Source organism: Gorilla gorilla, chromosome 5, assembly GCF_029281585.2.
Source record: "Gorilla gorilla gorilla isolate KB3781 chromosome 5, NHGRI_mGorGor1-v2.1_pri, whole genome shotgun sequence".
NCBI lineage: Eukaryota > Metazoa > Chordata > Mammalia > Primates > Hominidae > Gorilla > Gorilla gorilla.
In genome coordinates, this window is record NC_073229.2 from 174,450,132 (window position 1) to 175,572,617 (window position 1,122,486).

Sequence of the window (1,122,486 nt, forward strand, 5' to 3'; positions counted from 1 at the left end):
TTGGGATGGTGAGGGAGGAGGACTGATTGAGCCCAAGAGCTCAAGACCAGCTTGGGCAATATGACAAGACCCTGTCTCTACAAAAATAAAAATAATTAAGCAGGTATGGTGGCATGTGCCTGTAGTCCCAGCTACCCTGGAGGCTGAGGCAGTTGGGCTGGGAGATTGAGGCTGCAGTGAGCAGTGGTTATGCCACTGCACTCAACCCCGGTTGACAGAGTGAGAATCTGTCTAAAAAGAAAAAATATTATTCTATCTCTACTGATTCTATACTGATTCCCTTCATAACTTTCTGCTTTTTCTCATTTTCTGCTTCTGCAATTAGCTGAGTCTATGGAACCAATGTGAGAAAGGACACAGTATTGGCCAAGAGAACACAACAGATGGACTGAGGTTCTGTTCTTTTTTTCATAAATAAGACTCCATTTTTATAATCTTGCCCTAAGGAATGCTGACTCTAAACTATTTATGTACATTTTTTCTGTCTTCACTGATATGACTGACTACTTTCTTGATTTTAAGATGAACATTTCCCCAAATTTTAGCATCCTCTAAAATTGGAATGTGTCTTACAATTTTATTCAACATGGATTGAAATCAAGTTTCTCTAGAGGGGATTTGCAGATAATTCTATTTAAAGTTGTCTCAAGTTGGTGGTCTTACCTACTTGGGTTCAAATTCTGCAGGGAATATATTTTTCCCACCTTCACCCAGTGCCAGTGAGACTTAGAAGTCTTCTGCTGTTCTTTTTTGTGGAGTGGATTTATTTCCCATTTACTCCTACAATGAAGTTATAGCCTTTGATAGCCCAGTTTATTTGTAGAGTCTTTCAATACTAGCCATTTTTTCTTTCTTATATGGTTGTTCATGCCTATAATTCCAGCTACTCAGGAGGCTGGGGCAGGAGGATTGCTGGAGCCCAGGAGTTCAAGGTACAGTAAACTATGACTGCACCCCTGCCCTCCAGCCTGGGTGACAGAGCAAGACTCTGTCTAAAAGAGAGACACAGAGAGAGAGAGAGAGAGAGGGAGAGAGAGGGAGAGAGAGAAAGTTATCTTACAGCTCATGGTATTTTAGGTCCTATGTTAAAATATGATAATTTATTGAGGTCTGATGTTAGTTTCAAGCAGTGTGGTAGCCAGTCTCCAAGGTGGCCCCCAGTGATTTCTGCCTTCTGATATTCACACCCTTGTGTGTTTCCTTCCACACTGAATAAGACTGACCTGTGCGATGAACAGGATATTGTGGAAATGACCAGGTGACTTCCAATGCTGCATCATAAAAGACCTTGCTGCTTCTGTCTTGTTCTCTTTTGGATTACTCACTTTGGAAGAAGCCAGCTGCCATGTTGTGAGGACACTCAAGCAATCCCATGGAGAGGTCCATGTAGCCAGGGTGATGACCTTCTGCCAACAGCCAGCACTGACTAGCCAGGCATGTGAGTGAATCAACCTGAAAGCAGATCCTTCAGCCCTAGTCAAGCCTTCAGATGACTGCAGCCCTTAACCTCAGGAGAGACTTTGAGCCAAACCACCCAGCTAAACTGCTCCCAGATTTGTGATTCACAGAAACTGCAAGATTACAAATGTTTATTATTTTAAGTCACCAATTTTTGGCATAACTTATTATATAGCAATGACAACTAATACAAAAGCTAGAAAAATACTTTTTGAAACAAAAAATTTTACTTGTCTTTTCAAAATCAGTTTTTATCTCCTTGTTTTCAAATGATCTCTTCCACATTAATGAGGGAATTTCTGCTGTTTTCAGGACAACTGAGATCTAAAGCAACAGTGAATATTTGCTCAGTCTAATATAAAGACTTGCAGGAGACTTTATGCTGTATGTGTCTTGCTTTGTGCTTGCTTCAAATTTTATAGTTTCATTGAAGAGATTTTTCTGATAATGATATAAGTAGGTAATACAAGTAGGAATAACTTATATATCACTATTTTTAAAAGAGTAGGAAAATGTTGATTCGGTTAGTTTAAATCCAGAAAGAATACTTGCAAAGATGTCCTTAATTACCCCAAAATGCCTTAGTTTGGGAGTACCAGCTAAAGAGCTATGTTAGGGTACTCATCAATATTGAAGAGACCATGCTAACCCCTGGTTGCTATTCTAAGCTATGTATTTAGAGGTGCTGCAGGTCTTTCCTTTGGGCTTGCTGACACAATTACATTTTAATAAAGGTTTAATGTACACACCCTTTGGAAAGCTTACTGGTTTTTTTTTTTTTTTTTTTTTTTTTTGAGACGGAGTCCTGCTCTGTCGCCCAGGCTAGAGTGCAGTGGCGCGATCTCGGCTCATTGCAACCTCCGTCTCCTGGGTTCACGCCATTCTCCTGCCTCAGCCTCCCGAGTAGCTGGGACTACAGGTGCCCGCCACCACGCCCGGCTAATTTTTTGTATTTTTAGTAGAGATGGGGTTTCACCGTGTTAGCCAGGATGGTCTCGATCTCCTGACCTCGTGATCTGCCCGCCTCAGCCTCCCAAAGTGCAGCTTATTGGTTTTTTATGTCATCTTTGGAAAAAGCCATCTTGTGCTGTCCTGTGCCCAAGACATCAGCTAAATCTATTAAGATTGATTGATGAAGATTAATATAATGTTTTCCTCTTTGGATTCAAATGGATTATTTTAACCTGCATTTTGATTATTATTGTTGATTGTCGTAAAAATTCAGTGGTTTCTAACCTTTCTTGCTCATCGAGATCTCCTGTGGAGGTGTTTATTTAATTTTTTAAAAATATAGGTAATGGACTTTTGCCTGATTTCCTAAATTAGCATCTTCAGGGGTGGGACTTGGGAACCTGTATTTTTAAAATTAACAAACTCTCCAGTTGATTCTTTGAGTCATTCCAGTGCATTGGCACTAACAGGGACATCAGAAGACACTGGATTCACTCCCTGCCATCCACCGCCACCTTCCATTCCAGCCTCCAAGTCTGCAGCAAGGGAAGATGCAGATGGATTTAAAGAACCATGGAGGATCTGCTAGAAGATACTTAGAGATGATTTGGTCCACGTGCCTTCGTTCATCAGATGAGGGGACCCCTACTCCATGAGCGAAGTGAAGTGACTTACTTTCTTGAGGGATTTTTTATTCCATTAGTGTTATGACAATGTAGTTGAAAGTTACAAGTTAGCAAAAACAAATACAAAAACAATGGTTGCCACAGTCTCCATTCTAGGGGAGGGATGTCATTTATCATCTGGACTGCAGAACGGTTTAATTGAGAAAAGGGAGGCCTCCTCACTTTGCAAGTGATTGTACAGTAGTTTTCTTGAGGAGGCTTTTCTAAGTAATTAATATAATAAGTAGGAATGAGAATGCATCTCATTTTTAGACTGGGTAAATAATTGGTTAGATTATTTTTAATTCAAAAGGAAATATTTCACTTGCCTGGGTGCAAGAGGCTTAGAAAAAGAACTAATTCTGCAGTACAAGTAGCAGGATTTCTGGGTTAGGGGCTCATCATAGCCTGAGAGAGGAGGTCATTGGTAGGAGCTTGCAGGCAAGTGAAAGGTCACAGGATCCCTGTGAATATCAGTGGGCAGGAGATTTGAAAAGAAGGAATGCCCTTAAGCAAAATCTCTCAGGGCAGGGCGGGGGGTGGTGGTGGCTGGGGAAATCCAGGACTGTGGTATCCGTGCTGCGACATTGTGATTTATAATAAGAAATGTATATGCGGTCCCTGTTTCCCGGAATAAGGCTCCTAATACCCTTGGAATCTCCAAAGTAGTGTTTTTCTTTGTTTTTGTTTGTTTGTTTGTTTGTTTGTTTTGTATAATGATGACATAATTGGTGGGGTGAGGGCTCCGGATAGCCTCAGCATGGGGCTGGTTGCTGGAGGAGCCAACCTTGTAATTAGAGGGTTGGGACTTTAGTCCCATCCTCCCCCTACCCTACCTCTGGATAAGGGAGAGGGGCGGAAGGTTGAGTTGATCACCAAAAGCCAATGATTCAATCAATGAAGCCTATATAATGAAACATCAGAAAAACTCACAGGACAGGATTCAGAGAACTTCAGGCTGCTGAACACATGGAGGGTGGCACGTCCTGAGAGGGCATGAAAGCTCCACAGCCCTTCCCCCATACCCTGTCCTATGCATTTCTTCCATATGGCTGCTCTTGAATGACATCCTTTTATAATAAATAAGTAGTAGTGAGTAAAGCACTTTCCTGATTTCTGTGAGCTGCTCTAGCAAATAATCCAACCCAAGGCAGGGCTCGTGAGAACTCACAATTTATAGCCAGTTGGTTAGAAGTACTGGTGGCCTGGATTTTTATTTGGTATCCAAAGTGGGGTGGGGGTGGTCTTGTGGAACTGAGCCCTTAACCTGTGGGATCTCACGCCGACTCCAGGTCAACAGTGTCAGAACTGAATTGAATTATAGGACACCCAGTTACTGTTGAAGAATTGTTCAGTGTGGGGAAAAACATACACATCCGTGTTGAGTGTTGAGAATGTAGTAGGAGAAAACAGACAGTTTGGTTTTTCCTATCATACACCTGCTCTCTTTGATATCTGAATTATGCTATAATTCTCCCGCCATTCTCCCAAGTTTTACTAAAATGCCTTTCGGATACACTAATCTTGTGTTGGTGCTGCTTTGGGAGAGAAAGAAGAGGAATAGCATAGGGTGAAGTGATAAGGCATGAGGATGTAGAGTTCAGAGGAAAAGGAAGATGAGAAAGAGAGAAGAGAGAGGGGAGAGATAGCATGCACCAGGAGGAACCTAATCCCTTGGAAACTCCCAGCAGAAATGGGACAATGGGCTTCATAAAGAATATGGAATGGGCTCAAGTTATTTTTCTCAAATAATATCCAAGGGAAGGGTAATCCCCAGAAGAAAGACTTGGGAATTGACATCCCAATAGCAGACAATTGGATTACATCACAAGTTTTCTGCAAAATGAATGAAAACATTCATGTCATACCACACACCCTTCTGCCACATGAAAACCCCAGGTCCTGATGGACATTCCCCCTAGAGGCTGAGACTGCCTTCCCTCATGCACATCCAGCTGGTCTTTGGACACTGTTTCAGTGCTCCCCAAAGAATAAAGCCACAAGTACTCCATCAAAAGGAAGACAGCTTTACAATAGCTAGGGTCAAATGCTTAATTTAAACCCCAGGAAAGAGCAAGGGTTGTCAAGACTGAAGCGAGGGATCCCCCAGCTCTTCCCAGCTTTTGTATTCTGTGATTCTTAGGAAGAGAGGGGTCAAACCCTGGTTTTGTACAGTAATGAATAAAATGGCCTGGCTGGGTGTCAGCTGGCCTGCTAAAGTTGGCAGCTGACAGGGGAGAAACAGAGAACTTCAGAGGAACTGGTTCAATCTGCATGTATGATGTGTTCACGTAGACTGCCTGCGTATAGATTATATAACATCCATGACATACAGAGAAAGGCTTTGGGTTCCTGAGAAAGAAAGAAGCTCAGAAATAGACCATTTCTAGGGTAACACAAATCAGGATACAGATTCTAGTCTCACATATGGGGTGATCTCAGCTGCCAGAGGACACTTGGCAGCTAGGGAAGCACAAACAAAGGAAGTCATTCCCATAGTCAGGGCCCCTACTGGAAGCTCAGAGAGTCAGGGGTTGCCTGGCAACAGCAGAGTCTTCCTGTCTTTTCATTCACCCCTGTCAAGAGCATAAGATATCTCTTTCTTTTTTCCTCTGGACCTTCATTTTTCACCTAATTTCACCCGGAATTTGTTAGGAACCAGTGAGATATGTTTGAGGTCTCATAGGGATGCTGGTTGGAGACAGATCATTCTTCACAGGAACCTGAGCCCTGCAGAGATAAATGCCATGCCTCTGAGGCGTCCAGTTGCACCTACAGTTTTGCCGAATCCTACTGTGGGCAAAATATAATGAAGGCTCACAGCTAGGGGGAGGGAGTTGACATGGTCCTGAATGCCTGAAGAAATGGCAGATAACCGATTTATGAATTTGTATGATTATTCCTACTGCAGGCCATCCTGATGTTTTGGAGAAGCAAGCTTTGTCTTGCAGTCCAAGATTCACCCCTGACTATCTGTAGTCACTTTGCCTCTTGAGGCCTTGCACTCTCAACCTCTATAAGAAATCAACTTCTCCCTGCCCCCAGCATGGTGCTCTTAGGAGATTTGGTGAGAAGGTGAAAGAAAACTACTAGATTATAAAGGCTCTTGAGGATGGGATCATTGCTTTTTCATTCCTATGTACCTTACAGGCATCTAGCAATGAGTTTTAAAAAATATATTAGGTATTCATTATTTTTGCCTATAAGGTACATATATTGTCCATTTTGTTGACAAATAAGAAGCACTTGTATTTCTTCTGGCTGCAAGGTACCTGGCCTTTCCATTCCATTGCACCATTGTGTTTGGTTATTAAGGGAAAGGGTGACCCCAGAAGAAAGGCTTGAAAAGTGACATTTTGCTAGCAAAACCTGGATTACATTATAAAAGATTTTCTATGAAATGGAAGTATTGAGATCGTAGCATACATGCAGCTGTGTATACCAATGTGTCCTAATATGTGCTCACCCAGTGCATTCTTGCCATGCAGAACACAGAAGGTGCCAAATGGGATTCAATATTCCTGGCAGCTCTGAGTATTATGGAAAAGGGAGTTCACTGTGTATCAGGTCAGATCAGGTCTGGACTATTTTATGGAGAGGAGATGCTCTTCTTTTCCTTGAAGCTTTGAGCTTTTGGGTTGGGGAGAAGGGCAGAATTTTACTGGGCGGAGGAAGCTTTGATGCTACCCACTGGATACTTCCTGCTAAGAAGAAAACCAATAAAGGGAACAAGGCCCCATAAGAAGCACCCAACTTGGAGCTGAGTAAGTCTGTAAAATTGCATGGAAGACTCGATGCTGTTGGTGGGGAACTCTTGCATCAAGCCTTCTACTTTGTGTTCCTAGTAGTGTGAACCAGCAACTTTTAAAATTTTGTCTTCTTTTCCCTGGTTTTAAGTTATTATTGCTTTCTCTTGCCAGATCTGAGACATTTTTTAAAAGGGAGCATTTATCCTTTAACAGCACATGCTGTCATATTTTGTCCCTGTTACAGTCCTTTGAGGGAGGGAGCAGCCTCTGCTTTGTCACACAGTTGGTAGGGCTGGGAGAGAGCCAGAGCCCAGGATGTCTGTGATTCCCAAAGCCACAGAGCTAGGAAATGGTGGAGCTGGGACTTGACTCTGTTGGTGGCCACACTCGCAAACCCGTGCTCTGTGCCTTTCAATTTATTCTTGCTAGGCTGAATTGACAGTAGCAGGTTGAGAAAAGATGGTGCCCTCCTACAAATGAGGTGAATTTTCAAATAAGGTCAGATGGGTCAGGCTCTAAGATCAGACCTATTTTTTGCTTTAGACAGGGTCTCGCTCTGTCACCCAGGCTGGAGCACAGTGGAACCATCACGGCTCACTGCAGCCTTGCACTCCTGCGATCAAGTGATCCTTCCAGCTTAGCATCCTGAGTAGCTGAGACTATAGGCATGCACCGCCACAACCAGCTAATTTTTTTACTTTTTTTTTTTTTTGTAGAGACAAGGTCTCACTATGTAGCCCAGGCTGGTCTGGAACTCCTGAGCTCAAGGGATTGTTCCACCTTGGTCTCCCAAAGTGCTGGGATTACAGGCATGAGCCACCACACCCAGCCAGATTGGATCTATTAATCCACAAATGATTGGTGAGTCCAATCATCATCGTCCTCTACTCCAACGTGGATATAGCTTTGTGATGAAGCTAGAATATCTGCCTCTATCACATCAAGAAGAGGCATCTCAAAATACAGACAGTGAGAGTTCAAAGTCTTGGAACTGGAAAGATCAAGGCAGAAGCCTCTGGGTGCCAGCAGAAACCACCAAGAAGCAGGACTGGAGAGCTGAGGGTGAGGGAAGACTGGAGGGTGGGGTACAGAGATTCTAGGACCTGGAGAAGTGTTCTCCGTGGTGTGGTAGAGTGGGGTTCACTGTGTTGTGATCAGGATGTTGATCAAAGTTCCCTCAAAAATTATCAAGTAGTGATTGCCAGGTTAACTTCACCACTACACGACTAGTTAGAGTTGTTAATGAGCAAGATTGCAGAGCTGATTTCTTTTCCTGTGTCACGTAAGGTGGTGCCTCCACCCCTAAGTAGAGCAGCTAGCACAGCGGTGTGGTTCTTCATGAAGGTGAAGGCTGGGAGTGAATGTTGGGTAGTTCCTGAGGCCATGGGGAGGAGTCGCTCCCAGGGAGGGCAAGAGACAGGGCGGACCAAAGGAATGTGGCTAGAAAGACATCCATCATATCAAATGGAGACCTCAGAGATGTCCAGAGACCATGATCAGCCGGTTTTGTTGGTTCCGTTTAACACGCAGAGGAAAAGGTGGAAAGCACCCTTATTTGGACACGCTGCCATACGCATCTTTAGAAAGCTTTCTTTGCAGCCATCAATCTGATAAGGTAGCCCTGGGCTGGCTCCTGTCATGATGGTGCCTTTTCCCTCTGTCCTGTGACACCATGCTTAAGAGGGTGGTGTTGGAGTTATTTGGAAAAGTATTGTTGTTTTTGTGTAATCGTTTGATATTTTTATTAGATGAGGCCCTGGACCTGTGATTTTAAAAGGCTACTTGGTTGGATTGTTTTGTTTTGCTTCGCTTTGCTTTGCTTTTATAAAGAAAGGCCAGGTAACTGCCTCTCCTATTTTATTTCCTTTGGAAACTGGTTCTTGTGGAGGTGGCTCCTGGCACCAGAATGAAACTGAATTTCCTCCACAGGTGATGCAAAATCAGGTTCTGTTTGGGGTCATCATCTCGGTTGTCATAAAACCACACATTTTAAAGTTTCTGGGTGTAAGATTGCTGAGAGCCCTGTGCCTGCACTGGGGGATGTGACCTTTGTTGTGGCTCTGGGGGTGAAGTCGGGGTACGCACACCCAGGTTTACTCAGCAACCACTGTTGGCTGTGTCAGCCACGTTCCTGTTCCCAGAGCTCAGTTGTTCATGTCTACACCCACTGATCCCCTGGCAAAGGCATGTTCTCTTTCAGGGAGCCATCCAGTCGTGCAGCTGAGGAGGTGCCTCTGTGAGCTCCCCCGATCTGTCTGACTCATGAGCAGGATTTCCAGCGTTCTGGGCTGTTCAGCTGAGTGATAATTTTGTCTCAGGCATTTGCAGAAATGGCTGCTTATATGTGCAGGCACGCGTGCTGCTGCCCCTGAATTCTCCATAAAGTAAGATGGTCCACTCAGCTGCCTCCGGAGACCCTTTTACACAGTCACGGAGTGGAAAATCAAGTAAAACATTCATCCCGTTTTAAATACTCCAGTCCATTGAAACTAGTGGTATTGTGATTGCAGGTGTTTTTGTGTGTTTGTCCGGGGGGACTCTGTAATCCTGGTGCCGGGTTGAACGAAAACCTCAGCCTCTGTTACTATTGCCTGAAACACACTGCTGGAGGAGTGTGTGTTAAGGACACTCTAAAAAAGAGACTTGCGGGAGGTCTCAGGCATCTGGAAGTTTTAGATACGACTTCAAGGAAGATTCACTTTCGGGTGAAGTAAGGAGCTTCTTGATTTTCCTTCTGTTGGTTTTTAATCCAGAGGTGGACAGAGATAGCATTTGCAACATAGAGCCAAGAACCCAGCCACAGCCCCTTGCTTGGCACTGCTCAACATTCCAGCAAGAATCCACGCTGCTTAGACCAATGGCTTTAGAAGTTGAATTATTTAGGATGGGCGCAATGGCTCACACCTGCAATCCCAGCACTTTGGGAGGCCGAGGCAGGTGGATCACCTGAGGTCAGGAGTTCGAGACCAGCCTGGCCAACATGGTGAAACCCCGTCTCTACTAAAAGTATAAAAATTATCCAGGCATGGTGGTGCACACCTGTAGTTCCAGCTACCTGGGAGGCTGAGGCAGGAGAATTGCTTGAACCCAGGAGGTGGAGGTTGCAGTGAGTCAACATCATGCCACTGCACTGCAGCCTGGGTGACAGAGTGAGACTCTGTCTCAAATTAAAAAAAAAAAAAAGAAATTGAATTATTTAAACAAATTTTCATTTAATTCAGTGCAGCTACTTCTGTAGTGTCCTGAGAGAAAAGACACAGCTGAGGTCGATGGACCTGGCTTCTGATTTGTCTTACTGTTTCCTACCTGTGAGCCCACGAGCAATTTACTTTAATTCAGAGTCTGCAAACTAGAGGCCTGCTGCTGAATTTGCTTTGCATAATTTTTTTTGGCTTGGGCAACACAGGGTTTATAAAAATTTAATCAGTAACTAACATCTAAATATCAGAGTTTTCAGCATGAATCCAGATTTCTGGCTTCTTTAGAAAAATGGAAAGATCTGGCAATACTGGGCCTGAATTCCTGACTAGAAACAATTGCGTTGATCATTCTTTATAGGGGGCAGTACCCTTTATTTTAATCATGATGTGGTCTCGGCTGGCATTTAAGTTTGCAACCTTGTACTTTGTTGAGCCTCAGTTTCTTAATCCACAAGATAAGCATACCGTATTTGTTTGTTCTTAATGCTGCTAATAAAGACATACTTAAGACTGGGTAATTTATAAAGGAAAGTAGTTTAATGAACTCACAGTTCCACGTGGCTGGGGAGGCCTCACAATCATGGTGGAAGGCAAAGGAGGAGCAAAGTCACGTCTTACATGGCAGCAGGCAAGAGAGCTTGTGCAGGTAAACTTCCATTTATAAAACCATCAGTTATCGTGAGACTTTTTCACTAACACAAGAACAGTATGGGGGAAACCACACCCATGATTCAATTATCTCCACCTGGTCCCACACTTGACATATGGGGATTATTACAATTCAAGGTGAGATTTGGGTGGGGACACAGCCAAACCATATCACATATTATCCTCAATTCATAGGTTCTTCTATTTTTTTATTTTTAGTTTTTAGAGATGAGGTATCACTCTGTTGCCCAAGCTAGAGTACAGCAGCATTATCACAGCTCACTGTAGCCTCAGGCTCCTGGGCTCAAGTGATCCTCCTGTGTCAGCTCCTGAGTTGCTGGGATTACAGGTGCATGACTCAGCTTCTTGTGTGAAGACAGAGTAACATCCATAAAGCAACTAATAGGATTTCACACACAGTAGGCCCTTGAGAAACGCTGGATCTTATGGTTTGTGTGCAATCTACAAGGTGTCCCCCTGGGGAAAAACCCCAGGTGTTTCCCCATCAGGAAACACAGGGGTTATAATTTGGTTGTTGGTCCCCTGTAAATCTCATGTTGAAATGTGATCCCCAGTGTTGAAGGTGGGGCCTAGTGGGAGATGTTTGGGTCATGGGGGCATATCCCTCATGAATGTCTGGGGGCTGTCCTCACGATAACGAGTGAGTTCTCTATCACTCCATGTGAGATCTGGTTGTTTAAAAGAGCCTGCACCTCCTCCTTCTCTCTTGCTCCCTCTCCTGCCATGTGACACACTGGCTCCTCTTCACCTTCTGCCATGATTTTAAGCTTTCTGAGGCTCTCAACAGAAGCAGGTGCCAGCAATAAAGTTTCCTTAGGGGAGAGATAATGGTGGGAACAGTGGAGGAATGTGTGCAAGCTGCACTCAGGCTTTGCTGTGACTTTGTCTTGGATGGAGCCTGTCAGGTTATGAAATGTCGTCCATTCCACATCCCTCTGTGGAGTCCTCTGGAAAGAAGAATGGGCAACTCTTCCACAGGCTTCCTGTACAGCCTGCAGAACTATGAGCCAGATAAACCTCTTTTCTTTATAAGTTACCCAGTCTTGGGTATTCCTTTATAGCAATGCAAAGTGGCCTAACACAATGGGGTCAGCTGATTCCTAAGCAGTATGTTGGTTGACACTGTTAATATGCTCTTTCCCCCATTTCCAGACTTTTTGGATACTTCATAGTGTATTTATTGTGCTATTTCAGATGAATAGTTAGATACAGTGGAGTACTTCAGATGAATATATATCCAGTACTTCCCATGAATATGTATCCAGTGTATTATTTGAAAATGTAATTAACATTAAGTGTATCCCAAGTCCTCCTGACTTTGTGGATGCTGTTTACATAGAGTTTATTCATATCTGTGGGGGTGGTAAGGGGAGTGTATTCTTTGGGGAAGGAAACAATTTTTACAACTACTTCCTAATTCCAGCTCGGAAGTCAGCAGGGCAGGCTGATGTGATGTTGAGTCATGCTGGGTTGATATTACGATGACAGAAACCTTAGGCCTCATTTCCATGCCTGGTGCCATTTGACTGTCTTTCTGGAAGGGCTTATGTCAGCTGTCCTCAGTGGTAACAGTGGGTTGAGCTTGATAATACTGGTTACAGGATTCTGAAAAATCACAGAAAGCCCTGAATCCCAAGCATCACACTTTAGTTCTATAGAAAAAAATCTAAAGCCAACAGTATTTTTTTTTTAACAGAGCAAAAGGAAGCTCATGTAAAACAAGGAGAGACAAGAGCTACTGAAACCCCGAGTGGCCACTTCTGTTTCTCCTTATCCTGTCTAAGCATCTCCCTGGATGCTTAGCATCGTGGGTGGAAGGGACCTGGCCAGCCCACACAATGGAAGTTATCCTCCAATACTGAAAATAGATTTTCCAGTCTCATTACTCACCAATGCTCACTCAGGCAGGAAATGTTGCTTATACAGGTGCCAGGCAACCCCATACCTCTTGCACTCATCTCCCTTAATTATTGCAAAAGGCTTTGGGATCCACTATTTGGTTAAGGAGAGTGTGGTGTCATCAGAGGTGTGAGAAAGCCTCACCTCCATTACCTGGGAGGCAGAGTGTCAGGGACAGAGAAGGCCTTGCTTTGGCCACAGACCCCATGCTAAGGGACCTTAGCTCTCTGGCAGCCCATGGAGTGGGCCCTGCCCAGTCCATACCACTGTCTATTTCCCTCATGAGTGGGACAGAGGCCCTGTGCCTGAATCCTTGGGGACGCATTTGCTCTACCCCGTTCTTCTTTCCAAAGGGCTCCCCAGAGAGATGCAGAATGGAGGACATGCTCCATCCAAGACAGGGTCATAGCTCAGCCTGAGTGTGACTTGCACAGTTTCCTCTGCCTTTTCCCCCGTTATCTACCCCATAAGGAGACTTTAGTGTTTTTTTATTTTTCCCATAATACACTGCCTACTCCATAAGATTTTCCATGAAGATCAAACATGCATAAAAGTCCACTGTAGACGGTAGATCACTCTACTGATGTTATTATTATGACTAATAATAGTAGCTTCAAAGGGGCCCAGTGTTTCCACTTGATTTTCTTTATGCTGTGACTGTTTTATCTTGAAGAATTTTTCTTTTTGCTCACAGGTATTTATATCAGCCAGAGTCCCAGCAGGAAGATGGCATCTTCCACAAGATAAGTGGGCCAAGTTTAAAGATGAGATGATCTACACAGGTCTGGGCAGGGCTATGGGGGTCCCCAGGGGTGGAGGTGCCCCAGGGAGGGGAGTAGCACTAGCACTAAGCCTGAGAGTGCAGCCTGTGCAGTCACCTGTCAGTGCTCACAGAGTCCCCGTGCTTGGTTTAACCCTCTGCTGTCACATTCTTGAAATCTCGAATACTTTTTGAACAAGGGTCTTTGCATTTCATTTTGGCCTTGGGCCCTGCAAATAATGTAGCCCATCTGCTTCAACCTCCTCCAAGTCTGAAGAGACAAAGGGAGGAAGGAATGACATTGGTGGGAGCCCAGCTATGGGAAGGGCTGTTTAATAGGGTCTGTTGTCTGAGGCCAGGCGCAGTGGCTCATGCCTGTAATCCCAGCACTTTGGGAGGCTGAGGTGGGAGGATCACCGAGGTCAGGAGTTCGAGACCAGCCTGGCCAAGATGGTGAAACCCCATCTCTACTGAAAATACAAAAATTAGCCAGGTATTGTCATGCATGCCTGTAATCTCAGCTATTTGGGAGGCTGAGGCAGGAGAATCGCTCGAACCTGGGAGATAGAGATTGCAGTGAGCCGAGATGGCACTGCTGCACACCAGCCTGGGCAACAGAGCAATACTCTGTCTAAAACAAAAACAAAAAACAGGGTCTGTGGCCCAATACAGCAGCTACCATCATAACTGAGGCTTCCTATGGAGGAAGAGGGTATAAATTCCCTGGCTCTTTCTCCTCCACCCTCATGAATCCTGCCAGTGCCTCCCACTGGCTGAAACGCACGAGAGTCTGTAAATTCCCCAGGCACAGAACGAGGATGTGAACTGCAGGTAGAAGACCGGGAGGGGGAAGGGAGACTAACGGCACACATGTATGCAAAGAATCAAACGATCTGCCCTTCCGCAGCCTGCAGGCCCCTACCTGTATGGCACCTTCCTGCTCAGCCTCTAGAAACCACACCATCCTCCAGGACCATCCCAACATCTGTGCTGCCCATCCAGCTTGTTCACCTCCTCTGAGCCACTTGTATAGCATATCTGATCTGACTCCATATATTTATGCATTTAAAACTGTATAAATAATTTTAAAAATTTAAAGGACATACTTGAGGACCATCTGAGATATGGAAATGAGAAGCACAGTCCCTGCTGGGGTAAACAGCTGCCCACAGTTGGTTCACAGTCTTGGCTGGTCCCCTTCTAAGTGAGTCTAGCCTTAGCCATGTGACTTGTTTGGCCAATGGGACAATAGCAAATGTAACACAAGTAGAGGGTTGAAACGTGCATGCACATCGAGTCCTGCCCTGTCTTGCTGCTGAAAACTGCTGCCACCACGTGAACAAGACTGTGTTGATCACATGAAGGATAAGAGGTCCTAATTATCCCAGCCATCCACACCATGCCCGCTGAGGCCCCAGAAGCCCAAGGGAGGCCACAGAGACCATCCAGCACTACACAGCTGGCCCAGACCAGAAAATCTTCCCTCAAGGAACTTAAAGAACAGTCCTGAACCTGCAGGAGACAGATGTGTGAGCCAACAGTGACAGAGAGCACAGCAGTTACTTTGTCAGAGGCTTGTGTGGGGCAAGTGTGCAGAGCAGGGGAGCGTGGAGGGGGCCTGTGGGGACAGGAAGGACTGACAGAGGCCACCACATAGGAGCTGAGACCTGCAGAAGGAGCAGACACTGGCAAGTGTACCAGCAGCAGGAGGATGCTCCCAATGGTGGAGGACCGCAGATGCAGGTAGACATGAGGCAGACCTTGGCATCTGAGGGCTCTGCAGGAATCATGTGCTGCTAAGGGGAACCTATGAGATGGGCTCACCCTGAAACAGAGATGCTTCCTGCAGCCTGGCACGGAAACTCAAGGGAAAGATTGGCCAACTGACTGTTCTCTTAATTATTCGGTTTGACTTTCCAGGTTTTTATTACTTTTTATTACCCACATTTGGTGCGAGGGCAAATCTGTTTATAGACACCATCGGCAGGGCCTTTGTGAGCAAGTCTGGGACTCTGTGAAAAAATTCTCTGGGAGCCAGCAAGGGCATATGTGTATGATATAGACCACCCAGGCATCCACCAGACCCCCAAGTTATTTGTACTTTCATCCTTCCACCCTGCTGGGCAATTTAAAACGATTCGAGATGAGACTTAAGGTTGTTAGTTATTCAGCTGGTCTTGAAACCACCTTTGCAAAGATTATGACAGTAAGAAAAGTCTAGGTGGCTGACTCCATCTTGCTTCTAGCCTCACAGGCTAGCTGTCCTTGCTCGTTCCTGGGCATAGGCCAAGCTAACCACGGGATGAATTTAGTTTATAATTTAGCTTTGAAGCAAGAATGATAATAGTTCCTTCCTAAAATGGATCCCCTCCTGGCTCAGAGACTGACACTGCCTTTGTAAAACTAATGAAAGGCCATGAAATTAGGATTATGGGAGGGGCCGAATTCTGCTAAAATGTTAGCTATAATTCCTAGCTGCTCAGGAGTCATGTGGCCACAGATCACAAGACTAGTGACTTCCCCCAACAGCTCCCTAGTAATATCACTATTGTGGAGCCTAAGATTGGTCTTTTGAAATGTTTTTCAGACTTTTGCATTCTGGTGATCAACAGACTCCACCCAGACCCATGATTCATGACTCAGTCAGTTCTGTGGCCCCACCCAGACGTGGACTCATTGCACAAGGGCCCTTTTCCACACCCTTATGATTTCATCTCCGACCAATCAGCAGCACCCATTCCCTAGTCCCCTGCCCGTGAGACTGTCCATAAAAGCCTAGCCTCTGAGTTCTTGGGAGACTGATGTGAGTAATAAACTCTCACATACTGCTTGGCTAGCCTTGAGATAATTAAATTCTCTACTGCAATACTGCTGTCTCGCAAAAAGGATCCATGGGTATCTATATTCTCTCTCTCTCTTTACATTCTCTCTCTCTCTGTCTCTCTCTCTCTATTTTTGCAGTTCCCAGGGAACACTGGAAAATGCAATTTGTAGGGAAACATCTTTCTTTCCAGCTCTTTTGATGCCAATAGCAACAAAGAGGCCACATGACATGCTCTGTGCTTCTTGGAGCAGAGCCCAGGGTCTAGTGGTTAACAGGGACAACTAAACTGTACTCTTCGGCCATCATATCCAGGATGCCACATACCATGCGTGGAAAAAAGTCCTCACTCATGCTTATTCTTGCTGTCACTCTCATCTCTCTTGACCCCCTCTATGACAGTTCAACACAATTCACACTTTGTTATTGTGTGAAAGAAAAAAAATTTTTTTTTCCCTCATGAAGATCTTGAAGAGAGCTGTTTCTGAGCGATCCACCTGACTGTTGCAAGAAGGCATGTGTTGACATGTTGATATGACTGTGCTTTTCTTTCTTTTCATTTTGATTTGCTTAGTGGGGCAGCAGACAGAGAGGTGGGGTAGAGATCCCTGCGATCCTCAGAGGGACTGTGAAGGGCTGGGACTTCTGCCTTAGACCAAGTTTTCTTGTCAATTGCAATGTCTGCATCAGAATTTTTCTATAGATGATGGTGGAGATCCAGCACCTCAGCAGCGAGAATTTGCCACGTGAAACATAAACCAAATTATGCAAAACCCACAAGACATGTGAGCCATCTAGGGCATAAGGATGTCTTCCCAACCAAGACTGGAAATTCAGAAGCTAAAATGAAAAAAAGTAGACTTATTTCTAACATTTAAAATAAATACGAAATTTTTATGGCAAAATGCAACATAAAGTCATCAAGCAGGACATTTGGGGGAAAATGATAATGCAGAGGACAAAGATATTACATTTACACAAAGAGATTTTATAAATCAACAAGGAGAAAAGTATGAATAATAGCATTTGTGAACTTATTAGCAACCTAGTAAATATTTTTAAAAAGATTATACCCTATGACTTAACATTCCAGGATATGTGTATAAGGATATTTGCTAAGCTTTATTCAATATGGCAAAGCAAAACAAAACAAAACAAAAAACCTTGAAGCATTTACTGAGCACATTCTGCATGGCAGAAACTGTGTTAAGTCCTCATTCAACTGTTTGAACAGCACAATGAGTCGGCCATTAGACACAGCCCCTTATTAGGATGAGAAACTCAAGACTCAGAGAAGGCAAGCAATTCACTCAAGATTATACAAAGAAGCTACATGGCAGTAAATGCCAGATATGAAAAAAGATGAAGCTAAAAATGAAAAAAAAAGAATAACATCAAGAAATGTAAAAGACAGAACTAAAACTTAAAGCTAAGGCCAGGAACGGTGGCCCACACCTGTCTTCCCAGCACATTGGGAGGTTGAGGTAGGCAGATCGTTTGAGCCCAGGAGTTTGAGACCAGCCTGGGCAACATGGTGAAACCCTGTCTCCACAAAAAATACAAAATTAGGGCTGGGCGCCATGGCTCATGCCTGTAATCCCAGCACTTTGGGAGGCCGAAAGGTCAGGAGATCGAGACCATCCTGGCTAACATGGTGAAACCCCGACTCTACTAAAAATACAAAAAAATTAGCCAGGCGTGGTGGCGGGCGCCTGTAGTCCCAGCTACTTTGGAGGCTGAGGCAGGAGAATGGCGTGAACCCAGGAGGCAGAGCTTGCAGTGAGCCGAGATTGCACCACTGCACTCCAGCCTGGGTGACAGAGTGAGACTCCATAAAAAAAAAAAAAAAAAAAAAAAAAAAAAAAAAAAAAAATTAGCCAAGTGTGGTAGTGCACACCTATGGTCCCAACTACTTGGGAAGCTGAGGTGGGAGTTTTGCTTGAGCCCGGGAGGCAGAGGTTACAATGAACTGAGATCACGTCACTGTACTCCAACCTGCGTAACAGAGCAAGACTGTCTCAAAAAAAAAAAAAAAAAAAAAGTAGAAGGTAAATACAAAGATAAAAAGCAAAGAACCAAGAAAGTAAAAAGGAAGAGAGAAAAATGAGATTTAGAAATTTCCATTTTCCCTTTGACTTTGTGTCTTAAAAGATAAAAATAAAGAGATTTAGAATTTTTTTTAAAAAAAGAATTAAGAAACAAAAGAGTAAAACATAAATTAAGAGTGACAATATTTTTTAAAAGAGAAAACAGAGATAAATGAAGAGCTTAAAAAGCATGGGAATAAGAAATAATAAAAGGCTTAGTAAAAAGTTGGCGTGAAAGGTGACCCACCCACGGGCCGAGCCCTACCCGTTCACTGAGCCTGGGAAATGACATTCAGCAGCAGGTGGAGGAGCAGCTGTTTTCTGTCACCCAGGTCTCAAGGGCCTGGGCTGGTTGTAGCTCCCTGACACTGAAGCAAGCCCTGTGCTGGAGCCTAACCCCGGTGTCTCTCCAACTAACCCGCATGCTGCCCTGGCCCCTGGTATTCTCACCTCCTCCCATGGGAACCTGGGACAGCCACGCCTAATGTGCTGCATCTTGACCACTTTGCCCAGTTCCTAGGAAGGTCTTCTTTTTGGAAGCAGAGCCTGCCCTTGGCTGGGCCCTGCATTGAACTCTATGGAGCTCCTTGAACTGCAACGCTGCCCCCATGGCCTGATAAGGACCACTGCTACTGAGAAGCTCCAAGGACTGCTCCCCCTCATCACCCCCTTAGTGTGCACCCCTGGACCATTGGCCCACATTGGACACCAGACCCTTAGGATTTGGATTTGAATTATCTGCTCTTTCCTGAAATTAAGAGGTAATATTGGGGCAGAGGAGAAGGAAGGATGTCAGACAATATTTCATTTATCATTATTATTATTTTTAGAAGGAGTCTTGCTCTGTCACCCAGGCTGGAGTGCAGAGGCACGATCTCGGCTCACTGCAAACTCTGCCTCCTGGGTTCGAGGGATTCTCCTGCTTCAGCCTCCCGAGTAGCTGAGATTACAGGCACCTGCCACCACGCCTGGCTAATTTTTTTTTTTTTTTTCCTTAGTAGAGACAGGTTTTCACCATGTTGGCCAGGCTGGTCTCAAACTCCTGACCTCAAATGATCCACCCGCCTCGGCCTCCGAAAGTGTTGGGATTATAGGCGTGAGCCACTGTGCCTGGCTCAGACAATATTTCAAATCAGATAATAGGACAAGGAGTAAAGAACCTAGACAGTTCTCCAGAGGAGCTTCTGGCAATGTTTCTGAAATCAGGGAACCAGCCGCCACAGTGGGGTTTGATACTGAAAGAAAGCCTTCTAAGCAGAAACATTAGTTCTTGTCAAGGGTCAGAGTAGGTCTCAGCATGGTGGGCTTGGCGAAGAGGAAAGTAGGCTGGGAAGCCGGCCTGCAGAGTGAGTAGGGGAAAATCTAGGCAGCCCCCGAGAGGGAAGAGGAGACAAATTTAGGTTAGACAGTCCCAAAGAGCATCAAGTTACTGAGCCACCGTCTTTCTGGGGACAAAAAGGTCTCATGTAAAAGAATGAGCTCACACCCGGGTGGGACATTTTGCAATTTGATGGAGAGGATGTCGAGTGCGATGAAAGGCCTTCAGACCAGCGACCAGAACTTGAGAATGACCTACTTCTTCCACTTACAGCTCAGTGTTGGCTGAAACACATGTAAGTCACTGTCAGAAATACCATTCAGTTAAAACTCTTCATGAGCAGAGGAGCTGTGTTAAAGGATTCCTTTTCATTTCCTATGAATTCCAGTGTATTCTAGATTTTACGTACCAGACATACCCCTGTGTATTCTGCAGTGGCATTAGCATGCACCAGATATAACATATAAGCAGAGTTTTTGCTAGTAAGGAATTTAAGGCTCATTTTCATTTAATAACACCATCTTATAAGTAAGAAACCAGGGTTCTAGCAAGTTAACTGGTGTCCCCAAGGTCACTGAGTTAAGAGTGAGCAGATCAGCTCCTGGAACGGCTGTCTTCTGACCCTTAGGCCAGAGCTCTTTCCATTATACTCTTCAGACAAGGTTTTCTATGTCCTTTATAAGCTGTCTCATCAAAATATACCCAGCAAAAGTGCAGGACGTCCCCACTTAAACCTGCAACACAAGTCGGAGCATCCTTTCATTAGCAGACCTGAGGGCAAGGAGGTGGAGAAGAATTGCTTAGGCCGCTAATGGATTCTCTGAACATATGCCTTGAGACACTGCAAGCCCTTCTTTGCATTGTGACATAGGACGCAGTAGAAGCCTGCTAATAGTGACAACCCCTTCTGAAGGAATAATAGATCTGTGCAAAAAGCCTTTGGCTCAGGACATCGGGTGGCTTGGTGCAGCTGTCCTGGATTTCTGGAAGCTCAACTTGCTGTGACTCCAGGAAGTGAGAGCTCATGTCCATTCTTCCATCCTTGCAGACACAGGGGGCCTGTGGGCAACCTCAGACCACCCAGGCTGATCCTGTTGCTGCCTGGATAATGCATATTTTTACTTTTCCATGTCTTTGAAGCCTTGACATGGGCTGAAACAGGGACCCCAGGTTATCCCCGGATGAGGGCGAGTTGACAGACATCATGAACATATTAATGTCAGCTTTTCAGAATCACATTAAGATGTGTTCATGTCAAATCAGTCTTGACAGTGAATAATACGAATTAGTGACTTGCTTTGTGAAGGCTGAGTTGGGAGAACAGTGGCTCCAGAGAACCTTGGTTTATGAGTCATTTACACTTTAAATATGAGTCATTCACAAACAGTACTTGCTTTTCTGTATTGTTCATGCATCAGGGCCCTCAAAGTCAGCATATGCTGCTCCAGGCTGACGGGCCCTTTAGGTGTATGTACAGGGTGTTTGATGATGGCTTAAATGTTGGTGTTTGCCCCTAAATCCTGGCCACAAATTATTTCTCAGTTTCAAGCTGATATCTCTTACAAGACAATAACTGAGATTCCCTTTAAAGGTGTGGCCCTGACTTAGTCTTCTACCCAGCTCTCTACAGGGATAGCTATGAGTATTGATTGCCCCTTTGGCCCAGCAATTCAAGCTGCTCTTCCTGTCTAGAGCTGTGGCAGTTGAAACATTGGGGTCTGCTCCTAGGCAATGGGGGATTGGCTGGCATAAACCAGTGGCTTCAACAGCTCTGGGGACAAAGATCAAAAGCCGGCTGCCACAGGTTTATTGCAAGTGAGAGTTTGAGTTTCACCCTGACACAGGAAAAATCAGCAGGAATCAAGCAGTTAGGAAGTGCTGCAGACTGCAATTACTGGGTGTCAATTCTGTCTGATCCCACAGGCAGGGGTGTGCTAAATTTAGCATGTGTTGACCAGCAGTATCCCACGGAAGCAGGATGCTAAGAACAGTTCCCGGCAACATGGCCTTTGTGTGGAGGCTGGAAAACAACAGGAGTTGTGAAGCTTATTTGGCTCAGGGAACAAGAAGAGCTGGGGGCTGTTAATAAGTAGGTCTCCGAGCTGTCAGTGCTGGGACTGACAGTGGCCGATCAGCTGGAGCCCTGTGGGAGCCAGCTCTCCCTTTCATGGCACCACCTGTGCGATGTAGCTCAACAACATGGCACATATGGAGCCAGGCTATTTCTGAAAGATATTACAATGAATTTCAGCTTAAACAATTAAAAACAGATTTCTCTTTCTAAAATTAGATAAAGCAGACTGATTAGATAAATGTCAAAGATTTCCGGAATAAGACAAACTGGAGAAGGGGTTGGCAAACAGTGGTTCCAGGCTGGCAGCCTGTTTTTACAAATAAAGTTTTATTGAAACACACTCTTTATTTTATCAATCATATATGGCTGCTTTCAGGATACAACAGAGGGACTGAGTAGTTGCGACAGAGACCAAATGATCTCCAAGAGCCTAAAACATTTCCTATGTGGCCCTTGAAGAAAGTTTCCTGACCTCTGCTCTAGTGCAATGGTCCCTGGGTCAGGTCTTTTCAGTAATTCCAAAATCTAACTGGATTTGTGTGTGAAATGGCCACAGAGAATAACTACAACAAGGGATATCAAACTGGCGGACCAGTCAAATCCAGGCTGTACATGTGCATTCTTTGGGCAGCAGTGTTGTGTTTTATAAAAATTAGCAACATTTTAAAATAAGGAGTTTTCACATAAAATGTCTGATTTGGGGCTACTCTTGGCCCACATCCCTGCAAGCAACTGTGGCCAGAGCCCAGCAATAGCAGCCTTCTTTAGAGGGGACATCTCCTGTTCCACTTTACCGCAATTCCCACCACATCTTACTGTTTCCCCATCACTAAGACAGTATCAGACACCATTGGTCATGATTCTTGCCCCACTGGGTCCACACCTGTGGGGGCTTTATTATGTATTACCTGCCAGTTGGCATATGAGTTTGCAACCCAGCACTGACATCAAGATTCTTTGCTTTAGGCTTGAATTCTCTCAGGTCACTCTCAAGCACAGGTTGTGTCCTACTGATGAGAAGCACTGTTACTACTGACATTCAGTTATTCTGTTAACTATTACTCATATTAATACATTGTCTGGAAGAAAATAATAAAAGTGATGTTTCATAATGAAAAGATGGGGGAACCATTACTCTAAAACAGTGAAGGAAACAAAATATATTGTCTTAGGTAATCAGAATGATCTTTCTTTACCAATCATTAGTAACTAGTAGACTGTCAACTCCAGGAGGACAAGGGGTCCAGCCACTCCCGATGTTTTCTCCGCAGCCAAGCAGGCCCATCTGACTTGCTAACATTTTCTCCCAGGGCTTTTGGCTCTGAATGAGTGTTCCCCAAAGTGTGGTCCCTGAGCTACCTGTGTACAACCACCTGGAGTGCTTGTTAAGGATGCAGTTTCCTGGATCCACCCTAGGCCAACAAAAACAGAATCTGTTTGTTAGGACCTCGGAATTGCCATCATCAATTTTTTTAAACAAACAACTTTTGATGAGCAAAAGCCAACAGCATTGAGCAATGGTCAGTTGCTAGCAATTCTGCTGGGTAAACCATGTGAACCTTCAATTCTAGACTCTCAAGATGACTCTGATATGCTAATGTGGAGACTGTGTGCTCAGGAGAATGGTAAAACAATATTTTAGAGAATAAGCACCAAACAAATATGAAACATGCCAAAGGGCAACGGTGATGCCCACTACAGGGAGGGAGCCCACCTTTGGAGAAAGCCCACCAGTAGACTCTCCTCAGTTACCAGGGAAGCCATAGAGAGAGTTCTGGAATGCCCTGGAATGCCCTTAGAAGTCATCTATGCTATAATTTTTGACAATTTTATTTGCCTTCTGATCTCCAAGGATGAAGGTCCAGTTAACCTTTTTTAGAAAATTTGAGCCCTTATCTGCCATCACAAGGATTTACTTGCTTTGTATTTGGAGGGAAGAAAAGAATGTTGATTTTTAAAAGGGTTTTAAAAATAATAATTGCATCTCCCTCCCATCTGCTTGTTTACACAGTTTAGCACAGAAGGGGTTTAATTCCTTATTTAGAACCTGCTGGAAGTTTGAGTTATGAAACTCCCCAATTCTGTGCCTAATGGAAATGATGTTTAAAGTTCTGTAGCCAGGTGCCATCAAAAGACACTTGGTTGGGAGGCCGAGGCGGGCGGATCACAAGGTCAGGAGATGGAGACCATCTTGGCTAACACGGTGAAACCCCATCTCTACTAAAAATACAAAAAGTTAGCCGGGCATGGTGGCGGGCACCTGTAGTTCCAGCCACTTGGGAGGCTGAGGCAGGAGAATGGCGTGAACCCTGGAGGCGGAGCTTGCAGTGAGCCGAGATTGCGCCACTGCACTCCAGCCTGGGCGACAGAGTGAGACTCCGTCTCAAAAAAGAAAAAAAAAAAAAAGACACCTGGACAGCTTTAATTTGCTTCATCACAGAAGCCAATGCCTGAGAAAATGGAACCAGAAACAAAGGCTCTTGAAGTGGTAGTATAAAGCTAGAGGAGGGGGAAACTGAGGTACCATACAGCCTTCATTATTTGCATATATGTAACACCATTAGCATCTTCTTTAAATACAAAGTGACATAGAACATTAGAAAATATAACTTTCCTCCCAAAGGCTTGGCTATTTCTGCGTGGAATGCATGAATAAAGTTACAGTTTTGTTTTATTTTTAGGCAACTCTATAGATCACTGGGGACTCATCCTGCAGATACCATTCAAGGTATCCGGTTCAGAATCTATCACCAGCTCAGATTGTAGCCTCTGAAGAGATCTCAGATGTTTTGTGCCTTATACATTTAATTCTGAGATCATAGAGCCCAAGGAGGTTTTGAGGACCCTCTACCCACACCTTCAGATGTTTTCAGAGGATTTGCTGGCAGGGCTGGGCCACTGGGCCTTGCTGGGCTCTAATTTTCCTACCCACGTGTGTCCTATAGACCGTGAATTTTCTTCTAAACACTCTTGACTTTTCACTTGTTAAATTAAAGCATTTTCTTAAAGAAAAGATTAAAACCAAGAGGTGTGAACATTTTTTTATTGGGAGAAGGGCTATGTGTGTGTTTCTCCCAGCCCTAATTCACTTCCTCAATGTGCATGTCCATACACCACATTCTTATGTTCTTTAATCCTAACTTGGATTTTCCCCCCATCTTTAAAAAACTACTTTTCTCAATTTCTTTTCTTTATCATTTTTTTCCTGTCTCCTGTGATGTACAAAATACTATTTCCAGGGCTTTTCTCCTCCTCCTCCTCCTCCTCTTCTTATTCTTCCTCACTTTCCTTTTTGCAAAGTTATACTCTCTGGGAACATAATTAATGTTTACTGGGCACTGGTGATTGATCCATTCTTCTGGTAATCCTCTCCCACTCAGTCCTCTCCTTCCCCATGACTCCTCCTCCACCCACCTTATCCAGGAATACAGAATTTTCCACTGCCTCAGATTCACTCCTTTATAACAGTTCCCACCCTTTTCCCTCTAATATGTGCTGCCTTTTCCAAGTTGCATTACAAGACTGGAACCAGTTTCTGTTTATAGTCTCATGACTCTGCAAGACCCTCCATCTTTACTACCCTGGGATATGGAGACTTGAAATCACCTGACTTTGTCCCTTGCTTTTTAAAATACAAGGGAGCACCTAAAAGCAGCATCATTTTGTATAAGATTGGATTCAGTGCAATTTGGAGCTCTGCTCTCATGACAGTGTTTTTACATTATACAAAATGCCTGTAAGTCCCCTCATCTGTGAATTCCCAAGAAAGATCAGTCCAAGTAAAGAGAAAGCTTGATTTATGACTCATCAAAAAAGGGAATAATAATAATTTTTAAATAATACATTATTCTTTGGGGATTTACAAATAAAAATGTTAAAAGCCTTATTGGATTAAAATTAAGAAAACCATTTAAAAATTGAGATCTCCCTTCCAGCTCCAAGCTTATCATATAAGTGTGACTTTGGCCAAGTCACCCCTCTGCAGCCCCATGCTGTCTCATCTGCAAAACTGCAGCTCTAGGGGCTCTAAGAAGCCTATGAATGCATCTGAGATGGGATATTTTGCCTTGGTAACTCCTCATTCTGTCCTCCAGCATAGAATAACCCCTCCCCTCTGAGCCAGAGTGAATCTTTTCCTCCTCTTGGTTTTTACCTCTGTGGGTCATGGCACCTATCACATCATATTAGAGCAAGATGCTTGCCTGCCAGTTTTCCCAACCAAACAACAATCAGATTATATTATTATGTTGTAAGTAAGAGGAAATACAAATCAAGCATGCTTAAAAAATAAAGGTAATTTTTTGGTTCATGCAACTGAAAGGTCCAGCCACAGCCTGGCCTAGGGTCTGGCTAGATCTGGGCTCGTGTAATGTCACAGGCTTCAATTTCTCTCCTTCCTGTGCCTCTGCTTCCCTGTTGCAGGCCCATTCCCAGGTGGACATGAGATGGCAGCCAAAAGCTCCTGCAATTACATCCATTCTCAGTCACGTCCAAAGGGAATGAGAGGGCTTCTTCCGGTGGTTCTAATAGAAGGAAGACATTTTTCCTTCCCAGAAGCCTCTGCAAATTTCCTCCAGAGGTAGTGACTGTTGGGTTCGGGTCACGTGTCTATCCCTGAACCAATGGCTGAGGCCAAGAAGATGAGATATGCTAATTAGCATGAACTACTCAGGCTGCCCTGCTCCCTGGGAGCTGGGGGGTAGAGTCAGCCCCACCCACCTGCATGGCTGGGAATGGGGTGGGGGATGGAGGTGGAGGAGTGAATCCCCAGCCAGATGTTAGGGCATCAGAAGTGGGACAAGGGCAAATGGTAGGGAGGTCTTTGGAGCTGTCACTCCCCTGGCCATGCTGAGAGCCTGGGGACCCCATCCTTTTACCCCACAGCAATGTTAGTGTGTTCCAGCATCAAAGGAGCTAATGAAGAAAATGACCCATGAGTCAGGCTTTGGATATGACATTTACGACAAACGGACACAGGTGGGTATAAAAATTAAAAAAAAAAATAAAACAAAAACAAGCAGCTTAACTTCCTTTGCTCAGCAATAAAATTGCCTGGGTTGAGCCTCTATCAGAAAGAGACAGGTGAAAGGCAGGAGTGGAAATGAGCTTTCGCCCTCATTCTCCAACAGCAATCTGGTATTTAGCTGGAGGCAGCTACTGTAAAAAGATTTGTGGCAGTGACTGTGAAAGAGATATGAAATGTCAGGGTCTCCTGCCCGGTGGGGCTGTGTTGGGTCAGGGCATATGGCATCCTCCATCCGCCTTCATCCAGGATGCTGAAAATATAATTTAAAGGATATTTCCTTGACTTAGCAAACTATGGTCACCAAACATAACGGAATATGAGATAGCTAATGAGATGCTATGTGAAAATGTTGATTAATATGGATGCTCTATTTGAAATAATCTAAGTTAAAAAACAAATCCAGAACTTAAAATAGCATAAACACACTGATTACAGCTCCACAAAACATGTGTTCACTTTTAAATATTGAAAGAGTGTTTGCGGTAAAGTAAATAGTTTATTAGGTTGGATTCTTCTGTAAAGTGCCTTAGCTCATAAATTTTAGAGAACTTTTGCAGAATGGCCTTCACTGGGAGAATGAGTTGTTCATTTTCAGGAACTGAATTCTGCTCATTCCAGGCCAGCTGGGTGTGGGTAGTGGTCTCAGCCTAAAAACAACGGTGTGGAACATGAGGAGAGGAAGGAAAGAAGGAAGGAAGGAAGGAAGGAAAGAAGGGGGAGGGAGAGAGGAAGGGAGGGAGGGAGGGAAGGGAGGAAGTGAGGGAGGGAGGAAAAAGGAAGGGAGGAAAGAAGGAAGGAAAGAAAGAAAAAAGGAAGGTAGGAAGGAAGGGAAGGAATAAGGAGGGAGGGAGGAAGAGGAAGGAAGGAAAGAAAGAAAGAGGAAGGAAAGAAAGAAAGGGGGAGAGAAAGAGGGAAGGGAGGCAGGAAAGAAGGGAAGGAGGAGGGAGGGAAGAAAGGAAGGAAGGAAGAAACGAAGGAAGGAAAGAAGGGAAGGAGGAAGGAAGGAAAGAAAGGAGAGAAAGAGGGAAGGAAGGCAGGAAAGAAAGGAAGGAGGAGGGAGGGAAGGAAGGGAGGGAGGGAGGTAGGGAGGGAGGAAGGAAGAAAAAAAGGAAGGAGGGAAGGAAGGATGGAAAGGAATGAAGGAAGGAGGGAAGGATGGAAGGAAGGAAGGAAGGAAGGAAGGAAAAGAGTGAAGGAAAGACAGAAGGAAGGAGGGAAGGCAGGCAGGATTGGGACAGTGTGCGAGTTTCCCACCTAAGCATGTCAAAGCCCATAGTGATCATCCTGCAGTTGTGCAAACCTGGAAACTTTTTCTAAATTTGTGACAGCAACTCAGACTGACTTGAGACAGATTTATATATCCAGTCCCTGAAGCCCTGATCTCAAACAATAACTGTATGTTCCTTGGGAACCTGATGCGGATCCTTCGGTTAACATAGTGTCCAGGCCTGTGCTAGGAGCTGTGGAGGGGCCATGAGAGGAGGAGCATGGTCTCTGTCATTAGCAAACACTTTCCATCTCATAAAACAGACAACAAAAACATATATTAAGCAGCTTGAAAACAAAACCACATATACTGAAATGCAAGATTGAAAAGTACTGAGAAAAGAAAAAGTGTTCTATAACTGAAAAGAGAGAAATTAATGACTTTGGGGGTAATCAAGGAAGGTTCCTGGGAAAAGGTGGCAATTTGACTGGGTCTGAGAGCATGGCTGTGATTTAGATCAGGGGTCCGCAACCCCCAGGTGACAGACCAGTACCAGTCCATGGGCTGTTAAGAACTGGACCACACAGCAGGAGGTGGGGGCGGGGGCCAGTGAGCAGGATCACCTGAGCTCCGCCTTCTGTCAGATCAGCTGTGGCAGTAGATTCTCATAGGAGCACGAACCGTATTGTGAACTGCGAGTGCGAGGGTCTAGGTTCTGAGCTCCTTATGAGAATCTAATCAGTTTCATCCCAACCCCACCTCCACCCGCCACCTCCACCTTCCCCCACTGCCCCCCCAACTCCCAGTCCGTGGAAAAATTGTCTTCCGTGAAACCCGTCCCAGGTGCCGAAAAGGTTGGGGCCTGCTGATGTAGATGATACATTTACAAAAAGGCCCAGAGACTGTGAGTAAGGGGAGCCAGAGGCAATGAGTCCCACGCACCCGTGGGACCCGTGGGCACGGTGGGTAGAGCAGAGGGACACAAAGCTGGTGGGGGCTGTGAGTGGGGGTGTGGGGGTGGGTGGGGGTAGATCCTGGAGGGTCTCAGCAGCCAGGTGCTCAGGAACTCAGCTTCAGGAGAAAGGAGGCCACTGTAGGCTTTTGAGAAAAGGTGGCATTTGGGGAACACTGATTTGGCAGCATGGGTTTGGTGGATGGGGTGTCCACTGGGGTCAAGAGAAGCAACCAGGGGGGAAGTTCACAGAAGTCCAGGTGAGGCAAGCATGGGCTGTGGAGAAAGGCAGGGCCTCCAGAGCTGTCCAGAGTGGAAGGGAGAGGACAGAGAGGAGAACCACAAGGAAAAATTAACCAGCCTCCTCTCCCCATATCTTACCCCAATGTGGAGGGTGTAAGACAGAGGGATTGAGCTCCCAGCAGCTCTGCTAACTTCCTCCTTGGCCTTGGGTGAGTCACTCCATCTCTCTCTCTGTCTTCTTTTGTGAAGAATCAGAATATACTTGCCTTATTTCTTTCAAAAGATGCCTAAGGGAAGCAGACAAAATAAATTTTTAAACATTTTGCAAAATATAAAGCATTAGGCAAATACTTGCTATTATTCTATATAATTCCTATGCTGTAATCTAAGATCAGGCTGCCATCAGATTGCATCCAGAATTGGTTCCTTCCGGTGGGTTCTTGGTCTCACTGACTTCAAGAATGAAGCCACGGACACTGGCGGTGAGTGTTACAGTTCTTAAAGATGGTGTGTCTGGAGTTTGTTCCTTCAGATGTTCAGATATGTCCGGAGTTTCTTCCTTCTGGTGGGTTCGTGGTCTTGCTGACTTTAGGAGTGAAGCTGCAGATCTTCGCAGTGAGTGTTATAGCTCTTAAAAGTGGCGCTTCTGGAGTTGTTTGTTCCTCCCGGTGAGTTCGTGGTCTCGCTGACTTCAGGAGTGAAGCCACAGACCTTCACAGAGTGTTACAGCTCATAAAGGTAGTGCGGACCCAAAGAGTGAGCAGTAGCAAGATTTATTATGAAGAGCAAAAGAACAAACCTTCCACAGTGTGGAAGGGGACCCCAGTGGGTTGCCGCTTCTGGCTCGGTGGCCAGCTTTTATTCCTCTTTTTGGCCCCGCCCATGTTCTGCCAATTGGTCCATTTTACAGAGCGCTGATTGGTCCATTTTACAGAGTGCTGATTGGTGTGTTTACAAACCTTTAGCTAGACACAAAGCGCTGATTGGTGTGTTTTTAGAGTGCTGATTGGTGTGTTTACAATCCTTTAGCTAGACAGAAAAGTTCTCCAAGTCCCCACCCCACCCAGAAGCCCAGCTGGCTTCACCTCTCAAGATAAGCTACAGCTTTCTGCCTTCATCAGAGATGGTCTTGGAACACCATTCTTTTAAGCGTCTCTCACAGCTTTCAAATTGTCTCCTCCCTCCCAGAGTGTGGTCTTGCTTCTGCTGCTAACCTTTGTGGTTCCTTTCTCTGTGGTCTTGCTTCTGCTGCTAACCTCTGTGGTTCCTGTCTCTCTTATACTTTTGTGCTTCTACCATAGAGTTGTAAGCCAAATAGCCAGTTTCATTAGGACTGAACGTAAAGTAAGAATAAATAGGTGCTGAGCGAGACCTTAAGAAGGCTCTCCTGATGCAAAGTTATAAATGTTGGGTATTAACTTTTTGGGATCACTTTGGCTACTCATTTTACTTAATAAGAGTAAAGATGTCCTGAATGCTTGGCGCTGATTTCTGGACTCTCAGTGCATTCCAGGCCATGGAGACTGTCGGGTGAGTGATGGCTGAGCAGGAGAGATGTCGCACAGTGACACTATTGGAACTCTTACCGCGCTTGGTGGAGATTGACCACTGGGAGTCAGATGCAGTATACAGGAATTCAATTAAATAAACATTTCATTTATAATTTGTATTTCTGTCAAAGGAGTGTATAATGGAAATGATTTGTGAAATATTTGACAAAGACAAGGACGTTAATTATAGAAGCTGGTTTGCAGTAAATATAGATTATTCTATTTCATACATATTACATTTGAGGTGATGACAATACATGGCCATGGAATTGTCTCATGGAAAATGGGAGATTCGGGAGTAGAACCTGAGTGACAGAGAAGGACTGAGATCAGGGTGAAGGCATAGGAGTTATCTGCAAATCAGTGGTAGATTCATTTAAAAAAAAAAAAAAAAGCACACGAAGGGGCTGAGGCAGGAGAATAGGGCCTGGAGGCGGGGAACCTAAGGACTTCCTGGAACTAAATCAAATGGAAACACTTCAGCAATGACAGGAGTGTGACTGGCTTTGTAACGTCACTTCATCCTACCCATTTACACAGGCAGTAACATCTTCTCTGTTTACATAGGATGCATACCAAGTAAATGACTTTGTAACTTGACTTCATCCTCTTTATTTACATATGGCATACACCAAGTAACCAATGGGCAACCTCTAGAGGGTACTGAGACCCCAGAAAATTCTGTAACCAGGGCCCTTGAACCCCTTGCTCGGGCCCACTCCCACCCTGTGGAGTGTGCTTTCGTTTTCAATACATCTCTGCTTTTGTTGCTTCATTATTTCCTTGCTTTATTTGTGCATTTTGTTGAATTATTTGCTCAAAACACCAAGAACCTGGACACCTTCAACCAGTAACTGGACTACTCCATGTGGAGAGGATCAGAGGACCAAAGGTTGAGCCCCGTGCAAAGCCAGAGGTGGGAGCAGAGGGTGGAAAGCGTGAAGCACCACTCCCAACCCCTAGGAGATGCCGTCTTGTTGGAGACACTGAACACACGCATCATGAAAGATGGGAGAGTGATGCATGGCTATAAAAAGGACACACGGTAATTTGGGCTCCCCACGCTGTAAATGCTGTAGGCAGTCAGAGGGAGAGCGATGCCCTGAGTTAAAGCAGCTGCAGGAGGCTTCCTGGGAAGAGGGAGAAGCTCAGCCTGGGAAAGGTGGCCCAGGGGGTTCTGAGTTGACTTCAGTGTATTTGGGGAGCCCTTTAGCACAGAGGCAAGGGAGTAGAAATGTGGGGGGTGCTCATCCACCCAGTGAAAGGGCTCCCTCCCTGCCCCCAGCCACCAGAGACATCTCCCCGACACTGCCTCCCTTCACTCCCCTAAATTCTTCCTCCAGGTCCTGTGCACAGATCTTGCCTCTGAATCCTGGCCTGGGCTGCCCTTCCCTGCCTGGATGGTCTTTCCCTTCCTCTCCTGCAGTGATACTTTCTGGAAACCTGGCGGGGCCTCCCTAGTTGACCTCTCCTTCTGTGCAACTCTAGTAACATTGTTTTCTTTGCCATGTGTTTGGAACTTTAGATATAATTCTTTATATTGTTCATTATTTATGTGTTTGGCCTGTTCCTCAATTAAATTGTGTATCATCTGCTTTCAAAGATTGTTCTCAGGCTCAGGGGCAATGTCTATAAGGCACCAGCACAGGTAGGCGCTTGGTAAGAGCTGGCTGTTATCCATGATATTGTGATGCCCCTTGAGACCAGCAGCCATGTGTGATGCCCTCTGCACCCCTAGCTAGTGGCAGGCACATGGTAAGTGCCAGTGAATGGCAGGAGAATCTCCCCCCAGTCAACTGGCCGCTTCTGCATCTCTCTCTGCCGGGGATAGCAATTTTGTTTAACAGCAGGGACTTAAGAGCTCATTTCTGGGAAGTCTTGAGAAGATATTTACCCATTTAATTTTTTTTAAGAAATGGCTGGAGAAAAGCCAGCTCCCTTCTTCTTTCGTGATGAAGGACAAGTTGCTTTTGTTAAATATAACATCTTAAAATGTTTCAAATGGACATGAATGCTAATGACAAGACTCAACCTCAGCAAACTGCTGACAAATGGGGACTTACTGGCTCAGGAAGAGAACACACACAGAGAGTTTTAAATCCCTGGCTGTCCCTGGGTGCTTGATCCATTAATGGAGTGGGTAATGCCCTTAGTGCCCTGTGCTAGTTGGGGATTTTGCCTCATATTTTAGAGCACCTGCAGAAGGGGAGAGGGGAGGGGGAGGAGGGGGAGGAGGAAGAGGAGGAGGGGGAGGAGGAGGGGGAGGAGGAGGAAGAGGAAAAGGAGGAGGGGGAGGTGGAGGAGGAGGGGGAGGTGGAGGAGGAGGAGGAGGAACAGGAGAAGGAGGAACAGGGAAAAGGAGGGAGAACAGGAGGAGGAGAGGGAGGAGGAGGAGGAGAAAGGGAGGAGGAAGAGGGAAGGAGGAGGAAAGGAGAATGACCTGGTTTTCTTTTTGCAAGTGACAGGTATGAAGCCCAGCCTGGATGATTTCCATGATATTATATTTTGAAACAGCCATTTTTAGAGTTTGAAGTGGCTTCAAGTCAGATCAGCCCCGTTGTCTCTGATGCTGGCAGGAAGAGGAGGTGGAAGTGTTTGTGTCCCTGGAGAGGGTTCAGGTTTCCTCTTAGCTGCAGCAGTCATGGTCTGGACTGCTGTAGCATTTGCTGGGAGAGGGATGGAGATGCAGCTATTGGAATTCCTGGGCCACATCTCTTTTGCACACTGACCTTCAGACTTTTGCTATTTTTTTTAAGTTGGTATCTTCAGAATCAGAACAAAAAGCCTGCTTATTGATACTTATGAGTATTTCACATTTCACATTCCTATAGAGAATGTCTAAGGAGTGGTAAAGGGAAGACATGCTTCTTAGTTTCTTGTCTACCTCCTCCAAGAAACCTGGGTGCATTTCCATGTCATGGAGATCAAGCCCAAAAGGAACTCAGATAGGTGGCCTGTCTTTAGGACATGCTGCTGGTCCCTCTGGTCAGCAGTGCCTTTCCAGGTGACCACCTGGACACTTCCTCTGCACCAGACAGGCCTGGCCTCATCATGTGGTCACCTTCAGCTTCCTTCCAAGGAAACAGCTGCAGGGCCCTCCAAGAAACCCCACTGCACCCTCAATCCCCCCTCATCCCTGAGATGACGACGTGGGGAGGATGCCTGCCTCTGGGGCATCCAGTCTGTGCCGCCGACTTGAGATATGGCTGGGAATTGAAGCCTCACCGAAGTGGGGCAAAGTGATTAAAACCAGAACCTCTCCCTCTGGAATCTGCGTTGGAGAAATGGGGTCATCACTAATGCTGGATTGCCTGAAAAGACCTACAGATTGCACAGGAGGTCCAGGAGGGGGCTGAAGCAAGTGGTGAGGCTGAGAGAGACACACTAGGTGGGCAAGGGAGGGACTCTTTGCTGGCGCCAGGGGCACAAGGGGAGGACATGAAGGGCTGGCTCCATAAGAGGGATTCCTACGCTCCGGCCGTCTGGTCACTAGAGTGGCCTCGAATCAGAAACTCCTGCCACCTCCTGCACCCTGTGGGTTCTGCACTACGTGAGGCCAACGCCCAGTGGCTGCTGCTCATCCCTGGGTCCAGGAGCCTGATGGTCCAGCTTTTCCCAATTTCCATGAGGTCCAGACGAGGGTCCTGTTTTCCTCACTCCCACACATATCCTTAAGGTAAAGTTCTGAGGCTGGGCACAGTGGCTTATGCCTGTAATCCTAGCACTTTAGAAGGCCAAGGTGGGAGGATCACTTGAGCTCAAGAGTTTGAGACCAGCCTGGGCAACATAGCAAGACCCCATCTCTACTGAAACACAAACAAACAAATAATCTGGGCATGGTGGTGTGCGCCTATAGGTCCCAGCTACTTGGGAGACTGAGGTGGGAGGATTGTTTGAGCCCGGGAGATGGAGGCTGTAGTGTGCTGTGATCACATTACTGGAAAAAAAAAAAGAGGAAGTCCTTGTTCCTTGAATGCAGAGTGAGTCTGAATCCTGACTCCTGGTGGGGCAGTCTGTCATCTCACCTCTACACCAAAATATTCCCATTTACTGTGATTTTTTTGTTTGTTTTAGGAGAAGATATCAAGACTCTGTGGGACAGGGCTGGGCATGGTAGCTCATGCCTTTAATCCCAGCGTTTTGGGAGGCTGAGGTGGGCAGATCACTTGAGGTCAGGAGCCGAGATCGCGCCACTGCACTCCAAGCCTGGGTGACAGAGCGAGACTCCGTCTTAAAAAAAAAAAAAAAGACTCTGTGGGATGAATAATGCATTAAAGTTACACTGAGACTTGAAAGATATTTCACTTTAAAGAGCTCAGGCTTCCACCTGCAGAGCTCAGGCCAGACAGCCACCTTAGCTTCTCAGGTTGAAACCAAGTAACTAAGAGCTGTGCAGGAACCCCGGGGGGCCAGGGGCTAAAACCAGCAAGGCTGAGGGGTCCTGGAGGAGAAAAATGAGGAGGGAGCCAAGGAGAAAAGGGACTCCTCAATGCCCAGCCCAAGGTGCGTTCTGAATGGATTTGCAGGTGACCTGATCTTTGTTGATCTATTAATTCATTTATTCATCATTCAACAAGGATTACGGAGCCCCTGTGATGTGCTGGCAACATTTCTAATTCTTATTGTTTATTGCATAAATAATAAGGTATTTAGGTGATGCTAATGCCCAGAAGAAGAGTCAAATGTTGATGACGGTGAGGGAGAATATGTGTATATGTTTGCAATTTTAGGTAGCTGGCATTTGAACAATGGCCTGGTTATAAATAGAAACTCAGATGATTTCATAAGAGAATTGCGGGAAGTTGCTCCTGAGACTTGTCTCTTTTTCTCCTTTTTTGCTTTAAAAATCAGGGCGCTGACTGGGGGAGTGTTAGCCTTTAGAGTATCCAATCAGGGAACAAAATGCAGAAGAAAGGGGGTGCCCAGAGAGCTCTCACTATTTTGAAGTAACCACCCATCCATGCCCAGTGTCTCAGCACCTTGGCAATTCAGACGGACCACGCCTGCCTTTCAGGTCTGGATTCAGAAGCAAATCCCAGAAGATCTCCCTGACTCCATTGGGATCTGCCCTCTCCACCCTCACAGGTGATCTGGACAAATTTGTGACATGTTGCTGAGGCCTAGTGTTGGCCATTTTCCCCACAAGGTGTCCTGGGATTTACCCGGGACATGTGGCAGGCATGAGGCAGCTGGTGGGGGCTCCCGCTGAGCGGGCACTTGGGGCCCTTCAGAGTCCCTGGGCTCAGGCTCACGAACACCAGTGAAACTGACTCAGGCTGCCCACACTAGTTCTGGGAAACCAAACCATTGGCTGTTCAAGTTGCTTTTGGAATAAAACCACTAAGAAAGAAATGACCCCATAGCTTAGGTCAATTAAAGATTTGAATGTCACAGATGTTTGATTTTTAAAAACTCTTCTGACTTGACCCATGATTACTTTTATATTTCCTGATGTGGGCCACCTCCCTTGATAGGGGTGTGGAGCAGAGTTGGCTTATGTCAGGGGACATTCAGGCATCATTCATTGTTGAATGGTCCATCACTGCCTGGCAGAGGGAGGGGAGAACAGTTGCCCCAGGGGGTGGGGGGTCTTCACCATGACAGGCCCCTCCTCAGTGACCTCATGTTCCGTAGACTGTTGCTGCAGTTGGGAAACTTGATCCCTAGAAACTTCACTTTTTTGGGCTGGAAAAAAGTGGCTTGTGTGTCAGCTGCCGCTGCTTCCATGTGGTACTACCACCTGGTGCTCCAGAGTACTACCACCTGGTGCTCGATGGTGTCTCCCTTTTGGGGACCCTCCCGAAGTCTCTGGCTACTGAATTCAAATCTTCTCGCTACAGAATGCAGGAGTTTACAAATATTCCCAGCAAACATCTTCCCTGTCACCTCTGGTGGGAGATGATGCAATGAGCAGAAAACAGCAGGGTCTGGCAGTGACCATCTGAGTGTTGATACTTTTTTTTTTTTTGAGATGGTGTCTCACTCTGTTGCCAGGCTGGAGTGCAGTGGTGCAATCTCGGCTCACTGCAGCCTCTGTCTTCCGGGTTCAAGTGATTCTCCTGCCTCAGCTTCCAGAGTAGCTGGGATTACAGGCGCTTGCCACCACGCCCAGCTAATTTTTATATTTTTAGTAGAGACAGGGTTTCACCAGGTTGGCCAGGAAGATCTCGATCTCTTGACCGCGTGATCCACCTGCCTCGGCCTTCCAAAGTGCTGGGATACAGGTGTGAGCCACCACGCCCAGCCGTGTGTTGATACTTCTGAGCTCTCAGGGCAGGGGCCGCTCTGGTGTCAGCTGGCACCTCGGTGTGGCAGTCTGGACTCTGCCTTAGGGCTAGACATGAGGGACTGGAGGCAAGTGTGGTTGGTGCTCTTGGTAGTTTGCTGACTACAGATACCTGACAAAACTGAGCATGTAGCGAAGAATGTGACACACCTGGTGGCCTCCCCAGTGGAATACTATTTCTGCATCTCAGCTCCAGAGCGCAACTGAGCTCTGGTCCTCTACTTTTCTTTCCATCTACCTCTAGGCTTAGGAAAGCACACGAGCTAGAATCAGCGGTTGGGGAGCCAATTGTTGGGCTCACCTCCACAGCTCACAGGGCTCTGTGGCCTAGTGGCAGGACTTTCTAATGCTTACGCACATAGACACTGCAGGAGGTGCCCATTCGATGATCTCCTAGCTGTGGGTAAGTTACTTCAGTTCTCTGTGCCTCGGTTTTCTCCTGGGGACGATAATATTGCCTATTTCATAGGATTGTCATGCAGGCTGAATTGCTCAAACATGAGAATTTTCAGACAGTGCCTGACACAAAGCAAGCATTTAATATGGAAAATAGCTTAAAAACACTGGAGGCACTTGAGGTCAGGAGTTCGAGACCAGCCTGGCCAACATGGCAATACGCCATCTCTACTAAAAATACAAAAATTAGCTGGGCATGGTGGTGCATGCCTGTAGTCCCAGCTACTCCAGAGGCTGAGGCATGAGAATCGCTTGAACCCAGGAAGCAGAGGTTGCAGTGAGCCGAGATCGTGCTACTGCACTCCAGACTGGGCAACAGAGTGAGACTCCATCGCAAACAAACAAACAAACAAACAAAACACTGGAGGCAAATGAGTAGGAACTTTTCTGTAGGACTGTTTGGACTATAAAAATTCAGGTCTAGTTCTTTTCAAATATTCTGATTTTCTACTACGAACCAAACGGTATCTGAGACAGGTCTCAATCAATTTAGAAAGTTTACCTTGCCAAGGTTAAGAGCATGCGCCTGGGAGGCAGGTCTGTGCCTTCTTCAAAGATGATTCTGAAGGCTTCAATATTTAAAGGGGAAAGGGTGGACACTGGGGAAAGGGGAAGGCATTTTTTAAAGGTATGGGTAGATAAGAGAAAAATGATTGCATTCTTTTGAGTCCTTGATCATCTTTTCACCAAATACACAGTTTACAGGTGAGAGGGGGTTAGAGGAAAAGTCACTTATGCCTTAATCTAGTTCCTTGAATCTGTATGTTTGCATCAGAGAAAGCAATCAGATATGCATTTGTCTCAGGTGAGCAGAGGGAGGGCTTTGAGTTCTGTCCTTTGTCCCGCACCTGTGAAGATAAGCTATCAATTTACATTGTTAGGGTGAAATTCAACAGAATTGTTTTAGGATAAAGATCTTGGGGCCCATAAGGAATTTCCTGGTGGGCAAGTGGTGAGGGACATAGGTAGCTTTAAAAAAAAAAATCTTTGTAGCTATCTTATTTAGGAATAAAATGGGAGGGAGGTTTGCCTGATGCAGTTTCCAGCTTGACTTTTCCCTTGGGCTTAGTGATTTTGGGGTCCTGAGATTTATTTTCCTTTCACACTACTCACTAGAAGCAAGAGCAACATCTCTTCGACAGATTGGTTGTGCTTTGACTGTTATTGTCATCCAGAGACCACCGCCTGCAAAAGCTGATTACATATGACCTGAAAAGTGATTTGCTGTGCTCATTGAGGAAAGGGTTCCCAGGACTGAGTTTCTGGGTGTCTCTCTCTAGGACAAGTGGCATTAGCAAGACCCCTGCAAGTGGCCACTGCTCCCTGTCCACCTGGCACATGCTCGTCACACAGTAGGTCCAGCAAGGACATCACCAAATGTCTGTTGAGTAAAGGGGGAGAAGGGGCGGGCCTATTTTGAACTTGGATGGAGTTTCGATTTCTTCAAGACCTTTCTATGCATGTGAGGTCCTTGCTAGTGTCTTTCTGGAGGCCATGCCTTCTTAAAACAGAGCCTTCCTTGCACTTCATAAGAGATAGTGACATGGATAGACAAAATCTACTGTTTAATAAATTTAGTGCATCAATCAAATCAGACTCAAAATACAGCCTTCAATCTAAATGACCCTGCCTATAGTTGAGGAAGTGAGGTACATGGTTTAGTTACAGCAGCAGACGAGGCTGAATGTAGCTGTGTGTCCAGGCAGTGGGCCAGGCCACACACTAAAAGGAACTCACTGTATCCATCAACTGAGCCCAAGTCCAGATATAGTTTCAGCCTGGTCAGCAGTGGCTTCCCCGTGTCCTCTCAGCTAATCCTGGCACGGAGCATGTGGAGCTTGGAAGGCTTACGCAAGATAAAATGCACTCTGGAGCCGTGGTGTATTTTATCACTGCCCGTGCACTCGTTGGGATACCTTGCAAAGGTGCTGATTTTCTAGGACTGGGAACCACATGGGGGGCCTCTTCCTGGAGTGCAAAGATGGCATAGATACAAAATTAAAAACAACTTATGTTCTGAGAATTAGTGTCTGGAGAAAATGCAAGCTATTGTGCTACTTACTGTGACTAAAGTCAGTAAGGATGTAAAAAGGAGCCAACCAACTTCAGAATTAACAGCACATGTTTTACAAAATTTCAGAGCTCTTCAATTTAGTTCATTTTTTGCAGATGAGGAAACTGAGGCGCTATGGGAATTAAGTGAGTCTAACAGGGTCACACAATTTGTAGTAAAGCCTTGATTAGAACCCAGATCTTCTCATCTCACATTTTGATGCTAAAAAACAAAAACAAAAAACAAAAAGAACGCAGATTTTTCTAACTTCAGTTCAATTCCTGGACTGAAACTACTTTTTCTTTTCTTTTTTTTTTTTTTTTTTGGTTTCAAGTGTTACTAATGATACATTGTTTCCAAGATATTTATTCAGGTTTGTTATTTTGAAGTGACAGCCAATTGGAACTTTTTTCCCAAGGATTTTTTTTTCAGGGAAAAAAAAGATATATCACCACCATTGATAAACTATCACCTTCTGAGTTAGCCTTGATTCCTCCTCCTCCCCCTCCTCATCAACATCTAATCTGTCAGGAGGTTCTGTTCTATTGTTGAAATGCATTTTAAATCCATCTCCCACTGTAAAACTTCTGTTACAAGCCATTTCTTGCCTCGACTATTGCAAAAGCCCTCCCATCCATTCTCCATACATGGAGACTCCATCCATGGCTCACAGGGAGTTGCCAAAAGAAAAATCACTTTTTGGGTAAATGTTAAGATAGTTGTCTTTCTTTTTCTGTGTTCTGTTTTGTATCCTTAAGAAGGATTCAAACCCATCTCTCTATATATACTACATGTCCCAAATAATACAATGTTGCCCTGATGATAAAAGTGTATGCTCACCCAATAGCTTGTGCTGCCTATATTTGCCTCAGCTTTCTCAGCCCCTCCCATGCAGGGGGACTTCATGACTGACAATGTTTAAGATTTTTCCTGAATGCATGGCTTCAGAGTGCCCCTTGGTTAAGCAAGGACACTGAAGATTTCATGCCACCTGGCCATCAACATGAGATATCCTGGATTTATTAGGTCCTTTCAAAACTTTTTCTCTCCATCGCAAGCCCTTAGGATTCATTCCTATCATTTTTAAGTATGGAGGTTAATTTTTCTTTAAATGTAGCTGCCCTAGAAACTCTCTTTTTCCTGTGAAGCCCAAATAAGCTCCTGAAGCTAGCTCTGGACCCCCGATGGCAATGTTGTCAGAACGGGGGAGCTTTCTTTTTATACTTTGAACCAAGGGAGTCTGCTGAGGTGACACAGGCCATTGGAAACACAGGCTATTCTGTGAAGGCTCCTTGATCACGTCATGCCCTGTGGGTGGACACCCTCCTTTGTATGACCTGCCCTGGACAAGACTGAGAGGTAGAAGACACTTGCCTTTCCATTTCTCCCCAAGGTTCCCTCCGTTCAGGGCCATCCACAGCTCTTTCTCTAGCTCCATCTCTCTCTGAAGCTGGCAGGCAGGGACAGCCTCTCTTCATGTGTTCCAAGTTTCCTTGTGTTACAATCTGGACTTCAGTGTTAATCCATTACTTCATTAAACACCCACTCATTGGGACACCTCTGGGCTGGGCTTAGACCCTGGAGATAAGAAGATGAAGGGCATGGAGGTTCAGGCCATTTCGGAACTTCCAGGTCCCTCAGGGAGGGCAGAGAAGCGGACAGGCAAGCCCAGGAACCCGTGAAGGCTGCCGTCCTGCTGTCAGTTATGTGTGTTATGCAACCAAGACTCATAGACTTTCATCCCAGCAAAGCCAGCTGGGAAAGGAAAAGGGACAGTTGTGAGCTCCGAGAGTCAGCTTCCTTGAATTGTTCTTTGAGTTAAAATCAAAGCTGGCAATTAAGACTCTCCTACTACCAAGCTGTGGAACAAACTGTCCCAGGAGGCCCGACTTTCCCCTCTCCTCACCCTGCAAGCAGCAGCAGCTGGTGTCACCAGGGGGCAATGAGCGATTCCTCTCCCGAATTTCCTTAGTCACCCTGTGCTGGGTTTTTCTCTTGCACCTGCTGTGTCCTTGACTAAAATCCAGATGTAGTCACAAGGACAGAAATTCGGGCAGGCCCTTGGCATGGCCCGGGCACAGCCAACTTCAGTCAGAGGAGACCCTGGCAGAGGCCCCCATTTGCGGTCTCCATGTTCACCATCCTCTCCCCATGACTGAGTGACGCCTGATGAGGGAGGTGGCCAGAGTTATCCTTAGGTTTATTAAAATATACTTCATACTTTGCTGATTTTTCTCTTGTTTTCTTCATTGGAATTTAAAAATTCGAAAAATAGAAGCCATTTGTTCTCTCTTTATTCTGAAAGAAAACTATTGATAAAGAGCTTACGTTCCTTCCAGACATTTCTATTGCTCTCGCCTCACCCGGTGATTCTACTGAAGATAAAAATCTCATTGCTGGAAGCAGATGCACTCTGGGGCTGGAAATGCCTCGCTTTCTCTATTTCAGGTCATTGTGTAATGCAGATAGACCCAGGGGCTGCTTAGGGCTGGAGTGTATGTTTATCTTCCTTGGAGTGTTTCAGGAGGATTAGAAGACACCCGGTGCCCAGGAAGAAACCAGAGTGCGGAGGCGGCAGGGCAGGGACTTCAGGGGCTGCATGTGCCCCACGTGCCCCCCGCCCTGTTTCTTGACTGTTCTGACAATCAGTTTCTTCACCTGCTAAATGGGGGGGCAATTCAAGTGCCTGCCTCACAAGTGATTTGGATTACACGTGTGCAGCACAAAGCCCAGGATCTGGCACTGTAAATCTCTTTGGAAATGTCAGCTACACTAGTTATTATACAACTTATTGACTGACCTCAAATGTGAACAAAACATAAAGTAGAGACAAAGAAATGCCAAGACCATGGTGGGGCGTGGTGGATCACACTTGTAATTCTAGCATTTTGGGACGCCAAGGCGGGTGGATCACTGGAGGTCAGGAGTTCGAGATCAGCCTGGCCAACATGGCGAAACCCCGTCTCTATTAAAAATACAAAAATTAGCTGGGTGTGGTGGCGCACGCCTGTAGTCCCAGCTATTTGGGAGGCTGAGGCAGGAGAATTGTTTGAACCTGGGAGGCAGAGGTTGCAGTGAGCCCAGATAGCACCACTGCACTTCAGCCTGGGCAACAGAGTAAGACTCCATCTCAAAAAAAAAAATAAAAGTCAAAGAAATGCTAAGACCATATGTAATGCTTCTTTGATCGCCTCGAAGCCTAAAAAGAGCAACAATCACAGCGCAGTGGGGCAGACGACCTCCCCAGGCTTCTGTGACCAAAGCCTCTCCACAGCCAAATGAGCCTTTCCCTCCCAGGAGTTCTGTGTCTGCCTGGTTATTGGCATCTCCCATCTTGGGTAAGATCACTCAGCTGGATCATCTCCAAAGCCCAGCTGCTCCCCTGTGGTCTCCTGGCAGCAGCTTCTGCAGACGCAGAACTGCACTGTGTGACCCAAGAGGAATGCACTCACCACCACAGTCAACCTTGAGTGAATGAGTGAGTGAGAGCCAGAGTGGATGGATCCCCAAAGTCCACTATACTTGGGAGGAAGGGTGGAAGGGAAGTGAAAGAGAAAAGACTACATATTGGGCACAGTGTATACTACTCAGGGGACGGGTGCACTGAAACCGAAGTCACCACTAAAGAACTTGTCCACGCAACCAAAAACCACCTGTACCCCCAAAATTATTGAAATAAAAAAGAGTAGATGGATCTTCTCTGCATCTTGGGGCCCTCTGAATGTAAAGCCTGAACAAAGCTACTCCTGGTGTTCTTAGCAGTATGTGAGTCAGGTTCCTATAGTAAAGCGATGTATACCATATAACTGAGAAAACAAAAAACACGCCAGAAGCAGACTGAGGACAGGCCCAGCAGCTGGTGGGGGAGTGGAGCAGAATGAGAAGGGAGCTTGGGGAGAAAAAAGAGGTGTGGGCAGGCCAGGAGGCCTCCCCAGAGCCGTCAGACCCCCTAACCCCCGACTGTGGGCCCAGCTTCCCTTGGGGCCACATGGCTGCTGAGGGCCTGTTTCCTGTGCTGGGAGGACAGCTGGGTGATGGCCAACCTCAGGTATTCCCAGGAGAATTCACTCCATTTCATTCATCAGCTTCTCTCTGAGGTTGCAAAAATGGAAACACCCTGACCTGCTCAGCCTCTCTTCCCTGGCATCCTCTTTGCTAAGTTATTTCTTTGCACATTTGAAGAGTCCAGAGGAACACAAAGCCACAGCCCCCATTTCTCTTTCCTCCCTGCTGCCTGCTGCAGGCTGGAGGCATCTGGGTGGGAGGGCACACTGGCAGCTCAGCAGGAAGGCAGGGCAAAGAGCCATGTGGGTGCTGGTGTTCTGTGACTCCTTCTAATCTCAAACATGTAGTTACCTTTCCCCATTTGCTCCCTGTGACCTCCAGGTCACATTGCTTCCAAGTGACCTGGAGCCCTTCCAGGTGCCAGGAACAAAAAAGGCCAACAAAGTGGAAAAGCATTTCCTGCTCTCAGAGAGTTTCTATCCTGGAGAGAGAGACCGACAATAAATATTTACTGTCAAATGGCAATGAGTGTTACAAGCAAAATGGAAGCTGGGAAAGAGGTAAAACATCTGGAAGGGTTTCAGGTTGCAGTTTTAAATAGTAATCAGGTGCTATTGGGCAGGGACTTGAAGAAGGGAAGGGAGTGAGCCTGCAGATATAGGGGCAGAGAGATGTCAACCTACAGTCACAGGAGACAGCAAGTGCAAAGGCCCTGAGGTAGGAGGGGGCCCAGCCTTTTCAGGAAAAAGCCAAGAAGGCCCAGGTGTCTGGAGCAGAAGAAGTGAGGACACATGAGGAGAGGATGAGGTTCCAAAGGTGAACTGGAGATGAAATAATGCAGGAACTTGTAGGATTTTGGCTTTTACGATGGGTAAGACGGAAAGCCAGCCAACTGTTTTGAGAGTGTCATCATCTAAATGATGTTTAAAAGAATCGCACTGGCTGGTGTCCTGAGAATAGAACAGGAGGGGCAATAACAGAAGAACAGAGAAGAGTTCGGAGGCTAGTGCCCGAGGATGCTGGCTTGGACCAAGGATGGTGCAGGGGAGGTGGTGAGAAGTGGGTTAGCAGATGTGATTTTAAGAAAGCTGAAAGAGAGAGGGAGAAACTATTTTTCTGGGATGGTGAAAACCACAGAAAGAGCAGGTTTGGGAAAAAACAACAACAACAGGACTTCAGTGTTGAGCAGACCCTGCCTAAATAAGTCTGGAATTTGGGGCAGGAACAAAGAATGGCCATTGTTTAATGGCAGTTAAAGCCATTGGCCATATAATTACTTGCTCCCAATTTAAAATGTGACTAGAGGCCTGGTGTGGTGACTCACCCCTGTAATCCCAGCACTTTGGGAAGCCGAGGCGGGAGGATCGCTTGAGGCCAGGAGCTTGAGATCAGACTGGACAACTTAATGAGACCATGTTCTACCAAAAAAAAAAAAAAATTAAAAATTAGGTGGGCGTGGTGGTGCATGCCTGTAGTCCCAGCTATTCAGGAGGTTGAGTCAGGAGGATCACTTGAGCTCAAGAGTTCAAAGCTGCAGTGAGCTATGAGTGCACCACTGTACTCCAGCCTGGGCAACAGAGTGAGACCGTCTCTAAAAAATAAAAAATAAAATGGCAGAAAGAAAGTACTGGAGAAAAAATTCACAGAACCTGAGATCTGGGGGAGACCCCTCTCTTAGGCCTGTCTTTTTCCCCTTTCTGTTTTAAAAACCTTTTATCCATTTTTCTTTTTTATTCCAACAAACTTCAGTCTCCATAGAGACTGTCAAAAATTGCCAATGCTGACTATATTTCAAGTCATCACGGCTGGGTATTGGGAAAAGTTTTAATTAGCAATAATCGCCCCTCGGATAAACCTCATTGGCTCCGATACTGTCACTGTGCAAAGCTTACCCATTTTTCTATGCCTGTTTTCCTCACTATAGCTTTTTGGAAATTTCTCTTTTGCTCCACTAGGAATTGGAGAGAAGAGGATTCGATGACAATCAGAGTCAGCATGAGTGTGGGTGCTGCCTGCTGCGTTTCTTTGGGACCCGGTGGGAGGTAATTGAATCCTGGGGGTGGGTCTTTCCTGTGCTATTCTCGTGATAGTGAATAAGTCTCATGAGATCTGATGGTTTTATAAAGAGGAGTTTCCCTGCATAAGCTCTCTCTCTGTCTTGCTTACTGCCATGCAAGATGTGACTTTGCTCTTCATTCACTTTCTGCCATGATTGTGAGGGCTCCCCAGCCATGTAGAACTGTGAGTCCATTCAACTTCTTTTCTTTGTAAATTATCCAGTCTCATGTATGTCTTTATTAGCAGCTTGAGAGTAGACTAATAGAGAGGGTTTGAAACGGACAGCAGGAAAGCAAGGAGGAAGCTTTCTGCTGTGTTCCTCTTGACTTCCCCTCTGTGGGTTTTGGCCATGGAGAAGATATTTTGGATAAGTTAAGGGCTACTTAAAAGTAGTTGATCTTGCCCTCTGACTAATTTAGGGGCCTGGAGAGGCTGATATCCAAGCCACTGCCACACCAGGCAAAGGGATGTCACAGATAAGTCAGTCAGAACCCCAGTAGTCAGATGCAGGCTCTCAGGAATCATTTTACCAGGATGCCTGAGGTCCTGACGTGGCTTGTGCAGGGCCCAAAAGTAGCTGGGACTCAGGCTGAGGGCCCTGCCAGAGGAATGCTCTATTTCTGGGCAGCATAAAGCCTGTGCCAAGGGACCACAAACTAGGCTAAGTGGGAGTTTTGCCAGGCCTCTGGTAGGTCTACCGCACTGAGTAAGTGAAAATCTTCAGCCCTGAAGCCCCACCGGCCAGAGAGGCCCAGGATCAAAGGGAGAGGCAGAGGAGGAGGACACTGCCTGAGAGACCTAGCATTTTTATCAGAGACTGAACCCTGCCCTGGAGGGCCTGGCTCAGTGCTTCTCAAAGTTCCAGGTGCATGAAGGCCACCCGGAGATCTTACAAAATGCAGATTTGGATTCAGTAGGTCTACAGTGGGGCCTGAGACTGGCCAGCCCCCAGCTGAGGCTGGTGCCACTGGGCTCAGGCCGCACTTTGAATAGCAAGATTCTTTGTTATTGGATCAAATCGCCGTTGAACTGGACTGGAATGTTAACAATTTCTTCTATGAGGTAGTGGTGGAGACTCGGGGGAGAACAAGAGTTGTAGACTCATAACAGAAATATATATATATTTGTCAGGGTTTTCTAGAGAAACAAAAACAATAAGATGAGGTTTATTATGAGAATTGGCTCATGCAATCGTAGAGGCTAAGAATTGCCATGACATATAATCTGCAAATTAGAGACCCAGGAAGGTCAATGGAGTAATTCAGACTGAGTCCAAAGGCTTCAGTTAGGAAGAAGGCGGGAGAACACTGATGTCCCAGCTCAAGGGGAGAGAGTGAAAATGTGCCTTTCTCTGGCTTTTTTGTTCTATTCAGGCCCTCAATGAATTCGACATTGGTGAGGGTGGATCTTCTTCACTCAGTCCACTGATTCAAACGCTCATATGCTTTGAAAACATCCTCACAGACGCACCCAGAAATAACGCTTTACCAGTTTTCTGGACATTCCTTGACACAATCAAGTTGACAAATAAAATTAACCATTACAAATCCACCTCTTATCAACCTGACACCCATATGTTCCTTAAAATATAATTAATCTCCAAATAAAGACAATAACAAGGTCATAATTTATCCCACAATGATACAACAATCCTGCCTGCAACTGAAACTCACTAATCCCTTCCCTGGAAGAGGAGGTAAAGTTCTTGCATAAACTTTACTCTTTGGATATCCTGTAACTTCAATAATATGATGTAAAATTAACAATACTTCAATACTGATATAAAGTCAATACATCTTATGTTACATGATAAGGGAATAAGAGGAAAGAAAATAAAGATATTTACTTCATATAGGTGTGTATATATGTACACACAAACATATTGGGAACAAAATAAGGAGGAATACTCATGAAAATGACAGTCCTTTCTGTAACTGGTCACGTGGTCATAGCTGGTGTTTATAACTACTTTCTTTCACTGCCCATTTTGTGTTCCCTAAGCCTTCAGCAAACACTTCACCTGGTAATGATTCTTCACCTGGTGGAGTGACCCAAATATTCATTCGTGAAGGATCTGGGCCATTTATAGCCCTGCCTGAATTGGGTTGCTGTAGTTTCCGTTGACCTTAATACTAAGAGACACACTAAGGGACCTTTTGCATTCTAGACATACTCTTTCTTATGTCCATGTTGAAGTAGCAGTCTGATTTCCTCTTGGCAGTCCAGATCAATCACCCCAGCCAGCATCATTACTCCTCTCTTAGCCTGCTGACCCAGAGGCACGAGGAGTCCAAAGTGGCTGAATGGCAGTCTTAATTTCCAGTTCAATGAACTTGTGTCTGCGGTGGAAGCATTTCTCCTTCTGAAACTAAGACCTCTAGGCAAGCAGCGAGCATAAAGCCTTGGGAATGAGAAGCAAAAATCTTTGCTAGTGGGTCACTAGGGTTAATAGTCAGTGGTGCCACTATCATTTCCACCCCTTCATTCCTGGACCTGTGAATCCTGGCTGTGGGAGAAATAGAACCATATATTAGATGCTGGTTCCATGCATATACAGCCATCTGGAGAACTTTGCCCAGGCTGTGCAAGGTATTACCTCCTACCTGGTGCTATAACTGAGTCTTTTTTTAAAAAAAATTATTATTGTTGTTATTTTTTATCCAGTCATACTCCTGAACCAGAATAGGTTCAAAACGCCTACCAGTAACTGAGTCTATAAAAGGCCATTCCACTGTTCTATTAAGCCAGCTGCTTCAGGATGGTGGGGAACATGGTCAGACAGTGAATTCTTGGAGCATGGGCCCTTTGTTCTATCTCTTTCGATGTGTGGTGAGTTCCTTGAATAGAAGAAATGTTGTGTGGAATACCATGACAGTGGATAAAGCATTCTGAAAGTTCATGGATGGTAGCTGTGGCAGAAGCATTATGTGCAGGGAAGGAAAATCCATATCTAGAGTAACTGTCAATTTCGGTAAGAACAAAATGCTGCCCTTCCATGATGAAAATGGTCCAATGTAACAAACGTGCCACCAGGCAGCTGGCTGATCAGCCCCAGGGAATGATGCCATACTGGGAGCTTGATGCTGATCTCCATTGCTGGCAGATTGGGCACTCAGAGGTGACCATAGCCAGGTTAGCCCTGGTGAGTGGAAGTCCATGTTGCTGAGCCCACGCATAACCTCCATCCCTGCCACCATGGTCCCTTTGTTCATGAGCCCATTGGGTGATGATGGAGTGGCTGGGGAAAGAGGCTGACTTGTATTCATAGAATGTGTTATCTTATCCACCTAATTATTAAGTCTTTGGTCACCCTTTGGTGCTTTGGTGAACATCTACATGAGGCATAAGTGTCTTCACATTTTTTTTTTTTTTTGCCCATTAAGAGAGGTCTATCTACACACCTCTTTCCCAGATGTCTTGGTTACCAATTTTCCAGTCATGTACCTTCCAATTCCCTGACCATCCAGCCAAACCTTTGGCTATAGCCCATGAATCAGTATATAATCACATGTCTGGCTATTTCTCCTTCCAACCAAAGTGCACAACCATATGCGCTGTCCAGACTTCTGCCCATGGGGAAGATTTCCCTCACTATTGTCCTTCAGCAATGTTCCAGAAAGGGGCTGCTGTCATGCTGCCATTACTGCCCACTTTCAGGTGGTGCCTGTGTATTGTGCAAAACCACCTGTAAACCAGGTCCAAGTCTCTTCCCTGTGATGGACTTACTTGTGTCTGTAGGGGCTGCTCAGGCCCTGGCATGTATATACCCCTTCCATTTGATGATGGAGTGCTGCTGTGCATGCCTAACTTTATGGCTTGTTGGGTCCAATATCAGCCAGTTCATGATGGAGAGCCCAGATTGCATGGGAACTTGGTGGCTCATGGTCAAGTGTTCAGTTTTTACTAAGGCCCAGTAGCAGGCCAAGAGCTGTTTCTCAAAAGGAGGGTAGTTATCCATGGATGGCAGGGCCTTGCTCCAAAATCCTAAAGGCTTCCATAAGATTGATTTACAGGGCCCTGCCAAAGACTCCAAACAGCATCCCTGTGTGCCATCGACACCTCAAGCATCATTTTATCTGCTGGATCATATGGCACAAGTGGCAGAGCAGGTTGCATGGCAGCCTGGACCTGTTGCAGGGCCTTCTCTTGTTCTGGACCCCACTCAAAACCAGCAGCTTTTAGGGTCACTTGTTAATGGGTTGGAGTAACACACCCAAATGTGGAATATGTTGGATCTAAAATCCAAATTTGCCTACCAGGCATTGTGCCTTTTTCTTGGTTGTAGAAGGGGCCAGATACAACAACTTATCCTTCACCTTAGAGGGGATATGTCCCACACCACTGCACCCCTAGCAATTTCATTAAGAAAGAAGGCCCCCGGATTTTAGTCAGATTTATTTCCTACCCTCTGACATGCAAATGTCTTACCAGTAAGTCTAGAGTAGTTGCTACTTCTCACTCACTAGGTTCAATCAGCATAATGTCATCATGTAATGGACCAGTGTGATATCCTGTTGAAGGGAAAGGTAATCAGGATTCCTGTGAACTAAATGATAAAATAGGGCTGGAGAGTTGATATGTCCTGAAGTAGGAGAGTAAAGGTGCATTGCTGGCCTTGCCAGCTGAAAGCAAACTGATACTGGTGGGCCTTATGGACAGGGATGGAAGAAAGGGCATTTGCCAAATCAGTAGCTGCATACCATGTACCAGGGATATGTTAATTTGCTCAAGGCATAAAACCACATCTGGTACAGCAGCTGCAATTGAAGCCACCATTGGTTCTTATGTTAATTTACTGTTATTCTAGAAGATCCATCTGTCTTCTACATAGGCCAATTAAAGCAGTTAAATGGGGACATGGTGGGAATCACTACCTTTGCATCTTTCAAGTCATTGATGGTGGCAATAATCTATGCTTTTCCTCCAGGACTGTAGTATTGCTTTTGGTTTACCATTTTCCTAGGTAAGGACAGTTCTAATGGCTTCCATTTGCCTTTATTACCATAAAAGCCCTCATTCTGGCCAGGCTCAGTGGCTCATGCCTGTAATCCCAACATTTTGGGAGGCTGAGGAAGGTGGATCACCTGAGGTAGGTGGATCACCTGAGGTCAGGAGTTCAAGGTTCAAGATCAGCCTGGCCAACATGGTGAAACCCCATTTCTACTAAAAATAAAAAACTTAGCTGGACATGGTGGGGGGTGCCTGTAATCCCAGCTATTTGGGAGGCTGAGGCAGGAGAATCACTTGAACTCTTGAGGCGGAGGTTGCAGTGAGCCGAAATCACGCTACTGCACTCCAGCCTGGGCATCTCAAAAAAAAAAAAAAAAAAAAAAAAGCCCTCATTCCACAGGTCAGGGAACCAATGTGGTGATTCTGCTAGCTGCTGCCTGGTCCAGTGATGTATCTAGAAATGGGGAAATAAACACAGGGTAAGTTCAAAGAACCACTGGCCCCACTATGAGATGGACCTAAGCTAAGACTCCACTGATGCCCTGACTTCCGTAAGCCCATACTCTGAGTGGGGAAACCACAGTGACATTTTGGGTGTATACCAGGGTCCTTCCTTGAGGGGACCCTGCCTTCCTTTCATTCAAGAGGTTCTGGGTCTGTAAACTGGCTGAAATCTGGGAATTGACTGAGAGGTTATGATTCTTTTTATAATTCAAGTTAGACTTTTGTTCACTTGACCTGAAACTTTTCTATCTATACAAATCAAGTCAGAATTTAGTAGGCATCCTATCTATTTTAATTCTAGGAGCACCACAATTAGCCAGTGCCAATAGTGTGCTAGTGTGCACGAGTTGATAGTGTGCACAAGTCAATAGTGTGCCAGTTGACAGTGTGCAAGTTGATAGTGTGCACGAGTTGATAGCGTGCACCAGTCGATAGTGTGCGTGAGTTGATAGTGTGTGCCAGTTGATAGTGTGCATGAGTCGATAGTGTGCATGAGTTGAATGTGTAACAGTTGATAATGTGTGTGAGTCGATAGTGTGCCAGTTGATAGCATGCACTAGTCAATTGTGTGCACGAGTTGATAGTGTGTGTGAGTCAATAGTGTGTAAGAGTTGATCGTGTGTACGAGTTGATAGTGTGTGTGAGTTGATAGTGGGCACGAGTTGATAGTGTACGCATTGATAGTGTGTGCAAGTTGATAGTGTGCGAGTTGATAGTGTGTGAGTTGATAGTGTGCGCAAGTTGATAGTGCATGAGTTGATAGTGTGTATGAGTTGATAGTGTGTGCCAGGTGATAGTGGGTGAGTTGATAGTGTGCACGAGTTGATAGTGTGCACGTGATAGTGTGTGCACGAGTTGACAGTGTGCGAGTTGATACTGTGTCAGTTGATAGCGTGTGAGTTGATAGTGTGTGCATGAGTTGCTAATGCACGAGTTGATTGTGTGAGTTGATAGTATGCAAGTTGATAGTGTGCACGAGTTGGTATTGTGTGCAAGTTGATAGTGTGCACGAGTTGATAGTTGCACGTTGATAGTGTGTGCACGAGTTAACAGTGTGCAAGTTGATAGTGTGTGCATGAGTTGCTAGTGCGCGAGTTGAGTTGATAGTGTGCAAGTTGATAGTGTGCACGATTTGATATTGTGCGCGAGTTGATAGTGTGCACGAGTTGATAGTGTGTGCAAGGTGATAGTGTGTGCGAGTTGATAGTGTGTGCGAATTGATAGGGTGCATGAGTCAGGCTACTCTGATTACTGGCTTTGCCTGCACTGCCTGTTGCGGTGGCCACGCCCACCTTGCCTTTGGTGATTGAATGTTGCCATTTGTCTTCTGCCATCCTGAGATCCATTTACTCTCATTGCCTTGAGGTCTTCAAATTGTGTGACGGGGGTCCCACTGTAAGTTCTGATCTACAGAGAAGAGCAGTCCCAGCATTCTTCAGGGACACTCCAAGGACTGTCATCACCGGTTTATTTTTTAAAGCGTTTGCCACAGGTATGTCTTCTGGCTTCTCCCAGTGGAGGTGAGCAGGTCTTTAATGGCAAATCCACTCTGACATTCCAATTTTCCTAAACCCTTGAATCCCATCGCCTACCTTAAATCAAGGGAGATGGGGCATTTTCAGTTTGCTCATGGCGGGCCATTTTTTGACCCACATTTCAGTCAATCAACCAAGCAAACTGTTAGAGCCCTTTCTCTCTCCCTGTGTGCAACACTGCACGCAGAATCTATGTTTGGTGGGCCCACACCAATACAGTTGGCCGGATCCAACTTGGTGTTCCTTCTACCATTATCCCATACCCTTGATATCCCTCCCTGCACACTCTCCCTGGGTTTCTGTCTGTATAAATTGGAAACATAAAGTAGTTTTTTGCAGTGTAGTGCGCTCCTCACAGGCCACACTTCGACCCTCACCTTTAGGAACCTGCTGGAACTTGAGTCTGGTCATAGGTCTAGAGGCAAACAGGGGTGATGGGGGCGGGTTCTGAGGAGAATCAGCATTGCCTTGCATGGCAACTGCCTCAGGGAAGGCCATTCACATTTCCTCTGGCCATGCAAGGTGAAACCCCTCACAGGGATGTAGAAAGGCTGGTATCACTGCTGGGTAGGGAGGCCCCATCTCCCGGGTTGGGGACAATGCTTCTGCTGGGGCTTGCAGAGGCCACTTTTGCTGATGGTTGCGAGGTCTCTTTCACCGGCAGAAAAGACTCATCAGAATTTAGGGGCTCAGTGTCCCCAGCTTCATCAGGGTCTTCCCACACATCCCTGTTCCAACGGACAGGATTCTATTCTGTCTTAATCAATGCCCTCACTTTACCAGTCATAGTAATGCAGCCAGTCTCAGTCTATGGCCTTCTTGTATTTATTATGGTGATTTTTTTTCTGTGTGTCTGGTTGTAGGGGGATTTTCACATTGAAAGCCAAAGGGGCACAGCACAGTCTCTGTCCTTGAGCTGCACCCACTTAATCAAAGTCCTGCCAGGCAGGCCTCTACTCCAGGTCTTCTGACTGCCACGTTCATATTGTTTTGACTCTTCATGGTAGCCAGGGATCCCACAGCCAAGGCCTGGGGGAGCACCTGACTAGTCGGTCGGGAAAGACACGGCCCCAAAGAGAAAAACCCAGGAGAGAAATCAGAGGGGAAAGGTGTGATCACGTCAGGATTTGATGGCTACACTGTGGTTCCTCTTGGTGACCAAGACCGCAATTCCACGAGCATTTGCCAAACACCTTTTAGGGCAGGTAGGTTCCATTCCTATAGTGCTATCAATCCATAGGAACACAAGGATGAGAAGAGATAGTCCTGCCTCAGGGGTTTCCTATCTGTCAGGGAAGGTAGGTGCACAAATAGCCATACTTCTACGGTTCATGTTAATCTTCCTTTATGCAAATCTTCAGAATACAGTGTGGTTGTTTAGATAGAATCTAATAGGACCATGTAGGATCTATTGTCTAATAGGTAATTGTGTCATGGAAAAATAAAATCTATTACTTCGACATTTCATGGAAACTTTGCAGCAGCTTCAATTGGTCCTGTTTGTACCTCTCACCCCACCTTGTGGCCATTTATCTGAGTTGCAAGGTCAATTCTTGGGTGAATCCTCTTGGAAAGTGAATTTGCAGATCTAAACGTATCTTGAAATGTTACTAAACGTCTCAGAGAATGACAGCCTAACTGTTGAATGGGACATCTTTTGTACTTTGGAGCCCTGGAAACTTCTCAGTACATTTTGTCTGGCTGTTTTTTGAAACTGAAAAATATTACCTTTTCGCTTAGGTGGTTTTCATGAGTTGATTTCTAAAGAGGAAAGGATCTTTTAAGTGTTTTTTCCAGCCATGTTTTGTTAGACCAAGACAACCAGAGAGAGAGAGAGAGAAAGAAAGAGAGGGAGAGAAGAAAGGTGAGGAGAGGGGAAGAAAGAGAAAAATTAATAAAATACAAACAGTAAAACAACAACAACAACAAAAGCAAAACCAACTATTTTTGAAAGCACTAAATCTTTTTTTTTTTTTTTTTTGAGTCAGAGTCTCGCTCTGTCGCCCAGGCTGGAGTGCAGTGGCGCGATCTCGGCTCACTGCAAACTCCGCCTCCCGGGTTCACGCCATTCTCCTGCCTCAGCCTCCCGAGTAGCTGGGACTACAGGCGCCCGCCACCACGCCCGGCTAATTTTTAGTATTTTTAGTAGAGACGGGGTTTCACCGTGTTAGCCAGGATGGTCTCGATCTCCTGACCTCGTGATCCACCCGCCTCGGCCTCCCAAAGTGCTGGGATTACAGGCGTGAGCCACCGCGCCCGGCCGAAAGCACTAAATCTTAAATAGCACAAAAGTAAGATATTTTGTTCCAAATATATGAAGGCGTTATATATGGCTATCCCATCTATCAAGTGCTGTATAGTTTTATGATCAAGATGTATTTATTAAGTAGTCTTTTTTTCCTACTAGGCATGGTGCAAAGTGAGTTAAGCAGATTAATTCCAAAGGCGTAAAGTAGCAACACCATTATTAAAAGTTACTATTATTCCAGGAGGAAAAATAAAATAGGAAAAATTAGCAGTTTGTTATTAGGTGTAAATAGTGATAACAAGAACTCAAATACTTGTTGGTGTCAAGAGGTCGGGAATGGGAACCTTCAGTCTTCAGCCATGATCTTCATCAATTGGTTTTCCCATTATATGAGATTACATTTTGACATTTTCCACTCCAAAGCAACTTTAAGTCCTGTCTTCCAACCAATTGCTGCTCCTAACTCTCTCCTATAGAAATTGTGGAGCCACCATCTCTAAACATCCTGCCTAACAGGACTTCTAGAAGTTCGCCAAAGGTCTCCTCAACCCCAGTTCAGTGATATAATTTTGGTTTCTGAAGAGTGTTGACATTTATGGATCATCTGGTTGGAGAACTAAAGAAATTTCTGGCAAGTGGATACCACATTGACAAGGTGCTCATCAACTGGGTGAGTGAGCCAGTTAATTACTCTAGTGTGACTCACAAGCCTGCCAGTCATTAAACAAAGCAGGCTGTTCATTGTGTTTAACTGCGAGATCTGCCAGACTCAACTCAAAAGGTGGTTTCCTTTAGCTGCAAACTGCGTGCAATTCAGATCTCTCATTCCCATGGCCATAAGACTGCAGGCTAATGTGAGGTCAAAAAGTATTCAAAATATCTGGTGGAAATGCCTGGTTCATATTTAAAACAAAGGTTTAGTAAAAAGAAAAGATGAAAATGATTTGAAAGGGACTAATTACAATATCCACAAATGAACCATATAACAAGTCAAAAATTTAGCAAGAAGTCCCTGAATAGCTACTTCCCTGAGTGGCTAAGATGGCAGGTTTAAAGAGATGTAATGTGGAAGATTATTTTAATGCCCAGGAGAAAACATATATTTCATTCATAGATAATAGATATAAAATCTAAATCAGATGGGCTCACAGAGAGAAGAACAGAGAGCTAAGGAGAAAGGAGGCAGTGGAGCACGTTCGTTCACTCATTCATTCATTCATTCAGCATTTATTTATTGAGTGCCTAAATCTATTCATTCATTCAGCTCAGCATTCATTTGAGTGCAGGTACTCAGCTAGACAAGAATGATACCAAAGCCAGAGAGTCTGTGTTTATGGAGCTTCAGCCTAGATGGAGGCAAGAACATGAATAGTGTCAGCTGGGACCATGGCTACTAGGAGAGGTAGCTGTACCGTATAATATTTTTAAAAGGAACAAATAGGCACAGAAAGGCTCCTGAGAAAGTGACACTTGGGTTGAAAGGGGTTAATTCCTAGACAAGAGGAGAAGAGTCCTGCAGGTAGTGGGAACAGCATGAGCAAAGGCCCTGTGGCACGAGGAGCCCGGTGAGTACAAGGGCCTGTGAAAGAGCAGTGTGGCTGCAGCGCAGGCTGTGAGCTGGTAGGACCTGGAAGATGCAGGGCTCTGAGGGCCGTGTCGGGAGTGAATGGGTAACATGCTCTGTTCCCCTGCTCCTCTCAGAAAGTAAGTAGATCTCCTGCTTAGAGGAATGTGACAAGGCAGAAAAGAACTGCAAGTCTCCTCTGGCTTTGGTTTTCATAAAAAAAAGTGTTAGTGGGTGCCTAGTGTAGTGGCTCACGCCTGTAATCCCAGCACTTTGGGAGGCCGAGGTGGGCAGATGGCTTTGAGTCCAGGAGTTTGAGACCAGCCTGGCCAAAATGGTGAAACCCTGTCTACCAAAAAATACAAAAATAAGCCAGGCATTGTGGCTCATGCTTGTAGTTCCGGCTACTCCGGAGGCTCAGGTGGGAGGATCACTTGAGCCCAGGAGCTGGAGGTTGCAGTGAGCCGAGATCACACCACTGCACTCCAGCCTGGGTGAGAGAGCGAGACCCTGTCTCAAAAATAAAAATAAAAATATAAAATAAAATAAAATAAAATAAAATAAAATAAAATAAAATAAAATAAAATAAAATGTGTTAGGGGAATGCAAGGGACTCCCAATTCAGGAAAAATGTTTAGAAGGTCTTCTTCCATCAAACTTGAAAGAGTTCCCTGGGGGCTGAGGAAGGTGAGGAAAGGGGTGGATGTGGGTGCTGAGGATCCCACTGAGAGGGTTCCTGCTCTCCACTCTTCCTAGAGAACCCAGGGTGGGCAGGGGGCTTAGGTGGGAGTGGGGAAGGCCCACGGGAAGGTCAGGCAGCTGGGGCCTTGGGCAGCCTCACAACATGGCTAAGGGGCAGCAGAAAGAGCCACTGAGCCTGGCAGACCATGTGGTCCCATTGGGGCAAGATGAGGGATGTTTCAGCAGTGACCCAGGAGGACCCATGACAATCTGGGCCTGTCTGGACCCCTCCCCATACACATCATGGGAGACCCCTAGACTGTAGATCCAGTCCCAGGGAAGGCAGAATGGGGTGCGTGAAATTTACAGATTAACTGGGATGTGGTTCTTGCAAATGCAACCATACCGAGATAATAGAGAGGAAAGGAGGTGGGGGAAGAGAGACCTTTTATTTACGCACTTCTATAAGCATAGACTACCTCTGGAAAGACAGGCAAAAATCACTGGCTGTGGTTGTCTTTGGTGAGGGAATACGTGACAAGGGAGATAAACTTTGGCTCTTTGTCTTTTTGAGTTTTGTGACACACGTACCACTTACTTATTTTTAAAAATGTGAGCAATGTTGAAAACCCTAACACTAGATAGAGATGAATTTATTTATTTTTGTGGGGTTTTCAATTTGCTTTAGCAGACGAGAAAACTTAGAATCTAGTGCTTTTACCAAGGGGCTCCAACTCGCCTTAGTCGGGGGACTGCAAGTACATATGACTTTAGGAAAAATCTGTGCCACCTGCCTTGTGTAATATATTATTGTGTCTTTGTACTTACGTAGATCAGTAAGCTATTTCCGATTCTTTCAGTAGAGCATGTGGGATGAAACTTAAATAAGAATAGGCCGCATTTGGTGGCTCATGCCTGTAATCTCAGCATGGGAGGCCGAGGTGGGCAGATCACTTGAGGTCAAGAGTTCAAGACCAGTCTGGCCAACATAGTGAAACCCCATCTTTACTAAAAATACAAAAAAAATAGCCTGGCGTGGTGGCACAGGCCTGTAATCTCAGTCCCTCAGGAGCCTGAGACATGAGAATTGCTTGAACCCGGGAGGTGGAAGTTGTGGTGAGCCAAGATCGTGTCACTGCACTCAAGCCTGGGTGACAGAGTGAGACTCTGTTTCAAAAAAAAAAAAAGAATAGTACTTAAACTTCTTTTTTAAAAGTTCAATAAGAAAAAGTTTCTGAGTCATTCTAGGTAAGTCAGTGCAGTTATATTCCTAGTAATAGTAAAGGATGTTGGGAGATTTTATTGGCTTGCATGTTACTCCTACTCCAGTTACGATGGTATTTTCTCATTCTGTTTCCGACTCTGCTTTAAATTTTTAGAAAGAGGTAGAGGATTCTCATTTATATGTATTCTTTCTCATTTCTAAATTGACACCTCTATATGTATGGTACAGGTTGTATGTTTCATTTGCGACAATTATTTAATTATACAGTTTTCAAATTTTTCAGTTAAAAGAGAATACAAGAAAGCAGACGTGAATGGAAAATGCCGACAAACATCTGTGGCATCAGGAGTAGAATTCTGTGATGCCAACCTTTAAAGAAGGTGCCAGAACTGTGCATCCCTAATCTGGGAAGGACACATTTCTTGCTCTGGAGTTAGCAACAGCGATGTTGCAGTGACTCAACATATAGTTGCTGACTGATCAGTGGCATCTTCTGAAGAGATTAGTTGAATTTATTTCTTAAGAATGGAGTCTCAAATGATTTTTCTTTTCTTTTCTTTTCTTTTTTTAGTACAATGGACCTTTATCTCAGAGTTTAAATTTATTTGCAAGTGATCTGAAAAGTCCAAGGTATGTAGCAACATAGACTGGCTTGTGGCTAGGCATTGGGTGTGCTTTAACGCTGGTGTGCAGGAACAATCCTGTGGCCAGTGAATGAGCCTAGCTGGCTGCTGGCGTGTCCATTGCTACTGGAGTGATCTGTTCTCTATTTATTTCCTAATTTACGATAATTATCCATAATGGTCCAAAGAGATCGCTTTGCCTTTTTCCATTAGGCTTACCATATTTTATGAAGAAAATCATAGTCTATAAGTGGAACTTGCTATTTGGAATTCCTCAAAGGGTCAAGGATCCACTGGTATGTCTTTGAATGAGACACAGAGGAGGGGACCTTAAGTTCCTTTCACTTATAAATTAAGTATACCTATCGCTGAATGCCTCTCCATTCATATGTTGAATAAATGTAGCTGTATTTGGGCTGGGCATGGTGTCTCACACCCGTAATTCCAGCACTTGAGAGGCCAAGAAGGAAGGATTGCTAGAGATCAGGAGTTCAAGACCAGCCTGGACAACTTACTGAGACTTCGTTGGTTGGTTAACTAAGGTTAGTAAGACCTTAAATTTTAAGACAATTAAAAAATATTAACCCAGCATGGTGGCATGTGCCTGTAGTCCCAGCTACTTGGGAGGCTGAAGCAGGAGGATTGCTTCAGCCCAGGAATTTGAGGTGGCAGTGAGCGATGATCGTGCCTTTGTTTTTAACCCCATCAATTTCAATTTAATTCATTTAATATCTTTCTTTCCCTCTGTCTTGTCTTTTTTTTTTTTTTTTTTTTTTTTTTTTTTTTTTTTGAGGCAGGGTCTCACTCTGTCACCCAGGCTGGAGTACGGTGGCATGATTATAGCTCACTGCAACCTCAAACTCCTGGATTCAAGTGGTCTTCCTGCCTCAGACTCCTGAGCAGCTAGGACTACAGGTAAGTGCCTCCATGCCTAGCTAAGTTTTTAAATTTTTTGTAGAAATGGGATCTTGCTATATTTCCCTGGCCTCAAGTGATCCTCCCACCTTAGCTCCCAAAGCACTGGCATTGTAGGCATGAGCCACCATGCCCTGTCCATTTTTTTTAACTATCTAAAGATTTCCACCCTGCTGAGTACCATGGCCCTCTCTTCTTTTTCTTCTTAGGTTCACCCCATCAATGTTTTCTTCATTCATCTTCTTTCTTTAATTTGATAAGTCTTCTTGAACTATTGCTCAATTCTGCAGGATTATTCCTGCAGAACATCACATGGAGTGACCATGTAGAAGGGGCCCTCTTAACCACAGCGTCTACCATGACCTGGATAATGGGCGTAGTCAGTGGATTAATAGGAACCCAAATATGTTCTTCCACTCTGCAGCATTTGAAACCATGGATACTGCTCCTAAATTAGTTACTCTCATAATCCATTTTAAAGTTTCCTTAGGAAGCTGATGATACTAATCTTCAAAGTGGAACAATCTCTTCACATTATGCCCTCTGGTTTTCATAGTTACTTGGTTTTGCCCATCTTTCACATTGACCACCTTCTTGGTAACTACGGGTCTCAAAAGTACCTTCTATTACCCTGGCATGACTTTTCTGTTTGTGGATGGCTTTGAGGTACTTTGTGTTGCCCTGGCATAATCTTACCCTTGTGTATGAGTGGCTTTGAGGCCAGTGGCCTGAGCTCAGACAGACTGAAATCTGAGCTTGGTCCAGCCTTGAGGTTGAGGCCTGGCCCAGTACCCTCTTTTGCCTTCACTTTAGCTATTATAGATAGCAATAACCAAAAGATCATGTATTTAGTGCACTTCTTATTAGCTTGCATTTCCTCATGCGTCCAGTGAACCAACTCCCTGGGAGCTCCCTTTTATCCTTTCTCTTTTTATCCATTTAGCTTTATCTGTATCTTTTCTTAAACTTCATTTTGAAAAAAAAACAAACCCTTTAAATGACCTCTAAACTAGACAAAATTACACCTCCTTTAGCAAAAAACACATCTTCATGGTTTTTTTTATAACTTCACCCAAACCCATCCTACTTTCTTTATACACTCTGTATACAGAATTGTTTTTCTTATATCTAGTAGGTTTTTTTTTTTTTTTTTTTTTGAGATGGAGTTTCACTCTTGTTGCCCAGGCTGGAGTGCAAAGGTGCGATCTCGGCTCACCACAACCTCCACCTCCCGGGTTCAAGTGATTCTCCTGCCTCAGCCTCCCGAGTAGCTGGGATTACAGGCATGCACCACCATACCCGGCTAATTTCGTATTTTTAGTAGAGATGGGGTTTCTCCATGTTGAGGCTGGTCTCGAACTCCTGACCTCAGGTTATATCTAGTAGTTTTAATTACATACATTAATTATAATATTAACTCTTAGTAACTCTTATTTTTATTGAAAAACTGGGAAGTAAGCAATCATAATTGTATACCAGATGCAGAGGCCATGAACAGAGATGTGGAGATAACACCTGACCTTTTCCAGCATAGCCAGAAGGCACAGTTGGGTTAGGGAGAACTCTGCATATGTTCCCAGGCCTTACCATGGCTATTTGTTTAGAGCCTGGTTCTAAGACATAAGTTCACAGACAAGTCAAACAATTACCAAAAATATCACCGAGTCAAGTTTATGAACATAAAACATCTAGGAGAGCTAGCTTAAACCTGTTTGACCAGCAGACCCAGACAAAAATGTCTGAACTCTATTTAGTTCTGAAAATTCTGAAGACATTCATATTTATTTTACCAACTATTTTAAAACTTACTTTTTTTTTTACCAAAAAAAAAATTTATTTATTCTGGTAAATAAAAAGTTTTATTTACCAAAGACTTACTAAAGTCATGTGAGCTAAAAAGCATTGGAGTTAGTTTCCCTTTTCCTAAAAATGACATTGATTTAAGTGCTTACTTTCTCATTAAGTCAGTTAACTGGAGCTCTTTCATATATTTTGGTAGTGCAATATCACATACGCATGACACATATCAACATATAGACATAGAGACACACAGAGAGAAGCAGGTCTTAAAGATTTATAAGACTCTTTGTTTGCCAGTTTTCAAGTAGCTTCCCTCTCTCCTTTAGACTAGCGATCATTTTCAAAGACATAGTTCTTAGATAAAATAAGGTGGAACATTTACATCTCAAAAGCACAGAAATTAATCTAAATACCATTATTTGCTGAGACAAAGGGCATAGGTAAAAGCCCAGTTAAGACAATATTGCCAGAAAAAGTGTCTTAAACAAGGTAAGGTTTTTAATGTAAATGTTAAGACTTTGTCTTCTTACTATAAACGTTTCTAGTAGTTTAGGTACAGAGAATGAGACACTCTTATAAATAGAGATTTCCTTTACAGATATAAATTTCTTTTACAAAGACTATCAAAATAGCCAGCTAAATGTAGACTGATTAATTTGATAGGCGGGCTTTTCAAGTTGGTTTGCTTCTTGATTAGATTACTGGCATGAAAGTTGAGCTGTTTGATGAATAGGGCAAAGGAAATCAGGCGTAGCTGGAAGGCAGAACACTTAGATCTCCCAAAATCAGGGATCCCATCTTTACACTGAATTATGGGTCCCCAAAAGAGGAAAGTGCCACTGGGCTGGACCCTGAAATACTTCCATAGTGCACCTCACTGCAATGACATTCCCCCAAGGCTGGTGGGCAATTCAACACCAATCAGCTCACTCTGTGATCCTCCATCCCCCATGGGAGTCTCATCCCTCACTGAGGGGTGTTTCCATAGCTTCTAGGTGCCCATATTATGCTTTTCATGTCAAAATGCACAAAGAAACAAGTATTCCTCTGTAGTAATAACCATCTACTGTAAACAACTGCTGTTAGCCATCTCTAACACTGTAGCTCTTGCCTGTGACTCACCAGCCATCACACACTAATGTCAAGTTCTCTAACAGTATAAAGTAACCTCTGGTAGACCCCAAAAGCCAAAGAGACTGGGTTATGCAATACAAAAGAGCAGAATTTTATATCTGAGAGGAATCTGTCTCTTTACAACTCTTGAGGTTTCATTAAAAAGTGAAAAGGAAAAATCAGAAGTCCCCCTGAGCCCCCTAAAAGAGGAGCCTTCAGCATCTCTTCTGTTTTCCTTAAGGGATCTCAGGCTGTTAGAAAATCTCTTTTTTGTTTTGTTTTGTTTTTTGGTCCCCTCTTGTGGCACTGAGGGTGGCAAGAGGAAGGAAAAACAGACAGAAGTAAATGGAAAAACAGAATTCAGTTGACTCATTTTTGCCTTTGGCTAAATAAAGTAGTCTATGGCTCCTACTGATTGGATGGTTTAGTGAGGCCCTTGGTTGGGCCCCAGGTTGGCCACAGCCCTGGTAGAGCACTGAGAAGACGTTGGAATTTGACTATAAAGGAAGTAAAAGTCATAAGAAGGCCTGTAATCCCAGCACTTTGGGAGGCTGAGGTGGGTGGATCATAAGGTCAGGAGATCGAGACCATCCTGGCTAACACAGTGAAACCCCATCTCTACTAAAAATACAAAAAATTAGCCAGGGGTGGTGGCATGCACCTGTAATCCCAGCTACTCGGGAGGCTGAGGCAGGAGAATCGTTTGAACCTGGGAGGCGCAGGTTGCAGTGAGCCGAGATCACACCACTGCACTCCAACCTGGATGACAGAGCGAGACTCCGTCTCAAAAAAAATTGTAACAAGGTAAAAGCCACCACAAAGGACATGCAGACCTCTGCTGGTCGCTTGGTGCCAAAAAAAGGCCACTATTGACTAAAGAGTTCTTATAAAGAATATTTTCCATTCTACTGCAGCAGCTGCTAGCTGCCTTTCCTTACCCCAGTGAGATAGATGGCTCTCAGTTAACAATCACTTGAAACCTGCCAGCATTTTTGGAGCGTCCCTGTACTCATGTGTTGGTCCACAAGCATCTACATGGGGAACCACACCACTCCACATAGAAGTGGCTGCCACCCATGGATTTTCCCCCATGGATACCTCATTCCCTTCACTCATTTCTTGGTCTCTCAGCTCCTGGTTAACTCACCAAATATTCTGCAGTGGCAGATCTCTGCAAAACTAGCACTTAAGGCTAAGGAAGGCTGAGCGTGGTGGCTCATGCCTGTAATCCCAGCACTTTGGGAGGCCAAGGTGGGCGGATCACCTGAGGCCAGGAGTTCAAGACCAGCCTGGCCAACATGGCAAAACTCTGTCTCTACTAAAAATACAAAAATTGGTCGGGCATGGTGGTGCATGCCTGTAGTCTCAGGTACTCCTGAGAGGCTGAGGCGGGAAAATCGCTTGAACCTGGGAGGTGGAGGCAGCAGTGAGCTGAGATTGCACTGTTGCATGCCAGCCTGGACAACAAGAGCGAAACTGTCTCAAAAAATAATAATAAAAAAAGTCTGAGGAAGCTGAGAGGCTGAAGGAAGAGGCTGACAAATCCAGTTTCACAGGAAAAAACAAAACAAAACACTTAACAGGGACTTATGATCAGAAGCCATGTCTTAGGCAGCCAGAAGATGAGATGTCCCTGGACCATCAACCCCCAGGTGCAGGGCTCATATACCATAGGGAATTGGCCTAATGGAAGGACTTCTGATAAATGTGGGTTTCTGGTAACCATCAAGGTTGTTTTGACTTAAGGACAGGATTTACAGTAATCACATGGAAATAGAAATCTTAGAGGCATTCCCGAAACTTGGGTTAATCAGAAATCAATATAGTGGCTTAGCATTCACCATGCTAAGTTTCTTTAGCCTTCACATAGAGTAACTCTTCTTTCTCTTACATTTTAGGTTAAGATGCAAGACTGGCTAGAAGGATAAGCAGTGGGAACAACGGCACAGGAGATGTCCTTATGGGTCCCCAACACTTTCTCTTTTGCCCTTTGGCAGGTGCTAGTGACAGGTGAGACCTGACCAGAAGTGGGAAAAGGGAAGTGAGATTTGATTTTCAGGAGATTTGATTGCAAACCTGATTATTATGTAAACTGGAACCAATTCTGACATATCTACTGTCCCAGTCTGACATTTCTAACCCATGCCAAACCCTGCACACAAGGGTATTTTTTAAAAAAGACCCAGAGTTTGTGTATTTTTGTTATTTTCCTGTCAGGCACTCAGGAGCCCTGGGATCTGCCATCTTATCATTCATCATTAGTGAAGGGAAGTCCCAACCACAGGGGAGAATTCCGAATAATATCTTCCCTTTGTAAACATTTCTGCCAATTTCTAAGGACTTTACTCATCTATCCTGAGCTTTGTAACCACTCTGTGAGGCAGGAAGAAAGAAAAGGTTTTGTCATCTTCACTTTATGAGTAAGAAAAATAAGATTGGAGAGGTTAATTGACTTGCCCAAGGTCAAACAGCCTGTAGGTGGTTGAGCAGAAATTTAATCCTGGGTCATCTGACTCCAGGGCTCAGTGCGGAGAACATTGACCTGGGAATCTGGGGATCTGGTTAATGTTTTAGATCTGCAGGTAACTCTCCTGCATCCCATGGTAACCACTTGTCACTGGAAAGTAGGAAGTTGGGGTCACCTGGGGGATCCCTAGGCTCTGTGATTCTCTCTGCTGATGGGAAGTGTGGCTATTCATTTTTCCCTCCCAATGCTCCCCAGTATTACTCAAGCTATGGAAATTAGGAATAGAGGTTAATACATTCCAGAGAGAATTTATTTCTTTCCTATAAGTACAGATATGGTGAAAAATCACTGAGGAATTAGCAAAATCCCTCTACAGCCCCAAACCTCCTGAAGTAACTTGTGCTGCCTGAATCTGAAGTTAAGCTCTGGCTTTGTCCTAAGCTGCTGGCGAGCTGCCCGTCTAATTACAACATGGCAGGAATCTCCGTTATGGCTTGCAGAGCAACAATGTGCTTTACCTGAAATTCACCTATGAAAACTGTCATTTTAGAGTGTGAGCAATGAGAGGCTGTTACAGAGTCTGAATTTGGGGTGTTGTGATTACTTTTTTTTTTTTTGAGACAGAGTTTCACTCTTGTTGCCCAGGCTGGAGTGCAGTGGTGCGATCTTGGCTCACTGCAGCCTCCGCCTCCTGTGTTCAAGTGATTCTCCTGCCTCAGCCTCCCGAGTGGCTGGGATTACAGGCACGCGCCACCACGCCCGGCTCATTTTGTATTTTTAGTAGAGATGGGGTTTCTCCATGTTGGTCAGGCTGGTCTTGAACTCCCGACCTCGGGTGATCCGCCTGCCTCGGCCTCCCGAAGTCCTGGGATTATAGGCATGAGCCACTGTGCCTGGCCCTGTTGTGGTTACTTTGAACTTGATGTCACCCACTGAAGCCACCTCTGCATTTCCTTCAGTAGCCTTCCGCCAGTGTTCCTAACTCTACAAACTAACTTTTTTTCGTTGGTAATGACATTTCAGCCTTCCGAATGCTGAATATTGCCTTGATTTCTATGGTAACATCCCAGAAGGGAGATCAAATGAATAGGTTCACATCATATCACATAAGCTCCGTGTCATATCCATGAGAGGAAATGGGTTTGGGCAAGACCAGCACCATCATCAACTTCCTGGCATCCCTGGCACTCCACCTCTCCTCAGCAACGCCCTCCTCCTCTCCTGGGACAACTTTGCTTTTCACATCACTCAGCTCTTCCTTGTTTTACAGCAGAGTGGTGGTAATTGATGTGAACGTTCTACTAAACAGACAGAAGTGTGAGCCAGAGTCCTCCTAGTTAATAGACAGTTCAGTTCTATCAAGCTTGTTGAAATACTTTGCATTCTGATATACTTTTTAATTTTTTAATTTATTTTATTTATTTTTGAGACAAGATCTCAGCTCCGTCACCCAGGCTGGAGTGCAGTGGTGTGATTTCCACTCACTGCAGTCTCTACCTCCCAGGCTCAAGCAATCCTCCCACCTTAGCCTCCTGTGCGGCTGGGACCACAGGCATGTGTCACCATGCCTGACTAATTTTTTTTTTTTTGTAGACATGGGGCTTCACCATGTTGCCCAGGGCTGTTCTTAACCTCCTGGATTCAAGCAATCCTTCCACCTCGGCCTCCCAAAGTGCTGGGATTACAGGCATGAGCCACCTCACCACTGGCTGGACTCCTCCGATTGACTTCTATTCACCAGAATGTTGATGGCTCTGGTTCTCACCCTGTTGTTGTTTGCATGGGAATATTCCCTAGAAAAGAGATAAGGCCTCTCTCTTGCCTTTCTTCCACCCAGATTAAGTCTGTGAGTTGAAGACAGAAACAGCATCCGCTGAGGCACCTTCTCTTGTGAGTTCTCTGCTGCCAACAGACCTGGGGTGGGCACAGCGCGGGAGGCAGGTGATAAGGGGAAGTGAAAGCATCATTACAGCCGAGAGGCCTTAAAATGGTACAGAAGCCTGGCCTGACGCTGTGAGTCCAAACCTCTGGCTTTACAGGGTTTCTCTGAAATCTGGTCTGAGAGTTTAACTTCTTCCTTTCTGGTTGGACCCTTGAAGGTAGCATGATATAAGTAGCACACCAAAGTGTCAAGATTGGGATGAAAGCACATCTTCCTTAGAATAACTTTCTTAAGCCCTATTTTAGGTCTCTGTGTCTTAAACCATGGGCTTCTTAGACTTTTGGACGCTATATGTAAGTTGTGACTCTTGAGGGTGTATTTGTTTCCTGGGGCTGCCATGACAAAGCACCACAAAGCCAGTGGCTTAGAGAACAGGGATCCTCTCCAAGCTCCAGAGGCCAGAAACCAGACATCAGCTACACTCCTTCTGAACCTCGTAGAGAGAATCTTCCCTTGCCTCTTCTTAGCTGATGGTGTCAGCCGACAATCCTTGGGTGTTCCTTGGCTTGTAGACACATCACTCCAATCTCTGCCCACATCATCACAGAGCTGTTTCCCTGTGTCTGATATGAACACCAGACCCATTTCCCTGGGTCTCTTATACAGATACCCAGTTATGTTGGATTTGAGGCCCACCCTACTCCAGTATGACTTTATCCCAATTTACCTAATTATTTTGTGTTTCGTTTTGTTTGTTTGTTTTGAGACAAGGTCTTGCTCTGTTGCCCAGGATGGAGTGCAGTGGCGTGATCACAGCTCACTGCAGCCTCAACTTCACAGGCTCAAGTGATCCTCCTGACTCAGCCTCCAAAGTAGCTGAGATTACAGGCGCATGCCATGATGCCCAGCTAATTTTTGTACTACTTTTTGATAGAGATGAGGTCGCCCTATGTTGCCCAGGCCGATCTCGAGCTCCTGGGCTCAAGTGACCCACCCGCCTTGGCCTCCCAAAGTGCCAGGCTTAAAGGCGTGAGCTACCCTGCCCAGCCTACTTTACCTAGTTACATCTGTAATGACATTGTTTCAAAATAAGTTCACATTCTGAGGTGCTGGGGATTAAGACTTCAGCATATTTTTTGGGGGAAAAATTTAACACGTAACAAGAAAGAATACAGAATCCAAGATTTCCTAGACATATGTGTCCAGAGGACTTTTTTTTTTTAAGTTGAGGGTCTCCCTCTGTTGCCCCAGCTGGAGTGCAGTGGCCCCATCATGGCTCACTGCAGCCTCAACTTCCTGGGCTCAAGTAATCCTCCCACCTCAGCCTCCAAAGTAGCTGCAACTACAGGCACACACCTCTACGCCTGGCTAATTTTTTATTTTTTTTTATTTTTTGGAGAAACGGAGTCTGGCTATGTTGCCCAGGCTAGTTTCAAACTCCTGGGCTCCTCCTGCCTCAGCCTCCTAAAGCGCTGGGATTACAGGCATGAGCCATGGTACCAGGCCCAGAGATCGAAGATCAAAGAGAATGGTGTGGAACTACGGACCTGTGGAAGCTATTGGTAGAAGGATGCCCTTGGCTCTCCGAAATGCTTGCTCATAGACTTCTCCAGCTCACCTTAAATATTACTGTCAACATCACTGTCTTGTCGTTCAGGCTGTGACACCTTTATTCTTCCATTTCAATTTCCTAGAGGGCCATGGAGCTTGCCACCCACGAGAGGAACTCCTGCCTTTTGAGTGAGGTTGCACAATTGGCCTGTTCCTTCCAAGCTCATGAACTTGCTCTCTCAAACGGAAACTGGGACCCTCTCTAAGTGTGTGCCTGCCAGCTTGTGGTGGAGTCTATTTTTTTTTTTTTTTTTTAAACAAGAGGGAATATTTTGCTTCTGCCAAGATTGACATGGCTTCAAAATGCAAACCATCTCACTGCAGCTGCTCTGCACCCTCCTGGACCCCCTAGTTATGCTCTGGTCTTTCTCTGGTCTTTTTGAGACTGGCCGATGCACTGTTTCACCTGTTCTGTCCCTACTACTTCTTGAGGTGTCTTTGACTCCACTGACTACTGTAGGGCACCACACTCCCTTTGTCCTTGCAGCCTACTCTTTTGTTGTTGTTGTTGTTGTTGAGATGGAGTCTCGCTCTGTCGCCAGACTGGAGTGCAGTGGTGCGATCTCTGCTCACTGCAACCTCTGCTTCCTGGGTTCAAGCAATTCCCCTTCCTTAGCCTCCCGAGTAGCTAGGACTATAGGCGCGTGCCACTACGCCCAGCTAATTTTTGGATTTTCAGTAGAGACGGGGTTTCACCATGTTGGCCAGGATGGTCTTGATCTCTTGACCTCGTGATCCGCCTGCCTCGGCCTCCCAAAGTGCTGGGATTACAGGTGTGAGCCACTGCACCCGGCCACAGCCTACTCTTAGTTCCTTCTTAAGTCATCTTTTCCTGGCCTTGGTTACATAATGCAACTTGTACACGCCAGTGTGCCTTCCCAATCAAGACCAGTGTCTTTCAAACTTTTGTTACTAAGATCTACAATAAGAAGTTTGCTTTTATTTTATTATTTTTTTTTTTGAGATGGAGTCTCCCTCTGATGCCCAGGCTGGAGTGCAGTGGTTGATCTTGGCTCACTGCAACCTCCACCTCCCAGGTTCAAGAGATTCTTCTGCCTCAGCCTCCCGAGTAGCTGGGACTATAGGCACACCACCAAGCCTGGCTAATTTTTGTACTTTTAGTAGAGATGAGCTTTCTCCATGTTGGCCAGGCTGGTCTCGAACTCCTGACCTCAGATGATCCACCCGCCTCAGCCTCCCAGAGTGCTGGGATTACAGGCATGAGCCACTGTGCCCCACCAAGAAGTTTGCTTTTAATCCTGAAGAAATGCACATAGCCAAGAATATTTTTCACTACAGTAAGAGTCATGAAATAGCTTTTACTGTTACAGAATGCCATGCACTCAATTTTCTTTTATAGTCTAGTCCAGCCTATGTTATTTCATTAATAAATGTTTAAGGTCATAAACCATTGTATTTTATTTCACTACCCATGACTGGGCTGCAACTTGCCTTCTGAGAAACAGTGTAGATGTAGGCAGGAATTTCTTGAATAATCTTCCTGCCTCTACTCTTCTCTCTAATTTATTTGTCCCGGTAGCAAGAGTGATCTTTTGCAAACCTAAATTACATCAGGTCTCTCCAGTACTTAAACCCTTCAGGGTCTTTCGTTCACTTAGCATAAAATCCAAACTGTTTATCATAGCCCACAAGCTCCTATCTAGAAAGGCCCTTTTCCAACTTCGTTTTCTACTGCACTCAACCTGAACCACCCCACTCCAGCCTCAACAGCCTTCTCTGTTCTGCCACTGCCTGCTAATCTTGACCATTGACTCTGATGCTTTCTGCCATTCAGTTCTCAGTCCCAAAGTTGTCTCCTCAGAAAGGCCTTCCCTGATCACCCTAGCCATGTCATATCACTGTTTATCAATTTACCCCTTTTCTGTTCCTCTTAGTACTTACTAGCTCCTGAAAGTATTTATTGGTTTGCTTGCTTGTTTGCTTTCCAGCTGTCCCACTAGGATATAACCTCCACAGGAGGGGACTGTCCTAGACTCTGAGGGAAAGATTATCAACTGCACAGGACTTTATCAGGGAGAATTCTTGGGGTCAACACTGCAGGAGGCAGACGAAGAAGCAGGACTGGGCAGAGGGAGACATTGGGCTGTGATGTCATCACCACAGATGCCACAGCTCAGCCTACAGGGAGTTCTGAAGATAGGATCACCCTTCAGAACTGTCTAGATTTGGCTAGAGAGCCAGACCTTTGGATCCCTTGGTGACCAATAATTGGATGTAGAAAGAGGGAGTGATGCTGAGCAAGACCCAGTGTGTCTTCAACTAGGTAAGACCTAGCAGGGATGACAGCTGGACTAGTGAGTGGTGGCTGCACTCCCTGGCTGGAGATGGAGACCCCATCACACCATCAGCCATGAGTTCCAAACCAGCCTTTTCACAGCCATCACCCCAGCAAGGCGGACAGTACCAGTGCTCAGTAGTTGCCTCTGTTTTGGTGGCTGTGGTTCTCCTGAAACTGCCTTTGCAAAGATTATGACAGTGAGATAATCTAGCCTGGCTTTGTCCACCTTACTTCTAGCCTCACAGGCTGGCTGTCTTCATTCATTCCTGGGTGTGGGCCAAGCTAACCTTGGGAAGCATTTAATTTATAGTTTAACTTTGAAGCAAGGATGATAATAGTCCCTCCCTAAAACTGACACCTTCCTTCTTCAGGGGCTCAAACCCTGACTAATGAAAGGCCACAAGATTAGGATTATGAGAGGGGCCTGCATTCTGCTAAAATGTAGGCATAGTTTCTATAATCTCTTACTGCTCAGGAGTCATATGGCCAGAGGTCACAGAATTTGTGACTTCCTCAATTGCTCTTAGAGATAATATCACTATTGTAGAATCTAAGATTGGTATTTTGAGATGTTTTTAAAATTTTTGCATTCTGGCAACTCACCAACCCCATCCAGACCCATGACTCATGTCTCAGCCAGTCCTGTGGCCCCACCAAGAGGCAGACTCAGCATGCGAGGACCATTTCCCACACCCGTATGATTTTACCCCCAACTAATCAGCAGCACCCATTTCCTAACCCCCTGCCTGCTTGCCAAATTATTCATAAAAACCCTAGCTTCCGAGTTCTTGGGAAGGATGTTGTGGGTATTAAACTCTATCTTCTGCGTGGCTAACCTCATGTTAATTTAACTCTTTCTTTACTGCAATACTGCCATCTCAGTGAATTGGTTTTCTCGGTGCAGTGGGCAGGAAGAACCTGTTGGGCAATTACACTCTGACCTCCCCTCTCCTTTCAGCTTCCTACTTAGTTTCCCATTACCAACCTCAAAGTCACTCTGCTTGGATAACTTGATTCTCTCCTGATGTCTACATCTTCCCTTGAATGGGATCCCATTCCCCTACTACTCACCAACTTCTAAAATCAAGATCAGACTCTCCCACCACCTTCTTTGGGCCACATTCTAGGATTCCTTGCCCCTTACCCAAAGGCCAATAGCTCTTCATTCTCAACAGCCACAGGAGGTCCTCAACCACCCAGTTCCTTGTGCTGCCAGAAGGTGTTGTTGTTGCTCTAAGGGCAAAAGTTGTATAGAGCATTTTGATAAAAATCCAAGTGGCTACTTGAGATTTGCTTTCCTTAACATCTCATTGCCTATAATGTTCAATAATGATACTGTGCTTTGGTAATATGATGATGACATTTTTGATGATAGAGCCATATTTTCACAGTCCATCCATGCTGGGCAGGTCCCTTCTGACATTTGTAATACTGAAGTAAAATGAATAACAGGAATGGGCAAGAAGGGGCTGGCCTCTTATTTTATAGGCAAGGAACATCACTACTGGCCCAGCACTACTTTTGAGTTTTTTTGGGGGAAGGTGGTAATAAAGATATAAAAGATATAAAAGAGCTAAGAAAAATGGGCCTTGTTTTTAAGAAATGTGCAATCTGGTTGATAACTCTTTCTTTTTATATATAATATTAACATTGCTTTCATAAAACTTGTTCTATGCACTTTACACATATTAATTCAGTTACATCTTATGGGCTGGGTACTGTGATTGTTCCATTTTACAGAGGAGAAAACTGAGGCACAAAGGAGTTAAGTAACCTGCTTAAGTTCACACCACTGGCACGTGGCAAATTCAGGACTGAAACACAGGCAGCTTGACCCAGACCATGCACTACATTACATGATACTATGTTTCTTCACTAATGATTCTAGATGCTTGAACACCAGTAAGGGAGTTTTAATATATTAAACAATATATATTTTTAACTTTTAACATTTATAGAAATATTATGTATTGATTTTTGAAAATATGAAAAGTGTTGAACAATATAAATAGGAAAATTGAAAATCAAGTATGACTCAGAGATCACCAGTATTAATATTTTGATCCATGCCCTAAGTTGGTCTATTCACATTTCTAATACTCATATAGTCCTTTAAAATTTAATATTGTGTTATAGGTTTTATATAAAATTTTGAAATGTAAAGTTTTATAGCTAATGTTATTTTCAATTTACTTTTATAATTTCCCATTTATTTCTTTATATTATTAAATATTTCACAAAACAGTATTTTGCTTTTTAATAGTCCATCACAATTTATTTAATCAGCTTTTTGGTATTGCTGTTTATTGTTGTTTTCAATTTTGTGCTATTATAAGTAGTGCTGAAATGAGCACTTTTATGCAAAAAGCTTCTTTTGCATTTCAGACTCTTTGAGGTTTATTTCTAAATTTTTTTTGTTTAAAATTACCTTTCAAATGATATTTAATGAATATTGGCAATTTTCTTTTCGCAAAAGCTGTATCAATTAACATGCCCCAGATGTGCATGAAATGAGAAAGACTACTTTATCTCACTCTTGCCAAACTTGACTATTATATTTTAATATAATTCCATGAGTCTAGCTGAGTTGGTATACTGATTAGAGTAATTTAACATGGTATTCTGTTGTTAATTTACATTTCTTTGCTGTTGGGTTTGAACATTTTTTTTTCACTAAAAAATGTTGTTTAAGTTTTTTAAGAATAGTAGAGACATGGTCTCACTATGTTACCCAGGCTGGTCTCAAACTCCTGGGCTTAAGCAATCCTCCCACCTCAGCCTCTCTCAGAGCTGAGATGTGCTACAGCTATACCTCTTTTAACAAAGACTCATTGACAAAGACTCTCTTCTTGACCACACTCAAGTCAGCAGCTCAGGGCCCCCTTTTCAACTAAGTCCTGACCTTGGACTCTGCCCTTGGCCTACTTAGTCCAGGTTTAGCAAGAATACTGCTGGGTCAGTTTATCTAAGATTCCCCCTACCCTCAATATCTGACCAAATTCCTCAAACTTCACTCTTGGTTTCTGACCATCTTTGATATCTGATCGAATTCCTCTTCCCCACCCTTGATGTCTTATCACCCTGGCCTGCTTTCAGCAATAATCCCCCTAGCCTTGAGGTATCCTCTTAGTAATTTTTCATCTACTGACCCCTTGCTCTACTCCTTGGCTATAAATCTCCACTTGTCCTTGTTGTATTTGGAGTTGAGCCCAATCTCTCTCCCCTATAGCAAAACCCCCATTGCAGTAGTTCCTTGTGTGAGACAAAGTAGCAAACATAAGAAACCTTGTTTGTTCATTTCTGCTTGCTCACATAATTTCACAAAACCCCTGCCTCTGTGATGATGTGCAGCTTTGAAGACAAAACAAGAGAACACGCCTCCCACATCTCTTCCCTGACTCACTGTATTCCTTAAAAGATAAATAACCCTAATCCTTGCCTCTTCCTACATAGGAGATAAAGTCTGTCAGAGTTAGCGATTGTACCTCTGTAATCTATAACCAGATATGCTCTTACACCCAGACTTTGATGTAGTTCTGTGATAATGTGACTTCTGAGCAAGTCTGATGTGCTTTTGCACACTCTGACACCCTGCCATCTCTATATAAGCAGTGGGTTGAAACACTGTTCTGGGCAGTCTAACAGGAATGCTCCTGGGCTATTGGCCTCAGTCTCTGTCCTCAAGACTTCTAAATAAAACTACTTTAATTCTTTAAAACCTTGATTTTTTTGTTTGTTTAGGTGACACTTGAATAGTCTTTCTTACCATCCAACAAATTTCAGGATGAATTTTTCTGTAGTGTTGTAGACTACTGCAGGAGGACTACAGATTGATGAACAATTTGGAAGCCTGCTTGGTATTACTTTGTAAAGATAAGTGTTTGCCTACTCTATGACCACACTCTCCCACCTAGGACACTCTTCCCAAGGGGTACCAGGACCAGTGCAGCCACCACGTGGGGCAGGAAGTTGTGCACTGTGCAACTTCAGGAAGGTGCCTTTTACATCACAGGTGTCTAGCTGGTATGAGCATGGTGGTGATGCAGGGTTTTTCTTGGCCCCTTTGCTGGACTCACAGAAGGGGTGCCCATCTACTCAGCCCACTGCGCTCAGCCCCTTGTGGGCAGGTGCATGTGAGCTAGTGAGTGCAGGATCCAGCCCATGGATCTGGGCACTGACACAGGAGCAAACTCTGTGCAAGGCTCGTGGCCAGATCAGCTGTGTCGCCTTGAGGGGAATGCAGCAGCACCCAGGTGAGGGTGCCTGCAACCCTGAGGCCCAAGAAGGGGCGTTACAGTGCTCCTTTAATTCTGCCATCCACAGACAGCAGCATGTTAGTAGATCAATTGGCCCCTTGTATCATTGCATGGGGCAGCTGCCCTCCACCAGTGAGGGCAAAGGGCCAGTGTGACAGCCTTTCTGGGGACTCGCATTTGGTGTGTCCCGAGTTCTTGTCCAGCGTCCAAGAAGAATGTGGTCACACAGATAATTGAAGGATGGTGAAGGCAGAGAATTTTACTGAGCAACGAAAACAACTCTCAATGGAGAGGGGAGCTAGAGAGGGGACAGGAAGAGTAGATCGTCTTCCCCAAAGTCAGGTTGTCTTTTCCCTGAAGTCAGGTCATCTCCTCCTCTACTGACTGAGTCTGGGGTCTTTATAGCCACAGGATGGGAAGTGTGTGCTGATTGGTTTGTGAGTATGCAAAAAAGGTTAAAGCAAAGACACCACTCAAAGGTGTACACAATAGCATAGGAAACCAATTAGGAAAGGGTAGGTACATGCAACATAGGTGAAGTGTGGGGATCAATCAGAGGAAAGCATGCCAAACAGGAAGACAAGTTCTCAATCTGGTCCGAGGATTTAACTTGTAGCTTGGCTTTCAGGCTTTGGATTGTCTTTGTTTGGAGCTGGAGTTTCACCAGGGCCCCGCCCCCATCTACCTAGGCATTTGGTTGCCGCTTGTCTTTCTCAGTGGCCTGTCTTGGAGACATATCAAGACTGTTCATGTATGTTGCTTAACCCCTCTGATATGGTTTGGATGTGTGTCCCCTCCATATCTCATGTTGAAATGTGATCCCCAGTGTTAGAGGTGGGGCTTAGCGGGAGGTATTGGATCATGGGGACGGATCCCTCATGAATGGCTTAGCACCATCGCCTTGGTGATGAGTGAGTTCTTGCTCAGTTAGTTCATATGAGATCTGGCTGTTTACGAGTCTGGGACCTCGTCCTTCTTTCTCTTGCTCCTGCTCTCATCATGTGACACAGTGGCTCCCCGTCGCCTTCTGCCATGATTGTAAGCTTCCTGAGGCCCTCACCAGAAGCTAAGCAGATGTTGGTGCCATGCTTCTTATACAGCCTGCAGAACCGTGAGACAATTAAACCTCTTTTATAAATTACCTAGTCTCAGATCTTTCTTTATAGCAACACAGGAACAGCCTAATACACTCTTCAGGCCTCGATTTCTTTAATAAAATAAGGACAGTAAGAGTGCCCGCTGCGGGGCTTGAATGGGATTGTTACCACCTTTCCCTCTGCTCCTCAGAGTTCAGATGTAGACTCAGAAGTTAGACGGATCAACCCAAATCACTAGTTTCATTACTGAGAAAACTCAGTTGAAGAATGCAGGTGGATTTGGGGGTAGAATCGGGCTTTCCACTTCTTCCTCCTCACAACTACCACTGTCTTGTTCCATCTCTCTCACCCCCAATCCCACAACCAATTCTGCTCCAGTAGGCTTACTCCTGGGAGGAACAAATGATTCTTGCATCTGGATGGGCCTCAAGGAAATAGAGATGGCAGAGGGACGAGAGTCCTGCAGGAGTCCTCTGCGAAGCAGAGAGCAAGGGAAGGTTGAGAGAGAGGCCTGGGAGCCAGCGGACATCTCTTTCTTTCTAGGTGGGAATGTAAGGAGTGAGGGAGGAAAATGCTTCTTGACATCTACCTTGTAGATCTGAAGTGAGTATTAAATGCTGTCAAGTGAGTATCACAGTGCCTGACAGAGGAAATGCTTACGAAAACATCAGTTATGATTTTATAATTATCATTACAGTTGGCTAAGCAAAGCCAGCCAGTGTCTCCCTCAGTTGACTTTGCAAATCTCTGTTCTAATCCACTCCAAAATGATTTAAAATTAAGATACAGGCCATCTGATTTTTAAAAATGTTCAGTTCTTATAGTGCATTTCATTATAATAGTGGGTCTATTATATACTTCATTCTTAATTTTTTGGCCAGAATTTCAAGAACAAAAATGCTAGAGTGAGCTTTTTCCCCTTTCTTTCTTTCCTTCTTTTGTATGTTGATTTCTGATTTTAATAAAATTGCTTCTTGTGTTTTATCAGTAGCAATGTTGATTGAGTTTAAGATAGATTTTTAAAATTACTGGCTTCTAAAGAAGTTTCTAAAAATCAGAGTGGATGTTAAATATCAGATAACTTCTGGAAATCTTTGGATATTATTATATAATTTAAAAATTTGACCAACAGTTGTGATTTATTACAGGTTGAACATCTCTACTGAAATGCCTCTTACCAGAAATGTTCTGGAATTTTTATTTTTGGGGGTTTTGAAAGATTTGTGTTATAGATGAGCACCCTAATTTGAAAGTCTAAACTCTGATATTCTCCAGTGAGCATTCCCTTTGAGTGCCGTGCTGGGTCAAAAAGTTTCAGATTTTGGAGCATTTTGAATTTTGGATTTTCAAATTGGGGATTCTCAACCTGTAACAGGTCTCTTCTTGTTTAATTATCCTGTATCCTTTGGGTAAATCTCATTTGACTATGGAAGATATATTTTAAACATGCTAATAAATTTAAATGGCCAATTCTTTTTGTAAAATTTGTGAGTAGGATTCATAAATGAGGCTAATTTTATTTTCTGGTCTGCTATCTTTGTTAACATTTTAAAATAAGATTATACTAATTTTGCTCAATAAATTGGGAAGCTTTTCATGGTTATATATACTCTGAAACTTTTTATTTAGCCTGAGTAATATCTGTTCTTTGAATCTTTAAAAAGTTCACCATCTGAGCTGGGATACTTCTTTTCACATAAAATGATTTGATAGTGTTTGTAATTTTTTTAACCATAGTCACTGATTTTTGGTTGGTTTTGGAACTTTGTTTGTTTTAGGGAAATTACTCCAGATTATCTGGGTGGCCCCAGTGTAATCAGGAGAGAGCCCTGCCTCTTAGTTGACACCTCGATTTTGGACTTCCAGCCTCCAGAACTGTGAGAGAATAATACATTTCTGTAATTTTAAACTATTTGGACTCTGACACTTTGTTACAGCAACCCTGGGAAACTAATATAATCAGCCATCTCCTTAAATGCCAAGCAACAAGTGCCTTTATTGAGAGACACCTTGTAGTCTCAGCTACTAGGGAGGCTGAAGTGGGAGGACTGCTTGAGCCCAAGAGTTTGAGGCTGCAGTGAGCTATGCTTGCACCACTGTACTCCAGCCTGGGTGACAGAACAAGACCCTATCTCTGTTTTTAAAAAAAAAAAACAAACTATCTTGTTTTGTAAAAATTAAGTCTCCATAAGAAGCGAATATACTATTGATAACTCTTACATAATATTGCTCTGGAACATGACATTTTCCTATTAAAACCATTTGTGACTAATATCACTACAGAGTTTCTATCCTCTTTTCTTGAACGCATGTCATGTTGTTTGTGGTTAAGCTTTTTTATATAAAGGCATTGATTTCAAAAAATCATATAATATGGTGGTTGGAGAATTACTATAATTTTTATTTTGTAGGCCCCTACCCAAGACCCAAGCAGCATGTTCAGATATTGTTTGGGTAAGAAAAAGAAACACTTAGAAAACCCCTCAACCTCAAAATTACTGCTTTGATTGGAACAGAGACAGACTCACTTGATGAGTTACATTCCAGAACCAACTTCAACTTTCTGAGGCCCATATTTTCTTTTGAGCTTTTCTTTTTTTCCTGAGAGCTCTTTCTATGAAAAGCCTCTCCCCAAACCCATCATGCCTCCACTTAAATGCTCATCAGGTTGAATAGTACATGAAGCTGGGGAAATCCGAAACCCTTTCCCCAGGGAAAGTAAGGAGTAAGGCAAAGGACGGGAATACGTGATTTGCTTGGAGAAGGTGGGATATAACCTTTAATTCCCACCCCATAGTCCTCCACATTGGGACCATGTCACTTCCACCAACACCAATTTCTTTTTTAAATTTTACTTTAAGTTCTGGGATACATGTGCAGAACGTGCAGGTTTGTTACATAGGTATACATGTGCCCTGGTAGTTTGCTCCACCTATCAACCCACCATCTAGGTTTTAAGCCCCACATGCATTAGGTATTTGTCCTAATGCTCTCCCTCCCCTTGTCCCCCACCCACCGACAGGCCCCAGTGTGTGATATTCCCGTCCCTGGGTCCATGTGTTCTCATTGGTCAACTCCCACTTATGAGTGAGAACATGCAGCGTTTGGTTTTCTGTTCCTGTGTTATTTTTCTGATAATGATGGTTTCCAGCTTCCATCCATGTCCCTGCAAAGGACATGAACTCATTCTTTTTCGTGGCGGCATAGTATTCCATGGCATCACTGCCAAATTTTATGCAAACAGTTCCTCTTCCCAGTGCCATGGTTTTCTTTCCAGATAAGACCCCTGCTAGCTTTCATTTGAACTGCTGCAATGGTTCTTTGACTCACCTTCCTGCCACAGATTTTACTGGCACCTGATTGTGTGACCAGATTATTTTGCCTTAAAATAGCTTTAAAAACATCACTTCCATTCTTTACTGAAGCTTTGAATATCTATTTATTGGGAGTTTATTACGTGCAAGACACTGTACACTTTTCTGTTGTTTTAAACCATAGAGGTTACAATACTCTGCCCCAGCAGCTCCAGCAAACTGATGCCATCAGGCATCTTCTTAAATGCCAAGCAGCCATGCCTTTGTCAAGAGCCATCTAGTTTTCCAAAAATAGTGTCCCAATAATTTATTCTTAGAGGAAAAATAAGAGTGAGAAATAATTACTAGCTCTGATGATTATTTTTTTATTTGCAGAAAAGCAAAACGGTGCTTTATTAAGACACCTTGTAAGAACAATTTTCAATAATTGTTTTATCTTTAGGATAATTTGCTTTTCTGGATAATGCAGGGGCTTGGGTTTGGAGAATCTGAATTTGGAATAAAGCAGGGCATGTGAGAAAGAGCCTTTCCTGTAGCCCAGTGGCTCTCAAACTTTAGCCAGCATCAGAATCACTGGAGGGCGGTTAGAACACAGATTGCAGAGTCATGGTCCTAGAGTTTCTGATTCAGTAAGCCTGGAGTGAGGCCTGGGAACCTGCATTTTATCAAATTCTCAGGTGCTGCCAATGCTCCAATCCAGGACCATACTCTGAGGACTCCGGTTCTGACTCGCTCACTGCGCCTGGGCCGTGGTAGGTAGTTCTTCATTTACTTTTCTTTTCAGAGCAGTGGAGTTTCTCATAGGATGCCTCATCCTGAGAATTCATTGGGGTAATGTAGATAAAGGATTAATACAGTGCTGGCACATAGTAGGTAATACATGATAAATGTCAGCATTATAAACCCTCTGAGCAATTAGCTATATGATAAATACGCTTGGTGGGTTGATATTAGTGAGGGTAAGGCCAATTAAGTTTTAAAGCATTTGTGAATTCCTTAAGTTTTTCCAGTTTCGCGTTGGAACGGAGATAAGATCATGGAGTACAACACAGGCATATCCTATTTCACGTCTTCAACTTGAACTTGCTAAATGAGCAGTTGATTTAAATGCTTGACACCAGTTTGCTTGTGTGAATGTATAGAACAGTTAACTCACTCAGTGCCCCAAGAATTCTCTTTTGTGGGAAGTTTTTCAAACACATTTGGCTTCTTTGGTGAATACACATGTAGGATATTCGAAAAGCAAAAAGGAAAATGAACACGGGGATCATTAGATTTAACGTCAGCGTTGAGAGTTAAAAATAACCTGTGTGTCTTGGGGAAATGTGTCTTCTAGAATAGTACTATTCAAAATGTGGTCTGCAGATGGGCTTCTGAATGTGACTCTTGGTTACCAGTCCCCAAATGAGATAAGAAACATGTACTAGAATGTAAATTCAGGGACACCAACCACATCTCTACACACACTGTTTAGTTCCACCGGCCTTTTTGTGGGGGAGAGGGGACAAGACTTTCCTGAGGAAGGAAGCTGCGTTGATTACATTCTGGCACAAGCTCCTTTCTGGACTGGCACCTTGAGCAGCACTGTCCCAGAAGACAATGAGTTCAAGACTACATAAAAGCTTCAGCTCCTCCGTGGGTCCTGTCCCCTCTTAGCCTAAATCAGGGACTCTGTGTGTGTGCGATTCTATTGTCAGCCCACAGTTTAACAAACAAAGAGAGGCTCTCTAAAAAAAATAATTTTTATTTAAGGATTAGGAAATTGCAAGGTAATACGCATGCCATAATAAGCTATGTTCATATTCAGGGAGGTAAGGGAAAATCATTTCTTTCTTTTATTATTAGTATTTTTAATTTCTAATTTTAATTTTATTATTATTTTCCCTTACCTCCCCAAATGTGAACATAGCTTATTAATGGCACACATATTTTATTTTGATATAAAATAACTATCTCAAAATTTTGAGATAATTATCCTTGGCTACAAGGACCAATAATAAGAATAATGCCAATTCGAGATTGGACAGGCGGTTGCTGGGCAGATGTCCTCCCAGAAGTATTTTTTTTTGTGTAAGGTTGTGATGACCTTTGTGTGAGATTTTGGTTTTTGCAATCTTTTGGGAGAGTTCTGACACCTGCTACAACATGGATGAACCTCGAGGCCATTGTGGTAAGTGAAATAAGCTGGTGACAAAAGGACCAATGTTGTGTAGTTTCACTTGATACGAGGTGCCAGAGTCATCAAATTCACAGAGAGAGAAAGCAGTCTGGAGGCTACCTGGGGCTGGGGGAGGGTGAAAGGGGCTATTTATTTAATGGGTCTCGAGTTTCTGGTGGCCTGGTGAAGAAGCTTTGGAAATACTGGTGATGGTTGCACAACATTGTGAATGTAACTGTAATGCCACCAACTGTACCCTTACAAGTGGTTAAGATGATCAACTTAATGCTATATATAGTTCACCACAATAAAAAATACAAAAAGTGCATGTTAATATATACATCTACTAGGTACCCCCAAAAATTTTCAAAATATTTTTAAAAAAAATTTAAGTGCATGCTAGTTGAAAAAAATCAAATTATATATATGTATGTGTGTGTATATATATGTGTATATATGTGTATATATATGTATATATGTATATGTGTGTGTGTGTGTATATATATATGTGTATGTATATATAAATAGCAAAGGTGAGAGAGGCCTGAGATAGGCAACAACCCTCCTCCCCTTCCCCTAGTCTCCAAAAATGCAAGGTAACAAATATCCCAAGAGACTTGGAAACTACTCCCAAGGGGCATGGAGATTGGTTGATGATGGACCAGCCAGAAGGGCCCTGTGATCTGGGTTTGGAGGTGGTGGGAGGCAGACTATGTCTGGGTGTAGGTGCAGCCTGCACACTGCCTGTTGCCTAAGACCACCAGGACTAGACCCTTCCATGGGACCCACCAAGAAGGGGCCACACCAAGACCCGCTTCTCTCTCTCTCAGTACCAGGACACTCTGTGGGCACCCAGGGAAATGGAAGGGCAAGAGAGAGAATGGCATTTGTCTCTGTATTAAAATAGAAGGGGTAAAATGGTCATTTATTTATTTGTTTATTTGTTACTTATTTGAGACAATGTCTTAGTTCATTCTCACACTGCTATAAAGATGCTACCTGAGACTGGGTAATTTACGGGGGGAAGTACAACACTTTTAAACCATCAGATCTCATGAGAGCTCACTCACTATGATGAGAACAGCCTGGGGAAACCGCCCCCATGATCCAATCACCTCCCATCACGTCCCTCCCTGACACAAGGGGATTACAATTTGAGATAAGATTTGGGTGAGGGCACAGAGCCAAACCATATCAGACAGGATCTTGCTCTGTCACTCAGGCTGGAGTGCAGTGGTGCCATCATAGCTCACTGAAGCCTCAAACACTTGAGCTCAAGTGATCCTCACTTAACCTCCCAAGTAGCTATGGGCCACCATGCCTGGATAATTTTTTTATTTTTTATTTTGGTAGAGATGAGGTCTTGCTATGTTGACAGGCTGGTCTCAAACTCCTGGCCTCAAGTAATCCTCTTGCCTCAGCCTCCCAAATCACTGGGATTACAGTCATGAGCCACCGTGCCTAGCCAAAATTGTCTTGATAGCAAAATTAAATTTTCTGTCATCAGTGGAAATGAAATGATTAAACCAGACAACCAATCTGAAGTAAATAATGAAACACAACCAGTGTGAAAGTGTTTCATACCGTCTTCCAAAGCATCCATCCGTAGCACACCCTTCCTTTTCCTCAGCTGATGAGAAAAACTTATTGGGAAGACAAGTTGACCAGGATGCTTTAGAGCTACTCAGAGTAGAGAGATAGTTGGGCCTTCCACAAGTCAGCAGTGTGGCAACTTACTATGCCCCCAACCACAGCTCTGCTTCTAAGGTAAAACCAAATGGAAACCCTGATATTAGCAGAGGCCTTTACCAATCAAGCTTGGTGGGGACCACAAGGCATTTGCTATCTTGACTTGACCATGAAAGAGAGGCCTGGCCATGGAGATGGGTTGGATATGGAGAACTAGGGGTCTAGCTCAGCTTAGCATTATGGGAACCCACATCAAGAAGGAGGCAGGGATGGCATTGTGGAAATCCAAGAGCGAGAGTCCTGGGAAGGAAGCACTTCACTGGCCCTGCAGGTGCTTTGGAATATAAAGCAGTGTGGACACCAGCGCTCCAGGGCTGTGTGCCTCCCCTCCTGGCATCAGCATGACCTGCCCTGCCCCTCTATACTACCTGTTCCTGCTACTCTTTGCCCCTTGGTAGCAGCTGCCAATTCTTTTCCTCTATGCTATATGCATTTTAAACCTCTTTTCTGTATTTCTCCTAAGCTAAGCTGGAGCCACACGATGCCAAGTACCTGTACCTCTTGCATCTGTGCAAGAAACCTGCACCTCCCACTTTCCATTCCCCAACCAGGCCGGTGTGGCACTGACGGGCTCTGGCCAAGGACTCTGGCTTGCTATGAAGAAGTGAACAACGGGGGAGCCATTCCAGGGGGATACACACAGGGGCTATTTCTGCACATTTATCTGACACTGACCCTAGGCCTATTTGTACTTCATTTTCTTCATTTGAAAAAATGAGGATACTAATGGGATCTATTGCACAGGGTTGTTGTGAGGCACACATGAGATAATATGTATAAGTGCTAAGAAGAGAACCTGGTACCACATGGTGTGCGCTAGATGTGTCCCCAGTTCTCAACCTGTCACTCTTCCCTCCTCACATTCCATTTAGGGTGAAGAAAGAATTTACCAGCATGACCTAGAGAGACCTGCCTCATCGGGCATTTTGCTACCTCTCTGGCTTCCTGCATCCCCTGTTTATGCCCTCCTGAAATGCTCAGCTCCTGTCAATCCTCTCCATAGGTACCTGTTCCTTCCAAGGCATAGGCCTTTGCCCACACCTGGAATGGAATTAAAAGAAATTAAAAAATGTGTAAGCAAAACTCAGTTGTATGTAAGAAAAACCAATTCCCCCCGAGGAAGAGAAAGAGCTGAAATCCTTTAAAAATTGACTGCCTGTTTTTCTGAGGCTAGTGAGCCTTATCTCCCCCTTTCCCAGGCATTGTGAAGACCCTGTTTCTCTAGCTGTGCAGCTGCAAGGTCACTAGACAGATAATCTCAAGTCATAAAACATGCTGTTCCTTGAAAAGTAAGAAATAATGTAATGCATGTCTTAATTGAATAACTGTCTTTGTTTCTCGTTTCTGTAATACGATTCCCCCTGCACAAATCTCCCCCCACCCCACAAAATGCTTAAAAGGTAGCTTGACTCTTTGTTCGGGGCTCAGTCCTTTGGATGTTAATCCGACTGGGTCAGTGCACCTAAATAATTAAATAATTCCTCCTCAACCCATCTCTGATGCCTTAATTATCCTGCTGCACACCATGACCTCTGCCTGGAAGGCTCTCTCCTCCCCCATGACTGATTCCCACTCACAGCTCCGACCTCAACTCAGCCATTCCTTCCTCTGGGAAGCCTCTGATTTCACCAACTCGGCCCAGTCACACTCCAGTCAGCTCCCTAGCAGCTCTTAGGGAAGTTGGAATGTGGCATTAGTATATGAGATTCGATCCGCTTGTCTCTCTGTGGCTCTTGGCTCCAGGAGCATGTGCAGCCCCTACTGCCCTCCGTTCTATTTCTGGCCCCAAATGCAATGCCTTTTGCATGGATCCCAAAAAATATATTTTGAATGAATGAGTGAATGAATGAAGGAAGGAATGCATGGTCATTTTGCTTTTCTTCTCTATCTTGAACCAAGCAATTCAGAGCAAGAATCTTTTCTTTCCCATTGCAAGTCACCAAACATGATGGAAAGCTGCCTTCTGGCATGGTTGTCCTTATGTTTCTGCTCCTCCGGGGCTCTCAGTGGCTTCAGAATCCCCTACAGACTCATTCTGCTGGGCACATGGTCTGAAACCCAAGAGACTCAGGCAATACTCAATTAGCCAGCCAGCTGCTGCACGCCACAGCTGTTAGCATTCCCTTCTGAGATGGGGGTGACTCCCAGACTTCACCCACTAGTGCACTATAACCAATTCCCACCACCCCATTTTTCCTGGGCTTAATCCTCTTCCTGACACTGATATGAATTGTGCTTTTGTAGTTACAGGCACCGAGGAGCTTTCTGATTCTTCGAAGGTAAGGAGACACATGGGCTGAAACCGAGGCAGGCCTGGGACCTCCTAGGAGCAGAGGCAGTTGCCACCCATGGCCCTCACCTTGTCCTTCCCCTGGGCTGTGAGGCATTGCTGCCTTGCAGGTCTTGCTTCTCTCTGCACATTTGTCTTGCTCTTCTCTTGCTATGGAGTGGTTTCTTTATTCTGTGTTTTTAGTGGGATGTAAAGAGAAGCTGGGCCCCAACACAGGCTCTGCCATTTTCAGCTGCCTGCGTGGGGTTGGATCACATGGACTGGACATGTCCCCTCTGACACCCTTTCAGCAGGCACAGGGAGGGCACTTTCCTGTATAAAAGCTGTCGGCATGGCAGGCAGCACCACCAAATTCAATGGTCTGTGGAGGCCAGTGCTTCCATAATAAACTTTGTTTATTATCTTTTACAGAGTTGTCTGGAGTTAGAGAACCAATAAGACATACATCTTAAAAAACAACTGTCTATCACAAAAAGGAGTATTACAATATATGATACAATAAAACCATCAAAATGAGTATTGAAATAAATAACACATATTCAATTTTTTAAATAGATAATATATTTACAACAGCTCAAAATACTTAAATTATGGAATAGTATTCAGTAGAAATTCTCTCACCCTTGTCCCCCATCTATCCAGTTTCCACACTCCCTCCAAAACAAGTAACCACTGTTTTTTTCACTGTTTATTTTGAAATAATATAGACTCACAAGAAATTGCAAAATTAATAAAGAGAATTCCTGATATAACCGCTCTTTAGAGTATGCTCTTCCAGGAAATACATATATAAGTTTGTATAAATGTATCATATTTTCCACTCTGTTTTATTCAAATGGCATCATGTTATACATACGTTTGCACCTTGATGCTAAAGACTGAATATGTCTTGGCAAAATTCATATGTTGGAGCCCTAAGCCCCAGTACAATGGTATTTGGAGGTTGGGCCTTTGGGAGGTGAACAGGTGATGAGAGTGGAGCCCTCATTAATGAGATTAGTGGCCTTATAAGAAAAAAGATGATAGAGATGATCTGTTTCCACCATCCACTGTGTGAGGTTACAGCAAGAAGGTACCTGTTGGCAAACCAGGAGGGGAGCCCTCACCAGGAGCTGATTTGCCAGCACCGTAATTATGGACTTCTCAACCTCCAGAACTATGATAAATAAAAGATAAATAAATTTCTTTCTTTCTTTCTTTCTTTCTTTCTTTTCTTTTTCTTCCTCTTCTTTCTTTCTTTCTTTTTTTTTTTTAGAGGAACTTTCACTCTTGTCGCCCAGGCTGGAGTGCAATGGCACAATTTCGGCTCACTGCAACCTCCACCTCCTGGGTGGAGCTATTTTCCTGCCTCAGCCTCCTGAGTAGCTGTGTTTGCAGGCATGTGCCACCAGGCCCAACTAATTTTTGTATTTTTAGTAGAGATGGGGTTTCATCATGTTGGCCAGGCTGGTCTCGAACTCCTGACCTCAAGTGATCTGCCCCCCTCAGCCTCCCAAAGTGCCGGGATTATAGGCCTGAGCCACCATACCTGGCCGAGAAATAAATTTATATTGTTTAAGCCACCCGGTCCATAGTATTTTTGTTATTTCAGCCATAACTGACTAAGGCACTTTCTAAAACAGACAGACAAACTAACACATAAAAAGCCCTACTGAAGTAATTACATAATCAAGTTGTCACTTTAATTTTTTGTGTCACTTTTCCTGGATCAAAGTTTTTCTCTGATGCAAAACATGATATTCTCTTTACTCCATATATTGGCTCAGGTATCATAAAAAAAAAATCAAAACTCTAGGGCTGTTTTCACAAACATGCCATTTAAAATGCATGGTGCCAAACCTCTTTCCTGAACATTTTCTTCCAGCAGATCTGAGTTGGTGTGTGGAAATCTATTTAAAACAAAAACAAAAACAAAAACAAGTTCTTCAGGCGATCTAGCTAGATCTAGCACATGCAAGTTCTTACTCAGATTCTGGCAATTGTTGTCTAAGAATATATCGACAGAGTACATACTTTTAAAAAGTTAATGGACTGGTGTATAACCAAAGCCACAACACCCCACACATGTGACTGTGATCTTTGCTCCTTTGCAAAGTCCTCATAGAGTTGAAGAGTTCAGCACTTTGTTCCTTCCCTGGCACAACTGTGTCTGCATTCCTTCTATCTCCCGGCATTCCCCACTCCTGTCTCTGTGTGTTTAAAAACCGGTGTGGGAAGTGTGCACACCTGTGACATCAGACTCCAGACCATGTATTTCCTGACTCCCATCTTGGTAGCCATTCTCTGCATTTTGGTTGTGTGGATCTTTAAAAATGCTGACAGAAGCATGGAGAAAAAGAAGGGGGAGCCTAGAACCAGGGCCGAAGCTCGCCCCTGGGTGGATGAAGACTTAAAAGACAGCAGTGACCTGCACCAAGCAGAAGAAGGTAAAGACACCAGCTATGCTGCTTAGCTTCGCTGTCGTGTTGTGTTGATGATGAGTGTGAGTCAATGGCAGGGCTTATGGAGAGGAAGAAACACACACAGGCCAGCTTCAACATCAACCTCTATTGTGCTAATGAATCAGTGCTTGGCACAGACAGGTCATCTCTCTCCAGTGATGAGCTTGTCACCTGCTGGGACCAACCCTTTTTTATTTTTGATGCCCAGTGAAAAAGCTGTTGAGAGGCTGAAGTTTTCCCTGGCTCCAATTCTGTTCTGGTTGTTAAAATCTTTCTGCAGGAATTCATCCCAGGCTGGCAGTGGGCAGGGACTAAGAGGCCAGGTTTTGATCAGGAACTTTGAAATCTACCAAGTGGCATCACCTAGGAGGCTGCTACCTTTCCCTGTGCCAGGCCCTGGAAGTGAAAGCCTGGGATGGCCTCTGTCCTCAACAAACTGAATGTCCAGTTCAGCTGCCAAGATGATACACGAGAATCAGAGAGAGTAACAAAGAGACAGACCCGGTGGAACTGATTCTAAGGTGTTTAGAGCAGGCCTGGGAGTTTGACGGTGCAGTCAGGGAAAGGACAAACCAGGCTGGGAGGATGAATAGGGTACAAATAGCAAGTGCTGGGAGGCCTGTCAGGCAACAAGGAGCCAAAGGAGCAGAAGCACCTGGAGGCCTGGGGCAGGGGTAAGAGAGGAAGTGGAGAATTGAGGGCGGAGGGAGGGGGTAAGAATGGAAGTAGAGAATTGAGGGCGGGAAGGTTATGGCCACCTTGAGAAGAAGAGGTGATGAAGGAGGCAGGTAGGAAGGGAGAGAGCATGGAGGAAGCTTGAGCCATCTGTGTTTGAGAAGCTTTGTCTGGGATGGGTTCGATTTGGAAGAGGCTCTGTAATCTTCAACTGGGCTAATGATGCCCCCATCCCCAAACAGAGGCCACCTGGACATGTGAGTGTGTGTGAGTGTATGTGTGTGAGAGTGTGTGAGTGTTTATGAATGTGCATGTGTGTGTGCATGCATATGTGTGTGCATGAGAGTGTATGTGTGTGAGTGTCCATGTGAGTGTTCATTAATGTGCATGTGTGTGTGCGTGCATGCGTGTGTGCATGCGTGCATGTATGTGTGCATGAGAGTGTATGTGTGTGCATGTGTGTGCATGTGAGTGTTCATTAATGTGCATGTGTGTGCATGAGTGTGTGTGCACGAGCGTGTGTGTGCGTGTGCGTGTGCACGTGTGTGCATGAGTGTGTGTGAGCGTGCATGGGTTTGTGTGTGCATGCATATGTGTGTGTGCGTGTGCATGAGTGTGTTTGTGAGAGTGTGTGTGCATGAGTGTGTGTCCTAGTCTCAGGACCGGGGTGCAGGGTGTCCAGCTGGCTCTCAGTGCTAACAGCCTGTAGTGCTGACTGTACCACACAGGAGTCTAGCCTCTCAGCAGGGCTGCCTCTTGCTCTCCTACATTGAAAGCTCTTCCACTCAGAACGTCAATTCTACCCAGCGGAGAAGCACTTTCCTTAATCCGGGGAACATCTGCTGTGAAGCTGGGTAATGGTTTGTGCTGGTAAGGATGGCCTGGATGGTGGGGGCAGGTGGGAATGCAGTGGAAGGCGTGGATCAGAGTAAAGTTAATGGAAGAGCAACAGGGTTTGCTAGTAAATTGGATATTGGGAAAAGGAGGAGAGAGGGAGAGTTGGAGACTGGAAGCCATCGTAAGTGGGTGAGGGAATGAGGATCCAGCTTAAAGGGGAAGATGTTGAGTTCCATCGAGGACATGTTTGATTTCAGACGACAGTGACACACCTGAGCAGAAAAGGGAGACAGCAGTCTATGTTAGGGGCCCAGGCCACAGATACTGACTGGAGAGTCACCAGTATGGGGAAGATAGTTGGAACCTGGAGAAATAATGAATCCACAAAGTGGGCATTGCTAGAGAGAAGGCTGAGGATAGAACTTGAGGGACACATGTGGTTAAGAGGAACTGTGGAAGAAAAATGTACTAGAGGAGGGGAGGAGCTGTGGGAAAGGGGGCTCTGGGATCATAACAGTAACAAGCCCTTATATATTAATAGCTCTTACTGTATGCAATCACAGCCACATATTATGTGTAGTAAATCATTTCATCTTCATGACAGTACAATGAGGTAGGCACTATTAGAATCCCCATATTACAGATAAGGAAATTGAGGCCCCAATAGGGTAAGCTCAGGAAGGTGATTGCAGAGACAGGACCCAAGCCAGCTGTTTGCTGGGCTGCCTCTCCCCTGGGAGAATGACCTAGAATGGAGGAGGCAGGAGATAGCCAGCAGGGACCAACATTCTCTGAGAGACCAGAAAGTGTGCATCAAGGAAAGGCCACTGGATTTGAAGACCCAAGAGGTTTGAGGACAAAGGAGAGCTCGGGCAGGCTGTTGAGGGTCAGGTCCTGGGGCTGGGCCTGGAGGCTGGGAACATAGAGAGAACTGGAGGGCCTTTCTCTGGCTCTCTGCCTGATCACTTACTTTTGCAAAATGCTTTGCCTCTTCATTCTCTGTTCCCTGCCATCCTCATCCTTCTCTTATCTTTATACAGAGGAATGAACAGGACAGCCTTAGTGTCGTCCTTAGCAGCTGGGACAAAGTCTGCCCTGAGTGTGGTGTCCACAGATCTCTTGTATGGGGATTCTAGTAGGGCCTACCTCGTTGTATTGTCATGAAGATGAAATGATTTACTCCACATCTCCTATGTTGTTTACATAAGTGGTGCATGCCAAGGTCACACAGGTGACCAGTGAGAACCAATGCTTAAACTCAGGCTTCTCAGCCCCCCCAAGTCCCTGCTCTCAGTCACAGGGTGGGTGGACATGATCTACGTGGGGATATTACTCTAGGTCCAGAAGGGATTGAGCAGGAGCTAACTGGAGAAGAGAACGGACTCCTTTACTGAAGACACATGGAGATGGTGTTGTTGACTGCAAATAGATACCAGATTGAAACCATTTTTAATATTAACAAGGTATTAAATGGTAAAATAAGTATTGTAGGCCATTCTAGCATGAGTTAAGGAAAATATGGGTACCCATCCAACCTCCTGCAGCTCTGATTCATAAAGAATTCCTACTGCATGTTCACAGGTCAGAGAATCGGCATGTGTGTGTGTGGGTGGGTTGTGGGGTGGTGAGGGGTCATTGTGTGACCATGCTTATTAGACATGTGTGTGTGTGGGTGGGGTGGGGGTGGTGAGGGAACATTGTGTGTCCACGCTTATTAGACATGTGTGTGTGGGGGTGGGGTGGGGAGTGGTGAGGGATCATCTTGTGTCCATGCTTATTAGACATGTGTGTGTGTGGGTGGGTTGTGGGGTGGTGAGGGAACATTGTGTGACCATGCTTGTTAGACATATGTGTGTGTGGGTGAGGTGGGGGTGGTGAGGGAACATTGTGTGTCCACGCTTATTAGACATGTGTGTGTGGGGGTGGGGTGGGGAGTGGTGAGAGGTCATCTTGTGTCCATGCTTATTAGACATGTGTGTGTGTGGGTGGGGTGTGGGGTGGTGAGGGAACATTGTGTGTCCATGCTTGTTAGACATATGTGTGTGTGGGTGAGGTGGGGGTGGTGAGGGAACATTGTGTGACCATGCTTATTAGATGTAGGGTACAGTCTCCCTCTGCAAACCAGCCAAGGTTGGTGTCCTGTTAATACCTTGTTTGTCTACAGTTTGGGTCCAAGAAAGAAGAGTTGCTGAAGTTTATCTCAAAGAAATAAGTCTTAGATTGTCCCAGTAAAGTGAACTGAAAATCCTACCCACAAATCCTCTAGTTAGGCTCAGATTCATAGAAGTCCGTAGAAATGGGAAAAGAAGAAAAAGATAGGAAACACATCTCATCAAGATGAATCTGTTTTAGTGTTAGTGGGGGATTCTTCTGCACTTAGCTTCATTGGCCATCCAAAAGCTATTATTCTAACTGAAGTCACGAGCTGAATAATAAGTGACCCAACTTGTCCAGTCTTTTCTAAGGAAGGCCTGAGTTAAAATTTTTTATCCAGTGTAACATCTGAGAACAAAAATATTCCTACAAACTTGAGAAACAGATTGTTATGTGCCCATAATAACAAGTAGCTTTCAGAACTGGTTCCAAGCCTGAGCAGTGAATCAATGACAACTCATTTCAGAATAAACTTGGCAAGCTAACCAATCAGTGTCAGCCTCATGCTTCTGAAAGCCAGCCAACCAGGGGTGGACTCACTCCAGGGCCAGCTCCTCTGAGTGTCAGAGTCTCAACCAAATGACACTGATCCTACAAATGATGTGTGCCACTTGCAGCTCTGAAAGTCCACCAGTGCCTGAACTTCATGCTCCCCAACCAAGTAGCATACTAGGGCGAGTCTCTGGGGATTAGCAAGAGCCAATTGTTAAATATTTAGGAGTTTTTTGTTAAATCATTAGTGGCTTGAAGTCAGGCCATGGTGTGATTATTTACATCATGGATACTGGCAAGTGCTATGAATCAGTGCTTTCTCCCTTCCACCCCACAAAGAGTTGGCTTACCAGCACACCACTGCCAAAAATTCTATATTAAGTCAGCATTCTACTCTGTTCAGAGAGTCGAGCTTGATCAACATAGTTGTCTTTTACTATGGGAAGCAATGCAATCAGCTTTGTCTTAGACACACCTAGACATTAATACTTTCACATGGCTAATTTAAGAGGTTGGTTTGCTAGACTCCTGTAAGACCTTAAGCTTTTAGAACAAGAGACAGGCAAGTTTAGATGAGAGAAGAGTAGGAAAGGAAAAGGGCTTGAATGAAGACATTGTTCTTGAGATCAAGTCTGGGTGGGTTCCTGCTAGGGGAAAGTTAGGGTCAGCAGGGGACACTGGGGTACCCAAAGAGATAAAGGGTCTCAGAAGACAAATCCTGTCTTCACTCCACTGCTTTGGAGAGGAAGATAAAAATACCTTTTCCTCTACCCAATCTAGGTTCATGGCTGAGGCCCCTATAACAAAAGACAGAATAACAGAAAAGTATACATGTTTATTTAGCATAAGTTTCATGTGACACAGGAGCCTTCGTAGGGAAATGAAGACCCAAAGGAACAGTTAAACCTGTGTGTTTTCATGCTAGGTTTGGCAAAAAGTGAACAGTCGTGGAGACATACAAGAGGACAGAGGGGCTATGGTCTAACGTGGTCTAATGGCAATAAACTGGGGAAACTTAGTGTATTAGTCTGTTTTCACACTGCTGATAAAGACATACCTGAGACTCGGTAATTTATAAACAAAAAGATTTAATGGACTCACAGTTCCATGTGGCTAGAGATGCCTCACAATCATGGTAGAAGGTGAAAGGCATAGCCTACGTGGTGGCAGGCAAAGAGGGAATGAGAATCAAGCGAAAGGGACTTCCCCTTATAAAACCATCAGCTCTCCTGAGACTTATTCACTACCACAAGAACAGTATGGGGGAAACTGCCCCCATGATTCAATTATCTCCCACTAGGTCCCTCCCACAACACATGGGAATTATGGGAGCTACAATTCAAGATGAGATTTGGGTGGGGACACAGCCAAACCATATCGCTTTGCAATATCTATTTGTTCATATTCTTCTCTGTGTCCCTAACGTCCTCAGAGATGAGAATGCTCCTTTCCTCTGGGTGAGCACCTCTTACATGGGTGCCATATGACCTGCCTCAGGGGAGGGTCAGAAAATTCTTCCTAGGTTTTATGACCTGCTTCAGGAAAGAAGGGCAGTGGAAGGTCAGAAAGCCCTTTTTGCTCTGAAGTTGGCATGCTTTGGGGTAATATGTTCTGAACCCCATTGGCTTTAGGATAGCACTGCCCTATTCAAGGTGTCTCTTTCTGGGCACCCTTCAGCCTTCCCAATCCCTACCCACCTCAGTGCTACTAATGAAATAATCCATCTATACAGCAGCCAGATGTCACCTTAATAGTTCTGTTGCTCAATGCACACAGCAAGTCAATACATTGAGACACCAGGTTGCAACAGAGAAAGAGGTTTAATCATAAGGCTGCTGAATGAAGAGACAGGAGGAAACCTTAAATCCATTTCCCTGAGGAGTTTGTTTGGAGCTAGGATTTTTTAGAGTTTTGGAGTGGGCCAAAGTGTGGAGGTCACTGATTGGTCAGAGCGCAGGGTGAAGTCATGGGACAGGGAGATGAAGAAACTGTATTCTCATGCTGATTCCACTGCGTTATGGGAGTCTTCAAACTGGTTGGCATCAGCTATTTCACTGGAATTCAGATCTGAAAAACATTTTAAGTAATTTTTAAATAAAAGCCTTATGATCATGATGGATAGATCCTATCTATCTCAAACAAAAGCCTTGTGACTCTCATGTCAGAAATTCTATGCATAGGAACAGCGGGGATGCAAATGGTCAGTATCTACTAGTGCTATGAGACTTTCAGAACAAGAAAGTGGGTCAAAGCAGCCTGATGAATGCTTGATTATAACTGTACTTCTGTCCATAATTCTTGTTAGCCCTATGAGGATGGCCTCACAGGAAGTGGGATGACTGAGAGGCCCAGGTAGGGAGCACAGCAATGGTGAAGCAGCTGGGAAAGAGGCATTGTTGGGGCAGGTGCTGAGCCCTGAAGTGGCTCCCATCCTCACCTTCAAAATCTGCATCACCCTCCTCCTTAGTAACATTACTCCTCAAGTCTTCCAAAATTGCAAGAAGGGAACACAAATTGTCCTTGGTTTCTTGATTAGAAAATAGTGGTCCATTTGCAAAGACTGTGTAGTAGAACTGTAAAAACACTAAAGCAATGTATTTGGAGATGCAACCAGAAAAACACTTCCATGCTAAATGTGAAAAGATAGAAGTGACCTAGAATTACTTGGCTGGCTAAACCTAATTATGGCACAATTAACGGATTCCTTGGCATTAAAGCAATTGTAGGGACCAAGGGACTGATTGCTAGAAAGCTGATAGGGTGTATTACCACTCCCCCTTCACATCTACTTCCTTCTAACTAAAAGTATACAGTTTGGGCCAAAACTGCTCCTGCTAGTGAAATATGAAAAGAGATTTCTCCTCTGCCCTCTGAAGGTTCACTGAAAATGAACTGACAAGAGACAGATTAATAGAAGGAAAGGCATACAAATTTATTTAACATGTATAAGCACTGGGGAATCGCCAATAACCCAGTGGGGTCCAGATGCTTATATATCCTTCTTCATAGGGGATGAGGGGATGGTGGGAGTGTGTAGGAGTAAATGACTTTCAGGGAAAATGAATGGGTCCAAAGAACAATGCCTTGGGATGAAGTTCCTTGAGCTTATGAGAGGTAGTGGGAAGGCGAGGGGTGGAACTTCACTGTGAACAAACGTCTTCTCATTATGCAGGTAAAGTTCCCCAGGTTGTCTCTGTCTGCCTAGATTCCTAGGCAAGGGATCTTAAGACAATTACATTTCTTCATCTTCTTCTTTTCTTTTCTTAATAGATAGGGTATTGCTTTGTTGCTCAGGCTGGAGTGCAGTGGCATGATCATAGCTCGCTGAAACCTCAAACTCCTGGACTCAAGCTATCCTCCCACCTCAGCCTCTTGAGTAGCTAGGACTACAGGCACACACCACCATGCCTAATTTTTAGACTTTTTGTAAAGACAGGGTCTCTCTATGTTGCCCAGGCTGGTCTCAAACTCCTGGGCTCAAGCAATCCTCCTACCTCAGCCTCCCAAAGTGCTGGGATTACAGGCATGAGCCACTGGGCCCATCCTAATTACATTTCTTTTGGAAAGAAATATCCCTAGTCAGATAGCGAAATTCCAGAAAGAGTCTCTCTCAGTGCTTCAGGAAAAAGGATCAGAGAGACCAGAGACAAGGCAGGTCAGAGGGAGACCTGGAGGTGCTTCTTCAGTTCACCAGGTCAAGTGCCAAGTGTCAGTATTTTAGGGTATTGTTTGCAGACCCCCAGTGCAAAGATACAAGGCAAGTTACTGTTGGTATCAATAGCAAGTTCCAAGTGTGGCAGCACAAGATTTCACTTAAAAAGCAGGCCATAATAGTATACATTTGCTTTGCACTGTGTGGACCTTCAAGCTTGAATAATCCCTAGTGGCTTGACTGCTCTAGAGTGAAGGCAGGAAAACAAAGGGGTTTACACAGCCTGCTCTCTTGCCTCTGGGTGAGGGCCACATTCCTCGGGAGCAGTCAGGAGTTCCAGAGAAGGGGACAAGTGGAAGCTCACTGTGCTCCTAGCCCAGCCCTGCTAATCTCATTCCCCAGCCATAGTATAGACCTTCTGCCCTGTGAAAGGCTCCAGGAATGGCAGCCCGGCTGTGCACTGCTCCAAGAGTGCACTCAGGACAATCCCATCAGGAGGTGATGAGGATCATTTGTTTGACCATTCCCTAGTCAGGGATAATGGCTAGCACTGATAATGAGGTAACAGTTTGCTTCCTTCTGCTAATTAGGAGAGTCTGCCTTGGACTCTAGAAGCTGTGGAAACTGCCAAGTCATGCATTTAGACTGCTTTTAGTTTTTACAAGTGCTGAATGGGTCTTAAGACTTAGTAACTTACCTTTCAAAGAGTTAAGGAAGCATTTAATGCATTTGCTTGTATACCACTTATTAACTACAGAGGCTGCCAGACTTCATCTTAAATGGTGTCAAAAGTATCACTGGTGTTGAAAGTCTTTATTGACACCGTGATAAAGTTCAGAGTTGTCACTGTGACGTTCATGACATTGGCATTTCGCTGGGCCAGGACTGATTGTTAGAAAGTTGATAGATGTTTATTACCACTCACCCATCACACGTACTTTCTTCTAAATAGGCCCAAACTGTCCCTGCTAGAGAAATATAAAAGGAAGTTTCCTCACTAAGAGCTATAAGCCAACAGTAGCGCCTGCTAACGTTGTTATTGGTGTTCCTCAGAAGGTGAATTCTCTACCTGAATTCCACCTGGAGAATGGCCAAGTCCCTCAGGGCGGGTCTTTGACCTTCTTCCACTCTTCCTTTCTTTTTATTTTATTATTATTATACTTTAAGTTTTAGGGTGCATGTGCACAATGTGCAGGTTAGTTACATATGTATACATGGGCCATGCTGGTGTGCTGCACCCATTAACTCGTCGTTTAGCATTAGGTATATCTCCTAATGCTATCCCTCCCCCCTCCCCCCACCCCACAACAGTCCCCAGAGTGTGATGTTCCCCTTCCTGTATCCATGTGTTCTCATTGTTCAATTCCCACCTATAAGTGAGAACATGCGGTGTTTGGTTTTTTGTCCTTGCAATAATTTACTGAGAATAATGATTTCCAATTTCATCCATGTCCCTACAAAGGACATGAACTCATCATTTTTTATGGCTGCATAGTATTCCATGGTGTATATGTGCTCACCATCACTGGCCATCAGAGAAATGCAAATCAAAACCACAATGAGATACCATCTCACACCAGTTTAGGATGGCAATCATCAAAAAGTCAGGAAACAACAGGTGCTGGAGAGGATGTGGAGAAATAGGAACACTTTTACACTGCTGGTGGGACTGTAAACTGGTTCAACCATTGTGGAAGTCAGTGTGGCGATTCCTCAGGGATCTAGGACTAGAAATACCATTTGACCCAGCCATCCCATTACTGGGTATATACCCAAAGGACTATAAATCATGCTGCTATAAAGACACATGCACACGTATGTTTATTGCGGCACTATTCACAATAGCAAAGACTTGGAACCAACCCAAATGTCCAACAATGATAGACTGGATTAAGAAAATGTGCCACTCTTCCTTTCATTCCTCCTGGTCATGCTCATCGCTTCCAGAGGGCTCCAAATGGGATCTCACCTTCAAAGCTCACACATTTCCTTTTGTACTTGACACCTGCACTTGAATGGCTTGCAGCATCTGGAATCAGGCAGACTGTTGACTCCTGTTCCTCCTTCCTGCCCACCCCCAATAGTTCATCTCTTAGTCCTCCTGGCTCAGTGGATGGTTCCATCATCTAACCAGGCACTAAAGCCAGAAACCTGGCATTGATTCCTGGTTCCTCCCTCTCTCTCCCAGCCACTCTCAACCACCCATGTTAGCCAGTCTTTCGATTTCTATTTCTAAGGTGTTTCGAGAATCTGCACACCCCTGTCATTCTTTCTGCTTCTCCAAGGGTCCAAGCCAGCACCGTCCCCCAGTCAAGCTATGTCTACAGCGTCTGTATGGATCTGTGTTTTTCACATTGTCTCCTAAATATACTTGAATCCCCAGCCTCTTTCTTATTGCTCAAGTTTCACGTTACATGCCATCCCCTTGGGAATCACTTTGTGTCCTCCCTCTTTGTACCATCCCTTCTTATTCTCTGTCACTTCATAGAGAATTAATTGTCCTCATAGGAGTGATTACAGTTTGTAATTCTATGCATATGTACATTTGCTGCTTTGTTTAAATATATAAGGAATAAGGTTATTGTTCCAAAGAGGAAAACAGTTACCTTCAATCCTTTCCCTAAAATGTTATTAATCGGAGAAGATTAAAATTCATATCATAGAGGAAGAGAGTGAAAATTAAACACCACACCTAGAGCCCAGGCAAACTTTGTCATAAACCATTGTTTGTTCTCAGGTCCCATTCAATTCCCAAAGGGAATTATTGGCTATCCGTCATCTGATCATTGGATCCATTCATTCCCCCTGAAATTCATTACTCCTACACCTCCCATCTCTTCTTCCTCTGTAAAGAAGGGTGTATAAGCATTTGGACCCCATTGGGTTATTGAGTGATCATTCGCTTGCTATTGCCCCATGCTATGCATGTTAGAATAATTTTGTATGGCTTTTTCTGCTATTAATCTGTCTTTTGTGAATTCATTTTCAGTGAATCTTCAGAGAGTGAAGGAGGAAGCTTTCCCTCTTCACCCGTATAGTATAAAAGTCACCTCTGTCTTGTTCACTAATATATATATCAAAGGCTCAATAAAAGCCTTGTTGAATGAATTGTATATTTCCATCTTTCAGGAAGATTTTGAGAGTTTTACCAAATGTAATTTGCATTATACATAGTATTTGGTGTTTTGCAAATTACAATTATAACCTGAAAACTTGTTTTTCCCCAACTAATCATACCCACCAGAGATTTTTATTCCACTGTACCACCCTTCTCTCCCTAAAACACCACAACTACCACTACCACTACCACAACAACAACCATTGCAAAATCATTGCTATTGGCATTTCCTGAGCAGATGTCTAAAAAAAGAAAGTTGTTTAGTTCCATTAATATAAAACAGATCAACTTTAGGACTTGCACTGCTTCTTCATGCTTTGTTCTTTTAGCTAATGTGTAATATTTACATAACCCAGGGGTCAGCTGAGCTCATCCTATTTAGAAAAAAATTAATAAACTAAAAATAAGATTTAAAAAAGGCTGAATCCTCAATCCTACATGCTTTGAGGAGGCCAATTCCCTCTCAAAGATTTGACAATCCCCACAGAACCTGTGTCCATGGAGCCACCTCTGGCTCTGAGGTTCGTGCCCCAGGGACCCCCGATTTCCTCTATGTGTTTTCTTCTTCCACCTCACGTCAATTTATCTGTGGAAATCAACCTTTGTTTCTGTTTGTTTCTTTGGTCTCTCACTTCCCAACTCCTCACACAGCATGTTAGCATTTGGGGCAGCCCTTCTTCCTTCTAAAGGTCTTTTGAGCCACTGTCATAGGCCTCCCTTTGGGCTCCCCTCCCCAAACTCTGTTCCCCTCACTTGATCATGCTCAGCTCCTCTCCCCCAAAGACTCATGCCTATGCTCTGAAAAAGAGTGGTCCATGGAATCCAGGGACATGGCAGCACAGGAAAATCGTCAGAGGTTTACAGTTTTACACTGTCTTCTTCCCTCATCAGCCTGGTGAGGGGATGTGAGCAACAGGAAGTTTATTTTCCACAAATGATGCTACTTTGCTCAAAAGGCAAAAGTACCTATGGCCAGTTTTGTTTACACTTTTAAGTTCTTACTCATTGTATTAAACTCTAAATCTTTCTTGAAAGTATTGATATTTTAAACACTAAACAGGAATTTAAAAATATTGGTTTTGCTATTGTACTTACAGAAATGGTAACATGGCAAGAAATTCATCTCTAAGGATCCAAGTTTCCACTGTATCTAGACTTTACCTACTTTTGCTGAACGTGAACTTTCACTGCATTGAGAAAATGTCAAGTGTCTTTTCTCCTTTTTTAGAAGTTTTGTTTAAAAGTTCTGAACAGTTGACTTATTCCTGATTCCTCTGGTAATTAATCTCTATGGCCTTCTTCTCATTGAAAAAACTCTTAATTGTGAAATGTACTCACTGAAGAAGTGTATAAAACACAGATGAACAGCTTAACAAATAAGTATTAAGCAAAACCTTATACAATTATCACTTAGGTTAAGAAATATACACATCCAACATTTCATAAACACCCATATGTCCTTCCCCAGTCACAACCTCTTCTATTTCCAACAGAAGTAACTTCTATTTTGAATTTTATGAAAATTATTTCTTTGCTTTTCTTCTTAGTTGCATCACTCTTACATTCCTAAACATTAAAATTATACTGTTTATATTCTTTTGACTTGCTGTTTTATATTTGTAAGGGTCAAATATAATGCTAAGCAGATTAGGCGTGTAACTGAGGCTTATTCATTTTCACTATTGTATAGTATTCTGTTTATGACTATATCACAATTTATTCTACTATTGATGAACATTTAGTCTATTTCTAGTTTAGGACTATTATCAACTATTTCTGTAAACATTTTAATACTAGTCTTGTACATATGTGCATGGATTTTTCTGGTGTGTGCAAGGAATTGCAGAGTCATGGTGTGAAGGGCCTGATGATGTACCACGCAGATCCCGCCTTGAGGAAGGGCTTGCTGTCTCTATTGCTGCGAGTACTGTCGGCCTCTTGCAGGAATGGCCTCTGCTGTAGAAAGCTATCTCTCCCGAGATCCCACCTCTCCCAGGATGGCCCACATCTAATGACTGATTGCAGAGGTCGTATAAAGGTCCAGCCATTATGGCCTAATCTGAGACAACTCTGATGCACAGTTTTAGTTTCAAAATAGCCCTTGCTGTGGTTGAGGCCGTCTCTCAGCTTGCATTGCAGCTTGGCTTCTTCTGCCCAATCTTGTTTCTTTCCTCTCCCTTCCATAGGTTTTGATCCCAAAGCTACTTCCTATAAACATTCCACACACGACTCCATCTCAGAGTCAGCTTCTTGGAGAACCTAAGTAGAGACATGTAGGGTATACCTCTATCCAATTTTACTAGACAATACTGAGTTTTAAAATCTCGGATTGGTATTTTTCAACAATTTTGGAAAAATTTCAGCCATTGCCTTTTCAGATATTGCGTCTGGCCCTTTTCCTCTCTCTCTTCTCCTTTCAGGACTCCAATTAAATGGTTAGACCTTCTCACTGTATCCTCTGATGTCTTTTACATTCTCACCTATGTTTTCTGTCTTTCTCTTTCCATGCTACATTTTGGATAGGTAAGAAGAAACTATCTTCCTATTGATTCATTTCCTCTTTAGCTGTGCCTACATTGATGTTAAACCTATTAATTGAATGTTTAATTTAGTTTGTTTTCATTTTTGTTTCTAGAGGATCTTTTTAGTTCTTTTTTTCAAATTTGCTGTCACTTTTTTCTGCCAAAGTCGTGTGTCTTGTATTTCTTTGGACATAGTGAGCACAGTTATTTCATCATCTGTGGCTGATAACTCCAATATCATAAGTCATTGTTGGTCTGTTTCTGATGCCCATAGTTTTTTAATGGTTCTTATCCATAACTTTGTGTTTCCCTAAATACATTGTTATTTTTCATTGTTTGCTATTCATTCTTTTGGAAAAGTACTTATAAAAACTTTGTGAGGTCTAGGATATTGGTACTTATTTCCAGGGAAAATTCACTTTTGTGCTTACATGGTGTGACACTAATACTCTGGGATGACTTTAACCTAAGGTCAAACCCTGTGGTTCCCTGGATCACTCAGATGATATTATCTTAGGCTGCAAGCACATATCAGGGCTGGTTTATTTAAAATCCCCCCTTACTATGAGACTGTAGACCTTCAGGGTCCCAGCTTAAAGTGTAGGGGGCTGTCAAGTCTCCGTGGGTAGACCTGGGATTTTGGCTTTTGTCATCATCCTTTATCTCAGATCAACCTTACAGCTGTTTCTTGGTAATTGGAAAATATATAATACTCTGGGCATTTGAATGCTGGTCTACCTCTGTGGTACTAACCTTCAGCTAGATTTTGACCGTCATTTCCTACAATAACAGATGAGCATTCCAATGCATACAAGAAAATGTTTTAAAATATAGTTTACAAAGGATTTCAGTTGTTTTGTTTTTCTAGCTTGCGGCGTTCATAAAAATTCTCTAATTAACCACTACTAAAAGTGGAAATCCTTTAACAGATGCCACAACCACAAATTGCAGCAACTATAACCACAGCTGCATCAGCTAATCAATGAGATCAAAATGGATTTATGGTCGGGTGCAGTGGCTCATGCCTGTAATCCCAGCACTTTGGGAGGCTGAGGTGGGAGGATTGCTTGAGCCCAGGAGTTTGAGGCCAGTGCAACATAATGAGACCAAGTCTCTAAAAAAAAACAAAAACAAAAACAAAAAAAATTAATATTAAAAAAACCCTCCTCCCAAAAAAAACCCTTGAAGTGGATTTGTATCTACTAAAAGAAAAAAGTAACAAGTTATTTTCTTCCATCACACAGCTCAAGGCATGGGATACACATCATATCAAGCACATATAATTGGGTTTTGGGGAGGTTGTCAATGAGGAAGATATGTAACAACATTATATTCAGTTTCCTAAAGACACAGTTTAGGTAGTACAATAATGATTCAGGTAGGACACAAACACATGCACACACATACATTTTAATGGTTTAAAACTTCTTAAATTTGTTATTTTAGGAAAGTGAGTGCTGAGCATTTTCAGCAATATCACAGCAGACTGATGATCTGTTCTTATCTAAGTAGGAGTTGCTTTCTGTGTGATATGGCTTCTCCGCACCCATTCCCATCAGGCTGAAAAATATTAGGGCAGATTTGTTAAAGACTGAATTATTGTGTAAAAGAACCATCTACTCATTAGATCCCAACAATATTTTCAGTGTTTACTCCATGGGCAGCCTTCTCAGTGAAGCTTTCTTTATGCGATTCAAATTTCACTGAAAAAATTCCAACTCATAACAATTCATTCTGATTTGATATACTGAGGTTTACTTTCTGTACTGGCCTCATTTTGGTATATTTTGCCTCCTAGGTTCTAGGAATTGATAAAACTCAGCAACAACCGGAAGCCCAAGACCAGCCTAAGACAAGCAAGGAATATCTATTATTATTATTATATTTTTGTCATCCAAACATTTTCCCCTCAATAATTTTAACTGTTTGAAGACAGCATCTTAGAATTTTTTTCTGTTGAAATCTTCATAGTTCAGAAGTATGTCTTTTCATGAGCTTAAGTGAAATGAAGAAACAGTATTCAGAAAAGCTGTGAAGTTTTGGATATATAATGAACAATTTTGAGAATATTGAAATGTAGTATCTGGGAATTTGACAATACAGTCTTCAGAACTCTTGTTTGTAGAGACTATCTTGAACTTCACAAAGTTATTTACTGGAAAATCTTCTTCTAAAATAACATAACTGGGTGTGCCCTTGGTGAAGCTTTTAGTGCACTAGACACATCATCCTTCTTATCTTCTGCCATATCTGTGGGCTCATTTTCTTTCTCCTCAGTTTTAGCATTTTTAGCTCCAGTGATTGACCCTTCTGTTGCATCTTCATCTTCTCTAAGATCTTCAACTACTGATAATTAGCTTGCAGAACTTTCTGAACAGGAGGGTAATGGGGAAAACAGAAGAAGTGGCAGAAGCAGGCAGACATAATGAGAAATTTTATGTAATTAAATGTAACAGTTCTTTTCTTATGTTTAATCTTTTTGTGTCTTGTTTAAGAAATCCTTCTCCACTCCAAGGTCGTGAAGACATTCTCTTATATTCTCTTCTAAAAGCTTTAAAAATTAATCTTTCATATTTAGAATTGTGGTGAGAATATCCTATTTGTTCTCAATCACTGATGGAAGGGTTTCAAAGATACATCATTACCATAGCTGGATGTGGTGGGGTTTTTCCCCCCATAGTTAGACTATCAGATTAAGAAAGTTCCTTTCTCCAAATTTACTAAGAGATAAATGTCAAGTTTTACTAAACACCTTTTCTGCATTGTAATGATTTTTGTGGTTTATGTTCTTCAGCTTTTTAATGTGATTAAAAAAAGATTGTTTTTCTAATGTTAAATTAACCTCGTATTCCTGGGATAATTCCAACTTGGCCAAGATGTATTTTTTGTAATAAATTGCTGAATTCTGTTATTAATATTTTATTTAGGATTTTTGTACCATGTTTGTGAGGAAGTTGAGCCTGTAGTTTTTTGTTCTCTTAATGCCCTACTTATGTTTGGTATCAAGGTTGTGGTCATTCCATAAAATGAGTTGGAGGGTGTTTACTCTTTTTCTATTGTATCTGGACCTAGAGTTGCTTTCTCTTTTAGGAAAATCTTTGCTTACTAATTCAGCTTATTTAATAGTCAGCAGACTTTTCCGTTTTTCTATTCTGAAGTTAGTTTTAGCAGGTTATATTTTAAAGAAATTTGTCTATTTTATATAAATTTTCTAATATATTGGTATAATAAATATTCTCATACTATTTGTTAAATGACAGTAATATCTGTACTGATGTCTCCTTTTTCATTCCTGATATTTGTTACTTGTGCTTTCTCTTTTCCTTGATCAATCTTGACAGAGGATTGCCAATTTAATCAGTTTCTACAGAGAACTAGCTTTGGTTTTGATGTTTCTCTCTATTGGATGTTTGTTGTTGTTTTCCTTAATATGTCATATTTAATATTTACTTTTTCTACTATCTTTGGTTTTATTTGGGTATTTTTTCTAACTTCTTGAAATTGATTTTTAATTCATTAATTTTTAGAGTTTGTTCCTATCTAATTTATGTATGTAAGGCTTGGAATCTCCCTCTAAATATAATATGTTAATGTTATTGCATAGATTTTTCAATATGTAATAATTTCATATTTTAATTTTGAAATATTTTCTAATTTTCTTTAAGGTATTTTGTTTGTTTTTTTCAGTTATCTTTTTGTTACTAGTTTAATTGCATTACAGTCAGAGATCATTATCCATTGGGCCATTAAAATATGTTGAGAGTTATTTTCTGGTCCAATAAGTCTGCTTAAAAAAAAATGTGTTCTGTAGTTGTTTGGTGCAGTGTCCTATGTAAGCCTATTTGGTTATCTTTGTCAATTACCTTGTTAAAATCTTCTGTATCCTTACTGATTTTTTTCTTCTGCTTATTCTATCATTACCGAGAGAGATGCATTAAGATCTTTCACTGTGTTGTGGATTTTTACATTTCTTCTTAAAAGTCTGTCTTGAGGTCATGTAATGTAATTGCATACATATTTAAAATTATGTTTTCCCAGTAAATTAAATTTTATTATTATAAACTGACCCTTTTTATTATCAATAATGCTTTTGGCCTTAATTTTTTTTTAACTAGTATAGTTATGTGATGCATGGTATGACTTTCAACCTTTCTATATGCTTATGTTTTAGGTGTATCACTTATAAACAACATACTTGGACTTAAAATAATCATTGGCGTTTATCGGGAACATTTAGTTCATTTCTATTCAATGCAACTATTCTTGCCATGGTTAAAAATTCAGTTATTTCTGTGTTCTTCCCGAGGTAAATTTTTTCTCTAGTTGCTTTCAATATTTTTGTATTTTATTGTAAAAACTATAGTTTTTAAAAATAACTCTTTGAATTTACTAGGCCTCAGAGTAAAAATGTGCCATTTATGTAGCTTACCTGTAGGCAAGAAGCCTGAAATAACTTGTAGTTTTGCAACTAACGCAGCCCCTGATTTACTTTTATTGTTGTCAGGATCAATTATGAAACTGAAGTTTGGCACCTTCTTTATAATCACATTTTTCCCCTTGTAGCAGCTGTGTTTAATGTCATTAAAAATAGTCAGGTGCAATGGTGCACACCTGTACTCCCAGCTACTCAGGAGGCTGAAGCTGGAGGATCCCTTGAGGCCAGGAGTTTGAGTCCAGCCTGGGCAACATAGCAAGACCCCATTTCTAACTTTAAAAGAAGAGAAAGAAAAAAGTTCTTGTAAAAAAAAAAAAAGAAAGAATTTACCAGCTCTCTTGAATCTGTAGATCTGGTATTTTTCATGAGTTCTGCAAAATTCTCAGATGCTATCTTTTCAAATATTGCCTCCACCATATACTCTTTGAATCAAATGATCAAATGTATATTAGACATTCTCACTCTTCACTCTGCTCTATTTTTTCTTGCCCTTTCCTCTATATTTTCTATCTTTTTGTCTCTCCTTGCCCCATTCTAAGTGTTTTCTTCTGACTTACCTCCCAGTTCATTAATTTTTCTGTAGCTAGTCTAACCTGCTAGTCAACCATCCTTTTAAGTTCTTAATTCTATTATTTTTCAATTCCAGAAGTTCTCTATTTTTTTCAGATTGTTTATATTAGCTTTTATTCTTTATTTTGCTGTTGTTTTTATTTTTTCTTCTTTTTAATTTTTTTCCTTTTATTCTTTCCTGTACCCTACAGATTTATATAAGCTTGTCTTTTTTCTCTAAATACAGTAATCATAGTTGTTTTATCTTCTGGGTCTGATAATTCCAGTATTTGGAGTCTTTGGGCATCTGACTTTATTTTTTTTTAAATTGATTCTGCTGTTTCTTGTCCAATATGTTTTCTTCTTTATGTGCCTGATTGCATTTGGTGGGTTGCTGATGATCGTACTTAAAATTATTTGTATATTGGCATTTTCTTCTGCTAGACAACTGGGGTACTTTCAGGCAGGACAAGTTTATTCCAAGTTCAAGTTTGAGGCAAGACTCATCAAACTGATATAAACCTTTGAGGAATAATTTATTTATGATTGACACTTCCCCTAAGGATGTAGTTTTGGGGTCCTAGCTTATTAGACTTCACATTCTGTGTGGGCCTGGGCTTTGATATCTGTCACCCTTAATCCCTGAAGATATAAAAATGGAATTCAAATGTGTAGGGATTGGCAAATACAGTAGGGAAAAAAACATACCTTCTGCACTTATCTACCTGTGTGAGTTCATATTTTCTCTTCACTTTGGCCTGCAAATTTCTTGCTATGTTGTAGGCTCAATGATTTTTAAAAAGATTTTGAAAAATACTTTATTTAGAGATCTGAGTGGTTTTCAACTGACAGGAGATTGTTTCAAATAACCTAGTCCATCATTAACAGAAATTTGAATTCCTCATCTTTTTTTGGTAAAATTTTTCTTTTTCTTGATTTATAATTAGTCTGGAGTTGTTGCTTTCTTTCTTTCTTTCTTTCTTTCTTTTTCTTTCTTTCTTTCTTTCTTCTTTCCTTCCTTCCTTCCTTTCTTTCTTCTTCTTCTTTTTTTTTTTTTTTGATGGAGTCTCACTCTGTCACCCAGGCTGGAGTGCAGTGGTGCAATCTCGGCTCACTGCAACTTCTGCCTCCCAGGTTCAAGGGATACTCATGCCTCAGCCCCCCAAGTAGTTGGGATTACAGGTGTGCACCACAACACCTGGCTAATTTTTGTATTTTTAGTAGAGACGGGGTTTCACCATGTTGACCAGGCTGGTCTCGAACTCCCAACCTCAAGTGATCCGCCTGCCTTGGCCTCCCAAAATGCTGGGATTACAGGCGTAAGCCACCACGCCTGGACTTTTCTTCCTTTTTTAAAAAAGAGACTGGGTCTGTCTCCGTTGCCCAGGCTAGAGTGCAGTGGTGTGATGATAGCTCACTGCAGCCTTGAACTCCTGGGCTCAAGCAATCCTCTCACCTCTATCTCCAGAGCAGCTGGGAATACACGTGTGAGCCATTGCACCCAGCTGGAGTTTTAAGGATAGTCAAGATCAGTGGTAAGGATTCTGTAAATCTATTCTTTTTTCGTTTTATAGTATTTTTTTGAGTTCATAACCTTACACATTTGAGCACTTTATCTTCTTCTCCCCAGCGGTGCCCTTATGTCCAAGGGATCATTTAGTTTGTTACCTTTCTTGTTCTTATTTGCAGATGCTGATGAATGGCAAGAATCAGAAGAAAATGTTGAACACATCCCCTTCTCTCATACCCACTATCCTGAGAAGGAAATGGTTAAGAGGTCTCAGGAATTTTATGAACTTCTCAATAAGAGACGGTCAGTCAGGTTCATAAGTAATGAGCAAGTCCCAAAGGAAGTCATTGATAATGTCATCAGAACGGCAGGTTTGTAATTGCAGATGGGGTCTTTGGAAATGTTAGTCACCTTACTGGTGTGATTCCAACAATGGAAAAATGTCAAAGTTTAAACATAGCGAATAAAGCCTAGAGTGATATGTTTATCTATAAAGTCTTACCCAAATGCTGAGTGAGTGCCAGAAACACAATGACTTCTACTTTCCACATTTTGACTATTACAAGCTTCTTAGAAGAAGATGTGACAATAGTTCAAAACTTCTGAAATTATTCAGTTCATGATCTTTTAATTAAAAACCAAGATTTCTGATCACATCATTATATTAATATATTGGAGGAGATACACCTTCTTTCTTTCCCCCCCCTTAAAACACACCAGACATACACACACTTGCATACTCACAGTTATATTTGTTTTTTTTTGGAAGCAAATTTCTTATATTACACACCATGATGCTGTAGTACAGTATTCTCATTAACTAGCAAAATTTATTTATGTAAATTTGCACAGTAAACCAAAGCAAGAAAAAACCCATTTTTAATGTAAATTAATATTTCCACTGAGGAAAAAAAATCAGAGCTACAGAAAATGGGGAGGAGAAATAAGAGAAAGCTCCCTACTTGAGAATCTCCTGTGATTGGAGTCTTATTCTTACATAAACCATATTTAAGTTTATTTGCAAAAATTATCACATGCCCGTTATTAATCTATTGTCCAATGTGAAAGGAAGCAAGAATAAAATACTTTACTTCAGTTAGGAATACAAATACATTAGATTGTTGAGTCCTTAGCCTAACTAACCGCAGTTACTAAATTTGGCCTTTATCTGTATCTGTATTTGTATATGTATATGTACACATATGCTGTTAAGGTAAATTTGACACAACTAAAAACATTAGGGAAAAATTTATTATGTTTAGAGATACAAATATTTAGTAAACAAATAAAATGGGTACAAAGTTAACTGGAATCACTCTGTGCAGAAATTTGGGCCTCGTGTTTAGCTTTTGACTTGCATTTCCCAAGCCAGCTGTGACTTCTAGTGTTGGGAGTGGTGTGTGGCAAGCAAGAACCCCACCAAGAGTCTGCAGCCCTTCCTCCCTCCATAGGTGGAGCTTATTCCATTAAACTATCCAATGGGAAGGAAGGAACAGTTTCTTCTGAAATATCCCACCCATGAGTCACTGTGGTCTCCCCTTGGGAACAGTGGGCCATCTCTAGGGTTGAGGGACGACACCCAGATCAGAAGCTGGCCCCTACTCTCACCAGAATCCCACAGGAATTGAGGCTCCTTGGACAAAGGTGATGCACTGTGAAGCTTTGCCCTGGGACACTGGAACTGATCAAGGTGTGGGCTGAGAGTTCCTGAAGTCCCCCTGGGAGTAGAATGACACATGGCCATGCGTATTGAGTACCCATGTCTAAGAGTTCTCCAACTGGGTCCAGCGTGGTGGTTCACACCTGTAATCCCAGCACTTTGGGAGGCCGAGGTGAGCACATCGCGAGGTCAAGAGATTGAAACCATCCTGGCCAAAATGGTGAAACCCCGTCTCTACTAAATATAGAAAAATTAGCTGGATGTGGTGGCAGGTGCCTGTAGTCCCAGCTACTCGGGAGGCTGAGGCAGGAGAATCGCTTGAACCCGGGAGGTGGAAGTTGCACTGAGCTGAGATTGTGACACTGCACTCCAGCCTGGTGACAGAGTGAGACGCCATCAAAAAAAAAAAAAAAAAAAAAAGAAAAAAGAATTCCCCAACTGTTGTGTGTCCCCAAGGACAAACCTCACAGTGCCACACTCATAGCTTTGATACAGGGACCAAACACTGTATAGCTAAGTTGCCTTTTGAAGAGTGTTTTTAAAACCATCTTACCATGTACATTTTGCCTTCTTCAATAACCTTCACAACTTTATTCTTTTTCAAGAATACTAAAACAAATGACAGTCTGGAGAATTCTGGCTGTCAAAATTTCCCCTGAGTTTCTTTCCTTAGTAGGCATGGTGCAGTTACTTGGGGACATTTTCTCCCATGTAATTAGAGAAGCAGAGGTGAGTTCCCACAACCCTGGAACTACAGAGCTTGATCATTGATCAGTTGGCCTGACGCTGAACAAAACAAACTTGGCAGCAGCATGACAGGGTTCACTGCCAGGCATTTGTTTTCCAGATTATCTAACTTCATTTTGAGCAAGTATGAATTATTTTTGTTTTTTTTTTTTGAGACAGAGTTTCATTCTTGTCACCCAGGCTGGAGTGCAGTGGCACCATCTTAGCTCACTGCAATCTCTGCCTCCAGGGTTCAAATGATTCTCCTGTCTCAGCCTCCCAAGTAGCTGGGATTACAGGCGCCCACCACCGCACCCGGGTAATTTTTCTATTTTTAGTAGAGACAGGGTTTCACCATGTTGGCCAGGCTGGTTTTGAACTCCTGACCTCAGGTGATCCACCCACCTCGGCCTCTCGAAGTGCTGGGATTACAGGCATGGGTCACTGCCCCTGGCCAAGTATGAATTACTATGTTTATCCTTAAAAAAAAAAAAAAAGTTTTTTTAAGAGACAGGATGTCACTCTATTGCCAGGCTAGAATGCAGTGGTGCAATCATGGCTCACTGCCTCCCGAGCTCAAGCAATCCTCCCACCTCTACCTCCCAAGCAGCTGGGACTATAGGCACGCACCAGCACACCCTGCTAGTTAAAAAAAAAAAAAATCTGCAAAATTTCGTTTGATCCTCCAGCTCCAGCCTCCCAAAGTGCTTGGACTACAGGGATGAGCCTCTCCTTAATTAGCAGTCTCACACTTTCCTGCAGTTTTAATTTCTGATTTTAATGGAATGGGTGACAGGAACAGCCCCGAGTGGGGCTCACACAGAGCCCTGGACCTTCGTGGTTGTGAAGGACCCAGACGTGAAGCACAAGATTCGAAAGATCATTGAGGAGGAAGAGGAGATCAACTACATGAAAAGGATGGGACATCGCTGGGTCACAGACCTCAAGAAACTGAGGTACAAACAGTGGTGGAACTGGGGATGTTTGCCTTGGCCTCTCAAAATAAAATCATCACCACCACCATGTCCTGGCTTTGTTGTAAGCATGAACAAGCTTGATTCTATTCTGCCTCTTGGAGGAATTACGGAAGTTAAGTCAGGGCTCACTCCTGTATTGTCATGTGAGCGGTTGGTAAATAGGCTCTAACTCAATCATTTGCTTAGTAAATAATTGAGGAATTACTTCACTTTTCACTTGTCTGGAACATAAAATGGTAAAATTCTTCCCAAGATCTTGCATGAAGCAAATTACATTTTGCTAAAGTGATCAGGTTTTCAAATGATTTTACTAAGCAGGTTTTAGTTTTAGGACAAGTTTAACACAAGTGTAGTTATCTGTGAGGCCTTAGTAACTTTTTGGCTTCCTCAACTCCAGGAAAGAAGTGGAGGGGAATTCAGTGTAAGTAGTTTCTCTGTGGTCCCTCAACAAATGCAGCCCTCGGGGTCTGCTCCGGGCACCGAAGCACAGTCCGCGTGCTCTGTGGAGGGAATGGAGAGTGTTTGTTCATCGAGTGAGTCAGGAAAGTGGATTACAAGTGGCTCCTCTGTGTTGATATTTCCATGATTTAAAATTCTGATGCTTGGCTTTAAGCCACTTTATGTATTTTAACTATTTTCACCCTTGCAATAACCACAGGGGGTGGGTACACAAGAGTACATTTTATAGAGGAGGTAACAGCTCCAGGGGAGGCCAAGTAGCTTGCCCAGTGGCCAAGACAGTCCAGCTCCAGTGTGGATCTTCTAAAGCATTACCATTTTCCCTCTTTATAGGGAGAAAAGAAATGATAATGGTCAAATGTGACTAAGCTGGTTGAAGTATGGTTAAGTAGCTTTGAAAGTGTAACATACAGATGTTCATAGCGTAAGAGGAACCATGGAGAAATACACAAGTGAGTTTCATGTGCTTTGGAACAAGGAAGCATAACCAAGCTAGAAATGAAATGAATGGTGATTGTCTCTTGCTAATGAATGATATAAGATATCCTAAGGTAAAATCCCAATATATGGGATTATATGACTCTCTGTCCTTTGACTATCTGTGCTAGAATAAAACTTCTGCTAAAATGTGTGGGCCAGGGTAATGAAATCAAGAAAGATATTCTGAGCTGGAAAACAAAAATTCAGTTCTGCATTTATACCTCACATGAATGATCTCCCTCTCCCACAGAAGTTCCCTTCCTTTTTTCTATAACTGGGTGAACAGCATTGCCATCTGCCCACTTGTGATTTTGGCTAAACCTCACTGCCATCCTTGCCTTCTCCCTTGCTGAATTTTGACCCAGTGCATGCTGGGTAATAGGACCTGCCCTTGTATCTTTCAGCATTTCATATGTCTTGCCATACTAGGCACTTATTAAGACATGTTTATGAAATTGAATGATCCTGGTCAGAAAAAGTGGAACAAGACAAAAACAAAAATTCTGCAGCTTTTCAATTTAAATATAAAAGATGAGTAAATATGTTTTTATTTTTATCATAAAGAAGCTAAGGTAGTAAAAGAGAACAAAAAATATGGGCAAATATTATCCTGAATCTCTTTTCTCTTCACAGAACCAATTGGATTAAAGAGTACTTGGATACTGCCCCTATTTTGATTCTCATTTTCAAACAAGTACATGGTTTTGCCGCAAATGGCAAGAAAAAAGTCCACTACTACAATGAGATCAGTGTTTCCATCGCTTGTGGCATCCTGCTAGCTGCCCTACAGGTATGTTGAGACATCAAGGGTTACAGGGTGGCCTTATTAGAACATTTCAGCTGAGTTTTCAATTCAGGGACATTTGGAAATTTTTTTTTAATCTAAAGTAGAATTCCTAAGTGAGGTAACTCTGATGTGAAAACTGACTCTGGAAACCTGGATTGGTGACTATGATGGTTCAGCAAGCTGGGAATTCACTTATAACATCATTTCAAGTTAGAAAAATTGGTGTTGCGTTTGCAGTCATCTGTAACAACATGAAGTTTCAAGGGTTTTGGCAGACACACATGAAGCACTTTGGAGCCTAAAAGTCACAGAGGCTAACTCCCTGGATACATTTACTGTTGCTCTCAGAGATGATGGAATGACTAAAAAGCCATGAGAAGGGCTCTTCATAGAGCCCCTTTTCTGAGAAGTTTGCATTGCATGGCATTAGGAAGAAGGTCATGTGCTTTTCAAAAATTCCATCTGCATAGGAACGAGAGCAATGCTAACATGAAATGGAGCAGGATTGCTGTATAGTTTTCAAACTATTCATGCATTCACTCAACAATGCATTCACTCCACAGATATTTTCTGAGCTCCTTTTTGTTTTGTTTTGAGACAGGGTCTCATTCTGTCACTCAGGCTAGAGTGCAGTGGCATCATCACAGCTCACTGCAGCCTTGACCCCTGGGCTTAAGTGATCCTCCCACCTCAGCCTCCTGAATAGCTGGGACTATAGGCATGCACCACCATGCTAATTTTTGCATTTTTTGTATAGATGGAGTTTTGCCATATTGCCTAGGCTAGTCTCAACTCCTGAGCTCAAGTGATTCACTCTTCTCAGCTTCCCAAAGTACTGGGATTACAGGCGTAAGCCACCATGCCTGGCCTCTGAGCTCCTTCTACGTGGCAGTTCCTGGGAGCCACTGGGGATAGTTGTCTGATGAACTGTATATTCTAGCAGAGACTGGGGGCTGGGTAGTGGATAGAGAGAGATGGTAAACCCATAAAATAAATGTAGAAAACAAGATTATAAGAGCAAGTAACCATACTTTTGAGAGACAATGGATTAAAAAAAAAAAACAGCTTCTTCACTATCTCAAAAAAACATGTATGTTGAATAACACCTCCCAAAATGTAGTCATTGAAATGTGTTTTAGGTTATTGGAAAAATTATCCTGAAGGAGCTGGCATTGATTTCCTTCCTGAATCTGTAAGCAGGTAAATAATGGAATCACCATGCGGCATCAGACTGCGGGGCACCGCCACCTGATTGAGGGTCCTGGAAGAAGCAGCGAAGCCTGCAGCAAGCTCAGCTCACAAGGCCGCCCAGGTGCCTCTGCAACAGGCAGTCTTTTTCACTTTGCCATTGAGTTTGCTGCCCCCTAGCTTTCATAAGGCATAATCCCGAGAGTAGGTTATGATTAGTGATGGAGGAAAGAAAAATCTCCATGAAGCCCGCATCTCCAATATGGTGACTGGGTCTGATAAGCGCGCCATGCGTGTCTTGTAGAGGCAGCTTCCAGAACTTCCTGGTCAGGTTTAGAGGTGGTGATCTGATTGGAAAAGCTGGAGAGGGGCAGGCGGGGAAGTGTCTGGAAGCTACTCATTGCTTTTACTTAGATGTTTGTTATTTGGAGGCTTGGAAAGAGGTCGATGGGGTACCCCTTGGCCACTGAGTCCCCTATCAACGGGCATCAGCATCTCACTGGGTGGGGATGCTCTGCTTCCATGGTTGGCTCTGTAGTCATAGGAGATTGCCGTGGTGGTTGTTGTTTAGAATATAATATACAAGCCTTTATTAATATATTAAATACCAAGAGCTAGTAGTAGCTCTATAATTTTAAAGTAGTGATGAATGTAATGATTTTTTAAAATATCTATAACAACTGTAAAATGATATGAAAATAACTGTGGATTTCATTGGTGATAAAGTCATAGATATTGCTAACACTACTGTGGTTTGCTGCCTACATTTATAAAGGAAGAAACTGCTAAATTTCAGTTAGATGTTAGTGAATATGAAAACTTTTTTTTCAAATTCAAGCTCATGGACCTGCCAAATTCAATCCTTGGCCCTTTGGGGGTCTGAGGATTCCAGTTAAAAAAATCCTGACCTATAATAAGACCAAAGTACTCACATTGAGAGAGTGAAAGATAAAATAATAATAGAAGTCAACTTAACATTAATAATATTAATAAGAGGAATTGTTTAATATGGTCTGTGTATTTGCAGGTTTCTACAGCTAGAGACATACAAAATTCAGTATGGAGTAAAAGCTATGTCTTGAAAAGGACCAAGATATAAAATGACACTAAATTAAGGTGTAAATATTTTCTCAAAAAAGTTTAAGACTTGGCCAGGTGCGGTGGCTCACGCCTCTAATCCCAGCACTTTGGGAGGCCAAGGCGGGCGGATCACGAGGTCAGGAGATTGAGAGCATCCTTGCTAACATGGTGAAACCTCGCCTCTACTAAAAATACAAAAAATGAGCCAGGCGTGGTGGCGGGCGCCTGTAGTCCCAGCTACTAGGGAGGCTTAGGCAGGAGAATGGCGTGAACCTGGGAGGCGGAGCTTGCAGTGAGCGGAGATCCCACCACTGCACTCCAGCTTGGGCTACAGAGTGAGACTCCATCTCAAAAAAAAAAAAAAAATTAAGATTTATCCATTTCAAGTTCAAATACTATGTGAAGATATGATCAAGGAGAAGAAACGCCGTGATAAAGTAGAGCTAATGACAGAAAGAAGAAATCAGGTTTTTTGATGCATGTATTCTTGAGAACAGTCTCTCAGGTATTGTGAAATCTTTGTTAATCAAGGTATATAATGATGTTGTATAACAGACCTTCAGCAAGAAACTAGATTGAGTCACTCTAGATTCATATATGTGCATGTGTGCATGTATCTATATATGGGTTCATATATATATATGGGTTCATAAATATATATGGGTTCAAATGCCAATATTAGAGTTATTGATAACAAATCATAGATTCCAGGCAGATCACTGGAGTTCAGGAAAGAATATTTAGCAGGAAAATTGGCCAGGTATGGTGGCTCAGATTTGTAATCCCAGCACTTTGGGAGGCTGAGACGGGCAGATCACTTAAGCTCAGGAGTTTGAGACAAACCTGGGCAATATGGCAAAGCCCCATCTCTACAAATAAATACAAAATATAGCCAGGCATGGTGGTGCATGCCTATAGTCTCAGCTACTTAGCAGGCTGAGGTGGGAGGAGGGCTTGAGCCCAGGAGGCAGAGGTTACAGTGAGCCGAGATCATGCCACTGCACTCCAGCCTGGGTGATAGAGCCACACTTTGTCTCAAAAAAAAAAAAAAAACAAATATTTATATTTAGTAGGAAAATTATGTCGCATTTGGGCTAGGACACTGCTTTGGTGGACTCTCTTATCATTTGGTTCTTGTACCAGGACACAGACCAACCCCTTAGCTAAAAGGAACTCCCTGTTGTTTTTGCCTTTCCTCTACTGTAGTTGGATTCCTACAGTATTTTTCTGTAAAATAACCATTCCTATTTCTTAAGCATCAATGAAAAATAGTAATATTTTTCTTCTTCCAGAAGCTTGCCACTGCTTGGTTAAAAGAAGGGAGGGGGTGGGGGGATTGATGGGGGCAGGGAGGTTCACGATGCCATTACTTGAGCTGGCAGCCTCTTTGCTGTCCAACTTCAGGGAAATGATAGGAAGAGCAGGTATAATCAGGACAAGAAGGTCTCCAGGTTAGAGGGAGAGCAGTCATTCTGCCTGCTAACTTTAAAATGCTTTCTTGTCCTCTTATTTTAGAATGCAGGTCTGGTGACTGTCACTACCACTCCTCTCAACTGTGGCCCTCGACTGAGGGTGCTTCTGGGCCGCCCCGCACATGAAAAGCTGCTGATGCTGCTCCCCGTGGGGTACCCCAGCAAGGAGGCCATGGTGCCTGACCTCAAGCGCAAACCTCTGGACCAGATCATGGTGACAGTGTAGGCAGGGCCCCCCAAGGGAGTGGCAGGGAGACGGCGCCCCTGCTTTTCCCTGAGCCTCTCGCCTGCTCCTCTTGGGTCTCTTGGCTGCTCTTTCTCCAGGTGTCAGGTCCCCTCATTGCTCTTCTCAGGTGGCCACACTGTGTCAAGAAGCCTCTCCACACTCTGTGGCACTTACAGTCCCATAAGTCCTGTTTCTTATCCACTTTGGAAATGCATGAACACCTTACAAAGAACATGCCCTGGTTTTTACATTTTAAAAGTTATTCTAGACAATCACTATTGGCTTTTTTCTTTTATTTTTAAAAAACTCACATAGAGGAGACAATCAGAAATTTACCATAGTCCCAAGAATTCAGCTACATGATGACTCGAATTTAAATTTAGATTAATCAAATAGTCTCCTGTTCTCTGATTTCTGGTGGCTTTTAGACACTAATTTTTGAGAACTACTTTTTTTTTTAACCAAACTTCAGGGACACTCTGCTACTTTTGAATAAGTAACCATCAAAGTTACTAAAACATGGCCAGGCGCAGTGGCTCATGCCTGTAATCCCAGCACTTTGGGAGGCCGAGGTGGGCAGATTGCCTGAGCTCAAGAGTTCGAGACCAGCCTGGCCAACATGGTGAAACCCCATCTCTACTAAAAATACAAAAAATTAGCTGGGCATGCACTTGTAATTCCAGCTACTCAGGAGGCTGAGGCAAGAGAACTGTTTGAATCTGGGAGGTAGAGATTGCAGTGAGTCAAGATGCTGAGATGCCATCACTGCACTCCAGCCTGGGCAACAGAGCGAGAACCTGTCTCAAAAAAAACAAAAACAAAGTTACTAAAATGTCACCTTCACAGAACAGGACAGGGTACCCTTGGGTCGCACGGGCCTGGCTGGCATGTAAACGGTCAGTTGCACTGCCTAGTGGTGTGGTAGATCTGACTTGTAAGCGGTTCATAGAAGCTGCTCAATACTCAAGAATCTTGCAAGACAGTTATTAAACATTCATAGCTTGGAATTGCCCATGGTGGGAGAATTTACATCACAACCACTACAAATCAGTACTTGCTTTCTTTTTCTTAAAGCGAGCTGCTTACCATACATAGCACCCACAGTGTCTCCCTTCTCTTCTACCCCACCCCCTGAAACACACTGACCCCTATTCTCCAGATGATAGCACAGCTGTTTGGGACTGATAGGGTCACAGGTGCCAGGTTGGGAATGCTAGATGTAGTCTTCACCCATCACCTTCTGTCGTCCTCCCAGGGGTGTCATATTTACAGAGGCAAACTCTTACAGCTTGGATGATTTCTCATCAAGCAACTCTACTCACCTCTTGTCCCCTTTCCCTGTGCGTTTCTTCTTCTTGTCCTCATTTTCCTTGAGAAAACTCTCTCTATAAAAAATTTCCACAGAGTATGTGGCTGATAAACAACAGAAATTTGTTTCTCACAGTTCTGGAGGCTGGAAGTCCAAGGTCGGGGTGCCCTCATGGTCAGGTGCTGGTGAGGACCCTGATCTGGGTTGCAGACTGCTGACTTCTCATTGTATCCTCATGTGGTAGAAAGAGGGTTAGAGCCTCTGGCATGCCTTTTATAAGGGCACTAATCCCATCATGAGGCCCCACCCTTATGACCTCATCACCTCCCAAAGGACCCCCTCCTAATACCAACACATTGGGGGTTAGGGTTTCAACATATGAATTGTGGGGGACACAAACATTCCGCCCATGGCACCTACTTCATAGGGTTTGGCATGCTGCTCGGTACATGGTTAACATTCATAAATGGTGGGGGCCCTTACTGTGGTAGACACCATTGTCATTGCAAGGCAGCCCTGCTTGGGATTCAGGTGAACAAATGTAACATGGGTGGGTGAGGGACTCCCTCCTCTTCAGAGAAGCCCTCTTGTGGCTCAGGGGCAGCTGCAGGGCCAGATGGAGTTGGCCTGTAGGGAGTCAGCCTTACCCCATCAGAGACCAACTTGAAAGATTTTTTTCTCTGTGTAGTTGATGTTATCAATCTGATCTGCAGCCAGGTTATTTACTTCTGAAGCATTGGAGTTATCGATTGCCATTGCCCCATGGTTCTCACTCTTTGCAGGCACTCTTTAAATTTTTATCTTAAAAATTATAATGCAAACATCTGGCCATCATCTTAACCAAGTGACAAAGTCCTAGCACACCATTAATGGTAGGATAACTGACATTAAGTGTTCCTGCTGGGATGCATTATGAAGTATTCCTTCCAGAGATGTCAATGGAAACTAATCGAGTCTTACACCTAACTTTCAGTTTACAGTAAATACAGAGGATAAAGAAGTTAATGGCATGGTGGAATAACCAAAATGTGTATCATTCTACAAAAAATAGGCCTGGACTATTTAAGGAGCGAGTGTCACTGTGGGAAGAATAAGAGGGGGACTGTCTTGTCCTTGCTACTCAAAGAGTGGTCCTGGGCCTGTATCATCATTGGGACCACCTGGGTGCTTGTTAGAATCAAAGACTCTCAGGCCTCACTTAGACATCCAGAATCAAAATCTGCGTTTCAACAAGATGCCCAGGTGATCTGCATGCCTGTTAAAGTCTGAGCTCTGTTCCAGATAACCAGAGACCCAACAACCAAAGGCAAAGCGTAAGCCTTGATTGGATTTTGGTTTAGGAAAAATCTCATAGGTATAAAAGACAACTGGGAATGTTGAATGTGGATCTGGTGGTAGGTGATATTGTTAGTGATGTGAGTGATGCCTGCTGAAGTACTGAGAGATGAAGCATCATATTGACAACTTACTCCAGGAAAAAAGAAGGTGTGTGTATATGTGTGTGTTCGGAGAGTGTGAGCGAGAACTAACATGGTAAAATGTTAGGTGGAGCATATACAGTTCTCATTATACTCTTATTTTAAATTTACATTTGAACACAGTCAAATCTGAATGGAAATACATTTAAATAAGCATTTCTTTCAGTCATATAAATAATTTGCCTAAAAATGCCCTCTAAGTCCATCATTAGGTTAAGCGATTTACTGAAGGTGCAGATATCATGCTTATTTCATTGGGTTGTTTTGGAATGTCCCCCAGTTGGATAGTTTGAGGAATGGAAATGAGAATTGGAGGAGAAATAAGGCCAGAGGCTCACATTGCTTGCAGGGAACCGACTGAGTAATCAAGAAGAGGAAGGAAGCCCTTGGAAGGAACGTAAAGTCCATTTCAGCCTGCCGCCCCTTGGAATGGAGGGTCTCCTAGGGACCAGAAACACCAGACACTTCTTCTGCCCCAAGCACACCCCACACTAATTTCTGCTGCAGCATCACGATCAGGGCAAATCAGCACAGTCCCCCAGCCATCAGTGGTGTCTAGAAAAGTAAAGATAATTTTCCTCCTTCTCTCTGCAGCCCCAAGCTCTTATTAACCTTCTTTTATGTGTTCATTAAATGCAGTCATGTGACAACTGTGTTCAAAGTTAGAAATAGTGGTCTGGGAGGCTTATAGATCCTCTTGCTGTTTTGAGGCCTTAAAACCAAAAAAAAAAATGGAATGATTGCATCACTTCGAGGAAGTATACTTAATTAAGAAAGTTGAAAATGCTTTGTGTCTTACTAATAGGACTCACCTGAAGACTCTACTTTGCCAAGAGGGAATTTTTAACTCAAAGCTGTGTTAGCCAGCACGGGGTAGAGCCACGGTCCTCATACTTGCTGGCATCACTCATCTGGTGGTCTGTTAAAGCACAGATTGCTGGGCCACACCCTCAGGGTGTGTGATTGTGTGATTCAGTAGGGCTGGGTGGTGCCCAAATGCTCCAGTTCTAATGTATTCCCAGGTGTTGCTGATGCTGGTGATTGGGTACCACATTTTGAGAACCATGGGGCATTGGCAATCAACAAATGCAATGCCTGTGACTTGACGTGATAAAAGTTCATTTATTGGGCAGGCAAAGTCCTCTGCAGGCCTGGAAATCGTCTGAGACAATTACTTGCATGGGGTAACCCAGTAATACTGTGGGATGCACCTTCTAGGGCATGGCTGCCTCCTTCCTAGAGGCAGCAGGGGGAGAAAACACTGAAAGAGGTCACCCCAACAATTCCATCCTACCTTGGCCTAGGAGTGACCTCCTCAGTCTCACAACCCTTTGGATAGAACTAGTCATGTGACCTCACAGGAGGTGGAGCAGTGTCATCAATGTTATCATCCCCCTGCACCTGCAAGGAAGGAGGCCCAGATGTGTGTAGGTGCTGGATGTCTCTTCCCCAAAACACATAACTCTGAATTTGGAAAATAAAACTGGATATAACAAAAAAGAAAAGGAGGGGAGAAGGAAAGTTGAAGAAATCGGTGAAATCAGAATAGGACAGTGAAAGGCATAAAGATTTTCTTCTGAAACACTAAGATCGGTTGATATTTGTCTAATACAGCTTTAAATAGAGTATCACTTTGGGCCAAAGAAAATTGATACAAACATACATAAAGTGGAACTAAGATTGACTTCTTCCTAGACATCCCTGCCTCTGTCCACAAAATGGAAACTTCCATCAAGAAGTACTGGAGGACAGTTCAGTATTTCTTCTTATTTGCTCCTCCCTATGAAAGGAAGAGTGACTTCTCTGCTGCATGAAATTGGGGGTAAATAGTTATTGCACATTTGCTCAAACCCCAGCAAAGTGCACCCCATTTTAAGCCAAATTTACAAACTGGGGGTGGTTCACCTTACAAAGATGATCCACCAATAGGTTTCTCTATTTACTTTATTCTTGCTCTGTCACCCAGGCTAGAATGCAGTGGTGTGATTATAGCTCACTGCAGCCTCCAACTTCTGGACTCAAGTGATCCTCCCACCTTAGCTTCCCAGGTAGCTGGGATACAGGTGCACGCCACCACACCCAGGCTAGTTTTTCTAAATGTTGGAGTTCCCAAAGAGTATTCAAACTGATGTGATATTTTAAAAGACATTTTGTAAGCATCTTGTAGGAATATCAGTAAGTGGAAGAAAAACACATAGTTATCAGTGGATATTATGCCAGAGAGGCATGAGAAATATAATTTTATTTTGCTAGGTATCAGCAGAGTGCCCTCTTATAATTTGTGTGAAATGGAAACAAAGGTAACATCGTGTTTTCAATTCACACGTATATACAAGTAATGAGAGGTCCAGAAGAAATGTGGCTTCAGCTCTGCTGCTACTGTGCCTCCCTTCTCCTGCCCCACTCAGCCCACAAAATAGGCTGGACACTCAAAAAACGCTGCATTTATCTACCTTTTAGAGAGGGTGAATAGCAGAGAACTGGAGGTGGGAATGGTAAGGAACTCCCAGCAGGGTAGTGGAGGGAATGGGCTGACGCACCTAAGGCTGATGCCAGGTCTGCTCCCTATCTGGGTGGCCTCAGCAAATGACGTCCAGGACATCCAGGGGCAGGCTCAAGGGAGAACAGCCCCCAAAGCTAAGATCCTGCCAAGCTAAATACAGTAGTTCTAATGAAATGTGAGAGGCTGTAATCCCATTTGGGAAATTCCTAAAAAGTCACGAGGCAGGGGATTGGTTTATGTTATTATCATGACCTGAGAGTCATGGCTCAGAGCCAAATGTTCAGGATTGAATTCAACAGCATTTAAATGTCTTTAGAGCGGGATGGAAATATGTTAGCAATGCCTGCAGAGTGCCAAGTAAACGCAAAAGCCAATGAGATCATAAAGGAAGTTGTTAGCTAACCTAGGTGGAGTCGCCAACTTCCTTCTACTCTAATAATTAAAAATAAAAATAATACTTGGGAGGTAACTGGAATAAAGGTTCTAAAATCAAACCCCTCTGAAGGGTGAAAACTGGGAGCCTCCTGTTCCCATAGTAACCACGGCACTCAGGGCACTGTCTCCCAGCGCTGGAGTACTGTCTTATGACCCGAGATCCTAAGCAACCTCTGCTCATCTGAGTTGTCCACCATATTGTGGGCATGAGTCCTTGACAAAAGTAAATAGCACCTCTGTTCCCTTATTGGGTAAATGATTTTCCAACTCTGGGAATGTGTAGAATTCATTATGGAAATAATGCAATAATTCAAATCCATAATATTGAGATACTTTCATGTTAAGTTTAGGACTAATCTTGTGTATGCTCCTTAAGTGATTTGAATCTTTAAAAAGCTTATGATTCCAATTTGAAATGTGAAATTGATTTTAAGTTTGTGATTTGAAGTTGAAAGGTATAAGAATATTTAACTTAGCTCATGAAAAGTATTAGACTAGATTTACTATAAGTTTAATGTATTAGATTTACAAGAGATGCTTAAATATATGAGAATGTTTTGTCTGAATTGGTTATAATCTTGTCATATCAATGCTTTGAAGTGCTAAAATAGAAAATTAAATATGATAAATTACACAAGAAGTTTAGAATGTTTAAAAGATTTTAATATACAAAGCCTATAACTAAGACTGATGGTTTAAAGGAGTTTGGCTTATTCAACTTGAATTAATCAAACATTAATTAAAGCCCCCCTTCCCCAAAGAGATTTGTTTTATTTATTTGTTTACTAGTTTTATAAATAGGATAATAAAATGTGTGTATGAGGTCAGAATGCTTTTGACAGAAGTAATACAAACAAAAAAACCTCACTATAACCCAAACAAATAAGGGATTATTTTTCCCTCCTAGTGAGAAATCTGGAGGTAGATATTAGATGCTGGTCTATTGCTTCAATGAAGTTAGTGCCAAAGTCTCAGTGGTTCTCTTGGTCTTTCTTCATAACCACCGGATGCTGTTATAGCTTCACCAATCACAACAAGCACAGTGCTTGAAACATAATAGGTGCTCAATAAATATTCAGTACATATTGAATGTGTGCAGAAATATATCTCAATCTAGTCATAAAATTTTAGAATGCAAGATCTGAAAGGGACATGGGAATCTGTGTTTTTAACGTGTTCCAGGTGATTCTGCTGACCAGGTGAGTATGGTAAACGTGGCAAGTGTTCTCAAGTGAGCTCATCAGTCCCAGGGCTGTTAGCACCTTCCATCTGCCAGGCCCTCCCTGGTCTAGACCTCCAGCCTTGACCTTGCCCTGAAACGCCAAACTCTTACTCCCAGCTGCTTTCTCTGTCCCTCCACTTAGATGTTAGTAGGCACCACAACCTTTTAATGCTCAAAATACTACTTTTGAGTCCTTTCCACCCCTTACTTGGCCCCTCAATTCATACTTTTTGGGATGGAGCCTCAAATCTAGAAATCTTCTGTATTAGTCCATTCTCACACTGCTAATAAAGAATACCTGAGACTGAGTAATTTATAAAGGAAAGAGGTTTAATTGATTCACAGTTCAGCATGGCTGGGGAGGCCTCAGGAAACTTACAATCATGGCAGAAAGAAAAGCAAACATGCCCTTCTTCACATGGTGACATGAAGCAGAAGAATGACAGCTGAGTGAATGGGGAAACCCCTTATAAAGCCATCAGATCTCATGAGAACTCACTCATTCTCATGAGAATAACATGGGGGAAACTGCCCCCATTATTCAATTTTCCCCCATCAGTTCTCTCCCATGACATGTGGGGATTATGGGAACTACAATTCAAGATGAGATTTGGGTGAGGGCATAGCCAAACCATATCATCATCTTAAATTTCTGTGATTCTTTTATTCTGCACATCCAAATCCATGAGCAAGTTATACTGACTTTATCTCTGAATATTGACCATGGGAGGGGAACAAGGAGAAGCAGTGTGAACAGGAAGAGCATGCTGCCTGCTGCTGTGAATAATAACATATCTTGCTCTGACCCAGTAGTCTCGTGTCTTCTGTCAGCATCCACACTACTAAGTCAGGCTACCTTGCTATCTTGCGAGGAGGGTAAAATCTTAGGTCCTTTACAATTCACGACCCTTGGCATTAGATGTTCTCTCCACCTGCAATGCTCCTCCCCTAGATACTGTTATGGCTGCTCCCTTCATGTCGGTCATGATTCAGCTCAACCCAGTACCTCTGCTGAGAAACTTTCCTTGACCATCCAATCTCCAGTACCCCCGACCAAACCCCAGTCACTCTCAATCACTTCAGATGTTTATTTTCTTCAGAGCACTTATCATTATTTAATAAATTTTAAAATTTTTATAGGGCAACATTTAAAATATAGACACAAAATCCTAAGAATATTATAATGAAAACTATGTAACCACAACGTAGGTTAAGATACAAAACATTATCAATACAGTTAATACCGCCTATGTATTACTTCCCAGTTCCATCCTCTTTCCTCCCTCCACAGAAGAAAGCACTAATCTAATTTGGTCTTATTAATGCCCATGCATGTAAAAAATACTCTTGCCACTAAATAGTATCTAATATTTGTCCATTTTAACTCTACACAGATGGCATTAAACTTTACATATTTTTCTGCAACATTCTTCAGTTATGCTTGTGAGATAGTCCATGTTGAAATGTGCAGCTCTAGGTCATTCATTTTCACTGCTCTATACCATTGTACGAACATATCGCACATTTTTCATTTTCTTATGAGTTGTCATTTAAATTCTTTTACATTCATTCTTTGTCCTGTGGGAATGTTTAAGAATTTCTCTAGGGTATATACCTAAGAGTAGACTTACTGGGTCAAAGAGAAGTCAAATTTCAGCTTTTCTAGATCTTGCCAAATTGTTCTTCAAAGGTTTTCCCCCTCCCCCTGATTTTTAAAAACTCATTTACTGAGTAACTCCCATAATGCAATCATAAATTCTAAGATGATTTATCAATCATGCTCCCCTCTCTATTCCTGGTGCCGGTAGCTGCTATGTGAATATTTGTTGAATGGATGAAGAAATGTAGGCTAAGAGGGGTGCTGTGACTTGTCTAGAGTCACAAAACTATCTAAGTGACCAAGCAGGATTTGAGCCCAGGCTGCTGACTCCCTAAGAGGAAGTGGTTATTGTAAAGACAATTCCCCAAGCTGTGATTGCAAAGGTCCTGTCTCCAGGAGAATGTCTTACACAATTTCACACTGAATAACTGGGACCCTTCACACAGTGCTTGAGCTGGTGTGGGCCAGACATGCTCCCAGTGCAGATGGGAGTTGCAGTTCTGGAAGATTCTTCAGCAGATGCAGATTTGAACCTCAGAGTGCAGGAATTGAGTCTCTGTGGTGATGGAGTTGAAGTAGCAGGAGGACCCCAGCAGGGTGGGGAATGGCAGGGTAAGTGTGTCACTCAACTGACCCTCAGAGGTTTTCTGTACAAAGCCCTGAGATCATGTCCACCTTAAATTTAAAAAGCAAAGAAGGAAGCACAAAGAGATCTTCTCTCTAACTCACCCATTGTCCTTGGAGAACAGCCCTGGAGACTGCTTTGAGCAGAGTTGGAAGGCCCCATGGGGACAGCGCAGATACATGCACAAGCTTGGACACTGTTGGTTTGGGGTCTTCAGTTTGTGTTTATTCTGGCCCTTCCTTCTAGCCAATTTGCATTTGGTTTTCATTCCACACTGTCTTGGATCCAGCCTGGAATGTATAAATCACTTAACTAGCAAGCAAACAGCAGGGCCACCAGAGGATGGAAAAGAAAACCCCCAAAGTGGGTTTGAGGAAGGACAACTGAATAAAGGTGAAGAGGGAGAGAATGGGCGGGCAGGAGGCAGAGAGAAGCTGAGGACGTGAGCTGTGATTGTGCCTCCTCGTCTCCTAAGGATCAGCTCAGCCAACTGGGGTACCTGGAGAGAGAGGCAGAGAGGAGAAGCTATAAGGAGCATGTGTGCAGAAGGAGTATAAAATAGAACAAGCCCATGAACCTAGCTTCAGGGAAGCTGACCATCACTCAGAGTGTCTGCTTCCCACCAGGGGGTTCCATTGAATCAACTTGAACCTTCTGTATGCCCGTTGGGCCCCCGGCTTGCCCTTCTTGCTCAGATCAAGAATCCCCTTCCATGTCTTTCTCCCAGATGTATGTCCCCATCCTTGAAGGCCAAGCCTTATGTCACTTTGTCAAAGCTTCCCTGGATTCTCCCATCAGACTTCAGCAGGGAAAGAGGAAGGCTGAGCTCATCTCTTTCCTCTGAGCATCTTGGGCTCCCTGCCTATGACGCTGGCTGCCCTTCTCCTTGGACCAAGCCTTCTGCTAGACTCTCAGCTCTCAGAGAGCAGAGACCAGTCTACCTCAACTCTGTGTCCTGGGGCTCCTGGGGGCCATGGTAGGTATCAGCTGGTAAGGTTGTCATTGCAGAGAATCCTTGCAATTTGAATGACACCACTGGATGGTTACAAGACTTCAAAAGCTTTTCTGCATTTTTGCTGGAGAACTCTTGGGAAAAAAGAGTGCCTGAATCTCTCTGATTTAGTAGCTGGATGAACCAGTTACAACACAACCCACGTAATTACAGGGAGTGTTGTGGGGTGGGGGGGATGTGAGGAGTTTGGGGCAGCAGGAAGAGGTTACGCTTAGTGTGACCTCTTTACTCTTTGGCGCCCTGTGTTCGTAACATAGTTTTGGTCACGGACTGGTAGCATTGAGCTGACTAAACGTTATGCTTTTGTGAAATTCTGGACTGGAAAACGAATTGAAAGGCTATTTCTAAGCCCATCTTCTGCTCTTGGAAGGAATAAATGCACCCCACGCTGCTGCACTCTAAGAGATTACAGGGCCGCTCAGACAAGATCTGGCCAGGTAGAGAGATACCATGCTAATTATTTTCAGAAGGGGAATTTAAAACAAGGAATTGATTGCACTGTGGGGAGAGTGAGGCAAGAGTGATTAGCTCTGACCCCTCCTACCCAGCACTAGAGGGACGGGGCTGGAGGGGCCTCACTAGAGCCCAAGGTCTGGGAGCACCTGGAGGAAGCTGGAACCATAGACAGCTTGCCAAGAAGGGCTGGTGCCAGGGCAATGCAGCCACAGCCAACAACGCCGCCCGAGGCAGAGGCGGAGGAGGCATACCTTAAGTTTTCTCTTCCTCCCACCAATGCTTCCCATTGACTGAATTAACCCCGCTCCCTCCTTTCCTTTTTTCCCTTCTTTCTGCCTTCGTCCTTCTTTCTTTCTCTATCTTTGTTTTAAGAGAAACTTTTTTTTTAAGAGAACGGAACATTTTTCTAGAGCTCACCAGTATCTCTAGAAAAGAGAGTAGCACATTTACAATAAAGAAGCAAAAAAGATAGTGCCCTTGTAGCCCTGACTGCAACGAGGAATGATGCCTTTTCCTCCCGGATTTCAAAGCACCCATGTGAACTGCAGACGAATGAACCCATCTCACTGGAGGTGCGGTGGGACACTGGGACACAGTGACTACTGGGTAGGAGCATGGGCCCTGGAGCCAGACAACTTGGCCCTACTCCTAGATGGTGATCTTGGGCAAGTGTTTCAGCACCTCCATTGAAGATCTACAACTACAAGTAGAAAGGGGAAAGTGATCACAATAGTCCCTACTTCATGGAATCAGTGTAAGGATTATGAAGTGAATACATTTAGGGATCTTAGAACAGCACTTGGCAAACAATATGAGGACTGTGACTTTGAAAAGATTCCTAAATGGTCCTGTGTACTCAGCCATCTTCCAGCAAGGCTCCTCAGAATAGAAAACCTGCTTTGGCATGCCTCCATGGGGCAGTATTTGGACTTAGGGATCAAATATCATCAATTTTTAGCTTTTGATCAAACACACACTATTTCTAGCAGTAAGAGTCAAGTGCTGGCTTGGCATCCTGCCAAGTGTCATCTGGCAAGGACTCAATTAAACTAGAAGGAGGAAGTAGGAAAGACAAAATAAGCCCCCCCCCACCTTTGTCTCAAAATGTCATTTCAAAGACTGCCAGGCTCAGCTGCTGCCCCAGCACAAATCAGGGTTAATGTCCTGCACCTGCAGAATCAGGGCCCTGCCACCAGCTTGTGACATGGCCACCCAGCACCAGGCCAGGGGAGCTTTGAAGAGGTTTGAGTGCATTGGCCCAATCATTTGGTTGGCAGGTCGGGCCAGCTTCTCCAAAGCCCATGACACTACAAATTGGTTTCTCAGGCAGCTTTTTCCCTGGTTCCTGTGTGGTCTCTTCTTTACCTTTCAAAGTTATAGTATTAATTTCCGAAAGAATGAAAATTGGGCTAGTGATCCCATAACAACATATATTCACCATCAAAACAAAAAATGACTCTATGAAATATACGAGACCCCCAACGTATCAAGCAAGGATTCAGTTCATAAAATTGAAATGGGGCCTTATGAAACTTGTATCACAGACTCTTTGTGAACTCAGAAGTTAGGGGACTTCTGATTTTCAGTTAGGTGTTTAAATGTAATTAAATGAACACTTCTGCAATTCCCTTAATTAAGGACTAAGGGAATTAGGTGATTTAACTTATGCCAGTTTTCATCCTTGCGTGACTTTTTTTCCACGTTGAAAGCAAAACCCAGAGTTTCCTAGCTTAGAGGCAGAAACTCAACCTGAGCCAGCGTGAACTCTGGCAGTGACCTTAGAAGCGGGAAATTGTGGGGGAGGAGCTGGAGAGAAAATATAGCTTAAAAGAGACAGGATGTCCACTAATTAAAACTAATACAGGACATTAAAATGAAAGCTAATGGTGGTAGCTTTAATTCTTTAAGACTTCATTCATATCTAAACATGCGTTTTAATGGCTAAGTCCATACTTGAGGCACTGTATTTGTTAATTGCATGAATATTTCTTATTTTAAAAAATATGTCTACTTTCAATAAAGACTTAAGGGAGGTGGCACTATTAAAACTTGTTTAAAAAACAAAAAACAGGCGAATTAAAGACAATAAGGAAGGCAAGTTCTAATAAGCTATTTCCCTTTTTCTGGCACTCTTGTGTGTAAATATATAAACCTTAATTCAAGAGGATCACATTTCATTAAGTTGTCTAAACATAAGCTCACTTGAAAATAGCCTGAGTGTGGAAAGGCTTTTCTAAAGAATATTCCAGTGTTTGTTCTTCATCACTTAAAGCTGCAGTCTTAATTTTAATATGACACGTGGCATTCCAGACATAGAAGAAGCCATAGATCATAGCCATGGAGATAAATGACTCACTTCAAAATGATAAATTATATTGAGGTATTAAAACTTCTCCAAGTCTTACATACAACTAGATATGATTTAAAAATGCCATTTTCCTTTTTATGAACCATATTTCAATGATTGATCACAAAAAGAAAGCTGGAATATTTAGCCAATTTTCAGATCTATCTTTTTCAAAGTCAAGTTTAGAATGGAGAGATTCTGACAGCTCACTGGCTTTCTTCTATATAATAAATTGTGTGTGCTCTTCACTGTTTCTCATTTGGAATCATTAATTCATAAAATGAAGCCTTGAAGTGAGACTTCTTTATCAGACCTAAAAATTAGGAAGCAAATACAGATTAAAAACTGCTAAGTCAACATTGGCCAAGATTCTTTAATGAGGGAAAAAACAGCCATCTCAAAGACTAATGCTGTCAGCCACTCAGAGTGGTGAGAAGCCTCCTCTGCAGGAGTCAGAAGAAAACTTTTGTGTTCCTCCTCTTTGGGTAACATCAGTCATGCCTGCTTTCTTAATTTAAGAACCAGATGAGATCAGGTATATTTTGAAGCCATAAAGCACCATTTACATATTAGATGTGATAGTCACAGTGGGAACAGAAATATTGGAGATTCAATTCAAACTATTCTTATTCCTAAAAAATAACCCAAAGTATGTTTCTATAAAATGGAGTCAGTGTCATCTCTCTCTAATTCAATGGACAGCAAGGGAAATAAACAGCCACTCTAAAAATGGAATTGAAACAATTCAATAATCTCTGAAAATAAAAAAAAGCTTTTCCCAATGATCTTCAGTCTCAAAACAACATAGGTCTGATTACAGGCTTCTTGGGAGACAATATTAATATAAGCAATCATATAACGTGTGTCTTAAGAACCCAACAACTACAATTATAATATATTAGTTGTAGTTTGTAAAACAGAGCACTCTTCAAAAATCAGTCTATAAGGTTGAATCCAAATGACTTAACCATGGGACACAAATTGTTCTGTGAACGTGCTCTAAAGATAAATTGTTGGACTGAAGAGATTGGAAGATTGACTTTCATCATCTAATAAAGTACAGAAATGGAAAAAAATCTATTTTTTTCACAATGGCTCACGTGTCTTAGTTTTGATTTTCAAGGCACTAGTTTCAGCAGCAAGACATAGTTTATTCATAGGCTCTCTAAGGGTAAAACAAATAGTGTGCAGAGTTTAGATCAATATAAGAATGACTCACTTGACAGATATTTGGATCTGTAGAAACCTCAGCCCTCTGGTTCAGATGCTCCAAACTCCCACATAATTTTTCCCTCTAAGATCCGTAAAATAACTGTCACAAAACCCATCCTAAAGATGCAGAACAATCCTCCACAACAAAACATTCTTCAAACATTTACTCAGAGTTAGTTTATTCTGTTTTACCATCAATTCTAAAAAGCACACTTATTTAATTTCCCAGCATATAGAAACATAGAAACAGGAATTTAGAAGGTGAGAGAAGAAGAAAAAAACACGAAGAAATGACATTGCAAAAGATGTGAGCCCAAGTGGATGATGGCTCACACCTGTAGCCCCAGCTACTCCAGAGACTGAGATGGGAAGATCGCCTGAGTCCATTTCAAGTCCAGCCTCGGCAACATTAGTAAGGCTCCCTCTCTAAAAAGTAAATAAAATAAAGAAAGATGTAAAAGCTGACTGTGAACTAGGTAGGCAACAGACAGAAAGATAGAAGCCAAGATGCGCTCACTGCAATCAGGGCACAGTAAACTTTCAAGGGTACCTGCCAATTGAATAGTGTTTAAGGCTGTCAATGCATTCAGTGATAAACTTCAAAGTGAATTAAAACATTGAAAGACAAAGGAGGATATATTAAAATAATTTCTTTTCCTGTGGAAAATTTGGAACATGTATGAAAAGTATATGAAGAAAAGCCGTCATGATCTTGTATCTTAGAAATAATCAGTCAACAATGGTTTAATTTCCTCCTGCTGCCACCATGTGCAGTAAATTTGCATACATTAAGACCTCATCATTAGGCCATTCCCTAATGCCCTGGCCTTGTTGCTTTTTAAATAGAAGCTAATCGTTGGAGCTACTGAGAGGAATCAGCGGACCTGAAGGGGTTCTGGGTGTTTTCTCCCTAGAGTTGCAAGGTAAATTGATCTTCTAGAAGAAACTATGAAGATTATAACCATTCTAAAGGGATTTCAATTGCATTGTGCTGACATATGTTAAATTTGTTGTGATAAAATGTGAAAATCTGCAGACCTACCTCCTTTAGCTATGTCAAAAAGGCAGCCACACAGCAATTTCACATGCATCAGAATGTCCACACATCTTCAGATTTGCTTTTAAAAATATTATTTCAGTAACTGGAAAAATGAAGGCAAGTATCCAGAACATAACAACACATAGGAATCCAGCACTTGGAATAAATGCATATTTACATTTTGCAATTTTGCATTCTTTTAAAAATAAAAGCGACAAGACATTACATGTGAATGGGTAATACCTCATTAGTTTCTTCTTGGTTTTGATGCAGAGCAGGTGAACCCCCAAACTGGGGCTTAGCCTGGGAAGGTTCTTGGCTTTGCCCAGGAAAAACTTCAAAGATGAGCCAGTGGTGTTAGCAACTCCTATTGAAGCGGCCATGCACAGCAGCAGCAGAGGGACTGCTCCTTCCAGAGCAGGGCCACCCCATTGGCAGGGTGCCCAGAGTAGCAGGGGCAGTTCTGCAGTCATATTTATACCCACTTTTCATTACATGCAGATTAAGGGGCAGGTTATTCAGACATTTCTAGAAAAAGGGTGGTAAATTCCTGGTCATTGCCATGGAAAGGAGTGGTAACTTCCGGGTGTTGCCATAGCAACGATAAATTGACATGGCACTGGTGGACACGTGTGATGGTTAATACTGAGCATCAACTTGATTGGATTGAAGGATACAAAGTATTGATCCTGGGTGTCTCTGTGAGGGTGTTCCTAAAGGAGATTAACATTTGAGTCAGTGAGCTGGGAAAGGCAGACCCACCCTCAATCTGGGTAGGCACAGTCTAATCAGCTGCTAGCGTGGCTAGAACATAAGCAGACAGAAATATGTGAAAAGAGAGACTGGCCTAGCCTCCTAGCCTACATCTTTCTCTCATGCTGGATGCTTCCTGACCTTAAACATTGGACTCCAAGTTCTTCAGTTTTGGAACTTGGATTGGCTGTCCTTGCTCCTCAGCCTGCAGACAGCCTATGGTGGGACCTTGTGATCATGTAAGTTAATACTTAATAAACTCCTCATATATATATATATATTCCATTAGTTCTATCTTCCTAGACAGATCATGTGAGTTAATATTTAATAAGCTCCTATATATATATATATTCCATTAGTTCTGTCCCTCTAGAGAACTCTGAGTAATACATGTCTTACGGAGAGGTGTTTTCACCTCCTCCCTATTTCAGCCAGTCTTCAACCCAGTTTGGAGTAAAGTCTTGTCTCCTACCTCAGTTTCAATTCATTCTCTCCTCTTTCTGAGGCAACCACTCCCCTGTGGGTCACTTTTGAATGAAAGATGTCAATTACTGGCAGAAATCTTTGGGATGTGGCTAAAAAAGTGAATGCTGTCAGTAGGATATCACCAATAGGAGTTTCTCTCCTTTTTTAGGTGATGGTCACAACTTCATAAAAGGCTTTCTAGCTCTAGCTTGGAACGGACTTGGGTTCAGATTCTGACTCTGCTAAGCAATTGACCATGTGACCCTGGATGATTTACTTAAATTCCCTGTGCCTCAGTTTTCTCATACCTAGAATGAAAATAAAAATGGAACTTACAGGTTTGATGTAAGGATGAAATGAGTTAATTTACATAAAATGCTTGGCATAACTCACGGCACATAAAAAAGCTTGAAAAAATGTAAGTGATTTTTATGAGAACTTGAAAGATGAAGGAGGATATATTAGGAAGTGAATTGTTAGCTGTACAGAAAGTGTCACTGATTTTTTTTTTTAACCATGTCTTAAGATAGCTAAAGAGTGGGATTTTTATCAAGGGACATCAACAAAGCTCTAGGCTGACATTTGAAAGGGAAATTATTCAATTCAATTAAACAAATATTTATTAAGTGACTAGTATTTAACATGGACAGCAAGATTTCAATGTAATAGTAGGCAGACAAGTGAACAGCTATTCTGTCATTGCTGCTGGGTGGTGCTGCCTCCTAGAATAGATGCTTATCTGGAGAGGAGGCTTTCCACATGGTTCATAATAAGGAATTGATCAAACATCAATAAAAACATCTTTCTAATTCGTAGCTGACATAAAGCTGGCATGGTGAGGTGAATCCAAAAGATGATAACAAAGTGGAATTATAGACTAAAATTTTTAAAATGAGTTTTAATATGGAGAAATATAAACTTCAAAAACCACCTAGCCAAGAGCAGCAGGGTAACAGCAGGTCATTTGAAAAAGTCTTGAGGATTTTAGCAGATTTGGTGGAAGCCCTATTTGAGCTATCTTACATAGTTGCAAAAAATCCTGCAGACTTGCACTGTATTATTAAGAGAAACACAGTACCACAACCGATAAAGGTCTCATGGTATTCCCCACAGGCCACAGCACATTTTGTTCATATTTGAGGATAGCTGCTTAGAAGGATATTGACACATTGTAATATCTAGAGGAAGGTGTCAGAGATGATATTGAACAATGAGATCACATGGACACAGGAAGGGGAATATCACACTCTGGGGACTGTGGTGGGGTGGGGGGAGGGGGGAGGGATAGCATTGGGAGATATACCTAATGCTAGATGACGAGTTAGTGGGTGCAGCGCACCAGCATGGCACATGTATACATATGTAACTAACCTGCACAATGTGCACATGTACCCTAAAACAAAGTATAATAAAAAAAAAAGTGAAAAAAAAAAAGAATGGAAACCATGACTTTATAGAAAAGGTTAATATGTGAAGGTGGCTTCATGGAAAGAAGTATTGAGACTGAGGACATGGGAGGTGGCTTGGTATACTTTAAAATTTGTCACTTGGTTTTAAACTTTACAGGAAGTTATAAGATGACAAATTGAAAATGTCAAGAAGGGCATTCTAGAAATTATAAATAAAATGGTAAGAAAAGAGTTTCCTGCCACTGGATAAATCGAATGAAATGATTAACTGTCAGATAAATTGTAGAGAAACTTCTTGCATCAGTGGGATGAATGAAGACAGTTCTGACTCACTCTCTCATCCTACAAACGCCCTAGTAGCAAAGTCTGTACCTGAACAGGCTGCGTAATTATTCTCCTCTGTGCTAAGTGAGGTAGAAACATGTAGTTGACTTTATTATAATGGGATCTTTTCAATCTCCAAAGGGCATTGATTTGTTTTCTAGTCTGTATTTGCATTAATTTTTGCTCTTTAAAATAAAACCAATGACCACTTTATGTCTACTAAGATGGCTATAATGGTAATATATTTTTTAAACACAGAAAATAACAAGTGTTGGCAAGAATATAGAGAAATTAGAGCCCTCATACATTGCTGGTGGGAATGTAAAATGGTGCAGATGCTGCTGAAAACAGCTGGACAGTTTTTCAGAGTTAAAGAATTGTCACACAGAATTCTCAACATGGAATTACCATGTAAACCAGAAATTCCACTCCTAGATATACATACCCAAGAGCATTTTGAAAATATTCATGTACAAAAACTTGTGTAAGAATGTTCATAGCGGGATTATTTATAATAGTAAAAGTAGAAAGAAACAACACGTGTCCATCAATTAATGAATGTGTAAAGTTTGGTATACCCATACAACAGAATATCATTCAGCCATAAAAAGAAAGAGAGTACTGTGATGCTACAAGATGGACGAGCTTTGAAAACATGCCGAGTGAAAGAAGCCAGACACCAAAGGCCACATATTGTATGATTCCATTTGTGTAAGATGTCCAGAATAGGCCAATCCATAGAGATAGAAAGTACATTTGTGATTTCCAGGGGCTGGAGCAGGAAGGGAGCATTGGGAGTGATTGCTGTGGATATGGGTTTATTTTAGGAGTAATGAAAATGTTCTAAAATCAGTTTGAGGTGATGGTTACACAACTTTGTGAATATACTAAAAACCACTCAGCTGCACTCTTTTAAATGGTGAATTTTATGTCATGTAAATTATATCTCAAAATTGTGTCAATGATTTGGAATAAGTAGAATTATGTTTAAAAAATTATGGCACTTTTCCATTTTTCTAACATTTCCAAAGGTTATAGAGGGTTCTGGCCCCGCCTTGCTCCCCTCTTAGCCTAGCTGTTTTACCACTCTGTACATTGACGTTTTTATAGATCTACATGAAGTGTGCAGTTATTCAAAACAACTTGTAACATAAACTATGACTATTCCTTCCCTGGAGATCTGGAGGCTGTTTTCTAATTTTTCTTCCCTGAGTTTCTCATGGCTCTTGTACTGTGGTTGGCATTGAGGTCCCCGCAGTTGAGAATGTGAGTGGCTTAGCAGGGAACTGCACAGAACTGGGGACATTTGTGAGCTGGGAACAACCTTAGGTGGGCACTGGTGGCCTCCAGAACGCAGATGAGAGAGCAGGGGATTCCAGGTAGAGGAAGAGAGATCACAAGCTGGTGTGGCTAGGCTCCAACTTTAAAGCTAAAATGATCAAAGATCCCCAACATTTCAGAGCAAGAAATATGGGGAAGTCAACGTTATTGTGTGAATAACATCAGCTTTTGGTTGGTTGATGGATGGCTATTGAGTTTGGGGGTTCTTCTGTGACCTTATTAGTTGCTACAGATATTCTCAGTATCTCTTAGCACCTTGTAAACAGAGGAAAGAGAAGCCTGCAGCTCCTCTCCTCAGCAGATAAACATCTGGGGACAGTGACAAAGCCCACAGACCCTGATGGTGTCTTTGATATACAGCCACAATACGCATTTTGACACCGAGTAGATGCTTTTAGATGATGAAATCAGTGGTTTGAATTTAGGCATTTGTGTGAAGTTTATGAGCTTTCATGCCATGATTGGCTTAAGTAATTCAGAACTAGCTGCGTGTGGGTGCCGTGGAAATACTCTTTCAATCTCTTTCTTATTGGGCCATTTTTGTGCAAAAGAAATTGCTGTTTTAATGGCAAAAACAGCAATTACTTTTGCACCTACCCAAGAGTTCATGGGATATTCAAAGCAATTTTCCGAACTGTATCCTCCAACTCGAGGCAGTTACTGTGAAACCACTAGATGGCACAGTCATGCTAGATGTAATCAAGACTTCAGCAGAAATGAAAAAGTGAGTCTTGCTAGATAACTTCATCAGATACTTAAGCTGTAGTTTACTTCCCCTCTCCAAAATTTTTCTACATGTTAGTAATTTATGTCTTCCAGATCGTGTAAATACAGATGTGTTAGACTTAGTCATCTAAATCAATTGTTCAGTGACTACAGCCAAACTATAAAAAATGATTACTTCTCTTTGTTTTCAGTTCAAGTATTTTTACTATTCCTTTGCCACACATTTATTTTTCATACAGTTACCTCAGCGCCCTGGGTCCCTTTTCTTTTGTACACATAGTGATAGAGAGGGAAATTATTCATCTCCAACGTCCTGGAAATTGTTTTCCAGCGCATAAATTTCCTCGTCCTCTGAAAGATGTCAATCATTTTCTTCAGCAGGGCATTAGGGAACTCCAGCTTTCCGAAAGATGTTAGGAAAGAAATGTCATGTCCCAAGACACAAAGTAAATGATTACTTTCTTTACCCAGCTTTATTTGTCATTTGTCTTAAAAAAAAAAAATAGGAGAACTGTTTTATTCACAGTCAGAGGCTAAGGCAGCAAGACAAGGTACGTTAGTGAGGCTGTAAATACCACTGTGTCCACGATCACTTAACACAACGCCATCTCCCAGCGCAGCCCCAGCCCCTCTGCACCCCCCGCCCCACTGCACCCCTTAAAGCCAGAAACACTCAGACCCCCCAAAAGTTTAGTAGGGCTGCATTTAGAACAAGTCCAGAGTCAACAAAGGAAAATAGTGGAAGACACTTAGGAGGGAGAAGAGAGAAATGAAATTTATTTAGCCCGAGGTCCCCACGCCATGAATGTGGCCAGCAGGGGGCTTCTCGTGCGGACGCTCAAAGCCGGAAGAGCCAGCAGGCACGGAAGCCCTCGTGGGAGCCGGGAGTTCCATGGCGAGGCCCCCCGCTGCTGCCCCAAGAAACGCTTGGGTTTGAGATCTCAGGAAACACGGAGAGCCCCCACTGCGATGGTGACGGCCCTCGAGTGGGTGGTGCTAAGGAAAGGGCAGCACACCCTCGAGGGCGGGAAGTGAATGGGGTGAGAGTTGGCACTGCTGGCCATGTTTTCCTCCATTTCCTTATGGGACTCAGTTTCCTCAAAGGAAGAACCAAAATGAATAAAGTCTGATATGGTTTGGCTGTGTCCCCACCCAAATCTCACCTTGAATTGTAGCTCCCATAATTCCCACATGCAGTGGGAGGGACCCCCTAGGAGGTAATTAAATTGGGAGGGTGGGCCTTTTCCGTGCTATTCTTGTGATAGTGAGTAAGTCTTATGAGATCTGATGGTTTTATGAAGGGCAGTTCCCCTCCACACGCTCTCTTGCCTGCCTCCATGTAAGATGTGTCTTGTTTCCTCTTCGTCCTCTGCCATGATTGTGAGGCCTCCCCAGCCATGTGGAACTGTGAGTCAATTCAACTTCTTTCCTTTATAAATTACGCAGCCTTGGGTATGTCTTTATTAGCAGTCTAGTTTTTTATACAAAGAGATTGAGAAACAGCCCTTGATTGTGCTGACAAGATTTTAGGAGCTGTTTATAAGTGCCCTACTGAGGACTCTGGAGATGATCCTTCATTCTAGAATTATAAGGTTAAAGTTGTTTGTTTGTTTTTTCTACTTGCCTAGTCCTTGGTGTATATAAAGAATCTTGTGGTACTTTGGTATTTATTAAGAGATAGAGAGTCTTTAATTTTTGAATACATTGGATCAATTTTTATATAGTATTGCATTTTTTATAACCCTTATTTACTTTTTATTTTTAAACCCCACCGTCTTCTCTATTCTCTTGACCCAGATGTCATGTAATAAGTTATGACATTATACATTTTCACCTTAGAGCTATGTTCTGGGGCTTGGCACTCTTATTATTTAAAAAATGGTATCTTCTATGAGAAAACATGAATATTAAAGTAGACATGAATTTAGTTTTGTATAATTAAATTGAATCCCAGGATGGCAAAGATTTAAATATGATTTATACTTGGCGTTAGTAGCAGCAAGTAATACTTGCTGCAGTAACAAAAAACCATTTCATTGGCTTCGTACAATGAAGGTTTATTTCTCACTCTCATCACCATTCAACAGAGAGAGAGCCCTGCTCCATACATTCATTCAGGGATCCAGGCTCTTTCAAACTGGTTGCTCTGTCATCTTCTAGTACCATGGTTCCCTCTACCAATGCTTTGCATCCTATCAACAGGTGACAAAAGAGAGGGCGAATGGATAAATCACATTCCACTCAACCGCCTCAGTCTGAAGATGATACACCTAATTTCTGCTTACATCCCATTCATAAGAACTAGTCCCAAGGACCTATCTCAAGAAGAAGAGAACATGGATATTGTTGCAAAGTATTCTGGTATCTACTATACACACACGTTAAATCAAGTTTAGCCTAAAGCTGCCTCCTTACATATTCTAAATTTAGCCTAAAGGTTTCTCCCTATATGGTGAACTATAAATTAAATGGAGGTATAAACAGACTGTAACCTATTTCTGTGACAATCATTGAGTTTTGGCCAAAGGGGGCCAACTGTTCAAGCCATGTTCAAATAAGGTAAATGCCAAGATGTAACTAATCCAGCTGTTTCTGCACCTCAATTCTGTTTTCTGTGTGTCACTTTCCTTTTTCTGACCATACTTTTCCACCAGATGGCTGCGTTGGAGTCTCTGAGCCTACTCTGGCTTGGGAGGCTGCCCAATTTGCAAATCATTCTTTGTTCAACTAAACTGTGTTAAATTTAATTTGTCTAAGGTTTTTCTTTTAGCACACATGTGCCAGCAATACAAAGTTTGAGAAGATACTAAACTATTTGTTTCAGGGTGAGAAATGCCATGTCTCACTCCTTGATGTACTCCCCCAGAAGAATCCGCCCACTCATACCATACCCAGTCAGGAATAAGCAAAATATGGCCTTGGGAATTAACTTCCTATTTCCAGCATTTGTTTAAACTAAAGAATCTTGGTGAAGTGTTGACCAAGGGAATTTTAAAGTAAAACAGCATATTTTAAAAGTTGATTTAATCTAGTCCTTAAGAAAACAGGCTTTAAGTCCTTTGTAAATGTGGTAGTCAGCCTACAAGATGGCCCCCAATGATTCTGTTGCTGATATTCCACCCTGTGTCATCTCCTCCCACTTTGAATAAGGCTGACTTGTGCAGCCAATAGAATACTGTGAAATGAGAGAGTGTGATTTTTGAGACTGGGTCACTAAAGTCATTGCAGCTTCCCTTGCTTTCTTTTGGATTACTTGCTCTTGGGAAAGCCAGTTGCCACATTGTGAGAACACTCAAGAATCCCTGCAGAGAGGGCCACATGATGAGGAAATGAAGTCTTCTTCCAACAGCCGGCACCGACTTGCCAGCCATGTGAGTGCACCATTTTGGAATCAAGTCTTCCACCTCTAATTAGGCCTTCAGATGGCTGCAGCCCTAGATGACTTTTGACTACAACTTCTTGAGACACCCTGAACCAGAACCACTCAGTTAAGCTGCTCCCAATTTCCTGATCCATAGAAATGGTGCAAGATAATAAATGTTTATCGTTGTTTTAAGCCACTAAATTCAGAAGTAATTTATTCCATAGGAACAGCTAAAATAAATACAGTATATCCAGACAATCTGTTCTTCCGTTGTGGGTTTTGGAATGCTGGGTTAACAGTAGACAAAAGGCAAAAGAGGGGACCCCCTGATCTTATCCCACCAATTAGAAATATATATGATTTAAATAGATTCGCTTTCTGCTTTTTAAAATGTTCATAAAAATACTGGCACTTCAACCAGATTAAGTTCATTACCATATAAATAACCCTAGCTAGATTGCTTTTCTTTTTGAGAAGAAAAGATCATTAACTTAAATAGAATATCATTCATTTAAATTTTCACAAGAACCGTATGCTGGAGATTATTGCCATGTTTACAGATAAGAAAATGAAGTCTTATGAAGTTTAAATAGTTTGACTATACTCTAAATGGCAGAGTCAGGGTAGTACAATTCTAGAAGCTGCGTTTCATCCATATTGGTTCCTAAGCCTACCTGAAGTCAATCATTTTTCTCTGTGAAGAGTCGAGACCCCAAGAGGAGGGTAGAGTTAGTTTTGGAGCCTGGTACATGCTGGGCAAGGAGAGACCCAGGTTGCAGCTTGACATAGTTCAGTGCAGTTGAACAACTGTTTGTCAAACACTAATTTGGTAGCATAAATGCTTTTTAGGTCCTACTGGTTGTGGATTCTTGACGGTAATAACAATGACAGCAATGACAGCATGATGCCAACTGCATCTCAGATACTGTTCTGATATATTCACATGTGTTAACCCATTTTATCCTACAACAATCCATGGGTAGGAACTGTTATTGTCGCTATTTTACTGATGAGGCACTAAGGCAAAGAGAGATGAAATAACCCGTCCAAGGTCACCCACCCAGCTAGTAAGAAGTGGAGCTAGGACTCAAACCAGAGAGGCTGACTGCAGAGTCTGTGTGTCTGACCTTTCCAGGTGGCTCGATTAATGAGTTAGGCCTGTCCTATATCTGCTGGCTTAGTGTCTACCCCACTGCTGTCCCTACTCCTCACATTCCTCATGTCTTGTTCTCCACCGGTGTCTTGCCGCTGCTCCGGCCCTTCCCACCGTTGCTGAGCTCACCTGCATGGATGCACTGTGTTCTACTGCTCTGCGGATGCCCACATGGTGGCCAGTGTTTTCTTGGACCCCTGGGAGTCCTTGGGGTATCTGTGCTTCCTGCTAGAGCTATATGGGTGCTGGACAGGCAATTACCCCAATGTCCCTAACTTTGATGCAGCCTGAAGCAATCTTCAGAGACCGCCAAATAGTCTGAACTCAAGCAGGGCAGGGTCATTCTCAAGCTGTGATTTGTAGAAGAATCACCTGGTGTACCTACTTAAAATGCAGATCCCCAGGAACTGTGGGAAATTCTGAGCCTATGGGTTTGGGGTAGTGCTGGTTACTCTGAGGCAGGAAACTACCTCCAAGCCTTAGAAGACTCCTACAACAGGGAAATGCCCTCTTCACATGCCCCCCTTGGAGGACTTACTCTCCTTCCCGGAGTTTTCATGTTTCAAGCATCGTTTTATGCCATCTTAATCCATTCAGGCTCCTATGCTGTAATGCCATAGATTGGATGGCTTATAAACAACAGAAATTTATTTCTCACAGTTCTAGAAGGTGAGAAGTCCAAGATCAAAGTGCTAGAAACTTCTGTGTCTGGTGAAGGCCTACTTTCTAATTCATAGATGGTGACTTCTCACGGTTCCCACATGGTAGAAGGGGCAGGGTAGCTCTCTGGGGCCTCTAATCCTCCCAAAGGCCCCTTCTCCTAACGCTATCACCTTGGGGACTAGGTTTCAACATGCGAATTTTGGGGAGACACACTCATTCAGACCACGGTACATGTTTTCCATAATGACTGCCTCCTTCTCTCCAGACCAGGTGACTGGGTCTGGCCCCCACTGTGGCCCACACGCCCCTTTCTCATGCTCAGTGATCTATTGTCCTCTAGGGCCCCAGGCAAATCAGAGAAGATGGCTCAGACACCATCCCAGAGTGCCCAATTCCACTCAGTGGCTGCTGGGAGCAGTAGGCCAGGCCTGGATCACCAGCCCTACCCGTAAGGGCCTTAGTTGCTGGTAGACAGTCAGAAATGTAAGCAGATTATCAGTATCTAATGGAAAGAGCTGACAAAGAAGTATGAATTGGGTCCCATTGATGGCAGGGGCAGGCCTTCTGGAGCAGCCGCTGCCATCATGCTGGCTGCAGCAGGGAGGTGCGGCCAGGTATGCACACTCCATGGAGTCAGTGGGAACTGGGGACAAGCAGGTGCCCCACCCCTTCTAAGTTGGGGCAGGAGCTCCCTGGGTGCTGCTGCAGCCACCCAAGCCACGACTGTGGACCTGGGCATCCCTGTGCTCTTGGAGGGGCCAGGAGCAGGCAGGAACCCCACCTTCCCAGGCGCAGCTGCAGTCACCCAAGTTGCAGCTGCAGACCCAGGCCTCCTGCTCCATGGAGCAGGCAGGAGCCCCACCCCTCAGGGTGCAGCTGCAGCCACCCAAATCAATCTGCAGGCCCAGACATCTCTGTGCTCTTGGAGGCCCATGAAGGCCAACCCTGCTCTCACAGGCTCCGAAATACCTGCTCCTGCTGCCTGGTTTCTCCCTGTTGTCAGTGCCTGCTCTGATCATGGAGCAAAGTCAGGGCTGAGTCCAGGGCTGTTACAGCCTGGCTGGGTGTGCACACGCTTAGGGCAGTGCTGACATACCAGGCCTCTTCCACCTTGGCCCCCTCCGGACTTTGGGTGCCAACGAGTATAGGTGTGAAGCCAAGGGGTGCTGAGGGCAGCTCGGCACTGGCCTACAGTTGCCCCTTGGCACCTACAGCCTGGCACCATAAACATCAACAGGAGGCAGACAGGTTCTTTGGCGGAAGGGGGGCAAGTCCCTGGTGAGGCCTTACCTTCACATCAGGGAGGGCCTGAAGGCTGTGGGCTGGGCTGCCAGTCCCGCCAACTGGAGTGGGAACTTGTGGTTCCTTTTCCAGGCCCACCCATGGTCATGGGCCAATTGGCATTCATTTCTTCCCTTCTGTGGCTTATAAAAGCCCCAGGCTCTGCCAAAGCCGAGCAGACATCAGGATGACTTAGCTGTAGAGAGAAGCTACCCACTCAGGACCTCCTCTATGCTGAGAGCTGGGAAGATGATGGGACGACCTACATGTAGACAGGAATGACCCCATCCAGTGCTGCCTCTGCTGAGAGCTGCAGAGATGATGGGATGACCTGCCTGCAGAGAGGAGCTTCTCACTCCAGGGTCTCCTCTGTGCTAGGAGCTGAACACTCGTTGGGATGCCCTGTAGAAAGGGCCTAACCCCTGCATGTCACCTCTAAGCTGTTCTATTGCTCAACAAAGCTCCTCTTTGTCTTGCACACCCTCCACTTTTCTGCATCACTCATTCTTTCTGGTTGCAGGACAAGAACTCAGGACCCATCAAATGGCAGGGCTAAAAGAGCTGTAACACAAACAGAGTTGAAATATGCCCCTTGCTCACCATGTTGCAAGTGAAGAGAAGGGGAGAAGAGCTGTGGCCCTTCAGGGGGCCCAGACCTGTGAGCTCCCCGAGCCAGGGCTGTGATTCCCTCTCTGGAACCCTGTGGTTCCTGGTATCTCCAAGCTTCTGGGCACCATCGCAATTCCCGGTGCCATCAGGGGAAGCTGCTTGCGGTGTGCCTGGTCCAGCTGCAGCCTTGCAGAGAGCTGGCACCCATGCTGGCACCTGGAGCTGCCCGCATCATGGCAGCAGCCGGTGTGTCCAACTGCACAGTGGCTGGACCCCTCACTTGCTCACACAGCCCTCGCTGCTCCATGCCTGACTCACAGTCTCCCTTGGAGGTGTGGGATCCAGGGCGGTAGCATGAGCTGAGCACAGCCTACATGGCCAAGTGGGTGGAACAAACCCAGCATGCCCAAAGCAAAACTCGGGCAAAGACACCACCGGCCACAGGTTTCCAGCAAGAAAAGTAACACCCCAAAGATCCCGTAACACCATCAGAGCATAGACAGGGGGCCTTTTGCTTAAAATGCCCAACACTCAGGGAAGTTTACCAAATAAAGTGATATGTGACATGGCTGTGAAACACTAGTAATAGTCTAGGCCACGGGCTGGCAAACTACATCCCCTGGACCACATCCAGCCCACTGCCTATTTTTATACAGCCCACAAGCTAACAATAGTTTTTACGTTTTTGAATAATTGAAAAAAAATCAAGAGAAGAAGAATATTTTACGCCATATGACAACATGAAATTCCAACTCTAGTTTCTATAAATCGAGTTGTATGGGAATACAGCCATGCTCATTTGTTTCTGAATTGTTTGTGGCAGCTTTTGTGAGTTGATTTGTTGCAACAGAGACTGTGTGGCCTGCAAAGCCTCAAATATTTACTGTCTGGCCCTTGACAGCAAAAGTGTGCCAACTTTTGCTCCAGATAGGAAGGTGCTCTGGGCAGAGGCACAAGGTGAGAAAACACATCCGTGGTATGTGCATGGAGCTGCCTGCTTTAAGCAGTGTTCTCAGAGGAAGGAGGGTGAGGAAGAGGACGTTGGACAGCAAGGCCGAGGCAACCAAAGGGGCCATGTGGTCCGGAGAGTGATGGGCCTTGCTTAGATGTCGCTCCTGTGTAATCGGGAGCTCTGGAAAGCAGGGAGACGCAGCAATAAGAACTGAAAGCTAAAGCTGAGGAGGGGAGGGGCGGCAAGTTGGCCATTTAACAGGCTGAGGGGAGGGAGGCCCAGAGGTAGAAGAGAGAAAAGCCAGGAAGGGTGAAGAAGCTCCACGTGTTGGGTAGTTTTGCAGAGGATGAATATGTAGGTGCAGTTGTGCCAGGCGCTACTGCCATGTCCCCACTGCCATTCCAGTCACTCGGTTCCTATGATGAAGTCTCATCTTCATTATTTATTGTCCAAGTCCGCAATGAGGATTTCCAGTGGGAAGTTACCCTTTTGGATTTTCTCAGATCATGAAAAATATGATTGTGTACCTACAAGACACTTATAACCAGTGAAGTGCCATATAAATGTCAGCTGTTACTGATCGACTGAGGCAAAATTAGGGGTAGGTCACTGCAGGACAGTTTAGATGGTTAAATGTTGTCTTTTCTTCAATACTTACTACTATTTGCAGTTTATTCCAGAGGTTATTCTTGATTCATGCTGTGTCACTCCTTATGTGACTTTCCGTATAAAATTGTCGCCATGAGTTATTAGTTAGGCGAGCAGTTTAATCATTTTTCACCATTTGTCTCTGTTCAGGGAGAACTAGCATAACTATCATGCATTTAATGAACTCTCTAGATAATTATACTCAATGTCTTGCAGGAGGTGGGGGAACTAAAGATCCAGGGCTAACTCTATTCTTATTTGGTAATTAATCACTCGGACAATCTTCCAGTAAAAGAGGCACGAACTTTAGTTCCTGCAAAGGCCAGGAACTGAGGGAGGGGAACGAGGAAGGATGGAGCACTTTAGAGAATCTTTCTAACCTCAAGTACACCCAGGGAGCACTGAGTCTTGGGCATTACAACGAGAAAAATGATTAAGAAGCCATAGCAAATGCTCTCTCAGTGCTATTTTGCTTTTATTTATATTTGGGGGGAGGAATGAAGTCAGAATTATTTTTAAATAAGAGAGATGATAAAAACCAAACCATTAAAAGGTACCGATTAAATATTCATAACACAGTCCCACATCCTTAACAGGCAGCCCGGGAGGTGGGATGTCTTCCTGTGATTCAGGGAAGGGACATCCATCTCACTTGGAGTCAGTTTGCTGGTGACCATCTCAGGTCCCAGCCACCCCACGTCTCAAATTAACCATCCTTGGGGCTGGACCACTGCCCACCATGTTCATATTCCTTCACTTTTTGGGCTTTCTTTTCAAACCATGGCCACAAATGCAGTCTTAAGTTTGCTGAACTTGTCATTTCCCCTAAAAGAGCAAAATCTCACCGTTTGTTTTATTTCTGGGAGGACAGAGGTGAAAAGCAGGCCTGGAGTGGTGGCCATAAACCCATGGCTGTGGGCTGCTCTGAATAGAGTAGGGGAGGTGGGAGGGAATGTTATATTTCCACTGGCCATGAAAAACCACTAAGATGGAGCAACTCTCATGACCCTTCCCACCACAATTAAAAGGGGCAAAGTTTTACAAGCTCAGTTTACTGTGGAAGAGGGTTCCAGTCTCAAAGTAGATTCTAGCCATGCATGTGAATTAACAAGAGATTAGACAGAGAGCAAAAGCTATGAAAGTACACTTAGAACCTTTCTCTTCTTAATCGTGACCTAAAAGTAGGAACGGCTGCCTATTTTGAGGGGCCGAGTGCAAAACAAAAATGCGGAGCCCCCCTGTTCAAAATTTAAGAATTCTATACTCAAGAGAGCAGAGCATTAAACCCAAAGCATTAAACCATTCTGAGTTTGGAGCTCTGCACAGCTACATAGATCACACGCTCATGGAAGTTCAAGGCACCTTTTTTTTTTTTTTTTTTTTTTTTTTTTTGAGATGGAGTCTTGCTCTGTCACCCAGGCTGGAGTGCAGTGGCATGATCTTGGCTCACTGCAACCTCCACCTCCCAGGTTCAAGCAATTCTCCTGTCTCAGCCTCTCAAGTAGCTGGGACTACAGGTGCATGCCATGACGCCTGGCTAATTTTTGTATGTTTAGTAGAGACGGGGTTTCACCATATTGGTCAGGCTGGTCTCGAACTCCTGACCTCAGGTGATCCACCCACCTCGGCCTCCCAAAGTGCTGAGATTACAGGCATGAGCCACTGTGCTTGGCCAAAGCAACTTTCCAAATGTGTCTAATTTACACTAAAAGAGTTCATTCACTTACTAAGAATTTGTCTTGTCTAAGTAGAGCAAGAGTAAACTGTCTATAATTTTTCTTTAAGCTTGCAAAGGAGTGGATTTCCCTAGAACACACATGTCTAATTGGTTCAAACCAATTCTTGTCAGTGAGCTGCTGGGGGAAGGGTTGTCAGTGCCTAACTGAGTACCATACATGTGTTTGCAAACGTCCTGATGTCGGAAGGATTTAACACTCTTTGGAATTATATTACCTTTGTATAGAAAAACTGGTATGCGGAGTTTTGAAAATACATATATTTCTTAAAATTTCACTTCCTTTGTTGCTTTCTCCCTTAGTAGGAATCTATTCACTACTGTCTGCTATGACCCTCAAAAGTTTGGTCTGCTTAGGTGCTTCTGTGGAATACTGTCTCATTGAAGTTATTTGACAGGCGAGTAGGAGGGGCAAACAGTGTGATTTTAGCTACAAGACAAAAGTTCAGTAGATAAGGCAAACCTTTCACATTCTGAAAGTCAACATGGATGTGGGATCAGACTTAAAAAGGAAGCAGCAGCCCTGGAAATGGGGAAGGAAGCTACAGAGGAGTCACTCCACAAAGAGAAACAACTCCAAGGAGCTCTACTCTTAGAGGGGGTAGAAGCTGGAGATGGAGGGTCCAGCGGCAGCCAACTAGAAAATTATAAGCTGAGGCCCTAAGTGGGCAAACATTCCCACACCTACCTCAACTCCTAGGCCAGGCCATTGCAATACAGAGGTAGCCTAAGATGAAGAGAAAGAGCAGACCCTGCAATGTGCAAGAGGACAAGTCAATCCCCACAAGCATGTGTAAGTTAAGCCTCTGGTCATGTTGTGCCTGCTAACATCCCATTGGCCAAAGTAATTCAGATGGTCATGCTCAAAGACAGATGTGACAGCAGGTGCTCTACCCGCATCTAGCACACTGTCACATGGCAGAGGAAGTAAAGAAATGAGAATGATCCAGATTGATGACAGTGCAGCCAGGAGGACAGTGTGTCCCCCGCTCAGGATTGGACTCCCCACCAGAGGCACCACTTCCCTCCCAGCTCATCCTCGCCAACTTGGCCATGAATGTGGCTGATATAAGCCCACCAGTGGGAGGAAGTACAGGAAGGCCTTAGGCCGTGGTGCCCATCTCGGTGTGGTAGAAGCTGCAGAAGTTGCCTGCGGTGAGCTGGCGCGTGTGGTTCTGGTGGGTTCTGATGCCCAGACACAGTTCCTCTAGTTGTTAGAGCTCTGCTTGCCAAAAAGACCTATTCTACTGCTCCAATCACAGGTCTCATCCCTTGCATCTCCACCCCTGGAGGGCATCTAGGGGAGCAGCAGGACCAGGCCATGGGCCAACCTTGAGCCTGGGAGGCCAGGCTGATTATCTGGGGGCAAAATAGTGCTTCCCTAAGTCTAGCATGTGAGGAGTGAATTGTCTGCCCCACCCCAGGCCAGTGAACTCGGGTCTGGGCTTTGGCCTGGCTGCTGGGCTTAGGAGTGGAAATGGGCCTAGGAGTGAAAGGGGGGAGTTGATCCATCGAGGCTGGGTCATAGGTGGATTCTAAGGGAAAGTTTAGCCACAGAGAAGGAGCAAGTGGGTTTGAGAGACAGGAGCCTCGAACTGCTCTGGGACTCAAGAGCACTGGGCAAGAAGGTTGGCATCTGTGCCAACCCCAGGGAAGAAAAGGAAGCTGCGTGGGCACCCCACCCATTTGGATAACTACTCCATTTTACCAATAAGAACCATGGAGCTTGTTAAGAATCAATGAAAGGGTCACTTCTGTCATGCCATTAGGATTATACCATCCGCTCATTTGAATTATTTTCTAATTAGATGACCAGCTAATCAATAATGATCCCTTAGTCAATAATGTTTGGATAAAAGGGCTTCTACTATGCGGACTGACAGTCAGGATCTAGGGTTAAAATTTTTTTTTCCCCAGTGAATTGAATGATCAGTTTACATGCACATGGCACCTTTAAATGTTTGGATTAGGCTGTGTAGAGTTAGCAGACATGCCTGCAGGACGTAACCTTGTGGAATTTCTTGCAGCAAGGTGCTGCAGCGACAGCAATGACAAGAAGGCCCCTGCCAGTTAGTTGCTGAGCTGGCTGCAAGGGGGCATTGGGCTTGGGTGGGCCAAGCTAGCCCTGGGCCTGATCCCCGCCTGCAAAGGAACTGCCAGCAGTGCTGTGAGTGGCCAGAAGCCAGCCCAAGCTGGGAGGTGGTGGTTCTACACAGGCCAGCCGGGTGGGTCGGCATTAATATTTGCACGATGTCATGAAGGGTCTCATTTCACCAGCACGCACTTCCTAGCCTAGAAATTCAAAAGCCTCATTCTTTGCAGTCTGGAGGAATTTTTTTTTTAACTATGTCTCGCTGTTTTTCCCAGGCTGGAGTGAAGTGGCGTGATTTCAGCTCACTGCAACCTCCACCCCCCAGGTTCAAGCGATTCTCCTGCCTCAGCCTCCCGAGTGCCTGGGATTACAGGCACACGCCATCACGCCCGGCTAATTTTTTGTACTTTTATTAGTGATGAGGGTTTCGCCATGTAGGCCGGACTGGTCTCAAATTCCTGACCTCAGGTGATCTGCCTGCCTCGGCCTTCCAAAGTGCTGGAATTACAGGTGTGAGCCACCGCACCCAGCTGAGGATTTTATTTTCACAGTAAAAATGTAGAACCAGAAGCAGGAGGGAACTACTCATACCTGCCATATACGTTCTTCAGAATATGTATCTTTCACAACTGAAAAAAAATTAAAGAAGGAAAGATGACAATCAGGTGGTTTTACACAAGATCTCTCTGGGCAGGTTTCTCATTTTTCTCTGCCAGATGCTGCCTTCTGGGGAAGACAGATCATGGGGCAAAGGAGGGCTGAGCTCAGAGCTTCCTGCCCTGGCCCTTGGTTTCTCTCCTGAAGAATATGGGGGCTTGGCTGGATGATTTCTGAGGGCAATCCCCCCCAACCCCGACTAATAGTCTTCTATGATTTGAGGCTCTCAGCTTCCTTTTTGGCACTATTTATGTATTTATGCCTTTATTTACTTTTGGCTGAGTTTTCATTTTACTCCTAAATAGTACTTGGGTTTATGCCAGTGTAACTGTGGGACCAGCTGAGACTGATTAGCCATTGCTTAAGTTGTCACAGGTAATGCAGAGCCAAAATTGCCCAGGCATGTGCAATGGGAAAAGTGTTAACCTCCTTATTGTTACCACCACCAGCCTGGCAGACCGGCTGCATTGACATCACCTGGGACCAGTTAGAAAGGCCACAGAAGCTTGACCCACACCTGCATTGGGGAGACGATTTGAGCATCGCCTCCCATGTCCTTGCCAGTTGATTCACAAGAAAGCTTTTTCTTTCTCATTAGCCTCTGCATGGTATTGGTTTCCGTGTGTGTTAGACAGTGAGCCCATTGCTCAGTAACACTAACAGGGTCAAAGGCACAAAAGTCAGAAGAGTATCCTATTTATATGTCTTTAATTACCTGTGTTTGTAAAGAAAGTGTGGGGGACAAGCACCATCTGGGCACAGTGGCTCACACCTGTAATCCCAGCACTTTGGGAGGCCAATACGGTAGGATTACTTGAGGCAGGAGCTCAAGACCAGCCTAGGCAACATAGTGAGACCCCTGTCTCAACAACAACAACAACAAAAAATTTAAAATTAGAAGACATCGTGGTGCTCATCTGTAGTCCTAGCTACTCAGGAGGCTGAGGCGGGAGGATTGCTTGAGCCCAGGAGTGAAGATTACAGTGAGCTATGATTTTGCCACTGCACTCCAGCCTGAGTGACAGAGTGAGACCCTGTCTCTTTTAAGAAAGAAGAAGAAAAGGAAGGTGTGGCGCAGAGATAGCTCCAGGTGGTCTGCCTTCTGCAGGGGTTCCTGCCAGGTGCCAGGAGCCTTGTCAGTCAAAACCTGAGGATCTCACTTGGGATTGTTGCCTTATCCACAGGAGAGACAGCACTTCAAAAACCCCTAACTCGCCCCGAGCATTCACAGGCTCCTTAGGACTCTATTGTCCTCTTCTGAAGTAGAATGCACAACCAGATTTGTTCCCTATTTCTAGAAGATAAAATCTATAGACTGACTTTATGTTTACGCATTGCAATTAACTCAACTGTCTACCTCAAACAGAATTTAGGAAAATATTTAAATTCACATAAAATAAAATCTGGCAGTTTATAACACTGCATATATATAATCCAGCCCCATTTTACCTTAGGCCCTGTGATAGGAAGCATGAAAGTGCTCCAGCGTCAAGCTCTGCAGCCAGGCAGGGGATGAACACATAGCCTTGTTCAGGGAGTGTCACAGTGTCCAGATTTCTGTCTAGGGAGGAATTTATTGTTTGGTTTGGATCCAGCCTCAAAGATAACCACCAAAAAGAGAGGAATTTCAGAGTGCCTTAATCTATGCTGCAGTACAGACAGAACAGGAGGAAGCTCTTTAGAGAAAATAGTCACTCAGATTTAGACGAGAAAATTAAAGGATCATTCCCCATAAGAGAAGCATCTCCTGGAGGCAGCATCCACTCCACTTTTCACACTTGATGTTTCCAGTTCTTCCTGTCTCATTTGTTCCTCGGCCTGTCCCAATCAGGTTTGCACCTGCAACTCTCCACAGACACTACCCTTGACAATGTCCTGGACCATTTTCATCCAAATCCCATGGACAATTCTCAGTCACATCTTACTTGACCTCTTAGTAGCGGTTAACCAGTTGATCACTTCTCCTTAAAACACTTGACTTCCAGGTCCCCACACTTGTATTAATTTCCTTTGATCTCACTGGACTCTCCCTCACAATCTTCTTTGCTGTGTTCGAGGACTCAGTCCTCAGCATTCCCAAGGCAATTTCAGTCACTGTCATGGGTTCCATGTTATTTGTACATTGATGGTTTCCACACTTATAGCTCCTGTCCTGATCTCTCCCTTGATCTTGGATAACTGCCAGCTTGACATCACCTCTCAGATGTCTGACAGGTGTCTCAGATTGAATATGGAAAACCAGAACCCCTGATTCCCTCCCTTATCCTCACCATACCCCTGTCTTCTCCACACCACCAAGTAGTATAGGCATTAATTGCCCTTGAAGGGGATTTAAAAAGGATATGAAAACCGTTTTTCAATCTTTGTGTGTCACTGTCCTAAAATTTCTATCTCATTGCTTTTAAAAGAACCAAAATATGGGGGCCAAACATGGTGCCTCACACCTGTAATCCCAGCACTTTGGGAGGCCAAGGTGGGCAGATCACTAGGTCAGGAGTTCGACACCAGCATGGCCAACATGGTGAAACCCTGTCTCTACTAAAGATACAAAAAATTAGCTGGGCGTGGTGGCAGGCACCTGTAATCCCAGCTACTGGGGAGCCTGAGGCAGGAGAATTGCTTGAACCCGGGAGGTGGAGATTACAGTGAGCTGAGATGGCTCCACTGCACTCCAGCCTGGGCAACAGTGCAAGACTCCGTCAAAAAAAAAAAAAAGAAAGAAGGAACCAAAATATGTTCTGGCTCAGATAAAGCCCATGCCTAATTTTAAGAAATCCTAAAACATAGATCCTCAAGTAGTATATATGGAATGAAAGAACGAATGAATGAATGAGTCGGAGGAGGTAGGGGACTTAAATAACCACCCTAGGTCTTTAGGGCCTCATTTATCTAAGGCATTATCCTCATTTACCAACATGTCAGTTTTTTTAGAGCAGGCATCCCTAACACCCCGCTGCAGACTGGTACCAGTCCGTGGCCTCTTAGGAACCAGGCTGCACAGCAGGAGGTAAGTGGCCGGGGGCAAGCATTACCACCTGAACTCCGCCTCCTGTCAGATCAGCAGCAGCATTAGAGTCTCCTAGGAGCACAAACACTATTGCGAACTGCTGCACATGTGAGGGATCTAGGTTGCGTGCTCCTGATGAGAATCTAATTGATGTAAGGAGGAACAGTTTCATCTCAAAGCCATCCCCCTTCCCTCCCCACCTCCATCCATGGAAATATTGTCTTCCATGAAACTGGTCCCTGGTGCTGAAAAGGTTACGGGACCACTGTTTTAGAGACTTAAGAACCTCTGTCTGGCTGGCTAGAGTTCTCAGCTGTTATCTGTGGGCACTTCTCTGCCCAAACTCCTAGCCCTGAGCACACTTGAACCATTAGGCTGTACAACTCTGATATTGAAATAGCAGCTTAAATTTAAAATTCTGGGTAGAATACACTAGGCCCAGCATACACCAGTCTACTCTACACTAAATCAAAACGCTTAAAATTGACCACTTGTTTCTGTTGCTTTTCAGGTGGTTCAAAAATAGGGTGCCAAATGTGGCCAACTGTGGCCTCTGCCAAATGTGGACAACTGTAATCCCAACACGTTGAGGGGCCAAGGTGGGCAGATCACAAGGTCAGGAGTTTGAGACCAGCCTGGCCAATATGGTGAAACCCCGTCTCTACTAAAAATACGAAAATTAGCTGAGCGTGGTGGTGTGTGCCTGTAGTCCCAGCTACTCAGGAGGCTGAGGCAGGAGAATTGGTTGAACCCAGGAGGCGGAGGTTGCAGTGAGCAAGATTCTGTCTCAAAAAAAAGAAAAAAAAGGAAGAAAGTGGACAATATCAGTGTAATACAGATATTCTCTTTTTGCTTTAAAAATTTTCAGTTACTTCCACTCTTGATATCATCTCCCTTTTGAGGACAATCCTCCTTTTACGCACCTTCTAACAGATCTTAATATTAAAAATACCGGTGATGATGGAATGGAAAATGGGGCAACGAAACCAATAATGGAGGGGAAGTGTGATGTCATTAGGTGTAACGTCATTTGTCTGCATCTAAATAAAAACTGTCAGCATGTGCTAGAAAGCTACAGGCTGGCTTTCTTTTCTTTTCTTTTTTTTTTTTTTGAGATGGAGTCTTGCTCTGTCACCCAGGCTGGAGTGCAGTGGTGCAATCTTGTCTTACTGCAACCTCTGCCTCGTGGGTTCAGGTGATTCTCCTGACTCAGCCTCCTGAGCAGCTGAGATTACGGGTGCCTTCCACCACACCGGTCTAGTTTTTATATTTTTAGTAGAGACAGGGTTTCACCATGTTAGCCAGGCTGGTCTCAAACTCCTGACTTCAAGTGATCCGTCCACCTCGGCCTCCCAAAGTGCTGGAATTACGGGCATGCCCGGCCGAGAGAGCTACAGGCTTTCTTCTGAGGTTTTGTGAGTCAGGCTCTATGAGAATATGTGGATAGGGAAGTCAGCTGCCCCTTCATCTGTGACTTACCGAGGTGAGGGCGGGACCGGATGTGATGAAGGACAAAGAACAAGAGGAGGTGGCCCTGACAGAGCCTCACACCGGCAGCCATCTTTGCTGTGGCCATGGGAGCCGGCCTTGGCGCCCTCTATTCCTCTGGGATTTTCCTTCCCTTCCTCTTTTTCTTCCTTTTTATGGCTATAATTCCTCCCTGTTCTCCTCTCCAAATTCTTCCTCTCCTCCTTCTTTTGGAGTAGCAGCCTCAGTCCTTACTTCTCGAGGTCAAATGAAGAGGGAAAAAGGGAGGAGAGGCCTCCCCCACGGCCCCTCTTCCGCACCACAGGAAGTCTCTGCTCTGAGGAGGAGGAGGAAGGAGGCAGGGAGGGAGTGGAAATCCTGTTTCGTTCCTGCTGCCCCTGAGATACTTGCCCAGGTGCCCTCTCACACCAGGGCTGGTACAGCAGGCAGTGGGAAGGGACCCAGGAATAGCGCCCATCCGCCGTCTCCCCAGCCCCTTTCTAGTTGTTCAGGACCCCGGTGCCTGGCCTAACTCACTCTATCAGGGCTGCTGAGCTCCTCTTCTCCACGGGACCCCAGTAGGGGCTTGGTGGAAGGGAAGCCCTCCTTCCACCACCTAACAGGATGAGGTGAAGTACAGAATCAAACTATAGAGTCACTGTCAAGGCTGGTGGCTGGGAGGATGTGATGGGGGAAGCAAGGGAGCAGGGAAGAAAGGAGAATAGCTTCCTGACAGTCTAGGTTGATATTTATTTCTCCATAGAGAAGTAATGACTAGAAACAAATAGTGCATTGTTTCTTACATGTTTCTATTCTCACATACAGAATATGTCTATGCACACATGTATGTACAGTTGTCCCCTGAACAACTGGGTTTGAATTGTGTGGGTCCACTTATACACAGATTTTTTTCAATAAATATATTGGAAAAAATTTTGGAGGTTTGAAACAATTTGAAAAAATTCAAAGACAAACCTCAGAGCCCCAAAAATATCAAAAAAAAAAGAAAAAATGTTAAGTGAGGTTATGTCATGAATGTATAAAATATATGTAAATACTAATCTAATTTTTTATTTACTGCAAAATACGCACAAATCTATTATAAAAAGTTAAAATTTACAGAACGTACACACACACAGATCATACATGGCATCATTCACATTCAAAAGAAATGTAAGCAAACATAAAGATATTGTATTAAATCATATGGCATAGTCCTAGCTAGAGCAATTAGACAAGAGAAAGAAATAAAGGCATCCAAATTGGAAAAGAGGAAGTCAAACTGTCACTGATTGCCAATGATACGATTGTATACCTGGAAAACCCTAAAGACTCATTCAAAAACTCCTAGATCTGATAAATGAATTCAGTGAAGTTTCAGGATACAAAATCAATGTAAGCAAATCAGTACCACTGCTATACACCAACAGCGACCAAACTGAGAATCAAATCAAGAACCCAATCCCTTTTGCAACAGCTGCAAAAAAGAAATCACAGATGACACAAACAAATGAAAACACATCCCATGCTCATGGATGAGTAGAATCAATGAAAATGACCATACTGCCAAAAGCAATCTACGGATTCAATGCAATTCCCATCAAAATACCATCACCATTCCTCCCAGAACTAAAAAAAAAAATCCTAAAATTCATATGGAACCAAAAAAGAGCCCACTTAGCCAAAGCAATACTAAGCAAAAAGGACAAATCTGGAGGTATCCCATTACCCAACTTCAAGCTATACTACAAGGCTATAGTTACCAAGACAGCATGGTACTGGTATAAAAATAGGCATGTAGACCAATGGAACAGAGGAGAAAACCCATAAATAAAGCCAAATACTTAACAGTCAACTGATCTTTGACAAAGCAAACAAAAACATCAAGTGGGGAAATGACACCCTATTCGACAAATGGTACTGGGATAATTGGCAAGCCACATGTAGAATAATAAAACTGGATTTTCATCTCTCACCTTATACGAAAATCAATTCAAGATGGATCAGACTTAAATCTAAGACCTGAAGCCATAAAAATTCTGGAAGATAACATCAGAAAAACCCTGCTAGACATTGGCTTAGGCAAAGAATTCATGACCAAGAAACCAAAAGCAAATGAACAAAACCAAAAATAAATAAGGGACTTAATTAAACTAAAAAGCTTCGCACAGCAAAATAATAATAATAATAATAATAATCAGCAGAGTAAATAGACAACCCACAGAGTGGGAGAAAATATTCACAAACTATGCATCAGACAAAGAACTAACATCTAGAATCTACAAGGAACTCAAACAAAAGAGCAAGAAAAAAACAAATAACTCCATCAAAAAGTGGGCAAAGGACATGAATAGACAATTCTCAAAAGAAGATATACAAATGGCCAACAAACCTATGAAAAAATGTCCAACATCACTGTAACAGAAGTACAAATTAAAACCAGTGAGGTACCACCTTACTCCTGCAAGAATGGCCATAATTTGAAAATCAAAAAACAACAGATGTTGGCATAGATGTGGTGAAAAGTAACATTTTACACTGCTGGTGGGAATGTAAACTAGCACTACTATGGAAAACAGTGTAGAAATTCCTTAAAGAACTGAGGTAGAACTACCATTTGATCCAGCAATCCCACTACTGTGTTTCAATCCAAAGGAAAAGAAGTCATTACATAAAGAAGACACTTGCACATGCATGTTTATAGCAGCACAATTTACAACTGCAAAAATATGAAACCAACCTAAATGCCCATCAACCAATGAGTAGATAAAGAAAATGTATACACCATGGAATACTGCTCAGCTATAAAAAGAACGAAATAATGGCGTTGCAGCAAGTTGGATGGAGTTGGAGACCATTATTTTAAATGAAGTAACTCAGGAATGAAAAAATAAGTATTGTATGTTCTCATTTAGCTAAACTATGAGGATGCAAAAGCATAAGAATGATATAATGGACTTTAGGGAGCCAGGGAGAAGGGTGGGAGGTGGGTGAGAAATAAAATACTACACATTAGGTTCAGTGCACACTGCTGGGGTGATGGGTGCACCAAAATCTCAGAAATCATCATTAGAGAAATTTTCCATGTAACCAAAAACCACCTGTTCCCCCAAAACTATTGAAATAAACATTTTAAAGAAAAGAATAATTATAGTAAAAAAAATCATACAGGCTGGGCGCGGTAGCTTACACCTGTAATCCCAGCACTTTGGGAGGCCGAGGCAGGAAGATCACGATGTCAGGAGACCGAGACCAACCTGGCTAACACTGTGAAACCCTGTCTCTACTAAAAATACGAAAAAAAAAAAAAAAAGAAATTAACCTGGCGCAGTGGCGGGCGCCTGTAGTCCCAGGTACTCGGGAGGCTGGGGCAGGAGAATGGCGTGAACCCGGGAGGCGGAGCTTGCGGTGAGCCGAGATCGCGCCACTGCGCTCTGGCCTGGGCGACAGAGCAACTCTGTCTCAAAAAAAAAAAAAAAAAAAAAAAACAAAAAAAAAAACATATAGCATAGAATTAACTATAGTACATACAGCACTACTGTAATAATTTCGTAGCCATTTCCTGTTTTTATTGAGGTGAGCCCAAGTGTTGTGAGTATCCATTTAAACACTGTATTATGCTAATTATCTCCGTATGATCAGTTCATCTCTCTAGTAGGTTGTGTATACCAGTAAAAAGTGATCTCTCACAGTTCTCTTGCATTTTTCATTGTGTTTATGCAATACCATAAACCTTGAATAACATCATGGGACTCGTAGGAAGTGTCACTAGTGATGCCGGAAGTGCTCCCAAGAAGCAGTCATGACATCACAAAAAAAAACAACTTAATTGCTTTATGGATATCATAGGTTGATGTCTGCCATTGCAATTGCCTGCCATTTCAAGATAAATTAATCCGGTGTAAGGATCATTGTAAAAAAAAAAAAGAAAAAGAAAAGGAAATTTGTGAAACCATCCCTGCATCTGTCAGCAGGCACAAAAACCTTGTACTTTTTGTGAAATACACTTTTATCTTGTATTGAAAATGCAACTTTTGTGTGTGTGGTTGCAGGATTGCTGTAAGAAACGCATACCTACAGACTCTAATATGATTAGAGAAAAAGCTAAGTCACTATATGACACCTTAAAGCAAAGGAAGGTGAAGAATGTAAAGTTGGAGAATTTAATGCCAGCAAAGGATGGTTTGATAATTTTAGAAAGAGGGTTGACTTTTTAAAACATCAAGATAACATGAGAAGCAGCTTCTACTGATGAAGAGGCACCAGATGAGTTCCCAGGCACCATTAAGAAGGTAATTAGGACTTGCCTGAATAAATTTTTAATGCAGATGAAAGTGGCCTATTCTGGGGGAAAAATGCCACAAATGACATTTATTAGTAAGAAGAGAAGCAAGCACCAGGATTTAAGGCTGGAAGGGGTAGCTAACAGTACTGTTCTGTGCAAATTCAGTTGGGTTTGTAATCAGGACTGCCCTTATCTGTAAAGCTGTTAACCACTGAGCCTTAAAGAGAAAGGACACACACCAGCTGCTAGTCTTTTGGTTGTACAACAAGAAGGCATGGACAAGAAGAACCCTTTTTTCTGGATTGGTTTCATTGATGGTTTGTCCCTGAAGTCAGGAAGTACCTTGCCAGTAAGGGATTGCCTTTTAAAGTTCTTTTGATATTAGACAATGCCTCTGGCCACTGAGAACCCCAGAAATTTAAAGGTGAAGTGGTTGAAGTGGTCTACCTGCCCCCAAACACAAAGTCTCTAATTCAGCCGCAATATCAGGAGGTCATAAGGATCTTTAAGACTCATTACACATGGTACTCTATGGGAAGTGTTGTCAATGCTATGGAAGAGATCCCTGATTAGAGAGAACATTATGAAAGTCTGGAAGGTTTACGCCATTAAAGATGCCATCACTGTTACAGAAAAAAAACATGGAAGCCATCAAGCCCAAAACAAGAAATTACTATTGGAGAAAACTGTGTCCACACGTTGTACATGACTTCACAGGATTTACAACAGAGCCAATCAAGGAAGTAATGAAAGGGATTATGGAAAAAAAGATGGGGGTGAAGGGTTTCAAGATACGGTTCTTGGAGAAATTAAAGAGTTAAAAGACACCACACCAGAGGAATTAACAAAAGATGACTTGATGGAGAAGAGTGACTCCAAACCAGTGCCAGACTATGAGGAGAAAGACAGATGAAGCAGTGCCAGAAAACATTAGACAATCTGGGAGAAGTCTTCTGATTATTCAAGACTGCTTTGACTTCTTTTATGACATGGACTCTTCCATGATACTGGCACTGAAACTGAAGCAAATGGTTGAAGAATTGGCACTGTAGCATAGAAACACTTTTAGAGAAACAAAAAAGCAAGAAAGTCAAACAGAAATTATGATGTATTTCTATAAAGTTATACTGAGTGCCTGCCTCTCCTGCCCTTCCTGCCTCCACCTCTGCTGCCCCAAGACAGCAAGACTAGCCCCTCCTCATCCACCTTCTCCTTAGCCTATTCAACGTGAAAACACGGATGAAGACCTTTATGATAATCCACTTCCACTTAGTAAGCAGTAAATATATTTTCTCTTTCTTATGACTTTCTCAAAACATTTTATTTTCTCTAGTATATTTAATTGTATGGATACAATATATAATACATATAACATATAGAATATGTGTTAATGGACTGTTTATATTATCTGTAAGGCTCCTAGTGAACAGGAGGTTATTAGTAATTAAGTTTTGGGGGAGTCAAAGTTAGACACAAATTTCTGACCTGCACAGGGGGTTGATGCCCCTAACCCTCCACTGTTCAACTGTTAACTATATACATACACAACATGTAGTTTTATACTTCAGAAATATTACAGACGGAACAGGGTTTTTGAGGATAGTCTAGGACCCAATCGCCATTTATTTTAAGAAGTGCACACATGCAGGAGATAATTCAATAAACCCTTAAGTCCTTGCATTAGTTAAGTACTTATACTTTACTTGTAAAGATAAATACATTGTGTATGAGTTCTCTGCTCATTCCTTTTTTTTTTTTCTTTTTCTTTGAGACGCAGTCTCACTCTGTCACCCAGGTTGGAGTGCAGTGGCACAATCTTGGCTCACTGCAACCTCCACCTCCCAGGTTCAAGTGATTCTCCTGCCTTAGCCTCCCAAGTAGCTGGGATTACAGGTGTGGGCCACCATAGCCAGCTAATTTTGTACATTTAGTAGAGACAGGGTTTCACCATGTTGGCCAGTCTAGTCTCAAACTCCCAACCTCAAGTGATCTGCCTGCCTCAGCCTCCCAAAGTGCTGGGATTACAGGCATGAGCCACCATGCTGGCCCTCTGCTCCTATCTTGTTTGGTTTTCCTGAGAATCCATCTTGAGCCTGGAGAACTGCATATGTATGTGCTTCCTGTACCGAGTAAAAGAGAAGCATTCAGTTCCAGCTGAATTTGAAGATTTTGTTTTTGTTTTTTTTCAGGCTTAAACTCTTTTCTTTTTTGGTTCATGTGTCCAGCACCATGATGAGATTTTGTTTTTGAGAACATCTTGCAAAGCTCTACTGCATGATCTTATTTTAGTGATTCTCACCACAAGATATCCCAGCCACAGGATACTACAGTCTGGTCAGTACTCATCCTTGTTAATCTCTTGTGTATCACCTCATCTCAGTTACGAGACATCAAGGACATGATCATTTTAATCTTTATGTTTCAGGTAGAAACTCTAAGGTTATATTGGTTTTCCGTGCTCAAAACTTAGGATTATAGGCAAGTAGCATCTCAAGGGTAACTGGGTGAAGTGAAGCAAAAAAGCTTTGGGGCAGGATTAAAGAGAAAAATTGGTTAAGGAGTAATTGGTATCTTTTTCTCCCCCACTCCCTGGGTACAGAATTCAGGAGAGAAGGAAAAGGAAGACAGATTTTATTTTCCAGGAAAAGCAAGCACTGGTAATTCCTATACTGACACAATGTATCTCAGCGTGGTGTCCAAGAGGGAGTATGCGTTGGTTATGTGACTTTAAATGTGTCGCTTCATCTCTCTGGGCCTCCATTTGGATTGAATTGGCACCCACTAACAGTACTCCTTCCCCTTCATCTATGGAAAACCAGTTTTGTTCAGGCAGTCACTGCTCAGGAAAGTTGCGCCCCACTTTCAGCCTCGGGGGATGAATCTGATTGGTCTGAGCCAATCACAGTAATTTCCCCATGCTAGTGATTGGTTTGGGGTGGCCATGTGTTATGGGTTGAATGGCATCCCCCATCCAGCCTCAAAAAAAAAAAAATGTTGGAATCCTAACCCCTAGTAGCTTAGAATGTGACCTAATTAAAAATAGGGTCTTTACAGAGACAATTGAGTTAAAAAGAGGTCATTCAGGTGGATTCTAATCCAATATTACTGGTATCCTTATAAAAGGGGAAATTTTGACACAGAGACCTCTCTAGAGGGAAGACCATGTAAAGAGACCCAGGGAGAAGATGCCATCTCCAAGCCCAGGAAAGAGTCTGGAATACACCTTTCCCTCAGAGCCCTCAGAAGGAGCTGATCCTGTTGACACCTTGATGCTGAAATTCCAGCCTCCAGAACTGTGAGACCATCAACGTCTGTGGTTTAAGCCATCCAGTCTCTGGTACTTTGCTAAGGCAGCCCTGGAAATTAATACAGAATGTTCTGGTCCATGTGAGTAATGAAGAAATTTGCTTCCTAATAAGAAGAGGAGAGGGTGGGAAGAGAGCCACTTTCCCTTCTTACCGCCTTGCCCATAGCATGTGAAGCCTCGGGCTTGGGGCTCCGGCAGCCATCCTGTGACTGTGCCAGGCAAGTCCCAGGACAGATGCTTCTCACGAGGATGGTGCAGCAGAAAGAGGCTGGGCCTGTAGGCACTGCTGAAAAACCGACCCATCCCAGAACCTCCCACTCTCTGGCTTCATGTTTTATGAAGCACACACACACATCTTTATTGCATCAACCAATGTTAGATATTGGGAAATGGGGTTATTTAAGCTCCAACACAGTATGATTCCAATTGCTTATCCTTATATGTCCCCAAAGCTGATCTTTGTAACTCTCTTAGTGATCCCTGAAAGGAAACGAGTTATCAGTTATAATATGTTTTCTGCAGATGTGGCTCATTTTTATTTTTGATGTGATGTAGAGACTACCAGGAGAAAGTATTAAAGTTAGAGTGGCATATAATTAATTTCTATAAGAACTTTTTAAATGAATCATTTATACAGGACACAAAAATGTAAGAAATGGAAGCTTGCACTTTCTAGTAGCTTTTAAGTTGCCATTGACCCTGGAAACAGATCACTGGACAGTGAAGACACATTTGGAATTGAATGATTTAACTTTTGTATTTGAATTTGGATAGAAGGCTCTGTCTTGAGAACTGTGGCATCTGCGTGTAGTGTCTGGGTGCTGCCCCTGGCTCAGGCAGAGGTAGTCGTGTGCCACCCTCTAAGGGGTCATGCCCAGGTAGGCAGGCCCAGGGCCAGGTAGGGCCAGGAAGCTTGAGAAGCACAGACCTGGGGGAGGAGAACCAAGGCTCAGGAAGAAAGTGGTATCAGGTGTGAAGAGTGAAGAGATGCTGGAGAAGGGAAAAAAGGAAACTGAGTCCGAAGTGTTAAGGATGAGACACTCCAGGGGGCGGCGCCACCACTGCAGGCTGAGGTTACCAATGGAAAGGGCCCCACAGTCCCATTTCTATATGGTTACCTGGAATGGGAAAAGTGGTGTCGAATTAAAGAAAACTCTCGGGTTGAACTACGTGGTAGATTGTTCTGATGCTGTTCCCTGAAGGATATCCTTTCAGTCAATGTCATTGCTCTTGCCATAACCCAGCATATGAATACGTACTCGCCTCTGAGATGAGATACCAGTAGCATGGGGAAAACATCCCCTTTCCCGAAACATGTCTCCTGACTCTATCTAGGTGCCTGAAACCCACCACACCAATCCTTTCCTTTGACTATGACATATAAGTACAATTACTCAACTTCTGTCTCTGGTGACACAGTGGACAATGTTATTTAAACCAGTCTTTCTGCTGATAGCTAAAAATTCTGGATAAAAAAATGTTTAAATATCTTCTTAAAAGCATCAAAGCATTGAGAAGATAGTAAGGAATAATCAGGCCCAAATCTAAGGGAAGCTGACGCCTAGAGTGGTAATGAGAAGCACCAAAGTTGCTTTGCTCTGAGGACATTTGCCACCCTAGGTGAACTTGAGCTTCTGATGTGCCATTCAGCTGGGGCATGCAACACAGAAGGGAGTCATCCATGCTGCTGAACATATCACTACTTCATTCCTTTTTATTGCTAAGTAGTATTTCAATGTACAGATGTATCACAGATTCATCATTCATTCACCACTTCGTAGACATTTGGGTTCTTTCAACTTTTTCATAATTACAGATCAAGCTTCCATAGACAGTCACTTACATGAACATAAGTTTTCATTTCACTTGGGTGAATACCTAGGAGCTGGATTGCTGGGCTACATGGAAAGTATACGTTTAACTTTACAAGAAACTGCTACACTGTTTTCCAAAGTGGCTGTGCCCTCTGGCACCAACAACGTATGAGAGTTCCAGTTACTCCAAGTACTCAACAGCACTTTAATATTGTCAGCTTTGTTTTGTTGCAATTCTAATAGCCATATAGTAGTATCTCACTAAATTTGCATTTCCCTAATGACTGATGTTGAGCATCTTTTCATATACTTATTTGCCACCTGTCTATCTGAGTTGATGCAGTGCCTACTCAAAGCTTTTCCTAATTTTTTCATTGAGATGTTTGCTTAATTTTGAGTTTTGAGTTCTTTCCATATTCTAGACACAAAGTCTTTATCAGATCTGTGATTTTGCAAATATTTTTTCAATTTGTGGCTTGCCTTTTCATTTTCTTAACAGCATCTCTTAAAATTTCAGAACTTTTTAATTTGGATGGAGTTTAATGTTTCCATCTATGGAACATGCTTTTTGTATTAGATTGAGTCCCGTTTGAATCTGTTTTATGTTTCAGTAGCTGGCAGCTCCCAGGCTACTTGGGAGGCTGAGGCAGGAGAATGGCGTGAACCCGGGAGGCGGAGCTTGCAAGTGAGCTGAGATGGCACCACTGTACTCCAGCCTGGGTGACAGAGTGAGACTCCCATCTCAAAAAAAAAAAAAAAAAAAAAAAAAAGAGGCCATTAAACTCCAGTGAGACAGGATGGTGGCTTGGATTGAAGTGGTGACTATGGAGACAAAGAGGTGTGGAAAGTTTTGTGAGATACAGGTGGGTGGATAGGAATTGGTGGTAAGGACAAGAAGGCTCTATTCTTCCAGCTTGTATGGATGAAAGAGAATCATTCAGTAAGGTAGGAAACCTTAGCAGAGGAACCAGGCTCAGCAGAAGATCATGCAGTTTTGATCATGTTGAATTTGAGGTCACCCTGAGGAGATGTTGAATAAGCAGTCAGCCCATAGGTCTAGAGTTGAATGAGGGGTCTAGGCTGAAGGTACAAATTTGGAAGACAATGGTATATTGTGATTGAAAACATAGGCACACAGGGAATTATCCAGGGGACCTGTGCGAAGAAGGAAAGAGGTCCTAGGCAGTGCCTCTCAACGGTAATAGCCAGTGAGAAGAGGAAAAACTCATAAGGAAAAAGGATGGCCAGAGGTGTATTGGTGAAATAATAGGAGATTTATGGCAGCGCGCAGTCAACTAACTGTGTTGAATGCTGCTGAGAAGTCAAGAGCCTGAAAAATGTACATGGATTTGCTAACATGGAGATTATTGCAGCTGGTTTTAATAGGATGATGAGGGCAACAGCCACATGGAATGGGTTGAGTGGTGAACAGGAGGCGGAGACAGCAGGTGAAGACAGGTCTTGAGAAGTCTGGCTCTGAACGAGAGAAAAGAAATGGGATTAGCTGAAGGGATACATGTGGTCAAGGTTAAAATAATAAATCATATAAATAATGACAGGCAAAGATATCAAAAGACTATCATATACAACACTACATGCTTGAAATGTGTTATGTAAAATAATTCAAGTACATGCATTAAAATGCCTCCAACTGCATTTCTATATTAGAGGGTTTTTTGAACTATTTTTAAGGAAACGGAATCTTTTTATTAAAGGAAGTTCCATCTACAATCCCAATCTGTAAAAGAGATCAAAGTGGAGGTGGTCCTCATGGCACCTGCACGAAGGACTATGCTCCACTCTGTACAAACCAATGTCCTTCGAAAAGGCTGTAGCGAGGTGGTACGCCTGTCATTAAATTGTTATTCAACAATGACTTCCTGTTGAAATGTATTTATTTGAGGTAACTGACAAAGATACATAAAATACAAAAGAATAAAAGAGAAAGGAATTAGAGCAAAGTTAGCTGTTCGAATAGTGTATCCAAATCTACACTAGCTAATTCTGTACAGCTGTCAGACAGGTGAGAATTCTGTCTCTAAGCTTCCCAGTAGCCAAAGCAAAGAGATATGCAAGGTTACTCACCGGGTCCTTAAGGTAAGATGCCCAGCTGTTCAGGAAGGTAGCTTTTCACGATAAGGGGGCCCGAGAAAGCTGTCTCATATGGAAAAGCTAGTATAATGGACAACATCCTCAACAATATCTTCTTCAATAGATACAGTGACACATTTTGTGCAACTGTTTCTTATTTTTCTCAAAAGGAAATAATGGTATAATATCAAAGTTTAGTCTAATAAAAGGGATTTTTGTGAGATTAAGGAAATATGGCAGAGAGGGCAAAGAAATTTCTTAATATCCAAGATGCAGCCCTTTAATGATACTGCAAACCTCCCTTTCTCTCCAGTAACACATAGGTTTACCTTCTCTGAAAAAAAAAGCCAAAATCTTTAATTTTTTTTCATTTGTACAAAATAATGTACATTTATTATGAAAATGCTAGTAATTCTGAAATGTATAAACACAAAAATATAATATCTAGTAATCCCATCCATCAAGGTAACCACTATTTTCAGTTTCATTATATTCTCCTGAGATTTTTTGATATATCTACAGCACTAGTTTTTGTACATATTTACAAAATGGGATCATACCCTGTCTAATGTATAGAATCTTATCTTTTAGTGACTGTGGATTAGCTCATTACATGAATGTAAAATACTTATTTAATCAACCACCTATTGATGGATATTTGGGTGTTTCCATCTTTCTCACTATTAAAAATAAAGCTTTAATGAATTTTTCATAGGCAAAATTTTAACATCTTACCAGGTTTTTCTCCAGGCCTCTCAGGATGCCCTATCCAAACCTCTTCCTGGTAACAGACTTGATGTTAGCCTATTTGTTTTCTAGCTTTACCTTCATGGAGTTATCTTGTGCTTTGTTTCTTAAGGACCCAACCTCTCTCCGATGACTCATAGCTTAGAAGAAAACAATTCCCTACTGAAAGTCACAGAGCACTGATGGCCTTAGGGTTTATTCTCCCAGTTATTAACACATTTCCATTGCAGTAGCGTCCTTCCAGAAGCAATGCTTCCTTCACTTGCAGACAGAAACCCTTTTTATAATTAAATTTTTTAAAGATGGGGTCTTGCTGTGTTGCCCAGGTTGTTCTCAACTCCTGGGCTCTAATCCTCCTGCCTCAGCCTTCTGAGTAGCTGTGATTACAGGTGTGAGCCACTGTGCCTGGCTAGACAGGAACCTTTTGAAGGTAAGAGTTGGGTGGGCAGGTGAGGTACCTTAGGTCAGGTATATTGAGTCAGCCGCCTAGAAATGGAGCCAGTTTTGCAAGTGTTCACAAACATGCAGCTGGCTTACCTGGAAGGCTGCATGGCACAGTGTTGAAAGGTGACAATTCTGAAGCCCAGCTGCCTGCATTTGTAATCCTGACTCCAGTGCTCGCTGTGTGTGACCTTGGACAACTTATCTTCTCTCTGCCTCAGTTTTCTTACCTCTAAACTAGATAAAGGGCTGGGCATGGTGGCTCACACCTATAATCCCAGAACTTTGGGAGGCTGAGGCAGGTGGATCACCTGAGGTCAGGAGTTTGAGACCAGCCTGGCCAACATGATGAAACCTCGTCTCTACTAAAAATATAAAAATTGGCAGGGCGTGGTGGCGGGAGCCTATAATCCCAGCTACTTGGGGGGCTGAGGCAGGAGAATTGCTTGAACCTGGGAGGCGGAGGTTGCAATGAACTGAGATCATGCCACTGCACTCCAGCCTGGGGCAACAGAGTGAGACTCTGTTCTCAAAATAAATAAATAAATAAATAGATAGATAAAGAGTTATGAGGACAAAACGCATTAATAACTGCGAAGGTTATAGAGCAGAACTGGCATAAAGTCTATGTAAGTGTTTACAAAATAAGTATAATTTATTGTCCACCTGCCACATTCAGACATATCAAGCCCCTCCTACTCTCAGGCTGCTCTTAAACTGGGCCCAGGCTGAGGGCTTGCAGCAATCAAGGCCCAATGTTTCTATGGCTAATCAACCCATAGGCTGCTCAGCCAGTTCTCCATCCATTCACATACCCACCACTACACCCAATGCTTTATTTCCATTGAACACAGCTTCATAAGGGCCATTGAAAGCTCTTTTATTCCGTTATTATGAAAATTACTCTTCCTTTGGGTGAATTTATAACAGGTTACAAATTAGTTTAAGAAATATTTACTGTTGATAAATTTGTAATAGGTCAAATACTTTGGATGCTAGAGAATGGACACTAGTGAGTTACATTTTTCAGTTTACTTATCATATGATTTTTTAATTCCAAATTTAGTTTGAAAACAGACTTGAAGTGGCTTGAAAAATGTCACATGAGGAACAAAACAATACTCCATCAGTGTGCCTGTAAGGACAGAGACACTTTTCAAAGCAAATCCCAATTCTGCAGCGGATTTTACTAGGCTCTTTTCCAAATCAGCCTATTAAATTAGTTTCATTATTTTTTGGTGAAGAAAGACTCAACAATAACCACCTTTATTCACCTACAGAAGCATCTTCTAGAAACAGCATAGTGAGTGCTTACAGACAATGATCTTGTCATGCTCCACCTAGTCTTCCACAGCGGCCATCACCAGGTGCTTCAGAAAGACTGAAAATACCAAAAATGTTCATAAATATACAAAGTTAGCTCACCGATTTCTTCTGGGAGTGTCTTCTGGGCTATAATGGCTGCCCACTTTGCAACCTGAACTATGAGGCAGTTTTTGCTCATGTAACTAGCTCTAGTTACAGAATTCTTGTCCAGCAATTGCCATTATGCATATGAAATTGTGATTTTTAGAAGCCATACTCCAACCTTGTTACACATTGAACAATGAGAACACATGGACACAGGGAGGGGAACATCACACACTGGGGCCTGTTGTGGGGTGGAGGGCTAGGGGAGGAATAGCATTAGGAGAAATACCTAATGTAGATGATGGGTTGATGGGTGCAGCAAACCACCATGACACGTGTATACCTCTGTAACAAACCTGCAAATTCTGCACATGTATCCCAGAACTTAAAGTATAATAGAAATAAAAACATGCCTTGTATTAATGTTTAGATTTGGTTCTTTTTTTGTGGTCTGATATATGGCAATAGCTCATTATTATCTAAAGCTAATATAACTGTATCGAAACTAAATTATGTTTACTTGTCTTCACAGTGTGAGAAGAAAAGACACTTCTATCCCCTCCTTTGGGAGAAAATATCATAAAGTTTTTCATTAGTTAGGGAGTTAAATGCATAAAGAAATACAGAAAGCATTATCTTGTAAGTGTTGCCATTTTGATAGCCAATCAGTTAGTTTTAAAAATGAGAGTCAAGTCAACATCTCAAGCTCAATTAGAAAAATTTTCTGAAAGTGTTTGTTCTAAAGATTCCCTAAAGAAAAGTATTTTTGGCTCAAGTGAAGGTAGGGCTGTAACTTTTTTATATCTGTATTCCCTATCACTGCCAAGACATGATAGATACTCAGTAACTGCTGAACTCAATAAATTGTTAAGAATTGGTGAAAATCTTGTTTTAGAGACTTGTCCTAAGAGCAAGAACATGGACTTTGAAGTCCAGCATGCCTCAGTTCAAAATAGGTCTCTCTCGCTTGCCATAAGACTGGGCAGCTGAATTATCATGTGACGTCCAGTCTCCTCATCAATGAAAGGAGAGCAGAAAGATGAATGTCTCTGGGCTTCTGGGGAGAACAGTCATAATGGATGTTGGGTACCCAATGCAAAGAAAAGGAGGCTATAGTTAGGAGGATTATAATATAAGGTCTTGACCATCATCATCAGAAAATGAGTTTTTCTCTAACAATGACAATCAATCCCTCCTTCCTTCCTTTGTTATTCTCTCTGTTGGTATTTATTTCTTGATACTTCGTTCAATTTCCTGCTTTATGGCAAAATATTGAACCTAATGGTCTCTTTCTGATGTTTGATGAGGGGCCCCACAGTAATTATTCATTCTAAACATCACGTAGGATTATTGAGTAAATGTTCATATGGAAAGTGTGAGAAACTGGGTTAAATGTGTTTTGGACCCCATACACTCTGGAAGATGTTTTATTATTTGTTTACTTTTTTTCAAAAGCAACATTATCAGTTTGATTCCTTTAGATTGCCTAACTTCTTTCTTCTAAAAGTAAGGGGCAGAAAACATTTAAGTCAGTGATCTTATTGGTGAGTCTGGGGAGCACAGTGGACATACCAGCTTGACACACTACTCAGGAATAAGCTGTTGCTTTGTAAGTGGGTGAAAAAGGCTTCAACCTGCCCTGGTGCCTAAGAGGCAGAATCTCAGATAAGGGTGGATGGACCATGCAAACAGGTGCTTCACACACAAATCACAGGAAAAGCCTCTGGATGTGAAGTGTGAAAAGAACTGCTCACCACCCAGTGGTCTTATCAGTGACAGCGGCGCGTGTGCATGCACACAGGGCTCTTTGTGGGCCATCCTGGGGGCGTCTTTGAATTACCAAGGACAAGACACTAGCAGAAGGGGTCGGCAAACAGCTTCTGCATTCTTGAGCTGAGTTGGAAGGATGAGAGGTTCAGAGGTAGTGGAGGGGAAAAGATGTTCAGCTAGAGAGGAGTTAGGAAGCTTTCAGCACTCTATCCCTTTACGAAGGCTTTGTGCAATATGACTGAGGGACGTTTGCTCGCACAGCTGACTTTCTCATTGCTTGATATACAGTTGCGGATAAACCTGTCATCAGTGAGCTAATGAGCAGGCCCTTGTGCTGCTGCCTAGCATAGACAAGAGCCACAGGCACACCGTGATGCCTTTGGAGCCTGTTTTTTCCAATTGAGACATTTGAAATATGTCCTGCACCATGGAACATTAGTGATATTTTGAAATGAAAAAAGGAGCTGTTTCTCCAGCTCAGGGCCCAGTATTGGTAGATTGGTAGTAAGGCTGTTTCCTGTGATCCTCAGCAGGCAGGCATGTTGCCTGCTGGGCGTTTTCCTTCATATTTCATTACACCTCCTGGAAATGACCTTGCCCTAGAGGCCTGGTTGTGTTTGAAGAAGCATTGTCCTTAGATCTGCAGCTTCAACACCGGGAAGCATCGCTCCAAGTAGTGGGGCTAGAGGAGCGCTCTGGAAAGCCAGCTGTAGAACATTCCTCCGTTTCCACTGAGACAGGCCTCTTAGAAAGGCCAGCCTCCAGGCCACACACTTGCTTGGTCCTGGAGTCACTGAAGGCCTCTCTCGCTGGTTCAGTGTTCCTTCCTTTAGGCCAGGCTGTTTCCACACCCATGACCTGGTGTTAAAACCAGGCCCATGTGTGACCGTGTGGGCCACAGAATATAAAGTAGACACCCGTTTTTTTGGATTGTTTCCTAATGTTCATGATTCCTGGCAACTGAAAAGTGCTTCCAGGGACAGGACTTACGGTGGGGCGGAAGAGGGAGGAGAGGAAAGTGATGTGAATACTGCTGACACCGTGGAAAGGCTGCCGGGAGGGCCCCTGAATCAGCAGGAGTTCACCTTCCTTCCCGTCCTGCTCTCCAGGCCCCAGTGCTGGGGTCAGCAGTTCATGCATAAGAAATCAGGATTCTTTGGAGCAATTCATGCTGCCAAATGCACACTGACATTCCAGGCCAAACCCCACTCCGCATTTGAAGGTCACTTGGCCTGCGTCAAGCACACTTGACAATTGCTCAAAGGGAAATGAGGGAATTGTTTTGTATAAATGAGTCAACTTACCTTCAATGAACACCACTGGAAATGAACCTGGCAATGATAGACGAGTTTGCATGGCTTTACCTGAGCACCGTCATAAATTATGACATGTATTATGTACCTCTCAGCTTATGCTCTATGTCAAGTATGGGGAAGAAAATAATACAGTCTAGGCAATTTCAGCAAGACTGGGGGCAACATGTTAGGAGCATGTGTTCACATGTCAGTGACCTGCAGTAAGGAAAAGAGAAATGAACATAGTCCAAGGTGGGAGGTAACCAGCACCAACCTCTTCCTTCCCCCCATATGGCCACCCTTGGTGTCAGCTTCTCCTAGGGGTGGCTGGCCACCTACCTCTCAGAGGGAGGTGGAATTAGACACCCAACGCACGGCACTGTGGACACTGGCAGGAGGCCTGGGACAGGCTGAGGGGATAAAGAGGTACCCTGCAGAGCATGGTTAACCTGCACCAGGGACAATGAAGAGTTGGATATGCAGATACCTGGATAAACATTGGAAAATACATTCAGTTTGAGAAAATATTTACAAGTGATTCAGGGAAGAGGATGAGTCCATGATGCTGTGGGTAGTAAATTAACAACCATATATATTGTATGCTGAGACAAAACAGGATTGGGAGAAGTCATTTTCATATAAGAGAAAAGTGGGTTTTCCCCATCTTTTCCAACTTGTGCTGCAAGCTCCAATGATGCTGCTGGAGAAAAACTTATCTCATGGAGTTGTTGGCTACTTCGTATGGTGATACAAGGTAGAGGTAACCTCAGACACTCTTTCAGCCCTTTTATGATCCATGTTAACTCCCTCCATCATGAAACTGGCAAAGGGATTCACAGTCCTCACTGGGTTCTCAAAAACATTTACCACTTAGACATAAATTTTCACCTGAAGTCAGATTACATAGCTATATGCAAAAAGGAAGCAAAAGATCTTTACAGTCAGTTTCCCACTAATCCCCAACACATGCTCGGTAGGAGGGCAGGAAGAATAAATCCAACCTCGACATCTGCAGAGAAGCCCAAAGCTCTGCCAGAGACCCCTTGGGGTTGGCTGCTGCGGTCACCTGGTGGCCCTTCTGCCTGGCTTGATGGAAACGTGTGCACTCAGTCTTGGGGCTACAGACAACCTGATCCAGAAAAAGAGTTCCTGCCAGTCTCTCCTTCTCTCCCCGTCCAACCTGGATGCACAAGACTCCAAGAAAAAATAAAAATTAAATGTTCCTACCTCACAGCAGTTGAGGATTCGTGGTATAACTTAAACCTCACCTGGAAAACCAGCAGGGAGAGGGTCGGTGAGTGTCTATCTCTTTTGACTTCTAAATCTGTGCCTTACATTTTAGTCATCCTGCTCGATGCTTGGCACTGGAAATGGATTCCCTCGATTGTGCCAGATACCCACAATGCCATAGGTGTGTGTGTGTGCATGTGTGTGTGTGTGCATGTGCATGTATGTATGTTTGCATGTGTTATACATGGGTGCATGCATGCATTTGTGTATGTGCACATGACCTTGTGCATGCATGCAAATGTCGGGGAGCCAAGGCCTGGCGCAGAGGCTCATGCCTGTAATCCCAGCACTTTGGGAGGCCGAGGTGGGCAGATCACCTGAGGTCAGGATTTCGAGACCAGCCTGGCCAACATGTTGAAACCCTGTCTCTATTAAAAACACAAAAAAATTAGCCGGGCATGGTGGTGCACCCATGTAGTCCCAACTACTCAGGAGGCTGAGGCAGGAGAATCACTTGAACCCGGGAGGCAGAGGCTGCAGTGAGCTGAGATCGCACCACTGCACTCCAGCCTGGGTGGTGATTGAAACTTCGTCTAATAATAATAATAATAAATTTTTAAAAATTATATATATATATGTATATATAATCAGGGAGTCAAGTTTGCCTTCGAGATGCTGAGGAGAGAGTGCTCTAATCCCTCCCTGGTGTTGCCCTGCTGGAAAGAACTAGTGAGAATGTGGGGAGGGGGAGGCTGAGCATCATCAGGGAACCTGAATTAGGCCTGGCAGTGCCAGCCAGCTTGTAGGAGGAGAGACAAATTCCGTCTAGGAGATTGCACTATTGTGGGCATGAGGGGGAGTGTGGACATATACTCTATTGTTCGAAGGGGGCCTGGAGAGTAATTGATCAAAGTCTCTTTGGGTTGAGAAAGAGGCATAGGCTCATGGCTCGTTTGCTTAAAACCACGCTAGGAGAAATCTATGGAAATTAGAGATCACAGATCTGAGGAATTAACAGAAAATGAGAGAAATTCTTGTGGAACTGAAAGCGGCTGTGATCTGCATGTGCTGTATGTGGTGGAGGGTGCCACCTGTGACCAGCGCACGGAGGGCACAGATTCAGTGGGGCAGGGAGACCTTTTATGTTTTGCTCTAACCTCATTTCCTCACTAGGATCTCAAAACACAAGAGATCAGGCACACACACACACACACACACACACACACACACACACACACACACAAAACAGGAAATAGATATGGAATATTTCAAGAATCAGTTATCAAGCTTGAGTTGTGCAGAGCTCTGACGGCTGGTGACCCTGTGCTCTGCCCAGCCTCAGCCACCCACTCCCTGCTCACACCTGTGACCTGACTTCACCACGAGGGCAGTGGCTCCATGACCTGAGGTCTAGGCTCCCCACCATCACTCACTACTTCCCAGCATCACTGTCCATGACCATTACACCAACAACCCTTGAGCTTTACTGGGACCCACAATCCAGCATCTTTGCCCTCGTTTCTAGCCCACTCTTCAGCATCCTCCCCTCGTTCTGCCCCAAGCAAAGATCTCATACCTTACCACTGTAATTATCCCCTTTCTTGCATCCCAAACACCCGCTCACCTCTCTCCAGCTTACTCACCTGGAAATACCTCCGCTCCTGGTAACATCCAACTCCCTGCCTTCTCTTAGCCTCACCCAGGCAGCTGATGCAGCTGGAGACAAACACACAGTATTGGTCAACACTGTCTAGCAGTCTTCTCATATCTCCTTAGAAAATTCATTCCCTGACTCTCCCAGACAACTCTCTCTTACCCTCTTCCTTCTCCTCAGTCCTTCAGCATCCCTGCCTTCCCAGCTGGAGGCCTTGTTTTTCATTTGGCTGAGATCACAGAAACCCCCAGAAGGCATGCTTTTCACCTTCCAGTGCTTAGACTCACCCATCTGACCACACACCCTGCCTTCCCTTTTCAGTAGATGAACTCACTAAGGCCAGCTCCCGAGTTCTAGGTTGGGTTCCTCAGACATGGATCCTGAGATGAGGATTTGGGTGAAGCAATTCTTAAGGAAATGCTCCCGGGAGAAACCAGGAATGGCATGGAGAAAGCACAACAAGGAGAGAGAAGAAGACAAGCAAGGGTGCAATTTCAGACAAAATCCCTTGGGGCGTGGCTTCTGTTGGAGAAGCAGGAAGTCCAGATTTGTCCTGCCTGCAGGCCAGGGGCTGGACTCTCACGGGCCTGCAGTTATCAGCCACTGGCCAAGGGTCGCCCAGGGGCATACACACCCCCAGGTATTTATGGCTTTGCGGGAGCAGGCAAAGGGCTCTATTAGCCCGAGGGCAGGATCTGAAGAATTGTAGGTATGGGCCTTTGGAAGCAAAAGCACCAAAAGTATATCTATATATGTAATAATTATATTTGGGACATGCAGGAACATAAGTTGCAAAAAAAGAAAAAGTGGAGTAGGAGAGATTGGAGGCAGGGGATTTAGGAGAGGAGAGCATGTTCAGTATCAAGTAGGGTGTTCAGGGTAAGCCTCATTCAGAAGGTGACATCTAAGTGAAGACATGAATGAGGCAAAGGAACTAGTGAAGAAGATACCCGGGAAAGAGTGGCTCAGGCAGCAGGACCTGCTACAGCAAAACCCCTCAGGCAGTAACACTCCTGGCAGTAACACTCCTGGCAATTGGGTGACCTGCTCATCCTGTCTGCCTGGGACTTTCCGGGTTTACACCAGCAGATTTCAGGTGCAGCATTTTGGCCAGCATAGCTGGGAAAGTAAGAGGAGGAAGTAGGAGAAGAGGTCATAGAGATTACAGGGAGGGTGGCCAGATTAGGTAGGACCTTGTAGAATAAAGTATTTGGCCCGAGTAAAATGCGGAGCAGAGCATTGATGGGACTTGGTGTCTTCTTGCTCTCCATCTCCCTTCCTGCTTTGTTTTTGAAGCACTGATCACTGCTATTTGTCCATTTCCTTGTTTATTTTCTGATTCCCTGACTGAGATACGGGCTCCAGGAGGGCAGAGGGTGTCTATGTTGTGTTCATTTCTGTGACTTCAATGCTGAGAACAGTACAAGGTGCGTAGCAGCTCGTTAATGAATATTGGTTAAAGTGAACAAACGGGTGAATCTGGTATAAGATCCAGGTATCTGCCTGAACTGCCCCTGCCAACTCCCTACCCCCTCTCAAACCAGGAGCCAGTGACTTGGAAGCTCTTTTCTCTTTGTCGTTGGGAGACAATGGGACCCCAAAGCACCTGGCACCCTGGTTGCCCCTCCAAGAGTACCTATCTCGATAGATTGATTTTTTTCTGAGTAGTGTCTTTCAAGACAAAATTGCCTCTCTAATGCCCTAGGAAGTTAGACCTGAGCCATTCTCAGTTATGATTGCAGCATAGATTTGTGCTCAAAGAAATATCCAATTCACAAAAACTGTCAGAAATATTGTATGAGGCTCACTTGAATCTCATAGCAGGATACACACTCTCCCAAAATGCCTGTAAGGAAAACATATAAGAGTTTCAAAATCAAACAGAAGTTAGATGTTGAGATATATTATGCCATTTGGTTGAAAACTCTAAAAGAATACTTCTTTTCCCAAACTGAACAGAAGATGCATTTCTAGCCATATTTCTTCAGTCCTTAGGTAGCCAAAACACTAAATATTTGTCAAAGACACTGCTGCTTAAGCAATAAAAAATGGGGCTCTAAGGACTTCTCTTCCATCAAGGACTTCACTGGCAGTTTACTGACCCGACCTCACTGTGGATTCCATAGGAGATACGCCAAGGAAAATGGGGTGATTAGTTTAGTCAATCTTATTCCCAACTGTATCTTTACTTCTACAGTAAAATTTGCCCACACTTTACCTTTGCCACCCACATATTAATTCTAGCCTAATTGCCTGATGGCACATTATTTTCATAATATTGATTTTTCTTCTCATTTTAAAATTAGTGCATACACATTGTAAACTTTTTTTTTACTTGCTTGCTCCAATTCATTCCACTTCTCCTGGCCACAGCCACAAGATAGAAGTATGAAGGAACTTCTCAGTTCATTCGTATTGATGATGTTGTTTATAAAAATTTCATCTTTGGCTCTGTGCGGTGGCTCACACTTGTAATCCCAGCACTTTGGGAGGCCAAGGTGGGGGGATTGCTTAAGGCCAGGAATTCAAGGCCAGCCTGGGCAACACAGTGAGACTTCATGTCTTAAAAAAAAAAATTAATTACATTTAAAAAAAAGAAATTCCATCTGCTTTGGCACATGGCCTTTTCTTATACTTAACATTCAGGAGACTCACAAGCTTTTATGCTTTTATTATTTGGGGTGTGTGAGGACAAAGCAATAGTGTTGTCATGGAAACTGGCAGGAGGTACCTCAGGAATGTCAAGCCTAGCATATAAACCAAAATCCCATGATAATTCCTAGGCCATGGGTATCAGAGTAATAATAAATTCTCATTTTTAAAAATAGTGAAAACCTACATGTATATGTAATAAAAATAGCAAACACATAGTGTTTTATGTGTTAATGCCAGACGCTATCCTAAGTGCTTTAAACTAAACTCATTTAACCCTACAATGTCTCTTGAGGTAAATACCATTCTCTCCAATTTATAGATAATAAAACTGAGGCACAGAGAGGGTAAGTAATTCATCCCAGGTCACACAGCTCCCAGGTGGATAAGCTGGGATTCAAACCTGTAGATCTGGCTGGAGATCTACACTAGACGTTATGAATTGTACTGTCCACTCACTGTGAGTGAAGCTCTCAAATACAGTACTTTTCCTACTCTCAGAACGAGTTGCTCTCCACCGATTCTATTTTTTTCCTGATCTTGGTTATCCAGCTCAATCTAGAAGTCAGTACATTACATTTCTGGAACCTGGCACAACAGCACGGGGGAGACCAGTTCTGTCACTGATTCAGGAAGCCATAAAAGTGAGGGGAAATCTGTTGTTCTGGCCAAACATAGGCCCTCTAGTACCATTCTTTTTTGTTTTGTTGTTGTTGAATTTTCCCCCCACATCTTCTGCTCTCTGGTTGGTGTAGACAAGCCCCAGGTTTTCCTCTATTTAAAACATTCTGGATGTGAAGTTAGTAAACAATTTAGGTGAGCGAGCGTATGTGAAGGAAGTGGAAACAGCTGGGGCTGCAAGGCTGCACTGGCCTGGGTTGTTTTTATGTGGGGGAGTCATTGGGAAAGCTCTCAAACCCAGCCTGGAGTGTTCCTCTCTGGGTCTTGTGGGACCTGCTGCCTCCTCGCCCTTCCCTGTCCCTCCCCTCCACTCCCCTCCATTCCTCCCTCTCCCTCCTCTCTCCATTCTGTTCCTTCCTATGCTTGGGCTTCAATGTGAAGAAGTCGGCTAGGCTTGGTGGCTCACACCTGTAATCCCAGCACTTTGGGAGGCCAAGATGGGAGGATCACTTGAGGTCAGGAGTTCAAGAACAGCCTGGCCAACATAGTGAAATCCCATCTCTACTAAAAATCCAAAAATTAGCCAGGCGTGGTGGCAGGTGTCTGTAATCCCAGCTACTTGGGAGGCTGAAGCAGAAGAATTGCTTGAACTCAGGCAGCAGAGTTGCAGTGAACCAGGATTGTGCCACCTGGTTCACTGCACCATTAACTCCAGCCTGGGCAACAGAGCAAGACTCTGTCTCAAAAAAAAAAAAAAAAGCACAAAGTATTCCTTCCCAAGATACCCCTCTTCTCCCTCCTCTTTTTTTTTTTTTTTTTCTGATGGGAAGGTTGTGACTGTGATTACTGTGTTTGCCTCGAGCCCCACATGACACACAAGGGGCCAGAAGGAATGGGCTCTGTTGCCCATAGCACCTGTAGCCAGGACAGCAGCTGTCTGCAATCTCAGTGAGGGAAACCGCAGTGGACGCCAAGGCTGCAGGACTGGAGTCCCAGAGGGGAAGCCCAGCCAGGGGCTGTGCAGGAGGAAACAGGGCAGAAGGCGAGGAGGAGCCCCTCACAGGCAGCATGCTCACGGGGTCGACTGGAATTATAATGGCGGCATAGAGCCTAACTAAATGACTCCTTTTTTATTAATAATAGTAGTGATAATAATGCAATAGTAGCAAACGTTTATATGACACTCGTTACATCCCAGGCACTAGCCTAAGTTCTTTTTCTATAAACACATACATACACATACATATTCTTTTCCTCCTCCTTTGAAGTTTGTCTGTATGTTATTGTTGTTGTTATTTTTATGTTTTACAAACAAGGAAACTGAGGCATAGAGAGCATAGGTACCTTGCCCAATGCCACCTTGCCCATAAGTAACAGAGCCAGGACTCAAATTGAGGCAATCTGGCCAGAGTTAGAGCTGCGGTTTTTTTTCTTTTTTTTTTTTTTTTTTTTACTTTAAGTTCTAGGGTACATGTGCACAACATGCAGGTTTGTTACATAAGTATACATGTGCCATGTTGGTGTGCTGCACCCATTAACTCATCATTTACATTAGGTATTTCTCTTAATGCTGTCCCTCCCCCATCCCCCCACCCCACGACAGGACCCGTGTGTGATGTTCCCCCCCCTCGTGTCCAAGTGTTCTCATTGTTCAATTCCCACCTATGAGTGAGAACATGCGGTGTTTGGTTTTCTGTCCTTGTGATAGTTAGCTCAGAATGATGGTTTCCAATTTCATCCATGTCCCCACAAAGGACATGAACTCATCCTTTTTTATGGCTGCATAGTATTCCATGGTGTATATGTGCCACATTTGCTTAATCCAGTCTATCATTGATGGACATTTGGGTTGGTTCCAAGTCTTTGCTATTGTAAATAGTGCTGCAATAAACATACATGTGCATGTGTCTTTACAGTAGCATGATTTATAATCCCTTGGGTATATACCCAGTAATGGGATCACTGGGTCAAATGGTATTTCTAGTTCTAGATCCTTGAGGAATTGCCACACTGTCTTCCACAATTGTTGAACTAGTTTACACTCCCACCATACAATTGCTTCAAAGATAATAAAATACCTAGGAATCCATCTTACAAGGGTTGTGAAGGACCTCTTCAAGGAGAACTACAAACCAGTGCTCAATGAAATAAAAGAGGACACAAACAAATGGAAGAACATTCCATGCTCATGGATAGGAAGAATCAATATCGTGAAAATGGCCATACTGCCCAAGTTAATTTATAGATTCAATGCCATCCCCATCAAGCTACCAATGACTTTCTTCGCAGAATAGGAAAAAACTACTTTAAAGTTCATAGGGAACCAAAAAAGAGCCTGCATTGCCAAGACAATCCTAAGCCAAAAGAACAAAGCTGGGGGCATCACGCTACCTGACTTGAAACTATACTACAAGGCTACAGTAACCAAAACAGCATGGTACTGGTACCAAAACAGAGATATAGACCAATGGAACAGAACAGAGGCCTCAGAAAATAACACATACATCTACAACCATCTGATCTTTGACAAACCTGAAAAAAACAAGAAATGGGGAAAGGGTTCCCTATTTAATAAATGGTGCTGGGAAAACTGGCTAGCCATATGTAGAAAGAAAGCTGAAACTGGATCCCTTCCTTACACCTTATACAAAAATTAATTCAAGATGGATTAAAGACTTAAATGTTAGACCTAAAACCATAAAAACCCTAGAAGAAAACCTAGGCAATACCATTCAGGACATAGGCATGGGCAAGGACTTCATGACAAAAACACCAAAAGCAATGGCAACAAAAGCCAAAATAGACAAATGGGATCTAATTAAACTAAAGAGCTTCTGCACAGCAAAAGAAACTACCATCAGAGTGAACAGGCAACCTACAGAATGGGAGAAAATTTTTGCAATCTACCCATCTGACACAGGGCTAACATCCAGAATCTACAAAGAACTTAAACAAATTTACAAGAAAAAATCAAACAACCCCATCAAAAAGTGGGCAAAGGATATGAACAGACACTTCTCAAAAGAAGACATTTATGCAGCCAACAGACACACAAAAAAATGCTCATCATCACTGGTCATCAGAGAAATGCAAATCAAAATCACAATGAGACACCATCTCACACCGGTTAAAATGGCAATCATTAACAAGTCAGGAAACAACAGGTGCTGGAGAGGATGTACAGCTGTAGTTTTAAGGGCCCATTCTCATGCCTTGCTTAACCATGACAGTCAAACAAACGACCTGACCATTTGGCATGGTATAGGAGCGCTTGTGTGTATCAGAGTAGAGCAGTGGTGCAGAACGAGATTTGGATGTTCTCTAATTCTTCCGACAACTTCACAATGATCATGTGGCTGGATGTAGGCCTGTTAGTGAACACATTCTGTCTACACGTGTGTCTTCTCTGGGTGGTCTCAAGTTGAGAAGGAATACTGCAAAGGCAAGTTACCTATTCATTTATTCAATCATGTATTCATTGTCTACATGTGTCAGATGCTGGGACAGACCCTATGGACATGGAAAAGAAGCCCATGGCCTCGTTGAGAAGAGAACCAAGTAGAAATAAAGTATATTCATTGTATCAATATGAGAAGAATTATAAAACCAGACAAACATACTATATATGATTGAAGCTATGAGAACCTCTCCTGCCTCTGGCAGGACACAGCAGAAGTTGGGAAGGGGAGATATCACGGCATCTTTCAGGAAGACATGGTGTATTAGTCAGTTGTCACATTGCTATAAAGAAATACCTGAGACTGGGTCATTTTTATAAAGAAAAGAGGTTTAGTTGGCTCACGATTCTACAGGCTGAACAGGAAGCATAGCATCTTCTGCTTTGGGGGAGGCCTCTGGAAGCTTCCAATGATGGCAGAAGGCAAAGGCAGATCAGGGTTATTACATGGCAGACGCAGGAGCAAGAGAGAGTGACAGGGAGGTGCTGCACACTTGCAAAGGACCAGATCTCATGAGAACTCCCTCACCATGTAGAGGACAGTGGGAAGGGGATGGTGCTAAACCACCCATGAGAAATCTGCCCTCATGAGCCAATTACCTGCCACCTGGCCCCACCTCCAGCATTGAGGATTACTGTCTGACATGAGATTTGCTGGGGACACAGATCCAAACCATTTCAGACGGCATTTGCAACTCATAAATGACCATGAGCACCATTTCTTCTCTCAGGGTGGAGTTCCAGGACATCCTGTGGTCCTCAAGGTGTACACGTAATTGATTGTGCTTCCTGGCTTGTCGTCTGTACCATGGGGGAATCAATAGGTTAATTTTTCTTGTCTGGCACAAACTCCCCAGTGTGGCAAGGGAGAAGGGTATGAGTCAGCATTGGGCAATGCTTCTTAGTGTTAGGTGGTGAAAACATCCTAGCCATAATTTCTATGGACTTGTATTTCTCGCCTCTCAATTCATATGTTGAAGTCCTAACACCCAGTACCTCAAAATGGAACTGTGTTTGGAGATTGGGTCTTTAAAGAGGTAATTAAGTTTAAATAAGGTCATTAGGTGTATCCTAATCCAATATGATTGGGGTCTTATAAGAAGAGGAGATTAGGACACAGAAACACACAGAGGCACAACCATGTGAAGACACAGGAAGACAACCATTTGCAAGCCAAGGAGAGAGGCCTCAGAATGAAACCAACCCTGCCCACACTTTGGTCTTGGACTTCCAGCCTCCAGAACGGTGAGTAAATACATTTCTGTTGTTCAAACCACCCAATCCGTGTCACTAATTATGGAAGCCCTGGGAAGCTCACACGCTGTCTTACCCTCATAAATGTCTGTGCAGAACAAATGTGTCTGTCATCGGAGCAATGTCTAAGGAGAAACTCCTGGTTGAAAGCACCAAGGTGGGCAAATGGGGGCTTCAGAGTAAAGACTGTCACCATTCCTTGTCTTAAGGAGCTCTGTGAACTTGAAGTGGCACACTGAGAAGGAATGTCTCCCAGCAGACCTGGCTGCCTGGCACGATGCAACGTCCAGAATACAATAAGCTCGGCCTTCCTCTTAGCCCATATTAGGCCAAAAGTTATAACAAGAAGAGATCTCAAAAATGCACGCACAACACATGTGTACTGTCAAACAGGATTTCATGTGTAGAAGGATTCCAACCCCTTCAATGTGTACATAGTTAAATGTGGTTGATGACATTTAACTTTAATTAACTTTAATTCCACATTCTGCCAAAATATTTTCTTTCAGAATAGGAGTATAATTTACTTATGAAGAGCAGATGAACGGGCACTTGGAATCTTAGATGTTTTCTAAAGTAGTGTTTTTGAGGTAATCCTTGAACAAACTGAGTAACTAAGTCAGCTGAGTTTTTTTTTCTGAAATAGTAAAATAGGAAATTGTGCTATTTTTCCTAATCTAGCATGATTTAGAAGTTAATTATAAGTCATTCCCCCGCAACACTCCCCATTTATTTCTAGTAATGAAAAACAAGCAGATGGGACAATGCTGCTTATTAGTTAGAAATCCCTTGTAATTACAGTGGTAATATAATTTATCTTTCAAACTAGGACATTTTTCAGAGTAAAAGAAAGCACTATTAAAAATTATGCCAGGATAAAGTCAGAATCCAGGGTTGTTCTAAGCAAATATATAATCATCGTACTAGGGAAACAAATGTGTTTACCCTCCTTACAGCTGTTATTGAGGAATCTTCCATGCATTGTCTCATTGTGAAATCCTAAAAATCACAAGCACATAGTTTTCTTTAGACAAAGCCATTTAGATAAGCTCAGGATATCATGCATTGTCAGTATTTCTCAAAGTTTTGCCCTGTGAAATAACTGCAAGTTTGGGTACCCGCATCTGGATGCTTCAGATGAGCTGTCATTCTGCTGATTGACATAACACTTTTTTATAAGATTGAGGAAGCAGCAATCGTCCATGTCTGAAAATGAGGACAGGGTGCAGACAGAAAGTGCTGGGGCTAAAGCACCCCTGCAGTGTTATTTCCATGATTCAGCTCTAAAGCTTATAAACCTAGGATTCGGTAAGAATAAACATAATGACAAAAAATGAAAGCTGAACATTAACTGCAAGACTAGAATGCACCTAAAATGTCAAAATTCCTGGAGAAAAGTGGAACATTACGATTCTGGTTGAGAAATGAAAACATGAAGAAGCATAAGTGATCATCCTAACAACTTTCTCATTAGCCACAGCTTCACTGGCAGTAACTTTCAGGATATAACTCTGTAGTTTGGCCTTCTCCATAAATACCTATCGCATAATCAACAGACATTTATCTCAAGGTTGGAAATTACGCTTTTCACCCACTAGAATGGCAAAAGATAAAAATGCAGTAATAACTGGTGACAGGGAGGCTATCAGGAAATGGACATTAAAGTGTGCTTGGTGGGCGTATGAACCGCTTCAACCATTTTTTTAAAAAATAACTTTTATTGAGGTATGACTCACTTACAATAAAATGTACCCATTTTAAGTGTGCGTTTTAATGAGTTTGACTAACACACCCATAAATCACCTCCACAAACATGTAACATTTCTATCACCCCCAAAATGTTCCTTGTACCCCGTTCTAGTTAATCCTCCCAATTCCTTGAACCCCAGCTCTCCATTATCTGTTTTCTGTCACTATAGATTAAATCTATCTTTTCTAGGATTGCATATAAATGAAATCATGTGTATGTATGCTTTTGTGTCTGGCTTCTTTCACTATCTCACTATCATGTTTTTAAGATTCATTCATGCTGCTTCATGTAACAGCAGCTCATTCTTTCTATTGATGAGCTGTACAGAGATAACACAATTTGTTTGTGAACTCACCTGCTGATGGACATTTGGGTTGTGTTCAGTCTTTGGATATTATGAACAAAGCTTCTCCAAACATTTGTGTAGAAGTTTTCATGTGCATATAGATTTTCATTTCTTTTAAGTAAACACCTAAGAGCGGGTTTGCTGAATCGTATGCAAAGTATATACTTATAAGAAATTGCTAACCATTTTCCACTGTGCTATCTCATTTTACATTCCCACCAGCAATTCTGCTGATGTGTAGTAGCATCCCATTGTAGTTTTAATGTGCATTTCTCTGATGACTAACGGTGTTGAGCATGTTTTCACATGCTTATTACCCATTTATACATCTTCTGTGGAACATCAGTTCAATAAGAGTTCTTCATATATTCTGGATGAAAAATGTTCTGGATGGTATAGAGAGAGAGCATGTTCTCTCAGTTCGTGATTTGTGTTTTTATTCTTCAAGTTTTTTGAAGAACAGAAATTTTTTATTTTGACTAATATAATTGTAATTACATTTTTTTCAAATTGTATGGTTTGTGTCCTTTGTTTTCTTTTAAAACCTTTTTTTTTATTTTTACATATAGGATTATGACCACCTGAAACTGATTTTTGTGTAGTGTGAGATAAGAGTCAAAGTCCCTTTTGCGCTGTTGTTTTCTGTCAGGCTATCTAACTAACTAGAACCTTTTATTGAAAAGATGTTCTTTTCCTCCACTGAATTAGTGTTTGTTTTCTTATTCTTGACTTGTATTCTAGTTGCAAATGCTATGCTATTAGTAGTTTTATGTATTAAGATCATTTTCTCTTAGTCTGTCATTTATCTTTTCATTTTCTTGTGTTGAAAAGTAAAAGTTTTACATTTTGTTTTGAAAAGTAAAAATTTTAAATTTTGACAGTCCAACTTATCAATTTTTTTTATGACTTATGCTTTCGGTGCCCTAGGAAATCTTTGCGTAACCCATGGTCATAAAGATTTTCTCCTCTGCTTTCTTCTAGAAGTTTTATAGTTTTAATTTTACATTTAGTTCTATCATCCATTTTGAGTTAATTTTGGTATATGATGTGAAATAAGAGTCAAAGTTCTTTTTTTGTTGTTATGTCATTTTTTATTAATAGACTTTTTTTTTTTTTTTTTTGAGACAGAGTCTCACTCTGTCATCCAGGCTGCAGTGCAGAGGTATGATCTTAGCCCACTGCAACCTCCGCCTCCCGGGTTCAAGTGATTCTCCTGCCTCAGCCTCCCGAATAGCTGGGATTACAGGCACGTGCCATAATGCGACTAATTTTTGTACTTTTAGTAGAGACGAGGTTTCACCATGTTGGCCAGGCTGGTCTCAAACTCCTGACCTCAGGTAACCAGCCACCTCGGCCTCCCAAAGTTCTGGGATTACAGGAGTGAGCCACCGCGTCTGGCCTATTAAATAGACTTTTTAAAGAATGGTTTTAGATTGGCAGAAAAATTGAACAAATAGTAAGGAGAGTCCCCGTATATCCCACACCCAGTTTACTCTATTACTAACATCTTACTTTAGTATGTACATTTGTTATAATGAATGAATCAGTATTGGCATATTATTATGAACTAAAGTCCATAGTTTATTTAGATATCCTTAGTTTTTACCCAATGTCTTTTTTCTGCTCTGGGATCCCATCCACCCCATTACCTCTACATGTCATATCTCCTTAGTCTCCTCCTGGCGGTGATAGTTTCTCAGACTTTCCTGTTTCTGATGACCCGAAGAGTTTTGAGGAGTACTGGTCAGGTAGTTTGTAGAACACCCCTACGTTGAAATTTGACTGATGTTTTTCTCAGGATAAGACTGGAGTTAATGTGTTTGGGGAGGAAGATCACAGTGGTAAAGTGTCATTTTATATCATATTATCAGTATGATTTATGACTGTTGATGTTGTGACCTTGATTGCCTGGCTGAGGTAGTGTTAGCCAGTCTTCTCCACCATAAAGACACTCTTCTTTTCCCTCCCTTCCCATGCCATACTCTTTGGAGGGAGTCACTGTGCACAGCACACATCTAAGGAGGAGAGCATTATTCCTTCTCTCTTTAGGGTGGATATCTACATAACTTATTTAATTTTTTTTTTTTTTTTTTTTTTTTTGGAGACAGGGTCGCACTCTGTCACCCAGGCTGGAGTGCAGTGGCACGATCTTGGCTCACTGCAGCCTCGACCTCCCCAGACTTAAGTGATTCTCCCACCTCAGCCTCATGAGTAGCTGGGACTCTAGGCATGAGCCACTGTGCCTGGCTAATTTTTTGTATTTTTTGTAGAGATAGTATTTCACCATGTTGCCCAGACTGGTCTCAAACTCCTGGGCTCAAGTGATCCACCCACCTTGGCCTCCCAAAGTTCTGGAATTACAGGCGTGAGCACAACTGGCTTAGAATTCTTCTGCATAGGAAAGTTATCTCTTCCCTACTCCATTCGTTAGTTTGTTTAGTCTTTTATTTATATCAGCATAGACTTTTGAACATTTATTTTATACTTCTGATTATAGTTTAATACTACTTTATTTGTTCTTGCTGAAATTACTCCAGCTTTGGCCACTGGGAGCTCTTTCAGCTGGCTCCTGTGTCCCTTTGATATACCCCATAAATGTGGGGTTATTCTTTTGACTTTTTTAAAGGATAGATTTCCAGTTGTTTCAACATTATTTTTGGAAAGACTCTAATTTCTTCCATTGACACATTTGCCATGTTGGCACCTTTGTTGAAAAGCAGTTGACCATCTATGTAGTCACCACATCTTTCTCAGGCCATGGATGCTGTTTTTAACCATTTACCCCCCAAAGTGGGAAGAGGAGTAGCAGGAGACACTCCAGAGGGCCACTTGATGGTTACCTGTTTCTTTCTTGTACCCATTTTCTAACTACAGCCCTGCCTGCTCCTGTGATCAGAATCAATTACCACTGTGAACGTAGGGACTCCTATTCTTGTCGTCTGATCCCTCAGACCGGTAGACTGATTGCCATGGTGTAAAAGGTAAAGGGATTCTTTCTGGTCCCCTGATGGAAATGTCCTCCTACTAATAACGAAGATCCCTAGAGCCACACGGCCTAAAGCTTTCATAATGGAAAGCACAAATTTCCAATGGGTTCCTGAGAATAGTAAGTGAGCCACTCCTACTTCTACCTGTTGGTTTCTAGACATTTTATTCAGCATTTCAGGGAAACAGCAGCATATAATGGTTGTGGATTTAGGAGGTACATTAAATCCTGGAATGTCCCTTCAGAGTGTCATGTGTAAGTTGGCACAACAGCTATGCCTTCAAGAGTGTTCTATCCTTATATCAGACCAGTAGCTTCTGGGTGGTGTGTTATGTGAAAGGACCAGTGGATTCTAGAGTCTTGCACCCACTCTCCCACTTTCTTTGCTCTAAAGTGTGTCCTTTGGTTTCAAGGGATAGTATGTGAGATCCTGTGGTGTGCAAGTCCTCTGCTGGTGGTACTAGTAGAAACCCTGAGGGTAGAAAAGCAAACTCACACATGGACTATGCATAAATCACAGCCCAGATAAATTATTGCTCCTTCCAGTGTAATCAATTTCTCACCACATCGAGGGGTAATATATCAGAGACTTATGAGTCTCTTACTGGCAAGCTGGATGTTAGCTGGTAAACTAGCTAGATCAGCCTTGGTGAGTGTGAGACTGCGCTAATGTTCTGGTGGATATTTTCCATTCGGCCATCGTGGCTGCTGTGTCCATGGACCCATCATCCCATTGCCAGAGTGGGCCATCTCAGGGCCTGGCTGAAATCAGCTGGCTTAGTCATTGGGTCTTCATGGCTGCTCAGGGCATTTTCCATGGTGGGCTCACTCCATAGGTCCATCCACACACCTCTTCCAGGACTCTTCTATCTTCCAAACTTTCTCTTTTTAGACCTGGGATCAACAGCAAATGCATTCGCCACTGCCCAAGAGTCCGTTTATCTTCTTATCTCAGGCCGCTTCTCTTTCACACCAAGTTGAAAACCAGGCACATTGCCCAAAGATCTGCCAGCTGGAAGGATTTCCCCTCACCCCTGTTTCAGGGCTACCCCTGAGTGGGGCAAAGGTGTCTCAGCAGTGCATTTTGGGCTTCCGCCCACAAGCCAAGCCAACACACCTCTAATAAAACTCAGGTGTTTCTCTCCTCTATCAGCTGGTGACAAGAACCCTTCCCTCCCCAGACACACACTCCTATGCAGCCACAAGCATGAGCAAAGGGCGAAACGTGTGTAATAGCAGAGGAGGATACGGAGGTCTGGGCTACCTACTTGCGCAGCCTACTACACCGTTTGGCCCTGCTCATTCCCAGTCCTCAATGCACTACTCTGTCATACTCTGAATTGCAACTGGGCCCACCCAACTTTTAACTTGGTAGGTCTGACAAGTCCTTGCTCATGACAGACAGCTCTAAACATATGGCCACTTAATGTCTCACGGTCAAATGCTCTGTCTTTACCAGAGGCAAGTAGCACACCAAAAGATGGTCTTCAAATGCTATAGAATTCTCTCCTATAAAAGGCATGGTTTTGCTCCATAACTCCAAGGTCTACATTGAGATTCTTCTACTGTGGCTTACCAGGAACTCCACATAGTGACTTTCCCACCACCAACATCTCTGGTACCATAGTGTCTGCTGCATCAAATGGCCTAAGTGGCAGGGAGGCTTGTACTTCTGTCTGACTTATGCAGAACCCTTTCCTGCTCTGGGCCTGATTCAGATCTTGAAGCTCTCCAGAGCATTTAGTAAGTGGGTCATTCTCACGTGTAAATAGCATTGTCACTTGTGAAGTATGCAGGTTCTAGAACAAGAAGAGGTCCACTGAGAATTGTGCTACCTTCTTTATGCTAAGAAGCAACAGATGTAATAACTTGTCCTTTAATTTGATGGGATGTGCTGGCATATCCCTAAACACATCACTGATATGATGGGCCCCCGAGTCTTCACGGAGTTTACCTCCCACTTTTATGGAGCATACCGAGGCCTCCAATGTACTAGCCACTTCTTGCTACATAATTAACATAAGGATTAACATAGTATCATCATATGATAATGTAATTGGTATAATGGATTAGTGTGATATTCTACAGGATATCCAGGTGGTGTATAATATATCCAGAGAGTTAACACAGCTCTGGAGCAACATTGTGAATATATACTCTTGTCTATCCCATATGAACAAGAGCTGTTTCTCTGCCTTCTGTCTAATAGGGGTAGAAAAGAAAGTGTTTAGGAAATAAATGGCCACATACCATGGACCTGAGGTGGTGTGAATCTGCTCTTGTAAATAAAACACATCTGGCATTGCAGCTGCAATTGGAGCATGAAGAGAGGGAGTGTGTGAGAAGATGAGACTGGAAATGTAGGTTAGTTGCAAGTTGCTAATGGAACTGAAGGGCTCACTATGGGATTAAACTTGATCCTGAACACAATGGGGAGACCTTACAGGTTTGGAAGCCATGTGTTCTATTCTCTCACTAGCTTCGAACAGAAAACAGTGTTTTCTAACATTTTAAGAGCGAAGGGGCTACTGTGTGCTGAAATGGGCTGTCCAGATCCTAACTTCAGGACTGAAACACGCATTCTCATGGCTGCCAGAAGTGTTGGCTGCTGAAGTCTCACAGCTTGGTCCCAACCACCAGGATTTTCATATTTCCAACTCTTTGCACTTGGTATTCTTTCTCCGGAATATCTCCTCTACTTCTGATGCCTGAAGAAATTCTAGTCATCCTGCAAGACTTCCCTAGGTGTCTCTTCTCATCCCAGGTAGGATTAACTGCTTCTTTCTGTGTTTCTAGAGCATTTTGTTCATCGTATGAGTTTAGAACTGAAAGAATTCTGTGTATCATATCCTGGCCATCCATTTCATTGGCTCCCTAACTGGGCTGTGCATTTCTTGATGTTCAGGCCACATCTCATTTATCTTCATATAAATGAGAACCAAAAGCATATAAACAGAACCAAAGACAAAAACCACATGATTATCTCAATAGATGCAGAAAAGGCCTTTGACAAAACTCAACAGCCCTTCATGCTAAAAACCCTCAATAAATTAGGTATTGATGGGACGTATCTCAAAATAATAAGAGCTATCTATGACAAACCCACAGCCAATATCATACTGAATGGGCAAAAACTGGAAGCATTCCCTTTGAAAACTGGCACAAGACAGGGATGCCCTCTCTCACATTCCTATTCAACATAGTGTTGGAAGTTCTGGCCAGGGCAATTAGGCAGGAGAAGGAAATAAAGGGTATTCAATTAGGAAAAGAGGAAGTCAAATTGTCCCTGTTTGCAGACGACATGATTGTTTATCTAGAAAACCCCATTGTCTCAGCCCAAAATCTCCTTAAGCTGATAAGCAACTTCAGCAAAGTCTCAGGATACAAAATCAATGTACAAAAATCACAAGCATTCTTATACACCAACAACAGACAAACAGAGAGCCAAATCATGAGTGAACTCCCATTCACAATTGCTTCAAAGAGAATAAAATACCTAGGAATCCAACTTACAAGGGATGTGAAGGACCTCTTCAAGGAGAACTACAAACCGAAGCTCAAGGAAATAAAAGAGGATACACACAAATGGAAGAACACTCCATGCTCATGGGTAGGAAGAATCAATATCGTGAAAATGGCCATACTCCCCAAGGTCATTTACAGATTCAATGCCATCCCCATCAAGCTACCAATGACTTTCTTCACAGAACTGGAAAAAACTACCTTAAAGTTCATATGGAACAAAAAAAGAGCCTGCATCGCCAAGTCAATCCTAAGCCAAAAGATCAAAGCTGGAGGCATCACACTACCTGACTTCAAACTATACTACAAGGCTACAGTAACCAAAACAGCATGGTACTGGTACCAAAACAGAGATATAGATCAACGGAACAGAACAGAGCCCTGAGAAATAATGCCGCATATCTACAACTATCTGATCTTTGACAAACCTGAGAAAAACAAGCAATGGGGAAAGGGTTCCCTATTTAATAAATGGTGCTGGGAAAACTGGCTAGCCATATGTAGAAAGCTGAAACTGGATCCCTTCCTTACATCTTATACAAAAATCAATTCAAGATGGATTAAAGACTTAAACGTTAGACCTAAAACCATAAAAACCCTAGAAGAAAACCTGGGCATTACCATTCAGGACATAGGCATGGGCAAGGACTTCATGTCTAAAACACCAAAAGCAATTGGCAACCAAAGCCAAAATTGACAAATGGGATCTAATTAAACTAAAGAGCTTCTGCACAGCAAAAGAAACTACCATCAGAGTGAACAGGCAACCTACAAAATGGGAGAAAATTTTGGCAACCTACTCATCTGACAAAGGGCTAATATCCAGAATCTACAATGAACTCAAACAAATTTACAAGAAAAAAACAAACAACCCCATCAAAAAGTGGGCGAAGGACATGAACAGACACTTCTCAAAAGAAGACATTTATGCAGCCAAAAAACACATGAAAAAATGCTCACCATCCCTGGCCATTAGAGAAATGCAAATCAAAACCACAGTGAGATACCATCTCACACCAGTTAGAATGGCAATCATTAAAAAGTCAGGAAACAACAGGTGCTGGAGAGGATGTGGAGAAATAGGAACACTTTTACACTGTTGGTGGGAAACCATTGTGGAAGTCAGTGTGGTGATTCCTCAGGGATCTAGAACTAGAAATACCATTTGACCCAGCCATCCCATTACTGGGTATATACCCAAAGGATTATAAATCATGCTGCTATAAAGACACATGCACACGTATGTTTATTGCAGCATTATTCACAATAGCAAAGACTTGGAACCAACCCAAATGTCCAACAATGATAGACTGGATTAAGAAAATGTGGCACATATACACCATGGAATACTATGCAGCCATAAAAAATGATGAGTTCACGTCCTTTGTAGGGACATGGATGAAATTGGAAATCATCATTCTCAGTAAACTATCGCAAGAACAAAAACCAAACACCACATATTCTTACTCATAGGTGGGAATTGAACAATGAGAACACATGGACACAGGAAGGGGAGCATCAAAGTCTGGGACTGTTGTGGGGTGGGGGGAGGGGGGAGGGATAGCATTGGGAGATATACCTAATGCTAGATGACGAGTTAGTGGGTGCAGGGCACCAGCATGGCACAGGTATACATACGCAACTAACCTGCACATTGTGCACATGTACCCTAAAACTTGAAGTATAATAATAATAAATTTAAAAAAATAAAAAATAAAAAAATATATAAAAAAAATAATTTGAAGTCAGGTAATGTGATACCTCCAGCTTTGTTCTTTTTGCTTAGTATTGATTTGGCTATTTGGGCTCTTTATTATTTCATATAAATTTTAGAAATTTTTTTCTAATTCTGTGAAAAGTGATGTTGGTAATTTGATAGGAATTGCATTGAATCTGTAGGTTGCTTTAAGCAGTATGATCATTTTAACAATATTGATTTTTCCAATTCTTGAGCATGGGATGTTTTTCTATTTGTGTCATCTACGATTTCTTTCATCATTGTTTTGTAGTTCTTGTGGAGATCTTTAACCTCCTTGGTTAAATGTATTCCTAAGGTTTTTTTAAAAGCTATTGTAAATGGAATTGAGTTCTTTTTTTTTTTTTTTTTTTTTTTGAGACGGAGTCTGGCTCTGTCGCCCAGGCTGGAGTGCAGTGGCGCAATCTCAGCTCACTGCAAGCTCCGCCTCCCGGATTCACGCCATTCTCCTGCCTCAGCCTCCCGAGTAGCTGGGACTACAGGCGCCCGCCACCACGCCCGGCTAATTTTTTGTATTTTTAGTAGAGACAGGGTTTCACCATGTTAGCCAGGATGGTCTTGATCTCCTGACCTCGTGATCCGCCCGCCTCGGCCTCCCAAAGTGCTGGGATTACAGGCGTGAGCCACCGCGCCCGGCCGGAATTGAGTTCTTGATTTGTTTCTCAGCTTGATTGTTATTAGTGTATAGAAATGCTACTGATTTTTGCACATTGATTTTGTATCCCGGAACTTTACTGAAGTCATTTATCAAACTTAGGAGTCTTTTGGAGGAGTCTTTAGGATTTTCTAGGCATAAATAAGATCACATCATTAGCAAACAAAGATAACTTAATTTCCTTTGTTTCAATTTAGGTGCCTTTTACTTCTTTCTCTTGCTTGATTGCTCTAGCTGGGACTTCTACTACTATGTTGAATAGGAGTGGTGAAAATGGGCATCCTTGTCTTGCTCTGGTTCTTAGGGGGAATGTTTTCAACTTTTCCCCATTCAGTATGATGTTGGCTATGGGTTTGCTGTATATGGCTTTTATTATTATGAGGTGTGTTCCTTCCATGCCTAGCTCATTGAGGGTTTTTATCATGAAGGGATGCTGAATTTTATCAAGTGTTTTTATGCATCTATTAGATGAATACATGGTTTTTGGTTTTAATTCAGTTTATGTGGTGAGTCGCAATGATTGATTTTGCATGTGTTGAACTATCCTCGCATCCCTTGAATAAAACCCACTTTATCATGGCATATTATCTTTTTGATCTGCTGTTGAATTCAGTTTGTAATATTTTGTTGAGAGTTTTTGCATCTATGTTCATCAGAGATATTGGTCTGTAGTTTTCTTTTTTTGCTGTGTGCTTGCCTAGCTATGGTATCATGGTGATGCTGGCTTTGTAGAATGAGTTAATGAGGACTCCCTCCTTCTTGATTTTTGGAACAGCTTCAGTAAGATTGATACCAGTTCTTCTTTGTATGTCTGGTAGAATTCGGCTGTGAATCTGTCTGGTTCTGGGCATTTTTTTGTTGGGAGATCTTATTCATTACTGATTCAATCTCACTATTCATTACTGGTCTGTTTAGGATTTCTGTTTCTTCCTGGTACAATCTTGGGAGGTTGCAGGTTTCCAGGAATCTATCCAATTCCTCTGGGTTTTCTGGTTTGTGAGCACAGAGATGTTCATAGTAGTCTCTGATAGTCTTATGTATTTCTGTGGCATCAGTTGTAATGTCTTCTTTTTCATTTCTGACTGTGCTTATTTGAGTCTTCTCTCTTTTTTTCCTGGTTAATCTAGCTAGCAGTCTATTAATTTTATCTTTTCAAATAACCAACTTTTTATTTCACTGATTTTTTAATATAGTTTTTTGTCTCAATTTTATTTGGTTCTACTCTAATCTTTGTTATTTCTTTTCTTCTGGTAGCTTTAGCCATGGTTTGTTCTTGTTTTTTCAGTTTGTTGAGGTGTGGCATACAGAACCTTCTACCTAACAACCACAGAATATACATTTTCTCATCAGCATATGGAACATTTTCCAAATAGACCATGTTAGACCACAAAACAAGTTTCAATAAATTTTAACAAATCAAAATCATATCAAGTATCTTCTCAGACCTCAGTGGAATAAAACTAGAAATCAATACCAGGAGGAATGCTCAAAACTATGCAAAGACATGGAAATTAAACAACCTGCTCCTGAATGATCTTTGGGTCAATGATGAAATTAAGATGAAAATTAAAAATTTATCTGAAACCAGTGAAAACAGAGACATAACATACCAAAACCTCTGGATATAGCAAAAGCAGTGTTAAGAGGGAAGTTTACAGCCTACCTCAAAAAGAAAGATCACATATTTACGACCCGATGTTTAGTTCTACACAAACTCCAATTCTTTTAAAATTTTGATTACAGTATAAACTATTTATTTCCATGAAGGATTGTGAGTTTGACATGTGTTTACACCTTTTCAGGTACAAACATTCAGTGGAAGGATTCCCAATACAAAGTTCTCAGCACTTAACAACACCCTCCCACCATGTTTTTAAAATGTGAACCAGATTAACATACATACATCATTTGCCTGTGTCTGCATTATGGACCAAGTGTGTGTGTTTTAGGCTATAAACAACACATTTAAACAAGCTAGAAAATTGCACACCATATGAGTTAGACCCAACTCACCACTAACTTTAAAATCTTAAATCATAGTGTCTTAAACATATAGAAGAGCATAGAGTGCACTCTCTGTCATGCAAAAGTATGGGTGTAGAGCAGTCAAGAGCTTTCACGGCAGCTCCATGATTATCTGAGCCCAGGTGAATCCAGCTTTCTGTTAACCAACCCGAGAGTCTGGTCCTCATTCTCATGGTGCTCCATCATATCTACATTACAATACTGAATGGATAAAGGGGAGGAGAACGGGCCTCCATCCTCCCCATCCCCCTTTAGAGACCTGTCCTGGAACTTGTATACATCACTTTCTCTTATACTGCATAGGCCAGAACCTAGTTCTGTGACTACAAACAGCTGCAAATGAGACCGGGAAATACAGTTTATTTTTAGAATGGCCACGTGCCCAGCTAAGTATTGATGATCCTGTTACTTAAAGAAAAGGAGAAAATATACATTGGGGACCACTGATATCTCTGCCACATGCACACCTAACGAAGAGAAAACACAATGTTCAGATGACATTTTGCAAAATAATAAGTTGGAGGATTCCAGCTTTGGGGAAGCCGGCTTTGTTTGTCTTCATTCCTTCCACTTGCCCTAGTAAACCTCCTGCTCCATTTCCTGTTTTCGTGTCTGAAGCTATGTGTTCTTCGGAGCCTCTATAGCTTGGCAGGCTCACTACACAGAGAGCCTCCACGATGGCTTTGCTTATTCAGGAATGTAGCTAATTTATACTCCATTAGCTCAACTCTGAGCATTGGACTCATTTGGCAACAATAATTATTCATAAATAATCATTAACCTTTTCTTACATGTTTTGTTTTGCATTTTGTTTGCTAAAGTTAAAACACTGGTTTTCTGAGGTCTTAGAAAAATAACTCCAGCAAGTTGAGAAAAAGAATGAGGGCCATAAGGTGGGAGTGGGAAATTGAAGTTAAAAACTACTTAGCTGGTTCTCTTGGAGTTGCTTCAACTACCCAGAGTAGTGGAATTTTCCATCTGTTTCTCTTTCAACCTGGAATATCTGTGACTTTCATAAACCACATCAATGCTAAAATATTTTTAAGGGGAAGACTGCTATAAGCTCGACATTATTCTTGTTGCTGCAAGATATACAAAAATATGTATATATCCTAGACTTCAGTGGATAATCTACTCAAAGGAATTAGACAAGGATATGAATTTAGTTAGGACAAAATAGGCTATGCTGCAGTAACAAATAAATCGTGGAATTGCAGTGATTTAACACAAGAAATTTACATTGTTTACTCACCTTTCAGTCTGAGGCAGGTCTGACAGTCTTATAGGACTGCTATCTGGAACTCAGGTCCTTCAAATTTGCCATGAAAGGATGGAGAGGACTACTGCTTACAGTATTCAGTACATTAACATGTTGTACATGTCTGCAGCCTGGGTGCAATGTCTATACCCTACAGCCTAGGTGTGTAGTAGGCTATGCCAGCTAGGTTTGTGTAAGCACGCTCTGATGTTTGCACCTTGATGAAGTAGCCTGATGATGCAGAATGTATCCCCATTGTTAAGCAACACATGACTATACCTAAATTATATTAGCTTTCAATATTATTTCAAAGACTTTACCTTTTTATCAGTCCAATATTCCCTTCTTTTATACTTTCTTTAAATTTTCTATGGCATCCTTCTTAAAATGTCAGAATGTATGCATGGCTATTTCACTTAACATAATGACCTCCAGCTCTATCCAATTTCCTGCAAATGATGGGATTTCATTCTTTATTCGACAAATACTGCATGTTCTCACTCACATGTGAGTGAGGACTCAAAGTTGATCTCAAGGAGGTAAAGAGTAGAATGGGGGTTACCAGAAGCTGGAAAGGGTGAGGAGTGGTATGAAGAGAAGCCAGTGAATGGGTATAAACATAGAGTTAGATGGAAAGAATCAGTTCTAGTGTACAATAACATAGGAGGGTGACTACAGCTACAGTTAACAACAACATATTATATATTTCAAAATAGCTAGAAGATTTGAAATCTTCCCAACACAAAGAAATGATACATGTTGGAGGTGATGGATATCCTAAATATCTTGATTTGATCATTGCACATTGTATGCATATATCAAGATATCACATGTACTCCATAAATGTATATAATTATTATGTTACAACAAAAAATTTTAATGTAAGATTCTAAACAATAAGAAACTGACCAGGAGTGGGAATAAAAGGAAAATTGGCTGGACCAACTGGTGTGGGGGGCAGGGGTCAGATCTGTCTGGTTCGGTACTAAATACTATGGCTTTCTCCACACCTGATGGTAGGAGATCAATAAAATAAACAACACCCTGCTCCACCATCCTTCATCCCAACCTATCAGTTGTTGCTATCATCAGTTCAAAGGAGTAGATGATACTTTGATGAAAGATGACATATCATTGCCTATGGCAGCATTGAAAGTGGTGACCACAGGAAAAAATTTTATCAGAAAGTCTGGATCAGAAGAATATTATCACACCTGCAATAATTGGAGAGTTTAATCGTTTAAGAGCCAAAGCAGGACTAGGAAAACAATGTAGGGATAAAAAGAAAGGGAGAAAGTCAGAAAAGAAAAAAGACAAATTAAAAACACAAAATAGACTGGGTGCAGTGGCTCACGCCTATAATCCCAGCACTTTGGGAGGCCGAGGTGGGTGGATCACGAGGTCAGGAGTTCGAGACCAGCCTGACCAACATGGTGAAACCCCATCTCTACTAAAAATACAAAAATTAGCCAGGCATGGTGGCACATGCCTGTAATCCCAGCTACTCAGGAGGCTGAGGCAGGAGAATCACTTGAACCCAGGAGGTGGAGGTTGCAGTGAGCTGAGATTGTGCCATTGCACTCCAGCCTGGGTGACAGAGTGAGACTCCATCTCAAGAAAAAAAAAAAAAAAAAACACTACAGTCGAGGTGGGCAGATCACTTGAGGTCAGGAGTTCGAGGCCAGCCTAGCCAACATGGCGAAACCCCATCTCTACTACAAAATATATATACAAAAATTAGCCAGGCATGTTGGCATGTGCCTGTAGTCCCAGCTACTTGGGCTGGGGCAGGAGAATCGTTTGAACCTGAGAGGCGGAGGTTGCAGTGAGCTGAGATCATGCCCCTGCACTCCAGCCTGGGTGACAGAGCAAGACTCTGCCTCAAAAAACTAAGAAACAAATAAACAAACAAAAACGAAAAACAAAAAAATACACTAGTTTTTGCCTGGTGACTATATGTCTAGGTGCACTCACATTTGGAATGGCAGCAATTTATCAGGGAGAATTACGCGTTAACTTAGTACTGCTCACAGATGTTTCTTGGACATAACCATCACTAGAAAACATTTTGAAAGTTTATAAGTAAGCAGAACACACGATGTTATGAGATAGACAAGCTAGCCTGCTGACATGACCAGTGTTCTCAGGGCTATACATTTAGTGTTTTAAATCATTGACCCGCTTTAACTCCACCAAGCTCCTGAAGGTCTTCAGAGCATGAGGCCACACAAAATCATGTTCATTAATGAGTGTTTACAAGAGGGAAGCAACTAGGAGAAATCAGAGGATCTTGAGAGCCAACTGACACTTCCTGGCTCTGATTGGTGAAGCTCACATTTGGGCCAATGATAGAAAACCAAGGGCTACGGACTCATTTATGAGCCAAATCAATCCCCTAAAAACGTCGTGGGAATAAAATACCAGGAGACTTGCAAACCCTCTTTTTAAAAACCCAAGATAAGGAGCCATGGTCCTGGCTGGGCCATGGGCTGCAAAGTCACAGCTAAGACACAACGAGGGACCATCCTTCACATCAAGTGGCAAGAAGCCAAATATCATTCCTGATCCCAAAGGGAATCCTTGAGATCAGAAAAGAGTGCTACTTTCAGCCGGGCACAGTGGCTCATGCCTGTAATTCCAGCACTTTGGGAGGCCGAGGTGGGCAGATCACAAGGTCAAGAGATTGAGACCGTCCTGGCCAACATGGTGAAACCCCGTCTCTACTAAAAATACAAAAATTATCCAGGCGTGGTGGTATGTACTTATAGTCCCAGCTACTCAGGAGGCTGAGGCAGGAGAATCTCTTGAACTCGGGAGGTGGAGGTTGCAATGAGCCGAGATCGAGCCACTACACTCCAGCCTGGTGACAGAGCAAAACTCCATCCAAAAAAAAAAAAGCGCTACTTTCTACTTTCTTTGATTTCTCAGTCAGGGTTACCTTTGTATTATTGTATTATAAAAGAGAATTATGCAGGTTTGGGGGAGGGTGATATTAGTTTTATGTCAACTCAGCTAGGTTACGGCACCCACTTATTCAATCAATCACTAATCTAGGAGTTGCTTTGTAGATGTGGTTAACACGTACAATCAGTTGACTTTAAGTAAAGGTGATTACCCTTGATAATGTGTGTGGGCCTCATCCAATCAGTTGAAGGCCTTCAGAGCAAAACGGAGATGCTGTTGATGAAGAAGAAATCCACCTGCGGGACTACAGCATCAAGTCGTGACCAAAACCAAATGCTCCAAAACAAAACCATGTGCTCCCGTGATGACTCAGAAAGTTCTGCTCTGACCACTTCAGTTACATGACCTGGTCTGGTGTGACCTTGGCAAATTTCTAAAATACACGGAGTCTTTGTTTCCTTATCCATAATTTTTAAAAAATACGGTGACTATTAGATGAAATAATTTAAAATATGTAGTAAATAAAAGTAGCACTTGACAAGTATAATAAATACAATTTCCTTTCCCTTCCCCCTCTAAATAGTTTCTCCCAAAGAAAGGGTTTCAACTCTTTTGCTTTCTAATGATCTTGTGTCAAAATTGAGCCACTAAAATAGGCACCATGGATGTCCTTGGTCCATGGTAACTTTTTTGCTGTTTGTTTGTTCTTTTTCTTGCTTTCTTTTTCTTTTCTTTTCTTTCCTTTTTTTTTTTTTTTTTTTTTTTGAGATGGGATCTTGCCCTATCACCCAGGCTGGAGTGCAGTGGTGTGATCATAGCTCACTGCAGCCTCAAACTCCTGGGCTCAAGCAATCTTTGCACTTCAGCCTCCTTAGCAACTGGGACTACAGGCACACACCACCATGCCCAGCTTTTTAGTATTTTATTTTATTTTTGTAGAGAAAGGGGTCTTGCTCTGTTGTCCAGGCTAACCTTCAACTCCTGTCTTCAAGCAATCCTCCCACCTTGGCCTCTCGATTTGCTGGGATTACAGGCTCCAGCCACCATGCCCAGCTGTTCATTTGTTTTGAGGTCTTTCTTTGGTACACAACACTTGAGATTAATAAATCAGAGGAATTCAGAAGAAGCCACCACCCCAGGCATTTCCTTCCATAATTAATAACAAAATCAGGCCTTTGTTGCTCACAGACATACATATGAGAGCACCAAAGTCCAGCTTGTTTATTCTGCCTTGCTGATCTGAACACATTTCTATTAGAAAAGATAATTCTTTTCAAATACACAGTTTCAGCATAACACTACCAAAGATACAGAAATCTCTGTTACCTGTCAGCTTTGCAATTTTCTCCCCTGTCCTCCCTTGTTTTGTTTCTGAGCCCCAGTCCTGCCTTTGGCCCCATCCTACCAAACTCTCCTAGTTTTTCCCCACATAAATTTTCTGCTCTACTTAGTTCCACCTCATGAACAAGTGTTAGTCCTGCCTCCCTCCAAATCCCAGGTGGAAAGCCAGAGGTCATGAGGTCCATACACGGCCTTAATGCCTGTTTTTTGTTTGCTTGTTTTAATTTTATTTTGTTATTGACAAATCATAATTGTACATATTCATGAGGTGCATAGTGATATTTTGATCATATAATGTGTAGTGATAAGATCAGGGTATTTAGCATATCCATCATCTCAAACATTTATTGTTTCTTTATGTTGGGAACATTCAATATCCTCCTTCTAGCAATCTGAAACTATATGTTATAGTTATAGTGATCCCACAGTACTACAGAACACTAGATCTTATTCCTCCTACCTAGCTGTTATTCTGCATCCTTTAACACGGTAGTCCCCAACCTTTTTGGCACCCATGACTGGTTTCGTGGAAGACTATTTTTCCATGGACCAGGATGTGGGGGATGGTTTGGGGATGATTCACGCACATTACATTTATTGTGCACTTTATTTCTATTATTATTACATTGTAATATATAATGGAATAATTATACAACTCACCATAATGTAGAATCAGCAGAAGCCCTGAGTTTGTTTTCCTGCAACTAGACAGTCCCATATGGGGGTGATGGAGACAGTGACAGATCATCAGGCATTAGATTCTCATAAGGAGCACGCAACCTAGATCCCCTGCGTGTGCAGTTCACAGTACAGACCTGACAGGAGGCAGAGCTCAGGCAATAATGTGAGCTCACAGGCACTCACTTCCTGCTGTGTGGCCCAGTTCCTAACAAGCCACAGACCAGGTCCAGGGCCTGGCAGCTGGGGACCCCTGCTTTAATAAATCTCTTCATATCCCCCACCTGCTTCCCTTCCCAGACTCTAGTATCTTCTTTTCTACTTTTTACTTCTATGAGGTCAACTTGTTTGTAGCTTCCACATATGACTGAGAAGATGCAATATGTAACTTTCTGTTCCTGGCTTATTTCACTTATCATAATGTCTTCCAGTTCCATCTGTGTTGCTGCAAATGATGGGATTTCATTCCTTTTTATGGCTGGATGGTATCCCATGGCCAACACCTGCGTTGGTGTGGCCTTTGTGTCAAGCCCACCCAGGAGCTTACAGTGCTAAGCTTGGAAACCATAATGGCAGCCTGTCCGGCTTCCTGTCTGACCAGTAACTGCCTTTTCAGACAGGAAGGTTGCTGGTCAGACAGAATTTAAACTCCACAGACTGAGGAGGTTGAGCCCTTTGCCCTCTACCTGTTCAGATCGTGCCACTTGCCTGGTCTACTCTTCTCCCCAAAAGTCTATGTGTCTTTCAAAATCCTGTTGCACTTGCCTGCTTTTCCTGATCAACCCTCCATGTCTTAGGTACTATTTTGCCTCATGTTTACTGGGAACAGCCTCAATGGCTTGGCTGTGCACTGATTTTCCCATTTGTTCTTGTCACAGATCATTCTTGGCTGGTAGCAATGCTGGCAGCATCTCAGGGACAACAAATCATTACAAATTTCAACATAACTAGCCATGCAAAGGTAAGAAGCTGCTTTAAATTCCTTGGACTCACAAGGCGAATATACATATATATGATTACAAACATAAGATTATTATCATTGTGTATCTAGGGATGGTTTCAAGCAGTGAGAGGTCCAGAGCCATTCTGATTGAGCCAAGGTGCAGAGTTGAGTTTGTAGCCAAATAATTTAATTTGGAATTGAGTTGCTAAAGGAGAAACAACCATAACACAGAGTAGCTCCTTCTACCCAGCGACTCAACCGTCATAAAAGGACACATTCAAGATGCCCCTGCCTCACTGAGTCATATCCCCAGGGACACTCTTTTGTTCAACGTCAGGAATTTGCTCCAGTTTCTGAAATGGTTACTCACCTCCTTGACAGAAAGCAGAAGGAGTCCTGTTTCCTTGTTGTTTCCTGAAGGAAAACCACTGACCTAAAATCCCTTTTGTCAATAAGTCTGGAAGGAACCCGTCCATGTGAGCGCTTTTTCCGGTCCCGCTGCGGTTGATTGTAGCCTCAAAGGTTGTCACAGGATGTTTCTCTCCCAAGTATCTCAGGACCTCTCATCCCTCAGATGTCCTTGAGTAACTCAACAGAGATGATGTCATGCTGCAGAAGCCTTCTCACCTGCGTTCAAGGAGAATAACACACCTCCCTACGCCCGACCATGTAGCTTTGTCTTAAGTAGAGGATTCTACATGTGTGTGTATGTACATATACATATATTAGTACATGTGTGTATGTTCATGTATATGTACACATATAAACAGGTGTGTATGTGTGTTTAGAGCTTTACCTACCACTACAGCCCTACACCAACACTGCAACAAAATTCTTCAGCTCACTGCTGCGGGCAACTTAACATTTCTGAGTACTATGTACCGAGTAGCATGCCTCTGTCATATAATCCTGCATGACAGGTGCTCACTTTACAGAGGAGCAAACTGAAGCTCAGCTCACCTGGCTCACAGGTGTCTGAGCTGCAATGCCAACTCCGCTCCATCTGGGTCCATGACCTTTCTCTGTTTCTTCTCCTGCTTCTCACTCAGGCTGTTTTGCTATGGAAGGCACTTCTCCTTCCTCCCAATCTGCCCCCTTTTTAGAACCTGCTGAGATTCAGTTTCTTCCTGAACCCCTTATTTCCCCAGCCCTCACCCTTGGTGGGATGCTGGAGCCAGCTTGTACTGGCTCAGACTGACTCGCAGGAGCCAGCTGGTGGCATATCTTCCTACTCTGTGTTCAGCATCATGCTGGGGGCTTGGAATTGGCTGTGGGAGAATATTTACACTTCAGAAATCATTAAACAATACAAATCAGGGCTTTCTTTTTAGAAAGCCAGTGGTTAAACACTTACCAGTACAATCTGTTCTTCTAAAATTTTAAACTTGCATCCATTTGCAATGTATTGTTTCCTTTCAAGATTATTCTTCACATGTGCAGGCCCCAGCTCGCAATTATATTACATAAATTTCTCTGGGGGGGGGGGTCACGGATTTTATTCCTCTACCGCTTAGCGTTTTGAGAGACTCAGCGCTGTGAAACTAGAAGGCTTCAGTGAGCACTTGGTTAATAGATTTTGTTATGTTTTGTTTTTGAGACTAAGTTTTGCTCTGTGACTCAGGTTAGAGTGTCATGGTGCAATCATAACTCATTGCAGCCTCAGATTCCAAGCTCAATTTATCCTCCTACCTCAGCCTCCTGAGTAGCTGGGATCACAGGTGCAGGTCATCATGCCCGGCTAATTCTTTATTTTTTGTAGAGGCAGGGGTCTCACTACATTTCTCAAACTGGTTTCAAACTCCTGGACTCAAGCAATCCTCCTGCCTTGGCCTCCCAAAATGCTGGGATTACAGGCATGATAGATGTTGATGCATCAAATCTACGCTGATGCCCTTTGTAACGTCATGAGTATCAACTCAGCGATTCCGCCAGTTCTGACACATCTTCCCTGACACGTCCACTTGTGCCTAAAATTTGAAGAGTTAAAACCGAGTTTCCCATCCTCCCTGACCCCTACAAACACCCCATCCCACCCGTGGTGTCTCAACCACACCATTCTCCAGCTTCTCAGGCCTGGAGTTACTTGTGTCTTTACTTTTTTCTCTCACTACCTGTATTAGTTTCCCAGGGTTGCCATAACAAGTTACCACATACAGGTGGCTTAAAACAAGAGAAATTTATTCTCTCACAGTTCTGGAATCTAGAAGTCTGAAATCAAGGTGTCAGCAGGGCCATGTCCCCTCTGAAGGCCCTAAGGAGGGGTCTTCCCTGCCTCTTCCTAGCTTCTGGGGGTTGCTAGCAGTCCTTGGCATTCCTTGGTTGGCAAGTGCGTCACTCCAATCACTGCTCTGTCGTCCCACGGCCTTCTGTCCTGTGTGTCTGTGTGGCTCTGTACTGCTCAAATTTCCCACTTCTCAGACACTGGTCATTGGATTTAGGGCCTACCGTAATCCAGTGTGATCTCATTTCAATTTGATTGCATCAGCAAAGACCCTATTTCTACAAAAGGTCACATACACAGGTACCAAGGGTTAGGACTTGAAGATATCTTTTCAGGAGACGCAATTCAATCCCCAACACCATCCCAGCTGTCAACACTTGCTTTTTTGCTAATTTGCCTCAGATCTGCTGCTTCCATAACATTGAGAATGCAGACACTCCCAGGAAACTTTCTCGGACTCTAAGGAGAGATGGTAGCACACATCCCTGTGGACGGTCTACCACTGGGATGACCATCCTGGCCACATGACCACTTTCCAGAAAGGCGTCTGACTTGACTCTACATTGCTGCATGCATCCACTGATGCCACTATGGTCCTCCCAATCACCTCCATTTGGTCCCCTCTCCAGTCGCTTTTCCTAGAGCCCAGTGTGTCATAAAATAGTTATTAATTCAGCCAAACGGAATGCTCTGGTGAAAATGCCAATAAAATAATGTAGGAGAAAGAGCACCTCGAGAGACTTTTTCAGCGTGTATTCCTTGGTTCGTTTTCTTCCAAAGCTCTACAAAAGTACGGAATTCTGAGCCTTGCCCTGGAATCGGTAAATTAGAATTCGAGAAAGGGGATTTGGACATCTACATAGTTCTAAACTGTTTTATTGAGTAGCTCATAGTTTACATGGTCTGAAAATCCATGTGTAAAGTATACATACAGCAAAGCATTTAGACAGCGTCCTTAAGGTCCTGTCCCCAGTCACCCTCTTCTCCCTTATCCCCTACATTGCTCATTATTTTTTGTTTTTTATGCAAATTCACATAGATATTAATACATATTTTTCCTTGTTTGTTGCAAAAGTATCTATGTGTATATATATATATATATATATACACACACACAACCTACTATTTAATTTTTTTCATTTAACACTATTTCCTAAAGATCTCTTCATATTAGTAGTATATAGGTAAATATTCCCATTGCCTTTTTTATACTACATAAAATTCTTTTGTGTGGATCTACAATGGTTTAATTACGTATATCTTACTGCTTTACACTTGGGTTATTTCCTATTCCTTTGCCGTTACAAACAATGAGACAAGAAATGATTGCAGCCGGGCGTGGTGGCTCACGCCTGTAATCCCAGCACTTTGGGAGGCTGAGACGGGTGAATCACAAGATCAGGAGATCGAGACCATCCTGGCTAACACGGTGAAAACCCATCTCTACTAAAAATATTTTTTAAAAAAATTAGCTGGGTGTGGTGGCATGTGCCTGTAGTCCCAGCTATTTGGGAGGCTGAGGCAGGAGAATGGTGTGAACCTGGGAGGCGGAGCTTGCAGTGAGCCAAGATCACGCCACTGCACTCCAGCCTGGGTGACAGAGCGTGACTCCGTCTCAAAAAAAAAAAAAAAGAAATGATTGTCTGCATGTGTCATTTATTATATGTGCAGGTGTATCTCTAGTATAGATGATCAGATGTGGGTTTCTGGATCAGAGGGTAAACGCACCTATAATTGTGTTGGGTATTGCCAGATGCCTCTCCTCAGGGACAAAGCCAACCATGCATAAGAGTGTTGATTTCCACCATAGCGTTACCAACAGAAAATATCAGATGTTTTGCTGATTTGACAGGTTAGAAATAGTGTCTTGCTATAGTTTTAATTTGTGCTTCTTTTATTATAAGTGAGGTTAGCATCTTTTCAAGTTTAAGAACAGATAAGCTACATTTTTAATAGAATCCTTGGATGATTTTTATATACATAACTCTCTAAAGCTTCTGGCCTAAAGCTAAAGAATTTGAAGGAAAAAAGGGTGCCATGAATGCTGATGCTAAGAAGCAGATTCCTGTCCAGCCTCCCTCTGAAGATGGTTAACAGCCCCTCTAGGAACCATTTCCCACTGAGCACATGTTCTCCTGGGACTTTATACCCAGAGAGTTCACCTCACTCCACCCCCAGCAGCTGGACCAGCGGGTTTTGAGATAGGTTTTGTAAACCGTAGCCCATGACCCACTTCCAGGCTAAATAAGGTGTCAGGAGACACTGAGGATTCTGGGAGAAGGCAGGCTTGCTTTGGAGCATCAGCCCTCATGTTCTGTTTTCCCCTGACTTCAAGGGTCATAGCCTGTGCACTTCCCCTACCACGCAAGCCTTGAGGAGGGGCTTCACTGGCCATTTGGAAGGCTTTCCATAAGTCGCTGGAGTTTGATGGGCATAAGAAATGCTATTTAGTTCACATCTGAAAAGCCTACTGTGTGACACTGCAGCTGAAGTGCAGAGGTGTGGCTGTTTCAGGTCCATATGTTCTAGGGCGACCCACCACCCTGGTTTGCCAGGACTGAAAGGTTTCCTGGTAGGTGAGACTTTCTGTGCTAAAACCAGGACAGTCCTGGATAAACCAGCATAGTTAGTCACCGAGAGTGAGACAAAGGTACATTTTTCCAAGGAGCAGGACATGAACTGTGGGGACATTGTCTAGCCATGAGTCATCTTTAAGGAGCTCATATGCTAAAGGAGCACCTGGGAGGGGAGGGGCTCCCACAGAGGAGTGCACACAAAAATCCCAGGCCTGTGTGGGGCCACGGCAGCTGGCCGGAGAAGCACTGTCTGTGCAAAGAACTGCAGTCAGAGGTCCTTGGAGGGATCTTTTGGGAAATCCCAAAAGCTCCTCACTGAAGACCAGCTTGCACTTGCACATCTGCCAGAAGGCTCCGATGGCAGGTCACACCTGTACCAGCTAAGGATTGTGCCCTTTTTCTCCAGTTCCCTGTATGGACACTGGGATGTCCTGAGGCAGGATGAAGGGTTGGTGCCCTGCTGCTAGCACTGCCGCCTGCAGACAGCCCTCAGCTATCAGCAGCCAGACGCCATGCTGCCTTCCTGGGGAGGCCAGCAGCCTCTGGCCAACAGATGTGGGAGAACAAAGGCCTGGGCCCGTTGCCAAATGGGGACATCTCTGAGGGGTCATCCCAACTTCAAAACTCTCTGGGGTCAGCTGAGGCTCCATCGAGACTATATGGCAGCTCTGAGTTCCTTCCTCCCTTCCCCTCCCCAGGTGGTGTGGCCAGGTTTCAGTCCAGAGGCAGGCAGAGCAACTGGTCCAGAGTGAGTGCACTGGGGTCCAGAGGTTTTGGCTGACATCGTGCTGAATTCAGCTCATTCAATGTACCACTTACAGTAGCTCCACGACTCTTTCACTATCCCCAAGATGGGTAAAATAGTGCAATATCTGCACCTTATTTTACAAAACCTTCAACAAGAAAAAAAATGATTCAAACTCTTTGAGATAAAGGTAGTCAAATGTCTAACCACAAGTCAGGATGTGGGGATTTTATCTGAGTCACTTAACCCAGTTAGTCATTAACCCAGTTTGCCAAGCGAGCTTAAACTATCTCCTTAATAGAAATAATATGGACCCTGTGCTAGCCCTGGGCAAATGTGAATACTTGAGCTCTAACCTAGGCTTCTCCTGAACCTTTGAAGACCCCAAGACACATTTGGTCAGGGGACATAAGTGATGTTTGAAAAAGTCCTTCACATGTTTATTTGAGGTCATGTCACTAATGGCTCCAGAACAGAGACCTCAGCCTGGTTTCTTCCTGGATGTGGAAGATCGCAGCCCCCTGCCCCCTCCCCACGTTCTCAGCAGGTGTTCCTGCATTGCTCTATTTCAGGAGTTTAGGAAGCCTAAGAAATATGTGTGTATCCAGCTCTGTTTTCACAACAAGGGTCAAAGCAAAAAACCACAGGTCAAAAGGAACCAGGAAAAGGAAAAAAAAAGATACACTTTATCCATAAAATGTATTTTTAAACATCTGTTTTTCCTGTGCAGCTGTCTGGCCTGATTCCTCTCCATTGAAGAGCAAAATGTTTTGTTCTTTTTAAATGTATAATAATTAAAAATAAATTTTGAAAACTTACCTCAGGACCAGAATTTTTTTTTAGAATTGGAAAAGATCTCATAATTCATTTAATCCAACCCTTATTGTATGTAGGTGAAGAAATGGCACCAGGAGGATGACTTGCTGGTTCGTGATGGGACTCACCTCTGCTAATGCAAGGGCTGACTGCCATAATCACCTCGTATGTGGACATTTATGACATCCCAAGACTCATAATTTCCCTTGAGAAGTTCCAAGTTTAGTAGATGGAAAAGATGTTGCCTGCTCCAGGTAATACTGGAGACATTAGGTGATGTGCTTCAAATTTCACAGCTAGTAACCTTACATCCCTGTTCAAAATTCAGTGGTTCTTCTACGTTAGAGATACAGCCTTTGGCCTGCCCCATCACTCTTCTCACCCCATCACTAGTCCCACCCTCTGCTGGCCCTACCCCTCTCTGGCCCCACCTTCTCACTGACCTGTCTTTTCATTAGCCCTGCCCTTCCAATGGCCCTACCCTCTTCCTGGCCCCACCTTATCACTGACCTGCCTTTTCATTGGACTTGCCCTCTCACTGGCCCCACCCTCTTGCTGGCCCCACCTTCTCACTGACCTGCCTTTTCATTGGCCCTGCCTTCTCACTGGCCCCACCTTCTTGCTGGCCCCTCAGGTCCTTCCATCCTCCCTCCTTGTGGTTGCATGGCTTCCCACATTCTGTGCCTCTGGTGGCACAGGGTTCCAGCACCATCATTAGCTGCGAGGGTGATCCCTGCAAGTCCCCTGAGATTCGAAATTCACCTTCCTCCTCTGTGAAATGAGAAGACTGGACCGGCCCCCTTCTAAGGATATCTGCCGGAGGTCAGGTCTCTGGCTCGGGACAGGCACAGATGTGAGAGAATCGCACCACTCTTGCTGGACTGGCACACCAGGCCCACATAGTGACTCAGCCATGCAGCCCTCGGCCCCACAGGTTTCTTGGCTCACTTCCCTGACTCTCCTTTACTCCCTTTGTCTAATAACGTGTCTGAAAGTAAAACAGTTTCCTGGGGAACATTGCTTTCCCATTATAAATTCCTTTACAGCAAGCACCAAGTGACTGGCTGTGCACTGGTTAAAGCTTAAGGGTATTTCCTGAAGGCTGTATTCGGCCTGAGCAGATTTTTGTGTTTTTAGTTGTTATTTTCCTAAGAGAAAAGGTCAATGGCTATATTGTTTAGAAAATAGATTCAAACTGGATACATAAATTTCAGTGGGAATGAGAAGGGTCCCAGGAAAGAGGAGTCCCTGACCATGAGCTGGGCATGTTAGGTCCACCGATTCATAAGGTCTCAGGCCAGTTGCAATAGATGGTGCTATGGAAAGGCTTCATTTGGGATCAGGTTGGAGAAGGTGTGTGTGTAGGGGGGAGAAGGAATCTCCTCAAGTAAGCTACATGAGAAGGTGCCTAATACGGTTTGGTTCTGTGTCCCCACCCAAATGTCATCTTGTAGCTCCCATAATTCCCATGTGTTGTGGGAGGGACCCAGTAGAAGATGATTGAATCATCTTCTTTCCCCTATTGTTCCCGTGACAGTGAATGGGTCTCACGAGATCTGATGGTTTTAAAAATGGGAGATCCCCTGCACAAGCTCTCTTTTCACCTGCCGCCATCCATGTAAGATGTGACTTGCTCCTCCTTGCCTTCCACCATGATTGTGAGGCCTCCCCCACCATGTAGAACTGTAAGTCCAATAAACCACTTTATTTTGTAAATTGCCCAGTCTTGGGTATGTCTCTATCAGAAGCGTGAAAACAGACTAATATAGTGCCTCAGAACTCCACATGGCTGATCTCTGAGCTACTGTAGCCTCTGTCTCTCCTCATGCCTATGGCCTCCTGGGTGTTCCCTATAACCTGTTAGGTGAGAGGACAGATAATTTAAAATGGACTTGAGGAGCAAAATGCCACATATCAAGTATTGTTTTTAAGAAATTGTTACCAGCTGATGAAAATACACATGGAGTATCCACAATGCCTTTGGAACTGAACTGCTGTACTTATTCTTCCAGATTATTTCAGACAGTGAGGATGTTCTTTCTGAAATGTTCTTGTCTATTTCCAATGAGTAAAAATAGAAGAGGGGAGAAAAAGCCAGGGCTTGAGCCAGCTTGTGGGCCTTTCTAGGTCGCTATTTTATTGGTAATCATTTTTTCATAACTGTGTATTTATTCCCTATGGGTGTGTCCTGGATTCCATGGCAAATATCCTTTGATGACCACAGCAGTGTCTTCCGACGAAGGCCCAGGGCTGCATCCCAAACACCCCCACCGACAGCTCAGCCAACAGGACGGATCACGACTGAAACAGATGTTCTTGCTCCCCCGGCCAAAAAGTTGGAGTCCCTCCCTGGAGATGAGACACTTCCCTTTGACACCAGAAGCACCTTCCTGATTTCATCAGATGAGATACTTGTTTGGGGAATGACCCCAATGTCTTGCCTTAAGCAAACAAATAAAATGTTTGAATTTAGTGAGGGCATGAACCTGATATGTAAAATGTAGAGTTAGGAAAATTATATTGTATAGAAAATAGCACATTATTTCCCTGGTGAGCCAGCAACCTCCCAAAATAATTGTGTAAAACAGAGGATAAAAAGAGCTCAGCAAGAAACCCTTATGTCCTCGAGAAGGTAACCAAATTGGAGAATGAGGTTTAGTATACGGTATTTCTCAATAAGAACTGTAAAACTGAATTAAAACCTCAAAGCAATGATAAAACTCTCACTAAAATATGTGGTCCATGCATTTCTTCTGCGTGATTCTTCTGTGCGATTCTTTAGAACTGAACTGAACACCTTTGGAACTGAAAGACTCTACTTACTCTTCCAGGTTATTTCAGACAATGAGGATGTTCTTTCAAAATTAACGTGCTTCTCAAAACTTAACAGGCACATGAGTCGCCTGGAGATCTTGTTAAAATGTAGGTTCTAATTCAGCAGGTCCTAGGTAAGGCCCCAGATTCTGCATGTCTAATAGGCTCCAAGGTTTACACTATTCTTAAAGCAGTGCAGTCATTTCCAAGTGCGGTCATTGGATCACTTGTATGAGAATCTCCTGGGTGATCTGTTGAAAAACACAGATTCCTGTGCTCCACCACAGACTTACAAAATCCAGTGTTTACAGTGATTGCCCAGGAATCTGTATTTAACACGCTTACCAATGATTCTTATTAAAGCTTGAGAACTGACACTGTCTATGGATAAATGGCTAATTTGGGATAACTAGGAAACTTGTAAGAGATGCCATGAGATTGTTGCACACAATGAAGAAGGTTTGGGCTGTGCTAAGTGGGTTCTTGTACTTCTACAGTAAGGGAAACTGCTAAGCAGTTAAGTGGCTGGGGCATAAATAGCAGGTGCCACCAAGTCAGGCAGTCCAGGTGACAGGGAAGGAGCTTACAGGAGCATTAATGATGATAGGATACTGTACTAATTTCTGTTGCTAAAAGAAACTATAATTTTCAGTATTAAGCAGATGTTCCTTGCTTTAAAAAACAGTTATGATTTTGGAAAGTTGCAGAAAATTAAGTTTTTATTCTCTTATCTTCTCATTGACTTCCATTATAATTTTGGAGGAGTTTTGTCATCATTTATGTGAATTCTACAATTGGTGGCGGGTCCTAGCATTTAGTTTTTATCATTTCTAGTCCTCAGTCTCCATTTCTTTGATGGAAGAGAAAAGAATTTGTAAACATATGCTAACTTTCATCAAGTAAGTTGCTTTAAAAAGTACAGTAAGTCTTTGTTCAAGATTACACTTGTTCGGTAATAATGATAGCTAACATTTGCAATGCATTTATTACGCACAGTACTTGGAACTGTGACAAGTCAATTAAGTTTATAATTTCAACCTATCCTAAAAACAATCATATGAATATGTGCCATTATTATCCCCATTTTCTGTTGCATGAATGAATTGCCCAAGGTCACATAGACCATGAGGGGTCAAGGTCAATAAGGGGCCTGGTGCCAGGGCCTGAGGCCTTAACTTCTTAGAGACGCTTATTGATTTAATCTTTAAACATTTTTTATTCAAGAAATAGATGTAATTTACTTAAATGCAGTGTTTTCAAATTTAGTCTTTTTTCTTTACTTTTTTCCTTTGATTCTCCATCCCACCTTTTACCCCATCATCTCATATGAACTACTCAGACAACCTCATAATTATCTTTCCATATTTTTCTAAGTTTATCTAATTCCACACACCCACACACATAAACATGCCTGTATGGATGAAAGGTGACTTGTTATTATAATTTGACTTCCCCTGATAATTAGTGGTTTGATCATTTTCCATATTCATCTTAGCTGTGTGGATTTATTCTTGTGAAGTGATTATTCATCTTCTTTACTCACTTTTCTGTTAGAGTGCTTTTCCCTTTTCATCAATTCCTGAGATCTTTTTGTGTATTACAAATATTGTAAGACACTATTCTCTGCCTTAGAAGTATTTTTCCAGATCTGCTGTTTTGTCTGTTTTTAAAAGTGTACAATTTGTATGGGTCAAATATGTCTTTTTAATTTTCTACCTTCTGAGTTTCTAGTCTTTGTTAATAACATCTTCCTCTCCCAATATTAGACAGATTTTCCTAGATTTTTCTGCAGAAATTATTGCTTATTTTATTTATTTACTTATTTTGGCATTCAGTCTATAAGCCATCTGGAATTTATTTTTTATATGAAGTAAGTAGGCACCCAATTTTATTTTCCAGATAGTGGCAGTGCTTATTTTAAATAATCCATTCTTTTCCCACTAAATTTAAATCTCACTTAAATTATCAGCTATGCTCTATTTATTTGCCTTTATTTTTGGATTCTTCTTTCTGTCTCACTCTTATTTATTTATTCCTAGATGAATACCCTATTGATGTGATTACAATGCTTTAGAGTTTTCCCATATTTGGTAAGGCAATTATTTTTCAAAAGTATCTTGACCACAGATAGTTATTCTCCTCTATAAATTTTAAGATCCTTTCATCTAATTTAAATATTTGATGGAATTCTAACTGGAATTGCATTATGTCCAAATGCTAATTTAGGGATATCAATATTTTTATTGTAATAAGGCTTCCCACCCAGGAAAATGTAACATTTTTCTACTAGTTTGGAAACTCTTTCATGTCCTTTAATAAGATTTTATTGTTTTCTTCTTTGAAATCCAGTGTATTTTTGTTACTCCTCTATGTTTTAGGGTTTCTGTCTGTATGATAAGTGGGATATTTTACCCATTTCTTTTTGGTGCTTTTTGATTAAATTGGAGGTGGGGGGAATATTGATTTTGAATATTTAGGTTATATCTAAAAACCTAACATGATTTTTATTAATTCAATTATTAGTCTCAGATGTTTATAGCTACATGGTAGTATAATCAGTAAGCTCTAGTTGTCAATGTTTAGAACGTAATTTCATTTTCTTATCTTACTAAAAATTTCTAAGAACCTTGAGGCAGTGTTGGATCTTTTTGATAAAAAGGAGCATTTCTGTTTATTGACCAATTTTAATTGAAATGATTTTATGAATATGCTATTTAGGATTAAATTGTGATTGATTTTTGATAGTCTTCACTATATTTATACAGCATCTGATAGTCCTATATGACTTTGAGATTTAAATAAAAATAACTGCTATTTTGTAAACTGATTTTCACTTTAACAAGAGACACTCTAAACACTACATGAAAATAGCTATACTTACATGCCTTTTTTTTCCTCTCTCTCTCTCTCGAGACAGGGTCTTGCTATGTTTCCCAGAGTGGTCTTGAGCTCTTGGGCTCAAGCAGTCCTCCCACCTCAGCCTCCTAAGTTGCTGGGAGTATGTCCAGCAAATTTTTATGGCTACAGAGGGTTTTATTTGCTGGCTGTACATAATTAATTACTACAAACCATATGGTTAAAGTTTTAGATGGTTTTCAAAGAGGTCACCAGTATGAAAACCATCACAATAAATATAATTGTAAAATGCCAACATTTTCAACAGCTTCTATGGCATGGATATGTCCCTGTTTATTCAATCTTTTTCCTATTGATGGGACTTCAACTTTTTGCACTCTTTTGCAACTACATCTAATGCTTCAACATATTTTCACATATATCCTGGGGGACTTACATTTATATTCTGTAGAGTAAATTCATAAATAAAGAATTGTGTGCTGGTTCAATTATTTTAATTCTATTTGCTTATCTCGCCAGATTGCTTTTCAAAAGAAATGTAACAATTTATACTTTCACCTGCTATGTATGATAGTGATTTCTTCCTGATCCTCATCAGCACTGAATACGAGTGGCAATTTTATTACTTGACATATATAAATGAAATATATATGAAATAAAATATTTATTTATTCTTTTTTTTCATATATATGTCTGTCGTGGTCTATCCTTTAGTAGAATAATTCAGCCCGTTTACATTTAATGGAACTACCAATAAGCTGAATGTTATTCCTTCCATTGATTTATGACTTTTATTTATTTCACTTTTTTAGTCTCTCCTTTCTTCCTTTTCTTTCTTTCTTTCCCCTGGATCACTCAAGTTATTATTATCTCTTTCCCATTTCTTCGTATTTTCGGAAGTTCTTTTCTGCTTTACCATTTGCTAGAGGCTACCTTCACTGTCCCTATAGTCACAATCCAAGCCTTATTTCCTACTATTACAATAAAACTAATGTGGCCAGAAAACATCGATGCCGAAACTTGTTCACACACATGCAGCAGAGAGGGGCTGAGGAGCAGAAAAGGAAAAGGGAGTAAAAATGAATTATTTCTATGCCTTCCAAACATCTTTGTCAGCTGCTTAGGATCTAATGCTTCTTGGATGAAATTCCTTTGTTGATCTGGTTTTGTCCCTATAAAGGTAAGGACTAGAGTCACCCCAAGGTAGGATCCCACGCAGGAGTGCAACGTTTCAGTGCAAAGTGCACATCGGAGGACATGAAGATGCAAGCTGGGTAATAATACGGAAGGATGGAGATTACTCACATGGACCCTTGCTCACTTCTCCTAGCTCGGTGACCCCAACCAAGTCAGGCTAAGTGTGAGAAAGAAAGCTCTGGGGCAAATTTGGACAATAGAAAACAAGTCCAGAAGAAAACATAGATTGCCGTCATTCCACTGTCCAGAGAAAGCTACTGCTGACCTTTAGAAGTATTTTCTTTCACTGTTATTTTTGTGTGTTTGCTTCTGTGTTAACAGGCATTTATAATATTGACTTTCTCGGCCAGCCACGGTGGCTCACGCCTGTAATCCCAGCACTTTGGGAGGCTGAGGCAGGTGGATCTCCTGAGGTCAGAAGTTTGAAACCAGCCTGGCCAACATGGCAAAACCCTATCTCTACAAAAAATACAAAAATTAGCCGAGTGTGGTTGCAGGTGCCTATAGTCCCAGCTACTCGGGAGGCTGAGGCAGGAGAATGGCATGAACCCGGGAGGCGGAGGTTGCGGTGAGCCGAGATCGAGCCACTGCACTCCAGCCTAGGCAACAGAGTGAGACTCTGTCTCAAAAAAAAAAGAATATTGACTCTCTCATTTACTGTGTCTTTGGTCTAGTTACTTCTTTTGAATCTCACTTTCTTTTCTGAAAAATGGATATAAAGATGGTACTAGCCTCACATATCTGTTACGAGAGTTAAATAAGGTAAGGCATGTACAGTGTTTAGGACCCAACACAGAGTAAACACTCAGTTACGTTAGCTTTCACCTCCTCCTCTTCTTCCTCCTCCATGGTCATGCTGATGTAGCCTTTCTCAGGCTGCTTACCTCATACTTACAGAGTTGTTGTGAGATAACAAGAGATAAGAACTATAAATGTCATCCTTGTAAACCACAAGCCTCCTGGATTTATTTCTAGGATATTGAAGACCAAATGTTTCCTCTTTCAAAAAATATTTGGCAATCGCCACCATGTTCACACAAGTTAGCTGGATTCTGGGGGGAATACAAAACTATTTAAGATGATATCCCTTCCCTTGAATTACAACAATTGGCTTCTTACATTATTCCCTAGGAGGACTCTAGATATCAAGTCATACTCTAAAATTAAGTAATAAGCATTGTGTTATTGGCACAGAAATAAGAAAATAAATCAGTGGAACATATTACAGACTCTAGAAGGAAACCCTTGTGTATATGGGAATGTAGCTCATGAAAACAAAGACATTTCAAATTGGTGGCAGAAGAAACTTCAATCAATAATGTTGAGAAAATTTGCCTTGGGTGACGAAATGGTCTGTACACCAAAACCCTGTGAAATGAGTTTGCCTGTATTTACAAACCTGCATGTGTACTCCTGAACCTAAAATAAAAGTTAAAAAAATTTTTAAAAAATTGAGAGAAAATTGGCTATACATTTAGCAAAAGAAATAAAGACCCCTTAAAACACTGATATGGTTTGGCTGTGTCCCCACCCAAATCTCATCTTGAATTCCCACATGTGTGGGAGGGACCCAGTTGGAGGTAATTGAATCATGGGGTCAGGTCTTTCCCATGCTGTTCTTGTGATAGTGAGTAAGTCTCATGAGATTCAATGGTTTTAAAAACTGGAATTTCCCTGCACAAGCTCTCTCTCTTTGCCTCCTGCCATCCATGTAAGACGTGACTTGCTCCTCCTTGCCTTCTGCCATGATTGTGAGGCCTTGCCAGCCACATGGAACTGTAAGTCCTTTAAATTCTTTTTCCTTTTTCTTTAAATTACCCATTCTCGGGTATGTCTTTATCAGCAGTGTGAAAATGAATTAATACACACATCATGCACAAAAAGTAAACTTCATATGGGTTAAAGAGTTAAGAACCAAAAATCCCAAAATAAAACCTCATGTTAGAAGAAAATATAGATGAATCAGTTTACTGCCTCATAGCAAATTTCCCCTGAAACATAGTGCCTTACAATTATAATTATTGTTGCTCACAAGTCTACAGGTCCTCTGGGCAGTTCTGTTGTCTGGGCCAGATGGGGCTGACCACAGGTGGGCTTGCTCACAAGGCTGTGGTCAGCAGGTGGATGTGGTCAGCAGGGTATCTAGGATGGCCTAACCCACTGTGTCTTCTGGTTGGCTGGATACTGGCATGAGAATGACTGGGCCACATGCCTTTTATTTTCCAATAAGTCAGTCTGCACTGGCCAATGGAATGTGGTCAAATTGGCAGTGCCTTATGAAAATCCAGGCTGGCTTATTGGAAAGAAGCAAATGGTGCACACTATCACTTCTACCACAGGCCACTCACTGGCCAATGGATGCCACATACAGGGAGATGGGTGGCATCTTTTGATGGACAAAGCAGCAAAGTTGTATTACAGGGCATGGATACAGAGAGTGAAAAACTATAGCCATTTTTGCAATTTCCCATGGTGAGTAGGTTTTTTAAATTATTTAATGCTTACAGAATTGATTTCATAAACATTTTAAATTTAGGCACAGTCAAAAATTCTATAAACGAAATCAAAAGAAAAAGATCAAATTGAAAAAAATATATGAAATTTTTTCTACCATATATGAGCAGCATATATGGTAGACAAAATATTTCTATTAAACAATCAAAAGATGACATTCTAATATAAAAATAGACAAAAGTCAAAAATGGTCAGTTCCCTAAAAGAAGTACACCACCGTTCAATAAACATATGAAAAGATGCTCAATCTCAATAGTAATCTAGAAAAACACATTTAAAGAAAAGCAAAATAAAGATCATTATTGAAATGATTGGCAAAGATAAAGGTAGCATTCAGAGTGTTGTAGGCATGCAAAGAAACGCTTTCATGTACTACTGAGGGAGGTATAAATTTGTATATCTTTTGTGGAGGCCCGTCAGCAATATATATCAAAATATATTTAGCATGTGGGTACCTTGTGTCTCAGCAATTTCTCTTCCAGGGATGTTTCTTAAATGATCAATTGTTTATAACAATTGAAAACAACCTAAAGTCTAGCCATAGGGAATTGGGCACTCAACTTAAGGCAAATCCACATATGTGATAATGTGCAACTATTAAAAAGAAAGAGGTCTATTTGAACTGTTGGAGGAAAGACTGCATGACATACTGTTCAGTGAAAAAAGTGATATTGTGTATCATATAATCCTATTTTGGTGAAGGCCACTTTGTTTCAACCTCTAGGACTTTACCCATGTTATTCCTTCTGAGGGGAAATACAACCACTCATTTTCTAAAATACACTAGAGTCCATCCTCAACAGCCCCCAGATGACACATCTTTCCCTCCCAGGAGAACTGACAATTTCTTCCCTGGCACTCCTTGGACCTGTATACAATTCTACAAGTCCATTTCTGTGTTTATCCTTTCTGCTGCCTAATCTCTCTTTCTCTCTCTCTCTCTCTCTCTCTCTCACACACACACACACACACACACACACACACAGAGTAGTTGGTTTAAAGAAAGAGGAAGAAAAATAAATAGAAATTTTGTTAATGGAGAAGACTGGGACACTCCCCATTCATCTTTGCCTCTTTTAATGTTAATCAGCTCAAAATACACTAACACTATTAACACTAATAGTGTTATGAGTACTATTAATTAGTGTTATAATACTATTAATACTAATACTGTTATTAATACTATTAACAGTGTCATTAATACTATTAATTAATACTAATCATGTTATTAATGCTATTACTAATACTATTAATTATAATACATAATTATATAACATTTATGTTATATAATTATATATTATTATATAATCAATCTTATATAATAATATATAATTATATATTAATATTATATAATTATATAATTAATATATTAATATTAATTATATAATTAATATATAATATAATTAATATTATATAATAAATATTGAAGTATTAAATATTATTTAATTAACTATTAAATATCATTTAATACTATGATATTAAATATTATTAACACTAACATTCATACTATTAATAATGATACTCTTAATGATAATATTAATAGTGTTGCTAATAACGTTAATACTAATAGTGTTAATTAATACTGTTATTAATATTAATAGTGTTAGTATATTTTGAGCTGATTAACATTAAAAGAGATGAGGCTGAATGGTGAATGTCTTCAGTTGTCTACCTGTTTGATGAGGGAGCAATGCCCTGGCTCAGGGCTGCAAGGATGGAGGACCATGTTAGCACATTAGTCTGCCAAATGTGCCCCTTCAGTGTTTCCAGTGCAGAACAAAAATGGGTTTATCCAGTATATGAACTTTACTTGTTAAAAAATGTATGTGTTAATCTACTGAAGCTGTATGTAAATTCCCATAGTTCATAAAAAGTGGAAGGGACTTTGAGTTTGAGGGAAAAGAAGTCTGTCTGCTTGAACTGTGCTCAGAACAGTGGCATGGCAGCAAAGTTAAAAATCCACAGGGATGGAGAGAATAAAGCAAGGCACTGCATCAGGCCATTCATTGCTATAAAGAAATACACGAGGTTGGGTAATTTATAAAGAAAACAGTTCTGCAGGCTGTATAGGAAGCATAGCGGCATCTACTTCTGAGGAGGCCTCAGGAAGCTTCCAATCATGGCAGCATGTAAAGGGTAAGTAGGCACGTCACATGATGCAAGCAGGAGCAACAGCGAGAGGGGGTGCCACACACTTTTAAAGGAGATCCCCAGAGAATTCACTCACTAGGGCAAGGACAGCATGAAGAGAACAGTGCCAAATCATTCATGAGGTATCTGCCCCATGATCCAATCACCTCCCACCAGGCCCCACCTCCAACAGTGGGGATTACATGTCAATCTGAGGTTTGGGCAGGGACACACATCCAAACTATGTCAGGCACATTCCCCAAGAAAACCTACTTCAAAAGAAGAGACCATTGTTGCAACATGAAATCATTTTCTGTGACGAAAGAAAGAAAAATAAAGAGAAAGAAAGAGAGATAGAGAGAGAGAAAGAGAGGAGGGAGGAAGGAAAGAAGGAAGGAAGGAAGGAGGGAAAGGAAGGAAAAAGGAGACCACTTACCCTTTAAGAAAAAAAAACCTACATATACTCATTATATGTTAAAGTACAGAATTCTTGGTGCATTGCAATGTACGATACTGGATTTTGGGTCTTCATGTATATTTATATTTTGTTAAAGTGTGACCATCTAGGAGTAATCTTTCCATGTTGCCCCACCTTGAAACACACTGTGTGTAATGATTACATTTTAAATCATGCCTTCTCTGTGTTCTCCTAGTGCAAACCCCAAAAAATGGAGTTTAGTGATTTTTTTTTAATGTGATCATGTAGGAACCTCTGTCAATTACCAGATTCCAGACAATTTTTTTAAAACTACTTCACATATAATAGCTATCAAATATAGAACTGGCTGGGGTTACAATGGGAATAATGACAATACATATAAACCCTAAGTATTTGATATAAAAATTATAGAAGGCTAAAAACTAAAACATGCCAACAGTCTTTAAATTTTCTGAAAGCATGAGATTTTATCTTAACACAGAAATGAACTCTTCTCAGACAAAAGCACCTATACTTTCCCCAAATCTTACACATCAATTAAAATTTATCGGATTACTCATCAAACAGGTTTATTTTACAGTTAAATATTCTAGGTTAACTGTTGACTTACTGCTTTTAGTGATTCTTGAAGCATGGAGTTGGGCTATTTTTTCTTTGCAAAATGCATTTTTTTTAGTATTTCTTCTGAGTGTTCTCCTAGGAGTAGAGTTCCTCTGGGATGGCCAGAGGCTGGCGTTGTTTTTGTTGTTGTTGTTGTTGTTGTTTTTTGAGACGGAGTCTCACTCTGTCGCCCAGGCCGGAGTGCAGTGGCACGATCTCAGCTCACTGCAAGCTCCACCTCCCGCGTTCACAGAGGCTGGTGTTGTTTAAAGAAATAAAACTAACACTGGGGCTGTCCCATCTTGCTGGCCCATGATAAAAGAAGAGTGCTTCTCAGCAAAGGAAGCAATCAACAAAGTGAAGAGACAGCCACAGAAGGAGAGGAAGACTGCAAACCACCCACCTGAAAAAGGATTATTAACCAGAATACGTAAGGAGCTCAAACAGCTTTATAGGAAAAAATATAATAATTCAATTTAAAGTAGGCCAAAGAAAGGAATAGACATTTCTCAAAAAAAGACATACAAATGGCAAACAGGTATATGAAAAGGTGCTCAACGTCACAGATCATCAGAGAAATGCAAATCAAAACTACAATGAGATATCATCTCACACCAGTTAAAATGGCTTTTATCCAAAAGTCAGGCAATAACAAATTCTGTTGATGATGTGAAGAAAAGGGAACGCTCATACACTGTCGGTGAAAATGTAAATTAGTACAACCATTATTCAGAACAGTTTGGAATTTCCTCAAAAAACTAAAATTAGAGCTACCATACAATCCAGCAATCCCACTGCTACATATATACCCCAAAGAAAGAAAATCAGAATATCAAAGAGATGTCTGCACTCCCATGTTTATTGCAGCACTATTTGCAATAGCTAAGATTTGGAAGCAGCCTAAGTGTCCATCGACAGACTAATGGATAAAGAAAATGTGGTACATATATACAATGGAGTACTATTCAGCCATAAAATGAATGAGATCCTGTCATTTGCAAGAACATGGTTGGAACTGGAGGACATTGTGTTACATGAAATAAGCCAGGGACAGAAAGTCAAACTTGGCATGTTCTCACTTATTTGTGGGAGCTAAAAATTAAAATAATTGAACTGATGGAGACAGAGAGTGAAAAGATGGTTACCAAAGGCTGGGAAGGGTAGTGAGGGAGGGGAGGGGAAATGGGATGGTTAATAGGTACAAAAATATAGTTAGAAAGAATGAGTAAGACCCAGTATTTGCTAGTACAACTGAGTGACTATAGTCAAAAATAATTTAATCGTAGATTTAAAAATAACTAAAAGATAGGTCAGGAACGGTGGCTCATGCCTGTAATCCCAGCATTTTGGGAGGCCAAGCCAGGCGGATCACCTGAGTTCAGGAGTTTGAGACTAGCCTGGCCAACATAGTGAAACCCCATCTCTAATAAAAATACAAAAATTAGCCAGGCATGGTGGTGCATGCCTGTAATCCCAGCTACTCGGGAGGCTGAGGCAGGAGAATCACTTGAACCTGGGAGGCGGAGTTTGCAGTGAGCTGAGATCGATCCGTTGCACTCCAGCCTGGGCGACAGAGCCAAACTTTGTTTCAAAAAATAAATAAATAGGCCGGGCATGGTGGCTCACGCCTGTAATCCCAGCACTTTGGGAGTCAGAGGCGGGTGGATCACGAGGTCAGGAGATCGAGACCATCCTGGCTAACACAATGAAACCCCGTCTCTACTAAAAACACAAAAAATTAGCTGGGCGTGGTGGCAGGTGCCTGTAGTCCCAGCTACTTGGGAGGCTGAGGCAGGAGAATGGCATGAACCTGGGAGGCAGAGGTTGCAATGAGCCGAGATAGGGCCACTGCACTCCAGCCTGGGTGACACAGCAAGACTCCGTCTCAAAAAAAAATAGATAAATAAAATGAATAGATAAATAAATAAATAAAAATAAATAAATACATAACGAAAAGAGTATAATTAGATTGTTTGTAACACAAAAAAAGAAGTGCTTAAGGTGATGGATACCCCATTTGTACTGATGTAATTATTACACATTACATGCCTGTCCTGAAATATCCCATGTAACCCATAAATATATACACCTATTATGTAGCTACAAAAATAAAAAATTAAAAAAATTTTTTACCTCTCCCTCCCCTCCCCCTCCCCCTCCCTGTCCCCTCTGCCTCCCCCTCCCCCTCTCCCTCTCCCTCTTTGCACCGTCTCCCTCTGATGCCGAGCCAAGGCTGGACTGTACTGCCGCCATCTCGACTCACTGCAACCTCCCTGCCTGATTCTCCTGCCTCAGCCTGCCGAGTGCCTGGGATTGCAGGCGCGCGCCACCACGCCTGACTGGTTTTCGTATTTTTTGGTGGAGACAGGGTTTCGCCGTGTTGGCCCAGCTGGTCTCCAGCTCCTGACCGCGAGTGATCTGCCAGCCTCAGCCTCCCGAGGTGCTGGGATTGCAGACGGAGTCTCGCTCACTCAGTGCTCAATGTTGCCCAGGCTGGAGTGCAGTGGCGTGATCTCGGCTCGCTACAACCTCCACCTCCCAGCCGCCTGCCTTGGCCTCCCAAAGTGCCAAGATTGCAGCCTCTGCCCGGCCGCCACCCCGTCTAAGAAGTGAGGAGCGTCTCTGCCCAGCCGCCCATCGTCTGGGATGTGAGGAGCCCCTCTGCCCGGCCGCCCAGTCTGGGAGGTGAGGAGCGCCTCTTCCCGGCCGTCATCCGGTCTGGGAGGTGGGGAGCGTCTCTGCCCCACCGCCCCGTCTGAGATGTGAAGAGCGCCTCTGCCCGGCCGCGACCCCGTCTGGGAACTGAGGAGTGTCTCTGCCCAGCCACCCCCCCGTCTGGGAGGTGAGGAGCGTCTCTGACCAGCCGCCCCATCTGAGAAGTGAGGAGCGTCTCCGCCCGGCCAGCCGCCCTGTCCGGGAGGTGTACCCAACAGCTCATTGAGAATGGGCCATGATGACGATGGCGGTTTTGTCAAATAGAAAAGGGGGAAATGTGGGGAAAAGAAAGAGAGATCAGATTGTTACTGTGTCTGTGTAGAAAGAAGTAGACATAGGAGACTCCATTTTGTTCTGTACTAAGAAAAATTCTTCTGCCTTGGGATGCTGTTAATCTATAACCTTACCCCCAACCCCGTGCTCTCTGAAACATCTGCTGTGTCCACTAAGGGTTAAATGGATTAAGGGCGGTGCAAGATGTGCTTTGTTAAACAGATGCTTGAAGGCAGCATGCTCCTTAAGAGTCATCACCACTCCCTAATCTCAAGTACCCAGGGACACAAACACTGCGGAAGGCGGCAGGGCCCTCTGCCTAGGAAAACCAGAGTCCTTACATGTTTATCTGCTGGCCTTCCCTCCACTATTGTCCTATGACCCTGCCAAATCCCCCTCTCCGAGAAACACCCAAGAATGATCAATAAATACTAAAAAAATTAAAAAAAAATTTTTTTTAAGTGTGCTCCTTATTCTTCAGGAGTTGGCAAATACCATCAAAAGACAGAACAGGTGGCACCCATGCACCCGATTCTCTCTCTTTTTTTTTTTTTTTTTGAGAAGGAGTGTCACTCTGTCACCCATAATGGAGTGTAGTGGCATGATCTTGGATCACTGCAACCTCTGCCTCCTAGGTTCAAGTGATTCTCTTTCTTCAGCCTCCCAGGCAGCTGGGATTATAGACGCACACCACCATGCTTGGCTAATTTTTGTATTTTTAGTGAATATAAAAATTCACCGTGTTGGCCAGGCTGGTCTCGAACTTCTGACCTCAGGTGATCCACCTGCCTTGGCCTCCCAAAGTGCTGGGATTACAGGCACGAGCCACCTCACCCGGGCATCTGATTCTGCAAAGATCTAGCACCATTATGCACATGTCTTCTTAGAGCCTATGTCCGCACAAAGTGATGCAGCATCAGCCAGTCCAGTGAACTCAGGTGTGTAAACCGAAAGTAAAATCTTAAACCCCTTAACCTACTGAAGAGATGCCCCTCTTTGCCAAGGGGACCCCAGAAAAACCTGAAAAACTGAACTCCCAGCCATGACAGGAAGGCAGATCAGACATGTGCTGTTGTACCCCTCCCTTTGGAGAGTAGGCATAACTGACCAGCATTACCATTAACATAGAGGTCATGAGGCTGACAAAACAGACTTTTTAGAAATAAGATGCCACATTCCAACCTGAGTCTGGTGTAACCTTACATGACAGATAGCAGACCCTGAAGCAAATTAAAATATTTTACCCCAAAATATATTCCTGTGACATATTTGAAATGGCCCTGCAAAGCCATCTTTTGTGGGGGGAAATTTGCATCTGTTGTAGAATCTCCATTAATGCAGCCATATTTCCCCTTTCTAGGCCTTTCCCAGATCTAGGAGATTAAATGAGAGTGTGACACCATTAAGGTCCAAAAAGAGACACTTACCATCTATTTTCTCTGCAGGTGGCTGCCTGTGAGTTTCATCTACATAACAAGAGCCTTGGGCTCCACAACTCCCCTTATCTTAGCTCAAGAAAAGATATCCTGCCTCTTTAGGCTGAACAAAAATACACCTTCCTCATACTGACTTATGATTTTACCTATAATTCCTGACTTCCTAAAATGTATAAAGCCAAATTGTAACCCAGTCTCCTCGGGCACACTTTCTCAAGACCTCTTGAGATGGTTCCGTGGGCCATGGTCACTCCTATTGGCTCAGAATAAACCTCTTTAAATATTTTACAAAGCTTTTGGGGTTTTTTATTCCCCTCAGCAGGTGCATGAGAAGTTTTGAAGGGTCAAGATGCAATCTTTCCATAAATGTCTCCTAGATGGGTGCTTCCAAAGCCCCCATAGCCATGAACTTCTCATGAGAGGTATGACACGTTTCCTGAAGGGTACGCCACCATGATGTAGATTTTCTCCCTTTGTCCGCATTAAAATTGTCTGCATCCTACCTATACCACAGGCAGAACTATCCTATGCTGTACCTCCTATCACATTTGCATCCATTGTTTGTCCTTTGGGAGATTGGGCACATTCAAAAACAGCCATTGCTTACCCATTGCCCCAAGAACCCTCCAACCGAGGGAACGAGGACACTTGGAGGTGCATATGGTTTCTTGTGTTTCTAGCCAACACACTAGAAAAGGCCAAAATGTTAATATCATGACTTCACTTTGGAAATATTTACTGGATAAATCCATTCCAGTAGAAACCTAAGCAGAGGTGACTCTTGGATTCTTGTGTAACATCTCCTACGGCAAAAGTTTCCCTTTGCCCCGAGCTAGAGCCCCTCTTGGGAAAGGATCTCTCTGCGTATTGGTCTGTAGGCAAATTTCCTCAAAGACGGCAGCACCTTCTGGAGTTTTCAGGTTTAGAGCCAGTGACTATTTACCAGTTCGTTGACTCAAACATGTCTTTGGTCTCAATCCACGCAAACCACTTGGGCTCCAAAGTCAGCTCAAATCATCTCACAGATAGAAGAAGGAAATTCCTACCAACTCCAGTACCAAGACATTTCTCAAGGCCATGTGACTTTACAAGCAGAGAGAGCTGGGACTAGCTGAGATATATCTGGAAATTTATTTTAAAATCTGAGCTCAGGACTTTCCAAGGAGGAACTTAAAAAGAAAAGAAAAAAACTCCACCTATTCAAGAGTCAATGAACAACTTTCATTTCATTTATTTCTTTTTGGACAGGGTCTTGCTCTTTCACCCAGGCTGGAGTGCAGTGGTGTGAACTTTTAAAATTTGTTTGTGGGCTGTCTTCCAGCTTCCACTGCTTTAATAGCCTATCTCCTCTCAACTATTAACTATAATTAGTGTATAAGGACAGCTATTTCAACCTTTGAGGTCCTTACTTCAAACCGTCCTAAAGAATTAAAATGTAGTCCTAAGTGGCACTTTTCCAGGATCATAAGAATTCCTTCCCCTTCAAAAGCTTAGAGTAAAGATAAATCAGACATAAGGAGAATTATCCTTTTATTGGCTCAAAGCAACCACTGGCTCCCTTCTCAGTGGTGTGATGTTCTGGAAGGGAGATTAGTGTCTTCTGAGGGTTGTTGCAATAATGGAGAAACACTTGGCCAAAACTTTCTTCCCCCGCCAGTGTCCTCTACCTAGGATTGTCAAATTTTGGAAATACTCAAAAGTTCTTCAATAGAGGGATATGCAATGAAAAATTTGCTACTGTTTGGGATTCGTTAAGTCAATTTAATTTCTGCTTAATACAAAATTCTAGTGCCCACAATTTTGTTACTATTATTAACTTTCCAGCACCAGCGATGTGCTGAGATTTCTGCAGTGGTTCCTGAGTGCTGGATTTAAGGTCTGCTGGTGAAAATGATCAGTTACAGTCATATGCTGTAACTGATATGCTATTCCACCAGTCTGAAAGGAGACAACGGCAGCAGAGCCTGCCGTAAAGAGGCCAGGGGATGCTCAGTGAGATGACTTCTCCTGTCTCCCCAGTTGAGTCTCCCACCCTATGGTTGGATGGTGGTGATGGCCACAGTGAAGCCTTGCCCAAACTCAGAAACGTCCAAGACTCTACTATTCCCAACCACATGTCCCTGAACCTTCAGCACACTTACCTTTAGGCAAGCCAGTGTGATGTTGTTTAAAAACATTTTTTTTCTCTGCCACAGCACTGGATGGCCACATATTATGGAAGAATGGCTTATCTTTATTCATGCTCAGTTCCCTTGTGATACCATTGCGGTGGCCCGTCTGAGGAGTACAATCCTTTTGAGGCAAAGAAGAAACTGCACTTAAAAGGCCTGGCCAGGACCTACCAGCTTCACAGGGGCAAATCTAGACCATATCCTCCCACAGTTTGTTAGAAATGATGCCAGCCTATTGAGATTGTTTCTGAGTGGTGAGAAACAACGACAAGAGTTCATGCAAAACACAAGTGTAAATGACATCATTTTATTCTTTTTGTTGATAAACCGCTGGAGAGCCAAGGTCACATCCTGAATTTCTTTCAGATCTTTTACATATTAGGCATAGAATCCCAAAAGTTGTAAGTTCTAAAGAGTCTTTATAGTATACTGACAAAAATATGAATGACATTTGTTTAAGGCTACTTATTGTAAAACTACCTGCAATAAGGAAAGACTGAAAACAGCCTAAGTCTCATTAGTAGGAAACTGGTTGAAACGGAACACCCACACAATGCAGTATTCTGCAGCTATAAAAATGTATGAAGATATCTATATATTGCAATCGAGGGATTTCCACATGTATGAAGTTAAAAAGCCAGATGCAGAGCAATACAGCAGCATGCCACCATTTATCTAAGAAGGGAAGGGGAGTTAAACAGTTATAAGTATTTGCTTGCCTATTGTTTAAAGTAATGGCAGGATTAAGACATAAAGCTAATGAAAATGTTAACGATATCAGTAATTGTATGTAGTGATTACATGTTGAAATGCTAACATTTTGGGGGCGGGTGCAATGGCCCACGCCTGTAATCCCAGCACTTTGGGAGGCTGAGGAGGGCGGATCATGAGGTCAGGAGTTCGAGACCAGCCTAGCCAACGCAGTGAAACCGCATCTGTACTAAAAATACAAAAATTAGCTGGGTGTGGTGGCGGGCCCCTGTAATCCCAGCTACTCAGGAGGCTGAGACTGGAGAATTGCTTGAACCTGGGAGGCAGATGTTGCAGTGAGCAGAGATCATGCCACTGCACTCCAGCCTGGGTGACAGAACTAGACTCCGTCTCAGAAAAAAAAAAAAGAAAAAATGCTAACATTTTGGACATACTGGGTTAAATAAAATACAGTATTAAAATTAATTCCATCTATTTCTTTTTATTTATTTTTGTAATGTGGTTCCTGGAAAATTTTGATTACATGTGTGTCTCTCATATTCCTATTGGAGAGAACTGCCATGGAGATGCCCTCTCATCAACATATACACCACCTTGCCAGCAGAAAGGGCATGGACTCCCAGATGAGAAAATGTTGGTGATATGGACTAATAATACTATTTGAGACAAATACTCATTGACATTCAGAGAGGTTCTCAGCCAGGTGTGGTGGTTCAAGCCTATAAATCCAGCACTTTGGGAGGCTGAGGCACATGGATAACTTGCGCTTAGGAGTTCAGGACCAGCCTAAACATAGCAAGACCCCATCTCTACAAAATACACAAAACTTAGCTGGGTGTGGAGGCATGCACCTGTGGTTCCAGCTACTCGGGAGGCTGAGGTGGGAGGATTGCTGGAGCCCAGTAGATGGAGGCTGCAGTGAACCATGATTGCACTCCAGCTTGAGCAACAAAAGAAACCCTGTTTTTTTTTTTTTTTTTTTTTTTGGGGGGGGTTTTCGTTTCACAAAAGGTTCTGTCACACTCTTAGATCTACTCAGCCCCCAAATCCCAAGTTAGGCAAACAAAGTCACATGCTGTTAGACTAGAAATTAGGAAATCAGGAATCAAAAAAAAAAAAAAAAAAAAAAAACAAATTGTTGAGGAAAGAGCTGCCTTTTTTCAGAACTTAGAATTGATGTTTAATGGTATTAAAATCCACAGCGAGCATCCAACCCACAGAGACATTTGGATCTGTGAGAAAATGGAAATACCCGCGGATATCTTCAGAGGTCATTAGAAGTTGTGTTTGGTATAAACCTGTGGTACGATCATTGTTCACTCATGGACTGTCTTCTAGAAGAACATACTCTCTGTCTGTAATGTTTGCATCATGAAAAATGTAGGAAGGTGTCATCATTGCTAATATCAAAGATTAGGGAGTTTCATTTTAAACACTAGTATCTTCCCCAACAAGTGATCATTCCTCTATGTATGTAAATACTTTTGACGCTTCTTTTTTTAGCTAGTTGGTTTTTTCTTTTGAATGTAGCTTTTGTCTGATTACAAAAATAATATAAACTGTCCCAAAATTGTTAGAAAATGCTAAAAAGTGTATATAAAGAAAGATCTAAAATCTCAGGACCCAGATGTAGCCTCTGCTAATATTTAGAAATACCTTCTTCCAGGTGATGTTCTCTGCATATTATAATAATTAGATATAGAATCCTATATTTTTGAATAAAGTGATATATTATACATACTGGTTTCTATCTTGCCCTTTTGCTCAACAATATGTTGTGGACAGCTTTTCATGACATGAGATTTAATGCTACATTATTGTCTTAATAGTTATATGCTATTTCATGGAACAGATGACCCTTATTTAAAGTCTCTTGTAGATGAACATTGGAATTAATTCCAACTTTTCCTATTATAAACAACACTGCAATGAATATCCTTTCACACTGATATTTTCATATTGTCTGATGTAGAATTACACTGTAGATTTTTACCCTTCCAAGATTTTGAATGTGATTGCCTTGCAGAAAGCTTTCCACAACTTATACCAGCAGCATATGATTATGTTTGTTTTCTGATGCTTTTACCAAAACTAGGTATTTTAATACTTTTGATGGACAGAGATGCCTGTCTGTTGTGCCATAACATATTAAATTGCCATTTTTCAACATCTGTTGACCTATATAAATGACTATTTCATACGGATAGACTTAATATAAATTTCTTTTTCTTTTCTTTTTTTTTTTGAGACGGAGTCTCACTCTGTCACCCAGGCTGGAGGTCAGTGGCACAATATCAACTCACTGCAACCTCTGCCTCCCAGGTTCAAGTGACTCTCCTGCCTCAGCGTCCCAAGTAGCTGAGATTATAGGTGCCCGCCACCACACCCAGCTAATTTTTGTATTTTTAGTAAAGATATAGTTTCACCATGTTGGCCAGGCTGGTCTCAAACTCCTAACCTCAAGTGATTGGCCCACCTTGGCCTCCCAAAGTGCTGGGATTACAAGTATGAGCCACTGCACCCAGCCAGAAATTTCTATAAACACATTTAATTATCTTATACTTACATATAATTTTTGTTAAGATTTTAAAAAGGCATTCAATCAGTCACAAAGCTTTACAGATTGACCTTCTTAATAACCACCAATTCACTTCTCTCCTCTCATTTGTGAAAATCCTGACGACACATTGTTGCCAGGATGATAAATAAATCTGGTCATGTCATTAAAAACTCTTCAATGTCTCCTTGGTGTAGGGTGGTTCAGCTGCTAAAATTAGAAAAAAAATGGGGAGGATCATGTTTATGGAGGGGGAAGAATGAAATCAGAAGTTTCATTTCAAACACATTACATTTTAGGCAGTGTGAAATATCCAAGCAGAGGCGTCAAAGAGCCAGCTAGAGATGTGATCCAGAGTTCAGAGCAGAAGACTTAGCTGAAAATTTGCATATCATCTGCCTAAAGATGGCATTTAAACCTGCAACCATCAAACCTGTTCCTCCCTCTACAGTGCACTCTGTGTGAACCGGTTTAGTGGCTTTATGCTAAGCAAACTTGCGTAGGATGATGAAAGACTTTCTCTCAGACTGTCAACAAGTATAATTTATTAGGGAACATTTACATGCACAGAGGAAAGGGAACATTAATTCTCCTGTCCCCAAGGAGACACAACAAAGGCAAACGCAAAGATAAGCTAAGATGCTGTTCAAATTTGCAAGAAAAATCCTGGAAGGAATGTCTTGTCTTCTTCAATCTTTGTCACTAACTTCTACATCTTCAGAGTCGCCGTTAGAGTCGCCGTTTGTCCAAGGTGGCTTGAAAATGGCTCCACTCTGATTTATGGGAGGTGAAACAATGTTATGTATCAGGAAAAAGGAAGGTTTCTCAGTCAGAGAGACAGCAATCTGAATTCTCAGTCAGCCCTTTACAATCTCTGTGGCTTTGAGCGTTCTTTCTTAACTTCTCTACACCTCCTCACCTGTAAATTAAGGATACTAATGCCTACTCTTGGGAAATTCAGAGATGAAACGCGTTCATAGTGTAGCACACTTTCTGGCTCACAGCAGACCTTCTGTGAATACAGATTATTATCACTGAGAAATATATAAATCCCTTTTTAGCTTAGAGTTTTCACCCAGAATATGGCAGCACATTTGTCATGTGTGAAGGGGATTGGGTCTTCACTATGCCTGCACTGGCCATCCACATCAACTCCTTGTTTCTTTGCTGCTGAAATTCAAGACCTATGTATGTTCACCAGAAGTAAACACGCACACCTGCAGCATGATGGAATGGGTAAATGCTCTGCTTCTGTCTCCTGGTGCTTGGGGTGGTAGGAAAAAAATGTATACAGGAAAGCTTCTGTTTTTGTTTCCAGAGTGAGTATCTTAAAATTGTCAAAGTTGGAAAAACTGTTATTTCAGAGATTGCAAGTGATTCTGCATTTTGGGGTAAAGGCCGAACCAGCTTCCCTCCCTTTGCTCTGGAAGGAAACCTGTTTTCTTTGTCATGAGGGTGTTAGGCAAGAGCCCACTCTGTGGTTGGGAAAGACCTGACCAAGGGGCGCAGGTGTTTGAGACAGCGAGTGCTGACCTGTGGGCAGAGCGGGACATCTGCAGAGATGAGGAGGATGCTGAGTGTCCCCTCCCCAATCAGACTGGACTCAAGCAGGGCAGAGACTCAGACAGGATGGGGACAAGGCACTTCCACTGGAGAACCTGCCAGCTTTCTCAACTTCAACAATTTTAAGATACTCACTCTGGAAACACAACAGAATGATGGCCAACAAGAGCCCCCTGGGAGAAGCATGGCTCATGGATTCTGGTAGTGATATCTGATTTTTACCTAAGTTTTCCTGAAATACTACACAATCACCATGAACAACAAGAATAATAAAGGCTAATCCTTATAAAGTGCTGTTAGTTTTACATAAATGAGCACATTTAACCCTCACAGCTCTAAGTCCTTTTAGTATATCCACGTTACAGATAAGGAAACTGAGGTACAGAGAGATCGGGTAACTTGCTCAAGGTCACACAGATAATAAGATATGTCTTTCCTGCATCATGTTAGAGCCAAGCCCTTGTTAGACTCTTTTTGAACACTTGAGTCTATTGCTAAGCTGTATTTTACGGAATTGAGGTAGAAGCTGTGTCCATGCTTTGGGTAAATCAAGGAGGGGGAAGGGCAGAACTTGAGGAAGATACACATGATCTAACCAACGGAGGCACAGATGTCTGAGCAAGAGATGACCATGATGACCGGGTAGCTGCTGGGAACATACAGACAGTCCTGGAGGAGGCTCAGGAGCGAGCCGTGAGGGAGCCTCCAGGAAGAGTGGGCTTCCTACTGAGGGGTGCAGTTGGAATTCTGCTGTGAATTTTAAAAAGGATAAGTCCTGCAGGCTGGAGAATATTCAGGTTACATTTATGTTAGAGACATAACATTGAAGACTACTTGACATGAACGGGATTCTGTCTCCCCAGATTCCTATGTTGAAGCCCTAACCCCCAATCTGACTATATTTGGAGAGAGGGTTTTTATGGAGGTGACTAAAGTTAAATGAGGCCATATAGGTGGCCCTGATTCATGCATTTGATGATACTGCCTTCAAAGAAGTGATTAAATAAAGTGAGGCCTACTGGATGGGGCCCTCAATATGACTCATGTCCTTATCAGAAAAGAAAGAGGCCTCAAGAGGCCATCTGAGGACACAGCGAGAAGGCAGCCACCCACAAGCCAAGGAGAGAGGCCTCTAGATAAACCAAGCCTGCAGCACCTTGATGCTGGACTTCAGCCTCCAGAACTATGACAAACACATTTCTGTTGGTTGAGCCACCCCCTTTGTGGTATTCTGTTACGGCAGCCTGAGTAGACTAAGACATCACTTCAGACAGAAATATTTCAGAAATGCCTTCCAAATTCCCACAGGCCCCATCTTTTCCCCTACTTTTAGAACTATGTCTCAGAATACTTGACGGAAATCTTCACTCATTCATTCTGCTGACCGTTAAAATCCAGCCAACCCAAACCAAACCCTTTATCCCTGCCCTCAACCAGTGCCCAAAACAACTCCTCACCCTGACTTTCCAATTGTGGGGAGGTTGTCATCCCTTCAGTCACCTCCTCACCTTGGGCCCCCTTCCCTCTATCACCAAGTCTTCTCAGCCCCTCCCTGGGATATCCCTTGAAATCATTTCCTCTTTTCTCTTCCCACTGCCAAGTTGCATATCCACATATTTAGTACCTCCTCACCTATGCTATCCCCTGGTGGGATTTTTCTTTTTTTTTAAAGACAGGTCTCACTCTGTTGCCCAGGCTGGAGTTCAGTGCTGTGATCATGTTTCACTGCAGCTTTGACCTCCTGGGCTCAAGGGGTCCTCCTGCCTCCCCAGTAGCTAAGACCACAGGTACATGCCACCATGCCCAGCTAATTTTTTTTTTCATTTTTAGTACAGACAGGGTCTCACTATGTTTGCCAGGCTGGTCTTGAGGTCCTGAGCTCAAGGGATCCTCCCCTCTCAGCCTCCCCAAGTGCTGGGATTACAGGCATGAGCCACCATGCCTGGCCCCTGGTAGGATTTTTGCTTCCCAGTTGCCCTACTCATACTCCACAGGAAGGCACTGATTCTAAGGGTCTCATTGCACCTGTTAGTGTGCGGTAGTGCAAGGTGGTGGGGGGTGCTTGGGACAGTATCTAGCAGCCAGATATGATAAGGAAGAGAGACGTCCATACCAACAGTAACAGGGAGTGAATGAGATAGCACAGGAAGTTCTTCTGGATTCCAGGTGGAATTCACTCTTAGAGTAGGGGAGACATTCTGAAGGCCCCCCATCCTGAGATGTGGCCAGTGATGAAGAGGTTCCACTGTGTCCGAGGCCTGGTGAGGACATGGGCCTCTCCTTTCTGCTTCACCACAACCCAGAGAAATAGACACAAGTATCCCCACTTTTATTGATGAAGAAGCTGAGGCCTGGCAGGGCAGTCGAATGGCAAGGATCCCTGATGTTTCTTTCCAAGTGGGTGGGTTAGAATAATATCCTGGGTCTGTCTCCACTTCCTGGGATTGGACCTGCCAGCTCAGTTTGTCTCTCTTTGGGATCAGCCTTGTCTGCATAGATCATCCTGCTCTGTGCCATAAATAGAGGTGGTGGGGCGGGGTGGAGATCCTAGCCCTGGGTGGGGTTATGGCGCAGTGTTACCTGTAACTGTGTGTGTCTGTGTCTGCCTCTTGTTGGAGACTGGAATAAGAAAGCCATTGTTGTGCACACACACACACCCACACCCACACACACACACCCCTACCCTGATCCTTCAAATTAGCCTTTCTCAGTAACAAGGCTGGTATTTTGAGTTCCATCTTCCTGACTTCAGCATCTATTAACTAACTGTCTCCAAATAGGGAACAGGGTGAGCTGACTGAGCCCCATCAAATAGCAGTAGGGGTCTAACCACAGGTCTGACTACAATTTCCCATCTTTTTCCACTCTACTCCTCCCCAGAGCCCACCGGCAGTGGGGATCAGGTTTGGTTCAGGGATAGAAATTGGGAAGCCCCTGACTCCTTACCCTTAGGATCATGTCCAAAGGTCCCCTGGGTAGAGTCCCAGGTTGAGGCACTAGGAAGAGGACAGATTTCTCCTGGTTCAGCTGTAGCTGCTTTTGCACTACGAGTGTGGGGGCACTCAGGGCCAGTGAGCCTCATGAGAGAGGCAGCAGCCAAGGACCGGGCCAACCGCATGACTTGGAGACTGTTCAGGTCAACAATTACTCTTTGCTGGGTGCAGAGATGCAGTGACAAATAAGACAGAGACCTTGCTCTTGTGGAAACTATACCTTCAGGGAGAAGCTGATACCTCTATATAATTGACAAGTAGGATAGGCACAGAGTACATCACCTATAGAGGAATGCCTGAAGGTCAAACTGGGGGGCAGGAAATCCCCCTAAGGAGAGGACTCTTGAGCTGAGTCATAAAGCATTGATAACGACATGCTTGTTAAAGAAAGGTGAGATGAGCTTTTGAGGCAGAGCTGACACCTGAGCAGAGGCACGGGGCTTGCACCAGCTTAGCGTTTGCAGAGACCTGGAGTCATCAGGCTCTACTGACCACACTGTGAGCAAGGGGGTGTGTGGAGTGGTCAAGCTGGGAGCACAGCAACCACAATACATGGTGAACCTCATACCACACCACAAGGAGCTTGCACTACATTGTACAGTGATGGGAGCCTGTAGGAGGTCAGAATGGCTTCTTAATATACAGTCTGTTGTGTGGAAAAACGATTAAAAGGGAGGATGCAGGGTGGTAGTCTGGAGGCTTCTGCAAAAATCTAGATGAGAAATCATGATAACCAGGCAGGGAATCAAGGTAGAGAGGAGAGAGTGGTTTCCTTGATTGGATCAATTATTGATGATTAAGGGGGTGAAAGAGAACTCTGTCTGGGATGCACTATGGTGATGGGCCTTTAAATGGTTTTGGAGTTTAGAGTGGGCAGAGGAGGCTGGTGCCCCAAAGGAGATAGACACTCTAAGCAGGAGGAAGGAGGGGCATCAAGAGAGCAGTGTCCCAAGACTCAGGAGAACAGAGTTCAAGAAGCAAGTAGTCACTGGGAGTAAATGTGGCAGAGAAAGCCAGGATAATAGGAGATGGAAAATATCCATTGCTTTTGGAAATTGTTGATGTCTTTTATCAAAGAAATCTCCATGAAGTGATTAGGTGGAAGCTAGATTGCAGAGGGTTGAAGAGGAAGAAGATGAGGAAACAAAATCAATGTAGAATATAGAATAGTCTTTCAAGAAACTTGAAATGGGAGACATGGAGCTATAGCTAGAATGATACAAAATGTCACCTAATATCTATTTAGGATAGGAAATCTGCTAGAGTTTGGATGTTTGTCCCCCAAACCTCATGTTGAAATTTGATCCCAATGTTGGAGGCGGGGCCTAATGGGAGGTGTTTGGATCATGGGGGTGGGTCCTTCATAAACGTCTTGGTGCTGTCCTCCAATAATGAGTGAGTTCCTGTTCTATTAGTTCCCACAAGAGCTGGTTGTTAAAAGGAGCCTGGCACCCTCTCCTCCCAATCTCTCTCTCTCTCTCTCTCTCTCTCTCTGTCTCTCTCTCTCTCCTTCTCTGTGTGTGTGTGTGTCACTTCCTCTCTGGCCACATGATCTCTGCACAGGCCAGCTCCCCTGCACCTTCTGCCATGAGTAGAAGCAGCCTGAGGCCCCCACTAGAAACTGAACAGATGCCAGTGCCATGCTTCTTATGTGGCTTGCAGAACTGTGAGCCGAATCGACCTCTTTTCTTTATAAATTATCCAGCCTCAGGTATTCCTTTACAGCAACACAAAAGGACTAAGACAAGATCCATGTGCATATTTAAAGGCTGAAAAGAAAGAGATAATAAAATAGAGGGGGAAGGATGAAAGACTTAAGAGAGGAAAGGATAATGACACAATCCTTTATTGGAGAAAATGGTTTTAAGAGTGTGGGTGGCTGTGTGGCCTTTGGACCTGAGGCAGCATGCCTCACCCATGTGACATGTGAGAAGCTCCTGATAACAGGCAGCTTAACTCTGCCCAGAATGTCCTGAATTCTTTCATATATTGAAAGTTCTGCTCTTCTATTAAGATCCAGAGCAAATGTCAACTCTTCTTCCTGGTGAGCTCCTATAGCAGGTTCTTTGATTGCATCCTGCAATTGTTATAATTCTGTGTTACAGTTCTTTCTGGACATGTCTTTTACCCCTACCAGATTTACACATTTGTTGAAAAAGGAAAAATAGCTTACCAGTCTGTATTTCAACCAAATGATTAATAAATATTTTTTGGATTTTTAAAATTTCCTTCTCAATAGTACTTTAATAATTAAAATTAAAATTATATTATAAAGCCTTATAATTGATCAGAAAACACAAGAACTTTAAAAATTGCTGACAAAAATCTTGGGGCCAAGTACTCTAACACAAAGCCTAAAGACTTGAAGAGAAAGACTGTGAGATCACACCCACAAATTCTAGCCTTTGCTAATTCTTCTGGGATCAAAAGTTTCATGTGAAAAAGTCAGGTCATGAATACCCTTAACTGACAGTAGAAATATGTTCTAAAATCAGTCAGTGCATTACAATTCAACACATATGTCTTGTTTTTAAGCCAATGCTTTAATTTGTTTTTCATTGTAACTTAAGCTAAAGAGAAATCTCAGTTTGTTTCAGCCAAAGGAGATGTTATAGGATTTTATTCTGCCTTAATAGAATATGCAAGAGTGTTCTGGAAGACTAAAGTCAGATCTTCATTAAAATCTCCCCAGTAGTAAGCAGGTAGCTGCATAAGGTAGCCTTTTCTCCTCTGTATATACATAAACAGCCATAAAAAGGAATGAACTACTAATGAATACAACATGAATTAATCTCAAAAACAGTACATTAAACAAAGGAAGCCAGACACAAAGAGTAAATACTCCATGATTGCATTTTTATAAACTTCTAGAAAAGGCAAACCAGTGACAGAAAGCATTGGTTTTCTGGATTCTGGGGAATCATTGCAAGGGGCAAATGCAACATTTTGGGATGATGGAAATGATTTACACCTTGATAGGAGTCCAAGCTCCTATCAAATGACCCAGGCACACATTTGTCAAAGCTCATTAAGCTGTACGTTTTGAATGGGTGCATTTTATTTTAGCTAAGTTATACCTCAATAAAGGTGATTTTAAAATGCAAATTTTACTTCTTGGTGTGGTAGCTCATGCCAGGAATCCCAACATTTTGGGGGGTTGAGGAGGGATTGCTTGAGCCCAAGAGTTCAGGCCAAGACCAGCCTGGGCAACAAAGCCAAGACTCCATCTCTAATTCGAAAACAAAACAATAATAACAAAATTAAAATGTGAAAACCCTAATAGAAATCAGTTTATCTGACCAACTCTCTATGTACCAGGACCCTCTGAGAGCCATGGTTAAGGACATGAGCAGTATTTCTAGATAGCTGATGGGATGGAGGAGGCTTACTATGAATTAAGAGGTAAAATAGATTTTCTTTCCAAGACTGAAATTTTCCTTCCTCTTCCTCTTAGGCAAAAAAAAAAAAAAAAAAAAAGAAAAGAAAGGAAAAGAAAAAAGAAGAAGAAAAAAGCAACTGGGAGTGGATGAGGTCTTTTCCCTGACAAGTCTACACCTATGGTCTTTCGTGACCCATGGCAAATGCAGATGGAAGGTTTCTGTGAGTGCTTTGGGAGCCAAATTGCATGGAGGTCCCACAAATTTGGGAGTTAGGAACAAATCCCAGGAAATTCTAGAACCCATTAAACACATTTAAGAGTGGTTGTATTGAACAGTAATCGATAACAGCAGAAAATCAGAAAGTTAAACCATAGTTTATCTTTCACGGGTGTTTCTTGTAATTTTTCTATACATACATGATCTAGGTAAATATAATGATTGGAAACTTTAACAAACTTTGTACTTAATTAACAACATTTTATTGTTTGAAAAATCATATCTCATTGGTGAAAAAATTGTCTAGACCTGTGTCCAGAAGAGGTGTGGATGAAGAGGCTCTTGCATGGGCCCTGCTAGGAGTTGCTGACCTGCTTGTCCATGTCAGGGTGGACAGGTTTTGCAATGCTAACCCAGCAAGCCTTAAGAAGAAAACAAAACCACAGACACATCATCTGGCACTTAAGAAGAGACTGTGCTCCACGTATGTTTATTGCAGCACTGTTCACAACAGCAAAGACTTGGAACCAACCCAAATGTCCAACCCAAATGTTTATAGACTGGATAAAGAAAATGTGGCACATCATGGAATAGTATGCAGCCACAAAAAGGATGCGTTCATGTTCTTTTCAGGGACATGGATGAAGCTGGAAACCATCATTCTCAGCAAACTAACACAAGAACAGAAAACCAAACACCGCATGTTCTCACTCATAAGTGGGAGTTGAACAATGAGAACACATGGACACAGGCAGGGGAACATCACACAGCAGGGCCTGTCTAGGGGTGGGGGACAAGGGGAGGGATAGCATTAGGAGAAATACCTAATGTAGATGACGGGTTGATGGGTGCAGCAAACCACCACGTCATGTGTGTATATCTATGTAGCAAACCTACACTTTCTGCACATGTATCCCAGGACTTAAAGTATAATAATAATAAAAAAAGAAGAGACTGTGCTCTATGCTCCCAAATATGTCTCATTTGTCTTGTATTAGTTTTGACTCCCACGTTACGGGCAAAGGTCCAGTTTCTGTCTCCCAGAATACCTAGAATACCTACCACACTCAAATTTGGTCCCTGGCACCACAGTGCTCCCTTTTTAATGATTCTTCTATTCATGGTCTCAACTCAGGCCTAAGTTCTGAAGCTTGTTCCCATTTACCTGCTCTACTAACATCCTAGGTCTACACTTCTTTTTGACTAGTCTAGCCCTGAGACCCCATATCTCTTCACAGTCCCCCAAGGAGCACCCACCTTTCCTCTTCTTCCCCAACCCAGCAAGAGGGCCTGAGGCCCCAGACTCTCTTCTTTGAGGCTGCTAATACCCCCCATTAGACATCTTCCATTCTCCAAAGAGATCTTGCTTTGGGAGCCAACACACAGGGCAGGTAGGTTATTCATAGTCAATGCAGGTTTACCTTGGTAACTGCAAATACCAGCAGGGGTCCTAGAATCCAAACATACACATTTCATATAAGAAGTATGCTACTGAGTGTAACAGGTGCCTGTGCCCTCATCTATATCTGGCGTACAGACCCAATGGATTCTGTAATTATTTACACCTTAATAATTTCCACTGTGAACTAAACCACACTGGTAGTTCCCTTCTCTCTCTCTCCAAGGAATATAGGAGGTGTGGGGACTTGGAACAGCCCTCAAGTCCCCACACAAGGCAGAGATGCTCTACCTGGATTACTTCTTTCCAAAAGAGCAACTTTCTTTTTTCAAATAAAATCTATTCAGAATATTAACTCTGATTCTCAATTCTATTCTGGTGGTCTTATACTACAAAGCCTGTGTAATCATTTTCTTTCCCCAAGATTCTTATTTCCACTAATTCTAATGCTCAAAAAAAAAATGAAAAAGCAGCTATATATGCCATCAGGCATGAGATTCCCCCAGATTTAAGAAGTACATATGCATTCTGAGAGAAGTCATTTTCCCTTTTGGAAAAAAAAATTAAAATTGTTTCCTTCTATAAAAATAACAGACCATCAAATAGTCTTCCTATTAAAAATAACACACAAAATAAAATCCAGAAATAGCTGCTACTCTGAAACTGAAGAGACAATAAAGAGTCTCTGACTCTCAAATGCAATTGAGAGGCAAAAATAAAATGGGGACATTTCAAAAAGAGCAGGACTGTTTCCCTATAATGTTTGACAATGAGCAATGCTTACAAAAAGAAATGTGTAGAAGAAATTAATCATAAGGGCAGAGACCTTTGCTAAATAATTTAAAACCATCATATTTGGTAGTTAGTTCACAGAAGATTTTAAATAAAATATCACATCATTTTTGATGATCCATTCCTCTAGCAGAGGATGTCCATCTGAGGAATTTTGTGTGGGCTTTTTGGAGCCAATTTAGTCTTTTCATCAGTTCTCTTTACATACGATTTGCCACAAACAAGAGAGATGGGACAACTGAACAACTCTTTAATGGAATAGAAAAGAGAAAATATTTCTCTCTTCATGTGAGATGGCAAAAGCATGTGATCATTTCGAAGGGAAAATGATTTTCCATTGTTTCTATTGCTCTTATGAAGAAAGCATGTGAAGCATCTAAACAAATGCACAGCCAAATAATTTACAATGATTTCCAAAGATGTTTTCTGTCTATATTCAAATAAGCGTTTGTCTTAGTCTCCAGAAATTCACATTTTGAGTTACCATAATAATTTCCATACTTGCATAGAGCTTGTTTCAGCCAGTTCAGGGCTTAGTATCTGACAAAGACTACAAATTACATCTTGTAGAAAGTAATCATTATCATCTCTCAAATGTTAGGATTATAAAGTGAAAGTGCCCATTTTCCTTAACAAACCAACATGGTCCTGACCTTCTCAATCCCCCATCCTTTCAGCCACCACATTGTATCATAAAAGAGAATTAGAGCCCATGACCTTAGCGCTGAGCCATTCTCCTTCATCCAAGCCATTCCAACCTTCCTTTGTCCCTTTGCCTTCATTGAGGTTTTCAAGTTTCCATTCTTACTTTCTCTTACCCAATTTGTCTATCCCATGTCTTGTCTCCTTTCCATAGATTCTGGTTCCCCAAATTAGCTACCCTCCCTCAAGAAATCCCTTTCAAGCTGTCTCTGCTTTAGACCTTCCTATCCATACTGTGTATCATTGCCCTTCCTGCAGAAATTAGTCCATACAAATTGTAAAAATGGATTCTGTTATTTCCTGGAGATAATGAGTACAACTTATTCACTGTAGAATTTCAAGTGTGTAGGAAATGATGTAGAATAGAACAATCTTTCTGTTTTTTTTTAAAACACCATTCCTAGACATGTTTACTATTTGGCTGTTTTTTCTGGTTCCAGCAGGTCAATGGGTTGAACATTTTCTAGGTGATTCCTAAGCCCTCTCCTAGGTTGTGACAATTATTTCAATGTTGGTCATGTGAACGGAAAATAAATCTCGGGACCCTAAAATCACTAAGCCAAAGGGAAAAGTCAAGATGGGCACTGTGTCAGGCAAACCTGCCTCCCATTTCATTCCTAAATAAGACAGCTACAGAGATTAAAAAGCCACATACCTCCCTCACAATTTTTCCACAGGGAAATTCCTTGTGGGCCTCAAGATGGTTACCCTGTAACAGTTCTGTTGAATTTCACTCTGGCAATGTAAATTAATAGCTTATCTTCACAGGTGCGGGACAAAGGACAGAACTCAAAGCCATCCCTCTGCTCACCTGAGACAGACGCATATCTGATTGCTTCCTTTCCCCTATGTTTAGGTTAAAAATGCAGATTCGCTAAGCCAGACTAAGACAAAAGTGACTATTCCTCTAACCCCCACTTCACATGTAAGTTGTATATTCAGTGAAAGGTTAATCAGAGACTCAAAAGAATTTGACTGTCTTATCTACCTATGACCTAGGAGCCCCATAGTCCCCCCAAGCTACGCCCCGCTGTCCCTCAACCACTTTGGGCACACATCATCAGAACATCCTGAAGCTGTGTCACACCACGTCCTCAACTTTGGCAAAATAAACTTTCTAAATTGATTGAGGCCTATCTCAGATACTTTTGGTTCACAGTCATTTACAAGATAGGTTCATTTCCCTTGCATGCACTCACTTGCATCCAACCACATGCAAACTCAATACTACTCTTCCGGCCAATGTTTGAATCCCTGTTGATCTTTTGGTTCAGTACCATGTGATCAACATCTGACTATATAAACACGATTGGTACCCCCTGCACACTTTGAAAATTCCTGGAGCACTTTTGTTTTTATAGGACAATTTGTTAGGTTGTTCTAATCTTGTTTCAAATTTTAAAATCTAGGCTGAGTGTGAGAAAGATTCCAGTCATTTGGTCAACCAGTCAATCAACAGGAGTTTATTGAGAATGTGCATTAACGTACTGGGGAGTGCGGCAATTGGGGGAGTGTTTATGTCTGTCCGGCTTGTGGAGACTGGAAGTTTGAGTCATCGTTTTTGGCTCACAGGGTGCCCCTGAGTGCCTGCCTAGGGATATAAATAACCCTGACAGTTCAGCGGTTCTCTATGAAGCACAGTGTTCCTATAAAATTAAACTTGCATAATTTGGTCAATAAGTCCACAATTTCATTCCACCTCTTCCTAATGGCTTGGCTTCACCTCTTCTGTTCACAGGTCTACTGTGTTTATCCATCATTTACCCATTTCAAATGACAGTTTAGGAGTTGGAATCTCCCTCTAGCCTTTTCTCCAAGGGTAATTCTAAAGAAGAGCACATTCTTTCCTTAAAAAACAATCAGAAAAGGAAGAATTAGCAATATAATTATCAAGAAGCAGCACTGGGTAGCTTCTTTAAACAGCTTCTTGCGGTTGGATTTGGAGGAGCGCTGTATCCTTCTTGGAGCTCTTCCTTTGCTCAGAAGCCAGTTTGAGTTCTGGTTGTTGCTGACCTAAAATATTTTCAGTTCTCCTCCCTGGGGCCAACAAAGCATGGTCCCCAGCCTCCCTCCAGCCCCCGACCCCACCTGGAAAGCTCTGTGTGTCTCCCTAGATAGAGGGGACTCTCCCTTGTCTTCTATCATGAACCCTCTCCTTCTCAGAAAGTAAAGACAAACTGTGGGTGAGGCAGTGGCTGACAGGGGGCTCCAGGCTTCCCTGGTGTGACTCTGGGTTCCTTGTGACCTGGAGCAGATTACTGATCCTATTTCCGTGTTTCCCTTTCCTTGCCTGTAAAATAGAGAGAGCAGGGCTGTTCCCAGGATAAAATGAGTTGATATAGACAGAATGCCTGCAGTAGAGTAGAACACAGCAAGTATCAATAATCGTTAGTAGTAATATTAAGGAAAAAAATAAGATTCTATCAATTGGAAAAATCTCTCGACTCCTGACACCAAACATACACATTAACTTGCATTCATTCATATCATTTCCTCCATCCTCCTATCATGAAAGGAGAGGTTCTTTCAGGCTAAGGCTAGTGCCTCACACTGTGCTTCAGAGATGTCCCATGACCCCTGCTTTCTCAGGTGTCTCCTCTTACCATAACCTCCTGCTCTTTCTCTCCTGTATCTTAAGTCCCACCCCAATTTCACTCTAATCCCTCTCATCAGCATTAAGCACACACAAGACTTTCTCATTAAAAACTGACAATACTTTGGGAGGCCAAGGCAGGTGGATCACGAAGTCAGGGGTTCGAGACCAGCCTGGCCAACATGGTGAAACCTCATCTCTACTAAAAATACAAAAATTAGCTGGGCATGGTGGCGGGAGCCTGTATTCCCAGCTACTCAGGAGGGAGGCAGGAGAATCGCTTGAACCCGGGAGGCAGAGGTTGCAGTGAGTTGAGATAGTGCCACTGCACTCCAGCCTGGGCAACAGAGCGAGACTCCGTCTCAAAAAAAAAAAAAAAAAATCAACAATAATCCCTGCCACTGTAATGATGACTTCGTCTCTCACTACCTCTGCAAAGGCTAAAAGCTTGGAAGCATCGTCTCCACTCTGGGCTCCTCCTCTGCCTGTCTCCGCCCTCAGCCCCTGCAGTCTGCTCTGGGGTTCCTCCTCCGCTTCCCTCCGCCTGCTCTCACCAGCGGCCCTTCCTCTCATTAAACCCAGCGGACACATCCCAGACCTCATAGCACTGGAATTCCCCGCAGCATGTGGCCCTGCGAACACTCCCTCCTGACAGCAGTCTCTTCCCTCAGCTTCTCACACTCCACGTTTTTTAAGGAAACCTTTTTTTAAGGAAAGTTCCTTGACTTTTCTCCATACTCTCTGGTCGTATTTCTCAGTTAAAACTGCTGCTGCCTTTCCTCTGACTTTAATTGTTGTTCACTGGGCCTCTGTCCTGGTTTCTCTTCCTTTTCTATCAATACTCTTTGTACCTAGTGCTTTCGCTGTTCTGTTCAAGAAATTTTTCTTCACCTTGACGTCAAAAAGATATTATTCTATATTATCTTGTAAAGCTCAATTGTTTTGCCATTCCCATTAAATCTCAATCCAACTGGAACTTCTCTCTCTGGTGAGAGAAATGGATGAATCTGTTTTCCTCCATATGGATATTCATTTGATGCAGTGCTGTTTAGGAAAAGACCATCTTTACCCACTGCTTATGGTATTTATTTGCCATAAATACCATAGTGTAAGCACATGTGTGTCTGCTCCTGGGCTCTGTGCTGTTGCATGCTGTTTGACTACAGTTGTGCCAATGTTAAGCTTTACAACAGGTCTTGGGCCGCGCGCGGTGGCTCACGCCTGTAATCCCAGCACTTTGGGAGGCCGAGGCGGGCAGATCACCTGAGATCAGGAGTTTGAGACCAACCTGGCCAACATGGCAAAACACCATCTCTACTAAAAATTCAAAAATTAGCGGCGCATGGTGGCACGCGCCTGTAATTCCAGCTACTCTGGAGGCTGAGGCAGGAGAATTGCTTGAACCTGGGAGGCAGAGGTTGCAGTGAACCGAGATCGCACCACTACACTCCAGCCTGGGCAACAGAACAAGACTGCTTCTCAGGAAAAAAAAAAAAAAAGAAAAGAAAAACAGGTCTTGGTAACCGAGAGAACAAGTCTTTCCACATTTTTTCTTCTTCATAAATTGTGTTGTTTTAGTGGAACTGAAATTGCATTGAATACATATATCAATTTGGGGAGAGCTTAACACCTTTACGATATTGATAATGTATGAACACAGTATTTCTGCTCCCAATAGATTTAGATTTAATTTATCTTATGCTTCTTTATGTGCAAAGAAGTGTTATGCATGTTTGTTAGATTTATTCCTAAGTAATTTATATTTTTGATACAATTTAAATAGAATCTTTAAAATAACATTTTCTGTTTATTTCTGGCTTTTGTAATTTGCCACAAGGTCCTGCTAGTGCTACACTCACTTTATTAATGAGAATATTGTTGAATATTTTCGGACTCCTCCATATATCTGCATATAATCATGTCATCAGTTTTATTTATTTATTTATTTTCTTTTTCTTTCTTTTTTTTTGAGACCGAGTCTTGCTCTGTTGCCCAGACTGGAATGCAGTGGCGTGATCTCAGCTCACTGCAACCTCTGCCTCCCGGGTTCAAGCAATTCTCCTGCCTCAGCCTCCCAAGTAGCTGGGATTACAGGTACCCGCCACCAAGCCCAGCTAATTTTTGTATTTTTAGTAGAGACGGGGTTTCACCATGTTGGCCAGGCTGGTCTTGAAGTCCTGACCCCAGGTGATTCGCCTGCCTCGGCCTCCCAAAGTGCTGGGATTACAGGAGTGAGCCACCGCACCTGACCTATTTCTTCCTTTTCAGTATTTGTACATTTTGTTTCTTTACCATCCCTTAATGCACCAGCTTGAACCTCCAGGTTAATGTTGGATAGAAATGGTGACAATGGGCACACTTGCTTCTTTCTCTAATGCTGTTTACCTATTATTATTTTCCCTAATATTATTTCTCTGGTTAGCTCAAAGTGTAATAATACAATTATAGCTGAAAGAAATCTTGAGGGCCATTGGTGGAGATACCAAGAAGTGAATTAAATTCCTTAATGCCACACATTGAAAGCAAAAACAGGGATTAAAACTGAAATATTCTACCTACTAGTTTAGTGCTCTTTCTCCTACAGGAAAGTCTTTCTGAAGAAGGAATACAATTAGGACAATTTCTTTTTATCTCCGAAAGTTAGGGAGACCATGAAGTTCAGAGCTTTTGGAGTTGAATAACTTGCAGGCCATGCCATTAACAAGGCAACCACAGTCAAGCCAAACACAGGGAGGCCTCACTGGATAAGCCCAACTCATTCCACTAGAGCTTCAGCCTATCACATCTCCAGGGAGCTCCCAGAGTGGGCACCAGACCTATTCAATTTGGGAATCTCTAGTAATTCCACTGACTGTTCTCCACGGTTCTACATCAACCTATCCTGGTACCACACAAACAGGTGAATAGAACTGTTTCTAGACACCTCTCCTTTAGTCTAATCTCCTGTAAGATCAAAGGAAATGATTTTACCCTTTCCTCTTTTCTCTTTGGAGTTAAACTATTGGCAGAGCATGCCCAGTGATACGTTTGTCTGTCCTCTTGCCATTGGCAGCACTTTCAATTCCTTTATTTCCTAGCCCCCTTACTGGCCCCTGCCTGCTAAACCTCATCCCAATTTTACAATCTGATTTCACTGCTCCTTATAACTGGGCCGCTGAGCCCTGCTGGGACCTAGTCAGCCTAAAAAAGGATAATCCATTGATTTCCAAGAGGGCCCCTCAAAAGACAGTGGAGATATCATACATAGTGCTAGACTATAAAGACCATAATCTGGTTGAGGAGACAAGATTAACACGTGGGAATTGGACAGCAGGAAATGATATAATTTCTGTTAGCAAATAATATACAATAGGCCGGTCTCGGTGGCTCTTTCCTGTAATCCCAGGACTTTGGGAGGCCGAGGCGGGCGGATCACGAGGTCAGGAGATCAAAACCATCCTGGCTAACACGGTGAAACCCCATCTCTACTAAAAATACAAAAAATTAGCTGGGCGTGGTGGCGGGTGCCTGTAGTCCCAGCTACTCAGGAGGCTGAGGCAGGAGAATGGCGTGAACCTGGGAGGCGGAGCTTGCAGTGAGCGGAGATCCCACCACTGCACTCCAGCCTGGGCGACAGAGTGAGACTCCATCTCAAAACAAAACAAAAGAAAAACAAACAAACAAACAAAATACAATAAATATCTCTAACAAGGGAATAAGTTCAAGAGTACTTAGTCTAGTGCCCACAGTCCTGACTTCTGCTTTGTAATTGTTCCTGCTTTCTCACAAGTTACTCCCTGGCATCTTAGCTCTACTCACTGCTTCATTCTTCTCCCTTCCCCCATCTAAGTCATTGAGGGAAATATTTGCTTTGGGTATTCTTGGTTGAAACTTGGCATGCACTTTCCTCTAAGACAGAGTGGTTAGGAATGATGTAAATACTTCAGTCACATTACAGGTTAAATGGGCTTTTGTGAAATGACTATTTATAACTATTTATTTGGAAGAGTTGTTCTGAATACAAAATGACCTGCTTTCAAATGAAATTTCAGAACACAGACCCTTCTTTTAGCTACAAATACTCAAGACTAAGCACTCGGGAAGTGTGTCCTGCCAGTGCCGTGATGTTTTCCTTCATTGGCGATGTTGATTGTCTTGTGATCGTATAAAGGCAAAAGAATAACTATGGAAGTACCCAGCAATAGAGCGTGGTCGGTCACATGCTCTTCGTTTTCATGGAGACAAGCATTCTTCTACTCCTCATGGTCTTCTCCTCTACAAGGACAGGAGAACTAAAAACATTTTAGGAGAATGGACTGGATGTGGCTTTTGTACAACCACAGCACCCAAGTCTATAAAATGAACCACGAGATCTTGGTTTGCACTCTTGGCCTAACCTGAGGAAGACAGCTTTTAGAACACGTATTATTCATCATTCAGAGGCTGCTAAATAATAAAGTGGAGCTGGATTTAAGGAAGACAATTTCCCAGAGTGTCTATGGCAGTGCCACTCAAAGTGTGGTCCATGGACCTATAGCATCAGCCTCACCTGGAAGGTTATTAGAAATGCAGATTCTTTGGGCCACCAAGAATCTCTGAAGTCCAAGTATCTGGCTTCAACAAGGTTTCCAAGGGATTTTTATGCATACCAAAGAGAACAAACGAGGCTGTCTTCCTTCTCTCAGTCCTGTGGAACCAGCACTGGTGACAATTTGCTGGGACTTGTAAAGGTTGCGTGGCTCCCGAAGTGCCCTGCCTGGCTGTGATGGGGCAGATGGTTGGCTGAGCTCAGGGCCCGGCACAGAGCAGCGCTGTGGAATGAATGCACCTGGCACAGCCCTGGGTACCTTCTGCATCTCCTTGTACCCTATAAACTTCCTGTTAACTGTTAGGGGCTGAATTGTGTTCCCCAAAATTCATATCTTGAAGTCCTAATCCCCAGTACCTCAGAATGGAATCCTTTTTGGAAATAGGGTCTTTAAAGAGGTAATTAAGTTAAAGTGAAGTTATGAGGGTGGGCTCCTAATCCAATGCCTAGGTCCTTACAAGAAGAGGAGATTAGGAGACAGGCATACACGGAGAAAAGATCAAGTGAAGACAGAGGAAGAAGGTAGCCATCTATGATCTGAGGAGAGAGGTCACAAGAAACCGCCCCTGTCAACACTTTGATCTTGGACTTCTAGACTCCAGAACTGTGAGCAGTTAACTTCTGTTTTGAAGCTTCCAGTCTGTGGTACTGGGTTATGGAAGCCCTAGCACATGACCACCCTCCCCATCTCTGCCCTCAAGTGCCTGAAGTGCTTCACGCAGAGCTCAGCCCAGAGTGATGGCTAGTTCCTGCAGCAGCACACCACTGGCCTTTGCAGTGGGGATGTTCACCAGATTTTCTGCAATGGGCCATTTGTGCAGAACACCTGAGCCCAGTTCTGCCTCTGATGAGAATCAGGACCTGGGTCCTGATGTCCAACCAGGCCTGACACTCAAGAGTCCAGGCTTCTAGTGTTTACCACTAGCTACAGGTGTATCTTTGGGAAAGGCTCTCACTCTGGGTTTGTTTCTTTATATATAAAATGGAGACATTCGTGACCTTAACATTGACAAGTCTCTTTCTCGCCCCTATAGAAAAGATCAAATGAAGCAATATACGTAAAGCATGAAAATACATTGTAAATGGAAGGTGGGGTCATGGACTATTGTTTTCACTTTGCCATTAGGGCTGTGATTAGCAAATGTTTTCTAGGTCTGCAGCTTGGACAGAACAGCAGCTGGGAGCCCAGAAGAGGCATCTGCTTCATGCAGCTCAGTCACCTGGTAGAACTGAAGGGCCCTCAGCTTCAACCGGGCAGCCAATCCTTTGGAAACTTGCCAAAAAGTCCTGTAAACACGTTTATATTTTTGTAATCTGTTTGTTACCAGACATTTTCATCTCCACTTCAGGGCATGTGAGTGAGAGAGACAGAGGATTATGTGTGTGTTCCAACTCTCAGCAGATTGTCTAGAATTTGGGCTCCATCTTGCCTGTCTCCTTAGTTTAAACATCACATTCCTTCCTGCTCTCATTAAAGAATGCCGGTATCTTGGATCAATATGGGTACAATTAGATTAAAAATAAAGGTCCCCTTATTTCTGAGTTTAAGACATCAGAACAAAGAAGTCATACCAAGGGCTCTGCTCATCCAGGAAACGCAGCAGATTGAGGGCTAAATGACACTAGACAAAACAAGGGAATGTTTTGAGAGATCACTGGTGGGGTTTAGACTCAAAGACTTCTATTTAATTCAAACCACATAACAAATAGTGATGATATCATTAAAATAAATATCCCACATGGGCCATCCTGTCCCTCCCATATCACAGCACTGACATCATTTTTGCATATTCTATCCATGCCATTTTCCATATTCTGCTGAAAGGTCACAATTCTGTCAGTAATGAGATTCAGCCCCCAGTCAAGCCGTTCCAAGACACCACCGCCCATTTCCAAAACAATTTTGAGGGCGGCTTCCCAGCAGTATGAGTTCCAGAGAGCAGATGTCTCCCTGGGTGTGAGCTGCAAGTTGAACTGGGGCAGCACCACGGCCATTGATGCTATGGCCAGGCCACCTGGGAGGACCATAGTAGCACACAATATCCAGGAGGTGAGAGCTGCCACAAAGCGGGTGGAGGGGGGCCAAAAGGGGCCCAGTGGCACCATCTTTCTGGGGCCAACCCTGGAGTCCATGCTAGTGCAGCCACAATTGTCAAATAATAAATCCCTGCAACAAGACTAGGAGCCACAGTTTGTCTAAAGATTTAAAAGCTCTTTGGAGTTAAGTAGTACTGGGACAGGGCCCTGGTTCTGTTTTCTGTGTAGCTGTGTGGCTTTCAGTAAATTGCTTAGGATCTCTGAGTCTCAGTTTCCCCAACTGTAAGACAAGAATGATAACGATACCTTCCTCATAGGCTTATTGTGAGAATTATGAGGTAATGCATATAAAGTGCCTAGCACAGCAGCCAGAACATCATGAGCCCCCCATAAATGCTGACTGCTATTTTTACTGTTAATGAGGATCTTAGGATTATGCTGAACTTGGACATCTGTCGCAATAAGGACTTACCACCTCTCTTGTTGGGGCTGGGATGTAAGGTACATTTGACACTTGAGGAATGTGGTGATTCTCAGAACAGAAAGGGAGAGAAGTACATATCTGTGAGTGTCCTGGAATCCTCAGAGGCTATGTCATCAGTTACACGTCTTTTTCTCCATGTAAAATGTGGATCTGTGCATGGGCTCATTCTTGAGCTCATTTACTGAGTCAATAAGACCTGTTTCCTTTCCCCATTCTGCTGTGGCTACGCACTTTTTGCCTTTATATTAACAAAGCCCCTTCACCTCCCCCAGGATCCAGTAACCTTCCCATTCCCACCTGAGTCAGACAGAAAGGGCTGTTTTAGGCCACTAACAATTTAGTGTGGATTAATACAACATGTTAGCCTTCCCGGGGGTGTTTACCTTTCAAAAGAGAATGCATGGGAGAGAAACAGAATCTTTTGATTACTGTATCAGGAGAATGATGTACACATAGATTATCTGGATTTCAGCAGCGCAGTTGACAAAAGCTCTCAAAATATCCATGTGAAAGAGATGGAGAAATATAGACTGGAAGGAGCCCAGTTCTGCTTATGATCAGTTCAATGCCCTTGACCAAAAAATACTTATTAACAAAATAAAGGTGCAAGAGAGTAGTGTCCTTGGAAAGGGGCACTGGGTCACATCCTGGTCAACACTTTTATCAGTAACATGAATGAAAACACAGATGGCATGCTGAACAAGCTCACAGATGGTGGATTTGTAGCTGGTACATTTTGATGATCAAGACTATTCCATGCTCTTATTTGACATAAGGGTGTGGTTTAATGGGCCAAATCATTCCATGATTGAGTTCCCGCTCAGTCCAGGTGATGTGCCAGGCAATTTGCACACATTCTCTCTAAAGAGATAGATTATTGCCTTCATATTATCAATAAGCAAATTGATGTTCATCCTGGTTAAAAAAACTTGAAGGGGGCCAGGCGTGGTGGCTCATGCCTGTAATCCCTGCACTTTGGGAGGCCGAGGCAGGCAGATCATGAGGTCAGGAAATCGAGACCATCCTGGCCAACGTGGTGAAACCCCGTCTCTATTAAAAATACAAAAATTAGCCAGACGTGGTGGCAGATGCCTGTAATCCCAGCTACTCAGGAGGCCGAGGCAGGAGAATCCCTTGAACCTGGGAGGTGGAGGTTGCAGTGAGCCAAGATTGTGCCACTGCACTCCAGCTTGGGCGACAAGAGCGAGACTCAGTCTCAAAACAAAACAAAACAAAAAAACTTGAAAGGCTCCTACAGCTAAAAGGAAGGACATATCATTACATCATTACATATTGTATGCTTGTATCAAAATATCACATGTACCTCATAAATATGGACAACTATTACGTACCCATAATAACTACAAATAAAGAAAAAACTTTAAGCAAATCAAATCAAAGGAAAGACACACTGAGACTGGAATTGAGATCCTTTAAATCTACATAACTCTGAAGTATGGGCTCTTTCATGACCTCACACAGCTTATGTGTTAGTTCTGTACTTCCCTTCAAAGTGTACATGTTATATAATGGAGGGAAATGATGTCTAACACAGTTTCTGGCACATGTAGATGCAGAAATACTTGTGGGAATTCAAAGAGGAGCAAGTGGGAGGGAGGAAGAGCGGGAGGACAATATCTGCTTTAATCTGTGCTAGTAATCTTGACCAATGAGAAACAGCTGAAGATATTTAGTTTGGCAAATGGTGACACACTAGTTCTCTTCAAATATTTAAAAAACTGTTATGTGGAAGAAGTATTAGATGCAACCCAGGGAGGTGGATTTTAATTCAGTCATCGCTGGAACTTTCTGAAATAAGGAGCGAGCATTGTTGATTCGTGCAGCAGGCTGCCTCCTGGGGTGGCATCCTGTCCTTGAAGGTCTTCAGGCCATATGGGGTCACCACTCACTGGAGGTGATAGAGAAGGGACCCTAGAGCAGGAGCAGTGGGATCAACAACCTCTGCTTTATAAAAATTTTCTGGGAGGATTTCAGATATGTTAGCCTTTGGGTGGGACTCTTGGTTGTGGAGGGAGTGCTCTCTATCCTTAAAGTATACCTCATGGGTTTCTGCCTCCCCACTGGACATGCAAAAGTTATAAGTATCAAATAGACATCGGCCCTTGTTATGCCAAATGCCAGCTAAACAGTGGCCTAATTTGAAGGAAAGGGCTAAAGGTCCCTAAAGCAGGCGTCTGGGGAAAAGAAAAACCCTCGAAAGTACAGCAGGGTGCTCTGGGAAGCACAAAATAGGCTTTGTTCTGTTGCTGCAAGCCTGTGCCAGCCAAGCAGTGAGCAAATGGAAAACCATCCTGCCAGCCCGCGTTGATCATCCAGGCCATCTTGCTTTATTCACAGATTCTTATGGCCCTTCTCGCTGGGACGCTTATGCTGATGAGTTTGAGCTGTATGGAGTGTTGCTAGTCTTTTTCTTTTAATTTTCAAGACAGTAAACCGGGAAAAGCTTTAGACATCCTCCCAGTAACTGGAATACTAACAATAAAACACATGAAGACCACAGCCTGCTTGATTATTTCCTAATTTTCTCTTTATGCTGGTTCCAGCCCGGAGACCCTGCCAGATGCAGAAAGCTTCCTTCATGGCAGCACAAATAGTTTCCATTTCCCAGCTGAGAGCCAACATCCAAGAGGCTCTTCTGATGTGAAACTGAATGAAACAAAAGATGGCCCAGAACCCAGCTGCAGCCAGGAAACAGAGGTTTAGAAGCCAGAAAACCTCTGCAATGTCCCAGAAATCCCCACAGAGCAGAGAGAGGGCACATTGGCTACTCTATGCAAGGAGGCATGCTTGCAGCACAGCCTCCAGCTACTTGTCTAACAAAGATGTTTTCAAGTTCTTCATGAACTTTTGTAAAAATACATTTCACATGATACTTCTAATAGTGAGCTCTCAGTCCTATTCTGTTTTCATTTGTCTATACAGGGTTCCATAAATTCATCCATCTGTCATTTTTTCATTTGTTGTTTTATTCATTTAGCAAACATATTGAGCATCTCATAATTCATTCATTTCTTCAATATGTTTTGAGCACCTATCACAAGCCAAAATAGGGTTGGGTTAAAGAGGTCAATATAATTGGTTTCTGCTCAGTATCATTGCCCCTATTCACTGAGCTCTGCACATTCTTTTCCTTTTCCTTTTTTTTTTTTTTGGAGACAAATCTCACTCTGTCACCCAGGCTGGAGTGCAGTAGCATGATCACTGCTCACTGCAGCCTGAAACCTTCCACATTCAAGCAATCCTCCAACCTCAGACCTCAATCTCCTGAGTAGTTGGGAGCACAGGCATGTACCACCATGCCTGGCTACTTTTTTAAAAAAATGTTTTGTAGAGATGGGGTCTCCCGATGTTGCCCCATCTGGTCTTGTGCTCCTAGCCTCACACAATCCTCCCACCTTGGCCTTCCAAAGTGCTGGGATTACAGGCATGAGCCATCACCCCAGCCAGAGCTCTGCACTTCCAAAGAGCTTTCACCCACAGGCAAAATGCTCTAAACTATTTATCTCCAACTCTGTTTTCCAGAGCCTTCAGCCAGATGTCAATGCCCTGGCTGGATCCAGCCTCTTCTGAATGTCCCACTGACCTTGAAACATCAACTCAGTGAGAACTGAACTCATGTCCTACCCCTCTCAGGCTTCTGAGTCTTCCCCATCGCTTCCCATTTCTTCTTTTCTCATTTTTCATTTTCTCAGTACCTGAGCTCAGGCTCGAAGATAACTTTGATGTTCCTTTCTCCTTTACTCAAGACAATAGCAATGTTCACCTCCAATATGTCAAACAATTGTTTTCTTCCATTTCTGCTGCTATCATCCAAGGACGGGACAGGAGCCCAGCAGTTCTGGACTTCAGAAACAGCCTCTCAACTGTTCATCTGGCCTTCAAGTCACCACACTCTGGTTCATCCTGAACTTTGCCACCAGAATAACCTCCCTAATTCACATTCTCACGATGTCACTTTGCTACCCATTACCTACAAGACATTACACTAGGATGGCACTCACAATCCTCTGCCATATACCTTATCCTCTGCTACTCCCCAGATGTTCCATGTGCCCCTCAAAACTGGAAAATCCCCTTTGCCAGATACTCTCTAGGCTTTCCTGCCTCCATGCCTTTTCTTATGCTATTCCCATTGGCTGGTGCCCCCTTTCCAATTTCTGCCTTCAGCAATCCTCCCAGACCTAGCCTTCTAGCCCAGGCCCTCCATGAAACCTTTTTACCACCTCTCTGGTGATGAATGCCTTCTTCCCTGAACTCTAGTCACACTGATTGCATCTCTCATGTTCATGCAACACTTACTCATACCTCATCTTTCCTTTCAGTGCCTGAGCTTCCTGAGGTCAGCACTCTGCCACGTCAATCATTGAGAGGGACTGCCTACTCAAGTTCCACGTTATTTTGCACAGGGAGATGAATGGACAAAAGCTTTTTCATGAAAAGGAATGAGTGGATAGTGAAAGATTAAAGGTACAGAAAAGGAAATAGAAGGGGGAAATCTTATAAAATAGAAAGGGAAAGAATCAAGGCAAAGGGCATGGGTCCATTTTAGACTAGTGGTGAAATCTCTCCTTTTTTCTGACTTTTCAGGGAAGGATGGAGAATGGAGGAAATACTAAGGAGGTGACATGCCTGGTGCTTTCAGAAATCCAGAATGAGGCAGTGCTTCTGCTGCGGTGAGGGAGGGCACAGCAAAATCGACAAATGCCTCACTCTGTGACTTGGGCAAGTCACCCTCCAACCCTGGTTCTTCATTTGTAAAACTGGGGAAAGGGCAGCCCCTATCATGCATTTGTTTAATGCATATGAAATAATATAAGCAAAAGGTTTAGCACAATGCCGGGCCCCCATCACATTAATTGATATGGGCGTTTCCTGTGGGTGGCTGCAAAGGGGAGGAGCTGAAAGTCTTGGAGTCTAGAAATGGCAGGAAGTGTGAGAGAGATGTAAGCAACAAGCTGTTGAAGCAGATGTTAAAATTGAGAAGAGATAAGATCACAAACAGGAGGAGGCCTGATTAGGTGGCAAAATAAGTGATGAATTAAGAGCTTTTATCAGGATCTTAAAAATAGGGATTGGCTATCTGTAACACTTACCTAGGATCATAGAGGTAGTTTGGGTAGGCATCAGTAACTGGCTGTAACAAGAACCTGTTATAGAGAATGGTATAAAAGTGAAATGCTTCTTCCCTCCTAAATGCAATTCCCTTCACTGCATCATCAGTAAACCTTGTCTTAATTCATTCCTTCCTAGGACTCATCTCTCTCCTCTTCAGACTCTAGTACTGTCCCAGGACTTCAAAGTAGGTGAGGGACAAACTTCAATGGCCAGAGCTCCCCAGCCCCCTGAGCTACTTCGCCAACATCTCACATCGGGGCTCACACATCTCTATGGCATAGTGATTTCTGGAGTGAGAAAAGGAATTAAGGACAACTGTCCACCCAGGGGAGCATATTAAACTAATTTTAATTAGGAACAAGAATACGAGGGCATCTATATAGAGTTATTTAAACAGCCCTGGAAGAAATCCCTCTCTCAGTTTACATGGCCCTGGCCTCCTTGTTGGGAAGATTTTTAGTGTCTCTATTATGCTAAGGGTTCATCAGGTGGTTTTCCAATCTATCTTAGCACATACAACTGTGATTGCAGGTAAATGCTCTAAACCTGAGACTGTCCCAGAGACCTAAGAAAAATAGTTGGCATGTTCTTAGGGAAATTAAGAAACCTAATTAGAAGACAGAATAACCATAGGTGTGCTGAAACTATACCTATGGGTAAGCTCAAGATTTTTCTGAAAAGACTCTTTTGGACATAGATCAGGAGTTCTAGAACTTTAGCATGCAAAAGAATTGCCCAGCAGATGCCAGGTCAATCTCCTGGTTTAGAGAGCCTAAGGTGGGACCTAGGAATCTGCATTTTTAGCAAGCTTTCCAGGTGACGCTCATCCTAGTGGTCCACAGACCACACTCTGAGAAACATGACCACAGAGTATGGCTGTGATAACTTTGCCAAGAAAATTTTTCAGAGCAAAGCCTACCAGTTGCTCACTGTGCATAGATGTGTATGTATGTGTGTGTGTGTGTGTGTGTATATATATATACACAAAGGGTCCATAGAAATCTAATTTTAAGCAGTGCTACTTCCTGGTTAACCCTCAAACATAAAGTTGTAAAATGTATCCATCAGAAGCTAAGTAAGTTGATTTGCTGTACATGGATTTTGGATAGAAGCCAATTAAAATTCTCAGGTCTTTTTGACATAAACTGCACTTGAGTTATTGATTTTCTTTTTTTGAAGCTCAAACACAGGACTTTACATTCATTCCTGTTTCCACCCATGGTTTCATTTGAGTGGCTGGCTTGAGTCCATGAAGCTGGCCTCACTTGCCCTATGCTCTCAACAGCTGAATTCATAAGGGACAACCCTGCATTTAAGCTTGTAGAATGTTTATCAAAGTCAGTCTATTTTCTTGAATTGACAATGAACAACGTATTCTATTTAAAGTTTTTCATTTTCTTCCTAAGTTTAATTCCTTATTTGGCAGTTAACTAAAAAAAAAAAATGACTTAATGCTTCTTGAAGTCTTTCAATACCTAAAGGGCAATACCTATGTTCCATTCATATTTAGGTGACACCAGTTCTTAATGACAGAGGGTAGCAAATGATTGCTGAATGAGGGAATGAGCGAATTCAACAGTTTATAAATTACTTTAGAATTTGAACCAAATTTTCCAATGAAACAAGATTTTACCTGATGGTTAAATGTCCATGCTAGCACCAAAAACCAATTAAGTAATTGATTAATATAGATCAGCTGTTCTCAAGCGTGGTTTTCTCCTGCCCAGCAGCAATAGCATCACCTGGAAACTTGTTAGAAATGCAATTAGGGAGCCCTTGCCCCAGATCAACTGAATTGGAAACGCTGGGAGTGGGCCCAGCAATCTGTGGTTTAACCTGGCCTCCAGGTGATCCAGGTGCACTAAAGTTTGAGAACCTCTAAGACAGTGTTGGTTCTTCAGAGGCCACACACATTGCTGGCTCGATAAAGTGTTTTGCTCTATACATGTAATTTGTGATTCAAAACATTTCATTAGCCCTTACTGTATACTAGGAACTGAGCTAAACATTCAGAATAAAGACAATAAAGATGAACTGATATTTTACCATATTATATTTTTCTTCAGCATCAACATACTATATATTCATGGTAAAAATTTTGAAGTTTAAAAATAAGTACATAAGCAGGAGGTGGGGAAACTCACATAATCCCATCACCCAGAGGTGACCTCTGTAATACCAGTGAAGTCTAAAGAGTAGTACCAAGAATGACCCTGAGTCCTGCATCTGAGGCTGGTTTGGGAAGGTTCCAGAGCTTGGGCAGCCTTAGAAGCAGCAGCACAGAAGGCCCTGGAGATGCCAGGGGTTGAAGCAGCCAATTGGTACATGCTGCTGTATTTTCAGCCAGCGTTAGCGTGACCAGCTGTCCTTCTTTGCCCATTGTTTGGACATAGGACTTGAAGTGCCCAGTGTTAGCACCTCCTGGGGAACCCCTCAGTCCCCAGCAAATCAGGACAGACAGTTGGTGACCCTAAGCAGATGTTTCTTCCTCTTATGAAGAAAAAAGGTCTGAGGACTTCAGACGGCTGCGATGTGATAGAAGTAATGCTGGAGTCAGAAGTCCTGAGTCCAAGCGAAGGTCTGCCACTTACTAGGTGAGCCTGGCAATTTATGGAACTTCCCAGAGGCTGTGAACATTAAATAACCTCAATTTGCTTGCCATGTATCTCAGAGTCAAAGCCAAAGTATTTACAGTGGCCTCCATGGTCCCTCAGAACCCACCCTTTCTCTACCCTCTCAGCTTTCCTCTATTGTTCCCATGGCACACTCCATTCTAGCTCCACTAGCCTTCTTGCTATTCCCCAGACACACAAGGTGTTTCCACCCCAGGTCCTTTGCACTGGCTCCTCTCTGCCTGGAACAGCAACTCTTCACTCAGACATCCACAGTCTTGCTCCCACACTTCTTCAGGTCATCCAAGAGCCACCTTACCAGTGAGGTTTTCCCCAACCACCCAATATAAAACAGCAATGACCCTCCGCCTTCCCTCCTGGCCTTACCCCTACCCCTCTCACACTCAGCAGTCTCTATCCCTTTCCCTGCTTTATCTTTCATAGCACTTATCACCAGCTGACCTGCACTTTATTTTTTGCTGGTGTATTTTCTGTCATCTCCAACTAGACCATGGGCCCTATTTCAGCAGAGATGTCTGTAACCTTGGTGACTCAAATAGTGCCAAGCACTGTGAGCAATGAATGCTTGATGGAAGAATAAATGAATGAATGGTGGAAATATCATTTGTGAAAGTGCATTAGAAAAGGTGAAAAGCATCACCAAAAACAAGCTCTATAAATATGTGGCAGATTGGGAGATGTTATTTGCAACACATATAATAGAAAAAAAATAGTATCTATACTATATTTTTTAAAAATCCAAGATAGCAATAAGACAAAGATCAGCAACACAATAGAAGAAATGGGTAGTGGACAATAATAGGAAATTTACAGCAGAGGGAATCTGAATGGTCAATGACGTTGGGCAGTTAATTGACTTCAGTGTCTAGTTTTCCTATATATTGTATAATGAGCTAAGACAAGTTAGCTGCTTGAAACAGCAGATAGCATAGGAAGTGCTACACAAATGCTAGCAAGTATCATTATCGGTGGTAATCAGAGAAACAGAACTTAAAAATACCGCTTTTCATCCTTCAGATTGGTGAACAAGTTTAAGTCTGAAAACAGAAAACATTAAGGATATGGAAAAAATGTCTATTATACAATGCTGGTGTGATGATTCAGTGGAACAGCGCCTTCAGAGAACAATGAGGTAGTATCTAGTAAAATTGAGTATGTGCCCAGCCTACGATCAAACAATTCCACTTTTGAGTATATATAACCTAAGGCAACCCTTCCAAAACCTCCTTGACTGAAAGGACACCTGGAATGGTGGTGAAACACACAGATGCCTGCAGACCCCTAGACTCCCTGACTCAGATGCTCCCAGGAAAAGGCCTGGGAATCTGAATATTTAACCACTCCTACAATACTACAGGTGATTCTTATTATCAGACAAATTTTGGAAACACTGAAGTAAAGAAATTGTTGGCCCTTAATTCAAGACTTGTAAAAGGAGGCTAAATACAGCATTCTTAGCAAAAATAAAATGATGGAAACAACCTAATGTGTATTAATAGATGAATTAGTTAATAAAATGTGATGTATACATATAATGGAATAGTCATAGTGGTTGAGAGTCATAGCTCTATATGTCAATATGAATGGGTTATTTTAAAAACTGGGTGAAAGAAACGAGATGCAGACCTATATATGGTACTGTTTCAGATTATAAGCACTGTGCAGTGCTCTTCAGCACATTTCAGAAACAATACAAACTGGTGGAAATATAAATTGGCATTAGCACATTGTAAAATGGTTTGGCAAGTCTTATTGAAGCTCATTATAATCATATCAGATGACCTAGCAATTCCACTCCTTGTTACGTACCCAATAGAAACATATGTGCACACCAAAACATATGCTCAAGAATGTTCATAGCAGCACTAGTCATAATAAACGGAAACTTTGGAAATTGGGAAACATCCCAAATGTTCACCTATGGAAGAATGGTTAAATAAATTGTAGTATGTTAATGTTATTGAATACTGTTAAATTAAGTTTAGCCTAAAGCTGCCTCCTTACATATTTTAAGTTCAGGATAAAAGTTTCTCCATACAAAGTGAACTGTAACCTGACTGGATGCATAAGCAGACTGTAACCTACTCTTGTACCAATCACTGAGTTTCAGGTGATCAAAGATGGCCAACGGTTCAAACTGTGCTGTAACCAGCCCAGCAATTTCCATATCTCCCTTTCCTTTTTCTGTCCATAAATCCTCTCCGACCACACAGCAGGAATCACTTTGAACCTATTCTGGTTGGGAGGTGGAGGGCTGCCCAGTTCTTCAATCTTTCTTTTCTCAATTCAACTTGGTTAAATATGATTTGTTTAAAGTTTTTCTTTTAACAATACTATACAGCAATGAAAATGAAGGAACTACAGCTATATGCAAAAGTGTGTTTGAATTTCACTTAAGTGTTGAGCAAAAGAAGCCAGACACGAAAGATTATATTACCCAGTATAGAATTCAAAATTAAGCACAATTAACATACAAAGTTACAATATGAGGGTGGAGTGATGGTAATAACTGTTTTTTTTTATATGGATGTTTGGTTCATAGATATGCTTACTGTATAGTTATTTACTGAGCTGTAACTTTTGAATATGTATGCTTTTTACATACACATTTTGCTTCAATAAAAAGCAAAACACATATAAATGTACTCTATATTTCATGGGTATGTATTACATGTAAAATATGGAAATGGTCTTAAATTATACACACCAAACTCATCACACTCATGGTATAATTGCATACTTGGGGTGGTGGGAGGGACCAAGGTTGGTGAGATCAAGGATGAAGTGAACTTAAGCTACCTCTGTGATGCTTTCGTTATTTAAAATAGGGGAAAAAAAGGCTAGAAGCAAATATATTAAAAATTAAGTTGATATTTCTGGGTGATAGAAATATGCATAGGGTATTATACTATTCATTATTTTTAGAACTTAAAATGTTTTTAAAAAATAAGAAAACATTCTAAGGATCAAAATTTTAACATCAAAGAACTGCTAAATTTGAGAGAAATATTCATGTATTATAGATGAGCCCTAAGAAAAAGACGTAATTTTTCTGAGTTGTTTTAATAAGAGTAACATTTCTTTAAAATCTTCATGCAGCAACTGAATTTGGAGAATAAAACGAAGCAGTCATGTTAGTTACACCCGTCACCCCCTCCACCCACTGCTACTAGATGCCACAAAAATTCCCTGGACATTCACAATGTCATTTGTTCTATTGTTAGTAACAAAACTGAGAAAATCTTGTTTGCTTGCAGGGGCACAAATGTCAGCATCCACCCACTTCTGGCTAAGAGAGCCACAGAAACAGAGGCAGATTAAAAGGATATTGAATAAGATGAAGCTTAATCTTCTCATCTGAAGAACAAAACTAATATTTTACAAACAAGGTGGAAGCGTTGTGAGCCATCTGGGCCCCTCAAACATGGACTTTGGTAAAAGCCTGAGCTGGCCCTGGGCAAGTAGTGCATGAGGTGCCAGAGGCTAAGTGGGGCTGTCTGCAGCTTTGAACGAAGCTTGGCCAGGAGGATGCTCTGGCCAACACAATTGACTTCCTGGTCTCTGCGAGATAAAGCCATCCTCAAGGAAGAATGCCAAAAATAGGACATCTTAGAATACAAAGGAAACAAACATTGTTTTTTCCTGACATTGATCCTCTTGACGTTCGCCGCCGAAAGATAACTTAGCCCCCTTAAGAGAACATCTCCCTCCCAATAGAAAGAAGGGAAAAAAAATGCAGTTCCATCTGTGAGCCATCTGATTTTCAGACTGAACATTTCTGAGGCTCAGAGGCAGCTTTTTGACCATGGTCAAAAGCTACCCAGCCGCTGGATTTCAGGCATCAGCACATTTTCCGGTGTCTCCAAACACCTCCAAGGCAGCTTTTCGTGTCAGTAATTTACAACCAATAACTAAGCTCTTACTTGTTATTCTTTTCCTGTGTCTTTGCTTAGCAGTGAAAACTGTGTGTCTAGTTGTTTATTTCACCTGCCCAGACCTGATGGAGGGTGAAATAAAAGCGAACAGGCAGACTCAACCAGTGGATGAGCAGATTTGTGATCTGGCCCAGAAAATGTCCATTCTGAAGACAAAGTCCCAGCATAAGGGATGAAAAGTGTTATGGTGGGTTGCTGCATGTTTGTTGCCTCATGCTTTGTCCAGGATTCTCTTCTTTCCCTTTGGTCTGGAAGTTGCTTTTTGCAGGCATCTTACAAGTAGAAAGAGTGGTCTTCCAGGAGCTCCCTCCTAATGCTCTAAGGATTTGATTTCTTGCTCTCAGACAGTCATTTTCATGCACATTTTGCAAAACATGGAAATAGATGCATCGGTCTGCTTCTGGAAGTGCTGCCCCTTGGGAGTGAGCTGGGAGGGACCTTCAGTCCTGTTCTCAGCATGGACTTTAGTTACATGCCTACATCTGTGGAACTCGTATCTATGACCCTCTTGTCTGTGTCCAGGCAGCTGGCCAAGAGGGAGAGAGACTAAAGGAGAAAAAAGAGGGAGGGAGGAAGAGGAGAGGGAGGGAGGAAGAGGAGAGGGAGGGAGGAAGAGGAAAGGGAGGGAGGAAGAGGAAAGGGAGGGAGGAGGGGTCTGGGTGGATTGAGGAGCATGAAGTCCCTAGAGGTGAAGGAGAGGAAGACCAACAGAGTGTGTCTGTGACTGGAATGCCAGGAACTAGTTTTCTATGTGGCTGGAAAGTAGCCCTGAAGGCAATCCCTGGGGAAACGTTTGGTAAACTAAACTTTGAACTGATGTTTTGGTTGGGGGGGAGTGTCATGACATTAGAGGGATGACTCCTCTTCAATCCTTGCATCTCCTTGACAAGTAGAAAATATACAGCCCTGGCCAAGGTTATGGGTAGGAGGTTCGGTGCAGGAATTGTGTCAGGAATGAATAGACCCTTGATTCTGGGGCTTCGAGCTCAAAGGCCATACCACATGCCTTTGACTATAGTTCCAACTGAAATCAAAATCTGAAGCCCCTTGACAATGGCGCATCCCAGTCAGGTGAAAGATCAAAAGTTGGTCTATTTGGTGTTTGACAAGAAGGCATAGCCAGGGATTGTGACACGGAGGTCCCCAGAAAGACCCATAGCTCTACCTCTGTTGCCTGAAGCACATTGAGAGTGAAAAAAAGTGGGCAGCTAGCACAGGCCCAATAGAATTCTTCAAAGGTGCCTGTCCGAGTCAGTTCAAATCAGCCTTCCTGAATTCCCCGAGTCAATGTTGTAGGTGTCACACATATATACGTAAAAAGAAAATAAAATTTCAGGACCTTCTGAATTTATGACACCAAAGGGAAAAATTAAGACCTGGAAACTGACTCAGGGAATACGGCTGTTTTTCTTCCCTGGTGCGTGGCCACCGTTGCTTTCTGACTTTTGTGCTGGGATGTTATACATTAACCAGACTCTATTCTTCATTCAAACCTGGGCTAAATGATGTGGACATGGAGACCCTTGTGATGATTACCTCTTTACAATAAAATGTTAAACAACCCTCTTAGAGTTTATAGTCAACAGTAGCCAATCAAATCTTATATTTGTATGTTAGCTTTTGTATGGAAAATGTGATTCTAGTCAGCACTTCCGTTTTGCCTACATAAATGGTCCTCATTTTACCCAATGTAGGGAACACTGATCACCTTTTTCCAGTGTCACTCCACTCCCCAGACAGCCACCTTCATACTTTGCCCTTGAATAAACTCTCTTTAAATTAGATTCTGACCCTTTTGATTAATTTAGGCTGACACATATGTCATTTAGGATGTGTGCGACTGGTTACTGTCTAACACTTTAAAGTTGTATTCTGGATCTGGAGGGATAAATGGAAGCTGTTACATCATAACCAGATCTCATTCTCTACTCTTGCCAGTCTCGCCCATTGACCAGGCCCAGTGGGTATCAGCGAGCAAGGGAGCCCCCCAGTGCAACCCATAAGAGTCAGTTCCGGAGGCACAGAGCAGGGTGGACAAGAATGAGAACGCACCTAGAAGAGCAAAGGAAGATGACCCAGGGCACTGCCTCACTCTCAGTCCTAGGGGAGCCCCCGTTGGTGCCCCCGGAGGCAGAAAAGATCTCTGCTCTGACGCTACAGAGCAGATGGACATGACATTTAGGCTCATCCCATGGCCTGAATGGAAGGCAAAACAAGCCCCATCCACCCCATGACACCACCTCCAGCCTGTACTGCCGTTCACGGGTGCCGGTGATGTCCCCAGCTGTTATCAGAGAAGGCCAGGGGACCCTCCATGAGTGTCTGAAGGATGTACAGTTCTGCCAGGTCCATAGCCCCTTGCAGCAGACTCCATGCCAGGCCTCCATGCCAGGCCCCCTGAGATTTCTACTAGGCAACATTCTCCAAAGCTTTTCTAAGGAAAATGTCCTTTGCCAACAAAGCAGTACCCATGGCGCTATGTTCGTGCTGCACTAGCTTAGACGGTGTGTCACAGGACTGCAGCATGGCAGGGCCTCTCTCATGCTCCCTCCCACTCCCCTCTGTCTCTTGGCCTGCGTCCTCCTCCTGTCCCTCTCTTTATCCCTCCTTCTCCCATTTTTGTTCATCACTGCCTCGCCTTCTCCCTCAGCTTCTCCCCTTCCAATTGTTTGCAAGAGATTTTGAAAGGGTGGGGAGTAAGAAACAGGAAAAGATCGGGCAAGATTGTAGAGTGGAGAGAGGGAGGAAGGACCTAGAGCTTCTGCTGAGCTGTCTTTGTATTCTCTTGCTTTCAAATAAATGACCTCATTTCCCAGGGCGTCTGTTTATGAGAATTCTTCATGACACTCTATACCACAGTTCTCCATGATTCCATGACCAGAAGCCAGTCCACGAGCTTTCTAATAAAGCTCACCACTCCTGAGCCACCTGCTGCCTTGGAAAATTCTTCTCAAGTGACTGTACCTGTTTGTTGTACACGTCTGGAAGAGTGGGCTGGGAAGGAGGGTTGCGAAGGAAAGTAAAGGTAAACCGCATGCCCCTTCCCTTCCCTTCCTGCCCTGGGCTGACCAGCCTCCCCGGTGAAGCCACACACTATTGGACACATCTCCCAAAACCAGGCCCTATTACCCAGGCCTGGTGTCCTCTGATGTGACTTGTTCCCAGGGCCTCTTTTTTTTCCACTGCATATGGCCCATTCCCCAAAAGGCTGGCCTTTGACCTCTAACCTGTCCACAGATTGGTGTTTTCAATCTCTAAATCCCTTTTAACTCTCGCATTCTCTGAATCAAAAGTAACAGTTAAGGGTGTGATTTGCCTGCCTGCACACACGCGCCCCAGGGCCTTCTTTACCAAATGTGCATTTATCACACGGGCATTTTGTTGTTTAACCCAGATAAGTGATTCTGATAGTGCTTCCTGCGAGCCAGACGGGCAGAAGCTAGCGAAGGTAAGAAGCAAGTGTGTTAGGGTAGGTGAAACCTTTCAGTGGGATGTCCTGGGCACCATACCCACCATCCTGTACAGCCACAGTACCCCATAGGGGCCAAGGTGGGCTCTGTACTCCTTCCTGGAGCCTAATTAATATATATATTTTTTGAGATGGAGTTTTGCTCCTGTTGCCCAGGCCAGAGTGCCCTGGCACCATCGCTGCTTGCTGCAACCTCTGCCTCCCGGTTCAAGTGATTCTCCTGCCTCAGTCTCCCAAGTAGCTGGGATTACAGGTGTCCATCACCACGCCCGGCTAATTTTTTGTATTTTTAGTAGAGGCGGGGTTTCACCATGTTGGCCAGGCTGGTCTGAAACCCCTGACCTCAGGTGATCCACCCACCTCGGCCTCCCAAAGTGCTGGGATTACAGGTGTGAGCCACCGAGCCCAGCCCTAATTGATATTAATGACAGCTTCTAATTCGTAAGAATGAGCAATTCAACCAAAGGGCCTCTCAATGGCCTTTAAGGCAAGAAATCTGTCACTCAGCGTCCTCAAGGCAAGAAATTGTTCTTTCTTATTTTTCCTGGTATATCAGTGTGTCCCATGGAGAACAATCCTTGAGATTTTTCTGAAGCTAGAGCAAAATTGCTCCCCAAAAAGTTGCAACCAGATTCTGCTTTTAACGTTAAGGCTTGGTTTTACTTCAGAATGTCCCTTTTATGGGAAAAGCCACATGACAGGGCCATTTTAGTTTATTAAGTCAATTGTTCAACAATTACTGAGCATTGATTAAATGCCAAAACTATCCTCATTTCTAGGCTTATCACAAAGCTGAGTCCCTGTGATCCCAAAGCTTGCAGTAAGCGAAGTAGAAATACAATCAACAAGCAACCAAACAACAACAATTTTATATATATAAACACATATATATATATATATATATATATTTTTTTTTTTTTTTTTTTTGAGACGGAGTCTTGGGCTTTGTTGCTCAGGCTGGAGTGCGGTGGCGCGATCTCAGCTCACTGCAATCTCTGCCTCCCAGATTCAAGCGACTCTCCTACCTCAGCCTCCCAAGTAGCTGGGGCTGCAGGTGTGTGCCGCCACGCCCAGCTAATTTTTGTATTTTTAGTAGAGACGGGTTTTCGCCATGTTGGCCAGGCTGTTCTCAAACACCTGACCTCATGATCCGCCCACCTCGGCCTCCCAAAGTACTGGGATTACAGGCGTGAGGCACTGCACCCAGCCCCAAACAAATATTTAATTGCTCCGAAGGAAACAGAGTGAAAGATGGGCAGCGATGAAGGAGGATGGATTTTGATGCGGTGTTCATGGTTCATGGAAAGTGAAGACCTAAAGAATGAAAACATGGCCGGGTGGTGGCTCACGCAGGTAATCCCAGCACTGTGGGAGGCCGAGGTGGCTGGATCACTTGAGGCCAGGAGTTTGAGACCATCCTGGCCAACATGGAGAAACCCCGTCTCTACTAAAAATACAAAAAATTAGCTGGGCGTGGTGGCACATGCCTGTAATCCCAGCTACTCAGGAGGCTGAGGCAGGAGACTTTCTTGAACCCCGGAGGCGGAGGTTGCAGTGAGCTGAGATGGCGCCACTGCACTCCAACCTGGGCAACAAGAGTGAAACTCCGTCTCAAAAAAAAAAAAAAAAAAAAGGAAAGAAAAAAATGTCAGTCCAGTGTGGCAGCGGGAGGGGGGATGTCCCCAGCAAAGGAAATAACACCTGTAATGGGCTAGAGGGACACGGGGCGCCTTAGCCTGTTCTGAGCCACTCCAAGCCTGCCTTTAGCTGTGCCTGTTCATCGTCGCCTGTTGCTGTAGCATGCAGCAGTTCCGGGACTCTCTGCAGAGGAGGTGGGGTTTGAGTGAAAGGAATGCGGAGGAGCCGGCTCTCCACCTCCGCAGGCTTGGAGTGGAGATGCCCAGTGTGATTTGGGGTTTCATACAAGATGGTAGGTTTGATGCTCGTGATGTGTATTATAGGTCCCGACGACCACATGAGTGGTGCTTTGAAGTCACTTTCTCTGTTATATTTCTCTTCCATTGTCTTCAAGCCTTCCAGAAAGTCTTGTTAAGTTTTCATCCAGATCTTAGCCGTTCAGTGAGGAATTAGGGAAGGACCTGCTTTGGAAAGAATGACAAGAGAGAGGTGTATGAACTCTCTAAAGCCACAGTGGGAGAACCAGCAGTGGGTACCCACGGAGGTCAACGAGCCCAAAGGCCACAGAAGTCACCCACTCAGAGACAGCAGGGCACATTGCTGAGGCCAGGAAAGAAGACGGAAAGGGAAGTAGCCTCGGAAGAATGCACAGAGTCAGGGGGACTGTGGGGAGGGTGGTAAACAGTGGCCCATGCTGGGCGCTAAGGCCACCCCTCTGTCTATAAAAGGGGATATAGCCGAGGGCTGTGGCTCACGCCTGTAATCCCAGCACTTTGAGAGGTCAAAGCCGGTGGATCACGAGGTCAAGAGATCCAGACCATCCTGGCCAACATGGTGAAACCCCATCTCTACTAAAAATACAAAAATATTAGCTGGGCATGGTGTGCCCTGTAGTCCCAGCTACTTGGGAGGCTGAGGCAGGAGAATCGCTTGAACCCAGGAGGCAGAGGTTGCAGTGAGCCAAGGTGGTGCCACTGCACTCCAACCTGGCGACAGAGCGAGACTCCATCTCAAAAAAAAAAAAGGTGTGGGGGGGTGGGGGGTGGGATATGACAATGTGTAAAGCCAGAGAGACTTGTGTTACTTCAGTGGATTAGGTGACCAATGTGTGACTGGCTTTAGATGCCTCTTCCCCACTTCTCCCACTTTCATGGACCCCCAGGACCAACAGTTACCTGACATGAGAGCCCCTTCTGCTTGTTTTTAGGACTTGAGACACAGGGAGTTTTATAAAAATTGAGAACAGCAAGGAGCTTTTAGGTATGGTTGAGGATCCTTTAGAACTCTTCAAAATCTAATCTTTTATCTATTAATTTTTTAAAATAGACTTGTTTTAAAAAGCAGTTTTAGGATCACAGCAAAATTAAGTGGAAAGTAGAGAAAATTCCCATATCCCCCTCCCCCTGTACATGCACAGCCCCTAAGATCAGCAGCTCCCACCAGAGAGGTCCATCTGTTACAATCAGTGAACCTGCGTTGACATACCATAATCACCCGAAGTCCAGAGTTAACATTAGGGTTCACTTTTGGCATCATGCATTTGATGGGTGTGGCCAAATGTCTACTAACATGCATCCACCATTGTAGCATTGTACAGAATGGTTTCACTGCCCTAAAATCCCTGGTGTTCCTCCTATTCATCCTTCCCTCCCCGCTAACCCCTGCCAACCACTGATCTTTTTACTGTCTCCATTGCTTTGCCTTTCTCAGAAGGTCATATAGTGGGAATCATTCAGCACATATCCTTTCCAGAATGGCTTCTTTCACTTGGTAATATGCATTTAAGGTTCTTCCACATCTTTTGATGACTTGGTAGCTTATTTCTTTTTAACTCCGATTAATATTCCATTGTCTGGATATATCAAGTTTGTTTATTCATTCACCTACTGAAGGACATTTTGGTTGCTTCCAAGTTTTGGCAATTGTGAATAAAGCTGCTATAAACATCCGTGTAAAGGTTTTTGTGTGGACATAAGTTTTCAGTTCATTTGGGTAAATATCATGGAGTGTGATTGCTGGACCATATGGTAAGAATATGTTGTTTACTTTTGTAAGAAATGCCAAACTGTCTTCCAAAATGTCTATACCATTTTGCGTTCCCACCAGTGAATGAGATTTCCTGTTGCTCTACATCCTTACCAGCATTTGATGTTGTCAGTGTTTTGAATTTTGGCCGTTCTGTTGGGTGTGCCGTGGTATCTCACTGTTTTAATTTGTAATTCCCTAATGATGTCATGTGGAACACCTTTTCATATGCTTATTTGCCATCTGTATATTCTCTTTGGTGAGGTATTTTGACCTGTTTCTTAATTGAATGGTAGTTTTCTTATTGTTGAATTTTAAGAGTTTTTTTTCTTCAGGTATATGGTATTTTATTGTGCTTTGCTTTATTGTGCTTCACAGATACTGCATTTTTTACAAATAGAAGGCTTGTGGCCACCCTTCTTTGAGCAAGTCTATTGGTGCCATTTCTCCAACAGCATGTGCTCACTTCTTGTCTCTGTGTCACATTTCGGTAATTCTCACAATATTTCAAAAAATTATTATTATTTTATTTGTGATGGTGACCTGTATCAGTAGTATCAGTGATCTTTGATGTTACTATTATAATTTCGGGGGAACACCATGAACTGCACCCATATAAGATGATGAACTTGATCAATAAATGTGTATGTTCTGACCACCCCACTGACCATCATTCCCCATCTCTCCCTCTCTCCGGACCTCCCTATTCCCTGAGACATAACACTATTGAAATTAGGCCAGTTAAGAACCCTACAAAGGCCTCTAAGCATTCAAATGAAAGGAAGAGTCACATATCTCTCACTTTGAACCAAAAGCTAGAAATTGGTACACTTAGTGAAGAAGGCATGTCAAAAGCTGAGATAGGCAAAAAGCTAGGCTTCCTGCACCAAACACGTAGCCAAGTTTTGAATTCAAAGGAAAAGTTTTTGAAGGAAAAGTTTTTGAAGTTTTGAAGGAAATTAGAAGTGCTACTCCAATAAACACATGGATTATAAGAAAGCCAAACAGGCTTCTTGGTGATTTGGAGAAATGTAAGTCGTCTAGATGTAAGATCAAGGCAGCCACAAAGCCACAACATTCGCTTAAGGCCAAAGCCTAATCCAGAGCAAGGCCGGAACTCTCTTCAATTATATGAAAGCTGAGAGAGGTGAGGAAGCTGTAGAGGAAAATTTTGAAGCTAGCAGAGGTGGGTTCATGAGGTTTAAGGAAACAAGCTGTCTCCATAACATAAAACTGCAAGGTGAAGTAACAAGTGCTGATACAGAAGCTGCAAGTTATCCAGAAGACCTAGCTCAGATCATTGATGAAGGTGGCTACACTAAACAACAGATTTTCACTGTGATAAAACAGCCTTCTGTTGGAAGAAAATGCTATCTAGGACTTTCATAGATAGGAGAAGTCAATGCTTGGCTTCAAAGCTTCAAAGGACATGACTGTCTAGTTAGGGGCTAATGTAGCTGGTGACTAAGTTGAAGCCAGTGTTCATTTACCATTCTGAAAATCCCAGGGCTCTTAAGAATTATGCTAAATTGACTCTGCCTGTGTTCTATAAATGGAACACAGCCTGGATGACAGCATATCTCTTTTTTTTGTTTTTTTGTTTTTGGTTTTTTTTTTTTTTTTTTTTGAGACAGAGTCTCACTCTGTCACCCAGGCTGGAGTGCAGTGATGCAATCTTGGCTCACTGCAATCTCTGCCTCCTGGGTTCAAGCGATTCTCTTGCCTCAACCTACCGAGTAGCTAGGACTACAGGCACCCACGACCACACCCAGCTAATTTTTGCATTTCTAGTAGAGACGAGGTTTCACTGTGTTGGCCAGGCTGGTCTAGAACTCCTGATCTCAAGTAAGCCGCCCACGTTGGCCTCCCAAAGTACTGGGATTAAAGGCGTGAGCCACCGTGCCCAGCCAGCACATCTCTTTATGGTATGATTTACTGAATATTTTTAAGGTCACATTCATTCAGTAGCCCTTAGATTAAGGAGTAATTTTGACTTTCAAGTCTTATTATTTAAGAAATGCAGTTTGTAAGGCTATAGCTGCCATAGGTAGTGATTCCTCTGATGGATCTGGACGAACTAAATTGAAAGCTTTCTGGAAAGGAGTTACCATTCTAGATACCATTAAGAACATTTGTGATTCATAGGAGGAAGATAAAATATCAATATCATTAAGAGGAGTTTGGAAGAAGTTGGTTCCAACCCTCATGGATGACTTTGAGGGGCTCAAGACTTCGGTGAAGGAAGTAACTGCAGATATGGTAGAAATAACGAGAGAACTAGAATTAGAACTGGCGCCTGAAGATATGACTGAATTGCTGCAGTCTCATGGTCAAACTTGAACAGATGAGAAGTTGCTTCTTATGGATGAGCAAAGAAAGTGGTTTCTTGAGATGGCACCTACTCCTGCTGAAGATGCTGTGAACACTATTGAAACGACAACAAAGGATATAGAATATTACATAAATGTAGTTGATACAGCAGCAGCAGATTTTGACAGGATTAACTCCAATTTTAAAAGAAATTACTCTGTGGGGAAAAGGCTATCAAACAGCATCACATGAAATAAACCTTTCATGAAAGAAAGGGTTAATTGATGCGGCAAACTTCATTGTTGTCTTATTTTAAGAAATTGCCACAGCAATCCCAATCTTCAGCAACCACCACCCTGATCAGTCAGCAGCCATCAATAACAAGGCAAGACCTTCCACCAGCTTAAAAATTATGACTTACTGAAGACTTTGATGATTGCTAGCATTTTTCAGCAATGAAGTGTTATTGATTAAGGTATGTGCCTTGTATTTTTTTTTAGACATGATGCTGTTGCACAATTAATAGACTACAATATAGTATAAACCACTTTTATATGTGCTGGAAAATCAAAATTTTGTATGCCTCACTTTGTTGCACTATTAACTTTATTGTAGTGGTCTGGAACTGAACCTGCAATATCTCCAAGGTATGCTTGTGTATTTTGGATAACAGTCATTCATCAGCCATATCTTTTGTAAATATTTTCTCCTACTCTGTGGCCTTAGATCTTATTTTGGAAATTCCTTTAACTCACAGAAAGTAGTTGTTTTCACTTACAGAAGGAAAGGAGAGGATTACGCTTTTGAATGTGCATGATAAAGGGCTTAGAGAAGATTAATAATCATGATTAGTAATCATAATCCCAAAGGAGCTGGGTAGTCTGCAATAAGAGTTAAGGAAATTGTGTTTGTCCTATCCTAAACATTTTCAGGAAATTTCATTTTTTAAATTTTTTTATATATGACTATTTTTTAACATAACTACAGTATCATTATCAGACCTCCCAAACCCAAACATATGCTCAATACCATCAATTTCTGTTCAATCTTTCCTGGTTGTCTCAAAACTGGTGTTTTATTTTTTCTTTTTCAAGAATATCTTGGTTATTCTAGGATATTTGCATTTTCATGTTTATTTTTTTTTAAATATATTTGGGGGTGCACATGCATTTTTGTTACATGGATATATTGTGTAGTGGCGAAGTCTGGCTTTTAGTGTGACCATCACCTGAATAGTGAACACTGTACCCAATAGGTAATTTCTCATCCCTCAGCACCCCTACCCTCCCACCTTTTGTACTCCAATGTCTATTATTCTACTCTGCATGCCCATGTATACACATTGTTCAGCTCCCACTTATAAGTGAGAACATGCGGTATTTGACTTTCTGTTTCTGAGCTGTTTCACTTAATATAATGGCCTCCAGTTCTATCCACGTTGCTGCAAAAGACATGATTCCATTCTTTTTTTCTGGTCTAGTAGCATTTCAAAATCAGGCAATTTTAAATGTCTGTGCCAGTTCCACAGAGATTTTGTTTTTAGGACAACTGTATTAATTTCCATTTAATACTTTAACTTGCCTCTTATGTTTTATTAATTATGGTACATCAAAATCCTTTGTAGAAGTATGTTTAGGGTTTGGAAAAAGTCCAGATCTTGGGTAGTAGCATTTTCTCAATGTAAACATTCCACCAAACCAGAGAATAATGCTCAGCTCCGCTCTTGAAACTGCTATTACACAACAGAACTGTCCAAATAATTCTGAAGCAGCCATTAGTCTTATATCAATGTCATATGCATATAAATACTTACACACAGATACATCATTCATTTGAAGCCAACTCAAGCATTTCAACGTGTTTTTAAACTAGAATCTATCCTAAATTATTACTTTAGATACAGTCAGTAAACTTCCACCACTTCAGCCAAACTGGGGGAAATACTACTTTGAATTCATTAACAGCTAAAAATACAAAGACTATTTAAAAGCTTCAATCTTTCACAAGTCACAACTCTAAGTGGATATTTCACTGTGCTATATACAATTCTAAGCAAATATTCCACACAGAAGCCCTTAGTGAATAAACAAACATTATATACAAAGGAACAACCATAAAGATACGGGCTGACTTTTCATCAGTAACAGTGAAAAACAGGAAGCAATAGTACAACATTGTTATAATGTCAGAAGAAGAAGAAAAAAAGCCTGTTATCTTAAATAATACACCCAAAGAAAATATCTATCAAAAATAAGCAATAAGACAATTTCCGAAAAAAAAAAAAAAAGCTGAATGAAATTGTTTCTGGCATAAGTCCACTACAAGAATACTAAAGAAATTTCTTCTAGCTAAAAGTGAATACCATTCGACGGCAATGTGAAGAAACGAAAAGCGCTAGAAAGAGTAACTTTGCTATACCTAATTTTTCTTTTCTCATTTTCCTTAAGAGATAACTGAACTATTTAAAGCAAAAATAATAACAGCATATTGTGGGCCTTATTAAGAAAAATGTAAGACAACAATAGAACAAAAGATGGAGACAGATGGAAATACAGTTTTAAGATTCTTACACATAAAGGCATGTAGTATTAATTTAATTTAGGGTAGATTGTATGAAGTTGAGGATACATACTGAAATCCTCAGAACAAAAAATCATTTTAAAAAACAAACGGATATAGCTGATGTTCCAATAGATGAGAATAAAAAAGGCCAGGCATGGTGGCTTATGCCTGTAATCCCAGCACTTTGAGAGGCCGAGGTAAGAGATTCGCTTGAGGCCAGAAACTTGAGACCAGCCTGGAAAACATAGTGGGGCCCCATTTCTTAAAAAAAAAAAAAAAAAAAAAATTAAGTCAGCCTGGCATGGTGGCACATGCCTGTAGTCCCAACTACTTGGGAGGATGAAGTAGGAGGATCATTTGAGCCCAGAAGTTTGAGGCTGCAGTGAGCTATTATCACACCACTGTACTCCAGCAGTCTGGGTGATGGTGAGACCCTGTCTCAAATAATAATAATAATAATAATAATAATCCTACTGAGTATACCATGAATTCCAAATAAGGAAGAGAAATAAGAAAACAACAACAAAGAAGGTGATGTGATAAATAGAAAACAAATAACAAGACAGCGGTCTTACATATGGGACTTTTCATAATGATATAATAACGATTCATTAAAAAGATATAAAAATTATAAATATGTATGTACTTAGTAACAGAATTTCTAGCCCCCTACACAAAAACTGACAGAGGCAAAAAAAAGAAATAGATAAATCTAAATCTATAGTTTGAGATTTTAACACTCCTCCCTCAACAGTCCTAAACAGGATTATTTAGATAAACAGGAAAATTTACTTAGCTAAATCTAAATCCTAAGCAGATTTAGATTTATCTATTTCTAAATTCCTTGAAATACATAAATTACTGATATTGACTCACAAAGAAATAGAAAACTTGAAAGGCTCTAGATCCATAAAAGAAATTCATTTGGTACTTACATTTCCACAAAGAAAATGCCAGACCTAGATCCTATCTAATATAAGGAAAAAAGTGGAGCACCAGCAGGTTCAATTATCTAGTAAGGGTCTAGTCTCTGCTTTCAAATCAGCACCTTGAACCCTGCATCCTCCAGAAGGCAGAATGGAAAACGGAAGAAGGGGATGCATTTCCTCCAGCAAGCCCTTTTATTACTTATTTATTTATTTATTTATTTATTTATTGAGACAGAGTCTCACTCTGTCACCCAGGCTGGAGTCCAGTGGTGCAATCTCGGCTCATTGCAACCTCTGCCTCCTGGGTTCCAGTGATTCTTCTGCCTCAGCCTCCCAAGTAGCTGGAATTACAGGCACCTGCCACCACACCTGCCTAATTTTTGTATTTTTAGTGGAAACAGGGTTTCACCACATTGGCCAGGCTTGTCTCGAACTCCCGACCTCAAGTGATCCACCTGCCTCAGCCTCCCAAAGTGCTTGGATTACAGATGTGAGCCACCTTGCCCAGCCTAGCAAGCCCTTTTATAGGGGTGCTTAATCCCATTCATGAGGGCAGAGCCCTCATGACTCAATCACCTCCCAAAAGCCACACCTACCAATACTGTTGCATTGGGGATTCAGATCAACATAAATTTTGGACGAGACAAAGACATTCAAATCATAGCAACTTCTAAACTCATTTTATGAAGCCAGTATCGCCACGTTATGGGAGCTAGACAAAAATTTAACAGTGAAAGAAAACTACAAACCGATATCCCTCATAAACATTGTAGTGAATTTCTAAAATCTTATGCTACCCCAGCATCCTTTGGAAAATAGGTTTCACTTTCTCATGCCGGAAGCAGGGCTTAGTCCTCCTAGTTCCTCCATGTGGTCTATCCAGATATCTGCCTTAAACAGCTGCCTCCTGGTGACCACCACCCTGTGGTGACCATCACATATAGATACAACCTACTTGACTCACCCCACTGATCCTCACACTCTTTATGGACTGCACAGATATGCTACAATGACCACTTCTCAGTCACAGCATGACCCTACAGAATGTGCACCTCCTTGCTCTAAACCCACCAATTACAACTCCCTAAGGGAAACCTGCTAGGGTGATACCCCAGACCTCAGTAAAGGCGTTGGCCCATAGGTCCATCTCTCTCTCACTGCCTACTTGCTTGTAAGTGCATTGCCCCTGAAACCTTCCCATCAGCCCCCATCAGTACCCCTCTTCTCCCACAGACCTGTAAGTAATAAACTGCTTCTGTTATTTCAAATATTTTGGTTGTGTTGTCTCCTCTATGTCTCACCCAACCAAGACATCTAGTCCTAACTTTTCTCCCAGTCAAGGCTCTTCTAGAGAGTGGCTATCTTGGCAGGAATAAACTGGACACAGGTCAGGTAAGAGCCACATGGTATCTGCCAGTATAAACAAGTTTCCTATGAGAGCAATACCTGATCATGAGTCAAACAATTAGGCATTAGGCCATCTACCAAGATAAAGAAGTATTCTGCGAAAGGCACATTGTAAACATACGTGACCAAATTCCCTAGAGCCCTGTCAGGGCAGGGCTAGTTTATAGCCATTCTCCCAAGACAGACCTCAAGACCAAATTAAAGAAAAATACAGAGGCTGAGGTGGGCGGATCACGAGGTCAGGAGATCCAGACCATCGTGGCTAACACGGTGAAGCCCCGTCTCTACTAAAAATACAAAAAATTAGCCGGGTGTGGTGGCAGTTGCTACTCAGGAGGCTGAGGCAGGAGACAGGCGTGAACCTGGGAGGTGGAGTTTGCAGTGAGCCAACATTGTGCCACTGCACTCCAGCCTGGGCAACTCCATATCAAAAAGGAAAAATACAACAAACATATTTGCAAAAATTCCTTACACAACATTAGCACATCAATTCCCTACAATATGAAAATAATAATATATCATGACCAATTGAGGCTTATTCCAGAGAATGCAAAGTTGGTTTAACATTTAAAAATCAAGGTAAGTTATCATAGTAACAGAATAAAGGAAAAAAATCATATGATCAATAGATGCAGCAAAATCATTTCACACAATGCAATGCCTATTCATAGTCTTAAAAAATTAAGCAAAGCAGAAATAGAAGGAAACTTCCTTAACCTGATATAGAAAAAAAGCTTGCAATTGCCATCAAATGTAATGGTAGAAACCTGAATACTTCCATCCTATTACTAAGAACAAAGTCAATATGTCTGCTCTCACAGCTGCTATTCAACATTGTACTACATATTCTAGCCACTGCTGTTAGGCAAGACAAAGAAAGAAAAGTCAATTAGATTGAAAAGAAAAAATTTTAACTCTTTTTTCAAAGATGATATAGAAAATCTTATTAAACCTATAAATAAATAAGATAACTTATAAGGGAATTTCAAAAGGTCATATGAGATATAGTCACTATATCCAGAAAATTGTTTTTCTACATTATAGCAACAAACAATTGGAAAATATAATTTAAAAAGCAATACCACTGAGTGCAGTGGCTCACGTCTGTAATCCTAGCACTTTGGGAGGCCAAGGTAGGAGGATCACTGGAGCCCAGGAGTTCAAGACCAGCCTGGGCAACATGGCAAAAACCCATCCCTACAAAAAATACAAAAATTAAGCAGAAAATACAAAAATTAGATGGGTGAGGTGGCATGTGCCTGTAGTCCCAGCTACTTGGGAGACTGAGCTGGGAGGATTGTTTGAGCCCAAGAGCTTGAGGCTGCAGTGAGCTGTAATTGTGCCACCACTGCACTTCAGCCTGGGTGACAGAAGGAGATCTTGTCTCAAAATAAAGCAATACCAAAAAATAGAATACTTCAGGATAAATTTAACAAAATATGAACAAGACCTGTGCATTGTTAACTACAACACTTTGCAGAGAGAAATTTTAGAAGACCTAATACGTAGAGAAATACATTTATATATTGAAAGTTTTAATATTTTAACATATCAGTTCTCCTCAAATTAATTTATACATCTAACATTACTGCTTCCAAAATTCCAGCACAGTTTTTGTAAAATTTATAGGCTCAATCTGAAATGTATATGGAAATGCAAAGGACCTAGAATAAACAAAACATTTTGAAAAACAGAAACATAGGTAGTGGAATTATAATAATGGGTTTTCAAAATTTACCATTAAGCCACAGTAATCAAAGCCATAAACAATTCTGGCATAAGAACAAATAGATTAATGGAATACAATAGAGAGTGTAGGAATATCACACACGCATACGTATTGTCAGTTGATTTTTGACAATTCTACTGAGGGAATCCAATGAGGAAAAAAAAAGTCTTCACAAATGGTGCTGGAAAACCTGAATATTCACAAAGGGGAAAAAATAAATTCTGACACATGTTTCACACCATACACAAAAATTAATTTGAAATGGATTATAGATCTAAGAGCTAAACTTCTAAAATTCTAGAATAAAACAGAAAAAAATCATTATGTTAAGGAAAGATTTCTTACATAGGACACAAAAACATGACCATAAAAGAAAAAAGAATAATAAATTTGACAATAAAAATTTAAAACTTTTGACTATCCAAATGCATGGTTAAGAAGATAAAAATTCAAGACACAGCCAGGTGTGGTGGCTTATGCCTGTAATTCTAGCATTTTGGAAGGTCGAGGTGGATGGATTGCCTGAGCTCAGGAGTTCAAGACCAGCCTGGGCAACATGGCGAAACCCTGTCTGTACTAAAAATACAAAAAATTAGCTGGGTGTGGTGGCACACACCTGTAGTCCCAGCTACTTGGGAGGCTGAGGCATGACAATCTCTTAAGCCTGGGAGGCAAAGGTTGCAGTGAAGCGAGATAGTGTAACCGCACTCCAGCCTCAGCGACAGAGTGAGACTCTGTCTCAAAAAAAAAAAAATTCAAGATAGACTGGAAAAAAACATTGCAAGGCATGTATCTGATACAAGACTTGTATCCAGAATATGTAAATGACTCTTATAACTCAATAAGAAGAAGATAACCTGGTTTTTAAAAAGGGGACAGAAAATTTGATTAACATGTCACAAAGAAGATAAGCAAATAGCAAATAAGCACATGAAAAGATAAATATTTTTTATCTTTTCACTGGAAAAATGAAAATTAAAAGCACAATGAGATATTATTATATAGCCGGTAAAATGGCTAAAATTTAAAAGGAACACAATACCAAATGTTGGCAAGTATATGAAAGAATTAGGACTTTCATACATTGCCGCTGGTGAGTGCAAGGTGGCACAATCACTTTTGAAAGCAGTTGGTGGTTTCTTAGAAAGTGGAACATACACTTACATTATACCATAAATCCCATTAGGCATTTACCCAAGATAAATGAAAGCCATGTCTACAACAATACTCGGACGTGAATATTAATAGAAGCCTTGTTTATAATTTCAAAGAAGTGGAAGCAACCCAAATGTCCATGAACAGATGAATAAGAAAACAATATATGATATATTCATACACTGGAACACTATTCGGCAACAAAAAACAATACAATATTGATAGATGCAACAACTTGCATTAGTCTTGCAAATATCATACTGAGCAAAAGAAGCTAGCCACAGGTGAGTATATACTCTGATTTTTACTTTGTGACAACCTTGGACAGGTGAAACTAAGTTATAGAGAGAGAAAGCTGATCAGTGTTTGCCTGGCATCAAGAATGGGGAGAATTTGCTGTGAGGGGATGCAAAAGCAAACAAATAAATGAACAAACTTTGAGGTGATGGAAATATTCTACATCACGTCATCGTTGATTAGGGGGTGGTTACACAGGTATATACATTTTGAAACACATGGAACTGAAAATGGGTACATTTTATTGTTGGTAAATTGCAACTCAGTAAGGTTGGATTAAAAGGAAGAAAAATACCCAGTGAGATATTGCTACACAACTACTTGAATGGCTAAAATTAAAAGCACTGACACTACCTACTCTTAGCAAGAAAGGATCCTATCCTCTGCTGATTAGTGTATACATTGATAAAAATCACTCTGAAAAGCCATTTGGCATTATTGATCGTATGTGTAACCTTTGACACAGAAATTCCTTTTTACAGTATATACCTAACAGAAATGTGTCCATATGTTCACCAAAAGAATGTTCACAGCGGCATCATGTGTAGTAGCTAAAACCTGGAAGCAACCAAATTGCCCACAAATAGTAGAATGAATTAATAACTGGTAATATATTCATATATTAGAATACAGCAATAGAAATGAATGCTTATATGTGCAAGAAACACGGGTGAGTCTCACAAATCTTAAACTGAGCAAAAGAAAGCAGACACAAAAGTCTACATACTGTATGATTACATTTGTATACAAATTTAAAATATGGAAAACTAATCCATGGTGTTAGAAGTCAAGAGAGAAGAAGAGGGAGGGTTGGAGCTAGGAAAGGGGCATGAAAGGAGCTTCTGGGAGGCTGGGAACTTTCTATTTCATGATCCCTGTTGCTACCAGAGTGTGGTCACTTTGCAATGGCTCATTGAGTGAGACACTTCCTGTTTGTGCATTTCTTTTTGTATGTATGCTTTATGCATGTATATAAAACCTTTTTTAAAATAGCAAGGAATTTATGAGTAAATGGACATCAAGGAAGTAGAAGAAGCCTAGAGCTTTCTGTTGGTAAGTTTGCTGTTGAATGGAAAAATGCAAAAAGAAAAAAAGCGTGTGATGTAGTACTACCACTGAAAGACATATTTTGGATTAGAAAAGATTTGAGCATGCTCATATTCTGATTTTTCAAGCCAGTGAAAAAGAAGAATAACACTATAGTAAATAAATTATTAAAATGATGAATACTGTTTTAAAAAAACTATGAAGCAGGGGGCCAGAGATGGTGGCTTATGCCTGTAATCCCAGCACTTTGGGAGGCCGAAGCAGGCGGATCACCTGAGGTCAGGAGTTCGAGACCAGCCTGGCCAATGTGCTGAAACCCCATCTCAACTAAAAATACAAAAATTAGCCAGACGTGGTGGCATGCGCCTGTAATCCCAGCTACTCAGGAGGCTGAGGCAGGAGAATCGCTTGAACCCGGGAGGCAGAGGTTGCAGTGAGCTGAGATCACCCCACCGCACTCCAGCCTGGGTGACAGAGCAAAACTCCGTCTCAAAAAAAAGAAAAACAAAACAAAACTATGAAGCAGGGGCTCAGACGGGAAAGGAAGAGGGCTTTTGTGGAAGTCCTAATCTTATACAAGATTGGCTTTTTTTCCTCTAAGTCTCAAAAAAAGAACACAATGGTGGGAGCCGCATAGGAAACCGATGAAAACATGAAGGAAGAGTGGGACATTTTGAGAAAAAATGCCGAGGGAGTTTGTGGTCTGATACAAAGCACAGCCACATGCTGAGAGGCTGTGGATCTGGTTTGGAATCTTCAGAAAAGAGTGGCCAAAGGAGGCACATTAACCATAGGAAAGTGAGGGGCAGCTGCTTTCAGATAAATGAAAGAAAAATTCAGTCCTATTGAGGGTTCAATTAAATGTGGAAACTACACACTTCTTACTGTGTTCATTGGCACGATCATTCTCCCGGATACCCGAGCATGAGAATTTAAAGTCACTGTTTTATGACCATGTTTTATTCCTCCTCTCACCATCTTCACGTACCTAACACTCCTTCTCTTTCTGTCTTCTGTAATAGAGGCTCTGGCGGAGAAAATATAACTCCTGGAACATCTTCCCAGTGGGGTCTCTGCCTCTGGTTTCTTCTTTTTATTTCTGTCTCCCTAATAGAACACTTAGATATTGCCATGCCCGTGTTCAATGACCTTCAGTGGCTGCTGGTATTGATTTCCAGTTAAACTAAAAAGCTTAGTTAGCTGAGTTCACCTCTCATTTCAGCCCAGGATGGAATCAAGAGCACATGACACCTTCATAGACCAGACATGAGCTCAGCAGCCCTAGCCCATCCCACAGTCATGCTCTCACCCAGGCAAGTATAAACTAATCAGAGCTGGCCGGTATTGAGCACTTATTATGTATGAAGCATTGTTCTAAGCACCTGGTGTGTGTTAGCCCATTTGAGACTCACAACAATATCTGGGGTAGGTTTTCCTTTTTTCATTTGATGGGCAGGAAAAATGAGATCTGGAGAGGCCAAGTAAGTCACCCCACTTAAAGTTAGAGAGTGAGCACACCAGGATGCAAATCCAGGTAATTGGGCTTCAAAACCACATTTGCAACCATTACCCTAAGAACAGGCATTGGCTTGGCTTCCAACATCTCTGTCTTTGAGTTTTCCTGTCCAAGTTCAAAATCTTACTTTTGCAAGCCACCTTCAGCATGGCCTGGGATGCTCTGAATGTTGATTTTTCTTCTGGTTCCAGGTGCTACATGCTGTCTGGAAGCAGAATTCTCCCCTCCCCTCAATCTGTTGGTTGCGATCCAACTTCCTGCAACAGCTGCTTGTCCATGAGTCAACCTTCATGCTCCAAACTTGGAAGCTCAATGGTGTGCTAATGTTTCTGTCTCTCCTACTCAGTCTTGAGAAGTGGTTAATCATTTTTAAATGCTGGGAATAAGTATTAGGAAGTTTAAAAAATGGAGAGCAAATTCCATTTTTATAAACAAGTGGTCTCCTGAAATACTATTTTCATCTTCTTCCAGGCTCTATAGTTCTGGTTTTAACACAAAACTATCTTCATGTATTTTACCCTGTTCTGTTAGATTGCTGTATTTCACCTTCATGTATCTTATCTTGCTCTGTTGGATTGATTCTCATTTGCACAAAAAGACTTGTTCTTTTTTACCCCTTGCTTTTCTTAAGAAATTCATCATCTGAAGAAAGAAATGTTTAAAGAATTGATTTTCCTGCCCCAGAAGGTTTGTTTTCCCTTTCTAAAGCGTTACCTCCTTTTTCTTCTGAAAACATTTTCTCCAGGATTTTTTTAAAAACAAGTTAGAGGTTACAACAACCTTTTCTATGCTATCAAGGGACACTCTTAAGATTCCATTGTAGATATAATCCTTATCAGTTTGAATAGTGTTGACCATGTAGGAGAATTTGCCTGTCCGAGTTCAAAATCTTAGTTCAAAGATTAATATACTATCTTTAGTCACAGATTTGTGCTAACATACTACGAACTAAAATGCTGCAATCCTTTGAAAGTTGTTTTCTAGGCACTGCTCTGTCACTTAATGTACTTTTTTCTTCTCACAAGACAGAGCTTAAAGGCTTGTCATGAATAGCATGAAATCTCAACTTCCCACGCCTCAGTGTGGAAGCCCTATCATAAAAACATAGTACATTACCCTTAAAACAAATTTCTCTCTGACTTCAGTGACACTGAAATGGACTGCAAACAATGGTACTGGCAGAGTTCCAGGGTTTCTGAACACTGCTTCTTAACATAAAGTGAGTTCACAAAGGCTGGGGTTGCATTTCTGAGGATAACGGATCCTTTAAATACTGCACACTTTTGTGTCTACACATACAAAGTAATGCAGTGAATTGGGGCAATTATCCTTGTAATTCAAGTGCGCCCTTTCCTCCCCACGTACATATTTTGGTTTCAATTATCTGAGCATTTCAAACAAAAGCTATCTTTTTCCCCCTTGGATAATTGCTTCATTTCTCTGCTTTTTCTTGTGTATGTAAATTCAAATTATTCCCAAATCTGTATGTATAGGTGAGAGAAACTTTTGCAAATAAATCCTTTTGGAACCAACACTTCTCTGTTTTCTAATGGAGGGCCATATAGCACCTCACATATCAACAAGCAAAAGGGCAGAGTCCTATCCAGGCAGGGACATCCTGTCCCCCCATCTTGCAGCCTGTGGATCAGGGATGATGGCAGAGGCCTTCCCCCCTTGGGGACTTGACAGAAGCTGTCATCCAGTAGGCAGGCACACAATTCACCTGTGGCTTGTTCATTATCATCAGACGTGTTGACAGGCATGGGGCCTGGGAAGGAGGCACAGCAGTCTTTCCATGCCAGCTGGTGAAAGGATGAGAGGCTCCATCTCACAGCAGGAGTGAGTCATGGTGCCAGCGTCATAGACAGGCATAAGTATTCCAAGTCATGGACAGAAAGTCCCTCAATGCCTGTGGACTCCTTTGCAGGGCTTCCTTGTGTGGGGAGGGACTTGCAGAATGGGATTAGAAATTGTAGACTGGTCTGTAGTGTTGGACTGAAATATGATGTGATTAGCTGGTGACCCGAAGTCCCAGAGGAATCAGGCATCTTAATGAGCTCACGTCAGTTTAAGGAAAACAGTCTACGGTTTTGTAGGTAAGCAGTGCAGTCCATATTTTTGTTGTCGTTTGTCCTTCTCACTAAGCCATGAAAGGAATGTGTGGCTTTCTTTCAAAATGTGTATAGCTGGGCATGCCAGCTCACACCTGTGATCCCAGCTTTTTTGGGAGGCCATGGCTGGAGAATCACTTGAGACCAGGAGTTTGAGACCAGCCTGGACAACATGGCGAGACCTGTCCCTACACATACACAAACATTAGCCAGGCTTGCTGGGGCACACTTATAGTCCTAGCAACTAGTGAGGCTGAGGTGCGAGGATTGTTTGAGCCCAGGAGTTCAAGGTTACAGTGAGCTATGATCATGCCACTGCACTCCAGCCTGGGTAATAGAGCAAGACCCTGCCTTAAAAACAAACAAACAAAAATGTGTAGACATACATATGCACTTCATCTCAGGAATCCTTCGTTGACTACAACTGAGTAAAAGGAATGTATGTTTAAGATACAATAAAGTCCATTCTCGGAACACTTACTGATATGCCAGAATCTCTGAAAATCATGGATTTTTCATGTTGTGAAACATAGGTCAGGGAAGGGCACCCCTAAAAGACCTCACATAACCATAGGGAAAAACTGTATGGTTTTTATTGCATTGTGGTTATAGTTTCAAGGTTTTAGACTGCAAGACTCTAAAATGTGATTACTTCCCTTAGCATTGAGCAGGAGAGTTTGTTGATTCCAAATCAACACAGAGTGAGTGTGCATGGGTATATTCTGCTCGGAAGTCAATTCCTTCATTCATCAGCTGATAATGAAAACAAAATGCTTTGTTTCTGGAAGGGGGGGGATCTATGGAGCCATATATCCAAGAGATGTCAAGAGGCCCCAGTTCATTAAAACTATGAGGAATGAGGTGCCAGAATGAGGCTGGAACCATTTAAGATTAGTGGCTGGGATCAAAGGTCTATGATGAAGTCCTGGGAATTGTCAGCAGCTGATGTAGGCACAAGGATGAAAGAAAGATTATTTCATGATGCTAAGGCTTTCATTTTCTGGTTATAAATCAGTATTTGTTTATGTCAGTTTACCTTAATGGGAACATTTAGTCACATAAGATATTTTAATATAATTTATTACTGCCCCAAGTCAAAAACACCAAGAGATACAAGACCCTGCAGGGAAGGAATCCCTGCTTAGAGTGCAGATGGCCAGTTCCATGCTCAGGACTGCCAGCTGCTGCTGGACGCCTCTAGTCTTTTCTTCTCTTTCTCTGTTGATATGTTTAGGGATCCCAAAAGGCGATCCCTTGCTTAAACTTATATCCCTAGCTACTTGCCTTCTGTCCTGCTCTGTCGTTTTCTTGCTCAAGTCTTCAAGCCTGTGTTTGAAGACCCCACTCTTTCACCCATTTATTCCCTTCTTCAATCCCTGAAATTCCCACCACCACCTCTGGATGGGACCTGCACTTTCAAAAGCTTCTCTGATCTCCTTCTCTCTCCTCTTCTTCCTCCTCTCTCTGTCTCTCACTTCCCGCAACTTTCTCCCCTCTACTCTTTGCCTGCCCTCTCTCCCCAATTCGAATTCAGTGGTTTGATTAACCTCTCATTCTTTCCAGCCCTTGTTTGATCTTGGACTTCTTTTTTTTTTTTTAGATGGAGTTTTGCTTGTGCTGCCCAGGCTGGAGTGCAATGGTGTGATCTCGGCTCACCACAACCTCCACCTCCCAGGTTCAAGCAATTCTCCTCTCTCAGCCTCCCGAGTAGCTGGGTTTGCAGTCATGCGCCACTATGCCAGGCTAATTTTGTATTTTTAGTAGAGATGGGGTTTCTCCATGTTGGTCAGGCTGGTCTCAAACTCCTGACCTCAGGTGATCCGCCCACCTCAGCCTCCCAAAGCGCTGGGATTACAGGCGTGAGCCACCGCACCTGGCCCTCACGTCTCTATCTTTAGCTCTCTTCTTTCTCCCCCATCTTCTTTGCAGACCCTTCATTTACTCTATGAAGCCATCTAAATCGTCATCTCCAGTGTTACTTTCTTATGTGACTACAGTCAATTCAGCTAAACTCAACACAGATTGGGTGCCAACCCCTGTGCCCAGCTGCTTATGAGATCGCTCTCGCTATCTGTCCTGGTAGTGCTGTGGGCTGCAAATGCCCAGTGCTTAGTATCTTCCCTCCTAAATGACCTCCCTTCCCATCGGTCCCCTATCTGTCATCACTCATCCTGCTTCCTGTCTTTGAAGTGAAAAACCCTACCATTTGATTCTTTCCTATTCCTCAGTTATAATATCCAAGCTGTCAGGTTTCTGACTTCAACAGCCCTCTTTGGTATAGCCTTTCTTTGCCCCCTCCCCAACTGCGATATTCATTTGGTTTCTTTCCTTTTGGCAGAGATTTCCATGTCTCCTGTAACAGTGCTCCTTCTACTGCTTCTTCCTGCACCAGGGCAATCTTTCATCTCCCACACCTATCCCTCCTCCTAGCATTGCAGCAGCCTGTAGCAGCATCTATAAGCTGTCCAGAGAACTCACAAGTCTTCCTGTCCAGGCTGCAGGATACAGCAGAGTCCGAGTGGCCAAGATTTCAAGCCTAATTCTGTGACACAGTTTACCGAAGGCTTGCATGTGTATTCCTACCACATTGTCCTCCTAATAGCCCTGTGCAGTATAACGAGCAAAGGAACAGATGAATTAACTACAGATAATGAAACAAGAGTTTAGGCTGGTTCAATGCTTGCCCAAGGTTTAAGAGCTGATGACTGGTAGAAGCAGGACTCACATCACTCAAGTCTCAGGGGCAGAGCCCAGAGTTCCCTTGTATCTTTCAGAAACTAAACAATGATCATCTTGTTTTGCTGAAATCTCCCAGTGGACCCTCACTGTCAGTGAAACCGAGTCTAATTTTATTAACCTGGCTCTCAAGATGGAACCCTCATGGTCTGGTTCCAAGTTACTTCTCTAGATTTATTTCCTGGAAAAATAAACTTATATACTGGATTCATGTACCACACTCCAGGAAAAGGTACCCCCTACAACTCATAGCTGATCCCCAGCTTCAACCTATTTTATAGTCAATTCTCCTTGCAGCAGCCAGAGTTGTCCTTCAGTAACGTGAATGAGCTCATGCTTTGCTCTACATTCTCAAGATAAAATCCCAAGTCATTACTGCGGTGCACCAAGCCCCATACGATCTGGCCCTGAGGGTCTCTTTAACCTCATCTCTATAATTCACCTGCTTGGTAACTTGCCACGTTGGTTCATTTGTGCTCATTGGATACACTCTGCTGTTCCCTCTGCAGGCGCTTTAAGAGTGCTAGTCCCTCCACCTGTGGTGCTACATCCCCAACACCTGCATGGTGGCCCCTGTCACTTCCAGAAGATTTTTGTTTGTTAGAAGGGCTTGCCTGATGACCCTCTTAAAAATATGTCCTTTGTCACTCTCTGCCCCTTATCCTGCTTTTATTTATTTATTTGGTTTTTTTGTTTTTTTTTTTTTGAGACACAGTCTCACTCTGCTGCCCATGCTGGAGTGCAGTGGCATGATCTCAGCTCACTGCAACCTCCACCTCCTGGGTTCAAGCAACTCTCATGCCTCAGCCTCCCGAGTAGCTGGGATTACAGGCATGCACCACCACACCTGGCTAACTTTTGTATTTTTAGTAGAGATAGGGTTTCATCATGTTGGTCAGGATGGTCTAGAACTCCTGGACTCAAGTGATCTGCATGCTTCGGTCTCCCAAAGTGCTGGAATTATAGGCGTGAGCCACTGCACCTGGCCAGCTTTAATTTTATTTTCAGTGCCTAACAGCACCTGGCATATTATGGTATTTGTTTAGTGTCTTTCTCCTGCTACTAAAGCACAAGCTCCTTGAGGGCAGGGACTTTGTGTGCTCAGTTTATTCCTGGATCCCTAACACAGAGAACCGTGCCTGCTGCACAGTAGCAAACATTTCCCAAACGAATCAGTTCATCAGTAAAAACAAGGCTGCTTGTTGTTTGGTGTCTCTACATTATTACCTATGCTGTCCTTTCTGCCTGGAATTTGTGGAACGTCCACTTTGCACCAGATCCTGCAAAAGACCGCAATGCTGTACTCTCTCTGCCTATTACTACCCAATTCACTGCACAGCTAAATGTCATATTTTCCTGACCATCTCCGATCACTTCATCTGCTAGTGGTCTACTCTTGTCTACACCCCAATAGCAATGTCTTTGCATCCCTTTTATGACATTTATTGCCCCCTATCTGTAGTGAGGTTATTTGTGTACCAGATCCAACTCTCATTGTATTTGGGACAGTGCCTGGCACAGACTTTAACACATAGTATTTGAATAGAGTAGTATTTAGAGATACACTATGAGAGCATAATTGTGTATTCAATTCAATGTATAAATAGAAAAGTAAATATAAGTGGAAAAGCCTAGAATAGGTGCAAGAGTGTAAGTAACAAAAGGAAGAGAAAAATGGAGGAAAAACCCAAGAGGAGCAGAGATTTATTATCCTTTCAGAAAACACACATCCTTCTTTAGGTTAATCCCTTTCCATGAGAAAATGGCCTGGAGAAGATGACTGGTTAATTTCAGACACCCTCGACTTCCATTTGTCTATTGGAAGTCAGTTGGATGGCTGTGGGAGCTGGAGGGGCGGAGATAAGGACAGATGGCTATCACTGCTTGCAGTCTTCCGAGGGAGGAGCCGGTCCTGCCTGGGCCCACGGTTGTCAGCACTTTCCCTCGCTGGCCCTGCTGACGCTGTTCTGACACCCTGTGCACCACCAGAAAGTTCACTGACCCTTCACAAGCAGGGGTCATAGGTTCATTTCCCAGCGTCATCAGGAATCACTCCAGGCTGTGCACTGACCCAGCTCAGGGAGCAGTGGCCAGCGATGTCAGCCAGCAGGAGCAGGGCAGGGCCCCAGGCAGGGGGGCTGGGGGCAATCTCAGACGAAATCAAAACCTTCATTGCAAAGTCCTGGGTGGTGGCTTCTGAGGAGAACATAAGAAACAGGAGGAGGGAGCAGTAGTAGAGGGGCCTCTCTGCAAGGGGTGCCGGAGGCGACTGCAGTGAGGTGTTTCCTGGTGAGTGGGTCAGATCAGCTCACACAGTGGGGATGAGCTCACAGAGAGTGGGCTGAGAGCAGACCAGGAGCGCACAGGTGGCTGCCCTGTCAGCCTTTTCTGGGAGGGGTGGTGGCGCTTGCAACAACTGCTCTGGCTTTGTCCCCTGCTGACCCAGTGCCAGCAGTCTTCCACATTTACCCCAAGTTCATCTGCATCCCTTTCTTCCCCAGCCTTACCCCTCACTCCCTTCCACAAGAGGCAGTATGAATAGACACTAAGTGTGGCATCCAAAAAGCCTCAAGTTCTGAAGAAGAGCCATATAACCCCCCTGCACCTTGATTTCTCCATCTGCAGAATGAGTAGGAGAATACTTACCTGCTCTATGCCTCAGATGAAATGCTTATGAAAAATTGCTACTAAACCATCATGCATACGGTACTCATGTTAGTTTTCTTCAGCCTCCCAGCTTATTTATTTCTCATCTTCCTCATCTTTGCTTACCTGCCCCTTTACAAATCTGCTGTAATATGGGCAAATCATATTGTAAAAATGCAATTAAGCCAAACATAAAGGTTCAACCCTGAAAAGAGATAGTTTTGTGCTTATGTGTATAAACCAAAACCAAAATCTTATTTTTGTTCAAAATTTCAGGACATTACAGATATTTTGCTTTAGGACATAAAAATATTACTTACAACTGATTGAAACAGGTCACACTAATCTTGTGTCAGATCGCCTTTGTTGGGTGCAGGAAATGATGTTTCTTCAACAGATCTAAGCACCGTGGGTGGCTTTTACTAAAGTGGGGTCCCACGTTGCTTCGTGAGGTGATTCTAAGTGCGAGTGGGAATTGTTCTAGACCAGCATTACACCTCCTGCCCCCCAAATTTCTCTCTCTTGCCTACTTGTGATCCCTAAAATGTCACCATCAATTAAATAAGGCAAGAGTACCAGGCTAGAATGACAAGCAATGTTCTCTCATGGACATGATTTAACTCTAGCTCATGTCCAACTTAGAACAACTTTCTAGAAGATGGTACAGAAGAGAACAACTATTTATGCATCTGACACAGAAGAGGGAGTGGTTAAAAGATTTTTGTGAACAAAAAGAGGAAGGAAGCAGTTAGACACTGCTTCTGGCCTCAAAGAGTTTCTGAGGTTTGAAGGGGCGCACTTACTCATGCTTACTCCAGAGTCGGGCTTCTGTCTGGTGTGGGCTTGCCTGGACAGGTACAGTAAGAGTGCCTTACCTGGCCAGCCAAGAAGACAACAGAGGGTGCTGGACATCTGCGTGGGGGAGATGGATGGGAGAGGTGGAGTCACCTCAAAGGAGGAGAAAGCACTGCCGTGTAAGGCGGGATGTTCTCTAATGCTATCACCACGTATGGCTGAACTTGGTCTGTATGTATTAGATAGACAAGTAGGAGGTGCCATCTCCTATTTATTGTGTCCTACTATAATAATAATAAAAAAAAAACAGGCTGGGCACCGTGGCTCATGCCTGTAATCACAACACTTTGGGAGGCCAAGGCAGGCAGATCACCTGAGGTCAGGAGTTCGAGACCAGCCTGGCCAACATGGTGAAACCCTATCTCCATTAAAAATATAAAAATTAGCCAGGTATGGTGGTGCATGCCTGTAATCCCAGCTACTCAGAAGGCTGAGGCGGGAGAATCAGCCTTGAACCTGGGAGGCAGTGGTTTCAGTGAGCCAAGATCACACCATTGCACTCCAGCCTGGACAACAGAGTGAGATTCTGACTCAAAAACAAAACAACAACAACAACAAAAAACCCAGCTACCTTTTCTCGCATACGTACTCTGTGTCAAGTACTATTCAAAGTCCTTTACATTTAAGCCTTACAGCAACTCTTTGAGGGAGGTCTATTTGCTCTTCCCATTTCACAGATAAGAAAACGGAAGCCTGGAGCCATTAAATTAGCTGCTGCAGGGCTCTCAGCCAGTAGATAACAGAACCAAGATTTGAACCCAGGCCCTCGGACTCCAGGGGTTCACTCTCTTAGCCAGAAGCTGAGTCCCCTGTGCTGTGGTTTACATAAGGCCCACAGAATGGTCCCTCTTCTGGGACACTGACACGGCCAGAACTACATCCTGACCCATCTTGCGCTCACCTGCCAGCCCCTGGGATATGGCATGGCTGCGGCTCATTTCTCTTTCATTCTCCCAAAGGCCACAGATGTTTTTGGGAGTACCCACAGCAAGGAGCTGGCCAGGAGGGACTGGCTTCTCCACTCCCCTCCATCCTGAGATAGGAGCAGTCCTTAAAACCACCAATGGGGAAGGGCCAGCAGGACCCAGCGGCCCTGTGCCCAGAGCCAGGCCCTTCTGACCCTCCCAGGGAGGCACACAGGGTGACAATTCATCACACCAAGGCTTTCCAACAGCTGCTTCTCTTCAGACATATGCACCTGTGCAATACACATGTGCCCACACATGCAGACATGCACACACGCATAAACACACATGCACGCGCCCAGGGAACAGAGTCATGTAGTGACTCAGCCTCTCCTCCAGTGTCTACACGAGGAAGATGGAAGGTGTTCCTTTGTGCTGACGTGACTAAACCGCCCATCTCTGTGTAATTTATGGGCCTCCGTTCCCTCTTGCACTGGTAAGGTAGGCTCCCCTCCCACCTTCTACTCAGGGCCCTGGCGCTGTGAAGAATGAGGCTTCCTCTCAGTTTTGAGATATAGTGAATGCAAAGAAGACGCCGGGCTTGCATGCTCCTCGAGATGCTCAAGTAGGTAGAAGCTGTCAACCTGGAGGCTAGGGGCCCACGGTCCTTCCCTGACTTTGGTAATTATCTGAGTCCCTAAGATGAGCTCCAGGAGAATAGGGGCAATCTTTTGTCCATTTTTACATCTCCAAATCCTGGAATAAGGACTGGCGTATGGGAAGGAGGAAGGATGGATGGATGAGTCACGCACCACCCTGCCTTCACGGGGCTTACACTCTCTCCCCGTGGAGACAGGAGGAGGAGACAAGGGCACTTCTCACGAGACATGGGGGGCCCTCAGGTGGTGAGGGGGGTTGGACCACAAAGAAAGGACATCTGGTGGGCAGACTAAGGGAGACTAAACATTCTTGGAGACAGCATTAGAGGTGGCCGTGCAGGACTGGTAGGATTACCTTAGGCAGAGGAACAGGCGTGAACAAGACCTGCTGCAGGAAAGCATGCGAACGTTCCGGAAACAGGAGGAACTTTCCTTTGGCTGGAGTACGAGGTGCACACAGAAGAACGACAGGACCCGGAGAAAGTGCGGTGTTGGGGCTGGGCTGGGAGGAGGGTGTGGCCAGGCTGGCGCGGGAAGCAGGAAGGCCGGGGTGAAGGGGTCTCCCTGCCTTCTGTGTTTTCCCTCCTGCCTTTCTCCTCTGGTTCCGAGAATCAGTTCCTCTGTGCGAAGTGGATGAGGGGACTTTCCTAGCCTCCAATCTGCACTTGCAACTAGACTGAGTGGAGCCTGGGACAATGGCTTTCCGCTCAGAACCAGAAATCAGGCTCCGGGAAGGCACTGTCCTAGAGGAGGGAGAGAAGGTATTGTTACCTATTTGTGGAAAGACTCCGTGGGGATTGTTACCATCCTAATGACATCAAACTTCAGTGGGCTGCTCTCTTTTGTTAATGGCATAATCCTTTGTTCAGAACACACACACTGCACCCCCAGAACCTGAATGATTCAACTGGATGCGTAAGTGGGGAATGCGAAGTGTTAAGAATCACTGGCAAGACCGCAGAGGATTCTGGGAATAAGGCCATTTAGTACAAACTATTCGCCAAGTAAAATATTAAAATGTTACAAATAAGGCCAAAGTCCCCTTTGACGGACCCCTGCTCCAGCCTCGGCCCTCCCCGCATCCTCCCCCATCCTCTCTATCGAGTGGACCTTCAATATCAGTCTGTCGTCTATATTTCCAGAATTTATTTCTATATATTTACAAATTTAGAAAATGCATACTTGTGGCTGGGCGCGGTGGCTCACGCCTGTAATCCCAGCACTTTGGAAGGCCAAGGCCAGCGGATCACTTGAGGTCAGGAATTCGAGACCAGCCTAGCCAACATGATGAAAGCCCCATCTCTACTAAAAATACAAAAATTAGCCAGGCATGGTGGTGCATGCCTGTAATCCCAGCTACTCAGGAGGCTGAGGCAGGAGGATCAGGAGGATCTGAACCCTGGAGGTGGAGGTTGCAGTAAGCCGAGATCACATCACTCCACTCCAGCATTGCACTTGTATTTTTGTACACCTAAATGTATTGCTTATGTGGTTTTGAACTCGTTTTAAAAGCCAGAGGACAGAAAATGAAGAGAACACAGAGTACCTGATGAAGTGGAAATAAGAAGCTCTTGTTTGCATTTTCCTTCCATGCTCAGGAAGATGTGGAAAGAGAAAGTTACACTTTTATTTTCCTGCTTGGATGCCTTAGTGCCTTCTGGAAATCTCTGCTAGATCAACCCTCCTCACACAATCATTCGCAAGTCTACCAGGAAAACGTAGACGGAGAAATGCAAGCATGGTAGGCTGTCACCCATTCTGCTCAGCCAGAGGTGGATACCAACCACCCTCTCATACTACCAGAAGGACACTGGCTACTGGGGCCTCCTGACACTTGCATCTACCTTTTCAATTTAAAAAACACGAAACTGTATCCCTCAACCCAAGGATGTGGGAATTCATCCCGTAGCTTGCTCACATCTCTAGTTCGATAGACATTGTGCAAGTTCTCTTGCATTCTTTTAACTCAAAATTCCAGGAAACACAGAGCCTTGCAGATAGAGGCTTTCCACTGAGAAAGAAACAAGCAAGCTGCTTAGATAATTCATAGACTGGAAAAGTCGAGGTGAATTATTAATAAACTTAGCAATAAAGAAGATTTCTGGCTGGCCAGGGTGGCTCATGCCTGTAACCCCTGCACTTTGGGATGCCAAGGCGGGTGGATCGCTTTAGGTCAGGAGTTTGAGACCTGCCTGGCCAACATGGCAAAACCCTGTCTCTCCTAAAAATACAAAAATTAGATGGGTGTGGTGGCACGTGCCTGTAATCCCAGCTACTTGGGAGGCTGGGGCAGGAGAATTGCTTGAACCTGGGAGGCAGAGGTTGCAGTGAGTCGAGATCACGCCACTGCACTCCAGCCTGGGTGACAGAGCTGAACTCCATCACAAAAAAAAAAAAAAAAAAAAAAAGGTTTCTTCTCTCAGATGATAAAGGACACCTTTTGAGCAGATAAAGTCTTAAGTGTTAACTCCCATGCTGTGAAACTTAGAAAGTTAGACTGCATTTTCATGTCACCTGTTACCAAGGATCAGCTCTCACTCTGGGTGAATTAACCACTGATTCTTTTTCTGCTTCCTAAAGTGACACAACTGATTTAACCTAATAAGTGATCATTTCATTAGGGCAAACTAAGGCCGTGTCATCCTCCTCTGATAATTTGTCTTCCTTTTTATTTCCATGTGGCCCTTAGAGGCCATGTTGGTCATTATCAAACATTGTAAAAATTTCTTCTGCCTTCATTGTAAAGACAAATTATAAATTGCTTTGGGGTCAGGTTTTATGAAGATGATGAACGCCTCTAATGGGTTCCAGGTGCTTCTTTTCCACTAGCCATGAGGCCGTCCACAGGTTACTGCACAGATATTATCACAGCTTGGTAATGTTGATAGGACAGCTGTGCCTAATGTTTTCCTTCTGCCACCTCTTTTTTTTTTTTTTTTAGCTAGTCTCACTCTGTCTCCCAGAGTGGAGTGCAGTGGCGCAATCTTGGATCACTGCAACCTCAGCCTCCTGGGTTCAAGCGATTCTCCTGCCTCAGCCTCCTGAGTAGCTGGGACTACAGGCACGTGCCACCATGCCCAGCTAATTTTTTGTATTTTTCATAGAGACAGGGTTTCACCGTGTTAGCCAGGCTGGTCTCAAACTCCTGACCTCGTGATCTACCTGCCTCGGCCTCCCAAAGTGTTGGGAGTAGAGGCATGAGCCTCTGTGCCCGGCCCTCTACCACCTCTTTTAAAGGATTTGCATTGACATCTGGAGGTCTTAGATGCTGAGATTTTCTATATGAAAGAAAAATGAATTTGCCTTCCAACTTTCCTCAAAGATTTTATTTCTGGAATGATTTTTATAATCCTCAAGAGCAATTTTCTCCACTGTCTTTCTATGCCATGAAGTGACACATCTCTGCCTGCCACCAAGCATGGTTCCTCAGCAATACATTGGGTCATGTCTGGTGACAGTATCCCCAAGGCCTGCCAAAGGCACTGTTGGCTTTGGACGCCAGACGGCTCTTGGCTCCTGGAGCTGCTCTTTTACATGCGAGTGAGTGCAAGGCAGCACTTCAGACATGGGATTCTGAGGTCTGATCTAACATGCAGCATCAAGAAAATATATTGTAAAACAGAGAACATAGTGCTACACTAAAATAGCATATTCTGTGACTCCAGTCTTGCAAGTGACAACGTACCAATTACATTCAACTATAGCTTTGCTTACTTTTTAAAGTTTCATGTTAAAATGGTAAAGATTTACATGGAAGCAGTTCTCTCCAGTGGACTGTAAGTCCCATGAGTGAAGGAAATGGGCTTGGTGTTCCCTTGATGATGCCTCAGAGTGCATCATAAGCACACCCAGCACAGCTCTGGGAGTGTTCTGGAACGCACCAACAGTGGAACTCTGTGCTGACCCCAGCTGTCATTCTCGGAGCACCAAGAAAGGGCAGTGTGGCAGTGCCTCCAGGAACATCATCCTCACCCTTGGGTTCTACAGCTCCTTCCTAGGCAGCACAGCCAAGCTCTTGCTTGCCCTCCTCCCCAACTCCCACCCACCCCTCCTCTTGCCTGGCTGAAGGGAAGCATGAGCGCCCTGTTCCCAGCAGCTTCCCCTAAGTGGCTGCCTGACAGCCCTTGTTCAAGTGCCTACAGCCAGGGGTGACAGGGCCTGTGCAGTCACACCCCATCAGGAGCTGGGGGCCCACCCAAGCCCCACCCAAGGGTCTCTGTGTGTCACCTGTCCATCTGGTGAGGGTTTCCCACTCCAAAGAAAAGCCCTTTCAGTCCGTTCAGCTTGCCTCTTAAGCACAGCTTCCATCATACCAAGAGGCTATTAGATGCCATTATGTTACATACCATGGCATAGCACCTAAGTCACAGGCATGATGACATCAGTGTCAAGTAGAACTGTGCTCAAATTTAGTCTCCAGCTAGCTGAACAGGACTGTTCAAATTTCCCAACTTCTCTAGTCCCTCATTTTGTAAATCAGTAAAATAGAGGAGGTGATGATGATGATGTTGATATTATTTTCATAGGGTCCTTTACTGTATTAAATGAAATAATACTAGCAAGCCACTTGGTACTATCTAGCAACACAGAACCTCTCAATACACAGCAGCTGTTATGAAGTTTCCTCTCCACCTCCCATGTTCTCTTACATATCCTGTAGTACAGAGTATGTACTTTTGTGCATTTTTCAAGTTATGAAAATGTGCTAATAGCATGTTAGAGCACATGTCAATCATTCAGATACTAAACAGGTTAATCAGTTAAATAGATTAATTCTAGGTATTCCATTAGTGCAGAAAGCAATAAACTAAAAGAAAACCTAATAGAGCAGCAGTATATTTTTAAAAGTGGCTTCCATGTTGAGGCTTGAGCGTCCATCCAACATGATCACCCTCCACATTACACAATAAGAACTCATTAATACTCAGAAAGATTAACCTGAGCTACTACAAGGTCTGTATTGGTGAGAAAAAGACCCAATTTTTTTTTTTTTTTGAGGTGGAGTTTGACTCTTGTTGCCCAGGCTGGAGTGCAATGGCACAATGTCAGCTTACTGCAACCTCCGCCTCCCGGGTTCAAGTGATTCTCCTGCCTCAGCCTCCCAAGTAGCTGGGATTACAGGCATGCGCCACCACGCCCAGCAAATTTTGTATGTTTAGTAGAGACGAAGTTTCTCTATGTTGGTCAGGCTGGTCTCGAGCTCCCGACCTCAGGTGATTTGCCTGCCTCAGCCTCCCAAAGTTCTGGGATTACAGGTGTGAGCCACCGCATTTGGCCAAGACCCTATTATTTCAAGAAGACCTTTTAAGGTACAAATATTCTTGATGCTTTTCTATGTGATATATTGCAAAGGAAAGGGGATGCTAGTGACCCCAAAATTCAGCAAGCCAAAATGCCCTATTTTGCAAGGTTTTATTTTATCCAGACTTGATTGAATTGAGTGAGTGAAGAGTGTCTGTGGATTGGAAGATTTCTGGCTATGTGTGGTTGAACTGGCATCCATCACAATTCTTTTTCCTGTGTCCTCCTTCAAGACCATGTCATTAGTCCTTATCGATGGTTTAGGCCTCAGAGTAGGGAACATAAAATATATAATCAAAAGATAACATGCTCCGCTAAAAGCATTTTTTCATACTATTACATGAACCCTGAAAACACTTCTATGAAGCAAATATTAATATGCAGAACTTACTAACTTCCTTTGATTGCTGGAGAAATGAGGAGCAGTAAGTAGTTGAAGGGCCACTGAAATTTACAACATGAGCTACTCCTGTCTCATTAATACGAAAATTTGGGTCTGTGGATGCCTCATCACCTCTTTGCTATCACATTGCCTTTGAAGGTTTGCAAAGAGCTGCAGTTCTGACTTCCCCTTAAGCTGAATGTAACTGACTTAGGGGAGAATGACCATTTCAGGGAGGGTGTGCTCCATCTCCCGAGGGGAAAGCACAGTAGCCCATTCACTGTGCTGATCCCTGAGTGACTCATAACGCAGCTGCTTAGATAGATTTATGGCCAGTTGATGGATTTAAGGGCCGTTAGCTCTTTTGTTTAATTCATATTAATAAAGAAGGGGGCTGTATAAAAATTTACTGTTGCATGGAGAGAATCTATGAAGCATCACAGCACAAGGATTATTATGTCTTGACAGCTCAAGAAGTAGAGTAGAACCATGCTTTCTTTCATCAGGTTTTGCAGTCTTAAAAGCAAGCACGCTTTGATGGAATTTACCCATAAAATTTGCAGGACAAACTAAACTCCAGCAATTATGTTAAAGCCCTGTTCTCTTCTTACCCACCACCACCACCACCACCACCACAAAATTACTTTTACCGCCAAGACATAATGTCTGTGTGTGTGTGTGTGTGTGTGTGTGTGTGTGTGTGTATGTGTGTGTGTGTGTGAGTGATGTGGCTTTTTTTTTTTTTAGATCAGACATAATCAGACATAAACACTCCAAGGCTGAATTCTGGCAAGTTCTTTTGTCCAAGTTCTTAATTTATGCTGACATACAGTGTGCATACATCAGTTTACAGCTACTATGGAGAAATCAAATCCTGATGATGTCATATAGTGGCATAAAATTCTTAAAGAACATCTGAACTTGCAAGGGACAGGATTCATTCTTATTTTCTACAGAAGCTCTCTTCAAGTATTAGGGGCTAGCTGGGTTCTCAATGCATAACACTAAATATGAGATGCATAGGAAAGGCATCTCATTTGCTACGTACTTGCCATGTTTTAGATACAATGTCTATCTTATTTTACTTATCAACACAATGACGGTTCAAGGTACGATTAATGAGGAAAATAAGACCAAGAGAGGTTAAGTAACAATCTCATCAAGGTCACCTTGAGCAATTGTGGTAGGCAGAATTCTGAAAATGACTCCAAAGATTTTATACTTTAATCCACAGAACTTGTGAATCTAATGCAATATCACTCCCATGATTATATCATATGGCTCAGCTGACCTTAAAATAAAGAGACTATCCATGGCTCTAATTTAATCACATACATTCTTAAAAGCAGAAAGTGTTCTCTGCCTGCTACTCAAGAAGTCAGGGAGATTCAAAGCATGAAATGGTTTGATGGATGTCCCTTGCTGGCTCTAGGATAAAGGGTAAAAGGTCTATGTGCCAGAATAAGAGATAGGCCTCTAGGAACTGAAAATGAACGCAAGCAAGGAAACAGGGACCTCAGTCCTACAACCAAAGAAACTGCATTCTGCCAACCACCTGAACGAGCTTGGAAGTGATTCTTTCCCAGAGCTACAGATAGTGAACTCCTTGAGCATGAGGTTGTTGGCAGAGAACCTAGCTGGGCCACACCGGACTTCTGACCTATGGCAATCGTGAGATAGAAAGGGGTGTTTTTTGTTTGTTTGCTTGTTTGTTTTGTTTTTGTTTTTTTGAGATGGAGTTTCACTCTTGTCACCCAGGCTGGAGTGCAATGGCATGATCTCGGCTCACCGCAACCTTCGCCTCCCGGGTTCAAGCGATTCTCCTGCCTCAGCTTCCCGAGCAGCTGGGATTACAGGCACGTGCCACCATGCCTGGCTAATTTTGTATTTTTAGTAGGGATGGGGTTTCTCTATATTTGTCAGGCTGGTTTCGAACTCGCAACTTCAGGTGATCTGCCCACCTCGGCCTCCCAAAGTGCTGGGATTACAGCCATGAGCCACTGCGCACGGCCAGGGGTGTTGTTTTAAACCACTAAATTTGTGGGGATTTGTCATGCAGCAATAGAAAACAACTATAGCAAGGAAGTGGAAGAGCTGAAATCCAAGTGCAGCTCCACTTGGCTTCAACCAAGTGAACAAGAAAACTTCCAGCCTAATCACAAAACTGACGTAAATAGGTTAATACAGAATAAAGAACTAAATCATTTCCAAAGCAGAATAGCAAAGTGAGCTCTTAGTTTGGTATTTACCTCCACCCCAATCCTTGACTTCATCCTCTGGAACAGCCGTGCTTCTGCTGCTGAACCTCCACTCAACACGATTGCACTCCTGTCATTACTGTTACCTTCATTAGGTCATGCTTCCCAGTTTTTCAAAACATTTTCAGGTTTGTTATCTCATTTTCTCTTCACAACAACTCTGCAAAGCAGACTAGACAGGAATAATTATCCTTGCTCTCTGGTTGAAAAAGGTGAAGAGCAAGCCATTAACTAATTTTTCTAATAGTCACCAAGTCACTGAATAGGATAGCCAGGAACCAACTCTGGCTTTCCTCCAAGTACAATCTTTCCCTTGAGATTATTAAGAAACCAGGCTGGGTGTGGTGGCTCACGCTTGTAATCCCAGCACTTTGAGAGGCTGAGGTGAGAGAAAGTGAGATCCTGTCTCTACAAAAAATTTAAAAATTAGCTGGATGTGGTGGTATACACCTGTAGTCCCAGCTACTTGGGAGGCTGAGGCAGGAGGATTGCTTGAGCCTGGGAGGTTGTGACTGCAGTGAACTGTGATCATGTCCTCCAGCCTGGGTGACACAGCAAGACCCTGCCTCAAGCAAACAAAAAAAAGAGGCCAAAGCTCAGAGGAATGGAGCAGCATGTAGTGGGTCATGTACCTACTGGCCTCACAATTCCTGGTTTCCCCATGCACCGACTTGGAATTCCTCTGTGTCATCTGACCCTACCTTCTCTTCCCCCTGGAGCCCAAGGCTCAACTCCAGCACCACAGCCTTCTTCCAAGCACCAGCCCTCTGGCTGGGGTCCCTCTTCACACAAGCCCCCAGCCACATGAACCGTCTTCGCAGGAGCTTTGCCCTCCCGCCTCAGGGCCTCTGACTGGCTGCAAAGGTTCTCTGCCTGGAACACTCTGCCTCCTCCCCTTTCTCTTTGCCATCTTAACTCCTACTCATTCTTCCGATCCCAGATCAAAAGACGGTTTTAGAGACAACTCTTCCGAACCCCTAGACTAGCTGAATACTCTTATATACATTCTCACAGTATCCTTTACACAGTTGGCAAATTACACAGTCAAACAATGTTTCAATCAACAATGAACCACATATGTGACAATGGTCCCATAAGATTATAATGGAGCTAGAAAATTCCTATCGCCTAGTGACATCCTAGCCATCGTAAGGTCACAGCACAATGCATTACTTGTGTGTTTGTGGTGATGCTGGTGTAAACAAACCTATTGTGTTACTAGTCATATAAAAGTCTAGCATATACAATGATGTACAGTACCCAATACTTGATAATAATAAAAGACTATGTTACTGGTTTTTGTATTTACTATACTATGCTATTTTATTTTATGAGACGGAGTCTCCCTCTCTCACCCAGGCGAAAGTGCTGTGGCATGATCTCGGCTCACTGCAACCACCACCTCCCAGGTTCAAGTGATTACACTGCCTCAGCCTCCTGAGTAGCTGGGATTACAGGTACCCACCACCATGCCTGGCTAATTTTTATATTTTTAGTAGAGAGGGGGTTTCACCATGTTGGCCAGGCTGGTCTCAAACTCCTGACCTCAAGTGATCTGCCCACCTCTGCCTCCCAAAGTGCTGGGATTACAGGCATGAACCACTGGGCCCGGCCTATTATTTTAGAGTGTACTCCTTCTAATATATATATATATATTATATATTATATATTATATATATAAATAATATATTATATATGTATTATATATATGTAATATATATAATATATATTATATATAATATATATATAATTATATATATTATATATATATAATTATATATATAAAATAATATATATATAAATATATATATAATATATATATAAATATATATATATTATATATATATAAATATATATATATAATATATATATAAATATATATATATAATATATATATAAATATATATATAATATATATATAAATATATATATATAATATATATATAAATATATATATATAATATATATATTTAGTGTTGTTGTTTAAAGGGATCTGTAAAACAGCCTCAGGCAGGTCCTGCAGAAAGTTTTCAGGAAAAGGCATTGTGATCACAGGAGATGACAGCTCCATGCATGTTATTGCCCCTGAAGACCCTCCAGTGGGACAAGATGTGGAGGTGGAAGACAGTGATATTGATGATCCTGACCCTGGGTAGGCCTAGGCTAATGTGTGTGTTTGTGCCTTAGTTTTTAACAAAATAAATGAAAAATAAAATAATTAAAAATTTTAATAATAGAAAAGCTGATAGAATAAGGATATAAAGAAATAAAATATTTTTGTAGAGCTGTACAATGTGTGTTTACAATGTGATTACAAAAGTCAAAAGTTTTTAAAAAAATTAAAAGTTGATAAAATTAAAAGGTTACAGTAAGCGGTTAACTTATTATTGAAAAGAGAAAAAAGGTTCGTATAAATTTAGTGTAGCCAAAGTGTCCAGTGTTGACAGAGTCTACAGCGGTGTACAGTCATGTCCCAGGTCTTCCCATTCACTCCTCACTCACTCAGTCGCTCACTCACCCAGAGCAGCTTCCAGTCCTGCAAGCTCCATTCATGGTGAGTGCTCTATAAAGGTGCACCATGTTTTATCTTTTATATCATATTTTTATGGTAATTTTTCTATGTTTAGAAACACAAATACTTACCATTATGTTACAATTGCCTATGGCATTCAGTGCAGTAGCATGCTGTAGCCTAGGAGCTAGAACACTGTACCATATAGGCTGTACCACATAGCCTGGGTGTGTGGTAGGCTATGTCATCTAGGTTTGTGTAAGTGGACTCTGTGATGTTCACACAATGACGAAATTGCATGTACCCCCACCGCTAAGCAACACACAACTGTACCGATTTGGGTATTATGTCATGGACACTGATTTCCTCCATTATGTGGCAATTCCATGAGGACTGGATCAGTGTTTCTTTGTTCACACTGTGTTCCCTGTGCCTTGCATGGCCTGGCCCAGCAAATAATGGGTGACTTAATGAATGCACTGGGCTGGGTGTGGTGGCTCATGCCTATGATCCCAGCACTTTGAGAGGCCAAGGCGGATGGATCACCCGAGGTCAGGAGTTCAAGACCAGCCTGACCAACATGGTGAAACCCCCATCTCCACTAAAAATACAAGAATTAGCTGGGCGTGGTGGTGCGCGTCTGTAATCCCAGCTACTCCGGAGGGTGAGGCAGGAGAATCGCTTGAACCTGGGAGGCAGAGGTTGCAGTGAGCCAAGATCATGCCATGCACTCCAGCCTGGGCAACAGAGCAAAACCCCATCTCAAAAAAAAAAAAAATATATATATATATATATGTATATGAATGCACTCATGCATTGCGGTATAGCTAGTCTTCTGGTAGGCCGGCCATTACATCAAGGACAGCCTCTCCAAGTGGCCAGCTTGTGGGGGTTCTTTTGGCAATACTAGACCTCCTCTTTCTACCTCCACCATCCCTACGCCAAACCCACGAAGTGAGAGCAGGACCTTTCCAGAAAAACGTAACATCCCCAATACCTTAAGATCCTTCACAGGACTGACTGGAATGCGCCATGCACCACCAGAACACTTCTCCTTTCTGCGGACTGGCACAGATGCTGTTTCTCACCTCCTCCCACTAACAGCTCTGTTGCCAGATCTGCTGATGAAGAGCCTCTCCCCTTCCCAGGCGGCTCTAACCAAGACACCCCCTGGAAGCTACTGTGCAGACGCTGCTCCAGTGGCTGAGTCCATCTCCTTCTCACTGCAGAACTCAGTCATAACAACTGTGTCATGTGTTAGCCACTCACGAATAAATTGGCATTTTTATTTTCCTTTCTTGACAAGCGCTATTTAGAAAATTGTTTGAAAAGTTGCTCTAGGCAGCCTGAGTTCCTTTCCAGTTCTGAAAAATTTTGTCGGTCTGAGATTTGCTGGTTTTGCACTTCAGAAGTAGTAAGTGATGCACCAAAGTTCCCTTTAATCTAGTTTCAGCTCATTTGTTCCCTACACTTCTGCCAAGAACTTAGCAGTCCATTAAGAAATACTATAGTAGAGAGGCCGTGACTTTAAAGAGCCTGCCAATGAATCATTTTGTTATATGAATAATTACCTTCAATTATATCAATTTTGTTTGCTGACATTAAAAAAAAAAGCATGTCCACACCCGTTTGACCATTATGAAATTCAATATATCTCACTGACCCTATTCTATCTTTACCAAAAGTCACACTTTGAGTGCACACTCGGTAAAGTATTTTGGTCCTTGTTGGAGTCGGGGCAGAAGAGGACAGATGGACAATGTGTGGTTTTAGACATTTTGAGGAGGGACATATCCCAGGGATGTTTGGGGTACACCTAACATAGGAAGTGGTGCTGGAACTTCTCCTTGGAGGAAGGGTACATCTCAAAGGACACAGGAAAGCACATTCCCGCCACAAACACAGACATTCACATAGTAGGCTTGAGGAATACTACTTATTGGTAGATTGGGCTAACTGAAAGGTTTGGGTGGAATAAAAATCATAGTGGTGGCGATGGTGATGATGATGATGATGATGGAAGCCAAGGTGGTCAGACAGGGGCTAGATGAACAGGTCTTGAAGTCAGGCTAAGGAGTTTGAACTTGATTATACACTAGGGAATCAATGAAGTGTGCTCAAGGGATGGCTGATGTGTGTGTACATGAGGTACAGTCAGGGCTTCTTCTGTGAAGGCCAGGTGTTCCTTACCTTTTCTGCACACTCCGAGTATCAAGCTGAGAGTGAAGTGCCCCTGATTCCAGTATATTTCTTTAACAATCCTGAGAGACTGTTTGAGCACATTATTTTGTGAAGTCAACTAACAAGAAATTAATTGAAAATTAATGCATCCACCTTATGGGATGACCTATACATAATTTTTAAAGCAATAAATATAATTAAATATATATATAAAAACTTTGGCCAGGCACGGTGGCTCACGCCTGTAATCCCAGCACTTTGGGAGGCCAAGGTGGGCGAATCACCTGAGGTCAGGAGTTCAAGACCAGCCTGGCCAACACGGTGAAACCTCGTCTCTACTAAAAAATGCAAAAATTAGCTGGGCATGGTGGTGAGTGCCTGTAATTCCAGCTACTTGGGAGGCTAAGGCAGGAGAATCACTTGAACACGAGAGGCGGAGGTTGCAGTGAGCCGAGATCCACCACTACACCCCAGCCTGGGTGGCAAGAGCAAAGCTCTGTCTCAAACAAACAAACAAACAAAGACAAAAAAAACTTCAAATAGTATGCAGATATTCCAATAAGCGTTGAGCCCTTCTTACTTAGAAATTTGTGAAACAAATAAGACTAACTGGTATTGTAAGGACTTACTTCCGTCACCCTTTTTTAAGGGAAATATTTTTGTCCCAGGCCTATCAAACTCTTCTCCTTTCATTTTTCTAATTTAGGATAACTTGGTGATCCTTATAGGTATCTAAATGATCCACATTCCATGCTAATCCACAATGGATTGATTGTTTCCTTGCATTGGAGGTAAAACAAGAAAAAATTCAGAGAAGCAATTCTCATTCAAGCTTGCAATTTCTCAAAATTGAGTGTGTAAGTAGAGAGTCTTCCTCAACTATAATCCTAAACTCTAGCCACATTGTTTCCACTTAGCCCCTGAGCAAGTCTGGACAAAGCTGACATTTAATTAGATATGTTCTCCTCCAATGTGCACCCTGCAAAATCACCTGCTCCAGTTCCATGTGACTGCCTAAGCACCAGCCTGCTTTCTGGACAGCACTGCAGCAGTGGGAAGGGTTATATACGCCAGGGCTCTGGAGAGCAGGGGCCAGGAGTTAGCTGGAGGGAGGATGTGCAGGTTGCAGGCCTCTTGCCCAGTCGCCCCACTACCCGTAAGTCTTTGATTCTTCGCTTACTTTCTGGATCACAGTCACAAAATTCTCTCTGGCCACACAGCTTAGTTGCACTTTTAGCCATTTAGGGGTCCTTTGTGTGCTGTTAGCTAGGCAAACAGTATCCCACTGAGCCCAGGCTGGTAACAGCACTATGTAGAATGCATAAGAGCCTGAAAGTGGACATATCCCAGGCGGAGGCTTAAGTGAGGAGGACTTGAACTATAAAGCCAGAGTAGATGAACAGGAAGGAAGGAAATAGACCATAGTACCCCTAGAAGGTATATGGTCATTTCATCTTTATGTATTATATTTTTCGTTATAAGATTACAGAAGATATTTATTCATTTAGTTAGCCCATATCAAGGCTATCTTCTTTTTTAAGTTTTGTTTATTTATTTATTTACCTGAGACAGTCTTGCTCTGTCGCCCAGACTGGAATACAGTGGTGTGATCTCGGCTCACCGCAACCTCTGCCTCCCAGGTTCAAGAGATTCTCCTGCCTCAGCCTCCCAAGTGGCTGGGATTACAGGCGCCCTCCACCACGTCCAGCTAAGTTTTGTGTTTTTAGTAGAGAGGGGGTTTCACCATGTTGGCCAGGGTGGTCTCAAACTCATGACCTCAGATGGTCTGCCCACCTTGGCCTCCCAAAATGCTGAGATTACAGGTGTGAGTCACTGTGCCTGGCCTATCTTCTTTTTTTTTCTTTTTTAACTTGATGAATAGTTTTAAAAGATCCCTTCTGTTCCTAAAGTTGGAAGGATACGTTTCCTAAAAGAAATAGGAGCTCAGAACATCTTGCTGAGAATGTGGGAGTCAACTCTCAGGAAGGTATTTGGTTGCTGGAAAGTGACCATGAAGTTGGTTTCTTCCTGGTTGAAGTCCTTCTGTAATTACAGAAATAGTTACATTGAAACCAGTATACTGAGTGTGTCTGAAGTTAATCACATTACAAAGGACTCCAATCTACACAGGCTGTTGAGTCCCTGTGATTTGTGGGGCTTCAATCTTCTCTCATATTTCTGTCTAGATATTTGGTGGGCAGTTTTTATCTATACATAAGTCATTTGTTCAACCATGGTGAATAAGTCGAAGGGGAATAACAAAAATGAAGGCATCAATTTTTAGAAGAAAGATTTTTGAAGAGACATTTAGAAAAAAAGGATGACATTTATTTTGGCTCTGATCTAATTTAATTCTATTGCAAAATTCCAAAGAAATGTGGAGCTTGGAATTCATATGTAATGTATTGATATTACATAATCAGGTTTTGCTGAATTAGGCTGCAGGGAAAATGGTAATAGGAACAAGGACTTTGATAATGTGAGTTTTGATAAAGTTGAGTTTTTTGGAGGGAAGGTGACTCGGAAATTAAAAAGAAAAAGAAAGGAAAGCTAGAAGGATAGACCTGTACAGAGACAGGAATATGTATGCAAATATGATTGTGATGAGGAAGTGGATTTTATTTCTGTTCTGAAGAGAGCGATACACCCAGGTGGAGAAGGTGATCTCATCAGTCTTTGATGCAAAACATGATTCTAAATATTTAGGGTGTATTCACTGAGCAGACACTGAGGAATTAATATCTATTACACGTATTTCACTTATTCTTTTTTCCCATTTATTCTTAATAACTTCTAAGTTTATCCAGAATATTGTAATAGAGTCTGGGTGCTAAAGGTAATGAATACAATTTCCTTGAGTTTAGTAACAACGAATTTGGAGAAAAAAATGGGCTTAAGGTATTTTATTATAAATTGGCACATAGGAAAAAAAACTCAGTTCCCCATAATATTTTAGCAAGTCAGAAAGTTTGATCATGCTAACTTGAAGAAAGTATGTTGGGATCATAATGATGTCACCCTCAGTTCTCTCTTCAGGGACCTCCAGAAACAAAGTAGAAATTCAGTTCTCTGAGGAATATTCTCCATTCCCTGCTCATTTCCCCTCTGCTCCCCAATATTGTCACATTGTTTTTCCAGGACTGAGTTTATGATCCTGCTGATAACTGCCTCCTTCGTTATTATAATAAACTCTGCTTAAGGTTCAGGTCTTCAGATTTTCAAATATCAATGTTTCTCCATCCAAAATGAATTTTCATTTTTATTTGTGAGAATTGTATGAGATTTCTTTTTTTTTAAAGTTAGCATTTTTCTTACGGGTGGAACTATATGAAACTATACTTCAAAGTTCATGTTTTAACTTGTTAAACATGTAATGTGAAAACCCAGGTCTAGATCATTTCATGCCCAATTCCAAACATTTTAGACAACATTTTGCAGTTGATGAGAGAATAACCTTTAAAGCCTGGCTTCATTGCAACCTTTCCTTCTGGAGTTTTTTGCTTGAAATAAGGCATTTTTTATTTTTCGTGAAACATAGCCTGCCACCATTTGACATGGAAATGGAAAAGAAAGAGTGCTGACCATCGCACGGCTCCAAATTTGCCAGCAGTTCCTGAAGAGTTGCTATAGATACCTTAGCGATGGCCCTCGGTAATTATTTCTAAGATGATGTCGTGTCTGAAAGAACACTGCCAATTTGCAGTCTCACAGACCTTTATTCGGCATTAATGAATGAGGATAACCGTGGGGCTTTTTTCCGTTCCCCTGATTGCTTTGTTCTCACTCATGATTCAGTCCCCACTTTACTGCTTTTGATCCCATCCTGAATGTAAACTTTCTTTCCTCGCAGGTAGAAAGCCTTATGTGAAGATGCAGAGAAGAAAGGAGAACTAGACAATCACAAAACTTCATCAGACGGTAGCCACATACAAGGGGGAGGGTTTCTGTGGACTAAAACTCTTGTTCCCTCCAATTTGTATTTGTTCCTGCACTGATCAAGCCTGCCCTGCACTCTTCCTTCGGCCCCTGCACTCCTCCTTCGGCCCCTGCCCTCCAGCTGACGAATAAGGTCCACACATCTTACCAGGGTTGCGTGGGAGCCCCAGATCCCTGTGGTTGAACCACTGACGGTGGCACCATTCACTGGTCCTTTTCTCTGCCTCTGCCCAACATTCCCAAGTGCCTGTGGTTCCAGTATCCTTCGGAGAACCGTCTTTGCACAGTAAAGCTTTAATCTTATTATTTTTCATGTATTCCTTTAAAAGGGGAGGATGGAAATTCACATCTCAGTCTTTCTTCCTCACAACTCTTGTAAAATTGGGATCATGCCCATCATGGCAGCAAAAATTTTTTGCAACACCCAATTCTAAGAAGAGGACTTGGATGGAGAGTCTAAGGCAATGCCACAGGTCCTTTTTTTATTGATGTATCTATACACATACCTCGAATCCATAGCTCTTCATTCTATCCAAATGCCTACACTGCTCCTTACTAATTATCAGACTTTGGCCACATTACCTAAACTCTCTAAGCCTTAGTTTCCTGATAAGCTTAAATGCATCAAACAATCCTGTTCTGGCACTCATGCAATTACCCTCAGGACAAAAAGATAAAAGTCTATAAAAAGTGGTTTGCGCGTCAGTGAAACCAAGCTGACAATTGCTCTTTCTCTGCTTAGACCCTCCCTTAGCACCAATCAGCTCGAGACCCGGCCCTTCCAACTTGCTGGGAAGGGTAAATAGGAAGAGCTCACAAATAACATTTTAAATAAGCAGCTGGGGTGGACTTACAGGAACTGGACACAAGTCCCTGATTTGGAGTGTTTGCCAATTTTTGTGGTGTAAGTATCTCCACCATGGCTGATTTCAAGCCACCAATGTGATGTCAGTTAGTTACAAAAGTTCAAAAATGTTAACAACCAGCTCTTAAAAACTAGTACAAGCCAGCAGCCACACAGCACTGCTTCTTACCATTCAGAAAACATAGTTTTGATAGTATCCGTTCAGTACAGCATGGGGTCTTTCAAATTTCAGATTCATAATTCCTAATTCAATACTTTATGGGTTTTTTGAAGGGGGATTTTAGAAAGGCCATACAGTGCATATATCACATATTATGCAAAAGTCCTGCAGGAGTCTGGGCCAATACCCCGAAATCAAATACCTTAATATTTCTGCATTTAAATTAGTGGAGATTCAACTAAGATTTTTTTAAAACTATAAATAGTCTCAAATCATTGCAGGTGTGGCTTTATTGCCAAATGAATTCAGGTCAGGGCAGGCTTTGCCACAAACAATTAAAAAAAAAAAAAAACTTCCCATTTGCAGGGTTGTTGGACTTTAGAATTGAGGATAGAAGACCGTGGATTATTGTATAGAGTATCTTACCAGAGCACATGTGTGCATTTTCCCACGAACTATTGTTCAGAAGAACTCAGGTGGTCATGCAGTCAAAGAAGAAGGTGACCAGGAGAGATGAAGATGGCTGGTTCATGTAGAATCTCACTGTGTACTGAGAAATCTCAATGGCACATGGTACCTGAGGGGACAGTCTGAGGTCACAGAGTTGGTTCCAAATTCCTGCATTGCCCCTTACCAATTATAAAACCTTACCTTGGCCACATTACCTAAACTGTCTAACCCTTAGTAGCCTTATTTATAAAATGGAGAAAAAACATCTACTTGTTAAGATTAAATAAATAAGGCATGCAGAGCACGTAATGTAGAGTTGGGATATGGTAGGTATTCAAAAACCAGTAGCAATCATTATGTCTACTAACTCATAAATATACATGTCCCTCCATATCCATGGGGAATTGGTTCCCCAGAGAACCCCTTCCTGACCAGGATACCAAAATCCTCCAGCCCCTAATATAAAATGGCATAGTATTTGCATATACTACACACATCTTGTGTATACTTTAAATCATCTCTAGATTAGTTATAATACAGTGTAAGTGCTATGTGAATAGTTGTTATACCAGGCCATGCGCGGTGACTCATGCCTGTTATCCCAGTACTTTGGGATGCCAAAGTGGGGGGATTGCTTGAGGCCAGGAGTTCAAAACCAGCCTGGGTAACATGGCAAAAATCTGTCTCTACAAAAATAAGTAAATAAATAAATACAAGAAATTAGCCAGGTGTGGTGGTGTGCGCCTATAGTCCCAGCTACTCAGGAGGCTAAGGTTGGAGGATCACTGGGGCCTGGTAAGTCAAGGTTGCAGTGAGCCATGATCATGCCACTGCACTCCCTGTCTCAAAAAAAAAAAAAAAATGGTGGTTATACTGTATTGTTTAGGGAATAATGACAAGAAAAAAAATGTACACGTTTAGTACAGATTCCACTGCTTTTTTCGAATATTTTTTATCCAATGTTGGTTGAATCCCTGGATGTGGAATCCATGGATGCGGAGGGCCAACTGTATTTGTTTCACATCGTTAAAACTGGAAGAGAGAAGAAATACAGAAGAAGAATGAAGGAACAGGCTTGAGGCCTCTGCCACCAGTTTATTGCTAATATTTTTAACAGTTAATTTTTCATGGGTAAAATAGTCCTTTTTACCTCCTGGTTATTTTATTACTTTAATTCTAGCATTCATGACATTGAATTTTAAGGGAGGGGGAAAGTATTTTCTATCCATCTTTACTCACACAGCCGACTACAAAAGAAGGGGGAAGAGAAAGAGCAGGGCGTAGCGATTCCTTCTTTCATTTTTGTCTGAAAAGTTATCCAAAAGCAATTGGGAGTGAAACAGGAGCAAGCTGGAAACCCACAAGAAGAATCTGGCTTCAGGGAATATTTGCATTTGGCCAAAACAGTGCTTAAGAAAATTTGAATTCATAGGCCTTCAGGTGTGTATCACATCCTGACAACTTGGAACTGCTGACCACATTATTTTACTGGCCTGGCCTCTGAAAGCATTTAAATTTGAGATACCCCGCCTAAAGGCACTACTCACAGTGTGCACTTAAGGAGATGCTACTGGTATTTAGGATGGGACAACTCGTTGTTGTGCAAGACTGCAGAACAAGTGCATTGCAGAAAGTTTAGCAACCCTAGTAGTCCACCACGAAATACCAGTAGGATCCCCCTTCCACAGTGACAATCAACACCCTCCTCACCACCTCCACCACACACACACATTTCCTAATGATTCTACTACTTCTGGGGATAACTTCTAAACATAATGTTTTTGAGAAATAAAGTTGGAAGTAGCTCTTCCCTGCGGCACATCCAACATAAAGAAAACGGCTCAAAAAAATACACTAAATTTCAAAAGCATCTAAAGGTATACTCTGTTATCAACTTGAGCATCCAAAAGTATACTCTATTATCAACTTGAAAATGAGTGAATTTTGAAGCAGAAGTATAAACTGGCCATTGTTGCCTTATATTTTAGTAGAATACAATTAAAGATGTGCTCGGTTACCAAGAGGTCCAGGCTGTCTGCCTAATATTGGATTTTGTTTGTCTCTAAGATGTATTGCCCCCAAATTTAAAAGTTTCAAGTTCTAGAATTTTTATTTTCGCAAATACCAATATTTGTAAAGCAGGTACACACACAGCTTACTTTACTATATTGGTCAAAATTAAGGTAACATAGGCAGTTAGAGTAATAGGTAAAATGATGATGTTGACCATGAGCTATTTACACTTATTTTCACACGTCTGTTACCTGGCTACATTTCCTTTTTCCATCTCTTGGTCCCTTTGCTGTTTCTTGCCCTGGCCAACACTTGGTGTCCTCCTCCTATGCCAGGGCCTCCTTTGCAGGTGCGGGCGGAGCTGTGCTTTTTAAGAAGATCTGATGCGCTTACTATGCTAGTCTGATAATGCGTGTGATAATCCTTCACTATATTATCTTGCCTCCTGCAGATCAGGCCTTAACCTTCTAAGTCACTAGTGATGGAGATTTTAGGTACTCTTGTTGAAGCAAGCAATGTGGATACTCTGAAGTGTCAGGATTTCCAGAAGTCCTCAAATTCTTCTACCTACTTTTAGGCCCAACTCAACTAGACACTAATAATCATGAACAGTCGTTATTGTATCTTTGACTCTTTGGGCTTAGTACAGCTTCTTGATTTTTAAATCTTCTAGCTAATTGGAGGATTGAGAGAAACAGCAGCACCAATGTAGATTTTGCTGGCCACTCCCGGCTCCATAGAATTTGAAGACACATGTCATCCTATATGCACTTACTTATGCTCTTGGTCTTTCATTTTCCCTACATGAGACTTTTTCCTACGTGAGTCCCTTCTCTTACCCTAATCCCTCTAATAAGTTCAGGACATTCTAGAGAGTATTTTTTAAGCCTCACACATCCAAATTTGAAATTGAAATAGCTTCCCCATCCCCTGCCAAAAAAGGGATAAATGCTACCTGTTTTTTGTCCTTCAAGTTCTCCTACAATCCAGTGGACATATTTCTGATCTTGTGTAATAATAAATTTAGTATAGTCACTATTTGCATCATAAAAGTTATCACCATATGTCATAAAGTTAAGGCAGGGTGTGATCGAGCCTTTTAACTCTGTAAGATTTGCAAACATTAGCTCCCATATGTGCGTGGATTGGTGACCCTGAAATATGATACTGCACAAAACTGTGCAATTGTGCTGCCTTTCAGGACAAACAGCTGAGTTCGTGAGATGAGCAGAAGAACCGGAAGGCAGAGCTGTCTGCATTCTGCTCTGCCTCGCATAGCTGTGTGGCCTTAAGCAAGTCACCAAACTTTCCTGAATAGCTGTGACCTTATGCATAATTCAGGGATTATAGTATCTACTTTACTGAATCTGTATGAGGAAGAAATAAGACACCACAGGAGGCATTTAATAATCTTTTTAAAGTAAAAGTTGTACAGGTTTGTTACATAGGTAAATGTGTGCCATGGTGGTTTGTTTCACCATCAGCCCATCACTTAGGACGTTCAGTCATCTTAAAAAGCAAGAACTTCTCTTCTACAGAAATCTAATTGATAGACCCACTTTTACTTGAGAAGGAAAAGGTATAATTTGAGGGTGGGCTAAGCCTGGGCCTGTTGCCCTCAGCCTCTTCTTGTGAAGAGAATCACTCAGAATCACAGGGTTATGGGGATGGGTGGGGGAACACCCCTTCAGGCTGTGTCTTCTGAATTCCTCTGTCTAGGAGTGGTAGTGACTTTCTGTTGCTGTTAATTTCTGGGCTGCCTCACTGTCTCTTTTTGGATTCTTGATTCTTCCATCACTTGTAGAGCCAATTTCCTGCATTAAAGTCCCTCTTTTATAAATACTTGAACTGGGTTCTGTTCCCTTTGTTTGACATTGACTGATAGAGCAGTATTAGAAAGACCACTCGCCAAAAGAATTTTCCCAATACTGGATGCACCATTAGAAAGCCATTCCATTGGGTCCTTTTCCTTAAAGTGGGAGAGTAGACTCTTAGTAACAGAATGCTACAGCATCTTCACAACTCTTATGTTGTCCGTTCATCCATCCAACAATCCACACACTGAATATCGTATACCTATTGTGTGTTAGGAGCTGAACTAAGTGCTGGACACACAAACCAGACCCACAGTGTGTCAGGCCAGGTGATTTCAAGGAGCTCAAATTCTAAAGATATAAAGGGCAGAGTTCATTTGCCTGGAAATCAGGAATGATCACAGGAGTTAGGTGCTCAGTGCTGTACTTGGCATACAGTCTCAACAAAAGAAATTTCTTGTTCCTGTTTCCACTTTCTACCTCCCACCTCATTAATAAACGGAGGTGAAGTGAGCGGGCTGGCCAGGAAATATTATAACCATCCCATAAGCACAGTACCAAATTCAGAAGAGCTATCTGCCTAAGGGTGAGTGCTCTTGAGCAGCAGCATCTGCAGCTGATCCAGTCTTTTCATCAGATCATAGTGCTTCATCCACAGCTTCATTCGAAGCACCCGTGCTAAGAAATGCATAACTGAGGCCAGGCATGGTGGCTCACTCCTGTAATCCCAGTGTTTTGGGAGGCAGAGGCTGGAGGATTGCCTGAGGCCAGAAGTTCGAGGCCAGCCTGGGTAACATAGTGTGACCCCGGTCTCTACAAAAAAAATGGTAAGTAAGCCCGGCATGGTGGTGCATACCTGTAGTTCCAGCAACCCAGGAGGCTGAGGCCAGAGGATTTCTTGAGCCCAGGAGTTCCAGGCTACAATGAGCTATGATTGGTGCCACCGCACTCCAGCCTGGGTAACAGAGCGAGATCCTGTCTCAATCAATCAATAAAAGAGGAGACAGCAGAGAACAGGAATCCCCAATTCTCCTCCCTTCCTTTCCAAGTTGTCAGAAACCCTTATCTCTCAGCCACAGACACACTCATCAATGAGCTTCTTTGAATCCTAGATGCTTTGAGTGTCAAATAAAGGCTGGCACCTACCTCACAGGGTTGATGGAAACCATTAATGTGGTACTATTTCACAAACATACTGCACACTTCTAACACAAATCACAACATAGAGAGATGGGGTAACAGGCATGATTTTGTGTGAGCTCCAGAAGCTGGGCAGGGTCTTAATTAAGCTCAGTTTCCTGTCTGTGAAAGGCGACTAGCACCTGTCCTGTCAACCTCACAAGGTTATTGCAAGGCCAACTGAAACAATACTTTGAAGACGGCAAATGTCTGTTTTAGTCCCATTGCAAATCTACCGTGGTAAATGTATTCCAAGCATAACCCAGTCCCATAGTTTTAGGTAATACAAGTCAGTTGTGGAGACTCAAATAAATTATAAAACAGAACATAAACTCCACGTGGTAGAGAACTGTGATGCTGTGTGGCCTTACTGCACAAACCTTGTTTTGTTCTCAGTCTTTACTATAATTTCCATAATCATGTATATGCATAAAAGCAGATAAAAGGCAAAAATCAACAAGAATAGCTAACATTTATTCAGGCTGTAGAGCATGTGCCAGACAGTCTCCTAAGCCCTTCACGCACATTCTCTTATTTAAATCACATACAGCAACTCTATGAGGTAGGCACTATCATCATCATCTCCATTTTACAGATGAGGAAACAGACAGAACACAGAGAGGTTAAAGCGTTCTCTCAAGGCCACACAGCTAGCAAGTGGTAAGGCTGAAGGTCTGTTAACAACTAAGAGTGCAATCAAATCCACCACCAAACCTAAGGGGGTCCACAGGCAACCCTGACAAGTCCAACTTTGGCGGGAGATTAGTGTTAAGAAATGACTTCACATGCCTTTAACTGTCGCTGCAGGCACCTTTGACTGGAGTCATAACTTTACTGCAGAGCCGGTGCCTTTAAACATCTCTCTGGCTGTCACCGGTTATTCTTTACCTCCGTTTCCACTTTTACTTTCTCTAGGCAAAGGTCGTTTGGTGCTTTAACCGAGGCGATTAGGGTAATGACACCTGAAGAACACCGGGCTTCCCCCTCTTTTCACTTGATTACCAGCAAAGCTTCTATGTAAAACAGAATGTTCACGAAAACCATGATTTTGGGTATTATTTTAAAGGACTCACATAGGAAATTATTAACGTCCAAAGGAAAGCTAAACCTGAAGAGCTCGGAAAATGAAGAAAAGTGATGTGTCTGCGAAAACAGTAGCAGAATTTTTTTTTTAAAAAAAAAAACTTTATTCCCCCCGAAGCTGTAATTTGACTGTTCTCTTTGGCAAGGCTCCAGAGACAAGGCCAAGTGCCTAATTTCTCTTTCTCTTCGCCCCCCTCCTCTCCACCTTTTTCGCCCTCAGGGCAGAGGGGAGGCGGGACGAGCGATCCGCTGCTCCGGCCGCCGAAGCCGGCGTCTGGGCGCGGGGAGGGGCGGGCCGGGGCGCGGCCGAGCAGTGGGGCCGAGCCCGAGGAAGAGGAAGTCGGAGCCCGAGCCCGAGCCCGAGCCCGAGCCCGAGCCCGACGGCGGCTGCAGGGCGCTCCGGCAGCCCGAGCCGGCGCAGCGCAGCCCGCACCCTCCCCGCCCGACCTGCGAGCGCCGCCCGGGCATGCGAAGCCGCCCCTCCCCGGGTAAGCGCCGGTCGGGCCCGGACGCCCCGGGGACTTTTCCAGGGATGGGAGGGGGGACCCGGGGACCTCCGGCGGGAGCCCCACATCCGCAGGTGGGGCCGGGCGGAGCGTGGTACCCGGGCCCCGCCGGCCCCCTGCGCGCCCCTCCGCAGTGGGGACGGAGGGCCTTGGGGGGCGCCGAGCGGTGGGGACAGAGGGCGCTGGGGGCACCGTGCGTTGGGGACGGAGGGCGCTGGGGGGCGCCGCGTCGCGGGGGTCGGAGTCGGGTCGGGGATGCTGCCCGCCGCCGCCCCGCTTGGGGTTCCGCGCCCCCAAGTTCCCGGTGCTCCCGCCCCTCGCCCCAGCCACAGCGGCTGCAACATCAGCGCGCGGAGGAGTTTCTGCGAGCACCCGGGAGTTGTAGCCACCGCTTCCCCACCCCCGACTCAGCACGACAGCCCCAGAACCGGACCCCACAGCCAGCCAGCTGGGTCAGCTCCCCAGCAGCGAAGCCGGGAGCCCGAGGACCCGGGGACGCGCGGTGGGGGCGGCGGCCGAGCTGCTGCGGCGCTCAGGGCTTGGGGGCGCCCCCGTTCTGCAGACGCGCTTTTCAGGGGGTGGGGGAGTCAAGAGCCTGTGGCTCTTCCGTCACGGGGTAAACGGTAACACCTGGGCGGCCGCGACTCTGCGAGCGTTCTGGCCTCGGCGGGCGGCGGGGATCCGCAGTGATGCCCGAGCTCGCCCCTTTGTGTCCTCGCGGTGAGCCCCGTTCCGAAGCCGGAAGCTTGGGGACGCTCTAACTGGGAGAACGGCGCTCAGCTGGTCAATTCATTCCGCTCCTCGGAAACAATGAGCTGGATCCTTGACTTGAATGTGCTGGCGGAGCGGGGTTTGTAAGCCGGCGTTTCATCCAGCTCTGGTCCTCAAGGCGCCCTCTGTACCACCCGCAGGTGGCCGAGGCTACTGCACGTATTTTCGAAATCACCGAGTGTGGGTGTTTGGGGCAGGTATCACCCCGCGAGGACCATCTCAGACTGAGAGTTGGTTTAGGAGTTTTGAACAGATTGGATACAGAACTATATTGTGTTTTGTATTTAGACCGGGGGAAAGACTAGAATGTTAACTCTAGGTCCAGTTTGTCATCTAACAGAATTCCGGGCTTGGGTAGGTCCTGTAATGCGGTACAATAACAACCAGGTGTTAAAACCGGCATCTTCTGGATTCTCAGATTCTGTAGACAGCATACTTCTAAAAAATGTAGAGATTTTGGATTTTGATTAAATTGCTGTTAAAAACATTTCCAAGCCCATCATTTCAGGAGATCAGAAAATTTTCGAACTTTAATTTTGCCCTGTGGGACCCTGGGCAAGATACTTGCCTCTGGTCGTCTTGGCTGCCTCCCTTATAAAGCAGTGCACACGAACCAGATAGCGTCCACGGCCTCCTGCTCATTCCTAATCCGCCTCCCAAACCCCTACCCCCTGTAATTTGGTCTACAATATTTAAGACAGAGAGAAAAGTAACGGGTTGATGTTTGACTCTCTCAGCATTTTGAGTCTGGCTTCCCAATTCCTGACTTGACTTTTTGTCTCATTTGAGGTCCCAATTCTAAGCCACCAAACCACCTGACTAAAGAAACTTTTTTCTTCAGAGTGCTCCCACCTCCCTGGCTTCATCCTCAAATAGGTCATCAGTAGCAGTCCACAGTCAATAGCAATGGCTGCACGACCTTCCCCATCCTTGTGTAGCAGCCCCCCAAGTCCTCTGCTAAAGGGCAAAGCAAAGTGAGAAACAGTTACCTGGCAATCAGATGCCAGATAACTGCCCCGATTCTGCTTGTCCTTGGTGGCATTTTCCTGCTTCCTCTACCCTAAATGGGCACCCTGAATTAGGGGCACCAGCTTCCTTCAGTGCCTTTAATATAGATGACTGTCACCGAATACAGGCTTAAATATTTCAGTGGGGGATTCAGGCTGTAGTTCAAAGAGGTTAAATGATCATTTTTAAAACAATAGGAAGTGGCAACATAATTTTTCAAAACCAAGAATAACCAGTCCTATGTTGTGTTCCCCCTTTGCGGATATGATTTTTCGGTGATTTAATTAAGATCGAATGGTTCATAGTCTGTCCCATAAATATGGGAAATGCTTGAGTAGCACTAAATCTCTTGAGCCCTTCGTCAACCAAAAGCCATTCCTGAAGCTATTATCTTAATGGCGGCCGTTCACTTTTTTGCAGATTTCTTTTCCTCTCCACTCCTTTCATTGCTGGTGGTTGGTCTTTCAAGCAGTTGTCATCTTTTAATCCTCCTGCAGCATGATTAGGTCCCTGGAATATGAAACCCAGAAGGGCTCTTGGATGACCTAGTCCAGCTCTACATCTTAAAGATTTAGGAAGTCTGGTTAAGATCCAGTGATCTAGAATTAGCCTACTTGTGTGATGCTCACGTCTGCGTCTCTGTAGCTTTGAGACCTTCACTTCTTTAAGGAAATTACTTAGATATGGATTATTTCATAACCAGGAAAAGTAAAAATCATAGTTGGTGTCTCTCGGTTTTCTCACCTTTCCTCATTTTCTCACCTTTCCTCCTTTCTTCTCCGCCCTTGTCTCAAGTTATGCCAAGGATTAAATGAAATGATTCGTATCAGTGTTTGGCACATATGATGTGCTTTGAAGATGATTGTTGTTGATAAACCAAGTCCCAGGAGTGTATGATTTTGCAGAAGTTTATACGTAGCTCTGGACTGTCAGAACTGTGATTTAACCAAGGTTCTCTTCTCTCTCCCCTGCCCCTCTTGAACTGCACTGCCTAAGAAATGTTGGTTGCATGGAGACATATTTTTAATTAAATGTAATGGTTCAGTCTTTAAGAAAAAATAATAATCACTTGTCTCTTTTGACTTAGGAAAAATATAGTTTCTAATGCGAAATGTTGGTGTATTCAGGCAGGGATGGGAAGGAAAACATTTTTTAGACAGAGAGTCTGTAAGCAACCTCATGCTTGTGTGTGGCAAGGCATCTCAGATATTAATGTTTCATCACGGGCTTGCATCAATCTTGCTTGATAAAATTAAAAGCTGATCCCAATCCATTCGGTCATTCAGAGTCACGGGCAGTCTGTGCCAAGTAGAATTTACTGACAGAAGAGTCAGCTTTCAAGTGATTAAGAGATGACTACATCTTCAGCTATATGTTGTCTATGCTGATGAAAAGCAATAAATGCTTTAGCTGAGAAGACAGAAGTATATGGCTAATCAATCACCTAGCGATGGGGCCCAGGTTTGCTATGGAATACCTGGGCCATAGCGTATTTAATGCTGCAAAACAGCTTCAGGTATGCCTGGGTGATTTCCAGTCCAGTGATTGGGAGTTGACTGTGTATCTAGAATAGTCTTCATGTTTGAGTCTGAGTATCTTTTCAATATGTAAACCTAAGGTTACCAAAACAAAACAAAACAAAACCAAAAACACTTTTTCTGATGAGATACAAGCCAAAGTAAAAATTTCCACATCTAAACATCCTTCTTTGGTAAATATTGAATTACCGTTTGATGGAAAGCTAAATCCTGCTGGATTCGTGGATCCGCAAATCCATAACTCTCCTCTTCTTTTCCCCTCCCCTCGTGGTCCTAGAGGGAAGGCAATTTGAAGAGTGTTAATGGTAGGCTAAGTTTTTTAAAAATTCCATCTACACCCACTTGTAATAACCTGATGGGAGGAGAGTCAGGGCTTTCACTTGGTCTTTAATTAAGAAAGTTGTTTTGGTAAGCTTTAAATACCACGGTGTTGTGGAGGCCTCTTAGCACCAGCACTAGGAAGGGCAAACCCTTTGCCGTTATAGCATTTGGCCAAAAGCTAGCAAGCCTGTTTATGTGTAAGAAGGAAATTTTTTTAAATCATCAAAGAAAAATTTAAGATAAGCATGAGTCTAGTAATAGCTAAAACTTTAGTATTCTCATAAGAGGAATTATTAATCCATAAATCATCATAGTATTAAATGAGCTCTAATATTTGAAGTTGTGAATAGATCTAGTTATCTGGGTCTAGTCACATTGAGCACCAATTTAAATGGTCTGTGACTGTCTAGACATTGAAAAGGACACGTAAAGTCCTAGGTGAGGGGATGGCAAATCTTTTCCTGTAAAAATCCAGGTAGCATTTTAGGCTCCACATGTCTCTGTCATATACTGTTTGATTTGAGATGAGGGTTATTTGTTTACAACCCTTTAAAAATGTAAAAACCAATCTTTGCTCACAGGCCATACAAAAACAGGCTGGATGTAGCCTGCAGCTATAGTTTGCTGGCTCTGTTTTAAATGAACTATTCTGTTTTGTAGTGTCCTTCCGTATTTTCGTTGAGACCCAAGATGACGAGTTTCATTGGCTCTATCTATGTTGACTCATCATAGACGGACTTATAATCAAGATCACTTCGTCACTCGGTTTCCTAGTCACCTTTTTATATTTTCTCTTTGCCCTGGGGCTAGAAGTCTCTGTTAAGCATAGCCATCAGTTGACATAGAAATGGCAGTGCCAGACGTCAACATTCTACTTTGAGTTAGATGCTGAATGGGGGAGAGAAGTTGGACTGGATTGGGATAAAGTCCATGGTTGACACAGACCACAGATGACTCCTATGAAATGAGGCCCAAACCTCTGAGCAAGGCACCCACGGCCCTTGTATCTACTCTTCTCCTGATACCTCTTCATGTATACCCTGTGTCCTTGCCATTCAAGTAACTTGCAGAGCCCTGGGTGGGCCGCACTCTCTCTCACCAGTGGTGGGGTTGTTCCACACAAAGTTTAAATATCTGTCTCTTCCCTGGAGCCCTTCCTCATTTATTGGACAGAGATGTCGGCACCTCCATCTCTATGTTTGCACAGGAGTTTATAAATGAAGCACTTAGAGGTCTAGAGAAATGTGATTCCCCATTGGCAAATATTACCTTTCAAAAGTGGGGGAACAGTTGTATTCTTCTTTGTATAATAACTTCATCTTGCCTTACATCTCTAAACCAGCCAGAGAATCAAGCACAAAACAATTCCAGGGCCTTGGATGTGATACACAGTGTAGCAGAGTACATACGTGTATAGGCTTTGAAGTCAGGCTGAGCTGAGCTCTAGTTCTTTGCTTTCCCACTTACCTGCTGCAAGTTCCCCATCTGTAAAGTAGGGAGTAAGAATGACCTTTCAATTGTTAGGAATAAATGGGATTTCCCTCTGTAAAGCATTTAGTTCAGAGTCTGACATGTAGTAATTGCTCGATAAATGGTAACTTTTATTCATTCCAGAGCGTTTATTGAGAACCTACTATGCCTAGGATAATTCCTGACCAATACAAGAGAGACAGTCTCCATGGAGATGTGATCGGTAAGGTGGTGGAGACTCGGAGTGATGGATGGGCTCCCTTTGATTGGTGGTCCAGGAAGCCTCTAGGAGGAGGAGGTGGCAACATTTAAACTGAGACCTTAATGATATTGATGAGTTCCTGTTTTATCAATCTAAGATACCTTTGAAATATTTCAATTTTTATTGAAATATACAGTTTTAAAATGTTCCACTTTAAAATGTACCACAAAGAAAGAAAAACTACTGTCAATAAAATTGGCACCATCTACTGTAAGTTGCATCCGTAAGTTGTGAAAAGTGTGTTTTAGCATCACTGAAGTGTGTTCATTGTATTTGTGCTCAATAAATACCCATTGAATAAATGAGTGTTACTCTTTGATTGCGTACAACATTCTGCTACCACACTGTGATTGAATTTCTTTCCTCTGTTTCTTAGCTCTGAGGTGTTGACTTAGACCCGAGAAAAATAATAATATAGTACATAAAAGTATTGCAAGCCATTTATGATCTAATGTATTTTTTAAAATAGTTTAAAACATTTACTTTGGTGAAACCTTCACTTCGATTGCCAAAGTGTGTCAGGGAATCCTGTTTACGTAAAATTGGCCTACACATAACTTGTGTAGGAGTGCAGTTGAGCAGCTCTTGCAGCCGGATAATTCCTTTTGGCAGCTGTCTGCAGAGATGTGTGAAACCTTAATGCACATAAATGCCATCTGAAGGGCAACAAAGGCATTAGCTCCAGCCTTCCTTCTGTTTTATAGATTTAATTTAACATAAATACTCCTTCTCTCCTCCCTATCCCACGAGCTGAGGTCCCTCTGACCCAGTAGGTCCTTTGGAACAGTGAAATGGAGGAGGCTCCATTTAGATCCAACCCCTTCCCAGCTCTGGCAAGCCTCCAGCTTTTCACACTCCAAGCTGGGTTCTCTTCCAATATTTCCCCATCCTCCTCCCTGTTTAGGGAGTAAAATACTGCTGAAGTCTTTGCTTTTTCTGACCACCCTCTAAACTCTGAATCCTAGTCAAGACCTGTTTTCTGCGCTCACTTTAGAGCCTGTTGACCCTCTCTAGCTTTTCTCTTCCTATCCAAGTTCCCTTTAACTCCTCAGTTTCTGGATGATTCAGTGGAAGTCTTGACAAAACTTGGCTATTTCTGGCTGTAATCAAGTATGCATTCATGCTGTTTTGATTTTCAATTCAACATGTCACCCAAGCCCCTGGCACTCAGCAGCACTCAGGGGCATGCTGGCTCACATGATGATTGGGTCCTTCTGGAATCTGTTCCTTTGGGGCATTCTTCAGCTCCTCCCACCCTCTCCCAACTCTGCTAGGGAAGCCAGAGCAAAGCCCCTTCCTGCACCCTGTCTGACAGGGAGGGTCAGTCAGCACTTGGCCAAGAAAGAAGGAAGCAAAGCGCGGACCTGTTTTCCTTCCTGAGCTACCCCCTTCCCTTCCCTCCAACTTCTCGTGTGATTAAAGGCCCTTGTGTTTTAAGAGTTCTTCAGAACGGACACCAACTCTGGCTGAAATTGGAGTCTTTGGAAACAAGTAGAAGCAAAGGAGAAGTCATTTGTAAGCATTCCAGGGATGCTGGACCATGGTCCAGCCTTAGCCAGGATGATTTAAGGCCGTCTCTGACCTGTGACTAGCAAGCTGATTGCAGCAGAGGGAGAATGGGGAAGAGGTGAGGCCCCATGGAAGAGCTGATGAGGCTGATCCCCCGCCATCACAGAGCTCAGCTTTCCATGGCTGTGTGATTACAGACAGGCCTCAAACACTGACATCTGCACTTCTCTGATGTGCTGCAGAGAGAGGAAAAGCTGTAATCTGAGGCATAAATATACGATCCTGTGTGTTCCCTCTAACCATGTAACCTGCTATTAGTTTAAGCATCTATGTTGTGCTAAAGTATTAGAGCTGCATCAAAGGAGGATATGGTTGTTCTGAAACAGCTTACAGTTTCAGTATTCAGATGTCTCCCACTTTTTAAAGTTGGAAACAAGTAAAGGTGAACGATGCCGTGTGAAGGTCAGAGTCAAGGATCTGGGATTACTGAGTGGGTGGTAGGGGGGATATTAGAGGAGATGCAGCCTTTAGAGGCTTATTTTTTAAAGGAAAAGCTTTTCCTTACATTATGCCTTTCCCAACATGTGTGAGAGTTTTTAGGGAATTTCTTGATGAGGAATAGCGAGGGTGGGGCTGCCAGGGTAATGAGATGGTCAGGGAGCAGATGGGAAATGGGTGCATGGATGGGCTAATTAGTATTGGCTCTCTTGAGGAAAGCACTTTGGGAAATATTTGGAAGCTTTGGGAACATAGTTCATGGAGGAAAACCTTGGTGGTCTTGGCTTTTCTCTATTTTTTTTTTTTAGCTGTCTATATGAGATAAATGCTATTTCCCCCTTTGACAATTGTTTAGATTCAACTCAAAGGAACATCATTTCATCACAATACTTAGTGATATCTGACCTTGAAGCTGAAACAGCAAGGAAAGAAGTGTGAAGATAATGATTTTGTACACATGGAACCCTCATGGTCCACAGGTGTGTCCCATCCCAATGAAGCATTACCTTTAGCCAGTTAGAATTCAGATGGCTTCTAAAAAGCATCCTTATTATGAAACACTCTTATTTTTCTTTGTTTCTTTTTAGAACTTATCTGAAAATGGAAGCAAATATTATGAAGTTCTGAGAACTGAGCTGTGATGAGTTCTATCACAGCAATGACTTTCAAAATCCAGAAAGCCTCTGAGGAACAGGAGACTGGCTTTGCCTTATGATCTGTCATGTATCAGAATGTGATACTGTCTAATACTATAGTTTAAGACATTTCTAACTAGGGAGTGAACAGGTATTCTTCTTACAGAAATAAAGAAGAGAATACATTTCTGTACTAGCTAAAGTCATAACAGCTAGCAATAACTATTCTAAAAATCTCCCTGGTTTTGGATTACTAATATATGCAGAAGATATGCTTGGCAAATGTTCAGAAACTATATGCCATATCTTTAATGAGAAAATTATTACTCGATGCTTCAATATGCATAATACAGACAGCAATTGAATCTAATATTTTCTTTATTTGCTTACCTATTATAATACTAGTTCAAGTTGGTTTCTGGGATATTATGAAAAAAACTGTGCATGGAAAAGATAAGTTTGTTTTTCTAAGATCTGAATACTCAGTTGAAATGCGGGAATAGTGTAGAAATTAGGCAGTCTCTATGTTATTTGGAAGTTACTTGAAAACGCCTTCTAAAATGGGGATAAGATGGTACAGTAAAGACGTTATGAGGTTTAACTGCATAATATATGTATGGCATCTAGTACAAAGGAAGCCTTTGATAAATAGTGGGTATCTTATTGTGTTTACTGGTTGTCACACATAAGTTTTATTCTGTTACTAGATGGCTGGAATAATAAACCAACATGAAAATAACTGGGGAAAACAGTCTAGGTGTTAGAAGAAGGGCGTTAAGTTTCCTAAGGCAAAAGTCAATGATGAGAGGGGGCAAAGGGAACACATTTTTGCTTGACTGTAGTAGAGACCCAATGTTCATTACACTTGGGAATTGAGATTAGAATTAGTTTATTCAACACATGTCCCTTTCTAAGTTCTGGAGATTCAATGTTGAACAAAACAGACAAAACCTAGAATGAAGAGGAAACCCTACATAAGACAAGTACTTTGAAGAAAATTACACAGGGAAATGGGGTGGGGCACTGTATTTGCTTGGGTGGTCAGAAAGGCCTATCTGGAGAAGTAACATTTCAGCCAAGATTTAAATCATAAGGAGTGATCTTGAGAAGATCCGAGGGAAGAATATGCTAGACTGGGGAAGAGAGTTAAGTAGGGCAGGCCTTAGAGAGAAATAAGCTCCATGAGTTCTAGAAAAAGCAAGGCAGCCAGTGTGTGTGTGTGGAGGAGGAGCAGTAAGCAGGACATGAGGTGGGAGAAGCAGGCATGGCTGGGTTATGCAGGTCTTTATAACATCAAAGACCTTTGCCACAGCTTGGCAGTGTGATTCAAAGCTACGGGAGGGTTTGAAGCAGGGGAGTAACATAACCTGATGGATGCACAATTACTGCTCTGCCTGCTGTGCAGGAAAAGAGCTGTCATGGAAAGTTCTGGAAGCAGGTAGAGCTGTTGGGAATCCATGCAGTGGTACAGAGAAGGAAGATGGTAGCAGAGGAGGTGGTGAAAAATGCATTGGTTCAGAACTGGCATGTCGGCCAAGACAAGGCAGCCACAGGAGAAAGAATGTGTGGGGCTTGGACAGCGTAGCTACTGTTGCTGGCTCTGCCCCACCTGTTCGCGGTCGCCGTTTCCCACGTCCAGCATCCTCTCTCCTTTAGTTCCCCAAGAAAAGTACCCAAAGCGGCTCATGGCTCCAGGTGATGCTGTGACGCGATGCTGGGTGAACTCCCCTCACCACAAGCACCTACGAAGCAGGTACGCCTTCCTTTCAGCTCCCTGGCATCCTGGGTACCTCTATTTTAGCTCTTTCCTTCTTTCCTTCTTTCTTTCTTTTTTTCTCTCACTCTGTCACCCAGGCTGGAGTGCAGTGGTGCGATCTCAGCTCACTGCAACGGCTGCCTCCTGGGTTCAAGCGATTTTCCTGCCTCAGCCTCCCGAGTAGCTGGGATTACAGGCACCTGCCACCATGCTTGGCTAATTTTTGTATTTTTAGTGGAGATGGGGTTTCACCATATTGGCCAGGCTGGTCCTGAACTCCTGACCTTAAGTGATCCACCTGCTTCGGCCTCCCAAAGTGTTGGGATTACAGGTGTGAGCCACTGCATCTGACCTATTCTAGCACTTTCTATGTGGTATTTTTGGTAACCATTTCGTTGTCCACCTTCCCTCACTAGACTACAAGCTCCTTTATAGCAAGCATTGAAACAAAATAATTTTTCTTTTTACTAGTTGAAATTAGCTTTAAGAAATTTCAGTTTTAAAAAATCACAAATTAATTGAGGAATAGCAATTCTGAGTAGGTAGCTAAATATTTAAATAGGAAAGAAGAGGAAGGAAAAAAAAAGAGAAGGAAAAGGAAGGAAAGCAAAGAAAAACCCACTAGAGCAATCCAACAGAGCCCTGGGTTAACTCTTCAAAAAGGTTTCTTTAGAAATTGTTTTCGTTTGAATGATTTTCTGTAATGGGAGTCAAGTAACTCCATTGGTTTAAAGGTTTTATAGGTCTATAATAAATGTGGGGCTCTGTAATATGTATGTTTCTTCCCTTTCACTGGTTTATTGTAGAGTTGCAAACTCAACAGGGATTGTGTTTATTCTGGAACAGACACAGCTATCAGATGAATTGTAGAGGTAAGAAGTCTCTAATATTCCAAACCATTTGAGTGTTAGGCATTTCCAAATAGGATATCAGCCCTATTCCAAGCCTGCAAACGTACCTTCTGATATATGGGGAGGGCATCATAGACCTTTTGGTAAGGTGGGAATCACCTGGGCATATAGATCATGCCATACTCATCCTTCTGTTCCCACTAGAGAACATGGCAACTGGCACACCATTGACCTTTAATCAGTTGTTTGACTTGAATTTTGGTCCACTTCTTTATGTCTACTGTATAGTGGAATTTGCAGATCTGAGGTTCAATGCTAATTGTGTGGGTTCTGAATGAAAACCTTACTTCTGGTTTACCCGCTTAGAAATGAAAAAACAAGTCTGAGAAGTCTGTGTTTATTCTCATATTCAGAATGTAGCACTCTTGTTGGCAAAAAGACCCAAAACAAGCATACAAACAAAAAAAAAATAGCTAAACTGCATTGTAGAATGTTAAGTGGTACAACAATTGCTCTCTGATTGTAAATCCAGTTTATTGAGACAGATCTCCAAAGAGCCCCTTCCTATTAAAAAGGGATGGATTCTGATGGCTTACTTTTAGTTACCGTGCCTATTAGAAAATAATCAAATAGTGGCCAGGCGAGGTGGCTCACGCCTGTAATCCCAGCACTTTGGGAGGCTGAGGCAGGTGGATCACCTGAGGTCAGGAGTTCAAGACCAGCCTGGCCAACATGGTGAAACCCTGTCTGTATTAAAAATACAAAAATTAGCCGGGCATGGTGGCAGGTGCCTGTAGTCCCAGCTACTTGGGAGGCTAAGGCAGGAGAGTCGCTTCAACTCGGTAGGCGGAGGTTGCAGTGAGTGGAAATTGTACCGCTGCACTCCAGCCTGGGTGACAGAGCGAGACTCCGTCTCAAAAAAAAAAAAAAGAAAGAAAATAATGACATTTCTCATAGAATATGCTGATTTAACATTTCTGCTCAAATAGTGAGGCTCTATTGTGTTTCAAAATAAGTCAAGAGAAAAACTCTGAAATGGGGTTGGGGATTTATCTTTTTGGCTTTTGCACAATTGACTCAAAGTCACCACCCATAACTGGACTCATAATCTCTATTTCCAGACCTACTTTCAGCTTCCTGGTGTTGTTTTTCCCCCCCTCCTTTTCTAGTTCTTAGTTAATAGCACCACAATTCAGTGGTCACAGCAAGCCATTTTCCTTCCCTTTCCTGCCTTGTCCAGTCAGTTAGCAATAACTGCTTGAATAGTTCTCAATCTATGTTCACTTATTCAAGTCCCCTTCCCAGCCTTTTAACTCTTATCTCTTGCCTAGACTTTTGGAAGAACTGTGAAGCCAGCGTTGATTGATATATTAATAACTAGAACACGAACCTGACATTGAATGTGTGTTTTTTTTGTGGGGTTTTGTTTGTTTGTTTTGTTTTGTTTTGTTTTTGAGACAGAGTCTCTCTCTGTTGCCCAGGCTGGAGTGCAGTGGCATGATCTCGGCTCCTTGTAACCTCCGCCTCCCGGATTCCGGCAATTCTCCTGCCTCAGCCTCCCGAATAGCTGGGATTACAGGCGCCTGCCATCACACTTGGCTAATTTTTGTGTTTTTAGTAGAGACGGGGTTTTGCCATGTTGTCCAGGCTGGTCTCAAACTCCTGACCTCAGGTGATTCACCCGCCTCAACTTCCCAAAGTGTTGGGATTACAGGTTTGAGCCACCACGCCCGGCCTGAATGTGTTTTAATGAAGACTTCTTCTAACGGTTCAACCCAAAGGGAAGGGTGAGGGTGCAATTTACGGCAGATATCAAAGTCCCTTTAGGGCTTCCCTGGTCACATTTGTTTCTCATACCTCAGGTCCAATCCATAGAAAACCTCATAGGCTCTACCTCCAGCATCCAGATTTATATAACTTCTCATGGTCCTTGATCCATGCTCCCTCTTGGTCCAGTCCACTGTCTTTTCCTGGTTATTGCAGTAGGCTCCTAACTGGTCTCCTTGCTTAGACCTCGCCTTCTACCAGCCAGAGCAATCGTTTCATATGTCGGTTAGCTCAATCCACTCTACTAGTTTCTCATCTCAGAATCAGAAGCAAGTCCATGGGGTAGCCTGTGAGACCCTCCCTAGTCTGGCCCCTGCTCTGCTGTCTTGCTCTTTCTGATCTCATCTCCTGCTCCCCTCCTGATACTCACTCTGCATCAGCCCACTGGCCTCTCTGTGGTTCCTGAGTACTCCAAACAAGCCCCAGCATCAGAGTGTTCTTATTACCTCTACCTGGAATGTTCTTTCCCAGATATCAGAGTCTTGCTGTCTCACTTCTTTCAGTTCCCTGCCCAGGTGTCCCCTTATCAAAGAAGTCCTACTGACCATACTTTATAACATGCAAACGCCTGCACCTTGCAAGTCAGATCCTTCTTACCCCACTCATTTTTATGTATAGCATGTATCAACACCTAACCTAGGATACATCTTCTTAGTGAAAACAGAGACTTTGTGTGGCTATGATATTTCCAGTGCCTTAAAAGAGTGCCCAGTGCAGAGAAACGCTGAAACAGTTGTTGACTAAATAAACATCACTTTGGCAATTGCCCTCTCATGCCTCTGAGTACGTTCTGATTGTCTGATTCTGTGATACCAAGTTCTAGAACAGAGAGCAGCAGCCTAAGTGCTGTGGGTGCGAGGGGAAGCAGTAGAGAACATCCACTTTCTTCCTCCATCCTTGCCCATACCCTCCTGGCTTCTGAAGAGGCTTCCATAGGAGGGCCGCCTGGCTTCTTGGCCTCAGAGTCCGCTCTCCAGTGCTGTCCTACCCAGAAAGCCTTACTCATCGCTCTCCCCGAATCTGCCCTCCACTCCATTCAGGTTACTCCTTCTTACTGTGCCTTATTCCCCTCTAGTATCCTCCAGCACCAAACAGTATCTCACAAATGGCAGACACCAGAAAACATCAGGCCACTGGTTTATTTAGGTCTGCGTTTTTTTCTCGTTTTTCCAACTGAGAAATCTTCTTTATAACTACCACACAATTAACACCTCTAATAAAAATAAGTTAGTCAGATTTCCCTGTTAAGCAGAGGGTTTTGGTCTGTTTTGTTCGCTACCACACCCGAAATGCATAGTAGCCACTGCAGTATTTAAATGGATGAATGAATGGGTTGTATTTGGAAAGTTATTTTTGGAAGTCAGCACCACAAAAAATATTATAAATGCTGATTGTGATCTTGAGCTCATAAAAGAAAACCTACTTGACTCACAATGTGGCGGAGACGTACGATAGCTCTAATGTTTATGAGTGCTGTAGAGCTAACACCTTTAGAGCTCTAACTTGGCCTAGGCTATCTTTGAACCTGACTCTATTGCCTCAGAAGGGTCTGAAATCCCACCTCTTCTCCCCTTCTTGAACAGGCAATGAAGGTCACGTAGTTCACACTCACAGAGTTGGATGGACTCTTTTGACTAGGAACTGTACTATTTTCTAGCTAGTTCTTCATGCATAAAATGGGAGATAATTATAACTACCGTACAGGATCATGATGAACACGTAATAATAATGGAGAAAGTGTTACACAGTGCTTGGCCTTTAGCAGCTGTTTTATGGACAGTGGTGGTCTTTCCACTGTCATCAAGCCACTGTTGTTGGCAACCAAAGCAAGAGTTCCCAAGACAGAGGGGAAGGCCCCTGACAGTTGATTGGGTCAAAGGGCTACCAAGCAGAAGCTGGTCCTCAGCAGTGTCATCTCCCCAGGCCTCCCAGACCCTCCGTCCACACTCCTGGCTCTCCTTCACTCTCCCTCACTCTCTCTCATTTGCTCTTTAGGGTTGACTCTGCAGCATTCCTCATTTTTGCTGTGGTCTCCTGCGGAATGGAAAAGTTGTGTTACAGTCTTACTTCTGGTCAGTGCACCACCCTTCTGAGAGTTTTTACTGGATAGTTTTTACTGCTATTGAGGAGACTTAAAGAAACACTTATATATTCTCTTTTGAGTAAACACTAGGGAAAATTAGTCACGTGAAAATCAGATTTTGTGCCATCCTGTAGGTCTGGAGGATTGTATCACCTCTCTGAAATTAGAGCTGTATTCCTAAAAACCTCCGAATGAATGACCGAATTACCCTTTAGATTCATATCCAGGTGAAATTGTTGTCAGGCACATTGGGCTCCTTAATAAAATTTTGAGGTCACAAGTAGTCATCAGTAACACATTGGCAAATCATTTCTCTAAATCAGTTTAGATAGAAGGTTTGTTTTTCCTCTCTGGTGTTCATCTGATGCTTAGAAATGCCTTTGTGACTTCATGGTTTGAAGAAGTTGCTCTGTACTTCCAGGACCACACCTTGGTCTGAGGCAGATTATCTGGTATTTGAGATGAATAAAGCTCTGGATAACCTATAACCTCAGCAGAGCTCAGTCCCCCTCCATAGCACAGAGGGATTCAAAGCATTAGACCAACTCTGATAACTTTCTACTGGAATGTACACCATTGAGCTTTCTTCTCTGATATGTCTGTGGCCCTACCCTCAAATGCACCCCAAAGCCAGAGTTCTCTGTTAACTCTCCCTTGGCCTTCTTTACTCCTCCAAAAGCTGGCACCTGGCTTATTTCTCATTTTCCTGCATTGCAGCCCCTTCATCTTTCTAAATCTCCCGAATATAAATCTCATATATTGATTTAAATTCTCATAACAGAAAATACTATACAGATATAAAATCACATAGGCTAGAATTTCCTGTGAGAAGAATCAGACTGAGGAGGGATTTCAGTGGCCGAGTCTACTATAAAGAGTAGAATGGAAATTCTACCGAGGAGTAAGCAGACCGGATATGAGGACAACGAGGGCAATGGAGAGGGGAGGAGGTGGTTAGGAAGCTTTACCTATGGTTCCCATTGGCCTCCTGCCTTGCAGTTTTCTGTTGTACCAAGAAGTAGCAGATGCTGGACTGATTGGTACAGTGGTGATGATAGCTTATCACCACTAGTCCAGGTGATGACTGAGCACTCACTAGTCCAGGTGATGTTCCAGAGGCTTGGCATATGTTTACTAATTTCATGCTCACAAGAACTTTGAATATATGCAGTTATTTCCACTTCACAGATGAGGAAACTGAGGCAAGCAAAAGATGAGGTAACTTGTCCAAAGACACCCAGCTAATCAATGGCAGTGTTGGGATCAGTGCCCAACAGACTGGCCCCAGATCTGAAGCTCATAGTATGCTTGCTGTCATGAGCTAGGACTGCAAGTGAGGAAAAAAACAAACAGTGGTTGAGAAGAGAAATTCACTTTTTTGCCCCACAGATCTTAGTCACTCCAAGGCTAGTGTAGGTGGCTCTCTGCAATTAGAGACCAAGTTCTCTTATCTTATTGCCCTGAGACATGCCATCTTTGTTATAGGCAGCTACCTACCTAGTTAAAATTGAGGATGGTATTGTTGTAGAAGGAAAGAGTAGCTAGCTGGCAGACCACTCACTTGGGAAGAGAAAAGGAAGGTACCATTAGAAGATGTGGCAGTTGGGAGGGAGGCAAGGATGCCTTTGGCCAGCATTGCTGAACTGTACTGCTCATGTGCCTTGCAAAGCTGGGGCTCATGTTGGCTATTAAAGTACTTGATCAACTATTGAGGTGTCTTCTCTAGAGAAAAAAAGCCATATTTAAAATGTTCAACTTTTGGTGGGATGCCCCACTTAAGTACAAATAAATACTAGAGCTAGTATTTAATTAACAACTAGGCATTTCCAATGAAGATTTCATTTTGGCAAGGGTTGTTTACTGAAAAATTCAGAAGCATTCTCTTCTGGAGAGGAAATGTCTAAAGATGTGAGTCTTCTTAGGTTATCTATCTTTCGTGGTGACATCAGGAAACCCTGAAAACTAATATGCACTACTTGCCTGCTTCAGCTTACTGTCTTGTAAGAACACGTTCATCTCACAAAGAGGTGTACTAATCAGACTCCTGTTTGAAAGACTGAATTTGTTAAAGAAATGATTGAGGTTGCAGTATTCTCAATCTATTATGATAAAAATCACTGGTAAATGCTGAAGTTCTAGAATTATGACCTCAATTGAGGGAGATGTGATTTAAATATTGAGAAGATTAAAAAGAAAATCAAGAACTTGGAATATAATGATTTTTACCAACATTAAGAATTTGAAGAAGTGTAATTAATGTAAGTTGTATATTTTCAGATATTTAAATTCTGTGAATTTTCTTGCATTGCATATTCCCAGAGAATTACAGGAAATCCTTTGTAACAGGGTATCCTGAGTTTGGAGGGTTTGTTAAGTTAAAAAAACACTCATTTGGTGGTATGCTTCTGGTGAAGATTATAGAATCCATTATGCTTCACTGAGTTTGAAGAATAACAATCACTTTAATCACATTTGTTTTCATGGTGGCCCAGAGAAGAATTAAGAGACTTCCTTTTTAAAAAGTTTTTGCTAAGACAGCGCTTTTATCCTCCAGTTGAGTCAACGGAATTGTTGTTTCGATTGGAATTTCAAAATCAAACTTGATGCCCTAGTGAAATTTAAAAGTAAATTGATGAGAAGTAATTAACCAGTTAATTACGAGTGTGGCAGAATGCACTTGTACTTTTAAATGTTTTTAATGACCTCAAAAGTCTGTAGGCTTTTAGAAGAAGACTGTTAATGTCATGAACCTTTGGAAGTAGAGACCTCCAAATCTCCTTGTCTCTGTTTCCCGTAGAACTCAGTAAGGTTTGGGGCTAATTTGAAGGTGTTTATCTCTTTCCGGCTGCCGAAGAAAGTTGAGAACAGTGATCCTGATGGTGAGCGGTGAATACAGCTGCCAACTGCTCTAAGTCAGCTTGTGAAGCCAGGCAAGAGAGCCTTCACCAGGGCTTAAAATGCAGAGGATTTCCTTCCATTCTTTGAGGACATTTGACAGACAAACCTATTGCAGCTTATTGATGGGTATATCAGCAGCCATTGTTTTGTGTAAGGCCTGGGGTGTGGGAACAGGTCTTAAGGGGAGCAAGAATACATTGAAACACAGGAGCAGTGGAAAGCTTATATGGTGTGTGCTGGTTAATGTTTAACAACCTACTGGAATGGAGGTGGGAGACTCAGCGTGCGTGTGAGTGTGTATGCACACATGAGCCATTACATATACACACATATACATATAAGTTTATTATAAATTATACTCATAGAATGTGTGATACAATTTGCAAATAGTAATTTATATTGATTCTCATAGAAGCTGTTGTTGATGTTTGCAAACTTTTTATGTTAGTAACCGACCTATTAATAGGTGAATGTAGTTTTGACCTGAATATTGTTTGATATTTTCTTTTACATTAATGAGTAAGACAAAAGTGAAACAATGAAGATGATGTCAGAACTTTACTCATTTGCCAGTGACACGAGTGACTCCTCTGCTGAATTGAATGATGGTTTTTGAATGCTGGATGAATATTTTGGCTTTTTCTGTGTGTGCTATTTATACAACATGGTGGCTACAGACACAGCACATCTTTATGTTTAATCTGTATTATTAACATGTTCTCCAGGCCTGATTCGTAATGTTTGCCAATATCCATGGTGTGGAAATATTCCCACTGTGGCCGATATCAAGCTGCCAGTGTGACATTAAATTCAGAGTGGGGAAGAGATGTGCAGTATTGCACCGTTTGTCTAGTATCTCTACCACATAGACGCAATAGATGTAAATAACCCTAAGAGCATAGACGATAGTAAAATGCAGGGAAATAATTAAGAAGCGATGAGTTTTGGGCATTATACCTTTGTTTTTAATAGGATTTATTTAATTTTAAATGTATATTATTTACTCTTTAATAACGGCTTCAACACCTGGCTTACAAAATTTCTGACATTTAACAGCTGGCTCTTGTGAGTTGGTACAGAAATAAAAGGGAAGAAATGATGGAAAGGGAAAAACAGGCTGGATGCTCAAAATCCCAACACTTTTGGAAGTCAAGATGGGGAGGATAGCTTGAGACCAGGCACTCAAGACTAGCTTGGACAGCATAGCAAGACCCTGTCTCTATAAAGAAAATTTTTTAAAAATTATTTGGGCATGGTGGCAGTAGCTGTAGTTCCAGCTACTCCAGAGGCTGAGACTGGAGGATTGCTTGATCCCGGGAAGTCAAGGCTGTGGTTAGCTGTGATTGCACCACGCACTCCAGCCTGGGCAATAGAGTAACATCCTGTCTCTAAAAAGAGAAAAAGAAAAAACAGTTCAGACTTACTTTAGGAACAGATCCTGGACAATTTGACTCAAATGATGGCCCTTTCTCAAAATTCAACGAGAGATCCATTTGAGCTAGAGGCGTTTGGGTTTAGGGGAGGGCGTTCAAAGGTCATCTGAGTTCTGCACTCAGTTTCTCCTTCCAGTGGTCTCCTTTGCACTTTAGCACCCCTGCCTGCGTTCGCCTTTCCCACCTCCGCACCTCCCTGCCCTCTGCCCCATAAATGCTGTTGCATTCTTTCATCCTCCCTTCTTCTGCCTTATAGAGTCTTTTTAAAGCATTCTTCATCCTTGTGTCTTTCTGACGTCCATCATCCAGCTCAGGAAACCAATGACTCCAAATTCCTGCTGCCTTGGAGGGCAATAGAAACTCATACAACTGGTCATAGATGTTTTTCTGACACAGTTTCATTTGAATGAATTGAGTGTTGACTGCTTTATTCCTGATACCCACTGAGATGCTTCATACCAAGGGAACAGATGATGAAGGGCATAGAAGGCAGTTTAGGAGCAGGGAGCTTTTGCAGACATAAGGCAGCTTTTATGGAGCAGGAGTGAGAGGAAGTACAGGGGTAAAGAAAATAAAATGTGTGCTCCTGGATGCTTTCTTTAGCCAGTCATAAAAGAAAAAATGTTCTTTTTTCTTTCACCCTTCTACATTATGTTCTTCACAGCTCCAGGGACCAGGGCTTAGGATAGCGCTACTCCACTTCTCATAGGAGCACATGGTAAAAACCAGCTCTCAGTTTTGGCTGAGATGACAGGTCTTTTAGACAACAGCCCATTTACTGCTTGACTGCTTATAGTTTGAGGGCATAAATTGATGTCTTTTTCCTAAAAGGTGTGTTTTGAATTAAGGAGAGTGTTTCCACACGTTTTTGTTATCTCATTAACGCCAACATTTATGATGCTGCATTTTCTGTATATGTATTATCGTTCATTTGGTCACAATCACACAATCATTACACATTTCATATTTTTGTTTTTTGTCTTTGTGTTTATTTTTATTGTGTTTATTTTCTTGTGTATATTTTTTATAACTTTTATTGTGTTTTTAATCTGAAAGGGGATTTTCGTGTGGGTGAATGGAAAGAAAAACAACAATTTCGGTTTGATTGTTAGAAATAATTCTAAGCCTGTATTTCCCAAAGTCCTTCACTGGCCCTGGGCAGGGAGCCCTGAATACTGGGAGGCCTGACAGTGTTTCTCTCCAAGGAAGACACAGCTACTCAGAAGCACCTCAGCTCTGCTGACTCCAGGCTGTGCCCAGGCCAGACCTAGTGGGTCTTGATCAGGGAAGAGATTGCTGCAGCAACCTGGCCTGTCCTTCGTCCCCCCAGACCCCTTCAGTATTTGTGCAAGAGGGGAAGGGCTCTATGTAAACACTGTCACTCCCTCTATGGCCATCGGGCCCTCCACACCCACTTATTCCAACTGGAGGGTAAACAGAGCCAATTGTGTGTTCTGTTTTGCTTGTCTTTCAAATTGCCAGATCTTACTGACTTGACTTAACTATTTTCAAAAATTGGTCTGTTTCTGCTGTTAGGAGGACTGTATGTCTATATGTGTGTTCATTCAGCAAATATCTCTATAACCGTTTTGTGCCAGGCATCAATCAGTTGCACCATGCATTTGGGATATAAGGGAGACAGAACGGAGGCTCTGCCCTCGTGGGGTTTGCAATCTCTACAAGAGACATTACAAACAAGGGAACATCAGATGTTATGAGAAATGTTCAGTGCCATGAAGAATGGGAGAGAGAATGAATTGAGATTGGAGAGAGTCTCTCTTAGGAACACCCAAATAAAACTTGTTTGTTCATAACCTGAAGAAGGAAATAAAACAATGCAATTTATCCTGCCTCTGACAACAAGGGAAAACCTTTGGCCTCTCTTGGATTGAATCTCTAAGTTCCTGACTTTAGTCTCTCTGTGCCTCAGTTTTCTCCCTTTAAAATGAATTTAATAATGGTCACAAACTCCTGGAGTTGTTGCAAAGAGTCATTAATACTGGCAATGTGCTTAGAGTGGGGCCTGACAAGTAGAAGTAGTAGGACTTGATATAATTATGTACAGGAATGATGGTTGGTGAGGGTCCAGCATTTGTGCAAGAAGGCCGTGTTCCAGAGTGTCAGACTTTGGGGCTGTTGCTTTGCTAGGAGATAATAAAAGTCACAACCTCTCTGAATATCAGCTTCCCTTTTTGACACATCCTATTAGTTGTACCACCTCAGAGGCTTTTGTGGCACAAATCAATTTTTTTTTTTTTTTGAGATGGAGTCTCACTCTGTTGCCCAGGCTGGAATACAGTGGCACAATCTCGGCTCACTGCAACCTCCACCTCCTGGGTTCAAGCGATTCTCCTGCCTCAGCTTCCCGAGTAGCTGGAATTACAGGCCTATGCCACCACACCCAGCTAATTTTTCTATTTTTAGTCGGGGTTTCACCATGTTGGCCAGGCTACTCTTGAACTCCTGACCTCAAGTGATCCTCCAGCCTTAGCCTCCCAAAGTGCTAGGATTACAGGTGTGAGCCACCATGCCCGGCTGGCACAAATCAATTTAAACACTATAAGCCTGCAATTTGAAAACTGGGAAATACTAAATGAGTGTAGATGATGTTATTGAGCAATAACAGGGACCATTAGTGACCTATTTGAATATATGGTTATGAGTGCTGTCCAAATGTACATCTGTCATCATTTGTGCTACGCATCTTGTTCTGTTTACTTTGATGTCTGTTTTCTGCTAAGGTAACATCTTATGACTTGAACACATTACAGTTCACTACCTGGTCTTACCATGTTGCGTCCGGAACTGTTGTGTGAGTTGCAGTTAACCTTGAGCTGTAGGTAAGAGATGCACATTTGAATCCAACTCATATTTGAGGCTCTGATTCCCTTACTTCTCCCTAACACCATTTCCTCCTCCGAGAGCTCTGTCCACACCTGGGGTCAGCTTGGTTGTGCCAGCCAACACTTTATGTTATATCAGATGGAAGGAAGCAGAGAGCTGAATGAGCCTATCATGCTGTGGGGTCTCAGATGTATATAATTTTGTTAAGTGAATGAATCTCAATAAAAGCCAACATGTTATATGGGCACTCTTCTACATGCTGTGGTGAGTGGTAATTTTGGCCCAAAGGTAAAGAGTAATAAATTAGTATGTTATACTACTTTCAGTAACAAAGAGGCAACATTCCCAGCCTTAATTTTTTTTTTAATTTGCAAAAATCAAAATGACTAGAGACACCAGGCTGTGTTTTAGTGTGTGGGCAGCTTGGTGGGTCACCCATCCTGTGCCTGTACCCCATTCCCCATGGGTACTCTTTTGGTGCCAGAGCTTCTCAGGCAGCATAGAGCCACCTCCAGAATTCTCCCCGCCCTACCACCGTTCTGAGTTAGGTTACTGGGATGAACCCCGGAGCCCACCCTTCAGTAATAAGACAATACTCAGATGCCATTTCCACCCCTCACCAGCCTTCCCCTCCCAGTGTAGACAGAATTAGTAGGAACCTCTGACGGATCCCCTAATCACCTCCAACAGGTTTTGTTCAAGGACAAGTTACTTCTACAGGATGTGTTCCTCTAGGCATCCTCTGCCCTAGGTTCATTTCGTTGTGTTGATGGTGTTTTGCCACTGCAGGAGATTGGACGATTTTTCTATAAGTTGAAATTTAAAATCAGCAAATGTTTCTCTCAAGATCTCCTGAGTTCGTAACACCATGTAAGACCCTTTTAGAAGATAGAAAAACAAAGAGGGAGTTTTGTAGTGGCATCCCCCCTCTCAGGGAAAAAGACTTGGTCAACTGCATTGTTTGAGCCAGTCTATTAGAGAAGAGGGGAGGCGGCACTTCCTTTTGTGTCCAATAGATATGGGTTCTTAATGAGCATCTTTTTTTTTTCTCTCTCTCTGTAGGAAATGAGCGCAGAAGCTTGTTGAGGCCACTTCTGCTTCTGTTGTTTGTGTTAAGTATCCTGTATGTCAATGACACATTCTTGAGGTTTCACTTCTCCCTACCCCAGGCCTCACTTGAATATAATTCATCAAATGACACTGAAATCACATCTGATGTTATCATGCCTTCAACCACACAGGTGCAGCCAGAAAGAGGAAAACAGATGGGAAGTCTTGTTTCATTTCATTTTGCAAGTTAAATAACCTTGGGGAAAAACACTTGACCTGGTTTTGTGAGAGCTTGGCTGTTGGGTTCTTCAGTAGTGTTTTATGAGAAGGTAGCAGCTGCGTCCTCCATCAGCACCCTTTTAACGGTCAAGCACATCACGCAAATAACAAATGTCGCATGCCTTTTATGTGTCAGGCGGCCTGTAATGATGAGATGATGAGGCAGGTCAACTGGCATTCTCTGTAGTTTTCCAGTGGGAACTCCAGGTCTCAAACTCACGTATCTATTAAGTAGTAGAAGCAGAACTAGAAATTAGTTCTCTTCCCTTCTAATCCAGTGTTCAGCCCTTGTGCATACTGCAAATGGACAGCAGAGTTGGCCTCAGGCCCTCCATGTGTGCACTGTACAAGTGTGGTGCTCTTTTTCAGCCTATTCACGAGGTGTGTGTTTGGATCGCATGGCCTTGCCACTGCCTCTGTCTTCACCCAGCCAGACCCACACGTTTGTCATGCGCCTCTCTGAGCATCCGAGGCTGCAGCGACCTGTTTACCGTGCTGCCCTGTGGTATTGGGCTTTTGGAGGTCACTGTGCATGTGTATGTATGATGAAGTTTTATATCAACCTAAAAACACCTACTCAAGGAGGAAAACAGAATCTTCAGTGTGTCTTAAATCTCCAGTTAAGCTGTGCACAGTGGTTACAGAATGTCACAGCAGTTGAGCTGGATGCAGTAATAACACCTTATCGGATTAATGTATTAGATTATAGGTTTCTTAAGCTTCTGGAACCATAGCGATGGCTAATTGAAAAGGATCATCTATGTTAGGCACAATCCTCATGTAAGATCTTGCAGTGACTACATGGTGCTGTAGAATTTATTACACATTTCTCATTCTGAGCCTCATCCCTGAATAAGACCCTAACCTCCTGTTCCAGGTCTTTCTCCCAATACTGCCCTATTCAAAGCCCTGTGCTCCAGGCAGTCTGGAGGTGCCTGGGCCTTGGGGGTGCTGCTGCCTTCGCTCAGGGGCCCTCACACCCTGCCTATCTCTGCTTCTTGTCTCCAGGATCCTCCCCTCCCCAACAAGGGACTCCCATTGCAGGCAACCTTGCCTCTCCCTCCCACATCCTCAACACTCGAGCCCCAGTTTTCCTCTTCGCTAGGCTCTGTAAGGATAAAACAGCACCTCACAGAGTTATTGTGGAGAACAAATGAGTTAATTTCCAAAGCGCTTGGCACACGGCCTGAAACAAAATAAGTACTTAAATATTGGCTTCGGTTATGAATAAAAATGATTTTATCATGTGCCTATCACCCCCATTGAGACTCTGTAACTCTTCATGAGTAAAGGAGGTCTTCCATCCTATGGAGCACCTAGCAATGTGACTGCTATAGGACAGCCTCTTAAGAAATTCAGCCAGGACGATTTTAGTTTGCAAAGTACAGTAGGGCGACGATTATCATCATGATGGCTCCTGGAGGCATAGCCATCAGTTCTTCGTCCTCACTTCCAACAGAAACCTGTGGATTTCTGTTTGGATTAAGGAATGAGAGGGACATTTGCTGAAAACTTTCTATGCACCAACACTTTCATAGAATTTTTTTTTTTCTCAGTTGTCACCACAGTCGGCCTCACTTCAACAACAGCAGGCAGTGTTGGCTGGTGTCTCTGATGAGGAAAGTGAAGCCCAGAAATAAGGAATTCACTTCAAAGGCACCTTGTACCAATTTCATACTTGAAATCCAGTTTGGCTGAAATAAAAGCCTGTGATTTTTTTCATAACAACTAAGTATAATGGATAAAACTTGGTTAATTAAAGATTTTTTTAGGCCAGGCGTGGTGGCTCACTTCTGTAATCCCAACACTTTGGGAGGCCAAGGCAGGCAGATCACTTGAGGTCAGAAGTTTGAGATCAGCCTGGCCAACATGGCAAAACCCCATCTCTATTAAAAATATGAAAATTAGCCAGACTAAAATCGCCTGAACCCAGGAGGCGGAGGTTGCAGTGAGCCAAGATCGTGCCACTGCACTCCAGCCTGAGCTACAGAGTGAGACTCCATCTCAAAAAAAAAAAGGATTTTTTAAAAACTATAAAATAAGTTTAGAAGAGTATATTTATTTGCTAGGTCTACCATAACAAAGTACCATTGCCTGGGTGGCTTCAATGACAGAAATATATTTTCTCACAGTTCTGGAGGCTGGAATTCCAAGATGAAGGTGTTAGCAGGGTTGTTTCTTCTGAGGCCTCCTTTGCTTGCAGATACAGTCTTCTCCCTGCGTCATTACATGGTGGTCCCTCTGTGTGTGTCTGTGTCCTGATCTCCTCTTAGTATGGGAACACCAGTCATAATGGATTAGGGCTCATCCTAAGGACCTCATTTTACCTTAATCATCTCTCTCTTTTTTTTTAAGCGACAGAGTTGCGCTCTTGTCACCCAGGCTGGAGTGCAGTGGTGCAATCTTGGCTCACTGCAACCTCTGCCTCCTGGGTTCAAGTGATTCTCCTGCCTCAGCCTCCTGAGTAGCTGGGATTACAGGCATGCACCACCATGTCTGGCTAATTTTTTGTATTTTTAGTAAAGATGGGGTTTCACCATGTTGGCCAGGCTGGTCTCGAACTCCTGACCTCAAGTGATCTGCCCACCTCGGCCCTGCAAAGTGCTGGGATTACAGGCATGAGCCATCATGCCCAGTCTTCAATCATCTCTTTAAAGACCCTAGTTCCAAATAAAGTTACATTCTGATTTACCAGGGGCTAGGACTTCAACATATGAATTTGGGGGAGGCACACTTCAGCCCATGAGAGACACAACTGGATATTAGATGATGTTATGGAATTCTTGGTACTTTTTTCAGGTATCATAATGGCTTTTGGTTCTGTAGGAAGATGTCATGGGGGGATGCATGATGAAATATGTTGGGATGAGGAGTGATAGAGAATTGCACATTAATTTCAAAGGTTCCATACCAGCAGAAGTGTTTGTGGGGGTGATGAAAAAACTGCAAAGGCACCACGATGGCAAGTAAGTTATGCAACATAGGCCATTGTGGGGCAGGGGGCGGGGGGTCTGTTGTACAAAATGCATAAGATCTCCTGAGGGCCAGCAAGAAAGACAAAAAGGGTCTGTAAGAAGGCTCATATTTTGTTTCCGTTAAGGAATAGAGAGAGATACTAAGGCACTGTAGATTTGCCTAAAGAAAGGGTGTTATCTTCAGAGGCCTTCAGGCGAAGGCTCAGAGTTCCATGGCCAGCTGAGCTTCAGTGTGGTCTCTCCTGAAGGAGAACTCGCCATGCTGACCTTGGACATTCCATTGACGCCTCAGGATCAGGAGTCTGTCTCGATCTGTGTGTCTGCCTGCGAAGGGGCGTTGGGGACACCAGAACATGTGCTCTGTCTCTATTTACTGCCGGGCTCTCCGGAGTGAAGGATAAATCTCCGGCCTGCTGCACCATGTTGGTTAATTCACATTTTCTGACCCTTCAAGGGCTTCAGATGTACCCTGCTGGCAAGCATTTTTTGTTTCTAAGGTTCATTCATGACACCACCCAAGATAAGTAAAGCTCTTTGGGGAGGTGCGTATAAATTCCATTTCAGAAGGCTCAAAGGCACACAAACAATTCAAGCCCATCGTTTGAGATTCATGAAGGACAATATCCTACCAAGAGTTAAGAGTAGTTCCATTCCATTTGCATACCACACTCTGTGTGTGTGTGTATGTGTGTGTGTATATGTGTGTCTGTGTGTATGTGTGTGTGCGTGTGTGTGTGTTTTGTATTTTTACCCCCATTGTAGGTCTAGGTTACATGAAACTATAACCTGAAGTTAAATATCTTTGTGCTCAACCATTAGTAAACTCAGGAAAGCTTGTGAAAGAATAGTAGCAACTAAACCATTCTTTATAGTGCGTGGGACATGTTGGGAAAAAGGGGCGAGGGAAGGCCACTACTGGGACTCTGGGGTGTGGTGTGATCTCTTGTAATAGACCAAGGGAAGAAGAATTTGCTCGTGAACCCTGTTTCAAGAGATGTGATACAACAAGTTAAATCAGCAAGTCCATATCAGACATGTTTGTTTATACTGTGTCAAATTCTGGACAAAATATTTATTTGAAAGATAAAAAATATTTAGGTCTTAAAAGGCACTTTTTGTGGCAGTCAGAGATGTCAAGTTTTTAATCATTTCTCTTCCTAAGCTGTATTTAAAATCTGCAAAATCTATTCTTAAAATATACTTATGAGTGACTCAAAAGCATCACTTTACTCCTTAATTTTGCTAACACTGCAATATTCTCTGTTCTGATTGAAAATTTTTCTTCAAAAATAAGGTTATCAGGGTTTCTTCCACTCAGAAGGGTGGACATTTCCACAGATTATTGTAGTGCAGATCCCAAGGGTGAAGAGAAACAAAACTTGAGCTTACAAATAGCAGTGGCCTTTAAAAAAAAATCAACACCAACATCATTTTTGAGAATAAAACTTAAACATCTGGTTTTCTTCTGGGAAACTGCACTTCTTTTTTTTAACCATAATCTTAAAAAAAAGTATTTACTAGTCCGCAAGCAGGAAGTTAAGAGAATGACTGCATACCTGAAAAATCCAACATTGACACATAGATTTTGTTTTTTAGGATCACAAGTATAATAAAACTGGATATAAATGTATCCTGCCTGGCAGAATTGCATATAAATATCTGTGTCAACATATGTTTGCCACAATTAGGAAAGGTTTCCATCACCCTCTTGCCTTGAGCACTAGTGGAAGAGTTTATTGCCATCTGTGATCATTAGAAACTGAAATCCAAGATTACATAGATAATAATAAACAACTGCTGCCTTGTCTTCCAAACGTGCTGCTGAGTAATATGCAGGGCGTTTTATGGGATGCAGACTTCATTCTGTTTTAAGAACTGATATGGGCCTACATTAATATTTATTTAAATGATATCCTGTAACCACACGATAATGGGATTTTAAAATAGAACCCACTCTTGTACAGAATAAATATTGTGAATTCAATTATTCTTATATCTGACATATGGGCAACAGATTGAACTCCAAGTGAATGTTTTAAAGGTTTGGTAATACTGACATGATTGTCAGAGGGAAGGCTGTTGCTGCAGTAAAACTGGCAGTGAAGCAATGATTTAAGCATGTGAACTCCCACTTCCAGAGCTTTGAAATGTTATATGTTTCTGGTTGTTTTCTGCCCTGAGTGGAATTTTCTGTTTTACTGTAAATTGCTGCTGCTGTTTAATATGTGTATATTTTTCTTGGTATAAATTTCAAAGAGGATGTTGACCCAGTAGAAAACCCCTTCACTGTAAGAGGAGCAGAAAGTGGCAGCATTCCACACATTGGACTGCAGTCCTGGTTTCTCTTTAGATTCCTTTGAGATCAATTTTCAAAGAGTCCTCAGCAAATGGACATTTGTTTTGGGATGGTATGTAGATAGGAAACACACACACACACACACACACACACACACACACACACACACACACACACACACACACACACACACACACACACACACACACACACACACACACCGTCCTTGCCCTCCTGCATTGAACCCTCTATATCTGGATTAAGTATTAACTTGACTTGAGTGAAAGGACTCAGGGTTGAATTCATTTAGTTAAATGGAGTTGGTTAATATTCTGCCCCTACTATTAATGATGTTATAATCTAGCAGAGAGGATAAACAATTGCACAGATTACAGTATTCATTGTACTATCCTGTAGAATAAGAACCTGTGTTGTAGTAATAGCCCCAGGTAATTCACTGGTTAGAGAAGCACTACTCCAGGTAAGAATGTAGTGCTGTCATCTACATGCAAAGATGATGAGGCTTTGCAGAGGACTGGAATGCAATGGAAATAGAGAAGTTCATCCACGAGCAAGTGAGTGTGTGCATATGTGGGATTTGGAAGGGGACCTGATGAGAGAGAAGAAACTGAGGGTTCTAGCCTGGAAGACTAGACCTCCATTGGCCACAGTGGAATAAACAGCCATGGAGCCTGTTTGGATGTAAAGGGTAGGATTCACCAGCAGCAGTTTAGAGCGAGAGATGACTTCGGTACACACAGGTGGTGTGTACTTTGGCCAGTCTGAAATAAAGGATTGGACAGAGGAACACATTGCTGCTTGAAGCAATGCTTCTCACAGCCATTTGACAGTATCTGTCAAGGCCTCGAAGGGACTCTTTGACTCATTTTTCGGATATACCCTAAAGAAATAAACCTTTCTGGACACCAGATTCTACATTGCGGCAACATTTAAACCTAAAGCCTCTACACTAGAGGGTTGGATAAGTTATGGAATATTCATACAAGGAACTATTAATATGCAATTAAGATTTCCCTATAGCAGTGATAAAATTAAAACCTTTAAGACATGTGACAAAGGAAAGGACAAAACCAACAGAAAACCATCCTTTTTTTTTTTTTTTTGGAGATGGATTCTTGCTCTGTTGCCCAGGCTGGAGTGCAGTGGCACAATCTCGGCTTACTGCAACCTCCACCTCCCAGGTTCAAGTGATTCTCCTACCTCAGCCTCCCAAGTAGCTAGGACTACAGGCATGCAGCACCACACCCAGCTAATTTTTGTATTTTTAGTAGAGAGGAGGTTTCACCATATTGGCCAGGATGGTCTCAATCTCCTGACCTCATGATCCGCCTGCCTCGGTCTCCCAAAGTGCTGGGATTACAGGCGTGAGCCACTGCACCTGGCTGAATCATCCATTTTTTTAAAGTCTATACTTCATAGATTTTCTATGATGTATTTCCTTTGATGACAAGAAATCAGACCAAAATAATGATAATTAGTTATCTTTGAACTTTCGTACTTTGATTTTTATTTTATTTATACTTTTCTGTATTTTGGGAGATTTTCATATTTTTCAAGGTTTCTACAATTAGACAAAGAATATTTTATTTATAAAGTAAAAGTTAAAGATATTTATCTGGGCAGCCTTTTCCTAGCAAGTGCGATGGAGGCCATAGACTATTTCACAGGGGATTACTGGTGATGCCATTCTTTATATTTGAACGGTACTGCCCACAGTGCTCTCTTTAAAGCAGTTTGTACCTTGTTCAGCAGGGAGGCCAGTACATGGAAAGAATGGTACCTGGGGAGTAGGTCCTGGTTAAAACATTGACTTTACTCTGGTTGTGATGGGAAGCCCCTGGTGGAATTTGAACCCAGGAGTGCTGTGATATTGTATATGAGCAGAATTACTTTAGCTTCTTTGTGGATAATCAGTGCTGGGGAGGCATGCATATAGGCAAGGAGATCAGTGGCCAGGAGGTGACTGTACCAGTCCAGCTGAGAGCTGATGGGATCTGGGATCAGGGTGAGAACTGAAGAAGTGGTGAACCATGGTTGAGTGTCTGCTGAGAGTGCAGCCCACAGGGTTTGTGGATGGCTTACTTGTGGGGCATTGGAAAGAAAAAAGATAAGGGATGAAGCCAAGGATATTATCCAGAATATCTGAGTGCAGTTGACACCATTTTCTGAGGTTGTGAATGTGGGAAAGGCAGGTTAGCAACCGGGGGAAACTGAGAATTATGCTTTGGCTATGCTAGGTCTGAAAGATGCATCTCAACTTTAAGTGGTGATGCCAGGTAGGTACGTGGATGTGTGAACCTGGTGCTCAGGAGAGGGGGCCGGTGTGGAAATACACACCTGAGAACTATCAGCAAATCAATGATATTTACAATCACCGGGCTAGATGAGGTATCAGAGTGAGATAGAGAAGAGGTCAGGAGGCTGATCTCAGGGCACCCCAGCACTTGGAAGATTCGGCCCAGGAAATGGGGAAGGAGCTGCCAGCAAGGAAGGAAAGCCAGGAGCCCATGGCTTTCCAGAAGCTCGGTGGAGAATGTGCATCCTAGCAGCTGGAAAGTAAAGACGAGGAGAGTCAATCATTGGATTTTGCAGTGAGAAGGTCATTGGTGGCCTTGATAAACCGTTTCGATGGAGTGGAGGGGGCCAAAGTCTGATGATCCTTCTTAGAAGGGAATGCTAAAGCTGAAGCTCTCAAAGATTTGAGCAAATACTGTGGAAGAGTAAGAGAGCCAAGAAAATCTATGCCCAGGAATCCACAAGCTCACTTGTGGAGCAGAGGTTTCTGCATCTTCTGTGGCTATGTCATCTCAAGGCTTCTAGATCCTCCAGCCTGTTTGAAATAAATATATACAGCAGCTCCAATTTTTCAATTCCTGTCTCTGTCTCTCTCTCTCTCTCAATCTGTGTCTTTGAATTAAAACCACGAAACCAATTCCACCTTTTTTCCATCCAGCACCCTCCTCCCCAGGTCTGTGTTTTAGGCAGCTTTTCAGGTGATGGACAGACAGGACTGTGGGGAGTGATGCAATGGGTGCTGCTGTCCTTTGGGGGACACCCCATCCCCTACACACAGGGAGTATTAGGACCTTGAAAGCCCAGCATGACAGCCACACCTCCACCTCTGTGGAGTCGGACAGAGTCTTGTGGCTTGGACGCTGATCATAACAGAAGCATCTTTAGGTCAATATGCTGGAAGTAACTGAACAACACTGTGCAGTTCAGTTACCTGTAGGAAAACTTGCAGTAAGACTTGTAGGAAAATACAAGTTCTAACCTTGCATTTCAGAACTCTTCTTTACCTGCTACAGTGGATTCGGGGGGTTCCCCTTCCCCTTGCTGGCAACCGCTCCCCACCTACGGATGCTTCAGAGCATCCGTAGAGCACGGTTGGGTTCCCAAGGAGGGGAACAGAGGGTAGGACAGACCTGGGGGAGGAGAAGAGGATGTGGGCTAGTGGAGGGCTGCGAGCAAGTAAGGGGAAGCCCCAGGGAACTGGGCATAGGGAACTGGGCATCAGGCTTTCTAGCGGCCTGCTTCCTGCTAGTGCTGTCCTGCCCCGGGGGCTGGCTGGCTGCTTCCTCGGCCACTGCCACCAACCTGTCCACCAGAGCTTCTAGGCTTTCTGGCCTTCTGAGAGTCAACAGTCTCACAACTTCAGGACTCTGGTTCCTACAACAAGCATGCGGCATTTGACATTTTCTGAAGAATTTTTGCTACATGTAGCAAAAGGTCAACAGTTTAAAATTTGCTCCTAAAAATGTGCATGTCGTAATGTTCAGTGAAAAAAGAAAAAGGTCAGAGTACACGAAATTGTTTAATCTCCACTCTCTGTTATAAACACACAAGCAAAGCTGGAAGAAATCACCGGGGTATGGGCCACGATTGTCTCTGGCTTACAAGTGATGGTTTTTCCTTGCTTTTCTTTATTCTCTGGAGTTTTTTAACAGTGGGGAGTTGTGATTTTTATAACTTGAAAAGTAAATGTAAAGATTTCTTCCAAAGTTTGTCTTTTTGTCTGCTTTTATCATCAGCCTTGGCCAACTGGACACACCTAGGGCTGCTCTCAGGGCCTTGGGTGTCTATGGAGGACAGTCAGACTTGGTGGCCTGGGCCTTGGTCCTGGGCAAGGTGGGCAGGTTGGAGAGGCCCCCAGGCGAGTGTTGCCTGCATTGGCCATACCCCTCTACCTGGCCTCTCCCTCTTCCTCCATGCCCTGTTCTCAACAGGATGGCAGGAACACGTGCAGGCTGGTAACAAATGTCCTAGGGCCATTATTCAGGAGCAAAAAACAAAGGAGAGAATAATTTCACAAACATCTATTCTTACATGGGCAGTCTTGGTGACAGGATACTGATAGTTAAAAGACAAGGAATGGGTAATTGAGGAGAACTTTACCTTCAAGTGATGTTTTAAAGAATACTTTATAAGACCTTCTGCCATGAAATGATACATGTCACTAATCGCTGGTTTAATTTGCCAAAAAGTTTCTGGGGAAACGAGCTTGAGGATCAAAGACTAAAATTTGCATATATCTCTAGTATGATTTCATTTGAATTTCCCCTTTCTAACTTAGCTGATATTTTGCTAATGACTTCTGTAGTTTCGCTTTTAAACTGTTCTGTGAAAATACCTTATGCAGTGCTTTCTTTAAAGCCCCATTTGTTTACTTTTACTAAGCTGAAAGCACACTTTACGTCTGGGAGCAACCAAATAACGGATTTGCTCTCCTTTGAGGACTCATCATTCAGTTAAACATTTTTGAATAATGACAGTGGGTCTTGGGTTTCAAAGATGAGACCCAATTTCTGCACTTGAGGAAACCACAGGTCTAATCGGAGGGCAACAGTGTCATCTGGAAGTGCCGGCTCAGGGATGCCGTCCTGACGGAGGTCATGAATGCTGGAAGTGGGTCTCGCAGGGTGAGAGGAGTCACCAGGTAAAGATGGGTTGGAAGGACCTGGCAGGCAGAGCAGGGAGCAGGACCCCAGTCCAGGGCAGCAGGGAAGGGGGAGTCTGGGCAGAGCTGATTCCAGGCAGCTCAGTAGTGCTGGCCCATGCATCCTGAGACTTATCTGAGTCGCAGGTGAAGCTGGTGGGAATCAGGCAGAGTGCAGAGCTTTAGCTGGGGCAGGGTTAGCCAAGAGCCTGTCATGGAGCTGCTCTCTGGGCACTGGGAAACATAAGTCTGGAGGCTTTTGCTGCAGCTGCAGATAAAGATGCAGGGGCCTCTGACGATGGGGGCCTCAGTCATCTCAGAGGTGGTGCAGAGGGTAGAAGCCTGACTGGGGTCAGAGATGAGGAAGGAGAGGGTCAGAAACAGTGATTCTAAACCAATTTGGTTGAGGCAGAAGATACTAATGGCCGAGGGGAGGAGAGATGGAGCGTAGGCTCTAAAGGGGAAGCTTGTTAGGAATGATCAATTGTATCATCCTCCGTGGAGGCTGAGAGTCAGTGCAGAGGGTGAGTTTGGATGTATGGGAGGCAGCAGTGAATGGCCGAGATGGAGAGTGCTGGTGACCAGGTTGCCCCTCCACAGTTCTGACTCCCTTTTTTGCACCTGAGGGAGGAGGGGAAAAAGAGTGAAGTTGAGGCTGGGTGCGGTGGCTGAGGCCTGTAATCCCAGCACTTTGGGAGGCCGAGGCAGGCGAATCACCTGAGATCAGGAGTTGGAGACCAGCCTGACCAACATAGAGAAACCCCGTCTCTACTAACAAAACAAACAAACAAAAAAATCCGGGCGTGGTGGCAGGTGCCTGTAATCCCAGCTACTCTGGAGGCTGAGGCAGGAGAATCACTCGAACCCAGGAGGCAGAGGTTGCAGTGAGCTGAGATCGAGCCATTGCACTCCAGCCTGGCCAACAAGAGCAAAACTCTATCTCCCAAAAGAAAAAAAGAAAAAAAAAAAAAACTGTGATCAAGCAGCCACATGGGAGGTAGAAAATAATATGAGAATGTAGTAAAATATGTGGCCTAGGGTAGGCTAGGAGAGCTTGATGGAGTTGGAGAAATTTTAAAGCGGTAGTTGGGGAGAAAAAGGATGGGAAGCTCAGGAGGCACATAGTATGCCCTCAGTATGTTATGCAGTGCCACACTAACTTCCACAAGAAAACCACACTCAAGACTAACTTGAAAAGTGCATAGAGGTCAGAAACTCAGCTTTGGGATAAAGCATTTTTTGTAAAGAATTAAGTGAATAAAAATAAACATCTAAAATATTTCAACTGAAAGAAAAAATAGATTCCCCATCATTAGAGCCAATGGTTTAAATTCAGACATATGGAAAAATTTAATTTTCAATTCCAGGCTTTAAGCCTAATTCTGGAAGAAAACCCATTAAAGTAATGAAGTAATAAAACAATTGAACAATAAATCTTGATTTTGTAGAGAATAGAACAAATGCTTGGAGATACGTCATCATTTTCATGCTTGTGGATTCATACAGACACCAGCATCTTTGCCTAAAAGTTACAAGGCTGTGGTTTGTAGCCGACCTCAGAGTAGGAGTGGGTAGGAATTTACAGGATGTTATTCTTCCAAGAAGAGTTGGGAGCATTTTTGGGGGATGTAGAAACTTAAAACAATCCAGGTGTTAAAGTAGTTAAGGGACTCTTTTTCTGGAAAAATAATTAGTTCTCAAATCTGTTTAATTTGAATATTCAATAGAGCTATCACCAGGAACCAAAGGAAATGAAAATGAGGGACAGATATGGTTCCTACCCTTAACAGGCTTATCACAGAATGCTTTGACTTTCACACAAATGTTTTACATCGTTTCATTACCTTTACTCCAGCACATTCCAATTAGCTTCCTGGCAAGCAAGTAAATTGCAGCTTTCACAGACTTTTTTTCTTTTTAAATTTTGTTTTTGGAGTTGTGGAGACTGTGTGCTGCAACTTTTGCTCTTGATAAATGACATTGAGATGTTTTGAATGCCCTGAGATAATGAATGGGAATTTTAATAGTCTTCTAATTAAAATGAAAAATAGAAAAGTCATGAGTGGACATTTTAGGAGTGTAGTTCTGTTGTTTCTTGTTTTGGAATTTGTGGATACACTAAGTGTAATTTGTAATTAAAAACAATTGGGAAACAAGCATCTACTTTGAGCTAATTTTGTTCTTCTTAATGATTCTAATCTCAGCTGTCTTCACTTATAGGACAATAGCTTAGCTTACCTGGAGCCACATTTATAAAAAATTATTTTCATAAGTTCAATTATATTAGTTATTATCACATGCATTTCCAGTGAGCTGTGTATGTGGCATTTTTTGGTTTTCTTAGTTGCTAGACTCTGGATTTTTAAGATAATCGATTTAACAACTTTTCAGGGAGCATAAATAAACTGTTAAATGTTCATGTTAATTATAAGCTACATCCTGATTTCAGGTATGTTTTTAAAACACTGTGTATCTTGAAAAAACGAAACCTGATAGAATTGCAGTGATCTGGCCGGGACTCGTTAAGCAGTTAAATATATTAAGGCCCCTAGTTTCATGCACTGTACAACACTCATAATGGGTGTTGATTATATGCTTGGTAACTAGTGGCTTACAGAAAGCAGGACTATGGGCTTTTTCTATTTTGAATTTAAAATAAATATTGTATCTTTTGGGTGTTAACAGGCATTTTTGAGTTGAAGGGTATGAAACAATTATTATCTTTATGGTGAGTTACTATTTGCAGATAAGTTAATGGCTTCCTGTGCAAATAACTGTGGAGTCAGCATACCTAAGACTTGAGTTTTCTTTAAAGAAAAAAACATTGTATCTATAGATACCTCTTCAGGGTCATTATACAAACTTCAAAGTATTAATGCTCATGAAAAGACCTCTATTTTGAATTTTTTCTATAGGTAACAGTTTTGCCATAAAATGGCCAGATCATTGTATGTAACTCATGACTTTTTTAAAAAAAAAAAGCTAATGTAACACATGACACACACAGCCACACCTTTTGAGAGGGAGAGAGAAACAGCATTGTGTCTTTTGAGCCGTTTTGACGTGGATGAACTCTGGTTTCTCCAGCAGTAGCTGTGGTGGCAATGTGGAATATAAATGGCTTATTACTGTAATTAACGTGGCTCAGTTGGTCCCTTTTTTTTTTTCTTGTTTTTTTGGTTCACTAGGGTCTTCTTCTTGTCCTTTTCTGTGATCATTCATCCTTCACAAGAGTACAGACATGGCCCCTGGACAGGAGAGCAGACCTTCCTTTCCTTGGTTTGTTTATACCCTTGCTTTCATATCAGAGTTTAGATAAAAATCTCTTATTTAATTATTTTTAGTTGGTTTCACATGTTTGGAGTTCTAGGTTGTTCTAATTTTGAAATATTCTCTTTGTTAGAAGTTAGATACCTCGTGAATAAGAGTTGACCCATTGTGCTCTAAATGGATGTATTGTTTTAAAAATCTAAAGTTTGGAAAGGGTGAAATCAAATATAAAAACCTCATTCCTCAAGTACAGTCACTGCTAACAGTTGCTATATTTGTCTTGTCTCCAACTTATTTCTTTTCTAAAGCATCTATTGAACCTTGGTCTGAAAAATGACATTAGCATCCTTTATTCATTTCTTCTACCCTATGACTAAGATGTCAAACTAGTCCTGGTTTACACAGGACTTTCCCAGTTTTAGCTCTGAAAGTCCCATATGCGGGAACCCCCTTGGTCCCAAGAGGGTCTGTCACCCTACTCATGACCTCCCAATTAGCTAGACTCTGCCTATTACAGTGTCACAGTTAATACACTTATTTCTTATTTCTATAGCCAAACTATGAATATGTTTTTTGTTTTGTCTCTGAGTGGCTTCTGAAAACCTAAAGCCATTATGCAAATATTATTCACTGCGGAGCCAAGTAATAGAATTAGATCCATAGAGAAAGAACTCCCATCATGGGTCATGAAATTTTGCCACTTGAAGGAGATTTTCCCAGTAGCTTCACTTCTTTATAGACGTTTCTCTGCTTTGGGGTTATATTTAGCTTTTACTGTTTTTTTGTTTGTTTGTTTGTTTTTGGGGTTTTTTTAAATTTTTTTTATTTCATGTCATCCTCTTCCTTAGATTCCTTTTTTCATTTGGTAGGCTCCTCCCTTTGAGTAACTTTTGATGTATAATATGCATAGATGGTAAGCACTGTTATTGCATGTTTGAAAATGTCTGATTTTGCTTTCACACTTGATTATTTCAGTCTAGATTCAAAATTATTGTTTCTGAACTTTGAAGGCATTGCACCTCTGATACCTACAATCTAGTGTAGCCAATAAGTCTGATGTTAGACTTACAACATAGTTGATTGTGTGTGTGCGTGTGTGTGTGTCTTTTTACCTCTTTGAACCATATAGGACTTTTTGCTTTATCCTTAGTTCTAAAATTTCACCACGATCTTTTTGTCATCAGTCCTTTTATTTTTGAGCTTTATGATCTGAAGTCTTCTCTAGCTTAGGATATTTTCTCCGCACTAATATTAATGTATCTTCACCTAGAAATCGAGTAGGTGGATTTTAGGCCTCTTGAAAGCGATTCTTTATTATTTTCCTTCTCTTTGTTTTTTATTGTATGTACTAGAGATTTCCTTGGCTTAAATTTTCCAGCCTACTAAATGAGGGCTTAGCCATATAAATGCTATCATTTAGTCCATTAGATTTATATTTTGGCACTTACTTGTTTAAAATCTGAGCGCTTTCTCATTCTTGTTATTCTTTCCAAGAAAGGAGTGTGAATATCTATGGATATTGCCCTGGCCCTTAAGAAGGTATTGTTCTTCAAAGATGATCTTCTTGGATTGCTTAGAATTTTTATTTTCCAGCATCAGAAGCACATACTGAATTTATTAAATTTTAGATAGAATGTATTTCTGTTTTCCACCAAGGCCGCAGCTCCGGCTAAGTTAGGTGTCTTATGGCTCCCTGGAACGATTTAGTCTTTCCTACCTCCTGTGCTCTCATGTCGTTTTTAAATGTGTTTCCTTCCACCTCCCAAGTCTTCTGTAAAAGCTAGTGCAATTGCCCTCCTTCCACCTCAAGTACACAGAAGGTTCTGGAACACCACCCCTCCCCCTACCACTCAGCCAGAAGCTGATTTTTTCCTAACATTCATTGACCCTTGCTTGAACCTTTCTTCTCATTGCCCCTCCCTCTCTTGCCAGGGTCACTCCTGCTAGTGTAGAATTTCTGAAATGAAGGTAAATAAAGGTGTCAAGAGGACAAGAAAATTCCCAAACATGAGAGGGGGAGGATGGAGAGTTCTGGGGGCAGGTAGAAGCCCCCTTGCCAGGTACCCCTTGTGTAACAATTGCTGTTCAGTGGTGGGGAGCTTACATGTCTGCCTCTTACCTAAAAACTTAATTAGACTGAAACTTAATTTCTCAAATTATTTTATGTTCCAAAAATCAGTTCTAAGTCAAAATTGGTGAATAGATGACCAAAATAGAAGCTATTAGAATTCTCTTTATATAGCAGGGAATAGAATTATATAACCTGGATGCATTCCTGAAATTTCTTTGTGGTTTGGCTTCAGTAAATTACTACTTTACCTACAGCTTTAAAAGTATATTTAGACTTAAGTTTAAAGAGTGATAACCACATGTGTAAACATCATTGAATACCATTCTTTTAATGAGTGGGGAATGTTATTTATATTCTGTCTTCACTTCCTCTGGAAAGCCCATTTCTTTTGGGAAGGCTTTAACTTATATTGTACTCACCTTAGAAAGTGTAAAGAATTCACTTTAGTATATTTTAACCCAGCCACAAAATTTTCACTGTTGCTGCTGAGAACTGCTTGGCCCCAATCTCTGAGTACAGTGTTTTAAAATTGAACTGTCTTAAAATAGCAAGACAATATATATGCCACTAGAATAGAGGATGGGTATGTTTAAGGGATTCAAATAACCCTTATTAATGCGTTAATTTTTAAAAATGCTATATATTTCTCTATTTTTCTTTTTTAATTTTTAAGAAATTGACAATGAACATATTCATGGAATACATAATGATGTTCATCATCTGCAACATTTATCATTTTTTGTGTTTGGACTGTTCAATATCCTTCTAGCTATTTGGGACTACATATTATTGTTAATTACAGTCATCCTATGGTGATCTAGAACACTAGAATATATTCATCCTGTCTAGCTGTAATTTTATGTCCTTTAACAAATCTGTTCCTATCCTTTTTTTTTTTATTTTGAAAAACAATTTTGCGGTTAGTATTTCAATGAGACAATGAGGCAGGCAGGTGAGTGGGAACCGACGACCAAGAGCTTCCTGGGCTGGCCTGAAGAGTCTGGGCTCATCTACATAGTGATGGGGACCATTGGAAGGATTGAAGCAAAGAACTCCATATGATCATGTTTATCGTGTAGCTGTCAGGGTGCAAGTAGACTGGGAGGCAGACCAGAGGGGAGGTCTTGTGTAATGCATGTCGGAAAGCAATGGAGCCATGGACCAGGCAGGAATTATGGTTCCTGTTCAATTCTGAACTTTTATTCTGTATCAGTGATGCTGCCATTAGACTAATTTGCTGGTTATTTTATAAAGAGTCCTTTTAGGGCTAGAAGGGACCTCGGAGGTTGTTATGCAACTCTGTCATTTTGTAAATGGAAAAACCCTAAGGCCTGAAGAAGTGAAATGACTCCTCCAAGTCGGACAGCTCCTTAATAGCAGATCTTGGCCTTGGGCCCAAATCTTTCGATTCCAAAGCCACTGCTTTCCCTGTAGGGTTACCCATCTGGCCCTACCTGCTGTCTGCTAAGCACATGCCCAGGCCAGCATCCCTCCAGTAGGACCTATCACCTGATTGTTGATGGTGCAGAATGTGATATTGACAGACTTTCTATTTTTTTTCTAGTCAGCTCATGACTGACTCTCCTAAATGACTTAATTATAATTTTCCCAACTCTTCCCAAATGCGCAGGCTTGCCCAACTTTTTCAGAAGATGATCTTGACTTTTACTTCTCAAATAGAAATCACTGAGAACACACAGGGCCATGGCCTGCCACCAAATCTACCAAGAACCATCATGTTCCTGCCTTTGTCATAACAGCAAATGTGTCCCCATCTTAATTAACACTGGTCCCTGGGTCCTCATTCTTCCTGTATTTTCAGCGATGCTTTGGCTTACTCTTCCTTTTTCAGTATTTTCTACCCCTTCCTCTCTAAAAGATCTATCTTGTCACCATTTATATATCATCCGGACTCTCCCACGCAAAACCCTGCTTGGAATACCCACACCACACTAGCTCTTTCTACTTCCCTCCTCTCAGGCCTTGTGTAAGACACATGGTGTTTCACTCATCGCCCTGAACTGTTTCCACTTTAGCCCTTACAATTTCCCAAAACTGCTCTCACTGACCTCATGCCGCTAAATCCAGTGAGCACATTCTGCTTGGTTATTCATTTAACAATTATTTGTGAGCATCTGCCATGTGCTGGGCATCGGGCATGCTGTGGTACACAGAGAAATGGGGTCTCCTGTGGTCTAATATTGGGGACAGATGTTAAAGAAATACCTATAGTTGCTGAATATTTAGATCAGAAAGTGCAAATCTAACTAATTTTATGGCAGGAGTACTATATGTCAGTTTTTTAGTGGGCACTAAATGTCAGTTTCATAGTGAAAAACTTGTGGCTAGAGAATGCTCTAGCTTATCTGTGCACTACAAGTGTCCTGCCCTTTGATCTGGGCTTAACTCTACACACAGCCAAATGCCCCCACTATTAGAGGCTCTTTTACCTTTTATGTAGTGAAGATATCTTGGCTGAACATGCACATAAACAGAATCTGGAGAAATATTACTCTGTTCATGGAGTTAGAAACTAGAAACCATACATGTCTATATTCTAAATAAAATTATTCTAAAATAAACAAGTTTAATATAGTCTAAACTGGCAAGATAGATTGACGAAAACCCTAATGGTTTCTGTGAAGGAAAGCAAAAATATTATGCAAAAGAGATGATCTGTGAAGTTCAGACTCTATGAAAGATTTTTGAAATGGTAATCATATTCAGTTTTGAACCATTTTAAGATCCACAAAATAACCGTGTAAGCACATGTTAGATATGCTAATGAAGGTTTAGTGAAAGTAAAAGTTTTCTCAAGTCCGGATTGAAAATGGCAAGGTGTTTCTGCATATGTCAGTTGTCTCTCTCTTAATTTCCTCATGGGCTACAATATTCAATTTTAACAGTTCCTCTTTTTTTTAGAAGTAAAAATGGTCCATGTTAGCAAAACCAAAGATTTCCAGGAAGTACTGGTGGCTGTGGTGCTGTGGAACGTGTGGATGAATAAATCACTGTTTGGTAGTAACTGTAAAAAGTTTTATTGGAAGCCAGCCCTTCGTATTCATGTTTCCTTTTTCCCTCCCCTGAAACTGAAAGCTCATTTGAAATAGCCTCAAGATAGATGTTAAATAAAAACTCTGTGATATATTTGGAAGTTCTCTTTTTAAAAAACCAATATGTCAAAGCCTGTTTTACTTGACTGATGTGGAAAGGCAAAAAAAAAAAAAAAAAAAAAAAAAAAAAGCAAAAGGAAATTACCTTTCTAAATAGAATATTTTCAAGAGATGTAACACTTTTTTTTTCAAGTGATGTAACACATTTCCCGAATAAAGTATATTTTTACAGAAGCATGGTTAAAAAAAACTGTGCTTCACCATTAAATAAATGGGTGAATACAAATTCAGATTTTAAAGGTATCTCCTAAAATATTAGTTTATTAAATAGGTGGCACAAGAAACCTAATATCCCGTTTCCCCTTATCAAATCTATTTGACTTATGAGATAGTACAACTTTGGAAACCACAGCCAGCTGAATTCTGTTCATTTGAGGGAATTTTATTATTTTAATTAACATTCATTTTCACTGCTTGTTAACACATTCTGAATTGCTTGAAGTTATTGACCTAGATTGAAAGAAGCTCTTGAACTCTATAAAAGGTGGTGCTTATAAAATTTTTCTGCTTAGAAAATGTTGCTCAGTTTCTGTGGCTTCCTCCATTTTATTACGTGTAGAATCTGCCAAAACCTTGCTAACTTTCTTAATCACCTTCCTTTTCCTTATTTATGCCTGGACTTGAGTATCTCTGGAAAATCTTGTTTTACCCATAATTTTCCTCCACTGGTATGCTGCCAAGACCAAGATTTTAATATTAAAGTTGTATTTTGTTATGCTTTTAAAAGTTTACTGTATAACTACAGTTGCCTTTGGGCATTGTCTTTAATGCTGTGCCAGCCATCCCACTGGCTAAAGGTCCCATGATGGTAAGGACTGAATCTGTCCCAATCATGGCTGCATCCTTAGCACCTGCACTGGTATGCTGTTGGTGCTCAAATGTTGGATGCATTCAAGGCATTTTAGGAGTAGCACAGGTTGCTCAAGTAAAAGCATTGATAACTGTATTACAGCACTTGTAATATAGCTGCTGTCCAGTTTGTCTCCTGGTATGTATCCCTTCAAGAACCTGATGTCTTAGGCAGTGGTTCAGTATTTTTCTATGTAACCCCGGTGCCTATAACAGCACCTGTAATAGTAGCGGTACTTAAGTGAAGCTCATTCATTGAAGAAACATTCCCCACTTGTTGCATTTTTGCCCAGCATCCCCTCCAACTTTAAAAACTTAAGGAAAATAGTGACGGAATCCCCAGTTCTTTGGCCAGCTTTTCTTTATTAAGAGGCCATCTTTGCTGTAAGTATGAAAAACAGAGAGACATACCAAGGAATATGAGGAAGAGGTCACCTACTGGAATGCCTCATCTCTAATTAAGTATTAGAATTAATTATCCTTTGCCAGGTAACTATGCCAACTTTTAGCCTGTTTAAAAAAAATAAACAGGAAATGGTAAAAATCTAAGGTCTGGACCATCAACATTTGGTATTGAGTTCTTGTTGTTTGTCTGCTTTTAGTTTCCTTTTTAAAAGCTCACAGTCAACTTACCATGAAATCTAGCCCAGATTCTGGAAGCATCTGATATCAGTGTAACACATCTTAATAATGTAGTAAGAACCTCAATCAGTCCTGCCTCATATTGGTGTGTGTCCTGTGGAACCTAGGAATTGATACAAACTGGAAACTGAACTCAAAAGCTCAACTCATTTCATAAATTGTATTTACATGCAGCATGTGGTGCCTGATGAGACAGGCAAGTCTGATATACAATATCTAGATTGGGTGGGGAGAACCTTTCTTTTGACAAATCTTTCCTGATATATCTGTCAAAGCACCACTGAAAACAATTCAATGGATTAAAAACTGCTTGATGTATGTAGCTTTTCCAAAATGTGAGCCGTGTTTCTTGAAGATACCATACTTTATTCACTTTGCAATTCCTCATGCCTGCGTAATGCCCGGCTCATACCAGGCATTCACTACATAATTGAATCAAATGATGAGTAAAACTCATGTATCCACTGGTTAGGAGGCTAAGAAATAGCTACTAAAAGATTTGTACCTCTCCTCTGTGGTTTCCACTTTCAAATTCTAGGATTTTTTCCCCCTAAGTGATTGACACCCACTTTTTTTTTCAAAAGGAGAAATGGCCATTTGCAAATATCAAATTAGAAATTAAAATTGACTTGAATTTGCAAGGAAAGCTGTAGAGTGTGTGTCTGTCTTTGGAGGTCTCTGAGAATAGAAATGGATGTTTGTACATAATCGTAAATATTTGTTAAGTGGATAAACGAATTTTGAGGTATTTAAATAAATTACCTCCATGAATGAAAAATTCAGGTGATTTGCTGAGTTGACATTCTCTCCCTTCCTACTTTGGTCAGCCAGTTTCCATTGTGAATTCTGTAGCTGGTGGATTTTCTTGCTTATAGCCAAAGAATTATATGTGCCTATAGCATGCCAGAACCAGAATTTGGCCCTATTAAAGAACTAATAAAGTCAATAAACATTTGACAAGGAAGAGCTAGGAAAAGAGAGTGGTTTTTTTCTTTTTGTGTGTGTGTTTTTTTGTTTTTTTTTTTTTTTGATACAGAGTCTCACTCTGTCACCCAGGCTGGAGTGCAGTGGAGCAGTCTTGGCTCACTGCAACCTCTGCCTCCTGGGTTCAAGTGATTTTCCTGCCTCAGCCTCCTGAGTATCTGGGATTACAGGCTACTCCCACACCCGGCTAATTTTTGTATTTTTAGTAGAGTCAGGGCTTCACCATATTGGTCAGGCTGGTCTCGAACTCCTGACCTTGTGATCCACCTACCTTAGCCTCCCAATGTGCTGGGATTACAGGCATGAGCCACTGTGCCCAGCCGATAGTGTTTTTTGTATTCTTCTTATTTTTACAACTTTTCTTGGTATTTCCAAATATATGTTTTTAAGTTAGTAATATCCTTTCTAGAAAAAAACAGGATACTTTCTTAAAAGGTAACTTCTCCAGGAACAACAGAAAGATCCCTAGAAATACATCTAGTGAAAGATATATGAGACCTTTATGTAGAAAATGGAATAATTTTAACATCACTGGAAGTTATTTTTTAAGGATCTAAATAGTGTGGAGAGGTAACATGTTCATAGACAATATCATTATTATAATATAAAGATGTTGATTTTCTCATATGTAGATCTAGTGTAACCCCAATCAAATTCAACATGTTTTTGGTGGAACTTACGTTAATTCTAAAATGTATACAGAACAAAGATTCATAAGTAGCCAAAATAATTCTGAAGAAACACATAGAAGGATTTAGCAATGTTATTTATATTGCTACAAAATCATAGTTATTTAGGCAGTGTGATTTTGGCAATAGGGATAAGCAGTTAGACCAAAAATTAGTAATCTTGAAACAGGCCCACATTTATATAGAATCCTGATATGTAACAGAGGTGCATTGCAAATAAGTGGAAAGAATAAATTAGTAAATGACTCTGGGGTAATTGGTTATCCTTATGGAAAAAATGAAAATGCATCCTTGCCTCACACCATATACAGTCATCAATTTCAACTGGATCAAGGACTTACATGTGAAATTACAAAGTGTTTAAAAGAAATATATAAGAATATTTTCATGTCCTTGGGATAGGAAAAGAATTTCTTAAACAAGACAAAAATCTTTAAACCATAGACATATGTAACTGCATTATATTTAAGATCCTCTGTTGAGAGTGAAGATAAATCATAATCCATAACAGACCTGTGGATTTATATATTGAAGAATATATGAAGAACTCCAACAAATTCATAAGCAAAAGACAATTCAGTAGAAAATGGGCAAAATGCATGAACAGGTTTTTCACAGGGAAGGAAACATAGATGCATATGAAAATATGCTCAACCTCAGTAATTAGGAAAATGCAAATTTAAACCATAATAATACCATTTCACACCCATGAGAATAGCTATAATTACAATTGTGTAGCATCAAGTGTTGGCCATAGTGTAGTGTAGAGCCAGTGGAACTCTTATACACTATGGGTGGAGTGTAAATTGGTACAATTCTTGAAAAACTTTAGAATTACCAGTAAAGTTCACCATGTGTATGATGAACAGCCTAACACTTTCGATTCAGATAAATACAATGTAGAATCTCCAGCACATGAATACAGAAGAAATGTACAACATTGCTTTTAGTAGGAATAAAACCCAAACTGGATACATACAGTCTACAGGTCTAAACACTAGAGCATATAAATATACCACAAGTTATTCAATAACATACTATCCACCAGTGCAAACAGTTGAACTACATAATTAGCAAAATGACACGGGTATATCTCACACAATATTGAATGGGAGAAAGCAAGTTACAATAGTGTATGTACAAGCCTGTTTTACAGTTCAAAAGCACACAAAATTTGTCAGAATGGGGTTTCTACATGTTGGCTTATCCTTGAACCCTACGTGTTTGCAGGATGGCTGCAGCAGCTCTCCCCTCTCTTGTTCTTATCTAATAGTGGGAAAAGTTCTGTTTTATTCTTCATAAAACCCAAAAATTAGGTCTTGGTGGCCCTGATTGGTCTGGTGTGGGCCATGTGCCAATCCACGAACTAATCACAGTAATTAGGGGGATGAAACATGATGAATGGCTTAGCCTAATTAATGTCATTCAGAGCACATGGGCTGGGAGTAGGGCAAGGGAGAGGAAAATGTTGGTGCGAATGCCAGAAGGAGGGTAGATGGATGTGAGGCTTCAAAACCAACAGATGATGTTATTCCACCCACTTCATAGAAGCCAGTTTGTATTACACAGGCCATTGTTACTTGCTGATGTCTATGAATGAAATGAAACAGCTCAAAGAAGGGCAGGTAGAAGCAAGAAAGGGGTTTTTATGTTGCAGTGGATGTAGAGTCACAAGTTACCTAGCTGACATTCCCAGATTGGAATGGACAAATGTGATGTGGCTCTCCAAGATGACAGGTAGGGGCAGCAGCAAGAATCTATTCCAAATAGTGATTCTTTTGAGATTTACATGATCAGATTTTGTATCCCCTCAAAAATATTCCCTTTCTTTTCATGTACTTGACCATCTTCGTTACGGACTTAAATCATATTTTCTGGAAATTCATGGGAGGAACATTGGTAGATTTACCCTTTTGGCATTATTACAGTTCGACACTGATCTGAAGTCCTGTCATTTCTGGTAGCCCCTTATATGGATTTCTCCCCTCACTTTGTTTCCTTGTTTCTTTTACAAAGTTCATGTGTTTTACTCAAGAAACAACGTATTTTGTGCTTACGAACAAATTTATTGGGCTCCTATATATCAAATAATTGACATTTTAGGGAAAATTTTTATGCTTTGGGTCTTTGTGTAGTCAGTATCATATATAGAAGTATTATCAGACATGACTTTAAATCATTCCTTGTTTAAGCCATGCCTAACTCAGACCATTAAAAGCCACTTTACCTAGTCACATAGAATAACAATGACCTTTTATTTTGTCCTGCATATAAAAAGCAAGATTGGTCTCTTTCGTGGGTAATTGTTGTTAACATTCATTCTGGAATAATACAGTTGATCCACAGTTATTGTCAGGGACACATAGCTTTGAGTCTGTTGTCTAAAATTAAAGGTAAGCCTATTTTAGACACTGTAGTTAAAAGGACATGGTGATAGGTTGGTCTCCTTTTTACAAAATCAACCCTGACATTTTATTTATTTTTATACTCAAATCACAAGTTGTGTTTTGCCTATGTAACTTATTTTAAACATCACCTTGCTTATAGCGTAGACTATAAGTTTAGCATTGTTCTTTGGCCAAAAGCAATAAAATATGACCTGTTTCACCGTGATTCAGTGAAGTGCAGTCAGCATTTTCTTTTCACAAATATAACACTGATGGCTATTTTTAACACTTCCCAACCTTCAGAAGTGTAATGAAGTTTTGTTTTGACGTAAAATTCTAATTGGATTTTATGTCCTGAGTATAATATATTAGTGGATTTTGTACTTAAGGCCAGACAATCAAATATTCTTAATTTTTTAAAAAATCCTATTTTGAATTTATAGAACAGCCTCTGAGGTTCTCAAGTATTCACCTATAAATAAACATTGCTGATTGTAAAAGCCCTCTTGCTGTTCTCATATTCCTATAATAACCGAAATTATAAACTCATTGGTTTACCTCATATTGAATTTCCTGACTAGATGATGCTTTTTTCTTTTTTTAAAAAAGTACATTTGCATTTTTCATCATTTCTCATGAGGGAATCATTGTCTAAAGATTTCTTTAAATGTCTTCTATATAGATTCTTTAAGCATTATTTTTCTGAATATGATCTATTTTCAGACTGTCTTCATTTTAATTTGTTTGTGACTCATCATTTCTGCCACTGGATAAAAACCAGTGCTTTTTAACTAATTTGTTTTAAATGATCTTAACCTTTACTATTTCTAATAGGTTTTAAAAAGATATTTCTTTTATGGTATCTTTCTAGGTATTCAACCTCGTCACCTGCTGATGGGGATAATTTGGCTGTTTATTTTCTTTCGCTGTTGCACAGTGAGACTTTCATTCCTGACTTTTAATAAAAATGTCTATTGATTTCAGGTCTTCTTAAAAATCATGGCAAACTATCCTATTTCTCCATACACTGAGAGATGACCATATGTAGGTGTTGAGTTTACCCCATGCCATTTTGGCATCTTTGAAGATAAGAATAAGTGTTGATCTTTTGTGACCTATTGATAGGGCATAATGGATCTTTTTATATAATATTTATAGAATAAACCTTATTTATGGAGATGTGTTGTATACTAGAAATTGAGTTTTCTGAGCACTTTATTGAGGGTTCTTACATCTTATCTAAGTCAAACATGCCTCTTCCTTTTCTCTCTTTGTACCTTATCAGATTTGTGCTGGCTTTATCAAATTGGGGAGCCTCATTTTTCCTCTATCTTGAAAGCTTTTCATATAGTTTGGGAATTATCTAATCCTTGAGGTAAACTGTATGTATTAGTTGTTTAGCCTTTATATTTTTGGTTCAGTGTTGATAATTAAATATCACCTTATAAAACTGTTTCCAATGAAATGTTTGAATTTATTCACAAGGATATTTTTATATAGTATTCATGATTTTTTTCATCTTTTCTGTTTCTGTGATATAGTCCTCTAATAATTCTAGTTTTTTGTTGGATGTTAAGACCAAATTTGTCAGATATCTGCCCATGAAGTATTTCATTCTGCAGTGAGCCACCTACTGGTTTTTAAATATTTAAATCACAGAATCCTGCTTTTTTTTTTAAATTTCTGTCTTGCCTATATCATATTTATTTCAGACTTAACTGAGCTTAAACATTTAATTTCTTTATTCTCTTCAATGAAAAAGTACTCGTGTTACAAATGAAACTGCATTGTCTTTACTCCTCCTATGCAGAATAAAATTAGCTAATTTTCATTATCCCCACCCATTTCCCCATTTTTGATCATATGAGCTAGGATTTCAGACCTAGATGGAGCCAATTATAGTAAAGCTTTTTATTAAGTTTTTTTTTTTTTCAAAAATTTTGGAAGCCGGCACTCTAGTTGGGCTATTTTTATAATAATAATAATTAGCACATTCTGTGCCTGCCTTTAATGTTCCCCACCAGTGCTATTGTGTAGCTACCTTTTCACTCTGAAGTTTTTCCTTTGATTTATCCCTCAATCAACTGGAATATATTCGAGTAACTTTTCTTCATGAAGATACCCAGCTGAGAAATTTCTAGGCACTTTTTTTTAAATTTTAAAACTATGCAAATGTTGAAATGTCTGCAGGTCTTTCTTTTTAAAAACAGTGACCAGGCTGGACGCGGTGGCTTATGCCTGTAATCCCAGCACTTTGGGAGGCCGAGGCGGGCAGATCACCTAAGGTCAGGAGTTCGAGGCCAGCCTGGCCAACATGGTGAAACCCTGTCGCTACTAAAAATACAAAAAATGGCCGGGCGCGGTGGCTCATGGCTGTAATCCCAGCACTTTGGGAGGCCGAGGCGGGCGGATCACGAGGTCAGGATATCGAGACCATCCTGGCTAACACAATGAAACCCTGTCTCTACTAAAAATACAAAAAAATTAGCCGGGCGTGGCGGCGTGTGCCTGTAGTCCCAGCTGCTGGGGAGGCTGAGGCAGCAGAATGGCGTGAGCCTGGGAGGCGGAGCTTGCAGTGAGCCGAGATCGCGCCACTACACTCCAGTCTGGGCGACAGAGCGAGACTCCGTCTCAAAAAAATAAATAAATAAAAATAAAGACGAGAGCAAAACTTTGTCTCAAAAAAAAAGAAAGAAAAAAAAAAAAACCAAAACAGTGACCAGAAAAACTGCAGCCCCAAATTTCACCAGATGTAAGCCTCACCCCAATGAGCTCGACCCCTCAACTCTCTTGCACTGATGGAAAGTGAGAACTCAGAGGAGAGTGGCTGAGGCCTTAGGCAGTTGTTGGAGGACTTGTGTTTTGGAGCTAGGGATGCTGCGGTGGAGAAATATTGAAATCAGAGCCTCTCCTTCCATTCCGGGCTTGATGGCCTCGCGTTTTCTCTCTCCTTTGTTGGGGAAATTCTTCCTGGCTTCTGGCAAGTCACTGAACTCCTCTGTTTACAGAGCTATTGTATGTTCAAGTCTCCTTTTGAATTATCTGAGTATTATTTCAAGGGAAAGGGAAAATCAAGGATGATAGGACTTCAGTAACTTTCTAATACCACATCCTGTGAATTTTTTCATTTTTTAATTCAATGTTTATGATTATTGCTGTAGGCCTATTACAGTCCAGTAGCATGATATGGCCTTTTCCTGGGAAAATCCTGGCCTTTTGGCATCTAGTCTTCCTTTTAAACAACTTAAAATTAGCCCTGATAGCTCATCCATGTTCCACTAAAAGAATTCTGAGAAAGCAATATTTAAGTAAAAAGCAATTTATTTTTTGTTTTTACTACAGGTGAAGACTGATGAGAAGAGTCTGTGGGTGAAGACATTGAAAAGGTTTCAACTATAAAAGTGAGCTCTTTTCATTTTTTTGCCACTTGAGTATGAAACATGTTAAAAGCTGAACGTATTCATAATTTCAGTTTGTTGGTATTTTTGTATAAGTGTACTCTGTAAGTCACATTTTTCGATTTTCAAGTATAGCAGTCTCCCTTATCTGTGGGGAATATGTTCCAAGCGCCCTGTGGATGCCTGAAACCATGGATCGTACTGACTCTATGTGAATTGTTTTTCCTATACATGCATATCTATAATAAGTTTTCATGTCTACATTAGGCACAGTAAAAGATTAGCAACAACGAATAATAAAATAGAACAATTATAACAACACACCGTCATAAAAGTTATGTGAATATAGTTTCTCTGTCTCTCAAAATACTGTAATATTTTCAGACCACAGTTGACTGCAGGTAACTGAAACTGCAGAAAGTGAAATCATCTATTAGAGGAGCTACTGTAGTCAGTTTTTTCTTTTTTTGAGACAGGGTCTCGCTTTGTCACCCAGGCTGGAGTGCAGTGGTGCGATCTCAGCTCACTGCAACCTCCTCCCGATTTGAAGTGATTCTCCTGCCTCAGCCTCCGGAGTAGTTGGGATAACAGGCACGCACCACCATGACTGGCTAATTTTTGTATTTTTAGTAGAGATGGGGTTTCACCACATTGGCCAGGCTGGTCATGAACTCCTGACCTCAAGTGAGCCATCCACCTTGGCCACCTAAAGTGCTGGGATTACAGGTGAGAGCCACCATGCCCAGCCCTGTAGTCTTTTTTAAAACAGAAAAAACTATTCTCAGTCTTTAGACTAGGCACAGTGGCTCACGCCTCTAATCCCAGCACTTTGGGAGGCCAAGGTGGGCAGATCGCTTGCGGTGAGGAGTTCGAGACCAGCCTGGCCAACATGGTGAAACTCCATCTCTACTAAAAATATAAAAATTAGCTGGGCATGGTGGCACGTGCCTGTAATCCCAGCTACTCGGGAGGCTGAGGCAGGAGAATCACTTGAAGCAGGGCGGCAGAGGTTGCAGTGAGCGGAGATTTTACCACTGCACTCCAGCCTAGGGGATAGAGTGAAACTCTCTCTCAAAAGAAAAAAAAAAAAGTCTTTAACTATTTTGTATAGAATAATGACAAATATTGTTACCAAAGGATAAAAATTAAAGAAAATGCGTACTGCAGATTAACATACACAAAGACTCAAAATGGAATCAAGTGTAATCGCACATGACCCATTTCAGAGTCATTTCTTCCCATTGGCTTTCTGGTTTTATTGAATTAGTCTTTAGGTAATATTTTAAATCCTTTTCATTGGCTAGAAAAGTTCTGTGGTATTTTTTAACTTATTTTTCCTTAAGATTGAAAATCTCATTTTAATTTGGTGGTGTTGGTTCTTGAAAAACCACAATGACACTAAAAGGGAAAGAAGGAAGAGGAGATAGGCCTTTCTGTTAGGTCCAGGCAATTATTTTACTCTGTTTCTTTCCTAAGTACTTTAACTTATCAGGCTCTGACCACATTATGAACTATTTGTCAAGGCCTGCAATGGTAAACTATTTCCACTCAATCATACGTCAAATGCTTACTAGAGTGTTAGGAATAGATGAAGAAATTTAGTCTGGTAAGCATAGTGGTATCACTTTTTACTGATAAAAAAGTTTATATTTTTGGCTGGGTGCAGTGACTCATGCCTGTAATCCCAGCACGTTGGGAGGCCGAGGGGGGCGGATCACGAGGTCAGGAGTTTGAGACCAGCCTGGCCAACATAGTGAAACCCCGTCGCTATTAAAAACACAAAATTAGCTGGGCGTGGTGGCTCATGCCTGTAATCCCCGCTACTTGGGAGGCTGGGGCAGGAGAATCCCTTGAACCCGGGAGGCAGAGGTTGCAGTGAGCCGAGATCGCACCATTGCACTCCAGCCTGGGCAACAAGAGCAAAACTGTGTCTCAAAAAAAAAAGAAAAAAGGAAAAAGGTTTATACTTTCAATTTTATACCAGGTCTTTTTTTTAACCAAGCAATAATATAAAACAATTAAAAGCTTAAGTGCAACAATGGGTTAGAGCCTTGCCTTTAACTCACAAAATAATAATGCTTTATTGGAGACATAAATATTTAAAACACTGAACTATTCTTGAAGTACTCAAAGTTATTACAAAGACAAACAGCATTTTAGTAGAGTCAAGATTACTTTGCTTGTGTCAGAGTTCATCAGTGTTTTGCTAACTGGTAAAACAATGGTTTTCTTACTGCAGATCTTTATTACTGGCAAGAAAGTCCCAGAAGTTCTTTTCTCTAACTTATGACTAGAATGCTGAGTAGCTTGAAAATCAATAGGTTCTGGCCTGGAGCTGACTTATTCATTAGTCACAGTGCTCAGGGCCCATGATACTTTCAGTGGCCTATGGAATTGTTTTAACTTTATTTTAAAAACAGAAGAAAAAAATGAACATAGTAATAAGGAACATATAATATGGAACCTAGCTTGTATTATATTTGTCTTTATACCAATGCAGTTGTAAAATTTAATATTTTTTCCTGGAGGAAGAGGCTCACAAAGGCCAAATTGTCCAAGGGCCACAAAAGTCATCATGGGGCCCCACCTGTGTTATAGGTCAGGCTCACCCCCCACGTGTATGTGAGATTCAGTCATTTGAACGCCAAAAAAAAAAAAAAAAAGTAAACAGGCTGGGCACAGTGGCTCACGACTGTAATCCCAGCACTTTGAAAGGCCAAAGCTGGCAGATCGCTTGAGCCTAGGAGTTCAAGACCAGCCTGGGCAATATGGCAACATGGTGAGACCCCATCTCTGCAAAAAATACAAAACTCAGCTGGACGTAGTAGTGAGCTCCGGTAGTCCTAGCTTAGGAGGCTGAGGTGGGAAGATTGCTTGAACTCAGGAGGCAGAGGTTGCAGTGAGCCAAGATTGCGCCAGTGCACTCCAGCCTGGGTGACAGAGTGAGACCCTATCTCAAAAAAAAAAAAGAGTGAATATTTTCTTTTTTAGAAATGATGATCTTCTCTGTAAATGAGTCCATAGATATGTCTGCTCATCAGAGAGATGCATGCTTATATCAACAAAGGAAGAAAGAAATGGCATGTTGTTAGGTTTGATGGCCGTAGTTGTTCCTTCTGTTTTCCTAAAATCAAATAAATATTTCCCTTTCCATACTCATTGATATTCTGTTTGCTTTGTAACATGACTAATTTATTCGGTACTACAAAAACTCCTAGATGGATAGATACGGAGATAATTTTCTGAACAAAATTGTCCCTACATTTTATTCTGTGTGCCTTCTTGTCCAGGGTTTCACCTACCCTGGTTATTTGATGGAAGGGCATCAGGGCAGAGCTGCCACTTAGGGCACACAGCACAGGACTGCCCGGGCGACAGAAAGATGCACATTCATGTTCCAAGGCACGTCCAGGCACCGGGTGCTGAGGGCGTCCTGATCTTTGCTGTTCTTGCTAGCATTTCCTGAGCCCCTTGCACTGGTGAGTGGGATAACAGGATAGTAGTGTGCCTTTTATTAGAGACACCAAAGATTAGAAATGGTATGTTTTCCAGCCTAGATTTTGCCATTGCTCAGCACAGCGGTGCTCTGTAATCCGCGGTGCCTTATGACCCTACTATGCGGCAGCGCTCTTCCCTGGAGGGTAGGCATCACCCTCCAGTTTCTTCCATCCCCATCTGACTGAGGCACTGTCCCTGCCCTCTCATGAGCAGGTGCAGGAGGACCACACTGAGCCCATCCCAGGTCAGTTGCTACTTTTGTGGTACCTTGGTATCGTATAATCTCAACACTGAAGGCTTTGTGGGATTGAAATATGACTGCTTTTTACCTCTAAGACTTAGAAATAATATGGTGAAGGCACGCTCAAGAAGGAAACAACACCGCTCAGCCCTTCACATGTCTTCTAGGTGACCTTGCTACTGTGTCCCAGGGCCTTGTGTTTTCCTCGGGGCTGATGGATTTATTGTAAGGCAACTAATAGAAGAATGATTGGTGGCTATAGCATAAATGATTCACATTATGAATAAGTAACTTGTTGTATTGAGCTAGACATTGCTAAGAATATAACCATCCAGGGGAATTCTTGGCAGAATGCCAGAGGACAGGGATGGAAATGCAGTGTTTGATCTTTAGAAAGTCACTGAAGTGTTTTCCTTCAGATTCTTCCATTGCAAAACCTCCTGATTATTGCCTGGCTTGGTGGTGTTATGAAAATGATTTTTAAAAATATGTAAAGTTTAAAATCGTTATACAAACCAAATATAGAAGTTATAAAAATATGCACAGAATTACAGCATTCAGAAAATGTGCAGATTAACCCTACCTAAGTATTGAACATCTCTTTTCCTTTAAAAAAGTCTCCTAGAGAAATAGGAACGCTTTTACACTGTTGGTGGGAGTGTAAATTAGTTCAACCATTGTGGAAGACAATGTAGCGATTCCTCAAGGATCTAGAGCCAGAAATACTATTTGATCCAGCAATCCCATTACTGGGTATATACCCAAAGGATTATAAATCATTCTACTCTAAAAACACATGCACATGTATGTTTATTGCGGCACTGCTCACAATAGTGAAGACTTGGAACCGACCCAAATGCCCATCAGTGATAGACTGGATAAAGAAAATGTGACACATGGCCGGGTGCAGTGGCTCACGCCTGCAATCCCAGCACTTTGGGAGGCCGAGGCAGGTAGATCACAAGGTCAGGAGATCAAGACCATCCTGGCTAACACGATGAAACCCTGTCTGTACTAAAAATACAAAAAATTAGCTGGCCATGGTGGCAGGTGCCTGTAGTCTCAGCTACTCGGGAGGCTGAGGCAGGAGAATGGTGTGAACCTGGGAGGTGGAGCTTGCAGTGAGCTGAGATTGTGCCACTGCACTCCAGCCTGGGTGACAGAGTGAGACTCCATCTCAAAAAAAAAAAAAAAAAAAAAAGAAAATGTGACAAATATACACCATGGAATACTATGCAGCCATAAGAAAGGATGAGTTCATGTCCTCTGCAGGGATGTGGATGAAGCTGGAAACCACCATTCTCACCAAACTAACACAAGAACAGAAAACCAAACACCGCATGTTCTCATAAGTGGGAGTTGAACAATGAGAACACATGGACACAGGGAGGGGAACATCACACACCAGGGCCTGTAGGGGGTTGGGGGGCCAGGAGAGGTATAGCATTAGGAGAAATACCTAATGTAGATGATGGGTTGATGGGTGTAGCAGACCGACATGGCACGTGTATACCTATGTAACAAACCTGCACATTCTGCACATGTATCCCAGAACTTAAAGTATAATAAAAAATAAAAAATCAACCAATAAAAAAAAACTCTTCTAGAAATTTGAATACCTTAAGGTGGTATAGGGACTAGACATTTTGTGGGGGAGACTTCCTCATTGTAGACCCTTTAGTTATAGCTGGTGAAGAATCTGAGGGGGTCCCTAACTATTCTTGAGAGAAAAAGGATATGAGTTTAAAAAAAAAATACTTGTTTTCTCTCAAAGGGTTGACCTTTGGAACGAGGAAGGAAGTAGCTCCTGTTCCTGTCCTTGGAACTAGGAATTAGGAGCCTCTTGGACAGTCTGTCCTCAGTCTTGTAGAATTATGGTAATAGGTTTCTGTTGAAAATGAGGAGGGGGAAGGGGACATTGTGGTCAAGTAAGTTTGGGATTTCAGTAAGGTTAATCGGTTTCTGTTGCTGTAGACTCTTTACATGCTGCCCTGAATGGCCTGTGTTCAACAAGGAGGTGTTATAGGCAGGGTTTCCCAAACTTCATTAAGCATGGAGCACCTCCTTTCATGCTACCACTCCTTTAATTTTAAACTACTTTACTAGTTTAAACTACTAAAAACTACTTTAAACTACTTTAGTTTTTAAACCTATTACCATATTGTTCTGTGGAAGATAGTTTGGTAAATGCAGATTTAAGGTCAACTGTGGCGAAGAGAAGTGGCCAGCACAAACACAGAAATGGGTTACAGGAAGAAATATGAATGGATTGAAGCAATAATTGCATTCTGCCCCTGTTGGAGGAGCTCAGAGAAAGACCATTTGGAGGACAAAGTTCTATACAATAGTACCATTCACTCTAGCTGGGTAACTTGTAATGGCACCAACCCTCGTGTTTGCTAGTTAGGGAGTCCGTGGCCTTTTGCTATCTTGTTGGGCTGACTCTGTGTTCCATGCATAAAAGTGATAGGGTATCCCAAAACATTTAGTTATAGCACTGGCTCCAGGACCAATGAAGAATGACTTTCAGTCATCTCAAATTCTTAGGTGAAAATTTGTTTAGACCTTTTGCTATCAAACTACCTCCAATCTAGTAAGACTTGACAGATCCTGATGGACTCCTTAGGCAACAAGTGGTTCAAAGAGAAGTGGCATAAAATTACTTAGCCGAAGTTGTTATTGATAACTTCATTAAAAGTGACCTGTGTGGGATGATCAAGAATTTCTGCTTTGTAGAAAGCACTGAGCTAAGTACTGTGAAGGATATGAAGGCAAAGATACAAGGCTTCTGCCAATAAATTAGAAATTAATCTGAAATTTAGGGTACCAAAGCAGTTAGAAAGGTGATCAGAAGCAATGGGCTTCGCTTGTGAAAGGGCCGTGTCTTTGAAAATACTGCTTATTTTCTGTTGGTTGGGAACAATTATTAATTAAGTCAAAATTGTTTAATTGTTATTCAAATCATCAACATCCTTAACTTTTCGACTTGACCTGTCATTTTCTGAGAGAGCTGCTTTAGAGCTCTCCTTGTATTGGTAGATTATCAGTATTTACTTTTAGTTGTATCAATTTTCCCTTAATATGTTTCAAGGCTATGTTTGAGATGCATAATGGTTAGCAAGTTATTCACTTGTTATAAAGCTAGGTACAAGATCATTGTTGTACTTTAAAAACCAGATAGAATGTCATAGCCCCATGCAGTACGGGATCATGGATGTCTCATGTTCTTAACATCTGTAGCTGATGATCAACTTGGATAGACCCACCAGAGGCTTGCTCAGGGACTATCTCTAATAGGCACGGAAAGACTGTCACCTAAAATGTCAAAAGGACCAGATGCGCCCAGTAGTGCCAGATCTGCTTTTAGCAGCTGTGGATAAGGAATCCAGTGTCTGGAACAGACATTTAGTTATAATATTTGAAAAACTTGTAGAAGCGCTGGACCAGATTCCCCAAGCTTAAGAAGTCAATAAAACAAAATTACCCACCTTTAGGCTTTAGGTAGTCAAAGCCTACATTCATGTTGACTGAGCTACAGCCAACCTTACCTCCCCTCCACCTTGTCTCCTTTCTTCCTGTCTCATGCCAGATCCCAGCTGTCCTCATTTCAGTTGCATTGTCCAGGGTAGGCATACTTCAGAAGTCTGTGTTTTATTGCATTATACCGTCATGCCTTTTCTGTGCCACAGGAAAGCCTGTTCTAGAGGAAGATTACATCTGTGATAAAAACTTTTAGAGTTAAGTAGGGTTTTAAAGCAATCATTGTGTTTTAAAATAGAAAGACATGGAATTGCAATTGATCTTAAGTCCTGTATTAAGGCGAGTATTTTCTTTTAATATTCTTTGTCTTAAAAAAAAATGTGGGGCCTGGCTTCTTATAGTGTTGTAACTTCGTATACATTCTTTTGATTTCTAAAGCATAGTCATTCAAAGATAAACGGAGTTCAGCAATTTCCCAGGTCCTCATAAATGGAATATAGCAACCAGACTCTTAGTCAAACGCTTGCCAAATCATTTCTCTCTGGTTTCTCTTTAATTCCTAAGCCCCTGCCCTCATTTCTAAGTCTTCTCAATTGAGGACTTCCAGTCACCTCTGTGATCACATATTCTTAAAGCTGCCTCTAACTCCTAACTCTCCTCTTTGAGGAAATGAAGGGATTTTAGTACAGCCACATCACTTCGAAGCAGTGTTTGACATCTCTCTCCTTTCCTCCTCCCTGCTCCTCACCCTGCCCTTAATATCAAATTTGTTAGCAAATCTCACTATATTTACCTTGCCAGCTGTCTCATCTCTGCTTTTTCATTTCCACTGCCTTCAGAAAGCAAAAAACTAACATTTGCACATTTACGATAAGCTACATGCTATATATTATTTCTTAATTCTTTTAGCCTTGTGCAGTTATCATTAATTGGATTTTACAGATTAGGAGCCTGAAGCTTGCAGAAATCTAAGTCACTGCATAACTCATGCAACTGGCAGTTTTTGAAACAGTTTGAGATCTAAATACCCAACTGCAACCCCAAGCCCAGTGTCATCTTCACAGCCGTCAGATGTGCACGCAGCCCAGCCATGCTGTGTGCACCCGTGTTGGGACTGGGTTCTCTCTCTCTCTTGTTTCTCTGAACTCGTGAACCTCCTGTTCATTCAGTCCACCAGGCTGGTCCACTCAAAGTGCTGAGTTAATTATGTCAGGTGTCTGGTCTAAAACTTACAATGACATGTTGTTGCTTGCTCTGTAAGCTCCAAGGCATTTTTTTTTTCAGTTTTAATTCAAGTGTTCTAAAAAGTATTTTGGGTACAACCAGAACTCTCTCTGCTCCTTGGAGTCAGTGTGAAAGGAACACAGTGGGCTCTGGGGTCAGCTAGACCTGGATGTGGATCACAGCTCACCTCTTCATTGGGAGGCCTCAGGCAAGTTATTTGCCAACCTCACCTACAAAAGCATGATGCTAAGCTCATTTCAGTTTAGTTGTGGATATCAGAGCGTATGTATACAATGCCTGCCATAGTGAGTGCCTGGCCCTTGGCAGACTGTCAAATGGAGCTATGGAGCAGCAGCGGCAGTAATATTATTATCTAGACCTTATCTGTCCTTTTAAACTCAGTTCAGATTCCTTCTCCTTTTTAAATTACTGCAACCTGATTTTATCTGCCCCTGCCTCTAAGTTGCTGTATCAGTTAGCCTCTGAACAATTCATTTAGCAATTTTAATTATGTATTGCCTCTTGACACTGCTTTGTGATCTTAAAAACTCTGCTTCAAATACCTACTTGGTTGCTTTTCCTGAGTGCTGTTAATTCCTGCTCTAATGGACTAAAGTAATTTGAAGGCAGGACTAGGTTTTATGCATGGCACGCAGTCCGGTGCCTTACATGTAACTACTCACAAACTTTTTTGATCCAAAATTTAGAAACTTTTATTGATAAGAAATCAATAAAAATAAGCTAAGTTGGTTTCAGATACAGACGGTTCCCAGGAAGGTGTGTACATTGGCAATTAGCCCAAATGTCTTTGTTCATAATTTTTTTTTTTTTTTTTTTAGTAGAGACAGGGTTTCACCATATTGGCCAGGCTGGTCTTGAACTCCTGGCCTCAAGTGATCTGCCTGCCTCAGCCTCCCAAAGTGCTGGGATTACAGGCATGAGCCACCATGCCTGGCCTGTTCATAATTCTTAATGTGAAAAATATTACAGGGTAAAATTTAAAACTAAGTAATTTTACTCTCCAATATGTTTGATAAAACTGTCTTTTAAACTCTGAGAAACCTTAAAACATGGCTGTATATAGAAACATGTTTTATTTTCTTAGAGTTAACACACTAAATGAGGAACCATTCTAATTTTTTCATGATGATTATCTTCCAGGTGTACATTTTTCTCAGGTGGATTTACATGTTTCTCTCCAGCCTCTCCAATCCAGATAAATAATTCTTCTCTCCTCCCTACCAAATTTTTCCTTTGGAGAGTCTGATGGAGAGGATGATGCTCTAAAAATATGTCTGAGGAAGGGCTCTTCTAGAGATAAAAATGTGGCATCTTTCAGTTGACAAAATAATTTCATTAAGTATGGCCTTCTTAGTTTATTTAAGCACCTCATACTCAGAGCCAGTTGTTAAAAACTCCATACTTTATCTATAATTTCAACTGGAGCTTTGAAGGCCTCTTCTTAAACCATAGAGGCATTGGTGAAAGAAAAATTATTTGGAACAAGTTGTAGGTAAGTCTCACCTGCCAATGTATGTGTTTTATCCTGGTCACATTTCAGTGCATTTGCACAAAGTCTATTTCTAAACAAAAGACATATTATTAATTTTGCCAGTGTTTTGCCTACATAGAAAAAGGTGTTTGTGGAAATACTTACCTAAGGATGAAAGATGTCTCGTTGATCTGCCAAGCTTAATGTTGCTAAATTGAACTGTGCTGGGAGATCCTTTGGATGGGCCCTTTCCAAGGAGAATGGGATTCTTCCTTCGTGGGGTCAAGGAGGGGGAGTGAATAGTGGAAACTGGATCCCTCAGCTGAGGAAAGGTTTCCTCCCCTGGAATAGAATGCATGGTTCTGTGAGCGAATTTGAATGTGTTGCTTTGGGCCCTTGGTCTCACTCGCCTTGTCTACATGGTGATGCTAGAAGAAGCCTTGGCCAGTGTAGGGCATAGGTTGGTCCAGCGCTCACTAACATTAGAATCCACCAAAATATCTCTCTCAACAACATTCCGAAGAAAATCTTCAAAAAGTTTTTAAGAATATTTGAACCTTCAGGATTAGGATTTTTATAGAGAAAGACTGAGAACAAATCAGGATTCAGTCAGTAAAGCCATGCATATATACAACAGATGTTATATGCAGGCAATCTTCCACTTAAGCCAGGGTTTTTTTTCCCAAAAGTTCATTTGAAAAACATTTTGGAGTGGATTCTTTCCTTGTTAGACATAAAGCTATGCATGTGAAGTCTTCAGGCACACAGAGCCTGTTTAACTCATCCTGTGCCTGAAATACAGTTAGGGCCATCTGGGGGCCAGTTCCCATTACTGATATTCTTCCCATTGTTCCTGTAAACACTGAAATTCCAATATTTGTGGAGAAAAACCATGTTCTGGAGTGGTTCTTGCAACTAGAGAATGTGGTGGAAACATTCTTTATTAGGCCATGTATCTTGATATTAGAGTTTAGAGATACGCCTATTAGCTGTGAAACTATAGTGATATGGAAATCAGTAACCATGTATAAGAATGATTCAGGGGAGCTTCATGTGTATATCAGAGCAATAACAGAAGCACCTTATGATTATGTAGCACTTGAACATTTGAAAAATTTATGTATTATCTCCATTTTAATTTTGAAACTCTGAGACCCAAGCATTCTTGTTTGTTTTGTGGCAAGAGCTTAGGTGGAATGATTTGAAATAAAGAATAAGGTAGAGGCCAGGATCCCGAGAGAAGGATGAGGAGACAGTCAGAATGAGGGCCTGAGGCAGGGGAAGGAGAGGCAGATAGTTCAGAAGAGTGTGTCATGGACCACAGGACCATCCTACCCTCACCGTATATCTCAAGGCGAGAACCCAAATGTGGATAATGTTAGGTTGAAGGAGAGAAGAAGGCAGGGGATAAGGAAGTTTTTTCCTCCTCCTGTCAGTCAGCTCCTAATCTTCCCAGTATGCTTTCCTTCTGGTGTCTTCAACACATTCTTCTAGAAAACATTGATAACCTTTGGTCAGCTCCTGCATTTGAGGAACATGTTGAGCTAAAAAGCATTTTTAAGCAGGGCTAGGAACCATATATATACCACTGGAACCCGGAACAGATTTTCCTGTAGAAATAAACAACCATTTACGAAGAGTGTTTTGGAACAAGCTCCATCTTCTGTTTTTTTGTTTTGTTTTTTAGAGACAGAGTCTCACTTTGTTGCCCAGGCTGGAGTACAGTGGCACCATCTCAGCTCACTGCAACCTCCGCCTCCCAAGCTCAAGTGATTCTCCTGCCTCAGCCTCCCGAGTTGCTGAGATTACAGGTGTGTGCCACCCCACCTGGCTAATTTTTGTGTTTTTAGTAGAGACAGGGTTTCGTCATGTTGGCCAGGCTGGTCTTGAACTCCTGACCGCCCACCTCAGCCTCGGAAAGTGCTAGGATTATAGGCGTGAGACACTGCGCCCGGCCCAAGCTCCATCTTTAAATGTGTTCTGCCTGTGCTTGCAGGAACCGGTGAGGCTGTGAAGAGAATAGTAAAACGCTGCATTCTCACGGGGGTTCAAAGCTTTTTCCTCTGAAACTCAATGAACTGTTCTACCACTTCCTACACCTCGAGACAAGTCTCAACTATGTATTTTTTAGACAAAAAATTTGAAAGCTTTTTATGTTTTATGATATTTTATGAACATGAGCTTTTCTATCTGAAGAACTTTAAAGCACTTATGAAAATTATGATGATACTCATGGAGTCACTTTAGAGTACACAAGAAAACAGACGGGAATAGGTTTGTTGACATGACATGCTGACCTGCTGACCTGCTGTGAGATATTGAACACGTTATTTTTCTTCCCCCGTGGTCGTTCTTCTGACCATCTTGAAAGATAGCCAAGAAAGCTTTTTCTTCTAATTATTTCCAATTATTGTAGGTTCATTCAGACCTGCAATTAAACAAATTATCCATGTTTTGAGAATATTGATTTTAAACATTAAATGTTTACATTTCTATATAGAGAGAATTCGTTCTCTGCCCCCTACCACCAGATTTTAGCCTTAAAGGCAAGTTATTTAGTTTTGCTTATTCTCATACACTGAACAGTTGTTTAGCAAATGGCTTAAATAATGTGGTCTCTTGATTCAGGAAAATGTGGCTCACAAATGAACCATTTAGAGCAAATGGTGCATCTTTTATATCTTAGATTTATAGTGCAATGAAGACATACTCTAAAGTTCAAATTTTTATTTTTATGGTTCAGTATATTTGCAGGAAGAAAGGACTAGAGATTTTTCAGGCACTTTCTTTTCTCTCTCTCTGTCTTTTTTTTTTTTTTTTTGAGATGAAGTCTCACTCTGTTGTCCAGGCTGGAGTGCAGTGGCATGATCTTGGCTCACTGCAACCTCCACCTCCTGGGTTCGAATGATTCTTCTGCCTCAGTCTCCTGAGCAGCTGGGACTACAGGCGCCCACCACCACGCCTAGCTAATTTTTGTGTTTTTAGTAGAGACGGGGTTTCACCATATTGGCCAGGCTGGTCTCGAACTTCTGACCTCGTGATCCGCCCGCCTTGGCCTCGCAAAGTACTGGGATTACAGGTGTGAGCCACTGCGCCTGGCTGGCACTTTCTATACTAATGTTCAAAGCACATTCACATCTATTGTACCTTTTATCTCCCACTCTCCATCTCCAGGTTTATATTTTCATTGGTACTTTATCAGAACACTTTGTACTGTGATAGCAACTCTTACTCAAATTTGGTAAAACAAACAGAAATGAGTAAATTGCTCTTGAAGGAGTACAGCCTCTAAGACTCATTGGTTCAGTGACTCAGAAACATCACTGAGGACTCAGTTTCTTCCCATCTCTCTGCTCTACCATCTGTGGGGTTGGCTTCTTTCTCAGGCAGTTTCCCCTAAGTGGTCATAAGATGTCTACTAGCCACAAATGGAATAAGAGGTTCCCTTGTCCATGTGCACCAGGAGACAGAAACCTCTTCACAGCCTTTCAATACATATTGTCCCTTCTTTTGATCTGATGTGGCCACTTACATCATGAAGGGCAGTAACCGTACTCAATGCCCGCACTGATGGGCTTAGATCCGGCAGGATCCACCTCTAGGGCTGGGGATGGCTTAGCTCCAGCTACGCCATATGACTATGTGTAGAAGAAACAAGGAAGTGGTTACCTTGGGGAGAAGTAGAGAACAAATGCTGGGTAAGAAACCAATAGCGCCATTAAAATGGGGCCATTGTACTTCATTGTGGCATTCTTTTTATTCTCTAAATAAAACAAATTCTGAATATAATCTGTGAATCCCTGGCTCTTATCTCTACACGCTATTGCAGACTCTCCCTCCTTCTTCAGAGTCCCTCAGGGCATTTCATGGCACCGTGGTGAGGGTGCCTCGTGTTGTGAAGGCCTGTGGTGGTGTCTTCTTCTCTGGTCCAGGTCGCTGAATCTCCTTGACTGCAAGGTGCTGACAGTTCAGCTGACACCGCCGTCTAGAATCACTCAAGCACGAGAGCCCGCCCTGGGCCAACTGGGGCTTTGTTCTTTGGGATATGTGCAAGAAGCATACCACACTCATCGCAGAATTGGGGGAGATGCTTCTATCTCGGGGAGTTTTAAGTGACAGTTACTCTATCAGATTACTCTGTTACTTTCTGCTTTCCATTCCGTTGTCGTTAGGATTTAGACATAGGCTGTGGGAACAGAGCCAGATGACAATAAGGCCAATAATTGGGCTGCTGAGAATGGCTTCCAAGCTGCTGGCGAGGACAGCTGGGTAGAGATAGGTTGCAACCGGGAGAACAGGCTCCTTGGGGTATTTAGAGCCTAAGTTAAATAGACCAATATAGGTGATCTGGGAACACATTTATCCTTATGCATGATCTGTGAGAAACTGGGTTCCAGACTTGAAGTCTGGGCTGAGAATGATTTAGAACACAATCTGTTTGCAGGTTGCAAGTTACTTAAATAAATTATCGCTCTTCTTGCCTCTATTGTCACCCACTCTTCCCCAAAACAATATGTCATTAGAAGAGAAAGCTAATATAATAGAAAAAAATAGAACTTTTCTTCCTGCCTGTATCAAGGCAGTAATGATTTGATTTAATAATGAATGTCGTGGCTCACGCTTGTAATCCCAACACTTTGGGAGGCCGAGGCAGGTGGATCACGAGGTCAGGAGTTCAAGACCAGTCTGGCTAACACGGTGAAACCCTGTCTCTACGAAAAATACAAAAAATTAGCTGGGCATGGTGGCACGTGCCTGTAGTCCTACCTACTCAGGAGGCTGAGGCAGGAGAATCACTTGAACCCAGGAGGCGGAGGTTGCAGTGATCCGAGATCGTACCACTGCACTCTAGCCTGGGCAACAGAGCAAGACTCCATCTCAAAAAATAAAAATAAAAATAAAAATAAAAATATTAATGTGAAGGCTGAGCAGGGGGACTTTTTTTTTTTTTTTCAATTTCTTTACTGCATCAGCACAGGTTCTTGGGGAAATGCTCTGGTTTCTGTCAACTATAGAATCAGTGGTAAAATTCCCAGCTGCTTCTGGCATTTGTCCCTTTATTCCCTATGGTTTGGCCAACCAGGGGAGTTGGTTGGGGTAGCAAGGGAAGCCCACAGGAGCTCAGTCATAAGGGGAAGGCACAGTTAAGGCTAAGGGAATCCATAATGTATAAACTTGGCCTCACTGAACCATCTGCCCATGATGGGGCCTTGCCTCCACCTCTCCTGTGGAATGGTTATCCTATAGGTGGTCTGATGTCCCCCTCATGTCTTTTCACGTTGGAAATGCTCTCGTTTAGACAACAATTTCCTGTTAAAAAACAAAAGCATAGCAACAGAAATATGTGGTTTCTTCTGAGTCCTTCCTCTACCCTGGCAGTACTCTGGATGAAAAGAGTCAAGTTCTATAAATATAATGCAGCTTCCTGGACAAAATGTATTAAAAGGGTCAGATGTTCCACTTTCTGCAATCCAATGGAGTTGTGGTTGTCTGAAGTCAACTGATGCATTCAGGCTGGAATGGCGCCCAGGGAAGAGAGTTTAGGAACAAGCATAAACTTGGCCTTCCTCTCATTACACTGAGTTCGCCACAGGATAACACTGTCTCCCACCCTCAAGGGTTTCCATGGTCTGACCAGTTGCAGCTCCTGTCACTTCCCCATCCCACACTCCCTCTGCTTCGGCTGTGTTAGTCCGTTCATTGCTAACTTGCGTCTGTTTGCCAGCTTGCTCCATCCTCTCTGCTTGGGGCAGGATCAGATAACCAATGAGCCCAATGTCTCTACCACTCCCTTTGCTCACCTCTGCAGTACCTAGGTGTTCATTGCAGACACAGAAAAGACCTACTCCTAAATATCTCATGTTATTGATGAGAAAATTGCAGTCCAGAGAGAGCTGGCAATACCATCAAACATGCACAGCAAGTTCATGTCAGAGACTGAGCTGGAATCAAGATATCTTGCCTTCTAGCTTCATACAGTTGCCATCATACCAGCTGCATTGATAATTTTTTTTTTTTTTTTTGAGATGGAGCCTCACTCTGTTGCCCAGGCTGGAGTGCAGTGGCGCAATCTCGGCTCACTGCGATCTCCGCCTCCCGGGTTCACACCATTCTCCTGCCTCAGCCTCCCAAGTAGCTGGGACTACAGGTGCCCACCACCACACCCGGCTAATTTTTTTATATTTTAGTATATGGAGTTTCACCGCGTTAGCCAGGATGGTCTCGATCTCCTGACCTCGTGATCCACCCAACTCGGCCTCCCAAAGTGCTGGGATTACAGGCGTAAGCCACCACGCCCAGCCTGATAAGATTTTTAAATTTTCTCCAAAAAGGGGTGTGTGTGTATTTGTGTGTGTGTGTACAATGCCTAGGGATGCCAAGCTATTTAAATCATATAGCATGAAAACTGGGCCTGTCTAAACATATATTAGGGTTGGGTCTGCATCACCTTTAGTTAGCTAACTACTAATATTTCAAGTTTTTAGCATCCCTAAAATGTTTGCTCACCAGTCTTTTTAAATATTATATTGCTGTGGACATAATTTTTTAAAAAAGAATTTCTACATGTGATTTTGTGAATACTTAGTCTTTGACTAAGGGTTGATTCTAAAAAGGCTGTTTCTATTATCTGTTCAACCAAGTCTTGTGTTTTCGACATATATGTACTAAACAGCATTATGTTGTCTTAATATGACACTAAAATGGGGTTCAAGGCAGAACATACTTCTGTTTGTTACAATTTAGGATTATAAGGTATCTTGGAAAATAGTAGTCTGAAGTACAGAATCCAATGACAGCCTCCTGTGGTTTATTACTTTTATTTATAGCAGTCTACTTTTTCCTATTTGCAACAGATTTGGCTAAACAATGTTTTATTAATTCAAGCAGGAATATTTTCCTGCATTGAATTTGCATTAAAATTGCCTAGGAAATAATATTACCCGGTTTTCCTCACACACCCTCTATGCTGCTAGAGAACTTTTAGAAAAGCTGAATTCAGAAGTCTGCAAAGAAATGAAACTGTGAAAAGTAGAGGTGACTCTCCTTTAGAACTACAAGGGATAGTGAATCCATCAACAGTCACAAGTAAAAATACTGTCTTCTTGTGGTAGAGTGCTACTTATTCCTTTAAAAGCTTTTCCAGCCCATCAGCAGGTATTAAAATGTTCAAGGCCTCTTGTCTTTTTGTAAGATGTGTGTATAAAAAAGAATTCACAGCAGAAGTGTTTGAAGATTGTCTTGTATACAAGGGCGGCTAAAATATGTGCAATAGGTCTTTCCAGGAATATGAAAGTGAAGATTGATGCCGAAAGTCTCATTGCTATTTTTCTAAACTGGTTGCTGTTGGCTGTGAAAGCTTTCTTTGAATTAGTGAAAGTTTCATGTGCCCACACATAGCCTGAAGTGAGAAACTCACTGTTGCTTGTACTTGCCAAAAGCAGACGTAAAGCATTGGCTGCCCTACCTGTAACTTCTGCTAAAAACAGAACACAAAATTATCATGGGAGCCTTCAACAGCTAGAACACCATCTAAACAAAGTGAAAAGTGATTGGATTCTTTATGGCTCCCTCAAAGATTTTTCAACTCCCTGTAGTCCAGTTCCAAAAAAAAGGAATGATGGTTTTCTTGGAGAGCCAACAGTTCCCTTCGTAAGTTTCTGGAATTTTTGTACATGATATTTTGAGTTCTTCTACAATAAAATTTAATGGTCCATTTGAGAAAGTGTACTCATATTAAGTGTAGTGTCTATTATTGGGTAGTCTGAGACAATTCCTGAGTGCTCAACTCTCCTTTGATCTGTCGAAACATAGTGGTTGCCATGGAGTCTTGCTGGCCGATGACCAAGTAGGAGTTCCACATTCCACTCAGCTGGGCGCAGTGTTCCTAATCAGGCCGGACCTGAAACTCTAGCACAAAGGACTTTAAAACCGGAATGGTTTATGTGTAATCACTGAAAATAAGTTGATTATTTGTAGGGCAGAGTATGGTAAAGGTTAAAAATTTCATGTTTCACTTATTTAAATTTTGATTTGTTTCTGGAAAAATATTTTAGTCTTCTGATGATACGAAATGTAAAATTCTCTCTAGTCCCCCTGCTTTGTACAAAGTAATACAAAACAAGATTTGTCTTATTTGACCTTAAACATAAATAAAATGGCAGCTGAATTATTGTGAGCGATGTAGCTCAAGTATCTGGCCGTCATCTTTGCATTTTATTGCAGTGATGACTCCACGCCATTGTTAATCTGGATTTATTTTTAAACAGTTTAACTAGGGCCTTTTTTTGCAGGCTTTTCTTTGTTTCTCCCCTACTTAGTTCTGAGGAAAGCCTAAAATAAGATCCCTGTAAACACTGATGTTCATTTTTTAACTCAAACATTTGCACAGCCCCACTGTGGGTTCAGGAAAGACAAAAGGAGGCTCCTGACTTAGATCTAGCCCTCAAATAGAGAGGGAAGAAAGCCTTGAAGACACATCACTGTAGATAGCTGGGATGTGTTTTTGCTGTACAGAATGAGTAGGAGTGAGGAGAAAAGATGACATTTGCCTGCATAGATGGGGGGTTGAAGAGGCTTCTGAGATGGTTTTTGATTGTCTACCGAGGTCATTCTCTGACCTAGTTTGATGTCTAACTCCCTTATAATTGCATCAGCTTGAACCCATAAGGCTTCAGTCTGTGGGGAGAATTAACCCTTTAGCTAATGGATAAAATAACGCGACGTTCTTTGGGGTTAAATTTTTGCCTAAATTACTTTTAATACCTCACTCGATGTCAAAGTTACTGGAACTGTGTATTTAGTCCTTTTGGCATCATCCTATGCCATGTAAAGAATTATTCTTTTTTTTTTTTTTTTGAGATGGGAGTTTTGCTCTTGTTGCCTAGGCTGGAGTGCAGTTGCGTGATCATGCCTCACTGCAACCTCCACCTCCCAGGTTCAAACGATTCTCCTGCCTCAGCCTCCCGAGTAGCTGGGATTACAGGAGCCTGCCACCACGCCCAGCTAATTTTTTGTATTTTTAGTAGAGACAGGGTTTCACTATGTTGGCCAGACTGGTCTCAAACTCCTGACCTCAGGCGATCCACCCACCTCGGCCTCCCACAGTGCTGGGATTACAGGCGTGAGCCACCATGCCTGGCCAAGAATGATTTCTTAAACTTCAATCAGGTCCTTACCAAAAATGCTCTTCATGTGGACATTGCCGTAACCCAGATTTTGATCCTAAAATGTATTTCTAATTTCCTTTTCAAACCATTCCTGGGATAACTAAGGGATTTTTGTGTTTAAAGAAAACAGTGGCTTTATTAATTTTTACCCTTGGTCCTCAATGAGATAATTGTTTATTTTTCTTCATAAGCCCCATGGATTTTGATAGAAGAAAAATATTGATTATACAGTATTTTCGCATATGTTTTCAAAGTAAATAAACAATGAGGAATCAATTTTCAAAAATCAGTAACACTGTGGGTTTTTTTCTAATAAAAAATCAACTTACACAGGTTTTTCTTTTCATAGCCTTCCACTGACCTTTATTTCATTGACTTTATAAGGAATATGTTCTATTTTGTTCATATTTGTTCATATTTTTAAAGCCATGTATAAGATAAACGTTGCGTTTGTAATAAAGAGTAAACCTAAGAACAAGGCACAGAGATGGAAGGCTAACCCAGAAGGACAACATCGAAGCCCTGAGCAGGGCGGCCACCTACGCTACACAGCCGCAGCATGCGCTACCAGTACCAGTCACAAATCTGAGCATGGGCGCCCCCTGGAGTTGTACCAACATGTCAGTCCTAGAACTAAGGGTAATAAAAAATGCTTTTGCATTCTTGTGCTCATTCAGCAAAACTTTGGGGTTCCCTATTTATCCTGGGAAGAGTGGGGAAACCCTGGGCCACATGAGCATACATAGATAGCTAAAGGGTCTGTTGGTTGTTGACCCCACATAGTCCATTTGGCTGAGGGAAATGACATAATGTTAACGCTTATGTTGCTTCTTTTTCTGTTTTATTTTATTATTGTTGTTGTTGTTATATGAGTAAGTTCTTTAGTGGTACCCATCACCCATGCATATACTGCACCATATTTATAGGCTTTTATCCCTTGCCCTCCCTCCCATTCTTTCCCCCAAGTCCCCAAAGTCCATTGTATCATTCTTATGCCTTTGCGTCCTCATAGCTGAGTTCCCACATACCAGTGAGAACATACAATGTTTGGTTTTCCATTCCTGGGTTACATCACTTAGAATAATAGTCTCCAGTCTCATCCAGGTCACTGCAAATGCTGTTAATTCATTCCTTTTTATGGTTACATAGTATTCCATCATATATATATATGCCAGTTTATTTATCCACTCATTGATTGATGGGAATTTGGGTTGGTTCCGCAGTTGTGAATTGTTCTGCTATAAACATGCATGTGTAAGTATCTTTTTTGAATAACGACTTCTTTTCCTCTGGGTAAATACCTGGTAGTGGGATTGCAGGATCACATGGTAGATCTACTTTTAGTTCTTTAAGGAATCTCCACAGTATTTTCAATAGTGGCTGTACTAGTTTACATTCCCACCAGCAGTGTAGAAGTGTTCCCTGTTCACTGCATCCACACCATATGTTGCTTCTTTTTCCTCCGTCCTAGAGTATTCCTTAAAAGAGGAAAGGACAGAGCCATTATGGGTAAGAAGGAACCAGTGCCCCAGACTGTTGAGGAATTGGTCAAGTCAGAAATCACTTGCTCACTCTGAGCCAACATTTATGGAAGGACTCCATATGCCGGGCACTGTAGTAAGTGCTGAGGAGACAGTGCTTACATTGGTAGTGACACCTGCAAGAAGCTTAGAGTCTAGTGGAGCTGAAAGATAACAGTTTAAAAAACCCCAAGTATATTATTTTAAATTGTGGTCAGTGCTATGAATGAGGAGACCAGGATGCTCTAAGAGATTACATTCTAGTCACAGGAAAAGATTAGGGAAGGCCTACATGAAGTTGGGACATGAATGAAAGAGCGAATGAATGGAAAACCAGCGAGGCTGGAGGCAGTGAGAAGTGGGGATGGGGTTGGAGAGAGAGATGAGGACTAGCTCTTGCACAGCCTTGCAGACCATGTTAAGGAGTTTGGTTTTTATTCTAAATGCAATGGGACTATATTTATAGGTTTTAAGCAGGAGGGTGATGGAATCCAGTTCAGCTGTCTAAAGATTCACTAGCTATTGGGTGAGAATGAATTACAGAAAGTGGGGTGGTAAAGGGATGACAAGTTAGAAGCCTTGTGCTGCAGGCCAGTCAAGAGCTGGTGGTGGTCCCTTGGGCCAAGGGGTCCCTGATAATAGAGAAGTTATTCTCCAGGACACAAAAAAATATGCAGATGTTATCAAAGAACCACTCTTTGGGTAATGGAAAAAGAAAATGCTATGTCTTAATCCCAATATTTCCCCCACCTAACTCACCTTTTATCTGCTGTGCAAGTACTCCCTCCTTCTCTCTATACAGTGGATAAAATTAGAGCCTGATTCCATGGGTGTTCATATGAATAAATTAATGCTACGAGGTGTTGGAAGTCCAGTGCAAAGTCTAGCAGTTGCTGCTACCTCCTCTGCTTTCCTCGATGTTCCGTTAAGTTCCCAGGGGAAGCCAGACAACATTTATATCGTTTGATCATGGAGATGAGTGAAAATTGAGATTAAGGATGATTTCACAATTGTCTTAGAAGTGGAATCCTTTGAAAATATTTCATTAGTTGCTCATTCTAAGTATTAGCCTATATTAAATTGATGCTCTATTTCACCAGTAGGAGCATTTAGGTGAAATCAGAGGATAGAAAAAATTAGTTGATAATTAAAGGACTGGAAAAAGAAAAATATAGTTATCTGTTGTTTATTTGTAGATGTTTAATTTCATTTCCAACCAGGTCATTTTATAACGACAGGAAGATGAGAAGTCCTCATTTTTCAAGTTTGAGTGAGAAGAAACTGTACCATTTATAGATAAAAAAGATAAGATTAAATAAAGTAACTGCCACCTTCTGATGCTCTCATTTCTCTCAGTATTTCTGCAGGTAGACTGAAAGCATAAGTGTCTACTTTTGAGCAGAATGAAATAAATAATTCAGCATTTTCTACTGCATATCAACTCTCTGCTTATTTCCCCCTTCAAATTGCATATTCTGGCAAGATTTCTCACTTGTAAAAGCATTTAATTACTGTGTTTGGCAGTCATGGTTGGTTGCATTATATAAACAAACACCTACTTCAAACATTGAAACTGATTTTTTTCATAGTCGGCCGGAAAGCAAGACTATTTGATGTTCAGTTTGGATGCCCTATTTCTGATTATATAATTTAGGTCTGGGAATAGAATTTTGGCATGTATCTGCAGTTCTTATGCCACAGAAAATTAACCTTTAGCATCCTCTCTAAAAGGGCAAATCATCATGCATACAAGTTCCAAAAAAAACTTTTAAGGTAAGCTTCCTTCTAGCAAAAGACTTTTCTGTCTTCAAGCAAATGCACATCTCTCTAGTACTGCGTTACTTTCAAATATTCTGTGTAATCTGTGACCTCTGCAGAGCCATAGCTAACTCAGCCCCCAAGCCAGACATGGAAGGATCCCTAGGTGTTTAGCTGAAGATCTTGGTAGACAAAGTTCATTTTCTTCGGCCTGTCTATAGGCAATGCTTGCTTTCGAATCCTTAAATATATTCAAGAACACTTCTCAGCTCACCAGCTTCTAGAGCATTGTGTACACTTGTAGTCAAGTACAACTCAGGAAAGCCAAAGCTCTTAATGAACTCTTTCTTTTCTCTTCTTCCTTCCTTCCTTCCTCTCTCTTCCTGTCTTTCTTTCCTTCCTTCCTTCTTTCCTTCCTTTCTTTCCCTTTTGCCTCCACTCCCTCTCCTCTTTTTTCAGGGTCTTACTCTGTCACCCAGGCTGGAGTGCAGTGGCACAATCACAACTCACTGCAGCCTCAACCTCCTTGGCTGAGGTGATTCTCCCATCTCAGTCTCCCAAGTAGCTGGGCCTACAGGCGTAAGCCACCATGCCTGGCTAAATTTTTTTGTATTTTTTGTAGAGATGAGATTTTGCTACGTTGCTGCAGGCTGGTCTCAAACTCCTGGGCTCAAGCATTCCACCCAACTTGGCCTCCCAAAGTGCTGCAATTATGGGCATGTGCCACTGCGCTCACCCTATGAACTGTTTTTTTCTAAGCTCAGTTTGTAGAAGAGAGCCTAACCTCCCTCTCCACCACACACCACACACACAAAGTGTGTAGACATGAGGAATTTATTTAAGGAAAAAAAGCATCTTTGAATGTGCATCAGCCTATCAGTGTTTATTAATCCCAGCTCCTCCACCTTCTTCTTAGTCTACTCTCTGTTATAGATTCAACCCTGAGGCAGGGCAACAATTTGAATCATCGGGGAAGGTTAAATTATAGTTTGTATACTGCCTTTACCTATCAAGATAGGGATGTGCATGACCCAGTTTAGGAAAAAAAAAAAAATTAACAAGCGTTGAAAAACGTTTTTATCGTTAACCCTAAAGTTAACAGAAAGTTCAGTTAAGCAGAACTTTTCATCTCTTAAGGAATTTGGATAACTGCTCTTTTACTCTACTGTTAATGACAAAGAATGACCTCAGAGTCCAAGCTGTCTTCTCTTCCTGAGAATTAACCTGCAATCAGGAAGTGATATAAACTCTTCTAAGAATTATATCCACCTAAATGAAGAGTAGAGAGCTAGCCAAGTTCAAAGCATTGTTATCAGTTATTATAGACCTACACTTATGGCACCTGAGTTTCACTTTTGTTTCAAGTTACTTAATGCCAGATTACACCTGTAACTTTCTTTTCCTTTCCTTCTCTCTCTCTCTCTCTCTCTCCTCTTCTCTTCTCTCCATGGAGTCTCGCTCTGTCGCTCAGGATGGAGTGCAGTGGCATGATTTCAGCTCACCGCAACCTCCACCTCCTGGGTTCAAGAGATTCTCCTGCCTCAGCCTCCTGAGTAGCTGGGATTACAGGCACCTACCACCATGCCTGGCTAATTTTTGTATTTTTAATAGAGATGGGGTTTCGCCATGTTGGCCAGGCTGGTTTCGAACTCCTGACCTCAAGTAATCCGCCTGCTTCAGCCTCCCAGAGTGCTGGGATTGCAGGTGTGAGCCACCATGCCTGGCCACCTCAAACATTTCTTTAAAAAGACACACACAAATTGCAAACCGTTTGCTATTTAAAAATGTAATAATAAGCTCAAAACTTTGGTATGGATTTATATAGTGACCTAGCCGAGAAATATTTAATAACCACAGGCAGCATTTTGGGAGTTCACCATATGCCAGCAGACAGTATAGGGCAAGTTCTTTGCATGAACACGATCATTTTTCCTATATCACCTATAATAACAGCTGCTGATTAGTCTTCCTTCCCCCTTCAGTCCCATCTCTGTTCACACCATTTATTAATCTGCAGATGGGCAAACTTGCATGATTGAGGAGCTTACCTGAAGACACACAGCTCATAAGTGGCAGAACCAGGACTCACACCCAGATCTTTTGTACACCGAAGTGTGTGCCCTCAGCTGTGTGCACTGTCTCCTGTGCATTCATCACACATGCTCATCCATTCTTGCTTTTTCTCTCACGCTTTCTGGATTAGTGGAGAAAGTTGGGCAAAGGGAGATCCTCCCTACAACCTTATCTTTCAGTTATATTTGGAGGGTCTTTTATCCCCTTCCTAAGATAGTTTTATTTTGGCCTCTTGTCTTTAATGATAAAACTTATTTTTGTTTTTGTTTTTGAGACGGAGTCTCCCTCTGTCGCCCAGGCTGGAGTGCAGAGGTGTGATTGGCTAATTTCTGTATTTTTGGTAGAGATGGGGTTTCGCCATGTTGGCTAGGCTGGTCTCAAACTCCTGACCTCAAGTGATCCACCTGCCTCGGCTTCCCAAAGTGCTGGGATTACAGGCATGAGCCACCATACCTGGCTGATAAAACTTACTTTTCTTAGTGGGGGAAAAAGCATGAGGATTATTTAAATCTAAGAAGATGAAATTAAGTAGCAAAAAAGAAACTGTATAAACATTTATTGCAGATATCATTAAATACCTACAAAACATAGATGAAACGAGTAAAAAGTGAGTAAAAATCGTTACTAATACAAGATATAATTCAAAAGAAAAAATATTCAAGATTCAGACCACAAGCCATATAATATATATCACAGTGAACTCCCAATGAACTAAAGAATTACAGATTTGCAGTAGCACAGTTTCAGCTGTAAAGAAGAAAATTTTTTTGAAGAAGGAGAAAATTGAAAAGGGCAAAGATGCACATATGTATTGATATGAAGTTTAAAACCTTTTAAAACTAGAACGTAATGAAAGCAACAAAATGGGAAAATATGCACAGCAAAAATTGGAGACTTAATTCATGTGCCCACACAAGAATTTATATAAATGTGAGCACAATGTCAGATTCTAATTGGATAAGTGATCCAAGGATAAAACCGGCTATTACACAAAGGAAAACAAATAGGAAACCAAATGTGAAAATAACACTCAAATACATTTTAAAATGGAAACATTTTACACCTATCAAATAAACGGAAGTCAAAAATCAACAAGGGACAGGTTGTGGAGAAACAGGTTATATTCATGCATTACTGTTAACAGTGTAAACTATGTAATCCTTTTGGAGAAAACCTGACAGTATATAATAAGGATGATGACAGTCTTACCCTTTGAACCTGCTATAGCTCTTCCTTCCTGGCAGTTTATCCCGACGGTGTCATGAGACAAGAACTTACTGAGCAACTGCAGTGCTAGAAGCTGTGAGAAATGGAGATGAAGGAGACAGATTCTACCCTGAAGGTGAAGCTGGTGCAACTTAAAGGCACTAACATAATTCATGTTCAAAAATGTCTTCATGGAATTAATTATAATGAGAAAAAATACTTAGTGACAGCCTACATATCTAAAAATGTAGAACTCATTATTTTCCTGAGTCACCCACCACCCTATAACCAACTCTCTCCCGTTCTTCTATGCATACCCTGGGAGTGAATGGCAATGCCAGCCCCAAGGTGCCTCAACCACAAGCTTCAGCCTTTCCCTCCCTCCTCCCTCTCCTTCATAGCCCAGCCCCATCCAATCAATTCTCAAACTATAGGCATTCTCCCTGCAGCTGCCTTTATCCAGGCTGCCACCACCTCTTCCTTAGCAGGTGTCTATCTCCATACTTGCATTGTTTCTTCCTCTGGTCTGTTTTCCAACTTCATTGAGAGTTGTCTTTTCAAAATGCAGATCTGATTGATTATGGTACTCCTCCATTTAAAACATTCAGTCCAAAGTCTTTACTGGATACATAAGACCCTATGAGGTCTGGTGCCTACTTACCTCTACAGTCTTGTCTCTTGTTTCTTCCCCTATACACACACACACACACACACACACACACACACGCACGCACACACACACACACCACCACCAGTTTCTACCCTACTGCATTGCTTGCAGTTCCACTGGATAGGCACCATGGGTCTTTGCACATGGCACTCCCTCTCCTTAAAAGCCTACACTGATTTCTCACCCCATCCCATGACTCCAGGCTGGCTGACTCCTATTTATACCTGCTTGTTCTTCCAGACTCAATTCATATGTCATCCCTTCTAGGGACATCTTTATGATCTAGGTCCCTTCCTGACACATGCAGACACAAGACCAGTTGGGGGCCCACTTATGTTCACACACCTGATACATACCCCTCATGTAGAATGCTGTCAGTGCTTTGGGAAGCTGAGGCAAGAGGATCACTTGAGGCCAGGAATTCAAGGCCAACCTGGGCAACATAGTGAGATCCCGTCTCTAAAAAAGAAAAAAAAAAGTTTAAATTAGCTGGACACGGTGGTGCACACCTGTAGTCCCAGCTACTTGGGAGATTGAGGAGGGCGGATCACTTGAGCCTGGGAGTTCAGGGTTACAGTGACCTGTAATTATGCCACTGTACTCCAGCCTGGGTGACAGAGTGAGACCCTGTCTCCAAAATAAATAAACAAATAAATAAATAAGTCAGTACGAGTATTATATTATGCATAAAGACAAAATGCAACAAAATAGGTCAGTGTGTTCCCTGACTTTTTGTAGCAAAGTGTTTTTTAGTGTTATTTTTAATTGATGATAATTGTATATATTTATGGGATACAATGTGATGTTTTGATGCATATATATATATACGTTGTGGAATGATCAAATCAGGCTGTTCTTTGTGGTCAGGACATTTAAAATCCATTCTTTTAACTCTTTTGAGGTCTACAATACGTTACCATTAACTACAGTCACCATGCTGTGTAATGGATCACCAGAGCCCGTTCCTCCTGTCCCACTGAAACTTCGGACCACTTGAACAACATCTCTCCTTGCCCACCCAGGCCCCTCCACCATAGCTGAGTGTTTTAAAACTATTCCCAATGAACACCTAAATTTAAGCAGTGCCTGAATAGCTTTCACAACTCTACAAAGTGAGCAGGGAGAAATCTTAACTCCTTATGCCATTAATATATAAGTAGGAATTGTTTCACTAGATCTGTGTAAACTTCAGATGCCCTAGGAAACAGGAGTTTTTATATTAGGTTCAGCCTGAATTACCCATCTTGACATAATCTAACTGATGTAAATGGTAGGAATTAATTTTGTGCAGGCAGGGGTAAAGACTAATCCAGGTCAGTCAGCACCTTGTAATTAATCCACATACTCTTTAAAATAGAGAAAGAAATGTTGGCATACTCTCTGGCTTAAGGTTCTGCACCAATCTAATGTAGAGTTCTAAAATTTTATAGTGTTCACATTTCAGGGTTGAATTACAAATAACAAAGGCTTTGCTAAAGATGGTTATTTCCAATGGCCAAATCTTGAGGTGGTGTTAGGAATAGGTTCTAACCAATCATGAGCAAATGAATATGTGAATTAAAGACAAAATATTTCTAGGTGATTTTTAAATATGATTAGAAAACCTGGGTTTTATCATATTAGGTTATCACTGATATTGCAGTTTTAAAACCTGAAATCTCTGAATATCAATTAATTATAAACTAGAAATCAGCCTAAATTCATTACCTTTCATTGCTGAGAAAATAAGTAATAAATCTCTGAAAAAACAATATTAATGAGCAATTTTCTACAAAATCTAAATTTTAAACTCTTATTAAATTGTGTGTGTGAGTGAAAGTGCCATAATGACGTATGGTAGCCTTGCCTTGCTTTGATATAGAGGAGAAAATAAATACAGAAATCATGTTTGTAGGATTTTAAAGGTTTGGCATGAGTAAGCACCATTGCCTTGACTTTTCTGAGTTGCTCTGTTATTAATAACAGTTTTTAATATAATTTAATGTAAGTTGTAATCATATAATAAATATTAAGCTCCGAAGAGATATTTAGTTATTTGTTAAATTTCTTGAACTTCATGGCTATGTTCAGCAATATAGCATTTCTCAGGGCAGAGAAGATGTGAATATTAAATGTAAGTAAGGGAGAAATACAGGCAGCTCACTTTTCACCAAAGTGTTCTCTTTGAAGAATCCATAAAATAAAGTAGTTATCATAAAGCAAATCATGTTTTCCCATGGGAATGAGTTCATAATTACAGGCTTGCTTCTTTACCTAATTATAAGCAATAGCATACTTTAAAAAATTACAACAGCTGTGATAGAAATATCACCCACACTAATTATACCAAAGTCCTCAGGGCAGTATAGTTGTTCATTCAGTCATTCAGCAAGCATTCGTTGAGTATGTACTCTGTGCCAGGTGCTGTTTCAGGCTGTGGGAATTTGATGCAGGCAAAAAAACACACGCGCTTTCCCCGCCACCCCATCAGTATATTAAACTAGACTAGTAGGAGAGATGGCTGTAAGCCAGATATCCATTGTAATTATAAATGCCATAAAGGAAAAAAAAAATACAGGTAGGCATTGTCATGAGGAGGTGATCGCCATGCTGAGGTCTGACAGGTGAGCAGGAACTGAGGTGGGGGCAGAAAAGCAATGTGGAGAGACAGTGAGCTTTGGAGGGACTTAGAGATGAGTGGTGTGTCTGGCGTGGTATGGGAGAGAAGGCCAGTAAAGTCAGCAAGGGGTCCAGGATGGGAACATGTGAGTGCTGGAGGCCAGGTTACATACAGGTTGTGATCCTTATCCTAGAAGAAATGAAGAGGCATGGAAGAGTTTTCAGCTGATGGGGTAAGGATAGGGTGACATCAGGTCTGCCATTTGAATGATCATGGCACTATAATTCTCCCCTCCAGAGAATATTTAGTAGAACGTTGTACTAGTACAGATGGAAGATGACCAGGGTAGAGATGGAGAAAAGGAAGTGACATGCGAGTGAATTAAGAAGTAAAGAAATTGACTAGAGGTGATAATGATTTGAATATGTGGAGTGATGGAAAAAAGGTGGAAAGGATGGCTCTGAAATTTCTGGTTTGCAGAACCCCACAAATGATAGTGACATTCCTTGGAAGAGGGTCCAGTTTGGGAGGGAAGTTGTGTTTCATTTTGGGTATATTACATTTCAGTTTCCTGTGAAATCTCAAAGCTGAGCTATCAAATAGTCACTTGGATATACTGGTCTGGTGCTCAGAAGTTTGGGCTGAAAATATAAATGAGTCATTGGCTGATCCTGCAAAGGAGATTGAAGAGGGATGTTGGTACAGGGAGGTGGAAAACCAGGATTCTAAGGGGCCATGGTCCCCAAAGCAGGACAATGCTTAATATGAAAACAGTGGCCAGAAGTATCAGATGTTTCCAAGAAGTTATATGCAGAAGAGACTGATAAATACCAGTTGGGTTAAGCAGCATCATATTACAGAGAACTGTTTTGGTTGGGGATGTGTGCGGTGAAGCGGGGAAGAGACTAGATTGGAGCGAGTTGGGGAAGAGATGAAGACAGTGAGTACAGATAACCCATTTGTAGCTTTTACACTTGAAGGAAGAAGAGGGCTACAGCTGGAGGAGGACACACTGAGAATCACGGGAAAGTTGCCTTGGATGGGCAAGTTTAAGCACATTTTCCCACCATTAGGACAGACAAAGAGGAGGTGCCCTTGGGAAGTAATCTCTAGGCAGTAATGCTCATGTAAAGTCCAAATTCTATATGAATTTACAAATGCATTTTTCATGGATTAACTTATTTTAGCAGAAACCATACATGCATTGGTGTTTCCCCTGCTTTTCTCATATATATGGCCACTGCAATGCTGAGGACTGTAAAGACAGCATGGGAGTTAGCGAGTGGTCGGGTCAATTTTGTGCAACATCCAGTTCAGAACAATTCAGCCTGGGTAGTGGTTATCACTTGGAGAAAAGAAAGGATAATAGGCCGGGCATGGTGGCTCATGCCTGTAATCCCAGCACTTCGGGAGGCTGAGGCGGGTAGATCAAGAGATCAAGACCATCCTGACCAACATGGTGAAAACCCCTCTCTACTGAAAATACAAAATTTAGCTGGGTGTGATGGTGTGTGCCTGTAGTCCCAGCTGCTCAGGAGGCTGAGACAGAGGAATCACTTGAACCCAGGAGGCAGAGGTGGCAGTGAGCCAAGATCGTGCCACTGCCTGGCGACAGAGCGTGACTCTGTCTCAAAAAAAAAAAAAGGATAATAGTGGATCGTCTTTTTTTTTTTAATTTCCCTTCTTAAAAAAAGAGTTGTAGAATTTCCTCCATGTTCTTTGTATTGAGAATTCTATATACACAGATGGTTCCACATCCTCCAAATTTAGAAAACCTTTTTTCCCCATCCCCTGGAGTAGTCAGCTTTGCACAGTTATCCTTCCCTAAATGCAGCCAGGAGCAGAGTCCCGGTGGTGTCTGAGAGAACCCAGCGATTCGGAGCCAACTTGAGGCCCTGTAGTGCAGGGAGACCCTGAAACCTGTGAATGAGCTTCCTGAACCCAAACTTTGCCGCTCCTCAATTTCTTTTTGGCCTTGAGTACAGAATGGAATTTGCAGCCGCTGATGAAGTATGGCTGAATGGGCCAGGCAGTGATCCTTTAAAGCTAAACCCCACTCTGCAGTGTGCACAGAGCATGGTGCTTTGCAATATGGTTCCACCCCAATTCTAAAAAGCCTATTAACACAAAGACTCTGCTTTACCTACAGTTGACTCTGCCTCAGTACATCTGATGAGGGGCAAGCGTGATGCCTGCTCCCTAAATTCCCCCTTCCCCCACAGTTAGGCTAAGACCACCTTGTTGAGGCCATGCAGCCTCTGTGCATGGTGAGACCTGAGCCTGCATGTCTGGGCCTTGTGCTGGCAGGCCCAGCGACACTCCAGAAAGAGCCACTCACCTGTGGCAAAGTTGTCAGCAGCTGAGTCAGCTGCCAAAGTAAAAAGTGCACTAAAGCTGCTTACCAGGCCACGATAAAGGCCACCTGCAAGACTGCAAAAGCAAAGTGTGGCACAAAACACTGTGCTGCGAGTGGCCACATGAGAAACCAATGGCCCACACCCACAGTGCCGCATCTGTCAGAAGCCACCATCTCCGGGGGTCATTTTGTTCCTCAAATGCATGTCCCTGAGCCAGTCCACCAGACATGGAGGCTTGGGGAAAGGGCAGTGAAGACCCTTTCCACCCGGCCAGGTTCTGCCCAGTTTGAGAATTTGAAACCAAGCAGGAAGGCAGAGGGAGACTAAACTCTCACCTTTATTGCTGATAAGCTGACATCGGAGATTGTGTCTCATGTCTGGGTGTGCAGCCGTCCTAATACCGAACTCAGAATCGGAAACTTCCTAGATGGCAGGCTGACCTGAGCAGCCCTTCACACACGGGAGCAGACTTTGCACCTGCAGGGGGGAGGCAAAGCGGGTGCTACCAGTGGGCAGCTCTGTGCCCCGAAAGCAAGAGTGCAGCCAGATCATGCCTGCCCAGTTTTCCCTTCCTATGCATGCCAGTCTAATTCCTGAGTCCTGCCCCCAAGAGAGGTATATGCGGGTTAAAGAGAGACCAGGTGCTCCTGGTGAGAGAACAGCAGGAGTGAGGATGAAACATACCACACACAGCCCCACCCTTACCCCAAGACTCCTCCCTGACGTTATAGTAGGAGGTCAAGTATTTGCTACAGAGTCGGATGTCATACTTAATGCTGATGGCTTCGTGCGCATCTTAACAGTTGACAACTACATCATCACAGCTTGACACACGTTTCTTCAATTGGCATGTGTTCTTTGTGCTCAGAACCACATTAGGCCCTAAGAGACTCCAGAGAGACACATGGCCCGAGTCAACCTTATCCTCTGTAGAGGGCAGATGGGGACAGTATTTATGTTTATGAAATTTAGAGAATAGTTGTCAACTCGTCATGATAGGACATTAGCAACAAACACCCATGAACGAAAGTTTGTTGTGAGCCACACTGGTCTTTAAACAGCCTTCAGGATGATTCTGGTTTTCTAGATGTGTTTCCTTTCTCAGTGAGTCCCTTTTCTTGAGAGGAGAGGGGGTGTATATTACAATAAGACAGGTTCAGGAGGGAAATGACTTCATGGGCTCACTGTTGAGCTGCTTCCCTTTGCATCTCGGGGGAAGGTGTGGTTCACCCGCAGCAGGTCCGGTGAAGGAAGCACGTGTGTGTGTGTGGAAGGGTGGCGCTGACCTCCCAGGCAGGACATTACCCTTCTTCCTCTTCCTGACCACTGCTGTTCCCACAGCAGTCACGGTCATCACTTAGCTTCCTGTTGGGGAAAACCTTGGACACTGTGCGTCCACCTGCTATAACTGGCAAACTAAGGATGACAGAGTGTTCAATGATGCTGTTCAACTTGAACCCTGAGTTGACGCACGGACCCCTCTGCGCTAGTATCCAGGGCATAGGACGTCTGAAGGAAAGATGGAGCCATTCTTGGTGGGGCGGAAGAGGCAGGAAACTGCTGCCTGGACAAATCGTGTTCTGGGCCAAAGCATCACAGGCGAGTGAAATATGGGAATATTGAGGGGGCCTGGGATGGAGGTAAGATGGAGCATCCTATGGTTTGGCACCTGCAGCCAGGGTGGTGGCAAGGGCAGTGGCAAGTAGTGGGTTTCATGGAAGGATAAAAGTATCAGGCAGCCTCCTTGGGCGGAGACCGCAGGTAGATGTCCCTGGCCTCCGGGACTGTCTTCACCCAACAGTCTATGTGCTGGGTACATACGCTATGCTGGGCACAAAGAAGGCTGTGGTCCATGACTTCAAGAAGCCCTCAGGCTAGTAAATTGGCATCTTCATATTATCCTTAGATCCAGGCTGACAATGTAAGCAAATGTGGAAAGCGTTAGAAAATGCAGGCTCCCTGGCACTATCTTAGACCTCATAGAACAGCCATTTCAGAGCAAGTCCTGGGAATCTCCATCCCATTAAGTGCCCCCTGAGGCTTGGGGATAGATAGTTGCGTGAGACAAACTGTAACAAGTAAATCATCGCAACAAAGTGCGAGAAGTACTGTGATTGGCTGTTTAGGGAATGACGAATGCACAAAGGAGGTTCTCCTACGTGGGAAATCCAGGTGCGGCTTGGGGACTAGTATTTGAAATTTCAACTGGCTCCATCCGCCTACTTTCTCACATACCTCCATATGCTGTCTGGTGGCTGATGGCAGCAGCTGTGCAGGGGTCTCAGTGTCTGAATTTGGGCAGTTTGCTGTGCTTCCGAAATGGTTCTGGCCAACCCTGTGTCTCCCCTTGGACTTCTGATTGGCCCATGGGGGATGAGGATTTTTGGATCTGTGACAACAGTAATGATCGAGGCCTCCAAGAAGAGCACCATAGGAGGGTGTTAGTAGATTTTTAATAGCCTTCATACCGAGTCCTTTAGATGTGTTTCTTCTCTCAGTGTGTCCCTTTTCATGGCCGGGGGTAGGGGTGTATCTTACAATAAGACAGGTTTGGGGGGGGAAATGACTTCATGGGCTTGCTGTTGAGCTGCTTCCCTTTGCATCTCCGGGAAAGGCGTGGTTCACCCGCAGCAGGTCCGGTTAAGGAAGCACGTGTGTGCTTTCAGCATCGCTGCGTTTTCTTTGCCACCTCACCCTAAGGATGGGGTCAAAGTTGCTTCTGCTTCTCTTGATAGAGGCTCTCTTCAACTCCCTACCACTCCTAATTCTCAGCCCTTGCAGTCTCCTGCACACGAAGTTCCAAAGAGATGGTTCCAGGTGAATGCACAGCTGTGTTCCCACTTCCTGATCCTGTCTCCAATGAGTGACACTGGGCTGTTCCTCAAGATCTCTCCTTAACCCCCTCTTCCAAGACAGGACCAAACCCCATACTTGAGCACTGGGCTCCCCTGCTCTCTTCCCTGATGCCACCCCACTCCCACAGGGCGTGGCCCCAGCAGAAGACAGCTTCAGCCTGTTTTATTGACTCTGGGTGTGACAGGAACAGAGATTTTGAAGGCCTCTTTGCCCTTTTCCCTAGAGAGTAGGTGGCTTTGCCCCTGAGCAGCAATCCGCTGAACCCATCTGAGCCCAGCTCAGCCCTCTGTGGCGGAAGGAGCTTCCCGTGGAAAAGAGGAATCCCACTCCAGTGAGGAAGGAGAGGCACCCAACAAGGAGGCCCAGGACATGTGCCTCTCATCAAGGGCTGCCCCTCCGAGATGGTGCTGCAGGAATCCCGCCCTGAGATTGGGGTGTGGAGAGAATAGAGCCAATAGCTTCCTACTCTTCTACCATTTTAAAATCCCATCCTGCATTTCGACTTTCTCTCTGACCACAGTGATACTAAAGGTTTTCTGAATTTTGGAAAGGTCAAAATAATAAGGTAAATGTCAACAAAATGAATATGTAAGGTGTGTATCCTCAGAATACTCTTTCTTTGGTAAATTGTAGTTTTATTTAAATGTGATCAGTTTTAGGTGATACGGGGAATTTGCCCACCTCCTGCAGAAACTATCTTGATCTTATTAAATTAAATAAGATGTAACTAGGGAAGGGGGGAAAAAAGAGTGAAATCAGGCATGGATCATTCCATCTGTGTAACCCGTAAAAGTCATAACAACAGTAAATGATACCAAAACCTCTCAGGCTGCCTACAGCCAATTCAATCTCAACTTCTACCACCTAGGCTGAATGACTATAGCATACAGAGATGGCCAAGGGATTCTAGAACTTTCTAGAGCTACTTGCTCCTCCCCCTGTTTCAATGCAGTCATTGGTCACTGCCCAGTGTGCACCTGGCACCTGACCAGTAGGGGGCACACGGGAGCAGTGTCCTGTATGAGCTCAGCTCAGGCACCAGCTGGTCAGGATGAGGCACCTCTACCTGGGCTCCACAGAAGAGCTAATTAGGTCATTGGATTCGATTCATCTTTTAAAAGTCTTTGAGAGTTTACTTGATTGGGATTTTTATTAAATCTCTTAACCAACTTTCGTCATTCTCAAATGCCAGTATAATTCTGTGAACACTCCAAACATTAGAAATACTTTTCTTATATGGTAAACAAGTTCTGTTTATGTAGAAGATGGTTCTCTTTGGAAAAACAATTGCCTGAAAGCTCTTCCAATTTAGCAAGGAAAATAGTCTGAGAAAAGAGAAATAGGTATGCAGGTACATGCCCCGCCTCAGCCCTCCCACACCTGGTCATTTTTGCTTGTTGAAAAATTAGACTTTAAGTAAAAAATGAAGCATCGAAAATGATCACTCATATAAAGGAGACTGTGCTTTTATGATATTGGCCTTTCTCTTCTGTTGATTGACTTTATTCCTATTCTTCATTTTTATGTTTCCTGTTGTCTGTTTTTCTCTTGTCTCACCTCCCAAGCTTTCTTTCCCTGGGCCTCCCGAGGGAGGTCTGACAACGCAAGAAGGATGAGAATGTGGGCGGGAGATGAGGGCGGGAGGAACTGCCCGGACCTGTCAGCCTTGGGTGTAGCACCTGCAAGGAAGACATGATTCTCCTGCGGTGACAGCCTGACCGGGCCCCCCCACCCACCAAGGCAGGACCACGGCGACCTGGGGAGCATGCTGCCAGCAGCTATGGTGGGGGCTTTGGTCAGAGGATGGAGGAATCGAAGCTCTCCTCAAAGGGCTGAGTCAAAACTTCTTATCCGACCGAGCCAAGATGGAATTGCAATTCAGGGTATGTTTGACACCTTGATGTGATTGTGTGGCCCTTTGTAAAGGGTTCAGAGGGTGATCATGAGCTTATAAGCTTTTCTCCACCTTCAAATGGAATTGACAAATCCAGAATCTGTTTTTCTTCTCAGGTTATCATAAATTGTGACTAATTTTACTTGTGGGAGGTCTATTTTCCTTTCCTAATCAAAGACTTCAGTAGTCACGTAATACCTTCAGTAGTCACATAGTAAAAGATTATTACTACCTTCTTTTATTTCCAGAGCTTTTACTTTAAGATGGAATTCTTGTTCTGTGGTATTTGTGTTTGCCTAGTAGGATGAAAAAGGTATACTGGCTTTTGGCAAATTTTAGTCTAAATTGCATCACTTTATTATGTCTGGAATGGGAGATGTGGAGAGTACTTAATTTCTGGGTTTTCTCAGTAATTCTTTTTATTTTCTGTTTTGTTACTATTGTTTTGAGGCAACAATAGAACTAGTGACAAAAATATAGCTTTCTTGTTAACTTAGTTCAAAGGGTTATTATGGCCTTTTTCTGAAATAAATTTTCATTAGAATGAAATACTTTGGAAATACCTGACCTCGTTCCCTTCTGTCTGGACCTTGGACTCCTTAATGGTACTTACTAGAAGGGAGCTCTTTGGTCTTGCCGACGATGGACCCATGGGAGGAACACAGTGCCAGCTGAGGAAGCAAGTCTGAGCCCAGAAGTCATAGACTCCCAGGGGCTCTCAGAGCTGGCCTGCTGCCCCTCCATGCTCTCATCTGACCCCACGCCCTGAGAGTCTCCTAGGGAGTAAACACGAGTGTTCTTGCATTTCAACAAATATGTATTGAAAGCAAATATATACCAGACATTTTTTTAGGCAGTGGCGTGCTCTGATCTATAGCTAATCTACTTTTAAGAGGTATAAAAAACAAATGTTATCATCTGTTTTGTTTGGACAGTGGTTTCCAGCCATACTTTTCAGGCTGGCTATATTTAAGAAGAGTCCAGCCAAGAAACTCTTTTGAAAATAGCCTGATAAGTATTCATTGCAAGATAGTAAATTTGTCATTTAACCGGGTATCCAAACGAGACAAGGCTGTTCTATGTTCTTAACTGCCAAAGGATGAGTGATTATTTGTAAAACCTAGGCATTCCGTAAGAAGTGCGAATCACAGTATTTAAAAAATTAATCATCTGATTTTGCTCCTTTGCTTCTCAGATGAGAAAACAGAGCTCAGGGAAGTTGATTACTGAGCTTCAGGCAGCACAGCCAATAAAGTGGCAAAGCAGGCCTGGAATCACATGTCCCAGACTCTTAATCTTACATTTTCTTTCTTTGTTTTTTTTTTTTATTTTATTTTTTGAGATGGAGTCTCACTCTGTCACCCAGGCTGGGGTGTAGTGGCGTGATCTTGGCTCACTGCAACCTCCGCCTCCCGGGTTCAAGTGATTCTCATACCTCAGCCTCCTGAGTAGCTGAGATTACAGGCATGCTCCACCACGCTTGGCTAATTTTTGTATTTTTTAGTAGAAGCAGGGCTTCACCATATTGGCCAGGCTAGTCTTGAACTCCTGACCTCAGGTGATCCACCTGCGTTGGCCTCCCAAAGAGGCCTTCTCTCTTTGGGATTACAGCCATAAGCCACCAAGCCCAACCGTTTAATCTAACATTTTCTCTCTTATCTCATACTCTCCTGATAAATTTGACAAATTTCTGTAACAACATTCAGAGCTTTGCAAGGTAACAAAGTAAAAACATAGTAAAAACTATGCTAACATGTAAGAGATTTTTTAAAAAACAGTGTCTTGAGATATAATTCATGTGCCACACAATTTACCATTTAAAGTGTACAATTCAGTGGTTTTAGGTATATTACATTATTTACTTTTTAAGCTGTGGTAAAATATACATAACATAACATTTGCCATTTTAACCATTTTAAATGTGCAATTCAGTGGCATTAGTTGTATTCACAATGTTATGCAACCATCACCAGTATTTTTATAACTTTTTATCGCCCCAAACAAAAATTCTGTAACCATTAAGCAGTAACTCTGTTCTCCTCTTGTCCTGTCTTTGATAACTTCTAATCTATTTTCTGTCTCTATGAATTTGCCCATTCTCCTCTGGGAATTTACTAGACATTTTGTATGAGTGGAATTATCTAATATTTATCCTTTTCTGTTTGACTTATTTCACTCAGTATAGTATTTTCAAGACCCATCCATATCAGAAGTTCATTTCATTTTATGACTAATGAGATGGTCTGTTCTAATTCCCTTTTATTTCATTCTCTCTCCTTTTAGTACACTTTAATTTCCAACCTGGTCTTGAAATCCTTTAAGTATTTTTCAACCTACTGGTATTTTTATATTTAAGTTATTTAAATACAACTTAAGTGTGAAGAGACTCTTAGGAAGGTATTTATTTTCAGTTAGTTCTTTAAAGGCAGGAACCATATGTTAATCTTTGTTAAAAAAATCTTTTTCTCTCTAACATTTAGTCCAGGACCTGGCATAGAAAAAATACTTAACAAATTTATCCTGAAATGGACAGATGGATGATTCTTAAGGTTTTACTTTTATGTTTCAGAAAACAGATTTTGGCCGGGCATGGTGGCTCATGCCTGTAATTCCGGCACTTTGGGAGGCCAAGGTGGGTGGGTCACCTGAGGTCAGGAGTTCGAGACCAGCCTGACCAACATGGTGGTCTCTACTAAATGCAAAAGATTAGCCGTGCGTGGTGGCACATGCCTGTAATACCAGCTACACAGGACGCTGAGGCAGGAGAATCACTTGAACCCAGGAGGCAGAGGTTGCAGTGAGCTGAGATGGTGCCATTGCACTCCAGCCTGGGCAACAAGATCGAAACTCTGTCTCAAAAAAAAAGAAAAGAAAAGAAAAACAGAAGAAGAAGAAGAAGTAATATGATCTTTGAGCTTTAGTTCTTTGTTCTCTGGAATAATATTTTCTTTTGACATTAAAATTTATAGTTGCAATTGTTTCCCGCTCCATAGAATTGGTAAATATAAAACGGCCATGTGTTGAATATTATAAGCATTTTACTGTACCATGTCAGAAGTGAACTCAGGAAATCTGACAATGGCTAGTTCCTGCCTTTAGTGATCTTTTGATGGTGTTTATTACTGAGGGTGATGGGAGTCTCCTGGCTGCTCAACAGTGTGACTTGAGACAGGTTCTTTAAACTCATAACTGTTCTTTTATTTATTTTATTTTGGATTTTTAAAAATTTTATTTTTCCATAAGTAATTGGGGGTACAGGTGGTATTTGGTTACATGAGTAAGTTCTTTAGTGGAGATGTGTGGGATCCTGGTGCGCCCATCACCCAAGCAGCATACACTGCACCACATCTTGGCCCCACCAACATCGTTACTGTTTCTCAGTGCTGGGCTCAGTCAACTGAAACAGAAGCTGCTACTACTTCAAGAAGGCTTTTCACACCTCACTAGAGTGAGGAAACGGAACACAGAGGTTTATTTCAGTGGTTCATACTTTTCACCTCCAAATATCAAATGTAAGTATACTTTTCTAGTGCTTCTGTCCAAATAAAGTAAGCATGCATATATTTGTGTATGAGTAGCCTGCCATTCAGCACACTAAAACATGCCCTTCCTGGGCTTCAGCTATTCCAAAAGGTGTGGAAGATGTGAGAGGAAGGGTGCAAAATGAAACCCTGGATTAGGAGTGAAAATTATCATAGGATGTCTTTACTGGAGATGATTTCCCCACTCACTCTCTCAAAGATCTAATCAGGAACAAACATTTGCACGTTTTATGTTGCAAACAAGTTATTTGGTTTGTTGAGTGGAATCACGGTTATTTTCGTGCCTGTGTGATTGCAGGAATTCTATTCTCCTGCTTTTGGAAAGCTGCTTCAGCTCACAGATCCCTGCCTCCTGTGAACACTGGAATGTGGGCTGTGTTGCTCTTCCGCAACCCAGCGCATGCATTGTTCACTTTCCCCATAGTCCTCCCTCATCTGGATGATGAACCCAGCTAGATCTCCGTGGCCTGATACTGTCTAAATCCACCATGGTTGTCCTACACAGAGTTGGCACACAGTGAATATAGCAGTGACTTCAGAAACCTGAAATACTAATATTTATCCTTTTCTGTTTGACTTATTTCACTTGGTATAGTATTTTCAAGACCTATCCATATCAGAAGTTCATTTCTTTTTATGACTAATGAGATGGTCTGTTCTAATTCCCTTTTATTTCATTCTCTCTCCTTTTAATACACTTGAATTTCCAACCTGGTCATGAAATCCTTTAAGTATTTTTCAATCTACTGGTATTTTTATATTTAAGTTATTTAAATACAACTTAAGTGTGAAGAGACTCTTAGGAAGGTATTTATTTTCAGTTATACTTCAGGGATGAGTGAAATAATGTTATAAAGGACAGAGCCTGGTTTATATATATGGCCTGTGTAATCTGTCTTGATGCTTTGTAAGCCAAACCAGATACTTAAGTTATTATTGCTTTTTACATTTCAAAGGCCTACAGACTACCGTTGGCCTAAATATAAAATAATAATTTCTGTCTGTAGAGCTGTACACCCTGTAGTCGAAAAGAAAGCCCTTCCTTCGTCATTTCTTAATGACAGCCTATAATCATCTCTGAGCAATTTTTAAGATTTTTTCTAAACCACCATTTCCGTCATTATGTTGGCTGGGGAAGAGCCTCTTCTTCTATCAGTAGAATGGTTCTCATTCCTTCCCAAGTCCAACCACCCACCTTGGGAGAAGAGGTCATTGTAAATCTCAGCCAACTTTCTTTTTCAACAATGATGTTAGGAGAAATGTCAGATGATAAAATCGGTTAATCACCAAATATTTACTGAGGACTTGGGAAAAGTTTTGGGGAGCCATTGGAGAGAATATGACTGAACCACTGTAAGTTCTACCCAAACTGTGTTTCCTCATTCACTTCCAGCCTAGGCTTGAAGGAACAAGAGACCAGGGGTGGATCCGGGTTCCTGTCCAGCTGGGACATGGCCCATTTCCTTTGTTAGGCCTGGGAGCAGTTTGAGGAAGCCTGGTTAGGCATCTGTCAATCCCAACTGAAGTCACTTTTTATATGGGGTGAGGAATTTTTAACCTCACCCCATATAAGGCCTAGCAACCTCAGGCATGAGTAAAATAAAGACGGAGAAACTGCACATCACAACTTAATGTTTGTTGTGTTTATGTACTGAAAGTATTTTATATTTGTAAACTCAAAATTAACCCATTTTATAAATAATGGTAATGACTATAATGCTTTAAAATAATTTACTGTATCTGTCACTCTTTTCTGATGGAATCTAATAGACTCTTGTACTCTTAGTTTACTTCAGATCAACAATACAACTCTTTTCCCATATTTCTTCATAATTAACTATGTAATTATCATTTGATAAAAGCCTCTCATTTTAATTAGAATAATATGATCATGGGCTGATGATTCAATAAATATTCACTGAGCAGCTGCTATGTGGAAAACTAATGGCATGCTGGAAAGAAAAGAATTTTTCCTAAGGCTTGTCCTTGACCTCAAAAAAGCATTTGTGATCTAGAGAAGACAAATTTAAAGAAATGCTGCAAGTATAATATGAATAGGCAGAATTAAATAAGTACTAAATGAATATCAGAGGGAAAAAAATGCTAATTTTAAGGGAGAGTATAGAGTAAGCAGAATTTGAATGGAGCCTTCCAAACCATTGAGGATACTTTCAACTCTGAAATTTGGGCCAAGAGAAAGTAAGTACTTGCTTTTGTCACACTTTCAGTCTCTTTTAACTCATGAAGTTTCTACTAAGTCAAACTGAAATTAATTAGTTACACTGTCAGAGCGAGTGCATTGGTGATTTCTCTGTGTAGAAAACAGTGGAAAGGCCATCCAAGGGCAGGCGTTAGCATAAGCAAAGGCACAGAGGAATGAAAGCAAATGACATTTGGGGGAATGTTGAGATGTCCATATGGCTGAAGTTCCAGGTCAGAACATAGAAGGCCTTAAATGTCAAGATAAGGAGCTTGGATTTAATATGTAGACCTCAGGGAACTGTTCCTGCGGTTGAATCACTTGAGGTCAGGAGTTCGAAACCAGCCTGGCCAACATAGTGAAACACCATCTCTACTAAAAATACAAAAATTAGCCGGGTGTGGTGGTGCACACCTGTAGTCCCAGCTACTTGGGAGGCTGAGACAGGAGAATCACTTGAACCTGGGAGGCGGAGGTTGCAGTGAGCCAAGATCACGCCACTGCACTCCAGCCTGGGTGACAGAGCAGGACTCTGTCTCAAAAAATTAACAAACAAACAAACAAAAAACCTATGTGTGACTTATTTGGTGTCTCTCTGCTTCCTGGAAGTCGCTTCTCAACTTTGGGCTTCTCTCTCTGATCATTCTAACTCTGGGACTTGGAAGCTCTTGTGTCAGCAAACAAAATCCACAGCAGCTTTCTTCCACCCTTTGAATGATCAGCCAGTGATTCAAGTTGCCCTTGGAATAATCTCTGAATTCCCTGGGATAGACTCTGAGGTCCTGCATCAGTAACCACCCTCTCTTTGGTCACACTGGAGCACAGCTCCGTGGTTCAGGCTAACCACTCCCCCATGTGTTTCGTCTCTCCTGGCCTGGCTCTGTTCTCCAACACTTGGCTGCTTTCTCACCCGCTCTAAGCACATCCTCACCCGTCACCTCCTTCCAGAGCCAGCTCAATGCCCAGCCCTTGGGAAAGCATATATGGCCCATGTTGTTATGTTCATAAATCATGCACAAATCATGCATAAATCATACATAAATCTTTGCACAAGGCTATGAGAGGAATGCATAGTCATGAGTGGCCCAGGTCAGGATGCAGGGACCTCATGACTAGCTCGAGAGGCAGAGCAAAATGGCAAAAGATGCAAACAGCGCTTCAAGAGAATGGAAGCTGTGTCGCGTGATAGTTTAGAAGTCATTCCCAGCCAAGTCGGTACAGGCTTTGTGTATAGTTATTGCTTCCCTCATCTTCATCTTTGTATATGCTTCTGGGAGTTTACACGGGAGGCTTTGAATCCTTGACTGTGATCCATTCAAAGACAGGCAGCATGGATCTAGTTTATAAGAACCTTTGCCAATGAACTTGGCAGAATTTTCTGTTTTATGTCTGCCATTAGTTGTTAGGTGGGGACTGTCCCTGTACTGGCATGCAGGACTCTGCTACCGGAAATTATTATAGCATACAGAGTAAGAGTTCCAGTCCCAGACTTAGACTGTCTAGGTTCAAATGCCAGTTTCACTCCTTACTAGTTGTGTGAATTTGAAAATTATTTCATCTCTCAGTGCCTCATTTTTCTCAAGTAGGAATGATAGTAATATCTGCCTTTTAGAATTGTTGTGAGCATTCAATGAATTAATTTAAAGAGAAAATGTTTCAAATAGTGCCTAGCTGGGCATGGCAGCTCACAGCTATAATCCCAGCACTTTGGGAGGCCGAGGTGGGTGGATCACCTGAGATCCGGAGTTGGAGACCAGCCTTGTCAACATGGTGAAACCCCATCTCTACTAAAAATACAAAAATTAGCCCAGTGTGGGGGTGGGTGCCTGTAATCCCAGGTACTTGGGAGGATGAGGCGGGAGAATTGCTTGAACCCGGGAGGCAAAGGTTGCAGTGAGCTGAGATGGTACCATTGTACTCCAGCCTGGGCAACAGTGAGACTCTGTCTCAAAAAAATAAAAATAAAAAATAAAATAGTGCCTGGCACATAGTAAGTACTCAAAAAATGTTAGCTATAATGATTTATATTATTAAGTAGTCCTCATGACTGTGTGATTACCATCTTTTTAAGTGTCTCCTAGTCAATTCCTAGTAACTGGAGCTGCAGTTCTTAGTAGCTGGAGTTATCAACATATCTGCCTTCTGTGCTAGTAAATTTTTATACATCTAAAGTTTTAAAGCCCTGCATAAACATTCCCCCTGGAAAACTAGAATCAATGGTATTTTATTATTCCTACATTGACATTTTAATAGCCAAGAATGGCTTTTAAAAGAATTAGGAAGACACATGGCATCTGTCAGTCTTGATATCATAGTTCCTGTTATGTTTCTGTTTCCATGTGAACCCTGTTTTTTCAAAAGTTTATAAGTCTTTTGCTCCATGGTGAGATTCAGCAACAAGTTTCTATTCCAAAGAACAATATTTGTCCTACTTAAACCTACTCTGGTTTCCATTTTCTTTGCTCAATGGTTTATGCTTCTAGAACTTGAATTGTTTGACGTTTTTGGAAATACAATTTTTCATATTTGGTAATTTTGAAAAACTTAAAAGCTCCAAGTCTAGCACGTTGTCCTTTGATTTTTAGGTAGTGAGCTGCTTAATTTGGTTTTAATTTAAGATAAGGGTTTAGAAAATATTAGGAATTCACTAGAAATATATCTCTGTTCTACAAACTAGGATCCTAGGCTGTATTGGGTGTTTCTTCCTTATAGGGAAAAGAGCTGATTCTACTTTCCTTGAAAATTTAAAGTATAGGACAGTGGTTAAGAACACTTAAAATCCTGGCTCTTCTACTTAACATTTGTGTGATCTTGGACTTGTGTAGCTTGCCTAAGCCTCGAATTGCCCATCTTTCAAATGGGAACAATGGAATTCTCCTGAGGACTGGATGAGACCATGTATGTCAGTTGCTTGCAGCAGTGCCTAACAAACATGCACACCAAAAAAGTCAAAAGAAAAACAAACAACAAACAAAAAAGCCATGCACACCCAAATGGACATTATTATTGTTTCACAGAGGTCTGACTCCAGAGTTTCTCTCATGAACTGTATTTCTGGTTGTTGATATTTTCTTGTAACAAGATGGGCCCTCCTTGAATGGAGGAGGATTTTGTGTTGTAAATAGCTGTGAAGTGACTAAGTAGATGTTGTTAAGTCATACTCGTCAGGAAGAAAGGGCAGGAAAATATAAAAATAATTCAGACTTAGAATCTTTACCTTAAAAATGTTAATTTTTTACTTTCTTGGCCACTTTCACAACAAGTCAAATGAAATGGAGATATTCTTTATAGAAGTTACATGGAGGGGGCAGAAGACTGGTATCCAAAACCCTAGCTCTATATCAATGTTGTAATGAGGAAGAATTCAGATCAAAGAGACTATTTTAGGATGTCTTCCCTCTGTCAATAGTTCTTAAAGTCCACATATCCTTTAAATGATTTATTTGACAGCTTAGGTTGAAAGTCCCTGGGAAGCCTGGCAGAGGAACTTGTCCTAAGGCCAGGAGACCCAGGGTAGAGCTGCAGCCGGGGGGAAGCAGAGGGCTCTTTGAGCGACGTCTGCTTCCCCCTCTCCCTGAAGCCCAAAGCCACTTCAGGGCCTGCAGCGATGGCAGCCTGCCAGCTTCAGAAGAAAATCTGCAGTTTTCCATTTGAAATTAGAGGATGACACTTAGACATTTGATCATTTTGCATTAAACACTGTGAATATCTCATTACACACACACACGGCACGCACGCACTTTCTCCCTTCTTCAAGAATGCATTAGCATTGGTTCTGGTGGTCTGTTCTTCTTCAGCCCCGTTAATCTGACTTTGTGGGTGTGTTTCATAACTACAGCGTCTCCATGCAAACTGCACAAAAGGAATCTTCAACCAACCAGAAGTTGGAAATGAATAATTGGTTCATGAGCATAATTTTACAAGTGATTTTTTTTAAAGTCTAGAGATACCAGAAATTATTTGTGAGAGGGAAAATGTCTCAAGGTAAGTATATTTTAAAAGTATTCCCGTGTGCATGAGACTGAATCCCCTGGTGGTGGTATGGTGGCTTTAGAAATCAAACTATAGGGCCGGGCGCAGTGGCTTATGCCTGTAATCACAGCACTTTGGGAGGCCAAGGCAGGTGGATCACTTGAGGCCAGGAGTTCAAGACCAGCCTGGCCAACATGGTGAAACCCCATCTCTACTAAAAATACAAAAACAGTGGCATACGCCTGTAGTCCCAGCTACTTGGGAGGCTGAGGCACGAGAATTGCCTGAACCTGGGAGGCAGTTTGCAGTGAGCCAAGATGGTACCACTGCACTCCAGGCTGGGCAACAGAGTGAGACTCTGTCTAAAGAAAAAAAAAGAAGAAGAAGAAGAAGTACTTTTAAATACATGAATGCTTCTGAGCATTTTAAAATTTCCCCAGGAGATAAAATAGAATATATGTGATGATTTGATTCTGAAAGAGTAGAACCATTACAAACAATTTGTAAATTCTCAACCTTTAAGAAGGTGGATAAAATGGTAAAGTTTCCACTGCTGAGCGCTACCAAAGAGCTTGTCATGTTGTAGGCAATGGAGAGAGCAGTGAGCTTGGACTCAGTCCTGTGCCTAGGAAGGCTATCTTAGCTCTTGAAGCTTCCTTGGAATTTTTGCAAGGTCGTGGAGCTTAAGGCACTAGCCTTAAAGAAGCGAACCCTGAGTGGGGGAGATTTAAGGACAGGCAACTGGGAAGTAAGTCGGGTGCCTGGGAATTGGGCAAGTGGCCCTGGTGTGGTCCTGAACAAGCTTCTCCTGTTTCAGAATCTCGCTGAGGGCCGGCCCTGGGAGGGAAGCCCAAACCAGAAGTTTGGTTGGTCATTCAGAATTCAGATGGTCCCAGCAGGGGCATCAGCTTTTTGTGTACAACTGGAAGAGAGTTTGGCTTCTCCATGTATTGAGACATCTGTTTACTCTGGCCAGCCTCCTGCTGGAAGATTGACACAGACAGTCCCATGCTGTGCAAAGGGAAGATGCTGTGTTTTGTTTCCTAATACCAGAGCAGCTTTCTTACAGTGAGGAATCACAAATGTCCCCACATCACTACCTGCTTAAGAAAGTGATTCTGGTCCTTTTTGATAGATCCTGAAGAATCTGCTTAAGAGTTTCTGAAGACATTTTGTTATTCTGGTGGTGGTGTTTTTTTTTTGTTGGGTTTTTTTTGTTCGTTTTTAAAGAATGTTATGGATAAAGACCAAATGTTGGCTAATGCATCAAACAAGTAGATCAGTTGTAAAGTATGGGTTGAAATGCTTGGGACCACAAGTGTTTTGGGTTTCAGATTTTTTTGGATTTGGGAATATTTGCTTTACATAATGAGATATTTCGGGGATGGGACCCAAGTCTAAACATGAAATTCATTTAGGTTTCCTATATACCTCATACATGTAGCCTGAAGGTAATTTTATACATATTTTAAATTTGTGCATGAAACAAACTTTTTGTTAAGTACTTACATGCAGTGTTTCCTATGTGTGCAGTTACCCACTTGGGAGTCATGTAGATGCTCAAAAAATTATGGATTTTGGAGCATTTTGGATTTTGGACTTTTGGATTAGGGATGCTCAAGCGGTACCTCAGGTTATATCAATTTTGAAAGATACCAATGTTGATCATGTTATGACAATTTTGTTAGTTAAGGAAGTTGTTAGCATATAAAGGGTTTGACTACCTAACCTGATTGCGTGTGTATACACTACTATATATATATGCACACACACACACGTACATGAAAAAGTATGCTCAAGGAAGACTATTTTGGCACTTTTAACAAATTGATTACACTATAACAAATACAGTAACGGGAGCTGCTAAAGATAATTTGGGGAAGTGAAACAAAATACAAGTACCTCCTGTAACGCAACTGTAGGCCAGACAATATATAAAGTTCTAAAGCTCTCCTTGTGTGTTCTTTTCCAACAGTTGTGCAGGTTGTTTGTATGTCTGGGCGGGGTTAGGTGGGTTTAGAATCTGTGTATTTTAAATTTCCAGTTCACCTCTTTAAAAGACGCTGAGTGTCTTCACTAATAAGCATTTGTATCTGCAAATGATTCAAAAACAGGTTGATTTGATTATAATTGTTAAGCTCAATCTCTGAAAAACAATTAAGTTTGTTTAAGGGAGTTCTGTTAATACAATGCATTTGCTTGATATGTATTGTTTTCTCATAGCTGGTACAAAGGCCTATTTCAAAGTAACATTAAATGAGATGAAATTGGTGATCTTGTTTGTTGCTTTTACATTACCTTTTTACGTCTTCACGACCAAAATATAACTGTCCTTAAAACTGGTGAAATCTGAATGTACCCTGTGGACTGGACCAATGTCAGTTTCTGTTATTATACTACAGGTATGCAAGATGTTACTGTCGGGGGAAACTGAGTGAAGGGTACAGGAGGGCCCTTTGTATGTTTTTGGTTTGGTTTTGTTTTTGCAGTTTCTTATAGATTTATACTTATTTCAAAATAAAAAGTGCAAACAACAAAAAGTAACTGTTCTCTAGAACTCTTACCTGAAGTCTCTGGTGCCTGGCAGGGATTCAGAAAAGACACTCTGATTCAACCTTAAGTGACTGCCAAGCATTAAGTCCTGTGAGGTTTCCCTCGTGCAACAGATATTGTCTTGTAGATGTTGGTGCTCCAGGAGTGCTCCTTGAGTGCCATTGTCTCCAAACTACCTTGCTAATGGGGAAGAGACATTTTAGACTCTGAGGTCTGTACTTACTCAGGTCACACCCTTTGCCCTACCTATATGCCCAGGTAGGTGGCCAAGCCCTGGGTTCCCCCAAATATTAGGAACAGTGACAATGAGAACAAGCGATGTTCTGTGAGCCCTTAGTATGTGTCTGGCTCAGTCATACCATAGGCCTATTAAATCACTTAAGCCTCAGAACACCCCGCGAGGCCATGAAAATTAAGCCATTTTAAACACAGCAAGTTTAAACAATAATTCGGCGGTGTCTCTACTTTCAAAATAGTTTATTAGGGATCTTAATGAAGGCCATGGATCCTCTTAGCTAAACAAATAAACTAAATTTCTTTTGAATTACAATGTCAACAAAAGAAAACTTTGAAATTGTCTGATCGTCCTTCCCTTCTGAGGATAAAGACTGGCAATTATACATGGCCCCTGCTATTTTTGCTAACTCCTGCTATGTTTAACATCGATAGAGCCAAATTTTAGATCACTGGTTTCGGTAAATAGCTCATAGTGAGACTAATGTTTACTCAGCAGACAGTGGGTTCCTATTGCTTCAAATTGGTTTTGCGCTGGGGAAGATGGAGAGGGACATATGGAAGGACCCAATATTACAGTGAATTGGGGTGAACCTGCCAGAGAGAAGCCTCCTGTATGTCTCAGCTACAGGGAGAGAAGGAGGCCAGGAGACCCTGCCAGGCCGACCAGCCTCCCTCAGCCCCTTACTGCTACAGAGCAGCGGTGTCTACCATTGATCTGGAAGATGCACAGTGAGGCATGCAGAAGCCTCATTCTGGAGCAGCCACAGACTGAGGAAGTCACTAATTCCCAAAATGTGTCCCCAGGACCAGCAACATCAACCATCTGCGAACTTGCTAAAAATCCTCAGGCCCCACTCCAGCCCCACCAAATCAGAGACCTGGGTCTAGGACCCGGCAGTCTGTGTCTTACCAAGCCTCTGGGGGGACTCCCATGCTAGCCAAGGTGTGAGAACCCCAGGGCTAGAGAACCTGGGGTGATCCTCTTTCCAGGCTTCAGAGTCTATGAAAGGAAAGATTTTGGTTAAACATATTTACCTCGGGCCCCCCTTCACCCCCAAGGCACATATTCAAGATTCTCTAATTCTGTACATCTGTGATATAAACACACATATCTGGCAGTATTGAAAAGTGATCATGCTCTGAAATCTAACCGCCTGGGTTCAAATTCGGGGGCCTCTACTTCCTAGCATTGCACATCCAAGCAATCTGATGAGCTTGCTGTGTTTTGAGCTCTTCATCCATAAAGTGGAGACGGTAGCACCTCTGTCCTAGGAGAGGGTTGTGAGGAATTAGTCTAATACAGGCAAAACAGCACCTGGCACTTAGAAAGTACTCACACATTAGCTAGGGTTAGGGTTTGGGTACTTCCCTCTCTCTCTAAACAATTCAGAAACTTTGAGGATGGGGGTTATAGCTCGTACAGCTTTATTTCCCATATTTGGGTTATATATTAAAAATGTTCTTAAATACTTGCTAAAGAAATAAGAAATCACTGGTGTTAAAATTTTATATTTAGGCTGGGCACGGTGGCTTATGCCTGTAATCCCAGCACTTTGGGAGGTTGAGGTGGGTGGATCACTTGAGGTCAGGAGTTTGAGACCCACCTGGCCAACGTGGTGAAACCTTGACTCTACTAAAAATACAAAAATTAGCCAGGTGTGGTGGCGGGCACCAATAATCCCAGCAACTCGGGAGGCTGAAGCAGGAGAATCACTTGAACCCAGGAGACAGAGTTTGCAGTGAGCCACGATCACACCACTGCGCTCCAGCTTGGGTAACAGAGTGAGACTCTATCTCAAAAAAAAAAAACAAAAAAAATTTATTGATAGGAAGGCCCTACATTGGGTTATATCTATAGATGACCTGGAAGCTGGATTTGTAAAGAATAAGCAGTAATTCTTTTTATATATATATATTTTTTTTATTATACTTTAAGTTCTAGGGTACATGTGCACAATGTGCAGGTTTGTTACATACGTATACATGTGCCATGTTGGTGTGCTGCACCCATTAACTCATCATTTACATTAGGTATATCTCCTAATGCTATCCCTCCCCCCTCCCCTTACCCCACAGTGGCCCTGGTGTATGATGTTCCCCTTCCTGTGTCCAGGTGTTCTCATTGTTAGGAAGGCATTGAATGTCCATACAAATCTAGTGATGGGGATGTATGTGAGACCTGTGACTGTTTCCATGTTGCAACTTAAAAAACAAAAAAAAAGAATAAAATTAGTTTCAACTTACCTGTATTTGGGAATCTTTAAGCCTTTTGAAGCTTGTCTATCCATAATAGGAAGTAAATTAATATGAATGGGTGTCTTTTAGGGGCCATGCATGCACCATGATGAATGTTGACCAAGCATTATGTCATTTAAATCAAAAGGTAACTCTGTCAAATGAGACGGTTCCCCTGATTTTAAAGAGACTGAGATCGACTGAAGTTAAAATCTGTGATCATACAGTAAGTCACAAGTCAAAGATTGGAAACTTGTATCTCACTCCATAATTCACCCTTTAGTATCTCACTAGTTGAGCGATTATACTTTTAAAATATAAAACTAAATTTTCAACAAATGAGACATGAACATCTTTTGCCACTTCAGAAACACAACTGGACAACAGAGTGGTTGTTAAAGTTATGTTGTAGGCTGGGCGCGGTGGCTCATGCCTATAATCCCAGCACTTTGGGAGGCTGAGGCAGGCGGATCACGAGGTCAGGAGTTCAAGACCAGCCTGCCCAGCATGGTGAAACCCTGTCTCTACTAAAAATACAAAAATCAGCTGGGTGTGGTGGCACATGCCTGTAATCCCAGCTACTCAGGAGGCTGAGGCAGGAGAATCGCTTGAACCCCAGAGGCAGAGGTTGCAGAGAGCCGAGATCATGCCATTGCACTCCAGCCAGGGTGACAGAGCAAGACTCCGTCTCAAAAAAAAAAAAGTTCTGATGTATGGATCGCGTTATAAAGGGCATTGGGAACCTCTCACCATCAACAGTACTTCTCATTTTGTTTTGGGGTGTGTGTGTGGGGGGGTACTTACATATATGGCATCTGGTACCCAAATTGTACCCTTCTAACAGTTATTTAAATCACCTAGTGTAATGCCTTAACATGTAGTTATATTTTATTTTGTCATAAATAAAAAACATAAGCAAAAGCTGATGGGGAAATAATAACCCCGAAGATAACCACCAATAACAAACAGACTTTCTAAATCAATCTAGAACCTGGCAGTCTCCATAATGGGTCAACTTCCGACTTGTTCCTTGTTGCCTCAGGGCTGTTCTGAACCCTGAAGTTCTCCCACTCTGTAGCTGATGACCTACTGCGTTCACTCCTTAGGAGGAAGCAGCCACTTCCTCCCGTGGACTAGCAGCCTGGCACTTCTGCATCTCTAGTGGCATAGCTGAGTGGTACCAATGCTTCTCATTTTATTCCTACAAAAATCAAAAAACCTCAGCAAGCCCTGTGTTTTCATCTCCATCATTCTCCCTTTATCTGCCTAGGCCTTTAGATGAAAAAAATGGCCAAGGTACTTGGAGAGATACGAGCTGTCAGGGAGGCAGGGGAGTGAGACCCAGGTTTCAGCCTCATAATAAAGAAAATCATGAAATCCCTTCCCACTTCTCTCCTTTCCTAACTCCTTCTTGTAAGTTTATCAAAACGAAAGCAGATGAGGATGTACAGATTGCCCACCAAGGGTTCTTAGATTCTGACTTGCTTAATACTTAAAATATAATTTTATTCAGTCCATTAGAAAAGCTCTCGTCTGGCTGGGCATGGTGGCCTGTAATCCCAGCACTTTGGGAGACTGAGGCACGCAGATCGCTTGAGCTCAGGAGTTAAAGACCAGCCTGGCCAACATGGTGAAACCCCGTCTCTACTAAAAATACAAAAATTAGCCAGGCGTGGTGGCACGTGCCTGTAATCCTAGCTACTCGTGAGGTTGAGGCAGGAGAATCGCTTGAATCCAGGAAGTGGAAGTTACAATGAGCCAAGATTGCGCCACTGCACTCTTGCCTGGGCGACAGAGCAAGACTCCATCTTAAAAAAAAAAAAAAAAACTTTTTTCTACTTGAAGAGCTACTTCCTACAGTATTAAAAAAAAATCAGTCTAGAATATATTCTGCTTTTCTGTTGAATTGTACCATAATTTGGAAGCATGGAACATTCTTGTGTCACAGCAGTGTCTCTCTACCCTGACAATACATGTGAATCACAGGAAAAAATACTCTGGTCTTGCCCTCCAGTGAATATGCTGTTTTTTTTTTTTTTTTTTTTTTTTTTTTATTTATTTATTTTTTTATTATACTTTAAGTTTTAGGGTACATGTGCTCATTGTGCAGGTTAGTTACATATGTATACATGTGCCATGCTGGTGCGCTGCACCCACTAACTCGTCATCTAGCATTAGGTATATCTCCCAATGCTATCCCTCCCCCCTCCCCCCACCCCACAACAGTCCCCAGAGTGTGATATTCCCATTCCTGTGTCCATGTGATCTCATTGTTCAATTCCCACCTATGAGTGAGAATATGCGGTGTTTGGTTTTTTGTTCTTGCGATAGTTTACTGAGAATGATGGTTTCCAATTTCATCCATGTCCCTACAAAGGACATGAACTCATCATTTTTTATGGCTGCATAGTATTCCATGGTGTATATGTGCCTTCATGCTAAAAACTCTCAATAAATTAGGTATTGATGGGACGTATTTCAAAATAATAAGAGCTATCTATGACAAACCCACAGCCAATATCATACTGAATGGGCAAAAACTGGAAGCATTCCCTTTGAAAACGGGCACAAGACAGGGATGCCCTCTCTCACCGCTCCTATTCAACATAGTGTTGGAAGTTCTGGCCAGGGCAATCAGGCAGGAGAAGGAAATAAAGGGTATTCAATTAGGAAAAGAGGAAGTCAAATTGTCCCTGTTTGCAGACGACATGATTGTTTATCTAGAAAACCCCATTGTCTCAGCCCAAAATCTCCTTAAGCTGATAAGCAACTTTAGCAAAGTCTCAGGATACAAAATCAATGTACAAAAATCACAAGCATTCTTATACACCAACAACAGACAAACAGAGAGCCAAATCATGAGTGAACTCCCATTCACAATTGCTTCAAAGAGAATAAAATACCTAGGAATCCAACTTACAAGGGATGTGAAGGACCTCTTCAAGGAGAACTACAAACCACTGCTCAAGGAAATAAAAGAGGATACAAACCAATGGAAGAACATTCCATGCTCATGGGTAGGAAGAATCAATATCGTGAAAATGGCCATACTGCCCAAGGTCATTTACAGATTCAATGCCATCCCCATCAAGCTACCAATGACTTTCTTCACAGAATTGGAAAAAACTACTTTAAAGTTCATATGGAACCAAAAAAGAGCCCGCATTGCCAAGTCAATCCTAAGCCAAAAGAACAAAGCTGGAGGCATCACACTACCTGACTTCAAACTATACTACAAGGCTACAGTAACCAAAACAGCATGGTACTGGTACCAAAACAGAGATATAGATCAATGGAACAGAACAGAGCCCTCAGAAATAACGCCGCATACCTACAACTATCTGATCTTTGACAAACCTGAGAAAAACAAGCAATGGGGAAAGGATTCCCTATTTAATAAATGGTGCTGGGAAAACTGGCTAGCCATATGTAGAAAGCTGAAACTGGATCCCTTCCTTACACCTTATACAAAAATCAATTCAAGATGGATTAAAGATTTAGACGTTAGACCTAAAACCATAAAAACCCTAGAAGAAAACCTAGGCATTACCATTCAGGACATAGGCATGGGCAAGGACTTCATGTCCAAAACACCAAAAGCAATGGCAACAAAAGACAAAATTGACAAATGGGATCTAATTAAACTAAAGAGCTTCTGCACAGCAAAAGAAACTACCATCAGAGTGAACAGGCAACCTATAACATGGGAGAAAATTTTCGCAACCTACTCATCTGACAAAGGGCTAATATCCAGAATCTACAATGAACTCAAACAAATTTACAAGAAAAAAACAAACAACCCCATCAAAAAGTGGGCGAAGGATATGAACAGACACTTCTCAAAAGAAGACATTTATGCAGCCAAAAAACACATGAAAAAATGCTCATCATCACTGGCCGTCAGAGAAATGCAAATCAAAACCACTATGAGATATCATCTCACACCAGTTAGAATGGCAATCATTAAAAAGTCAGGAAACAACAGGTGCTGGAGAGGATGTGGAGAAATAGGAACACTTTTACACTGTTGGTGGGACTGTAAACTAGTTCAACCATTGTGGAAGTCAGTGTGGCGATTCCTCAGGGATCTAGAACTAGAAATACCATTTGACCCAGCCATCCCATTACTGGGTATATACCCAAAGGACTATAAATCATGCTGCTATAAAGACACATGCACACGTATGTTTATTGCGGCATTATTCACAATAGCAAAGACTTGGAACCAACCCAAATGTCCAACAATGATAGACTGGATTAAGAAAATGTGGCACATATACACCATGGAATACTATGCAGCCATAAAAATGCTGTTTTAAAATAGTGTTTGATTGCTGTTTAGCACCTTGATTTTTGAAAACTTGCAGAATTTCATGTGGCATTTTTACATAGTTGAACGTACTTGGTGCCTTTGAATTTGTTTATATATTATTATCCCTGACGATGGAACTAATTTTAAGTCTTTTCAGTTTGACATAGTAGAGCCTTTCACTCTGGTGAAGATCAGGACTTACAAAAAGATTCAAAGTGCAACAATTGCAAATAACAACTTTCTATTGGTGCTGAGTTTCGGAGTTGAAAGTATCCTCAATGGTTGATGGTCCGACTGACCTGTTAGCATGTTGAGAATGAATCTTAGTTGGTTCTTTGGAGTGAGGGGGGAGATGTTTGCTGGTGCTGTCCTCTGAGGGCAGGGAATAGTCAGCATAAACGCACTCTTCATTAACCTTGGGCTTCAGACATAAACCTTCCTCTGGTCTCCTTCCCATGGAGTTTGGCAGCATTTCACACGGGTCTCAAGGGCCCCTCTTGTCCCTTCTGAACAAGCCCCCTCTGAACTCAGAGACAAAAGGGGCTTTTCCTACAACACACCTCACCCTGGACCCCAGCATGATTCCTGCCTAGTTCTATTCACAATCCTTTATTTCTCCTTTGGAGAGTCTAATCCTTGAAGTCTGTCATCCTTGATCCCATCAAAGCGTTTTTCATTGGGATGATGGACTAGGGGAAGGCTGAGGCGGGTGGGGTAAGGGGCTGCAGGCAGCCTTGAGCTCTCCGTGGAGCACTGGTTCTCAACCTTACATCACCCAAAGAGTTCAGGTACCTTTGCCCATTCCTGGGCCCTGTCCCTGAAAATTCTGATGTTGTGCTCTTGGGCAGGGCCCAGCAATCTGGTTGCTTGTTAAAAATCTTGCTGATGATGATTGTTAGCCAGCTTGGACTGCCATAACAATAACACAGACTGGTGGCTTAAATGACAGACATTTATTTTCTCATAGTCCTGGTGGCCGTAAGTCCAAGATCAAGGTGCTAGTGGGGTTGGTGTCCAGTGAGGCCTTTCTTCCTGGCTTACAGACGGCTGCCTTCTGGCTGTATTCTCACATGGGCTTTTGCATAGAGAGAGAGCAAGATCTCTCGTATTTCCTTCTCTTCCTATAGGGACACCAGTCCTGTTGGACTAGAGCCCCACCCTTATGACCTCATTTAATTCCACCTCCTTAAAGGGCTCGTCTCCAAATACAGTCACTTTGGGGGTTAAGGCTTCAACATCAACATATGTATTTGGGCGGGGGGACAAAATTCAGTCCATAGCAGTAATTTAGGAGGTGTTAGGTAACACCTGGAGAAATAATGGTTTAGGGTGTGTACTAACAATCACCAGTTTTTTGGTTTACGATACCATTATGATAATTGATGTATTAAAATGTCTAAATAGATTAAAATCTCTAAGTGTCTGCAGAAGAATGAAATGTAAAGCATATTTCAAAGATATGCCGTCGGAATACTCATTTTTATAAGCTGTAAATGGTTTATCTCATCTTCAGGGAAACTTTTAAAAAATAAAATCCTGGGATGGGATTTATCCATGCAGAAAAGCACAAGAATTCCCTATTCTCTGACACTGTCTTTGTCATGGGGTTTCCAGAGAGAAACATGGAAAGCGGCGGGGACCACCTGTCCCACTCAACCCTTGCCCCTCTCCAGCCACCACTGCCCACGCACAGGGTCCCCTGAGCCCAGTCGCCCCGCCTGCCAGGAGGTGTGCTGGAAACAAGCACGTGACCTTGCAAACTAAGCATGTTACTAGACTTGCTCAATCCACCTCCAGTCTGGAGTAGCTTTTTCCCTGGGGGAAGCTTTTAGCTTCTGCTTTTTCTTCCTCATGAGGATTAGGGGAAAAGGGTTGGTTTTGTTTTTCTATCCCGCTCACCCACTCCCTCCTCCTCATGCTCCTGAGGGAAGATATCACATATCAGAGGCGATTCTTCTTCAGAAAGACTTGGGTATGTCTACAAATCCTCTTGGAGGCCTCGGTGTGTTAAAAGTTTTATCTCTGGGGTTCAGAAAGAAATAAACACTGGGATGGCATGCAGGGTAGGGCTTCCCCTTTCTAGGAAAAATGCTGCTGATGAACTAATGCCTCTAGGTGCTGTCTTAAATGATCAATGTCAAAATGCACAAACGCTCTTCCAAGTTATTCCTCTTTTTTCCTTGCCCGTAGATCCAGTTTTATAGTCATTGTTTATTCTGATGGGACTAGAATCTCCAATTCTAAGTCTTCACTCCTGTCCTATTATTTTCTAAAAAGGTACAACAAAACAAGTGTTTTATGAGATTAGGATGTGATACGTAAATGTTGGCATTTATAGTAGATCTTGTCTTATTTTTCAGAAGAGCTTGTAAACAAATCCTCACTTCAGTACTTCCATAAGGGTGGGTAGATGTTAGCAACCCGAGTCTCGCCAGCGAGCTCAGTGTGTCATTCTTTGGGGGCTGTGGTTTGTCTTGATGTTCCATCAAGTTGTCAATTTCAAAAACTATGCCAGGCATGGTGCGGTGGCTTATGCCTGTAATCCCAGCAATTTGGGAGGCCAAGCTGGGAGGATCACTTGAGCCCAGGTGTTTGAGACCAGCTGGGCAACATAGGGAAACCCCATCTCCACATATAATTTAAAAAATAAGCCAGGCATGGTGGTGCACACCTGTGGTCCCAACTACCCAGAAGGCTTAGGCAGGAGGATCACCTGAGCCTGGGAGGTTGAGGCTGCAGTAAGCTGTAATCATGCCACTTTGCTCCAGCCAGGGCAACAGAGCAAGACTCTGTCTCAAAAAAACAAACAAAAAAAAAACAAAAGAAAACAGGAACTATGACACCAGTTATCTGTTTGGTTTGGCAGAATTAATTTCTTCTTCTATCTTAATTCCTTCATAGAAACCCTGACCAAATTCTAATGTTTTATTTAAACGGAGGTTTTCAAAAGAACTGATAGGATAAGATACTTTGAATATAAAGAGACCAAAAAAATGAAAATAAGAGCTAATTAGGATAAATGGCAAAGACAATTTACATTTCCTGATCCGTGATTAATTTTTCCCCACCCCTCCACTGTAAACCTTCTTCCCTCCCCTCACCAAATTTTTCCATGATGGGAAGATTGGTCTTCTAGCATATGTTTCATTTTCTTTTTTTCTTTTCTTTGTCTTTTTCTTTTTTTTTTTTCTTTTTTTTTTAAGATGGAGTCTTGCTCTGTCAACCAGGGCTGGAGTGCAGTGGCACAATCTCGGCTACCTGCAACCTTTGCCTCCCGGGTTCAAGCGATTCTCCTGCCTCAACCTCCCGAGTAGCTGGGATTACAGGTGCATGCCACCATGCCCGGCTAATTTTTATATTTTTAGTAGAGACGGGTTTTGCCATGTTGGCCAGGCTGGTCTCGAACTCCTGACCTCAGATGATCCACCTACCTCAGCCTCCCAAAGTGCTGGGATTACAGGTGTGAGCCACCATGCCAGGCCTGTGTTTCATTTTCATGTAGCTTACACATGGGAGGAATAAATTGTTCTTATCAGATCATATAGTCTGGTAATTTCTAGGACTAGTAACCTAATATACAGTACAGTGTCCGGATGTGCCCACGTGTATAATCCAGAGTCATGCACCTCAAGGGCCAGGCAGATCATATAAAGGAGTGGCGGAGGACAGGTGTAATATGAAAGGGGATGGTGAGGACTGTGGCACACTGGGAAGTGCACAGCCAGGGTGACGTGAGCAAGCTTAGCTCTACCCACTGCTGCTGTGCAGCAGCATTAGACTAGTGTTAACTCATGTTTATCCCTTTTTAATTTTTTGGCACCCCAACCCCAAGCCCCCCAAAAATCTGTTTTTTTAATGCAGAGTATCCTGATTGTTTAAACTTGGGTCATCAATACAAAGAAATTAAACCCTGTGTTGACCAAACAACAGGTCCACAGGTCACACTCTGTCTAATCAGCCTCAGCTCCATCAAGCCTTACCAGCCCTGTGGGTACAGGTGAGGTCACTTTAAAAGATCAGACTTGGCCAGCTCAGCTGTCACTTCACACAGACATAAAGACAGGACCTCCCAGGCAGCACCTCCTGGCTCCCCTTTCCTCTGCCTGACCTGTCACTGCCCTTCCACCCACACTGTACTGATCCTTCCAGGGGCCCCTGCCCCGGATATTCAGCATTCCCAAGCTCCCTGTAGGAATTCTCCTAGTGGGCCCCCCAAATCTCTACCCCCAGGCTGCTAAGAAATCCCTGTTCTTTTCCTTATGGGAAAAGGATTCCTCTCCTCTTGTGTTTCCTGCTGTTAGACAGAAGGACCTCACAGCCAAGTTGCCTGGCATATTACATCTCCTGGTTTTGGTTTTTCGGCCACCCGGTCTCTTTTTCAGGTCATTCTCAGGCTGTCCAAATGGCCAGGTGAGGCCAGCCTGAGTACTTGCCACATACTAAAGCAGAACTTCCTCTCACCAGAAGAATGGCCTTCTGCTTATTCTACTTGTCCTACCAGACTTCCTTCCCCTTCTCTCTCCCAGGGTCACCAAGGCTTCTGTTGCCATCAGATCTCAGCCCCAGCCCCACCTTCATTCCCCACATAGAATCTGTGATATGTGCCTGAAAATATCTGAATCCTAGTTTTATATATTGTTAGAATACTTTTTCTAGGATCCCCCCTTAGGCCCCTTGTAAATCAGTCAGTCATTCCATAAAAGTAAGTAAATGGGTTAGGGGATAGCTACAAAGACCCTTCTAGTCTCACTCACCCAATTTCTATGGAGGCTCATCCAGGACATCTCACTGCAGTGAATTTGTTCTAATAATCATAATTGTATATAAACTTAAGGTATAAGAGTTCCTTGAATAATTCAGAACTAACTGTACTTTATATTATCTATATATTACAGGAGCATAATTTTTGCAGGTGTACAGTTAGCTCAGCTGCTGTGCTACTGCTATGTCAGGGATATCTTATGGCAGGTGCTTGTTTGGGATGCAACCACAAATGATGACAATACCCCTGTGGTAAAATTAGCTGTTTCATAATCTACTTTATAACCTGGTTTCCAGAATGCAATTTTGCAGAAAGTGGAGATGATGTCAGTGAACAGGTAAAAAGCACGACCTAGATGCTAGACATTGGCTTACTGTCAGATGATGTCGTCGAAAAATTTTGCAGGGAGTTTTTTATTGATAATAGTTAAGACATCTTTCACAAATTCTGCCACAGAAGGAATTACAGGGCTGGGTGCGGTGGCTCATGCCTGTAATCCCGACACTTTGGGAAGCCGAGGCGGACGGATCACAAGGTCAGGAGATCAAGACCATCCTGGCTAACACGGTGAAACCCTGTCTCTACTAAAAATACAAAACATTAGCCGGGCATGGTGGCAGGAGCCTGTAGTCCCAGCTACTTAGGAGGCTGAGGCAGGAGAATCACTTGAACCCAGGAGGTGGAGGTTTCAGTGAGCCGAGACTGCGCCACTGCACTCCAGCCTGGGCGACAGAGCGAGACTCCATCTTAAAAAACAAAAACAAAAACAAAAAAACGGAATTACAGGGAATAAAAAGCGGTTTTCCTGCACAAAGGCCGCATGCTCCTGGTTTTGCATCAACCTGTGGTTATCTGACCATAATGGTGGGACCATGTTTTACAATTCTAAAGTTATCTGAGAGCCTCAAGAGAGACAGTCTATGGAGTTAAAAAGTGGATTGGTGGGACCCTCACCCCAAATCATGGAACCTTAGATTTTTAGATTTGGAAAGTCTTCTTAAATGTCAGAGACTCCAGAGTTCTCATTTTACTAATCCAGAAGGATTTTGAATCACAGAGAGGTTAGTGCCTTGTCCAGGAAGATAAAATTGTCTGGGAGAGCTGAGATTCTACCCACCTCAACTTCAGATCTTGTGTCCTTTCCACACATCATTTCATGAGCCGTAGGTGATGGTTTAGATTGAACAAAATTAATTTGGGGATGGTGTTTTCGTTTGTTTGTTTGTTTGTTTGTTTTTGAGACAGTTTTGTTCTTTTGCCCAGGCTGGACTCCAAAGGTACAACACAGCTCACTGCAGCCTCAACCTCTTGGGCTCAAGTGATCCTCCCACCTCAGCCTCCCGTGTAGCTGGGACCACAGGCACATGCCACCACACCCAGCTAATTTTTTTATTTTTTTGTAGAGATGGGGTCTCACTCTGTTGCCCAGGCTGGTGGGGATGGTTTTTATTATTAAATTACTAGGCTGATAACCAACAGTCATTATGAAAACATAATTCCTCAAAACTCTTAGAGCAGCATAATTCATTAGGTTTACCATTTTGTTATGCCCTAATTTGTAGAGACTCTTAAACAGATATCTTATGTCTGATCCATACTGGCAACCAGCCAGTTGTCCCTGGTTTTGGGTCCCCCAGGAAAGGTATCCAGCTGATCCTGGGAAATACTCAAGGCTCAAATGCACATGGTCAGTTCTTAAGGCCCCTGGAAGTAGCCAGACAAACAGTGGCCTGACCACTGCCCCCAGCCGTCAGTCTGTCCTTTTGTGACCCCTTCTTTTAGGGCTCCTTTGATGTTCATTTTAATCTGATAATACCCAGATGGAAATGCTGGGCAGGGAAGTTTACATTGTGATTTACTATAACCACACCTTTTAGGGACCCAGTCCAAGCGATGAGGCAAGAACAGAGTCATGGTTACCGCCCAAGCAGCTCTGCCCACTGTCTGGAGGAGAAAGAAAAGGTGAGACTAGAGAAGACTGATACATGCAGGTGAGGGGATGGCATTACCCCAGAGTGGAGAAGGAAAGTAGTACCTACTTTAATAAAGGGGCATTGTTGCAGTAAACATAGTTATTAATTGTGGTATGTAACAATATATTTGCAAACAAGATTGCCCAGGAAAAAAAAATCTAGGTTGGCTGTTCTCTGCGGATATAATGCCAGGTACACCAGCAGTCTATGCCAGTGGGAAGTAAAGCAGCCTGGATGGTCTTTTCTCTTTGGCTGGTTTCCCCTGGTTGACCTCTTCTCAACCTTCAGATGTCAGTCCACACATCCCTCCCTCAGGGAAACCTTCCCAGACCACCCCAAACTAGGCCTGGTCCCCTTTACACGTTTCCATAGTGCCTGTGCCTTCCCAGTCCAGTGTGCACGTCACACAGTCATCAGTCACCTGTTCAGATGATCCTTCAGTGTGTCTGCCTGGCCAAACTCTGTGCCTTTTGAGGACACAGCGATGTTGACGTACCTAAAAGTCTGACTGGGGAGGAGTGGGGAGAACATTTATTTCCCAGAGGATGTTCTCCAAAAATTATGTCTTTTTAACATTTTTTAATAGTAAGTTGGCATGAGGACTTAAAATTCTGAAGCCACTTTGGTGGAAGCAGTAGGAAAGCATGTTCTTGACATACAAGGAGAAGGTGATCACAGGGTGGTGACAGTGTTAAGTCCGCTCTACCCCATGTGCCCCACAGCCACAAGGGGCAGCTCTCTCCTTTGACCTCTCTGCACCGCTCCCCCGTCACTGAACACTGCCTCCAGGAATCCCTTCGGTTAGTTATTCCATCAGTAGTTGAACAAAGATGCAAATACATATGGGAAACTGATAGGACAGCTCAAATAATTAAGGAACTACAAAATGGAGGTGAAGTGTGATTTCTCTTGTATTTTCCTAAAGTGGTCTTTAAAGAACTCCAGGGTATGATCGATGATTTGTGCAGGGATGGGATGTCTGGTAACTAACAGTATCTAAGCAGATACCGGACACACTTGGTGAGATGTTGTAAGTTAATTGAAACACTGGATTAGAAAGCCCCAGAGTATCTTTGCAATGTTGACATGCTGTTATCATAGGATTCTTTTTAGTCCATGCAGCTCCCCCTAGAAAATAAGTGTCATAAAGGCAGGGGTGTTTATCTGTTTTGTTCACTCTTGTGTCTTTAGTGCCCAAGACAGTGCCTGGAACATAGTAGCTGCTCAATAAATATTAAGTAATTGAATATATCAGCAGATATCAAATTCACAATATTTTTCTGGTATAAGATAGGCTCTAATTAAGTATTTATTTCATTGACCTGGATCAAGCAGGCCATAAGTCAAAACGGGGCTAAAATTTGGCATTGTATCACTGTGTGAAAAACTTAGGCCAATATTCTGACCGCATATGAAGTCAAACTGCTATCACCATTTTAGACCAATGATTCTGGAGTTAGTGTGACATTGCGTCAGCCGGGGACCTGGCAAGAAACTGAATTAGCTCAGCTGGTTCAAACAAAGGGTGTATGTGAAGCAAAGAGAGACGACAACAGTGGGAAGCCTTAGCCACTGCTTTTGGGACAATCTATAGGGATCCCTAAGGGATCGGGGACAACATAGAGTTAAGGGAGCACAAGAAAGGCTGGAACCATGGAGGAGCTGCCCCAAATCAATGAGGGAGTGGAGGAAATGCCCCTATTTCCCTCTCTTCCTGCTTCAAACTATTGGTGCCTCTAGCCAAACCTACCTGGAAGGCAGCCAGGCAGGGAGCGGAGTGTGCAGACCTTCAGACAAAGCAAGACTGGGAAAGATTGGGCTGGGGGTGTGGCAGGAACAAGACCTGCCATGTAAATTCATTCTGTTCTTCTTATATTTTAACCACACAAATAATACATATTCATTAAAGAAAGTGTAGAGATCAAACCACCAGTCTTCATGTTTTAGCTTCTTCCTCCTCCTTTTTCTCTTCTTTCATTTACTTGTAAAGGATTCAGTAATGTTTATTCAGAATAAACAGAAATAAGTTTGGTTACACTTGTTTCTTGACCTAATTCCGATTCAACCTGCAGTGGAACAGAGAGCTCTCTTTCATTTCCTTTGTTCTGTTAACATAAACAAGTTACTTCATGTACCTCTGTGGGAACTGGGAATTAGGCAAGTGTTTAGACTCTCAAAAACTTTCAGCAAATTTGGCTGTCAGCTTGGATACCAAGTAATTAAACATAAGATGAAAGATGAGTCCGACTGGGCTTATTCTCTAAGATTAGAAAGTGAACCATGAGTGAAGGCAGCCTAATGTAGCTTGATTTTACTGTCAACATAAAGTTGCTATCCACTTTTAATTTTAATTGAAGGACAGTTTGAAACTAAGGGGAAAGAGAATTTAGGAAAATAGTGCAAATGGTTATGTATACAATTGTTGGTAGTTTACATCGGCAACATCCCACGCTGCTTCACAGCACTCATCATACTTGTCATTTTTTGTTTGAAACTTAAAGCCCATGTCCATTCACTGCGCCCAGCATGGGGCCTGACGTTCAGTAGGTCCTGGTACATGAGGGTGAGTAAGCGGTGATTGCCAGTTCAAGTGGTGAGAAGGTTTTGTGAAGGAAGAAAGATCAGCAGGATGTTGCTGTGTGCCTCGAAGTTCAGAACTTTGTGGCAACAGAGGGGTATTTAAGGCCATTGTAATACTGATATACTAAGGTCAGTGGCCTTCATTGCCTTCTTTAGTTGAAAAAAAAAATCCTGGAAAGTAGTAAGTCATCTCAACTCATTTAGAGAGAAGTGAGTTCTGATTTCCTGGGGTGGAATCTATATTTGGCCTTTATAAATATCTCCGTCAGTGGGATTGTTCCCATGACTTGGTACAGGAGACCAAGTGAATATCAGCGCAAACCACCCACTTCAGTTCTAGAAAGCATATGGGCTCCCCTGAGATAAATCATTTGCTCACAGGTCTTATGTCTTAGAGGTTAAGCTGTCAACCTTATGACGTTGAACGTAGCCTTAGGAGTGGGGGAAGAAGACTGATTGTGATGACCTCAAGGATGGTAATTGCTGGGGGTCAGGTGTGGGAGTTTGAGCCAGTTCGGAGATTGATTCCTGTTTGCTTCCAGAAGCTTCTCTGTGTCTCCCCTGCAAGCTACACTCCCTCCTCTGCTGCTCTTGAGAATTGTCTCTCTCAACCTACTACCCCTGGGTCTATGGGAAGGGGTGGGGGGCAGTTGGCAAGGTTGAGCTGAGCCCTCCCCTTCATTCCATTGCAGCTGTGGGTTTGTGTCCAGAAAAGAGGAGGAAAGGCTAGCAACTGGAGTTTGCCTCTCTCCTCTGCCAGGATGAGAAATTCCTTTGCAAGCCTCCATAAAGGTGATTTAAGTCTCAATGGCTGTTACTCTGAAACTATAAGAGAATCTTGTTTTAATTGGTATTTTGGAAAATACATACTGCTGTAAGATTTCAACAGAGCACCCAAGCCTTTTCTTCCAGTACATTTTTTAGAGTGTTTCAAAAGTATAGATTGTGTTGAATGCCTTTACTTATGAATGGATTAGATGTGTGTTATCTCCTGGAGAAAAATGTGTCTGGAAGCCGACTGCATTCTTCCAGGGATAATTAGTTCATTGTGCTGAGCACAGCGAGTCCTCCGATGGTGTCCTTAGAGATGGGACTGATAGATTATCGAAAGCAAGAGGCTTTTTGCAACATATTTGCTTGCTTGATATCTAAAAATTGTTCAAAAATAACTAAGACTTGATTGTATTGTCTCTGGGAAATAAAAACCAAGTATCCTAATCAAAGAACTGAGTGACAAATTGAGCTAATGATTGTCACAGAAGCAGAAAAATGAACCCAGGGAGGAATGCTTGAAACAGCAAGATTTTAGAGTCTGGAACGTGTGCCCTTCAAGGCCATCTCAGTTCATGTCATGGCCGACTGATGGAGATGTCAAATCATAACTTGGTTGCAAGGGAAAGGCAGGCCATGCACAACAGTGTGGTGAATAATAGGCTTTATTTGTTCATTTGTTTTCTAAAATTCTTAGGACCATGCCTCAATACTGACATTTAGTTCAGTAGGGGCTGAGAAACTACATTTTCAGTTGGATGATTGAAGTCCTGGTAACTATTTAGTATTTCTAGTTTGGTTTCTATTGTTAGATTCAGTACCCCAGGACTAACGAAAAATGGGTTCATTTAATTTCTTCTATACTTGAGTGCTTTTGTCTGCTGTAGACCTATGTCTTTTGCTGACAGAATTTTTTTTTTTTTTTTTTTTTTTTTTTTTTTTTTTTTTGAGACACAGTCTCACTCTGTTGCCCAGGCTGGAGTGCAGTGGTGCCATCTCAGCTCACTGCAACCTCCACCTCCCAGGTTCAAGCGATTCTCGTGCCTCAGCCTCCCAAGTAGCTGGGACTACAGGCGTGCACCACCATTGCCCAGCTAATTTTTTGTGTTTTTAGTAGAGAATGTTGGCCAGGCTGGTCTCGAACTCCTGGCCCCAAATGATCCACCCACCTCAGCCTCCCAAAGTGGTAGAATTACAGGCATGAGCCACCATGCCTGGCCTACTGACAGGTATTTTTTAAATTTGTGAAAACAAACTCACTTGCCACTAAAATTATTTCACTTTGAAAAAAGGCCTTTAGAAATAATTTTTTTTAAAAAAAGAAGTTAGCTTTTTTGTTTGTTTGAACAAGTATGTAGTTTGGTTTGTATAACAATGGCAAGGTGGAATTCGTAGTTGGTGATATTTTCCAGGTTTAGAGTAGACAGTCTGGAAGAATGTGTATAGATTTTTAATAAATCACAGCAGCTGCAATGCAGAACGGTGTTAGTACATTAGCTCTTATTTACAGGAGGAAGGTCAGTGTGTTCTTCTGAGGGACTTCAGTGCGGATGTATGACACCTTTTGGCGTGCAATTGACTTTAATGTTCATCACTATTTTTTTTTTCTTTTTTTTTTTTTTTTGAGACGGAATCTTGCTCTGTGGCCCAGGCTGGAGTGCAATGGCATGATCTCGGCTCACTGCAACTTCTGCCGCCTGAGTTCAAGTGATTCTCCTGCCTCAGTCTCCCGAGTAACTGGGATTACAGGTGTGCGCCACCACGCCCAGCTAATTGTTTTGTATTTTTAGGAGAGACAGGGTTTTGCCATGTAGGCTCGTCTCGAACTCCTGACCTCAGGTGATCCACCTGCTCAGCCTCCCAAAGTGCTGGGATTATAAGCGTGAGCCACCATGCCCGGCCCTTCACATTTATGCTGTCATGTGCTCATAGAAAATGTGACCGCATGCCTTGTTCTTTCAAAGAAAAAACTTCTAATAGACTAAAAATACATTAAGAGTCTTTTGTCAATGGCCTGTGCTTCCAAAAATGGTTGGTTTTACCATTTTCCCTGAAAAATGTTCCACAATGGCAAGATCTTAAATTACAAGATAAGCAGGCCACACCTCCTCCAGGGTTTAAATTGTTACGCTCCTTGTGTAAAATACTATTTGTGTTTTCAAATACCCCTTCTCACTTCTAGAACCTTTGCATATGAAAGTCTAAGATTATTTTCTAAACCTGCCTTATCCAATGTTGATTATATGAAGCAAAATATTTCCTTGAACCCAAAAATGTCTGCATGCCTTTGCCCATCCGTCTTCCTGTCTCTGGGCCGCCCTTTCCTCCTTCCTTGCCCAGCTTTTTGAGCTGTTGCCTGGCTGCACAGTTCAGCAAGGTGCCTCAACTAGCTCAGGCCTTGCTGAGTCCCTAGATGTGTGTGTTGTCTGTGCTTCCTGCCCTCATCCCCACCCCAGCCCTCCTAGACAGCCCCATTGTGGTCTCATTCCCAGAAAACCTGGATAGTTCCTTGGAAGGATGGTGAAGCTAATTCACACTACTGTGGCAGTGGCTCCTTCGCCCTTCCCAGAGGAGATCAGGGTTTTAACTGACAACTTTTACCTTAAACCAAAAAGATTTGGAATTCCAGGCCCTATGGCAGACTTCTGGGAAGGGATTTTTTGTTTTTGTTTGAGACAGGCTCTTGCTCTGTCACCCAGGCTGGAGTGCAGTGGTGCGATCCTAGCTCACTGCAGTCTCAAACTCCTGGGCTCAAGCCATCCTCCGACCTCAGCCTCCCAGGTAACTAGTACTATGGACATACACCACCCTGCCCAGCTAAGTTTTGTATTCATTTATTGATTTATTTTTTTAAGACAGACTCTTACTCTGTTGCCCAGGCTGGAGTGCAGTGGTGCAGTTTTGGCTCACTGCAGCCTCTGCCTTCCAGGTTCAAATGATTCCCCTGCCTCAGCCTCCCAAATAGCTGGAACTACAGACATGTGCCACCACACCTGGCTAATTTTTGTATTTTTTTTTTTTAGTAGATTCTGAGTTTTACCATGTTGGGTAGGCTGGTCTTGAACTTCTGACCTCAAGTAATCCGCCCACCTCAGCCTCCCAAAGTGCTGGGATTATAGGCATGAGCCACCACACCTGGCCTAAATTTTGTCTTTTTTGTAGAGATGGAGTCTCATTAAGTTGCTCACTCTGGTCTCGAACTTCTGGCCTCAAGTGATCCTTCCTTCCATCTCAGCCTCCCAAAGTGCTGGAATTACAGACATGACCCACCACGCCTGGCCTGGGAAGGGATTTTTTTAAGTGGCAGGGACTTTCTGGTCTTCCTTCAATTAGGCCAGAAGGCCACCTGCACCTCCTTGCTGGCTGGTTTGTGTTCTGGTTGCTATAGTTACGTCCTGTGGGTGCTGCTCTTCTGCGCCTTGATTCCCCACTCCAGGTGGGGACAGTGGGAATGGAATGCGAACTTCCTGGTTGTGTAACCCGTGCTTGCAGGGAGTAAACAAAGCTGCTTTCCAGTAAGGGTATCTTTATCACCTAACAAGGCACGCGTGTGCATTTTATCTGTGGCCACTCTATCATTTAAAAAGACATTTTGGGCTAGGCACTGTGGCTCACACCTGTAATCCCAGCACTTTGGGAGGCCAAGGAGGGCAGATCACCTGAGATCAGGAGTTGGAGACCCACCTCGACAATATGGGGAAACCCTGTCTGTACTAAAAATACAAAAAAAATTAGCTGGGTGTGGTGGTGCACACCTGTAGTCCCAGCTACTCAGGAGGCTGAGGTGGCAGGATCCCTTGAACCTGGGAGGCACAGGTTGCAGTAGGCCGAGATAGTGACACTGCATCCAGGCTGGGTGACAGAGCGAGATTCTGTCTCAAAAAAATAAATTAATTAAATAAAAAATTAAATGTTGCTGAGCAAAAATAATCTTTTCACCCAGTGTTAGTATGGGCAAATAAATTATACAGCAAAAAGTGGCAAGGATACCAGCATCTGTGCCTTTTGTGTGTCTTAAGATTGTTCATTTTCCCTGCATGAATAAAAGTCTGGTGGCAAACCAGCAGCACACCTCCAAGAAATGTTAACGGTTCAGTGTGTCCAGCATGTGGAATATGTGGTGGGGAGCACTGGAACGCAGAACCATTGCAGAGCTAAATGGGGAGAAACCAGGGTCTTAAGAAAATACTGAAGTGTAGAAGGCACCTCTGCTCTCAGGTGTGAAAGAACCCGGACTATTGCTCAATAAATGGAGGTGTTTCTTCCCTTTACTTTTTTTTTTTTTTTTTTTTGAGACAGAGTGTCACTCTGTCACCCAGACTGGAGTGCAGAGGTATGATCTCGGCTCACTACAACCTCCACCTCCCTGGTTCAAGTGATTCTCCTGCCTCAGCCTCCCGAGTAGCTGGGATTATAGGCATGCACCACCACGTCTGGCTAATTTTTGTATTTTTAGTAGAGACAAGGTTTCACCATGTTGGTCAGGCTAGTCTCGAACTTCTGACCTCGTGATCCACCTGCCTCGGCTTCCCAAAGTGCTGGGATTATAGGCCACCGCGCCTGGCCTTTCTTCCCTTTTCTTTTCCTTCCTGCTAGTATGTGAATGTATTATCCCTCCCCAGGCCTCATGCGCTATCCATTGGTTAATTTATTCAAGCAAATACTTGGTACTAGGATCAATATAAAGGCAAAAAAAAAAAAAAAAGTGTTTGTGTGTGTGTGTGGATTCCCTGCTCTGAAAAAGCTTAATATTTAAAAAATGAAATTCAACATACTTTAAATCTTTGATATTTGTAGATGCAGTTTAGGTGGTTTCACTTATTTGCAAGTTATAGGAGAGGTCTTTACTTACACAAGTTGATGATTTTGCTAAAGCAGAAACCGTGGATGAACTAATAAATGACTGTCCCATACGACCCAATATGGCCCCCACTGTCACTTCAAAGCTGTCCTTCAGGACTGTCACTTTTCTGGTGGGTAAGCTTAGCAAACTGCCCGCCATCCACACACACAGCAACTTTGCTGTCTTTGTTTACGTGTAACATACATGGCATCTCTCAGAAATAGCACTTTAGAAACATGTTTCTTGGCAAAAAGCAAAAAAAAAAAAAATCCAAGTACAATGTAATTTTATTGGAAGTTAAAAGTAGCTGTGTTGTGATCTGAGTGAGGCTGTGCACGATGGATGAGTCATTAGGAAGCCTAGAGCCTCTGTGTATTTTATCCCATCTAAGAGTTTGGAGCTTTGTGTCTGCCTCGAGACTATCAAATCTATGGTATAGGAAGGTCCCCTGCCCCCAACAGCTACCATGCAGGGTAGGAGTGAGACACTTAGAAAACGATTAAATATGAGACCACATGATCCTTACTCTAAGTGTAATAAACAGCTGTTAAAGTAATGGAAAGAGCTGTGGGTTAGAGTGGTTGTAGCAGATCGAATGGGAGCTTGATGTGAGCTGGCTCTTCGTTGAGCAGGAAGGAAGAGCCCTGCTTAGGCACTGGTATGGGAGACACATACATGATGTGGGCAGCCACAGGGGTTGCTGTGGAGGCCAGAATAGAGGATGAAGAGTCTCCACAGCCCAGGGAGGACCCGGCCTCTCAAACTGCCTTCTCAGCATGCTGGATTTACTGATTTCCATCAAACTGGTGAATTTTGTGAGAAATTCCAACAAGTTGTCTTCTGAACTATTTCCTTTAAAAATCACTTATTTAAATAGCCATGTGTAGGTTCAGCCTGATTTGAAAGGAAATCAGCATTAAAACAAATTATCCTATTATGTTGTTAGTTTAAAATCACTTAATAGGCATGACAGAAATAGCTATGTTAAGAATGATCTGCTAATGGTGTTTTCCATAACCACAAATGAATGCTTTAAATGGAACTTCTATTTAAAGGGTTTTCATCCTTTGAAATAGTTCAGTTTTAGATGTCTATGCAAAGACATAATCCATATTTTGAATTTTAGTTCCACAGTGCAGTGGTATCAGTTTTCAGTAGCATTTTTGTACTTCTGGAGACCTTCGTTTAAAGAACTCAAGATCTTTGTCAAATATACGCCTTCTGAATCTTTCTATAAAAATAGATATAGCATTTTAAGAAGGACTGGTGGTCTTAGAGAAATCAAAAACCCAAAATAATTGGAAGATCTCACTTACTAAAGTATTGTACGAATACTAGATCATTCTGTCTTTACTACTTAGTATTTATGAATATAAAATCACAGAACTTAACTGTTCTCCAAAGAAATGCATGTACATATCAATTTTAGGTATTTGTCTTCAGATACGTTTTTTAAATGTTTTTTAAATGTCAGCCTTAAATGTTTTCTCCTTAAACTTTGTTCACCTAAAATTCTATCAAGTGTCTTGTTAACAGAAACTAATTATCCAAACTGCCTTCCACTGGTTGTTATTCACACCCCACCCCCACCCCAACCTGCATTTTAAAACTTCAGTTTAAGGATGTGTCCGTTTACTTTGAAAGTGAAAAGATGTGTCCCTTTACTTTGAAACAAGCCCATGATTCAGGAAGTGAACTTAAAAATTTCAGAGCTCCAAAGATCTTGCTTATTTTATGGAGTTTAATGAGAACTGTGGCCAGAGCCAGGAAGGTGAAACCCAGCAGCTTTGGGCGAGTGTGGGTTGTATTTGATGTTCACAAAAGAATGGAAGTGGTAGGGTGTTGCTCAGTGAAGTGTGCATTTTCGAGTTACCCACAGTGGTGTCTATTGTCCTGTTTCTCAATTGAATGATGTCATGTTTCATTTAAGGCTCTTAGTGATGCTGAAGTCTGTGGTCTGCACACTAGGGGGAAAAAGGCAGAGAGAAAGTTGCAAATCAGGTTTTTGTAAAGCCTTTGTGTGTTGGGTTTGGGAGATAAAAGCTGACTCATGCAATATTTCTACGGAAGGCGCTGCACAGACTAGCAAAGGCTGTTTCTTTTACCTGACTGAGGTCACTGCATCAGCTGAAGGCAGACGATGTGCTTAAGCCTGAGTGGAGCAGAGGTAGGTGCTAATGTGAGTGTCCCCAAAGAAAGGATGCGGGAACAAACGCTCCTTCCCTCTGGGAGCAGCCAGAGAGGTCCACCGAGGTGAGAAGGGGTCGCAGGGGGGGCTTTCTTCACAAGTGTGCAGGGACGGAAGCTTGGCTGGATCAAGGAAAACTCTCTGTTACAAATGCGATAGACTGAAGTCTAGAAGATGATTTTTTTCTCCCCCTCCATCTGAACTGCAGCCTGTCTTCAATAGTTTTTGTCTTAGTTTCCTCTGATTTTGCTCTTTCCTTAAAGTGAGGTTGAAATATCTAGAGAGCTGATGTATCTGACTCTGGGGAGAACTCTGAAATCCTCAGTTGTCACGCGCCGAATGCCCAACATTTTCATATGCTTTCTTTTTGAGGTTCATATGCAGTCAAAGTTGGAGGAACAAAATAAATGTTTGCAAATGTATGCTTAGCAACTGCAGTGATGAAGTTTAGTCTGAGTCTAGTGGCAACCAAAGTTGCCTAAGAAAATGCAGTTTCCATTTTGAGTGTTTCTTGGTAGGAAACACTTTTGTGAGGAACAATGATTGGGGCAAAGGAGGCGTGGATTGTATTCAATGCTGTTGTCCATTGGAATCCGATTTCATTTGGCTTCATTATTTGAATTTAATGATGCATTTTGAAAGATATTTATATTCAGCATTCCTTAATCACATATTGAATATAAAAATTATTTTAATTTAAAATATTTAGATATCTGACACCAATTGACATTGTGATTTTAATTTCCTTAAATAACTTTTTCAGATTATAAAAGTAATACAGCTATTGAAGAAAAGAGATATTTACAGAGAAATATGAAAGGAACAAAATTATTCGTTCTACTCAGTAAAACCGATGTTAACATTTTATTATATATTCCTTCAATCTATTTCTTATGTAGACAATAAAGAAGGCACATTTTAAATTCAAAATTAGGATCGTATTATATGTTTTTTAAACTACCCATTTTACTCATTGTATATTATGACCATTTTCTATACTTTTAAAGATTTGAGAAGACATGACATCTAAACATTTTACATTGTACCTTCTAAATGGCTTTATTTACTTGGATCTCTGTTACTAGTCACTTTAATTTCTCTGCCTCCTTTTCTTTTTCTTTTCTTTCTTTCTTTCTTTTTTTTTTTTTTTTTTTTGAGACTGAGTCTCGCTCTGTCACCCAGGCTGCAGTGCAGTGGCACGATCTTGGCTCACTGCAACCTCCACTTCCTGGGTTCAAGCGATTCTCCTGCCATAGTTTCCTGAGTAGCTGGGATTACAGGCACGTGCCACCATGCCCGGCTAATTTTTGTATTTTTAGTAGAGACGGGGTTTCACCGTGTTAGCCAGGCTGGTCTCAAACTCCTGACCTTGTGATCCGCCCGCCTTGGGCTCCCAAAGTGCTGGGATTACAGGCGTGAGCCACTGCGCCCTGCCTCTTCCTCCTTTTTTAAAAGAACATGTCTAATGTACTTCATGGATGGATTTATTTGTTCGGAGTGCTGTTGTTAGTCACTTGGAATTTGCCTCTTCTTCCTCCTCCTTTTTCTTTAAGAAAATGTTATTTCTCTTGGTGCCTCCCTCCCAGCTGTGCAGGGATGTTTTGGAACTGAGTGTGTTCCATACAGATGGAGCTTGTATATATAACCATCATTGTTTAGTTACTGCCTTGAGACTGATAATTTTACACTAACAGGAAGGTACTGTTCAAAGCAAAGCTGGAGCATAGATTATTATTTAATCTAAATTACAAATAGAGATTTTTTTAGCCTTTGAAAAACTCGGTGATACACAGTTTTTCATCATCCAAGACCTGGCATTCGTAGGATGTAGAAGAAACTGCTATTAGAGGGCCACTGCTTGTGCTGTGCCTCCAGCTGGGAAGAGGCCATGCAGTCGTGACAGCCAGTGGTTTGCTGGGTTTTCAGGATTGGAGTCATGGCCCAAAGGTTGGATGAGACTTGGAAAAGTCACCTAGTCCAGCTGCCTCACATACAAGGAAACCAGAGATGCAAAGATCAGTATAAACCCAGGGGGTGCAGAGCCAGGGCAAACATGCAAATCCTCTGACCAAAAGGGAGTATTAGGACATAATTTAATTTCCGGTTGGTTCTCTGAAATGTGTTTATACAGAGGGTTGTGGATATATGCATTCCTGTGCACACATAGCCACACACTGTGTAGTCCCTTTTGGCATATGGTACCATGTGCTTTAGACAAGCAGCTTATGTTGAGTCCTTCATTTCCTGATCTCTAAGTTCCTTTTCTACCCTACTATTTTATGAGTACAAGGAAGGATGGACTAGAAGTTAGAAAATCTAGTCTCTGATTCATAGTTCAACTTTGAGCATGATGTTATATAATCTCTGCTTTTTTTTTCCCATCTATACAGTTTTCAAAAAGTAATGAGGCACATGAAAGAGCATTGAGGTTGGTTATGGGGGCTTTTTAAGGGTAATTTTGACATAGAATTGTAGCAGCTGTATCATAATAAGGCTCACCTGTTATAATAGAGACTGTTTGGGTTATCTCTTATTGCTTAACCAATCACACTGGAACCTAATGGCTTGAAACAACAAACATTTATAATTGCTCAAGGTTTCTGTGAGGCAAGAATTCAGGAAAGGCTGTGCTAGGTGATTCTGGCTTGGGGACCGTCATAAAATTGCACTCAGACATGACAGGGCTGGGGTCATCTGAAAGGCTTCTCATCCACATGTCCAATGTCTTGGCTGGAAACACAGCAGGGGCTGTAACAGCCAGGGTTCCTTGGGCATCCCTCTGTGTATCACTGCGGTCTCATCATGTGGTTTCTGTGGTGTGGCAGAGTCAGGATAACCAGACTTTTAAATGTGGTGCCTCAGGGCATGTCTAGCACCAGTGACTGCAAGGTTTTGCCTGTCTTTGTGCTCTGCCATACCCTAGGGCACTGGTATCCTTCTTAGAGTGGAGGCAAGGTTTCTGCCACATCTGGGTTCCAGCATGAAGAGGAAAGAATGTGGAGTAATAAAATCTAATGTCTTGAGAAATAGACTCCCAAAGGGGCATATATCGTTTCTACTGGTGAGAACTTGACCACATGGCCAATATCTAAAGGCAGAGGAGGCTGGGAAATGTGCTCAGTGAAAACTCCATCACTAAAGAAAAGGGTAGAGTGGATTTTGGTAGACAACTAACAGTCCCTCTCTAAGTGGTAACACAATGGATGGTTTTGGGTGCCCCAAATAATTTCCTTCATCCCCCACACTAAGTCACCACACACAAAAAAAGCATACAACAAAAGTAAAAACAGGTGCATTTGCATAAAAAGCCTTTAGGGAATTTCTTTCTTTTCTTTTTTCTTTTCTTTTTTTTTTTGAGATGGAGTTTCAGTCTGTCATCTAGGCTGGAGTGAAGTGGTGTGATCTCGGCTCACTGCAACCTCCGCTCCCCAGGTTCAAGTGATTCTCCTGCCTCAGCCTCCCAAGTAGCTAGGATTATATGCACCTGCCACTATGCCTGGCTAATTTTTGTATTTTTAGTAGAGACGGGGGTTTCATCATGTTGGCCAGGCTGGTCTCAAACTCCTGACCTCAGGCGATTCACCTGCCTCTGCCTTCCAAAGTGCCAGGATTATAGGCATGAGCCACCGCGCCTGGCCTAGGGAATTTCTTTAGGTTCTTTTTCACCAGACTGGTCCAGAGACACCCCTTAGCTAAGGCAATTTATCTAATGCATTAGCTGCCTTAAGTAGCTGCTTAATCCCTACTCAACTGAGGTAGCCATTATACCTCTTAGTTTCCATTGACTAGTGTCTTAGTCCATTTATGCTGCTGTAACAAAATAGCTTAAACTGGGTAACTTACAAGGAACAGAAATTGATTGCTCACAGTTCCGGAGAGTGGGAAGTCCAAGATCAAGGCGCCAACAGATTGTGTGTCTGGTGAGGGCCTGTTCCTCCTAGATGGTGCCCTCCTGTGTGTCCTCACATGGCAGAAGGAGCAAACAAGCTCCCTCTGTCCTCTTTTATAAGGGCACTAATCTCATTCATGAGGGTAGAGCCCTCATGACCTAATCATCTCCCAACAGCCCCCCCTCCTAATACCATCACCTTGGTGAGTAAGTTTCAACATATGAATTTTGAGAAGGGCACAGACATTCATACCACAGCAATTAATATAGGAATCAATCGGTAAATTATCTGAGTAGTATCTGACTTTACAGCTTGAAGGAATCTTTGTTTCTCTTTGTTCAACCCCTCACCTCCTGTTTGAATGAAAATATTTTTGCAAAATATCTTTTCTCATTCTTGATCTTCTTGTACAAATATGTGCTTTAACGCCTTGTTGGATGCGTGGTTTGCAAATATTTTCTCCCATTCTGTAGGTTATCTCCTTGCTCAGTTGATGATTTCCTTTGCTGTGCAGAAGCTTTCTAGTTTGATGTAGTCTCACTTGTCTGTTTTTGCTTTTTGCTATTGTTGCCTGTGCTTTTGGTGTCATATCCAAAAAATCATTGCCAAGACCAATGTCATGAAGCTTTTCTCCCCTGTGTTTTTTCTTTTTTCTTTTTTTTTTTTTTCTTAGAGGCTTTATGGTTTCTAGTCATATTTTTAGGTCTTAATGTATTTTGAGTTTATGTTTGTGTATACTATAAGATAAGGGTTCATTTTTATTCTTTTTGCATGTGATATAAGAACATGTGGCACATACACATAATGGGAAAATTATCTGACCATAAAAAAAGAAGGAAATCCTGCCACTTGTGACAAGATGGATGAACCTGGAGGCTATTGTTCTAAGTGAAATGAACTGGACATAGAAGGGCAGATGCTACCTGACACCACTCTTACGAAGAATGTAAAATAATCAAACTCATACAAGAAAAGACTAGAGTGGTGCTTGCCAGGGAGTGGGGAGAGGGAGAAACAGGGAGGTAATAGTGAAAGGATACAAATTTTCAGCTATGCAAGATGAGTAAGTCCAAAAATCTGCACAGCATAGTGCCTATAGCTAACAATACTATATTGTATACTTAAAATACTGCTAAGGAGGTAGATCTTAAGTGTTGTTATTGTAAAATGTTTAATAATAATAAAGAGGCATAAGAAAACTTTTGGAGGTGATGGCTATGTTCATGGTATAGATTGTGGTGATAGTTTCACGTGTATACTTATCTCCAAATTCAAGTTTTATACATTAAATATGTATAACTTTTTCTATTTAATCATACCCCAATAAAATACATTTTTTAATTTAAAACATTTTTGAGCTATTTATTTTGAAAATTTTTTAAATGTATAAAAAAGTTGCAAAGATGGTGCAAAGTTCCCATATGTCTTTCATCCAGCTTCCCCTAACATTAACATCTTGTGTAATTGTAGTACCTTGTTTAAAACTTGTTTAACCTTGGTTAAAAACTAATAGATTTACATGGTAAAACTAAGAAATTAACAGGGTAACAAGATTTTTTTTTAACTCCTTGGTTCCTTCATCACCAAATAACTACAAATAAATATGAAAATCATGTTCTGTGAATTGAACGTGCTGAACACTAGAGAACATGAGGAATTATAGTCCTGGCCCTACCATTAAACAGGAATCAAGTTGATAGTTTAGAAAACCAAGAAGTGAAAATCCATATTGCTGTGAGGGAATAAAAGATGCTCCTCAAATACCTAGTGTCATCTTTGAAATATATAAATGTATATTTTTTAACTTGGACTCTTAAACATTTTTTAAAGCGTTAAGTCAGTTGTTCACAACGTTGAGGCTCTAACAAAACTGCGCTGTATATTAAATGAACATCACTAACTGGTAGAGTAACTATTTCTGTATACTTTAGTCTTTCTGTGGCCTCCCCTCTTTGAGTAATTCACAGGAGGTGTAATAAGGAACTACATAATTTCAGCTACTCATTGGTACTGAACACAGCACATTCTCTTGATTTCCATGGTTGTCCTGCCAAGGAACTCAGACTAGGTATTTGATGTCTAGAATAGCAATGAGCAGAATTTGGAAACCCTGATCACCCCTCAATCCCTGCTATGAGTAGAATTTCTGTCTTGCCTCCTAAGTTTCTCCTTGGGAGTTGTAGGTTGTAGGACCCATCAGATGTCCCCCTTCTCCATGTAAATATGGTCACAGGAAGCCATGGAACGTTCTGCATGAAACCTAAATCAGCCTAAGAAACCAGAGCCAAGAAGCATTGCTTTTGATTCTGGCAGTGATATTCCAAAAGAGAGCAATTAAAATAATGGAAGTTGGAAGAGCAAAGAAAGAAAAGCCATGGAATTCCAGTTTTTTCACCCAGAAAAAATTAGAGGGATTTGTCATGAAGTAAAAAGTATGAAAGCCTAGCTACATAGAAGCTGTCTAGGCATCTTTTCCTTTTATTAAGGATGGCACACACAAAAAAAAGAATATTTTATTTGGTTGGCTTTTAGGCTAACCAGTGCTTCCCATTGTGAGACTCAGTAAGTCTCTAAGGTTCCTCTATGGATACTTCCACCCCCACCACCTCCAGGTTTACCAAAGGTGAGATTGATCACAATCCTCTAAGTGGGTGGAACCAGCTTATTTTAGGGTCAAAAGACATACCTGATATAAGCCATTAGCAAGGTTTGGCCAGAAATTCCCAGAAATTCTTACATTATTAGCCCTGTGCTTGGGATTTTGGAATAGACAGAAGTTATGAGAAGAAAAGCAGCAACTTACCCAAATGATAATACAACCTGCTAACATCTTTCACTCAAGGCAAATGAAAAAGCTTTCTTGCCCTACAGATTTTTATCTGGATGTTTCAGTTTGTCATGGAAAATCAGCCCAGTATCTGCTACACAGAGATGACCTCCCAACTCTATTTTTGCTAATTTTTAACAATATTGTGCATTAATAAGTGGAGTAAAAAACAAAAATGCAAACTTTGAGTTGTATGTATCTCTGCATTCACTGTTATTTGAACAAAGATTGATAAAGAGGTAAATTTAAATCTTCAAGAATAATGTAATTATATCAAAGACTTCTAGATCAGCATTGTCTGACTAAAATATATATGAACTACTTATGTAATTTTTTATTTTCTAGTAGCAACAATATAAAAAAGTAAAATGATGCCGGGGCAGTGGCTTACACCTATAATCTCAGCACTTTGGGAGGCCAAGATGGGAGGATCACTTGAGCCCAGGAGTTCAAGACCAGCCTGGGCAACATAGAAAGACTTCATCTCTACAAAAATTAAACATAAAATTAGCTTGGTATGGTGGCGTGGTCCCAGCTATTCAGGAGGCTGAGGTGGGAGGATGGCTTGAACCCAGGAGTGAGCCATGATTGTGCCACTGCACTCCAGCCTGGGTGACAAAGTGAGACCCTGTTTCAAAAAATAAAAATAAAAATAAATTTAAAATAAAAAAAGTAGGCCGGGCTCAGTGGCTCACACCTGTAATCCCAGCACTTTGGGAGGCCAAGGCAGGTAGATCATGAGGTCAGGAGTTCGAGACCAGCCTGGCCAACATGGTGAAACCCTATCTCTACTAAAAGTACAAAAATTAGCCAGGCGTGGTGGCGGGCACCTGTAATCCCAGCTACTCGGGAGGCTGAGGCAGGAGAATTGCTTGAACCCAGGAGGCGGAGGTTGCAGTGAGCCGAGATTGCACCATTGCACTCCAGCCTGGGCAACAAGAGCAAAACTCTGTCTCAAAAAAGAAAAAAAAGTAAAATGAAACCAGTGAAAATAATCTCAGTGAGATATTTAACCTAATCCAAAATATTATTTCAATACACAAATATAAAAATTATTAGAGGTATTTTATTTCATGTTTTTAGTTTTATACTAAGTTACTGAAATCTGGTGTGTATCTTACATCTCAATTCAGACTGACTGTGTTTGTTTGTTTGTTTATTTATTTAGAGTCAAGGTCTCACTTTGCCACCCAGGCTGGAGTGCAGTGGCACAATCATGGCTTACCACAGCCTTGACTCCAAGTAGCTGGGACTACAGGCACAGGCCATCACACCTGGCTAATTTTTTGTATTTTTTGTATTTGAGATGGGGTTTTACTAGGTTGCCCAGGCTAGTCTCGAACTCCTGAGCTCAAGTGATCCGCCTGCCTCAGCCTCCCGAAGTGCTGGAATTACAGGCATGAGCCACTGTGCCCAGCCTGGCTGCGTTTCAAGTTCTCAGTAGCCACATGTGGCCACTGGCTACTGTGTGGAGCAACACAGCTCTAGAGATAAATATTAATAATTGGTGAGTTGCATTAGAATAGGCCAGACAGGGTGGAAATCTTAAATTATTTTGAGGAAAGTGAGAACAAGACTAGACAGTTTTTATGAGGTGCATTTTCCTACGTGAGGAAACTATAATTATCTTCTAAGCAATGAATCAACATAAAAAATGTTAGCCATTAGCAAGTGTGGTCTCATATTACGTGCCATTATATGACCTGACTTTAAATGTTTCACTTCTGTCATTGGTAATTTTGGAAGGTCTTTAGTTTGGGGCGGTAAGCTTGGCTAAATACTACGGACACCAAACTTCTGAAATGGTCTGTTTTAGAAAGTGCCTAGTTGGCAGCCAGGCCTGTACGTGGACTGGCATTGGAACATTTGAAGCTTTCCCCGCAGCCGTGCCCCCTCCATGTTGCTATTTAAGATCTATCCATGAAGGGGTCCCTATTGATCTGAGTTTTATATTCCACTCTTTCCCACCTTTGAAAGTATTTCTAAAGACATTGTCATTTCTAGCAGCCCAATCTAGGATCCTCTAAAAGCAGTTTTTATTCCTCTTTAATCCTTCTGTCCCAATATTGGGTATCTAATTTAAAGTGAAAGTAAGTAGAGAAAAGAAACGATGATAAGAAAATAATGTGTCTCTCTGTTGTGTCCATTTTTCTCTAGTCCTGATCATCAATGTAGTGCCAAGAGTTTTGTAACTGTGTGAAAGACAGTTTTCTATTCTGGAGAGATTGATTCTTCTCTGGTTAGAAAATCAGAACTTGCCCTAGAGACAGTATGTGCAGATCTGTGGGGGGTAGACCTTTCCAGATGTCTTGGCCTTTCAACTTTTTTGACACCAGGGACTGGTTTCATGGTAGACAATTTTTCAAAGGATGAAGGGTGGGTTGAGGTGGTGGGGGTGGGGGAGTGGGGATGCTTTCAGGATGAAATGGTTCCACCTCAGATCATCAGGAATTAGATTCTCATAAGGAGCATGCAACCTAGATCCCTGGCATGCATAGGTCACAATAGGGCTCGTGCTCCTATGAGAATCTAATGCTGCTGCTGATCTGAAGGGAGGCAGAGCCCAGGCAGCAATGCTCGCTTGCCCACCGCTCACTTCCTGCTGTGCTGCTTGGTTCCTGACAGGCCGTGGACCGGTACCGCACCCCTGTTATAGAGAATATCCAACTTGGCCAGAGGCGGTGGCTCACACCTATAAACCCAACACTTTGGGAGACCGAGGTGGGTGGATCACCTGCGGTCAGGAGTTCGAGACCAGCCTGGCCAACATGGTGAAACCCCGTCTCTACTAAAAATATAAAAATTAGCTGGGCGTGGTGGCACATGCCTATAATCCCAGCTACTAGGTAGGCTGAGGCAGGAGATCGCTTGAACCTGGGAGGCAGAGGTTGCAATGAGCTGAGATCATACCATTGCACTCCAGCCTGGGTGACAAGAGCAAACTCTGTCTCAAAAAAAAAAAAAAAAAAGAATATATTCAACTTATGTTTTGTCCCAAATCATAGCCTCATTGGACCCTTGGGATCTCAAAATATCCTCAGATACTTCTCAAGTGAGTGCCCATTTCCTACAGTGAGATCAACCTGATGGTCTAGGTTATGGAGGGTGCGAATGGAAAGGAAACCTTGTTGTGTCCACCCCTACTTTGGACTGCCATGACTTTGTCAACACCAGTCCCAAACGTGAGTAAGCATCCTTTGCTGCAAGCATACCTAAATGCACGGCTGCTGATTGGATTTTTGCCGCACCCAAGTTGGATCAGGCTTTCTAGGTCAAATGCATCTTAACTACTATAACCAATTCATGTTTTATAGGCCATAAAGTTGTTATAGAACAAGCAGAAAGAATATTGCAAAAGCTTTAAAAATGTGTGGCAAACTCTAGCATGTGGTAGTGGTTATGCAGATAAACTGCTCATTTCCTACATGTCTTACCACTCCTTCTTGACTCGGAATTAGTTCCTTCATTTTATATTCATAACTTTAATATTTGCATCATTTGTACTAATACTTGTCATGAATATAAACTATCTAGAAACAGTATGTTGAAGGAGAGACTTGTTGGATACTTTATATTCTAAAAATATTAGTACCAACTGTTTAGTGATCTTTATTATAGAATCAAACCAAATTTACATTACTATTGAAAAATGATCATTACTATGTATTCTTTTTACTGTGTTTGTCACATTATAACCTTCCAAACATAAGTTTCCCTCTTCCATTTTTCTAGTAAAACCTGTAAGCATGTTTTTGTGGTAAGGTAACCTAGCAAAATTAAGCAAATTTCTTTATTAATCACCTTGTCTATCACAAGACATTTTGTTTCTATAAACACAATTTCTGTATGAAATAATGAGATGTGGAATCTCATTATTTGAGGGAGAAATGTTGACCCTGCCTTAGAAATGAGGAAGATTGGAATTTTGAGTGTTTTACCCAAATAGCTTCTGAATGTTTAATTTTCACATGGGTCCTTTTGGGGCCCAACATCATATTTAAATGCTGTGGGTATTACGTGACTTTTTTTTTTTGAGACGGACTCTCGCTCTGTCGCCCAGTCTGGAGTGCAGTGGCGCGATCTGGGCTCACTGCAAGCTCCGCCTCCCGGGTTTACGCCATTCTCCTGCCTCAGCCTCCCGAGTAGCTGGGACTACAGGCACCCGCCACCACGCCTAGCTAATTTTTCTGTATTTTTTTTAGTAGAGACGAGGTTTCACCATTAAGTGACCTTTTGACTTTGCAGATAGTTTTTATTTTTGGCCTTTTCTAAACAAGACAGTGCCATTTTCTCATAATTGTTCTTATAATTTAATTCCTATATGCATCATATAATTACATGATTTTATAACTGTAGTTGTGGAGAGTTGTAGTTAATCAAGCATGCTCTCTAACAGTATCATAACTCCATATATGCCAAAAATGGAATGCCAGTTTCTAAGAAGTGATCTGGAGAAGTGCTGTGTTGAGAGGATAAGTTTTCAATGGGGTGTGAGTCTTAATAATTCAGTCATGCATCACTTCAGCATGAGGGCACATTCTGAGACATGTTGTTGGGCAACTTCATCATTGTATGAACATCACAGAGTATAATCACAAACCTATATGGCACAGCCCTTTACACATCTAGGCTAGACAATATGGCAGATTGCTCTGACCACTGTCATACACGCTGTTTGTTGTTTTGTTTTGAGATAGAGTCTTGCTCTGTCGCCCAGGCTGGAGTTCAGTGGCAGAATCTCGGCTCACTGCAACCTCTGCCTCCCGGGTTCAAGCAATTCTTGTGCGTCAGCTTCCCGAGTAGCTAATTTTTGTGTTTTTTAGTAGCGACACGGTTTTGCCATGTTGGCCAGGCTTGTCTCAAACGCCTGGCCTCAAGTGATCTGCCCACCCCAGCCTCCCAAAGTGCTGGGATTTACAGGCGTGAGCCACCGCGCCCAGTCTGCAGTTCATTGTTGACTGAAACATCATTATGCTGTGTATGACTCTTTTTCTTGCCTAGTATTAGAAAATTATTGTCTATGTGACACTCTTTAATGCTGTATGCAAGTAAAATGTAAAGTTGCCAGCATTATTTAAATCAAGTAGTGGTGGCTCCAGGATGCTAGCCTAAAATTTTGTGGAATTATGGTGAAATACTTAAAATCTAGAACAAGGTTTTTCAAAATTCCGTAGGAATCACGTCGGGTCCCTTTTAAGTTCGTAAGAACCACTTGTGGTGCTTGTTAAAGTGATCAATTCCTGGTGCCCTGACCGCTCAGCCTTTAATTTAGTGAATCTAGACTAATTTGCATATGAGTCATTCCAGGTGGTCACACTTTTGAGACAACAGGTCCAGTGTTTCTCAAACTTTAATGCTTCTAAGTCATTCTGAGATCTTATTAAAGTGCACATTCAAGTTCAGCAGGTCGAGGTCAGAGCCCAAGACACTACATTTCTAATAGGCACCCAGATGATGCTTCAGAAACACTGATTTTGCATCTCACTCCACCACAGGTACCTTTGCATCCCTTCTGTAATTGGCCACCTTGTTATTGACTGTATTTATTTGAGCTAGGTTTTTACTTCCTTTCAACCCTCTGCTTGATAGAATTGCTTATCTTGTCCTTTTTATTTATTTTCTTTAATGCATATAGATGGGCATCAGTTGCGTCTTGAAGTGCCATCAGCTGTAACCAAAGTTCCAGATCCCAGGACGATAGCCAGGCGTTCCTGCCCTCAAGAACTGAAGACAATGGAGCTCTCTGATAGTGACCGACCCGTCAGCTTCGGTTCCACATCATCCTCGGCCTCTTCCCGCGACAGCCATGGTTCCTTCGGCAGCAGAATGACCTTAGTTTCAAATAGCCACATGGGCTTGTTTAACCAGGATAAGGAGGTAGGGGCCATAAAACTGGAGCTGATTCCTGCCAGGCCGTTTTCCAGCAGCGAGCTGCAGAGGGACCACCCTGCCACGGGGCAACAGAACACGGATGAGGGCAGCGAAATGCCACCCAGAGCGCAGTGGAGAGTGGACTCAAACGGGGCACCCAAGACAACCGCAGACTCGGCCACGAGCCCCAAGCTCCTCTATGTGGATAGAGTTGTTCAGGAAATTCTGGAAACCGAAAGGACTTATGTACAAGATTTAAAAAGCATCGTAGAGGTAAGACCGACTTCGCTTTTAATGTTTGCCATGCAGGAGAAATATGCTTGCAAAAGAAATGACAAAGCCAAGCCAGGTGTAGGGGATGTCTTCTAAGAGGCGGAAGGGATGTGAATGTTTAAAGAGAGAGTAATAAGAGAAACCCTAAGGCCATAACCCACTGTGTTAACATCCTCTTAATATTTGCATTAACAAATTAGTTATGAGTGAGGAGCAAGAATGATGATACAGTACCCATACCAAGATGCTGTGTTAATAAATCCTACACCCAAGATGTCAGAGTGACTCACACGCAGTGGGGCAGGTGAGGATGGAGGAGGACTCAAGTCTCCTGGAGCATGAGTGTCAGGTGTATGACTAAACCCCTCAGCTGTCCTTACCTTAATCACCACTCGCTACTGGCATCCGGGAGCTTCCAAAACTACTGAGACGTGAATCTCACACTCAGCAACTGTGATTTCATTGGCCTGGGTGGGGCTTGGGTGGTGGAATTGTTGAAGATGCACAGGTGATTTTAATGTGCAGAGAGGTTTGCAGCCGCTGCTGTCTGCTATTCCTGTATTAGTTGGTGTTTGGGGAAAGGATTGAAAGGTAGAGAAAAGTCGTGGGCTTTGTCTTGTCTCGTGTCTCCTTTCTGTTCACTTTTACAGTGAGTAATCCTATATAAATTATTTTGCGTATGTTATTATTATGATTATAAATTACTTGCACAAATTATTTCATGTGAATTGAGCTCAGCTTATGTGCCAGGTCACATCCTCTGGAAATTCAATTATTCGATTTTGATTTTCTGGGTCGTTTTAAAGGATAAAGCAAGAATTATCAGAGGAGCTCAGATGTTAACTCACTCTCAATTGTAGTTAAAAATATTACTATCTCAAGGGCAGATTTTTTTTTTTTTTTTTGAGACAGAGTTTCGCTCTTGTTTCCCAGGCTGGAGTGCAATGCTGCGATCTTGGCTTACCACAACCTCCGCCTCCCGGGTTCAAGCAATTCTCCTGCCTCAGCATCCTGAGTAGCTGGAATTACAGGCATGCGCCACCACACCTGGCTAATTTTGTATTTTTAGTAGAGATGGGGTTTCACCATGTTGGTCAGGCTGGTCTCGAACTCCCGACCTCAGGTGATCCTCCCGCCTCGGCCTCCCAAAGTGCTGGGATTACAGGCATGAGCCACCGTGCCCGGCCTCAAGGGCAGATTTATATATTATAAAGCTACACTTGCTTTGCTGCCTACTAATACACCAGATTCTTTCATTTGTTACTACCTGTTTCCTGTTTTAGACATTGACTCTAGAGTATGTTTCAGAGTACAGTAGAATATTGCCAATGAGCATGTTCTTCCCCCAAATACATTCTCATAGCTTTAGAAAAAGAATTCTAAAGCATGACTACGTGTGATCCGCAAATGATAGAACCAGACTGTCTACTAAAAATAGTTATGATGTACCTTCCCAGTAAAAATAGAAAAGTCAATTGATGGTCAACTGAAACAATATGTGGTACCAAATGTAGAATAAAGTAGGCCTGTTTTTTAAAAAGTTCAACAATGATGTCATTTGTACTTGAGAAGAAATACCTGTAAAACAGCCAAAAATTTTACAGCCTCTCAGGAAACATATGGTTATTAAAGCTTTCTTTGGGCTATGCTTTTTTTTTCTTTCTTTCTTGGAAACTAGTCTACCTAATCTAAAACTCACCTTATGGAGAGAAACCATTAATTACTGAACTAGTATTCCATTAACATTTATTTTTTCCTGAGGCTGGTTGATAAACCTTAGGTGAGAAGAAACAGGTAAGAGACGAATGAAAGAAAACAGATAAAGACAGAATTTATTTTTTCTGAGAAATTTCAATGTAAGTTCTATGTGAAGCTGTCCACGTGTTCTTGCCTTTTTTCTTTATTCATGAATCAACTGTGTTTTACACTAGGGGTTGGTGAGCTTTTTCTAGGCAGGGCCAGATAGTAAATAGTTTCAGCCTTATGGGGCCTAAGGTCTTGGTCACAACTGATGAACTCTGCCATTGAAGCTCAAAAGCAGCCATGTACACTGTGAATAATGGGGCCTGGATATGCCAGTGCCTCTTTAGAGTCTCGTTTGACCCAATGGCCACAGTTTGCTCACCCCTGTCTTAGGCTATAAGTTTGTGCCATGTTTCATCAACTGTCAAATAGGACTAATAAGTAGGACCTGCCTCATAGGGTTATTATGAGAATTGGATAAGATAGTATAAAAAGCTCTGCAGCCATGCCTGGCACATAGTAATCAATTAGTAAATGGAAACTACCCTCGTCACTATTGCCAGCCTTCTCTAAGTTTGCTAGCTGAGAGTGATCACTGCGTACACTATGTTTTACCTAAAGTCTTTCACAAAAATAATCAGATTAGGCTGAATGCGGTGGCTTACGCCTGTAATCCCAGCACTTTGGGAGGCTGAGGCAGGCGGATCACCTGAGGTCGGGAGTTCGAGACCAGCGTGGACAACATGGTGAAAGCCCATCTCTACTAAAAATACAAAAATTAGCCGGGCATGGTGGTGCATGCCTATAATCCCAGCTACTTGGGAGGCTGAGACAGGAGAATCGCTTGAACCTGGGAGGCGGAGGCTGCAGTGAGCCAAGATCGCACCGCTGCACTCCAGCCTGGGTGACAGAACAAGACTCCATCTTAAAAAAACAAAAACAGAAACAAAAAATCAGATTAGCCAATTCACTACAGCAGAAATTTAATTGGAAAAAAAAAACCTTAATGGGTGATTTTACCATTATTGTTTTGATTATTTCTAATGAACCCACTGGAAATCTGAGGTGGAAATTAGGGGAAGGAGAGGCCCAGAAGGGGGTGAGTATTGGAAAGAAGGGTGCCTGGGGAGAAAGAGTCCCAAATGAAGAGGGAGGGACCCAGGCAGGAAGAGCTAGATGCTCCTCTGTTCCAGAAGTCACTAGAATGCTTTGCATCATTTACCCTGTCCTCCTAGAAAACTTTAGAATTGTTTCATATGAGGGATTAGTTGGTTGAAGCCTCTTCATCTGTTTTGGCTATGAGACCACCTCTGTTTCTCCAGATCACAACTTTATCAGAGTGGCTAGACCACTTTTATCGAGTTCTTTTCTTAATGAAAAGTAAACAATTATTGTCAAACCTGCAGTAACTCTACCCAATAAAAGGCTGTCATATGGGTATTCTTTTAAAACATAGAATATCAACTCCTTTAAAATCTGTTTCCTTGATCTATTTCTAACCTATTTGTATAATGTTGTAAATGACTTCTCTAATGTTCTCCATTTTTCAAATGCAAAATTTTAAATTAAGAAAAGGGCTGCTCATTGACAGCCTACTATGATAAAACTTTTACCCTGCCTAAAAGATGGACTTTTTTTTAGTTGGCTCTTTATTTATCTATTTTGAATAAGCATCTCACCCTATCACCCAGGCTAGAGTGCAGTGGCACGATCATGACTCACTGCAGCCTTGACCTCCTGGGCTCATGCAGTCCTCCTGCCTCAGCCTCCCATGTATCCAGGACTACAGGTGCACACCACCACACCTTGCTAAGTTTTTTTTTTTTTTTTAAATTTTTGTAGAGACAGGATCTCAATATGTTGTCCAGGCTGGTCTCAAACTGCCAGCCTCAAGAGATCCCTTTGCCTCAGCCTCCCAAAATGGTGAGTTTACAGGTGACAGCCACTGAGCCCAGCCTTAGTTGGCTCTTTCCAAGCAAAAATAATTTCTGGGGGAAAAGAAGCTCATCTAATTGAAGTCACTTTTAATTTCTACAGTAGCATGATTTCTGACTTTGTACACTCTGCTTTATTGAATCTCCTCCCAGCTTAATTACCCCCATTAGTAGTACATTTTATCTGCATGCCGTATAGATACATAATCCTTACCACTCAAGTTTAGATTTCATTTTTAGGACTTGTGAACAGCAACATTTTTGTGTATACACCGAGTTAAAAAACATGAGTGGGAATGATGATTTGACATTTCAACACAGTCCCAAATATCAGAGCAGCTTATTTCTGAGAAGAGATCCTCCTAACCCCAGTTGAGCAATAGGATTCCCAGATGTTGGTTACACATGTAAAGAGTGTGTTATGCCCTTCTTTCCCATATGTGGAGACATCGTATTAAAATAATCTCACATATTTAGGTATCTTTCTTTCCTATGCCATTTAGGAATTCAGAAATGAATTCCTAATGCTTTCTGAAAGTTGAACCCCAAAATGTGGTGGTTCTTATTCCTGTTGCTCTTCATTCTTCCCCAGATCCTTCTCTCTCAACCCCTGTCCCCTCCCCAGCCGTGGCTCTTCCGTCCTCTGCTCCTAGTCATTTACTTTTGTACACTTGACATTTTAGAGAAAGAGGTAAGATCTTGGCTGTGAACCGTAGTCAAAGGAACAATGGAGCTGTTATTTCTATTTTATATATGCCCCTAACTGCATTCACAGATAAAATGAGATGATAAATATGAAAGCAAGTTTTAAAAGTTAAATTGCCAATGATACAGTTTGTGGAGAGATAGAAATCCATAGTTGGAAAGCAGAAAATAAGGGTCTGTTTAATGTTTAATGGGACCTTTGATTGACTGGGCACGGACTGTCATGGGTAGGGTGGGTTTCTTTAATCTTTCTAAATGATCTATAAAAGAGCTTTTGAGAACCTCATAAGATTTGGCCTCAGATATAGTTCACGGCCTGTTGTAACCTGTTAGTAAAGTTTTAAAATAGTTCATAATGTTAATGCTGTGTAACTAGAAGTTACATTTCTACAACAGAATGGCATCTTTGAGCTCTGAGAGATACTAAATTAAGCCATATTTGGTGATATTGAGGACATGTGTATTTAGTGAAAAAAGGGGCTGAATTGTTAATTACAACGTGATTTTATCTTTTTCCATTATATGCCAGAGAGCTAATATCCTTTTCATGGACCTTTATCTATAAAGTGTATTTAAAAAAAAAAGCTAAGTAATGGGGCCAGGAGCAGTGGCTCATGCCTGTAATCCCAGCACTTTGGGAGGCCGAAGTAGGCAGATCACTTGAGGTCAGGAGTTTGAGACCAGCCAGGCCAACATGGTGAAACTCCATCTCTACTAAAAATACAAAAATTAGCTGGGTATGGTGGTGCATGCCTGTAGTCCCAGCTGCTTAGGAGGCCGAGGCAGGAGAATGGCTTGAACCTAGGAGGCGGAGGTTGCAGTGAGCCAAGATCGTGCCATTGCATTCCAGCTGGAGCAACAGAGTGAGACTCTGTCAAAAAAAAAAAAAAAAAAAAAAACCGTAAGTATTCTAGCCTTGATGTTCAAAATTTAAACAGCAGAAGCATAAGCATATCTTTATTGGAAGCATTCAGCATTATTCAAAAGCTGTAGCTAAACAAGGATTAGAATGGTGATCACCAACCCCAAGCTCTGTGTTCGTTAGTCTATGTGGACTCTTTGTTTATTGAGTGATGGTACAGACAGTGTCAGGGAAGATAAAAGAGAGAAGGGTGTTTTTCACACACTTAGTGCCCTGAAACACATTGAAAGCTATTCTCTCCACTGCCATAGCCTAGAAGAGGCTTCTCTTTGTACTGGTGATATCCAATTAATTGAAGAACTGTCTTATGCTGGGGAAGCAAACCTTCTCCAAAATTTGTGCAGAATGAAAGAAGGAAATCCAGGACTCAGGCCCAGAGAGCTTGTGCAGTGATTTCACCACATACTCTGCCTGGACACTTAGCTCTTAGCCCTGTGAGATGTCTATGACTTGGATGAAATGGAATCTGAGTTGGCTTTTGTCCTGGGGGCACCCCTCCCTTGAGGACAGTACTGTCAAGTGTGGAGGTGGTTTCTGATTAAGCCTGTCTTCCCATTGATCCTGCTGGAGAGACAAAATTGTTTGGTATGGAAAGGGCAGTGTGCATCTTACTCTTTTTCCTTAGCCATAGTGGAATGGTTGTGCATAGGCATTCCCTGGCCCAGCCTTACCTGCTTAGGATGCTGGACTAAAAGAGTCCGGTTTTGCACCAAGAAAGAAGGCTGTTGAGAAGAGGGGAATTGTCGCAGATTTTATTGTCTTTTTACTTAACAGATATCTTCTCTCCATATTTTCCCTCCAGTTTAAATAACATTTATTGGACACTTTTTACAAGGTTCACTTAGACTAACGTTTTTTAAATACCGAGGGAGAAAAATGTGTTCCATGCTCAAGCGTAGGAGTTGGTAGGGATTGTTTTAAATGAAGGCTTGTTATGTGGGTGGATTTAATAAGGAACTTACACTGTGGTACTTGGCATCATTTAATGTACTTTTTTATGAGGCATTTGAGCACTTTTATGTGAATGTGTCTGTTTTTTTCCTCCAAGGGATTTTATCGTAAACGGGTGAATGAGATCTTTCTTAAAACCATTTAATATCTATGATAATTTAGAGACAAACCTGTTAGTTTTCTGCTTATTTAGGAGTCACTCCTGAAGTAGTACATCTAATCATTTTACATAATCTCTCAGAAATCTCACTTTGACTACATATTTCCATATCTCTGTGTTATTGTTGTTGTTGTTATGACCCCTTATTCCCCACCTTACCTTAACCTTACTCTCGTCTTTCACCACCTCAACAACAGCAGCACAAACCTAGAAGGTGGCAACAGTGAGTGATTTTGAGTGTTCATATCTTCATACTGCAACCTGATCTGGGAAGGAGGGCAGGGAGAACTGATCTTTCACTTCTTTTCATTTCTAATGGGTTTGCCCATTTTGAATGTGATATAAATACCTGCTGATTGATTGCTAATGACCAATGAAAACAGTTCAAGGTGGGCAGCATTCGGTGAAAGCAAAATGAGTTGAGATTTGCAGAGTTGCTCTGCAAAAGTAGCTGTCGGCTGAACACAAGAGTTCATGTGTACTTTGTGACTGATGTCAGGTTGAGTTATTTGCTCCAAACTTTTATGGCTAGATCTTGAGTAAAAATGTAGGCAATGAGTGTCTTGTGACATCTTAAGTTTTGTAACCATCCCCATCACCTCAATAGATTCCCACAGCTATAAACATACTATTCAGCTACCGTTTCTAAATTTTCTAGATAGATGCCTCAATAATACAAAAACACTAAAAAATAACATTAGCAGCAATTAATATTTGAGCACTTACCATGTATCAGGCACTAGGCACTTAATTTGCTCACTCACTGTCCCATCATGTGGGTACTATTTTAATTCCTATTTTAGCATGAGAATATTGAATGTACAGAGGACAAAGTGACTTGTCCCAGGTCACATAGTTGGCTAGTGGTTGACCTGGAACTGAAAAGCAGGCCTTTCTCCAAAACCCACTGCTTTCACTGCATACCTCCCCTTTGACTATAACAGAAGGTTCAAAGTTCAGCCCTCTTCTTAATCTCTCTAGAGCAGGCACCAGCAGTACTGTAGACGTTCTGGACTGCATAGTTCTTGGCTATGAGGGAGAGTTGTGTACACTGTAGGAACGTTTAGCAGCAAGCCTGACTTCTATCCATTAGAAGCTAATAGAACCACCACCGTCCCCACCTGTGACAACCAAAAATGTCTCTAGCCATTGCCAAGTACCCCCTGGAGGGCAAAATTGTCCCTGGTTGAAAATGACAGCTTTAAATATCTGGAACACATAGTGTTTCATTAAGGATAGGCTAAGCCACAGTAACTGTATTAGGCCATTCTTGTGTTGCTATAAAGAAATACCTGAGACTGGGTAATTTATGAAGAAAAGAAATTTATTTGGCTGATGGTTCTGCAGGCTTTACAGGAAGCACAGTAGCATCTGCTTCTGATGAGGTCTCAGGAAGCCTCCAATCATGGCAGAAGGCGAACAGGGAGTAGGCGTGACACATGTCAGGAGAGAAGGTGGTGGCCAGGCGCAGTGGCTCACGCCTGGAATCCAGCACTTGGGGAGGCCGAGGTGGGCGGATCACGATGTCAGGAGTTCAAGACCAGCCTGGCCAACATGGTGAAACCCTGTCTCTACTAAAAGTACAAAAATTAGCCAAGTGTGGTGGTGTGCACCTGTAATCCCAGCTACTGGGGAGACTGAGGTGGGAGAATCAGTTGAACCTGGGAGGCAGAGGTTGCAATGAGCCAAGATAGTGCCATTGCACTCCAGCCTAGGCAATAGAGTGAGACTCCATCTCAAAAAAAAAAAAAAAAAAAAGAGCACAGGGAGGGGCCGCACACTTAACCAGATCTTATGAGAGCTCACTCACTATCCTGAGGATGCTACCAAGGGGATGGTACTAAACCATTCCTGAGAAATCTGCCCCCATGATCCAGTCACCTCCCACCAGGCCCTACCTCCAACATGGGGAATTACATTTCAATATGAGGTTTGAGTGGGGACACAGATCCAAACTATATCAGTAACATACAGATCTCCAAATCTAGTGACTTCACCCAAGTTTCTTTCTTTGTCCTGTAACCATCCTTTGCAAGTGTTCAGGTGAGGAGGAGCAGCACTCCTCCATGCAGTCATTCAGGGACCCAGGCTGAGGAGGCCTTGCTGTCTTCAGGACATGGCTTCTGAGGTTGCCATCCCAGTCAACTAGACGGGCAAGGAGACATGGAGATATATACGGGGAAGGTTTCTGAGACAGACAGAACTGATGCACGTCCCTTTTCTCAAACTCCCGATGAGAATCTTGTCACCTGGCTACATCCCATAAGGGAGGATGGGAGGTGCAGTCTAGCCATGTGTCCAAAGAAGGTAGGAAACAATTTTTGTAAACAACCTGCAGTTTCTGGCATGCATTATGTATAACAAAGGCATTCTCATTGTAAAACCTATCATTTAGTGATGGTGTATCCCCCACCACCCTCACTAAAAATAAAAAGGAAGAGGCTGGGTGTGGCGGCTCACACCTGTAATCCCAGCACTTTGGGACAGCCAAGGCAGGCGGGTCATTTGAGGTCAGGAGTTCAAGACCAGCCTGACCAACATGGTAAAACCCTGTCTCTACTAAAAATCCAAAAAAAAAATTAGCCGGATGTGGTGGTGCATGCCTGTAGTCCCAGCTACTCAGGAGGCTGAGGCAGGAGAATCACTTGAGCCCGGGAGGTGGAGGTTGCAGTAAGCTGAGATTGCATCACTGCACTCCAGCCTGGGCAACGGAGCAAGACTCCATCTCAAAAAATAAATAAGGAAGAAAGTAAGAAAGATTTTGGTGGTGCTTACCTGCTGAGATGAACATTACTGTCTCTACTAAATAACCTCATAAAATGTTTTAAATGCATTCTTTATTTAGGGCTTCAGACCAATGTATCTCCTACTGTTCCTCTCTCCCTTCTTCTATGTCTCCATCCCTTTTCCCTACCCTTTCTCCCATCATTCCTGATTACCTCCCACCCCCTCCTTTTTTTCCTACTCATTCCAGTTCATTTGACCTGCCAGTAGGGCTCTGTGAAATTATTTAACACCATAGTTAGTGTTTCAGGCTAATAAATACTGGGTCTAGCCTAGTTCAAAGGCAGGGATTGTGCTTATCTTGGTAGCATTCTGAAAACCTTGTGAGTGGGAGGGAATCAATAAGGGTAATGGACGAAAGCCATCAGACACCTAATAGAACGATGCTTGGAAGCTGAAGGTTCATTGTCACATTGATAAAGTTTGTAAGAAAACTGAATGCCCTCCCTTGTACTGCCTCGCCCTTCGTCTTACTTTTTATTTTTTATTTTTGTTGTTGTTGTTGTTGTTGAGATGGAATCTCGCTCTGTCGCCCAGGTTGGAGTGCAGTGGCACAATCTCTGCTCACTGCAAGCCCCGCCTCCCGGGTTCAAGTGATTCTCCTGCCTCAGCCTCCCGAGTAGCTGGGACTACAGGTGCATGCCACCGTGTTCAGCTAATTTTTGGTATGTTTAGTAGAGATGGGATTTCACTGAGTTAGCCAGGATGGTCTCAATCTCCTAACCTCGTGATCTGCCTGCCTCGGCCTCCCAAAGTGTTGGGATTACAGGTGTGAGCCACCGCGCCTGGCGCCTGCCCTTCTTTTAACCTCATTTCTGTAGCCATTCCAAGAAGCCAAAATGAGAATGTGGGCACCAGAAGAAAAAGTAGGCAGTTAAAAAAAACAAATTATTAAAAAATTTTTACTGCATTTTTAAGACTTGCACTCCCCAAATCAACCAACATTGTTGTGGATGCTTTTCCATAAGAAATTGAAGTCAGCTCACATCTTTTCAGAGGTGGACTTTTAGAGAATAAATTTACATTGTTAACCTTTATTTGTGGTACAGTTTTCAAATTACCAAGAACTTGGTGGCCATAGTGTAATCACTTCTTGGTATGATAATTATGAATGTGGTGACATCCCTCAGTGTCACCCTGAGAAACACTAAATCTCAGATAGTGGCAAGGTCACCTTTGAATTCCTGACAATCTTGACTGGCTTCTTGAAACTTGGAGCTGGGATGAATAGTTGAGTCAGTCCAAGGAAATCCAGGATATATGTGGTCCAAATCAGGCTTTGTAGGCCATTCTTCCCCGGTTGCAAGAATGCATGATCTGAAAATATATTATACACAGGGATTGTTTTTACTCCCATATCAAATGTCTAAGACCCAAGAAGGAGAGTATAGATGATAGAGGGAAAGAGCTATGTGAGTTTCAAAGTACCTATGATCATCAGTCCTGCAGTAATGCAGCCATGTGTCACTTAATGACAGCAATGTGTTCTGAGAAATACCAGGTGATTTTACCGTTATACAGGCATCATAGAGTTTACTTACAAAACCTAGATTGTACAGCCTACCACACACCTAGGCTATATGGTATAACCCTTTGCTTCTAGGCTACAAACCTATACAGCATCTTACTATACAGAATAATGTAGGCAACTAAAACACAATGGCATTTGTGTATCTAAGCACAGAAAAGGTACAGTGAAAATGCAGTATTATAATCACATGGGACCATCATATCTGCAGTCCATCAGTGACCAAAACGTCATTTTGTGGTGCGTGAACTCTATGACGCATAACATATGTGTTCTCAAAAATCACGCACTTTGGCCAGCCACAGTGGCTCATGCCTGTGGCTCATGCACTGTGGGAGGCCAAGGCAGGTGGATCACTTCAGGTCAGGAGTTCAAGACCAGCCTGGCCACCATGGTGAAACCCCGCCTCTACTAAAAATACAAAAATTAGCTGGTTGTGGTGGCAGGCACCTGTAATCCCAGCTACTCAGGAGACTGAGGCGGGAGAATCAGTTGAACCTGGGAGGCAGAGGTTGCAGTGAGCCTAGATCGCGCCACTGCACTCCAGCCTGGGTGACAGAGCGAGACTCCATCTCAAAAAAAAAAAAGCAAAATCACATGCGGAGAAAAATGGGGTACCAAGAACAACACTCAAAAATTCATCCATGACACATATACAAAAAAAGTCAAAAATGGAGGCATATTTTTTATACATGATAAATGATTAAGACATACATACATGCTATAGTAAATAGGGAACTTCACCTTGAAAAAGATTTGAAGTTTATGGAAGCCACCAGCTGCCCACACCGGCCACCCTGGAGAACAAAAGGAAGCAAGAGAGGGAGAAAAAGATAAAAAGAATAGAGAACAAAGAAGAAAAATATAAGATAGACTGAGAGGAAAGAGAAAATGAAAGAGGGGAGGCTGTGGGCAGGACTGCAGCTTATGCCTTGTCAAGGGGGAGGGTCACCTGCCACGGGCTGGGAGTTGACAGACTGATGTGAATGGGCCAGGTTCCAAATGCACTCAGGGGAGACCAAGATAGCTGCTAGGTTGTCGGGAGCCTGCGTGTTTTGTTCCTATGCTGCTGTCACTAGATGCAATTTTCTGCATTCACCCAGTGTTTCTCATGGATGAAATCTTGCAAAAGCAAAATTCAGAAATGAGAATTATGTTCAAATTGTTCCCTAACATATTAATCTCGTGGGAACAAATTCATGTTTTCAGAACAAACATCATAGCAGAACTGACTGTACCTATTCTTTGGAGTATTATGACTTGTTACAAATAGGTTTCACCGCTTCTTCCTCCCCTTTACTCAGACTAGAAGATTAAAGAGTTCTATGATAGACCCTTGCCAAAAAACATTGTCTTCCGTCAGTGTTAAATAAGACTAATAAAAACTGCCACAAATATCCTTAATTCACTTTTAATTTCCATCTTATAAGAAAACAAAATGGCTTGAAAGAATTTTAAACTCTTAGTAGTGTGAGAGTTGATTTATATTGTTGAAAACCAGCATGATTACTTGTAAATAGTTGTAGGAAGTTTTTTACTGAAAGGATTTGCATAATTTGGTCAAATATTCTTGCATAAACTATAGCATTTGCTATGAATGTGAAACTCTTAGTATGCCAAGGAGACTTAACATATCAGTGAGTTTCTAATGCTAAAATTTCCACCTACATTTGTAGATTCAGAGTGAGTGCATTAAAGGAGAGGACAGACAGTGTAATGGGAGGGAAGTAGAATATATAGATAGCTGTTATTTTCATGGACATAACTAGGTGTGTTCAGTTCATTTGCAAGCTCAAACACTTTCAAAAATGCCTGTAACTGCGAAGTTCCTTTTTATTCTCTTAGGCTTTGCTTTTAAGGCAACATTTTGACTTTTAATGAACAGGCATTTTAAAAACTTCAGTTAACTCAGGTGATTGAGTAGCTATTATTACTGGTCTGCTGATATATTGCAAAGACCGCCTGTAGGCAAAATTCTATTGGAGATTTGCTAAAACAGGTCTTGTTCGGTTGGGTTAGAATCACGCTGCATTTTAAGTGTGTGCGTCTTGAATATTCAATTATACTGAGTAGGTAGAAAATTATAGAATTCGGAAAATTATCTTCTAAACACACCAGCCTTCAGTTGGGAGAAGTTTCCCATGGCCAGAAATTTCTTCCAAAGTGAAGTGTTACTTGCACCTTCGAAAACGGATCACATTGAAGATTTACCTGGGTCATGTGATACGCCGAGAGTTAGTGTGACAGTCCAGGCAGCTCTGTTCTGTAACACGTAGAACAGGAAAGACAGCTTGGACTAACTCATGACTTTTTAACCTACATAACTTAGTAGTTAACTGTTTTCTTATCATTTATGTTTGTGATTTTTCCTCTTCCCACTAAGATTGTTTTGCCACTTAAAGGGAATGGCAATTGTTCTAGATAGCAGCTTTCATGAAATTTTTTAAATCCGTTTTTTAAATTGTGGTAACATATACATCAGAATTAACAACAACTTCTGGCTGGGCGTGGTGGTTCACACCTGTAATCTCAGCACTTTGGGAGGCCAAGGTGGGTGGATCCCCTGAGGTCAGGAGTTTAGAACCAGCCTGGCCAACATGGTGAAACCCTGTCTCTACTAATAATACAAAAAGTTAGCCAGGCGTGGTGGCGCATGTGTGTAATTCCAGCTACTCGGGAGGCTGAGGCAGGAGAATCGCTTGAACTCAGGAGGTGGAGGTTGCAGTGAGCCAAGATCGCACCATTGCACTCCAGCCTAGGCGACAAGAGCGAAACTCCGTCTCAAAAAAAAAAAAAAAATTTAAGCATGCAATTCAGTGGTACCAAGTACATCAAGTACATTCACATTGTTGTACAACCATCGCCACCATCCATCTCCAGAACTTTTCCATCCTCCAAACTGAAATTCCGCACTCAATAAACAGTAACTCCCATTCCCCACCCCAGCCTCAGGGAACCACCTTTCTACTTTCTGTCACTAGGACTTTGACTAATTGAGGTACCCCATATAAGTGTAATCAAACTATCTGTCTTGTTGTGACTAGCTTACTTCACTTAGCATATTATCTTCAAGGTTCATCCATGTGATAGCAAGTGTCCATTGTTTTCCTTCTTACGGCTGAGTGATATTTCATTGTGTGTGTAGATTGCATTTCGTTTATCCATTCATCCATTGATGCACACTTAGGTTACCTCCAATGGCATGGGATTTTCAATTTACTAGAACCACACCAAGTTTTAGAACTGGAAATAACTCAGTTAAATCTCACCATAAATTCTGAAAGAGTAAGGAGTGTTTTATTTGATATTTTATACAATTTTGTATGTTTTATATTCCTCGCACTCGGCACTGTGTCTGACACTCAATACGCCGTTCGTAAGTATTTGCTGAGTAAATTTTCTAGTATTTGCTGTCATTTTTATACACAAGGAAATGGAGATCCAGAGATGCCAGTGATTTCTCCAAATGGAAGCAAATCCTGGCTCTCACTTACTACCTTTGACCTTTTTTTTTTGAGACGGAGTCTTGCTCTGTCACCTAGGCTGGAGTGTGCAGTGCCACGATCACGGCTCACTGCAACCTCCACCTCCCCAGTTCAAGTGATTCTCCTGCCTCAGCCTCCGCGAGTAGCTGGGATTACAGATGCCCCCCCACCATGCCCGGCTAATTTTTTTTTGTATTTTTAGTAGAGACAGGGTTTCACCATGTTGGCCAAGCTGGTCTGGAACTCCTGACCTCAAGTGATTTCACCCACCTTGGCCTTCTGAAGTGCTGGGATTACAGGCGTGAGCCACTGCACCTGACTATCTTTGATGTTGAACAATTCCTTCTATGACCTGCAGTTTCTTCATCTTATAATGGGGGAGATGTTGTGTTCCTTTTAAAATGGTATGAGGATTCAGTAAGTTAATGCACATGAAGTGATTAGCACCGACCTGGCATAATAACATAAACACTCAACAGCTGCTCACACCCCAGATCCTGCAGCTAAATATTGGCGGTGCCGGGATGCATCCTAGCCCTGCCTCCCAGCCGTTTCATATGGAGACAACTGGAAAAAACCTGAAACATTTTATTGAGTGCCTCCTATGTGCCAGTTAAGGCGGGTCCTCAAACATACTTGTCAATGAAATTTTCTGGAAACATACTTGATTGCCCAGTTGTCTACATCTCAGCCACTGACCAGGGTGAAATCCAGCCTGGACAGGTGTGAAGGGAAGAGCTGGCCACTTCATCTACGACCAGCTGCCACGTGGTTCAGACAAAACCAGAGCCTTGAGACAGAGGGAAATCTGTGCTAGGAGAACAATTAGGGTCACTTCCTTGGTAACGTTTTGAGATGAGTCTAAAGCAATCTGTGACATTACCCTTTTTTCCCCTAGCAGAAATATAGGTAGCCTTCTGAGGGTGAGAAATTGGCACCCGCTATCCTGTAAGACCACAGAGACTTTCTAGGCTCATCTGTATGTGATAATTAACGGACCAGTTGATAGTCTGGGACCTGCTTTTGCCACCTCCTGTTCTAAAGTAGGAGCTGGCTCTGAAGTTTCAGGTCCTATGTGAAAAGGGATGAGGAAAAGAAGACTACTGATAAAATACATAAATTTACTTGTATTCAGATTTATCTAGAATGTTCAAGGACTACTTTTGGTAAGAAAATGCACCAAAAGGGCTGGGAGCGGTGGCTCATGCCTGTAATCCCAGCACTTTGGGAGGCCAGGGTGGATGGATCACGAGGTCAGGAGTTCGAGAACAGCCTGGCCAACATAGTGAAACCCCGTCTCTACTAAAAAGACAAAAATTAGCCGGGCATGGTGGCAGGTACCTGTAGTCCCAGCTACTTGGGAAGCTGAGGCAGGAGAATTGCTTGAAACCGGGAGGCTGAGGTTGCAGTAAGCTGAGATCATGCCACTGCACTCCAGCCTGGGCGACAGAGCAAGACTCTGTCTCAAAAAAAAAAAAAAAAATCTACTAGAAGAACATTCTTACTTCAAAAGGAGGAATAAAGAAAATATTATAATGTCTTTTGTGAGAAATACACAATTAACTGCATCAGTTGTATTAATACCAAGGATAGGAAGCCTACATACACCGGTTTAGAGGGGCTATTACTTAAGCGACTAAAGGCTATTGCCTAAGAAATCTGGTTAGGAGGAACAGCTGAAAACTAGGAATCTTTCTAAAGCCGAGGTTGCACATGAGAGTCACCTGGGGAGCTTGTACAATTCCCTCCACCTAAGCTGCACCCTGGGCTAGCGAAATCCCAGTCTCTGGGGCCGGGGTCCGTTTTCCTTGAAGTTCTGCAGATTCCAATAGACGATCAGTATTGAGATTTAGTATCCTAACAGGAATTTTTTTTTAATAAAGCAAACAAACTTTTAAAGGCAGCACAAATTACCTCCTGATCCCCATGGAAAGTAGTAAAATGACAGAAAAGAGACTTTAAAATCTCCAAGAACTGAATCCAGATCCTGGCCCAGCCATTTCCCTGTTTGACTGGACAAGTTACTAAACTTTTCAATTTGTCAGTGTCTTCATCTGTAACATGGGAATAATAGGATTGTTGCAAAAATTAGATCATCCGTATATAATGTTGAGCACAATGCTAGGTATAGTAAGCATTCAAATGAGAGATATTCATATAATAGTTGGACAAGACCAATAATTTCTAGTACATTCTAAAGTATTGTAATATTGTTATGCTTCCTAATCTATGTTAAGGTATTTCAGAAAATTATTTTAACTTTACAAATAAAAAAGATATTTTGTTGCAATTTTAATTTACCTGACATGTCTTCATGTAGTTGGAATTCATTTCCACTGTAATAGAGGGCTGCAATGGTGGAATGAATACTTTTTTTTTTCAGAATTTTGATCTGAGCTGAGTCAAATTGGAGTTAATTTAATGGACAGAGCACACAGGTCTGGGCTTCAGACCCATGCTGACAGTCAGCTGTATGCCCATGGACAAATAACCATTCTGACCTCAGCTTCATCCTCTGTAAATGAGTCTAATTCAAGAAGCATAAGTCTACTGATGACTAGCGATGGCATCTCCACCAGCCTCAGCCCTCAAAAATGCAACCAGGAAATAAGTAAGTCCTTTGAGCAGCCAAAATAGATATTTCAAATGCCCAACAGTGAGGCCTGTGTCTTTCCCCAGGGAGAGGCCCCGAGCTCTAAGAGCCTATTTACCCTACGTGTTTAAAATAAGCTTAATTATTTGGTTTCTTAGCCCATGGCAAATGGACGGGGATAGGAGGAGGTGGATGTGACAGCACCAAGGAGCCAGAGGAAAGAACTCCTTAGTAGTCTAATTAATATAAGGCCATTTGGAAGGGTGAGGACTCAGCTTGATCCTCTTGGTAGTTTTTACTTGTGACTTATGGCCCAGAGCAAAACTGGAATCCTTACCGATGAGCCTAAATAGCAAGGAAAATTTGTATAATGTTTGCTGTAGTATCTCAAATATATTGTAGTGGCCGGGCGAGGTGGCTCACGCCCGTAATCCCAGCGCTTTGGGAGGTCAAAGTGGCTGATTCACCTGAGATCAGGAGTTCGAGACCAGCCCAGCCGACATGGTGAAACCCTGTCTCTACTAAAAATACAAAAAGCCGGGCATGGTGGAAGGCACCAGTAATCCCAGCTACTCGGGAGGCTGAGACAGGAGAATCACTTGAACCTGGGAGGCAGAGGTTGCAGTGAGCCGAGATCACACCAATGCACCCTAGCCTGGGTGACAGAGTGAGACTCTGTCTCAAAAAAAAATAAAATAAAATATATTGTCTGTTGGCTGGCCTTCATAAAAAAGTAAGTTTTTAATTATAATCAACTTTGTAAAGGTTTTTCATTGTGGGAAGACATACATAACTTAAAACTTATTTTAACCATTTTTACGTATATAATTCAGTGGCATTAAGTATATACACAATGTTGCCCAACTATGACCACTGTCCATTTCCAGAACTTTTTCATCATCCCAACACAGAAACTCTGTACCTGTTAAACACTGACTCCGCATTCCCCTCTCCCCAGCTCCTGGCAACCTCCAGTCTACTTTCTGTCTCTCTGAATTTGCCCACTCTGGATCCCTCATGTAAGTGAAACCTTACAGGATTTGTCCTTTTGCAGCTGGCTCATTTCACTTAGCATGTTTCCAAGGTTCATTCATGTTGCAACCTGCATCAGGATTTAACTAATTAGAATTACCTTTTAATACTTAGGAAAGATTCCTGTACAATAACTGATCCCTTAACCAAGGTAAGATGACACTTTATAAAAACAAAGAATCCTCCTTACTCTGTAAGGGGAGGAGGTTTTATGAAAATAATGCAGACATGGTGAGAAATTGCCAGCCTCCGTCCAACCCAAAGCAAAACTGAGTGTTAAGATTCTTTATTTTAGTCGTGGCACAGTGGCTCATGCCTGTAATCCCAGCACTTTGGGAGGCCGAGGCAGGCAGATCATTTGAGCTCAGGAGTTAAAAGCCAGCCTCGGCAACATGGCGAAACCCTGTCTCTACAAAAAAATACAAAAATTAGCCAGGCATGATGGTGCCTTCCTGTAGTCCCAGCTACTTGGAAGGCTGAGGTGGGAGGATGGCTTGAGCCCGGGAGGTGGAGGCTGCAGTGAGCTGTGATTATGTCACTGCACTTTAGCCTGGGCAACAGAGCCAGAGCCTGTCTCAAAAAAATAAAATTTTTATGAAAGATTCTTTGTTTTGTTAAACTAATATAAATTAATTCCTAATGACCAACACCCCTCACCCCCACCCCCATAAAGTAGACCACTTTAAAAATGGAGAGAGTCTGCTGTTTCAAATGGCAGGATCTCGCTGGGGCAGAATCACCCCTGAAGGACATTGTGGGGTGGGTGTGTGTGTGTTGGGGGAGGCAGGGGGAGCCATCCCTTTATACTTTAAAATATTTTCTTTTGAAAAAAGCCTTTATCTCTTTGGATCCACAAGAAATGTTACAAGTGTCCCTTCAGTTTCATAATGGGGCTTACGGTGATGCACTTAACCTTTCAGAAAGCCCGAAGTGGGTGCCTCGTAAGGAGGGGACCTGCCGAGCTGGCCGCCCAGCAGCTGCTGACCATAAATACACAACTGCTGAAAAGACTGCTGCTTTTGTCTGATTTTCCATAAAGCAGCGGATAAATTACTCAACCCGAGGGTCTGTTTATGGCCTCGTAAATGCTGTTCCAAATTCAAATGCACAGAGAGAAAAGGGTGAGAGTTAATCTACTTTTGATTAGAGAAGCGTTTCTTGTGCAAAGCGGGAGTGAGGTGGGTGGGAAGAGAGTTAAAAACGAAATGCATAGTTTAGGGACCTTTGTCATCTTCAAGAGGTGGTGTTGTAAAAAAATGCTGCCCCTACGACAAAGGCTGGGAGCAAGGGAGGAATGTTGGGCTGGGTTAAGATTCTGTACAGCCCTGCCTCTTAGCTAGAGAGGGAGCAGCAGCAGCGGGGGCACCGTTAACCCTTGCCTTCCCGTGCTCTGCACATAGCTCGCTTCTGGGAATTCACTCCATGAGGTTGCGGAGTCTACACTCATTAGGTGCTGGGAACGCTAAAGCACAGTGCCTACTAACTGTTGATACCAGTTTCAGGGAGAGAAGGAATGACAAAGATATTTTTATAGCACTACATGATGATGACCCTATGCTTAAAGACTTAGAGTACCTGACCCAGACAGGGGACAGGAAGGGTCAGAGGAGGATTCCTGGGAAGAATCTTGAAGGATGAATGAGCCAGGTGGTGATGAGCAGGACAGCCAATATTGGCAGTGAGAAAAGAATAGACAATAATAGAACGACATGAGAGGGCAGGGAACAGGGACATTCCTGAAAGAGCAGTGAGTGAGTGCCTGTGTGGGTAGAGGTGAGGGAGTTGAGGGGGAGCAAGAAAGTGGTCAAAGATGAGCCCAGGAAGGTCAGGAGGGATTTAAGAGTCCTTGAAGGATTTTACCCAGGAGGCGTGACATCAAATTTGCGTTTTAGAAAATCATGCTAGATAGGTTTGAAAAGTTGTGGGGAATCAGACCCACAGTAGAGAGCTGGGTTAGGATGTCCTTGCAGTAGTCCAGGTGAGAGATGAGAACAAGGTCAAGGCAGCGATGAGAGAGAGGACAAGTCAGTTTCAAAAAAGACATAGGTGGGAGAGGAGAGGCGGGATTTGTTGTTTGGGTGGTCATAGCAAGAGGGCAAGGGTCTTGGAAACTTTTAGATGGCATTAGGACTTTATTTTTTTTTTCTTTTTCTTTTTTCTTTTTTTTTTTTTTGAGATCGAGTTTCACTGTCGTTGCCCAGGCTGGAGGGCAATGGCACAATCTTGGCTCACCGCAACCTCTGCCTCCAGGGTTCAAGCAGTTCTCCTGCCTCAGCCTCCAATGTAGCTGGGATTACAGGCATGCACCACCACACCCGGCTAATTTTTTGTATTATTAGTAGAGACAGGATTTCTCTGTATTGGTCGGGCTAGTCTCAAACTCCCGACCTCAGGTGATCCACCTGCCTTGGCCTCCCAAAGTGCTGAGATTACAGGCATGAGCCACTGTGCCTGGCCGGCATCAGGACTTTTTGTTTTTTTGAGATAGGATCTCGCTCTGTTACCCAGGCTGTAGTGCTGTGGCGTGATCATACCTCACTGCAGCCTTGATCTCCTGGGCTCAAGCAACCCTCCCGCCCTAGTTTCCCAAGTAGCTGGGACTACAGATACATGGCACCATGCCTGGCTAATTTTTTAATTTTTTTGTGGAGACAGGTCTCACTTTGTTGCCCAGACTGGCTTTGAACTCCTGGCCTCAAACAATCCTTCCGCCTAGGCCTCCCAAAGTGCTAGGACTATAGGCATGAGCCACCGCGCCTGGCCGGCATCCAGGACTTTTTATGCACATGTCTCCCCTGACAATAATCTTCAGACTCTCTGCCAACGTTGATGGTTAGTAATAAGCTGCTTAAGTAAATTAGCCTTCCTACGGCACTGTTATTGCCAGTGGCAGAGAATGGTGGGGGGATAATTCTTTATTATGATTTATCAGCATATAGAGTTCATTTACTTTTGAACCCAAAAAGGCTCCAATCTGACCTACCTTGCTGCTCTGGGAAGGAACCTGGGACCTAGATGGGCAGACAGCAGGCACCAACACCTGCACATGTGTGCTGAGCTGCCTTGAATGGACCATGTGTGCAGTTTAACCCCTGGAATGATGAGGAGACACTGGTGGTTGTATTCTTTCTGCTTAACGCTGAAGCTACGGAGCCTCAGCAAGGAGGTAACTCGCCCAGGGCCTGAGTCCTAGACCCAGACTGCCTGACCTTGAGGCCGATGTGTTTCCCACCTCGCTACATCGGGAGCCAGCCCTGCAGCTGAGGAGGCCTTCATGTTGCATCCGGCAGTGCCTTACCCTGTCCTCAGATAAATCCGTCCTGGGAAAGCAAATTTACTTTCCCAGGACAGTAAATTTAATGTTTTTATTAAAGATTTAATTTTTAATTTAAAAAAATTTATTTTTTTCCATCTTGTGGTAGATAGAAGCTGCATTTACTACAAGAAAAAGCAGAGGGCACTTCTGTTCAGATTATAAAATTGCTGCTGTGGAAATTCATATCTCTTGAAAAATCACTTATGGAAAACCTCGTCCGTAAGAGTCCACTCTCTTAGGTTAAAGAGGGAAGAAAATTTTCCCCACATCACCTTTTTCACCCTGTGGGGCATGAATTAGGACCAGGCCTCCTGGACAGTATGACAGAAGGACATCTTCGTGTTTACCCCCTGGCCCCATGCTCTTTGAGAAAGTCAAGTTTCTGGGGAACATCCCATCACTTTGGCCCACGCACATTGCAGACCCCTCCAGCTCCATCTGCACGGTGCCTCTGCCTGCTCCCCTGCAGATCCTCAAGCCTGTGACTGTTTCTGTATCAATACATAACGTTTGGTTAAGATTCTTCTGTGATGAGATCAACAGCAATATAGTCAGCGAGACAATCAGATATATCCTAAGGGCTCCTCATTGTTTTTGGTACAATGAACGGAATAACTTAGCCATAGGTTTCCATATTTAGCAGCAGATTACCTAATGCCGCCAGAGTGTAATCACATTCATCTGCCTTGACAAACCGCCCATAAAGAGGTCGGTCCTTGTGTAGATTCTTTATTTTAATATATACAACTGCATTGCATTGCGACTTTCAAGTAGAATAGCTTGATTTTGAGGGGCATTACCAATCTACGTGACTCAGGAGATGAGAAGTTGAGCTAATGACTTCCAGCCTTTTTCAGTTAATATTGTCCAGGTAACCCCTGCCTTTTTTGGCTGGCTGAAATTTGATTTTGATTGAGGGTTACAGTTTCAAGTCATTTAGCACAAATAAGTCAAGGCTTTTGTCTTTAAGGCCTTGTTATCCACCAAATGAACACTATTTGAGTACGTACTGTATGCAGACCAGTTGCTGTGAGATAATCTATACTACTGTTCCTGTCTCAGTAAAATTAGATGGGCAAGTGTTCCAACTTATTAAATAAGTCATATAGGTAATTATTGTCCAACACATGTTTAAGTAAAGTATATGATAATTGATCATGTGTATGTGGAAAAGCTGTACCTGTTTTTGTTTATTTGTTTTAAGATGGAGTCTCGATCTGTCACCCAAGCTGGAGTGCAGTGGCTCACTGTAACCTCTGCCTTCCAGGTTCAAGCGATTCTCATGTCTCAGCCTTCTGAGTAGCTGGGATTACAGGCACCCACCACCACGCCCAGCAATTTTGTTTTTCTATTTTTAGGAGAGACGGGGTTTTACCATGTTGGTCAGGCTGGTCTCGAACTCTGACCTCAGGTATCTGCCCGCCTTGGCCTCCCAAAGTGCTGGGATTACAGGCGTGAGCCACCGCACCCCGCCTGCTGTACCTGTTTTAATGGGCCATTATATGGTGTCCTTATTTCAAAATTTCTTGTTCACTAGAATTGAGAGTCCTCAGGTGAAGTGTGGGTTGTTACTTGATTTCTGAACAGGAAATGTTTTCCTGCAATAATCAATTGCCATTTTGATGTTTGGTGAAGGCTTTTAAGCCATCAGTGTATTAAAATGGCATGCAGAGCTCATGGATGAAGTGAGAACAGCCCTGATAAAAACCCAGATTGTCTGTGGTGCACACAAGTATGTGTATGTGTGTGTGTGTGTGTCAGAAGTTACTCTAAGAAGCTTCTTCCTTACACACACTCCTGTGTGAAGTGTTAGAACATCTGCCACAATCACCTAGCCATAGTGATAGGGATTCTTTTTTTCTTCTTCTTCTTCAACATTTAAGTTCCGGGGTACATGTGCGGGATGTGCAGTTTTATTACGTAGGTAAACACGTCCCATGGTGGTTTGCTGCGCAGATCAACCCATCACCCAGGTATTAAGCCCAATATTCATTAGCTATTCTTCCTGATGCTCTCCCTTCCCTCACCCCCTCCCAACAGGCCCCAGTGTGTGTTGTTCCCCTCCCTGTGTCCATGTGTTGTTCAGCTCCCACTTATAAGTGAGAACATTTGCTGTTGGGTTTTCTGTTCCTGAGTTAGGTTGCTGAGGATAACGGCTTCCGGCTCCATCCATGATTTCATTCCTTTTTATGGCTGTATAGTGTTCCATGGTGTATATGTACCACATTTTCTTTATCCAGTCTATCATTGATGGGCATTTGGGTTGATTCTATGTCTTTGCTATTGTGAATAGTGCTGCATTGAACATACGCGCACATGTATCTTTATAATAGAATGGTTTATATTCCTTTGGGTATATAGCCAGTAATGGGATTGCTGGGTCAAATGCTATTTCTGCCTCTAGATCTTTGAGGAATCACTACAATGGTTAAACTAATTTATCCCACCAACAGTGGAAAAGTGTTCCTTTTTCTCTGCAACCTTGCTAGCATCTGTTTCTTGACTTTTTTTGTTTTTTGAGACAGAGTTTTACTCTTGTTGCCCAGGTTGGAGCACGATCTCGGCTCACTGCAACGTCTGCCTCCAGGTTCAAGTGATTCTCCTGCCTCAGTCTCCCGAGTAGCTGGAATTACAGGCACACACCACCACGCCTGGCTAATCTTGTATTTTTCGTAGAGATGGGGTTTCACCATGTTGGTCAGCCTGGTCTCAAACTCCTGACCTCAGGTGATCTGCCTGCCTTGGCCTCCCAAAGTGCTGGGATTACAGGCATGAGCCACCACACCTGGCCATTTCTTGACTTTTTAACAATCGTCATTCTGACTAAGCATGAGATGGTATCTTATTGTGGTTTTTATTTGCATTTCTCTAATGATCAGTGGTGTTGAGCTTTTTTTCATATGTTGTCTGTGATATGGATGCTCTTCTACACAGCTCCTGAACCTCTTTGTATGTTTCCATTTCAGTACGTGAGCATTTTCCTTTGAAGGCTCTCTTCAGAGCTTCCATCTTTCTCTTCATTTCTGATTTGTCTTCATTTCAGAATGATTCCTAATTCTCTAGAGCTAAAACACCCTGCTTTCCAGGCTCCCCATCATGTCATGATTTCATATTACTTGAAAGTAGCATGGTGCTCAGAGAGCTGATCGAATGCGTCTGCCCTGACTCCCTGTGACTGGTTTGGGGAAGGAGTGTGTTTCTGTGGGACAAGGTATATAGAGACTTGTCCATAAAGAGGGATCAAGTGGCCCACCGTGGGGTGGCTGGCAAGAAATGGGATGTCTTAAAGGAGTGTAAAGGCATGCATTAGTGAGAAGGAAGGACGAGAACTCGTGAGCCAGTCTTGAACGTGGCAGATGGTTGAAAGCTGGTGTGCTTGGCTGAAGGAAAACATGCCATGGGATGTATACATATGAAAACGTGAAGGCAGTGGGTACCGCGTGTGAATGGGACTGATCCTAATTCAGATATAGCCTGTGATGATCTTGGCAGGTGGGAGGTGCCTAGTCAATCAGGGTGGCTGTTTTTGGCTCCTACCTGACACCTGATAAAAATTACCTTTAACTCTCAAAATTAATCATCAGCAAACCCCTCCTCCTGTTTAAATATACTGTGTTAAGGTATAAAACCTTTGAAGTGACCCTGTAGGGTTTCAGTGCCCAGGCTATTGTCAGCAGATCCTGGTTTGAGCATGGCTTGAGGCATTTACTCTCTGTGTGACCTCAGGGGAGTGATGGAGCCTTTCTCAGCTTCCGGGAAAATGGGATGAGTGGGACCCATCTCCTAGGGTTGCGGTGAAGATGAAATGAGAGAATGCATATAAAGCAGACAGCTCAGTGCTTAGCAATAAACTTTAAAATAACAACAATGATGATTGCCGGGTGCGGTAGCTTATGCCTATAATCCCAACACTTTGGGAGGCTGAGGTGGGAGGATCACTTGAGGTCAGGAGTCTCCTGGGCAACATAGTGAGACCGTATCTTTACAAAAAAATAGAAAAGTTAGCCCAGTGTGGTGGTGTGAGCCTATAACCCCAGCTACTGGGAAGGCTGAGACGGGAGATTGCTTAAGGCAGGATTTCCAGGTTGCAGTGAGCTGTGATCATGCCACTGCGTTCTCACCTGGATGACAGAGCCAGTCTCTAAACAAAAATAAAGAAAAAAGAAAAACCAATAATGATGATAAATAGCAGTGAGGAGTTAAAATTCAGATTATGTAATAATGTACATTTATTTTACTGATTTTTTCCCCCATATTAAAAACCCTTTGGGCTTTACTTAATTTTCCTTAATCACCGTGTTTCAAATTACACCAGTAGTCCTCTGATTATAATGAAGATGAATCAGTTTCTTATTTTCAGATGCTTCAAGTGTTGCCAAGACATTGCATCCCTCCACCACCTCACCAGCCATTCCCATTTTCCACTTTAAGGATTATAGCCACGTTTAATTGTGTCTGTCTGCTTCCTTACCTGGCCTGGGACCTGGAGAGTAAAAAGGTAGTTTAAAAAAGAAATAAAAAGCTGTGTAAAGTTAACCTGATGACAAGGAAGACAAAGTTGTAGGAAAGGAAGTCAACTGGAGGGATCATTCTCAAAAGAGTGGTTAATAAACTTGCTTCAAATTTCTGTCTAGTGAGTGCCCACTGCAGCCTCATACTGGGCTTTACTCCAGGGGATTCTGGTAAACATGGTGGTGGCCCATTTTGAAGACTTTAAAATACAAAGTCTTCAAAGACTTTGTATTTACATGCATTCAACAGCACATAGATTATTTCAGAAATGCTTTGCCTTTTTTTTTTTTTTTTTGGTAGCTAGAAATAATGATAGGATTTACACTATAGAAAAAACAGTAATGGGAGGTTGCAAATAGGTCTGGAAAGATATTTCAGTATGCAACAGGACTTCATCATGGCCAACTGTCTACCTCTGTCAGTTTTAGAAGCACTTTGGCATATGAGAACGTTGTCAATGTAATTTGGAAACTGTGCAATTTCGAAAATAAATATTTAACAAGGCAACAAAATTAAGTTTTTCTGCTACGTTATTATTGTAAAAAGGCCTCTTATAAGGACTTTTCTAATTGTTATACCGAAAGGTAATATAAGGAACTGATTTTAGTGTTATGTTTATACCAAACTGCTTTTCCATTATTATAACTTTTTTAGGTTTCAGTACATTTATACACATCCACATGAAGTCAATAAATGACATCACTGTGAAGTAAATGAAGACAATTGATTTCTTTCTTTTTTTCTTTTTTTTTTTTTTTTTGTTGAGACAAAGTCTCACTCTGTTGCCCAGGCTGGAGTGCAGTGGCACAATCATGGCTCACTGCAACCTCCACCTCCTGGGTTCAAGGGATTCTCCTGCCTCGGCCTCCCAAGTAGCTGGGACTACGGGGATGTGCCACCATGCCCAGCACATTTTTGTATGTTTAGTAGAGATGAGGTTTCACCGTGTCAGCCAGGATGGTCTCGATTACTTGACCTTGTGATCCACCCAGGCTGGAGTGCAGTGGTGTGATCTCGGCTCACTACAGCCTCCACCTCCCAGGTTCAAGCGATTGTCCTGCCTCAGCCTCCCGAGTAGCTGATATTACAGGCCTGTGCCACCACACCCAGCTAATTTTTGTATTTTTGTAGAGACGGGGTTTCAGGCTGGTCTCGAACTCCTGACCTCAGGTGATCCACCTGTCTCGGCCTCCCAAAGTGCTGGGATGCAGGGGTGAGCCACCACACCTGGCCTAAGACAATTGATTTCGGTAATGATTGTCAGAAGTGTAGGAAAAGATGGGCGTCCTGTTGCTTTAAGAACTTTAACATATTAATACTAATTCTATTTCTTAATTTCTTGTTCATAGATGTGTTTTTGCTTAAAGTCTTTAAGGGAAAACCAAACAAATATTCCTAATTGTCTTCAAGCAAAGATGTATTTCTCTTTCTACTCATCATTTCTATTTTTAACAGAATTCCTGTTCCAAGTTTCTTTTTCTGGGAAGAGCTGCCACCTCCTGCCCCTTCCTAGGCCCGGCTGGCCCATCTCCTCACTATGAGAAAGCTCCCAGCTCTCCCCCTTTCAGGAGGAAGTAGCAAAACAATAGAGGGGACTGAACAGGCACATGTATCATCTGTCACAGCTTAACAAGAAGGCCATTCCTGACATTTTTTACCAATGGTTTATGTACTGCAAGTATTATAGTTGGTAAATGAGGCTGAAACCACCTGATATTTTATTCTTTTACTCAGGCATCTCAGAGCCATTAACAGAGTTCCACACATCACATTACCAGTAAGATCAGCCTCTGTCATATCTTTCTTCCCCCTTTGTCTTCCCCTTTCTTTCTCTCTTTTTCTTTTTTTTCTTTTTTTTTTTTTTTTGAGTCTCACTCTGTTGCCCAGGCTGGAGTGCAGTGGTGCAATCTCAGCTCACTTCAACCTCTGCCTCCCGGGTTCAAGCGATTCTCCTGCCTCAGCCTCCCAAGTAGCTGGGATTACAGGTGCCCACCACCAAGCCCGGCTAATTTTTTTTTTGTATTTTTAGTAGAGACAGGGTTTCGCCGTGTTGGCCAGGCTGGTCTTGAGCTGCTGACCTCTGATAACCTGCCTGCCTCGGCCTTGGAAAGTACTGGGATTACAGGCATGAGCCACTGTGCCCGGCCCAACCCTCTCTTTTTCTTTCTTCCCTTTCTTCTCCTTCCTTCCCCCTGCCCAAAGCTATTGCCAGAAAGATTGTGTCCCATTCCTTCTACATTGGATTTTCAGTACATTTCTCTGTGGTGTGGGGTCTAGACTGTATGGACCCAGGGAAAACTCTATCTCCATAGTAAGAGCTTTTGTATCTAGCCTAATGCAGTGGCCGGAGACCACCATTCCCCAGATCCCGTTTCTTTGGCTGTAACTTCCTCCTCCCTAGGTGTTCACAGAGAAAGAAGAGAAAAGAGATTCACTTAAGATTGGACTTCTGATACTTTTATCTATAGGCTATAGCAGGACATTTTATCATACCCTGTTCAGTGGCTTATTTGGAAGAAACATAAAGGGCTTCTTTCATTTGCAGTGTGTTCTTCTGTACTCTCACAGTACTTTGTAAATAATTCTTGTAGCACTTAAATGGTCAAACTCTGAACTTCTTTTACATGTTGTTCTCCCTCATTCTCCTTTGAGCACCAACAGGAGGGATAAAGCTTCTTTTTTTTTTTTTTTTTTTTTTTTTTTTTTTTTTTTTTTGAGACGGAGTTTTGTTCTTGTTGCCCAGGCTGGAGTGCAATGGCACAATCTCAACTCACTGCAACCTCCGCATCCCAGGTTCAAGCAATTCCCCTGCCTCAGCCTCCCAAGTAGCTGGGATTACAGCTGCCCACCACCACACTTGGCTAATATTTTTGTATTTTTAGTAGAGATGGAGTTTCACCATGCTGGGCCAGGCTGTTCTGGAACTCCTGACTTCAGGTGATCCACCTGCCTCAGCCTCCCAAAGTGTGGGGATTACAGGTGTGAGCCACCGTGCCCGGGCCTTAACCAATATCTTATCAGTCACAATGTTCTGTAAGGGCACTCTTTGTGCAAAGGACAATGGCTGGGAAATCAAACCCATGTTTTTTCTTAGAGTTTGGGCCCTAGCAAGAACAAAATGAGCCAGCCTGAGCACATGGAAATCTACGATCTGGATTAACTAGGCCAAAAGTAGGCCTGTCTCCTTTCACCACAAACCCCCAGAGATGCCTTTCAACCTTTCATCTTGGCTTGAAGAAGTCCAGTCCAGGGGGTACCAAACCTCAGAACAGCCCTGCCCAGGCCTCTGCAGATGGGGCCTGCTAGAGCTGGCCCTGGCTTGGTTTTACCTCACCAGCCACCTAGGAAGGAAAATCAGAGGAGAGAAGCCAATGGGTCCTTCTCTGCAGAGGGAGCAGCCCAGCTGTCTCCATGCTACAGCCAAAAGGAAGAGGAGACAGATGGGTCCCCATGTACTCATTGACTTTAACTCACTCATGCCACAGTGGATGAGAAAGCATCCTTCCTGGGAGCTGGTGAAACAGCAGCTTCCTCCTTAGGGTGGGAAGTGACGAAGAGAGAGGAGCCCCAGACTTCCTTCCACTGAAAGCCCACATGGCTGATCAGTCACTTCAACCATGCTGTCACCCTGGACTCCATGCTTTCTATTATTCTCCACGTCCCATTAACTACCTCTCCTCTCCACCTGACTTAGGGTTAGGAGTTGGTCTGCACATACCTGTCTGCTGCATGCATCACCTAACCAGCCTCCCCAGCAGCTTTATAGCTTCTCTCCTATTTTCTTTGTCTGTCTTTTTTTTTTTTTTTTTTTTTTTTTTTTTTTTAGACAGAGTTTAGCTCTTGTTGCCCAGGCTGGAGTGCAGTGGTGCATTCTTAGCTCATTGCAACCTTTGCCTCCCGGGTTCAAGCGATTCTCCTGCCTCAGCCTCCCGAGTAGCTGAGATTACAGGTGCCTGCCACCATGCCCCACTAAATTTTGTATTTTTAGTAGAGATGGGGTTTCACCACGTTGCCCAGGCTGGTCTTGAACTCCTGACCCCAGATGATCCACCTGCATTTGCCTCCCAAAGTGTTGGGATTACAGGCATGAGCCACTGCACCCGGCCCTGTTTTCTTTATTGATGATGGAACCATCTTTAATCTCACCACATGCTTCAGTGGTTACCACCAGCTATGTAGCGTGGAAGATTCTGCATGACCTGTCCCGGCCCCCATTTAGCCTCATCTAGCAGTGCAGCCCCACCCTCAAGGGTCTGTGTGTTTAGGCGCACGCCCTGCTCTGTCCAGCTGGTCTCAACCCTGACATCTGGCTGGCCTGAAATCTAGCCCTTTTCAACTCCTTTTAGTGTCCTTTTTGTTACCCTGTGCCTTTGTTTACCCATTTCTGGCCTCCTAGATGTTGTCTTCTTCCTCCTTTCGCTGTGTTGAAACTCCATCCTTCAAGTTTCAGCTCCACCCTCACCTTCCCTGTGAAGCCTCTCCCCTCCCTGGAACGGACCACTTCCGCCTTTCCTGCCCTCTCTTGTGAACTGAATCTCTATCAGTCTTGCTGCCAAAACACTATTCTATTTATTTGTTTACACTTGGCTCTTCAACTATACAGGGAGCTTGCTGGGGGAAGGGATCATGTTTTATTCATTTTTTTTTTAATTCTTATCCTGTAAAACAGCACTTGGCACACATTATTACATCCTCAAAATAAAAAGATGGGAGGAAGGCTTGTATAAATGAATGTTAATGTGCTTTTAAACTGTAAATTACTATACACATGTAAGTTATTCTAGTTTCAGAGGCATCCCAATGTAATACATGAAATTTGAAAGGCAAATTTTTGGATAAACAGACTACTTTCTAGAAAGGGTAGAGAGATTGGAGAAATGAAAAAAGATTATTTCTCAGGGCCAGGTGCAGTGGCTTACATCCGTAATCCCAGCATTTTGGGAGGCCAAGGCAGGTGGATCACCTGAGGTCAGGAGTTTGAGACCAGCCTAGCCAACATGGTGAAACCCCGTCTCTGCTAAAAATACAAAAATTACCCGGGCATGATGGCACGTGCCTGCAATCTCAGCTACTCGAGGGGGCTGAGTCAGGAGAATCGCTTGAACTTGGGAGGTGGAGGTCGTAGTGAGCCGAGATTGTGCCACTGCACTCCAGCTTGGGTGACAGAGCGAGACTCTGTCTCAAAAAAAAAAAAAAAAAATTTTAATGTGATATCAGAAGAAGGGAAGTGCAGGAGCTATTAACTAACCTATTTCTGGGCATCTCATAGAAATAAGGTAACCTCCGAAGGGCGCTGAATTTGCCTTCTGTCTCAGTTCTTCTTTCTATAGCATGTCCCTGCTGGATGGTTATGTAGATCAGAGCTTCTCAAACTATCCATGGTGAGGGGCAAGTGTGTGTGTTTTCTTTCCATCTATCACACACCGATTCTTTTGTAAAATACAATTTAAAAAAGAATACTAGAAAAGATAGAAGAAGAAGAAGATGTACAAAGTACAAGCACAAATTTATTATTAGATTGATATTAAATCATTCCGTAAACTAGTTTCTGCATGCTTACTTGATGTCTGTACTTATCTCCTTGTAGATCAGCAGCAAACAGTTTGCAAATTGGCTCCTGCCCACTTCCCATACTTTGAATAGGACCAAGTCAGATCTACTTGGATGTCTACTTGGATATTTTCAATAACACATATTACAAGGAATGAAAAAGTTAATAAGAGGAGGCTGCTCGTGTGCAAATCTTATAATGGTAGAGATCTTAAGGACATAAACTGATTAGAAAATAAATAGGAGAAATTTTAAATCACAGAAAATCATTCAAATGGTGAAAAGCACTTTTTTGTGTGTACTCTCTGCTCCTTCCCTCACCAAACTAGGGTAAATTCTTTGATCCTCTTGGAGAATAATTGTTTTCAGTGCAAGTTTTAAATTGATCCTTCATAGTTGTTAACAGTAGGGTAACCATAGGTGCTGACATCAAGCCAATAAAATTAATAAGCAGCATGACAGGCTCTAATAAATTTCGTTGGTGTCCTTACTCTGTCATTTCGGGCGCAGAATGAACTGTTATTATCACTGAGCTTCAAACCACTCATTTTGGCTACAGATGATTACAGCTGTGAATGCAGGGCATGCTGCCTTAGTTTTCAGGAACTAGTCTAGGGTTAAAGTATTAAATTTAAAAGATGTACTTATGATCAGTGGCGGGGAACAAGTTATGACCATACAACTTTGGTCTGTTTTCTAGAGTGGTCTACAAAAATGTGGACTCCTCACAATCTGTTTTCTCAATAATTTCTGAAAACAAGCAACTTTTAAAATTTAGTTTCTCTGCCATGGACTCTGAGGTTTTTGAAACTCTTTGAGCTGGCGATGGGCCATCAGTTGTTGGATGCAGGCCATGGTTCTTTGTCTGTAACCCCAGATGAAATTCTTTAAGCCCCTTAACTCAATCTTTCTCTCACATGAAGAATTTAGTATCAGGTTTCTGCAAATGAGCAAGCTTCGCACTTGAAGTGAGAGAAAGGATTGTTCATTCTCTCTTTAAGCCCCACTGCAGAGCCTCTAAATTCAGCCAGGTGAATGTGGCTTGCACCCTCCACCCCCACCCCGCCCCTCATCCTGCCATGCTGGTGTGGCTCATGCCCATCCACATCCTTCTGTTTTACCTTCTTAATTTTGTGTACAATATGCCCTCCAAAATGTCCAGCAAAGTCTTAAGCTGCCATTAAATACAGACATTCACTGCACGTTGAGTATTAGTCCATCCTTTTGGACCATGTGTAATTTAACAGAAATATCAATGAATATATTTCTTTATTTTGAGGGAGTGTAGGTTTTATGTGTTGTTCAAAATGTACCATTCTTTCACTTCTGGCCTCCATTTGTTTTTCTTTTTTTGGGCCTTTTTTGGGCCTGTCTGTCCTATGCAGGTACTCAAGCTCTTATGATTGTTCCATTTATAACAGTAAGGAGAATAGGCCAAGCTATTTGGAGATTTTAATGCCAACTACTTTTAAATCTTTTGAATCTAGTTTCTTACCGAGGTGACTACTTTCTTAAGAAGAAAAGTTGTTACCACAAAGCTTGTTTTGAAAAAAGGTTTATGTACATTGGTTTATGCATGACAATGATTTTAGTATGAAAGCACTAGAACGAAACCTAATTTGATGCAAACTGTGAAATGTGCCACTTGAGAAAGTTAATGATGAAAGCCTTGCCTATTTTGCATTGGAGGAACCTAAAGAACGTGAGAGAATGAAGGTGGATTCATAAAAGGTGTAAGAAACAATTATCTAATGGATCTTACATTTCAGCTTCTCCTTTCTCTAGCTGCATCTAAACACGACAGTGTTTGCTGTTGGACATTGGAATGTGGCTGCGGTGCTGGGATTTTCATGGTCTGCTTGGCTTTTCACAGGGTTACTTCCTCTAAATGCTGCAGATCGCCATGTTACATTTGGGAGGGAGCCACACTTCGTTGTTCGGCCTAGGGCAAGGACTGTATTTATTTTTTGTTTTACGTTATTTCAGCTGTTTTCACTTTTTTCTGTATTGTTTTCCTGCCTCCTACAGAATCCTTTTTCAAGTCTTGCTAGGGAAAGGGGAACACTCAGTTCTGAACTCTTTAGCACACAAGGGGCAGAAAGCAGCTTTCCTCTTTCTCAGCAGTTCAAATAACTTCTAAGCTATGTCAGTTTAACCCACTATGGGTCTCAATCCACAGCAGGTCTGTTTGGGAGCTGTTTCTATGTTAAAACATACAAAATCAATTGAGAGTTTTCTGTGGCTAATTAACACAGCATAGTAAGTTATATGCTTATTTTTTTTTCACTTAAAAAAATAAGTTGGTATTTGAAAAAGAGTTTGGTTCTATAGTTTTAACAACAGATAGTTTTGTGACTTAAAGGTTATGTTTAAAACAAATTCTGTTAGTTCAGAATTTTTATTTCTGGTTTTTCACTATATGAATTTTAGAGTATGTTTTTATCATACAAATCAGTCAAAGAAACAGCAGACGATGTGGTTATACCAAAACTGACGTTATCGGCACTTTGGTCATTGTAGCCCCATCTGGGGAAGCTCTAATATATTTAGGGAGTAGATAGAATGTATACCACACTCTTTCTCTTTGCTAAAACTCTTCGTTCTATAAATAGGTGGGTATTAGGGCCAGTAATAAGAGAGCAACTGTGTACTCTCAGAGTTAATGAGCACACTAGTATAATAATTACTTGAAACAGATATGAAAGATGCACTGGGCATAATTAAAGATGACTTGGAAAGGACAAGAGTGTTTAAGGCATCCTTCTCATTGATCTCACAGGATTACCTTGACTGCATCAGGGACCAAACAAAACTTCCCCTGGGGACCGAAGAAAGATCAGCCCTTTTTGGAAACATACAGGATATCTACCACTTCAATAGGTAAGTTAATATTCAAAAGATCGTTCTCACATAGGAGCATTATGAAAATTTCTCAAATGAATGCAGCCTAAGAAACTTTACCTGTAACCCCTGACTTAGCTTCAAACATTTTTGTGGGCTATTGTGCCAAGAAGCTTTCTACTTGGAAGTATCCTTATTTCCTTATGAGTCTCACATGTATTCCATATTCTCTCTCTCTCCATCCTCCTGGCTCAGAGAAGAAACCTATTTGCCCTGGTGGGGCAATGACATCTTTTCTTCCACAATATGACATGAACATGACATCCAAGAATATGTACTTGCTTAGTCTCCAGGATCCCCAGCTACACTGAATTTTCTCTAAATTTTCTTCTACCTGGGGAGTGGGCTGGACACAGTAAACACGCAATACATACTTCAAGTCATAACATATTAATTCAATTGAATTGATAATTTTAAATAATCAGTTTAATTAAAAATGTAAGTATGTAGCAGACACTGGGCTAGAAAATTAAAATAGTAAACAAGACAGAGAGTGAATGAATAAGTTATTATATTAATACTTCTTGAAAGAAAAGTTAGGGCCAGACATGGTGGCTCACACCTATAATCTCAGCACTTTGGTAGGCCGAGGTGGACAGATCACTTGAGGTTAGGAGTTCGAGACCAGCCTGGCCAATATGGTGAAACCCCATCTCTACTAAAAATACAAAAATTAGCCAGGTATGGTGGTGCACACCTGTAACCCCAGCTACCCAGGAGGCTGAGACAGGAGAATTGCTCGAACCCAGGAGGTGGAAGTTGAGTGAGCCAAGACTGCACCACTGCAATCTGTCCAGCCAGGGTGACAGAGCAAGACTCCATCTCAAAAAAAAAAAAAGAAAAAAGAAAAAGATAAGTTCGTAGACTGGTTAACAGCACAGAAGCTGCTGTTCAACATACATGAGTTTGCATCCCAGCAAAGCCCCCTGTATGTGCTGAGTGAATCTTTAAATGGAATGAAATTAACTAACCCCTGTATGTAAAGTCTTTACTCAAATCCTTCTTCTCGCTGAGGCTCCCTGAGTATCCACACATACCTTACCTCCTCCACTTTTCCTTTTTCTCATGGCGCTCGTCAATTTTTAACATACTATATGATCGACTTTTATATTATGCCTGTTGTTCCTTTCCTCTCCACCCTGACTCACAAAACATTTGCTCCACAAGGACAGGAGTCTGTTTTGTTACTGTCTATGTGTCTAAAATGGTGTCAGGCCCATAGGAGGCATCCAAACTTGTATTGAAGGAAGGAATGGAAATAATAGGAAAATCTCCCTCATATGGTTACAGTGAAGCTCCCATGAACTGACAAACCTAAAGTGCCGGCACAGAGGAAGTACCAAAATATAAGCCCACGATGCTCTTGATTTTGCGATAGTGAAATCCCATTATAAAATTCTGCAATGCCCTGTCATTTTGTGACTCAGCTATAAATGCAAACTCAGTCCTACCCATCTTGGCTTACTAAAATTGGTAAATGTGAGCTCCTTGAGGGCAGGATTCACATATCCTTTGCCATCCTTGAATCCCAACACCTAGCACAAGCCTGACCTCTGGGAGAAATGTTCCTTGACTTGAAATAGCTTATCCTTTAATTCTGAAAGCCTAGGATGTAGGAAGTGTCAGTGTTACAACAGAACTTTTTTCATTTGACTCAGACTTTGAAAAACAGTTTGTGTATTTTGCATCAGTATTTCTCAACCTGGGCTACCCACTGGAATCATCTGGGAAGCTGGATCCTACCTTCAGAAATTCTGACTCGTTGGTCGAGGTGGGGCCAGAACATCAGAATTTTTCAAAGGTCCTCAGGTGTTTGGAATGTGCAGCCGTGGTTGAGATACACAGTCTAGATAACATGAAAGAAAAAGAAAATAGAGAAAGGGCATAGAAACTGAATTAGAGAATCCAGAGTCTACATGTTCATTAGTAATGTGCTGGTGTGAAAGCCAGCCCTCATTGTGCAATCGCTGATGATAAAACCCTGTGAGCCCCTGCACAGTTTCTCCTTCCAGAGTCCACTAATGGTCCTGTAACCCAGAAAGAGGCAAGAGGGCTAGATCCTGGGAGGCCCCTGGCCTAGGTCTTCTGTGGTTTGGCTGTGAGTTGATGGTAAGGCATATTTATAGAGTGCTTGCTCCATGCCAGAGGCCATAGAGCTTTAGATACATTTTCATTTCATATGCATTATCTGAGCCTCTCTGACTCCAAACCCCAGGCATTCAGCCACGTGCCCTCCTGCCAGAGTGGAGCCCTGCTTCTCTGGTTCATGAAGTTGTGGCTTACTCCAGGAGGGGCTCTTAATCACTAGAGTTTAAATCTTTACGTGTCTCCTAATTTAAAGAAAAATAAGAATAAGGGTGGGCATGGTAGCTTACACCTGTAATCCCAGCACTTTGGGAGGCCGAAGTGGGTGGATCACTTGAGGTCAGGAGTTCGAGACCAGCCTGGCCAGCATGGCAAGACCCTATCTCTACTAAAAAATACAAATAAAATTAGCTGGGTGTTGTGGCACATGCCTGTAATCCCAGCTACTTGGGAGGCTGAGGCAGGAGAATCACTTGAACCCGGGAGGTGGAGGTTGCAGTGAGCCGAGATGGCGCCACTGCACTCCAGCCTGGGCAACAGAGTGAGACTCCATCTTGAATGAATGAATGAATGAACGAACGAGTTGGCAAGAAGAGATCTTTGCAGTGGACCCCAGTCTGCAGAAGTTAGATGACTGAGATTTACATTCCTGAATCACATCTCTGTTCTTTTCTTTTTTCTTTTTTTTTTTTTTTTTTTTTTTTGAGGCAGAGTTTCACTGTGTCGCCCAGGCTGGAGTGCAGTGGCGCAGTCTCGGCTCATTGCAACCTCCGCCTCCCGGATTCAACCAATCAATAGGTGTATCGATTTCAAAGATACACCTATCTGGCAAATCTGTGGTTGGGGCTTGAAATAATAACTTTCAGCTCCTATTAGTTCAGGTCCAAGTTTTTCAAAATAATATATTGTGGCCAACTAGGCAAGACTTAAATCTAAAATTAAAGAGGGCAGAAAGAAATGGTATTATGCTGGCCTGAAAAATTCAACTGACTAGGTTTCTTTTTTCAGTAAAGATTTCCAAAATACAGAAAATCACAGAAAGACATTCTGTCAAAGAGTCAGGCGTGGCTCATGGGAGTTTGTCATATTACTCCTTTCTTTGTGCCTTATTTGCTTTAACATTTGTTTGAAGCATGAAGATATCATAAACAATATTGAATCCAGTTATATACCCTTCCCCAGTCACATTCTGCTCTGTGGAGAATGGCACCCTGATGTGTTGGTAAACCAGTTCTCCAGCATGGGGAAAGGGGAGGGAGGATCTGGAATTTATAATGTTTTTTGATTTCTGTGGTATAAACACTCCCATCACAGCAGATTTCAAGTTACTAACACAACATCACTGAACATGGAATTAAGAAGAGATGTGCAGAATTGGCTCAGGGAAGCCAGTGTAACCTGGCTTAGTACACAACTGTGCTGGAACTGCCATCCAAAACTTGGTGTTTCTTTCCCAAGCATGGTTTTGTTGCCATTACTATATATACAAGTATTTATTTAAAATGTGTAACATGCTGTGGGAGGCCCAGGTGGGAGGACTGCTTGAGCCAAGGAGTTTGAGACCAGCCTGGGCAACGTGGCGAAATCCCATCTCTACAAAAAATCAAAAAATTAGCAGGACATGATGGCACATGCCTGTGGTCCTACTGCACAAGAGACTGAGACAGGAGGATCGCTTGAGCCCTGGAGTTTGAGACTGCAGTGAGCTATGATGGCACCACTGCTCTCCAGCCTGGGCACCAGAGTGAGACCCTGTCTCAAAAAATAAGTCATATGCTTTCACCTATTTCAAACATGGCATACATGGTGTCAACTTACAGGTTATTTTCACTCAACATTGTTTTTGGGATTTATAGCTCTAGTTCATTTAACTGCTATGTATTATCCATTGGTGATGATCTATCTCTGCATTTTGCCAATTGCGTTAAGATTGAGCATCTTTTCTTATTGGCCATTTTGATTTCCTCTGCAGTTTTCTGGCTCATATCCATTGCCCATTCTATTGGGATATTTCTTTTTCTTATTGTTGTATAGGAGTTCTTGATGAATTCTGGCCAGTGATCTTTGCAGATTATGTGAGATGTAAATATCTCCTACCATGAGACATGCCTTTTAACTTTAATTATGCTTTATTTGAAAATAAATTGTATAACGTGTAAGTTTGACTAAGTATACTTTTTATAGTGCGTAGGTTTTGTGTTGTGTTTTTTTAAAAAAGTCCTTTCAATCTCAGGTCATAAATATACTCTATTTTTTCCTAAAAGTCTTAAAATTTTGTCTTTCACATTTGTCCTTAATGTGCCTAACATTGATGGAGGCATGGTGTATAGTAGGAGATCTAAACTCTTATTTTCATATGGCTAGCCACTGATTTGAAAAGTACTTCTCTCGGCTGGGTGCAGTGGCTCACGTCTGTAATCCCCGCACTTTGGGAGGCCAAGGCAGGTGGATCACCTGAGGTTAGGAGTTTGAGACCCGCCTGGCTAATACGGCGAAACCCTGTTTCTATCAAAAGTACAAAAATTAGCCAGGTGTGGTGGCGGGCGCCTGTAATCCCAGCTACTCAGGAGGCTGAGGCAGGAGAATTGCTTGAGCCCGGGAGGCAGAGGATGCAGTGAGCCAAAATGTTGCCACTGCACTTCAGCCTCGGCGACAGAGCGAGACTCCGTCTCAAAAAATAAAAATAAAAATAACAAGACTTACATGGATGTGTGGGTCTGTGTTCTCTTTCACTGGCCCACCCATTCTTGTGCCATACCACACTCTTCTGATGATCAAGCCCACATACATTGCTCTTCTTCAACGCTGGCTTAGCTTTTCTTGACTCTGCCCTGTCAAGGAATTTTTTTTTTTTAATTTGTTATTTCTTTGAACTACTCTATTGGGATTTTTATTGAAATTGCATTAAATTTTATAGATTAATTTCAACAGAATTGACATCTTTACATTACTGTCATCCCATCCATAAACATGTCTTCAAGCAAGCTTTTAAAATTTCCTTTAATATTTTCTAATTTCTCCATCACATTCATACATGTAACTTTTATGTTTTTTTTAAATACATGTAACTTTTAAAACTTTATTCCTAGATACTTACAGCTTTTGATGTTATTTGGACTAGAACATTTTCTCTATTGTTTAAATTGGATATTATTCTCATCTAGCAATGCTTTTGATTTTTATATGTCAATACTGTAACAAACTTTCTCAACTTTCCTGTTCTAAGAGTGGTTCATAGATCTCTTGGATTTCTGTGTAGACAATGATGTCTGAAAATGAGGAAGCTTTTTTGTCATCTTTTACAGTTCTTCTACCTTTATTATCTTTTTCATGTCTTATTGCTTTGGGTAAGTCTTCCTATACAATATTGTTTAGACATTGGCATCCATATCTTCTTTTTGGCATTAGCAGGAATGTTTTACCCTTAAGTGTGATGTTTGCTATGGATTTAGACAAACACTTTTTTCCTCTTTTGCTAAGATTTTATTGTTAATATTGAGTTTTATTCATTGCTTAGTATGCCTTTAATAAAGTTAGCATATGATTTTACTCTTTCTATTCATAATGTGGTAAATATTAATAGGGGACCTGATTTGAATCATATGTAACATTACTAGAATAAACCCTACCCAGTCACAATGTTTTGTATATTTAGGCACTGATTAGTTTGAATTTTTTTTTTTTTTTTTTGAGACACAGTCTCACTCTGTCATTCAGGCTGGAGGGCAATGGCACGATCTTGGGTCACCGCAGCCTCCATCTCCTGGGTTAAGCGATTCTCCTGCCTCAGCCTCCCAGGTAGCTGGGACTACAGGCACAGGCCACCACGCCTAGCTGATTTTTGTGTTTTTGTAGAGACGGGGTTTCACTGTGTTGGCCAGGCTGGTCACGAACTCCTTAATCCACCCACCTCAGCCTCCCAAAGTGCTGGGATTACAGGGGGGAGCCACTGTGCCCATCCCAATTTATTTATATTTTTAAAAGAATTTTTAAAAATTCTTTTTTAAAATTAAAAAAAAAATTTTTCAGACATGTTCATAAATGACAATAGTATATAATTTCTTTCCTTGTCCTGTCTTTGTTCAGTATTGGTATATGACTAGATTTAAATTGCTGTTTCACAAAATCTTCCATCATGAAATGTTTTGGAATACAATTGAAATTTTATTTTTGTGTTCTTTTTGATACCCAAATATCTCTTTCTCGTACAATCGCTATGATAACCTAGAAATTTAAGTCTCTGATTTGGTGTCTGGAATAAACAACCACAAGGTCAGGAAACTGGGTTAGTCAAAAGAAACCACTTTCCTCATTTGAACCAGCCCCCTAAAATCCAACAACGTGTTTTACTGCAAACCAAAAAAGAAATACCAAGTTTTAAAAAGAAAGTACCCCTCTCTTGGAATACAGAAACGTTACCTAAACAGTAATTTGAGCCTTTCTTTAAGAATGAAGAGTGAGGAAATAAAGATCATTCCTCCATATTGAATGTCTGATTTTAGACATTCAATTGTTTCTTAGGAGATTAAAATCATCTAAGCTCTCTCCTTCCCTCAGAAGATCAGAGTAAAACTTTCCTTTTTCCTTCAACTCTTTTCTTTATTCAGTATACCTATGTTGAGTCATTACTCTGTATGAAACCCTGGACTAGTCTAATAGTGTAAGGATGAATGACACCATTGTACAACAGAGGCAATAAGCCACATAATCAAGGAAGGAACAGAATGCTTTGAGAATGCTGAGGAATGTGCAATTAATTTTGTCTGAGGGGGACTTTACAGAGCAACTAACACATGTCTGAAGACAAAAGAAATTCTTTGGGCCACGCTTTTTCTTTTCCTTGCAATGTAATTTAAGTAGTGAAATCATGGGATTCATACAACAGCAAGGCAAAGGAAGGTGGAATCGTCTTCTTTTTTAGTGCATTTTCATACCACCAAAATGTCTGACTTCTGCACAATGGTAGAGATATTTTTACCCACACTTTTTTCAACTGGACTTTTCCAGACCAGTGCCTGGAAAGTATGAGTGAAATTATTGGAGTAATTTCTCTTCCATGCATATGTGTCTCTGTGGATGCAGTGGGTTAAAATGCCAGCTGATTAGGCAACGGGAAAGGGAAGTGCTGCTCAGACCGGAAGGGGAGGGGCCGCATCCTCGAATCCCTCTCAGTGTAAAGCAATAGAAGATTCAAGGTCATAATACAATTCCTGCCTCAAAGATCGCATCAGGGGTCAGAAAAGCTTCACATGGGATATGTTCTGTAAAAGAGAACAGTGTTTCCTCTCATTTCCCACCCAACTAAGGGACCTGAGCTCAAGTAGGAAATTTTATAATTGTTTTAACCGTCCTACTCAAAAAGGAGAAAATATTTAAAATACTCAAGGAAACGAGAAAAGATCCAAATCCTGAAGGCAAGATGACTCTAATTTAGCTTAGAATACAAAACACAATCTGTGAGTTATTTCTTACTCCTAGTGTACATGTGCAGTTGCACATTACTCACACTGACGCAATCCTGGTGCACATGTGCAGTTGCACATTACTCACACTGATGCAATCCTGGTGCACATGTGCGGTTGCACATTACTCACACTGATGCAATCCTGGTGCACATGTGCGGTTGCACATTACTCACACTGATGCAATCCTGGTGCACATGTGCGGTTGCACATTACTCACACTGATGCAATCCTGGTGCACATGTGCGGTTGCACATCAGCCACACTGATGCAATCCTGGTGCACATGTGCAGTTGCACATTACTCACACTGATGCAATCCTGGTGCACATGTGCGGTTGCACATTAGTTACACTGATTCAATGAGAAATCCGTAGTCTCCACCCCCGAGGCTGTAACTGTAGAATCATCCCGTGTCTGGTATTTAGGAGTGTCTTCAGTGGCTGATGCACTGCATTCCAGGCCCCGACTGTGCTCCCATCGTACTTTGCATGTTTGCATATCTTTTATAACGAGATGTCTTCCTCTATCCCACCATACTCTCTGTCGCCCACCAAATTCCAGCCACTGTGGCTTCCTTTGTATACCTCACAGGAGAACCCACCAAGCTCATTCTATCCTGGTTTGCAATTCCATTCTTTTTTTTGAGAAGGAGTCTCACTCTGTTGTCCAGGCTGGAGTACAGTAATGCAATCTAGGCGCAGTGTATCCTCCGCCTCCCAGGTTTAAGCAATCCTCCCTCCTCAACCTCCCATGTAGCTGGAATTACAGGCGCTCACCATCACGCCTGGCTAATTTTTGTATTTTTAGTGGAGAGGGGGCTTCACCATGTTGGCCAGGTTGGTCTCAAACTCCTGGCCTCAGGTGATCCACCCACCTCAACCTCCCAAAGTGTTGGTATTATAGGCATGAGCCACTGTACCCAGCCTGCAATCACATTCTTAAATAACTTTCTCTTCCAAGACTTCCTGCACTCAAATATCACCTCCTCAGAGAAACTTCCCTGACTGTCCCAACCTTCTTTCACCCTCGCCCAGCCTCAGTTGCTCTCTATCGTACTACCCTCTATTTCCTTCATATCACATAATACAGTGTGATATTATGTTGTTTATTCACACTTATTAGTACTTTTCACCCGTGGTCAGATCATAAACACATGGGACAGGGCCTTTGTCCACTTTCTTTACCCCTGTAACCTTCTTGCCTGACATCCAGTCTTTTAGCAATTGCTTATTGAATAGCAAGCAGACAAAGCGGATAGGAACAGCTTCATGGGGATGATAGCCCCAGTGGCAAGAGCATGAGAGAAATGCCATTACTTTCTCTTTACTAGTACCATTTTAATTGTGTTTATCCTGTTCTAGAAAAAGGTTGTAAAGGAAAGCTGACCAGGTAACTCAAACAAGACTTGTCTAGTAGGCAGTACCATGTTGAAGATATGACAGTGTGGAGTCTGGCCCTTAGCTTTGAGTGGAACAGCAAACAAATCTTTCAATAGATGTGTTTCTAAGAGAGTGCAGGACTGGGATTCAGAAGGCCTGAATCTAACCATGACTGTGGCCATGCATTATTGGCAGTGTGACCTAAGGTAAGCTACATCCTTTAATAAGCCATGGTTTCCTCACCTTAAAATTAGGGATCGGAACTGAAGGTATCTGAGTGCCCTCCCACCTCTGTGGTTCTTGAGTGCCAGGCATTCATTCACAGATGAGGTACACCTGGAGCCTGGCTGGGTCCCCCGAGACACTTCCTCCTACCAGGAAGTCCACTCGTGAGATGAAACTAAAGCTTGGAGGCAATCCGAAAATACAATTTAAAACACAGGGGGTTAAATATTGTCAAGAAGTTTTTTTTTTTTTTTTTGAGACAGAGTCTCGTTCTGTCTCCTAGGCTGGAGTGCAATGGCACGATCTCAGCTCTCTGCAACTTCCGCCTCTTGGATTCAAGAGATTCTCCTGCCTCAGTCTCCCGAGTAGCTGGGCTTACAGGCACCTGCCACCACACTCAGCTAATTTATGTATTTTTAGTGGAGACAGGGTTTCACCATGTTGGTCAGGCTGGTCTCAAACTCCTGACCTCAGGTGATCCGCCCGCCTCGGCCTCCTAAAGCGCTAAGATTACAGGCATGAGCCACCATGCCTGGCCTGCCAAAAAATGTTTTGTTGTGCTATGAGAAATAACAAGGCTGGGCACGGTGGCTCACGCCCGTATTCCCAGTACTTTGGGAGGCCGAGGCTGGCAGATCATGAGATCAGGAGATCAAGACCATCCTGGCTAACACAGTGAAACCCTGTCTCTACTAAAAATACAAAAAATTAGTCGGGCATGGTGACACGTGCCTGTAGTCCCAGCTACTCAGGAGGCTGAGGGAAAGTTGCTTGAACCCAGAAGGTGGAGGTTGCAGTGAGCCGAGATCACACCACTGCACACCAGCCTGGGTGACAGAGCGAGACTCCGTCTCAAAAAAAAAAGAAAGAAATAACATGATGGAGTCCGCTCACAGTTCTTCTCTGCTAAGAGAGAGGGCCTATACTGAAAGACCAGGACACAATACATCCAGAGCACCCCATCCTCTACTAATGGAAAACACTGGCCCAGAAATGTTTCTCTCTGGCTATTATTTTCCTTTTCTTTAATTTTTTTTTTTTTTGAGGCAGAGTCTTGCTCTGTTGCCCAGGCTGGAGTGCAGTGGCATGATCTCAGCTCACTGCAACCTCCACCTCATGGGTTCAAGTGATTCTTCCGCCTCGACCTCCCGAGTAGCACCACGCCTGGCTAATTTTTGTATTTTTAGTAGAGACAGGGTTTCACCATATTGGCCAGGCTGGTCTTGAACTCCTGACCTCATGATCTGCCCACCTCGGCCTCCCAAAGTTTTGAGATTACAGGCGTGAGCCACTGCACCTGGCCCTCTGGCTTTCATTTTCTTAGACCTTTTCTCTTACCTCATCTGGTATTCAGGTCAGAATGATGTGATTTCGACTCTCCTTAAACTCTTCCTTTTTTCCGTGAGAATACTGGACAGTGGCGCTCACAGGTGTAGCATTTACCCCGAGATAACTTTACCACGACATATCTCGCTTTTATTATTATTTTCACATCACTCTAGTATATTGACTTTAAAAACAAAAGACATCATTCTCTTTATAGCATTCTGTTTTTAGTAGTGGTATTTCCATTTACAAAATATAGTAATTCTCAATTGCTGAAAATGTCAAATCTTAGAAAACGTAGCATTCCTACGCATGATGTTAACGTCGTTCTTGAATGCTTGTTGGCCGAAGATTCATTTGATGAATCCAATTTTTCTGAAATAGATGATTCTGATGTTCTGTTTAGAGATAACACCAAAAGCAGGGGGTTTTTTGTTTGTTTGTTTGTTTGTTTATTTTTTCTGAGACAGAGTCTCACTCTGTCACCCAGGCTGGAGTGCAGTGGCACTATCTCAGCTCACTGCAACCTCTGCCTCCCGGGTTCAAGCAATTCTCCTGCCTCAGCCTCCTGAGTAGCTAGGATTACAAGCATGCGCCACCACGCCCAACTAATTTTTGTATTTTTTAATAGAGAAGGGGTGTCACCCTGTTGGTCAGGCTGGTCTCGAACTCCTGACCTCAGGTGATCCACCTGCCTCGGTCTCCCAAAGTGCTGGGATTACAGGTGTAAGCCACTGCACCCGGCCAAGAACGGTTTTTATATTTTATTTTCACATTGAAAATCAGTCAGATTAGGCCAGGCACGGTGGCTCACACCTGTAATCCCAGCACTTTGGGAGGCCAAGGCAGGTGGATCACCTGAGGTCAAGACTTCAAGACCAGCCTGACCAACAGGGTGAAACCACGTCTCTACTAAAAATACAAAAATTAGCCGGACGTGGTGGCACACGCCTGTAATCTCTGCTACTGGGGAGGCTGAGGCAGGAGAATTGCTTGAACCTAGGAAGCGGAGGTTGCAGTGAGCCGAGATCATGCCATTGCACTCCAGGCTGGGAGAAAGAAGCAAGATTCCATCTCCAAAAAAAAAAGTAAAGAAAAGAAAATCAGTAAGATTAGTTTCAGCCTCAAAGAGCATGTTTATGTAAAATTAAAAGAGCGCTGGCAGAGAGCTGAGCTTTTTTTTAAACGGGAAAAGAGTTAATTTAATCACTCCCATCTTTCTATAAAAGAAAATGATATAAATATCAGAACTATATTTTCTGATCTTTCAAAGGGAGTGTTTTATAGGAATATAGAGAAGAATGTTTAGAATTGGGACTGTTTTAAAAGATCCTTTCTTTTTCTTTTTCTTTTTTTTTTTTTGAGATGGAGTCTCACTGTGTCGCCCAGGCTGGAGTGCAGTGGCCCGATCTCGGCTCGCTGCAAGCTCCACCTCCCGGGTTCACGCCATTCTCCTGCCTCAGCCTCCCAAATAGCTGGGACTACAGGCGCCTGCCACCACGCCCGGCTAATTTTTTTTTTTTTGTATTTTCAGTAGGGACAGGGTTTCGCTGTGTTAGCCAGGATGGTCTCGATCTCCTGACCTCGTGATCCGCCCGCCTTGGCCTCCCAAAGTGCTGGGATTACAGGCGTGAACCACCGCGCCCGGCCTTAAAAGATCCTTTCTAAGTGCAAGATAGGCCAGTGGATTTTAAAGTAATGGTACAGTAGCCAGGCGTGGGGGCTCACGTCTGTAATCCCAGCACTTTGGGAGGCTGAGGCAGGCCCATCACTTGAGGCCAGGAGTTCAAGACCAGCCCAGCCAACATGGTGAAACCCTGTCTCTACTAAAAATAGAAAAATTAGCTGGGCATGGTGGTGGGAGGCTAAGGTAGGAGAATCGCTTGAACCCAGGAGGCAGAGGTTACAGTGAGCCGAAATCGCGTCATTGCACTCCAGCTTGGGCAGCAGAGCGAGACTGTGTCTCAAAAAAATAATAAAATAAAATAAAGTAACAGTATAGTACATTGATATGGTTTCAGACTCAAACAGGCCTTCAACCCATTACCACTTGCTGAGTTTCAGTGTAATATGAAGGATGTTAGTGGACTATGAAAGATATCCATACTTATTGGAAATGCCATTAAAATACTCCCTCCTTTTCCAGTGACATATCTGTGTGCGACTGGATTTTTTTCCTGTATACTTCAACCAAAACAACAGATTGCAACAGATAGAATGCAGAAGCAGATAGGAGAATCCAGCTATGTTCCATTAAGTTAGAGATTAAAAATTTGCAAAAATGGGAAATAATGCTACTCTTCTCACTAAATTTTTTAAGAGTATAAACAGGTCCTGATGCCAAAAGTTTCAGAACCACTGCCTTGGAATGAGGAACACCACACAATAACTCCATCCCTGCGAAGAGTTCATGATTGACGTTGTGGCTCATTTTCAAATATGAAAGGACAAATGAAGATACTCAGAATTTGAGAAGAGCATCTAACATGAATGACAGAAGCTAAAATCATCAAAAAGGGAGCTCAGCAGAAAACAAAGAACAGGAAAGAAAAGTACAAAATCATTATGATCATCATCATGGCAAGTTTGGAAATAAGGGAAGATTTTGCACCCATGAAATAAGAACAAAAGCATAAGCAAAGAAACATCCAAAACGCATGTTTACAAAAAAACTTGGAAATTGAAAATCTGATGGTTGAAACAAAACAAACAAAAAAATCAATAAAAGAAATGGGGAAAAAAAACTAAAAAAAAAAAAAAAAGGGAAATAAAGGGGAGGTCTCCCCCCCCAAAAAATGGAGGAATAAACAGGAAGATAGAGAGTAGAGGAGGAAGGAAAATTAGCGTATTAGACCAGGAGATCCAATATGTGAGTAATAGGAACTTTAAAACTGCAAGGGAGGAAATATCAAAGACATAATTCACGAGCAGAGAGTCTTCTTTTTTTTTTTTTTTTTTTTTAACGGAGTCTCACTTTTGTCACCCAGGCTGGAGTGCAATGGTGCAATCTCGGCTCACCGCAATCTCTGCCTCCCAGGCACAAGCGATTCTCCTGCCTCAGCCTGCCGAGTAGCTGGGACTGCAGGTGTGTGCCACCACACCCAGCTAATTTTTGAATTTTTGGTAGAGATGGGGTTTCACTATGTTGGCCATGCTGGTCCCGAACTCCTGACCTCAGGTCATCTGCCCACCTTGGCCTCCCAGAGTGCTGGGATTATAGGCATGAGCCACCACATCCAGCCAGGAGCAGAGATTCTCAAGTGTTTTGGTCCAGGATCTCTTACATGCTTAAAAATTACTAAGGACTGAAAAAGCTTTTTTGTTTATGTTTTATTATGTTTTGTTTGCCACATTAGAAATGAAAACCGAGAACCTGTTAAGATGTCTATTTATTTAATACTAAAAAAGAACAAGCCCACATATTTCTAGAAAAATAATTTTACTACTTTTTCTACTAAATTTTTTTGTTTGTTTTGGAGCTGTTTTACATTTTTACAGATCTTGTTACTGCCTGACTTACTAGAAGACAGCTGAATTCTCATATCTGCTTCAACTTTCCATCTGTTGTGATATCACACGTCATGTAGCCTCTGGAAAAGTTCACTGTACTCTCATGAGAGAATGAAAGTTTAAGAATTTCATAATGTCTCAGTATTTTTATGAGGTCCAACCTTGTGGACCTCCTAAAGGGGTCTTGTCTCAGGAACCCCAGGGGTCGTTAGACCACACTTGGAGAACTGCTATCCAGATCATTTCCCAAATTTGTGCATTTGCTCAGTGCATGAAAAAGACCCACCCAAAGCCTACTATCACAAAATTTTGTAATTATGTCAACTAAGAGAAAACTTTAAAAGCTTTCAGAATGGGCTGGGGATCATCAGAATGATACTGGAATCTCAATAGCAGCATTGGAATCTATAAATCAACAGGTAGACAAATAGCTCCCTGAGTACTCAGAGAAAATTACTTCCAACCAAGATTTTTATATCTACTGACATCATTAGCCAAGTGTGAAGGGAGAACATTTTTGAAACAGGAAGAGTCTCAGAAAGCATACCTTCTGTTACTCTTACTCAGAAACTATTGCTCAATTTTGTAATCTCCCAAAGGAAGGAATACATTGGAAATAGCAATACAGAAGACCAGCAAAGGCTATCATTAGGATGGTGTTGAAGAAACAACCAGCAGGCCTGGAGAGCAGCCTGTCCAGGTTGGAGCAGAGGTCACCAAGAAAGAAATGCAAAGCATAGAATATCTGATATTTGAACACAGTGAGACAAGATTTATACTTCTGGCATACAATTTGCTAATAAATTAATGGTGTTTATCTTGAAAAAAGAAAAAAAAAGAGAAACAATTTTAACTCCAGGGAAAACATGATTCTCTAAGAAAGGAAATGAAATCATGGTATACTCTGAGGCTAACAGGGCATAATACTTACATAGTCTTAAAGATGTAAATTCTGACATTTAATCGAATCAAATTACATAACAGAACTAGTTAAGAAGGCTGGCCACGGTTGCTCACACTACCCGGCGCTTCAGAAAGATCACTTGAGCCCAGGAAGACCTGCCTGGTTGACAGAGTGAGACCCTGTCTCTAAAATTAAAAAAAAAAAAAAAAAAGAGAGAGAGAGACATCTTAGAACTAGTTGAGAAGACAGAAGGGTAAGTTTGAGGAAACTGAGAGTAAATAATACCTAAAGCTGAAAAATAATGAAAACACATTATCAGCATGCTTAGAAGCATGGACCTTCTTAGAGCAGAAATAGCCTAAAGAATCAAAAATGCTTCTGGGCAGTGCCCATCGAGAATGAGAATCAGAAAACCAGAAACTGCTTGTTTTTATCATAATTCCTGTAGAACTACTTCACTTTTTATTAAATATATAGCATATGGCTCATTAAAATAAACACTTAGCATGGTAAGGTGTATATTAGTATAACTCATGTGGAGTGCAATTTAGAAATGTGTTAACATTTACACTGAGAATGTTCTTTGACCCATCAATTCCATATATAGAATTTTATCCAACAGTGTGAGATTCATTGAATCAATTATGGTATAGTCACACAATGAAGTATTATGCTGTTACTTAAAATAATGATACTCCTAGTAAAAAAAATAACATGAATTTACATTTGAGGAAAGATATTTCCCTTCCCAGCATATCTCTCCTTTAAAGCACTATCTCTATTATAATTTTGTATTCATTAGTGTGATTTTTCACTGAATGCTTGACTCTTCCAATGGATTGGAAGCTCCATAAAACCAGAGCCATGGAGTCCCCAACCCCCAGGTCACAGACAATACCAGTCTGTGACCTGTTAGGAACTGGTCTGCAGAGTAGGAGGTGAGAGCAAGCGAAGCTGAGCTCCACCTCCTGTCAGATCAGTGGCAGCATTAGATTCTCATAGGAGCACACACCCTATTGTGAACTGTGCATGCGCGGGATCTAGGTTATGAGAATCTAATGGTAAGTGTAATGCACTTGAGTCATCCGAAAACCATCCCCACAGTCCAGTCTGTGGAAAAGTTGTCTTCCACGAAACTGATCCCTGGTGCCAAAAAGGTTGGGGACCTCCGAGAGCCCATGTCTTACTTTGCTCACTGATGTGTTCCTAGTACAGGTACACTGTACCTGGTACCTAGGCAGCTATTTGATGTCTGAATGAGCATGGGTGAGCATTCAAGTAGATGATGACAAACGTCTGCAAAACTTAAAGATAGGCAGGGCTTAGCTCTGGTGGGAGAGTTATGGGTTCAACCTGGGTTTAATCCCCTGCTCCACCATGACCTTGGGCAAGTCCCTTACCTAAGCCTTGGATACAATGACAGCAGGTCCTCAGTTATCCAATTATATGATTCCTTGTAAATGCCATGGAAATGTTTAAACTTTTAAATTATACAAAATGTACTCACCCAGAAGACTACAATCTAATACTTCCTGGCTGTTATTTTTTTATTAGTGAACTTCTGCAAGATTTGGAAAACTGTGAAAATGATCCTGTGGCCATAGCAGAGTGTTTTGTGTCCAAGGTAAGCAGGGTTCATCCTTCTGGGCCAACTGAGACAGATACAGAGTACAGAATTTTTCATTTTAAAGTTAAAATGACTGGTTTGTTTCATATCAGATGGAGTTAGCCACTAATCTTTCTCTGGTTTCTTTGTTTGAGTAGCAAAAATGTATTGTTCCTGGAGCCAGGGAGATGCTAATCTAGTAGTTGTTCTAGAACTTGTACAGTAACTGAATAATGTTACTCTTTGCTGGGAAAAACTTAAAGCTTGGGAGGGGAGAGTCCGGAGTAGAAGAATGTTAGAAAAATAGGCCAGGCACACTGGATCACACCTGTAATCCCAGCACTTTGGGAAGCCGAGGTGAGTGGATCATCTGAGGTCAGGAGTTTGAGACCAGCCTGGCCAACATGGTGAAACCCCGTCTCTACTAAAAACACAAAAATTAGCCAGGCGTGGTGGCATGCCTGTAATCCCAGCTACTCGGGTGGCTGAGGCAGGAGAATCACTTGAGCCCAGGAGGCGGAGGTTGCCGTGGGAGCCAAGATAACGCCATTGCACTCCAGCCTGGGCGACAAGAGTGAGACTCTGTCTCAAAAAAAAAAAAAGAAAAGAAAAGAAGATGAATGTTAGAAAAATATAAAATACCACTGAACTGGTTTAGTTTAGTGAAAGTTTAGTTTTAGTGAAAGTCCAAGAGAATCTAAATATTTTACATATAATATATGTGGCACTAGCCTAGTCTCTATAATTATCTTTCTTTTGAGGGATAGAGAGAAGCAGAATTAATCTCCTACATTTTAAAAATGTACTTTTCCACTGTTTTCTTAAGCTGCATCAGTGGTTTCGAAAAATACAAGGAAAGGATTTGACTTTCAAAGCTTAAATGACAGTGAGCTCGTGCTCCGAACTGGAATAGGAGATGGAATTCTGAAACCTACCCTTTCCTACAATGTGGCCTTTCCTACATTGCTTTCTCAGCATGCTGCCTAGTATATAGAGATTCCTGTCTTGTTTAAATTCTCTTAAACATTCAACCGCTTTTGTTTGGAAAGCCTTTAGCAGAAATTGTTTTGCAGCAAACTTTCATGTGGTTTCTGCAGTTGTAGTTTGAAATGCACGAAGGTTTGATAAAAGTTCATGATGGCGCTTTGAGACCCACTGGGAATTAGCACACGCGGAGTCCGGTGTGAACTGGGAGATGTCGTTCCAGGCTGACCTGGCTCTGGACTGTTCCACAGGGTCATTTCTGATGGTGGCAGATGCATCCTGATGGCTTCCAAACACAACACCCTGGGTTTTATTGGAGCAAAGTTCCTTAAAGGCACAATCCATGGGCTCTCCTGACTTTGTGTGTGTGTGTTCACATGTAAAGTGTTTGTGCACACACGTTTACCTGTGTGTAAGCTTACACATACAATCCTTTTCACAAGTTGCCTGTGTCAAAATTGGGCAGGGATTTGAAAAAAGGAAGAAAAATGAAAGAAGGCAAAATGGCTAAAAAGATATGCTGGGTATATCAAAGGAGATATGTTAGAATAACCACAGCACATAAACAACGTAGAAGCTTTCGGAAACGTTTGGGCTTTTACTGGTAACTGTAATCACAAGTTGATTAAAGATGTTCCAGCGTATGCTTAGCTCTCGCTTAATTATTCACATAAAAGTTTGTTTATGTGCCACGTTGCCAACTCCCAAATCTTCCTTTTCATTGTAATATTGCCAAGTTTAATTAGAAGACTGACTTGAGCTCTCTGCACTTTCGCATGGAAACAGGGAATCCTGAGGGAGTGCTGGGCTCAGGCACTGCCTGCCTTTCACTCAGCAGCCTGACATTTAGAAGATGTTACGTCTTCTGAAACACAACCAGCTGTTCAACTCTAGGGAGGAATGGAAAATTGCTTTAATTGGGAGGCCATTAATGAAAGAGGTGAAGCTGACAGTTGACTTCTGCTTTTATCTGAACCACTGGGGCCTGCACAGAGATTCATCTTTGACCTTGCTTACTGTCGTGGTATGTGTAGGTTACAGAAGTCCTTATCGACAAATGGAGAACATGGTTGCTTTTTACCTGATGCTCATGGAAGAATGAACCCACAGTTCTCCTGAAGGACAGAAATTAAAGTTTTGTACTGGGCAGGCCAAACCTTCTCCCAGTAAACATTTGTCTGTTTTAGGTCTCTGGAAACACCTAGAATGGCTCACTTTGCTGCCTTTACCTCCACCTTCACATCCACCTCTCATCTTGACTGGCAGCAAGGCTGACCCAGGGCAACGTTTAGGAGGGAGACAAAGTCTGTCTTTAGAGCCTCAACCTCCCCTTAGCTGCCTACTCTCCCTCGTTGTGTGGCTCTCTCTCTGTTGGTGCCTTCTTCCTTTTAGAGCCCAGGGAGTGAGTGTGTGTGCACACACACACGCATACACACACACACACGCACACACACAAGCATGCACATGTACCACCCACTTACTGAAATTATCCTCAAGGAAGTGTGGATATTGGATAGTCATATGATTAGAGTGAATTTAAGTCAAAGTTACCTTACCCATACGCTGTTTACATATTAAGTCTTTCTTGTAGTGTCCAGTGAAAACTTCTCAGGAATCAGAGAGGGAGAGGAGGACCCTGGGGCAGAAGAAACCCTAAAATCATACATATTGCTTTACTGTGGCTACCTATTCAATAAATATTTGAGAGACCCAGGTGCTTGATTGGTCAGCACTGATTATATCATATTTTGGCTCCTTCATAATTAAATGTCTCATTTGTATGTCATCTCTAATTACAATTTGAAAGATTTGAAGAACTAGAAGGAAATATCTTTTCTTATAATTTATATATATTTGTATAACACATTCCCCTAAATCCTTCTAAGCCGATTTGGGGTGGCATATTTAATAACTAATGGTATCTAACTAGGAGCTGTTGACTTTTATGTGAAACCATCATTTGTAAGGTCCACAGAGCTTCACAAACCTAAGGGCAAACTTGCATTTAATTCCAATTAAAGATATATAGCTGAGTTAAATCAAAGCCCTCCAATTTAAAATAGGAATAGAGCCATGACGTCACAAAATGCACAGAAATTCAATCGTGCAGAAGTCATGAGGTCTTATGATAGCTGGGTAGGAGTAGGTCACTATGTTATGCAATGTCAACCTAATTTCATTGAAACCATTATTTTCTAATTTGTATTTCAAATGATCCTACAGGTCCCAAATTGTAAGGAAAGTCAACTTGATACTGTTCTATTCCAGGTTGAGTATAGCAAGAGGCAGGAAAGAAAAAGCAAGAAACTCAAAAAGTATGAGCCAATCAGAGAAAAGTCCCCATTTGGTACATTAACTTGCTCACAGACCTTGGGCAAGTCACTCTGGCATTTTCATCCATGGAGCCAGGGCTGGCTTCAAGAACCAATAAGTGAACTCAAGTGCACAAAGGGGCCCAGGTAGAGTCTATAGCAGTCGAGGTGTTTGCCTGGTCTCCTGGGGATGGTCATTGCCATGTGAAACTGCAGGCCCAGGGCTGGTGGGTCTTATACTTCTTCAGGAGAAGCTAGAAATTGAAATATTTTTTTTCTTCTTGATACAGAATTTCGCTCTTGTCACCCAGGCTGGGGTGCAGTGGTGCAATCTTGGCTCACCACAACTTCCGCCTCCCAGGTTCAAGCAATTCTCCTGCCTCAGCCCCCCCGAGTAGCTGGGATTACAGGCATGTGCCACCACACCCGGCTAATTTTGTATTTTTTTTTTTAGTAGAGATGGGGTTTCTCCATGTTGGTCAGGCTGGTCTTGAACTCCTGACCTCAGGTGATCCACCTGCCTCAGCCTCCCAAAGTGCTGGGATTACAGGCATGAGCCACCGTGCCTGGCCAAAATCAAAATATTTATATCTTTCAACTTTTAAAAGTTGACAACTAATTTAGACTTTTTTAAATACCATGCTTGAAAATTTGGTACAATGCTTGAAATGTTGGCAAGGCCATGGGGAAACAGACACTCATAACTATAGGAAAAGAAAATGGCACAGCCCCTATGGAGAGGAATTGGGCTGTGTGTCTAGCATCTGAATTCACCCTTTCACCCACCGGTCCTACATCGAGAGATCTATTCCAAGGATACACTTAACAGAAATTCATGTAAGCATAATACTGTTCTTTGCAGTAATGTTTGTTACTGCAAAAGATTAGAAACAGCCAAATGTCCCTAAACAAGAAGCTGTTTGAATCAACTGTAGTATATCCACGTAATGAAGTACTGTGAAGCAGTAACAGTAAAGAATATCTCGGCCGGGCATGGTGGCTCATGCGTGTAATCCCAGCACTTTGGGAGGCCGAAGCGGGCAGATTACGTGAGATCAGGAGTTCAAGATCAGCTTGGCCAACGTGATGAAACCCCATCTCTACTAAAAATACAAAAAATTTGCCAGGCATGGTGGCAGGCTCCTGTATTCCCAGCTACTTGAGAGGCTGAGGCGGGAGAATCACTTGAACCCAAGAGGTGGAGGTTGCAGTGAGCCGAGATCGTGCCACTGCACTCCAAGCCTGGGCGACAGAGTGAGACTCCGTCTCAAAAACAAAAGAAAAAAGAATATATAATCCTCTGGGGAGGTAGTGGATAAAAGTGTGTGTACAGGACTGTGGTTCCCAAAGTGTGGTCCTGGACCTGCAGCATCAGCGTCACTTGGGAACTCGTTAGAAATGCAGATTCCTAGGCCCTACTCTAAGACCTACTACATCAGTAACCCAGCAATCTATGTTTTAACAGGCCCTCCAGGTAATTCTGATACTCAAGTTTGAGGATCACTGGTATAACATGATTTGTTTATTTAGGAGAGGAAAACCTGTAAGATTAAAAATTGATTACCAATGGAGGAATGGAGGGAACAGACTAGAAGGGAAAAGAATAGAGGTTCAGCTTCTTTGGAGGCCGGGAGCGGTGGCTCACACCTGTAATCTCAGCACTTTGGGAGGCCGAGGTGGGTGGATCATTTGAGGCCTGGAGCTTGAGACCAGCCTGGCAAATATGGCGAAACCCCATCTCTACTAAAAAATAAAAATAAAAAAATTAGCTGGGCTGTAGTGGAACATGCCTGTAATCCCAGCTACTCAGGAAGCTGAGGCAGGAGAATTGTTTGAACCCGGGAAGCAGAGGTTGCAGTGAGCCAAGATGGTGCCACTGTATTCCAGCCTGGGTGGCAGAGCAAGACTCTGTCTCAAAAAAGAAAAAAAAAAAAAAAAAAAAGAGGCTTCTTTGAATATGAATTTCTTTGTAGAATTGACTTTGAAGCCATGTAAATATTTTACATAATTATAGAACAAAACTAAGGTTCCAAAAAGCAGTCTCCACAAACTGAAAGCAAAATTAAACTGTATCCAGTTGGTGGCATAACCATGCAATAGGAATTTCAGTTGATTTGAAAATATGCTTTAGATGAAACACAGCAAATACATCTCTAACTGTTTAATAATGATACTATTTATGGTGGTGTTGCTATTGTTATTCTGAAATTATTGAGTGTGTTGCAAGATAAAGCAAAGAAGTATATATGTTAGCATCACTGAGAAATGGAATTGGTAGGAGAAAGAAAACACAGACAAAAGAATGAGTGTAGCTAATCAAAAGTGCTGTAGTCCTGTATCTGAATTATTAATGTAAGTGTTAGTATGAACTAAAGTTGTATTTTATCCTTTAAAAAAAACACCACTTCCTATCCTGGCCAACATGGAGAAACCTCATCTCTACTAAAAATACAAAAATTAGCCAGGCGTGGTGATGCATGCCTGTAGTCCCAGCTACTTGGGAGGCTGAGGCAGGAGAATCACTTGAATCCAGGAGGTAGAGGTTTCATTGAGCTGAGATTGCACCACTGCACTTCAGCCTGGGTGACAGATCAAGACTCAGTCTCCAAAAAAACAAAAAAACACCGCTTCCTGGCTGGGCGCGGTGGCTCACGCCTGTAATCCCAACACTCTGGGAGGCCAAGGCAGGCGATCACCTGAAGTTGGGAGTTCGAGACCAGCCTGGCCAACGTGGCTAAACCCCATCTCTACTAAAGATAGAAATATTTAGCTGGGTGTGGTGGTGAGTGCCTGTAGTCCCAGCTACTCAGGAGGCTGAGGCAGGAGAGTCGCTTGAACCCAAGAGGCAAAGGCTGCAGTGAACTGAGATTGCACCACTGCACTCCAGCCTAGGTGACAGAGCAAGACTCCATCTCAAAACAACAACAACAACAACAACAACAAAAAACCACACCACTTCCTAACTCTGTCCACTGAAAAGTCCCAGAAATGATGATTGCCCTACAGCAAGAGTATCCCTGATACCCAGATTGTGGTCTCCAAACACTGTTTCCTGCCAGAAGGAATCGGGGCTCCATGAAGAATGAGTGTGGGCCACAAAATATACAAGATAGTCTGGGACATCTTGTCACACCAGGAAACAAGCTACAAAAGACCATAGGCCAGGTCATGAATGCTCAAGAAGGGGCTCCTACTAGCCAAAAATGGGATAATTTGAACATCAGTGAAGATAATTAACTGAAAACAATGGAAATTCATTAAATAGGCTCATATTAATGAATTTGCAGTGATATTAAAACACCAAATTGATCACCTTTGCATGACGCTGGAGAACCAATACATTATTTTGAAAATTAAAGGAAAGAATTGGCTGGGTGTGGTAGCTTATCCATGTAATCCCCTACACTTTGGGAGGCTGAGGCAGGGGGATCACTTGAGCCCAGAAGTTTGAGACCAGACTGGGCAATATAGCAAGACCCTGTCTCCATAAAAAGTTTTAAACTTAGCCAGAGGTGGTGGCACGCCTGTGGTCCCAGCTACTCTGGAGGTTGAGGTGAGAGGATCACTTGAGCCTGGGAGGTTGAGGTGAGAGGATCACTTGAGCCTGGGAGGTTGAGGCTGAAATGAACCGTGACCACCACTGTACTCCAGAATGAGTGACAGAGCAAGACCCTGTCTTGAAATAAAAAGGAAAGAATTAAACATTTATTCTGCCTTTCCCATACAAATCATAAACTGCAGAGTAACCAAGAGTTCATAGAAGGAGATTCTTTTTTTGGAAAGATTCTAGCTAATAAATAAAGAAGGAATAAAGTATTAGAAATGCCACCATTTTCCAACCCCTAATAAATTAACAGATCTAGCCAATAAGTACCAATGGTTATTAGCATCACAGAAGAGAGACAACCAGATTTTATGTCCATTGGACTTCCCAATTCCATTAGACTTCCATTGTACTTCCATTAGAGAGAGCACAAAACAGCTGCTAGTGTATTGTGCCAAATTACGGAACCTAAATCTGAGCAAGTCTCTACTAAACCAGTACGAGTATAATGGACAGGGTATATTAAATGAAACCAGGCCAGGCGTGGTGGCTCATGCCTGCAATCCCAGCACTTTGGGATGCCAAGGTGGGTGGATCACTTGAGGTCAGGAATTCAAGACCAGCCTGGCCAACATGGTGAAACCCCATCTCCACTAAAAATGCAAAAATTAGCCAGGCGTGGTGACGCATGCCTGTAATCCCTGCTACTTGAGAGGCTAAGGCAGGAAAATCACTTGAACCTGGGAGGCAGAGACTGCAGTGAACCAAGATCGTGCCACTGCACTCCAGCCTGGGCAACAGAGCGAGAATCCATCTCAATAAAACGGAAACTCTAGAGATGTCATTGGTAATAGTGGAACTGGGGCTGTGCCGCACAGTGTGGTTTCTTCAACTCACTTGCAAAAGGAAGAAAAATAGGGGAGAACTTAAAGATGAAAAGAGACTACTAAAGAGACATCAACCATTTGCTCTGTGTGATTGTTATTTGCAAATCAAACAGGCAAAAGATTTTAAAAAGAAAAAAGGAAATATGAATAGTGACTGGTGAAACTTCATGATGTTATTGAATTATTTAAGTGTAACAATGGTATTATGTTTAATGTCCTTATTTTAGTCTGGGCACGGTGGCTCACGCCTATAATCCCAGGCGGGATTTGGGAGGCCAAGGCGGGTGGATCACTTGAGGCCAGGAGTTCGAGACCAGCCTGACCAACATGGCGAAACCCTATCTCTACTAAAAATACAAAAAATTAGCTGGGTGTGATAGCGTACACCTGTAGTCCCAGCTACTCAGGAGGCTGAGGCAGGAGAATTGCTTGAACCCAGGAGGCGGAGGTTGCAGTGAGCCGAGGTTGCGCCACTGCACTCCAGCCTGGGCAACAGAGTGAGGCTCTGTCTCAAAAAAATAAAGTCCTTATTTTAGAGATACATGTTAAAATATTTACAAGGAAAATGATGTCTAGAATTTAATTCAGAATGATGGGGAAGCAGGGGAGTGGGGGGAGGGGCAGAGACGAGGAGTTAATGATTATTGAGGTTGGACGATGGAAACTTGGGGATTTATTATACCATCCTCTCTACTTTTATATATGCTTGAAACTTTCCATTTTAAAAAAAGTTTAACCTAATTCCAGTTGAGGTTAACAGGAAGGATTCTAAGTAGAGATTTTAGAATTTAAAAAAATTAAAGCTACCAGAAAAATAGGCACTAACTTAGAGTCACATGTGAATCTTAGACCACATTAAGTGGTCTAAAAAGTAAAAGTAAAAGTTAAAAAAAAATTGGAGAATGTGAAACCCCACCAAAATAATCTGTGGCTCTTTTTCAAAATATAATTTCAAGGCCAGGCATAGTGGCTCATGCCTGTAATCCCAGCACTTTGAGAGGCTGAGGCAGGCGGATAACTTGAGACCAGGAATTGGAGACAAGCCTGGCCAACATAGCGAAACCCCATCTTTACTAAAAATACAAAAAACTAGCTGGGCGCGGTGACGCATGCCTGTAATCCCAGCTACTCAGCAGGCTGAAGCACAAGAATTGCTTGAACCGGGGAGGCAGAGGCAGAGGCTACAGTGAGCAGAGATTGTGCCACTGCACTCCAGCCTAGGCAACAGAGCGAGATTCCATCTCAAAAAAAAAAAAAGTAATTTTATTTTAGATTTTGCAAGAGCTAGTAATTCATTGGCCTTGAATTAATTATTCTGACTGAAAGCCTTATCAAAAGTTCTGGCCACTTCCCCTCCCTGTCTACATACCTTTTTTCTTTGGCAGTCTAGGAAAAAATTGTGAAAGACATTGAAATCCACCAAAGCCGGGCATGGTGGTGCATTCCTGTAATCCCAGCTACTCGGGAGGCTGAGGCAGGATAATCGCTTGAACCGGGGAGGCGGAGGTTGCAGTGAGCCGAGATCATGCCATTGTACTCCAGCCTGGCCAACAAGAGCAAAACTCTGCCTAAAAAAAAAAAAAAAAAAAAAAATATATATATATATATATACGTCAAGGCCCGAATGCTATTTCTTTTTATTGTTTTCAAATGAATGTTTATGTTTGTGCTTTGTTGCCTATAAAAATTTCTTTTGTTTCCTTGCAGAGTGAAGAGTTCCACATTTATACCCAGTATTGCACTAACTATCCAAGGTATGGATCGAGAATGGGCCAAGAGTACTTTTATTCACTTTCACATTGTTTCAAGTCAGCTGGTGCAGTACACATGGTTGTGAGGCATTCTGTGCCTGGCCTTGTGCTGAATACTATGGGAAGAATGCAAAACGTGCTGAGAACAGATTACAGGGGCACCCAGATATGGATCCATCGGGGCTTTGGGGCTCCCTGCAGAGCCAGTGTGGGGAAAAATTGTATAAGTCTATGGAGAAACCAAAAAGATGACTAGGTATCTCCAAAAGGAAACTCAGCAAGCTGTTGCATCAGGCCGCAAGTCTTGCCTGCTCACCCTTTTCTGTGTGTGTCATGTTTTTAAGAATTTAGGAAACACTGCTAATGAGTTTCTATAATCTAGATGGGGAGAGAACAGATTCTATTTTTTTCCAAATAAGTTTTATGAACTATATAAGTTTAATGGAGTTCAGAGGAAGGACAGATCATCATAAGCCTAGATGAGAAGAGGGGCATCGTCATCCCGCCTGGGTTGTTGGTTCAGTTTTCCTTGCATTGGAAATAAATGGCACAAGGGCAGTGTAGGAAGCATCCTTGGACAATGTATTAACCATTTCAGTAAGGGAGTTGGGCCTAAGATGATGGGCTACAACGGTAGGAATTTCCTTTTTTCTCCAGAAGACATTTATTGGGCACTTACTAATTCCTAAGCCCTGTGCTAAATGCTGTAAATACAAAATACTGAATTTAACTTTTCAAAGCAATCCAGAGACATTGAGGGATTTTTTTTTAAGCAGAGCACCCATCCCAGTGCCTGGCCCCTCCTAAGTTCTTCATAAGTGCTAGTTCACCATCACCCCTGCCCCTTCCCCATTTCATAGATGAAGTAACTGAGGCTCTGATAGGTAAGGTGATTCTCTGAGGGGTGCATAGCTGATGAATGGCCCAGCTTGGATTTGAACCAAGGTTTCTTCTCTGACTTTTAAAACCTCGTGCTGCTATGAGTATGTCCTTTGAAAAGTTTCTGAAACTTTGTGATTCTCCCCCTGCCTTTTTATTTTCCTTTTTTTCCACATGATGAGCAGACTTTGAGTTATGGGGCTTTTTTGTTTTGTTTTGTTTTGTTTTTTTGAGACAGAGTCTCACTCCGCCACCCAGGCTGGAGTGCAGTGGCACGATCTCAGCTCACTGCAACCTCTACCTTCTGGTTCAAGTGATTCTCCTACCTCAACCTCCTGAGTAGCTGCAATTACACCGTACCCCACCAGACTTCGAGTTATCTTAAGGACCAGCCAGGAAGAAGAGAGCTAGGGAGAGTTTACACGCTCTGTAGCCAGTCTTGGTAGACAGGTCCCTGACGATAAAGTGGATGGTGGGATCCACCTAGAAGAGAAGGCAGCACACTGAGCCCTGAGTGTTACTTCTGGAAGGAAAAACAAATAGGTCCCCTGTTCCCCACTGTCAGGAGTAACCCCAGAAAGCCCGTGTGGATTAAAAGACCCAGGATGTTGCTGCATGTGGTGGTGTGCACCTGTAGTCCTAGAACTACTCAAGAGGCTGAGGCAGGAGGATAGCTTGAGCCCAGGAGTTTGAGGCTACAGTGAGCTACTGTTGCACCACTGCACTCCAGCCCAGGCAACAGAGCAAGATCCTGTCTCTTAAAGACCCAAGAAGCGGCTGGGTACAGAGACTTATGCCTGTAATCCTAGCACTTTGGGAGGCCAGGGCGGGCAGATCACCTGAGGTCAGGAGTTCGAAACCAACCTGGGCAATATGGCAAAACCCCGTCTCTACTAAAAATACAAAAATTAGCCAGACGTGGTGGCACATCCCTGTAATCCCAGCTACTTGGGATGCTGAGGCAGGAGAATTGCTTGAACCCAGGAGGCGGAGGTTGCAGTGAACTGAGATCGCACCACTGCACTCCAGCCTTGGCAACAGAGCAAGACTCTGTCTCAAAAAAAAAAAAAAAAAAAGACCCAAGAAGCCAGAAGTTTAGAGGCTCAACTTACTCATGGCAAATACTTTTCCTTGGAGGACCCCTGCTTTCCCCAGTTTCCCCTAAAAAAAACAAAACAAAATAAATAAATAGACCCACATGCATATTAGAACATTTATTACACATACTTATCTGTAGACCCACCCATAGTTAATTTACATGGTTTCACTTAAGCAATTTTCTCTCTTAAAGTATTTGTTTCCATCTTAATGCTGAAAACATCAGGCGATTGCAGGATGCCCCAGCTAAATCCCATGGTTCTAAACCAAAAGCCAGCTTGCCTCACACCCTAATTCAGAGAAATCACAGAATCAGCCCTCATCTTCTCCACAAAACTTCTTCCTTAGGGAAGGAAAAAAACATTCAGATTCTGAAGAATCATCAAAGTTCCGGATCCAATTATGAGAATCTAAAATGATACAGGAGCTTGTTTGGGGAATTATGTTTCTGTAAATCTCATTATAAACATATCATTTAAAGAAATAATTCTTAAACTTCCAAAATTGCAAATTCAGAAGATTTTGTGATTTATTAAGAAGAGTACAAAATAAAAACAGCTTCTTTATATGGCAGGCTGCTTCAGAGCCAGGGGAGAGGCAAATCATTTGTGCAAGGACATTTTTAAGAGCTTGTCATTCATGGAGCACCGTCCCAAGCCTGGCGTATATTGGCAGGAAATAGCAAACAATACCCTTGCCTTCAAGCAGTTTCTATTCTTTTGAAGGTCAGATGCAACTAAATGCAATGGTGGAAAAGCATGTTCTGGAAGATCAAATAAATATAAATTAACACAGGACAAACTCAGTAATGTGTAGTAAAAGCTCAAGGTTAAGGATAATTTTCTGGAGAAAGTTGTCTTTTTTTAGAGTTAGAGTCTCGCTCTGTTGCCCAGGTTGAAGTGCAGTGGCGTGATCTCAGCTCACTGCAACCTCTGCCTCCTGGGTTCAAGCAATTCTCTTGTCTCAGCCTCCCAAGTAGCTGAGATTACCGGCACATGCCACCACACCCATCTAATTTTTGTATTTTTAGGAGAGAGGGGGTTTCACCATGTTGGCCAGGCTGGTCTCGAACTCCTGACCTCAAGTGATCCACCCGCCTCAGCCTTCCAAAGTGCTGGGATTGCAGCCATGAGCCACTGTGCCTGGTGAGAAAGTTGTCTTTAAAAAAAAAAAAAATTGAGTCTGACTTTGAAGAAAAGTGTTAGCAGAGAGGTACTCAAAAGTTGTTCTCAGTGAAGAAGACATGTCCATTTCTTGCCCAATTGTGTGGTTTTCATATTCATAGATAAATATTTTATCTTGTCCACTTGTATCCCATCACTTTACTCTCTGAGACCTGAAGTTCCCTTCTCCCATTTAGCAAGCCAAAAATGCCAGGTATTTCAGCACATCTGACAAATTTTCCTTCCCCCTTTGGATCCAGTCTGGTGATATTAAATGTCACAGGCACATCTTGACACTGTCCACTGTCTTCATACCAGTCACACACCTCAATGATTTTGCTGTGAAGAGACACAAGCTCCCACACTCTGTTCCCCAGGGAGGGGCGCAAACCCAGCCAGGTCCTTGTCCTCAGATGCCTGCCTGTGCCCAAGACTTCCGGGAACCTGGAGCTCAGCGTGCTCCTAATTTGTTGCAGGTTCTTACCCTTGAGCAAGAGCCCAAGCCTTTAGTTGGCCAAAGGGCTACAGAGCAGCCAATTCTGACTCTAAAGAACCTTAGAAATGTTCCTAGGTTACATGATGGAGAGTTTTGAAATCTTGACTCAAGGGGAAAATAAATCAGTGTGAATAGATATTTCTCAAAGTAGATTGGCACAAAAGGGATTCTAATGGTTTAATTATGAAACTTCCATTTAACTTCCTTCCTCACAGCCTTATTTTGTTGTTTGGCTCTGTCTGATTTTCTCAATCCTGAAAATGTTACTGACTTAGGGAGAAAAGGGCTGAAATTATTTCCACCTGCTTCATTCTACATTTTGCGAACGAAAGATTTTTAATTTACACGCGTGTGACTGCACAAGCCGTTAGCTTGCTTTGTGATACGAGCATTGTTTCAACCATTGCCTTAAGATGTTTTGGTCTGTGCTCATCACCTCGGGGGGATCTGGGTTGCGGAAAGAATTCTAACCCACTTTTGGAACACCCTCATCTGAGGCGCACTCCATAGGAGCAAGACTATCTGGCTTTCCCAGAAGCTGTATTACTTGTAAGGTTAACAATTTGGAGGTAGAAAGGGAGACCTGTTCAAAGATTCTCACAGGGAAGTTACCCAAGGGAAGAGGTCTCTAAGCAAGCCTACCACATAGGGTCACAGTTTGTGCATCATATAAAAGGGGCCAGCAGAGGGGGTGATTAAATGCTCTGACAGGGGGCTGGATCTTCTAGCAGGAAGGAACTCCTTTTTCTTAGTACAAAAAGTGCCTAGTCTTTATAATCTAACGTGTGGAAATGGAATACCGACGTGCTGTGTGAGCACTGCACAGAGATACCCAGATTGGGCACAGCTAGGGGCTAAAATCCCTCTCAAATAACTTTTGCCAAGCCATGGGCCCTGGCACAAGGCCGCGTCTCCTAGAAGGAAGGAACTTGTTACTTAGAAGCCATGAGCCCAGGGTGCCACTGCCAGTGGGTCCGGTGCCTTTTTCTAATTCACCCTCCCAGAGGGAACCCTTTCTCCAATTTGCCTAAAGGCATGCTGATCTGACCACAGCTCTGGAGCTACCCTACCCATTTTAGGGCATTTACACTTGCAATAGCATTTAAAATTTGAATACCCACATAAAGCATTACAATTTAGATAAAAACATGGACTCTTCCTGCAGGTCCGTGGCTGTGCTAACAGAGTGTATGAGGAACAAGATACTGGCCAAATTCTTCAGGGAACGTCAGGAGACTCTGAAACACTCGCTGCCTCTGGGGTCCTATCTCTTGAAACCAGTTCAGCGGATTCTCAAGTATCATCTCCTTCTGCATGTAAGTTTCTGCCTGGCATGAGCACTTTCCAGGGGATGTGAGTTTTGTGTGTATATATTAAGTTTGGTGGAAAATACCAGAAAATGCTATGGACATATGGAAACATTTCCCACACTCATATTTCACAACTGACTAATCTGCTTTGAGGATTTGGAGATATTTATATTCTAGGCCCGTAGCCCCATTGACAACAGCCAAGAGAAGAGATTAATCTTAGCTCTGATTCTGATGGGGCTTAGGAGTGCCTCGCCCTGTGCACTGACAGTTTCAGGCAGGGAGCTATCATGCAAATGAAAAACAGATTTTGTAATGTTTCCATCAGCCCCAACTCAGTAGGCAATTGGAAGGGAAAGCTATTTGTCATAGATTGGCTTTTGTATGGAGAGCAAAGAGAAGGGGCTGAAAAGGGAGAAGACAGATGAGCAGCGTGATAAGTGATCTCCAAGCTGGGCTTAGCGTCACTTCAGGTATCTCCTCTTATATTATTTTCCACTACTTTTACAAAATTCAAGAAGGCTTTGGAAACAAAGATAATCATAGCTCTTAAATTCTTTTTTCTTTTCTTTTCTTTTTTTTTTTTTTTTTTTTTTTGAGACAGGGTCTGGCTCTGTTGCCCAGGCTGGCGTACAGTGGTGTAATCACAGATCACTGCAACCTCCGCCTCCTGGGCTCAAGCAATCCTCCTACCTCAGCATCCTGAGTACCTGGGGCTCTAGGTGTGCACCACCATGCCTGGCTAATTTTTTTGTATTTTTGGTAGAGATAGAGTTTCACCATGTTGCCCAGCCTGGTCTCGAACTCCTGAGCTCAAGCAATCCTCCTGCCTGAGCCTCCCAAAGTGCCGGGATCACAGACGTGAGCCACCACGCCTGGCCTCAAATTCTTATTTCTTACCCTCCAAAAAATTGATGCGAATGGAAAAAAAAAGTATTACCGCAAGTAATTTTCATTCTGTAAGTAGGACTTGCTTACTTTTGCAGCAGGAGAAAGACAGTACAGCAGAGTGGTTAGAAACAGGGCTCTAGGAAAGACTGCCTGGGTCTAAATCTTATAAGTTGCCCACATTCACTGTGGCTCACAAGCACTTGATAAAAATAAGCTATTGTTTTTTATTATTTTTATGATACATTAAAATCCCCTTTTTAAAAGAATTTTAATTCAGAGTTCCTCTCCACGTCAACAGGCCTGCAGTTTATAGGTATCTCTTTCTAAGTGACTCCAGGTTTCTAATTTGGATAATTATTCCAGATTTGTTTGGTTCATATATATTTAAAATTTTGAAAACTTTGTCCATCTTTACTAGCAATTTCTTAGCTTTGTCTGTTTGCCTGGGTAGCTCATCTTTGGAGAATCTTATGTTCTATGAAGTCACATCAGGGATATTATTTTAATTTTTAAATTGATCCGTATGACCTCTTAGATTTAGTGGGATTTATTTGCTAAATCAGTGTCCAAATAACTCTTAAATAATATTTGTCTCAGGACACATCTCTGCTGAATTCTGTTAATATAATGTCTAAGACTGGTGTGTCCCAAGAATCTCTAATACGGTCTTCTAGACAGTAAGACGGCCTTCAGTCAAAAGGAAAGTTTAAGATCTCAGTTAAGCATATGAGACAACAAGTCAAGATCCTTACAAAAAGTTAATTAACAGGAAAAACAGCCTTTATCCTACATTTTAAGGGCTGGCAATGAAGGAAAAAAACAGTGGTTGGATTAATCCAAAACTAACTTCTGGTTGCTTTTGAAGTGTTTTCTGCTTTTATGATTGATTAGAGGGCCCCCTCTATGTCATTCACATCATTTCTTTTTTTCTTTTTTTTTTTTTCTTTGAGATGGAGTTTCACTCTGTTGCCAGGATGGAGTGCAGTGGCGCAATCTCAGCTCACTGCAACCTCCGCCTCCCGGGTTCAAGCGATTCTCCTGCCTCAGCTTCCCGAGTAGCTGGGACTACAGGCGCGCACCACCATGCCCGGCTAATTTTTTGTATTTTTAGTAGAGACGGGGTTTCACCATGTTGGCCAGGATGGTCTCGATCTCTTGACCCCATGATCCACCCGCCTCGGCCCCTCAAAGTGCTGGGATTACAGCAGTGAGCCACCGTGCCTGGCCCATTCACATCATTTCAAAGTTATGTAGCTATCCATGAAAATCCCCACAGAAATATCCTCTGTACCTCCCAGTCTGTTTACTGATGAGCACAGTTGTCTCTCAGGCTAAAAGAAGAAATCATTATGTTTTTAAATTTGCCATTTAGGATCTTGTTAACAGCTAGTCCAAGCACGGAAAGAAAATGTAAATTCTTTTACAGTTTCTAGCTAGATGAAAAACTTGAGTACTCAGTAAAAGTAAACAAAGATTTACATCGTTACTACAAAATAATGGAACTAATCTTCAAGTTGTACCATAACATTTAACCTCCACCCGTTAGCTGATTATGTATGATAAATGTCACAAGAACGATCTAATTGATTACAATGTTTTCTTACTGTTTTAGGCACTAATATAGGATTACTGTTATTGTTGTTTTTAAAAAGGCAATAGTTTCAATTTAATAAGCACTTATTCACCACCCAGCTCTCTGCTGGGCACTGAGAAGATAAAGAATCAAAGGAACTATATACAATAGTCTCTATCCTTAGACTCTTGAGGATCTAGGAACAAGTGTCTTATGTGCTCAAAAGAACTAGAACAAAGATCCTGTCCCTCTCTCATGTTCCTGGGAGTGTGGGCCTCCAGTGGCAAGATGATTGCTAATGTAACATACTTCTGACCGTCAGAGAATTGAGTACTGAAACCATGAGATCCTTCTCAACACTCTCAAGGATTGTCTTTAGTCAACTTCATTTGGCCTTTAAAACCTTGACTACAGGAAAATGTGCTAAAATGTCTACTTGCTATGGAGATAATTTTGTAAAGATAGTTTTCGCTATATTTTTGAGTCGGTTAAATATTAAGGTCCTGTATGAAACATTTTGCTTCCTAAATAAATAAGGGAAAAAAATAAGTATGCATTTTATCTTGTGAGAGTGAGAACTATATTTCTGAGAACTGTATAACATTGGCCACCAGGAAGCTCAGAACTCTAGAGCTATAAGAGCAATTTCCACATCTGTTATAATAACTATAATATCACTATGAAACTCAATGGGTTACATGCATGTTGTATTTTATCCTGTTTATCCTGGAATCCTATTCCACTTTTATCTTTCCTATCCTTGTTTTTTTTTTCCCCCTTGTCTTACCATTTTATTGCAGGTATCTCTGGCCTCAAAATCTTAAAGAATGATGCTGGTGTGTAAATATTTTATATATATATATATATATATATATATATATTTTTTTTTTTTTTTTTTTTTTTTTTTTTGAGGCAGAGTCTCACTCTGTCAGCCAGGCTGGAGTGCAGTGGCCTGATCTCAGCTCACTGCAACCTCTGTCTCCCAGGTTCAAGTGATTCCCTGCCTCAGCCTCCTAAGTAACTGGGACTATAGGCATGTGCCACCACGCCCAGCTAATTTTTGTATTTTTAGGAGAGACAGGGTTTTACCATGTTGGCCAGACTGGTCTCGAACTCTGGACCTCAGGTGATCCACCCACCTGGCCTCTCAAAGTACTGGGATTACAGGCATGAGCCACCGCACCCAGCTGATAGTGTGTAAATAAATAAGCAAAAATAAAATATAAGGAACTAATCATAGCGGTGCCATTTGTTTCACTGTCTATATGAAAATAAAATGAAAAAAAAAACCTCATTCTTTTTTGTTTAAGGAAATAGAAAACCACCTTGATAAGGACACAGAAGGCTATGATGTGGTGCTTGATGCTATAGACACAATGCAGCGAGTCGCCTGGCATATCAATGACATGAAGCGGAAACACGAGCACGCGGTCCGGTTACAGGTGAGCCCACGAGGTGTCGGTGCCCGGCAGGGTTGCAGGTGTACTGACTTACTATTTTCCCAATAAAATATTAAGGCTGCTCAAGTACCGCACTACACTCATCGTCTTCAGTGTAGTTCTCCCTGAAAAAAGTTCAGGACATCAGTAATACCGATCATTGTCTAGTATGGCTATTTAAGAGAAAGGGATATTATAACTTTTTTTTTTTTTTGAGATGGAGTTTCGCTCTTGTTGCCCAGGCTGGAGTGCAATGGCACGATCTCCACTCACCACAACCTCTGCCTCTGGGATTCAAGCAGTTATTCTGCCTCAGCCTCCCGAGTAGCTGGGATTACAGGCATGTGCCACCACGCCCTGCGAATTTTGTATTTTTAGTAGAGACGGGGTTTCTCCATGTTGGTCAGGCTGGTCTTGAACTCCCGACCTAAGGTGATCCACCTGCCTCGGCCTCCCAAAGTGCTGGGATTACAGGCATGAGCCACCGCACCCGGCCGTCATTATAACTTTTAAGCTAATTGTTTGCTTATAGCCCCTTTCATGGTCTAAGTTACAATTTTGAGCCTCCTACTTCTATTAATTGCAAATTTAGTAATTCTTGTTGAAAGCAACTTTCCCTAAACTATGTAAAGACTTTTTAAGCCTTTATTCCTCTGCCACCAGTTCCTGCAAAATCATGAGGTGGTGCGTGGGTGGTCATAGGCAGGGGACGCAGAGTAAGGGGAGCCAAGGCTGAACCAGCTCCTTTACAGTCACTTGGGACGTGACCCTCCAGCATGTCATTTCAGTTTCCTTTTTTTTTTTTTGGAGACGAAGTTTCACTCTTGTCGCCCAAGCTGGAATGCAGTGGCACAGTCTCAGCTCACTGCAACCTTCGGCTCCCGGGTTCAAGCGATCCTCCTGCCTCAGCCTCCTTAGTAGTTGGGATTACAGGGGCATACCACCATGCCTGGCTCATTTTGTATTTTTAGTAGAGACGGGGTTTCACCAGGTTGACCAGGCTTGTCTTGAACTCCTAACCTCTGGTGATCCACCTGCCTCAGCCTCCCAAAGTGCTGGGATTACAGGTGTGAGCCACCGCACCTGACAGTTTCCTCATTTTTAAAATAAGACAGAGAAGTTTGCTAAAGGCCTATCCAGCACAAACATTTTGAGCCCTAAATCTTAAGGAACTTTTGACAGCTGTTGGGCCAGTGATCATGCCCTGGGCACCTCAATAGATGCACTATTAAAAACAAAACAAGAGGCTGCATGGGCCCAGAGGCCAGTTCCAGGCTCCTGGCTGTCCCTAGAGTGAGATGGAAAAGCCCAAAGTGACTCCACGCTATACAGAGTGGCCTTGCCTAACTCGGGAAAAAAGATACCTTATTTGGCTCATAAGTCAGAATGAACTCTGTAGGTTTCAGGTATAGGCAGCCAGAGTGTGGTGTGATGCCACTGACTATCAAAAATCAGAGGAAGATGACATTCTAATCTTCCAGGCTGCTTTTTTTTTTTTTTTTTGGCAGCAGCAACAAAAGTTTAATGCTTTATCATACAAGTGTTTTGCAGACATAATGTCGGAATCTATTGAATACAGTCATCCCCCCTATCTGCAGTTTCACTTTCTGCAGTTTCATTTGCCCATGGTCAACCAAGGTTAGAAAATTTTTAAATGAGGGCCGGGAGTGATGGCTCATGCCTGTAATCCCTACACTTTGGGAGGCCGAGGCAGGCGGATCACTTGATGTCAGGAGTTCGAGACCAGCCTGGCCAACATGGTGAAACCCTGTCTCTACTGAAAATATGAAAAATTAGCTGGGCGTGGTGGCACACGCCTGTAATCCCAGCTGCTTGGGAGGCTGAGGCGGGAGAATTGCTTGAACCCAGGAGGTGGATGCCATTGCACTCCAGCCTGGGTGACAGAGCGAGACTCTGTCTCAAAAAAAAATTAGCCGGGCATGGTGGTGCACACCTGTAACCCCAGCTACTTGGGAGGCTGAGGTGGGAGAATCACTGGAACACAGGAGGCAGAGGTTGCAGTGAGCTGAGATCACATCACTGCACTCTAGCCTGGGAGACAGAGCAAGACTCCATCTCAAAAAAAAAAAAAATTAAATGGAAAATTCTGGAAATAAACAATCTATAAATTTTAAATTGTGCACCATTCTGAGTAGCATGATGAAATCTCACACTGCCCTTCTCCCTCCCACCTGGGACATGAATCACCCCTTTGTCCAGTGTATCCACACTGCCTACGGCCACTCACCTGTTAGTTACTCAGTAGCTAGCTTGGTTATCAGATCAACTGTCATGTTTTGCAATGCTTGTGTTCAAGTCAACCTTATTCTACTTCATCATGGCCCCAAAGCACGGAGTAGTGATGCTGACATATTGTTATAATTGTTCTAATTTATTATCAGTTATTGTTGTTAATATCTTTATGCCTGATTTATAAATTAAACTTTACCATAGGTATGTATTTGTAGGGAAAACATAGTATATTTAGGGGTCAATACTATCCCCAGTTCCAGTAATCCACTGGGGGTCTTGGAACATATCCCTTGCAGATAAGGGGGACTGCTGTATTCAGAAATGTCTGAATGGCTGGTTTTTCATACTATGTGAAGCTGCTTGATATTCTGAAGTCATTACTAAATCAGACTCTGGCTCAAACTAATACTCCATTTCTGTTCATTTCTGTTTTCAACCAGTAAAGTTTTTTGTTGTCTTGTGGGTACCTTAATTAAATGGTGCTTGTGAATATTTTCATTTTTCAAATAATAAAATCAGCTTCCTTCAAAACACTGATATTCATATACAATAAATCCCACAGAAATGTCAAAGTCATGTTAGTTTATTTATCAATTTCCATTAAAAGCACTAAAGCGGGGAGTGGGGCAAGTGGGGGTGGTTAATGAATACAAAACTTTACTTAGAGAGAATGAATAAGATCTAGGCCAGGCGCCGGGGCTCATACCTGTAATCCCAGCACTTTGGGAGGCCAAGTGGATCACCCGAGATTGGGAGTTTGAGACCAGCCTGGCCAACATAGTGAAACCCCATCTCTTCTAAAAATACAAAAATTAACCAGGCATGGTGGTGGGTGCCTATAATCCCAGCTACTTGAGAGGCTGAGGCAGGAGAATCGCTTGAACCCAGGAGGGAGAGGTTGCAGTGAGCCGAGATTGTGCCACTGCACTCCAGCCTGGACAACAGAGCGAGACTCTGTCTCAAAAAAAAAAAAAGAAAAAAAGAATGAAAAAGATGTAGCATTTGATAGCACAACAGGAGGATTACAGTCAACAGTAATTTATAAAATAACTGAAAGTATAATTGGAATGTTCGTAACGCAAAGAAATGATAAATGCTGGAGGTGACGGAGGCCCATTTACCCTGATGTGTTTATTATGCATTGTATGCCTGTCAAAATATATCATGTACCCCATAAATATATACACCTACTGTGTACCCATAAAATTTTAAAATTTTAACAAAAAAAGCACTAAAACATAAGTTAGGGGCAAAGAAAGGTTCATTTCCTTTCCCTGAGTAAGTAAATTTAAACTCAAGAAATTTCTGAGAAAATGATGTAGGTGATTTTATATAGGCTTTAGTTTTGAATTACTTATGTGTGGTATGAACTTCAGTATCCGGAAGAAAGTCTTCAAGTCAACAGCTCTGAAGGGGTTTTTTTTTTTTCCCAGAGAGGAGGGGTGAGAAAAATCAAGGGAAGGGGCCGGGTGCGGTGGCTCACTTCTATAATCCCAGCACTTTCAGAGGTACAGGTGGGCAGATCACTTGAGGTCAGGAGTTGAAGACTAGCCTGGCCAACATGGCAAAACCCCATCTCTACTAAAAATGCAAAAAATTTAGCCAGGCATGGTGATGGGCACCTGTAGTCCCACCTACTCAGGAGGCTGAGGCAGGAGAATCGCTTGAACCGGGAGGTGGAGGTTGCAGTGAGCCCTGATCGCGCCATTTCCCTCCAGCCTGGGTGACAGAGCGAGACTCTGTCTCAAGAAAACAAAACAAAACAAAGAAAATCAAGGGAAAGAGGCCATACTGGTGGCCCCTAGACCTGGCTTTGGAACGATGTAAGGGCTGCTGTGAGCCACAGCATGGCATGATTAAGGAATGGAAATAAGTAATTAGCAGCTTGTCAGCTAACAGCCTGATTCATTGCTGTTAACCCTTAAGTGGCACCACTTGTAAAGGCAGATTTATGTCATAGACCATCACATACCATGTAGATAGTTAGACCCCGTCAGGGACGATTTGGCACCATTCTTGAGGCTCAACAGATGGGCCACCAAGCCCTTGGTGCCTGGCTTCTGCCTCCTGTAAATGCCATGGCCCATTCCCTTTCTCAGGAGATACAGAGTTTGCTCACTAACTGGAAGGGGCCAGACCTGACCAGCTATGGGGAACTGGTGCTTGAGGGAACCTTCCGCATCCAGCGAGCCAAGAATGAGCGGACGCTCTTCCTCTTCGACAAGCTGCTGCTCATCACGAAGAAGAGAGATGACACGTTTACATACAAAGCTCACATCCTGGTAGGTCTGCACACTGGCCATGGGCAGGGACTCAGATCCCCAGTTCTGTTCCCTCCTGAGTGTGCCTCACCGTCTCTGCTCTCTCTGCTCTAGTGTGGCAACCTCATGCTTGTGGAGGTGATTCCAAAAGAGCCGCTCAGCTTCAGCGTCTTCCACTACAAGAATCCCAAGCTGCAGCACACAGTCCAGGTAGCAGCCGGGCCCTGGCCTCTCCGCAAGGCCCCTTTGTGTAACGATGAGTGCTGTGTACCATGTGGCTTTTTGAGAGCGTTCTGGCCACATGGTCATTTCCCATCTCATCAGAGGGTGCTGTGGGTGGCGGAATCAAGTTGTCTGACTGTCTACATCTCATCTTGGCAGGCCAAATCCCAGCAAGACAAACGCCTCTGGGTTCTGCACCTAAAGAGACTGATTCTGGAGAACCATGCAGCCAAGATTCCAGCTAAGGTAGGACGCTGAATAATGCACAGTGAAATGGGAGAGAGATACAAGAATCGTTTGAACCTGGGAGGTGGAGGTTACTGTGAGCCGAGATCACGTCATTGAACTCCAGACTGGGCGACAGAGTGAGACTGTCTCAAAATAAAAACAAAGAGACTGGGTCAAAAAAAAAAAAAAGGGTTTAGAATTAGAATCTGGGAGTGACAACGGTTAATCCTATCATTTAATTACTAATGAAGCCCAGCAAGGCATCCTGATAGGATAAATGTTCAACTTCATAATAAAGAGGCTGGCATGTGGCTCATGCCTGTAATCCCAGCACTTTGGGAGGCCAAGGCAGGTGGAACACTTGAGCCTAGGAGTTCGAGACCAGCCTGGGCAACAAAGTGATACCCCCATCTCTACAAAAAATATAAAAGTTAGCACCCGGCATGATGGCACGCACCTGTAGTCCCAGCTACTCTGGGAGACTGAGGTGGGAGGATCACCTGGGTCCGGGAGGCGGAGGTTGCAGTGAGCTGAGATTGCATCACTGCACTCCAGCCTGGGTGACAGGGTCCAGACAGGGTCTCACTCTGTCACCCAGGCTGGAGTGCAGTGGCGCAATCTCCACACAAGAAAAAGCAAACTGCAACCTCTTGTGCCTCAGCCACCCGAGTAGCTGGGACTACAGGCGTGCACCACCACACCTGGCTAAATTTTGTATTTTTAGTAGAGACAGCAAGACCCTGTCTCAAAAAAAAGAAAGAAAGAAAATTGAGAGATAGAATATATAGGAACTACATCTCAGCTAAACCAGCCATTAACATCAAAAAGACTCACATGGGGCCAGGCACAGTGGCTCACTTTGGGAGGCACTAGCACCTTGGGAGGCTGAGGTGGGCAGATCACCTGAAGTCAGGAGTTAAAGACCAGCCTGGCCAACATGGTGAATCCCCATTTCTACTAAAAATACAAAAATTAGCTGAGTGTGGTAGCACGCGCCTGTAGTCCCAGCTACTCAGGAGGCTGAGGCAGGAGAATCGCTTGAACCCAGGAGGCGGAGGTTGCAGTGAGCCGAGATCGTGCCATTGCACTCCAGCCTGGGTGACAGAGCAAGATCCTGTCTCAAGAAAAAAAAAAAAAAAAGATTCACATGAATCGCAGGCTCTGTGGAGGTGGTGGTGGTTTTCCTTTTGGGGCTTAAAAGAAGATCAAGTTATGAGAATTATTCCAAGGTGCATGAAGCACCTATGGGTGTAAAGCTGTGCTGGGTCCCATGAGGGTGCTTGGGAGACAAGATACAGATTCGGCCAAGAAGGAATCTGTAGATGGGGAGCCAGCTGTCAAGCCATGAACCGTTTGCCGACCATGAAGACGTAACAGAGTGTACCCAGGTGTTGTGGAAGAATAAAGTGTTCAGTTGCGTTGAGTGGAGAGAGGAAGGAAAACATCTTTTACCTCAGTCTTAAAGGATAAGGATTTTTTTTTTTTTTAAAAGACAGGATCTTACTCTGTCGCCCAGGCTGGAGCGCAGTGGTGCAAACATGGCTCACTGCAGCCTTGACCTCCTGGGCTCAAGAGATCCCACCACCTCAGCCTCCCAGAGTAGCTGGGACCACAGGCTTGTGCCACCACACCAAGCTAATTTTTGTATTTTTGGTAAAGGTGTAGTCTCATCATCTTGCCCAGGCTGGTTTCAAACTCCTGGGTTCAAGTGATCTGCCTGCCTCAGCCTTTCCAAAGTGTTGGGATGACAGGCATGAGCCACTGTGCCCAGTCTTAGGAATATTTTTATTAAGTGGGAAAAAAGGAATTAAGGGAACCAGACCTAGAGACCTGCATTTAAAAAAAAAAAAAAGGAGAGAACGAATGTGCTGTGTTCAGGGCGCACAGACGGTGCCAGGATGGGAGGGCTGAGTTCTCAGGGACTGAGGCAGGGGCTGAGGCAGGGACGGGAAGGGCAGGAGCCCCTGGAGGGCTGTGGGCATGCGCTCTGAGGAGTCTGGACGCGTTCACACTGGGAAATTACTGCAGGCTTTGGAGGAAGGGGAGATGGCGCGGTCAGTCCTGTGTTCTGAGAGTGTAACTTTGGGGACAAGGTGACAAATAAGTGGCAGGAGTGAGGTTGGAGGCTGGAGAAGATAGTAACCCACCACCATGGCCTAGAAAGGAGCTGAGCAGTGCTGCCGTGGAGCCACAGCGACAGAGGGAACAAATGCAGAAAGTGCCACTGAGGCAGGGGGCAGGATTTTGCCCACTAAGAGTCAAGGCTGAGTCAGGGGTTGAAGGAGAGCATGGTACTGTGAGTTCTGAGACAGACAGGGAGAGGAACCCTCTGCTCTCACTGGCACCCGTGCTGCTGGGCAGGGTCAGCCGCAGGTGGAAATTCAGGTCTTGGAAGCTAAGGATCAGGAGACTCTTGCTAGAGGCAGTAATTGAAGCCCTAAGGTTTAACAAGATGGCCCACAAAAATGTGCAAAGGAAAGACAAACCCTTGGGAATCCCAACATCTAAGTGATCAGCAAGCGGGTGGGGGGATTTGGAGAACAGCCAAAGAAAGATTGAAAGAGTAGCAGAGGAGGCAGGGAGGATGTCTGAGGAGGAGGCGCTGCGCTAACAAGGAAAAAGCACATCTCAGAGGTGGGGGAGACACAGTCTCGAAGGCTGCCGAGGTCAAGGAGATTTAAACAGAAAAGCAGATTTTATATTTGGCAACTAAGAGAAAAGGGAGAGATCACAGTGGGTTGCAGAAAAAGGGGGATTAAGAAGGAACAGAATGGGTATAGACTTTTTTATATATAAAGTTCACAAAAGGAAGAAAAAATGATAGTTTGGAGAGAAAAGCAAGAGCAAAGCAAGACTTCTTGTCTGGGTCGAATGCCGAGTCCATGAGCAGATGGCAGCGAAGGAGGAGGAAGGTGGGAGAGGAGACAGTGGGTCACTTCCTGTTGGAACGGGGCCTGGGGAGGTGGGAAGGAAGAGGATGGGACACACAGGAATAGGGGCTCATCTTGGAAAGGGCTGGAAGCATCTCTCTGAACCAAGGGAGAAAAAGATGAAAGACAGAGGAACTTTGAGGTGGACTTGGGGGAAGACAAAGGGTTTGATTTCACTCATGCGGATGATAAAGTCATCTGCTGAGTGAGTGAAGCAGAGAGCAGGGGTGTCTGAGGGAAAGTGGAAAGGATCAGAAGAACACTTGCTAAAGAAAAAATGGACCAGGCCAGTCGCGGTGGCTCACACCTGTAATCCCAGCACTTTGGGAGGCCGAGGCGGGCGGATCACGAGGTCAGGAGATCGAGACCATCCTGGCTAACACGGTGAAACCCCGTCTCTACTAAAAATACAAAAAATTAGCTGGGCGTGATGGTGGGCACCTGTAGTCCCAGCTACTCGGGAGGCTGAGGCAGGAGAATGGCGTGAACCCGGGAGGCGGAGCTTGCATTGAGCCGAGATCACGCCACTGCACTACAGCCTGGGCGACAGAGTGAGACTCTGTCTCAAAAAAAAAAACAAAATGGACCAGTCACTAGAGATGACTAGAATAGCCTGTGAAAGACATCAAAGACCCAGCTGAAGCTGGCCACCATGAATCAGTGTGATGACGTCATTTCAAAATCTGCTCAGCAGATTGGAAACTACTGGTGAAAACCGTGGTGTGTGTGGGTTCCTCCAGGTTGGGAACCGGCAGAGCTGGTAGGGGAAGGTTCCCAGGGCGGGGGTGGGGAGGGTGCCAGTGAGCACGCAGTTGCAGTAATTGGGCATGACATTAGGCTGAGTGAAGAGGAAAACCAGCTGGCAACAGAGGCGTGGGGTGAGGGACTGCAGTATTGTCATAAAGCCTGGTTCAGCAGGACTTAATGTGATGAGAGAAGGAAATACACTAATCTGTAATTGAAGAAGGGACTTTTGGAGTCCTGCCTTAGAGGTGGGACGGTTTTGAGTGTGATCAGGTTCTGGAGGTGGCTCTGATTCTGTGCTGCTGCTCTGGAGTGGAGGAAAAGGTCATTAAAGTGGTCAAGAAACTAGGGTGGTGGGTGGATTATTCACATGGATGGTGAAACAGTCCAAGTTGGGGCTGGGAGGAGTGACGTGGAGCAGACAATGGGATGATGGTCATGAAAATTGAACTGGGTGGAAAATAAGGGCTGAGATTCCTGAGAAAGGGGACAGTCTGTTTTGTTCTCTGTATATTTTGACAAGCATTTGAAGCTTGTTCTCAGGACTGCCAGCAATGATTTGGTCCTCAGGAAATGAATGTGCATAGGTGTGGACTTGGACCTAAGCATGAGTTTTCATTTCGTCAGGGTGTTATGAGATGAAAGGGAGCTCATGCAGAAAGGGGACTGCATTTTCTTTATGATTAGTCATTTTGTTGCTGGCCTGGTGCCTTAGAATGCCCTTCTGAGCAATGGCAGAGTATCTTTGATGGGCCCCACCTGTTGTTTACCTGTCTGCTGGGAAAATCAAAATTGCTAACAAGATTCTGAAGGGCAGTTACAAAATGAGACCCCCTTACATACCTGTCTTTCTCCCACGCTAGGCGTGTGTGCCTCAGGAAGTTCCCTTTAAGTATTCAAATGGTTAATATAGTCAATATAACATCGTACTTTCTCCCCAAGTTGTCGATCCCTTCTATCTAAAAACATCTTTTCAGTTACAACTTATTGAGCATACACACTGTGCTGAGTACTTTATATTCTTATTTCACCCTCACCAAAATATGTTATGAGGTAGTTCTTATTCTTCCCATTCTAGAAAAAATAAAAACAGAGGCTGAGAGACATTAAATAAACTGCCCAAGTTTATATAACTAGTACATGACCAAGACTGGATTTAAACCCAGGTCTATCTGGCTCCAAAGAGCATCCTAACCACATTATTCCCACTGGCAATAAAAACACGTTTTGTTTTGTTTTGTTTTGTTTTGAGACAGGGTCTCACTCTGTCACCCAGGCTGGAGTGCAGTGGTGCAATCTCCATACAAGAAAAAGCACACTGCCACTTCCACCTTCTGGGTTCAAGTATTCTTGTGCCTCAGCCACCCGAGTAGCTGGGACTACAGGCGCACACCACCACACCTGGCTAATTTTTGTATTTTTAGTAGAGATGAGGTTTCACCATGTTGGCCAGGCTGGTCTCGAACTCCCGGCCTCAAGTGATCCACCTGCCTCAGCCTCCCAAAGTGCTAGGATTACAGGCACAAGCCACCACACCCAGCCTCAAACACGCTTGTCTAATATACTTTATTCACTATAATGTAATCATAATTTTCTATTTAAGGAGGATTATTATTAAAGTGAACTTTCCACATCTTTCCTCGAGATTATTTCTTATTTTCCTAAAGTTTTCAAAATGTATTTCTATTATTTCTATGAAATAAATGCATAGTGGGAAATTTTAAACATCAAGAAATGTATCACCAGTCTAATAATGTCAACACAGCTGTGGGAAACTCATTAGTTACAGCCTCCCAGCTGCCTTCCGTTCTTTTAATTCAATGATGGTCCTTGGCTGACACCTAGTGGAAAACCTGGAAACAGTACTTTAAAAATTAAATATCCAGACCAAAAAAAATTCTTGAAGTCAGCTTTACAGATACCAGGGAACTTCTTGGAAATAGCCATATTGCCCATTACTATATGTGGTAAATAAATTTAACTCTTCTCCAAATTAATTGAGAATAAAGGTGAAGGTATTTTGCATTTTATATATTAGTATGTTTCTGTAATTGCACTTCCCAGAGACTGAGCTAACATTTGTGTTTGCAAGTAATTTCAACTCATAATCTCAAACTCTGAATGTACGAGAGAGATAGCTATCAGTGTTACAAAAATTGAAGCATTTGTTTTCTCTAAGGTGACTGTGTTGAGGCTCCCCCAAGCCCCACACTTTTTCACTAAACATGATCGCCACTTAGCCGAAATATTTGTACTGGGATATCACAGATGGTAGCAAAATAGAGTAAAATTATTTTAAAAGTTATTTTTAGCATAATGTTTTGTAGGTTAAATTATACTACCCTTAAAAAATGAAAATGACTTTAAAGAGGCAAGAAAGGCTACAATCCCCTAGGACAGTGGTCTTCAACCTTTTGGGCACCAGGGATTGGTTTTGTGGAAGACAGTTTTTCCACAGATGGAGGCAGGGGGAGGCTTTTGGGATGATGAAAGCACATTACGTTTATTGTGCACTTTATTTCTATTACTACATGGTAATATATAATGAAATAGTTCTACAGCTCACCATAATGTGGAATCAGTGGGAGCCCTGAGCTTGTTCTAGCCCTGAGCAACTAGACGGTCCCATCTGGGGTTGATGGGAGACAGTGACACCCCAAGTGTGTTGCTTATGTCCAGTCTGCTCTCATCTTATTTTGGTCACTGTCACTGCAGAAAACCCTGCTTCACATAGATAGGATGTTGGAAATGGAAGCAGGCTTTTGTGCTTTTGTGGCAATCTCAGGATATTCGCCTGGACTTTAATCCAGAATGTAAGGAGGTTTGAAGTTGTCTCAAACATACTTTTTTTTTTTTTGAGATGGAGTCTCATTCTGTTGCCTAGGCTGGAGTGCAGTGGTGCTGCAACCTCTGCCTTCCCAGGTTCAAGCAATTCTCCTGCCTCAGCCTCCTGAGTAGCTGGGATGTCAGGCACACACCACCACGCCCAGCTAATTTTTGTATTTTTAGTAGAGACGGTTTCACCATGTTGGTCAGGCTGGTCTTGAACTCCTAACCTCGTGATCTGCCCGCCTCAGCCTCTCAAAGTGCTGAGATCATAGGCGTGAGATACCACGCCCGGCCTCAAACATACTTTTAAGGCCACCGGATGCAGCTGTACAATTGAAGTACATCAACTCACTTGCCACGACAAAGCCTGCCACCAGATGCAGCTTAATTGCCCCTTGACACTCACTGACAGGGTTTTGATATGAATCTGCAAGCAATTGATTTATTATGGTCTCTGTGCAGTCAAACCTCTCTGCTAACGTTAATCTGCTCCTCATTGCTAGCATCACTGCCTCAGCTCCACTTCAGATCATCAGGCATTAGATTCTCACAAGGAGTGCTGCAACCTAGATCCCTCGCATGCATAATTCACAGTAGGGTTCACACTCCTATGAGTATCTAATGCTGCCACTGATCTGATAGGAGGCAGAGCTCAGGCTGTAATGCGAGCCATGAGGAGCCACTGTAAATCCAGACGAAGCTTCTCTCGCTTGCCCACCACTCACCTCCTGCTGTGCGGCCCAGTTCCTAACAGGCTATGAACTAGTACTAGTCTGTGGCTCGGGGGTTGGGGACCCCTGCCCTAGGAGAGTGGGTGGAACTCACCAGTTGAGCTGATCATTGAATCCTAATGACCATTCTGAAAGAGAGGCTCCATGATCCCACTGTCCAGTTGAGCTCGGAGAGCACCCACATAGTGAAGTGCCTGAGCTGGGATCACAGACATTGTCCTTCAGGGCCGTCTCACTCTGGGAGATTCTGGGGCACACAGAAGAGATGGGAGGTGCAGGGAGTTGGGGAAACAGAGAGACTTAGCTCATGATAATCACAGCATTCTGCAGGAGGAAAGACAACAATGAGAGGAAACTTCCAGCAGCCATTTTGCAATTAACTCAAAATAGTTACAAGGCCAGTGTCATGGTGAGGGCTGGTGATAAAGATACCAGGCTCCGTGCCTTGAGGTTTTGAGTCAGTAGATCAGGGTTGGGTGGCAAGAATATGCATTTTTTTTTTTTTTTTGAGACGGAGTCTTGCTCTGTCTCCCAGGCTAGAGTGCAGTGGCTCAATCTTGGCTCATTGCAACCTCCGCTTCCTGGGTTCAAGCGATTCTCCTGCCTCAGCCTCCCTATTAGCTGGGATTACAGGCACCCGCCACCATGCCTGGCTAATCTTTGTATTTTTAGTAGAGGCGGGGTTTCACCATATTGGCCAGGCTGGTCTTGAACTCCTGACCTTGTGATTGTGATCTGCCCGCCTCAGCCTCCCAAAGTGCTGGGATTACAGGCGTGAGCTACCGCGCCCAGCCGAGAATCTGCATTTTTAATAAGCTGGCCAATGAGTGCTAATGATCAGCCAGGCTTCGGAACCAGCCTCCCTCCCTCCTCTTTCACAGGATTCGGGGTGCAGTCTTAGCTCTGGTGCCTTGATGGTGTAGCAGCTATTACCCACTTGAGGGCGCTCATCTGCTTGAATTCCCTGCACTGTGTGTAAATGCTTAAAATAAATAGCGAGTTTTTAAACGTTTTTAAAAATCTATTTATTCAGGTGGGATAAGATCTGTGTTGAGATTTGGAGTTTAAAGAAAAAAAAAGCAATTGGAATTACAGCTCTACTTTCTCTCTTTCAGGCCAAGCAAGCAATCCTTGAAATGGATGCCATTCGTAAGTTTTATTTCCTTAAAACAATTTGAAATTTCATTGTCTGTTTGTATCTATCACATTTTCTATCTTAAAGTTCATGAAAATGTCGATTGTTAGAAAATAGTATCTCTCTATTCACTCTTTTCACAAATTGGGTAGACAGTGTAATCCCTTCTAAGCACATTGACTTGTTTCTACATTGGTTCTCCCAGGTTTATCTGAGTCCCTTGATGGCTGGCCACTGTTTGGGTTTCTGCATCAACTAACGTCAGTTATGTCTCCAGGGTCGACTCTACCCCTACCCCTGCCCCAACCTCTACCACCACCAAAAACCAGAGCTTCACAATGCATTTCTCACTTCATCCCTAACAAAATGTTGATTATCTGCAAGAATCGCAATCACTTCGTAGTATTGGTTTTCCTGATGCAGCAGAAACTTCTAAAATCGCAACCACCCCACATATGTGCATATATTTCTAGGCTTACAAAAGCAGGAGAGAATAAATATTACAGGTCCTTCCTATTAAATAAGACCTTATTCAACAGCAGTTATCACATCTTTGTTATTTTTCAGATTAAATAGAATAAAAAGAGAAAACAGTGGCTTTAAATGCAGTCAGGTCTGCTGGAAACTTGTACTGAAAACACTTCTACTTTACTTAACCCTTTCATAAGACCTTACTTTGAGGAATCAAGTGCAAACGTTGATTCCCTTCCCTCCAGCCTGGCACTTGTTAACTCCCCAGGGGGAAAAGCAGCATCAGCAAAGTGGAAACAGGTGCATTCCCACCATCGCTGCAGCTGAGGCTCCCATCTCACATCCAACAGACCCGAGAAATGATGCCCAGAGCTCCCCAGCGGAGTGCTAGGCTGTATTCTCTAGACATCAACATTTTACCCGCAGAAATTTCCTTCAGATTTTTTTTTTTTTTTGGCCGGGTGTGGTGGCTCACGCCTGTCATCCCAGCTAATAGACTCCTGGAAGTCCCAATGTAAACAAAAAGCCGTGAGATACATATACAGCAGCAATTATGGGAGGAGGATCATATCATATCCATGTCAGATGAAAAAGAATAAATCCATATAGGCCGGGCATGGTGGCTCACACCTGTAATCCCAGCACTTTGGGAGGCCGAGGTGGGTGGATAACCTGAGGTCAGGAGTTCAAGACCAGCCTGGCCAACATGGTGAAACCCCATCTCTACTAAAAATACAAAAATTAGTCAGGCATGGTGGCACGCGCCTATAGTCTCAGCTTCTCAGGAGGCTGAGGCAGGAGAATCGCTTGAACTTGGGAGGTGGAGGTCAGCAGTGAGCTGAGATCATGCCACCGCACTTCAGCGTGGGTGACAGAGCAAGACTCTGTCTCGAAAATAATAATAATAATAATAAATCCATATAAATCTACACTAGCCATAACCATTTTCTGAGAAGCCCCTGACACCACAGTCCCACTGATGCACGTGGTTATCTTTACAGATCATCCAGGCTTCTGTTACAGTCCTGAGGGAGAGACGAAAGCACTGTTTGGCTCTAAAGAAGGTTCTGCTCCATATCGGCTGAGAAGAAAATCTGGTAAGTAAGATGTTGTCATAAAAATTTAATTCTAATGGGGGACTGGCAATGAAAGTCCCTTTGAGTCTGACAAAAGGGAATGTTCTGTCTGGTTTCTCAGCTCACTGCCGGTCTGAATACATTTGCGGCTGCCTTAAGATGGGACTCATGAGCTTTTGATCTAAAACTCTTTTCTCTGTAATCCCAGCACTTTGGGAGGCCGAGGCAGGTGGGTCACCTGAGGTCAGGAGTTTGAAACCAGCCTGGCCAACATGGAGAAACCACATCTCTAGTAAAAATATAAGTTAGCCAGGTGTGGTGGTGGGCGCCTATAATCCTAGCTACTTGGGAGGCTGAGGCAGGAGAATCGCTTGAACCCAGGAGACGGAGGTTGCAGTGAGCCAAGATCGTGCCACTGCACTCCAGCATGGGCGACAGAGTGAGACTCTGTCTCAAAAAAAAAAAAAAACTTCTTTTCTACTTAATGTTTCCCAGTGACTATCAAGCATGCCAGTCAACTAATTTTGCTTTGTACATCTTACCATTGACATGCAGATACTTAAGCTGTATTTGCTGTTGCTAATGAAAAATCACATCCTATGAGTGACACACACAAAAGATTATCCAAAGCTAAAATTTTAATTCATATTTGCTGCACCAGACTCCATGAACTATTGTCTTAGTTCAGACAGGTTTGGGGTTTTATTTGAAGCAGTCTTTATTCATTACCCACTTTATGCTTTGCTAAGGACTAGGAATGCAAGGATAAATAATCCACGTGACTCCTGCTTGCAAGGAGCTCATGGTGCGAGAGACAAAAAATGCAAATAAGGCCGGGCGCGGTGGTTCACACCTGTAATCCCAGCATTTCGGGAGGCTGAGGTGGGAGGATCACCTGAGGTCAGGAGTTTGAGACCTGTTTGGCCAACATGGTGAAACCCTATCTCTACTAAAAATACAAAAATTAGCCTGGCATGTTGGCAGATACCTGTAATCCCAGCTACTAGGGAGGCTGAGGCAGGAGAATTACTTGAACCTGGGAAGCAGAGGTTGCAGGGAGCCGAGATCGTACCATTGCACTCCAACCTGGGAGACAAGAGTGAATCTCAGTCTCCAAAAAAAAAAAAAGAATGTACAATTGAACATCATCAGCTTGTAGGTGTTAGTGAAGCTGAGGAAGCTGCTCTGCTACTGACAGGACTGAAAAAGTCAGATTTTGCTTTTCTGTTGGGTGACTCCTGATAACACAGCATAACATTTATTCTACCATTTTAGCAGAGTGAATGTCTTGCTCCTGTGTATCTCTGAGCAATGGGGATTTTGTTAAATTTGATACGAAAGTTATAGAGCTCTGTTAATCTGTCAATAGGCTCGTAATCCTTTTATAAAGAGTAAAGAAAAAGGTTTGATTTGGTTTTGCCAATGATGCTGGCTTTGTTTTGTCTCCCAGAACCTTCCTCACGGTCACATAAAGTTTTGAAGACCAGTGGTAAGTCATAAAATATATTTTCCTGTTTCATTCTTGTTGATATTCACTAAATCAAACCACACAAAAATAAATACCAGATAAATTACAGATTGACAGATTTGATTTGATTACAAAAAGATTAACTTCTGTAAATAAAAGTGTCCCATTATAAAATATATAGTCAAAGCCAGGCACAGTAGCTCACGCCTGTAATCCCAGCACTTTGGGAGGCCGAGGCGGGTGGCTCTGTTGAGGCCAGGCCTTCGAGACTAGCCTGGCCAACATGGTGAAACCCCGTCTCTACTAAACATACAAAAATTAGCCAGTCCCAGTGGCTCGTGCCTGTAATCCCAGCTACTTGAGAGGCTGAGGCAGGAGAATCGCCTGAACCTGGGAAGCAGAGGTTGCAGTGAGCCGAGATCACGCCATTGCACTCCAGCCTGGGCAACAGAGTGAGACCGTGTCACAAAAAATAATAATAATAAAATTTAAAATAAAATATACAGTCAAATGACATAAAATACTTGTAATATATTTGACAGGCATAAAAAGATTATTATTCCTATTATATAAAGAAACTCCATACATCAAAAAGAAAAGACAGAGGACTCTTTTATTTTTTTTTTATTTTTTATTTTTTGAGACAGAGTTTTGCTCTTGTTGCCCAGGCTAGAGTGCAATAGCGTGATCTCGGCTCACCTCAACCTCTGCCTCCCGGGTTCAAGTGATTCTCCTGCCTCAGCCTCCCGAGTAGCTGGGATTACAAGCATGTGCCACCACGCTTGGCTAATTTTGTATTTTTAGTAGAGATGGGGTTTCTCCATGTTGGTCAGGCTGGTCTCGAACTCCCAACCTCAGGTGATCCACCCGCCTTGGCCTCCCAAAGTGCTGGGATTACAGGTGTAAGCCACCACGCCCAGCCCAAAGGACTCAAAAAAAAAAAAAAAAAGAATATAATTGGGCAGTTTCACAAAAACACATAAACTGGCAATAAAAATTTTAAATGGCCATCTATATTCATAATCAGAAAATCCATACATTTAAATGAAATAAATAGAAGGGAAAAAACTATGAACTTGGCCAAAACATATAGAAAAATAGTCACTCCAAAACTGTTGGTGGGAGTGTAAGTTTTTGCAACGCTTCAGGGGCAAAATTTGGTAATAGTCATTTGAGTTTAAAAATGTACATTTGCTCTTAACCCAACAGTTTCACCTGCACAGATGTACTTACCCACATGTAGACAGATTTATGTGCGAGTTTGTTCTTTGCAGTATTGGTAGCAGGACACTCTATAAAAATGCCCATGCCGTTGGAAATATACTTAAAGAAATTGTAATACATCCATACACACAATGGAATATTCTACAGCTGTCAAAAATGAAGCAGATCTCTACCTGTTCACAAGAGTGTCCACATATATTTAGCAGAATATACAAAGTTGCATATTGAATCCTTATTTTAAAAGTGAAACAGGCTGGGCGTGGTGGCTCACGCCTGTAATGCCAACACTTTGGGAGGCCAAGGAGGGTGGATCACCTGAGGTCAGGAGTTCGTGACCAACCTGGCCAACATGGCAAGATCCCATCTCTACTAAAAATACAAAAATTCACCAGGCGTGGTGGTTATGCCTGTAATCCCAGCTACTGGGGAGGCTGAGACACAAGAATCGCTTGAACCCGGGAGGCAGAGGCTGCAGTGAGCCGAGATTGTGCCACTGCACTCCAGCCTGGACGACAGAGCGAGACTCCATCTCAAAAAAAATAAAAAATAAATAAAAGCAAAACAGTTATGGTGGGGTGGGAGTAGTGCAGGAGCTGGAACGATAAACATTCAGCTATTAACTGTTGTTTCCTCAGAGGATGGGATCTGTGGAGAGGGAAGGACTTCATATGCTTCCGTAATCATCTTTAAAGGGGAGACACCCATAATTAGGCTAGCTCTAAGGGTGTCTTCTGTAAGGATGTGGCTATGTAAATCTCTCCCCACAATTCCACTGGCAACACCCCTTCTTTGCAAGAAGGCTGCATCTTTCAGTTAAAACCAATAAAATGTCAAAAAAATCAGCAGAAACAATATCATCTTTACATAATTGTCATGGCACGGGGCATGTGCAGTTTCTTTTTCAGGAAACAACACATTTTTGTTCGGAAGCTTTTGAAATATCTTGAACATGAATTAGTTAATGGCTGTCAGGGATTAAGGAAGACAACTAGTGCTCAGATGCATGTAAGGTTGTTTGATGTAGTGTGGGGGTATGCAGCTGGGAGAGCTGACAGGGATTTTCTGAAAATTAGATCTATAGGGCCCAGAAGTCACTTGGGCTTCAATTACTAGTAATAAGTTTCTAAGTTCTATAAAATATTAGTGCTTACTTATATAGGAGGTACATTTTCATTCTCAAACTTGAAAAAAAACTTTTATTTTTCAGAAACAGCACAAGACATCCAAAAGGTAAGCTCTATCTCATTTCTTACTTGGAAATGTTCACTTCAGGCACCTTTCATAGGTGTCCCTTCCCCATCTCTGTCATCCCCAACCCGTATTCCAAGTATCAACAGTTATTTTACATTTTGGAAATTTGGTATTTTACATTTTGAATTATTTACATTTGATTTAAGCAAAGACTCATCCTTATCAACTTCTTCCCTTTCCCCAGCCCACATCTGAGAACCATGGTGATTATTTATTCATCCTCTGCCCCATATCACACCTCAGAGGCTGTAACCTTACCTTAGGGTGTAATACCTGCCCGGTGCTCACGTGAGCCACCTCACATTGTCCTTTGCCTCCACCAGTGTAAGACCAATGCCCCTGCCTCCTGGATATAACTCCCTCCTCCAAGCGCGAGTCTTCATTCACAAGGGCGAGGGGCCCCCTTCTAAGAATATGGTTCTGCTGCTGACATAAGAGGTGATGACGTATGATTGAATGAGACTTTGTCATATCAAGTTTTGATTTTTCTTCCCCTGAGAAAAGCTTAGGAGTGGGAGAATAAGAATGGTATACTGTATTGGAAGATACTATATCCAGCTGTATTGCCTATGAAGAATAGGTGTTTTCTCCTGACCTGAGTGGTTTGTCCAGTGTGGCTACTGATCAGTTGGCTTAATTAACAATTCTTAGAGAACTGATCATGGCTCCTTGTTTAATGTTCTGTATCTAGAAGAATATGGCTGTGAAAACCTCTCCCTACAATCTCATTTCCACCATGGCTTAGCACAGAACTAAAGCGACCTTGTTGATAAACGTTATATCTTTCCATTAAAACCAAGAAAATGTCTAAAAATCAACGTAGTCTTTTTTTTTTTTTCCTTTTGAGACTGGATCTCGCTCTGTTGCCCAGGCTGGAGTGCAGTGGTGCAATCTCGGCTCACTGCAACCTCTGACTCCCGGGTTCAAGCAATTCTCCTGCCTCAGCCTCCCAAGTAGCCTGGTAGCTTGGACTACAGGCACCCGCCACTATGCCCAGCTGATTTTTGTATTTTTAGTAGAGACGGGGGTTTCACCAAGTTGGCAACGCCAGTCTGGAACTCCAGACCGCAGGTGACCCACCCGTCTCGGCCTCCCGAAGTGCTGGGATTACAGGCATGAACCACCGCACCCGGCTGAACATAATCTTACCTTTCAGTGATTGTCCTGGCTGAGGTGTGCGCATTTTTTTTTCAGGTAGTACATGCTTTTGTTTGGAAACGTGTGAAACTTATTAATTGGTTCATTGTCCTGAAATGTGGCATAAGGTTTTGGTTTCATAAGTGGGGTCACTGCAGAGGGCTCCCTGCTCTTCAAAGCAGCCATAGTAGCATTGTGGAGCCATGCCCTCTCAGTGCTAAAAGAAGGAATCTCCCCGTCAAAGAGTTCTAGAGATTCAGTCTCAGGAGCTGCTTGAAAACATTCTACAGCAGTGCTCAAGCCAGGTCCATATGGGCATAACCAAACCTTATGAAATCAAAAGGCAAGAAAGAAAACATCCATGCTTTTTTGTGATAAAATTCCATCTCCTAATAGGAATGTGCTGAAGGTGTATTAAATTCAAGGAGAGCAGATTTACTGATGATTAAAGAGTTTGTAACAGCCAGGTGTGGTGGCTCACACCTGTAATCCTAGCACTTTGGGAGGCCAAGGTTGGCAGATCACTTTGAGCTCAGGAATTCAAGATCAGCCTGGGCAACATGGCAAAACTCCCTCTCTACAAAAAAAAGTACAAAAATGAGCTGGGTGTGGTGGCTTGTGCCTGTGGTCCCAGCTACTTGGGAAGCTGAGGCTGGAGAATCACTTCGGCCAGGAAGCAGAAGTTGTAGTGAGCTGAGATAGTGCCACTGCACCCCAGCCTGGGCAACAGAGTGAGATTCTGTCTCATAAATAAATTAATAAGTAGTTTATAACAGGAACTATTCCTTAATAATAGCTTAATATTTCTCCCAGAATATATATTCTGAGGCTGCGTACATGTGTGTATGAGGTGGTTAAGCTCATGTATAAGCTGTGGATTAAGACATGGATTCAAATCCGTTTCTGCCATTTATAAACTGTGTGACTACAGGCAAATTGCTTAACCTTACCAGGACTTAGTTTCCTAATTTACAGAACTGTTAAAAAAGATTAAATGCAACATGTTCTTAAAAGTGCTTATTAATGGAATATTTGGCACAAAGCAAGTGTTCTATAAATGATAGCTAATATCGGCCCGGCACGGTGGCTCACGCCTGTAATCCCAGAACTTTGGGAGGCTGAGGTGGTTGGATCACCTGATGTCAGGAGTTTGAGACCAGCCTGGCCAACATGGTGAAACCCCTCTCTACTAAAAATACCAAAAAATCAGCTGGGCGTGGTGGTGGGCAGCTGTAATCCCCAGCCACTCAGGAGGGTGAGGCAGGAGAATTGCTTGAACCCAGGAGGTGGAAGTTACAGTGAGCTGAAATCGTGCCATTGCACTCCAGCCTGGGCAACAAGAGCAAAAAAGGCTGGGCGCGGTGGCTCACACCTGTAATCCCAGCACTTTGGGAGGTCGCAGCGGGCGGATTGCCTAAGCTTGGGAGTTCACGATCAGCCTGGCCAACACAGTGAAACCCCGTCTCTACTAAAATACAAAAAATTAGCTGGGCATAGCGGCATGCACCTGTAGTCCCAGCTACTTGGGAGGCTGAGGCAGGAGAATCACTTGAACCCGGGAGGTGGAGGTTGCAGTAAGCCGAGATTGTGCCACTGTACTTTAGCCTGGGCAACAGGGTGAGACTCTGTCTCAAAAAATAAAAACATGATAGCTAATATCATTGTTAAATAGCTCAAATGCTGAGAATGTGGAAGGACAGGAAAAAAGTTCATTCAGGCTGTGGCAAAACTGACGTATCGAAATTATTAGGTTGGTGCAAAAGTAATTGCAGTTTTTACCATGACTTTCAGTATTGTGACCAACATATGCTGATTCTTTCCTATTTTTTTTAAACATTTGTTTATTTATTTTGAGACAGGGTCTTGCTCTGTCACCCAGGCTGGAATGCAGTGGCACGATCTCAGCTTACTGTAGCCTCAACCTCCCAGGCTCAGGAATCCTCCCACCTCAGCCTCCCAAGTAACTGGACTACAGTCATGCACCACCACGCCCGGCTAACTCTCATTTTTTGTAGAGACAAGGTCTGACTATGTTGCTCAGGCTGGTCTTAAACTCCTTAACTCAAGTGATCCTCCCACCTTCACCTCCCAAAGTGCTGGGATTACAGGTGTGTATCACCGTGTCCAGCCTGATTCTCTCTCTTTCTTTCTTTCTGTTTCTTTCTTCCTTTCCTTTCCTTTCCCTTCCTTTCCTTCCTTTCCTTCCTTTATTTCCTTTCTTTCCTTTCTCTTTCTTTTCTTTCTTCTTTCTTTATTAAATTTTTTTGTAGAGACGGGGTGTCTCACCATGTTGCCCACGCTGGTCTCTAGCTTCTGGGCTCAAGTGATCTGCCTGCCTTGGCCTCCCAAAGTGCTGGGATTACAGACATGAGCCACCGTGCCCAGATGATTACTTCTTAATTTAAGAGTGTCTTCAGTTTTCCTAATGATTAATTTGATGTAAATTTACAGCTTCCAAAAAACTGCTTTCTTTTTTTTTTTTTTTTTTTTTTTTTGAGATAGAGTTTCGCTCTTGTTGCCCAGGCTGGAGTGCAGTGGCACAATCTCGGCTCACTGCAACCTCCGCCTCCTGGGTTCAAGCGATTCTCCTGCCTCAGCCTCCCAAGTAGCTGGGATTACAGGCATGCATCACCATGCCCAGCTAATTTTGTATTTATAGTAGAGACGGGTTTCTCCATGTTGGTCAGGCTGGTCTCAAACTCCCGACCTCAGGTGATTCTCCCGCCTCTGCCTTCCAAAGTGCTGGGATTACAGGCGTGAGCCACTGTGCCTGGCCAAAACTGCTTTTTTTCATTTCAAGTGTAATTACCTTAAAAAGATACTTCAGCGGCACAGCTGGCTTGAGCAACTGAACTGGAAACAAGATGCAGGACCCCAACGCAGACACTGAGTGGAATGACATCTTATGCAAAAAGGGTTTCTTACCCCACAAGGAAAGAATTGGAAGAATTGGAAGAGGAGGCAGAAGAGGAGCAGCGCATCCTCCAGCAGTCAGTGGTGAAAACATATGAAGATATGACTTTGGAAGAGCTGGAGGATCATGAAGACGAGTTTAATGAGGAGGATGAATGTGCTATTGAAATGTACTGACGGCAGAGACTGGCTGAGTGGAAAGCAACTAAACTGAAGAATAAATTTGGAGAAGTTTTGGAGATCTCAGGGAAGGATTATGTTCAAGAAGTTACCATAGCTGGCGAGGGCTTGTGGGTCATCTTGCACCTTTACAAACAAGGAATTCCCCTCTGTGCCCTGATAAATCAGCACCTCAGTGGACTTGCCAGGAAGTTTCCTGATGTCAAATTTATCAAAGCCATTTCAACAACCTGCATACCCAATTATCCTGATAGGAATCTGCCCACAATATTTGTTTACCTGGAAGGAGATATCAAGGCTCAGTTTATTGGTCCTCTGAGTGTTTGGCGGCATGAACCTGACAAGAGATGAGTTGGAATGGAAACTGTCTGAATCTGGAGCAATTACGACAGACCTGGAGGAAAACCCTAAGAAGCCGATTGAAGACGTGTTGCTGTCCTCAGTGTGGCGCTCTGTCCTCATGAAGAGGGACAGCGATTCCGAGGGTGACTGAGGCTACAGCTGCTATCACATGCCGAACTTTCTTGTGACAAATTGTCTGGATTTTTTAAAAAAGGAAAAAGCAAGAATGAATCCTTGTGGTTTTTAGTTTTGTATAAATTATGTTTCAAATCTTTACATTTTGGAAATAATCATTGCTGGAGATTCTGTTAAATATTTTGGAACTCTTTTTTTTAAATTATAGTATTTCCTCTAAAAAAAATTAAAACCAGCCATTTGTATGGCAAAAAAAAAAAAAAGATACTTCAATATTAACAGTTCAGGTTTCCTAATTTTCTAAAACCTATGGGAATTTTCTGGGATGGACGATCTTAGGAAGGATCACTTTTGGCTGTTGTGAGAAACACAAAATAATTTTATTACACTTTAAAAATGTTTTGTCATAATTTAACTAGTTAATATTAACCTTGTTTTACTTTATAAAAAGTAGTTACTGGGTGCCTGTATTTTTATAACATTATACCAGTGCAGTCTGAGTAAAGTGAAGAGAAAGATATTAAAGAATGTGAAAAACATATATGAACAAACATTAGGTATAAATATTGTGTGTGTATGTATGTGTGAAAAGAAATAAATGGCTAATTGAATTGCTTAAGTTTTAATAGAAAAATAACATTTAGGATGAAATTCCATTATTGTCTCTCTACTCCTCTCTTCCCTCTCTAATAGATATTCCAATTAACATATATCCCATTTTCATTGACATGTGATGAAAAGTTCTTGCTTATTTGACATTTCCAATAGGTTACTATAGTGTTTTATTAGAATATGTGTCCCTGGTACTAATTAGGTCTTAACCCTTTCAAGCCTTTGAAGTTAATCCTGTCTGCAGAATAGAATCAGAGGGTAATCTGCTCCTGTCTGCACCACCGAGCTCCATCCAGAAGGGTTCCAAGTTATAAAAGACCTCATTGTTTTCTTTGATTAGAAATCACTAATTTGGCTGGGTGCAGTGGCTCAGGCCTATAATTCTAGCACTTTGGGAGGCCGAGGTGGGCGGATCTCTTGAGGCCAGGAGTTTGTCTAAGACCAGCCTGGCCAACACAGCAAAACCCTGTCTCTACTAAAAATACAAAAATTAGCCAGGCGTGGTGGCAGGCACCTATAATCCCAGCTACTTCAGAGGCTGAAGCACGAGAATTGCTTGAACCCAGGAGGCAGAGGTTGCAGTGAGCCAAGATCATGCCAAGGGACCCAGGCTGCATTCCAGCCTGGGCGACAGAGTGAGATTCTGTGTCAAAAAAATAAAAATTAAAAAATTATTAATATTGTTCCTATTTTACTTCCTTATAGGCAACTAAATGTTAATTAAATGTATTTTGAAATAAGTAAAAATGTCATTAAATGAACAGAGGATTAAATTACATTCCTACAATAAAAACTCTTTGCCTAGAGTCTATAAACCAAGGTAATGCTGGCCATGTTCGTGGTGGGTCTGCAGATTTAAGAGAAATCCTTGGAGTGTGTGGTCGGGTCAGCAGAAGGGGCTTTTGGTATACTAGAAACCATGATAAAACTGCTAGGAGACAAGCACTGGCTCTAAAGCTCCTTAGAAAGTCTCAAATAGAACAGATAGCATGGCCCTTAACTTCTATATATATTAATTTATGCAATGAATATTTGCCAAGTGTACACCAGACTTATTTGAAGAATCTAAGAATTTTCTGTATTTAGCTTATATCATGCTTTGGGGCAAGGGGTTTGGGGTTAGACCTGGGTTCTAGCAGTAGTCTTACTACTGACTAGATAGAGCAAGTTACTGAACCTTTAGGAACCTAGATTTCCTTACTGTGAAATTGGTATGATCATACCTAATTCATAAAATGATTGTGAATATTAAGTTTGGAGAATGTCTGCACATTGCCCAGCCTAGTTTCTAAGTATATATTAGTTCCTGTCCTTCCCTTTTTGAAAATATCTGAAGTGCTTTTCAAGTCAGTTAAACACTCAGCCAGGTGCAGTGGTTCACACCTGTAGTGCCAGCTACTTGGGAGGCTGAGGTGGGAGGATTGCTTGAGCCCAGGAGTTTGAGATCAGCCTGGGTAAGACAGCAAGACCCTATCTCAGAAAAAAATAAAAGAATATTAAAGCCTAGTGGGGGAGGCAGTGTGTAAACACAGGAGAAATTCCTGAGTTATGTGTCTTCTCCATGGTGCTGTGATTCAGTTGATATGTTTCCATCTTCCTCAGGTTTCTAGAGAGGAAGGATCTCCCCAGCTGTCTTCAGCAAGGCCGTCTCCTGCCCAGAGAAATAGTCAGCCTAGCAGTTCTACCATGATTAGCGTGCTTCGAGCAGGTGGAGCTCTCAGAAACATCTGGACCGATCACCAGATCAGGCAAGCCTTGTTTCCCAGCCGACGGTCCCCGCAGGAGAATGAGGATGACGAAGATGATTATCAGATGTTCGTGCCGTCATTTTCCTCCTCAGATCTGAACTCTACCAGACTATGTGAAGATAGCACTTCTAGTCGCCCTTGCAGCTGGCATATGGGACAGATGGAGTCCACAGAGACCTCCAGCTCTGGTCACAGGATTGTCAGGCGGGCCAGCAGTGCTGGGGAGAGCAACACGTGCCCTCCTGAAATAGGAACTAGTGACAGAACTAGGGAACTGCAGAATGGCCCCAAAACAGAAGGGCAGGAGGAGATGACTCCCTTTGGGTCATCCATAGAGTTGACTATTGATGACATAGACCATGTCTATGATAACATCAGTTATGAGGACTTAAAACTAATGGTTGCTAAGCGGGAAGAAGCTGAATCCACTCCCTCTAAATCAGCCAGGGACTCCGTTCGCCCCAAGAGCACCCCAGAGTTAGCCTTCACAAAGAGGCAAGCTGGCCACAGTAAGGGCTCTCTTTACGCACAAACAGATGGCGCCCTCTCAGGTGGAGAGGCATCCAGCCAAAGCACGCATGAACTCCAAGCGGTTGAGGAGAACATCTATGACACCATAGGGCTCCCAGATCCTCCGTCGCTGGGTTTTAAGTGCAGCAGCCTAAAGCGTGCAAAGCGGAGCACCTTTTTGGGTCTGGAGGCCGACTTCGTGTGCTGTGACAGCCTGAGGCCATTTGTTTCCCAAGACAGCCTCCAGTTCAGTGAGGACGAAGCCCCTTACCATCAGGCCACTCCCGATCATGGTTATCTGAGTTTGCTGTACGACTCTCCCAGCGGTAACTTGTCTATGCCTCATAAGCCTGTATCTGATAAACTGTCCGAAGAAGTAGATGAAATCTGGAATGACCTGGAAAATTACATCAAGAAAAATGAAGACAAGGCCAGAGACCGTCTCCTGGCAGCGTTTCCTGTGAGCAAGGATGATGTGCCAGACAGGCTGCACGCAGAGAGCACCCCTGAGCTGAGCCGGGACGTGGGGCGCTCTGTGTCCACGCTGTCCCTGCCTGAGAGCCAGGCTCTCCTCGCGCCCGTGAAGAGCAGGGCTGGCAGAGCCAGCCGCGCCAACTGCCCCTTTGAGGAAGACCTGATTTCTAAAGAAGGCTCCTTTATGAGCCTTAACCGGCTTTCTCTGGCTAGTGAAATGCCCCTCATGGACAATCCCTACGACCTGACCAACAGTGGCCTGTCTCAAACAGACCCAGAAAACCCTGACCTGAGGATGGAGGCCACAGATAAGACAAAAAGTAGGGTGTTTATGATGGCTCGGCAGTACAGTCAGAAGATTAAGAAGGCGAATCAACTTTTAAAAGTGAAAAGTCCGGAGCTGGAGCAGCCGCCGGCCAGTCAGCATCAGAAATCCATGCACAAAGACCTGGCTGCCATCTTGGAAGAGAAGAAGCAAGGAGGGCCCGCCGTTGGTATGTGCACCCTGCCCTTCTTCCTTCTCCAAAGTAAGAGGGGAGAGCGGTTTTCAGATTTCAGATGTCCTTAAAACGGACACACCTGTGAGAACACTGACACTCAAGCTTTGTCATCTCAAAGTAAGACCACAGACAAAGCCATACTGGCCTTTCTCACATCACCTCCTATGAATTATGCACATTGTAGCATGATTTGGCCTCAGAGGGTGGTGGTGCGCATGTAACATCGTAACTGCAGAGATAATATTTTAAGAAAGAGTTTTCTCTAAGGTAATCTAAAGTATGAAAAAAGCAATCAGTTTTAACCTGTGATATCTCCAACTTTTCCAGTATATCAGTAATTTTTTAGGAGGAGGAGGAGTGTGTATAGTCTTCTAAGGTTTGGAAGCATATAGAATAACATTGTTTCTGGCTTCAGGATCTCAACAAAAATGCCAACTCGTGCTAACAAAAAGAGGGGTTTTTTTGCATACTTTTTTTTTTTTTTTGAGACAGGATCTCACTGTCACCCGGGCTGGAGTACAATGACACAATCACAGCTCACTGTGGCCTCAGCCTCCCCAGGCTCAAGCAATCCTCCCACCTCAGCCTCCTGAGGTGGGACCAGAGGCACTAACCACCATGCCCAGCTACTTTTTACATTTTTTGTAGAGAAGGGGTTTCACCATGTTGCCCAGGCTGGTCTCGACTCCTGGGCTCAAGCAATCCTCTTGCCTCAGCCTCCCAAAGGGCTGGGATTACAGGTGTGAGCCACCACGCCAGCCATTGTACTTTCCTTGGTTGCTCGCACTATAAATCAATGGTTTTCTCACATATCTCCATTACTACTCAATTTTTTTTTTTTTTTTTGAGATAGGGTCTGGCTCTGTCACCCAGGCAGGAGTGCAGTAGCATGAACATGGCTTACTGCAGCCTCTGCCTCCTGGGCTCAGGTGATCCTCCCACCTCAGCCTCTCTAGTAGCTGGGACTACAGGTGTGTACCACCACGCCGCGCTAATTTTTTTGTGTGTGTGGTTTTTTTGTAGAGATGGGATTTTTTCATGTTGCCCAGGCTGCTCTCAAACTCCTGGGCTCAAGTGACTCTCCCGCCTTGGCCTCCCAAAGTGCTAGGATTACAGGCGTGAGCCGCCACACCTAGCCTACTGCTCAATTTTTTAAAATAGCTGCTGTAATGCATTTAACACTATCTCATTTAGTATTTTCATATATGCTTCTGAGTTTAAGGCTTTAGTTAGACTCGTTTGTGGAGCACAACCAAACCAGAATCTTAGGTATGATATTGTAGGATCAGGACTATGGGAATGAGATGCTCATGGTTAGACTTTTTTGAGGGCCAAAATTTAACACTGATCTCTGGGGAAGAGCCTAGCTGTGTAATAAAGCCCCTGATTGTCATAGAAAGAAAAGTCCAAAGGTAGTGGCTCTTGCCTGAGGAGCTTTTACCTCCAGGCAGAGAGAGATTTCTGGCTATAGGCTCAGGAATATGCATTTCAAATAGTATGCCCTTTTCATCATATTTTAAGAAATCCTGCCCCAGATTTTCTAACAAAGGACCACCTTAGTATCAAATGAGAGGAGTCTATTCTACAATTAAAAGTGAAAGCTGGGTGATGGCTTAGTATTAGGACAGGCTCTGATCATTAGCTTCATTATCAGCACACTGGGACAGGTTGATGCCACTAACTATTAAATGCTGTCTTTGGGACTGACTTACTGACATCCATGGAAACTGAAGAATAGGAAGGGCATATCCAAATCTTAAATGAATCCACAAGTTACATAACAAGAATCTGTAGGGAACTTTTTTTTTTAAGTGTGAGAGTATTTAAGAATTGTCTAAAGTTTTAATCTTCAGTACAATTTCTTAACAGATAGGGAAACAAAGTGCTGGAATTGATGCCTGAAGGATTTCACAGACTCTGAGTTCTTCTTTTTAATCAAATGAAGGTTTTGTATGCATGTGAGACTAGAATGCATGTATTTTTCTCCTTGCCGTGATGCGCTATGAGTAATTCAAGTCCCTATTCTGATGCTAGCATTGCTAAGCTGGTTTGCTGTTACAGGGAAAGTGACTGAGTTCCCGCTGCAGGAGGACAATTTTGGTGGGGTAGGGGAATATATATGGCCTTAGAAACAGTTGTATATTGGCAATTGCAAGCACTGACTAAGTCTGGGTTGGGGCTCCTCAGCATAAGAGGAAATGTAATGCTGAAGTTTTTGATGATGATGGGTTATGCCCACAGACTACCACTGAAAAAGTAGTAATTCCCTGGGCCAGGTTGTTTTGAATATGGACCATCTGTTAAAATACAAAGCTCCAATCTTGATAGAAGCATGTCCTTTGATACCGAATCATTAGGGCCTACGACTACCTCAAATAGTCTTCTTTTTTACCCACCTTTTAAGTATTAAATGATTTCACATTGGGGTTTTCTTTTCACTTTTGGTTGGCTCTCCTTTTTGTTTTGCCTGCTGGTGTTGTCTTGGGATGCCCCAGGATCTTTTCTCAGCTTTGCGTCTGGGTCCTTTCTTGACATGGTGGGCTCCTGTCGACGTTCTCCCCAGCAAGGAGGAGGAAATCGCTCCCGAGTCATCTTCTGGGAGTGCTGTCTTCCCCGCCATCTGGCAGGGGCACGTCCCTAGGACCTGACGAGTTATATCCACACCTCGTCCAGCTGGGTGATGGAGACCACTTCCTGTGCCCACTAGGCTTTCCGTCAGTTGACATGATGACTCCTTTTCTCTTTCTTGTTTATCTGGGCACAGGACGTCGTAATCGAATGGACCGATTCTCCAGACTTCTCCGTGTGGGCCTTGCCGCTTTGCCAGGAGCTTGCTCTCGGTGCTGTGCGGAAGGAGGAGCACCTTATTCACCTGCCGAAACTCTCGAGCATCTTTATTGAACTCTCTAGCCGGGGTCTCCAGGCCCCGGGTCAGATTTCTGCCTATAAATCACCCAACCAGGTCCAGTTGCTCCCACATCTTAGAGCCTGTCATAGCATGCTGGCCATCTTGTTCCATCAGACCTCCCTCCTGATAGTCTCTGAGAGCAAGGAGGCCTTTGGGTTTCTGGGTTTTTTGGTGATGTTTCACATGGGAGAAAACCCCATACAGGCTTGAGAAATTTTCCTCCTTGTGTAGAGTAGGGAAGGCACAATTTTATGCTTTTGTCTGCATCTCGAGCAACATCAGAAACATTGATTTTAATCCTCTGTCTGGAGGATTAAAATGTTGTTTGATATTTCCCTTGGCAAACATTATTCTAAATTTTTGTCTGAGATCATAAGAACTCCAATTTTCAAATCTCAAAAAAGGCAATAAACCAGAGACATTCTTGCGATTGTCATGTAGTCATAATGTATATATTCTATACAACTGTTAATACTAGAACTAAGGATATGGGGGAGCCTCAACTCAGCTGACTAATACTAAGCTTTTTAGGCCAGAGATGTCATCTCAGGCTGGCTGTTCCCTGTACATCTGGCTAATAGAATCTGTTTAATTACAGCTGGAGCTCTGGAAGCTTGTCTCTTGTTCACATAGATGTCACACAAGCTATAGACTCTCTTAGAAGGTCAAGCTGAAACAAACAAAAAACCCCTTAGATCAGCAGGTGCAGTGACTCACACCTGTATGGCCAGGCACAGTGACTCACACCTGTATTGCCTACTAGTGAGATACCTTTTATTCCAAATTGATAAATGGTCAACTCTATCATCCAAAGATAAACTGTTCCCATTATGAGTTATCTATAGGAAGCATTTTAGCTGTCTTCTTGCTTCCACTTTTTCTGCTTATGACCTGATTTCCAGGCCACCTTTCCACTTCCAGTGGTATGGTCTCAGGAAAGTGCATCCCTTTTTAAAAGTAGGCTTAAAATAAAAGGAGTCTGGGTGCAGTGGCTCACATCTATAATCACAGCACTTTGGGAGGCTGAGGCGGGCAGATCACTTGAGGTCAGGAGTTCAAGACCAGCCTGGTCAACATGGTGAAATCTTGTCTCTACTAAAAATACAAAGAATTAGCCAAGCGTGGTGGCGGGCACCTGTAATCCCAGCTACTCTGGAGGCTGAGGCAGCAGAATCGCTTGAACCTGGGAAGCGGAAGTTGCGGAGAGCCGAGATTGCGCCACTGCATTCCAGCCTGGGCAACAGAGTGAGACTCCATCTCAAAAAAATTAAAAAATCAGTAAAATAAAGAAGGGAGTGAAAAAAAATTCTGAGTAATGAATTAGTTATTGAGACCACTTTCTGTCTAAAACCGTGCTAGGTCCTCTATAGGGAGTTGAACAAAATGTACAGCATTGTTCTCCCAGACCAAAGCTCAGAGGCCAGGCGACCTGGCTCACACATGTAATCCTAGCACTTTGGGAGGCCAAAGCAGGAAGATTGCTTGAGCTCAGGAGTTTGTGACCAGCCTGGGCAACATAGCAAGACTTTCTGTCTACAAAAAATTTAAAAGTTAAAAATTTCCAGGCACAGTGGCTCATGCCTATAGTCCCAGGTACTCAGGAGGCTGAGGCAAGAGGATTATTTGAGCCCAGGAGTTGGAGGCTGCAGTGAGTTATGATTGTACCATTCCACTCTAGCCTGGCCAACAGAATAAGACCCTGTCTCAAAAAAAAAAAAAAAAAGATAAGAAAAGCTCAGGGACTAATAAAGTAACTTACATAAAATGGCCAGGCGCAGTGACTCACACCTGTAATCCCAGCACTTAGGGAGGCCAAGGCCGGTGGATCACTTGATGTCAGGAGTTCGAGACCAGCTTGGCTAACATGGCAAAACCCCGTCTCTACTATGAATACAAAAATTAGCCAGGCATGGTGGTGGGCGCCTGTAGTCCCAGCTACTAGGGAGGCTGAGGCAGGAGAATCACTTGAACCCGGGAGGTGGAGATTGCAGTGAGCCAAGATCGTGCCACTGCACTCCAGCCTGGGCAATAGAGTGAGACTTTGTCTCAAAAAAACATAAAATGAAAATAAAGTAACCTACACAAAATAATTAGCAACACAGCAATACAAATTGTGTGTGTCTGCATGTGTGTGTGTGCACACACAGGCAACAGCTAGGTACACACTATATAATACTTCAGAGGAGAGAAATCAGAAAAGGATTCAAGTAAGGAGAAGGATAGGGCTTATGGAGAATCTTGAGAGATGAGTAGGATGTGATTAAGCAAAGGACAAGGAGCGTATAATAAGACAAAGGCCTGGGAAATACTGTGGATATTTTGGATGATATGTGATTTCAGATTATCTGGGCTAAAGTCAGGATCTGATTGTTCTTACAAGACTTAATGGTTAAATTTTGATACTGGAATAGTTTGCTTGAGTTTTTAAAGTTCTGCTACATTTTCCAAACTTGTCATCTTCTTGGAACCTTGTAGAAGTTCAGAGCCTTCCTGATACAGCTGTGGGATCAGGCTCAGGGCTATACTGTATCTGAGAATGGCTTGAGCAGACCATCTGCCTTTCAGGCAGGTCTGCTAACTAATGACTATATTAAAGGTCCAGCTGATTTTGATTGGGTTTCATAGTTAATGAAATATTATAGTTTCAGGATGGCTACCATGGGCACACTGGTGTCTGTGGAGACTTTTACACTCTTTCTGTTAAGATGTTGCTAAACCCTAATTAGTATTAAGAGTCTTTACTGCGCCTTTTATGGAATCATTTCTCAAGTTTTTGTAACTAGAAATTTCAACACTAATAATCTCTGTTCTTCCAAGGAATTTGGAGTTGAAAACTCAAAGGATCTGAGTATAGGTCTGTAATGAGAAGTTAGACTATTTACCTTGATCGCAGGGAATAGGGGGTGAGGGATTGGGGTTGCAATTAAGGTCACACAATAACAGGTTGTTTCTCTCTCCTCATAGAAGATAGACTCAAAAGAAATGGCAAAACTCACCTAAATGAGTATTTATTAGTAGTTTAAGTTCAAGAAATAATTTACTGATAACACATCATTAAAAATGTAAATAGCTTAAAGAAGAAGAAGAAAACAGTGTTACCTGCTGGTTGTCATATATAGGATACATTTCCTTCACAGAGATTGTGTCAATATGGTCTGAGCAAGATATAGGATGCGTTAGAGGAAGCTTGTCCAACCTATGGCCCACAGCTGCATGCAGCCCATAACAGCTTTGAATGTGGCCCAACACAAATTTGTAAACTTTCTTAAAACATTAAGGGTTTTTTTTTATTTTGAGATTTTTAAAAAGCTCATCAGCTATCACTACTGTTAGTGTATTTTATGTGTGTCCCAAGACAATTCTTCTTCCTCCAATGTCTCCTGGGGAAGCCAAAAGATTGGACACCCCTGCATTAGAGTTTTTTGATTCTAGGGTGGTTGTGCAGATACCTGGATTGGGGAGGGTGGCAGATCTTGAAACTGTCATCTCTGGGCTCCCATCTTAAATTTTTGCTAGCCGAAGAGAATCCCCTACCCATAGCATGGTTAATGTATTAATATTTAGAAATATCTGTACTCAGAATCAGGGCAAAGGGGAGAATGGACTTGTGGCTTAATTTTAAGCGTTAAAAGCTTTTGTGGAAGTAACTGTTAGGTCCTATTCTTGAACCAGTAGTAGAGAGCATTAGATTATTGAGTACATGCACAGACGGTTCCTTCTTAATGTCTTGGCGGCATAGGCTTTAGTGCTCTGCTTCTTGGGGATGTGAAATGAGATGTGAGTTAGTCAATGCATGTGGTTTTGAAGCACTTGAAGGGAGAACTTTCCTTAGTAGACATTGGTTCCCCAGACAATGGCAGTGGAGGGCTGCCTGGAAGCAAGAAGCGCAGGAACAGCCAGGAGCTGACTCCTCTAGGAGCAGCTGTCTGAGACAAAAGAAGAATGATGGGAACCCAGGGGTAGCCATTGCATTGTGGATTGTGGCCATGCTGCTTTTTTTGTTTGTTTGTTTTTGTTTTAGATGGAGTCTCACTGTGTCACCCAGGCTAGAGTGCAGTGGCACGATCTCGGCTCACTGCAGCCTCCGCCTCCCAGGTTCAAGCAATTCTCCTGCCTCAGCCTCCCAAGTGGCTGGGACTACAGGTGCACGCCACCATGCCTGGCTAAATTTTTGTATTTTTAGTAGAGATGGGGTTTCACCATGTTGGCCAGGCTGGTCTTGAACTCCTGACCTCAAGTGATCCACCTGGTTTGGCCTCCGAAAGTGCTAGAATTATAGGCGTGAGCCACTACGCCCAGCCCTGCGATGCTGCTTTTAAAGACTGCTTGAATGATTTTTCATTGACCAGGCTGAAGTGCTGACTTTCTTACTTTTATGATGCATGTTTTCAGCACTGACACTGTTTTATGCTTATAAAGAACACTAGAAACTTTCATTATATATAGTGGACACTTGCAGACCTGCTGTTGAAACAAAATAATGGACAATTAGATGAAATTAAATGAACTTTTAGGTGGCATTTTTATTTATATTAAACCATGGATTTGTGTGTGTGTGTGTTGCTCAGAGTTCAAAGATTACTCATCCTTAGACATCAGTTAGTCTTGTCTGCTGTCAAAATTTTAAAATACGTTGGTTAGAATGTTATTCTCTTATTTTTAATCTTCACGTATAGGAATTATCCTGTGTGTATTTACTGTTTCAATATTTGCCTTCCAGGTGCCAGGATTGCTGAGTATTCCCAGTTGTATGACCAGATTGTATTCAGAGAGTCTCCCTTGAAAATTCAGAAGGATGGCTGGGCCAGCCCTCAAGAATCCTCCCTCCTGAGGTCTGCGTCACCTTCCCAGGTCCACCATGGTAGTGAAGACTGGCTTCTGCATTCAACCTATAGTAATGGAGAGTTAGCAGATTTCTGTCTCCCACCAGAGCAAGACTTGAGGTCAAGATATCCCACGTTTGAGATCAATACAAAAAGTACTCCCAGGCAATTGTCCGCAGCTTGCTCTGTGCCTTCTCTTCAAACCTCTGACCCTCTGCCAGGCTCTGTGCAGAGATGCAGCGTGGTAGTAAGTCAGCCCAACAAAGAGAACTGGTGTCAGGACCATCTTTACAACTCCTTGGGTCGGAAAGGGATCAGCGCTAAATCTCAGCCTTATCACAGGTCCCAGTCATCTTCCTCCGTCTTGATCAACAAATCAATGGATTCCATCAACTACCCTAGTGATGTGGGAAAGCAGCAGCTGCTGTCTTTACACAGAAGTTCAAGGTGTGAGAGTCACCAGGACTTGCTGCCAGATATTGCTGACTCGCATCAACAGGGCACTGAAAAACTCTCAGATCTCACACTCCAAGACTCACAGAAAGTTGTGGTGGTCAATAGAAATTTACCCTTAAATGCCCAAATTGCAACACAGAATTATTTTTCCAATTTCAAAGAGACTGATGGAGATGAAGATGACTATGTGGAAATCAAGTCAGAAGAAGATGAGTCGGAGTTGGAGCTATCTCACAATCGTGGAAGGAAATCTGACTCAAAGTTTGTGGATGCTGACTTTTCTGATAATGTCTGCAGCGGCAACACATCGCATTCTTTGAATAGTCCGCGCACTCCAAAAAAGCTGGTTAACAGCAAACTTGGCCTTTCACCATATCTGACACCATATAATGATTCTGACAAACTGAATGACTATCTTTGGAGGGGGCCATCTCCCAATCAACAAAATATTGTCCAGTCTCTAAGGGAAAAATTTCAGTGTCTCAGTTCAAGCAGCTTTGCTTAAGGTTCTTCATAACTGCTTGAATCAACTTCTTATTTTGCTCATAAAACATTACAGATACTGATGAGGTGTTTTATGTATACCAGATTAAAACAATTTTGTAAGAACCAGAGGTGTAAAATATACTTTCTTTTACAGCACAACTTTTTGAAATGGCTGACGATGCAGCCAGGATTGTACTGTAGCACATGTTGGCATCAACAGTATATTTTCTCATGCTGAGTGTCTTCATGTTTCATGTAAGTCAGTCTTACTTGAAAGTTTTTAGACTTTTAACACGATAGCCATAACCTGACAATAGTGCCCACACCTTAAGAAATGCAATAATCCTTTCCTGTTATCCAGAAGGCCCAGGTAGTTTTATCCTGTGACGCAAAGGCAGCAAGGAGACTTTTTCACATTTTAAAAGGCAACAAAAGCTGTTGAAAGAATTATGCTTATATCTCACATTTTGGTTATATTTGTGGTAACACCTTAGGATAACGTAAGCCAGAGATCTGTAATTGGACTGCAGTCTGAGGTGCCCATTTTAGGGTTTTTGTGCTAGTATTCTTTTATGTCATTTTGATGCAGAAATTGTGTGACTGTTGAAAATTAAAATGTAGCGGGACCCATTTTCTGTACACAGAACCCTTTACCTGTATTCCTGGACAAGGCCTAGAGAACGAGCCGCTCATCATGTTTCTAGTATAATTTCTGGGGTGAAATGAATGATTTCCTTACTGGCTTAGAGAAAACCAAGGTCAATAAAATGCAGATTGACTTAACTATTAGAAAAGATGGGATGACTTCTGGGAACCACTTAACTCTTCAAATGACAGTTGAAAGAGAAAAAGCAAAACTGAAATCCCACCAGACCATTTTGTGTGCCTGTTTCTAATCAATACAAAGTTAAGCATGAGCTAAAATCAGACAAAGCACTTTAAACTTATCCTTTCCAGAGCGCTTTGCACATGCACCCTCCTAAGTTTGGGATTCTGCCAAATGACCAACGTGATCCTGGCCCTGAGGAGTCACTGGCTGCAGGAATAGGGCAAGAATCTATTTCCTAAACCATACATAACATGGGAGCCTTTTATTCGTTGTTTCCAGGTATATTAAAGAATGAAATCTTTGGTTACTAGGTGCTGACTAATAACACCTTTTATATTCTGACCATTTGTCACATTTCATTGTGATACTGTGTACTGATCTAACTCCTCATGAAAGGCAACAAACAAAAATAAGACATTGAATAAAAAGCAAAATCAAGCTAAAGAGAAAAATGAAGGCAGATATATTGCAACTTTATGAACATATTCTATTTTATTGAAGACTGCAATTAATGCAGCAAGAATGCTTTCTCAAGCGGTGGCCTTTGTATTCTCATTTTAATCAGGTGTACATTCTATGGCCTCTCCCCCATGCTGTTAGTTTCTATTTTAAAAGATACAATAATATATGTAGGGAAAGGGGCCTGGGCTCTTCATTTAAAGGTAAGCAGTAATATTGAGTAAGTGACATAATTCTTTTTCTCTTTGTTAAGTCCTATGCCTCTTTTTCTTAACTGTAAAACATAGAATATGAGCGTTTTTATCTTACAAATAGGTACCTAAGGCATGTGATTTTATTTTTAAATAACAAAAAATAACCCAAGTTTCTTGCTTCTCCAAAGTATTCTTCTCATAGCTTATAAAAGAAAGTCCACATTGAATAGCATGGTCTGGAAACATTCCTTCTTTATTGTCTTTATTTGAACATGATATGAGTTTCCAAGATGAAATGATCAAAAAAGATAAGTACCACAAGAAAGTTTTTTTGTTTGGTTGGTTTTTTTGTTTGTTTTTTTTCTTGAGACTGAGTCTCTCTCTGTTGCCCAAGCTGGAGTGCAATCTTGGCTCACTGCAGCCTCCACCTCCCCAGTTCCAGCGATTCTCCTGCCTCAGCCTCTTGAGTAGCTGGGATTACAGGTGCCTGCCACCACACCTGGCTAATTTTTGTGTTGTTAGTAGAGGCGGGGTTTCATCATGTTGGCCAGGCTGGTCTCGAACTCCTGATCTCATGATCCATCTGCCTCGGCCTCCCAGAGTGCTGGGATTACAGGCATGAGCCACTGCGCCCGGCCAAGAAAGTATGTTTTTAGAGGTGTGTGTAAGTGCATTTGTATTACCTATGAACAAAATTACCTGACTCTTGTCCCAGGAAAGCTGTTTCGCATTTTCGCTTTTTGATTGGTATTATCCAATTCTATATAGTTCATATTATTGTTCTGTCTGACTCTCAGAAATTACTTCTTCACGCCAGTGTCTTGTTGCATGACTTTGATGTCACCTATAGGAATACATCTCACTGCATGTAAGTGGGTATCTTACTGTATAAAAGGTCTACATGGCTTTAGGTTTTAGGACAAATGTGTAGATTTATAGATCATTTCTGTTGGCCAGGACACAGATTTTGAGAGCTGTGTGTATATATATATATAATCATGTTTGTATTTTTTTCCTGAAAGTTATCAATTGCTTTTGTTTAAAATAGTTTGTTTTAGAGGTGGGGTGGGGATGTATATAACGGGGAAAAGTTATATGTACTTTAAAGTATGTCAAGTTCTTACTAGTTTCCTGTACTGAAGGTTCAATTTTTTTTATATAAGTTTACTTTTCACCTGCTCTATTCTTTGTGGGGAAAAAATGCATCTAGAAAAACATAGTTTAAATACTGTATATAAGATAATGAAAGTTAGTAACGTCCATTATTTAATAAAGTTTGTAAAGTACAAGGTAATTTATAGTGTGAATTAATGTGTTTATTTTAGAACATCAAGATGTTTCCAAACTACATTTAGCTATAATACTTTTTCTTGCCTTGTGAACCATGGAGGAAATGGTGCAGGGTCACAATGATATAACTATGTCTCAGTGGCCCATGATAGACCATTTTCTACATCTTTGGATTACCTTTGAAACAGTGAATTTGGTGTCTAGGATTTTTGTTTTCTTGAGAAAAAAGCTAAATTAGATCAGTTGCTAAATTACCTTTTGAAAAAATTTGCAGTAAGTAACAGAAGACATTCTTTTAACTTTTATTATTGAATCAAAAAATTAATATAGCCGGGCATGGTGGTTCACACCTGTAATCCTAGCACTTTGGGAGGCCAAGGTGAGTGGATCACTTGAGGCCAGGAGTTTGAGACCAGCCTGGCCAACATGGTGAAACCCTGTCTCCACTAAAAATGGATGGTGGTGCATGCCTGTAATCCCAGCTACTCAGGTGGCTGAGGCACGAGAATCGCTTGAACTAGGGAGGCAGAGGTTGCAGTGAGCTGAGATCACGTCATTGCGCTCTGGCCTGGGCAACACAGACTCTGTCTCAAAAAAAAAAAAAATTACTATAGAAGTTTTTGGCATAAATTGAGGGTTTTTTCATGTAACTTCATGTTCTTAATTTTCTTTAATAGAAAGTTTACAGGGAACAAAAATATGCTGCTGTTAGTTGATAATTACAGACACTTTCCAAAGCAACTCTTTCCAAAGGTAAGCAAAAAGCCCTACCCCATTATAATGAAAATGTGGATTACCTGACTTTCCTCAGACTGAAGAAACAGCCTTCGGCTTTTAGTGTGTTTTAGAGAGAAGAGTTTTCCAACTTCACACTGAGGAGCCCTCAGATCTGCCTTATCTTCCTGTTCCACCTTGAGGTGGAAAATGGATGGGTTCGCTCCAAGTTCAGTTTAGAGAAACAAATAACAGGAGAATAACCATGCCCCGTGTAAATGGTAAACATAAATTCAGTCCTTAAAGAAAAATTTTAATGAGCAGGCTTATGATGAGCTATAAATACAGCTGTTGAACATGAATACTTAATAAGATTTGTCTATTAAGTTTTTTTTAGTAAAAACAATAAAAAAATCTCTATTTGAAAGAGCAAATGTTAATACTTCAAGAACTCTGAGATCCTCTAATGCTGTATAACTTTCTCTATCTGGATTGTGATAACTACACTCCTTTTTTTTTTTTTTTTTTTTTGAGACAGGGTCTCACTCTATCGGCCCAGACTGGAGTGCAGTGGCATGATCTCAGCTCACTGCAACCTCTGTCTCCTGGGGTTCAAGCGATTCTCCTACCTCAGCCTCCCAAGTAGCTGGGATTACAGGTGCATGCCACCATGCCCAGCTAATTTTTGTACTATTAGTAGAGACAGGGTTTCACCATGTTGGCCAGGCTGGTCTCAAACTCCTGACCCCAGGTGATCCTCCCGCCTCGGCCTCCCAAAGTGCTGGGATTACAGGCATAAGCCACGTGCCTGGCCTTGTTGGTGTTTTTTTTTAAAGAGACATGGTCTCACCAAGGCTGGTCTTGAGTTCCTGGCCTCAAGTGATCCTCCTGCCTTGGCTTCCCAAACTGCAGGGATTACAGGCATGAGCTATCATGCCTACCCTTTTTTTCAATGTTTTCTGTTTAACAAAATCATATATATATGCGCTTATATATATTTATATAGAGAGATACTGTGGAAATTTTGCTGTATTAAAAAGCTTAATGCAAAATATGATTGCACAACCTATATAACTGTAAATTAATAAAATTTGGAATGTCTGGTGTATAGCATATTTGAAAGCTCTTTAACAGAAGATCAAAAATTCCTTTTTGAAAGAATATTCTAGGCCAGGCATGGTGGCTCACGCCTGTAATCCCAACACTTTCGGAGGCGAGGCGGGTGGATAACCTGAGGTCAGGAGTTCGAGACCAGCCTGGCCAACATGGTGAAACCCTGTTTCTACTAACAATACAAAAATTAGCTGGGCATGGTGGTGGGCGCCTGTAATCCCAGCTACTTGGGAGGCTGAGGCAGGAGAATCGCTTGAACCCAGGAGGGGGAGGTTGCAGTGAGCTGAAATCTTGCCATTGCACTCCAGCCTGGGTGACAAGAGCAAGACTCCATCTTAAAAAAAAAGAAAAATATAATATTCTAAAATTTAGCATGTGCAGCCATTGTCTGACCAGTTGAGGTAGAAATGGCTTTACCAGCCCCTCACAGTGCTGGGCAACTTGTAGTGTTCCATACATTTTAATCATTGAATAGAGTTAAAAATTCGTCTGAGCTCAAAGCATGTGAAAAACATATTCAAACCAGATACACAAAGGAGAGAAGTCACAACAACAGCAAATAAGTTGCTTTAAAAAAATTCACAGCACACTCAGAAATCTGGTGGTATCAACTTTCTCTAGAGCTCTTATTAGGTAAGTCAGGGGAGGTGGCATTTTGGAAAGACTCTCTGTGCCTTTCCCATCTCATGGCTGATAGAATTCCAGAGACATTTACTCTGCAGATTTCCAGTAACCTTTTAGGCTAAGCATCTACATGGGCACAGGAGGGTGTGATTATCAGACCCTCCTCAAAATTCCATGTAGACCACTGCCTGTCCTGATAACTGCTTTTGATCATATTGGATTTCTGAGGGCGCTGTGAATTTTTTTAAAGCAACTTACTTGCTGTTGTTGTTACTTCCCGCCTTTTGATGTGATGAGATCATAGAGCACCCTAGCATGTAGATGTGGGGTTGAAGTCAAATAAGGTGGAAGGAAAAGGCCCAGAATGCCTCGATTTGGGGTGCCAAAAAACACACTTGCCCACTTTACAATTTTGGTACACATCCGTGGATCAAAGTCCACCTTATGTATCTGTGAAAAACAAGAGTTTTATTTTCCTGACAATGGCTTATTCACATGCATCGTACAATAGGAAAGAAAGACAAGCAGGCAGTTCCACCTCATTGGTTCCAAAACCATGTTTATCAAGCTCAATATAAAACAACAGGGCTTGGATGGTGATCAAATCATCTGTTCTAACGGGCAAATATAAGCCCCCAGTTTGCCCTCTTGTTTACATAGCAATGTATGCCTCTGCACATAGTTCTCATGGAACCATCAAGACCACGGGGTAAGCAGATTCCTGCTACTAAACCACAGTTAAGTCAGAGGCTGCAAACTGCTGGCCCAGGGGCTCAATCTGGCTTGTGCAATTTTATTTATTTATTTATCTATTTGGAGACAGTCTCGTACTGTTGCCCAGGCTAGAGTGCAGTGGCGTGATCTCAGCTCACTGCAACCTCCACGTTCCGGGCTCAAGCAATTCTCCTGCCTCAGCCTCCCAAGTAGCTGGGACTACAGGCACGTGCCATCACACCTGGCTAATTTTTGTATTTTTAGTAGAGACAGGGTTTCACACCATGTTGCCCAGGCTGGTCTCAAACTCCTGGGCTCAAGTGATCCACCCACCTCAGCCTCCCAAAGTGCTGGGATTACAGGCGTCAGCCACCACACCCGGCCCTCGGCTTTTACAATTTTAGAAAGGCTTAAGCATAAAATCCAAATTTCCACCTCTTAAAAAAAAAAAAAAAAAAAAAAAGATGTGGTCTGTGTGGACCTGGATTCTGGTGAGGCCAATGCTGTGAGATCTAAGGAAGGGATCTAAAGGTGAAAGTCACCCTAAAAGGTGGACACTTGCTTTGACCTTTGGGGGAAATGGTTCCTTTATGTTCATTATGGACTTCATCAACAAATTTAAAGCAACCATGGTACACTTGAAATACAGATGCTTTAGGTAGAAAATCAGAAATCTCTCCTCTTAAGGTAAAATAAACATACGTCACAAAGATCTCTAGAACGTATAGCTGCTTTGGGGGAAGTTTTATACCTGGTCCACTTCCCTAGTTAATACTGTATTATCTACCCATCCTCTAGAAGCCTCCAGAGGCTTCAGGTCTGTGATACCAAATCATCTCCACTCCATTCTCCTTTCATATGAATTCACCTGAATTCACTACTATATATACTCTGTTCCCCAAAACACCATCTCTAGGGTCAAACTCCCCTCTTGAGTGCAAGGAGGATTGAAGATTTTTCCTGCAGGACATCTCTGAGTTGTCCAGAGCCAATGTCATTTTTCCCATGTATGACTCCTTTCTTCCTCAGAAGCTCCTCCTCTAGTTTGCAGTCTTTTTGTTGGACTACTGTAACAGCGTCCTAACTGGTTGTCCTGCCACTGTCTTCCCCACTTCCTGTCTTTTATTCTGTGTTTTAAACACAGAATAAAATCCTCCAGGGCCGAGCGCGGTGGTTCACACCTGTAATTCCAGCACTTTAGGGGACAGAGGCAGGCAGATCACTTAAAGTCAGGAGTTCGAGACCAGCCTGGCCAAAGTGGTGAAAACCCGTCTCTACTAAAAATACAAAAATTAGCCAGGCTTGGTGGGCATGCCGGTAATCCCAGCTACTCGGGATGCTGAGGCAGGAGAATCTCTTGAACCTAGGAGGCGGAGGTTGCAGTGAGCCAAGATCACACCAGTGCACTCCAGCTTGGGCAACAAAGCGAGACTCCATCTCAAAGAAAAAAAAATCCTCCACAAAGCCCCCCATAATCTGTCTCTGCCTTTATATGAATAAGAGCCGCTCCCTCTGCCTGCAATACCCTTCCCCTACTATCCAAAGGGAAACCTGCTAAGTCCTCAAAACCCAGCTCAGAAATGATTGCCAAGAACTGTGAGATTTTACCCAGCTTGCAAGCTAACAAGGTAACCTGCCTCAGTTTCATAAATACTGGCAGAAGACACAAGACTCCTGGGTAAGAGATGAAGTACATGATTACAGCACAGCCACCAGCATCAGCTTTACATTTCCATTGCTTCCCCTCACCCCTCTAGTCTCAGAGCAGCCCAGGGGGTTGTTGTACACACAGTGGTTCATTCCACAGCAGAGGAGCCCTGAGCTCAGAAATCCCCAAACTTAAAAGAAGCTACTAGCAAATCTGCCCAACCTTTGCCCCTAGAGGGAGACATTATCTTTATTCTGTGGAGGCAAACAAACCTGCCTTCTGCCCTAAGGGGAGATACTATTTCTATCTTCCAAGGCTGTATGCTCTAAAAATCTCCTTGAATTGATAGTCTGGGGTAAGAGAATAATACAAGACATGAAGTAATACAAAATCAGGAGACCCTTAAAGAATGGTCTCAAAACCATGATAATTTTGTGACATACAAGTTTTTTTTAATTTTTATCCAATATGATTAAGGATGGAGAAAGACTGTTAATCCCAAATGAATCAGAATACACATTGGTATAGAATATTATAAATGAATTTAGCAATATGAATTAGTAACATTAAAAATTCATCCTCTTTGAGCCATTAATTAGACTTCCGGAAATTTATTCTAAGAGAATAAATTCAACGGCAGTTAAAGATTTATGTATCAAATTGAGAGGTGAATCTGGCTGGTCTTCTGGGTCGAGTGGGGACTTGGAGAACTTTTCTGTCTAGCTAAAGGATTGTAAATGCACTAATCAGTGCTCTGTGTCTAGCTAAAGGTTTGTAAACGCACCAATCAGCACTCTGTAAAATGGACCAATCAGCAGGATGTGGTGGGGCCAAATAAGGGAATAAAAGCAGGCCACCCGAGCCAGCAGCGGCAACCCGCTTGGGTCCCCTTCCATGCTGTGGAAGCTTTGTTCTTTCACTCTTCACAATAAATCTTGCTGCTCCTCACTCTTTGGGTCCGCACTGCCTTTATGAGCTGTAACACTCACCAAAAGGTCTGCAGCTTCACTCCTGAAGCCAGTGAGACCACAAACCCACCGGGAGGAATGAACAACTCCGGATGTGCCGCCTTTATGAACTGTTAACACTCACTGTGAAGGTCTGCAGCTTCACTCCTGAAGTCAGCAAGACCATGAACCCACCAGAAGGAAGAAACTCTGGACACATCTGAACATCTGAAGGAACAAACTCTGGACACACCATCTTTAAGAACTTTAACACTCACCGCAAGCATCCGCAGCTTCATTCTTGAAGTCAGCGAGACCAAGAACCCACCAGAAGGAACCAATTCTGGACACATTTTGGTGACCACGAAGGGACCATTGACTATTGCCAAGCGGTGAGTACCATCGGACCCCTTTTGCTTGCTATTCTGTCCTATTTTTCCTTAGCATTTGAGGGCTAAATATTGGGCAGCTGTCAGCCAGTTAAAAGCAACTAGCGTGGCCACCAGACTAAAGACATGGATGTCAGGATTTCTGGGAAAGGGCTCTCTAACAAGCCCCCACTCTTTGGAGTTGGGAGCATTGGTTTGCCACTTTTCCTGTACTTCCGGGCTGAGCCGAGGGTTGACAGAGAGGAAAGCCATTCAGCTCCGAGGTCCTGAGAACAAGTTGGTTGACCCTGCAGCCATGAGTGGAACTCTCAAAGTCATGTTGCCCAAGCAAGACTCTCTCATCTATTCTATCTACCTTGACCCTTGCCTCCTGGGTCCTAATGCCTGCCAGACAAACTCCCTCTCACCTCTCTTCTCCGAGGCTAGTCACGCTTCTAAAAACCACTCCCTGTCTCTGGTGCTTTTCTAGTTTCTCCTATAAGAATGATTTCTAGTACAAACTCCAGGACTCTGTTACCTTCTTTAGGCACCTGGGCTCACCAATCAGAAAAACATAATTTTTCCCAAAGCCCCATCGTAGGGGATACTATCTGGAATTTTAGGATACCTCCTCAGACAAGTGGGCCTAACAAAAGCTATTCCTGAAGCTAGGATATGGGGAGCTTCAGAAATTGTATCCTTCCTATTCATATAAGTGAGGACAAAAGGCATCACTCTTCCAACTCTGGAGATCACTTCCCTCCCTCAGAGCAAAAAATGCCTGCGCAGTCCAAATCAGGCTAAAAGACCCCATCACTTTTCCTTTTCAAAGGCAATATCCCTTAAGGCCTGAAGCTCATAAAGGATTACAGGATATTGTTAAACACTTAAAAGCTCAAGGCTTAGGAAATGCAGCAGTCCCTGCAACACCCCAATTCTAGGAGTACAAAAACCAAACGGTCAGTGGAGACTAGTGCAAGATCTTAGACTCATCAATGAGGCAGTAATTCCTCTATATCCAGTTGTACCCAAACCCTATATCCTGCTCTCTCAAATACCAGAGGAAGCAGAATGGTTCACTGTTCTGGACCTCAAGGATGCCTTCTGTATTCCCCTGCACTCTGACTCCCAGTTTCTCTTTGCCTTTGAGGATCCCACAGACCACATGTCCCAACTTACGTGGACGGTCTTGCCCCAAGGTTTTAGGGATAGCTCTCATCTGTTTGGTCAGGCACTGGCCCAAGATCTAGGCCATGTCTCAAGTCCAGGCACTCTGTTCCTTCAGTATCTGGATGATTTACTTTTGGCTACAAGTTCAGAAGCCTCGTGCCAGCAGGCCACTCTAGATCTCTTGAACTTTCTAGCTAATCAAGGGTACAAGGTGTCTAGGTCAAAGGCCCAGCTTTGCCTACAACAGGTCAAATATCTAGGCCTGATCTTAGCCAGAGGGACCAGGGCCCTCAGCAAAGAACGAATACAGCCTATACTGGCTCATCCTCACCCTAAGACATTAAAACAGTTGTGGGGGTTCCTTAGAATTACTGGGTTTTGCCAACTATGGATCCCCGGATACAGTGAGATAGTCAGGCCCCTATATACTCTAATCAAGGAGACCCAGAGGGCAAATACTCATCTAGTAGAATGGGAACCAGGGGGAGAAACAGCCTTCAAAACCTTAAAAGGCCCTAGTACAAACTCCAGCTTTAAGCCTTCCCACAGGACAAAACTTCTCTTTATATGTCACAGAGAGAGCAGGGATAGCTCTTGGAGTCCTTATTCAGACTTGTGGAACAACCCCACAACCAGTGGCATACCTATGTAAGGAAATTGATGTAGTAGCAAAAGGCTGGCCTCACTGTTTAAGGGTAGTTGCAGCGGTGGCTGTCTTAGTGTCACAGGCTATCAAAATAATACAAGGAAAGGATCTCACTGTCTGGACTACTCATGATGTAAATGGCATACTAGGTGCCAAAGGAAGTTTATGGTTATCAGACAACCGCCTACTTAGATACCAGGCACTACTCTTTGAGGGACCAGTGCTTCAAATACGTACGTGCATGGCCCTGAACCCTGCCACTTTTCTCCCAGAGGATGGGGAACCAATCATGCATGACTGCCAACAAATTATAGTCCAGACTTATGCTGCCCAAGATGGTCTCTTAGAGGTCCCCTTAGCTAATCCTGACCTTAACCTATATACCCATGGAAGTTCATTTGTGGAGAACGGGATACGAAGGGCAGGTTATGCCATAGTTAGTGATGTAGCTGTACTTGAAAGTAAGCCTCTTCCCTCAGGGACCAGCGCCCATTTAGCAGAACTAGTGGCACTTACCCGAGCCTTAGAACTGGGAAAGGGAAAAAGAATAAATGTGTATACAGATAGCAAGTATGCTTATCTAATCCTACATGCCCATGCTGCAATATGGGAAGAAAGGGAGCTTCTAACCTCTGGGGGACCCGCATTAAATACCACATGGAAATTATGGAGTTATTGCACACAGTGCAAAAACCCAAGGAGGTGGCAGTCTTACACTGCCAAAGCCATCAGAAAGGTGAAGGAGAAAAGGCAGAAGGAAACCACTGGGCAGATACTGAGGCCAAAATTGCTGCCAGGCGGAACCTCCCATTAGAAATACCTACGGAAGGACCCTTGGTATGGAACAACCCCCTCCAGGAGATTAAGCCACAGTATTCCCCGACTGAAACAGAATGGGGACTTTCACGTGCATGGCCCTCATAGTTTTCTCCCCTCAGGGTGGTTAACGACAGAAGAAGGAAAGGTACTTATTCCCAAAGCCAGCCAGTGGAAAATACTTAAAACTCTCCACCAAACTGTTCATATGGGTATTGAAAACACTCATCAAATGGCCAAATGCCTATTTACAGGGCCAAATCTCCTCCAGACCATGCGACAGGTAGTCAAAGCCTGTGAGGTATGCCAAAGGAATAATCTCTTGGTCCATCGTAAGGCCCCTGTGGGGGAACAAAGAATAGGTCACTATCCCGGAGAGGACTGACAGTTAGACTTCACCCATATGCCTAAGTCGAAGGGATTTCAATACTTGTTGGTCTGTGTTGATACCTTTACAAATTGGATAGAAGCTTTCCCCCGCAAGACAGAGAAGGCTCAGGAAGTGATTAAAGTTCTAATTCATGAAATAATTCCTAGATTTGGGCTTCTGCAAAGCTTACAGAGCGACAATGGTCCGACTTTTAAAGACATGATAACTCAGGGAGTTTCCAGGGCACTAGTGATACAACAGCATCTTCACTGCACCTGGAGGCCACAATCCTCAGGGAAGGTCAAGAAGGCAAATGAAACACTCAAGAGGCACTTAAGGAAACTAACACAAGAAACTCATCTCCCGTGGCCTACTCTTTTGCCCATGGCCTTGTTGAGAATCCAAAATTCTCCTCACAAAATGGGGCTCAGTCCACATGAAATGCTGTAGGGATGACCTTTTCTCACAAATGACCTCCTACCTGATCAGGAAATGGCCAACTTGGTCAAAGATACAACTTATTTGGCAAAATATCAACAAAACCTTAAAAACCTACCTGAAGGATGTCACAGAGAAAAGGGAACAGAGTTGTTTCAACTAGGAGATCTAGTGTTGGTGAAATCTCACCCCTCTACCTCCCCATCTATGGACTCTTTGTGGGAAGGACCATACTCGGTAATCCTCTCTAACCCCACTGCAGTTAAGGTGGCAGGAGTGGAATCTTGGATTCACCACACCCGAGTTACATTTTGGACATCCCCTGAGGAACCTGCAGGACTGTCAGCTCAGGAGTCCCAAGATAAGCCAGACCAGCCTCGATACACCTGCGAACCATTGGAGGACTTGCATCTCCTATTTCGGAAGGAAACATCCCAGACTAAAAAGGCTCCTACCACTGATCCTGAAGAAAAATCCCTTTCTCCTTAAAAAAGATAAGTGAAAACCTACATAATCTTTAACACCTCTCTTTGCCCCTTTAATGGAATCCTTTTACTATTTCTTCATATTATTAAGCAGCATACTAACCATACTCTTTGCGATAGGACTGTATACTGTAGCTCCTGCTGGGAGAAAAATCCTAATCACATCAACCTTCTATCTTCCTTCCTTCTGACAGCAATTTCCTCCTGCCTTTAACTCAGACTGGATAAAATGATCTCGTCTTCCAGAGCACCCTCTTTACCTTCCTATTTACTCTTTGCCTATCTATCCCTCCTGCTTCCTTGGATACCTCATACAATTGCCCCTCCCCTTCCACTAGCTCCTAATCACCTCTACAAGTCTCTCAACTTAACCTACTCTCTGTTAAACCAGTCCAGTCCTTCCCTGGCAAATGACTGTTGGCTTTGTATCTCTCTATCAACCTCTGCTTACACTGCCACTCCCATTCCTGCAAAAAACTGGGTCTTTACCAAATTAACCTACCACCCTCGTTATGAAGGAAAAGACCCTTTCTGACTTTTAAATATGCAGTCATTAGCCAACTTCCCCATCTCTGATAGGAACAAGAATACCCTAACAGGATGTGCAATCCAACTTTTACGTTCTTACATTTCCAACCTCACCTATTACACAAGCAATGAAAAGCCCATACACGGCCCTGTAACTACAAATACTATCTTAACTTTCCAAGCCCCTTTATGCATCCAACGCAACCTGTTATCAGGCCTGCCCCTGGGGCACTTACTCCCCCTTCAGTGTAATTACACGCTACAACTTCAAGCCCCAACTGATCATAGTAACTTCTGAGTCACCCAAACAGCTCCATTTAGATGGCTTGTCTGCTTCTTGGGGCCCCCCAAAAATCATCACCTCCTCCCTGCTTAACAAACAGTCCAGGGTTTGTAATGGCAAACATACTCCCTGCATGACCATTCACCCCTGCACCCCCTGCAGCAGCGCCCCCACCACTAGTGAATGCCTTCTCATCCCCTCTTTCAATCACTCTCTCGAATGGTTCCTAGTAGATATAAAATGTTTTTTTCTCCAATGGGAAAATAGAACACAGGGAGCCACTCAGTTTGCTCCCAACACCCCTTTCCAGCCGCTCACTGGAGCTACCTTGGCAAGTACTCTAGGAGTATGGGAAAATGAAAACAACAAATTCACACACCTTTTTAACATACACAACCAGTTCTGTCTACCCAGCCAAGGTATACTCTTCTTATGTGGAATGTCGACCTATATCTGCTTCCCCACTAACTGGACAGGCACCTGCACCTTAGTCTTTCTAAGTCCCAACATTAATATTGCCCTGGGAAGTCAGACCTTATCAGTACCCCTCAAAGCTCAAGTCCGTCAGCGCAAAGCCATACAACTAATACCCCTACTTATAGGGTCAGGAATGGCTACTGCTACAGGAACTGGAATAGCCAGTTTATCTACTTCATTATCCTACTACCACACATTCTCAAAGGATTTCTCAGACAGTTTGCAAGAAATCACGAAATCTATCCTTACTCTACAATCCCAAATAGACTCTTTGGCAGCAGTGACTCTCCAAAAGCACTGAGGCCTAGACCTCCTCACGGCTGAGAAAGGAGGAGTCTGCATCTTCTTAGGGGAAGAGTGTTGTTTTTACACTAACCAGTCAGGGATAGTACGAAATGCCGCCCGGCATTTACAGGAAAAGGCTTCTGAAATCAGACAACGCCTTTCAAACTCTTATACCAACCTCTGGAGTTGGGCAACATGGCTTCTCCCCTTTCTAGGTCCCATGGCAGCCATCTTGCTGTTACTCGCCTTTGGGCCCTGTATTTTTAACCTTCTTGTCAAATTTGTTTCCTCTAGAATCAAGGCAATCAAGCTACAGATGGTCTTACAAATGGAACTCCGAATGAGTTCAACTAACAACTTCTACTGAGGACCCCTGGACCGACCTGCTGGCCCGTCCACTGGCCTAAAGAGTTCCCCTCTGGAGGACACCACAACTGCAGGGCCCCTTCTTCACCCCTATCCAGCAGGAAGTAGCTAGAGCAGTCATCGGCCAAATTCCAAACAGCAGTTGGGGCGTCCTGTTTAAAGGGGAAATTGAGAGGTGAAGCCAGCTGGGCTTCTGGGTCGGGTGGGGACTTGGAGAACTTTTCTGTCTAGCTAAAGGATTGTAAATGCACAAATCAATGCTCTGTGTCTAGCTAAAGGTTTGTAAATGCACCAATCAGCACTCTATAAAAATGGACCAATCAGCACTCTGTAAAATGGACCAATCAGCTCTCTGCAAAATGGATCACTCAGTAGGATGCAGGTGGGGCCAAATAAGGGAATAAAAGCAGGCCACCTGAACCACCAGCAGCAACCCACTTGGGTCCCCTCCACACAGTGGAAGCTTTGTTCTTTTGCTCTTCACAATAAATCTTGCTGCTGCTCACTCTTTGGGTCTGCACTGCCTTTATCAGCTGTAACACTCACCACGAAGGTCTGCAGCTTCACTCGTGAAGCCAATGAGACCACAAACTCACCGGGAGGAATGAACAACTCTGGATGTGCTGCCTTTATGAGGTGTAACACTCACTGCGAAGATCTGCAGCTTCACTCCTGAAGCCAGCGAGACCACGAACCCACCGGGAGGAACGAACAACTCCGGACGCGCCACCTTTATGAACTGTAACACTCACTGCAAAGGTCTGCAGCTTCACTCCTGAAATCAGCGAGACCACGAACCCACCAGAAGGAAGAAATTCCGGACACATCTGAACATGTGAAGGAACAAACTCCGGACACACCATCTTTAAGAACTTTAACACTCACCGCGAGGGTCCACAGCTTCATTCTTGAAGTCAGTGAGACCAAGAACCCACTGGAAGGAACCAATTCCGGACACAAAATGTCTCCATGCATGCCTCACCTGCAGTACCATACGCTGGTTAATATTAATAATAAGACAGATTTTGCAGAGCATTGTTGGTGCATATGCTACCCATACTCCTATCGACCAGGCTTGCACCTTCCAGGGCCATGCTTTCCAGCCTAAACAATCACAGACCAGGCCCAGACTGCACTCCCTGGGAGCTTCGGAAAAAGCTGCATCAAACCAGAGCTTCTCCCCAAGCCCGGCAAACCACTCATGGCTCAGGTAGTCCTTCCTGGGAGACCAAAGTGTTGGAAATAAATGCTTATTCCCCGATGTTGCAGAGAAGAATCCGCAATTAGACAAAATGTTTCCTCAACAGGAAACTCTTTTTACTCTTTGCAGAAAGGGTGGTGGTGCCTGTCAGCAATCCTGCCAGGAGTACCCACAAAGTAAAAAAGATACTAGAATATTTTTGCCTTACACATGAGGTCCCTATTGCTGTGTCCTGACTCCATTGGCTGGAGCCAGACCTCACAATCTAAACTAAAACCCGATTGGCTAACAGTTCAAAACTTTTTAAAATAGGTAAAGGCAGTGAGGAACAAAGGAAAAAAAGGAAGTTGCTTATGAAAGGACTTAGAAAAGTAATAATATTCCCAAATAAGGGAGGAGGGTAGGCTGCAAGCTGGGACATGCCTGGGCATGTCCAGCACGAATATTCTGACTAAGGTACAAGGACATAGAATGTACTACATGCCTGTGAGCATGTTTAACAGATACTGAAGTCAGAGTATGCTCATTCTGTTACCTTTGCTACATAAGGCTTAACAGAGAGTTATTACTATCAAATAAGAAACTTAAAGTTAGTTTTGAGAAAAGATATCAATAACATTTATGATTTAAAGGGATTTGAAGAGGAACTTTTGCTTTCTACACAAAGCCTCCTCATTCACTGAAGAGGAAAACTCTTGGTGGGGACAAGAGTGAATTTATTTTAAATACCAATCCACTGACTAATCCCAAGTCTGGGAATGCCTCCAAAACGTTGAGTTGATGTATTATTATTTATGTAGAAACACCCATTTACTGTAAGTTTCCTTCAAAACAACCCTCGTTGCTGTTGCAGAAATCATAGGCTGTGACGCTGGTAGCCACCTACACATTCCTTCTAGAGCATGTATATTTTTCCCCAAGATATAAGCCCTGGGTCTGGGGGGTTGCAGTGCAGAGATCTACCTATCTTGTAGCCACCCAAGACCACGTTTCTGTTTGTAAATTTCCCTAATAAATCACCCAAAACCACACATTGGATTTCTCTGCCTCCTTTGGTTTCCAGGCTCCTTCTGCATTTGGGGGTTGCTGTGTAAATACAGCCCTTTCATGGAACAAATTCCCATAGAAGTGCAAACTATGTTGACCTTTGTTTTATCCAAGTGTCCTGTCTACATTTGTAGCCTTCCAGTATTTGCTGGGTCTGTCTCTTTGGCATTTTGGGAGCCACATAAACCACCAGGCTTCACACTGTTACCCCGGGTTGCTGCTCCTCTGACCATCCTTCCTGGCTAGTCTCCCTCCTGACCCACCTTCTCACTGCTGCTGTTCTTCCCACATCTTCTGTCTGTGTGCTCTGGATCACTTTAAGTTCCATGTTGAACTCCTCTACATTCCCTATATTTTAATGGAAGCAGTTCCCTCAATTCTTTTTTTTTTTTTTTTTTTTGAGATGGAGTTTCGCTCTGTCGCCAGGCTGGAATTCAGTGGTGTGATCTCGGCTGACTGCAACCTCCAACTCCCTGGTTCAAGCAATTCTCCTGCCTCAGCCTCCCGAGTAGCTGGGATTACAGGCACGTGCCACCACGCCCAGCTAATTTTTGTATTTTTAGTAGAGACGAGGTTTCACCACGTTGGCCAGGATGGTCTCAATCTGACCTTGTGATCCGCCCACCTCGGCCTCCCAAAGTACTGGGGTTACAGGCGTGAGCCACCGCGCCCGGCCAATTCATTTCTTTTTTAAACTAACACTTAGCTCTTCCTTAAGGATGTTTCTCCTGGGGATCTCTTAAAGGAAGGCTATTCATTCTCCCACAATCCAACACCCCAAGTTCGAGAGGTGGAGTCAGTGCTTCATGGATCCATGCTGTGGCTGGAGACCATTCCTTCTCCGCCCTCATGAATGAATGAACTATTGCACGGTGGCTATTTGGAATGCAAATTTTTTTTTTTTTTTTAGATGCAGTTTCGCTCTTGTTGTCCAGGCTGGAGTGCAATGGCGCAATCTCGACTCACTGCAACCTCTGTCTCCCAGGTTCAAGTGATTCTCCTGCCTCAGTCTCCCCAGTAGCTGGGATTACAGGCAGATGCCAGGACCCAGCTAATTTTTGAATTGTTAGTAGAGACGGTGTTCCACCATGTTGGTCAGGCTGGTTTCTAACTTCTGACCTCAGGTGATTCGCCCTCCTCAGACTCCCAAAGTGCTGGGATTACAGGCATGAGCCACCGTGCCCAGCCTGGAATGCAAATCTTTGTGTCACCTGACTCCTATTATCCATTGACCTTCTTACCAATTGGCCTCATTCAGTGAAGGTGAGCCCACAGCTCAGAATCAGTCTCCTTATCATCCTATACTCTCCACTCCTATATACTACCACCACCTTGAAAATATCTAGAAAATCCCTATTTGATGGATATTTCGATGGATGACCTTCCCAACATCCAGCCCCTTATTTTCTTGACTTGCTCATGGCCAGTGACCTTCACCTGCGTTCACTTTAACCACTGTACACAACAGAGTGCTTTGTTGTAAATGATAGTAATTGACTCTAGCAAACTTAGATCACCAGTGTGAGCTGTTTCTTCACCTCCTTCTTGACTTTTAAGATGGTGGTAAAATGCACATAAAATTTACCATCTTAACCATTTTTAAATATACAGTTCAGTGGCATTAAGTACATTCATAAAGGTGACACGAACTCCAGAGAATACGCTGCTTGATAAGTCTTCCCATGTCTGCAGGAGCAGCCGCAGCTAATTATACTTACTGGGCCTATGTGCCTTTCCTGCCCTTAATTCGGGCAGTTACATGGGTGGATAATTCTATTGAAGTATATGTTAATAACAGTGCATGGGTACCTGGCCCCACGGATGATCGTTGCCCTGCCCAACCCGAGGAAGAAGGAATGATGATGATTATTTCCACTGGGTATTGTTATCCTCCTATTTGCCTGGGGAAGGCACCAGGATGCTTAATGCCTACAACCCAAAATTGGTTGGTAGAAGTACCTACTGTCAGTGCCACCAGTGGATTTACTTATCACAGGGTAAGTGGAATGTCACTCAGGCCACAGGTAAATTATTTGCAGGACCCTTCTTATCAAAGATGATTAAAATCTAGGCCTAAGGGGAAGCCTTGCCCCAAAGAAATTCCCAAAGGATCAAAAGGCCCAGAAGGTTTAGTTTGAGAAGAATGTGTGGCTGATAGGGCGGCGATATTACAAAACAATGAATTCGGAACCATTATAGATTGGGCACCTCGAGGTCAATTCTACTGCAATTGCACAGGACAAACTCAATCGTGTCCCAGTGCACATGTGAGTCCAACTGTGGACAGTGACTTAACAGAAGGTTTAGATAAAAATAAGTATAAAAGGTTAGTCTCTCTACCCTTGGGAATGGGGTGAAAAGGGAATCTCATCACCTCGACCAAAGTTAGTTAGTCCTGTTACTGGTCCTAAGCGTCCGGAACTTTGGAAGCTTACTGTGGCCTCGCACCACATTAGAATTTGGTCTGGAAATTAAGCTATAAAAACAAGAGACAGTAAGCCATCTTATACTATCGACCTAAATTCCAGTCTGACAATTCCTTTGCAAATTTGTGTAAAGCCCCCTTATATGCTAGTTGTAGGAAAAATAGTTATTAACCCAGATTCCCAAACTATAACCTGTGAAAATTGTAGATTGTTTACTTGCATTGATTCAACTTTTAATTGGCAGCACTGTATTCTACCAGTGAGAGCAAGAGAGGCCATGTGGATCCGTGTGTCCATGGACCAACTGTAGGAGGCTTCGCCATCTGTCCATATTTTAACTGAAGTATTAAAAGGAGTTCTAAATAGATCCAAAAGATTCATTTTTACTTTGATTGCGGTGATTACGGGATTAAGTGCAGTCACAGTTACGGCCGCTGTGGCAGGAGTTGCGTTGCACTCTTCTGTTCGGACGGTACACTTTGTTAACAATTGGCAAAAAAAATTCTACAAGATTGTGGAATTCACAATCTGGTATTGATCAAAAATTGGCAAATTAGATTAATGATCTTAGACAAAATGTCATTTGGATGGGAGATAGGCTCGTGAGCTTGGAACATCGTTTTCAGTTACAGCGTGACTGGAATACATCAGATTTTTGTATTACACCCCAAGCCTGTAATGAGTCTGAGCCTCACTGGGACATGGTTAGATGCCATCTACAAGTAAGAGAAGATAATCTTACTTCAGACATTTCAAAATTAAAAGAACACATTTTTGAGGCATCAAAAGCCCATTTAAATTTGGTGCCAGGAACTGAGACAATTGCAGAAACTACTGATGGCCTCACAAATCTTAACCCGGTCACTTGGGTTAAAACCACCAGAAGTTCCACTATTGTAAATTTCATATTAATCCTTGTGTGCCTGTTCTGTCTGTTGTTAGTCTGCAGGTGTACCCAGCAGCTCCGAAGAGACAGCGACCATCAAGAACGGGCCATGATGACGATGGCAGTTTTGTCAAAAAGAAAAGGGAGAATGTGGGGAAAAGAAAGAGAGATCAGATTGTTACTGTGTCTATGCAGAAAAGGAAGACATAAGAAATTCCATTTTGATCTGTACTAAGAAATATTGTTCTGCTTTGAGATGCTGTTAATCTGTAACTTTAGCCCCAACCATGTGCTCGCAGAAACATGCTGTATCAAATCAAGGTTTAATGGATTTAGGGCTGTGCAGGCTGTGCCTTGTTAACAATGTGTTTGCAGGCAGTATGCCTGGTAAAAGTCATCGCCATTCTCCATTCTCTATTAACCAGGGACACAATGCCCTGCGGAAAGGTGCAGCGACCTCTGCCCAAGAAAGCTTGGGTATTGTCCAAGGTTTCCCCCCACTGAGACAGCCTGAGATATGGCCTCATGGGAAAGGAAAGACCTTACATCCCCCAGCCCGACACCCATGAAGGGTCTGTGCTGAGGAGTAGTGAAAGAGGGAGGCCTCTTTGCGGTTGAGATAAGGGGAAGGTTTCTGTCTCCTGCACGTCCCTGGGAATGAAATGTCTCAGGGTAAAGCTGATCATGAGATAGGAGAAAACCACCCTGTGGCTGGAGGCGAGATATGCTGGCAGCAATACTGCTCTGTTACTCTTTGCTACACTGAGATGTTTGTGTAAAGGGAAACATACATCTAGCCTACATGCACATCCAGGCACAGTACTTTTCCTTGGACTTATTCATGATACAGATTCCTTTGCTCACATGTTTCCCTGCTGACCTTCTCCCCACCATCACCCTGTTGCCCTGCCACACTCCCCTCACCAAGATAGTAAAAATAGTGATCAATAAATACTGAGGGAACTCAGAGACTAGCACTGGTGCAGGTCCTCACATGTTGAGCGCCGGTCTCCTGGGCCCACTGTTCTTTCTCTGTACTTTGTCTCTGTGTCTTATTTCTTTTCTCAGTCTCTCGTCTCCACCTGATGAGAAATACCCACAGGTGTGGAGGGGCATCACATGTTGGTCAGGCTGGTCTCGAACTCCCGACCTCAGGTGATCTCCCCACCTTGGCCTCCCAAAGTGTTGGGATTACAGGTGTGAGCCATCGCACCCGGCCCACTTTCTAATTTTTTCTCCTACTGTTTTTCCTTCCGTAGTCTCTTTTGTGGCCTTGTCTTCCTCTGCTTCTTTCTTGTTTGTGTTTTTTGGTGCTATTGTAGGTCCTCCTGTATTCTATACACTCTCTCGGTGATCTTACTACCCATAACCATGGTTATCGAATCTATATCTCCATTTTTGAACTTTCTCCTGAGCTATACATCCATGGATCCAACATCCTACTCCACATCTCCACTCTGATATCCCATAGGCACGCCAATCTTGATAGGGCTAAGGCTGTTGCTTCTCTCCTCTGGTCTTCCTCTAGGAATAGCACCACCTATACTTCAAGCCAGAAAGTGGGGCTTCATCCTTGACAACTTCCTTCCATATACCCTCTAAATCAATCAAATCCTAAAGGCTACCAATGGTTCCTCTTACTTATCTCATGAATCCATCCACTTTTCACCAATCCATTGGTCAAGGATATACTCAGGAACTTATCGTTTCTTCTCCTGTTACTGCAACAGTCTTCAGATTTGTCTACTGGCTTCACTTTCTATTGTCTACGCTGTCGCTGCTGTGATCCTTCTACAACACACATCTGAGATTGCCACTCTCCTAATTCTAAATCCTTCAGTTGTTTTCCACTGCTTTCAAAATGCAATGCAATGGGCTGGGTGCAGAGGCTCACCCCTGTAATCCCAGCACTTTGGGAGGAGGCCGAGGAGGGCAAATCACCTGAGGTCAGGAGTTCAAGAGCAGCTTGGCCAAGATGGCGAAACCCCGTCTCTGCCAAAAACACAAAATTAGCCAGGCATGGTGGTTGCCTGTAATCCCTGCTACTTGGGAGGCTGAGGCAGAAGAATTGCTTGAACCTGGGAGTGGAGGCTGCAGTGAGTCAAGATTGCGCCACTGCACTCCAGCCTGGGCAACAAAGCTAGATTCCATCTCAAAAAAAAAAAAAAATGCAATGCAATGGTTTCGTGACCTGCCACAACGTGGCCCTGCCTAGCTCTTCTTACTTGCCATTGCTCCTCATTTTCCCCTGCCCTCCCCACTCGACTTAACAGCTCTCAGTATCTCAAATTCATCATGCTCTCTTCTACTCCAGACTTTTACTCATGTTGTTCCTTCATTTCCAACATTCCCACTTTTCCAACATTGACCTTCCCTTAGCTCATTTCCTTCCCTTAGCTGACCTTCCCTTAGCTCAACTGCTAAGGTCTTGCCTCCAGCTGCCACCTCTTTCACTTTCTTCAGGAAGCCTTTTTTTTTTTTTTTTTTTTGAGACAGGGTCTCACTCTGTTGCCCAGGTTGGAGTGCAGTGACACGCTCACAGCTCATTGCAGCCTCAATCTCCCAGCTCTGCCAGTAAACAGATGGGCCTCTCTGGACCCCAGTTTCCAAAGGTTGAAGATCAAGACAATAGCTCTCAATTCCCTACTTTTGTTAGGATTGTATGAGGGGTCCTTCCAGCACTGTCCCAGTATGGTGCTTGGCTAATGGAAAACCAATCTCTGTAACTTGGACTAGTTTTATTCCCACCTTATCTGGGAATTATAAGAGTATAAAGGTATAAGGTTGTAAAAATATAAAGTTAACAATTTGACCCTCACTTGGGAATCATAAAATTACAATCTGATATCCACTTTACTTGGAAATTATGGCTAGCCCTCTGTATCCTCAATCAACCTGGGACTGAAAATATTTGAAAAAATTACAATAACAAAAAATAACAATAAAAAATCATAGAAATAAAAAAGTACAGTGTAATATCTATTTACATAGCATTTACATTGTATTAGGTATTATAAGTACAGCAGGTCCTGGAATAACATCATTTCATCATTTTGCTCAGTGGTTTTCTTATAATGATGAGAAAAAAATAGATTTCTGGCTGGGTCCACTGTCACGTTTTATCCATGTCTGTGTGGATTTTCTCTCTGTCTTCTGGTGTCCTGTCACATCCCAAAGCCGTGCAGTGCACTTTAGGTAAATTGGTGCATCTACACGATCCGAGTGTGAGTGTGGGTGTGTGTGAGCACACCCTGTGAGGTGCCCTGAGTTGGAATAAGCCGGTAAAAATGATCTCACTTTTATTAATCTTTATTTTTCTCTAAGCGAGAGGGATAGGGGGTGTTCAAAAAAAAACTTTTTCTTTGAGACAGAGCTGTGCTCTGTCGCCCAGGCTAGAGTACAGTGACATGATCTCGGCTCACTGCAACCTCTGGCTCCTGGGTTCAAGCGATTCTCCTGCCTCAGCCTCCCGAGTAGCTGAGAATACAGGCACGCGCCACCACACCCAGCCAATTTTCTGTATTTTTAGTAGAGATGGGGTTTCGCCATGTTGGCCAAGCTGGTCTTGAACTCCTGGCCTCAAGTGATCTGCCCACCTCAGCCTCCCAAAGTGTTGGGATTATAGGCGTGAGCTAAAAATCTTTCTTAAATATATGCATGGCTCACACTTATTTCAATGTTTAATATTAGAAGTGTTTTGGTCTTTATTTCGAAGTTTAGGGGCGATTTTGTGACCACAGATATGTTGTAGGAACTTCACTCATATCAATTAGCCTGTGGTCAAATTGTTTTCCTTACAGTCATTTGGCTTAAAGTTTCAGTTTCCAAGAACCCCTCCATGATGTTAGGTGAGGACTTAGGGAATGTGGAGATGACCTAAAGTTTATGATGGGAAGATGTGTGTACGTGATATGCAAACACTATTTTTTTTTTTTTTTTTTTTTTTACCAAGGACTTGAGCATTTGTGGACGTGGGTCCCCTGGAGGGGCCCTGGAACCAATCAGGACTATAAAATCCTTTCAAAGTTTTAAGAAGAGCATTGTTATCTCTGTGGTACTGACGAAGCCCCGCAAGCTCACCGAGATTAAGTGCCCCTGCCTAAGGTTACAAAGCCTCTTATCCTCAGGCCACCTCCAGTACAGCAAATCCAAGCCCTCCCGTCTAAACTTGGCGCCCTGAGTACCAAGGGTCACCTCGGCCTTTCAGGCTCAAGGGAGGGAGGCTGAGTCTCAGGGCAGAGTCTGAGTCCCACTCCGCACCCCACCCTCTGTCTGGTACAGCTTACCAAACGAAAGTGCCCAAAGCCGTGACATCCCGGCCGGCGGCTCGCAGGCCCCCGCCCTCCGCACGTCACGGCCGCCGGGTGCAGTGCCCCCTAGGGGCCCCTGGGACGAGGAGGAAGCGCCAGGTCCTTCCCGCCGCCGCCGCCGCCGTCGCCGCCGTCTGCTCCCCTGGCACGCGCCCCGCCGCCCTCGGCAGCCGCAGCTCCGTGTCCCCTGAGAACCAGCCGTCCCGCGCCATGGGCACGCGTCTGCCGCTCGTTCTGCGCCAGCTCCGCCGCCCGCCCCAGCCCCCGGTCCCGCCGCGCCGCCTCCGTGTGCCCTGTCGCGCTAGCAGCGGCGGCGGCGGCGGTGGCCGGGAGGGCCTGCTTGGACAGCGGCGGCCGCAGGATGGCCAGGCCCGGAGCAGCTGCAGCCCCGGCGGCCGAACGCCCGCGGCGCGGGACTCCATCGTCAGGTGAGTGTCGGGTCTGGCCCTGGCCCAGGTCTCCAGCGGCTGCGGCCCCGACCCAGGGGCGGAGCGCCCGGGACCGCCGTGGGGAGCGGGGCGCGGGGCTGCGAGTGTTTGGTGCCAACTCGTTAGGGGTGCCGGGCGGTGTGTCGGGAAATGCGGGCTTGGGGCCTGCGGCCGGGCGCGCTGGCGGAGAACGGGGGATCCAGTACCCGACAGCGCCCGCAGCGCAGGTGGGCGTGGGCATCCCCAATGGGCGCTTAGCGGCACGGACCGCACGCCCGGCTCCACGTGCGCAGCCGGCCGCCGGCTCTGATGCAATCGCGCCAGGCGCGACCCAGACGGTAAAGGGGCGGTGCGGCTGGGGCGGAAACCAGGGGAGGGGGCGAGGAGCAGGAGGAGGGCGGGGCTGCGGCTTGGCGCGCCGGCTGGCCCGGGGTTCGGGGCGGGCATGTGGAGCTCGGGAGAGGCGGGCTCGGGCCCAGCGCCGCCCGCGCGAAGCTCCCTGGTGTTGTGCGCCCTTTCCTGCGCGCCGCCCCTCCTGCTGGGCTGGGGTCTGTGGCTGACGTCCGCTTTTCCCGGAACGGCAAAGGTGGAGCCGGGCCCCCGGGACAGCCGCCGGGGGAATCCGAGAGGTCTCAGCGCTGGTTTCCAGCTCCGCCGCGCAGCGCCCACGGAGTCCCCGCGCAGCTGGGTTTGCAGGGTTCTCTGCGGGCCCAGAGCGAACTGGGAGCCCCGGGCCGGGCCTTTCGCGTCCCGGTCCCCGCCCCTGGGCCTCAGCCTTCCCCGCCCTCGCTGAGAGGGGCGCACGGGTCTCGGGCCTTGCAGGGCGAGCCCTTCGGGACAACCGGGAGGTGGCGAGAAAGCCCCTTCCGCCTCCCTCGGAACTGGGATTAGGAACGAGTTCCAGGATGCGGTTTCCCCGGCCAGCGGACCACCTCCTGCATTCACATCCTCTTCCCTTTCCTTCTAGCCTTCTTTCTTAGTCATTGCCTGCTTGCCTTTCTCTCTGCCTTTCCTTCCTCCCTCTGCTCTCCCATTTTCCTCCCCACTCCCCTTCTCCCCTGTCTCAGTAAAATACGTTTCCTAGGCTCTTTATTATGTGGCGGATGATTTTAAGGGGCCATTTATTTAGTTTGCCTTGTTCTCTGTCTTCTTTTTCTTTTAGAAACGGAGTCTCGCTTTGTTGCTCAGGCTGGAGCTCAGTGGTGCCATCTTGGCTCACTGCAGCCTCCGCCTCCTGGGCTCAAGCGATCCTCCCGCCTTAGCCTCCAGAGTAACTGGGACCACAGGTGTGCGCTACCATGCCCGGATTATTTTATTTTATTTTCGTAGAGACAGGGCCCCACTCTGTTACCAGGCTGGTCTGGAACTCCTGGGCTCAAGCCATCATCCCTGCCCCCAAGAGCGCTGGGATTAATTACACGTCAGGTCATTAGGTTTTAACCTGCACGTTGCTGAGACTCATCTTACCGGTTAGAGTCTGAAGCCAGGATAGGCGGCAAAAAAAAACCCTCCCGTCATGCTGTTTTATTTTCTAGGTAAACTGATTATTACCTGAAACTTCCTTCTTTGTTCATTTCTTGTCTGTCTCACCCACCTGGAATATGAGCTTCATGAGACAGCTGTCTCTTCGGTGCTATATCCTAGGTCCTGGAGAGAGTGCCCAGCATGTAATAGGCACTTGTGAAATGGTTACAGAAGGAATGCGTCAAGATTTGGGGTCATCTGTGGGTTTTATTCATACATTTTTTTTTTTTTTTTTTTTTTGAGACGGAGTCTTGCTCTGTCACTCAGGCTGGAGTGCAATGGCACGATCTTGGCTCACTGCAACCTCTCCCTCCCAGGTTCAGGCGATTCCCCTGCCTCAGCCTCCCGAGTAGCTGGGATTACAGGAGCACGCCACCACGCCTGGCTAATTTTTGTATTTTGAGTAGAGACAGGATGTCTCACCATGTTGGCCAGGCTGGTCTTGAACTCCTGACCTCAGGTGATCCGACTGCCTTGGCCTCCCAAAGTGTTGGGATTACAGGCGTGACCCACCGCGCCTGGGCTATTCATGCATACTTTTAGGTTTAAAGCCATGACTGCCTTAGAGATGAGTAAAGCGGTTAGTAGGGGGCTTTAGGGCCTGCACTGGGTTCTCCAAACTCAATTCCTTCAGGAAAATGGGAGGAGTAACAGTACTTACCTCAAGGGGTTATGGAAACAATTATGTCAGAGAACACATGCAAAATACATAGCCCAGGACTGTCACATACAAGACAAGTCCCTCAGCAAATGGTGGCTATTAATTTTTTTTTTTTTTTTTGAAACGGAATCTCACTCTGTCGCCCAGGTTGGAGTGCAGTGGCGCGATCTCGGCTCACTGCAACCTCCGCCTCCCGGGTTCAAGCGATTCCCCTGCCTCAGCCTCCTGAGTAGCTGGGATTACAGGCTCGCACCACCACGCCTGGCTTTTTTTGTGTTTTTAGTAGAGACGGGGTTTCACCATGTTGGCCAGGCTGGTCTCAAACTCCTGACCTCGTGATCTGCCTGCCTCGGCCTCCCAAAGTGCTGGGATTACAGGTGTGAGCCACTGCACCCAGCAATATTTTTACAATTCACTAAGCCAGGGGTCCACAGACGTTTTATATAATGGGCCAGATAGTAAATATTTTAGGTTTAGTGAGCCTAGAGGCAAATCAAAATTATTAGTAGGTACATTTATAACAAGAGAAAAGACAAATTTAGGCCAGGCACCATGGTTCATGCCTGTAATCCCAGCACTTTGAGAGGCCAAAGTGGGATGATCACATTCCCAGGAGTTCGAGACCAGCCTGGGCAACATAGTGAGACACCCATCTATATAAAAAATTTTAAAAAATTAACTGGGCATGGTGCGTGCCTGTAGTCCCAGCTACTCAGAAGGCTGAGGCAGGAGGATCACTTGAGCCCAGGAGGTCAAGGCTACAGTGAGCGGAGATTGCGCTACTGCACTCCAGCCTGGGCAATGGAGTGAGACCTTCTTATTTTTTATTTTTGCATTTAAGTATTTTTAATTAAGGTATGTACATTTTTTAGACATAATGCTTTCACACACTTAATAGATGGCAGTATAGGGTAACCATAACTTTTATTTTTATTTTCTATTTTACTTTAAGTTCTGGGAAACGTGCTGAACGTGCAGGTTTGTTACATAGGTATACATGCGCCATGGTGGTTTGCTGTACCCATCAACCCGTCATCTAGGTTTTAAGCCCCACATGCATTAGGTATTTGTCCTAATGCTCTCCCTCCTCTTGCCCTCCCACCCCCTGACAGACCCTGGTGTGTGATGTTCCCCTCCCTGGGTCCATGTGTTCTTATTGTTCAACTCCCACTTATGAGTGAGAACATGAGGTGTTTGGTTTCTGTTCCTGTGTTAGTTTGCTGAGGATGATGGTTTCCAGCTTCTTCCATGTCCCTGCAAAGGACATGAACTCATCCTTTCTTATGGCTGCAATTTTATTTTTGTAGAGATGAAGTCTCACTATGTTGGCCAGGCTGGTCTCAAACTCCTGGGTTCAAGTGATCCTGCTGCCTCAGCCTCCCAAAGTGCTGATATTGCAGACATGAGCCACCACGCCTGGCTATATTGTACCTTTCAATTGAGTTATGTGCATGGTTTACTGAAACTCTCTAGCCCTAAATTGATTCCCCGAGGATTGGAGCAAAGTGGGTGGGGGTGTGCGTCAGCTAGAAGTCACCTGTAATAGACATCCAGGAGCCGAAGTGTATTAGGTCAGAAAAATTAAAGAATGAGCTCCCTCAAAAGCATAGTGACCTGTTGTTCCTGGTGATGGGACTAGATGACCATAATCCCTCAGCCTCCCAAGTAGCTGGGATTACAGGCAGGCACCACCACACCCAGCTAATTTTTGTATTTTTAGTAGAGACAGGGTTTCACCATGTTGGCCAGGCTAGTCTTGAACTCCTGACCTCAAATGATCCACCCGCCTTGGCCTCCCAAAGTGTTGGGATTACAGGCATGAGCCACTGCCCCTGGCCAGTAATAATACATTCTGTATAAGTGTCACAGTAATGGTGAAAATAACAAAGCTGCTGCTGATGGCTTAGTTCTGAGTTTTAGCTACACGTGGCAACCTAGCTAGAGAGCTCACATTCCTTCCCACTGTCCTCAACCAAAGTGGAAGCTCACAAGGCCATTTTTCTGCCCCAAGGACATGAAAATCTCTGATTAGAAACATTTATGCTACTTTTTGGATTTATTGAGCCTAATGACTCCTTTTTCTTTCTTGCTTTGTCACTGTAGGAATGAGTAACCCCCAAAAATGAAATATTACACATATAACAAGTTGTAGGGAGCATGAACCTATTTTGTTTTATTAGCTTGGGTGGTAATAGCGTTGAACTCCTTTACACACCTGTGCAGGCACCCCTAAGATATTGTGGGTTCAGTTGCAGACCACTGCAATAAGGGGAATATCGCAGTAAAACGAGTCACACAAATTTTGTAGTTTCCCAGTGCATATAAAAGTTATGTTTAGACAATACTGTAGCCTATTAAGTATGCACTAGTGTTTTGTCTAAAAAAAAAATCCATATATAAGGCCGGGCGTGGTAGCTCGTGACTGTAATCCCAGCACTTTGGGAGGCTGAAGCGGGTGGATCACAAGGTCAGGAGTTCAAGACCAGCCTGGCCAACATAGTAAAACCCCGTCTCTACTAAAAATACAAAAAGTAGCCAGGCATGGTGGTGTGTGCCTGTAGTCCTGGCCACTTGGGAGGCTGAGGCAGGAGAATCGCTTTAACCCGGGAGGTGGAGGTTGTGGGGAGGCGGAGGTTGTGGTGAGCCACTACACTCCAGCCTGGGAAACAGAGCGAGACTCCGTCTCAAAACAAAACAAAACAAAAAAACCCAAAAAACATATATATATATTATATGCATATAATATATATATACCTTAATTTAAAAATACTTTATTACCAAGAAATGCCAGTGATCTGGTGGAGGATTGTGCCTAGATGTTGATGGTTACTGACTGATCAGGGTGACTGCTAAAGATTAGGGTGGCTGTGGCAGTTTTTTAAAGTAAGACAATGAGGTTTGCTGTATTGATGGAGATGGAACTCTTCCTTTCCTGGAAGATTTCTCTGTAGCAGTGCTACAGAGAAAATGGTAACATTTTACCCACAGTAGTAGGACTTCTTTCAAAATGGCCGTCAATCCTCTCAAACCCTGCAACTGCTTTACCAAGTACTTGATATCAACTACTGTAATCTTTTTTTTTTTTTTTTTTTTTTTTAATTGAGATGGAGTCTTGCTCTGTCACCCAGGCTGGACTGCAGTGCTACGATCTCAGCTCGCTGGAACCTCCGCCTGTCAGGTTCAAGTGATTCTCCTGCCTCAGCCTCCTGAGTAGCTGGGACTACAGGCGCCTGCCACCACGCCTGGCTAATTTTTTTTAGTAGAGACGGGGTTTCACCATATTGGCCAGGCTGGTCTCGAACTCCTGACCTCGTGATCCGCCTGCTTCGGCCTCCCAAACTGCTGGGATTACAGGTGTGAGCCACCGCGCCTGCCTAACTACTGTAATCTTATAAATCCTTTGTTGTCATTTTATTTTATTTTAATTTAATTTTATTTTATTTTTTGAGACAGTCTCACTCTTTCACCCAGGCTGGAGTGCAGTGGCGTGATCTCTGCTCACTGCAACCTCTGCCTCCCGGGTTCAATAAATTCTCCTGCTTCAGCCTCCCGAGTAGCTGGGATTATAGGCATGCACCACCATGCCCTGCTAATTTTTTTATTTTTAGTAGAGACAGGGTTTCACTATGTTGGCCAGGCTGGTCTCCAACTCCTGACCTCGTGATCCACCCGCCTCAGCCTCCCAAAGTGCTGGGATTACAGGTGTGAGCCACTGCGCCCGGCCTAATAAGGCTGTTTTCTTATCATTTGTGTATCCACGGGAGTAGCACTTTTAAATTTCTTCAATAGCTTTTCCTTTGCATTCACAGCTTGGCTAACTGTTTGGCTCAAGAGGCCTAGCTTTTGACCTGTCTTGGCTTTCAACACACCCTCCTCACTAAGTTTAATTATTTCTCGGTTTTTATTTAAAGTGAGAGACCTGCAACTCTTCACTTGAACACTTAGAGGCCACTGTAGTTACTAATTGTCCTAATTTCAATATTGTTGTTTCTCAGGGAATAGGGAAGCCAGAGGAGAGGGAGAGAGAAGGGGGAACAGCCAGTCCAGTGAAGCAGTGAGAACACACACCATCATGAACCATCATGGCCACGGTTTGGCCAACACAATTACAACAGTAACATCAAAGATCGTCAATCACACATCACCATAACAAACACACTAAAAATGAAAAAGTTTGAAATATTGTAAGAATTATCAAAATGTGACACAAATTGAGCAGATACCATTGGAAAAATGAAAAATGACTCCCATAGACTTAAAACACAGGTTGCCACAAACTTTCAGTTTGTAGAAAAACACAGTATCTGTAAATTGCAGTAAAGCAAAGCACAAAAAATGATGTATGCCTGTATTTTTTTTTCTATCCATATCCACCCCCCAACTTTTTTTTTTTTTGGTAGAGACCAGGTCTTGCTATCTTGCACAGGCTGGCCTTGAACTCCTGAGCTCAAGTGATCCTCTCACCTCAGCCTCCCAAAGTGCTGGGATTACAGGCATGTGCCACTGCGCCCAGCCCCCATCCCCAACTGTTTTAAAAGTCTAATTACTTTTTGACGATTGCCGACTTACCTATAGAAGTGTTCCTTTCAGCCCAGCGAGGTGGCTCACCCCTGTTAATTCCAGCACTTTGGGAGGCCGAGGTGGGCGGATCACGAGGTCAAGAGATCGAGACCACCCTGGCCAACATGGTGAAATCCTGTCTCTACTAAAAATACAAAAATTAGTGGGACGTGGTGGCATGCACCTGTAGTCCCAGCTACTCAAGAGACTGAGGCAGGAGAATTGCTTGAACCTGGGAGGTGGAGGTTGCAGTGAGCCGAGATCGTGCCACTGCCCTCCAGCCTGGCAACAAAGTGAGACTCCGTCTCAAAAAAAATAAAAAGAAGTGTTCCTTTCATCAACTATGAATGGATCAAGACTATGAATGTTTCTGAGAAAATTATTGCTGTTAGTATGAATGTTTTTAGTGTTCAAGGGTAGCTTTGGGGCACAGAAAAAAACAAACGTACATTTATAAGAAAAAGGGGAAAGAGCCACTGTAGTATACCTGTTTTACAGATGAGGAAACTGAGACTCTTAGAGACCTGCCCACGCTAGTAAATGAAATGCCCAGTACCAATCCTGGGCCGTATTTCCACTTAGTGTCTCAGAACTACCTGGACTCTGTTAAAAATGCGCATTTCTGGGCTCCACTGAGACACGTTGAATCAGACTTTCTAGGGTGAAACACTGGAACCGTTATTTTTTTTGAGACAGAGTCTCGCTCTGTCACCCAGCTGGAGTGCAGTGGCATGATTTTGGCTCACTGCAGCCTCTGCCTCCTGGATTCAAGTGATTCTCCTGCCTCAGCCTCCTGAGTAGCTCTGGGATTACAGGTGTGCACCACCACGCCTGGCTAATTTTTGTATTTTTACTAGAGATGGGGTTTCACCATGTTGGCCAGGATGGTCTCGAACTCCTGACCTCAAGTGATCCATTTCACCTTGGCCTCCCGAAGTACTGGGATTATAGGTGTGAGCCACTGCACCTGGCCTGGAACCTTTACTTTTACCAAACTCTCCAGTGATCCTTATACCATGAACCGCTTGGGTCCCACACTCTGGTGCTTTCCTGGACCCAGACAAAAATAAGAACCCAGCATAGCCAAATTAACAGTCACAACAGGCTGGAAAGAGTGCGGCATATGGGCCTCAGTCACCCATTATTGGATGGATGGATTTTAGTGCTTATTTATAAGGTGATTTGTAAACTTTCCCATATGGTCACATTTATTCAGCACAATAATACAATTAATTCCCTGGGAATGAAGTAGCTTTATCCCAAGTGTTTCCAAACAAAACTAACTGAAATGTTCCCAGGTTATAGACAGTTGCCTGCACCCAGTCCATCTGTTCCGGCCCAGCTGGCAGTAGAAAGACTGGTCCTGGTTGTGAATCTGAGCAGCTCTCTCCCCTAAAGCCCCGCCTGGGAGCTGCAGTGCCTCTGGTTCCATTTGTCAGCTGTGTCTCTCTGAAAACTGGGGGAAGCTTCCCGATGCCTTTCTGCTCTTGGCAGTGTACCGTTGATGGCATTGGCTGGAACTTCTTCACCCTGCATTTTTGTTAGGTGCAGTGTAAGACCCTGTCGGAGACTGAAAACAAAATGTAAAGGTGGTCTTAGCACTGAAGCCTGGGGGCTGCTGTGGCTGCGCCTGTGGTCTATTGTGAGAGGGGGAAAAGCCAGCTCCCAGTGCTCATGTGCTGCTGAGAACATATCATAGAGTGGTGGCGAAGGTAGCCTCTGCAGTCACTCATCCCAGAAGGTTCCATAAAGAGCTGAGCTCCTAACACTTTTTTTTTTTTTTTTTTTGAGACGGAGTCTTGCTCTGTTCCCCAGGCTGGAGTGCGGTGGCACAATCTCGGCTCACTGCAACCGCTGCCTCCCAGGTTCAAGAGATTCTCCCGAGTAGCTCAGATTACAGGCGCCTGCCACCACACCCAGCTAATTTTTGTATTTCTGGTAGAGACGGGGTTTCACCATATTGGCCACGGTGGTCTCGAACTCCTGACCTTGTGATCCACCCGCCTCGGCCTCCCAAAGTGCTGGGATTACAGGCGTGAGCCACCGCTCCTGGACTTTTTTTTTTTTTTCTTTTTTTAAAAAGAAATTGAGTCTTGCTCTGCCACCCAGGCTGGAGTGCAGTGGTGCAGTCATAGCTTACTGCAGCCTCAAACTCATGGGCTCAAGCGATCCTCCAGCTTCAGCCTCCCAAGTATCTGGGACTACAGTCACATGCCATCACGCCCAGCTAAATTGTTTATAGAGATGGGATCTCGTTATGTTACCCAGGCTGGTCTCAAACTCCTGGCCTCAAGCAGTCCTACTGCCTTGGCCTCTCAAAGTGCTGGGACTACAGGTGCATGCCACCATGCCAGGCCTTCTACCACTTTTACCTAGGCCTGCTCACCCCAGGCTGGCACCTCCCTCAGAGGCGGGAGGTGAAGGTGGCTGCTGCTGGGCATTTAGGCGGTACAGGTGCAGACTATGTTGTGGATTCTCAGAGGACTGAGAAGCTCTTTGTCTCTCTCCCTAGGAGGCTTTGATAGTGTTATCAAAGTGGGTCTCCAGTGTTTCTGGAACTTTCCTCCCCTTCCTTACCTAATTCCTTCTTTAAATTCCAGGACCTGGAATTTATCCTGTCTCGACACTTCTTGTCCAACAGTGAGCCCCCTGTCTTCACCCCCCTAATCCCCTGTCTTCACATCCCTCTTCCCACTTTATTTGCTTTCCCCATGGACCCATACTCAGGGTTTTGGGAGGATGGCAGCGGAGTATGGTGGAGGAGAGCGATTATTTAAAGTAGAAACCCAAAGCTTTTATTATAGTAAACTTGGAAAATACAAGAGAAAAATTCACCCCTAGAAAATTATTATAAACATCTAGTTTGTTTCCCTCTGCATGTTTTAAAAACTGGATTGCCACATTTTACCTTGTGTTAGTGTCTTGATTTCATTGTTATGCTGCCTACCCCCTCCACAGTGTACACTTGGAGTGCATCCTTCTGTGGTCTAGTTATTTTCACTTGGAGGAACGAACTTTCAGAGAAAATGTGTTGTGTCAGTCCTTTCTACTCATTAACCAAGAAATCACAATGTTCTTTTCTTTCTCAATGTAGAGAAGTCATTCAGAATTCAAAAGAAGTTCTAAGTTTATTGCAAGAAAAAAACCCTGCCTTCAAGCCGGTTCTTGCAATTATCCAGGTAAGCCGAGAACAAGGTTCAGTCCTACTATTTTAGGATGCCTTTCAATTTAGAAAATGATTGTATACAAAACAGCAGCTGCATTTCTTGCCAAAGAGAAGAGGGCTCAGTGAGCAATGCTGTTTTCTTTGGTCTTTTCCTTCTTTGGGGTCACGGGTGAAGTACTGCCCTGCTTGAGTGTGTCTTCTTTCGTGAATTTTCCTCTCTGAGGTGTGGGTAGCTTTCAGAGGTCTAGGAGGTAAGCACTTACATGCATTGCATTACACAGGATATATCGTGGTCCATGTGTCCTCACAAATGCTTACCAAATGTGATTTGAAGGTGCTGGGGGAAAAAGTGGCACTTTGTTTCAATGGACATAGATGCTAGATGAGACATGGATATTTGGTAATCTTTTTACTCTATCTTTTAAAACCTGCCGTAAACTTAATGGGACAAAAGTCATTACCCTGTCAAAAGGGCTTTGCATTCCACATACTTCTTTTGGCTGCAGGCCCTGGTTCTGAGCCACAGTTGGCCCCAGTTGCCATCCTGCTTGGCACACTTGTGTGATGGCAGGTGCTGAGAAATAAGGAGGTGAGCCAAGCCTGGAAGCAAACACAGCCCGACAGTTGGGCTGCTACCGCAGGGCTTGGCATGCCCTTAGCATATCAAAATAGCAGCCTCTGGTTCCACCGTGCTGCGTATTTCAGGATTACAGAGCTGTGCTCAAGTTACTTACATTCTCTGGGATCTGTAGCCACATCTTGTTACAAAGAAAGACAAGTTAGAACAATAGAAAGAAAATTAGATTAGGGCTCGGGCCTCCTGGGAATCTGCTGACTCCCTGGCTTTCCATCTAAAGGCAAACCATTTCAACTCCTACCTTTGGTGTCCCCATTTTTTGGCTTCTTTTTGTGATGGGGTCTTGCTCTGTTGCCTGAGCTGGAGTGCAGTGGCATGATCTTGGCTCACCGTAGCTTTGACCTTCTGGGCTCAAGTGATCCTCCCACCTCAGCCTCCTGAGTAGCTGAGGCTACTCAGGCGTGCACCATCACGCCGGGCTAATTTTTGTATTTTTTGTAGAGATGGGGTTTCACCATGTTGCCCAGGCTGGTCTCGAACTCCTGGGCTCAAGCAATCCACCGCCTCAGCCTTCCACAGTGCTGGGATTACAGGCATGAGCCACTGTGCCCAGTCGGTGTCCTCATTTTTAGAGAGGAAAGCTGGCTAGGTTACTATCTATGTCTTCTAATAGGAGGGATATTATTTTCCTTAAAAAAGTGACATAATTTGAAGGCCTGAGGAATTACTCTGTTAAATACTCGCCCCAAGTCCCTTTTTATAAGCAGCAAGATTGTTTTCCTGCACCTTCCATATTATCTTTGTAATTAGATCATCTGTAATCACAAAATTCATCTCTGGATTATCTTTTGTGCCTTTTCAAGCTATTTTTATGTTGTTATGTTGTTTTTACCCTCCTAAGGCAGGTGACGACAACTTGATGCAGGAAATCAACCAGAATTTGGCTGAGGAGGTGAGGACAGCTGCTTTTAAAAAATTCATTATAACTTTTAACAATACATTCTCTTATAGTGACGAATAACCTTGTGTTCCTTTTTCAGGCTGGTCTGAACATCACTCACATTTGCCTCCCTCCAGATAGCAGTGAAGCGGAGGTAATAATGGCAGAGCTCTAAACTCTTGCTTCTTCTTTCCTCTTGAGACTTAATAGGCCCATTGGCGTCTCTTAGTGGTGGCTGGGACAGATCTAAGCTTTGCTTGTGGCTGAATGTTAGAGGGAAGACTTCACTTCTTTTCTCTAGGGTAAATGCTTCATGATATCCTTGTTTCTTGTCATTTGTATGTTTCTACCGAAGACTTGAGTTGCGACTTGTTGAGTTTGGTTGTTTCTTCAGCTGCGGTGGCAGCGTCATCTAGTGGAAATTGTCAGGCCGAGGCGAGGAAACTGGACCTTGGACCACAGATCCCTGTGCCAGGGCCCGGCCCTTCTGTGGTTAGCTTTTCTTCCTACTGGCTTCATGTGACAGAAAACCTCAAATAATGGAATCTTAAATAACGTACAAGTTTATTTCTCTCTCTCTCTTTTTTTTTTGAGATGGAATTTTACTTTTGTTGCCCAGGCTGGAGTGCAATGGTGCCATCTCGGCTCACTGCAACCTCCGCCTCCCAGGTTTAAGCAATTCTCCTGCCTCAGCCTCCTGAGTAGCTGGGATTACAGGTGCGTGCCACCATGCCTGGCTAATTTTTGTATCTTTAGTAGAGATGGGGTTTCACCATTTTGGCCAGGCTGGTCTTGAACTCCTGACCTCAAGTGATCCACCCTCCTCGGCCTCCCAAAGTGCTGGGATTACAAGTGTGAGCTACTGTGCCTGGCCTAGAAGTGTATTTTTCTGGGACATGAATAAAGTTTGGAAGTAGGCAGTCCCTGGTTGGTGATATCACCAAGTCGTAGGAGCTCAGGCTCCTGTCCCTCTGCTCTGCCGCCTTTGTGGTTTGGTTAACAAGCACTTTGTTCTGATTGATCAGTGAGGCCCAGCAGGTCTGCTAGTCATTTGTGAGACAAAGAATGGGAATTTGTAGAGTTTGTATCTGGCCTTGTGCTATGTAAACAAGGGGGCATTGGTGAGTGTTATTTGAGTCCTATGGAGAAGAGCAGTTCTTTGCAGTACACAGAGGGTGCAGGGATTTGTTAACCTTCCCTCTTTTCCAGGATCACAGGGCTCAGGTAAAGTTCGTTGTCACCAAGAAGAAAAAGGAAGGACAAAGACAGGCCCCTGCTGTCTTTAAAGACATTTCCTGAAAGTCACAGTTCTACATCCTTTCCGTTGTCCCCTACCTAGTTGCCTGGCCAACTGCAAGGGAGGCTGGAGGAAGTGTAGTTTTTATACCAGGAAGCCTTAGATCATTTATTAGCAAGCTAAAAACCAAGAGTTTATTACTAAGAAGAGAAAGGAAACTATATACTGGGCGATAAGTGTTTGCCACACTTGCCATTGTAGCGTGGTACAAATATGAAGTGTTAAATATGTAACAAATACCTATGATACCAGCAGTGACAGCATGCAAAGGAAGTTGTTGTTCATTTGCACGATACCCACTGTCTGCAGCAGAATTTGCTTTTCTTTCTTTTTTTTTTTTTTTTTTGAGATGGAATCTCGCTCTGTCAGGCTGGAACGCGGTGGTGCAATCTTGGCTCACTGCAACCTCTACCTCCCGGGTTCAAGTCATTCTCCTGCCTCAGCCTCCCAAGTAGCTGGGATTACAGGCGCCCGCCACCATGCCTGGCTAATTTTTTGTATTTTTAGTAGAGACAGGGTTTCATCATGTTGACTAGGCTGGTCTTAAACTCCTGACCTCTCAGGTGATGGCCTGCCTCTGCCTCCCAAAGTGCTGGGATTACAGGTGTGAGCCACTGCGCCCAGCTGGAATTTGCTTTTCTTTAGGTTGTTTTGCCACTGGTGTTTTTTTTTTTTTTTTTTTTTCCTGAGACGGAGTCTCACTCTGTCACCCAGGCTAGAGTCCAATGGCGCAATCTCCGCTCACTGCAACTTCCACCTCCCATGTTCAAGTGATTCTCCCCGCTCAGCCTCCCAAGTAGCTGGGATTACAGGCACCCGCCGTTATGCCCAGCTAATTTTTGCATGTTTGTAGAGACGGGGTTTCACCATGTTAGCCAGGCCGTTCTTGAACTCCTGACCTCAGGTGATCTGCCCTCCCTGGCCTCCCAAAGCGCTGGGATTACAGGTATGAGCCACCTCACCTGGCCTTGCCACTGGTATTAATAGCCCTTGATTTTCGTCGTTGTTGTTTATAATTGACACATAATAATTGTGCATGTGTGTGGGGTACAGTGTGGTGTTTCAGTACTTGCATATGTTGTGTAATGATCAAATCAGGTTAGTTACATTCATCACCTAGAACGTTTATCATTTCTTTGTGGTGATAGCTTTCAAGATCTTTTCTAGCTGTCTGGAAATGTACAATACATTGTCATTAGCTGTAGTCACCCTATTATGTAAGAGAACACTGGAATTTATTCCTCCTATCTAAGTGTAACTTTGTACCTACCGATGGACCAACCTCTCCCCATTTCCCCTCCCCCATCCCTCTCCAGCCTCTGGTAACCACCATTCTATTCTCTATTTCTATGAGATCAGCTTTCCTAGATTGCACATGTAAGTGACATCCTATGATATTTGCCTTTCTGCACCTGGTTTATTTCACTTCATGTTATGTCCTCCAGGTTCATCCATGTTGCCACAAATGACAGGATTTCGTTCCTTTTTATGGTTGAATGATACTCCATTGTGTATACAAACCACACTTTCTTTATCCTCCATTAATGGGCACTTGGATTGGTTCCATCTCTTGGCTACTGTGAATAGTGCTGTAATAAACACGGGAATGCAGACGGCTTCTCAGCATAGCGGTTTCAGTTCCCATGCGTATATATCTAGTGGTGGGAATGGCTGGGTCATATGGTAGTTGTTTTTTTAATTTTGTGAGAAATCTTCATACTGTTTTCTCTAATGGCTATATTAATCTGCATTCCCACCAACAGTGTACAAGAGCTCCCCTTTCCACATATCCTCGCCAGCATTTGTTATTGTCATTTTTGATAATAGCCATTCTAGCTTGATATCTCATTGTGGTTTTGATTTGCATTTCCCTGATAATTAATGATGTTGAGTGTTTTGTCATATACCTGCCAATCATTTGTATGTCCTTTGGGAGATATCTGTTCACGTCTTTTGCACATTTTTTATTTGAATTATTTGTTTTTTTGTTGTTAAGTTATTTGAGTTCCTTATATATTCTGGATGTTAACCCCTTGTCGGACGCATACTTCGCAAATGTTTTCTCCCATTCTGTAGGTTGTCTCTGCTTTGTTGATTATTTGCTTTGCTATGAAGAATGTTTTTAGTTTGATATAATCCCACTTGTGTATTTTTGCTTTCGTTGCCTATTTTGTTGAGGTCCTATCCAAAAAAACCTTGTCCAGACCAATGGCATGAAGCATTTCCCCTGTGTTTTCTTCTAGTAGTTTTATGGTTTGAGAACTTATATTTAAGTCTTTAATTCCTTTTGAGTTTATTTTTATAGAAGTGAGCGATGAGGGCCTACTTTCATTCTTCTGCATGTGGATATCCAGTTTTCCCAGCGCTATTTATTGAAGAGGCTCTCTTTCCACAATGTGTGTTCTTAGTACCTTTGCCTTGACTTATTTTTTGATAAGGAATCATTTATTCCCTATTTTTCTTTGGGAAAATTCTAATAGAGTGAATTTGTAAGGTGTCATATTGAAAAAGAGTAGGTACCTTAATTTATTAGTTAAGATTTGTGTTGGCATTTGTTGCTTCTACCAAATGCTTGGTACAGGTGGCAATAGTTTCCTCGCTTCATTCTGGTCTCTGCTTGGACATCGTGGCCTCTGACCACCCCTCCACCTATCATCACTCTGTTAGCCTTTTACCCCACTGAACCTTTATTTTTCTGCATGTCATTTATTCTTTCCAGTGATTTTATTATTATTATTATTATTATTATTTGGAAGGGAGGAACTTCCCTCCTCCACTAGAGTATAAGATCCATGAGGACAGTTTTGTTTATAGCTGTATTTCCTTTACTTAGAACTGATACAGAGTAAGTGCTCAAACCATTTGTTGAATGAATGAAAGAATGCCGAATGAATGAGACAAAGCTTTCTTTGTGACTTTGTACCTCAAATGGTTTCCCCTGCCACTGCACAGGTAATGATTTTTGCTAGGCAATGAAACAAAAATGGTAAACCAACCCTTCCCCAGAGCCTCTGAGTGAGATCTATATGCAAAGATAAGTATCTTGTCACTTGTGAGCAAATATTTTTGTTAAGTGAGGTGAATCAGGATCTTATCTCCTGGCATGAAATAGACAGAGAGGACAAAGCATTGCTTATTTAGAGACACACCCAGACATTTATTAGCTTCTCAAAATGTAGCTTGGTCTTTTTCCTAAATAGTGAATTATTTTAGTGTTTCCCGTAAAAGGAGCTGTGCATGCTAAGAATTTTTCTAGCATAAGCCTTTGGAAAGGCTTCTTATGTGTCATTGAGGTCCAGATAACCCGAGGGCCTCTGTGACTGCTTGGACGTCATGATTAGTGAGCTGTGTTGAACACATTGTGTTTGAAACGCACAGGCTTAGCTGGGCCAGGTTGGAATGCTTCAGATTCATGCTTCCTGTCCTTCCTGAAAACTGGCAGTGTGTTTGGCTTAAAGTATGCTTGTTGACAGAGAAGTGTCCTTTGTCTATCTAAACCTTAATAGCTGTTGAGCTTTGGTTTTGTTCTGTTTTGTCTTTTTCTGGCACAGAGTAGAGCCATAGAAAGGCAGAGAAGTCACTAAAAAAATCAGCCACGCCTTTTAATTTTTTTTTTGAGCCTTGTACACATGATGAAAAGAAAAAAATAGGCTATTTATTATGCTTTACACCAAGTTTCCAACAAGGAGCAAAACAACAACAAACTATAACAGATGCATTTTCATGAATCCACTTTTTATATAAAGCTTCCTTTGTTGGGTCTCATTTTCACAAAACTAATTTTTATTTTGTTTTTTTGTTTTCTCTTTAGATTATAGATGAAATCTTAAAGATCAATGAAGATACCAGAGTACATGGCCTTGCCCTTCAGATCTCTGAGAACTTGTTTAGCAACAAAGTCCTCAATGCCTTGAAACCAGAAAAAGATGTGGATGGGTAAGAAAATAAAATCAAATGATCAACCTTTATGGCTAAATCACTTTTTCTATTGTGCCTGCTTTTATTTTTCTAAATTTCTTCTATTTATTTCAACTGTGTCAGTAATTGGATGAAAAAAATCATTTTAAATATTTCAGGAATCTATAGGATTTTTTTTTTTTTTGAGATGGAGTCTCGCTCTGTTGCCCAGGCTAGAGTGCAGTGGCATGATCTTGGCTCACCGCAACCTCCACCTCCTGGGTTCAAGCGATTCTCCTGCCTCAGCCTCCTGAGTAGCTGGGATTACAGGCATGCGCTACCATGCCTGGCTAATTTTTGTATTTTTAGTAGAGATGGGGTTTTACCATGTTGGCCAGGATGGTGTCTATCTCCTGACCTTGTGATCCACTCGCCTCAGCTTCCCAAAATGTTGGGATTACAGGCGTGAGCCACCGTGTCTGGCCATCTGTAGCCTTTTAAAATTCTGCATGCAAAAGTTACATATTTTGGAAAATACATCAGCCCTTTTATAGTGCTTCAGTGCCATATGATCTTACACCATCAGATTCATTTAATAAATTCCGGTCTGACTTATACAATCTTTAGCCAGCTCTATTCTTCTAATAGTCTTTTCCTTGGTAATTCTACCAGACCAGAGAAAAAAACTTAGAAACCTGATTCCCCAGCAGTACCATATTCTGTCTTAGTCCCAGGCCAGTTGAGAAAAGCAAAATAAATACTTTTCTTAATGACACAAGGTTTTATTTGAAATTTGGAGGGGAACATCATAACTATTGGGTGCTGTAATGTTGGGCTGTGATTCATGTCATGGAGTGACATAAGCTTCATAGAACAAAGGATACCGGCCGTCTCCAGTGGGGGATAAGCATGCTTCCTGGGGATTAAAACCCCATTTTCCTCCATGGAAATATAGGAAGTGTTTTGTACTGTGGCCAAAAAGAACACAATGTGTTTATGGTTATAGGTTGTAAGCAGATTTATAAAGTTAGATTCCAGATCCGGTAGACCCTGCAGGGGCTGGATGGGGAGGCTACCACCTTCCTGAGACACCCAGCAATCTTCCATTCCAGCCTTTTATTGTGACTTGAGTAGACCCAAACACAGGCTGAAAAGGTGTCATGAACACCTCCAGTCCTGGCTGGGCACAGTGGCTCACACCTGTAATCCTAGCACTTTGGGAGGCCAAGGCAGGAGGATCTCTTGATCTCAGGAGGTCAAGACCAGCCTGGACAACATAATGAGACCTCGTCTCTATTTTTTTTTTTTTTTTTGAGACAGAGTCTCACTCTGTTGCCCAGGCTGGAGTGCAGTGACACGATCTCGGCTCACTGCAAGCTCTGCCTCCCGGGTTCACACCATTCTCCTGCCTCAGCCTCCCGAGCAGCTGGGACTACAGGCGCCCGCCACCACACCTGGCTAATTTTTTGTACTGTTAGTAGAGACGAGGTTTCACCGTGTTAGCCAGGATGGTCTCGATCTCCTGACCTCGTGATCCGCCTGCCTCGGCCTCCCAAAGTGCTGGGATTACAGGAGTGAGCCACCACGTGCCTGGCCCCTTGTCTCTATTTTTAAGTAAATAATTAAACATTTTTTTAAAAACCAACAATCTCCAGTCCTGTCGTAGACTAACTGTAAAAGGAGAAGAAGCACTAATCAATGAGAAAACTTTCAGAACTTGAAGGTCCTAGGGCATAGTTTCAAGTCTTTCATAAAAGGAGAGGAATTCATGCTGAGGCCCAGCCAGGAAAAACCAACCAAACAACAACAACAGAGAGTAAAAGGAGAAATTACGAAAATGGTTCTAAATGTCTCCATTCTGTTACTGAGATTGACGTGCTCAGTTTAGGCTAGATAGCTGTGGAATGTTTTGTCCTAGATTTGAACAGGGAAAGGCACAGAACCCTTCAGAAGTGTGTGGTCACTCATTTTTTCCACTGCCCCCCACCCCGACTTCTCAAGGAGATAAATATCGAGGTCAAGTTGAAATCAGACCTGTGACCTGTGCCTCAATCCCAGGTCTTACTGGGTCACTCCAGATTTATAGGATTGGTTCTGGGTTTTGAGTGGACTGCAGGACCATGCTGCTGTGTAACTCTAGGATGCTAGTCCATTGGGGTCCATTGAAAGGAGCTCCCTGGAGTTGCGAAGTGAAGCCCTGTATGGCTTTAGGCTGTGTCCTGGTATATTGGCAGAACCGGAACATCCAATGTCAGGGCCAGGGTGAAGTTTCCTAAGGTACTGCCTTAGAATTTTCTAAGACCTTTATTGAATGGCCTTTATTGCCTGCTTTCTCTTTAATTCATTTTTTATGGGTTTTTTTTTTTTTTGAGATGGAGTCTCGCTCTGTTGCCCAGGCTGGAGTGCAGTGGCATGATCTCAACTCACTGCAACCTCTGCCTCCCAGGTTCAAGCGATCCTCCTGCCTCAGCCCCCTAGTAGCTGGGATTACAGGCACGTGCCATCACGCCCAGCTACCTTTTGTATTTTTAGTGGAGTCGAGGTTTCGCCATGTTGGCCAGGCTAGTCTCGAACTCCTGACCTCATGTGATCCACCCGCCTCAGCCTCCCAAAGTGCTGGGATTACAGGCGTTAGCCACCATGCCTGGTCCTCTTTAATTCATTTTTATGTATTCTGTCTATCAAACATTGACTTGGATGTTATTTGGGGTTAATATATGTACATTAAATGTGAGTGATTTTTTTGGCCGGGCTTTGACTTAACCTACTCCTTTATTTTCTGATTCAGAGTAACAGACATAAACCTGGGGAAGCTGGTGCGAGGGGATGCCCATGAATGTTTTGTTTCACCTGTTGCCAAAGCTGTAATTGAACTTCTTGAAAAATCAGGTAGGATGCTCCTTGAGAAATGCCGCTGATTTCTATTTATTGGTATTTACATTATTTTTAATAAGGATTTGTTTGGGGAAGAATTAAAAAATTTTTTTATTATTATTCTGATAGCCTTTTAGGATGTTTCTAGAAGATTGTAATTGAACATAGAAGTGATATTTCACGTTGACTTTTTTTATTTTTCTCATCTTTTGGGAGATACAAATGAATACCTAGAAACTTTTTCTGGTAAGACCATCTTATAAATTAAAAGAGAAATTAGTAGAGATAAATGATTAGCCCTGTTTTAAACATGCTCAGTTTCTCTCACGAAACAGTCAAAATAACCACAGTAAAATATGCTTCCAGTTTCAGCTTACTAAATCTGTCAATATGTAGCCTTAGATAAGACTTACATTGAAGACTTAAATGAGGCCAGGCACAGCGGCTCATGCCTATAATCTCAGTGCTAGGCGAGGCCAAGGCCAGAGGATCACCTCAGGCCAGGAGTTCGAGACCAGCCTGGGCAAACATACTGAGACCTTGTCTCTACAAAAAAAATTTAAAAATTAGCTGGGTATGGTGGTGTGCACGTGTAGTCCCAGCTGTGCTGGAGGCTCAGGCGGGAAGATCGCTTGAGCCCAGGAGTTTGAGGTTACAGTGAGCTGTGATTGCACCACTGCACTCTAGCCTGGGCAATATAGCAAGACCCTGCCTCAAAAAAAAAAAAAACAAAGAAGAAGAAGTCGTTAGATGTAGTTTAGGGCACAGGAGCCTAGGTTGGGATTTATTGGTGAGCAGCTTGCTTTTCAGTAGTCAGGACTTAATTTCCATTGTTGTCCCCTTGACTTGCCGTTTTTATGTCAGTGAAATAGAAATGAATATTTTCTCTTTCTTCATTATTAAGTTTAATGAGTAAATTACTACCAAGTATTTATATATTTAAGGGCTTTCTGAGAACATAAAGATTCAACTAATTGGGCCGGCGCAGTAGCTCACACCTGTAGTCCCAGCACTTTGTGGAGCCAAGGTGGGAGGATTGCTTGAGCCCAGGAGTTTGAGACCAGCTTGGGGAACATAGGGAGACTCCATCTCTACCAAAAAAAAATTTTTTTTTAATTAGCCAGGTGTGGTGACTTGTGCCTGTAGTCCCGGCTACTTGGGAGGCTGAGGTAGGAGAATGGCTGGAGCCTGGGAGGTCAAGGCTTCAGTGAGCTGTGATCACACTGCAGCACTCCATCCTGGGCAACAAGCAAGATCCTATCTGAAAAAAAAAAAAAAAAGAAAAGAAAAAATTCAACGAACTAAATCTTTTTCTCTACTCCAGTTTGAATAGAAATGAAGCAGATGCCCCTCCCTACCCCTGAACATCCAACAATCAAAGAAAAATTTCAAAAATATATGGCAAAGTTTTATTAAAAGGTTAACATTCAGGATATATGTGCTTTTTGGACAGTAATATTAAGCTCAAATCTATGAAATAATCCATATATACAGTGCTTTTTCATTACGTGGATTATCAAGATGAAGATTCTGAGCCACTTCATTAGAAAGTACTCAAAGAAAAGAGTAAATTAGGCTGGTGAGTTATAGTTACATATTGTGGAAAGAAATTCAGCAACAGGAATTGGAACCAAAAGGGTTTGAATAGAGAATTTTTGTTGATTATAACACCCCACTCCTAGTTCCTAGTCATTGTAGGTTGGTGCTGAGAAAGTTCAAGTTTTAAAAGGGTTTTTTGTTGTTGTTGAGACATTCTTGCTCTGTTGCCCAGGCTGGAGTGCAGTGGCGCGATCTTGGCTCACTGCAACCTCTGCCTCCCAGGTTCAAGTGATTTTCCTGCCTCAGCCTTCTAAGTAGCTGGGATTATAGGCATGTGCCATGACGCCTGGCTAATTTTCTATATTTTTAGTGGAGATGGGGTTTTACCATGTTGGCCAGGCTGATCCTGAACTCGTGACCTGAAGTGATCCGCCTGCCTCGGCCTCCCAAAGTGCTGGAATTATAGGCGTGAGCCACCACACCCAGCCTAAAAGGGTCTTTTTTTCTTAAGATAAAGTTCTTAAAGGAAGGATCTGAAGTTTTGAGTATAATATTGAATTTTCATTTGGTTAGTAGGTGTCAACCTAGATGGAAAGAAGATTTTGGTAGTGGGGGCCCATGGGTCTTTGGAAGCTGCTCTACAATGCCTGTTCCAGAGAAAAGGGTCCATGACAATGAGCATCCAGTGGAAAACACGCCAGCTTCAAAGCAAGGTAAATTTCATGTTGGAAACATACATCTTGAAGGCTTATGTTAGAACAGAAGAAAGTCTAGAAATGTATAAGCTAAGTGCTTAATTCAAGAAATTAGAGGAAGAAAATTGAATAGACTCATATCCATTAAAGACATTGAATGAGTCTACTCACCAGACAAACAAACAAGAAAAGGCAACAGGTGGTTTTACAAATGAGCTCTATCAAACAAAGAACAGATCATTCTAATACAATCCTTTTCTCCAGCAAATGGAAAAAGAAGGAACATGGCCTAACAGACTTTATGAGTGCCAAAACCAAACAAGGGCAAGATGCTAAAGGAAAATTAACAGGCCAGTTTCAGCTATGAATATAAATGAAATAATCATGAGCGAAATCTGAGAACACCAAATACAGCAGGAAGTAGGGTTTATTTTAGGATTTCCAGGTGATTGAACATGAGAAAATCTATCACTGTAATTCACCACATTATGATTAAAAACTAAATTCTCACCATAGTAAGTACAGAACAGTCATTTGGTAAATCTAATATGCATTATGACCTTTTGAAAGTAATTATAATTTTGATGAAAATTATTAAGAAGACCCATATAAAAGCAGAGGTATCATCTTCACGGAGAAGATGCAATATCTTAAAGATACTGATCGTCTGCAAATTATAAGTTCCTGACATATTTTTTGTAGAATTTGACAATCTGATTCTGAAATCCAAATGGAAGCATAAAGGACAAAGAGAGTCAAGACAATTTCGTGAAAAAACTAGGTGGGAGACATTCCCAACCACACAGTGTGGATTATTATGCACTTACAGTAATTAGGATAATATGGTAGACAAACAGACGATCGGAACAGAAGAAAGTGGAAATTTATGCATATATGGAAGCTTGAGAGCAGGTACCGCAGATCAGTGGGGAAAAGATTAACTATTAAAGGCCGGGCGTGGTGGCTCATGCCTGTAATCCCAGCACTCTGGGAGGCTGAGGCAGGCAAATCACTTGAGCTCAGGAGTTTCAGACCAGCCTGGCCAATATGGTGAAACACCGTCTCTACTAAAAATACAAAAAAATTAGCCGGGCGTGTCGGCGCAAGCCTGTAATCCCAGCTACTCGGGAAGCTGAGGCAGGAGAATCGCTTGAACCCGGGAGGCAGGGGTTGCAGTGAGCCGCGATCGTGCCACTGCACTCCAGCCTGCGCGACAGAGTGAGACTCTGTCTCAAAAAAAAAAAAAAAAAAGCTAAAACATTAACTATTAAAAATGATGCTGACTTAACTAGTTATGTATATGAGTCTAGCATAGGATTACTAACCTGATACTACATATAAAAATCACTTCTATATTAAAATACCTAAATGTGGAAAGCAAAACTGTAAAACTTATAGAAAAAAATATAGGCGTATGCATTTAAGAGGTTGGCATTGGAAGGATAGCTTAAGAGACCCCAAAAGCACAGATTGCTAAAGAAAAGGTATATAAATCTGACTGCATCCAAATTTTTAAAAACCCCAAAGTTTTTCTTTCTGAAAAGAAGTTCTTAAAAAAGTGAAAAGACAGCTATAGTGTAGAAGATATTTACAACAAACATTTAGCCAATAATTAGTATCTTATAAAAGATTCCTACAAATCAGTGAGACAAAGACAATCTGTTAGAAAAATGGACACATGACAGGCCACTAACAGGTGAGGAACCTGAGGTTTAAAAGACACGTGGAAAGCTGTCTGGTTTCCTGCTGTTTTTGCTCACCAGTCATATTGGCAGTAGGTAAAAAGTGCCAGTTAGCCATATTGACAAATGTCTGGAGCTATGGGAATTCATATATTGCTGGCGGGAGTTTAAATTTGAAATAGGCATTTCGGAAAGCAGTTTAATGGAGTTTGAGCTACTCTTTGACCCAGGAATTTCACTCTAAATATATATGGTATGGCCAGGCACGATAGCTCACCCCTGTAATTCCAGCACTTTGGGAGGCTGAGGCAGGCAGACCACCTGAGGTTGGGGTTTCAAGACCAGCCCGACCAACATGGAGAAACCCCATCTCTACTAAAAATATAAAATTAGCCGGATGTGGTGGCACATGCCTGTAATCCCAGCTATTCAGGAGGCTGAGGCAGGAGAATTGCTTGAACCCAGGAGGCAGAGGTTGCGGTGAGCCGAGATCACACCATTGTACTCCAGCCTGGGCAACAAGAGTGAAACTCCGTCTCAAAAAAATAATAATAATAATAAAAAGTGTATATATATGTGTGTGTGTGTATATATATATATATATATATATATATATATATATATATATATAAAATAGACAAAACTTGCCCATATATATACAAAGGTGTGTTTACAAATGGTCAGAGCAGCATGTTTATAGTGCAAAAAGTTTTGTTTGTTTGTTTGTTTAAGACAGAGGGGCAGTGGTGGTTCTGTGGGTCTTGGCCCCTTTCTGCTGTCAGGGCTGAGTTGGCTCCATGAGTTGGTGAAAGCGGTATCTAGCCAGGTGCAAGGGAGACGGGCAGGATTTCGCCTTCACTGATGGGCAGGCCAGCGGTCCCCTGTGGAACGGTGACTATTGAATATTGAGAGGACAGTATCCCTCCCTGAGCATCTTCTGGAGCTTGATGACCACTAGGGAATGTATCTGAGTCACGCGCACCAAATATGTTACCGGTGGCAGCTATTCGAGTTATCCCGAGTTCGTGCTGGTGTATCTGTACAGTTCTGCAGCAACTTCAGCTCTTGCCTCCTCGGAAGAAAGAATTGGACTGAGGGCCATAAGGCAGAAGGAGAGACTGAGGCAAGTTTCAGAGCAGGATGGAAAGTCTAGCAAAAAGCTCTAGAACAGTAAGGAAAGGAAAGAAGGAAAGTATAACTTGGAAGAGAGCCAAGCAGGCCACTTGAAAAACCAAGTGCACCACAACAAGTATTTAAACAGTGATCTAAATGCCCATCAGGGTGAATGGATAAATCAGTATAGTTGCATGTAGAGTATGCATAGACATAGTTCATAAAACAATGATATACAAGCAGTGAAAATTAATAAACTAGAGCTGTAGACAGCAACATGTTTTTTTGTTTTGTTTTTTGTTTGTTTGTTTTTTTGAGACGAAGTCTCCCTCTATCCCCCAGGCTGCAGTGCAGTGGGGCGAACTCGGCTCACTGCAACCTCTGTCTCCTGGGTTCAAGTGATTCTTCTGCCTCAGCCTCCTGAGTAGCTGGGACTACAGGTGTGCGCCACCATGCCCAGCTAATTTTTGTATTTTTAGTAGAGACAGGGTTTCACCATGTTGGCCAGGCTGGTCTGGAACTCCTGACCTCAGGTGATCCACCCACCTCGACCTCCCAAAATGCTGAGATTACAGGCATGAGCTACCGCGCCCAGGCTGGAAGAATTTTTTAAAACACTGTTCAGTGAACAAAAACCCAAGTTGCAGAAGGATGTATTTCATACGACACCATTTATATGTGTCTGAAAGCAACACAACATATATATATGTAATCTAATACATACATACATATAATATGTATTATATATAATCCTTATATGTATAGAATCTTAATATATATATTTAGGTCAGGACATTTAGATCACTGTTTAATATATATATTAGGATTATATATAATATATATTATATTATTACGTGTTAATTATATAATCCTAATATATATATTAGGATTCCATGCAAATGAAGTAAAAATATAAAGAAATAATGCAAACTACGAACCAAATCCGAAAAGCATTTATTGAGGCAAGGGTGTGGATATAGATGGAAAGGAAACCTAGACACCTTCATGCCTTTTTTCTTAAACTGGGCAATAGGTGTTGTCTAGGTATGTTAGGTTATTGTTTTCCATTTTTATGTCTGAAATGATTGTTTTTCATTTTAAAAAATGATGGTACAGCTCACAGATCTAAAGCAAAGTGAAGTTTTAAATGAATGCATTAAGTACAATCAGTAACTACAGAATGTGATCTAAAAATACATGTTCCTCATGTTGCAGGGTGAGAATGGAAATGAGGAGTAAATTGTAATTGTGCCAGGGAAGCCAGGTGTCTCAGCAGATTTGGAATCTTTGCATGGCAGGTGGATCTAATTTATGTAATGCTTGGGTTAAGACAGCTCAGGAAGGCAGCCTTGCAATGAAACCTGAACCTGTGTGCGTTTTTAGCAGTCACCACATGGTGGCAGCCTATCCAAGAAAATTCAAGGGCAATATTTTGCACTTGAGAGCCCAGAAATTTTGATTTGGAAGCTCAGTGGAAGAGGAAAATAAACCGTGCCCTGCACTGAACAGCTGTGGTGAAGAGAGAAAATACCTTCCTTGGCAATTGAATGTTTTCGCAGCTGTCACAGATACTTTTGCTAGTTGTATCTGTATTTTTGAAAAACAAAGACACTTTTCAAAGTACTTTTTTATTACGGGAATAAATCACCTCGTCTCTGTACTTTGGGATGAATCTCATCCGAACTTTCAGAACGATTAAGTGGCTTCACTTTCTGGAGAATCTGGTCATTGGGTAACATTCTTGTTTTCATATGGACCAGAAGGTTCTCTTTCATAGTTGATGTTGCACACACGTTTTTTTCCCTAAGTCCTTGGTATTTATAGTGGCACCATTGCGAATGTTAGAGGCTATCAACTTTCATTCTTATTATTGCTTCATCTTTGTAGCCAAAAATATGGGAAGAAATGTTCATAGCCCCGCCCCATACTTGTCCCCCTCTACCTGGCCTACCTACCTACATCAGGCTCCTGTCCCACCACAAATGACAGCCTGTGTCTTTCATGTTAGCAGCTAGTCTTTCATTAGCCACATACTTCCCCGTAACCCATATGCCTCCCTGTGTCTGCCTGACGTTTGAATTGTCACTATTCTGTTGTTGTATTTTTACAAGAAGAATGTATGGGGCAGAAACCCCTTGCCATTCATTTCCTGAGTAGGAATTCTAGCCTTCCTTGGAGTCGTGGTAATATGGAGACATGGTAATATGTGGATTGTACCACTCAATGGCTGTCTGGAGGCGACAGTGGTGCAAAAAGCCACCTAGGCATGGGTTAGTGTCCTGGGGCACCCAATCAGGACAGGACACCTGGCACACCCTTGGAAAAGCTTCACTGTGAAAAACACTGGAAGTAAAAATTTTAACAACAGATAGGGATTTTTTTCCCCTTGAGACAGAGGCTCACTCTGTTACCCAGGCTGGAGTGCAGTGGCGCGATCTCGGCTCACTACAACCTCTGCCTCATGGGTTCAAGAGATTCTCATGCCTCAGCCACCTGAGTAGCTGGGATTACAGGCGAGCACCACCATGCCTGGCTAATTTTTATATTTTTAGTAGAGATGGAGTTTCGCCATGTTGGCCAGGCTGGTCTCGAACTCCTGACCTCAAGTGATCCACCCACATGGCCCTCTCAAAGTGCTGGAATTATAGGCCTGAGCCACTGTGCCTGGCCCAGATGGGGATTTTTGTTGCCCAGCTTAATCAACCAAGAATAAAAGTGCATTTTAAGATTATAATCTATTTAACTTCTCCTTATTGGCAATGGTAAAAGAGTTAAGGAAAAAAGAGAATAAGTTTAGGATTATGGCTACTAAGTAGAAGGACGTTATCTTTGACGGGCATTTCTGTTGTGCTTATTTGTACCTGACATGGAACAAGACCCCCCCATCCCCTCAACACATACCTGCTGTGGGACATCTGGCTAGAGATTTCCAAAGCTGAGGGTGAAAGGTTTGGGCATCGGGTGTGACTGTGTAACACTAGAGTTCTATCTACCATCTCTTAAACTACAGGTAGTCTTACTGGTGTGGGCTGACCTTCCGGTTATCAGGCAGCCTGCTGCAGCCACTAGAAACTGCCTTTGAAGGTTTCCAGTCCGGCACAACATTTGTGTTCTCATTAAACAGTAGAGCATAGGCTTTGGGGACACACAGCTCTGGGCTCAAGCCTTAGCTGTTGCTGCTCTGAGCCTGTTTCCTCGCGTAGAAAGGTAATCATAATACTCCCTACTTTATGGGGCAGTTGTGGGAATGGAATTAAATGCTAATGTGGGCCGGGTGCAGTGGTTCACGCCTGTAATCCCAGCACTCTGGGAGGCTGAGGAGGGCAGATTGCTTGAGCCCAGGAGTTTGAGACCAGCCTGGCAACATGGCGAAACTCCATCTCTAAAAAAGTACAAAAATTAGCCAGGCGTGGTGGCTGTAGTCCCAGGTACATTGGAGGCTGAGGTGGGATGATCACCTGAATCTGGGGAGGTCGAGGTTGCAGTGAGCTGAGATTGCACCACCGCACTCCAACCTGGAGTGCAGGCTGGAGGAAAAGAAATATATGGGTCAATTAGGCAAATGTGGGTCAGTTAGGCAAATCACTCAAATCGTAAGTAGATATACTAGTAAAATAGTGTGACTTAGGGTCCTTCACTGGAAGCCTGGTATCACATGCTTCCATTGTGTGGGTGGGGGAAGGAGAGAGTGTCTCCAGCTCTCTGTCTGTGAGGTCTCCCAGCAGAATATTGGCTAAGGGAGTGAAACCAAAAGCAAGACTACCATGAGACAACGTTCCAGAGAGAGGAGGGACTAACCAGAGCAGGTGCCCAGCTTTGCCCAGTCAGGCTCATCTTCCAGTCCTCAGTAGATTATTATCAACTTTAAGTGATGTCACAGACTCCCTTCCTCCAAAGCTGTGGACCTCTTCCTTCCCATGCGTCTTGTTACTTGGAAGTCACTCTACTTCCAAACATGTCGGCTGGAGATCCCTGGTGGGCCAGTTACTACTTTCAGGCTCTGTAGGTTTAAAGAATAGTTATATCCAGTTAGTTACAAATAGAAATTGATCCTTTCTCTGTCCGTCTGTCTAAACGGAAGGATATTCTGTGGACACTGATTAGGTATAAAATCTCCACGGAGCCTGAGCATGAAGAATTGAACTTCTTAGGGTTCCACAGAAACCAGAATAGACTTCTGTGTTTGGTAGCTTTGTAACTTACGCCCGTTGAGGTGTACGGTTGAAAATTGAGAATAAATTTCCTGTTCTGTTTCTGAGCATCTTTTCCAGGCTTGGAGATGCATTGAGCATTTCCACGGAGACCCTAGAGGTGGGGAGGGGAAGAACGCCTGGGCATTTGTCCAAATTAGCCATATGCTGTGGAGTGTCACGTGTCAGGAAGCCAAGGCACTGGAGCTAGTGTTTTTGGGCAGGGCTAGGGAACCCCCTGCCTTTCCTCCACCCAAACGCAGGCCCCCACACCCAGCGTCCTGGGCCCTGCAGGGGAATGACACTGTTGGTTTCACTGTCAGGAATGAGCCTAGATTTGGAGGTAACCTCTTCCTGACCCCGATGATTTCACTCTGATGCCAAAACCAGTCTGAAGTGGGTGCGGTTTTGCATTTGGTGTTTACAAGGTGGAGTGGTGCCCTCTGCACGGAAGGGAGAGGTGGGCAGGTACGGCAGGGCCCTGCTCCCTCGGGAGTCTCCTCTGAACCTGTGGTTAGGGCACAGCTGGACAATGCTGAAATGGTCTCCAGCTGGGAGATGAGGTAAACCTCAGCTGCATGCCGAAGAAATAACCTAGAAATCAGAGAACCGTTTTATTTTGTTTTTCTCAGAGGATCTCATTTCTCCCTCTCCTCCTGAGCACAGAAACCCTCAAAACTGGTATTCACAGAAGGAAAAAATATAGGTCTTTCACCTTTGAAGGATCAAAGTGTCTAGGGTTTTTTGTGTGTTTTTTTTTTTTTTTTTTTTTTTTTGAACAAAGCTGAACTATTACAAAGTCCTTTTCGGTTTAAATTTAGTGCATGGCATGGCTCATGAAAGACTTTTAAAAGTGAATTGGAAAATTCTAAATGTACTTGTATTATACATGTGAAAGGATGACTTCTTAAAAAAAGAATAATGTCTGTCCCAAACAGGAGAAGGAAGGAACTCTAGCTTTTAAACTGCACTACATTAGTGAGTTACATGACAATTCTCCTTTTAACAGGATGGAATGCACTTAAAGCAGTAATGTGCTATGGTGACAGTAATGACAGACAATGTTAATTGACAGAATGGCTACTGTGAACCAGGCACTGTCTTGTACTCCTGTTATCTCAGTGGTCTTCACACTTATTCTGTTAGGCAGGACTATCATCCTCCCCACATTACAGATGAGGAAACTGAGGCTTAGAGAGGAGACTTTGCAAAGATCATGTGATTAAAAAATGGTAGAGGTGGCAAAACAGCCTGTGTTTTTAACACTGTCCTATGTCAGCTCTTATTCCAGATCATCACATAAAGTCTAATCTCTAATCTTGAAAACCAAAAAGCACCTGCCACCTCAGATAAGCGAGACCAAGACCCTAGACATTCGACTTGTGTTGAATTCACTCTTATTTTATTTTGATGTTTGTAATCCCAGAGCCATACTTGTTAAGAGAGTTGAGCTGAAGTAGAGTGAATGCTGTCCCCTCCCTGAGGCCTGGGGCTCATCATCAGCTATCCAGGCTCCCCTTTCAGAGGGGATGGTGAGCACCTTCGGAGAGGGCAGGGATGGACACACAAGACAGCCTCGGTTATGTGAGTTCATCCCCTCCCCTGCCTGCTGTGGGTGAGATGGAGAAAAAAGCACTGGACCCTCCTGGGCATCACAGCCTCGTACTTAGCGAGTGGCTGAGGTCATCAGTAGCCCAGGTCATCAGTAGTGTGGAATTAAGTGCACTGAATAGTGTTGGCCCCTGAGCTTTGTTTGACAGATTTAGGGGGTCAGCTCACCACTTTCCCCTCTTGCTTCTGTCTGATCATTGCTCTATTTGTTAATACCAAGGAAGAAGGTAAATAGAACTTTTTAGAAAGCCAAAAAAACTTTATTAGACTTTATGCCATTATACTTAGCAGTGTTGAGGGAAGGATTTGTGAGACGATATATTCAAACTAATGGGCATGAGACCAAGAAGGGGCTGTGTGGCGGGCGTGGTGGCTCACACCTGTAACCCCAGCACTTTGGGAGGCCAAGGCAGGTGGATCACGAGGTCAGGAATCGAGACCATCCTGGCTAACACGGTGAAACCCTGTCTCTACTAAAAAAAAAAAGTACAAAAACAAAATTAGCAGGGTGTGGTGGCGGGCACCTGAAGTCTCTGCTACTCGGGAGGCTGAGGCAGAAGAACGGCATGAACCCAGGAGGCGGAGCTTGCAGTGAGCCGAGATCGCGCCACTGCACTCCAGCCTGGGCAATAGAGTGAGACTCCATCTAAAAAAAAGCCGGTGGAGGGGGGTGGGCCCATGTAATTAACAGACTGATTGGTCTTAGGTGGTTCAGAATTTAAGCTGAGAAATTAAGATTGAGAAGAAATGATGTATTGTCGTTATATCAAATATGTGAGTAAAAACATAATTAAAACACTATCTATCTCCAGTTTTCCCGACATTACCTCCCTTTTATGATGCCCTTCCTGTACCTTATTAGGCAAAATATTCTAATTTCAGTCTCATTGGATTATGTTCTAAATGTTTGAAGGTTGGTCTGAACATGGAATGTATTTTCTCATAGATATAATAGTATAAACGGTGTTAGGGTCATGGGGTTGCGAAGCCAGTTCCACTACAGTGGAATCATATTGACTTGCTTTCCGATTTTTCTGTGGGAAACTTCGTCTGGAGCTTTAATGCACTTCTTAGCTATGGGGTAAGTTTCAGCCTCCATGACGCTTGTGTTACTTTGTAGTCACCTGTGGCCAACCACAAATAAATCTTTGTGGTCATCAGGGGCCAGTGAAGTGTATACTGCACAAAAGAGAGCCTACCCCAATTCTGGAAGAAGGGCTGCAGGCCTGTGTCCCACAAAGAACAGGCAGGAAGCATCACCTTCAGCCCACTGGCAGCAGGTCATCTCCCATTTGCTTTTCTGCACTATCAGCAGAGTCTGGCTTCCTTTTCCACCCCTTCTCCAATGTGAATGCTTTTTAAGGACGTGGAATTAGAATTTAAAAAAAAAATTTTTTTGAGACAGAGTTTTGCTCTTCTCGCCCAGGCTGGAGTGCAATGGTTCAATCTCAGCTCACCACAATCTCCGCCTCCCAGGTTCAAATGATTCTCCTGCCTCAGCCTCCTGAGTAGCTGGGATTACAAGCATGCGCCACCACGCCCAGCTAATTTTGTATTTTTAGGAGGCACAGAGTTTCTCCATGTTGGTCAGGCTGGTCTCGAACTCCTGACCTCAGGTGATCCACCCACCTCGGCCTCCCAAAGTGCAGGGATTACAGGCATGAGCCACCACGCCTGGCCAGTATTAGAATCTTTTAATGGGAACGTCTTAAACATAACCTATAACAATGAAGCACCTTATAATTGTGTGGAGATTTCCTTTTCATGGCTTTTCATATATGCCTCGCATTCACCCAGCAACCCTGCAAACTGGACGTTATACTCACCAGAGAGCCTTGACCCTGATTGTCACTGGCAAGGAGCAGTGTCTGGACTTGAACGCAGGTCGCAGGACTCCACTCATGGTGCTCTCCCCACTGCGCCTCAATTCCTCACTTTTCAAAGGAGGCAGCGGAAGCCCGGAGAGTTTCTCAAAGGAAACGGAATGCAGAAATCTGTCTGTGTGCAATGTGAGGCTCAGAACTGAAAACCATAAATGTCAGGAAATGCAAAGCAGAATTTTCTCCTGCAACGGCAGTTTGCATGAATATGAAGACGCTGTATGGATGAAAGTTTGTGGCTGCAGCATGAGCATAAATCCTCGGGGCTGCTGTTCGTCTAGGAGCCTGACTTGCCTGGTGTTGCCCTGAGAACTGCAACTTGAGCATTTCGTTAATTTTGTACTAGAGGAACCAAAATAAGGTATTTTGGTTCTAAGTCTTTGTCATGTGAAGGAAACTTCCCGTTACCACCCCCCATCTACATACACATTCTCTTTCTTAGCCCCACGTTTGAATTTTATGTTTTTCCTAAAGTATAGGGAAGATAATAATTATAATAATAATAATAATTATTATTATTATTATTATTATTATTATTTTCTTTTTGAGACGGAGTCTCGTTCTGTCACCAGGCTGGAGTGCAGGCGCGTGATCTAGGCTCACTGCAAGCTCTGCCTCCCAGGTTGAAGTGATTCTCCTGTGGAAGGGAATTATTTTTGATGAGTCATTAAAGTATATCCATTCCCAGAATGGTGCTGCATTTTTCCTTTTATCATCTGTCATGACTTTTTTAAGTGTGAAGCTTACTTCCAGAGGAATTGTCTTTTCCAGCATTTTGGACACAACTAAATATCTTTGATATTTTCTTCTCATATGTTGAGCAGTAAATTAAGTTGAATGGTGAAGTCAGAGGTGAACTTAGGAACATTTAGAAAAAGGAAGGTCATTTATTATTTTTCAGGGGAAAAGTTTGGTAGAAAAATGCTGTAATCCTAATTCCCAGATGTCCATTTGGCTTGTAGTCATTTTGATTTATGAAATAATCATAAGAAATGTCTTAAAATTTTAAAAGCCAATAATTTGTTCTACTAATCACAGATGAGAGTGGAAATAAAAGAAACACACCCAATTCCTGAAAGGAAAAAAATTCTCCCAGGATGAGATCACTGGGTGGACGTGAAGTGGGTAAAATACCTTTTGCTGCAATTGTCATCCCCTTATCTTGCCAAAGTATGACAACATCTGAATGAAGATGGTTTGATGTTCTTAGTTTAGAGTAGTTACACTATTATTTTAACATTCCTATTTAATGGTATGTTTTAATACTGCAGGGGAAAGGTAGATACAGATTCATAGCTACAAAGCAATAATCTTATGATCAACGTTCATTTAATTTCAAATACAAAGTTAGACATTCAGAGTTAAAAAAAATTAATGCATAGGCTGGGTGCAGTGGCTCAGGCCTGTAATCCCAGCACTTTGGGAGGCCGAGGCAGGCGGATCATGAGGTCAGGAGTTTGAGACCAGCCTGACCAACATGGGGAAACCCCATCTCTACTAAAAATACAAAAATTAGCTGGGTGTGGTGGCATGCGCCTGTAATCCCAGCTACTCAGGAGGCTGAGACAGGAGAATCGTTGAACCCAGGAGGCAGAGGTTGCAGCGAGCTGAGATTGCACCACTGCACTCCAGCCTGGGCCACAGAGTGAGATTCCATCTAAAAAAAAATAGATATATATATATTTTTATATGATATTATATATTATATATTTTGTATTTATATTTTATATATATAAATGAATAAACAAGGCATCTGCTTATGAAACAGTCTGCCTGAATGAAATCTCCATTTGCAGACAACACAGTCTACAGTAATGGCAGGACTGTATTAGGCATGGTTCCTAATGCCTGTTTCTGTAGCAAAGTCACCAGTAGTTCCTAATTGCCAAAAGTGAGTCACCGGTAGTTCCTAATTGCCAAAAGTGTATTTTTTGCTTTTATCTTGCTTGACCACAGCTGTCATATAAACTTGTTGGCCACACCCTTTTCCCTTAGCCTGAATGAAAATGCCCCTTCCTGCCCTTCCTAGCTCCTGAGCCACCAGGACATGATGGTCTCCATCATCTGTTCGTTATCTCTAACCATTTAAGATTAGTGCTCCCCAAGGATGTCTGTTAACCTGCTTTCCTTCCCATTCTGCCAGTTTCCCCTGGGGAATCCACACTTCTGATTTTAACCATCACCTAAATGCTGTGTGTCCCGACCCGCATCCGCATGCTCCCAGGCCATTCTCAGTTCCAGACCCGGGCACCCAGCTTCCTGCAGACGCCTCTTCCAGGAGATCTCAGTATCTTGCTTTTCCTCCTACCCCTTCTAAGGCATTCTCAATCCAGCTTCCAGAGGAATCTTCCTAAAACACATCTGACTGTGTGAGCCACATACTGTAGCCCAACCTGACAGCTTCTTTTCTATATTAAGAAAAAGTGCGGCCGGACGCGGTGGCTCACGCCTGTAATCCCAGCTCTTTGGGAGGCCGAGGCGGGCAGATCACGAGGTCAGGAGATTGAGACCATCCTGGCTAACATGGTGAAACCCTGTCTCTACTGAAAATACAAAAAATTAGCCAGGCATGGTGGCAGGTGCCTGTAGTCCCAGCTACTCGGGAGGCTGAGGCAGGAGAATGGCATGAACCCAGGAGTGGAGCTTGCAGTGAGCCGGGATCGCGCCACTGCACTCCAGCCTGGACGACAGAGTGAGACTCGTCTCAAAAAAAAAAAAAGAAAAGAAAAAGTGCACACATTTTGACATCTGATAAAAGTGATGTTTTTCTTAGAAAAGTGACATCTAACTCTTTATAGAAACTTTGCCACAAGGTAGTCTAGGAGTCCCCTTACTACCTAAGATTTTCATGGACATGCCCTGTCTGATCATAAAGCATGTGGCACAGTGGCTCACGCCTGTAATCCCAACACTTTGGAAGGCCCAGTCGAGCAGATCACTTGAGCCCAGGAACTCAAGACCAGCCTGGGCAACATGGTGAAACCCTGTCTCTACAAAAAATATTTAAAAAACAAAATGAACTGGGCATGGTGAAGCACATCTATAGTCCCCGCTACTTGGAGGCTGAGGTGGGAGGATCGCTTAAGCCCAGGAGTCAGGGCTGCAGTGAGCTGAGACTGCAGTGCCACTGCATTCCAGCCTAGAGGACAGAGTGAGACCCCGTCTCCAAAAATAAATTAATTAATTAAATAAAGCCTTGTGAAGAATCTGCCGTGGAGCATAATGTAACCCATAAAGCCACTTAACTGGGCACACATAAACTACATAAACTACAGTGTGTCCCAGTTCACTGAGAGTGAAAATCAAGCAAGGGACCACCTCAGTGTGGTAGAGCCCCCTCCCTGCCCTCCAGACCCTGCTCTGTTCTCTGTGTCTGACCATTAACTGGCCATCACTCAGGCATTAGTTGAGAATGCCAATGTCTTTAGTTATTGTAATTTCAGAAGCACATCCTTGCTGGACAAAGAACCTACCTGTTAATTTTTTAAAGTAATGTTCATCATTTTGAACATTGTTTTCTTTCTTTTTTATTCAGCTGACCCTCATGAGGAATTTAACTTGGTTTTCTGAACTGTGTTGGTAACATTTGAAGGACATAGAAACAGTTTTCATAGGTCTCAAGTGATATAAACCACAATTCTTTAGAAAATATCTTTTTTTTTTACCCATTCTGGATTTTGAAATATATACAGATCTCATACCTCAGATTCTCATATGATATGAACTGTTTCAAAACGCATTGATAGCAGAAGATACATACTGTCTTCTAGTCAAGAGGGTAGTGCTGTATTTAGTTTAAAACATTTTAATGCATTTTATTTGCTAAATACAAAATTATAATATTCTGTATAACTTTCCAAATCTCATCTGTCCTCCCTTTTCCCCATCTCTTTATATTCAGATGCTTGTCCCTCCAGCTTAAAAATTCATGACTTTGAGAAAATTCGTCTTCATGTTATCTAAACTACTGCACCCTTACATGCTCCCTGTTAAGTGTCTGCATATCTGTGTCTTACTATTGTTTAAAATTCAGTTGTCTGCCTGGGGAGTGTGGTGGTTTGCTTTAAGCTGCTCCACTCAAGTCTCAGCAGAGAAAGCAATAATTTGTTATGAGATAGAGTTTTAAGCCAAGCTTTGGCCAGGGTCTCTCCCATTTGGGAGGAGGAAAATAGGAACAAGTGAGATGATAATTTTCCTTGAATTTTAGCTCATTAAAATCTTCCCTTGTCCTGGGCAGGCTATTTACTGATTTAAGCATCTAGCACTTTTCCTTTCCAGAAAGAATTAACATCTACGATGCAATCATTGCTAAGGGAGGAGGTTTTGTGTTTTCTCTGTGGAATTAGCTGTTCCCCAGTTGTGTAAAGTGAGCACAGCCCACTTTACAGTTGTGTGTAGGTATGGAGTTGAGGGGTCAGAATGAGATTTCCAAGATTTATAGGTAATGAAAAGAACAGGTTGTATCAAAGACACCACGTGTAGGAAACTAACTGTTCTTAGGGGACTTGTGTGAACCTGTGATCCTTGGCTTTCTCCAAAATGAACATTTCAGCCTTGTTCATATTAACCTCCTTTTTACAGTTGTTTTACCATGTTCTGGTTTTGCTGCTATTCTGCCTGAAAATCTAGCAAAATGGCGTTTCTTATCTGCAGAACTGCGACAAAGCTTAAACATTTGTATTTCTCTTGAGGATTACTGTGGTTGAATTTTTGACAGTACTATATATAAATGAAGAAATAAAATTTTTTATACAGATGTTTAAAATCCTCTTTCCACTAGAACATTTCTTTCTCCCTAAATATACTATTACCTGGAACTCTAGCTGTTTTTCAGATCTGTAGAGATCATAGGTGGCTTAAGGGACTAGATTGCTGGTGATATTGGCTGCAAAATTCTTTTTTTTTTTTTTTTTTGAGACAGAGTCTTGCTCCGTCGCCCAGGCTGGAGTGCAGTGGTGCAATCTTGGCTTCACTGCAACCTCTGCCTCCCAGGTTCAAGTGATTCTCATTTGGCTGCAAAGTTCTTAGTGAGGTTTAGTGGTATTTTGGCCCTGTGGCACAGAAGAATGGTTATTTAGCAAATGTGTTTTGTTTTTGATTTTGTTTTGTTTTTGAGACAGGGTCTTGCCCTGTTGCCCAGGCTGGAGTGAAGTGGCTCGATCACAGCTCACTGCAGCCATGACCTCCTGGGCTCCAGCGATCCTTCCACCTCAACCTCCCAAGTAGCTAGGACCACAGGCATGCCTCACCACACCTGGCTAATTTTTATTTTATTTTATTTTTGTAGAGACAGGGCCTTCCTATGTTGCCCAAGCTGTTCTCAAACTTTTGGGCTCAAGCAGTCTTCCCACCCCGGCCTCCCAAAGCGCTGGGATTACCCAGCATGGCAGCATGAGCCAACGGGTCTGGCCTCGGCAAAGGTTTTAGTAGGGCTTTCTCTTTTCTTTTGAAGATGATTAATACAGTAGATTCATACAGCCAGAAGCTGAAAAGCAGGGAATACTGTTTGGCTTATTAATGGATAATCAATGAGTGTTAATACACTTTTCCCTATTTACATGGTAAAATTGATCAAATATTTCCAAGGTATTAGCTTTTAAAAGTTGACTTTGTCAGCTCTGTGAAAAGACATGCATTTACATTTTTATCATGCTCCTCTGTCAGGGGACTTGGATCTGCCCTTGATCTTGGCTTTTCTGTTCATAAACCAGGTAGGACTGTCATGGGTTTGCTCCCATTACCATCTCTTGTCCCAAGATTTCTAAAAGGCATCACCTGATGCACCCTTTTGCCCAAATAGTGTTAAAAGTCCTCAGGCTGAGGAGCTGTCCTGGTTCTTCTACAGGATCTTTAATGATCAGCCTGTCTAAGCTGAGAATGGATAAGGGTGTCCCCAACACGTTTATTTGGTGGTTTGGTGGGGGTAGTGACACTGGGGATGCTTTTGTGTTTCGTAATCTGCCCCTCTGTCTGTTTGACCCCAGAGACTCTGTGGTTAGTTGCAGGACATCAAAATACACAGGAAAGACAGTAGGGGAAGAGACCATCAGTCGCCCTCTTTCTGCCTAGGTTCACTAGATTCTCTAAGACTGAATTCACTAGGAGACACAGGACATACCGTAGAGCTGTTTATGTCTGAGAGCCCCAGTTTCCTTGTCTGTTAAATGAGCATAGTAACACCAATCTCACTCATTTGGAATATTCAATGATGTAATACTTACAACACCTAGCTGACCTGTACAATTATAGCTATTCTCTTCTGCAAGTCTAATATTCCTATTCACCCCTCCCTCTGCATAGGGATCCGGTTTGAAATCATCAGTTGCTCAGTAGGGCCTGGGGAGCTAGCTGGTCATTCTTTGGTTAAAGTCAAAGCCAAGCTCTTTGCCTACCTTTTTTGTCTTAATGTCAACTTCCTACCAGACATGTTCCTCCCGCACTGGATGATCAAAATGCAAATAGGATGGACACGATCAATGCATTTTGTTGGAGTGGTTGCATTCTTTCTACTTTCTTAGGGCAAAAAAATGAATGGTTGGACAAGAGACTAACCAAGGCCTCAAAGAAAATGAAATTCTTTCTCAAGCTCATGAAAGCCCTTTCATGGGTATAGTAACAGTTCTATAGGGGTCTCATTGTGATGGTGCCATTATACAGGCCAGCAAGCCCACTGTGTGAGCCAGACCTCATGGCCTTCGCCCTTGTTTTCCTCTTTTTTTTGAGACAGGGTCTCGCTCTGTCGTTGGAGTGCAGTGGTGTGATCTTGGCTCACTGCAACCTCTGCCTCCTGGGTTCAAGTGATTCTCGTGCCACAGCCTCCTGAGTAGCTGAGATTACAGGCCCCCACCAGCACGCCTGGCTAATTTTTGTATTTTTAGTAGAGACAGGGTTTTACCATGTTGGCCAGTCTGGTCTCGAACTCCTGACCTCGTGATCCACCTGCCTCGGCCTCCCTAAGTGCTGGGATTACAGGTGTGAGCCACTGTGCCCGGCTACCCCATCCTTTTTCTTGATATTATAGTTAGTGGTGAAAACATGTAAATGATAATACTCCATGCAGTATGTATGCTGAAGTGACTACCCTGAAGACATTTTTTAAGTCCTATTTTCTTTTCTTTCTAGGATATGATAATCATTTTCTGTTTGTATTAATACATGCTTGAAAGGAATTAGTAAAGCAATTCCATCCTTGTCAGCAGCTTGGAACAAAGCTGTGGATCTGGGATTGTGTGGAACTCATTTGACATCAGTGGTTACTTGTGTCTTTATGCCTCAGATCAAGATGTGCGTGTTTTTTTCTTTCTCCTTTTAGCTTCACGAGGCTGACATTGTGGTCCTAGGCTCACCTAAGCCAGAAGAGATTCCCCTTACTTGGATACAACCAGGAACTACTGTTCTCAACTGCTCCCATGACTTCCTGTCAGGTAAATGTCTTCACATTGGTGTTGAGCCACTGATTAGGTCAGATCGTTCGAAGAAATGTTAACCTTTTCCTAAGGGGTATGTTTCTGAAATGTTAGCAGTTGTCAACATTAACATATAGGGTAGGAAACTTAGACTGTGGGCTACCTGATAGAACCACGCTGTTGAGCAAAGAGAGACCAAGATGGCGGTTGAGGTGTCTGCTCCCACAGTGAAGTGCCCCCTACTGGCCTCTAGCAGTCAGGTCAGTTGTGACCTCAAGTAGATGATTTGTATGTGTGTGAGGTAAACTAGAAATAGCGGTTTTCACAGTTTCTTAAAAATTAGTAAAACCCTTTCTTCCAAAGAAATCTTCGTGGAATCTCACTATGTAAAAGCAGATGAGCGCCGGATTGTTGGAAGGGATGGGAATAGGATCAGCCTGTGTGTCTCCCTGATTTCCTCTTGCATTGACCCATGAAGCACATCCTTGGAGCCCCAGAGTCATCTCAGAACAGTAGGAAAATCACCACTAGATGCAGAAACTGTTGTAGGATTGGTCCTGCTATTTGATGGCATTTTGCCAAGGTATCCAGGAATACTCAAGACCACACCAGGCCCACTTTGGGGGCAGCCCAAGCAGTGCCCGCAACAGGGCAGCCAGCAGCCCCAGGTCCAGCAGGAGCCGGCCCAGAGTGGGTTCCTTTTTCCGGTTCGTAGAAGGACTGAGGCTAAGAAAGCCTTGGAGCACACCCAGGCCCTCAGCAAGTCCCTGAGTAGCACAGGTGAGCCAGAGACGATGGCACAGGGAGGCAGCGGAGAGCCCCTCTTCCTGATTCCTTCTGGCTTTGGCCTCCAAATGTTTGTGTGGAAGAGAGGACTGTGCTGAGCTGGGCTGGAGGACAGGGGCAGCTTTTATCCCTAAAGCTGGGCAGAACATGCACCAAGGTTGGCAGCCTCTGCTCTCCTTCTCCTCCACCAGGACCATACTTGAGGTTGAAATCTTGAAACCTTGTAGGCAGCTCCATAAAACCATGAGCCCTAGCCAGAGGTTGTTACTGACCCTCCTCTCTAGGAAATGTAGCTCATGCCAAAATTGACCGATCAGATTAAAAACCCCCTGGGGGCTGGAGAGGGTGGAATGGAACAGAGTCCAAGGAAAGAGGCATTAAGAGCTGTGGCCCTAATGGCTCTTTTTAACAAACAGAAAGCATGTGCTAAATAACATTTTAAAAATATGTGTAATTTATTCATATAACTTTTTTTCCCCTGGAAAAAAAAAAAAAAACAATGCCTAACCTATTAATAGTGGACAGGGCTTCCTCTGTTCAGAATCCCAGTCAGATTAGGAAAATCAGTTCCAACATTTGTTTCTTGTAAATGAATGCTGCTTTGCTGTAATATTTACTTGCTGTGTTTTATTAAGGTTTTCATGTAGGACAGTTTTGGCAGTCATGGCTGGAGATAGGAGTCTACTTTGATGTTCTGGAATCTCTTTGAGCTCTGTGGTTATATGACAGTGACATATATTTTGTTAGTGAAAGTGCTTTATTTTTAATAAGGTTTCCTTTTAGGACCCTTATTTTTGAAAAAAGTATTCCCTGAAATATTAGATATCAATGTAATGATTCTCTGGGGGAAAAAAAGACCAAGGCGTTACAGATGTTCTTCGACTGACCTTGGGGTTATGCACAGATAAACCCATCAGAAGTTGAAAATATCATTAGTAAAAAATGGGCATTTGTAGCCAGGATGGGATGTGAAAACAGAAAACAACGTCCAAAAATGCTGGCAGCACAGTACGCTGTAGAGTATTGGTTGTTTGGCCTCGTGATTGCATGGCTGACCGGAAACCACGATTTGCTGTCACTGCTGGCCAGCGCCTCAAGACAGCCTTGTTCTTTGTACAGCTGGCCCGGGAAAAGATCAAAATTTAAAGCACAGTTTCTACTGAATGCATGTCCCTTTCCCACCATCATAAAGTGGAAAAATAGTAAGTGAAAAGGCTGTAAATCAGGGATGATCTGTGTATTTTAAAATGATTCTATAAGTAGAATGTATTTGAAACTTATCTGGCCCAACTCTAATAGTTTTCTTGTTGATTTTTGAATGCCCAGTGTCCAGAATAGTACCTGACGCTTAGTAACCACTCTGAAATTTTTTTTTTTTTTGGAGACAGAGTCTTGCTCTGTCACCCTGACTTTAGTGCAGTGGGTGTGATCTTGGCTCACTGCAACCTCCACCTTCTGGGTTCAAGTGATTCTCCTACCTCAGCCTCCCAAGTAGCTAGGATTACAGGTCCCTGTCACCACGCCGGGCTAATTTTTTTTTTTTTGTATTTTTAGTAGAAGTGTAGATGCACCATGTTTGCCAGGTTGGTTTCGAACTCCTGACCTCAAGTGACCCACCCGCCTCGGCCTCCCAGAGTGCTAGGATTACGGGCATGAGCCATTGGGCCTGGCTAACTCTGTGAATATTGAGTGTTTGACAAGTTAATAAGCATGACTCAAAATTGTACTCTGCTTGTAGTTTTAAGTTAGTGGCATGTTTAGAAACATTTCCTTGAATTTGTCTCCCACTTAAAGATGGGGCTGATGGCCAGGCACAGTGGCTCAAGCCTGTAATCCTAACACTTTGGGAGGCCGAGGCAGGCGGATCACCTGAGGTCAGGAGTTTGAGACCTAGCGTGGCCAACATGGTGAAACTCTTGTCTCTATTAAAAATACAAAAAAATTAGCTGGGCTTGGTGACAGGTGCCTGTAATACCAGCTACTCGGGAAGCTGAGGCAGGAGAATGGCTTGAACCCAGGAGGTGGAGGTTGCAGTGAGCCGAGATTGCACCATTGCACTCCAGCCTGGATGACAAGAGCGAGACTCCTTCTCAAAAAAAAAGAAAAGAAAAAAAAATGGGCCCAACTAGGTGGTCATTGAGATGAAGATGAGAAATGCTATGTTGATGAAACAGATGAACAGTTTCGGGGTGGTGCTACCCATAATAGCACATTTCTAAATAGTCTACAAGTTTTAATTTTAGCAACTTGGTTTAGTATGAAAATTTGATCTAGGAATAATGGAGAAAGGTTTTTTTTCCCCTCTTTTTTTCATAATCCCACTACTGTAAAGAAATGAATAAACTTTTTGAAATATTAAAAAGAAAAGAGCTCTTATTTAAACTTAAGATGAGAAGAAGAACTTTTAATAAACTTGTGGCTGGGTGAAGACAGAGTTTTATAATGAAATTTTTATTCTTACCTTCATGGTACAGAGTCCCTCCTCCTTCCCCCCGTAAAAATAGATGGGATGTTGTGATTTATGATGAGGTAATTCTGTAGAGACATTTTATGGAATACGTAATCCTAGGAGAGATTTTCCTGATGGCTAATATCCCAGACACAGAGCTCAGAAAACAATTATACCCAGCTAGTTGGTTCTGTTCATTCTACTATTGCATGAGTCCAATGTTTAGATTTTAAGACAAGGAAATTTCAACATTTTGTTTTCTAGCTGTAAGAGTAACTACTTTAAAAAAAAAAAAAAAGACAACCAAAAAAACCTATTTCTTAGAAAAAGTCTTGCTCTGTTGCCCAGGCTAGAGTACAGTGGCACGATCATAGCCTCAAACTCCTGGGCTCAAGCAATCCTCCCTCCTCAGCTAATTAAAACAATTTTTGTTGTTGTTGTTGAGGCAGGGTTCTCACTGTGTTGCCCAGGCTGGTCTTGAACTCCCGGCCTCAAGTGGTCCTCCTGCCTCCACCTCCAAAAAGTGCTGAGATTACTGGTGGAAAACCACCATGTCTGGCCTAAAAAAATTATTTCAAATGAAAAAACTACGCACTGCTCTTGTAGTGCCCTGCTTGCTAAACAGCAGATTTCATCATAAGCAAAATCATTTTGTACCCTAAATATTAGGACTTATTTACTGATGTAACAAATGGTACCAAGGAGAAGCTGGTCTTCCGTCTTAGGCTCAGAAAACAGTATCAAAACAGCAACTCTGTGGCTCAGAGTAATTTATAGCATCATTTTAAGCTAATGTAATTCTATTTAGTGTGGAAGAGGGGAAGAGCCCTGGGATGCTGATGTGCTGGGGGTCCCGAGGGACCTTGAGACTTTCCCTCGTATGGCTCTGAAGGGAGACATTAGAACTTACTGGAGGCTGGGTGTGGTGTGGCTCATGCCTGTAATCCCAGCACTTTGGAAGGCCGAGGCCAGTGGATCACTTGAAGTCAGGAGTTCGAGACCAGCCTGAGCAACATAATGAAACCTCATCTCTATTAAAAATACAAAAGTTAGCCGGGCATGGTGGCAGGCACCTGTAATCCCAGCTACTTGGGAGGCTGGGGCAGGAGAATCGCTTGAATCCAAGAGGCAGAGGTTGCAGTGAGCCGAGATCACACCATTGCACTCCAGCCTGGGCAGCAAGAGCAAAGCTCCATCTCAAAAAATAAAAAAAAAATGTAGTGGAAAGAACATGGACTTTGGAGTCAGGATTAACCTAACTCAAGGAGAAGGGAGCTGTTTGTGTAAAACAAATTCTTGGCCGGATGCGGTGGCTTACGCCTGTAATCCCAGCACTTTGGGAGGCTGAGGCAGGCGGATCACCTGCGGTGGGGAGTTCGAGACCAGCCTGACCAACATGGAGAAACCCCGTCTCTACTAAAAATACAAAATTAGCCGGGCATGGTGGCGCATGCCTGTAATCCCAGCTACTCAGGAGGCTGAGGCAGGAGAATTGCTTGAACCCAGGAGATGGAGGTTATGGTGAGCTGAGATCGCACTCCAGCCTGGGCACCAAAAGCGAAACTCCATCTCAAAAAAAAAAAAAAAAAAAAAATTCTTAATTGCATTGCACTTACAGGCTGTGTGACTTTGAGGAAATAAGCTCTCTGATTAATTAATAAGATTCCCAATTTCTTTGTGGGTAAATTGGGAGCAAGGCTGTTGGGAGGAATGACTGAGATGATACCTCGGGGCAGTGCCTCTTTGATGGTAGCTGCCAATAAATGCTGGTCCACTTCCTGCATTCCTCCCTCCACTTCCTTGTTGCCATGTCACCTGCACACAAAACAGCTTTCAGACTCCATCTTGGCACAATATACATTTATATTTGAAAAATCAAACCCAAGAAAGGAAGAAGTCCATTGAAATTCTGAACATGTAAGAAAAGTCAGCTTTAGAGAAATTGGATATCCATGTAATTTTAATTATGCCAAAGCAATTGATATAAAATTAGGATCTTTGCTTATGACTCTTGAACTTTAGTAATTCCAAAATCCATTGTACCTATCACTGTTTTCTTTTATTTTTTTTTTCCTGTAAATTCTGGATATTCTAGATCTATCCCTGAAGTATATTGCCAGTTTTCCATTTCAAATTTTAATTAGTTCTCAATGCAATATATTTAATATTTTGCTTTTTTAAAAAAAGTAAAGGTTCATGTCATTTAGAATATGCAGCACTGTATAAATTTCCTTGTTAATTTGGTTCCAGTGGTCCAAATTAAGTTACTACTAATAGCTTATTAGTATCAGTTTACTAATATTTTAATTATGTTTTTTTAATCATGTCTTACATTGCATTCTTTTAAAAACTAGTCATATGCTGTCATTTGACAGTAAGAATTCAAATAATTTAAACTAGGATTGCAACTCTCAAGAACACTGTCACAAAAATTTTACCAAATGATATGTATTAGTCCATTCTCACACTGCTATAAAGAAATACCTGAGACTGGGTAATTTATAAAGAAAAGAAGTTTAATTGTCTCACACTTCCACGGGCTGTACAGGTAGTATGATGCTGGCATCTGCTTGGCTTCTGGAAGGCCTCAGGAAACTTACAATTATGGTAGAAGGCGAAGGGGAATCACATATATCTTACATGGCCAGAGCAGGAGCAAGAGAGAGGGAGGGTGTATTAGTCCATTTTCGCACTGCTGATAAAGACATACACGAGACGGGGAAGAAAAAGAGGTTTAATTGGACTTACAGTTCCACATGGCTGGGGAGGCCTCAAAATCATGGCGGGAGGTGAAAAGCACTTCTTACATGGCAGCAGCAAGAGAAAATCAGGAAGATGCAAAAGTGGAAACCCCTGATAAAACCATCTGATCTCATGAGACGTATTTACTACCATGAGAAGAGTATGGGGAAAACCACCCCCATGATTCAAATTATCTCCCACTGGGTCCCTCCTACAACACATGGGAATTATGGGAGTACAATTCAAGATGAGATTTGGGTGGGGACACAGCCAAACCATATCAGAGGAGGAGGTGCATACTACATACTTTTAAAAACCAGATCTCAGGATAACTCACTCACTCACTATCATGAGAACAGCACCAACGGGATGGTGCTAAGCCTTTCATGAAGGGCCACCCCCATGATCCTGTCACCTCCCACCAGGCCCCACCCCCAACACTGGGGGTTACAATTGAACATGAGATTTGGTGGAGACACAGAACCAAACCATATCATGATACTCATTTTATTTATTGCATTTTACTTTATATCCTACAAAGTCAATATATTTAACTGAAAAACTGGCTACCAGTGGTTTTTTTTTTTTTTTTCAAGTTCTGCCTGTACTGATTTCTAATTTTTAGCCATTCCTGATTTTAAAACCTCGCATACATTTTGGGGATAGTTTGTTCTCCTAGATGGCGAGAAAATATTTAAGTCTGTGGGCTTGGAGAATGCTTTTTTGATAAGAAGGATGCCCTTGGCCAGACTGCATAGAAGCTGAGATGTTTCCGCAGAGCCGAGATGGCAGGAAGGCTGAAGAATTTTCCTGCATCCCTCCCACTGCAGTGATTGTTCTGGCAAAGTTCCTAGGGTGGTCTCTACACTGCTCATATTAGTGAAAGGGTGGTTCTGATTTCTGAGGAAGGCATGATAACACTTTGGCCTTAAATTTTCTTTTTGCAGAAAGTTTGATTATCATTAGAAGAATGGCCATCTTTTAAAGTGATTCATTGACTTGTCCCTGGAGAAATCATGAGTTAGATGAGCGTGTTTAGTGGGAAGTGAAAAGACCCATCCACGGTTTCGGATGAGATCCTTGTTGGACTGTGATCCCAGGATATTACCCAGGCCCAGATTGTAGACAACCTCCCAATGGAGTCCTGCCCCTACACGGGCAGGGGGTGAAATAATGATTCCCTTTCTTAATTTTCTTTAGCCATGAAATTTATTAAAAATGTATGTCTGATTCTGAGTTGCCAGTCTTAATTGCTTGAGATTCTCTGGATTCAGAACTTATTTTTATTTTTTTTTATCTTTATTTTTTGAGACAGAGTCTTGCTCTGTCATCCAGGCAGGAATGCAGTGGCACAACTGCAGGCCCACTGCATCCTGAGCTCAAGCGATCCTCCTGCCCCAGCCTCCAGGTAGCTGGGACTACAGACGTATGCCACCATGCCCAACTAATTTTTTTTTTTTTGAGGCGGAGTCTCGCTCCCTCCCCCAGGCTGGAGTGCAGTGGCATGAGCTCGGCTCACTGCAAGCTCCGCCTCCCGGGTTCACGCCATTCTCCTGCTTCAGCCTCCCGAGTAGCTGGGACTAAAGGCACCCACCACCACGCCCGGCTAGGTTTTTTTTTGTATTTTTAGTAGAGACGGGGTTTCACCGTGTTAGCCAGGATGGTCTCGATCTCCTGACCTGGTCATCTGCCCGACTCGGCCTCCCAAAGTGCTGGGATTACAGGCGTGAGCCACCGCGCCCAGTCCCAACTGATTTTTGTACCTTTTCTAGAGACGAGGTTTCACCAGGTTGCTCAGGCTGCTCTCGAACTCCTGGACTTAAGCAATCCTCCTGCCTTGGCCTCTCAAAGTGCTGGGATTACAGGTGTGAGCCACTGCGCCCAGCCTGAATGCAATCTTAAAACTGAATTAGAAAATCTGAGTCCAGGCTAGAGTTATATATAATTAAGAGAGTGTGGGTTTTAAGTTGTGTTTTAAAATTGTGTTGTTTTTGGTCGAGCCTGGTGGCTCACACTTGTAATCCCAGCACTTTGGGAGGCCGAAGTGGGCTGATTGCTTGAGCTCACGAGTTTGAGACCAGCCTGGGCAACATAGTGAAACTCTGCCTCTACAAAAAATACAAAAATTAAGCCCAGGTGCTGTGGCTCATGCCTGTAATCCTAGCACTTTGGGAGGCCAAGGCTGGTGGATCATCTGAGGTCAGGAGTTTGAGACCAGCCTGGCCAACGTGGTGAAACCCTGCCTCTACTAAAAAAATAGAAAAACTAACCAGGCGTGATGGCACATGCCTGTAGTCCCATCTACATGGGAGGCAGAGGCAGAAGAGTCCCTTGAGCCCAGGAGGCGGAGGCTGCAGTGAGCCAAGATCGCACCACTGCACTCCAGCCTGGGCGACAGAGCAACAGTCCGTCTCAAAAACAAAAAACAAAAATTAGCCAGGCATTGTGGCATGCGCCTGTAGTCCCAGCTACTTGGGAGGCTGAGGTGGGAAGATGGCTTGAGCCTGGGAGGCGGGGGTTACAGGGAGCTGAGATGGTGCCACTGTACTCCAGCCTGGGTGATCGAGCCAGACCTTATCTCAAAAAAAGTGTTTTTAATTACTTGTAATTTTAATTGCTTGTAATTTAAAAACGGTAATTAAAAGGACCAAAAGTTAACTTTGCAGGTAGTAAACCTTAGCCTACTGTACATAAAAATCAGAAGGCCAAAGCAGGAGGATTGCCTGAGTCCAGGAGCTCAAGACCAGCTTGGGCAACATAGTGAGACCCCGTCTCTATAAAACAACTTAAAAATGTGCCAGGTGTGGTGGCACACCCTTGCAATCCCAACTACTCAGGAGGCTGAGGTGGACGGATTGCTTGAGCCTGGGAGGTCGAGGCTGCAATGATCGTGATCACATCACTGCAGTCCAGCCTGGGCAACAGAGCAAGACCCTCTGTAAATAATAACAGTAATAATCAGAAAGCAACACTGTATGTGAATAAAGTCACCTTACCTAGCTGCCGGTGGACAGCCTTTGGTGTTTCAAGGACTTAGTTTTTATGCATTCCTGCTTTCGATATTTGTTGACTGTGAGCTTTGGGCTTATCCAGGGTCCACGAAGAAGAAATGATTCTTCCTTATCTCAGGCTTTTGTTATTTTGGGGTGTTTTAAATTCCTCTGCTGTGGTTACTCAGTCCGACCCTACTTGCCTCTCTCTTCCACAAATTTCTCAAATGTCATTCATGGTACCCTTTTAACTCTTATGGACTTACTTGCTTTTAACATATCTTTTACTCACTTTGAATGGAGTTTCGACTGGAAATAGAGGGTAGTGTTGTGTGTACCACCTGCCATCTTCACCTAGACACTTTCAAAGAGTTTGTTTTGTTAATTATATCTTCTTACATGGCTCATTATGCTTGTTGAAATTTGCGAGATGCTTTAAACCAAGCCTGTCCAAACCACAGCCTGTGGGCTGCATGTAGCCCAGGATAGCTTTGAATGGAGCCCAACACAAATTCATAAACTTTCTTAAAACACGAAATTTTTTTTGCAATTTTTTTTTCTTTAGCTCATCAGCTATCATAGTGTTAGTGTATTTTATGTGTGGCTATGGCCCAAGACAATTCTTCTTCCAGTGTGGCCCAGGGAAGCCAAAAGATTACACATCACTGAAAACTTTAGATGTATCAGGAATCATATAGCTTTTCAAAATAAAATATCCACACTTTTGCTAAGTTCTGTGCTATGCAAGTGACTGGACTATACCAGGACTTATCTTGTAAACTTGGAAGTGAAATATTCTTCACTCGCAAGGGTATTTTGTGATTAAATTCTGGGAATATGCATTTATAAGTTGATACCAGCTCCTGGAATGTAACTTTTTCTTTTTTCTTTTTTCTTTTTGTCTTTTTTAGATTTTTTGAGATGAAGTCTCACTCTGTTGCCCAGAGTGGAGTGCAGTGGCACAATCTTGGCTCACTGCATCCTCTGGGTCCCGGGGTCAAGCAATTCGCTGGCCTCAGCCTCTGAGTAGCTGGGACTACAGGCATCTGCCACCACGCCTGGCTAACTTTTTTTTGTATTTTTAGTAGAGACAGGGTTTCACCTTGTTGGCCAGGCTGGTCTTGAACTCCTGACCTCAAGTGATCCACCCACCTCGGCCTCCCAAAGTGCTGGGATTACAGGCATGAGCCACCGCACCCGGATGCTTTTTCTCATTTCTCCATCACTTAAAGATGGAGGATTGAGAGAGGCCCGTTCGTGGACACGATCTTAAGTACAGATCTCTAGTGGTTAAAACGAAACACAACAACTCTCTCTCATCCTCTAGACTCTTGGCTTTTGCCTAAATATGATTCATAAAGCTGAAGTGTTGCTAATCTTTAAATAACACCCAAGGGATATGATTATATGACTACCCAACACCCTAATACAATTTAAGAATAGAGTGATCCAAAGAAGGAGAAAATAGTGTCTTCAAAAATGTTGCTATTAGAAATATTTCTTTTCTCTAAGGGAGGATGCAGGCTAAAGCATTCTGCATGTGTGTTTACTTTTATAAATTTTCTAAGGTAGAATCTTTTTTTTTTTTTCAGATAGAGTTTCATTCTTGTTGCCCAGGCTGGAGTGAGTGGTGCGATCTCGGCTCACCGCAACCTCCACCTCCCAGGTTCAAGTGATTCTCTGCTTCAGCCTCCCTAGTAGCTGGGATCACAGGTGTGCACCACCATGCCCAGCTAATTTTTTTTTTTTTTTTTTTTTTTTTTTTGTATTTTTAGTAGAGACGGGGTTGCACCATGTTGGCCAGGCTGGTCTCGAACTCCTGACCTCAGGTGATCCACCCTACTCGGCCTCCTAGAGTCCTGGGATTACGGGCGTGAGCCACTATGCCCTGCCAGAAGTAGAATTCTTATCAACATCTTTCTATGTTGATAATCAGGTAACCCCTAAAGTTAATACCCTAAAATGCAATTTTTTAGTTTTGATGGAAAATTGATTCTACCCCTTTTTTTTTTTTTGAGGTGAAGTTTTGCTCTTGTTGCCCAGGCTGGAGAGCAATGGCACAATCTCAGCTCACCGCAACCTCTGCCTCCCGGTTCAAGCGATTCTCCTGCCTCAGCCTCCTGAGTAGCTGGGATTACAGGCGTGTGCCACCATGCCTGGCTAATTTTGTATTTTTAGTAGAGACGGCGTTTCTCCATATTGGTCAGGCTGTTCTCAAACCCCTGACCTCAGATGATCCACCCGGCTTGGCCTCCCAAATTGCTGGGATTACAGGCGTGAGCCACCATGCCTGGCCGGTTCTATAACTTCTATGATAGAGAATTTTTAAATTATCAAAAAAGCCTGATCTTTCATGTAACACTTTGACCAGTCTTACCCTGTGAGTGTTTTCATCTGCCTTCTCACGCTTTGCATCCACAAGTGAAAGTGCTTCTATTTTTCTATGTATTGTACAGTAAAGATTTTAGAGCTTTCTAGGCCAGGTGTGGTGGCTGGCACCTATAACCCCAGCACTTTGGGAGGCCGAGGTGGGCAGATCACTGAGGCCAGGAGTTTAAGACCAGCCTGGCCAACATGGTGAAACCCTGTGTCTACTAAAAATACAAAAATTAGCCGGGAGTGTTGGCAGGTGCCGTAATCCCAGCTGCTAATAAGGCGGAGGTTGCAGTGAGCTGAGATCGTGCCACTGCACTCTAGCCTGGGTGACAGAGAGAGACTCTATCTCAAAAAAAAAAAAAAATTTAGATCCTTCTAATAAGATGAAGCCCACTGTGTCAAAAAAAATCTAAAGGTTAGGATATGAAGTCATTCTGACAGATTATGCTGTGGAATATATATCCCTGTTCCTTTCTTCTGAGCCTTATTTTCATGTTAATAGTTTAAACTACATACTATATGCCAAGAACTTTATATACCTTATCATATTTCATTTTCACAAAATTTTAGGAGGTTGATATTACTCACATTAATTAACAGGCCCAACATCACAATTTCTAGCAAGAGGAAGAGGTATGCTTTTAATGCAAGTCTGACTCTGAATTCTGTGGCCTAATCTGCAGTCTATGTTGCATCCACATGTTTTAAATGTTCACTATGAATTCTCTTGAGCTATTATTTCTATCTCTAATTATGCCATAATTTAAAAATCAGAATACTTGGGCTCGTGTGAAGAGATGGTGTGCCTAGATGTTTCTTCCTGGCTCAGTGTGAGATACGATTTTGAAAGCACATGATGTGCTTCATTACATTTTTTAAATCCATTTATCCCAGGTTAATAGCTTAGATGGCTTTTTTTTTTTTTTTTTTTTGAGATGGAGTCTTGCTGTGTCGCCCAGGTTGCAGTGCAGTGGCGTGATCTTGGCTCACTGCAACCTCCACCTTCCAGGTTCAAGCGATTCTCCTGCCTCAGCCTCCCAAGTAGCTGGGACTACGGGTACACACCACCATGTCCAGCTGATTTTTGTATTTTTACTAGAGATGGGGTTTTGCCATGTTGGCCAGGCTGGTCTTGAACTGACCTCAGGTGATCCACCTGCCTCGGCCTCCCAAAGTGCTGGGATTACAGGTGTGAGCCACTGCACCCGGCCAGATGGCCATTTCTCTAATGTAAAATGTGAAGCAGGCCCAATGGAGGGCCCCAAGCCTGTGCCAGAGGTGACCAGTCTGCAGCCGTGCCCCGACATCCTAACTTCCTTGGTGAAAAATGAGACCACTATTCAGTGTGCTAGCTGTTTACAAGGAGCAATTGGTTAGAAATGACAGTGTACTGAAAGTCTTTTTTTTCCCTCCAATTTTTTACAGGGAAGGTTGGGTGTGGCTCTCCAAGAATACATTTTGGTGGACTCATTGAGGAAGATGATGTGATTCTCCTTGCTGCAGCTCTGCGAATTCAGGTTTGTTCAACATAGCTGTCTGAGAATCTTGAGTTTGGAAGTTTGATTAATAGTTGCTAACATTTTGCAAGTGGTTTCTGTTTACCAGGTACAGTGTTAAACACTTCACACACAGTGTTAGGCCCATTTGATAAGTGAAGAAATGGTGATTTTGAAAAATGAAGTGAGTTGCCTATGATCACATGGCAGTGTGGGGCAGGGACCCATACTGGGGACTGTGTATGTTATCTTGTGCTGTGTAATAAATTATCCCAAAATTTAGCAACTGAAGCAACAAGGCATTTATTATCTCATAGTTTCTTCAAGTCAGAGATTTGGTAGTAGATTAGCAGATTAGGTGGTATGTTAGTCCATTCTTGCATTGCTATAAAGAAATACCAGCTACTCAGGAGGCTAAAGCAGGAGGATCGCTTGAACCCAGGAGACAGAGGTTGTGGTGAGCTGAGATTGCACCACTGAACTCCAACCTGGGTGACAGAGGGAGACTGAAAAAAAAAAAAAAAGAAATACCTGAGACTGGTTAACTTAGAAAGAAAACAGATTTAATTGGCTCACAGTTCTTTTTTTTCCCCTTGGGACAGAGTCTCACTTTGTCACCCAGGCTGGAGTGCAGTGGTGCGATCTTGGCTCACTGCAACCTCCACCTCCTGGGTTTAAGCGATTCTCATGCCTCAGCCTCCTGAGTAACCAGGACTACAGGCACACACCACCACGCCTGGCTAATTTTTTGTATTTTTAGTAGAGACAGGGTTTCACCATGTTGGCCAGGCTGGTCTCAAACTCCTGGCCTCATGTGATCCACCCGCCTTGGCCTCCCAAAGTGCTGGGATTACAGGCATGAGCCACCGCGCCTGACCTGGCTCACAGTTCTGCAGGCCTTACAGGAAGCATAATACAGGCATCTGCTTCTGGAGAGGCCTCACCAAGCTTCCAAGAATGGCAGAAAGTGAAGGGAAAGCAGGCATCTCACAAGGCGGGAACAGGAGCAGAGAGTGAGGGATGGTGCTATATATGTTTAAATGACCAGATCTCACGAGAACTCATTCATTATCACAAGGACGCTACCAAGGGGGATGATGCTAAACCATCATGAGAAACTAGCCCCTGTGATCCCATCACCCTCCACCAGGCCCCACCTCTAACACTGGGGATTACATTTCAAGATGGGATTTGGGCAGGGACACACATCCAAACTATATCAAATTGTTTGGGCTCAGGATCTCTCATGCATTTGAAGTGAAGATGTCAGCTGGGGCTGCAGTCATCTGAGGCGTTGACTGGGGCTGGAGGATCTGTTTCCAAGATGGCATACTCACATGGCTGTGGGCATGTGTATTTCATTCCTCACTGGCCATCAGCAGGATGCCTTGGTTCCTCATCATGTCCACCTCTCTGTAGGGCTGCTCACAGTGTGGCAGCTAACTTCCCCCAGTATGAGCAATCCAAGGGAGGCAACCAGGAGGAGTCTGCAGTGTGGATGACCTAGGCTCTAACCTCATGTGCCGCCACTTCCTTTTATCCTGTTTGTTAGAAGTAGATCACTAAGTCCAGTTCACATTCAAGAGAAGGAGAATTGTCCTCACTTCTTCAAGACAGGAGTATTAAAGTATTTGGAGGCATTTTTTCAAACCACCACCACCTGTGTGACCTAAAGGCGAAGATCATCAGTGTTCCACCATATAAGCTGAGTGTTCTCATGGTGCTGGAGCCTGCAGCAGTGGTGGCCTCTGGCAGTGACATTTAGTTCATTTCTTTCTTATGTACAGGGTTATACACAATTGAAACTCTTTACCTCAAAATGGGTCATTAGACATTTTTGTGAGGATTATAAGTTACATTTCCATCAAAGCCAAATTTTATTTTTATTTATTTTTATTTCATTTACTTATAATTTATATGCATACATAACACTACTCAGTAGTTCAATTTGCTTGCTCTTTTATACCAACTACAGAAGGATGATATTTGGAAGCTGGGCATCCAAGCTGATCATTCACGCAGTCCTATATTTTCTTCATTTTTCTTTTCTAAATCGGATGACGAACCTATTCAGTATAAGTTTATCCATGTACATGATGTCTTTTGTGAACACTTAATCTATTTATTTATTTATTTATTTATTTATTTATTTATTTATTTGAGATGGGGTCTCACTGTGTCACCCAGGCTGGAATGCAGTGGCACGATCTCAGCTCACTGCAGCCTCCACCTCCCAGGTTCAAGTGATTCTCCTGCCTCAGCCTCCTGGGTAGCTGGGGTTACAGGCACATGCCACCACACCCAGCTAATTTTTTTTTTTTTTTTTTTTTTTTGAGACGGAGTTTTGCTCTTGTTGCCCAGGCTGGAGTGTAATGTCACAATCTCGGCTCACTGCAACCTCCATCTCCCGGGCTCAAGTGATTCTCCTGCCTCAGCCTCCTGAGTAGTTGGGATTACAGGCACATGCTACCACACCGGGCTAATTTTTTGTATTTTTTGAGATGGAGTTTGCTCTTGTTGCCCAGGCTGGAGTGCAATGGCGCGATCTCAGCTCACTGCAACCTCCACCTCCCGGGTTCAAGTGATTCTCCTGCCTCAGCCTCCCGAGTAGCTGGGATTACAGGCATGCGCCACCACGCCCAGCTAATTTTGTATTTTTAGTAGAGACGGGGTTTCTCCATGTTGGTCAGGCTGGTCTCGAACTCCCGACCTCAGTTGATCCCGCCTACCTCAGCCTCCCAAAGAGGATTACAGGCGTGAGCCACTGCACCCGGCCTAATTTTTGTATTTTTAATAGAGACAGGGTTTCACCATGTTGCCCAAGCTGGTCTTGAATTCTTGACCTCAAGTGATCTGCCCACCTCGGCCTCCCAAAGTGCTGGGATTACAGGCATGAGCCACCTTACCTGGCCTATTTATTCATTTATTTTTAAAGAGACAAAATCTCAGCTAGGATGGAGTGCAGTGGTGTGATCTTGACTCACTGCAGCCTTAAACTTCTGGGCTCAAACAATCCTCCCACCTCAGCCTCCCGAGTAGCTGGGATTATAGGTGCGCATCACCACACCTGGATTTTTTAATAGTGTATTTTCTCACATTTTCCTGTTTTTCTTTTTTAAATTTAACAAAAACAATGAACATAGTCAGAAGTTCTGGCCTGTGACTTGAAATAACCCTGGATGTACATTTTTAAAAACATTCTCAGATTCATTGCTGTAAGTATGAAGAGCTAATAGTCTGCAAGGGAACTATAGAATTAAGCTGGATCATCAAGTTCATGCGTGCATATTTAAGAAACAGAGCAGCTTCTTTTAATACTATCAAACTCTTCAGTGCGGTATTGAATAGTTGTATATCTAACTAGTGGTTTTCACATTTTCCTTTTTAAGAAAAACCTACAAACCTAGTTACATGTGAATAAAAATATTCCTAATATCCTCCTGGCTTATTGTGCGACTCGATAATCTTGTTTTGTAACATCCACAAACAATATTTCCATGGTTTAAGTGTGTGCCCTGTCAGCTTTTACCATTCTAACATGTTTTCCTCTCTATCCCTGCTGAAGAACATGGTCAGTAGTGGAAGGAGATGGCTTCGTGAACAGCAGCACAGGCGGTGGAGACTTCACTGCTTGAAACTTCAGCCTCTCTCCCCTGTGCCAAGGTAACACTGGTGTTTTATTTACACTGATGTCAGCTCAGCACAGTGCCTTAGCCCTAGTTAGTCATGGGGGAGAAGCACAACTCATGGTACTGTGGTTTTGATGGTAGATAAGTTTCTCTATTCATTAAATTGCCACCCTATTTTCTCTATTGTAAATTCTCCAAAATTAAATCATAATGAATGTATTACTGTGTTCTGTCAGTTCTAAGAAGGCATATTTTTTAATTTCAATGATGTTTTCTATATTAAATGGCAGTTTTTTAATGATGTTTTTAAATTAATTTATAGTAATTTAATTTCAATGATGTTTCCTATATTTAATGGCAGTGTTTCCCCCCCCCCTTTTTTTTTTTTTGAGATGGAGTCTTGCTCTGTCGCCCAGGCTAGGGTGCAATGGCACGATCTCTGCTCACTGCAACCTCTACCTCCCAGGTTCAAGCGATTCTCCTGCCTCAGCCTCCCGGGTAGCTGAGATTACAGGTGCACGCCACCACACCCAGCTAATTTTTGTATTTTTAGTAGAGATGGGGGTTTCACCATTTTGGCCAGGCCGGTCTCAAACTCCTGACCTCAGGTGATCTGCCCACCTCGGCCTCCCAAAGTGCTGGGATTACAAGCGTGAGCGACCACGCCTGGCCTGGCAGTGGTTTTTCTTCTTAGTGGTCCATGAAGTAATGGTTTTAAATTTGACAAAATATGGTAATGTAATATTTGGAATATGCTTTTCAGTGTCAGAAATGCCCAACACATATATATCCTCCTGGTGTTAAGGGCCATATAGGTTTCTACTCTGGGGATAAAGGACCGCCCAAACCAAACATTATTCCACGTGGGAACTGAGCTCAGCTTTCTTCAGAACGATCTGATAGAATAGTCTGTGCTCGTCAAGGTGGATATTTTCCTCAGAGTGCTCTCTGATGAGGTCTGAGCTACATATTCTATCTATAAATTTGGAAATATAAACTGTAGGTCATAGTCTCAGTTTGTGGTTTAGAATGATTGGGTAGGGATGATGTCTGAATCAGACAGCTGCATTTTCCAGCCTGATGATGAGTCATCTGTGTCTGTCCCACTCCAAGGAATTGGCCCCACCCCCATTATCCAGGTGTGCATAATACTAGGTGTGCATCCCCAGGTAATCTCATCCAGCAACGTTGGAATGCACACAGTGCCGAGGAGATAAAATCCCTCTAGTAACTGACACTTTATTTATTTATTTTTTCTTTTTTTTTTTTTTTGAGACAGAGTCTTGCTCTGGTCTTGAACTCTTGACCTCAGGTGTTCCACCTGCCTCGGCCTACCAAAGTGCTGGGATTACAAGCATGAGCCACCGCACCGGGGCTGACTCATTTTTTACCTGATAACCAGTTGCTTTATAGAATTGAACTCCATTTCCTTGGGCAGTCAGATGAACACCCTGGTTCAGTTCTACCCACTAGGAGGGTGTGACCCTCCTGGACATGTTTTCATCCCTGCAATAGACGAAACATCTCAGTTATGCTCTCTGTTCATTAATTATGTAAGTTACAATGAGGAATGTTATTCTTTGTAATATCATCCCTGGGCTTGTGCAATCTGTTTCATAAAATATCTTATTTTAGAGTTACTTTTGTTGTTATAAGACCTTAGATTTTAAAAGTAAATCAATAATTTCTACTTACAAAGTGCTAAAAAAGATTAAGATGGATTCCACCAAATTGTGTACCAAAGTTTCAAAGTAAATTCTTCTTGTTAAATAATTAAATCCTTTTCTCCCCCGAGAAGAATTTACTTTGAAATCATTGATTTCTAGACCCACTGGGCAAAGAGAAGCAGGCTGAGTAGTTTATAAATCACCCCAAAAATCGGATGGTGTCTCTATGACTAGCTAGTAAAGAGAAAACCTTACAGGTGTTTGTTTTGTTTTGTTTTTGAGACAGAGCCTTGCTCTGTTGCCCAGGCTGGAGTGCAGTGGCTTCATCTCTGCTCATTGTAACCTTCACTTTCTGAGTTCAAGCGAGGACATCTGGCTAATTTTTGTATTTTTAGTAGAGACAGGGTTTCACCATGTTGGCCAGGCTGGTCTTGAACTCCTGACCTCAAGTGATCTGCCCTCCTGTGCTCCCAAAGTGCTGGGCTTACAGGCATGAGCCACCATGCCAGGCCTGTTTTGTTTGCTTGTTTGTTTTTTGAGACAGTCTCATTCTGTTGCCCAGGCTGGAGTGCAGTGGTGCGATCTCAGCTCACCTCAACCTCCGCCTCCCAGGTTCAAGTGATTGTCCTGCCTCGGCCTCCTGAGTAGCTGGGACTACAGGTGCCACCACCACACCTGGCTAATTTGTTTGTATTTTTAGTAGAGACGGGATTTTGCTATGTTGGCCAGGCTGGTCTCAAACTCATGGACTCAAGTGATCCTCCCGCCTTGGCCTCCCAAAGTGCTGGGATTACAGGCGTGAGCCACTGCAGCCTGCCAAAAGTTTACACATTGTTCAAGATTAAGCTCTTCAATTTAGGAGATTGTGGGAAGAGAGAGACAGAAAAAAATTATGGCCAGGATGGCAAAACAAAGTAGGAGGCTAGAAAGGAAAGGTCGGATAGGTGGAGGCCTGGAAAGGAATACTCAGCGGCCCTTGGGGGGGTAACGTGAACTCCTAGTTTCTCTGGTGCCCTTTGGAGAAGTCTGGGTGGAGGTGTGTTTGCTGTTGCCTCTTACCCCCAGGTCAGGCCCCTACAGGATCCTGGAGGAGAGTCTAGGGTGGTCTGAACACTGAGGGTAGATTGCCTGCAGTAGCTACAGAGACAGTCAGGGCCAAGGGGCTGACTAAAGTCCACTGAGGGGGTTGATCTGCCCACCGCAAGGAGGCAGACCGCAACAAAAATAAGTGTTCTGGGGTGAGTGAAGGAATAGCTGTCCTCTCTGATGCAACCTTTAAGGGTAGTCCCCCACTGCGTGGTCTCCCGGGGTTAGTCTTGCTGCTGGGGGAACAGGTGTGCCTTCCATCTCTCACTCTCAAACACATGAAGGGCCTGACTGCCCAGCAAAGAAATGACTGAGCACATGAGCCCCAGAGGAAAGAGTCCAGCATTACACATGCTGGTATCCAGACCACTCCTGTAAGACGAGCAGTGGTGGCCAGTAAAATAGAAGAGTTCAGTTACGTGCCCAATGACTCTCTGGAGTTCCTACAATTTCCTGTCTGAACTTGGGCTCAGGGCACTAGGTCCTTTTACCGACAGTTATGTAATTAATAAAACATTTTGAAATATGATTTTAGACTGTAAATAGAGAGGGGGAAGTGTGGACACAGATAAAACGAAATAGCATTTCCACATTTTTTCTTTTTTTTTTGTACTTAATCTCTAATGTGATAGTAATGTTCACATTTTTGAATAGCCAAGAGAAACATGTGGCCAGCCCGATCGGAGATTATTATGCAATGACCCTCTATTCATGGCTAATGAATACCATGATGGCCCATACAGAGCATTTTGCTCTGTAGTCGAATCACACTTGCAGGAGGGTTTTGGACACATTATAATATACAGTTCTTGTCTGTATGCCATAGGTGTTATACTTCCACCTGGACACAATTCTAGGATCTTTGTGAGTTTTTTGGAGTTGCATTTCTAAAATGATGCACCATTTTCTCATACACGTTAATTATTAGCAGTTGTGCTTATTACTGCCTGGGAGAAAGGACCCCAAAGTAATTGCATTGATTTCATTGTTGGCATGATGTGTGGCTGTTTTCACTCCAGTTGTGACCACCTAAGCTGAGAAGCCTTTTCTCTCTTTCGTATTGTCTTTCCCCTCAGTGACATTGAGATTTCAAGAGGACAAACTCCAAAAGCTGTGGATGTCCTTGCCAAGGAGATTGGATTGCTTGCAGATGAAATTGAAATCTATGGCAAAAGCAAAGCCAAAGTACGTTTGTCCGTGCTAGAAAGGTTAAAGGATCAAGCAGATGGAAAATACGTCTTAGTTGCTGGGTAAGACACCGTCTAACATCTACTTGATCAAGCAGACATATTTACAAAACTCTTCCCTATTTATCTCTCTCCTCGTACCCCTTAATCCATCCTATTCTCACATTTGACATTTCGTCCATTTCATTTGGCATTTCTTTATTTGGTGTGAGATAAGTTTTTATTTTCAGTGCAGAGCAAATTAGTCAACTCTACAAAATATAAAGTCAAACAAGTTGCAGTGCTTTATCTTTTGTTTCTCATATTATGTTGTTATTACCCCTGCTCCCCCTTGGCTTTTTGAATTTCATTTTTCATTATAAAAATCAAAATAGGAATTGAAAGTAAAATATTTTGAACGGAGCAGTTTGTTTTGTGCGTTCTACTTGAAATATTTTCATGGAAAAGGTACAGATAATCATATGAAACATGTTTTCCTGTTAATATCCTTGATCTTACTTATATATTCACATTTCAAAAGCTCATTATTTCCCTTTTTCTGCATTTCAAAACTAATGTTGGGCCATTTTCATTTGTGTTGGTTATTTTATAAAAGACAAATTCATAGTTTTTGTGAAAAGGAGTGTTTGCCTTTTTCCCCTTCTTTTTAAAAAAAGAAGTACATTCACTAGCTGAAAAGATGATAGAAAGCAAGGGATTTCAAATATTTATTCAGTGTGACCTGAGGGAACATCATGAGACGATATAAATTCCTTTGCTGCCTTGAAATTTCATTTCAGTGACTATTGCTTATGATGTATACAAAGCTTCAGGCACAAAACCTATTTGTCAGGCAGAGACATTTCTTGTAATTGGAATTGACTCCTAGGTAACTTTGTTTTTTATGTATTTAATTATTAATGTAAGTGCTTTTTTCTTTATTTCTTTTTCTGGTTATAAAAACAATGTAGTTTCATTGTAGAAATATTCTAAAAATTCAGAAAACAGAAGTGAAAAAGTAAAACATCCCAAACCCAAGCACTCAGAGGAAACAACTGTTGACCTGCAAGGACTGTTTTGACGCTGATAGAGTCTCTCAGCCATGAGGTCACACTCACATGCTATTGTGTAAGCAACCTGATTATTCAAGCATATGTGGCATACTGAGCTCCATGTGAGTGAATATTGAGCTATGTCACCATTTTTCATGACAACATAACATTCCATCACTCACATCCCAGATTCTTTTTTTTTTTTTTTTTTTTTGAGACAGAGTCTTGCTCTGTTGCCAAGACTGGAGTGCAGTGGTGTGATCTGAGCTAACTGCAAACTCTGCCTCCCGGGTTCAAGCGATTCTCCTGCCTCAGCCTCCCAAGTAGCTGGGATTACAGGCATGCGCCACCATGCCCAGCTAATTTTTGTATTTTTAGTCGAGATGGGGTTTCACCATGTTGGCCAGGCTTTTCTCGAACTCCTGATCTCAAGTGATCCACCCACCTTGGCATCCCAAAGTGCTGGGATTACAGGCGTGAGCCACCGCACCTGGCCACATCCCAGATTCTTAAACGTGTTGGGGAAGCAGGGGCTGGGGGAGTAGCAAAATGCCCAGGATGAGGGTGGAGATCCCATCTTACACATCTTCTGGCACCTCTAGTTCCATCAATAAGTGCTACCCTGGTAGTTCTGAGTGTTTCTAATTGTCCAAGTGCACTGATGCAGAAAAATAATTTGAACATAGAATAGGGATGTTCCACAACTTACTTGACCAATTTTCTATTGATGGGCAATTAAAGTGTTCCCAATTTTTGCCATTTTAAACTGCTAGAATTAACAACCTTGGGCATGTGGATTTGTGCATCTGTTTAATTATCTCCTTAGGAAAAATCCCCGGAAGTGAGTTCAATTATTTATAACTACAAATAAAGCAAAAATATTATCCAAAACAGGCCAAGCGCGGTGGCTCACACCTGTAATCCCAGCTCTTTGGGAGGCCGAGGCAGGTGGATCACAAGGTCAGGAGATCGAGACCATCCTGGCTAACATGGTGAAACCTCGTCTCTACTAAAAATACAAAAAAATTAGCCAGGCGTGGTGGCAGGCACCTGTAGTCCCAGCTACTCAGGAGGCTGAGGCAGGAGAATGGCGTGAACCTGGGAGGCGGAGCTTGCGGTGAGCCAAGATCGCGCCACTGCACTCCAGCCTAGGTGACAGAGCAAGACTGTCTCAAAAAAAAAAAAAAATCACCTCTTTAATGATATAGTGATTTCTTCAAATCCCTTTTCCCTCCTCCTGTCCCACTTTCCTGTCCTCCTCTTTCTCCTTCTCTTTGTGTAGCTTTTCTTTTTTTTTTTTTTTTGAGATGAAGTCACCCAGGTTGCAGGTTGGCTCGCTGCAACCTCCGCCCCCTGGGTTCAAGCAATTCTTGTGCCTCAGCTTCCCAAGTAGCTGGGATTCCAGGCATGCACCCCCACGCCTGGCTAACTATTTTTGTATTTTTATAGAGACGGGGTTTTGCCACATTAGCCAGGCTGGCCTTGAACTCCTGGCCTCAAGTGGTCCGCCCGCCTCCTCCTCCCAAAGTGCTAGGGTTACAGGTGTGAGCCATCATGCCCAGCTTCTGTAGCTTTTTTGTAAGAGGGACAGACAGCCAGGGCCTCTCTGAATCCCTCAGCAGTTGGCATTGTAAGGAATTCATCCTTTGCTCCACACCTTGGTTGCCTGTGGCTTCACCCTTCTCCCTCAGGCTTCCAGGCTCACTGCAGTTAGATTCCTGAGCCCCTTTCCAACCTAGAACCCCAAACTTAATGTCCCCATAATCGAGTGTGGGAAAGTTCCTGGCTGAGGGGAGGGGTTGGCTCCACCTGCAGGCACCCTCTGGGCCCAAACCCTGCAAGGAGCTGCCTCTGGTTAGATTGGCTCCGGGGTCTCTGAGTTTAGGGCACAGTTTAGTCAGGGTTGTTTTATGGCAGTATGCTTGATGCATATTTGTCTGCAATTAATAAACAAACTCTTGGCCATTAAGACCTTGAAAAAGCATTTGATTTGTGAAATTGGTTCCTTTCTTCCAGGCTTCAGATGATCTTGGTAGGTGGGTTTGCAGGCTTTCTCACCCTGTTCAGATAGGAACACTTAAGGAAAACTTGGTAGGATGTGTTGTCTGTTTATGAAGGAAGAATCCTGCAGCAGATTTTCTTATCCAGTCCCTGTGCTTTACTCCATTTTGGGCTTGTCAATAAAATCAGAAATCCAGATATGGATGGCTCTGACCTTAGCTTGGAACACAAAACTGATACTTCTAAAACAAAGCTGTGATGATACTGTTTTCAGGTTCCTTACTTGTAAACAAAGCTGGGCCTCCAGCCTCATGCTGGAGAATGCTAGCTAGCACGACTGCCTGGGGTTACAGCCAATGCAGTCCATGGCCAGTAGAACATTTCTCCACGCTGGCTTTTTGCTAGCATTAATATGTATAATCAAGCTGAAATTGGCCTGCCATGTTGTAAATAGAAAAGAAGACTAAAGATGAATTTTCAAGAACAGATTAAACACCAAGGGATCAACAATTCTTTTTCTGAAATTCTAAGTTTCTTTACCTAACAAAGACCTTTGAAGGAACAAAAATTAAATGGCCTGTCTCTTTTTTTTTTAACTGTAGTGGAAAAAAATAACCGTGCTGGTAAGATTATGATATATGTATGCATTTGTGGCAGAGCTTGAAGATTTTTAGGAAATAGCCACACTGGATTCTATAAGGGAAGAATGAACAGCCCCTTCTCCCCAACACAACAAATGATATATTTTTTAGGGCTGTAAACTGTCATCAGTATCTAATCCTTTAATAGCTGAATATTGATATCAGTTTAGATCACAGGCAACTATTTTATCGATAGCCTAAAGTGGGCCTGGCATGATGGGTTGTGCCTATAACCCAGTTACTCTGGAGACTGAGGTGGGTGGATCACTTGAGGCCAGGAGTTCAAGACCAGCCTGAGCTGCATAGCAAGACCCCATCTTTAAAAAATACAAACAAACAGCAAAAAGCAGCACTGGTTTAAAGCAACATTTGTAATCTAAAGTGAAAAGTCAATTTGAAATAAAAATCATCTTCATATTTTTACATTTGACCAGGTCAAGCGTTAGGGGGAAATGACTGTTATCAAACCATTATATGCACTGTTGCAACTTCTTTAAAAATATAAATGACCCCTCCATTAAATGGAGAATTATTTCCTTTTTCTAAAAGTCTTTTCTAATTCTGAAAATAATATTAGCTTATTGTAAAAAATGTAACATAAAGTAAAAAGGAGATAACTAGGTCTCTCATAACTAAATATTTTATTTATATATTCATCTTTTTACACATTGAGATCATGCTATAAATATCATTTTTGTCCTGCCTTTTTCTCTGAACACTGTAACATAAATCTTTTTCCATGCTTTAGAAGAATTCAAATACCCAAGTAATTTTTAAATAAAACTAAATAACAATATATTTGTTATTACATATTTTAATTTATATAGAAATGTGATTTAAATATATCAGCAATGGGATTAAAATATAAAACAATGAGATTTTTTAAAATCTTCTATTATTAATAACTCAAATGCAGAACAGATTAATTCTTTTAAAAAGCCATTCTTCAAACTTTAGGATTTCTTATTCAGTCAGAATCATCTGCATTTCATCAACTACATATCGCATGGTATTTACACCTACACATCACTTTATTTGCTTTGCCTGACAAAATGAAAAGTATTGGGAATTGTTCAGGGAAATATGCCAAAAGAATCTTAGGGACTCATGAGTTTTACATATTTTCCCAGTTACACTAATGAAAAGGAATTTTGTTTGAGAACTTGACTTGGAGTGCAGCTGCAGTGCATTTGAATCTCAGTCTCCATCAGGCCTGCACCCATTTCTGTGCAGAAGTTTCTAGAATTTCCCTGAATTGGTTGGACAGAGCAGCTAAAAATGCAGCCCAAACTGATCTGGGAATAGACTGAATTTCACATTAAAGAAAAATTTGAATCATTCACATCATTTCATCTTTTTTTTTTTTTTTTTCTGCAGAGGGCCAAATACCCGATTGGATTTTTAAAAAATGTTTCAACCCTTTATTTCGGTACAATGTAAAAAAATCTGACTTTTCTATGATTTGGCTTTTCTGCCTTGAGTAACTATTTAAATATCTGTGAGATTTTCTTTTATTTGTGCTACTTCCAGAACAAAACAGAGGTATTTAGAAGAAACCGCTTCCCACAGGGCCTTTGAACCGTTTATCTAAGTCAAGTGTAATGAGAAACATAACCAAATGCACCGTGGGGTTTATTGTTAGATAATAAAAGGCTTAAAAAGCCCCTGGACCCTAAAGATGCCTGGGATGGATGATTTATGTTCATATGCTACTTGAGCATGTAGTTTTGGAGTGCATGGTGAGGCCCATGGCTAATGGCAGTGGTGCTATTCAACAAGATTCTGGGTCTTTAGAATAGTTCAAAGTTTTACCACTTCTCTCTGGATAAGCCATCTTTTTGACCTTTGAGTAAATTATAAACTTCTTTTCAGATTGTGTCCAAATGGTCACAGGTACTTTGACAATTTTTACTGTAACTGCCAATAAATAATACTCATCTTAAAAAAGACATCATTCTGGCAGGGCATGGTGGCTCACGCCTGTAATCCCAGCACTTTGGGAGGCTGAGGTGGGTGGATCACAAGGTCAGGAGTTTGAGACCAGCCTGGCCAACAAGGTGAAACCCTGTCTCTACTAAAAATACAAAAATTAGCCAGGTGTGATGACGTGCCTGTAGTCCCAGCTACTCAGGAGGCCGAGGCAGGAGAATTGCTTGAACCTGGGAGGCAGAGATTGCAGTGAGCTGAGATTGTGCCACTGCACTCCAGCCTGGGCAACAAGAGCGAAACTCCATGTGTCTCCAAAAAAAAAAGAGGAAGGGAGGAAGGGAGGGAGGGAGGAAGGAAGGAAGGAGAGAGAAAGAGTAATTAGATTACCTTAAGGAAAGAAGGAAGGAAGGAAGGAAGGAAAAGAGAGAAAGAAAGAGAAATTAGATTACCTTGGTGCTCATTCTTTTGTATATCGCCGTTGATGATTTGGAATCTGTGCTAAAGATGGGGGGAAAACTAAACCAAATTTTGATACCAAATACAGGAAGGAGGTGAAATAAGCTTTTTTATTGTAGCTCTCCTTTTATTGCTCACAATAAATACTTCCTACTTTGTGATTTTCCCGAACTGTATTAGTTGGCAGAAAGCTGAGCAGTCCTGTGTTTCTAATTAAGAATTGGATGGTTAGCTGGAGTTTTGAGGAGGTCATCTCTGGGCGTGTCTGCTTTTGGCTTTCTTGGGCAGCTATGCTAGCATATCCTTGGGAATGAAAATGTAATCCTTCATGTGACACAGTTTAGGTAAACCACGTAGTCCTTTGCAAACACCAAATGCTCAGTGCAGTACTTAAATGACACCATATTTGATGCCACAGTTTCTTTACAGGCTCTTCTAAGATTGTAATGCCTGTGGGCTTTTAACTGCCCTTATTGATGTTGTATCCAAGAAAACAGAAAATTGACTCCAAGCAGAAGTATTAATATCTTTGTATAACTTTCAGTCTTCACGTTGACCCCACTGCAAATCTGCTGTTTAGACAGATGCAGAGGTGACTGATAAGCCGGGGTCATGTGGCTTCAGGAGTCTTAGGTTTCTCCATGCAGCGGCATCAGGATAGGCTCACCAGCTCCTGGCCACAGCGAGTACCAGCGACCTCCTTGTTGCTGAATCCACCGACCACTCTCGGTCCTCATCCTGCTTCCTGCCTCAGTGGCGTTTGACTTTCCTGTTCTGGAAACAGTCTCATCCTTGGCCTCCTTCTGAGACTTCCTGTCATGTTCTGCCTTCTTCTCCACGGTCCTCTTATTTTTTGTGTTTTTAGAGACAGGGTCTCACTATATTGCCCAGGCTGGTCTCAAACTCCCTAGCTCAAGCAGTCCTTTTACCTTAGCCTCCCAAAGTGCTAGGATTACAAGCATGAACCACTGCACACAGCCGGGTTCTCTTATTTTATACTACGCCTTCTTAGTTTCCTTTTGGACTCTCTTCTTCTGACAACTCATTACAAGCAAATGTGCTTAACTCTTCTGTCCTTATCCCTTTTCTCACTCAGTGCACTGTCCTTGGGTGATCTTACCCATTCCGTGCTTTAAATGGCTAATTATAGTTATGATTTCCATCCATGGAGAACCTGGTTAAGTCAGATGGCTGGCTTTGCCTCCCAGCTCTACTGCTTACTAGCTGTGTGACTGTCGGCAAGTTGCTTACACTCTGTGCCTCAGTTTCCTCATCTATCAAGTGAGCGTACAAATAATTAACCCCATAGATATGAAGCATAGCACGTCTCCTATTAACTGCCCCAATCCACTCTCAGTTTTATCTGGTTAACATTTATTAATTTGCCAGGTCTCACCTAAGATGTTACTTCCTACAGGAAACATTCCCAGATGTTCAAATCTAGTTAGATCCTTTTTCCATGTACCCTCATAATTCAGTCTGACTGCCCTATTTCCCTGTCTTAGTGTTTGTCACATTTATTGTAATTGCTGATATATTCAGATCAGCTGGAAGCTCGTGAGGATAGAGATGAAGTCTGACTGGATCATCATTTTGTCCCCAGCGTCTAGCTCAGTGCCTGGTACATAGCAGTACTTGATAAATATTTGCTGAATGAATGACTCATGGAATTGTAGGGTATGATGACGCCTCTAAAGACATTCTTTCTTTGTGGTTACATCCTTAGGTTTTGTAGATCAGAAAACTCTATTAGATTTGTTGTGGTTGAGTATCCTTGACAACATGGCTGACAGGAACTCATGGAAGACCAAATTGTAAACCCTAATGACAGCCTTTAAATTTTTTAATGATGCTTGAGAGCTAAACTGGAAGGACGTGGGGTGCTTATCCCTCGTAGAAATGCCTGCCAATGCTTTCTCATTTGGACCCAAACTCCAGATCGGGAGCAGTCTTATAGCTGGATCAGCTACCAAGAGAAATTCTAAAGCAAGAAGAGAAAAGCATTTCAATTTGGGACATTTATTTGCACCTGGAAATGGGGAATGTGCTATCAGACCAGACTTCTATCCTGTCCAACCTGCCTTCATTCGGTCCTTCCACGTTGTTATTCTGGGTTTGGACTGTGCTGGAAAGACAACTGTCTTATACAGGCTGCAGTTCAATGAATTTGTAAATACCATACCTACCAAAGGATTTAACACTGAGAAAATTAAGGTAACCTTGGGAAATTCTAAAATAGTCACTTTTCACTTCTGGGATGTAGGTGGTCAGGAGAAATTAAGGTCACTGTGAAAGTCATATACCAGATGCACAGATGGCATTGTATTTGTTGTGGACTCTGTTGATGTCAAAAGGATGGAAGAAGCCAAAACTGAACTTCACAAAATAACTAGGATATCAGAAAATCAAGGAGTCCCTGTACTTATAGTTGCTAACAAACAAGACTTGAGGAACTCATTGTCTCTTTCAGAAATTGAGAAATTGTTAGCAGTGGGTGAACTGAGCTCATCAACTCCTTGGCATTTGCAGCCTACCTGTGCAATCATAGGAGATGGCCTAAAGGAAGGACTTGAGAAACTACATGATATGATCATTAAAAGAAGAAAAATTTTGCGGCAACAGAAAAAGAAAAGATGAATATCAATGTCTATTATATCTGTGTGGAGTAGGTTTTCTCTGGTCTGATTTTGACAAATAGAAGAGTGTCTACAGCGTGGTTTGCCTGTCTGCCCTCCTGGATGCTATTAAAGCTTTGTTTTGTTGAACAATCAGATGCCCAACTCTGTTGCCTTGTGGAAGATGAGTAAATGCAATGCTTCTTAAAGTGGTTTTTTCTCCCTACCCCACACATCTTTTGGTACTACCATTTGGGGAAGCCAAGCAAGGATAGTAAATTGACCAGAACACAGTTGTGGGAATTTGGCCTGAAGTTAGTGAAATAAAACTTTAAAGAGTGGAAAAAAAAATTTTTTTAACAATGCTTATGATGTACTAAAGAACAATTTTATGAGGCCTTACTTGGTAATGTAATAGGCTCTCTTCAATACCTAATACTGTGATGTTATGAACATGGGAACATTTGGTTTTGCAAAGTGTTGTCATCAACAATAAGATTCTCAAGAGCAGAAGTTTCCGCCATAGTATGCACAGGGCCTGTGGACTTTTTGAATATTTGAAGGACTGTCATATGGAAAGGGATCGGGCTTAGTGTGTAGGACTCCAAGAGCTAGGACACAACATGAATGCAGATACCTTCTCTCTAGAACAAAGAACTTTTGAACTGTAACAGCTGTCTGGAAATGAGTGGGCCACCCCAGAGGTCATGATCTTATCACCATCTGTGTTCAAGCACGGCAGGGAGAAGCCCTGGGCAGGGATATCTGGAAGGAGAAGGACAAGTGGGGACTTTAGGGTCCCTTCTAATCCTGAGAGTCTGGCAGTGCCCTACTCACCCAAGGACCGTTGAGCTAGGCCCTGTCCCCAAACCATAGGCCCTGTGCCCACACCCTGCCCCAATAAATGTTTAGCTCAGGAAGAACAACTGCTATATACTCATCAGCAAGAAATGCCCCACCATCAGCTGAATTATTTAAACCATTTTGATCAGTGGTTTTATGGCCTTTCTTGAAACTGATGTTGTTATTAGCACTGCCTAATACCTTTTCCTTTTTTGGTTTCTTGGTAAAGGTGTGTCTGTATCTTGACTTTAGCTTATGCCTGTCCTGTGTGATGTGAGTAGACCATAATAGCCTGAGAAAATTAAATTATGGAGTGCATTTTGAAATGAGCACCCTCAGATTTGATTCTGGTGTCTTCGGCTGGTTTTGCATAGGTTGTCTGGGAAATATTATAAAATTCACTTTCTCCCCCCAAACTCAGGATCACGCCCACCCCTCTTGGAGAAGGGAAGAGCACAGTCACCATTGGGCTTGTGCAGGCTCTGACCGCACACCTGAATGTCAACTCCTTTGCCTGCTTGAGGCAGCCTTCCCAAGGACCAACGTTTGGAGTGAAAGGTACTGTCTTTAACAACTAGTGTACTTTTCAGGGCAAAGTTGGGGGGAGAAAATTGTAAAAAGAACATTGTCAACAGATAAAGAGTTAAGACTTTTCAGGGGACCTGGTACATTTCTTCACTGCACACTCAGTACATAGTGGTCGCCCCATGTTTGTTCCCCCGGGCATGAAAAAGAGCAGTGGGAGCTGCCAGGGCTTCACTGGACGCCTCAGGAGCCTGTTCCTGGGGCTGTGTTGCTCAAGCCTCCCGCCTCGAGTGCGGTCTCCCATTTCATCAGGGCCTTCTTTGCCAAGTGATCTTGAAACACGGCCATCCATATCGGTGTTTGATCATCCCAGTCCTGGGGAAAGGTCTTTCCCTCTGCTTTAGTCTCGGCTCATTGGAGTTGCTGTGTGGGGCCCGCAGAGCTCTCTGGAGACGGACTGGCTGTGGACAGCGAGTCGTGATGAAATTCCTCCTTGGCCGTGGTCGGGCTGATATCTGGCACTTCCCCATTCATTACTCTTTCTTCCCTGATTTATCATGAAATCATTCCTTAGCTCACTTTACAGTGGTGTTTATTGCTGCAATTACAGTTTGTCCTTGGCACTTCGTGATTTTTTAAGAATATTGTATTTGTATTACTGTTGCACATATTAATAACGTATCTCATAAAGTACTGATAACGCGCAGAGTGTCATGCATTGTGTAGCGGAATGAACACTAGGGTTGGAGCGAGAACGCCAAGGTTTTGGTCACAGCTGTGTTTCCTACCGCCATGTGACCCTTGGCCACTTGAGCCAGTCACAACCTCTCGGAGCCGCATCTCTAAAAGTCCAAAATGCTGAGAGCGGCACCAGGCTCACCTAGTTGTTGTGAGGATCAAATGAGAAAGCACGTAAAGAACGAGGGCTACTGTCAAATGATACACACATGGGCGGTGTTGTTACTGCTTTAGGAAAGAGCAGTCCTTTTACTCTGACAACCAACATTTTGAGGGATACACAGCATGACAAATCTCACATACTGTTATCTGAAATAAATTGAAGTTTATAATTTACTCATTTGAGGTGGTTATGCGGTGGTTTGTTTTTGTTTTTGTTTTTTTTTTTTTGAGACAGAGTCTCACTTGGTTGCCCAGGCTGGAATGCAGTGGTGCAATCTCGGCTCACTCCAATCTCCGCCTCCCAGTTTCAAGTGATTCTCCTGCCTCAGCCTCCCAAGTAGCTGGGATTACAGGCGCCCGCCACCATGCCTTGCTAATTTTTATATTTTTAGTGGAGATGGGGTTTCATCATGTTGGCCAGGCTGGTCTCGAACTCCTGACCTCAAGTGATCCACCCACCTCACACTCCCAAAGTGCTGGGTTTACAGGCGTGAGCCACCTCGCCCAGCCACAGTGTATTTTTTTTAAACAAAGTTTTCTCAGATATGAAATCATATACAATTGATTTAGATAAAGTATAGTCACAGAGATCTAATAATAAATTATCAAAATATTCTCATATCCTGGTATGTTTTACAGTAATGACATCTGCTCTATTTTTACCTTTTTTTTTTAAGCAAAGAAACAGAGGTATAGTTAGACAAAGTGTCAACTTTTTTTTTTTTTTTTTTTTGTTCTGCTTGGATATAACCATTAGTGTCTCTCACTGCCTTTTGTTACTTCATCTTGGGTGTGACGCCTCTCTATTGGGTTTGGGGAGCTGTGTCCCTTGGGCTGTGTCCATCGTGGCAGCTGTACTTGGTGACCTGTTTGAAATGCCTCTTGCTCTGTTGTTTAGGAGGAGCCGCGGGTGGTGGATACGCCCAGGTCATCCCCATGGAGGAGGTAAGACCTTGAAGAGATGCGGGTCAGCTATCCAGCTATCAATGTGTTTCCTTCCTGACATCTTGTCTCTGCTCCCATCCACACAGGCCCACAGACCCTCATCCATAATCCCAAAGTCATTAAGGCTCTGAAACCCCAAAATGTTTGCATAACTCATGCAGTGACAAACCCTAGTATTTACTGTGATGAGCTATAATTATATGGATTTTGTACGTGCTACTTGGCGTGAATATTCATATACATTGCTGTGGAAAAATTATTTTTGATTAACAGGTGCTGACCTAGCCCCTGCTTGGGGTGTTTTACAAATAAACTACATGTAAATCACACTGCCTTCCTAAACTTCAAAAAATTCTGAATCTTGAAACCATGCTGGCCTTGCGGGTCTGGATGAGAGAATGTGGGTCTGTGCCTCCCTTGATCATCTGCTGTACTGCCAAGTTCACGAAGACTCGACGCTTCCCCTCTGTCAATTCAGGCTCTAGTGCGTGCCTTGGCAGCATAGATACTAAAACTGGAATGACACAGAGAGGATTAGCATGGTCCCTGCACGAGGATGACACACAAATTTGTGAAGTGTCCCATTAAAAATAAAAGACTCCAAAATAAAAGAGTTACAGAGGAAAATGGGCAAAAAGAACTGACGTTGTTAATTCTCACTTCTGTAAGAACTCCACCTTTGTTCCACATAACCTCTTTGTTGCCTGTAACTAACCAGTGACCAGTTCTTTTCAGTTTCACTCTCTGCATCAGCCTTATCATTCAGGGCCTGGACAATCTTCCAAAACCCAAATCTGAGCAGGTCACTTTCCTGTTCTGTCGTTTCCGCCATTGCCTGTCACCCTCCAGCACAGCACAGGAGGTCCTCGTGGGTGGCTGCTCCTGCTTCCCTGTCCGCAAGTCCCCACCTGCCTTCTTCTCTCTACTGCGTCAAGTTCCTTGCAGACTCTTTTTTTTTTTTTTGAGACAGAGTTTTGCTTTGTTGCTCAGGCTGGAGTGCAGTGGCACAGTCTCAGCTCACTGCAACCTCTGCCTCCCAGGTTCAAGCAATTCTCATGCCTCAGCCTCCTGAGTAGCTGGGATTACAGGCAATTGCCATTGTGCCTGACTGATTTTTTGTATTTTAGTAGAGACGGGGGTTTCACCACGTTGGCCAGGCTTGTCTGGAACTCGTGAGCTCAGGCAATCCACTGGTCTCAGCCTCCCAAAGTGTTAGGATTACAGGCGTGAGCCACCGTGCCCAGCCCTTGCAGACTCTTTTCCTGTTCTCTCTTGGTTCCAGGATTTTCCCATGCCTGGAACCTTCTTCCTTTTCTGTCCTCTTTACCCAGTTTAGTCAAGGTTTTTTGTCAAGGTTCTTCTCTACCCCACAGACTCCCTCTGTGTTTACGGCTATCTGGTTCAGTTGGCTGTGGCGAGTTGCGGGCCTTTCTTGAGGTGTCAGGTCCCAGCACTGAGCAGAGTGCCCAGCACATAGTAGGAACTCACTAGAAAGTACTTGTTGACTTTGTTAAAGGAATAGAAGTGTTTACCCATGGAGGTCTGAGTGTCAGGGAAGCTAAAGAGAAAATCTGTAGAAACTTCAAGTACTGGGAGTCGGGGTGAGAAAGAGTAGTCCAAGGCACTGCTGAAAAAAATCGTCCCAGGCCTCAGGTCAGAATGGGGATGGGTACCATTCATGAGCCAGCAAGACCCAGAACCAGGAGGCCAAATTAGAGATGGTGTACAAGGGGCATACACAGGGGAATGGCTCGGGTTTAGCCAGCAAATTGGAAGGACATTGGTGTCCCGCTGGTTTAGGGCATCAGCTGCGTGGCTTGGAGGAGAGAGCTACTTTTATTTTATTTTATTTTATTTTTTGAGATGGAGTCTCGCTCTGTCACCCAGGCTGGAGTGCAATGGTGCAATCTCGGCTCGCTGCAACCTCTGCCTCCCAGGTTCAAGTGATTCTCCTGCCTCAGCCTTCCGAGAAGCTGGGATTACAGGCGCCTGCCACCATGCCCAGCTAATTTTTGTATTTTAATAGAGATGGGGTTTCACCGTGTTGATCAGGCCGGTCTTGAACTCCTGACCTCAGGTGACCCACCCACCTCGGTCTTCCAAAGTGCTAGGATTACAGGCGTGAGCCACCGCGCCCAGCCAAGAGGACTACCTTATGAGGGTGGAGTGGGCCAGACACACTCAGGCAGTTTATTCCTTGAAGTTGAATGCCTCCAGTCTTTTCTTCATCTGTATCCTCCCAGCTCTGAGCACCGTGCCTGACACTTGGTGGATGTTTGTTGACTGTGTGCCAGGCACAGACAATATGTACTGGATGGAACATAATAAATCACCATAGGGGAAAATGTTAGAATAAATTCCAGATGGGCTGAGGAATTGAAAGTGAAAACACTATGACTGGAAGGATGGGAAGGAGCCGGCCTTGTGAAGAATGAGGGAGAGCATTCAGCCAGTGGGAACTGCTGGTGGGAAAGTCCTGAGGCAGGAAAGAGTGTGGCCTGTTCAGGGAACTGGAGGACACCAGGGTGGCTGGAGCCCCGTGGGCCAGCGGGAGTTGCGGGGGTTGAGGTAGAGAAGTGTGCAGGCGCCAGCTCTGTCGAGCGATTGCAATTTGTAGCCAAGAACCTGGATTTTATTTGAAGTGCCAAGGTCAGCCATTGAAGGGATCTTGACAGATAACACAATGCAGATTGAGTTTTATTAAAATCACCCTGTCTTCTGTGTGATGAAGGGACCGGGGCCTCTCAGTAGACACGATGAATCCAGGAGGAAGACTATGGAAGTAGCCTAGGGAAAGATGTCGGTGACTTGGCCCAGGATGGGGGCAGTGAGGATGGAAAAGAGGAAAAAACAGTTTAAGATTTGTTTACTGATGTTTGCAGGATTAGATGTTGGGGGTTAGAAAAGAGGAGGATTCAAGGACGACATCCAGGGTACTGGCTTGAGCAACTCAGTAGACTCATTTGTTGAGGCAGAGAACAGGGGAGTGATGGTATGAGGTTTGAACTGTGTGGTTTGGGGTGTGGTGGAGGGTGGTAGTCAGAAGGAGGGAGTCAGTTTAGAGGCCTATGAAACATGCAGGTGGACATCAAGTAGACGGCTGGAAAGAAAAACTTACATTCCAGTTGTGAAATGGCCAAAGAGTTCAATAGAAACATCGAAAAAGAAATATTAACTAAATGCATATTCATCTTCACCAATAATCAAGTAAATAAATCTGCATTAAAACCACTATCAGGCCGGGCACAGTGGCTCATGCCTGTAATCCCAGCACTTTGGGATGCTGAGGTGAGTGGATCACCTGAGGTCAGGAGTTCGAGACCAGCCTAGCCAACATGGGGAAACCCCGTCTCTACTAAAAATACAAAAAGTAGCTGGGCGTGGTGGCAGGCGCCTGTAATCCCAGCTACTTGGGAGGCTGAGGCAGGAGGATCACTCAAATCTGGGAGGCAGAGGTTGCAGTGAACCAAGATCATGCCACTGCACTCCAGCCTAGGCAACAAGAGCGAGACTCCGTCTCCAAATAAATAAATAAATAAAAATAAAACCACTATCAGTTACCATTTTACTTGTCAAATTGACAAAATTGGATTTTTCAAAATAGTTATGATACCAAATTTTGGCAAAGAAATTGAAATGGACTCCCACACACTGCTGGGAAGTGTATGTTGATAAAAACACTTCAGGAAGAAGAGTAGAAATACATATTAAGTGTTTTACCGTGCATATCCTTTGGCCCAAATAAATTCATTTTTAGTGTACCCTAAGGAAAAAATGAATGTATGGGAAAATAGATCATTTTAAATTAAATATACCCTCACATAGTTTATAACATTAAAAAATGGGGGGATAATAATAGGACATCAAGTTAACTGTATTTTGAAGAATCTTTAATGATGTAAAAATGTTTGCTATATTGAGAGTGTAAGAGCTAAAGTATAAACTGTTATGATGTTATGATTCCAATATTTAAAAGTACAAATATATATTTATAAAATATATATACATATGTAATTTTTCATATTTTCTCCAGTTAACATTATTTTATGTTATAAAGTAAAATTTTAACAAGAAAATATTTAACCTTCCAAGAAATTAAGGAAATGCAGCTTTAAAAAGAATAACACTTTCTCAACTATTAAATTATTTCTTAGTCTAAAAGTTACTTTATTTCTGAAGTAACTGATCTACTACTAGTGTTTTGCAGATGACACTTCATCTCTTTCAAAAAGCAATTTGGTGATATTATCAAGATCCCAAAGGCCGGATGTGGTGGCTCATGCCTGTAATCCCAGCACTTTGGGAGTCTGAGGTGGGCAGATCACAAGGTCAGGAGTTTGAGACCAGCCTGGCCAACATGGTGAAACCACATCTCTACTAAAAATACAAAAATTAACCAGGCGTGGTGGCAGGCGCCTGTAGTCCCAGCTACTTGGGAGGCAGGAGAATCCCTTGAACCCGGGAGGTGGAGGTTGCATTGAGCTGAGATCATGCCACTGCACACCAGCCTAGGTGAAAGAGCGAAACTCCGTCTCAAAAATAAATAAATAAAATAAAAATACTTCATCCCTTTCAAAAAGCAATTTGGTGATATTATCAAGATCCCAAGGGCTGGGCGTGGTGGCTCATGCCTGGAATCCTAGCACTTTGGGAGGCTGAAGCGAGAGGATCACTTGAGTCCAGGAATCTGAGATCAACCTGTGCAACATAGTGACACTGTGTCTCTACAGAAAAAAAAAGAAAAAAAAGAAAAGAAAGAGAGCTCATTTAACCTCGTAACTACTCTCCTGAAAATATATTACTCATTAGCAATTAATTTTTTTAATAAAAGGAAAAGCTATTTGTGTGTATTCTTTATAACTGTGGCCTTCCTTGTAAAAGTGAACATTTGGTAGTAGCGTATGTATCCAGCCTGAAACTTTTGGTACATCTACCATATACAGCTTCTATAAACTATACAAAAGATTATTATAGAAAAAGTTTTGTGAAAAACGAAACTTGGAAGTTTGTAGGAAGATGGTTCTACAAATGATAATCGTGTGTGCTCACGAGACTGGAAGGAAAATAACAGAATGAGTAGAGTCATGAGGGTAAAATACTCTATTTCTCCAAAGTTCTGTAATATTTCATATTATTTTATTGTTACTGTTTATTTTATGCCCTGCCTCACTCCAAAGTATATTTGCTATGATACTGTTTTCTAGATAATAAAACAATGAATAAACGTAGTGAGTGACTATAAGGAGATTCATTATTAAATGCATCAGAATGTTTTGCCTTAACCTGAGGATGGAAGAATTTATGATCTGAGTAATTGCTCAAAGGTTCTTTGTTGTCACGTGGAAGGCTTTGACGTTGATTTTCTGATTTAGGCATTCTATAGACTCAGCTCATTATAAGGATATGTAATTTGCATGCTATTTTATTTATTCAGTCCTTAAATTCCATAGTTGTTTAAAACAAATAGGAAGATGTCTTAGCCGACCACAGTGGCCCAAGAGCTCATAACCAGCCTAGGCAACATAGCAAGACCCCTGTCTCTACAGAAAATTCAAAAATTAGCCAGGCACAATGGTGTGCACCTATAGTCCCAGCCTACTCAGTAGGCCTAGGTGAGAGGATTGCTTGAGCCCAAGAGTTTGAGAATACAGTGAGCTATGATCATGCCACTGCACTCCAGCCTGGGCAACAAAGCGAGACCCTGTTTCTGAAAATAAATAAATAGAAAGATATCTTATTTCTCTAGTTCAACCTTCACTTGACTGGAGACATCCACGCCATCACCGCTGCCAATAACTTGCTGGCTGCCGCCATCGACACGAGGATTCTTCATGAAAACACGCAAACGGATAAGGTGAGAAGGATGCCTTGCTAGCCATTTTGGGTATTGTATCCTGGAATTCCTGGATTCTTAAGGAGTTTGTGGAAAGAATTCTGGTGTCTGCAAACTCTGAAATGTTATTCAATTCAATTTTGTGATTTTTACATATGTCCCTGTTTCCCAAGGAGAAGGAGCCATCCTTTGATCAGATTCTCAAATGGGTTTATGAGCATTGCCAAGTTATTGGGAGAATTGTGGTATGTTGTAAAAGCCAAATATTCTCTAAGATGAGTCTTTAGTTTTAAAGATGGTAGGTAGACCAGTTCTCTTCATTCTGGTCATAGGTCCAATCTCTGATCTATTCTAAGGGGATTGGACAGATGTCGTTTTAAGACTAATGTTATGTGGAGCTATTTTAGATGTGCTGAAAAGATGTCAGAGACCCTTATTGGGCTTCATGTGCTTGTAGGTTAAGAGTTAAACCACACCCCCAAAGGGGACAGCCCACCAGAAGCTAATTCCTCACAGATATAGGACATAGATAAAAGGGGTACCTTCTGGCACATTTTACAACAAGGGTCCTCACTTTCTTTAATTAAAGTAGTTCCTTAGTGAGTCTTTGCTACATAATCCAGATACATCTTCATATGGTAGTTGTAGCGATATAGATCAAGAAATATGTTTATGCAAACTCTTTGCAATGTGTGTTATTTCAGATCTTGTCAGTTTTATGAAAATGACAGAATTTAAGTCAACATTGTTTATATTAGCCCACAAATTTTAATAGGGTCTTTTATCTAAATAGTTTGGTTATAAATGCAATGAATTTTTGTCATATCCTGTGAATTGCCCAAGTTCATGGACAACTAACTTTTGTGTGGTCTCATTTTTGTTTTGTGTTTTTAGGCTCTGTATAATCGGCTGGTTCCTTTAGTGAATGGTGTCAGAGAATTTTCAGAAATTCAACTTGCTCGGCTAAAAGTAAGTTTCCAGTTAGCAATTCTTTAAAAAGAAAATATCGTAGAAACGCATCAGAAAGATTGTCAAAGTCTGAAATTTTCAACTTGGTTTGATTTTGGTTTTCAGATATCCTTTTGGGTATTAAACTCTATAGAGACCGAACACTGGAGCAGAGAGAGCACAGTGTTGGAAGCCTGAACCCTGGTTCTACACGAAAGAGCCAGGTGGACAAATTAATTAACCTTTTTTGGTCTCAGTTTCTTCGTCTATGAATTGAGAGGACTGTTTTGCTAATTTATGAATACTCTAGTCAACTGACAAGTTAGCTGGGCACAGGAGCACATACATACCTGTAGTCCGAGCTACTCATGATGCTGATGTGGGAGGTTTGCTTGAGCCAAGGAGTTCAAGGTTTATAGTGCACCATGATGGCCCCTGTGAATAGCCACTGCACGCCAGCCTGAGCAACACAGCAAGAGCCCATCTCTTAAAAAAAAAATAACAAATTAGAATTTTTGGTGGGTCCTTCTCTTTCTAAAGTGAAATATTTTTATGAAATTTGTTAAATTTCTAGGAAATTATAGGATAACCTTTGAAAACTCATCTATCTCATTTGTGGTTTTTTGTTTTGTTTTGTTTTGTTTTTTGAGACAGAGTTTTACTCTTGTTGCCCAGGCTGCAGTGCAGTGGCACGATCTCGGCTCACTGCAACCTCCGCCTCCTAGGTTCAAGCGGTTCTGCCTCGGCCTTCTGAGTAGCTGGGATTACAGGTGCCCACCACCATGCCAACGAATTTTTTGTATTTTTAGTAGAGAAGGGGCTTCACTATGTTGGCCAGGCTGGTCTTGAACTCCTGACCTCAGGTGATCCACCTGCTTCAGCCTCCCAAAGTGCTGGGATTACAGGCATGAGCTACCACACCCAGCCAAAAATCACTTTCTTAAAATGTTTTATTTACACAAAATAAATAGGAAGATTTCTTGGCTGGGTGCGGTAGCTCACCCCTGTAATCTCAGCACTTTGGGAGGCCAAGACAAGAGGATTGCTTGAGCCCGGGAGTTCGTGACCAGCCCAGGCAACATAGCAAGACCCCGTCTCTACAAAAAATTTAAAAATTGGCTGAACATTAAAAGTTTTAATTTTTTTTTCTCCTCCATGAATTAGGAATAACTTACTTTGAAACATAGGAATAAATTTACCTTGAATTACTGGTATTTGTATTTGAAAACTAAAGAACTGCGGCATCAGTTATAAGGACGGACAGCAGTTTATGTCTCTTCTGAGCAGGGCACATGGTGGCCACATAGAGCAGCCCAAGGAGCCCCTGGCTGACGCAGCCAGCAGCAGGCACAAGTGGTAGTTAGCTGTATGCTGTCCACCGCAGGACATCTTCAGATCAATCCTTTTCAGAGTCTATTACAAACTTGCAGTATCTTACTCGTAGAAGAAATCTGGCCCTAGGTATTTGTCTGACTTGGCCTAACCTATAATTCACTCAAAGTTCAGTTTAGTTTAGTTTTTTTTTTTGAGACAGAGTTTTGCTCTTGTTGCCCAGGCTGGAGTGCAATGGCACAATCTTGGCTCACCGCAACTTCTGCCTCTCAGGTTCAAGCGATTCTCCTGCCTCAGCCTCCCAAGTAGCTGGGATTACAGGCATGCGCCACCACGCCAGGCTAATTTTGTATTTTTAGTAGAGATGGGGTTTCTCCATGTTGGCCAGGCTGGTCTCGAACTCCTGACCTCAGGTGATCCGCCCACCTTGGCCTCCCAAAGTGCTGGAATTACAGGCATGAGCCACCACACCCAGCTTAGTTTTGATTTTTGTTTTTTGGTTTTTCTGGAGACAGAGTCTTGCTCTGTCACTCCGGCTGGAGTGCAATGGCAGGATCTCAGCTCATTGCAACCTCTGCCTTCCCAGGTTCAAGTGATTCTTCTGCCTCAGCCTCCGAAGTAGCTGGGATTACAGGTCCTCTCCACCATACCTGGCTAATTTTTTTTTGTATTTTTAGTAGAGACGGAGATTCGCCATGTTGGCCAGTCTGATCTCGAACTCCTGACCTCAGGTGATCCGCCTGCCTTGACCTTCCAAAGCGCTAGGATTACAGGCGTGAGTCACTGCACCTGGCCCAGTTTAGTTTTTTTGTTTGTTTCTTTGTTTGTTTGTTTTGAGACGGAGTTTCGCTCTTGTTGGAGTGCAGTGGAGTTCGCGTTGTTGGAGTGCGATGGCACGATTTCAGCTTACCGCAACCTCTACCTCCCGGGTTACAGCAGTTCTCCTGCCTCAGCCTCCCAAGTAGCTGGGATTACAGGCATGCGCCACCACGCCAGGCTAATTTTGTATTTTTAGTAGAGATGGGGTTTCTCCATGTTGGCCAGGCTGGTCTCGAACTCCTGACCTCAGGTGATCCGCCCACCTTGGCCTCCCAAAGTGCTGGAATTACAGGCATGAGCCACCACACCCAGCTTAGTTTTGATTTTTGTTTTTTGGTTTTTCTGGAGACAGAGTCTTGCTCTGTCACTCCGGCTGGAGTGCAATGGCAGGATCTCAGCTCATTGCAACCTCTGCCTTCCCAGGTTCAAGTGATTCTTCTGCCTCAGCCTCCGAAGTAGCTGGGATTACAGGTCCTCTCCACCATACCTGGCTAATTTTTTTTTGTATTTTTAGTAGAGACGGAGATTCGCCATGTTGGCCAGTCTGATCTCGAACTCCTGACCTCAGGTGATCCGCCTGCCTTGACCTTCCAAAGCGCTAGGATTACAGGCGTGAGTCACTGCACCTGGCCCAGTTTAGTTTTTTTGTTTGTTTCTTTGTTTGTTTGTTTTGAGACGGAGTTTCGCTCTTGTTGGAGTGCAGTGGAGTTCGCGTTGTTGGAGTGCGATGGCACGATTTCAGCTTACCGCAACCTCTACCTCCCGGGTTACAGCAGTTCTCCTGCCTCAGCCTCCCAAGTAGCTGGGATTACAGGCATGCGCCACCATGCCTGGCTAATTTTTGCATTTTTAGTAAAGATGGGGTTTCTCCATGTTGGTCAGGCTGGTCACGAACTCGTGACCTCAGGTGATCTGCCCACCTGGGCCTCCCAAAATGCCAGTTTAGTTTTTTAAAAGGCTTTACCAATCATGGAGAAAATAAAATTAGAGGGATAATTTTGGTGACCCTTTGCTTTCTGTTTCTTCTCAAACTTCTCTCCTTTTTTCTTCTTAATCATTAGAAACTGGGAATAAATAAGACTGATCCGAGCACACTGACAGAAGAGGAAGTGAGTAAATTTGCCCGTCTCGACATCGACCCATCTACCATCACGTGGCAGAGAGGTGGGTGCTGGGGAGATGCCAGCAGGCTGATGGCCAGGTGGGGAGGCGTGTTTGAGCCGAAGCGCTTAAATTCAGAAACCTACAGTTTGATCCTGTCCAATGATCTTCCCAGCCTGTGCTTCATATTCCCACCATTTATTTCAGTTACTATTATCGTACCACCCTCCCTTATCCTTGCCTCCAATTAAAACAAAAATTCTGTTCAGGCTCAATCCCGTCTACTCCTGTGTCTTCCAAATTTCCAAGGAAAATTACCTAATTTTCTCTTCTGTTTCTCTCTCCTTTGGCCTCTTGTCTCTATATTAAGAAAAACAAAAACCAAAACTTTTTTCAAAGACCACGCCTCCCTGGCTTTGTCCTGCTCCTCCTCCACCCACCATCCCACCTTCTTCTGTTCACTTCCTTACCACCGGCTCTCAGCAGCTCTCTGTGTGTTTCCAGTGCTGGATTTTCCTCCAAGTCTGATATGTGCTTTCACCCACTTAACAAGGCATCCCTCTACCGCTTCAAATGCAGCTGGGTGGACTCCCCATGAGCTCCCCACCACCTCGACTTCCCTGCTTCCCTCTCAGCTGTGATATCCCCTTCCTTCTCCCACACTGCCCTCAGTCTCATTGTTCACTATGGGATGAGACAGAGGGAAATGCACTAAACAAGAAGTCAGGAGCCCTGAGTGTGTGTCTCCCCTGCCACTGACTCGCTGCATGACCTCGAGCAAGTTGCATGCATGTTCTTGGCATTGGAGATGGAGATGGTCACATACGCTGCACAGAAACACGGCAACCACACTTTATGAACCCTATGCAACTGCAGAAATGTTCGATGGCATGGATCCCTGATTCTTCCTGGATTATTCTTCTCATACTTGTGCCCTCATTTACCTCTTTATACTCACATTTGGAACATATTTATCCGATGCGCATTTTATAGCAGTTCCCAACTAATAGATTATCTTGCTTCCGTTTCTATCCCCCAGTTCAGAGAGTTCACATTAACAGAGATATCCCGTTGTGATCAGAGGCCTCCAGTGGTTCCCCACATCCTGGTTGATAGACTTGCCATCACAGAGCTTGGCCTTCAGGACACCCGCAGTGGTTTCCCTCCCTTTGCTCCCTGCCTGTTTTCTAGTCAGGAGTGTCGACCTCCATCCTGCTGCCAGCCCTAGCTGGGCCATCTCCATCCTGTCTCCTGCCTAGGCCAGTCTTGCCCTCCAGGATGCACCCAGGTCTCGTCCCTTCAGGGAGCTTCCTTTCTGGGAATCCACCCAGCCAGTCCATTAAGAATTTAGTGCCGTCCCACAAACCATGAGGTAGAGAGACAAAGACCAGAGACTGAGCGTTGGCTCTGTGGTTTATGGGCTGCACAACTTTGGACAGACTGCTCACTCAGTTTCCTCATCTTTAAAATGGAATCATAATTCCAGCTGCCTTGCTGGGAGGCTTCACTGAAACATAAGCATCCTTTCCAGACCCAAAAGCTCTGCCCACATGATCATCAGAAGTCACTGTGGTGATAGCTGTATTGAGTAGAGTTTTTTGTTTGTTGTTATTTTGAGACAGAGTCTCACTTGCTCTGTCACCTAGGCTGAAGTGCAGTGGTGCGATCTAGGCTCACTGCAACCTCTGCATCACTGGCTCAGTCGATTCTCTTGCCTCATCCTTACGAGTAGCTGGGATTACAGGCACACACCACCACACATGGCTAATTTTTGCATTTTACTAGAGATGGGGTTTCACCGTGTTGGCCAGGCTGGTCTGGAACTCCTGACCTCAAACAATCCGCCCACCTCAGCCCCCCAAAGTGCTGGGATTACAGGCGTGAGCCACTGTGCCTGGCTTAGGTAGTTTTTTTTGAGTGTCTTTGTCTCCCAAACTAAACTAAAATCTCCTTGGAAACTTTGTGGGTTTTTGGTTTTTTTTTTTTTTTGAGACAGGGCCTCATTCTGTCACCCAGGTTGGAGTGCAGTGGTGCAATCTCCACTCACTGCAAGCTCTGCCTCCCAGGCTCAAGCAGTTCTCCTGCCTCAGCCTCCCGAGTAGCTGGAGGCTGTGCGCCACAACACTCAGCTAATTTTCGTATTTTTAGTAGAGATGGGGTTTCATCATGTTGCCCAGGCTGGTCTCAAACTCCTGAGCTCAGGTGATCTGCCTGCCTCGGCCTCCCAAATTGCTGAGATTACAGACATGAACCACTGCACACAGCCTAGAAACTTTCAAGGATACATTTTTCATTTTGAAATAAGTGATAACATTATAGAGATTTTGGAAATGTCTCAAAAGAATTTTAAAAACCTTGCTATACTAATAAAACTACTATTCATAGTTTTTTGTGTGCATCTAGTTTTTTGGTATAACTCTAGTTATAACTTAAGTGTATAGATTTTATATCCTACGAGTTTCATTCATTTATATCATAAGCATTTTGTATTTTGTTAGCTCTTCTTTGTAATGGCCATTTTAAATACTCTAGAATATTCCTTTGTGGATGAACCACAACTTACTTAAGCAAGGCTCAGTTCTTGAAAACACCAATAGCAATTTTAAATAATGGACATGAATACTTTAAGCATTTTATTGAGAAGCCTACATATTTTCTCTGAAAATTTTTTTATAACTAGGAAGATTTATTATTAAAATGTCATCATGTCCAAAATGTATTGTCATCTTTTTTTTTTTTTTCAAAGCATTTGTGATTTTGTGTTACTCTTCAAAACTTTTTTGGAGGTTTACTGATGATAGGAAAATCACGAAGGTGGAAATTAGTGTATTTTAAACCAAGCATATGGATGTGCTAAAAGAGAAAGTTTTATGCCAACTGGTATTCTTTGGTATCTGCTTTGGGGCTCCAGCCTGAGCAGCCATTAGAAACAGGGCAATGGCTTAGACATGGATCTTGGAAGAGAAAGGCTACATCATCTTTTATACCTGGGTCTGGTCTGCAATTGGTTTCTCTCTGGAGCCAGGAAGGACTGAAGTGTTTTGTGGTTGTGAATCACTTTTAATGGAAGTGACAACTTTACAAAATTCTTCCAGAAAAAAATTTGAATTCCATTATTGTTCAGGGCACTGAAGTAAAGAAAACTTTATTGCTGTGGACAAGCTACCTGGGTCAGAGGAATTTGGAATGACATTTGATAAGTAGTTTGGCTCTTATGACCATGAATTAATATCAGAAATAGGACTCTTCATCAAAAGAATTGAGAACATTTGCTAGTAGGGTTTTTTGGCTTAAACCTAGAACTAATGTAACCCTTGTGATGAGATTGGATCCTTATTTGATTTGACAACTAGAGCAGGACAGTCAGGGTGCACGGTGGTGGGAGTGAGACCCTCTTCTCAGGCCATATGGATGTTACACCATTTAATGACCACCACTTCCTTTCAGCCCGTGTACAAAATCTGATGATTGTTTCATCTTTTTTTTTGAGACGGAGTCTCACTCTCTTGCCGGGCTGGAGTGCAGTGGTGCGATCTCGGCTCACTGCAACCTCCAACTCCCTGGATCAAGCGATTATCCTGCCTCAGCCTCCCGAGTAGCTGGGACTACAGGCATGTGCCACCATGCCCAGCTAATTTTTGTGTTTTTAGTAGAGACGGGATTTCATCGTGTTGGCCAGGATGGTCTCGATTTCCTGACCTCGTGATCCGCCTGCCTTGGCCTCCCAAAGTGCTGCGATTACAGGCGTGAGCCACCGCGTGCAGCAGATTGTTTCATCTTGTGCCTCATACCGAAAGTTTAAAGGCCTCATGTTCCTGGACCCAGAGTGGAACAAGGAACCCACAGACCTTTCCAGAAATACTTAACATAAGCAGAAGAAAATGTAGACATACAGCTATTTTGTTACAGAGCACAATTTTGCACAGATGAGCCTCTGCCTATCCGAGCCCTGGGGCCTCACAGGCTTGCCGTCTCTCCATCTCCCTTGCATGCCCAACTCCTGGCCATGGACAAAGGGCCCACAAGCCTCCCTCAGCCTCAGGGAATCAACCATCAAGTGGCTGGTTCCTTGCCCCAACAACGTTCTAGGGAATCCGTACCGTGTCTTCCACTGGAGCCGAAACAGTGGACCTGCCCCTGATTGAACACCTTGTACTGCCAGGCTCTTAGCCAATATTGGCTGTTTCATCAGCCATTAGGCATACTGTGATGTTCCTTAGGACATAGTCAGCACTGTAGTACTAAAAAGGATAGTCCAGAGCAAAAAATAATCAAACAGATCTCCCCCTGCTGCCTCCACCCCCACACCACTGGCATTGTCCTAGCATGCCTTACATCAGAGGCTGGCACTGTCTTCACTATATCTCTGTACAGCTGGCTTGGGACTAGGCACAAGTAGCCCCTCAGTACATATTCCAGGAGTGAGTAAGTGTTTCTTATTCCACCTTTAGTTCTGTCATTCAGAGACCAGGAGTTCCATTTTGGATCACTAACTTAGGGTTACTTTCTAGTATCTTTCTTGTGGGCTGGAATTTAACCTTCTCATTTCTTATGTATCACTGATGCATCACTTACCGGGCCATGTTAAAGGCAGAGGTGGGCTTTGGAGGCCACTGATTCTAGTTGATCTTGCCAGACATTTTTTTTTCTTGTTTTCTCTTTGCTAAATAAAAAACAGCTGAATTTCTCTTGTTGATTTTAAAGAAATTTGATAAAAAGATTCCCTCAATCTGGTGCCAAGATCGTGTATACTACAGAGCAGGAAAGAGGTTTTTAGTTGATTGACTTTGCACCCCATGTACACCTTGGGAAGAACAGTGGTGGCTGAGGATACTATTGAAAAGCAGGCCTTTCATTTTGTATATGCTCTGCTTATAGCTGAAAAACTCATAAAGAAGGTTTCTGTGTGTTTATATGAGTGTCAGTTGGTGTTTGTGTGAGGGTGTGAGTGTGTCTGAGTGTGTGTGAGAGAGAGGGAGCTTGTTATAAAGACTAACAACAGCCGAGTCAGGGAACAGCCACAGGCCAAGAGGGCAAGCTGGCCTGCTAGTGCTTTGCGTGTGAAAGAAAAGGTTAACTTTCTTCATCCTACGGATGCCTGTAGTACCAAATACATAATTTCCATCACCATTTTCATCAGTGCTATATCGTATACATTGAGTAAAGTGGATCTAAATTGTCGATGTGGACAGCTTGTTATTTGAAGCTGCATAAATTAACAAAGTCAGTGTCCTGGCTTTGTTTTGTTGCATTGGTATTCACTAAACCAAACCTAATTTTCACAAAGTGTAAATAACTGCAATTCTTGTTTTGTTTTGTTTTGAGACAGGGTCTTGGCTGGGTGCAGTGGCTCACGCCTGTTATCCCAGCACTTTGGGAGGCCGAGGCAGGTGGATCACGTGAGGTCAGGAGTTCAAGACCAGCCTGGCCAACATGGCAAAACCCCATCTCTTCTAAAAATACAAAAAATTAGCCAGGCATGGTGGCAGGCGCCTGTAATCCCAGCTACTTGGGAGGCTGAGACAGGAGAATCGCTTGATCCCAGGAGGCGAAGGTTGTAGTGAGCCAAGATCACGCCACTGCACTCCAGCCTGCGTGACAAAAAAAAAAAGAGAGAGACAAGGTCTCACTTCCATCTCCCCAATGGGAGTGCAGAGACACAATCATGGTCATTGCAGGCTCAACCCCCAAGACTCAAGCAATCCTCCCGCCTCATTTTTGTATTCTTTGTAGAGACAAGGTCTCACTGTGTTGCCCAGGCTGTTCTCAAATTCCTAGGTGATCCTCCCGCCTCAGCCTCCCAAAGTGCTGGGAGGTGTGTGCCACCACACCCAGCCAATAACTGAAATTCAAATAAGCCAGTGAAGAAAATCAAGAGAACTGGTACTTGCTCTATTCACCATTCACCCCCGCCACCCCCCACAATTCTACTTTATTTACTTTTGCTTTTTAAAATTGTGGTAAAACATACATAACGAAATACTTTTCCCCATTTGTAAGCACACAATTCATGGCATTAAATACATTCACAGTGATTGCACTATCATCACTATCTATACCCAGAACCTTTTCATTATCCCCAACAAAAACTCCTTATCCATTAAATAATTACTCCCCTCTTCTGCCCCTGCCTATTCCAGGTGCCTGATATAAGTGGACTCATATAGTACTTGCCTTTCTGTGTCTGGCATATTTCACTATGCACCGTATTTTCAATATCCATTCATGTTATCAACATGACATTCTTTTATAGCCGTCTAATATTCCATTGCCTGTCTGTGCCACATTTTGTTTATCCATTCACCTGTTGGTCGCTTCCTCCTTTTGACTATTTTGAATAGTGCTGCTATGAACATGGGTGTACAGATATCTGAGTGTCTCCTTTTGGTTCTTTCGGGTAATGCCAAGAAGGGAAGTTGCTGGTTGGGTTTTTTGTTTTTTTTTTTTTAGAGGGAGTCTCACTCTGTCGCCCAGGCCGGAGTGCAGTGGTGTAATCTCAGCTCACTACAACCTCCGCCTCCCAGGTTCAAGTAATTCTCCTGCCTCAGCCTCCTGAGTAGCTGGGACTACAGGCACGCACTACCATGCCTGGCTAATTTTTATATTTTTAGTAGAGATGGGGTTTCACCATGTTGGCCAGGCTGGTCTCAAACTCCTGACCTCAGGTGATCTGCCCGCCTCAGCCTCCCAAAGTGCTGGGATTACAGGCGTTGAGCCACTGTGCTTGGCCTCTAGTGGATTTTTTTGTTTGTTTGTTTATTTGATTCTTTCTCTATGTCTACCCACTAGATGGTCAGCTTGGGAGCCTGACCTTTTCTCTTTCACCCTCTGCAACTTCCCGAGCGTCAGAACAATGCCAGACACACACCAGGTGGCTGGTCCATATTTGTCGACTGAATGACTAATCTTTTCTCTTTCAGTATTGGATACAAATGACCGATTTCTACGAAAAATAACCATCGGGCAGGGAAACGCAGAGAAGGGCCATTACCGGCAGGTAGGTGGTGCTTTCTTCCCGGGTATGGCTCTGTTCTTACGTTCATTTCTACTGGCCTGGGAGCCCACTCTTTGCCTTTCTTGTCTCATCCCCAACCTGTTGTGGCCAGTGGTTCTCTCACTGTTTTGGGTGCTCAGCAGGGCTGGGAGAGGATCAGAAGACATAGAGGCTCCAGTGTCTTTTTACCATCTTTTCTATGTATGTTTATTTCATTTTCTTTTTTTCATGTATGTTTCCAATTGTGTTTCTAGGAAGAGCCACTCAGGGTATTCTTTGAATATAAATTCTTACTTATTTTATTGGGAACCACCCAGGTAATACTACATCTGCATAACTGATAAATGAAAATCTCAGACACATTACTCAAATTTCGTATATCAAAGAACAAACACCTAGTTATTAGACCTAATAGCATGAGGATTTTTTAAAGGATAATGGCTTATTAATACAAAAATGGCTTATTAATAAAATACAGAGAATGCAGAAGAAAAATTATGTCTGACTTCATTGTAATAGATATTGGATGTGCGTCAATGGCACTTAGGGAATACAAATTAATTCCTATGATTTTTCATCCAGGCACAATGGGCTTCTAAATTGTGTTGTGTTTTTTTTCTTTTGAATTGATTATAAACTGTACATTTAAGAACAGTTTTAGATTTCTGTCCTTTATGTTAAGTTTTTATTAGTGAAAAAAAGAGTCACCATACTATAATAACCAATCCTTACGCCAAATAGACTTGTGACCTTTTGAAGTGTCTTGAATTAAAAAGTGAATGTAGGTATTGGATTAAGAAGAGAAACTAAGTTCCTGGACCTCGTCTCCTCCCAGTCCTGTAACTTACACACACACACAAACAGATTTCAAATATCTATGCTAGCAAACTGGAATCATTGCCATGAAGTTTTAGATAGTTCTGAAAAATAGGAAGATGGAATTAGATTGATGATTAAAAGGACAGCCCAAAATATGGTGGACTTCCATCCTTAACAAGCATTCTTGCTTTTCATGTTCTTAGCCTCTCCTGCTAAGGTGGGAGCTTTATAAAAGCAGAGGTTATTCCCCTTTTTATTTGCTGCTGTGTTCCCTATGCTCAGAACAGAACTTTGTTACATATAGTCATAAGTGTTCAGTAAATATCTGTTGAACAAATGAGTAGAATAAGTAAAAGACAATTTATGGATACAGAACTAAAATGCCAACATAAAAAGATGTTCATGAATAATCATAAAACTGCGAATTGAAACAACGGAGTATCATTTACCTAGGAGCTTGTCAAGTGAAAATAGTAGGTACTAAATGCTAGTGAGGATGCAATGAAATGGGGGCATTTATGCAGCGTTAGTGGGAGTAGAAATCCTTTTTGGATGAGTTTGTTATTACTAAAATTTGAAATGACCCAACAATTACAACTTTGGAACTAAAAATATTTTAATGAAAAGAACAAGAAAATGTGTAACGTACAGGAAAAAATTCTGTGTATTAGGATATTTGTTGTGCCATTATTTGCAGTGGTGAAAATTGGAAACAATCCAAACGTCCAACAGTAGAGATGGTTGCATATATTTGGTCCGCCATTTTGTCCCATGGGAGAGTTGAAATTAATAAATGTGTGTATGGGTGTCTTGACATGAGTAGAGAGCTCTCATACACCATTGGAAAGGTTGTAAAAACCATTTTAAAACTTTGAAGTAAAATACTGATATTGTAAACCTGTTTATGTTAAGAAAAACCCAGCGTGTTTACTTACATTATAGGCACTTACAACTTATTTGTGTATATAAGTGCCTAGAATGAAAAGTAGAAAGATGTATACCAACTGTTGGCATTAGTTGCCTGTGTAATGAAAGCGAGTATTGAAAAGGCCCTTTCTCTGCATAGTTTTTTACTGTTTAGGTACTGGAGAGATGGAAGATTCACAGTGGCCTTGATTTCAGTGCCTACTCTGTGCATTGTATTGATAGTTCCATTACATATATTAGCACAGTTCATTTGTAAAGCTGATTTGCAAATGAGGAAATTGGGATGTTATGTTAAAAAAACTTGCCCAAGGTTATATCTTGTGTTGCTTTGTGCATAGATATTTTTAAGTAAAAAGGGGTTATGGTGTATTTAAGAGCTTTAACTGCTTTTTATTTATCATAAGACTGTAGTGAAGACATCTTTTTAGGTCGATAAAGGTAGACCTGTATCTTCATTTTTAATGACCACATCATATCTCATAGAGGTACCATAGTAGATTCAGCCATTTCCCTGTTAATGAACATGTAGAGTGTTTGCAGTTTCAGGCTATCACAAGTAAGCTGTAGTAAGTATACACATATATTTGTGTGTATACTTGATAATATCCTCAGGATATTATTCCAGATGTGTGATTGCAGAGTCAAAGAGGATACAAATTTCCAATGTTGACATATGTTTTGACATTAACTTCCAGGAAATTCATACCAATTCACATCCTTGCCAATATCCCATATTGGCCTTTGTTTAAATGTGTGCTAAATCCCTCATTTGCCCTATCGTGATTATTACACATTGCATACCTGTATCAGAATAGTTCATGCAATCCATAAATATATACACCTACTATATACCTAAAAAATGAAAAGGTAAATACTAAATCAATAAATGTGTGATAATCTGATGAACAATAACATTTTCATTTGCATCTTTATATGATTTTGAAATATTTTATTTGCAAAACAAAAATGAGCAGCCTTCTGCTATGCACGTCATTTAGTCATTAAAGTGAGTAACAGTGATACTTTAATTGACCCAGTTGGTTTCATTTTTTTTATGCTCAAGATGTGAAATTTTGTAATTGTAACAATTACAAATGAAGAGCTTGAATGTCGATTATATATTATTATTATTTACACAGCTAATATTTCAAGAATGTTTCTAGTCTCATGTTTTGTACAGAAAATCTCAATATTTTTTAGTCATTTTCTCATATGCACTGTTTATAATAGAATGGTAGTATAGAGAACCCTAAATTTCATACAATGAAAAACCACTTATGTTTGGAATGAGTTATATTGAGAATGTAATCATTGAATATAGTTGTATTTGACTTTCAGGTAATATTTTTTCACTAAATCAGTGACTAATGCAATCTCAACCAGGAAGTAGCCAGAAAGCTCCTTATTTCCTTCCTTTCCTTACTTGTCAGTGACGGAAATGGATAATAAAATGTCTCATAAGGTGATCCCACCAGGGCACAGCCATTCTCTCTCTGCGTAAGCTTGAACTTGTCTGGCTCACACTCCCCTTGGGAAGAAGAGAATTAAGCTGGGGCGTAATGAAGTGGTTCTGTCCAGAGAAACATTCATAGTGGCTGGATTATGAGGAGGAGGAAGTACACATTCCTGTGTCCCTTTTATTCCATGTTGGACTTTGTACAACGTGGAACCAGAGCCAAGAGATGGGAATAGGAAGTCCTAGAACTTTTTGCAAAAAGTCTGTGCTCTCTAGCTTTCACTACTGAAAGCTTCAAGATCTGATGTGGCCATATCCTCCTGGGCAGCTGAAAATTGAGTCTGTGCCACCAGTTGACTGGGGTGCCCTCCCTGCTGTGTTGAGATCCAGCTCTGGGAAAGTAGCCTCACATGCAGGAAGCCAACATCTTTCACTGCCCCTTATCTCTGTGCCAGACAGACAATGCAGCCTTCTTGACAGACCTATTACTAACAAGGGAGGTGGCCCGTAGGCTAGTCATTAATTCGTTTGATGCATATTGTGTGCCTACTGGCTCTCATGCTCCGTGCTGGGGATTCAGAAGTGAACCTGCCTAATATAGTCCCTGCCGTCATGGCACTTACGGTCCAGTGGTAGACTGATAATAACCACACTAGACTGATAATGACATTAGTAATCACTTAAGTCTGAGACATGCTACAACAGCAAACCATGTGGTAGTGCTGTGAGCGGGTGTAACAGGGGTCCTAACCCAGCCCACCCTTTGCTGAGCAGAGCATGGCAAAGAGCACATTCCGCCTGGGAGGCCACCCTAGGGAGCACCAGGCACAAACCCTGCATGGTCCAGACACGCAGAAAACTGGTGGGATTGCATGCATGGCCTTTTGAGGGTAGACTCTCTGGGCCTGTGGTTGCTTCATGGCTGAAGTCTAGCTCCTTGTGGGAATGGCCATCCCACTGGCACTGTCGCTGACCACTACCTGTGTTTGGGCTGGTTCAGGCGCAGTTTGACATCGCAGTGGCCAGCGAGATCATGGCGGTGCTGGCCCTGACGGACAGCCTCGCGGACATGAAGACACGGCTGGGAAGGATGGTGGTGGCCAGTGACAAAAGTGGGCAGCCTGTGACAGCAGATGATTTGGTGAGTGTTTCCAACCCGGAAGCTTCAGGGAGTGGACGGTCCTCGTTCTGTGTTACCAGAAAAAGAAAGGTTTTCTTCCTTTTATCAGTGAGTGTAATGAGGATACAGAAAAAGTTTCCACACACACATTTCTTCCCCCACAAGCATGTTTGCCTGACTGCTTCCTAATGTTCTCATAGTCATATATGACATGCTTATACCTGGCTGCAACAAAAACAAGTGAAATTTATTTCAGGAGCTTTCCACCATCCTTGCCAATCCTGATTTCTGCTTCTGTCTGGGCTGGGGAGGAGTCACCCCCCTGCAGTCACTTGGTGACTTTTAAAAAATGTACCTTCTATGCCTGCCTGAAATTGAGGGCAAATCACCTTTCCAAGGAACAGAAGGAAGTGGCTCTGCTTCCATGAACAGGAAGATAAAGTTAAAATTGGCACATTTCTGGCACCAGCCTGGCTTATTATTTAATTTGGGGCCTTAGATTTGGGTTTTGTATTATAAAAGCAAATCTCTGCCTCAATCAGTCTTGCTTTTCTTGTTCCCCTTTGAGTAGTTGTGGTGCTTTCTGTAAAGCTTCCATGGAACACCATTGCCTTTTTTAGTGCTTTTTCTAATTGGCATGCTAGTCTTCTTTTCTTCTTTGTCTTTGTAGTATAATAACAACCTTTCCTGTTAACTTTTTTTTTTTTTTTTTTTTTTTCTGAGACAGAGTCTGGCTCTGTTGCCCAGGCTGGAGTGCAATGGCGTGATCTCAGCTCACTGCAGCCCCTGCCTCCTGGGTTCAAGCGATTCTCCTGCCTCTGCCTCCCGAGTAGCTGAGATTACAGGTGCACACCACCACGCCCAGTTAATTTTTGTGTTTTTAGTAGAGATGGGGTTTCACCAGGTTGTCCAGGCTGGTCTCGAACTCCTGACCTCAGGTGATCCACCCACCTCAGCCTCCCAAAATGCTGGGATTACAGGCATGAGCCACCACACCTGGCCTTTTCCAGTTAACTTAAACTCCACATATTCCATAGGTGTTTTGTTTGCTTGCATTTTTGTATATAAGTGCATGGGTGTGGACACAGGCCTCTAAGATAGCCATTACTCCAAATTTAAGTTTACTTTCCCATATACTGAATCTCCTACAATAATGGAACTTAAAATGCACACTGGTGATTGGTAAGCAGTTGTGAACAGAGAAAGGCAAAGTCATATTTTATTAATTTCAAGGGCTTAGGGTATAATTTGAATTCTTTTTCAAAGTGTCCTGATTGTTTTTCAGCTGCTTTTGAAGAAATGAATCTAACTCATCTCAGAAGTCTTGTCAAGTAAATTCAATAGATCAATGTATGTCAGCAGCCTATGGAATACTTAGTATAAAAATTGAAGAGAAAACCCTCAGGTTGCCATAAAAGTGCTGCTTTATTAAAATTACCAAAATCTCACTATTTCTATCTAAACTGACATACTACAGTTTCTGTCTAAATACATTGCTCTGTATTTTATTAATTTGTATGGCAATAAATATGTGTTAGGAACAGTTTTAAAACTTAATCCTCAAATACTACTTCCTTAAATTTATTTATTTATATTTATTTATTTTGTTTTTGAGATGGAGTTTCGCTCTTGTTGCCCAGGCTGGAGTACAATGCCGTGATCTTGGCTCACTGCAACCTCCGCCTCCCAGGTTCAAGTGATTCTCCTGCCTCAGCCTCCCAAGTAGCTGGGATTATAGGTGCCCACTGCCACACCTGGCTAATTTTTGTATTTTTAGTAGAGATGGGGTTTCACCATTTTGGCCAGGCTGGTCTCAAACTCCTCAGGTGATCTGCCCACCTTGACCTCCCAAAGTGCTGGGACTGCAGGCGTGAGCCACCGCCCCCAGCCCTTAAATGTATTTTTGTGTGAGTGTATGATAAAAATCTTGGATCTGGAACAAACCCAAAGATTACTCTTTATAGTTACCTTTTTAAATAAACTCTTTATTTATCTTTTTAATAAACTCTTTTTAGTTATCTTTTGTGTTTCTTGTTTGCAAAAAGTACCTAATTTATTAAATTGTGCTTCATCCAGTGGGAAATATTGAGAGTTGGCCACCCATAGAAAATTGAGGGAGGATTTCAGGAACTGCTGAAGGTTTCTGCCACATGCATGATTCTGATATACCCTGGAAGAATCCATCTGAGCCTTCCCCACATGGACACAGAGTGTGGAATGCTAGCAGCACACAGAGGGTGGCAGAGCTTGCCCTGCACGTGACAGCACAGGTGCTGAGATGTGTCCCAGAAAAATGAGCAGGTAGAAACCTACCTGAGACATCCAACAGAAACATCCCTCTTAAGTTCCTTCCTCCTTTAGTTTTTTGAATCAGTTTATTTGGTTGGGAAGTGTAAGCAAGGATAGTGTGCAGAGAAGTAGGAAAACTACTCCTCTTCTTCCACCTGCTCTGCATTAGCACAACTGGACAACTCTCACTGAGCCTTCCTGTCCTGAAGATTTCTTTTTTCTTTTCTTTTCTTTTTTTTTTTTTTTTTTGAGATGGAGTCTTGCTCTATTGCCCAGGCTGGAATGCAATGGCACAATCTAAGCTCACTGCAACCTCCAACTCCCAGGTTCAAGTGATTCTCCTGCCTCAGCCTCCCGAGTTGCTGGGATGACAGGCGCCTGCCACCATGCCTGGCTAATTTTTGTATTTTTAGTAGAAATGGGGTTTTGCTATGTTGGCCAGGCTGGTCTCGAACTCCTGACCCCAGGTGATCCACCCGCCTTGGCCTCCCAACGTGTTAGGATTACAGGTGTGTGCCACCACGCCCAGCCTGTCCTGCAGCTTTCAAAGTGAACCATCTTCGTGTATGTATAATGAGTGGGTTGCATTCATATCATGTGTGTTTTATACACTGAGGTAGATTCCAGTTACATAGGAATATAGTTAATAACAGTGTATTCCTGAAAATTGCTAAGAGAGTGGATATAAAGTATTCTCACCACCAAAATGATAACTGTGAGCTAATGCATATGTTAATTAGCTAGGTTTAATCATTCCACAGCATATACTTCAAAACATCATGTTATACACAATAAATACATACAGTTTTATCTGTCAATTTGAAGTTAAGGAAGAAAATAGACTGGATTTTCTTACACCTTTTAAATGATTAAATATTGTAAAAATAGAAACCAATCACATGAGAGAAACATTTACTACTGTTGTTGATAAAAGTACGGGGAGAATGTAATGCACTTTAGAGTGAGGAAGATTCTCTGGATTCTACCACTGCATCTGTTAGCACCATGGCATACTGTGGTAAAATGGCACTGTTTTCCGATGCTATGTACAGCAAGGGATAGCGCCCTGTTTTCCCCCACTAGAGCTACCGTTACAGGCATTTGCTTATGTTATAGCCTTCCAATAACTAATATGTTGAAAACACCAAGACACCACTTAAGGCCTTTACAAAGCGAGAAAGAATTGGGAAAAAAAGAAACAAAGGCCGGGCACGGTGGCTCATGCCTGTAATCCTAGCACTTTGAGAGGCCGAGGCAGGCAGATCATGAGGTCAGGAGTTCACGACCAGCCTAGCCAATATGGTGAAACCCCATCTCTGCTAAAAATACAAAAAAAATTAGCCATGTGTGGTGGTGCATGCCTGTAGTCCCAGCTACTGGGGAGGCTGAGGCAGAAGAATCGCTTGAACCCTGGAGGCAGAGGTTGCAGTGAGCCTCCAGCCTGGGCAACAGAGAGAGATTCCATTCTCAAAAAAAGAAAGAAAAGAATGTGAATAGTGACATCACATTAAAAAATAATAACAAACTTTAGCCTTGTGGCCTTTTTTGGGCACATGTTTTCCGCTAGTTCTCATGCATCATCCTTATTCTCTCTCTTCTCTGTCTTTTCTTCATCCAAGAACAGAGAAAGAGGACTTAGAAGGAACTCAACCCAGTACTTCCTAGGATTGGAAGGAAGCTGCCTTATTTCATGTATAAGTGGCACCAGCTTGACTGTAGGAAGAGAGATAGCGTGAAGCCTTTCAGATCTAAACTAGAAAGCTTTTAAACGTGGTAGTTTGTTGAGCTATTCTCTCTGTGGAATGAATGATGTAGAGATGGTGAGAAATCAGAGTGGGTGATTTTAGACATTTCCCTTTACCCTACTTCATTCCTGCTCTGTACAGAGCCTTGTTTCTGTTCTTCACCTTATTTCTTTGAGCAAGAGTAAAGCCTCTGATTATGAAAATACACTGTGCATAAATAGCCAGAAAACACATTTTCTTGCAATGAAAGATTTGTTTTATGGAAAATCTCATAAACACCATCAAGGAAGGTTTTGGAAGAAGGTCAAATGTCCTTCAGAATGCTATTACCCCATCACCATTCACATCTTAGTGTGACTGACATCCATTCTCAGCTCTGGTGGGGAGAGGTGGACAGAGACAGCAGCACTGTCCCCTGTGGCCCAGGGTTGCCTGTGGGGACGCCCACCCAAGAAGCAGGCTGGAGAGAAGTGCCAAGGGGTTAACCATTGCCTGGATGATCTTTTGTCAGGAATCTAATGTTTTTCTCTCTCCTGTAGGGGGTGACAGGTGCTTTGACAGTTTTGATGAAAGATGCAATAAAACCAAACCTGATGCAGACCCTGGAAGTAAGTGGTTTTCTTCTTATAGTAATTGTTTGCATTAACTGGATTGCCACACAATGTGAACATTTTTAGCCAATATGAGGCAGGCATAGAGCATGCCTGGGGCAGCAGTGTGCTTTGCAATCTCAGGCAGAAAGAGTGAGGATCTGGTTAGGAACCTGTATTAGTCCATTTTGACATTGCTACAAGGAACTACCTGAGACTGGGTAATTTATGAAGAAGCATCAGAATAACTTCTTGGCCAACCAAAAAAAAAATTTTAAATGTATTCATAGCTTCTTTAATATAAGTCATGTCTTGGCTTAATTGACCCGAGTAGAAACTTAGAAAGTCAATGTCTGAGGCCAGGCGCAGCGGCTCATGCCTGTAATCCCAGCACTTTAGGAGGCCGAGGTGGGCGGATCATGAGGTCAGGAGTTCAAGACCGGCCTGACCAATATGGTGAAACCCCATCTCTACTAAAAATACAAAAAAATTAGCCGGGCATTGTGGCACACACCTGTAGTCCCAGCTATTCGGGAGGCTGAGGCAGGAGAATCGCTTGAACCCGGGAGGCAGAGGTTGCAGTGAGCTGAGATCACACCACTGCACTCCAGCCTGGGCGACAGAGCGAGACTCCGTCTGAAAAAAAAAAAAAAAGAGAAAGTCAATGTCTGTCTAACATTTCAATAGGTTGTATGGCCATGTTTACAATTTATTTTCTGTGTTCCCTTAATCTCTCATAATCATTGAGTTGTGGATTTTTTGGTTTGCTTTTTTATTGTTGTTTGTTTGTTTCCAAGCAAAATACAATAAATGCCAAGACTTTCCAGGAAAGCATTTGCCAAAGGCAAGTCAATAAACACACAGCATGTTAGTTGGTGGTAAGGTCTGGAGAAGAAAAATCAGAGGCCATGAGGGGCAGAGTGATGTGGGGTATGTGTGTCTGTGCCTGCCCGCCTGTTAAAGCAGTACCAGCACAGAGCTGAGTAAACCAAGGGGGTGAGCCATGCATGTGTCTTGAAGAGCATTTGGACAGAGGGTTACCTTTAGTGCAGGGGCCTTGGGCAGCAAGGTGTTTTGCAATTTCAGTCAGAAAGAGCGAGGATCTGGTTCAGAACCTGTATTAGTTTGTTCTCACATTGCCATAAGGAACTACCTGAGACTGGATAATTTAAGAAGAAAATTGGTTTAATTGGCTCACAGTTCTGCAGGCTGTACAGGAAGCATGGCTGGGGAGGCCTCAGGAAACTTATCATGGTGGAAGGTGAAGGGGAAGCAGACAGGTCTTCACATGGCAGAGCAGGAGAGAGAGAGCGAAGGAGGAAGTGCTACACACTTTTAAACAACTAGATCTCATGAGGACTCACTCACAATCATGAGAACAGCAAGGGGGAAATTCACTCCCAGAATCCAGTCACCTCTCCCCAGGCCCCTCCTCCAACATTGAAGGTTATAATTCGACATGAGATGTGGGTGGGGACACAGAGCCAAACCATATCAGAACCAATATGACAGAAATGGGGGGATTGGCCAGGCACAGTGGCTCACGCCTGTAATCCCAGCACTTTGGGAGGCCAAGGCGGGCAGATCCCTTGAGGTCAGGAACCTCGAGACCAGCCTGGCCAACATAGTAAATCCCATGTCTACTAAAAATACAAAATCAATTAGCTGGGCATGGTGGCACGTGCCTGAAATCCCAGCTCTTTGGGAGGCTGAGGCAGGAGAATCACTTGAACAGGAGGCGAAGATTACAGTGAACTGAGATTGCACCACTGCACTCCAGCCTGGGTGACAGAGTGAGCCTCTTATCTTTTAAAAAAAGAGAATAGAAAAAAATGGGGGGACCATTTCTGAAGGTGCCCAGTGAGGGTGCAGACTGAAGGTGTCCCCTGAGCTGAGGAAGGGAGGACTGAACACCTTTGAACAGGTGTCTGCAGCCCCGGGGGAGGGGTGCAGGATGCATAGATGCCAAGGCCACACCCTCCTGCGGCAGGTTGTCCTTCCCATCTTTCCTCTCCCCTGATCATTCTGCCGGCATGCACGTGTCCTCAGAGGTAGGCCATCTTAAAAAGCAAACAAAAACATTTCAAAAACCTCCTGCCCCCCCTGCATCCTCATCTAGCTTCTGCCCGGCTGTTGTCTGTCATTGGGGTCTCCATGTTAACTGACCTCGGGTTCCACCTCTCCTGACTGCCCTTGTCCAGGTCACTTTTCCCTTGGAGACACCAAGTCTTTGTTGCTGTGCCCTCCTCAGAGAAGCTCAGCAGAGTTTGACACAGCTGCCCTTGTCTTCCTTCAGGAGCACCTGGTTCCTCTGGCGTCTGGGGTCCCCCCTCCCCAGGCCTGCTTGCTGCTCCTCCTCTGCTTTACTGGCTTCTCTGATGACCCATCACCTTTTTTGCCCCGTTCTCCTCCAGAATTAGCCAGGTGATGACTCCCAAACTCTTGTTTGGAATATCATGCACCTGGAATTTCGGACTTGCAGGTATAGTTACCAGGAGCCACGTGCGTGGGGAAAAGCCATTTCAAACTGATACATAAACCAGGACCCACCTCCTGCCTACTTCCTTCCAGCTTGCTGCTGCTCTGAAACGTACCCAGTCATTCAAGGCAGAAACCCGAGGATGATCCTAGAGGCCTGTTTTCCCTTCCCCTCTTCCTGTGTCCATCCCTGCAGAGTTGTCCTTGGTTACATGACTCTGCCCTGTCCACGACGCTCAATGCCTCCCTCCTTCCTGCTTTAGCTGCCAGCACGCCCCACCTGCACGAGTGCAGCAGCCTCCCAACTAGTCTCTCTGCTGCTACTCTTTTCTTCCAAAATACTCTCTCCTCAGCAGCCATAGAGACTGAAACCTAATGAAGCCCTGTTGCCTTCCTATTTAGAGTTCTTCCATGATTTACCCATGTTTCCACCCCGGTCTGAAAAGCCCTGGGGATCTGGCTCTCACCCCTTCCCGCTCCTTGTCCCTTATCCTCATCTCTCATCCTCTGGGGGACCTTTGCATGGCTAACACCACTACCTGGGCCACTTCCTGATATTCTCATGTCCAGCTCCTTCGCCTCCCTCTGTTCTCATGTCATGTAAGCATCAGCTGCTCAGAGAAGCCACAGGAATGTGCAGCCCCCGTCCCTCTGCTGTCATTGCAGTACATAGCACAGAATGCTGAGAGCTTCCTATTTCCTTATCTGTTTTCTGTATTTCTCCTCCCACCGAGATGACAGCAGGACCTTTTCCATCCTGTTCACCACCGTATCTCCAGCTTCTAGAAAGTGCCCGACACCTATTAGAGGCTCAGTAAAGACTTGTTGAATAATTAAGTGAATGTTTATTATTTTTACTACATTCTCCTAAAAATACACATTTATTAATAACTGAATAAGAGAAAAAATATGAAGTGATGTGATATTCCTTCATAACACTTCTCCCTCAAAGATGAATACTTATTATTAGGGATAATCATTTTCTTTATTGTTGTTTGTTTTGTTTTGTTTTTTTGAGACGGAGTCTCTCCCTGTCGCCCGGGCTGGAGTGCAATGGTGGGATCTCGGCTCACTGCAACCTCTGCCTCCCAGGTTCAAGCGATTCTCTTGCCTCAGCCTCCCAAGTAGCTGGGATTATAGGCGCCCGCCACCACACCCGGCTAATTTTTGTATTTTTTTTTAAGTAGAGATGGGGTTTCACCACGTTGGCCAGGCTGGTCTCAAACTCCTGACCTCAGATGATCTGCCCGCCTGAGCCCCCAAAGTGCTGGAATTACAGGTGTGAGCCACCATGCCCAGCCAGGATAATCATTTTCTTGTTTTAAATAATTCTTTTTTTTTTTTTTTGAGACAGAGTTTTGCTCTTGTTGCCCAGGCTGGAGTGCAATGGTGTGATCTTGGCTCACTGCAACCTCTGCCTTCCGGTTTCAAGTGATTCTCCTGCCTCAGCCTCCTGAGCATCTGGGATTACAGGCGCCCACCACCATGCCCGGCTAATTTTTGTATTTTTAGTAGAGACAGGGTTTTACCATGTTGGCCAGGCTGGTCTCGAACTCCTGACCTCATGATCCAACCACCTTGGCCTCCCAAAGTGCTGGGATTACAGGCATGGGCCACCACACCCAGCAAATTTTTGTATTTTTAGTAGAGGCAGGGTTTCACCATGTTGGCCAGGCCAGTCTCAAACTCCTGACCTCAGGTGATCCGTCTGCCTCTGCCTCTCAAAGTACTGGGATTATAGGCGTGAGCCACCGCGCCCAGCCTGAGCACTTTTTAAAATATAATCTAAACCTGTTATTTCTGTGCTGCCTAATAAATCAGAGATTCAGAACCCTTAAAAAGCAAATAAAAGTCAGGGCAATAAGACCTGCTGAGGCTGAGGCAGGGGAATAGCTTGAACCGGGGAGGTGGAGGTTGCAGTGAGCAGAGATCATGCCACTGCACTCCAGCCTGGGCGACAGATTGAGACATAAAATAGACTAAGACCCTGCCTCAAAAAAAAAAAAAGAGTCCTCAAACTGTTCATATACAGGACTGGGCTTGCTAGGGAAGAAGGGGGAATTCTTCAGACTACTTTACAAGGACACAAGAACTCCTCAACCTAAACAAAGTATGAAAGTACATAGACAAGTTCCCTGTAAGTCAGAAAACAGAGAAATCCGCAGTAACTATAATACATCCCTTAAAGAATAAGCATGCATTTGTAGGAAGCAAACAAAGCTTTCCATACAGAAACCACTTCCACCAGATGATTATATGGACTTGGGTTTTGTTTCTGCATCTGTCACTTGGCAAATGAAGATACCATCTTCAGGATGTTCTGTGTCATCGATTTCATTTAAGGCATAGGCTGTTTTAAGATTACTTTAAAAGATATGGACCTTTTTACAAAATAAAACACTGCATTCACTTAAAATATTTGCACACGTGAACTCTTGTACCCTGATCCTATGTTGTCACTCTGGGTTTGATGTATCTAATCATTGACTAGGAATCTATCTCAGCAGATAATCCAAAAATCATTGACTAGTTTGTAGATTATGCTTTCCTGCTCACATTTGAACACACCTGGTTGTTAGTCTGGTAGGAGGTCATCAAGGGCCACATCCTTACAGGTTGCCAGGAGACCAGTAGTTCTTAATCCTGACTGCACTTGAGAAGCTCCTGGGAAGATTTAAGAATATTGATTGATTGATGCCGGGCTCCCCATCAGACCCAGTGAACATAATGTCTGAGGATAAGGCTTGGGTATCCCAAGTGCTTCTCATGTATTGCCAGACTGAGGAAGACTTAAGACAAGAAAACAGTGAGAGCTGTTAACATTTTCCCCCAGGTTAGCCGTGTGTGGTGTTGATGGAAACTTCACATGTGAGAGCACACTGTCCAATATGGCGGCCACTGGACATGTGGCCATTTCAATCTAAATTACCTGAACTTCAATAAAATGTGGAATTCAGTTCTTCAGTCATTTTAGCCACATTTCCATTTATGCATTTATTTATTTATATTTTACTGTTCATATTTAAGTGCTTAGAACTCTGGTAAGCTAACAATTACTTGAAATTACTTGAAATATTAATCTTATGAAATGTTTGAAAGGGCCATTATGGAGAATATTCATAGCAAGATAGTTCCTGCCTTATTTTTCTGCGTGTTCTGCATGTAAAATAAAACCCAGAACTCAAGATAAATGTGTGTATGCCTTTGAGTTAGTCATAGAATTTTTTAAGCAACATGTTTAATTTGATGTACTGTATCTTATAGCTATATCCACGTTTGAGTGTGCAAGTGTGTGTGTACATGTGTTTGGAAGTCTAACAATGACATTCCAATATTTTTTTCTCACCAACTCCATACTGGGAGTTTTAAAACCAGAACCCTAATCTTGACTTAATTATTAATTTCCTCCATGGCCTTGAAGAATTCCCTTAGCCTCTCTGGGCCTTAACTTTCTGGATAAAGAAGTTGGCTTCTTTGTGCTCTCAACATTATCTGATTCTGTGATTTCTACCTAAAGCTACATTTATACAAAAATATAAAGTGCTTTTGCAAAGTAAAGAGTAGAATAGTGGTTATCAGAGGCGGTGGGGGATGGAGAAGTTGACCAAATAATACAAAATTCCAGCTAGACACCACCTGTGTATTCATAAACATGTGTCCCTGGGTTTTATTTATTTATTTTTATTTATTATTTTTTTCATTTTTGAGTCCGAGTCGGTCTGTCACCCAGACTGGAGTGCAGTGGTGCGATCTCAGCTCACTGCAACCTCCACCTCCCGGGTTCAAGCTATTCTTGTGCTTCAGCCTCCCGAGTAGCTGAGCTGGGTTTACAGGAGCACACCACCACACCCTGCTAAATTTTGTATTTTTGGTAGAGACGGGTTTCACTGTTGGCCAGGCTAGTCTTGAACCCCTGACCTCAGGTGATGCGCCCATCTTGGCCTCCCAAAGTATTGGGATTACAGGCCTGAGTCACTGTGCCCAGCCAATTGTATTGATTTTTATGGTTACCTTTTCTTGAATGGAATCATTTCTTAATTAAAAAAATAAATAAATATACCTTTTATGCTATCAGGGTTTAATTTCATTCTTTTAAAAAAATATAGTGCACGGCAACATAAAATAAGGTAAATTATTTCATGGTCATTGAGGCAACTAACAAAATGGTTTAACAATATTTTGGAAGGAAGTGACTGTATTCTCACAGTTTTGTCTCTCAGGTTCAGCATTAAATGTAGAATAACATTTTTTCTAGAATCCAGAGGGAATTTGGTCCTTTGATTGAGTCAGGGTGTTTTGACTGTCTTTGAAATATTTTGCATTAAATATGCAGTTTCATAAAAGCTTTCCTACCCCATTTGCCCCAAATTGATCTTGGTTTCCATGCTTCTGTTTGTCTTTTGGGATTTTGATTTGCTCTTTCACTTCTCCAGGGGACACCTGTGTTCGTGCATGCGGGCCCTTTTGCTAACATTGCTCACGGCAACTCTTCAGTGTTGGCTGATAAAATTGCCCTGAAACTGGTTGGTGAAGAAGGATTTGTAGGTAAGTTATTTCTTTTAAATTTAGTTGTTGTAGAATATTGAAGAAATCTAAAAGCTGATGACTGGAATGGTGTGATATCCATCGTGACATGAAACATATTCTTTCAGGCGCCCTCTTTCATAGATGGTCTCAGTAATGGAAAAGCCCTAAGGTCTGGTCTATACTTGTGAAATTATGCTTGTGCTTGAATCATAGAGTCTGGTATCAAGTACATATGGGTTTGAGTATAAACTCTGACTCTTGCAAACTGAGTGACATTGGACACATTTTAATTACTACTGAGCTTCGGTTTTCTTGTGTGTAAAATAGTGATAACAATACTGTATCAAACCTTTTAGGGTTGTTATGAAAACTGAATGAGATATTTTAGTCATTCAGCAAATGTTTTTTGAGAACCTACCACTTAGAAGGCATGTTAGCGCCGGGCGCGGTGGCGCATGCCTGTAGTCCCAGCTACTCGGGAGGCTGAGGCTGGAGGATCGCTTGAGTCCAGGAGTTCTGGGCTGTAGTGCGCTATGCCGATCGGGTGTCCGCACTAAGTTCGGCATCAATATGGTGACCTCCCGGGAGCGGGAGACCACCAGGTTGCCTAAGGAGGGGTGAACCGGCCCAGGTCGGAAACGCAGCAGGTCAAAACTCACGTGCTGATCAGAAGGCATGTTAGCTAGGGATCCAGTGGTAAGCAAAACAGATAGGCGCAGTGGCACATGCCTCGCTACTCAGGAAGCCGAGGCAGGAGGATTGCTCGAGCCCAGGAGTTTGTGTCCAGCCTGGGCAGCATAGAAGACCCTGCCTCTGTGAAAAAATTAAAATTAAAACAACCAGCCTTAGCCCCTGCTCCTGTGGAGTGTACTGTCTAATGGTAATTGAATAAGAGAAAGTGCTCATTGACTGTCAGCCATTACTACCCTTACTATGTAGTACTGATAACTTGAAGTCGTGGGTTTATTTCCATGTACAGTTTCTCCTTGTTTTTTGTCAGCTAATATAGGAGAGATTCCCAACCAGTAGACTTAGAAATGTTAATTGGTAGGACTGCACACCTTTTGCTGCTGTCAAGTTCTTTGCAGAACCTGTTCCTCTTTGGCTTTTCTTGGATATTCCAGCTAGAAAGAAGGGGCAACTCTCATAGAGTTTACTAAGTCAGTGCCAGCCCCAGTCTCACCCACAATACTAAGGCAGCAAGGAAACAAAAGACAAAACCAAAACACAGGCATTCATGGAGGAGTCCCTTAATCTGACATATGAGGGACTGCATTGGCAGATTTCCCATGCTAACAGGTAATTCCCATTAACCACATGTATACCTATAATCGGAGACAGCAATCTCTTCTTTCACTCTTATCATCAGCTTTGGATCAAACTCAGAAGAATTATTTTATTAGAAGAGAGTGTGCTAGACAAAAGAACTTGGCACTGCATTTTATGCTCAGACATCACAAAGTTCATTCAGCGTTATTGAGACTCTTTTAAGAATTCCTTGTGGACTGGCAGTCAGGATCAGATGAGGCTTAGTGGAGCTCCACTCCTCCATGATCTGTTTTCTGCAGCTCACATGTACTTTGCTCCTTCAGTAGCAAATCCACTGCAAGAGTGGCTAGACATGCTGTCTAAGTGGATTTGCTCAATTGATCGCTGCCTAATTGTAGAGCTAATGGATGAGGAGGCTGGGTCAGGGCGGGCACTGGAAAGTTGGGTGCTTAAGTGAAGTGGTGGTTCTGATGCATCAGCTCTGCAAATAAAGTAGCTTCTAGAAGGAAGCACTCTATTTTATGCTGACAGAGATCTCTGCCCGTACCAGTTCTTACTTTGTCAAACACATATTTATAAAATACATGTTATCATGGCAGAATACTTTCAAAGATATAAACTGATGATGTATGCAAAGCAAACGAGCCCTCTGTGTGACCTTGAACAAGCCATTAGCCTCTCTGGGTGTGTCCCTTGTAGACATTCTCATCTGAAAAATGAGAAGTTGGACCAGATGAGGAGTTGGATGTGGATGTGTAGCCGTGGACTCAGAGTTAGACACTGTGGAATTGGAGCCCTGACTGGTAGTGTGTTTTCATTTCTCTAGGGCTCAATTTTTTATTTAATAAAAAGAATACTTCTGTATTTTAATGAATAGGATCAAGTGAGAAACTGCTTTGTAAAATATGAACTATGTGCAGGTCAGCAATTATGCTAATTCTTTCTATGATCTCATCTAGTCTAAGATGCCGTAAGTGGGGGGGTTTTTCATGAGGATGAAATCTGTCCGTTGCCAGATGGTTCAAAGGGCAAGCCCTAAGTCGGAGGTTTTACCTCAACTGCTTTCAAGTCACAGATAACCTTGGGCACATGAACCCTTCTCTTCCTTGGTTTCCCTACCTGTAAAATAGGGCTTTGGATAGGGCTTCCCTCTCAAAAGGACTTGGTAGGTTTGAAATGAGGCATCAATGAGATCATGGGGTTGAGTCCTGGCACCTGACACATGGTAAGACGCAATCCTTCTTGGCCACTCCTGGCTGTCATTGTTACCCCTACTATTGATACACTACTGATGAAGGTTACATTTTCTTTTTTCTTTGGATCTTTTTATTTTTTGGATGATTTTATTTATAGTTGTTATAAAATACACGTAACATGAAAGTTACCATCTTCACCATTTTTGAGTGTACGTTCATTAGTGAAGTACACCCCCATTGTTGTGCAACCAAGCTGCAGAACCGAAGTCCCATGCCCATTAAATATTCCTCATTCCCCAGCCCCTGGCAGTGCCCTTCTACTTTCTGTCTCAGTGAAGTTGACTCCTGGATACCCCATGTGAGTGGAATCATGCAGTATTTGTCCTTTTGTGACTGACTTATTTCACTTAGCATAATTTCCTCAAGGTTCATCCATGTTGCAGCAGGCGTCAGAATTCTCTTCCTTTTTTTTTTTTTTTTTTTTTTTTTTTGTGAGATGGAGTTTCGCTCTTGTTGCCCAGGCTGGAGTGCAATGGCGCAATCTCGGCTCACCGCAACCTCTGCCTCACAGGTTCAAGCGATCCTCCTACCTCAGCCTCCCGAGTAGCTGGGATTACAAACATGCACCACCACGCCCAGCTAATTTTTGTATCTTTTAGTAGAGATGGGGTTTCTCCATGTTGGTCAGTCTGGTCTCAAACTCCCGACCTCAGGTGATCCACCCATATCAGCCACCCAAAGTGCTGGGATTACAGGTGTGAGCCACCACGCCCGGCTAGAATTCTCTTCCTTTTTAAGGCGGAATAATGTTCCATCGTATGGATAGACCATACTTTGTTTATCCACTCATCCTACACTGGACATTTGACTTGTTTCCACCTTTGGCTCTTATGAATAATGCTGCTATGAACATAGATGTACAAATATATTTTAACGTCTAAAAATCATGCTCTATGATGTCTGAATATGTGATGGCAATGACTTATATTCATAAATATGTACCATGGAACTCTAGCTCTGTAATGTTGAACTCTCCCGAAGGTGGTGTGTCCATGGTGTGGCTCTGTTGGAATGCTGGTGGCAAAGCCAGTGTATTGCACAGTGGGAACGGGGTGTGGTCGGGAGACAGTGTTCTTTGCCCATTGCTTGGTCAAGCCTGTGCTGTGGGGCTGGTTCATTTCTTGCCCTTGGATGAAGTTTATAATAGTTCCCTCTCATTCTCAGTTAATATCTAGTCCCTCTAACATATATATTTTTTAATTCCTCTGGTCACTTTCAATCATAAGAATAGCCCCTAAAATTAAAAATGCATATCCAGTTGTATATCAAAACCAAAAACTCCAAATGTCACTCAGAATTGAGCTCCTCTCCTCCCCTGTCTGGGCCTCCTCTGGCTGACAGTGGGAAGGGGAAGGTGGCTGCTTGCTTCTCTGCCACCCTTGTCTTGCACTTAGGCTCACCCTGGCCCCTCCTAGGTTGAAGCTTTGGCATGAAATGGTGCCCATGTAGCCTCTACCAGCAGAAGTCCTCACACTTTTGGCAGAAGCCCCCTGAGCAGTACCTCATTTAGACTTTCCTACCTCTGATTCCACACCTGGTCTCGGGTACCACAGACCTCTGACCTCTGGCTGGGGACACGCCCTGAGCCTTGCCAACTGGTCTTCTGGTCCTCACTTGTGGCTTAAGGGGGAAGCGGGGACGCCAAGGCAGGTGGATCACCTGAGGTCAGGAGTTCAAAACCAGCCTGGCCAACATAGTGAAACCCCGTCTCTACTAAAAATACAAAAAAATTTAGCCGGGCTTGGTGGCGCATGATGTAATATCAGCTACTCAGGAGGCTGAGGCAAGAGAATCGCTTGAACCCCAGGAGGCAGAGGTTGCAGTGAGCTGAGATCACACCATTGCACTCCAGCCTAGGCAACAGAGACAGACTCTGTCTCAAAAAATAAAAATAAGGGGGAAGCAGCTTCGCATGCTCTTCACTGGGAGCTGGGAGGGGAGCTGGATGTGGCACACTGATAACTTTCTTTGAAGAAATTCTTTCCCAGGTTCTAACCCGTCAACCCTTTTGAAGCCTCAATGGGCTAAGGCATACAAAATCTATTTCAAACTGCTTTGCAAACCCTGCCAGGTCAGCCAGCACCATCCTTTGGCATGTGAGCAAACTGACACCAATTTGAGGCCCGAAACAAAAGTGAGACAAAAAGACCTTCATTTCAACATCCTTCTACAGAAATTAAATAGAGTAGGCACATCTGAGGTGTATCTGAAGTCTGAGCAGGAATTCATGTTCTTCAAAAAGTTGTCATTTACAGTAGACTATCTTTATGACCTCATAATAGGGAAGGATCTCTTAAAATATGAAAAGCTCAAACCATAGAGAAAAATATCGATAATTTGGGCTGCATTAAGAAGTAAACTGTATGTGATAAAAGATACAAGGATAAAAAAACAAGTGACAGATTGGAAAGAAACGTTTGCAAAGATAGTAGACAATGATTAGCATTGAGAATATGTAAAACACTAAAGACTAAAGACTGATAAGAGAAAGACAAATAATCCAATACAAAAATAGTCAGAGAATTTGAAAAGGTGATTCGCAGCAAATGAGCAATTTGGTGGAATTTCTAGGTAGAACTGAAAATGAACAAATGATTTAGCAATTTCACTTCTATGTATACTCTGGAAAAGAAGTAGTCAAAAATATATTTAAGTCCTTTGAAATAATTGACTTCAGTACCCCTTTAATGAGCATTTATTAAGCTTCTGCTATATGTCAAGTACTATCTGCTAGGAGCTGGGAATCAAAGATGAATAAGACAGGTTTCTTGCCCTCCAGTAATTGATGATGTGCTGTGAGAGACAAGAACTTCAATGGTAAGTACAATGCACTTGATTAAGTACTATATTAGTTAAGGTTCTTAACTAAGAATTTTAAGGGATGATGGGCATCTCTTAGATAGAACTGTCTCCGTATTACTGGTTTTGCTGATTTAGTCTAATTTTTGTTCTAACAAAAAGCACACGCAAGGAAGGAATTATTTTGTTTATTCTGAATAATTAGTCTAAGATAATGGAATCAGTAGTCCATTTAGACTTAAAACAGAGTGACATTTATTTTAAAAAAGCATGAATTTGCAAAACACTTTATGAGAATTTTTCGAAAACTGCTGTGATCACTGTTGTGGCTGTTTCTTCCGTTAGTCAGCAGTCCTCATGGGAGTTCACCTAACTTCCATTTACATGCTGTAAAGGCAAACAGATATTTGGCATCGAATTCTAATCATGTATTACATTTAAAAAATAAAGCAAAAGGAAAGAAAGACAGGAAAAAGCAGTATTGAGTTCCTGGATTTTAAAAACATTATTATCTCATCTTTAAACTGTAGGAATTTCAAACTTACCCATTAACTTTGGATTTTTTAATTTGTTTTCTGCTCTCTCAGTTGGTTTTGATTCCAGTTTTCAGATAAAGATCTTGTCTTTGCAGAGGAGTGCAGAATGCAGTTGTGTATCCTTATAGGCAGGTGTCATTAACTGAGGGTCACCAGCCACTGGTGGACTCCTGGATAGACTTATATTTACAACTTGGTCCCATAATTAAATATAGATTCGTGCATATGGAGATATATATATATATATATACCTTTTTTTTTTTGAGATGGAGTCCCACTCTGTCTTCCAGGTTGGAGTGCAGTGGCGTGACCTCAGCTCACGGCGACCTCCACCTCCCAGGTTCAAGTGATTCTCCTACCTCAGCCTCCTGAGTAGCTTGGATTACAGGCGCATGCCACCACACTCGGCTAATTTTTGTATTTTTAGTAGAGACCTGGTTTCACCATGTTAGCCAGGCTGGTTTCGAACTCCTGACCTCAGGTGTTCCACCCGCCTCGGCCTCCCAAAGTGCTAGGATTACAGGCGTGAGCTGCCGCACCTGGCCACCTTTTTTTTTTTAACCTGGAGAAAATTACACAATTCTTGGATTCTCACAGGGGACCGTGACATAAGAGAGAGAAAGAACTGTTGGTGCATATCTCAAAGCCTAGCTCTACTTTCGACGGTAGCTTTCAATGTCCCCGTACACATTTGGCATTTATTATCCTTATCCAGAGGTGCTTGTCAAGAAGCTACCTAATTGATTGCAACTCTGCTGCTTGCTCTCTGTAGAGAATCACACAGACCTGGCTGTGTTCCCCAGGTGCTTCCTGGGTACATGAGCATAAACACTCATGCAGCAGAGGAGAAATATGAGACAAGTGCCCAATTAAAACACAGGGTGATCTTTGCCTCAGACATTTCAGGATTAGGATTTAGAAATCAGAATGAATCGACATAGCAGTTCCAAGACAAATTGAATGGGATTGGGAAACAAAGCCTTGTTAATATTTTCATTAAAAACGCCCCCGTTTCTGAGCCATTCCTGAGCATTAGACCGGTGCTGAGACTATCATATACCTTCTCACTCAATCCTTAAAACCGTCTGTGGGATCAGTGTTACTATCCTCATCTTACAGATGATGTAACAGAAGCTTAGCAAGATGATGATACATGTCCACGATCAATCAGAGAGTAAGTGACAGAGGACGTGACCTGAGGGCTCCTCCTCGCCAAAGCTTGTGGGTGATCAGGCGGCTATTGTGCTCTCAGTGTTTTTCTCAATGCTCTTTACCTGGTTGCCACCCTCTCCCATTAAAAAATAATTTTAGCTGGGCGCAGTGGCTCACTCCTGTAATCCTAGCACTTTGGGAGGCCGAGGTGGGTGGATCACTTGAGGTCAGGAGTTTGAGACTAGCCTGACCAACATGGTGAAACCCTGTCTCTGCTAAAAATACAAAATTAGCCGAGCGTGATTGTGGGCCCTGTAATCCCAGCTACTTGGGAGGGTGAGGCAGGAGAATCGCTTGAACCCGGGAGGTGGAGGCTGCAGTGAGCTGAGATTGTGCCATTGCACTCCAGCCTGGGCAGCAAGAGCAAAACTCTGTCTCAAAAAAATAAGAAGAATTTCGGGTGAGCTGTCTACAGCAGATGGTCACAGTTACAGGAAGTACCAATATATCGTAATGTGCGCCAACAGTGGTGGTCCTTTTTGGTCCTTTTTTTCTTTTCTGTGTTCTACTTTAACATTTCTTCCTCCCAAGTAGGTTACTGATTAAAGATGACCTTATCGAGTCCCACTGTTTCCTTGCTCTACCTCTCAACCTGTATTTTTGGGGGACAGTTTTTTTATTTTTTTATTTTCCTTTTTTAAGACGGAGTCTCACTCTGTCTCCTAGGCTTGAGTTCAGTGGCACAATCTTGGCTCACTGCAACCTCCGCCTCCCGGGTTCAAGCGATTCTACTGCCTTAGCCCCCCAAGTAGCTGGGATTACAGGCACGCACCACCATGCCCGGCTAGTTTTGTATTTTTAGTAGAGATGGAGTTTCTCCATGTTAGCCAGGCTGGTCTGAAATTCCTGACCTCAGGCGATCCACTCACCTCTGCCTCCCAAAGTGTCGGGATTATAGCTGTGCACCACTGCACCCAGCCTAGGGGACAGTTTTATAATCAATCTTCTTGGCCTTCAGAGGACTCTGCTGGTGGCTATACCCAGCTACTGGCTTGTTCTCTCTTTCCACTTTTATTGCCCTGAAATTCTAAATATTCCATCATTTTGGTAGAAGAAAACCAGACCAAACTAAACATTCTCATGATTTCATCCACCTTTAAAAAAAAAAAAAAAATCTGACGTCAAGTGATCCTGCAGCTCTAAGCTTTAATTCTCCCAGACCTTGCCCTGTTTACATTATTTAAAAACACTGATCTCAGCCTGGGCTCCACTTTTGTTATTATGATACTTCCAGGTTTTTTGTCTTTAGTAAATTTATTCATAATTAAATCAAGGTTGAGAAGTGCTGGCTTATTAGAGACTCTGGCTGAAGGTCATGTGCTAACTCAGGAAACTGCTAATCACGGGTCGTGTTTTTCAGCCCCTGTCTTCAGGAAGGCTTAACTCTAAGGGAGGGTTGTTTTGTGTCATCTCCAGAGCTCTCATTTCTCCTGTGTGGCTTGGTGCCAAAGCTCATTCATCCGCTCGCTGTCTGTTCGGCCCTTGTCCTACCTCACCTTTCTCTGTCCACGCTTTTGTGTAAAGTAGCCCTCTTTCAAGCTGCTCCTCTGTCCTTTGAAAACAAATGAAAAAGCAAAATGTTCTTCATATACACTAAACAGGAAAGTATGCAAAGTAATGTTACAAACACCCATGTTCCCACCACTCTGTTTCATCAAAATCTTAACATGTCGCTGTGTGTCCTTTAGTTTTTTTGTTTTTTTTAAAGGGATACATTTAGCTGGGCATGGTGGCGCATGCCTATAGTCCTAGCTACTTGGGAGTCTGAGGCAGGAGGATCAATTATGCCCAGCAGTTTAATTCTCCTGGGCAACAGAGTGAGACCTTGTCTCAAAAAAAAAAAAAAAAAAAAAAAAAAAAAGAAAGAAAGAAAAGAAAAGAGAGAAGAGAAGAAATCAGATATTAGAGACACAGTTGAAGTTCCCGTGGACCCTCCTGATCCCGTTCTTTTTTCTGCTTCCCTCCTGATTTGAGTGATTATCATTTCCGGGTGTGTGTTTCTACTTTGACCACACACATATATGTACACTAGAGATCTGTAGCGGAGGTTCTCAGACTTCCTCTGCTCGTGACCATTAATGGCCCAGCAATTTTTTTTGTGGTACCGCCCGGGCAAGAGAAATACCTAACATGTCCATTTATTAAATAGGTCCAAACAACTTAATGAGTATTTATGTCCTTACAACTAAGTGGCCACCTGAAAAAAAAAAATACATATGAATTCAAAGGAAAAAATAACATCATTTCATTTTTAAATTACCACCATACGTTATGAATGAGATGTGTGTCTTTGTCAGGCACCAGACAACTTCTGACCCTTTGTAACCAGTTGACACCCGCACCTTATTTCCTGTTCCACGTTGATTTTCACACGATTTTTGCATTTTGCTGCGGTACCTGCCAAAAACTTTGCTTTGCAAATATATGATGTCATGGAAAGGGATGTAGAGCACTATTGTTGAAGCAGTGAAAAACCTCACATGAGTAGTATTTGCAGTGTCCAACGGATGTCCTGTATTACCGCGTTTCCCTCAAAAATTTAAAATACCCCACGGTGCCTCTGAGTTTGCTGCAATGCCTCACAACACCTCATTGCACATTAGAATCACAGATGTGCGGCTTTTCTTGGTATTTTTAATGTGTTTTCAAATTGTATATATTAATAGATATTAACTGACTGCATTGTTCTCTAATGAGGTCAGTGCTCTTTTTCTGTAAATGGCAAGATCATAAATAGTTTGGGTCACAGAGTCTTTGTCCCAAGTACTCAATTTAGAAAGCGGCCATAGGTAAAGCATGAATTCATAAACTAGTCCATGTTTAGGAATGAGTGTGGCTGTGTTCCAACAGATGTTATTAATGGTTCCTAACATTTGAATTTCATATAATTTTCACGTGTAATAATACTCTTCTGATATTGTTGGCAACATTTTAAACGGTGGCCAGGCACAGTGGCTCATGCCTGTAATTCCACTGCTTTTGGAGGCCAAGGTGGGAGGATTGCTTGAGCCCAGGGGTTCAAGACCAGACTGGGCAACATAGCAAGATCCCATCTCTATAAAAAAATTTTTTTAATTAGCCAGGTTTGGTGGCACATGCCTGTAGTTCCAGCTACTCGGGAGGCTGAGATGGGAGGATCACTTGAGTCCAAAAGTTTAAGTTTGCAGCAAGCTATGATCACACCTAGCTACTTGGTAAGCTACTATGGACAACATGGTGAAACCCTGTCTTGAAAGAAAGAGAGAGAGAGAGGGAGAGGGGGAGAGAGAGAGATAATACTTTTTAAAAGAGAAAGAAAGAAAGAAAGAGAACACTTTTTAAAAGGATAAATAATTTTTAAAAACTTAATAATTTAACATGTAAAAAAAAAAAAAGATGTAGACCATATGCAAAACCCAGAGGCACCTGGATTTGTCCTGCTAGCCATACTAGCCAACCCCTGCTCTATAACTTGATATTTTTGTGCAACATAACAGTTTTGCATTTCTCTATGTCGCTGTGATCCAAAAAGCCTCATTTTGCCTGCAGTTTAGCCTTCTGTGCGTGCATGTAGCACGTGCATTTGTGCATTATTTGTCAAGGGGCTTTCAGATTGCTTCCAGTGTTCTGCTGTTACAAATAATGCTACGGGGGACATTCTTGTCCATGTCTCTGAGATTTAGTCTAAAAGGTCTTCTAGGGACTATATACAGGAGTGAGATTTGGGGGGTTAAAAGTACACTTAGCAGCAACTTAATAGATAAAGCCAAATTGTTCTGCAACGTAATACCAATTTATATCACTACCAATTGTGTGTGTGAGATTTCTGACCTCTCCACGTTTGTCCTGACACTTCTTTTTTTTTTTTTTTTTTCCTTGAGACAGAGTCTCTCTCTCTTGCCCAGGCTGGAGTGCAGTGGCATGATCTCAGCTCACTGCAACCTCCACCTCCCAGGTTCAAGCAATTCTCCTGCCTCAGCCTCCCAAGTAGCTGGGATTACAGGTGCACACCATCACACCTGGCTAAGTTTTGTATTTTTAGTAGAGATGGGGTTTCGCCAAGTTGACCAGGTTGGTTTCAAACTCCTGACCTCAGGTGATCCGCCCATCTTGGCCTCCCAAAGTGCTGGGATTACAGGCGTGAGCCACTATGATCGGCTCAACACTTCTATTGTTAGATTTTTTTAGCTCTTGCTAATCTGATGGTAGTTCATTATAGTTGTGAGGTTTAGCATCTTTATGGCTGTTTCTGGGCATTTGTGAATTGTCTATTTTGTATTGTGCTATTTACCTTTTTCTTACTAATTAATGGAAATCCTTTATAGATTCTGAATACGAATACTTTACCATTATGAGTTACAAATATCTTCTCCCCTTTATGGCTTATCTTTTAAATATGCTTGTTGTACCTTTTCTTGTCCACCCCTTTTCTTTATGATTTCTGCTTTTGGAGGTTATAAAGATAATCATTTGTATTGCCTTATAACTGTTGTCTCTTGCATTGAGGCCTTTAATCATCTTAGAATTTGTTTGTGTAATGGTGTCTTTTTTCCTTAACTCTTACAGTTTGTGAGACTTTTCTGCCCTGGTGATATGTGCATCAGTGGTTGTTAGCCCAGCCCTATGAAAAGGGCCAGCTGGCCTCCATAGATCTAAGGCAGCCGAGAGTGCTGGCCCCTTTGTCCCAGGCTCTGCAGCATCCAAGGCGAGTGCAGATGGGGCCAGCTTCTTCCAAAACCATCATCTCTTCTTTACCTGCTCCTTCTGAGCTTCACCTGACATGGCTGTGCAGTCCCCAGGAAAGAGAAAGTCTCTCTTGTCTTCCTACTTCCTAAGTCAATCCTAGGAACTGTTACGTTCAATTCCAAGCAGTTGTCATAAAAGAAGTTTCCTTGGAACTTTGAAAACAAAAGAAAGGGTTTAATTTTCTTCTTTTTGTTTTGTTTTGTTTTGTTTTTAATTTTTTGAGACAGAGTCTTGTTCTGTCACCCAGGCTAACAGCTCACTGCAACCTCTACCTCCTGGGCTCAAGCGATCCTCCCACCTCTGCCTCCTGAGTAGCTGAGACTGCAGGCACACTCCACTACACCCAGCCAATTGTTCAATTTTTTTCTGGAGACGAGGTCTCACTACATTGCCCAGGCTGGTCTTGAACTCCTGAGCTCAAGTGATCGCCTGCCTCAGCCTCCCAAAATGCTGGGATTACAGGCATGAACCACTGCGCCCATCCAGAAAGATTTAATTTTATGGTCAAATTCTACATTGTCTATTGACTTTAATATTTTTATAAAATTCTTTGAATAAAATGTCTTTACCTGGAATACCTTCAATGTACTTACTGGATTAGAGGCAGGTAGGTCCTGTTTGTATGGCTAGCATGTTCATTAAATATGAAAGTAATGGAAAGATGTTGATGACATAAGGAGAGAGGAACCTTTGCCTGTCAGGATAATAGAAATTGAAAGATTTTTATGACCTGGCTCAGCAGAAAAAGGAGTATATGATGTTAGCAATTTTTTAGAATTGATTTTTCAGAAGAAAAATGCAAAACAAATGAGAATTAAGTAGCTAGAAAGCCTTTTTCCCCCCTTTATTCAGATAAAGTAACTGAAGACTTTTAATGAGAAGCCTGGTTTCTGTCTTTCTACACGGTGCATTGGGAATAGTAAGCTGTTAGAAGTCGGTGCTTAGAAGTACCTACCGTCCTAAACACAGGAACCAAAAACAAGGAAAAAAAAAAAAAAAGGAAGATAAATAAAGTAAAAGTAAAAAAGTACCTACCATCCCAAATTTCATATATGATGATGTTCACGTTTTTGAACTTACACATATTCTTCTGTATAAGTAAAATATTTCATAAAATTAAAAATATTTTATAAAATTAGGAACAGAATTTCTTAAAGATCAACATGGTACTAATACATTTTACAATCTGTCTTTCAAAGTTTCAATGGACTTAAGTTAGAGTCATTTTTTTAATTGCATTTTGATGCCAATATAATTCATGTGTCATTTTCCACTATAATACAATGAAAATCCAGATAATGGAGATGGATTTTCTTCTGAGTAGCCACGCATATTAGGTTTCAGGCTCCAATTGCCTGGTTTTGAATTGCTCTTTGCCATGTGCTGTCTGTGACCTTGGGTGGGTCACTTCACCTCCCTCAAATCTAGGTTTCTCCAATACCTACCTCCAGGCTTGTTCTAGGCATGAAGTGCAGTGATGATGGAGAAGGCATGGACCGTGGCACAAACAGAAGAGTCAGGGGTTGGCAGCTCCTATTCCCACTGTACGATGCCAAGGATCTTTACCTATAGGATAAGCCTTCAAAAACATAATTTGTTCTTTCAAGTGCTGAATACCTCTGTGAGTATACTTTTTTCCATCTTTTTTCTTTTGGTAAATGAAACTCACTGAGGAATTTGACTTCTGATAATGGGAAACAGTGCTGCTTATGTGTTCTCCTCGTACAAAGATGTCTGGGACCATTATACATAGAGGTGATCTGAGAAATCAGAGGGGCTCTGATTGTTTTGAAAACTCTCCTTTGAGGTCGGGCATAGTGGCTCATGCCTGTAATCCCAGCACTTTGGGAGGCCGAGGCAGGTGGATCACTTGAGACCAGCTTGGCCAACATGATGAAACCTGTCTCTACTAAAAATACAAAAATTAGCCGGGCTTGGTGGCATGCATTTGTAATCCCAGCTACTTGGGGGTCTGAGGAAAGAGAATTGCTTGAACCTGGAAGGTGGAGGTTGCGGTGAGCCAAGATCACACCATTGCACTCCAGCCTGGGTGACAGAGTGAGACTCTGTCTCAAAAAAAAAAAAGAAAAAGAAAAAGAAAACTCTCCTTTGCATTAAGGTAATCCTTCTTGAAAGGCTTGTTTAAAATGTTTCCTTGTTACCTGGGAGAGAGCAGGAAGCACTGGGAAATAGCACGTCACTGGTGCCTCGTGCCATTTCAGTGCCTTTCCCTGTCTTGCCTCAGCCTTGCACTATGGAATGCAAAAGAGTAGAAGAAGCTCCAACGTGAAAATTGTCGACAAACAATGCAGAGAATCTTCGGTGGCATTAAACATTAAAATTAAAGACACATGGTCTTAAATTCAGCTGATATACTTGACATCTCAGATATACTCTTGGTGCCAAAAGGGATGTTAAGCAAAATTTGAGGGATTTGACTCCTTATTTGGGAAAGACCATGACTACCAAGGGGAGAGAAACCAGAGGCAAACCTTATTGAAAAATGGAGTAGCTAAGTCATTTTGTATATATTACCTTTACCCAGCCAAGTACAGTCTGTAGTTTTACACAGTGAATTTGATCTTTACTCTAAATTCGTTTCCTTTAATGAAAGTGCTAGTCAATAATGCAGAACTTGGGCAAGTTTTATAAATATGTTTGCTTTACAACCAGTCTTATTAAGTCAGGGTATCATCTAAGGGCCCAATCAAGGACTTTTCATTTAAAAAAGAAAAACTCTAAATTGCATCGTGATATAACCCTTAAATTCCAACTGTCATGGGGAATCCCAAGACCTACATCTGTATGTACGTGCTGTGTTCTAAACACTGCTCCCCAACCTTTTTGGCACCAGGGACCGGTGTCGTGGAAGACAACATTTCCATGGTTTTGGGATTAAACAGTTCCACCTCAGATCATAAGGCATGGGTCCTAGATCCCTTACATGCGCAGTTCACAGTAGCATTCACACTCCTATGAGAATCTAATGCCACCGCTGATCTGACAGGAGGTGGAGCTCAGGCAGTAATGCTCACTTGCCCGCTGCTCACCTCCTGCTGTGCAACCCAGTTCCTTACAGGGGCTGCAGACCAGGGGGTTAGGGGTCTCTGTTTTTGTTTTTTTGGAGATCAAGTCGCCCAGGCTGAAGTGCACTGGCACAATATCGGCTCACCACACTCTTCACCTCCCAGGTTCAAGTGATTCTCCTGTTTCAGCCTCCCAAGTAGCTGGGACTACAGGCATGTACCATGCCCAGTTAATTTTTGTCATTTTAGTAGAGACAGAGTTTCACCATGTTGGCCAGGCTGGTCTCGAACTCCTGACCTCAAGTGATCTGCCCCCTCAGCCTCTCAAAGTGCTGGGATTACAGACGTGAGCCACCGCGCCTGGCTGGGGACCTCTGTTCTAATATGCTTACCATGCCAAATGCATTATGAAGAAAAACAGAAACAAGGCTTTTAATGTTAAAGTCTTATTTTCTCGCTACTGAAATGGGCAAAATGTTTCAATTTTGCAAAAATAATATAGTATTGTGTATAGGATCTTCTCTAACCTTCTTTTTACATTTAATTAGGCTTCTACGAGTCATTCAGGTAGTTGCATCTAGCAGGCTATTTATCCATTCTTTATAGACCCTTTAGAGGTTTGAGACCCCTTTATAGAGGTTTGAGAGCCCTTCCTTGCCCCAGTTCTCTTGTCTGTAAAGCTGTGGGAAATAATATGACCTAACATACAAGGCAGTGTGAGGACAGCAGAAGTGACTTCTGTAATGCATATGGTGCTGTTCCAGGCATGGATAAATCTTTGCTAACAGTGGTAAGAGTTTACCTCCTGTGAGGACCTGGCTACGTGCTGAGCACCCTGCTTGGTGCTTTGTACATTGTGACTCATTCAGTTGTTCAAACAACACCATGAGTAGTTTACCAGAATTACCCCCATCTTGCAGGTGAGAAAACTGAGCATCCAAGTGAGTTAGTAGTTTGCTCAAAGGCAGGCAGCTAGCGCAAGGGGGAGCAGGAATTTGAACCCGAGCGTTGGCCCCACAGCCTTTGCTTTTACCACCGTGCTTTGCCACCTCTGAATGTTCACTTTCATTCCATAGCAGCATCATACAGCCCTGTGCATAACAGGAAGTGCACGTTTGTTAAATGAGAAACTAGTAACACTTCTGGTAGCTGAATGACTTAACTACTGGTAAACCTGTCTGCATGGCCACTGGGCTTTTTATGGTGAACACAGGCATATTTTCCATGTGCTGTGTTGAAGCAGCAATTAAATAAATCAGGTAAAAGAGTAATTAAATTTAAAAGGTAAAACGTTTTGGAAGGAGTTTTGAGGTTTAGGGCTGTCTAACCTGACCTTGACTGTTTCTCTATGTGCTGTAAGATGCAGATTGATTTTCAATGAGATATTCAGCCCATCCCTGCTTATGATTTATATATATTCTAAGTAATATGCTTAGAATGTAGTTCTGCTTACCATCATAAAATGTGGAGTTAAAATAAGATCCTTGTCAAAACATTGTCATGCAGAGATTAGTGCTATGAAAGTTAACATTAAATGATTTTAAAATGTGTTCCAGAGGTTAAACTGAAGTTTTGAAATTCATAAAATGCATAAGCTTTTTGAGAATTTTTAAAAATATCCGTTACATAATAACTTTAAAATTACGTTATATGATTGCTATCTTACCCCATCTTAGCCAAGAGCATTCAGCCTGAGGATACTCAAAAAGAGTCAAATTACCCCTTCCTTGTATAAGCTATAGTTTAGGATATTGCAATTATATGAGGTCGTTTTAAAGTTTTTAGCAACGTTTGGTATAATTACAATATTGTGCTGTTCTTACACAAAGAAAACATAACAGAATTTTGAGCTAGGAATATTGGGAAACCAGCCATTGCTAAAGGAAGATGCATTTAGTGTATCTTTCTATGTATCTCAACATCTTTTGTGGGGTGTAGAAAAACAGATTATTAGGGCTTTCTTTTTTTGGGGGGGCGGGAGCGGGGATGGAGTTTCACTCTTGTTGCCCAGGCTGGAGTGCTATGATGTAATCTCGGCTCACCACAACCTCCTCCTCCCAGGTTTAAGTGATTCTTCTGCCTCAGCCTCCCAAGTAGCTGGGATTACAGGCATGTGCCACCACACCCGGCTAATTTTGTATTTTTGGTAGAGGTGGGGTTTCTCCATGTTGGTCAGGCTGGTCTCGAACTCCTGACCTCAGGTGATCTGCCCACCTCAGCCTCCCAAAGTGCTGGGATTACAGGCATGTGCCACCATACCCGGCTAATTTTGTATTTTTAGTAGAGATGGGGTTTCTCCATGTTGGTCAGGCTGGTCTCGAACTCCTGACCTCAGGTGATCTGCCCGCCTCAGCCTCCCAAAGTGCTGGGATTACAGGCGTGAGCCACCACGCCTGGCCTATTAGGGATTTCTAAAAGCCGCAAGCCTCTTGCTAGCCATAGCTGTGAATGTTGTCTTAACCATTAATGCTTCAGTATAAATAATATCAATTTAAAAACTGCCTAAGATTTAAAAGTACTATGCAAATTACAAACTGCTTGGGTATCTAGATCAAAATAAAGCAGAGCAAAGAAGTAACTTTAGGAATGAAAGGATATCTAAGTGGAATGATAAAGGAAGACTTCATGCAATAGAAGAATTTAAGTAAAACTGAAAAACTGAAACTAATGTGATCATGGCATTAAATAGTGTAACCCTGAAGACGCATCCACTATATAAGGAGCACCACAGCAGTTTCTATACTCACCGTTATTATTCATCATTATTCTGAAGCACAAATAAGAACAATTTCAAAAATTATAAATATTGGAAAGGAAGAGACACATTTTATTATTTATGTACAGAATAATTATATAACTAGAAAATTCAAGAGAGGCAACTGACAACTTATTTTAAGTAATAAAAGTTTTAGTTTGCTAGTGGATGCAATGTAAATATGTAAATGTCAATAGTCTTCTTTTTTTGTTAGCCATAAATACATACTGTAATAGAGAAAATGTCCTACTTATACATGTCCCTCAAAGGATAGAATACTTAGGAAATAAGTTTAGCAAGAAATGAGCACATAGAATAAAACTATAAAACTTTATTGAAAGACAAACAACAAGACCTGAATACATGGTAAGACACATGACATACTCTTAGATGGGAATAACTGGTATTAATCATCCTTCCTCTGTCAAACTAACACATAAATTACTATAAAATTACTATACTATATCATGCCACACTATACTATACTGTATTTACTGTAAAAACTGCAGAGGAAAATGAACTTCGTGGTTAAATTAATCACAGCATTTGTCTAGATTCTGCAAGAATGAATTCATGAGGATGGATTTAAAAGCTTTTTCAAGGCCGGGCGCAGTGGCTCACGCCTGTAATCCCAGCACTTTGGGAGGCCAAGGTGGGTGGATCACTTGAGGTCAGGAGTTCGAGACCAGCTTGGCCAACATGGTGAAACCCTGTCTCTACTAAAAATACAAAAATTAGCCAGGTGAGGTGGTGCGTGCCTATAGTCCCAGCTACTTGGGAGGCTGAGGCAGGAGAATCGCTTGAACCGGGGAGGCAGAGGTTGCAGTGAGCCTAGATTGTACCACTGCACTCCAGCCCAGTGACAGAGTGAGATTCTGTCTTAAAAAAAAAAAGGCTTTTTCAAGAACCATGATGGATGATTTACCTAATTGTAAATATCAGAACAAGATAATGCTATAGCAAAACAGTTAATAGCAGAGGGATACCCTGGAGTGTCCTGAGATAGATTTCTTCCAGTAGTAATTTGATAAGATGACATTTTATTTTTATTTTTATTTTTTTCTTTTCTTTTATTTTTTTGAGACAGAGTTTCACTCTTCTTGCCCAGGCTGGAGTGCAATGGCGTGATCTTAGCTCACTGCAACCTCCACCTCCCAGGTTCAAGTGATTCTCCTGCCTCAGCCTCCCAAGTAGCCGGGATTACAGGCATGCGCCACCATGCCCAGCTATTTTTTGTATTTTTTAGTAGAGACAGGGCTTCACCACGTTAGCCAGCCTGGTCTTGAACTCCCAACCTCAGGTGATCCATCTGCCTTGACCTTCCAAAGTGCTGGGATTACAGGCATGAGCCACTGCACCTGGCCAGATGACATTTTAAATTAGTGGTGAATGGATAGGATACTGATTAAATGATGTTGGAACATTTGACTAATAATTTTAAAACATAAACCATAGAGTTTGTTTTTGTTGTTGTTGTTTGAAATGTAGTCTCGCTCTGTCACCCAGGCTGGAGCACAGTGGTGCGATCTCAGCTCACTGCAACCTCCGCCTCCTGCGTTCAAGTGATTTTCCTGCCTCAGCCTCCCTGAGTAGCTGGGATTACAGGCACATGCCACCATGCCTGGCTAATTTTTGTATTTTTAGTAGAGACGGAGTTTTGCCATGTTGTCCAGGCTGGTCTTGAACTCGTGACCTCAGGTGATCCACCTGCCTCTGCTTCCCAAAGTGCTGGGATTACAGGCATGAGCTGCCATGCCCTGCCAAAACATAAACCATAGAGTTTTGTATCACAATATATTCAAAATAAAGATAGAGTAACTTTTTACTTTTTAGTATGCAAATTAAACATAAAGCTTCCAGGAAAAAGCAAAAAAAAAAAATTATTGTTGGTATCCTATCAAGGCTAGTAAAAAGAATAGATAAATGTATACATGGAACATGGGAAAACATTCACAAAATATAAAGTTAAAAAAATCAGGTTGTAAAATAATATATCTCCAATTTGTATGAGATTTATATCTATATATGGAATGAAGAGATATAGAAGTATATCAAATGATTATTTTTGTTTGCCTGGAGGTAATGGAATCATGGTGATTTTCACTTCACGCTTTGTGTTTTGGCATTCTCAAATTTTTACAATTACTGTGTATTACTTTTGTAGTAGTTTTTTTTATAAAAGGAAAAAATGACTTGAAAAATCAAGTAATTTGACATGTAGACACAGGGAAATTACATTCGAGGCAGAGAGCAAACGACAGGCATGTGACTGTAGCTGACAAGTGTCGGCAGATTGTGGGCATAGTTTAGAGTCTAAGACATCTGGGGGAGATGAGTTTCATCATTAGATGAAGTCATATTCTGGAGGGGAATAAGTGCTAATCTGAAATACTATGCTTTCAATTGCCAGTGAGGAGAAATTGACAGTTTTGAAATAGTGGTTTCAGGAAGGCTCTCCTGAGAAGATGGCACTGAGGCGAGCCTTGAAGAAGGCGAGAGGGGAGAAAGATTGGCCTGTGTTCAAGGAATCAAAATAGTTCTGCTAGTTCAGAGACAGGGTAAAGCAAATAGACTGGAGTCTCATTCAATGTCTTTAAAAGTCATGGAGAAGAGTTAGTATAGTTTCTAATCCATGAGGACTTCCTGAATGATTTTGCCAGGACTCTACTTTAAGATACTGTTTCTTTCCAACCCCCCATCAGATAAGTCATTCCACTTTTCTGAAGTCGAATAAGTGAAGGGAAAGAGTGGACAAATTGTTATCTAACGGGGCTCCCTCCCCAGGAAAGGACTCCTTCGTCAGTAAGAGATGTGCACGTGGTATAACCAACAATGCTATTTCTGGGTATGTCCACGCTGCTGGAGCTCAGAAATGCAGAATGAAAAAACAAAACGGGTTGTGGAAGTGTATATACAATCTGTTACATTTTTGAAAAACACACAACACAATGCTATATTCTGTTTATGCATGTGTGCTTATGTAGAAAGAGTCTGAAAACCTGATCTGCATAAGCTCTGAGTTCATAGGAGTTATGACCATGGGAAGAAGTAGAGGGGTGGGATGAGCGCATGGGATACTGAACTCAGCTATGCTGCTTTACTTCTCTGAAAGAGGAACAATCTTAAGTAATCATGGTAAAATGTTAATGTTTGTCCATTTCAGGGTGGGGAAGGAAATTTAGGTCTATAATTTAGGAGAGAGGTTGAGGCCAGAGCCAAGATTGGCAGTTGTGATGAGTATGTGGTTACATCTTCACTTTTTTTAGAACTAAATCTGGATGTCAATGGCCATGTTTAGTGGGCCAGGGGCCTTACATTACTTTCTTGCAGCACTGATGGCTTTTGTTTGAGGCTGCACAAATTCCTGCATTTCCCTTGGGATGAATGGTAGGGATGCGGGCAGTAGGTGACTGGGTGAACCACCTGACTTGAGCAGGGCTAAGACTCTCTCTGCAAACGAAACCCAGAGACATGAACGGTGCTGAGATTTCTCAGTGGTTTCCCATGTAGGCTGCTTTCCGAGGGCAGCAAGCATGGCTTCATCACTCACCCAGTGCTCCTGATTCAGTACTGAGATGCTCGGTTAAGTTTTAATGAGGTTTTAAATTTTTTCGTATGTTCGAGTGTTTATGCAAACAAAGATGCTGAATTGTAAACACCAGCAATCTGAGTACCTTCTTTTGATTTCTCTCTCCATATTGTTTAGTCCCTTTTTCTTTGTTTGTTTTATGAGATTGCATAGATGTTTTGGTTGAGAGTAGATTGTTTTTACTTTTCAGGGACAGGCAACAATTTCATGATATAACTTCTAAAAATATTTTAAACAAGTATGAAAATAGTTTTTTCTTCCAAAAAACCATTTCTTCGTTTGACACATACACAAACAAATGAGCAGAATTTAGAGTAATTTAGAGACAGAATTTAGATAATTTGGGTGGTTTTTTTTTTTGGACAGTCTTGCCCTGTTGTCCAGGCTGGAGTGCAGTGACGTGATCTCGGCGCACCACAGCCTCCTCCTCCCAGGCTCAAGCGATTCTTGTGCCTTAGCCTCTCAAGCTACAGGCACACACCACCATGTCCAGCTAATTTTTGTATTTTATTAGAGTCGAGTTTTTGCCATGTTGCCCAGGCTGGTCTTGAACTCCTGGCCTTAAGTGATCCTCCTGCCTCGGCCTCCTTAAGGACTGGGATTACAGGCATGAGCCACCACACCCGGCCTAGTGTGAAAGCAGTTTTTAAGGACAGTCGAACAGGAAAGCTCCTGGATTCCTGCACATAGATCTTGTGCCCCTCCAAAGTGCCATAAGTACCAATTTCTGCTGTCTTGATTTAACTCAGTGTCTGGAGCTTACGATCCCTCCTCTCTGTTTCCTTCAGTGGCGTAGCTTGGGGGTGTCAATTAAAGAGTTATTGCAAGATCTCAGCCTCTGAAAGTTTAGCTTATTCATCAGCAAAACTTTAAGCAAGTCTCACCTCTTCTAAATTAGAATTGTAACCTTGACTTTAGTCTCAGAGTTAACATTGTGCAGAAAAAGAAAACACTGCCCAGTGTTGAAGCAGTTTGCAAACTGAAATGATACAAATGAAAAATGCTGTGATGTTTCTCAGTAGTCTCTGTATTTGCAAATGAGTCAGTTAGGATTAGTTTTACCCACAAATAACAACAACAGTAAAAAAAAAAAAAAAAAAAAAAAGAAAGAAAGAAAGAAGGTGACCCAACACTATAATACAAGTTTATTTCTCTCTCACATCAAGGAAGTTCAGGGTAGCCAGTCTGGGCTGGTTTAGCAACTCCTTGATCATCATGGGTTCTGTGCTACCTGGTAATCCAGGATGGTTGCACAAGCCCCAGCCATTGCATCTGTATCCCAATCAGCAAGAAAAAGGAAGAAGGGCGTACCCCCTTTTCAGGAGGCTTCCTGGAAATCACATACAACATACCTGGTTACATCTCATCAGTGACCTTAGTCACACAGCCATACTTAGCTGCAAGACAAGCGAAGACATTCAGATTCTACCTCTTCTTCTTGAAATAGAAAGGTGAGTTGCCAATTCACTGTCAGCGTGACGACAGTTCAAGAGGTTTTCCTAGACACAGAGTTGAGTTAATCCCAAGTCATCTGTGTCATCGTCTCTATTTTGACAGCATCTGCCAGGTGGTCAACCAGGGTTTAGGCAAGAAGACCTATGACTTCTCTACACAGACATGATTAGGATTGTCTTCTAAATCAACCAAACTGAGCAGCCCACCCTTTCATTCTTCTGTGCATCACAGATCATTTTTGAAAAAGAGTTTAGGACACATCCAATAGTAAGAGTGTAGTTTTATAAATCAGGACTCAGTCTTACAGTAGAAGATTATGTGGTAGTTAGTGTCATGGAGAAAAGCTTCATATTAGATTAGTTGAATCGATTGGGATACAGAACCGTCTTTAGAGCATGGCATCGTTACATTGCAGATAAAGCATGTAGGTAGAGAATGATATCTTTGTTGGGGAGAGCCCCAAACTGCTCTTCAGGAACCTTTGTCCGAGATTTGCAAGCCAATTAGGCATAATGAAACCTTGTTTTTAATGCATATCTTTTGCCAGTATAATAAACATAATAATTAAATGTTTATATATCCTTCGTATTTTCCTGTTTAATACAACTAATCATATTTTTGTCAGGCTGAGGACATCTCAAGAGGAGGAAAAGGTGGCAAATTGAGGGTCTGTTCTTCTTTTATACAAGATGGCAATTATAACAAATTACTTCTGGACTTAGGGATGGGGGAGGGGTGGGGAGATGGGAACATGAGAATTATTCCTGATTTTTGTTACTTTTTGTCCTGTAAAATATGCTTACCAGGCCGGGCACGGTGGCTCACGCCTGTATCCCAGCACTTTGGGAGGCCGAGGCAGGCAGATCACCTGAGGTCGGGAGTTCAAGACCAGCCTGACCAACATGGAGAAACACTGTCTCTACTAAAAATACAAAATTAGCCAGGCGTGGTGGCACATGCCTGTAATCCCAGCTACTAGGGAGGGTGAGGCAGGATAATCACTTGAACCTGGGAGGCGGAGGTTGTGGTGAGCTGAGATCACACCATTGCATTCCAGCCTGGGCAACAAGAGCAAAACTCCGTCTCAAAAAAAAACAAAATGCTTACCGGGACATCTCAAGGACATCATTCCTCTGTCAACGGTACAAAGATAACCTGAGACATAAAGTGAAAATGATTTATGGTTTTTTGTTTTCTTCCTTACATTAAATTTTCCAATAACATATCGCTAATAACATATTTCTTTTTTTCTGAGACTGAGTTTTGCTCTTGTTACCCAGGCTGGAGTGCAATGGTGCAATCTCGACTCACCGCAACCTCTGCCTCCCAGGTTCAAGTGATTTCTCCTGCCTCAGCCTCCCGAGTAGCTGGGATTACCTGCCACCACATCAGGCTAATTTTTTGTATTTTTAGTAGAGACGGGGTTTCACCATGTTGGCCAGGCTGGTTTTGAACTCCTGACTTTGTGATCCACCTGCCTTGGCCTCCCAAAGTGCTGGGATTAGAGGCATGAGCCACGGCACCTGGCCAACATATTTCTAATAATATATTAATTTGATAAACAGAAGTTATTTTGGAAATAAGCCAAAACAACAAAAAATGCTCATCCCTCTTTTTCAAGGCTATTATCTGTAGTTTGAGGTTTTATCAAATGTAAATATGAACTGCGGGCCTCTTCAGGATGTCCTCATTGCTTCTGTTAATGCTTTTACCATCCAGTACCACTGAACAGGCAGCAGAGTGCCTTCTTGGGCACACCGGAAGGATCCAGGAAAAGGAAGATAGTGTGGCCTGTTCTTGTCTCCATGCCCCGAAATGGACCACTACACCAGTGGGGTAGGAAATAGCGGTGTTATGGGTTGAGTTTGGAGACCTTGACTTGATCAACCATCTGCTCACCCAGGTCATCTTTCTTTTTTTTTGCAGAGATGAGGTCTCACTATCTGCCCAGGCTGGTCTCCTGGGCTCAAGTGATCTTGCCGCCTTTACCTCCCAAAGTGCTGGTATTACAGGTGTGAGCCACCACGCCTGGTGCTTGTCACCATTCTTAATAGCAGCAGCAGCAGAAAAACCCCCTGTTTAGCCTTCAGTGTTAATTTCCTCCTTGATCTATGTGTTCTACACAAACCCACTCCCTTGTTCTCCCCTATATATTACATTTGTGGACTCTTCTCAAACTCTGCAGCTCAGCCCTGGTTCCTGCTGAGCCTACAGCCCCAGGCCTGAGCAGCCGGCTGGGCCAAGTTACCCTCAGTCTAAAGATGACTTCCTCACAAGGCAAAACATTTCTCCGGCTGGGTTGGAGACCTAAGCTGGGGAACTGGGCTCTCACATTCCAAGATAGAGGTTTGCCTATGGACTCCTGAAAGTAGGTGTGTAGAAGCAGGTTCCTCTGATGGCAGAGGCCCTCCGTTTATCTCTGGAAGATCCTGAATGCTATGCTTCTTTCATCCCCTCTGCCTTGAATTCGCCTGCTTTCTAGGTGTGGTGGAGAAAGCTGGGAAAAGAGCCACCTCTGCTCCCAGGGGCCACTGAGAGGGTAGAACACTGACCGAATCCCAGACTCACTACCTCAGGGGCTGAGATGGGTCCAAAGGGGCCCTTAACCTCTCACTTGATCACCTGACTCTTACCACTGTCATTGATCTGACATGTTCTCCTGGGCGCTGTCCCAGCTCTGTCCCAGCTTCTCAGCACTATGTCCTGGTCAGCCCTGAGGGCTCATTTCCTTTATCCATACTGAGGACCAAGACCTGTGTTTCCTCTAGGGCAGTGAGGGCCACGGGCTAGTGCCTGAGCCAATGAGTGCACTGCTGGTACTGTGCTGTGCCCTGGACAAGGGTGTAGGTTGCTCTAAAAACAACTTCCCAATATTCTACAAAATAACGTTCAAACTGAACAGAGCTTGACTGAAGATTCTTTTTACTTCATTTGTTTTCATGCTACATTTTTGCTGTCCGGCTCCAAGTCTGTGACAATGGGTCACGGGATCAGTGCGAGTAACAGTGAAGATGTTTTTCTTCATCTTTGGGCTATGATTGTGCTTTGTGATCCTAAGTATAAATACATTGAGGCTGGGCACGGTGTCTCACACCTGTAATCCCAGCACTTTGGGAGGCCAAGGCAGGTGGATGCCTCGAGCCCAGGAGTTCGAGACCAGCCTGGGCAACATGACAAAACCCCATCTCTACAAAAAAAATACAAAAATTAGCCGGGTGTGGTGGTGTGCACCTGTGGTCCCAGCTGCTCAGGAGGCTGAGGTGGGAGCCCTGGAGATCAAGGCTGAAGTGAGCTATGATCGTACCACTGCACTCCAGCCTGTCTCAAAAAACAAAACAAAACAAAACAAAATACATACACTGACTAATAACACCAGCAGCATTGTTTCATGGGAGCTGCCTCTGCTGTTTGTACCAAAACTGAGCAGATTCTTTAGGCCAGGCCCGAGTAATCATTAAATCGATCTGCTTGTGAGAAACCGGTAGGTCTAGGCATGAGCGCAAAGCGGCAGGTCCGTCTCTTCCCTTCTTAAATAAGGAATCACCAGAGGTAGACTCTGTGCCTGTGACTCTTGAATGTTTAGCTGAAATCCAGAGCAGCAATTGCATTTTATGTGACACCATGTGTGTGCAAAAACTGAATCAAAATCTTGTGAAACAATGCTACTTTCACTTACTATATATGATGTAGTCTAATATTTTGTATCCTATTTTATTTCCTTTTTTTAAATGTTGGTTGAAATTCTGTAAATTTATATAATGACAAACTACTGGGACTCTATCTTCGTTCAAAAGTCCATGATCAGCCTGCTTGTATTGAGTTGCTACATTGTACTATCTTATAATTGTAAAGTTTAAGATATTTTCCTTCTGTCTGTCTTAATTTATTCTGTAATCTAAGTTGTCCTGCCAGGAATGCTGGCATATTTACTTTGTTTTTGAATTCAATAATCATAGTTTCTCTTGCCAAGTTACATTATTGGTACCAAAAAAAAGTTACTGCATGGTTTTTGAAACTGTTTTTTCCTAGGAAGTTTTAAAGTAAAATGTTTTTACCTTTTATTGTTTACACAGGTTAAGCATCCCTAATTCAAAAATCCAAAATCCAAAGAAGTGCTCAAAAATCCAAAGTTTTTTGAGTGACAACATGATGCCACCAGTGGAAAATTCCACACCTGATCTCATGTGACGGATTGCAGTCAACATGCAGTTAAATCTTTCAATATAGGCACAAAATTATTAAAACTATTGTTCAGGGCCAGGCACAGTGGCTCACACCTGTAATCCCAGCATTTCGGGAGGCCAGGGCAGGCAGATCACTTGAGCTCAGGAGTTTGAGACCAGCCTAGGCAACGTGGTGAAACCCTGTCTCCTCTAAAAATACAAAAAAAAAAAAAAAAAAAAAAAAAAAAAATTAGCTGGGCATGGTGGCACACACCTGTAGTCCCAGCTATTTGGGAGGCTGAGGTGGGACAATCACTTGAACTGGGTGGCAGAGGTTGCAGTGAGCCAAGATCATGTCACTGCACTCCAGCCTGGGCAAACAGAGGGAGACCCTGTCTTAAAATATATATATATAGTTTAGGCTATGTCTATAAGGAGTATATGAAATATAAATGAATTTCATGTTTAGACTGGGGTCCCAACCCCAAGATATCTCGTTATGTATATGCAAATATTACAAAATCTGAAAAAATTTAAAAGCCAAAAATCACTTCAGTCTGGTGCCAACCATTTTTGCATAATTGCATTTTCCATGTTGCATTTTGCAACCATTTTGCATAATTCTGTACTTCTTTCCCTTTTGGGTTTGTTTTCATAACTGTTCAGTAAAAAGTGTTCTGTGTCATCCTTCCATTATTTTGGGCTAAATCATGTTAATGGCCAAGCCTGTCAGAATTCATTTGTTTTGAGTTAACTTCCTGGTGTCCAGTTCTCAGGAGTTGCAGTAATAGAGCTCTTCCCTCATGCAATCATCCAAAATCCCAGGCCTCTAACCAGGATTGGGGAACACCACTGTTGGCCAAGAGCAGAAGGCTTAAAGCTCTGGTCATAGTCATGGCACTGTACAAACTGTTCTTGTTCCCTACAAGAACATGGGAACTATTTGGATAATGGATTTATGAATTTAATTCTGATGGATTTTTATAAAGGAGCTAAAAATAACCCTATATAATTTATTACATGTATAATCATATAATTTTAAATGTGTATAATTTATAATATTCATCGAAACAATTCTTTTTGGAAATTAAATTTCAGTTTGGTCAAAATCATCTTACAAAACAAGATGACTCATGATGGTTCTAAATAATGTAAACTGGTGTCTGTAACTAATTAATGCTCTGGAGGAAGGAAATTCTGAGTTCTGACACGAAAGCACGTCTAAGTGGTATTGGTATTTTCAAAGTTTTTACTACAACCAAAAATATGTTCATGTGTACCTGTCTCCTCTTTACACTGCTTACTTTCTCTATCGCTTTTCCCAAATACGTCCCCAGTAACTTCCTCATGTTCTGTGCACCACCTCCAATCTTCCCCTAATGTGTATGAACTTGGTCATCACCGAAGAGGTGGAAAGGAAGAAGGGCATGCGCTAATATTAATATTGAGGTTTGGGCTGGGTGTGGTGGCTCATGCCTGTAATCCCAGAACTTTGGGAGGCCGAGGCAGGTGGATCACGAGGTCAAGACATTGAGACCATCCTGGCCACATGGTGAAACCCCGTCTCTACTAAAAATACAAAAATTAGCTGGGTGTGATGGTGCACAACTGTAGTCCCAGCTACTCGGGAGGCTGAGGCAGGAGAATTGCTTGAACCAGGGAGGTGGAGGTTGCAGTGAGCCGAGATCGTGCCACTGCACTCCAGCCTGGCAACAGAGACTCCGTCTCAAAAAAAAAAAAAGAAAAAAATTGAGGTTTGTACCAGTTTCTTTTTCCTTTAGGTCTCCTGATATGTGTCTAGTTAGTTCTATATACTTCCTGGAAATTCGACTCCAAGATATTTAATAAAACTATACAGGGTTATGTGTTGAATAGACAAATCCTAAAGAGCAGAAAGGATTTAGTGGTTAGTGAAATTTCATTGACTTAAGATGAGTTGGATCCTCAAAATTAATATATTCTAAACAAAGTTCTATTTTTAAGCTGCAGTAATAATGCCGAATTTCTCTTATAGTTAATTGAATGATTTATCCTGGTGTTGTCTCCTGGTAGTCACTGAAAAAGTCATTACAATCCTCACTTTCTCCCCTTTAATTCAAGTTCAGAATTCATGTGTTTCTGTGACTTTTTTTGAGTTTATCTGCAGACAGCTGCCATTGAATAAACATGTTTATATAGGGCAGAAAAAGGCAGCCTGAAGATTCTACTTTCTATTTCTTTTAGCACTGTTTGGCAATTAACACCAACAGCGCTTCAGAATGAGGTATTGTCCAGCATACACCTTGCTTGTTCCTCTACAAAGCTTCTATTTTTGTTTTTGATTTGTTGTGAGGAAGCAAAGTGTAGCCTTTACTTGAACGAAAGCTACAGTTTTATTTTTCTTTCTTATTTACAAGAAATTCTTCTGATGATTAAGTTAGCCAGATATGCCCCGTGCGCTCATATTTCTTAACCTATTTTGAGCTGAGCTAGTTGCAAGGACTAGTTCTTCTGTGAAACCTCTGGCAGTCCATAAATTCAAGTTCGTGTCCAGACGTAATGGTGAACTCAATATGTTGTATATTTGATATATGTTTGTTGCACACATGGAGAGAAAAGTTGCTACCATTGTAAAGTAGCTATGAAATCCGACAGTTCTAATTTCTTTATCTTCTGAGTACCCATGGAATAAACGACCTCTTAGTGCCATAGCAAGGCAGAAGTTTAATTTGCAATTCTGGTGGCAACATCCAGGTATTTCAAGTAGAAATTAAGAAAACTTTACGGAAAAACTATCTCAGCACTTCAGTTTAACTATTTTTCAAAGTCCAAGGAGGGTTTTCCCCAGTGTAAAAGCAGAAATGAGAATTTCAGATCCAAAGCGGTTCTTGCCTTTTCTTTTCCCTCCATGCACATGCGCTGACAACAGAAAATAAAATTTGAAAAGAAAACCCAGGCTAGAGCATTGGGGTCACTCATTTCCCATCCAGCGAATGGAGAGCTGGTGCCTGGCTGGGGGAGGTTAGGAAGGCAAGTCTTGGGATCTGATCACTCACTCGGCTGGGAGGGGGTAAAATACCTGGACCTCAGGAGGCCGAATTGCAGCGCCAGTGTTCTCTACCTGTGTGGCCTGTTCCTGCCTGGGGTTGGGTACCAAGTCCAGGTGGAAGTGGTCCCTGGAGCATCCTCTCTCTGAAGCGTTTCTTTGTCAAACAGAATACTCCCTGCTGCTGCCCCAGAACTCATCACTGTTGACACATGGACCAAGAACTAGCAGAGGAGGTGATTTATAATCTCTAAATGAATTGCTCTAAAAGAGACAACAAGCTCTCTGACTTAAGTAAAGGAAGGGAGGGTGGGTGGAAAGGAAGGAGGATCATAAAGAACATTCTAGATTGCATACTTTGGTAATCACAGCAGGGCCTTATTGCAGTTAGAACAAAAGCCTGGACACACTTACCTCTCAGTTCAGGAAAATAATTTAGAGCTACTTGTTAAATGCTGAAGTATTATTGAAGTACCAAGTCTTAAGATTTTCACTGAAAATCTTAACTGACCAAGCAGCTCAGCTAGGGAAATGCTATGTGATCAGTTGATTGTTTGATGAGGAGTATGGAGCAGGGACTTTGGCAGAGGTTGCTAGCAGACAGGCCTTGGTTTTAGTCCAAGCTCTATCGCTTAATAGCTGTGTGACCTTGGGGAAAATTATAAAATTTTCCAGTCCTTAGTATCATAAACTGTAAATGGAGGAGAAAGATGCCTCACAGATGTTGAAGGTGAAATGAGACAGGACACCTAGTACATTGCCTGGCTACATAGAAAACGTTTCACCAATGTTAACTTCAGGCCCTCTCCCCATGCCTCGGTCTCTTAGAATAGTTTTTCCCCATCGTGTGCACATTGAGCGGTAAGGCGGACAGCTGCCGCCACCCATGCTGCCCCATGTTGAGAGCATTTCTGTTGACCTTCCCTTCTTCCCTGTGAAGCTAGTTCAGCAGTCACCTCATCACTGTTTTTCTTCTCCAGAGAGTGCTGGGTTGTAGTGACCATACTGTTGATGCAACACATCCCAACCACGCTGGATGGAATTTTTACTGCGATAATTCATATTCCAGGATCTTACAGTGCACAGGGTTACAACGATTAGCATAATGATCTTGCACAATCTTTCTGCCTAGCATGTAGTGCATTTGTAATATTCTCAGAGGAGGCATCTAGAAAGCGCCAGGCTCCTTCATCCTGCATGAGCCACTGCAAGCTGTCTGCGCCTCAGTGCTATGGAGACTTTGGGTGGATTATTCCTTGTTGGCGGAGGGAGGGTCCCAGCTGTCCTGTGCATTATAGGATATTTAGCAGCATCCCTGCTAGATGCCATTTACAACAATCAAAAATGTCTCCAGGCATTGCTAAGTGTCCAGGTGGGGAGTGGAATAGGCAGAACCGCTTCCAGTCGAGAAGGGCTGAACTGTACTTAGGATTTGTGATTCTGCAGAAATGGGTTCTGTGAATGCACTAAAGCATGAGAACATCCAAAAATCAGTGTGGCACAGAACTGAATTCAAATTTACCTGGATCCAGGTAAATAAGCACAATTTTGAAAGTACCAAACAGAATTCAAGAAAAACAACAACAACAACAACAAAAAACACATTAAAAACAGAAAAGTTGGCCGGGCGCCGTGGCTCACGCCTGTAATCCCAACACTTTGGGAGGCCGAGGCGGGCGGATCACCTGAGGTCAGAAGTTCGAGACCAGCCTGACCAACATGGTGAAACCCTGACTCTACAAAAAATACAAAAATTAGCTGAGCGTGGTGGTGGGCGCCTGTAGTCCCACCTACACGGGAGGCTGAGGCAGGAGAATCGCTTGAACCTGGAGGGCGGAGGTTGCAGTAAGCCGCGATTGCACCATTGCATTCCAGCCTGGGCAAAAAGAGTGAAACTCCATATCCAAAAAAAAGGGGGGAAAGGTCAGAAAGACGTTCTTTTTCACTGGGTGATGAATTAATCTTTCCCATCTTTGTCATGTTAAAAATGTGCCTGTGGCTGTTTCTCCACTAAATGAAGACACTGGCACACAGATGATTGTGTGTAAACACTAGGCAAAACACTAGGCACAATCGTAGGGGTTCAGTAATTATTGAATGAGAAGAAAGAAAGGTTGTTCTTGAATTCTGTGATGTGAGTGTTTAATGATGTTTTTGAGGAGAGTGCCATATGTAGCAGACAGAACCCTGGGCTGGGCATCAGAGGGACCGGGGGCACCACACTGGGCTTTGTGTCATTATCTCCAGAAAGTAACCGGTCTGGTGCACAGGAGAAAGTTAGAGTACATTGTCCATACAGTTCCCACATAGCTGTAGGGTTTTATGAACCCATATTTTAAAGGACCTTCCAATGAAGTGAGGATGTTAATGCTTTTTTTTAAAAAAAAGAGAGAGAGATTGGTGATTACTTTAAAATCTGAGTCCTGGCCAGGACTCACGCCTATAATCCCAGCACTTTGGGAGGCTGAGGCAGGCAGATCATTTGAGGTCAGGAGTTCAAGACCAGCCTGGCCAACATGGTGAAATCCTGTCTCTACTAAATACAAAAATCAGCGGGCCGTGGTGGCACGCTCCTGTAATCCCAGTTACTTGGGAGACTGAAGCGGAAGAATCACTTGAACGTGGGAGGCGGAGGTTGCAGTGAGCCAAGATCACACCACTGCACTCCAGCCTGGGCAACAGAATGAGACTCCATCTCAAAACAAACAAAAAAATCCAAGTCCTAATTATCGCTGCAGCTTTCTTTAATGTGTGCAGTAAGGTGGGGACATACAGAATAACTTAAGATGTAGAAATCGTCTCTCCCTCCCTGAAGAATATCATGGATACCACATTTGCCTGCCAGGAATGTTGTGTTGTTCTTATGTTCTCGTTTCTGCCATTATCATTGTTTCTGCTTAATTTTTACAACACAACTCTGGCCGCACCCGTGGATGATCATGGAAAGGCAGCTGCCTGGCTTTCCAGAATTGTTTTGACTCTCCATCTGAACCCAGAGCTCTGTTTCCTGTACAGGTTGCTAGCAGTATTTACCCAAATTGTCCCTTCCCAACTCAGACCCACTGACCCTTCCTTTCTCAGCTAATTACGGGTTTAAGTTTGAATCAAGCCATGCTATAGAATCACTATCTAGCAGCTTCTGTGCTTGCACAATAAGAGTATTAGTCAGCGTTTCCTGTTTTCATTCATATTGTAAGTTGAATAGCTGTAACAAAAGGGAAAGATTGCCAAGACAAATAATTCTTATGGCTTGTGCAAACAATTTATTACAAGCCTTATTAAATATGCAGCTTTCAGAAATCTACATGATATGCCTTTCAGCAAAGCTAAATCCTACTATGTGGACTTGCTTCATGACTTAAGAACAAGTCTATATTGAATTTAACATTAAATAATTATTTGGCCTGCATCTCTTTTAAGCTTTGTTAAGAACTGCAAATATGATAAGGGAATAAATTGCTCATTTCAAGTCACTAAGAAAACCTGACCTATAGGTTATATATGTTGGCAGTTCCCAAGAAGTACCTAGGAAATGGAACCTTCCTATAAGAGTGGTTTGTCCCCTTCTCACGAGATGGGTCTTCATATCAAGGCCCCCTAAGGCACAGATACACAGCACTCCACAGTGTCCAAGTTCGTAGTAATTGGTGGCACCTTATTAAAGTAGTTTTTACTTTCATAATTACTGATTACACATCAGCATACCTTTTCCATGGTCTGTTTCCTTGGCGGCCTGATATTTGAATACAAACAACATAAAAGTGATTACATGCAGCATTTCAGGACAGTTTTCAAACTGAGAGAATTTGGCACTTTCTTTTATTTTCTTCCCATTCTTTGTCTATTTCCTTTGCATTTGGAAGCGAGAGTCCTCGAACCTTTACTTCTGCATGTTGTTTTCGTCCCCTAGCTAGAGTTCTCTTTATTACTACTTTTTTGTTTCCAATTTGTCTCTTTTTAAAAATAAAACATGGTGAAACCCCATCAATACAAAAATTAGCCGGGCATGACGGCGGGTGCCTGTGATCCCAGCTACTCGGGAGACTGAGGTGGGAGAATCAATTGAACCCGGGAGGCGGAGGTTGCAGCGAGCTGTGATCGTGCCATTGCACTCCAGCCTGGGCGACAAGAGTGAAACTCCGTTTCAAAAATAAATGAATAAATAAATTAAAATATGAAATTAAGCTCAGCTAGCCTGTGTAGATGTTTTAGATGGTCACATCTTTATCGGATATGACATTTATGCCTTTCAGTAAAACCATTGTAGTATTGTAAGAAGAAAAGGGAAGTATGATGGGGACGACTAAGAACATATCTGTACTTCTATGTAATGCTATTTTATGTGTCTATTTCCATTGAAGTGTGGCCTTGACATCACTGGCTCCCAAGTCCCATCCTGTTTTTTCATTGACCTGCTTGTGCCAGGTACTGTGTTAGGAAGTGGAGCTACAAGATGAGTAAGGCGTGGTCCCGCCCTCCATGTGGGAGACGGCACGTCAGTGTACTTAGGATGCTGCATGTGGTGGCAGATGAGGGCCCTGCAAGGGAGCACACCACAGGGCCGGGAGGGTGGGATGGGCGGGAGGAGTAGCCAGCTTTGCCTGAAAGCATCAGGACAAGCTTCCAGGAAATGGCACATCCAAGCTGAGTCTTGGACAGCGGGTTAAAGAGGCAGAGACGGGAGAGAGGAATGTTCCACATGGGAAGAGAGGTCTGGAGGTGATGACAAGTAACGTAGAGTATGTGGGCTGTGCCGGAAGCTTGATATTACAGAGGCATGAAGTCTGAGGCAGGGAGTGTGAAGGAAGATGGAGGTAGGGGAAGGAAGTTTACACGAGGGTGGCCTTGACTTTTATATTAAGGCACTTCAGGGAAGCAGGAACCACTGAAGATAGGAGAACATGGTGACTACACGGGTGCATTGAAGGGGGGAGGAGCTAGGTTTTTGAAGGGAATTTGAGCTTGCAATTTTTCAAGGGCATTCAATGGTTATAAATGAAACTTTTCATTAATATATTTGTGTCCAAGTGTTTTTAGATGTGCTTTTCTGCTACTCTCTTTTTATTTGGTTTGGAGATAGATGATGACTTTCCTTCAGTGCCTTCTATGTGTCTTGCCATGTTAATGTCTCAAACACATGGTCCGTATCATCATGGAGCTTGCAATCTAACAGGGTAGTTTAACACATAAATATGCATCCAGTTGGAAAGAACTTAGAGATCACTTGATCAGCCCCCGTTATGTAAAATGTATGCAACAATCTACCTCCAACTATAGGGCGACATTAAACAGTTTTTCAAAATACCATGGCATTGAAAAAAATGCGTAACATTTGGGTTACTTCAGTCCCACTCCCCGGTACTGATCAGGCCAGTGAACCAGTCTTGCTGGTGAAATAATGACTTCTCCAGTCATGATGGATGATTTCCCTTCATCTTGACCATTTCTTCCCTGGCTCTGCCTTTACCTATGAATCTCTTCTTTCCTCCCTCTCCTTCCTCCTCTTGGTCTCTGCCTGCCATACCCAACTCCATATTTCTCTGCTTGGAAAAATCCTACTTGATTCTCAGAGCCTGACTCCATCACCGCCTCTCTCCAAACCTCCCAGGCAAACTCCGTCCCTCCCAGTGTGCTGCCCTCCAGCACTCTCTAGTTGAATAGCAGATGTTCTCTCTCCCACTTTCCTGCAGGGCTTCAGGGTAGTGACCCTAAGAGTGAGCTTCTACCAGTGAGAAAAATGCCTGGATGGAGCAGGAATTCCCACAAATGCTTAGGAATTCAATATGATTTTTAGCAAGTGGGAGAATTATCCTTTTGGTTACAAAGATGTGAACTATTTTTGTGAGTTCTCAGTATGCACCAAGAAAAATCCCAGTGACTCAGTAATGTACCTGTGCCGTCTCACTTAACCCTTCCAACAAGGAACTTGCCAAGGTGCACAGCTGGGAGGGATCCGGGGTCCCGTCCGTGTGCTAACCTGCAGGACAGCCCCGCATAATCCAGTACTGGGGCCTTACTGTCCAGCCTTCCACCTCCAGGAGCCCACTCAGTGATGACTTTTGACAAAAGTCACCCGGATTATCCCTCTTTTGGGGTCCATGATGCCACCAACATGCTAAAGTTAACAAATGCATTACCAGGAGGTAGCACTGAGGTAAGGATTGTTACTGTAAGTGATTTTCTCTGATTTTGACCACTACAAATAAAATCACAAGATTTGTCCCAAATACTATATAAAGAGGAATGTCTTTTATTTCTCGAAATTGTTCTGCCACTTTGTTTGTTCAAATAACACATAATAAAGGATAAATGGCTTGTAGCTATATTTATCCAAATTGAACATTTTTAGTGTAATTTTTTTAATTTGCCAAAAGCATATCAATGGTCATAAAAATTTTTTATGTCCTCTGGCCCTACTACCTTACCCTTGGGAATTTATTCCAAGAACATAATTTGAAAGAGATTAAAGCACATAGGCACAAATATTTTCAGTGCAGTATTGTTTATATTGGAAACAACCCAAATGTTCAGTAACAAGGGGAACAATTTTGTAAATCTTGCTACAGCAACTTAACAAAATTATAAGCTGCCACTTATAATTGTAAATTTTGAAAGTTTGTAGCACAGCAAGGAAACTGATCATGTTAAACGTTTCTGATATCTTAGTTAATTTTTCTCCCGCCAGTTCCGATCTGTGTCCTGGTCATACTGTCAGCATATAAGTATGTATTTCATAAACATTTACTTTTTATTAACTCAGTAGTATTCCCTTCCTAGAGTGGTTTGCTTCCTAGATTGTAATGGACAATCATCTCACCTGGGGATCTTGTAACAATGTGATTCTGATTCTGTAAACTTTATGGGGAGCCCAAGATTCCACATGTCTTAGAGGCTCTCAGATACTGCTGATGCTATTGATCACGAATCACGCATTGAGCAGCAAGGTCCTAGAGCTCTTTGTGTATGAAGAAGATACTACTGACCCAGTGCCTCACTATCTTGAAAGGCAGCTGTGACCTTTCTAGCAACTGAGGGGGTGGTGACTAAAAATGAGTGTTTTCTGGTGTTTCTCTAATAAAGCTGCTGTCTTGTATCCAGATTGACCATCAGTATCCTTATGCCCTTCAACTAACTTGAAATTTGTCAGTTAACAGAAATTACTGGGTGGCACTAAAATAAATTATTCTTAATATAAAGGGTAAGAAAGGGTCGGGTGTGGTGGCTCATGCCTGTAATCCCAGCACTTTGGGAGGCCAAGGTGGGCGGATCACCTGAGATCAGGACTTTGAGACCAGCCTGGCCAACATGGCAAAAACCCGTCTCTACTAACAATACAAAAAAAAATTAGCCGGGTGTGGTGGTGGGTTCCTGTAATCCCAGCTACTTGGGAGGCTGAGGCAGGAGAATCGCTTGAACCCGGGAGTCGGAGGTTGCAGTGAGCTGAGATCGTGCCATTGCACTCCAGCCTGGGGGACAAGAGCGAAACTCCATCTCAAAAAAAAAAAAAAAAAAAAGAGTAAGAAAGGATCTTCCATTGTAATCATACTATCATTGCCTTTTGAAACAATTTGGAACCTGATTACACAGTTGAAAATCCCCATCTGTATGAAGAAAAGCTTCACTGGCTGGGCACCTTGGCTCAACGCCTGTAATCCCAGCACTTTGCGAGGCTGAGGCGGGTGGATCACAAGGTCAGGAGTTTGAGACCAGTCTGGCCAACATGGTGAAACCCCATCTCTACTAAAAATACAAAAATAAAAAACTTAGCCGGGTGTGGTGGCAAACACCTGTAGCTACTCAGGAGGCTGAGTCAGGAGAATCGCTCGTACCCGGGAGGCAGAGGTTGCAGTGAGCCGAGATCATGCCGCTGTACTCCAGCCTGGGCGACAGAGCAAGACACCGTCTCAAAAAAAAAGCTTCGCTGTGAGTTATGATATGGGAAGAAAAGTCTTGGCCTGGCCACCACAAGGAATCCCTCAGGCCTGGCGGTGTGAAGCAGAGGAGGGCGCAGTCTCTTTAGGGCAGAAAATGAAGAACATTTCTATGACAATGGGGAAATCAGTTCACCTTTGTGTTGGTAAACAAAAGGAATGTAAGCTATCCTTTGAGCTGGAATCATAGTGGTGGTTGCCAAAACCTACCTTTGTTTTTAGAAGATAATAGCACATATTCCACTTGCTTCCCCACAGTGACCGAAGCTGGCTTTGGTGCTGACATCGGAATGGAGAAATTCTTCAACATCAAGTGCCGAGCTTCTGGCTTGGTGCCCAACGTGGTTGTGTTAGTGGCAACGGTGCGAGCTCTGAAGATGCATGGAGGCGGGCCAAGTGTAAGTGCCCACACCGCCTTCCTAATACCAAAGAAATTTCATTATGTTAAAACAGAATTGAGCATTTGAAAAATTCCTGCCTATTTAATGACTATAGTTTTCTAGAGTATTTTTCTTAAAACTTTTTTTTTCCTGTAGGCCTCCCTTGTGGACATCTAAAACGTTTTTTTTTTGTTTTGTTTTTTGCTTTTTCCCAACACCACCATAGAGCACTTTGAGTTTAGTAAGTTCGAGTAAACAGTAACACCCACAGTTCTTTCTAAACAATATTTTGGAAAGGAGCATAATGCAACCACTTTTTAGTCTCAAGCTTCACATCTGATACTCAGGCCAAGATTGTATAACCATATGGTAATGGGAGGTTAGAGGCTTTTGTCCCTGAACGAAGAACAAGAGGATTAGAGTGAGTTCTTTGATGACAGAGATTTTTCATTGTTTGTACAGATAGTTTTTTGGTTCACTGATGCTGCAACTCATCAGATTTCATCTAAAACTATTTTCCTTCTCTTTCTGTTTATTATGATTTCTCCTCACAACTCTGTTATAATACTGGATTGTTTCTAAGAGAGCTTTGCTTGGAAAACACAAATTCGATTTTAACTTCTTTAAAGACTTTTTATATTTACCTATCCTAATATATATAGAAATTACAGACATTATAAAGGAAATATATTCCTTTCCACAGAAAACCTGTGCATAGATTCTTGGAGTTTGTTTTTTTTGTTGTTGTTGTTGTTGTTGTTTTGTTTCATTTTTAGGAATTTCCAAGTGGAGGATAAGACATTTTATACTGATTAATCATTTTGAAATAAAATAAAGTTTCTCTATCATAATATTCACATATGAGACAAACTGCCAAATCTGATTTCTTAATTGGTATACTGTACTGTGCATGTGACAAAAGTCATATATTTAATGATTATTGCATAGTCAAAACAAGTAGCAGGTTTGCCATCATGAAACACTGTAAAGCAATTCTTTGTCCTGGGGGAGGTGGACATGATTTTTATACCATTTTGCAGATAGGGAAGCTGAGTTTTGATAGGCTTAGGGAATATGGACAATGTCAGCAGGCCAGCAGAGAGCCGAGGACTTCAGATCTAAATCTCCTACTATGTCCACCATGCAGAGGTGGATGTTAATGAAAGGCAGAAGTGTTCTAAATCCAAATCCACTCCTAATACCCGACACTTAAGCACTTCATTTTTGCCTAAAGCTTCACCATTATTTCAAATGCAAGAATGATATAATACAGATTAAAAGTAGTAAATCATAAAGAATTCTGACTTCACTCAAAACACCCCTTGTTGCTACAGTCCTTCCTGGATTTTAGACATTGAATCTGTATAACAACTTCTATTTTTAAAAACTACTTCCGCCCATGTAGGATGCATTTGGAATTCTCCCTCCCTGCCCTGCCACCCTGAAAATTATAGAAAGGGCTTAGAGATTGTCTGATCTCATTCAGTCTTTATAAAGAGAAAATCTCTGAGGCACAGAGAGACGCAGTGACTTGTGTGGTGTCACACATCTATTTCAGGGACTGATCAGATCTACAGTCCGGGTCTCTTGACATCAGTCCCATAGTTTTCCAGACTCTAGTCTCTGTCCTGTAAAAATTCTCTACATGATTTACAATCCTATTTCATTCATCTTAACATAGGTGCTCTGTTATTCAGTGGTTGCACTTTCGTGCCACATTAATCCTTTGTGTCTCTTCCACTGCTGCTTAATGTCAGGGTTCTCAGCCAGTGATCATGGTAACATGGAACAGGGTTAGTAGGCACAGATATGGGTGGAGGATAAGAAAAGGCGGGGACCAGCCAGGCGTGGTGGCTCATGCCTGTAATCCCAGCACTTTGGAGGCTGAGGCAGGTGGATCACCTGAGGAGTTCAAGACCAGTGGTGGTGAGCGCCTGTAATTCCCACTACTCAGGAGGCTGAGGCAAGAGAATCGCTTGAACTTGGGAGGCAGAGGTTGCAGTGATCTGAGATTGCACCATTGCACTCCAGCCTGGGTGACAAGAACGAAAGTCCATCTCAACAACAACAACAACAACAAAAAAAACCCAGCAGGGACCAGGAAGCCCTGTGAAGCTAGGCATCCCTCTCCTGGGCTCCAGTAGTACCTTCTGCCTCATATTGTTTCATGAATGCCTTGTTCTGTGTCTCCCTATGTAATTCTCAATTCCTTGAGTTTAGGGACTGTGTCTTATTAATTGGTATGGTCCAAGTGTCTGGCATAGTCTATATGCAGGGAGTGTTTTCAATAATGGCAAGATAAATGAACTTTCATCCTCTTAATCCTCTATTCCATAGTGCTCGTCTCAATGTCCTTCCTTCGTATTGAATAGCTCTGTATTTTTGAACCATGATTATTCATTTCTACTTCTGTTTTCTTTTTTTCTTTTTTGCTACAAATACTGTGCTGGGATCGACTTCCTTTTGATCATTACACAAATAACCATGGCTGCCTCTTATGTTTATTCAGCTTGGTTTTTTTCCATAATTTGTACAGTGGAAAATCTTGTGGCCCTTGAATTTGCCCATTTTAAATTTGCCCTCAGTCATTTTAAACTCACATCCTGTCCCCCAGAGTGCTCGGCCATTCCCGGTGCAATCCAATAACTAATATTGTGCTATGCTTTGGGATCCACAGATTCTTTCACAATTAGATCTTTAAACTAACCATTGTATGAATCAGCATTCTTCACACATAGAACCAATAAGGATGTGTGTATATATAGAGAAATATATTTATTGTAAGGAATTGGGTCACGTGATTACAGAAGCTGGCAAGTCCAAAATCTGCACTGTGGGCTGGCAAGCTGAAGACCCAGGAGAGGCAGTGGTGCTAATGCAGTCTGAAGGCAGCAGTCTGCTGGAGAATTCTCCTGCTCTCAGGGGAGGCCAGTCTTTTTGTTGTACTCAAAAAGGCCTTTGACTGGTCAGTTGAGACCCACCCACATTATGCAGGACAACTTGCCTACGCAAAGGCTGCTGATTTCCATATTAATTTCATCATAGACACCCTCACAGAAACACGCAAAATAATGTTTGAACAAATACTGGACACCCTATGGCCCCAGCAAAGTTGACACATAAGATTAACCACAAGGCCAGGCACAGTGTTTCACCCTGTAATGCCAGCACTTTGAGAGGCCGAAGTGGGAGGACTGCTTGAGCCCAAGAGTTCGAGACCAGCCTGGGGAAGATAGCAAGACCTCGTCTCTACAAAATAATAAAAAATTATCTGGGTGTGGTGGTACACACCTGTATTCCTAGCTACTGGGGAGGCTGAGGCAGGAGGATCACTTGAGCCCAGGAGTTTGAGACTGCAGTGAGCTGTGATTGTGCCACTGCCCTCCAGCCTAGACAACAGAACTTTATGGCAGTTACTGTAAAATGATTTCGAATGGTGATGTACTCTGTATAAATCAGGTATTAAACATATTATTAGTTTTATGTTCTAATTTGAACCAATGTTTGAGAAGTTTCATACTGTTCCATTGGCTCAAATTAGAATCATCCAGGGAGATTTTAAACGTTACTGATCCCAGGTTCCCCTCCCAGAACTTCTGCTTTCATTGGTCTGGGTGGAGCCCAGGGATCAGTGTTTTCTAAAAGCTTCCCGCAGGAGTTTAGGTTTAGCCAGTGCTGCCAGCTACTGTTTTAAAAGCACAAAACATAGAGGTACCTTTCTAAAAACTGAATGTGATTATGTTGTTCTTTCTTTCAGATCGGTTGTGTAAGCATTTTTATAGGATTATTCTTCATGTTTTCTCTCCTTACTTCAGGTAACGGCTGGTGTTCCTCTTAAGAAAGAATATACAGAGGAGGTAAGAGGAGCTGTTTAGACGCTTATGTGAAGAATCTCTTAAATCCAGTGACTCGTTGGCTTTCAGTGAATGAGCCCTCCTTCAGTGGCCTCTTAGAAAAGTGCTGTTCTGTCCGGGCGCAGTGACTCACACCTGTAATTTCAGCACTTTGGGAGTCCAAGGCGACTGGATCACTTGAGGCCAGGAGTTCAAGACCAGCCAGGCAAAACCCATGGCCAACATGGCAAAACCTCATCTCTACTAAAAATACAAAAATTAGCCGGGCGTGGTGGCTCACGCCTGTAGTCCCAGCATGAGAATCGCTTGAACCTGGGAGGCGGAGGTTGCAGTGAGCTGCGATCGCACCACTGTACTCCAGCCTGGACGACAGAGTGAGACTGTGTCTCAAAAAAAAGAAAAGAAAAGTGCCGTTCTAAGAATCCGAGAGGAAATGGATGGGGTGAAAGGATAAAATTCATTCAGTTAACTCTTAAATATCAAGAAAAGATGGATATAGGCTTTGTCTACTATTGTCTACTCCCAGGGTAGCCATCAGAGCAGGAACTCAAGGTCTCCAGGTCAGAAACAAATATGAAGCTTACACTTCTGTATTCTTTTGTCATGGAAGGTCTATATACAGTTGGCTTTATGATTTACAGGAGTGGCTTACTCTTTTCTGTAAATAGACTTTGATTTACTGGCAGCAGTACCTCTTAGCTCCTACAGGTGGCGCCAGGGATCTGAGCCAGGAATACCTGGACAGAGCTCCTCGCCCACCTGGGGCCTTGTGCCTGTCAGGCCATGGGCCTGCAGAGCATGGGCGCGTTGCGTAGACCCTGCAGCCTGTCCTCAGCAGGGTGAGCTGCCAGGCTTCAGACACACCCATATGCCATTGGACCCAGAATCATTTTAGAAATTATTTTGAAGACGAACCTCTTTATTCTTGCAGCCATCTTTCTTGGAGGAAAAAGCGAAAAAAGATGTAGCAAATCCTGCCAGAGAGGTGCTGGCAGTTTAGCTTGGCAGGTTTGGTGGGAGGCAATACACAGGGGTCTCGGTTTTGCTTTTTTCTTTTTTACAGAACATCCAGCTGGTGGCAGACGGCTGCTGTAACCTCCAGAAGCAAATTCAGATCACTCAGCTCTTTGGGGTTCCCGTTGTGGTGGCTCTGAATGTCTTCAAGTAAGTCCAGCCTCCTCCTTTAAATGTGGGCATTATCATTAGGCCACCCTGTGAACGATATTTGTGTCTTGGGGTATTTGGTCTTTCTGTGCTTCATCTAAAAGTATACAGAAATACCCAGTTCTTTCTGTTTGTTTATTTGGTTTGGTTTCATTTTAGCAAATGTGTTCTCACAATGTTATTAAGGAAGTGAAATTTATATATAGTGAGTTACTATCTCCTTGGCTTTTTTTTTTTTTTTTTTGTAATTCTACCCAGCATTTTTGTCTGAAACAAACTGTGAATGATCAAAGGGATATGTTATGGAATTTTCTTGATAACGCCCTTAACGACTTGAAATATTTGAGTCACTTTAGAGAGGACTTTTTTTTTCCATGCTTTAAGTCTGATTTATTTAAACACGATGTGACCACTTTTGATGTGTAAAATGTATTCAGTGTTAGGGAGCGAAGTTCTGTATAAATGGTTAGTCTTTCTTTCAAAACATAGCTAAATGGATACAGATGCAAAACCACAAACATTTTCTTCACTAGGACCGACACCCGCGCTGAGATTGACTTGGTGTGTGAGCTTGCAAGGCGGGCTGGTGCCTTTGATGCAGTCCCCTGCTATCACTGGTCGGTTGGTGGAAAAGGATCGGTGGACTTGGCTCGGGCTGTGAGAGAGGCTGCGAGTAAAAGAAGCCGATTCCAGTTCCTGTATGATGTTCAGGTAAGATCTAGTAAAAACAATGGCTCACATTTCTTACACCTTAGCATGGGTTGTCCCATTCTGTTGTCACCACAACCCTGCAGATAAGAAAACTAAAGATAGAAGAGTTTAGGCCGGGTGCAGTGGCTCACGCCTGTAATCCCAACAGTTTGGGAGGCTAGGGCGGGCAGATCACTTGAGGTCAGGAGTTCGAGACCAGCCTGGCCAACGTAGAGAAACCCCGTCTCTACTAAAAATACAAAAATTAGGTGGGCGTGGTGGCGTGCACCTATAGTCCCAGCTACTCGGGAGGCTGAGGTGGGAGAATTGCTTGAACCCAGGAGGTGGAGGCTGCAGTGAGCCAAGATTGAGATCACACCACTGCACTCCAGCCTGGGCAACAGAGTGAGACCCTGTCTCAAACAAACAAACAAAAAGGTAGAAGAGTTTAAGCCATATGACAAAGTCACATTTCCAAGTACAGACCCTAGCTCCTTGTCCCAAAGCCTGTGCTTTTGAAGACTCCCAAATCGCAGTCCTAAGCGAGGAGGTACTTTAGCGAACAGGATTTGACAGCTGACGCTTTCAGGAGTTGCACAGGAACAAGAGCAATTTCGTGAGGGTTGGGAAACCATGGGAGGTATTTTCCTTGTTCATTTCTCTTTTTTTTTTTTGAGACAGTCTTTGTTGCTCAGGCTGGAGTACAGTGGTGCAATCTCGGCTTACTGCAACCTCTGCCTCCCAGGTTCAAGCACTTCTCCGCCTCAGCCTCCTGAGTAGCTGGGATTACAGGCATCTGCCAACACGCCTGGCTAAGTTTTTGTATTTTTAGTGAAGACGGGCTTTCACCATCTTGGGCAGGCTGGTCTCAAACTCCTGATCTCATGGTTCACCCACCTCGGCCTCCCAAAGTGCTGGGATTATAGGCATGAGCCACCACACCTGGCCTCTGCTTGTTCATTTCTGTTATGGTTCTTTTCTCTTGTGGTTTTATTGAACTGTGTCTAGTGTATGTGTGTGTATATATACATGTATAATATATTTATTTATTTTCATTGTGGTAAATATATATATAACAAAATTTACTATCTTAGCCTTTTTTTTTTTTTTTTTTTTTTGAGACAGAGCCTTGCTCTGTTGCCCAGGCTGGAGTGCAATGGCTTGATCTCGGCTCACTGCAACCTCCACCTCCCAGGTTCAAGCAGTTCTTCTGCCTCAGCCTCCCGAGTAGCTGGGACTACAGGCGCACGCAAGCATGCCCGGCTAATTTCTTTTTTATTTTAGTAGAGTCGGGGTTTCACCGTGTTGCCCGGGCTGGTCTCGAACTCCTGAGCTCCGGCAGTCCACCCGCCTCGGCCTCCCAGAGTGCTAGGATTACAGGCGTGAGCCACCACACCCGGCCCATCTTAACCATTTTTAAGTGCACGTCAGTAGTGTTAAGTACATTCACATTGTCGTGCAGCCAATCTCCAGAACGCTTTTCATCTTGCAAAACTGAAACTGTACCCATTGAACAACTCCCCATGCCCCTCCCTACAGCCCCTGCCAGCTACCATTCTCCTTCGTTTCTATGAATGTAACAACTCCAGGGACCTCATGTAAGTAGCATCATACTGTGGCTGGCTTATTTCACTTAGCATAATGTGCATGCATGTTGTAGAGTGTCAGAATTTCCCTTCTTTTTTTTTTTGAGATGGAGTTTCGCTTTTGTTGCCCGGGCTGGAGTGCAGAGGCACCATTTCAGCTCACCGCAACCTTCTGCTCTCGGGTTCAAGCAGTTCTCCTGCCTCAGGCTCCCAAGTAGCTGGGATTACAGGCATGCACCACCACGCCCAGCTAATTTTTGTATTTTTAGCAGAGACAGGGTTTCACCATGTTCGTCAGGCTGGTCTCAAATTCCTGACCTTGTGATCCGCCCGCCTCGGCCTCCCAAAGTGCTGGGATTACAGGCGTGAGCCACCGTGCCCAGCCAGAATTTCCTTTCTTTTTCAGGCTGAATACGCTCCCATTCTTTGGATATCCCACATTTTGTTTCTTCGTCCATCTGTGGATGGACACTTGAGCTCCCCCTCACAGCTATTGTAAGTAATGCTGTATGAGCATGCGTGTTTATGGCATATGGCATATGTACAAGTATCCCTTCAAGACTGTGTTTTCTTTTTTTTTTTTTTTGAGACGGAGTCTTGCTCTGTCGCCCGGGCTGGAGTGCAGTGGCGCAATCTCGGCTCACTGCAAGCTCCGCCTCCCGGGTCCATGCCATGTTTTCAGTTCTTTTGGAAGTGTATTCCCAGAAGTGGGATTGCTGGGTCCTCTAGGATATTTTTAAGCACGTGTCGATGGCTCAGTCAGAAGACCTGAGCTTCCCAGGGCTCACTCTCCTCCTCAGATCGTCTGTCTTTGCACCCCTCTGACATCTCCATTCTGAATTTTGTGGTTCTGATTCTGGCTGATGGATTTGTCTTCAGGGGTAGTGCATGATTGCGGAGTGCCCACGCTTCAAGCTGATTGCTGCTTCTCCTGTTCCTTCATCCCTCACATATTCTATTGTTGAGTCACTCAGATGTCACAGACGCTCTTCTTTCCTGTTCAGTGGCATAAATCAATAGCATAAGTGAAGAAGAAATCAGTGAAGCAAGAGCTTAGCAGCGTTGTTGATAAGCCTGGAGTCACAGTGGTGAGAGAACGGGGCTGATGTATTAATATTTAATATTACCACAGCTCTCGCTTTTAAGGAGTTGTTCGCGTGCTGGGTATATGGGCGCTTTGCACATGTTCACCTCTTTGGTCCTAACATCCCTCTTAGGTGGAAACTGGTGATATCTTCCCATTTTACAGACAAGAAAACTAAAGCACGAAGAGACTAAGTCAACTGCTCAGTGTCCCATAGCTAGGAAGAGGCAGAGCTGGGAGAAAGAATGTCCAGATGGTTGAGGTCATCATCCTGCTCTGTTCTTCAGAGCTAAGTACTGTGCTCAAAAGTGTGTGTGTATTGAAGGTCTGGGGGGAGACATAGTTAAAGGGGACACGGACTGAGTGACCCCCCTGAAGAGAAAGGGTGACAGTGATGGGCATAGGCACAGATTCCGTGCCACACAGGGGACATCATCGCTGGCACGCAGTCAGTGTTTACAGAAGGAAGGACACAGGGAATGAATTGGAGGCTAGCTCATAAAAGGTTTTTCATTTTTATGAGGCCATTTTGTGAATGAGAAACTAGAATATTCTGGACTACAGAGGCGGTAGAGATGAATTGAGGGAGAAGATTTTGGATGAGTGAAAAGAAAAATGTTCCAGTTGGAAGCTTTGAGTTCTCAGACCTAGAGGTGTTCAGCGCAAAGTAGATGTAGCCCTGCTGTGGGCAAGTCAGAGGCATTGAAGCCAACTCAGATGGCAGGTGGCCAAGGAGACCCTGGGTTCCTGTTCTTTGGTCCTGGGTAAGGCTTGCCAGGGTACCTACAACCCTTGGCACATGCCAGGGCCTTTCTACGTAAACCACTGTAGGGAGAGTCACCCCCAGATCCTGCTGTGAGTGTGCCTCTGATCATGCCATCTGATCATGCCATCTTGCCGTCTGATCATGAACCACCCCACTCTGCGTAGCAAAGGCAGTTATTTTCATGAATGATTTCACAAAGTGTGGCTCTTTTCAAGGAAAACATCCCAGGTGAAGAAGAGGTCAGTAATCAGAAGAAATGCTTCTGAGTTATGCTGTCTCAGACATGCACTAACCCTAACATGAACCCTTTTCCTTTCCACTGATATTTCAATTTTTTTTTTTTCTGAATTCCCATTCTTCATGGAGATAATGCTACTAAAATGTCAGCTCTCCTCTGAAAGGAGGAAAATGTTTAATAATAATGTGGTCTAAAGTCCTCTATTGATAGGCGACCTCAAGGCCAGGATCCCTGCCTCCTTTGCCAACACACTTCTCACTTTTCTTGTAACAGAAATTCGATTTGAGCTGCATAATTGTTTGTTAGATAATCAGCCTCCCAGCCTACTGCAGCGTGACAGTTCATGAAAAGAGCTGCTGCTGCTGCTGGCTCTCTTTGTACTGTCTGCCTGTTAGCTGTGTTCCTCACACCAGCAAGATTTAGATCATCTAAGACCATTTACAGTCTTGTCTTGTCACCATGTAAAAATCTGAATTCATTGGTGCAGTCAGTAATAGAGCTCAAGCCTTCTTTCCCCCTGATTTCTTGCATTGATTGGTGCTGGTAAAACTTTAGTAACTTAAGTAATGGTTTTCTGGAAGCCCTTTTTACCTCCCCCACAACCCCACACCCTCACAACCAACCCTTGGGTGCTGGGCAGTGAGAAAGACATGGCATTGCTCTATAGGAGAAAGAAGTTATAAATGCTTTGCATATGACACTCTCCCACCTTTGCTTCTCAAAGCAAACTGGGTTTCTGTGTGCCCCTTGGTGTCTCCCCAGACTTTATATCCCCAAGAATGTATTCAGTACAAGACTAATGGCATCTTTTGTGCTATTCTTTCTCCACCCCAGTCTTGTGGAAGGAAAACACCGGAGATGATTTAGGGTAATGGGAAATAGTGCTAGAGCCCAGGGCATGACTGCATTTGAATGTGAAGTAGAAGTTGTCTCGGAACCCCACTGGAGAGTGATTCAGCTGGAGAGAGCGGGGCACCTGGCTCTCAGAGGCGCTGTGCGGCCAGACAGCAGTGTGCTGGACTTCCTAATGGCGAGCTCACAGGTTAAGTGAGAAACAGGCTGCACTTCTGACTTGGGAGTCTCTGCTGAACTTTATAGAAAACTGACTTCAGCAGCAACTGCTGTCTAGAGAACAATTTGGCATCTCTTTTTGCCAGAGTAACTTCTAATTCAAGAGTAGGCAACTTTTAATTATGGTACTGGATGGAGGCAGCAATGAATAATTTAGAATAAAGATTGAAAAATATGGAATAAGGTGTAGTAGACTAATTGCTCAGAAGAAGTTTTATTGTGTGAAAATGAATGTGTTTAAACTTGAAATACAGAGGATCATTTCCTCTCTACCCTTGAGGGTGATTGCAGTCCCTTTTAAGAAGCTGTTAAAAGTCCCCCTCAAGATCATCTTCTCTTTGAATTTTCCTTTTCTAATCTGACTTTTGACAATTATATCTTTATCGTTCACTAATAGAATATCTCCATGTCTGCAGGGATGCAGGGAAATATGATGGCTGAAAGAAACGCTAATCTACATGTGCACTTTATTAGCTAAGAAATCCCTCCTCCATACATTCTTCCAGGCATGCCTCCGCACATCCCATCTGCTATGTGGGCTCAACTCTGCATTATAGATGGGAAGGTGATGGACTTGTCCATAAGAAATGGACGCTTGATAGGAGAAGGAACATATTACATAGAGCTAACAGGCTAAAGCTTTGGGATCCTGCAAATTAAGTTTAAACCTTGAGTAGGCCTCCTACTGTGGACACAATTTGGGGAAGCTGACTAATCTCTCGAGCCTCAGCGTCCTCATTTGTACAGTGGTGTCTGACAGTGACACCAACTTCACCAAGTTGCTGTGAGACCCAAATGAAATGCCCCAGAGTAAAATGCTGGAACATAGAAAGCAGGCAATGAAGGCCAGGAGTGGTGGCTCTCACCTGTAATCCCAGCACCTTGGGAGGCTGAGGCAGGTGGATCACCTGAGGCCAGGAGTTCGAGACCAGCCTGGGAAACATGGTGAAACCCCATCTCTACTAAAAATACAAAAACTAGACAGGTGTGGTGTCACGCACCTGTAGTCCCAGCTACTCAGGAGGCTGAGGCAGGAGAATCGCTTGAACCTGGGAGGTGGAGGTTGCAGTGAGCTGAGATCACACCACTGCACTCCAGCCTGGGCAACAGAGTTAGACTCTGCCTCAAAAAGAAAAAAAAGGAGGAAAGTAGTCAATCAATGCTGGTTCTTCCTCCTGTCATGTTCACTTGGAAAGAGAGTGGGCCTCCTGAATTCACCTTCAAGAATTCTCCTGTAACTCAAGGTAACTTTGTCAAACTCCAAGATCGGTTTATTTTGCTCTGGGTGAAAACCAGGAATTAGAAGTCAAGTCTCCTAAAGCACTACTAAACTAAACCAAGACACTGACATTTTTCCTTCTCCGTGAGAATTGGGAGCCCTTAGTGATATCATAAAACGTCAGTCATTTTTGCAAAGAAGGAGGTATGACCCCGAGAAGTCAGCTTGACATTCAGTCGGAATATTGTTTGTTAAATGAGGAGTTAAGGTTGAAAATCATCTCTGTATCCTTCCTCTAGCCTTGCAAACATTTTGAGGTGTAGCCTTGACAGCAAGACAGGATAGTGTTTGTTTTTATTAAAAGGTCTTTCCTGTTCCTTGCATGAAGCCATTCTCTTGATCCCAGTGGGGGCTGGATGAAGGAAGAGCAAAACAAACCACGAAGACAGCCTGGAGCCTCAGCCAGCTCTGCTGACTTCTGAGCTTCACACTCTCACTGCCCAGATGGCCAGGGGTGTTTCCTCCTCTGCTGGTCTTTTTTAAGGCAGGATGTTTGTTGTTATTGTTGTTGTTTTTCTGGTTGGTTCTTAAGAAATTATTTTCTACGTCTTGAAAATGCCAGCTGGAACCTACACCAGTTGTTGGTGGGGTGTGAGAGCTATCCTTTACATGGACTTGGAGCATTTGCAACCAGAGCCTCCACATTGAAATAAACATTTAAAAATGCATATCTATGGATATACAGTGGGGGATCTTCCATTGTGGTAAAAATATGTATAACATACAATTTCCCCTTTAATCACTTTTACATGTATAGTCTGTGGCATTAAGTACCTTCACATTGTACATACAGGGTTTAATTAATAGGATCTTAAAACTTAAAAGGGTATTGATGCACATCTCTGTTGCCTTTTACATTTCACAGTAATTAGAAGGAAAAAACACACTCTAGGTTGAAAGGCTGTCCTTTCTTTTGGTTGTCCTTGTCCCTGGAAAAGCTGTCTTCCCCCTCAGGGCCTTTGACCTCCCCCGGCTCTCCCTCCCATCTTCAGACGCGCCCAGGGCCAGCCTGAGTCAGTAGCCCTTTCTTCAGCGCTCCCTCTTCTCTTGCTGTGCATTAGAATGTTTGGAGTGTTCTGTGGAAAGCTGATCCTTACATTTTCCAGTCAGTTATGCATTTCACTCATAAACCTGTTTCTCCCCCCATGCTCTTTAATATTCTGCTTTCTTAATTATGGTTGAGCTGCCTTTAAACAGTCTTAGATTGTTCAGTGTGAGTGGTTTCAACAAGCCTCCCATAAGCCTCTTATCCCCTGGCCCCGTTTCCATGATCCAACCCCAAATCTCCAGATACCCCCTGCTTTTTTTATGTTTTTTTGTTGGTTGGTTGGTTGGTTGGTTTTTGGGTTTTTTTTTGAGGCAGAGTCTCGCTCTGTCACCCAGGCTGGAGTGCATTGGCGTGATCTCGGCTCACTGCAACCTCCACCTCCTGGTTTCAAGCAATTCTTCTGCCTCAGCCTCCTGAGTAGCTGGGATTACAGGTGTGGGCCACTATGCCCAGCAAATTTTTGTATTTTTAGTAAAGGCAGAGTTTCACCATGTTGGCTGGGCTGGTCTCGAACTCCTGACCTCAAGTGATCTGCCCTCCTCAGCCTCCCAAAGTGCCGGGATTACAGGCATGAGCCGCTGCACCAAGCCCCGGATACCTCCTGCTTGACCAGACCTTCTGCAAACACACCTTAGATCCCTCTCAAATCTAGATGCTTCTCCAACACTGGCTTCTAGGTTCTTTATGAAACCTCTGCTGGCCGGCAGTATATAACCCACCACCCAGCCTGCCAGGCACGTCATTCAGCTGTGTTAGACAGTTTCGAGGGATCTGCACCTGTCGTGAGCACTGGCCCAACCTTCTCAAAGCATCCCACTCATCGCTGTGATTCTGGCAAAGCCTGCCCCAGCTTTCTTTCCTCGATGGTTGAAATAGCACCCAATGAGAAAAAAACAGTGGCCTGTATTTATTATACTTACACATGTCACAAGAATCCCTGTAGTGTCATTGAAAGCTTTCTTCTAGCATGCAAAATGATTGTCACTATGATGTAAGTTTCTAGAAATGCATTATTTCATCTAAAATTATGAGAGAAGGTAAAACGATGAACTATCAAAGTCACACTACATGTTGGCCGGCTGCCTTCTACCACTCACTCCATCCCTCCCCAGGCTTTCTGACTTAAATTTAAATCACATGAGACCATTGCAGTGGAGAGAGTGTCCACTTTCTCAATCTAAAAGCAAGCTCGTGAGGAACATTAAATATGATCACAGGAACAAACATTAAAGGTACCACATGTAATGGACCACTTAAGACAGAAAACTACAATCTTAGGGTTTAGGGGAAAAAAACACTCAAACAGCACAGGCTTCCAGTCTCCCCAGTCTCTGAGAGGTTGGGGATTTTTTTTTTTTTTTATAAAGTACAAGGGCTCCTTGAACATGAACACAGAACCAGCGTTGCACCTGTATTCATTCATTTCGCTCTTTTAACACATTGATGTTCCTAAGTCAGATTTGTAGAAGAGGAATGAGCAGATGCATCATGAGAACACTGTGCTTGGCCAGGCGCGGTGGCTCATGCCTGTAATCCTAGCATTTAGGGAGGCCAAGGTAGGAGGATCGCTTGAATCTAGGAGTTCAAGACTAACCTGGGTGACATGGCAGATCCTGTCTCTACTAAAAAATATTTTAAAAATTAGCCAGGCATAGTGGCACATGCACTGTAGTCTCAGCTACTCAGGAGGCTGAGGTGGGAGGATTGCTTGAGCTTGGGAGGCAGAGGTTGCAGTGAGCCAAGATCACCCCACTGCATTCCAGCCTAAGCAACAGAGCCAAGCTCAAAAAAAAAAAAAGGCCAGGCACGATGGCTCCCTCCTATAATCTCAACCCTTTGGGAGACTGAGGCGGGCAGATCACTTGAAGTCAGGAGTTGGAGACCAGCCTGGCCAACATGGCAAAACCCCATCTGTACTAAAAGTACAAAAATGAGCCGGGCATCGTGGTGCATGCCTGTAATTCCAGCTACTCTGGAGGCTAAGGCCCAAGAATCACTTGAACCTGGGAAGTGGAGGTTGCAGTGAGCCAAGAACATGCCACTACACACCATCATGCCCGGCCTGTTTTTTTTTGTGTGTGTGTTTGTTTTGGTTTTTTTTTTTGAGCCTGGGCAACAGAACAAGACTCTGTCTCAAAGAAAACAAAACAGAACACTGTACACGAGTGTTCCTGGGCCCAGCAGAGTGCTCGAACCAGTCAGCACTTTGCCCTCTTCTGGGTGAGATGAGATCTTTAAAATCACTTATTCCCATATATTCCGTTTTTTGGCATTGCTACACTATTCTATTTGAGAGTAATAAAAGATTACCCATGTGGATTTCTTACTTTTTCATGTGGAGAAATGCAGCTTTTCTAGCGGCGAGCCTTTCTTCCGTTTCCCAGAGTCCGGTTACCCTCACCGCACCCCAGGTTTGCCGTAGGAGGATGAGATTCCCTACATGTAGGCGTCTTCAGAGTGAACCTGTTGCTCAGGGCCCGCGAGCCCACAGGGCTCCATGCTCACTGAGCAGGCTCATGGAAGTCGGCACGTAGCTCAGATGTGCTGATTTCCAGCCAAGGACGTGCTTTGTGTCAACGATACAGGGGCCTGTTGTTCTCAGTAACAAGGGCAGAGCCGCTCCCAGGACTCCAGTTGGTACTGGTAATGCAAGCCCTTGCACCTAGTGTGGTGTGGTCAGTATAAATTAATATCGACAGCTTCATGTTGTACTTTAATTTGAAGTACAGGAAAGGCTGCTTGCCAAACTGTATTTGTAGATCATTTAAAATTTTTGCTTCATTTAAAAAGCAAAATACGAATGGAAATAATTACTGTGTATCCGGAAATGTCTATTCAACTTACAAGTTTATTAATTGATCCTTCTCTTTACATGTTTTACGGGCCTTGGAATACACTTTGCTGATATCACAGCATAGGAAGATTTAACCCATATGAATTCAACTCTGTAGCCTTGGTGAAAGAAAAGAACCATGTATTTGTCATTCACTGTGGCCCCTGATGTATGCCAACGACTTCATTTGGTGCAGGGCTGAAGAAATGGCAGTGTGTTCCAATACTTCAACAACAGTGGGGCCTCATTAAGAGATGCTAGGGTACTGAGAGTGGAGTGTTGCATAGTGTTTTTCATAGGTCTGCTAAAAGATTTTTCAGAGTTGCTGACTTAAGAATTTGGCCTCTGAGTAAGATGAGACATCCCTACTACGTTATAAAGCCTTCATGGATCTTTATTTCTAACAGTTCATTTTTAAACTTTTGTTCCATTTCATTTTATTTTGTCCATTTTTTGTCACCAAAAAAATTATTTTAAAATGTAACAGGTCTTCTAGAATGTACAGATCAATTTTATTCCACTAAAAAACAGGACTTCAATAATTTAATTGAAGAATTCTAGTGAGCATTTCCAGAGCCTTTCCAAGAAAGCTATACTGTTTGAGTGACTCAGCTTCTAGGACCCTGGTCCACCACACCTACAAAATGAATTTAATAAAGCATGAAGGTCACCAAATCCTCTACTGTTTCTTCGTGGAGTCACTCAGCTAGTGTTTATGTTGTGCCTGCTCTGTGCAAGAGACTGTGCCACCAATAAACCACTGGTCACAGTTATTTTCTAGAGCCATACTGCCTGATATCCCATGTGGCTAAGATTGACAGTTCAGTTTCTGGATTGTTCCAGTCCCATTTCCAGTGCTTTTAATAGCCACATGAGGCCAGTGAACACACGATACATCTTCCATTGTGATAGAAAGTGGCAGTGGACAGCTTTGTTCTAGAGTATTTCTGTTTCTGAAATACATGTTTAAGAAGTTTGGAAAGGAATTAGTGTAGAGTATGAGAAGGGTTACATTTTTGGTGAATATGAAGATTTAACATAATGTTATTTCAAAAATGACCAAAGATACAAGTGTAGACACCAGGCTTTTGAAGTAGCTAATATGTTAAGCAGCTGTGCATTATATAGACAGAATATTCACTATGTCCCACTCAGTCCTGTGTTTGACACCATTTCACCTTGGCTTCTGCCTTTCTTTCCCTTCTTTGCCTATTGAGATTTTTCCTGTCCTTTCTATCCTTTTTTTTTTTTTGAGGCAGAGTCTTGCTGTGTCACCAGGCTGGAGTCCAGTGGCACGATCTCAGCTCACTGCAGTCTCCACCTCCCGGGTTCAAGTGATTCTCCTGCCTCACCCTCCCAAGTAGCTTTGACTACAGGAATGCGCCACCACTCCCAGCTAATTTTTGTATTATTTAAATAGAGATGGGGTTTCACCATGTTGGCCAGGATGGTCTCGATCTCTTGACCTCATGATGCGCCCACCTTGGCCTCCCAAAGTGCTGGGATTACAGGTGTGAGCCACCGCACCAGGCCTCCTGTTCTTTCTTTAATGCACTATTCCAGCTTTTTTTTAATGTCTTGCCAGCTTTTGCTGATTTTCTTGCCTCCCTCTGCAACCTGTGATCTCTTGACTTTAATAGTAATGTTTATACAGAGTCTTGACTGCACACTCTCTTCTGTCATCGTTGTTTATTGTGTCTCATTGTCCCCAATCCATCAGAAGTTCTTGGTACACAAAGTCCCTGAAGCTGTATGAACAATGCCCTGACGTCTTGAAAGGACTTGCCATAGGTGGTTATTTGATCACTTAGCAGATGCCTTTGGGATCCTACTTTGTGCAGGCCACTCTCCAAGGCACAATGTGGCAAGTAAATATATTAGTCAATATTTACAGAACCAAGAGAAAGCCAGCAATGATTAATGCATAAACAGTCATAAATTGGCCATTTTATTTGTTTATAAAAGCTATCATTTACTACAGAGAAGTACAAGTGAATATCAAGTTCAGATCAAGACCTTTGGACTGAGCTTGGCTTTTTTTTTTTTTTTCTTTAAAGATTACACTTCTCCCCCAAATCAAGCAGATTAACCATAGGAAGTTTCTTGCCTGCTAACACAATATAAATAGATTGCATGCAAGGGGAAGGACCTTATCAGGGCAGATTTTAGTATTTACACTAAACCCAAAAGATTTTTATTTCCTTAATTGTGCTTGTGAGTGAAAAACAAAAATTGTAGCAGGAGTCCCAAGAGCACTTTGGCCATGGGCTTTCGAGCTGTGAGTTGAAGCACTTTATTCAGCATGTGGCTGCAGGGTTGTAGCTCAGGTTGTAGACAGTGCATTCTCTTCAGGTCCCAGGAAACAGTGTCATACCTGTGGAAGCCACCAGAATGCACCTTCATCTTCTCCAGTGGTGGCGAGGTTGAGGCCAAGCATCAGAAGTGCTGAGTGCTGGGAAACTGTGGGGCTTCATAGATGGCATTGCCTGCTGGGAAGCACACAGCCCTGGGTTGAGGCAGGGAAGCAGGGCCGGCCAGTTGGGATTCATTCGTACTACTGGCCCCTCACAGTACCGTCATGTGTGGGTGGTCACGCTTGTCCTACAGGAAGTAAACCACAACTACTCATCTCACATAGTCAGCCTGGCACCTCCTTGGAATTCCCAAAACACTTTCCAATAAACATTGGAAAGGAAGAAAGTTTAGTTGTTAACAAAAAAATGTATGTTGCCTTATGCCCAAAAGCATTGAAAGCAGGGACTCAAGCAGGTACTCGTGCAGCCCTGTTGATAGCAGCATTGTTCCCAGTAGCTGAAAGGTGGGAACCCCCTTGTCTGTCAGCGGGGATCAGCTAAATATGGCACACACATACTATGGAACATTATTCAGCCTTGGGAAGGACACCTCCTATCACACGGATGAACCTTGAGAACATTATGCTAAATGAAATACACCAGACAGGGAAGGACAGATACTGCTTGATTCCGCTTGTAGGGGCCTGTAGAGCCATCAGATTCATAGACAGGAAGTAGAATGGTGGTTGTCAGGGGCCAAGGGGAGGGGCATGGAAAGTTGCTGCTTAATGGGTAGAGTTTCAGTTTTGCTAAATACAGAGTGTTCTGGAGGTTGGTTGCCCGACACCATAAATGGACTTAACGCTACTGAACTGTACACTTAGAAATGGTTAAAATGGTAAGTTAGGCCAGGCATGGTAGCTTGCGGCTGTAATCCCAGCACTTTGGAAGTCTGAGGCAGGCAGATCACTTGAGCCCAGGAGTTCAAGACCAGCCTGGACAACATAGCAAGACCCCCATCTCTACAACAATTTTAGAAATTAGCTGGTGGCTTACACCTGTAGTCGTAGCTACACAGTGTGCTGAGGTAAGAGGATCACTTGAGCCCAGGAGGTTGAGGCTGCAGTGAGCTGTGATCACATCACCGAACTCCAGAATGAGACCCTGGGTCACAAGAAAAGAAAAGAAGATGGTAAATTACATGTTATGTGTATGTTACCAAAATTAAAGTTCTTAAAAATATATATATTTTAGGCCAGACACAGTGGCTCACCCCTGAAATCCCAGCACTTTGGGAGGCCGAGGCAGGCAGATCACCTGAGGTCAGGAGTTCAAGACCAGCCTGGCCAACATAGTGAAACCCCATCTCTACTAAAAATACAAAAATTAGCCAGGCGTGGTGGCAGGAGCCTGTAATCCCAGCTGTTCAGGAGGCTGAGGCAGAAAGAATTGCTTGACCCGGAAAGCGGGGGTTACAGTGAGCCGAGATCGCGCCACTACACTACCAGCCTGGGTAACAGAGTGAGACTCTGTCTCAAATAAATAAATAAATAATATATATATACATATTATATAGATAGATAGATAGATTTCTTACAAAACATTTTCATGTTTAAAAATAACAAATCAGGCCGGGCACAGTGGCTCACGCCTGTAATCCCAGCACTTTGGGAGGCCGAGGCAAGCGGATTACCTGAGGTCAGGAGTTTGAGACCAGCCTGACCAACATGGTGAAACCCTGTCTCTACTAAAAATACAAAATTAGCCGGGCGTGGTGGCACATGCCTGTAATCCCAGCTACTTGGGAGGCTGAGGCAGGAGAATCACTTGAACCCAGGAGGTGGAGGTTGCAGTCAGCCAAGATCTCGCCATTCCACTCCACCCTGGGTGACAGAGTGAGTCTCTGTATAAAAAAAAAATTTTTTAAATAACAAATCAGCCATCCACTCGCATCAATTTATTCACTAGTCATTCGATTGCTATTACTTTGCTCCCATGTGAGTTTTTTAAATTATTAACAGAAAAATCACACTCTTTATTTTTGAATTATGATATTGAGTTCAGTAAAGAATGCTTTCTGTTGATTAAATGTGTTATGAGTAACAGTATCTTGTTTTGCTGTACTTCCAAGCAAAATATAATTCTTTTCAGTCCTCCCTACCGTTCTCACTCCATAATAATATTGCTTAAGGTTTGTGTAGCATGACATTTACAACGTGCTTGCGTTTTACACTGACTCAACGTGTGCAGTACAGTGATGTATAGTGAAGTATTCACATCCTCATCTTAGAAATGAGGAAACAAATTCAGGGAGGTTACATGATTTAACCACACATAAGGAGGGGCTGCGTTCTCTCTGAGCCCTTCTACCTCACACAGCCACCAAGCTCCTTTGTGCAGAGCCCATGGAGGGTTGGAGTGGCCGCACTGGGGTAGGTGCAGGCCAGAGACTGGATGCAACAGGAACATTGCCTGCTTCCCAGAACCACTGTTCTACTGCCCGGGGAACACACCCTTCTGAGAGCTGACTTCTAACAAAGCAAGGTCCTTGGGCTTGCCCTGCGGCTTCTTTCCTGCGAGAAGTATCTTCCAGCATCCTACCAACTTTTATTTCTTAAAAAAGGTTGCTCCTTGCCAGGCATTGGTTGATCAGCAGAGAAGCTCGCGTTAGTTTCAGTGCAGTGTTGGGAGCAAGCACTTGAGTGCCCAGCAACATAGGCTGCTCATGATCTAAGATTCGTGGAAAAAGTCTTCTCCGCTGTTACCTGCAGCACATCAACACCTGAATTTTCTTATCATCTTGTGTGACTATTGAACCACGGGGAACCCAAGCTTAGTCAATAGAAAATATAGAAATATTCATTTGTTCAACTGTATATGGAGGGCCTTGTATATATTCCAGGGGCTGTATCATATCTTGCCTCTAGGTAAATAAGAGATGGTCCCGAGCCTCAAAGAGTTTATCAGCCATTCTTTATTCTTCAGCTAATATGAACATTGAATCTTTTACATTAGAAGTTGCCCATGCAGGGCACGCCTGTAATCCCAGCAACCTGGGAGGTCAATGCAGGAAAATCACTTGAGGCCGGGAGTTTGAGACCAGCCTGGGCAACATGGGGAGACCTCATCTCTACCAAAAATAAATTTTAAAAAAAGTTACCCTTAAATTTCTTTCTCTAACCCAGCCTCAACTTTGTACTCAGGCAGTAACTCTTTTTACAACATTCCTGGCACCATATTCAGCTTCTACAGAACCCTCCAGGCAAGGACAGGTCACTGCTAAGTGAGAGAGCTCTGGTTATTATAGTTCTTCCTTAAACACTGCACTCAAAACGACTTCCTTCTAACGTTTGTCCATTGGTTCACATTCCGCCCTCCTTTCGATTTTTCGTATGGCATGGCCCTCCAAGAGATTTCAGTTTCAGTGTGGTGCTGCCAAGTCTGTGTGACTGTTCACACACTCAGGCTCCATTCACACACCACAAGATTGCATGAGCTTTTGCTGGCAGCCACTCACAGTCAGGCCCCAGTGAATCCCTGTCCTCTGAAGCCGCAGGTAGGAGTGCCCCAAGGGCATCTAGATGTCAAAGGAGAGGATGCTCACATGTGCCTAAGGGTCATCCATGAAGGCTTCGTGGAGGAGGTGGCCTTTGGGATAGATCTTAGAAAGCTCAGAGAGTTTTAACAAAGATTGGTCCTTGAAGATTACTAATCTTTTGACTTTATAAATATTTGCATATATCTTCTTCCAGTCTGTCTCTTATTTTTTGACCTTATTTATAATGTCTTCTTAAAACAAGTTTTAAATTTTGCTGTAGTGAAATCTATATATCATTTCCTTTATGGGTTATTCTATTGTTACCTCATTTAAGAAATCCTTCTCTACTTCAGAATAATAGAGTTCCCACTGTTTTCTTCCAATATGTAGAGTTATAATTTTCAAGTTTATGCCTTTGTTCCATATTGGGTTTATTTGGAGGCCTGGTATGTGGTAGGAATCTAATTTTATTTCTCTCCAGCCAAAAGTCAGATGGTAGTCAGCCTTTCTCTGTTGATTTGTGTCACCTCTGTTATATACTATCCTGCACATGCTGAGGTGTCTTTGTGGGTTCTTTCTTCTTTTCCATTGATTAATTTGTCTATACTTGTGCCAGTACCCATGGAATTTATTAGCATAGTTTTGTGGTAGGATTGATAGCTAGTAGAAAAGTCCTCTTTCTTTGTTCTTTTGGTTTTGTTTTATTTTTAAAGTTATCTGACTATTTATGCCATTACCCTGTGTTAGTTCACTCTCGAGTTGCTATAAAGGAATCCCTGAGACTGGTTAATGGTTAAAGAAAAGTAGCTTATTTTGGCTCATGGTTCTGAAGGCTGTGCAAGCATGGCACCAACATCTGCTGGGCTTCTGGTGAGGGCCTCAGGAAGCTTCCACTCAGGGCAGAAGGTGAAGGGGGAGCCAGTGCATCACATGGCAAGAGCAGGAGCAAGAGATGGGGTGGGAGGTGCCAACAAGCAGACCTCCTGAGAACTCAGAGTGAGAACTCACTCATTATCGTGAGGACAGCACCAAGCCATTCATGAGGGATCCGCCCCCATGATCCAAACACCTCCCACCGGGCCCCACCTCCAACATTGAGGGTTACATTTCACCATGAGATTTGGAGGGGACCACCATCCAAACCACATCAACCCTTTATTGTAAGTTTCAGAACTAATTGGCCAAGTAACCAAAAATGAGCTTGGGATTTTTATTGGACTTGCATTGAACTGAGTAAGTTTCAGAGAAGTGACGTCTGTACAGTGTTAAGTCTCCTCATCCATGAGCAAACTATTTTCCTCCATTGACTCGGACTCTTTTTATGTCCCTCAGTGAAAGGTTATAAGGCTTGCACCTTCATTTCTTTTTATTTGTTAGAATATTCAATATTTATGTTCCAGACCACAGAACACCTCTACAGTAATAAAAACTGTAGTAATGAAAAACACGTTTTAAAGCAGTTTTGGGTTCTGTCAGGGTTGGGAGGGGACGAGTGCTAGCTTTTATTTATTTTCTCTTGGGTAACTCTTGTATCAATAGTATTTCATACAAATGTGACACTAGCTGTTGCCAAGCAAAGTCCTTGAGGCACACCACGGGAGACTTGTGCCCCTTGGTTGACATCTGTTCCATCAGCATTTGGTTCAGCAGTTGTTCACCAAACAGTAAATCCACTAATTGCATCGTGCATATGCTTTCTTTTTTTTTTTTTTTTTTTGAGACAGAGTCTTGCTCTGTCACCCAGGCTTGAAGTGCAGTGGCGCGATCTTGGCTCACTGCAACCTCTGCCTCCCAGGGTCAAGCGATTCTCCTGCCTCAGCCTCCTGAGTAGCTGGGATTACAGAAGTGCGCTGCCACACCCAGCTGATTTTTGTACTTTTAGCAGAGACGGGGTTTCACCATGTTGGCCACGCTGATCTTGAACACCTGACCTCAAGTGATCCACCCACCTCAGTCTCCCAAAGTGCTGGGATTACAGGTGTGAGCCACTGCACCTGGCCACATATGCATCTTTACCCACAGGAGGATTGTAGATAATTTTGCCAAATGTGTTTCTTAAATTTAGAATTACTTTATCTGTGGAATATTATTTTCCTAATGAATCATTCTTGTTTCTGAAAATCCCTTGCCGTATGCTATCAATAGTCTGTGTCCTGGTTTTCAATCTAACATTATGGAAATCTTCTCCTCCAACACACTTATTTGCCTGTATCTAGTCTTCTCACATTTCTTCCATGCCACATGACTTCTCATAATTTGCTTAAGTGACAGTAGGTTCAACCTCTGATTTTCCAATATAGTGTTTGATCACATCAGCATTTATGTTAAAATCTCAATCCATTACTGCTCATGAAAAAATACTTGTTTTTAATACTATGAACCCGTATTCAGACCCACTTAAAAACCAGCACTCACAATTTCGTTGGGAGAATCCTGTCCTGACATATATGATTATTTGAAAATTATAGTAAACAGGCCAGGCGTGATGGCTCATGCCTGTAATCCCAGTACTTTGGGAGGCCGAGGTGGACAGTTTGCTTGAGCCCAGGAGTTCAAGACCAGCCTGGGCAACGTGGTGAAACCCAGTCTCTACAAAAAATGCAAAAAAAAAAAAAAATTAGCTTGGAGTCATGGTGCACCCCTGTAGTCCCAGCTACTCAGGAGGCTGAGATGGGAGGATCACTTGAGCCTGGGAGGTTGAGGCTGCAGTGGGCTGAGATTGTGCCACTGCGCGACAGAGTGATACTGTCTTAAAAAAAAAAAAAGAAATTATAGTAAACTACACTTTTTTTAATGCTGCAATGGATAAAAATGGTTACAACTAGATAAGAAGCCTCTAAATTGCCTGAACACCGAAGGCTTATTTGCTAGTTGACATCTGATCTATTTCTGACACTGAAAATTTCAGTGCTTTAGGGTGCTAAAAGGAAAAAAGAGGGTTTGCTAGGAATCCTGCAGTTGCTGAGGGGGTACTCTGATAAGGGAATTTTAAGCAATTACAGAAAATCTCACTAAAGTTTTTAAAAAATCTTTAACCAGATTAAACTTATACAATTTTGTTATAATTTGTGTTTCTCCAGGTTCCAATTGTGGACAAGATAAGGACCATTGCTCAGGCTGTCTATGGAGCCAAAGATATCGAACTCTCTCCTGAGGCACAAGCCAGAATAGATCGTTACACTCAACAGGTAAAAGTTCTACTTTTAGGGGAAAAGAACAAATTCACCTTAGGCTCTCAGAATACTCAGCTTGACTTGAGGATTTGTACATGTCTCACCAGCTAACCTTTGCTTAATCTATTGTATGGTTAACAAAGATGAAAGTAATATCCTCAGGTAGAGTGTAGACTAAATTTAGAACTTTATGGTGAGGCATATATCCTCTGATCCAGGCGTCATTTACTTCTGTGACTATAAATGTGTCTGATATGGGTGGTATCCCTGTTTTTAGGTGATATGTGATCTTTTATCCCTCCCACTCAGCCCAGAATGTTGAAACTATCCTTTGGAATAGAGCTGCGGAGTCAGATTTAGATGAATTGCAATGCTTCCTCTTCCTTACAGGCCTCTTACTACCTTAAAAATGCTAGCGTGGTGCCGGGGTAGGCAGATAGGAGTGCAGCCTATAAAGATGGGAATGTTTGCTTTTCTTCTTATGCAAGCGGTTCACTGGCTTTTTACTGAGCTTGTCCGCTGAGGTTGAAGGCTCCATCATCTTCTACCTCTAGCCACTGACAAAGGCAAGTAGGCAAACAGCTGGGAAGGTGGCTGTGATCCGACAGCATGCATCACCATCTAGTCCAGTGACAGTCATGATCAATCAACTCCACTACAGGAGGCTCAGCCACCTTCACCAAAAGGACCGTATGCCTCAAGTGTCCCTCCTACTTTGGTGTAGTCAGATAGATAACAGTCAGAACACTTTAAGGGCCTGCTGGCTAAAGAACTTCATGATGGGTAGCGTTGACCTTTTCTTTAAAAAAAATCTCCAACTCCTTATTCTTTTTTGTAAACCCATTTGAAATTTTGTTAAATGCTACCATTGCCAGCCAGGGTATTTGTTCTCCTAGGTTTGGTAAAATAGTCAGCAACTCAGAAAGTTCTAAATTCTTAGAATTTTCCCTGTATGTTCTTGGCTTATCCTTTCCAAAAAGGATTCCCAAGCACTGCTCTGTGCACAGGCATCATGGTGAAATTTTCATTCATGTGCAATGAACCAAGTAAAATAAGGTCATTCTCATGAGGTTGGTTTGGTTTTTTTTCCATGAGTTTTTATTTGTTTTTGTTTGTTTGTTTGTTTGTTTGTTTTTGAGACGGAGTCTCGCTCTGTCGCCCAGGCTGGAGTGCAGTGGCGCAATCTCGGCTCACTGCAAGCTCCGCCTCCCGGGTTCACGCCATTCTCCTGCCTCAGCCTCCCGCGTAGCTGGGACTACAGGTGCCCGCCACCACACCCGGCTAATTTTTTGTATTTTTTAGTAGAGACGGGGTTTCTTCACTGTGTTAGCCAGGATGGTCTCGATCTCCTGACCTCGTGATCCGCCCGCCTCGGCCTCCCAAAGTGCTGGGATTACAGGCGTGAGCCACCGCGCCCGGCCCCATGAGTTTTTAATAATGATATTTAAGACTATCATTTATTCTAATATTAAGTCTTTTCTCCTTTCAGTGTTAAAATGGTATTTCTTTTATGAAGTAATCTGGTGAGAGTATATGGCATATTGGTTGGTTTTTTTCTTTTTAATATGCCTACTGACAAAATTTTTACATTAGCAAACCTGTATTAGTTCATAGAAATTACTTCAATATTTAACCATGTCTGAAATTCAAAATTCTGGCACCATTTCTGAAAGACAGTTGTGATTGTCACCCAGCAAAATTCTTATCAGTATAGAAGAGTGGAGATTTCAAAAAGAAAACGGCCCCAAGTCCAAGTCCTCCCTGAGTTGATAAGACTCTAAGATCTTCCAAATAGTTTTAGGCTAAGTCATATGAAAATTTAACTAAAGATTTCATTCCCTTTATCTCTATCAAGGAAATATTCCTTAAAAGTGATGTCAACCGGGCACGGTGCTCACACCTGTAATCCCAGCACTTTGTGGGGTCAAGGCAGAGGATCAGTTGAAGCCAGGAGTTTGAGACCACTCTGGGCAACACAGCAAAACCTCCATCTCTATTTTTATTTTTTTTTTAAAGTTAGTGTCAAGTATGTGGTTGCAATGAATTAGCAAAGCCTCTAAAGGAACACTGTGTGCCATTTAATCAGAACCAGGCTTTGAGGACACTGTGCTTTTTGTGAGACACCACATGTGACTTCCTGCTCTTTCACCTTTGGAACTCTGGGTCAGACATAGACTTTGGTCCTTAAAAACAAGAAGCTTAAATAGTGACCTCATCTTGGTTCTTATAATGTAATTGCAGATCAAATAGCCATGATTCATAAACCAACACAAAGGAACCCTTTGCTTCCTGACTGACTCCAGAATGAGTGAACAACATGAGTAAGAGCCTCGTCGCAGAGTCTTTCTCCAGACTACCTTGCTGGGTCCCGGATATTAATAGTCTTGGAAAGTGGTTTCTACAGCTGCTGCTTTGCCTGAAAATAGCCATGCTTTCCCCAAACATGCACATAACACTGCCTTCTCTTAAAGAGAGCCTCCAAAATAAACAATAGTCACCCTTGACCTGCTAAACAGTCATCACATGGGGATGAGTTTTTATCCTCACCTTCTTGCTTCTTCAGTGAACAAGTAGTAACAAGCAGCTCCTGCGTGTGCCTCGATCTGAGCCGGCATACCATTGCTGCCGAGACTGTATAAAGTGCAAATTGAAAAGCACAGGAGACTAACATCTATATCAGTGAACACATTTTCTTTCCTTTCTCACAGGGTTTTGGAAATTTGCCCATCTGCATGGCAAAGACCCACCTTTCTCTGTCTCACCAACCTGACAAAAAAGGTGTGCCAAGGGACTTCATCTTACCTATCAGTGACGTCCGGGCCAGCATAGGCGCTGGGTTCATTTACCCTTTGGTCGGAACGGTGAGTGAGTCACATTTTCCAAAAACCCTCCCCATTCTGCATTGCCGTGGTGCCTCAAATCGTTATGCTCCACCCGCTCTTTAAAAATCATGGATTAGGGAAAATTGGGAGTAATTAATAGTACAGTATTCGCTATTTTTCTAAACGCTGTGTCTCACCTACTTTTGCCATTGTGGTTTGGGTTTTTCTTTTTTTAGATCATGTGTTCAGGATCCTTAGAGTCATAATACTAATTTCCTTCCTAAGGCAAGTAAGAACATAACTTGGGAGAATTCAGCCTGTTATTTAAATGGTAGAATGGCTTAAGACAGTGGTTGTCAACCTTTATCACACATAGCACCCAAAGTGATGTAATCACAGTGGGGTTGACTGCTCACACCAGACAGGATCTGCCCAGTCACCCCAAGGGCTGGGGAAAGCAGTCCTCACCCTCTCTCACTTCTCCAGCACATCAAGTGGGAAGCTCTGGCTTAGGAAATTACTGAATCATAGGAGTTCTCATTTTTGATGTTGTTGTGATGGGATCATGTTGCTATTGGATGATTATTCTGTTATTTTGTGTTGTCTATGGGGGTAAAGGAGATGAGCAGAGAAATAAAAGCTTATCAAAGTGCTTAAAATCCATGAAGATGGGCTTCATTTGGTATAGCTACACAGTGATAGCCTTCCGTTGGTACCGTCAGTGGCCTAAATTTGACTTCTTGTCTTTGGGAGTGCTCCTAAATTTGGTTTAGAACAAAAAAGAATTCTTACAACCTAGCAGATCCCATGGCAAGCAAAGAAAAAAATATTCTAACCCATCATTATCATCATCATTAGTGCAAAGTGATCTGAGCTTAAACAGCATACATTATAATAATTTTTGATAATAAACCATGTTGCTTTATTGTGCAAACAAGCAATAGATAGATAAAAAGTGCAGATTCTTGCCTTGATATTTACATACTTCATCTAATATTGGACACAATGTTTTTTCAATCAGCATTTTTTGAATTCTTCCTGCATGTGAGGCACAGAGATTTTAGGATGAGCAGGTGTGAGACGCATGGGTTTGAATAACACAGAGGTATCTGGAGAGCACTGTGTTGGTATTCTGAATGCCCTCAGAGCCCAGGGGGATAACAGCTCATTATGCCTGGGGTAGAACTTACCCGGGATGTGGAAGAAGAGGGGATTCTTCAAAAAGAGCTCAGCCTCTGAACTGGCAAAACAGTGAGCTTTGACTCAAAGGCACCAAAGTACTAATACATGACATCCTCTCCTGGGGTGATCCGATGTGGCTGGAGTTGGATGAGGAGGGGAGGCTGGGGATGGGAATGGGAATGGGATTGGGATAGCAGGACAGGGTCACATGGCCAAGGATCTTGAAGACCATCTCATGGAACTTGAATCTGATCTCTACACACTGGGGAGCCACGGTAGGGTGGGTTTTTTGTTTGTTTGTTTCTTGGTTTTTTGTTTTTTTGATTTTTTTATTTTAAATAAGGAAGAGAAGAATGTGGTCTGATGTGTATTTTAGAAAAATAGCTCTGGCAGCAATATGGAGAATGTTTAGTGAAAAGAGAACCAGGCCCAGAGAGGTGGGTTAATTCAGCTGGGGCCAGAGGCAATCAAGGTCCGCACTTTGGCCACAGAAGTAGATACAGAGAGTGGGGGTGAATTGCAGACGTACTCTAAAAGTATCCTCCTACCGTGGGGGCCAGGGGAAGGGACCGTTCTAGCTTGGTGACTCTGGCTAGTGATGCCATCGGTCTTGGAAAGGACATGGGAGAAGGCAGATTGGCAGAGCCAGAAATGAGCCTGGCTTGAACAGAGAGAGCTCAGAGGGTTAATAGGATCTAAGGAACAGTCTGTGTCTCCACTGGAAATACAGACACAGTGCTTCAAAGAAAGAGGCAGGAAGGTCGCCCTGGTGAGTTTAAGGATATGGGTGAAGGCAGTCGTTAAACAAGAGACACAGGGATAGCTGGAAATCAGTGAGAAGACAGTGAAGGAAGACACCCCTGAAACACCCACGTTAATGCAGCCGACTCCTAGCAGGGGTGCCTTCCAGGAGGCGGGAAGGAAGGAGCAACGGCATGGCAGAGAACGTCCAGAAAAATCCCACAGACACTGCTCGTAGCAGTGTTGACACAGGGAGAAGGGTCCGGATGAAATGGGTTCTGAATGACATTTTCAGGTCTACAGTTCAGATCAGTGGTTGCCAGGAGTTGGGGGAGGGGAAGCGTTTGACTGCAGAGGGGCAGGAGGGAACTTTTTGGGATAATGCAAATACCGTATGTTTTGACGTGGTAGTGATTCCATGGCTATATACATTCTTCCAGACTCATAGACCTATTCACGTGTGTTGCCCAGGCTGGACTCAAACTCCTGGGCTCAAGCAATCCTCCCACCTCAGCTTCCCAAGTAGCTGTGACTACAGGCTCATGCCACTGTGCCGGGCCTGTGTATAATTTAATTATACCTCAGTTAACAAAAATGGGTGCTGAAGAGCTTGCTTTATATTCGTTAGAATGGCCTCAGTCGGCCGGGCGCGGTGGCTCACGCCTGTAATCCCAGCACTTTGGGAGGCCGAGGCAGGTGGATCACAAGGTCAGGAGTTCGAGACCTGCCTGGCCAAAATGGTGAAACCCCATCACTACTAAAAATACAAAAATTTGCCGGGCGGGGTGGTGGGCACCTATAATCCCAGCTGCTCAGGAGGCTGAGGCAGGAGAATCGCTTGAACCCGGGAGGCAGAGGTTGCAGTAAGCCAAGATTGCGCCATTGCACTTCAGCCTGGGTGACAGAGCAAGACTTCATCTCTAAATACATACATACATACATACATACATGCATACATGCATACATGCATACATAGAATGGCCTCAGTGATGGCCACTTTACTCCTGAGCTTTAGTTGGTGAAGGCCTTGGCTTAGGGATAAGAGGGCGGCTGGACAGTGCAGGCCCAGAGAGACTGGACCATCAGGGGAGGTGAGGGGTGATGGAGGTGCCCAAACAGAGCATGAAATGGTAGAGTAGCTGAGGAGGTTAGCCTCAGTCACGATCTGTCCTGTCCTACCCTCTGCGGACTCTAAACCCTGCAGTAGTTCACCCAACAAATTCATTCACTCGGCCAATGCTGCGTAAGGCACTCAGCTCGGGGCTACAGGGAGCCCCAACCTAAAGAAGCTTTCTCTGCTTCAGGTAGTTTACAGCTGGTAGACGCAGATAGAAGTGAATTAGCAAAGAAAATAGTTTGGTGTAAAAATTGTGCATTTAACTGAAACCTTAATTCACTACTGAGCATTTAATAGCCACTAAATAAAAACCAGGGCTCGCACAGTGGCTCACGCTTACAATCCGAGCACTTTTGGAAGCCAAGGTAGAAGGATTGCTTCAGGCCAGGAGTTTGAGACCAGCCTGGGCAACATAGCCAGACTTTGTCTCTACTTAAACAAAAATTAGCCAGGAGTCATGGCACGCACCTGGAGTCCCAGCTACTCAGGAGGCTGAAATGAGAGGATTACTTGAGCCCAGGAGTTTGAGGCTACAGTGAGCTATGATCATATCATTGCACTCCAGCCTGGGAGATAGAGTGAGATCTCTGTCTCTAAAAAAATGAAATAAAATAATAAAAAACACAATATAATTTAAAATCTTTGGAGTCACTAAACAAACAATGTGAATCTCCTCCCACTCCAGCTAACGCCACCATATCCAACACTAGGTAAAGACCAAAGCCGTTCTGGAAAATCAGAATCTGTTGCCATGGCTCATGCCTGGACACCAGGCTGTCCGCTCCTGACTTCACTCTTTGACTTATAACTTGTTAGAAAATGAATGCTTGGAATGGCCCTAGAGAGCTGCTGCAGCTCCCTGGTTTCCTGAAGTGAGCCCTCTGTGTCATTATCTGGTCTTCTCAGCCCTCAGCCGAGTTCCTCCTGTGGCCACACACGGGGTCGCAGTGAGCGTCAGTGCACAGTGATGAAATCTCCTGGAACAATCGGGTGTGGGGCATGAGGAAGGGAGTGGTGCCTGACTACAGAAGTTCCTGGAGGTCAGGAAACTCTCACTGGAGGCGGTGGCCCTAGAGGGCTGCTTTCTATGACAGAGCAGGAAGCTGCATGTGTAGTGGGACACACGCACCAGAGGGGCCAGGATCTCCTAATAAGGACTGGTATTTATTTTTACTTGACCCCATTCTGGGCCTTGCCACAGTCTGCTGAAATGCCTTGAACATTCATCACCCGTGTGGGAGACAGGCTAGTAATTTCCTGCTGAGATGACTGAGGGGACGGGGAATGGAGACACCAGGGGGACTGGCTTCTGCAGGTGGGAAAATTCTAGCAAAATGAATCACTCTTCTGCTTAGTCACCCAATGTGCACTTATTAGGGTGCTGCTGAAATACATATTCATCTATCCACTCCAGAAAGATAGTCCAAACTGAGACCTCAGGATGAGAAAGCCTCCCATTCTCCTGCAGGGTTCATTCATTTACTCAGTGAATTATTAAATGCCTACAGCACGCAGGGCCATCAGCCCCACAGCTATGAGAAAGATTCAGTCCTTCCCTCACAGGCCTTATGATAGACTCCAGTAAATAAAACTATACAGGCACAGAATGCGGCGGGCTTTATAACAAAGGCAGAAAGCCCCTCTTGTTGTGTCCTCAAGGGAGGCAGAGAAGCTCCCCTCTGGCTCTAGTTGGAGAATCCCAACCCAAGCAAGTCCATCCTTAAACAATAAACATCTCCAGCATTGCTGGCTTTGGAAGACCCCATGGTGAGATGCTGGAGCTTTTTTCCGCTCCAGATTTCGCTTTCTAAATATTTACTTTTACTTTCCGTGTTCACTTATAGGCCAGGGTTTTTTTTTCCTACCATTGAATTATTTCATCATGTTCTATTTAATTATTGCTTTAATTGGCATTGGTGACCACAAATAATAATAAATACTATTAACTGGTGTAACAGCTTCACTAGTCTATTTCACTGCCCCATGCTGTTGTAACTGAAGCCCCCAGCACAAGCATTCCCAGCTCGTGGACATCTAAGACCTTTGACATCATTCTTACATGCATTGCTAGTGTTTTCCATATTCCTTGATGGTAGCCAATTTTTCCTTCCTAAAATAACTTTCTTCATTCCTAGTAAGCTTCATATGTATTTTATGTATTCTTCCCTCTTTTTTATGACATGATACATATTATTGAAAGCTAGGAAATAATGCAAGATTCTTGAACGACATAATACCACTTAGTACATCTTTTTGTAAGAGATAGTTTTTCTAATACAAATCTTTGATATGGGAAGAAACAAGCAAGTTGTTTTTTAAGGTTTTCCAACCCTATATTCTACTACAAATTACCCTGTTATGGTATGCTTCCAAAATTCTTTCAAGGATTATGGTTTATAGAGTTCAATAAACCTAATAGTTTATAAAACTTCTCAAAAAATAATCTCATGCCAAAAATAATTTAGTAGTAGGTGGTCTTTGTCTTGTGGTCACATGGTTTTGATATTGTCTTTAAGTTTCTATAATTTACAAGGGCTGTTTAATCAGTTGGCATAAATTTCATGACAAAAATACTAATATGTAAGCAAAGTATATGAAACAATATTATTGAGAAGTAAATTACATTCCATATAGAAAAAGACTAGAAAGACAACACCAAAACCTTAAATTAGACAGTGTTATTATGAGTAGCTTTTTTTCTTCTCTTTTTCCATATAGATCAAATTACTACATTGGGCATATATCACGTTTATAACATGAAAATACAGTAAATAGGGCGATGATAAACTGCAAGTGCTTGGGGAGAATGCTTAACTCAGGCCAGTTGCAAGAGAGTGAGAACACACACGCAGCCTGTGGGAGCGGGCTCCATGCCATCACCTGGCCGGTCCTGGCTGTGTTGCTATGTTTTCGCACCTCAAAAGTTGGGACAGTGAAGAAAGGCCATAAGAGCTAGAACGTTTCCATAAGAAGTGTATTCAGTGTGATTTGTCTAGCTGTAACTAATGTGTGCAAACCCCACATTCCACTAAGCAAATGCAAGATTGTTTTTCCCTGTTAATTTGTTCCTGGGCCCTTCTTGCTTACTGTGTTGGGAGTTGGAGAGGGGATAATTGACTTCTTTCTTCTCACAGTGTTTTCTCTTTTTTTTTTTTTTTGAGACAGAGTATTGCTCTGTCGCCCAGGCTGGAGTGCAGTAGCATGATCTCGGCTCACTGCAACCTCCGCCTTCCAGGTTCAAGTGATACTCCTGCCTCAGCCTCCCAAGTAGCTGGGACTACAGGTATATGCCACCACATCTGGCTCATTTTTTGTATTTTTCAAAGAGACTGGGGTCTCACCACGTTGGCCAGGCTGGTCTCAAACTCCTGACCTCAAGTAAGCCACTGCGCCCGGCCATCTCTCACAGTGTTTTTTAAAACAACAATGCATTTTCATAACAGTCGGCCTGGAGAGGTGTCCGACCAAGTTGGAATTCATAGTAGATATCCATTGGAAGTTAATTTTTGGTGTATTTGACTGTTTTCCTTTGACTTCACATTGAGGCAGTGAGAGAGACTTGAAGAACTTAGAATATGCACCCTTTTGTCACTGGCAAACATGGGACATAGAGGCATGTCTTGACAGCAATTTATGGCAACACTCTGGGCTGGAATCTAGGGGTTAGGCAGCCTGGCCGGTTTTGTAAATTAGATAGTCAGGCCACCCTCAGAGTCAGTTTGAGGGTTTAGTGGGAAGCCTGAATAAAAAGAGAAGTTAAACTTTTAAGAAAAGGGTCAAGCTTTAAAACTGGAATTGGGTTTTCAAATTTAATGAGTAAAAAGAAACCCCAAAACTGGAATTGTAATTGTGGAGAAATACAACTGATAATATTTGGAATATCACCTACAAGGAATGAAACTATCCAGAAGCATTTAGATGGTAGTCAGTGACATGTAGGGCATCTCTGGGGGCAGGGTGGCTCCTGGCACTGTAGAGAAAGACCACTGGTGCTTCCTTCTCCCAATCGGAGGAAAGGGATACACTGTGGAGGTCCCAGCAGCTTAGGGTCTGCCCCCCCATGTGGTTATCTCTGGGCCGTTTCCTTCCCTCTGTCTTCCTGTAACTCCTTCACTTTGGCTCTTGTGCCCTTTCTGGGCAGAGGGTGACAGGAGGCACCGCATGGGTACATTCTTTTTTTTTTTTTTTTTTTTTTTTGAGACAGAGTCTCACTCTGTCACCTGGGCTGGAGTGCAATGGCGCGATCTCGACTCACTGCAACCTCCATCTCCGGGTTTCAAGCGATTCTCCTGCCTCAGCCTCCCGAGTAGCTGGGATTACAGGTGGCCGCCACTACGCCCCGCTAGTTTTTTGTATTTTTAATAGAGATGGCGTTTCACTATGTTGTTCAGGCTGGTCTCAAACTCCTGACCTCGTGATTCACCCGCCTCAGCCTCCCAAAGTGCTGGGATTACAGGAGTGAGCCACTGCGCCCGGCCAACTACATGCTTTTTTCCTCCTGTCGGGACTGGCCTGGGCTGTATCTGTCTCATGGTGGAAGCCCGCCCAGGGACCAGGTCCTAGAAGACCAGCAGTTTATTTAACCGGGTTGGCCTTTGTCCCCACTCCCTGTGACCCGGCCCTGCCACATCTTTACCCAGGTGCACCACTGACATCATCGCTTGGCTGGACTCTGGAAAGCAGGAAACTGCTGGAGCGTGTTTGGGGCATCAGTGATGTCACCCGCTACGAATGCCGGGTGGGGTTACTGGACTGAGGGCCATGAAAAAAGAAAGCTGCGGCCCCGCCCCGTGGACTCACTGCCATTCTGTTCTTTCTCACGTTTCAGTTCAGCTTGGTTTGTTTTCCATCCCCCTCCCTCTACTGTAAAAGTATGTACTCAGTGTTTCGTTTCCTGCTGGATCTGATTCAGGTCAGTGATGAAGTTATTTGTGAACTCAGTGGGGGGGTGTTTCCTCCCCTTTGTACCGGCCCTACTTAGGGATGCGCGGTTGGTTATACACTTGCTTCACTCGGTTAGGCATGGAGGAGAATTCATTCAGACCTCATAGGTTTACATCAAATGCATGACCCTTCACATTTTCCAGAGATTTACGGCCAGTTACAGTGAGACAATTAAACATTCACCCCCCCGCCAAGCTGCACTTGGAGATGTGTAAGCAGTAATGTAGTGATGCGCTCCCCATGATGTGAGAGCGTGCAGAACGCCACTCCCCCCAGCAGGTCCGCCAGGACCTCCGCAGGGAGCATCTTGCCTGCAAAATCACACATCCCTTTTTCCCCCTCTCTCCACTTTCCCTACTTTTCCACTCCCACACCCACAAATAAACAAAGAAACCTTGAGCTTATTTTACAAAAGTCTTTGAAATGGCCCTCGTCTCTCCGATGCTCCTGGGCCCTGGTTTGGCCCCATCTGTGCAATCTCTCTGATGAGTGTGAAATAAGCCAGGTTTGGCTCATGCTCTGCCGGTGAGCTTGCCCTCCCCATGAGCCTGTCCTCTCCATCTGGCCTCACTTTGTGTCCCTGTGTCCTTTGTCTCCCATCCTGGGATCCTGGTGGTTTCCTCCTCCCCGCCCAGCATGAGTCCTTGTCCCCGGGGTTCTTCCCTATCTCTACATCAGAATTTCCTGCTTTCTCCCAAATATGCATTTCCCTGGCCCAGGCATCCACTGCTTCCTCTCATCGTGAGGTCCCTGTCGCAGGCTGCTGATGGTATTGTGGCCATGCCTTCCTCCACAACCCAGGGAAAGCTACGTGTGTGTCTGTCCCATAGGGAAGGAGTCATCCCTGTCTCCTCAGTGTGGTGTGTTCAGGAGGAAGGAAAGTAACCAGCGTCGTTCTCAATTTCCAGAAACTGTTTATCATATTGACAAGAAGAAGAAAGCTTTGTGACTCATAAGAATGATGTTTTCCTCTCTGGTACATAAGGTTATCTAGGTCCAATCCATTTGTGTAGAGGATCTTCTCTCCCCTAGTGTGATATACACTTATTTTTAGCACAAGTATAAAACTACTTTAAATGAAATCAGCCTCAGCCAGGGAAATATGCTGAGTAATAATGTTGCCAGGTACTATACCACTGAGTTGAGTTTGTAATTCACTGCTATTAATCCCTGTGTATTAGTTCTGATTTTTTACTCTTTGCATACATAGAAAAATGGTGTTTCTCTTCAGAGTCAAGGAGGGAAAAAAAGAAAAGATAAAAGATGCTTATAACACTTTTGTGTCCACCCCTAAAATCAGCATATTGATCTATTATTTTTTCTAGGTATTGATGAGATGTTGACTCATATACTTTCATACAACTGGTAATATATATATATGTGCATATATATGTATATATATATGCACATATATATATAATATGTGTATATATATAATATGTATATATATATATAGACTCATTTTTCTTCCACTTTCATCTACAGCCTACTTGTTTTCTTCCCCCCATTTTTCGTTTGGATTCATAGCATAAATTGACAACAAAGATACATCTCAATTTAGAGCTTCCAAAAGGCACCCATAAAAGTATCTGGTGCTCATGGAATTTCTCTTTCTTCTATGTCTCTTAGTTACACTTTTCTCTTATTACACTTTTCTATCCCAGCCATGGCTAAGAGGCGTATAATCAGAAGCAGCTAAGCAATGTATGCAAGGGAAATAAAATGAATGCAAACCAAGATACCGGTTTTGTAAATTAGATAGCCAGGCCACCCTCAGAGTCAGTTTGAGGGTATAGTGGGAAGCCTGAATAAAAAGAGAAGTTAAACTTTTAAGAAAAGGGTCAAGCTTTAAAACTGGAATTGGCTTTTCAAATTTAATGAGTAAAAAGAAACCCCAAAACTGGAATTGTAATTGTGGAGAAATATAACTGATAATATCTGGAACTCGCGGCAGTTTACAGGCTTAACTATGTATGTGTTCCTTAAATTATCCACCCGCAGATATCAGATTACAGTAAGTCCTCACTTAATGTCATTGATAGGTTCTTGGAAACTACCACTTTAAGCAAAAAGACATGATGCATATGAAACCAGTTTTCCCATAGTCTAATTGATAGGAAAAAGAGTTGAGTTATGAAGCCACACAGTACCTCGTTTGGCTTAAAGTCACTGTTTCCAAGAACCTATCCACAATGTTAAGTAAGGACTTACTGTAAATGAAAATATTTGCAGTAAATTGCTTTTGAGAGAATTGGTTATCACATGAAAGTTACTTACTGTGCTTCCCTGTACCTTCCATCATCCAGTTCCCAGACATATCTGTGTTTCTTCTCTGAATGCCTAGTTACTTGGGATCCCATGCTGTATTGGTCTGTTCTCACACTGCTGTAAAGAACTACCTGAGACTGGATAGTTTATAAAGAAAAGAGGTTTAATTGACTCAGTTTTACAGGCTATACAGGAAGCATGGCTGGGGAGGCCTCAGGAAACTTACAATCATAGTGGAAGGCAAAGGGGAAGCAAGCACATCTTCACATGGCGGCAGGAAAGAGAGAGAGTGAAGGGGCAGTGCCACACACTTTTAAACAACCAGATCTCATGAGAACTCACTATCACGAGAACAACAAGGGGGAAATTCACCCCCATGATCCAGTCACCTCCCACCAGGCCCCACCTCCAACACTGAAGATCATAATTCATCATGAGATTTGGCTGGGGACACAGCGCCAAACCATATCACATGTCTTTCCCAGGACTGGTGATGGAGGAACGGTGCCCTTGTCAAACCTACCAGAATATACTCACCCACCTCCAGACACTCCATTTCTCTTTCAAGCACACCTCTTCACTTGTGCCGCCAGCTAAGGTTTACTGCAGTTACTTCCTTTCTGTGTCCTCTTACCTTACCAAGTCGCCTCACCCACCATCTACTGTTAATTAAATTACCACCTCCCCCACTTCCCACCTCCAGAGTAGAGACTGTGTCTTCAGTTCTCTTGGCCTTCCCACAATGGGAAGTCCAGTGTAGAACATACCCTAGGAGCCAACTAAATGTGCTAGTGGCCTACCAACCCTGCAGAGGGCTAGGGAATCTTCAGGGAGTCTGCTGCCAGTGAAACTCACCAGTACTAGAATCCCAGGCTCCAAAGAAGTCTAGAAAAGTACATCTTTTAAGGAGGTAATGAGGCTCAAGTGCCCACAAATCCTATCTGCTCTTGGCCTAGTTCTTTTGGGATCAGTGTGCTAGTCTCTCTTGTCGAACCAGTTACTGACCAGCAAGACTAAAAAACCAGGCCCAAACACATTCTATTCACGTGCTTAGATATGGACCTACAGATCAAATATCCCACTGTAAAGCAAAAAAGCAAACTGTTTTTCCCCTGTACTTTCACACTCAACAATAGCACACTTCTGTGGCTGGCTGTGTGGGGGCTTTTCCTTACACACCAAATATTTCTCACAAACACCAACCAGGTGTCCTCTTATTCAATTCAGTCCTGACACTGTCTACCTGGAGATGGTGTCGGATCCCACAGGTTGACGGCGCAGTCCCATGAGACCAGCCCCACTTCAGGCACTAATTGCAAATCCAGGCCATGCATACTTCTCTGACTGCCTGGCTAAAAACCGCGTTCACAGCTGGGCACGGTGGCTCATGCCTGTAATCCCAGCACTTTGGGAGACCAAGGTAGGTGGATCACTTGAGGTCAGAGGTTCGAGACCAGCCTGGCCAACATGGTGAAACCCCGTCTCTATTAAAAATACAAAGATTAGGCCGGGCACAGTGGCTGACACCAGTAATCCCAGCACTTTGGGAGGCCGAGGCAGGCAGATCACGAGGTCAGGAGATTGAGACCATCCTGGCTAACACAGTGAAACCCTGTCTCTACTAAAAATACAAAAAAATTAGCCAGGTGTGGTGGCAGACGCCTGTAGTCCCAGCTACTCAGGAGGCTGAGGCAGGAGAATGGCGTGAACCTGGGAGGCGGAGCTTGCAGTGAGCAGAGATCGCGCCACTGCACTGCAGCCTGGGCGAGACAGCGAGACTCCGTCTCAAAAAAAAAAAAAAAAAAATTAGCTGGGTGTGGTGGCGGGCTCCTATAAGCCCAGCTACTAGGGAGGCTGAGGCAGGAGAATTGCTTGAACCCAGGAGGCAGAAGTTACAGTGAGTTGAGATCCTGCCACTGCACTCCAGCCTGGGAGACAGAGTGAGACTCCATCTCAAAAAAAAAAAAAAAAAAATGGGTTCGCATGAGCCCCCTCCTTGGTTTCAATTAAGTTCCTAGGATGGCTCACAGAACTGAGAGAAACACTTATTTACAGAGGTGTTATGATATATATTGATTTTCGTCCATGGTTCCTGGTTCCTGAATCCCATAAACCTTCTTACAGCCTTTTGTTATAATGTTGGGGGTGTCACGCCTCAGGGGCAGGCCTCTGACCTTCCCTGCCCTCCTTGCACTGTAATGTTTCCCCCATTTCTGATTGTGAGTCTTAAGACCCTCCCATGAGAGGGTCCCACCCTACACCTTGTGGGAAGGAATGTGGATGTCATGAAGTGTCCATAAAAACCCAAGAGGACAGGGTTCAAGGGGATTCCAGATAGCCAGACATGTGGAGCTTCCTGGAAGGCGGGGCATCCAGGTCGGGCATGGAAGTTCTGCACCTCTTCCCCCATACCTCGCCCTACACACCTCTTCATATGTGTCCTTTGCAATATCTTTTTGTTGTTGTTTGTTTGAGACAGAGTCTCGCTCTGCTGCCCAGGCTGGAATACAATGGCATGATCTTGGCTCCCTGCTACCTCCGCCTCCTGGGTTCAAGCGATTCTCCCACCTCAGCCTCCTGAGTAGCTGGGATTACAGGCATCCACCATCATGCCTGGCTAGTTTTTGTATTTTTGTAGAAACAGGGTTTCACCATGTTGGCCAGGCTGGTCTTGAACTCCTGACCTTAGGTGACCTGCCCGCCTTGGCCTCCCAAAGTGCTGGGATTACAGGCATGAGCCACCGTGCCTGGCCGGCAATATCCTTTATAATAAACTGGAAATGTTAAGCATGTGTTTCCTTTAGTTCTGTTAGCTGCTCCGGCAAATTAATCAAACCCAAAGAGGGGAGTCCTAGGAACCCCAATTTGAAACCAGTTGGTCAGAAGTTCCAGAGGCCCAGACTTGCGACTGGTGTGGTGGGGGGCGCTCGGCCCTGTGGGATCTGACACTATCTCTGGGTAGACAGGGTCGGAACTGAACTGGAAGCCGCCCCACCTGGTGTCCGCTGCTTGGTGTGTGGGGAAACCCCCTACACATTTGGTCACAGAAGTCTTCTATGTTGATGACTGTTGTGGTGCGACAGCAGAGGAAAACACGATTTGAGGAGAGCTTTTCCCAGCACGCTTATGTGTGCCAGTTTATTATAGAAGACACAGATGAACACCAGATGAAGAGATGCATAGGGCATGGTCTGTGGAGTTGGGGTTCACCTCCCTCCTGGCACAAGGATGCCTTCACCAACCCAGAAACTCATCAAGTCTTGGTCAAGGATTTTTGTAGAGCTTAATCTCCACTCCCCGCCCTCCACCCTTCCTGGAGGTTGATGGGTGGGGCTGAAGGTTCCAGCCCTCCAATCTTCTACTCACTTGGTCTTTCCATCCTGAGGCTAGCTGGAGGCCCACCCCATCACTCCATTACCTTAAGCTCAGGTGTTATTGAAGGAGCTCCTTATGAATAGAGCAAAAAACACCCCTATCAGAAATTTCAAGAGTTTTAGGAAACCTGTGACTGGAACCAAGGACAAAGATGAAATATATTTCATATGATAGCACACCCACCAGATTGGATCGTGGGGCCGTATGGCCTTTAGTGTGGAAGCTGCTTGACCACATTTTCCACCCATGCACTGCCATTGTCATTTCAGGCTGCGTCATCATCATCATCACCATCACCTGTTCTTAGCAAAGGTCACACACCTTCCAAATGCTTTGTATAGATTAGCTCATTACTCCCCATACTCACCCTGGGAGCATAGTCAGGGATAAGAGGTAGAGTTCTAGCGCTCTGTGGCTACTGTGGTTTATGGGATCTTTGCCCAGGAATAACTGGACTTTAAACATCTTGGCTTTTCTTTTCAGTAGGTCAGTCGGCATGTACTCACAGGGCCGTGCATGCTGAGCATTGAGACACATCACAAGGGAGTGAAAACCTGCTGCCACACCCCTCCAGAGGCAGCAGGATGTTTGGATAAATAAGGCATAAACACCTGGAGAATTAAAGCAAGTACAGTTAGTGTAGCCTTTGCCAAGAGAAAGGTGTAAGTGCTAAATGCAGTAGATGTTCAAATACGGCAGAGACCACAGTGGGCAGGGTAGGCCAAGAATGCTGCCTAAGGAGTGGGGCTTGGGGTGAAACTGGGGCATTTGAGACACTGCAGGCCCATCGCCCTGGCTGTGCCCTCCTGAGGGAGGCAGGGACTGAGGCGGGAGGCCTGGAGAGGCCTGTGCATGAGCCTGGGAGCTCATTGATAAGGAGCTTCCAGTGGGGGCAATAACATTGGAAGTGGAGAGGATGGCATGTGTGCCGGGAGACGCAGTGGAATGGAAGTCGCCGGAACTGACAAGGGATGGGATGTGAGCAAGGAGTCCAGGTGAGTCCTGGGGACCTGAAAGGATGGACCCAGAGAGATAAACGACTTCAAACCGGCACGGCAGTGAAGTGACTGACCCGCGAGTGCCCTGCACCGAGGCTGACATTTGACTTCCTGCCAAGTTGGCCATCAGACAGTTAGAAATCAATTTTGGAGTTCAGGAGACAGGCCAGAGCTGAAAATTGGGGAGTTGTTTACATTGGGAGTGATATACAGTCTCTACATTTCCATCCAGTTCAAAACATTCTTGCGTGTCTGCTATGCACTGTGCACTGAGGTTACCGAGACTGGAAAGACCCAATCCCTGTCCTGGGAGCTTAGTGTTGGCAGGAGGCAGACAAGCTGATACATGCAAACAAAGGGCTCACAGGTGCCAGGATGCCAAGGGATACGGAAGAAGGATGGTTGCTTCTCTACCCAGGAGTGCCCTGAGGTGTCTTAAAAAGAGGAGCATTTATGACTCAGGCAGGGTGGCACATTCCAGACAGCAGTGGGCAGGAGCCTGACTCCAGAGTGCCTTAGAGGCTGCAGCTGGGAGTTGAGCTGGACCCTGAAGGCAGTAGGGTAAGCCATAAATTAGCGTTAAGGAACCAAGGGAATAAGGGGATCAGACCATTGCATAGCTCCAGCAGCACCATTACTAGCAGCCTGTGTGAATGATGGTCCCCTCTTACATGCCCACCATGCAAGGGCTCTAGGCCATTCTTCACTCTTTAATGCAGAAAAGCAAAACTCCCAGCTGTTTTCCCCTACCCAAACTGTGTGAGCCTGAGCCCAGCCCCAGGATGGATCTTGTCCTAGGTAACCAAGGAGGCCTTAAGTGTCAGAAGAGGTAGCTCCAGGCTGAATAAAGGGAAAAATGAAGCATTACTGCACTGAGATCGCCCGTCTTGGGGTGGGTCTATACCCATCTAGTCATTAAGCCTCAATAATTTGGTTTCTAAATGGGCTATTGTTTGCTACAGATCAAAAGTTGTTGGAAACTATATTACACAGATAAATAGAATTGTCCTGCAAATAAAGGAGGTAATCTCTTCTCTGTTTGAGATACCATGCAGTGTTTGTCCAACTTGTACAAATAGTTCTGATCCATGAGAATCCTCCACTTTCAACTTACTTGCTGCTATATCCCAACTATTATAAGGCCATGGAGACCAGTAGCCTGGTTTCCATTATCTTTGTTCTGTTTTTTTTATGGCATGGTTGACACTACCTCCGGTAGCAAAGAGTTAACTTGTCATCAGAGCTATAAAATCACAATGATAAGTGAAAAGTTCTCTTTTGTACTTTAGCATCCAAGAGAAGTGTAATTCCCAACTACAATGCTCAAAATAATAGAGAGTTTTTACTTTGGGCCTGAAAATACTTATAGGTCAGGTCTCCTAGTTGGGTCCATGCTGTTGTTGGTGTTCCCTCCCAAGTAAATACATACTGAATTTAGCAAATTATTCATTTGTGATCCTCTGTGCCATCTAAAAATATATATAGTTTAAAACGCTGGCCAGGCGCAGTGGCTCATGCCTATAATCTCAGCACTTTGGGAGGCTGAGGCAGGTGGATCACCTGAGGTCGGGAATTGAAGACCAAACTGGCCAACATGGCGAAACCCCCTCTCTACTAAAAATACAAAAATTAGCCGGGCATGGTGTTGGACTCCTATAATCCCAGCTACTAGGGAGGCTGAGGCAGGAGAATCTCTTGAACCCGGGAGGCGGAGGTTGCAGTGAGCCGAGATTGTGGCACTGTATTCCAGCCTGGGTGACAGAGACTCCATCTCAAAAAAAAAAAAAAAAAAAAATGCTTATCATTGCACAGATAGCTGTACAGTTTTTTATTATTTATGATAATGGTAACTGACTTTTTGTTAAAGCTGGTTTGGAATCTGGAGGTTATTTTAATTTTGATAACTTTATGATTTTAACTTTTAATTTTAACTTTATGATGTTTGTCATAAAAGAGTGGAATGTGCTCCTATTTTGAAATGGAAACATTTCGGCAGGCAGAGAGAAGAGAGACACCAAACCACCTAACAGCCAGGTTCCAAGGGGAGATTCATTCAGCATCTTTGAAGCATTGTTAGTTTTCATTTGAGGCATAAATTGGAAACTTATATCTTTCTTTGGAGTAGGAAGTATTTCAGACAGAAAAAAAAAATGATTGCTACAACGACATCACGAAAAAGAACAGAAGGTTTCATGAAGAGTAATAAAATTAAGTTTATGAATTAGAGCTTCAGATGGGAAATCTTATTTGGACAGTAAATGGTTAATGGTACAGGGAAACCATGATGGGGGATCTTTGCAGCATTGAAAAAACACACTTCCATAAATCCTTCTCTAGCACTTCTTTGTGATCACAGAGTCAAGCTGAGGACAATGATGGAGTGCTCCAGTTCATCCGAAGTGCACGAGTCCCCTTTGCAGCAGACTCTGACATTCCCGGCCCCTCTCCGGAGTGTTATCAACATGCAGTCAGTGCTCTCTATGTCATTACTTTAAAAACAGAAACTCAGCCAGCAGCAGTTCAGTACATCTTCAAAGATCTTGACTTGTAATTTTTTTCCCTGCATCTTCTCTATTGAGCACATGAACTGACATCTTTCTACCCCCAAATAATCAGTTCTTTCCCCCTAAATAAAATGGGTAATCCAAAAAAGACCCATCAAAAGGAAGCTAAAGATAGTAATGCCTAGGTAGTTTCGGGACCAGAATGATTGTCTCTAAATATGTACATGTACAGTGATTACGTGTTTAAAATGTTTAATGACTTGGAGAAATAGTGTGTTGAGTGGAGAAAAATGAGATTTAGTAGAGCATAACGTCAACAGTGTAAAAATACATAGAAAAGCAAGCAGGAATAAAGGAATGTTTAAATAAATTACAAAGATAAAAATTAAAACCGTAATTCAGCCGAGCCTGGTGGCTCATTCCTGTAATCCCAGCACTTTGAGAGGCTGAGGCAGGCAGATCACTTGAGGTCAGGATTTCGAGACCAGCCTGGCCAACATAGTGAAACCTCATTTCTACTAAAAATACAAAAATTAGCCAGGCATGGTGTTGGGTGCCTGTAATCCCAGCTACTCAGAAGGCTGAGGCAGAAGAATCGCTTAAACCCAGGAGGTGGAGTTTGCAGTGAGCCTAGTTCGCGCCACTGGACTAGACTAGGTGACAGAGGGAGACTCCGTCTCAAGGAAAAGAAAAAACTTAACTAGAACATTTATTGAGCACTTACTAGGTGCCAGCTAGTGCTCTGAGTGCTTTGTGTGTATTAACTCATTAATGCCCCCAACACCTCTTGAGGTAGATTAAAATCTCCATCTCGGTTTTACATGCAAGGAAACCAGAGCAGTACTGGGTATATACCCAAAGGACTATAAATCATGCTGCTATAAAGACACATGCACACGGATGTTTATTGCGGCATTATTCACAATAGCAAAGACTTGGAACCAACCCAAATGTCCAACAATGATAGACTGGATTAAGAAAATGTGGCACATATACACCATGGAATACTATGCAGCCATAAAAAATGATGAGTTCATGTCCTTTGTAGGGACATGGATGAAATTGGAAACCATCATTCTCAGTAAACTATCGCAAGAACAAAAAACCAAACACCACATATTCTCACTCATAGGTGGGAATTGAACAATGAGATCACATGGACACAGGAAGGGGAACATCACACTCTGGGGACTGTTGTGGGGTGGGAGGAGGGGGGAGGGATAGCATTGGGAGATATACCTAATGCTAGATGACGAGTTAGTGGGTGCAGCGCACCAGAATGGCATATGTATACATATGTAACTAACCTGCACAATGTGCACATGTACCCTAAAACTTAAAGTATAATAAAAAAAAAAAAAAATTTTTTCTGGAAAAAAAAAAAAAAAAAGAACTTGCCCTCCTAGTAAAGATAGAAACTAGCAAACCCAGGATTTAACCCCAGAAATATTATATACCATGTTTGTGCTGAATCTTTTTTTTTTTTTTTTTTTTTTTTTTTTGGAGATGGAGTTTTGCTCTTGTTGCCCCCAGGCTGGAGTGCAGTGGCGCGATCTCGGCTCACCGCAACCTCCGCCTCCCAGGTTCAAGTGATTCTCCTGCCTCAGCCTCCCAAGTAGCTGGGATTGCAGGTGCTCACTACCACGCCCGGCTAATTTTGTATTTTTAGCAGAGACAGGGTTTCTCCGTGTTGATCAGGCTGGTCTCAAGTTCCCGACCTCGGGTGATCTGCCTGCCTTGGCCTCCCAAAGTGTTGGGATTACAGGCGAGAGCCACCGCACCTGGCCTTTGTGCTGATTCTATAGTCTTATTTTTACATCCTATGAGTTAGTGTAAGTAACTCTTGATTCCAAGAACTGTATAATAAGAAAGGGTAGCTTCCAATTATCTACTCTTGCTTGATAATGCATTAATTCCACATAGCCTTTAAAAGTTTAGTAAATTTTAGGATAAATTTTCGAACTGTTATTTCCTATTGGCTGTTAGAAAACTGTGTTGCTCAAAGGGGAACATGTCTTGTGCCTTGTGGAGATTTTCCTACAGCTTTTCTGGCTGACCCGTCACTTGCACTCTGGAACTCTCCTAAACCAGATACGGCCCACCACGTGGCATGGTGTGGATCCTGGACTTTCTGTCATCCATTAGGTTCATATTCTTGAAGCAAGTCTAGAACTATTTTCTGAGAGATACCCTGGCTGTTGTTCTGTGTTTGGGGTGGGTTAGTCACCTTTTTAGGTGAGAGACTTGATTTGGGTCCACAGTTTCACAAAAGTATTGTCAACCCTGCTGGCCAAGTGACTGACGTGCTGGGCATGGGAGCACACTCCATCGGCATGGCAGAGTGGATTCACTGCGTGCCATTGCCAGAGAATAGGACTTTGAACCACAGCCACCCGGCTTTTTCTGAAAGGCCTGCTTGGGCAATGATGCCTGGAGAATTATCTGAAGAATGCAGTCTGTCCATTCCTCTGGAGATGGCCTAGTTTTTATCCCCAGACCAAGCTGAACCTCTCAGAGCTGTCCATTTATATTGTGTGGAATTGCCTTCAGCGCCGTGTTCTATAACGTCGTGTTCTTGTCACATTTTGAGGGACACTGGTGCTGTGGGGAAGATCCTCACCAATACGCAACAGCAGGCCCCTGTTCTCTTCACCTGCCATCCCCTCTGGAAAGCTCACAGAGAGGGTTTCCTGGGTTGCTCCTTTTCCAAGCAGGACTTCTACTGTAGACTTACAGCTCCAGTTACAAGCCTGTGTGCTTGTCTGTTTCCCCACAAGGTGTTCTGACCTGGGAGGGAAGGGACGGAATCCTATTCATCTCTGAATCCTAAATGCCAGGCCTAGCACTTGGCACACAGTGGGTTCCAGTTGTGGAATGAATTTCTTTCAGTCCTGACAATAAATGTTGGGGTTCTTTAGTTTGTTTGTTGTTATTGTCTGTTTTATTTGTATTTTGGGGTTTTTTGCTTTTTCCCCCAGGGAATGAAAATGCCTTCTCCATATGAAGCAGACATATCCTGGGGCTGGGGCTGAGTGTCCTTTGTTGTTTGCTCTAATTATAACTAATGAACAGCTCAGCTCTGGTAATTGTAGGCTTGCTGGACCCAGTGCCTGCCTTCTAACTGAATCTTGACTCTGCTCCATTATGTATTTTCCGTGATCCTGATTTCTGTCAATCTAATTTTTAAATTTCATTCTAAGGCAAACCTGCTCATGTTCTTTGCTGAAATCAACCTCCCCTTTCTGGAACGGACATATGGAAAATTGGAGGCAAAATATAATAATGGTGGTGCCTCAGACTGCCTTAAGGCCTGAGAGAGCGGCCAGGTACTGTGGCTCACGTCTGTAATCCCAACACTTTGGGAGGCTGAGGTTGGGTGGATTGCTTGAGCCCAGGAGTTTGAGACCAGCCTGGGCAACATAATGAAAACTCATCTCTACAAAAAGTTACTGGGCTCAGTGGTGTGCACCTGTAGTCCCAGCTACTCAGGAGGCTGGGGTGGGACCATCGCTTGGGCCCAGGAGGTCAAGGCTGAAGGGAGCTGTGATTGCGCCACTGCACTCCAGCCTGGGCAACGGAGTGAGACTCTGTCTTAAAAAAACAAAAAGACCCATGAGACCTAGATTCCCCTTGTCAAAAATCCACACACACACACATATACAATAAGATAGTATTTCTACCTTTTCTTTCTAAAACATTCCACAGAACAGTCTTACCTTCGAGGAGAGCCGTACGCATGAGCTTTTGTTTGTTTGTTTGAGACGGAGTCTGGCTCTGTGGCCCAGGCTGGAGTGCAGTGGTGCCATCTCGGCTCACTGCAACCTCCGCCTCCCAGGCTCAAGTGATTTTCCTGCCTCGGCCTCCCAAGTGGTTGGGATTACAGGCGCGTGCCACCATGCCCGCCTAATTTTTGTATTTTTAGAAGAGACAGTTTCACCATATTGGCCAGACTGGTCTCAAACTCCTGACCTCACATTATCTGCCTGCCACCACCTCCCAAAGTGCTGGGATTTCAGGCATAAGCCACCATGCCCAGCTGGAGGCCTTATTTTTACTGCTATTCAGAGAACCTGTGGCTTATCCATGGAGGGCTTAAGCTTTGCCTTTTCTCTTGCTCATTTCCATACCTAGCAAGAGCTTAAGCTGGTTTATTGCACTGACATTCTAATGAAATATAAATAGCTTCTCAACAGAGAGATAAGAAAGAGGAGTATCTAGTACAGCAAGACCCTCTGGGTGGGTCAGGGCCAGCTGGGGCCGTGCCGGGGCTCTGAGTGGAGGAGGTGGCATGGGAGCACTGATGCTTGGGCTCTGTCACATCCGTTTTTGGCATTTGTCCTGGCAAAGGCTGCATTTCTGCTCTTTCAGAAAGCCGTGGGTACACTGTACAGAAATGTGTTTTGCTTGCTTTGAAGGATGACCTACTGGCTGACAGCCAGCCAGAATTAATTCCATATACATTTGCAGATTTTCAGTATGAGAGATGGCAATTAGCCTACAGAAACCCATTTAACCCCCCGAGGTGGAGCTGTATGGTGAAGACTGTTATTTATGGGAGTCTGTGTAATTTGCCTCTGTGACAAGGGACAGCCATGGCTCAGGAGGGCCCACACCACCCTCCTTTTCCAGGACTCCTGCCCCTGCCTGAGTGGCTTGGCCTGGCCTGGCCATGTGAGTCTTGTGGGCACGTGCACATCAGTCAGGGACCCCTGTGGTATGGACCAAAGGGTTGTTTTTTACTGTTTTAACTTATTTAATACCATCTCATCAGTATTACAGGCATGTGCCGCCATGCCAGGCTAATTTTTTTTGTATTTTTAATAGAGACGGGGTTTCACCATATTGGCCAGGCTGGTCTTGAACTCGTGACCTCAGGTGATCACCCCCTGTCAGCTTCCAAAGTGCTGGGAGTACAGGCGTGAGCCACCGCACCTGGCCCACAGAGCTTCTAAAGGAAGTGTGTTGGTTTTTTAATCAAAGTTGAGGCAGTGCCTCAGTGAGGGGCAGGCTGGAGCAGTGGTAAGCGTGCTGAAGGAGTCGGGCTCTCTGGGCCCAAAGTCCTGCCCTGGCCACAGAGCGGCTCCCTTCCCCCTGAGGTGGGATGATGTTCTCCAGGGCCTTTTAGCTCCAGGCTGCTACAGTTCTAAACTGGTGGTGGCGATGGTGGTGGCAGCGGTGGTGGTTGTTTTAGATGCAGTCTCGCTCTGTTCCCCAGGCTGGGGTGCAGTGGCACGATCTCGGCTCACTGCAACCTTCGCCTCCTGGGTTCAAGTGATTTTCCTGCCTGCACCACCACGCACAGCTAATTTTTGTATTAGTAGAGTTGGGGTTTTGCCATGTTGGCCAGGCTGCTCTCGAACTCCTGACCTCAGGTGATCCGCTCACCTCAGCCTCCCAAAGTGCTGGGATTACAGATATGAGCCACCGCACCTGGCCATGATTGTTGTTTTTATAAAATCAGAATATAAAATTTGAAAATGTTCTTTTTTGATGAGAAATGAGAACTACCAAAGGAGTAAAATGCTCTAAAAGCCATCAGGTCCTTCCCACAGTACTGAGGCTCTGCTCTTACCATTTTGTTAAATAAGTTTTGTTCCTAACACACTTTGTGATGTGAAGTGTTCTTGCTAATCAAGCTGGCTGGAGACTGGCGTTTCCCAGAGCAGTTTCGAAAGTGGAAATGATGCTGCATTTCCTACCCACAGTCTGGAGGGTGGCTGTGCTCTCTGCACGGTGGGTCTGTGCTGCTCAGTTACGGGATGGTGAGGGAAGGCTCTAACTCGGTGTCTTACACCATGCACTAGGGAGTCGCCCACTTTATTTACGAGCGAGTTGATGCTTTCAGTGGATTTTGGCTTTGCCTGGTTCCAGACTCAAGCCCTTCCTCTAATGTAGGGCGGGTACAAGAGAGACTTGAGCAAGGACATTGGGATTTAAGGGAAGGGCAGTGCAGGCCAAGGTCAGCAAGAGGACATCTCTAAGATGAACAGCACTGCATTTGTGGGAAGCAACCCTTCCATAAACAACTCAGTTAACGTTTACATAGTAAATAATTGCATTGCCTTGGGCTGGAATAGGGACGCCAGAAGGTGTAGGACCATGAGAAATTTAGAAAAGGGAGCCCTGAAGAATGAGATTTTATTGTTGTTACCAGGAGAGTCCAGGTGCTAGAGTTCTCTCCTTGTAAGTGACTAACCTTCTCCCTTTTGGTACACAATCCTCAGGGGAACGGAGATGATTCATTAGGCCATCCTAGCTTAATGGATGCATCACTATGCAACCACGCAAATGCCTCATTTCTGATTCACTCGTTTAATATTTATTGAGGAGTGCTGGGTACTAGGCCATTAGAAAAACAAACAACAACAACATAGGCCTGGACCTTGCACTTGCAGAGTTCACAGGCTAGAGAGGCACACAAGTTAAATATAGAGACAGCTGAAAGAGCTGACGTCTGGGACAGAGGGAGCCCCCTGCTCCAGGAGCCAGGGAGCAGATGCCACGGGGGGCTGGCAGGGATAGGGAAGTCAGGCCAGGAATGGGGTTACCTAAGCCGGATCATGAAGGACGAGAACAGACTCACCAGGGGTCGAGGGACAAGGAGGCAGCAAGTCCGCAGCATGAAGGCAGGAGAGAACATTGCTGTAAGCCTTTACCATGGCCACTGCATGGGGAGGAAACAGGAGATTTGGAATGAGCTATGACACCGGGTGGGAAAGCAAGACCCAGGTCTTGTGAGGCCTTGAGCGTCAAGCTTAGGAGTCAGGACTTTATTCTGCAGGACCTGGGGATTTTAAGTACAGCAATATCATAATTACATTCATGTTTCAGAGAGATCACTCAGGCAGCAGTCTGGAAGGTGGAGTGGAAAACGGAAAAATTAGTCATGAAGACCTATTTAGAAAGTAGTAGGCAAGAAATACCCAGGGCCTAACCTGAGGTGAAGGCAGGGGATGGGAATGAGAGCAATTACTGAACTAGAATGAACTAAACTCAATGAACAGGAGCGGGGAAGAGAGAATGCAGAAATGGCTCTCAGATTTCTGACTGTTCGCTTAATGACTGGGGTTGTCATTTATTTAGATAAGCAATAAAGAACCTAGAAACAATTTTAGGTGGAAGATAGTTGTGTTGGGAGCCCCTAAGACCATGATTTATTACAGCACAAGGATACAAAGCAAAATTAGCAAAAGGAAACAGCACGTGGGGTCAAGTCCAGGGGAGCCCAGGCGCAAGCTTCCAGAGTACTCTCCCCGTAGAGTCACACAAGATACACTTAGTTCCTCCAGCATTGAACTATGACGACACCTGAAATATTGTCTGCAGAAGAGGCTCATTAGAGACTCAATCCCCAAGGTTTTTATTGGGTAATGGTCACGTACCAAATTTCAGTCTCTCAGAACAAAAGCAAATGTTCAGCATAGACCATTTTGTTTGTAAAATTTAGGCACAGTGAGCCCCTCTTGTCAGTTAGAGGATAGTTGAAACCCTCCCACAATCCAAGTTCTCAGACTCAGGCCTGCTACATTATTTCTTTCCTACATAGTAGTGGATTTGGTTACTAACATGTTGGATCTGAAGCATTTGTTGTAATTTACAATGAAGATGTCCACTGCACAGTTCAGTATTGAGTCTGAGGTTCACTGGAGACATCTGTGCTGTCAATGAAAGTTTCTGGAGTCATTAGCCCCTCAAAGGGTCATTAAAACCAGGTCTTCTAGAGAGAAAGTCTAACCCTGTATTCCTTTAAACCACCATAGAGACCATCTAGTTCTTCACATTATAAAAATGAGAAAACGGAGTCCCCAACGATGTGGCTTGGTTGCACATTTTTCTATTTCAAGTCTGTTACTCCTTCCATCATACCAGACTGCCTCACAAAATGACAAAGTCAGGCATTGTTCATAAATGAACAAAATGGCATTTAGGTTATAAATCAGGCCCTTGTAAGTTTGGTTAATACAACTTATTTCCCAAAGATCCTGGTCCTCAGACCCTCAAAAGGAGAGCTGATCACATCAAGGCCTCTACCTGGAAGGAATTTCTAAGCAGCCTCTAAGTCAACTGTTCATGTTCAGTCCACCTTGATTTACAAAGGACAGTGAATCATTAAGACCTTTCTCTCCAAGGCCGGACGCAGTGGCTCACGCCTGTAATCCCAGCACTTTGGGAGGCCGAGGCGAGCGGATCACGAGGTCAGGAGATCAAGACCATTCTAGCTAATACGGTGAAACCCCGTCTCTACTAAAAATACAAAAAAAATTAGCCAGGCTTGGTGGCGTGCACCTGTAGTCCCAGCTACTCGGGAGGCTGAGGTAGGAGAATGGCGTGAATCCGGGGGGCAGAGCTTGCAGTGAGCCGAGATCGCGCCACTGCACTCCAGCCTGGGGAACAGAGACTCCATCTCAAAAAAAAAGACCTTTTGCTCCTCTTTGCTCTTGTGTCTGTTTAACAAATTTTTATGTTAGCAGGCACTCTGTTTGCCACTAGGAATAAAAAGATAAATGGGACAAAGTCTTTGCCCTCAAGTTACTTATATTCTAGAGCCAAGAAAGAGATAGATGAAGAACACATCTTATATATTAGGACTGTGTTGGGGGCAGGAGTAGGCGGAGTAACCCTTTGGATATGGGAAATGAAAATAAATCAAACTCAAAACAAGTTTATTATTTGCTTGAAGCTCTGGTAAAAGATAAAGTGAAACCTGCAAACTGTAAAATGAAGTTGCTGCTACACATTTCTCCAGTTTTGGATCTTGTTCTTGGATGGCCTTTAACTTGGATAGAAGGATACGAGACAGCCATATATATATACAGCTGTTGCTCTTTAAGATATCCACTTCACCCTGTCGTGGGGTGGGGGGAGGGGGGAGGGATAGCATTAGGAGATATACCTAATGTCAATGTCGAGTTAATGGGTGCAGCACACCAACATGGCACATGTATACATATGTAACAAACCTGCACCTTGTGCGCATGTACCCTAGAACTTAAAGTACAATAAAAAAAAATTAAAAAAAAGAAAAGAGATCCACTTCACTTAGCACATGTGATTTGGCTTTGGTCTTTGGTGTTAATTTGGATGCCTAAAGAACTGACTTTTCTTGATGCTCACTCCAGCCTTTTTAGGACTAGATTGGATACACTTACATGTTTGCTGGCTGTTTTTTCTACAGTCACACATCCCACCCATAATAATATTGCAATATTCTAAGTTGTCTTGGAGGATATCATCAAGTAGGTGTCAAGTCAAACTTAATGGTAGACTGTAAATTTTAAAACAAGTTACAGGTCATTTGTATAGTCTCTCTCTATATATATTAAAAGAAACAAAACTTTTCCCTCTTGAATCTTTATTCCTGTCTCAGCTTCATTTATTGCCTCGTTTGTCATCTAAACGGTCTTTGTTCTTTCAGCTTTCAAACATGATTAATTGACATTGTGCAGCATAGCACAGGGAAAAGGCTGAATATTTTGTATGATGAGTAATCTAGTTAAACGCCCATCTTTCTTTTCAACTTTACCAACAAATGTGTCTTATGCAGATGTAAGGGCAGTTTGCTTATTTCCCTGTTCAAAATTTTATGCTATTAGCCTAGCATAGCATGTTTCTTTTCCATTGAGCTAGCCAAAAATAATATTGACAAATTCATGAAGCCTTCCATCTGATACTGTTGCAAACTTATGCAAATGTATTTTAGACTGTTAAGGGAATGTAAGAATTAAATAATTAAACATCCAAATGTCAAGAATGGGGTAGGAAGAAGTAACTGGCCTCATGTTGGAAGCTAATGAAGTATTTGAAAATATACCTTTAAAATCAAAGACATGAATTTGTGTTTTGGGTTTTTTTTTCAGATTTGAATAAAGCAGAGTATAATATTATAGTTGCTGCAGGAAGTTATGAGCATTTCTGGAAGTGCTTATTTTCAGCACATGCTACTTAGAATTTTAGAAGACATTCATTCAGTGTATCTTTGTCATGAATCTTTCTACTGGGACCAGGCCACTCCTGGATGAACTCACAGATTGAGAGCTTCTCAAAATGTAAAATCAAATTGTCTTTTAAAATATGCTACTTTAAAGTTCTGGAGAATCAAAGCATGAAAATCGGCCAATACTTGGCAAAAACAGTCGATTTGAAGAGTTGTCTCTTTATAATCTCTGATTTCACTTATAGAGCTTGCTTCCAAAAAAAGTACTATGTATGTCATAAATCTGAAATGTTTTGCTTTTATGCCATTTTAAGTCCTGATAAATATTCTTGAAGTGTTAAATTATTATTATTATTATTATTTGAGATGGAGTCACTCTGTCGCCCAGGCTGGAGTGCAGTGGTGTGATCTTGGCTCATTGCAACCTCCGCCCCCCGGATTCGAGTGATTCTCCTGCCTCAGCCTCCCGAGTAGCTGGGATTACAGGTGCCTGCCACTGCATCCGGCTAATGTTTTGTATTTTTAGTAGAGACAGGGTTTTACCATCTTGGCCAGGCTGTTCTTGAACTCCTGACCTTGTGATCCGCCTGCCTTGGCCTCCCAAAGTGCTGGAATTATAGGCATGAGCCGCCGTGCCCAGCCAGTGTTAAATTATTTTTAACTTGTTAGAAATAATTGTCCTGCAACTTACTGAAGATCGGTTTAATATTCACTATTGTTCCCAAAAAAAACTCTTAAAATATTAAACCAACTCATAGCTCATAACTTTTCAAGGTAGCAAGTGTTTGCTAATCTTAAAATGTGTTACTATTCTTTTTTTGGTTTTGTTTTTTTGTTTTTTTGTTTTGAGATGGAGTCTCCCTCTGTCGCCCAGGCTGGAGTGCAGTGGCGTAATCTTGGATCACTGCAACCTCCATCTCCTGGGTTCAAGTGATTCTCCTGCCTCAGCCTCCCCAAGTAGCTGGGATTACAGGCACGCCACTACGCCCAGCTAATTTGCTTGTATTTTTAGCAGAGATGAGGTTTCACCATGTTGGCCAGACTGGTCTCGAACCCTTGACCTCAGGTGATCCACCCACCTTGGACTTCCAAAGTGCTGGGATTACAGGTGTGAGCCACCGCGCCCGGCCACTATTCGTAAATGACCTTCTGCACATCTCTGTAGTTTTATGCCTGGTGATGGCGTTTAATTTAGGAGTATCTGGCATGCCACTCCAGTCTGACAGCTAGGGGCATGTTAGCAAAGGGGGCATTTTTCAGGTGAGTGTGTGAGTATAGCCATGCTGACCATCTTTCCTATCCAAAGGGAAGGCCTGGCAGGGACTCAGGCCATCTTGACTCCCCTGCCCCAGGCTCCCTCTCACTGCTCCCCTGGCCTCTTCCTCTTCTCCAGACAATGGGGCCGTATGCTCGCTGTGTTTGTCAGAACTCTCTTGTGGTTGTGGCTGCAAGTAAGAGAAACTCAACTCGAGCTTATTCAGAAAGAGGGGATGGATTGACCCAGATAACAGAAAAGTGCTAGGCTAGATCTGGCCTTAGCCACAGCTGGATCCAGCCTTCTGGCATTTGTGCTCCGTTCCTCAGCCCTGCCCCCCTGGGAGTGATGCCTTCTGTTCACAGTGTGATCTGCTTCATACTCAAAACTCCCTATCCAGAGGAAGAGGAACCTTTTCTCTCCCACCATCTGCACAGCAGTATTCGGGAATCCCCTGCCAGGCTCTGTTGGCCTTATGTGCCCTGTCCTAATCCACCACTGTGCCCAGCCAGGGTGTGGCCATACATGCCCATCCTGTGCATAGGGCAGGAGCAGACCCACCTGCACCACATGCGGTGGCCGCCATGACCACGAGACCAGGATAGGAGTGCTGATCAGGCCAGACCCCAAGGGCCGTTGCTCAGACCATACCTGGCCTGTAGAGTAGAAGAACTGAATGTCTCACACAGGCAAAAACTACTCTTCAATTCCTTTAATTGCAGGTGTATGTTGGAGTCCATGAAATACAAAGTTATTGAGAAGCATAACTAAATTTATAGTAGCTCCTTCTCATTATATATTTTCATGTTGACAGGATTCTGCCCCCATGGGAATTAATTTTCTTCATCAAAAGTGATCTCCATACTCACAAACACTGAATAGCTTTGGGCTTTTAAAAACAATGTTTTGGCTTTAAAAGAACCACAGGAGGCCGGGCACAGTGGCTCACACCTGTAATCCCAGCACTTTGGGAGGCCGAGGCGGGAGGATCATGAGGTCAGAAGATCGAGACCATCCTAGCTAACATGGTGAAACCCTGTCTCTACTAAAAATACAAAAAAATTAGCCTGGCGTGGTGGCAGGCACCTGTAGTCCCAGCTACTCAGGAGGCTAAGGCAGGAGAATGGTGTGAACCCAGGAGGCAGAGCTTGCAAGTGAGCTGAGATCATGCCACTGCACTCCAGCCTGGGCGACAGAGCAAGACTCCGTCTCAAAAAAAAAAAAAAAAAAAAAACCCATGGCAAAAGTGTCCTTTAGCCGGGTGCGGTGGCTCACACCTGTAATCCCAGCACTTTGGGAGGCCGAGGCGGGTGGATCACGAGGTCAGGAGATCGAGACCATCCTGGCTGATACAGTGAAACCCCGTCTCTACTAAAAATACAAAAAATTAGCCAGGCGTGGTGACAGGCACCTGTTGTCCCAGCTACTCAGGAGGCTGAGGCAGGAGAATGGCGTGAACCCAGGAGGCGGAGCTTGCAGTGAGCCAAGATTGCGCCATTGCATTCCAGCCTGGGCAATAGAGCAAAACTCCGTCTCAAAAAAAAAAAAAAAAGAAGTGTCCTTTAGTCTACTGTTGGCTCTTCCAAAGAGCCATCCTTTTGCTGATGATTTAGGAACCCCCAACCTGGGTCCTGTCAAGGATAAGCTCTCATCTTATTCCCACAAAATTCCTAGAGTTACTCATCATTTTCCTTTCATATTCAGCTCATTAAAGCAGTTTGTAGGTCTCTGTAGTCCATATTAGTAAGTGTTAAAAATGTATCAATTTGATTTTTTTTTTTTTTTCTTTTGAGACAGAGTCTCGCTCTGTAGCCCAGGCTGGAGTGCAGTGTTGCAATCATGGCTCACTGCAACCTCTGCCTCCAGGGTTTAAGGGATTCTCCTGCCTCAGCCTCCTGAGTAGCTGGGATTATAGGCGTGCACCACCACGCCTGGCTAATTTTTGTATTTTTAGTAGAAACGGGGTTTCACCACGTTGGTCAGGCTGGTCTTGAACTCCTGACCTCATGAGCCACCGCTCCCAGCCATCAATTTGATTATTATAAAATCAGGTTATATTAGTTTGACCAGTTAAAAACATCACAGGTTATTTAATCTTTTTATTTATTTATTTATTTATTTATTTATTTATTTATTTATTTATTTATTGAGACAGAGTCTGGCTCTGTCACCCAGGCTGGTGTACAGTGGTGCAATCTCAGCTCACTGCAGCTTCCACCTCCCACGTTCAAGCAATTATCGTGCCTCAGCCTCCTGTGTAGCTGGGATTCCAGGTGTGCGCCACCACACCCAGCTAATTTTTGTATTTTTAGTAGAGACCAGGCTTCACCACGTTGGTCAGGCTGGTCTCGAACTCCTGGCCTCAAGTGATCCACCCTCCTTGGCCTCCCAAAGTGCTGGGATTACAGGTGTGAGCCACTGTGGCCAGCTAATCATTGTTTTAAATCACAATTTGTGTTACGTTCATGAGTAATAGGTGCCAGAAATAATATTGTGTGTTAAACGTAAATGTAGATGGGTAACCATGTATACAAATGTATATCTCCTCTACCCAGAGAGTGAAATTTCTCCACCCCAGTGAACCTGCCTCGTTGTATGGTTCATTCTTCTCCAGGAATTGAAACATGGTGGCAGCCTGCCAGCTTGGCGTTACCATTAATTCTTATTTTCTTCCCCTGCCGATGTCATGGGGACACCAGCCAAATGAACTCTGATGTGTCTCACGTAATGCATGTGGACTTCTGGTGCATGTAAACAGAGGGTGGTTATTCTTGATTGCACATTTGTGATTTTTAGTGAGGCTCTAAGGGAGAAGCAAGAGGACTTGAAAGTAGCATTTGAATAACAAATTTATTCTCAGGCACAGCTACATGAAAGAGATGAGTAATGCCAAACAAATCACACAATTCTGATTCACGCCATTGGCAATGGAGGAGACTTCTGGGTAAACAAACCAAAGTAACAGCTAGAATGCAGATCTGATCACAGCAGTGTGTTTTGATTCAGTCTAAAGATGACAAAGAAAAGTTTCTGCTGGTCCTATCTGTAGCAACAAGGGCCTGCCCGCCTGACCACACTGCAGTGGAACAGCCACATTGTGATTTTGCGGGCCTGAAGCCTTTTGTCTGGTGACCCATTAAGAGGAACTTGAGCCAAGATCTTATCAGTGATGGAGATGGAGACACCTCAGGATTTTCCAGTATCGTTTTTCACTTTTTGTTCTTGGACATAGTTAATAACGCTGCCAGATCTTTCAAATGCTGAGGCATTTCCTCATAGCTCCAAGTAGCTGCTGCAGGTCAGATTCTGCTTGAACTGAGGGTTCAATTACAACATCCATATGCTTTCCAGCCCACTCTCTGACCTTTGTTCTTTTTTTCAGTACTTTTTCAGGCTCTTAATGTTTCCATCCACTAATCTCAGGAGACTCTGTAAATATTCTGAGTATACATAGCCCAATTACTTCTGAAAAGCTAATTTAATAGAAACTTCTTGATATGAATTGAATAAATTTTTTAACTTAAAAATCATTTACTTACAACTTAAGACAGTTAAACTTGAGAGTATTTGAAAGCTAGTAAATTTCAGAGCTTTCTTCAGTAGGCACGAACTTTACCATTTTTCTGACACTCAGCACAGTCAGCAATGACACATTCATTGGAGGACTCATCAATATCCCTAAAAATAGTAGCAGTACTCGTGCACAGCCTGATTTCTTTTGAACTTGGCTCAATTTCTTGGAAGCATTGATCATGGGATCCCGCTTTGATTCCTTTTCTGTAGACTAGTGCCAGTTTGCCCAGTTTCATTACATTTTTGGAAAGAGCTAAAACTATGGTATTGTTTTATTGCAGTCCTCACATCAATCATAATTTGGAGCAGTCTTGGTGAAAGATGAGGAATTCAGGCTGGGATCCTGGGGAAGGCAGGTCCAGGGGGCAAGAGGGATGGAATGCAGTGAGTACTTATTTTATATCATAAGTACAGCCACCTCAACCTCATGATTTTTTAGCCACGGCTTCATTCCAAAGTGACCACAGTCATAAGGCCCAAAACTATCTTCTCTCTCTTTCTCTCTCTCTCTCTCTCTCCCTCCCTCTCTCTGTCATAGGGACCTCCCTAATCCTCCAGGTTGTACAGCCAGGAAGGGTAAGGTATTGTCAAAAACAAGTGAGGTACCCGCTTGATAGCTCAGTGGGCCAGAGGGCCTCTGGATGCTGGCTGATCATGGCAAAAACTAAATACAGAATCCATACAGTGGATTCTCTGTGCTTTTTCTCTTCACCCCTCCTTACCCTTGACCAAATTTCTGACTGTGTTATTTTCTTATTGCAATCCTCCCTGCTAGATATACAACTTTGACTTCCCTCAGAAGAAAGTGCTCCCATTGCATTATTAGCTAAACCATGTTGCTGTGGCAATGCTCCTTCTTCCAGCTTGCCTCGGTGTTTCTGTAGTTAGCATCAGGTGTCCTTGGTTCTGTTTACCGGGCTGTCCAGGGATCACTTCCCTGGTGGGATCTCTCTGGTGACCCTCATCTCAGAGCTCAGCGGTGCCTTTGGGGCTACTTGCCAGACAACTCCATGTGACAGAGGGCCAGGTCCAAGTGCTCGATCACCCCAGCCACCATTTCAGAGTTCTCGGATTATAGATCCCTCAACGAGTCCCAGTGAGACACCGAACATGCCATAGAAGCTATGTTTTTCTCTTTCAGCACACAGTAAAATACTACCTCTTAGATGTCGATGAGTACATGCTGCTTTTATGTTGACGCAGAGGACCTGTGTTGACTCTTCATCGGCAAGGTGTCTTTTTTTTAAGTTTCAATTGACACACACCACCTCTGGCCCAAGTGGACCACACAGTTATGCATGCCCTTTGGTGCAAGATACATCACATCTCCAAGAACTCGGGTGTTTTTCTGATCATGGAGAATTAGATTCCACATATAGCTTCTATTTAGGATCTGCAGATTAGGTTTTATAAATTATTTTTGGCAAATGATAATCCACAAAGTAGATTCTAAGTTAAAATACTATAAAGTACTATAATTTATGTTTAAATGTCTTTCAACCTGAGAGTTACTCTCCCTTAGAAGTCCCCAAAAATACTGAAACCATGCCAGGTTGATATCTGACCTTTCACTTTTGGAAAATGTGTATATTGTTGAACCTCTAATCTAGATTCGGACACCATCACCAACCAGCTTCTCTCTTTCAGTTGCCATCTGCACTTTACTGTTTAGTTTTTGTTGTCTTTAGGGAAAGTTGTAAAATACCCACATTCTTCTCAAGTTCTTCAAGTCTTTTGGTTTTTAGTAAACCCTTTTGTGACATTGTCTTTGAGAACAGAGGTCAACATTTCCTTAATGGACTAGATAGCAGATATATCAGGACTTGCAGACCACACGGTCTCTGTCCTAACTACTCAACTCTGCCGTTACAGCACAAAAACAGCCGTACTCAATATATAAACGAATGACCCTGTGGCTGTGTTCCACTAAAACTTCATAAAAATAAGCAGCTGGCCAGATTTGCTGTGTGGGTCTTAGTTTGCCAACCCCTGATCTAGAAGAAAAGAGTTTTGTGTAATGTTTGGGTAATAAAATAAACATACAAAACCATCTCAGGAATCCCTAACCTTTTCCTCATTGGGAACTATTTTCCCAGTATCCCCAAGTACTGGTGGGAATGAGATAAAAAGGGCCAGGCATGCCATTCCCTAAAGCAGATAGCCAACCCTCTTTCTTTCCCTGTGGAAATCCCCTCTGCCTACAGGGAGGAGAAGCAACTGGTTTGGAAGCTGCCAGCCAGTCCGTTTATTTAGCAAATTCTAAGCCCTGTTCCAGGTCACTTTGCGTCAACTCTAAAATACAGCCGCAAATGAAATAAATGTTGTTTATAATCCTACCAAGTCTAGTAGGTGTGTATGTGCTTGAGGTTAAACTTTTGTGTAAGCTCCAGACTTACTTTAGGTTTATAGAAAATTACATCGCAATTGATACAATGGTTGTGTGGGGTGATGGAGATAGAAAGAGGGAGAAGAAGTGAAAGTGAAATTTTGGTCAAAATTGGATACCACCCTAATAAGCCGGGAGATAAGGGGTGCTGCAGAACTGTTTTCTGTGATACAGTGCATCTACATTGATAATTTGTGTTTTATGTACTTTTAAAATGAGGCTTTATTGGCTTGATTTCTGTGAGAAAAATCACTAATGGGCTGATCGTACCACTCTACTTCAACATGCAAGAGAATTGCTCAGACGCTTGTCAGATGCCTGAACCACATACTTATTTGAGAATGTGCCATCATAGGAAGCTTTCATTCACCAAGGTCACCGAGAGGGCAGCCCAGGGAAGCACGTTGAACTTCACATGGTTCTGGCCACTCGTGTCAGTAGCAAAGCAAGGAAATAAGGAGCTGACTTGCCCAAAAATTACAAGTTCAGAGAAAACGGACTTGTTTTGTTTGGAAAAGGCAGATAACAGAGCAGTAACTAAAGAATCCTCTTTTTTTATTATTATTGTTGTTGCTCAATTTATAAACCTAAACAGAAAATGTGTGTTGCCTTATTTCCTCTTCTTTTCTACAGATAACTTTCTTTTAAAACATTCGAAATATTAAGCAACATTATAAGTACAGAATTTTTTTTTTTTTTTTTTTTGAGTTGGAGTCTCACTCCGATCATCCAGACTGGAGTGCAATGGCGCGATCTTGGCTCACTGCAACCTCTGCCTCCTGGGTTCAAGCAGTTCTCCTGCCTCGGCCTCCTGAGTAGCTGGGATTACAGGCACCCACCACCACATTTGGTTAATTTTTGTATTTTTAGTAGAGATGGGGTTTCCCCATGTTGGCCAGGCTAGTCTTGAACTCCTGACTCACCTCAGCCTCCCAAAGTGCTGAGATTACAGGCCTAAGCCACCACGCCTGGCTAGTACAGAATTTTTTATGGCCCCTTTTAAAGACTGCAAACCTTTTTATAACAAAAAAAATTATTTTTCCTGTATTTATTTTACACATTAGTAAATGAATGAAATTTTGGCTCTAGGTTTAGAAAGCAATTTCATTTTAAGCTCATTTTACTGTGTCATTGGACTTTATTTATTAATTTTATTCTTGAACTACTTAGCTGAAAATCGAATTCTGTCATTATATGTAATCATATAATGCTTCTCATAATGTTACACTTTAATTAGATGCAGTTGAATAATAACCTAAAAAATCTTCACAGCCTATAAAATTCACACTTATGTTTATAAGACAATATTATCTCACCCATTGATACATAACGTTATGTTAAAAGTACACAATATGGCCAGGTGTGGTGGCTCACGCCTGGAATCCCAGTACTTTGGGAGGCTGAGGCGGCAGATCACTTGAGCCCAGGAGTTCGACATCAGCATGAGCAACATGTTGAAACCCCGTCTCTACCAAAAATACAAAAATTAGCCAGGCATGGTGGTGCACATCTGTACTCCCAGCAACTTGGGAGGCTGAGGCAGGAGGATCACTTGAACCCAGGGGACAGAGGTTGCAGTGAACAGAGGTTGTGGTGAGCGGAGATTGTGCCTCCTCTGCACTCCAGCCTGGATGACAGAGTGATACTCTGTCTCAAAAAAAAAAAAAAAAGAGTACACAATATTATCTCACCCACTGATACATAATGTTATGTTAAAAGCACACTGCATTCTAGAGAAGGTAGATTAACAGGGTCTTACTTTACCCTCCCACTTGAAACAAGTAAAAAACTGGACAAAGTATATGAAAAATACATCACTCAGGGCATTGGACACCAGGCAGCAAAAAACAGTGGCCCCTGAGAAATTGGAAACAAAGTGAGTCCTATAATTGTCCTTATCTAGAAAAAGTTTCCTGGCTACTGTGTAGAGAGAAGGAACCCAGGAGAAAGAGCTCAACTGTCTCCCTGAGTTGAAGACCGAGCTGGGGATACTTCAAGGGAAACCAAGGCAGCTAGTTTGCAGACGTGGAGGACTGGAGAGGAGAGAACTGCATAGAGAGAGCTTTGCGGATGTACAGAGTCCTCCTTGAGTATGCAAGTGCGTACTGATCAAAGTGTGGATGTGAGAAAACTACCCATCACCAGAGAAAGGATCACCCGAAAGAATGAGGGAACAGTGCCTGCCTCCCACACAGTAGCCAAGAAGAGGTGCCTGTTGCCAACAGCTAGAGTGAAAACCTCTGAATGCAGGGGCACTGGTTAGAATACTAAGAAGGGTCTTGCCAGACGTCTAATCCAAAATTAGCAGGCATGCAAAGATCTAGGAAAATACCACCTAAAATGAGAAAAGTCAATCAAAACTAACCCATTATACAGATGATAGAATTCATAGACACGGACATTAAAGTAGTTGTGAATGTAGTTTGCATGTTTAAGAAACTAGAAGAAGGATTTAACATGTTAAATAGAGACAAAGAAGATATAACAAAGATATAAATCAAACTGAAGAGATGAAAACTGCAGTGCCTGAAATGATAAAAAAAAAACCTCTTAATTAATAGCAGATTAGACATTGCAAAAGAAAAGCCTAGTTAACTTAAAGACATGCAGTAGAAACTATCTGAAATGAAACAGAAAAAGGCTGAAAACAAGCAAGAGAGCAACATTGAGCTTTGGGATCATTTTAAGTAGCCAAAAATATGTAAAACTAGAGTCCCACAGGAGTGGAAAAAAGGAACTGAAAAATATTTGAAGAAATAATGGGCAAAACGTTTTCAAATTTGATAGAAACTATAAACTCATACATTCAAAAAAATGAGAACATTTTAAAAAGAGAGGATGAATGACATTATGTAGAGAGGAAAAAGATAAATTGGCTGATGATTTCTTGTTGGAAACAACACAAACTAGAAGGCGGTGGGTCAATATTTTTAAAGCAGTGAAAGAAAATTCACAGCCTAGAGTTTTTTACCTGGTTAAAATATCTTTCCAAAACAAAGCTGAAATAAAGACTACTTTAGACACGTAAAAGCTGAAAAAATTCATCACTAGCTAACCTGAAGTACAAAAAATGTTACAGAAATTCCTGCTGGCAGAAAGAAAATGATACCAGCTGGAAACCTGAATCTACCCAAAGGAATGAAGAACACCAAAAATAGTAACCACATGGATAGAAAGACTTGTTCTTACTGTTTATCTTAAAAGCTATTACTGTATACAGTAATTACTGCATAAAGCAAAAATAATAGAAATGTAGTATAGCGTTAGAAACATTTAGAAGCTAAATATATGGCAACAATAACACAAAGTCTAAGAGGAGAGAAATGGAAGCATGCTTTTGTAAAATTCTTAGGCTATATGTGAAGTAGTATAACTATATGTGGTGTAGTAGTATAATTATATGTGAAGGTAGACTGTGCAAAGTGAAATGTGTATATAGTCATGTGCTGCATAATGACGTTTTGGTCAAAAACAAACCATGTATACAACAGCAGTTCCATCAGATTATAATACTGTATTTTTTACTGTACCCTTTCTATTGTATGTTTTTTGCATGTATAAATACTTACCATTCTGTTACAGCCACCTACTGTATTCAGAACAATAACATGCTATGCAGGCTTGTAGCCTTGGTGCAGTAGGCTGTACCATACAGCCAAGGTGTGTAGGAGGCTATACCATCTAGGTTTGCAAGTACACTGTATGATGTTCACACAGTGACAAAATCACCCAGTGATGCATTTCTCAGAATGTACCCGTCTTTAAGCAACAAAGGACTGTGCTGTAAATGTAAGGTAACCATTTCAGTAATTCAACAACGTTATAGTTAAAGAGTTGTAACCTTGTTATAGTTAACAAAGTTAATATATAGTTATCTACAAAGTAGATAAAATGAAATCATTAAAAATAATCCAGAGAAAGCAGAAAAGGGAAAAAGGAGCAAAGAACAGATAGGACAATAAGAAAAAGAATAGCAAAATAGTAGATTTAAACTCAGCTATATCGATAATCACACTAGATATAAATGTTCTAAATACACTAATTAAAATGCAAAGAATGTCAGATTGGCTAAAATTGCAAGAGCTGACTATTATTGTCAACAAGAAACCCGTTTTAAATATAAAGACATAAGTAGGTTAAAGGTAAAAGGATGGAAAAGCGCTAATACTAATCAAAAGAAAATTGAATTGGTATATCAATATCAAAGTAGAACTAGAGCAAAGAGTAGTACCAAGGATATAAAAGAGGCTTGTTTCATTATGACAAAGGGGCCGTTTCACGAACAGGACATAGCAGTTCTAAGTGTTTAAGCATATAATAACAGAACATCAACATAAATGAAGAAAAAAAAAGATAAAATTATAGGGAAAAATAGAAAATCCACAAATATAGTCAGAATTTTTTAAACCCCTCTCAGAACAAGTAGAGTAAAAATCAATAAGGATTTAGAGGACTTAAACAATGCTACAATTCAACTTGACTCCACCCAACAACAGCAGATTACGCATTCTTTTCAAACGTACACAGAACATTTGCCAAAATAGACCATATTCTGAGTCACAAAATGTCTTAATAAATTTGTAAGGGCTCAAATCATACAAAATATGTTCTCTAACCACAGTGGGATTAAATTAGAAATCAACACTGAAAGACATCTGGAAACACTCCAAATATTTGGAAATAAGCTACAGAGTGGGAGAAAATATTTGCAAGTTATCTATTTGATATAAGGATTTGTATATGGAATACTAAAACTCAAAACTCAATGAGAAAATAACCCTTTTAAAAGATGACTGAAAGATTTGAACACACATTTCACCCAAGGAAATACATGAAAATATGCTTACCATCACAGGCATTAGGGAAATGGAAATTTAAACCACAGTGAATACCGCTACATAGCTATTAGAATGTCTACAATTAAAAAGATTGACCAGCTAAGCACAGTGGCTCATGCCTGTAATCCCAAAACTTTGACAGGCAGAGGCAGGAGGATGGCTTGAGCCCAGCCTGGACAACATAGGGAGGAGACTCTGTGTCTACAATAAAAGAAAAAGAAAATTAGCCAGTTGTAGTGGCCTGTAGTCCTAGCTGCTCACTCGCAGCTAGGGAGGATGAGGTGGGAGGATTGCTTGAGCCCAGGTTGAGGCTGTAGTAAGCTGTGATTGCACCACTGCACTCCAGCCTGCAAGACAGAACAAGACCCTGTCCCAAAGAAAAAAAAGATTGGGCTGGGCACGGTGGCTCACAGCTGTAATTGCATCACTTTGGGAGGCTGAGGCAGGTGGATCACTTGAGGTCAGGAGGTCAAGACCAGCCTGGGCAACATGGGGAAACCCCAACTCTACTAAAAATACAAAAAATTAATTGGGCATGGTGGCACACGCCTGTAATCCCAGCTACTCGGGAGGCTGAGGCCCGAGAATTGCTTGAACCCAGGAAACAGAGGTTGCAGTGAGCCAAGATTGTACCACTGCACTCCAGCCTGGGTGACAGAGTGATACTCTGTCTAAAAAAAAAAAAAAAAAAGACTGACCATACCAAATGTTGGCAAGGATGTGGAACAACTGGAACCCTCATACACTGCTGGCAGGAATATATAACAGTACCACCCCCTTGGAAATCAATTTGGGGTCGTTTCTTAAAATGTTAAAGTGCACCTGCCATATAGTCAAGACATTCTATTTCTAAATATTTACCCAAGAGAAATGCAGTATATGTCCATGTAAAGATCCGTGCATGAATGTTCATAGCAGCTTTTTTGTAATAATATACAGTAAGCTTTACACTTTGACATGTACAGTTTATTGTATGTAATTTGCCTCAATAAAAGTTTTAAATAATACAATTTTATCCAAAATAAAGTTGTGAAAAGTAGAAAAATGAGGAAAAAGTTTCAAAGGTTAGAGGGGTCAGTCCAGGAGACCTAACATCTAACTAATGGGAATTCCAATAAGACAGAAGAAACCAGAAGGGAAGAAATTATCAGAGAAATAATCCTCAGCCTTCCGCCCAAAATTTTCTCTCCTAGAACTGAAGGACTCCCAAATCAAAAGGGTCAGCAAAATAAATGTATAGACTCACACCAACGCACTTCATCATAATAGTAAAAAGAACAGTAGAGTCAAAAAGAGGATACTAAAAGCTTTCAGAGGGGGAAAAAACAAAACATGCAAATAATCTGGAACCCGAATGGCATCAGACTTTTCAACAGTAATACTGGGCTGGGTGCAGTGGCTCACGCCTGTAATCACGGCACTTTGGGAGGCCAAGGCAGGTGAATCACCTGAGGTCAGGAATTCAAGACCAGCCTGGTCAACCTGATGAAACCCCATCTCTATTAATAGTACAAAAATTAGCTTATTTCTTAAAAGCCAGCAAGGGGGATGGTTTTTTCCTTGGGCTGGTGGCACGCACCTGTAATCCTAGCTACTCGGGAAGCTGAGGCGTGAGAATTGCTTGAACTTGGGAGATAGAGGTTGCAGTGAGCCAAGATCGTGCCACTATACTCTAGCCTGGGCGGCAGAGTGAAACTGTGTCTTAAAAGAAAAAAAAAAAAAGTTATCAAAAAACAAAAACAAAACAGTAATACTGGAGGCTAGATTACAATAGAGCAATATCTTCAAAATTCAAGGAAAATGGCCAGGCGCGGTGGCTCACGCTTGTAATCCCAGCACTTTGGAAGGCCGAGGCGGGCAGAGCACGAGGTCAGGAGATCGAGACCACGGTGAAACCCTGTCTCTACTAAAAATATAAAAAATTAGCCGGGAGTGGTGGCGGGCGCCTGTAGCCCCAGCTACTCCGGAGAGGCTGAGGCAGGAGAATGTCATGAACCCGGGAGGTGGAGCTTGCAGTGAGCCGAGATCGCGCCACTGCACTCCAGCCTAGGCGACAGAGCAAGACTCTGTCTCAAAAAAAAAAAAAAAAAAAAATCAAGGAAAATAATATACCCAGCTAAACCATCATGAAGTGTGATAAGAATAATGACGAAGCCAGACATTTTAGAAAAATCTACCCCCAGCGCCCTTTTTCTCAAGAAGCTACTAGAGGAGTATTTCACTCAAATGAGCAAGCAGAGGCAGGAGGATTGCTTGAGCCCAGCCTGGGCAACGTACGGAGACCCCATGTCTACAAAGAAATAAAAGAAGAAAATTAGCCAGGTGTGGTGGCCTGTAGTCCTAGCTACTCACTCGGGAGGATGAGGTAGGAGAATTGCAAGTAAATTAGCAAGTAAACCACAGAAGAATATTAATTTTCTCTGCTGCATAACAAATGAGCACACGTTTAGTGGCTTAAAACAGCTCACATGTATTATCTTCCATTTCTCTGGGTCAGCTTAGCTGGGTTCTCTGCTTCAGACTGTGAAAATTGTCTCATCTGAGGCCTGGGTTCCTCATCAAAGCTCATTTGGCAGAATTCCATTCCTTGGAGTTATGGGACTGAGGGCCCAGCTTTTTGCTGGCTGTCAGCTGGAGGCCACACCCAGGTCCCAGAGGCCATGTGGGTTTTTGCCATGAGACCTTCTCCTTCGTCCGTTCACAGCATGGCAGCTTATTTCTTGAAAGCCAGCAGGGGGGATGGGTTTTCTCTGGAATCTGTTAGATGGAGTGACCTCCCTTCACTGTCACTCGTGCCATATTCTGCTGGTGAGAAGCAAGTCACAGGCCTCACCTGCACTCAGGGAGGGACTCACTGGGAGTTGCCGCCACAGTGTGGCTCCAGGAATGGAAACTACCACAATGCAGAGGTGCAGGGAATCCCCAGGATTATGGTCAAGAAAGAGCCCACTAAGCGTTTTGTTCAGTAGGCCTGCAGGATGAAGGGTGCCAGGAGGATGGCTCCATGAAAGACTGAGCCTATACGTGAACGTACTGAAAGCTGACTTACAGTTCAGCCAGTGTGGTGGTATGTGATTGACAGCGCCCTAGCAAGATGAGCAACAAAGATACAGGACTCCAGCAGAAACAAGCTGCAGAAGAACAGGAGTGTAATCAATAAATCAGATGGCCTTGCTGTGAATGGTTACATAGCTCTGATAAATCCTGATCTAACCAAAAGTCATGACAGCTCGATATTTGGGAGCTGGAGGGGGTGGGGAGTAGGGGTAGTAGGATATGAAGGAGCTAAGTCCCCATTGTTGATATTAGAAATCCAGTGGGTAACATCTGAACGGCAAGACCAGGACAGCAGCGAAAGGCAAAAAGACACCACTGAGTGTTGACAGTGGCTGCCTTTCAGGAGTGGGAATGCCACTGGGGGCAGGGCAGTGGGGGGCAGGGAACAGGTTTTTCTGTTTTTTTGTTTGTTTGTTTGTTTGTTTTGTTTTGAGTTGAAGTTTCACTCTTGTTGCCCAGGCTGGAGTGCAATGGCATGATCTCAGCTCACAGCTGGAGTGTGATGGCATGATCTCGGCTCACCGCAACCTCCACCTCCCGGATTCAAGCAATTCTCCTGCCTCAGCCTCTCAAGTAGCTAGGATTACAGGCATGCACCACCACGCCCAGCTAATTTTGTATTTTTAGTAGAGACGGGGTTTCACCATGTTGGTCAGGCTGGTCTCAAACTCCCGACCTCATGTGATCTGCCCACCTCGGCCTCCCAAAGTGCTGGGATTACAGGTGTGAGCCACTTCGCCTGGCCATGGGAACAGTCATGTTGCATAGTAAGCCCTGAAGAGCAGTGTGATCTCTTAAGCCAGCACGTGATTTACTTTGGTAAAAATTAAATTAAAAAAAAAGAAAGTAGGCCAGGCATGATGGCTCACACCTGTAATCCCAGGACTTTGGGGAGCTGAGGTGGGCGGTTCACCTAAGGTCAGGAGTTCAAGACCAGCCTGGCCAACGTGGTGAAACCCCATCTCTACTTAAAATACAAAAAAAATAGCTGGGCGTGGTAGTGCACATCCGTAAATCCCAGCCACTCGGGAGGCTGAGGCAGGAGAATTGCTTGAACCTGGGAGGTGGAGATTGCAGTGAGCCGAGATTGCGCCATTGCACTCCAGCCTGGACAACGGAGTGAGACTCTGTCCCAAAAAAGAAAAAAATAATCCTACTGGTCTCGTAGTGTTTCTCTGTATTTTTAATGTACCGTGTATGTGCTTATGAGAAACCGAAAGAGAAGTGATTTGTGAACAATTTGAGGACTTTTGGTCCACGTTTTTTTCTCCCACTTATACTTGTGGCATAATCCAGAGGAAGAAGGGCAGCTGCGGAGTCCCAGCAGTGTTGGGGGTATCAGGGCAGCCAGTGAGAGGATGGAGGAGAAACCCAGGAGAGGGCAGAGGAGGAGGGACAGCTGTGCCCACCTGGTCCTTTCATTGTTGTCTGCCTCTGCCCTTGCAGTTAGAAAAAGAGTGTTCTGTGTATAGAAGCCTTTGCAAGTAGCATAGTTAGGAGTCTTTCAGTCCAGGAATTGAAGGTGCTAAAGTAGGAGGAAAACATACATAGAAGAAAGGAAATGTCCACATAAGTAAGTGTATTAGTCTGCTAGGGCTGCCGTAACAAAAGACCATAGACTGGGTGGCTTCAACAACAGAAGTTTATTTTATTTTCTCACAGTTCTGGAGGCTGGAAGTCCAAGATCAGGGTGCTGGCAGGGCTGGTTTCTGCTGAGGCCTCTCTTCTTGGCTTGCAGACAGCCGTCTTCCCTCTATGTCATCTTCTCTGTACACAAACGTCCCTGTGATCTCTTCCTCTTCTTTTAAGGACACCCAGTCCTATTGGATTAGGGCCCCATGCTTATGATCTTTTTGGGTTGTTTTTTGTTTTTGTTTTGAGATGGGGTCTTGCTCTGTCACCCAGGATGGAGTGCAGTGGCACGATCATGGCTCCCTACAGCCTCGACCTCCTGTCTCCAAATGTAGTCGTATTGGGGGATTAGGATGTCAGTATAGGGGTTTTGAGGGGATGCAGTTCAGTCCATAATATACAGTAAGCCACTTCTAGACCCAGTCTGAAGTCCTGAGCATTCAGCTGGTATCTGGAGTGGATCACCTAAGAAACATTACAGAACAATGTAGGCCTCTGGTATTTAAAATAGTTTAATTACGTCACAGGGTAGTCCTGAATTCTTTCCTACTTCAGCCAGTCTTGGCCAGCCGAGTTTCAGGGTAGTGATGAGCACTGATGAGGTGACTCCCCCTTCTCCAAACTCTTCCTTTGCCACTGTCCCAAGAAAACCATAAAGGGGAAGTTTAAATGATGGATGTAATTTTCCTGACTTGGGCTGGGCGCAGTGGCTCACACCTGTAATTCCAGCACTTTGGGAGGCTGCGGTGCGCAGATCACCTGAGGTCAGGAGTTCCAGACCAGCCTGGCCAACATGGTGAAACGCTGCCTCTACTAAAAATGCAAAAAAAAAAAAAAAAAAAAAAAAAAAAAATTAGCCAGGCATGGTGGCACACGCCAGTAATCCCAGCTACTTGGGAGGCTGAGGCAGGAGAATTACTTGAACCTGGGAGGCAGAGGTTGCAGTGAGCTGAGATCTTGCCACTGCACCCCAGCCTGGGTGACAGAGACTGTCTCAAAAATAATAATAATTTCTCTGTCTTATGTTTTTCTACTACACAGCTTATTATCTCTGGGCAGGAGCTTTCCCAGGGTCAGGAGGGGCAAGGGTCTAATTGCGAGGGAGAGAGGTGAAAGCGAAAGGGAAATGCTAAATGACATGGCACAGCAAGCAAGGTCTAGGCAGCTGCGCCTTTGATAACAAGCTGCTTGAAGAAAAAGACCAGATTGGCTAAGTGAAAGCACTGTCCATCCTCCCCACCCTTCCTTCCTGCTTCCTCCTCTTGCCATCTCCTCCAGCTTCTCCTTAAAGGGACTACAGAATGATGATTTCCTTGCCAGTAGGACCTCGACATAAAACCCAACCCACAACATCACAGTTGATTTTCAAGGGATGAGCTTCTCAGAAACTGGAATTTAATTACTTAATTTTGAGTTTCCAAACAATAAAATATATTATTAAATTGATTTGTTTTCCACACGTAGTGGAGATTTTCATGGTGTGCTACCTGTCGGTCAAACGGCTGATGAATGAGTATGTCGCAAAAACTCTAGGTGGGAATATGACACGTGAGGAATGGAACTTGTGCTTCAGCTCTTCCCAGCATCTTCTTTGGCTGCACAAGGGTTGGTAGTCTTTCATCTCCTAAGGACTGAAGGGCCATTTAGAATCACACCTGTTTTGAGTTTATAGTCACGCTTCTGAAGCTTTCTCTCTTACAGCCTTATCTGACCTCAATCAAGCTACCCCTGTTCATTTAAATACTTTAGGTCTTAGCTATTGGTTTAGCTTAACATTTGATTGCCATAAATAAGAACTACAGAAAGCGTGACTTGTAAAATTGTAGACCCAGAAAAATTAGGGAACAATCTCATAATACTAATGAAACCTTTTTTTCCCATAAAATAAATACATAATTAGAAATAGAAGATTTTTTTTTTTTGGTTTAAGCTATCTTTTCCTATTTCTATCTTAAATAATTTACAACTCTCCTTTAATCCAGGCAATTATCAATTCTATAATAAAATAACAGCAATGGGTACTGTGTATTAAACTCTAAACTAGGGTCCTTCATCTCATTTGAATTTTGAAATGACTCCATAATATATTGTTATACTCATGCTGTAGTTATAGATAAAGAACGAGGGCTGACCTTTGACAATCACAATCAAAAAAACAAAACAAAAGAAGTGAAGGCTCAGCGAAGTAACTCACCCAGCAAGATGCAATTCGTATAGGGTAGAGTCCCCGTCTCCCGATAATGCTTTGCCCCACACTTGAAAGTCTTGATCTGGTTCCCATTACCCCTCAGACTTTGGGTCCCCAGTAGAACCTTTGCACTTGCAGTTCTCCTTCCTAATGGGCTCAGGAAAACTCACATGTCTGCCTGGAGGCTGTTTCTGCACCTGTAGGTGGGAATGGGCAAGTCTCTCCCGACTCACTTGTCTCATAGTGTTGTTGAAAGGCTCAGGTTTGATCATTACAGTGAAATAAGGAAAGGCAGGGAAGAATCTCCATCGTTCTCCGAATACGAAGAATGAAATTCAATTTTTTTTTTTTTTTTTTTTTTTTTTTTTGAGACGAAGTCTCACTCTTGTCACCCAGGCTGGAGTGCAGTGGCGCCATCTCGGCTCACTGCAACCTCTGTCTCCCAGGTTCAAGCGATTTTCCTGCCTCAACCTCCCGAGTAGCTGAGATTACAGGCACCTGCCACCATGCCCAGCTAATTTGTGTATTTTTAGTAGAGATGGAGTTTCACCATGTTGGCCAGGATGGTCTCGATTTCTTGACCTCGTGATCTGCCCACCTCGGCCTCTCAAAGTGCTGGGATTACAGGTGTGAGCCACGGCGCCCGGCCACAAATAAGTTTATATCCTTGTAGTCATGGCCTTTCTTTTATCTTTCTGGTAATGAATAAAAATGAAGCATATAAGTGACAGAGAAACCAGCTACTTGATCAATAGTGGCATTGTTTTGGAATTGTCTGTATTGGATTTTGCCAACCCACTAGAGAGTTACCAAAGCACATTTCTGACATAACTATGATTGATTTTTTTTTTTAATTTTTGACTAAATATGTTACTTTGACTAAATTGGTTACTTCATTGCATAATGGTGACCATTTACACTTTTCAGATAGGTACAAATAATCTGTGTATTCTAGCTGGCCATGAAAGAGTAGCAAGCCTGTTATTTTTAAGAAAAAAGCTCGAGTAGTTACTGCATTTGTATCATTTTGGAAATCTCTCATTTTTCTAATCAGCAAAACGGGGATAATGTAAATAACAATAACCCTGACCTTGCAGGGTTCTTGGGATTAAATGAGATATGGTGCATACAACGTGCTTAGCATGGCGCCTGGAGTATGGTCAGAACTTAACAAACACAAGTTATAAATGAGGTCCCGAAAGACAAGAAATTCACTTCCTCAGAAACCTTCCTTGAGCCTGGCTACATCTATAGCTACATTTTCTACATGTTAAATGCCTCCCTCAGAAGTGTCACTGTTGGAGTTGCCAGGGCACCAATTTATTAGTTTGAAAATGGATAAATAAAAGAATCAAGACAAAAGAAAAAGGTGCTACCAAAGAAGACATTCTCTCTTACACTGGATCACACGAGATGTGGATATTTGGCCCGGAACTGCTCACATGGGTCAGCAAGCCTGAGAATGACCATGGAGAGAAATGGCTGGGGCTGCAGGACTCAGCCAAGCCTGGCGCGCATGTCTTCCAGGCACCAGAGCAGGGCGTTGTCTGAAAACCTGAAGAATGAAATGGAAGTAATGTAATACCTGGGGTCGGGGCTGGGGGAAGCTTTCTAAGTACAGGCAGGGTCTTGCTATGTTGCCCAGGGTGGTCTCGAACTCCTGGCCCCAAGCGATCCTCCCACCTCGGCTTCCCAAAGTGTGGGGATTGCGAGTGTGGGCCACTGTGCCTGGCCTAATTACTGATTTTAAATATTAATCTTTCTAAAAGTCAAACTCCAGAACTGTGCATGTAGAACTATCCAATTTCTGTATATAACTATAGAAATATATATTAGACGGGCCGGGCGTGGTGGCTCATGCCTGTAATCCCAGCACTTTGGGAGGCCGAGGCGGGCAGATCACGAGGTCAGGAGATCGAGACCATCCTGGCTAACACACGGTGAAACCCCGTCTCTACTAAAAATACAAAAAATTAGCCAGGCGTGGTGGCGGGTGCCTGTAGTCCCAGCTACTCAGGAGGCTGAGACAGGAGAATTGCTTGAACCCGGGAGGTGGAGCTTGCAGTGAGCCGAGATCGCGCCACTGCACTCCAGCCTGGGTGACAGGGTGAGACTCCATCTCAAAAAAAAAAGAAAAAAGAAAAAAAAAATATATATATATGTATATATATATATACACACACACATTAGATAAGCACAGTGTTTATATAGGAATCAAAAATTACCTGTGAGTAATTTTTATTTATGTAATTTAATAATTACATAAAAATTATTGGCAGAGGTTACCTCTGGAAGCAGTATTAGAAGTGGAGGACTTTTCTATGTTGAAAATATTTTAAGTAAAATTTTAAAAACGAATAGAAATTTAATCAGGAACAGGCTTTCTACCATTAAAAAACTTTATAGTCTTCTTTACAAAAGAAGAGAAATAATTGTACTTGTTCAGTCATTCAAGGCCACTGAAATAATTGGCATAGCTTGAGCTCTGTAGTACTGTCACAATATGCAAACACAGTGTGGTAATTTTTAGAGTAATTGAACGTGACTTACGTCTTAGAAAGTCATAAGTTAGGAATTTATTCTGTTCATTCTTTTGAAGTGAAAAGTAAAGAAAGCAAAACATTTTTTGGCCGGGCGCGTTGTCTCACGCCTGTAATCCCAGCACTTTGGGAGGCCAAGGCGGGTGGATCACCTGAGGTCAGGAGTTTGAGACCAGCCTGGCCAACATGGCAAAACCCTGTCTCTACTAAAAATTCAAAAATTACCTGGCCATGGTGGTGGGTGCCTGTAATCCCAGCTACTCGGGAGGCTGAAGCAGGAGAATCACTTGAGGCCAGGAGGCAGAGGTTGCAGTGAGCAGAGATTGTGCTACTACACTTCAGCCTGGGTGATAGAGCGAGACTCTGTCTCAAAAAAAAACAATGACTTTGACCTGAATGTCCTGAGGGTCTGCTTTGTGTGGTCTGCCCCTCTACAAGCAGGGACCAGGTCTTGGTCACCTGGTGTCCTTGTAGTAAGCTCTTAGCAGGGATTGGGTCCTGGTCACCTGGATGTCCTTGTAGTAAGCTCTTAGCAGGGACTGGGTCCTGGTCACCTGGGTGTCCTTGTAGTAAGCTCTTAGCAAAGGTTGCTGAGTCGAATGAACTTCACCGTTTCGGTCCTTTTGTACAGTAACAGGCACTCAAGAGAGTCCACGCTCTAGGGTTGATCAGCCACCACAAGAGAGAAGTATACTCTAAGAGCACACACCATCAACCCCAGAGCATCCCTGCCGACCAGGAATGTAGTTACAGCGGTGCAGGTTCCCAGCTACCCCAAAGAAATCCCAGGAGATTCCATCTCTACTAAGTCAAGCAAATAGAAATTGCAACTGTAGCAGCACAATCTATTTTCATTATATAGTGTGTGTCTCTCTCTCCCCTCATCTCTCTCTCTCTCTCCTTTCCCCTCGGTCACTTGACATTGATACTGGGCCATTTATCCTCGTGCATCATCTTAGAGTTACATTTGTATAATTATCAACATGGCCATTTGATATAAACAATTCCGTCCCTCACATCCAAAGAAAAGGGAAGAGACAGAAAGAAAAGGCCTAATTTCTGAGCAATTTTTGTTGTTTGTTTCCTATTTTGTAATTGTCCTCCATCTTTACTCATCTGTTTTTTTAAATGTTAATTATTTTTTTGAGACAGGGTCTGGCTCTGTTGCTCAGGCTGGAGTACAGTGGTGCACATGGCTTACTGTAGCCTCGACCTCCTGGGCTCAAGAGATCCTCCCACCTCAGCCCCCTAAGTAACTGGGACCACAATTGTGCACCACCACACCTGGCTAATTTTTGTTTGTTTTTTGTAGAGATGGGGCTTTGCCATATTGCCCAGGCTGGTCTTGAACTCCTGGGCTCAATCCATCCTCCCACCTGAGCCTCTCAAAGTGTCAGGATTACAGGTGTGAACCACCATGCCTGACCAAAAATACTTTCTGAGGGTCTAATATTGCCAGGCACTGTGTTAACAATTCAGAAAATACTCCTGCTTAATAATTAAAGACTTGAATTTTTTTAGTTACTTCATTGAAAAGAAAATCTTTTTATTTAAATTGTATCGTCAGCCAGGCGCAATTGCTCACCCCTATAATCCCAGCACTTTGGGAGGCCGAGGCAGACGAATCATTTGAGTCAGGAGTTCAAGACTAGCCTGGCCACCGAGGTGAAACCTTGTCTCTACCAAAAATGCAAAAATTAGCCAGGCATGGCGGCGGGCGCCTGTAATCCCAGCCATTTGGGAGGCTGAGACAGGAGAATTGCTTGAACCCACGAGGCGGAGGCTGCAGTGAGCTGAGATCACGCCGCTGCAGTCCAGCCTGGGCGACAGAGCCAGAGGCCATCTCAAAAATAAATAAATAAATAAATAAATAATAAAATTGTGATGTAGTTAACCGGTATAATCTTTTCAGTTATTTTTAAATTTTTGAAACAACACGCTGTATATCAGCCATCCATCAGAGAAGGAAAGAAATATGTAGAAGGACTGTCTTCTGCTTCAGATCATGAACTGTAGGAACAAAATAGATATGTGTAAAAATGCTGCTCTTTTTCTGAACCAAAATAAAATTAGATTTTTGTTGTTGTCGTTGTTGTTGGAAAAGGTAGTAGATTTCAGGTGAAATCAGAAAATAAATTATTTCAGAAACACAACAAAACTAAGTACAATGATATTTTAGTTAAGAAAATTATGGTTAGAAATTGTGATTCTATCACTTTATGAAACAGAATCTTTAATAATTTTTCAGCTTATACCAAGGATATTCTTTTATTACTTAATGACTAATTTTAAATATATGACTGTTCTCTCTGTACAGATTTTTAATTAATGCTCATAAAGGCTATTGATAGAACTCATTCTTTCTCCAAAATGGAGTTAACCCAAAATGGGTAGAGATTCAGAAGCTTCATTGTAGTTAAAATTAGGGTCATGAAGGGCAAAAGCCCATGTATTTCAGCCTTTGTAGAAGAATCCATTAATGCAGCATTACAAGTAAGTATAATTTAGTGGCTCCTTAGTTATTTTAAGCAAGAGGCCTCCTTAAAGGGCACACAGATAAAGTCAACATAGATCTCCACTGACCCCAGGCGTGTGGCCAGAGGTCAACTCCCAATGACTGTCTGGGCTCCTTTTTCCCTGCAGTGCTGTATGTCTGGGGGGTGACAATCCTTTGATAACAGTTTTTTTATTGGGAGAAAATTTGTGGGAATGCATAAGGTCTTGCTAACATAATTCCACATTATGCTTGCTCAACAGGAGAAGTTTTAGTTTAAATGTAGACTTATTGGAGATGGCTGTATATCCGCAGGTCAGGGAGTCTCGCGTCTGCAGATTCTTTGTGGTTTCTCGTCTGTCGTCGCTTATCCCAAATAAGTAGCTGCACTTCTTGGAAGAGAAGATTGCGTCACTCGAAGGGGTCATGGGAGTCTACTGATTGAACTCATTTTTCTCCCATCTGAAAGAAAGAAAAGTTGAAAACAAGAGGAAAGACATTTCACACTTTCTGGCATTTAATATTTCGGCTAGTTTTTGTTTGTTTGTTTCTTTTTTGAGACAGATTCTCGCTCTCTTGCCCAGGCTGGAGTGCATTGGTGCACTCTCGGCTCACTGCAACCTCTGCCTCCCGAGTTCAAACAATTCTCCTTCCTCGGCCTCCCAAGTAGCTAAAACGACGGGTGCTTATTAACACACCCAGCTAATTTTTTTTTTTTTTTTTTGTATTTGTAGAAGAGAGAGAGTTTCGCCATGTTGGCCAGGCTGACTTCAAGTGATCCGCCCGCCTCGGCCTCCCAAAATGCTGGGATTACAGGCGTGAGCCACTGCGCCCAGCCTGGCCAGGTTTAGATCCTGGTTTTGTGACAGAATCAGAATGACTAGAAGATTCATGTTCTGATCCACTGCAGCTAACAAATACAGCTCCAGGAACCGCACAAATCCTGCACCGCCTTTCATCAGCAGATAGTTAAAGGCGGAGAATTGGGTTTTCTTGTTTGTAAAGATAGTGCGTGTAAACAAGCATGCAGTAAATTATGTTATCTGCAGTAGAGTCTTCCATTGGTAGCTTTGGTCAGACGAGCTGAAATACACTGCCTTCAGGGTTCTTCTTGGTTTGTCACTGTGAGTAGAGATTTCAATTTACACTGCCTCATGCGTACTGAATTCTGCCCTTGCTGCGAATCATGTCACAGTCTCAGAAGCAGCAGCAGCCATAGAGTCCAGTGACATCCTTACCAGTAAGATGCCTTTGACCTAGAGAGTTCGTTTCAGGGGTGGGGCAGCATCACTGTGGCTAAATGTGAGTATTCATTTCTTTTTCTTAAGCTATAAAATGCTTGTTCTGTTCCAAAGCCATAGCTAGGCACAGATTATAGAGGCATCTTAAAAAGCCTCCTATAGCTGGGTGCAGTGGCTTACGCCTGTAATCCCAGCACTTTGGGAGGCTGAGGCGGGTGGATCACTTGAGGTCAGGAGTTTGAGACCAGCCTGGCCAACATGGTCAAACCCTGTCTCTACCAAAAATACAAAAAATTAGCCGGGCATGGTGGCAGGTGCCTATAATCCCAGCTACTCGGGAGGCCGAGGCAGGAGAATCGCTTGAACCGGGAGGTGGAGATTGCAGTGAGCCGAGATCGTGCCACTGCACTCCGGCCTGGGTGAGAGTGAGACTCTGTCTCAAAAAAAAAAACCTCCTATAAATGCCATAAGATGCCCGCAAATGCCATCTCAAAATGCAGTTAGGCAGAAAAATTACCTGGTATGAGTTGTAACCTAGGCAACTGGAAAAAAATATGTGTCCATCAGTTACCCTTGTGTTTGATGTTTCAAGTAGTAGAACAGTATAAGTGTGGTTTTCTTTCTGGGGTCTCCCCCGTTGTATGCACTCACTGTAGTAACCAGAGAAAAATGTTACCTTCCTGCTGGGAACCTTAACTTCCAAGGCTGTGATACCCATCTTCATACCTAAAGTTTTAACATATAGCAAGTCCCCACCTACAAGCAGGTCTTATGTCAAAAGTGTAGTTGCAGTTTATTGTTTGGAACCCGGAATGGATTTTCCCGTAGGCGTGTTATGAATGGCAGCTGTATTCCAGGCAGCCGTGGAGGCCTTTTTAGCCCATTTATATACCTGAAGTGCAGTCATGTGCAATTAGCAAGACAAGAGCCAGCCATCATCCATCACAATGTTTTATGTGTTCCCCCAGCCTCCCCACTCCCACTCTCAGTCGGCCCTGCCAGGCAGGGAAGGGGGTGTTAATGAGGCCTGCAGGTGCACAGATTTGCTCCCCACCTGCTGCATCTGCAGGGGTTAAACCAGCTTTTCCCTCCCCTTCACTCTCACCATTCCTCCTCTGCCTCTCCCCACCCCCCAGTCTCCCTTTCCCTGTGCTGAAGGGGCTGGGCAGTGAAGTGAGGAAGGGTGGCTGGAGCTGTTGGGGGCTGAGGCCACATTGTGCAGTTCACATCAGAACCCCCTGGGGACTTGCTCCAGTTGCAGATTCAAATGCAGCAGGTCTGGGGTGGGCTCTGAAATTCCGAATATCTAGCAGGCTCCCAGGTAATGCCCATGCACAGGCCCACAGGCCCCATTTGAGTAACAGGAGTCTCTAAACACCATGCAGGGAGGAGAGGCTGGTGAAGAGGAAAACCTCGAGTCACGACTGAAAGGCAGCGGAGGGTGAGAGCTGAGTTCTATTCTCTAGGCCTTGGGGAGGTCCCTTTTACACTGAGAACTTTTTGCCACGTGGGGAGAAGCAGGCAAATCCTGGATGCCATCAGGTGGTGGCACATCGCAGCCTCATCTCATGCAAGGCATTCTTGGCCAGAGCTTGTGGAGGTTCTACATGATGTGGCATTAACCCTCGGGAGAGCAGGCACAGTAGAACCCGAGTGTCTCCTCCAAGCGACTGGGTGCAGCATTGCTCCATGCGACTGGGTGCAGCATCGCTCCATGTGACTGGGCATTGCCCAATGCGACTGGGTGCAGCATCGTTCCATGCGACTGGGTGCAGCATCGTTCTATGTGACTGGGTGCAGCATCGTTCCATGCGACTGGGTGCAGCATCGCTCCATGTGACTGGGTGCATATTGCTCCATGCGACTGGGTGCAGCATTGTTCATGTGACTGGGTGCAGCATCGCCCCATGTGACTGGGTGCAGCATCGTTCCATGCGACTGGGTGCAGCATCGTTCCATGCGACTGGGTGCAGCATCGTTCCGTGCGACTGGGTACAGCATCGCCCCGTGCGACTGGGTGCAGCATCGTTCCGTGCGACTGGGTGCAGCATCGCCCCATGCGACTGGGTGCAGCATCGTTCCATGCGACTGGGTGCAGCATCGCCCCATGCGACTGGGTGCAGCATCGCCCCATGCGACTGGGTGCAGCATCGTTCCATGCGACTGGGTGCAGCATCGCCCCATGCGACTGGGTGCAGCATCGCCCCATGCGACTGGGTGCAGCATCGCCCCATGCGACTGGGTGCAGCATTGCTCCATGCGACTGGGTGCATATTGCTCCATGCGACTGGGTGCAGCATCGTTCCATGCGACTGGGTGCAGCATCGTTCCATGTGACTGGGTGCAGCATTGCCCCATGCGACTGGGTGCAGCATCACCCCATGCGACTGGGTGCAGCATCGTTCCATGCGACTGGGTGCATATTGCTCCATGGGCATGGTTTGTATGAAACACTCACTATTAAAGCACAGTAGGAAATGCTGAAATGGAAAAGGAACGGGTCGTCCGGGAGCCCCAGGATCTAGACCCTGCAGCAGTGTTTCAGGGCCTGAGGATCCGTCAGGGGGGCCAGCATCAGAAGCCCCAGCACACAAGGGGCTTCTGATGCAGGAGGAGAGTGTGCGGTTTGAAGATCTTTCATCCCAACACAGCAAAGCGGTGAAGAACCAGTTTTCATCCTGTCTCCACCACTAACTAGCCATGTGTCCTTGAGCTCATACCCTCATGCCTAAGTGTCCTCTGTCCTCATCTGTAAAGTAAGGCTAAAATGAGTACCTACCTCATTAGGGTGCTGGGAAGCTCAATGAGATTATTTCTGTAAAACCCTTAGACTGTCCATTAAGTGTCACAAAAGCAGTCGTAGGAGTGGCTGTGGCGGTATGGTAGTGGTGAAATGAGTAATTTGAGATTATAGGCCTAAAGTCAAATTTCTGGTTTTGCAATTTATTACTAGTGTGACCTGGGCAAGTGACTTAGCCTCTCCAAACCTGTTTCTTCCCTTGTAAAATGGAAATAATAAAAGTTCCAACCTGCTATATTATTGAGAGGATAAAATGAGGAAAGCACGTAGCACAGTGTCCATCACAAAGCAAGCTCTCAGTAGATACCAGTTACTGTTATTGAGGGAGACCGGGGTGACGACTGGCATCTGAACAGGAGTTTTCCAGCTGTGCTCCAGGAGCTGTAGGTTTTACAAAAATGTGTCTTGGGGGTGAGAAGGAGGCCATTATTCACCCTGCCCACACCTGCTGCCCCCTTCAACCTGATGGGCTTGTCTTTGTTGGGGTTCAGCATGAAGATTTTATTGAGAAGAAAAGGTTTGGAAGATCACTGTTTTGTAGTTCGGGTGTGTTATGGGGCTACAGGGAAGGTAAATGGTCTCAATTTTCAGGAAGTTGACATTTGCCTTTTCTACTTCATTTCCTCAAACAAAAATTGAAATATCAGATGACAAATTTAAAGAGATATATCCCATATAAAACCTAAAGTTCTAGGAGGCTGTATTGAACGATAGAGTTAATTTGCATCATCAGATGTTGTGGCCGCTTTGTAGCATTTGCTAATCTGTAACGCTTGGTTTTCTCCCCCAGATGAGCACCATGCCAGGACTGCCCACCCGGCCCTGCTTTTATGACATAGATCTTGATACCGAAACAGAACAAGTTAAAGGCTTGTTCTAAGTGGACAAGGCTCTCACAGGACCCGATGCAGGTAGGCTGATGTGCTTCAACTTTTTCTCTCTTTGTTTTTTTCCAGTTTGTATCCTTTTTTTGTCATTTCTTTTTTCTGATACCACAGAAGTGATCTGATAAATCCTTTCCTTCGTTTGTTACTCAAATTCCTACCAAATGATTTTCCGTGACTGGAGTTCACTCCTGGGTGTGGCTGTGAGTTAGATGCTCAGATGCTCAGTACACAACCCTTAGTGTCCTGCGCTCGAGTCCAGTGAAAGCCAAATTATGTCATCCCTGAATATAGATGTGTTTAGAGCATCTCTGACCGTAACAGAACTCTGTAAACTCATTATTCTTTTCCAGGAGTAAAACCAGCATCTGTTATAATTTTAAAAGAGTAACTTCCTACCTTCCTGCCACATATCTCTTGGTACAGAGTTAGAATCACGTGAAAGAGGAATCTTGGTGTATCCGTTTCCTGGGGCTGCCATGACAAAGTATCACAAACTGGGTAGCTTAAAACAGTGGAAAGTTTGAAACAGTTCTGGAGGCTAGAAGTCCAAAGTCAAGGTGTCAGCCAGGCCATATGCCACCTCGAGACTCTGGGTGGAATCCTTGCTGGCCTCTTCCTAGCATCCGGTGGTGGCTGTCACTCCCTGGCGTTCCCATCTTGCAGCTGCGTCACTCCCGTCTCAGCCTCTGTGGTCCCACCACGTTCTCCCTGTGTCTGTGTCTTCACATGATGTTCACCTCTTATAAGGACCCCAGTCCTGTTGGATTAGGGCCCACCCTAAGAACCTCCTTTTAACTTGATTACTCTGCAAAGACCCTCCTTCCAAATAAGATCACTCTCAGCCAAGCGTGGTGGCTCACGCCTGTAATCCCAGCACTTTGGGAGGCCGAGATGGGTGGATCACGAAGTCAGGAGTTCAAGACCAGCCTGGCCAAGATGGTGAAACCCCATCTCTACTAAAAATACGAAAATTAGCTGGGCATGTTGGTGGGCACCTGTAATCCCAGCTACTCGGAAGGTTGAGACAGAGAATTGCTTGAACCCAGGAGGCGGAGGTTGCAGTGAGCTGAGATTGTGCCACTGCACTCCAGCCTGGGCGACAGAGCAAGACTCTCCTTCTAAAAAAAAAAAAATCACTCTCACAGGTGCTCAGGGTTAGGACTTAAGCATATCTTTTAGGGGACACAGTTCAACCCAGAACACTCAACTGTGGCACAACAGGTGTGTTCGGCTCTCATGTCCCTGGACAGACACATAGCAATGGGACAGACCATTTAACTAGAGGGCCCCATGGGTTCCAGGAAGGGCAGGGCAGCAGAAAGTAGGCCACTTGATGACTTCGGGTCTGCACAGTCTCAGGTTGGGCTTTGACTCTGAGCTGTCTTAGGCGGCCCAGACCTGGGGACTCTCGGTCTTATTCATGTCCACCCCACAGCACTGCAGCCATACCTGCTGGCTTCTATCCTGACTCCCCATCGTGAAGAAAAATGACCACATTCCTAAACCTCCTCCCTGGGAGACAACTCCTAATCAGAAGCTTGAAAGGCTCAGGGCTGCTTCTCCTACCCCAGGGATCAAACATGTCATCACCATATTCTAAAGACACATTCTTTCCCCGCAAGCACCCCGCCTCCTTCTCCCCACTGACTCCTGTTCCTGAGCTCAGAACCTCTCCCTCTTGCCAGCATATTCTCGGCCTTTGCAGATGAGCTTCCGTGACCTAAAGACCCTCTTCTTCAACCATCTCTGAGTTACGGCTCCAAGCCAGGCACCCAGGATTCTCATTTCATTTGTTTCACTACCAGGAGTCCACTTGAGGACTTGTTGTTGTTGTTGTTGTTGTTGTTTGAGAAAGAGTCTCGTGCTATCACCTAGGCTGGAGTTCAGTGGCGTGATCTCTGCTCACTGCAACCTCCGCCTCCCAGGTTCGAGCAATTCTCTTGCCTCACCCTCACAAGTAGCTGGGATTACAGGTGTGTGCCACCACGCCCCGCTGATTTTTGTATTTTATTTATTTATTTATTTATTTGCGACAGAGTCTTACTCTGTTGCCAAGGCTGGAGTGCAGCGGCACTGTGTGGGCTCACTACAACCTCTGTCTCCTGGATTCAAGCAATTCTCCTGCCTCAGCCTCCCAAACAGTTGGGATTACAGGCACCCACCACCATGCCCAGCTAGTTTTTATATTTTTAGTAGAGACAGCGTTTCACCATGTTGGCCAGGCTGGTCTCGAACTCCTGACCTCAGGTGATCCACCCGCCTCAGCCTCCCAAAGTGCTGGGATTACAGGCGGGAGCTACCACGCCCAGCCTAATTTTTGTATTTTAATAGAGATGGGGTTTTACCGTGTTGGCCAGGCTGGTCTCAAACTCCTGACCTCAAGTGAGCCACCTCGTCTGGCCAAGTTTTTTTGTTGAGCCTTTGTTGCTAAAACACTAAAGACCTAGGCTATGGTGAGAAAGATAAGGGAACCATAAATGAAATTACATTAAAACAAGGCGTGAAATCGTTTGTTTTGGGTTGTGGATGTTGTTTGGGGGGTGTTTGTATGTGTTTTTTGCAGAGGAGCGGGAGCTGTGTTAAGTTTGAGCCATAACTGCATCTTTTATCTTTGTTATTTCAGAAAAAATAAAACTCTAGAAAATGAAGTAAGGGAGACTAGTTTAACAAAGAAACCCATAAACTCAAGTGTTGATAAAATGTTGTTTCATCTTTTGGTGTGAGCTTGTGTGTTGCCAATGTCTTCCATGACCCAGTAAGGCCGTGGGGAAATAATTGCTATTTCCCCAATTGCTAGTTGGCCTAGCAATTCTCTTTTTATGTCAGGAACCCATTATGTTACATTTCTGCCATTTGTCATTTTTCTCCAGAATAAGTGTGTTCGATTCTCCCATCTCTCTTGGACAGTATTTTTCCAGCTTTTGGTGAGTTTTCATATGCTCTCCAAGTAGGTCATATAAGTCCAATTATACTTTAATCACTGTAGTTAGGACTCAGGTCCTACTCAGGGATACATCCTTAGCATTATTAATGCATACCCTTAAATCCTTTATTACCTACTCCCTAACAAGAATTCCTCCAGATCTTATCTACGGGGCCTACAGGGCAGGACACAGGCCTACGGTAATTACCTCCAATGTATCGGGCATTGTGCTAAGCACTTTGCATGGGTGGTCACAGCACCTCTGGAGCCAAGTGTTGTCCCATAAGGGCCACAAGGCTTCAAGAGGACGGAGCCTACCCCTTGGTCACTGAGGGGTGGCCCTGGTCTGCAAGGCTACAGAACTGCCTTGCCACCCTGTGGCACTGCCTCTCATTTCATAGCTGGCACATGTCATTTTGCCACCCCCATCACATGTCATGCTGGCATCAACCCAGGGAGGTGGGTAGTATTTTTGTTGAAGAGCTGCAAGAACTCTGCCCAGAGAAGTCGACAACCTGCTCAAGTTGTGCAGCTAGTAACTACAAAAGCCAAGACTCAACTCAGATCTGTTGACTCTCAGTATTACCCCAACCTTTATGCCCCAAACCAAAGGATGCCCTTTTCATTTCAGTCATGGGTAAAATGAACTTTGGCCCATTCCGAAAGATGATACCAGCTATTTGAACAGACAGGTACTTGAGGATAATGAGGTAATTTTTTCTAATAAGTAAAGATAATTGTTTGGGTATTAAAAGCTATGATTTTGTCATAATTCTTTTTAGTCCAAGTATAATAGAGCCAGCTCTTTCCTAATTCTCTAATGGAATGGCATTTCCCCCCCTTACCCACCCCGCAATCCAAGGCCTCTTTCTTCTTTGTGAATTGCTAAATACAGTTCTGGGCTAGTGGGCAGTGGTTCAAAACCCATCGTTTGACCCTGCTTGAACAATCAAAAACAGATCCAGTGTCCTAAGATAAAACCACTATACAAAGCAAACATTCCCTCTCAGTGGCTCCTCGGTAATGACCCAGCAAGTATTGTCTGTTTCCCGTGCCTCTCACTATAGCCATCAGGGACCACTTCTACTAATAATCAGAGGTCTGTGACTATTCAAAATGCATAAAATAAAAATGTTAAAGCTTAGGTAACAGCTTGGACAAATGTGGGCATCTGAAAGGAAATGTCTGGCTTGCTGACGTTGCTCCTTCAGGGATCACACCGTAGATGGTGTGCATACCCAGGTGCTGAGCAGCACACTCATTATTCCCCCAGGAAAGTGTTGAAGGCGTGTTCCACTCAGGAAGAAGATTGTGCTTGGTTGATGACAACTTTCTGTCCTTCCCTTCCTCACCTTTCTAGCCTGTCTCACCTCCTAGGAAACCGTGTGAAACCAAAGGTGAACATTATATGCCAAAAAACATCAGAATTGGAGCTCTCCTTGCTCCCTCTTCCCAAGACTTCTCTGTAGTGCCTTCACTGTGGTTAGAATAAGGGCATGACTCATTCTTTTGGATGTCACTAAATAGAACTAATTAAAATAGATTTTTTGTCCCAGTGAAATTGATCCGGCTGTTGAGTCTTTTGTTTAAAGATTATTGGAACGAAGGATTTGATATTTTTCCCCCCATTCTTTTTTCTCACTTGGAAACTTTATCATATTTCTGAGCTTTGGCAAGATTCATTCAAATGAACACACAATAAAGTCTGGCAAATTTCCTGAAGAATTCAGGGACTCCCTTACTTCTTTATTCTACTGTGCAAAGTTATGTTGAGTACGGAATCAGATTCACTCCAGTCCTGCTACAAATGTTTGTTATTTACAAAAGAATTGCTTTTTCTTGAATTACATACACAGAAATAAGTTCAGGAAAGAAATTAGTTTCTTTCCTAAACTGGCTTTAGGGCATCTACAGACAAATGGTTAAAGAAAATGTGGTATGTATAGAGAGTGGAATACTACTTAGCCATTAAAAAAGAATGAAATAGTGTCATTTACAGCAGCATGGATGGAAGTGGAAGTTATTATGTGAAATAAGCTGGGCACGGAAAGACTAATGCTGCATGTTCTCACTCTCATGTGGAAGCTAAAAAGCTTACCCTCATAGACAGAATAAATGGTAGATACCAGAGGCTAGGAAGGATGGGTGGCTGGGAGGAGGGTATGAAGAAAGGTTGGTTATGGGTACAAACATACAGTTAGACGAAGAAATAAGCTCTAATGTTTGATAGCAAACTAGGATGACTATACTCAGCAACAATATTTTGTATACTTCAAAGTAACAGGAAGAGAGTGGGGTGTACTTGAAATGATACCAACATACAGTAGTAATGATAAATACTCAAGATAATGGACACCCCAGGTACCCTGACTTGATCACTACACATTCCAGGCACATAATAAACACTCATATATACCCCATAAGAATATAAAATATTAGGCCAGGTGTGGTGGCTCATGCTTCTAATCTCAGCAGTTTGGGAGTCCGAGTGGGTGGATCACTTGAGCCCAGGAATTCGAGACCAGCCTGGGAAACATGGCAAAACCCTGTCCCTACTAAAAATAGAAAAATTAGCCAGGCGTCATGGCGCGCACCTGTAATCTCAGCTACTCAGGAGGCTGAGGCAGGAAAATCGCTTGAACCCAGGAGGTGGAGGCTGCAGTGAGCTGAGATCATGCCACTGCACTCTAGCCTGGGTGACAGAGCAAGACTCGGTCTCAAAAATATATATAATGTATCAATACAAGGGAAAAATGGGCAGAAATTTTCAATGATATTTAATAACCATAAATTAATCTTGAGTTGGGTTGCTGCCTGCCAGCCCTTCTGTGAACATGATTTGTTCAGTCCCAAGTCACAAACCACAGGGTTACAAAGTACCCTGGGAGGGTGCCTGAGCTCTGTGGTTTTAGTCTTGAAACTTTAACTTTTCACAAAGCAATTCAAAAATTGCTCATCACCATTGTGTTCTGAGAAAAGGGGCGCCAAGGCATCACCCTGAGCCATCCGAGGAGTGCTGTGTGCCTTCTTCCTTTCTGCTTCCAAGTAGGATGGAAGCTCCAGCTTTACACTTAAATAATCCTCATCGACATCTAAAAGATAGTGATAATTAAATCTCTCCTGTGTTGCTAAATTAAATCTCTCCTATCTAACTAAAATGGAATGTTTTAAAGCTTAGGTAACAATTCTGAAATTCTTAATTCCCCCCAAAAGAAACTTTTTCTGAGCACATTTTGATTTCTTATTCCCATGCCAGAATAGAATGTTTTGTATATGGTATCTTCCAAAATATTTTCCCACTGAGTTAGCTTCTGAAATTGCTTCTTCCAATGCATAAGCAATAAACAACAGATTCGTTTTTACATTTTCACCTTAGCTATTGCATCTCTGATTGTTTTCATCTATAATGAGACTTTCTATACTTTGGCCAGTCCTTCTGTTTTTCTTAAAATGTGGGACCACAGGCCAGGCACGGTAGCTCACATCTGTAATCCCAGCAATTTGGGAGGCCGAGGCAGGCGGATCACCTGAGGTCAGGAGTTCAAGACCAGCCTGGCCAACATGGTGAAACCCCATCTCTACTAAAAATACAAAAATTAGTCGGGCATGGTGGCGGGTACCTGTAATCCCAGCTACTTGGGAGGCTGAACCCTGAGAATTGCTTGAACCCAGGAGGTGAAGGTTGCAGTGAGCTGATATCGCATCGCTGCACTCCAGCGTGGGCAACAGAGCAAGACTCCATCTCAAAAAAAAAAAAAAAAGTGGGACCACATACTCTAAGCACCTTTAGACGCAAAACCACAGGATACAAATGTAATGTGGCTAATCAGCTGGTCTTCCACCACCCACCTCTGGAGCATGGAAGGCCTTGTCCAGCCTTGCCTTGCCAAGCCAAGGGTCATCTCTAGTCCACTGAGCCCACCCTCTACCCTAGCACCCCTCCTGTCCCAAGGGTCATTGACCCTCAGGTCAAGGGATACCAGAGCCACTACAGTGAGGCTGGCCGTGTCTCTGAAATATTTTCTTTTTTTTTTTTTTGCCCTTCTCTCTTTCTCGGCGCTGCCTATGGAGGTGGCAGCCATCTCCTCCTCGGCATCTTGGCCGCCCTCAGACCCCTTGTGAAGCCCAAGATCGTCAAAAAGAGAACCAAGAAGTTCATCTGGCACCAGTCAGACCGTTATGTCAAAATTAAGCGTAACTGGTGGAAACCCAGAGGTGTTGACAACAGGGTTTGTAGAAGATTCAGGGTCCAGATCTTGATGCCCAACATTGATTATGGGAGCAACAAAAAAACAAAGCACATGCTGCCCAGTGGCTTCCGGAAGTTCCTGGTCCACAACGTCAAGGAGCTGGAAGTGCTGCTAATGTGCAACAATCGTACTGTGCCGAGATTGCTCACAATGTTTCCTCCAAGAACCGCAAAGCCATCGTGGAAAGAGCTGCCCAACTGGCCATCAGAGTCACCAACCCCAATGCCAGGCTGCGCAGCGAAGAAAATGAGTAGACAGCTCGTGTGCACGTTTTCTGTTTAAATAAATGTAAAAACAGCCATCTGGCATCTTCCTTTAAAAAAAAAGAAAATAAAGAAATATTTTCTTTCTTTTCTTTTTTTTTTTTTTTTTTTTTTTGAGATGCAGTCTCACTCTGTCACCCAGGCTGAAGTGCAGTGGCGCGATGTCGGCTCACTGCAAGCTCTGCCTCCCAGGTTCACGCCATTCTCCTGCCTCAGCCTCCAGAGTAGCTGAGACTACAGGCACCTGCCACCACGCCGAGCTAATTTTTTTGTATTTTTTAAATAGACACGGGGTTTCACCGTGTTAGCCAGGATGGTCTTGATCTCCTGACCTCGTGATCCGCCCGTGAGCCACCGCGCCCGGCCTGAAATATTTTATTTTTATTCATCTTTGTTGTGCTTATAATACTCCTGTTTTCTGTTTATTCCCCTGACTTGAATCAGATGTTAGGGGAGTATTTGAAGCTCCTCGTTCCCTCTCTTCATCAATATCTTCTGTCTAGAATCTAACCAAGCACCCTATCTGGCTCCAGACCTCTCAGTGATCTGTGGGAGGCCAACTCGCAGGATTTCAGCAGAGTTTGCACTTTCTTGGCCTAAAAGATAAGTCCTTCCATGTGTAAGTTCAGATGAAAGGCAACATAGTGCATTTACATTTTAGAGAGGTGAACACATTATTTTCTGGGACTTAAGTGTTGTTTTCTTTTTTTTTTTTTAATGTAGTTTGATTTATTTCTCTTTCTAAGAGATTACAGGATTCAAGAATGGCAACGAATCTTAATAGCCTTTGGGAGAAAGCAGCAAAGCTTTAATACTAAGTTCCAGGACCATGAACTTCCATGTTGTCCTAAATGCATTTTTCATACATTGCTTTCTGTGCCTACTCTATAAAACCCAAAAATCCAAGGTGACAGTATTCCTTATCTAAAATCCTAAACAAGGCTGGGTGTGGTGGTTCATACCTGTAATCCCAGCACTTTGGGAGGACGAGGCAGGCAGATCACTTGAGCCCAGGAGTTCAAGACCAGCCTGGCCAACGTGGTGAAACCTCGTCTTTACTAAAAATACAAAAATTAGCCGGGCATGGTGGTGCACACTTGTAATCCCAGCTACTCGGGAGGCTGTGGCGGGAGGATTGCTTGAACCCGGGAGACGGAGGTTGCAGTGAGCCGAGATCTCGCCACTACACTCCAGCCTGGGCGACAAAGTGAGACTCTGTCTCAAAAAATAAAAAAATTTTTTTAAAAATCCTAAATATTCTCATTCCACAGGATCCTGCAAACTGTAGATCCCAAACTTGGAAGTTCTGGGAATTCTGCCAGTATCCCCAAGTAAATCTCTTGGGAAGTTTAGAATGCTGCATGGCGTAGCTGTGCCTGCTCTTATAGAGTGGTGCAGACTCTGCTTCTCCACGTCTGCTAAGTAAAATATTCCAAACACAGATCAGCCTTATCTAGCGAATAGAACCATCACTCTGCTCTTGAATTTTCTTTTGGCCTCAAACTCTAGAGCTATAACATGTTAACGGTTTAACACCAGAGGAGAAAGCTATTCTTAAACTACTCAAACATGGTTTTTTTTCTATTTTTCAGACTCCTGAAACAGACTACTCTTTGCCTTTTTGCTGCAGTTGGAGAAGAAACTGAATTTGAAAAATGTCTGTTATGCAATGCTGGAGACATGGTGAAATAGGCCAAAGATTTCTTCTTCGCTCAAGATGAATTCTGTTCACAGCGGAGTATGGTGTTTGGCAAAAGGACCTCCACCAAGACTGAAAGAAACTAATTTATTTCTGTTTCTGTGGAGTTTACATTATTTCTCCTGCTTACACTTTAGAATGTTTATTTTATGGGGACTAAGGGATTAAAAGAGTGTGAACTGAAAGGTAACATTTTCCACTCTCGAGTTTTCTACTTTGTCTTTGAACTGAAAATAAACATGAATCTAGAAAACCAACCAGCAAGTTTTCAGTGCCAGATAAAACTCTGCGCTCTAGAGGTAACTCCTCATGGGAGGCAGCTAGGAGTGTTACCTGACACCAATTTCCTGGAAAACTGTGACAAGCAAAGCAATAACACACGTCGAGAAATATCTGATCAAGCGGGAAATCTTCTGACTGTCGGCGATCTCTAGTAAGATCTCTTGGAATGAAGTGCACTGTGTATCCAAAACTATTTTCCAGCGCCAGTGAAGCTGCTATCTCTTACCTGAAACAAATGGGTTTATGCTAGTTTCCACCAAGGAATGAGTCTCAATGGCCATTAAACTTTCTAAGGCCCACAGGGCTAGGAAAAGTCACTCTTAAAGGTCAGGTGTTTGGAAAATGTTTTTCCTTTTGCCCAACCCCTTAATTAGTAGTAGAGAATGTTCTGTGGCCTATTCCCCTCGCTGGGAGTTCCTGACCCTTCTTTGTTTTCCAGTTTTTCCTACAATAATATAAAATTACGTAAAAGTTAAAACAAAACCAAGGATTCAGGAAGAAACAAGCAGTGATTGTCCTCTAGGCAGCGTAAGGAAAATAGTCACCATAAATATCTTAGATGTCCCCCAGGCACATCCTGCAGGATCTTTTCTGCATCCTCTTGTCCTACACCCTCCAGTGACCCTGCTCAGCCATTGCTCAGCCCATAATGCACCTTTATGCACAATTTGTCCCAAAACACTGTTTAGTAACTCAAAAGCCTCCCACTCAAAAGCTGTCCGTCCCAAGACTAATTTCACTTCCCCATCCCTGCCCTTTATTTGGGAGTACGCCTCTCCAAATATACAGTTAACTGATGTTTTACTGTTTATTTGGGAGTACGCCTCTCCAAATATACAGTTAACTGATGTTTTACTGTTTATTTGGAGAGGTGTACTCCCAAATAAAGGGCATACCCTCTCCCTTTACAGTAAATTTGTAAACCCTTATAATCTTCAAATAGATGTATACATTGAAAACCCTATATATTCCACTCAGAAAGCTGTCTTTTTTTTTTTTTTTTTTTAAGATAGGGGCTCACTCTGTTGCCCAAGTGGAGTGCAGTGGTACAATCATGGCCCACTACAGCCTCGACCTCCCAGGCTCAGGTGAAGCCCCCACCTCAGCCTCCTGAGAAGCTGGGACTATAGGCATGCACCACCCCACCCAGCTAATTTTTGTATTTTGGTAGGGACAGGGTTTCACCATGTTACCCAGGCTGGTCTCAAAGTCCGGGGCTCAAGCGATCTGCCCGCCTCAGCCTCCCAAAGTGCTGCGATTAGAGGCGTGAGCCACCGTGCCTGGCCGTGAATTGATTTTTAAGCAGTTGCCTTCTGCTACTCATGTTTTTATTCTTTTCCTCTGCATTGAAAGGTTAAATTTCTATTTTTGAAAACATTTTTTAAATAAATATTTTAGGAGTCTCCATTCAAAAAGCTTTAGCCTAGGGACTCCTTTCCTTACCTACTTTTACCAGACAACTCCTCAACTCAAAAAGTAAGTAAACATCCTGCACACCAGTGTGGGAGAGTTTTCCACTGCTCACTTTGGAAGGACTATCATCCAGGTGCTGCTGGAAACCGCAAACTGTTTCCCATCATGTAGACTCATTCGAAGTCCTCTGGGTGTCATAACTCGGGCTCTGATGGACTTGTTTTTGCTCATTCACTACCCTACTGATGGTAGAGTGTATTTGACTCCAGCTGAGTGATATGCAGTCTCCACTAAGAAGAAACGTTAATTAATGGGCTCATCAACTCCTGATGACTTGAGGCATTCATAGAGAAAAATAAGTATTATTATGGGGAGTACTGGGAGGAGCCAGTTATCAACCATCTCTTCTGAGGCCACAGCACGAGAAAAGAAAAATCACATAACCTTTGGCATGGTGGGTTTCAGTTAGAAATCTTCCCAAGAAGAGTGGATATTGATTTCTTTCTGCCTTTAATTGAAATGTAAAAAACGAATAGGCCAGAGATGGTGAGTGGCTCCAATTACCCACTGTGGTACAGAAATGTGTGATCATGACCCCTCTCTGCTTGAGGACTGGCAGTAGTGACACCTGCCAAGGTGAAGTCCCAGACCAGAAGAATCCTCTGTGAAAGCTGCCTGAAGAACACACTATAGGAATTAACTCGGGAAGAGATGCATAGGAACTTCGGAAAACAGCAGCAAGGCAATGAGCCAACCCATTCATTCATATTCTTTTTTTTTTTTTTGTCTTTTTTTTTTTTTTTTTTTTTTTTTGAGACCGAGTCTTGCTCTGTCGCCCAGTCTGGAATGCAGTGGTATGATCTCGGCTCACTGCAACCTCCACCTCCCGGGTTCAAATGATTCTCCTGCCTCAGCCTCCGAAGTAGCTGGGATTACAGGCATGCACCACCATGCCCAGCTAATGTTTGCATTTTTAGTAGAGACGAGGTTTCGCCATGTTGGCCAGGCTGGTCTCAAACTCCTGGCCTCAAGCCATACACCTGCCTTGGCCTCCCAAAGTGCTGGGATTACAGGCGTGAGCCACCACTCCCAGCCTCATTAATATTCTTTTTATTCCTCTATTTTCAAGGTTATTTTGTTTAACTAGAGTGTATATGTTTAATACACTTAAAGCTATAAGGAGTATTTTTCACAATAGATATTTAAAGAGAATCCTAGTTCCCTCCAATCTCATAGTAGCCACGGTTTTGTTTGTTTGTTTAACTAGAATGTGCCCAGCCTGTTTTTATCATAATTTACACATGCCCACAAATAAGATTGTGACATGTGTAAATTATGATAATTTACCTTATATATTCCCAGAAAATCCACATACTACATATTCGTACATTGCTTTTTCATAAATGTGTTCGCACAAGGGAATAAAAATTCAGTAACAAGTGCATTCTTTTTTTTTTTTTTTTTTTGAGGAGTCTCGCTCTGTCGCCAGGCTGGAGTACAGTGGTGCGATCTCGGCTCACTGTAACCTCCGCCTCCCGAGTTCAAGCAATTCTCTGCCTCAGCCTCCTGAGTAGCTGGGATTACAGGCACCTGCCACCATGCCCGGCTAATTTTTATATTTTTAGTAGAGACGGGGTTTCACCATCTTGGCCAGGCTGGTCTTGAACTCCTGACCTCGTGATCCACCCACCTCAGCCTCCCAAAGTGCTGGGATTACAGGCATGAGCCACCACACCTGGCCAACAAGTGCATTCTTACAGCATTTGTTACAAACCTATAATCCATATCCTCTGAAAAAGTCAAGCATTATGACAAAACCACTGGTCAATCAACAGATCTTCATGTAGCACCGTAAACTCTAATGCAGCCAGAGACAGACCCAAAACTCTAACAGCGACTTCGGAACAGCAGAATGGACTAGAATTCAGGGGTCTGAATTTGAATGGGGAAAAAATGTAACATCTTTATGGCTGTAATGTAGCATTTCCTTCCCTATGAGTGTCAGCAACAAAACACAGCACTATGGACAGTGCTGTGTCTTTTTTGTTTGTTTTGAGATAAAGTCTCATTCTGTTGCCCAGACTGGAGCACAGTGGCACAGTCACAGCTCACTGCAGCCTCCACCTCCCAGGCTCAAGCAATCCTCCCACCTCAGCCTCCCCAGTAGCTGGGACCACAGGCACACCACCACACACAGCTAATTTTTTATTTTTTGTAGATACAAAGTCTTGCCACATTGTCCAGGCTGGTTTCAAACTCCTGGGCTCAAGTGATCATCCCACCTCAGCCTCCCAAAGTGTTGGGATTACAAGCATGAGGCACTGTGTGTGGCTTTTTTTTCTTCCCTAGCCACTAGACCTCCAGGGAAACAGTAGCTATGTCTTTGTCATAGATATTTTAATATTACATGACAGTTTCTACAAATACTCACAATAGCACTTATGCTTCTCACTGCATCAAAATTATAGTAGTTATTAGATCTCCCACTGTCTTTGTATCCATGTAAATAAAGAGGCACATACATTGCTATAACCAAATGTGGTACATTTTCTATACTTTAATAATTGCATTTCAGGCTGGGCACGGTGGCTCATGCCTGTAATCAAGGCGGGTGGATCACTTGAGGTTAGGGGTTCGAGACCAGCCTGGCCAACATGGTGAAATCCCATCTTTACTAAAAATACAAAAATTAGCTGGGCGTGGTGGCACACACCTGTAGTTCCAACTACTCGGGAGGTTGAGGCAGGAGAATCGCTTGAGCCAGGGAGGCGGAGGTGGCAGTGAGCCAAGATCATGCCATTGCACTCCAGCTGTGCAACAAGAGCAAAACTCCATCTCAAAGAAAAAAGCATTTTACTATCATTGGTTTGTTTTATAATCATAAGTGTTTTCATTTAGCCATTTAAAAAATATTATTCTAAGAAGGGGGTCCATGGGCTTCACCACCTTGTCCAAGGGCATCCGAGGCACATAAAAGGTTAGAATCCCCTGGACTAGATGAGATGCTAACAGCCTAGGTCCTGGTTCTGTGGCAGCATTACCTGGTCTCCGATGTTGCTACCTCTACATCTGCGCCTCAGTCCATCCCTACAGGTCCCTGATCCAGGGTGCCTGGTGTGCCTATAGTAGAGTCTTGGTATGTATGTAATGGTAACACAGGCAGCAGCTGTCACCAAAGTTTCTGCAGCCTGATTCAGAGGATACACAAGAAGCTCTGGACACTGGTGTGCCTAAGCCTTGGTTAGCAACTCCACCCCCGGGCCAGCCCCTGAGCTCCCACCCCACCCTGCTCTGAGGCCAGGCTTCTGCACATGGTTTTAGATGCCGCCCAGCAATGGAGTTCTCACCTGACCTGGTTCCTCCCCGTAGCTCACACAGGGCCACAGCTTGCATATTGGTGGTCAGGTGCCATTGCTCACGGTAGATGGGACAGAGCTGAATAGCCAGTGTCCATTCCTGAAAGGCCAGAGTCCAACTACCTGGCAACTGTGGGTGGAATGCTGCCTACGAGAGCACCATGTCCTAAACATGCATGTACGTAACCATGGAGTCAGCGGATTGTCCAGGGAACTGCAATTGATAAGTGCTGGGCCTTCCTAAAGGTCTTGGTAAAACGGTTGGTTTCTAGGACAAAAGGCATATCATGAACCACAAAGGATGGGGAAAATACTTCACGAATTGGAGTAGGACCATATAGTTAAGCCTTCAATATGAGTAAGAAAGAATGAATTTCTTTTATTATTATTATTATTATTATTTTGAGATGGAGTCTCACTCTGTCACCCAGGCTGGAGTGCAGTGGCGCGATCTTGGGTCACTGCAACCTCTGCCTCCCAAGTTCAAGCGATTCTCCTGCCTCAGCCCCCCGAGTAGCTGGGACTACAGGCATGTGCCACCACACCCGGCTAATTTTCATATTTTTAGTAGAGATGGGGTTTTACCACGTTGGTCAGGCTGGTCTCGAACTCCTGACCTCCGGTGATCCGCCTTCCTCGGCCTCCCAGAGTGCTGGGATTACAGGCATGAGCCACTGCACCTGGCCAGAGAATGAAATTCTTAACTGCACCACCCTCCTGTGATCTCAGCCTTGTCAATGTAGGTCATCACCTTAGGTATTTTTTATTGTTCTTTTTTGGGGGGTGTTGGGGGACCAGGTCTCACCTTGTGACTCAGGCTGGAGTGCAGTGGCATAATCTTGACTCACTGCAACCTCCGCCTCCCAGACTCAAGTGATCCTCCCACTTCAGCCCCCTGAGTAGCTGGGACTACAGGCAGGCACCATCACACCTGGCTAGTTTTTTATATTTTTTGTAGAGACAGGGTTTTGCCATGCTGCCGAGGCTGGTCTCGAAATCCTCAGCCCAAGCAATCCTCCACGTCTGCCTCCCAAAGTGCTGGGATCACAGGCATGAGCCACCACACCCAGCCACCCTAGGTATTTTAATCCTTATTCTTTTGTGCTACTTAAGCTCTGGGATAGCAACCTCCCCAGGTCCAAAGTGTGGCCACCTAACTTAGGTGCTTTCCTGTGTCCGAGGCTGTAGGTGCCCTGTTTCAACTACAATGGACAGTTTTCAAGTCCAGTGTATTCAAGTTAAGCAAAACCACAGGAGGCAGGTGCCCATAAAAATCCTCTCTGGGCAATTAATAGCAGGTCCCCAGGCATTTAGGGTAGCTTTTACTCATAGGTTTTAGAATTGCAACTTAAAAAAAAAAAAAATTCCCAGGAGCTGGACATCGTGGCACGTGCCTGTAGTCCCAGCTACTCTGGAGCTGAAGCAGGAGGATCGCTTGTGGCCAGGAGTTCAAGGCTGCAGTGAACTGTGATTGTGCCATTGCACTCCAGCCTGGGTAACAAAGCAAGACCCTGTGTCTTAAAACAAAAACAAACAAAAAACTGGCCCTGGGATCATCTTCATTAGAATCACCCGAGAGAGTTGTTTACAAAATGCAGCTTCCTGCCTCCATTTAGATCGAATCAATTGGACTCTCTGGGGATAATCCTGGGAATCTGTGTTTTAACAGATTCACAAGGTCATTCTGCATACTGAAGTTTAGGAGTTAACCTAAACTCCACTTTTGTATCACCATTTGCCTAGCACAATGCTAAACACATAGGAGGTGCTAGAGAAATCCTCCTGGAAAGGATGAAGAGATGTTGAGAGCTGTCAACTTTCCGGCCCAGTGTGCCCCACCCACTGCGTATTTATGCACCGCATCCCAACCCCCCCATTAGCGCCCCTTCAATTCCTTGTATTCCTTTGGAGACAAGTCGTTTAAATTTTTTCTCACGGCATTTCGCCCCTACCTTTCTCAGCTAAGGCTTTGCTAGGCTCCCAAGCTCCCCAACTTTAATTCTTACGCCAGCTCAGCAACCACAGTCCTCTTAGGAAGGTGCAATTGGCAGCAGAGGAGGGAAGTGTCATCTGAGCTCAGAAGCTCCCATTCCGGGATCTCGTCTAACAATCCTTTAAGAGTTGAGTGCCTCCCAGGCCAGGCATCACACTAGGCTCAGTGGATGAAGAAAGATGAACAAGTTTGGGAAGGGGTGCTTCTAAAATGGTCTCAGAACCCACTGAGAGGATCAGTAGGTGGGGGTCGGAGGGGGTGGCGGTGAGACTGGGCTGGCAGGAGCTCCCGCAAGCAGCCTGAGGCCAGCCCTGGGGGATGGCTTTTCACCGGCCTGCCAGAGGCCTTGTATCCACGCTTTGATTCTTTTTTTTTTTTTTTTTTTTGAGATGGAGTCTCACTCTGTCACCAGACTGGAGTGCAGTGGTGCAATCTTGGCTCACTGCAACCTCCGCCTCCCGGGTTCAAGCGATTCCCCTGCCTCAGCCTCCAGAGTAGCTAGGATTACAGGTGCACCACCAGCATGCCCAGCTAATTTTTGTATTTTTAGTAGAGACGGGTTTTCACCATGTTGGCCAGGATGGTCTCGATCTCTTGACCTTGTGATCCGCCCGCCTCCTCCTCCCAAAGTGCTGGGATTACAGGCGTGAGTCACCGCGCTCAGCCGATTCATTTTATAAAATCACAAGCAGTGGTTAGGCTTCTCTTCTCCTTAGCGCCCTAGGTTTGCATTTTAGTCTCCTGAAATGCTTTAAAAATACAAACTTTCCGATACATTATTAACTATATTTCATCCCAGGATTAAAAGGAGACTCCAGACAGGTTTGTGCCCGTGCCCCTCTGTTTTGGTGTGGCGGGCCTCCGAGGAGGGCAGTGTAATTGCAGAGACTGAGTTTGAGGTTAGAGTGTTTATGTAAGAAATCAGCTCAACTTAAATATTTCTTGTGGTGCGGTCAGGGCTGCAAACATTCGCCCAGCACAGCAGCATGAATGTCATCTGTTTATTCAACCCTGTGTGGGCATCGATGTTTATGTGAAAGGACCCTGATCGTTTAAAGCCAGTTAGTATTTTCAATCATACATCGTGTTGCTTACGTATCTTACAATCGGGATTGTGAAGAGACAAGTTTTCCAAAAAATCAGACTGGTTGCATTTGTATATATGCTTATGAGCAGACACATTTAATGAATGTTCATTTGGCAAAGTCTTACAATTAAGGATTTTTTTCTTCCAGAGATAATTACATGAGCCCTGATAATTTTCCTCTAAGTCAGCCTCTGATTACCTCCCCGCTTGATAGAGACAATATGTACCAGACAAACAGCGGAGACAGACTCCCTGAAAGAACTGCAAGCGCTCTCTGGGGTTCAGAACAAGCCAACTATATGAGAAGTGATACTTTCCAACTTCATGTCTTCATGGAGTTGGACACCAAAGGATTTTGGGGACCAGGGGAAAGTAAATGGTGAATAGCTCCCCTACTCCTCCCAAGACATTTTAGATTGTGGCTTCATTACTTAGTTTGAAATTTAAATTCCCGGAATATCGGACACCCCCAAACTCAAATGTGAGTACAGAAATGAATTCCAAAGCCAAATGTAAATTCTTTTTAAATTATTCATTCACCTAGCTCCCCATTAGAACAGATAATTGAAGTAGCTATAAATATGCATAAACAGAAGTGACAGAAACAGAAACATCCACATCAAATTACAGATGGACAGAAAAATCCACTTAAGCGCTAAATAATTAGGGAGGAGAGAAGCCAAGGAAGGTGGGAGGCCATAGCTCCGGAGTGATGGGCGAGTTGGGACTATTCTGCAAACAGCCAGAGAGATGGGAGCCAATTTGGAGGGGAGGGAAGGGACCTGGCTGAGAGGAAGGGGCGTGGCGAGGGCTGAGGGGCAAAGCTTGTGTAGGGAAAGATAAATCCGTGGTGGGTTCTGGTTTCTGACAAGTCTGAACTCAGAGCGGCAAAAGTGACAGATGGAACCCTGGTCAACATGAAAAAAACAAAGCACGCTACAGATGAGATGGTGGGAGTCTTCTGGGAACCACCAATCAGAGCACAGGGAAGTGACATCACATCTGCAGCTTCCCACCCCAGGGCTGGGCCCCTTCGCTTCTCTGCAGATGAGCAGGGGATCAAAATGTTCTTAGAAGCAACTCTCCTGTAGTGGATGGCAATTTGGGAATAAAAATATGCTAACTGGAGGTGGGCAGATCACCCGAGGTCAGGAGTTTGAGACTAGCCTGGCCAACATGGTGAAACCCTGTCTCTACTAAAAATATAAAAATTAGCTGGGCATGGTGGCGCACACCTGTAATCCCAGCTACTCAGGAGGCTGAGGCATATTTAGAGAATCTCTTGAACCTGGGAGGCAGAGGTTGCAGTGAGCTGAGATCACACCACCGCACTCCAGCCTGGGGGACAAAGGGAGACTCTGTCTCAAAAAAAAAAAAAAAGAATATGCTAATTGGCAAATGGTTTGAGGTTCCCCCATTTAAAAAAAAATAGGGTGTTCAAAGCAGCTATTTAGAACCCAGCAGGTTTTAAGGGTTAAGGAATATGATGTTCTCCCAGGCCCCCCAAGTCCTTATTTGCCACCGCAGTGTGTTCCCTTTCAGTTGCTCAAAGGTAACTGACAAAAAGAAACTCTACGGAAACCCTAATGAAGTCAGCAAAGCAACCTGAGAATGAAAGTCCAATACTGGCTGCAATATTGATCATTCCTAAGTTAACGTACCTAAGTTACTCATGAAAAGTTCAGCTCTTACCATAACTTTTTTTTCTTTTGAGACAGTCTCTATTGCCTAAGCTGGAATGCAGTGGTGCGATCATGGCTCACTGCAGCTTCGACCTTCCTGGGCTCAGGTGATCCTTCCCACTGAGCCTCCTGAGTAGCTGGGACTATAGGCACGCACTACCATGCCCAGTTACAATTTTTAAAATTTTTTGTAGAGATGGGATTTCACTATGTTGCCCAGAGTGGTCCTAAACTCCTGAACTAAAGCGATCCTCCCACCTTGGCCTCCCAAAGTGCTGGGATTGCAGGCGTGAGCCACCGTCCCAACCTCTTAGCAGAATTTGAAATGGGAGCAGAGATTCGAGCAGGTGTCCCCCGTAGGTACAGACATCTGGTGGTGGCTGGCAGTTCCTGTTCCAAGCCCAGGTCAGCTGCCTGGTGAGGACTGAGAGTGGAGACTGCATTCTTCAAAGAGCCATCTAAATGAAGGCTCACAGCAATCAGATAACAGTAGCAACAGGAAGTAAGCCAGTCAAGATGGGCATCCAGTTATTTAACATCTGATTCTAACAGTGAACATTGACTGAAAGATTAACATTTGCCAGGGACTATCCCAATCATCTTGCACAGATTCTTTTATTTAATCCTACAACAACCTTAGAAAGTAGGTACGTATTTGCTTTTTAAAATTTTCCTTCCCCATTTTGTAATTAAGGAAACAGAGACTCAACAAGGTAAGGGAACATGCCCCAGATGCCACCATCCACAAGTGACGGCTGGGACTCAGCCTGGTCCGCCTGACTGCAGAGCCATGCGCAATGCACTGAGCACTTCTGCCTGAATCCAGTGGGGGCTGTCCAGGTTGGGATGAAGCTGTGTGCAGAGGAATGAAAGCTTTGAGAGGCTCTGAGGGTTCTTGGACTAGAGCCAACCCAGCTGTATGGTGGGAATTCGAAAGCTCAAAGAGTGAAGAAGCCACTTCCGTAGCAGGTGATTTGGGAAGAGTAAGTAAAGAAACATAGAGTCTGCATACCCCTGAGTGGGGATGACAGTACTAACCCAGACAGACTGCCTGGAACCTCCAGATTGTGTCCAACATGTGTAAGAAGACAGGGACTTTAACATGGAGCTTGTGTCCTCTCACACATGACCACCAGCCTTGTCACATGGGGGCTTACCTCCATGTCACCATGGGGCAAGTGTCCTGGGAGGCCAGCCTCCCCTCAGCCTCACAGTGACCAATGGACCCACACCAGGCACTGGCGTGCAGTGAGCCTACCCCACACACCCCACCTAGAAACCACAGCCCCGATGCTGGTCCTAGAACTGAGGTGTGGGATCAAAGCAGAAAAATCAGCCAACTTTAAAATTGCTAATATTGCCATCCAGACATTTTTTTTAGGAGAATCTTGTTTAAAAATCCAGCAGAGGCCAGGCGCAGTGGCTCATGTCTGTAATCCCAGCACTTTGGGAGGCCGAGACAGGTGGACCACTTGAGGCCAGGAGTTCAAGACCAGCCTGGCCAACAGGGTAAAACCCTGTGTCTACTAAAAATACAAAAATTAGCCAAGTGTGGTGACGCATTCCTGTAAGCCTAACTACTGGGGAGGCTAAGGCATGAGAATCACTTGAGCCCTGGAGGCGGAAGTTGGTTGCAGTGAGCCGAGATTACATCACTGCACTCCAGCCTGGGCAGCAGAGCAAGACCCTGTCTCAAAAAAATAAATGAATAAATAAAAATTAAAATGTGGTGGTATTATGAAATCATCTCTGAGTTACTACATCTGAGAGATGAATAGATGTCTTATGGGGTGTGTGATTCAAATTATGACACTTTTAAGCACTTGCCCTATGTATGATACTGAGCCTGGTTCTAGGAGTAAGGACTCCTCGCTGCAGGCAGATAAACACACAACTTCCATGGAATGCAGAATGGTGATTCCTCCTGTCTTTGTTTCCACAGTTTATGGAGCACCTCGATGTGGCAGACCCTGCACCCAGCCCTGAGAATGCAAAGATGATGGGCGAGGTGTCTGCTCTCGGGAGGTTCACTATTGAGTAGGCAAAAGAGCATCATAGGACCCAAGACAGAGGTGGAGGCAGGGAGGTAGCAGAAGGGAGGAGCCTGGAGCAGAGTCAGAAAAAGCTTCTCAAAGGAAGTGATGCTGCAGAAATGTGCAAGAACCAGACTGGAGGGTGAGGGAGGTGGTGGATGGAGAGACCGTGACCATGTGGATTAGGGAAAGATTCACACAGCTGGGTTCAATCGACACTGGGATGCTAGGTAAATCACCACCTTCCTTCTTCTTGATGGAGTGTAGTATAGAATAATGGATCAGAGTTCAGGTTGAATCCTGGCTCTAACCTTCACTAGCTGTGTGACATTGGGCAAAATACTTAACCTCTCTGGGCCTTATTTGCCTTATCTGTACAATGGGGATAACAATAGCACCAGCCCCACAGCGTTGTTATGAAGGAAGAACTTTGTGAATAAAGTGCTCAGTACTGAGTTTGAGATATGGTACTCATTGAGTGTTAGTATCATCATTATCATGATTACTAATAGTAGTGTTATTTATATTCCTGCTTAGCAGCCTTTAGGAGCTGCTCAATAATTCTTTCATGGGATGAATGAGTTCACCAATTCATTATCAACATGGACATTACCGTTGCCCAAGATGGCAGCAGGAAACAGCACAAAGAGAACCCATGAGCCAGGTGCCATTAAGGAAAGTGAAACTTTGTCCTGAGGTTGGTAGAAAATGGCAATGAAGGATGGGTATGGTCACTTCACATTTGGTGAAACAGGCCCAGGGTTCAATAATAATGCAGAATTAACAATCTATAAAGTGAAAGGAATAAGGTTTTTTCCTTAAAGACTTGTTCCACCTGCTTGAATGCAGTTGAGACTTGCAAGCCCAAGGGGCTGAATCCAACAAGCTCCAAAGTCTTCAAGGTGGGGAGAAGGGAGTTGGGTGGTGAAACCGAGCCCAGAAAGCTCTAAAAACTTCCTGCCTGGTCTGGGGGTCTCCACCAAAAGCTCCCAGGAGCTATGAGTACAGGCGTGAGGCAAGGCCTCGGTGGGCAGGACACCCCCATGCGCACAATGATTGTGAGGAAAAACCCATGGCAGCTCCCACAGAGGCCCCACCTTGCGGACTCGAAGCCCAACATGAGCGCCAGGCCTGGGCTCCGTGGAACACTGATGAGCATGGCGCCCTGCCTGAGGGCACCCTGACTCTAGAACAATCTCTTCCTCTTTCTCCACCCAAGGTGCCCTTAGAAAAGAGTTGAAGAGAAAACTCATTCCCTGGGGTGCTTTATTAAGAAATTGAATCCAGTGTAACTCTATTATTCATTTGCTTAGGATGCTTCTGTTTTAATGGGACCCCGTAGCAGTCACTCTAGGGCAGAGGGGAAGTCATCAGGCCGGCCAGGAGAGCACTGTCAAAGTCACAGCCATTCCCCCACGGCCCACACCACCAGCCTCCCTCCTCAGAGAGACACTCCCACCCAGGCACTGACCCTGCCGTGGTGCAAGCAGAAAAAGGTGTATTGAACTTAGCAAAAAGAACAGCCAGGTGCGGTGGCTCACGCCTGTAATCCCAGCACTTTGGGAGGCCGAGGCAGGCGGATCACGAGGTCAGGAGATCGAGACCATCCTGGCTAACACAGTGAAACCTCGTCTCTACTAAAAGTACAAAAAATTAGCCGGGTGTGGTGGCGGGCGCCTGTAGTCCCAGCTACTCGGGAGGCTGAGGCAGGAGAATGGCGTGAACCCGGGAGGCGGAGCTTACAGTGAGCCGAGGTGACGCCACCGCACTCCAGCCTGGGCGACAGAGCTAGACTCCATCTCAACAACAACAACAACAACAACAAAGCTCTGACGAGGTGTTCCAGAGGAAACGAGGAATGTGAGGCACCGTTCGCCTTCCTGGTTTTGCCAAGACTTCTCTTAGTCGCCTTCAGAGTGAAACTCAGGGTTTTCATAACAGCTTTGCTCTCTCAAACCCTAGACCACCTGCAACTCTGAGCTATGTCTCCTCTGATCCACTGGTGGCCAAGGAGTAAATTCCGACAGAAGCTGGTGTTTCTGCTGCCCCAAACCCCTAACCCCAAATTGGCATCTGGAAGTGCCCCTTCTCGCGGCTCTCTCTGCCCAGCACTGTGCCCTCCCTCAGCCGGGCCCCTGGCCTCCCAAGCATAAAGGTCCCATGCCAGACCCAGCACCTCCGTATAGACACTGCTCATGGCAGAGGTGGCCAGCTCTTCCAGCCTGTGTTTCAAACATCACCCCAAGAATGCAGAGACTCTGATCCTTGGAATGCAAGCACAAATTCACTCTCATTAGGCTGAATTTGTATTACGGTTTTCACAATTCAAGTGTTTCTTATGTTTGTGTTATAAAATTAAAAATATATTGTCAAGAATATCATTATCAGCTGAGCACAGTGGGCCACGCCTGTAGTTCTAGCTACTCAGGAGACTGAGCTGGGAGGATCACTTGAGCCCAGGAATTCGAGGGTGCAGTGAGCGATGATGACGACGTCTGTGAATAACCACTGCACTCCAGCCTGGGCAACATAGTGAGATCCTGTTGCTTAAAAAAAAGTAAATAAAATAATACAATAAAATAAGAATATCATTGTCAGTCTCAACCACAAATGGAATCATTTATTTGGATTTCAATTGTATCAATGAAGTTTACTTCATACAATTGCAGTCTAGCTCCTTTTTTAAAAGCTCCTTATTTCCATAGCAAAAAAGAATGTGTAAAAAGTTAAATATAGAATTACCATATGACCCAGCAATTCTACTCCTAGGTATATACCCCAAAGAATTGAAAACAGGGACTCAAACAGACACTTGAACACTCGCTTTCATAGCAACATTACTCACAGTAGCCAAAAGCTAGAAACAACTCAGGTGTCCCTCAACAGATGAATGGATAAACCAAACGTGGGACAGATAGACAATGGGTAAAATTCTGACATGTATTACAATGTAGATGGAGCTTGAAAACATGCTCAGTGAAATAAGCCAGATACAAATGGACAAATAGAATATGATTCCACTTACATAAAACGTCTATAATTTAGGCAAATGAATAGAGATAAAAAGGAGATTGAAAGTTATCAGAGGGGGGTAATGGGGAGTTATTGCTTAAAGCGTACAGAGTTTCTGTTTAGGGAGATGAAAAGGTTTTGGGATTACATAGTGGTGATGGCTATGCAATGTCATGAATGTATTTAAATACTTTGGGTTGGGCCGGGACGGAGGCTCACGCCTGTAATCCCAGTGCTTTGGGAGGCCAAGGTGGGTGGATCGCTTGAGGTCAGGAGTTCAAGACCAGCCGGGCCAACATGGTGAAACCACATATCTATTAAAAATACAAAAATTAACCAGGTGTGGTGGCAGGTGCCTGTAATCCCAGCTACTAGGGAGGCTGAGGCAGAATTGCTTGAACCTGGGAGGCAGAGGTTGCAGTGAGCTGAATCGTGCCACTGCACTCCTACCTGGGCAACGGAACAAAACTCCATCTCAAAAAAAGAAAAATACTTTGAGTCGTACACTTAAAAATGGTTAAAACAAGCTAGGCATGGTGGCATGTGCCTGTACTTCCAGCTACACAGGAGGCTGAGGCAGGAGGGTGTCTTGAGCCCAGGAGTTTGATGCTACAGTGTGCTATGATTATGCCACTGCACTCTAGCCTGGGTGACAGAGTGAGACCCTGTCTCTAAAAATAAATAAATAAATAAATAAATAATGTTTTAAACTGGTTAAAACAGTGCATTTTATGTTACATATATTTTTGCTCAAAAATTGAAAAAATAAGGATTTTTGTTAGTATTTCAATTTTTGGCTACTAGAATGATTAACATTTTTATTGGCTATGTTTAAAGGCATAATATCATTTATTTTCAACATACTGCCCCAAATTTGAACATCTTTCAAACGTAGCTGGGCAATGGCGGACTGGCTAGAATTGCCCTTTTTGGGGAGAGCAGATTCAGAAGGAGTGAGGGTAGAGCCTCAACAGCCTGGCCTTCTAGCCAACTCTCTGCTTCCTGCGCATACAACCTCAGTCACTTATCCTCACGATGCCTTGGTTTCCATGTCATATAATAATAATTGTGGCCGGGTGCAGTGGCTCATGCCTGTAATCCCAGCACTTTGGGCAGCAAAGATGGGAGGATCACTTGAGCCCAGGAGTTCAAAACCAGCCTGGGCAACAAAGCAAGACACTATTTCTGCAAAAAAATAAAAAAATTAGCTGGACGTGGTAGCATACACCTGCGGTCCCAGTTACTCAGGAGGCTGAAATGGGAGGATCATCTGAGCCCAGGAGTTTGAGGCTACAGTGAGCTATGATCACGCCACTGCACTCCAACCTGAATGAAAGGGGGAGACCCTGTCTTCTTAATAATAATAGTAATAGTAATAATAATATAGTTTTATAGGGTTACCATGAACATATTAATAAAATGTGTTACAAATGTAATGTGTTTAATACAGTGCCTGGCAGGTATTAAGTGCTTATAGTTAAGCTATTCTTAATATTATTATTACAGAATTTAGTTTTTTTAGTGAGTGATTGGGATTTTTTTTTTTTTTTAGGTGGAGTCTCCCTCTGTCACCCAGGCTGGAGTGAAGTGGCATGATCTCGGCTCATTGCAACCTCCACTTCCCAGGTTCAAGGGATTCTCCTGCCTCAGCCTCCCAAGTAGCTGGGATTACAGGTACGTGCCACCATGCCCAGCTAATTTTTGTATTTTTAGTAGAGACAGGGTTTCACCATATTGGCCAGGCTGGTCTCGAACTCCTGACCTCAAGTGATCCACCTGTCTCGGCCTCCCAAAGTGCTGGGATTACAGGTATGAACCACCGCTCCTGGCCTGATTTAACAGAGAAAAAATGATTAAGAAGCACTGATAATTCCAAAGGAAAGAACTGTAGGGAGTGGCTTAAAGGCCTACAAGGAAACTCCGTACTGGGAAGTGAGAAAGAGCATGAGGCTCTCCTGAACATACCCCAGTGGCATGTTGAAGGTGTCAGGTCTGAGATGAAATCATTCTGCGAGAGAAGAGTGTGCTGAGCATAGAAACGGTCTCTCCACATGAACAGACCTCTCAGCCTGTGCAGCTTCTGCTTCCCAGGAGCTCAGCCCGTGGCAGAAGTTTTCCTGATGCAAAGATTTCACTTTCACTATTAGGCTGTCACTATGCCCTGACAGCTTCCCAGGTGTGAGTTACAGCTACTGGTTTGAGGTTTTTTTTTTTTTTTTTCTCTACGTATCGTATAGGACTCGGCCCATTCCTGTGAAGAGAGCACATTTCTTGCTTCCCTTAGTCACTACATTGGTGTCAACGTCAGACACTGTGTATTAGGGACCAAGGTTCCTGAAGAATCCTGGAAAAATGGGGTGGGGGTGGAGAAGGCAGTGGCTGGGAGTGAGAATACGTGCTCTAAGGCCAAGAGTCCGAGAGGACACGGACGTCCTCTCCAGCCAGGCCCTGGTCAGACCAAGGACACATCCAGGGGTGGAGAGCGGAAAACCAAGACCTCCCCATGAGCCAAAAATGAATAAATTGTTTCTAAGTAAAAGTGATAAAAAATGATGTGATGATACACTGATCATTGAAGGCGAAGAGGAGAACTTAGGAGATTTTTAAGTCATAACTATATGCTAGGACACCCTGGAAATTAATTTTCCAATTCAAAATATTTTAATTCTGGTATAAACATTCATGAATTATTATTTAATGGGTACAAAGTTTCAGTTGGAAAGGATGGAAAAAGTTCTGGAGATGGATGGTAGTGATGGTCACACAACAGTGTAAATGAGCTTAATGCCACTGAACTGTGCACTTAAAAATGGTTAAAATGGTAAATTTTATGTTGCATGTATTTTGCCATATTACAGTTTTGGGTCTCGTTCTCTTGGCCTGGGCTCAAATGACCCTTCCGCCTCAGCCTCCTGAGTAGCTGGGACCGCAGGTGTGCACCACCTTGCCCAGCTAATTTTTAAAATTTTTTGTAGAGATGGGGTCTTATTATGTTGCCCAAGCTGGTCTCGAACTCCTGGGTTTAAATGATCCTCACACCTTGGCCTCCCAAAGTGCTGGGATTACAGATGGGAGCCACCGCACCTTGCCAAAAAAAAAAAAAAAAAAATGTTTTTAAGTACATTCGTTAGCACACCTACAAAACTTTTGACTCATCTGACACAAATTTGTCACTTCATTCTTAACCATATTATCTCTGCTGCTTAAGTGAGCCCTGGTTCTGACGACCTGAATTCTACTCAAACTAGTTATGCGACCTTGAATAAGTCATCTCACCTTTCGCTAATCTTTGTATTTTTAGTAGAAACAGGGTTTCACCATGTAGGCCAGGCTGGTGTCGAACTCCTGACCTCAAGTGATCCACCCACCTCAGCCTCCCAAAGTGATGGGATTACAGGCATGAGCCACCACGCCCGGCCTATAAAATGAAACTTTTGAAAAAAAAAAAAAAAAAAGTCTGTTACCATCTTTTGCAGTTCTGATATTCTAGGTTTAATAACAACTGCCATTTATGAGAGCTTACAGGCTCTCTGCTGCACATCTTATAAGCATTACCTCATTCACTATTCTTGAGGAGGCCATGAGGGTGGTGTGATTACCCTCATCTGAGAGAGAGACTGAGCCTTACAGAGATCCAGGGACTTGTCCTTGACCAGTGAGCAAGTGGGTGGAGTGGGCTATGGACTCTGGACTGGAGGAGCCCCGAGCCCGTGCTCTCAGCCGCTGCTCAGCCCTGCAGCAGGAAGAACATCTGAAGCAAACTACAAAGGACTTTTCTCCCTGAAAAAGCGATTAGCCCATAATAGAAGACCTAAGTCCAGCAAAAAGAGCCGCCGTTTCTGCTGCACTTTGTTTCCTACTGGGTGACGGATGGCGCTGTCATCTCTTCAGGGAGGGAGGCTTACAGACAGGCCAGCTCGTCAGCCTGCTGGCTCCTTCAAAGTCAGGTCTTCACAGTAGGTTCCTTTATTTCTGTCTCAACAAGTTGAAATCCCCTCAAATTAGACACACAGTTTTCTTATGTAATTAAAGTACAGTGAGAAGACAGGCGTCATTTTAGATTATGCTGACTCCTATTTCTCATCATTAATACAATCAAGAGTTGACTCTCCTGCGCTTCCAGACCTCGAAGCAGACATCAGCTAACTCTCAGGATGCAATGAAGATTCACTGACCTTCGAATATTCTCTAAGTCTGTTTTTAACCATTATTCGTTCTGTCTCTCTAAGCCACGGCAAAAATCAGGGCTCTGCCCAGTGACCGTCAGCCAGAGAAGCAGGAAGAAATGCAAGAAGAGGCAGCAAGGGTACAACTGAGCCTTGGCTGCCCATAGGGTATTTACCTTCCTTGACTAAAATTGTCGAAAATCAACCTAGATATTGATAACAACAACAACAAAACCACCTTAGAACATTCATACAATGACATTATGTGGCCATTAAGAATGAAGGGGATCGCTAATGGAATAAATCATTGTCTAAATCAATGACAGAGCTTTGCAACTTGAAGCCAAATAGAGCAATCATCTTGCAGAGATAGAGATGGATTTGAAAATAATATTAAGGTCTTTAAACAAGGAGCATCCAATGCCACAACTAACAACCTGGGAAAATAATGGCGTAGGACTCAATAGGGGAGTAGCTCAAGTGCAAATAACAGAAATCTAAACCCAAGCGCACCTTTCTGCTCAATGCCACATTGGCTAAAGCTCCTTACCAGAACTCACAGAGGTGGAACTGATAGTTGTAATCAGAACTCCACTGACTAGCATTCGTATCATTATGTATTTATGCATAAGATACACACACGCACATGCACACATGTATAGCCTTCATTTTCTCATCAGGATTCAAATATTCACTCTCTTTTTTCCCTATAAATTCCAATTTTTTGTTTTTTTTTGAGACGGAGTCTTGCTCTGTCGCCCAGGCTAGAGTGCAGTGGTGCCATCTTAGCTCACTGCAACTTCTGCCTTCTGGGTTCAAGAGATCCTCCTGCCTCAGCTTCCTGAGTAGGTGGGATTACAGGGACGGGCCACCATGCCTGGCTAATTTTTGTATTTCTGGTAGAGACAGGGTTGCACAATGTTGGCCGGGCTGGTCTTGAACACCTAACCTCAAGTGATTCACCCACATTGGCCTCCCAAAGTGCTGGGATTACAGGCGTGAGCCACCACGCCTGGCCAAAATCCAAAATTTGAAAGACCTTTTGCTGGTAACGTTAAACGTAGATTTCTGCATTGGATACTATCTACTGATAACCAAGATCTGTTACCTGGAGTGGGTAAAACCAGGTAAGTAACACTGTATCGGTTAGCTATTACTGCAGGACAAATTACTCCAAACCTTGGTGACTTACAGCAGCAACAGTCACTTATTATTTTTCATAGTTTCTGTAGATCAGAAATTTGGAGAGGCCCAGAGGGAGAACAGTTTTATTTCTGCACCACAATGTCTGGGGGCTCAGCTGGAAGTCTGACAGGTGGGAACTGGAATCCTCTGAAGGCTCATTCCCTCACATGTCTGACCACTGATGCCGTCTGTCAACTGAGAGACTAATAGGGTTGTTGGTTGGAACACTCACATATGGCTTCTCCATGTGGCCTGGTGGCTGGGATCCAAGGGCAAGCATCCAAAGATGGAGAGAGCCAGACAGAAGCTGTATCCTTGTTATGACCTAACCTGGAGGTCACCCAGCACTGTTTCCACCAAACTTCACTGACCAAGCTGATCACAAGCCTCTACTCAGTTTTAAAGGGAAGGAACATCAACCCACATCTTTGTGGGATGAACATCAATCACACCCTAAGAAGAGCACATAGATGGGGATACATCTATAGGTAAGACCTTCTTTGGAAAATACAACCTTCCCATACAGAAAGCTGCCTTCTGTAGGGATGTCCATGATGCAATAAGTTATAAACAAGAGTCTTAGGTGGATCCTAACAGATGAATGGAAGAATATTTGGTTTCTGGTAACATGGTGGGAGACGAGATTAGAAAGGTATGTAAGGGGCCAGGAGCAGTGGCTTAAGCCTGTGATCCCAGCAATTTGGGAGGCCAAGGTGGGGGGATCGCACAAGCTCAGCTTGGGCAACATGGCAAGGCCCTGTCTTTACCAAAAATTAAAAAATTAGCTGGGCATGGTAGCATGCTCCTATAGTCCTAGCTACTTGGGAGGCTGAGGCAGAAGGATTGCTTGAGCCCAGGAGTTTGAGGCTACAGTGAGCTATAATCATACCACTGCCCTCCAGCCTGGGCGGCGGAGCCAGACCAGGTCTCTAAAAAAAGAAAAAGAAAAATATTACGATATGAATGTGGATCATGAGAAAAAAAATTTAAGAAAAGAAAAATACGGTAGCGCCAGGTTTCAGAAAGTCCAGAATGACACATTAGAAGTGTGGGCTTTATTCCGGGGGCACTAGCGATCCATAAAAGTGTTTCTAGCAAAGATTGCCTCATGGCCCTAGAGAAAATGGATTAGAGAAAGGAGAACCAAGAGTCAGGGAAACCAGTTGGGAGTTATTTAAAGTGGTCTAGGTGAGGGCCGGGTGCCGTGGCTCGTGCCTCTAATACCAACAGTTTGGGAGGCCGAGGTGGACGGATCATTTGAGGCCAGGAGTTTGAGACCAGCCTGGCCAACATGGCAAAACCTCATCTCTACTAAAAATACAAAAATCAGCCAGGCGTGGTGGCTCAGACCTGTAATCCCAGCACTTTTGGAGGCTGAGGTGGGCGGATTACGAGGTCAGGAGATTGAGACCATCCTGGCTAACATGGTGAAACCCCGTCTCTACTAAAAATTAAAAAAAAATTAGCTGGGCATGGTGGTGGGCACCTGTAGTCCCAGCTACTAGGGAGGCTGAGGCAGGAGAATGGCGTGAACCCAAGAGGTGGAGCTTGAAGGGAGCCAAGATCGCACCACTGCACTCCAGCCTGGGCAACACAGCAAGACTCTGTCTCAAAAAAAAAAAAAATTTAAAAATAGAAAACAGTTTATAAAATAAGGAGATAAAGATAGAAAATGTTTTTGTACAGCTGTACAGTGTGTTCATATTTTAAACTAAGCATTACTACAAAAGGGTCAAGAAGTTAAAAAAATTAAAAATTTATAGAGGCCAACTCTGGGCATGCTGCCTATGGGTTAGCCCTGCTCTGCAAGGAGCAGTACCAGAAAAAAAAAAAAAAGTTTATAGAGTTAAAAAGGTACAGTAAGGTAAGGTTAATTTATTGCAAAAGAAAGAAAATATTTTTAATAAACTTATTGCAGCCTAAGTGTACAGTGTTTATAAAGTCTCCGGTAGTGTACGGTCACGTCCTAGGCCCTCACATTCACTCCCCACTCATCACTGACTCACCCAGGCAACTTCCAGTCCCGCAAGCTCCATTCATGGTGAGTGCCATATACAGGTGGACCATATTTTACCTTTTTTTTTTTTTTTTTTAAGATGGCGTTTCACTCCTCTTGCCCAGGCTGGAGTACCGTGGTGCAATCCCGGCTCACTGCAACCTCCACCTCCAGAGTTCAAGTGATTCTCCTGCCTCAGCCTCCCAAGTAGCTGGGATTACAGGTGTGCACCACCACACCCGGCTAATTTTTGTATTTTTAGTAGAGATGGGGTTTCACAATGTTAGCCAGGCTGGTCTTGAACTCCTGACCTCAGGTGATCTGTCCATCTCGGCCTCCCGAAATGCTTGGATTACTGGTGTGAGCCACCATGCCTGGCCTTATTTTACCTTTTATATTGTATTTTTACTGTACCTTTTCTATGTTTAGATACACAAGTACTTACCATTGTGTTCCAATTGCCTACAGTATTCAGTTCAGTCACACGCTGTGTAGGTGTGTAGCCTAGGAGCAATAGACTATACTGTATAGCCTAGGTGTGTAGTAGGTTATACTGTCCGGGATTGTGTAAGTACATCCTATGGTGTTTGCACAGAAATGCCTAGCGATGTGTTTCTCCGAACATATCCCTGTCATTAAGTGATATATGATTGTATAGTTTTGTATCTGTAACCGTACACATACAGTATAAAGCAGTTTGCCTTAAAATTACACTTACTTAACACATGGCTGTACAATTTTCTAAAGCATTGATTTTGCTTATAAACCCCACAAGCGGTCGGGCGTGGTGGCTCACGCCTGTAATCCCAGCACTTTGGGAGGCCAAGGCAGGCAGATCACAAGGTCAGGAAATCGAGACCATCCTGGCTAACACGGCGAAACCCTGCCTCTACTAAAAATACAAAAAATTAGCTGGGCATGGTGGCGGGCACCTGTAATCCCAGCTACTCGGGAGGCTGAGGCAGGAGAATGGCGTGAACCCGGGAGGTGGAGCTTACAGTGAGCTGAGATTGCGCCACTGCACTCCAGCCTGGGCGAAGGGCAAGACTCTGTCTCAAATAAATAAATAAATAAATAAATAAATAAATAAATAAATAAAAATAAACCCCACAAACTTCCTCCTTCAGCTTCTTCTTCGACTGGTTTTGAGTATATTGCTTGAATATATTACTTTGGTCCCTCTGTTTTTCTTTTCTGACTGGCTTAACCCTTAGCATAAGCCAAAATCACTGAGCAAATATATCCCTGGTTCTCTAGAAAACTTGATTGATAGTTGAACTATGATTCAAGAGTTCTAAATATTGATAGGAGGAGAAGGCGGAAAGTCGCAGGCATCTCTAAGAATCTGATGAAAATTCACAGCTAGTATGGCACTCTTAGGTGAGATTTTTGTCTCATTAAATGGGAAATAGCTTTGGGGTACTGGCTTGAGTCACCAGGGTCATATGAATCAGCTGTAAATTGTCACCTGGATTAGGTCAGAGGGGTCATAGGTATCCCTGGCCCTTGAAATAAGGGCTCTGTCTGACTTAGGGCAGTCACCCATCTCTTTGAATTTCAGTTTCTCAAAATGAGAATGACAATGATGAAAACTGCCCTCTGGAAGCAATGTCCTGAGGTGCTAGCCATCCGTTTGGAAATCAGTATTCCCTTGTGTGCACAATCAAAACAAGTGTAACCTGTCTGTTCCACTGACTCTTCAGAGGTTGCTTTTACCACTAGGACTTGTAATTTAGTTTACCGTTGGGTTGCTTTATTTAAACTCTAATCTAGTTATATAAACACACTTCAGCACAATTTATAGGCTTGCGATTCTTTCTATCATGGCTGGCTCTTTTTTTTCTTCCTGAAACAAACTCTTGAGTCTAGACTTTGTCAGGTTGATACATGAGTTTGGGGACTGTTTATACGGAAACCATATACACATTCCAGAAACCTGCCTTGTTACCGATCTGCAATAAAGATGATAAGCCTTTGACTCATAAAAAGACACCCAAGATATCCTTTGAAGTGGAAACCCTGATCTACTACTCAAAAGGGGCACAAAGAGATTCCTCAAAACTGGCCTTGTTGCTTTAAGAAGAGGTGACTATTAACGAGAGAGCAACTCTATGGGCGAGAACTTTCTCATGATACAAACTGTTAGCAATGCAAGGGGCTGGGGAATCTGTAAATAGTGATTTTCCTCCTGGGGGAAGTGCTTAAGCAAGACTGATTGACCATCCTCAAGAAACAGTATGAAAGGGATTCAATCAATCAATGGCAAAGAAGATGGATTTGTAGGTACCTTTCAATTCAAATATCCTGTCTTCGATTTCTCTAATAAGCCTAGGAAGACAGGATTGTGCTAATGACTCAGTCCTAAACAACAGATCCTTGTAAACAGTGAATGTGGCCACCCTACCATTGGTGATGTAGGGCAAGTGGTGGGGGTATATGTGTGGTAACCCACTGGGTGTTTTAGGCCAAGTGTGTAGTCCAAAGAACACATTTCTAAACTTTTAAAACACAGACAAATTATACTCAATAAATCAATGTTCAGTGACTGTTTCTTGCCAGTGCAGAAAAAAACAAACATAGAAATGGCCAAAGTTTACTTTGCCAATCTGTCGTAGACTACAGACTATTAGGAGGGGGATCTCAGTAAAGGTCAGGCCTAAAGCAATGAGGAGAGAAGGGGAGCTCTTGGTCCTTCAGAGAGGACCGATGTCACAGAGTGATGACAGTCAGACTAGTACCAATGCGCATGAGAAGCAAATCAGTTCCTGAAGCTCGGTGCTATATATTCATCACAAATAAACCTGAAATGTGTTACCTGGTCTCTTCTGAATCTCATATGGATCAGTATCTAAAGAGCAATAAAGTTCAGGAGCTGTATCTTCTAATACAAATGACTATATGACTATAGATATAGTTATAGATAGACATAGATATAGATCTAAGGATATATGTACGTATATTATTTTGGCCAATAATTTCTTCTCTTTCAACTACCAGAAAGTAAAAATACAGAGATGAAACAGTAGTGCTTTTGTTACTTCTTTCTGGGTTTTTTGTTGTTATCATTTTTCTTTTCTTTTGTTTTTTTGAGACAGGGTCTCACTTTGTCACCCAGGCCAGAGTGCAGTGGCATGATCACGACTCACTGCAGCCTTGACCTCCCCGGGCTCAAGCAATCCTCCCACCTCAGCCTCCTGAGTAGCTGGGACTACAGGTGTACGCCACCATGCCCAGCTGATTTTTGTATTGCTTTTGTAGAGACAAGGCCTTGCCATGTTGCCCACGCTGGTCTTGAATTCCTGGACTCAAGCAATCCACCTGCCTTGGCCTCCCAAAATGCTGGGATTACAGGTGTCAGCCACTGCTCCTAGCCTTCTTACTACCTCCTGTGTACTGATGACTCACATCCTACTGTGGAATAGATATACTGCTTTTGCCTTCCTAGCATTGAATCCTCTTTGTCTAGAAATGACACCTTAGTTTTCCTTTGGGGAACCACATCACTCTACGCTTGAGTGATTCTGGTGGGACAAACCCCATCGCTGGCTCCAGATATGAGCTAGTAACCTAGGTATGCTGATATGGTTTGGCTGTGTCCCCACCCAAATCTCATCCTGAATTGCAATCCCCTTAATCCCCATATGTTGAGGAAAGGACCTGGTGGGAGGTGATTGGATCATGCGGGCAGTTTCCTCATGCTGTTCTCATCAGACTGAGTGAGTTCTCATGAGATCTCATAGTTTATAACCATCTGGCATTTCCCCTGCTTGCTCCTCTCTCTCTCTCGCTTGCTGCCATGTAAGATGTGCCTGCTTCCCCTTCTGCCATGATTGTAAGTTTCCTGAGGTGTCCCCAGCCATGCCAAACTGAGTCAATTAAATCTCTCTTCTTTATAAATTACCCAGTCTCAGGCATTTCTTGATAGCAGTGTGAAAATGAACTAATACAGTAAATTGGTACCAGGCATAGGGTACTGTATAAAGATACTTGAAAATGTGGAAGCGACTTTGGAACTGGGTAACAGGCAGAGGGTGGAATAGTTTGGAGGGTTCAGAAGAAGATGGAAGATGTGGGAAAGTTTATTGCTTCCTAGAGACTTGTTGAATGGTTTTGATCAAAATGCTGATAGTGATATGAACAATGAAGTCCAGGCTGAGGTGGTCTCAGGAGGAGATGAGGAACTTGTTGGGAAATGGAGCAAAGGTCACTCTTGCTATACTTTGCAAAGAGATGCGTTAAATATGAGTTCTAAATTTCTTTTCAAAGAATCAATGTCAGTATGTTCAATTCTTTGCATTCTACTTTTAAACTTAACTTCCTTGTAAGGCAACCTTTTTTGATTACCTGCTCCACCCTGACTCATTTCAATCACCTGCTCCACCCTGATTCATTCAGATTACCTGCTCTGTCATAACCATTTTTCCCACCAAACCACTCACCCGTCACTCTCTTTAAATTAGCCAATCAGAATCAGTTTAGCCTGTGCGGTCTAACCCTAGCCAATAGAGGAACGACACAGCAGCAGGGGCCACATGGGTCAGGGATAAGAACCCCTTCCCCTCCCTTGTCCAAGTGTGCGCTCATCATTGCTTCATCTGTAAGGACACACCCTTCTATAGAAGTAACTTGCCTTGCTGAGAATTAAAAAGAAAATTTTATATTCGAGTGGTATTTCTTTTGTGGCACTTTTATTTATAACAGATGGGTGGCATTTTGCCCCTGCCCTAGAGATCTGTGAAACTTTGAACTTGAGAGAGATGATTTAAGATATCTGGCGGAAGAAATTTCTAAGTAGCAAAGCATTTAAGATGTGATCTGGGTGCTCTTAAAATCATTCAGTTATAGGCATTCGCAAAGAGATGGTTTGAATTTAGAACTTGCGTTTAAAAGGGAAGCAGAGCATCAAAGTTTAGAAAATGTGCAGCCTGATAATGCAATAGAAAAGAAAAACTCATTTTCTAGAAAGAAATTCAAGCCAGCTGCAGCAATTTGCATAAGTAACAAGGAGCCAAATGTTAATCACCAAGACAATGGGGAAAATGTCTCCAGGGCATGTCGGAGGTCTTCACAGCAGCCCCTCCCATTGCAGGCCCGGAGGCCTAGGAGGAGGAAAAAACAAACAAACAAACAAACAAACAAACAAACCAGGGCCTTGCTGCTTTGTGCAGTCTGGAGACTTGGTGCCCTGCATCCCAGCTGTGACTAAAAGGACCCAATGTACAGTGCAGGCCATTGCTTCAAAGGGTGCAAGCCCCAAGCCTTGGCAGCTTCCACATGGTGTTGGTCCTGTGGGTGCACAGAAGACAAGAATCGACGTTTGGAAACCTCCACCCAGATTTCAGAGGATATATGGAAGTGCCTGGATGACTCGGCAGAGGTGTGCTGCAGGAGCGGAACCTTCATGAATAACCTTTGCTAGGGCTGTGCAGAAGGGAAAAGGGGGGTTGGAGCCCCCAGACTGAGTCCCCACTGGGGCACTGCCTAGTGAAGGTGTGAGAAGAGGGCCACTGTCCTCCACACCCCAGAATAGTAGGTCCGCTGATAGTTTGCACCATGTGTCAGGCCTCTGAGCCCAAGCTAAGCCATCATATCCCCTGTGACCTGCACATATACATCCAGATGGCCTGAAGCAACTGAAGATCCACGAAGGAAGTGAAAATAGCCTTAGCTGATGACATTCCACCGTTGTGATTCGTTTCTGCCCCACCCTAACTGATCAATGTACTTTGTAATCTCCCCCACCCTTAAGAAGGTTGTTTGTAATTCTCCTCACCCTTGAGAATGTACTTTGTGAGATCCACCCCTGCCCGCAAAACATTGCTCCTAACTCCACCGCCTATCCCAAAACCTATAAGAACTAATGATAATCCCACCACCCTTCGCTGACTCTCTTTTCGGACTCAGCCCGCCTGCACCCAGGTGAAATAAACAGCCGTGTTGCTCACACAAAGCCTGTTTGGTAGTCTCTTCACTCAGACGCGCATGACACCATGTGCCTGGAAAAGCCACAGACACTGAACACCAGCCATGAAAGCAGCCAGGGTGGGAGGCTGCCTTCTGCAAAGCCACAGGGGTGGAGATGCCCAAGGCCATGGGAGCCCACCTTTGCATCAGCATGACCTGGATGTGAGACATGGAATCAAAGGAGATTATTTTGGAGCTTTAAGATTTAATGATTGCCCTGCTGCATTTTGGACTTGCATGGGGCCTGTAGTCCCTTTGTTCTGGCCAATTTCTCTCATCGGGAATGGGAGCATTTATTCAATGCCTGTACCCCTATTGCATCTAGGAAGTGACTAACTTGCTTTTGATTTTACAGGCTCCTAGGTGGAAGGGACTTGCCTTGTCTCAAATGAGATTTTGGACTTGGACTTTTGGGTTAATGCTGGAGTGACTTAAGACTTTGGGGGACTGTTGGGAAGGCATGATTGTGTTTTGAAATGTGAGGACATGAGATTTGGGAGGGGCCAGGGAATGATATGGTTTGCCTGTGTTCCCACCTAAATCTCATCTTGAATTGCAATCTTCATAATCCCCACATGTCAAGGGAGGGGGACACAGTGGGAGGTGATTGAATCATGGGGGCTGTTTCCCCCATGCTGTTCTCATCGCAGTGAGTGAGTTCTCGTGAGTCTGATGGTTTTATAAGTGTCTGGCATTGCCCCTGCTTGCTCTTCTCTCTCACTTGCCGCTTGCCACCATGTAACATGTGCCTGCTTCCCCTTTCACTGTGATTGTAAGTTTCCTGAGGCCTCTCCAGCCATGCCGAACTGTGAATCAAACCTCTTTCCTTTATAAATTACTCAGTCTTGGGCAGTTCTTTATAGCATTGTGAAAATGAACTAATACATATGCCAATGGTTTATGGATGGAAATGTAACCCAAATTAGGCTGGTGGAAGCCAATCCTAGGACTTTTCTGGGGATAGCAGGAGGTTTTGAAGAAACAAAGTACTAGTTCTTCAACTCAAGTTGATGAGTTAGTAGGAAGTAAGCCTGGACCTACTACAGTACCACCTAGAGAGAGATGTCTTGAGAATGAAGCCAACAAAAAAGAAAGGATAGTGAATGATGAAGAAAGGAACCACGTCTTGATGACATTTGTTAAGCCCCTGGATTCAGTGATGACTCAAGCCAAACCATTCCCCAAACTCTTCAGTCTGAGCCAATAGAAACACTTTTTTATGTTACACCCATTTGCGTTAAATTTCTGTCATTTGCTCTCTCAAGTGACAAGAAATCAAAGCAAAAGCCAAGCTGTGATGGCACATTATAAAGAACCCAATCCTAATCCATATAGTGGCACATGCAAGGGGTCTGGCTGGGCTGCCTTGAACAGACCCAGTGAGAACAGCTCAACTTAGTGACACTTTTGAGACCTAATCATGTCTTAAACTTGTATTGTCTAGCCTTCGGAGATAAATTTTTTTTTTTAATATGATTTGTGTTCCAATGGGGAAGGCTCATAAGTCATTAGGAGTTTAGACTGTGTAGTGATTTTGGAAATCTAAGTGCTCCTGCGGGTGATTCCCAGTGCATTCTTGGAGATTAGCATTTTATAAGGAGCACCAAGACATCTTTAAATAGTTTTGTCCATTTTAACTTGACTTTTTTGCATGTGTTGAAGTAAAGCAGATTTGCAAGGTCTCAAGGGAATTAGGTTGGGGAATGTGCTAACCATTTCTTCATCCTTTGCTAGCTCATGTGTAATGGGAATTCTATGTTCTCAATTCATGATGAAGTGTGAGATGCTTAAGAAAATTATCTTATGCTAAGTCTAAGGGAACTGGTTGGCCATATTGAACATTTGTAAGTTTGTTTCCTCTGAAGGATTGTGGAGTTTCCAAATTCACTTTACTAAGTATGCATATTTAATTTGCACCCAATTAGATAAAGCAGCTGGGCAGAAACTACAGCCCCTATATTAATGCACTCATTTGGGCATCAGACTGGGAGCTTTATATGCAGGCATCATCCAGATGAATGCATTTAAATTGTTATAATCTACAAATTGAAGCAAAGTCTCTGCAGTTTGAAATCTTGGCAATGCTTCCATTACAACATATTTTCTGAAGCATTCAGAATTATAGTGCTGATGCAGTCTCACTTTCTAGAAGCATGCTTTTTAAGCAGGAGAATGATGTGATCAGTTTCCCATTATAGGGAAGATCATTTTGATGCTAACCAGAGGAGGGCCTAGAAGAGAGCAGGTGGCCAGGCGTGGTGGCTCATGCGTATAATCCCAGCACTTTGGGAGGCCGAGGTGGGCAGATCACCTGAGGTCAGGAGTTCGAGACCAGCCTGGCTAACATGGTGAAACCCCATCTCTACAAAAATACGAAAATTAGCTGGGCATGATGGCAGGTGCCTGTAATCCCAGCTACTCGGGGTGCTGAGGCGGGAGAGTCTCTTGAACCCGGGAGGCAGAGGTTGCAGTGAGTTGAGATCATGCCACTGCACTCCAGCCTGGGTGACAGAGCAAGACTCCATCTTAAAAAAAAAAAAAAAGACCGCTTGTGGGCAGGAAGGCAACTTTTATGATAAGCTGGCCAAGAAATGACCAGGAGGTGATCCAAGACAGTGGCAGACAGTTTCCAAGGCACATTAGTAGAGTGCCTGTGGTGGATAGAATCATGCCTTTCCCCACAAAAGGTATGAACACCCAGAACCTGTGAATGTGAACTTATTTGGATAAAGGTCTTTGCAGATGCAATGAAGGATCTCAACATTAGATCATCCCTGGATTAACCAGGTCAGACTTGAGTCCAATGATAGATGTCCTTATAAGACACAGAAGGGGAGAAGACACAGAGACACATGCAAACGAGAAGGCCAGGAAAGGATGGAGGCAGAGATTGGAGTGATGCAGCCACAAGCCAAGGAATGCCTGGAGCCACCAGCAGCAGAAGAGGCAAGTGTGGATTCTCTGCTAGAACATTTGGAGGAAGCTTAGCCATGTCCACAGCTCCATTTCAGACTTCTGGCCTCCAGGTCTATGAGAAAATGCATTCTTGCTATTTGAAGCCTGATATGGTTTGGCTGTGTCCTCACCAAGATCTCATCTTGAATCGCAGCTCCCATAATTCTCACATGTTGTGAGAGGGACCTGGTGGGAGATAATTGAATCATGGGGGCGGTTTCCCCCAGACTCTTCTCATGGTAGTGAATAAGTCTCATGAGATCTGACAGTTTTATAAGGGGAAACCCCTTTTGCTTGGCTCTCATTCCCTCTTTGCGGGCCGCCATGTAAGATGTGCCTTTCACCTTCTGCCATAATTGTGAGGCCTCCCCAGTCACGTGGAAGTATGAGTCCATTAAACCTCTTTCCTTTATAAATTACCCAGTCTTAGGTAGGCCTTTATCAGCAGCATGAAAAATGGACTAATACAAAGTCACTAAATGTGTTGCTTAAATTCCTGTTGCAGCAACCAGAGGAAACTCAGACGGCCCCTGCCAAGAGGCACTCCCAGCAATCACGTTTTGTTTTTTCTCATCTCACCACCTGTTTTAGGGACTAAAGATGACGACCTTAAAGCAAATATGCCTTCTTCTATAAAGAATTACTCTAAGCTAAAGCTCCTCCCACTGACCTAGAAGAAGAAAGCAATACAACTTTTAGGGGGTGCAGGGAGAATAGCTTTAATAAAAATGCCTCTCTTGGCCAGGCATGATGGCTCACACCTATAACCCCAGCACTCTGGGAGGCTGACGTGGGTGGATTGCTTGAGCCCAGGAGTTTGAGACCAGCCTGGGCAACATGGCAAAAACCTCATCTCTATAAAAAAATACAAAAAAATTGCTGGATGTTGTGGCACATACCTATAGTCCCAGCTACTTGGGAGGCTGAGGCGGGAGGATCACCTGAGCTGGGGAGATCAAGACTGCAGTGAGCTGTGATCACACCACTGCACTCCAGCCTGAGCAATAAAGTAAGACCCTCGTCTCAATAATAATAATAATAAATAAAAATAAAAATGCCTCTCCCCTTTAGGAGCAGGAAGGATGGGAATGCAGAGATTAGGAAAGACAGGGAGATGGTGGTTCTGAGTTATGTGTAGAACACAAAATTAACTAGACTAGGTCAGTGTATCAAGACGCTTGGCTACAAGACACAGAAAGCTCATTTTAAACAGGCTGAAACAACTAAGGGAACTGATTGGCTTATGTATTTGAAAAGACCCAAGGAAGGGCTGATGCGATCCAGCAGCTCAGGCCTGAAGACCCCGCTTCCCTCCACGTCTCTGCCCTGCCTTGCACCATATAGGGGGTAGTTCTAACTGTGGGTATGAGATTGCCCACAAGACTATAGACTGGAAAGAAAAAGGGTGAAACCACGAGAAACACCAGCATGGAATTATAGATAGAGGTAGACGAATCAGCAAAGGAAACTAGGAAAAACCAGGCGTGTGTCTCCGAGGTGAAGAAAGGAAGGGTTCCAGAAGAAGGGAATGGTTAGCAAAGGCAAATGTCACTGGGAGTCCAGTAAGAGAACCACAGCAAATGTTCGTTGGGTTTGGTAATTTGGTGTTTACTGATGACCTTGGCAGTAGCCGGTTGCTGAAGCAATAAAGACAGAAGACAGATCATATGGAATGCAGACTGCGTGGAAGGGGCTAGAGGGACAGAGCATTTATGAACTGAGAAATAAGCCAGGGAGAGAGAGAGAGACTGAAAGAGTAAGGCCTTGGGAGGAGCTGGAAAGGCCACTTGAGAATAACAGAAGGGAAGGATTAACCTTGAATAGGAAAAATGTCTCTTCCTCCCAGTCCCTGGGACCGGAGAGAAATTGTAAGGATGATGTGGATGTAAACAAGTTGGCCCAGGTGTGGTGGCTCACGCCTGTAATCCCAGCACTCTGGGAGGCCAAGACAGGTGGATCACTTGAGGTCAGGAGTTCAAGACCAGCCTAGCCAACATGGTGAAACCCCATCTCTACTAAAAATATAAAAATTAGCCAGGCGTGGTGGCCCATGCCTGTAGTCCCAGTTACTCTGGAGGCTGAGGTGGGAGGATCGCTTGAACTCAGGAGATGGAGGCTGCAGTGAGCCAAGATCGCACCACCGTACTCCAGCTTGAGTGACAGAATAAGACTCCACCTCAGAAAACAAAGTTAGGGAGTGTGCTTATGGGTAAGTGTAAGAGGAGACTGTGGGAAATTGAGAGAATTCACAACCAATGGTCTCTATTTTCACCCACTGAATAAGAAAGTATTCGTTTCCTGTGGCTGCTGTAAAAAAATAGCACAAACACACTGGGTGGCTTAAAACAAGACACTTATCCTCTCACAGTTCTGAAGGCTCAAAGACAGAAATCAGAGCTATGCACCCTTTGCAACCAGCAAGGGAGAGTCAGTCCTTCCTCGTCTCTTTCAGCCTCTGGTGGCCCCAGGCATTCCTTGGCTTGTGGCTGCATCACTCCAATACCTGCCTCCTTCTCATATGACCACCTACCCTCTGTGTCTCTCTGTCTTCTCTTCTTTTAAATCGACCAGTCTTTCTTTTTCTTTCTTTTTTTTTTTTTTTTTTTGAGATGGAGTCTTACTCTGTTGCCCGGGCTGGAGTGCAATGGCGAGATCTCAGCTCACTACAATCTCTGCCTCCCTGGTTCAAGCGATTCTCCTGCCTCAGCCTCCTGAGTAGCTGGGATTACAGGCCCCTGCCACCATGCCCGGCTAATTTTTGTATTTTTAGTAGAGACAGGGTTTTGCCATATTGGCCAGGCAGGTCTCCAACTCCTGACCTCAGGCGATCTGCCTGCCTTGGCCTCCCCCAAAAGTTTACATGCTTAAATGCTAATCCCAGGACTTGTGAATGTGACTTTTTATGGAGACAAAGTTTTGGAGATATAATCAAGTTAACATAAGGTCATTAGGGTGACTGGTGTCCTTATAAAAAGGGAAAATTGGCCGGCGTGGTGGCTCATGCCTGTAATCCCAGCACTTTGGGAGGCCGAGGTGGGTGGATCACCTGAGGTCGGGAGTTCGAGACCAGCCTGACCAACATGGAGAAACCACGTCTCTACTAAAAATACAAAATTAGCCGGGCATGGTGGTGCATGCCTGTAATCCCAGCTACTCGGGAGGCTGAGGGAGGAGAATCGCTTGAACCTGGTAGGTGGAGGTTGCAGTGAGCCGAGATTGTGCCACTGCACTCCAGCCTGGGCAACAAGAGCAAAACTCCATCTCAAAAAAAAAAAAAAAAAAAAAAAAAGGGAAAATTTGGAAACAGACACGAAGGGAAAAAGGAAAATTTGGAAACAGACACGAAGGGAAGAAGTGAAGAGACACAAGGAGAAGACGGCCTCTACACACCTTGGAGAGAGGCTGGAGCAGAGCTTTCCCTTACAGCCCTGAGAAGACACCGACCTTGCCAGCAGCTGGATTTTTGGACTCCTAGCCTCTAGAACTGTGAGACAATACATTTCTGTCGTTTAAGTCATCTAGTTTGTTTAAGGCTGCCCTCGCAAACTAATACAGGGACCACAGAACCGTCCTCTGTCTATCCCTGGAATTCTCTTACTAACAGGGCGCTGCTGCTCACAGAGTTAAAAGAATTCGCTCCAGGCTAACCATTGATCTGGTTCTCACACTTCAACTTTTCCTTTCTTCCTCCTGGCACATAAAGAATCGTTTGCCAGCAGCCAGCAGTCTAATCATTAAGCGGCTGGGAAGGGAGACATCAAAGCGGTAAACAACACACAGAACAGTGTTACTTGAGCAATTTGCGTAAGAAACCGCTTTATCTTCTGGGAGAGCTAGATGCATAAATTGTCTGCAGTTGTCTTTGGGGAGAGTTGACGAGGTCCGCAGGGGAGGAGTTACTGGTATGGCCAGTGAGTATACTGAATACTGATTCCAGGAAAATTAGGAAAACACTTCTGGTGTGTTTGCTCCTGTAACCCCGGCTGCTGCACCAAGCTTCTAGTGTGTTGTTTTTCTCCTATTCTCTCACCCCCTCCTCTCAAGTAAGCCATATTTTGTGCAGATCTTCGGTCTTTGGGGAATGTGTCTCTTCCATTTTCTCCCTCCCAGCCCTGCCCCTCCTCTCTTTCCGACCTTTGGGTCCTCCACTTCAGCTGAGGGACCCTACAAACTTAGCTACCACTTTCCCAAATCTCAAAGGAAGATAACAGTGATGGCCATTAAAATACTGTTCAGCTGGACATAGTGGCTCCTGCCTGTAATCCCAGCACTGTGGGAGGTCCAGGCGGGTAGATCCATTGAGGCCAGGAGTTCGAGACCAGCCTGGGCAACATGGCGAAACCCCGTCTCTATTAAAAATACAAACATTAGCCAGGCATGGTGGCCCATGCTTGTAATCCCAGCTTCTCACGAGGCTGAGGCAGGAGAATCGCTTGAACTCAGGAGACAGAGGTTGCAGTGAGCTGAGATCCTGCCATTGCACTCTAGCCTGGGCGGCAGAGCAAGTGAAACTCTGTCTCGAAAAAAAAAATACTGTTCAATTACCTCTAGAGGAAGGCAGGAATAGTTAAAATTGGTATCGCTATGGCACCAGAAAACAAATTTTAGACTGACAGATCACAACCTAGTGTCTACTTAGACTATTATTTTTGCATTGATTTGTCTACAGTTAACATCATACAGACCATCAAGGAGTTACTGCAAAATTGATACCAGGGAATTAAAATACACTTTAAAATACAAAGTTCTATATAAATTGTAAATCGTCTTTCTTAGCGGAGGTTGCTCTTCTATATCAGCTTTCTTCCTCTGAGCCTCTCATCCTGTCTCATTACCTTTTGCTGAATGCAGCAGGCTGTTCAATGCTGTTCTCACTATCAACTTTTAAACCGTGGGTGCCATGATTATATAGCTGAAGGAGCTTATTTTCCGGAAGATTTATGAAACCTTTGGGAGTCATCTGCTTTGACAAAACCCTTTGTGGAATGAGGGAGGGGATAAATAAATATACAGTCATGCATCATTTAACCTAAAAAATGCATTCAGAGAAATGCAACATTAGACAATTTTGTCATTGTGTGAACATCATAGAGCAAACCCACGCAAACCTAGATGGAATAACTGGCTACACACCTAGGCTACAAGCCTGTACAGCATGTTACTGCACTGAATACTGTAGGCAACTGTAGCATGGTGGTAAGATTTAATAAGATTTAATATCTGTGTATGTAAACATAGAAAAGGTACAGTGAAAATGTGGTACTATAATCTTCTGAGGCCACTGTCATACATGCAGTCTGTTGTTGACCAAAACATTGTTGTGTGGCACATGACTGTATAGATAAATGCTAGGATTTCAGGCCCAAAGGTTTTATATATATGTATACATACATATATGTATAGACATGCAAAGGTTTTATATATATGTGTATACATATATAACCTTTGGGTTATATATACATATGTATGTATGTACATATACCTTTGTATATACCCCAAAGGTTATATATGTATATATGTGTATATAAAACTTTTGTATGTCTATACATATATATAAAACCTTTGGGCCAGAAATATACGCATATATATGTACACATATATACAGATATCTATCTATCTATCACAGATAGATTGAGATAGAGAGAGAGAGAGAGAGAGAGAGATCTGTATCATGTGTACACATTTGAATACAGACCAGGGCTCAACAAACTTTTTCAGTAAATATTTTAGGCTTTGCAAGCCACATATCATCTCTGTGGTATATTCTTCATTTTTATTATAATCTTGTAAACGTAATAACCAGGCCAGGCATGGTGGCTCACCCCGTGCTGTAATCCCAACACTTTGGAAAGCCAAGGTTTCCACGTGCTGGAAGGTTCCAAGCCAAGGTTCTAAGCCAAGGAGGATCTCTTGAGACCAGAAGTTTGAGACCACCCTGGGCAATATAGTGAGACCTCGCCTCTAAGAAAAAAATTTTTTTTTAAATTAGTGCACCTATAATCCCAGCTAACGAGGCTGAGGTGGGAGAATCACTTGAGTTAGGGAAGTTGAGGCTGCAGTGAGCAGTGAGCATGCCATTGTACTCCAACCTGGGTGACAGAGTGAGACTGTCTCTAAAAAACATAAACATTAAAAGTGAATACATGTAGGGCTGGGCGCGGTGGCTCACGCCTGTAATCCCAGCACTTTGGGAGGCCGAGGAGGGTGGATTGTCTGAGGTTAGGAGTTTGAGACCAATCTGGCCAAAATGTTGAAACCCTGTCTCTACTAAAAATACAAAAAAATTAGCTGAGTGTGGTGGCGTGCGCCTGTAATCCCAGCAGCTCAGGAGGCTGAGGCAGGGGAATTGCTTGAACCAGGGAGGTGGAGGTTGCAGTGAGCCAAGATCACCCCACTGCACTTATTATTTTATTTGAATTTCACCACAAGTTCGTTAATTCCTTGTATTATCCTCATTTAAAAGCTGAAAAAGCCCAGACACTTTGGCTTACACCTGTAATCCCAGCACTTTGGGAGGCCAACGCAGGAGGATCACTTGAGCCTGGGAGTTTGAGACCAGCCTGGGCAACAGAGCAAGATTCCATCTCTACAAAAAATTTTAAAATTGGCCAGGCATGGTGGCACATACCTTTAGTCCCAGCTACTCAGGAGGCTGAAGCAGAAGGATCGCTTGAGCCCAGGAGGCTGAGGCTGCAATGAGCTGTGATTGCACCACTGCACTCCAGCCTGGGCAATCTTTCTTTAAATAGTCAAGTTGTTCAGTGATAGCGGAGTGATCGTGGGTGAAATAAAATGGAGTCCCAGCTTTGATCCTTTGTCTTTAGTCACTGTCATCTCCTCTTCCTCCTTTCCTTTTCATGGAACTGATATTTACTGAGTGACTGTGACATGCTGAGGCCCTGTGCGAAGCTGGAGATCCGGTGGAGCGCCACATGCACGGTCCAGCCTGCCTGATGGCGCCCCGGAAGCTGGCAGGCAGGCAGGAAGCTAGCAATTAGAGCACCGTGTGCTCAGGGGTGTGACGGGGTGAGCGCAGGGGGCCGAGGGGGCACCAGGCAGCGCAGCCAACCCGAACCTGGACAGGCAGAAAAGGTTTCCATGAGAAGTATTGTCTGCATTGAAGGGTCAACGATGAGGAGTGTCAGCTGGGGGAAGAGCTTTGCAGAGCCTCAGACACCCCTGTTTCAGGACCCCACAGCCCAGATCTGCAGGGGCAGGGTTTTAGCCAGCCTCTGCCTCAGGCAGCTCGTCTCCCAGGTTCTGGACTCACTAACCACTTCTTAGGGGAGTATGCAAACCAGGAGACCCAGAGGCCCAGATCTGTAGTACCTGTGTGGTTGGTTATTTAGTGCATCTCTACCTGCCCAGAAGGGCAGAAACAAGGGGTTTGGAGAGCATGTGCCTTGTTCACGGCTGCATCCCCAGTGCCTAGAACAGTGCCTGGCTGAGACAAAATTCCAATTATTTAGAGAGTAGAGGAAACAGGTGGATGCACGGTCCTTTTCACACTGACCATTGCTACTTGCGGGCAGGGAGACCAGGGAGGAGCTCACGGCAAGGGAGGCCCCCACACCTAGGAGATTTTCGAAGTCAGAAACACGCCCTAAAGATGCTCATGGCCTCTCATCTGCCTTTCTCCACCAGCCCTCACGTTGTACTTGGTGAATACGCTGCTCCAACTTTAAAGTTTCTTCCTAATAAGAGAGATCTAGGTTTAATTAAACCCAAGTAATGGAAAACAAGGGCATTTGGGCACATTCAGCTCACACAACAGGATTCCCTACTTAGCCTGTCCACTAAAGGGAGTTTCTACTGTCAAAGTTATTATTGCCCTCTGTGTGAAAGAAGAAATGTGTACAAAGCACTATGAGTTAATTAATAATTGTTGATTGACAGTGATTGGTATGTAATATCGGTGCCCCAAAGAAATTTTAAAAACAGATTTCTTTAATCTTTGAAAAATGCCACGTGAAGAGGGTCTTCATTCTCAGTGTTACTCTCCCCACCATGCCAGCTCCCCCTGTATTCCTGTTGATTTGAGGGATTGTTCTTAACAGAAATAAGTTGATTTATTCCTGTTGATTACAGGGATTCCTGTAATCCCTGATGTATTCCTATTGGTTTTGTCCCAAGTTCAGTGCCAAAATTGCTCTGGTTGGGAGAAAACTTGAAAATGGCCATTATCCAAACCTAAAGCTGTTCCCAGCTGGTCCTAAGGCTACAGATGTTTCTCTACAACAGCCCAAATCACAGAGACAGGGGATTGGCCTACACATGGTGCTTCAGAGGCTCCCCTGAAGCCGACCCAAGGGGAGTCTACTCTACATGCTTGGGACCCTGCAGGAACCAGATAAAGATGTAGCCTTTGGACCATTGCATCTAGTGGCAGTAATATTTATTGAGCACTTACTATGTGCTGGGCACAGTTACTCATTTAATACTCACATGATCCCCAAGGAAAAAGTTACCGTCATCATCCCCATATTATAGATGCAAAAACTGAAGCCCAGAAAGATTAAGTCACCTGTGAAAAATATGGCAGGGCCCAGGCTTGCTGCCAGGCAGGCAGGCAGCAGAGGCGGCATGCTTAGCTGCAAAGCTATGTTGCTTTTGTCCAACTCTTGCCTTTTTTGCTGTTGTCGCCATTTTTGTTTTGCCAACATACAAAAAGAGTTTAATACGTGAAAGGTATCTAAGGCCATTCAGTCTCTTCTTCCCCTCTAGAAGCCAAAGCTGGAGAGATTCCAATCACAGCAGCACTGCGCATAGACATTCTCCTTTTAAATGCAAACACCTTTGATAAGAGTAACTCAGGCCTGAAAAGAGAGCTCCCAGAGGACCAGGACCTTCTTTATCTGCATGTCCAGGACTAAGCAGGGTATCGGGTAGTGGGTGCTCAATAAGTATTTCTTGAATGAACCTTGGGGAGTATTTAATGGTTTCATGTACCTTGTTTTATGAGAACAAGCTTTTGTTGAGTGATTGCTTTAGCCTCCTAGTCTGTTAGGCTCCAAATATAGCAAAGAATGTAATCTAGTTTCTGTCCTAAAGGAGCTTCTGGCCTACTGGGAGAAGAAAGAGACTAGTAAGCAAATAATTACAGAAAAATAAAGCCACAGTGGGTGTGTATAGCATTGCCCTATGGGAACACACGGCAGGACAGCCTAAGACAATCTGGGCGTGTGTGTGGGAGAATTAAAGGAATTTCCAGTAGTGCGGGGAGGCTGGAATCTACAGTGGTCCCAGGAATGGCCCCAGGAGGAGTGCCTTCAGTGGAGGCTGGGGAGGGGAGGAGGCCAGATCACAGAGGGTTTGTATACAGACAGGATCCAGGTGGGCCAGGCCACGCCCTACATTTTGGCATAGCTATTAGTAGTCTCCCATTACTCACTAGAGCATCCCAATCAATTATGCAGACATCCTATTTATATTTATGTAATATGTACTATATATATATACATATATACATATATATATGTATGTGTATATATACATATATACATATATATATGTACGTGTATACATATATACATATATATGTGTGTGTGTGTATATATATATATATATAGACTAAGGACTTGAACTTCATCCAACCACTTGCATTGCAAATGTAGAGAAATGTTAAGATGATAAGATAGGCCAGGCGCGGTGGTTCATGCCTGTAATCCCAGCACTTTGGGAGGCCGAGGCCGGTGGATCATGAGATCAGGAGATTGAGACCATTCTGGCTAACATGGTGAAACACCATCTCTACTAAAAATACAAAAAATTAGCCGGGTGTGGTGGCGGGCGCCTGTAGCCCCAGCTACTCGGGAGGCTGAGGCAGGAGAATGGTGTGAACCTGGGAGGCGGAGCTTGCAGTGAGCCAAGATCCTGCCACTGCACTCCAGCCTGGGCGATAAAACGAGACTCCATCTCAAAAAAAAAAAAAAGATGATAAGATCAATAGAATGTAGATTTAACCTGGGAAGAGGAGGAATAATCAGAGTCCAGTTGTGCACATATGTAACTGCCCACACCCGGCTTCAGGGGTTCTGCGTCAGAATCACTTGGGGTTTCATAAAATGGACAGTCACCCTAACTCATTCAGACTTTCTAGAGGAGAAGCTGCGGAAACTGTAGGGTTAACAAGCCACCCAGATCATTTTCATGCGCTCCAAAGTATGGAAACCACAGACTGAAACATCACCAAGCTAACAGGTGCCTGAATGAGGTAGGAGGAGGGGGGCATAGCAGCTCTGCTCCAATGCTGTGTCTGCTGAGGGACAGGCCCGCAGGCCCCACAGAGTCTGCTCTGAGTATCCAGGGGCAGAGGAGGACATCCGCTCCTGGGAGTGGGGAGAGAAAATAAAGTAAGAAATATAACTAATCACCAGGCCAGGCAAGGTGGCTCATGCCTGTAATCCCAGCACTTTGGGAGGGCGAGGTGGGTAGATTGCTTGAGGCCAGGAGTTCAAGACCAACCGGGCCAACATGGTGAAACCCTGTCTCTATGAAAAATACAAAAATTAGCTGGGCATGATGATGTGTGCCTTTAGTCCCAGCTACATAGGAGGCTGAGGCAGGAGAATCCCTTGAACCCAGGAGATGGAGGTTGCAGTGAGCCATGATTGTGCCACTGCACTCCAGCCTGGGCAACAGAGTGAGACACTGTCCCCCCTCCAAAAATAAAAAATAAAAAACCACACACACAAAAAAACTAATCACCACCTTCATAAAAGCATCCAGGACTGCCCTCATAGTCAAGGCTTGTGCAGAGATAGAGAAAGAACAGGCGGTAGAGGAAAGGACGGCAGGAAGAAGGAGCCAGCAAAGCCAGGACTCTGCTGGGAACAGAGGGCATTGGGCTGTGGGGCAGGAAGTTAAAATCCAGGAGTGTCCTACCCGTGCAGGATGTCCCATCACATTCTTTTCATAAAGGGCTCCCTGCGTCCTGTGCAGGCTGTGAATTGACATCAGCCCCTGCCTGACCTCCACCCCCAGCAAGCTTGCAGCCAAGCTACAAACAGAATTCATGTCTCCTGATTCCTAAAGGTTCATTCTGAAAAAAGAAGGAAATAAAGAGAGAGAAAAAGAAAGAGAAATAAAGAGAGAGGGGCTGGATGTGGTGGCTCATGCCTGTAATCCCAGCACTTTGGGAAGCTGAGGTGGGCAGATTGCTTGAGCCAAGTAGGTCAAGGCTGCAGTGAGCCGTAATCGTGCCACCGTACTCCAGTCTGGGTGACAGATTGAGATCCTGTCTCAAAAAAAAGAAAAAAAAGAAAAGGAAAGACAGAAGAAAGAAAGAAAACAGAGAAAGAGAGGGAAAAATAAAGAGAGAGAGAAGAGAGTAGAAAAGATAGAGAGAAAGAAAAGGAAGGAAGGAAAAGAAAAAGGAAGAAAGAAAGAGAGAAGGAAAAAAGAGGACCAAACTTAGAACCGTTGTGAGTTTGGGCAGGAAAGAGAAGGCCAGCTGAGTCACCGTCATCAAGCAAGGACACTTGGAACATCTCCTGGCATCAGGGTTTTCAGGAAAGGGCCCATTTTCTAACCTACCAGCGAGCACAAGGAAGATACCTGTTGGCAGGTAGCTTTCATGTACACTGACACTTGGCCACCGTGTTCAAACTATCAGCTAAACCTGTCAATATTTTCCTTCTCCTCAGCTCTCCCTCTCCTCTTCTCTTTGGCCTCCTATCCTTTTTTTTTTTTTTTTTTTTTTTTGAGATGGAGTCTCTCTCTGTCACCCAGGCTGGAGTGCAGTGGTGCCATCTCAGCTCACTGCAAGCTCTGCCTCCCGGGTTCACACCATTCTCCTGCCTCAGCCTCCCGAGTAGCTGGGACTACAGGCACCTGCCACCACGCCCAGCTAATTTTTTGTATTTTTTTTTTTTTTAGTAGAGACGGGGTTTCACCATGTTGGCCAGGATGGTCTCGATCTCCTGACCTCATGATCTGCCCTCCTCGGCCTCCCAAAGTGCTGGGATTACAGGTGTGAGCCACCGCGCCTGGCCTGCTCCTATCCTTATTGACTGCCACCCTTCTCAAGACCCTCTGTAAAATTTCTGCATTCCTTCTAAACACAGAGTCCAAACAGCAAAAAGGATCTAATCAACAACAAACTCCCTGTTCTTATTTGCCAGACTTTTAATATTGTTTTAAGACACAGTTAACTTGCATTCAGTTTACAGCTCACTGTTGCTTATGTTCACTTCAGAGAAGTCTGTCTTTCTCAGCAATATAAAAACTGAAAACATTCTTCCTTAATTTGTATCTGGGTGGTTTTACTCTTAACTCAATTGAACTGCTTTAGGTCAAATGATATCCCAAAATTTCCTAAAGTATGTTTCTCAGAGCAGGAGTATTAGAATATGTTCCTGGCTCAGGGATCAAATTAGGTGGGAGGGAGGTGGTAATCCAGACATCTCTTGGAGATTTACAATGATGGTAGCATGTAGAAGGCTCCGAGAAGTCTGCATTTTTCTAATTAAGTATTGCCCTGCTTACTAGCCTACTCCTGACACTGCAGCCTCTAGCATCTCTTTCTGATTTCCCGGGAACAAGGGCTTTCCTGGTGCTGGACCAACATGTCTCCCTAAATCCTCCATGTGGCAAAATGATATTCCTCACTATGTTGCTGATGACAAGTTTCAGGGTTTTTTCTTTCTCCAAATGAAATAAATGTCTTTGATTGCTTTTTATTATTATTACAACGACTTTTCATATTACTATATATTATATAATTTATTATTATATAATATATATTAATAACAAGCAATACAAAGCAGCAAAAGAATGTAAAACATCTACTCTCTCAACGAAAACCACCGTCAATATTTCTTTCTAGATTTTTCTTTTTTTTTTTTTTTTTGAGACAGAGTCTGGCTCTATCGCCCAGGCTGGAGTGCAGTGGCGCTATCTCAGCTCACTGCCAGCTCCACCTCCCAGGTTCATGCCATTCTCCTGCCTCGGTCTCCCAAGTAGCTGGGACTACAGGCGCCCGCCACCACGCCCGGTATTTTTTGTATTTTTAGTAGAGACGGGGTTTCACCGTGTTAGCCAGGATGGTCTCGATCTCCTGACCTCGTGATCCGCCCGCCTCGGCCTCCCAAAGTGCTGGGATTACAGGCGTGAGCCACCGCGCCCGGCCGTTCTTTCTAGATTTTTCTAGGTATAATGTGTAATACATGTGCTTACGTATTTTTTTATGAGTTCATACCGTAATGTATTTTTTTAACTTATCAGTGATTTGAAGCTCACCATAATGTATTTTTATACAAGTAAATTAGTAACATCTTTCCACATCAAGAGTTCCATTTCTGTAATGTTATTTTAACGGCTACATAGGATTATTTTGTATGACTGCAGCATAATTAATTAATTGATCCCCTATGGTGAGATGTGGATTGTTTCCAGCTTTCCTTTATTCCAAGCAGAACTGTGATGAACATGTTTAGAGTTACAGCCTTGCACGTTTTCTCAGTTATTTCCTCAGGGTAGATTCCCGGAAGTAGAATTACAATGTTCCTTTTGACATGGTGCTGAGATCACGGGTAAGCACCAAGTGTGTGCAGGTCCCAGTGGTGGGTTAGGAACAGGCAGCATCCCCTGTTCCCTTCTCACAGGGACGGCACGTTCACGTGCCCCACAATGCTTCTACTAGTCTCCTTGACGAATTACCACCAACGTGGTGGCTTCAAACAACAGAAATTTATCTCTTAGTTCTGGAGGCCAGAAGTTTGAAATCAGACTGGGCATGGTGGCTCACGCCTGTAATCCCAGCACTTTGGGCGGCCAAGGCCAGTGGATAGCCTGAGGTCAGGAGTTTGAGACCAGCCTGGTCAACATGGCAAAACCCCATCTCTACTAAAAATACAAAAAATTAGCTGGGCGTGGTGGCCAGTGCCTGTAATTCCAGCTACTCGAGAGGCTGAGGCAGGAGAATCGCTTGAGCCCAGGGGGCAGAGGTTGCAGTGAGCTGAGATTGGGCCACTGCACTCCAGCCTGGGCAACAGAGCAAGACTCCATCTCAAAAAAAAAAAAAAAGTTAGAAATCAAAGGATTGGCAGGGCCACGCTCCCTCTGAAGGCTCCACGGGAGAATCCTACCCCATCTCTTCCAGCTTCTGGTGGTCCCAGGCATTCCTTGGCTTGTGGCTGCATCACTCCAATCTCTGCCTCTGTCTTCACAAGACTTTCTCCTCTTCTCTCTCGATCTGTGTTTTCTTCTCTTCTCTCTCTTATAAGGACTCTTGTCATTGGATTTACAGCCCACCACATAAGTCAGGATGATCTCAGCTCAAGATCTTTAACTTAATTACATCTGCAAAGATCCTTTTTCCAAAGAACATCACCTTATAGGCTCCAGGGATTAAGGCAAGGCATGTCTTTGCAGGGGCCACCATGCAACCCATTGAGATGTGCTTCCAGGCTAGAAAGAGTGGCCTTCAAACTGGTACACACACGCATACATATGTGAGCAGGGGACATTCTTACCAAGTACAATCTTATGTGACACCCCAATATATAAAGGGGGTAAGTGGAGCTGTTTGGCTGAGGTGGAGTGCAGGGAGAGCAGCATCACTCCATCAAGGACACACTGGATTGTAGGGGACGCAAGGACTCCAAGCCCTCGATGTCTTTCAAAGGAGGTCAGAGGGAGGGCCACATTGTACTTGCTGTCCTTGGGAGAACGCCCCAAACCCTGCCTCTCTGGCTCTGCGCCTTGGCCCACACAGGCCCTGTCTCTTTGCCACCACGGAGAGAATCAGGCACCCAGAGAAGTTCTGCACATCATAAGAAGGACTTGGGTGAGAATCACACGGAGGTCCTGACTTACATTTTTTTTGAAAAGCAAATCATTCGCATATCTCAGCAAAAGTCCTCAAAGGACATTCCTGAGTTTCAGTGGGAGGAAAAATGAGTTGCTTTCTGAGCCCTCTCAGCACCTTTCTGGACTGGTGAATGTTACAATATGCTGTGTTGCTACAACTTTATCTACAAACTGGGCCTGAGCGTCCGACACAGACTGTTCCTGCACTCACAAATGACGGTGTATTCCAGAAGTTCATTTGTAGGTGAGTTGTTTGCATCTCAGAAAGCCTTTTCCCTCTGTCGGGGGCTAGAGATCTCAATGTCTATTGATTGTTACAGACAGCAAGACAGAGCTCTTGTAGCTGGCTGGCCTCCACCGTGGGCCTCGCAGAGCCCCCAGACTCAGAGCCCTGGGCAACACTGGGCTTGAAAGCAGGGCTAGAAGGGAAAAGCAAAATGGGGCACAGGGTCTCCCAGGCACTCAGCAGTCATTGGCATTGCTGAGGGGGTGCCAAGGACAAGAGGGTTGAGGGGCAAGACGTTCACCATGGGGGTGGCTGCAGAAGGCCGGAGCAATCTGTATGTCAGATAACTTGGTGGGGCAGGCCTGCCTGTATTGTTGCCATCTGGCTAATAAGGATTTGAAGGCTGTGAAAGGGAAGGGGTTTTGCTGTAATCATTTCCTAGGGCTGCTAGGAAAACCAAGTGCCACCGAGTGGCTTAAAGCAACAGAAATGTATTCTCTCGCAGTTCTGGAGGCTGCAAGGTGTCAGCAGAGCTGTGTTCTCTCCCGCCTTCTGGTTGTTGCCAGCAATGCTCGGCGTTCCTGGCCTGCGGCTGCATGACACATTTCTCTGCCTCCGGTGCTCCATGGCCACTTCCCCTCTGCACGCCTGTCTCCACATGGCCTTCTCCCTGTCCATGTGTCTCTTCTCATAAGGACACCAGTCTTACTGGATCCTAATGACCCTATTGTAATATGATCACATCTGCAAAGCACCTGTTTCCAAATAAAGTTACATTTACAGGTACTAGAGGTTAGGACTTCAACCTATCTTTTTTTGGAGAAACAATTTAACCCGTAACAGAGGCATATAATCTGTCATCACACCTAAAATAAAAATACAATCTATAATGGCCATGATGTGTAGCCACAGAGCCTCTGCTAAATACTGCCAGCAACAGGCAGGGAATCCATTCCATTTTTAGGTGGCCCCAGTCATGAGCTACCTCATTCCTTAAAATTGCCCAAAATACGCTTCTCCAGACTTTCACCTGTTGAACCAAGTTTTCCTTCATTGAACTACGTAGAATAAATCCAATCACTCTTGACAAAATCTTTTCAAATATGTGAAGCCCTCCCAGCCAGCCTCCAAATATTTTCTTAAAGCTAAAAATTCTCCAGATCTTTATATGATTGACATGAGGGTTTTTTTGTTTTGTTTTTTGTTTTGTTTTGTTTTGTTTGAGACAGAGTCTCGCTCTGTTGCCCAGGCTGGAGTGCAGTGGCACGATCTCAGCTCACTGCAACCTCCGCCTCCCAGGCTCAAGCGATTCTTGTGCCTCAGCCACTGGAGTAGCTGGAATTACAGGTGTGAGCCAACACACCCAGCTAATTTTTGTATTTCTAGTAGAGACAGGGTTTTGCTATGTTGGCCAGTCTGATCTCGAACTCCTAGCCTCAAGTGATCTGCCCGCCTTGGCCTCCCAAAGTGCTGTGATTACAGGTGTGAGCCACTGTGCCCAGCCATGGTTTTAAGATCTCTCAGGATTCTAGTCACTGAACTCTGGACATGGTCAATGGTCTAGGCCCATCCTAAGAAGAGGCTTCCATGACTGAAAGCCTACAATGTAGATATGATCTGATGGATGAAGAAATCAATGGGTGTATTTATTTCTAGGATTTGAGCATTACACCACTACAGAAACCTAACCTTGTATTGAGATTTCTGTTTTGGTTTGGTTACAGTTTGGGTTTATCCGCTTGCTTGTTTTGCAGAGGGTCGCAGAGTTTAGTGGCAAAGCTGGGCTGTTGACTCAGATTACGTTTGCGTCAGTTAAAATCTCTGAGCTTTTTCATAATTCCTCTTAAATCTCATCTTCCACTCATTACTTGTGCTGTTTCTTTTTGAACCTCCTGCATGTTGGTTCCTATTAAATTTCATCTTACTGCTCTTTGTACTTCAATGTAACAGCACATTCCACCTCTTGCAAATGTTGGCATGTCGTTCCTGCATTAGCCATCCAACCCAGCTCTGGTCATCTGCTTCCAGCAGGAAAAAACAAGGAGGAAAGAGAACCAATATTTAGAACATTTATTAAGACGCCAGCAAGCTAGACAATTGTTTCTAACTTTTTAATTGACGTCAACACGCAAACAGAAAAGTGCACAAAAAAACATACAATTCAATGAATTCTCACAAAGCAGATGCCTGTGTAGCCACCCATGTCAAGAAAGAGAACATTAGGCTGGGAATGTTTTAATAAGCATTTTTCTCTTTAAATCCTCAAGCCTACTTGGTAATTATTATTAAACCTGGTTTACAAGATGATAAAACAGATTCAGAAAGGTTAAGTGGCTTGCCTAGCTGACTGCCACAGCTGGGAGTTGTAAAGCCAGAATGGGCCCCACGTGGTGGCTCATTCCTGTAATCCCAGCACTTTGGGAGGCCAAGGCGGGTGGATCACTTGAGGTCAGGAGTTCGAGACCAGCCAGGCCAACATGGTAAAACCCCATCTTTTTTTTTTTTTTTTTAAGGCAGAGTCTCACTCTGTTGCCCAGGCTGGAGTGCAATGGCTTCATCTCGGCTCACTGCAAGCTCCGCCTCCTGGGTTCATGCCATTCTCCTGCCTCAGCCTCCTGAGTAGCTGGGACTACAGGTGCCTACCACCACGCCTGGCTCGTTTTTTGTATTTTTAGTAGAGATGGGGCTTCACCGTGATAGCCAGGATGGTCTCGATCTCCTGACCTTGTGATCCGCCCACCTCGGCCTCCCAAAGTGCTGGGATTACAGGCGTGAGCCACTGCGCTAGGACTGAAACCCCATCTCTACTAAAAATACAAAAATTAGCCGGGCATGGTGGCACACACCTGGTAGTCCCAGGTACTTGGGAGGCTGAGGCAGGGGAATCCCTTGAACCTGGGAGGCGGAGACTGCAGTGAGCTGAGATTGCACCACTGCACTCCAGCCTGGGCAATGGAGTAAGACCCTGTCTCAAAAAAAAATCTAATATACCCCATAAAAATATACACCTATTATGTATCCACAAAAAGAAAAAGAAAAAGAAAGAAGGAACCCAACATTTGCCTATAAGAACAGAAACTACGCTTACTACAAGTCAACAAACAAAAAAAACCAGTGTAGTCCTATTACCCCCATGCTTAGCACTATCTGAAACGTCTTCTCCCTCCCTCCCATCCTTACTTTTTTTCTGATCAACTCCTCTTCATCCCCACTTCAGCATTCCTTCCTCTGTGAAGCTTTGGGAGACTTTCTCAGGTTGAGCTAATCAGTTCCTCTTTTGTGACCTTCTGGTGCTTCCTATTCTTCTAGTTAGAGCAGCGGTCTCATGAATAGACTCCTATTTCCTGGGTTATCTCCCTCATGAAAGAGTTGTCTTGAGGGGAGGAGTATGGTTTGTTCATCTTTGTACTTCCACTGGTTAACAAAGTACCTGGAAAAAAATAGGCATTCAATGTGTGTGCTGTGGTATTGTTGAATGCGGTAGAGGATGGCTGAGAGAATGCAGAGCCTGAGTGCAGAAGCGGGGCTGCAGGTGCTGGGGACTGAACTAGGGCAGCAGTAGTGGGGATGGAGATGCTTAGGACAGCTGGTCCTAAATCCTGGTCATTATTAAATCGCCTTAGGAGGCTGAGCGTGTGGATCACCTGAGGTCAGGGGTTCAAGACCAGTCTGGCCAACATGGTGAAACCCCATCTCTACAAAAAATACAAAAATTAGCCAGGCATGGTGGCATGTGCCTGTAATCCCAGCTGCTCGGGAGGCTGAGGCAGGAGAATTGCTTGAACCCAGGAGGCGGAGGTTGCAGTGAGCCAACGTCACAGCTCTGCACTCCAGCTATCTCAAGAAAAAAAAAAAAAGTCTTTCAGGGGATTCGGATACTCAGCCAAGTTTGGGAACCACTGACATAGGTAGTGTCCTGAGTCAAACTTGGAGGACACATGGAAGGCAGGGAAAGGGGGAAAAGAAAGAGGAGTCTGGGTCCTAGGTTTGCCCAGCATGGATGATGATGATGGCATTGACAGAGCGAGTGCTGGAGGAGCCTTGGGGTGAAGTCGTTCTGCACGAGCTGAGTGTGCGGTGTCCGCACATATCCCGATGAAGATGGCCTTTTGGCAACTGGGAGCCAAGCCGGGGACTCAGGAGAGCAATTTGTCATTTAGGACCTTGAGAATTTGCCGTTTTGCTAGGAAAAAGGTCATCTTCCCATACTCACTCTGTCCTCTAGTTTAGCAGAAAGAGGTAAAAATTACTTTTACTTTCTATCTGATTAAGCCTGACAATCAGTAGTGATAATCCAGAAATAAGTACATTTAATTCACTTATGATAGTCCTAGAGTTTGCATGGTTACCTCTTTCTCATAAACAAATGCTTTAAAAGAAATTAAAAGAAGGATATTTTTGAGAAAATATGCACTTTAAAAATGGTCATGTTTAAACTCCAGTGGATGTTAGTAATTGACTTGAAAGTCTGTTTTTACAAACAAATCCTGGACCCATAAATGGATATTTGATCCCCTATAGCATAAAAGGGCAAAAACATGTCTGCAGAAACATCTGACCTAATCAATTTTCAAATTAATCTAAAATTACTATTTGAATTCAAATGTAGTAAATGTCATGGGTCCTTTCCCTGGGGCACAGACATAAACCTGATCTGATAAATGACATAAAATAGAGAACGGAGCAATTTCTTTGGTGAATATGAATAAGCATTGGAGCCCATCTGGATAATTTACATAAAAATTGGATTTTCGCCCTTGAATTATCTTTTTATAGTGGACATCTCTTATATTGTCTCCTCAGCCTCCTGTGCCCCTTGTCTTCCCCTGTGAGACTCCTGCAGAAACTGCCCTTTTTTAAATTTGTTTATTTTTGAGACAGAGCCTCGCTCAGTCACCCAGGCTGGAGTGCAGTGATGCCATCTCAGCTCACTGCAGCCTCCACCTCCTGGGTTCAAGTGATTCTCCTGCCTCAGCCTCCCGAGTAGCTGGGATTACAGGTATGCACCACCATGCCTGGCTACTTTTCGTATTTTTGGTAGAGACAGGGTTTCACCACGTTGTCCAGGCTGGTCTCAAACTCCTGACCTCAAGTGATCCGCCCGCCTCAGCCTCCCAAAGTACTGGGATTACAGGCATGAGCCACTGTGCCTGGTCAGAAACTGGCCTGTTTTTATGGTGCTCCCTTCCTCTGGTGGAAGTTCACTGGTCCAAGATCAAGCTCGCCTATCCCCATTGGCCGCCAGCTCTCTCCCCCAGGGCATCTGCCTTTGAGATCCAGCCTTGAAGGCAACCCTTTTCTAGAACTAAGAACTCCCAGGATAAAACTTGGGAACTGACTACATTACCTACCATTAAAAGAAATCCTTTCAAAAGAGAATGGAGCCCAAAGAAGAGAATGAGAAACATCCTGACCCACTGGCGCCCCTAGTTCTAGTAGCTTCGGAAGCCAGGCTGGAATGAGGACCTCTCACAGTCGGATGGTTCATTCTTCTTTAGGTTCTGTGATCCAAGAACTCCTTTCAGCCTACTCTAGAGCAAGATGGGTTTCTAGTCTCCTGAAACTAGGACTGCCAAGAATAATAATGTACCATTTCATACAGATTGACTCTCTAACTCAACCTCTGAGATCCTAACTTTCCTCAAAACCAAATGAAAAGGAATGAGCGGAAGAAGATGCTCTCTCTTACAGGTTGAATTTTGTCCCCTCCCTACAAGAGATATATTAAAGTTCTGGCCCTGGTGCAGTGGCTCACGCCTATAATCCCGGCACTTTGGGAGCCCGAGGTGGGCAGATCACTTGAGCTCAGGAGTTCAAGTCCAGCCTGGCCAACATAGCGAAACCCTATCTCTAAGAAAAACACAAAAATTAGCTGGGCGTGGTGGCGCACGCTTGTAATCCCAGTGACTCGGGAGTCTGAGGCAGGAGAATCGCTTGAACCCTGGAGGCAGAGGTTGCAGCAAGCCGTGATCACACCACTGCACTCCAGCCTGGGTGGCAGAGCAAGACTCTGCCTCGAAAAAAAGAAAAGAAGAAGAAGAAAGAGAAGAGACAGAGACAGAGACAGGGAAACAAGAGAGAAGATGGCCATGTGGTGACAGGTGCAGAGAGTGGAGTGATACAGCTGCAAGCCAAAAAACATCAAGGATTGCTGGAAAACACCAGAAACTAGAAGAGGCAAGGAAAGGTTTTTCCCTACAGGTTTCAGAGGGAACATGGGTAAAACCTTGACTTCAGTCTTCTGGCCTCCAGAGCTCTGAGACAATACGTTTGTGTTATTTTAAGCCACCCAGTTTGGCATACATTATTTGGTAGCCCTGGTAAACTAGTAGTTTCTAACATACTTTTTATCCCTACATTGTCCTGCTTTGGTGCTCTTATGTGGTTGAGAAGGGGCCAAAGGTACCAAGTTCTTTTCCTTGTGAAGTTCAGATGGATGCCCTGATAAATGGGGCAAGAGGGATGAGGGAGGGGATTACAGACTGTGGGATTATAGACTTTTAGCCTAAGGCTTTGTATCCAACAGTTGTCAAATTGAGGTTACACACTGAGACTTGGTTAGGGGGGCACTTCAGACATACAGCAGACCTGACATACAGCAGACCCTCAAAAAAGGTTGCTTTTCTGTATATATTATATTAATACAAAGAAGAGCTGAAGAAATACATTCAAAAGCTCTTTGCTGTGAGCTCAACTGCTGACTCCACCCCCCAGCCCAGTTCCATGCTGCTCCTGTCCACTCCTTTTTTTTTTTTTTTTGGATTTTTGCCAAAGTTCCAGGATGTAAAAGTCCCCTCTTCAAGGAACATTTATTTAGAATGTCTTGCTACATGGGAAAACACAAATCTCTCTTGGTTTGTACCATGCGGTCTTAACCAGAGCAAAATCTAGTTGGTAAACAAACCAAAAAAAAAAAACCCACTTTGGCCTCCACAGCTGCCACCCCTTACCTCCATCTCTCACACATTTTCTAGTATGTAAAGAACCTGTGACTGTGAGGACGAGTAGATTTTCACACAGATAGAAACTGAGAGTACAGCCATTCATCACTCTGTGGACAAATCTTCAAATCCATGCCTTTTCACTCACTGGAATATAAGAAGTTAACTGTATTTTCACAGGATAAATCTGGATGTTTCAGTAAATCTTAAGTTGTTCATGCTAACCACGAGTGTGTCTGTCAGTAATACATGAAATCTCCAAAAGATTTAGGAGCGACATTGATGAAGGTGTTTATTTTTATTTATTTATTTATATATTTTATTTATTATTATTTTGAGTTAAATTAAATTAAATTTTCATAGAGATAGAGTCTTACTGTGTTGCCCAGGCTGGTCCTGTTGTTTCTTTTTCCCTTCCTTCCTTCTTCTTTCTCTTTCTTTCTTTCTTTTTTTCTTTTTCTTTCTTCTCTCTCTTTCTTTCTTTCTCTCTTTCTTTCTTTCTTTCTTTGTGTCTCTCTCTTTCTTTCTCTCTTTCTTTCTTTCTTCTTAAGACAGAGTCTCACTCTGTTGCCCAGGCTGGAGTGCAGGCTGGAGGGCTCACTGCAGCCTCTACCTCCGCAGGATCAGGCAATCCTCCTGCCTTAGCCTCCCGAATAGCTGGGGATATGTAGATTTGGAGTGGGTATCCATTTCAGGTAGGAGGAAGAACAATATTAGCAAAGGCAGAGGCAACAAAGCACCCTGCATTTTGGAGATAATAGAATCAAGCTTTTCTGAGTGGAAGGGATTTTAACACATTGGTTAGTCCAGTGATTTTTCACATCATGTTAAATTGCATAACTCTAAAAGATGATTTAGAGACAATATATAAAGCAGACAAAAGTGGAGCTGATCTGAGTAGATCAGGGTGGATCTAGTGGGACCCAGCCATGATGGTATGAGAGACCCATGTGTAACCTTCATAAGAGAAATGTAAACTGAAGTCAAGATAAGGTTTGGTTAACAAATATAGATAGGAGGAGAATTGAATAAATAGAGACATTCATGTCCCTGGGTGGAGAAGTGTCCATTGTTATCTAATTAATGTATACCTTTACTGCTATTCCAACTCAAATCCCCATGGAAGTTTTGTAGAACTTAATATTTTTTTCAGAAAGAAGACTCTAGAATTAGGAGAATTACTCTAACATTTAACAGTATATTGTAAAACTGTAATAATTTGCATTCTGTATACTTTATCATATAATACTATAATACTTTCTAATACTATGCTATTAGATTTCATAATAAAGAACAGTGTGATAATGGTATACAAGGCTTATCCAAAGATAAGCCTTATTATACAATAAAATTAAATACATGAGAAAAAGCCATTATAAAAGTCAAAGGGAAAGAAAGAAAAATGCAGTTTTCTTTGGGAATAATATATAGGTCATCTGGAATAAAAATCCTATTGCTATTCACTACAAACCTATACCAAAATAAGTTCCAGATGATTTAAGGTTTTAATATATTTTAAAATATAAAAAAGAATAAAATAAATTAAATAGGTGGTAAACATCTAGATAGAAAAATGACATTCTATACTAAGAAACACTTGAAATCAAAAGATGAACAGATTTTAATAGATACAATGTTAAATTGCTCTAAGTAAAAAATAAAAATAAAATCAATAACCAAAAATAAGGCACCAATAGGCTGAAAAGTGCAAAAATAAATATTATACAAACTTAATAGCCTTTTTATATGATTTCATAAAGTAAGAAACATCACCAAGACCTTCCCCACAAAATGAGTAGACAACCCGCCAAATAAAATTTGTGAACACATATATGGAAAGATGATTAAACGTATCTGCAGGCAAAGAAATATAGACTTTGGCCAGATGCAGTGGCTCACGTCTGTAATCCCAACACTCTGGGAGGATGAGGTGGGTGGATTGCTTCAGCCCAGGAGTTTGAGAATAGCCTGGCAACACGGTGAAACCCTGTCTCTACCAAAAATACAAAAAAATTATCCAGGTGTGGTGGCGTACACCTGTAGTCCCAGCTACTTGGGAGGCTGAGGCAGGAGGATCACTTGAGCCTGGGGGGTTGAGGCTGCAGTGAGCCGAGATAGCACCTGCACTCCAGCCTGGGCAATAGAATGAGACCTTGTCTCAAAAAAAAAAATAAAAATAAAAATAAAGTAAAGGGAAATATATAGGCTTTGATTCTTTTTGTCATTCTGGCCAATTAACCTTTTCTAAAGAAATTATTATGAAATTCCAACTAGCCTAAAAATAATTTTTTTTTTTTTAAATTTTCTTGAGACAATCTCACTCTTGCCCAGGCTGGAGTGCAGTGGTGCGATCTTGGCTCAATGCAACCTCCACCTCCTGGGTTCATGATGCAATTCTCCTGCCTCAGCCTCCTGAGTAGCTGGGATTACAGGCATGCGCCACCACGCCAGGCTAATTTTTGTATTTTTAGTAGAGATGGGGTTTCACCATGTTGTCCAGGCTGGTCTCGAACTCCTGACCTCAGGCGATCCAGCTGCCTCCCCATCCCAAAGTGCCAGGATTACAGGTGTGAGCCACTATGCCCCGCCTAAAATAGTATTTTTAAGTGTCTATCCTTAAAATAAAATAATTCAAAAACATGAGAAAAGCTTGATGTACAAATCCATTCAGGGCAGTATTATTTACATATTTTGCATATAGCAAAAAGCTAATATGCAAACAAATGAATAAATTAAGCCACAATGGAAGATTGGTTAAGTAAAATGGAATATAATAACTTGATAGCAGATTATGCATCCATTTAAAGTTTTTAATGCAAAAACTGTGCAAAATGATTTTATGTTGAGTAGAGGCAACAGCAAACCTGTGTTACTCCTACTGTATCCCCAGTGCTTAGCACAGCGCCTGGTCCCCAGTAGGGAACCAATATGACTTGTTAAGTGAATGAAAACTGCACACACACGGTATGACTCTAGACCATGTAAAACCTACTTACAGAGAAAAGAATGAGAAGAAATATAAATAATGGTAGAAGTGTAGAATAAGTTATACTCCCACTTCACATTTCTTTTCATTTTTTGGAAAAAAAAAAAAGAGGCAATGCCCAAAATATTATATGGGGCATACTTACAATTGTTTATCAAACTTTAACTAGGTGTCCTGTATTGTTATTTGCTAAGTCTAGAAAACCTACTAGACAACAGATTTCAAATCCTTATAGTTAATGTTTGCTTGTTTTATATAGATATATATTTTTGAGACAGGATCTGGCTATATGACCCAGGCTAGAGGGCAGTGGCACAAACACAGCTCACTGCAGCCTCACCTCCTGGGCTCAAGTGATCCTTCTGCCTCAGCCTCCCAAGTAGCTGGGACTGCAGATGTGTGCCACCACACGTGGCTAATTTTGAAATTTTTTGTAGAGGTAGGGGGTAGCACTTTGTTGCCCAGGCCGGTCTTGAACTCCTGGGCTCAAGTGATCTTCTCGCCTTAGCCTCCCAAAATGCTGGGATTACAGGCGTCAGCCACTGCGCCCAGCCCCTTACAGTTAATTTTTGAAGTCTATTGAACAAATCAGTTCCCTTGATGCATGATTACTTTTTTCTTCCTCATATATAATCATGTGTATTTTTTCTGTATAGAAAAAGTATAAACAAAGAGAAAAAACTGCACTAAATCCCACTACCAAAGATAACTACCATTTGTATTTGAAGACATTCCCTACATATATGCATATAAGATTTATATATGTAGTTTTACATGCATATGAAATCATACCATAAATGCTTTCTTGTAATCGTGTTTTTTGCTGTTTATGTTTTCCATGACTGCCAATTTCACTGCCTGTTCAGAGGTCTGACTTCCATAAAAATCCCATTTACTTACCATTCCCGGGGGCCAGCAGTACATGGGCCACATATGCAGATGATTAACTGGTAGTTTGTTTGTTGTTTTTATGGCAAATCACATAGCACAGGCTTACAGAGGGTCCTCCCTTGAGAGCACAAGCCCAGAACCTGTTATCTAAGCCCTCCGGAGTCTTGAAAAAGAGACACAATTTTGTGAGGGATATGTTCATGTGAATTGGTACTTACTAGGCTTTATTTTATCTCATACCAATTTTGTTCCAGAAACTTCCTAGAAAGCTATGAAAACATGAGACAATGACCATGGATATGGTATCTGGGAGAAGTACTGATTACGTAATGCAGTCTTTATTTTTTATTTTTTATTTTTTTTTGAGACGGAGTGTCACTCTTGTCACCCAGGCTGGAGTGCAGTGGTGCAGTCTTGGCTCACTGCAAGCTCCACCTCTCAGGTTCAAGCAATTCTCCTGCCTCAGTCTCCTGAGTAGCTGGGATTACAGGCGTGCACCACCACGCCCGGGTAATTTTTGTATTTTTTGTACAGATGGGGTTTCACCGCATTGGTTAGGCTGGTCTCAAATTCCTGAGCTCAAGTGATCCACCCACCTCAGCCTCCCAAAGTGCTGGGAATTATAGGCATGAGCCACCACACCTGGCCTATGCAATGCAATCTTAGAGCTGAGTTCAACATTTATTGAGCAGCTACTATCGGCCAGACACAGGGTTAAGCACACAAAGCACAGGAAGACCAAGAAAATGTACCCCAGCCAGAGGAAGCTTCAATTTCCAAACATAATATAAAGTAGATATTCATCTATGATTCTATCACTCAGAAATACTATTATTAACATCGATCCAGATATAAGAATTACAATACCTAGCACTTACAGAGCTTTTCTTCTTTCTTTTTTTTTTAATAGAGACAGCCTCTCACTAGGTTGCCCAGGCTGGTCTCGAAGTCCTGGGCTCAAATAATCCTCCCACCTCGGCCTCTCAAAGTGCTGGGATTACAGGCGTGAGCCACCACACCCAGGCTGCAGCTCTTATTTTATAGAGACTTTGTTTTAAGAGTTTAAATAGTCACTTATGAAATCCTCAAAATATTATTGCAATGTACAGTTTGTATTTCTATTGCACAGATGAAGAAACTGAGGCAAAGAAAGATTATTTAACTTGCCTTAAATTGCACAGCTACAATGTGGTAGGGCCCCGATTCAAAACCAATGTCTCTCCATAGATGAGACAGAGAGAGAGAGAGAGAGAAGAGGAGAGAGATGACATTGCTTTGGAAACCAGACTTTGAAACAAATAGCATACAACACTTACTATGTGTCAATCACTATCCTGAGTATTTTAAATATTATGATTTATTTTATCCATAAAGTTAGCAGGTACTGCTTATTTTATCCAGACAACTTAGTGACCACAAGTGACTTTAAGAACTTTAACAAGAGCTAGACTGCCACGACAACCGGGGTTGCCCTGCATTTCATCAGAGCTTCTCTACATTAGGGGGTTCTGCCTCACCTGAAAATCAAGATCCCTTAAATGAAACTTTTCAAGTCTGCTTTCCCAGCCTTGAATTTCATGGTCACACCTGAAGTCGTTTATCTCTGGACCCATCTCCTGGAAGGTTTAGGCATGATTGATAAATGCCTGTGCACGGTGAGCAACAGCCCCAGATTGTTAGCTGTATAATTGCATCCATACACCTGAAAAATGTGAGCAATTTCGCTCCGAGCTCTGAGGTGGTTTCGTATGAGCAGATTTTCAAGTGATGCCTGGGAAACTTTGAGAACACAATTGTCAGCCTCGGGAGAACTGAGCACCACCCAAAGGGAGGTAGTCCCGGGAAGGGGCGCTGTGCAGACCTCCAGGACCCAGCGGTATCAGCTGCCTTGAGCGGGTGAAGCTCCATGGTGAGTGTGCCAGAGCACAGCTTTAATTTCCTCCCATCTGTCCCTTTCTCTTGGGCAAAAGGAACCATAAAGTTTATATTCACTTTAGTGTATACATTTTAAATATACCCTATAAACCACAGGGGTAATGAATTCAAGATGCCCACATCATAGTAATTCTGCATACAGGCTGTGTTTTATGATTTGGATCCAGCCTTTTTAGGATTTTTCAATAGGACCAGACTCCAGACTGCAGGGAAATGAAAAGAAGGATAATGATATGAAGTTTCACGTCGCCGCTAAGTTTCCAGCACTCTTGTCCTGTAGTCACCAAGCGGGTGCATTTTTTGTGTGCAGTGAAGTGAGTGGATGGTCCCAGGCTGAGAGATGCCCAGGTAGGAGGGACACTTGGCCTTCCTGTGCTCCTTCCACTGGCTCTAGGTGTCCTCTGTGGGTTGTGATTGGTCATGTGAGCAAGCGAGCACGTGGGCCTGTGTACATTTCTGCATTTCTGGGATAGCCCTGCCTTGCAGGTGCCAGAGAAACACGTGCTTCATTCAGTAGGGTCAGATTGGTCATGCATCTGTGCTCAGATTGAAGGAGTGGCCTCCCTGAAGAATTCCAGCTTGCAGAGGCACTTTCAAAATGCAGTGAGGTCAGGTTCCAGGAGCTGTTACGGCAATTTTTGTCTTGACACTCCATTCCCCTGAATTCCACTTTGGGAAGAAGGGAAGAAGCCACCATGGGCCAGGCAGGCGACAGAGCAAGCCCTAGCCAGATCGCAGGCCATCAGAGCCCTGTTCCTTCGCTCCAAGGTGGGCTTCATTTACTCCTCTTCAAGCAGCAGGACAGTCTGTTCAATGTAGGGGAGGCTTTAAGACATGGGGGCAGGGTGGGGTCATATTTTTGGCCTCGCTCCTGCTCTGCGGGCTTTCTCATGAATGCAGACCAGTGTGCACAAATGTGGCCAGGACACATGCTTTTCGCTCAGAATGCTCACATGAAATGTAAGGATCTCTTGTTCCCTGTAACTTTAGACGAGGTTTCAAAACAGAATCCATGCTGGAACCGCCAGGCCAGCAGCGGGAGGTGGGCTGTCTTCAGAGCAGATGGAACAAAGGATTGGGTTCCCAAGTTCTTATGGTAAGACAAAAGGGCAAGATGTCAACCCAGGACCACCCAAGGAAAATTAAATACAGATCGACTTTTGATGGTTTATGTTAACAGAGGGGAGATGGGGTTTTGATCTTGAGAAAAACAAACATCACAAACTCTACCGTAATCACTGTTTCTCACACCCTACAATAGAGTAGCAAGAACTGCTAGGTAGCCACAAACACACAAGTGGGGTGGGAGCTTCTGTTTCTTCTGTTGTTCAGTGTGCCTTCCATGGGCTAGCAAGCACAGGGCAACATCAAGAAAAGGCACCCCAGGTTTCCCAGCCAGCCACTGATATAAGAGAAAAAAATGGGTCCTCCAGCAGTCAGCTCCCCTTTCTCTACTCCAGATCTGGGATCAGAGGCCCTCCTGGCTCAGTCCTGGATCAGGGGCAGCCCACCCACCGACACCTCCCTCTCAGCCACAGCAGCGTCCATCACATCGGAGCTCCTACGCAGCCTGGGATTACAGGTGGAATGAACATTGCTAACTCTATTCTCAACCCAAATCTTTTTCTAGCTTTTTTAAAAAATGCATTATGAGGCTGGGCACAGTGGCCCACGCCTGTGATCCCAGCACTTTGGGAGGCCGAGGCGGATTGATCACCTGAGGTCAGGACCAGCCTGGCTAATATGGTGAAACCCCATCTCTACTAAAAATACAACAAAATTAGCTGGGCCTGGGGGTGGGCGCCTGTAATCTCAGCTACTCAGGGGGCTGAGACAGGAGAATCACTTGAACCTGGGAGACGGAGGTTGCAGTGAGCCGAGATCAAGCCATTACACTCCAGCCTGGGCGACAGAGCAAGACTCTGTCTCAAAAAAAAAAAATGCACTAATGAAAAATTTCAAGCATACTCAGAAGCAGAGGACATTCTACAATGAACCCAAGATTCAGCAGTTACCAAGATTGCCACACTTCTTCATCTATCCCAATTTTCCTCTTTCTTTACAGCAAATTCCAGATAGCATGTCATTTTAGCCCCTCATCCTTCGGGACGCATCTCTAAAAATATAGACATTTTCTTACAGAATTTTGATGTCATTGTCACTCCTAAAAAATTAACAGTAATTCCTTGATATTATCTAGATCACAGTCCATATCAGATTTCCTGTATTTCATAAAATTGTCTTGGTTAGTTGGTTAAGTTTCCTTAGTAGCCAAGAAAGATCTGCACATTTCATGTAGTTGTGATGCCTCCAGGTTCATCTTTCCTGCCCCACTCCTTGAATCAGCCATTTCTCTAAGAGTCCTTGGTTCCTTTTATTGGAAAATGGTGTTAGAAACTGAGCCACTGTGCCTGGCTGATTCATTTTTATAATCCCAGCACTTTGGGAGGCTGAGGCGGACGGATCACCTGAGGTCAGGGGTTCAAGACCAGCCTGGCCAAAATGGCAAAACCTCGTCTCTAGTAAAAACACAAAAAATTAGACAGACATGGTGGTAGGCGCCTGTACTTGGAAGCCTGAGGTGGGAGAATTGCTTGAACCTGGGAGGCGGAGGTTGCAGTGAGCCGAGATCATGCCATTGCTCTCCAACCTGGGCAACAGAGAGAGACTGTCTTAAGAAAAAAAAAAAAAAGAAAAGAAAGAAACTAAGATCTAGTCCTGTTGCTATTGCTGTTATTGGGGTGCTTGTTGCTATTGGGGTGTTATTGCCTCTAAGCCTTTCAGCTGAGAGAGCAAGGAAATATATGTCCATGTACTATATTTGCCTATGTATATCCATATATCTAAAAATAGTTCTGTATGTACATCTATATCAGTATTAAGCTAAACATGAGTCATACTGATGTCTCCAATGCTAATCCAGTGCCATCTGGATCATTCTAACACCCTCCCTTGCTTACCTGTAATCTCCCACTCCAACAGTGAGAAAACTGGCTTCCAACAACCGTATTTACCCTTGACTTTTTTTTTTTTTTTTAAGATGGGGTATCGCTCTGTCTCCCAGGCTAGAGTGCAGTGGTGTGATATAGCTCACTACAGCCTCCAACTTCTGGACTGAAGTGATCCTCCCAGCTCAGCCTCCCAAGTAGCTGAGACTACTACTACACACCATCAAGCCCAGCAAATTTTTATTTTTTGTAGAGATGAAGTGTTTCTTTGTTGCCCAGGCTGCTTGATGTCTTTCTAACCTACATCCGCCCTCCAAAAAAAATCACTACAAAATCCATTCTAAGTTATTTAAAACAAAAAAGGAATTTATTGAGTTTTTTTTTTTTTTTTTCAGTGGAGTCTCACTTCGTTGCCTAGGCTGGAGTGCAGTGGCGTGATCTTGGCTCACTGCAATCTCCACCTCCTGAGTTCAAGGGATTCTCCTGCCTCAGACTCCTGAATAGCTGGGAATACAGGTGCCCACCACCACACCCAGCTAATTTTATTTTTGGAATTTTTAGCAGACATGGGTTTCACCATGTTGGTCAGGCTGGTCTCGATCTTCTGACCTCAGGTGATTCACCCACCTCGGCCTCCCAAAGTGCTGGGATTACAGGCGTGAGCCACCACCTGTATATTTTAAAATATACTACCAAAATTTCCATGGGAGTCCAAGAATCAGGTGTGGGGCTTTGCAGCTAGCACCACTCCGGACCAATTATGCACAAATGTAGCAGGCCACGTGTTTTTCATTCAGAATGCTTAGATGAAATGCCGTGCCAGGCCCGGGCACTGCCAGTGTGTGCCAGAATCTCCACCGCCACTGCCCCAAAGCCAGGCACCCACACCACCCTCTCACAGGAGCTGTTTCCTTGTATTACCCTCTTTCTAAATGAAGTCTCGGCTGGGCTCATCTCATTGACAGAGCCTGTGTCAATGACAAAGCCCTAACCCCAAGGGAAAGTGAGTTTCCTGCTTCCTCCAAGGGAAGTCAAGATTCACAGTGCATGAAATTCCCCAAAGAGAGGAAAACTGTCCAAAAGATGTTGGGTGGCTATTTTAAAAATTGTACAGCCAGAGGGCTGGGTGTGGTGGCTTATGCCTATAATCCCAGCACTTTGGGAGGCCGAGGTGGGCAGATCACCTGAGGTCAGGCGTTCGAGACCAGCCTGGCCAACATGGTGAAACCCTGTCTCTACTAAAAATACAAAAATTAGCTGGGCATGGTGGTGCATGCCTGTAATCCCAGCTACTTGGGAGGCTGAGGCAGGGGAATTGCTTGAACCGGGGTGGTGGAGGTTGCAGTGAGCCGAGATTGTGCCACTGTACTCCAGCCTGGGTGACAGAGCGAGACTCTGTCTCAAAAATAAGTAAATAAATAAGTAATAAAAATAAAAATTACAGAGTAGGATTTTGTGTCAACCAAAATCATTCCTAAGAATCTGCACAGGAATCACCAAGCCCAGAGGGTACTCTTCAGGCTTTATCCTCTTGGCCTCATTGTGCTATCTATGGGTGGGCTCAGGGTTCCTACGGGAAACTTGTTGGAAGTCTCACCCCTGACTACAGCTACAATTCTCTCGCCTTTCCTCTTACTTTGCAGGTCGTTGTTTCTCAGCCTCTCATGGGCCCTTCTTCTTACACACCTTTTATATATATTTTTTCAATTATTTATTAATTGAATAGGTAATACACACATGGTACAAAACAAAAGGTAAAAAGGGGCGTATAGGCCGGGCATGGTGGCTCACACCTGTAATCCCAGCACTTTGGGAGGTTGAGGCGGGCAGATCAAGAGGTCAGGAGATCGAGACCAACCTGACCGACATAGTGAAACCTTGTCTCTACTAAAAATACAAAAAATTAGCTGGGCGTGGTAGCGGGCATCTGTAGTCCCAGCTACTCAGGAGGCTGAGGCAGGAGAATGGCATGAACCCAGGAGGTGGAGCTTGCAGTGAGCCAAGATCGCGCCACTGCAATCCAGCCTGGGCAACAGAACAAGACTCTGTCTCAAAAAAAAAAAAAAAGGGTTTATAGTAAAAGTTAAGACTCTCTTCCTTACTATCCATGTTATTTCTCTCTCCAAGACTGTTACTTTCCTATATTTTCTTCCAGAGATATTTTATGCATATATAATCAAAAATATTCGGCCGGGTGCGGTGGTTCATGTCTGTAATCCCAGCACTTTGGGAGGCCAAGGCAGGCAGATCACGAGGTCAGGAGATTGAGACCATCCTGGCCAACATGGTGAAACCCCATCTCTACTAAAAATATAAAAATTAGCTGGGCATGGTGGCATGTGCCTGTAATCCCAGCTACTCGGGAGGCTGAGGCAGGAGAATCACTTGAACCAGGGAGTCGGAGTTTGCAGTGAGCCGAGATTGTACCACTGCACTCCAGCCTGGCAACAGAGCAAGACTCCATGTCAAAAAAAAAAAAAAAAAAATTCATAATTTTTTCCATCCAGCTTCCAGAATGAAGGTGTATCATGCTTTACACCTTCAGTCTGTATTTTGCTTCTTTTATTTAATTATATATCCTGGAGATGTTTTAATAGCAAAGCATGTAGAACAGCTTAGTTTTTGTAAAGACTGCCTTGTAGTCCACTGTATTATTAATTAGTTATTAATTAAACTAGTCCTATATTAATGGATGATTGTTTCAAATCTTTATTTATTACAAACAAAGCTGCAATGAAGAAACTTGTATATCCACAATCTTGTACATGTGCCAGCACATCTGCAGGAAAATTCCTAGAAATAACATTTCTGGGGCAAGGGGTATGTACATTGCAAATTTTGATGAATACCATCAATTACTTTCCGTAAATGTACTAATGTATATTCCCACTAACAAAACATGTGATAGTGTCTCTTCCCCAACCTCTTGCCAACACAGTCGTTACCAGCTTTTTACCTTTGCCAATCTAATAGGTAACCCATGTGACCTCATTTTAGTTTTGTGCCTTTGTATATCTTGTGTTATAAATCAGGTAAAGCATCATGTTAGGCCGGGCATGGTGGCTCACGCCTGTAATCCCAGCACTTTTGGAGGCCGAGGTGGGTGGATCACTTGAGGTCAGGAGTTTGAGACCGGCCTGACTGATGTGGTGAAACCCCGTCTCTACTAAAAATACAAAAATTGGCAGGGTGTGGTGGCGGGCGCCTGTAATCCCAGCTACTCGGGAGGCTGAGGCAGGAGAATCATTTGAACCCAGGAGGTGGAGGTTGCATTGAGCCGAGATCACACCACTGCTCTCCAGCCTGGGCAACAGAGCAAGTCTTCATCTCAAAAATAAATAAATAAATAAATAAATAAATAGCATCATTTTACCTGACTTAAGCCACAGAAGAGGAGATACACTGGTTTTCCTCTTCTGTGGCTTGTCTGTTTGTATCCTTTGCCACCTTTTCACTGGGAAGTTAGTAATTTATATTGATTTGTAAGAATTCTTTATAAATTAAGGAGATTGTGCTAGGTGAAGGTCTGGAAAAAGGGCCTTCCAGGGAGGGGAGACAGCCAGCACAAACCCAGGACCAAGCAAAATGTGTCCTGGGAACAGGAAAGACCCATGATGTAGCACACCGAGAGAAGCCAAATGATGTCCCAGGGCGGAGGCCACGTCACACTGTGCCTGATCACACCATGCTGTTTTTCTAACAGCAATGGGAAGCCGCTAGAGAGTTTTAAGCAGAATCCGTTGAGGAGAATTTGGATCTGGCCACCTGCGTGAAGGGTGGTAACATTTATTAAGATGTGGAAGATGAAGAAGAGGATCATTATGATGGGAAAGCCTAGGGAGGGATAAAAAGTTTTACTTTTAATGTTTTAACCTGGAGATGCCTGTCAATCCGCCTTGGAGAAGTCCCACAGACTGGTGGTGGATTTCTGAGTTTAGCATTCAAGAGAAAGGTCAGTGCTACAGATAAAATTTGGAGTCATCAGCATCTGAATGGCATTTACAGCTTTGAGGCAGGTTGAAATCACCAAGGGTAAAAGTTCTGAGACAAGGGACTTCAACCAGAGGAGGAACCAGCAAAAGAGGCAATGAGATAGGAGTAAAGCCGGGAGAGAGTGGTGCCCACAGAGCCAAGAAAACGTCGTGCTTCTAGAGGAAGGGGTCAGCCACTGAATGCCATAGTGAAACCAAGTCGATGAGGATTGACCACTGGTATAGGCAAATGGGGATCCGTGGTAACCTTGACGATGGTAATTTCAGTTCTCTGGTGGAGATGGAAGCCAGAGGGCAGTGAGTTGAGGATGGAGTTGACTAGAAACAGTACAGATAATTCTCAAGAACTCTTGCTGTGCAGAAGAGCAAGGGCAAAGGATTGGGGCAGTTGCTACAGGGGAATATGGGCTCAGGGCTTTTTGGTTTTTGTTTGATTGGTTTCTTTTTGTCTTTTTTTTTTTTTTTTTTTTTTTTTGAGACAGAGTCTCACTCTGTTACCCAGGCTGGAATGCAATGGCACAATCTCAGCTTACTGAAACCACTGCTGCCCGGGTTCAAGCAATTCTCCTGCCTCAGCCTCCCGAGTAGCTGGGATTACAGGCACCTGCCTCCACGCCTGGCTAATTTTTGTACTTTTAGTAGAGACTGGGTGTTGCCATGTTGGCCAGGATGGTCTTGAACTCCTAACCTCAGGTGATCCGCCCACCTCAGCCTGTTGGTTGGCCCAAAGTGCTGGGATTACAGGCATAAGCCACCACACCCAGCTGGTTGGTTTTTAATTATGGGATACTCATGGGTCTATTGATCAGAATGACCCAGTGGAGAGGGAAAAATTGATGACACCAGATACAGGAAGGAAACTGCTGGAATGAAGTCCTGTCATCACTTTGCAACCTCTTTCAGGGATGTTAAGCGCAGCCTCCTCTGAAGTAAGAAGTGAGTGAGTAGGGTGTGGAGTGGCCCGGAGTCCTAATGGCACACTGAAAGCTGAATGTGATGAATGTGGAGTGGTTAGGGAAGGCGGGAGGAGAAGCAGCAAGATAAAAGGAAGAGGAACTAGCATGTATTGGGCAGTAACCCTGTGCCAGGCAGACATAGGAACTTTGAAGTACCTTTTGAGGAACGTTTTGAATATATTTATATCCTTTGTTTTGGTTTTTCATTGTGGTAGACTATACAAAACCTAAAATTTCAGAGTGGGAGACAATCTTCACAATCTATACATCTGACACAGGACTTATATCCAGAATCTGCAACGAACTCAAACAAATTAGCAAGAAAAAAGTGAACAATCCCATTGAAAAGTGGGCTAAGGATATGAATAGACAATTCTCAAAAGAAGATACACAAACAACCAACAAGCACGTGGAAAAATGCTCAACATCATTAATGATCAGGGAAATGCAAATCAAAACCACAATGCGATATCACCTTACTCCTGCAAGAATGGCCATAATCAAAAAATCAAAAAATAATAGATGTTGGCATGGATGCGGTGAAAAGGGAACACTTCTACACTGCTGGTGGGAATGTAAACTAGCACAACCACTCTGGAAAACAGTGTAGAGATTCCTTGAAGAACTAAAAGTAGAACGACCATTTGATTCAGCAATCCCACTACTGGGTATCTACCCAGAGGAAAATAAGTCATTACACAAAAAAGATACTTTCACACACATGCTTATAGCAGCACAATTCACAATTGCACAAATGTGGAACCAACCCAAATCCCAGTTAATCAATGAGTGGATAAAGAAACTGTGGTATATACATACGATGTAATACTACTCAGCCATAAAAAGGAACGAATTAATGGCATTCACAGCAACCTGGATGGGATTGGAGACTATTACTCTAAGTGAAGTAACTCAGGAATGGAAAACCAAACATCGTATGTTCTCACTCATAAGTGGGAGCTAAGCTATGAGGATGCAAAGGCATAAGAATGACACAGTAGACTTTGGGGACTCAGGGGGAAAGGGTGGGAAGGGGGTGAGGGATAAAAGACTACAAATTGGGTTCAGTGTATACTGCTCGGGTGATGGACGCACCATAATCTCACAAATCACCACTGAAGAACTTACTCACATAACCAAATAGACCTGTTCCCCAAAAACCTGTGGAAATAAAAAGTTAAAGAAAAAACAAAATAAAGTGGAGAAGTATCAAATAAAATAAAAAAACACAAAAACTCTAAAATTTACCATTTTTAGGTACACAACTCAGTGGCGGTAAATACGGCCACAGTGTTGTACGACCATCACCACTATCCACCTCCAGAACTTTATCATCCCAAACTGAAACCGTATCCATTAAACAATATTCCCCTTTCCCCTCCTCCTAGCCCCTATTAAGCTCTATTCTACTTTCTGCCACTATGAATTTGCCTATTATAGGTACCTCATGTAAGTGAAATCATACAATATTTTGTGCCTGGCTTATTTCACTCAGCATAATATCTTCAAGGTTCATCCATGTTGCGGCTTGTATCAGAATTTCATTCCCTTTTATTATGGCTGCATAATATCCCACCATCTCTATAGACCACACTTCGTTTATGCATTCCTCTGCTGATGAACTCTTGGGTGTTTCCACCTTTGGCTATTGTGAATGATGCTGCTACGAACATGGCTGTTTGAGTACCTGTTTGAGTCCTTGTTTTCAATTATTTGGGGCATGTATCTAAAAGTGGCACCCTTTATTTTTTTGGTTAGTGCTCACAGCAGCCCTCAGACAGATGTTCTTCAGGCTGGGGCCCCTTCTTTATTTCTTCAGTGGGAGGCCGTATGCTCCCAGGTCCCAACACAATTCCTCAGACTGGATTCCCCTTCTTTATTCCTTCAGTGGAAGCTTCCAACACAATTCCTCAAACTGGATATTGTCCATTGGTTTTGTTCTCAAACAGATTGAGGTTCCTCACCAGCCTCTGGTCCTCAGCCTCTTAGTCCTACGGCTCCTGTGTTTGCGGAAGAGAATCCCGTCACAGCCTCTCGTGGGGAAGGTAGGCCACACCTCTTGGTCCCATGGCTGTCTGCGGTGAGAAAGGGGTGGGCATGAGGAGGCTGCCTTATTGGTATAAGGTGCTTGGTTATAGACGCCTCATGTATATGTCTGTAGGTAGACTTCTGCCTCACTTTTTGGATCCTTTTGAGTTGCAAAAGAGCTTTCTCTCCTGAAGTCACGCTGCTTCTGGAAAGAGCTAAAACCTGACTTTTCCAGGCAAAAAACAGTCACCTGAAAGCAAGTCATGATAACGTCATCACTTGAATATTTTGGCCGTGCTAAAACGTAACACTTTAAACACTAAAAGATAAGTTATCATGATAGTAGATTGAGCTAGGAAAGTTATTTATAGAAAACAAGTAAAACAATAGAATTGCAACAATTTTTAACAGCTAAGATTTCCTGTAAACTGCTATAGTCACAGGATAGTCTCTCCCTTAAGATATAAAATTATCTTGTGATCCAAAAATAGCTGGTGTCAGCATTCTTTCAGCAAAGTTTCCCTTAAAATATAATTTTGCTTTCCTTTCATGATGTTATGATCTGCACGATTCTGTAGAACTTCCTTGTCTTTACAAAGACATTCCTGGAATAAAAACCAATTTCGTGGCCCATGGGGGGAGAAAAAGGTAAGTTCTTAGTGAATATTTCTGGCTCCTTTCTGGATTGCAAGAAGCCAGTGAGTTGAGTACCCCAAAATAAATCCCGTTGGTGGGTGGGGCAAGGGTCAGAACTGGGGACTTGAATTGCAGAATGACAGGATATCCAGGATCATAGCTTTTTTTTTTTTTTTTTTTTTTAGACAGAGTCTCACTCTGCAACCTCTGCCTCCTGGGTTCGAGCAAACCGGGATCATAGCTCCTGCACTGCCATGTGTAGATAATTGCAGCACACTTGTCTGTGATGTATGTACAAGTCATTATTTTTTGGATGGTGGGGTGCATTTTTCTTATTTTCTCTATCTTTCCTCTTTCTTTCTTTTTCTTTCTTTCTTCTTTCTTTTCTTTCTCTCTTTTTCTTTCACTCTCTTTTCCTTCTCCCTTCCTTCTTTTCTTTCTTTTCTTTCTCTCCCTATGCTGCCCAGGCTAGTCTTGAGCTCCTGGGCTCAAGTGATCCTCCCTCCTCAGCCTCTGCCTCCCAAGTATCTGGGATTACAGGCACAAACGACCGCTCCTGGTTGTCTTTCTTTCTCTCTTTCCTTCTTTCCCTCTTTCTCTTTATTTCCTTCTTTCCCTCTTTCTCTCTCTCTCTTTCCCTTTCCTTCCCTTCCCCTCCCTTCCTCCCTTCCTCTCTCTTTTTCTGTCTTTCTTTCCTTCTTTCCTTCTTTCTTTCTTTCTGATGGGGTCTCCCTATGCTGCCCAGGCTAGTCTTCAGTTACTGGGCTCCCGTGATCCTCCCTCCTCAGCCTCCGCCTCCCAAGTATCTGGGATTACAGACACAAACGACCATGCCTGGTTGTGTCTCTCTCTCTCTCTCTCTCTCTCTCTCTCTCTCTCTCTCTCTCTCTCTCTCTCTCTCTCCCTCCCTCTCCCTCTCTCCCTCTCCCTTTCTCCCTCTCCTTCCTTCCTCCCTCCCTTCCCTCCCTCCCTCCCTCACCCCCCTTCGTTCCTTCCTTCCTTTCTTTCTTTCTTTCTTTCTCTTTCCCTTTTTTTTTTTCAAGGTGGAGTCTTGCTCTGTCTCCAGGCTGGAGTGCAGTGATGCGATCTCGGCTCACTGCAACCTCTGCCTCCCAGGTTCAAGCGATTCTCCTGTCTCAGCCTCCCGAGTAGCTTTTCAATTTGGTCTTATCAACTTTAAACTGATCTCAGATGTGTCTTACTTCCCTAATACAGTTTTCATATCTGTTCCTTAGTCATTAATACCTAAGATATTTTTCCAGCGGGGTGCGGTGGCTCATGCCTGTAATCCCAGCACTTTGGGAGGTTGAGGTGGGTGGATCACCTGAGGTCAGGAGTTTGAGACCAGCCTGGCCAACAAGGTGAAACTCCATCTCTACTAAAAATACAAAAATTAGCTGGGCATGGTGGCGGGTGCCTGTAGTCCCAGCTACTCAGGAGGCTGAGGCAGGAGAATCACTTGAACCCAGGAAGCAGAGGTTGCCAGTCTTGGAGCCAGGATTGTGCCACTGCATTCTAGCCTAGGCAACAGAGCGAGATTCTGTCTCGGAAAAAAAAAAAAAAAAAAAAAGATATTTTTCCTAGAGCTTTTTGTTTGTTTTGTGCTTTTTGGCTTGGTTTTTGGTGACTCTTGTTTGACTCTGTCTAGATCTTTTTCCACTTCAGAGTTTTGTTGTTGTTTTAAGATTTCCCAGTTCTCTTTCTGGAGTACATTATTGCAGCTATTTGCTTTTTTTTTTTTTTCCTATTCCGTTTAGATACGTATCTTCATTTTAGCTTTCAGATTATATTTTCTTGAATTTACTTGAAAAAAGTACTTCTTCAACATATAGTTAAATAAAGAATAAATCAGTGTTTGGATGACTACTGACCTATTTCCATTTTTAATTTTCAATCCTCTAGAGAATCAGTGATAAAGATTGTATTTGTAGGGATAGCATTCGGAGATATACCTAATGCTAAATGACGAGTTAATGGGTGCAGCACACCAGCATGGCACATGTATACATACGTAACTAACCTGCGCATTGTGCACATGTACCCTAAAACTTAAAGTATAATAATAATAAAAAAAAATATTGTATTTGTGAAATTCCTTATGCCACACACTTGTTTGGATCCTTTTATGTGAAAAGATCCTTTTTCTATTCCATTTAGATTTCTTATATGGTATAAATCAAAATTATGAAAGCTTTTAAAAATGATGTTTATTTAATAGTTAATTCTGGCCCAGTGCAGTGGCTCACACCTGTAATCCCAGCACTTTGGGAGGCCAAGGTGGGAGGATCATTTGAGGCCAGGAGTTCCAGACTAGCTTGGGCAACACAGCAAGACACTGTTTCTATTTAAAAAAAATTGTTAACTCTAAAAATATGTTCTTTCCTATTTAAGTCAGGAATAAGAAGAGAATAGTCCCTGTCACATTACTCCTGAATATCCTTCTGGAATCTTGGCCAATAAAATCAGACTAGGAAAACAAAGACACACAAGTATTAGGAAGGAAGGAACAAAAAAGCAATTTAAAGATGGTATGTTTGACTACCTAGAAAATCCAAGAGAAGCATTCTATTTTAAAAAGACATGCTTAAGGGGAAAACATCAAAAACACAGAACATCAATAAGAAAATAATGCGAATCATCCATAATCCCTCTAGCCAGAGGAAACCACGGTTAAAAATGAACAATTTGGAGCCAGTCACGGTAGCATGCACTTGTAATTCTAGCTACTCAGGAGGCTGAGACAGGAGGATCTCTTGAGGCCAGGAGTTCAAGACCAGCCTGGGCAACATAGTGAGACCCCCCCTCCGAGCCCCCATCTCTTAAAAATTTTTAAAGTAAAAAAAATGACAATTTGGTCTATATCTTTCCTTATGTTTTTGCACATATGTGTGTATGTTTATGTGTTTGTACACATAATATATTTATTCCAAACATCTTACATCTAATTATATGGCCATTGACTGTTATGTAAAGTGATCCTACAGAGGGACTTCCTGTATTACTGTGGCAGAAGTTTAGTCCCTGCTGTGAGAATGGTGATAGAGCATTTCACCTGGGTCAGAGGACAGAGACTCAAGCGTGACCATAAAAAGTTCCAAAACACAAAAATGTTTTAAAACTAATTTGGTAACAAACCTTAACCTAAAATGATATAAGGCTATTCAGCCTTTATTCACCCCAGTTAGGATTAACATATCATATGAAAATATGTTATTGTATTACATTACAGGGATCTTCCAGAGGACCCCTGGGTTTTGTTTTTTGGGTTTTTTTTGAGATGAAGTTTCATTCACTCTTGTCACTCAGGCTGGAGTGCAATGGCACCATCTCAGCTCACTGCAACCTCCGCCTTCCAGGTTCAAGCAATTCTCCTGCCTCAGCCTCCCAAGTAGCTGGGATTACAGGCATGTGCCACCACACCTACCTAATTTTTGTATTTTTAGTAGAGACGGGGTTTCACCATGTTGGCCAGGATGGTCTCAAACTCCTGACCTCAGCTGATCCACCCACCTTGGTCTCCCAAAGTGCTGGGATTACAGGCGTGAGCCACCGCTCCCGGCCACTCCTGGTGGTTTTTATGCTCTGTGTTACCTTTCAAAAATCCAAAATATTATGAATTCTGAAACAGTCCCCAAGGCTTTGGGCAAGAGATTATGTATCTGTAATATACTGAGCAGCAGCCAGGGATGCCAAAAATATAGAAATATGTTTGCTACAGTACAGGAACTCACAACCAAAGTTGAAATGGCAAGATATGTGCACAGGAAAAGCTTTAAACCTTTCAAATACACCATTAAGCCAATATGCATATAGTCCTCGTCTATATTGACGTGAATGGCTCTACAGCACTGCCTATGAATGTTTACTTAATATGCGAGTGCCCCAAATCGTACAGAATCACGTTTGATGGATAGAGTCCTGACCTAAAATACAGAAGAGATGTGCCTGACCAGAGGGGAGGAAAAGATTCTTTTTTTTTTTTTTTTGAGACGGATGGAGTCTCTCCCTCTGGCCCAGGCTGGAGTGCAGTGGTGCGATCTCAGCTCAGCACAACCTCTGCCTCCCGGGTTCAAGCGATTTTCCTCCCTCAGCCTCCCGAGTAGCTGGGATTACAGGTGGGTGCCACCACACCCGGCTAATTTTTGTAGTTTTAGTAGAGATGGGGTTTTGCCATGTTGGCCAGGATGATCGGGAGGAAAATATTCTTTATCATCCCTGTGTATTTGAGTCTTCTAGTGGCAAGCATCAGAAACCTGACTTCAAATGAATGAAGCAAAAAAGGAAACTCTTGGCTCCTGCTTGGATGAAGCCCCTGTGTTGATCACCACCACCCCCTCAGTCCCACTTTCTTCTCTGTTGTTTCTTTCTCCGGCAGGCGCTTTCCACATCGTGGGAAAGATAGCCACTGCCGGTGCTCAGTCTCCGGTCCCTGCAGACTGCAATCCCAGGAGGGAAAAGAAAGAAAAGTCTCTTGCCCTGTATCCATCTCAGTCTCTCAGAATGACCTAGCCTGGCCTTGCCGGTGTCTTGGCCCCTAGCTGGTCTGATGACTGTACCTTGAGGGGATGGGGGACGCTGACCCACACGAGTCACATCTTGGTGGGAGGGAATGCAGGACTTTGTAATTGACAGCCATGCTCTAGTCACATGGAAAGGAGATGGACGATTTCAAAACCAAAGGGTGCTGGGACAATTAAAAAAAAGGAGGGGCCTCTTTGCAGAAGTGGTCACAGGGTGAGAGCAGAGGATGATGACAGTCGAAAGGACCCCAGTCGCTCTTTGGTCACAGTGCTGACGTTCCTGCATATGCAATAGGCACGGCATTCACAGGAGAGCAGTGGCATAAGAAAGCTTTGGAAGTGGCTTGTGCTAAATTAGATGAGTCTTAAGAAGATGCTTAAAGGAAAGACGGGAAGTGCGTTGGTGGGAGGAATGGAAGACAGTATCATAGGTAGGAGTGCAGCATTTATCTGCTTAAATGATTTTGCTCCTGGCTGAGTCTAAATAAGAATATTCTTGTGAGTAGTTTTTTTTTCCTTCTATACATGAGAAATTTCTGACTCCCTTCTGCATTGAGACAAACTTGTGAGGACAGGCTCATGTTTGATGGATGGAGCCCTGACCTAAAATACAGAAGAGATGTGCTTGACAAGGGAAAAAAATAGATCAGTTATAATCCCTATGTGTTAGATTTTTCCAGTTGCAAGCACTGGCAACCTGACTTAATATGAATTTAACAAAATTTATGCTGGGCGCAGTGGCTCATGCCTATAATCCCAGCACTTTGGGAGGCTGAGGCTGGTGGATCACCTGAGGTCAGGAGTTCGAGACCAACGTGACCAGCATGGTTAAACCCCATCTCTACGGAAAATACAAAAATTAGCCCGGTGTGGTAGTGCAGGCCTGTAATCCGGGCTACCCAGGAGACTGATGCAGAATTATTACTGGAACCCAGGAGGCAGAGGCTGAAGTGAACCAAGATCATGCCACTGCACTCCAGCCTGGGTGACAGAGCGAGACACCTTTGCAAATAATAATAATAATAATAATAAATCTGTTGGCTCTTTTGGAGAAATGTTAAGGAGCAGCAGACAACAATTTTATGACTGGGGCTGGTCCTATTATAATTCTGATATTATATATCGGAGTCTCCTACATTCAAGCTGCAATAACTTTCTAAACAGCTTGCTGAAAGTCACCCAGGGAATTATTTGTTGATGTTCCAGAAGAGGGAGATACAAAGGCAAAGGGATTGTTCCCGGAATTTTTCTGAGTAATTAAGTTACAGTTGCTATTTGCAAGTCACTGCAAAGGAAATCTTCCAGTAGATGCTACTTATTCAGCCATGTGTGCAAAACTAGATATTTCTTACATTAACATTGTAATTATATTTGGCATCATTTTTTGTTTTGCTTTAGATGGACAAAGATTAAGTCTTAAGTGTACAAGTCAGAGAAAGAGAAGACACATTTCTGATGCCTTTGAGTAATTCTGATCTGCTAAATTAGACACACAGCCTGGCATAGACGAACCCCCAGTCCATTATCACAGACTGAAGACCAAAGAAAGGAATAAATGAAATCCGTAATGTGCTGAGCATTTTACATAAATCATCTTTGGAATTCTCACAATGCAAGGAAGATACCATTATCCCTATCTTAGCAGATAAAGAAAGCAAATCTCAGAGAGCTTTTACTCACTTTTCCAGGACCAGCCAGCTCTTAAGATGTAAAGCCAGGATTCTAGAACTGAATCATCTGATTTCAAAGCCTGAGCAAGGGGGAAGTGGTGCACGCCTGTAGTCCCAGCTACTAAAGAGGCTGAGGTGGGAGGATCCCTTAATCCCAGGAGTTTGAGTCCAGCCTGGGCAACATAGCAAGAACCAATCTCAAGAAAAAACTTAACAAAGCAAGACCATGAGCCCAGCTTCATACTGGTGGTATTTTTGGGGGATAATTAAGCTGTGTAACATGTAGCTTTTGATTTCCTTTTACAGCTTCTCTCCTTAACACCTATAGATTTATTATCATCAAAATACAATGTAGTCTGGGCACAGCGGCTCACGCCTATAATCCCAGCACTTTGGGAGGCCAAGGTGGGTGAATCACCTGAGGTCAAGCGTTTGAGACCAGCCTGGCCAACATGGTGAAACCCTGTCTCTACCCAAAAATATAAAAATTAGTCAGGCATGGTGGCAGGTGCCTGTAATCCCAGCTACTGAGAAGGCTGAGGCATGACAATCATTTGAACCAGGGAGGTGGAGATTGCAGTGAGCTGACATCATGCCATTGCACTCCAGCCTGGGCGACAGAGCAAGACTCAGTCTCAAAGAAAAAGAAAAACATGCAATGTAAAAAGCACAATCCAAGGAGCTGAAAATGCAAGAGAGAGCTGCCTACCACCTTTGCTTGCCAGGAATTCACAGACTATTGGGAGAGAGAACACAAATATGAAACAATAAACAACCTATGGGTGGAGTTGGGCTGAGCAACCAGGACCAGAAGCTGCTAGTGATGCCCCAATGCCCATTTCCCTTCTTCAGTAAGAAAACCCTCCTGCCTCCTGCCACTAGATAAGACTGTAGCCATGTGGAACAGAGACTATACTTATGGAATCCTTTACGGCAGTTTCATGTAAGTAAATTCTGTCTAGTGGGATGAAAGCAGAAAGGACAAGTGCAGTTTCTGACAGGGAGTCTTAAAGGAAAAGAACAATCCATTCCTCTTCCCTGCCTGTTAGAGCCTTGGCAGCCATCTTGAATCAGGAGGTGAGTTTGGAAGTGGAAGTCGCTCATGGCAGAACTACCCATGGGAGAAGCCCAGGGATCTGACTCTGAGGGGTGCAGCTTCTACCCTGGACTGCCCACCTCCATTCTTTTATGTGAAAGAGAAGTAAACTTCAATCTAACTTAAGCCGTTGTTATTTTGGGTTTTTGTCATTGTAAGCAAGTTTAATCCTAACTATTAAAAAGGTACAGTTCTATAAGCACTCGCCACCTCCCCCAAATCCTACCAGGTGACCTTCATTCAGCAAGTGACTTAAGCTTTCCCAGGGTGGCTGTGAGAACCGAGTGAGATCAACCCATGAGAGACCAGGAAAAAGCTCACGGGGTTTTGAGTTGGCCTGTGTGTGATGCAGTGTGACTGGGGGAAACAAAGGAAGAAAACTAATACCCAGGACTCATCAATTCACAATTTCCTGAAGTGCTTCACGGTCAGCATGTACAGAATAATTTCTAAAACTGTGTAGCCTATAGTCCCAGGGAGGCTGAGCTGGGAGGATCACCTGAGCCCAGGAGGTCGAGGCTGCAGTGAGCCGTGATCATGCCACTGCACTCCAGCCTGGATGACAGGGTGAGACCCTGTCTCAAAAATTTATTTATTTATTTATTTGTTTATTTATTTAATTAAATAAAACCATGTAGCACAGACATTAAGTTCTTTGTAGATTCAGAGCTGATAAACTTCGTGTGCTGCAGTAAATGATTAAAGGTTTGATGAAGGAGATTAAGTATGAGTGGGGTGTTAAGAAATGAATCCGATTTGGTATGCAAGTCATGACTCCTAACTACAAGTTATGGAAAATCAACCCTGTTTGGAAAAACAAAAAAAAAGTGGGTGGGGAGGAGGTTGGTGGTTGAATCATGTAATTAAAAAGGCAAGAAGTAAGCTCAGGGAAGGCTGGATGGAAACCAAATGATGTCATTAGGATGTGGTCTCAGCTCTGCTTTCTTGAGTTCATTGCATTTTCATAAGGCAAGGAGTGGTGTCTGGCAGCTGTGGATGTACATCCTATCAGCTCAGCAACCCAGGTGGAAAATACCTTCTTCCTTAGGGCTGCAGAGAAACCCTCAACCTACCTGACTCCCTGTGCCTCTGATTCTGCAGACCTGGGTCATGTTCCCACCCCTGGAGTGGATGGGGGCAGAAGAATGTAGCCTCAGCCCCATCCAAACTGCAAGAATTAAGAGTTCCAAAAGGGTGGTTTTCCAAAAGGAAAAGTGAGGCGCTATTGGCAGGAGAAGGGGAGTTGATGCTGGGAGGAATGTTATTCGAGTGTTATGGCAGAGAAGAGAAAAAGCAAAGAAAGAAAGTCTAGAATGAGTGGAATAGCATGAGCTGAATGGAAGAGAAAACTCAAGTAGGCAAGACAAGTGCTGGCAAGGGACCGCCTTCCTTTGTATTATTTCTCTCTCTCTCTCGTTTTTTTTTTTTTTTTTTTTTGAGATGGAGTCTCACTCTGTCACCCAAGCTGGAGTGAAGTGGCACAATCTCGGCTCACTTTAACCTCTGCCTCCCGGGTTCAAGCGATTCTCCTGCCTCAACCTCCCGAGTAGCTAGGATTACCACATGGTGGGAGTAGCCACCATGCCCGGCTAATTTTGGTATTTTTCGTAGAGACGTGGTTTAATCATGTTGACCAGGCTGGTCTCGAACTCCTGACCTCAGGTGATCCACCCGCCTCGGCCTCCCAGAGTGCTGAGATGACAGGCATGAGCCCCGCCAGGGGATCCCCTTCTTCTTTGCTGCACTAGTTTGCTTGGACTCTCATAACAAAATAAGCGGCATCAACAACGGAAATTTATCCTAGAGACGGGAATTCTGGAGTTCCAAGTTTCCTCTGAGGCCGCTCTCCTTGGCTTGCAGATGGCCTCCCTCTTGCTGCCCTGCTCTGCTCATGTGTCCCCGGTATCACTTCCTCTTTTTTATAAAGACACCAGTCACATTGGATTAGGGCCCACCCACAGGACCGTATTTAATCTTGATTACCTCTACAAAGGCCCTATCTCTAACTATAGTAACAGTCTGAGGTACTGCGGATTAGGACTTCAACATGTGAATTAGGTGGGGGGACCCAGTTCAGCCCATGCCACTCACTGTTGTCCAAAGGGCAGTAATGAAATCCATGGATTGGGGATTTCTTATACATTTATAAAAAATGTAGTAGTTACAGCTGGATGGTGTGAGCAGCCAGTTCTCAGCAAATCTTCCTTATGATCCTTGTCAAAAGACACAATTACAACAAATTTAGTTTAAAGATCTCTAGTGGCTTTATTTGCGATTCGAGAATCGTGCAACACTTCATTCCATAAAATAGAATGAGTGTTCTGATGAGCTGAGCAGAGAAGGGTGGATTTATAGGCAGAAAAAGTGCTGAAGAAAGCAGAAACAAAGAACAGAAAGCAGATTGGTCATTTCAAAGTTATTTCCCTTGTAAGGTGGGGACAGAACAATAGAAAAATTACTGACTGGGTATGATCAGTTTACTTCAGATTAAGGGTTAAAAGAAGGGCATTCATTATCATGCCGATTGAAGACAGAAACTGGCCTGGTTGGGAGGGAGATTGCCAGTTATCTCTCTCTCCTGATTTCTCAGAAGATCAGCTTGACAGTTTTAGTTTGGCGCCTGGGAACCTCAGCATTAGTGACATCATTTTGATCTTTAGTCTGATCTGGTGGGGGCTTTTGCAGGAGCTCAGTCCAAAACAATGGCCTCCGATAATTTTTTTTTTTTTTTGGAGACGGAGTCTTGCTCTCTCGCTCAGGCTGGAGTACAATGGCAGGATCTGGACTCACTGTAACCTCCGCCTCCTGGGTTCAAGTGATTCCCCTGCCTCAGCTTCCCAAGTAGCTGGGATTACAGGCACCTGCCACCACACACAGCTAATTTCTATATTTTTAGTAGAGACGGGCTGGTCTCATGTTGGCCAGGCTCGTCTCAAACTCCCGACCTCAGGTGATCCACCTGCCTCGGCCTCCCAAAGTGCTGGGATTACAGGAGTAAGCCACCGCGCCCAGCCTGCTAATTTTTATATAACACTCTAAATCAGTGAAACCTGCCATCATGAAAATTAAATCCGTCTTCTAGAGAAACTAGGCTTCCAGAACCCTCAGCCCACTGGAATGGCAGTGCATAGCCAAAACCAAGCAAATAAACAAAAGGAAGAATTGCAACCAAGGAACCCACAAATCAAAGGTGCAGTTACACAAAGGCTCTGCAACTTGTCAGTTATCTATGGGAAGGCCAGTGACACTCCAAGTAGCCAGCCTTATTGGGCAAAGCTAAGACATGTAGGGTCAGGATGGATGGAAGGCACATTGCCTAATGCAGTGTTCTGTTCTGTTCATAGCAGACACACAGGAAGCAGTGGCTAGATGAATTTATCAAAAATGAGCAGAAGGAAGAAGAAAGAATCTCTGTGGTATTGGTGAGTTGTTTGTTCTGACAACAGACATAGAGCAAAAAACTCCTGACTTCCAGGGCAGGGAGATGAGAGTGGAGAGGCAAAGGTCACCTGAGCTTTGATTCAGAAGCACTTGAAGCCCTAAGTATGAGATAAGTTACCTCAAGAATGTGTGTGTGGAAGGGAGGGGAGGTAAGAGGAGGGGCAAGCAATGTGTTACGTTCCTGGATCACCTAACCAAAAATAGAGACACTCCCTACCCCCAGCACTACAGACACCCCCCACCCCCAGCACTACAGATACCCCCCACCCCCAGCACTAGAGACATCCCCCACCCCCAGCACTAGAGACATCCCCCACCCCCAGCACTAGAGACACCCCCCACCCCCAGCACTTTGGGAGGCCAAGACAGGAGGATTGTTTGAACCTAGGAGTTCAAGACCAGCCTGGGCAAGATGGTGAGATCCTGTCTCTACAAAAAAAAATTTTTTTTATTAGCCAGGCAGGGTGGCACGTGCCTGTAGTCCCAACTACTTGGGATGCTAAAGAGGACTGCTTGAGCCTCGGAATTCGAGGCAACATCGAGCTATGATGATGCCACTGCCCTCCAGCTTGGGCAGCATAGTGAGACCCTGTCTCTAAGAAAAAAGAGGGATTCCCTCTAGCCCCCACCAGCCTCATCCTATGTCATCTACCAACTGTCCACTCTATTTCCTAGCACTTATCAATATATGAAATCATCTTATATAATTGTTTAATTACTTTAATATTCCATCCCCACCACCGCCAGATTATAAGCTCTATGAAGGGGCCTTCAGGTGGTTCCTCACCATGTCTCAGTAGCCAGAACAGGACCTACCTAGCATATACTCGGTGCCCAGAAACATTGTTTAATGAATAAAAGAGAAAGAGCGAAGGATATCAGAGATTTCTGTAATAAAATAAAGGTAACCATGTGTTGGGAACAGGCCCCCCAAAATCTGGCCATAAACTGGCCCCAAAACTGGCCATAACCAAAATATCTGCAGCACTGTGACATGTTCATGATGGCCATGACGCCTACACTGGAAGGTTGTGGGTTTACTGGAATGAGGGCAAGGAATACCTGGCCCACCCAGGGTGGAAAACTGCTTAAAGGCGTTCTTAAACCACAAACAATAGCATGAGTGATCTGTGTCTTAAGGACGTGCTCCTGCTGCAGATAACTAGCCAGAGCCCATCCCTTTATTTCGGCCCATCCCTTTATTTCCCATAAGGAATTCTTTTAGTTAATCTATAATCTATAGAAACAATGCTTATCACTGGCTTGCTGTCAATAAATACATGGGTAAATCTCTGTTTGAGGCTCTCAGTTCTGAAGGCTGTGAGACCCCTGATTTTCCACTCCACACCTTTATACTTCTGTGTGTGTGTCTTTAATTCCTCTAGCACCACTGGGTTAGGGTCTCCCCGACCGAGCTGGTCTCAGCATCCATGTCCAAGTAATTAATCATTCTGTGGGGAGCTTGGGGATCCTGAATGCTTCATTCCCTGAAATTGATGCATAGTCAGTGTATACATTTTGGTTAGAAAATCTGTGATGACATCATGAAAAATCAGCATTGTTTTCCTGTTCCTTTTGCAATATTAATAGTAAAAACATGATCTCCTAGGAGTGTTATTGAACTTTTATGTATGTATGTATGTATCTAGAGATGGGGTTCTTGCTATGTTGCCCAGGCTGGCCTCGAGTTCCTAGGCTCAAGGGATTCTGCTGCCTCAGCCTCCCAAGTAGCTGGGACTACAGGCACACACCACTGCCCCTGGCCTAAACTTTTAGTGAATTTATCTATTAACCACGTCTTCTTTTCTGTAATCTGATGCTTTGACATCTGGGGCCTTGCTGACCCTGGAAGGGTCAATTCCTAGAGATGCTAAACAACTCAGTGGTAAGCATATTTCTCAAATGTAAACCAAAAACTCCAGAGCCCAAACCTAACCACCTCCTTTATGGAGCCCTCATACTCTAGGCCACCACCTACCTGCCCTCATCACCCCAGGGCTGGGTACCAGACAGCTAGGGACGGCCCATGTGCTCCATAGCTCACAGAGTTTACTCAAACTGGGCTGGGTGTGGTGGCTCACGCCTGTAATCCCAGCACTTTGGGAGGCCGAGGCGGGCAGATCACAAGGTCAGGAGATCGAGACCATCCTGGCTAACAACATGAAACCCCATCTCTACTAAAAGTACAAAAAATTAGCCGGGCGTGGTGGCAGGCGACTGTAGTCCCAGCTACTCGGGAGGCTGAGGCAGGAGAATGGCGTGAACCTGGGAGGCAGAGCTTGCAGTGAGCTGAGGTCATGCCACTGTACTCCAGCCTGGCCAACAGAGCCAGACTCTGTCTCAAAAAAAAAAAAAAAAGAATTTACTTAAACTGGCCAATCCTAAATTGCCTGCTCTGCCTCATCTGTTTCTTCCTTTGGAAACCACAATAAAGGCTCTTGCTACCCACAGTTTCTATCATCACTCCCCGACTCCCCCAGCCCACTACCTCTAGCCTTCTGACCAACCCTGGCATTTCCCCGTGTGGCCCCCAATGGCACGGTGTGCCCCTTTCTCTTGGGAACTGTGAGTATCAAACTGTCTTTTCAATGGCAGTGATCTCATGATCTGTTGGCCTTACTATACCTAAGATTTTCTATTACTACATTATATTTTAATAACAATATACCAATTAAGGCCGGGCTCAGTGGCTCACACCTATAATCCCAGCACTTTGGGAGGCCAAGGTGGGCAGATCACCTGAGGTCAGGAGTTCAAGACCAGCCTGGTCAACATGGTGAAACCCATCTCTACTAAAAATACAAAAAATGAGCCAGGTGTGGTGGCCCACGCTTGTAGTCCCAGCTACTGTGGAGGCTGAGGTGGGAGAATCGCTTAAACCGGGAGGTAGAAGTTGCAGTGAGCAATCACGCCACTGCACTCCAGCCTGGGTGATGGAGCAAGATTGCATCTCAAAAACAAACAAAAAAACAAAACACAGACGATATACCAAAACACAGACAATATACAGTGACATGTTCAACTGTAAATAACAGAAAACCCAATTCAAACTGCCTTAAGCCATAAAGGAGACAGGATGTGGATTGAGAGTTGGGGCAGCCTCCAGGGTTCGTTTATTTCAGTCTCTGGTGATGTCTTCAAGGCCCTACTGTCCATCTGTCATCTGGGTTCTGGAACAGCAGATTGATCCTTTACTCCCAGGCCCACATGCATCTCCTTCCAAGCCTAGGGAGAGAGATCAGGGCTCCTCTGGAAGCTGTCTGAGAAGAATGGGCAGCTTCATTCCCAAGAGCTCCTGCAAGTACCTTTGCAAAATTGGAGTATGTGCTCATCCCTGGCTAAGAAAAGAATTATGCTGATGAATTTGCGCCTGAGCCAAATGACTTCCCTGGAATCACAAGGGCAGTCAGTCAACTTTCCAAGAAGCTCGCGAGCTGAGAGGAGTCGTGGACACCAAGTCAAGAAAAGGGAAAACTCATGCTCAGTGACACCGTGATGTCCAGTGCAATAATAGAATAGCAGAGAGGGACAAAACATAAGAAACGGCACAAGACAATAATCTGTGTTGAGGAAGGTGGTGGTGCCACATAGCTGCTCTAGGTACCATATTTGCAAGTAAAATTCTCTATTATTTATTTATTTATTTATTTTATTTTTTGAGATGGAGTCTCTCTCTGTTGCCCAGGCTGGAGTGCAGTGGCACCATCTCTGCTCACTGCAAGCTCTGCCTCCCGGGTTCATGCCATTCTCCTGCCTCAGCCTCCTGAGTAGCTGGGACTACAGGCGCCTGCCACCATGCCCGGCTAATTTTTTGTATTTTTAGCAGAGACAGGGTTTCTCCATGTTAGCCAGGATGGTCTCGATCTCCTGACCTCATGATCCGCCTGCCTCGGTCTCCCAAAGTGCTGGGTTTACAGGCGTGAGCCACTGCACCCAGCGAAATTCTCTATCTTTAGTGGCTTTTACTAGAATTACAAGGAGACAACTTCACTTCTTCTGAGATATGGTTCTAATTTTGAGATAGCCATGGGAAAAAAAAGTCATTAAATTTATATTTTATTTCTATCTTACATTTGCCTGCCTGATCTTTGAGGGTTGTAAACCTGATGGGAAAGAGGTCATATATTTTAATAGCATGTTGCCATTTAAAATGCCAAGAAGTGAAAAAAAAAATCAGGATTCCTTTTAGCCTGAGAATTTTAATGCATGTTCGTTGCTTTTCTTCAATAATTCCTCTCATTTCACACGTACACAAAGACATGACCTCCCCCCTCCACCCCCGCCACCATTGGACACACATATTTAGTCCTGGGAGAGATGTGGCATCAAATCAGAAGCAGTTTTTCTCTAAAGAACCAGAGTAAAGAGGCTAATTTAATTAGCGTCCAGTCTGGAAGGAATGAAAACAGCATAGCATCTGTAATGCAGAAAAGTTATTTGCTATCTGCTTCTTGAAAAGATGTCTGCTTGATTTGTGTCATTCTGCTGCCCTCAACAATAGAGATTTGCTCTCCCCTCTGCAACAGACATATTTCCAATCACCAGGCTCTTGTGGATTTATGCTCTCTTCCTGATTTAAACAGCAACTCCCAGAAGGCAGTCTACATTTCAGCATCAGAGGATGGAGGGTTCCTTAGACATTCTGCAAGCATGTATTGCATTTATCACCAAATTAGAGGTAATTGTGAGCACAGAAGAAAAATGATCAAATTCACAAATTACACTGCTAATTTACCCAACTACAATTATGTTGAATATATGCATTTTGCCTTGATTTTTGCATTTGGTGAAAGTAATATCTGCTATGAAAACAAGACTAGCAAGCAATATTTCACGTGTTACTTCTAATAAAAACAGAATGAGAAAATGGATAGGAAAGCACTTTGTAAATCCTAAAGCACTATATAGAAGTGAGTTACTCTCAGTGATTCCATTGTTTGCTAAGCTTTACTTAAAGAAAAAAAGGTTGCCTAGAGAACTGCATAAGTGAGCTCATTTTCTTCCTTTACTGACATTCTAAACACATTAGAATGATCTGTTTTTTCTACATATTTTAACATGTTCAGATGGAAAGTCTCACTCAGATAAATATTTTCACAGTCTAAAAAGCTGTCTGCTCCCAACTCAGTTTTTTTTAATGGGCAAAAGACTTGAACAAGGACTTCACAAAAGAGGTCATATAAGTGACAAATAACACTAAAAAGTGCTCATGATTAATCACCAAGGAAATGCAAATTCAATCCACATTTATTGACCACTACATGCTCAACTGAATGGCTAACATTGATAAAAACTGCCAATACTGGGGATCAGGCTGGGCGCGGTCGCTCACGTCTGTAATCCCAGCACTTTGAGAGGCTGAGGCAGGCAGACCAGTTGAGGCAGAAGTTTGAGACCAGCCTGGGCAACATGGCAAAACCCCATCTCTACTGAAAATACAAAACTTAGCTGGGCGTGGTAGTGTGTGCCTATAATCCCAGCTACTCGGGTGGGTTAGGCACAAGAATCAGTTGAACCCGGGAGGCAGAGGCTGCAGTGAGCCAAGATGGCGCCACTGTACTCCAGCAACAGAGCAAGACTGGGCAACAGAGCAAGACTCTGTCTCCAAAAAGAAAAGAAAAACAAACAAACAATACTGGGAGTTGGCAAGGGTGTGGATAAACTGGACTCTCCCGCAGTGCCAGTGAGAGTGTAAATTGGCCCACTGTAAAAACTGTTGGCAGTATTGATTATACTGCTTGAATTCATGCACGCCGTATGACCCAACCCTCCCAGGTATACACCTGTGGCAGGCACAATGCAGTGAGCCCTCTGCATTCATGGGTTCTGCATCCTCAGATTCAACCAAACTCCATCGAAAATACAGTCACAGCATCACTTAATGATGAGGATAATCGTTAGCCAATTTCATCATCCTGTGAGCACCGTAGAGCGTACTTACATAAACCTAGTTGGTACAGCCTACTATATACCTAGGCTATGCGGTATACCCTATTGCCCATAGGCAACAAGTCTGCACAGCGTGGACTGCACTGAATACAGTAGGCAATTGTAACACAATGGTATTTGTGTATCTAAAACTATCTAAACATAGAAAGGTACATTAAAAATACAGTTTATAATCTTATGGGATCACCATATATATGTAGCACATTGTTAACCAAAAAGATATGTTCATCACATGACTATACTGGAAAAAAAGAAACTAACAATAACAATACAACAATAAAAGTAATGCAAAATTTAAAATACAGTATAACAACTTTTTTTTTTGAGACAGAGTCTCACTGTCACTCAGGCTGGAATGCAGAGGCATGATCTCAGCTCACTGCAACTTCCGTCTCCTGGGTTCAAGAGATTCTTCTGCCTCAGCCTCCCCAGTAGCAGGGATTACAGGTGTGCACCACCACACCTGGCTAATTTTTTTGTATTATTAGTAGAGATGGGGTTTCACCATGTTGGCCAGGCTGGTCTCGAACGCCTTACCTCAAGTGATCCACCCGCCTTGGCCTCCCAAAATGCTGGGATCACAGGAGTGAGTCACCATGCCTGGCCAAAATGCAAAATAACTATTTACATAGCATTTACATTGTATTAGGTATTATAAGTAATCTAGGAATGATCTAAAGTATATGGGAGGGCCAGACACAGTGGCTCATGCCTGTAATCCCAGCACTTTGAGAGGCTGAGGCAGGCAGATCATTTGAGGTCAGGAGTTTGTGACCAGCCTGGCCAACATGGCAAAGCCTTGTCTCTACTAAAAGTACAAAAATTAGCAACGGGTATTGTGGCAGGCACCTGTAATCCCAGCCACCTCCACCTCCCAGGCTCGAGCGATTCTCCTGCCTCAGACTCCCAAGTGTCTGGGATAACAGGCACATGCCACCACGCCCAGCTAATTTTTTTTGTATTTTTAGTAGAGACGGGGTTTCACCCTGTTGGCCAGACTGATCTCGAACACCCAACCTCAGGTGATCCACCCACTTCAGCCTCCTAAGGTGCTGGGATTACAGGCATGAGCCACCACACCCGGCTTCTTTTTTTTAAGTATAAAAATAATTAAATTTTTTAAAAAGAAGCTCTCTGTTTTTATTATTAAACTTTAAAAAATTTAAACTAAAGCCACCTTATATTAATAAAAGTGAATTTTGTTGTTGTTGTTGTTGTTGTTGGAGTCTTGCTCTGTCACCCAGGCTGGAGTGAAGTGGCCCAACTTGGCGCACTGCAACCTCTGCCTCCCGGGTTCCACTGCAATCTCTGCCTCCCAGATTCAAGCAATTCTCCTGCCTCAGCCTCCCAAGTAGCTAGTATTACAGGCGCCTACCACCACGCCTGGCTAATTTTTGTATTTTTAGTAGAGACGGGGTTTCACCATGCTGGCCAGGCTGGTCTCAAACTCCTGACCTCAAGTGATCCGCCCGCCTTGGCCTCCCAAAGTGCTGGGATTATAGGCATGAACCACCTCACCCGGCCTAATAATAGTGATTTTTTTTTCCTTTTACTGTTTAGCTACCCTTTGATTTTTCTTTTTTCTTTTTTTTTTTTTTTTTTTTGATAGGATCTCACTTTGTCAACCAGACTGGAGTGCAGTGGTGCAATCTCAGCTCACTGCAGCCTTGACCTCCTGAGCTCAAGCAATTTTCCTGCTTCGGCCTCCCGAGTAGCTGGGGCTACAGGCACACACGCCACCATGCCCTGCTAATTTTTGTATTTTTTGTAGAGATGAGGTTTTGCCATGTTGCCAAGACTGGTCTCGAGCTCCTGAGCTCAAGTGATCCACCTGCCTCTGCCTCCCAAAATGCTGGGATTACAGGTGTGAGCCACTGCACCCAACCCTGATTTTTCATCACAGACTGTTCCCCTTAGGCCAGAATAGAAACATCTAGTGAAAGACCACCAAACATCATGGTACATTTTAATAAATTTAAACATATACCCTTTCACAGACTCTACTTTTAAATTTTATTTTTTATTATTATTTATTTTGAGACAGGGTTTCACTCTGTCGCCCAGGCTAGAGTACAGTGGCATGATCTTGGCTCACTCTAGCCTTGACCTCCTGGACTCAGGTGATCCTCCCACCTCAGCCTCCCAAGTAGCTGGGACTACAGGTGCACACCACCACATCTGGCTAATTTTTTGAATTTTTTTATAAGAGATGGAGTTTCACCATATTGCCCCAGCTGGTCTTGAACTCTTGGGCTCAAGACTTAAATTTTATTTATTATTTACTTATTTATTTAATGACTATCAGATTCTTCTCCCCAAAAGCAATTAATTGCATTTTCTTCTGTTTCCTTTCAGAGATTTTCTATAATTATAAATTATAGAAAATAAAGAATATATATATATATATATATATATATATATTTTAAAAAGGGCTGGGCACGGTGGCCCACGTCTGTAATCCCAGCACTTTGGGAGGCCAAGGCAGGCAGATCACTTGAGGTCAGGAGTTCGAGGTCAGCCTGGCCAACATGGTGAAATCTCTCCTAAAAATACAGAAATTAGCCAGACGTGGTGGCGCGTACCTGTACTCCCAGCTACTTGGGAGGCTGAGGCAGGAGAATCACTTGAACCCAGGAGGCAGAGGTTGCAGTGAGCCAAGATTGCGCCACTGCACTTCAGCCTGGGTGACAGACTGAGACTCTGTCTCAAAAGAGCAATTGAGCCCGGGTGCGGTGGCTCACGCCTATAATCCTAGCACTTTGGGAGGCCAAGGCGGGCGGATCACTTAAGGTCTGGAGTTCAAAACCAGCCTGGCCAACATGGTGAAACTCTGTATCTACTAAAAATACAAAAATTAGTCAGGTGTGGTGGCATGCGCCTGTAATCCCAGCCACTTGGGAGGCTGAGGCAGGAGAATTTCTTGAACTGGGGAGGCAGAGGTTGCGTGAGCTGAGATCATGTCACTGCACTCCAGCCTGGGTGATAGAACGAGACTCCATCTCAAAAAAAAAAAAAAAAAAAAAAAAAAAAGCAATTGAGTGGATGTAAAACCATCCCTCGTTTAATTAGTTCCTCTATTGACAGACATTTGGGTTGTTGCCAGTCCTTTGCTATTATAAACAATGCTGCAATAAATATCCTTAAATATCCATTATTTTGCACAATCACAGGTTATTTTTCAGTAAATTTACTTCGATAAATATTGATTTAAAGGTCAGTGGTAGATGCTAACATTTGTTTCCATTTTTAAGACAGACCATCTACTGAGAAGAATACACTTGTTAATGAATGTATTACTCCAATAGATACTTCAGTGCCTAACTCTGGTTAGACAAGGCTGAACATGGGGGAAAAATCTTACACCTGTAAATGATTTTTGAAATGATGTTTTAGTTTTTTAGGGCTGCTGTAACAAAGTAGCACAAATGAGGTGGCTTAAAACAACAGAAATTTATGGTCTCAAAATTCTTGAAACTAGAGAGGAGAGGACAGGTGGCCAGGACAAAGGGGTGTCGCAGATGCTGGGGTGGGTGGTGGAGGGAGTTTCAAGGAGAATAATCACATATAATACAAAAGGTAAGTGGGATGCAAGCTTAGTAGGGGCCACTGGATTCGGTAATGAGAAGGTTTTTGTTGACCTTAGCAGTCAGATTGCAGTGGATGGAGGAAAGAATGGGAAGTTAGTAAGTAGGGTGATATTATCCGAAAGGAAAATAACTCCATCTTCTGACTTAATAATATGTTTGAGGTTGATAAATCACGGTGCTGACTTCTTTTCCCTCCTTCTGTTGGGGGATGTCTGGGACCTCATTTAGTGCTTCCTTCTGGAGGGAACTGGCCTTCCAGGTCTGTCTGACATGCGCAGCACTGATGCTGACGTCAGCCCTTGTCCTTCAGGGGTTCAAATTCTACCCATGGCTCAGATTCTAGCTCAAAGGGCATCTCTTCTCGAAAGTCTTCCCCAGTCTCCCCAGCTGTAAGTCATCTTTTTGTCCTCTGAATCTCTACAATATTCATCTCTACATCTCTTAAAGTATACTTTAAGCGTTTATTCCTTTTATTATAATTATTAGTGCTTTTCATCTTTTCTTCTCAACTAGACTAAGAGTTCCAGACAAGATTCATGGATGATTCACCTTGATATTCCCAAAGATATCATATTTCTTCACATTTGCACCAGATATTAACATCAAATGCATGCTGGCTATTCCATAAATATTTATTAAGTAAATTAATAAAGGGAGATAACTGGACCCAACAAGATAACATAAAATAGAGTCCAACAGGCCGGGTACCGTGGCTAACGCCTGTAGTCCCAGCACTTTGGGGGGCTGAAACAAGTGGATCACTTTAGGTCAGGAGTTCAAGACCAGCCTGGCCAACATGGCGAAACCCGTCTCTACTAAAAATACACCAATTAGCTGGACATGGTGGCAGGCCCCTGCAATCCCAGCTACTCGGGAGGCTGAGGCAAGAGAATCGCTTGACTCCTGGAGGTGGAGGTTGCAGTGAGCCTAGATTGCACCACTGCACTCCAGCCTGAGCAACAGAATGAGGCTCTGTCTCAAAAAAAAAAAAAACAAAAAACAAAAAACTAGAGTCCAACAACCTCACACAGTGTGTATATCTTTAGGTTAAATGCTCTTTGCAGTTAAAAACAGCAATTTTGAAGTCAGCAGAAGCAAACAATTAGATGCCAAACATCTAACCCAATCTGAAGTATCCAAAATCCAGGAAGTAACACAGATGTCAACCAAGGGTGAAATTGCTATAGTAAACCACCGTAATAGGGAGCCAGGTTGCATGGGAGAGATGGGTTTGGAAGAGCACAGGCCAAGACGTAGCCTATAACTTTCTGTGATTTTGAGGAAGTACGCTTGCCTCTCAAAGCCAGTCATCATATCACTACCCTGAAGACAGTAATTCCCCTATGATTGTTATGAGGTATATATATATGCTATATACAGGGTACGCGAAACAGAAGAAGCCCTCAATAAAAAATAACTTTTAACTGTTATAGCAATAAGATGAAATATTATGCAAACATTAAAATGATTACTCTGAAGACCATGTAGCAACACGTCTTGTTATATATCGGTAAATGTATTTTACTGATTCATTATTGTTAGTATATAATTTAAGATATTTGGCTGGGTGAGGTGGCTCACGCCTGTAATTCCAACACTTTGGGAGGCCAAGGTGTGCGGGTTGCTTTGAGCTCAGGAGTTCAAGACCAGCCTGGGCAACATGGTAAAACCCTGTCTCTACAAAAAATACAAAAACTTAGTCAAGCGTGGTGGTGCATGCCTGTAGTCCCAGCTACTCAGGAGGCTGAGGCAGGAGAACCACTTGAGCCCAGGACGTCAAGGCTGCAGTGAGCTGAGATCACGCCACTGCACTACAGCCTGGGTGACAAAGTGAGACCCCGTCCCCCCAAAAAAGAAAAAAAAATTAACATACCAAATATAATAAAATTATAAATGTATTACATATTAATAATACACCATTAAATAAGAGAAAGCAGAATAAAATTATATAAAACTGCTAGTTATACAACAATATAAGAAATTATGCATACTTGTTAACAAGATCAAAATGCAATCTGGCTGGGCGAGGTGGCTCAAGCCTGTAATCCCACCACTTTAGGAGACCGACGCAGGTGGATCAGTTGAGCCCAGAAGTTCAAGACCAGTCTGACCAACACGGTGAAACCCTGTCTCTATTAAAAATACAAAAATTAGCCAGGCATGGTGGCATACGCCTGTAATCATAGCTACTCAGGAGGCTGAGGCATGAGAAACACTTGAACTCGGGAGGCAGAGGTTGCAGTAAGCTGTGAATATGCCACTGCACTTCAGTCTGGGCAGCAGAGCAAGACCCTACCTAAAAAAAAAAAAAAAAAAAAAAAAGATTGAAGGCATTATAAAGATAAGAATATCATTATTCATTACTACAGATGCCTCAGAAAGAAAAAGGATTGATCACAAGTTATAATGAACTAGTATGAACAATTATATGTCAACAAATTTGATAATATAGAAGAAATTGATAAATTCCTAGAAGCATGTATACAACCTATCAAAACTGAATCAGGAAAAAGTAGCCTAAACCGACAATTCACAAATAAGACTAAATCAGTAATCAAAAACCTTCCAACAGGCTGGGTGCAGTGGCTCATGCATGTATTCCTAGCACTCTGGGAGGTTGAGGCGGGCAGATTGCTTGAGTTCAGGAGTTCAAGACCAGCCTGAGCAACGTAGCAAAACCCCATCCCTACTAAAAACACAAAAAATTAGCTGGGCATGGTGTGCATCTGTAGTCCCAGCTACTCAGGAGGCTGAGGTAGGAGAATCACCTGGGCCTGGGAGGTTGACGCTACAATGAGCTGAGATCATGCCACTGCACTCCTGGGCATGATTAAGCGACAGAGTGAGACCGTGTCTGAAAAGCGAAAAACCTTCCAACAAAGAAAAGCCTAGGACCAGATGGCTTTACAGGTGAATCCTAACAAACATTCAAAAAAAGAATTACTATCAATCCTTCTTAAACTCTTCCAAAAAATAAAACAGAGACAACCTCCAAAACCATTTTATGAGGTTCACATCACCTTAATATCAAAGACAAAAAATAACACTAAGAAGAAAACCACAGGCCAATATACCTGGTGAACAGAGATGCAAAACTCCTCAAAAAAATACTAGCAAACTGAATTCAACAGCACATTAAAAGGATCATACACTACAATCAAGTGGGATTTATCCCTAGGATGCAAGGAAGGTTCAACATATGCAAGTCAATGTGATATACCACATTAACAGATTGAAATATAAAAACTACATGATCTACTATAAAAACTACATGTTCTACTATAAAAACAGATTGAAATATAAAAACTACATGATCTACTACAAAAAATACTGCATCATTTCAATAGGTGCAGAAATAGCATTCGACAAAATTCAACATCCATTCATGATAAAAGCTCTTAACAAAATAAGTATAGAGGGGACATACTTCAACATAATAAAGATCACATATGTATTTCCATGAACAGTTCACAAAAGTAAAAAAAAAAATATATGAAAGGCCATAGCTAACATCGTAATCAATACGGAGAAACTGAAAGGTTTTTCTCTAATATCTTATCTTAGCTACAAATGCCCACTAACACCACTTCTATTCAACATAGTACTAGAAATCCTAACCAGAACAATTAGACAAGAAAAAGAAATAAAAGCCACTGAAATCAGAAAAGAAGAGGTATAATTACCTCTGTCTGCAGACCAGCCTGGGCAACATATCTCCCCCCATCTCTACAGTAAAAAAAATTTTTAGTTAGCTAAGCATGGTGGTGTGTGCCTAAAGTCCTAGCTATTTGGGAGGCTGAAACGGGAGGATCACTTAAGCACAGGAGTTAGACGTTGCAGTGAGCTGTGGTCATGCCACTGCACTCTAGACTGGGCAACAGAGCAAGACCCTCAAGAAATAAAAAAGAAAATGAAGGGTGTGTGTGTATGTGCATATGTATATATGTAATAGTCAATGGAATATTATTTAGCCTTAAAAAAAAGAAAATGAGGGCTGTGTGTGCATATGTGCATATATATATATACACATATATATACATACATATATATGTATATATATATACACACATATATACATATATACATATGTATATATATATATACACACACATATATATACACGTAATATTCAGTGGACTATTATTTAGCCTTAAAAAAAGAAGGAAATTCTGCCACTTGCAGTGTGGGTGAACCTGAAGGACATTATGCTAAGTAAAATAAGCCAGACATAGAAAGACAAATAGTGCATGATCTCACTTATGTAGATTTTAAAATAGTTAACTCACAGAAGCACACAGTAGAGTGGTGGTTGCCAGGGGTTGGAGGATGGGGGAAGTGGGGAAATGTTGGTCAAAGGGTACAAAGTTTCCATTATGCAGGATGAATAAATTCTGTGAATCTAATGTACGGCATGGTGACTATAGTTAACACTGTATTGTATACTTGAAATTTGCTGAGAGTAGATCTTGTCTTCTCAACACACACACACACGCCTACACACACAGAGGTAACTACGTGAAGTGATGGATATGTTAACTAGCTTGATGTGATGATCATTTCACAATGTACACGCATATCAAACCATCAAGTTACACCTGTTAATTATATACAGTTTCTATTTGTCAATTATACTCCACTAAGCTTTTTTTTTTCCTTTAAAGTAGAGACAGGGGTTTCATTGTTTTGCCCAGGGTGGTTTCTAACTCCTAGATTCAAGGAATTCTCCCACTTTGGCCTCCCAAAGCGCTGGGATTACAAGTGTGAGCCACCGTGCCTGGCTTTTTTACAAAGCTTTATTGGGCAGGACGAGGTGGCTCATGCCTGTGATCCCAACTGCTCAGAAGGCTGAGGTGGGAGGATTGCTTGAGGCCAGGAGTTTGAGACAAGCCTGAGCAACATCCCAAAACCTTGTCTCCAAAAAAATTTGTGAAAACATTTAGCTGGTTATGGTGCGTGCCTGTAGTCCCAACTACTGGGGAAACTAAGGAAGGAGGATCCCTTGCACCCGGAAGTTCCAGCTGCAGTAAACTGTGATACTGCCACCGTACTCCAGCCTGGGCAACAGAGCAAGACCCCATCTCTAAAACAAACAAACAAGCTTTTAAAAAAAGAATACAGTTTAATGTTGAATCAGTTAGGACTCTTTGTTACTGTTATGGGGGAAAAGAATCTGAACTTGAACTAACTTGGGCCAAAAATGAAATTTATTTGCTCCCAGATCCCAGGAAAGGATTGAGCAATACAGCTATAGAAGGGCAGGAATCCAGCTGGCCCACAAAACAGCTGGGACCAGGGGTTTCAACATCTTCAGGAGCTTCTTCCATCTCCAGATCTTGCCGTTGGCCTCATTCCTATTCACCACAATGAGATTTGTCTACAGGAAGAAAACAGGCCTCCCCATTGCACGGTTTCCAACTTCTGCCACCAAAGAGGGAATCCCTATGTTCCTTCTTCTCAAACAAGGGTGCTCTTCAGCCTGCGTGCACTGCTGCACCCATATCAATTGTTTTTCAGCCAATGTCTGTCCTAATTGGTGGGTACCTGGACCTCCCTGATTGTTGCAGATATTGATAATCACCCCTGGAATCAGGTTCAAATATCCCAGAGAAGAGGATCATTGGTATTGTTTTTCTCTAATCAGCCCTAGGCAGGGCCAGGCCATGTCAGAGCACAGCTGCTCCCACAGGAATCGTCAGGTTAAAGGAACAGAAAGAGTGATTCTCAGAATGAGGGTTGGTACTGGGCAGATCAAAAAAAGACATGCTGGCTGGGCACAGTGGCTCACAGCTGTCATCTCAGCATTTTGAGAGGCTGAGATGGGAGCATCAACTGAAGCCAGGAGCTCGAGACCAGCCTGGGCAACAAAGTGAGGCCTCCATCTCTACAAAAAAAAAAAAAAAAATATATATATATATATATATATATATAGTCTGGGCACGGTGGTACATACCTATAGTGCCAGCTACTTGGGAGGCTGAGATGAGAGGATTGTTTGAGCCCAGGAGGTCAAGGATGTAGTGGGTCCTGATACTGCCACTGCACTCCAGCTTAGGCCACAGAGTGCGACCCTGAAAAGAGAGAAAGAGAAAAAGAAAGAAAGAAAAGAAAAGAGAAAGGAAGAAAGAAAGAAAGAAAGAAAGAAAGAGAACGAAAGAAAGAAAGGAGAAAGAAAAGAGAAGAAAGAAAGAAAAAGAAAAGAAAAGAAAGAAGGAAAGAGAAAGAAAGAAAGTAAGAAGAAAGAAAGAAAGAAAAAGGAAGAGAAAGAAAGAAAGAAAAGAAAAGAAAGAAAGAGAAAGGAAGGGAAAGAGGGGAGGAAGGGAGGGAGGGAAGGAAGGAAGGAAGGAAGTCTACCATAAGTGTACTTGTAGTTTTTATTTTCCAAAATTTTAAATTTCCAAAATTTAAAAATTACTATAACTTTTAAAAGGAAAAAAATAATTTTAGGTACCAAAAGCCCCATCTTTCTTAGTTTTACTTCTACTCTGTCTTAGAATGCCATCAGCAGCTCTGTCCCATCTACGAATAAACATGGTCACACCGTATTAGAAATTCCCTAAGAAACAGGGGGCTATTGATAGCCAGCTTAGTGTTACCCACCCTGGTTAAGCAACAAAATAAGTCACTCATTTGATGTTAGAACAGGTTCCTGTTTGATGTATCCAGTTTCCTCTAAAAGTTTCAGCATTTGGGTTAAATTTTATTCAGAGTGATAGCCACACTTAATCTCCCCAAGGCGCTAACCAGAAAAAATTCAGGCCCTGACTTTGCTATCCAGGCCCATCTAGACATCCTAATCTTTTCCCTCAGCATATGTAGAGAATTCAAAAATTAACTTGCATACAAATGCAGAGAATCTATTTCCAGGTTCTGTCTAAAGCCTTTTAGTAAGATCTTCCAAATTCTTACTTTTGAATATCCCCTACCAGTGAAAGATAACTTGACTGCTGAGATATCATTCACAGAAGAGATGAGAAAAATGATTAATTTCTGAGCATGTTCAATTTCATAGACTCTTGAGCTCATAATTGAGTGGTTGAGTTCTAGTTCTTCCAGGTACAATCACACCATAGAGACATGATTTTAAAGATGAAGTTTTAGTGAGGGACTAATAAATTTTTCAGGCCAGCTCTCAAGGCTTTCTCAATTTTCTACATACTATTAAAGAGCAATACATGCCCAGTGATTAGAATGCATGCTAGTGCCCCTGGGCATAGAAACATCTGGATAACAAAATGGAATCCACCTTAAGTGTCTAAACAGCAAGCTAACAAAAATGAAAACAGCAAGCAGGTGAACAGAACAATCCCGGGGCAGCAGCCATAATCCAGAGTAATCCATTGCCATGACAGCAAACATCACAGAAACTCCCAGAGGGTGTTCAGGGCACATGTTCCATGAGAAATCCTTGATCCCTTTGTGGTTTGCTTCTTTCCTTAGTGTCTGCAGTGGGACCGTATTCCCAGGTTATGGGCCTTTTCAAAAATGCACCAGAAAAGCTCTCTGCCAGGCCACGTGCATAGCACGGTAGAGAAAACACCCTATTGCAGATTGCTAGTTTAAATGAAGGCTAACCAAATAAAGAATCAAACTAAGATGCAAAAGTTAGAAGTATGCCCAATCCAACCTGCTGGAGAAGTAGGATCATAAATGTTAATAAAGAATTGTAGACTGGGATCGTTTTATAAAAATTAATTTTAAAGGCCTGGTGCGGTGGCTCATGCCTGTAATCTCAGCACTTTGGGAGGCCGAGGTGGGTGGATCCCTTGAAGTCAGGAGTTCGAGACCACCTGGCCAACATGCTGAAACCCCTGCCTCTACTGAAAACACAAAAACTAGCCAGATGTGGCGGTGCATGCCTGTAATTCCAGCTACTCAGAAGCTGAGGCAGGAAAATTGCCTGAACCCGGGAGGTGGAGGTTGCAGTGAGCCGAGATCATGCCATTGCACTCCACCCTGGGTGACAGAGTGAGACTCTGTCTCAAAACACACACACACACACACACACACACACACAATTAATTTAAAATTTCGTGCGTAGGCCCAGACATGATGGCTTATGCCTATAATCCCAGCACTTTTGAGGCCAAGGCAGGAGGATCACTTGAGGCCAGAAGTTTGAGACCAGCCTAAACAACACAGCGAGATCCTATATCTCTACAAAAACATTTACAAAAATTAGCTGGTTATGATGGCACGCATCTTTAATCTTAGCTACTCAGGAGGCTGAGGCGGGATGATTGCTTGAGCCCAAAAGTTCGTGGTTGCAGTGAGCTATGATCATGCCACTGCACTCCAGCCTGTGTGACAGAGCAAGACCCTGTCTGAAAAAAAAGTTATGTATAATCAACTAATTCTAGAGTTCGTAACTTTCTTCAATACTGTTTTTTTTTTTTTTTTAAATATTACAATGGCATCTGTCCAATTCTCCACAGGGAAAAGTGTCATGGTCTTTCATCAGATGAAAGGTGCAGTCTGGATTTCAGTCAACGTGATAGAACATTGTACCCCTCCAGATTCACACCCTAAGTGTTTGGGAATTAAAGTCCCCCAATCTTTTTCTTCTTATTAAATCACAAGGGCCGTACTGGCATGGTGATTAGCAATTCTGGCCTGGAAAAAAAAAAAATTCTAGCACAGCTGCAAGAAAACAGACAAAAAGAACAGCTGGGAAGACCTGGCCTATTTTTGCTTTGCATTTAGTTGGCAAAACAAAACTCCCTTCTGGAGGAATTCCCACTTTATTCCACCACATTTATCATCTCCTTTTTTCTATTTCTTTTTATTCATTTTTTCTTTCCTTAATATTGCTGTCTTTTTCTTCACAGAGTATTTCCTTATTTTTTCATTCATTTAACAAATATCCATTGCATGCCTAGTATAGGTGAGAAACTCTGCCAGGCACTGTAGGATGTAGAAAGATAAGTTAAACATGAGCACTGACATCCAAAACCTTATTATCCTAATAGACGGTGTGACTGGTATGTAAATAAGTCAAATCAAAAGTAAAAGGTGGCCAGGTGCCGTGGCTCACGCCTGTAATCCCAGCACTTTGGGAGGCTGAGGCAGGTGGATCACTTGAGGTCAGAAGTTCGAGACCAGCCTGGCCAACATGGTGAAACCCCATCTCTACTAAAAATACAAAAATCAGCCAGGCATAGTGGCAGGTGCCTGTAATCTCAGCTACTTGGGAGGCTGAAGCACAAGAATCGCTGGAACCCAGAAGGCGGAGGTTGCAGTGAGCTGAGATCACGCCACTGCACTCCAGCCTGGGTAACAGAGCAAGGCTCCGTCTCAATAAAAATTAAAAAAAGTAAAATGTAGGTGATAAGAGATAAAATAAATATAAAGTGACATAGAAACTCAGGAGAGCAATTCATTCCAGTTTGAGGGCTTAGTGAAAGTCTGTAGAGGAGGTGTCTGAATAAAGGGCATTCTGGGCAGAAAACAAAACAAACAAACCAAAAAAAGCCCAGCATGAGCAAAGGCAATAATCTCTAAAAAACATGGAGTGATTGAATTTGACTAGAGCATCAGTGCTCAAGGTGTAGTCCTGGACCATCAGGACCGGCATCATTTGATATCTTGTTACACATGTAAATCCTTAAACCCCACCCCAGGTCTACTCAATCAAAGACTCTGTGGTAGGACCCAGCAATTTATGATGTAACAAGCCCTCCAAGAGATTCTGGTGCTTATTCAAGTTTGGAAGTCACTGAATCAAGGTATAGGATACCTGGCGTCGGAGATCTGCTTGAAAAGTAAGATTGGAATAAATAAAAGAAAATCAACCTTAAAAGGATAGTTGGGTGCTAGCTTTGACAGCATATACACTAAATTAGAATGACACAGAGATTAGCATGCCCTCTGCAAAAGGATGAGATGTAATTTTGTGAAGCATTCTAATATTTTTTTAAAAGGAAGGTGGAAAAAATAGACAAATAGGACTACATAAAACTTAAAAACCTTTTTGTGTCAAAGAACATAATCAATGAAGTAAAAAGGGAACCTATAGAATGGGTTGAAATAGTAGCAAGTCATGTCTGAAAAGGGGTTAATGTGCAGAATGTATAAAGAACCCCTAAAACTCAACAAAAAAAATCCCCAGTTTTTAAAAGGGCAAACGACTTGAACAGACATCATAGACATCTCTAAAGATGCTATACAAGGCCGGCTGTGGTGGCTCACACCTGTAATCCCAGTACTTTTGGAGGCCAAATCAGGTGGATCACTTGAGATCAGGAGTTTGAGACCAGCCTGGCCAACATGGTGAAACCCTGCCTCTACTAAAAATACAAAAATTAGCCCGGCATGGTGGCACATGCCTGTAGTCCCAGCTACCTGGGAGGCTGAGGTAGGAGAATCGCTTGAGCCCAGGAGGTGGAGGTCGCAGTGGGCTGATATCACACCATTGCACTCCAGCCTAGGTGACAGAGTGAGACCGTGTCTCAAAAAAAACACACGAAAATGATACACAAATAGCCAACAAACATATGGAAAGATGCTCAATGTCACTAGTCACCAGGGAAATGAAAATCAAAACCTCAATGAGATATCACCTCACACTCATTAGGACAAGTACAATTAAAAACAAATTAAAAACCCAGAAAATAACAAGGTCAAGATGTGGAGAAATCAGCATCCTTGCACACTGTTGGTGGGATTATAAAATGTTGCAACCTCTATGGAAAACAGTAGGCAGCTTCTCAAAAAATTAAAAATAGCACTATTATGATTCAGCAATTCCACTTCTGGGTATACATCCAAAAGAATTGAAAGAGGAGTCTCAAAAAGATATTTGCATACCCATGTTCACAGCAGCATTTATTCATGGTACCCAAGAGGTGAAAGCAATCCAAGCGTCTACCAAAGGATGACTGGATAAACAAAATGTGGTCTATGCGTACAATGGAATATTATTCAGCCTTAGAAAGGAAGACAATCCAGCTGTGCACGGTAGGTAGCTCACACTGGTAATCCCAGCACTTTGAGAGGCCAAGGTGGGCGGATCACCTGAGGTCGGGAGTTCAAGACCAGCCTGACCAACATGGAAAAACCCCATCTCTACTAAAAATACAAAATTAGCTGGGCGTGGTGGCACATGCCTGTAATCCCAGCTAACTCGGGAGGCTGAGGCAGGAGAATCACTTGAACCCTGGAGGTGGAGGTTGCTGTGAGCCGAGATTGCGCCATCGCAGTCCAGCCTGGGAAGACAGTAGCAAAACTCCGTCTCAAAACAAAAACAAAAACAAAAACAAAACAAAACAAAACAAAAAAAGGAAGAAAATCCTGTTACATGCTGCAACGTGATGAACTTTGAGAATATTATGCTAAGTGAAATAAGCAAATCACAAAAAGATGAATACTGTATGATTCCACTAATATGAAGTAGTCATCAAATTTATAGAAACAAAAAGTAGAATGGTGGGTACCAAAGGATGAGGAGGAGGAAAGGGGAAGTTATTATTGAATGGGTATAAAGTTTTGAATTTGCAAGATGAAAAAGACTGGGAGATCTGTTTCACAACAATGTGAATATACTTAACAATATTAAACTGCACACTTAAAAATGGCTAAGATGGTAGATTTTATGCTATGTGATTTTTTAGCATCAGTGTTTTTTTTTAACAGGAAGGTGGGATAATTGAGGGCTTGAAATTCTAACACCTTTTCCTTCCATTGGTCAATTCCTTCCATTGGTCTATTAATCCTTTCTTTTCTTACATTTGATCTTGAGCTCTTATGTGTTGGAAGTATTTTTTTTTAATTTTTGCTTTTGTTTTTACTATTACTTCAATCTCTTTGTGATAGGTCTCTTCAGATTTCCATTTCTTCTTGGATCAGTTTACATAGTTTGTGTCTCTTTAGAAATTCGTCTATTTCATATCTGCTGTCTGATTTGTTTGCATACAATTGTTCAAAATATCCCCTCATAATTTTTTTATTTCTGTAGAGTCGGAAGTAATCAAGTCTTCTTTTTTTCTTGGTTAGTTTAGCTAATATTTTGTCAATTTTGTTGGTCTTTCCAAAGATTAACATGTTGTTTTGTTGATTTTCTCTCTTGTTTTTCTATTCTGTATTTCACTTATTTCCATTAGAGTCTTTATTCTATCCTTCCTTCTACTTGTTTTTGGGTTTAGTTTTCCCTTCCTTTTCCAGTGTCTTAAGGTGAAAGTTTAGATTATTGATTTTAGATCTTTCTTCTTCATTAATATTGGCATTTACAGCTATAAATTTCCCTCTAAGCAGCGGGTTAGATGCATCCCGTAAGTTTGGGTATACTGTGTTTTTATTTTCACTCATCTCAAACTATTTTCTAATTTCTCTAATTACTGAGATTCAGCCATTTTTCTTGAATGCATACTTCCTGAATTCCTGCCAGCATTTGATTAATTTCTAGAGCCCTAAAAGAGTTGATTCTTCCCTTTTTTGCCAGTTTTCTCATTATTTTCATAGAGGAGAAATTTTTCAGAGGTCCTTTCTCTGACATTTTTGCTGACATCTTCCTTCCTTCCTTTCTCTCTTTCTCCCTTTCTTTTTCTGAGACAGAATCTCACTCTGTCACCCAGGTTGGAGTGCAGTGGCGTGATCTCAGCTCACTGCAACCTCTGCCTCCCAGGTTCAAGCGATTCTCCTGCCTCAGCCTCCGGAGTAGCTGGGATTACAGGCACCTGCCACCACGCCCGGCTAATTTTTGTATTTTTAGTAGAGACAGGGTTTCATCATGTTGGCCAGGCTGGTCTCAAACTCCTGACCTCAAGTGAGGAGTTCATTTGGCCTCCCGCCTTGGCCTCCCAAAGTGCAGGGATTACAGGTGTGAGCCACTGCGCCCTGCCAGACATCATTTTTTCTTGCATTTCAAACCTTGGTGGGAGCTTTCCTCCCTCAGCTCAGTGGTATCCTCATGGCCTGGGACAAGGCCTCTGGCCTCTTTTCTCTGAACATCACTGTCCTAGTCTGCTGGGACTGCTGTAACAAAATACTATAGACTGGGTGGCTCATACAACAGACATTTAGTTCTCACAGTTCTGGCAGCTGGGAAGTTGCCCTCACTGAGGAACTAAATAGGCAGGCACCCTGATCTTGGACTTCTTACATCATTAATTCAAATGCAAAGGGATTTACTCTGAGGGAAACTGATGAAAGTTTTTCTTGGCTTTATGCTGGGGGCGGTACTAGGAGACGTCACCCTGTGAGGTCACTCTCAGTTCCTCCCTCCTCCTTTCTCTTACCTTTCACCCAGTCCCTGAGATAAGACAGGTTTGGAGCCCACCAAGATGATTTGATCATTCCTTGGGCTTAGTCTGAAGCGATTCAAGACCATGGTTCCTGCTGATCGAGTGGCAAGAGCATTGGCTTTAGAGTCCAATGTAAATTGGCCTAAACTCAGCTGTGCCACCCACTGCATAGGCCCCTGGCAAGTCCCTTACCATCCTTGAGTCTCAGTTTACTTTTCCGTAAAATGGGGGTAATACTATTCATTTTAGGGAGTTCCTAAAAAGATTAAATTGAGTAATGTATGCATTTGAAGTGCCCAAGAGACTGCCAAACTTCTAGATAGGGCTTGATAATAATTATGCCTCAGTATTATGCAGTAAGGGTGACTTACATAGCCTTGTCAATAATCTTTTCCTTTATTAAATAAATAGTTCTCTCTGAAAGTTATTTCTTATATTTAATCTCAATTCCAGATTGTATTTATTTATTTTTTATTTTATTTATTTATTTTTTTCTGAGATGGAGTCTTGCTGTGTCAACCAGGCTGGAGTGCAGTAGCATGATCTTGGCTCACTGCAATCTCTGCCTTTTGGGTTCAAGTGATTCTCCTGCCTCAGCCTCCCAAGAAGCTGGGATTACAGATGCATGCCACCATGCCTGGCTAATTTTTTTTGTATTTTTAGTTGAGACGAGGTTTCATTGGCCAGGCTGGTATCAAACGCCTGACCTCAGGTGATCCGCCCACCTCGGCCTCCCAAAGTGCTGGGATTACAGGTGTGAGCCACTGCACCCCAGATTGTATTTAACGCCTTTCCTTCAGTCTTAGCTAGAAAAATAGAAAAGAAAAAGGAAAAGAAATGGCTGCTAACACTGCCTCCAGAACCCTTCCCAGCCTGCATTAAAGCTGTCCCTTGGTCGCCTTATCATTAATCTAGATGTCTTTGCTCAGCCTCTCTGCTCTCCGTCTCTTTACTCCTCCTTTGATAATCCTTTACCCACTTTCGTGTTGCTCTTTCTTGCATCTCTTCCTATGTGTATTAACTGATGTATTCTGCAGGTCAGTGGACTGCAAAGGTCAAAGTCTGTGTGTCTGAGACTTGGATTCAGCTGTCAGCCCCCAGCCTCTTAGACAATTCAAGACAGGGTTAAAGTTGCAATCAGAGACAATGAGGCTGCAAGAGAAACAAAGGCTGGATTTGATGGGCAACTGGGACAGCTGGAGATGACAAAATCTCTTTAGACTGATTTTTCCTGAGGTCAAAAGACTTGGGAGGGTGGGGTAGAGCAAGGAGTGTTCAAGAATAACTGTAAACATGAGCCTTGCACACATATAAAACACGGGTCAGAAAATGCTGGGCCTATTTCATTAATTTTCACAAAAGATTCCCTCAGACTTTTCAGTCTCTTTTTTAAGTAATCGATGCATGCCCTAAATCCCATTCATTCATTCTTCCTTTATTTGTTTATTTTTCATTATCTGCCCTACCCGATTTATTATGCACTTAATTGTCATATTCCCTTTTGTTACTGGTTTCTTTGCCATTTTTCTGACTGGTCACTCTTGTCCTCATTACAGATCTTTCAAGGCCATTTATTTGATATAATGAAAAGAATGAAGTTTGGAATCTGATGGTTCAGCCACTAGGAGTTGCACAACCTTCAACAAGTGACAATAGGCCTATTTCACAATGACCTCCCAGAACTGTTAGAGCTCTGAAGCACAACCAACCTTTACTTAGCAAAGCCTGCTCTTGGAGTTGGTGTTATGGTTTGAGTTCTGCCCTCCCCAAATTTATATTCCTAAAATTTCTAACCCCCAATGTGGAATGTGATGGCATTTGGAGATGGGCGTTTGTGAGGTGTTAATAATTAGGTTTAGATGCAGACGTGAAGGTGGGGCACTCATGATGGGATTAGTGCCCTTATAAGAAGAGACACAAGACAGCTTGGTCTCTCTCTCCCTCTCTTCCTCTCCACGTGAGGAAACAAAGGGACGGGGCCATCTGCAAGCCAAAAGAGAACCTTCACCAGGAACCAGATAGGCCAGCACCTTGGTCTTAGACTTCCCAGCCCCTAGAATTATGAGAAATAAATGACTGTAGTTTAAGCCACCCAGCCTGTGGTATTTTTTCATGGCAGCGCCAGCTGACTAAGAAAATGGATTTTCAGGAATAAAGATGAGCTTGATTTTCCTCATGACCAATGGCTGGCATTTGTGAGTAAGAGAACTTACACTCTATGTCTGTGGTGAAAATAGAGGTAGGTAGCACTGGGTGTGGTGGCTTACACCTCTAATTCCAGCTATTCTGGAGGCTGAATTCGGAGGATCGCTTGAGCCCAGGAGTTTGAGTCCAGCCTGGGCAACATAGCGAGACCTTGTTTCAAAAGAAGAAAAATAGAAGTAGATAAGTTTCACTGTCCCAGGATCTACCATCAAACCTCTAGACAATCTAGGGTCTTACCCTGATTTCATTCACATCAGAATCATCGGGGGAGTTGTTTTTTGTTTTTTGGCTTTTTTTTTTTTTTGAGACGGAGTTTCACTCTTGTGGCCCAGGCTGGAGGGCAGTGGTGCGATCTCAGCTCATTGCAACCTCTGCCTCCCAGGTTCAAGTGATTCTCCTGCCTCAGCCGCCCAAGTAGCTGGGATTACAGGTGCCTGCCACCACACCTGGCTAATTTTTTGTATTTTTTTAGTAGAGATGGGGTTTTGCCATGTTGGGCAGGCTGGTCTTGAACTCCTGACCTCAGATGATCTGCTCTCCTTGGTCTCTCAAAGTGTTGGGATTACAGGCGTGAGCCACCACGCCCTGATTTTTGGCTTTCATCATAGTACCTCACATCCAGAGCGTCTATGATTTCGGCCTGTGGTCTCTCCATGAAGGGGTAAGGAGTGAGAAGGGGGCCCTGAAATTGATTGGCTGCATGCACTCTGCCAGGCACTGTCTGTGTCAGGCATTCTTCACACACATCATTCTGTCTGTTCATTCTCACAGTAATCCCATCAAGAAGATGTTAACAGCCCCATTTTAGAAAGGAAGAACCAGGTTTCAGCAGTCCTGCCCAAGCTTCCACAGTCATAAGGTAGAGCTAGGATTAGAACAGTAACAAAATAAATTAGCATACTCTTGAAGGAAAAGAAAAAAAATGGCAACAGCTAATGTTTCTCTCCTGGGCTTAATGCCTTGCATCTTTTATCTCATGGAATCCTTTCAACAATCTTTTGTACATTAGCTTTTTTTTTTTTGAGATGGAGCCTCGCTCTGTCACCCAGGCTGGAGTGCAGTGGTGTGATCTCGGCTCCCTGCAACCTCCACCTCCCAGGTTCAAGCAATCCTCCTGCCTCAGCCTTTCAAGTAGCTGGAACCACAGGCGCCTGCCACCATGCCTGGCTAATTTTTTTGTATTTTTAGTAGAGACGGGGTTTTGTCATATTGGCCAGGCTGGTCTCGAACTCCTGAACTCCTGACCCATCTGCCTCAGACTTCCAAAGTGCTGGGATTACAGGCATGAGCCACCGCGCCCGGCCTAGATTGTCTTTTATATCCCCACTTCACACATGATAAAACAGAAATGAAAGCGTAGAGACATTAAGCAATCCATCCAAGGTCACACAGCAGTAGAGTCGGATCTGTCTGGCAGTAAAGGCTGTGATCTTGGCCACAGTATGACACACTCTCATCCTTCCCTTAACAAAGTCCACACCCATTGTATATGTGCCACCCCTGCGACTCAGGTGCTCCTGTCACTTGCAATTTCTCTCTTTACGTTTCAATTAATCTTTTTTTGTTTGTTTTTTGTTTTGAGACAAAGTCTTGCTCTGTCACCCAGACTGGAGTGCAGCGGCGTGATCCCGGCTCACTGCAACCTCCGCCTCTGGGTTCAAGTCATTCTCCTGCCTCAGCCTTCCCAGTAGCTGGGACTATAGACGCATGTCACCATGCCCCGCTAATTTTTGTATTTTTTGTAGAGACAGGGTTTTGCCATGTTGTCTAGGCTGGTCTCAAACTCCTGACCTCAAGTGATCCACCCGCCTGGGCCTCCCAAAGTGCTGGGATTACAGGCATGGGCCACCATGCCCAGCCCTTTCAACTAATTTTATGAGACATACCCAACCTGACAAGGAAGATCCAGGCAAGCCTCACTGATGCGCATTGCTCATCTCTAACACAACCCAGCCAAAGTCACTGATGGAGAGAGAATCTCTTCCATAAATTAGAGCACAAAGTTGTTGAATCATAGTTAATTTATCCAAGAATAAACATTTCTGTTGGTTTCTGAACATTTGATTTAGAAATTACACAGATTTAAAGGAAGCATTTATAGTCACTGCAATGACACAGTGAACGTCAGATGCAGGTCCTAGTTATTAAGCACATTTGAAAGAAAGCAAGCTTTATCCGGTTTGAATTCAAGAGGCTTTACAAAAAAATGCATAGCTAAGATAATCAGTAAAAAGAGGAGTTAGGATTTTTGAATACAAGGCAAGCCGGTTTCAACCTCATTTTATCCTCTGCCTGTCCTCCCATTCATCTTGATAATGCTTTGCCAAGTCACTGCAAGCTTTTGCTTGAATTAACTAGCCATATTTTATTATGTCCAGAACACACACTAACAGAGACTGCAGAACAAAGGGTAAAAATCAAGGATAAAGGGAGGAAGGACAGCTCTGTATTACAGGTAGAAGAGTCTCTTCACTTCTACTGCAGATTGAGTCGGGAGAAACTGTGACTAAGAATAGCTACACGGCCGGGATTGGTCATACGAGCCCACAGGCACTGGCAGCTGAGGTGGCTGCTGTCTGCTTAAATTGCTTTCCGGTGGCGAACACTTAATTGTAATTGAGACAGAGTTCAGGTTTATTTTCTGCTCATTCCCTGCATCCTGCTCTTGTTCTCGATAAGCTTTTCCCCTGCCCTGGCGCCCACTGCACCCTCCATTTCCCAAGGAGCCCAGCTAGCCCCGACAATGTGATTAAGTGTCCTCTGTAGACGTGAGTCCTTGCTTCTGCTGGGTGCCTCTCTGTGTCAGCAGCAAATCAGCCTGCAGACCAGGGGTAGTGTTTCTGGAGGATCAGGTGAGGATGCCTGGACTCTGCACAGTTGGAAGCTGTTCGTGAGATAATGGTACCTCTTGTTTTCATGTGCAGCTTTATATCAACAGTCCCTTGGTTTCTCCCATTGGAAATCAGCTACAGATATGAGCCGTGTAAGAATATAAGTACTGTAGGCTGGGTGAGGTGGCTCACACCTGTAATCCTAGCACTTTGGGAGGCCAAGGCGGGCAGATCACTTGAGGTCAGGAGTTCGAGACCAGCTTGGCCAACATGATGAAAACCCATCTCTACTAAAAATACAAAAATTAGCTGGGCATGGTGGTGTACACCTGTAGTCCCAGCTACTTGGGAGGCTGAGGTAGGAGAATCACTTGAGCCGGGGAGGCAGAGGTTGCAGTGACCCAAGATCACGCCACTGCACTCCAGCCTGGGAGACAGAGGGAGACTCTGTCTCAAAAAAAAAAAAAAAAAAAAAAAAGAATGTAAGTATTGGATGTCCTGGCCAGAGCAATAAGGCAAGAGAAATAAATAAAAGGCATCCAAATTAGAAAAGAGAAAGTCAAATTGTCCCTCTTTACTGTTAATATGATCTTATATCTAGAAAAACGCAGACTCCACCAAAAAACTCTTAAATCTAATAAATACATTAAGTAACATTGTAGGATACAAAATTGATGTACAAAATCGGTAGCATTTCTATACACCAATAATGAACTAGCTGAGAAAAAAATCAAGAAAGCAATCCTATTTGGCAGATTTTATGGCTAAGATCTCAAAACAACAAAAAACTAAAACAAAAATAGACAAATAGAACTATATTAAATGAAAAAGCTTCTGCACAGCAAAGGAAACAATAGAGTGAAGAGACAACCTGTTGAATGGGAGAAATTATTTGCAAACATTCATCCTACAAGGGATTAATATCCTGAATACACAAGGAACTCAAATCAGTCAACAATAAAATGTTTAAAATGAGCGCGGTGGCTCATGCCTGTAATCCCAGCACTTTGGGAGGCCAAGGCAGGCAGATCATGAGGTCATGAGTTCGAGACCAGCCTGGCCAATGTGGCAAAACCCTGTCTCTACTAAAAATACAAAAATTAGCCAGGTGTGGTGGCGGGCGCCTGTAATCCCAGCTACTTGGGAGGCTGAGGCAGGAGAATCACTAGAACCCAGGAGGCGGAGGTTGTAGTGAGCTGAGATTGTGCGATTGCACTCCAACCTGGGCAACAAGAGCAAGACTCCATCTAAAAAAAAAAAAAAGGTCCCATTAAAAAGTGGGCAAATGGCCAGGCGTGAGGGCTCATGCCTGTAATCCTAGCACTTTGGGAGGCTGAGGTGAGTGGATTGCTTGAGTCTAGAAGTTCAAGACCAGCCTGGGCAACATGGTGAAACCCTGTGTCTACTAAAAATACAAAAAATTAGCCGGGCATGGTGGCACATGCCTGTAGTCCCAGCTACTCAGAGGGCTGAGGTGGGAGGATCACCTGAGCTCAGGAGATCAAGACTGTAGTGAGCCCTGATAGTACCACTGCACTCCAGCCTGGACAACAGAGTAAGATCTTGTTTAAAAAAAAAAAAGTGGGTGAATGACAACATATTTCTCAAAAGAGGACATACAAATGGCCAATAGGTACATGAAGAAACTTCTAGACTCAAGCAATCCACTCACCTCAGTCTCCCAAAGTGCTAGGATTACAGGCATGAGCCCTCATGCCTGGCCATTTGCCCACTTTTTAACGGGACCTTTTTTTTTTTTTTTTTGAGATGGAGTCTTGCTCTTGTTGCCCAGGCTGGAGTGCAATGGCACAATCTCAGCTCACTGCAACCTCCAACTCCTGGGTTCAAGCGATTCTCTGCCTCAGCCTCCCGAGTAGCTAGGATTACAGGCGCTCATTATCACTAATCATCAGAGAAATGTAAATCAAAGCCACAATGAGATAATCACATTACCCCAGTTAGAATGGCTATTACTGAGACCGCTTTTGCAAAGATGCTGACTGTGAGAGAATCTAGCATGGCTGACTCGACCTTCCTTCTAGCCTCGCAAGCTGGCTGTCTTTGCTCATTCCTGGTCACAGGCCAAGCTAACCATAGGAGGAATTTAGTTTACATTTAACTTGGAAGCAAAGATGATAATAGTCCCTCCTTAAAACTGACACCCTCTTTGCTCAGGGGCCAAAACTCACCTTTGTGAAAGGTGATTAGGATTGGCTGGGTGCGGTGGCTCACGCCTGTAATCCCAGCACTTTGGGAGGCAGAGGTGGGCGGATCATGAGGTCAGGAGATCGAGACCATCCTGGCTAACACAGTGAAACCCCGCCTCTACTAAAAATACAAAAAAAAAAAATTAGCCGGATGAGGTGGCGGGCAGCTGTAGTCCCAGCTACTCGGGAAGCTGAGGCAGGAGAATGGCGTGAACCCGGGAGGTGGAGCTTGCAGTGAGCCGAGATTGTGCCACTGCACTCCAGCCTGGGCGACAGAGCGAGACTCCATTTCAAACAAAAAAAAAAAGGTGATTAGGATTAAAGGAGGGGCCTGAATTCCGCTAAAATGTAGACATAGTTTCTACAATTGCTTACTGTGAGAAGCCATGTGGCCAGAGGTCACAAAATTTATGAACTTCCCCAGTTGCTTCTATAGGTAACATAATTATTGTAGAACCTAAGATTGGTCTTTTAAGATGTTTTTCGGACTTTGGTGTTCTGGCAACCGACTGACCCAACCTGAACCTGTGACTCATGACTCAACCAGTCCTGTGGCCCCACTCAGAAGCAGACTCAGTACAGGACAATTTTCCACACCCCTCGGACTTCATCCTCAACCAATCAGCAGCACCCATTCCCTAGGTCTTTGCCCACCAAATTATTCATTAAAACTCTAGCCTCTGAGTTCTCAGGGAGATCAATGTGAGTGGTAACTAGTTCTTTCACGTGACTGGACTTGTGTTAATTAAACTCTTACTTTACTGTAACACCACAGTCTCAGCGAATTGGTTTTGTCTGTGCAGCAGACAGGAAGAATCTGTCAGGTAATCACATTATTAAAAAGACCAAAAATAACAGATGCTGGTGAGGATGCTGAGAAAAAGAAACTGTACACAGTTGGTGAGAATGTAAAGTTGTACAACCATTATGGAAAACAGTATACAGATTTCTCCAAAAACAAAAACAAAACCACTATTCAATCCAGCAATCCCATTACTGAATATTTTACCCAAAGGAAAAGAAATCGGTATATCAAAGGGATACCTGTACTTGCATGTTTATTGCAGCACTATTCACAATAGCCAAGAGATGGAATCAACCTAAGTATCCATCAGTGGATGAACAAATAAAGGAAATGTGGTACATATACACAATGAAATACTACTGGTTCGTGAAGAAGAATAAAATCATATCATTTGTGGCTGGGGTCAGTGGCTCACTCCTATAATCCCAGCACTTTGGGAGGCTGAGGAGGGCAGATCTTTTGAGGTCAGGAGTTCGAGACTAGCCTGCGCAACACGGCGAAACCCCGTCTCTACTAAAAATACAAAAAAATTAGCCAGGCATGGTGGTGCGTGCCTGTAATCCCAGCTACTCGCCCAGCTACTCAGGAGGCTGAGGCAGGGGAACTGCTTGAACCTGGGAGGTGGAGGTTGCAGTGAGTGGCAATCGTGCCACTACACTCCAGCCTGGGCAACAGAGAGAGACTTTGTCTCAAAAAAAAAAAAAAAAAAATATATATATATATATATATATATATATATATATATATATATATATAAATCATATCATTTGCAGTAACATGGATGGAACTGGATGTCATTATGCTAAGTAATATAAGCCAGGCATAGGAAGACACAAATTGCATGTTCTCACTCACAGGTTGGAGCTAAAAAACTTGATCTCGTGGAAGAAGAGAGTAGAACGATAGATACCAGATGCTGGGAAGGGTATGCAGGTGGAAAAGGGTAGATGAAGAGAGGCTGGTTAATGGGTACAAACATACAGTTAGATAAAAGAACTAAGTTATAATGGTCAATAGCAGACGATGGTAACTATAGTTAGCAACAATTTATTGTATATTTCAAAGTACCTGGAAGAGAGGACTTAAAGTATTACCAACACATAGAAATAATAAATACTCTTCAGTATCTACTTCCCAAAAAAAGAAAAAATAAATAATCATTATGGGGTGATGGATACCACAAATACCCTGACTTGATCATTACACATTCTATGTGTGTAACAAATACTCACATGTACCCCGTAAGTATGTAAAATACTATAAAAGAAAAAAAGAATATAATTATTGACTTCAAGATCCCATTTTGGGGCCAAGCAATGTGGCTCATGCCTGTAATCCCAGCACTTTGGAGGCCGAGGCAGGAGGATCATTTGAGCCCAGGAGTTTGAGGCCAGACTGGGCAACATAGTGAAATCTCATCTCTACAAATAATTTAAAAATTAGCCAGGTGTGGTGGCACACACCTGTGGTCCCAGCTACTCAGGAGGCTGAGGTGAGAGGATCACTTGAGCCCAGGAGGCCAAGGTTGCAGTGAGCTGGGATGGTGCCAGTGCATTCCAGCCTGGGCAACAGAGAGAGACCCTGTTTCAAAAAAAAAAAAAATCCTATTTGGGTCTTTCTTGCTGTTATTAACTTAAAAACTTAAAAAGTGTGAGTATAGCTTACTCACACTTCCCATTTTACCTAAGCTCCTAAGGAGAGCCTCAGGTTGGAGCATATGCAGGTGAAGAATCTAGGACAAAACACTTTTCTGTAACTTACCCAAGGAAATGCCATATGAATATTAGCTTTGAGTGTTTCAGTGTAACCTGTCCCTGGCAAACATTTCTTATGGTTTCTGCTGTTACATTGGGTACCCTTCCTTCTTGTCTTTTGAGGTTAGATATGTTCCTCCTGACGAAATTGTTAGCAATTTCTTTTAACGCTCTTTTAACATTCTTTCTTTTTTTTTTTTTTTGAGACAGGATCTTGCTCTGTCGCCCAGGCTGGAGTGCAGTGGCACGATCTCAGCTCACTGCAACCTCTGCCTCCCGTGTTCAAGTGATTCTCCTGCCTCAGCCTCCCAAGTAGCTGGGATTACAGGTGTGCACCACCACATCTGGCTAATCTTTTTATTTTTAGCAGAGATGGAGTTTCAGCATGTTTTCCCTCCTGGTCTTGAACTCCTGGCCTCAGGTGATCCACCTGCTTCAGACTCTCAAAGTGCTGGGATTACAGGCATGAGCCACTGCCTGGCCTTTTACATTATTTCTTGATGATCAATTGAGTGGACTTGAAAGTCAAATTACCTAATTTGACTTTAAGATACCAGATTGCTAAACCAGTTCTTCCAAAAGCAGAGAGCTCAGGCTGCCCCAGGTGGCCAGCCCTGGGAGAGTGGGGAGCAGCCACAGCTCCCCCCGTAGCCCACCCCCAGCAGGTCTTCCAGGGTGGCTTGGGGCTGGCCTCACCACCAGGAAAGGGATAAGTCTGCAGACCTGTATCCTGGTCAAGACTCAATTGGCTACAAAAGAACTTCCCAACCAGCTCCCAGAACCCAAGGACGGGAGGCTCAGATGCCTCCCAGAAGGAAAGGAACCCAGGAACTGGACCAGTTTATGGACAAAGGCAGCTGCCCCCTGGGTTTCTCTCTTCCCTCTTCTGAGAAGTCATCTGTTTCTCTCTACTGTGTCTACTTCACTCTTCTTTCTATGCAGACTGGATTGTTTCATTGCTGCTGAAAGTGTGCTGAAAAAAAAGGTAAAATTCCAGGCACAGATGATATCCTTCTAGGCAAGGACTTGGCATCCCTGAATTCAGCTGTGTTCCCTGAAACCAAAGAGTGTAGGGACAGGAAGAGCTTTGTAGGCAGAACAAATGGCATGCGCAGAGGTATGGAGGTGGGAGAGGCGTGGACAGATTCAACGGCTTCCACACTGGAGTGAAGAAGGGAGAGGAAGGTAGGTGCAGATCCTGGAGGGCAGGAGTTGGGATTTTACTCTGAATGTAATCGGAGGAAGCGGAGGGGTCTACTGAAGAATTCGGAGTGAGAAATTGACATGACCTGATTTGCATTGTAGGGGGATGACAGGAGAAATTCAGCAGCCTCTCAGGATTAGAGGCAGCCAAGAGGTCCCCAGGGTTTTAAGCAGATACAAACGTCAGGAGCAAGCAGGCACAGAAACAGTCATACATGCTGTTGTGTGAGCAAGACCGGTGAAATCCTAGCTCTCTAGCCTTTTGGAGCAGAGATAGCTCACACAAAAACCCAACCCATGACAAATATGACAACGTTCTGAGGACAGGTAGTCAGCAAGCCTTCTCTAACAAAAATCCTTCATTAAATGTGACTGAGTGGGGGTGGGAATGGAGGGGACACACTACCGGGTTTCTAGAATTTCTATACTAAGGAATCACTCTGAAGGTGTTGGGCTACTGAGTTCATCTGTGCACGCATTTGTACATGAGGGTAAGTGCTTATGTAGCTTTCTAGCAGGCACTGTCTTTATCACTTCGTTTGCCAATTGAAAATGATCTTTGCACTCCAGCCTGGGTGACAGAACGAGACCCCATCTCTTAAAAAATGGGGTCAGCGGTGGCAGTTCATGCCTGTAATCCTAGCAATTTGGGAGGCTGAGGCAGGGGAGGATCACTTGAAGCCAGGAGTTGAAGGCTAGCCTGGCAACAAAGTGAGGCCCTATTTCTTCAATCAATCAAATAAAAAGAAAATGATCTTTGGCAGCTGAACCCAACCTCTCTACCCCACTGCAAGGCCCCATTGCAGTGGTCCCTATACAAAAAATATTTACATATATATATATATAAAAGAAAATGATCTTTAACACCCTTCTGCTGATCAGTGAATCCTCTAGTACAGATTTTTTTTTTTTGAGATAGAGTCTTGCTCTGTCCCCCAGGCTGGACTGTAGTGGCGCGATCTTGGCTCACTGCAACCTCCACCTCCTGGGTTCAAGCAATTCTCCTGTCTCAGCCTCCCAAGTAGCTGGGACTACAGGCGCACGCCACCATGCCCAGCTAATTTTTGTATTTTTAGTAGAGACAAGGTTTCACCATATTGGTCAGACTGGTCTCGAACTCCTGACCTCAGGTGATCCATCCGCCTCAGCCTCCCAAAGTGCTGGAATTACAGGTGCAAGCCACTGTGCCCAGCCCCTCTAGTACAGATTAAATGAGGTATCTGAAGTACCTTCTGTGGGTGGAGTTTTGATTAGGGCCTGGGCTTCTTGTTGTTGTTGTTGTTTTTGAGACAGTCTCTCTCTGTCACCCAGGCTGGAGTGCAATGGCGCGATCTCAGCTCACTGCAGCCTCTGCCTCACGGGTTCAAGCGATTCTCGTGCCTCATCTCCTGAGTAGCTGGGACTACAGGTTCACGCCACCACACCCGGCTAATTTTTGCATTTTTAGTAGAAACAAGGTTTTGCCATGTTGCCCAGGCTGGTCTTAAACTCCTGAACTCAAGTGACCCGTCCCACTTGGGATTACAGGTGTGAGCCGCTGCACCTGGCCTTCACTCTTTTTTTTTATTGTGGTAAATATACCAATAAAATTTACCATTTTAATCATTTTAAGTGTGCAATTCAGCCGTATTAAATACATGAATATTATTGTGTAATCATCATCACTACCATCCATCTTCAGAACTTTTTCATCTTTCCAAACTAAATCTCTGTACCTATAAAACACAAATGCCCCATTATCCCCTCCTCCCAAACCCTGGGAAACACCAGTCTACTTCCTGTCTCTATGAATTTGACTATTCTAAATACCTCATATAAGTAGAATCATACAATATTTGTCCCCTTCTGTCTGGCATATTTCACTTAGCATGCTTTCAAGCTTCATCTAGGTTGTAACCTGTATCAGAATTGTATTCTTTGTAAAGGCTGAAAAATATCAGGATCAGGGTCTTGGAAATGTTAACTAACAGCTCCTAGAATGTAGATTAAAGTTAACCCGCACGAACATACATATGTCACACTGGACATCTGTGCTGTAATGTAAATTAGGACAATATAATAAGGGGGAGATTGTAAGGGCCTAATGATAACAGTCTGCCGCGGTGACAATGGTGGGAGAGAAACAAGTACCAAAAGCTCTCAGGAGACAGAATGAATCAGGTTTCATTACTGGATGAGGGAGATGTGGAGTTTGGCATGACTTGAAGTTTTCTGGCTTGATGAACTAGCATGATATGAAATACAAGAGAAAAAATAGGCTTATAGGAAAAGGAGGTGAATGCACTTTGATGTTCTTGTTGACGTGTGCTGAGGCAACTGGATAGTGTGTTCTGGATCACAGAAAAGAGACTGGGCTAAGGTACACTTTTGGGCATTCTCGGCAAGTAAGTGGCTGCTGGAAGATTCCAGATTTTGCCACTTTGGCAAATAAAGATTATTTCGAAATGAAGGCATTTGAGAATAGATTTTTTTCCAAACTTCTTTACCTGCCTAAAAGCAAAGCTTCCCAAGAGAGGCCATAAATTCCCTGTCCTGGAGCAGAGAAGGGATGTCAGCACCACACCCAGACAGACGTTGTTGCAAAATGATCACATCTTACATCTAGTCTTCTAAGGGCAGTTTATCTTTCCTAAGAGTCATAGATTTTTCTACAAGTATCCCTAACCCTCCTCCCTCCTTCTGTTAAGGGGATACACAAGCCCACAATTCTAATAGCCTCCTTGAATCACATTTTTCTGGGCATTCCCATACATATGTGAATAAAAATCTGTCTTTTCTCTTGCAGATCTGTCTTTTGTCTGTTTAACTCACAGACCTCAATAAAGGTAAGATAAATAAATAAAGGGCAAAAGAAAATTTTTTCCTCCCAAACGCTGCTAAAGTTGTAAAAGGGGCTGAGTTCACTTAAGAAGGAGATAGATGGGCAGGCGCGGTGGCTCATGCCTGTAATCCCAACAATTTGGGAGGCCGAGGTGGGCAGATCATTTGAGGTCAGGAGTTCGAGACCAGCCTGGACAACACAGTGAAACCCTGTCTCTACAAAAATACAAAAAATTAACTGGGTGTGGTGGTACACACCTGTAATCCCAGTTACTCGGGAGGCTGTAGCAGGAGAATCGCTTGAGCCCAGGAGTCAGAGGCTGCGGTGAGCCGAGATTGCACCACTGCACTCCAACCTGGGTGACAGAGCAAGACTCTGTCTCTAAATAAGTAAGTAAGTAAATAAATAAATAAATAAATAAATAAATAAATAAATAAATGGAGATAGAGAATGAGAGAAAGGAGAAGGCCTAGGATGGGGCCTTGAGGAAGAGCCACATTAACAAAAAATCAAAAATAAGTCTGCAAAGCAGTCCAAAGGGCAGTGGCCTAGAGATAGACAAAACTGGGAAGAAGAGATTTCCCAAGGGAAGTGGTCAACAGCGTCAAATGCTGCGGGGTATGAACAAAGATAGAGGCAGAGACGTGTTCTCCGTAGGTGGCAGCCAGGACAAACAGACAGCAGCCTGCTGGAGTGGCAGGCACAGACACCATATGGCAGAGCATTGGGGAATGAGGCAGAGGTGAAAACCTAGTGCTATATAGACTGTTCTTTCAAGAATCTGGATTGTAAAAGAAAAGCAATCTCTTTGGTCACTGAGCAAAGTCTTGCGGTTAATTTTTTTTTTTAATGTATGGGTGTGGTAACAAAATGTATAACACAAAATTTATCATCTTAAACCATTTCTAAGCGTATAGGTCAGTTGTGTCAAGTACATTCACATGGTTGTGCAACCAACTTCCAGAACTTCTTTTTTTTAATTAAAAATAAATAAATAAGGCTGGGTGTGGTGGCTCACGCTGTAATCCCAGCACTTTGGGAGGCCGAGGCGGGCCGATCACGAAGTCAGGAGATCAAGACCATCCTGGCTAACACAGTGAAACCCCATCTCTACTAAAAATACACACACACACAAAATTGGCCAGGCGTGAGCGGCAGGCGCCTGTGGTCCCAGCTACTCGGGAGGCTGAGGCAGCAGAATCGCTTGAACGCAGGAGGCGGAGATTGCAGTGAACTGAGATTGGGCCACGGCACTTCAGCCTGGGCAACAGAGTAAGACTCCATCTTAAAAAAAAAAAAAAAAAAAAAAAAAGATGTTAGACAAAAAGCAAATTCGAGTTCAAAATAGGTCATAAAGCAGCACAGGCAACTTGCACCATCAACAATGCATTTGGCCCAGGAACTGCAAATGAACATACAGTATAGTGATGGTTCAAGAAGTTTTGTAAAGGAGACGAGAATCTTGAAGATGAGGAGGGTAGCGGACAGCCATCAGAAGCTGACGACGACCAATTGAGAGCAATCATCAAAGGTGATCTCCTTACAACTACCCGAGAAGTTGCCAAGGAACTCACTGTCGGCCATTCTATGGTCGTTTGGCACTTGAAGCAAATTGGAAAGGTGAAAAAGCTCCATAAGTGGGTGCCTCATGGGCTGAGCGAAAATTTTAAAAAATCGTCATTTTGAAGTGTCATCTTCTCTTATTCTACACAACAACAACGAACCATTTCTCAATCGGATTGTGACTTGAGACGAAAAGTGGATTTTATACAACAACCAGTGGTTGGACTGAGAAGAAACTCCAAAGCACTTCCCAAAGCCAAATTTTCACCAAAAAAAGGTCATGGTCACCGTTTGGTGGTCTGCTGCTGGTCTGATCCGCTACAGCTTTCTGAATCCTGACGAAACCATTACATCTGAGAAGTATGCTTAGCAAATCAATCAGATGCACCAAAAACTGCAATGCCTGCAGCTGGCATTGGTCAACAGAAAGGGCTCAGTTCTTCTTCACAATAGCATAGGACTGCATGTCGCACAACCAATGCTTCAAAAGTTGAAAGAATTGGGCTACGAAGTTTTGCCTCATCCGTCATATTCACCTGACCTCTCACCAATTGACTACCAGGCGTCTTGACAACTTTTTGCAAGGAAAATGCTTCCACAACCAGCGGGGTGCAGAAAATGCTTTCCAAGAGTTCGTTGAATCCCAAAGTACAGATTTTTACGCTACAGGAATAAACAAACTTATTTCTTGTTGGCAAAAATGTGTTGATTATAGTGGTTCCTATTTTGATTAATAAAGATGTGTCTGGGCCTAGTTATAATGATTTAAAATTCATGGGCCAAACCCACAATTACTTTTGCGCAATCCCACCAACAGTGCACTAGAGTTCAAATTTCTCCACATCCTCACCAACATTTTTTATTTTCTGTTGTTTTGAAAGTAGCCAGGCTGGGCGTGGTGGCTCACACCTGTAATCCCAGCACTTTGGGAGGCCAAGACGGGCAGATCACGAGGTCAGGAGATCGAGACCATCCTGGCTAACACGGTGGAACCCCATCTCTACTAAACAAAATACAAAAAATTAGCCAGGCGTGGTGGCGGGCGCCTGTAGTCCCAGCTACTTGGGAGTCTGAGGCAGGAGAATGGCGTGAACCCAGGAGGTGGAGCTTGCAGTGAGCCAAGATCGCGCCACTGCACTCCAGCCTGGGCGACAGACAGAGTGAGACTCCGTCTCAAAAAAAAAAAAAAAAAAAAAGTAGCCATCCTAGTGGTTGTGAGGTGAGTCATTTGAGTATCATTTCTATTTATTGAAGAAATGTCTATTCAAGTCCTTTGCCCTTTTACATTGGGTCATTTGACTTTTTTGTTGTTGAGTTGCAGGAGTTCTTTCTGTATTCTGGATAGTAACTCCTTTTCAGGTACATGATTTGTACATATTTTCTGCCACTCCGTCAGTTACCTTTTCAGTCTTTTGATTGTGTTCTTTAATGCAAAGAAATTTGTAGGGTTTTTTTTGTTTTTTTGAGACAAAGTCTCGTCCTGTTGCCCAGGATGGAGTGCAGTGGTGCAGTCTCGGCTCACTGCAACCTCTACCTCCCAGGTTCAAGCAATTCTCCTGCTTCAGCCTCCTGTGTAGCTGGGACTACAGGCACGTGCCACCACACCCGGCTAATTTTTATACTTTTAGTAGACATGGGGTTTCACCATGTTGCCTAGGCTGGTCTCGAACTCCTGACCTCAGGTGATCCACTGGCCTCTGTCTCCCAAAGTGCTGAGGTTACAGGTGTGAGCCACCATGCCCAGCCAGTTTATAGTTTTGATGCTGTCTGATTTACGCATTTTTACCATTGTTACCTATGCTTTTTGTATCATGTCTGGGAAACACTTGCCAAATCCAACGTCAGCTTTTCCCCTGTTTTCGTCTAGGAGTTTAATAGTTCTAAGTTTTATATTTAGTTCTTTGATCCATTTTAAGTTGCTTTTCATGTATGGTATAAAGTAAGGACTCAATTTCATTTATTTGCATATGGAAATACAGTTTCTCCAACACCATTTTTTGAAAGGCTGTTCTTTCTTCCTTGAACGGTCTTGGCATCTTTGTCAAAAGCCATTGAGCTGGGTGAAGTGGCAGACATATGTAGTCCTCACTACTCAGGAGGTGGGGGTAGGAGAATTGCTTGAGGCCAGGAATTCAAGGCCAGCAAGACCCCATTTCAAAAAAATAATAAGAATTTAAACAAATCATTTGGCCGTACATGCATGGGTCTATTTCTGAGTTCTCTATTATATTCCACTGGTTTATATGCCTGTCTGTATGCATACCATATTCTTTTGATTACTGTAGTTTTATAATAAGTTTTGAAATCAAGAAGTGTAACACCTCCAACTTTGTTCTTTTTCAAGATTATTTTAGCTATTCAGGGTCCCTTGAGAGTTTATATAAATTTGGGGATAGATTTTTCTGCCATTGGGATTTTGATAGGGGTTGCATTGAATCTGTTGATCTATTTGTGTGTGTGGTTTTTTGTTTGTTTGTTTGTTTTTTTAAGATGGAGTCTTACTCTTGTTGCCCAGGCTGGAGTGCAATAGCACAATCTCGGCTCACTGCAATCTCCTCCTCCTGGGTTCAAGTGATCTCCTGCCTCAGCCTCCCGAGTAGCTGGGATTACAGGTGCCTGCCACCACACCCAGCTAATTTTTGTATTTTTAGTAGAGACAGGGTTTCACCATGTTGGCCAGGCTGGTCTCAAACTCCTGACCTCAGGTGATCCATCTACCTCAGCCTCCCAAAGTGCTGAGATTATAGGTGTGAGCCACCGTGCCCAGCCTATTTGTGTAGTATTGATATTTTAACAATATCATGTCTTTCAATCCATGAACATGAGAAGTCTTTTCATTTATTTGTGTCTTCTTTCATTTATTTCAGCCATGTTTTCAATGCACAAGTTTTTTTGCCTCATTGGTTAAGTAAATTCTGAAATATTTCATTCTTTTTCATAATAATTTTTCTGTTAATTTCCTATTCAGATTGTTCATTGTTAGCATATAAAAATGCAACTAATTTTTGTATGACTTTATATCCTACAACTTTACTAAACACATTCATTCTAACTGTGTATGTGTGTTTGTATGTGTGTAATCATTAGGGCTTGCTGCATGTAAGCCCAGATGATCTGTGAACACTTCCTTTCCAATTTGGTTGCCTCTGTCTGTTTATTTTTAAGCCTAAAATAGATTTCAACATTTCTATAAAAGATAAAGTCAATAGAGGAAGTGATTAAAGATGGGGGTGGGTGAAACTATCCATGGAACCCATGTACTGGCATTAGCCTAGTATTCAAATAGCAGCTTCTGTTACCTCCATCCACCAGGATGCTCCAATAAAGATACAAGAGTTACCTGTATGGTTGAGTTTGAGAATTAATGAGATCCCAGTGGAGCAGAAAGACAGGAAATGCTCTGTTTGGGGCTAAAAAGTTGGAAAACCCAAAGTGACTCTTTTCCAGTGTGTTAACAGTTCCTACCTGCAGAGATGCTACCTGGACACACAGACAGAGGCACAAACCTCCCGGAGTGGATGAGAAATCTGCGTGATGGGCATGCAGTGCACAGAGGACAACATGACCAACGACCTCTTCATCACAGCTATCTACTATAGAGGGCACAAAAATGAAATGGTGGACAAAAATACAAGGCCCAACATTACAAACTAAACAATGGTTTCATATGAGAGATCTACTATTTAATTATGATATGAGGGAAAAAAAGGAGACCACCTATTATTAAAGATCAAAGTGTCAGCAGAGGTCATATCCTACAGGCATTGTGTCTTCACTAAATTGGAGCTGAATATGATTAAAATCTTGCATTTAAAAGTGGAAGTGTTTTAAAGCATTTCCTTCCCTCCTTCCTTCTTTCCTTCCTTCCTCTCTCCCTCCCTCCCTCCTTTCTCTTTTCTTTCTTCCTTCCTTCCTTCCTTCCTTTCTTTCTTTCCTAGACAGAGTCTTCCTGTCACCCAGGCTAGAGTGCAGTGGCACGGTCTCTGCTCACTACAGCCTCTGCCTCCTGGGTTCAAGCAATTATCCTGCCTCAGCCTCCAGAGTAGCTGAGACTACAGGTGTGCACCACCACGTCTGGCTAATTTTTGTATTTTTAGTAGAGAACAGGGTTTCACCATGTTGATCAGGCTGATCTCGAACTCCTGACCTCAGGTGGTCCACCCGCCTTGGCCTCCCAAAGTGCTGGGATTACAGGTGTGAGCCATTGTGCCTGGCCAAAGCATTGACTTCAGTGAAATGATGGGGCCTCAAAAGTTCTAAAAATGTGTGGCCCCTCAAATTCTTTTTGTGTATGTGTGTGTGAGCCAAAGATTTATTTCTTAATTTCTTGCATTTGAAGTACTCTTGGATGACATCCTTGGCCTGAGACTCCTTGCCATAGTCCTTAACTACTACACAACTGCAACCAACCACTTTACAGGGTTTCCCCTCTCTGTCAATTTTGCAGAGGCCTATCCTTTCCCCTAGTTTCTTGCTGTCATCAACCTTAATTAGGTTGATTTGGTGTTCATGGCAAAGGGCCTCCACGACTTGACATACATAGGCTCTTCACAGTTGGGTGCAAGCACACAAAGATGGGCTTGGCACTTGTCTAAGGCTTCGGCAGCTTCATGAATTCCACATGCTAGGCCATCGTGGATGAGGGCGGTCTTCAGCACCTCTTGTAAAGCAGTATTAACGTCCATTACACCTCCAGCAGCAATGCCTTCCTTGGCCATGGCGGTGGGTTACAGGTGAAGCTGAATCTTGAAGGCACCCAAGCCTCCGCCTCCGCACGACTCAGCAGCGGCAGGGAAAGAGCCTCAAATTCTTAGCACGTTAAAAATTTCTGCCTAGATCTGAGAGACCTAGTCTTACCATTGTCAAGCCAACCTATTGTGTCTTTTACAAATATTGACTTTTACAATATTGACTTTAGTTACTGCACTGACTTTAGTTACTGCACTGACTTTAGTTACTGCACTGACTTTAATTACTGCTTCGACATTCCATCTAAGTGGAATTAACTGGAAACTTCTCTTTGGCCTCCCTTGCAAAGTCGTTCTTTCCACAATGGGCTATTTACCTTTCTCTGTTTCTGATGCAAAAGCCTCTTGGGCCTCTAGGGAAACATCTTTCAGATCCGAGGACTATTCTTTTTTTTTTTTTTTTTTTTTTTAATTTTGAGACAGAGTTTTGCTCTTGTCGCCCAGATTGGAATGCAATGGTGTGGTCTCAATTCACTCCAACTCTGCCTCCCAGGTTCAAGCGATTCTCCTGCCTCGGCCTCCCAAGTAGCTGGGATTACAGGGGCCTGCCACCATGCTTGGCTAATTTTTGTATTTTTATAGAGATGGGGTTTCACCATGTTGGCCAGGCTGGTCTCGAACTCCTGACCTCAGGTAATCCACCCACCTCAGCCTCCCACAGTGCTGGGATTACAGGCATGAACCACCGTGCCCAGCCAAAGACTGTCCTATATTGAACTTGGACATTTAAATGTACATATAATTTGCCACTCCAAAAAATAACTTGAAATTTTCATTCAGAACTATTAGGTCTGAATGTAGGTAGTGTTTTAGTGTCATTGTCTAAAATTCTGGATCCTCTCAGCCCCAAGCATGAAAAAAAGGCCATCGTACCTACAGTTCAATTTCAGTTGTTTTTGGTTGAGCACCTCTTGGTTTTTTTATTTGCAGATGAGATGATCATAGCTGATTCTGCCTCTGTGGTCACAGTACAGGTTCTCCTTGTAGCACCGTCTTCGTTGTGAAGTTGTTCTGTGACTCTGCCTGCCGTTAAATGAACTCATTTCCCACTCACACACCTGCCTCTGAGAGCTTGATGCTGATCCTATTCAGAAACCAAGCAGTGCAGCAGCCTCACAGAATAGGGCTTCAGCCAAACTCGGACATGAGAAACACTGAGGCCTCAGCTCAGATAGGAACAGTAACCACTGAGAATTTGTATTTGCTAAAGTCAAGAAGAATCTACCACAGTCCTCTTCATAAAACATCTGAAAATCCTTAGACTTGCAAATTTACATGTAATTTATTCATCCTTTAAACACAAACACATAGCATTTTTTTAAACACCAAAACCCCCAAATATTTATTATTTCACATTTTCTGAGGATCAGGAATCCAGAAATGGCTTAGCTGGTTGGTCCTGACTCAGGGACTCTTATGAGATTGCATTTAAGCTGTCGGCCAGGGGCTGTCATCTCAAGGATCATTTGACACTGGACTTTACTTCCAAATTCACTGTCGTAGTTGTTCATAGGTATTGGTTCTCAACTTGCTAGGGCAGGAGGCTTCAGCCCCTTACCACACAGGCCTCTCCACTGGGTGGCTTACAAGATGGCAGCCTGCTTTCCTCAGACTGAGAGATGAGAGGGAGGATCCAAGGTGGTAGCACAAGTCTTTAACCTCAAAAGTGATACCAGGGTTGGGCACACAGTCCAACCCTGGTAAAATATGATACATAGCATTTTACTTCATAGCACTAATGCTCAAAGTTGTGGATTAATAGGAAGAACATGCTATAAATAAATGTATATGAATATACTGGGGCCAGGTACTGTGGCTCACGCCTGTAATCCCAGCCAAGGTGAGTGGATCACCTGACGTCAGGAGTTCAAGACCAGCCTGGCCAAAATGGTGATACCCTGTCTCTACTAAAAATACAAAAAGTGGCCAGGTGTGGTGGCAGTCGCCTGTAATCCCAGCTACTCCGGAGGCTGAGGCACGAGAATCACTTGAACCCAGGAAGCAGAAGTTGCAGTGAGCCAAGATCGTGCCATTGCAGAGTGAGACTCTGCCTCAAAAAAAAAAGTATATATATATTTTTGGTAGAGACGGGGTTTTGCCATGTTGCCCAGGCTGGTCTCGAACTCCTGAGCTCCTCAGCCTCCCAAAGTGCTAGGATTACAGGTGTGAGCTACTGCGCCTGGCCTGTACTAGACTTTTACGTGACCGGTGTGTTGACACCAGCATCACCACAGACACATGCGTAATGTGTGACAATGGCTCCTACATCACCAGGCAATAGGAATTTCTCAGCTCCATTATCATCTTATGGGACCACCATCATATATGTGGCCCTTCATTGACCTAACCATCTTACCTGGTGCAGACTGTACTCAAATTAGTAATTAAAATAGAATGAGATGAAACACATATAAATGGAAGTTACCTGTTTTCATTTCCACCTCAAGAGTCCTCTGAGAGCCTGCTGGTTGGGCATGGCCCTGTGTGCAGCACCTTTGTCATTACTTAGAATTGTCGCTCATGGAAAATTCTAGAGAATCTCAGTCTCAGAATTCTTGCATTCATGGGAAATCATGATAGGCTTAGAGTGCAACCAGAAGAGAGAATCTGAATTAAGGGGGCTTTAATGATCATACCCAATGATTATTTTCAAGATAAATAGTTTTCCTCATTTTCTAGGTCCTAAGGACAGATTAATGGGTTGTAATTCATGTTGTTTTCATCAATTTGTCCTCTAGAAAATAAGTTCCCCAAGTGGCTAAGTCTATCATGTTAATTGATCTCATCTCTTGTTTATCAGCTATTGATTCACAGACAAAACTCGCACTTTGAATTGGTGGAAGCTTTTGATTCCACAATGACCAGTGAGATAGATTACATTGTTTAATGTTGGTTTTTCGTAGTTGTTGTTATCGTTTTTGTTTGTTTGTTTTTGCTGTGTTTTTTTTAGACAGAGTCTCCTTCTGTTTACTAGGCTGGAGTGCAGTGGTGCTGTCATGGCTCACTGCAGCCTCAACCTCTCAGGCTCAAGGGATCCTCCCACATCAGCCTCCCCAGCAGCTGGAACTATAGGTGTGGACCACTACTTCCGGCTAATTTTGTTGTTGTTGTTGTTGTTGTAGAGATGGGGTTTCACCATCCTGTCAGAGGTGTTTGAACCAGAGCAACTCCAATTTGAATAGGAGCTGGGTAAAATAAGGCTGAGCTCTACTGGGCTGCATTCCCAGGAGGTTAGGCATTCTAAGTCACAGGATCAGACCGGAGGTTGGCACAAGGTACAAGTCACAAAGACCTTGCTAATAAAACAGGCTGTGGTAAAGAACCTGGTCAAAACCCACCAAAACCAAGATGGCGATGAAAGTGACCTCTGGTCATCCTCACTGCTCATTATATGTTAATTATAATGCATTAGCATGATAATAGACACCCCCACCAGCACCATGACAGCTTTCAAATGCCATGGCAATGTCAGGAAGTTACCCTATATGGTCTAAAAGGGGAAGAACCCTCAGTTCCTGGAACTGCCCACACCTTTCCCAGAAAAACGCATGAATAATCCACTTCTTGTTAAGCAGATAATCAAGAAATAACATAGCCAACGAGGAGCCCGTGCTGCTGCTCTGTCTGTGGACTAGCCATTCTTTTATTCCTTTACTTTCCTAATAAACTTGCTTTCACTTTCTGATATGGACTCACCCCAAATTCTTTCTTGTGCAAGGTCCAAGAATCCTCTCTTGGGGTCTGGATCGGGACCCCTCTCGGTAACAATGCTGCTCAGGCTGGTCTTGAACTCCAGGACTCAAGCAATCTTCCTGCCTCAGCCCTCGAGTAGCTAGGACTACTACAGGCGTGCACCACTCTATCTGGTTTAAATTACATTGATTAGTTTTCCTATTTTGTAGTCAACCCCTTGCCCCACCAAAACAAACAAACGAAACAAAAAAGACAATGCACTGGTTTAAAATACGTCCAATTTATCAAGAGAGTAACTTCATTGTTCTCGGGGCCTGTCCCAGGCAGGCCCCTCTCACCCCCACCCCACAAAGGGATGAATAATTGTGCCAGTTTCTCCAAGGGTCTAGGGGTTCCAGGACACATAACTTAGGCTGCTAGAGGCTCCAGGAAGACCAAGGAAGCCCTGGGGCAAGTTTCCTCGCAGCAAACTGCCTCCATTATCCTGAGATTCCCAGAGCTACAGAGGAATTGAGGAGAATGCATGAGAAGGGAGCAGGAGTGGGAGTCTGGAAAGGGTGGGGCAGATAAGGGACTTCAAATCAGATCAGCAGCTCCCATGATGAATATATGACAAATAAGCAGTATATGGGCAGTGACTGAAACATTTGCAGCTTTAAGAAAGAACTCAAATGAGAGCCAAGCCCAAACATTTTTACCTGCTCCAAACAATTTCCGGAATCCCAACTATGGCTTGGGTGGGAGGGAAGAGACTCCCACTTAATTATCTACATGGTTTTAAGATTTTGGATGACAATATATTTAAAGAAAGTTGCTCTAGGCTGAGCTCAGTGGCTCAGGCCTATAATCCCAGCACTTTGCGAGGCCAAGGCGGGCAGATCCCTTGAGCCCACGAGTTCGAGACCAGCTTGGGCAACATGGCGAAACTCCGTGTCTACAAAAAATTAGCTGGGCATGCAGATCACGAGGTCAGGAGATTGAGACCATCCTGGCTAACACGGTGAAACCCCATCTCTACTAAAAATACAAAAAATTAGCCGGGCGTGGTGGCGGGCGCCTGTAGTCCCAGCTACTCGGGAGGCTGAGGCAGGAGAATGGCGTGAACCCGGGAGGCGGAGCTTGCAGTGAGCTGAGATCGTGCCACTGCACTCCAGCCTGGGCGACAGCAAGGCTCTGTCTCAAAAAAAAAAAAAAAAAAAATTAGCTGGGCATGGTATGGTGGCACATGCTTGTAGTCCCAGCTACTGGGGAGGATGAGGCAGGAGGATCAATTGATTCCAGGATGTTGAGGCTGCAGTGAGCCATAACCATGCCACTGCACTCTGGCCTGGGTGACAGAGCAAGACTCTGTCTCTAAAATAAAGAAATAAAGGAAGTTGCTCTTGCAACTTATACTGAGAAAAACAGTGTTAGAATAGGGGGAAATTATTCTTCAATTTAATTGCTAGTTTTTTCAAACCAAGCCCATCTCATAGTTCTCAAAGAAACTATGAAGCCAGGAACAAATGGTGAATCAGCTCTTTCAGCCGGTTCTTATCATGAGCGGAGAAAGTCCACAGTGTCTTCCTCCCTAGACTGGAGAATGAGATATTTAAAGCTCTTAAATCTCTGAAAATCTGGAGGAGAGGTATAGAGAAACATTTTATATCCTCTTACCTCTTCTCCCTGACACCAAATTTAGGCATACCATTACATAAGAGAGGGGCCAAGATGGAATTCTCTGCATATCTCCAAAGTGTCCAGAAACCATTTTTACTTGAATACAATGAAGTGTTGGAGATCGAAACTCCTCCCATGTAGACGTATTTGGGGCTAGGGCTAGCTCCACCGTCAGCACCCGAGTCTCACTCTGCTCAACAATCAGCTTCTGGGCTGGGTGCGGTGGCTCACGCCTGTAATCTCAGCACTTTGGGAGGCCAAGGCAGGCATGGTATGGTGGCGCAGGCCTGTAGTCCCAGCTACTGGGGAGGCTGAGGCAGGAGGGTCAGTTGAGTCCAGGAGGTTGAGGCTGCAGTGAGCCATAAATGTGCCACTGCACTCTAGCCTGGGTGACAGAGCGAGATTCTATATCTAAAAATAAAGAAGTAAAAGAAGTTGCTCTTGTAACTTGTACTGAGAAAAACAGCGTTAGAATGGGGGGAAATTATTCTTCAACTTAATTGCTAGTTTTTTCAAACCAAGCCCATCTCATAGATCTCAAAGGATCTCATAGAGGTCAGCAGTTTGAGACCAGCCAGGCCAACATGGTAAAACCACGTTGTTACTAAAAATACAAAAATTAGCTGGGGCTTGGTGGCATGCGCCTGTAATTCCAGCTGCTCAGGTGGCTGAGGCAGGAGAATTGCCTGAACCTGGGAGGCAGAGGTTGCAGTGAGCCGAGATCACACCACTGCACTCCAGCCTGGGCGGGTATGGAGGCTGAGGTGGGAGGATTGCTTGAGGCCAGGAGTTTGAGACCAGCCTGGGCAACATAGGGAGACCCCGTCTCTACAAAAATGAAAAAAATTAGCTGGGTGTGATGGTGCACACCTGCAGTCTCATCTACTCAGGAGGCTGAGGTGGGAGAATCACTTGAGCCTAGGAAGTCTAGGCTGCAATGAGATGTGATCCCACTACTGCACTCCAGCCTGGGTGAGACCCAGTGAGACCTTGCCTCTAAAAAAGAAAAAAAAAAAATAGCTTCTAATGTTGGTGAACACTATGTGCTGACAGCTTTAATCATTATTGAAGCTTTTTAAAAATATAATTAGAGAATGGTTATATTAGGAGGCTGAGGCAGGAGGATTGCTTGAGCCCAGGAGTTCTAGACCAGCCTGGGCAACATAGTGAGACCCCATCTCTAAAAAGAAAAAAAGTTTACTTATGTGTTAATCTTGGAGAGCGTCTTGCTGCATTACCTTGAGTGTTGCAAATGTTTACAGGCAAGTGAATATATAATAGTTGTTATTAAATATAGGCCATAAGAATGATATGGATTTTCTAAATTCAGAAAGTATGAACCATGCTCAATTTTGTTCAAATTAAATTTAGTCTAGAAAATGAACATTTAAAACCCCAAAGTCATCCCTTTTTTTCTTTTCTTTTCTTTCTTTTTTTTTTGTGTGTGTGTGTGTGGTTTTTTTTTGAGATAGAGTCTCGCTCTTGTTGCCCAGGCTGGAGTGCAGTGGCACGGTGTGATCTCAGCTCACTGCAACCTCTACCTCCTGGCTTCAAGTGATTCTCCTGCCCCAGTCTCCCAAGTAGCTGGGACTACAGGTGTGCGCCACCACACTCGGCTAATTTTTGTATTTTTAGTAGAAATGGGGTTTCACTATGTTGGTCAGGCTGTTCTCGAACTCCTGACCTCTGGTGATCCACCCACCTCAGCCTCCCAAAGTGCTGGGATTACAGGCGTGAGCCACTGCACCTGGCCCTTTTTTTCTTTATCTGACTCTGAACACATCTTCATGATCCATTAGATTCCAACATGCAACAAACTAGAGCCATGCTACACATTGGTGAGGAGAGAAACAGAGAGGTGAGAGACTCTTGCAGGAGCATCTGGAAATGATATCAGCCAGGAAGATTATAGTTGTGTCCACTACTTCTTCATTGGCAAGATGAAGCCAAGGAGTGAAAGGAGCTTTGTACAAAGCACTGCGGAGTCAGGAAATCTATTGTTTCTGTATTTTATCAAGTCTGATTGTTTCAGAGTTAACAAGCTTACAAGCAAAACAAAATACCAACCTATTAATAAGGTGTTGATCTCTATCTTGGCTTATTTTAATATTAAAAGGGTATTTCAAATATACTGGAAAGTGAAGGAGGTTGTAAGTTGAACATAAACAGGTACCTTGGACCTTTATTTTAGCCCATCTGAAAATACATATTTTATCATTCTTTTTCAGAAATTAAAATTTTCATTTTGAGTTAATTGTGGATTACCATGCAGTTGTGAGAAGTAATACAGAGAGATCCCGTATACCTTTCACCCAGTTTTCCCCAATAGTAACATCTTGCAAAAATAGAGTGCAATATCACAACCAAGATATTGACATTGATACAGTCAAGGAACAGAACATTCCCATCCCATAAAAATCCCTCTTGTTGCATTCTTACAGTAACACCCAGTTCTCTCCACCCTCTACCCTTCTTTAACCCTTAGCTACCACTGACCTCTTCATTTGTGTAATTTTGCCACGTCAAGTCTGTCATATAAATGGGATCATTTGTATGTAACCTTTGGGGATTGACAGGCTTCTTTCAGCAGAATTCTCTGGAGATTCATGCAGGTTGTTGCATATATTAATAGTGTGTTTCTTTTTATTGTTGACTAGGATTTCATGGTATGGGCAGATCAGTTTGTTTAACTAACATGTTGAAGGGCATCTAGGTTTTCCATTTTGGGGCTATTTCAAGTAAAGCTGGTATAAACATGCATGTTCAAATTGTTACGTGAAGCTCCAGGAGTGTAACTGTAAGGTCATATGGTATGGTAGTTGTATGTTTCTTGTCTTTTTTGTTTTTTGGTTTCTTAGTTTTTTAAGAAGCTGCCGGCTAGGCACAGTGGCTCACACCTGTAATCCCAGCACTTTGGGAGGCCGAGGCAGGCAGATCACTTGAGGTTAGGTGTTCGAGACCAGCTTGGCCAACATGGTGAAACCCTGTCTCTACTAAAAATACAAAAATTAGCTGGGCGTGATTTGCGCCTGTAATCCCAGCTGCTTGGGAGGCTGAGGCACAAGAATCGCTTGAACCTGGGAGGTGGTGGTTGCAGTGAGCCAAGATCGCACAGCACACTCCAGCCTGGATGACAGAGTGAGACTCAGTTTAAAAAAAAAAAAAGAAGCCGCCAAACTGTCTTCCAGAGTGACTATGCTATATTACATTCCCACCAGCAATGTATGAGTGATCCATTTTCTCTGCAGCCTCATCAGCATTTGGCGTTGTCACTATTGTTTTCATTTTAGCCACCCTGATCATTGTGTAGTGATATCTCACTGTGGTTTTAATTTGCTTTTCCCAAATTGCACACAATTTATTTGCCACCTGTAGATCCTCTTTGATAAAATGTTGCTTCAAGTCTTTTACCTGTGTTCTTGTTGATTTTTTGTTTGTTTGCTTGTTTTTTTACTGCTGAGTTTTAAGGATTCTTTCTATATTTAGATACTAGTCCCTTGTGGGATATGTGGTTTGCAAACATTTTCTCCCAATCTGTAGCTTTTCTTTTCATCTTTTCAACTGGGTCTTATGTAGGACAAAAGTTTTAAATTTTGGTGAAGTCCAATTTATAGTTTTTCCTCTTATGGATCATGCTTTTTGTATCAAGTCTAAGAACTATCCTGCTTAGCCTTAGCTTCCTAAGATTTTTCTCCTGTCTTTTCTTTTTTTTTTGTTTTGAGACGGAGTCTCGCTCTGTCTCCCAGGCTGGAGTGCAGTGGGGAGATCTTGGCTCACTGCAAGCTCCGCCTCCCGGGTTCACGTCATTCTCCTGCCTCGGCCTCTTGAGTAGCTGGGACTACAGGCTCCCGCCACCATGCCTGGCTAATTTTTTGTATTTTTAGTAGAGACTGGGTTTCACCTTGTTAGCCAGGATGGTCTCCATCTCCTGACCTCGTGATCCGCCCACCTCAGCCTCCCAAAGTGCTGGGATTACAGGCGTGAGCCACCGTGCCTGGCCTTCTCCTGTCTTTTCTAAAAGTTTTACAGTTTTATGTTTTACGTGTAAGTCTGTGATCCATTTGTAGTTAATTATTTTATCAGATGTGTGACATAAGTCAAGGTTAACTTTTTGCCCATGAATGTCCAATTGCTTCAGCACCATTTGTTGAAAGGCTGTCATCCACCATTGAATTACTTTTGCACCTTTGTCTTTTTAAAAAATACATTTATTTATTTATTTATTTACTAGTGACATCTCCATGTGAATACTTTTGAGCCTTTGTCAAAAATCACTTGGGCATGTTTATATAGGTTTATTGCTATTTTTATGATTTTAAAAGCATTTAGCAAGCTAACTTAAAGGAATAGAAAATAAACATTAGATCAGGTTATCCACCTTTCCTTTGTGTATTGCTAGTTGAGATGTTTATCAATTCACAACCTAATCTTTTTTTTTTCTTTTTTCTTTTTTTTTTTTGAGACAGAGTCTTACTCTGTCGCCCAGGCTGGAGTGCAGTGGCGCGATCTTGGCTCACTGCAACCTCCATCTCTCAGGTTCAAGCAATTCTCCTGCCTCAGCCTCCCAAGTAGCTGGGATTACAGGCGCACACCACCATGCTTGGCTAATTTTTGTATCTTTTTAAAGTAGAGACGGGGTTTCACCATGTTGGCCAGGCTAGTCTCAAACTCCTGACCTCAGGTGATCCACCTGCCTCCGCCTCCCAAAGTGCTGGGATTATAGATGTGAGCCACCGCACCAGGCCACAAAGGGATTTAAGTTGGTAGAGGAACATAAAATCTACAGTTCACATCGTATAATATATTGTATAATAGCTTTGTTTTAAGTACGCAATGTTGACTTATTGAAGCAAAGTTGCCAACTTTGAAAAGTCCTCTGCATTTTGCCTGGCACTCAACTCAGTGAAAGTTTATTTAATTAATATGTGAAAAATATATATTTTAATGTTGGATACTTATAGGGTCCTTTGTAGAAGGGATTTGAAATTGTGAGGATTACAGCCACTTGATCTACTCTGGAATGTAGATACCTTCCACATACCTTCTGGTATCTTCTAACAGTGCATCCTGAGAAATTCTTTCTCCATATTGGACACATCATTTACTCTATCTTGGTTCCAGTCCCTCCTTTGTTACTTGAGAGTAATCCTGAATTTGAGTCAGGCACCAATCTTAAACCTTGGTAAATGAAACTGAGATCCAAATAGCTGGCTTTATACTTAACTCCAAAGCAATAAATTCCTTAAGAGTTACAAGGATAGCATTTGCCTATATATATATACGTGATGTATGCCTACAAGTGGCTGAGCTTTAAACTTCATCTGTAAATTGAACATTTTCTGTAGCTTCCATATGAATTTTAGATTATTAAGTACTCATGAATTGAATACAACTGTTAATTCTTCTAGTTTATAATTAGCAAATTATAATTCATGCTCTAAAATAATCCGTCTCAAATCCTCACATAGAAAGTAAAATTCAAATAATTTACTCACAGTTTCTTCCATAGAATTCTCAAGAGGGTAATAACATTATTCTTGGTTATTTATTTTCCAGGCCATGTAAATGTTAATATTCTTATTTGTAAAAAGTAAAATCATATTTTAAGAGATGCGCACATTCTAGTACTCTCTATTCTGCCTGAAACAGCTCTGTGATAAGGGAGTATTAAGAATAACAAATTCACACGAGCACAACATAGAGTGGGAATTAGGTTCTTAGATGACTGGATATCTCTGTGGGAACAACTGGTTCAGAAAGAAGTAGGTGTTTTATCCAGGGAAAACAAAGAAGTTATAATTAAGAGAGAAGCAGTTTCAAAGGTGAAGGTGAAGAGTTGCCAGTCTCAGCGAAGGCTTTGTAACTAGAGAATGAATCTTTAGGGTAGAGTTAACGGTAGATTTTAAACTGTTTTAATAATTAAAATTATTATTGCACTTTGAAGGGGGTGTCTGAATTCAGTTGTAAAATGTTTGACATTTGTGAATTCCTTTAATGTTATATTTGAAAACGTTTTGGTGCATGCACAAGGTGCCCAACTATGACTCTACATTTTATTGTTAAACCTCATGTGACCCGTCTTTCTGGAGAAGTATGTGTGCGAAGTACAGGTTCAGCCTGCTACACAGGCAACATGTATTTGTTTTTGAGAAATCTCAAACTGTGTTTATGAGAGAATTAACCCTCTCAGGGAAACAGCTCTACCAACGACTGCCCCACGGGAGAGGATGTGTGGGGACACCTGCATCCTGCTATTTGGAGAAAAATTGAGCTGCTGGTGAGACATTGAACCAACAACCTTGGACTGAGAAGTGAAAAATAGAGAACACCTGCCTCCCCTCCACCCTGAGGCCAATCCAAGCAATTCCGAAGGCATCTTGGAAGCCCTAGAAAAGAAAACCTCAGTGACTCGATTTAGAACCTTGGAAAGTAGAGTGGTAACTTTGTGCTTGACACATAATAGGCACTTGATAAAAATTTATTGAAAGAAAGAAAGAGAAGAAGGAAAGAAAGAAAAAGAAAGAAAGAACAGAGAAGAAGGAAAGAAAGAAAAAGAAAGAAAGAAAGAAAAAGAAAGAAAGAAAGAAAAGTAAAGAAAGTAACAAACTTTGTAGCATTCGGAAGCACTAAGTGGCATACCCAAAAGGTTGGGCTATTTCATCGCTAGAGGTCATTAATAACACAACCACTTTTCTTTTCTTCTCTTTTTTTTTTTTTTGAGACAGGATCTCACTATGTCATCCAAGCTGCAGTCTGGAACTCCTGGGCTCAAGTGATCCTGCCGCCTCAGGCTCCCAAGTAGCTAGGACTACAGGCATGCACCACCACTCCTGGCTAAATTTTTTTTAATTTTTTGTAGAGATGGGAGTTTCACTGTGTTGCCCAGGCTGGTCTTGAACCCCTGGTGTCAAGCAATCCTTCCACTTCAACCTCCCAAAGTGCTGGGATTATAGGCGTGAGCCACTAGGCCTGACCGTAATCACTTTTGTAAGCAAACAACCAAAAAAACAAAAAGTAACTCCCTAGTCTCTAAGTAAGATAGAAGGGATTTTTGGTCAGTTCAGAAACCAAAGGTAGTTACGTATGTGCTTGTGTGAATTTGTTATTCTTAATTCTCCCTTATCACAGAGCTGTTACAGGCAGAATAGAGAGTACTAGAATGTGCACATTTCCTAAAATACGAGTTTACTTTTTTTTTTTTTTTTGATATGGAGTCTCTGTCGCTAGGCCGGGGTGCAGTGGCGCGATCTTGGCTCACTGCAACCTCCGCCTCCCGGGTTCGAGCAATTCTCCTGCCTCAGCCTCCTGAGCAGCTGGGACTACAGGCACATGCCACCATGCCTGGCTAATTTTTGTATTTTTAGTAGAGACGGGGTTTCACCATGTTGGTCAGGATGGTCTCAATCTCTTGACCTTGGGATCCGCCCGCCTCGGCCTCCCAAAGTGCTGGGATTACAGGCGTGAGCCACCGCGCCCAGCGCAATGATTTTACTTTTTACAAATAAGAGTATGAACATTTACATGGCCTGGAAAATAAACAAAAAGCAAGTAACTGCTAATCTAAGCAGATGCTGATATCTTCCTCAGCATGTAGGTTGTACACTGTTGGCTTGACCCTGCAATCCTTTCTGAAAATTTAAAGGCTAGTGGATGTGAAAAGCTTTGCTAAGAATTTCCCAGGAACAAAGTAAATATAATCTCACAGAATGTGAAAATGTTGATAGTATTTGTGCTACTTACTGATACATTTTCAAATGTGCTGACGTTAATCATTCTCAAATAGTTTTTTTTCTTCTTCTTTTTTTTTTGGGGGACGGAGTCTTACTCTGTCACCCAGGCTGGCGTGCAATGGCACGATCTCAGCTCACTGCAACCTCCACCTCCCAGGTTCAAGCAGTCCTTGTGTCTTGGCCTCCTGAGTAGCTGGGATTACAGACACGCGCCACCATGCCTGGCTAATTTTTGTACTTTTAGTAGAGACGGGGTTTCACCATGTTGCCCAGGCTGGTCTTGAACTACTGTCCTCAGGTGATCCACCCACCTTGGCCTCCCAAAGTGCTGGGATTACAGGTGTAAGCCACCACACCTGGCCTCAAGTAGGTTTTAACAGTCCTTTTTGCTCTTAAAATCCTAAGTGAGGTCCAAATGCCACGTTTCAGTAACACCTGTGAGAGGAGAGAACACAGTTGATTGAAAGGGAAGGGGAGTGCCATGCGGTGGTGAAGTGTGGACCCTGAAAGCAGATGCCAGTTGGACTTCCTGCTCTTCCAACTCCCGGCTGTGAAACCTGAAGCACACAATTTAATTTATCTGGGCCTACTCCTCCCCCTCCTGCCAATGGTAAAATGAGAATAATACTATCTATCCCATCGGGTTATTGTAAAGATTATTATGTAAAGTGCATTGAACAGTGCCTGGTACAGAGTAAGAATTCTAATGTTTCCTAAATAGTCAAAATTTAAGTCAAAATGGGGGAAATGTGTATAAAGTCCTAAAACTAAGCATTTTGCAAATATACTGTTTCTTAAGAGATAAACTCCAGAGAAATTGGCCTTCGTGTAGTCCTTTAAATAAAAATAATTAATTCAGAAAACAGGCCCAGTGTGGTGGTTCACACCTATAATCCCAGCACTTTGAGAGGCCAAGGCAGGAGGATCGCTTGAGCTCAGGAGTTGCCCACTAGCCTGGGCAACACAGCGAGACCTTGTCTCAAAAAAAGAAAAAGAAAAAAAATTAATTCAGAAAACAAATTTGATGGTGAGTAACTAACCTATGGTTCCCAGGGTACCATTCGATTCATGCAATTCATTAGGCATGAAACATCCTAGTGCTGAACTACTGCTTACACCCTTTCTACAAAATTGTACTAAATCTGAGTATGAGATATTTATCTGGAATTTGGTGTGAATATTCCGAAAGTTTCTTCCTTCTTTCTTTCTTTCTTTTTTTTTTTTTTTTTTTTTTTTGACAGAATCTTGCTCTGTCGACTAGGCTGGAGTGCAGAGGCACAATTATAGCTCACTGCAGCCTCGAATTCCTGGGCTGAAGTCATCCTTCCACCCCAGCGTCCCCAGCCTCCTGAGTAGCTAGGGCTACAGGTGCACCACTGCACCTGGCTAATTTTTTTTATTTTTTGTAGAGACAAGGTCTCGCTATGTTAACCAGGCTGGTTTCTTCATTCTTAATGGAGATTCAAAGTATTTGTGAAAACTGGGGCACTCGGTTGCTAGTTACAACTGGAATAAATTTTGTCTTTCAGCCCCAAAGCCTTACTGCTTTGCGCCAAGCAATCCAGCTACAAATTTAATTTAGTTCAAATACTTATTGATTGGCTGCCATGTTCATGTAATACATATTATATTCAAGGGTCGGAAATGAAAGGATGCAAGCCACTTGTGCTGGTATTATTTAAAGTCTTCATCTTTTGAGAAAGGCTGATGGCAAAGGAACAGATCTATGCTGTCATGTGTCGGCATCGCGCGGAGCAGAGGTGGCCTGGATGGGTAACCTCCAGCAAAGGCCCTCAAAGAAGGACGGGCACATTTCCGGTAACAGCCTCATTTCCCCCCGTTCCCCGGGGGAAGGGGGGCGGCTAGCACTGCTGATGGCATCGCCTGACATCACTTGTTCCGGAGGATAGGAGAGCGTGGGCCTGCGTGGCCCACCTCATCCGTGGCCTGACTGCGTTAACCTCTCGGTTCCCTGCTCTTGCCACGTGAGGTGCCCAAATATGGTCGGACTCAGGAGGAGCCAGGGAGCGCTTGCCTTTCTCCTGCTAATGGGGAGGAGGCTGGAACAAATGTTTGGAGTTAAACACAATCTGCAGGAAAGCAAATGGGGACTCGGACTCGCTCCTGGGCGAGCTGAAAGTCGGCTGCAGCAGAAGCTCCTGCCTTGGGTGATCCATCATTTAATAAACCCCAGAGAATCCAGTGTCCCCGGCAGGCTTTTTGCTCCCCTGCTCTCTTGCCTTCTGAGGGCCTGGGTCGTCCCCGCAGCTCTAGTCCCCCTGATAGAAACGGGAGGCGCCCGAGGGCCGGGTGGGCTGCTGCCTGGACCTGGGCTGGCGCGTCGCAGCGCCTCCCGTCCGGGCAGCCTGGGGGCAGATGCTGCTGCAAGGCGTGTCTGGGGCTGTGCTCATGTGATGAAGCGAGGGAAAAACCAGGGGGAGGGGGGCGGAGGCTAAGAGGTGGCCTTTTTTTTTTTTTTCCTTTTCTTTTAAGGAGTTTGCCGCGAGCGCGTCTCCTTCATTCGCAGGCTGGGCGCGTTCGCAGGAGGCTGGCGGCGAAGGAAGGCGCTCTTGGGACCTCGCGGGCGCGCGTCTTTTGGCTCTTGCCCCTGTCCCTGCGGCTTGGGGAAGGCGTAACCCGGCGGCTAGGCGCGGGAGAAGTGCGGAGGAGCCATGGGCGCCGGGAGCTCCACCGAGCAGCGCAGCCCGGAGCAGCCGCCCGAGGGGAGCTCCACGCCGGCTGAGCCCGAGCCCAGCGGCGGCGGCCCCTCGGCCGAGGCGGCGCCAGACACCACCGCGGACCCTGCCATCGCTGCCTCGGACCCCGCCACCAAGGTACGGGCGTGCCGGGCCACCTGCGCCGGGAGGCGCGGGTCTTTGGGGTGGGGGTGGGGGGTCCCTCCGATTTCCGCCGAGAGAACTTCCCAGCCCATCCAGCCCCATCTGCAAACTCAGGAGTGCGAACCCCTCTTTGGAGGCTTTTCAGGGTCTTTCGCGCCGGGGCGGGGCCAGAGCAGCGGCGAGCGCGGCGGGGGGCTTGCATCTTTGTCGCGGGTCTCCAGGGGAGGCGACTGCGCCATCCGCAATAATAAAACGCGCGCCCTGCCCACGGCGGCTGAGCCTTTCTCCGCACTCTTCCGGTGGGAGCCATGCAGCCCGAGGCGGAGGAGCTGCGCGGAGGGGGATCCGTGGAGAATGGACCCCGCGCCGGGCCTGCGGAGCCCCGAGATGCGGAAAGTCAGCTGTGAGGCCAGGACGCGTGGCGGAGCCCGCCGGGGAGCCCAGCCACCCTCGGGTTCCCCGTCGCGTACCGCCCTGGATGCCAGCGGTGCCTGGAACGAGCGGGTTTGGTACCTAGTCCTCCTGCGGCAGGGGCCTGAGCAGGCACCGCCTTCCCGAGGCAGAGAAAGCCTGGGGTGTAGCTCGCTCGGAGCCAGGGAAAACCTGGGCAGGCGCTGCGTTTCCAGAAGGAATGACAGGTTTCGCAAACCAGCCAGCGCCCTCGCGTTCGCTCAGCGCTTTGCCTGCAGACTCAGTTGGCCAAACACACGCTAGAGTGGCTAGAAGTTCTCGAAAGATGGGGTCAGAGTGTAACGAGCATTCCGGGTACTCTTCCCTGGACGCAGTGCTGAAACGACTGCATTTTATCGGCTTCAGTCTTCAAGGCTGGAATATTTCTTGTGGGCCAGGACAGCCGCCAAGACTGTGGCTTGTTCTGGTCGTGGTATTTTAGATCTATTTTCCAGCGCATGTGTTCATTAGCAAGGCTTCACTCTACTGATTTTGTGATACCCTTGTATCACAAAGGTACCCTTGTGATACCTTGTAGAAAGATGTAGATAATTATGTTTAATAGTTAAATTTGCGGTATGTCAAATTTGAGGATAGAGTACGTGAGTTATCGCAGGAGGTGTAGATGTTTACAATATGCTAAAAAAAAAAAAAAAAAAAAAGGAACCTACAACCGTGACCTAATTGCCTTGACCTCCTTAGCTGCCCTAGTCTCTTTTGGGCTGAGAGACTGCTGTTAATAATATAGTTTTTACCGCCAGTCTTTGATTCATAACTACTTGTAAAATCCATGGTCCCTAGATATTAAGTACTAACTGTGTCTCTGTGCTATGTAGGTTTTTCTAAGAGATGCTTAAGCTTCTGGCCTGAGGAATGTACTATCCTTTTGAGATCCAAGTCGCATTTTAATACTTACTGTATGCACATAATGTTTTGATGCCTGCTACTGTCAAAGTGGCTCTGTAACCAGTGTTCAGAGTCTAGCGATGAAAATAATTTTAAGGTATAATTGCTAAAAACTTGCAGTTGGGTGGCATTCCCCCCACCGCCCCGGCTTTTATACTCCTTCAGATCTTACTAACTGTTCACCCTGAAATATGGGATTTAATCCCTTCCCAGTAAACTTGAATTTGTTTATTTAAAAATATTCCTTCCATTCTCTTTTTCCGTCTTCCATAACCTTATCCTTTTCCTCTTTCCAAGTTGCCAACCGTCTTGAAGCAGCCAAACAACCTCCTTTTAAAAAATCACTTAAATGACATCCAGAATATCATTGAACTTGTTGGCATAATGCCCAGTTATCAATTTGGAGACAAATCAGTACACTTACATGTATCCTTGGAATGTATTTAGTTTTCATTTCAACTAGCCAAATTTATCACTCAGGCTTTGAACACAAATGTCTTTTCAAAAGGACTCCCCAATTAAGAATGACTCAGCCCCATGGCCCTTGCCTCCCCTCTTCTTGTTAAGCTCCAATTCCTGACCTCCAAGTAATCCCATCTCCCACTCTAGGCTCCGTGGCACCATGGACCCGTCCCAGCAGTTTTCACATGTGTGGGTTTAGTGTTCTGGCTGTTGTGAATACTTCGCAGGGGCAGGGAACACGCCTGGTTGTGCCGACCAACGGTGTTCCTTCATGCGTGCCACGCTGCCTGGCACAGAGGCAGCTCTCAGGAATACTTGTGGAAAGAGGAAGGGGTGATATTGGCTCCTTGGTTTTGATTGGAAAATATCAAGTTGGAGAATACCTTGACCTATCTGATTTTACTACAATTTAACCCTTGATCATTTCATTATCACGTGAGACTGATTATGATAGTGACTAAGGCAAGTCAGTCTGTTCGGTTACTAATAGATCAAGTGAATAGTTTGACCAAAAACTTCAGATTTGGGGGCTTTGGATTCTGTTTCTCCAGATACAGAGTGACTTGTTAGCATTGCAATTTCAAATTGCGTTTTATCTTAAACAGACAAATATATGAAGTGCATATGGCTCAAATGAGACCATTTCATACCCTGAGTTACTTAGGATTACATCTTGAACTTCCTTGATGTGTCTGTGGATAGTTGGGGAGGTTTAGGCTAATACATCATTTTTCCCTCCTTGGATAGAATGTGGTCATTAATTAAAGGTTGTAGGCAGATCTTTTTCTATCTAATAGCTGACATTTATATCACATGCATGCTATCTATTTAGCAATTGGATTTACTTTCCTTTTTTTCTGCTAATTTTAGTTACCAGTTATTCACTAAGTGCCCTTATCTGAACAGACATTACACTGGTTGAACTATCACTTGTATTAGGTCAAATGGAGAGTTAAACAAGCTTTTGATTACTCAGGCTTAACGTTTAGATGCACTAAAGCAGAAGTCTTGGTTTTATCTATGGTTCATTTCTGTAAAATGGAAGGAGTCTTTATCTTCTATTCAATCTTTTGTAATCTTTATTTTTTCCGTTAGATCCAGAGATAGACTGGAAATCTTTTACAGTCTTTATATGTAAGATCCAGGTGGGGGCAGGGGGAATGGCTTGGTCTGTTATCTGCCAGGGTTTAATTTTGAGACATGGCCGTTTCACAACTGCAGGGTGCGGGAAGATTAGATGACCTGAATGCTGGTGGTAAGTAAAGCCTCACACTTCACATTATTCCTTAATTGTCTGTTTTTAAAAATTTGTCTTAAAAAAATATTAAGGTGGCAACATATTCAGGTGGCAACAGAGGGTGGGGTGACCAGTGACAAACTGACTTCCATGTCTGGCTAATCTTGATTTCTGGAGCCAGGCTCCAGACTAAGTCTGGACAATCAATTAATTAGCCTTTCTATATTTATTGCCTGATGAATGATTTCAATGCTGGACATTGAACAATGGTCTGTTGCAACAGGGTGAGGCCATTGTCTCTGGCAGGTGGGGAGTTGGGGGCTCTTGTTAGCTCCATTTGATTACAAGAGCCTTGAATCACTAAAACATAAAGATGTACTCAAATAGAAGAATCCATTGTCTGACTGGTAAATTTAAGGATGTGTTTGACCCTCGTGCATTAAAACAGACAATTGGCCGGGTGCGGTGGCTCACGCCTGTAATCCCAGCACTTTGGGAGGCTGAGGCAGGCGGATCACAAAGTCAGGAGATCGAGACCATCCTGGCTAACACGGTGAAACCCCATCTCTACTAAAAATACAAAAAATTAGCCAGGCGTGGTGGCGGGCGCCTGTAGTCCCAGCCACTCGGGAGGCTGAGACAGGAGAATGGCGTGAACTTGGGAAGTGGAGTTTGCAATGAGCCGAGTTGGCGCCACTGCACTCCAGTCTGGGCAACAGAGCGAGACTCTGTCTCAAAGAAAAAAACAAACAAACAAAAAAAACCAGACAATTGAGGCAGCCAGCTGCATTTCATAATTCCTCCCATAAGCTTCCTCCTATTTGCCACTTGTTTAGCAATGGAAATGGAGAATGAAGATGGCCTCAAAGTGACTACATCACCAGTGTTAGAAAAATGGGCCAGAATTTAAGGCAAGAATTACATGTTTCTTAATAGAGGGATGTTTCTCTGTGTGGCTACTTGTATTCCTGTGGATTTTTACCAGATTATAAGAGCTGCTAATTTCTGATCAGAACAGAGACCGAAAATTGGAGATATGGATGTGGGGATGATTCTTTTGGGTACCGATAGACTGCAGAAATCGCAGGGCTTCCTTTAAATCCATTACAGCTTATAGGCTAGTGGATGAATAAGATAAGTGGAGATTTTCACTTGAAATATTTCCTTCTATGAAGAAAAGGCCTTGCAATGTGCTTCCTCTTTGGGTTGACTAATTTCTATGCCTTTACAGCTTTAAGCTGACATTATAAGATTATTCTAGTTTGGATCTTGTAAGATAATTAACAAAATGGAAATAAAATGGTTTGTTTTTAAAAATACTAATAAATTATTTATTTTCCTTTGTCTTAGTTAGTTTTAATACATATTCAGTGCTTAAAGAACACCAGTGCAGGAAAACTCAAACTAAATGGCATCATCCCCCATCTCTATAATTCTATATGCAGTAGCCATTCGTGAAGTTAGAAATTAGAATTTATAGCACTAAGCATTCTAAGAAAAATTAAGCCAGTACGTTTATCTCTTGAAAAAAAAAAAAGCAACTAAATTTCCTTGAACCGAATTCTTTTTTTTGGCTCACTGCAACCTTTGCCTCCCAGGTTCGAGCGATTCTCCTGCCTCAGCCTTCCAAGTGGCTGAGATTACAGGCACCCACCACCACGCCCAGCTAAGTTTCTGTATTTTTAGTAGAGATGGGGTTTCACCATGTTGGTCAGGCTGGTCTCAAACTCCTGACCTCGTGATCCGCCCGGCTAAGGCAGGAGAATGGCGTGAACCCGGGAGGTGGAGCTTGCAGGGAGCCGAGATGGCACCACTGCAGTCCAGCCTGGGCGGCAGAGAGAGACTCTGTCTCAAAAAAAAAAAAGATCAAAAGCATCTGTTTACCCTTATTAATGATTTTTATTTAAAGTCATTGCATAGCAAGATTCATTTAATGTTTATTTTTAAAAAAATATTAATGATAACTTAAATTTATAAGTAGGGTAAATTACTCACAAATTTAAGTAAAATTTGAAGCCAATATGATGGCTTCTTACATATTCTTTCGAAAACTTCATGCACATGAAAGTAGATAAAAATGGCACAGTCTTTTCCATTTAAGAAAAAGATCATATCACATGTAGATTTAGGTTTTGGATGTCTTTTCATATCAGGACATAAATAACTGCCCCCATTCTTATTAATTTGGGTGCATAAATTTCCCTTTTGTGGTAATGATTTTTATTTAAAGTCATTGCATAGCAAGATTCATTTAATGTTTATTTTTAAAAAAAATTAATGATAACTTAAATTTATAAGTAGGGTAAATTACTCACAAATTTAAGTAAAATTTGAAGCCAATATGATGGCTTCTTACATATTCTTTCGAAAACTTCATGCACATGAAAGTAGATAAAAATGGCACAGTCTTTTCCATTTAAGAAAAAGATCATATCACATGTAGATTTAGGTTTTGGATGTCTTTTCATATCAGGACATAAATAACTGCCCCCATTCTTATTAATTTGGGTGCATAAATTTCCCTTTTGTGGGTTGAAGCCCTGTAATGATTTAACCAGTTCCTTGGGTTTATATTTAGATTGTCCTTGTCCATAAGTGTAATTGCTGAATTGCAAGCTTTATATGCATTTAAAAATTTAACCTGGCAAGGTGCGGTGGCTCACGCCTGTAATCCCAGCACTTTGGGAGGCCGAGGCAGGTGAATCACAAGGTCAGGAGTTCGAGACCAGCCTGGCCAACATGGTGAAACCTCGTCTCTACTAAAAACACAAAAAATTAGCTGGGTGTGGCGGCAGGTGCCTGTAATCCCAGCTACTTGGGAGGCTGAGGCAGGAGAATCTCTTGAACCTGGGAGGGGGAGGTTGCAGTGAGCTGAGATCTCACCACTGCATTCCAGCCCGGGTGACAGTGCAAGACTCCGTCTCAAAAACAAAAACAAAAACAAAAAATTTAACCCTTCCTAAATTGACTTTCCAAAGAGGTTCTACCACTTTGCAGTTCCACCGTGGAGATCAGCACTCGTTTTCCCATGCTTTGCCTTCATGGGTATCAGATTTTCCAATACTTGCCAATGTGCTAGGTGAAGAATGGTACCTCAGTTTCCTTGGTGCATTTTTAACTGTGAAGTTGAATGCCTCATCATGTTTCTCTGCCATGTGCTTGCCATCTGATCATGCACTGGTCTGGCTGTCAGAGCATGAAAGGCTATGGTTTGTTTCACTGTTAATTAATTTTAATTTTCATTTTCATTTAACTTTAATTTTATTTATTTATTGTTTTTGAGATAGGCTCTCATTCTGTTGCCCAGTGTGGAATGCAGTGGTGCAGTCTTGGTTTACTGCAGCCTCGACCTCCTGGGCTCAAATGACCCTCCTACTTCAGCCTCCTGAGTAGCTGGGACTACAGGCACACACCACCAGGTAGCTGGGACTACAAGTGCACACCACCATGCCTGGCTAATTTTGTTTATTTTTGGTAGAGACAAGGTCTCACTGTGTTGCTCAGGCTGGTCTGGACCTCCTGGACTCAAGCAATCCTCCTACCTCTGCCTCCCAAAGTGCTGAGATTACAGGTGTGAGCCCCCATGCCCAGCCCAATTAATTTTTAAAGATTTTTTTTTTCTAGCCAGGTGTGGGGGCTCACACCTGTAATCTCAGCACTTTGAGAGGCCAAGAAGGGAGGATCACTTGAGACTAAGAGTTCAAGAGTGGCCTGGGCAACATAGCAAGACCGCATCTCTACAAAAAATAAAAAATTTAGCTGGGTGCGGTGACGTGTACCTGTAGCCCTAGCTACTTGGAAGGCTGAGGTGAGAGGGTTGCTTCCACCCAGGAGTATGAGGCTGCAGTGAGCTATGATATGCTACTGCACTACAGCCTGGGTGGCAGAGCAAGACCCTATCTCTATTTAAAAAAACAAAACAAAACAAAAAAACAAAAAAACTTTTTCCCCAGAAATTACTCAAATTGGAAAAAAGCAAGTTCAAGAATAAAAACGCAGCTGAGGTAGAGCAGTCTTACTCTCCTTTGCTCCTTTTCCTTTCCAAATTAATGAACCATCTTTAAATTTATTTGCTTAGAGGATGACCTACTTCTTTAAGAGCTATCACTTTTAAAATTTCTTCTCTTGGAACAATCTAAAATCATTTAGTTGCCAGAAATTACTTTATGGTCATGATCCGTGAAATGTTGAGATCAGGGATTGGAAGCAGCAGAAATCCACCTCTTGGGAAAACAATAGGGTGAAGGCTTACCCGGGATCCTCTCCCGTTCTCACGGCAAACAGCCTGGCTCTGTTAACTGGATGGTATACACGGATTTTCTGAGAAAAATGTAGGTGTTCAAAGCACAGGAAACCATCTGGGACACCGGGACACCATTAGGCACCTCTTAATACAAGTATTCATTTCAGGTTCAAAGCTTTTTGTCTTCCTTATGATTTCTCTGTGATGTTTTTTAAATGGGGGAAACCCTGTAGTTTCTGTCTGCCTAATCTTAATCCCAGTTGTAGTAACATGTCAGTTTCATGTTTGATTTCAAAACGAAATAAACCAAAATTTAAGGAGAGATTACTGCAGTTTATTGGCTGACCATCTATTTGTTATATGCAAACACTGCAAACTGGGAGTATTGAAGGATTAAATTTTTCCTAGTTCCCAAACCTGGTGGTGCTACTGGATCACCTAGGGAGCTTTTCAAAGACACCCCTACACCTCATCCTGGATTTATTGAATTAGAATCCCAGGCAATCTCAGGGTCTGGGATTCTGTGATTTTTTTTTTTTGAGAGACAGGGTCTCACTGTGTTTCCCAGGCTAGTCTTGAACTCCCGGACTCAGGCCATCCTTTGGCCTCAGCCTCCTGAGTAACTGAGACTACCAGCTCCTGCCACTGTGCTGGGATTCTGTAGTCTTAAAATGCTCATCAGATATTCTAATGTGTGGGGTGTGGGCTCCATTACCTTAAGGCGGGGGAAGGAGTAGGCGTAAGAGCTGAATAAGGGCCAGGGAGAGGTTCAGGTCTAGGTGACACTGGGTGATAGCATGTGCAGATTTCACTGAGATTGGAACTTGTGTGGGTGAGAGGGAAGGTTTCACATGATGAAAGAGTAGCGTTTTCCTTCACACATCTGGAGGATAAAATAAAGAAAAATATTTCTTCCGCATAATTTCATTCCTTTGTTTGACTATATTAAAAAGTGGGTTGCTGGCCAGGCATGGTGGCTCACGCCTGTAATCCCAGCACTTCGGGAGGCCGAGGCGGGCGGATCACGAGGTCAGCAGTTCAAGACCAGCCTGGCCAACATGGTGAAACCCCATCTCTATTAAAAATACAAAAATTAGCCGGGTGTGGTCGTGTGTACCTGTAATCCCAGCTACTCGGGAGGCTGAGGCAGGAGAATCGCTTGAACCTAGGAGGTGGAGGTTGCAGTGAGCCGAGACCGTGTCAGTGCACTCTAGCCTGGGCAACAGAGCAAGACTCTGTCTCAAAAAAAAAAGTGGGTTGCTAACGGAGGCTTTTCTAAATAGATTGTGCCATTCAAGGTAAGTAGGTGTTCAGTGAAATGCCCCTATCCCTACTGAGCCAGAAGCTGTGACTTTTCGGTGTTCCCCTTCCATCTCATTGCCTCCTAAGCCCTTGGGAGGCTGAGGTGGGAAGATCACTGGAGCCCGGGAAGTTGAAGCTGCAGAGACCCTGTCTCAAAAAAATAAATAAATAGGCTGGGTGTGGTGGCTCACGCGTGTAATCCCAGCATTTGGGAGGCCGAGGCGGGTGGATCATTTGAGGTCAGGAGTTTGAGACCAGTCTGACCAACATGGTGAAACTCCGCTTTACTAAAAATACAAAAAAGTTAGCCGGGTGTGGTGGCGCATGCCTGTAGTCCCAGCTACTCTAGAGGCTGAGGCAGGAGAATCGCTTGAACCCGGGAGGCGGAGCTTGCAGTGAAGCCGATATTGCACCACTGCACTCCAGCCTGGGTGACAGAGTGAGACTCCATCTTTAAATAAATAAATAAATAAATAAATAAATAAATAAAATAAGAAAATGGGAATCGTGTGTTCTTTTAAGCTTAGCTTGTTTTCTTGGTATGTAATAGCATTCATTAAAAATGGTCAGATATTTTCTTTTTTTTTTTTTTTTTTTGAGATGGAGTCTCGCTCTGTCGCCCAGGCTGGAGTGCAGTGGCGCGATCTCGGCTCACTGCAAACTCCGCCTCCCAGGTTCACGCCATTCTCCTGCCTCAGCCTCCCGAGTAGCTGGGACTACAGGCGCCCGCCACCACGCCCGGCTAATTTTTTGTATTTTTAGTAGAGATGGGGTTTCACCGTGTTAGCCAGGATGGTCTCGATCTCCTGACCTCGTGATCCACCCGCCTCGGCCTCCCAAAGTGCTGGGATTACAGGCGTGAGCCACTGCGCCCGGCCAAAAATGGTCAGATATTTTCTATCCGCATACTTATGATCTAGATGCTTTGGGAGATAAAGAAATAAAAACATTACCCTTGAACACCTCATAATTGAGATGAGGTAAGGCCTTTCTAGATGAAATATTCAACAGCAAAGATTCCAATAAGTTGGCTAGGTAATAGAAGAATTGCCATTAGTACTACTGTAAAAAAAAAGAATTTTTGGGAAAGTGTTCTAGGCAGATAAGAGGCCATTAGTCAGGAGGCCTTCTGGTACAAGACGTATTGAGTTGGTAGTTCTTAAGGAAACAATGAAAGAGGATAAGTTGCAGCCCATCGATGTTAAGAGCTGCAGAGGCAATAGAGAGCCACTGCCGGCTTTTGACAATGAACAAAACAAAGTTTCAGAAATACCAGGTGAGTGCGTCGTGAACTCCTGGGAGACCCACTTGTATAAGGCAGAGATAACATCCGCACAGTAAAGTGGTGGGAAGTGTGACTAGAAAGGGTGACTTCAGGGAGATTATGTTGGCAAGCATTTTCACACTGTGGTAGTGACATCTCAGATATCAGTGGGGCAGTGAGATTTGGCACAGGGTAGAGGCTTGGCATGGGGGTAAGTCACAAACAATGAGATTTTAAGAGTTGGAAGATGGAGTACCTCTATTTCTCCAATAGTCTGACAAGAACATCTACTCCATGATGTTGGTTTCAGTTATCTACTGGTGTGTAACAAACCATGCCAAAAAATTTATACTAAGGGTACCTTTAGAACAGAGAACATCACTTGATAATAACAACTTGGGACTTTAAAGTAATGCAGAGGTTTGGCCGGGCACAGTGGCGCACGCCTGTAATCCCAATACTTTGGGAGGCCGAGGTGGGCAGATCCCCTGAAGTCAGGAGTTCAAGATTAGCCTGGCCAACATGGTGAAACCCTGTCTTTACTAAAAATACAAAAATTAGCCAGGCATGGTGGCACGCGCCTGTAGTCCCAGCTACTTGGGAAGCTGAGGCACGAGAATCCCTTGAACCCGGGAGGCGGAGGCTACATTGACTTGAGATCGCTCTGCTGCACTTCAGCCCGGGTGACAGCGTGAGTGAGACTCTGTGTCAATAAACAAATAAATAAATAAATAGAAATAAAGCAGAGGTTTGAGGCAGACTCTCTAGATAATGACAGAGGGCTTCCGTGAACTCAAAGCATTTCTCTAATAGTGGCCTGCGTCACAGCAGAGACCACTGGCATTGGAGGCCATCGAGGCTTTTGGAGTATTGGGCAAGGGAGGCACAGCTGAAGGTCAAGTTTCTTTTTTTTTTTCTGAGATGGAGTCTTGCTCTGTCGCTCAGGCTGGAGTGCAGCAGCGCGATTTCAGCTTACTGCACCCCCGCCTCCCGGGTTCAAGATTCTCATGCCTCAGCCTCTCGAGTAGCTGGGACTACAGGTGCAGGCCACCATGCCTGGCTAATTTTTGTATTTTTAGTAAAGACAGAGTTTCAGTATGTTGGCCAGGCTGGTCTCAAAATCCTGACCTCAGGTGATCCACCTGTTTTGGCCTCCCAAAGTGCTGGGATTACAGGCGTGAGCCACCGCGCCTGGCCAGAAAGTCAAGTTTTTTAGGAAAAGAGATGATCAACACTGAAGGCCCCGATAGTGACTATGGAGAAGTGCAGGTGGAACCAAAAGTGAGTCTTAGTAGAAGAGAGGACTAGAGGTGAGCATGATGGCTCATGGTGGACCTGGTATTCCCAGTACTTTGGGAGGCCAAGGTGGGAAGATCACTTGACTACAGGCATTTGAGACCAGCCTGGGCAAGATACCAAGACCCCTGTCTCTGAAAAAAAAAAAAAAAAAAAGATGAGAAAACGAGATAAAAGAGATGCCGCCGGATGAGCAGTTGGCAGATCGTGATGGCATCATGCCACAGTGACTGTTCTATCCCAGCATGGCTGGGTCCACCTAAAAATGAAAGAGCCTGGTCATTGACTGTATTCCTTCCATTTGTAGGCAAAGAAATGAGGTTGCTTGGGGAATGCGTGTCTTTCCCTCCAGAGAAGACATTTTTGCTTTGTAATTTTTCCATCCCCAGTGTCTGCCCTTTGGTTTGTTGTTCAGAAAACAATTTATGATTTATTTTTCTTTGTGTCTGAGCCTATGATTTTTTATTGAATTGAGCCATTACAGGCCCTGGGTTTTACCTGCCACAATGATGAATTTCTATTGTCACTCCCTGATATTGACCACTTTTAGTGAAGACATGCTTCATTGGCTCCTAGTTTTCTTCACTCTGTAAAGTATATTTTGTTGTGATACGTAAGACAAGATTGTTGATGCATTTCACAGTTTTTAACCTCTTTATGTTTTCAGTTCTTGGTGATAATTTTTCACAAAGTTATAGGAAATTACTCAAAGAATATGTCTTTAGAAACTTTCGTTTGAAATTGTTTTTCATTTGGATACATATGTAAAAGTCTTTTGTTCGTTTTAATTTTTTTTTTCTTTTAAAATAAAAAGAGACAGGTCTTGCTGTGTTGCCCAGGCTGGTCTCGAATTCTTGATAGTCCCACCTGGGCCTCCTGAAATTAAAATTACAGGCATGAGCCACTGCATCCGGCCAAAACAGTCTTATTCAACATCAATAATATATTGAATTCTATAGAAACTTCAACCTTAGGTGGCCTATCTACTTTGAACTTACAATTAATATGCACTGCAGTACAAACTGGGAGGGAGAGGGGGAATAGGATTGTAGTCTACTAGAGATTGCTAAGAATTAGCCAATTTTGCTATGATGATTTTTTTCACAAATGACTTTTTTTTTGAGGCAGAGTCCTGCTCTGTTACCCAGGCTGGAGAGTGCAGTGGTGCTCACTGTGACTTCTGCCTCCCTGGTTCAAGCAATTCTCTTGCCTCAGCCTCTTGAGTAGCTGGAATTACAGGTGTGAGCCACCACATCTGGCTAATTTTTTTGTATTTTTAGTAGAGACGGGGTTTTACCATGTTGGCCAGGCTGGTCTCCAACTCCTGACCTCAGGTAATCTGCCTCCCTGGGCCTCCCAAAGTGCTGGGACTACAGGTGTGAACCACTGTGCCTGGCCAGAAATGACATATTTATCCAATACTCAGACATGAGTTCCTGATTCCTATATGGTTAACCTAAATATTTAAATGGAAATTTTTGTTCTTGTTCTGCTCTGTTTTACATGAAATAAGCTATTGAAAAGCAGTGGGACATGTCACCACAAAAGTTTACTAAATTAGTCTTGACCATTACAATCTTTGTATTCCACTGACAAAAGCAGCGGAATAAAATTTAAACAAAAAATAGTTGACCTTAATGTGGGCAAAAACCCAGTTGATTGGTTTTATAGCTGATTTATTTCTCTGTAAAACCTTCAGGAACTAAAGTTTAGTCTGAACTCAGTTTGATGGCAGTTTTAGATTAGTCTTTTTTTTTTGAGACGGAGTTTCACTCTGTTGCCCAGGCTGGAGTGCAGTTGTGTGATCTCGGCTTACTGCAACCTCCACCTCCCAGGTTCAAGAGATTCTCCTGCCTCAGTCTCGCAAGTAGCTGGGATTACAGGCATGCGCCACCACACTCGGCTAATTTTGTATTTTTAGTAGAGACCGGGTTTCGCCAGGTTGGTCAGACTGGTGTCGAACTCTTGATCCACCCACCTCGGCCTTCCAAAGTGTTGGGATCAAAGGTGTGAACCACTGCGCCTGGCCTTAGATCAGTCTTCATTTTGTTGATAATACGGAAAGCTCATTTAGCCTTGATTAAGACAACGATCGGTTATTCGTTTGATATTCGTTAAAGACTCACTGAGGTTTTTGAATTTTTGTCCTAAACTGAGAATCTGGTGACTGAAGAGGGCTTACAATTTTATCTTGAATCGCAACAATGACAGAGATTTCAAGTCACTTCTGGAACTGTGCCTGATAAACAATCTCTGCATGACAGGGAGGAATGCAAAGAATGCTTAAGTATTCAGGGAAGTAGGTCATGTTAAAGTATTACATTTGTCAGAGAAAGTTTCTCAAGCAGTCCCTGTGATCTTCAGAACCCAGCTTGTTCTTCGCCCAGAATGCTTTAGTCGTAGGCAAATTTGGGGGCTGAATTAACTTCCCAGCCTCTAGGAGGGCTGGACTGAAAGTCACAGATTCACCACATGTGCTTGCACCCTTGTCAACAAAAATGAAGTTACAGTTATAGGCAGGTGACTGGAAAAACGGTAGATGGGATTGATAAATTTTTTTTTTTTTTTTTTTTTTGAGACGGAGTTTCACTCTTGTTGCCCAGGCTGGAGTGCAGTGGCACGATCTCGGCTCACGGCAACCTCTGCCTCCCGGGTTCAAGCAATTCTCCTGCCTCAGCCTCCTGAGTAGCTGGGATTACAGGCATGCACCACCACGCCGGCTGATTTTGTATTTTTAGTAGAGACGGGGCTTCTCCATGTTGAGGGTGGTCTCGAACTCCCGACATCAGGTGACCCACCTGCCTCAGCTTCCCAAAGTGCTGAGATTACAGGCGTGAGCCACCACGCCTGGCTGGGATTGATAAATGTTGTTTCTTTATTGTGGGATCCTGGAATAAAAATTGTTTAGAGTCAGGCGTAGTGGCTCATGCCTGTAATCCCAGTGCTTTGGGAAGCCGAGACAGGAGGGTCACTCAAGCCCAGGAGTTAACCACCAGCCTGGCCAACATACTGGGACCCTGCCTCTACAAGAAATTAGCCAAGCATGGTGGCACGTGCCTGTAGTCCCAGCTACTCAGGAGGCTGAGGTGGGAGGATTGCTTGAGCCAGGGAGGTCTGGGCTACAGTGAGTCGTGGTTGAACCACTGCACTCCAGCCTGGATGACAGGTTATCCAAAAACAAAACAAAAAAATTCTTTAAAGAGCAAAAAGCAAGCGATAATGGACAACTGATGTGTAAATAAATTTAGGAAGAAGGGAAAACCAGAGAGAGCCTTTTAACTGAACTTGAACTTGGGGTCTTTCTTTGCTGCCAGTGTTCAGCACTGCAGGGGACCCAGCTGAGCATGTACCCAGCCATTTGTGGACTTAAACATGCTCATGTACCAGGTTTTGCCCTGAATTGCATCCAAGTGCTGGACAAGAGGCACCAATCCGACAGCGCTCAGAGATACTGAGTACCAGGAAAGGTGGCATAGAGAAATTTGTGCTGAGTCTTTGCAGAATGGAGATGCACGAGAGAAAGAACCGCTGAATAATGACGCAGGAAGGAACCTCAGCCTGTTGGAAGAAATACTGATTGAAAAATAGTCTAGGAAAAGTTGAGTTAAAGCTTGGATTTTCCAGACTGCAGAACTTTCCAGAACCCTTAATATGTTAATATTATTAATTATTAATCTTCAAAAGGGTAAATGGAATGTGCATCTTTATCCAAATACATTTTGGAAAGGCCAGGCTAGAGAAGAGAGCACAATTAGAATAGCAATTCAGAAGGCTTTAGTAGTATTTTGTGGCTCTGCTGTGGAGAATTTTGAACAGTAGGGTGTGACTTCTGCATTTATTATGATCTGCAATATAAAGCCAATAATTACCTAACTTTATATTCTAATCTGGGACTGAGAAAATAATTTTAAGATATTAAAGAAAATTTTCTCTTCTTTAGGAAGGGGAAAGGGTGGAATTTCATTTTCTTCCTATAAAGATGATTGTATTTTATATATATGTGTGTGTGTGTATATACACATGTATACATTTTATTTTATTTTTTCTTTCTTTTTTAGATGAAGTCTCACTCTGTCACCCAGGCTGGAGTGCAGTGACGCGATCTCGGCTCGCTGCAACCTCCACCTCCCAGGTTCAAGAGATTCTCCTGCCTCATCCTCTCAAGTATCTGGAACTACAGGCATGTGCCACCATGCCTGCCTAATTTTTGTATTTTTAGTAGAGACGGGTTTTACCATATTGGCCAGGCTCATCTCAAACTCCTGACTTCAGGTGATCTGCCTGCCTCGGCCTCCCAAAGTGTTGGGATTACAGGCGTGAGCCACTGCGCCTGGCCTATATATATATATATAAACTTTAAATTAACCAAATATAGAGAGATTTTTATTCTTTAATCTTTGGTTAAATGGAAAGATATGAAATATGCCACAACTTTTTAAAAAATAATTTCGCTTTTATTTTAGATTCAGGGGATGCATGTGCAGGTTTGTTAGCTAGGTATATAGTGTGGTGCTGAGGTTTGGGGTACAATTGATCCCATCCCCCAGGGGCTGAGCGTAGTACCTAATAGGTAGTTTTTCAACTCTTGCCCCCTCCCTCTCTCCCTTGCCTAGTAGTTCCCAGTGTCTACTGTTGCCATCTTTCTGTCCATGAGCACTTAATGTTTAGCTCCTATTTATTTATTCATTTATTTGTATTTTATTTTTGAGACAGTCTTGCTCTGTCACCCAGGCTGGAGTGCAGCGGCGTGATCTCAACTCACTGAAACCTCTGCCTCCCAGGTTCAAGCGATTCTCCTGCCTCAGCCTCCTGAGTAGCTGGGATTACAGTTGTGCACCACCACACCTGGCTAATTTTTGTATTTTTAGTAGAGACAGGGTTTCACTATGTTGGCCAGACTGGTCTTGAACTCCTGATCTCAAGCGATCCACCCACCCCAGCTTCCCAAAATGCTGAGATTATAGGCGTGAGCCACTGCACACAGCCTAGCTCCCACTTACAAGTGATAACATGCGGTATTTGTTTTTCTGTTCCTGGCTTAATTCGCATGGGATAATGGCCTCCAGCTGCATCCATGTTGCTGCAAAGGACATGATTTTCTTCTTTTTTATGGCTGCATGTCACAACTTTTAAATGTACAGTATGTGGGAAGTGCCTTAGATTATCCTGATGAAAGATTTCATATTTTTAATCTCCTTATTAAGTTACATCTGTCTAGACTTGCTGATACTTTGGGGATTGGGTGGAAGAGAAAAAGGAGTAGAAAACGAGGATAAGTAAAATTTTTTTGCATTGAGCACACTTTGGATGGATTTCATTGTTCAAATAATTCTGATAATTTGCATTAGATTTAGTTTTTATTTTTTGGTCTTCAGTAACAACTGTTTGTAGAACTAATTTCTATGGCACGTAATTGCATGTGGAGCTAACCCTCCTGGGGCAAGCCACTTATGCCTACAAACTCTCCCTTAACCATATTTTCTGGGGCCAGAGACAATTGGACTACTGTGGAGTGAAAAGCTGTAGAATATTGTGTCCTCAAACTCTCTGCCGCTCCTGCAGTGAATACTGGAGGTATTGTAACTGTATGTGAACTTGAACGAAGATCAGGGGAAGGTCACACAGAGCCTTCTTGAATGGAGTTGCAAATTCTTCCTCTGGCAAATACAAGTAAAGGGAAATGTCACGAGTTTGTTGCTTTTTATGGTCATGAAGAGGGAAAAATCCCCAAAGCTTGTGATTCCTTTGCTGTGAGCTGACCAGCTGGCTTTTTTCAGCATTGGAGAAGAACTTGAGAAGGACACTGATTTATTTTTTCCTTGAGTCTGATCACTGACAGTCTCATAGAAAAGCAAATAACTATATTCTGAGACTGTAACTAAACTAAACTTTTAAGAAGGTTGTTTCTTTGTAAAACCTAAAAATCAACATAGGGCTATTCTTGTAAGATTACTTTTGGCCACATAAAGAGGAAGAGCTCATCCTACTGATTCCTGCTTCTTAATAAATATCTACTAAACTATATGTATTTTATTTTATTAATTTATTTATTTGAGATAGGGTCTTGCTCTGTTGCCCAGGCTGGAGTGCAGTGGCACTATCTTGGCTCCTGGGTTCAAGTGATCCTCCTGCCTCAACCTCCTGAGTAGCTGGGCTTACAGGTGTGTGCTGCCACACCAGCTAATTTTTGTATTTTTAGTAGAGACAGGGTTTCACCATGTTAGTCAGGCTGGTCTTGAACTCCTGACCTCAAGTGATCTGCCCACCTCAGCCTCCCCAAGTGCTGAATTATAGGTATGAGCCACTGTGCCCAGCCTGTGTGTGTGTGTGTGTGTGTGTCTATATACACACTATATATATATGTATATATACACAGAATGTATCTATATATGTGTGTGTGTGTATATATATATATTTATACAGAATAAATATATGTGTGTATATATATATATTGGAGACGGAGTCTTGCTCTGTCACCCAGGCTGGAGTGCAGTGGCACAATCTTGGCTCACTGCAACCTCCACCTCCTGGGTTCAAGCAATTCTTGTGCCTCAGCCTCCCAAGTAGCTGGGATTACAGGCGCCTGCCACCACACCCGGTTAATTTTTTGAATTTTTAGTAGAGATGGGGTTTCACCATGTTGGCTGGGCTGATCTCAAATTCCTGACCTCAGGTAATCCACCCACCTTGGCCTTCCAAAGTGCTGGGATTACAGGCGTGAGCCACCGCGCCCGGCCTATATTTTTTAAAATAACATATTTTCCTAGGAACTCCTTCTTTTAAAAAATAGCATATATATTTATATGTGTATATATATATATGTGTGTGTGTATATATGTGTATATATATACACATACATGTATATATATATACACGTTTAATATGCCCACTTATTGGCCCTTTTTTTCCTTTTTTTTTTTTTGAGATTGGAGTCTCACTCTGTTGCCCAGGCTGGAGTGCAGTGGCACTGTCAAGACTCATTGCAACCTCCACCTGCCAGGTTCAAGCTATTCTCGTGCCTCATCCTCGAGTACCTGGGACTACAGTTGCATGCCACCATGCCCAGCTAATTTTTGTTTTTTTAGTAGACATGGGGTTTCAGCATGTTGCCCAGGCTGGTCTTGAACTCCTGGCCTCAAGTGATCCACCTGCCTCAGCCTCCCAAAGCGCCGGGATTACAGGCATGAGCCACTGCACCCAGCCGACCCTTTTCTTCAATGTAACTTTCTCTTTTTTTTTTTTCCTTGCACAAAGCATTAACAATGTGAATGAAGGAGATGGGATTGGATGAGCCAATTTGGGGCATTCCGCCTGTGTCTGAGGGTTCCTAACACAGTTGTTTTACTGTGTATTTTTGTGTTAATTACAAGGTTGAAACTTGTAGAGAATCAACTAATAAAGAATCAGGTGCATATAGAAATATAAACATACAGTCTTTTTTCTTACTGTCAGTTCGCTAACGTTTATTGGGTTTGAGTGCTTATTAGGTACCAAGCAGTTGTTTTTGGGCACTTACACATGCTATTCCCTATGTTACCAACAGTTTATAACTTTTGTGAGGTGACTGGTATCATTCCCGTTTTTAAAATGAGCCAGTAGAGTGGAAATTTAACTAGGAATTGGAGCTTTTGATTCGATTGCTCTTGAGTTCAATGCTAGAGGTCTCACTCCTGTTTGGGCAGCTCTCAGTCTTGGAGCTCATGGGTATGATGAGATCACTGCAGTGTGACAGGGGCCTTGGCTATGCTGCCGAATAGGAGATGTCTCTCATTATTAACTTCTGGGGTGTCAGACAGCTCCTGAGATCCCTGTGCACTCTGCCTTCCTAGGTATTTCAGGATGTATTACTAAGATCTGCTGTCAAGTAAATGGTGAATGATGATCTAATAAGGCCAGCCCCTTGTTTCAGACCCTGTCCTCACTTCTCCCAGCCCGTTATGGTTTAGAGGTGGCTAATGCCGAGCTGTAAGAGCTCTTTGAGTTTGGATGCAGATCGTATGTCTGAAATGAGAATTGATACTGCACAGTTTTCTCTTTATTTTGGGTGCGGTGACTCATGCCTGTAATCCCAGCACTTTGGGAGGCCCCCGGTGGGCAGATCACCTGAGGTCAGGAGTTCGAGACCAACCTGGCCAATATGTGAAACCTGTCTCTACTAAAAATACAAAAATTAGCTGAGCGTGGTGGTGCGCACCTGTAGTCCCAGCTACTCGGGAGGCTGACGCAGGAGAATCGCTTGAACCGGGGAGGTGGAGGTTGCAGTGAGCCGAGATCGTGCCACCCTGGAGTCCTGTGACTCGGGACCCTCTGTTTATATTCCTCCATACTTTTCCTAAACTCTTTTTCTTCCAGCATGCACCTGTGCATTCCCTTATCCTTCACTCCTCAGGTTGCATCTTGAGGGTTGGCCTCTAAAAACCAATGGTTTGGCCGGCTTCAGTGGCTCATGCTTGTAATCCCAGCACTCTGGGAGACCAGCGTGGGTGGGTCACCTGAGGTCAGGAGTTCGAGACCAGCCTGGTTAACATGGCGAAACCCCATCTCTACTAAAAATACAAAAATTAGCTGGGCATGGTGGTGGGCACCTGCAATCTCAGGAGGCTGAGGCAGGAGAATCGTTTGAACTGGGAGGCGGAGGTTGCAGTGATCCGAGATTGTGCCACTGCACTACAGCCTGGATGACAGAATGAGACTCCATCTAAAAAAAAACCCATAGAATAAAATAAAAACCAATGGTTTGGCTGGGCACGGTGGCTCACTCCTGTAATCCCAGCACTTTGGGAGGCAGAGGCGGGTGGATCAACTGAGGTCGGGAGTTCGAGACCGTACAAAAATACAACCCGTCTCTGAAAAATACAAACCCCGTCTTTAAAATACAAAAATTAGCCGAGCATTATGGCGGGTGCCTGTAATCCCAGCTGCTTAGGAGGCTGAGTCAGGAGAATCACTTGAACCCGGGAGGTGGAGGTTGCAGTGAGCCGAGATCATGCCATTGCACTCCAGCCTGTCGACGGAGCCAGAGTCCATCTCAAAAACAAACAAACAAGAGCAACAGTGGTTTTTATTATTTTATTTATTTATTTATTTATGAGATGGAGTTTCACTCTTGTTCCCCAGGGTGGAGTGCAATGGCGTGACCTCGGCTCACCGCAACCTCCTGTTAAGATAGCAATTTAGCCTGTTAAGATAATAATTTAAAAAACTCACATGGGAGCAAAGTAATAGCAAATGAATGACTAGTGAATAAATTAATGCAAGTGGGTGGCTGAGTTGTTATTTTTAAAAATTTTTTTTGATACAGAGACTCACTCTGTCACCCAGGCTGGAGTGGAATGGCGAGATCTTGAACCGCCTCCCAGGTTCAAGAGATTCTCCTTCCTCAGCCTCCCGAGTAGCTGGAATTATAGGCATGTGCCACCATGCCCGGCTAATTTTTTGTATTTTTAGTAGAGATGGGGTTTCTCCATGTTGGTCACACTGGTCTCAGGTGATCCACCCGCCTCAGGTGATCCACCCGCCTCGGCCTCCCAAAGTGCTGGGATAACAGGCATGAGCCACTGCGCCCGGCCCAAAACAATGGTTTTTAGATGTTATCTTGCTGGTCTGCTACACGTTCTTCTTCTGTTCAGTCAGTGCATGTAGTAATAAATAAAAGCTCTGCTCATTGCTTTTGTTTATTTTAAGTACTTTTTCACGTAGTGCGGTGGCATGGCCTCAGATAAATGTCTACATAATGCAGTCAACTTTCCCACACCTTGGGTGTCCTCTAAGAAATGCAGACTACAGAATCTTGATCATATTTATATATGATTGTCCTTTGGCTCTAAATTTATCCCATTATCAGGTTGGCTTTTATTTTGGGAATTCTGTCTGCATCAGAAACATGGCTAACTGACTTCAACTTTAAGTTCAAACACTTGAAGTTCAAAAACTTCAAGTTCAAACACTTCATTTGTTGGCATTTTCATTCTTAGCAAGTGAATATCTGGCATGAATTAACTAAAGTTTAGAAGAGCTTTGTTTTTCTTCTTCCCTCCCCACCCCCAAAAAGAAGAAAATTCCTAAAGCTTTTTGTAATTTTTATCACAAAATAATAGACTTAGTACAGGGAGCATCTTGCTGAAGCCTTCCTTAGGACTGTTTCACCAGTGAAGACCATCTCACAGGCCCGCTCGGTCCCTCCTGCTGTTCTTTTTTCAAAGCTAAGAGAGACATTCTACAACTTCAAATCTAAGGTTTTCTGGGTCTCAATTCCCTTATACTCCAGAGTTCAAGCACATTTTCTTTGCCTGCATATAAAAGGTAGTTGATTAGTTGAAGTTAAGTTAGCCTTTAGATTTCTTTCCTTTTGGGGGGTTATTTTGTTTTTTATAGATGGGTGTCACTCTTGCCCAGGCTGGAGTGCAGTAGTGCAATCCTAGCTTACTGCAGCCTCAATCTCCTGATCTCAAGCAATCCTCCCACCTCAGCCTCCTGAGTAGCTGGGACTATGGGCATGTACCACCATGCCTGGCTAATTTATACATTTTTTGAGAGATAGGGCCTTGCTATGTTGCCCAGGCTGGCCTCCAACTCTTGGGCTCAAGCAATCCCCCTGCCTTGGCCTCCCAAAATGCTGGGATTACAGGCATGAGTCACCACTTCTGGGCCTTAATTTTTCTCTTTGACTCTCACTATGATTTTGTGAGAGTCTAGGTAACTTAGTGGCAGGAGAATTACCACTTAACTTCCTGAAAGCTTTGCTTTTCCACTAACTCAGAACTCTTCCTCTAACTCTGTATCCATGCAAAACTGGTTGTTGAAACATCCATTCAACAGATAATAATAAATTCCTTCTTCAGTTCACATTCTTCATTTTTACTCACTATACTCTCTTGAGAGATTTTCTTTTCTTTTCTTTTTTCTTTTTATTTTTTTGAGTTTCACTCTGTCGCCCAGGCTGGAGTGCAATGGTGTGATCTCTGCTCACTGCAACTTCCGCCTCCTGGGTTCAAGCAATTTTCCTGTCTCAGCCTCCTGAGTAACTGTGATTACAGGCATCCGCACCCACACCTGGCTAATTTTTGTATTTTTGGTAGAGACAGGGTTTCACCATGTTGGCCAGGCTAGTCTCGAACTCCTGACCTCAGGTGATCCTCCTGCCTCAGCCTCCCAAAGTGCTGGGATTAGAGGCATGAGCCAACACGCCCAGCTCTTGAGAGATCTTACCCATGTTCTTGGCTTCCATTACATGTATGTGCTGATGAATCCCAAACCTCTGCATCTCTCCACCTAGGATGCCTCTACTTCATTGTCTTGCCCCTTTAAGCTGAGCCCACCCAGCTCAAATCTACACTGTCTGTTCTCATCCCTGTCAATGCACTCTCCAGCTTGGGGCAGGTGGAGGGGACAGTGTTTCTTGAGGAAAGCTAATGGTATGCAGAAGGGATTGAATAAAAGAAAGGAAGAGAATGGAGAACATCCGCTTGGCTGGGGCTCAATATCCAAGCATGCCAAGATAAAAGTGGAGCAGGGTGCGGCCTTGGGAAGGAGACGTGAATGAACTGCTGACATTCCTTGAGGACAAGAGGCCAAAGCCTGCTGGCTCTAAAACTAGTATGTTTAAAGCAAATTACTAGTTTTGCTCAAAGTGCCACTAACATCATAAAAGAATAAGATATACCTGGCCAAGACCCCATCTCTTAAAAAAAAATAAATAAATAAAAGCTTGGGCATAGTGGCTCACACCTGTAATCCCAGCACTTTGGGAGGCCGAGGTGGATGGATCACCTGAGGTCAGGAGTTTGAGACCAGCTTGACCAACATGGAGAAACCCTGTCTCTACTAAAAATACAAAAATTAGCCAGGTGTGGTGGCAGGCATCTGTAATCCCAGCTACTCAGGAGGCTGAGGCAGGAGAATCGCTTGAACCCGGGAGGCAGAGGTTGCAGTGAGCCAAGATCGTATCACTGAACTCCAGCCTGGGTGACAGAGTGTGAGACTTCATCTCAAAAAAAAAAAAAAGAATTAAATAGTATGATGTACAAATTCATATTAGAGGTACATTTTTAGGTAATATATCTGTAATGTTTTTGACAAAAATGAATTAATTTAGCTTCAAACATCTCATTCATTTGCAAAGGATGATTTTGTTGAAAGCTTAAATCTGTGGGAAAATAATTTTTGTCTAAAAGTTTATGTTGGCCGGGCGCAGTGGCTCTCGCTTGTAATCCCAGTACTTTCAGAGGCTGAGGTGTGCAGATCACCTGAGGTCAGGAGTTCAAGAGCAGCCTGACCAACTGGTGAAACCCTTTCTTGACAAAAAGACAAAAAAATTAGCCGGGCATGATGGTGGGTGCCTATAATCCCAGCTACTCGAGAGGCTGAGACGGGAGAATTGCTTGAACCCAGGAGGTAGAGGTTGCAGTGAGCCGAGATCACGCCATTGCACTCCAGCCTGGGCAACAGAGTGAGACTCTGTCTCAAAAAAAAAAAAAAAAAAGTTTATATCTTAGGGACAAAGTTAAATTTATACATGTAAATCAAGCCTCTTTTTTTTTTTTTGCAATAGCTTTACTGAGATACTGTAACTCACATACCATATAGTTTACCCCTTTAAAGTGTACAGGTCAGTGGGTTTTAGTAATCAAAGCATTCTTAGTTGAAAAGTGTTATTGAACAACTGGAATCAGATATTTGTTAACTGGTCTGACTTATGTTCCTATGACTGCTTAAAACTTTTCCTTTGTAGGAATTCAGCTAGCCCATTCTAAAAATGGTCCAAAAATCAGAATGTAGGAAGGGAACTGCTATTGCTATTTGAACTTTAAATAGTCACTGTAGGGATATAGTGACCCAGGAAATCAATTAGCTAAACTGACTTCAATCCAGTAGATTTAAAACATAACAGAAGAAAATCAACTTGAAAAAAGAAAATAAGCATACAGTATTATACCTTTAGTGAAAAAGGACCACTAGTTTAAATTCAATATTTTAAAATTCAAGAATAATAATGCTTGTTAAAAATCATAACAGTACATGCAAAGGTATATAAAAGCTGCTCTTTGTCCTTTCCCATCCATCCCTCATCAGTCTGTCACCAGAGGAACCATAGTTAATGATGATTATAATATCCTTCCTGGGCTTCAGTGGATTACTCAACAACTGTGTGAGAAAAGAAATTGGTGATCGTTAGGAGTCAGTGTGGGTTCAGTAAGGATGAGCCCAACAATCACATTTATGTAATATTCTTTTCGTTCTTCCTTTAGTTGGTCTTTTTGTTGTTGTTTTCAGGTTCCTGGACTCCAGGATTTGGGGGACTGGACTGATGATGGTGATTCTGCATTTCACCAAAGTGATTTGACAAAATTGAGTAATTCAGCAGCTCTGTCTAAATGTGGGCTGATCAAAATATCTGGAATAAATGTAATTGATCATCCTGGTCAGAGCTGTCTGCTTTAAAACTCTCCTTGGCCTTGCCAGGGTTAATTCTTTATCAACTTGCATGAGAAGCGAAGACGGACATCTCAAAGTGACAAATGATTTAAAAAGTTAGGATAGATAGCTGATGCTGGATCACATATTTTTATCTTCTTCTTTCTTTTTTAAATTTTTTGATCTTTAATTATCTTCTGTCATTGCTTATTTCTTTCACTATTCCTATTTAAATATTTTCCAAACTTAGATATGGTGCCAGCATTTTGGTATAAAGAGGAAAGACAGTGTTAGCTCTCAGTGCAGCAGAGCAGTCAGACTTGAAGATGGCGTAAGGAGGAAGGCACTGGATCTGTGGAAGGACAGGGGAGGGAGGAGTCTAGGTAGAATAGAAGAAAAACACCCTGATGAAATGCATCAATTCCTGTGCATTTTAGAAGATCGAATTATAAAGCAATTTGGCAACATGTCTCACCATATAAGTGTTCATATCCTTTGCTCCAGTGCTGCTGATTCTGGAAATTCAACAAATAAATAACACAGGGGAAGGAAAACTGTATTCCATAAAATGTCTGTTACAAATGTTTGCCATAGCCTTGTCGAAGATGTTGAAAGATCAGTTCAGTGAATCATGTATGGTACATATACCTGATCATTGTCATTCAGGGGCACAGGAGAAATTTTAGCTACTAGGAGAAATGTTTATGGCTGTGAAATGGGAAAATATGCAGAACTGTATTCCACAATAGTAATTGTATTTAAAAAACGCATGTATGTGGCTGAAGGTTGAAAGGAGATACTCAGGAGGCTGAGGCAGGAGAATGGCGTGAACCCGGGAGGTGGAGCCTGCCGTGAGCCGAGATCGCGCCACTGCACCAGCCTGGCGGACAGAGCGAGACTTCATCTCAAAAAAAAAAAAAAAAAAAAAAAGGAGGACGTGAAAATCACAAAGTGTCGGAATGATAGGGTTTTAGATCGTTTCATCTTTTCAAAACTTTCATTTCTCTTTCTTGAGATTTTGTAAAAAAAACCAGCAGATAGATCAACAGGGGAAGGAATTGAGGATGAGGGAGAATATAGCTTATAAGTAGGGGAGAAGGTTAAAAATTAGCTGGGAGTTTAATTGATTTTATATTCACTGTAATCTCAACTGTGAGAGGGTGGTTAATACAGAGCATTTTGAATAGACTCTTATGCCATATTAATAGAAATAACACCATACTGTTGTTTGCACCAGTCAGCATCTGTTTAGACTATTGTACTTAATTGTCATAGTCACATTTTAGTGTCAGGCATTGCTGCATTAAAGTCAGACATGTAGATTTTGGACCTTAAAAGACTCATTCAGTTTTCAGCTGTTTGAGAGACAGTTGTCAAAGCATCAGTAGACACATCACAGTGTGGAAGAGTCCACAGAATGCCAAACCCTGGCCAACAGAGAGAGGGTGGGTTGTGGAGTAGGGCTATTGGGTGGTTTTCAGAGCACCAATCCATTTCCTCTGACGATTTTTGCAAAGACAGTCATAGATGTGTAGAACAAACAACAAGATTTTGTGTCTATAGTTATTATTTACCATTTCTGATCCCTGTTTTCAGGACCTATTACATTTCTAGAACGTAGCCATAAAAAGACACCATCGCTATGTATCACTATGGTTAATGAAGGCTTTTCATAGGCAAAAAATAGCAGGGATAATGGCAGGAAGTTACAGTGTGAAAGGTTCCATGGAAGGTGGATGTGGTTTCTTCACCGGATTTTTCCATTGCCGGGAGACAGACATCGTTCCTCGGGCACCCAAACCTGTCTCTCTCGGCATTTGCTGATAGAGTGAGCTGAATGGTCATCGTCCTTGTGCCCTCTTCAGTTGCTCTGACTCCTATGCATGCTCCTTGAGTGTCACCTTCCTGCCTGACAGATGCCATACCCCTCCATCCCCAACTCCCATTTTATCTTTTCCTTCTAAGCTGGATCTAGGAACCCTCACGGGACCCACAAGTAACCGTTATTAAAACAGTGTGACTGCTGGGTGGGGTGGCTCATGCCTGTAATCCCAGCACTTTGGGAAGCGAAGGCAGGCGGATCACCTGAGGTCGGGAGTTCGAGACCAGCCTGACCAACATGGAGATGTATTTTTGTATTTCTACTAGAAATACAAAATTAGCCAGGCATGGTGGCACGTGCCTGTAATCCCAGCTACTTGGGAGGCTGAGGCAGGAGAACTGCTTGAACCCGGGAGGCAGAGGTTGCGGTGAGCTGAGATCACGCCATTGCACTCCAGCCTGGGCAACAAGAGTGAAACTCCGTCTCAAAACAAACAAACAAAAAAATAGTGTGACTATATGTTCTCAAATATATGTATTTAAGGCAAAAATAACACTTGGCAGCTATATAAAACTAGATTTAGCATGAATCTGTTCTTTTTGCTTACAAGGGAAGATAAGACTTCTAACCAAATACCCCTATTATATGGAAACTTCCAATTCTATGTAACGTTTCCATTTTGGAAAAGACTTGTGGTTTTTTGTTTGTTTGAGTTTTTTTAAATTCTTTAAGACAGATTCTCACTGTGTCACCCACACTGGAGTGCAGCAGCGTGATCTCAGTTCACTGCAACCTCCGCCTCCTGGGTTCAAGTGATTCTCCTGCCTCAGCCTCCTGAGTTAGCTGGGACTACAGGCATGTGCCACCATGCCCAGCTAATTTTTATATTTTTTGTAGAGACGGGGTTTCACCATGATGGCCAGGCTGATCTGGGACTCCTGTCCTCAAGCGATCCACCCGCCTTGGCTTCCCAAATTTCTGGGATTACAGGCATGAGCCACTGTGCCCGGCCTGTTTTTTTTTTTTTTTTTTTTAATCAACATCTAAACCCTTACTTTAATATTACAGAGGGAAAGTTGAAAATTGGGTTTAAACCAGGTGTGAGAAACATTTAATATCTAATGATTAAATCTCATGGTCAAGATGAAAGATGTTCAGTCTTAGGTGAAATCTTTCTCACAAGAGTTTTCTGTGGACAGTTGAATATAGACAGTACAAGTGGCTTTTTTAAAATTTTGAGGCAGGTCTTTTTGAAGACAGCTGTAGCCCATTAGTAATGGTCCCATTCAAGGATGGATGATAATCCCAAAATGTCAGCGGCATTTTCAGTTTTTTTGTGTGTATTTCAATTCTATATTTTTTTCTAAAATTTTTTATTATTCAGTGCAGAATTTTTCTCAATAGCATTTTAGACTTGTTTGTCATCCTGTTTGTCTTCTCCAAATTTAGTGGAAAAGGAACTTCTTTCTTTCATAGAACTTGCCAAGACATCTGGGGAGGATTTCATAATTAAAGAATGTATTTTATTTCCTTTAGGAATCAACAGCACTTGAATCTGATTTGCCATGACACTTCATTGTTGCTCAACTCAAGAGGCATTGTAGTTCTTGTTTATGATTAATAGGAAATGAATACTCTGGAGCAGATACATTTACCCCAGGAAGATATCTCTGGATCACTTTGCCTCCGAGCACTCTTCCTCTGAGATATTTTCCTAGTCTCAATTGCTGGAAAAGTATTAATTCTTCCAGGTTTTTCAGATAACTTTGTTGAGATAATAATTCACGTACCGTACAATTCACCATTTAAAGGGTGCAACTCAGTGGTTTTTAGCATGTTTACAGAGTTGCATAACTGTCATGATCTTCGAACATTTTCACTCCCCAAAGAAACCCCATACCCAGTAGCCATCACTCTGCATTTCCCACTCCCCTCATTCCCAGTAACCACAGAGCCACTTTCTGTCTCTCTATGGATTTGCCTATTTTGGACATTTTATATCAATGGAATCATACAATATGTGGCCTTTCGTGTCTGGCTTTCGTTTATTATGGTGTTTGCAAGATTCATCCATGTTATAGCGTACATCAGTACTTCCTGTTTTGTTGTTGTTGTTGTTTGAGACAGTCTCGCTCTTGTTGCCCAGGCTGGAGTGCAATGGCGAGATCTTGGCTCACTGTAACCTCCGCCTCCCGGGTTCAAGTGATTCTCCTGCCTCAGCCTCCCGAGTAGCTGGGACTACAGGCATGCACCACCACGCTGGGCTAATTTTTTGTATTTTTAGTGGAGATGGAATTTCTCCATGTTGGTCAGGCTGGTCTTGAACTCGCAACCTCAGGTGATCTGCCCACCTTGGCCTCCCAAAGTGCTGGGATTACAGGCGTGAGCCTCTGAGCCCAGCTGGTTTTTTAAACTGCTGTATAATATTCCGTTGTATGGATATATCCTACGTTTTATTTATCCATGCAGCAGTTGATAGACATTGGCATTGGGGTTGCTTCCACCTTTTGGCTGTCATGAATAATATTGCGATGAACACTAATGTACAATTCTTTGCCTGAACGTAAATGTTTTCATTTCTCTTGGGTATTTATCTAGAAATGAAATTGCTATATGTTAACCCTTTGTTTAACCTCTTGAACTGGCAGACTTTTCCAAAGCAGCTGCACCATTTTAAATTCTAACCAGCAGTGTTTGAGGGTTCCAATTTCTCTATATCCTTGGTAACACTTGTTATCTGCCCTTTTGGTTAGAGACATCCTAGTGAGTGTGAAGTGGCATCTCACTGTGGTTTTGATGTGCATTTCCCTGATAGCTAATTGTGTGGATCCCTTTTGCTTTTAGTGAATGAAATATCTGGTAGTCTCGTATGCCAAACTAAAGCTAAAAATTAAAAATGACTTCTGAAATGAATGTGTATATGACAGACATCATGATGAATCCAAGTGAGCATTATGCACTCTTAGCAATCGAAGCAGACTTCTCTGGCTTCTGAATAACAGTTCTTAGAGTTCTGATTTAGTATTTGGATAGAGTTACTGCTTCTAGTTTGGGGAGTTAGTTGCTAAAATAATAAAATGTCTCCATGGTAGGGAGGGGTGATGGTGAGGAGGTTTGCTGGTGGTTGGTTAAGTATGTTTCCCACCAAATATGCGGAAGCAGTTTCTTCTGTTAGAGTTACAGGTCAGAATCGTTTTGCCATCTTTGCTTTCTTTCTCCTGTTTGCATCCTTTTTGTTGTTGCTGAACTTTTTTAGAGTAAGTTTTAGATATTGGACACTTCACTCCCAGATAGTTCAGCATCGTCTCCTGGGAATATATCCCTACATTCTTCTGCTTACCCGCAGTGCCATTATCACAACGAAGAAACTTTTTTTTTTTTTTTTTCTGAGAGGTTCTCATTCTGTCGCCCAGGCTACAGTAAAATGGAATGATCTCAGCTCACTGCAGCCTCTGCCTGCCAGTCTCATGTGATCCTCCCACCTCAGCCTCTGGAGTAGCTGGGACTACAGGCCTGTGCCACCAAGTCCAGCTAGTTTTTGTATTTTTTGTAGAGATGGGGTCTCACTATATTGCCCAGACTGGTCTTGAACTCCTGAGGTCAAGCAATCCGCCCACCTCGGCCTCCCAAAGTGCTGGGATTACATGTGTGAGCCACTACACGCCCCCAGCCCACAACTGAAAAACTTTAACATTAATTGATTTTATTTATTTGTTTATTTTCGAGACAGAGTCTCAGCTCTGTCGCCCAGGCTGGAGTGCAGTGGTGCGATTTCGGCTCACTGCAACCTCTGCCTCCCAGGTTCAAGTGATTCTCATGTCTCAGCCTCCTGAGTAGCTATGATTACAGGCGCTTGCCACCACGCCCAGCTAATTTTTGTATTTTTAGTAGAGACGGGGTTTTACCATGTTGGCCAGGTTGGTCTCGAACTCCTGACTGCAAATGATCCACCCACCTCGGCCTCCCGAAGTGCTGGGATTACAGGCGTGAGCCACCGCACCCAGCCCAACATTAATTTAATGATATCATCTAAGATAGAGTTCATATTCAAACTTCCTCTGTTAACCTTAAATATATTTTATACCTGCTTTAAAAATTGGGTCCTGGCCAGGCATGGTGGCTCATGCTGTAATCCCTGCACTGTGGGAGGCTGCGGTGGGATGATCACTTGAGGTGAGGAGTCCAAGACTAGCCTGGGCAACGTAATGAGACTTCATCTCTATAAAAATAAAATACAAGAAATTAGCCCAGTGTGGTGGCGCAGGCCTGTAGTCCTAGCTACTTAGGAGGACCAGGTGGAAGGATCCCTTGAGCCAAGGAGTTTGAAGCTGCAGTGAGCTATGATTGCATCACTGCACTCCAGCCTGAGTGACATAGTGAGACCCTGTTTCACAAAAAAAAAAAAAAAAAAAGAGAGAAAACAATGGGGTCCAGCATATAACCAAATTGCATTTGGTCATGTTTCTTTTCTAGTTTCTTAAACTAGAATACTCCCTTTGCCTTTCTGTTTTTCATACTCCCTTTGCCTTCCTGTTTTTCATGAGATGATAGATAGATAGATAGATAGATAGATAGATAGATAGATAGATAGATAGAGATGGAGTCTCACTCTGTCACCCAGGCTGGAGTGCAGTTGTATGATCTCGGCTCACTGCAACCTCGGCTCACTGCAACCTCCGCCTCCTGGGTTTGAGTGATTTTCCTGCCTCAGCCTCCCTAGTAGCTGGGATTACAGGCATTTGCCACCACGCCCTGTTCATTTTTGTATTTTTAGTAGAGACAGGGTTTAACCATGCCAGGCTGGTCTCAAACTCCTGGCCTCAAGTGATCCACCCGCCTTGGCCTCCCAAAGTGCTGGGATTACAGGTGTAAGGCACCGCACCCAACCCATGAGATTTATTTTTATAAAGAGCCCAGGCCAGTTGTCTTATGTAGTGGATTTGTCAGATTTATCTATGATTAGATTCAGGCTGGACATTCTTTTATTTTTGAGACAGAGTCTCGCTCTGGCTGGAGTGCAGTGGCGCAATCTCAACTCACTGCAAGCTCCGCCTCCCGGGTTCACACCATTCTTCTGCCTCAGCCTCCCAAGTAGCTGGGACTGTAGGTGCCCGCCACCACACCTGGCTAATTTTTTGTATTTTTAGTAGAGCTTGGGTTTCACCGTGTTAGCCAGGATGGTCTGGATCTCCTGACCTTGTGATCCGCCTGCCTCGGCCTCCCAAAGTGCTGAGATTACAGGCGTTAGCCACCGCGCCCCGCCCAGGCTGGACATTCTTAGCAAGAATACCACTTAGGTGATGCTGTGGTGATGGTGCGGTGATAGTGAGTCTTTACTGTTGTATCACACCAGCAATCACAGACAATGCCTGTCCCTCCTGTTACTGGTGATGTTTGACTGTTAGATGCTAGTAAGGGCTGAGTTTCCCTGTGGGGTACTATGGTAGTTTGATACCGGTCATTCCATTGCCAGTATATTCGCATCCAGTGATGACTCTCGCCTAAATCATTGTGAAATGGTGACTTTCTCATCTGTTATTCTTTTCTATATTTCTCCATCTGGCATTCTTCCATATAGGTGAGCTTTTTCCTTTTACCCTTATCTCTCCCTTTGTTTTCCCCTAAAAGTTAAACATCTTTTTTCCAACAATGAAGTTATTGAACGTATTTCCCACTTTTATGTCAAACTTAAGGAAAGAGACCTCCAGCAGGCCAGTTCAAAGACTCTTTTGGTAGACATATTTAATAGAAAAAGAATGGCTAGGTGGTTACTGTTAGACTAGTTAAAAGAATGAGGCCAGCTGGGCGCGGTGGCTCACGCCTGAAATCCCAGCACTTTGGGAGGCTGAGGCGGGTGGATCATGAGGTCAGGAGTTCAAGACCAGCCTGACCAACATGGTGAAACTCCGTCTCTACTAAAAATATGAAAATTAGCTGGGTATGGTGGCGTGCGCCTGTAATCCCAGCTACTCGGGAAACTGAGGCAGGGGAATCGCATGAACCCAGGAGGTGGAGGTTGCAGTGAGCCGAGATTGTGCCACTGCACTCCAGCCTGGGCGACAGAGCAAGACTCTGTCTCAAAAAAAAAAAAAAAAAAAAAGAATGAGGTCAAAATGGTTTCCCTCAGTTCTTTTTTTTTTTTTTTTTTGAGACGGGATCTTGCTCTTTTGCCCAGGGTGGAGAGCAGTGGCGCAGTCTCGGCTCACTGCAACCTCTGCCTCTTGGGCTTAGGCAATCCTGTCACCTCAGCCTCCCAAGTAGCTGGGACTACAGGGGCAGGGGCATGCCACTACGCCCTGCTGATTTTTGTATTTTTTTTTTTTGTAGAGATGGGTTCCACCATATTGCCCATGCTGGTCTGGAACTCCTGGGCTCAAGCAATCCACCTGCCTCGGTCTTCCAAAGTGCTGGGACTACAGGCGTGAGCCACTGCACCCGGCCTACCTTCAGTTCTTGAAGATCACCTGGGGGTGTGGTGATGGTGGAGGAGGTGGGGGCGTTGGGTAGTAGGGAAGTGGTTTAAAATTATAGATCATGATTTCGTTAAAGTGTATCAGAAACATTTTGTTGGGAATGTTTTCCTGAAGAAAGTCATGAATTAAATTATGCAAAGAAGTTCTGTCCTTGAGAAGGTAGGGATCTTTAAGCATTGTAAGTATGGAAATTAGAAATTATAGAAAGATTTAAAAATATAACAAAAAATAGAAGTTCCTATTTAACACAACCATTATCACTTTTGTGTGTTCTTAGAGAAAAGCAGTGTTTGTGAGTTGGGGGCATTTCACAATTTTATAGGCAGTTTCTAACTTCAAAGGCATTTTTGAGAAAAACTCAAGGTCATAGAAACAATAGTATAAAAATGGAGGTAAGAATTTCTAATCGTCACTGGGCTAGGTAACTCATTCCTGTAATCCCAGCACTTTGGGAGGCCGAGGCAGATGGATCACTTGAGCTGAGGAGTTGGAGACCAGCCTCGGCAACATGGGTGAAACCCCACCTCTACAAAAAATATAAAAATTAACCAGGCCTGATGGCACATTCCTGAAGTCCCAGGTACTTGGGAGGCTGAGGCGGGAGGATCGATTGAGCCTGGGAGGTCGAGGCTGCAGTGAGCCATGATCGCGCCACTGCACTCCAGCCTGGGTGACAGAGCAAGACCCTGTCTCAAAAAAAAATTTTTTTTTGATTGTAATTTTTCTCACAAACATGTTTGACCCATATGTGATAAAGTGGTGACACTGGTTGTACTCCCCAACCACTGTTTCTGTTCCCCAGCAAGGGGATCTAAACCGTTTTTCTTCCCAGCTCTTGCTTGCTGTTTCTGGAAAACACATTTGAAAGGCGAGAGGTTTGCATTCGAGAGAGGCTGGGGCTTGATGGTGTCCCTGGAGTTTAAAAGGCTGAGGTTTCCATTGCTATTTGCTTTCGGGATGTTGAGCCCTCAGAGTAACAGATGCCTTAAAATTGTACATTTTCCATCTAGAAAAGGGGGAAAAAAAATCTGTAGAAGAATGGATTATGAAAAACAAATCTACCCTCCAAGAAGGTGGTCAACAAAACAGCGTGACTGAGACCTTCACTCAGATATTCCACGCTAGCGGACGTCACCTTTCTCATGTTCGTATTTTGTTGTAGAAGACATTTGGATGAATCATTGACAGTCTTTTTTTATCAGAATCCTTTAATACATTTTACATTGATTTAGGAATTTGGATGTTAAAAATGAGAAATCTTTTACGATGGCATGATCACTGGAAGGAGTAAGGTTTTTTGGGATTATTTTCCTACCATCTGTTGTCAGCAGGACCACCTGTGTATCATTTTCCTTCCATCAAATGTATGACTTAGCCGCCAAGTGGTGCCTTTGTATTTTCCACTCCAGTGTGGGATTGCAGAAAGGCTGTTTTTGTGCTTATTTTTGTTGAATGGTTTTATGCTGATTAAATCAATAGAATACCTCGTTGATCTGGAAAGTTGTTCTTATCATCTGGACATCCAGACTGGTTCCATTTAATTGGTTAGCATTTATCTTTGCAGAAAGAAAATCGCTGGTAAATAAAAATTAGACTGAACATAATTATTAATAGATGTCACCACTAAGCATTTGTTTGCCTTGATCTAACAGTTGTTGGTTAACACATTGATCAGATTGGAGTTTTGTGTGTAAACATACTTTTGGTGTAGTTTTGAGCCTAAGGAGACCTTGAAATGCAATTTTTGGTGTAGAACAAAAAATCTTGTACTTAAATAAAAAATCTTTCCATGTTCCTGAACACCCTTTAAAAAAAAATCTTGAATAAAATTTAAATGTAGCAAAGCTAAAATTGTGTAAAAGTTCATTTTAATAGCAAGGTGTCCTGGTGGTTATAGTCACTGATCGCAAGTGCTTGCTAATAGAGCCAGGAATGAGAGGCAAATTTAGATTCCTTCCTCCAGGAATTTGCTTCATGTTTGAAAGTGATTAAGACATTTTCATAGCTGCCAGCACATTCGGTTGCATCAGACATTTGCTCTACCCATCAAAACATGTCTATAGTTTTTGCTTAGGGCTGTAATGGAATTGAGAAAGGATGGCTAATTAGAGTAACTTTGCTTAGTCAACGGTCTGGCCATTGAAGCGATTTGGTTCCTCCAGTGCTGACCTGCCTTGCAGTCACTGCAGAGCAATCTCCCAGTGGACGGAGCCTCCCTGAGCCTCGCATAAAGAGAAGCCAGCGCAGCTGGGAGTGGCTCCAGGAGCACAAAACACCAGGGGATCCAAGACTTGAAGAAACTTATGTATTTATTATTTATTTATTTGCCTGTTTCCCCTAGCAAGTCACTGATTGTGCTTTGTCACGATCGTATGCTTTTATGAATGCTTTAGATCGCCCATTGATGCTTCTGTCCCTTTTTCTTGATTTATCTGTTTAGTAGCAAGAATACAAGGGGATTTGTCCTCTAAGTCTATCTTTTATGGAATGGTATGGAAGGATTGAGTTTTTCTTGGCAGTTTGAGGTGGAATTCTTTGTGTATGTGTCTCCACGGGCACATAATCAATTGAAGCAATTTAAGTCAAATCTTGCTCTTGGTCATTTAGTTAACAAGAAAACAAACAAACCTAAAAACAAATACAACAACCTGTGCAGTCTTGAAGATACCAAAGAAAATGAATAGGAATCCATCCTTTCCTAGGTGTAATTACTTCTGCAGCTGTTTAAAGGTGGGTTTCTACACACTGGGGCTCCAGATGTCCACCGTAGCAGATGGAGAGATTGAGCAAATGTCTGAAAATGGCTATTAATTAATGAGGTTGCAAGATACTTTTGTCAGTTATGAATGTCACGTAGACTGGGATGCTTTAGTAAGCAATATGTATGCTCTTGATTTAAAAGACAGCCTGGATTTTATCTTTTGGGGGAGAGGAGTACTCGTATGATAACCACACCTATAGACAAAAATCCTGGTTCCTGTCTCTACTCGTCTTTAAGAAGTGTTTTTTAAATGCAAAATGGATGGTAAGGTGTATTGCTTCTAAACATCTAGATGTTTCCAATAGGAGAACTTTGTAGAACTGAAATAATTTGAAACAATACATGCTAAATTCCTTTACCTCAAAATTTGGTGCTTGGTAAATGATAGATGTTTAATAGGTATTTATTGAATGAGTTAACTATTAGGGCTTACAAAATGATCAGGTTTAAACCTGCAAGCAGACTCTTGCCTCCTATTTTGTATTTTCTTTGGTAATCTTTTATTTTAACAGGAATATAAATCCCATTTTTTATTTAGTTTTTTCTTTTGTTCTTCAACAAATATAAAAGACATTTTCAATGTGAATAAGAATATAATCAGGAACAAATTTTAAGAGTAATATGTGGATTTTGTAAGGATTTACTCTTCAACTGTATTGATTCTTCTGGTGCTGATGTTTTTCCTAATGTTAAATACAGCATTAATCATTGAAATACGTAAGACATGTTACGTCTTCTCTTTTCAGATCCTTAGGCAATAACTAATAGGTTTATGTGTGTGTGTGCGTCTGTCTGTTTATTTTTTTCTACCAAGAAAGATCTCTTTTGTCTTACTATTGTGGAAGGGAAATAATAGAATTTGTCCTCTTTTATATTTTATTTAAAATCTACAATGATGAAAATGTATCACTTAAGGTAGTAGGTAAAAAGTTTATGGATTAATTTTGTATTAACTTTCTTTGAGGTCTATAATGTATTAATGCGGATGGATTTACAATGAAGGGGAATTCAGATGTCGTTTTTTTTTGTTTTTCTGTTTGTTTGTTTTGTTTTGTGTTTTGAGGCGGAGTCTCACTCTGTCACTCAGGCTGGAGTAAAGTGGTGCGATCTCGGCTCACTGCAGGCTTCGCCTCCTGGGTTCAAGCGATTATCCTGCCTTAGCCTCCCAAGTAGCCGGGATTGCAGGCGCCCACCACCATGCCCAGCTAATTTTTGTGTCTTTAGTAGAGACAGGGTTTTGCCATGTTGGCCAGACTGGTCTCGAACTCCTTACCTCAGGTGATCCTCCCTCCTTGGCCTACCAAAGGGCTGGGATTACAGGCTTGAGCCACCGCGCCTGGCTGTGTCATGTGTTTTTATCAAAGAAGAATCATAGCATCGTAAATCCAGTTGGAGGTCAGTTTCTGGGAAGTTCTGTTCTTTGACTACTGTTGTATTGGAGATCACTTTCTCTCTGCGATGATGTTATTGGTACTGCAATTAATGAACGGTAGTGTCTAGTTTTTTTTTTTTTTTTTGAGACAGAGTCTCGCTCTGTCACCCAGGCTGGAGTGCAGTGGCGCGATCTCCGCTCACTGCAAGCTCTGCCTCCCGGGTTCATGCCATTCTCCTGCCTCAGCCTCCCGAGTAGCTGGGAGTACAGGCACCTGCCACCATGCCCGGCTAATTTTTTGTATTTTTAGTAGAGACAGGGTTTCACCGTGTTAGCCAGGATGGTCTCGATCTCCTGGCCTTGTGATCCGCCCGCCCCGGCCTCCCAAAGTGCTGGGATTACAGGTGTGAGCCACCGCGCCCGGCGGTAGTGTCCAGTTCTTAACTTAGCCATAGAACAATGGTTTTTAAAGTGTTCTTCATTAAAACTTACTTCATTTCTATTTTCTAAAATTCCTAAAATAAATTGTTCAATAAGCAGTTATAGTGGATTTGAAATAGAGAACACACCTGGAGTGTCATTACTGCCTACACTGCTTGAGTGGCCTGGAGGGCTCACACCCAGAACCTGAGTCAGACTTACTTAGGAAGACATTCTCTGTTGTTTTAGTGTTTTAAAAGATTGTATTCCCTGGTCTCATCAAAATGTTATCTTTTTTTAAGAAAGTAGGGATAGAGAAGGAATTTCTCTGGCATGGTTTCTAATCCTAACAAGGTCTGTGATGCTTGGCAAGTAACATTCTTTCAGGATTTGGTTCTCGTCAGTGTCATGGAAGGGACTGTTTTAGGTGATCTTGAAGAACAGCTCTTCAGGTTTTAAATTTTTTTTGTGTGTGTGATTAACTTAAGAATGGTGAGTGTATTTATATACAACTCTCTTTGACTTAGGAAAAAAATGTACAGCAGTTTTTAATATGTATGCAAGAAGAAACGAGAAATATACAATAAAGGATAAAGGTGGGAAAAATCTGACCATGGAGAAGGCATTCTATAACATTTTAAAAATTTACTTTCTCTCTCTTTCTTTTAAAATTGACCCTTAACACTGCTCAGTGAGGCATTTAAATAACAGAAACGGGATGGAGACAATAAGCAAGCAAAAGCCGGCGAGGTGGCAGGCGCCTGTAGTCCCAGCTACTGGGGGGAGGCTGAAGTGGGAGGATTGCTTGAGCCCAGGAGGTTGAGGCTGCAGTGAGCTAACGATCACGCCACTGCACTCCATCCTGGGTGATGGAGTGAGACCTGGTCTCTTTAAAAAAGTAAATAAATAAGCAAGTGAATTCAAACTTGAAAAAATTTTAAATAAATATCTTTTTTTAAGCATAAAAGTGGTATATTGTCATTGTGCAAATGCCACCATATAAGAAAAAAGTTCCTTCATTCCCTCTTGTCTTCTGAGATTTTTCTTACATACACAAACATATCCTTTCTGTTGTTTTTTTTTAAAAATATGCATATAGATAATACTGTTGCGTAACTTGCCTTTTTCACTCAATAGGAAATCATAAGCACCTTTTGGTTCAGTATACACAGACCTGGCTCACTGCTTGATGGCTACATGTTCAGTGACATGGATATACTCTATATTTTTAACCAGTCTCTTTACTGATTGACATTTAAGTTGATTCTGATGATCTCCTATTACAAGTAATGCTGAAATGAACATCCTTTCATATATAATATAATTTTGATATATAAAATGAAAATTATGTATAATATACATATTCATTTATGCTTGTGCAAATATTTCTATAGGACTAATTCCTGGATGAAAGGGAATGCGCCACCCTTCCACCCTTTTCTATATGATAAATTTCTGACACATTTACTTGTTAACCAAGGAATGACTTAAGTTTCAAAATATGCTTAATGCATTCAGCTTTCAATAGCTCACAGCACACACTGTATATAAAAATATGGAACGCTTTACAAATTTGGGTCTCATCTTTGCATAGGGGCCATGTATCGTTTCCATTTTAGTGTCTGTGCTGCCAAACCAAACGAGCGCTCTTTTGTTTTCTTTCTTTTTCTTTTTCATTTTCTTTCTTTTTTTTTTTTTTTTTTTTGAGAAAGGATCTTCCTCTTGTTGCCCAGGCTGGAGGGACACAATCACACCTCACTGTAACCCCAAAGTCCTGGGCTCAAGCGACCCTCCCACTTCAGCCCCCCGAGTAGCTAGGACTACAGTTGTGGGCCATCACGCCCAGCTCTTTTCTTTTTGAAAATATTGTAATATTAGATACTTTACAGAATACTCACAATGCCCCATCTTGGCAATCATATTTCACAAACCTTTGACTTTTGACTGAGTTGCAGTTAGCTTGAAACACTCGCGTTTTGCTTTCACTTAGAGAATTACCATTTCTTATGTGTAATTCTAAAGATATATACAGTTAACAGGGTCATGTTTTAAATTTGCCAGTAAACACATTGGCAGCTTCTTTCCATTCTGCAGGAAGTGGCTGTGTTTCTGTGCTTTCCTCCTGTTATTTCCTTAGGGTAAACATGTAGGCTTCATGCAGAGTAGAAGGGGCATGTGCGTGGTGTTCAGGATGTGGATTTGAATCCCCAACTCAGCCACTTACATTAGATAAGTGACTTAACTTGCGAGCCTCCCTCTACAAACTGGATGAAGGTTGCTAAAGAATATGTTTTTACAAGTTGTGCTAATTTTAATGCTACTGAGAAAAAATGAGTGCTCAGATTTGGCCACGTCAGTGATATTGGTAGTGTTACTTTGACAGGTGAAGGATGGTGTTTTAAGTTTGCCTTGACTTTTGCATTTCTATAATGTATGGGAAGAGATAACTGTAATTCTGTAGGTCTATGTATTGGTTTGCTGTTTTAATTTCAGGTTATGAGCAGATTTAGTGCCCACTTTATCTTTTGGGGTCTTCTTATATGCTTCAGATCTCATGGTTGATACTTCACATTTGCAAGAATTTCTCCTACATGTAGGGAATAGCCCCCCAAATCCTAACTCAACCCATTGTATTTTGATGATGCTATATAGAATTTTAAGTCTTGGAATTGGGGCATTCTATGTGAGGTTAGGACCCAATTTCCTGTGGCTTCATTCTTTTCTCCACACACATTTGTTTTATTTATTTGTTTATTGAGACAGGGTCTTGCTCTGTCACCCAGGCTGGAGTGCAGTGGTGCTCACTGCAGCCTTGACTTCCTGGGCTCAGGAGATCTTCCTGCCTCAGCCTTCTGAGTAGCTAGGAATACAGGCCTACACCATACCCTCCGTTCCCCAACACCCAGCTAATTTTAAATTTTGATGTAGGGATGCGGTCTCCCTGTGTTGTCCAAGCTTATCAAACACCTGGCTTCAAGAGATCCTCCCACCTTGGCCTCCCAAAGCACTGGGTTTATAGGCGTGACCCACCAAGTGCAGTCTGGCATGACCTCCCATGCCAGAATGTGTGATGCAGGAGCGGGCTGTCCTCTTCCCCCTCCTGTTCCCGCTCTCAGCTGCCCATACATCTATTTTTATTTTTTCTGAGATGGAGTGTTGCTCTGTCGCCCAGGCTGGAATGCAGTGGTGCTATCTCGGCTCACTGCAGCCTCCGCCTCCCGGGTTCAAGCGGGAGGCGGAGGTTGCAGTGAGCCGAGTAGTAGCTGCCTCAGCCTCCTGAATAGCTGGGACTACAGGCGCGTGCCACCATGCCCAGCTAATTTTTGTATTTTTAGTAGAGACAGGGTTTTGCCATGTTGGCCAGGCCGGTCTTGATTTCCTGACCTCAGGTGATCCACCCACCTCGGCCTCCCAAAGTGCTGGGATTACAGGTGTGAGCCACCGTGTCCAGCCTGCCCATACATCTTAAGGGACCTCCAGCTCACGCATGGGGGTTTTCTAGCCCACGTGCCCAACCTTCACCAAAACAAATGTGCTGTAGCCCTTTGGTCTAGAGGTGCCCAGGGAAGAGGCTTGCATAGGTTCTGAGAATTCCAAATCTTGGGCCCCCAGGACAGGTGGATGTGAATTTCAGGAAGGTTTGCCCTTTTGGTTGCTGCAGGGGAAGGATGTAGCCAGAAGAGGGCCAGAATGGGGTTCTCCGCAGTGAGGGGCTCTGCCTGGGTCTGATGGTGTTACCGCTCACAGGGATTCTTTGAAGCAGCTGCCTATTCCCCGACTTCTCTTGTCTATTGGTTGAATAATGTTTTCCCTGCTGTCTACCTATCAGGTTATTCATTCCTGATTACTGTCAATGTTCAGGCTGGTCAAACTTGAAATCATTAACTATATAAAGTGTATTATGTATAAAGTGCTAGATTTGTAAGAAAGTTGCTATCTTCATCTTCATGGAGTTTAGTTTTTATCTTGGCTAAGCTCTTGCTAATTTCCCACAGTATAGCCTGCACTCATGTTATGAAAACATTTAGATGACTGTTGAAGAACATTCAGGATTTCTTTCTTACTTCTTGGCCCAGGGCTGAGCCTTTATGAAAGTGGGCAGCGGGAGATTTTAGAAAAGTGGAGGCCCTTGTATAAGGAGGCTGGGCTCCATTTAATGACGGTGAGGAGGCACACTTTAGGAACTAAAGGAGACCAGCATGACAGATTGAGCGTTAAGGTAGAACTAAACAAGAGGCACTCAAAGGCAGGGAGATCAGCTCTTAGGATATTGCATTAAATCAACCATGAAATGCTAAAGCTTGAACTAGGGCAGAAATCAAGCAATGGGTACAGACAGCATTGAACACAAAAGAAATGGTAGGATTTGAGGGAGCATGAGGATGACCAAGATGCGGAAAAGCCCAAGATGGTCTCTAGGTCTCTAGGCTTTTCCAACTAGGGTGCTAATTCTTTGCCTGAAAAAGAGTATTATCAAGTAAAGACATGGTCTCACTGTTGACCCAGAAAATAGAGGGACAGGGTAACAAAAGCAGTGGTTTGTTTTCTGTAATACTAATGGCTGACACTGACTAGTGCTTACTGTGTCAGGTGCTGTCCTACGTGCTTGGTACACTTGTGATAGACACTTATAAATCCCCATTGTACCAATGAGGAAGCAGGCACCTAGAGGTGAAGGAACCTTACAGGTAGGGCCTCTTCTCAAGGCGAGGCATTCTGATCAGAGAATGCCTAAGAGAGGGAGAGACAGAGACAGAATTCAGTATAAAGACAGAAAGCCCACTGTTAAAAGCAATGTCAGGTGTTTTTCTGAGAGCTCAGAAGCTGTCACTGACATAACCAAACGCAAATCCGGGAGTCATTCTTTTTCCATTGGCAAGTTCCGCTGGCCTCATCTCCAAAGACATTTCACATCGACCCATCTGTCCACAGGGCCTTCCCTGGCTTCATCTCTCCCCTGAATGGACACAGCAGCAGCCTTCCTGCCTCCAGCTTGCTCTCCTTCAGCTCCTCTCTGCAGGCAGATTGCTGGTTTGGGGGTTTTTAGGGTTTGTCTGTGGTCAATTTATATCTGATAAAGTGAGCAAGTCTTAAGCATATAGCTTGGTGAGTTCTTACAAGGTGAACGCATGAGTAACCCTCTCCCAGGTCAGGTTGGAGAACCTCGCCAGTGCCCCAGAAGCCTCCCTTGCATCTCCTTCTGGTTATTGCTCCCCAAGAGGTAATTACATTCTGACTTCTGTCTGCACAGATCAGCGTCGCACATCGTTCACCATGTATGCAGTGATCTTTGAAACCTGCACGTTGAGTCATGCCGTTACCAGATCTCCCGGCATCACTTCCACATTGCACTCTTTGCCATTGCCTGACATGAGATAAATAAGAATGCATGGCTGGGTGTGGTGGCTAACACCTGTAATCCCGGCACTTTGGGAAGCCAAGATGGGAGGATCGCTTGAGCCCAGGAGTTTGAGACCAGCCTGGGCAACATGGCGAAACCCCGTCTCTACAAAAAATACAAAAAAATTAGCTGGGTGTGGCAGTGTGCGCCTGTAGTCCCAGCTACTTGGGGGGCTGAGGCTGGAGTATTGCTTGAGCCTGAGAGGTCAAAGCTGCAGTGAGCCGTAACTGAGCTACTACACTCCAGTCTGGGCAACAGAGCAAGACCCTGTCTCAAACAAAACCGAAACCAAAAACAAAGAATGAACACATGTCGATGTCTTATCTTCCCTGCCATTGGTACTTTTTGCCTATTCAGATCCAGCTCAAAACTCAACTTTTTCTCGTACACTTTCTCTTATCAACAGAACTGAAAGAGACCCCTCCCTGTTAGTACTATGTGTCTTAGTACTCTGTCTTCGATGCGTGGCACTTCCTTTTGACTTGACGCATCCAGATGACATAGGAACCCATCACAGGGATTAATCAAATGTTGACTAATACATGGGGACCCAGGGTGGAACCGAGGCTTTTGCAAAATGATGAACATTCAGAGGCTTTGGAGAGTGAACTTGGAGGTCAACAAAGAGGATGAAATGCAAGATGCAGTATGAGCATGTGGTGGGTCTGGATTGCAAGATTCAGGCACTTTATTTTAGGAATAGTTAATGTGAAGAACATGATTTATGAACGACAGAGTGGGGAGTGTATTGAGACCAAGTAAGACTAATGCTCCATTGTGAAAACTTACATATCAAAGCAAATATATTGTCCCCTCTGTCCCCAGAAGCAATAACTGGAAACAGTTTTAGAGGACATAACCTAATTGGTATAAAAACTTTTCACTCTCAGAACTATTTTTCCCATTGTCATAGGAGTGGATACCAAATAATGTTTTCCTGTCTTGGCAGTGATTCACATTACTGAGTTTGCTATTGAACTATTTTTTCCTTGCCAGGAAGTACACATCAGAGAGCTGCATTTCACTGTGTGTGTGTGTGTGTGTGTGTGTGTGTGTGTGTGTGTGTGTATCTATTTCAATCTACTGATTACCAAAGAGCTTATAATTCTCAATGGAGAGTTTGTGGAAAAGATGAAAAAAGGATTTTTTTAAAGAACAATAACCAGAAAGTTTGAGACAATTGAGTATTATAGCAAAGTCCTTTCTTGCGGTGACTTCTCTGGTTGTAATGTCTTGGGTTAAAAAAAAAAATCAATTTCATGCAAAAAAGGGGGGAGGATTATGTAAACAAAAACAAAGAAATTTAAAGTATCACAGTCTATCATAAGGGTGAGTTGTGGAGGGGAAAAGAAGTTATTTGTACAGTTTGATGAAGAAATAAATGTATTTTCTAGTTTCTAAGAAAATCTGTGTATGCTCTGAACTTAAAGCACATCATTTCCTGTAAGTCAGTATTTGATTCAAAAAGTGCAAAGGCTTTATGATTGATCTTCTACATCTATCACGTGATTATCTTCTGGAGGTGATAATTTTTTTTTTTTTGAGACGGAGTTTTGCGCTTGTCACCCGGGCTGGAGTGCAATGGCGCAATCTCCGTTCTCTGCAACCTTCGCCTCCTGAGTTCAAGCGATTCTTCTGTCTCAGCCTCCCAAGTAGCTGAGATTACAGGGGCACCACCATGCCCGGGTAATTTTTTTGTATTTTTAGTAGAGACGAGGTTTCACCATGTTGGCCAGGCTGGTCTTGAACTCCTGGCCTCAGGTGATCCACCTGCTTTGGCCTCCCAAAGTGCTGGGATTACGGCCATGGAGGTGATAATTTTTTTAAAAGATTAAGGCAACAGCAATTTTGAGAGTGAGTCATTGATGGGACACTTGTTTAGGGAAAGCCCTTTTTCCTGCAGAAGCAAACTTGCTTCAGGAATGGCATCAGGCTAAAAGCATTTTCTTTGCATTTCAAATAAAGTTGGCAAGAAGGCTGGCACCTGTCTGCTCCATTTCTGTGCTGCTACTATACACATACGTTCTACTTTGCTTGCTGTCAAGGTTCAAGATCAGTAACAGCAGGGAGGGGGCATTTCCCAGAAGCCCACACGACTTCATGAGGAAGCGCCACCCCTCGCTGGATGGGGCGTCGGCTTGCATTCTTAGGAAACAGAAAACAAAACAAAGAAACTCTCCCTTTCTAGTCATTCAGATGTGAATATTGGAGACTGTTTCACTAGCAGTTATAGTCTATACTTCTTGAAATCATTTAGTTTGCTTACAGATCTTGAACCAAGTGGTTAAGGAATGAATCCTTTCCATTGAGGTATCGGTTATCTATTATTATTTATTTAAGCACATATGAACTAAACAAGCCACTTTGTACTCTGTCTTTCCAGGCGTCAAAGCAGGGTAAGTTGCCCCTCTTGACTGAGTCCCGAATGTGGTCTGAGTCAGAGAAGGTTAGAGCTCAGAGCTTGAGAGAGTTCAGGTCTTTTACAAAACAAAACAAGTCAGGTGAGAACCAAAGCTACTGCTGTTGACTTGACCAAGGTCCCACAGTTGTTGGGGTGGCAGCGATGGGGTAAGTATATTTTCTTATTCTTTTTCTTTCTTTTTTTTTTTTTTTTGAGACGGAGTCTTGCTCTGTTGCCCAGGCTGGAGTGCAGTGGCGTGATCTCGGCTCACTGCTCACCTCCGCCTCCCGGGTTCACACCATTCTCCTGCCTCAGCCTCCCGAGAAGCTGGGACTACAGGCGCCTGCCACCACGCCCGGCTAATTTTTTATATTTTTAGTAGAGATGGGGTTTCACCGTGTTATCCAGGATGGTCTCGATCTCCTGACCTTGTGATCTGCCCGCATCGGCTTCCCAGAGTGCTGGGATTACAGGTGTGAACCACCACGCCCGGTCTATTTTCTTTTTTTTATTTTGATTTCATTTTATTTTTCTGAGACGGGGTGTTGCTCTGTTGCCCAGGCTGGAGTACAGTGGCACAATCATGGCTCACTGTGGCCTCAACCTCCTTGGTCTCAGGTGATCCTCCCACCTTAGCCTCCTGAGTAGCTGGGATCACAGACACAAGTCAGCACGCCCAGCCAATTTGTGCATTTTTTGTAGAGATGGGATTTCACCATGTTGCTCAGGCTAGTGTCTAACTCCTGGACTCCAGCGATCTGCCCACCTCGGCCTTGGAAAGTGCTAGGATTACAGGCGTGAGCCATCAGGCCCGGCCATGTTTACTTATTAATATTTTAAAGAATTATGAGGAATGCTTTTACACCGTTGGTGGGAGTATAAATTAGTCAACCATTGTGGAAGACAGTGTGGCGATTCCTCAAGGATCTAGAACCAGAAATACCATTTGATCCAGCAATCCTGTTACTGGGTATATACCCAAAGGATTATAAATCATTCTACTATAAAGACACATGCATATGTATGTTTATTGCAGCGCTATTCACAATAGCAAAGACTTGGAACCAACCCAAATGCCCATCAATGATAGACTGGATAAAGGAAATGTGGCACATATACACCATGGAATACTATGCAGCCATAAGAAAGGACGAGTTCATGTCCTTTGCAGGGACATGGATAAAGCTGGAAACCATCATTCTCAGCAAACTAACACAGGAACAGAAAACCAAACACCACATGTTCTCACTCATACATAGGAGTTGAACAAGGAGAACACCTGGACACAGGGAGGGGAACATCACACACCGGGGCCTGTCGGGGAGTGGGGGGCTAGGGGAGGGATGGCATTAGGAGAAATACCTAATGTAGATGACGGGTTGATGGGTGCAGCAAATCACCATGGCAAGTGTATACCTCTGTAACAAACCTGCATGTTCTGCACATGTATCCCAGAACTTAAAGTATTAAAAAAAAAAAAAGAATTATGGCTGGGCGCAGTGGCCCATGCTGGTAATCCCAACACTTTGGAAAGCCGAGGTGGGTGGATCACTTGAGGTCAGGAGTTTGAAACCAGCCTGGACAACATGGTGAAACTCTGACTCTACGAAAAATACAAAAAAATTAGCCGGGCATGGTGGCAGGCACCTGTAATTTTAGCTACTCAGGAGGCTGAGAGGCAGGTTGAACCCCGGGAGGCAGAGGCTACAGTGAGCTTGAGATCACGCCGCTGTACTTCAGCCTGGGGGACAGAGCAAGACATCGTCTCAAAAAAAAAGAAAGAAAGAAAGAAAGAAAGAAAAAGAATCACGAGTACATTGGTTAAATGGACTTTCCAAACAATAGGTGCTAAAATAAAATTGATAGAGTTATAGTGAAGGATTACAGAGAGCCCCTGAAGTATTTAATTAATATTTTGTGGGATTTGGGGTACATCTGAACCGCCTGTCACTCTTCCCACTCCCACCCTACCCCTGTTCAGAAGTCAAAACTCATGCTTTTGGAGGACAGAGTGAATTTCTCCCAAATTACTGTCTTCTGCCTCCTAAATCAGGACCACATTTTTCAGGTGTGCTTATTTGGGGGAACGAGGCCTGGTCTGTGTTCCACTGTATTGCTGATGAAGCTAAAAATTAAGGGATTAATGGCATCGCTAGATGCGCCCTGTTAACAGCTGGCAGCTCTAAAAGCTCTTTTGACAGCTATAACTTATGATTTATAAATGAGGTTAATGGATTCCTGTTAGAATGGAAAACGCACTTGTGTAAGATCACTTATTCAAGCCATAATCAGTACCTACTGCAAGTGCTTTCTCCTGAGGCTTGTATTTTTTGCTGGAGGATTTTTGTTTTTAGTAGATATTGCAGGACATAGGTTTTTCTTTTCTTTTTAAAATTTGGAACAAATCCCAAATCACCAGAATTGCTGAAAACATGCTGTGAGAGATGAATGTCAAGTTCACAGTCACTGCCCTTCTCCGACAGAACCAACACCAGCCAGCCCTTGAGCGCAGACAGGGAAATTTAAACTGATACTCTCCACCCCTAATGTTGAGAGAGATGGTTATGCAGCTTCAAGGTCCTCTGCAAATTCACCATACTTGGCTAGACTGTGAATGTATTTTTAATTAGGCACTGATTTTTAGAGCATTGGGTTATGTAGTAGTGAATATTCTGACCAGCCTGCATGTTTCAGAAGCAGAAGTATGAAAAAACAGATTTGGTAGCAAACACCAACCAGCCAAACAAAAAAGCAAAAAGCCAAAAACCCATCTTGTGGTTGATGTGGTTTCCAAAGGGCTTTGCCTCTCGTACATTGTCACTTCTTAAGAAACACTCTCCCTTTTTTTCTCAGTAGAGTAAGGTCTTGATAAGAAGGTTGCAAGATGTGCAATATAACTGTTTTATTGAGTAATTTTGTAAAACCAGGAAAATAAGAAAGAAAAGAAACTAGAGCTGTTATTTGTCTTTCTTAGAATGTCTTGATCAATACATTCTAGGCTGGCCTGTAAGAAAAAGAAGCACAGGGATTTTGAATAGAGACACTGTCACCAGGTTAACTTTGTAAAGGGAGGGTGGTGGGCTTTCCCAGATGTACTTTCCCTTGTGAGATTTTAGCTTGGCTCTTAGCTCATTCAAAGCAAAGGCTGAGAGATGTTTAACTTGCAAATCCTTCAGGTGTGGAACTTGGATTGTAATTCTTTCCTCCTTGGGTAACATGATGACTAGCATGGTTATGGCTGGCATTTTGCTTTTGTTGTGTTTTGATACACTTTCGTGTTTAGAAGGTAATGCATCCGATGGGAAGAGGCATCTGAACAAGATGGTTTGGAAGCTTCCTTTTGAGACTGGAGAAATGTGTGGACTAACACAAATGTGTTCTTAGAATAGTCATCATTTCTTTATGGGAAACATTATTCTGGCACCTATTAATGCTTATAGGGACTAGAATTGTTGAATTCCTTCTCCACTGAATTCAGGTAGCTTGATTGGGGCCATTTTGGAGGATAGGAAAACTGGGCAGTGTCTGGAAAGGCCAACATCTTCGCTGCACACCCTACAGGGAGGGTGGGTGGAAGTTCCCACAGTGGCATCAGTTGGACACCATGACGAGCTCAGTCCCCGGTGACTGAGACAGACAGAATGGAGAAGCACTCACCGTTATCTCATTCTCCTAGCACATCCCTCACCCAACTACAGTCTTTCTTCACTTAGACATCCATGCCACTGGGTGTTCCCCAAAAAATCTGAAGCCAAGCAGATTGACCCCTGGCAGTGAGGCCCTGAAGTTCAGTTATGACTCCTCGAAGATCTCTTACCTCTCACAGGCCAGCTTCCTCTCCCATCCCCCTCACTGATGGTTCCCAGCCTTCACCAGATTCTTTTTTTTTTTTTTTTTTGAGATGGAGTTTCACTCTTGTTGCCCAGGCTGGAGTGCAGTGGCATGATCTTGGCTCACTGCAACCTCTGCCTCCCAGGTTCAAGCGATTCTTCTGCCTCAGTCTCCCGAGTAGCTGGGATTACAGGCATGCGCCACCATGCCAGGCTAATTTTTTAGTAGAGACAGGGTTTTTAGTAGAGACGTATTTTTAGTAGAGACGGGGTTTCTCCATGTTGGTCAGGCTGGTCTTGAACTCCTGACCTCAGATGATCCGCCTGCCTCAGCCTACCGAAGTGCTGGGATTACAGGTGTGAGCCACTTTGCCCAGCCTGGATTCTTGTTTTTACTTCTCACCCTCTCCCCTACTAAATGCCCTTCTCTTCCTCAGAAGTTAGTCCTTCTAGGTTCTCCCTGTAACCTTACCTGCATAGAAACTCCCCCTCTCTGCACATAAACGGAGCTGCTTTCTGATTTGCTTTCCTTTTGAGAGCTGGTCTCCAGTTGCTGCAGATCACCTCATCCAGTGTCCCCATCACCACCTGTCAGGTTCCCTTGGTCAGTATCATGCCTCTGAGACAGAAGCTGCCCATTGGAATCACCTGGGGGAGCCTTAGAAACTACTAATATGTGGGTCCTTTCCCAGAGATTCTGACTTAATTGGGTTAGGATATAACCACAACAGCCCCACAAAAGTATTACCCCTCGTTCTATAGGCTCAGAGGGTGAGAAATTCCCCACGTCTCACAGCTAATGAGTGGCTTAGCTGAGATTTCCTTTCATGGGTGAGCTTGCAAATTGTGCTCTTTCTGTTGACTGTCCTGGGCTATGCCGGATCCAGAGAAGCACGGCAGGATCATTACCAGCTAAGAAGGGGTCTTGCCATTGCCTGCCCCTTAGGAATCAGTTGCCCTAGGCGAAGTCCCTGTTTTCCTCCAAGCAGACTGATAAACACTGGCTGTGCTCAAGCAGCAGCAGGGCTGGATTCGCGTCACTTACTTTGGTATGCAGGAGGCTGCTTGTATGTTGTGGCGCAGGGAGCTAAGCACACACGTCAGAGAAAGCCATTTCAATTTATCATTTTAATTTTGCTATTAAGCTTCCACGGACCCTAAATGGATTCTCCACAATGGCATCTGCAAGTCCATTATCAGCTAAATGTTTAATGAGTTTATTAAGTAACCGATGGATGCCACAGTGTATAGGAAACTTTCTTGAGTTTTTTTCACATATAAGGAGGCATTTCTCGAAGTCACTTGGGATGGCTTAACATAGCTCATCCCTGCCAGCTGACTTGTGGCCTCTTTCCCTTCCTTCCATGTGCAGTGCCTTCTATCTTGAATGCTGCAGCCAGCAGAGGTTCTGGCAGTGGAACCCTCTGCCTAGCGGGCTTCAGAAAGGAGCCTGTGAGGCAGAGACATTTCCATTGAAAAGCAGTTTAGAATTCAGCCTCCATTTGCTAATTCCCATAGATGCTCGTCAGCAAACACAGGACAGTTGTTTGTGGATTTGAAATTTGCTACTTTTTCATTCTGTATCTTACATTTTGGTGATTGTGCTACAAATATTTGGAGTTGAACATAATAGGATAATAACTGTTGATTCTTGGCTAAATCACATTATCTTAGGCCATCTTTGCAAATCAAGTGCATTCTACTGAAAAGGAGACAAGCAATTTTGCTTGTTCTTTTTCTCTTTCAGTCGAATGGAGCATGGACTTAGAATTGAAGTTGCAATGGGGTGGGCAATACATTCTAACTGGGTTTTTAGTTAAAAATCAGCAATCAGTTTAAGCAGTCTGGTTCAAAGGCAGTATAGCTACAAATTTGCAGACAGTGTGTAGTACAGTTGTCCTTCAGTATCTTAGAAGAATTGGTTCCAGGACCCTCCCACCCCTGTTGGTACCAAAATACAAGGATGCTCAAGTCCCACAGTTTGCCCTCTGGATCCAGGGGTTCCCAACCTCAGATTCAACCAACCAAGGATTGAAAAGATAGTTTTTGCCGGATGAGGAACTGCAGATACGGAAGGCTGACTGTATTTCATTTCAACAGGGGTCTTGATTATCCTCCTCATTGAATGGTAATATGTTACCTGTTTTGGCAAAGTTTGGAGTAAACTTCTGTCTCCACCTCCCTGTATTGCAGCTGTCAGCATGGTGAAGAGCCTGCAAGGCGTGCTGATGTGTGCTGCCTAGGGCTGCCTAACACAAACCAAACAAACATCCCTTCTCAGGATGGGAGAAGAGCTTTTTATGAGACCTTCTTGTGTCTTCCTCTTGCCCGTCTCTGCCTTTGCCCCCATAAGCAGGTGACAGTTGTGCAGTGTTTAGCCACTACGTATTTCTCATATCTGACTGTCTTCATGGTGGAGCTTCTGATACTCCTGTCTTAGGGACACACCTTTGATTAGAAGAAGTAATATTAGCCTCTAAAATTTTTTGAACTTTAAAATCAAGACCTTACTTGGGATAACGCTGGTTTCCTCCTCTGTCGAAATTGTTTATCTCTTGGACTCAGAAACTATTTAGCCTTTCTGTGGCACACAGTGGATTTCAAAACATTTGGTATTATCTGATTTCTAAGCAAGGATGTGATGTAATTATTTTACTACCAAATGAGGATTCTTTTGAGAGAAGCAGCCACTTAACGTGAGAGTAATTGCTTGAATATGAAGTGGTGTGTAGGAATTAAGTGAGAACTGAGATCTTGACTTGCACATATGCTGTAGATAAAACCTACTGTGAATTTGCTGGTTCAGGGCCACAGAAAAAACTAGTCATGAGAATTGCCAGAATTGTCAGAAATGTGTTTTGAGATGATTTATATTCATTATTCTAACTCTTCACAATAACATTTTGCTTATTTTGCAATTGGAATTTGTGGAGGTCCAAGAAGTCAAGATGGTAATTAATTTGCCCGGGACAGCTGGTAGGTGCATCAGCTCAGAGCAGCGGGTGGTAGGGAACTTGTCTTAGACATTCACGATGCAGGTCATGACACTGGACTATAAAGCTGTAGCTCTAGGGGTCTGTATTCTGTGCTCTGTAACTTGACATGATCTGGGACCCAAAGTTAAATAACTAATCAAGAGAAGTCAGGTGCTTTTTTGTTAAACACGGAACTCCAGTATTCCTCTGAAGCTTAAGGAGAGAGTAAGTAACATGGTATTGGGCTTGTTCCCTGTCCTTAACACAAGAATCCTTGGAATTGCCGGATTACATGTTCTTCTCCCCTGAGAGGACACCCAGTGCAACCATGGCTCACATGCTTAAGGTCTGTGTTAGATAGATCGTATCATGGATCCAGCATAATTAAGTAGAGATGCATTTTCTTGGTTTAAGGTACCTTAGGGGAAAAAAAGAATAAAATTCTTCAGGTTCAGCCTTGGAGTTCTTCTTTTTTTTTTTTTGAGACGAGGTCTTGCTCTGTTGCCGGGCTGGAGCACAGGGGCGCAATCTCGACTCACTGCAACCTGCTCCTCCCAGGTTCAAGCAATTTTCCTGCCTCAGCCTCCCGAGTAGCTGGGACTACAGGCGAGTGCCACCATGCCCAGCTAATTTTTGTATTTTTAGTAGAGACGGGGTTTCACCATGTTGGCCAGGATGGTCTCGAGCTCTTGACCTCATGATCCACCCGCCTCGGCCTCCCAAAGTGTTGGGATTACAGGCGTGAGCCACCATGTTCAGCCTGGAGTTCTTTCCTGATTCTATGAGGCTGTGAGTAGTGGTTCTTAACCAGGAATGTTATCACCACCACCTCAGGGGAGGTACACATTTCTTGATATTGGGGGTCGGGGTTGGGGGCACCAGGGATGCCCCATGTCCTCTAATTACTGTCCACAGTGTCCACACAGGAAGATACCGGTTGTATCAGAGACTTGGTCTAGGATTCACAGGTTTTTCTTCCAGTTGGATTTAATGAGCTTCTCTCTGTCCTAAGACCCAAATGCTGTAGGGTTTGCCAACATTACAAGGTAGGCATTTCACAGAACGGAATTCTGGCAGGCCATCTTCATGCAGTGAATTGCTGTCATTGGTAGGTGGTGCTTTTTATTGCCCCCATCTCCAGCAGAGATCTTATAAATTCCCTTTGCCTGAAATCAGCATGGTTGATCTCCCACCTAACCAGATTTAGAGTGCTTTGTTTTCTTTAACATACTTTCCCAGAGAACTCGGGAGTTTTAATACTTTTAAAAACAACTATAACTTTTTATAAAGTAGGGAATACTTGACTGAAGTGTTGTGTGTTAAAACATACTGCATGCATCCGTGGTGTCTTTAGTTATGGGGAATGTTAGTAGATGTGACTCAGAGAGGGTTCCTTGAGGAACTCATTTTAGAAAATGCAGTGATTTCCTCCTTAGTGGTTCAGAATGCACATTAAAGAGTCTTTAAATTCTAAGTAAATCTGCTTAACTCTGTCTACGTCAGAGTTTCCCAAGCTAACCTGGAGCACAGAACACTTCTGAGATAATGCGTGGTATGTTGGTGTTGATACATGCAGTATACTCATGCTCTCAGAGACCGGTTTGATAAATGCCGATCTTTGAGAATTTAGAGGCCTAATTTGTAGACAACATTCCTGATAAAATGAGTTCACCTGTAGTGGCAAGTCCTTTGGGGTTTCCATAAGCAATGTGAGATACATTATTTTCTAATAAGACATCCAACAATGTGAATATTAATGTTCAATGGAATTAATTTTGTATGCTAAAAGCCAACTGATGATTTTAGTGGATCTCTCTTAACAATCATTCTTTCTCATGTCTAAAGATGAGTTTGGGTTATTTCTCCTGAAATTATGGTTAACTAATTTTCATGAATTTTACTGAAAATGATGAGAAACAGAAAAATCTGGGATTTGTAGACAGTGGCGAGAAACTCTCTATCTAGTATTTATACCCCTCACCAAGCAGCACTCCTGGGCCCTCAAGCTCTTCTGCTGTGCAGAAACCGTTCCAGCCGCCTTCCTTAAATAGCAAGCACTGCCATTTCAAACACAAGATAAAATTAATATTGGCATTCTGGAAATTAGCATTTTTGCACTAGGATTAAATTAAATTAGTTAAACGAATGTGACAGCATGACAAAGCTGGTCTAACCAAGCCAATCAGGTATTGAAAGTGGATACATGTTGCTGTTGGGTGAATAGCTCCTACTCGGCAGTTGGGATGATGTAGCGTAGGCTGTAAACCCCATCTTGGAATAAAGACCTGCAGGATAAAGTGCAGTAGGACACCTGGGGTTCAGACAGCTGGGCCCTGTTTTCGTCCTGTGGAGCTGGAGGAAAGGGGCCACAGGGACTCTGGGTGATGGTGAGGAGATGTTCACCCCCTTTTCTGAGTCCTTCAGATGAACTCAGTCGAGCTTAAAATGATGTCACCAAGCAGTAAGGGAACTTTTTTGGCTTGTTGGTTTTGTTTGCTGAATATATGGATGGAAAGAAATATCATGAAATTTATAATGAGCAGTGGCTTTATTTAAAGATCAGAGACTTCATAGCATCTGTAGGTTAAGACCTGGGACCTGCTGCCACCCTCAAGAGGATCTGCTGCCTCTTCCCTGAGGAAAACTGGCAGCAGGAAGAGAGCTCTGGAGGCCAATTTCTCAGAGATAAGGGCTTCTTATTTTTAGAGATCACTACAATCATGCCCACCCCGGGATGCATCCTCTTCTCAATTTCATGTGGTTGGAGAGAGCTTTTGACTCTATGCTTTGATAATAGCTCTGAAACCCGATAAGCAGTTCATTTTCTCTCTTTTAAAAACCTTGCTAGTTAAAAGGCCTCCTCATATTTTTCTTTTGCAGATTGCCTTAAATCTTTTTTTAAATTCATGGAATATAAACGTATATTCCTGATTGCCTTAGCAGTGCTTACTATATATCTTGAGGTAATTAAAAATCACATCAGCCAGGTGCGGTGGCTCATGCCTGAAATCCCAACACCTTAGGAGGCTGAGGTGGGCGGATCACCTGAGGTCAGGAGCTTGAGACTGGCCTGGCCAATGTGGTGAAACCGCATCTTTACTAAAAATACAAAAATTAGCCGAGTGTGGTGGCACATGTCTGTAATCCCAGCTACTCAGGAGGCTGAAACAGGAGAATCTCTTGACCCTGGGAGAGGCGGAGGTTGCAGTGAGCCGAGATCACGCCACTGCACTCACTCTAGCCTGCACTCTAGCCTGCAACTGAGATGCAGCATCCTCAGGCTGAACTTCTTGGAAAGCATGACTGTCGGGGAAGGAATGGAGAGACTAAAGAATTTGATCCAGTTCCCCCACAAAAATTAGGGCTATTGTTCATCTAAACTTCTCATAAATCTGGATCACCAGTGGAATAATCCATTTCTGCATTTAGCCTCCGGCTTATTTTCAGCCTACTTCTAGAAATTTAAATATACATTGGAAAATACATTGTATGCCTAGATTGAAATAAAAGGGTTTTTTTTTTTTTTTTTTTTTTTTTTTTGCCAGTCTGGATTGCTGTTTGAAGTATTCAATTTTAGAGTGAATACACCAATTGGAGCTACAGCTATTGACTTGTATGAAATAAATCATCAGTCTTAATGATAGCTCTTTGAGTTACATTGATGGGTGGGCTCACTGATACACACCACACAACTCTGGGTGTGTGTGTATGTGTGTGTGTGTGTTGTGGGGGCAGGATCACTTGCCCTCACAACTGAGGATCTGAACCAACCAGGAACCTCAGGAAAAAAAGGGCTGCTATGGGCCAGGTGCGGTGGCTCACACCTGTAATCCCAGCACTTTGGGAGGCCGAGGCGGATGGATTACGAGGTCAGGAGTTTGAGACCAGCCTGACCAACATGATGAAACCGTCTCTACTAAAAATACAAAAATTAGCCGGGTGTGGTGGTGTGCACCTGTAATCCCAGCAACTCAGGAGGCTGAGGCAGGAGAATCGCTTGAACCCAGGAGATGGAAGTTGCAGTGAGCCAAGATCGTGCCACTGTACTCCAGCCTGGAGGACAGAGCATGACTTCGTCTCAAAAAAAAAAAAAAAAAGGCTACTGTGTCTTCTTTTCTCTTCCTGTGTGCAAGTCTGTGATTTCAAGGCTATGGCCATGTTACGTGTAGCCGTACCCATGTCTTGAGGTGCAGCCCCGTGTGAATGTGTGTCCTGGGATGTAGTGAGATGTGTCGCCTCGACCGAGCTGTGTCTAATTTTGTTGGATTCCCTTTTCATTTCACATCTCAGACTCAAGCCAAATGCTGCCTCCTTTGAAACCCTCCTTAACAGAAACATGAGGACCATTTATAAAAGGTGACCGTAGTGTGAGATAAGGGGTGGAAAGTACTGGGATAGCACGTGGACCTTGATTTGATCAAATGGACCAAGTCTCATAAAATGGCTGCTGAGTGCTTTTCTATTTAGAAAGAGAATTTCTCCCAATACGGTTTCATTTGAATCTCACACAATCCAAAAACAGAGATAGTATTAGTCTCAGTTTGTAACTGGGAAGATGAGCTCAGAGGTAAAGTTCCATAGCTGAGAGGAGCTTGGACTCTAACCAAGACATTGTATGCGCTGTGCTGTCTTCTGTTTCCCCCATGCTTTCTATAGTTTAAAAAAGAAAAGAAAAGAAAAATCACAGGCGGCCCTCATCCATTTAGATCTTTATATAAACCACCTTTACCCGCTTTGTCCTGCCCAGTCCTAGAAAATCAGAAGGATTAGATGCCTTTGCCATTTGCCAGGTGTTATTGTTGAGTGCAGAGCAGGAAGGACACAGGTAATAACTCCCAGAGCTTTCATTTTAGAGAAGAACGCAGGCATGGAACAAGTAATTCCCAAGACCACAATTATTGGGAACAAATAGTATAACAAAGACAGCTAAAATTTATGTTAATAGTTGACTTATTAAGAACTTAATATGTTCCTGGTGATGTTTCAAATATTCTTTGAGGTATATAAAAATGAATTCTTGGCCAGGCGAGGTGGCTCACGCCTGTAATCCCAACACTTTGGGAAGCCAATGCGGGTGGATCACTTAAGGTCAGGAGTTCGAGACCAACCTGACCAACATGGTGAAACCCCGTCTCTACTAAAAATACAAAAAAATTAGCCAGGCGTGGTGGCACTTGACTGTGATCCCAACTACTTGGGAGGCTGAGGCAGGAGAATCACTTGAACCCAGGAGGCGGGGGTTGCAGTGAGCCGAGATGGCACCACTACGCTGCAGCCTGGGCAACAGAGTGAGACTCCATCTCAAAAAAAAAAACGAGAGAAAAATGAAAAAAATTTTTTCTTTTTAAAAGCCAGTCAAGTTTAGCAGTGTAGGGCTGTATACCGACTTTAGTAACACTGGTGTTAATTTCTGATAACCCACTACCATCGGACCAGCCTAAAAATGAATTCTTAACTCCATTTTACAGAGAATGGGGAAGATATGAGGGAGGCAAGAAATGTGCTCAAGGTCGTGAAAGTAACTTCCTTAAGGCGGAAGCAAATGTATATGAAACACACTTGTGAAATGGGTACATAATGCATAGGATACATGTGTTCTCTGTCAGGAGCCCATAGTGGCCTGCTGTAGAACTGTGATATGCTTGGCTCTGTCCCGTTCAATGTTTTTGATGAATGGCTTAGCTGAGGACATTAATATGTTATTTACATTTGGAGATGATATAAACAGAGGAGTTAAAGCTCCAGCAGTGTGGCCTGTTGGCCTAGATGATCTTAAAAGATTTATGAACCCTGGCAAGCAAGGTTATTAACATGCTTGAAGCCTAAGAAGCTATGAGTTTTAGGGTTCAATGTGTTTTCACTTTTACAGTGATAAAGTGAGTAAAAAGGAAACCGTGTCTGTTCTCCCAATTTCCCTCTAAGAGGATAAAACCAAACAACAACAATGCCATAGAGGTAGCCATTATTAAAGATTTGGTACATATTGTTCCAGACTTTAAAAAAAATGCTTACACAAACATTGACTCCTTTTCTCTCTCCCTTTTCCTCTTCCTCTCCCTCTTTGTCAGTGGGTTATTTTTGTTTAGTTTGGTTTTAAACACATAAAAGAATCATTCTCAGCAACTTGCTTCTTTTCCCCCTTAAGCCAGGGACATCTTCACACATGAGTGTGTTTAAATCTACCTCACAGCTTTTGATGTTGTCTATTGCATGAAAGTTTCATAATTTAACTACTCCCCTCTACTGATAGACATTTAAGGGGTTTTTTTTTTTGCTATTATAAAGTATTTATTACTTATTTATTTTTCCTTTGTAGAGACTGGGTTTCACTTTGTTGCACAGGCTGGTCTCAAACTCCTGGCTTAAAGCCATCCTCCTGCCTCAGCCTCCCAAAGTGCTGGAATTATGGGCATGTGGCACCACGCCCAACCCTATTATAAGTTATTATGTGTTGCACCTCATAAATATGTAATGCCATATCTATTAGAATGGCATGGTGTAGCTAATGGGTTTGCATATTTAAAATTCTATCCCTATTTCCAAATTGCCTTCCAGGGATATTGTTTACTGATTTGTACTCTGGTTTTTATTTTTTTTGTTTGACTTTTTTAAAGATTTACTTTCAAAACACTTTCTATTAGAATGAAGGAGAAAACACAGTGAAGAGGTTTCTTTACAAGTTTTGTCATGGGATTTAAAATTCCTTCCAGATAATCTTTAAGTCTGATGATTTGATCATTTGTGGGTGTGTCCTGGTTATATTGGCTTCTGGTTCCTTCCCACAAAGGCCACTTACAGCTTTGCTTCTTGGTCATACTGCCCGGGGTGGGACGAATTGCCCCTTTGGAGCCTCGTCTACCGTGTGAACTGCAGGAGTGCTGGGCCACTTGCACCTGGTCGTCCAATGAGGATGTAGATCCGGGAGTATCACTTCTGCAGTGAAAAGGGTTGCTTTAGTTGGCTTACCTCCTCTGCCCCCGGCATCCTGACAGCTGTCAAGGGCTCATCATTTCACAACTTCGTTAAACAGCCTGGTATTCCTGTTTCTTACTCTGCAAAGGAGGTCCCTAGCACGTTGTGGACTCCTGTGGAGAAGGAAGTGGATGGAGAAGTCTCCTAGTTTTTCTGTGGTGCCTTGGCTACCACTTGGACATCCTTGGTTGTTGTTCTTACAGAAATGAGAGGCAAACACTGTTGCTGGAAACATTTGAGGTTTTTAGGGTCTTTTTTTTTTTTTAACAGCTTGTTTAGTTGTAATGTGGTAATACTTCATGGGAATAAACTCTGGCTGACCCACTCAAAGGATATAAGCTTGAAAACATTTAGGGTTTTGATTTGTTCAAAGGAGGCATTTGTGCTTTTTGAAGCACAAATCCAGTGGGAAAATAGGTTTTCTGGTGCTTACCGTGTTTAAGTGTAAGGAGCGTGTCTTTCAAGTCTAGTTCTCATCTCAAAAGAAATAACTATTTGTAAAACTAAGTTCAGGGTGGAGGGATAAAGCTATGCGAGGAAGCTTGGAAAAAGTGAAATATACGTTTCCTCCTCCTTTCTTGTTTGGTAACAGTTAAGTCCCAGTGTTACTTTCCTCCCTGAAATGGGTGGCCCTCGAATCCCATCTGGTTCCACCGCCTCCTGTCCCATGTGCCACTATGTTGTGTCTGCATCTTTCAGGGTCTCTCTGGGCAGAGCTGTGTGTAAATCCTGTCTTCTGTGGCCATTTGAGTTGCAGACGAAAGAGAGACTGATTGAAGTTAAGCAAGGTGCGTGTTTATTAATAAAGAAATGTACCCACAATGTATGAAACCATCAGGTCATAAAATAACACGTGTTCCCCATTATTTTTTAAGTGAATGCTTGTGCCTATATATATATATACACACGTAGAAAACACAGAAAAGACTTAAATGAATGTAGGTTTGATTTCCTCTATTTGAGGTGACTTTAACTTATTGATAACTCTCAGAAGTCCCTGAATTTTTAACAACGGTATGAATTATTTAGATGGTTTGGGGATGGAAGAAAAAACAAAAACACTTTTGATTTGGAGTGAAATAAAGGGAATTATCCATCTTTAACAGCACGTGGGATTTGCAAAAGTGTGGACATGTCTGAATGTGACAATCTGACTAGGAATGAAGTCCCATTTTGTGCGGATGTTGGTGCCTCATAGGCTCTGAAAGCTCACCTGAGACATCACCCTTGAGGTCAAAGCTTGGGTACCCTGGCGGGACGCAAACTATTCACATAGTAAAATAGACTCAAAACTCAGGTTCAGTAATGTCACTGTCATAAATTGTTTTCTACTGAAGTTAATAATGTATCTAGTGCCTTTCTCAAGTAGGGACAGTTACCCTGTGGTTACTGAAAATTACTATCTCATAATGTATTCATTATCATACTTAGGATGTAAGGATGTGTAGCATTTGACCTCAGTTTTTAAGGGTCCTTCTTTTTATCATCTAATGTACTTTGCTATGTGTGTGTAACATCTCTTTTTTTTTTTCTTTTTTTTTTTTTTTTTAAGAGACGGAGTCTCCCTCTGTTGCCCAGGCTGGAGTGCGTGATCTCAGCTCGCTGCAACCTCTGCCTCCCAGGTTCAAGCGATTCTCCTGCCCCAGCCTCCCTAGTAGCTGGGATTACAGGCGCACACCACCACACTTGGCTAATTTTTTGTATTTTTAGTAGAGACGGGGTTTCACCATGTTAGCCAGGATGGTCTCGATCTCCTGCCCTCATGATCTGCCTGCCTCGGCCTCCCAAAGTGCTGGGATTACAGGCATGAGCCACTGCGCCTGGTGTAACATCTCTTTTTTAAATGACGTTTTTATTTGGAGACGAGGGTCTCTCTATGTTGTCCAGGCTGGCCTCAAACTTTTGGGCTCAAGCAATCCTCCTGCCTCAGTCTCCTAAGTGCTGGGACTACAGCGCACGTCACAGTGCCCGGCTCAGTAACGTTTCTAAAAGAGTAGACGGAAATTTGTGCCTGTGTGCTATAATCTTCATGTTTAAAGAGACTCAGTTTGGCTCCAACTAAAGATATCTTGGATTGGACAATTCACAGAGGATTATAAGAATTTTTTCAATAATTTTAGGTACTTTGTAGAACCCTAAACTCTATAGAACTTCAGAGTTCTGGTTCCTAAATAAGAGGCACAATTGACCAAAGTTTATTGCATTGAAATTGAGGTATTAAGATGGCTTTTTTATGTTCCCTGTTTAGTTTGCCATATCATGAAACTGTGTATGTCAACAGTTTCTAGGTTTAAGATTCACTGGGTTACCATGTAGCCCACGATAATATGTGATTCCTGCTTTCCTCCCCCAACTTTTCTTCCTGTTACTAATCAAATCTAAGTCCTGTGTACATACTCAATGATATTTAGTTAAAATACTCTGACATTTGGCTGGGCGCAGTGGCTCATGCCTGTAATCCCAGCACTTTGGGAGGCTGAGGCGGGCGGATCAGCTGAGATCAGGAGTTGGCGACCAGCCTGGCCAACACGAAATCCCGTCTCTACTAAAAATACAAAAATTAGCTGGGCGCAGTGGCAGGCACCTGTAATCCCAGCTACTCGGGAGGCTGAGGCAGAAGAATCGCTTGAACCCAAAAGGCGGATGTTGCAGTGAGCCAAGATCATGCCGCTGGACTACCTTGGGGACAAGAGCGAAAATCCATCTCAAAAAATAAAAATAAAAAAAAGAAATACTCTGACATTTTTGCTGATGGGCTTTGTGGAGACACACTGCCCCCTTCTCCATTCCCTACCCCCTGCTTTTGCCTTTAGGTTTCATTTAAAATTCCCATCTTTCGTATTTTGGTAAGAGAAGACTTTAAGTGGAGATGTAATCTGAGTATTCTGTTTAATAAATGGACTCAGCATGGGCATTTTGAAGCCAACGATCCCATCTGTAGTGTAAGTATTAAACTACAGTGGTATTATTTCAGGAGGAAGCTCATGCAGTTGAAGGACAGCCTTGCTGGGAGCCAAGAACAGCCAGGTGAAATCAATTTAGCACAACTTAAGGCTTCTGGATTGCGTGTCTTGAACCCACTGTCCCTTCAGCGTTCAGGGTCTAAGTCAGTGGTGAGGCCAGAGTCATTCATTGGCCTGGAAGCAGGATGGAATGATGTCAGATGGAGTGCAGAGTTGAGATTGCTTTGTAGCATGCAGGTCTGTACCAGACCTTTTCCAGAACAGTTCCAGACCTGGAATACCCTTTAAGTCATTTTATAATTGTGTGTAGTAACAGGACCTTCAAAGCATGGCACCTATCTTTGTAATTGTGTGTAGTAACAGGACCTTCAAAACATGGCACCTATCTTTATAATTGTGTGAAGTAACAGGACCTTCAAAGCATGGCACCTATCTTTGTAATTGTGTGTAGTAACAGGACCTTCAAAACATGGCACCTATCTTTATAATTGTGTGTAGTAACAGGACCTTCAAAACATGGTACCTATCTTTATGTTGAGAGCCTCAAACAGAAAAACCCTGGAAATAGTTGGTGGCAAGAGCTGGCTTCGGGCCACGATGCCCCCATTCCTGAGCTGTGTGACCTGGGGCAAGACAACCCCACCCCACCAGAATTGCTTTGAGTCCCGGTGTCATTATTATAAAATGGAAATAATAGCAGCTGCCTATGTTGGTTTTAAGATAAATGAGATATCTGTATATATAACATTGCTATATATTACATTGTTGAAACATTTAGGTTCCTAATGGTTTCTATTGGCTTAAAATTTTTTTTACCTATATTCTCAGGATTAAAAATATGACCAAGAGCAAGCCGGGCACAGTGGCTCACACCTGTAATCCTAGCACTTTGGGAGGCAGAGGTGGGTGGATTACTTGAGGTCAGGAGTCTGAGACCAGCCTGACCAACATGGCAAAACCACGTCTCTACTAAAAATACAAAAATTAGCCAGGCATGGTGGTGCACGCCTGTAATCCCTGCTATGTGGGAGGCTGAGGCAGGAGGATCACTTGAACCTGGGAAGTGGAGGTTGCAGTGAACCGAGATCACGCCACTGCACTTCAGCCTGGGTGAAAGAGTGACACTCCATCTCAAAAAAAAAAAAAAAAAAAAAAAGAATTATATGACCAAGGGCATGCCTACATGCCTGCTGATTTTGTGGGTTTTTTCATTTTTGTTTTTGTTTTTTGTTTTTTGTTTTTCCCGCTCCGCCACCCAGGCTGGAGTGCTGTGGCTCAATCTCTGCTCGCTGCAACCTCCACCTCCCACATCCACCTCCAGGTTCAAGTGATTCTCCTTCTGCAGCCTCCCAAGTAGCTGGGACTACAGGCATGCACCACCATGCCTGGCTAATTTTTTTGTATTATTAGTAGAGACGGGGTTTCACTATGTTGGCCAGGCTGGTCTTGAACTCCTCGTGATCTGCCCGCCTCGGCCTCCCAAAGTGCTGGGATTACAAACATGAGCCACCACGCCCGGCCATGCCTGCTGATTTTGAAACTGATGCTGCCATCAGTTGCACAGGGCATCCTATGGGGAGGATTGCAAATGACCATTGTAGTAATGTTTTTAAGGAAAAAACAGTGACCCAAATGCACATGTTATATGTGTCTTGTTTGCTTGCTGGCCTCTGGGAGCACTGGCCTTCGCACCAAGTGGCCTCCCTTCTCTGCACCCCGTTTATCCTTTTCTCACACAGCCCTTGCCTGTGGAAATGAGATCTCAGCTTTACCATTGCTTCCTCAGAGAAGTCCTGGACACCCCTAGCCTCAGTTAGGGCTGGGGTTTTTTTTTTTTTAAACCTACTTGATTCATTCTCAAGGGCTCTGTTTATTGTTATTTGTTCTATGTATGCCTCCTTCATGACAGTTTCCACAGCTGCAGTTTAGTAATTATTTGTTTAAAAGTCTGCCTTCTGACTTGTTCAGTCAATTATGCTTAACCTGCATCTAATCACAAGGAAACATTATTTATTATTTTAAAGTAAAATAGAGGTTTTAAAGTCTGCCTTCCATAGTAATTTGTAAGCTCAAAGCTCTGGGAAACACATCTGATTTTTTCATGGTTATATTTGAAATAGGTCTGGAAAGGTGAATGTATGTATCTGGTGTTCCAATGAATGAATTAATGAGTGGATGAATGGCTGGTGGGTACACTTACCCAGATACAAGGCCCTATCTGCTTGTAAGGTAGCTGGATCTTTCAGACAAATATAAGACTTAACTCTTCATTGTTTTTGAACTTCTTTTTCTCTGTATTTCTTCTTTCACTGGTTTATATTCTGGAAGTTAATGCCTTGTTTCTGACTTGGTCATGAGGACTGAAATTAAGTTTCTATGGCTTTGTCTTTCCCATAGCTCCTACAGAAGAATGGTCAGCTGTCCACCATCAATGGCGTAGCTGAGCAAGATGAGCTCAGCCTCCAGGAGGGTGACCTGAATGGCCAGAAAGGAGCCCTGAACGCTCAAGGAGCCCTAAACAGCCAGGAGGAAGAAGAAGTCATTGTCACAGAGGGTAAGCCGCCCCTTCAGGAACTGGAAGGCACACAGCACTTGCAACAAACTTTGGACTCAGCAGAAAATATGCTGTCATACTGCCTGGTGGTGGATTGATGTTAATAGCAAAAACAATCAATTGGTTACAAAAGGAAGTATTTATCTGACCATTTGGATACCCCCTATACTTAGACCTTGAAGTTATGTTTCCTTTTTCTTATCTGGAACTTGATGCTTTTAAAATTATTGTTGCTTTGTCCCAGCTACTTGTCTGGAGTTGAATGTGAATTCTTGTTGGAAACAGAAGTCATGGTTGCTTTAAAAGAGTCATTATCTCTCCCTCTAGAGAGGAGCCTGCTATACTTGTACAACTTTTTCTGATAGGCGCATTGCAAGGCACGTACCCCTCTTTGCTTAAACTATGATGTGCTGCGTGTTTTATAGCTCTTGAGCCTAGAGATCTTCGAGGAATGGTTATTGAAGAGTGACCGTTTGGACACAGTATTGGGATTTGATTTTTACCCATATAGGGGGTGAGGAACCGTATCTTGAGGTCAGAATTGAGAGCATGTGGACCAGTAAGTCTCTTGTGAAAAGCGAAAGGCTGCATGTTGAAGAAGGACCTTGAGCTCATTGTTCCATTTAATCATAAATAAAGGGATAACCAATAACTGCTATCAAAGATATGTAAAATGATGATTCGGCATGCAGTAAATTGATTCGTGTAATATGAATAAGAGAGACAAATGAAGGGGAAAGTCCTTTCACAGGAGATTCAACATAGCCTCACTTAGATGAGATTCTTCAAACATGTGGAACCTGTTTTTCTTCTTGTTTGATGCCCCCACAGAGCTGCTTCAAGCAGGGAGCTGCTTTTGAAGTTGGTGGGAATAGTTATCTGTATATAGCACCACAGGCACAATATAAAGTTAGAAATATACACAGTCTCACAGGCGGAGTATTTGCATGACCTAGTGTGAGAGTTTCAAATAATTTTCACCCAAATGATTGGAATGGACCCAACTCAAATTCCCAAGTCCAAAGCTTTGTCTTTCCCATGTTAACTTTTGAATCAAGTCAAGCACCAGCAACATGTGAGCTTACTATGACCAAGTCTGTAAGGTTAAGACAAGGCAACTTCGTGACTACCAAATGAATTGTGCCAGGGATGAGAGCTGCAGGGTTCAGGTGGAGCAGTCACTTGAGGTGAGAGGGGAGATTAGGGGGAGGCTGGATTTAGATGTGTGTAAACAAGGAATGCCAGCAAAAGTGAGGAGAATAATAACAGCCAACACTTTATGTGCTTTTATTATAGGGCCCAGAGAGGTGCCTTTCGTGCGTTTTCACCTTTAATAGTTACAGCAACCCTATGAAGTAGGTGATATTGTTCCCAAGATGCAAATCCAGATCAGCAGATTCCAAAACCACTTAACCACTGTGCTCTCACTGTGCCGGGCAGGTTCGGAGGCTGGTGTGTTGGAACAGCCTAGCCCCTGCAAAGAGTTTTTATTGAAGGGTGTAGAATGAAAGCCCAGAAGGGAAAAGGGGCCAGATAACAGGGCCCTGAAAGCAGAGTGGAGTTTAGAAAGTATTTAGTGGACAACGTGTGATCACTGAACTGTGCCACCAAAGGGGTGCCAGAGGCTTCTTGTCTGACTTAGGTGATCTGTAGGATGGGTAAGAGGAGGGAGGGATGGGGCAGGGACACACTTTTTTTCATAGAATCCCAAATAGCCTGAAATTCTTTTTTAATCTGTGGCATGTTTACTGGAGGTCTTAAGGTTATCTTCCCTTAGTCCAGATGTGATTTCTTTTACATTTCAGCCACGTGGGTAAACACTGATTTTCACAGTGAGTGATTCAGTCCCTCCCCTGTGACTATTCCATCATCTCCCTGAGGTGACCTAGGCTTCTGACCACGGCCTCGGAGGTCTGAGCAAATATCAAATCCCCCATGCAGGAAGGGTGGTGATTTTTATTTTTTATTTTTTGAGACGGCGTCTCACTCTGTCGCCCAGGCTGGAGTGCAGTGGCTTGAGCTCGGCTTACTGCAACATCTGCCTCCCCCCGCACATCCCCCGCCCCCGGCTCCAGTGATTCGCCTGCCTCAGCCTCCTAAGTAGCTGGGACGTGCCACCACACCTGGCTAATTTTTGTATTTTTAGTAGAAACGGGGTTTCACCATGTTGGCCAGGCTGGTTTCGAACTTCTGACCTCAAGTGATATGCCCGCCTCAGTGCCCCAAAGTGGTGGGATTACAGGCGTGAGCCGCCACGCCCAGCTGTGGAAGAGTGGTAACTAATATACATTTTTTGTTGTTGTTGTTGTTTGTTTATTTTGAGACAGGGTCTTGCTGTATCACCCAGGCTAGAGTGCAGTGGCATGATTTCGGCTAACTGCAACCTCTGCCTTCCAGGTTCAAGTGATTCTCCTGCCTCAGACTCCTGAGTAGCTGGGATTACAGGTGCCTTCCATCATGCCCAGCTAACTTTTGTATTTTTAGTAGAGCCAAGGTTTCACCATGTTGGCCAGTATGGTCTTGAACTCCTGACCTCAAGTGATCCGCCCGCCTCAGCCTCCCAGAGTGCTGGAATTACAGACGTGAGCCACCGTGACCAGCCAATTAATATACCTTGTCCTTCCCAAGATCTTGAAAAGGCCTTGACCTCTAGGAAAAAAGAGCTAGATGTGCCTCCATACCATAGCCCAGGGCTACAGAGGCTACCCACCAGAGGTGTTTCTGGATGCCTTACTTTTGGGGTGAGCTTTTGCTGTTCTAGGTCCAACTGCTATTCTCTTGGTTTATTAGGTTCTCTGTGGCAACTTGGCATACTCCTTTTGTTTTTTTCTTTCTCTTTTTTTCTGCCTGGCAGATGATAATTAATAGCCTGACAATGTAAATACAGACAGAATCTTCGTGTTAACTTATTAAACAGCATTTTTCCGTGCTTTTGACATCAGTGACAGCTCATGATTAGGTTTTTGTTTAGTTTTGTTTTGAGACGGAGTCTCACTCTGTCACCCAAGCTGGAGTACAGTGGCGTGATCTTGGCTCACTGCAGTTTCCGCCTCCCGGGTTCAAGCAATTCTCCTGCCTTAGCCTCTCAAGTAACTGGGATTACAGGCATGCACCACCACGCCTGGCTAATTTTTGTATTTTTAGTAGAGATGGGGTTTCACCATGCTGGCCAGGCTGGTCTCGAACTCCTGACCTAAGGTGATCCGCCTGCCTTGGCCTCCCAAAGTGCTGGGATTACAGGCTTGAGTCACCGTGCCCGGCTCGCTCATGATTAGGCTTTATGGTTGCTTCCAGAAATCAGAATTCTATACAACAGTTTGCTGTAGGATAGACAAAGGCATAATTTGGCATGTGACACTGACCTGTAGGATTTGGGACACCTTTGTTTCTACCACTGTCCACTCAAATAAGAAGAGAACTGACCCATTTTGGTCCCTGGGAGGACTGGCCCACAGTGGATTTGGTCCTGCTGTAGATAAAATAGCAAGATCAACTGATGGGAGAAAATAATGAACAAGGGCCATTCCTACTGGAGGGTTTTTACTTTACAGTGGCAGACAAAGCTAGAGGTGAAATTATTTTTCCCATTTTGATTCACTTGCTCTTTCTAAAACTGGAAATACTGGTAGTTCAGAACCAACCCTCCTCCTATAATGAAAACAGAATTCTGCTGCTTTGTAAGCTTTCTTAAATGTTAGAAAGAAGGAACCGCGTATAAATATTGTCTAAACTCTACAGCAGGGTCTGATATATGTAGATTTGGGGAGGGGGCTTGATTATGTCATTTGGTGGACTTCTATAAGAGCATACACAATGAGGCATGGACACAAACATTTATTTATAATGAAAATAAACACAACTAATTACCTTAGCCTTGGCGAGCAGTCCCTTTCTTCTGAGCTTTGGGATTTTCAGTTTATACAAACAGCTTATATAGAAATGCAACTGGGCTTCCTCTCCCTAACTAAAAAGTGCTGTCATGCTGTGCTGTTCCTAGCATTCACAGAGACTGCACAAGTGCCATTGGTTTTGGGCAAATCTGCTTCTACCGAAAAGATAAAAAAAGAAAAAGAAAAAGAAAAGCTCCCTTTCCGCAACCCCAATTATCGATCGTTTTATAGTCTATGGCTTGTATGGTCTTCTTTGTTAAGAACCCAAACAAGAGGCTGGGCTCAGTGGCTCACACCTGTAATCCCAGCCCTTTGGGGGGCCTAGGCGGGTGGATCACCTCAGGGTCAGGAGGTCGAGACCAGCCTGGCCAACATGGTGAAACCCTGTCTCTACTAAAAATACAAAAAATTAGCTGGGCGTGGATGGCAGATGCCTGATATCCCAGCTACTCAGGAGGCTGAGGCAGGAGAATCGCTTGAACCCGGAGGCGGAGGGTACAGTGAGCTGAGATCACGCCACTGCACTCCAGCCTGGGCAACAAGAGCGAAACTCCATCTCAAAAAAAAAAAAAACAAAAACAAAACAGAAACCCAAACAAGAATGATTTTTAAAACATTGTATCTTGGGCTGAGACCAATTTTAGATTTAAAACTTTTGCAGGCTGGGTGCGGTGGCTCACGCCTGTAATCACAGCACTTTGGGAGGCCAAGGCTTGGGTCCAGGATTTTGAGATCAGCCAACATGGTGAAACCCTGTCTCTATATTTTTTTTAACTTTTGGTAATTAGAACAACTTTGAAATTTAAATGTGAAATTCAATCTTAGTGTCTGTTAGGCAGATGATTTTTTTTTCCCCGAACAGTTGAGGAAAATCAGTTACTCAAAAAGCAACACCTTATTTATTTTGATAATAGCATATTTGATTTTGAAATAAAGTGTCTGCAAAACTCATTGCCATATACAAGTAATCCAGTGATTATCTCAGGTCTTCATACATTTGAATTAATCACTTACAGTGCAGTTATTTGTTTTCTTTTTGAGATTTGCGTCTCTGCAGAGTACGTACAGCAAACATTTTAAAGCATGTGAAAACCATCTTTTCTCCAACCTTCACAGGTCACATTTGTTTCTGTGAGCAAACAAACAATGGCGGTCTTTTCCTTAGCTTTAGAAAGTTTTTTTTTTAAAGAGGCTTGCTCTGTCACCCAGGTCAGAGTGCAGTAGTGCAATCATGGTTCGACGTAGCCTCAAACTTCTGGGCACATGTGATCCTCCTGGCTCAGCCTTCCCAGTAGTTAAGACTAGAGGCATGTGCCACTGCGCCAGATAGTTCTTTAAAATGCTTTTGTAGAAACAGGTTCTTGCCATGTTGCCCAGGCTGGTCTCAAATTCTTGGCTTCAAGCTTCCTTCCACGTCAGCCTCCCAAAGTCTTGGGACTACAGAAGTGAGCCACCACAGCCAGCCTTAAATAATTTTTGTTCACACCCTTTGTGTACCCAGAGTTGAGGATATTTACACCAGCAGCAACGGAGCAGGAAGCAGCTGGGTGCTCTGACCTTGGCATTTGCCACTCTGGGGCCAGCTGCTTTAAAACTGTCAGCCAGTGACCAGATGAACCAGGCCTTGTTACACTAATCAGATAATGGTATAGAGGCGGCTCCCGGTGTGTGCATGTGGACCACCACTGTGACACCAGCTGTGATCACACCCCCCACCCCCAGGGAAAAATGAAAAACAAAAACCCTCAAAATGCTGTCGCTTAAAGCAGAAGTCTTTGAGAGGATGTATTTCTTAACGTTTTACAGGATTCCACTTTTCTACATCTGAGTATTTTCCCCCAGATATAGTAACAAATACAACACTATAGAGAATTTCATTTTTCTAATGGCACTTAATGTCATCGTCTGCTTTTATTAAATTTGCCATTTGAACCCACCAGCTCCTGGTGTACAGTTCCTCTGGGAAACAGAAAGGCCGAAAGGTTACCGCCAGATAATCCCAGCCCTCCCTAAAGATCTTGTTACCTTACAGAAAATCCATTCTGAGTTAAAAGTCGTTCTTCTTTGCTTTGAACATTTAATAACTTTATCTGTATGGTAGGCACCCTCAGACCTGCTCTGAGCCTCTTCAAAGATGAGTCCCCCACCCCATACCTGTTTCCTCTGCAAGAGGCTGCTTTCTCTGCCCAGAAGGAATATTTTTATGATTTGATTCCTTTTCTATTTCAGTTTTCAAATTGTGACATCATTGGTATCTTGTTAGAAGTGCCTGTCACCCACATTACAGCCCTCCACTCCTCCTTTCCTTTTCTCTACACCAGTTGTTAACATCTGGCATTTGACATCTGTCTCTCACTCTCACTTCGGCTAAAATATAAGAATCAAGCCCAGGTGCGGTGACTTACAACTGTAATCCCAGCACTTTGGGAGGCCGAGAAGGGCGGATCACTTGAGCCCAGGAGTTCGAGACCAGTCTGGGAAGCATAGTGAGACCCTTGTCTCTACAAATGTTTAAAAAAATTAGCTGGACGTGGTGGTGCACGCCTGTATTCCCAGTTGCTTGGGAGGCTAAGGTGGGAGGATCGCTTGACTTGAGCCCAGGAGTTTGAGGCTGCAGTGAGCCATGATTGCACCACTGTACCAGCCTGGGCAACAGATTGAGACCCTGTCTCAAAAAATAAAATATAAGAATCATGAGGACGGCCGGGCGCGGTGGCTCACGCCTGTAATCCCCACACTTTGGGAGGCCGAGGTGGGCGGATCACGAGGTCAGGAGATCCAGACCATCCAGGCTAACACGGTGAAACTCCGTCTCTACTCAAAATACAAAAAAATTAGCCGGGCATGGTGACGGGCGCCTGTTGTCCCAGCCACTTGGGAGGCTGAAGCAGGAGAATCGCTTGAACCTGGGAGGTGGAGGTTGCAGTAAGCCGAGATCGTGCCACTGCACTCCAGCCTAGGCTACAAGAGGGAGACTCTGTCTCAAAAAAAAAAAAAAAAAAAAGAATCATGAGGGCAGAGATTTCTTGGGATGGGAATTCGGAGGGTGGTCCATGGCAGGAGATGGGGTGAGGGGGGCTGTTTAGTTCAGTGCTGAATCCTCCGAGCCTGGACCAGTAGCTGGAACAGAGGTAGTACTCAGCAAATATTTGAATAAATGAAGACACAGTTTTCAGTTGGAGTTCACAGTATTACATTTATAATCATCTAGGTGAGGAGGATCTGTTGGCTTTAACTCTGTATCAATTCATTTCCTGCTTAAAGACTGCGGCTTTGTACGTTTTATCCAAGGCTCTCTTTCCTTTGTTGCATCAGCACTGACAAAGCCAGACCCTTTCCAGGATCGCACCATGCTGGGTTCTCACAGGTGCTTGCTGTTGGTTAGCCAGGTGTTGCCTGGAAACATGAAATCGGACCCTGACCTGCACGTGATTAAATGTGGATTCCTAGTAACGCTATCAAACACAAGTGCCCAATAGATAAAGAGAGGGGTCCCCTTGCACACACTTTGGTATTTCAAATACAATATTATAGCATGACATTTTCTCAAGCTGTATCCTGTTTTGTAATGTTTTGAAGACTGGAGGGAACACACACAAAATAGGCCTTGAACTTAGGTAAAAGTACTATGCTATGTGATTTCTGGGAACTGGTTTTAATTCATTCTCCTGCTCTGCAGCAATTGTTTTTAATGTGGCTGCACTGAAATTACTTATGTCATTGACAAATTTCTGGTCCAAATATTTCACTGCCTTCATCCTTAAAGAAACACAGATTTATTTTTCTGTAATCAGCAGTCAAGATGTTTTTCTCTGAACTATATTCAAGTCTGACAGTGCAGTGAACTTTTCTTTTTCCTTCTGACTTAACAAAAGGAGTGAGGAAGAAGGACAGCAAGACTTCTGTTCACCCTTTCTCCCCTTCGTAAATCAACTAATTCTAGAGCACTAGACATGGCTAAGACTGCTTTAATTACTACTTTTTGCATGATCTTGATTTGAATACATTTCTTTATCTCATTGCAAGTCAGTTTTCATCTATGAAATGAGCATCCCCACCCATCTCCGAAATTCTGTGGCTAATATCGATATGACTAGTTATATGGGTACTAAAAATGAAATAGTGGGTTAGCTAATGAAGACACCCAAGCGACCTGAAGCAGGCAGCAATCCACTTGGTAATTCCATTATGCCTTTTTATAAAAATACTTTTATGGCTTTTCTAATTTTTTTTTTTTCGGAGACAGAGTCTCCGAACTCTCCCAGGCTGAAGTACAGTGGTGCAGTCTCAGCTCACTGCAACCTCTGCCTCCTGGGTTCAAGCAATTCTCATGCCTCAGGCTCCTGAGTAGCTGGAATTACAGGCGTGCACCACCACGCCCGGCTAATTTTTGTATTTTAGTAGAGATGGGGTTTTGCCATGTTGACCATGGCTGGTCTCAAACTCTTAACCTCAAGTCATCCACCCACTTCAGCCTCCCAAGTGCTGGGATTACAGGCATGAGCCACCGCACCCGGCCTCTAATCTGATCTTAAAAGCCATTTTCTAGATTTGAAGTTTTAATTTAATTAAACAAAAGTTCAAGGGGGGAATTTTATTCAAAAATATCTTGAAACATAATCCTCTTGGTGTCAAAGAATAAGATAAATCCCTTCACAAATGTGGCCACCAAACGTCATCCCATCCCCCCATATGTGGTCTGCTGAATGACTGGCGGTCAGGACTGTGTAATAGGGATTGGTTATAGCCAGGGATGGGGGAAAGCAGTTGGTAAATGCCATAGCTGCTTGCCCTAAAGATTTTCAGTCAGCCTTGGAGATGTTACCTATAAATCTCTATAGTTCGGAGGCCACTCAAGTCCACTTTCAAATTGGGTCCATGTTCTGGCCCATTTGAGAAGGAGCCAGGCAAGTCAGGCTGTAGGCTTGCCCAAGTAACAGTCTAAGAATTAGGCCCTTTTCTGCTGGGCACAGTGGCTCACGCCTGTAATCCCAGCACTTTGGGAGGCTGAGGTGGGTGGATCACAAGGTCAGGAGTTCGAGACCAGCCTGGGCAACATAGTGAAACCCCGTCCTACTAAAAATACAAAAATTAGCCCGGCATGGTGGCATGCAGCTGTAGTCCCAGCTATTCGGGAGGCTGAGGCAGGAGAATCGCTTGAACCCCGTAGGCGAGGGTTGCAGTGAGCCGAGATCACACCATTGCACTCCACCCTGGGCAACAGAGTGAGACTGTGTCTCAAAAAAAAAAAAAAGATTTAGGCCCTTTTCCTTGAAGGGACTGAGGTGGTCCACAAGGAGTGGCTCTCTGATTGTAACTAAGCCACTAATGGAGACATGCAATTATTTTAGCTGTTGTCTTAGTCCGTTCAGGCTGTTGTAACAAAATACCTTAGACCAGGTAATTTATAAGCAACAGAAATTTATTTCTTACAGTTCTGGAGGCTGGGAAGTCCCAGATCAAGGCACCAACAGAATCAGAGTCTTGTGAGGTCCCACTTTCTCTGGATGGTGCCACCTATGTGTTCTCATGTGGCAGAAGAGCAGAGGGGACAAACAAACTCCCTTAAGCCTCTTATATGAGGGCACTAATCCCATTCATGAGTGCTCCATCCCGAGGCTGATCACCTCCCAAAGGCCCCACCCTCTAATATCATCACCTTGGTGATTAGGTTTCAACATATGAAATTTTTTGTGGGGAGGGACACAAACATTCAGACTGTGGCTGTTTTATTTATGGAATGAAAATCTTTTAGGCATTTTCTCAAGGACTGACTCACCTTGAGTGTAAAACAGTTTCAGTGTCACCTAATTTACAGTAACTTTTACATGATTAAGGCAATGATATAGTCTAGAGCATGATGTCTCTGTATTATAGTGTATTGGTCCACTCTCACACTGTTATAAAGAACTGCCCAAGACTGGGTAGTTTATAAAGGAAAGCGGTTTAATTGACTCACAGTTCTGCAGGGGCGGGGAGGCCCCAGGAAACTTAACAATAATGGCGGAAGGGGAAGCAAACACATCCTTCTTCACATGGCAGCAGGAAGAAGAAGTGGCGAGCAAAAGGGGGAAGAACCCCTTATAAAACCACCAGATATCATGAGAACTCACTCACTATCATGAGAACAGCATGAGGGTAACTGCCCCCATGATTAATTTTCCTCCCACTGAGTTCCTCCCATTAAACATGGGGATTATGGGAACTACAAGTCAAGATGAGATTTGGGTGGGGACACAGACAAACCATATCATATAGAAAAGGATGCTTTGATAATGTCTGAAGATATATTCTCTGGGCTTAAAATTCAACAACTGTTTAGCCTGTTAATCAAGATTTATTCCTGCATATCATGCTTTGAATTGTTTTCAAATTGCTCTTTACTTCAAGTATCAGTATAGCCTGATATCAGGTAGTTTTCCTCCGACCTCTAGTGTTAACCAGTGCATGCATTAGTCATTCAGGTGAAAAGTGCTATGTGCTAGATTGAATTAATTGAGTGAACTGGTTGCTTTCATGTGTCTTAACATGGACGTGCAATATTTGGACCAACCGCAGGCATAAGGTCATTATCCCCCTGTATTAATTTGCTAAGGTTGTCATGACAAAATACTCGACTGGTGGTTCAAACAACAGAAATTTATTTTCTCACAGTTCTGGAGGCTGGAGGTCCGAGATCTTGGTGTTGCAGGTTTGGTTCCTCCTGAGGCCTCTCTCTTTTGCTCGCAGACGGCCGCCTTCTCACTGTATCGTCACATGGTCTTTCCTCTGTGCACATGCACATTCCTGGTCTCTTGGTGTGTCCAAATTTCCTGTTCTTGTAATTTTTTTTGAGACACGGTATCGCTCTGTCACCCAGGCTGGAGTGCAATGGCGCGATCTCGGCTCACTGCAACCTCCACCTCCGGGTTTCAAGCAATTCTCCTGCCTCAGCCTCTCGAGTAGCTGGGATTAAAGGCTTGCACCACCACACCTGGCTAATTTTTGTATTTTTAGTAGAGGCGGGGTTCTACTCTTCACCATGTTGGCCAGGATGGTCTCGAACTCCTGACCTCAAGTGATCAGCCCGCCTTGGCCTCTCAAAGTGCTGGGATTACAGGCGTGAGCCACCACACCCGCCCAGGACTCCTGTTCTTATTAGGGCCCAGGCTAATGGCCTCATTTTAACTTAGTCACTTCGTTAAAGGCCCTGTCTCCAAATGCAGTAACTTTCTCAAGTACTGGGAGTTAGGAATTCAAATGTGAATTTTGAGGGGGACACAGTTCAGCTCATAACACCGCCTGCATGAGTGATCCACTGGAAAGTCACATTTGGGAGCAGAGAAATGTTAGTAGAAGGGAGCTTTGAGGCTCTGAACCAGGAGCCTACCCCCGTGCAGGAGGCTCTTCTGCTTAACCACTTGAAGGTTTGCGGAGTTTTCTCCATAAAAGGAAGACATTTATTCCCCTGGAGCTAAAATATGCCTCCCTCCAACTGCTCTTCTCTGTTCCCAGGGCTGCCTTGTGGAACTACAGAGAATAAACTCACCTCCTTTTTCCACATGGCAGCCCTCTAAGTATTTGAAAACATTTATCATGTCTTTCCTTTAATCTTTTCTTCTCTAGGCAAAACATCTCCCGAGAAAATAACCTGTCTCACATTAAAAGAAAAACTCCAGGGCTTATATATATTTCAGATAGGAATGTGCTTGATGGAAGCTTGCCAAACATCACTGGGTTTCAATTTCAGTATCCCCAGTTTTAAGAACAATTTCTTTCTCAGACTCTTTAAAACATGAGAACAACTTAGTTTGCTTTAAGCCAAATATTATATACTGAAAGAATTGACTGGAGGACATGAGTCATTGATACTGAAGTACGTGACTGCTGGTATAAGGGAATCCCTTACCTCAAGGATGTTGCAAAATGAGCTGAAGTCAAATAAAGTGAAGAAAACATCAATATATGTTGACATGGATTCCTAACCCTGGAATGATCAGTCACCCTTCTGGTACTTCACTCAACAAGATGATTAGCATACAGCCTTACACAATGCAGTAGCTAGAGATTAGAGCAAGAGAATTCCTGCTTTCCAGATAACTGTTAGCTGTAAATAAAGTGGCAGATTGATAGTGTCCAACCAAATAGTCAGGGAGCAGAGCCAGGGTCTGCTCTCAAGCAGCCTCCTGCCGAGCTCTGAGCCGCAAGCGCTGTGACCTCACTGTGTAAGCTTAGCATTATGGACTGAAGGTTTGTGTCCCTCTAAATGTACATGTCGAAATCCTAACTCTAAGGTGATGTGGTATTTGGAGGGAAAGCCTTTGCGAGGTACTTAGGTCATGAGGGTGGAGCCCTCATGAATGGGATTAGTGTCCTTATAAAAGGGGCCACTTCCCTTTCACCATGTGAGGTTATAGGGAGCAGTCTGCAGTCCAGAAGAATCCGGGATTACCAGATCCCAACCACACTGGCCTCCTGATCTCTGACTTTCAGCCTGCAGGATTGTGGAAAATAAAAGTGTTCCTTGTGTATAAGCCACCTGGTTTATATGGTGCTTTTATAGCAGCCCAAATGGACTAGGACAATGAACAAAAAGTATGATGTCTTCTCATGCTTGTCAAAATCTTGGTCCTAAGTATTCCCCTAATCAAGTCCATTTCTGTTGAGTATGTTCAAATACCTTAGGATTCTTGGTCAGTGTTATCTTGATAGATGTCTGGCCATTGGAATCTGATGCTGTTTCGAGTCTTCATCCCTTATGTCGCTCATGGACTCCTTTTGGTCTTCAGTCTTCTGAATATCTTGTAATGAGGACTCTCCACGTGAATCCGTTTCCATTCAATGTGCTGGGTTCTTTGAGCTCTTTCAGTCTAGAAACTCATGCACTTGGCTGGACGCAGTGGCTCATGCCTGTAATTCCAGTGCTCTGGGAGGCCAAGGTGGGAGGATCACTTGAGCCCAGGAGTTTGAGACTAGCCTGGGCAACACAGCAAGACCCCGTCTCTACAAAAAAATAAAAATAAAAAAAATTATCTAGGTGTGGTGTTGCATGCCTGTAGTTCCAGCTACTCCAGAGGCTCAGGCAGGAGAATCGCTTGAGCCCAGGAGGTTGAGGTTGCAATGAATCTCACCATTTACACTCTAGCCTGGGTGACAGAGTGAGACCCTGTCTCTAAGAAAAGAAAAGAAAAATTCATGTACCTCATTTCTGGGAAATTGTTTTACATATATCTATACCTTTTCATTTGGTCTATTTCATAGAATTGCCTAGGTAAAGAAATAAATATATGTGGACTCAAGGAGAGAAATAATATTTATTCTACATCACTTTTATTTGAGTTTTTAATGTTTATTTTCCCGTTGCTTTTTAAAGTGATTTTAAAATTCTCTTTTAGTGTTTCTGTTGTATCATAACAATTCCTTTGAGGAACTATTCTTCAGAGTATTTATCTTGGATTTTGAATAGCAATACCCATGTCTATACAAACATGTCCAGTTCAACTAGACCATAAAACTCAATTAGTTGGTATTTATCTATGTGCATAGCATGCAGCAGAGAGCCTGCCCATCCTGTAGATAACCTGACAGTGTCATTTAGATTCAGGGTGTGTATAGATAGATAGATACAGACAGATATCTATCTATACACACCCTGAATCTAAATGACAGGTATCTATCTATCTATCTATCTATCTATCTATCTATCTATCTACTATCTATACCTATCTAGATATAGATAGATATCTAGATAGATAGATATATTTCCTCTTTTACAGTTATCCAATTTGGAGCTGTATTTCACTCAACTTTAAATTATCTTGGAGCATTTCAAAGGAATAACAGGAGGTGAGGTCACCCCACTGATTGCCAGGGTTGACTTGGCTGATCGGGCTGGCTAGGCGGGTGTCCCCTTCCTCCCTCACCACTCCATGGGCGTCCCTCCCGAAGCTGCACACTTGGTCGAAGAGGATGACCATCCCTGATAGAGGAGGACTGGTCTTCGGTCAAGGGTGTACAAGTAGCTGCGCTTCCCTGCTAGAACCTCCAAACACGCGCTCAAGGTCCATTTAAAGGAATAACAGTGGCATCGATTCTCCCTTCTATTTCATCTGTCCTTTTCCAGCAAGAAGAAAAGAGACCCTACTGGTTTTTGGCTTCTTTTCCTCCAAGGGTGATGCCAGGTTAAAGAGAAAATGAGAGGAGAGGAGGCCAGGGAGGGTTGCAAGTCCATTCTTCCATTCCTTGACACTCATATTTGGGTTAGATACGTAAGCATCCTTGGAGGAAGTTGGAGAGCCTAATATTGGTTTTAATTCTGAGTGTAGTGGTCCCTGTCCCCTTCCTTTCAGGAAAAATAGAGGAAAGTAGCCTGCTTTATTGCAGCCGTCTGTCCGCTGGTCCCGCCTCCAGACTGCCCACTCCGAGGCCTCTGCTGTTCTCTTCCTGTGTCACTGCTTGGTTTTTTGTTTTTGTTTTTTATAGAGATGGGATCTTGCTGTGTTGCCCAGGCTGGTCTCGAACTCCTGGCCTCAAGCAGTCCTCCCATCTCGGCCTCCCCAAGTGCTGGGATTACAGGCATGAGCCACCTCGCCCGGCCTGTGTCACTACTTTGTGCTGTCACACTGTGGACCACTGTTTCCATGTTTTAATCCTCTCCACATGAGGCTTCGCTGCCGCTTTCTCCCTCATTGCCCCTAATCCCTGTCCATTCCCAGGGTCCTTTTTCAGATTCCTCTCCCTCAGGGTTCCAGGCCATTCTTATTTCATGGACATCATTCCGTTCGGGTGATCCCACAGATTCGCACTGCATCTTTCATCTTGTGGGCACGGTGACTTTGGACTCCTCCCTCACCTTCGTCACTACCGCGTCCATCTGTTTTGTTGCTTCAGTCTCTTCCTCCCGTCATCACAGCCTGGTTGCCTTTTCTAAATCACAGTCAAATTCGGTGCCACCATCCCCTGCCTCAAGCCTCCAATGGCTCCCTATAGTCTTCAGAACCAGCAGCACAAAGTTCTTTTTTAAAGAAACAAACCAGCTTTTGTGAGCTATAATTCACATACTATGCAGCTGACCCATTTAAAGTACACAGTTCAGTGGTTTTTGCTATATTCACAGAGTTGTATAACCACCCCCACAATCAACTGTGGGACATTTTCTTTTCTTTTTTTTTTTTTTGAGAGGGAGTCTTGCTCTGTTGCCCAGGCTGGAGTGCAATGACGCGATTTCAGCGCACTGCAACCTCCACCTCCTGGGTTCAAGTGATTCTCATGCCTCAGCCTCCCGAGTAGCTGGGATTACAGGCGTGTGCCACAATGTCTGGCTAAATTTTGTATTTTTAATAGAGATGGGATTTCACCATGTTGGCCAGGCTGGTCTTGAACTCCTGACCTCAAGTGATCTGCCCGCCTCGGCCTCCCAAAGTGTTGGGATTATAGGTGTGAGCCACCATGCCTGGCCAGGACATTTTCATTACCTCATAAAGAAACTCCATCCTGGTTAGCTGTCACTCCCTCTCCCGCCAAAACCCCAGTCTTAGGTAACCACTAACTACTTTATGTCTATGGATTTGCCTCTTGTAGACATTTCAAATAAATGGAATTAAACGGTGTATGCTCTTTGGTGACTAGCTTCTTTCACTTAAAGTTTTTTCAATATTCATCTATGTTATAGCATGTTTCAGTACTTTATTTCTTATTACTCTTTATTACTAACCCATTTCCATTAAATAAGCTCAATTTTATTTATCTCTGCATGAGCTGATAGATATTTAGGTTGCTTCCACTTTTGGCTACTAGGAATATTATGCTGTAATGAACATTGATGGACAAGTTTTTGTGTGGGTGTGTATTTCCATTGCTCTTGGTTATATGTCTAGGAGAATTGCTGGGTCATATAATAAATTTATGTTTAACATTCTGAGGAACTACCAGCCTATTTTCCAAAGTGGCTGTACCATTTTACCTTCCCAATAGCAATGTATGAGGGTTCCAGTTTCTCCATTCCTTGTTATTGTGGTCTTCCTTGCCCCCCGCCACCTGCCCCTGTTTTTTAAACCAGGCACATCAGCTTTATGTTGTTGTCTTTTTTTATTTTATTTTATTTTTTTTTAAGACAGTCTCACTTTGTCGCCCAGGCTGGAGTGCAGTGGTGCAATACCATCTTACTGCAACCTCCACCCCTCTGGGTTCAAGCAATTCTTGTGCTTCAGCCTCCTGAGTAGCTGGGATTACAGGCGCCCGCCACCACGCCCAGCTAATCTTTGTATTTTTAGTAGAGATGGGGTTTCATCATGTTGGCCAGGCTGGTCTCGAACTCCTGATCTCGTGATCTGCCCACCTCAGCCTCCCAAAGTGCTGGGATTACAGGTGTGAGCCACCGCGCCCAACCCGTTGTCTTTTTTCTTTTTTGTTATAGTCATCCTAGTGGGTGTGAGGTGGTTTTGATTTGCATTTTTCTAAGGGCTAATAACGTTGGACGTATTTTCATGTGCTCATTGGTCATTTGTATATTTTCTTTAGAGAAATGGCTACTCAGATTCTTTGCTCATTTTTAATGGATAATTTGTTACAAAGTCTTTAACATGTCATTCAAAACCCTTTATAAATATTTTTAGTTTCATCTCCAGTGTTGTCTTCCCCCCAAGCCCCCAACTCCTGGACCTCCCTAAGTAAACTCCGAACCTCATAGCTGTGAGGAACCCACTCATGATTGCCCAAATGTCCTGCTCTTGGCATCTCTGCCCATGCTCGTCTGTCCCTATGGACCGCCTTCCTTTGTGCCCCATGTAGGGAGTGTCCCCTCATCCCTTCAGAGACCAGCTCCAAGGCTACCTCAGAGGTGAGCCAAACTAGAGCTGCCCACTCCTGCCACTGGACATGTCCACCACCCACTCCCGCCACTGGGCGTGTCCACCACCCACTCCTGCCACTGGGTGTGTGCACCATCCACGACTGAGCTCCCCGAGGCCAGGGACAGTATCTAATTTAGATCCCTGGGTGTTTTGCATAATAAATATGGAGCAACAACTTGGTAAATATTTGTTGAGTGAACCATTCAGATTTGGGAAAACACGTTTTCTGTCATCCATCTATGTATTATACAGCAAAATGTTTCCTATAATTCTTGCTTTGGGTGGTGCTGTCTTCCTCTAAAAATCCTAATTTAACAAAAACAGAGAATGGAAATGATAAAAGAAAGTCTCCTGCATTGGACAGTGACCTTAGGTCTCATCTTTACTCCTGCTTTTATCCTAATTGATGACTTTTCTTTGTAAATGCAGACACACAGAGGCTCACTGGGCAGCTGGGCCGTGCACCCTGTCCTTGATCATTCTTAGAGGTAGAGATCAAAGGAGACCCATTGGCTGAGAGAGTCTACAACTTGCCACATGATCTATTGCTCTGCCTTGTGATTTTAATTGCCTCTTTAAGAATATCAAATCAGGCCGGACGCAGTGGCTCATGCCTGTAGTCCCAGCGCTTTGGGAGGCCGAGGCGGGTGGATCACCTGAGGTCAGGAGTTCAAGACCAGCCTGGCCAACACGGTGAAACCCCGTCTCCCTAAAAATACAAAAATTAGCCGAGCATGGTGGCATGCGCCTGTAATCTCAGCTACTTTTGGGAGGCTGAGGCAGGAGAATCACTTGAACCCGGGGGTCAGAGGTTGCAATGAGCCGAGATTGCGTCATTGCACCCCAGCCTGGGTGATAAGAGCGAGACTCCATCTCAAAGAAAAAAGAATATCAAATCAGATGTGTTAGCGTCTTCATGAATGTCATAAAAAGAAATGTTTCAGTGCCAAAACTGAACAGCAGTACAGTGACCTTTGAAAATGTTGTTTAGGGTATTAAATGTGTAACTAGTGACATTTTGTGTGTTTTTCTTTTTCTTCCTATCCAGCTCAGTGGAATAGCTGTTGCGTGTCCCAGTGTTAGAATTTGGACTGATAGAAAGGAGAGGAGCTGGAGATTCATTCTGCTCTGCAAGGGCAGACTCGATTTCAGAAGTGGCACCAGATGATAGCCTTGTGTTGTCCCCAACCACTGGTGCTGAGAAATGATGCAGAACCAAGCCCTCAGATCCCAGATCACCCACGGCTCCTGGGACATCTCTGGGGAAGGGACTTATTAATGTAGACCCTGATGCAACATCCCAAGTCGTCTTTATCCATGATTTGCACAGCCAGGACACTCTGGGGCTGGGATTGGGAGGAGAGGAATGGCCAAGTTGCCCTGCCCCCTTGGCTCTGTGGACTCCAGAAGGATGGTCAGTACCAGCAGCATTTCACACACACCAGCCTCATTATTAAAATTGGAACAATTTGTGAACTAGAGTTGAGACTTCTCTAGAGAAGATAAAAGGTTGGGAAGCAGCTCAGTGGCTGGGTGTGGGAGTCAGCTTCCAGGCAATATCTCACTGAGTCAGGACAAGGCCCATCATTGCCTGTTCCCGCCAGGCTGGGTATTTGCCGGGATGTGAAACGGAAGCCAGGTTTTTGGAGAGGCTGAAGCTGATTTTTGTAACAAGGTCTGGTTACCAGCAAGGAAGCGGCCTTCACGCTGCTCACTCTGGGCCCGAGTGTGGTGCATCGCGCCCCCTGGTGCCCAAAAAACGCAACTACGTGCCATGCCAGCCAGCTCTCCTGGACTTCCATTTTTCCCTGATTCTCCTGTTCCTCGCCCACCCTTCTCTTTGCTGTGCCCACTGTGGTCCATGCCGAGGCTCCCCTCCCTCCTCCCTGCCCCAAGCAATAATGAACAAGATCTTCATTCTCTGAAGAGAAGTGCAATAGTAAAACTTTCCTTTTTGTTTGTGTAGGGGAAGAGCTGGTGTTAATGGGTCAGGCAGGCAAGGCATGAAGTGATAAATAGGGAAAGGATGAAAGAAGGGAACAAACCCAGGGGACCTAACGGACCTACCCTAACAAAAAATTGGAGTACAAAAAAAGTGTATTAAAATTGTGAGACCACACCAACTCATTCGTCACTCGTGTCTTTACAAAGAACAAACCTGAAGCTTCAATGAGAAAGAATTGAAGTATTCTAGGGCTGCCTGAAATCTTCTGAACTTTTAACATAGGCTTTGATTTCCGAGTTGTGTGCTTGCATGTTAGAGATATGATAGTGTCTAAAAATTGGAACATGGCATAGTTTGATCTAAAAAGTTAGCTAACTTCTGCCATTTAGAAAAAGACCTCATGCTCAAGTCTGCTTTTGAAAAGTTGCCTTGGTCAAGTGTTGAAGACAGCACTTGTTAGAAGGAACAAGTTCACTTCTAAGAGCCCTTCTCAAAGAGTTTAGGAAACAGCACTACTGAGAGTTGCCAGTCCTCAGAGCAGTGCAACGTGTGTGTATGTGTAAGACACAGATGGTGAAAATATCAAATGCTACAGATGCCAAGAAGGGAGGTGTTTTGCACCACACCAACCTTTAAACAAACATAAGGATGCAGAATGCAGTCTTTAAAATGGAGGGAGAATTTACTGTCTGTGTGGCTATTTCCTTGAAATGACTTAAAAAGCTGAGATACAGAAGTATTAGTAAATCGGTGCCAGGAATGAAGTAACCGTTTAGATCCAATGCGCCGGCTCCAGCATCGAACTCATGCCCAGCACCCTTTAAACCCTCCCGGGACTCTGCAGAGCCCGCTGACCACTCACAGAGCCCAGCTCGGGGGAGGGCTTTAAGGTGAAGCACGTGACCCCCTGCTTGTGCAGCCCGGGCGGGGAAGTTTGCGCTCCCAAAGTCCTGGAGCTCAGCAAGGGAGGGGCCAGCGCCAGCCCGCGTGTGGGTGGCTGGGTGGGGGCGTGGGTGGGGGTCCGCCTATAATTATCTGGGGAAATGCATCCGCGCTCGGCTTTTCGCTGCGGCAGCTCCGAGGGCACCTCCGGTTCTCCCCGATCCTCCGGGAGCGTCTGGGCGCTCAGTCCGCTCTGATCCCGCCGAAACCACCTGCGGTTGGCAGGCAGGAGACGAGGCGTCTGCCGGGGAGGGCAGGGACCTGCTAAGCTGCTCTCCTGTTACAGTAGTGCTACTTAAAATATGCTGGGGACCATCACCATCACAGGTAAGGCACAAGCCAGGTCGCTTTTGTCCTCCCTGGACGGCAGGCACGGGGCACGAAAAGGGGCTTTCTTCCGTTGAATGAGCGTTTGGTGGGGAGCCCGGGAGGTCAGTGGCGGGACCGTTATTGGCATTTATTTCTCTCCGTGTACTGAGTTTTTCTTCAGAAGAACATTCTCCCTTGGGCTCAGCAAGAATCAGACAACCTCAGTGTTTCATTTTTGGCTGAGCTGGAATCTTCTTGACTGTGCCTATGGGAGACTTTTAGTATATTTTGTTCGGGGTTGTACCCTTCCCCTTAGGGAGAGAGGGATATGGAGAGGAACAACAGCAGCCGACTGAATAGAAATATGTCAGATGTGTGTGAATTTGAAAATAAGTTGTGAAGGCTTAATCTCTTGCCGTAGTCATAGACCGAATACATGCCTCTTCTGGGCAAATTACAAGTGTTTGCATTTTGACTTGTTTACTAGGAACTTTGAATAAAGGTACACTTGGTGGTTTAGGGGATAACATTTAAGCTCTGCTTTAAGTGGTGGTTTTAATAAAGCCACAGTTATTATAAAATCGGTGGCTAGGAAGCAACACTAGGCAACAAATAGTAAAAAAAAAAAAAGAAAAAAAGAAAAAAGTATGTTTCTTTAGCTTACTTTCTAGGAATCTGGCCATGAGTATGAATTATAATATTTAATGCCTACTTCTAGCAAATAACTTACACGCATCAAACTTTTAGAATGCTCTTACAGCTCCTCTAACTTGACATTTGATAGTCTTACGCCATTGTACTGTGGCCTAACCTGCGTATTTTCTCTTCCTGTCATCAAGAAAATTAAACTCCATTTGTGAGTTTAACTTTATAGGAACAGGACTTCTTTATTCTTTAAATATTTGAGATCATTGCTGCCAAATCTTTTTTTTTTTCGGTTTTTTTTTTTTTTTTTTTTTGAGATGGAGTCTTGCTCTTTCGCCAGACTGGAGTGCAATGGTGTGATCTTGGCTCACTGCAACCTCCACCTCCCGGGTTCAAGTGATTCTCCTGCCTCAGCCTCCCGAGTAGCTGGGGTTACAGGCACGCGCCACCACGCCCAGATAATTTTTGTATTTTTATTGTATTTTTAGTAGAGCCGGGGTTTCACCAAGTTGGCCAGGATGGTCTCGATCTCTTGACCTTGTGATCTGCCCGCCTTGGTCTCCCAAAGTGCTGGGATTATAGGCGTGAGCCACCGCACCTGGCCTACATGTTTTTTTTTTTTTATCAACTGTAGAATTTCTAGGACTTAAAATTTTCTCAATGCAACTGCTCCTGCAAAACCATGCGCTCCTGTGGAATTTACAAGAATGTGAAAGTTCAGCAATACTAAAATTATCTCTCACTTCCTATAGATTAGCTTGTTTACTCTGAGATTTCCTTAAAATTCGACCCCCAAGTTGACTTGGCTAACCTTTCTACCATTTACTCAGCTTGAAAGTTTATGCCATATCTCGAAACTATTAATAAATAGACTGTACAAAATGAAAAAAATTTGAAACACAAAAATCTCCATTTTTTCCCCCAGATCATTAATTTTTCTATGAATGAAATATGCAAATGTGTATTGTAGGGAGTCACAGCTCGGGGTGGTGCTTCCGAGATCGTGACTTTTTTCTGAGTACTTTTTGGGTCCAATATGATTTTTATGATATTCACTATTCAATTAGTCGCATACTGAGATTCCTATGGTAAAAGGAGGTGGTCTGAAGTTTTAGCAGTAATTAAAGGTTAATAAACTTGGAGCACTTGAGGGGGCTTGTAATAGTTGGCTCAGATAATGCCAATGGAATGATAAATGAATGGAAATAGTGGGAAGGACTAACTTTTAAGGCAAAACCAGGTAATTGGCTCTATTGCTTTCTGAATTTACTTTTCTTACAATGTGGGTGTGGAGGATATGGCAAAATTTTGCACTTTTTCCTGGTAAGAAGAAAGTGCACAGAAAATCTTAACTCCAAAAATTTACCAGCAAGAAATCTTATGTAGTGGAAAAAGTAAAAATGAATGAAAGGGAGTTTCAGCTGTCATTTGGTTTTTGCGCCGCAAGTTATTCTCATGGGGAAGATTCATAATCATCATCTTTAAATAGTTGCTCAGAATCTTGAAAAGCCATGAGAGCTTTAAAAATTGACAGTAACGGCCAGGCGCGGTGGCTCACGCCTGTAATCCCAGCACTTTGGGAGGCCGAGGCGGGCGGATCACGAGGTCAGGAGATCGAGACCATCCTGGCTAACACGGTGAAACCCCGTCTCTACTAAAAATACAAAAAAATTAGCCGAGTGTGGTGGCGGGTGCCTGTAGTCCCAGCTACTTGGGAGGCTGAGGCAGGAGAATGGCGTGAACTGGGGAGGCAGAGCTTACAGTGAGCCGAGATCGCGCCTCTGCACTCCAGCCTGGGCGACAGAGCGAGACTCCATCTCAAAAAAAAAAAAAAAAATTGACAGTAACGGCCAGGCGCGGTGGCTCACGCCTGTGATTCCAGCACTTTGGGAGGCTGAGGCGGGCGGATCACGAGGTCAGGAGTACAAGACTAGCCTGACCAACATGGTGAAACCCCGTCTCTACTAAAAATACAAAAATTAGCCGGGTGTGGTAGTGTGCACCTGTGATCCCAGCTACTCAGGAGGCTGAGGCAGGAGAATTGTTTGAACCTGGGAGGCAGAGGTTGCAGTGAGCCGAGATTGTGCCACTGCACTCCAGCCTGGGTGACAGAGCAAGACTCCATCTCAAAAAAAAAAAATTAAATTGATAGTAAGGTTTAATGAAATCTTAAAGGTCTCTTGCATCTTTGGGATTATTCACTTAAATACTATATAAGGTTCTTGTAGTTATCTTTAGTACTATGTTATTTTAGGAGGCATGTGTTTAAATTTTACAATTCATTAACAGGACTGATGGCATTTTGTAGGAACTACTTAGGAACAAGTTTGCATTTCTGAAAGTAAGGAAAAGCTGTCACTTAATACTACTATCTCCCTCCCCCACCCACACACAACCCAGTTTACACAAACCACTAAAATGAATGCAGTGGAAATTGAATTATGAAATGATTGCTTATTCACATTACATACTGTTGCCATTCTTGGGGTCTCTTTCTCTCACATCTCATTTGCAATAAGTTAGCTTTGAGACAAGAAAAAAGTGATGTGACACGATGATCATCCCCTTCCCCACTCAACTGTAAATGGCGTGCCAGCATAAAAACGCCTTTTTTTTTTGAGACGAAGTCTCACTCTGTCACCCAGGCTGGAGTGCAGTGGCGCGATCTCAGCTCACTGCAACCTCCACCTCCCGGGTTCAATCAATTCTCCCTGCCTCAGCCTCCCAAGCAACTGGGATTACAGGCACCTGCCACCACGCCCGGCTAATGTTTGTATTTTTAGTAGAGGCCAGGTTTCGCCATGTTGGCCAGGCTGGTCTTGAACTCCTGACCTCAGGTGATCCACCCGCCTCAGCCTCCCAAAGTGGTGTGAGCCACCACGCCCGGCCAAAAAAATGCTTTTTGAATTAAGCAAGTATCTTTTCGCTTTTCTCTAACACCCACATTACTGACACTGATAATATTGATACATTGCAAACTGTGAAGTATCATGAGAAACAGGGACATTATTCTTTAAAGTAGAAACTGGGGAAGAATCAATCCTCCAACGTTCATGTTAGTTCTAGATTATTTATAATGTACTTTCTGATGCAAATAATTTTTACAAGAGAAAAAAATACCTTGCACATGGGTGTTTCACATCTGCTGTGGAGACAGATTCCTTGTCAAGAGACTTTGGAGACACGAAGTTGATACTTTCACAACTGCTGGATTAATAACTACCACTTCCTGAGCGCCTAGTCTGGCAGGTGTTGTTCAGCAGTTCGTGGACATTATCATGTATTCCTCACAATAATCCTGCAAAAAGTGGTTCTGTAACCCCATTTCTATCATAAAAGTAAGTTTCTCATGATTTGATAATTACCCAAGGTTTCACAGCTAGAAAGAGCGTAACTGTAGAGTACCTTGCAAAAGATCTCTTTCTCGTTGTGAAGATGCTAATACTTGTTTAGTGACCCACATTCTTACATGCCTGCCCAGATGTTTAAGGGATCGTGAAACATCAATATCAAGACCAGGGATTGGGACTGGGCACGGTGGCTTATGCCTGTAATCCCAGCACTTTGGGAGGCCAAGGCAGGTGGATCGCTTGAGTCCAGGAGTTTGAGACCAGCATGATCAACGTAGGGGAGACCTCCTCTCTACAACGAATTAAAGATTTAGCTGTGCACGGTGGCACATGCCTGTAGTCCCAGTCACTTGGGAAGCTGAGGTAGGAGAATCACTTGCACCACTGAATTCCAGCCTGAGCAACAGAGCAAGACCCTGTCCCCACCCCACCCCCCAAAAAAAAACACCAGGTCCAATGATGATGTCACCTATATGCTCCAGTATGGGATCCTTGCTTTTATGAATTTGCATATGTCTCCGCTTGGAGGTTTTCTGGTTAATGAGCTTTAGAACAAGGGAGGTTGGGTGTGTAGCCTATAAGGGATGGACTTAGAATGCAGAGAATTCCTGGAAAAATTCCAGGACAATGCTACGAATCTTGGGGGAAAGATAACTAGTTCCAGATGTCACTGTAAGCCGTCCTGATGTGCCTGGGGATGGGAAGCACTGGTGATTCTAAGCCTGAAAAATGAACATGTCATTTCTGCAGTATCGTACTTCTTTTTCTCAACCAAAAATGATGGTGCTAGTGTCACTGAAACCTGATAGCTAAGTTTTGGATAAAAACATTAATATTTTGTAGTATATAATCAACATATTCCTTTAAAGTTTTTTTTCTTTTAAGCCTCTAAAGTAAAAGAAAACAATTTATAATTTATCTCTTAATCACTAAGTACTTGTAAAAGTGAGAAAAGAAAGATGATGCTCCAGGTTTTGAACACATGGGCTGTCTCTACATTATATGGAGCTTGTGGGTGGGGAACACATAGCCAGCAGGGACCACTGTAGCTTAGCCCTTCTTGGGATCATGGAGCGTTTGCAGCTTTGGGGACGGGCAGATTTATGGAGATTTTCGAAAGGAAAATGTGTATTTGCACATACACGTTATAGACCTGGAGACTGATTTTATAAATCGGGATTCACAGAACATTTATCTGGAGATAAACCTAGGTTAATAGCAGGTAACACCTCAGTGTGAAACACTTCAGTAATTCTTGGCCCAAGTGAGATTTTTGTACATGAAATGATTTCAAGTTTTGATTTCTTACTACATCACTAAAGATGCAACTTTTCATATATTTTCACATTTATTTGACTCCATTAATATTCCATAGGACTTTTTTTTTTAACCTCGAAGGGGCTTGTTATGACAAAGCTGTTTAAAATATTAAAAAGCACCTAGTTTGTTATTATTAAAGAAGTGTTATAATTTTTTTATAATGTTGTAATTGAGAATAGTTTATACTCTTAAAAATAGGGTGAGAGGTGTTCTGTCCAGGAAGTATCTCCTCTATTTCACTTTCCACACTTATTATTAAGGATAACTTTCATTTATCTTAGAAAAACATAAAGCAAAAGCCTACCCAAGGTCTCGCTTGGCAGTGATAACTTCAAGTTGTTTTTCCTTCCGGAATGTTGTAGCATGAAGTAGCTTCATCCATATCCAGCCTTTATTTTTACTGCATCTTTTTAAAAGTTTTGGCTGGGCACGGTGGCTCACACCTGTAATCCCAGCACTTTGGGAGGCCGAGGTGGGCAGATCACGAGGTAAGGAGATGGAGACCATCCTGGCTAACATGGTGAAACCCCATCTCTACTAAAAATACAAAAAATTAGCTGGGCGTGGTGGCAGGCGCCTGTAGTCCCAGCTACTTGGGAGGCTGAGGCAGGAGAATGGCATGAACCTGGGAGGTGGAGCTGGCAGTGAGCCAAGATTGCACCAACACACTCCAGCCTGGACGACAGAGCGAGACTCCGTCTCAAAAAAAAAAAAAATAAAGTTTTGTTTTGGAGTACTAGTAGCACGATCATAGCTCACTGCAGCCTGGAACTCCTGGGCTCAACGATCCTCCTGTCTCAGCCTCCCAAGTAGCTGGGACCCTACTGAGTAGCACGTCCAGTCCTGCGTCTTTTTTTTTTTTTTTTTGAGATGGTCTCGCTCTGTTGCCAGGCTGCTGGAGTGCAGTGGCATGATCTCAGCTCACTGCAGCCTCCGCCTCCCGGGTTCAAATGATTCTCCTGCCTCAGCCTCCTGAGTAGCTGGGATTACAGGCACCCGCCACCACATCTGGCTAAATTTTTGTATTTTTAGTAGAGACGGGGTTTCACCGTGTTAGCCAGGATGGTCTCGATTTTCTGACCTCGTGATCCGCCCGCCTCGGCCTCCCAAAGTGCTGGGATTACAGACGTGAGCCACCGCGCCCGGCCCAGCCCTGCATCTTATATGCACTATATCCATGCAGAGATCCCTCCTTCTTGGGTATATTCAGAAAATTAAGTGAATGAAAGCTTTCTCTACATCTTCTTTAAAATTATCATATCTTTTCCAAGTAATGTTTTCAGCATATTGACCCTGTCTCACACAAGCATGTGATTAGGTGTCTCCACCCAGAAGAAGGGTATAGAAATATTTGGTTTCTGTAGTAATATTCTCTTGAGAAACAAGGCATGGATGATGTTGTTTCACTAATGGTTGATGTCGAAAGACCTGTCAATACAAGACTGTATCACACATGGGTATGTGGCCTGTTGGAAGGATTAGTCTTTTTCCTGCACTTTGAAGTGTCTACAGGGTGGGAAAAGACCAGTGACTAGCAGGACAGTACGAAGACGGAGGTGCCTGTGAATTCGGGCTTCAGAGGCTTCTACGGGGGACACACCGACCACTCCCTTTAACATTTTGGCCATCCTTGTGACCTAGTGGGATGCTGGAATTGTTTCTAGCCGAACCTCAGCACCAGTGAGTACGTGAGCACCACGACTGGGCTTTCTGGGCATGGGAGAGACTTGGGCGGATAGCAGCGTGTTTAAAAATGGTGGGGTCATTCAATCACACATGAATTAAAAAACTATACATTGTGTGGAAAAGACCACTCCAAAATCAGAGGAGGTTTTAGGGGCACCAAAAAGTACATCCACATATCAGTGATCCCAAATCAAAGATGGAGCTTTTTGGTTTTCCTCTTTGTAGCCAGTCAGACAAATCTAAGGCAGATGAAAATTCCATGGGAGTTTTGAATTAAAAGAAGCGCCCTAACGGAAGGCTGTGATGAAGTGTGGTTGTGAATGGATTCCACTGTGCCAGGCCTGCACGGGTTAGCACTGGCTGCCTGTCCTGGAAGGCCCCTCCATTATTTTTAGAGGCCTCTTATCACTCCCTTCACTCCCAGCAGTGGGAGTGGGTTGAGCCTCTGGTCTGAGCCTCTCCTGCCTGCCGCCCCCACATCTTTTAGGCTATTTTATAATGCATTTAACAGCCTCCCGCTGTGCTCACTAAGCTACAATCTTTAACTCATTCACAACCAGCATGCAGGGAGCATGTAAAAATACTTTCTCAGGCCGGGCGCAGTGGCTCACGCCTGTAATCCCAGCACTTTGGGAGGCCGACATGAGTGGATCACCTGAGGTCAGGAGTTTGAGACCAATCTGGCCAACATGGCGAAACTCTGTCTCTACTAAAAATTAGCTGGGCATGGTGGCGGGCGCCTGTGGTCCCAGCTACTCGGGAGGCTGAGGCAGGAAAATCGCTTGAACCCGGGAGGTGGAGGCTGCAATGATTCGAGATCGCACCACTGCACTCTAGCCTGGGCAACAGAGCAAGACTGTGACTCCAAAAAAAAAAAAAAATGAAAGGTTTCTGCTCACCACAAACTAGAAGGGAATGATGGTGGTCTCGTTTGGGACTCTTTACCTGCAGCAAGAACCTGGGAAATGTGGGGATGATTTTGGTGTGTCATGTACAGTTGGGCTGGGGAAAGCGAAAAAAGTGAAGAAGAGGAGGTGAGGAGGGGAGGTCAGCACAGGAAGAAGGGTCCCGGCCACCTTTGACCCATACTTGGGGCAAAGGACCTGCATCTGGCCAGGCTCTGTGGCTTATGTCTGTAATCCCAGCACTTCGGGAGGCTGAGGTGGGAGGATCACTTGAGGCCAGGAGTTCAAGACCAGCCTGGGCAACATAGCCAGATCCTCCATCTCTACAAAAACAAACACAAAACAAAAACAGAAAAGGGATCTGCATCTTTACATGGTGCAAATAAAGAAAACTAGAAGATAGGGAGTTAACTTGAGACATACTATTATGTGCTCCTTTTCTCCCCTTGAAATGTTGATACAGGAAGTCAAGGTGGTAAAAAATAGGCACAATGTCACATTCAGCTTCACAAGATTTGAAAGTGCATCTCAGCTGGGAGCGGTGGCTCACGCCTGTAATCCCAACACTTTCAGATGCCGAGGCAAGTGGATCACCTGAGGTCAGGAGTTTGAGACCAGCCTGGCCAACATGGCTAAACCCCATCTCTACGAAAGATAGAAATATTTAGTGGGGCGTGGTGGTGAGTGCCTGTAGTACCAGCTACTCAGGAGGCTGAGGCAGGAGAATCGCTGGAACCCTGGAGGCAGAGGCTGCAGAGAGCTGACATCATGCCACTGTACTCCAGCCTGGGCGACAGAGCAAGACTCCGTCTCAAAAAAATAAAAAAGAGTGCATCTCAACTTTTTTTTTTTTTTTTTTCTTTGAGACGGAGTCTTGCTCTGTCGCCCAGGCTGGAGTGCAGTGGCGCGATCTCGGCTCACGCTATTCTCCTGCCTCAGCCTCCCGAGTAGCTGGGACTACAGGCGCCCGCCACCATGTTCGGCTAATTTTTTGTATTTTTTTAGTAGAGACGGGGTTTCTCCGTGGTAGCCAGGATGGTCTCGATCTCCTGACCTCGTGATCTGCCCGCCTCGGCCTCCTAGAGTGCTGGGATTACAGGCGTGAACCGCCGCGCCCGGCCTTCAACATTTTGTATTGGCGATTTCAGTGACTTCTGGTCCTGAAAATCAAGAGCTTTCTGGTTCAGCAGAGCTGAAAGCTGTTCAATACTGCCCTCTTCTGTCCAAAACTCATTCAGGCATTTGGACAATGATTTTATACTCGGGAATGTTTTTGAGAAAGCGTGATGGTGAAAATTGGACATTATCTAACCATGGGGACAGAAAAACAAATTGTGCAGCCATTAGGTCTTAGTTTTGAAGACTTTATTCAGAAAACAACACAAATAGTTATTATCTGGATGTTGTACTTATGAAAAATTTTCCCTATTCTCTGTATTTTAAAGTCTTCTACAATTTATACTGATTATGTTTGGAATTGGCAAAAAGTAAAATAAGTCGTTCTATTCTGAAGAAAACAAGCAAAAATATTAAAGTTTTTGTTATTTTTATAGAAAGCCAACTGATACTTCATCCTCATAACCAGCCTTAGTGTCCTCACCTATAATGTAAGTGACTTATATTATAGGTGAGGACACTAAGAACAGAGATTTTCATTTTATTTTTATTTTTACTGTTTTTTTTTGTTTGTTTGTTTTTGAGATGGAGACTCACTCTGTCACCTGTGCAGTGGCACGATCTCCACTCATTGCCACCTCCACCTCGCAAGTTCAAGCAATCCTCCTGCCTCAGCCTCCCAAGTAGCTGGGATTATAAGATGCACCACCACGCCCAGCTAACTTTTGTATTTTTAGTAGAGATGGGGTTTGACTGTGTTGCCCAAAGCTGGTCTCAGACTCCTGACCCCAAAGCGATCCTCCTGCCTCGGCCTCCCAAAGTGCTGGGATTACAGCCTCGTGAGCCACTGCACCTGGCCTTATTTTTCGTTTAGATTCAGGGGATACATATATAGGTTTGTTACCTGGATATATTGCATAGTGGTGAGGTTTGGGCTCTAGTGTACCCGTCACCAGAGTGGTGAACATTGTACTCAATACTATTTTTCAACTCTCACTTCCCTTCCACCCTCCCTCCCTTTTAGAGTCCCCAGTGTCTATTATTTCCATCTTTTTGTCCCTGTGTACTCATTGGTTAGCTACCATTTATGAGAATATGCAGCATTTTACTTTCTGTTTCTGAGTTATTTTACTTAGGATAATGGCCTCCAGATCCTTCCATGTTGCTGCAAAGGACATGATTTCATTCTTTTTCATGGCTGCATAGTATTCCATGGTGTATATGGACCACATTTTCTTTATCCAGTCAAACTTTGATGGACACTTGGGTTGGTTCCATGACTTTGCTAGTGTGAATAGTGCTGCAAGAAACATACAAGTGCAGGCATCTTTTTGATAAACTGATTTTATCTCTCTTGGGTAGATGCCAAATAATGGGATTGCTGTGTGGAATGGTATTTCTGTTTTTTGCTCCTTGAGAAATCTCCATATTGTTTTCTATAGCTCTCTTACTAATTTACATTCCCACTGGCAATGTATAAATGTTCCCTTTTCTCCACATCTGTGCCAACATCTGTTGTTTTTTGACTTTTTAATAATAGCTATTCTGGCTAGGCACAGTGGCTCACATCTATAATCCCAGCACTTTGGGAGGCTGAAGCAGGTGGATTACCTGAAGTCAGCAGTTCGAGACCAACCTGGCCAACATGGTGAAACCCCGTCTCTACTAAAAATATAAAAATTAGCCAGGCACGGTGGCATGTGGCTGTGTAGTCCTAGCTACTCGAGAGGCTGAGACAGAATTGCTTGAACCCAGGAGGTGGAGGTTGCAGTGGAACTGAGATCACACCACTGCACTCCAGCCTGGGCGACAGAGCGAGACTCCGTCTCAAAATAAATAAATAATAAAAAATAGCCATTCTGACTGGTGCAAGATTGTGGTTTTAATTTGCATTTCTCTGATAATTAGTGATGCTGAGAATGTTTTCATATGTTTCTCTGCCATTTGTATGTCTTCTTTTGAGAAATGTCTAAGAACAGAGATTTTGCCCGAGGGCCTGGTGCTAGTAAGTGGTACAGCTGAAATTTAAACACCAGTCTGTCCCCAGAACTTCTGCTCTTTAATTTTCTTCCCCTCTGCCTGAATTCTTTTTCTCTCTTTGGTGGGGGAAAGTTAAGTCGTTTTCCTGTTGTTTAATACACAGGTAAAATTTATATTATGGTATGTAATGTGAAGCAAATATCGGATATCCTCCTCTAAAATCAGGTTGGGTAAATCATCACTCTATATTTTGTTGTTTTCTATAATTTTTAGTAGTTATCTGCAATTCCGAGTGCATTCTTCCAAGTGATTTTTTAAAAAAAATAACTTCAGGCCAGGTCCGGTGGCTCACACCTGTAATCCCAGCACTTTGAGACGCCAAGGTGGGTAGATCACCTGAGGTCAGGAGTTCGAGACCAGTCTCTACAGTTTAGTAGCGACATGGAAACCCCGTCTCTACTAAAAATACAAAAAATTAGCCGGGTGTCGCGGCGGGCGCCTGTAATCCCAGCTACTTGGGAGGCTAGGACAGAAGAATCGCTTGAACCCAGGAGGTGGAGGTTGCAGTGAGCCGAGATCGCGCCATTGCACGCCAGCCTAGGCAATAAGAGTTTCTGTCTCAAAAAGAAAGAAAGAAAGAAAGAAAGATAACTGTAAACATACAGAAAGTTGGAAAACTAAAATGAATACAGAGAACACCCATACCCTTTACTCAGATTCACCTATCCCAAATAGTGGGATATTGTCGACATTTTCCCTCGCTTGCTATATTTACTTTCTTTTTGTTGGAAAACAAAACAAACATCAGTCCACAGGTTTCTGTTATAAGTCACGTAGGTATGAGATATATTAATAAATTCACTGGAGAAGGCCGGGCACAGTGGCTCACACCTGTAATCCCAGCACTTTTGGAGACTGAGGTGGATTGCTTTGAGCTCAGGAGTTCAAGGCCAGCCATGGCAAAACCCCTGTGTCTACTAAAAATACAAAAACTAGCCAGAGTTGGTGGCTCACACCTGTAGTCCCAGCTACTCGGGAGGCTGAGGCTGGAGAATCGCTTGAGCCCTGGAAGCGGAGGCTGCAGTGAGCCAAGATGACGCCATGGTACTCCTGCTTGGGCGATAGAGGGACACCTTGTCTCAAAAAAAAAAAAAAAAAAAAAAAAAAAATTAGGGAAGCATTTGAAAGTAAGTTATATACATCATGGTCCTTTACTCCTAAATATTTCAGTGTGTATTTTCCAAGAATAGGGATATTCCCTTTCATAACCACAGTACAGTTATTGACAGTTATCAATATCATTTACGTTATTACAGAACTTTTCTATAATCTGCTTCTAATTTTGTCAGCTAATCTAATTATGTCCATTTTAAAGCATTCCTCTTTGCATTACAATATCCACCCTAGGGTCAGAGATTTTGTGTTGTCGTGTCTTTTTAGCTTCTTTTAATCTGGAAGACTTCTATAGCTTTTGTCTTTTAGACTTTGATATGTTCAAAGCATAAGTTCTCTCCCCATTTCTACTCATTCCTTATTTGATGTTTCTTTTGCCTACATCAATTTAGGTTAGGTTACTCATTCTTTTTTTTTTTTTTTTTTTTTCTCTAGATGGAGTGTTGCTCTGTTGCCCAGGCTGGAGTGTAGTGGCGTGATCTGGGTTTACTGCAACCTCCGCCTCCTGGGTTTAAGCGATTCTCCCACCTCAGCTTCCTGAGTAGCTGGGACTACAAGCACCCACCACCACGCCCGGCTAATTTTTGTGTTTAGAGACTGGGTTTCACCATATTGGCCAGGCTGGTCTCGAACTCCTGACTCCAGGTGATCCGTCTACCTCGCACTCCCAAAGTGCTGGGATTACAGGCGTGAGCCACTGCACCCGGCCATAGGTTACTCATTCTAAGCCAGAATCCTGCAGAGGTGATGTTGTGTCCTTCTCAGGGTATTGCACGCAGTGTCCATCTGTCCCTTGTAGGCTGATGTTAAGGTGTTTTCCAATTTCTCCACTGTAGAATTGGGCTTTTCTCCCTCCCTTTCAACAATAAGCATGTAAATATCCTCCCCTCTCCTCCATTTAGCACTTTAGCACCCATTGATTCTTGCTTTATCCAGCTTTCACTTTGATGGTTGTAAAATGATGCTCGGGTGATCTTTTGAATCACTATCTGTGAGTGGGTGGGTAGGATTTATGCACTCTTTTCAAAACGATGCATGACTGTAACTGTGAATAAACTCTGCCTTTCACACTGAAATAGAATTCAAATTGCTGTCCACATTAGACATAAAGCAGTTTTTCCATCTAAGTGTAGGAGTTGACATATCGAAATACTTGTTCTTGCCATAAGTGGCGCTTATGAACTATAAAAAGTTGTAATGATTTATGGAAAATAAGAATGTTTATGCTTTAAAAGTGTATGAAATTGACTTTTCTTTCAAAAAGACAAACTGTGTATTTTGCTCCTTTAGTGCCTTCACTCTAAGCACTCCCCAGCCAGCCTTTGGCCCTCCTGAGATACGACACGCCTATATGACGTTGGTCAAGTCATATGACCGTTTTTAAAAAGACTATTTTTAAGAGCAGTTTCAGGTTCACAGCAAAATTGAGTGGAGAGTTCGGAGAATTCCCATGTGTCCCTTGCCCCAACGTCTGCATAGCCTCCCCCAACCCTTATCAACATTCCCCACCAGAATGGGTCATTTGTTACAATCAATGAACCTGCATTGACACATGGTTATCACCCAAAGTCCATAGTTTACATTAGGGCTCACTCTTGGTGGTGTACATTCTGTGGATTTGGGCCAATACATAATGATGTGTACCCACCATTACAGTGTCATACAAAATGGCTTCACTGCCATAAAAATCATCTGTGCTTCACATATTCATCCCTTCCTCCCCCCAACCCCTGGCAGCCACTGCTCTTTTTACTGTCTCCATAGTTTTGCCTTTTTCAGAATGTCATATAGTTGGAATCATACACTGTGTATCTTCCTCAGAGTGTCTTCTTTTGCTTAGCTATATACATTTAAGTTCCCTCCATGTATTTTCATGGCCTGATAACTAATTTTTCTTTTTCTTTTTTGAGACAGAGTCTCGCTCTGTTGCCCAGGCTGGAGTGCAGTGGTGCAATCTCAGCTCACTGCAAGCCCCGTCTCCCGGGTTCAAGCAATTCTCTGCCTCAGCCTCCCGAGTAGCTGGGATTACAGGCGCCCGCCACCATGCCTGGCTAATTTTTGTTTGGTTGGTTTTTTTAGTAGAGACGGGGTTTCACCATCTTGGCCAGGCTGGTCTTGAACTCATGATCTCATGATCCACCCACCTCGGCCTCCCAAAGTGCTGGATTACAGTCATGAGCCACCGCACCCAGTGGTGGTTTTTTTTTTTAGTGCTGAATAGTATTAAGTTGTCTGGATATACCATACTTTATCCACTCACTTATTGAAGGACATCTGATTGCTTCCAAGTTTTGGCAATTATGCATAAAGTTGCTATAAACATCTGTGTGCAGATGTTTTGTGTGGACATAAATTTTCAACTCATTTGGGTGAATACCAAGGAGCATGATTGCCAGATCATATGGTAAGAGTATGTTCAGTATGAAAACAAACCGCAGACTGTCCTCCCAAGTGGCTGTCCATTTGCGTTCTCACAGATGACTATTTTTGAAGTCCCAGTTGGAGGGAGCAGGTGAGCTCCACCTTCTAGCCCGTAAGGCTCTATAAGTGATGGCTTTGTGATGGGAACTTGACTGATACCCTCATGGGCGAATACTCAAGAACTTAAAGCTCTTTACAACCAAGCCAAACCCACGAGCAGGTTCCACCATGCCTTGGCCATTGCCAGACAAAACCCCATTGTGTTTTTGCTTGATTTTCGTCCTTCTGTGACATTGACATTTCAGGCCAGGCTAGTTGTTTTGCAGAACGTCCTTCATTGTGGATTCATCTGATTGTTTCCTCGTGGTTAGATGCTGTTAAACATTTTGATCAGCAGAGCTGCAAAGATGAATTCTTGTCCTTCTGAGTGCCTCACATCAGGAAGCGCGATGACATCTGTTCCATTATCGAGGATAAGTCTGATCACTTGGTTAAAGTGGTGCCTGCCAGATTTCTCCATTGTCGAGGTCCTTTTTGTTTGTTTGTTTGTTTTGACACAGTCTTGCCCTGTCTCCCAGGCTGGAATGCAGTGGCACGATCTCGGCTCACTGCAACCTCTGCCTCCCTGGTTCAACCGATTCTCCTGCCTCAGCCTCCCGAGTAGCTGGGATTACAGACATGTGCCACCACGCCCGGCTAATTTGTTTGTATTTTTAGTAGAGATGAGGTTTCACCATGTTGGCCAGGCTGGTCTCTAACTCCTGATCTCAGGTGATCCGCCCGCTTTGGCCTCGCAAAGTGCTGGGATTACAGGCGTGAGCCACCGCGCCGGGCCTCGAGGCCCTTTTTTTTTTTTTTAATTAACTGTCAGGGAAGTTCAGCGGCGGCTTGGCAGTTGGTTAGCAGGATGGTTTTCGGCCTCAGCAGGCTTGGGTTTGAAGAGACCCCACTGGGGCGGTCCGCAGGACCCCCGGGGGTTTCCTGGGAGGTCGAGGGCTGGCGCCGGGCGCGGGGAGGCTGCGTCCTTTGTGATGTTTGCGACTGGCTTCCCGGGCCCAGGCTTTCGCGAGCTATGGCAGCCGGCAGGGGCGCGCTGGGCCTCGCGGGCGGCTGTTGGGCTGCCCCTGCCGGCGGGCTGCGCGCGCCGTGCCCTGGTGGAGTAAACTCTGCAGTGAGTAGCACGTGCACCCAAGCGGCAGTTCGCCCCGCGGCGATGGCGGACACGGAATCCCGAGGGCCACCAACTGTCCCTTAAGACCGGCCCGAGATGGGTGTGTGGGTTTTCCAGTCTCCTTCCTTCCCGTCCCAGGCTTGGGAAAGCCTCTCTACTGGCCAAGGCGCGCAGGGACAGGTCGGGAAGGGCCTGCGCCCCTGGCATCCCAGCCCAGGCTGTAGAGCCGCCCGCTGCCCTTGATCTTGCCCCAGCCCCCAGCCCCAGAAAGGAAAGGCCTCGTTCTGGGTCCCGTGACATAGGTGCCAAAACGCTCTGCGCTAGCAGCCTACCTCCCGGAAGACTTTCGCTTGAAAGGGGAGTCGGGGGGTTGGAATGGACATGGCTGTGGCTGCGGTCAGCTGGGGAGGTGGGCGGCCGGGCAGGTCGAGGATGACCCAGGCCTCAAAAAGTCACCAGGATTTAGCAAAGTTGCCCTCACTGTGAGGCCTGGAGGCCGGCAAAGTGTGGGACGCAGAACAGAATGGAACAGGCCTCAACACTTGGGCTGCGCCATGGGGAGTGTGAAGCCCAGTGACGGGGCAGGCTGGAAAGTACGGTCTAGGCTTCAATACGGGTTCCAAGCCCAGTGGGTGGCCACACGATCGCATGTGTTTTGGGGTCAGGATCTCAACAGCGCGGGTACAGATATAGGTACCTGCCAGACTAGGTAGGTTAGAAGACTATTCTCTAGGCCCTGAAGCCATTAGGAGTCCACAGCCTGTTGATGTGATAGAAGCGGTATTTTAGGAGGCTTTGCTTAGCAGGTACCTTGTATGGAGTGAGTAGATTGCCCCAGCACAGAGCGTACGTGGAGGCCGAAATCAGGCTGAAGCACAAAGCATGGAGGCGCCAGAAGATTGTTCTGAGAATTGTAGCTCTTAGGATTACTTAGGTTAAAAGAGACTGCAGACTAGTTGACCAATTACAACTTAAAATTTTTCTATATACATTTTATTATGTGTTCAACTCATAACTCACTTACTCTACATAAAGAGAGCATTTGATTATTGTTAAGCTGTACTGAACTATCAATAGCTGTTCAGTAACAGCTACCTTAGATACTGATGGCAGTCGCCCAGGCTGGAGTGCAGTAGTGTGATCTCGGCTCACTGCAACCTCCACCTCCCGGGTTCAAGTGATTCTCCTGCCTCAGCCTCCCAAGTAGCTGAGACTACAGGCATGCGCCACCATGCACTACTGATTTTTGTATTTTTAGTAGAGATGGGGTTTCACCACTTTGGCCAGCGTGGTCTTGAACTCCTGACCTCAAGTGAGCCGCCTGCCTCAGCCTCCCAAAGTGCTGGGATTACAGGTGTGAGCCATAGCGCCCGGCCCAATAGCTGTTTTGTTCTGCCTGCTGGCAGCTGGTTCACAAACCTTTATCTCCCTAGTTTTGACTATAAACATGTCGGCCCTTTCAGAATGAAGCAGAAGTGTTTCCAATGGAAACACAGATTTAAGAGTGGAGGGAAAATAGTGAGGGGGAAATGGTTGTGTGACACCAGCTTTCTACTCCTATATTAGCAACATGTCTCTGCATTTTCTGATTCCAGGGAGGTTGATGAGTGTTTGTTTTTAATCACATGCTTGCTGGCAGGATATGTAATTTATGTTTGTATTCTGTACTAGTGAAATCATACTAGAATAGAGTTTGTTATTGGAATTTTTCTTTTTTCTCTAGTATATTCCCAATTATTTTATCCAACTTTTTCAAAAGGAAAGTCACATCTCTTAAATTGCATTAGAAGTGTTTGCAAAAAGTTCTTTTGTGACCGCCAGGCACGGTGGCTCACGCCTGTAATCACAGCACTTTGGGAGGCTGAGGCAGGCGGATCACCTGAGGTCAGGAGTTTGAAACCAGCCTGGCCAACATGGTGAAACCTTATCTGTACAAAAAATACAAAAATTAGCCGAGTGTGGTGGCAGCTGCCTGTAATCCCAGCTAATTGGGAAGCTGAGGCAGGAGAATTGCTTGAACCCAGGAGGCGGAGGTTGCAGTGAGCTGAGATCGAGCCACTGCACTCCAGCGTGGGTGACAGAGCGAAGACTGGCTCAAAAAAAGAAAAAAGAAATAGTTCATGGAAGTACACTTAAGGAAGCCTTTGGATTTAACTATAAACAAATTCATCACAATGTCAGTTTATAATAGGAACAAATAGAAACTTAAAGCATTTTCTTATTTCAGAATACTATACATGCTTTAAAAAATAATGGGAAGAGTGTATATATCTAAAATGTAGAAGTAGTTTAAATCGTCGATGTCTGGACTTTTCTTTCTCTTTGAATATTTGCTTCAAAGTTTAATATGTGTTTAATTTTTCCTTATTGTTTGTTAAGTCTAATGTTGGTCACAAATGTGTATTTTATAAAGAGAAAAGGGAAATCCTTTAGGAGTGTGCCTCGGATCAAAATAATGAGATTCTTGGGTTTTTCGTGAAACCTTCTTCGCTATCTGAAATGTTTAGTTCTCAGAGGTAAAACTAAAATGTTTTGTTTTAAATGCTACCTTAGATACTGATGGCAGAAAAAATGAGCCTTGCTGATTATCGAAGCTGTTACAGATGGTGACTCTACGGCATCACCACTGAAGCAAAGGCCCTTATTGAGTCTCTGAAGAATAAGAGGCCCAGATAACCTATTCATCTATGAATATCCAAAAATCTAGCAATATTTGAAAAGAAAAAAAGAACTTTAGCATAACTTAGAGAATAACAAGGTACAAGGACAAAAAAAAACTCTAGGTCACACTCTTGCCCTGACTTGGTTGGGTACCTTAGGCAGTTTTGTTGTTGTTGTTGTCTGTTCATTTGTTTTTTGAGTCAGTCTCGCTCGGTTACCCAGGCTGGAGTGCAATGGCATGATCTTGGCTCACTGCAACCTCTGCCTCCCACGTTCAAGAGATTCTCCTGCCTCAGCCTCCCGAGTAGCTAGGGCTACAGGCACCCGCCACTATGCCTGGCTGGTTTTTGTATTTTTGGTAGAGACGGGGTTTCACCATGTTGGCCAGCCTGCTCTCAAACTCCTGACCTCAAATGATCCACCTGCCTGGACCTCCCAAAGTGCTGGCATTACAGGGATGAGCCACCGCACCCAGCCTAGTTTTTTACTTAACTTTCTGGGGTTCAGTTTCAAAATAAAACCAAATAAGTAGTATGATGGCAATTTGTAGACATAGATTTATAATATTTCATAAATAAGAAAATTAAATTGTTTTCAGAGTAATAAGATTATATAATTGGAGGGAATGTATGGATTTGGGGAAGCATTCTATATTTCTAAATATTTCTGCATTTCAAGTATTTATTGCTGTATTCTAAGTCTTATTGTATGTACTAGTTATAATTTTTTTTTTTTTTTTTGGGACAGAGTCTTGCTGTGTCGCCCAGGCTGGAGTGCAGTGGCACGATCTCAGCTCACTGCAACCTCAGCTCACTGCAACCTCCACCTCCCGGGTTCACACCGTTCTCCTTCCTCAGCCTCCCGAGTAGCTGGGATTACAGGCGCCTGCCACCACGCCTGGCTAATTTTTTGTATTTTTAGTAGAGACGGGGTTTCACCGTGTTAGCCAGGATGGTCTCGATCTCCTGACCTTGTGATCTGCCCGCCTCGGCCTCCCAAAGTGCTGGAATTACAGGCGTGAGCCACCGCGCCCGGCTAGTTATAATTATTAACCTTCAATTTGTGCTTAAAACATTAAGTATATTTTTGCAGGTTTTGTTAAGATCTTTTTGGTGTCCATTTTAATTGACCTTTTTGTTTAGTACAAAAATCGATATATGTCCTATATGGAAAATTAGAGGCTGGGGGCAGTGGCTCACGCCTGTAATCCCAGCACTTTGGGAGGCTGAGGCGGGCGGATCACCTGAGGCCAGGAGTTCTCGAGACCAGCTTGGCCAACATAGTGAAACCCCATCTTTACTAAAAATACAAACATCAGCCAGGTGTGGTGGCACATGCCACTAGTCCCAGCTACTTGGGAGGCTGAGACAGGGGAATCGCTTGAACCCGGGAGGTGGAGGTTGCAGTGAGCCCAGATCACATCACTGCAGCCTGGGCGACAGAGTGAGACTCTGTCTTAAAAAAAAAAAAAGAAAAGAAAAAAGAATATTCAGACAAGCAAAACTAAAATAAATGACATTCGCATCCCCCAGAGATCATATGTGAAGGATGTGTGTGTATATGTGTGTGTGTGTGTGTGTGTGAGAGAGAGAGAGAGAGAGAGAGAGAGAGAGAGAGAGAGAGAGAGAGAGAGAAATGAGAGACAGTTGTTTTTAAGCCAGAATGAGGTCATTGTATATACTGTTTGGTAACCTGCTTTCTGCAGTCAAATCTCTACCCTTTTATTTCAATTAAAATTCATCTCATCTAATCCCAAATCTCATACTCAGTATTTTCCAAGAAGACCCAAAAATGTCCTTTTGCTGTTTTTCCCCAACAAATATCCAATTCAGGATCATGCCAGGTACCTCTGGTTGTTGTGTTCCTTAAATCTCTTAATTTAACACAATACATCTCTCTCCTACTTCCCCCCATTAAATCACATTGACTTGACTTTTCCCCTCAGTGATTTTAAAATTACAAACCTGGAAAAATATAGTAAACACTTATATACACTTGACCTATTCGCCATTTATGGAAAGCCACATCATCCGCCCCACCACCCACTAAGCTATTTGAAAGTTACTTGCAGCCAATCCTTTTGTGTTTCTGCTGGATTTTCGTCCTTCTGTGACATTGACATTTCAGGCCAGGCTAGTTGTTTTGCAGAATGCCCTTCACTGTGGATTTGTCTGGTTGTGTCGTTGTGATTAGATGCCATTAAACGTTTTGGTCAGGAATGCCACGTAGATGAATTCTTGTCCTTCTCAGTGTTTCACACCAGGAAGCGCGATGGCATCTGTCCCATTATTGAGGATGTTAAAAGTGATCACTTGGTTAAGGTGGTGCCTGTCAGATTTCTCCATTGCCAAGGTCATTTTTTTGAAATTAAGTAATATGTATGTTGGTATTCTGAATGTATGTTTCTTGACAGCCTTTTACCCGATGGTTTTAGCAGTTTATGATCCTTCACTGAATGAGTTATTACAATGGTGTCTGTAAATTGTGATTTTCTAAATCTAAAATTCTAACAATAATGACTTTGAGGATCAAAGTGGAAGTTATATCTATATTTATTGACATTTCTTTTTTCCTTAAAGAAGTGCTCCCTTCTCCTCATTTACCTTTTTTAGTATCACTCTCGATTCATGGATTCTTTTTTTATTCAATGTGTTGTAACCCATCAATGTCATTATTCTCTTTCTTTTTCTTTTTCACGTCAGACGAGTAACGTGCCATCGTGGTAACAATGCACACATTGCACATGAACACCCAATCGTCACTCTCGTAAAATACAAAGGATCCATTATTCTTTTCTATGCTTTAAAGTTTGGGCATTGGGAGCCCCTTCAAGCCAGTTCTTGTGTCCTTTTGACACCTCCATCAGCTTTTGAGCACCTCCTTTCTGTTACAACAAAATATTCTTCATACGTCCTCTGACCCAGCCTGGAATTTCTCCAAAGAGCTCTGGTCCCTTTTGGGGACCTGTTGAGGTCGGACTTAGTTACCACATAGAATGTCCCCTTCTTTAGATTTGTGTAGATACTTGTTTGTTCTTTAGCTTGTTCCTCAAACCCTATATTTCCTGTTAAGTGGGAAGTTACATCTAAAACTTGATGGATTCTTGTTTAAAATATGGGTGTGATGTGGGATTCCATCTTACATTGCAACAGAAGATACACTACCTGGTTGACTCACTCTTAGAGGTGCCGTGACTACTTATGTGGAACTAATTTTTTGATAGTTAAGTTTGTCAACTTTCCCGTTAACAAGCAACAGAAAGAGCAGATAATTCTCTTTGAACCTGAATTTTTGAAGGTCATTGGAAAGAAGTAGACATTAATCTATTAAGATTTGCAAATCTCTGTAAGATCTCACTTTATCCTTGAATTGCCTCGCATTAAAGAAAGTATTAATTGGTCATATTTTTAAAATATTTAATTTTCACTGGGTGCAGTGGCTCACGCCTGTAATCCCAGCACTTTGGGAGGCTGAGGTGGGTGGATCACTAGAGGTCAGGAGCTCAAGACCAGCCTGGCCAGCATGGTGAAACCCCTCCCATACTAAAAATACAAAAATTGACTGGGTGTGTTGGCTCACGCCTGTAATCCCAGCACTTTGGGAGGCAGAGGCGGGTGGATCACGAGGTCAGAAGATCGAGACCACTCTGGCTAACACGGTGAAACCCCGTCTCTACTAAAAATACAAAAAAAAAAATTAGCTGGGCGTGGTGGTGGGCGCCTGTAGTCCCAGCTACTCGGGAGGCTGAGGCAGGAGAATGGCGTGAACCCAGGAGGCGGAGCTTGCAGTGAGCCGCGATCGTGCCTCTGCACTCCAGCCTGGGTGACAGAGTGAGACTCCATCTCAAAAAAAACAACAACAAAAAAAATTAGCTGGGCATGGTGACAGACGCCTGTAATCCCAGCTAATCAGGAGGCTGAGGTGGGAGAATCACTTGAACCTAGGGCAGAGGTTGCAGTGAGCCGAGATCGTGCCACTGTGCTCCAGCCTGGGCGACAGAGTGAGACTCTGTCTCAAAAAAAAAAAAAAAGTTAATTTTCTTGGGCTAGGCACTATAGCTCACACTTGTAATCCCACTGCTTTGAGAAGCTGAGACAGGAGGGTCACTTGAGCCCGGCAGTTGGAGAGCAGCCTGGACAACAAAGTGAGATCTCATCTCTACAGAAAATAAAAAACTTAGCTGGACATGGTGGCATGTGCCTGTAGTCCCAGCTACTCGGGATGCTGAGGTGGGAGGATTCCTTGAGCCTGGGAGGTTGAGGCTGCAGTGAGCCGAGACCACACCACTGCCCTCCAGCCGGGGCAAGGGAGTGAGGCCCTGTCCGAGAAAAACAATTTTCTTGTATTGTAATCACCTTTTCTCTTCTCCCCACCCCCCCGCCCCTTTTTGTTAATAGTTGGACAGAGAGACTCTGAAGATGTGAGCGAAAGAGACTCCGATAAAGAGATGGCTGCTAAGTCAACGGTTGTTCACGACGTCACAGATGATGGGCAGGAGGAGACACCCGAAATAATCGAACAGATTCCTTCTTCAGAAAGCAATTTAGAAGAGCTAACACAACCCACTGAGTCCCAGGCTAATGATATTGGATTTAAGAAGGTGTTTAAGTTTGTTGGCTTTAAATTCACTGTGAAAAAGGATAAGACAGAGAAGCCTGACACTGTCCAGCTACTCACTGTGAAGAAAGATGAAGGGGAAGGAGCAGCAGGGGCTGGCGACCACCAGGACCCCAGCCTTGGGGCTGGAGAAGCAGCATCCAAAGAAAGCGAACCCAAACAATCTACAGAGAAACCCGAAGAGACCCTGAAGCGCGAGCAAAGCCACGCGGAAATTTCTCCCCCAGCCGAATCTGGCCAAGCAGTGGAGGAATGCAAAGAGGAAGGAGAAGAGAAACAAGAAAAAGAACCCAGCAAGTCTGCAGAATCTCCGACTAGTCCCATGACCAGTGAAACAGGATCGACGTTCAAAAAATTCTTCACTCAAGGTTGGGCCGGCTGGCGCAAAAAGACCAGTTTCAGGAAGCCGAAAGAGGATGAAGTGGAAGCTTCAGAGAAGAAAAAGGAACAAGAGCCAGAAAAAGTAGACACAGAAGAAGACGGAAAGGCAGAGGTTGCCTCCGAGAAACTGACCGCCTCCGAGCAAGCCCACCCACAGGAGCCGGCAGAAAGTGCCCACGAGCCCCGGTTATCAGCTGAATATGAGAAAGTTGAGCTGCCCTCAGAGGAGCAAGTCAGTGGCTCGCAGGGACCTTCTGAAGAGAAACCTGCTCCGTTGGCGACAGAAGTGTTTGATGAGAAAATAGAAGTCCACCAAGAAGAGGTTGTGGCCGAAGTCCACGTCAGCACCGTGGAGGAGAGAACCGAAGAGCAGAAAACGGAGGTGGAAGAAACAGCAGGGTCTGTGCCAGCTGAAGAATTGGTTGAAATGGATGCAGAACCTCAGGAAGCCGAACCTGCCAAGGAGCTGGTGAAGCTCAAAGAAACGTGTGTTTCCGGAGAGGACCCTACACAGGGAGCTGACCTCAGTCCTGATGAGAAGGTGCTGTCCAAACCCCCCGAAGGCGTTGTGAGTGAGGTGGAAATGCTGTCATCACAGGAGAGAATGAAGGTGCAGGGAAGTCCACTAAAGAAGCTTTTTACCAGCACTGGCTTAAAAAAGCTTTCTGGAAAGAAACAGAAAGGGAAAAGAGGAGGAGGAGACGAGGAATCAGGAGAGCACACTCAGGTTCCAGCCGATTCTCCGGACAGCCACGAGGAGCAAAAGGGCGAGAGCTCTGCGTCATCCCCTGAGGAGCCCGAGGAGATCACGTGTCTGGAAAAGGGCTTAGCCGAGGTGCAGCAGGATGGGGAAGCTGAAGAAGGAGCTACTTCTGATGGAGAGAAAAAAAGAGAAGGTGTCACTCCCTGGGCATCATTCAAAAAGATGGTGACGCCCAAGAAGCGCGTTAGACGGCCTTCGGAAAGTGATAAAGAAGATGAGCTGGACAAGGTCAAGAGCGCTACCTTGTCTTCCACCGAGAGCGCAGCCTCTGAAATGCAAGAAGAAATGAAAGGGAGCATGGAAGAGCCAAAGCCGGAAGAACCAAAGCGCAAGGTGGATACCTCAGTATCTTGGGAAGCTTTAATTTGTGTGGGATCATCCAAGAAAAGGGCAAGGAAAGGGTCCTCTTCTGATGAGGAAGGGGGACCAAAAGCAACGGGAGGAGACCACCAGAAAGCCGATGAGGCCGGGAAAGACAAAGAGATGGGGACAGAAGGGATCCTTGCTGGTTCCCAAGAACATGATCCAGGGCAGGGAAGTTCCTCCCCCGAGCAAGCTGGAAGCCCTACCGAAGGGGAGGGCGTTTCCACCTGGGAGTCATTTAAAAGGTTAGTCACGCCAAGAAAAAAATCAAAGTCCAAGCTGGAAGAGAAAAGCGAAGACTCCATAGCTGGGTCTGGTGTAGAACATTCCACTCCAGACACTGAACCCGGGAAAGAAGAATCCTGGGTCTCAATCAAGAAGTTTATTCCTGGACGAAGGAAGAAAAGGCCAGATGGGAAACAAGAACAAGCCCCTGTTGAAGACGCAGGGCCAACAGGGGCCAACGAAGATGACTCTGATGTCCCGGCCGTGGTCCCTCTGTCTGAGTATGATGCTGTAGAAAGGGAGAAAATGGAGGCACAGCAAGCCCAAAAAAGCGCAGAGCAGCCCGAGCAGAAGGCAGCCGCTGAGGTGTCCAAGGAGCTCAGCGAGAGTCAGGTTCATATGATGGCAGCAGCTGTCGTTGACGGGACGAGGGCAGCTACCATTATTGAAGAAAGGTCTCCTTCTTGGATATCTGCTTCAGTGACAGAACCTCTTGAACAAGTAGAAGCTGAAGCCGCACTGTTAACTGAGGAGGTATTGGAAAGAGAAGTAATTGCAGAAGAAGAACCCCCCACGGTTACTGAACCTCTGCCAGAGAACAGAGAGGCCCGGGGCGACACGGTCGTTAGCGAGGTGGAATTGACCCCCGAAGCTGTGACAGCTGCAGAAACTGCAGGGCCATTGAGTGCTGAAGAAGGAACCGAAGCATCTGCTGCTGAAGAGACCACAGAAATGGTGTCAGCAGTCTCCCAGTTAACCGACTCCCCAGACACCACAGAGGAGGCCACTCCGGTGCAGGAGGTGGAAGGTGGCGTACCTGACATAGAAGAGCAAGAGAGGCGGACTCAAGAGGTCCTCCAGGCAGTGGCAGAAAAAGTGAAAGAGGAATCCCAGCTGCCTGGCACTGGTGGGCCAGAAGACGCGCTTCAGCCTGTGCAGAGAGCAGAGGCAGAAAGACCAGAAGAGCATGCTGAAGTGCCGGGTCTGAAGAAAGAGACGGATGTGGTGTTGAAGGTAGATGCTCAGGAGGCAAAAACTGAGCCTTTTACACAAGGGAAGGTGGTGGGGCAGACCACCCCAGAAAGCTTTGAAAAAGCTCCTCAAGTCACAGAGAGCATAGAGTCCAGTGAGCTTGTAACCACTTGTCAAGCCGAAACCTTAGCTGGGGTAAAATCACAGGAGATGGTGATGGAACAGGCTATCCCCCCTGACTCGGTGGAAACCCCTACAGACAGTGAGACTGATGGAAGCACCCCCGTAGCAGACTTTGATGCGCCAGGCACAACCCAGAAAGACGAGATTGTGGAAATCCATGAGGAGAATGAGGTCGCATCTGGTACCCAGTCAGGGGGCACAGAAGCAGAGGCAGTTCCTGCACAGAAAGAGAGGCCTCCAGCACCTTCCAGTTTTGTGTTCCAGGAAGAAACTAAAGAACAATCAAAGATGGAAGACACTCTAGAGCATACAGATAAAGAGGTGTCGGTGGAAACTGTATCCATTCTGTCAAAGACTGAGGGGACTCAAGAGGCTGACCAGTATGCTGATGAGAAAACCAAAGACGTACCATTTGTCGAAGGACTTGAGGGGTCTATAGACACAGGCATAACAGTCAGTCGGGAAAAGGTCACTGAAGTTGCCCTTAAAGATGAAGGGACAGAAGAAGCTGAACGTAAAAAGGATGATGCTCTTGAACTGCAGAGTCACGCTAAGTCTGCTCCATCCCCCGTGGAGAGAGAGATGGTAGTTCAAGTCGAAAGGGAGAAAACAGAAGCAGAGCCAACCCATGTGAATGAAGAGAAGCTTGAGCACGAAACAGCTGTTACCGTATCTGAAGAGGTCAGTAAGCAGCTCCTCCAGACAGTGAATGTGACCATCATAGATGGGGCAAAGGAAGTCAGCAGTTTGGAAGGAAGCCCTCCTCCCTGCCTAGGTCAAGAGGAGGCAGTATGCACCAAAATTCAAGTTCAGAGCTCTGAGGCATCATTCACTCTAACAGCTGCTGCAGAGGAGGAAAAGGTCTTAGGAGAAACTGCCAACATTTTAGAAACAGGTGAAACGTTGGAGCCTGCAGTCGCACATTTAGTTCTGGAAGAGAAATCCTCTGAAAAAAATGAAGACTTTGCCGCTCATCCAGGGGAAGATGTTGTGCCCACAGGGCCCGACTGTCAGGCAAAATCGACACCAGTGATAGTATCTGCTACTACCAAAAAAGGCTTAAGTTCCGACCTGGAAGGAGAGAAAACCACATCACTGAAGTGGAAGTCAGATGAAGTCGATGAGCAGGTTGCTTGCCAGGAGGTCAAAGTGAGTGTAGCAATTGAGGAGGATTTAGAGCCTGAAAATGGGATTTTGGAACTTGAGACCAAAAGCAGTAAACTTGTCCAAAACATCATTCAGACAGCCGTTGACCAGTTTGTACGTACAGAAGAAACAGCCACCGAAATGTTGACGTCTGAGTTACAGACACAAGCTCACGTGATAAAAGCTGACAGCCAGGACGCTGGACAGGAAACGGAGAAAGAAGGAGAGGAACCTCAGGCCTCTGCACAGGATGAAACACCAATTACTTCAGCCAAAGAGGAGTCAGAGTCAACCGCAGTGGGACAAGCACATTCTGGTATTTCCAAAGACATGAGTGAAGCCTCAGAAAAGACCATGACTGTTGAGGTAGAAGGTTCCACTGTAAATGATCAGCAGCTGGAAGAAGTCGTCCTCCCATCTGAGGAAGAGGGCGGTGGAGCTGGAACAAAGTCTGTGCCAGAAGATGATGGTCATGCCTTGTTAGCAGAAAGAATAGAGAAGTCACTAGTTGAACCAAAAGAAGATGAAAAAGGTGATGATGTTGATGACCCTGAAAACCAGAACTCAGCCCTGGCTGATACTGATGCCTCAGGAGGCTTAACCAAAGAGTCCCCAGATACAAATGGACCAAAACAAAAAGAGAAGGAGGATGCCCAGGAAGTAGAATTGCAGGAAGGAAAAGTGCACAGTGAATCAGATAAAGCGATCACACCCCAAGCACAGGAGGAGTTACAGAAACAAGAGAGAGAATCTGCAAAGTCAGAACTTACAGAATCTTAAAACATCATGCAGGTAAGCTTCCTTGTCTTCTAAGATAATTTTTCTCTTTTATGCCAATAGATGGCAAATTTGTTACATAAGGAATCGGGAGCAAATAATTAATGCCTTCGTGTAGAACCTTCAGTTGAGGAAAATAATTATCAACTAGATTCAAAGATCTAGGATAGTTTCATGGTTTTTGGTGATTGAAATGCCATTTAGTCTTATCGATGTTATGAAAAGAATGGCTTCATTTTACCCCCTAATGTGACTGCTTTAGAATAAAATAAAACGGCATGTGTGTGTGCACATGTGCGTGTTTGACCCAAAGGCATAAGAAATACATTGTGTTCACTCAACTATCTTGTTGAGTTTTTAAAAAAATAACTAGTGCTCCAATGGCTGGGTGTGGTGCCTCACGACTCCGTCTCAAAAAAAAAAAAAACAAAACAAAAAACAAAAACTAGTGCCCCCAAATGGGCTAATATTAAACTGCCTGAAATGTGGCTGATAGCTCTTTCAGAAAAAATGGATTTTTTTCCCCTAGCAGTAGTAACAAGTATTTTTAAAAATTTTCCAGTGCATATAATGACCGATCCTCACTGTGTTAGTTACTTGCAGTTGCTAGTTTTGTGGTAGTGTAACATAATACAAGACCCTCCCCATCTTTCTGGTTTTTTGTTTTGTTTTCTTGAGACGGAGTCTCGCTCTGTTGCCCAGGCTGGAGTGCAGTGGCACGATCTTGGCTCACTGCAAGCTCCGCCTCCCGGGTTCATGCCATTCTCCTGCCTCAGCCTCCCAAGTAGCTGGGACCACAGGCGTCCGCCACCACACCTGGCTAATTTTTTGTATTTTTAGTAGAGACGGGATTTCACCGTGTTAGCCAGGATGGTCTTGATCTCCTGATCTCGTGATCCGCCCACCTCGGCCTCCCAAAGTGCCGGGATTACAGGCGTGAGCCACCGCGCCCAGCTTTTCTTTGTTTTTTTTTTTTTTTGGAGACGGAGTCTCACTCTGTCATCCAGGCTGGAATGCAGTGGCGCGATCTCGGCTCACTGCAAGCTCCGCCTCCCGGGTTCACGCCATTCTCCTGCCTCAGCCTCCCGAGTAGCTGGGACTACAGGTGCCCGCCACCATGCCCAGCTAATTTTGTTTTTGTATTTTTAGTAGAGATGGGTTTTCACCGTGTTAGCCAGGAGGTGTCGATTTCCTGACCTCGTGATCCGCCCGCCTCGGCCTCCCAAAGTGCTGGGATTACAGGCGTGAGCCACCACGCCCAGCCCTATCTTTGTTTTGTTTTTTGAGAGAGCCTTGCTGTGTCACCCAGGCTGGAATGCCGTGGTGCAATCATGGATTGCTGCAACCTTGACTTCCTGGGCTAAAGCAAATCGCCTGCCTCTGCCTCTGTCTCCTGAATAGCTGCTGGGACCACAGGCACATGTCATTACTCCGAGCTAACTGTTAAATTTTTTTGCAGAGACAGGGGTCTTGCTATGTTGCCCAGGCTGGTCTCAAACTCCTGGCCTCAAGAAATCCTCCTGCCTCACCCTCCCAAAGTGCTAGGATTACAGTCGTGAGCCACTGTGCTCAACCCATCTTCGTTTTTTGTTTTGTTTTGTTTTGTTTTTGAGACAGAGTCTCACTCTGTCACCCCGACTGGAGTGCAGTGATGCAATCTCGGCTCACTGCAACCTCAGTCTCCCAGGTTCAAGCGATCCTCCTGCCTCAGCCTCCTGAGTAGCTGGGATTACAGATAACACGCCACCATGCCCAGCTTATTTTTGTATTTTTAGTAGAGACGGAGTTTCCCCCAGGATGGTCTCGAACTCCTGACCTCAAGTGATCTGCCCGCCTCCGCCTCTTAAAGTGCTGGGATTACAGGCATGAGCCACCGCACCCAGCCCTATCTTTGTTTTTTGTTTGTTTGTTTGTTTTTGAGACAGAATCTCGCTGTGTCGCCAGGCTGGAGTGCAGTGGCACAATCTCAGCTTACTGCAACCTCCACCTCCTGGGTTCAAGCGATTCTCCTGCCTCAGCCTCCCGAATAGCTGGGACTATAGGTGCGTGCCACCATGCCCAGCTTATTTTTGTATTTTTAGTGGAGACAGGGTTTCAGCATGTTGGCCAGGATGGTCTCGATCTCTTTACCTCATGATCCGCCCTCCTCAGCTTCACAAAGTGCTGGGATTACAGGCATGAGGCACCGCGCCCGGCGCCATCTTTGTTTTTTTAATGGAGTTAAACTATGGTATTATTAGGTCACTTTGACAACTATCCTGTTGTTAATAAATGAGAGAGAAAAAGGAGATTTTATTTACGCTGATTCTTCCTCCTCCTACAGTTAAACTCATTGTCTGTTTGGAAGACCAGAATGTGAAGACAAGTAGTAGAAGAAAATGAATTCTGCTGCTGAGACAGAAGACCAGTATTTCAGACCTTTGAGAATCGGAGAGCAGGCACATCAACTGATCTCATTTCTAGAGAGCCCCTGACAATCCTGAGGCCTCATCAGGAGCTAGAGCCATTTAACATTTCCTCTTTCCAAGACCAACCTACTATTTTTCCCTTGATAACCATATAAATTCTGATTTAAGGTCCTAAATTCTTAACCTGGAACTGGAGTTGGCAATACCTAGTTCTGCTTCTGAAACTGGAGTATCATTCTTTACGTATTTATATGTATGTTTTAAGTAATCCTCCTGTATCTATTGTATATTTTTTTCTTAACGTTTAAGGAAATGTGCAGGATACTACATGCTTTTTGTATCACACAGTATATGATGGGGCATGTGCCATAGTGCAGGCTTGGGGAGCTTTAAGCCTCAGTTATAACCCACGAAAAACAGAGCTTCCTAGATGTAACATTCCTGATCAAGGTACAATTCTTTAAAATTCACTAATGATTGAGGTCCATATTTAGTGGTACTCTGAAATTGGTCACTTTCCTATTACGCGGAGTGTGCTAAAACTAAAAAGCATTTTGAAACACACAGAATGTTCTATTGTCATTGGGAAATTTTTCTTTCTAACCCAGTGGAGGTTAGAAAGAAGTTATATTCTGGTAGCAAAATAACTTTACATCCTTTTTCCTACTTGTTATGGTTGTTTGGACCGATAAGTACGCTTAATCCTGAGGCAAAGTAGTGAATATGTTTTATATGTTATGAAGAAAAGAATTGTTGTAAGTTTTTGATTCTACTCTTATATGCTGGACTGCATTCACACACGGCATGAAATAAGTCAGGTTCTTTACAAATGGTATTTTGATAGCTACTGGATTGTGTTTGTGCCATATTTATGCCATTCTTTTAAGAACAATGTTGCAACACATTCATTTGGATAAGTTGTGATTTGACGGCTGATTTAAATAAAATATTTGCTTCACTTAGATTTGCTGGTTTTATTAGATACCAGGAAGCCTGGGACATATGTGTACCACATTAGAATTCTAAAGATAATGATTGATAAGCTAGAACTTTCTCATGTAGTCATTACATGAAACCCCTTGTCACTGGTTTGTGTGTTCAGAGGAAGCCATGGCCGAGATACTTTTCCTGAAATAAACCAGTAGCTTTTCAGATTGACATTCTTGCTACAATTCTACCATCTGCTAATTCCTGAAAATGTCAATTTTTTTGTGTTAATATTTTTGGTTTCAAACAATAACAAATGTCTCTAGAAAGAAATTTTAAGAAAGCGTAATAGTAAAAATGCCTTTCCTGAAATAATCTTTTGGAAAATTTTTTAAATGTCAAAATGATGAGTCATGCTAATACATTAAGGGTTTGTTTTTTTGTTTGTTTGTTTGTTTTTGAGACGGAGTTTCACTCTTGTTGCCCAGGCTGGAGTTCAATGGCACGATCTCAGCTCACCGCAACCTCCACCTCCCGGATTCCAGTGATTCTCCTGCCTCAGCCTACATTAAGGGTTTTGTCAGACAATTGTCACACGAAGAATAGTGTCACTTATCTACTCTTGACACACAGAACTGGCCTGGCATATAGCTTTCCAGATTTTACTCAAACTTGGTACTCCAGTTTGAAAATTTAAATTTTGACTGCTGATTAGCTGGAAAGCCTAGTTTTAATGGAAAGAAAGTTTGCTTTTAAAACTGAAAGTAGTTTCTTTTATGCTAACAAATCTAACTTCATACATAATTGGCCATATTAGTAAAAGACCTCATGATAGCAGTGTATAATATAGTCTTGTTTGTAGTTGGAAGTCATCTTTTAGGAGTTATTCTGAAATATATATAATAGCTACCCATGCATCATTATTAAAATCCCCAAATTCAAAAAACCTCTGATATATATATAAATTTTTTTTTTTTTTTTTTTGGCCAACTGAGATTGAAATCCAAGTGCTGGTGTCTAGTTCTGAACATCAACTAAAGAGTTTTGGAAATGACAGCAATTTATAACAAGTTCATATTGACTTCCTCTCTATGGCAGGAAGACATTCTGTGCTGTTTTGAACAGATTAAAGATTTGTGTAGTTTGTGGGAAATTGACGTTTTTGTTTAAATTCCACCCGCGTTTGTCTTTTCCTACCACCTGTGGCCAGGTGCTCGCTGGCCATCACAGTTGAGATTCCATGAGTAGCTGCTTCATGACTGCTTTTTGTACTATCTATCTGGATGTGCCCAGAGTTACTTCTGTACAAGCTCTGTATCTATGTCCGTTGAGAACATTATTTTAACAAGAACACAAACAGTAGCATGAAATACAACACTGCTTTATAATTCTAAAGCTGCTGTTAATTTATGAAGTACATAATAATCTAATGTAAACTGCAGAAGTCAGAGCAAGTGCCTACATTTTGTTATTTTTGGCATTACTACAGAGCCATGTACAATAGAAAGCAATGCAAGACTTGTAAACTCTCACCACTTCTTGTAATATCAAATGTTCCCCCTCAGGTTATTTTGCTTATGAGTTGCCTCTCTCTGTACATAGATAAATTGTTCCAATATGTTCCTTTGATGTTTGGAACTACAGATAGTCAAGGGCTGGAAATTTTAGTTTTCAATATAAGCTTCCAGCTTAGCAATTACCTCTAGTCCAAGACAATATTTGATTCCTAGTTCTGTTTGGGGCAAATTTTCATTTATCTAAATAAAATGCAATCTAATTAAATGCCATGGATTTTCTTTCTGTAATTTCACTGTGATTCAGTTTCGATTGCTTTTCTCTTGTCTGTTGTGATATTCGTCATACATTTAAGCTCTGCTTTTAACTACTTAGCACCCTTTGTTCATAGAGCATCATGAGAGTTTGGAATGAATGTATCTAGGATAGGCGTGAGTCCACAAAGATCTCTATTCATGATCATAACCTTTTTGGGTCCTGGACTCCTTTAATTAGAATCTCATTAAGCTTCTAGCTGACCTCGGACTCCCCAATATAAAGTTTTATGTACAGTTTTTGGATAGTCACACAAACCTTCTCTGAAATGCCAACCAATAACCAGAACCAGAGTTAGAACCTCTTTCTCCAACCCTGTAAGAAAGGAAATGGACGCAGTCCAAGGATTCCCAGATAGTAGCAGAGCTTGGAACCTGAACACAAAATCAGTGTCACATAAATTCAAATCTACATGACTATTTCTTTTAAACATTTATTTGTATTTTGATTTCATATTTTGTAGAGATGGGGTCTGGCTCTGTCACACAGGCCGGAATGCAGAGATGCCATCAGAGCTCAGTGTAACCTTGAACCCCTGGACTCAAGGGATCCTCCCATCTCCTGAGTAGCTGGGACTACAGGCATGTGCCACCATGAGATGGGGTCTTGCCATGTTGCCCAGGCTGGTCTCAAACTCCTGGCCTAAAACAATTCTGTCTCGGCCCCCCAAAGTGTATTATATTTTTTTTTGTTTTGAAATCCTAGTCAAGAATAGAGAATTATATACATCCATGTTTAATAGAGATGGGGTTTTGGTATGTTGCTCGGGCTGGTCTCAAACTCCTGGACTCAAGCAATCCACCCACCTCAGCCTCCCAGAGTGCTCAGATAACAGGCATGCGCCACCACATCTGGCCCTATTCTTTTTTAAATAAAAGTCATACAAATTTTATTAATGTGTACCTGGGAGCCTTCAGAATGAAGACCCAAAAATGCAGGGGAAATTGTCCATTTTAATGTAGGTTCAACAAAGTATGGACGTGGAGAAATATGACTGGACAAAAGGGATATGATCTAATGCTAACAGACTGAGTGGGGAAACACAGCAAGGCCTGTCTGTCTAGATTCTTCTTGGTCTCTCTGAGCGTGCATTCCTTCCTTCCGGGCATGGGGCATGGGGCAGGACGCTCTTTGGAATCAGAGACTTGTGACTTCAGTTAAACAACATGACCATTTTTTTCTTTTTCTTTTTCTTTTTTTTTTTGGAGACAGAGTCTCACTCCATCACCCAGGCTAGAGTGCAGTAGTGCAATTGAGGCTCACTGCAACCTCCGCCTCCCAGGTTCAAGCAATTCTCATGCCTCAGCCTCCTGAGTAGCTGGGACTGTAGCTGCCCACCACTATACCCAGCTAATTTTTGCATTTTTAGTAGAGACGGAGTTTTTCCATGTTAGCCAAGCTAGTCTTGAACTCCTGGCATCAACTGATCACCCGCCACAGCCTCCCAAAGTGCTGGAATTAGAGGCATGAGCCACTGTGCCCGGCCATGACTATTCATTTCTTTTTTTTTTTTTTCTCAAGATGGAGTCTTACTCTGTCACCCAGGCTGGAGTGCAGTGGCGCGATCTCGGCTCACTGCAACCTCCGCCTACCGGGCTCACGCCATTCTCCTGCCTCAGCCTCCCGAGTAGCTGGGACTACAGGCGCCTGCCACCATGCCTGGCCAATTTTTTTATTTTTAGTAGAGATGGGGTTTCACCGTGTTAGCCAGGATGGTCTTGATCTCCTGACCTTGTGATCCACCCGCCTTGGCCTCCCAGAGTGCTGGGATTACAGGTGTGAGCCACCGTGCCTGGCCGACTATTCATTTCTAATGAGATTCTGGAAATGGATCTGCTGGTCACAGACGACCTGGTATAACTTTGATACAAATGCGAGCTTCTCCTAACAGATTGCTTATTGTCTCCAACCTATATAATTGGAATTAGGAAAATAAGCTGAGCCCTTCTTTTAATATGAGAAAGCTGAGACTTTGAAGTGATAACACAGGTTGGGCTAAGCTAACCAGGATTTGAAGATAGCATGGTAGTGAAAATCATCATGATTTATTTATTTGAGAAAGGGTCTCACTCTATCACCCAGGCTGGAGTGCAGTGATGCAATCATGGCTCACTGCAGCCTCAACCTCCTTGGCTCAAGCAATCCTCCCACCTCAGCCTCTACAACACCCACAGGTGTGCCCCACCATGCCCAGATAATTTTTTATATTTTGTAAAGACGGGGTCTCCCTACGTTGCTTAGGCTAGTGGTCTCCAACTCCTGGACTCTAGCCATCCTCCTGCCTTAGCCTCCCAAAGTGTTGGGATTACAGGTGTGAGACATCTTTACTGTAGTATTCTACAGTTATGAGTGAGGTCTTCTTGCAACTGTGCATATTCTTCTTCTATCACTTGTTGACATTAAAAGTTTTAACAGGAGAAGGGTAGTTTAACATGTAACCTTCAAGAGAGGCTTCACTGAGTATAACACGTATGTTTAGAGACCAGAGGTAGAATAACAATACCTAAATGATGAAATGAGGACCTAAGTCTAATGTGCCCGCAAAAGAATATTGAGTACTAAAGCCCAGTGCTAATTCTTAACCCTGTGTTTTTTTAATTTGTTTTAATAATCTCAAATAACTAGGTATAATTAATGAATAAAGAGGCAATACTCTAAATAAGGCTAATTTTAAAACCACATTGTGCTTGATTCTACTTATCCCTGTGACCCTCGGGGGCTTACCTAATTCCTGGAAAAGTAGATGGAATTGCCTCTAGAATCTGAAATCTAAACATAACTAGGGTCCTTCTTAAAGACTATAGAAATGATACTGCAGAGATGGCCAGGGGGCCATTTCAAGATGTGAGATTTATCCTACAAAGTCATTGAAATAGTTTGGCAGGGAAAAGATGCAATCCTCTTAACGTAGTGATCCTCAGTGTTGGGCTAGTGAAAGGTCCCACTCTCCACCCTGGTTTGTGCTGCCATGTGTCTGGTTACCACAACGGCTAGGATGTTATGGTATGTAAGGAGTTAGGCCACAGATGTTTGACATCCTGCATGGCACAGAACAGCCCTGCATAAGACAGATGTTTCTACCTAAAATGTCAGTGGCATCTATCTTGCAGAGAATTGAGGCCTGGAGGTTGAGAGGAGGTTAGTTTACATGCTGTTAGAATAATCCAGGCAAGCTGGGTGTGGTGGAATGCAGGTGTAGTCCCAGGTAGGAGGCTGAGGTGGGAGGATCGCTTGAGCCTAGGAGTTCAAGATCAGCCTAACCAACATAGGGAGACTCCTGTCTCTTAAAAAAAATAAAAAATACAATTAATAAAGGTTTTAAAAAAGAGAATAATCCAGACAAGAACTGATAATGGCCTATATTAAAGCAGGTGCAGTTTGGCTGGAGATCCGTGGGTGAGATCAAGAGCTGTTAGGAGGCAGATCGACAGGGCACGGTACCTGATTATCTTCTGTGGGAACTGTGGGGTGAAGAATGAAGTTTATGGATTGCCAACCTGGATATGGAGGCACATACTGACATGAGCGTGGGGGCAATTTGAGAAACCTAAGAGATATCCAGGAGTCAGTGGAGTTGGCAGCTCAGTATATGGGTCTCACAAACAATTCGGGACAGAGAGACAACTCTTTTGCCTTCTCTGTGTCCTTAGAAACACATAGAAGACAATCTACAAGATGCTTGCATCGTTTCTTAATATCTCATGTGCAAACTTCAGCTTGGTGACTGAGAAAGAGTTCACCTGCCCTGTCTCAGCCATTGCTCATTTCAGAATGTGTAACTAAAGACTGTTCTTCACAAGATTTTCCCATTGTGAAAGTGCTTTATAAACGAGGAAGCAAAATGTACCGTAAAGCATTAATATCAGTAACTGCAAGAGAAAGACAGATTTTGATAAAACTTTCCTCCAGAAGCAACTTAGTGACTGCTGATGACTGCTACTGTCTCCCTGAATATTTTGGTAGATTCAAAATAATGGGACCGATCTTCCTTAAAATGGCGCAAGACGGCCGGGCGCGGTGGCTCACGTCTGTAATCCCAGCACTTTGGGAGGCCAAGGTGGGTGGATCACCTGAGGTCAGGAGTTTGAGACCAGCTTGACCAACATGGAGAAACCCCATCTCTACTAAAAATACAAAATTAGCCGGGTGTGATGACGCATGCCTGTAATCCCAGCTCCTCGGGAAGCTGAGGCAGGAGAATCTCTTGAACCCGGGAGGCGGAGGTTGCAGTGAGCCGAGATCGCAGTGAGCCGAGATCGGACCTTTGCACTCCAGCCTGGGCAACAAGAGCGAAACTCTGTCTCAAAAAAAAAACAAAAAAAAAACAAAAAAAAAAACTGCACAAGTCTACATTGTATTCAGACATGCTCTTATTTAGAAGCTAAAGTCTACTTTGGGTGTGACACACATTCCTTTCCTCTCCCTGTTGCCTTTTGGGCATTGTTGCCTGCTAGCACATCTCCAGAGGGAGGGAGGGAGGGACAAGTGGGGAGGAGGGACTGGAGTTGGGAGAGGGTCAAACCTGCAGTCTCTTCCTGGTCACTCCTGTCTCCCCAGGTTGTGTATGTTTCAGTATCTTGGCTCTCTCTGGCTGGCTGCCTTCAGACCTTTCCTTGTGGGTATCTCTTATCTAACTGGAAAGAGAAAAAAATTCTTTAGTCCATTTTCATTTGTTAAAAAAAAAAAAGACAGAAAAAAAATAGAAACGGCAAAACGCTAGGAAGAGTTTCTTACACAGTGTGATGGTATTTTTGAGACAGAGTCTTGCTCTGTCACCCAGGCTGGAGTGCAGTGGCACAATCTCGGCTCATTGCAACATCTGCCTCCCAGATTCAAGCGATTCTTGTGCTTCAGCCTCCTGAGTAGCTGGGATTACCGGCGTGCGCCACCATGCCCAGCTAATTTTTGTATTTTTAGTAGAGATAGGGTTTCACCATGTTAGCCAGGCTGGTCTCAAAAATAAAATAAAATAAAATAAAAAGTTGGGGCAAGATGATCACAGCATCTTCACAGAGTTCACTCATTTGATTCTCACAATCTTATGACCCAAAGCGGTTTTCAACATCTTCATTTTACAAGCATGGAAAATGCCACTCAGGTTAGAGCAATTGCCCAAAGTTCTGCAGACGAGAAGACACAGCAAGAAAACAACTCCTTGCCAGGCGCGGTGGCTCACGCCTGTAATCCCAGCACTTTGAGAGGCTGAGGCAGGTGGATACCTGAGGTCAGAAGTTCGAGACCAGCCTGACCAACATGGTGAAACCCTGTCTCTACTAAAAAATACAAAAATTAGCCGGGCATGGTGGCAGGCACCTGTAATCCCAGCTACTTGGGAGGCTGAGGCAGGAGAATCTCTTGAATATGGGAGATGGAGGTTGCAGTGAGCCGAGATCACACCATTGCATTCCAGCCTGGGCAACAGAGCAAGACTCCATCTCAAAAAAAAAAAAAAAAAAAAAAGAGAAAACGACTCCTCAAGCACTGCTCCACTACACATCCCCTTCCTGTATCTCTTTGGGTAGACAAAGACGCAGAGATGACATGACATCATATACTCATTTAATTAAACGTTTATTCAATGAAAGGATGTATAAAAACTTACAAATTTGAGAACTCAACTATACATGAAATAGGATGATGGGATATTCAGTTTTTAACATATACATATAGTATAGCTATTAGCTATTCTCCCCTTCTCCTTCAGTCCTTACTTCTGGCTCCTGTTTTGTCCTGTGAGGCCCTTCTTTTATTGGCCTAACGGAAGATTAATGAACAATTTTTACTGCTTTTGGGCCAATGGAGAAAATTTCAGGCATTAAAAAAAAGAAGAAAAACAACCAAAAACCTGGAGAATAAACATCAAAATCAAGTTTTTTCCCAAACAGCAATTAGATTTTTTGTCCTGATTTCTCTTTGCCATTTATTTTTGATGCTTCAATTAATGTTGCCAGTAAACTATCAGCATTGACTTTTTCAGTCATTGAAGTTACTACATCTTCTGGTCACAAATTCCCCTGTAAGATGAATATTCCTATATCCTTTTCCCTGCAGTACACACACTGATTTAAAAGTTAGTGTAAAACAAATTATCACTGGCAGCTGCTAGAAAATGGCATGTCATGTTCTATTCAGAAAGGCAATTTATAGAATAGTACATTCAAATTTGATTTTTAAAACAAATTTGTCAGAAACTCAAATACAGCATTTTGTTGTTGCTCAACTTGGAAAGAAGCCAGCAATGAGATAAGGATGTGCATTAATTCACCTGTTTATAGCAAGTACCCACACATTTTTCTCTTACAAACACACAAACTCACAGCTTGTCATGTTGTACCCAAAAATTAAGATTGCCATCACATTATTACTTTTTCTCCTTTTTGTTTTGTTAAAGCAGATTTCTTAACTGATGATTTTTCTTAAGTGGACATAATCTCAAAGGATGCATTCTGAAGTAAGACATCTGGAGGATGAATACTAAGAACGTTTTCTTGGGTTTAAAGTTTCCCCACACCTTCTAGATTTTGCATAGTACAGAGCCCAGCCGTATCTCTAAGAAGCATGCTGTATTTTCTGACATTGTTTTTCTGAGAAGACTTTTTACCCAGGGAAAGTCATAATTTTAGCTTACCAAATTGGATTCCAGTTGTTTTATTATATACCCTTCATTAGTTCCAAGTATGCTTTTGAATAATCTAAAACCTCTCAAAATTTGAGTTTATAAGTATAATGACCATTATCTTTCCAATATCCCCTGAAAGAAAGTCAATACATTCCAGGTTTATAATGCACAAAGCCTTTACAGAGGTGGGGCTGGGATGTGGAAAAGGGGAAGAGGAGAGGAGAACAAGGACCTGTTTGTATCATGCCATGGAGAACTACAGTTCTGAATTCAGGGAAGGGAGGGAAGATAGTCTTTGTAAAAATGAGAGTTTTTTAAAAAGATAAGTGACATTCAGTCTAGTAAGACGGTTTCCTGTTCCTTTTTGATGGAAGCTAACACTGGGTGGTCAGGCTCCGTTACTTCCGAGTCCCCACTGCCCAGGAGAATGGCTCGCCCTTCGTCTAGGGCAAAAACGTCCGAGTTCTGGTTTTGGCATGAATGTTTAACAACCTCATTGGGAGTGGAGAATGTTTTGTCACACAAGTTGCATTTGTAGGGTTTGTTTGTTTGCACCAGCATGTTGTCCATCTGACTCCCTTCCTCAAATGTGCAGAGTTCCAGAGTCTGTTTGTCCACCATGGTGTAAGTGTCGATGCTCTGGTTGAGGCACACATGGCGGGCAGCCTGGTTGGCCCTGCAAAAGCTTTTGTCACAAGTGCTGCACTTGAAAGGCTTCCCGGTGTGTATGTACATGTGTTCCCTCCAGTGGCTTTTCTGGATAAATTTGCGTCCACATATTGTGCACTCGTACTTCCGCCTCTTCACCTCCCTCTCCTGGTCAGCCTGCTCCAGGTTGTCAATGTCAGCAATGTCTGAGGGGGGTGGGGTTTCCGACTGCTGCTGCCCATCGATGATGGGAGAATCGGAGATGTGCTGCAGCTCACTGTCACTTATCATCCCGGCTTCAGGCACTTCCATGGCATCTTTCCCGAGGTCAGCTGCATTGCTACAGAGAGTCAGGGGGACGCGACTTTCTCCCTGTTGGCTAGATGTGAAAGGTACTCCTGTGTGGATCTGGAGGTGTTCACGTAAGCTGCTCCGGAGAGTGAAGCGCCGTCCACACAGGTGGCAGGCATAGTACTTTGGAAAGCTCCCATTCCTCTTCATGATGCTCGGCTTGACGTGGGCTATTGTGAGGGACGCAGGCTGCTCATCGGAGGAAGATGCTTCCAGATTGGTCTCCTCCCCGGGAGGAGGGGGAGGAACAGGAGTGGAAACAAGTTCTGGAGACAGCGAGGTCTGCAGGGGGTCTGAGGGAGTCATATTTGTCCGATTCACCTGGGCCAGATTTGAAGTCAGCTGGGAGAGCTGTGAGGCCTCAGGGACCTGCTCCTGGCTTATCCTGGAGGTCTGTGGCCGTGGATCTCGCCCAAGTTTTTCAGGTGCTGAAGCAATCTTGGTGGCTTGTCTCAACTGATGATCTGCAATCTGAATGCCATACAATGAAGAAGCCAGTGGGAAAACTTGGTCAGGGTGAGAAAAGGCTCCCTGGCTGGCGAGGCTGGCTTCCTGGATGAGCGGGTAGGCGTGCAGAAACTTGATGCCCTGTTCTAATCGAACCGGGTCGATGAGCTGAGGCGCCATCTTCCCAGTGTACATCAAGTGTAAGAGATAGCTGAAGATGTCGGGCTGTATGTCAGTTGGTTTCAAGCGGACACACTCACTGAAAGAAACAAGTAAAAAAATCCATGAGTAAATGCCAGTCTAGGTGTTAACATAAAGCCTGAAGAAAAAAATGAACGCTTAAAAACAAAGGAAACAAGAACATTTCCTATCCTTGATTTTTAGTAAGTTTCATGAAAATGGGATGAAATAATCAAGAGATGAAGTTCACGTTAAAGAAATGTGATATCTTAATCCACAGATTCTTAGAGCAGTTTTTCTCCTAGTAAGCTAATTTTTTTTTTTTTTTTTTTGAGGCGGAGTCTCACTCTGTCACCCAGGCTGGAATGCAAGGGCACAATCTCGGCTCACTGCAAGCTCCGCCTCCCAGGTTCAAGTGATTCTCCTGCCTCCGCCTCCGGAGTAGCTGGGATTACAGGCGCTCACTACCACGCCCAGTTAATTTTTGTATTTTTAATAGAGACGGGGATTCACCATGTTGGCCAGGGTGGTCTCCAATTCCTGACCTCAAGTGATCAGCCCTCCTTGGCCTCCCAAAGTGCTGGAATTACAGGCGTGAGCCACTGCGCCTGGCCAAGTTAAATTAAATATTATGTATTCTATTTTTATACAGAACTCCGGGAGTTCCTTATCAAATGCCACCATCAACATCAGCACTGCTCCTGGGCTTTACAGGGATTCCTTCTCACTTGATTGTCATTCATTCTCATTTTACAGGAAAGGATTGAGGATTAGAGGGTTAATAACCTGCTCAATATCATGTAGTTGGTCAGAGGTGGAGCTGATATTTGAAACAATGTTTGTCTAAGTCCAAAGCCACCACAGCAAGATCCTTTAGAGAATCAAAACAATCCTGTATGGTAGATAAAGTGGATTTATTTAGTCCCATTTGACAGATATGGAAACTGAGGTCCCAAAAAGTTAAGTGACTTATCTAAGGCACCTAAAGCCGTTGAAGATGCTATTAATTTTATAACTTTAGATTCTACTCCTTTTATCATTTCAGAAACATCATCCCTGATCAAGCAGTAATAATGAAGAGGTTCCCAAGAACTCTTCCCAGACCATCGGTAGTAACAAATTCTAAAGCATCATTAGAAATTAGTGAGATCTATATCCACATATCACAAGGTATATATTATATTCCACTGAGTGGATATTCTATAGACAACGCATTTCAAATTCAAAGACAGCTTCCTTGAATGCTTTTAGAATTTATAATTTTCTTTTATTATACTACTTTTTGTATTGTAACCTTCTTTGGCCCTTTTAGCAATCATGTTCATTTGATTAACAAATATTTTCTTTTCTTTTCTTTTTTTGAGACGGAGTCTTGCTCTGTCACCCAGGCTGGACTGCAGTGGTGCGATCTCGGCTCACTGCAGGCTCCGCCTCCCGGGTTCACACCATTCTCCTGCCTCAGCCTCCAGAGTAGCTGGGACTACAGGTGTCCGCCACCACACCCGGCTAATTTCTTTTTGTATTTTTAGTAGAGACGGGGTTTCACCATGTTGGCCAGGATGGTCTTGATCTGCTGAACTCGTGATCTGCCCACCTCGGCCTCCCAAAGTGCTGGGATTACCGGTGTGAGCCACCGCGCCTGGCAACTTTGTTGTTTTTTGTTTTGTTTTGAGACAGAGTCTCACTCTGTCGCCAGGCTGGAGTGCAGTGGCACAATCTCAGCTCACTGCACCCTCCATCCCCTGGTCCAAGCGATTCTCCTTCCTCAGCCTCCCGAGTAGCTGGGATTACAGGCGCGTGCCACCAGTCCCGGCTAGTTTTTGTGTATTTAGTAGGGATGGGGTTTTGCCATGTTGGCCAAGCTGGTCTCAAACTCCTGACCTCAGGTGATCCGCCCACCTCGGCCTCCCAAAGTGATGGGATTACAGGCGTGAGCTACTGCGCCTGGTCATTTTTCTTTCTTTTTTTTTTTTAATTTTGAGACGAAGTCTTGCTCTGCTGCCCAGGCTGGAGTGCAGTGGCATGATTTTGGCTCACTGCAATCTCCGCCTCCCAGGTTCAAGTGATTCTTCTGCTTAGCCTCCCAAGTAGTTGGGATTACAGGTGCCCGCCACCAGGCCCAGCTAATTTTTGTATTTTTTTAGTAGAGACAGGATTTCACTGTGTTGGCCAGGCTGGTCTTGAACTCCTGACCTCAAGTGATCTGCCCGTCTCGGCCTCCCAAAGTGCTAGGATTACAGGCATGAACCACTGCGCCTGGCTGATTTTGGTGTAAATTTTGTAATTCTTTTCTCATTCATTGTTGGATAGGCTGTCTTATCTATCACTTATAAATGGTGACTCAACAGTAAGCCTCTCAAATTTGAAAGAACTGTGTACAGTCTCAGATGGCAAAAAAAGGACACAGCTGGGGACACCTTGGCCCACACTTTAGGCAGGCCTGGAGAGAGGACTCCAAGGGGCCAGGGAAAAGAAAACGGCGAGTCCCTGGGGTTTACAGCCAGGGATGCGAGGGCCCAAGGAGGTCTCCAAACACCAATTTATTTTGATTAAAAACAATTTTTTTTAAGAGAGGGGGTCTTGCTCTGTAGGCCCAGGCTGGAGTGCAGTGGCATGATCATAGCTGACTGCAGCCTCAGCCTCCTGAGTAGCTCAGACTATAGGCACATGCCACTACACCCAGCTAACTTTTAAAGTTTTATAGAGACAGGGCCTCACCATCTTGCCCAGGTTGGTCTTGAACTCCTGGGCTCAAGAAATCCTCCTCCCTCAGCCTTGGGATTACAGCATTGGGATTACAGGTGTGAACCACTGCACGCAGCCTTAAAAAAAATTTTTTTTTTTTAAAGCAGAAGCACATGTGCACACATACACTTAAAAAACAGGTGGAGGCCGGGCGCAGTGGCTAATGCCTATAATCCCAGCACTTTGGGAGGCCGAGGTGGGTGGATCACCTGGGGTCAGGTGTTCAAGACCAGCCTGGCCAACATGGCAAAACCCTGTCTCTACTAAAAATACAAAAATTAGCCGGGCGTGGTGGCGCGCAGCTGTAACCCCAGCTACTGGGATTGCACTCCAGCCTGGGCGACAAGAGCGAGACTCCATCTCAAAACAAACAAACAAACAAACAAAAAACAGGCAGAATTTTTCAAAGTTCCTTAATGTACATTTCAGCCATCTGCATCCCTGACTGCTTTTATTTCCAGGCAGCTTGACCTCTGTCAGTCACTCAGCTCACTATGCGCCAGACTTTGGTCTTTTCCCAGTCCTTTGGAAAGGACATAGTTCTCTACAATATACTTACATCTAAGTAGTTTCCAGATATGTTTGACATAACATTTTTTTTTGTTTTGAAATGGAGTTTCACTCTTGTTGCCCAGGCTGGAGTGCAGTGACACGATCTCGGCTTACTGCAACCTCCGCCTCCTGGGTTCAAGCAATTCTCCTGCCTCAGTCTCCCGAGTAGCTGGGATTACAGGTGCACGCCACGATGCTCGGCTAATTTTTCTATTTTTAGTACAGATGGGGTTTCACCATGTTGGCCAGGCTGGTTGACATACTCTTATGTAGGAAAAAGATGAATATAGTTTTACTACAGCTATAAGCCCTTTCGTATAAACTTCCATAGTAATTTCCGTTTTCAATTATTCCTTCACTAGAATTTTAAAAGAAATGATAGGCTTAAACAACTTTAAAAGTAAGGATTTTTGAATAACATTAGCATTGTCAGAAGGTTGTACTTAGAAAGGCCTCTCCCTCAGTGGTTTTATTTTTGATAGCTGAAAGTCTGTAGTTGTCTGTGATTTAAACATACCACTCGGAGTAGCAGACATAAGACAGGGACATCTAGTGGTAACTACAGCCAGAAATCTCCCTTGGAGCCAAACTTGAAAAAATTGACCGTATTCTCAGTCTATGTCTGAGTAGCCGGGCAGCAGTGTGTCATGCCCCACAGAGGAGGTGCTGGTTGAAAAGTACGCCCCTGGCCTTCACCCTGAGTTTGCCTTGCCTCGAGGAGCTTGAATTCTGCACTAGGAGGCAGGCAAAGCTGGCCACTAGGCATGTGTCACCTCTGGTGCAGTAATATACACACTGTTGCTTTACACTGTTGTATTACACAAATATCACACCTCCTTGTTAGAAAGGCATTTATTTACTGCCCTATACTTAAAGGTGGGTTTCTTGCATCGAATTAAAACTCATTACGTAGTATTTTTGCACTCCTCAAGATTAAAATTGCCTCCTTTTCAATACCATTGAATTCACTGTGTTGAGACTGCCCAGTACAAAACCCCTACTAGGCCTTAAGTCTCTGACACACTGGAGTTAAAGGGAGCATCCTTAGTATTGCCAGATGAGCCAACCCTCCTGGGTTATTCTGCAGTTGTCCCATCTGCTCCTCCAGACATTGATCAAGTGGCTATTCTATTGTGTGCAAATACTTCAGTCATACTGGGTGGTGTTGGCAAAGATTTGTAAAACCCAGTCCCTGCCCTCAAGAAACTTACAAGTGAAGAAGGGGGTAAGTACACACATAACAACATAGGGGAAAGGTGCACATTTGCACTCTTGTACACATATGCACTCTTATAAAGGAGCACAATTAAAGTGTTATGAGCCATGAGCGAGGATGTGGTCACTGTCGTTTTGTTTCACTTGACTGGGAGGGGTCCTGCATGAGCTGGGACTCAGGGAGTGGGCAGGATACCAGCAAAATGCGGTCCAGGTGAGCTGAAGCCATGAAAGTAGATCTGGTTAAGGTGAAGATGAGGGGTGGGGTGTCCCAGAGGGCCCAGTCGCAGATGAGACTAGAAGGAGGTTGGGCTCCAAGCCTGTGGGGCCTTGGATAACAGAATAAGGAGCCTGTGTGTTATTTTAATACGCACTGGGCATCCCCGAGGTTTCTGATCCAACGAATAACCCAGTATAGTAGGTTTCTCATCAAACACTACAGTCAAAGCAGTGTTTGGAAATACGAATCCAATAGTAATGTGGAGAATGGGTGATGAGGTAATGGAAGTGAGAAAGGAAAAGAAGTGACAAATGTGAAAGGCAATTTGAAGAAAACATGATTTGGGGACTGAGTTAAGCTTGGGATACTTGAAGATAAGAAAATAGGCAGGAGGAACTTCGGAGAAGGCCTAATTCAGTACAACCTCAAAGACACAAAAGGAGATACTCAACTCTAAATGCCCAGCACACAGCCTGAGGCCTTGGGAATAGAGTTCTGGAGACAGAACAGTCAAGGCCAGAGTTATAAACTGAAGTTTCCAGCAGAGGCGAGATCTAGGAAAAAGACACACACCCATAGGAAGAGTGCAAAAGACAAAATTTACCAAAGGCCCAGGTTTAGAGGGCAGAAAAACAAGAGATATTCAGCTATAAAAATGCAGATGACAACCACTTAAGAAGGAAGCAAACAACAGCAGATGCTGGAGGACAGGATGCTAGAAGGCTGAGAGAAGGGCAGTGGTTTTGATGAGGGGTGACCTTTGAGAAAAGACTGCAGCAGAGTGAAGGAGGGGAGGAAACCACAGCGCACACTGATAGGAAGAGTGTGGGATGAGGAGAGTGCAGGCGAGGACCTCGATTACCCTTTTAAGGGCTTTCATAGTAAAGTGAAGGAGAAGCAGCACCGTAACTCAGGCAGACAGCAGTGTCCAGGATGTGCTGATCCCACATGGGCTGGGGGCAGGGTGGGGGGTGTATGAAAACAGATAAAAAGAACAGAATAAAAATAGAGGAGTGGGAACTCACAGCATGAGGGAAGGAGGGAGATCATTTTCCAGAGACACTGAGACGCCCTTTTCTCAAGACAGGAGAGATGAGAAGAAAGAAACTGAGCAAAGATAGAGCTGTTTTAAGATAGAAAAGAGGGAAACTGGAGAAAGTCAGGGTGATACTCAGGGGACTGGGGCTGGAGGAATGAGAGATAGGGCTTAGATAATGAGTCCAGGAAAGATTACTGCTGGAAGGGTTCGCTGAGGTTGGGTGGCTGGCTTTATAATGGACCTGATCTTGCCGGGTGTGGTGGCTCACGCCTGTAATCCCAGCACTTTGGGAGGCCAAGGCGGGCAGATCACGAGGTCAGGTGATCGAGACCGTCCTGGCTAACACAGTGAAACCCCGTCTCTACTAAAAATACAAAAATATTAGCCGGGCGTGGCGGCGGGTGCCTGTAGTCCCAGCTACTCGGGAGGCTGAAGCAGGAGAATGGCGTGAACCCGGGAGGCGGAGCTTGCAGTGAGCCGAGATTGCACCACTGCACTCCAGCCTGGGTGACAGAGCGAGACTCCGTCTCAAAAAAAAAAAAAAAAAATGGACCTGATCTTGCAGATCCTGGCCATGCGGGTGACACCCAGCGAGGGCATCTGGAGGTGGAAGGGCTGCATAGAGCTGGCAGGTCCAGTGATTCTCAAGTGCTACTGAAAGCACCTGTAACAAGAAGGGTAGTGGGGGCGAGTGAGGCCACAAGGGAGCAGGTCACCTAGGAGCTAGGAGAGGTAGAGAGACCCATGGTCTTGATGAGGGCCAGGGACATGGAGGTTAAGAAGTCTACAGTCATTAGGTTATTAGCAACCACTTTAGTTACCTGGTCTGATGGACAAACAACATCTTAAAGTAATTGGAGAATGAAGCAAGAACTGATTTGTGTGCCTTGAAGTATACATCGCCGATTGCAACCGTGCAGTCACACAGGAAACCAAACTCTCGCTGAGCGTTTAACTGTTGCAGTAGAATAAGTCCATGGTTGGCCAAATCCATTTTTTAAAAAATCTGCAAAGCAAACAATTTTATTTTTAAGAAGGTGATTCACAAATAAGAATGTGTCCTTTATAGTCACCAACAGTCATGATCATAGCTAACATGTCATCATAGCTAACGTGTCAGGCACTGCTAAAAACGTTACACAGATTAACTCATTTAGTCTTCCTAACAGTCCTCTGAAGTAGTTATGTCATTATGCCTTTAAAAAAAAAAAAAAAAAAAACAAATGATGCCATTTAAAGTAAATTAGGGAGTTACGTGATTTGCCCAAACTCACACAGATGGTAATGGAGAAGCCAGGAAATGAACTCAGGTGGTCTGCCTTTAAGCATCAAGTCCTGGAGACAGACAGCAAATATCTTGGACCATCGAGTCTTTTAGTTTAAAATTCCGAATGCAAATGGAGTCTTTTAGTTTAAGATTACAAATGGAAATTCTAATGATGCATCAGAGTTTGTCAATTCTTCCACAGAGATAGATAAATTAAGGTGTTGGGGCGGGGTCCCAGCAGGGCAGGGTGAGAATCAATAAGTCTGAGGGCCAATAGTCCAGCTCCTGCTGTGTGCTCCTGCTGGTGATGTAACAGCCCCATCACCCCTGACCCTTAACACTTATGGAGGAAGTGGGGTTGGAGCTCTGCTTCCTTCCTTGTGGAGGGAGGAAACCGGTCTTGAGAAGTATAAGTAATTTGCCCCAGGCCTTCTAGCCAAAAGGTGGGAGGATCAAAATTTAAATGTGAATGTACTGATTCCAAATTCTATGATTTTCATTATTCACACTTGACCCTGGCAAACCCCGCTGGCCTGAGTCTATTTATAATAGAGAGGCTGCCTGACATTGCCTGGTTCATCAAATCACTAGTCTGCTCCTTTTCCACAAAGAGCATTTATAAAAGCCCATTACACACAGACCAACATTATATTTAACACTATACTTAATGGTAAGAAAGGGTGAATGCCTTCTCCATAAGATTGGGAACAAGGCAAAGATGTCCCCTCTCGATATTCAACATAGCACTGGAAGTTCTAGCTCACGCAACAAAGCAAGACAGGAAATAAAAAGCATATAGAAGAAAAAGAAAAAAATAAAATTGTCACTATTTGCAGATGACACGATTGTAACACAGAAAGTCCCAAGGCATCTATTAAAAAAAAAAAAAAAAGGCCAGACATGGTGGCTCACGCCTGTAATCCCAGCACTTTGGGAGGCGGGCGGATCACGAGGTCAGGAGATCGAGACCATCCTGGCCAACATGGTGAAACCCCGTCTCTACTAAAAAAAACAAAACAAAACAAAAAAAACAAAAAATTAGCTGGGCGTGGTGGCAGGCGCCTGTAGCCCCAGCTACTCCAGAGGCTGAGGCAGGAGAATGGCATGAACCCAGGAGGCGGAGCTTGCGGTGAGCCGAGCTCACACCACTGCACTCCAGCCTGGGTGACACAGCGAGACTCCATCTCAACAAAACAAAACAAAACAAAACAAAACAAAAAAGACCTTGTAGAACTAATAAATGAGTTTGGCAAGTCATAAACATACAAAAAAAAAATCAGCTGTAATTCTATATGCTAGCAATGAACATGTGGACTGAATTAAAAAGATAATACCATTTAAAATCACTCAAAAAATGAAACACATGGGTGTAAATCTAACAAAACATGTGCAGGACTTGCATGTTGAAAACTATAAAACACTGGTGAAAGAAATAAAGGATCTAAATAAACAAACAGATATACTATGATTATGGACAGGAAGACTCAACATGGTAAAGATACCAATTTTCCCAAACTGACATATAGGTTTGATGCAATTCCTATAAAAATCCCAGCAACATTTTTTTGTAGATATAGACAAAATTATTCTAAAATGTACATGTAAAAGCAAAGGAACTAGAATAGCTAAAATTACATATGTATATATTTAGACAAAGTTCTCGCTCTTGTTGCAGGTAGCAGTGCAGTGGCACAATCTCAGCTCACTGCAACCTCCACCTCCTGGGTTCAAGCAATTCTCCTGCCTCAGCCTCCCTGGGGTAGCTGGGATTACAGGCACAGGCACGCACCACCAAACCTGGCTAAATTTTTTTGTATTTTTAGTAGAGATGGGGGTTTCACCATGTTGGCTAGGCTGGCCTCGAACTCCTGACCTCAGGTGATCCACCCGCCTCGGCCTCCCAAAGTGCTGGGATTACAGGTGTGAGCCAACATGCCTGGCCTAAAATAATTTTTAAAAAAGAACCATAAAGTGGGAGAAACCAGTCTACCCAATTTCAAGATGTAGTATATTGCTATAGTATTCAAGACTGTGTGGTATTGGCAGAGGGACAGACAAGTGAATCAACAGAACAAAACTGTGAACCCAGAAGTAGACACACATAAATATGCACAACTGATTACTGACAAAGGCACAAAAGCAATTCAGTGGAGGAAGAATAAGCTTTTCAACAAATGGTGCACGATCTACTGGACTTCCACAGGCAAAAAAGAAAAAAAAAACAAAGAACTTTGACACTTAAGTCTCATACTTTATATAAAAATCAACTCAAAATGGATAACAAACTTAAATGTAAAACACAAAACTATAAAACTTTTGGAAAAAAAAAAGAAAATCTAAAATCTAGGGCTAGTCAAAGAGTTTTTACACTTGACATCAAAAGCAGAATCCATAATGAGAACTTGATAAACTGGACTTCATCAAAATTAAAAACTTTTGCTCTCCGAAAGACCTTATTGAGAGGATGAAAACACAAGCTCAAAGACTAGGAGTCAATATTTGAAAACTTTTGCAAACTAGTCCTTTGACAAAGGATTAGTAACTGGAATATATAAAGAACTTTCAAAACTCAACAGTAAAAAAAAAATCAAATCAGAAAATATGTAATAGACTTGAAGAGACATTTCACCAAAGAGGATATACAGATGGCAAGGCAAATAAAACACATGAAAAGATGTTCGAAACCACTAGCCACTAGGGAAAAGCAAATTAAAACCACAGTATCACTGTGCACTTATTAGAATGGCTAAAATAAGAAACAGTCACAACACATGGTGGCAAGAGTGTGGAGAAGCTGGATCATTCATACACTGCTGGTAGGAATGTAAAATGGTACAGCCACTCTGGAAAAGAGTTAGCAGTTTCTTAAAAAACTAAAAATGCAACTACCACATGACCCAGCAACTGCACTCCTGGACGTTTATCCCAGAGGAATGAAAACTTATGTTCACACAAAAACCTGTACAGGAATGTCCATAGCAGCTTAATTCCTAATAATCAAAAACTAGAAACAACTCAGATGTCCTTCAATGACTAAATAAACATACTATGGTATGCCCACACAGAGGAAAACTACTCAGCCATAAGAAGGAATGACCTACTGATAACGTACAACAACTTGGGTGAATTACACTCAGTGAAAAAAGCCAATCCCAAAATATTATATACTGTATGATTACACTGATATAATATGTGTGAAAATTATGGAAAGGGAGAACAGATTAGTGGTGGGGGGGTGTGGGGTAGTGGGTGGGCATGGCTATGTAAGGGCAACATGAGGGATCCTTGTGGTGATGGGAATGTTCCACAGGTCGAAATCCCAGCTGTGATACTGTACTATAGTTTGCAAAATGTTTCCATTAGGGGAAACTGGGTAAAGGGTATATGGGAGCTCTATTATTTCTTGCAGCTGCATGACTCTGTAATGCTCTCAAAATAAAGTTCAATTTTTTTTTTTTTTTTTTTTTTGAGACAGAGTTTTGCTCTTGTTGCCCAGGCTGGAGTGCAATGGCACCATCTTAACTGACTGCAACCTCTGCCTCCCGGGTTCAAGCTATTCTCCTGCCTCAGCCTCCTGAGTAGCTGGGATTACAGCTGCCCGCGACCATGTCTGGCTAATTTTTTTTTTTTTTTTTTTTTTGAGATCGAGTCTTGCTCTGTTGCCCAGGCTGGAGTGCAGTGGCGTGATCTCGGCACACTGATACCTCCGCTTGCTGGGTTCAAGCGATTCTCCTGCCTCAGCCTCCCGAGTAGTTGGGACTACAAGCGCCCACCACCATGCCCAGCTTATTTTTTAGTAGAGATGGGGTTTCACCGTGTTGTTAGCCAGGACAGTCTTGATCTCCCGACCTTGTGATCCGCCCACCTTGGCCTCCCAAAGTGCTGGGATTACAGACGTGAGCCACCGTGCCCGGGCAAGTTAAATTTTTAAAAGCCTACTACACATTAATTGACTAAATTTTTAAAAAGTGAGTATGCTTAACTTCAGAGCTAAGAATGCACTGTAGATAATGCACTATCAATAAGCTTTAAAAAAAATCAAAGTAGACTCAGCAATTTTTAAAATTATTTATTTATTTATTTATTTTTAGACTAGTCAAGTGCAGTAGTGAGAAGGGGGAATAAAGTAGAACAAGGCATTTGATCTGTAACCAAACAGTCGCGATAACTCACTATCTTCGCACCAGCCATCCACAGCAATTCTTAATCAGCAGGTGCTGGACTCCCTACTCTCCCTTCCTGCTCTAGGGATGTTCAGGCAGATTCAGAAATTAACAAATATACCCTAAAATAGACAAATGTAATGGAATAATACTTTAAGTGACTGATCAGGTCACAAATCAAGAATCCAGAATGTCAAATTTCATATTTTCTGCCACGAGTCATATCTAAGCACGAGATAGGAGAGTCATCCAATTTTGCACATCATTTGGGTATAAAGACCTAGACTGTTGTCTCATGCAAACAGATGGTACGGATCAGTTTCCCCACTACTTTCTGTGTATGCCAGAGAAGGTGAAAGCACTCAGGTTAGGAAGGAGAGGCACAGAAAAGGCATGGGGTTCATGATGAAAGCCAGAGAACTGCTGGGTTGCAAAAGTAACCTGGATTACAGAGAAACATCACTCTAACCTGACCTCCACCAAGACATAACTTAGAAGCTTGTCTTCAAGGTTATTCTCCGTAAAGTGCCAGAATACTTCCTTTTCCATCTTACTAACCTGCTTTTCTCATTAAAAAAGTATCCTCTGAGACCCAACTGTGATATGCTCCCTGCCATGTCCTCTGACTCTGATCATGCTGATCATATTTAGGCAGCTTGAGGTCCCACAGCTTCAGGTGTCACGCTCATCAACAGTAGCTTCAAGTACAGGAAAACATTACTATTTATCCCTTGATGATAATGATAAGAAGTGTTTCTTATGGAGTGCTACTATTGGCCATCATTTACATATGCTATTAATTTAATTTCACATCAACTTATTTGAGATATTTGAAGTACTGCTGCCCACATTTATAAACGAGGAAATAGCGTTAGAGAGGGTAGGTGGCTTGCCCAAGCTTATAGAACCAGTACATTCAATAAGTAGGCTTTAAACTGGGATTCACTTGGTTAGTTGGAATGTGCTACATGAAAGTGTGTTTGTTTTAAATTAATATTATTATTTGCTGCTGCTTTTAAGTACATATACTTATTATAAAAGATTCAAATATTATGGACACACAAAATGTGAGATTTTTCTATCCACCTCTACCATAACTCTTTTCTCCGTACTCCAGTTAATACTTGGTATCCTTTGCCAATATGGCTTTTTCACTTTGTACGCCTTTAATGATGAAGTAAAGCTTATTTTTACATTTATTGACCATTTGTATTTCCTTTAGTATCTTTTCATGAGCTCTGCCCATTTTCCTATTTGATTGTCTTTTTCTTACCAATTTAATAAAACCAGGCCAGGTGTGGTGGCTTATGCCTCTAATCCTAGCACTTGGGGAGGCCAAGGTGGGAGGACTGCTTAAGCTCAGGAGTTCAAGACCAGCCTGGGCAACATGGAGAGACCCCCCCATCTCTACAAAAAATAGCCAGGGATGGTGGCACACACCTGTGGTCCCAGCTACTCTGGAAGCTGAAGTAGGAGGATCACTTGAGCCCAGAGGGTTGAGGCTGCAGTGAGCTGTGTTAGTGTGCACTCTAGCCTGGGAAACAGAGTGAGACCCTGTCTGAAAAAAAAAAAAAAAAAGAAAAAAAATCTATAAAACTCTTTGTATATAAGGAAAATAGGCCCTGTGTCACATATGTTCTAATAATTTTCTCACTTTCTTTGCATTTGTTTATAGAGATTTTGACAAATACAATTTTATGTTTTAATGCCATCAAATTTGTCAATATTTTATAGGAGGATTTTGAGGTTTTGGTTTTTACATGAATGGGTGTATATTATTTCCTTCGATATAGCAAACTATATGGCTCCCTCTCTTTCCATAAACAGACTAACATAAGCATTCTATTCAGACCATAAGAATGAAGTCATGATAGAAACGCTCAATATTTTTTAAGGGAGTCTACCAGTTATTTTAGAATCTCAATTTAGGAATTTAAGAGCGTCTACTAGTTATTTTAGAATGTCAATTTAGGAACATCCCCTAGATCAGGAAACACACTGAACATAAGTATTCAAATACAGAGGAAAGAATACATGCGCATGACTCAGAGAAATGAAAAAAAAAATGAAAAAGCAGAAAAAAAGAACAAGTCGCATGTTCAAAATTCACGAGGGGGAAAATTCACACAGATCAACTTGAAAAAAATCTTTTGGAGACCAAAAAACCTTTCTCAAAAAGAAAACCAAAACCAAAACCCCTAGACTGTTCCATATGTGAACTGCCTGAGGAAATGGGGCAAAAGGGTGGAGAAGGTACTATGGGCTCCACCCTGGCCCCCTGCCCAGTGACAGTACTGACTTCTCTTAAATCTTTCTTTCCTCTTTTCTCATCACGGCTTCCCTTCATACTCATTTCCATGAGGCTTAACTGGCCCAAAATACGCCAGCTAGGGCCCTGGCATCCTCGTGGATGGCTTGGCTGAGGCCGCCCCTCTTTTGTGGGAATGGCTGTCTGCTCTTCCCACCTCCAGGCCAGCTCCCGCCCGGCTCTGCTCACCAAGGTCACCAAGGACCTTGTTCCCCAGCCTCAGGGACTCAGTGGCTTACTCAGCCTCTTGGCGGCATTTTGTACTCTTCCTCCCGCTCTGATAAATCTTTGGTCTCTGGTTTTCAGGCTGCTGCTCTCTGGTTTTCGACTCACCACAGGCTGTTCTATTTTAATCCCCATCCAGGGGTTCCACTTGCTGGTCTCCTCTGCGCCTGGTCCCCAGCCTACTCCTCATTCTGTAGCCTCTTTGGTGATCTCTTTCACTTCCCCTTGGCTGCCCCCCAGGAACCTTAAACTTGATTTAGGTAAAACTCAACTCAATACCTCCCTGTCCTCTCACTGCCATTTACCCCAAAGGACAATAAAAACCAGGTACACAAATCTGCTCCCTCTGTATTCCCTGGCTCAGTGCAGGGCCCTGCTTCCACCCTCTGGCCAAACCAGAAATCTCAATTCATCCTCAGGCCTCCATTCTCTTACTCCTCACATCAGCCCCCAATTGCCATTAATTGAAACTCTACCCTCCTGCCACACCTTTAGCCTCACCTCCCAACTCATCTCTCCATCTCCAGTTTTGGCCTCCTTCATGCATCCACCACACAACAGCCAGAATGACCTTGCGAAAGGGCAAACCTGATGTCACCTGCTTAAAATCCTCCTGTGGGCCGGGCACAGTGGCTCACACCTGTAATCCCAGCACTTTGGGAGGCTGAGGCGGGCAGATCACCTGAGGTCAGGAGTTTGAGGCCAGCCTGGCCAACATGGTGAAACCCTGTCTCTACTAAAAATACAAAAATTAGCCTGGCATGGTGGCGAGTGCCTGTAATCCCAGCTACTCAAGAGGCTGAGGCAGGAGAATCACTTAAACTTGGGAAGTGGAGGTTGCAGTGAGCCGAGATCATGCCACTGCACTCTAGCCTGGGTGACACAGAGAGACTCCATCTAAAAAAATAAAAAATAAAAATAAAAATAAAAATAAAAATAAATAAATAAAATCCTTCTGTGGTTCCTTACTGCCACTAGGATAAAATCCCAGTGCCGCTGCACCTCTTCCAGGGTCCTGCACCATCTAATAGTTGCTTACTCTGCATCCCATACTCTGGTGCTAACCTAAACTAATGCTTTCCAGGCTTTCTGATTTCACAGACACACTAAAAACAACCAACCTCTAAACTAGGGTCCAACAGAGTGTTGCTCCCTTTTTATTTTGCCAGCAAAGACACGAAACATTCACAAACCTGGTAGGCTCTTACACATAAATACACAGAAATGACACAGTATCAGTATTATCCTCCCAGAGGAAGGACAGGTGGCACTATATTCAATGCAGTCATACCTTGCTTAACAACAGAGATACGTTCTGAGAAATGCATCGTCAGGCAATTTTGTCATTGTGCGAACATCCTAAAGGTACTTCCACAAATCTAGTTGGTATAGCCTACTACACAGGCCTAGGCTATATGGTAATCTACTGCTCCTAGGCTACAAACCTGGACAGCATGTTACTGTACTGTAGGCAATTATAACACAATGGTAAGTATTTGTGTATCTAAATAGCTAAACACAAAAAACTTACGTAAAAATATGGTATTATAATCTTATGGGACCACTGTTGTACATGTGGTCTTTCATTCACTGAAATCTTATTATGGGTACGTGACTATGTATGAAAAAATACTTTTCTTTTTTCTTTTTTTTTTTTTTTAGATGGAGTTTCGCTCTTGTTGCCCAGGCTGGAATGCAATGGTGCAATCTCAGCTCACCACAACCTCTGCCTCCCGGGTTCAAGCAATTCTGCCTCAGCCTCTAGAGTAGCTGGGATTACAGGAATGTGCCACCACCCCTGGCTAATTTTGTATTTTTAGTAGAGAGGGGGTTTCTCCATGTTGGTCAGGCTGGTTTCGAACTCCCGACCTCAGATGATCCACCCGCCTCGGCCTCCCAAAGTGCTGGGATTACAGGCGTGAGCCACTGCGCCTGGTCTTTTTTTTTTTTTTGAGACAGAGTTTCGCTCTTGTTGCCCAGGCTGGAGTGAAATGGCGTGCAATCTTGGCTCACTGCAACCTCCACCTACCCACTTCCCCCAGCGATTCTCCTGCCTCAGCTTCCCGGGTAGCTGGGATTACAGGCGCCTGCCACCATGCCCAGCTAATTTTTGTACTTTTAGTAGAGACGGGATTTTACCATGTTGGCCAGGTTGGTCTCGAATTCCTGACCTCAGGTGATCCACCCGCTCGGACTCCCAAAGTGCTGGGACTATGGGCGTGAGCCACTGGACCTTGCCCTGAAAAAATATTTTTCTAATGCAAACAAATTACAACATAAAATGTTACTTTAATACATTAAGTTGTATCTAATTTTTTTTTTTTTTAGATTGAGTCTCACTCTGTTGCCCAGGCTGGAGTGCAGTGGTGTGATCTCAGCTCACTTCAACCTCTGCCTCCTGGGTTCAAGCAATTCTCTGCCTCAGTCTCTCAAGTAGTTGGGATTATAGGCACCCACCACAACTGGCTAATTTTTGTATTTTTAGTAGAGACGGGGTTTCACCATGTTGGCCAGGCTGGTCTTGAACTCCTGACTTCATGATCCACCCGCCTCGGCCTCCCAAAGTGCTGGGATTACATGCGTGAGCCACCGCACCAGGCCTGTATCTAATTCTTCATATGGGGTCTTGCTATGTTGCCCAGGCTGGTCTTGAACTCCTGGGTTCAAGTGATCCTCCTGCCTCAGCCTCCTGAGTAGCTGGGACTAGAAGTGCATGCCACCTTGCCCAGCTAATTATATGCAATTGTCAGTTTGGTGAGCTCTACGAATGGATCATCAAGGGTCCAGCTTGTTTTGAAATACAAGGATTATTAAAAATTCAGTTTTATTTGAATATATTGATAATGGAGACAAAATGATGCTATTTCACTCACTTTGGGACTTCTGGATAAGCTAAGATAAGCTAAGGAATGGGAGTTTCGTCTCCCAGAAGGTCCTGAACACCCTGGTGATGATTTGGTTCCTGACAGCATACAATACTTACTGCTCAAAGGCTTCACTCTCGAGGCTGGGCAGCTTGGCAGCCTGAACTCTAAAGGGTTAGGGGAGAGGGGTCCCATCTGCACACAGGCTTAGAACCTCTGCTCCAGGATTTTGAATATGCTGCTTTCAGAGGAACTGACCATAAGACAGACAGACAGACCGACAGGCAGACACACACACACACATACCCCTGCCCCTGCCCCTGCCCCTCATGCTCTCCTTGCCCTGGTGCATCTGTGAACGAGCCAGTTTATACACCTTGCCTGATGCTTCTGGAAAGCTGGCAACAAATCTTCCTCATCATTTACTATTTTATTCCAGTGCCTTGCATATGGCCTAGGGTTTAGTATTTGTTAAGTAAATTAATAAGCAGATGCTCCGGGAGGAGAAGAGTGCTGAGTTCCAGTCAAGGCTCAGCCTCTTACCAGCTGGGTGACTGAGGGTAAAGTTGAGTTTCTAGTTATCCTAGATTGACCTAAAAAATTCTCATCAATTTAACACCTGCCGTTTTGGAATAATTTTTCCATTTAAAAATACTACCTTGTGTTTCTTCATGCTAATAATTAATTTCTGAATAGTGCTTTATAATTCATAATAACCCTGAAGGGTAAAGAGCCAGAGAATAACGTGGATGGAGACAGACGTCATGTTAAGGATTTTGGTCCATATCTTAAAAGCAATGGGAAGCCACGCAAGGGGATTTTAAGCAGGATGACTTGATAAGATCTCTACAATGTAGAGATTGCGGAACTAATCAAGCTGGGGAGGAGGGGGTAACAAGCGGGCAAGTGAAGACCTGCTGGAAAGTGGTCTAGAGGAGACAACTGCTAGTGGTCTACAAAAGAGATGATGGACCCAGGTGGTACTGAGAAAGATGGAGGAAATTGACAGGATTCAAAAGATGTTTAGAAGGTAAAAAATCAACAGACCTGGTTGATGAGTCAGATGAAGGAGAATGGAGCAGATCAAAGTGTCCAAGATGACTTCCTAGACTTCTTATTTGTATAACTGCATAGATCTTGGTGCCCTCCAACAGGAGGGAACACAGGGCAAATAATAGTTTGGCGGGAAGAGCAAGAGGTTAGGTTCACACATGTTGGGTTGGAGATACTTTTGAGATAACCAAGTGGAGATGCAGAGTATATGTTGGTTACACTGGTCTGGAGCTTGAAGTCCTGACTGTGATTTGTCTGCGTCTTCAGAAAAACCATGTCCTTAAATCACTACACTGTAGTTGAGAGAGGTTAAAATTATCAACAAATAAGAGTCAGGATTGAACTCTGGTCTTCTGGGCATACAGTTCATGTTGTCTCCACTCTACTACCTTGCTCTACAGAGCATTCCTAAAAGTTCTTACTGATTGCAGTCACAAAGGGCTGACAATCAAGACATGAAACTGAAGACCTATGTAAAATCCCTAACCATTTAACACTGTAAATGAACTTAAAAAAAAAACCCAACTAAATAAAAAACAAGTCATTTGTCTTTTCTAAATTAGAATAGTGAGCTGAGAGGAACTGAAGAAAAGTAGCACAGGAGAGAGGAAGCAGTGCCTATAAATGGGTTTTCATGGAATGCCTTCTTTCTGTATGTGTACAAAGCTTTTACTTTTCTTAAGTAAATTCAGAGACTATAAGACATACTCATGTTGAAAAAATAAAAAACACTTCCTAGAGCCAAATACAAATGACCTTTCAGATTATTTAATGCTTTGGTTTTCACTGCCACCGTTTCCTACTTGATAACAGGACATTGAACACCTAGCTGTCACTTGCTTTCAGTTTCCATCACAGAGCACATGTGGGCTGATCCGTAAGCAACTCACTCATCCTTTTGGAGGTGCAGAAGAATGGGGCACATACAATTATGTCGTTATTTTGACAACCTAAGTTCCTCCTTCATTTTCAGTGTAAGAATAGGAGATCAAAACAGTTTGTGGAAATTGTTGATTCAGTTTTTAAAGATAATAGCTGTTCTAAGACACTAAACACCACTTACACTACCCATTTCAAGGGCACTAAAAGGGTCCTCTGAAGTCCTTGATTTTATTTAAGTGAAGCATAAATGAATATTGTAATTCAAAGGACAATCAGTAACAGCAGAAGCATTACCCACAAGTAAGACTGATTCTTTCAAGTAGTTTAGACCACTTACCAGGATGAAAAGCTGATTTTTCAATTACTATTATTAATAATTAATATTGGAGGGCCCATGAAGTAAACCTGAAGGAGGCTGGTCATTTGAATTTTAATACATTTTAAAACTGTATTTTGAAGGTAGAAAATGCATCTTATTTAGTTGTGATAATGGAGTGGCATTTTTTTCTTAACATTTCCTTAGTCAACCTTCTTCCATAGTAATTAGAAAAGAGAGAGGCATAAACTAACAACACTTATTTTCATATTAAAAAGCACTGCATTTGTAAAATACTCCTGTTTTCAATTATATTTTCCCTATGTTTACACTTAAATTAGTTTTTAGTTTCCAAATGTAAGTTGGGGTCATAAGGAGGCAATTCAGGGACATCTTAGGTGTCAAACAGAAGTAGATCAGAGATTTATGGCTAATAACGAGTTCATATTAAAGTAATAATTCTAAAGGCATTATGCTACAATCAACCTGAAGGAAACTTACAGATGATTACACACGGCAAAATTAAAAAATTAATCTGGGCTTGGGACAGTGGCTCACCCCTGTAATCTCAGCACTTTGGGAGGCCAAGGCGGGCAGATCACTTGAGCCCTGGAGACCAGCCTGCGCAACATGACGAGACCCTGTCTCTATAAAAAGAAAATTAGCTGAATGTGGTGGCATGTGCCCATGGTCCCAGCTACCAGAAGGCTGAGGTGGGAGGATTGCTTGAGCCAGGGAGGTTGAGGCTGCTGTGAGCCATGGTCGTGCCACTGCACTCTAGCCTGCATGAAAGAGTAAGACCCTGTCTCAAAACAACAACAACAAAAAACTGATCTGCTTCTAATAATCCACCAGAGTGGAGATTGCCTTTGTTTTTTATATACCATAAAATGATTAGTAAAATTAATCTGAAGAAAATATAATCACCTAAATGTGCAGTTCAGGGTATATAACACAGGTGAGTTTCAAATGTGTTTAACTCAAAGTCTTAATAATATATTTCAATATTTTAGAGCAGAGCTTCTCAAACTTTTTGGTGTTGGGATCCCTTAATGGTCTTAAAAATTATTAAGAACATCAATTATATGTTTATATGGATTTTAACTACTGATAATTACCATATTAGAAATTAAAATGGAGAAATTTTAGAAATATTTAATTCAATTAAAAACAACAATAAGGCCATTACATGTTAAAGTACAGAACATTTTTATGAAAAAATAATTGTATTTTCTAAAACAACAAAGTGGTGTCTTTTTATATTTTTGCAATTCTCTTTAACAGAAGACGACCAGATTTTGCATTTACTCCTCAATTAACTCTGTTTTGGTTGAGTAGTGAAGAAAATCCAGCCTCACCCACCTATGTAGTTGGAAAAAGGAGATATATTTGAATAGCCTTTTCAGGTAATTGTGAACAGTCCTCTTTTATATTATACCAACACTTGACAAGTCTACTTTCTTAAAAGTTGGTTGTGTAATATAAAACTACATAACTGAATTAACTTTTCCTACTCTATTATAGTAATATTCATTGGTCTATCCACTTTCAACGGATCATTTACCCACTCATGATTTTTAACATCATCTGTTGGTCATTTGGAAAATATCGGCTCACTGAATTAAGCAGATCTTCTCAGTGTCAACACTGAGAAGACATTTTGTCAACACAGCGGAAAAGGCCATAACAACTTAGTATTACTGTGACAACAGTTTTGACTTCATTGAATCCTGAAAGGATCCTGGGGCTTCAAAAGGATCTGCAGACCACACTTAGACAAGCGCTGTTCAGAATCACTTTGGGGACTCAGAGAACCTAAATGACTCTCCCGGTGCAGGAGAACATGCACACTTCATTCCAGAGGATTCTGACGCTTACCCTGCTTGGTGCAGAACTTAGCGAGTGCACCCTGTTTAAGAGAACAGTACACTAAAATCTCTAACAAAAGTAAAAAAGTAGTTTCCCTAAGTACTTAGCCAGATACATAAAAGTATTTTTCAAATTCCTATCTTTGAATACTGAACTTTCTTAAAGTGACACTCAAAGGCATGTGATGCATACCTCAAGCATGTGAACTGGGGGTTATGAGTTTGAGCATAAATATGAGCCTCCAAGTTGGCTTCTAAAATGGATCTACATATGTTGGGCTGCCAACTCCTTGTAAGGGTTCTGTGGCTACTGATTCCATATCTTAATGGCTCTATCAGCATTGTAAAAATACTGAATCTTATTTACTATCAATTCGAAGTAATAGTTTAATTATTTAATAGTTTAATTTGCTAGCACAAATTATAACCTACTTGAGCATAAAGAACGTTTTAGAAATATTCTTAGTCTAATGCTTAGAATGTTTACTTTTTTTTTTTTCTTCAGGGAAATAAAAATGTTCAGTTCCCTTTTAGGTTTTCAGAGTCATGTTTGGAGAGCCAAAGAGCATAAGAAAATAGGAAAAGTGATGATAAATGACCTTTCCCAGGTGCATTTGGTATTTTATGGTAAAAAAATTACCAGCAAACCAGTTCTTTCAATCTTCCTCTCCTGTGCAGGCTGGTGCCACGGGACTTGCCCAGCTTTTCCAAGTTCCTACAGGGAAAGGTGAGTGGGGCTAGGGATGAAGCACCAAGAAACAGTAAGAGCTGGAAGGGCAGTTCCCACCTCTAAAGCTGCTGATCCCAGGCCGATGCTACAGATGAGCTTTAGATATTTCCTTCTCTATTGGGGTCTCAAATTGGGGAAAGCACATCCACTTACTCATGGGCATGCTGTGGGTACTTGAAATCACAGGATTACAAAGTATATCTATGGGGTTGGGGTGAATACATTTTCTTTTCTTAATAGAGATGTGGGATCTATGTTACCCAGGTTGGTTTTGAACTCTTGGCTTCAAGCAATCCTCCAGCCTTGGCCTCCCAAAGTGCTGGGATTATAGGCGTGAGCCACTTTCCCTGGCCATGAACACATTTTTCTATTATTTTATATTATCTTATAAAAGTGCAGATTTTGGAGGTTACTGAAAAGTTCATATTAAAGTTTAAGATATAAAAGCAGGTGTCACCGTGGCAGCTTTTATTCTATAACTTAAAACATGATTAGTGTTTATTCTCTGCTGCTAGTGGTAGAGGCTGCTGAGCATCAACGTATTTACATCCCCTTTGAAGAGAAGCTTTAAAACTGGCAAGTATGCACTGGGACAGTAGGACAAAGTTTTAGGGGTGTAGACTACACTCCACTGTAGTGTAGACTGCTCCTCCACTGTTGACCATCAGTGGCACCGGCATATCACTCCTTGTACTTACGATGGCTTCAATAACTGGACAATTCTTTGTCTAGCAAATAAACCACAAGTTTATTAAATGAGAAATGCCCAGTTTAAAAGGATGTCCTATTAGTGGTAAATTACTATGCCTTTAAAAACTGCCTTCTTGTCCAGGAGCGGTGGCTCACCCCTGTAATCCCAGCACTTTGGGAGGCCGAGGCGGGAGGATCACTTGAGCCCAGGAGTTCAAGACCGTCTTGGGCAACACAGCGAGATCCCTGTCTCTTACTAAAAGGAAAAAAGAAGAAAAAAATGACCTTTTAACAGTTTGAAAACATCCTGGATACACACCAAGATCATTCAAAATGCACTGGAATTTACCTTACCAATTTATAATTTTGGTTTGTGATAAATCAGTCAAATGAGAATTAAAATGGCACAGTCCCAATTCTCTATATTAAACGTTCAAGGTACTCCCACACTAAAACGCTAGTGGTGTGTACAACTCGCCCTGGCGCTCCAACGGGGTTGGCATAGATGGATGATTTACATTAGCAAGGACAGGGCAGCGCGTTTAAGCAAACCCAGAGACCCCCTGGAGTTCTGATAATTCTGACCTTCTTTATGCTTTATTTTACTAAAACAATACCCTGATAAAATGAATAGAATCAAGGCTCACAAACTCAGTGGACCCATTGTATGATGAAAGAGCTAATGAACAATGCAGCTGGGGGAGGCGGGGAGCGAGAGCCGGGTTATATCCCCAAGGCATAATTAGGAGTTCACGTATTCGGGTGGAAGTTCCTGCAGTAAAAGGCGTAGCTGCAGCTTCTCCCGGCCCAGGCACTCGCCTGCTCTGCTACCCTCGCTTCTTTATTGCCTCTTTTACTACCAGCTAAAAGCGGCAAAACCCAGCTTCCTTTGCAGCTTCTGGCTAAAGAGTTCTCTCTTGCGGCTTTGTTTAAACAAGAACGGTTTAGAGGTTTCGCTACACCGAGAAGACGACGCCGGCCCCGGGAAGCAGCCTCCCCGCCTTGGAGTCCGGTTGGGGCGTGAGGGCCGCGCGGGTCCCACGCCCCAAGGCTAAGCAGCCGAAACCACAGCGCGCTCGGGGCCAAACTGGGCTGTATCGCAGGCGTAGATGGCGCGTCGGGCGGAAGCTGGAGGCCGCCGACTCAACATGCTCCGTACCCGGGACTGGGGCCCGGCCTGCAGCCTCAGCGAGCAGGCGACAAGGGCGGCGCCACAGAGGCCGACGCGTCCCCCGCCCGCCTGAGCGCGCCGCAACAGCCACCTCGTCCCACCCGCCCCGGGGCGGGGCCGGGGGCGCGGCGCCGGGGCCCTCTGGCCCCCTCCGGTCTCGCCGGCCCCGCCCCCGTCCCTGTCCCCGTCCCCGAGGGGCTGAGGGGGAGGGAGGGGCGACGCACTCCGGCCGCGTTGCACGCTCGCCGCTTCCCTCAGTCCCGCGTGCGCGCGCGCGCTCGCCCCAAGTCCCGCGGAGTTTAACACAATGCCGACGCCTACGCCGTGCGCAACGCCCCGGCCGGCGCAACAGCCCCGGCGCCGGGGGCGGGGGTGGCCCAGACAGGGAGAGAGGGAGAAGGATGAGCGCGCGCGAGAGCCGGAGACAGCGCGAGACCCGAAGAGGCCGGAAGCGCGCGTGCGCGCCCCCGCCCGCGAGCGGGAGGCGGAGCCGCAGCAGTAGCGGCAGCAGCTGTAGGAGCCGCTGCAGCTGGGAGAAGCGCCAGAGAGGCCGGGCCTGCTCCGGTCGGACCGGATCCCTCCCCTCCCCCTCCCTCCTCCCTCCCCTCCCCCAAACCCACTTCCGCAGCTCGCGGCCTTGCCGCCGAAGCAGCAGCGGCGGCAGCAGCAGGAGGCGGCGGCGAGGCGTCGGAAGGATTACGCACCTGACGGGCCCGCCTCTGAGGGCTCCAGCGCGGGACGCTCACCGGCCGCCGCCGCCCAGGGCGCACTTCGCGGTGGCGGCGGGAAGGGAGGGACCGGCCACGGGGAACCGAACGCGAATCGCCCCCCTCCCCTTCCTCCCTCCCACCCTCCCACCCTCCCTCCGATCCGCCGCCCGCCCTCTCGGCTTCCGTCCCCTCCCCCTCCCGCAAAACCCCGGATGGAGGCGCCGCCGACTCGCCGCCGCCTGGCTCCGGGGGATGGTTTTGTCAAGCGGCCAGAGCCCCGGCGCCAGGCGCAGCCGCCGCCGCCCCCGCGAGGCGCCCCTGCCCTCGCTTCCCAGAACCGGGTCCCCGAGTGGCCCGGGCCTTCCGCCTGCCTGCACCCGGAGCCCTGGGACGAGGGTCATTCGTCGTCTTTGTTGCCACCGCCTCTGCCGGAACCGTTTGCGAGCTCCGGTGGCCCCCGCCCCCCCACCGCCTTCCCGGACCCTGGGCTGGGGGTGGCACGTGGGCACCGGCCCCGGGAGGCGGAGGCGGTGCGCGCTTACCTGTCGCCGGTGCTGCTGCGGCGGGGGGTGTGGAGGAGGCGCCGCTGGGCAGCCTCGGCCGTGCTGTCCTCCCCGCCGCCGCCGCCTCTGCCTCTCGCTGCTGCTGCTGCTGCTGCCGCCGCGGTCGGTGTCTCCGGCGCGGCGGCGGCGGCGGCGGCGGGGCTTTTCCTGTCCGGTTACGTTAAGGTCACATGACCGAGAGAGCGGAGAGACTAGTGCAAAGAGGCTGCGAGCGGCTCCCGCCGGGGGGGAGAGGCGGCGAGAGAGCAGTGGCGGCAAGAGCCCCCTCCGCCCCCCCCCAGCCGCTCCCCTCCCCCCGCCCGCCTCCGCCTCCTGCTGCTCTGCCGCCGCCGCCGCCGCCTGCAGCACTCCACTGCCGCTCCCACCCAGGCTCCGCGCTCTGCTCCAGCCAAACTTCTGCAGACCATGTGCAGCCGAGGCGAGGAAACTTCTCTCCACCTATTGGGGCTGGAGGCCTGAGTCACAAGCCCCTTGTTTACATAAAGTGTTTAGGTAGCACAAGTCCTTGAGATGCTCTGGGTGGAGATGGAGAGCCACTGCTCGTATCCTTCTGCCGGCTTCTGCTTGAGATCTCTTGGCCTTTACCCTTGTCCCTTGACTTTTCGTGTTTGTTTTAATCTTTAAGACTTGAAATGGAGTGGCCTTTAGAACCGGGGAGATACTGTAAACCAGCAGTATCTTTCTGTCACCAATGGTAACTGAAAGTCATGCTGAAGTACAGATGCCTGTACCGTGCACAGAGGCAGAGGTGCTTCCTTTTCCTTGCAGATGAGCGACGTAAGATGTTTCTGTTAGGGTTGAATTTCATGGTTATTTCAGCAACTGGATTTTCGTTTTTGAAGTTTTGGTCCCCCAAAAATGAAAGTCTGCAAGGCATGTTTGTTAAGAGAACAGTTTATTCTCCTGTTAGGTTTTGGTCTTTGAGGTATGGATTCCAGAGTTGGCTATTCTGTTAGATTTAGAGGTGTGGAAAATCTTTTAACGGGGAGATCCTGAAACACGGAAACATGGCAGGGAAGTTAGAATTTCCTGGTGGTCATTTTTAACATTTTAAAGTTTACTTTTTGGTTGTTGCCATTTTTCTAGAATCCGTGTCTTTTTTGGGGAAGTACAGTCCTTTGAGGACTAGAATTTAATGATTTCTTTACACATCTAGGATTTTTTGAGATTTAGAAAGGATATGGCTTTATTCCTAAGGAAGTGGAGGCAGCAGTTTCTAGGATATTCTGGTTTCAAGGCATGCTAACCTGGTTGTGATGTCTAACCCATTTTGGTTTACACAGTCTGACCACTAGCACAATGCCTGGGACATAGTTTACAAATCATTTAAGGCAAGCTTACCATCTTAAGACAATTTAATACATAGAAGTGTCCCTCCTAAAAATCTGAGTTTGATTTAGAAATCCAGTTATACCTGCAGGTACTGGTGACTAATTCCTTCTTTGAAGACAAAATAAGCAGCTATGTAGCTTCGGTGGCTCTCAAATGGATAATAGATTCAGTGTATACTCGCTTTGAACTTTCCTGTTTTTTGATCAGCTAGATAAATGACTTTAGTGGGTAAATGTCTGCCTCCAAAACCAAATTCTGACCCTGATCTAAGTATTCTACTGCACCGCTGTCACTGGAACATCAAAGTTGGCCTTCAGACTGGCATGCCTGGTTCCTTGGATTGGCTTGAGTATTGAGGTCTGTCTCATCTTACTAGGGAACTAAAATGATGTTGACTGTTTTGTAGAGAATTGTAATTAGAGATCTGTAGGTTAATTCTTTTGGAATTCCATTCTGAAAATTTTCAACCTTATGGTGTTGGTGGAGTGCTCATGTGAGGAGTGAAACTGACTTAAGAATAAAAGAAAAAGTGGGCAAAACTAATGCTAAACTTGAGACCATTGGGCAGAAATTTGCCTGTGTGTGTAGAGTAATTGGTCTTGAGTCAAAGTAACTATGCTTATTTTTAACATCACTGAATATTTTCTAGCGTTACACTCTATATAGGCTTGTAGAAATAAACCCAGGGGTAAGCCCAGAAATTGAATATCAGTCCTAAAGAAAGCCTATCAAGAGCATCCTATTCTCTTTAAGAGCTGCTATTCGAATTTAGGACTGGGCTGGTTTGCTGCTCATTTTCTCGAGGCATAGGCAGCCACACTTGAATTTTGCCAAGTATGCAGATAATTCCAACTTGTAGTCAGGATCATCAGGTAATAGCATTATAAGGGGAGCTGTACAGACTGTATATTTTCTACAATTTGTTGAAATAGAAACATTTATATGGATACATACATCTGCAAAGGTTGAGGAGAAAACGGTAGCCCTGACAGAGAAGAGCTAGTTAGTGTATTTCAGGATAGGGCCAAGGGAAGCTCTCATTTCTCTACTAAGTCTCCTTGTGGGAAAGCCACGAATGTCCCTAGTACAGTAATAAGGAAAAAAAGGCTGAGCGTGGTGGCTCACACCTGTAGTCCCAGGACTTTCGGAAGGATTGCTTGAGCCCAGGAGTTGCAGATCGGCCAGGACAATATAAGAAAACCCCATGTATTAGAAAAAAAGAATTAGCCAGGCATGATGGTGTGGGTCTATAGTCTCAGCTTGGGAGGCTGAGGTGGCAGGATCGCTTATAGCCCAGGAGTTCGAGGCTGCAGTGAGCCATGATCGCATCACTGCACCCTAGTCTGGGCAACAGAGTCTCTAAAAAGGAAAAAAAAAAAAGTTAAATCGCTGTTTAATTATGTGCCAATTTATTTTGGTATTTTGAGAATCTGGTAAATTAGGAATTCAAAAATAGTTTTAACACTTTTTACTTCAAAGAAAATCACAGTGCAAGCAATCTGAGTGGATTCATCAAAAGTTATACATGAATATTCTGCCGAGTCTGGTGTTGCTGAAAGTTTTGATTTGTGTTCTGCTGAGACACAACCATGAAAATATGCACTTGCTTGTATTCTGAAGAGGATAGTTCCAGTGAGACTTGGACAATGAGCAGAAAATTTTTTTTTTTGAGACGAAGTGTCGCTGTGTCGCCCAGGCTGGAGTGCAGTGGCGCGATATCTGCTCACTGCAACCTCTACCTCCTGGGTTCAAGCGATTCTCATGCCTCAGCCTCCCAAGTAGCTGGGACTACAGGTGCCCGCCACCACACCCGGCTAATTTTTTGTATTTTATTTTATTTTTTTTAGTAGAGACGGGGTTTCGCAGTGTTAGCCAGGATGGTCTCGATCTCCTGACCTCGTGATCCACCCGCCTCGGCCTTCCAAAGTGCTGGGATTACAGGTGTGAGCCATTGTGCCTAGCCCAGAAAACAATTTAATAGTACTAGATCTCGTGTGTGTGTGTGTGTGTGTGTGTGTGTGTGTGTGCGCGCGCGCGCGCTTAGGTTGAAGGTGGAATTTCCTTTAACATTGATTAAAAAAAATAATAGTAGGAAAAAATAAATGCGGTTTGAGTCCAAAGCAGCATTTTTCACTAATTTTATGAAGGAAGTCCTTTTGAGTAATGTTTTAAATTAGGAAAATGGCGTACTTTTACATGTTAGACATTAAACTCTACGGCAGATAACCATGCCTGTGTGTTGTGTATCAAGCTTAGCATATACATAGGAAAAGATGTATTGTGAGAGTGTCTTACATTTCATTGGTTTGGTCATAAAGTTTATAGAAATTGCTTGTTTTATAGTTGGTTGTTATTGAGATGAGAGTCCCTCAAGGAACTCCCTATGCTTTAGGGAGCTTTTTGTTTTAAACCTACTGGTTAGACTTGTGGGTTTTAATGTTTTCAGCTGTGGTTGTAAGAAACACATTTTAAATTGCACCTAGTATAAACATACATGTAAAACAAAATTTTTACGAAGTAGTACTTGTATTAAGAGTGATGTACTCTGCTATCTTCTATTTCATTTTTTTAAAGTTGATATTGCTGCCTTAAATTGATTTTTTCAACCACTAATGAGTCAGGACCCACTATTTAAAAAATACTGGTGTGTTCTCTTGCTGTTACGAATTAACCCAAAACTTAGTGGTTTAAAGCAATAAACTTGTGTTTATCTCATGTAGGTTCTGTGGGTCAGGAATCTGGGAGTAGCTTAGTTAGGTGGTTCTGGGTCAGGGTTTTTCATGAGGTTCCAAGGTGGCTCTCATTTGGCAAGTCAGCTATGGCTGATGGTGGAAGTTCTTCACTGGACTGCTTGAGTGTCCTCACATCGTGGCGAAGGCTAGCTACCCGCAGAGTAGGTGATTCAAGCAAGAGCAGAGAGGAGGCCACACACCATCACTTCTGCCATATTCTATTAAAAAGAAGTCACTTAAGTCCAGCCCAAACTCAGGGGATAAGTATCAAAGAATTATGGACATAGTTTAATAGCTGCCACATTTATATGTTTTTCCACTTTATATTTTATTTATTTATTTAGAGATGGAGTCTTGCTCTGTCGCCCAGGCTGGAGTGCGGTGGCGTCATCTCAGCTCACTGCAGCCTCTGCCTCCTGGGTTCAAGAGATTGTCCTGCCTCAGCCTCCCTAGTAGTTGGAATTACAGGTGCCCCCTACCATGTCCAGCTAATTTTGTATTTTTAGTAGAGATGGGGTTTCACTATATTGGCCAGGCTGGTCTCGAACTCTTGAACTCAGGTGATCCACCTGCCTCGGCCTCCCAAAGTGCTGGGATTTCAGGCATGAGCCACCACCCTGGCCTGTTTTTCCATTTTAAAGATGAGTTAGGATTGTACCAAAAGCCATGCTGAAGTCAACCTATAAGTAATTATCTTAGTTAATTAAGTCAGTTTTTTTCTCTGAGGACATCTAGTCACACTTCCTTCTCAGTCTTCAATTTGAAGAAGCAGGCTCAAAGAATTTAAGTAATTAAGCAGCCCAAGGTCATTCAGTCTAGGAAAACCTCACAAATTTTCTCTGACCTTTGTCATGAATAACGTGAGCTGATAAAGATGAGAAAATTAAGAAGTTACACTGTAGAACTGTTTGCCAGTCTTCCAGTTTGCAGACCTCCATATTATAATACACTTTAAAATTCAGATAATGCTTGGTGTCTAGAGTTCTCATACTAGCACCCCTCCTGTTCATTTTTAGAGGAAACAGAAAATGTACTTATTAAATGAATTCAAACTACTTTGAATAGACCATTCCAGATGCTGCCTGTATACTCACCATGAGATGTACTGTGCAAACTAATTCCAATTAGCACATTTTGAGAACCCAAAAGGATGTTGTGACTTAAAGATGATGAGAATTTAAGTGTAAAGAAGACTACACTTCTTTATGCTGTGAAATTTTCATAGAAATTTTGGATCTGGAAGGATTTTGTTCTAAAACTAGTTTTAGCTTAGTGATAAAAGGAATAGGATGACATTGGTAGTGAGCGAAGGCAGGATAAATTTCTAAAGACTTCCTTAAAAATTTTTTTAATCCATTAGGCTTTTCTAAATTATAGGTTGGGATACAATAAGTTATCTTACACCTTTGCTTCACGGAATGGGCTAATGGCTACTCTTTTTTTTTTTTTTTTTTTTTTTTGAGATGGAGTCTTACTCCCATCTCGCAGGCTGGAGTGTAGTGGCACAATCTTGGCTCACTGCAACCTCCACCTCCTGAGTTCAAGTGATTCTCCTTCCTCAGCCTCCCGAGTAGCTGGGATTATAGGCGTGCACCACCACACCCGGCTAACTTTTGTATTTTTAGTAGAGATGGGGTTTCACCATGTTGGCCAGGCTGGTCTTGAACTCCTGACCTCAGGTGTTCCACCTGCCTTGGCCTCCCAAAGTGCTAGGATTACAGGCATGAGCCACTGTGCCCGGCCGGATAATGGCTACTTAAATCATTTTTCAGTTTTCACTTACCACTATGATTCCTGACTGTTTCTATTCTGACCTAAAGTACTGTTTGTACACAATTAATTTTGATTACCCTTTTTGCTTGTTATTTGTCTACCTATATCTTGTATCCCTCACTCTCACTGTAAGCTCCCTGAGGGCAGGTACTTCTTTTTATGTACACTCCTGGTACTCAATTGCTTGCAGAATTGAGTTGAATTTGTAGTTAAAGGATCTAAGATGATCATTTTCCCACTCGAACTGAGTGAAAAAGGTGTTTATTGTTGCAGAAAGCATCTGCGTATAGGTATTGGATGCTAGTGGTGCATATATGAATACCTATCTCTGCTTTTCAGGTGGTCACAGTCCACTGGGGGAGAAAAACACAGATACTTAGTATACAATTTATTCTATACTGCAGATGTGCAGAGTGCTGTGGGTATGTAGATAACTTCAAGTTGAATCTTGGTCGGTGAGCAGGTGTTGCGGAAGATAGACTTAGTGGCCAAGTGCAGTGGCTCACGCCTGTAACCCCTTTGGGAGGCCGAGGCGGGTGGATCACTTGAGGTAAGGAGATCGAGACCATCCTGGCCAACATGGTGAAACCCCGTCTCTACTAAAAATACAAAAATTAGCTGGGCGTGGTGGTGCATGCCTGTAATCCCAGCTGCTCGGGAGGCTGAGGCAGGAGAAGCGTTTGAACCAGGGAGTCGGAGGGTTGCAGTGAGCCGAGATGTTGCCACTGCACTCTAGCCTGGTGACAGAGCGAGGCTCTGTATCAAAAAAAAAAAAAAAAAAAAGGATAGACTTAGTTTTGTGATGTGCTTTGGGGGTGGTGCATTTCTTAGCTTCATTCCTTTACTATACATCTCCCTTGAATTATTTTCCTTTTATCGTTGGTGAGTTACCATCATAATTTAATAAATTGTTTCCTTCTGTGACATGTACATTCTTGTCACATTATTTCTCTAGAACTGTGCTGTCCAGTTCACCTCAGTGTCACACTAGCCATGTGTACTGAGTAGCCACCTGTGGCTAGAGGCTACCATATTTGGGCAGCACAGATAATATAATATAAAACATTTCTATTATTGGAGAAAGTTCAGTTGGATATCACTGCTCTAGAATCATGTTTTGCTTCTCCCTATTTTCACGTTATCGATAGTGTATTGAGTTCAGAATAGAATTAGGAAACAATAGCCTCCTGATATTGTCATTGGGAGGGATAGAGTGGTTGATATTTATGAACAGAGGGGAGAGAGTGTAGTGTTTGGTAGTGGTTGAGAATATAGCCTTTGGAATCAGATCTGGGTTGGAATTATGGTCCGTCCCGTACACACTGTATGGCTTCGGGCATGTTACTGAACCTCTGAGCTTCAAGTTTTCCTTCTCAAATAGGGTTAATAGTAATTATCTCATAACATTGGGTGAATATAAAAACAGGAGGGGGGCGTAGCACAGTACCTCAGTAAATGATAAAATCGGTATATTTTTGAAATCATCACTGATTTAAAAAAAAAACCTTAGAATTATGTAGTAAAAGTGACTTTTTTTTTCAGTATACCGTTCTATGATTTTTAACGTAGTATTTATTTGTTGTAATCACCAACACGAGAATATAGGCCAGGTCTATCACTTTATTTTGCTGTCTTTGTAGACCTGTGCTGTTTCCACCCCTAACTCCTGGCTGTCACTGATCTGTTGTCCATCACTATAGTTTTACCTTTTCTAGGATGTTACATAAATGGAATTACACAGTATGTCGCCTTTGCACACTGGCTTCCTTTAGCCAGCCAGATTGGGTTGAGAGCGATTTGTCCAAGTTGTTACATCTATCAGTCGTTGAAAACTGATCTTTAAAGACATTTTAATTTTGAATCATTATTTCCTAAATGTGAATCTGAATTCCTTAACAGTTCTTCAAGTAGTGTTTGGCTCAGGATTTTTGTGTTTAAAAGTAAAATAGTAAAATATATAGGGAAAAATTACTGCTTCCACCTGATTGGTAAAAACCGTGTGTGACATTAACATGCTTTTCTTTAGGGAAGGTTCTTGTTTCTAGTAGTTGATCCATATTAAAGCTCTGTAGAGTTGCCACAAAGTCCAGAGTTGAAAAAGGTGGCTGTTAAAATATCAGTTTCTAAAATGTGGCCGAAGATAGTGTGACCAGTTCTGGTTTGCTCAGGACTTTGCCAGTATTAGCAGTGAAAGTCTGGCTGCTCTCAGGAAACCCCTTGGTCCCAGTCAAACCCAGAATGGGACCAAGCGCTGTGGCTCATGCCTGTAATCCCAGCACTTTGGAAGGCTGAAGTGGGCAGATCACGAGGTTAGGAGTTTGAGAACAGCCTGGCCAATATGGTGAAACCCCGACTCTAATAATAGCCTGACATGGTGGTGCACGCCTGTAATCCCAGCTGCTTGGGAGGCTGAGGCAGGAGAATCGCTTGAACCCAGGAGGTAGAGTTTGCAGTGAGCCAAGATTGTGCCAATGCACTCCAGCCTGGGTGACAGTGAGACTGTCTGAAAAACAAACAAAACCCCAGAATGGTTGGTCACCCTATCTGAAAAGAGACACACAAAATCAGAGGATTCCAGTTCATCAGGTTTCAGTAGTGAACCATCGGCCAAGTATTTCATCTAATCTTAATTGCCTTTGGGTGCTTAGAGTCAAATCTCTAAGGTAACCAGGACCCAAACCACATGAGGTTTTTTAGATTAAGATCAGCACCTTGAATTTAAGGTTTTGTGGCTAGAGGTTTAGATTTGATTGGAATTACATTGTTAATTTTTGTTAAATTGTTGAATAAGCAACTTCCCAAGCCTTGTGTGTAGAAGCTAGATTAAAAATCAAGTTTCTACTTAACCAGAATCTCTGTTTTGAGTTTTTAAATTCAACTGGTGATGTCTAAATCTTAAGGATATTGTAAGTTCCTTAACTAGTCTGTTCCATTTTCCTGAGTTTTCACATCACCTCTCTACCTCTTGTGTGGATTTTTTTAATTTTTTATTTTGAAACGGGTTTTCGCTCTTGTTGCCCAGGCTGGAGTGCAGTGGCACCATCTCAGCTCCGCAGCCTCTGCCTCCTGGGTTCAAGCGATTCTCTTCCCTCAGCCTCCTGAGTAGCTGGGTTTACAGGCACATGCCAGCACACCTGGCTAATTTAGTATTTTTAGTAGAGACGGGGTTTCTCCATGTTGGTCAGGCTGGTCTCGATTTCCCGACCTCAGGTGATTTACCCGCCTCTGCCTCCCAAAGTGCTGGAATTACAGGCATAAGCCACCGCGCCCAGCCCTAGATTTCTTTATAGAGCATCTGTCTATAAGCAGATTACTTAGTTTTCCTGATGTCTTCATTGGAATGTAAGCTTCGTGAAAGCCAGGGGCCCTATGTGTCATCTTTACCACTATGTCTTAGATCTTAGAGCAGCCCATCGTAATTTCTAATAGGTAATTGTGGAATTGGATGAGAAAATGAATATGAGTCAGTTTTACAATGCTGCATGCTTCCCAGATTATTTTAACAGTCTAGGGGATGTGGAAAGATTTTGTTTTAAAAACATTTAAAAGTCCACGTTTTGTTTGATATTGTTCAGAGGAAGTGAAAATGTGGTCTTTAAAAAATTTTGTTGCCTGGGTGTGGTGACTCAATGCCTGTAATCCCAGCACTTTGGGAGGCTGAGGCGGGTGGATCACCTGAGGTCAGGAGTTCAAGACCAGCCTGGCCAACATAGTGAAACCCCGCCTCTACTAAAAATATCAAAAATTAGCTGGGCATGGGGGCGGGCACCTGTAATCCCAGCTGCTCGGGAGGCTGAGGCATGAGAATCGCTTGAACCCGGGAGGCGGAGGTTGCAGTGAGTGGAGATTGCGCCATTGCACTCCAGCCTGTGCCACAGAGCAAAACTGTGTCTTTAAAAAAAAAAAAAAAGGCTGGGCGCGGTGGCTCACGCCTGTAATCCTAGCACTTTGGGAGGCCGAGGTGGGCAGATCACGAGGTCAGGAGATCGAGACCATCCTGGCTAACACGGTGAAACCCCGTCTCTACTAAAAATACAAAAAATTAGCTGGGCGTGATGGCAGGCACCTGTAATCCCAGCTACTCGGGAGGCTGAGGCAGGAGAATGGCGTGAACCTGGGAGGCAGGCGGAGCTTGTAGTGAGCCGAGATCGTGCCACTGCACTCCAGCCTGGGTGAAAGTGTGAGACTCTCTCTCAAAAAAAAAAATTGTTTCATTACTCTATGAGGGAAGGGAATTTAGAATGGTGACATTAAACCTTCCTTTAAAATGGCAATTCAGAACCAGTGGAGAGAGCTGAAAGTGAGAGTAGATTTGGATTTGGAGAAATTCCCTCTACGTCTCATACACATCACCTTCTCCCAACACAGGCACTTTGTAAAGGCATAGAGCAGGGTCTGAGGAGATTGGGTTGGTGAAAGAGAGAACTGAGTCACTTGAGATTAGTACTTGGTAAGCAAGAGAGTGCTAATGAATTATTTAAAATCTGTGTAACCTGAGGGTAAACCAATACATAGACTAAGTTAGTGCTTCTCAGAGCTTAGGGAGCATAGGAGTCTCCTGGAGAATTAGAAGAAACAGATTTTCCTAGCTCCGGCCCCAGACGTTCTGATTTAGTGTGGTGTAGAACTCAGGAGTCAGTAATATTAATGGACAGTCTTGAGTATTTGCTGATGCAACTGGTCTGAGGACCATACTTTGGAAGACCTGCTTTAGATAGTAGACAGGACAGTAATTTAAAATAGGCAAATATGGTTTATTTTTAAAATGGTAAAACTAGAAAGATACTGATTTTATGTGTTTAAAAAAAAAAAAAAGTCTGCATCTGACTGCTATGGTTATCCAAGAAGGCACCCCAGAATACCTGTTGGCCACCGCTATTTGGTATATGCAAAAATGTGTAGTTTAAAAAAGTCTTTTTGGGCTTGCACTGAGGAGCCAACCTATTTTATACAGTGAAAATATTGCTATATTTAAGTTAACCATTCTGTTCCAGTGCAGGATTCACTAACATCTATTCTGTAAGTTTCAGTTGTGATATTTCTTAAAGATTCAAAGATGGATCCTGGGAATTTGATTTAGCCTCCATTTCATCTGGGAGTTAATCCTCACAGCAACCCTGTGAGATAGGTTAATAATTAAACCCTCCTGTTCACACATATTTCATTAATCCTTACAGCAACCTGAGAGAGAGTTTAATAATTAAACCTACTCCACAGATGAGGAAACTGAGGCCCAAGAGGTTCAGTGATTCGCCCAAGGTTATAACAGCAAGAATTGGTGGTGAAACAAGAATTCAAATCCAGATTGGTCTTAATCAGTGAGCTCTCATGTGTGATAGAAATTAGATACCACTTTGAGGACTTTGGGAGCCAGTGGTGAATGTACTTACTTTAGGCTCTAAATACTCTGTGTAATTTCTTGGTCATTTTGTTCTTAGAGAGGTGGTGATCTTAATAAAGTTTTTACTTTATTAAGTAAATAAAAGTTTTTACTTATGTTACAACTAAAACAATTCTTTAAACTTTCATAACTTGAAGTTTTAAATCATAAAATTAGTTGAAAAAGATGTAATTGCCAGTGTATCATAAATACTGGTATTTTAAAATAAAGCTGCTTTATCACTTTTAAGGAAAGCCCTTGTTATTTAGTGCATTGTAATAGTGTATTGAGCTGATGTCCACCATGATCCATGTAAACATAGGTGAACTATGCAAATACAAGTTTTTCTTCTTGAAAATGTATTACATTTCCTCTACAACACTTTATGCTAATAAATGTTTATGAACCTCTTTTGATGATCCTTTCATTTCTTGTAAATTTTTGTATATAACTTGAAATGTTTAATTTGCTGTAATCATAAGGCATCAAATGTTCATGGTTTTTTTCTGGACTATTTTCACATTGTTAGTACTAATTAGTTGACCAAAACAGCAAATTGCATACATTGATACTTGCAGTAAAATTTCACTGGAATTGTACCTCCTAAAAAAAGTGGGAGAAAACATAATGGCCTCAATTAAAGGAGCCTGCATTTACCAATCTTCCAAATTGTCCTTTTTTGATTTTGTGGCTTCCCAAAAGTGTTGACAAATAGGTTTAATGTATTTAAAGGTTATTGAATGTAGTGGACCAAACTATTGAGGATAGGTGAGAGACGCCGCTTCTGTAAGTGTGATGAGGGAAGATGGGAAGAGCAGGATACACTGCAGGTGTGCACACAGGTATGTTGATTTTATGAAAATCGGAACTTGATCTAGGAAGCAATTTTTAAAGTTATTTTGAGACAGGGTTGCTGGCCTCAAGCAGTGCTCCCACCCTGACCTCCCAAAGTGCTGGGATTACAGGTGTGAGCCACCATGCACATCCTAAAAAGCAATTCTTGGACTATCTGTGCCTATATGCTCCTTGGAGAGTTTTTGTGGGTACCCTTGGCATACAGGTAGGTACCTCAAATGGAAGACAGCTACTGAAGAACTCTCGCTGGAAGACATCAGATGTTTATCCTAGCACTGTTAACTGCAGATAAATATGTCCATCAGTTAGTACAGATGAATGTATTCTCTTGGTATAATACTGTGTAGCAGTTAAGTGAGTTGCAAAACGAAAGGATATGTGTGAAAAAAAAGTTGACAGGTGAGGACTATAGTGGGGCATCAGGGGCTATGCATAAAAGTAAGGCAGTGAAGGTAAAGATTTGATTTTTAAATGTTGTCAACCCAAGGAGGTAAATATGTAGATGTTAAATTCTTTATGCTTGGTATTTTTTAAATTTCCCCAAAATATCTCTGAAACATCTGTGGGAAGAATGTTGTGACTAACTTGGTGAAAGGACAAAGTATTAATA

At 43.2% G+C, this 1,122,486-nt stretch overlaps 6 protein-coding genes, 4 long non-coding RNA genes, 3 other non-coding genes and 4 pseudogenes across 41 annotated transcripts; 9 read left to right on the forward strand and 8 right to left on the reverse strand.

The window, feature by feature from the left end:
• Positions 1 to 45,178: 45,178 nt before the first annotated feature.
• LOC115935051 (U4 spliceosomal RNA) lies at positions 45,179 to 45,318 on the reverse strand. Its single transcript, XR_004070768.2, has one exon. It is a non-coding gene; the product is annotated as a U4 spliceosomal RNA (small nuclear RNA).
• Positions 45,319 to 87,984: 42,666 nt separating this feature from the next.
• On the forward strand, positions 87,985 to 124,960 carry IYD (iodotyrosine deiodinase). 5 transcript variants are annotated; one of them, XM_004044825.4, is made up of 6 exons: positions 87,985 to 88,194; positions 108,333 to 108,524; positions 111,336 to 111,495; positions 113,089 to 113,245; positions 114,443 to 114,554; positions 117,026 to 117,108. In XM_004044825.4, the coding sequence occupies exons 1-6, from the start codon at positions 88,017 to 88,019 to the stop codon at positions 117,106 to 117,108; spliced, it is 882 nt and encodes a 293-aa protein (XP_004044873.3). In that variant the 5' UTR covers positions 87,985 to 88,016. The 5 variants fall into 5 exon arrangements, with proteins under 5 accessions (XP_004044873.3, XP_004044872.2, XP_055246821.1 ...); XM_004044824.5 differs by lacking the exon at positions 114,443 to 114,554 and having other exon boundaries at positions 117,026 to 124,960; XM_055390846.2 differs by lacking the exon at positions 117,026 to 117,108 and having other exon boundaries at positions 114,443 to 115,010.
• Positions 124,961 to 139,505: 14,545 nt separating this feature from the next.
• Positions 139,506 to 144,074, reverse strand: LOC134758686 (uncharacterized). The gene is made up of 2 exons (XR_010134131.1): positions 143,935 to 144,074; positions 139,506 to 139,656 (listed from the first exon to the last, which is right to left on the reverse strand). It is a non-coding gene; the product is annotated as an uncharacterized lncRNA (long non-coding RNA).
• Positions 144,075 to 306,884: 162,810 nt separating this feature from the next.
• On the reverse strand, positions 306,885 to 313,557 carry LOC129534287 (uncharacterized). The gene is made up of 4 exons (XR_008680818.2): positions 313,440 to 313,557; positions 312,503 to 312,653; positions 309,038 to 309,158; positions 306,885 to 306,991 (listed from the first exon to the last, which is right to left on the reverse strand). It is a non-coding gene; the product is annotated as an uncharacterized lncRNA (long non-coding RNA).
• A 5,375-nt stretch (positions 313,558 to 318,932) lies between these two features.
• On the forward strand, positions 318,933 to 562,674 carry PLEKHG1 (pleckstrin homology and RhoGEF domain containing G1). Of its 4 annotated transcripts, XM_019030088.4 has the most exons (17): positions 318,933 to 319,103; positions 369,790 to 369,848; positions 454,401 to 454,909; positions 488,904 to 489,004; positions 505,473 to 505,542; positions 514,959 to 515,005; positions 519,804 to 519,954; positions 523,723 to 523,854; positions 528,204 to 528,386; positions 528,480 to 528,575; positions 528,747 to 528,833; positions 537,165 to 537,198; positions 538,657 to 538,752; positions 540,182 to 540,220; positions 542,631 to 542,653; positions 549,596 to 551,219; positions 558,854 to 562,674. In XM_019030088.4, the coding sequence occupies exons 3-17, from the start codon at positions 454,499 to 454,501 to the stop codon at positions 559,915 to 559,917; spliced, it is 4,158 nt and encodes a 1,385-aa protein (XP_018885633.2). In that variant the 5' UTR covers positions 318,933 to 319,103; positions 369,790 to 369,848; positions 454,401 to 454,498; the 3' UTR covers positions 559,918 to 562,674. The 4 variants fall into 4 exon arrangements, with proteins under 4 accessions (XP_018885633.2, XP_030868314.2, XP_055246823.1 ...); XM_031012454.2 differs by lacking the exons at positions 318,933 to 319,103; positions 369,790 to 369,848 and adding an exon at positions 402,507 to 402,729; XM_055390848.1 differs by lacking the exons at positions 318,933 to 319,103; positions 369,790 to 369,848 and adding an exon at positions 405,586 to 405,869.
• Positions 504,346 to 577,575, reverse strand: LOC134758783 (uncharacterized). Of its 2 annotated transcripts, XR_010134399.1 has the most exons (7): positions 575,548 to 577,575; positions 536,144 to 536,373; positions 516,994 to 517,042; positions 516,208 to 516,364; positions 514,621 to 514,819; positions 508,065 to 508,144; positions 504,346 to 507,398 (listed from the first exon to the last, which is right to left on the reverse strand). It is a non-coding gene; the product is annotated as an uncharacterized lncRNA (long non-coding RNA). The 2 variants fall into 2 exon arrangements; XR_010134400.1 differs by lacking the exon at positions 536,144 to 536,373.
• On the forward strand, positions 546,403 to 547,559 carry LOC101135650 (phosducin-like protein 3; annotated as a pseudogene).
• Positions 577,576 to 584,261: 6,686 nt separating the features above from the next.
• Positions 584,262 to 820,751, forward strand: MTHFD1L (methylenetetrahydrofolate dehydrogenase (NADP+ dependent) 1 like). 9 transcript variants are annotated; one of them, XM_031012156.3, is made up of 28 exons: positions 584,262 to 584,960; positions 594,800 to 594,884; positions 596,350 to 596,400; positions 596,489 to 596,542; positions 601,497 to 601,621; positions 604,371 to 604,471; positions 606,569 to 606,708; positions 624,479 to 624,590; positions 637,341 to 637,432; positions 640,977 to 641,074; positions 644,870 to 645,043; positions 654,918 to 655,054; positions 656,820 to 656,866; positions 662,613 to 662,720; positions 663,594 to 663,668; positions 666,860 to 666,962; positions 673,820 to 673,896; positions 678,096 to 678,236; positions 682,789 to 682,857; positions 689,751 to 689,862; positions 727,844 to 727,983; positions 731,781 to 731,822; positions 732,883 to 732,983; positions 733,517 to 733,694; positions 752,491 to 752,598; positions 755,292 to 755,444; positions 811,263 to 811,383; positions 820,388 to 820,751. In XM_031012156.3, exons 1-27 carry the CDS (start codon positions 584,743 to 584,745, stop codon positions 811,350 to 811,352), a joined length of 2,931 nt encoding a protein of 976 aa, XP_030868016.2. In that variant the 5' UTR covers positions 584,262 to 584,742; the 3' UTR covers positions 811,353 to 811,383; positions 820,388 to 820,751. The 9 variants fall into 9 exon arrangements, with proteins under 9 accessions (XP_030868016.2, XP_030868017.2, XP_055246828.1 ...); XM_031012157.3 differs by having other exon boundaries at positions 584,479 to 584,960; positions 606,572 to 606,708; XM_055390851.1 differs by lacking the exon at positions 584,262 to 584,960 and adding an exon at positions 585,031 to 585,298 and having other exon boundaries at positions 606,572 to 606,708.
• Positions 650,915 to 653,809, forward strand: LOC129534288 (ADP-ribosylation factor-like protein 4A). Its single transcript, XM_055390856.2, is given in 1 exon segment — positions 650,915 to 653,809. A coding segment is annotated over 1 exon segment (738 nt). The 5' UTR covers positions 650,915 to 652,937; the 3' UTR covers positions 653,676 to 653,809.
• Positions 657,355 to 657,457, forward strand: LOC115935088 (U6 spliceosomal RNA). Its single transcript, XR_004070800.1, has one exon. It is a non-coding gene; the product is annotated as a U6 spliceosomal RNA (small nuclear RNA).
• On the forward strand, positions 811,378 to 818,838 carry LOC109027189 (large ribosomal subunit protein eL32-like; annotated as a pseudogene).
• Positions 820,752 to 868,273: 47,522 nt separating the features above from the next.
• LOC129534289 (uncharacterized) lies at positions 868,274 to 946,104 on the reverse strand. Of its 5 annotated transcripts, XR_010134398.1 has the most exons (5): positions 946,029 to 946,096; positions 942,321 to 942,445; positions 873,974 to 874,253; positions 869,836 to 870,085; positions 868,274 to 868,673 (listed from the first exon to the last, which is right to left on the reverse strand). It is a non-coding gene; the product is annotated as an uncharacterized lncRNA (long non-coding RNA). The 5 variants fall into 5 exon arrangements; XR_008680821.1 differs by lacking the exons at positions 873,974 to 874,253; positions 942,321 to 942,445 and adding an exon at positions 916,182 to 916,299 and having other exon boundaries at positions 946,029 to 946,104; XR_008680819.1 differs by lacking the exon at positions 873,974 to 874,253.
• Positions 920,038 to 920,140, forward strand: LOC115935118 (U6 spliceosomal RNA). The gene has a single exon (XR_004070824.1). It is a non-coding gene; the product is annotated as a U6 spliceosomal RNA (small nuclear RNA).
• LOC101142653 (small ribosomal subunit protein eS12-like) lies at positions 942,594 to 943,626 on the reverse strand (annotated as a pseudogene).
• Positions 946,105 to 958,723: 12,619 nt separating the features above from the next.
• Positions 958,724 to 1,075,183, forward strand: AKAP12 (A-kinase anchoring protein 12). Of its 5 annotated transcripts, none has more exons than XM_055390858.1 (5): positions 958,724 to 958,853; positions 959,213 to 959,519; positions 1,023,886 to 1,024,042; positions 1,066,784 to 1,071,828; positions 1,074,137 to 1,075,183. In XM_055390858.1, the coding sequence occupies exons 2-4, from the start codon at positions 959,358 to 959,360 to the stop codon at positions 1,071,814 to 1,071,816; spliced, it is 5,352 nt and encodes a 1,783-aa protein (XP_055246833.1). In that variant the 5' UTR covers positions 958,724 to 958,853; positions 959,213 to 959,357; the 3' UTR covers positions 1,071,817 to 1,071,828; positions 1,074,137 to 1,075,183. The 5 variants fall into 5 exon arrangements, with proteins under 5 accessions (XP_055246833.1, XP_018885117.2, XP_063564025.1 ...); XM_019029572.3 differs by having other exon boundaries at positions 958,760 to 958,853; positions 959,179 to 959,519; XM_063707955.1 differs by lacking the exon at positions 958,724 to 958,853 and having other exon boundaries at positions 959,105 to 959,519.
• LOC115935198 (uncharacterized) lies at positions 1,065,083 to 1,065,168 on the reverse strand (annotated as a pseudogene).
• Positions 1,075,184 to 1,082,532: 7,349 nt separating the features above from the next.
• Positions 1,082,533 to 1,109,996, reverse strand: ZBTB2 (zinc finger and BTB domain containing 2). 5 transcript variants are annotated; one of them, XM_031011920.3, is made up of 3 exons: positions 1,109,784 to 1,109,996; positions 1,091,816 to 1,092,000; positions 1,082,533 to 1,085,302 (listed from the first exon to the last, which is right to left on the reverse strand). In XM_031011920.3, the coding sequence occupies exons 2-3, from the start codon at positions 1,091,986 to 1,091,988 to the stop codon at positions 1,083,931 to 1,083,933; spliced, it is 1,545 nt and encodes a 514-aa protein (XP_030867780.1). In that variant the 5' UTR covers positions 1,091,989 to 1,092,000; positions 1,109,784 to 1,109,996; the 3' UTR covers positions 1,082,533 to 1,083,930. The 5 variants fall into 5 exon arrangements, with proteins under 5 accessions (XP_030867780.1, XP_030867781.1, XP_018885119.1 ...); XM_031011921.3 differs by lacking the exon at positions 1,109,784 to 1,109,996 and adding an exon at positions 1,109,236 to 1,109,431; XM_019029574.2 differs by lacking the exon at positions 1,109,784 to 1,109,996 and adding an exon at positions 1,086,010 to 1,086,115 and having other exon boundaries at positions 1,091,816 to 1,091,927.
• Between the last annotated feature and the right edge of the window lie 12,490 nt (positions 1,109,997 to 1,122,486).

Excerpts from the sequence above, each read along its gene's own strand:
- MTHFD1L (XM_031012156.3), top strand. The coding sequence starts at position 584,743 with ATGGGCACGCGTCTGCCGCTCGTTCTGCGCCAGCTCCGCCGCCCGCCC. Across the intron at positions 641,075-644,869 it reads CCTCTCTCCCCTGTGCCAAG|TGACATTGAGATTTCAAGAG; the intron begins GTAACACTGGTG and ends CTTTCCCCTCAG. Across the intron at positions 733,695-752,490 it reads AGTTCCTGTATGATGTTCAG|GTTCCAATTGTGGACAAGAT; the intron begins GTAAGATCTAGT and ends GTGTTTCTCCAG.
- IYD (XM_004044825.4), top strand. The coding sequence starts at position 88,017 with ATGTATTTCCTGACTCCCATCTTGGTAGCCATTCTCTGCATTTTGGTT. Across the intron at positions 111,496-113,088 it reads ACAGACCTCAAGAAACTGAG|AACCAATTGGATTAAAGAGT; the intron begins GTACAAACAGTG and ends TTCTCTTCACAG. Across the intron at positions 114,555-117,025 it reads CAGCTCACAAGGCCGCCCAG|AATGCAGGTCTGGTGACTGT; the intron begins GTGCCTCTGCAA and ends CTCTTATTTTAG.
- ZBTB2 (XM_031011920.3), bottom strand. The coding sequence starts at position 1,091,988 with ATGGATTTGGCCAACCATGGACTTATTCTACTGCAACAGTTAAACGCT. Across the intron at positions 1,085,303-1,091,815 it reads TTGTTTGTCCATCAGACCAG|TGAGTGTGTCCGCTTGAAAC; the intron begins GTAACTAAAGTG and ends TGTTTCTTTCAG.
- PLEKHG1 (XM_055390848.1), top strand. The coding sequence starts at position 405,752 with ATGCTGCCAGCAGCTATGGTGGGGGCTTTGGTCAGAGGATGGAGGAAT. Across the intron at positions 523,855-528,203 it reads AGCACGCGGTCCGGTTACAG|GAGATACAGAGTTTGCTCAC; the intron begins GTGAGCCCACGA and ends TCCCTTTCTCAG. Across the intron at positions 538,753-540,181 it reads TCGGCTGAGAAGAAAATCTG|AACCTTCCTCACGGTCACAT; the intron begins GTAAGTAAGATG and ends TTTGTCTCCCAG.
- AKAP12 (XM_055390858.1), top strand. The coding sequence starts at position 959,358 with ATGGGCGCCGGGAGCTCCACCGAGCAGCGCAGCCCGGAGCAGCCGCCC. Across the intron at positions 959,520-1,023,885 it reads CCTCGGACCCCGCCACCAAG|CTCCTACAGAAGAATGGTCA; the intron begins GTACGGGCGTGC and ends TCTTTCCCATAG. Across the intron at positions 1,024,043-1,066,783 it reads AGAAGTCATTGTCACAGAGG|TTGGACAGAGAGACTCTGAA; the intron begins GTAAGCCGCCCC and ends TTTTGTTAATAG.